The 1,098,816-nt window shown below is 48.6% G+C and overlaps 4 protein-coding genes across 5 annotated transcripts; all 4 read left to right on the top strand.

The window, feature by feature from the left end:
- The first annotated feature begins 124,037 nt into the window (after nucleotides 1-124,037).
- On the top strand, nucleotides 124,038-607,653 carry LOC147667594 (palmitoyltransferase ZDHHC5-like). 2 transcript variants are annotated; one of them, XM_086948798.1, is made up of 11 exons: nucleotides 124,038-124,182; nucleotides 345,966-346,087; nucleotides 346,207-346,364; nucleotides 346,445-346,617; nucleotides 350,432-350,534; nucleotides 419,881-419,972; nucleotides 433,791-433,923; nucleotides 494,330-494,453; nucleotides 495,281-495,390; nucleotides 528,603-529,477; nucleotides 606,295-607,653. In XM_086948798.1, exons 1-11 carry the CDS (start codon nucleotides 124,076-124,078, stop codon nucleotides 606,482-606,484), a joined length of 2,187 nt encoding a protein of 728 aa, XP_086804924.1. In that variant the 5' UTR covers nucleotides 124,038-124,075; the 3' UTR covers nucleotides 606,485-607,653. The 2 variants fall into 2 exon arrangements, with proteins under 2 accessions (XP_086804924.1, XP_086804923.1); XM_086948797.1 differs by lacking the exon at nucleotides 124,038-124,182 and adding an exon at nucleotides 191,623-192,568.
- Nucleotides 607,654-745,918: 138,265 nt separating this feature from the next.
- LOC147667593 (mediator of RNA polymerase II transcription subunit 19-like) lies at nucleotides 745,919-777,672 on the top strand. The gene is made up of 6 exons (XM_086948796.1): nucleotides 745,919-746,190; nucleotides 757,073-757,195; nucleotides 757,954-758,087; nucleotides 760,947-761,043; nucleotides 774,478-774,572; nucleotides 776,342-777,672. Exons 1-6 carry the CDS (start codon nucleotides 745,995-745,997, stop codon nucleotides 776,408-776,410), a joined length of 714 nt encoding a protein of 237 aa, XP_086804922.1. The 5' UTR covers nucleotides 745,919-745,994; the 3' UTR covers nucleotides 776,411-777,672.
- Nucleotides 777,673-869,878: 92,206 nt separating this feature from the next.
- On the top strand, nucleotides 869,879-883,540 carry LOC147667592 (uncharacterized). Its single transcript, XM_086948795.1, has 2 exons — nucleotides 869,879-870,011; nucleotides 878,880-883,540. Exon 2 carries the CDS (start codon nucleotides 879,561-879,563, stop codon nucleotides 881,106-881,108), a length of 1,548 nt encoding a protein of 515 aa, XP_086804921.1. The 5' UTR covers nucleotides 869,879-870,011; nucleotides 878,880-879,560; the 3' UTR covers nucleotides 881,109-883,540.
- Nucleotides 883,541-945,057: 61,517 nt separating this feature from the next.
- Nucleotides 945,058-1,007,219, top strand: LOC147667591 (thioredoxin-related transmembrane protein 2-like). Its single transcript, XM_086948794.1, has 8 exons — nucleotides 945,058-945,290; nucleotides 961,931-961,991; nucleotides 966,292-966,405; nucleotides 970,976-971,052; nucleotides 999,280-999,386; nucleotides 1,001,098-1,001,163; nucleotides 1,003,616-1,003,745; nucleotides 1,005,670-1,007,219. Exons 1-8 carry the CDS (start codon nucleotides 945,102-945,104, stop codon nucleotides 1,005,811-1,005,813), a joined length of 888 nt encoding a protein of 295 aa, XP_086804920.1. The 5' UTR covers nucleotides 945,058-945,101; the 3' UTR covers nucleotides 1,005,814-1,007,219.
- The last annotated feature ends 91,597 nt before the right edge of the window (nucleotides 1,007,220-1,098,816 follow it).

Below are 1,098,816 nucleotides of genomic sequence, written 5' to 3'. Positions count from 1 at the left end.
TCTGCACTCACTACTCTGCACTCACTACTCTGCACTCACTACTCACTACTCTGCACTCACTACTCTGCACTCACTACTCTGCATTACCACTCTGCACTCACTACTCTGCATTACCACTCTGCACTCACTCTGCATTACCACTCTGCACTCACTCTGCACTCACTACTCTGCACTCGCCACTCTGCACTCGCCACTCTGCACTCGCCACTCTGCACTCGCCACTCTGCACTCACTACTCTGCACTCAGCACTTACTACTCTGCACTTACTACTCTGCACTCAGCACTCACTACTCTGCACTCACTACTCTGCACTCACTACTCTGCACTCACTACTCTGCACTCACTACTCTGCACTCACTACTCTGCACTCACTACTCTGCACTCACTACTCTGCACTCACTACTCTGCACTCACTACTCTGCACTCACTACTCTGCACTCACTACTCTGCACTCAGCACTCTGCACTCAGCACTCTGCACTCACTACTCACTACTCTGCACTCACTACTCACTACTCTGCACTCACTACTCTGCACTCACTACTCTGCACTCACTACTCTGCATTACCACTCTGCACTCACTACTCACTACTCTGCATTACCACTCTGTACTCACTACTCTGCACTCACTACTCTGCACTCACTACTCTGCACTCACTACTCTGCACTCACTACTCTGCACTCAGCACTCTGCACTCAGCACTCTGCACTCTGCACTCACTACTCTGCACTCACTACACCTGTCCCTTTAGTGTAACTAAATATAATCTCCGATACCAATATGCCCGTGGTTATTTAGTTGCTTAAAATCTGCAGTTAGAAGTATCCATTAAAAATATCCGTTTTAGGTGTTACTTACTAGACAGATGGCTGCTAAAAGTATTGATCCCAAATATTCCAACTGTATCAATTTCTCCACCCAGAGCAGCACTGCCCGCTCACCTCATGCCACTGGTGGCTTGGTTTGTTACTCAGCTTTTAAACTATTCCAGTAGAATGCACGATGGGATATTTGCAATCTAAAAAATGAACTCAATCATCACGCTGCTTCCCCACTCAATTCTTTAATTTCTTAAATGTATTCTATAGATAAAGCAGTCCTTTTTGGCTCTTTTTCCGCCGCACTGGCAAAGCTAACAATGCATTTGTTAATGTAAAATTGAGTTTGTACATGGGGCGCATGTAAACTGCATTTGTGAATGCCTTTATATGCATTGACCCTTTAAACCCGACCTACTGACTTTGCCAATGCAAACCGAGCCGACACCGGCCCAGCAGACAGACGAGCTGCAGGCAAAACCTATCGTGGGGCGGGACTGAGAAAACGAAACCTATCGTGGGGCGGGACTTCCGTTTTGTGAAGCCCGCGCCCACGGAGTGCCTGGAGGAGCACCGAGGGAGAGCCCCGCGGTCGGAGGCTGCACAAGTCCGGAGGGCCTTTGACCGGTGAGCGGAGCGGAGCGGAAGGGGGGAGCGGAAAGGGGGAGCGGGGGGGGTGAGAATGCCTGTATGTCTGCGTGTCCGGCGGGGCGGGGAGAGAATGCCTGTATGTCTGCGTGTGTGTGTGTGCGACGGCGGAGGGGAGGGGTGGGGGGCGGGATGCGACGTCGGAGGGGTGGGGGGGGATGCTCGGTGCACGTGTGTGTGTGTGTATGCATGCGACGCCGGGGGTGGGTTCGCTGTATGTGTGGGTGAGTGCGTGCATGAGCGCTCGTGTGTGTGTCTGTCGCTGTTTCTGCGCATGCGCGTGTGGTGTTGCTGCTTCCCAGGAGACAGCAGCTGAGCGCGTTCGCGAGCGCGTGGCCAGCGGAAATCGCCTCCTTGAAGAGGCAATGCGCGTGGCCAAGGATGTCTCCTGGGAAGCATAGTCCCTGACAAAAGATCTCCGGCGGAGACACGCTTCCGCGCGTTGACGCTGAGACCTAAAAATATGTGGTCTGACGGATCGGTTGCCAGACTTTGCTGCTGGCAGACAAGGTTCGAGCCTCCACTCAAACCAAAATGATATACGACCAGCGGAATTGTGCGCATATGCGGAATTGTGTTTATAAAATGGAAATTGTCTTTATTAAAGTAAATTTATTTGGAAACATAGAAATGCATCATATTTATTCAGGCATCATATTTAATAAACATCTGATGGGTGGATGGATGATGGATGGGTGCTGGGGGATGGATGGGCGGTGGGTTGGATGGTTCCTGGTGGATTGATGTGCGTGGGTGGCATGGGTGGATGGATGTGGGTGGGTGGGATGGGTGGATGGGTGATGGTGGATTAATGGATGGATGGGATGGGTGGATGGATGTGGGTGGGTGCGTCTATTTCATGCATCATATTTATTCAGCCATCATATTTAATAAACACCTGATGAGTGGATGCATCATATTTAATAAACATCTGATGTGTGTATGGATGTGTGCAGGTGGATTAATGGATGGATGGGTGGGTGGGTGGGATGGGATGGGTGGATGGATGTGGGTGGGTGCGTCTATTTCATGCATCATATTTATTCAGCCATCATATTTAATAAACACCTGATGAGTGGATGCATCATATTTAATAAACATCTGATGTGTGTATGGATGTGTGCAGGTGGATTAATGGATGGATGGGTGGGTGCTGGGGGATGGGATGGGTGGATGGATGTGGGTGGGTGCGTCTATTACATGCATCATATTTATTCAGCCATCATATTTAATAAACACCTGATGAGTGGATGCATCATATTTAATAAACATCTGATGGGTGTGTGGATGTGTGCAGGTGGATTAATGGATGGATGGGTGGGTGCTGGGGGATGGATGGGCGGGTGGGTTGGATGGGTCCTGGTGGATTGATGTGTGTGGGTGCAATGGGTGGATGGATGTGGGTGGGTGGGATGGGTGTATGGGTGATGGTGGATTAATGGATGAGTGGGTGGGTGGGTGGGTGGGATGGGTGGATGGATGGATGTGGGTGGGTGGGATGGATGTGGGTGGATGGGATGGGTGGATGGGTGATGGTGGATTAATGGATGGATCGGTGGGTGGGTGGGATGGGATGGGTGGATGGATGTGGGTGGGTGCAATGGGTGGATGGATGTGGGTGGGTGGGATGGGTGTATGGAAAAACACGGAGTACAAGTTGCGAACAGTCTAGCTTCCGACAAAACGGAAAATTGGAACTCAAGAAAGGAAAAGGGGCGAAAACACATAAAACCACGGACAAAAAAACATAGCATGTATAGAAACGGAAACTGTTACAAACTAACACATAGCCTGACGGATAGCTCTGCCGACCTTGGTGTTTGTCAACCACAGTTCGAGCCCCCTATCAACTCGCAAAACAGCGCTACATTAGTTTTAAACTACTGGATTAGGGCTGGATGGCAAACTTAAAAAGTGCAGCGCTACATTACATTTTTATTATTGGATTACGGGTGGAGGATGGTTGTCAAATGCCTTATGGTGGATGGTTGAATGGATGGGTGATGGTGGGTGGATGGATGGATGTATGCATGCATGAATGGATGGATGGATGGGTGTATGGGTGGATGGATGCATGGATGAAGATACAGATGTTTGGGAACTAAAATATGACGGTATCTCGTCAATACCAACAAGAAGAGAAAGTATGATTTCTGCAGTGAGCATTCTGTGGCCTGGTAGCTTACCTTATGGGGGGGGGGGGTGTCCTGTTGGTTGGTAGTGTATATTATTGGTTACTTACTTTCTGTGTGCATTCGTGACACTCGTTTATTTTTTTGCAGTTTGTGTGTATGAAAGAGTTCAGTATATTACGCCCTTTCGATCTCTCTTTAAACTACTTCATTCATATTTTAAACATATTGCAATCTATAGAAGTCTCTGACTTCCTGGATCGTAATTTTGACGTTTTGTGGAATTAAAAACTTCAAAAGATGTGCTTAATATGTTCAGGTGATTGTCCGTAGTGAGCAGAGGAGACTGGACTTGGTTTTCATCAACAAACTCCGAGCAAGAGAAAGAAAGGAAGAAATGGGAGGAAGTAGAAGGAAAAGAAAGATACGAAACGGTGACGGAGGGAGCTGAAAAAGAACCTGCAGGTGTAGGATAAAGAGACAGGAAGCGGATGAAAGAGACAAGGCTGGGAACTGATGGTATCCGGCAACCCTAAACTGATCGAGGGTGAACATTTTGCATGTGGTTCAGGTTTCAAAGGATGTCCGCAGGGAAAGACACAGGCACAAATGGCGGAAAACACGGTGGGCAAGACGATATATACCCCCCCACCCCCCACAAACCCATTGGATGGCAAAATTTGTAACCGATGTGAAACATCGCGTTGTCATGTCGCCGATGTGACACGCGATCCTGTTTCAAGGCCGCATTTGCGGCGCAATGTCGTGCGATGAGAAAATTGCCGATGTAAGTGCCATTGCGATGTTTTGTCCGCGATGCGAACGTCCGCGAGGACGTTGCACGCGATGGATCGTCATACAACCGCCCAGGGCCGTAGCACACAACCCGGGGCCCAGCCGGGCCCCTGGACCCAGCCGGGGCTCCCGGGCCCGGAGGCGCAGGGGAAGCCTCCCCGGGCCCTCCGGACCCCATCCCGGGCACCCTGCCACGCAGCAGGACCAAGGACAGAGCCCGGGATGGGGAGGCCGCCCTCCCCGGGCCCTCGGGGGCCCCGGCCGAAGCTCCTGAACTCAGCCCGGCAAGGGGAGGCTTCCCGGGCACAACGGAGCCCCGTCCCGGGGCTTTGGCAGTGTGGCATGTCGGTGGACGGCGCCCAGGGCCGTAGCACACAACCCGGGGCCCGGCCGGGCCCCTGGGTTCCCAAGCCCGGAGGCGCAGGGGAAGCCTTCCCGGGCCCTCCGGACCCCGTCCCGGGCACCCTGCCATGCAGCAGGACCAAGGACAGAGCCCGGGATGGGGAGGCCGCCCTCCCCGGGCCCTCAGGGGCCCCGGCCGGAGCTGCTGAACTCAGCCGAGCGAGGGGAGGCTCCCCGGGCTCGAAGGAAACCACGTCCTGGTCCTTTGTCAGTGCGGCAGGCCGGGGGACCGGGCCCAGGGCCGGGGCACCCGACCCGGGGCCCGGCCGGGCCCCCGGACCCCATCCAGGGCTTCCTGCCACGCGGCAGGCCCAGGGACGGATCCGGGGCTGGGGCGGCATCCTGGCATGTCCAGCTGCCGGCTGAGGACCGCTAGGCCGAGGGGGGTCCCAGAATACCTTGTCCCTACCAATCCGGAGGAAAATTACCCCCATTTCTTGTAATCCGTGCACACGAGGTGACAGAGGGGACCCAGGGCGCAAAAGTGCCCGACCTCCTGGAGCCCTCGCTGGGACCTGGGAGGCGAATGGCACCCCATCGGGACTTCCAGGGAAGTCCGGCCATCTGGTCACACCATAGGAAAGCATTGCGGGCGACCAGATGGCCGAGGCGAGAGGGGCGACCAGATGGCCAGGAACGAAATGACGCCAATCTGTCTGCCCCGGGCCTGTAGGGCTCAGGAGCTGCGGGGCCCCTGGGCTCCGGGACTGCAGGGCTCGGGGACTGCAGGGCTCCACGGCTGCAGGGCTCCGGGGCTCCGGGGCTCCAGGGCTCCAGGGCTCGGGGGCTGCAGGGCAGCAGGGCTCCGGGGTTGCAGGGCCCGGGACCCATGGAGCCCGTCCCGGGACCCATGGAGCCCGTCCCGGGCTCTTCCCCACGCCGCGGGTCGGAGGAGGGAGCCCCGGACGCCTGGGAGGTGTTGCCCAGGGCACATCCCATCTGGTCCCCGGAAGGGGACCGCCAGCACAGGCAGGGTGTCTGGGCATACCCTTGCCCCTAGTAATCCGGAGGAAAATTACCCCCCTTTCTTGTAATCCGTGCACTCGAGGTGACAGAGGGGACCCAGGGCGCAAATGTGCCCGACCTCCTGGAGCCCTTGCTGGGGTACGGGAGGCGAATGGCACCTCATCGGGACTTCCAGGGAAGTCCGGCCATCTAGTCGCCCTCATAGGAAAGCATTGCGGGTGACCAGATGGCCGAGGCAAGAGGGGCGACCAGATGGCCGGGACCGAAATGACGCCCAATCTGCCTGCCCCGGGCCTGTAGGGCTCGGGGCTCGGGGCTCGGGGGCTGCAGGGCTCGGGGACTGCAGGGCTCGACGGCTGCAATGCTCCGGGGCTTCGGGGTTGCAGGGCCCGGGACCCAAGGAGCCCATCCCGGGTACTTTGCCACTCTGCGGGCCGGAGGAGAGAGCCCCGGATGCCTGGGAGGTGTTGCCCGGGCATCGCCCATCTGGTCCGCAGCAGGGAACCACCAGCCCCGGGAGGGTGTTTGGGCATACCCTTGCACCTACTAATCCTGAGGAAAATTACCCCCCTTTCTCGTAATCCGTGCACTCGAGGTGACAGAGGGGACCCAGGGCGCAAATGTGCCCGACCTCCTGGAGCCCTGGCTGGGATCCGGGAGGCGAATGGCACCTCATCGGGACTTCCAGGGAAGCCCGGCCATCTGGTCGTCGATTTGTCGAGCCCTGCATTTGAGCTGGTTCGCCTTCAGCCACTGGAAAACCTTAGAAAGGCAGGTCCTGATACCTGCTCCAGTTAAAATCTGCTCCTTTATCACAGGTGAAAATCAACTGCGTATTGTCTGCGTAGGATATGATCTTTGCACCATATGCTTCTGCTATGTGTGCTAGGGGGACAAGTACAGATTAAAAAGTGTAGGGCTGAGAATGGATCCCTGAGGATCTCCAACCTTTATTATTGGCATAGGGGCTGAAAAAGGGGGAGCCATATCTCATGGACTCTGTCCTGAAGGAAGGAGTACAACCAAGTCAATACTGTCCCGCCGATTCCCAGATTCCTCATCTGTCAATAAGTCTCGTGCAGGACAGCGTCGAATGCTGCAGACAGATCGAGTAAAATCAGCGCAGCCCTTCCGCCCTGGTGCAGTGTTCCTCTAATATATTCGATTACCTCCAATAGGGCAGTCTCTCAGAATTTTTCAAAAGTGGAATAATTTTGGCCCGTTTCCTTCTGGCATTTTACCAGCAGCAAAAGGAGTTCAATGCCATATTTACTGTGACATTGATCGTGAGATAAGATATTTAGTTCTAAAAGCAGTTCTCTGCAATGTCGAATTGATCTGCCGGTCCGTTCGTTTCTCCACCCCGTTCACCTCCGCGCCTCTTCTGGCTTCAATATGGCGTGCACCAGGTCCGCCTCGTATTTCACAACAACTTGGCTCGTTTCTGGTTGACCCCTGGCGCGTCTCCTATCGGTGCGAGTTCCTCGGCAGAGCCCCGCCGAATTCAATCGTCCACTCCTCCCTTATCCAGGATATGAACACGCACTCGTCAGGATCTCGCTTTCCAATTTCTTTATTTATCCAAAGCTCTCAATATCAATTCGATTACCAACGCGTTTCGCCGCCAACTGACGGCTTGATCACGGTCAATATTCAGTCTGCCCACTAACTTCCTTTAAGGAGTGGTTACACAAAGCCACATGATTGTTAAATGACTTCCTGTCATTACAGCTCAGAATTATGGGTATCGTAGTTCATTTCATATATAAACACATTGTATTTACAAACACATTCTTTTCTACTCAAACAAACATTATTATACATCATATTTGTAGGAGAGTAGGGTCTGCAATCCTATGATCACCCAGATTTTTTGCTTTTGTTTCACTGGTTTACGACTTTCTCTGGCTGTGGGCCTGCCAATCAGACCCACAGCCTGGCTGTTCTCTCTCTAAATTACCACATGTACCCTAGGTGCATTTACCAATTGGTACTGGGTCACCTTATCAGACCCTGTAACTCAGGGCATAGGTGTACCCAGGGCCTACCAGGGGCTGAAGCATGTATTATGCCACCCCTGGCTGGCCTCCTAAATTTGACACAACTGGCTGCATGACAGCTGGGGCAAAGTCGTGTAATCACCCTTTGCTGTAGATATAGTATAACTATATCTAACCCTAAAAATGGACACACAGATTCCTATCAGTCACTCCTATGGCAGGCCTTGACAATCCTGAAGGCAGAGTGCTTGGAATCGTGTGAGATGGTGCTCTGGCATGAGCTGAGCCTGTCTGCAGCTTGCGGAACCAAGTCCTAATAGCTGTTCCATGATATCGCATACCATATACTCTTAAGTGCATTATAATCCTCGCGGTTAAATGCTATCTTTGGTATTGCTTTATCAAAACATGTCGAGGAAGGTGTCATACGAATTGGAATACTAACCCCTCGCCAATTCTGGCGACGGGGTTAGCATTCCACCCTTCTAGAGGGACACGACATGTATGTAACTGTGAACCCCGGTTAAAGTTAAACGAAGCCTCAGCTCCACAAAATGGACGCTGCCACCACAGACACGAGTCTGACCCCCTGCAGCTGGGAGTCCTTCCAGCGAGGGGAGCCTGGACAAAGGGTTTCCTGTCGAGGGCGGTGCTAGCACCGTCCCAGACAGGGTTTTGTGTATCCTGGGTAGGCAGGGCTTTTCAGGAAGGTGACTGCTGAGTGGCACCCCGGTGCTCACTACGCATAGGCCGGTCAGAACCAGTTCCAGGGGCACACCAGCCCCTGGCCTGGGGAAGTCCGGCATGGGAGAGGGGTGTAACCACCCCCCTCCTAGTCCCACCCATAGGCAGGACCTAGTCACCGGGTCAGCCCCTTTTCTTAGTATAAAGATAGGAGCGGGCCCCCTGTTCAAATTAGATCATCTTTGGAATCAAGACACGACTTTCTGCGAAAGGACATCAAGATTTCTTCTTCAAGATTCTCCCTTGTGGCTAAGGAGTAGTCACCCTGCATCAAGCGGGCACCATCCTAAGAACACTGCGGTCTGCTGCAAGTCCTTCCTCCGGAATCCGACTGCCCAGCTCGACGAGACCCGGCGTCCCTGGCACCTCTGACCTCTACTCACCTCTACAGCCAAGCTGAGAACCGTGAGTGCGACGAGACCTCGAGGGACCGACGATCGCCAAGACTGCACGACTTCTTTGCAACAAGCCCACCGTGTGCACCACTGGTGAGTGCTTTGGGGTCCGAGAAGCCCCAACCCTGAGCAGCTCCAGCACCGAAGATCAGCCCTCCAGCATCTCCACGATCTGCGTGGGGCCATTCTGCTTTTGCCTGCTCACCGCGCTGTGTGGCTACTAGCCGGCTGGCTTGTGGCCTTCTTCACGACGCCCGACGACATCACTGCTGCTGGTCTGGTTGCTCCAGACTGGCCCTTGCTTCCTTCTTCAAGAGAGGCACCCCGGACCCTCCTGGTCCACTCCAGACGCCATTTTGAGTCCACCGCGTGGGCTTGAATTTGCCAAGGCTTTGTTGCCCAATCCTGGGTCCAGCGACGCTGACAGCTTCATCCATCGTGGGACAGCGAGCACAGCGTCACCCACTCACCTAGTCGAGGTGACTACCATCCGGTGCCCTCCTGGTGCCACCTGACTACTGGCTAGTAGTCTCGAACTTGGTCCCCTCTGCTTTCAGGTGTCATCTATCTTCAAGATCCAGGCTTGGATCACTTCGAACTCTCTTCACTGGTCGCCTGCCAGCATCTTTCTTCCAGGCTCCTGGTCCGTCTACGAGGATTCCCGACGTCTTTTGAGACCTATGCAGCTGCAGCCCCTGGGCTAGGTAACTTCGGCATTTCGGTGCCCCAGCATAGCCTCACTATCCAAGGGTCAGAATCCACTTTCGTTTTCCTCCTACCAGGTCGGGTTCGCCCGAGAACACTAACTCTGTGAAATCTAGCTACCATAGACTTTGTCCCTCATCACGCGTGAGGGTGCACACTCAGCACCCGAGTCCCCTGGGTCTCCTAGAAGTAATCTGAAGATTCTATAGTCAAGATCTAGCGATTCCAAAGCCTATTAGTACTGTACTTACCTGCTAGTAATTTCGCATTCCACTTTCAGAGTATATGGTTTTCCGTGCCCCTCGGGCGTTTGTATATACTGTGCTAACTTAAGTATTTTCGTAAGAGTTTTGTTTTGTGCTTAGTACCCTGTCCTCATAAAGAGTACAGGGCTGTTGTGATTTTAATAAATACACTGTTTATTTTCATAACACTTGTGTGGTGTCCTTGCACTTGGTGTTCAAGGGGTATATGTGTGGTATAACAGCTGGCTTAACACGCCCTCTCAAGTCTTTAGCCTTAGACTGCTCGTATCCACGCTACAAGGATAGCTGGTCTATAAGGTTGACTTACAACCAATCATCAATAAGGGTTGCTGGACTGATACATAGTGTTCACTAGAATAGTGAGCACTGCATATCAGGCCACCTTCTCACATTGGTGAGCAGCGGTTGGGATTTGAGCTTGCTGTTGTTTTACCACACATATCCTAAGAATATCTTGTTGAAAGATCACATAAGTACTTCAGGTACATATAACTTAGCTTAGAATACTCTGAGTTCTACTGAACCAGCTGTTGCAGCTCCACAAGGCTTAGCACACCTTGGCTGCAACTCTTAGCAAGGGATCAGTAGGCAAACACATAGTGTAGGTAGGTGCATCACTTACACCACACTAGAAGCATGTCTAACCACGGAGAGTCTACTGAGACCCCTCAGGTGGTTGAGGACCCTCCACAGGCCTCTTCTAGATATGCAGCCCTTAGCTTCCAGGAGATGAGACAAGTGTGTACCTCCAGGAAGCTAAAACAGGGGTCTAACCCCACAATCCCATTTCTGATTGGTCTCTTAGAGACTTATGATGCTAGAAAGGCTGAGAAACTTCTTAGCTCTTCTCATCCAGAAGGGGACATGCCAGCCCTAGAAGGAACCAGGGGTGACCCAGATCTCATCCATCTCTCAGGTGAGGAGGATGATGATCAGGAGACATCTGGGGATGAGGCAGACAAAGGCCCAGAAGTAGTTAGTCAGCTAACTAGGGACAACTTAAGCAGGCATGAGAATGGTACTAGGAGAGCCCTGGGACCCCTCTCAGGCCAGCTTAACATTGGGAGTGGACGAGTTAGGTCTTTATCAAGAGGCTCTGGCAGATCCATTCAAACCAATGGCTCTCAGAACTCTGCTGTGAGGAGGATGACTTCCCCTCAGAGGAGAGTGTATGAAGCTAAAGAAAGGGCAGCCAATCTGAGGATTGAAAGGGAAGAACTTGCCCTGGCCAAAGAGAGGCTTGCCTTTGCTAGAGAGCAACAGTTAAGTGGGGTAGCCCCCACTGGTGGCAGCAATGTACCTAGCAATAGGGAAAGGAGTTTTGATACAAAGCACCTGAATAAGATAGTGCCCCCCTTTAAACAAGGGGATGACATCCACAAATGGATAACTGCTTTGGAGAGGGCCTGCACTGTGCAGGGTGTTCCCCAAAGTCAGTGGACAGCTATCTTGTGGCTCTACTTTGAAGGTAAAGGTAGAGATAAGCTCCTCACTACAAGAGTTGAGGATGCTAACAATTACCAAGTCCTGAAGAATACACTTATTGATGGGTTTGGCCTAACCACTGAGCAGTACAGGTTGCTGTTCAGGGATAGCCAGAAAACTCAGTCTCAGGATTGGTCTGATTTTGTAGATTGTGCCACTAAGGCTTTGGAGGGCTGGTTGCTGGGCAGTAAGGTTACTGATTACACAGGATTGTATAATTTGATCATGAGAGAACAAATTTTAAACAATTGTCAGAACCAGTTGTTGCATCAGCATCTTGTTGACTCAGATCTGACCTCTCCCCAAGAATTGGGAAAGAAGGCAGACAGATGGGTCAGAACAAGAGTTAAACAGAACCAGGGCCAGAATCAAGGTGGTCAGAAGAAAGCAGACCAGAAGGGTAAAGATTCTAAGGGGGAACAAAATGACCAGAAGTGTTCGACAGGTCCCCAACAACCCAAAGAGGGTGGGGGTCAGGCTCCCCAGAAAAAGAAGAATCAAGAAGGCCAATCTAAAAGGTGGTGCCAATACTGCAACAGTAAAACTCACTGGTTTAGTGAGTGCACCAAGAAAGGAGGAGGGCAGACTCCTGCCACTGCAGCCCCTAAGGCACCTGTGCCCCCTAGTACAGTCAGCAGTAGTAGTGCACCTCCCAAGGGTTTAGTTGGGTTAACCTTGGGTTCTGAGGGGTATGACAACTTAGTTGGCACACTCACTCAGGCTGTCCTTGTCTGTACAGGGGATGTGGATATGTCCCCTGATATAAGTCCCAATACTTTGGGCAAATAGAGACAGACACCTTTCATTAATGGAAAAATGGCTCAGGCCTATAGGGACACTTGTGCCAGTGTCACAATGGTGACACATAACTTTGTGGACCCTGGACAGATCATGCCAGGTACAGATTTCCTGGTGACCAATGCAAGCAATGTCACTACCAGTCACAGTATGGCAATTGTAGCTTTCTCCTGGGGAGGGGTAACTGGCCAAAAGAAGGTTGTAGTTAGTTCAGACCTCCCAGTGGATTGTTTGTTGGGCAATGATTTGGAGTCATCACAATGGTCAGAAGTGGAGCAGAGGACTCACATGGAAATGTTAGGCTTGCCAGCACATGTGTTTGCTGTGACCAGGTCACAGGTCAGGAAATGCCCCACTGAACAGGTGCTGGATCCTGGAACAATGGACCAGACACCTTCCAAGAAGAAGAGCAGTAGGGTTAAGGCTGTGCCTTCCCCCTTGCCCCAGGTTGTGGATCAAGTCTCAGAGGAGGCTGACCTACAGGAATTGAGGGAAACTGAGCCTAAAGAGTTTGAACTTGATCAAGTTGAATTCCTGGGCTCAGGGGGACCCTCAAGGGAAGACCTGGGGAAGGAACAGTTAGACTGCCCTTCCCTTGAACCCCTCAGACAGCAGGCTGCTGCTGAGGCTGCTGGGAACGCCACAGGTACCCACAAGGTATACTGGGAAGATGGACTCCTGTACACTGAGGCAAGAGACCCCAAGCCTGGCATGACCAGGAGGCTGGTTGTACCCTTGACTCAGAGAGGTTTCCTCCTTACCTTGGCCCATGAGATTCCCTTAGCAGGACACCCAGCTGATCCTCTCCCTGACCAACGACCCCGCCGCCGCCAGAGCCAACCTGCACGAAGGGATGAAAGAGGTAGCCGAGTGGATGACGACCAGCCGCCTGAAACTGAACTCGGACAAGACGGAGGTCCTCATCCTGGGCTCTTCACCCTCCGCCTGGGACGACTCCTGGGGGCCTCCCGCCCTGGGCACCGCACCCAAACCAACAGACCATGCACGCAACCTGGGCTTCATCCTGGACTCCTCCCTCTCCATGACCAGGCAAGTCAACAACGTCTCCTCGGCGTGCTTCAACATCCTACGCATGCTACGGAAGATCTTCTGGTGGATCCCCACCGAGACCAGGAAGACCGTCACCCAGGCCCTCGTCACTAACCGACTGGACTACGGCAACGCCCTCTACGCCGGTACCACCGCCAAGCTCCAGAAGAGACTCCAGCGGATCCAGAACGCCTCAGCCAGACTCATCCTCGACATCCCACGAACCAGCCACATCTCCGGACATCTGAGAGACCTCCACTGGCTCCCCGTCAACAAAAGAATCACCTTCCGCCTCCACGCACACAAAGCCCTACACGACCAAGGCCCGAGCTACCTCAACAGCCGAATCAACTTCTACGCTCCCAAACGCCACCTCCGATCAGCCAACCACGCCCTCGCCGCCGTCCCCCGCATCCGAAGAGCGACTACAGGAGGAAGGTCCTTCTCCTACCTGGCCGCCAAGACCTGGAACTCCCTCCCGACCGACCTGCGCCTGACCCAAGACCACCTCTCCTTCAGGAAGAAGCTGAAGACCTGGCTGTTCGAGCAGTAGCGGCACCCCCCTCCCCCAGCGCCTTGAGACCCTACGGGTATGTAGTGCGCTCTAAAAATGTCATTGATTGATTGATTGATTGATTGATTGACTTAGGCCAGACAAAGACTTGGGACAGGCTTGTCTCACACTTTCACTGGCCTCACATGAATTAGGATACCAAGGAGTTTTGTCGCTCCTGTGTCACTTGCCAAGCCAGTGGTAAGTCAGGTGGCACAACAAAGGCCCCCCTTATACCAATGCCTGTGGTGGGGGAGCCCTTTGATAGAGTGGGGATTGACATTGTTGGTCCAATGGAACCCCAGACAGCATCAGGGCACAAGTTTATACTGGTGGTAGTGGATCATGCCACCAGGTATCCTGAAGCTATTCCACTTAGGACCACTACAGCACCTGTAGTGGCAAGGGCCCTAGTTGGAGTGTTCTCCAGAGTGGGCTTCCCTAAGGAGGTTGTCTCTGACAGAGGTGCAAAGTTCATGTCAAGCTACTTAACTGCTATGTGGAAGGAATGTGGTGTCAACTACAAGTTCACTACACCCTATCATCCACAATGCAATGGGCTTGTTGAAAGGTTCAACAGGACCCTAAAAGGGATGATTCATGGACTACCTGAAAAGCTCAGGCGTAGATGGGATGTCCTGATACCCTGCCTTCTGTTTGCTTACAGAGAGGTCCCACAAAAGGGGGTTGGCTACAGCTCTTTTGAACTTTTGTATGGGCATCCTGTGAGAGGCCCCCTGTGTTTGGTGAAGGAAGGATGGGAGAGACCTCTCAAAAAGCCTGCAACCAACATAGTGGACTATGTACTTGGTCTCCGCTCCAGGATGGCTGAGTATATGGAGAAGGCATCTGAAAACCTTAAGGCCAGTCAAGAACTTCAAAAAGCTTGGCATGACCAAAAGGCTGTCCTGACTGTTTACCAGCCTGGACAGAAGGTGTGGGTGTTGGAGCCAGTGGCCCCAGCAGCACTCAAAGACAAATGGTCTGGGCCCCACACAATTCTTGAGCAAAAGGGAGAGGTCACCTACCTGGTGGACCTTGGAACTCCCAGGAGTCCCCACAGGGTACTCCATGTCAACAGGCTCAAAGCATATGTCGACAGGAAGGACATGAGCTTGCTCATGGCCATTGATGAGGGACAGGAGGAAGAGAGTGACCCTCTCCCAGACCTGCTCACTCAGAATCCTGATGATGGGTCAGTAGATGGTGTTGTCTTTTGTGGCAGCCTCTCTGAGCATCAGCAGAAAGACTGTAAACAGGTTCTTCAGTCTTTCAGACATATGTTCTCTCTGACACCCAGTCAGACCAATTGGTGTACCCATGAGGTTGACACTGGTGATAGCCTGCCAGTTAAGAGTAAAATCTACAGGCAGCCTGATCATGTTAGAGACTGCATCAAAACTGAAGTGCAGAAAATGTTGGAGTTGGGAGTCATTGGACCCTCAGATAGCCCTTGGGCTAGTCCAGTAGTTCTAGTGCCAAAACCTCACACCCAGGATGGTAAGAGAGAGATGAGGTTCTGCGTAGACTACAGGGGTCTCAATGCAGTCACTAAGACTGATGCCCACCCAATACCAAGGGCCGATGAACTTATAGATAGATTGGCTTCTGCCAACTACTTAAGTACATTTGACCTGACAGCTGGGTATTGGCAAATCAGGTTAGCTGAGGATGCCAAGCCCAAGACAGCATTTTCAACCCCTGGTGGGCATTATCAATTTGTGGTAATGCCCTTTGGTCTGAAAAATGCACCTGCCACCTTCCAAAGGTTGGTGAATCATGTTCTCACTGGGCTGGATGACTTCTGTACAGCATATCTAGATGATATTGCTGTCTTTAGCTCCACCTGGGAGGATCACCTGGTCCACCTGAGGAAAGTGTTAGAGGCTCTGCAAGCAGCAGGCCTCACTATCAAGGCCACCAAGTGCCTGATAGGGCAGACACAGGTTGTATACCTGGGCCACCTTGTAGGTGGAGGCCAGGTTCAGCCACTGGAGAGCAAAATACAGTCAATCAGGGACTGGGCTCCTCCAACCACCCAGACTCAGGTTCGAGCTTTCTTGGGCCTGACTGGTTACTATAGAAAGTTTGTCAGGAACTATGGATCAATTGTGACTCCATTAAATGAACTGACAAGTAAGAAAATGCCAAAAAAGGTTCAGTGGACAGCAGGCTGTCAAAAAGCATTCGATGACCTAAAGCAGGCCATGTGCACAGCACCTATCCTTAAGAGTCCAGACTACTCCAAACCATTCATTGTCCAAACAGATGCTTCTGAGTTGGGTGTGGGAGCTGTTCTATCTCAACTGAATTTTGATGGTCAAGACCAGCCCATTGCTTTTATAAGCAGAAGGCTGACCCCCAGAGAGAAGAATTGGTCAGCTATTGAGAGGGAGGCCTTTGCTGTGGTTTGGGCCCTGAAGAAGCTGAGGCCATACTTGTTTGGCACTCACTTCAAGATTCAGACCGACCATAAGCCCCTCTTGTGGCTAAATCAGATGAAGGGTGAAAACCCCAAACTGCTTAGGTGGTCCATTTCCCTACAGGGGATGGACTTTACAGTGGAACATAGACCTGGTACTGATCATGGCAATGCCGATGGGCTCTCCAGATATTTCCACTTAGAACAAGAAGACTCACCTGGTCAAGGTTAGCTTATTGTCCCAAAGTTTGGGGGGGGGGGTCATGTAGGAGAGTAGGGTCTGCAATCCTATGATCACCCAGATTTTTTGCTTTTGTTTCACTGGTTTACGACTTTCTCTGGCTGTGGGCCTGCCAATCAGACCCACAGCCTGGCTGTTCTCTCTCTAAATTACCACATGTACCCTAGGTGCATTTACCAATTGGTACTGGGCCACCTTATCAGACCCTGTAACTCAGGGCATAGGTGTACCCAGGGCCTACCAGGGGCTGAAGCATGTATTATGCCACCCCTGGCTGGCCTCCTAAATTTGACACAACTGGCTGCATGACAGCTGGGGCAAAGTCGTGTAATCACCCTTTGCTGTAGATATAGTATAACTATATCTAACCCTAAAAATGGACACACAGATTCCTATCAGTCACTCCTATGGCAGGCCTTGACAATCCTGAAGGCAGAGTGCTTGGAATCGTGTGAGATGGTGCTCTGGCATGAGCTGAGCCTGTCTGCAGCTTGCGGAACCAAGTCCTAATAGCTGTTCCATGATATCGCATACCATATACTCTTAAGTGCATTATAATCCTCGCGGTTAAATGCTATCTTTGGTATTGCTTTATCAAAACATGTCGAGTAAGGTGTCATACGAATTGGAATACTAACCCCTCGCCAATTCTGGCGACGGGGTTAGCATTCCACCCTTCTAGAGGGACACGACATGTATGTAACTGTGAACCCCGGTTAAAGTTAAACGAAGCCTCAGCTCCACAAAATGGACGCTGCCACCACAGACACGAGTCTGACCCCCTGCAGCTGGGAGTCCTTCCAGCGAGGGGAGCCTGGACAAAGGGTTTCCTGTCGAGGGCGGTGCTAGCACCGTCCCAGACAGGGTTTTGTGTATCCTGGGTAGGCAGGGCTTTTCAGGAAGGTGACTGCTGAGTGGCACCCCGGTGCTCACTACGCATAGGCCGGTCAGAACCAGTTCCAGGGGCACACCAGCCCCTGGCCTGGGGGAAGTCCGGCATGGGAGAGGGGTGTAACCACCCCCCTCCTAGTCCCACCCATAGGCAGGACCTAGTCACCGGGTCAGCCCCTTTTCTTAGTATAAAGATAGGAGCGGGCCCCCTGTTCAAATTAGATCATCTTTGGAATCAAGACACGACTTTCTGCGAAAGGACATCAAGATTTCTTCTTCAAGATTCTCCCTTGTGGCTAAGGAGTAGTCACCCTGCATCAAGCGGGCACCATCCTAAGAACACTGCGGTCTGCTGCAAGTCCTTCCTCCGGAATCCGACTGCCCAGCTCGACGAGACCCGGCTTCCCTGGCACCTCTGACCTCTACTCACCTCTACAGCCAAGCTGAGAACCGCGAGTGCGACGAGACCTCGAGGGACCGACGATCGCCAAGACTGCACGACTTCTTTGCAACAAGCCCACCGTGTGCACCACTGGTGAGTGCTTTGGGGTCCGAGAAGCCCCAACCCTGAGCAGCTCCAGCACCGAAGATCAGCCCTCCAGCATCTCCACGATCTGCGTGGGGCCCTTCTGCTTTTGCCTGCTCACCGCGCTGTGTGGCTACTAGCCGGCTGGCTTGTGGCCTTCTTCACGACGCCCGACAACATCACTGCTGCTGGTCTGGTTGCTCCAGACTGGCCCTTGCTTCCTTCTTCAAGAGAGGCACCCCGGACCCTCCTGGTCCACTCCAGACGCCATTTTGAGTCCACCACGTGGGCTTGAATTTGCCAAGGCTTTGTTGCCCAATCCTGGGTCCAGTGACGCCGACAGCTTCATCCATCGTGGGACAGCTCGCTCCTCCATCCTGGTCGCCGACAACGCCTCCTGGTCCGTGAGATCTGCGAGCACAGCGTCACCCACTCACCTAGTCGAGGTGACTACCATCCGGTGCCCTCCTGGTGCCACCTGACTACTGGCTAGTAGTCTCGAACTTGGTCCCCTCTGCTTTCAGGTGTCATCTATCTTCAAGATCCAGGCTTGGATCACTTCGAACTCTCTTCACTGGTCGCCTGCAAGCATCTTTCTTCCAGGCTCCTGGTCCGTCTACGAGGATTCCCGACGTCTTTTGAGACCTATGCAGCTGCAGCCCCTGGGCTAGGTAACTTCGGCATTTCGGTGCCCCAGCATAGCCTCACTATCCAAGGGTCAGAATCCACTTTCGTTTTCCTCCTACCAGGTCGGGTTCGCCCGAGAACACTAACTCTGTGAAATCTAGCTACCATAGACTTTGTTCCGCATCACGCGTGAGAGTGCACACTCTGCACCCGAGTCCCCTGGGTCTCCTAGAAGTAATCTGAAGATTCTATAGTCAAGATCTAGCGATTCCAAAGCCTATTAGTACTGTACTTACCTGCTAGTAATTTCGCATTCCACTTTCAGAGTATATGGTTTTCCGTGCCCCTCGGGCGTTTGTATATACTGTGCTAACTTAAGTATTTTCGTAAGAGTTTTGTTTTGTGCTTAGTACCCTGTCCTCATAAAGAGTACAGGGCTGTTGTGATTTTAATAAATACACTGTTTATTTTCATAACACTTGTGTGGTGTCCTTTCACTTGGTGTTCAAGGGGTATATGTGTGGTATAACAGCTGGCTTAACACGCCCTCTCGAGTCTTTAGCCTTAGACTGCTCGTATCCACGCTACTAGGATAGCTGGTCTATAAGGTTGACTTACAACCAATCATCAATAAGGGTTGCTGGACTGATACATAGTGTTCACTAGAATAGTGAGCACTGCATATCAGGCCACCTTCTCACAATATTGTCACAACATTATTGATGTTATTTGGGTATTATGAGGTCCTGGTTCTTTTTACACTGATACATACCCCAATTGGTCATACATTTATTCATTCATTGCCCGAATTTCGGGTTTGCCATTGTAAATATATCGGGTATCGCCCTCTAGTGGGCCAATTTACCAGTGATATTTATTTCTCAAAAATAACGCCCTGTGCTAAAATTAGCCTGGAAGCCGGATTGGGAAGGATGCAACAAATTGTGTCTTTCTGCATGGTTGGATATAACTTTGTTGACAGGTTTTTCCAAAACTTTTGAAAGAGTTTGAAGGAGAGATATCTGCCTATAGTTGGCTGGATCGTTCTGGTGTGCCAAAGTTTTTTTCAAAAGTGGAATCATTTTGGCCCATTTCCTTCTGGCATTTTACCAGCAGCAAAAGGAGTTCAATGCCATATTTACTGTGACATTGATCGTGAGATAAGATATGTAGTTCTAAAAGCAGTTCTCTGCAATGTAGAATTGATCTGATGATATAGGCACACACTAGGAGATTATTCTGTGCAAGATATATAAACATGATTTTGGCCATTTGATATATATGAAGATATTTGAAGTATGTAAATCAAGAGTGATGCATAAATATAGATGCAATATATATTTTTCACAATGACAAAAAATACATATATATATATATACATATATATATATATATATATATATATATATATATACAATGAATTATAACAAAATTACAGTGAAAATAAGAGAAAAGAAAAAAGTATTTTCTTTGTGCTTATCTTATATTTAATGCAAAAACAGCAGTTGACGGACAGAATGCAGAACAATGTCATACATTCACCCCAGTACAGAGATCTGGGCCTAAATCCATCGTTTTTTGCTCACCACACCACCCCAGTTCAGACATGGCCATATGCAAATCAGCCTTTACCCTGTGCCTCATGGGAACAGTCCAGCCCGAACTGCCAAGCCATGCCTTCCCTGGACGGGATTCCAGCTTCCTAGGACCGGTTTCTGGCATTACAGCCGTCTTCAGCCAGGATAGCTTGACTCCAGTGGCAAAGTGAGCAAGGGACTCACGTCTGAGCATACCCTGCCAACTTATGGCGAACAAAGCGGTACAAAAGGGGGTGGTGATGGACGGAGCGTCTGAACCAATCAAACACTCATACCCAGTCAACAGATCTAGGTTTAATCCATCACTGTTCTTTTTTCATAAAAGAAGGCAGAAAAGAGCTCCTTAGAGGGAACCGTTCTATAGAGCATGAAAAAACCCGGCTTTTAAGGAGGCAAAAACTAGTGGAGGAAATGTTCTGCCTGCAGGCGGCCATAATCCAACAGAGCAAGGCCATCCAAGCATGGAGCCATAGACTAAATTAGAGGAGAAGAAAAACAAGACGCGCGGCTGCAAGACACGCTCTGTGGTGCGGAAGGGGCGGAGCGAGGCGCTTGGGAGAGCAAGCCAGAGGAAAGCCAGATGGCGCCTGATCGCGTGCTGTAAGGGTGCAGCGAGGAAAGCCAGACAGCGGCTGTGTGTGTGCCCGCGTGTGTAACCGTAAGCTTTAGGCTACAAGCAAAAGCTTGTGGTTGGATTTCTAAAGCCCACTCACTAAATGTCTTGCCAGACTAGCGCATGCGCTGGCTCAGGCGAGACCTAAAAACAGGTCTCGAATGGCAGGGCAGTCCTCTGGGTGCACAAGTCAGACTTCAGGCAGCAGGTGAGCCCTCTGAAGCACACAGCATGCCAAAGCAATTATCGGAGAGTCTTCCACAGGTCCAGAATGTAACTGAAGAGTAGGTTTGAATGTCCTAATTGTATACCTGCTGCCAGCGTTGAAGTAGAAATGTCTGGAGTTCTCCCCCCACAGATGATGTTCGAATGTCCATCCTCCCTCCCTGCCCTGGTCCCAGACTGTCTGCAGTCACAATAGGCTAGCGTGAAAGTTTTTGCGTGTGAGAGGAAGCAGTGTCTTTGAAGTGTGGCTATGGTCTAATCCTCCAATACTGCCACCAGCCAGTTTCCCTATTGTGTAACTGTCTAAGAGTAATACACAAAGGCCAACTACACCTAGTCATATGACCCAGGAAACCGGCTTCAGGCACCCAATGGTTAGGACAAGAACATGTTAAAAAGTGGCAATTTCTGTCAGATACAGGCTAGGTAACCATTGACCTTAGAAGCTGGATACAGCGGGAGCGATGAAAGATGCCATGTAACCCTATCCCCTTAATTGAATCACCTGCAAGTATGTAGCAACCACTCCAACAGGAAACACCATGTTAGTGGAAAGGAAAAAAAGGCACAAAGTAAACAAAAAAGATGCAGCTGTGTAAACACTCAATGGAACCTGGCCCGGAGTTGGAGACGTCACTCCTGCAGACTAGCCCCTTGTTTCCTGTGTTGAGACACAAGCACAAGCACAACATGCATATAGGAACACCATAAGCATACACCACCAAGAATTGTAAAAGTATATGAAGGTACTTACAGCTGCTCATGCCGGATTCATCCTATGAACTAAATAAGGCAACATCAAAAATAAGGTCATGAGTGTAACAGTACTTAGCTTGGAATAGTCTGTCCTAAGCCACTGCGACGAATTTCCCTACTGCTGCAGCGATTAACTCCCTGGAACTATGTAGGAGTCTTCCTGAGCAAACCCGCTGATACTGCGTGTTCCGTTATGGTTCTTACTGTCTTGATACGCCTGCTAGAAACCCGAGCCTCTCACTGGCTCTGTGATAAATGGAAATACGACCCACTGGCCACACAGATAACAAAATGCGAGCTTCTATTTGCCCCAGGGCAGATCACCAAGGCTCTCCAGCGGGGGGGTAACAGGCGGAGCTGCAGTATACCAGGAACTAGTCGTTTCGCACACCAGCACTGATGCAAAGTGTCCCGGTACAGACTCCGTAGGAGAATGCCCGGAGCTCGCTGAGGCTTGGAACCGCCTGGAAGTTGTCTCACACGAGCGCAGAGGCAATGTGCACCAGCGCGACTGACGGATTCTGCCTAGTGTCCGCAGAAAGGTTGAGGATTGAACACAGCGGTATCGTGGATGTGAGATCTCCTCTCGTTTGACTTGTCGCACGTAGAACGAATCTTGATTGACAAGCACCTGCCTGCCAGAAGGAGGTGCTTAAAAAGGGTCATAAAGGTAGGACTTACTCCTCACCCTCAGCATTATGGTGGTTGTGGTCCCTTAGCATGCACACTCCATCTCCCCCGTTCCACGCCTATAGTGTGTAGTCAGTGTATCTCCCATGCTATCTACGCTGAAACGTGACCATTTCAAAATTGTAAATTGAAATCTTCCTTTACCATTAAATAGCGTTTTATTTTAAATTACAATTCCTTAGACGCCAAACATGATGCTTCTACCTGCTCCCCAAAAAAATTTATCAATTAATAAATGTAATAAGGTAACGCAGGGTTATCCTATGGGAGTGTTAGGCCTCACAGTAGTGAAAAACGCATTTGTAAATTTTTCACTACCAGGACATTTAAAAATTACACGTACATCTCCAACTGTTTAAAAATACAATGCACCCTGCCCTAGGAGATTTTTAGGGCCCATCTTAAGGGTGGTATATATGTATTAAGAAGAGAGATTTACCCCCTTATTCCCCCGCCATGCTCCTTCACGAGACCAGAGACCTCCGGCCCGCAACGCCACCTTCGTCATACTTCCCTAGCCACAGCTAAAATATGTATCCTTCGCCAGTGGAGGTTGCCTGAGTCCCCCTCGCAAGAGGTCTGGATGGTGGGTATGCTACAGACAGCCTCGCATAAGCGTTTCATTTACAGCATGCAAGACCAAACAGAGGTGTTTACACAGATATAGGCAACTTTCCTACCGGATGCCCCTGAAGTGGAAAATGTCACTTCTGTCCTCCCTCCCTCCTCTAGCTTTTCGTCTGGAGGACTGCAGCTGGTCTACTGGAGGGCCAGGTGAGCGGACCCTGGTTATTCTCTCGGTAGCACTCCGGACACACTCCGGACACAACACCCACTGCTGCCCAGGGTGGTCACCCCATACCCGCCGCCAAACTGTCTGCTCAGCCTCTTCGACTTTACATGAGACATGTGTCCCTTTGGCAGTGCTCTCCCCTTCTTTAACCCCTACCCCCTTTTTTCTCTCCCCCACCCATCATCCATTGTCTCATAGTATGACACCAATTGTTCTATTCTCTGATGTGATGTACCTGTGTCGTGTAACTTCCTTCAATAAAAAATGATGATTGAAAAAAAAGAAGGGAGTTTTAGGCTTGACAGAGGGTTTATTCTCTCAAGTTGAATTGGCTGTTAAAAACTGCACAAAGGCTGCAATGGCTGGCCTGTGGCATGTTTTAAAGGGCTATTTAAATGAGTGACACAATAGGTGCTGTTGGCCCACAAGTAGCATTTATTTACCAGACTTGGTTCTATGGTATACCATTTTACTAGGGACTTATAAGTAAATTAAATGTGCCTATCTGGTATAAGCCAACGTTACCATGTTTTAGTGAGTGAGCACAAGCCCTTTATCACTGGTTAACAGAGTCCTAAGGCCAACTAAAACAAATTCAGGAAAACAAGAGGGGAGAAGGCAAAATGTTTTCGGGGAAGACCACCCTAAGGCTGACAGGCCTAACAACATTCTTAAGGGTTCAGATAGGGGTGAAGATAAAAAGCAACATGATGCTATTCAGACCCTCCAGGATATCGCGATTTCGCGATTTGCAAAACAATCGCGAAATCGTCACTTTTGTAAAAATGCCGCGATTTTTACTAAAGTGCCCGCGAAATCGGCACTTTTGTAGAAATCGCTGCATTGTTACAAAAGCAAATGCATGCAGCTATATCCTGGGGGGTGTGTATTGTGAGTCTGAGTCCGGTAGCCATGAACGGCCTGGTATTATGAGTCTAAACGAGGTGTTAATGTCCCAGCCGATAGCCGGGCGGTGCTGCTACACAGGAGGATTAACCCTAAAGAGCGAGTAATTAAGCAGGCCATCCGCCTTCCCATTTGCCTCTGTTTGTGTGGGTGACACGGCGCGGTGCAGCTGCAGTCACAGGACTATGCAAAAGGGAATTTGTATATTTTATCCATTTACTCATTGCATATAAAGTTAATAAAATATTAATTACGCAGGACATTATGAGTCAGCCAACCATTTGATCTGTTTATGCTCTGGGCGACTGTGTGTGTGTTTACTCATAATAAACCATTTCTATCCCAATATGCTAGCTAGGTTTCTGCAAAGTGCAAAATTGTTTAAGATGAAGACTCCTTTGTGTAATCATAATTTATAGCTGTTGGAGTTTGCTGAAAGAGTTTTACCAAAATTCTTCTCAATTTACGGTGGGGAAGAAACAAATGCAGAGAGATATGGTTCCTGGGAGTAAATTAACATTCACACAGAATCTTCAAGGAGGGTGTCAATATTGTCACGTTTGATTAATAGCGCCCAGCACTAAAACTACAGCGTGGAATGGGACACAGTTAGGCCATATTCATTAAATAGAAACTCAATCACCGGGGACCGCAGGTGCATTTGTCTCATCTGAATAGGACTTTGCATATTGCACCTAGGAGCCCCCTTCTGATGGAAAGTCCGACATCATGTCCTGTGGTCTTGAAAACATCCCACACTTAATAAATGCATACACGGGGCTCAGTGTTAGGCGCTATGAACACTACTGAACAGTTACATTGTCATTTTGCCAGTGTTGTTCAGATGACCCTTTCAGAATGGATTTCCCTTCCTTCTGTGTTTCGTTCCTTGGGTTTTATAGTTTGCTATTGCATTAATAAGGCTATGGGCGTGGGGAGTAAATATGCATCACGTTGGGCAGGCTGTGGATACAAATCATTGCAGATTTCAACGTCATATTCGCACAAAGGGGCGGGCGGGCGAGGCAACACACATTTACAACCAAATTAATTGCAAGAGCCGAGCCGACTCTCTGTCTGGGTTTTAAGTGCTCCTGCACTTCAACATTCCAAAGAGTGCATTTCTTTAGCAGATAGAAGTGTTTCAACATAGTACATCAGATGATATCACTGCATTGCGAGGGATTTATTAAACATGAACTTCAAAATGGTCATGCCCCCTGGCCCCAGCCATGACTGCGTTGCCATTAGTGAATTAAAAGGCAAGTCCGTTGCCATGTGTACCATGTAGGTGGCCTTGATTCTTTCATGGAGCAACATTATAGTCTTTCAATCCGACACAAGATAGTACACACCTTGAACTCATGTATTTCAAAGCACTCTTAAATGCAATAAAGAAAATAGGAGGCACAGTGAAATAAAATATTTGTCTAGGATCACATCACAGTTTGGTCAAGCAGGGAAGGCAGGAAAAGTTCTAGGTTTCCTTATTCCACATTGTGCCATTCAGACATTGAGTAATTATTTCCTTTTCCTACTTTACATCAAAGGATAATGTTCTCATCTTGGAGTATTCAGTTAGAGCGTGGGTGGTAGGCAGAAAACATTTTAAAGTTCGGATCGTTTAGGGCTCCAGAACCCAAGAGGACCTCGAGCTCAGCCAGAGTGAGGCATCGGGCTCGAGCCTGACTCCCCCTTACAGCGGCTCGTCTACCTCTGGGTGGAGTGCAGCAAGAAGAAATACTATCAAAGAAATAAGGGTCTGCAGATGTCAGGATAATCCCAATTACAGATGTCTGGATACTACAATTTGGAATTACAATGTACCCAGAGGTAGAAGTGGGCGGAATCTATGAGGAACAGCAAAGCAGTTCCCCTACTTCTTTTTTTTTGTTTGTTAAAACCAACCATTTCTGAACCGTTACTGCCGACCTTGTGGTTCCTCTGGTTGAAGGGGAAGGGGCTGACTGTCACAGCTCCCACTCCATAACACAGCATTCTTGAGGCCCTACCAGGGGCGGTGGGTGACATTGGGAAGTGGTGGGGCGCAATATGATTTGCATACAGCACTGTAGCGAGCGCGCGCAGCGCGTGAGCCCGAACCCCAAAAGGGGGGTTTGGGGGGATAACCCCCCCCCAAGAAAATTTTGAAAAAAAAGAAGAAAAATCGTGCATTTTTATGCAAATTTGAGAAAGCAGGAAGGTTAATAAAGCAATTGTGGAAGTGCAGTTATAACATTAATAGATGGCATAACATAGGTAGCTGCTTATTCAGTATAACCACAGAGCTTCATACATTCTGTCCTATAGGGGGTGCTGAATTCAGACTACAAGACTTTCATGAAAATCTCAGATCAACAATATTCACACCTAAGGTGGGAGCAAACGAGGCACTCCACACTTTTCTGGCAAAGAAACACATTTTAAATTACTGTTGGACTGGTATATACATCTGGCGAAACTCCACAAATAATACCCTAGTGCTAGTGCGCCTCGCTGCGCTTGCGGGATTGTGATAAGTTAACATAGGTGATCTACTTCATTTGTCGTGCCCTTGTCCCAAAAATACGGCCCCCTCGTTGTGCTTGCTTTCCTGCCCCCTGTTCCCTCATTGTGCTTGCTTTCCTGCCCCCTGTTCCCTCGTTGTGCTTGCTTTCCTGCCCCCTGTTCCCTGTGTGTGGCTCTCTGTGTGTGTGGGGCTCTGCGTGTGTGTGTGTGTGGGTGGCTCTGTGGTTGTGTGGGTGGCTCTGTGCCTGTGTAGGTGGCTCTGTGTGTGTGTAGGTGGCTCTGTGTATGGGTGGGTGGCTGTATGTGGGTGGCCGCTATGTGCAGAAAAACACTCTGCAAAATGAGGGTACAGTGTCTGCCCTTAAAGTCCAGTGAGCTCTGCACCGTCTTTCAATGAACACACCCTACCCAACAGCGGTCAATGAACCAATCCAGAGGAGAGTGGGAGCACGGAGGACCACATAAGACATGATGAAAGGCTGACCCAACAGCTGCCGATGGACCACACCAGAGAAGAGTGGGAGCACGGAGGACCACACAAGACACGATCAAAGGCTGACCCAACAGCTGCCGATGGACCACACCAGAGAAAAGAGGGGGGAAAGGGGGCGGTATAAGACTATCAAAAGCCAACCCAACAGTGAACGAGAAGAAACCCCAATGAAGTAATGCGATATGATTAAAAGCCAACTCAGTGACTGCTGATATACAGTGTGGCAGAAAGGAACAAAGATGGCTTTACAGAAGTGTGATAAAGACATTCAACTCAATTTTAAAGGGAGTGCTGATAGAGAGAAGGTAGGGGTGAGAGTGAAATGATGTTAATGAAGACAGCTCAGCATCTATCAACATTGCTGGATAATAGAGAGAAGTCAGGGCGACAAAGAGCTGAACTATGTTTCAAACCAACCTTAACTAAATATGTAAATGTGCGGTCTGACACCAATCTGATAAGACTGGGCTGATTGTTAAAACAATACCACGACGATCATGCCCATGCCAAGCTCCCTTTATGTGCCCGCACACAGCCACACACTATGGCAGTAAGCACAAGCACAGCACACTCTTTAATGTAGGTAGACAAACTCTGCACGTGCACACTGACTTTTATTGCATATAGGCACCCACGCTTAATATATGCACAGACTCACTTTCCTTGTACAAACACACTCGCTGTATGCACTCAGTCACTACCCTTGAATGCACACATGCTTCGTGTGAGGCCACACTAGAACATGCTTCCCGCAGGGACATGTAGGCCACGCCTGTCTGCCCGCACCTACACTCTCCTCTATACAGATATACGATGCCCTAGTGTGTCCTCACCCACACTGTCCATGTTCACACTTTCCCTGCTACCCAGGGTTGGACTGGCCTAAGGGGCAATCAGGCAGTGCCCGAGGGGCTAATCTGACAGGTCAGAGTGTAAGAAAGTTTTTGGCTTGTTTTATTACCTGCTGGGAGGGTTTTTATTGTGTATTTTCCCTGATATTGTCACACACGTTGCCTGCAGCTAGCACAAATGCATGCAATCTCCCTTTACCTTTATTCTCCCATCTCTCACGCACACACACACACAAACCACTTATATTGACATTCGCACTATGCCTTTGTGCTCCCTCCACACACACTACCCCTGTTCTACACATTATGGGATGCACACACGCACACACACTGAACTCTAATCACACACAAACACGCAGACCCACCTGCTTTCCTTGTTTAAGTGTGTGGGTTTAGGTTTAGTTGAAATGATTTATGGTTAGGAGTTTAGATTTGGGCTGAAGGGGTTGGGCGGGAGGTATTTATGTGTTAAGATGTAAGTACATGGGTTTAGGATCAGACTTGAAGAAAGATGTGGATGTAGCTATAAGATTTGGAGGGGGGTTAGAGGTGAAGTCTCTTCCCCTTGGCTCAAGTTAGGCCTTGGTTTGGGAAGGTTTAGCAGAGATGATAGTTCAGATCGGATTACTTCAAATGTACAACTCATATTTCCCAGGGTGTACACACAGACCCCTTTCTCTCAATGGCTGCCCACCATCTCTCTCTCTCTGTCTCCGCACCCTCCTCCCCCCAGCTCTGTAGACAGCCACAGTATGCCACCGGGGACTCAAGTGTACCTGCAGCACACACTGACCCCGAATGCCCCCTTATCTACCCTCAACCAGACCCTACAAAGACATGCCCACTTAACAGCATACATGGAGGGAGTCTTCCAATGTCTATGCCAGCGTGCCAACACAGGCTTCCCATTTGTGCTCCATGCACCAGTGTATGCCCACATGCAGCATGCAAATGTCCTGTCTGGTCCAAAACAAGCATGCATTGGATGCTACGAACCTCTTTCATGAACGTCTACTCCTAAAATGTTGCCAACACTCTAAACAAAAATATATGGCTGCATTTTCAAAAGTATATATATTTTTTTGGCACTAGACTACGTGGCCTTGAATTGTTGCAGGCTGGCCACCTGTTCGCAGAGGCAGTGTCGGTCGCAGAGAGAAAGAAAGGCTCTCTCAGACTCCTAATGATCAAGGCGGCAAAACCTCAAAATAGCAGGGGTGAAAACACTCGCCCTCGGAGTGGTTTCGACTAGGAGCTGGCCTGGGCTCTGATGTCATCTTCCTGGTCCAGCGGCACGTGCAGCGTTCATTCACTAAGGACTACGATTCACTTTAGATAATTAGCGCAGAGAACTAAACCAGGGCTATAATTCGGTCTAGATAATTAGCGTAGAATATTAAATCGAGACCCGATAGAGAATTAAACATAAAATCAAAAGCAGAAAACACGCAACTTACAAAAACGAATACAAATCATAGAAATACGCAAGCTACAGAACTGGGTGGGTTTAATAAAAAAAACTCAGACTTACAGTGATGTCCGAGGTAGTCCTGTGGCTGACAAACTATTACTAACCGATACTCAAGGGACAGACTACTCACCCAGACAGGCAGCGACGGAGAACACACCAGGACTGGAACACACTGACACTCCACGACACCGGGGCCTGCTTGCTTCTCCTCCTGGCTCCTGCCCGGGGTCGCGCCACTCTGCCCCCGCCCACCCACGCGCGGCATCCAATAATGGATGTTGCACGGTCAGGGGCGTAGCTAGAGCGTGTGCCGCCCGGGGCGATCCCTCAGAGTCCCACCCCTGGGAGGAGGAGAGGGATAACGGGGGAAAAAGGACAAAGAGACACGTAGTATTGCCACTAATAGTTACCTTGATCATGCAAGTTATATGCACATACATGACACGGTCCAAGGTTACACAGTTAAATACACTGGTGACCGGCAGTACAAAGGAGAACACACAGACTGCCACCATACTAACACTTACATTTGTGACATTTAATTGCAGCTCTTTTCAGCACCTGCACTGCCACATATGCAGTGCAATTCTTAAATCAAATATTGTAGCGTGAAGAACAAACTGACGACTTAACGTTCACTATAAGACAACACATCTTTACTAACATGGATTTGTATGATTTGGATGCATTTCTCAGAATATGTATGTACAAATTGCAAAATGCTCTGACGTCATCCTGAACATTTCTTTGTAAATATGTATGTTTATTATTTGGAATCATTTCTCACATTTTTTTGTAAAGAAATAACTGTAGAGTACTTTAACATCGTCTACGTGTGGTATAAAATTTCAAATAAAGAAATAAAAACGTAGAAATTACCAGCATTCACAGGGTTCTATACTTTATGGAATGTTCTCCGACACCCCACTGTACAACCGGCGGCCATGTCTACATTTCTGCAGTTGCAGGGAAATGCCTGCAATGTTCAGCTCATGTTTGTGCACGTGGAGGGGCGCAGCTTGCACCGGAAGTACAGGTAACAACAGCAGGCCAGACATAAAGGGAGCACAGCTGCCAAGGTTTCAGATTGCTAAGTGTGACACTTTTTTTCACAAGGAAAATCAAGCAATAAAACAACAGAAACATAAATATCAGAAATTACACCCATTTGAGCAAAGAGAACTGTAAGAAAATTTCAAAATGGCAGCAAAGTACTGGAAATGGAAGGGTACACGCATAGAGTAGAGGTCACAAACCCTCTGCAGACTGTAATTTATCTCATAAAGACACATTGAGCAATTTGATAAAAATTAATTCGCTCATAACAGCAGGGTGTGCGGCGCCACCCGTTATTTATTAACAACCTGAGGCTGAAGCTATGTTGCATTGCAAGTCTAAGCAATTAACATTGAGACACAATTAAGCATGGGGGTGCATGCAAGCCTCAGGAGAAAAGATTGATTAAAGTACACATAGCCTAGGGGGCACAACTCGGCTGTAGGCAGTTTTATTTCAAATATATATACTTTTTGAGAGAGTGGGCCTTAAAAAGCCTGCGCTATCTAAGAGTACTCGCACTAGTGCGTGTTGTTCGTCAGGCTGTAAAAGTAGTCTAAAAAATACATATGGTAGTCTAAAAAATACATATGGCACTGCACATAAATGTTTGCTTTAAAACATACCGTCATTCGTACTGACTCCTGAACATGATCATTAAAATGCCAATACTTTAAAATGACCATCAGGGTCATTTCTTATACAGGGCACTTGCAGGTTTATGCCTGGTGCAGTTAAAATCATCATTTATTTGATGCTAAGAATGATTGATCACAATGGTCCATTTGCTCGAGTGACTCCCGTGAAGTTTCATTGAATGAGCGCTCTTTCATGGTCATTCAATGTTTGTCCTTTCAATACCTACGCGAGGGAACAGGAATGCGATTTTTACATTATATATATATATGTCATGCTAAATGTTAACATCATTTCAAGCATTAGTTTGGAAGTGAATAAAATGAGAAGGATACATTTTACTTGTATATAAATATTTTGCTGACATATATTGCTCCGCATTACCCCAAACATTTCTCTACTGCCTGCTGCACTCGCAGAAATAAAAATGGCTACTGATTCACGAGGTCACTGTGAAGAGTTAATTTGGAACAAAGGGATTTATTTTGGAGGTAAAGTCTTACTGGAGTTTAGTTCCATCTGCTTCAGTCACTACACATTTGGCTGCTTGTGACAAGATGTAGTTAAGAGGAACAATCAAGTCTCAGCTGAGGTAAAATTATCCAAGACCAACACAAACTCACTACAGGGAGTTTGAGCCAGCTGTGCCCGCTCTTCGGAGCCATGTAGGGGACGTTTTCTATTTCAACAGCCAACACAAGGATAATAAGGGAAAATATATCCATGGAAGGAAAACCCGGTACTGTATGTATTACAGCATATAGGTTTATCAGTTTTCTATTGTGTAAGACGACTCAGAGAAAACAGAACACGGTTTGCTAGGTAGAAAGTTGAAAAACGATCACACATATAGTGACAGTAACAGAATGCTTCTGTGGCCTTGGCATTAGAACGGACTGTTGATCACCCCCTCCCCCCACCCCCCACTCCCCACTCCCAGTCTGTCTGCCCTCCACCCTCCCAGAACCAACCCCTCGCCCATATGCTGTGCTCTCCCTCCTCGATATCTGTACAGACATGAGTTTCTTAACCAAAGGCACCCCATCCTGTAGTGTTTCTCTCTCAGCCCCACTGCCAAAATATCTGATAATAAATAACCAGCGACAACCTCGTCTTTCTCATCGACTCAGAAGCAGGCCTGTGCAAAACGATTGTTACGCCAGCGTAATCTTGTAAACTACCCACATTGCCCAGTTCATAGGCACGTTGCACAAAACATGATTTAGTAGATTTTTGCCTGCAGTTGGCTGGCTTGAACTGAAAATGTCTGCTGAGAGACAGCATTTCCGCAAAAAGACATTTTCTTCTCGAACCTGTGTCCTGCCGGTTGCAGGTGTAAGTTGTGTGTGTAAAAAACTATACACTTGCTGTCGCTGAGAAATGTTATTAATGTAAGTTAGTACACAAGAATTAAGCATATTTTGCAATAAGGCTTGAGTTGCAAATTGTATATTTGCGGATGTTTCACGTGAGTCTTACCTGTCTGAATACACCGGACTATTCATTTTCCTCAGCCTGCTGGGAGGTTTGCGCGGCCTGCTTTCCCGGAGTTTAATAAGAGCCATCTCGAGTGAAATGTGGGGCCCTAAAGGCGCATTCCTGCACGTGCCAAGGACCCTCATGGAGTTGTGCATCGCAGGTCATCTGCTCGGCCTTTTACATTCCACTGTACGCTGGCTTGCCGCCTCCAAAACAGTGCCGCCTGGGGCGGTCCGCACCCCCGAGCTACGTCACTGCGCACGGTGGGCCAGCCAATCGGCACATGGACTGCTCGCCCTGGGCAGCCATTCAAACCCGGCCCGGGAGAAGCAGTACCTCCAGCCCCTTCTCTATGCCTACGGGGCATCGGCGCATGCGCGGGCAAGTCTCAGCCCGGGGGTATCATGCGCATAGTGCTGGCCTGCTGCAGCTGCTGTCAATCAAGCAGCTGCAGCAGTCCCGCCCCCACCCCCTCGGAGTCCGACCGCATGACGAGAATATTACTGAATTAGTGTAGTGCACGCACGGTGCGTCCAGGGCTTGGTGGGGCTACGCCCCTACGCCCCAATGGACGCACCGCGCCTGGGCCCTACGTGTTCCAAAACGAGCCAGATTTGCGCCAAAAAACTAATTTCTCTGTCTTTACAACTTCATTTTAAATGCAGCAGCTGAACTTAAGTGTTTGGTTGGAGTATGAATTCCAGTATAGAGTGAGTTGCTGTAGTGCAACGTCGCTGGTCTTGAGGAAGAGCTGAGGGCGCAAATGATTGTTGAGTGATGAACCTCCAAACTCCAGCATCTCCCCCTGAAGAAACTCCATGCCATTCTATCGCTGGGCAAACCTTCCAACGTCATAAGCAGGACAGTTTCTGCCGTCCTCCCGTGAATGATGCTGGTAGCTTCTGGTGGGACGACGGTCCTAGTCCCCCCCCATGCAACGCGGGACGCTTGTAACGCTGTTTTGCTGCCCTGGGCTGCTGACGGGCAGTCTTTTGCTTTTCGAGGGAAACAAAGTGTCTACATTGTAAATAAACCAAATATACATAGCTTCAAGTTGTTAAATAACTAAAAAACTGAGATATCTGTGTTTGTTGTAGGAAAAATGGGCAAATATAATGCCGCAAAATTGCCGCAAAATTTCCATATTTGTGCCGCTAAATTTCCATTTTTGTGCCGCTAAATTTGCTAATCCATGCCGCTATATCCTGGGGGGTCTGGCTATTGTGTACAAGGTGTATGTAAATTAGAGCAAGCTGGTCTCACAGTAGGAATAGAAAAATGCTAATTGGTTGTCAATGATGTTGAGTATTTGGGGCACACTCTGTCATGGGAGGAGGTAAAACCCAAATTAAAACTTACAGAAGCTGTTGAGAAGGCACCTACTTCTAAGGACAAGGAACAATTATGTTTGTTTCTTGGTCGGCTGGAGTATTCTAAATTTTTGGAGCATTTATAGGGAAAGGTGCATACATTACCTGTTCTGATGAAGACAGGTGTACAATTTCAATGGACGATGGAGTGTCAACAGGCATTTGATATTATCAAGAAATCGATAATTAAACCTGCTGTTTTTAAACTGTTCAATCCGAATGATAAGACTTTTTTGGTGACTGATGCTAGTAGGTGTAGTCTTGGTATGGTATGTATGCAAGTGTGTGATGGATATGAAAGAGTTGTGGCTTTTGCTTCACAAACATTGAGGAGTGTTGAAAGCAACCATTTCACCATTGAGAAGGAGGCATTACGGCGTTGGTGGGGTGTTTAGAATGTTTGCGTGAGGAAAAATGCTTCAATAGTGTACTCATCACAGACTACTATTAGACTACTATTAGACATATTCACAGCAAAAGGTGTAGGAAGGGCTATAGCACACACAGCTAAGTGGATGTTTAGATTACAAGAATACACATTTGTGATAAAGTATTACCAGAAATCTAGAATGTAAATGCAGACTGCTTCTCAGGTCGACAGTTAAGCAATTATTCATTCAATGGCCACAATGTTTTCACTGTACAGAGTGGGGTCACATCTCCCGCCATTGTCCCACATACATTTCCCCGCAAGAACCCATGGAGGTAGGATATTCTCGTGGGCGGGTATTGTTTGCGGGAGAAACTCTGGAAAGGTACAAAAAGAAAATGTTTGTAAACGGGAAAACAGTTTTAGCATTGTTAGACACAGGGTGCCATCACACAGTTGTCGCTAGAGAACTGATATACAAGCCTCAGATAGTAGACGGAGAATGTATACAGGTAACATGTGTCCATGGTGAAAAGAAGCTATATCCACTGGCAGAGGTATTGCTTGAAATCGATGGGGAGTCACAGCTGAGAAAACTTGGGTAGTTCCCTCCCTTCCCAAATTTGTGGTGTTAGAAACAGACCTCCTCAGATTCCACGAATACTTATGGTCTCATAACCCAACCACTCTTGTGGTAAATTGTCTAGAATGCGCCCCTTTCTGTAGGGAAGACATAGATGAACCTATGTACATAAAACTGAAAACCCATAGAGAAAAAAGAGAGGAATGGGCTATGTATCATCGGGGTGATTCTGCCTTATCTGCTCATGTCCTTGCTTCCTCAGATATACCACAAACACCAGGTTTTTGAGCAGCCCAAAGGGATGATGCAACACTGCAACACGCCTGGGAACAAGCACAAGAGGACCAGCCAGAGAAGATAGGCCCCTTCTTTTGTGGAAAAAAGGTCTCCTGTATAGGAGAACTCAGGAAGGTGATAGCAAGAAAGAACAGTTGTTTGTTAGTCCCCAAAGATTTCAGAGAGCAGGTCCTATTTGTGGCTCACTGCCAAACCGGGGGTGGGCATTGTGGAAAAGAACATACACTGAAGTACCTGCTAAACAAGTTCCACTGGCCAGGTGTCTACCAAGAGGTAGCTCAATACTGTGCCTCCTGTACCAGGTTCCCTTCCAAGGGCGCCCCTACAACCACTACTGATCATAGACGTTCCCTTCCAAAGAGTAGGAATGGATATAGTTGAGCCACTGATTCCCTCTGCTCAAGGACACCAGTTCATACATGTCCTGGTGGATTATGTTACTCTGTATCTGGAGGCAATATCCTTGATCTCCACAACCATCACAGTGGTGCACAAGTTATGGTCACTTTTTTCTCCCGTGTGGGGTTTCTGCATGAACTGTTAAGGGACTAGGGTACCCCATTTATGTCACAGTTGATAAAACAGATATGCGAACTCTTGAAGGTTAAACAAACATGAGCCTCAGTATATCATCCCCAGACAGATGGGTTAGTCGAAAGATACAACAGCACTTAATATTAAGACCATGCTAAGAAAAAGCATAGACAAAGGCGGAAGAGACTGGGATAGACAACTTCCTCTTGTGGTGTTCGCCATCAGGAAACACAAACAAAAGTCCACGGGGTTCTCACCATTCAAATTACTATTTGAGAGAAAACCCCATACTCTCCTAGACATGGCGGCAGAACAGTGGACAGAGCAAGAAGACGAGGGTAGACCCTTACTACAGTATACCGCTTCCCTGAAGAAAATTGTAGCAACTCTTTGGGAGGAAGTACACACCAACATGGAGAACTCACAAGCCCAACAAAAACGGCTATTCGACCGAAATACCAAACTGAGAGAATTCGCTACAGGGGATCAGATGCTCATTCTCCTACCCACATCTGAGAAAAAACTGCTAGCAACCTGGCAAGGATTCTACAAGTGTTAGACAAACTCACTTCAGTAACATATCCTATAGATATACCCCACAAACTTCATACAGGACAGATATACCATGTTAATTTCCTCAAAGCCTGGGATGGACCGATATAGGTATCCCTAGGTGCTGACATCGCTATACATCACGTAACTGTGGACAAAACATTGGAAAAATCCCTGTCTCCTCAAGCCCCTGAAGAGGCAGCGAGTATCCAATTAGGCAAACAAGTAACAGAAGAACAGAGATAACAGATGCTGTCCCTTTGTGATACCTATTCTGCTGTCTTATCTGGCATACCTGGATGAACAACCATAAGGCCCATTAAACTAAGGCCGTACTGCATCCCAGCAGCAAGAAGAATGGCTGTAGACCAAGAGGTAAACGCCATGTTATTGGCCGACATTATTGAACCTTCCCTTTGAGCTTGGTCCTCCCCATTCATCCTAGTTCCCAAACTGGATGGGAGTATAAAGTTTTGTATTGGCTTCCGTCAATTAAATGCAGTATCAAAATTTGATGCTTATCCAATGCCTCGGGTGGATGAACTCATTCAACGCCTAGGAGATGCCAGGGTCATGTCCACCAAAGACCGAACAAAAGGTTATTGGCAACTTCCACTAGCAGAAGCGGCCAGGGGAAAAATGGCCTTCTCCACACCTTTGTGTCTGTTTCGATTTAAGGTCCTTCCCTTTGGTCTTCATGGTGCTCCCACCACATTCCAAAGGCTGATGGATATCCTGTTGCCTAGCCACCTGTCCTATGCGGTTGCTTACCTGGACGACATAGTTGTGCACAGTCCCAATTGGGAAACACATAGGAGGAGTTCTAAAAACCCTAGAGCAAGCAGGGATCACGATCAACCCAAAGAAAATAACGTTCGGGCTGACCACATGGAGTATTTGGGCTATGATACCTGGGCAGTAAGCATTAGACCACAAATCAACAAATTAGAGGCTTAGTCACAAATTCCCCGTCCCATCAACAGAAAAGATGTCAGTTCCTTCCTTGACCTAGTGCTATGGAAGTTTCATCTCTCAGTTTTCTGACATGGCCAGCCCTGTCACAGACCTCCTCGCAAAAAAACATCCGGGGAAATACCTGAGCTGGTCTGATCTTCCGGAGCGAAGCGTCCAGCAGTTAAAAGAAGCCTTGTGTACCGCCATACCGCCCCTGTCCTTACCTGTCCTGATTTTAAAAAGACCTTTGTTCTCCAGACCGATGCCTCAGGAAGAGGCCTCAGTGCCATCCTGTCCCAACCTGATAAAGTGGGAGATCTACGCCCCTTTCTGTTCCTTAGCAAGAAACTGTTCCCTAGGGAGACTAAGTATGCCACAATTGAAAAGGAATGCCTAGCCATGAAGTGGGCTATGGAAGCCCTCCAGCACTATCTTGTGGGCCGGCCATTCCTATTACTTATCAACCATGCTCCTCTCACCTGGCTTTCCCTACACAATGACTCTAATCCTAAAATACTTTGTTGGTTTCTTGCATTACAGCCTTTTTCCTTCAACACCCTACATTTTCAAGGGAAGTAACAAACAAACGTAGACTATCTATCCCGTTTTCCTGTTTCTGAATGGCCCACTCGTCCATTTTTGGGGGGAAGGCAGTGTGATGAGCCCGATTTCAGTACATATGATAGTGACATATCCAACATGGCCGCCGTCCTCGACCAACCCAGAAGTAAGGGTCTCAGTCTAGTTGATAGTGGGCATCACGGGAGCATGCCCAGTCAAGAGGAAGACAGGAGAAGGACGGGGTGGTCTGAATGGTGGGAAGCAAGACCAGAAGAGGAGGATTGCCAACAGATACCTGATCAGGAGGAGGACCGGAAACCGGGAGGAGACAGGAGAAGCCACCAATGCCGTGGAGAAGGAGGACAGTGGAAGGACTGGAGTCCGGGAGGAGACGAGAGGAGTCGCTGATGCCGTGGTGAAGGAGGTAGACCTTTAAGCCAGGAGAAGCTCAGAGAGCACAGCGCCAGAGACCGGTGATCCCCTATGGGACGAGGAGGCTGGGTCTCCCATCACCACGACCCGGGAGGGTCATGGGGTCAGGCAAGTACTCGCTGCACGTTCCTTTTCGGTGAAGGGTTGGTGGGCAAGGTTGAGGGCCACACCACTGTCAGCACGTTTGTTCCCTAAACTAGCCACTTTACACTAGGTGACAGAGCACTAATTCCCCTTCCCCCATTTTGCTGAAGTAGGAAGACAGTAGCCTGAACCCTCTCTGTTTGTTGTCTTTTGGGTTTGCCCGTCCCTCCTGAGTGCCACGCCGTGGAAAAGCAAAAAGACCTGGGTATACCAAGACCGGAAGAATAGGATATATTGTTTGGGACTAGTTTAGTTCATACATACAAAAAGGACCCAGTATATGGGAAAGACTCCCATGAGTATGTGACGAAAACATGCTAATATAAAAAGAGGGACTACACCAAAAACTTGTCCATCTCTTGAATAAGGGTTGGTGTTGGAAGACCCGACCACAAATTCCTTCCTGAGTTATGAACAGTTTATCTTTGACATTTTTGATATTTACCTTCAGTGGTGAGAGGGTTGTAATTATATCTTTTAACTTTAGCATATCACTATCATAGAGCAGTGGTTATCTGGGCTAACAAAATGGTAGCTGGTGTGTTTGATTTTACAATGAAATTAATATAGGCTTGAGCCATCTTGGATGGAGTACCGTGACCTTGTATAGGCAATCTGGAAAAGTAGTCAACGGGGTTCTGAGCCCTCCCTGGACATTACACAATGTTACAATTGTACTCTTGTAAATCATAATCTCCGTTGTTCAAAGCATGAAGGCATCTTGGCCTTTAGGTTGCCAAAATAGTTAGTAAAGCTTGATGATCCCGTACTAGGGTAAAAGACTTTCCTTACAGGAAAACATTAACATTTTCACAAGCCCATACTACTGTTAAACTTTCTTTTTCAGGTTGTGAGTAAGCACGTTCTGTTTGGGACAAACTCCCACTTGCATTTGCCACAATATGCCTTCAAGCATTCGAGTGTCCACTGTGGTATGCAAGGATAGCTCCTAACCCAACATGGCTAGCATCAACAATCACTTCTGCATGAAGCTTCGGATTGAAGCATAGCATTTCCGTAGCATTCTTGGAGAAGTGTGGCTCACTGGTTAGAGGAGGCAGACCTGGAAGCAGAGGTCAGCCCGGGACCAGGGTTCAATTCCTGGCTCGGCAGGGTCTTGAGTCCTAAAATGTCCATGGACTCGACAATTCTCGCCCCGGTGCCTACTCGATTCACGGGTTCACACTCTGCGACTCTGGGCAATAGCTTGCTTAATCTCCACAACGGCCCCTCGCGGCGGGATGCCTGGCTTTCACCTTGCGGATACCCTGCCGGGGTTATCTCACAGGGGAATACCAGGACAGGTTCCCTAAGCAAGCGCTTAGAACCCGGTTGGTGATTTGCTCTATATAAATTCCTGTACATTTACATTTACATTCTTAATGGCTTGTTTGATTTTCTTCAAACGTTTCTCACATTCATGTAACCAATTAAATGAAACATTCTTTTTCATCAGATCTCTCAATGGAGCAGTGGCAACGTTTCGGATGTATCTGGATCAGTAACTGGCCATACCAAGAAATGAACGCACCATAGAAACATCTTGTGGGTGATCGGCATTAGACAGTTCTCGTACTTTAGCCGGATCTGATATCATACCCCCATCAGAAAACATACGGCCAAAGAATTTTAACTTAATATTCTGAACTCACATTTATCTGCATTCAAAGACAAACCTGCATCAGCAAGTAAACAGCATACTTGTTTGAGAGCTTTATCATGCTCTTTTTCTGTATCTCCGAAAACCAATTTGTCCTCGCTTTAGTTGAACGCATTCATGACAGGCTGTATGCTACATCGAATGATGTCATTAAAAAGGTCTTCAGCTGATTTCACACCAAAATGTAGTATTTTGTATTGAAACAGACCAACATGTGTAGAAAAGGTTGTATTGTACCTGCAATTTTCTTCGAGTTTCAACCGATGTTAACCTTTATTCAAATCAAGGCGAGAGAAGACCTTTGCACCATTTAATTGTGTTATCATGTCCGCAATGTGTGGACCTGGATGACGTTCTTGTTCAGTTGCCTTTTTTTGCCTGATACATGTCAACGCATTTGCATACAGCTCCTTAACTGTCCTTTTTGGGCACTACCATATGGGCGAAACCCATGGTGCGGGACCAGTAGAACGCTCCATTATATCATGCTTAAGTAACAATTCAAGTTCTTTTTCAACAGCATCTTTGAAATGAAAAGAAATGTGTCTATGTTTTTGCACAACAGGTCAGATGTCCTCCATATGCAGTTTTACTTTCAAAGTCTTAAGCTTTCCTAACCCATGAAACAATGAAAGGACTTGATTTACTATTTTGTGATGAGCATTCGTGTTTTAATTTATGGAAATCAGTCCCATATCAGCAGTGGTGCTGAAACGGAGTACAAAAGCAAAAAGAACTCATGACGGGCGGAATGCTAAACAAATCAAACATTCGCCCCAAGTCACAGACCTTGATTGAATCCATTGTCTTTTGCTCACAACACCAGCCGGTTTGGACCCAGCCATGTGCAAATCAATCTTTACCCTGCTCGCCAAGGTAACAGTCCAGCCCAAACTGCCATGCCAGGTCCTTCCTGCACTGGAAACGAGCATCCTGGGACCAGTTTCAGGGTATCACCACTCATCAGCCTGGGTAGCATGACTACAGTGGCACAGAGAGCACGGGACCCACGCCTAGGCATACTCTCCCCCCTTAGGTCAACAAAAGCAAAAAGAACAAATGATGGATAGAACGCTGAACAAATCAAACATTCACCCCCAGTCACAAATCTGGGTTTAAGGCATAATTGTTTTGCTCACCATGCCACCACAGTTTGGACCCAGCCATGTCCCAATCAGTCTTGACCCTGCTCGCCCTGGGAGCAGTCCTGCCCGAACTGCCAGGCCAGGTGCTTCCTGGACTGAAAACAAGCTCCCTGGGACCGGTTTTAGAGTATCACCCTTCATCAGCCAGGCTAGCTTGACTACGGTGGCACTGTGAGCACAGGACCCACATTTGGGCATATCCTTCCAATTTAGGCCAACACAATAAAAAAAATAAAACATGATGGACAAAATGCTGAACGAATCAACATTCACCCCCAGTAACAGATCTGAGTTTAATCCATCGTAGTTTTGTTCACCACACCACCCCGGTTTGGACCCAGCTATATGCAAATTAGTCTCTACCCTGCTCCCCCATGGGAACAGTCCAGCCCAAACTGTCAGGCCAGGTCCTCCCTGAACCGGAAATAAGCATCCTGGGACCAGTTTTGGGGTATCATCCCTCGTCAGCCAGGCTAGCTTGCATCCCGTGGCACAGTGAGCACAGGACTCATGTCTGGGCATACCCTTCCCACTTAGGGCCACTAAAGCAAAAAGAACAGATGATGGATGGAATACTGAACAAATTAAACATTCACTCCCAGTCACAAATCTGGGTTTAATACATTGTTTTTTGCTCACCACGCCACCCCTGTTTGCACCTAGCCATATGCAAATCAGTTTTGACACTGCTACTCATGCGAACAGTCCACCCCAAACTGCTAGGTCTACCCTGGATTGGGAACATACATCCTGGACTGTTCCCATGGGGAGGAGGGTCAAGTCTGATTTGCATATGGCTTGTTCTAAACTGGAACAGCATGATGAGCAAAAAAAGGATGGATTTAGACCCAGATATCTGTACTGGGGTGAATGTTCATTTTGCATTTGTCACCCAGAGTGGTATAGGTATGCCCAGACGTGGGTCCCGTGCTCACCATGCCACTGAAGTCAAGCTATCCTGCCTAATGAGTGGTGGTGATACCCAGAAACCGGTCCCAGGATACTTGTCGACTTTTCTTTGCCATTTTTCTTCACATACAGCCAGTCTCACATGTACACACTTTTCCGAGAGAAATATGGCATAGCAGAACCATCTTTTTCACTTTCACTTGATACTGATACGGAGGAACTGTTTGATGTTGATTTAGATGACAATATGCTTCATTTAGTGTTAATTTATCTTAACTGATGTCGCATTTTGGCTTTGTGGGTGCACCTCAAACTTTGCTTCTGGAACGTTCCTGCTGCCATTTTTAGGTTTCGCCTATTATCATTCGCTTGCGAATGTAATAGGCGAAAATTCAAGTGCTCTATCGACTCGTCAAACCACTGCGGTTTTTCCACAGTGCATGTGAGTCACTTGACCACAAAAGCGGGTCACGTGACCACACAAGCACGGGCATCTCCCCAGGCTCTCCCGCCCCCATCCGGCTTCCCTCCGCGCATCTCCCTAATCCCACACTTCTCCTCCCCTCGCTCGCATTCCCACCCCCCCACCACCAGGCTCTTTTCTAAACATCTTCGCACAATCAATATGTGCCATTGCTTACACGTCAGCCATGCTTGAAACGTTAACACCATCATGTCTCCAGATAAGGAAACAAAATTGAATGTTCACGAATTATTTTTGCAATGTACACACTCCAATGTCAATGAAATTAAAAGTACCACCGAATTCAGTAAAGGTAAGGTCCGGTAGTTTAGGTATTGGGTTTGTCGAACACTGACCATTTAAGCATTCTATTAAAAAATAGAAAAGGAGTTGTCATTGACAAACTGAAAGAAAAAACACCAAGCGTGTTCTCGTTTCAATGTACGAGATCACGCTTTCCTTTCCTAAAATGGCCGCCACACCCGTGGCGTTTCTCTTTCCAAAATATGGTCTAATTTCACCCAAGAGCGGTCACTCTAGAATTTAGTGACAGTCGCCTGTAACTCGATGAACGCGAGCGTAACAAAAATAACATAGAGCTGTAGCGTGAGTTTATACATTTCAGTATGACCTCTAAACGTAAACATTAAGTTCACATCACTACAAACCTACCTACTTCATTGTTGAAGGCGGAGACTACCATCAACGGGCACCCTTTCCCTAAAAATGCGGCTATGGGATTAGAAACTATACGAGCATTAAAGTGGCCGTTCAACCCCCTTTTATCAACTTTGTAGAGCAAAATGGCCTTTCTCACCAAACGCGATCAAACCTTTTAAGATGTTGAGGGTGTTTATCAAAAACAGTAACGAAATTATGGATTTCCAGAGAATTCGTGACGATTCTTGCAAAAATATATTATTATTTAAGCAATATTCTAAATGTTATCACTTGAACAATATGTATGCAAGGTTGATATCTGTTACCAGTGAATGCCTATTTTTTGTTACTTTGAATTTGCTAAACCTGATTTTTGCTCGAGCTTTCTCTTTTAAGATGGCCTCATTACCGGAGCCCTGTAGAGGGCGGATCCGCCAACTAGGCCAATAAGTCCTTCTTCTGTTGTTATCGCTGCTTCCTACGGTGAGAGAGCAGGGCCTCGGCTGCTTGGTGCTGCGCCATAGCCGACCGGGTATACACCAAAGAGCGAGTTGTCTATACATGTGCTTGCGTAAAGCAGGCTTAGTAGGGCGTTTAGTATCCTCCTCTGCTTCCTAAACGGCCCGTGGAGTCCACTGTAAGTCTAGGCCGAGTTCGCAGGGCAGTTCTTGACGCGCTTTGACCTCACGAGATCGCATTTGGAAAGTTGGAGCTATTGGTTTTGTAAATGACATTTTATATTTATATATTGTTATTGACAATGCCAATAACGATATATAAATATAAAATGTCATTTACAAAACCAATAGCTCCAACTTTCCAAATGCGAAACCTATTGGCAACGCCAGTGCTTGTTTCTTCATACTGGGATGCACTTGCTATTTCTTTTGCTTTCCAAACTGTCATAAAATGGTTCTCCTTCCCACAGCCTTTACATATGTGTCCAATGGCAAGACCTTTGTGTGGAAATGAATATCCACATCTAAAACACAACTTCTTTTTATGTGCAGACATCACTTTGTGTCCTTCAGTCTTTTGCTTTGGCTTAATTTTCACACTTATGACTGATTCATTCTGGGCACCTCCTGCTTCCATGTCAGCAGCTTGTCGTTCGGCATGCTCTTCAGCTCTGATAGCCATTAACACTTGCTCCAGACTAAGAGTTTCTCACCATTTGTCGTCTGAATGAATCTGACAAGCATCCCTTTAATTTTATTTAATCTTTACATCGCCCCCCTTATCTTTGCTTTACAGCAGCTGGAGGTCTCTGTGTACAACTATGCAGATGATCTCCAGCTCATCTTCCACCTTTCCTCTGCCCCAGAGTCCATGTCTAAGGTTCAGTCCATCATGACCTTCATCCAGGACTGGATGAATTTCAACCACCTGAAACTCAACCCCGATAAAACGGAGTTGGTGTTGACAGGTGGTTGCTCCAGTCCCTGGTCCCCCTGCTTCTGGCCCCCATCATTAGGTCCCCCACCCACTCCTGTATCCTCTGTCAAAACCCTTGGTTTCAAAATCAATAACCAACTTTCCCTACACTCCCAAGTCTCTGCTGTAGTTTCCTCAGCCTTTCTTTCACTCAGGACTATCCGCAGAGTCTCACGATTTTTCGCCCCAGACGCGCTCAAACTAATTCTTCTGGCCATGGTGACATCTCGCCTAGATTATGGCAATGTCCTCTACCATGGCATGCCTGACTACCTCATGAGGCGCCTCCAGCTGGTTCAAAATCAGGCCGCTCGGCTGGTTTTTAACCTCTCTAAATCACACCATGTAACTCCTCTTCTCCTTTCCCTTCATTGGCTCCCTGTCCGGCAGCGCGTCTTATTCAAGCTCGGCTGCACTATCTTTAAAGCCAGGACAGGTTCTGCCCCTTCCTTCATCAACTCGGCTATTCAATCCTACACTCCCTCACGAGACCTCCGATCCTCCTCCCACCACCTTCTCGTGGTTCCCCGCTTCAAACGGAAGAAATGGGGTGGTTCCAAATTTGCTACCACAGGCCCAGCTTTTTGGAACTCTCTCCCACTGTTCCTCAGAACCTGCACTCAATACCCCCTCTTCCGCAGAGATCTCAAGACCTTCCTTTTTACCCAAGCCTTCCCATCCTGAATTCTTCACCTTTCCCCCTTTTTCCGACCGACTGAGTAGCTGTTACCAGTGAGCGCCAAGAAACCGCCAGGTGTACGAGCGCTATACAAATCCCTTCAAATTCACATTCAAATTCAATTAATAACTCTAAGACATATATCTTCTTCGTCATTAAACTCTTTGAACTAACAATGTTTGATGAGTGTGTCGAGTCTCTCCACAAATTCATCAATGGCTTCACCAACTTCCTATTGTTCTTGACTAAAAATATATCTTTCATAATCAACATTGGGCATTGGATTAAACTTGAGATTTAAAGTCTCTTTAATCTGACGGTATGTGATTTTTTACGTCAGTAAGACTTCTTTTACGCCAGCAAGATTTTTATTACGGAGCTTAGTATTACAAGTCTTTATTCTTCTGCGTGTACCTGCAAACTCAGCATTCTAAACTAGCCTTCATTTCATTCCGCTCTAACACCTACATCACAACTCTACGGAGAGCATCAGGAGCCAAAAGGATTCCACCATTGCTAACTCACATACACTACAATACACCTGCCACAAACGTTCAATACCCATGGTACAGTCGGTAGAGTTAAAAAGGTGGCTGCAAAAAGGGAGGCAGAAACAGAGGGAGTCGGAGAAAAAAGAAAAAATGTCTGACTCACTTTCCGCATCCCAATCAAAAAGGACACTTTAAGTCGAGTCAGATGTCTGTCTTGAATCATCTGATGTTTCTACTTTATTAGAAGGTGATAAAATTTACTTTTTGGTCGGTATGATTCAGAATCATTTGTTTGCAAAGAACCAAGCATATCTACCTTCCTAGATTTCTTGCATGCACAGGCCTACCAAGAAGTCCAAACCACCCGGGACCAGGAGGCACAGCAGCACAATACCAGACCTTGATGAAGGTTCTTGCTGAGATGCAGTGAGAAGAAAACAGCAGCTGTTAAGATCAGGCAATGTTATAGAAGACCAGGAGCCTCTCACAAGCTGTTCTACACCGGTAAACAAGTGCAGGAAGGTCAGTGGCCAGCAGGACAACCAACAAGCCTTGAGCAAATGAAACAAAAAGGAGTTCACAGGTGAAGATGCGAGCATGCAGACCAACAAGCTCTGATGGACTAACCGAGCAAGGGTAAGTTAAGACCAGCCCTTAGCACGATGGAGAACCAGAAGGAATTGGTGAAGCCCCCTCGAGATCCCTCTGGCAGCAGGCACAGGAGGTCACAACGAAGCCTCTGCAGCACACAGAAGAGGCCCCACGAGGCAAGGGCTGCCAGCAGGACAATGTGCTTGGAGCTGAGAAGTGCTGGAGGTAGGGGCTGCTTGGAACTTGAAGGTCTTCCATAAAGAAAGCCAACAAGCCTTGGCAACGACAAACAGACACGGTGCACAGGGAGGTGGTCACTGTTGGCTTGAGAGGGATTGCAGCCTGCCAACTTGCAGGGAAGACTGGTTAGGTCTCTGGAGAATCAACAAACTACCACCTGTGTTGCAGAGCCGGATGATGTCCATGGGACAAGAGGATCAGCAAACCGGTCATCATCATTGAGGTTCCTGTGGATGCAGGGAAGTGACTCCTTTACTTTAGGGGAGATTTCTTCAGGATGAGATGCAGGCTGAGTCCTTGGTGGATGCATGGCCACAGGGTTGCAGATCTTAAAAAAACACAGGGACGAAAATGCAGTAGAACTCTTCCTACCGGGAGAAGTCTTGTTGTGGGTCCTGGCTTGAAGAACAGCAGAGTTCCAGTGTTCACCAGCAGAAGAGTCTTTGAACAAGCTTCAGAAGACAAGCAGTAGGTTCCAGAAGTTGTTGTCAGGACAAATCCAAGGGCCTAACCTCAGGGGAGCCCTTAAGTAACCCCAAAAAAGGGTAGAACCTCTTCTGTGGCAATGCACCTTATCAGAGGGTTAGGAACAATACTCAGCTGTCCTAGCCTGTCAAAAGCTTCAGGATTCAACATTGCAGAACCAAGTGGCTACCTGCAGGAACTCTGGGGCACCTTCCTAGGGAGGAGCTGGATGGGGAGGTTGTCACTCCCCCTGTCGTTTGTGTAGTTTTGCGCGAGAGCTAATGGCTCCTGAACTGGGAAAAACTGGTGTATGCATGGAGGGCACTAGATGTGTCCTTCAATGCAGTCTGGTGGCACTTGGAAGCGCCTCCACCCTACCTAATTCTCAAGGAGAGATGGTAACACCTCACCTTTGCAAGAAATCCTTTGTTCAGCTTCCCCTGCCTGAGTGAAGCTCAGCAGGGGGGACGAGCACTGTCTAGGTTCTGCAGTAGCACGGGTTGGCAGTCAGACCCTGTAAGGCTACACAGGTAGGTATTGGGGGGTCTTCTAAGGAGCCCTCCCAGTACATGGTTTCATGCAACCAACACTGGAACCGGTGCAGTTGCATGATTCCAACATGTTTGATATCAAACATAACCAGGTTCTTTGCTGCCATTGTGGGTCATAATCCTCCTCTGCTAATAACAACAAACCTCCTTGGTGTTTTGTAAACAAAAAGCCCATAGGACAAATGGCCCATTTTGTCCTAAGAAAGGCACCAAGAGGGCTAATACTCCCTCTAATGCCCCTAGCAGTAGCACTGGTATTAGTAAGCCTACACAGGGTGGAACTGGGTTCACCATGGGTACAACAGCGAGCTCTGACCTAGTCAGAGAAGTCACTGAGGCTGTCCCGATATCAAAGGGTGACACTGACCTTACAACTTTGGCTGCCCGGCCTCCTAATATGAGGAAATACAGGTATCATCTCCTCATCAATGGTATGAAAGCAGAAGCTTACAGGAACACAGGGGCCAGTGTCAGTATGGTGGCTAAAAAACTGGTGTCACCTGAGCAATGCTTACTTGGGCACGCTTACCAAGTCACCAACGCAGATAATATTACTAATAGCCACCCCATGTCAGTGATCAATCTCAGCTGGGGAGAGGGTTACTGGCCCTAAAAAGGTTGTGGTATCCTTTAACATTGCTGTAGAGTATCTTACGAGCAATGATTTAAAGATGTCATTAAGGGCTGAAGTGGAGTTGAGAACTCATGCAGCCATACTTGGGATCTCTGATAATGTGTCTGTGATTACTAGAGCACAAGCCAGGAAGCAGGGAGATCACGGTGCAGAGGAGCCTGAAATAATGGCCCAGAGAGAGGTGAGAAGGGTAAAAATGTGAGTCTGGAGCAAAAGTCCTGCCCCTCTCTTGAGAGCCTCAGGCAGCAAGCCGCTGTAGAGGCAGGGGATGTCAGTGAGCCCCACAACGTCTATTTGGAGGATGGACTCCTTTATTATGAGGCTAAGGACCTCAAATCTGGTCCTCAAGAAGTTTAGGGAGTTTCTCTTGACCATTGCACATGATATACCCCTTACTAGGCATCTTGGGCAAAGCAGGCTTTGAAACAGGCTTGTCCCACACTTTCACTGCCCCCACATGTCTGAAGATGCCAAGGAGTTTTGTTGCTCCTGTGTCACTTGCCAAGCTAGTGGTAGGCCAAGTGGCACTACAGAGGCTCCCTTAATCCCACTACCAGTGGTTGAGGTTCCCTTTGAAAGGGTAGAGATCAAGATTGTAGACCCTCCTACAGCACCTGGGAACAGTTGCATCCTGGTAGTGCTGGACCATTCCACCAGATACCCAGTAGCTATTCCCCTTAGGCCCAATACATCCCTTGCAGTGGCCAAGGCCCTCTTGGGAATCTATTCCAGAGTAGGCTTTCCTATGGAGGTGGTGTCAGACCGAGGTGCAAACTTCATGTCTGGCTACCTGACCGCCTAGGTGGAAATAGTGTGATGTCAACTATAAGTTCACTACACCCTACCATCCACAAGGTAACGAGTTGACTAAATGATTCAACAAAAGCCTCAAAGATATGATAATGGGACTATCTGACAAGCTCAAGAGGAAACGAGATGTCCTACTACCTTGCCTCATTTTTGCCTTCAGAGAGGTTCCACAGGAGGTAGTGGGCTTCAGCCCATTAGAACTACTGTTTGGCTATCCAGTTAGGGGACCACTTGCTTTAGTGAAGGAGGAATGGGAGCAGCCTCTCAAACCCCCTAAACATTGTGGACTATGTGCTAGGCCTGCTTTCATGCATGGCTGAGTACACGAAGAATGCCAGCAAAGACCCAGAGACTAGCCAAGAATTTCAGAAGTTGTGACATGACCAACAGGCTGTTCTGGCTGTTCACCAGCCAGGGTAGAAAGTATGGGTCTTGGAGCCTGTGTCCCCAAGAGGACTCCAAGACAAGTGGAGTGGCCCCCATATCATCATGGAGAAGAAAGGTGGTACAGTCACCTTTTTGGTGGACTGGGTACTCATAGAAGCCCCCACCGGGTCCTTCATGTGAACCACCTAACGTCAGGGCTGACATGCGATTGCTCATAGCTGCTGAGGAGGGACAGGAGAAAGAGAGTAACTCACTCCTGTATTTCCTCTTACACCATCCTGTTGATAGTTCAGTTGATGGAGTTGCCTTTGCAGATGGCCTGACTGACCTTCAACAAGCTGACTGCAGACAGGTTCTGAGTCAGTGCCCTGAGATCTTTTCCCTGACATCCAGTCAGACTACCTGGTGTGCCCATGAGGTGGACACAGGTGACAGTCTGCCTGTCAAGAGTAAAATCTACAGACAGCCTGACCATGTCAGGGATTGCATCAGGACAGAGGTCCAGAAGATGCTGGAGATAGGGGTCATTGAGCCTTCAGATAACTCCTGGGCTAGTCAAGTAATTGTTGTGCCAAACCCTCACTCCGAGGGTGGAAAGAGTGAAATTAGGTTTTGTGTAGACTACCGAAGCCTCAATGCAGTCACTAAGACTGATGCCCCTCCTATCCCCAGGGCAGATGAATTGATAGATAATCAGGCTTCTGCCAAGTATCTCAGCACTGTTGACCTGACTGTAGGCTATTGGCAGATTGTGAGAAGTTGGCCTGATATATAATGTTCACTATTCTAGTGAGCACTTTGTATCAGTCCAAACAACCCTTATTCATGATTGGTTGTAAGTCAACCTTATAGACCAGCTATCCTAGTAGCATGGACAAGAGCAGTCTTTAGGCTAAACTCTAGAGGGCGTGTTAAGCCAGCTGTTATACCATCACATATACCCCTTGAACACCAAGTGAAAGAACACCACACAAGTTGTTATGAAAATAAAAAGGATATTTATTTATAACACAACAACCCTGGACTCTTTATGAGGACAGGGTGCTAAGCACAATACAAAACTCTTGAAGAAATACTGAAAGTTGCACAATTTACACAAATGCCCGAGGGGCACGACAAACCATATACTATGGAAGTGGAATGCGAATTACTAGCAGGTAAGTAGCTATTCTCAGAGGCTTTAGAACCGCTGGGCCTACAATGCTGAACCCTTAGATTAGAAGAAGGAGGCTTAGGAACTTCGTGTGCAGAGTGGGAACTCTTACGCGCAATGCGGGACAAAGTCTATGGATACTAGTAAATGCAAAGTTAGTGTTCTCGGGCGAACCCGACTAGGTAGGTCAAAAACGAAAGTGGATCTAGACACTTAGAGAGTGGTCCTACGCTGGAGCACCGTAGTACTCGGTTTACCTAGCCCAGGGGCTGCGGCTGCATAGGGTTCAAGTGTCGTCGGGAATCCTCGTTGAGACTCAGGAGCCTGAAGAAGGTAGTTGCTGGCAGGCGACCAGTGAAGATGTTCCGGGCTGATCCAAGGATGGATCAGTGAAGAAGGATACCTGTAAGCAGAGGGGACCGAGTTCTGAATCACTAGCCAGTGATTAGGTGGGCACCAGGATGGCACCGGACGAGGTCACTCAGCCAGGTGAAGAAGTGACACGGGATTCTGCTGCTGCACGGACCAGGGCGCTGATGTCGACCAGGCTGGAGGTCTGCGAGCTGTCCCACGTCGGATGTCTGCTGCTGGCGATGCTGGATCCGTTGAAGGAGGCAACAAGCCTTGTCTAAGGCAAGCCCACTTGGCGACACAAAATGGCGTCTTGAGTGGACCAGGAGGGTCCGAGGAAGTTCGTAGGACGTCGTCGGGAGGGTCACTAGCCAACGGGCAAGTGACCGGACAATGTGGCAAGCAACACAGAAGCAAAAGGGCCCCACGCAGATCTGGTGGATGCTGGGGGCTGGACTTCGGTGCTCGTGCTGCTTGGGGTTGGGGCTTCTCTTACCCCAGTGCACCCACTCGAGGGTCCCTCGGCGGTCGTGCTGGGTCAGTGTCGTGCTGGTCCTGATGATAGCCGGTTCCTCTGGTCTCGTCGCACCCACGGGTCTCAGCTGGGCTGTAGAGGCAGGTAGAGGTCAGAGAGGGCAGGGAGTCCGGGTCTCGTCGTGCTGGTCGGTCTGGTACCGGAGGAAGGACGCGCAGCAAACCGCAAGATACTTAGTTGGTGCCTGCAGATGCAGGATGACTACTCCTTAGTCACACGGGAGAAATCTTGAGAAGACGAGAGTTCCTTTCGTGGAAAGTTGTTTCAGGATTCAAAGATGATCTAATTTGGAAGGGTCCCCGCTCCTACCTTTATTCTAAAGAAAGGGGCTGGTACGCGACTAGGTCCTGCCCATGAGTGAGACCAGGAGGGGGGTGGTTACTCCCCTCTCCTTTGTCCAGACTTTCCCCAGCTCAGGGGCTGGTGTGCCCCTGGAACTGGTTCAAGCCGGCATATGCACAGTGAGCACCGGGGTGCCACTTGCAGTTACCTTCCTCTCAGCCCTGCCTACCTGGGATACACAAAACCCTGTCTGGGATGGTGCTAGCACCGCCCCTGACAGGAAACCCTTTGTCCAAGCTCTCCTCACTGGAAGGACTCCCAGCAGCAGGAGGTCAGACTTGTGTCTGTGGTGGCAGCATCCATTTTGTGATGCTGAGGCTCGAGTTAACTTTAACCAGGGTTCACAGTTACATACATGTTGTGTCCCTCTAGAAGGTTGGAATGCTAACCCCGTCGCCAAAATTGGCGAGGGATTAGTATTCCAATTCGTATGACACCTTACTCGACATGCTTTGATAAAGCGATACCAAAGTTGGCAAATAACCGCGAGGATTATAAGGCACTTAAGAGTATATGGTACGCGTTATCATGGAACAGCTATTAGGACTTGGTTCCGCAAGCTGCAAATGGGCTAAGCTCATGCCAGAGCACCATCTCACATAATTCCAAGCACTCTGCCTTCAGGATTGTTAAGGCCTGCCATAGGAGTGACTGATGGGAATACATGTGTCCATTTTAGGGTTAGATATAGGAATACTATATCTAAAGCAAAGGATGACTACACCACCTTGCCCCAGCTGTCATGCAGCCAGTTGTGTCAGATTTGGATGGCCAGCTAGGGGTGGCATAATACATGCTGCAGCCCCTGTTAGGCCCTGGGTACACCTATGCCCTGGGTACCTAAGGTACACTGTACAGGGGCTGATAAGGTGACTCAGTTTCCAATTAGATATGTACCTAGGGTACATGGAATTCATTTTACAGAGAGAGCAGTGGGCCTGGGGCCCCGAATAGCAGGGTCCCAGGTCAACTAAGTCGGAAAACCAGCAAAATACCAGGCAAAAAGTTGGGGGCAACCATAGTCAGGTATCCACCCTCCTACACAGATCAGATGCACAGATGTTACAAAACCGAAGACAGCATTTTCCATACATGGAGGGCACTTCCAGTTTACTGTAATAATGGCCTTTGGTTTGAAAAATGCACCTGCCACATTTCAGAGGTTGATGAGTCAAGTTCTGTTGGGTCTGTAAGATTTTAGTGCCGCATATTTGGACAATATCGCTGTCTTAACTCCACCTAGCAGGATCACCTGGTCCACCTCAGGAATGTACTTGAGGGTCTGCAGAAGGCATGACTCACTATCAAAGCCAAGAAGTGCCTGATAGGACAGAGTAAGGTTGTGAACTTGGGCCACCTGGTAGGTGAGGCCAAGTTCAGCCATTAGGGAGCACAATCCAAACCATTGTGGATTGGGTTGCTGCCAATACCCAGACTCAAGTCAGAGCTTTTCTGGGCCTGGCTGGGTACTACAGATTTGTGAAGGGGTATGGGCCCATTGTGACTCCCCTTAATGACCTCACCTCTAAGAAGATGCCTAATAAGGGAAATTGGACAGCTAGCTGTCAAGAGGCCTTTGATGCCCTGGAGGCCATGTGCTCAGCTCCCATTCTGCAGAGTCCTGACAACTCCAAACAATATATTGACCAGACAGATGCCTCTGAGATAGTAATAGGAGCAGTGTAGTTATAACTTAATGTAGAGGTCCAGGATCAACCAGTAGCTTTCATCAGCAGAAGGCTGATCCCAAGAGAGAAACATTGGACAGCTATTAAGGAGGCCTTTGATGTGGGCTAAGCCTTGAAAAAGTTGAGGCCATGCCTGCCCTTCTTATGGATAAAACAGACAAAGGGTAAAAACTAAGATTGGGCGTAGTTGGCGGAGAACCACTACACGGAATTCTGTAGAATTGATAAAAAACTCTGTGAATTCCATTCCGCAACTCCATTACGTCTCAACACAGTTAATAAAACAGAAACCTCACGTACGCTTGGTAAAACGACTCTAAAAAGCATATATAATCATCTCACAAAAGTGAAAATGAAAATACGGCAAGCAGTGAGAGAGGTGATGATTGTGATGTCCTCACTAACCTAGGTCGAGAACAAAGCAGATGCCTTGAACACAAAGAGCACATCTTGCTGAACGATTCAGTGATGGTCCCATCCGCCTAGGACCACCCCATGCACAGTTATGGGCAAAAAAATACAATCCCAACCAAAGGCCATGCAAAGCATTATGGGACGAGATTCTAGGGTGTAGTGAATATTATAGTATCCAGTATCAAAACATTCCTCAAGGGGCATGCTCTCATGCTCAGCTAATACTATAATATTGACTTAACTCTAGAATCTCGCCCCATAATGCTTTGCAGGGCCTTTGGTTGGGATTGTATTTTTGCCTATAACTGTGCTTGGGGTGGTCCTAGGAGGATGGGACCACCACCGAATCGTTCAGCCTGATATGCTTTTTGTGTTCAAGGTATCTGCTTGCCCTCCCCCTAGGTAAGGGGTGACCCCAAAATCATCACCTCTCTCATTGGCTGATGTTTTTCAAAGTTCACTTTTGTGAATTGGTTATATGTTTTTTTAGTATGTAAAGGTAAAGTTGATTTACCAAAGGGTTGTGGGTACAGTAGGTAACTCCATTGCGCAGCAGAGTGGGAATTCTTGCTAGAATTCCGTGTTTTCAATGAAATGCGTAGTTAATAAATATCCACAACTTCACCTAGTGGAGTGGAGATCATTGCCCAGGGTTAGTAAAAAACAGCAACTTTTGAGGTGATTCATTTCCCTACAGAGGGTGGACTTTCAGTGGAACATAGACCTAGGAGTAACCATGCCAACGCAGATGGGCTCTCCAGCTATTTCCACTTAGAAAATGAAGACTCCACTGGGCAAGGTTAGTTTTATCTTCTTTTGTTTTGGAGTGGGTTTTGTAGGAAAGTAGGTAGGATCTTTCTGGCATAGTTAACCCCACTTTTTGTCTGGTGTCAGTGTGTTTTGACTGTAGTCTCCTGGGATCCTACTAATCCAGACCCCCAGTGGCAATGCTCTCGCCTCTGAATTCTCTGGTAAGTACTTTGTACACCCCACAATTGACATGCTGGTGTACCATTATAAGTCTCTAGCATTGGTACACCAGGGGTCTCCCATGGGCTGCAGCATTTATTATGCCACCCATAGGAGCCCATGCACAGTGTGTCTGCAGAGCTGCCATTGCAGTCTGCATGAAATGGTCTTTGCACCTTTCACTTTGGTTATAAGTTTTTTCTTATATCCCGGTCACTGCATTTTTAACCTTTAAGTTCCTCCTAAGATAGGCCCTTCAGTCCAAAGGAGGGTGCATGGTTCTAGGTGTGTGGGTACCTCAGCACAAGCAAAGGGGCCCCTGCAAACCCTCGACTCCATTTTCTGGGCTTTGTAATTGCGGGACAGCCATTTTAAGGTATGCAGTGGGCACTGGCAAGTCAAGATGTCCAGCTACATAATGGCTGCCACGAACCTGGTCATGTTTGGTATCAAACATGTTGAAATCAATCATGCAACTACACCGATTCCAGTGTTAGTTGCATGATACTACGTACGGGGGGTCCTTAGAGGACCCTCCCAATACATAGCTGTGCAGCCTTACAGGGTCTTAAGCAAAGTTATAAGTATTAAACCACACACAAGAAGTCCGTCCAAGTAAAGTTTTGGGAAAAAAGTAATTTGAAAGTAATAAAAATCCAGAGTCCATGATGGTATTTTTTCTTTTTTTGTGTGAGTTGTTTATTCCATTTGTGCTTTACACAATATCTGGTATATACAAGCAGGAGCAGCTTTCGTGTGTTTCATGCGTTTGACTTTTTCAAGGCTGCAGGGAATATGTCTACCTATCAGTGTACAACATCATATCACAAAAATAAAAGGATATAACATAGATAAGTGGCAACCTCATGTAGCAGTGGCAAGGAGAAGAGAAATGCCAACATAAAATTATATTTACAGATCCAAACCACTGTGAAAATTATGTATTAATATCTTGTAACATGACCTCACCCATAAGTCAAAATGGTACCCATATTCAGTGATATTGGCCGAAAGATGTAAGCTAATGAAAAATGACCAAAAGACTTCCAGTAGTAGATTACATTAAAAATAGTGTCTTGCATGCATTGCGCTCGATAAGATGAACCCAGAATATTTATTAGTTGGTGTGCATGTGGAAGCAGCAGAAAGCCGGTTGTAAGTACAGGGAATTGGATAGAAGTAAAAGATACCTGAGTGTCCCGTAGTATGGAAAATGTTCAAAGCAGTCTGAAAAATTACAATGGAAGTCTCATCAGGATCTATAAGAAATATATATATATATATATATATCTCCATAGTGAGGAAATGTCCAGTTCTGAGCAAAAATGTATATAAATTAATATTGACTTCCCCTGGAATAAACAATCTCTTTGCTAGTATGTGTACAGGCTCTGCAAATCAGGTAAATTCATAGACTATGATGCGTTTTGAAAAAATAATTACAACGAAATAAACCATCTCCGTTGGCAAAATAAAACTAATTTAAGTCAATTTGCATTAGGAAACGCCAATACACTCTCAGAAATATTTTATCAGAAGAGGAACGGAATATTGAGAATTCAAAGGTACCATCTTAACCAATGTATTTGATCGTAAAAACGACAAACAAAATCTAATATTGCCATATGAACTGTTGCAGATTTTAATGCACCAGAAATAAGAAACGTGATACACCTAACCGATCCAGTCCTATGCTATCTACCAAACGCTTAAATGTAAGCATATATATAGGGATATAAAACTTAGACGAGAGCATGTCAGGATTGGGATTTCTCAGATTTTATCTTTTCTACATATTTCATTTCATTTCTATACCTATTACATCTTTGCTCTAATTCTAATTACAATGGTCTACCAATGTGAGGGCACATATGTATAATAAGAATGTGTATACAAAAAATTGTAACAGATTATGAGTATGAAAATGTATCTCAGTGTAAATGTTCATTAACTGTAAAGTGATTGTTAAGTAACAATGTGCTTTTTATTATAATATGAAATGCTGGTACTCAGTATACATTTTTATCGTTTTCAGATAAAGTTGTGGCAATTACTGACGCGCGTCGAAGACTTAACTACTGCCACGTTTTGGTTTTTGTTGTATTTTTATGAATTGAAATTATATTTTGAATACCTTCAGCCTTGTTGGTGTTTATATGAATTTGACAATTGAAGATTAATAATTTGAAATATACTTGTGCAGTTTTGATCGGTTACACGGAGCCCAGCAATATTAGTGATATATTAATCTGTTTAGGTGCCTAGGAGTTTATTTTGTACTGTACAGGCTCTGCCTGCCAGCCCGGGTTGCTGCCAACTCTAGACAGTGTTCATCCCCCCTGCCGATGAGCTTCATTCTGGCAGGGGAAGCTGAATAAAGGATTTCCTGCAAAAGAGAGGTGTGACCACCTCTCCTTTAGAATTAGGTAGGGTAGGGGATTTTGAGGCAACCAGACTGCATTGAAGGACACATTTGGTCCCCTCCATGCATAAACCATTTTTGCCCAGGTCAGGAGCCCTTGGCTCCAGCTCTGGCGCAAACCACATGAAGGACAGGGGAGTGCCCACCCCCCTATCCAGCTCCTACCTAGTGAGGTGCCCAGAGCACCTCCAGGGGGCCACTTGATTCTGCCATGTTGAATCTTGGCCCTTGGAAGCATCTGACTGGCTAGGACAGCTGAGTAGCATCCCTGACCCCCTCTGATAGGTGGGTCACCAGCAAAGATGTCTTTCCCCTTTTTATGGTTACTTAAGGGCTCCCCTGAGAGTGGGTCTCTAGATTCGTCACAACAACAACTTCTAGATCCAACTGCCTGTCGTCTGAAGACTTTCCAAAGACTATTCTGTTGGTGGACCCTGGAACTCAGCTGTTCCTCAAGCCAGGACCTATGACAAGACAGCCCCGGTGGGAAGATTCCTGCTGCATCGTCATCCATGTGCTATTCAATGTTCTGTAACTCCATGACCGTGCATCCTTCAAGTCACCAGGGACTCAGTCTGCATCCCAGCCAGAAGGAATATCCCTTGGAGTGAAGGAGTCACTTCCCTACATTTGCAGGCACCTCTACGTCGACAACAGTTTTACTGATTCTGTTATCCCACGGACATCGTCTGGCTCTGCAACACAGGTGGTGGTTTGTTGGTTCTCCAGAGACCTGACCAGTCTTCCCTGCAACTTGAGTGACTGTGATCCGTCTTCAGCCGTCATTAACCACCTCCCTGTACACTGCATCTGTTTGTCGTTATCAAGGCGTGTTGGCTCTGTTCACAAAAGATCTTCAAGCTCCAAGAATCCCCAGCCTCCAGCACAGCACATCTCCAAGAACAACGTCCTGCCTGCATCTTGGACCTTTATCTCCTGTGTGCTGTTGAGGCTTCCTTGAGACTCTCTGTGCCTGCTGTCAGAGGGTCCTCGTGGGGGCTCCTACGGTTCTTACTTGCTCCTGTGCACTGACGGCTGGCCCTGGCTTACCCTTGCTTGGTTAGTCCCACATACCTTGCTGCCCTGCAACACAGCATCTTCTCCCGCAACTGTTGTTTGCATTTGCCAAGGCCGGGTAGTGGCCCTGCAGGCCACTGACCTACCTGCACACGTCAACCTGCATAGAACTACTTGTGGAAGTCTCCTGTGCTCTTGCATTGTCACCTGGCTCCACAGCTGCTGCTTCAACACCACGTGCTACAGCAAGAACCTCCGACAAGGGCTGATATTGTGCTCCGGTGCCTCCTGGTCACCTCAGGGTGGTTTGGAATCTGTCCCCTCTGCTGTCAGATTCTTCTTATCTGGATTCCATGCCCTGGTTCCACCAGCCTGGTCCATGACTCAGTAGATGCTGATCTTCCACAAACCTCCATGGCGTCTACAGGTGGTTCCGACACCACTCCATCCCTATGCACCTGGGCTCCCTGGTGTAGGTATCCTGGTTCCTGGTGGATTCACGGGTAGAGTGGGTCTCCAACCATTCTTGATCCAAATGCTACCTTCGGGTCATTTGGGAAGGGTCCTATAACTATAAAAATCCAACTGCGGGAGGAGCCTAGCACGGGACCAAAATGGCTGCGTGATCGTGTAGCTCCGTAAGACCCGTTCCTCCGTTCGTCTATCCTGCCAGTTATCCTGTGACCTGAGGATCGTATTCGATGGGAGAATAGCATTGCTGCGCCCTGGTGAAATTGCGGGTCGAAAGGTGCAATTCTACCCTCCCGGATCGTCGTCTGAAGTTTTGGGCCTTTCCATCGCCTGAGCCGCGGACTGTGGTGACAATTCTGGCCGGGCACTAATGCGACAACAGCGGTTGTGTCGACCGGAAGTGGTGCCTCCTCCTGGAACCGTCGCCAGGAATCATCCCTAACGGCCGGGCATTCTGAGGGGGCCCTCTCTTCACGAATTGACTGCTTTTGGTTCGGCTCTTGGAGCGCGGAGGAGGTGTGAAGTGTTGTCGGAGGTGTGAATTTGTGCGACATCGGCCGATTGATTGAGGCCCCCTCGATCACCCTCCATGGCGGCGAGACCGGAGATTGAGAAACCTCCCCCTAAAGGTGGGAGAGGACAGAGAGCTGTCCAGTCCAACAAACTGGACAGATATACGCTTCCTAAGGGATCTCCGAGCGACCAGAGGCAACACCCCGCAACCGGAGCCGCCTCCCCGAGTGGCGGCTCCGAGCCTTCCCTGAAAGACATCATGGATGTCGTCACTAGGATTGAGGCGTCTATGGGGACTAGGATGGAAGCGCTTGATACCAAAATGGACTCGGTTAAGATTGATGTTAACCTTCTGCGCACAGATCACGCTAAGACTAGTGAGAAAGTGAAGTCCCTGGACATCAAAACGGCTAGCTTGGTGGATGACGTCGCTGAAATGCAGAGAGAGGTCCGGGCCTTGCAAGCGGCACGGGAGGAGACCCGACGGCTGCTTGATGACTATGAGGGCCGTAATCGGCGCAACAACGTTCGCATCCTAGGTGTACCGGAAATGGCGGCGGATCGTACACCTGATCTCTTTGTGGAAGACCTGATCCTTAAACATCTGAAGCCTAAGGGACTCAGCAAGTTTTTTACAGTGGAGAGGGCGCATAGGGTTCCGGGCGGGCCACCGAAAGTGGGGGCGACACCTAGACCCATGATTGCGAGGGTCCTGAATTTTCGGGACCGTGATGTCATACTCCAGGCCTCACGGACGGATGGCCCGCTACGATACGAAAATACTAATGTGTCCTTTTTTCCGGACTTTATGCAAGCTGTACAGAGTATGCGTCAGAGTTTCCTCCGAGTCAAACGGAGGATGAGAGACAAAGAGATGAAATACTCTATGCTGTATCCTGCTAAGCTACGAGTCGAAGCAAATGGGAAGACTTGGTTTTTTGACAATGCTGAGGTGGCATCGGACTGGTTGGACACTGTGATGGCTGATGATGCTGAAGACAGACAACAAGAGGCTGAGGACGAGCGGTTTGGGCCAATACGTTCTTTCCTTAGGCATGATTCTTGTGGGGAATGGGTTTGGGGCTATGCAGTAGGCGCCTCCTCTTCCTACCTTTAGTTACCATTGTTGGGCGGGGCGACAGGCACACTGCGAGTTGGGGTTGGGGCGTTGTCCTAATGCAGGGGTGCAGGGAGGGGGGATGAGCTTTGCGCTAGGGGGGGAGTTGTTTGTTTCTTTTTTGTTTCGGTTTCGTTTGAATTGCATTGGGTGTTGTCGGATGTGAATGTGCGCATGTGGAGTGGGGTGAATGTCTTGCTCTAATCATGGATCGGGGATCCGGGTGTTGAGTTGGAACGTGAATGGTTTGGGGGACAAAATTAAGAGAGGTATGGTTAGTCAGCTTATCAGGCGTCATTCACCAGATGTGGTACTTCTGCAGGAGACGCATCTTGTGGGTAACCGTTGTGTGGCACTTCATAGAGGGGTATATAAACTGATCGCGCATGCGGGGTTCACGACTGGCTCTAGGGGAGTTGGAATCTTGGTGAAGAGGGCCTTCCCATTTGAGATTCAGGCTACGTGGTCCGATCAGTGGGGCAGATATGTGGGTGTCTCTGGGAGGATCGGGGGTAAAGCTGTCACCTTTCTCTCGATCTATGTTCCCCCGGCCTCCAATCTGACACCTTTAAGGATCTTGCCAAGGTCTTTCTCTCGCTCCCACTTGGTCTTCTAGTTCTTGGTGGAGACTTTAACACCATTGTCGATGGTAGTTTAGACCGTACCCCGCCGAGATCGCTCCCTCCATCGCGTCAGTGGCTCCCCGAATTTTTGGATTCTTTGGGTCTGGTTGATGTATGGCGTCTCTTGAATCCTATACTGCGGAGTTATACACATTTCTCGGTGGCACACGGCTCTATGTCGCGGCTTGACTGTATTCTGTTGCCTGCGGCTATGGCAGACACTATCAGATGGCGCGTCATTTGGGTAGGGGTGTCTCCGATCACTCCCCAGTTTGGGTCCGAGTTGAGATGGGACAACCTACAGTGGGTAGAGTTGCGCCTATTAACGCCTGGCACCTTCGAGACCCTGTCATTAGGAAAGAGATATGCAGGGCTTCGGAAAAGTATTTTCAGCATAATCAGGGTACGTGGATTCTGCGCAGACGCTGTGGGAGGCCTATAAGGTTGTTCTACGGGCGAGGCTTTGTCTCTTATTGCGGGTAAGAAAAAGAGACGTCTGGCGGAGATTAATACTGTTGAGGCGGAGGTTGTCGACTTGGAAGAAAAGGTTGCCAGGGGTGCATCTGTCGATAATCAGCATCAGTTACACCTCAAGCAGAACGAGTACCATAGGCTGTCCAGGGATTCGGCGGTGACGCAACATAATGATGTTAAGAGTAGGATTTATGAGCATGGCGATAGGGCTGGTAAGCTCATAGCATGGCTGGAGCGTGGAGAGCGCGCCTCTCGTTTGGTACCGGAGTTTGAGAGTGACGGTCCTGAGGCTCTCACAGATCCTCAGTTGATTGCGGATTCTGGAGATAGGAAGGATGACTGATCTCGGTGGTTGTGGCGCTTATCAGTATATAGGCTAATTCAATCCCCTGCGTTGGTAATAATGTGTGTTGTTGGGTGCCTAGGTATGGGTTGTCATCATAGCCCACCAGTAATCAACAGATTGCAGTATAAATGTTCAAAAACCTATCACACCAACATAAACTAATCAACTTTGAAGTTTGATACGATATATCATTCCACACAAAACATAGAAGTCCGGTACAGAATATAATTCATTTAATCTTTGAGGCTTTCCCCAAGTCCAGCCAACACGTGTTTCGTCGATTGGGCAGGAACCCACGACTTCATCAGGGCTGGGAAAAGATACAATACAAAATATTGGAATTGCGAGATAACATATCTCTTCTTCATCAAACATACATCCAGTCAATGTGTTTACATGACGGCAAGTGAGAGATGACGTTATGCATATGTATCCCTGAGCCTTAGATTAATGCATTCCAAGCGAAGAAACAAGAAGGCGGGAGATAATTAGTACAATCCCATAGGAAAAAGTGTGAAATTTCTCAAATGAAGAGAAGAAAGAATGCCCCACAGTTAGTGATGTCGATCAATTTATAAAAGACATACCGCAAAATTATGGTGATCTTGTGCTCACCCCATGGACACTATCCCGTAATGTGCCATATCGCGTGATTATCCGTGCCGAATATGTTATAACGGGATAAATATTTGTGACAAAGTGATAAACCATTATTTATTAGAGTGCTGAGTGAGTATACTCAGGCTTACCTGATATTTAGTGCTTTTAAACTTTTATGCCTGTAATGACCAAGTTATGATATATATTTTGTTATGGAGAAAGTAATCTGTTAGCATATCAAGTGATCACACATGTAAGATCACTAGAGATCACACTACCATTATTGGATGCCATATATCATGTGGCCACGTACCTTCTGGCTGGTTGTACTTCCGACCCAGCCTGTTATGGCATGGGTGAAGAAATATTATCTGGTCTCGGTCTCAATGTCTTTCGTGTCTCTAAAAATTACATAGGAGGATATGTTTTGTAATACACTATCGCTATGGTGAGCACATGTAAAGGTACAGTGATTTACAACTGATGTGGTAACGAGCTTACCACCATTACAGTGTTTGCAAATGGATTGGTAACAAGCTTACCTTCGATAGGGTAAATATTTGAATCCCCGTAGCGGTATGAAGTAATTGTCCCAATTCAGAAATCCGGATTAGTAAAAGGATCGTTCCTCCAATGCAAATATTTGAAGGAAAATTTCCTCGCTACCAAGTGTAACAGAAAAGAACTATATTTAGTAAAGTGGATAGTATTATTCTCCACGTGTTTGTGTCAATATCTATTTTGTCAAGGTATCTTACCTCCTATATTTCGGAGTCCCAGGGCAGCGTATGTGTTAGTATTGTCGGGAGACCCGCCGGTGATTCCGCAGGCCTGCCCCCTCCAAGTTGCTACTACGGGATTTGTGTGTCTGGGAATCTATATTGCCCTAGACGCCAGGACAAGATACGTAGAGAACTTGTTGCCGCTGCTGGTTAGACTTCGTGCTGATGTTGAGCGTTGGAAGGCGCTGCCTCTGTGTCTTCTGGGCAGAGCGGTGTTGTTTATAATGTTGGCGCTTCCTCGATTTTTATACGCTCTCCAGACAGCTATGGATCCTGTGCCCGCTAAATACATCAAGAAAATAGAGGCACTTCAGAGGCTACTTTTATGGGATGGTAGGCCCGCATCGCTTATGCTAAACTCACCCTGGCCTGGTATGATGGAGGTATCGGGCTTCCCGACTTGAAGAAATATTATTGGGCCTCCCAGTTGGCGGCTATTAATCAGATAGTGTATGGCTTGCCAGGGGACCCTGGGTATACCATGGATCATAGTGACTCGCCCGGGGGAGACTTCCTTTGGGCCTTGTATAATCGGGCGGGTCGGTTTTCGCTCGCGGGTCCCGTCTTACATGCGGTGAGGGTCTGGCATGCGGCTAACAGGAGTTTGGGATGGGAAGGGAGATTGACTCTCGCGACCCCTCTCTTTAGCTCTGCCAAATTGGGCAGTCTGTGGACCACCAAAGGATTCGACAAGTGGGAGTTGATTGGCATTGGTCAAATTAAGGATGTCTGGGGGAAAGGGGAAGTACTGTCCTTCGAGGCGCTCCGGCAGAGACATCACCTTCATAGTAATGAGCGTTTTCGTTACCTGCAGGTCAGGCATGCCCTCCTCTCCCATGTGTTACCGGGGGACACCCTCCCTGAGGTCTCCCCTCTTGAAGATCGTGTATTGGATGGGCATATACCAGAGAAAACCATCTCATTGATTTACCGAAAGTTGATCAATCGCATGGAAGACCCGTTGGGGTCTATCAGGGAGGCGTGGGTTGCGGATGGTTTGGAGATGGACGATGAGGATTGGGTTGAGGCTGTGTCTTCCCCTAAGGTAGTGGCGATACAGATGAGATTGCGTCTGGTGCAATTGAAGATCCTACATAGATCGTATGTTACGGGTCCGGGCCTGGTGAGGATGGGATGGAGTACGAATGGTGAATGCAAGAGAGGATGTGGAGAGATTGCGACGTTTCTACACATACTGTGGCACTGCGATAGTGTTCAGAGCTATTGGCGCTCCACTTATGATACATTAAAGGAGGTCCTGGGCTGTGAGGTGCGATTGGAAGGGCGCAGATGTCTTTTGAATATCTGGGAACCCTCGGATCTTAATCAATACGTAAAGCAATGGGTTACTCTGGCCTGTATGATTGCGAAGCGCAATATAGCACAGCTCTGGGGTGCTACGCAACCGCCGCAGCAAACCAAATGGGACCAGGACCTGGACTGGTGTATGTTCAGAGAGCGTGCTGTGTATGTTGCGAGGGCCTGCCCTGAAAAATGGATAAAAGTTTGGGGACCGTGGAATGTTTACCGAGGCGACATCTGTGCTCCACCAGCCGGGCGGTCTGATTTGGATACTCAGGACTCCCCTTGATTCTAAGTTCTATACTATTCTGTGTATAATATTCTGTTTGCGAGACTCCCTCTGCTCCGAGCACTGCAGAAATAATGTCTATGTAACCCCAATGTATTTGTTCATTTTGTTTCATTGTTTATTATATATCAATAAAAAAATATATAAAAAAAAAATCCAACTGCGACAAACCCTGTGTTATCCTATGGACGTTTGACCTGATGTACCACTCTGCACCCGGGCGCCTTGAGGCCCTTGGCTATTCACATTGGTTGGTTCCATGTTTCGCCATGTGTCCTCTATCTTTGGGTACTAGGCCCATTTTTGTACTTACCTCACACTGAGATATGACATTGCTAAGTTAGCATGAGCTTTGCTGCCATGATTCTGCTTTTGCGCACGTTACTACATGACTTTGTTTTTGCAAGACTCTGTTTGTGCCTTTCACATGAGAATGGTCTGCATTTCGCATTCTCTGCTGTTCCTGGAGATTAGTTTGAACACGATGTGCAAGGTCGATGAACAATGCCACTTGTTATTCTGTTCTGGTCATTTCCTAGCACCTAGACAAAACAGGCTAAACACAGCTGCAATACTTGAGATTCATGCTTTGATATTACGGGGATGCATGTTGTTTTAACACACTTGGAAAAAGCCTTTCCATTCAGAAGAGTTACACTGTTCCTATAATGTAAACCTCACATCCAGGCTTTACGGTCTTTCTATGGAGAAGAGCTACACTGTACCTATTGTGTAAACCTTACATCCAGACGTTAAAGGTATGGGGTCTGCTATCAAAGCCCAGAGATCTTCCTTTATATGAATACACTTCTCCCAGTCAAGGGGAGGTTGGTTATGCCTTAAAGTCCTTTTTCCACTGTCTTTATATAATGACTTCCCCCTTTGTACTCTATGGAATTGTAACAATGCTAATTGTTTTGAGTTTATGCATGTTGCTGCTGGTAGTGGCTCGTATACTGTGTTATAGAGCACAATAGTTGAAATAAACATTTTGAACTGTTTCAGTGACTCTGCCAAATCTTATTGTGGACAAGTATGAGTGAGTGTGTGAAAGAGTATGTCTTGCTCCCGCGATTCCTGAGAGAGTCGGAGTGTTGTATTCTGGGTTGTCTAATCATTTGTAGCTTGGTGATTTTTGGAGGAGAATGAATGAGACTCTATAGCTAGTCAGTTTAGGGATTTTGGGTACTAAGGTGATAGGTTGGTACACCCCTATACACTGAGGTCCTTTTTTCCTGCACATAGTTCTGTGTATGTGCAGAATCCCTACAACAGCATTCAACCATTTTAGTCTATGGTTTGGCCCCCTGGTTGGGACTATGTGTTCTCCTATGCTACTTACCTCTTTCTAAAGTATTTCTTGTGTATAATTGATATCTCCGGGCAGGAGCTATACCAAGCTAGTGTCTGGTGTGTACTAATAAATACAAAATATTTTATACTCACCTAGTGTGGTTCTTTCTTGTATAAAAAGCTTACTGACTGACTATAGAGGTACATGCATCTGCTTTACACCCCTCCTGAATAAGCCTTAGCCGCTCTCCACCGCTCCCCCTTCAGAGTTCTGGTTTTCAGGGACCTAAACACTTTCACTAAGGGTTGCCTGGACTCAGTGCACAGTGCCTCACCATAGGTGGGCACTACATACTGAGCCAGCCTCCTACAGACCAGATCTTTATAGATGAGGCCCACATCCCTAATACATTGAATTCTACAAACGAACCAATCCTGGATTCAGGTCATGCATGCATTTCCCTCCTCTACAGCATCAACCTACCCTCAAACACACCACAAACATGGAGAATGAAGATTCTACTCACAGAGGATCCCGTATTTAGGGAGAAGATTAACACAGAGATTACACCATTTCTGGAAATAAACAGAAAGTCAGGCCCTAGCCCCTAAATTGTCTGGGATGCCCTAAAAGCCAGCATATGTGGTCTTCTGATCAAACTAACGTCCTGGAAGAACAAATAGGACAGATCCAACTTGAATAAATAAGAACTAGAAATAAAATCACTCAAAAATGACCTTCAACTAATTCCAGATAAATCAAGACTAAATCAATTAACAAATCTGAAATACGAATTCAATATAATTTTAAACAACAAAGTGCACATCATTGTGCAAAAAAGCAAAGGTGTTTCTTTGTGTGGGCATAATAAGGCAGGAAGAAATCTTGCCTTGTACCTTAAACAAACCTATCAACAATCCAAGATATCCTCTATCATTAAAGAAGACGGCTCACCATCCCCCATAGAGGAGGATATTATTGAGGCTTTTGGATCCTTCTACTAACCTTTACTCTAAAAGTAACCACAATCCCTACGAAACTTCATTACATTATCTAAATACTGTCCCCATTACAAAAATATACATTGAAACCAAAGCTCAACTACAGAACACCATGAGATAACAAGAGCGATCAAACGACTCCAACCGAGAAAGCCCCAGGGCACGATGACCTCCCCACACCCTTCTATCAAACCTGGGGAACAGCCCTTATTACTCCCCTGGAAGACCTCTTCTCTCAATTCTCCAAAACAGGAACGGTCTCAGGGATCTCAGCAGAAGCAACAATTATTGTAATACACAAATAATGTAAAGATCCCTCTGGTCCCAAAAACTACCGCCCAATATCCCCCATGAACACTGCAAAATGTATGCAAAAATATGGTCCCTCAGACTGGAACCCATCTTACAAACAATAATAAAGCCCTCACAAACAGGACCAACGAAGGACAGATGTAATGCGGACAACATAGGACTCTTTAGTCATGTCACGGAGAAAGCACACTCTCTCAACGAACCTGCATGGGCGATTGCTCTGGACGCAGAAAGGGCCTTCAACAAGGTCTCGTGGTCTTTTCTCCATGCCACCCTTGCTGGATTTAATATTGGCCACAATCTATCTAAAATGATTCTAGCACTATCCAAGAATCCCACAGTCAGAAGTAACACCAATGGTAACCTGTCAAAGAACGTCAATTTGCAACAAGGCACTAGACAAGGCTGCCCCTCTCCACTCTCCTCCTTCTACTCACTCTGGAACCACTTCTCATTAAAACTAGAGAGAACCCACAAATCCCTGGTGTGTCCTTCCCAGATTGCCCTAAAAAAACCTGGCAGCATACGCAGACGACATTCTCCTCTTGACAACCGAGACTGATTCTGCCATTCCCAACATTATATCAACCTTCAGATGCAGGATACACCCCTAGTAAGGACAAAAAGGAAATCTTACTTCTGAACATCCATTGCAACAGTATAACCATAGGGCACATTGGCCTCAAATAAGGCCCCAGACAATATAAAATACCTTGGCATCTGGTTCCAGAATCATTTGAGCACAATGAAAAAACTACCTTAACCAAAATAAAGGACTTCCTTGATAAATGATCAGCCAGATTCATACCCTGGTGGGGTCGTACAGAAACAATCAAAATGATCATCTACCGCTCATCAACTTCCTAATTAGTATGTCACAAATCCATCTTTCGGACACCTTTTTCCACAAAATTAGACCACATACTCAATGTCTTTCTGTGGCATTCCAAAAGACCGAGTCTAGCTATCAAAAAACTCTGCCTCCCAAAGAAACTCAAAGGCCTACCTCCCTGACTATTGCAGATTCCAAACTGCTTACGTAGCAAGACAAGATTTATACTGGTTCCACCAGCCCAATATTGCCCTCCCCCTCCCCCCCAGCTTGGCTCAATATAAAAAAAGTCCCCAGCCTTACCTCTATCCCGTACAGACTTATTACCACCAAGACAATACAGACAGAACACTCCACAAACATTATCTCTCCGACAGCACAAGCTTTACAGAAAACTGACAGTACACTTCACAACAAAATGCTCTACTCCACACTTGGGTCATTCTGGCACAATGATAACCTCAAATTAGAGAGCAAAACCCTCTTTGTAGAGAAATGGGCAAACAAAGGCATCCTTCTAATAGAGGATCTGGGTTCCCCATCAGATTCCATACCTTTCTGTCAGCTTCAATCCAAAGTCTAACTGGATGAGATTGATTTCTATACTTTTTTAAAAGATAAAAGCAACTATCGTTAAACACAAATCCCAGATAACACCTTCCCACAAAACTGAAGAATATCGCCATGAGAGGACACATTTATTTATTTATAGAGCTTTGTATAACACAATCTAAAATGTACACCTTACTTTGCCCCACAACTTCTTTCCTTATCAATCCATTACAGACCAAGATGAACACTACACAGTATCCACCACTAAACTGGACTTCCATCTGGACCAACCTAACACCTACTAAAATCACACCAGCACTAACTCAGTGTAGACTATGGGCCACTTGGCCTATTGGACTCCCCATAACCTGCAGAGGCTAGGTCTCTCAGGCTCCAACAAATGTTGGATCAGTAAGGAGGCAATGGGCGACCTTACCCATATGTTACTCGATTGTACTTACACCAAAATATTTTGGTCCGAACTTAAGATCCATCATATCAAAGATCCATCAGAAAGACTGTACCCCTGACCTTGCTTCTGTAGCATTTTTAGTCTTCCCTCTGAACCTTCCAAATGGCTATGGGACACACTAATAGCAATTGGCCTTAAAGCCATCCTTTCGGAATGGAAAGACCTCTCCAAACTTTCTTCCCACACTTGGTGGGAGTGGGTCCTATTTACCGGGGGTGCTGACAACTCATTGAACACCTATGTTAACCGAGTTGTAGCTGATTCAGCCCTGAGCCTGGAGACCGCAGACCCCAGAATGTCTTAACGCCTCCTTATGAGTAGAACACCATTTTTTGGGGGGTGGTGGGGTTTGTATTACGCAAACTTGACCCAAAGGTATCAAAGTGCTTAACATGAGTACCAGTTGCATTTCAGATGGACACTTTAATTTTTATGGGCACGAGGAGATTAAGTGATTTGCCCAGAATCACAGGATGTTTGGGGTTCCCGCAAGACTCAAACCTAGTTCCCCTGCTTCAAAGTCAGCTGCCCTAGCCATTAAGCTAATGTATATTTATCCTTGTAGTGTGCAAGAGGATTTCACCCGAACTCTTTTCCTTCCGACCATCTCGGACCTCTCAGTTGCGCGTCCACGCACTGTATGGTTTGTGAGGCGCGCAGAGCCCGAACAGGGCAGCTGCGTTGGGCACTCCCGCTGGTACTTTGCATGCGATTGGGGATTTGGACTTCTGAGCCTGCTGACCAGTCCTCTCCCCAAATAAGCCTCACCACACTGACACCGCAATACGGTGACCTCCTCTTACGGTTGGGGGAATTGCAGCACCACCAGGTTTTCAGTATTGCCATCTCTTGTAATAAACAGCTCTCAGCTGTTGGAGCACCGGCGAGGGGGCTCCCATATTAAAATCTAAAGGGCGTTTTACTCTTTTGTATTTTTTTGCTGTGTGCTCACACCCTTAGGCTAATGTGTCCTCATCTGGGGACCATGTTTACTTCTCATTCCAAGAGGTAGAGGAAGAATGCCTCCCCCGGCACCTCCCACCTGTGGTAGAACAGGTTCTTATCCAAGTTATTTATAGGCCACTGGCCTCTCTTAGGGATCAGATGGATAGGTTGACCAAAAGCATCCCGGCAGTGTCCAACGACCCGAATCAGGTGGAGGAGGGACGCGGGGCACTTGGAAGCATTTGATAGGCTCAGGGAAGCCTTCCAAAAAAGTGGGTGAATGCTGAAACATGTACCCTGCCGGGAGGAAGATGGGCCTGGAGAAAACTGCGAGCCTGTCGTTCCAAATCTAGACCCAGATGGTGGTTTTGCCTTTGTGGGGGAGGGTGTGTCGGAGGGAGATTTCTCCTCCTACGTGGAAAAGAACTTAGGCCGTCCCTGGTGCCTGGGATCCCATGCCTCTGAGTCCCCTGAGAGTGAGAGTGGACCCCTGATGCCAAAGTGTCAGAGTATGTTGCGGGGAAAGTCCGCCAGCCCTTGGAAAAAGAAGTTAGAACTAGACTTCGGGGGGAATTCCCCAGGTCTTCACTTAAGGAAAAGTGGAGAACACGCCAGAGATCAAACAAACATTATGTACCTTTTTCTCAAAATATATGAGAGATGTCAAAAAGGGAATCAATTGGTCCCGGAGAAATTGCCAGGGCAAACTCCTCGATGTAGTAGGCCCCTTGACCCAGATTATTCAAAAGGCGAACAAGCTAAGGCTCAAAAAACATATGGAGGGTCAAAGGGGCAATATTTTAATGACCTGTCAACCCATGCCCCTGACAACAACCTGAAACACCAAAAGAGAAGACCAGGTCAGAAGTGGTGTACTGTCCTGTATAGTGTGCGGAAAACACACGGGCACATATTGTGAAAAAGAAAAGAGTCTTTACTGCGCTATAGGAGTCCCATCAGACCACCCATTATGGCGGCATTTCATCATATGGGGATTCGTGGTCGTTCCAGGCATCACCTGGATCAATTCATGGCAGTGCATGAGTAGAAAACGACCAGTATAGCCACAGTAATGCTCGAAGAAAATCATATAGAAAATCGTGCAGTGCTATTGAAGATGTGCTAACTAAAATTGACTACCCTGATAACTAATTGTGATTGGTCTGGGTGTCAAGATTAAAAACACACCTGGTAGTGAGTTAATGGGACTACCTTGTGGCGATGTGCAAGTGGTCGACTAGTTTCAGCTAACAGGAGAATTACTCCAGCTTTCATCAGGACCTAAAAAAATCATAAATGAGAAGCTACTGCAACCCAAGTGGGGGGGTATATACACATGTGAGAGAAGATATGTTAAAACAATAACATGTAGTATACTCATGGAATTCATGTCTCCCCATTCAATTGGAACCCCAGTATCCACTGCTCACAGGAGAAGATCTTCTTCCTGTCAAGGCAAAGAAAAATACATTGTATTCATTCACACAAATGGAACCATATGACACCACACACGACACCAAGACAGGGGACACCTGCAGAAACAATTTGCGTTCTGCCCAACATATAAGCATATTAGCTTAATCACTAGGAGGCATTTCCTCAAAGTGAAACTCACCCAGCTTTGTGTGGGTGAAGACCTCACCTCGCCCGGCATCTGCTCGGGAAACGGAGGCCCCGCTCTGGTGCGCAAAAGAAAAAGACACATATGAGCACACATACCTAATGTGTCCAGCCGAATCGCTTTGCACACACTAACCCAGTAAAACTGTGACAGTCTCATATCCAACTCGTCAGGAAAAGCTCCCTCCGTCACTTTCCTATCCACAGTATTTGATAGCATAAAAGTCTAAGGACAGGACTTGGCTTCCCAAATTTTAAACAGTATAAGGGACTAGAAATCTGTAGTGCATGGTTACTTTGAAAGGGGAAGCTGAAGGCGGGGTAGTGCCAAAAGCCAACAACTATCCACCATTAGTCAAAACTGTATATTACTCGAGGTAAAAAAACTCTCTCTGACTCACTGCTGTTTCCTGTGCCAGACAGGAGTGCTCCATAAGGACACTGAGAAACCAGTATGTCAATATATGAAGAAATATGAAGCACCACTCGCTAACAATACTGTTCATAAAAGGAAAGAAAACGCACTGCAATATAGTTTATGTTAGTTCTAAGTGCTTACCTATCCGTCGTTACCTCACGTCTAAATCCGAGCGGAAGGGGAGGCACCCACAGGTCCGATCGGTTAGTTTCTAAGCTGAAGCTGAATCACTCGTCAGCCAGTAAAGACATGGAACGTGGCCATGTGATCAGGAAACCTTTTCTTAGAAGATGCGCCTATAAGTGAGAAGGATACTCACTGCTGTGGACAAAAGCGGACTGATTGAAAGTCATCAGCGCGAATGGTAGCACTGATCTGTATGCGCTTGCGCGGATGTGCCAAACGGAACACTATTGTCTCGCGCATGCGCGAGACCTAATGATAACGTCCGTGATTGTATTAAAGGATAAACTTATAGAGTACAATGATTGCATATGGTGCAATAGTTGCATATGGTGCAATCTTGCTCAGAATTAATTTTTATACCTATAATCTAAGGGAGAGTACGATTAGCCCTCTGAGTTTAAATGAAGTTATGTGGTAAACCAGCAGTGAAGTGTCACTGAATCCTTGATGAACAATATCGAGTTGATGTGGTGTAAAGGCCAGTATTACCAACGGTCAAATCAAACTGCCAATGTAATGCAGAAACACCTATTTTAAACAGTGTGTAAAAACCAGGTGTACTAACGTAAGAATTTGAAATTAGTTGGACACATGAAGGTATTGTCAATTAACATGACAACTCAATGATGTGTCATGATGCCAAAAAAGTCGGCTAGAAACCAATTATGAGACGGACGGGGCCAGGGCGACGAGCAAGCAGAGTCCATCACAATTACACTGGGAGAGCTCAATGATGTGAACCGAGATAGGTTTACATCTAGAAATAGGACCCGCAACAGGACGTTGCTCTCAATACTCAAAAAACATATGGAGGGTCAAAGGGGAAATATTTTAATGACCTGTCAACTCATGCCCCTGACAACAACCTGAAACACCAAAAGAGAAGACCAGGTCAGAAGTGATGATTTTTTTAGGTCCTGATGAAAGCTGGAGTAATTCTCCTGTTAGCTGAAACTAGTCGACCACTTGCACATCGCCACAAGGTAGTCCCATTAACTCACTACCAGGCGTGTTTTTAATCTTGACACCCAGACCAATCACAATTAGTTATCAGGGTAGTCAATTTTAGTTAGCACATCTTCAATAGCACTGCACGATTTTCTATATGATTTTCTTCGAGCATTACTGTGGCTATACTGGTCGTTTTCTACTCATGCACTGCCATGAATTGATCCAGGTGATGCCTGGAACGACCACGAATCCCCATATGATGAAATGCCGTCATAATGGGTGGTCTGATGGGACTCCTATAGCGCAGTAAAGACTCTTTTCTTTTTCACAATATGTGCCCGTGTGTTTTCCGCACACTATACAGGACAGTACACCACTTCTGACCTGGTCTTCTCTTTTGGTGTTTCAGGTTGTTGTCAGGGGCATGAGTTGACAGGTCATTAAAATATTTCCCCTTTGACCCTCCATATGTTTTTTGAGTATTGAGAGCAACGTTCCTGTTGCGGGTCCTATTTCCAGATGTAAACCTATCTCGGTTCACATCATTGAGCTCTCCCAGTGTAATTGTGATGGACTCTGCTTGCTCGTCGCCCTGGCCCCGTCCGTCTCATAATTGGTTTCTAGCCGACTTTTTTGGCATCATGACACTTCATTGAGTTGTCATGTTAATTGACAATACCTTCATGTGTCCAACTAATTTCAAATTCTTACGTTAGTACACCTGGTTTTTACACACTGTTTAAAATAGGTGTTTCTGCATTACATTGGCAGTTTGATTTGACCGTTGGTAATACTGGCCTTTACACCACATCAACTCGATATTGTTCATCAAGGATTCAGTGACACTTCACTGCTGGTTTACCACATAACTTCATTTAAACTAAGAGGGCTAATCGTACTCTCCCTTAGATTATAGGTATAAAAATTAATTCTGAGCAAGATTGCACCATATGCAACTATTGCACCATATGCAATCATTGTACTCTATAAGTTTATCCTTTAATACAATCACGGACGTTATCATTAGGTCTCGCGCATGCGCGAGACAATAGTGTTCCGTTTGGCACATCCGCGCATGCGCATACAGATCAGTGCTACCATTCGCGCTGATGACTTTCAATCAGTTCGCTTTTGTCCACAGCAGTGAGTATCCTTCTCACTTATAGGCGCATCTTCTAAGAAAAGGTTTCCTGATCACATGGCCACGTTCCATGTCTTTACTGGCTGACGAGTGATTCAGCTTCAGCTTAAAAACTAACCGATCGGACCTGTGGGTGCCTCCCCTTCCGCTCGGATTTAGACGTGAGGTAACGACGGATAGGTAAGCACTTAGAACTAACATAAACTATATTGCAGTGCGTTTTCTTTCCTTTTATGAACAGTATTGTTAGCGAGTGGTGCTTCATATTTCTTCATATATTGACATACTGGTTTCTCAGTGTCCTTATGGAGCACTCCTGTCTGGCACAGGAAACAGCACTGAGTCAGAGAGAGTTTTTTTACCTCGAGTAATATACAGTTTTGACTAATGGTGGATAGTTGTTGGCTTTTGGCACTACCCCGCCTTCAGCTTCCCCTTTCAAAGTAACCATGCACTACAGATTTCTAGTCCCTTATACTGTTTAAAATTTGGGAAGCCAAGTCCTGTCCTTAGACTTTTATGCTATCAAATACTGTGGATAGGAAAGTGACGGAGGGAGCTTTTCCTGACGAGTTGGATATGAGACTGTCACAGTTTTACTGGGTTAGTGTGTGCAAAGCGATTCGGCTGGACACATTAGGTATGTGTGCTAATATGTGTCTTTTTCTTTTGCGCACCAGAGCGGGGCCTCCGTTTCCCGAGCAGTTGCCGGGCGAGGTGAGGTCTTCACCCACACAAAGCTGGGTGAGTTTCACTTTGAGGAAATGCCTCCTAGTGATTAAGCTAATATGCTTATATGTTGGGCAGAACGCAAATTGTTTCTGCAGGTGTCCCCTGTCTTGGTGTCGTGTGTGGTGTCATATGGTTCCATTTGTGTGAATGAATACAATGTATTTTTCTTTGCCTTGACAGGAAGAAGATCTTCTCCTGTGAGCAGTGGATACTGGGGTTCCAATTGAATGGGGAGACATGAATTCCATGAGTATACTACATGTTATTGTTTTAACATATCTTCTCTCACATGTGTATATACCCCCCCACTTGGGTTGCAGTAGCTTCTCATTTATGATTTTTTTAGGTCCTGATGAAAGCTGGAGTAATTCTCCTGTTAGCTGAAACTAGTCGACCACTTGCACATCGCCACAAGGTAGTCCCATTAACTCACTACCAGGCGTGTTTTTAATCTTGACACCCAGACCAATCACAATTAATTATCAGGGTAGTCAATTTTAGTTAGCACATCTTCAATAGCACTGCACGATTTTCTATATGATTTTCTTCGAGCATTACTGTGGCTATACTGGTCGTTTTCTACTCATGCACTGCCATGAATTGATCCAGGTGATGCCTGGAACGACCACGAATCCCCATATGATGAAATGCCGCCATAATGGGTGGTCTGATGGGACTCCTATAGCGCAGTAAAGACTCTTTTCTTTTTCACAATATGTGCCTGTGTGTTTTCCGCACACTATACAGGACAGTACACCACTTCTGACCTGGTCTTCTCTTTTGGTGTTTCAGAATAAGCTAAGGCTTCTGGAATCCCTATGTCTACGGACATAATCGCTGACTGGGCCCAGAGAGCGATATGCCTTCTTGGCAACTAAACTGTGCCCTGGCGGCAGAGAGAAGAAGGCCTCTTCTCATAAATATTCACCCCAAACTAGAAGACCTAGCTACCTCTGAGGCAGGGACTATAGTGCAGGGTAAACTCTTTGGTGAGCTTAACACGTTCACTACCATCTGAAAGAGACACGTTAGTGATAGATTCCTTACCTTAGAATATCCCCAGGCATCAGACTGGATCCGGAAATTTTTGCGTAGCAATACCCCTGCGCGTCGGTAGGCATCGTCCGCGGCTCCGCGTCCGTAATCGGCGTAGTTAGCGCCGGAATGACGTTGTCGGAGTACTTAGACGCCGCCCATGCACGCTGACGTCAGTTCTTCTTTTTTCCGCGCCAGCTAGCGCAGATCCGGAGAAGCTCTACCCCTAGTCATTTTTTGACTGAACTTTTTGATCTTTTTGATCATTTCTTTCCTTGAGTCTTCAACTCTATCGGTGCCGGTAGGGATGCCCGGGTTCAAACCCTGTTCGAAGTGCGACCGACTAATGTCGGTTACGGACCCCCATCGCCGGTGCCTGACTGCTCTGACTGCCGGGCCCTGACGTCTAAGGCTAGGCGGGAGCGGTCCTGCAAGCGCCTCGAGCACCTGCAGTCGGCCCCGCGCCGTTCCAGGTCCCGGTCCCGGTCCCACGGGAGGTCGAGGGACCGGTCGCGGGGTCGGAGTCATCGCAGCTCCGGGAGTGGACATCGGTCGTCCGGATCCAAGTCCTCAGGTAAGAGGCATGAGAGGTGGGAGAGACGTCATTGTTCCTCCGACCCACCCCGACGCTCGCACGACATCGCCCACGCGGCTCCGAGGGAGTCGCACACATCGCTGCCTGCCCCACACCTTCGGGTCCCTGGGCACAGCGTGACGCCTGAGGAGATCGAGCGGTACCTCATGGCCATGAGGTCCCTCCCTCCTCAGTCGGGTTCTGTGGCGACTCCGGGCCTAACAGTCCCGGCTGGAGGCCCTAGCGGGTCGGGTGCTTCGGTCCCGATGCCGTCGGGGGCTTCGGCCCTGACGCCGCCAGCGACTTCGGTCCCGGCGCCGCAGGACCTCACCGGATCCGCTTCCGGATCCGGGCCGTCGCCGGTCGACCTCACCAGCGCCGGCCCCACTGATGTCGCCCCCGGCGCCCACTGTGGACGCCGTCCCCAATGTTCCCTTTGGTCCCGCTCTGGTGCCGGAACAGCGCCGCTGGGCGCTGCTTCCGAAGGCCTTTGGAGATTTTTAATTCCATGAGGAGGCCCCGTCTGTTGAGCCTGTTTTACAGGAGAAGGGTGACGAGGGAGATTGGGAGGGGTCTGAGGACCCTCTGGCAGAGGAGTGCCAGTCTCAACAGGACTGGACATATGAGCTTGGGGAGGCCAGTGGTATTGACACTTCCCCAGACACTGGATTTGTCTCCCCTCCTACCGTGGCTACGGAGGAGGGGGCTGCTTATAGTGTGGTGTTGACGAGGGCAGCCAAGGCCTTAAACCTTGAGCTCCCCGTCGCGGCCGTGAGGACTAACCTCCTCACTGAGGTCCTCAAACCGCAGTCAAGCTCCAGTGAGCCTCTGCTGCCGTTCAATGAGGCCTTGTGTGACGTTCTTGTGGGCACTTGGTCCAAGCCCGCCACAGGTCCGCCTGTGGATAGGAACGTGGCCAGACGCTACCACTGGGCGACTCTTGCTTTTTGTCCACCTATCCCACCCCGAGAGCCTGGTTATCCAGGCCTCCACGCCCCAGACCGCATTCCCGTCGGCTCCGCCCGATCGGGAATCCAAGAGATATGAACAGTTCGGGAAGAAAGTGTTCTCGTCCCTAAGCTTAGGGCTGCGGTCTGTCAACACCACCTGTCTCTTGGGCCGCTACACCCACACACTGTGGGACGCGGTCGCGGACGTGCTGCCACAATGTCTGGAGGAGGTCCGGGCTAAACTCGCCCAAACCCTTGTGGAGGGCTCAGATGCAGCGCGATATTCCATCCGGTGTGGGCTGGATTCGCTGGGCAGGGCGATGGCAACGACAGTGGCGGTTCGACGCCACGCCTGGTTGAGGTCCGCCAACTTTTCTGCCGATGTCCAGGCCACACTTCTGGACATGCCGTTTGATGGCCGTCGCCTCTTTGGCGACAAGGCAGACTGTTGGACTTGGCCCTTCTGGCAGGTTCACCCCTGAACTTTTTGCCTAGTGATTTCTGGTCTTTGCGCACTTTGACACTGTGGCGCAGTGTAAAGTGCGTGCTCTCCCTGAGTGCGTGGAGTGAGATTGGCCTGCTCTCCCATAGGAATGCATGGGGAATGTCTGTGTCCCTGGTAGTTCCTGATGCGTGAGGCGTGCATGCTCAAGTTTGGTATGTGCACACTCATGTGATTGAATGCTTTGCAACGATGTATGTGACATGACTGTGTCTTGTGCGGACGTGCCACTTCTAGGAGTTGGCATATTAGTGTAAAATATGCCTGCCGTGTGATTGGCTGGAGCTGGCTGGGATACGTTATGTTATGTTACATACATTTGTAATGCGCACTGCTGCCCCAGCTAAGGGGCGTCCAGGCGCATGGCAGGTAAAAATGCAACATCACAGGAAACACAACAGAAAGGAGGAAAGTGAATTTATTAAAACAAAAAGGTTTTTAAGGCTTTACGAAAGACTAAAAGATCATCTAGCAGTCGCATCTCTACAGGAAGGGAGTTCCAGAGCTCGGCTGCTCTGACCCGGAAAGAACGGCCACCAACCCGACACAGCCTGTATCGGGGAATCACAGTAAGTGCATGACCCATGGATCTCAGGGGCCGAGTAGGCACATACCAAGACAAAAGGTCCGCAAGAATAGGGGGACCTACCCCCCTCAAAATCTTGAACGCCATACACAGCACTTTAAACTGAATTCTGGCCCTAATAGGCAACCAGTGCAGTGATCTCAATGTGCTGGAGGCAGAACAAGTACGGGGTAGGCCAACAATAGCTCTCGCCGCAGCGTTCTGGACGCGTTGGAGGCGGGTAACCTCAGCCACATTGGACCCTACAAGAAGAGAGCTGGCATAGTCCAGGCGAGATAACACTGTAGCCTGGACTATCAGCTGCCTGGTGCGATGGTCAAAGAACTTCAAAACAGGGCGAAGCGACCGTAAGATACCAAAGCAACAGGCCGCGATTTTCTTCGTGTGGCCAACGTAGCTGAGGGAGGGATCCATCCATACTCCTAAGTTCTTTAATTCCGTGACCGGAAGGGGGGCCGGCCCCAGCTCCATAGGCCACCACCTGTCCCCCCATAGCTCCGATCTCTTGCCGACGATCATGATCTCTGTTTTCTTAGCGTTGAGCTGGAGACAGTTGTTCTTCATCCAGCTCGCCACCGCCCTAAGTCCACTCTGAAACCTGGGGGCATCCCGGTCCGCATCCCCGCTGATCGTAACCGCTAGCTGAGTGTCGTCAGCATATGAGACCATAGTCATGCCCCATTGCTTGACGACCTCAGCCAGCGGTCTCACGTAGAGATGAAACAACGTGGGGCTCAGCGAGGATCCTTGTGGCACCCCTTGTTTCAAAGGATGGAATTGGGACTGGAACGGTGGGACGGCAACGCTAAAGAAACAATCGTCTAGAAAAGACCGGAACCACTGGAGGGCAGGTCCACCCAGCCCAATCTCCTCCAGGCGATGCAACAGGATAGGATGCGAAACAGTATCAAACGCGGCGCTCAAGTCCAATAATACGAGCGCTGCTGTCTGTCCCGCATCCATCACCGTGCGAAGGTGTTCAGCCATGGAGAGGAGGGCGGTCTCTGTGCTGTGTCCAGCACGGAACCCATTCTGGGTGGGATCCAAGATGTTAGCATGGATAAGGTGAGCCGAAAGAACTTTGTTGACATGGGCCTCCAACACTTTGGTCGGCCACGGAAGTAAGGAGATGGGCCGGTAGTTTTCGGGTTTATCTGGATCCAGGGACGGCTTCTTCAAAATGGGAGAAACCACTGCCCGCTTCCAGCTAGCGGGTACCGTGCTTGATTCCAACGAGATGTTAATCAAGGAGTGAACCACGGCCCGTCCCACAAACGACTGCTCTCTAAAAAGAGTCGCTGTAAGCGGATCAGCGGGGGACCCTGATTTGACCTGCAGAGCCAGGAGGTCAAACCCCTCTGATGTCAGCGGGGGCAGCACGTGCAAGGTGGAAACACCATAGATGTTGATCGGGGGCTCAACCGGAGGCCCTGTTACCAGGCTCCAGGAAGTCTGTGTGGGTCTGCCCCGGTGGTGAATGGAGAGATTAGCATGCTGATGTGAGGGAGGGGCTGCGCCTGTGTCCTGAATGAGGCTGGGTTTCCCCCAGACAATGCTGGCTCCACCCCCTGTGGTGCGACTGATGACCCTAGTCTGCCTGAATAATGAAAGGGGTGGTTGAGCCATCAACAGTGCTCACAGACCAGCTGCGACTGGTTCTGCCCCCACCCTGCACCTACAGACAAAAGGATAGGAACGTGTATAAAAGAGGGGCTGTGACCCCATGAAAATGTTCTTGTTCCCAACTTGAATCTGACCAGGGGCATGCTGCTGCTGGGGCCCAGGGGAAGGCTTGCTCTCCCTGGGCCCTGCCCAGCCCCTGGACTCCTAGAGGACTTTGCTGGACTGTGAAATGCCCTAAAGCGCCTGGGAGCGCTTGTTCTTTGCCCTAGCGCTGTGGAGCGCTGTGTCTTGCCCTTATAGCGCCTGGAAGCACTGGATTTTTACCTATAGCGCTTGGGAGCGCTTGATCAGCTGTTAGAGCGCTTGGGAGCGCTGTATTTGTGAAAGTCGGTGCCCACCCGGCATTTGCCCGTTCATTGCCGATCTTTTGGCACTTCCCCACCCCGCATTTTGCGTGGGGAAAGCAGGTGCCACCCTGCGTGTTGCCGCTTGTTCGCGCCTGCCCACACCACACCTGTTGCCATTATTCTTGCCCCGAGCGAGTGCCCACCTCGCTTTATTGTGTAATCCACGCCGGTGCCCACCAGGCATTGGCCCATGTTTTCACCGCCGCTGCCCGGAGTTTGCCTCGAGGGCCCGCCTCCCGACCGAGAGCCGCGCTGCCATTGGTGGCCCCCAGTCACAGGAAGTCAGGCAGGCTGTAGCGGGACAACCGGAAGTCCCGTCCTGCCCCCGGGCCCCAGGAGGAGAGAGACCCGTGCCTGGAAGCAGCAAAAGCAAGGCGGAGGGGGCCCGAGGCACATTGCCGGTGCCTGCCCCCGCCGCAGACGCCAACGCCGACGCCTTCCCCCGGTCTGGGGAAGCCAGCAGAGTGTCGCCGGTGAGCCCTGCAGTCCCAAAGGAGAGACCGGAGTCTCCGCCGAGAGACGCTGCTGCAGGAGCCCCTGAGAGCGGGAGCTCCAAAACCCAAGAACAGCCGGTGAGTGATTGCCGCCGGAGAGGGGGGCGTCGGGGCACATTGCCGGTGCCCGCCCCTCCCCTCCAGTGCGAAGCTCACGGCACCACAGTTGTGCTCGAGCCCCGAGAAGCTCGCAGAGGCACAGGATTATTCAGAGTCCAAGGGGCACTTGGGCATTTGTAAATTTGGAGCCCCGAGGCTCCCCGGGGCCATTGTCTTCATTCCAGAGTCCCCCAGCAGCAGGACTCCACGAGGCTCCCGAGTGTGTTTGGCCCCATTTGTTTAGTTAGAGCCCACGAGGCTCTTGGGGCATTGCTTGGTATTAGAGCCTGAGAGGCTCCATCCGGGGCCATTGTCAGTTTGAGTCCCCAGGAGGGGGACTCCGCCGATTTTGCCCGCCTTTTGTGTTTAGAGCCCAGCGAGGTTCTGGAGGGCTCTAGGGGGCATCACTTGGTTGAAGAGCCCAGAGGGGCTCAGGGGACACTCATTTCGCCAGAGCCTGAGAGGCTCCAACGTTGCCCCCACCATTGCTTCACAGCTGCCCAGCACTTCGTGGGCAGCTGCCACGTTTAGGCCCCCTGACTTTGGACACAGGGCGTCCTAGCCCTAGAGAGGCCAGTTGGCCTAGGGACAGTCACAGGTGGTGACTAATGTGAGTTCTGGCGCATTTATGATTTATGTGCCAATGTGATTTATGCGAAGTGTTCTTTGCTACACCTCTGAATGTATTGTTGATGCATCATGTGTTTTCCTCCCCTGCACCTCTGAATGTGTTGTTATGCGTCATGTGCCTTGTTCTACACCGCTGAATGTTTTTATGCATCATGTGCCTTGCTCTTACACCGCTGAATATATTTTGTGCATCATGTGTTATCTGCACCTCTGAATGTGTTTAGGCATCATGTGTTTTGTTCCCAGGTCTATACCCCTAAATGTATGGTGATATTTAGTTGGTTGTTTTCTCCTAGTACAGGTGGTGCTAGTGAGGTCCTGGTTCCCTGTGTGACCTGTTCCTAAGGTGGTTAGGATTACGTAGGTGGTACTTACTTGATTACCAGTAGTTACTGATTGTGTGCTATTTTGTGCTACAGTGATTTTCTGTTATGTTCTAAGTGATATTCCAAGGGCGTGGTATTGAGCTCGCCCCCTGACCAGAGTCCCAGGACCAGTGGACTCTATTGTGCCTTCCCTGACAAATTGCTGGGACTTGTCTGATCTCCCTTGGGCCCCTGGGGCCTCGCTGAAGTGTGCCTCGCTCACTCCCCTCGGCAGCTCGTGCACGGCAGCCCGTCCAAACCTCGAGCAGCGCCGCTCTCCCCTGAGCCGCGCCGCTTCGCTGGGTCGCCCGCATCCTGCCGTCCCCTCCTCTTCTGAGCCACACACATTGGTCGCCCCAGAGAAACGCTTGTACCTTGCCGGACGCCCGCTCAAGCCTCAAGCCGCACCACTCTCCCCTGAGTCGTGCCGCTTCGCTGGGCCGCCCGCTCAAGTTTACTAAGGAGGTCACTCGCATTATCCCTGCAACCAGGACGGGAGGTACTGTCCGTTAGGCTCTATGTTCTAAGTTCTAGGCCTACAAGTATTGTATTCTAAGTTCTAAAAGTGCTGATTCCTGACAGTGGTCCAGGTGGCCCTGTCTTGTACATATCCCCTGTAAATTCTGCCCGTGCCTGTTGGCACATTGTAAAGTGTGTGTTTTTATCTAATGTGTTTTGGTGTAATACAAAGGCTATTTTTATATATAACCTTGTGTGGAGTTTCCTTTGTGGTGGGCCTTGGGTGTTGTTGCTGGGGTGCGTGTGCAAATACTTAACTCATATCGCCTCCAAGTTTAGCCTTGCTGCTCGCGCCACGTTACCTAGAGGGTGAGCAGGGGTTATCTTGGCGTGTAACTCCCTTGCCCTGACTTAGGAGTGGTGGTCTCTGACTGACTTTGGCGCAAGCCCTGGCCAGCCAGGGATCCCATTTCTAACACAGACCATGCGCTTAACCGTTTTAAGGACTCCAGGGCTACGGCCAAGTCCTTGGGCCTCTCGGCCACACGCCAGCAATCGGGTGCCTTTCGCTCCTTTCGTGGCCACGGAAGAGGTGCCCCCACATGTGCTGCCAGCCACGCACCGCAGAATGTTCAACAGCGCGGTGGCGGCCGTGGAAACCACCGTGGTGGCGGTCCACATCTCCCTCCGCAGCACCTGCCTCAAAACCTTCCTAGTCCGAGTTTTCAGGCCCATGTGACGCCAGTAGGAGGCAGGGTTCGCCATCACCTCTCCCACTGGCGCACTGTCACATCGGACAGGTGAGTGCTGCAAATCGTCCGAAGGGGCTACTCCCTCCCCTTTGAGGTGACCCCTCCAGCCATGCCACCACAATTCCACCGCGTGTCGGGGGATCACTTGCTACTTCTGCAAGAGGAAGTTACGGCCCTCTTGGCCAAGGGGGCCATCGGGCGCGTTCCTGGGCCAGAAGAAGGGTGTGGTTGTTACTCCCACTACTTTCTAGTACCCAAGAAGGGCAAAGGGGGCCTACGCCCTATCTTGGACCTACGGAACGTCAACGGCTTCCTCCGGAAGAAGAAGTTCAAGATGCTGACTTTGGCTCAGGTCTTAGCTGCCCTGGACCCTGGAGACTGGCTGGTAGCGTTGGACTTGCAGGACGCTTATTTTCACATCCCCGTCCTGCCGGCCCACCGGCGTTACCTGCGGTTCACGGTAGGCCACGAGCACTTTCAGTTTACCGTGCTCCCCTTCGGCCTTACCAGCGCCCCACAGGTGTTCACGAAGGTGATGGCGGTGGTCGCAGCTCATCTGCGCAGGTTAGGGGTGTCAGTCTTCCCCTACCTCGACGACTGGTTGTTGAAGGCGGGCTCGCCCCAGACAGTCGGCAGCCACCTCCAGACTACGGCCGACCTCCTGCACTTGCTGGGGTTCTCCATCAACGTGCCGAAGTCGCACCTGTGTCCCTCTCAGAAGCTCCTCTTCATCGGAGCGGTTCTAGACTCGGCGCAGTTTCGGGTTTATCCACCCGAACAGCGGGTTCGGGATATTCAGGCTCTGATTCCGATGTTTCAGCCTTTATCCCGAGTCTCGGTCAGGTTGACGCTGCGGCTTCTGGGGCTGATGGCCTCCTGCATCCTTCTGGTGCATCACGCCCGGTGGCGGATGCGGGCTCTGCAGTGGGACCTGAAGTTTCAGTGGGCCCAGCATCAGGGCAACTTGTCCGATCATGTCTTGATCTCGGAGGGCACTGCAAGACAGCTGCAGTGGTGGCTCACGGACCGCGATTGGGTCAGTGGCAGATCCCTCTCCCTACCCCACCCGGAGCACGTGGTTGTGACGGACGCGTCCCTCCAGGGCTGGGGAGGCCACATGGGAGAGGCGGAGATCAGAGGCCTCTGGTCTCCGGCGGAGTCCCGGCTCCATATCAACCTTTTGGAGCTGCGGGTGATCCGACTAGCACTGAAGACATTCCTCCCCTCTGTCCGGGGGAGTGTAGTGCAGGTGTTCACGGACAACACCCCCGCCATGTGGTACTGCAACAAACAGGGCGGTGTGGGGTCGTGGACTCTATGCCAGGAGGCTCTGCGCCTCTGGCAGTGGCTGGAACATCAGGGAGTGACCCTGGTGGTTCAACACCTGGCAGGTTCTTTGAATGCCAGGGCGGACGAACTCAACCGTTGGTGCATGGTAGATCACGAATGGCGTCTGAACTCGGACGTGGCGCAAGGCCTCTTTCAGCAATGGGGAGAGCCTTGGTTAGATCTATTCGCCACAGAAGAGAACGCGCATGTCATCAGTTCTGCACGTTGGAATTTCCAAGGCGATTCAGAAAAGGGGGTGGTGATGAACAGAGTGTCTGAATTAAGCAGACCACTCTTACCCAGTCCAAAGATCAGGGCTTGATCCATCACCGTTATTTAGCTCACTGCACCATCCCAGCTCAGAACCTGGCTATATGCAAATCAGTCTGTCAGTCTGTCCCTGGCCCAGTGCATCATGGGAACAGGGCAGACTAAACTACCAATTTCCAAGGCGGCACTCGCTCGGAGACACTTTTCGTCACGAGTGGAGTTGCGGTCTTTTGTACGCCTTTCCGCCTATACCACTTCTACCCAGAGTGCTGAAGAAGATGAGGCGCGACTGGGCCCAGGTTATTCTTGTGGCTCCGGACTGGGCACGAAGATACTGGTATCCCGAGCTACTCAGCATGTCTGCCTCTTCAAGAGGACCTTCTGTCGCAGCAGCAGGGGACGGTTCTGCACCCGAACCTGTCCAGTCTCCACCTACAAGCTTGGAGATTGAGCGGCGGCAGTTGAGGCCATTTGACTTGCCTCCCGAAGTCTGTGATATCATTTCTATTTCTATTTAAAATTATTTATACAGCGCACGTACACCAGCGGTTTCTTGGCGCTAAAAACTGAAAGAGGTCAGAGCAGAAGTCCCGGGGTAGGGGAAAAATGAGAGACTAAGGTATTAATTAAAGGATTTGGCGAAAAGGTATGCCTTGAGTTGTTTCCGAAATAACAGGTATGAGGTTGAAGCTCTGAGCTCTGCAGGCAGAGAGTTCCAAAAAGTAGGGGCGAGGGTCGCAAACTTCGAGCCTCCCCATTTCTTTCTTCGAAACCGTGGGACAGTAAGAAGGGATTGGGAAGATGACCTCAGTTCCCTAGATGGAACGTAGGGAATGATCTCCGAAGAGATGAAAGCTGGCGCCGTGCCCAGTCGTGCTTGGAAGGTGATAGATGCAAGCTTAAACTGGACACGGGCCCAGACAGGAAGCCAATGTAAAGATTTCAAGAGGGGAGTGGTATGGGAGGATTTAGGGAGTTTGAACACCAGGCGCGCCGCCTGGTTCTGGATCTGCTGCAAACGCCGAAGACTCTGGCATTCTGGCAGCCAGGCGTCCCTCCACATACGCCTGCAGGTGGAACAGATTTGTGGCATGGTGCACAGCAAAGGCTGTGGACCCACTCTCTACAGCCCTTTCTGAGGTTCTCCTCTTCCTTCTTTCTCTTGCCCAGCAGGGCTCTGCTCTGGGCACTCTCAAGGGGTACCTTTCTGCCCTTTCTGCCTTCTTACGGCTACCTGATCAGCCTTCCTTATTCAAGTCCCCCATTGTAAATAGATTTTTGAAGGGCATCACACACATGTTCCCTCCTGTTCCCTTCGTGATGCCCCAGTGGGACTTGAATCTTGTACTTACTTACCTAGTGTGTGCTCCCTTTGAGCCGCTCCATAACTGTCCTCTCCGTCTTCTTACCTTGAAGACTGCTTTCCTGGTTGCCATCACCTCTGCCAGGAGAGTGCGTGAGCTCCAGGCTCTTTCTTCTTCACCTCCTTTCCTCTCTGTCCATCCGGACAAGGTTGTTTTGCGGACGAGATCCTCTTTCCTGCCCAAGGTTGTCACAGCCTTCCACATCGGGCAGTCCATTACCTTGCCCACCTTCTTTCCGCCTCCGCATCCCTCGAAAGAGGAAGAGAGGCTCCACCGTCTGGACCCACAACGTGCGCTCTCTTACTATCTGGATCGCACACGCCAGTTCCGGGTGGATCACCAACTCTTTGTTGATTACGTGGGCGCTAAGAAGGGAATGGCGGTGCACAAGAGGACCATCTTGCGGTGGATCATCTTGTGTATCCAGGCATGTTACTCCGTGGCCAAAAAGGAGCCCCCTGCTGGATTGCGGGTTCATTCTACTCGGGCCACGGCGACTACAACTGACCTGGGCCGAGGAGCGCCCTTGCAGGACATTTGCCAGGCAGCTACGTGGGCCTCGCTGCACACGTTTGCAAGACACTACTGCCTGGACAGCCAAGTCCAGAGGGATGGCTTCTTTGGCCGTTCCGTCCTCCGGGACTTTCTGGTGTGATTGTTGGTTCGCAGACCCACCACCACGGTTGGTATTGCTGGGCTATCTATTCTAAGGTAAGGAATCTATCACTAACGTGTCTCTTTCAGATGCACAAGTTACTGCTTGTGTAACGATATATCTGTAAGAGACATTAGTTAGTGATAGATTCCTTACCGACCCACCCATCCTCCCCGTTCTGCGAACCGATATCTAGGGTTAAGGTCATCCCTTTTCAGGGCCCTAGTTTCATGGCACCAGTGTTGGTTCTATCATGGCTCTGCGTATCTGGCGCGGAAAAGCTGTGTATCAGAACTGACGTCAGCGCGCATGGGCGGCGTCTAAGTACTCCGACGACGTAATTCCGGCGCTAACGACGCCGACGACGGACGCGGAGCCGCGGACGACGGCTACCGACGCGCAGGGGTATTGCTACGCAAAAATTTCCGGATCCAGTCTGACGCCTGGGGATATTCTAAGGTAAGGAATCTATCACTAACTAATGTCTCTTACAGATATATCGTTACACAAGTAGTAACTTGTGCACCTTTTCCGCCCTGGAGAAGGCCCAGGCCACCTTCAAAAAGATTTTCCCAGGATGGGTTTTTGCTGGGGCTTGTAGAGGCAGGGGGCACTAGTCCAGCTGCCTTTATAAGCAAGTTCCTTCCAGAGGCCAGCAACGACAAAACAATGGCTGCAATGATGGCCGTCCAGGGACCATCTACCCCTGCGGAGGTTCCGGCAGAGGGCAAGGCAACCGAACCAACAGAGGAAGCCCTGTGGTAAGGCTTACCTTTCTTCCTCACAAAAGCTTGGGGGGAAGCTTCTACACTTTGCTCACATCTGGGGAAGGATCACAACAGACCCTTGAGTGCTTCAGACTGTAAGGGGCTTCCACATAGAGTTCTACGGTGCCCCCATTCAGGAGCTGCGACCCAGACCCTTGGTTTTTTCACCAGAAGAAGAGTGTCTCATAGATTTTGAGGTCTCAGAACTCTTAAAAAAGGAGCTATTTGCAGGTCAGTACTCCACCCAAACTGGTTTCTAAGCAACCTTTTTCTGGTCGAGATGAAGGACAAAGGCTTCCGACCTGTCATCAATCTAAAAGAATTCAACGAGTGGCTGGTCTATCGCCGCTTCAAGATGGAGGGGATACATCTGCTCAGGGACATCTTCCTGTCAGGGGATTGGATGGTCAGGCTAGACTTGAAGGACGCTTAACTGGCAGTCCCCATCTTCCCTCCTCTCTGGAGATTTCTCCAGTTTGCATAGAAAGGCCAGATCTTCGAATTCCGAGCAATTCCCTATGGCCTCTTTTCGGCCCCATGGTGCTTCACCAAGATGCTTCACCTGGTAGTGGAGATGCTCCGCGAGAGGGGAGTGAGAATGATTATCTACCTGGAAGACATCCTGAATATGGATCAGGCTTTGGTGCAGCTTACCCACAACTTGAACATGACTATTGCGTTGCTCCAAGACCTGGGGTTCGTCCAAGCAAAAGTCGGAACTAAAACTGGCGCAGCAGATGATCTTTCTAGGATTTCTCATAGATTCGGTCTTGGCCTCCCTGAGCCTACCACCCCGACGGTGGCCAAGGAACTCAAGCAAGTCCTTCGGAGAGACAGGATCTTGCTGCAACTGCTGACCACGATAATGGACCTTCTCTCCTCATTGATTCAGGCCATTTTTCTGGGCCCATTATGCTACAGGACCCTCAAGAGACTGAAAGCTTAAGGAAGGCATGGCTTGGACGCCGGAGGGAATGGCGGCGTGAGCTCGGAGCTCCGCGCCTGATCCCCCTATTAATCCTGAAAAACGGTGCGGTGGCACCCGTGACTACCCTCATCTGAACGCCGGAGGCAAGAGGAAACATAGTGGCACCCCTGGGAGCATGCACGGAGCCAGCCGAGAGGGCGCTGGTCAAAAAAGGAGGACGAAGAGCTGGCGCACGTAGGAAGCTAAAATGGCGGACACCGCCGATGACGGGGAGAACTGACGGGCGACCTCGGAAGTGGGGTGCACCCCTGGGAGGGGGCACTCTGGAGGGCGCGGTGGGTCACCTTGTGTGCACAGACGTCGGCGCGGCGAGCCCCCAAAGCCCCAGATCGAGGCATCGACCAGCTCCTAAGGCGAACCGAGCTGGAGGAAGCTCCGTAAGATGGCGGCTTAAACTGATGCATGAGATTTGCGGTACCTCTGCCGCGGTCGATGCCCTGAGGAGACCCTAATCGTTGGAGGGGCGGACACCACCTAAAACAGCGAGCAGTGTTCTGGCAGGACTGTCTCAGCAGTTAAGGGGCCGGCAGAGCGCTGGGAAATCGACCCGGCGCAGTAGCGGAGGGGGATGAGCTCCTTGCCCCTGCGGAGGGGGCTGTGGCTGCCGTGCGAGGGCCTGGAGGGAGAAGAGCCTGACTGCGGACAGGGGGCCAACACATGGACGATCGCAGAAGGCCTGAGCGAACGAGACGGCCGGTAGGCTCCCTGGTGGTGAAGGCGGAGCGGCGCAGCGCGGCGAGGACAGCGCAGCGGCAGATCTGAGAGGGACGACGGCAAGGTGAGAGGCAACGGAGTTGGGGCACCTGTGGCTGGACTGAGTGGCTGAGGCTGAGCCGGCAGCGAGTAAAGAGCTGCCGGGCGCTAGTGTGTAACGCGGAGCCCACTCGCGGAAAGAACCCTTGTCCGCCCGCAGGGCGAGGATCGGACTGCGTACTTCGGGGGGGCATCCCGGCGGGCCCCCGCTGCTATCGGAGGAGTGCACGGTGACTCATCGGCCTCCCCCTGCGGTTGGGAGATCCCAGAGGTGGACAGTGGCACGGCGGCGCGAGGTGAGCCTCGGAGCGAGCTTGAGGAGTGCTGCTGGTCGATTGGTGGAGGGGTGCAACATCGGGGCAGTGGCCGGGCCCCCGAAGAGCACCTAGACCCGAGAGCGGCCTTGAATCACACTAGGAGCTGCGGAGGTGCGTGGAGGCAGCGGTGGATGGGGCTGGTGAGCGGGAGCACCGACGAGATTGCCCAGCGGACGGAGCCCGGCAAGAGGAGGAGTCCTGGCTTCGCGCGGGGCCTGAGGAGGGTGGTGGCCCTGCGACCCCTTATTACCACCGGCGAGAGCTGCGGGAGCGCCCCGAGCCTATGAACAGGGGACCTGTGCTGAGAGGGACTGCCCGGGATCTGGGGAGGTACCCCGTGGCTGAAGTGGCGCGAAGGTGTGTGGGAGAAGGAGACAAGCTGATGGTTGATGGCACGGATACCCACCTGTTGAAGGGACCGAACACAAACAAGTTTGAGCCCTGCACGCAGCCCAGGTTTGTGTACCGACAAGAGAGTATAATTAGGATGGGGCGTGCCCAAGGCTGACCGGTCCATCTCACACTGTACGGACCCGACTTCAAGAGACCACAAGAAGCGCGAAATCTGACTGCGCTTGAGATCCGCCAGCAGCGAAGCACCACTGGGACCCGGGTGTACCTGGCAGATGAACCCAGGGAGAGAGTGGAGAAACTATACAAATTAGAAGTGGAAGGCCAAACTTGTCCGGGACGGCTCCGTGCACCTCGGAGTCGACTGACACCGATACTGCCCTTGAATATGCAGTTGGGAAGCTGCGGAACCGACGGGGATAGCCACAACGGGCCCACACACGGGAGGAGACCACGGGGGCATCCCTAGGGCTGCAAAGTACGCAAAGGGCAACTTACAATCATGGTGAAGAACAAGGGGAAGACGGAGGGAGCTACAGCCTCCGAAACGCCAGAGGGGGTTCCCGCGGGGCATCAGACCTGCAACAACTACAAGACTGCATACTGGAGGCTATTGCGGCGACGAGAGACACTTTGCAACAGGACTTTGCGCAAGTGGCGTCAGGTTTGGGCCTCCTTCAGCCTGACCACGACAAACTGAAAGACAGAGTCAAAGACACGGAAGATACCCTGCGTGAGTTGGCCCCTGCCCACAAAACCATGGAGGGGAAGCTAGCGGACGCCCTAGACCGAATACAAACACTGGAGAGGAGGGCTGAGGACGCCGAAAACAGGAGTCAACACAGTAACGTCCGAATAGTGGGCATTCCAGAAAAAACAGAAGGGGGCGATATGGTTGAATACCTGAACAACTGGCTTAAGACAACAGTGGCGCTGGAAGGCCTCTCCCCATCCTTTACCCTGGAACGCGCCCATCGCGTCCCGGCCAGACCACCTAGACCGGGACAACCGCCAAGACCGGTTATAGCCAAACTGCTGCACTTTAAGGACAAGGACTTGCTGCTCCAGACAGCCCGAGATGCGGGGCCATTCCAGATAGCGAATAGCAAGGAGACATTATTCCCTGACTACACCTTCGAGACACAGCGGATGCGAGCCTCCTTCTTGACCATCAAGCGGGAAATAAGAACTGAAGGCATACCGTACTCTCTGCTCTTCCCGGCTAAGCTTCGGGTGGTGCTGGACGACAAGACACTTTTCTTCCTTACGTCAGCTGATGCATGGGCATGGTGGGAAACGTACAAAGCGGGCACGGACGGTGCCAAATTCCGAGAGGAAAAAGAGCGCGGGACAACGCAGGTGTGAAAATCACAGAGACTACGTAGAAGGCGACAAGGCTCTCAGAAACCTTCCGCGTCCCAAACGGATGAGGAGAGAAAGGCGGCGCTGAAGGCGGTAGAGACACTGTCGAGATCTGACGCTTCCCCTTCAAAGCAGGGTACGGAATCGGAGGACCACGCCTCGGGCTCGGAGACAGAGCAGTCGGAAGTACACAGCGCCAAAGGCCCCTTGGTAACACCGCAGACGTCAGAAAAGATTTTGAGCCTTTGACACGGAGGCGACAGGCAGCGGACACTACTGACGTTGGGGGTATTTAAGAACTGAAAGGTAATGCAGATGGGGGTCACACACCAGGATGTCATACCGCTGCTAACCATGGGGGATCAGTGGGGTGGGGGGGGGCTTGCGTAGCTGCCTTCCGGTCTGAGCCACACTCCACTAGCCCTTAAGGCACCCACGGTTACGACCGTGATATAGGTGGGGGTTGAGAAGAACAACTGAGTTTGGATGGGAACTGATAGCTTGATATTGGGGCCTATTCTGGGGAGGGTGGGGGAGGGTACTGTTGGGGTTTTTCTTCATTGGCAACTGTTTGATTCTGAGCGAACGGGGGATGAGACATGTGAAGACTTGGAGACATGTTGGGGGGGCACCACCACTTACGCAGGGACAGGGTTTTGCGTGATGCTACGGCAGCTACTATGGGACAATGGCTAATACAGGTACATTGCGATGTATGACCTGGAATGTGCGGGGACTACACACAATGGCAAGAAGACATAAGGTACACGCCTATCTGGTCCACAGGGGGGTACATATTGCACTGCTGCAAGAAACACATCTCACAAAACAGGAAGGTATCGCTCTGCAGAAGAGGTGGAGGGGACAAGTATTTAACACTACCTACTCAGCATTTGCTAGAGGCGCGCTAATTTGGATAAGGGCGGGCACCCCTTTTCAGGTGACAAAACACATAATAGACCCTGAGGGCAGGTATGTAGCAATAGAGGGCAGACTCAAGGGCAGGGACATAGTATTATGTAACATATATGCGCCGAACACTGAACAGCTGACCTTCTTGACGGGACTTTCTGGGACACTTGCACACTATTTAGCGGGCCCTATTTTGATTGGAGGGGACTTCAACTCAGTGACGGATGCAACTTTAGATAGATCCCACCCACCCCTAAGGGACTCCCCTGTACACTGCCTCACGAGGGTAGATTGGACTGGCAAAAGGGCTGGGACCTGATGGATGCCTGGCGCACAAAACACTCGATTGAACGGGACTACTCATACTTCTCTAGCCTGCATGACCTACACGTTCGGATTGATGCAATACTGTGCTTTCCGCTCGTGATGTCAGCTGTAGCACGAACTGAGTACCTCACCAGGACAATCTCGGATCATAACCCTATACTGGTCACTTTAGATTGGGCGACTGAGGTCTCGCGCGTCCCGACTTGGAAGCTGTGACCTGAGACACTGGATGACCCGTTGTTTCACGCGGCACTGGAGGAGGGGATAACTCAATATTTCGCTGACAATGAGGGATCCACTACCTCTAGAGCGATGGAATGGAACGCCTTCAAGGTGGTAGTTAGAGGCCAGTGCATAGGGAAATATGTGGGCATTCGTAAGGTATTACTGGATGATCTGAACAAGGCAGAGTCCAAACTGAAAGAAGCAGAAATAGCGCGACCGGGCCACCCTGAGCTCCAAGAAGAGGTTAACCTAGCTAGAGAAGCAGTAGCGGTAGAAGTGGAGCGCCTCCATAGCTTTGATTACAGAGCCTACATGCTGAGGGCTCACGGTGAAGGGGATAAAGCTGGGACGCTGCTGGCATGGTTGGCTAACCCCACTAAACGAAGCTCCCCGATTCTGGCCATGGAGGGAGAAGGTGGACGCATAAATTATACCCAGACGGAGATACTGAACAGCTTTCAAGCTTTCAGAGCTATTATGAGGTCCCCTATAAGAGCGCATTGGTGGGACGGGGGAGTGACATTGGCGCTTTTCTCGAGGGTCTACATTACCACAATTGGACCAAGAACAGGCGGATGACTTAAGTAGAGACATAGAACTAGGAGAGATCAGGAGGGCCATAAAGCGGATGGCCCGCAACAAGGCGCCGGGGTTAGACAGGTTGCCCGTAGACTTCTATAGCAAATAATTAGACCTGCTGGCACCGCGTCTCCAAACGATATATAACGAGGCCAGAACTGCTGGCTGCCTGCCCCAATCTATGCGCGAGGCGCTTGTGATCCCCGTGCTGAAACCTGGGATGGAGAGCAGCAGTCCGACGTCCTATAGGCCACTTTCCATGCTGACCACGGACTACAAAATGTTAAGTGCTATACTGGAAGCCAGACATCTGCAACACATGCCTGACTTGGTCCACACAGACCAGTCCGGATTTATTCCTGCACGCAACATGACCATAAATATTAGGAGACTCACGCGACTGTTGGAGGACACATATTCAGGAGCCCAGACGCCCCTAGTCCTATCGATAGACATTGAGAAAGCGTTTGATAGTTTGGAATGGGAGTACTTATACAAAGTCATGGAATGCTTTGGCCTGGGGGAAGGCTATATCAGATGGACGCGAGTTTTATACACAGCGGCGGTGGCAAGAGTGCGGGTAGGATCTCATGTTTCACACCAATACCCGGTGGAACGAGGTACCCGGCAGGGTTGCTCCCTATCCTCTGTATTATTCGCCCTGGCGATTGAACCCCTTGCAGCTGAGGTCCGGACGGAGAGACTGCTCACGCGGTTTGGAGAGCTTTCGGGCTTGAAAGTTAATTGATCTAAGACATGCTTGTTTCCTCTGCGACGGGATATAGCACGGCCCGCCCACCGACCCTTACTCAAATGGGAGCCCACCTGCCTGAAATACCTAGGAGTATACGTGTACCACACAGCGGCAGATATGCTGGAAGGCAACGTGGGCCGATGTCTGCGGGCGTTGAAGGGAAGCATGGCCTTTTGGGCCACACTCCCGCTCTCGGTAACCGGCCGCATCTCTTTACTGAAAATGATTGCCCTGCCGCGACTTCTTTACTATTTTCGCACCCTACCAGTCTGGGTACCTAGCTCCTTTTTTCATCAATTGAAATCGCAACTGACCTCGTTCCTATGGGGCTCGGGAAGATGTAGAGTAGCACTAACAACGCTCACCCGCCCGAAAGACGAGGGAGGCATAGCGGTCCCGGACTTCGAGCTTTACTATCTTGCAGCTCAATTGCAGCTCTTCACACAGGAGGTGGCGAGAGTATTCCGAGGTCCGGAAAACGAGAGGGACGGGGGCACTCCGCAGCATGTCCTAGCTTATATAACCTTGCAACAGAGGATCGCCTTTAGATATTTAACACTCGAAGAGCAAACATTCAGGCTCTGTTGGAACCGATCCCAACGCTGCGCGGGCACACGACACCCATATGCTCCGGAGATACCTTTAGGAATGGTGACTGTGCTACCCCACGGGGGGAATTGGTCGCAGTTTGTGCTGCATTTGCCATTTTACATGTGCTAAATCATATGTTGACCTCGATTCCATGCAATGCTCTGATCTTCCATTTTGTTGCATCGCACTTCCATTTTGTGCTCCTTGACCTGGAGTTACACTTCAGCAGTAGCATCAACATGTTTTTCATGTAAACCAGTATAAGCAGGTGCAAGGCATCTCGTGAGGATGCCTCGTGAGGTTATGCTGTACCTTCAGAGTGTTTTCATGCATTCCATACTTATCGCTAGGACAGAGGGAGGATGGCCGTGCCAGTCTCCAAGGCCGGAGATTGGGAAAGGAATGTCTTTTGCCTCGACACCGCCTAAACAGAATCTTGCCAGGTCTGTCTGGGTGGGTCTGATGCAGAGATGGGGGCCAGCACTTGTGAATAGATGGGCGAGAGTGCCTGCTAGAGGCTTCTCGAACAGGTTGATTTAAGCTATAAAAAGCGGTGTCTGTGGGGTGGAGCTCGGGAACTCAGTCTTGGAGTGAACGCACTCGCGGGACAACTTTGGTGCCCGAAGAGATTACTCCCTGAGCCCCCGGTCTGCAGGGTTCCCGACTTGGTGTTCAGTGTTTGGCCCAGGGATGTTGAAGCCTCCGGTGCTGCAAATGAATCTGGTGAGGTGCTTTGTACATTAACTGTTTATATACCTGTATGCACAGTTTCATATTTATGTATATAGTGTGGTGTATTCATTGTTTATTGCCTTTCACTCGGTGCCTAAGACTTTAATAGTTTCAGTGACTTATTGCCTTTGCCTACAATATTAATAAAGCTCATTTTTACCTCCAGTGGAGTGTTGGACTTTCTCTGTGAGGAAGTGGTGTGCGTAAGTTCAGATTACGCAAGTGGACAAAGCAATACACAGTTGCAGGCCTGGGAAGACGCGTGGATACAGGTAATTGGCGACCTCTACGAGGATTGAGCGCTCATCCCGTATCAAGATCTGCAGGAGTGGTTTGACCTCCCGCGAGGAGGATACCTTCTGCATGCCGCGGTTACTGGGGCCATACAGGCGCATTGGAAGGAGGGACTCGCGGAACCAACGACGACCATGGCCTGTCAATACACTATGATGGCAGCCGGGACTTACAAGGCTGTAACATGCTTATACTCTAGAATGCTACGGGAGAACCTGCCGCCTTTAACGGCGCTAAAAGCCAAATGGGAGTCGTACCTAAACAGGGAGATTCCTGATACGACTTGGGCCCGGATAGTGCGGCGGGCACGGAAGAGCACGAGAAATGCACGTTTCCAACAAATTCACTTTTACGTCCTTCATAGAGCCTACATGACTCCTGGTAAAATCAGGAAATACTTCGGGGTGGCCGAGGCGGCGTGCCCACGATGCACTTCAGAGGGAGCGGAGTTGGACCACATGCTATGGTCCTGCCCTGACCTACGGGAGTACTGGCAAGCGATTGGCGATACGCTAAACGAGGTAACTGACAGAACTCTACAATTCGATATGGCGGTCTGTATATTGCACTGGTTCCCACATACGCCCAAAAACAAGACCACAAGCAAATTCATAGATATGGGCCTGCTTCTGGCCAAAAGAGAAATCACAAGACTTTGGAAGGCGAAAGTGGGTCCCACGCACAGGCGATGGCTCAATGAGTTCCTGAAAAGGGCTGCTTGTGAAAGTAAACTTCGATACCAAACGGCTCGTAGGAAACCAGACATTAGGGCACTGGATACGGCAGCAGCATGGGAAACGTTAGTAAAAGCCTTGAGAGATAGCACACTGCAGGAGGACGAGGAGGCCCCGAACCCGGACGGAGACAACTCCCTGGACACGCCGGGCACATCACACACCTAGATAATCATTAACTCCTGATAACACCCATATATTCAGGCTTAACGAGACCTCCTGCGTGGGTGGTGGGATCTGGGAGGTGGGAGGGGTTGGGCGTTGGGGACAGTTAAAAGAATTCAAGGGAGAGGATGCGGGACGAAAATAAAAAGCAGACATACACACTTCTAAGCGAAAGGGTTGTAATTGCTAATATATTCAAGCTTCTAACACTTTCCCGCTTGACGCCGCTCGACCTCCGGGTTGTGGGCCTAAAGGCTGTGTACGGAGCTGAACAGAGAACAGGGCACTGTGGAGCCAGAGATGTAATGTATATATGGAAATATTCTATGTCCTGTAAGTCTGCAATAAAAAATTCTTTAAAAAAAAGAAAAGAGACTGACAGCTTAACATCTAAGGAGAGGCTTAAACTAATCGGAGATCATCTCCCTGATGGAGGAAGCCAGGACGAAACTCCAGTGGTGGATTGACCACATGACAGCCTGGAATGGGAGAGCGATCTTCAGATCGAATCCAGATATGGTCATAGAGTCGGAGGCCAGCACACTGGGCTGTGGAGCCCCATGCATGGAAATCTCGATGGGACACAGGTGGTCGGAGGAGGAGTTGCAGTTGAACATCAACTGCATGGAACTGTTGGTGGGATCTTTTGTGGCAAAGTCCCTCACCAGAGACAGGGTGTCTTGCTGCATCCAGCTGAGGATCTTGGCGGTCCAGTAAATCAACCGTCTGGGCGGCCCTCGATCGAAGTTTTTATTGAACCTGGCAAAGGACTTCTGCCACTACTGCCACTACTGCCACTATAGGTGTGGCAGGGTATACTCAGACATGAGTCCCTTTCTCACTGCTCCATCAGGATTCAAGCAAGCCGGGCCGAAGACGGCTGAAATGCCAGAAACCGGTCCCCGGTAGCTTGTCTCCTTTCTGGTGAAGAATTGGCTTGGTAGTTTAGTCTGCCCTGTTCCCATGATGCACTGGGCCAGGGACAGACTGATTTGCATATAGCCAGGTTCTGAGCTGGGATGGGGCAGTGAGATAAATAACGGTGATGGATCAAGCCCTGATCTTTGGACTGGGTAAGAGTGGTCTGCTTAATTCAGACACTCTGTTCATCACCACCCCCTTTTCTGAATCGTTTTTGGCCACTATAGGTGTGGCAGGGTATACTCAGACATGAGTCCCTTTCTCACTGCTCCATCAGGATTCAAGCAAGCCGGGCCGAAGACGGCTGAAATGCCAGAAACCGGTCCCCGGTAGCTTGTCTCCTTTCTGGTGAAGAATTGGCTTGGTAGTTTAGTCTGCCCTGTTCGTATGATGCACTGGGCCAGGGACAGACTGATTTGCATATAGCCAGGTTCTGAGCTGGGATGGGGCAGTGAGATAAATAACGGTGATGGATCAAGCCCTGATCTTCGGACTGGGTAAGAGTGGTCTGCTTAATTCAGACACTCTGTTCATCACCACCCCCTTTTCTGAATCGTTTTTGGCCACTATAGGTGTGGCAGGGTATACTCAGACATGAGTCCCTTTCTCACTGCTCCATCAGGATTCAAGCAAGCCGGGCCGAAGACGGCTGAAATGCCAGAAACCGGTCCCCGGTAGCTTGTCTCCTTTCTGGTGAAGAATTGGCTTGGTAGTTTAGTCTGCCCTGTTCCCATGATGCACTGGGCCAGGGACAGACTGATTTGCATATAGCCAGGTTCTGAGCTGGGATGGGGCAGTGAGATAAATAACGGTGATGGATCAAGCCCTGATCTTTGGACTGGGTAAGAGTGGTCTGCTTAATTCAGACACTCTGTTCATCACCACCCCCTTTTCTGAATCGTTTTTGGCCACTATAGGTGTGGCAGGGTATACTCAGACATGAGTCCCTTTCTCACTGCTCCATCAGGATTCAAGCAAGCCGGGCCGAAGACAGCTGAAATGCCAGAAACCGGTCCCCGGTAGCTTGTCTCCTTTCTGGTGAAGAATTGGCTTGGTAGTTTAGTCTGCCCTGTTCCCATGATGCACTGGGCCAGGGACAGACTGATTTGCATATAGCCAGGTTCTGAGCTGGGATGGGGCAGTGAGATAAATAACGGTGATGGATCAAGCCCTGATCTTTGGACTGGGTAAGAGTGGTCTGCTTAATTCAGACACTCTGTTCATCACCACCCCCTTTTCTGAATCACTACTGGCTCCAGAGGCAGATCTCTGTGACAGTGTAGTACTGCCCCGGTCTGCAGAATTTGGTAGTGGATTGTAGCTCCAGGAACTTCTCCGATTACAGTGACTGATAGCTAGATCATGCAGTCTTCGTGGCTTTGATGGACAGATGGGGCTCCTGCAATCTGGACCTTTTTGCCTCACAATTTAATCACCAAATTCCATGATATGTGAGCTGGAGACCAGACTCGACAGCCATGGCAGTAGAGGCCTTGCTCCAAGATTGGTCGACAGAGTGCCTTTCTGCGATTCCCCCATTCATGATTATCCCCAGAGTAGGGGCTCAAGCTCAGCGGCATACAGCTTCCTTAGTGATGATCACGCTGATCTGGAAGGCCCAAGCCTGGTTCCCGATGCTGATGGAACTTTTGTGGGACTGGCTGATACAGCTGCCCTCATTCCCTTCGATTCTCAAGGACCCTCAGGGCTGCTCTCATCCACCGGTCCTCCAGGGTCATTTGTCCCTCATGGCATGGAGGGTTTCAAGGGACGCTGGAAAGATGAACAACTGTCATCAGATGTTGCAAATCTCATCTAACAGGCATGGGCAGCAGGTAGGGTCAAGAGGTATCGCTCAGCTTGGAGACAAAGGCACCGTTGGTATCTGGAGAGACAAGTGGATCCCATGGGGGCAACGGTTACTCAAACTTTAAACTTCCTAGCAGAACTGGCTCAGGCTGAACTGGCTTATCGAACAGTTCATTCTTTTCGCTCTACCATCTCAGCTGGACACAGCGAGATTGATGGCAAACCTGCAGTGAGCATTCCTGGGTTTTTAAGTTAATGAAAGGCATCTACCTGTCTAAACCACCAGAGACTAGATAATCTGGCCTGTGGGACGTTAATGCGGTGCTGAGTCTTCTTGGCTGGCAGGATAACCAATATTTATCTCGCAAAGAGCTGTCTGATAAACTAGCAATTCTGCTGTGTCTAATTTCTTGTGAACAGGTTTCAGATGTGAGAGCACTGGATATCTCTGCAAGAGTTTTTACCCCATAAGGGGTCAACAAAAACCAATACCAAGTCGGTATCTTATCCTTCTTTCCGGAACATCCTAAGTTGTGTGTGGTTAGGTTCATCAAGGCATATGAGGATATGACTTCAGAGCTCCGACCCCCTGGGGAAAGGCAACTCCTTATCGCCATGCAGAAACCTTTCAAAGAGGGTTGTCCTCCTTCCATTGCCTGGGTGGGTACGATGGATTATGTGGACGTGTGTTAATTTCGTGCACACTCCATGAGAGGAGCTATGGCATCAAAAGCTATTCAGGTAGGTGGTAGGCTGGAAGATATTATGAATGTAGCTGATTAGTCTTCTGAGTCTACCTTTAAGAAGTTCTATTTCAAGCCCATTTCGGAGGCGGCATCTCTGTTCGTAAGCTTTGAATATGCATAATCATCGCCTCTGTCCTGACATAGAATGAAAAATGTCCTACTACCGAGAAGGAAAGTTTCAATTCTATTAAGGACAAGGATGCTGGGATTATCCCGCCCTAAGAATAAAAAAATTGCTAGCATTCGCACCAAGAATTTTCAATTCTATTAAGGACAAGAGGCGAGGAATATGCTTTCTCTTCCTTCACTGTTTATTAACAGCAGCCAATGAAAAAACGTTTAAAAACACTTTCAAATACAAAACATTTCCCATGATGCACTGGGCAAGTCCAATAATCATAGATACTATGCTCTCTATATGTCCTCTCACACACGAGCACTTCCTCTTTCGTTGCCGTGAACAATACTGTCCAATTTGAATCCAAACCTTATCCATCAAAACGTAGGAAAAAACAGAGCACAAACATCTATGCCATAACCATCGGTTTCCATGAAGCTGAAGGAGCGCAACAAGCCGCTGTTTAATGGTCACCTTTCTGTTCCACTCCTGCAACAGAAAGTCGCAAATCGTAATAACCATGATAATGAAAAACTGTCAGGGCGGGTAATATACAATCATGAATATTAACATATACATTGGGCGGGATAATCCTCGCCTCTGTGTCCTTACTAGAATTGAAAATTCTTGGTGCGAACGCTAGCAAATTTTTTATTCTATTACAGGACCGGAGGCCTCAGATTATGCTAGTTCAACGCTTTACCAATACAACAGAAGCAATATCGCCCACAGGTTTGTAATAAAATTGTTTAAAAGTCGAATCGGATGACCAATCTGCTGCTTTCATTATATCTTGTAATCTAGTGCTTAGCATGAAAGACTTGGACGACATGGCGCCTTTCACTGAATGGGCCCCAAAAAGGCATGTGTCAATACCAGCTATCTGCATTACATATCTGAGCCATCTGGCAATAGTTGCAGACGTAGCTGGCTTAAATGGTTTCTGTAAAGCAATTAACAGTCTGGAACTACCAACCGGTCTAATCGCTTGGGTACATTGTTCATAAGCTTTCAAGCATTGTACCACACACAACTTCTCATTAACAGGAAAAGCATGATAATCAATGGAACGTGAAAATGTTTTTGTCCGAGTAGAAATAGTAAAGGAAACCCCTTCTGGGGGAAAAACTCTACCTGTTAAGTCCAGGACTCTGATATCAGAAACTCGTCGACAAGCAGACAAGGAAAGGAGTATAGTGAGCTTAGCAGATAATTGCTTTCGTGAACGTTCCTCATTATGAGGCCAACTGTCAATCAAAGACAACACTTTAGAAACATCCCATGAAGCAGAATACTTAGCTTTAGGAAGATTCACCACTCGTATGCCTTTGAGGTGTTAGCATATAACTGGATGCATACCTACCGGTCTACCATCAATTTGTGTATGTCCCGCTGAGATAGCCGATCTGAAGTTGTTAACCGATCTGTAGGAGAGCCCGTCTGAGGCTTTCTTGGATAAGAAATTTACCACTTGTGAGATATCTGCCTCCATGGGATCCACCTGTTTGTCCAGGCACCAACCCAGCCATGCTCGCCATGCTGAGGAGTATCGTTTCCTGGTAGAAGGAGCCCAGGCTTGCTGGATGAAACCGGAAGCCACCTTTGAAATTCCTGGCAACGACCATTGTTGCCTGAAAGCCTCCAGGCCATCAGGGACAGCTGTCTGCTAGCACTAGTGGGTGCAGTTCTCCCTAAGGACCCTGGAGCATCCTCTGAGACCAAGGAAGGGGAAGCGGAAAATCGCAGGTTAACTCCAGAAGGACTGGGAACCACGGCTGCGACTTCCAGACTGGTGTGACTAGGACAAGTTCCGCTTGTTGAAGGACAATCTGGTTCGCTACTCTGGAAATCAGGATGAAAGAGGGAAACGCATAATTAAATGACGTCAACCAATCCTGTATGACTGCATCTGTGGCTTTCGCCAGACGGTCCGGCCTCCAACTGAAAAATGTTTCTAGTTGGCGATTGAGCCTGGAGGCAAACATCCGCTATCGCATTGTCCTGCCCCGGAAGGTATTCCGCTATAACTGCAATCTGATCCACCAGGCAGTAATGCCAAAATTCTTTGGCTATCTCCTCCAGCATCGGAGATCTGGCCCCTCCTAATTTGTTTATGTACCTCACTGCCGAAATGTTGTCCATCCTGTGGAGGAGGCAACAACCTTCCTCAGTGCGAGCGAGCAGATCGCAAACGAACCCGCTAGGAGCTCTAGGCAGTTGATATGCAATGCTAACTCCTGGAGAAACCACCTGCCCCCTGAGGTCATCTCCCCGCATCTTGCCCCCCAGCCGCACTGGCTGGCATTGGATTGTAGGATCACTTCCGGTCGAGATCCGAAGATCGCTCGACCATTCCACGCATCTACATGAGTCAGCCACCAGTTGAGTTCTGCCCTCACCTCGTCCATGAGGGGAACCTGGTCGGAGTAGGAAAGACCTTTCTGAAAGTGTTGAATCTCCAAGCGTTGCAAGGTCTGATAATGCAACGGAACCAGAAAAATTGCTAGAACCGAGGATGCAAGAAGTCCCACCAGACGAGCAATGTCCTGCAGCTACATTACGTGTTTGGTTAGTGTCTGTTTCAGTTCCTTCTTCAGATCCCGCAACTTGGTCTTCGGCAGCTGAAGTTGGGCAGACTGAAAGTTATTATCTAAACAACTCGTAAGAGAGGGTCCGAGGGAAATGTTTAACGACAAAACAGGCTAATACCCCCTGTAAGACTACCTAAATAACAACAGAGCCTGTAAGTCAAATGGTGCTAAGGAGTGACAATTAACACTGGTGTGATTGCACGGAAGTGAACCTAACTAAAGACTATCAACAGTAGCTGATTAAGTCCTATCAGCCCACCCAATGGCGGAGCCTCATCATGTAGGACTCCAATACCAAGGTAAGTATGCAATCGCCCAGTTGTAATTTAGCGATGCATTACTCAACCGTGGTAAGGTCACCACCGTTGTTAGACTTGAGGGGGAGACTGATATGTGCAGTGCAGGAAAGGAAAATAAAGTAATGTGTGTTAAAATGGCTATCGAGGCAAACAAAGACCTTTATTAGCGTTTGCCTGGACGTCAGATTAAAAAATAGTGAAAAAACAGTGTGAAAAAATCACTGTTTGACTTGCTTGGTAGAAAACTAAGTAAGATATAAGAGGGCCAACATGTTTCTGCCTTAAATGTGAAGGATCACTGGCATTCGTCAGGGCCGAATTAATATCTGCTACTGCAAGACACTATAATATGTGTTAAAACTAAGGAAATGTACAAAAAAGTGAACAAAACGGAACCATCCTACCACATCTTGTCAGTGTTGTTGTGGTGATGCGATAGATCTTTCCTGTGGAAGTACAAGAAGGACAAAAAAAGGAAAGAACAATGTAGACATTGCATTTTGACATTGCTCAAAAGTTAAATCTACACCAACCATACTATAGTGGGATGATTTATCGTGCAAAACCAGTGAAGACTCTCAAACCTAAGACTGGACCATCACTCATTGGTAATAGTCACATACAAGGTGCATTATGACACGTCACCCAGTGATTAAAATAATGTACACAGTTTTAACACTTACCCAGCAGTGTGTGGGAAGTGGACCTCACCTCACCCGGCAACTGCTCGGACGAATAAGGCACCGCTCTGAACATATAAAGACAATATCTCAAAAGATGCATGTCTCTGGGGTATATACTCCCTATATTCAATAAAACCCACATGCTTTCTCAACTGTCTGTCACGTGTTCTCACCCGGTGTCCAGGGTGGCCACGTATAACGAATATTGCATCTATACCTCCAGTGTAATTGAGAAGATGCTCATTGGATTTGTATTAAAACAACTACTATTTTATCAACTAAACTAGTAAGTAATGGTATTGATTACTACTGTTTAGAACCAGTGGGGAGATATCCCCATTTCCTAAAGTCCATCTCAACAGCAGAGCAAAGGATTAAAGTTAAGCTGTTCAAAATTTAATGGAGGGGAGTCCTTCTGTTCTTATCTATTGACTAGGTGTAGGAATCAACCACTGAACTCCCTAGGTCCATCCTGGTAACGTAACCCTGTCCCTGCTTACCTGTTCGTCGGTACCTTGAGGCTGAAAACGAGCCGAAGGGGAGGCACCGAGCGAACGATCTGGCGTCTATTTATAGCACTGATCTATCTCTAATGAGGCTCAGCTGAGTTTCAATAGTGCGCGCTGCATTTGCGCGATACACTGATTGCTACATCCTCGCGCATGTACACTTTAAAATAACCAACGAGCGCGCATGCGCGAACACAAGGACGCCTGCTCGAGCGCACCGCGCATGCGCGTTCGTGCAGCACTGACACAATCAGTCCCGGCAACAGCGCGAGACACTGCTAACATGCAGTTATCTAGCGCTTGCGTGTTGTAGCCTCAATCTAGCTCTATTATTAAATGTTAAAAGGCAAGGGGAACGCGATTGTATTGCAAATAACACCCCGATTTATTCATTAACTTATAGGACAGGACCCTTGCAAAGAAATTTGATTAGGCAATGTAATGAGTGAAAAGTATAAAGTCCCATAAGTTAATAGCCTTGCCCAAAGAGCGTGAAGTGCGCGCTATTTTGCCGAAAGTCAGCAATAACAAATTATAAACCTGAGGAATTAAAAAGGTCCTGGGCCAACTGCGCAGGAGGCCTTAACCCCTACAGTGGATGTACATATCTAGTGGATGTAGGTTGATGATGGATATGCAATCATGGTGTCAGTTATGAGAGACAAAGATAGACAAGTGGACTGTATTTAACTTGAGAACCTACAGGCGGTCAATAAGGGGCCTGGTGTCTCCAACACCCCAAATGGGTGGTAGTTAATCACACCAAAACTGACTCGTTGTAACCACCAAAAGTACACATGGCAAGTGGTCCACCAAAATTACTCATAGCAAGGGGTCCAGTCAGATTGATAGCCAAGGAATATTGTCATTCAAGCCATCGACATCAGATTGTAATCTGTGGATCCACCGTTGCTCCTTCACAAAAAGAAAGTGGGAGACATTGGTGATGTGTGGTGGGATATATGGCTTTTCCAACACTAACCATAACATATCCTCAGGTTTGTGTTTCGCTTCCAAAAAGTGATTCGTGAGGCCTGTGGATTGCTTCCTACATCGGATCGTGCTTTTATGTTCGCTGATGCGAGCCTTGATCATCCGCGTTGTGTGGCCCACATACTGTTTTTTGCATGGGCAGGTGATCAAATAAATTAGTTTTTCGGAATTACAATTAGTGTGTTTTGTCAACTTCCAAGGTCTATTGGTGCCGATATCCACAGTTAAGGTTTTGCGTGTCTGTGGACAGGCAGCACAATTCCCGCAAGGGTAATGGCCTTGAACTGGATTACTGTTCCAGATGGTATTGATAGTCTGTCTCATCTCTTTGCGTGGTCTGGTGTGCACATTGCCTAATCAAATTTCTTTGCAAGGGTCCTGTCCTATAAGTTAATGAATAAATCGCGGTGTTATTTGCAATACAATCGCGTTCCCCTTGCCTTTTAACATTTAATAACAGAGCTAGATTGAGGCTACAACACGCAAGCGCTAGATAACTGCATGTTAGCAGTGTCTCGCGCTGTTGCCGGGACTGATTGTGTCAGTGCTGCACGAACGCGCATGCGCGGTGCGCTCGAGCAGGCGTCCTTGTGTTCGCGCATGCGCGCTAGTTGGTTATTTTAAAGTGTACATGCGCGAGGATGTAGCAATCAGTGTATCGCGCAAATGCAGCGCGCACTATTGAAACTCAGCTGAGCCTCATTAGAGATAGATCAGTGCTATAAATAGACGCCAGATCGTTCGCTGGGTGCCTCCCCTTCGGCTCGTTTTCAGCCTCAAGGTACCGACGGACAGGTAAGCAGGGACAGGGTTATATTACCAGGATGGACCTAGGGAGTTCAGTGGTTGATTCCTACACCTAGTCAATAGATAAGAACAGAAGGACTCCCCTCCATTAAATTTTGAACAGCTTAACTTTAATCCTTTGCTCTGCTGTTGAGATGGACTTTAGGAAATGGGGATATCTCCCCACTGGTTCTAAACAGTAGTAATCAATACCATTACTTACTAGTTTAGTTGATAAAATAGTAGTTGTTTTAATACAAATCCAATGAGCATCTTCTCAATTACACTGGAGGTATAGATGCAATATTCGTTATACGTGGCCACCCTGGACACCGGGTGGGAACACGTGACAGACAGTTGAGAAAGCATGTGGGTTTTATTGAATATAGGGAGTATATACCCCAGAGACATGCATCTTTTGAGATATTGTCTTTATATGTTCAGAGCGGTGCCTTATTCGTCCGAGCAGTTGCCGGGTGAGGTGAGGTCCACTTCCCACACACTGCTGGGTAAGTGTTAAAACTGTGTACATTATTTTAATCACTGGGTGACGTGTCATAATGCACCTTGTATGTGACTATTACCAATGAGTGATGGTCCAGTCTTAGGTTTGAGAGTCTTCACTGGTTTTGCACGATAAATCATCCCACTATAGTATGGTTGGTGTAGATTTAACTTTTGAGCAATGTCAAAATGCAATGTCTACATTGTTCTTTCCTTTTTTTGTCCTTCTTGTACTTCCACAGGAAAGATCTATCGCATCACCACAACAACACTGACAAGATGTGGTAGGATGGTTCCGTTTTGTTCACTTTTTTGTACATTTCCTTAGTTTTAACACATATTATAGTGTCTTGCAGTAGCAGATATTAATTCGGCCCTGACGAATGCCAGTGATCCTTCACATTTAAGGCAGAAACATGTTGGCCCTCTTATATCTTACTTAGTTTTCTACCAAGCAAGTCAAACAGTGATTTTTTCACACTGTTTTTTCACTATTTTTTAATCTGACGTCCAGGCAAACGCTAATAAAGGTATTTGTTTGCCTCGATAGCCATTTTAACACACATTACTTTATTTTCCTTTCCTGCACTGCACATATCAGTCTCCCCCTCAAGTCTAACAACGGTGGTGACCTTACCACGGTTGAGTAATGCATCGCTAAATTACAACTGGGCGATTGCATACTTACCTTGGTATTGGAGTCCTACATGATGAGGCTCCGCCATTGGGTGGGCTGATAGGACTTAATCAGCTACTGTTGATAGTCTTTAGTTAGGTTCACTTCCGTGCAATCACACCAGTGTTAATTGTTAATTGTTAATTGTTAATTGTCACTCCTTAGCACCATTTGACTTACAGGCTCTGTTGTTATTTAGGTAGACTGAAAGTTATGACAAAACCCAGAAACTCTATTGAATGAGTCGGGGACATGACCAATTTGGTTGAATTGATTACGAAACCCAGATTCTCCAAAAGCTGCACCGTGATTTGAAGGTGCTGGGCTGCTAGGGCAGCCGACGGTGCCATAATGAATATGTTGTCTAGACAAATACTCTGCTCTTGGAGATGAGCCGTTACTGGTTTGGTCAGCTTGGTGAAGCACCAAGGCGCAGAGGAAAGACCGAAAGGAAGGACCAAATATTCCAACCACCGGTCCCGCCACCAGAACTGTAAGAAGCGCCGGTGTTGAGGGAAGTTTGGCAACGTGAGGTAGGCATACTTGAGGTCCAACTGGACCATCCAATCTCCTTGCCTCAAAATATCCGTAAGTAGATGTATTCCCTCCATCTTGAAATGTTGATAGAGGACACAATGATTGAAGCCCTTCAGGTTTTGAACCAGCCTGTAACCGCTGCGCCTCTTTTGCACGAGGAAGACATTGCTGCAGAAGCCCTCAGATGTGGTGTTGCAGTAGGCTACCGCGCGCTTCTCTAGCAATTCTGCTATTTCGTGCTCTATAAAAATGTCTTCTTGTTGGGAAAAAACCAACGGGCGGTATAAAGTCTTGCGTGGGAGACTGGAAGAACTCTATTTGAAAATCCTGAATGGTTTGTAAGACCCAAGCGTTGTGTGTACAAAGTGACAAATGCGACCCCCCAGAGGGTAAGATAGAGGAGCTAAAGCTCATACATGCAGTGATCTGAGGCTGGAAGTTTCCTCTTTGGCCGCCCCAATGAAATCTGCACCGGGAGAATCTTCTAGTCAGATAGAAGGTACCACCCCTGTTAGGGTCCTTGAAATCCCCTCTACCACGGCCGTATCTGCCTCTGGTCGGGCCATGCTTAATGTTGGACTTAGCCTTGTCAAGAGTGGTGAATGTGCTTGCGTATTTGGACACGTCCTTCACAAGTTTATTGTCGAACAAGAGACCTTCTGCCAGGGGACCAGCTTCAGAGGATGCCAATTCCGTGAGATTGCTATCCAAGTGCATAAGTAATGATTTTCTTCTCTCCGCGGAAATGGCGCAATTGGCATTGTCAAGAAAACAGATGGCACGTTGCGTCCATCCTGCCAAGATGTCGAGGTCGATGGGGGAGCCGGTGTCTTTGGCCACCAACGCCATCTCAGGAATCTTCACTAAAGGACCCGTGATGTCTAAAAGTGGCTTGGTGAGCAAAATAGTGATGGATTAAACCCAAATCTGTGACTGGGGGTGAATGTTTTGCCATTGTGCAACATTCCGTCTGTGAGAAGTTAGCCTGGCTTATGATGTCTACTATTCTAGTGGGCACCTTGCACAAGTCTAAACGACCCTTATTGATGGTGGTTGTAAAGTAAACCTTATTGACACGCTATCCTAGTGGTAGCATGGACCAGCAGTCTTAGGCTAAAACTTCAGAGAGCATGTAAAGCAAGCTGTTTTACCAATTATAATCCATTGAGTACCAAATGAAAGGACACCACTCAAGGTATATATCAAATATATATGTATTTATTTCTAACACAACCCCTCTGAACTCTTTATGAGGTCAGAGATCGAAATACATCACAAGTTACTCATTAAGCATACAATAAGTTGCACAAATACAGTTCTGCCCTAGGGACCTCACAAACCATATACTAAGTAAGTGGTATAAGAACCACCTCAGGAATAGTGAATAGGCCTAGGGCCTGGGGAATCGCTGGGGCAATACTAAGCAACCAAGGGTTAGGAAGTAGGAGACCCACGGGAGACGCGTGCAGTGTCTAAACACAGTCGCGAGTTACCATTGACTTATAATAGAGAACGAAGAAGTTACAAAGTTACTGATTAAGGACACTTCCGGGTGGATTACGGTGAAACCCCTTTTTACTAGGACACTTGAAGAGTCAATACCCACGGGAGCACCGGAGTACTCGAGTTACCTCACCCAGGGAAGCCGGGTGCACAGGGGTCTTTTCGTGTCAGGTTTTGTCGATGCTTCCAATGGAGATCTGCAAAAGAAGTGCTGCAGACGACAAGAGGAAGAGTGTCCGGGTGGATCCAAGAGTGGATCGAAGAAGTGAAGAACCTGAAAGCAGAGGGGACAGAGTCTGGGTCACTAGCCAGTGACCAGGAAGGAACCAGGCGATGTTGAGATGATCTCAGGTGAGGAGGAGAAGCTTGTCTCTGAAGCCATGAGGACCAGGAGGCGTTGACAACAACCAGGATTTGAGCTGTTCCACAAAGGATCTAGTTGACTGCGGTGTCGGTATCCGGATTGGACCCAACAAGCCTTGGCAACCGCAGTCCTTGCATGAAGTGGAGATTCGCTTCAGTTCAGACCAGCAAGGCCTGGGGATCTTCTCTTTTGCAGGGAAGCTGGTGCAAGCCTGGAGCAACCAGGAAAACGGCGTAGTTTCAAAAGAAAGTTTTCGGAGGGCTAACTAGCCAGCGGGCTAGCAACCAGGAAGACGCGTTGAGCTGAAATGCAGGAGCAGGCCCCACGTGGCACTCGTGGAGTGCTAAGCTTTGGTGCAAATGGCGCTCGGGTCTGGGGCTTCTCATACCCCAATGCACAACTGCGAGGGTACCTCTGGAGTCGAGCAGTTAGCAAAATGCAGGAAGTCCAGGGTGTCCGGTCCCACGTCTCTCGTGTCCGCCACGGGTCTCAGCTTTACTGTGGATGTGGATCGAAGTCAGAGAAGTCTGGAAGTCCATTTCCTCAGTCGCTGATTCTTCGGGTTCTGGCAGGAGCGTCGACAAAGCAAATCAGCAAGTTATTGGTGGTGCCTGTTTGCACCGGGTGGTCCCACCTTGACCACAAGGGAGATGTCTTCAGTCTTCTAGTCGATATAGAACGTCTAGGGTCCAAGAGGTCCATTTCAGAGTTTCAGTCCAGGATAATCTAAAGTCTCTAGACACAGCTTCCATCTTTATACTGATTTTGGGGACTGGATTACCTGCTAGGTCCCTCCTATGGGTGGACCTGGGAAGGGGGTGGTTACACCCCTTTCCCTTTGTCCAGTTTGACGCCAGAGGGCCCCAGCAACTGGTTTGAAGCGGGCTATGCATGGAGCACCTTGTGTGCCCCAGGCAGTGTCTGGAAAAGCATCTTTCCATTCAACCCACCCTGTCCCAATACACTACAGGCTGTCTGGGGAGGTGCTAGCAACTCCCCTGACAGGAAACCTATTGTCCAGGCCTCCCTTGCCGGAGTTTCATCCAGCAGCAGGAGGTCAGACTCGTGTCTGTGGCAGCAGCATCCATTTTCTGATGCTGAGGCTCTGTTTAACTTTAACCGGGTAAAGCAGTAACTACATGTCTTTTCCCTCTAGAAGGGTGGAATGCTACCCCTTCAGCCAGAACTGGAGGGGGTAGTATTCTAAAGTGTTTGACACCTTACACAACATGTTTTGATAAAGCCAAACCAAAGTTAGCATTAACCGCGAGGATTATAATGTACTTAAGAGTATATGGTATGGCTTTATCATAGAACAGCTATAAGGAAATGGTTCCGAAAGCTGCAGAGGGGCTCAGCTCATACTAGGGCACCCTCTCACATAAAACCAAGCACTCTGCCTCCAGGATTGTTAAGGCCTGCCATAGGAGTGACTTATAGGTTACTATGTGTCTATATATAAGGTAGATATAGATATACTATATCTAAGTAAGGGGTGATTACACCACCTTACCCAAGCTGAGTGATCAGCCTGTGGTTTCAGTTCGGATGGCCAGCCAGGGGTGGCATAATACATGCTGCAGCCCCTGGTAGGCCTTGGATGCACCTATGCCTTGGGTACCTATGGTACACTATACAGGGGCTCACAAAGGTGACCCAATACCCAATCAATTATGTACCTAAAGTACATGGAGTCCATTTTATAGGGAGAGCAGATAGCCTGGGGCCCTGATTAGCAGGATCCCAGGCCAACTAAGTCAAAAACCAGCAAAACACTAGGCAAAATGTTGGGGTAACCATATAGTCAGATATCCACCTTCCTACACCGTCCATCTGTGTTGGACTTGGCCCTTCTGGCAGGTTCACCCCTAAACTTTTTGCTTCAATTGTGGCCTGGTGCTAGTTATTTTTGGCTTCTGCGCACTTTAACACTGTGTCCCAGTGTAAAGTGCGTGTGTGTGGTGAGATTGGCCTGCCCTCCCCTAAGAATGCATGGGGAATGTAAGTGTTCATGGTAGTTCCTGATGCATGGGGAGTGCAGGGTCGAGTTTGGTATGTGCGGACTCGTGAGATTGAATGCTCCGCGATGATGTGTGTGGCGTTAATGTGTCTAGTGTGGAAGTGCCACTTCTAGAAGTTAACAAAACAACAAAACAAAGGCCAATACTGGACCTGATGTCAAATATTTGGATGAAAACCTCAAAATTAGGTCAAGTCAGGTCGACGCGTTTCAAACCCCTGATTGTGGGGTTCTCATCAGGACCAATACGTTTTCTTGTAATTATGGTCTAGCACCATAGACCAAAAACATCGCAGTTGGTAGCCATCAGTTACGTAGTCACGCACTATGGATGAGGAAAGCTGTTTACCGGGCAATGTGGACGGCTTCAAAATGTAAGCCCGATTGTTTGTTTTATTTATTCAACCGTTCGTCAGAAACAGCGGTCGCGTATAACCCGGGTTGGCAAATATGCGCATCGACCTGACTTGACCTAATTTTGACTGGACTCTTTGTCAAATTTTGAAAAATTCTATTAGAATCCACTTCATAAAACAATGAATTTGTTTTCTGTGTATATAATTCAAAAATTTGATTAAAAATTTAGCCTAACATTTCCATCTAGTTGGCTTAGGGACTTATAGATATTTTTTTGACAAAGGTCCACATTGTTGCTGTTTTTTTGTACATATGTGTGAGTGGAGTATGAATGTTGTAGGGAGGATGTGTAGTATTTGTAGATATGTGTAAATATGTAAAGTCATTGTTTTTTTGATATGTCTAAGTGTTTGTACATGCATAAATATCCTAAAAAAATCTAAAATTGAAATGTATAACTAGTGAAAAATAAATAACTAGTGACGTAAGTAAAAAATGGACCGACATGTTTCATTCATAGAGGTTTTCATCCAAATATTTGACAACAGGTCCAGTATTGGCCTTTGTTTTGTTGTTTTGTTAGATTTGGCTAAGCCTTACTGAGAAGAAGCCAGAACCCAGTTTTGTTGTTTTCTACTTCTAGAAGTTGGCATGTCTGTGCAGTTAATGTGATTTGACTGTCTGGCTTGTGATTGACTGGAGCTGGCTGGTGAGCCTGGCTCCAGGAGTCAGGATGGGTCTGCCCCGGTGGTGAATAGGGAGATTTACATCCAGATGGGTGGGAGGAGTGCACCTGGGACCTGAATAGGGCTGAACCTTCCCTACACAATGCTGGCTCCGCTCCCTGTGGTGCGACTGATGTCCCTAGCCTGACTAGTGAATGGGGAGAGGGGCTGAGCACAACAGAGTTCTCCAAAACTAGCTGCGTCTGGTTTTCCCTTAACCCTGCAGCCTGAGAGAAAGGATTTATTGTGACCCCATGTAAAATGTTCTTTCCTGATCCTAACTTGGAGGGGGCCTGCTGCTGCTGGGCACCAGGAGGACTGCCACTGGGTGCTGCCTCCCTGCCTGGAGGGCCCTGTGAGCTGGCCCCTGGCCCCAGCCTTTGCTCCCCCTGTCTTCATTCCTTTTTAGACTTTGTCCCTGGACTTTTGGGACTTCGGTGGCCCGCCAGCACCTGGGGAGTGCTGGCCTCCTCCTCAAAAATATCGCGTTGCGCCGCTCGTGCGGCAATCCCTATCTCGAGGGATTCCCCGGCGTGGGGATCCCCCTGCCTTTGATTATCTGCGCGGGTGCCACCCCGCTCATTGCCGTTCTTCCTGGAGCTTGGGTGGGTGCCTACCCCACGCATATGTCCTTTTTGACCCCTGATGGGTGCCCACCCCGCCAGGGACATTGTGCCCGTCTTTTGAGAGCCCTAGCGGGTGCCCACCCCGCCAGGGACGTTGTAACAAAACGGGAGCCTACCCCATATTGTGCAGGAAGAATCGCCGCTGCCGCCCAGGGGCTTCAATACAGAGGCCGCGCGGCAATCGGACGAGGCGCCCCTGAGCTTGGGGGCTCGACGCCTCGAGCCGCGCTGCCATTGGCTGCCCAGCCAGCCTGCCGCATCCCAGCACGGCCGGAGGGTTGCCCAGCAACCAGGACTCTCGCCGTCATTTCCCGCTGAGAGAGGAGGCAGGAAGTACCGCCCCCGCAGCCGCAGGACGAGGAGAGGTGGCACAGGACGTTGAGAGGATCGGAGAGGCAGGGCTCCTGCAGCCGTGGTATGAGCCCTATGTGTGGCATCTCCAGAAGCAAAGCGGGGCTCCCAGAAGGGTGAGAGAGCCTCGCAGTGCCAAACAGACCAAGTTCAGAGTGCGGGACCCACCAGAGGAAAGCGCTGTGTCCCCCCGAAGAGCCCGGTATGGAGGGGTCTCGGGGTTGTTCCGGCTGGTTCCTTGAGCGGCCCCACTTGATAGCGGGCCGCTCCGACGTCAAGGGGCACATTTTGTGTTAGGGCTCACGAGTCCCCAGAGCGGGTCTTTGAACGTAGTGGGGCATTCTTTGGTAATTTAGAGCCCACGGGGCTCCAGAGCTGAAGGGGCATTTCGGGTGGTAGAGCGGCTCCGGCTGGCAGCGGGCCGCTCCCCCAGTGTGGCAGCAAGTTTTCACTCAGAGCCCACGAGGCTCCTGGGGGCATTGTTATTTCGAGAACAAGAGGCTCCAACGTGTTGGGACCCCGTTCATTACGAGCCCACGAGGCTCCAGTGAGCATTTTGTATTCAGAGCCTGAGAGGTTTCTGGGGACATTTTGTATCCAGAGCCCACGAGGCTCCCAAGTCGTTTTTGGGCCCTGTTATTGATTAGAGCCCAGAGGAGAGCCAGGAGGCACGCTGGTGCCAGGCTCAGTTCTCCAGCTGCCCAGCACTTAGTGGGCAGCTGCATCGTTTAGGCCCTCGCGCATTATTCCTTCGCTGCCTGCGCATCCCAGCGCTGACATTTTGGACAAAGGGCGTTGATCCCCTGGTTACTGGTTGTGTTCTACACTGATTATTTTGTGCTACAAGTATTCTATGTTCTAAAAGTGCTATTCCTACAAAGTGCTATTTATACAAAGTGCTAGTTCTACCAAGTGCTTATTCCTGACAATGGTCCATGTGGCCCTGTCCTGTGTATATAATCCCCTGTAAATTCCACCTGTGCCAGTGGCACAGTGTAAATTGTGTGTTTATTATCTAATGTGTTTGGTATAATACAAAGGCTATTTTTTATATATAACCTTGTGTGGAGTTTCCTTTGTGGTGGGCCTTGGGTGTTGTTGCTGGGTGCAGGCGCAAACGCTTCATACATCGCTCCGGGATAAGCCTGACTGCTCGTTCCAAGCTACCAAGGGGGTGAGCAGGGGTTATCTTTGGCGTGTAACTTCCTTGCCCTGACTAGAGTGGTGGTTTCTGCCTGGCTTTGGAGCAAGCCTTAGCCAACCAGAAATCCCCATTTCTAACAATCATCTTGTGTGTTTTTCCATTGTGCAACATTCCATCCATCATCTTGTGTGTTTTGCTGTTCACCCTACGTGGGAAGGGTATGCCCAGACGTGGGTCCCGTGCTCACTACGCCCCTGGAGTCAAGCTAACCTGGCTGAAGACGGCTGATAGCCAGAAACCGGTCCTAGGATGCTTGATTCCGGTCCAGGGAAGACATGGCTTGGCAGTTCGGGCTGGACTGTTCCCATGATGCACAGGGTCAAAACTGATTTGCATATGGCCATGTCTGAACTGGGGTGGCTTGGTGAGCAAAATAACGATGGATTAAACCCAGATCTGTGACTGGGGGTGAAGGTTTTGCCATTGTGCAACATTCCATCCATCATCTTGTGTGTTTTGTGTTTTTCACGTGAAGATCTTGGATATCTACACAGACCTGGAAGCCCTTAACTCCAGTTCCCCTCCTTCCATCCCCTTAATCCCTATATCGGAAATCCAACCGCTTACCCCTTCCCATTCCCTTTTTCAGTTTCCCCCTATCACTCTTGAACATCTTAGTACGTTGCTGAACAAGCTTAAGTCTGGGTCGCCGCTTGACCCCTGTCCTTTAAGGGTTCTTAAAGATTGCAGACAGACCATTCTGCCCCCTCTGATGGATATAATGAATCTGGCCATTTCAGAGGGGGAGTATCCCCTGTCTTGGAAACTGGCCATTGTCAAGCCCTTACTAAAAAAAAACGCTTTAGATCCTGGAATATTAAAGAACTTTGGTCCCATTTCCCTTCTCCCTGCTCCTGCTAAACTCCTAGAGACTTATCTTAGCTCCCATCTGAGTGCTTTCCTTGACAGTACCAATGCTCTGGATCCCTCACAACATGTCTTCCGTAGGATTCACAGCGCTGAGTCGGTGCTCACAGTGGTTGTCGATAGCATCCGGTCTAAGGTCGACACCGGCCAGACCACCTTGCTGGTGTTATTAGACCTCACGGCGGCCTTCGACACCCTGTCCCCTACCATTCTGGCCAACCGACTCAGCGAGCTGGGAGTCCTTAAGTTGAATGGGGAGAAGACGGAGGTCCTCATTTTTGGGGGAAAGAGTGAGATCTGGTCTATGGACTGGTGGCCTTCTGTTCCTGGTACCTGCCCCTTGCCGTCCCTTTTTGCCCGCAATCTTGGGGTCATCCTGGACACCACTCTCTCGCTTGACAAGCAGGTCAGCAGGACTGTGTCCACCTGTTGCTACGCTCTGAGGATTCTCAGGAAAATCGTTCATTACCTCTCCATCGATGCACGTAAACAGGTTGTAGTTGCGCTTATTGCATCTAGGCTAGACTATTGCAATGCTCTGTACTTGGGCATTAGCAATGGTCTGGTCCAGCGCCTTATGACTGTACAGAATGCGGCTGCTCGGTTTGTTGTGGGGGCTCCTAAACGCTCCTCTGGCACGGCTATTAGAATGAACCTGCATTGGCTCCCCATGCAGGCGAGGATTGATTTTAAGGCTCTTTGCCTTACACATCGTGCCCTTAATGAGTCTGGGCCTGAAGCTATTCGTGCTCTTGTGGCCTATTACACCCCCGGTAGAGCACTTCGCTCTTCCAGTAAAAACCTGCTGGCTGTTCCTCGAATATCTAAAGCTAGATGGGGGTGAAGGGCCTTTTGTTTCCTTGCACCCCGTCTCTGGAATACGCTCCCCAGTGAGCTTAAGGGGATCTCTTCCCATATCCTGTTCCGCAAAGCTCTTAAGACCTGGTTATTTCAAAAAGCATATCTGTAATTTTTCCCCTGGTGTCTCTTGAGTTCTTGAGCTTTCTTTTTTACCATCCTCCAGCGCCTTGATACCTATGGGTTAAGTTGCGCTTTATAAGTCCCTATAATAATAATAATAATTTTGCCAAAAGTTTATATTGGCATTCACGCCAGGCGTGATCGATGCCCCTTTTAGGGTCTTTTGCAATTGGCGCTGGGCAAAACTCTCTAATTGCGCTGTTATAGGTTTGAGGGCGGCTGCCAGCGCCCTATTCACTGTCTGGGGAACCGCCACCTCAATAGCCCTATTCACGGACTGTTGAACAGGTTCCGCCATGACCCGTGCCTGGCAACGGTAGCCAAGATGGCATCTGTACCTATTGCTGCAGCGTTAACAGCTATTTTCATTAATATGTTTGCGGCTGGACAATTTCCCTCTTACTGGAAACAAGCATCCGTCCTTCCGCTGTTGAAAAAAGCAAATATGGACGTAACCGACCCCATTAATTATCGTCCCATCTCTAGGCTTCCACTACCAGCCAAATTAATTGAAAACATTATGAATCTACAACTTAGTGCGTTTCTAGGGGCCACTCAGGCCCTAGACCCTTCCCAACATGGGTTCAGAGCGGGCCACAGTACTGAGTCCGCTCTTATTAAAGCGACGGACGAAATCAGAGGAGTGCTGGACCTCGGAGGCAGAGCGGCTCTGGTCCTGCTGGACCTATCCGCAGCCTTCGATACGGTACAACATGGGATTTTGATGGACCAGTTGAAGGATTGTGAGGTACAAGGGAAAGCATGGGACATCTTGAAAGCTTTTTTAACCAACAGAGAACAGTGTGTGGCAATGGGTAAGTATGTATCAAAACCTTTCGTATTGCCCTGCGGTGTTCCGCAGGGCTCTTCCCTAAGCCCCACACTGTTCAATATATATGTTACCTCATTGGCCCCGATCATCAGGTCATTTGGCTTCGATTTAAGCTCCTATGCAGAGGACACACAAATTGTGGTGTCTCTGTTACCTGCGAAGGAAGATGGAGTAGCCATGCAATTTCAGGAATGTATGTTGGCAGTGGGTAGGTGGATGGCTGATAATTGACTCAAACTGAATACAGCAAAAACGGAAGTCACTGTGTTTGGCTCCAAGGATGACTTCTGGAGTCCCCGCTGGTGGCCGGAGGAGATGGGTACCCCTCCCTTACCGGTCGCTAAGGTGAAGAACCTGGGTGTCTTAATAGACGATCAACTTACCTCCAGGCCCCAGGTCAACGCTGTAGCATCTTCATATATATATATATCTTCATGTAGCCAGGACGCTCCTTAGCTGGAGCATCTGTGCGCCTAATAAAAACCACATAACATAACATAACATAACATAACATTATGTTTTATACTTAAAATGATTCAGAAGATACTCCCTTTCCTCCTGGAGAGCAGTAAAAAAACAGCTATTACTGCCTTAGTGTTGTCCCGTCTAGACTACTGCAACAGCCTGCTTTTGAATGCCCAACAGGGGCTTCTCAATAAAATGCAGTTGTTGCAAAATGCGGCAGCTAGACTTCCGACAGGCATACCGAAGTATGCCTCCATCTCGTCCGAAATCACAAAATTATACTGGTTGCCAGTGCGGAAGGGGAACTCTTTTAAGGCCTTGTGTTTGGTCTTTAAGACCCTGCAAGGTCTGGGGACTGCTTGCCTGAAGGAGTATTTTCAATGGTACAATCCTCCCAGACAACTAAGGTCATCTGGGCTGCGGTTGGTCAAAGTCCCTCGCATATAGAAATCTCGGTGGGGGGCAGGAGCTTTGTGTTAGGGGCAGCAAAGGCCTGTATTGCCCTACCCTTTGCCTTGAGGAACAGGACAGATTTGATGGCTTTCAGAAAGAGGCATTAAAACCTGACTGTTTACAGGGTAATCTTATTTTGGCCTGAACCTTTAGAAGTTTCATTTAGCGCCAGGACACCCTCGGGTAACAGCACGCTGTATGAATGTTAAAAATAAATAAAATAAAGTGAAAAAAGATATGCATGATCTTCGCCTCCTTGTCCTTAATAGAATTGTAACTTTTCTTCTGGTTACCCAGGAAATCTTTCATTCAGCCTGAAACAGGAATCTGTTAAGTAAAACAGTCTTGACAGAGCTGCGCTGTATGCTTCACAACTGCAGATCTGCAGTAAAACACAAACTTGAAATCGCCGACACCATCACCCTTCACAAGCTTGACATGCTCTTCCTCACAGAGACCTGGTTCAAAGAGACCTCTCACTCTATGTTTGATCTACTAGTACCCACAGGTTATTCCATATTTAGGAATGACAGAACTGAAAACACGGGGGGAGGTGTTGCAGTCATCTTCAGAAACGCCCTCCAACTTAAGGCGTCTCCCAGCAGCTCCTCCCACACCTTTGAATGCCTTTCTCTTGAACTTCAATTGCAACACCGTTCACCGCTCAGATTCCATATCATTTACCGCCCGCCTCGTAGTAGTAGCTCTTCGTTTATAGAAGATCTCAAAGACTTCATCAGCGACCAATACTCTCAAAGTGACAATCAGACCATCGTGGGTGACTTCAATCTCCACTGGGGCGCACCGCAAGACTCCTCTGCGAACTCACTGGCCACCTTCCTCTCGGCAAATGATCTTATACAACACTGCACTGAACCAACCCACTCTAAGGGCGCAATCCTGGACCTTGTTATTTCTAAAGCAGGCATGCTTTCTACTACTACCCCTATTCATGTAGATTGGTCTGACCACCACCTCATCCCATTCTCTCTTCAACTTTCACACTCTATAACTCTTGGCCAACCCAAAAGGGCCATCTCCTGGTTCCGTGATGCCAAAAACATTGATGTCGGTCCCCTCTGTGAATCAGCTTTGCTTTCACTTCCAAGGCTAGACCCGAACATAGCTGTTGACGATCTCATCTCCCAATGCCTCACAGTTCTTGCAGCTGAAATTAATAACGTCGCTCCACTTAAAAGCAAAAGGATAAGGCCCACTCCCTCAGCACCTTGGTTCAACAAATCCCTTTATGAGGAAAGGAAGCAGCTAAGAGTCCTGGAGAAGCAATGGAGGCAATTGCCTTCCACTGACAATTTAGCCTTGCTTCGCACAGCAAGATCCAAATACCACAAGCACATCTTCCTGGAGAAAGCGACGCACTTCAAAACCCTCCTTGATTCCGCCAAAAATAGACCCAAAAAACTATTCGATCTCATCAAGACTCCAAGCTGCTCTCCCCCAACCTCCAAGGTGGAGGATTCTACAAAGAGAGCAGCGGATTTCGCTATTTTCTTCGATGGCAAGGTGAAATCACTTGTGGATCAGGTTGCTCATCCTACACCTCCAGAGGAGCGCAAATCCTTAGTCATTTGGCAGAGCTTTGATCCCATATCTGAAGATGCCCTTCTCAAGTGCATACGTGAAACAAAGCCCTCCAACCATTCTCTTGACCCTATCCCCAGTGCCATTGCCTTTGACTTCTATACCCATTCCCTCTCCTATTGGACCACTCTGATCAACATCTCCCTCTGGCAAGGCTCCCTTCCTGTTTCCTTCAAAACTGGGCAGGTCACCCCTCTGCTGAAAAAGCCCACTGCTGATGCGAATGACCTCAACAATTTCCGCCCCATCACCAACCTTCCCTTTCTTGCGAAGATCACGGAAAGATGTGTAGCCAAACAACTCTCTCGTCATATTAAGGACAATGATCTTCTTGACAATTGTCAGTCCGGCTTCATCCAAAACTGCAGCACTGAAACAGCCCTACTGCAAGTGGTTGATGATGCGCTGAGGATACTCGACTCAGGGGGGTCCTGTCTACTAATTCTCCTTGACCTTTCCGCAGCCTTCGACACTGTTAATCACAACACCCTCCTCAATATTCTTCAACAGAGAATGGGCTTGGAGGGCACTGTGCTTAAATGGTTTGCATCCTTCCTCTCTGACAGATCTCAAATGATCAAAATAGCGAACAGTCTTTCTTCTCCTGTGGCGGTGGGTCAAGGTGTTCCCCAAGGCTCTATACTTGCACCCACATTGTTCAATCTCTACTTAGAACCACTGGGAAACCTCCTAAGCAAATCCGGGATTCACTATCATCTCTATGCAGATGACACTCAACTCTACCTCAAGGTTGCCTCCACTCATGACCTCTCCATCCTTAGCTCCACTCTCGACTCCATTCAAAACTGGATGTCATCTCATCAATTGATTCTGAATCCCTCCAAAACTGAATTCCTCCGCTTCTCCTCCTCACTCTCTCCTCCCCCGGTTCAATCATGGATGGATCAGATGAATCTACTCAACAATAAACCCATCATTGTCGACAGCGCAAAATCCCTTGGTGTCATTCTAGACAAAAAACTCAATCTAATTCCCCACATCAACTCTATTGCAAAATCTGCTCGCTACCAACTGCGCCTTCTTTGGGGAATCCGTCGCTTCTACCCGGAGCAGGATCTCATAACCCTGGTGCAAGCGCTGGTCCTCTCCAGACTAGACTACTGCAATTCTCTTCTTACTGGCCTCCCCAAATCTCACCTGTCCCCACTTAAGTCTGTCTTCCACTCAGCAGCTCGTTTCATTTATGGGGCCAAAAGAAGCGATCACATCACACCGATGTTATCCACCCTCCGCTGGATTCCCTTCGAGGCTAGAGCTATCTACAAGACCGCTTGCATCACCCACAAAGCCTTGCACTCCTCCTCTCCCCGCTACCTGGCGAATAAACTGAAACTCTCTGGAGGCTCTAGACATTCACGCAATGCGGAGAATCTACTGCTTGAACCTCCCACTTTCAAGAAGGAAAGAACAATGGCCCAATCCTTTTCAGGCAACGCAGTGAGAATCTGGAACTCGTTTCCGCCTCAGCTCCGGACCACCGCCTCCTCCCAGGCCTTCAAAAGGGAACTCAAAGTTCTCCTCCTCCAGAGACACCTCCAAAAGTAATTCACGTCCTCTTGCTATTTGGAGGAAGACTTCCCATTACTGATATTTTCTACTTTCCATGACCATGGAAGTGCCCTCCCAGTGTTTGTCCTGTGGTTGGAGTGTCTGCCTTTTTGCAGTATTCTCCATGTACTTGTGCTCGGTGCCCTTTTGCAACATGCACACACCACTTTGCCCTTGTAACACACGGTTGCTACCTCTCACATGTTTTTACCTTTGATTCTTGCACAAGGGCCACCTTGCCTATGTAATGCTTGTTCTTGCGCCTAGCACTTATTGCAGTATTATACCTCAAATTATACTCTGTTTTCTCTTATAACTACACACTTGTCACTTTTCATCTTGTGCACTTTTGACTACCTCATGTATTTTTGGTTGCTCACAATTTTTACTACCTCAAGTATTTTGTTTGCTCACAATTATCACTATTACCTTTACTACCTCATGTATTTTTGATTGCTCACAATTTTTACTACCTCAAGTATTTTGTTTGCTCACAATTGTCACTTTTACCTTTACTACCTCATGTATTTTTGGTTGCTCACAATTTTTACTACCTCAAGTATTTTGTTTGCTCACAATTGTCACTTTTACCTTTACTACCTCATGTATTTTTGGTTGCTCACAATTTTTACTACCTCATGTATTTTGTTTGCTCACAATTGTCACTATTACCTCATGTAAGTAACGTATGCTTTTGTAATCTGCTCTTTTGTAATGTTTCTCATTATGTTTCTTTTCTGTTCTTAATGTGAAGCGCTCTGACGCCTTCGGGTAAAGTCCGCGCTATATAAAAATGCATAAATAAATAAATAAATAAATAAATAAAGTTGGCCTTCTGTGGTTGAAGGCAGACTGGTGGCTGCTGGTATACTTCCAGAGCAGACCTGTCAATCTGCGGCAGCGTGCCCGCCCCCTGACGTCACCACGCAGGTAAATGCGTCACGCGCTCGCCCTTATTTCCAAACACGGAACCGAAATGGCGCCCGGGGTCAGACCGAGGGGCGGGGCAATTAGGGGGCGGGAGGACTCTAGTGGGCGCGGCTTGTATGCCGAATGGTATACACAAGGACAACAGCTTCCAAAGGGCGTGGTTAAATGCTGCGCGCAGCTTTGAACATCCGGGAGGGCGGGTATCTAACCTCTCTAGGGGCGGAGCTTCTACGTGCATGCATTGTGGGCGTGGCTCTGGACGAAAACCGCCCAAGTAGTAGAGTAGCAGCCCCAGGTTATATTAAACAATGTCAGATTAAAACAAAATAATAATAAAAGAGAAAAAGCTTTCTAGAGAATTAAAAGGTCTGTAGCACCTGTGTGTGGGTGGGGCCTAAATACGTACTTTGCCTCTTTCTGAGGGTGTGGCCTAAGCACAGGTTGCAGCGTCTTTAAGGGCGTGGCCTAAACACTACACGCCTTCTAGGCGTGGCCTGAGCAGTAGGGGCGTGACTTCAGCTGAATGCTCCTCCTGAAAGCCCCTAATGCAGAAGAATAGCCGCGTTCTAGGCGTGGCCTGAGCAGAGGGGCGGAGCTTCAGCTGAGGGCTCCTGGAAGGACTATGGGCGGTGCCCAAGTACGAGCCGAGATGTGGGCGTGGTGTTCGCAGGAGGGGCGTGGTTCCAGCGGTGGCTCCTCCTGTACACCGGCCTGGGCTGGCACACCTGAGGGGCGGGACCTCCGGTTCGGTGCGCCGTGCGCGTTCCTCGGCACGACGGTTGGCGGCGCATGCGCGCCGTGACGTCAGGTGCGTGGGTCGACGGAGGGTGCGCGCGCATACACCGGTGGAGGCCCAGGAGGAGGAGGCGGAGGCCCCGGGGAGCCGCAGGCTGGAGGTGAGAGACCCCTCTGGGTGGGGTCAGTCTGGAGGGGGCGGGGGCAGGCCTGGGAGCCCCCGGAGGGCAGCGGGCCGGCAGACGCGTCACCTCCGGGAGCACAGGGAGAGGAGAGGGGCTGGTGTGTCCAGACCTAGGGGACTGTCCCGGCCTCCCCCGGTCACCGTGACCGGCGAGGCCAGGGGCAGAGGAGGGAGGTGATGGGGTCAGACAGCTGCTAGGCACCCAGCTGGCTCCAAGTGTCAAGAGGCCCCCAGAGAGCAGGCGAGGAGCTGCAGCCCCCTGCTCATGGCAGAGGGTCCCAGCACCACTCCAGGCAGGCACACTAATCTCAGGAGAAACCCGCCCTGGAACAAGAGGTGGGTGACATAAGAGTTGGGTGACACAACACCCCCCTCCAGAAACAAGAGATGACACAACACCTCCCCTCCAGAAACAAGAGATGACACAACACCCCCCCTCCAGAAACAAGAGATGACACAACACAACACCCCCCCTCCAGAAACAAGAGATGACACAACACCCCCACTCCAGAAACAAGAGATGACACAACACCTCCACTCCAGAAACAAGAGATGACACAACACCGAGATGACACATCACCCCCTCCAGAAACAAGAGAAGACACAACACAACACCCCCTCTCCAGAAACAAGAGATGACACAACACCTCCCTTCCAGAAACAAGAGATGACACAACACCCCCCTCCAGAAACAAGAGATGACACATCACCAAGAGATGACACAACCAGAAACAAGAGGTGGATGACACAACACCCCCCCTCCAGAAACAAGAGATGACACAACACCTCCCCTCCAGAAACAAGAGATGACACAACACCCCCCCTCCAGAAACAAGAGATGACACAACACAACACCCCCCCTCCAGAAACAAGAGATGACACAACACCCCCACTCCAGAAACAAGAGATGACACAACACCGAGATGACACATCACCCCCCTCCAGAAACAAGAGAAGACACAACACAACACCCCCTCTCCAGAAACAAGAGATGACACAACACCTCCCTTCCAGAAACAAGAGATGACACAACACCCCCCTCCAGAAAAAAGAGATGACACATCACCAAGAGATGACACAACCAGAAACAAGAGGTGGAAGACACAACGCCCCCCCCCCCCCCGAAACAAGAGGTGGATGACACAACACCTCCCCTCCAGAAACAAGTGATGACACATCACCCCCCCCTCCAGAAACAAGAGATGACACATCACCCCCCCCCTCATCACCCCCCTCCAGAAACAAGAGATGACACAACACCCCCCTCCAGAAACAAGAGATGACACATCACCCCCCTCCAGAAACAAGAGATGACACATCACCCCCCCCCCCGAAACAAGAGGTGGATGACACAATCAGAAACAAGAGGTAGATGACACCCCTCCCCTCCAGAAACAAGAGGTAGATGAAACCCCTTCTCTTCAGAAACAAGAGGCAGATGATACACCATAATCTACCTCCTGCTAGCACCCTTTCGCTCCTCCAGCCCCCTCCACCCCCCATATGGTTCCGCACAAGACAATCGTGCACTCTGCAAGGCTCTCATGACTGCCCTTCCTGTATGTTGTACTACACACAGGACTTCCGAACCAATATGTATACCTATGATTATATGAGATTCCTTTATTATAACTGGTGTAAAGCTCCCCGATACCCTCTGGGCTGGCTAGCGCTATATAAAACTCCTTAAATATATATATATATATATATATATATATATACATTTTTTTTAACTGGAGCGGCGGAAAAGCGGCAGACGGTCTTTCGGTCGACCCCCCCCCCCCCAGCCATCCTAATATGGCGTTGTGTTTTTTTGTGTGGATGGCGGGCGGTTCGCGCCCCCGAAGCCGGCGGTGGCTACTGCCGGCGGCGAACCACCAGCAGGGATGTGGAATTCCTATAGCCCGACGCCCAGGACATATTGTTTGGGGTCAAGGGCAACAAGTTTTAATGTGTGTTTTGTCCTTGGGACAAGTAGGCCCAACTCCCTGCAGCACAAACCTTTGTCTGCCAGTTTACAGTGCCACATTCCGGGTCCGGGAAGGGCACTGCCTGCAGTCAAGTTCATATTTGTATGTATTTGTTAATGCTGTTCAAACTTGTATTCATGGTTCATTAATTCAATGCCTTTATTATTAGGGTGAGCGCTCAAAGTAAATGTAAATTCTGACTGCACTACTGACAGTGGTTCCAGTATAAAAATGTGTACACACGGTTTCAAAGTTTAGCAATATGAGGCTATGCATAATGCTGCCAGAATGTGATTAGATGCAAATATTTGCAGCGGCTTGAAAGCAAGATTAATGATTCTTTGCTTTCAGTATAAAATGTTACTAGAAAAATAAAAGTAGGGAAAAAAAACATTTAGCTAAACTACTGTAAATTTTCAGGTACCATTTCTTTGCAGCATCATTTAGTAACATGTGTTGATGCATGCTAGTATTTACCAAAAATATTCATATTGGAAAATCGGTGTAACCAGTTTCAATAAGATTATGGGAAACATAAAAATAAACAAGCGTTGGCAAAGCCAGTAGGTCTGAAATTGGTGGTCAGCTTTTTAGATTTGGCAATGCATGACTTGTTTTGACACGGTTTTTGTAAAACCTTATTGATCTGAGAGCTGCCGGGCCCTCACCATTGTAACAAACATTGGCATAAGCAAAAATTGTTTTTGGTCTAAAAAAACACACACACTGCCACATTAGTTATTGGCACTGAACAAAACTACTTTGTGTGCCGATATGCTCCTTGTGAAAGAGCAGAATGCTGTCACTCAGTGAAGCCAGCCGATACACACAGAGAGAATTTTAATAAACACAAAAGGTCATGGTTAACGGCAGACCAAATTAGTGGCCCAATTATTAAAGAAAGTCTCAAGAGTGCACTCTTGGTATATGTCCTTGAAATGAGTGCCGCTATATGGCTTTTAAGAATTTGCCAGAATTTACAGAAGTAGGGCAAGAAATTGTACTCCTAGAAAATATTTGTGAACTGAATTTTAGCATGAGCAAATATGCATGTGTAGATTTGCTCATGCGAAAACCTGATTGTTTGCAAGTTAATTTTCCCGCCAACCACTTTTTTCCCAACTCTGGAAGGTTTAAGCCTGCCATTATCAGGAGTAAATTTCCAACATTTCTCAGTATAGGAAACTATTAGTGAAGAGTTGCTGAAAACCCTTAAAACATGCAAGTTAGTAGGTTTGCACAGACTCAAAAGGGGATTCCAACCCTGGAACTATTGCTTACCACTACCTTCAGTCCCAGTATGTAGATCTGCCGTAATGTGGCAACATAAAGGGATTGCTAGTATTCAAATACTACTATGGTATGAGCCCTGGCATAATCCGAGAGGCTATATAAGAGCTCTCATTTAATGAGATTGCTGCCATAATTTGTCAGCGAACTACCTGGCACCAAAGGGACAAGTGGATTTTGTTACAGGACAAGTAGATGTATGAAGCAACCTGCCCCATGGACAAGTAGATATATTAATAAATTCCACACACCTGCACCATTCATTCTAATGGGCCCCTTAGAAACAAAAAATATTGGAGGGCCTCCCACATCTCCTGATTTAGTACAGCATCTTTTCTGACATCAGAATAGCACTAACCCTAATTAAATTCGGGAAGGAATAAAAACTCATACCTTCAAGGAACAGAACTGTAGATAAGCGGACTTCTCACCCCGTTCCACTGGCTCTACCTCCTTAAACTGTGCCCCACTGTAGCTTGGTCTTTTGCTACAGCCAGGTATGCGCATTAGATACCTAACCACAGGTCCATACATTTCACATTTTACACATCTTTTGGCAGCATTGCCAGTTTCAGAAATGAAACACAAACATGACTGGATCGTCCTGTTAGATGCTTGTATTTAGAGTATGTATTTGTATTTATTTCATAAAATGTTTTGAATATGCAATGTTTAACTCTTTCTTGGATGTTCCTGCTGAACCAGTTGGCCCAGACAGGCTGTGATAAGTACCATTGTAGAGAGGGGCATTCTGGATGAAGAAGAAAACTGCAGTCGCATTAATATGTTATGTATCATGGCAGAATTCTTCAGAGCACTGCACTGTTATGCCTTTGGCCACCTTTAATAGAAATGTCACCTGTCTCAAGTACACAGGAACGCTGTTAAGTTAACGGAGCTTGAATTATTTTAGAGGTTATTTTTATTGTGACATTTTCTCACACAACCTATCTTGAGTACAGAAGGAAGAGAATCATACTGATTAACCAGTGAGGCATCAAGGACTGATAATCCGGAAATCAACTCTACTGTAGAGGTGCTTTCATTTTTTTTCCTCCAATTCATTTAGCTTATCCTGTAATTTTTCGGACCGCTTATTGGATTGCGTAAGGAGGCAATGCCTGTGAAGGTACAACACCTTCAGCAAGATGAAGGGCCTGTGGATGAAGGGCTAGCCAGATTTGAATTAAGTTTACTTACAGGCTAAAAATAATTTGAAATGTGTGGGGGAGTTGACCAACAAAGCATAGTTAGAAAAATGATGGTGACTGCATTTAACAATTCATTGTCAAAATTAGTCTATATGCGAGTTTGGTTTCAGGCTTATTATCTTTTCCAAATATAATAACGTTGATTGCATACTTTGGCAAATCTGACCTTTGTCCAGTGCTTTTGAAGTCCTCAGTGTATGTTGGAATCAATAAGTTTTTTCATACTGTATCAAGCTTGAAGGGTGTTTCAGTTTATCTTGATGCCATGAGGCCTGCTTTTTTGAGGTGCTGGTGTTTGGCATTTTTCGTAATGCTATCAGTCAAGTTGTTGCAACATGTCGTCCTGCTGTTTGCGAAAGATAGCCAAGTGTATATCCAAAGACTAAATGAAACAACATTCATACTCTTTGTGAATTCCCACAAACTTTGGATTTTGTATTCGTTCACTCCTGCTTGGAGAAACATTCCTCTTTTCTCCTAGTCTTGTGGCCACAGCCCACCATGGTAAGTTTGTCACGGTGACCCAAATATTTTGGGTCTTGATTCTGAAGGCAGATTATGTTTTGCGAGTTTTCAGTTGAGGTTGCATGTCTAAAGCTATCTCTAAACAAGTTTTGTGAATAGACCTTATTTGCAGTGCCACAACGTTGCATGTAAGCCCAGAGATGTAGGTTCCTGGGTTACTGCTGTGCTTGCCTGAGTGAACAGGGTAATAAAGAGGCGACCGTTGCTTCTGCTTTGGGCTCAGCCCGGCCTTGAAATGAGGCATGTCATTTGACATTTTAAATACTTAATTTAAAGCTGTTTGTTGTGTGTTGTGAAAAGAGTTAGAAATGTTGTGTACTAAAGTGAGCAGTGTGTTGCAGTGAGGTGGCCGCGGTTTTCAAGAAAGAGAGAATTTTAATTTTTTTTATTTTTTATTGAGCAGAGCAAGAGGGACATTACAATAATACAATTTACAGGGAGTGTAAAAACCACATTTGATAAAAACATACAAATCCTGAATAAAACCATTACCATGAAAATGCAAAGTAGATGCAGAAAAGCATATAACAACCATCACATGACAGAATGCCCGTTTTTCAATAGGGAGTTTTAAAAAACACATTTAATCAACATATACCGATCATACATTAAGCCAGTGCAGAAAAAGTGCAGAATAAGTAAATTGCAGCAATAAGCTGGCAGAGTACCCATTTTCCAAATACTCTTAAGTTAATATCACAACTTTTTACACACATACAGTTCTGGCTTGTTAAAGTGCTATAGTCATAAGAGCTTCTATACCGTCATAATTTCAAGATTGGCTAAGTAATTCTAAGTCGCAGTGAACTTTTTTTATAGCAACCACCCGCCTTGCATATGCTTCTTTAAATGTCCTGGTTCGTTTCATCTTGTTTAGCCACCTCGCATCTGAGGGTGCTTCCGCCGACCTCCAATTTTGAAGAATTAGGGAGCGAGCATTCAGGGAGGAAATAGCTAGAAAAGTCTCCTCCGCTTTTCTCAAGTTTGTCCCAGATCTCGTAATACTGAAGAGGGAGATCTCTGTATCCATCCGCTTCTGAATCGCCTGGCTTATTGCCGAAAAAAATCCTGCCCCAGAATAACCCTAACTTTGGACAAGTAAAGAATGCATCTAACCAAGCCCATTCCTCCTGGCAACGAAAACATCTATTCTCTACTTCTGGATATTTCTTGTTGAGGGCTTTGGGAGCATAGTATGCCATCCACAGGGACAGGAAGGCCATTCTTTTAAAATTGGCAGCTCTTAACGTCTCACTCCCTAACAGAGATATGGCCTGCCACTCTTGACTAGAAAAGGCACATTGAGTTTCCCGGGTTACTCTTTCTAAAAATTTCTCAACCAAATAAGACTCACTTTAGTTGCCCACCCCTCTAACTTTGGCTCCAAATAGATTTAGTCAAAAGATTGTATTGATTAAAAAATATATGATCTGTAAATATAAAAAGAAAACAGGCTTACTCCGGTTGCTGCATCTAACCTGAACCTCTTGCCAGGTAATTATTCTTTTTGAATTAAAAAGCGCCCCAGCTTTTCTAGACCACATTCCTTCCAATTTTTAAGATGACTAGAATGAATTTGGAGACCCAAGCTTTTACATTCGCCTAATTTCAGATAGTGGAACCCAGAAGAACCAGCTTGCCTAAAAAACAGAACCGCAGTCTGAAGGAATATTCCAGTAGAGTTTTATATCTGGACCTCTTGGGGAGTTTAGAGGTTTTTAGAAATGTTGTGATCTGCGACCCAGATTCCTTCATAATTTTATCCAAGAAAAAATTGTCTAATAGACCATTTGATAATATACGAGCCGTTAAATCTAAAATAGCCATTTCATAATATGTACGGATTTGCGGTAATGCTAACCCACATTGATTGATATCAAGTTGTAGCACCAAGAGTTTGACCCTGGGGGCTTTCTTTCTCCAAACAAACTCTCTAAACGTAGATTCGAGCTCTTTAAAGTAACTACTATTACTTTTTATAGGTTTATTTGTAAACAAAAAAAACAGTAGAGGGAGTGGATATTTTGATAAAGGTTACCCAACCTATCAAGGTTAACGGTAGAAGCAACCACTTATCCATCTTTTTTTTTTAGAAGTTAGAATGTGTAGAAAAGAAATGGACAACATGAGCCCAAAGTAGGCATATAAGAGAGACCATTGGACAATTATGACTTTTTGCGAAAATAAAGTGTAGAATGCCGTTCTTAAAGTACTTTTTGCTACGTTGAGCTGTCATTTTTTATTTTAACAAGTTAATGTAAGTCCTTTTTAGTTGAAGGCGCATACCTTCCACGTTGAACATAACTGCTAAAAGAAAATATAGAAAACTGAGGCTGAACCTTGAATACATTTGAATTGATTAATCACTTAAGTTGTGAACATAAAACCGACCTGATCAGAGTTGTGGTAATATCGGAGAGGGACAGAGGGGTACAATAGCATATCTTGTTAGCACACATTGTTTTGCGGTGGCTGTTCATTTCTTCATTGGTCATGCTCCACATTGGCCCGCCAGGTTGTCGATGGTTGAAGTTCTGCTGCTGCCACCATTCCAAGGCACATCCTTTATGGATTTGTCTTATTTGTATAGCCTGGACCAAACCACAGGGAAGTGGAGTTCTGCTTCTACAGTCAAGTGACCTCTTCACCCAACTATTACGCCATTTAAACCTTAGTTTTTCAGTGAATTTCTATATACTTTTTTAAACTGTAAAGGAATTTTTTTAACCCTGCTTTACTACACCTTCCCCACGCGCAGTCTTTGCCCTGTGGTCGGACCTGCATGTGACAAGGCTCTGAGGGCGCCCAGGGACCCCAGGAGATTCTGTGCAACATGTCAAATATTTTTCGGGCATCCCACTCTCTTTTACATCGTGGGTCCAAGATTTTTATTTCATTCCTGGAATGACCTGTGGGGGAAGTATTCTTTGAAAAAAGTGACGCTAGTTGCGACCCTAGCTGTTGCACTGCAATAGAGGGAAAAAAAGTCTTCCAAATACTCCAATGTTTAATATTTAAACCAGGTAATCCATTGTAAACCAGTCTCTTTTAAACAATTATACTCATCATCATCTTCATGCGTGTTTAAAGTCAATCCGGAGACAGTTGAAATTCACTGGATATTTTATTTATTCATTTTCAAACGTTTTCTGTTGCTAATCCAAGCTATTACATAAACGTGTGCTTTTAACAGCATTCCATATGACCCAATGCATTTCGAACCAGTAGGGTTCTTCGTCAGGGGTTGCTGAAAAAGAATTAAAAGAGAAGTGTGGCTCAGTGGAGAAGTGTGGCTCAAGTGGTTGGAGCGGCAGACCCTGATGCAGAGGTCTGGCCCGGACCAGGGTTCAATTCCCCGCCTCAGCGGGTCTTGGGCTCAAATTTCCCCGGTCCTTACAATTCTCGCCTCGGTGCCTATTCCAATCATGGAGTCCCACTCTGTAACTCTGGGCAATAGCTTGCTTAATCTCCACAACGGCCCCTCGCAGCGGGATGCCTGGCTTTCACCTTGGGGATGCCCAGTAATGGGTTATCTCGCAGGGGAATACCAGGACGGGTTCCCTAAGCAAGCGCTGGGACGCTTTCGGGCAGCCATGCGCTTTACAAATCAAATTTCATTTCATTTCATTTCATTTCAAAAGCATACACTTTTACCATCTACTCAAACATCGCAGGCTTAGTGAATGCCAGAACAGAAATTATAAACCCGTAGAAAATGCCTTAAAAAATACGTATATCCCCACCCTCGCAGTGTCCCAAAACAATACAAAAACAAAAAAGCTGCAAAATCTCCTCTGATGAACACAACTAATAAAATGTAACCAAATCTGTCAAAAGTGCCCTCCACAGTCCCCCCGCTATTCTCTCACATGGCATGCAAAAACTAACTAAAGACAACCTATCGCATTTACATAAAGCAAAAAAAACCCTAAAAAACTTTTACCTAGTGAAAGCTGAGCACGGTATGTTGATCTCGTTATGCCTTCTTTCTTTCTGAACAGTATCTGAAACATTGCTTACTTGCTCCTAGTTTGTTCTTTTAACCGCTAATGCAGGTGTTCGCAATCAAACCACATGACTCTCCTGTTACGCTCGAAACATGCTTATTGCTACTTCAGGTCCCACAATGCATTGTCCCGTGCTCCATGCCCATAATGAAAGCCCGCTCCCACAAATCCACCACAAAATTATTGCACCATAATACGTAAAACAAACAAATCATGATAATAAACAAAATCCAAACTCATAATTAATTTGCCTTGAAGTTACATTAAACGTAAGCCTGACTGAAACCATTCTTAAAGTGTGTTACACGAGTAGAGTCTTTGAATTCAATGTGCTTCCAATCTGTGGAATGTGCTGTTCGTCAATTAATCCTTGTGAACTCTGATCGAATTCACTGTTGGGAAAGTATGGCATGAAGGGGCCCTCGTCGGCTGGCACTGTTTATACCAGAGTAATTAGCTTTATTGTGGTTAGTCAAAACCACTAAAACATCTACAGGAGAAACTCATGAATGCCTTTAAAAGATTGCATTTTGAGTTAAAAATTCAGCTAATGATAACATTTTAAAACATTTTTACAGTATGTTAAAACTATTCAGATAAAGCTGCTAACACACAAAGTGGAAATGAACTAATGTAAAACAGGGTCACAAAGCTTTTTAAAAAGGACTTGTAAAAAGTTCACACAGCGGCAAAGGTCAGATATGTCCGTCGTATTCAGACAGCTACTGGCTGCTTTTTGTAGGTGTTTGATTGTTGAATAACATGATCTGCTTGATATAGATACTCCTCTCTTTACTATAGCTTAGCAGTAGTACAGAAGGTGAATAAAAGACTAGTGTTCCTCGGTGAACAGACTGCGCTTTAACAGCTTCGCTGCTAGGTCTCCCCAAGTGCTAAGCCTCTTTTTGGCTATTTGGTCTAGTTTGCACTTAGGCCCCTGTAACTTTTTGACCACATAAGGTATATGGGGATATTTAGGACTTGTAGGTTCACCAAGAACCCGAGGAACCCTGAGCCAGTTACTGAGCAGCGTCTTGCAATGGTTTTTCATTGTGTACCGGGTATATAGTAATTAGTTTCGGAAAATATAAATAGTGAAAAATCGGTATGAAAGACACCTGTTTATTTCTGAAATGGGAACAAAATATAGAGTTTTTAGAAACAGTAGCTATTTGCACATCTCCGAAATTGTGGGTACCCATACTAGCATGTGAATTATAGGACATTTTTCAAAGTGACTTCTTTTTTACACATTGTCGTTTGGCAGGCAGAAATGCAATCGTAAGTCAACAGGTAATAACAGTTGCTCTACAGTTGCTCTACAAATATGTGTTCCCCTAAGTTTCCCGGTAAAAATGGTGCCTCACTCAGGGGAGGGGAATTCATATCGCCCGACGCCCGAGACCTGTTGATTTCTGTTAGGGGCAAGAAGATTTAATGTCTAGTTTGTCCGACGGACAACTAGACATTAAATCAAAGTAAACGGCGATTTCCCTGCTCGGCCCCGCCCCCACAGCTATCATCTCGGTGAGGGGCTGGTAGTGTTCTGTCAGACGCAGCTTCTCTTCCACTACTGGTTGTAGCTTCTGTACGCATGCATCGCTTGTGTATTAGGAGTGCGCACAAGAACAATGGTCTGCCTATGGCTGCTCAATTACTAATGCCATAGCATGCGTGATGGCATGGGATGCCGAATACAGAACGTAACATTTATTTGCCTTGTTGGTAGGATTCTAAAAATACGTTTTTGTGTTTTCCTAGCTGCTAATGTCTACGTGGCTAGTGCTGAAACGTGGACAATTTTGCTCTGCAAGCACACGAAGTAGGGAAAAGAGGCGGTAGAAAGAGAATGAAACCGGGATGAACAAGGAGAGGGGTCTTTAAGAGCGTAGTGTCTGCATTTTTTTTTGTGTAGTAATTGCCACAATTATACAAGAAGGAACTCCATATAAAGTTATTTTAACTTGTTTTAGGTTAAAATAAGAACGCAATATAAAATGGGCTGAGGCACGGTAAATACTTTCTTCCATCTGTTTGGTTGTCCGTTTTCTCTCTTTCCTTTGGTGCAGTTGTCTAAACAAATCGAAAGTTTGGTGAATATTGCTCATGCCGGAGAGTGAGTTTGTATTTAAAATCCTTAACTACTGGTGCGCCCTGAAGCAGTCCTGCGTGGGACTTCCTACGTTTACCCTGGACACAGATTTTGTTTGATCTTTGATATGAATAAATATTTGGCCATGTCCATGATGAGAATGGGCTGTGGAGTGAGTTGTGAATACTCCCAAATGCATTATTTCGTGGGTGGTCATAAACTTCCCAGGGCATACCGACCCTGAAATACCCTCCTGAAACACCCTCTTCTCTCATCTCAGAAAATATTTATTCACAAGAAAAGGTAGGTGCAAGTGAATCTTTTCACAAGTGCACATTTACACTTTGAGCCTAACAACCTGAAAAGCTGTGCTATTTCCTAACCAAAATTGAAATAAGCATTGGCAAACTATAGATCCTAAACAGCCAGAGACTAGGGGTGTCCAACATGTTCCAAGGAGGGCCACACCCATACAAGGTTTTCAGGATTATTACATAAAATAAACATATACCAATTTAATCTAATTGGAACTAATTTGAGTAGTCAGTGGTACTTTTGAAAGTCTGGCCATGGATTCCGACCTGCCCTTGTGGACCTATGCTGGACATCATTGCCACCTAATCCAAAACTTCCTTGAAACCCTTCCCCTTCTGCAACATTCTCATGCATTTGTAGAATGTCCTTCATTAGAACAGAAAACGAGTGGCTTCTTTCAGCCTTTTCTGGAAATCCATGGATAGATTTGCGGGCAGTATCTCTGCTCCAGTCAGGGCCAAGTTAAGCACGTGTTATGCAAACCTTTCCTGTTAGGCACTGCCTATCAATAGGAAGTGTTTGGGTCTATCTATAGGAGGTGTGGTTAAGTCTGCGCGGGGGGTATGTCTCTAGGGGTGTGGTCCTCCATGGGGTTGTGTGTCTGTCCATTAAGTGATGTATGAGTGTACAGTATGCATCTGCAGTGTAGCTATGTGTCTGTGCAATGGCGTTGTTTGAGTGTGCAGTGGGTGTCTGTCCCAGGTGTGCGTGTCATTGCAGTTGGGTTGTGTGTATGTGCAGTGAGTATGTCAGTATGGCAAGATGAAAGGGGAAGAACTAATTAGGCTGGAAGGAGGCCAGACGTTTTGTGACAGACAGCACCTCCCCAACTGCACAGCATTTCTCATCCATTTATTTTTTACTTCAACACTGAGCTACTCCACCTTAATTATGAATAAGTATATCGTGCTACCAGAATATTATATACAACATTTTGAGTGTCAAAATTTGGAGATGGTAATTGGTAAGCAAAGATTTACTATTCCTAACTCCAGACTCTATATTTTGGTTCTCAATATTTTGGCAGCATGATGTTTCTGCAGTAGATATTTCCACATACAACTAACATGGATGGATGTGCAAATATGCTGCAGCTTGCGATTTGGACCAGTATATCGAAGCTACCATACCTGAAGTCAGTTATTCAAGATCCTTCCAAGATAACATGGAGGAAGCTTTTCACCACTTCAAAGAATGTCTTGGAGCAGTCACAACTTGGATGCATGCAAATTGTTTAAAACACAATTCTGACAAATCAAAAGTTTTGGTTTTTACCAAAATGGCCCCTGCCACCTTCTATCTGATGGTGGCCTGCCAACCGCCTGTCCTAATCATACCACGTCTGCTAGAAATGTGTGCATCATCTTTGACTCTACCCTCTCTTTTATGCCTCAAATTAAACATATTTTGTCTGTCTGCCTTACGAAGATGAAAATTATGAAGAAGTTTCTTGATCTGGTTTCTGAAGAGACAAGGAAAACAGTTCATTCTTTAATTTTGTCCCATCGGGAATAATTTAACAGTCTCAACCTTGGTCTTCCTGTATATTTGATACACCGACTTCAGTTAATTTAAAATGCAGTGGCACGACTAATCAGGAGAGTGCCGAGATGCCATAATATCTCTCCATATTTGAGACATCTGCGCTGGCTTCCAGTGGTATAGCGTATCAACTTCAAAACTCTAACATTGGCTTTCAGCCCTTATCATGGTGAGGCCCCATGTTATCCCCTGAATAGACTGTCTCTGTATACCCAAAAGAGGGCACTTAGATGCAACAATAGTCAACTCCCGCAGACTCTTAAATTTCTGGAGTCTCATTGTGGAGGTAACCCCTTTACTGTACGCACTGCAAAATTATTGACATTCTTCCTTTTCAGTTACGGTTAATTGACTGTCAGCTTTCAAAAAGCAACTTAAAACTTGGCTATTTGACTCAGTTACATTTTTTATTACTTTGGCCTTCTGTTACTGTCTGCTAGATCGCTGGGACACTACCTTCGTACCAGCTGTGGGCTTTAACAGGTGTCATTTGATTGGTTTATTGAAGATCATTTATTGTTTTGTATCAGTGCTTAAGGAGAATATTGCTTTTCTCAGGAATAAAGTCAAGTTTTCCTTCAACATTTTTGCAAATCATTGATATCACTGGTCAGTTTTATTAAAACAAAAATCCATTAATGGCTCTTTGTCATCCCACATTATTGATTTGGGAACAGACGGGACAAGTAGATTGTCTTACAGGACAAGTAGATATATGTTGCATTTTGTTCCATGGACAAGTAGATTATTAAAAAATTTCCACACCCCTGCTCACTTGTGTGGGTAGGCCAAGTGCCCGTGACAGGAAACAGCCCAAAACGTAACTATGACGTACCACATTTTTACGGTAAAAATGTGCCTTTTTTTTGCAAAGTGCCCAGCTGGAGATTTTGAACCCTAGCTCTGCCGGCAACTAGGGCAACCTAGCAAACCTATAAATGTATGAAAACTAAACACCCAGGGGAATCCAGGATGGGATGACTTGTCTGGCTCTGACCAGGTTCTGATACCCAGAAGCCATTGCAAACGTTAAAAAAACAACACATTTTCCTCACATTTCTGTGATGAAAAGTTCTGGAATCTGAGTGGATCTTTAAAATTCCACCCACCCAGCATTCACCAAAGTCTTCCGATAAAAATGGTACCTCATTTGTTCGCAACAGGAAACGGCCCAGAACGCAACATGGACACACCACATTTTTACAGTGAAAACTGACCCTTTTTTTGCAAAGTGCCTAGCTGTTGATTTTGAACCCTAGCTCTGCCGGCACTGAGGGTAAACCTAGCAAACCTATAAATATTTTAACCTAAACACCGAGGGGAATCCAGAATGGGGAGACTTGTCTGGCTCTTAACAGGTTCTGTTACCCAGAATCCCTTGCAAACCTCAAACTTTGATAAGGGAAAAAAAACAAATTTTCCTCACATTTCTGTGATGGAAAGTTCTGGAATCTGCGTGGATCCACAAAATTCCACCCACCCTGCATTCCCCAGAGTCTCCCGATTTCAGAAAATGGAGCCCCTTTGGAAGCGACCCTTGCCCAAGGTGTCGCTTCCATTACACTAAAGTAAATCCCTGGTGCCTAGTGGCGGCATTTCTGCTGCACGATCGCTACGCTGTGCGCGATCGTGAAGCAGGAGTGCCCTGCACAGACATCAGAGGAGAGGAAACACTCTTCTTTGCCCAGTGCCAATGTGCGCGGAGGGACCCCCTGCCTCCATGAGCAATGAAACTGGAAGCACATGGCGTCCGGGGCTTCCTAATGACGGCGCATGCTGTGCGCACTGGTGTCATGGGATTGCCATAGGGGTTCCGGGTGGCAGCGGAAACTTTCCCTGCCATCCCCTTTTGTGGGAAGTTGATGGGCTGCCCATGGTGGGAGCGCCAGCGCTTCCCCCATGGGTGGGTGCCATGACTGAGCAGTTCCATCATGAGCACATGCCCACCGTGGTTCATGATGGAACCGCTCTGTCATGAGCATGGAAGGTGTTATGGTAGAATAGGATACGGAAGGCCATGACACCCATGCACCTCAATTGGGAACAGAAGCAATCTTGTTCGTACCCATTTATTGATATTTGCTTGTAAATAATATTGAGCATGTACAATGTTATAAGATTCCTAAGTTAATACTGAAAATGTTTTGTTAGCAAACTCCGCCATGTCTTCTGCCTGACTCATTAAATATATATATATATATATATGATCTGTGAACAAGGGCGGATGCCCGAAACGCGTAGGATCTGGTGGCTTAAGCGCAAATAAATTGTTTTTTTGGCCCATGACGAGCGTTGGAGTGGCGTGGCTTCTTTTCAACATTGCTGCGGCGGCGGCGTCTGCGATAATACTGGAGAGAGCCTCACTCTGTGTGTATATATATATATATATATATATATATATATATATATTAAAATTATCGAAGGGTACAAGTGAATTACGGGAATGCTTTCCTCCAAGGGGTTCTGAGGGATGTCCAGTCTTAGTTATTTTATTTAGTCTAAAGGTTTTATATAGCGCTGGCTGGACCCGGAGGTATCAGAGCGCTTTACATGAGCATCAGATCATAGTTACAGGTTACAGCGTTACAAAGGTTACACAGTTATTAGAGCATGGCAACATAGTTACTTGTAAGGTCGAGATAAACAATAAGCACAAATACGAAAGGGGAAAAGCAAGCAAGGGGAAAGATTCAGGGGAGGGGGGCAGGAGCAGGGGAAGTAGACAGGTAATGAAGGTGGGAAAGAGGAGGGGAGGGTGAGAACATAGCATGGAAAGAGGAGGGGAAGGGCGACGGGGATACAAACCGGTAGACGAGTCAAAGCCCGCCAGCAACGTGGCCGGCCCCGTGGCCCAGGCGAACTCTCGACCTCTCCAAACACACATGTGGTCGCTCTAACAGGCCGGCCCCAGGGACTACCGCTCTGACCAGGGCTCTGCAGGGCTACTGGGCAGACCGATAAGCACCTCCTATCAGGCCTCCAGCCGGGGATGGGAGCTCTGTAATGCGAGATGGTAGCAGTGCACCCCAGGAGCTGCAAGCGTTTCGGACCCTCCCCACCTCGTGTTCTGCCGCTCAGGGGGAATTTCATCCCCAATGCAAGTTGCCTGTGATGCCACTTTGCTCTCATCTATTTGAGGCCATTCAGAAACCCCCGGTTAAAAACATCCTGTAATTCAGTATTACTTATCTATACATTTGTTTTGTATGGCCCCAAAATCATCGACTCCCCCCATAGAGCAGTAATGGAAAGCCATACATAATGCAGTCACTGACAAACCTGACCACCTTCCCTACCTGAACTTATCCCAAAACCCTAAAAATACCCTTACCAGCCAATACCCCTAACCACTGCTAAACCCTAAAAATACCAGTACGCCTACCTACCCCATAACCCTAAAACACCCTTATCCACCCCTAAACCATAAAAACACCCTTCCCGCCCAATACCCTTACCCACACCTAAACCCTAAAAACACCCCACCCAATACCCTTACCCATCCCTTAAGCCTGGAAATACCCTTACCACCCTATACCCCAAATCATCCCTATACTCCTACCAAACCCTAAATCTACAACCCCAACCATAAACCCATAAATATGTTTATGTATACCTACTGGTGGTCATCAGTAGGTAGTTCTAGTCAGGACTTCGTTTCCATAGACAAAGCATGTTTTTTTGTTAATTTTGGTACCTTTTGATGATTCTTGACAACATTTTCAAAACTAGTTTGCCACTCACTTCAGCTGATGTTAGGAAAGTTTCGGGATGGTTTGTCAAGCGGGGTCAGAGAGAAAGGGGGCCTTCCAAAGCACGTTTTCCCAAGGCAGTTTCCCATAGGAATTTTTGTTGCGGCTACAGCCTGAAGCTCTGAACAAAATTACACCAATTCTGCCAGAAAGGAAGATCCTGGTGCAGAAAGTGACAGTTTAGTAACTGTGTAAATATGTTCTGTAGTTTTGGAGTTATTGAAGGCAAAAGTTTGAAATATATCTAGGTATGCGGACCCCGCAAATCCGACCGTTCTTAAAATGAGACCTGATTGGCTGCTACCACTTAAAGTAGGAAGTGTTGTCAGCCATCTTAGGACTCAGACTCCTCTAAGTCCCAAGAAAAAAGGCGAAAAAAAGGGGGCTGGTTAGGAACACCCTGAACCCCTAGGTCTGGTGGCGGTGTCCAAAAACATTTGTTTTCAGTATTGCTGTGAACTTGCGGAGAGTTGGCTGCAAAATTGAAGAAAAAAAAAGTGCAGGCTCCATCGCATGTTTAGGTTTCGGCTACCGTCGCACTGCGAAGCAGTGGGCGGAGCCAAAATTTCATGAGTTCAACAGTGGTGCTTTGACCCGCCTCTCTCTCCCATTGGCTAGCTCCATAAATGGAGGCTAGCCATTGGAAGAGATTGGCTGTCAATCACCATTTCCCCGTCGGAACGCAATTCGAGGGCGTTTCTCGGTCTTTTTTTAAGTCCCGCCCCTTGTTGCCGTGTGTCCCGGGCCGCGCTGTGATTGGCTGCTGGCCCGGGACACCCCCGTGACGTCATTCCCCAGGCCGCGCTGTGATTGGCATAGAGCAGCGCACCGAAATAAATGAGCCGGCTGCAGGGGAGCCCTGCACCGTACCCGATCCCAGGCTCGCGCTGCTCCGGGGAGTGGCTACTCTGCACTGCCGCCATGCACAGCACCTGATCCTCCAGGACCTACACTTCCTTTTCTACGACCCCGCGGTGTGCGGGATCCGCATGTTGTTGCTTTCCTCTTGCCCCTTTAACTCTATTCTCTCTGCATTCGCTGCCCAAGAACTGCGCCTGTGGCACCATGTTCACGCAAATGGCCTCGGAAATGCGAGACGAGAATCAAGAGAACCTGCAGCCGGGCAAGAACGGGGCTACTCTGGGCGCGGACGCGTTGTGCTGGGCGTGCTGCAGAATAACCGCGTGACCAGGGTGCAGCCTCAGAGGAGCAGCCGGCAGCAGCAGCCCAGTGTCAGTACTTCCTTGATTAAGAGATGTGTCCAGGCCCTACGGCCGCACTTTAGTCTACCATCGAAGGGTTGTCTGGAAGGCCGGGGTTATCTCGGTACTGAGCATTGTTCCCGTGCCAGCCATTCTCATTAATACGTCCAATTCCCCCGCCTCTTAAAGTGTGTGTGTGTATGTATTTATATATTACAACCGGTGCGTGTAGCAAAGAAGCCAGTCCCGGTGTACGCTAGTTAGTGTAAAGCCAGGCGGGTGGTTCGATCTGTCTGACCTGGGTCTATTTCATGGGATGTGGCCCCATTCTGTGCAGTCAGGCCGGGCGCACTGCTCCTGTAGTTCAATTGACAACCAGCTGCTGCGTCGCTTTTGGCTTCCACTGCCTCTGACTTGCATTGTCCCCGGTCCTTCTGCGCCCATGAGCGGGGACTCTATAAACTGCTGGATCACGATTGTATCAGCAATCCTCTCTCATCATTGTAGGAAAGAGGAGTCTCTGCACACTTTCGATTCCGAAACTCTTGCACCCTGGGACGTTTTCCATATTCCCCACCTCAACGCCCAGCAGTCAATTCCTTCCTTTAACTATAGAAACTTGCCACGCATGTGTTCCCATTCCGACTGGAAGCTGGCGACTATCTAGAAGGCACGGTCTAGGAAACTACTACTCATGTGACTATATTCCTACCTGCCAACCACATGCAGCGTTTTAAGAAGATAGTGTAACACCTGCTTGCACCGACTGGCTACAAACGCAATTCTTAAGCAGGTGCGTACGCTGCAGTAAGTACCTAAGAGCCTCAATTAGCCCAAATGTATTTACTCGGTCCCGCCCAAGAAACTGATCACACTACACGGATGGTAGTCATCGGCACCCAGAGTTGTCACTAATGCGCTATAATCGTAACTAGAGCAATGCTCTCGTAACTATGGGAGAGAAAGCTCCTGCTCATCTGTAACAATAACCAGTTACTCAGAGTAATGTGCTACTTGCTGTATAGCGCAACAACGCTTTGTCTGGGGTAGTAAGCGCTATATAAATGCAATTACTTCTCACGCAGCTACATCTGCAACTTTACATACAGCTTAAGCACCGTGTAGCATAACACGTTCAAATACGGTTATACAAGACCAGACGAGAGCACTACTCTGGCCATCGCGCACAATAGGTACACTTTCCATATCATCCATACTACATAATTGTACCCTTACTACCCAACACCCTTACAGCGAAGCACACTACAGGTCTCTCGAAACTGGTGCCTCGGAAGTACGAGCCACTAAGAGGCGCCTACATTTATTGGCATTGTAAATGACAATGCCATTTATTTATCTGTTTTCAAAAACAACACATAAATAAAACGTTTGTCATTTACAATGCCAATAGCTCTAACTTTTGCAAAGGCGAAACCGTTGCATTGTAAATGCATGTTTTTTCTAGGCCCCCTTTTGTGGCAGGTCCTGGGGGTGGATTCGAGATGATAATGGCGGGGGAGGGGGTGGTGTTAAAGGGGACGGCTACCCCTGAGGGCCAGCCAATAACTAACTAATGAGGCGGCCTCGCCTCCCATCCCCTGGTTTCTGCCATACAGAAATAGGGAGATGGGCCCCATTTGGCCCTTCTGGGCCGATTTCGGCCCGGGGCCTGGTCGTTTAATAAACAGGAAGCACGCAGTCCTCCTCTCCAGGCCGATTCTGGCCGTGCATTTGAAAAGGAGGGGGTCCTCCTCCCGGAACCATTAATGGTCCTGGAGACCTCATTGCTTATGGCCTGGCTTGGCTATGCCTGGGGTGCCCACCCCCTGGATCTAGCGGTTAGGGAAGTTTCTGTTTGCTCTCGCTTGGTGGCCAGTTCTAAGGGCAAATTAGAAGAGCTACATCAGTGGCACGTAAGAACATAGGGTCAGCATGTAACAAATAATAAGAGGTTGACCCCCTGCATGTATAAAATATATAGCTCCATAATGGAGCAGACTCGAAACCTGCCTTCTTGAACTGAAGGCGCACTTTACTGGGCAGCAGGATCCTGGAGGGGAGAAGCCAGTCCTCCTCCGCTACAAACTTGTTTCATTGCTACCACGACCAATGTTCTAAAGCTGTATATTTCAGTCAATGTTTTCTGCTAGTGATAAATAATAAAAGCATCTAGTTTCTAACTGTACATAGTATATCAATATTGTGCTCGTGTTTTCAGTCTTGATCATCACAAGTGCATACAAGTCGCCGTTTCAGTCAATACTAAGCTACTGCTTTATAGCCTGTTTTGCTGTAGCAAACTGAGAGAGGTGTGTATGAAAAATATGCAGTGGGAATGGCCCATTAAAAATATGTAATATTAAACACTTGTTCTTTAATATTATAGCCCACACCAAAAAGAAGCATTTGAAATGCAATAGGTCTGCATTTGCGTGAGTTTTTGCTATTGGCATTGTAAATGACAATGCCTTTTATTTATCCGCTTTGATAATTAGCACATAAATAAAAGGTTTTGTCATCTGTTATGTGTTATGTGTTATGTTATTGTTATTTGTTGTGCGCACAGCTACTCCAGCTAAGGAGCGTCCTGGCGCATTGACAAGGTAGGACATAACATAACAGGAACTAAAGAAACTAGAGGGGGCAACTAAAACAGAAAGGTTTTTATGGCTTTCCGGAAAGCCGTGAGGTCCTCCAGCAGGCGAATTTCAACCGGAAGAGAGTTCCAAGTTGTTGCAGCTTTGACGCTGAAGGAACGCCCCCCCCACACAGCAAATGCCAATAGCTGTAACTCTTGTAAATGCAAGACCTATTGCATTTCAAAGAAGCTGCCGCCATTGTCCTGGGCTGCTTTGAAAGTGAAAGCTTGCATGGTGTGCTGAATGTTGCACGAAATCATGTTGTACCTGCATTAGGAGAAACTCATTAAAGCCCTGGAGAAGGGGAGACCTGGAGAGCCAGATACAGAGCAGGGGTAGGATGAATCCGAAGCAACGAGGGAGGCTTAGGGCAAGATCACATTTGGAGGGTGAGTAAGGGAATGCCATGGGTCAGGAGCTTGAATTCATATAAATACCTCCAAATGTAACTGAGTTTGAACATTAAGAGTTGGTGGGTGGCAAGTGCTGCTCATTTTGTGAGATGTTCAGAATTGGTGTGTGAGGCTGAGTACACATCAGTGGTTGACGCCTCTTACAAAGAGGCCCACACCACCCTGTTATGCCACAAGCAACAGTCAATTCTAGGTCTCCACAACAGAACGAACGCTCTGTCAAACTGACATTTTAGGCAGTATGGTAGTTTTTCGTAGTGTATAAGCAGTTAAAGCAGTTTTTCATGTATTGTCGTTTGCTGTATCAAGTCACAATTGCTACTTTCAATGTGGAGCACCTGCTTTTTTGACAGTTTCTTGTGTACGTTTTATCAATAAGATCCGGCAGCTCAGCAGAGTGCAACCTGTGGAGGCAGACCGTAGTGGAGCTGCAAGCGGTGGAGGGTTGAGGGGTAGGAGGTGTAGCCGTATGTGTTGTGCAGAAAGCATGATTTGTGTGTGGGTGAGGTTATATGGTGATGTGTCCTTGAACATGTTTTATGAATATAGTGAATTTATTCAAGGTACCTAGCCACTGGGGCTATGAGAATCCTATTTTCTAGTTCTCCATTTAAAGAGTCCTAGTTTATTCCAGTTTTTTAAACCTGGTTCACCAACTATCATGTCAGTAGCTATGTTTTGCTTCCATGCTCCACACTTATCTGCCGTTCAGAAACTAATGACCCAAAACTTCAAGAAGCAATTTGGTGGCTATTTTTATGTCTCGCCTGGCGACGCAGCGCGAAGCGATGTTGCTGCGAGATCTATTGTTACTGACTTGCTTCGGAAGAGAGACAGGAGATGTGCACGCGCAGATTCGACTGGAATTGTGAACGCGCCCGTGAACACGCACGTACAGACAAGCGATGTGCACATCTCCTGTCCCCTTTCCGTCCTCAGCAGCCACATGCAAAAAATGTTTTTGATGCGCACGCGCACTCCAAGCGCGGCACGCTTTACACATCCAAACTAACAACACAACTGCCAGTACTGGACTAACTTAATTTCTAATGGCCAGAGATCTGTTATGAACAACAGAGGGCACACTGGGGACAACTTTATTTCGGAAACCCACTGACAGAAATAAAGCATTACATTTTACCAGCCATCATCCAAGGAGCCTTAAACAAATCTTACCCTTCGGACAGTTTTTAAGAATTCGGAGAAATTGTTCCAGCAAGGAGGAATATTTCACACATACTAATGGCTTAATGGAACGGTTACTCGAAAGAGGGTACCCCAAAAAACTTTTAAAACACTCCTTAAGAAGGGTATGGTGGGTCCCGAGAGAGACTTTGTTGGGAAAGAAAACAGAACAGGAATTGAAAAGGATTGTTTGTGTTACAACTTTCGGTTCCAACACACATCAACTACGCAGGTTGGTCTTGCAAAATTGGCATTTGGTAAAAAACCTTCATTGTGAGTTATTGGACCCCCCTCTTTTTGCATACAAAAAGAGAAAAGCGTGGCAAATCATATTGTGCGGGCAGCTTTACCACGAGAGCCGAAGTTGACATTAAGAGGAATGATGGGATTACCCCCAGTGGTTGGACACCACAGATGCGGGAACTGTTCCTGTTGTGAATCAGCGGAGGAAGGTACAGTCTTCAGCTTTGACAGAATACACTGGAAACATTTGACTTTCACCAATTGCCTAACAAAAAAACGTAGTTTACGGGATTTAGTGCCCATGTCCAAAATTATATATTGGAAAAACTACGCAGGAGGCAAGGCAGGGAATTATCCAGCATAAGTCAAGAATCAGAAAACGGGTACTGAATGCACCTCTGGTCCAACATTGGAGTTCACATGAACACAAAGAAAATGACCTACGCTGCACGATTATTTCCAAAATTGAACATGACCTACGAGGAGGAGATTTGGAATTAAAATTAGCACAGCGGGAAGCATTTCTAATAATGAAATATAACACTGCCACAACAGGGCTAAATGAAATCTCAGAAATTTACAAAAGGACTCCGGGTTGAAGTGTTGTACAAAATCCCCCCTCTATACTAATTACCTGGTCTCCCTCTGCACTGTCCATCATTTGGTATACCTGGACTTTAATTACATCCAGCCAGGCACAAGAAGAGGGGACTGCCACAACCATAATGCTCTGCGCAAGCAGTAGCTATCTTCATGACTATTTTGGAAGCAATTACTCATTTCAGTTTACCTCCCAGTCTAAAATAAACAATATGTAAACCTTGTCTAATGTCAGATCGTAGTCTATATGGGTTTGTGTGAATGAAACGATCTTGTTTAAAAAAAGAGCTTTGAGATATTCCAAAGGTGCATGTCACTTTAAAAACTCGCGTGATCACATGACCTTTGTAAGACTTGGGAAGTAAGCTCATTCCGACAGACCGGCAACGTGCTTTTCAAGGACTGAATATTTCTGTGCAATTGCAAACCAACGGGGCTGATGCAGCACGAGTAATTTTGCATTCTTTCTGCAGCTCATCCGAGGGCACTTTTGATTTATTTGACAGCTGAAGCAAGGACTCGTCCTTCGCCACACAAGTAAAAAGCCCGGCCAAGCGAATACCACAATAAGACTGGGTAAGCATTTAAGAGCCAAATTGTCTCTACAAGTCGAGCACAGTTTAATTCGAATTCAACAAAACATCTCTCCTTCCCATTTTCTTGTTTAGGCACACCAAGACAACACCCTAGAGTAGGAAGGTGAGCTTTTTACTCATATGGTTTAAACCAAATGATGTTTAGTAGTAAAAACAGTATGTCGTGTGTCATTGTTTGTTTATTTTTATTTTTTATTATTTATTTTTTCACTATGTAGACTAATGAAAAAACTCCACACCTGTCTTTTTGTGGCATTTCACACAGGACAACTAAGGTAGGCGGTTCTAAGCCGGATGGTGGCTGTGTTTAAACGCAAACATGTTTTCAGATAGGGTAGTTATTTAATCTGGCACAATTGTGTTTTTTGTCTTGTAGAAATCGTTTTTGGTCCTGAGGAGAACTCCGCAATAGGGGGTTCGAAACGCGTCGACCCTGTAGGTCCAGTGTCAGCCATAAAAATCAAAAAAACTTAGTTAAGACAAAATACGATCTGTCCTGACTGAATTTGATGTTTTCAAAATTATAAATGACAATGTAGACTGTATTACATATGTTTGGCTTAATGAAATGTTCATATTGACACGGGCCTATATCTCAAAGGTATACGTTGTTTTGTTTTAGTGAATGTGCATGGTTTGTCTGTAGTGAAAAAGATTCAGTGTGGATGTGTTGCTTAGTGGTTTATCATCTGTTTTGTAAAATTTGTATCTATTTGTACATATTTTGTATATATTTTGTATATGCACAAGAAAGGTTCTTGAAAAAATGAAAAAATAATCAGAAGAAATGATTTAAATAAACTAGTAACAAATGTTACATCAGATTGTTATGTTTTGTTCATAACAGATCTCTGGCCATTAGAAATTAAGTTAGTCCAGTACTGGCAGTTGTGTTAGTTTAGTTGTATTTGGCTTAGCCTTGCTGGTTAAGAGTCAGGACCCAGTTTTGTTGTCGCGCTTTACACATCCAGCATGCCCCACTTACCGGTTCTTGTGGGGACTCTGCGCTGCTCCTCGGCTGGTCTCGCGTCTTCAGCCGGTCACTGCAGCAACACGCGGGGCTCCGTCTTGCTCACAGGAGCCCCACCTGAAATACTGCTTCGGCTGCACCATGCGGCATTCACGGAGGCGGGGTGGGCTCCTGGCGGACTTCTTCTACTGCTTTTTTTTTGCCTTGGGCTTTTTGGCGGCCCCCTCCCTAGGCGCCACGAGCCTCGCAGCACTCATTCAAGTACAGCGGCTTTTGATGTTCGCACGCACCGCCACTGGGCACGAGCCACAGAACACTCGAAAGTTCCAGGTACCACGCATGCGCAGGCAGTCCTCGCCCTTCCAGGTCTCCTCCCCGGCCCAGATGTGGAGCTTCTGTCTGTTTTGCTTGTGGATTACCCGTCATTCACCTATTCTTTCATAGGGAACATTCGCATACGTAAACAAACACATGCCTTCCTTCGCTAGACACAGTGGGTGTAATTTTATTTTAATTGATGGTATAGACTTACGTTGTATAGGACCCCGGGTTTTCTGTCCCACTATGTGGTAAGCTGCTCCTGTACCTCTCGCAGCTGTCTGTTAACCACATTTGATACAGCGCAAAACAAATTAGCCCCGTATGGTATATCTCTACGTGTCTACAGTCCACTTGTGCCACAGAACTGCCAAGTGTAACCGACCTGCTGCTTCGAGCACTCTAGCCAGAATTATCTTGGTACAGGTGAAAATGAAACTGGGTACAATACCTGAAATTAAAGACTGCCTGTCCGGATAAGGCAGTGGAGGCAGGGTGGGTGAAAAGCTCAAGTGACATAACTGAATTAGCAAGCAGGCTTTTAAATTAACGCCATCAGAGACTTCTTGGCCGACCAAGCATTACCCAAGCCTACTCCCTCCCTACTCACTCAAAAGGTGCCATTCTAGACTGGATCATCTGCAAGGAATCTGCGGTCAAACTCACTTCCATAGATCCCCGCCACTGGTCTGACCACCACGCTATCACCTTCCGTCTGCCTGGCACTCACAAGACATGGACACCGCAACCGGTGATCCCCAAAAGATGGATCAGAGACACCAAGAACCTTGACCACGAGAAATTGGCTACCTGCTGTGCAACTGACCTCCACCCTCCCCATATCACCACAGTCGACAACCTCATTGAACATTATTCCACAATGATATCCAATATAATCGATGACCTTGCCCCGCTAAAAACTGAAAAGAACACAGATCCAAGACCAGAACCTCTAGTTCAGCGGATCCCTTAACAATGAGAGGATGTCCCTTCGACAAACAAAACGGAACTGGAAAAAGCACCCTTCCGCAGACCATCTTAAACTTCTCCATCAGGCCAGAAACGCCTCTAACAAAATAATCATCAACTCTAAAAAAGAATTCTTCAGAACCGAACTGGATAACGTTAAGAATAGACATCGCAAATTATTCAAGTTGGTGAAACACCAATCCAACAAACTAGCTAAATCATCCACAGAAACCCCTATTTCTCCAATCCATGCGAGCAGTTCTCCTCCTTCTTCTGTGATAAAATCTCTGCCCTAGGAAAGGAACTCATGTCTGCTACATATTCCCAAACCCCTCCGGTTCGACCTCCCCACTCAGCGCTGCTCTCCCAGATCTCCCCCAAAAACCAAGCATTATGGTCCAACTTCAAAGTCTATGATGAACATTCGGTCTCAAAAATGTTTTCCTCTTTAAGCTCAATCACTTCAACGACCCTCTCCCCTCAAACTGCCTTGCCGCTGCCTCTCAGGCCATCATCTCTTCTTGAACGACTATAATCAACTCCTCCCTCCTACAGGGATTGATTCCTGACTCTCTCAAAGCCGGTCAGGTTGTCCCCATTGTAAACAAGCATTTGCAATGCAATAGGTCTTGCATTATTAAAGTTTGAGCTATTGGCATTGCTAAATAACAATGCCTTTTATTTTTGTTTTCTTTTTAAAAACATAAATAAAAGGCATTGTAATTTACAATGCCAATAGCATAAACTTGCTTCACTGCGAGACCTATTGCATTGAAGGGCTGTGGTGAAAAGTGTAGGGAGGTGGGGTCCATATTCAACAGAGCCATTTTATGTTTAAATAAATGTGCAAAAAAATTAGCTGCAGCTTCCTCTTTTGTCTACAAAAATATTTGCGGATGAATATAAATAAAATAGATACCATGAGCAGACTGGATTATGTAATGCACTACCATTGGAATCTCCAAAGTATTTAATTGGGAGATTACAAAGAATCCAGAATGCGGCAGCTAAGCTGGCCTTGATGAGACCTCGCCAGTCTTCTGCCTCCAGCCTCCCAGGCCCTGACAGAGCACCACTGGCTCCCTGTTTTGCAGAGGATTCATTTTAAGTCCCTCTGTGTCGTGTTTAAGGCATTGCATGGATTGGGGCCCTTACCGTAGCAGAAAAAATTCAGCTGGTATGCTCCTACCTGTTGTCTCCGGTCATCTTCGGCCAACTGGGTGAAGCTACCCCCGATTAAAAGAGCTCAACTGGGGGACAAACCTTTAATGTTGCTGCAGCAAGGCTTTGGAACAACATACCTTCGGAGTTGCAGCGAATGAATGATCTGTTGCAGTTTAGAAGGAAAATAAAGACCTGGCTCTATCCCAGAGCATCAGGCTAACTTACTTCCTTGTCACAGACCTCCCGTCTCACAGCGCCAGTATACCTGCTGGGTCTCAGTGCGCTATACAAGAAGTGCTTACATTACATTACGCAATGATAATAAACAAAAAAGATAATATATATCATAATCAAAATGCAGCGTGCATAGTGTAAATATGATAAAACCCTCAACTTGCATGGTGTAACATAGGACCCCCATGATATGTCTATAATGTGCACCTTACACACTTATATCTATATTGTGTCTTTCATAATCTATTAGAACCCCTGCTAAAATAATCCCATATGAAATGGCGCAAACATTTATAACATAACACTTCAAAATCTTGGGTATACTGCGTGAGTGTGATAAATCAAAGATATGTGTCTTCAAGCAGCTACCTCATGGATTGAACATAGAGACCAAGAGAGGCCATGCCGGTAATTATCACTTATGATGGAGAGGGATAGCGTGATTATTAAATGCCGTGTTAATTATCTCTCAGCACTGGGCAACAAAGAGCTCACACCCAGTCAAGCGTATGCCTTACTGTAAAACTATGCCACATAGTGTGTATTTCAAAGAGCTCTAAGGCCGCCCCTCCATGCAGCAACCAACAGGACTACATATCCCATAAGCCCCCTCTCCCTCACATCCAAACTCCTGAACTGGCCCAAACGGCAGTCAATAGGCATTGAAAATGTACATTGTAAGTTCAAATAGACGTCTGAACCATAGCATGCACGATGAAACCAGCAGTCAGAAAGTTCAATGCCTTACGAGAAAATAGTCGAACAAACAAGGTTTCACCATTATACCTTAGGCCCCCGAGATTGATTTTCATTGTATAAATGAATGTGAGCTGAAACACATCCTTATGCTGCAGGCACCACATAGTCTCCATTATGAATGCACCACGCAGTCTATGAAAGTTAATCACTGTGCAGGGTCAGAGAGAACATTGCCTAAAAAATCCACATGCGAAGCAGACCTCCACCGGATCAAAGCGCGATTCATTACGGGTTGGGGGAAAGAAAAGACCATGCGCTGAATGCCACAGAGACTTCCTCGCGTCAAGATCTCCACCTCCCACTCCGCAGTCATCCATTGTTCCTCTTACCTGCGGAATCCCTGGGGGCTAATCAGAAATGCACTACCATGCCACATACTCCAAACTGCAGTCAGCTGAGAAGCCCAAGAACGACTGGTGGTGCGTGAACAGTGCCGACCGCCGGCCTTGATGAAATTTCCAAACACATCCCTGCTCCATACGAAGAGGGCAACCACACAGAGAATGCGGAGTTCAAATGCATTGCGGTGGGAGCGCACGAGACGCCGTCGCCATGAGCGTGCACATCAGCTGTCCCGGCGCAAGCTCCGAGTCTGTGTGCATGCACGAGTAAGAACGAAACAAACGCTGATACAAACAAACTAACGTGAACTGTTCACAAGGCGCGTGTCGTAATCTCATTCTGCCATGCTGTCCACGGTAGAAGCTCACGCACGCCCCCATCTCTTGTCTCTACTTTGGCTCGTTGTAAGCTGAGCCGACGCTGAGCTGACGACTATAGTTCTCGCAGCGAGAACGCGCATCGCGCGCTCGACCTAAAAACCTACACTAGATCCTGCTTCTCCTGACAATTACAGACCTATCTCAAACATCCCTCTCATACCTAAAGTGCTGGAAAAATGTGTACAGCAACAGCTGATCCAACACATCTCCAACTTGTAATCTGGTTTCAGACCTGGGCACAGCAGGGAAACCACACTCCTCCACATTGTGGATGATGCCCTTGACCAAGGCAAAACCTGTCTCTTGATCCTCCTTGACCTATCCTCTGCTTTTGACACGGTTAACCACGAAATTCTCCTGAATCACCTCAAACTTAGGATGGGCCTAGATGGCACAGTTCTGGCTTGGTTCAGGTCCTTCCTCCAGAACCACTCTCAGAGTCCTGATCAACGGCAACCTATCCGCTACCTCTCCGATCATAGTTGGAGTCTCCCAAGGATCAACCTTGTCCCCTACCCTCTTCAAACTTTACCTCGAAACGCTCTCAGAAGTGCTACGCACTGCCAATATCTCCTACCACATGTATGCCGACGACACACAGCTCTAAATCAATATCTCTTCTCCAGAGGATATCCGTTCCCTGAATGAGGCCCTGAAGCTAACTGTTCACTGGCTCACATCTAACTAGCTTAAACTCAATGACAAAAAAAACAGAGTTCTTCTTAATCTCTCCACCGAACGCCAATACAAACATTCAAGTTTGGACCAAGGCTATCACAGCGTTAAACTGCTCTCCTACCATTGTGGACTCTGCTAAATCCCTGGGAATTAACTTAGACGGCAACCTGACCATGCAGGGCCATATCAACGCGATGGGCAAAACCGCCAGATTTCACCTGAACTACCTACGAAGCCTGAAACCTTTCCTCGAACCCCCTAATCTAAAATCGGCAATTCAGGCCTAAGTCCTCTCTAGGCTAGAATATGGTTGCTCCACCCTCGCAGGCCTACCCAAGATCTCTCTGGCACCCTTGAAAGCCTGCCTCAATGCTGCCGCCAGACTTCTAACTGGCTTTAAGAAGTTCGACAACATCTCGCTCCACCTTAAAGCTCTGAACTGGCTTCCTCTTGAGGCCAGAATCCAATTTAAGCTGGCTTGCATCACTCACAAGTCTCTCTATTCCAAGTCCACTGTTTTTCTCACAGAATCTTGTGTTATCCGGAGGAGCCAGAAACTCCCGATCCGCCAGAGCCCCTTTGCTCCAACCTGCATGCTTCAAGAAAAAAAGAACATACAATCGGGCTTTCTCTGGGGCCGCCCCAAGAATATGGAACTCACTCCCACCCGCCATCAGAAGAATACCGTCTCTTTGCTCACTTAAAAAAGACGACCAAAACTTTCCTAATGGGCAAATTCCTTTCCTAAAGTTCACGCTACAATCACCCCCTTAAACCGACTACCTATCGCCACAACACTATTCCTTGGCCGCCTCCCCTTATGTTACCCACCCTGCACTTCCGAACAATCCTCCAGGGTGATGAGACTGCTTTTCTAGCTTATTGTATAGTTTTTGCTCCTATCCCTTAAGGTAGTCGGATATTACCGAAATTGCATTTGCTTGCTGACACAGCGTCAGAGTGTCAGAGCTTACTACATATCAGGACCAGTGTTGGTGTTCCGCTCTCCCTTCGCCGCTGCAGCCCAACAGCAGCCGCTGAGTAGGGGAGAGCGAGAGGGCTCAAAAAACTACCTTTCCCAGCTGCCCTTGCCCCTGGCCCGGAAGTGACATCACAAAGCAGCGCGCCAGGCGGCGCATTAAATCAAGGCTTCACATCGGTGGAGCGGGGGACCCACCGAAATTGCATTTGCTTGCTGACACAGCGTCGGTGTCAGAGCTTACTACATATCAGGACCAGTGTTGGTGTTCCGCTCTCCCTTCGCCGCTGCAGCCCAACAGCAGCCGCTGAGTAGGGGAGAGCGAGAGGGCTCAAAAACGACTTTTCCCAGCTGCCCTTGCCCCTGGACTGGAAGTGACATCACGAAGCAGCGCGCCAGGCGGCGCATTAAATCAAGGCTCCACATGTGCGTCGCGGGAGCGCCGGGCGAAGCCCGGGCAAAGGGCCGGCCCTCTACGGCCCTCAGAGGCTGGGCTGGGCCACCCCCTAACATTTGGCCAACGGACTGCTGCGAGGACAACATACCTATGGCAAGGTATTACTGATAATGTTATAAAACCTTGTGCCCTTAAACGTTTTCGGTGATATTACCTGGCCCTTTAAGCCAGAAAGATACTCTCTCTACCTGGTGAGAATATCCCTTAAATCTGACAAGCACTAATTACCAAATAATGAGAAAGGTGACCAAAATTGCTAAGATGCCCACGCTACGCTCTAACACCAGACAGAAGACCGCCATACCACAGCCCCTGCCTACACTCATAGCAATAGATAAGATATTGTACCCAACCATAGGGGCAGTAGCTAAGCCAATTGTCAACACTGAAAGAAGGCTCTCACTACCACCGACTAGAACTATTCAAGACTTAGGAGAGGACCTTTCAGTGGCTGTAACAGATGTCCCGGACACAAGCTTCTGCTTCACATCCTCTTATGCGGAGCTTCCCTGCGCACAGGCACCTACAGGGACTCCTAGAGTTGCTGAGGACATTCTTATAGATTTAAATCCCCCGCCCGCCCCAGAAAAGCCGAGATTAAGCAATATAGGCCCGAGAAGGATTAAAGAAACCTCAATAATAACAAAAAAGGGGAAAAATCATACTGCAAATCATAACCTGGTGACACCAATATCTAATACCACACCAGGCATACCCTGTTGGGTGGCAAACATGGTAGCCGACTTAAAGGCAGGTTTGGAAGAAACTATTATTACTCGCATCAAACCCCTGATGTCAAAGATTGATAGATTAACCTCTATAATAAACAACAAGGGGGCAGGTACGTCAAAGCCGGTGGCCCCAGCTGGAACTCCAGTTTCGGCTGGGCAGGAAAGGGTTACATCAAATAACACACATAAGGATAAGGTAGCACCAGTTGTTAATCCCTCTACAAAAAATACTAAGATGGGAACACAAATTACTACTTCAAAAAACACCAGAGCTCCCTTATCTTCTTGCCCCACCATTACTACCCCTCAGGCTAAAAGCGGGAAACTCCACAGCTGTAAATGGCAAAATAGGTTCTAACCCGAAGGAGAGTAACAATTCGACCAAAAATACCCTGCCCAAAAACGTATCCAAGAAAACAGGCCCAGCTCGCTTCCATACTATAAATCTTCCCCCGGAAGCCCTACCCTTCGTTGTAGTATTAACGGGGGTTCCTCCTCTAAAGGATGGGAAAAGAGAAAACCATTTTGAGTTAAAAAACAAATGTGTGCAATGGTTAAGTGCGAATAGGCCGTTACCCCCAAATATCTCTGGGGAAATACTTGCTGTCAGAAGAGGGGAGTGGATTGGGAAAGGAGTAAAAACGATAGGAGATATCATAACAATAAATTTCAGGGATACCTCTGCAGTGAACTATATATGTAATGCCCCATCGAGCAGTAAAAACACTCAAATATATCTGCTGCATCTATCCTATTTCTATCCCATTACACCTCAGAGACCAGTGTATACAAATAGGGTCCATGCCAGTAGGGTTTATCATCATGACCCCCAGAATAGAGTGCAACAGTGGCAAGCACCTTGGCATGGTATACCTGTATACGATCCTGCTATCCCACTGCATGCCCATTGGAATAGGTTCTGTGTATTGGATGAGGTGGACTGACTCGCCTGTGATGTAATTTTTACACCACAATCTGCTAGGGGATCACTTGGTAAAGGGTCCACACGGCTGGGAAATACTACATCTACCACCCCAGAAGAAAGCAGCAGCAGGGGAGTCAGTAAGAAGAATGTTCCAGAGCAACAAGGGGGGTCACAGCGCACAGAGCTCAAGGCACGCAGAAAAGAGAAGAGGGCTACATCATCCCCAGATAAACTAGTAAAGCTAAATGCAGAAAATACTGTTGCACTAAATGACAATATAATAACAGCTGGGGAGGATAGGAAAACTCGTTCACTAGGGGATGGAGCAAATATGTTGGTCAGTCAGGACGGTCTCAGAGTTATATCCTGGAACATAGCCGGTTTGGCAGTCAAATATGATTGCCAGGAATGGAGACAGTACATCACCAGCTTCCACATTATATGTCTGCAGGAGACTTGGGTAATTGATCCTAATCAGTACATCATAGAGGGGTTTAAATGCTTTCCAGTTCCTGCTGTAAGGTCCTCATCAGGGAGAGCGATTGGAGGACTACTAACATATGTAGACCTCCGTATACAAGGGGGATGGTCTAACCATAACTGGAACTCAAAAAACATGCAGGCGATAGGCTCCCATTGTAAAGGGACTAACATTTTATTAGTAAATTGGTATAATGCGGTTGGCACAAACAGTAGAGGAAACGTAATAAATGAATTGGATTCCCGCCTAGATGCGCAGTTATCATCAACCAAAGTAGCAGCTGCCCCACGCGTCCTCCTCACAGGGGATTTTAATTGTCACCTCTGTGAGAATTTGAGACCACTAAATAAAGACTGGTCGCGATGCACAGTGGCAAAAGGTCCACACTTTGCACACTCCGTAGAGGGGTTGGAAATAGACAAAGTGACAAAAAGGCACAATTTGGTGCACACAATGGACTTGATCGAGTTAGGCAGTAGTGGGGAACCTAACCCAACTTTTAAGGGCAGAGGCTGCCACTCGTACATAGATTTTATCATGGTTTCTCCCACACTTAGAAACTGGATCAGCAGTATGGTAATAGAATTTAGCATTTTTAGTGATCACAACCCTTTGGTTATGGAACTAAAATGTCTAAACTGCAAGAAACCATTGAGCAGAGCAGATGCAACAGAAAAGGTGGTAGATCAGGGGAGGAGGCTTAAGTGGGCCAAGATAGACGGAGATAAATTCTATAGGAATCTCGTGACAGCAGGGCTAAATGCTATAAATGTATGCCTTGATCAAAACAACGAGGGAGCGATGGTGGTCAGCGCATTCGAAGAAATAGCCCGTCTTGTTGACGGCCTGTTAAAGACCTCTAAAAGAAGCAAAACAGCCACCACATCTCGTTGGTTTGACCAAGATTGTATCAAGGCACATCAAGATCTCAACTATAGTCTTAAACTGTGCCCTAGGGACAACTCCAGAATAGCCCATTGCAGATCGAGATATAAAAAGGCCCTGAAATCCCGTAAAGAAAGCCTTCAAATACAAGCCTGGGAGGACTTAAGGGAGGCGGCAGAAAAAGGAGATATGTCTGGGTTCTGGAAATTCATAAGCGAACCGTGCTTCCAGGACCCTAGCGCACCACAAATACTGAATACCATCTTACCAGAACAATGGCATACCCACTTCCAGAGTCTGTATAACCACACAGGGAAAATAACTCATGATGAAGGGCAGAGGTCAAAATTGACTGCACGGCTAGACTTCTCTATGGCAGAGGGGGAATTGGCTATCTTAGGGCTAACTAAAAATAAAGCTCCAGGACCTGACGGTATACCCCCTGATCTTTATCTGAGTAATATAGAGCTGTGGGCTCCCATTCTCACGAGGGTCTTGAACAAGGCAGTTGTGGCAGGGCTGCCCTGCTCTTGGTCCTCGGCGACCATTGTACCAATCTATAAAAAAGGGAATCTGGATGACCCCCAATGTTACCGCCCTATATCTTTAATTGACATGACGGCGAAGGTGTTGGGCCGTGCCATTTTAAATTGACTACAAGATTGGGCAGAGGATAACCAACTACTTACAGATATCCAATATGGGTTCAGGGAGGGAAGATCAACCACCGATCAGTGTCTGAACTTATATCTCTTGACGGCTAAGTACACTATTGCCAGTAAGGGGGCTATCCATCTGGGGTTTATGGACCTTTCCGTGGCCTTCGACCGCGTAAATAGAGAAGAATTATGGGCATTGATGATAAGCCTGGGGGTGGAACAAGAGCTTGAAGACCGTACATTGGAATACATCAGCAACGGTCTGCTATAACCAAGACGGAAGCAAGACAGAACCATTCCTATGCACGAGCGGAGTGCGGCAGGGCTGCATCTTAGCACCGTTTTTATTTTCCTTATATATATCAATAATCTGGACAAGGAACTATCCAAACTGAGTGTGGATTCCCCTCAAATAGGCCATCGTCCGGTGCCCGTCCTGCTTTACGCGGACGACGCGGTGTTAGCTCGAACACCGCTGGGGCTCCAGAAGCTGATCGATGGATTTGTCAACTTCATGGCCACACTTGACCTGTCAGCTAATCTGGAAAAATCCTATGTTATGTCAGTTGGGGCAAGACCAAAAAGGAAATTTGTATATAGGATAGGCTCCTACAAAATAGGCCATGTCCAGTCTTTTTCCTATTTAGGCGTTTTATTTGATGAGCAATTAGACTTTAAATCCCTATTTGAAAAACATGCGGCAAAATTGGTGGCGTCATCAGGGGCCATAATGGGTTACGGGAGAAGATTAGGCAGATGGTCGCCGGAGCAAGTACTTAATTTGTACAGGTCAATATGCTGCGCTAAAGCAGCCTATGGGTCAGAAGTGTGGGGTTTCACAAATAAGCATTTGCACCAGATTCAGGTGGAGGAAAACAAGTTCTTTAACACCATTGATGCTGATGCTATTCTCCTCCGGTGCTGGAGAATTAGAGAGGTGTACCTCATGACGAGCTGAGCTCGTCATGAGCATCGATGGGGTTAAAAGGATATTGAAAGTGCCACAGAGTACTCCATCTTATATTATACATGAACTGGGAGAGCCCTACATTGAAGACCGAATAAAGATCAGGCCGCTCCTTGCTTGGATCAAAATCTTGACTAATCCAGAGGCTGGCCTCAGCAGGCAAATCATTAAAGACTGTCTGAATCGTGACAGAGGGGGCCATATTACCTGGATAAAGTATGTAAAAGATTCCTTGGAGGCAATTGGTTGCAAAAACTTTTTCCCCGCACCCGAAACCCTAAATTCTCAGAACAAGACAGTGGTCAAAAAACTATTCGGTGAATGGACATCTACAAATAGGGCTGTCACTGAAAAGCGTAAACCTACAGTTTTGTCCTACAGCTTATTGAAAAAGGAACATGGAATGGAACCATATCTAGCTGTGATGTACAATGCACAGGACAGATTTTATATGACCCGCTTTAGACTTAACATGCTACATCATCTACTCTCTGTCCCCTCTGAATTTACTCTACCATTGGAGTTGAAGGGTACCTGCGGCTGCGACAGTACGTCTCCGCAGGATACCCTTCACTTTGTACTGTTATGCTCATTTTACTCAGCTCCTAGACGTAAGTTTTTAGTGGGGATTCTTAAAAAAGCTCAATTTAGACAGGCGAAAGCAGCTCTATTGTTTTTGCAGGAAGCCTCAGATGCTCACACACTGTTTTGCATAATAAGTTTTATCAAGGTGGCTATGAGGTTAAGGATCACAAGAGAAGCAAACGATTGTAATGTCCCGTAATCAGAGACTGATTTCAGACATTTTTTTGACATGAATTTAATGCCCTACCTCTTTTTTAATCATTTTAATGTGGTTTTTTAATGCTTCTTAAATGTAATTATTTATGTTTTTATGGTATCTTTTTAAGTGCCGAATAAAGATATTTGAATAGTTGGATATTATGATTGTCTTGCCATATACTGTATCTATTTGTTTCCCTATCCCTTGGCTCTCCTCCCCCCTTTGTCCTTTATCCCACCTGGTACTACTGTAAAGTGCTCTGATACCCTGACTGGTCTGGTTCGCGCTCTATAAAACACTAAATAAAATAATAAAATAAACATTTTAAATTAAGAGGGCGCTGGATGGATGGATACATTGCGCAAGTGCCTCCCGGGATCCCATTGCTCAGCTAGTGTGAGGCATGCTGCAAACAGAGCAGGTGCTACCCTACCTTGCTCTGTAATACTTGGGGTCTGCTCCAGAGGCAGGAGGAACTCCCTGCAACTTTCTATGTTCAGCACGGGTGCTTTCTTTCAGCAGAGGTCATTGATGATGAGCAGTGTCCTCCTTAGTGGCACTCATCGACCAGAGTGTATCGTTCACCCCCTCCTACCCCCGCAACAGAAACCAGAAGTGGCAGCCTTGGGCACTTTGCGCTCACTGACTATTTCTTCTCTGCAATCCCGGCGCTGCCTTGTGATTTTTCTTGGTTCCCCTGAGATCAGATATCTGTTAAATGCCAAGGCGTGGTTCAGACGGAGAGATCCTCCTACTAAATCAGTGTGATATTCTTATGCTAAATAGTAAAGCTGTAGCGCAGCAGTGGCAAAGCATTAACCCCCGTGCAATTAGCAGTCTCGCAGCTGAAAGGCTCTCCCCTGCTCAAATGCAAATGAGATCCTTTTGTGAGCATCCTCCAGACACACTCTGTGCACACCAGGAGAAATGTCACGGGCATAAAATATGCCAAAGGATGTGACATGAGCTTTTACACACACACACACACATATATATATATATATATATATAGATCATAGCGTGCCAGCAAGGCAGTGTAATGATGGTGTGTCATGGGCACACTGACTTCTTTCCTGCAACTTTCAGCATGCCATGCATACTTTCACTTTCCAAGCAGCCCGGGATAATGGCTGCCGCTTCTTTGAAATTAAACAGGTCTCACATTTACAAGAGTTGGAGCTATTGGCATTGTAAATGACAATGCCTTTTATTTATGTGTTAATTATCGAAACAGATAAATAAAAGGCAGTGTCATTTACAATGCCAATAGCTTAAACTCTCGCAAATGCGAGACCTATTGCATTGCAAATGCTTGTTATTTAACTGTCAAAATGGCACCCAAACATGCGATGTACAAGCATTACTGCGCGATAATGTACACAAGGACAAAGATGCATTTCATTTTTATAAAGCGCTACAGTTAAACAGTGAACGGAACACTGCATTAATATCAATTAAGCGAGTTCTGAAGAGCTCATTGTAGAAAGGCAACTTTACATTCCCAGCTTGTGAATCAGGCGGAGTGCTGATCATGGTGAGTAGCAGAAGCCAAAACATTTCCATGTTTAGAATCGAGAAAGAAATGGCGACTTGTACATTCAAAGAGAGGATGAGAGTGGCTCAGTGCATGATAACATCATATGTGTATACGCTGTCTGGCAAGGTGGTGTTTCCTGATGGCATCAGAACTTGGCAAGCAGTAATGTGTCCTATGATCGAGTACAGCCTGGGTAGTCCAGTTCAGTTCAAAGTACCAGGGGTCTGAAGGACGAAGCAGCACACAAGGGCAGGAGAAAATCAGCAGAGATGAAGAGGGCAGATATTAGGGGGTGTAAGCAGCAGAGGAGGTAGAGATCTGGAAAACACATGCACTCCCATGAAGTGCTTAACGACAAAGAAGAAAGTAGTTCTCAAAATGAGATCAGTGGTAGCGCACAAGCCATCCAACAAGAAGAATGGTAAAGCGGCAGTGCTCCAGGGAGTAATAAAGGCAAGAAGAGGACGGCAATCCATTGAATACATAGCAAGCAAAGGAGAGTGACTATAAAGCCTACCAACGGTAGGCAGCGGGCGGACTCTGAGCCCATCCAACGCTCACAGTAGGTCTTTCTCAACCAGATAGTTTGAAATGTCGGGTAGGCAAGACCTAAAAACAGGAAAATACATAGAGTAAACCTTTAGGGCGACTGTTAGTCATGATTGTCAGGCCAGTAGCTCTGCAATTAACAGCACGGAAGGTTAAATCGGGAATGAGTTTTCCGCCGATAAGAGCAGTTGTGTTGACATTTTGTATTACAATTCTGGTGTTTTCTGTGAGTGTACTGTACCTGGGCGCTTTAATGCGGAAACCTAACTGGCATCCGTTTAAATCAATGTCGAACAGTAGAAGAACCCCAACTGAAACCTGCAGTATCGAAGAATTCAAGCACAAATGGGTAAAATAAGGGCCAGAAAACTGGAAGACCTTTCACCATTGTCTGCTTGCTCTCTGTGAATTGTCGGATGTTAGAGAGCCTTATTTAGTCCTCTGCTTTTTAAACTCAAATGCTTCTCTGAGTTCTAAATCTGTGCAATATGATGCTGCAGCGTGTTAGCTACCTTTTCTAATACGTTATCAAGAATAGGTTACCTAATAACTTCATTGCTAGCAAGGTGCCAGGTTGTCTTTTTAGATTTGCCCACTCAGAGGACCACTATTGCACTTTCTGCCAGGGTAATGATGATGTTAGTTCGAGTGGTACGCCATTAGGATACTCCTTGTGTTCAGGATAAGTCTTGCTCCAAGAAAGAACGCACCCCAAATGTTGCTTTCAGTCCAAGTGCGTTTAAAGCTGTAGCTTGAGGTGATGATTAAAACTATCACTGCTCCTGAGGAATGTGAACCTGTGATTCGCTGCAGCCTTCTATTTTGAGTTGGTGATTAGCTGGCTTCGGACGTTGAGCATGTCATTGGATGGAGCCTTCATGCTTATAGCATTCCAAAGTCCTTTTCTGCTCTGATTGGAATATATACTCTTGTCCTGGACTTTCTTTTTAGGTTGAGCGTCAGCTATTGTTATGGCTTTCGGGGGAATCTGAGACAGCGTTCGGCCACGCGCCTCTACTGTCTCAGATTTGCCCTCCTGGGCGCGCACGGCGCCGTGCACATCCCCTGCCTCCCATTCACAGCCTCTCTCAATCACACACACAGCCACACTCACGCAGGCGCGCACACACACATACACCCACGCAGGCACAATGCGTCGGGACACACATATACACACGCACAGCTAACAGACACACAGCCACACATATACATACACACGCACAGCTACACACGCGCACACACACAGTTACACCCACACACATGCCCCAGCCCCCCACTCACCGGGCTCTTCTTGTTTCCAAGGCTGCCGTGCACATCCCCCCCCGCATGCACACACGCAGGCACACGCATACACACACGCAGGCATACCCACGCACACACACTGCATACACACACGCGCACACAGACACCCCCCCGCCGTCGCACACATACACACGCGCGCACACACACAAGCGCACCAAGACGCGCACCAAGACCCGCCCCCCTACAACTAAGACCCACTTACCGGCACTCCGGATATCTGCAGCCTCTGCTGGGCTCTTCCTCTGGCCAGGCACTCCGTGGACGCGGGCTTCACAAAACGGAAGTCCCGCCCCACGATAGGTTTCGGTTTTGTCAGTGCGCGCGCAGGTCTTGTCTCTAGAAATTGCCGTATTCTTCATCCTCAACGGAAAGAAATTAACAAGCGTGAGACGCGCAAACCCACTAATTACTGGGTAAATATAATTCTTGCTACTTGTTAACACTGCCACCAAATGTGAACGTTTGTAAGGATCACAGATTTTGGCGTTATTTGTAGATGCTCTCATCCAGAAGTTGCTTTTCGGGCGCTGCGAGCAGATACTAATATGTTCTAAGGAGTAATTGCAGGAGTTTCGAAGCAAGATCTATGAATCACCACGCGCACGAACCACGCCGTGTTTTTTTACATTTCCAGATAGGCGGCTCACAGCACACATTCATATCGCGTGGAGCTGAATGTGAACCGACTCCAAGATTACCAACTTGACGCAGGCTGAGCAAGGGTAATAAATAGCCAGCTTCTGACTAGGTGAGCAGCGCGGGAAAGTACGTAATTCATATCACTCTTTCAAACAGGCAAACAAAGCAGCACGATAATGCCAAAGTGGGTGTGGAAAGGCCGTCCTTTCAAACACTTTGCTTGGTGGAGTGTCCAGCACACGTATAAATGCCAGCATCAATAACTGGCGTTCAGGAAGTGCTTAATTTGCTCGCGGGCTTCAGAGCTGTGCCTGTCGCCGGACAGCAGCTGTGCACACACACACGGCCCCTCTTTTGCTCATGGGCTTCAGAGCTGTGCCCGGCGCCGGACAGCAGATGTGCACACACACAGCGTCTCGCACGGGGTCTCTTTTGCTTGCAGGCTTCAGAGCTGTGCCCAGCGCCCTGGCACTTCTCATAAACGCTGCTAAACTAATGTTTACCCAACACCCTCCTACGGCGTCTAACTGCTGATACCATCTCACCTGTGAAGCAACAAGCAGATGTGGACACGCAGGTGTTAAGCCTTTCAACTACTGTGCCCCTAGTTCTAGTTGCAGCGCCACTGCTCCCGCACCCCTACTTCCAGCGCTATGCACATACTCCTATGTACTGTGCCCTGCAGTGTGCCCCCCTCTGGTGCAGTGTGTACTCCCCGAGCTCCGGTGGCCTAGTCAGACTTCCCTAGCGACACCTCACCAGCAGACACCCATGCACACGCTCAATGTTCTCCTTGCCTCTAGGCCGCAACCTCCCTCCTGTATCTTTCATTGAACAACAGAAACCCGAGCGGGGTGAAAACCTCCACCGGGCCGGATGCAGCACACCTTGAGGGGGGCAGCTGTGGCCCCTCCGCTCTCACTCGACATGGCACGGCTGGTGTGGCCGGCGGTCCTGCTGCTGCTCCTGGCCTCCACGGACACAGGTAAGGCGGATCAATGAATGTTGTTAGCAATGCCAGGCCGCGAGCGAGCCCCCAGGCAGCTGTGCACGACTCCGTGATAGCCCGACAGGTTAATGCACCTTTCGTGTTCATGCTTGTGGTCGGTAGCTAGCCTGTGGGCCATTAACGTGGAATGCCCGACATGGGCTTTCAGCAACCCAAAGCTGAAGAACTGCTTTTGTTATCCACCACTCTGTTTGTTATCTACACAACACTAGCGCATGCAGCACAGTGACACATGAGATAACATGCAGGTGTGTATGCATGAGTTTTAATGCGAGTGTAAGCCCCAGGCACCTGCTTAGATTGTAACCATCAGAGATGTTGAAATAAATCGCAGATCACATCGAAAGTCCGGGAAGACAGCTAATTTAGTTTGCTAGTTTGCGTGCTGTCTTCATCATTGTGTAACCTGCAGACATAGTTCGAATCTGAGTAAAACAGCTCTGTTGGTTGACTTGTTTTCTACAGTGGTGTAACTGTCCTGTCATATAGTTAAGTTGCAAGGTTGAATATACTCGGCTCATGAAGTCACTAATTGAATCTTTGCCAACTTCACACTTCCGTTTTTGGTTAGTAGATTTTTGCTAAACAATTTCTCAGTTGCTTAAAAATAAATTCATGGCAAGTTTAAAATATTAATGTTAATAGTTACAACCTCTAAGTCTATAAGCAATGTTGGTCCTACCATCCTCCAGCCCTTGTTTTGCTGGCATCATGCCGCTAGATCGTTGAGATCTAATCCGCGTAATTTGCTGGTGGTACCCAGGGTGAAGCGAGCCCCTATGGGTGGCCGCCAGCTTTCCTTCCATGTTGCCAAGGGCTGGAACAAACTCCCAGATAGCATCAGGCTGGAAATGAATCACCTCGTATTCAGGAAGCGACTGAAGACATTTCTGTTCCACTGATTGTCTTCTTCTGTCTGTGGTCTTGCAGCGCTGGGATGCCTCAGGGTAGCCATGCGCTATACAAGAGCGTACTCATTCATTCATTCATTCTATCTATCTTTAGTCCTCACTCTATCTATCGCCCTCCCCTCTATCTATCTATCTATCGCCCTCACTCTCCCTATCGCCCTCACTCTCCCTATCGCCCTCACTCACCCTATCGCCCTCACTCACCCTATCGCCCTCACTCTCCCTATCGCCCTCACTCTCCCTATCGCCCTCACTCTCCCTATCGCCCTCACTCTCCCTATCGCCCTCACTCTCCCTATCGCCCTCACTCTCCCTATCGCCCTCACTCTCCCTATCGCCCTCACTCTCCCTATCGCCCTCACTCTCCCTATCGCCCTCACTCTCCCTATCGCCCTCACTCTCCCTATCGCCCTCACTCTCCCTATCGCCCTCACTCTCCCTATCGCCCTCACTCTCCCTATCGCCCTCACTCTCCCTATCGCCCTCACTCTCCCTATCGCCCTCACTCTCCCTATCGCCCTCACTCTCCCTATCGCCCTCACTCTCCCTATCGCCCTCACTCTCCCTATCGCCCTCACTCTCCCTATCGCCCTCACTCTCCCTATCGCCCTCACTCTCCCTATCGCCCTCACTCTCCCTCACTCTCCCTATCGCCCTCACTCTCCCTATCGCCCTCACTCTCCCTATCGCCCTCACTCTCCCTATCGCCCTCACTCTCCCTATCGCCCTCACTCTCCCTCGCCATTCCCCTCTCCCTCTCGCCTCCTTATCGCCCTCCCTCTATCTATCTATCGCCCTCCCTCTATCTATCTATCGCCCTCCCTCTATCTATCGCCCTCCCTCTATCTATCTATCGCCCTCCCTCTATCTATCTATCGCCCTCCCTCTATCTATCGCCCTCCCTCTATCTATCGCCCTCCCTCTATCTATCTATCGCCCTCCCTCTCTCTATCTATCGCCCTCCCTCTCTCTATCTATCGCCCTCCCTCTCTCTATCTATCGCCCTCCCTCTCTCTATCTATCGCCCTCCCTCTCTCTATCTATCGCCCTCCCTCTCTCTATCTGTCGCCCTCCCTCTCTCTCCTGTCGCCCTCACTCTCCCTGTCGCCCTCACTCTCCCTGTCGCCCTCACTCTCCCTGTCGCCCTCACTCTCCCTGTCGCCCTCACTCTCCCTGTCGCCCTCACTCTCCCTGTCGCCCTCACTCTCCCTGTCGCCCTCACTCTCCCTGTCGCCCTCACTCTCCCTGTCGCCCTCACTCTCCCTGTCGCCCTCACTCTCCCTGTCGCCCTCACTCTCCCTGTCGCCCTCACTCTCCCTGTCGCCCTCACTCTCCCTGTCGCCCTCACTCTCCCTGTCGCCCTCACTCTCCCTGTCGCCCTCACTCTCCCTGTCGCCCTCACTCTCCCTGTCGCCCTCACTCTCCCTATCGCCCTCACTCTCCCTATCGCCCTCACTCTCCCTATCGCCCTCACTCTCCCTATCGCCCTCACTCTCCCTATCGCCCTCACTCTCCCTATCGCCCTCACTCTCCCTATCGCCCTCACTCTCCCTATCGCCCTCACTCTCCCTATCGCCCTCACTCTCCCTATCGCCCTCACTCTCCCTATCGCCCTCACTCTCCCTATCGCCCTCACTCTCCCTATCGCCCTCCCTCTCCCTATCTATCGCCCTCCCTCTCCCTATCTATCGCCCTCCCTCTCCCTATCTATCGCCCTCCCTCTCCCTATCTATCGCCCTCCCTCTCTCTATCTATCCTCCCTCTCTCTATCTATCGCCCTCCCTCTATCTATCTATCGCCCTCCCTCTATCTATCTATCGCCCTCCCTCTATCTATCTATCGCCCTCCCTCTATCTATCTATCGCCCTCCCTCTATCTATCTATCGCCCTCCCTCTATCTATCTATCGCCCTCCCTCTATCTATCTATCGCCCTCCCTCTATCTATCTATCGCCCTCCCTCTATCTATCTATCGCCCTCCCTCTATCTATCTATCGCCCTCCCTCTATCTATCTATCGCCCTCCCTCTATCTATCTATCGCCCTCCCTCTATCTATCTATCGCCCTCCCTCTATCTATCTATCGCCCTCCCTCTATCTATCTATCGCCCTCCCTCTATCTATCGCCCTCCCTCTATCTATCTATCGCCCTCCCTCTATCTATCTATCGCCCTCCCTCTATCTATCTATCGCCCTCCCTCTATCTATCTATCGCCCTCCCTCTATCTATCTATCGCCCTCCCTCTATCTATCTATCGCCCTCCCTCTATCTATCTATCGCCCTCCCTCTATCTATCTATCGCCCTCCCTCCCCCTGTTGCCCTCACTCTCCCTGTCGCCCTCACTCTCCCTGTCGCCCTCACTCTCCCTGTCGCCCTCACTCTCCCTGTCGCCCTCACTCTCCCTGTCGCCCTCACTCTCCCTGTCGCCCTCACTCTCCCTGTCGCCCTCACTCTCCCTGTCGCCCTCACTCTCCCTGTCGCCCTCTCTCCCCCTGTCGCCCTCTCTCCCCCTGTCGCCCTCACTCTCCCTGTCGCCCTCACTCTCCCTGTCGCCCTCACTCTCCCTGTCGCCCTCACTCTCCCTGTCGCCCTCACTCTCCCTGTCGCCCTCACTCTCCCTGTCGCCCTCACTCTCCCTGTCGCCCTCACTCTCCCTGTCGCCCTCACTCTCCCTGTCGCCCTCACTCTCCCTGTCGCCCTCACTCTCCCTGTCGCCCTCACTCTCCCTGTCGCCCTCACTCTCCCTGTCGCCCTCACTCTCCCTGTCGCCCTCACTCTCCCTGTCGCCCTCACTCTCCCTGTCGCCCTCACTCTCCCTGTCGCCCTCACTCTCCCTGTCGCCCTCACTCTCCCTGTCGCCCTCACTCTCCCTGTCGCCCTCACTCTCCCTGTCGCCCTCACTCTCCCTGTCGCCCTCACTCTCCCTGTCGCCCTCACTCTCCCTGTCGCCCTCACTCTCCCTGTCGCCCTCACTCTCCCTGTCGCCCTCACTCTCCCTGTCGCCCTCACTCTCCCTGTCGCCCTCACTCTCCCTGTCGCCCTCACTCTCCCTGTCGCCCTCACTCTCCCTGTCGCCCTCACTCTCCCTGTCGCCCTCACTCTCCCTGTCGCCCTCACTCTCCCTGTCGCCCTCACTCTCCCTGTCGCCCTCACTCTCCCTGTCGCCCTCACTCTCCCTGTCGCCCTCACTCTCCCTGTCGCCCTCACTCTCCCTGTCGCCCTCACTCTCCCTGTCGCCCTCACTCTCCCTGTCGCCCTCACTCTCCCTGTCGCCCTCACTCTCCCTGTCGCCCTCACTCTCCCTGTCGCCCTCACTCTCCCTGTCGCCCTCACTCTCCCTGTCGCCCTCACTCTCCCTGTCGCCCTCACTCTCCCTGTCGCCCTCACTCTCCCTGTCGCCCTCCCTCTCTCTATCTATCGCCCTCCCTCTCTCTATCTATCGCCCTCCCTCTCTCTATCTATCGCCCTCCCTCTCTCTATCTATCGCCCTCCCTCTCTCTATCTATCGCCCTCCCTCCCCCTGTCGCCCTCACTCCCCCTGTCGCCCTCACTCCCCCTGTCGCCCTCACTCTCCCTGTCGCCCTCACTCTCCCTGTCGCCCTCACTCTCCCTGTCGCCCTCACTCTCCCTGTCGCCCTCACTCTCCCTGTCGCCCTCACTCTCCCTGTCGCCCTCACTCTCCCTGTCGCCCTCACTCTCCCTGTCGCCCTCACTCTCCCTGTCGCCCTCACTCTCCCTGTCGCCCTCACTCTCCCTGTCGCCCTCACTCTCCCTGTCGCCCTCACTCTCCCTGTCGCCCTCACTCTCCCTGTCGCCCTCACTCTCCCTGTCGCCCTCACTCTCCCTGTCGCCCTCACTCTCCCTGTCGCCCTCACTCTCCCTGTCGCCCTCACTCTCCCTGTCGCCCTCACTCTCCCTGTCGCCCTCACTCTCCCTGTCGCCCTCACTCTCCCTGTCGCCCTCACTCTCCCTGTCGCCCTCACTCTCCCTGTCGCCCTCACTCTCCCTGTCGCCCTCACTCTATCTATTGCACCACCACAACATCACTCAGGGGCACCACAACATCACTATGCGCTCCCACAGCATCACTGAACGCCACAGCATCACTGAACGCCACAGCATCACTGAACGCCACAGCATCACTCGTCGCCACTACAACATCACTCACTGAGCGCCTCCACAGCATCAATCTGTGCAACCATTCAACAACAACTGGTTCAAATATGTTATCTCAATGTTTCAAGCTGTATTACAAATGTCACAAAAAATGTTAATATTTCACTTCTGTTCTTGGATTTTCGTCACAATAAAGTACACTGAACATAATCTTCACACAATTTATTTACAAAAGTTTAAGCTATTGCCATTATAAATTACAATAACTTATTTAAGCATTAATTATAAAAAAATTAAAACATTGTTATTTGTAATATCAATACATCTAAGTCAGGTAAATACAACACATATTGCATTACAAATGCTATTGGTGTCACATTTGCGGAAGTTAAAACTATTGGCATTGTAAATGACAAAGCTATTTATTTCACTATTTTCAAAACCAACACATAACTAAAACATTTGTCATTTACAATACCAATAGCTCAAACTTTCGTAATGCGAGACCTATTGCATTGCAAATGCTTGTTTTTATTGTGATACTTTACTTCTATTGCGGAGGTTTGGAGACATTATACTGTGACTCGTAGGTTGTTTCGCCCTCTGTTTGCTCGCCTCTCTTCTTTCCTCTCACCTGTTGACAAGGCAGTCATAAAACTTTATTCAGATTTACAAATAAATCCATAAAAGCAGATCAAAAGGAAGATCACTATTACTCACTTCACAAAACCACAAACGTAAATTAAAATAAAACTATTAGCAGTACATGAGATTATAAAAGATATCAAAATACAACTACAGATAAAAACAATTAAGCAGTAACTGCTCCAGTGTACCTGGCATCTTATGATTAAGGCTCAGCAGATTGAAGTAACTGCACCAGTGTACCTGGCATCTTATGATTAAGGCTCTGCTGCTTGAAGTGACTACACCAGTGTACCTGGCATCTTATGATCAAGGCTCTGCTGCTTGAAGTAAATGCACCAGTGTACATGGCATCTTATGATTAAGGCTCAGCAGATTGAAGTAACTGCACCAGTGTGCCTGGCATCTTATGACCAAGGCTCTGCAGCTTGAAGTGACTGCACCAGTGTACCTGGCATCTTATGATCAAGGCTCTGCTGCTTGAAGTAAATGCACCAGTGTACATGGCATCTTATGATTAAGGCTCAGCAGATTGAAGTAACTGCACCAGTGTGCCTGGCATCTTATGATCAAGGCTCTGCAGCTTGAAGTGACTGCACCAGTGTGCCTGGCATCTTATGATTAAGGCTCTGCTGCTTGAAGTAACGGCACCAGTGTACCTGGCATCTTATGATCACGGCTCTGCTGCTTGAAGTGACTGCACCAGTGTACCTGGCATCTTATGATCAAGGCTCTGCTGCTTGAAGTAACGGCACCAGTGTACCTGGCATCTTATGATCAAGGCTCAGCAGATTGAAGTGACTGCACCAGTGTACCTGGCATCTTATGATTAAGGCTCTGCTGCCTGAAGTAACTGCACCAGTGTACCTGGCATCTTATGATCAAGGCTCTGCTGCTTGAAGTAACGGCACCAGTGTACCTGGCATCTTATGATCAAGGCTCTGCAGCTTGAAGTGACTGCACCAGTGTACCTGGCATCTTATGACCAAGGCTCTGCAGCTTGAAGTGACTGCACCAGTGTGCCTGGCATCTTATGATCAAGGCTCTGCTGCTTGAAGTAAATGCACCAGTGTACATGGCATCTTATGATTAAGGCTCAGCAGATTGAAGTAACTGCACCAGTGTGCCTGGCATCTTATGACCAAGGCTCTGCAGCTTGAAGTGACTGCACCAGTGTACCTGGCATCTTATGATCAAGGCTCTGCTGCTTGAAGTAAATGCACCAGTGTACATGGCATCTTATGATTAAGGCTCAGCAGATTGAAGTAACTGCACCAGTGTGCCTGGCATCTTATGATCAAGGCTCTGCAGCTTGAAGTGACTGCACCAGTGTGCCTGGCATCTTATGATTAAGGCTCTGCTGCTTGAAGTAACGGCACCAGTGTACCTGGCATCTTATGATCAAGGCTCAGCAGATTGAAGTGACTGCACCAGTGTACCTGGCATCTTATGATTAAGGCTCTGCTGCTTGAAGTAACTGCACCAGTGTACCTGGCATCTTATGATTAAGGCTCTGCAGCTTGAAGTGACTGCACCAGTGTACCTGGCATCTTATGATCAAGGCTCTGCAGCTTGAAGTAACTGCACCAGTGTACCTGGCATCTTATGACCAAGGCTCTGCTGCTTGAAGTAACTGCACCAGTGTACCTGGCATCTTATGATCAAGGCCCTGCAGCTTGAAGTGACTGCACTAGTGTGCCTGGCATCTTATGATCCAGGCTCAGCAGCTTGAAGTGACTGCACCAGTGTACCTGGCATCTTATGATTAAGGCTCTGCTGCTTGAAGTAACTGCACCAGTGTACCTGGCATCTTATGATCAAGGTTCTGCTGCTTGAAGTGACTGCACCAGTGTACCTGGCATCTTATGATCAAGGCTCTGCTGCTTGAAGTAACGGCACCAGTGTACCTGGCATCTTATGATCAAGGCTCTGCAGCTTGAAGTAACTGCACCAGTGTACCTGGCATCTTATGACCAAGGCTCTGCTGCTTGAAGTAACTGCACCAGTGTACCTGGCATCTTATGATCAAGGCTCTGCAGCTTGAAGTGACTGCACTAGTGTGCCTGGCATCTTATGATCCAGGCTCAGCAGCTTGAAGTGACTGCACCAGTGTTCCTGGCATCTTATGACCAAGGCTCTGCAGCTTGAAGTGACTGCACCAGTGTACCTGGCATCTTATGATCAAGGCTCTGCTGCTTGAAGTGACTGCACCAGTGTGCCTGGCATCTTATGATCAAGGCTCTGCTGCTTGAAGTAACTGCACCAGTGTACCTGGCTGCTGCTTGAAGTAACTGCACCAGTGTACCTGGCATCTTATGATCAAGGCTCTGCTGCTTGAAGTGACTGCACCAGTGTACCTGGCATCTTATGACCAAGGCTCTGCAGCTTGAAGTGACTGCACCAGTGTACCTGGCATCTTATGATAAAGGCTCTGCTGCTTGAAGTAACTGCACCAGTGTACCTGGCATCTTATGATTAAGGCTCTGCTGCTTGAAGTGACTGCACCAGTGTACCTGGCATCTTATGACCAAGGCTCTGCAGCTTGAAGTGACTGCACCAGTGTGCCTGGCATCTTATGATCAAGGCTCTGCAGCTTGAAGTAACGGCACCAGTGTACCTGGCATCTTATGATCAAGGCTCTGCTGCTTGAAGTGACTGCACCAGTGTGCCTGGCTTCTTATGACCAAGGCTCAGCAGCTTGAAGTGACTGCACCAGTGTACCTGACATCTTATGATCAAGGCTCTTCAGATTGAAGTTATTGCACCAGTGTACCTGGCATCTTATGATCACGGCTCTGCTGCTTGAAGTAACGGCACCAGTGTACCTGGCATCTTATGATCAAGGCTCTTCAGATTGAAGTTATTGCACCAGTGTACCTGGCATCTTATGATCACGGCTCTGCTGCTTGAAGTGACTGCACCAGTGTACCTGGCATCTTATGATCAAAGCTCTGCTGCTTGAAGTGACTGCACCAGTGTACCTGGCATCTTATGATTAAGGCTCAGCAGATTGACGTAACTGCACCAGTGTGCCTGGCATCTTATGATTAACGCTCAGCAGATTGAAGTGACTGCACCAGTGTACCTGGCATCTTATGATTAAGGCTCAGCAGATTGAAGTAACTGCACCAGTGTGCCTGGCATCTTATGATTAAGGCTCAGCAGATTGAAGTGACTGCACCAGTGTGCCTGGCATCTTATGATCAAGGCTCTGCAGCTTGAAGTGACTGCACCAGTGTGCCTGGCATCTTATGATCAAGGCTCTGCTGCTTGAAGTAACTGCACCAGTGTACCTGGCATCTTATGATTAAGGCTCTGCTGCTTGAAGTAACGGCACCAGTGTACATGGCATCTTATGATTAAGGCTCAGCAGATTGAAGTAAATGCACCAGTGTACCTGGCATCTTATGATCAAGGCTCAGCAGATTGAAGTGACTGCACCAGTGTGCCTGGCATCTTATGATTAAGGCTCTGCTGCTTGAAGTAACTGCACCAGTGTACCTGGCATCTTATGATCAAGGCTCTTCAGATTGAAGTTATTGCACCAGTGTACCTGGCATCTTATGATCACGGCTCTGCTGCTTGAAGTAACGGCACCAGTGTACCTGGCATCTTATGATCGCTCTGCTGCTTGAAGTGACTGCACCAGTGTACCTGGCATCTTATGATCACGGCTCTGCAGCTTGAAGTGACTGCACCAGTGTTCCTGGCACCTTATGACCAAGGCTCTGCTGCTTGAAGTAACTGCACCAGTGTACCTGGCATCTTATGACCAAGGCTCTGCTGCTTGAAGTAACGGCACCAGTGTACCTGGCATCTTATGATCAAGGCTCTGCAGATTGAAGTGACTGCACCAGTGTACCTGGCATCTTATGACCAAGGCTCAGCAGATTGAAGTGACTGCACCAGTGTACCTGGCATCTTATGATCATGGCTCTGCCGCTTGAAGTGACTGCACCAGTGTACCTGGCATCTTATGACCAAGGCTCTGCTGCTTGAAGTGACTGCACCAGTGTACCTGGCATCTTATGATTAAGGCTCTGCTGCTTGAAGTAACTGCACCAGTGTACCTGGCATCTTATGTTCAAGGCTCAGCAGATTGAAGTGACTGCACCAGTGTACCTGGCATCTTATGATCAAGGCTCTGCTGCTTGAAGTAACTGCACCAGTGTACCTGGCATCTTATGATCAAGGCTCTGCTGCTTGAAGTAACTGCACCAGTGTGCCTGGCATCTTATGATCAAGGCTCAGCAGATTGAAGTGACTGCACCAGTGTACCTGGCATCTTATGATCAAGGCTCTGCTGCTTGAAGTAACTGCACCAGTGTACCTGGCATCTTATGACCAAGGCTCTGCTGCTTGAAGTAACTGCACCAGTGTACCTGGCATCTTATGATCAAGGCTCTGCTGCTTGAAGTAACTGCACCAGTGTGCCTGGCATCTTATGATCAAGGCTCAGCAGATTGAAGTGACTGCACCAGTGTACCTGGCATCTTATGATCAAGGCTCTGCTGCTTGAAGTAACTGCACCAGTGTACCTGGCATCTTATGACCAAGGCTCTGCTGCTTGAAGTGACTGCACCAGTGTGCCTGGCATCTTATGATCAAGGCTCTGCAGCTTGAAGTAACTGCACCAGTGTACCTGGCATCTTATGATCAAGGCTCTGCTGCTTGAAGTGACTGCACCAGTGTACCTGGCATCTTATGATCAAGGCTCTGCTGCTTGAAGTGACTGCACCAGTGTACCTGGCATCTTATGATCAAGGCTCTGCTGCTTGAAGTAACTGCACCAGTGTACCTGGCATCTTATGATCAAGGCTCTGCTGCTTGAAGTGACTGCACCAGTGTACCTGGCATCTTATGATCATGGCTCTGCCGCTTGAAGTGACTGCACCAGTGTACCTGGCATCTTATGACCAAGGCTCTGCAGCTTGAAGTGACTGCACCAGTGTACCTGGCATCTTATGACCAAGGCTCTGCTGCTTGAAGTGACTGCACCAGTGTACCTGGCATCTTATGATCAAAGCTCTGCTGCTTGAAGTGACTGCACCAGTGTACCTGGCATCTTATGATCAAGGCTCTGCAGCTTGAAGTAACTGCACCAGTGTACCTGGCATCTTATGATTAAGGCTCTGCTGCTTGAAGTAACGGCACCAGTGTACCTGGCATCTTATGATCAAGGCTCAGCAGCTTGAAGTGACTGCACCAGTGTACCTGGCATCTTATGATCAAAGCTCTGCCTAGGACCGGTTTCGGGGTTTCACCCCTCTTCAGCCAGGATAGCTTCACTCCAGTCCCACTCGGGGTGATAAATGCAACAAGCATTTGCAATGCAGTAGGTCTCGCATTTATGAGAGTTTGAGCTATTGGCATTGTAAATGATAATACCTTTTATGTATGTGTTGTTTTTAAAACAAATAGATAAAAGGCATTGTCATTTACAACGCCAATAGCTTATACTCTCGCAAATGCAAGACCTACTGCATTGTAAATGTGGAGAGAGCATGTCCTGGCAGCGCTATTTGAGAAAATAGTGCTTGCAGGCTGTAATTAAAGCCTACAGAGCAACAACACGCATAACGTGTTGTGGCTATGGATGGTTACAAAATGAGACTAGACGGTACTAGGGATGGACTACTAAGCCTTTTGACAGATGAACAGCCACAGTTTACAGTGGCCAATGACAAGCCCATAAAAAATGTGGGTGGAGAGTGGATGGAGCTTCAAGTCCCTACCTCAATACAGCATGCATCACGGAAAAAGCACACTTCACTGTGCCCAAGTAGTGGGTGTTCCTGCTTGGAGATAGCCCCATTGCTACTGGCTGGGAGAAGCATCCCTTTAAACAAAGGCTGTGCCCAGAGAAAAGTCTAAGAAGGGTAACCCAAACCGGTTCTGACGTTTAAGACAATAGATCCACATTGCGTCTTGAAAGTGTGTAGAAGGATGGTATCCAATCCATCCACTTTGCTCCAATCCCTTCTCCATGTTGGTCAAATAAGTGAGCGCTCCACGCAGAACTGGAAGAGCTGCTGTGTAAACAGGTAGGTGTCTGCCTCCCAGCCCGCCTCCTAGAGGTGAGAAGACATTCCTTGAAATCTGCACTTTCTACTTGATGATCTGAGGGTCTCCCTAGTGCCTAGAAGCCTGCCTGCTGGGAGTGGAAAGCGGAGAAGACTGGACACCATGTTCCTGGTATATGGAGCACCAGGAGAAAGAAGACTGTATCAGAAAGCAAAGCCAGGAGCAGCATGTATCGTGATTGGATCTCCCGGTCTCAGTGCAGTCCCTTCATGAGGTCTGGCCCAAACATTGCAGTACACCAAGTGCTGTCATGTCCTCTTTGAGCCACTAAAGCTGGGATCTAGAACATGTTGCCACTGTGTCAACTTAATTGACCTGAGAGGCTGCCACTGTGAACCTGAGAGGCTACAACTGTGCATCACCTTTGTGAGCTTGATTGGCTTGGGTGGCAGGACCAGCAGGCTACCGCCATAAGCCTGATGGGCCAAAGTGGCCACAACTGCTGGAGAAGCTGTGCCTTGACACCTGAAGCTGCCATGCAGAGTTCATCCAGCGACGTCGATACCAGAGAGAGACTAATAAGGTGGAGGAGGATCCCACCATTTGCTCTAGACCAGCATATAGCTGGGTCTGATCTGAGGTGGCGAAGTGAGCTAAAGAATGATGATGGATTCATCCCAGATCTGTGACTGGGGGTAAGTGTCTGAAACGTTTCAGCGCTCCGTCCGTCATCTCCTTGTGTTTGTTTTATTTGTTCATGCCGCTTTTTCTTTATAATCGAAGTTGTGTTTTCTTACTGTGTTAAGAGTTGTTTGCTAGAATGTAAAGGTTTTATAGTAGTATTCTTTTTTTGGGAGGAGTTGTGTGGCATTTTAATACAGTGGTGTTGGTTAGAATTCTGCGGAGCTTTAGTACATACGTTCTCCAGTTCATTCTCCTGGAAAGTTTTGGATTTAATGTCTGGAGATGCTCCATCATTTGGGTGCAAGATAGCTAGTGTTAAGGTGGCTGGAGTTTCTTTGTAGAATAAATACTGGAAATCGTTTTTGAGTGCTCCTGTGTCACCGTTGTCTTCGAATGTAACTTAAATAGCATGGCTTGAAATGTGATCTACAACCAGTCCTGTGCTTTATACAACCTGCTGCCTGACAGCAGTCAGAGCCTCTTTGGTTTTTAGGGCTCGCTGCGAAAAGCGCGCGGAAGTGCGTTCTCGCAGAGAGAACTATAGCTGTTGGCTCAGCCGACAATGAGTGGAATGGGGATACAAGACCTGGCCGCGCGCAGCGTTTTCCCATAGGATAGCGTTGGGCGCGTGCGCTTTTGCATTACACAGCATGGCAGACAAAGCCGGATCGCGACGCGCGCCTCGTGAACAGTTCCTTTGGAATGCAAGGGGAGCGGCGCTGATAAACAGGCTCCCATTGACTTCTATTGAAGGTGTGTTGGTTTCAGGCGGCAGACGGACAAACTCATTTCTAAATTCATGCGATGGCGGCTTGCTTGCAAGATTAATAAGGATTGCTGGCAAAACTGCACTTTGCCGTTTGGGCGCTGTTCGCCCTGGCAACGGTGCCATTTTGTTGTCGCAGGCATCATCTTGTGGTGAGTTAGGGCAACTGTTTGCTTTGTCTTATTTTGACGGCTGCTGTATATAGATAGCCAAGGCGAGAGTCATTGTTGGGTGTGAATTGTATGCTTTCCGCATTGAGGGCATTTATCACCTTTCCTTCATCAATGCCCCATTCGCACTGATGGTGGGCGAGCCAGTTCAGAGGAGCGCAGCTGGAGGCCGCCGAGACCACTCCGTAAGATGTCTGCGACACATGCATCGGGTGATGATTGCACTGTCCTATTACGAGATAATCGTAGACCCAATACGGTAACGTGTATTATTACCATTGATGTGGTTACTGGTAGCTTGACACTGCTTAGAAGGCAGGTGTCTGCACGTCGAATCGGCGCTGTTCCGGAGTGCAACGCACATATGGTTGGAGGGGGGCTTCGTTAGCTTTTTGTGTCTATTGTCTGTAGCACCTGATGGCTACTCATTTTGCTAAGTGTATGTTCATTCGAATGCTGTTTAGACAATGCACAGGTTTTCACCCAACCATACCTCGCTATGTGATGCGTAGCTGGTGGTAATAGTGCACGGTCTGTCAGACTGACATACTCTGGTTTTGGTGTCTGGTCCTGCAGCTTCTGTGTTACAGGCTCCATTCCACAATCAGGTCTAAACCGGTCCATGCCTTGTGCGGTGAAAACGATACTAAAATAACCATGTGCTTTTCACGCTTAACGTTCAGTCGCCATGCAGCGTTTTTTCGTCGCTGCATAAAGTGCGTCTGTAAAGGAAATGTACAAGATGGCAGCTGTCCGTGCACAGGGTTCGAGGATGCAGGGATGGTAATGCAAGCGGTGCCCCTAGTGACAGTCGTGTTTACCCAAGATGGCTGATGCATGTGCTCGCCATTCAGTTTGAATGGGAGACCTTGCCTTTACGTCTTTCCCAACCATGGCAATTGCTGCGTATGATGTTGAATAAGGTCGCGATGTTATTAAATTTGTCTTTTAACTAAACGGCCGGTCAAAGGCGAACCGCTGTTTTTTCAGTACGTGTTCCTGTGCTATCGATAGGAAAGTGCTTTTCGTGTGCTTCATTTCTGGGATAAGGGGATGGGGGCGCTACGCTAGACACAATTATTTAGGTCTTGGAAATCACCCTTAGGTGCTTCCTGAAATGCCAATTGCCAGGGTACAAATACTAGTCGTAATGCGGCCCTGCTTATCACTGTATTAGACCCTTTGTCTTTTTTTTGACAGTTTGGGAACCCTATTTTGTTTTAAATACGTCAAACATTCATGCTTTCTTTACAAAACTAAAGACCCCTTTGAAATAAGGCCGCCCTTCAATTGCACTCCTTAATAATAAATACCACAAGTCCTGTTCCTAGTCAATTCTCAAAGTACAACTTTTTCTTGTGGTGGAGGGGTTCAACAAATGTATTTGGCATCGAGGGGCTGGGTAGTTGATAGCCCTACTAGCTGGGGAAATGTACACATTATGAAATTGGATGTGTCCCAATAGTTGACAATTAGTATCACTAAACGAAGCAAAGGTTTACTCTGACAAACCCTGGTACATCCATATAGTACCAGCCACGGTTAATGTTTACAACTGCATGCGTAGTTTTATGGTGAAATGAAACGGTAGGAGACTAGATGACCCCCTTGCGGGAAGTCCTCCTACCCTCCCTAGAGAGCATTACGATAAAAGTGTTTCTAGACAAAACACTTGGAAGTGACTGCACAAAATCCAAACAAGATGGAATGATTAAATAGTCAGAAGAAACTAAGAGTGCACCGACGTATCTAAGAAATATATATTCCAAGATGACGTCTTGCTATTTGGAGGTTGCTTGGTAAGTCTTAACTCATCTCTAAAATAAAGTTTGGACAGACTTGAAGAATCAGATTTGACTCTAAGAAAAGTGCAGATTTTTTGGTGAAAGAAAAAGAAACCTTGAGTCACATGTTATCTGCTGAAAGAGTAAAATCGAAAAATTATCTGGCGAGTGATATGAGGATAGCACTGTTGCCTTAAGACAAGTTGAGGTCCTTTCTTAGACTCTGTGAATACTCTCCAAATTTTTAAAGCAAAATGGAGTGTTTGAGGGTGTTAATGAGAAAAGAGTACAGTTTTACCAGGGATGACCCACACCAAATCTGTTTCAATAACATCAAAAAGGGGGTGTCTAATGCTGTAATTTTAGTTCCATTTGACAGAAAGCGCAGGGCCTTTGTGACTATTAATGTAAGAGCAGCTGGGTTAGATGTTGTGTGTTCACAAGTACACTAGTTCTGAAATGACTGTTGCATTTGCTTTTCGCTCTCAAACGCAAACGCTGAACAGAGTCATCTTTGTCAGCAACCTGAACAGTATAATGCTCTAGGACCCGCGTGCGAGGTGTGCAGATTCTACTCCGCACAGATCACAGACCTCTGATGAAGATGTTGTCCCTGGCATATGCTGGTAAGAAATCTACAAGCTTGGCTAGATTGGTAGCACGCTTACAAGAATATATATATAGAATACATCCCAGGCTGAAAGAATGTCCAAGCAGACTGCTTGGCTCTCCTGCTCATTAACTGGGAAATTGTGGACATGAAGGCTGTATTATACAGTGTCAAAGACTGGGCAGGTGCGAGCCTGAGTCAGGGAGCAGGGACTGGCGTGGAATGGTGGTTCGAGATGGATACTGATGAAATCTTGAGTGGTGTAGAGCAAATGATTTAAAGCTAGGAGAGAAAGCCCCTTACAAAGTGCATTAATACCTCTCAAGATTGGAATGAGTAATCGTTGCTTGGAGGTAAGCTTATATTGCGAAGAGATACATTCATATCTCCCATTGGGGTGTATAAGAAGCTATTTGACATAGCGTTACCAAAAGAAGCCCAGTATGGATACCAATGTAGTATCTTGGGTGGATCGGTGTGTAGAATGCAATAAGGAAGCAAAGAGTTGGGTATGATGTGTAATCCCGAGTAGGTGTGGCTTAGGGGGGGTGTGGATTTTAAAGGTCCCTTACCTGGAGTCAAAAGAGTGGAGGTGTGCAATAGTGAAGATTGATGTATGTTTGTAATGAATGTCGGTAAAATTCTTGTCAGAAATTACCACCAATGTGGCAATAAACTCAATGCATGGTATCTTTAAGGAAGGAAAGTTTTTCTGACGTGCTTATCACCGATCACAGCACAAAGTTACGTTTACAGGATATGTGTTATTTTTCTGTCGGTGGGATTAAACTCTTCCTCACAGTGCTGTATAATACTCAAGCCAGTGGTGTGGTTGAGACGGCCAATTGCATGATCAGAGGGGCCTTTCAACTAGTACTTACGAACAGATCAGGTGCAGAAAAGGTTGTTACCCAAAGTTTAAAAAAAAATGTTATTATTTTTTTTACTTTCAGTGGAACAACTTACATCTTCACCAGGCATTAGTTATGCCTTACAGTATGCAAAACAGTACATTGTAGTTGAATTGAGATGGCAGACTCCTATCTAATGCCTCGTGGTCGTGTAGTGCAGTATTGCAGGATTGGTAGTGCACAACATTATAAGTACAGTCCTCTTTGAGGTTTTCCCCGGCATCTGCAGTGTCACTTAGGGATTGTGCTCCCCTATCTGTGGACCTATTCTGCATCACCATAACTCCCTACGCCTGTCCCCTTACCGAATAAATGTTTGATAAGGCCCCCCAGCAACTGTTGAGCCTATCTTTTGGGGGGGGATTAACTAGTTGTATATTGGTTTTGTTTTGCAGTAAAGCATGTCTGTGTGCCAGTCTTCTATTTTCGGTATTGGGCCTCTCGCCCATTTCATAGCGACTTTTCGTTTGGCCAACAGGAGGCCAATGGCTGACAACGGAAGTGTATTTTAATCTGTTCTTGGTTTTGGCCCAATAAAGCCATTTTCGGTTCTGGTAATATTTGTACACCTACTATGCGCCCCATTTTTTTTCTCTTTTTCCCCCGAGTTTTATGTAGCGGGAACTTGACCCGAAGGTATCTGAGCGCGTTACAGACGGACACATTAATTTTGTTTTTGTTAGGCATGGGGAGATCCCAGTAGCACAGGATGTTGAGCGCCCCTACCGAGACTCCAACCTGGTTCCCTAGCATCAAGGTCGACCGCTCTAGGCAGAAGACCACATCCTCTACCCATTTCTTGGAAAGTTTTTCACCAGAAATCTTAGATCCCAGGGCAGTGCCAAGCTGTGTGATTATACCCAGCATCTTCCTCGCCTGCATTTCTGACACTGTCAGCTGCGTTGTCTCTCCGGATATAAATGAGGTGTGGTGTGTGGGCCATGGATCCAATAATATGCAAATGTACTCTAAGCTGCCCTGAGGTACATCTCCAGGTTCGGAGTCTTCATCCCACCCAGCTCGTAAGGCAAACTGAAGGTGTCCCACCGCCAGCCTGATCAATAACGTGAGCAATTACGAAACATTGTGCTCAGCAGTAATAGTGGTATGTTCTGAAATAGCAAAATGAATTTAGGTAAGACTACCATCTTCACAAAAGCCACTCTACCCGTCAGTGACAATGTAAATCTAGTCCATCTAACTACATCATCTGCAAGTTTTTTCTGGGCCACCCCATAATTTTCAAGGAGTACTACAGAAGGGTCCATGTGGACCCAAATGGCTAGGTACCTCACAAAGTCTGTAGTCCATTGCAAAGGATACTCCAGACCTAGGAGGGACATGACAAGAGTGAGAGGGAATATTATTGATTTGTCCCAGTTGATTCATAGACCAGAGTGACCCCCAAACCGTACCACCTCTCTGAGTTCGAGCAAAAGATTAGTATCAGGATTACGGACATACAGTAGCGCGTCGTCCGCGTACGTTGATATGATCAGATTGTAGCCAGGGAATCGCAGTCCTCTATGGCTATGGTATTAACGAATTGCACATTCCAATGGTTCAGACACTAGGGCATATAGTAACAGTGATAACGGCCATCCTTGTCTGGTTCCCCGGAGATGCTGAAGGCTTCTGAGACTTCACTTCCTACACGCACACTCGCTGCTAGCGTTGAATATAATATTGAGATTAGCCGTATGTAGAGTTCGGCCACGCCCATTCTACAAAGCACCCCAAACCTAAATCCTGAGTCAACTGAATCAAATGCCCTCTCGTCATCTAGAAACAAGGCTGCTGCCTTGACCTCTGGGTCCGTCCACTGTATGACCCCAAAGAGCGTTCTCAAATTGTGTGACAGGTTCCTCACTGTGACAAACCCTGCCTGTTCTGAGCGTATTATTCCTAGCATTAGTGGTGCCAGTCTATTAGCTAATATTTTTGCGTATATTTGTGTCCGCATTCAATAAAGATAGCGGCCTATATGAGGAACAGCGAGAGGATTGTTTTTCTGTTTTTAGTCAGACGACTATCATTGCCTCTCTTAATATGGGGGCATTTCCCCTTATTCCGTTATTCCTTCATACGACGTTTTGAGGTGAGGTATTAATAGTTCTTGGAATTCCTTATAGAAGGCCACTGTCAATCCGTCTGATCCCTACGCCTTCCCGGCTGCCTTGTCCCGCAGCACAATTCTGATTTCGTCTGTCTGTAGGGGGACCATCAAGTGCTCCCAACGTCCCAAAGCCAGCCAGGGCATCTTAATATGAGCTAGATAGTCAATGTCTAATTGTCCGTTGGGATTTGTGAACTGTATAATGCCGTGTAGTTGTGCGAAACTGCTGGTCTATGTCACCTGGTGCGTGTAATTTCTGTCCTTCGTCATCTACGATGTACGTCGTCATATCTGGGGGTCGCAGCATTCCGGCTAGCGTTGCCCCTGGCGTATACCGCTCGCCATATGCACATGCTGTTGCATAATTCCCCATGTGCTTTATTTCATCATTGGCTGCCACCTGAAACTTTGCTAACTTTTGTTTGATGTCCTCTTTGATGCTGGGACCCCTGTCACTCTGTAGTGTGCCCTCCAGTGTGACTATGCCTTCCTCTGATGGAGCGGAGGACTCCTGCATGCTTTGAGTTTGCGATCCCCCGGATGTAGGACTTGAAGGCCTCCCATACCCTTGGATCGTTCTATTTCAGGATTTAAAATGCAATTAAAATCTCCTCATATCTGCTCCAGTCCTTCCCATTGTTGGTCCTTTGCTCTATTGTTTAGTAGAATTGAGGATCAGTGTAATTCGGTTCATACACGCCTATGATTAAAAAGGTCAAATCGCCCTTTTTTCACTTAGCTGTTATAGATCTACCTCCTGCATCTTTGTAGAGACTTGTCAATGTTATCCCTGAGTGTCTGCCCACCCAGAGGAGCACCCCCCTGGCATGTGATGTGTAGACCGCGGCGTAGCACTGGCCTTGCATCTTGTGCTGTAGGGCGGTATTGTTGTTCAGTTTGAGGTGCATTTCTTGCAGGACCGCCATGTCTGTTGTTTGTCTCTTGAGATATGCCGCCACTTTCCTGACCTTCCAGTTGTCGTTGAGGCCCCTGACATTCCAGGTAAATAGCCTCAACGTCTGGGTTTTTGATTTTTCTATCCCCACTGGGTCTGCATCTTTAATTGTGTCAATATGCTGTTGTACTGATGTAGCACCCGGTATTGAAGTCGGCCACATTTTCCCATAAAAGAAAAATACAATATTAAACCCCACTCTTGTTATCCCACCCACGCTATGTACATCCCTAAATTTCATAGCTGCTGTGTAACCCTCCCACCCTCTAAAAACATCCCCAAACCCAATTACATCATTTTAATCCTATCTGTAGGTGGAACACACTTTGGGGTAAATGTTGTCAACTCTCCCATTCTCCGCCCTTCCCCACCACCCATTTCTCCAATTATGGTTCCAGGTTCTTCTGTGTGCTTATTTAAGCTTATAGCAGAGAGTCCCCTTGTTTTTCCCCCTTAGGTACTGTGAGTCGCAGTTAACAGCCTCCTACATTGCTGGTCTTGTTGTGTGTCGAGAGTCAATCTGAGACCGCTCCGCAAGAGTGTTATGTTTTTTTAGGGTTATCGTAACAGTCCTACCAATAATGTAAATGTAAATGTTTTTGTACTTGTATAGCGCACAGCTACCCGCAGTGTGTTTCCCGACGCTTGTACGAATATCGCAAGGGAACCCTTCCTGGCTTTCCCTGTGAAGTGTCCACTCCTGGGCACCCCCATTGTGCAGACCAGGCATCCCTCGCGTTGTGGGGGCCGTTGTGGAGACTAAGCAAGCTATTGCCCAGAGTTGCAGCGGGGGACCCATGATCAGAATAGGCACTGAGGCGAGAATATCCGGTCAGGGGAATTAATGAGCCCGAGACCCGCCGGGGCAGGAATCGAACCCTGGTCCCTGGCCAGAGCTCTGCATCGAGGTCTGCCTGCTCTAACCATTGAGCCACACTTCTACGAAGTGTCGGCTGTGCTAGAGCTTCTGTACCTTCCCCTCTGGGGTATAATCAGCTAAATCATTTTCATCACAGTTTCGATGGCAGGGTCTCAAGATTCTGTGTCTCCGAAGTGAATTATTTGCCGTGTTTACATGTCCACCTGTGTACACTGCAGCTTCAGGTACCTGCTTCAGTGTTCCACTATGTTGTGTGCTTCTTAAACGTCAGTCCGGGACCCTCCGGGGGATCTCCGGCGCCTGTCCGCCTGATCTTTCTGTTTTATAAACTGCGTTGCCAACTTGGGATCTGTGAAGTAATGCGCCCTTCAGTCCATCTTTATCTTTAACTTTGCACAGTGTTGCATGCTGTGTTCTACGCTTTGTTCATACAGTCATTTTTTCGCCTGGAGTAACCGGCTGCGTGCTTCTTGCACCTGTAATGTAAAATCTGGGAAGAAGGATATTTCCGCCCTTTCAAGGCGCAATGTTCCCAACTCTCAAGCCTTTGTTAGGGCTGTATCGCGGTCCCTGTAGTGCAATAGCCTGGCAATGATTGACCCTGGGGCTGCCCCCGACATCAGGGGCGCCAGTCATCAAAGGGCATGCTTCACCACAAATATCTCGGGGATATGTCTCTGCCACCTCCTTCCTCGCCCGCAGAACCCAGAGCGCCTGCCTCCCCCTTTTCTGTTCCGAAGCCTCCAAGATAATATGCAGCGTACCCAAAGGATCATCTCCTAGCCCTACATTGTTCAACATCTACATGGCCCCGCTCACTCACATCGCCAGACTGCACAACCTCAACATCATCTCCTATGCCGACGACACACAGCTGATCCTCTCCCTCACCAAGGACCCGCTCACCCCCAAGACCAACTTCCATGAAGGAATGAAAGCCGTCGCCGAATGGATGAAGAACACCCGTCTAAAGCTGAACTCAGACAAGACGGAGGTCCTCATCCTCGGCTCCACCCCCTCAGCCTGGGACGACTCCTGGTGGCCAACCGCTATGGGAACAGCACCAATGTCCACCGACCACGCACGCAACCTGGGGTTCGTCCTCGACTCAACACTCTCCATGACCAAGCAAGTCAACGCTGTCTCATCCTCCTGCTTCAACACCCTCCGCATGCTTCGCAAGATCTACAGATGGATCCCCACTGACACAAGAAAAACTGTTACAGAGGCCCTCGTCAGCAGCAGGCTGGACTACGGAAACGCCCTCTACGCGGTAGCCCCGACCAAACTACTGAAACGACTGCAACGCATACAGAACGCCTCGGCACGCCTGATCCTCGACATCCCACGACACAGCCACATCACACCCCACCTGAGACGCACACTGGCTGCCCGTCAAGAAGAGGATCACCTTCAAGCTCCTCACCCATGCACACAAGGCACTCCACGACACCGGACCAACATACCTCAACAGACGACTCACCTTCTACACCCGAACCGCCAGCTCCGCTCTGCCGATCGCACCCATGCCACTGTCCCCCGGCAGCAGATCATTCTTCTACCTCGCTGCCAAGACGTGGAACACCCTCCCCATCCTCCTACTGCAGACCCAAGACCTACTAACCTTCAGGAGGCTTCTCAAGACCTGGCTGAGCAATAGCAGCTTCCCCCGCCCCTCCCCTAGCGCCTTGAGACACTGAGAGGTGAGTAGTGCGCTCTACAAATTCCTTGATTGATTGATTGCCCGCCCACTCGTTCAGTAAGTATTCGCTCAACATATTGCTCCATATTCTTTGTCGATTCCGCTATGCCAATAATTCTGATGTTATTTCTTCTTGATCTGGCCTCCACATCTTCTTTCTTGGACTGGAGCGATTTGAGGAACTTTTGCATTGTCTTATGGCTACGGTTTTGGTCTGCGGCGCGTCTTCACCATCAAAAATCCTCTGTTTAACCATGACCAGACTCTTGTTATGCTTATTTAAGCGTTCCGACATTCTGTCCATACAAAATGTCAGGGAGTCTATTTTGCTGTCTATTTTTGATAGACTTTGTTGCATTGTCCAAGGTATATGCTTCAAATCTGCTTCAGGTAACGCCTCTGCGTCATCAGGCTCCATTTCTATTTCTGTAGTGTTTGTCTCCTGAGACCTAGGGGTTTTGCGAAACTCAAAGTTTAGCTTTGGTTGTGATTTATCTGGCTTCCTCATCCTAAAGGTAGCTGATGGACCCCCATTCTTCTCGCTAGCACACTGTATCTGCCTTTAGTGGTGCGCCTCTTCCTCAGCAGGCTTTCAGAGTGCTGTATCTGCAGTCCTATTCGCTGCACCGCTCCAATCACCTTAGCTAGGGCTCTTAGGGCCTGCCACAAGCAGCCTGTTGTGGCTAAGCTGCCTTCCCTGTGGGGCTTTGTGCATTCGGCTCTGGAAGCCACTCACTTCTAGCACCGATCTGGTTCTCTGTGCTGAGGGGATGTTATTGTATCGCCCTGTCTCTCAGAGGGCAATGCCGTCAGTGAGGATATCCTCCGATGGGGTCGCACAACGCTTATCTTGCAGGCCCCTCTACAGAACCAGGTGTCGTTTCTGCCCATGTGCTTCGTGGGCTCAACACTCTCCGCAGGGTCTCCTTTGCTCACGCCCCGCTCCCAGCTGCGTTGCTGTACTTGCTTGTTCTGTCAGACCTTGCCCTATTCGACGTCTTTCTGCAGGTTGGAGGAGAAGTGTGGCTCAGGGGTTAGAGGCGGCAGACCCGGAAGCTGAGATCGGCCCTGGACCAGGGTTCAATTCCCCGCCCCGACAGGGGTTGGGCTCAATAATTCCACGGACTCGATAATTCTCGCTCCGGTGCCTACTCGACTCACGGGTTCACACTCTGCGACTCTGGGCAATAGCTTGCTTAATCTCCACAACGGCCCCTCGCGGCGGGATGCCTGGCTTTCACCTTGTGGATACCCTGCCGGGGTATCTCACAGGGGAATACCAGGATGGGTTCCCTAAGCAAGCGCATAGATGCCTGCGATGTGGGCGATTTGCGCTATATAAATAAGTGTACATTTACATTTACATTTACTCACACCGCCGTGCAAGGCCCGTGGATCCCAGGGCTCCGAGGGCACCCGCCATGCCGCTCCTCTCGCAGGCCGCTCCTTCACGTTGTTGCTTTGTCAGTACTAGGGGACTTCTGGCTGATTTTTCCGTTCTGCTCCAGGATCACGCCTGTGAGTGATGCCTAGACGGCGCTCCTGTTTCCGTCGTCAGGGCTCAAACGTTCCCTGCCATATCCAAACGTTCTCTCACCCGGTCGCGTTTTCAATGTTCCGCACTTTCTGCACACTATTGAGGTAATTCATTTATGAAAAGCACCAGGCTCTTGTCGGGTGGTGGTGGCGCGAACTTCCGTAACTTGCTGCCATCTTGGAGTCTGGCATGTTCTGCATACAATGTCTCTCTCCCCCACGACTGAGAATGCTACCATGACTTTGTTTCCATTGGCAATGATTATGGAAACGTATCCCAGCATGAATAGCTTGCATGTGAGAGAGTAAAGAGGGACTTTGTCAGGTGATTGGCTCAAGGCGAGTAATGAACATGTGCGGAAACGTTTGAATACGATTGTGGGCTTTTTGAAGTTAGAGAGGTGCATCGCTTATATGGCGTACTAGCGCGTGGTGCAAAGTTGCATCACAGGAGAGTTGCCATGTGTGGAAGGAAGGCTGGATGGGCGAGATGCCTGCAGATAAGGATGTAGGGGTTATGACGATGAGGGATGACAAAGCCGTAAGCAATCTGTGGAGGGAAAGCCTTATGAATACCCAATGTTCCAAGAATCATGGTTCTGGTGACAGTAGTCAGACCGGTCAAGGTCACACAGGGTTACAGTTTAACCTGACAGTTGATCAAGCAAGGGTACAAAGTACGAGTACCACCAATATATCACTGCTCATGTAGGGGTGTCAGGGACCCCTTACTGGCAAAGGGAAGACCATGGTGAAGTCCTGCTTTTGAATAAATTAATTGCTTAATTCATCACAACATTTTACAACAATAATTTTATTGTAAATAATTAGAATTGTTAATTATGTGACCTTCACTGTGTGGGCACTGTTAAAACTGCACAGATGGAATGAGCATGTAAACTGAAGATTGTTATGGACCACGGATTCACACTGCCTTCAGCCTCCTCTCCAGCGCTCTCCCAATTATAAACCCTTCCACAACTAGAACTCACCCAGACACCTACCATACATGTAGTGAAAAACCAAATAACTAGAGCCGTGAGGTCTTGGCTTTTCCAATGCTTAGTAAAGTAAATTCAAGTTATAATACAAAATTGCACAATAAGAGAGTTTACAAATGTTAAAAAATGGTACGTTGTATAAAATAAGTGTATATACACAGTAAGCAAAGCCAGTAGGTCCTAAGTGTGAGACTTGATGCCTTTGATGGTGATTTAAAAAAAAATGTATTCGATGTGGCTGAGCCATTGAAAGCTAGAATCAAATGCCTGCCTAAGCCTCCGCTCGAGGTCTTCTTGGACCCTTGAGCCCAGAATGTACTGATCCTTCATGCGACTTATCCGTGCTAGCCACTCTACTCTGTCATGTCATGTCTTGCCAAATGAAAGGCAAACCACTAACCTTTGCTGTAAATCGATGCCTATCTACTGACTGAATTGTACAGTGTGAAACAAGAAAACCTATGATCAGTCACGCCTGGCCTGCTTGCAAATTGTGCAAAATATTTTATTCAAAGAGCCGACCTTTGTTAATTATCATAATGAGAGCACCTTCAAACTTTGATTCGTGATGTTCTGAACAAAAACTTCTTAAGACTATAATATTGCCCCATGTATAATAATACTACTACTCAAGGGCTTGTTTAGGGTGTAAGTGGCAAATGACTTGACTTTTAGTTCTCTAAAGGCATTGTCAGTAAGAAAGGGAATAGGAATGTCTCAGTTCATGTTTAGAAATGATCACCTTTAACAAATTTCATCAATGCAGCGATATGTGATGTATTCACATATTTTTTGAATGATCTACATGGCAAATATTTTCAAGGCTTGGCTTGTGCATGGACTCGTAAAGCCAAGCCAAACCCTTGGTTCTTTTCTCTTTAGTTTTTGTTGACTCGCCCACTACTACTTTATTATGTAACTCGAGCATGTTGGTCCTTGTGGCTAGTACGTTCTTGTGCAAACTCTTCCTACTTATTGTGCTGGTGCTTCTTTCGAGCGGTGACCCTTAGTATGGTCGCCTCTTCCGGGTGACCGCTTGGCTGGTTAATATGGACGCAATGTGATCCACCTGAATTGGAAAACAGCTGTGTCTTCATTGCTGTTTATTATTTGGTTGGTCCTGAGTACCCGAGCTCGATGGTCTGAAAATGTTTCATCGCATCTGTGAACCTTGCCTGTCTGCATGATTTGCATATGAAGCATTTAATTCAGAGTTTATTAATCATGTTTTCTCCTTTCTTTACTAGAAGTTGGAGAACGAGTGACTTGGCCTTGCGGTCTCAAGAGTAAACCTCTCCGGAGGGTGTCCAGGCAGCATCTTCCAATAGTGAATGGCTGAGGGGAATCCTGCTCAGGAATAGTAACCAGGTGGAACCTATCACTCGGAGCATCACTTCATGTGCGTCGGTCAGAAGCTTCTCATTGATTGCCTTGAACATTGGGGGTTGAAAGGAGTGGAGAAGAGCGATGCTGCAAGCAGTTTAACCAGCTGGAGCTGGGTTACAGAGCACGCACCAGCAGATCGAAAGGAAGAAGCACTCTGCCAGTGGCTCTGCCGTCCCCCCCACCCCCCCTTGCAGAAAAGGATTTTAGGATCAGACTCTTGCCAGCTGTTGCTTGGTTTAACCGTTGGAAAACAAAGGAAACAGCCTGGACTTCACCCATCACCTCCGATGCTGCTCTTCCGTTGAGCCCCATCCCCAGTACTGCTATCTCACCAATTGACAAAATGCGGAGTCTCACACAGCAGATTTGAAATGCCCTGTTTAGTTTCCTTGGGCTCCTATAGAATACTAGCAGATGCCTCCGTCACTGGCCCTGTTCTCCTACTGCTACCCCAGTAAATTGGGCATGTGTGGACCTTGGCCTTCCTACATCTGAGTGTACTTGTTGAAGTTTCTTTGTCAGTTGTCCTCTTACTGTGCATGGTCACCTTGGGGTCATGCGAATGTCAGTCATTTTCCCTATAAAGACACAAACTGCAGCTTCTCTGCAACTACCTGCTCTTGGCTGATGCTGTTTTGTTAGCTGACTGAAAACCCACCATCCCCAGCCCTCTTTTCCTAACCCCTCCCCCCTCACTCCCTTGCCCTCTGTCCCTTATTGGGCTTGGGCTATGAGTCACGGGAGATCATCGCACTCAGCTCCAAGATGCCAGCAGGTTCGACAAAGAGGTTCAAACCCAGCAAGTACATCCCGGTTTCTGCGGCCATCATCTTCCTTGTCGGCTCCACAACCCTCTTCTTTGCCTTCACGTGAGTGTTGTCCTACAACTTCCACTGTCTGGAGTGCTGGAATTGCAGTAGTGTCCTCTCTATCTCTCTCTTGTTACTCTTTTTCTCTCTAGTTTCTCTCTCGTTACTTTTTTTCTCTTGTTACTCTCTCTCTCTCATTTCTAGCTCCCTCTCATTATTTTGTTTATGGGGCGATAAACATCTTCAGGTCTCACAACAACCTGTACTCTACTACTCCAATTTACACCCAGATGTTTAACATGTCGTCCTAGTCCAGAATCTGAAAGTAAAATGAGTTGTTGGTTGTGCTCATGTTCTTGTTCATGTTCAGTTTCCTTCAACACATGCTCAACTCTGCGTTCATTCACAGGGCCCAGTGTGGGGCACGCTTTCTTAATACGGTGCTCTACGTTCAGAATCTGGGCCCAGATTGAAGTGTCAAATAAAGCATTTTCTGCCTTTGGAATTTTCACAAAATGTTGAGTTGTGGGCAAGGTGTGAAGTGCATGAATACTCTGAACCCATAGTCTGATCTTAAAGCCGAACTTTAAGCCAACTAAGCATAAAGTGTTAGCTGAATAGTAAATGAAATGTAAATCCGTATGTTTGGACTACAACATGCACTTGGGTGTGAGCACAGAATCTGAATATATATCTGTGTCAGACCTACTGTGCGACTCCACCTTGCACCCATGTAATTAGTATAAAATTGGGAGTGAGGCCTACATCACATCCTTGGCACAAGTTTAGAATGCAGGGCAGAGAATTGGGAATTAAGCGTATGCTTTGTCGTGCATCCACTGTCTTAGAAATGGGCCTATTGTTATGCTCTGCTTTGGGCTCATGGACAAAATGCGTAGTGGACTGTCTGGCTTCCTGTGTGCGTGGTCTCTCATATACCAAACTTACAGCAAGAACGGATTCGAGTCCAGTCTGTGGTAATGTGACCACGGGCTGGTGTTGTAAGACCTCTTTCCCGCATCATTGTGCTCATGGTTTGCATTGGAGTTGGGTTGGTTAACCAATTAATACATGCTCCTGCATACACTGGTGTTTTAGGTGGCGGACTATCTATACGCAGGCACTAGCCCTTCTCTTCTGTGGCCTCCCTGCCGGCCCGCACTTCAGCCAGTAGCCCGCCCCTACCCTCCTTTTTTTTCCTCCTCCAGTCTGGACTGTCTCGGAGAGGGGAGTGGCGAACTCCTTATCTCCCACTTCCTTTTAGCCCCCATGGTCATTGTGAGGTGGGAAATGGGTTGCTTCTTGCGAGTTCTGTCTCCCACATAAAAGGCATGGGTTTCTTTAACCTCTTCGAGGCTATTGACGGAACCGTTCCGTCACGGCTCGCGGGTGAGCTGTGCTCATGACGGAACGGTTCCGTCACGGCCCGGCCGCCGCGCCTGCGCGGCGCTGATTTCGCGCCTGTACGGCGCTTTTAATTGAGCGGGCGGGGCCGTGACGGAACCGTTCCGTCATTAGCACAGCTCACCCGCGAGCCGTGACGGAACGGTTCTGTCACCCGCGCAGCTCACCCTCGCGCCCCCCCCCGCAACCGTTAGCGCTGCGGCGGAATAGCCGCTGCAGCGAAAGAGTTAATTAGTTAATTACAGCATCCGAGTACTATTTTGTTGAATAGTTTTCGCAGTTGCAGACAGGAAAAGCTCTCGCAACAGCTTTATTATTTTTGTTTACATTGGAAAGAAAGCCACGCTGATAGTGGCAGCTGTGCCTTTCTTTTACTTGCCACGCCAAATACGGCTGAATGTTTTTTTCAAATTGTTTTTTTTAATTGTTTTTTAAATTGCCCCATGCTGCACTTTCACTTCGTCAGTCGTACCCCTTTCCTTAAAAGGGCCGAGTCTAAGGAAAGGGGCAGCATGGGGCTCTTTTGCAAAAAAAAGCATTTGTTTGTCCAAAGTTTTTGCCAAAGCACCCCATACCGCACTTTAACTTTAATGGTGGCCACGCCCCTTTCTGTAGACATGGCTCGTCTAAAGAAAGGATCGCGGCTTTGATATAAAAGTAAAAGCGCAACATGGGCCTTGTTACAAACAAGCAATTGTAATGCAATAGGTGTCGCATTTACAAAACTCGTATAAATGCAAGACCTATTGCATTGCAAATGCTTGTTTTTTTACATTGGGATCTCCACTTGTTACAATTACAGCACATATACGTTGTTTGCTGTGGCAGCTCACAAAGCAGGAGCTAATAAACTGCTTTTTAACTATGTATTTAAATTGCAGGTGATGGCTAGGTTTCACAAACTCAGCAACTTTGCAGACTTGCTGAAAAGTTAAACCGCACTGACCATGCACTGATCTTGCACTGTCCAGTATTGGGTCGTTTAAAAAATTGAACTACTTTACCAAATAGGATATACAATGCCCTGAAGTATATGGCTACCAAGCATTTAACCTGCTTCCAAGCCTCGACTTGATTGTTGCTCATTCATTGCTGCTTCATTGTATTTGCTGCCTCATAATTGGCAAGTGCATGCCAATTTCACTTCCTCTTCTTTCATTTGGAGCATGGTCCAGGTACTGATGTCTTTATTTTAATAAGTGTCCTACCACTGCTTCATCTGTAATTGAGGTACAATTTTTCTTTCTGCCACCCTCCCTTGTCCCTGTTGCTTCTTCCCACCCTCCCTTGTCCGTGCCTCTTCTTCCAGTTGACCGTGTCCCTTCTTTCTTCCCTCCCACTCACCCTTATCTGTGTCTCTTCTTCCCTCCCACCCACTAACCCTTGTCCGTGTCCCTTCTTCTCTAACACCCACCCACCCACTCTTGTCCTTGTCCCTTCTTAACTCTTGTCCTTGTCCCTTCTTCCCTCCCACCCGCCCACCCACTCTTGTCCCTGTCCCTCCTTCCTTCCCTCCCCACCCACTCTTGTCCGTGTCGCTTCTTCACTCCCTTCCATTGTCCGTTGGTCAGGGGGGCTGCTCATCAAGTGCATCGCACTCCTCGAGCTGCATTGAATTATTACTGCAGCCGTTTTCACAGTTGCAGCAACTTTATCTAATAAGGGAACTATCCAGGTGATAACAAGCGATCCGCGCCCCCTCCAGCAACATTCTGACCCAGGAGGTTAAAATACTACTCAGAATCACTCCGAGAGCTGCATCTCTATCACCACAGATAATATCCCACATTCCCTCTAATGGATGCAGACTAGCGCAGTATCCATACACTATCTATACATTAGACCTGTGTTGATGTTATTGTACTCATGTTTCTGCACCCAGGCCTTGAGACTACTCTCAAACAATTCTCTGGTTACTCCCAGTCAGGATGAGATCCTCATATGCTCCACAGGGTAGAAATACTGTTGACACCATCTAAAAGACAGACCTCAGATCTAACTCTACACCGGGGATTGGCCCCAGTGCTGCTAATTGTCTTTTGCCATTGCTGGCTATCTTCATATGTATACCAATGTACTGTTTGAAGTCACACAATTTATCACCTCTCTTATTTGCTTCTGTTAAGGTTTTTTCACTTGGGGCTGTATTTTAGAAAAAAAATCACCATTCACTTTACTGCCTATGCATTTATATACTACTGTTGGAAATAAATACAATTTGACTGAATTGAATATGAAATCAGACTGCTTTGCATATTATCTACTGTATCTTTTGGTAAGTACTACATAACAGAATGTTTCCGTCTTATTTATATACTCTTCATTTAGACTCAATACAGGAATTACCTGTTATACCATATGTCTGTATAAGTGAGTTCCATGTTAACGCCTGTTCCCATTTATACTCGATACCCATGCTCCCATGGACAATCGAGTTGCTCTTGTTTTTCTAAATTATTATTTTTGCATGAGAGGGTTCCTTGTCATGCTCTTTGCAGAAATTAAGTGCAGTCCTTTCCAGTGACTCAGTAGGACGTGTCCGCAGTGTGGTGAACAAAGATGGAATCCTGCTGAGAACAGGGTGTGGGCACAGTGAGGCGGAGCTCTGGTTTCAGCTGGTTCACCCTCCCTAAATTCAGAGACTTGACTGGAGTCATCAAGTCTGTCAGAAAACATCCCCGATTGTAGGGAGTGTTTCAGATCTTGAGAAGGCGGTGCCAATAAATAGGTCTGTGTCACAAAAGTGAGACCGCTTGTCTCTACAAATTATGAAACAAAACTATCTATACAGGTGTCTTAGCACACAAGCATATGTGAAAGATTTTTGGAATGTAGGGGTGATAGGTTTGGTGTCTGTTGTGCCTCAAGGTGTATTGTACATGCACTAACTCCTGGGCAAGTTTGGGCAGAGCAGACCAGGGACTCGCAGGCAGGTCTTGAGGTTTCCTGCACAAACTTGCTGGTAACTACATTTTGTGAGCTTTGTCGAGTCACATGAAAACTTGAGTTATTTGACATCTCTCTGCTGTTAAAGCCTGGTAAAATCTTAGCCCTGCTTAACGAACAGTTCTAATCCCCCGTTCCATGTTACGGTTCCAGGCTGAAAATAATTTCTATTCTGGATTCTCTATGACCCATCTTGGCAATGACGAATCTCTCTCATTGGAGAAGAACAATCAGAGCCTCTTGAAGCTGCAGTTCTAAGGAGGCTTCTGTTTGCCTGCTCTCCTCCTGCTCTGCAGAAGTATCGTTGAACTTGATTCCAGTTTGGATCATGTATTTCAGGGCTCGATACATGTTTAGTGACACTGTACCTTCTAAGTCTTTATTATCTAGTTTTTAATTCTCTTGTCAAAAGTCCCAAACTATATATTGTTTTCCTACTTTCTTCTGTATGTTTTTGAATATTGATTAAAGGATTATTAGTACACTTAGCGTGTACACCGCACAAATGGAACGTTTCCGTCTGTTTCCATTGCTAATATAACTACTAACTAATCTACCGGAGCCGTTTAAGTGGTGGCTTGAACCACTGGGAGGAAAGGACTATGTCCTTCATGTTCTGCTGAGATCTCTGTTGGAGACCCTCTGGGACGTAGGTCTGTGTCCTTTGTGTTCTGCTGTAATCTCTGTAGTGAACCCTCTGGGACGTAGGTCTGTGTCCTTTGAGTTCTGCTGCAATCTCTGTAGTGAACCCTCTGGGACGTAGGTCTGTGTCCTTTGGGTTCTGCTGCAATCTCTGTAGTGAACCCTCTGGGACGTAGGTCTGTGTCCTTTGGGTTCTGCTGTAATCTCTGTAGTGAACCCTCTGGGACGTAGGTTTGTGTCCTTTGGGGTCTGCTGTAATCTCTGTAGTGAACCCTCTGGGACGTAGGTCTGTGTCCTTTGGGTTCTGCTGCAATCTCTGTAGTGAACCCTCTGGGACGTAGGTCTGTGTCCTTTGGGTTCTGCTGCAATCTCTGTAGTGAACCCTCTGGGACGTAGGTCTGTGTCCTTTGGGTTCTGCTGCAATCTCTGTAGTGAACCCTCTGGGACGTAGGTCTGTGTCCTTTGGGTTCTGCTGTAATCTCTGTAGTGAACCCTCTGGTATTTAGGTCTGTGTCCTTTGGGTTCTGCTGTAATCTCTGTGGTGAACCCTCAGGTATTTAGGTCTGTGTCCTTTGTGTTCTGATGTACTCTCTGTAGTGAACCCTCTGGGATGTAGTTTTGTGTCCTTTGGGTTCTGCTGTAATCTCTGTAGTGAACCCTCTGGGATGTAGTTTTGTGTCCTTTGGGTTCTGCTGTAATCTCTGCAGTGAACCCTCTAGGACGTAGGTCTGTGTCCTTTTTAGGTTTCGCCTCGCCGAAGGCCGCGCTCTGCGCAGCTTTTCGGCGCAGGCGAAATCTAATGTTAGAAAGAGTGTGGCTTGGAATCCGCCCCTCTGTTCCATTGGCTAGCTCCATAAATGGAGGCTAGCCATTGGAACAGAGATCTGTCCGTCATGGCCGGACCAGATTAGTGGGCGTTCCCGCTATTTCTTCCCTCTCCACCCTTTTTGCATCGTCATCGCGGCGGTGGGCGGAGTTTTTTTTTTGTCAGGGCGTGTTTTCTCATTCTGCCGAAGATGGCGCCGGGGCCCGTCGACCACTGTTTCCCCTGCTCAATGCACTTCACCGAGCGTCGATTATTTGTGCCCCAGCGCTCAATAGCGCTTTACTTTGCCATAGCGCGCAGAGCGCTTTTATTTCTGCCAAGCGGCTGCCCACGCCGCATATTTGCCTGGGCTTATGCTTATTCCATTCCCGAGGGTACCTACCCCTTGAGATCACCGCCGCAGCCCGGAGGAAACACCGGAAGATGATGTCCGGCCTGCCGCCTGGTTGTTGGCGGGGCCGGGAGGACGTGGTTTCCGCTACCCCCTTCCTTGGGGAAGCCATTGCCTGTTATTGCCTCTGCTGGGAATTGCAGGCTGCTGCGGCTGCAGGAGCGGGCTGAACTTTCCTGGCACCGGGAGGCACTTCACGGCTGGGGCGCCCCCCTCCCGCTGTCCGTGTCTTTGTTTGCTCCCCCCTCCGTCCGTTCCCGCCCCCCTCCCGCTGTCCGTGTCTCCGGGCCCGTGACCCTAGAGAGCGTCATGCTCCAGGGCAGCGAGTGATGAAGCAGCGGAAAAGCCAACCACCTCATCTGTCTTCTAGGGCGGAGGCTTCCGTGCCATACAGATGCCCGGCGGTGCTCCCGGGAGCACCCACCGAGGCCTGTGTGAGCCACGGGGTGTGGGTGAATGAAAGACAGGAGGGGCGCACGTAGGAGGGCCGTGCATTAGCAGCCGCTCAGACACTTGTTGGTATCAATTTCCTGCGCCCAGTAGCACTACTATGGTGGAGCCCAGGACTCCTGTCACAGGCTGACACCAAACACCATACATCAGGCTGCACTGGGGAAAAGGAGCAGAAGGCTATTGAACAGGTTCAAACTTAACAGGGGTCTGTGAGACATGGCCGCCTTCAGTGGTGCACCCGGGGGAGGGGTATGGAGGCGACTGTCAACAGATCACCCCTCACCTAGAGGCTTGTGTTAAGACAGCAGCCAGGGTTGAGGGTGCAAGGGGACGCGAGGGCCCTCCTACAGTACTGGGTTGCACCGTGTTAAGGCTGTAATAACGGGTTACGTGATTCATTCACAAATGGCTAACTTATTTTGACGCAGAAACGTTTTCATTTTCAAGAATGGGAAACAGATGGCCAGTCTTGTGGTCAAGCACGAATGGCATTTTAGGTAGCCGGGAAAGTGCACCGTTCCCGAGAATTTTTGGCTTTTCCCTACGTCATGCGGCTGTGGGCGTTGTGGGCATGTCCTCCGGAAGAAGTCGTCCTTGGTGAGTGCTTGCTGTCCTGCCTTCCCCCGCCCCCCTCAGGATGCGATCAGGTAAGCAGCATTTTGTTTATATTTGTCTTTTCCCTTTCTCATGTCCTTTTTCCGTCCCTTTGTCATGTCCTTTTTCCGTCTCTTCTTTCCGTCTTTTCCCGTTCCCACCCCCCCCTCCCGTTGTCCGTGAGCCGGTCCCCCCCCCTTTCCATCTGTCCGTGAGGCCTACGGGCTCCTCCAGGGTTTGTTTAGGCTGCGGCCTCGCCTCCCATGCCAGCTCCCGCTATCAGCTGCACCATATGTGTGTAGTGCTTTCCAATGCACTTTATACATTTTTGGCTAAAGCATGTGCTCTTCATTTGATGACCGCTCACTCGTAGTTAATCTTCATATGATGAGACCACGTCTGTAGTTCCTTTACATGCAATGGGTGCTGTTCTCTTCATATGATGACCGCATGCTAATATGTAATTTCCATATCATAAGAGCATGCCCATAGTTGATATTCATGTGGTGATAGCCTGTCAGTAACAGATCTGTGTGTAATGACGGCGTTCAGTAGTTCCTGCAGCTCTTCTCCATGCAGTGGCAGGCTGTGCTCTCGGCACGTGCACAGCTCCTCTTCATGCGATGACCCCATGCCGCCCTTGTTCCATGCGATGATACGTTACCGTTGTAGCTCACTGTGAGAGGACTGCATGTTTCATGTTCCTCAACGGGTGATGAAAGCCATGGGTGTCTCACTTTCTGTGTTCCCTCACGTTAGGGGTTTATATTCGAACGGTGCAGTCTTTGAGACTTATTGCCTGGTCTTTAGGGAGCTTCAGTCAGAGGTGGGCAGTGCTTTATTATGGAGAAGAATACGTCCTAGCGCCTACATGTTTCTAAGAATGTTGCTGGCGCTGTTGCAGAATGACGGGGTTGCCAAATGCCAAGGCCGTCTAGTCTGTATGTCACACCATGTCTGTTTATCCACCAGTATAGCTTTCCTGCACCTAGGTTGGACACGCCTGGGTTCCTTTTCATCTGTGTGTTCTCCCTTTGCCACTGCTGTCGGTCTTGCTCTCCCTCTTTCTTTCCGCCGTTGGGTCAAAGACTAATGGCTATGAATGAGTTCCGTCCCCAAAGAAGAGTGCCGGTGGGCACCGCCTGCACCCACCGGATAACATGAAGCCCTGGGGATGGGGTGGTTGTGTGGGCTGGAACAGTCTGTGTTGAGGCCTCTGGCACAATTGTGTGGAGCCCCCACTACCCCGTTGTAGCATTTTGCGTTAGCGGGGCCGTCCCTCGAACAGATCACCTGAGTTTCTTATTTACTTTCATTTTCATGTCAAGGGCCGCCCGCCCAGCAGTCTCAACTCTGGCTGCAAACTAGATACCTTGTGCCCCCTCACCTCGAAGTAACCAGCATTTGGCAGAGACCGCCCCCTGCATAAAAACACACGGTACATTTACAGACATCAAGCCAGTGTCTTTTCCACTTTAGAGAAGTGCGCACAGCATGTACAGTGCTGAGTCTTGTATAAGTTTACTAAAAACAATAGAGTTGCCAACCTTCACTTCATATGATAGGTCTGAGAGCGGAAACTTATATTGTGTGGGGAGGGCTCTGTGTGGGTGTGTTTGGGGAGGGCTCTGTGTGGGGAGGGCTCTGTGTGGGGGGGGCTCTGTGGGTGTGTGGGGGGGGGCTCTGTGTGTGTGTGGGGGGCTCTGTGTGGGGGGGCTCTCTGTGGGTGTGTGTGTGTGGCATTTGTGAGGGATTAAGCTATTGGCATTGTAAATGACAATGCCATTTATTTATCTGTTTTCAAAACCAACTCCTAAATAAAAAGGTTGTCATTTACAATGCCAATAGCTCTAACTTTTGCAAAGGCGAAACCGTTGCATTGTAAATGCTTGTTTGTTCTGCTGTAATCCCTGTAGTGAACCCTCTGGGACATAGGTCTGTGTCCTTTGGGTTCTGCTGTAATATCTGCAGTGAACCCTCTGGGGATGTAGGTCTGTGTCCTTTGTTTTTCTGCTGTAATCCCCGTAGTAAACTCTCTGGGATGTAGGTGTCCTTTGGGTTCTGCCGTGTTCTCTGTAGTAGTGCGCATTCGTTCACTGAGTGACCTTGTAAAATTGATGCAGAGTCTCTCAGTTCAGTTTGTGCTTCATTGTTCTAATGATATGCTTGCACGTGAAGTTTTGTGCATGGGAGGATAACATAGAGTTAACAGCTGTAAAATGTGTAAAATAAAATGTTAGCAAACAGTAGGACTTTATAGAGCTTTTGATTTGTATTTTCGGAGGTGCCAAGTACTTTCTGAAGTGACACCCCATTTTGTAGGAAATAAATCATTCAAAGGAGCAGTGAGAAGGAAGGGTTCAATAAATCCACAGACAGTAAACCGGTCTTCACACTGGCGAGGTATAATTAGAATCTCTCTATTAGTGGACTAGTTAATAAGCTGGTAAGCCAACTTTGCTTTAAGTGCCTAGAGCTGCAGTCACTGATTGAAAACAATTAGAGCGGACTCGTTCATTCTTCCAGCATCGATGTTTGAGCATAATTAAATGGGATATGGTTACACCTGACATAAACAATGTTACAAAATATCTGAACCATGGTGCTCCACTAAAATTAATACACAAAATGATTGTACTCCATTGCTATTGTTGAACCCGATACATGTCCGAGGCGTGTACTCAGACATGATGGCAGTTTTAACAAGAGTAGTCTGTTCAGATATTGCACTTGCACCCGTGATGTTCTTTTTTCCAGCTCTGAAGGGTGTGGTTTGGCCTGAAATGTCGGTGTTGCTGAGGTTAGAGCAGGCCACAGAGCCATCATGGCCTCTTGGTGGTTGTATTCTGTGGGTAGCCCGGTATGAGCAAAATTATCTATTTATTTATTTTTTTTTTGTTTAATTTTTTATTAAAGAGCACATGCTAGCAAATAAAATAAATGCCTTTGCACAAGCTTGCTAGAACTAGGTCTATTGGCTTTGCAGTTGTTTGTTGTATTAGAGGTTAAATCCTTGTTTTTTTCTGGAAGTCCTGCTGTAACATTTTCAGGACTCGCCTACGCAGTGCGTATGCGCTACATAGGAGAGCCTTTAGCCGTCGCACTGCTCATTTTCAAGCACTCACTCGTGCTTGTGGCGGCATCCACCTTGAGGGAGTGAGCAGCGGCGCGCCACAAGCGCGAGTGCAAAGCTTGAAAATGAGCAGACTGCTCTCCCAAGCGCACGCGCGCTCCTCTCTTCTCGCCCACACGTCCTGGCCACTCACTTTTTGCCTGTGCTTCTTGTTTAACTTTCTGTGGCAGGCGTGTGCGCTTGTGTTTATCTTAAGGTGAAAATGTTGTCTTCATCCACAATAAGGTAACCCTCCTTTTCCCTTCCTGATAGTTTCCGGAGTGAGGATTTCTCTATTTCAGTCATGTCTCTTTTGAATCTCAAAGATGCGAAGATTCTCCATCCACGTCAATCCGGGGTGCAGCGAGCTCTGTCCTAGGTACTCCCAGCCGATGACACGCCGGCTCAGTTTCTCATCCGCCAGCATGTCCGCAGCAGGGGCACTCCGTAGAGCAGCTGAGGCTCTTGACCTTGATCTGCCTATTATTACCCTCTAGACGAACCTCCTTACTGAAGTGCTTCAGCCGGCAGCAAGTTCTACGGAACCTCTGCTTCCGTTCAATGAGGCCTTGACGAATGTTTTGATGGTCACCCGGTCTAGACCAGCCACAGGGGTTCCTGTTTATAAAAACGTGGCCAGGCGTCATCGCCCGGCACCGGGTGACCCTGCCTTTTTACCAAATCTGACCCTGGAGAGCCTGGTAATTCAGACCTCCACTTCCCAAAGTGCATTCCCTACAGCTCTGCCGGATAAGGAATCGAAAAAACTGGAGCAGTTTGGGAGAAAGTTGTTTTCCTCTGGCAGCCTAGGGTGCGGTCAGTCAACACTGCATGCCTCTTGGGCCACTACTCTCATGCTGTGTGGGACACAGTGGCGCAAACTCTGCCCCAGTGCCCGGTGGAGGTTCGGGCTGTACTTTCCCAAGCTGTTGCGGAGGGGAAGGGTGCAGCGAAGTTCGCCAGTCGATTTGGGCTGTAGACCACGGACTCTTTGGGGAGAGCCATCGCCACGACAGTGGCCTTGCGTCGCCAAGCTTGGCTCCGGTCCACGGGGTTTTCAGGGGATGTCCAAAGTTCCCTCATAGACATGCCTTTTGATGGTACTCGCCTGTTTGGCGATAAGGCAGGCAGTGCGCTGGAGCGTTTCAAGGACTCTCAGGCTACGGCCAAGTCCTTGGGTCTCTCCACCACACGCCTGGCCATTTCTACCTTTCGTTCTTTTCGTGTCCATGGAAGGGGTGGCCCTACATGTTTGTTCAGCCAGAAGCCTGTGCTGAACCAACCTCACCGCGGGCGTGGTGGCCGCCGTGGCGGCACAGGTGGCCAGCGTGCGGGTCAGTCCAACTCCGCTCCTAGAGCATCCGCCTCAAAACCTTCCTAATCCAAGCTTTGGGGTGCACCCCACGCCGGTGGGCGGCAGGATTCAACATCACCTCCCCCACTGGCGCTCAATCACTACGGACAGGTGGGTATTGCAAATCGTCTGAATCCGGCTACTACCTCCCCAGCCATGCCACCCCAGTTCCACTGCATGTCAGGGGATCACTTTGCGCTTCTCCTACAGGAAGTCACAGCCCTCTTGGCCAAGGAAGCCATTGAGAGCGTTCCTGGGCCTAAAGTAGGACGTGGCTGTTACTCCCTCTAATTTCGGGTCCCGAAGAAGGAGAAAGGGGGCCAACACACCATCATAGACATTAGAAACGTCAGTCGCTTTCTCCGGAAGGAGAAGTTCAAGACCTAAGAAACGTCAGTCGCTTCCTCCGGAAGGAGAAGTTCAAGATGTTGACTCTGGCTCAGGTCTTGGCTGCCCTAGACCCTGGAGACTGGATGGTAGTTTTGGACTTGGCGAACGCATTTTTTCACATCCCCGTCCTGGCGGCCCACCGACGTTACCTGCGGTTCATGATAGGCCAGTAGCATTTTCAGTTTGCTGTGCTCCCCTTCGGCCTTACCAGCGCCCCTCAGGTGTTCACGTAAGTGATGGCAGTGGTCGCAGCTCATCTGCGCAGGTCAGGGGTGTCCGTCTTCCCCTACCTCGACGACTGGTTGTTGAAGGTGGGCTCGCCCTAGGCAGTCGTCACCCACTGTGGGAGGGATGGGCGGAAATAGAAACTAGGAGGCTTTAGTAGATTATCAATTGTGGAGTTTATTTAAAGAAAACACTATCCAGGTTGGTTGTGATGAATATGCCAAATCCACGTTGTCTTCTTTGGAGCTGTTGGTCTTCTGGTGTCCTTCAACCCCCAGGATGCTCGAAATAAAGGAGAACATCCGCCTAAGTGGTTGTTCTCTAGCATAGGATTTGGACATTAGCAAGGAGAAAACCCATCACCACACCCGGTGTAGGAAATCATTAAAGTGGTTTTAGAAATAGTTGCTCAGAATTCTAGTCAGGTGGCAAAACGTATAGTAATCCTAAGCGTGCACTCAAGTATAAATGTGCACACACGTATTTAATGAGTAGGCATAAACAGGGACGTGCGATGCAAGGAAACCATGCGGCTAAATAAACAGGAAAGGCGGGAGAGATTCGTGCTTCAGAGGTGGCGTTAGGGCAGAGCTTTACCCCTCTCCCAACCTCCCCGCTCCCTGGTCAGTCCTCCCGCTTCCCTCCCAACTACTCAGGTCTGCCCCCGTGTACAAGGCCACTCACCGTCCGAGCCGTTTCTCTCCTGAGTCACGGCGGCAGTTGTGCCCTCCTGGGGGTGGATGGTGTCCACCACTCCTCGGACCACTCTTCTGCTTCTCCGCTCTCATCCGTGAAGACCTCCGGCTACGCGTCTTGCTTAGGTCCTTCTTTGGGTTCCCGTTTCTCCGCGTCCTCGCGCTGCTCCCCCTTCTGCTTCTTTTCCGGATTCCTTGACGACGTCGTTGGCGTCCTGTCCCGCCTTTTCTTCTTCCGGGCTATCTCCTGATTGGTCGCATCTCTTGGTTCCGCCTACGTCCTGCTAGAGAGACCCGGACCATGAATTACCCGGGTGTTTGGCTGGCGTCTCTCTCTCTCCCAGGTGATTCCCTCATTGTAAGGTGGGTTATATATCGTTTTTGCCTCCTGCTCGTCGGGTTCCTTCCGACACCAACCTTCAGACTACAGCAAACCTCCAGTATTTGCTGGGGTTCGCCATCAACGTGCCGAAGTCGCACCTGAGTCCCTCTCAGAAGCTCCCCTTCATCGGAGCGGTTCTGGATTCTACGCAGTTTCGGGTTTATCCTCCCGAGCAGCGATTCCGGGATATTCAGGCTATAATTCCTATCTTTCAGCCTCTATACCGTGTTTTAGTCAGGATCCTGGGCCTGATGGCCTACTACATCCTGCTCGTGCAACATGCCAGGTGGCATATGCGGGCTCTGCAGTGGGAACAGCATCAGGGCAACCTGTCCGATCATGTTCAGATCTTGCAGGGCGCTGCACGACAATTGCATTGGTGGCTCACGAATCTCGATTATGTCAATGACAGACCCCTCTCCCTTCCCCAACCGGAGCACACCGTGGTGACGGATGCGTCCCTCCTGGGATGGGGTGGCCACTTGGGAGAGGCAGAGATGAGAGGCCTCTGGTCTCCGGCGGAGTCCCGGCTCCATATCAATCTTTTGGAGCTTCGGGCGATCCGACTTTCCTCTGTCCGGGGAAGTAAATGTATGTGTCTTGTAAAGCGCACTGCTGCCCTGAGGCGTCGTGGCGCTGTAGACTGCTGGGGAACCCGTCCTGGCTATTCCTGTGAGATGGTCCCTACTGGGTATCTCCAAGGTGAAACCAGGCATCCCCGGCGAATGTGGGGGGCCGTTGTGGAGATGAGGCACGCTAATGCCCAGCGTTGCAGAGTGTGATCCCTGGTTAGAGTAGGCACGGAGGCGAGAATTATCGAGTCCGCTGACCCTGGTCCAAGACCCTGCCGCATCGGGAATTGAACCCTGGTCCCGGGCCGTTCTCTGCTTCCGGGTCTGCCGCCTCTAACCAGTGGTATAGACAACAATTGGTCCTCGACATAATTTTATCATTAAGAATGATCATAACATTTGGTCAAGTTGATTAACTCCACACCAAGACTGAATCTATCGTCTTAATAGCATAGAAGATACTAGCCCACAGCCTCCAAAAATTTTCAACAAGTGCCAATAAATCAATAAAACCAAAAGGGGGGTCCAATTGGGACAATTAAAGATATATACCATATATCAACGTATGAAGATCAATGCAACTATATACATATATTTACACAAATCATAAGGCAAAATACATTTTCCTAAAAAAGAGAGAACGTGCACAGAGAAAGATAAAGTATGTGCTCAAGTGAATGATCAAGAAAGATCAGAAAGAACAGTGTAGATCATTTATATACAAAGAAACATTGAGCCTGTCCTAGATAATGCTTGTAAAAAATACTTCTTTTTTACTTGCAAAATGCTATTTACAATTCCTTGGTCCTTAAATTGCACCGTTGGCAATAAGATTGCCAGGAAAAAGGGGAATGGGGGTGGACAAGGGACAGGGGTCAGTAGGTACAGGCTCCCAAAGGGGAGTGTCGTCGACGTTTCGACCCAACCATGTAGTGGGTGGTTCAAGTCCTCAACAACGGGTCTTCATCAGGACGGGGTAATAGGGGAATATCTCTCAAAGTGCACGTCAATTAAAAAACCGTTGGGCACCTGTAATGATAAATGGATAGCGGGGCTAAGTATCACTATGCAATATCAAAAGAGTCCACTAGTGACCTTTTTGAAAAAGCACTCACCCTTCCGTGGTGCCTTGACAAGACAAAGTGCGACGATTGGTCCGCACCCACAGTATGTAAGTATCCAAAGTTATACTGCGAAACAAAAAGAAGAAGAGGTAGCCATTAGTGCTACACAGCTTATCTCCCAAATGAGTGACTATTTATCAAGGAGAGTTTCTAGTATTTGCGAAAATTGGCAAGACCCATTTTAATTAAATGCCACTATTTAATAAAAAATTTCTCAGTCAAAATACCAGAATCCTATTAGAAACTAGTTGAAAATTATTAAAAAAGGGAAAATGCGCAATGACTTTTTTAATAATTTTCAACTAGTTTCTAATAGGATTCTGGTATTTTGACTGAGAATTTTTTATTAAATAGTGGCATTTAATTAAAATGGGACTTGCCAATTTTCGCAAATACTAGAAACTCTCCTTGATAAATAGTCACTCATTTGGGAGATAAGCTGTGTAGCACTAATGGCTACCTCTTCTTCTTTTTGTTTCGCAGTATAACTTTGGATACTTACATACTGTGGGTGCGGACCAATCGTCGCACTTTGTCTTGTCAAGGCACCACGGGAGGGTGAGTGCTTTTTCACAAAGGTCACTAGTGGACTCTTTTGATATTACATAGTGATACTTAGCCCCGCTATCCATTTATCATTACAGGTGCCCAACGGTTTTTTAATTGACGTGCACTTTGAGAGATATTCCCCTATTACCCCGTCCTGATGAAGACCCGTTGTTGAGGACTTGAACCACCCACTACATGGTTGGGTCGAAACGTCGACGACACTCCCCTTTGGGAGCCTGTACCTACTGACCCCTGTCCCTTGTCCACCCCCATTCCCCTTTTTCCTGGCAATCTTATTGCCAACGGTGCAATTTAAGGACCAAGGAATTGTAAATAGCATTTTGCAAGTAAAAAAGAAGTATTTTTTACAAGCATTATCTAGGACAGGCTCAATGTTTCTTTGTATATAAATGATCTACACTGTTCTTTCTGATCTTTCTTGATCATTCACTTGAGCACATACTTTATCTTTCTCTGTGCACGTTCTCTCTTTTTTAGGAAAATGTATTTTGCCTTATGATTTGTGTAAATATATGTATATAGTTGCATTGATCTTCATACGTTGATATATGGTATATTAAATTAATTGTCCCAATTGGACCCCCCTTTTGGTTTTATTGATTTATTGGCACTTGTTGAAAAATTTTTGAGGCTGTGGGCTAGTATCTTCTATGCTATTAAGACGATAGATTCAGTCTTGGTGTGGAGTTAATCAACTTGACCAAATGTTATGATCATTCTTAATGATAAAATTATGTCGAGGACCAATTGTTGTCTATACTGCTGAATACCCAGGTCCTTGGACTATAGTGGGTCAACCCCTGTTTTATAACAGCCTCTAACCAGTGAGCCACACCACTCCACTGTGTAGTGCAGGTGTTCACGGACAACACCACCGCCATGTGGTATTGCAACAAAAAGGGCGGGGTGGGGTCGTGGACCCTATGTCAGGAGGCTCTGCGCCTCTGGACATGGCTGGAACATCAAGGCAGTACCTTGGTGACTCAACACCTGGCAGGTTCTCTGAACGCCAGGGCAGACAAACTCAGCCTTCGGTGCTTGATGGATTACGAATGGTGTCTGAACTTGGACATGGCTCAAGGTCTCTTTCTGCAGTGGGGAGAGCCTTGGTTAGAACTATTCGCCACCGAAGAGAACGCACAATGTCATCAATTCTACGCATTGGAATTTCCAAGGCGGCACTCGCTCGGCGACGCTTTTCGTCGCGGGTGGAGCTGCGGTCTGTTGTACGCCTTTCCACCTATACCACTTCTGCCTAAAGTGCTGAAGAAGATTTGGCGCGACTGGGCTCTAGTTATCCTTGTGGCTCCGGATTGGGCACGAAGATACTGGTATTTCGAGCTACTCAGCATGGCGATTGATCCCTGATCCGACTGCCTCTTCGGGAGGATCTTCTGTCGCAGCAGAAGGTCCTCCACCCGAACCTGTCCAGCCTCCACCTCCCATGCGTGGAGATTGAGCGGCGACAATTGACAGCTTTCGATCTTCCTTCCGAAGTCAGTGATGTTATTCTGTCAGCCAGGCGTCCCTCTACTGAGACGGTATATGCCTGCAGGTGGAACAAATTTGTGGAATGGTGCACAGCAAAGGCTGTGGATCCCCTTTCTGCCCCTCTTTCCGAGGTCCATCTGCTCCTACTATACTTGGTCGTACAGGGCTCTGCCCTGGACACTATCAAAGGTTTTCTTTCGGCCATCTCCGCCTTTCTAAAGCTTCCAGATGAGCCTTCTCTCTTCAAGTCCCCGGTTGTTAACCATTTTCTGAAAGGCATTACACATGTTTCCTCCTGTGCCTTTCATAATGCCTCAATTGGAATTAAATCTTGTCTTGGCCTATCTGATGTGCGCTCCTTTTGAGCCCCTTCATAAATGTCCTTTACTTCTTCTCAATCTAAAGACGGCTTTCCTGGTAGCTATCACCTCTGCCAGGAGAGTGAGTGAGCTCCAGGCTCTTTCTTCTAAACCTCCTTTCCGTTCATCCGTAAAAGGTGGTTTTAAGGACCCGTCCTTCTTTCTTGCAAAGGTTGTCACGCCCTTCCACTTCGGGCAAACCATCACTTTGCCCACTTTCTTTCCGCATACTTCAAAAGAGGAAGAGAGACTCCACCGTCTGGACCCAAAACGTGCTCTCTTGTTCTATCTGAAGCGCACACTACAGTTCCGGGTGGATGACCAGCTCTTTGTTGGCTACGTGGGCGCCAAAAAAGGTTGGGCCGTGCACAAACGAACCATCTCTCGGTGGGTCGTTATGTGCATTAAAGCGTGTACTCGTTGGCTAAGAAGGAGCCTCCTGTGGGGCTGCGTGCCCATTCTACCAGGGCGACTGCGGCCACCACTGCCTTGGGATGCGGCGTTCCCTTGCAGGACATTTGTCAGGCAGCTACGTGGGCTTCGCTACATACGTCAATCATTACTCCCTTGACAGTGTGGTAAATTTAAATTACCTATACTTAATTTATGCGGTAAAGTTCAATAAGAATAACTCAGTCAAAATGAAAAGGCAGAGTCCGTGGCATCTGAGTTTTAAAAGGGATTTTATTCCTTAAAAATGAATTGGTTCGAACCAGGTTCATTCATGTTCCATCACCACGAAGGTTCAGGAAGGGAATTACAGTGCTTTATTAACAGTACATCATATATATAGTCAATGTATTACAGTGGTGATGGGTTCAGAAGGCGTAACAGCTGAGAGAAAAGAGATAAGGACATATGTACGTAACAGAAGGCGTGCATGAGGGCGTATACGGAGGTGTGTGCTAGAAACGTCACATAGAGGTGTCACATGTGGGTGGATCCCTAGAAGAATCCTGCAGAGTCAGCAGAAACATGTGGCAGAGATGCGCGCGCAGCAGCATGACGTGTGATTGACGTGTAACTGGAGGGTGAAGGGGACTTGACATTTAGCCCTACATGAGGAGACAGAAGTCTGGGGTGTCAGAACAACCTAATCCCAAATCATATCTAATATCTTGTGTTTGAGGAACTGTATTATCTAGAAGGAAAGGTCTCTCGGGCAGAGGCTATTCTATACTGACTGCTAGTGCGTGCATATGCGACTACGTGTCTACGTGTAAAGCAAGGGGGCCATGGGCCTACCATGGTAACGGAAGCCATGAATTACTTGCATGAAGACAGAAAGGCCGGGCCCTTTGCTCTGCAGCTGGGAAGGATGTTTACCTAAACTACGAGACAGGAATGTATTTTCGAGGAGCGGAGCAGATAACTTGAAGGCTGAATACAGTCTTTGGCAGGCGAGCAGGCCGAGCCAGGCACCGCTAGCCGCGCAGGGAGTAAGTAAAAGGTCATGGATACAGATGCAGGTCCAGGCTGCAGCTTCCAGAGGCGGAAGGCAGAAAAAAGACTTGAATGGCAGAAAACAAGGCCTAACTCGCCAGAGCTAGAAAAACGTGAAAGTGCACCATGTAAAGACGTTGGCAAGGCACACTTAGGAACTGAATATCGGACCCATTCATGGTGGATCTGAAAGAGGACATGTTAACGTTAGACGCAAATGTATTTGCGTCTTCATAGCTGGTTGTGGAGGGAACTTACATGTACTTGAAGCACGTACATGGAGCCGTTGGGGTCTACGATAGGGGACACAATTGACCATAAAAATTCATATTACCTCATTCCCTCCTTGTCCCCTACGGACCCTTCATGATATATCAATCCTCATTAATCTATCAATCTGTTCATGTAACATCATTTGTTCTTCTTTCTTCTTACGGCGTTTTGAATGTGAACTTGAATGAGGAATACATGATGTGGCGCACAAGCCACAAATCGCTGGCCCACATTGCAGACATAGGCAACAACTGAATACTATAAGAAGGGCAATACCTAGGAAGGATAGGACTTTCCATCCCCAGGCTGACAACGTGGTCCAGAACCAACCGGACCAAGTCCAGGTGCCTGGATTCTGATGTATCAGACTTGCAATCTTGTGAAGACGGGTAATGGCTCTATATACTGATGGCGCGTTTTCTGAAATGAAAACACAGCAGCTCGATCCGATGACTCTATAGGCTCCGCCCCCATCGGCCAGGATGACGTCAAGGACGAGACGATTTTGAAGAACAACAATCCGCATAGCAGACTGCTCCTCTGTTAAGTTACCTAGGGCGGAAGTAGTTTCATTCACTACTGCTTCGAGGGTTCTAGTTAATTTTCGTATCAATTTACTATTAAAAACAGCACCTAAGTAGGGAAAGAAACCTTTATTGAAGTCTGTGTACTGCTCCCATGCCGTTTCAGTGTAGTCGACAATCGGGAGATCTCTCTGTGGTCTATTGTGTACTAGATGGGTGTCCCTATGATAATCAGGAGGGGCTAGGAAAACAGGTGGCAGAAGGAATGCAATGTAACAGGTGCCATCCCAGTCTAGAGGTAAGCGTATATATGCGGTATGACCACAAACGAAGTAGGAATGACGGGAAGCTTTGAATGTTGACTTGCCCTTATCACTAAATTCGATCACAGTAGTACATTTACTATGACCCAGGTGTACTGAACCATTCTTTCTGACACATAATTCACCTTTGACTGGTAATACGGACATAGCGGGCAAGACTGGTTCTGTTTCGGATTCGACATTCAGAATCATGAGGTTAAGTGTAAAGTTACCTAATCCATATACTTCATTTTCTAGATCAGTTCCTGTCCTTTTGGGAAGACCCTCCTTGTCAGGGAAACCTACTTTATGCAAAACAGTGTTCAGGTTTCCCCACACCCAGTTGCCCTGGTAAACTACAGAATCTGAATTCAGGGAATTAATCAAACTAAACCATGCACCACAGGATCCATTGTGTGTGAACGGGTACGGGAAAAGGGGCAGAACTCCCTTGTATTTCTGATAGGGAGGGAGTCGGCCACATATCCAACAATTTGTAGCGTTGCTGGTCTGATGGGAATGGTGTAACATACTAATGAAGGTGTTGTTGCGCAGCGCAAGTCTGTAAGACAATTCATGCGGGGGTAGTTCACTGAAAGAATGCTCGGCAGTGACATTGAAGGGGGAATGTGCACGCTTGAAAAAAGGGTAGTATACGTGTAACAGCACACTTGCAGCAATAATCATAAGGCTCAGAAAAAACATCAATAGTGTCACAATGCAGTGGCTGCGAAGAGATTTACAATATGCACGTTTCTTGAGCTGTTTCTGTCTAGCTCTCTCTCTGTTGGGGTCTAGGGGATACATGTCAGAAAACACGTCTAACCGATTCACCTAGGGGAGGACTTAAACAATTAAACTGTCTGACGTGCTAGACCTCAATTTCAGTTTATATATCTCGGAAGAAGTTTTCTCTACCAGGGGGAGTTTTGAGTCAGTCTGTGGAGGAGGGCCGGGCTGGGAGTCCGAAACTGGCGGCAGTCCATGAAACTTTTTGATATGACTCGAGTGGAGCCAGCCCTTGCGGCCCTCCACTTTTATAGCTGTCCTTGTGGTCAAAAGTACTAGTCTTGGTGCTTGCCAGCGGGGCTCCAACGGACTTCTTCGGTCGAAATTCCTAATGTAGACGAGGTCTCCCGGAACCACTTCATGGGGCTTCACCTCGGTGTTGTCGGGAAAGGCTGCAGCGACCTGTGAACGACATGATTGTAGTGCAGACATCAAGGAGGCAAGGTAATCGGTCAACATATTACAATCTACATCGGTAATTTTGCGAGGCAGAGGCGTCCCCCACATATTCGGTGGCCTACCAAAGACCACCTCGTACGGGGATAGCCCTGTTCTGGAATGTGCGACCATCCTCATATAAAAAAGGGCAACTGGCAAAGCTACTATCCAGTCGACACCTTTCTCTCTACAGATTTTAGCAAGACGAATTTTCAGAGTCTGATTGTGTCTCTCTATGAGACCTGCTGCCTCGGGATGTCGGACACAGTGGAACTTTCACTGATAACCTAGCAGGAGTGATACCTGCTTCATAAGCTCGGACGAGAATGGCTGACCGTTATCGGAGTATACGATGCGGGGCAAACCATATCTGGGGAAGAATTCACGAACCAGCTGCTTGGCAGTGGTCGGAGCAGTATAATCTGGGACTGGATATGCTTCTGTCCAACGGGAGAGTGCACATACAACTACGAGGACATATTTTAATCCTCGACAACGTTCCATCTGGATATAATCCATCTGGAGGACTTCAAAAGGGTGATCGGGAGGATGAAATCCACCTTGCTCTACGGGAATGCTTTTACCTGGATTGAACTGACAACAAATCATGCAAGTACGCACTTTCTGTTTGGCTGCTGCTCGTAAATGCTTGTTGAACCAGAGGTTCTGTAAACTGTCTAACATGGCTTTTTCTCCTAAATGTGCTGGACTGTGTACTGTGTTAATGATAACTTGAACCATAGAGTCGGAGAGAAACCATGTAGATTTTCCCTTCGTCATCCATCCCTGTTCTGTCTGGACCCCTCCTAGTTCAGTCCATTTCTTTATTTCGTCTGGTGTAGCATGTGTCTGTATGTCAATTACATCTAGGGCGGGATCCTTAACTGTCATGCAATGTGTCGGTGTCGCGACTATTGTCTTTGTCAGGTCGGTGGTGTGAGTCTGATTTTGAGCTGTATGCTTTGCGGTTCGGTCTGCCAGGTCATTACCCTGGGAAATGGTATCTGTAACCTTTGTATGTGCCTTGCACTTCATGATGGATATAGCTGTAGCCAGATGTATTGCGTCTAATAGAGCTTGAATGAGAGGACCGTGCAGAATTTTGGCACCGTGAGAAGTCAAAAAACCTCTCTCTCGCCAGAGGACACCGAAGTCGTGTACGACTCCGAATGCATAACGGGAATCTGTGTAGATGTTAACTCTCTTGTTCTTGGCTTGAATACAGGCTTGTGTCAGAGCGATGAGCTCTGCTGCTTGGGCTGACAGGGTGTCAATACAATTCGTTTCAATGACTTCAGTTTCTGTTGTGACTGCGTAGGCGGCCACTAATTCTCCTGTACCTGTTCTCATACATTAACCATCCACATAAAGTGTCAGGTCTGGATCTGGTAATGCGGTGTCTGTCAAGTCTTGTCTGGGTTTCGTCGTGATGGTAATGACTTCAATACAATCATGTGCTAATGGGTCTGTTTCAGTTAATGGCAAAAGTGTAGCAGGGTTCAATGTATTACAACGTCTAATTTCTATGTGTGGCTGAAACAATGTCAATTCATAACCTGTCAGTCGTGCTATAGTCAAGTGTTGAGTCTGTGTTCGGTTTAAAAGAACCTCCACGGAGTGTGGAACCTGTACTGTCAATTGATGTCCTAACACTATTGAATCACTTTGTCTGATTGCTAGAGCTGTTGCTGCTACTGATTTCAAGCATGCAGGCAGAGCCTGGGCTACTGGATCCAATGTACTAGAAAAGTAAGCACACGGTTTGTGTGAACCTGCTTGATCCTGCGTGAGTACCGACAATGCAGTACCTTCACGTTCTGTGACAAAAAGTGTAAAAGGCTTACTGTAACATGGTGTCGCTAAAACTGGTGCTTGACATAAGGCTTTCTTTAAGTCGTCAAAAGCTTGTGTATGTTCCTGAGTCCAAGGGAGGACAGTCGAAGACGCTGCCTCCTGTGTTGTCAACTGTATGAGTGGCTTTGCTAGAAATGCATACGGAGGGATCCATTGTCTGCAGTAAGAAGTGAGGCCTATAAAAGCTCGCACCTCCTTTTGTGTCTTGGGTGGTAACATGTTTGCAATTAACTGGATGCGGTCAGGTGTTAGCTGTCTCCCCCATTTGGACAGCAAGTGCCCAAGGTACACCACTTGCTGAACACAGAATTGCAGCTTCGAAGGGGACACCTTGTGCCCCTTGTCAGCCAGGAAATGTAAAACCGTCAGTGACGCTAGTTCACATTCAGGTTCACTTCGGGCGGTGATCAATAGATCGACATACTGGAGTAAGGCAGTGTTGTCAGGCATGTGAATACTGTCGAGTTGTCTTTTCAGTGCTTGGCTATAGATGCTGGGGCTTTCTGTGAATCCTTGAGGTGCGCGTGCAAATTTGAAGCTTAGTCCATTTAAACAGAATCCGAAAAGGTATTGGCTTTCCGGATCAATAGGGACACTAAAGAAGGCGTTCTTCAGATCAATTACAGTAAAGAACGCTGCCTCTGAATCAATAGCTGTTAATAGAGATGAGATATCTGGGACCACAGGGTACTGCGGTACAATGCATTTATTCAATTCGCGCAAATCGATAACTAATCGATAAACTGGTGGTGCATTTGGATCAGTGCGTTTAAGAATTGGAATGATAGGAGAATTACATAAATTCGAGTTAGTTTCTACAACCACTCCTTGTGCAATGAGCTCGTCAATGATTTTCAGTAAAGCCACTACAGCATCTGGGGGTAACTTGTATTGTCGAATTCGTGGTAAAACAACTCCTGGTTTAAGTGTGACTCGATATGGGGTAATGTGCATACAACCTACATCAGTGGGGCCTTGTGCCCATAAATGTGCAGGTACATTCTGTAATCTGGGATCAATATCTCTCAACACATAGTGACCTTTAAAGTCACGTAAAAACAATCTTACTCCTTCCGGAGAACAGCAAATAACAGCTCCTAGAGCTTTCAGTGTCTTGATACCTAACAAGTTTTCTGGACATGACTTTGTGAGTAATAAATCTGTAGTACGTGTCAATGGACCAACTGCAAGGGGAAGTGGTTGCGATACTTCATTAATAATAGGTTTGCCTGAAAAACCAAGGGAAACATTCTGTGAGCCTGAGAGGGGTGCCCCTGGAACCTCATCGTGACTTATAGTTGTTCTGCTTGCCCCTGTATCAATTAAAAACTTTCTGTCTTTCCCTAATACTTGACTGTGTAAGGACCCTCTTGATCTACAGGAACCTCAATAAGAGGCAAGCCAACTTCCCTCTCTAGGCTGTTTCATGTGTATCGCTGATAATCAGGATAATCAGTTTGGGCATACTGGTACATCTGCTGAGTTGCATGTTGTGTTGCGGCAATGGGTTGTGGCTGTGGTACCGCTACTGTCTGTACTGTCTGTTGTGAAGCTTGCATAGGCTGGATATTCTGTGGTACTTGTTGTTGGGCCTGGTCCTGTCTAGGAGGACGTGGTCTTTCTTTAGTTTTTCCAGTAAGTATATTATGTTTCAAAACTGCACAATCGTTTATATAGTGACCTGGCTGTTTACAATAGTTGCATGTCCCTTTAACAGGAGCTGCTGAATTACTGGACTGTGTCGTGCCCTTTTTCTGACCGTCAGCTGGAACTGACTGAGCAACTAACATTTTCATTTTTGTGTCTTTCATACGTCTTTTTTCGTGATCATGTTCTTCCCTGATTCTGTTCTGGTGGTACTGTAACATCTGTAACATTTGTGAAGGCGTATTTGCTTGCCATGTGCTCTCGACTTTCTGTACCCGATTCTTAACTTGGGGCAGGGAATTCTCGACTAACTTGGTTACAAAAAGATGTGGATATGACTCGCTACTTGCTTTCAGGCCACTATTGATACCAAAACATTTCTCAAATCGGGAATAAAAATCACTAGTGTCTTCATCGGGTTTCTGTTTACAGGCTGAGATTGCATCCCAGTCCTCCTTTTTCGTTGCTAATAAACGTGGCAATACTTGTACTAACAATCCTGGTAATGCTTTAGTTTTGTCCCCAAGCCCTAGGCCTGGGGTTCGAGTATTTTCTTCGTTTTCTAATGCAGCCCACTCAATCTTTTGCTCTCCCACCTCCCATTCTTTTTCTTTCAGTTTCTCGTAAATACCGGCAGGCAATAATACTTTCAGGATTTTCATAATGTCGGGATAGGTATAATCACCCATGAGTAACATATCTTTGATTTCACGGTGGAAACCTGCAGGGTCTTTATCGTGACTGGGCACTAATTTCTTCATTTCTAACAGTTCCATTTTAGTTATGGGCGTGTACACAAACACGCGTCTAAAGGTATTATCATCATTTCTAACTGGATGCACTTCTCGCAAGGGATTCTGTCTATGTAATACATTTTTCTTTCTACGGATGGAGCTGGAACGAACTGTGTATTCAGAAGAGCATTATACCTGTGTCGATGTTCTAGAATTACTTTGATTAAGTCGGTACCTAGACCTCTCCATCTATTCGAGAGTAGCTCTATTAAAATATCAGGTAGGGGACCTGGATCAGAATGTTGGCCTTTGAACAACGTAATAAGATGCTGAATCATATATACTCCAGCTAATTTCTGTTCGTCAGGGGAAAGGTTCAAAAAGGTCTGGGCTAAACCGTCATCACTATATTTATCAGAACTGTCAGCCCATTGTACTGCTGACCTGGCTAATTCTTGTTCATCCATGGAATCGAGTACATGGTACCCCATTCGTTCTTGAAGTATTTTATCGGTAGCCTGAAATAGATGTTCAGGGGTCTTTGGATTTGCCATGGCAGCTTGAAAATGTCTCTTACTTTCTGGACGTACCGGTCGTATTGAATTATTAAAAGGTCTTCCCTTACCTACATATGCTATCATTTCTCTAGCTGGTAATTGTAATTGTCCTGTTGTCGTTTCTGGTTGTTCCTCCTCCGAGGATTCATTCTTATCTGAATCTATTTCTGGTTCAGGCTGTCTTCTTTCGTGTATTTGTTCTACTACCTTTCGGATCCTTCGATACATATTTTCTATACAACTCTGTTTATCATGTTTTCCGTCTGCTATATTCTGACCCCATTTGTTAAGTGCTTTCATCTCTTCCTGGTCTACACCAGGCCTATCTCGGTCTCTTATCAAGCAGTTTATGAAGAAACGTAGTATCATTTTTTGAGTGTCAACCTTCTGATGCGCCATGGCATCGCCAATACTTTCAGGGCCTTGCCCCGTTTGGACAAAAATATATATTCTGTCTAGATGATCAATCATTCCTGGTAGTAACATTAAATAGTTTGCAACTCGTCGTAGACGTACTGATGATAGCATCATTCTGTCGTCTTTACCGGGTACTGGATCATATCTACAGTCTGTAAGAGGCTCCTTAAGTATGTCGTAATTCGCTGTTTGAGGTGTACGTTGTTGTGCTAAATCCCTATAAGTCAATCGGTGTGCTTTTGGCGGTGTTTGAAACCCTCCTGCTGCCCCTCCCGAAGTGCCAGGTCCAAAAGGATTTAGTGGATTAATGATAGGGAGAATAGGTGCCGGAAGGGTTGGGAGAATAGGCGCAGGATGTGGAACGGGAGGAGGAGTTTGGTGTTGCGGAAGTGGGGGTAGATTATCTCGGGGGGGGAGTGCCGTCAGCAGGTGGAGTGCGTGGCGGCGGAGTGTTAACATATTCGGGGGCTACATCGTCTAAATAGGAAGAAAGGAAAATGTCTTTTGTGGTCTTGTGACGTACTTTAGTCGGGAGCAATGGAGGGGGCAGATCTTTTGGCATTTCCGGAGTGGCCTTAGGTAAACCCTCGGCCAGAAGAGGATACATACCATTCATAAGAGTGTTTCGTTGTCGGTCTACTCGTTCTGCTTTTACTCGTATCCCCTCCTCAACTAATACGTTTTCTCTGGCTTTGTCTGAATCCTCTCTACTTTTCTCTGCTTTTCTGAGTGCTTTCTCTGTCCGTCTGTGTGATTCTTTCCGCCATAATTCAATGGCATCTTTCTGTGACTGTCTGGCTTTCTTTTTCCATAATGCTTCTTCTACTCTCATGATGCAATCGGCATCCCATGTCCCAGCAGCGGGCTATCTCTGATTCTCTGCTAAATCTTTGGTATAATCCACCCATAAATCGAGATATAATACAGCATCTAGGCCGTGTTTGTGGTACATAAAGTACCCTGGAGTGTCCCTAGGTGGAATGGGAACAGCTTCCTCTAGTATCCCTTTTCTAGTTCCTATCTGTCTTAGTTTGGAGAACAGCGGCATGTCTCAGCTGTGCTACTTGGTACTTGATACTTACTCGGACTTGGACACAATTAATACAATATACACAATGATGTAGATCGAACAATCACTCATACCACGACATTAAAACACATTTAAACATTTTGAAAAACGAACAATAATAACTAGGATAAAACTAACTACTTGCATACTCTATATACTGCTAAACAGTACAGATACACCGCTAAACAGTGCAGACCGGGTCTGCGTACCCAAACCCGCCTTGACCGGACACAAACTAATGCACCCGTCTAGATGCGTCCCCAGCAACGGTACTCACCGGGAAGCACGGAACAGAAGGCCTCGGAAACTCGATACTGGACTGGACTGGACCGGACTGGACTCGACTCGTGACGTAAGCACTTCGGAACTTCGGAACTGGTGGGCCTCGGAATACCTCGGACTTTGCTCTCTCAGCTAGGCTCTGGTCGGGATCCTCCGCACTCCTCACCGCCTCGTCTGGGTGTCGATCGCAGCCTCAGTCACCTCCGTTGGCCTGAGGGAGATACAGGAAATCCTGCGGGTACGCGTAATTGTCCGTCAGCGCTGTGGCAGGGGACCGGGCCTGCAACGCACCTCCGGCGCGTGGGGTGGGGGAGGGGTCCCTATTCGGGCGCCAAATATGTGGTAAATTTAAATTACCTATACTTATTTTATGCGGTAAAGTTCAATAAGATTAACTCAGTCAAAATGAAAAGGCAGAGTCCGTGGCATCAAAGTTTTAAAAGGGGTTTTATTCCTTAAAAAGGAATTGGTTCGAACCAGGTTCATTCATGTTCCATCACCACGAAGGTTCAGGAAGGGAATTACAGTGCTTTATTAACAGTACATCATATATATAGTCAATGTATTACAGTGGTGATGGGTTCAGAAGGCGTAACAGCTGAGAGAAAAGAGATAAGGACATATGTACGTAACAGAAGGCGTGCATGAGGGCGTATACGGAGGTGTGTGCTAGAAACGTCACATAGAGGTGTCACATGTGGGTGGATCCCTAGAAGAATCCTGCAGAGTCAGCAGAAACATGTGGCAGAGATGCGCGCGCAGCAGCATGACGTGTGATTGACGTGTAACTGGAGGGTGAAGGGGACTTGACATTTAGCCCTATATGAGGAGACAGAAGTCTGGGGTGTCAGAACAACCTAATCCCAAATCATATCTAATATCTTGTGTTTGAGGAACTGTATTATCTAGAAGGAAAGGTCTCTCGGGCAGAGGCTATTCTATACTGACTGCTAGTGCGTGCATATGCGACTACGTGTCTACGTGTAAAGCAAGGGGGCCATGGGCCTACCATGGTAACGGAAGCCATGAATTACTTGCATGAAGACAGAAAGGCCGGGCCCTTTGCTCTGCAGCTGGGAAGGATGTTTACCTAAACTACGAGACAGGAATGTATTTTCGAGGAGCGGAGCAGATAACTTGAAGGCTGAATACAGTCTTTGGCAGGCGAGCAGGCCGAGCCAGGCACCGCTAGCCGCGCAGGGAGTAAGTAAAAGGTCATGGATACAGATGCAGGTCCAGGCTGCAGCTTCCAGAGGCGGAAGGCAGAAAAAAGACTTGAATGGCAGAAAACAAGGCCTAACTCGCCAGAGCTAGAAAAACGTGAAAGTGCACCATGTAAAGACGTTGGCAAGGCACACTTAGGAACTGAATATCGGACCCATTCATGGTGGATCTGAAAGAGGACATGTTAACGTTGGACGCAAATGTATTTGCGTCTTCATAGCTGGTTGTGGAGGGAACTTACATGTACTTGAAGCACGTACATGGAGCCGTTGGGGTCTACGATAGGGGACACAATTGACCATAAAAATTCATATTACCTCAACAGTCCAGTCCGGAGAGACGGCTTCTTTGGCCGTTCTGTTCTCCGTGACTTTCTGGTGTAACCTTATTTGCAGACCCACCACCGGGGTTGGTATTGCTGGGGTATCTATTCTAAGGAAAGGAATCTATCACTAATGTGTCTCTTTGAGATGCACAAGTAACTACTTGTGTTACGATATATCAGTAAGAGATATTAGTTAGTGATAGATTCCTTACTGCCCCATCCAGCCTCCCCGTTCTGCGAACTGATTTCTAGGGTTAAGGTCATCCCTTTCAGGGCCCTAGTTTCATGGCACTAGTGGTCACTTTCTTGCATGGCTCTACGTTCCTGGCGCGGAAAGTAGTGTACAGAACTGACGGGAGCGCGCATGGGTGGCGGCTAAGTAGTCTCCGTGACGTTATTTCGGCACTTACGATGCCAGCGACGGACGCGGAGCCGCACAACGCCACCTACCGACCTGCTGACGAAAAACGTTCCGGATCCAGTCAGACGCCTGGGGATATTCTAATGTAAGGAATCTATCACTAACTAATGTCTCTGACAGATATATCGTTACACAAGTAGTAACTTGTGCGTTTAGCTTGTGCAGTTCTGTGTTGTGACCCCCGAAACTTCTCAGAATTAATTCTTAAAATCGAGACACCTTATAGGTCAGACTTAAAACAACTGTGACTAAAATCCTTTAACTTACCAAAACGTTGACAATGCTAAAAGTTTAAATTCCTGCGTTGTCAAATTTTTTCTTCCTTCATATTGACTAATAATATTGCGGCGTGAGCGTGCTGTGTATATCATTGCTTGGGCATTTTAAAACTATCTAATTCAAACGTTGTTTTTTAAAACTGTCTGCTCTTTATTTTATCATTGACAAACACATAGATTTGATTACTGTCTGCATTTGCACTTTACAAACACGTTGATTTTAATAACGGTTTGCTTTTTGCACTTACTATTAGGCGCGCTGACTTCCCGGTCCACCGCAGCTTTCATTGCTGTTTGATGTGGAGGGAGGTATAGCGCTGGCACTTCCTGGTCGTTCCACGATGGCCGGCCATCTTGTTAGGGTGTCGGTCTAGTCTCCCAGCCCTCACTGACTACTAAAGAGCCTCACATCCACGCGCTCCCCATATTGACTAATAATATTGCGGCGTGAGCGTGCTGTGTATATCATTGCTTGGGCATTTTAAAACTGTCTAATTCAAACGCTGTTTTTTAAAACTGTCTGCTCTTATTTTATCATTGACAAACACGTAGATTTGATTACTGTCTGCATTTGCACTTTACAAACAAGTTGATTTTAATAACGGTTTGCTTTTTGCACTTACTATTGGGCGCGCTGACTCCCCGGTCCACCGCAGCTTTCATTGCTGTTTGATGTGGAGGGAGGTATAGCCTGGCACTTCCTGGTCGTTCCACGACAGCCGGCCATCTTGTTAGGGTGTCGGTCTAGTCTCCCAACCCTCCCAATCTACTAAACCCCTGTCTCCTCGTGCAGCAGTGACGCGCAGCGGGAGCGCCACTGACGCGCCGAAGAGGCGCCAAAGAGAAGCCAGTCTGCGCCAGTCCGCGTCCAGACGCTCCCAGCTTCCTGCACCTCAGCTGGCCTGTCACCATGGTAGGATATTGCCTATTCTATAGTTCTTCTACCCTGCACTCGTTACGCCCTCCCGCCAATCCTTTGTGCCTTCACTCTATTCTTCCGTCCAAAACTGGGTCTTACTGTACTTCTTGTGACTGGAGTTTATCTCCTGCATACACTGTTAAATCCAAACCCTCTTACAAATGGAGAATGTTTCTCCTTAACTGTCGGTCATTACCAAAACACCACACTGAGCTTTCTATGCTGATAGAAGAGCTCAATCCCGCGGCTCTCTTCTTGACAGAAACCTGGCTTCAACTTGAAAGCGATCCTTCCACTGTGTGGGCCACCCCTCAAGGCTACACAATGAAACGCCTTGACCGCCAGAGGTGGTGGACTCGCCATTATTTACAGAGACACCTATAAATGCCGCATTACCCCTTCCACCATACCGACGTGTGAGAGCTTTCTTTTTACCTTGGAGTTCTCGCCTACCACCTCATTTTCCGGCATGTTGGCTTACCGCCCTCCTGCCGCCCTTAGTAATTTTGTTTCTGACCTGACAGATATTGCCGCTAGTGCCCTGTTTTCCTCAGCAAATTTTACCTTGCTGGGTGATCTCAATCTCCATCTGGACGACCCGTGTGATACCTCAGCCACCAACCTCAGGTCCAATCTTTAGGCTATAGACCTGCGCCAAAAGGGCTTCCTTGCGACACACAACAAGGGACACCTTCTGGACCACATTTACAGCAACCTAGACAATTTAAAAGTTGAGACCCTCATCCTACTCCTGTGGACAGACCATTTTTTAATACCTTTTACTTGGTCTATAAGTCCTCCACCTATTGTTCATAATCCTAATAAGCACCTGGGAAGGAAATGGTCCTCTCTTCCGCTCCCTGAATGGGAACTGGCCCTTATTGAACATCTTCCTCAGACGTCCACTAATCCCACTATTGCTTCGACCAACTTTGACAACTGGATTTCCAGCACTCTCGACCAAGTTCTCCCTCTCACCCCACTAAAATCTATAACAAGATCTAAGGTCGCTCCATGGTACACTCCCTCCCTTAGAACCATGAAGCAAACATGTCGCAAACTCGAGAGAGCTTGGAGGCAGGACCATTCTCAACAAAGGAGGGCCGACTACAGAGCCGCCATAAAACTCTACAAAAAGGAAATCCATGCCACACAATCCCGTTTTTATGATGTAAAAATTAACATGGCTGCTAATGCGCCTAAGGAGATTTTTAAAATTGCTAAGTCTTTACTTTCCCCTCCCCCGGAGCGTCCATATTCCGACGGTGCACAAATCCGGTGCAACAATCTTGCCACCTTTTTCTCCCAGAAAATCCAGGCTATCTACTCTTCATTCACTACTGGTGATGGTAACACTGAACCCATCTCCTCCCCGGCCCCTGATTCCCGCTCCCCCTGTATGCTTGAAGAATTCTCACTACTTGACCCCTCCTCATTAGATAGGCTGATCCCTAAGATCACCTCGGGATCTCCTAATGACCATGCACCCCCCCAGACTCTCGTCAGGGTCCTAGACGTTATTTGCCCGGTCATCTTAGATGTCCTCAATGCCTCCATCGCCTCCAAAACCGTTCCTCCCTCTTGGAAGTGTGCAATGGTTAAAGCTTTGCTGAAAAAACCTACCTTGGACCAGAATAATTTGGCCAATTTCCGACCCATCTCCTTGCTTCCATGGATGAGCAAGCTACTCGAGAGGCACGTTATTAACATCTTAGTGGACTATTTCGAGTCCAACTGCCTTCTCCGTGCCTCTCAGACAGGGTTCCGTCCTCAGCACGGAACCGAAACCGCTCTTCTGGCGGTAATGGAAGAAGCCAGAGCTGTGTTGGACCAGGGAGGCAAGGTTGCCATCATACTACTTGATCTCAGTGCCGCGTTCGACACGGTCAACCACTCTACACTATTACATCGGCTGAGTGGTTTGGGCGTGTCGGGCGCGGCCCTCGAATGGCTTACCTCCTTCCTGGACAACAGATTCTTCCAGGTGTTTGAGGGTGAGTTGGTCTCCCCTAAACATCCTCTCAGCTGTGGAGTACCCCAGGGCTCCTCCCTGAGCCCTACTCTTTTTAATACCTATATGGAGCCTCTGGAGAGGATAGTTTGTCCCTTTGGTGTGCGTATTGTCACCTACGCAGATGATACCCAACTGGTGGTCTCTCTTGACCACTCTGCGGGATCATCTTCCACCTTAGGCCCCTGTCTAGAGGCTGTCGCCAGATGGATGCAATCCTCATACCTCAAGCTAAATGGGGAAAAAACAGATATCATGCTGCTGGGCAATCCCTCTCCATCTGCCCTAGCATCCATCTGGCCCCCATCTCTCGGCCCGCCCCTCCTCCCAAACCCCAGATCAAGAGCCTGGGAGTCTGGCTTGATAAGGCGCTTGATTTTTCAGTTCAAGCGACAAAAACTGCCTCCACCTGCATCGGGATGATGAAAATGCTTCGTAAGGTGCTTCCCTTGCTCCCTTTCCAGGCTAGGAGGATCATGGTCCAGGCCCTGACCCTCTCTCGCCTGGATTATGGGAACGGCCTTTACATGGGAGCCCCAGCATCAGTGACCCACAGGCTTCAGGTCACACAAAACTGTGCTGCCCGCCTACTCTATAACATCCCCCGCTGGCAATCAGCTAAGAAAGCTCTGATGGAGCTTCATTGGCTCCCAGTAGCGGCCAGAGTGCAGTTTAAGGCCATGTGCATTGTGCATAAATCTTTTCATCGCACTGGCCCAGCAATCCTGCACCCTTTAGTTATACCTTATGCACCGGCCAGAGCATTACGCTCCAGTTCCTTGCAACTGTCTACCACCACCAAGATCAACAAAGCCCGTTGGGGTGGGCGATCCTTCTCTCATACCGCGGCTAGGGTTTGGAACTCCCTCCCCCCGTCCCTTCGAGAAATTAACAACCTCCTGTCCTTCAGAAAGGCTTTAAAAACGCATCTGTTTGCTAAGACATGCTGATCCCCCTCCAGCCCTTCTCCAGTATTCAGTCTAAAGCGCTGCGAGGCCTCCGGGTAGTTACGCGCTATATAAGTGCAATTTTCATTTCATTTCATTTCTTAATCTTAAAACTCCCACTGTTGACAAGTTGGTGATTCCCCCATTACCTGTTTAGAATTTATTTTTCTAGATCACTTTAGCTCAGTTTTGCAGTTTTTCAACTCTGCGAACAGCCAGCGTTTCTGTTGCTCATTGCAACCGGCCTTCTTAATACAACTATAGAAGCTAAAAGACGTGGGCTGAACTTGCTGTGGTTTCAGCTGGTGACCAATTAACACCAATCACTTGATTCGCTGAGCCATCTTAATGGTTCAATTGTACATCGTTTATTACTTTAAGGAAATTATTTTGACTTTTTTTCCCCTAGTCGTATGAGGTCTTTTGGCTTCTGTTATTGAATTTGAATGGACGTATAATCACATTTACCGTATACTTTTACAAAAATTATGTTTTTAAATTGAGAAAGCTTTTTTCCTAATATTGTTTTCATTTGCTTTATTACATTATAGTGTTTATGTCAAACAGTTTTTGAAAAGTTATTTTCATGATTCTTTTTAATAAATGTTATTTCTGTCAAGGTTTGGGTTAGTTGAAGTTCTTATTTCAGCATTTAAATAGGGGGTTGTAAATGTATGGGTTTAAATAGTGGTCAGTCGTAGTTCAGACGGCTATTTTTGCCAAACTATTCCATTGTAAAGACTGCAAATGGCTGGTGCTGCAGAGACACCTGCTGCTGAGGGCTGTTGTACTACTGGCACCAATAAGCTGGAGAGCCATGGACAGCAGTGAGCTGGTTGGAACAGGTCACCAGATTCCTCATTGACGCTACTTATACCTTGGTTTCACAATCCTTATTGATGGCGCGTGTAGAAGAACAGTACATTCCCATTGATGGTCCTTTTAATGTTTTGTTTCAAAAACTTTCATTTCGGTCGCTAGGACCATAAAAAGTGGACTCCGGCACAAAATAACATACATAATTAAGAAATTCATACCGTGGTTAAAAACACTCCATATAGTAACACAAATTCTAATTTTAAATCACATCCAAAAATTTTACCGGACAGCTGGGGAGGCAGAAGAATGGGGCAGCGGGGAGGGATTATATCAATTAATATGATGTAAACGACAAACAGCTAGAGAAATAGCAGCAATATTTCAATAAATAATTTAAGAAGTTACACTATTTACAATAAAATCAAATTTGTCAAGAATACTTATATATACAAAGTGATATAAAAATAAAATCAGTATTTAGCAGAAACTGGTCACATGGTAATCACATTATACAAGAATGTACTGCCGATATGCATTTTATGATTTTTTACCCTTTTCAATAAAAGCCCATCTCCTTCGCCACATTGTATTTAAGTAACGTGAAACAGCAAACACAATGGGTTTAGATGTATCTTATTTTAAAACCCGAAAAGCCTCCCTGCAATTCCGACAAAGCTGTACAAGCCAGTAGCGACTCGCTTGTTGGTAGCTAGGACAGAAAAATAAACATGTATTTCTGTTTCCTCTTGTGTAATGCATTTTAAAACTGCACCTTTATTAAACGCTGCGTGGATCTGCCTCGTCTTCTTGGCGACCGCCATCTTGGTGGGGAATCTGGGCGAGCGGTCTAGTGCTCGGCCCCTCCCGCATCCGACAGTATAAAAACCTTGCTAAAATCATCCGCATTCCTGATTGAGAGTGTGCGAGTGTCTGTCCTGAGGCGGAAGCCGGGACCAGTGTGCTGTAATAGAATTTACGCCGCATTTTAAACTGCACCTTTATTTCTTCGTTTTTGCACTGAACTGTATTTTTAAAACTGCAATTGCTGGAAATTGACTGGTACTCACTTAGCCCATGCCCTAACCCACTGCAGCCGATTAAACGCTGCGTGGATCTGCCTCGTCTTCTTGGCGACCGCCATCTTGGTGGGGAATCTGGGCGAGCGGTCTAGTGCTCGGCCCCTCCCGCATCCGACAGTATAAAATGGCCCCCCCATACAGGGAGCGCAGCGGACTGGCGCAGTGGGCGCGCCGGCAGCGCGCCGAAGGCGCGCTTAAGGCAAGCCCGTCTGCGCCCGTCCGCGCCAGTACGGGGCAAGGGGCACGGCACTCTGTGCCTCTATTGAAATACACCGCTGCAGATGTATGCAACTTACATGGAGTACACCATCGGTTAGACAAAACCACCAGGAACCGTATTGATAGTCTAGGACTCCTGCAGCAACGTGATAAATTCCCGGAAATACGAGGTATCCAAAGGAACCACATGGTAACCACTGTCCCCAAATACACGACTTTCAGGGTGTTCTATTTAAACACACGCTCCCTAGTTAAACACCAACTGGAAATCTTCACATTACTCTCCTCTGATTTACCTGATATCCTGTTTCTGACCGAAACATGGATAACCCCTGACTCTGCCCCTGATATACTAGCAGCACTCCCGACCGACTACTACATACTACATACTGACCGGCCTTCAGGAAAAGCCGGAGGAGGAGTGGCTGCCATTATTCGTCGTAAACATGATTTTAGATCTATCGACTCCCTCAATCTAGCTAGCGCAGACAACCTAGTGATTAAACTTGACTCGGATTATACATCTCTGATATGTGTAGTTGTTTATAGACCTCCTCAGCCTCTTTCGCTCTTTCCCATTACTCTGAGCGAACAGATAGCCAATCTAGCAACCAAGTACTCCAACATCTTGCTGATTGGCGATTTCAACTACTGGTTTGGGGACCAAACTGGTGGACCTCACTCCCTGGAATTTACTAACCTTTTGACAAATTTTAATCTCACACAACATATCTTCAGGCCAACACACAATAAGGGCCACATATTGGAACAAGTTTGGACAACAAATCCCATCATCTCTGCTATGAAGGTACACCCATGTATATGGTCTGACCATTTTCTGGTCACGTTTGACCTCACCCTGGCCATTCGAACTAAATTCCCCTTGGTCGAGGGTGGAACTGCTAGATGCTGGAAATCTGTGGATTTGTCTGAATTCACAACCTTCTTGGCCGGATCTACTCCTAGACCAGCCCAGAATGTGGATCTCTATGACATACAGATCGCTGACTGGTTAAAAACAGCAAGCGATCACTTTGCCCCCCCCCCAAAAAGATCAAAATAAACCGGAAAGCAGAAGCCCATAAATGGTTCTCTCCCGAATTAAAGGATATGAAACTATTACTTTGTCAGAAAGAGAGGAAATGGAGAGCTCGCTATGACCCTGAAGATAAGCTCCTTTATAAACAAGAACATGCAAAATACAACAAAGCCATTAAGGTAGCCAAGATTGAATATTTCTCCTCTAAGATTTTAACGCCCACTAACAAATCGAGAGAGATCTTCTCAATTGTGGATGAACTTTCCAACCCTGATAGTTTCACCTAAACCAACTCCCACACAGGAACTATGCGATAAACTGAACACATTCTTCCTAGAAAAAATCACAGCAATTAAAGCTAGCATTACGTGTTCACCATCAGCTTTGATTCCTCCTGACTCCTTCAGGAATACCCATACTATGGACAGTTTCCCTACAATCGATGGAGATTCACTTGCCTCCTTGATGTCCAAGGTCAAATCTGGATCCCCACGGGATTGCTGCCCCCCACATATTATGAGAGAAGTTTTTTCCATCATTCCTCAACCTGCTCTGTCCCTTTTAAACTCATCACTCACTCAAGGCTGTGTCCCAAAATCATTTAAGGATGCCACTGTGGTCCCCCTGATAAAAAAGGTCGGCGCCGATTTATCAGAACCATCTAATTATCGCCCCATCTCCTTGCTTCCTTATTTAGCTAAGGTTTTGGAGGCACATGTTGCAAAATCTATGTCTGCCTTTATAGAACAGACCGAACATCTAGATCCTCATCAAGCCGGCTTTCGCCCAGGGCATTCGACTGAGATGGTCATCTTGGCAGTCCTGGACGAGCTTCGCAGGGAGGCTGACATCGGTACCCCCCAGGCTCTGGTTCTCTTGGATCTGTCTGCTGCGTTCGACACGGTGGACCATAAGATCTTGGTGGACCGTGTCGAGCGCGCAGGCATCCAGGGCAGGGCCCTAAGTTGGATCACCTCCTTCCTGGAGGACCGTACACAAGCTGTTCGCCTGGCAAATTTTACAGCGCCAGGGCTGAATATCACATGTGGGGTTCCCCAGGGTTCCTCCCTATCCCCACATTTGTTTAACATCTACTTACTTCCCCTAATTAAAGCCTTAAAACAGAGGTAAGTAACGACCTTCAACTACGCAGACGATCTGCAGCTTTCCTTTACCATAGACCATTCCGCTGAATCCATCTCTAATTTTCAGGACACTATGGTGTTCTTCCGCAACTGGATGGACTACAACCATCTGAAATTGAACCCCGGAAAGACGGAGGTACTGCTGATAGGAGATAGTTGCATCTCCTGGGGCCCTCACTATTGGCCAGCAGAACTAGGGACGTTCCCTAAACCCTCCTCTTCCGTAAAAAGCCTAGGGGTGACTATTGACAAAGATCTGTCCCTAAACACTCAAGTAGGCACAGTTGTCTCTAAATGTTTTTTCCAGCTGCGGAAGATCCAAAAGATACATCACCTACTTTCCCAGGCAGCACTGATACAAGTTGTGATTGGCCTAGTCTTATCCCATCTAGACTATGCGAACTCAATCTATCTAGGCCTCCCCTCCTATCAGATCAAGAGGCTCCAGTTTGTACAGAACCAGGCAGCAAGATTGATCTATCAGCAGCCTAAGTGGCAATCGGCCAGAGCTCTGATAAAAAAACTCCATTGGCTCCCACTGCTTCAGCAGGCCACCTTCAAAACCGCCTGCCTCACATTTAAATCCCCAAATTGTTATAGCCCAATCTTCATTAACAAATTGATCCTGAGGTATGTTCCAACCCGTGATCTCCGTTCCAAACATCAAAATTTGTTGGTGAGCACAAAATTCAAACGCAAACGACATGGAGGGTGTCGCTTTGGATATTTGGCACCACAACTATGGAACTCACTCCCATGGGAGATCCGTTCTTGCCCCGATCTACTTCGGTTCAGAAAGCAGCTTAAGACATGGAAGTTCATACAGGCACATGAGTAAACCGTCCCTTCAGAAGTCATGTCAGAACAGTCAACTCACAACTGCTCAAAACAGCGCCATGAAACCTTGGTCAAAGTGCGCTTTACAAATTGGTTATAACATAACATAACATAACATACAATTTTCTTGCAACCTGGGGGAGGATGTCATCCAGAAAAATTTCAAGTTCGTAGTTATCCTTCACTGCAAGAAACTGTTGTAAGGGAGCCCAGTTTGGGATTTGTGTGCTTGGCTGCGAGCCTTAGGGTGTGGTTTACCAAGTTTTCACACTCATGCTTCACATGGGCGAACATAGGAACCCTTTTCTGCAAACCCGGGTAGGATAAAAGCTCATTTGTTTCTGCCCACTAGTTCGGGGGTTGCCCAAAGTCTTCGCCAAAAGATTAGAGGTTTTAGGGCGATCTTGTCTTCAATTGGCGAAATACCCAAATCTAGTCGTAAATTAGCGGGGTACCTGCTGGGAGACCCGTTATTTGTCTTAGAAATCTATTCTCGACTACAGCTAGGGCAGAGGACAAACAATGCCCCCATAGTGCTGCCCCATACAGAGTTGCTCTACCCCTACATTCTTTATTAATGTTACATGTAATGCCATACTGCATTCCTCATTGTTGGGTCATCTAAGTTGGTACTCCGTTGCCTATTGATGACATTTGCAGCTTGACGCGATGTTCTTCGGTGTTGGTAGGTATAATGTGACACTACATTTCTTACTGATGGTATATGTAACATACTCGGAGGCAGAGGAAAAGCCAAAATCGAGTTTCGTGCGTTAGGTTTCCCACTCAGTCACGTTTTAGAGTATGGTACCTGACATAATTGAGTACTGCTGGGATCCCTCATATGAAGAAAGATACTCTATAAAACACTAAAATAAATAAACATGTAACTTAGTACAACATTCCTCACTGATGGCACATGTAACTTAGTTCTACATTCCTCACTGATGGCACATGTAACTTAGTATTACATTCCTCACTGATGGCATATGTAACTTAGTAATGGCACATGTACCTTGGTACTACATTCCTCACTGATGGCACATGTAACTTTGTACTACATTCCTCACTGATGGCACATGTAAGTTGGTACTACATTCCTCACTGATGACACATGTAACTTAGTATTACATTCCTCACGGATGGCACATGTAACTTAGTACTACAATCCTCACTGAGGATGCATTTAACGTAAGCTTTCATACCAGGTTCTGAAAGTAACTTGGTGCAGTGTTCATCCCAGAATAGGCCCAGATTCCTTAAATGCTAGCTACGACTGGACCTCAGCATTGCAGTCATGGCTACTTGTCTATAGCAGTACATGTTGTAATTGAGTGGATGTGTGTGTTTAACTGGGAACACCTTGTATTCTGTTGGTGTAAATACCCATCTGCAGAGAATGGGTGTGTTCACCTGGGAATACCATGTATGGTTAAATTGTATTTTGTGGGTATAAATATCTAGCCACAGTGAGTGAATTATGTTTAACTTGGCACACCTTTAACGTAGTGCACCGTCTTTTCTGTGTATGTATATATATTACTGCAGTGACCGGCTGTGTTTAGTTGGAATGCTGTGTATTTTGTGAGAGTGGTGGTGTGTTTAACAGGGCACCCTGTGAATTCTGTTGATATAAATATTCAGCCGCAGTGCGTGAGTGTTTAATTGGGTATACAATAGTTTGTGGGCATAACTATCCAGCTGCAGTAAATGCATTCCGTGAGTGTAAATATTAGGAGGAATGCTTGTGTATATTCTGTGGGTGTAAATAGCTTTCCACAGTGAATGTATTAAGTGGCCTCCGTGATCTATTGCGTGTTTAACTGGGCACACCATGTATTCTGTGGCTGCATGTATCCAGGGGCAGTTAACAAATGTGGGGTTTACTGATTTGAGACATGCAGGACTGCAGTTAGATTTCAGGCATGTAGGCTGCAATTAGATCTGAATCCAGCAGAGATGCAGTCAGAGTTGGAGAATGCAGGGCTGCAGCTGGATTTCAGACGTGCAGCTGCAATTCTGGCAAACAGGGCTGTGGTTAGATTGGAGATATGCAGTGCTGCAGTTACATTTTGGACATACTGCAGTTAGCTTTCGGGCATGCTGCACTGCAGTTAGCTTTCAGATATGCTGCACTGCAGTTAGATTTGAGGCATGCTAGATTGCAGTTAAGTTTGAGGCATACTGGGCTGCAGTTACATTTGAGGCATGCAAGGCTGCAGTTGGATTTGAGGCATGCAGTTCTACAGTTAGATTTGAGGCATTCAATTTTACAGTTAGATTTGAGGCATGCAGTTTTACAGTTAGATTTGAGGAATGCAGTTCTACAGTAAGATTTGAGGAATTCAGTTCTACAGTAAGATTTGAGGAATGCAGTTCTACAGTTAGATTTGAGGCATGCAGTTTTACAGTTAGATTTGAGGCATGCAGTTCTACAGTTAAATTTGTGACCTGCAAGGCTAATGTTCAATTTGAGGCATGCAGTTTTACAGTTAGATTTGAGGCATGCAGTTCTACAGTTAGATTTGTGACCTGGGAGGCTAATGTTCAATTTGAGACATGCAGGACATACTGCAGTTAGCTTTCGGACATGCTGCACTGCAGTTAGCTTTCGGACATGCTGCACTGCAGTTAGCTTTCGGACATGCTGCACTGCAGTTAGCTTTCGGACGTGCTGCACTGCAGTTAGCTTTCGGACGTGCTGCACTGCAGTTAGCTTTCGGACGTGCTGCACTGCAGTTAGCTTTCGGACGTGCTGCACTGCAGTTAGCTTTCGGACGTGCTGCACTGCAGTTAGCTTTCGGACGTGCTGCACTGCAGTTAGCTTTCGGACGTGCTGCACTGCAGTTAGCTTTCGGACGTGCTGCACTGCAGTTAGCTTTCGGAACGTGCTGCACCGCAGTTAGCTTTCGGAACGTGCTGCACCGCAGTTAGCTTTCGGACGTGCTGCACTGCAGTTAGCTTTCGGACGTGCTGCACTGCAGTTAGCTTTCGGACGTGCTGCACTGCAGTTAGCTTTCGGACGTGCTGCACTGCAGTTAGCTTTCGGAACGTGCTGCACCGCAGTTAGCTTTCGGAACGTGCTGCACCGCAGTTAGCTTTGAGGCATGCAAGGCCGCAGTTGGATTTAAGGCATTCAGTTCTACAGTTAGATTTGTGACTTGCAAGGCTAATGTTCAAGTTGAGACATGCAGGATTGCACTTCGATTTGAAACATGCTAGGCTGCAGACTCTTGAGACATGCAGGGCTGCGGTCTGGTTTGAGACATGCAGGGCTGCGGTCTGGTTTGAGACATGCAGCGCTGCGGTCTGGTTTGAGACATGCGGCGCTGCGGTCTGGTTTGAGACATGCGGCGCTGCGGTCTGGCTTGAGACATGCGGGGCTGCGGTCTGGCTTGAGACATGCGGGGCTGCGGTCTGGCTTGAGACATGCGGGGCTGCGGTCTGGCTTGAGACATGCGCGGCTGCGGTCTGGATTGAGACATGCAGGGCTGCGGTCTGGTTTGAGACCTGCAGGGTTGCGGTCTGGTTTGAGACCTGCAGGGTTGCGGTCTGGTTTGAGACCTGCAGGGTTGCGGTCTGGTTTGAGACCTGCAGGGTTGCGGTCTGGTTTGAGACCTGCAGGGTTGCGGTCTGGTTTGAGACCTGCAGGGTTGCGGTCTGGTTTGAGACCTGCAGGGTTGCGGTCTGGTTTGAGACCTGCAGGGTTGCGGTCTGGTTTGAGACCTGCAGGGTTGCGGTCTGGTTTGAGACCTGCAGGGCTGCGGTCTGGTTTGAGACCTGCAGGGCTGCGGTCTGGTTTGAGGCCTGCAGGGCTGCGGTCTGGTTTGAGGCCTGCAGGGCTGCGGTCTGGTTTGAGGCCTGCAGGGCTGCGGTCTGGTTTGAGGGCTGCGGTCTGGTTTGAGGCCTGCAGGGCTGCGGTCTGGTTTGAGGCCTGCAGGGCTGCGGTCTGGTTTGAGGCCTGCAGGGCTGCGGTCTGGTTTGAGGCCTGCAGGGCTGCGGTCTGGTTTGAGGCCTGCAGGGCTGCGGTCTGGTTTGAGGCCTGCAGGGCTGCGGTCTGGTTTGAGGCCTGCAGGGCTGCGGTCTGGTTTGAGGCCTGCAGGGCTGCGGTCTGGTTTGAGGCCTGCAGGGCTGCGGTCTGGTTTGAGGCCTGCAGGGCTGCGGTCTGGTTTGAGGCCTGCAGGGCTGCGGTCTGGTTTGAGGCCTGCAGGGCTGCGGTCTGGTTTGAGGCCTGCAGGGCTGCGGTCTGGTTTGAGGCCTGCAGGGCTGCGGTCTGGTTTGAGGCCTGCAGGGCTGCGGTCTGGTTTGAGGCCTGCAGGGCTGCGGTCTGGTTTGAGGCCTGCTGGGCTGCACTTGGATTTGAGACCTGCAAGACTACAGTTGGATATGAGACCTGCCTGGCTGCAGTTGGATTTGAGACCTGCTTGGCTGCAGTTGGATTTGAGACCTGCCTGGCTGCAGTTGGATTTGAGAACTGCCTGGCTGCAGTTGGATTTGAGAACTGCCTGGCTGCAGTTGGATTGGATTTGAAACATGCAGGACTGCAGTTGGAGTTGAGACATGCAGGCTACAGTTTGATTTGAGATGCTGAGCTACATGTGGATTTGAAACCAAGGTTGCATTAAGTTTTGAGACATGATGGACTGCAGTTAGATTTGAGACATGTAGGGCTGCAGTTTGAGACATGCTGGGCTGCAGTGTGAGACATGCTGGGCTGCGGTCTGCTTGGAGACATGCTGGGATGCGGTCTGGTTGGAGACCTGCTGGGCTCTAGTCTGGTTTGAGGCATGCTGGGCTCTAGTCTGGTTTGAGACATTCTGGGATGCGGTCTGGTTTGAGACATTCTGGGCTGCGGTCTGGTTTGAGACATGCTGGGCTGCGGTCTGGTTTGAGACATGCTGGGCTGCGGTCTGGTTTGAGACCTGCTGGGCTGCGGTCTGGTTTGAGACATTCTGGGCTGCGGTCTGGTTTGAGACATGCTGGGCTGCGGTCTGGTTTGAGACCTGCTGGGCTGCGGTCTGGTTTGAGACCTGCTGGGCTGCGGTCTGGTTTGAGACCTGCTGGGCTGCTGTCTGGTTTGAGACCTGCTGGGCTGCTGTCTGGTTTGAGACATGCGTGACTGCAGTCTGGTTTGAGACATGCAAGGCTGCAGTCTGGTTTGAGACATGCAAGGCTGCAGTCTGGTTTGAGACATGCTAGGCTGCAGTCTGGTTTGAGACATGCTAGGCTGCAGTCTGGTTTGAGACATGCTAGGCTGCAGTCTGGTTTGAGACATGCTGGGCTGCAGTCGGGTTTGAGACATGCTGGGATGCGGTTGGATTTGAGACATGCAGGGCTGCGGTTGGCTTTGAGACATGCAGGGCTGCGGTTGGATTTGAGACCTGCAGGGCTGCATTTGGAGTTGAGACCTGCAGGGCTGCATTTGGAGTTGAGACCTGCAGGGCTGCATTTGGAGTTGAGACCTGCAGGGCTGCATTTGGAGTTGAGACCTGCAGGGCTGTATTTGGAGTTGAGACCTGCAGGGCTGCATTTGAAGTTGAGACCTGCAGGGCTGCATTTGGAGTTGAGACCTGCAGGGCTGCGGTCTGGTTTGAGACCTGCTGGGCTGCGGTCTGGTTTGAGACCTGCTGGGCTGCAGTCTGGTTTGAGACCTGCTGGGCTGCAGTCTGGTTTGAGACCTGCTGGGCTGCAGTCTGGTTTGAGACCTGCTGGGCTGCAGTCTGGTTTGAGACCTGCTGGGCTGCGGTCTGGTTTGAGACCTGCTGGGCTGCGGTCTGTTTTGAGACCTGCTGGGCTGCAGTCTGGTTTGAGACCTGCTGGGCTGCAGTCTGGTTTGAGACCTGCTGGCCTGCAGTCTGGTTTGAGACCTGCTGGCCTGCATTTTGATTTGAGATTTGCTGGCCTGCATTTTGATTTGATACATGCAGGGTTGCAGTTGCACAGCTGTCTATGGTCATTGCATGAACATTGTCGCCACTTTGATCCATGTCTGTGGTCTCACGGTGTGATGCCCGGTGACTGGTATACACACTGCCTTTGGGTTACATCCAGTGATGCTCCTCATTGCAAGGGACAGATGGTGAATGAAGGAGGGTGGCTTCCACCTGGCTGTCCTGGGCTGGGAGGAGCCACTTGGCACTGTCTGCCTAAACGTGTTAGCGGCAGAGTGGAATATCTGTTGGTGCCTGGGTGGGGTGTGGCCTTTGGTAGCACAAGGACATGTGTGAGGCTCATCCACGCGGGCACAGATCCTCACCTGAGGTTCAGGTAGAGAGGTGCTTTTGATGCCTGGGTTGGGTGTGGGCCCTTGCAGCACAAGACCAAGCAAGGCTCATCCTCTTGGGCAAAAACTCTCACCTGAGGCCCAGGTATGGAGGTACTGTCGGTCCCATGGCAGGCTGTGGCCCCTGGCATCACAAGACCATTTGAGGCTCATCCAAGCGGGCCATTTATGGGGGTGCTGTCGGTGCTTCAACTGGGTGTGGCCCCTGGCAGCACAAGGACGTGCGAGGCTCATCCACGCGGGCACAGACCCTCACCTGAGGCCCAGGTATGGAGGTGCTGTTGATACCCGCGGGGATGTAGCCAGGGAGGTGGTGGTGGTGCTCGGGCAGGGTGTAGCCCCTGGCAGCACAAGGTTGTTCGAGGCTCATCCTTGCTGGCACAGACGATCATCTGAGGTCCAGTTATGGAGGCGCTGTCGGTCCCTCAGTGTGGTGTGGCCTCTGGCAGCACAAGGCCGTGCGAGGCTCATCCACGCGGGCACAGACCCCCACCTGAGGCATAGATGGAGATGCTGTTGATTATCTCGGTTCTGCCTTCCCGCGGAGCTTGACGCACCAGTGCTTCTATTGATCATTTCCTACAGTAAACCTCGGGTTGTCGACACGCTTCGGGCTTCCTTGGTCTAGGGTGGGTGGGTGGGGTCTTGAATGATGAGGGCTTGTGGTCAGACCTCGGCCTTTGGACCTTGCAGTGCTTGCAGCAGCCTGGGGTCTGTGATCAACAATCATTGTGGTCAGACCTCCACTGTCTAGGCCCTTCCGGCTCCAGTAGGCGCTGCAGCCTAGAGTCAGACCTCGGACTCTATTCCATTGCCCCTAGATACCTCAAAAGGCCTGGCTATTGATTGGACGGTGCTTGTGGTCAGACCCGGGGCGCTCTACCCTGTCTACCTTCTAGGTCTGGCTTCACTCTGCGTTTATGGCTCTAGTCCATAAGATGCGGGGCTCCCCAAACCCTGCCTCCTCGTTGGCTGCTGTATCCTGGGTCTTTGGTCTCCAAGGGCTTGTGGTCAGACCCAGTCTGCCTCCATGGCTGTGCATGTGTTGCCTTTGGGTCGGCGCCAGTACCTGGAGCTGACACACGCTCAGTATTGGAAGGGTGTTCAGGGTGCGGCTGCTGGCGCCATTTCCTGTTGTGCAATGCTCTGCAGAGCGCATAGCACCTGTTCTTAGACGCGTGCTTCCATGGCATGGCCTTCCAACCTCTCTGTGCCCTTGGGGCTCTTCTGGACTTCAGGGGGCCTGGATCACCCGGCTCCAGTGGTTCCTGTCTAGGTCGTGTTTTCACTGACACAGTGAGTGCACTTTGCCCATAAAACTGTACGATAAAATTGGTCTTAGTTAACGTCCATGTAAGGTCATGGCAGATGGGGCAAAAATGCACCAATGCAATGGAAGTTATATGTCATATTTATACCACCCAGTTAATGACAAAAACTTAGAGCTCTAGAGGGCACCATTGAGCTCTGGCTAGGGTTAGTTTAACTACTGCGTTGACAAAGGGCAAGGAAAAGTGCCTTTGCCATGCAGGAAAGACGACTTCTATATATAGTCACAAAGTCATTCCTAAGGTATGCTTTCTAACCCACAGGGTTGGGTGCTTCATTTGTTAAAGCCTGGCTTACAACAAGTTGGAAAAAGTACGCTCCTGCTGTGAACAGTCACAAAAAGCTGTATCCAGACATGGGATTAAGTCAGTTGTTTTCCACTTACACATAGAAACCTAATTCAGTATTGAAACGGTATTTTTGATAACTATAGCGGAAAGGTCGTGTTGGTAAAATGTATTTTGTGCTTTGTGAGAGTAAAATGGTTTAACCTATTTAGTGCGAAGGATGACGTGTTGACATCAACAACACCCATCACCCCACTCACTCACTCACATCAGCCATCCGCCTGGTCAGACTGGCAACCCAAAGCAAACCTGGCAATTTGGGTAGGGGGGGCGCAAGCGTAAAGCACTGCTGCTCAGCAAAGCCAGCCCCCAGCACTGCTGCTCAGCAAAGCCAGCCCCCAGCACTGCTGCTCAACAAAGCCAGCCCCCAGCACTGCTGCTCAACAAAGCCAGCCCCCAGCACTGCTGCTCAACAAAGCCAGACCCCAGCACTGCTGCTCAACAAAGCCAGCCCCCAGCACTGCTGCTCAACAAAGCCAGCCCCCAGCACTGCTGCTCAACAAAGCCAGACCCCAGCACTGCTGCTCAACAAAGCCACCCCCAGCACTGCTGCTCAGCAAAGCCACCCCCAGCACTGCTGCTCAGCAAAGCCAGCCCCCAGCACTGCTGCTAAACAAAGCCAGCCCCCAGCACTGCTGCTCAACAAAGCCAGACCCCAGCACTGCTGCTCAACAAAGCCACCCCCAGCACTGCTGCTCAACAAAGCCAGACCCCAGCACTGCTGCTCAACAAAGCCACCCCCTGCACTGCTGCTCAGCAAAGCCAGCCCCCAGCACTGCTGCTCAACAAAGCCACCCCCTGCACTGCTGCTCAACAAAGCCAGACCCCAGCACTGCTGCTCAACAAAGCCACCCCCAGCACTGCTGCTCAACAAAGCCACCCCCAGCACTGCTGCTCAACAAAGCCACCCCCAGCACTGCTGCTCAACAAAGCCAGCCCCAGCACTGCTGCTCAGCAAAGCCAGCCCCAGCACTGCTGCTCAGCAAAGCCAGACCCCAGCACTGCTGCTCAACAAAGCCACCCCCAGCACTGCTGCTCAACAAAGCCACCCCCAGCACTGCTGCTCAACAAAGCCACCCCCAGCACTGCTGCTCAACAAAGCCAGCCCCCAGCACTGCTGCTCAACAAAGCCAGACCCCAGCACTGCTGCTCAACAAAGCCACCCCCAGCACTGCTGCTCAACAAAGCCAGACCCCAGCACTGCTGCTCAACAAAGCCACCCCCAGCACTGCTGCTCAACAAGGCCAGTCCCCAGCACTGCTGCTCAACAAGGCCAGTCCCCAGCACTGCTGCTCAACAAAGCCACCCCCAGCACTGCTGCTCAACAAAGCCACCCCCAGCACTGCTGCTCAACAAAGCCACCCCCAGCACTGCTGCTCAACAAGGCCAGTCCCCAGCACTGCTGCTCAACAAGGCCAGTCCCCAGCACTGCTTCTCAACAAAGCCACCCCCGGCACTGCTGCTCAACAAAGCCAGCCCCGGCACTGCTGCTCAACAAAGCCAGCCCCGGCACTGCTGCTCAACAAAGCCAGACCCCAGCACTGCTGCTCAACAAAGCCAGACCCCAGCACTGCTGCTCAACAAAGCCACCCCCAGCACTGCTGCTCAACAAGGCCAGTCCCCAGCACTGCTGCTCAACAAGGCCAGTCCCCAGCACTGCTGCTCAACAAAGCCAGCCCCGGCACTGCTGCTCAACAAAGCCAGACCCCAGCACTGCTGCTCAACAAAGCCAGCCTCCAGCACTGCTGCTCAACAAAGCCACCCCAGCACTACTGCTCAACAAGGCCAGTCCCAGCACTGCTGCTCAACAAAGGCACCCCCAGCACTGCTGCTCAACAAAGCCACCCCCAGCACTGCTGCTCAACAAAGCCACCCCCAGCACTGCTGCTCACAAAGCCACCCCCAGCACTGCTGCTAAACAAAGCCACCCCCAGCACTGCTGCTCAACATTGCCAGTCCCCAGCACTGCTGCTCAACAAGGCCAGTCCCCAGCACTGCTGCTCAACAAGGCCAGTCCCCAGCACTGCTTCTCAACAAAGCCACCCCCAGCACTGCTGCTCAACAAGGCCAGTCCCCAGCACTGCTGCTCAACAAGGCCAGTCCCCAGCACTGCTGCTCAACAAAGCCAGCCCCAGCACTGCTGCTCAACAAAGCCAGCCCCCAGCACTGCTGCTCAACAAAGCCAAACCCCAGCACTGCTGCTCAACAAAGCCAAACCCCAGCACTGCTGCTCAACAAAGCCAAACCCCAGCACTGCTGCTCAACAAAGCCACCCCCAGCACTGCTGCTCAACAAAGCCAGCCCCCAGCACTGCTGCTCAACAAAGCCAGCCCCCAGCACTGCTGCTCAACAAAGCCACCCTCAGCACTGCTGCTCAACAAAGCCACCCCCAGCACTGCTGCTCAACAAAGCCAGACCCCAGCACTGCTGCTCAACAAAGCCACCCCCAGCACTGCTGCTCAACAAAGCCAGACCCCAGCACTGCTGCTCAACAAAGCCAGACCCCAGCACTGCTGCTCAACAAAGCCAGCCTCCAGCACTGCTGCTCAACAAAGCCAGACCCCAGCACTGCTGCTCAACAAAGCCACCCCAGCACTGCTGCTCAACAAAGCCAGACCCCAGCACTGCTGCTCAACAAAGCCAGACCCCAGCACTGCTGCTCAACAAGGCCAGTCCCCAGCACTGCTGCTCAACAAGGCCAGTCCCCAGCACTGCTGCTCAACAAAGCCAGCCCCAGCACTGCTGCTCAACAAAGCCACCCCCAGCACTGCTGCTCAACAAGGCCAGTCCCCAGCACTGCTGCTCAACAAAGCCACCCCCAGCACTGCTGCTCAACAAAGCCAGCCTCCAGCACTGCTGCTCATCAAAGCCAGACCCCAGCACTGCTGCTCAACAAAGCCACCCCCAGCACTGCTGCTCAACAAAGCCACCCCAGCACTGATGCTCAACAAAGCCAGACCCCAGCACTGCTGCTCAACAAAGCCAGCCCCAGCACTGCTGCTCAACAAAGCCACCCCCAGCACTGCTGCTCAACAAAGCCAGCCTCCAGCACTGCTGCTCAACAAAGCCAGACCCCAGCACTGCTGCTCAACAAAGCCAGCCTCCAGCACTGATGCTCAACAAAGCCAGCCCCCAGCACTGCTGCTCAACAAAGCCACCCCCCAGCACTGCTGCTCAACAAAGCCAGCCTCCAGCACTGCTGCTCAACAAAGCCAGCCTCCAGCACTGCTGCTCAACAAAGCCAGCCTCCAGCACTGCTGCTCAACAAAGCCACCCCCAGCACTGCTGCTCAACAAAGCCAGCCTCCAGCACTCCTGCTCAACAAAGCCAGACCCCAGCACTGCTGCTCAACAAAGCCACCCCCAGCACTGCTGCTCAACAAAGCCCACCCCCAGCACTGCTGCTAAACAAAGCCACCCCCAGCACTGCTGCTCAACAAAGCCACCCCCAGCACTGCTGCTCAACAAGGCCAGTCCCCAGCACTGCTGCTCAACAAGGCCAGTCCCCAGCACTGCTGCTCAACAAGGCCAGTCCCAGCACTGCTGCTCAACAAGGCCAGTCCCCAGCACTGCTGCTCAACAAGGCCAGTCCCCAGCACTGCTGCTCAACAAGGCCAGTCCCCAGCACTGCTGCTCAACAAAGCCAGCCCCAGCACTGCTGCTCAACAAAGCCACCCCCAGCACTGCTGCTCAACAAGGCCAGTCCCCAGCACTGCTGCTCAACAAAGCCACCCCCAGCACTGCTGCTCAACAAAGCCAGCCTCCAGCACTGCTGCTCATCAAAGCCAGACCCCAGCACTGCTGCTCAACAAAGCCACCCCCAGCACTGCTGCTCAACAAAGCCACCCCAGCACTGATGCTCAACAAAGCCAGACCCCAGCACTGCTGCTCAACAAAGCCAGCCCCAGCACTGCTGCTCAACAAAGCCACCCCCAGCACTGCTGCTCAACAAAGCCAGCCTCCAGCACTGCTGCTCAACAAAGCCAGCCTCCAGCACTGCTGCTCAACAAAGCCAGCCTCCAGCACTGATGCTCAACAAAGCCAGCCCCCAGCACTGCTGCTCAACAAAGCCACCCCCCAGCACTGCTGCTCAACAAAGCCAGCCTCCAGCACTGCTGCTCAACAAAGCCAGCCTCCAGCACTGCTGCTCAACAAAGCCAGCCTCCAGCACTGCTGCTCAACAAAGCCACCCCCAGCACTGCTGCTCAACAAAGCCAGCCCCAGCACTGCTGCTCAACAAAGCCAGACCCCAGCACTGCTGCTCAACAAAGCCAGCCTCCAGCACTGCTGCTCAACAAAGCCAGACCCCAGCACTGCTGCTCAACAAAGCCACACCCAGCACTGCTGCTCAACAAAGCCAGCCCCCAGCACTGCTGCTCAACAAAGCCAGCCTCCAGCACTTCTGCTCAACAAAGCCAGACCCCAGCACTGCTGCTCAACAAAGCCACCCCCAGCACTACTGCTCAACAAAGCCCACCCCCAGCACTGCTGCTAAACAAAGCCACCCCCAGCACTGCTGCTCAACAAGGCCACCCCCAGCACTGCTGCTCAACAAAGCCACCCCCAGCACTGCTGCTCAACAAGGCCAGTCCCCAGCACTGCTGCTCAACAAGGCCAGTCCCCAGCACTGCTGCTCAACAAGGCCAGTCCCAGCACTGCTGCTCAACAAGGCCAGTCCCAGCACTGCTGCTCAACAAGGCCAGTCCCAGCACTGCTGCTCAACAAGGCCAGTCCCAGCACTGCTGCTCAACAAGGCCAGTCCCAGCACTGCTGCTCAACAAGGCCAGTCCCAGCACTGCTGCTCAACAAAGCCACCCCCAGCACTGCTGCTCAACAAAGCCACCCCCAGCACTGCTGCTCAACAAAGCCACCCCCAGCACTGCTGCTCAACAAAGCCACCCCCAGCACTGCTGCTCAACAAGGCCACCCCCAGCACTGCTGCTCAACAAGGCCAGTCCCCAGCACTGCTGCTCAACAAGGCCACCCTCCAGCACTACTGCTCAACAAAGCCAGCCCCCAGCACTGCTGCTCAACAAAGCCAGCCCCCAGCACTGCTGCTCAACAAAGCCAGCCCCCAGCACTGCTGCTCAACAAAGCCAGCCCCCAGCACTGCTGCTCAACAAAGCCAGCCCCCATCACTGCTGCTCAACAAAGCCAGCCCCCCTCACTGCTGCTCAACAAAGCCAGCCCCCATCACTGCTGCTCAACAAAGCCAGCCCCCATCACTGCTGCTCAACAAAGCCAGCCCCCAGCACTGCTGCTCAACAAAGCCAGCCCCCAGCACTGCTGCTCAACAAAGCCAGCCCCAGCACTGCTGCTCAACAAAGCCACCCCCAGCACTGCTGCTCAACAAAGCCAGCCTCCAGCACTGCTGCTCAACAAAGCCAGCCCCCAGCACTGCTGTTCAACAAAGCCAGCCCACTGCACTGCTGTTCAACAAAGCCAGTCTCCAGCACTGCTGCTCAACAGACAAAGCCAGCCCCCAGGGGCACCACCACATCACTCGGGGGCACCGCCACATCACTCGGGGGCACCGCCACATCACTCGGGGGCACCGCCACATCACTCAGGGGCACCGCCACATCACTCAGGGGCACCGCCACATCACTCTGGGGCACCGCCACATCACTTTGGGGCACCGCCACATCACTTTGGGGCACCGCCACATCACTCGGGGGCACCGCCGCATCACTCGGGGGCGCCGCCGCATCACTCGGGGGCGCCGCCGCATCACTCGGGGGCGCCGCCGCATCACTCGGGGGCGCCGCCGCATCACTCGGGGGCGCCGCCGCATCACTCGGGGGCGCCGCCGCGTCACTCGGGGGCGCCGCCGCGTCACTCGGGGGCGCCGCCGCGTCACTCGGGGGCGCCGCCGCGTCACTCGGGGGCGCCGCCGCGTCACTCGGGGGCGCCGCCGCGTCACTCGGGGGCGCCGCCGCGTCACTCGGGGGCGCCGCCGCGTCACTCGGGGGCGCCGCCGCGTCACTCGGGGGCGCCGCCGCGTCACTCGGGGGCGCCGCCGCGTCACTCGGGGGCGCCGCCGCGTCACTCGGGGGCGCCGCCGCGTCACTCGGGGGCGCCGCCGCGTCACTCGGGGGCGCCGCCACGTCACTCGGGCACTACATCACTTCACTCGGGGACACCACCACATCACTTCACTCGGGGACACCACCACATCACTTCACTCGGGGACACCACCACATCACTTCACTCGGGGACACCACCACATCACTTCACTCGGGGACACCACCACATCACTTCACTCGGGGACACCACCACATCACTTCACTCGGGGACACCACCACATCACTTCACTCGGGGACACCACCACATCACTTCAGTCGGGGACACCACCACATCACTTCAGTCGGGGACACCACCACATCACTTCAGTCGGGGACACCACCACATCACTTCAGTCGGGGACACCACCACATCACTTCAGTCGGGGACACCACCACATCACTTCACTTGGGGACACCACCACATCACTTCACTCGGGGACACCACCACATCACTTCACTCGGGGACACCACCACATCACTTCACTCGGGGACACCACCACATCACTTCACTCTGGGACACCACCACATCACTCTGGGACACCACCACATCACTCGGGGACACCACCACATCACTCGGGGACACCACCACATCACTCGGGGACACCACCACATCACTCGGGGGCACCACCACATCACTCGGGGGCACCACCACATCACTCGGGTGCACCACCACATCACTCGGGACACCACCACATCACGCAGGACACGACCTACATCACCCTTCCACCGACTCAATTACAATAACTTTTATTTAAGTATTAACTATTAAAACAAGCATTGAAAATGCAATAGGGCTCGCATTAGGAAAGTCTGAGCTATTGGTCTTATAAATGATTTTTTTTTATTTGTTATTTTTTGAAATGGCTAAATTAATAGCTTTGTCATTTACAATGCCAATAATTATAACTTTCGCAAATGTGACACCTATAGCACTTGTAATGCAACATGTTTTGTATTTATATGACTTAGATGTATTGATATTACAAATAACAATGGCTTTTAATTTTTTTTAAATAATTAATACTTAAATAATTTATTTAATTTGTAATGGCAATAGCTTAAACTTTTGTAAATAACTTTTGTGAAGATTATGTTCAGTGTTTTTATTGTGATGAAAATCCAAGAACAGAAGTGAAATATTAACATCTTTTTGTGATTTGTAATAAAGCGTGAAAGCTTGAAAACCGCTTGAAACATTGAAAGAACATATTTGAACCAGTGATGCTGTGGTTGCGCAGAGTGATGCTGTGGTTGCGCAGAGTGATGCTGTGGTTGCGTTGAGTGATGCTGTGGTTGCGTTGAGTGATGCTGTGGTTGCGTTGAGTGATGCTGTGGTTGCGTTGAGTGATGCTGTGGTTGCGTTGAGTGATGCTGTGGTTGCGTTGAGTGATGCTGTGGTTGCGTTGAGTGATGCTGTGGTTGCGTTGAGTGATGCTGTGGTTGCGTTGAGTGATGCTGTGGTTGCGTTGAGTGATGCTGTGGTTGCGCCGAGTGATGCTGTGGTTGCGCCGAGTGATGCTGTGGTTGCGCCGAGTGATGCTGTGGTTGCGCCGAGTGATGCTGTGGTTGCGCCGAGTGATGCTGCGGTTGCGCCGAGTGATGCAGCGGTTGCGCCGAGTGATGCAGCGGTTGCGCCGAGTGATGCAGCGGTTGCGCCGAGTGATGCAGCGGTTGCGCCGAGTGATGCAGCGGTTGCGCTGAGTGATGCAGCGGTTGCGCTGAGTGATGCAGCGGTTGCGCTGAGTGATGCAGCGGTTGCGCTGAGTGATGCAGCGGTTGCGCTGAGTGATGCAGCGGTTGCGCTGAGTGGTGTGTGCATCGGTGGAGCTGTGTGGTGGGTGCCTCGGTGGAGCTGTGTGGTGGGTGCCTCGGTGGAGCTGTGTGGTGGGTGCCTCGGTGGAGCTGTGTGGTGGGTGCCTCGGTGGAGCTGTGTGGTGGGTGCCTCGGTGGAGCTGTGTGGTGGGTGCATCGGTGGAGCTGTGTGGTGGGTGCCTCGGTGGAGCTGTGTGGTGGGTGCCTCGGTGGAGCTGTGTGGTGGCTGCATCTGTGGAGCTGTGTGGTGGGTGCATCTGTGGAGCTGTGTGGTGGATGCTTCGGTGGAGCTGTGTCGGTGGATGCCTCGGTGGAGCTGTGTTGGTGGGTGCCTCGGTGGAGCTGTGTGGTGGGTGCCTCGGTGGAGCTGTGTGGTGGGTGCATCGGTGGAGCTGTGTGGTGGGTGCATCGGTGGAGCTGTGTGGTGGGTGCATCGGTGGAGCTGTGTAATGGGTGCCTCGGTGGAGCTGTGTGGTGGGTGCCTCGGCGGAGCTGTGTGGTGGGTGCCTCGGCGGAGCTGTGTCGGTGAAGCTGTGTGGTGGCTGCGTCGGTGGAGCTGTGTGGTGGCTGCATCGGTGGAGCTGTGTGGTGGCTGCATCGGTGGAGCTGTGTGGTGGCTGCATCGGTGGAGCTGTGTGGTGGGTGCATCGGTGGAGCTGTGTGGTGGGTGCATCGGTGGAGCTGTGTGGTGGCTGCATCGGTGGAGCTGTGTGGTGGCTGCATCGGTGGAGCTGTGTGGTGGCTGCATCGGTGGAGCTGTGTGGTGGAGCCGTGTGGTGGCTGCATCGGAACCAGTGATGCTGTGGTTGCGCAGAGTGATGCTGTGGTTGCGCAGAGTGATGCTGTGGTGGTGGGAGCTGTGTGGTGGGTGCGTCCGTGGAGCTGGGTGGTGGGTGCATCGGTGGAGCTGGGTGGTGGGTGCTTCGGTGGAGCTGGGTGGTGGGTGCATCGGTGGAGCTGTGTGGTGGCTGCATCGGTGGAGCTGTGTGGTGGCTGCATCGGTGGAGCTGGGTGGTGGCTGCATCGGTGGAGCTGTGTGGTGGCTGCATCGGTGGAGCTGTGTGGTGGCTGCATCGGTGGAGCTGTGTGGTGGCTGCATCGGTGGAGCTGTGTGGTGGCTGCATCGGTGGAGCTGTGTGGTGGGTGCATCGGTGGAGCTGTGTGGTGGGTGCATCGGTGGAGCTGTGTGGTGGCTGCTCGGTGGAGCTGTGTGGTGGCTGCATCGGTGGAGCTGTGTGGTGGCTTCATCGGTGGAGCTGTGTGGTGGGTGCATCGGTGGAGCTGTGTGGTGGGTGCATCTTTGGAGCTGTGTGGTGGGTGCATCTGTGGAGCTGTGTGGTGGGTGCATCTGTGGAGCTGTGTGGTGGGTGCATCTGTGGAGCTGTGTGGTGGGTGCATCTGTGGAGCTGTGTGGTGGGTGCCTTGGTGGAGCTGTGTGGTTGGTGCCTTGGTGGAGCTGTGTGGTGGGTGCATCGGTGGAACTGTGTGGTGGGTGCATCGGTGGAGCTGTGTGGTGGGTGCATCGGTGGAGCTGATGCACCCACCACACAGCTCCACAGATGCAGCCACCACACAGCTCCACCGATGCAGCCACCACACAGCTCCACCGAGCAGCCACCACACAGCTCCACCGATGCACCCACCACACAGCTCCACCGATGCACCCACCACACAGCTCCACCGATGCACCCACCACACAGCTCCACCGATGCAGCCACCACACAGCTCCACCGATGCAGCCACCACACAGCTCCACCGATGCAGCCACCACACAACAAGATTGCAGACATCCACAACAGCTTCGACAACCAACCCGGATTCCAACTCACCCCACCTTTTGCTGATCATCTTCCCCCCGTGAACACCCTTAACGTCTGGAACCCAATCTCCACTGAGGACACCATCCGCCTGATGAATTCCATCCACTCAGGATCCCCCACAGACCCATGTCCCCACCACATCTTCAACAAAGCAGACTCCGTCATAGCACCGCACCTCCGAGACGTCATCAACTGTTCCTTCAACTCCGCCACCTTCCCAGAAGACTGGAAACACGCTGAACTCACCGCCCTTCTGAAAAAACCAACAGCAGACCCCACCGAACTCAAAAATTACCGCCCCATCTCGCTTCTTCCATTCCCGGCCAAAGTCATCGAGAAAGCTGTCAACAACCAGCTCGCCGCCTTCCTCGAAGCCAACAAATCCCTCGACCCCTCACAATCTGGCTTCCGAGCAAAACACAGCACGGAGACCGCCCTCATCGCAGCAACAGACGACATTCGAACTCTACTGGACAATGGAGACACAGTCGCCCTCATCCTCCTTGACCTCTCTGCAGCATTCGACACAGTCTGCCACAGCACCCTTTTACAACGCCTCAAAAACATCGGTATCCAAGGAAAAGCACTTGAATGGATCACCTCGTTCCTCACCGGAAGAACCCAGAGAGTCCGCCTTCCACCATTCAAGTCCGAGGCCTCTGAAGTCATCTGCGGCGTACCACAAGGATCCTCACTCACTCCCACACTCTTCATCGTATACATGAGCCCCCTCGCGGCCATCGCACGCCAACACAACCTCAACATCATCTCCTACGCGGACGACACTCAACTGATCCTTTCTCTCACCAATGACCCCAACACCGCCAAAACCAACCTACACGAAGGAATGAAAGAAGTTGCCGAATGGATGAAACAAAGCCGTCTGAAACTGAACTCAGACAAAACAGAAGTCCTCATCTTAGGTACTTCCCCCTCTGCATGGGACGACTCCTGGTGGCCGGAAGCCCTCGGAAAAGCACCCATCCCGACAGACCACGCACGGAACCTAGGCATCATCCTGGATTCTTCACTCTCAATGAACAGACAAGTCAGCGCCGTATCCTCTTCCTGCTTCAACATTCTTCGCATGCTCAGAAAAACATTCCGCTGGATCCCCGCCGAAACAAGGAAAACAGTCACCCACGCTCTAGTCACGAGCCGACTGGACTACGGAAACACCCTCTACGCAGGTACTACCGCTAAACTCCAGAAGAAACTCCAACGAATCCAAAACGCCTCAGCCAGGATCATATTAGACATCCCACGCAACGAACACATCTCTGCTCACCTTAAAGACCTCCACTGGCTACCCGTCAATAAGAGGATCACTTTCCGACTGCTTACCCACGCACACAAATCACTCTACAACATCGGACCAGATTGCCTCAACTCACGAATATCCTTCTACACCCCCTCCCGCCAACTACGTTCTTCCAGCCAAGCCCTCGCCACTGTACCTCGCATCAACAAGACCACCATGGGAGGCAGATCCTTTTCTTACCTGGCTGCTAAAACATGGAACTCACTCCCTGCTTACCTTCGCCTTACCCAAAACCACCTAGCATTCAGAAAACAACTTAAAACGTGGATATTTGACAAGTAATCCTCCTTCCCCTCCTTAGCGCCTTGAAACCCTCTGGGTATGTAGTGCGCTATACAAATTTTATGACTTGACTTGACTTGACTTGGTGGGTTTATCGGTGGAGCTGTGTGGTGGGTGCATCGGTGGAGCTGTGTCAGTGGAGCTGTGTGGTGGGTGCATCGGTGTCAGGATCCCTCCTTTCAGCAAGCCTAATGCAGATTCAATGTGCTTAAAGACAAGAAAATGGCGCGCCAGCCGAGACTTCACTTGGTCCGAGCTGTGGAATGCGCGGAATGCTAGGTTAGCAGTCTAGCCTTCCCAGCGCGAGATCGAGAGTCCAGGTGCAGCGCGCGTTCCTTTGGAACTGCGCACTTCACCGAGGAATCCAGTCACAGGGGTCGCGTTAGAGTGTGTCTTCGGAAAATAAGCTAAGAAATGATTTCAGCCAGTGAAGAGTTTTTTCAACATTCATTGCCTTGACCTTGGGTTCACGCAGTCCAGAGTTTACAGAGTGTTCAAGCAGAGTTCGTGTTTTCAGAAAAGAAACCGGAGCCTTTTAAACAGCGTGTCAGAGAAGAATCTTTCCAAGCAGAGAATTCCTGTCATTTATTCACGGAAGCTGAAGGAGAGAGACTCATTCGAAGTAGCAGAGAAACATAGAGCTAAGTGGAATGTTTCCTGTATTCTGTGCAAGTTCATGAGACTGTGTAAATATTGTATTTCAACTTCATCAATGCATGGAAAGATTAATGAACATTAACTGAGTGAATCAAACTCACCAGTGCTGAATTTCGTCCTTTTAACCAGTGCAAGACAAAGACTTCACGTTATCTAGAAAAGAATAGGGACAGTGTTAGAGAGGTTGTTTGAGTACTGTGAAAGAATTTACAAGCAGAAGAATAGGAAACTTACCTGGAGAGTTGAATGAAGTTAATTCATCTATTCAGGAGAAGGTCTCTGTACAAGAAGAAAACAATATAAGGACAACATTTTAGACTACACTGGTAGGTGGGGAAAACAAGCAGCATTATATAGAGCAAACACAGAGCAGTGAGCAGAAAGTAATAACCCTAATGTCATTTGCAGAAGTAGGAGGAAGAGCTGTCATCTGAAAATCCAGATTAGGCAGATCATTCACCAAGCTACACTTCAGTATAGAAGAGCGGCAGGTCGTTACTGATTCCTGGGTAGGTGTTCTTAGAAACAGTAATAGGAAGACCAGAGTAGCTCAGGTACAGTGATTTATTATCTTGTATGTGTTTAGTATTCCTAGGGTTCTTTGAGAAGCTGATTTGCAAGCTGATTGAAGATTCCACGGAACTCCAGAGGATCAGGACCAGTCTCTTCTCTGTTTTATTTATTTCGTTATTTTATCCAATTTTCCCCTTCCCTCTATCTAATCAGTTAGAGTCAAGATATATTCTGATTCTGATTGGTTGGAAGGGGGAGTCGGAAAGCTAGCATCTTCTGTTCCTGTGCAAGTCTTCGAGAGGAAAAGTTGGTAAGAAAGTGGACTCTGACAGAGTGAAGTGCCCACGTTGTAAACTTGCACCCGAACAGAATGGTTGAGGGAATTAATTTGCAGACATTGGGGGCGGTTTTAGATACTATACAAAAGGAGTTAGTAGCGGTAAAAGAAGAAAACCAAAGGTTGAGACAAGAGGTGATTAATTCCAGAAAAGAAACCGCAGAGTTAGCGCAGCAAGTTGGGCCATCACTTTTAAGAAATAGGGAGACTCCCATAACATCTACAGGGGAAACTAGCAAATCAACCACACAGGTCATACATTCCTTGTCCCCAGTCATACCCCTAGCGGCACCAGAGAGATTTAATGGGGATCCCCAGAAAGCACAGGTGTTCATCACACAATGTTCCTTGCACTTTATGTGTCGCCCTTCTATCTTCCCTGACGCACAATCTAAAGTGGCATTTATCTTATCATATTTGAGTGGGGATGCGGCCGCATGGTCTATGCCTTTGGTATCAAGAGATGACCCTCTTCTGCAGAATTATGACGAGTTTAAAAAAGAATTTTTGCGAATATTTGACCGAAGAAGAATCTCGCAGGCAGTGGACAATGAGTTGTTGGATTTGAAACAGGGCAATAGAGACTTAGTAGCGTATTTGGCCCAATTTAACAAGTTAATTATGGAGACTGATTGGCCCGAAAGTAAAAGAACTGCAATATTCTATCGTGGCCTACGAGATGAATTAAAAGATGGGCTGGCACAAATACCTAATCGACCCACAGAGATATCTGCCCTAATAGACCTAGTATTGGAATTGGATTTCCGTCAAGGGGAACGGAAGGGAGAAAGACGACGTGAGTTTCGAAGCACAGTACCCCGTTTTGATAGAGCAAGGTTTGAACCAGGAAAAGGTACAGAAGGAGGTAACAGCTCAGAACCCATGCAAATCGGAACAATAAGGGGACCGCTTACTAAGGAAGAAAAGGAGAAAAGACGAGCCAGCAATTTATGCATGTATTGCGGCTCAAGCGGACATTTTGTGAGGAATTGTCCAAAGAAACCCAAAGGATCTTATAAGCCGAAGGAAAACTAGCTGCACCACCTGTAGAAGGAGTTGTACAGGTGGATGCGAGTCAAGAACCAACTCCACAAGAACACCAATTGGCTAACACCCTACAGTCGTCTTCTCCACATCTCATATTATCAACGACCATCAAATTCCGTCAAGAAGTGCGAGAAGGCATAACAGTTATGGTGGATTCAGGGGCAACTGGAAACTTTTGTGATCTGAAATTCGCAAGTAAGATTGGATTGAGAGCCATAGCCAAAGACAAGAGTGAATCAGTCAGAGCCATTGATGGGACGAATTTGTCTTCTGGCCCTATAGTAAGTCACACGGAATTGGTGCAGTTAATTCGAGAGGATGGCCATCAAGAAGACATTCATTTTAATTTGATCGACGCCCCTCAGTTTCAGTTGATTCTTGGGCTTCCTTGGCTCACTGAGCATAATCCAACGATAGATTGGGCTGCCAGAACCATAGAAATGACTTCAGATTACTGTAGGAACAACTGTTTCGGAAACCAAATAGAAAACCATCGGGAGAATCCGGCCCAAGCCTTATGTTCAGCTGATGCAACGGTGTGCGTAATCAATACCCAGACGATACCCCCGGAATATCAAGATTTTAAAGATGTGTTTGATGAGCAGGAAGCGGAACAGTTACCACCGCATCGTGTCTATGATTGTAAAATAGACCTTGAACCAGGGGCAAATATGCCGTGCAGTCGGGTTTATGCTCTGACTGAGAAGGAGCATGCTCATTTAAAAGAGTACCTCAACAAGTATTTAGCAAATGGATTCATTCGTCCTTCTCAATCCCCAGTCTCCTCGCCTCTATTCTTCGTGCCGAAGAAGGAAGAAGGCGAGTTGAGGACTTGCATAGACTATCGCGCAATCAACCGAATAACCAAGAAGAATAGATATCCACTTCCTCTCATTTCCGTCTTGTTAGACCAGGTGAAGGGGGCACGAATATTCACGAAGTTGGATCTAAGAGGGGCATACCATCTCATCCGAGTAAGGGCTGGGGATGAATGGAAAACGGCGTTTAGAACCCGTTTTGGACTGTTCGAGTATCAGGTGATGCCCTATGGGTTGTGCAACGCCCCTGCTGCCTTTCAGCATTTCATCAACGATGTTCTCAGTGAATACATAGATCAATGTGCAATAGTTTATATTGACGATATCTTGATTTACTCTGTCGATGTACAAGAACATCGGAACCAAGTACAAAAGATTCTACAAAAGTTGAGAGAAAACAGGTTATTTGTCAAGCTGGAAAAATGTGCTTTCAATGTCACGGAAGTTGAGTTCCTGGGTTTTGTAATTTCGCAGTCGGGAATTCACATGGACAAGCGGAAAATTCAGGCAGTGTTGGAATGGAAGTCCCCAACCAGTGTAAAAGAAGTACAAGCATTCATTGGTTTTGCAAACTTCTATCGTCGGTTCATTAGTGAGTTCTCCCGCCGAATCCTTCCTCTCACTAGGCTGTTGAGGAAAGGGGTACAATTTGAATGGTCAGAGGAAGCAGAATTAGCGTTCAAGGCCTTAAAGGATGAATTTACTTCAGCTCCGATCCTTCTTCATGCAGACCCATCTGAGCCCTTCTATGTTGAAACGGACGCTTCTGATCTGGCTGTAGGAGGTGTACTTTCTCAAAGGAACAAGGAAACTGGTCAACTACACCCCGTGGCCTATCGTTCACGGAAATTGACTCCAGCAGAAATCAACTATACAATAACCGAGAAGGAACTATTAGCAATAAAAGACGCCTTCAAGGAGTGGAGACACTACTTAATGGGAGCTCATCATGTAGTTACAGTTTACACCGACCATCGTAATTTGAAATTTTTAAAATCAGCCAGGACCTTGACGCCTCGGCAACTTCGCTGGTCATTGCATTTCGCCGACTACGACTTTGTCATTACCTACAGACCTGGAGCTCAGAATGGAAAAGCGGACGCCTTGTCCCGAATGGGTACAGGAGAAGGAAAAGAGGAAATTAAGACACAAGCAATCATTCCCAATTCAAAAATCATCGGCGCAGTAGATTCTTTGAGTGTTAAGGAACAAATTCTCCAGGTCATGTCGCCTGAGAAAATGCTGGAGTGGGTGCAGCAAGGAGATGGGAGAGAAGTCATTGATGGTTTACCTTATCAGACTGAAGCCTTATACTTACCCACTTCTACACTACAGAGACAAGCGATGAATGAATGCCATGATCATCTGTTGGCAGGTCACAAGGGAGAATTGAAGACTGTGGACTTAGTTAAAAGAAAGTATTGGTGGCCACACATGAATAAGGACATTGAGCAATATGTAAAGACATGTGAGATTTGTGCGCAGGGAAAATCAGAACGGCAAGCACCTAAGGGTTTATTACAACCTTTGCCTAACCCTCCTTCCCCCTGGCACACAGTCACTCTAGATTTGATAACTGATCTTCCCACTTGTCAAGGGTTTAACACCATCTTAGTGGTAGTGGATACATACACCAAAATGGCACATTTTGTAGCATTGAAAGGAACTCCAACTGCTAGGCAGTTAGCAGCTCAATTTACTGCTCAGGTGGTGAGATTACATGGAATTCCTGAGGTCATGATATCGGACCGAGGAACGCAATTCGTGTCTCATTTCTGGAAGGCCTTTATGAAGAGACTTGGGGTTGAGACACGTTTTTCCACCAGTTTCCACCCAGAGACTGATGGACAAACAGAACGAGTGAACCAGGAAGTGGAGCAGTATTTAAGGTTATTCACGTTGAAGCAGGGTGGGGAATGGTTGGACTATTTATGGACTGCAGAATTTGCCTATAATAACGCAAAGAATGTGTCCACGGGTTATTCACCATTCTATTTGAATTATGGCAAACACCCGAATTCCACAGTGCAAGATGTTCACATCTCTGTCCCGGCAGTTCAGGATTTGGTAACTCACTTACAGCAGATACATGAAGAGGCATCCAAGAATTTAGAGCAGGCAAAAAGCAGGTACAAGAAGTATGCTGACAAAAAGAGAAGAGATACCCCAGATTTAAAAGTAGGTGATGAGGTTTGGTTAAATACTAAGAATCTTCGATTAAAAGGCAGTAGAAAGTTTCAGCCTAGATTCATAGGACCATATCCTATTGCAGAACAGATCAATCCAGTAACCTTTAAACTAACTTTGCCCACAAAACTAAAAATTCATCCAGTTTTCCATGTCTCCTTATTAAAGAAATCAGTTGAGGGGTTGCGGAAAGAAGGAATTCCACCTCCCATTCAGTTAGAAACTGGATTAGAATTTGAGGTCAAGGAAATTGTGGATTCAAAACGAGTAAGAGGAAGACTGTACTATCTAGTGGACTGGAAAGGCTATGGGCCAGAGGAAAGGTCTTGGGAGTTGGAGTCGGATGTTCATGCTCCTAGGTTGGTGTGCCTCTTTCACCAAAGAAATCCTACCAAACCTAGACCGGGAGGACCCTCCTTGGTGGGGGGTACTGTCAGGATCCCTCCTTTCAGCAAGCCTAATGCAGATTCAATGTGCTTAAAGACAAGAAAATGGCGCGCCAGCCGAGACTTCACTTGGTCCGAGCTGTGGAATGCGCGGAATGCTAGGTTAGCAGTCTAGCCTTCCCAGCGCGAAATCGAGAGTCCAGGTGCAGCGCGCGTTCCTTTGGAACTGCGCACTTCACCGAGGAATCCAGTCACAGTGGTCGCGTTAGAGTGTGTCTTCGGAAAATAAGCTAAGAAATGATTTCAGCCAGTGAAGAGTTTTTTCAACATTCATTGCCTTGACCTTGGGTTCACGCAGTCCAGAGTTTACAGAGTGTTCAAGCAGAGTTCGTGTTTTCAGAAAAGAAACCGGAGCCTTTTAAACAGCGTGTCAGAGAAGAATCTTTCCAAGCAGAGAATTCCTGTCATTTATTCACGGAAGCTGAAGGAGAGAGACTCATTCGAAGTAGCAGAGAAACATAGAGCTAAGTGGAATGTTTCCTGTATTCTGTGCAAGTTCATGAGACTGTGTAAATATTGTATTTCAACTTCATCAATGCATGGAAAGATTAATGAACATTAACTGAGTGAATCAAACTCACCAGTGCTGAATTTCGTCCTTTTAACCAGTGCAAGACAAAGACTTCACGTTATCTAGAAAAGAATAGGGACAGTGTTAGAGAGGTTGTTTGAGTACTGTGAAAGAATTTACAAGCAGAAGAATAGGAAACTTACCTGGAGAGTTGAATGAAGTTAATTCATCTATTCAGGAGAAGGTCTCTGTACAAGAAGAAAACAATATAAGGACAACATTTTAGACTACACTGGTAGGTGGGGAAAACAAGCAGCATTATATAGAGCAAACACAGAGCAGTGAGCAGAAAGTAATAACCCTAATGTCATTTGCAGAAGTAGGAGGAAGAGCTGTCATCTGAAAATCCAGATTAGGCAGATCATTCACCAAGCTACACTTCAGTATAGAAGAGCGGCAGGTCGTTACTGATTCCTGGGTAGGTGTTCTTAGAAACAGTAATAGGAAGACCAGAGTAGCTCAGGTACAGTGATTTATTATCTTGTATGTGTTTAGTATTCCTAGGGTTCTTTGAGAAGCTGATTTGCAAGCTGATTGAAGATTCCACGGAACTCCAGAGGATCAGGACCAGTCTCTTCTCTGTTTTATTTATTTCGTTATTTTATCCAATTTTCCCCTTCCCTCTATCTAATCAGTTAGAGTCAAGATATATTCTGATTCTGATTGGTTGGAAGGGGGAGTCGGAAAGCTAGCATCTTCTGTTCCTGTGCAAGTCTTCGAGAGGAAAAGTTGGTAAGAAAGTGGACTCTGACAATCGGTGGAGCTGGGTGGTGGCTGCATCTGTGGAGCTGTGTGGTGGATGCATCTGTGGAGCTGTGTGGTGGATGCCTCGGTGGAGATGTGTGGTGGGTGCCTCGGTGGAGATGTGTGGTGGGTGCCTCGGTGGAGCTGTGTGGTGGGTGCCTCGGTGGAGCTGTGTGGTGGGTGCCTCGGTGGAGCTGTGTGGTGGGTGCCTCGGTGGAGCTGTGTGGTGGGTGCCTCGGTGGAGCTGTGTGGTGGGTGCCTCGGTGGAGCTGTGTGGTGGGTGCCTCGGTGGAGCTGTGTGGTGGGTGCCTCGGTGGAGCTGTGTGGTGGGTGCCTCGGTGGAGCTGTGTGGTGGGTGCCTCGGTGGAGCTGTGTGGTGGGTGCCTCGGTGGAGCTGTGTGGTGGGTGCATCGGTGGAACTGGGTGGTGGGTGCATCGGTGGAGCTGTGTCAGTGTAGCTGTGTGGTGGCTGCATCGGTGGAGCTGTGTGGTTGGTGCATCGGTGGAGCTGTGTGGTGGGTGCATCGGTGGAGCTTTGTGGTGGGTGCCTCGGTGGAGCTTTGTGGTGGGTGCCTCGGTGGAGCTGTGTGGTGGGTGCCTCGGTGGAGCTGTGTGGTGGGTGCCTCAGTGGAGCTGTGTGGTGGGTGCCTCGGTGGAGCTGTGTGGTGGGTGCATCCGTGGAGCTGTGTCCGTGAAGCTGTGTGGTGGCTGCATCGGTGGAGCTGTGTGGTGGGTGCCTCGGTGGAGCTGTGTGGTGGGTGCATCGGTGGAGCTGTGTGGTGGGTGAATCGGTGGAGCTGTGTGGTGGGTGCATCGGTGGAGCTGTGTGGTGGGTGCATCGGTGGAGCTGTGTGGTGGGTGCCTCGGTGGAGCTGTGTGGTGGGTGCCTCGGTGGAGCTGTGTGGTGGGTGCCTCGGTGGAGCTGTGTGGTGGGTGCATCGGTGGAGCTGTGTGGTGGGTGAATCGGTGGAGCTGTGTGGTGGGTGCATCGGTGGAGCTGTGTGGTGGGTGCATCGGTGGAGCTGTGTGGTGGGTGCTTCGGTGGAGCTTGTGTGGTGGCTGCATCGGTGGAGCTGTGTGGTGGGTGCCTCGGTGGAGCTGTGTGGTGGGTGCCTCGGTGGAGCTGTGTGGTGGGTGCCTCAGTGGAGCTGTGTGGTGGGTGCCTCGGTGGAGCTGTGTGGTGGGTGCATCCGTGGAGCTGTGTCCGTGAAGCTGTGTGGTGGCTGCATCGGTGGAGCTGTGTGGTGGGTGCATCGGTGGAGCTGTGTGGTGGGTGCATCGCTGGAGCTGTGTGGTGGGTGCATCGGTGGAGCTGTGTGGTGGGTGCATCGGTGGAGCTGTGTGGTGGGTGCATCGGTGGAGCTGTGTGGTGGGTGCATCGGTGGAGCTTTGTGGAGGGTGCCTCGGTGGAGCTGTGTGGTGGGTGCCTCGGTGGAGCTGTGTGGTGGATGCCTCGGTGGAGCTGTGTGGTGGGTGCATCGGTGGAGCTGTGTGGTGGGTGCATCGGTGGAGCTGTGTGGTGGGTGCCTCGGTGGAGCTGTGTGGTGGGTGCATCGGTGGAGCTGTGTGGTGGGTGAATCGGTGGAGCTGTGTGGTGGGTGCATCGGTGGAGCTGTGTGGTGGGTGCCTCGGTGGAGCTGTGTGGTGGGTGCCTCGGTGGAGCTGTGTGGTGGGTGCCTCGGTGGAGCTGTGTGGTGGGTGCATCGGTGGAGCTGTGTGGTGGGTGAATCGGTGGAGCTGTGTGGTGGGTGCATCGGTGGAGCTGTGTGGTGGGTGCATCGGTGGAGCTGTGTGGTGGGTGCTTCGGTGGAGCTTGTGTGGTGGCTGCATCGGTGGAGCTGTGTGGTGGGTGCCTCGGTGGAGCTGTGTGGTGGGTGCCTCGGTGGAGCTGTGTCGGTGAAGCTGTGTGGTGGCTGCATCGGTGGGGCTGTGTGGTGGGTGCATCGGTGGGGCTGTGTGGTGGGTGCATCGGTGGAGCTGTGTGGTGGGTGCCTCGGTGGAGCTGTGTGGTGGGTGCCTCGGTGGAGCTGTGTGATGGGTGCCTCGGTGGAGCTGTGTCGGTGAAGCTGTGTGGTGGGTGCTTCGGTGGAGCTGTGTGGTGGGTGCATCGGTGGAGCTGTGTGGTGGGTGCATCGGTGGAGCTGTGTGGTGGGTGCATCGGTGGAGCGGTGTGGTGGCTGCATAGTTGGAGCTGTGTGGTGGGTGCTTCAACAGGTGCCAGATGTTCATACTTCGCATCTGATAATCAAGATTTGCTTAATGTGGTTGGCTTTACGTATCCAAACTCGAGCTACCAAAATGATACGGTAAATCATAATTTTCAGAATTGCTCATATTAATGAAAGTGGCCAAATGGTGCAGTCCTGAAAAGGACATTGGAGAGGATTTGGAAGTAGTGCGTGCCTCAGCGCCTGTGACGCACAAAGATAAAGGTAAAGGTATACAACAAATCAGATTACTTGCTGTTAAAAAGTTTGTAGCCTTTGCACTGCTGGCCAAGAAACAACATACTGCATAAAACAAACAAAATCCTGAACTCTATTGCAGATGTGCTCAGTCGCAAAAGCCCTTTACTAAAAGCTCAGTGCTGTCCGACATGAATGTGGTTTTACTTCTAAATAATAGAACGGAAACCCTAGGGTAATAACGCTAAAAGTAAGGTCATGAGAAACTGAACGATAATGGTCCTGAGCCAAGGAAACAAAGGCCTGACCGACCGCATGAAAGGAGAGAACAAGGTTTATAGTCTGTGCAACACACTGAAAAAGGACAAATATACTTTGAATAGGTGTAGTGTACCCAGACGAGATTTTACAGATGCAACGTTGAAATCGTACAGAACATTAACTTGTAAAAAAGATTGCTTCTTTGATGATAAAGCAACAAAAAAAAGACAGGTATTTCCATATATTTCGATGTGAGCCAAACACTTCCACTTGGTGAGATTATCTTTAATCAGACGGAAAAGTAATCAGACGGAAAAGCAATGGTACTGACACAAAAATCCTTTAGTAGAACTGAGAGCAATGCTAGCGTATAAAAAAAATAGCTGTAAGGTACATAACCAACAAGCATCAGAGAGCATATAAAAGGAGACACGGAACTGAAAGTACGGCCGGCCGGCCGGGAATAATTAGCGCACGCTGAGAAGCTGTGGGAGGGAGGCTGCGCTGCCTTTGATGTGGTAATGCGAGGCAGGCAGTCAGAAGGCTGGTGGCATTGTGCACGCGCTTTTTAGGGCTTGCGCTTGCGCTATGACCTAAAAAGCGCACATGCACGGCATGGAATCGGCAGTTGTTTAAACTCTGTATAAGCCACTTCAGAGCTTCGCTAGCTATGCGCATGCGCATCAGCAGGCGAGCCCTAAAAATGAAAAGCCATTGTTATTTGTAATGTCAAAACATCTAAGTCGCGTAAATACAACTCGTATTGCATTACAAATGCTATAGGGGTCACATTTGCAAAAGTTATAACTATTGGCATTGTCATACACAATGCCAATAACTCAAACTTTAATGCTGCGAGACCTATTGCGTTGTAAATGCTTGTTTATATTTGTTTGTGAAATAAAGCTAAATATACAAAAATGGGGCTTTTTTCAAACTCAATCTAAAATTGTTTTATTTCCAATAAAAACAAACTTATGCGCAGCTGTAATTTAGCTGTTTTTATTTGCATTAAGGGTGCAGTACTTTACTCCTTCACAAGGACACCTAGTAACAGCCTTTTGTTACTGCACCCTTTCCTCAAGACCTGTTATGCGAATAGAATTACGCAGGAATGACAGAAAGCATTTTTTTGGCTTGTGTAGCATTTGCAGCATGCCTCACTTTCACTTAATATGTTTAAAGTTAAAGTGTGCCGCGAATGCTATTAAAGTAAATAAATAGAAATGAATGGTGGGCGGCCACCATGTTCAAAGTGAGTATAATTAGGGAGAGCAGGAACGTGAGTAGCATTTGTTTTAACTCTTTTTTTATAGTCTTTGTGGTATGCCGCGCTTTAACTTTATGGGCTAGATGTACGACCAGTGTAAATTGCGACTCACAATGTACATTATACAACAGTGTCGGATACACAGATTGCAATTCCCAATGGGGTCGCAAAATGCAAGCTTCATGAATATTAAGGAGGCACTCGCAATATGCGACCCCATTGGGAATGGCTGGCCCTCCTAGCGATTTGAATTTAATTTATAAAGAGCCCGACTCGCCCGGATAGGGGTATCTGCGCTATAGATTGCTACAGCCAACCAAGAAAACACACAAATCAGAACAGTGAGGTTTTGAGCAGCCTTCTAAACTTCAGATAGTCTGGGCATAGGCACAAATGGACTGGGAGATGGTTCCAATAGTAAGGGGCTAGGTAGGAGAAAGCTTTGCCACCCAAGTGGGATTTTTTATTACGCGGGATGAGAAGTAGAGATTTAGACCCAGATCTAAGACAACTGGGTGGCACATATTTGGTGAGTTTATCTGATAGGTAGCTGGGACAGAGGCCATTTAAAGCTTTGTAGACCATACAAGGTTTTAAATCTGATCCGCTTCTTTACCGAAAGCTAATGTAGGTATTGCAACAGGGGAAGAGAGGCCATAGAGGGGAGTGTTGGAAACAAGACGAGCCGCAGTAGTCCAGGCGGCTGAGCACTAGTGCATGATCAGAGTTTTCCGAGTAGTTGGAGGTAAGAACAGGAGTATTCTTCTGAGAAAACTTAATACATGGAAGAATGCCCCAACATTAGTTGTATTGAGTTAAGACAGAGTAAATCCAAAACAACTCAAGGACCTGGGTCGCTAAGTACAGTCTAGAAAAAGTGGTCCGAGTATTTAAAGTTTTTTCTAAATAATCAGCTCATTTTACATGGAGAAACGTTCACCACATATATATAACATTGAACATTATTAAACAAAATAAACTATAGAGCTTACAATATTCAAAATATGATTGTATTTATTTTTACAATGATTGCATCACAAAAGTAACTTTTCTTTTTTGGAGTATATAAGCATAATATTCAAAGCATCACAGCGATAGTGCTCTTAGTGAAGGAAGGAAGGGATGTGATCGGGTTTGTGAGGGACTGGGTAAAGGTGGTGTGACATGGATAGCATCACATTAAAATCAGTAGGCATTTTACACTTAAGCAAGTACACATGTTCCATAGTCACATCACACATAGGTTAGACAAATCCAGTGTATTTACTCCTATGGTGTGCTGGGTTGGTGTGGTCTACGTTTCGACCCCTATGGATATGGAAGGGTTATTCTTGCCTCATGTTGGGGTCTTCATCAGGAAATAAATGTGAGCACATTGAGATGACGGTCGGCGTCTGCACCGTCATTGTGTGGGCCAGCGTGGGCTCCTAACGATTTTGGGCAATGCTCATGTGGATGAGCATATTCTTGCACCTATGTCGCGTATATGGTCCAGTAGAGGACTATTTCTTAATTCAGTGCGTATCTTGCACCATTCTGCTCCATGGTCAGCGTTTACTTCAGTCGACGGCCTGCTCTTTGAATGTTAGTTTATGATCCAGACAGACTCCCAGGTTTTTAGCCACTAGTTAGGGAGTTGACAAGGAGCCCAGTTCCTCTGGCTACCATCTTGGGGACACCACCACTTCACTCGGGGACACCACCGCATCACTCAGGGACACCACCGCGTCACTCAGGGACACCACCACATCACTTGGGGACACCACCACATCACTTGGGGACACCACCACATCACTCGGGGACACCACCACATCACTCGGGGACACCACCACATCACTCGGGGACACCACCACATCACTCGGGGACACCACCACATCACTCGGGGACACCACCACATCACTCGGGGACACCACCACATCACTCGGGGTCACCACCACATCACTCGGGGACACCCCCACATCACTCGGGGGCACCACTCGGGGACACCACCACATCACTCGGGAACACCACCATATCACTCGGGGACACCACCATATCACTCCGGGACACCACCACTTCACTCGGGGTCACCACCACATCACTCGGGGACACCCCCACATCACTCGGGGGCACCACTCGGGGACACCACCACTTCACTCGAAGAGCATGATCTTCGATTTTCCCGCATTAAGCTGGAGGAAGTTATTCCTCATCCAGCCGGCTATAGCTGTCATACCCTCCGAAAAGGTGGACTGTGCTTTGGGATTGTTTTATCAAAGGAAAGTAGGAGCTGAGTATCATCAGTATAGGAGATTGGGATGAATCCTAAATTCCTCAGTAATCCCGCTAAGGGAGTAAAGTACATGTTGGATAAAGTAGGGCTTAAACAAGAGCCCTGAGGTACTCCCTTAGTCAGTCTTGAGGTCTCAGAACGAAAAGAGCACAAATTGATGGTCTGAGTTCTGTCTGACAAGAAACGCAACTTCCATTTTAGAGCATGCCCTTGGAGGCCAATTTCCCTAAGTTTCCTAAGCAGAGTCTGGTGAGAGATGGTGTTGAAGGCTGCAGATAAGTACAGCAGCACAAAGGACTGCTTGACCGTTGTCCAATGATATTCTGATGTTATCAGTAACTGCAACCAAAGCCAACTCTGTGCTATGTCTGGGTCGGAAGCCTGATTGAGATGGATCAAGGCATTTCAAAGTTTCGGCAAATTCAGACAGATGTTTGTTGCTATGCTTTTCTAGAAGCTTGCTCAGACGAGGAAGCTGCGAAATAGGATGATATTTGGGTAAGTCCTCCACCGGCGCTTAGGGATTTTTTCGAATAGGAACTATATGCGCCGCCTTCCATTCAAGAGGGAGTCGGCCTTCTTTCAGGGAGCAATTGAGCATTGAGCAAATGGGGGTAGCGAGTTGATTAGCGAGCCGAGAACTGATCTTAGCAGGAATAATATCTAGCTGAGAGCCAGACTTAACTACTTTTAGTAGTAACTCTACATCTTCCGGCGTGAGAGCAGGAAAATTATCCAATGTCTGGACATTCAGTGGGGTCATTGGAGGGTCTGGCAAAGTATCTTTTATGATGCCGCTACCTGAAATATTTTCATTATAAATTAGTTCAATTTTCTGGGTAAAATGTTTAGCTACGTTATCGCATAAGGCTTGGGAAGGAGCTTCTTCAATGTCACATGCTTTAGGGTTGGTAAACGTTTTTACGATCTGATGGAGGGTTCTAGAGTATTCTCTGCCAGTTCAAGTTGCAACGCAATATGCATTTTACGGGCAGTTTTTATATTTCTGTGGTATTGAGCCAGTGCCTGTTAATATCTTCCTTTGTCCTGTATATCATGTGAGTGGCGCCATTGTCATCCCAATTTTTTGCAACAACACTTTTCTGTCCGAAGGTTTGGGGAAAACCACTCTCCCTGTTAGCGTCTAATTAGAAGCGGGCACTGTTTTAAGGGGGCTAGATGTTCAATGGTGGTTTTCATTATAGGATTAAAACAGTCTCGAGGAGCACTTGGCCTAAGTCCAGCTTCTGAGGTGTTAAAGTTAAATCCTGGAAGTGGTTTGGTGTAAGTTAATACCACTGTCTGTGCCATCTGAGCGTGTTAATGGGCGGGACATTGTGAGATCGAAGGTCCTTAATTTGGAATTCAATCAATGAATGGTCTGTCCATGTCAGGGGACAAGTTGCACCGCAATGAATGTTGGGGGAGTTGGTCAAAATTTGATCTAGCATGTGGCCAGCGGAGTGAGTGGGGCTGCTGTTAATCTTAATTAGCTCAAGTCTGGCAAGATCTGCCAGGAGTGATGCAGCATCTTGATTATAAATGTTTTCAATGAACATTAAAATATGATCAGTTGGAGTTAGAAATCTAAGAAGGAGCCTGGGGGCCGATGGACGAGAGCGCCTTTCCAACTATGTTGAGAATGAATGTAAGTCAATTCTGAAGATTAACATTTCCAAAGTATCATTGCTTAATTGATCTAGTATGGGGATTTTAATGGAGTCATTGTAAATAATAGCAATTCCTCCCCCCCACCTTGATTGGTCTATCCAGTTTGTGAATGCAATAGCCTTCTGGCAGTGCCACAGCAATTGCAGGATTAGAACTGGGTTTAATCCAGGTTTCCGTTAGGAATACAATGTGTGGGCGTTTAGAAGAGAAGAAATCCCAAATATTAACTGCGTGTTTGGGCAGTGATCTAACATTGCTCAATAGGCAGTTGCAACTTTGATTGTCTGATGAAATCTGGGGAGAGGGAGTTATCATGTTAGAGCAACAGGTTTGGTTTGGCTTGGCTGTTATCTGAATCGGACAGTGTCATAGATTTGGTCAAAGACTGTTCCGGTTTCATGCTCTGGAATCTGCAGGACCTGCATGCAAAAGGTCCCTCCAAAACTATGGCAGTGTAAGGTGTAGCATTTGCCAGGTGTCTTCAATAGTTAGAGTGGCTAATCTTAAGTAGTTCGTAGCTGGTGTAGGTGTGCGGGTCACAAATTCTATTATCAAGGTCTTGTGCAAATCCGGCAGGGGTCCTGGCTCCCTGGGATGGTAGCCTGCTGGGCTCAGCAGACCTCGATGTCTGGGGCTGCTTTTCAATAAAGCAGGCGATTTTTTTAATTGCAGTCCGTTTACCTTAAAGGAAACTTGATGCATTTTAAAAAATAAAAATGAAGCGCTTTTGTTTCATTTTTAAGAGCAGGTAGTGGTCCCTGGGACAACTGCCTGCCCCATAAAAAATATTTTCTCCTGCATATGCAAAGGGGAAGGGGTCCCCCTGGGACCCCTTCCAATTTGGGACTGCATTACCACCCTTGTGAAGAGGGCAGTAAATTGTGAGTGTTTTGCAATTGCAAAACATTCACACACAGGGCTGCGAGTCGCAATTAGGAATGAACTCCCCTGGAACGCCCCTTACTAATTTTATGCGACTCGCAAAATAGTGTTTGTACATGGCCCACAGTGATTTTGCATGCGCAAACGCGTTGCAATCACGTCGTACATCTGGCCCTATATGTTTAAAGCTTAAGCGCGCCGTGCATGAAAAGTAAATATATAGAAAATAAAGGCGGGTGGCCACCATGTTGAAAGGTAAAGTCAGCAATGATATGAAGGCGTCCGTCTGCCTTTTTTTCCTATTTATTTATTTACTTTTGTAGCATTCGCGGCACGGTGCGCTTTAGCTTTAAACATGCGAATCTAAAGTGCTGTGTGCACGGAATGATACAAAAGTAAAGCTATAGAAAAGAAAGGCAGTGGCCACTCCTCTTTTTTAGGTCTCGCAGAGAGACCTATTGGGGTGAAACCATAAAGTTAAACCAGGCGGATTGCGAGTGCGGATTTCCAACAGTTCACGTGAAATCAAGTGAATACAAGCACGGGCATTTCCCCACATCAAAGCCTCAGCCTCCATCCCACAGGCTTCCCCAGCGCGCTTGCCATAATTGCATCAGACCCGACCTTACCATTTGCTCATGCGCTTCCCTGCCCACTGCTTCACACTTCACGGCCGCCACGCTGTGACTCACATTCTCCGAGAGCTTCAAAGCTCCCCTGGGCTTCTTACTTTCATCCCCCTACTTGGCTCTACCAATATCGCCACCCCACTGGTGCTGCACTTATGTAGGTACAACCTGCCATTGTCATTTCCCAGCTGCCGCGTTGCACATCTGTAGGCACTACCTACCATACACTTTTTTCCCTACGGTCGAGCACACATCATGTCTGGGTCTCATGTCTGTGCCTGCTTCTCATTTTGTATTAACCACCCAAGACTCTATTGTCTCACACGCCACTTTAGGGTCTCACAAACACTGCATCAGTGTCTCATGCAAATCACTTTAGTAATATTCACACATCACTTCAGTATCACAAACACCAATCCAATGACCCGCAAACATCTCTTCACTCAAACACTTTACTTCAGTCGCGTGCACATACCACTTGAGTAACACACAAACAACAATAGCGCCTCATACATCTCACTTCAGTTCACAGAGACATTGTTTGTGTTTCACACTCATCAATTCAGTGTTCCACTGGTGTACATCCACTTCGGGGTCTTACGCGCAAAGCTGCGGTCTCACACACGCTCATGCTAAAAGATATTTGCATGGCATGGCTTAGTACTATAAACACAAATGTTTTCCGGTTCACCGTGTGTTAATATCTAATAATGACAATCCCACGAGGTAATAACATGAAGAACTTGCAAATGGGTAATGTATGTTATGGAATACACCTCTTGTACGCATATACGAAGCTGACATGCACTATGAATTCATTCATTTACTTCGGATACTTGATATATCGCCAACATGCTCCAATAAGTAACCAAACGCCTGCCCCCCCCCCCCTCTGCAAGGTCAATGCTGCTGCCGCAGCCCACTCCACGTAATCCTTTTTTTTCTTTGTTCTTTTTACTTTTTATTAACTTGCCCAACCTCAGATCCCAACTGGTTCCCTGTTGTGTCTTCAACCCGCTCCCCCTATCCGCTCTTCCACTACCATCATGGTCCTCAAAACCCAGCAGCTGCCACTTGCAACTAGGTTGCGCACTTTTTAAAAACATGCTATCGCTCCAAATTGTGCCTGCCATCTTGTTTCATTTACGTTAAGCACTCCGTGAGAGAGCGTGCGTTTTGCACCTCTGTCCCTCTGCTGCTACTTCCCCACTGTACTCCCTGCCCCCATCGCACCAAATGCTTTTTTTTTTCATGCTCTTGCACGGTCACAAGAATTCTTCACCCAGGGGCCATACTGGTCACTATCTCAAGGGAATTTCAATTACTTCTATATTTCACAATCACCATTGACTACTTATGAATGCAAAGATCACCGTCAGAGTACGTGCCCTGCATACAAAGTCATTCAGCAAACCAATATTCCTGGCCTATCAGAGCTTCATGAGATAATGCAGTGCACCAAGGCCGGCAAACAGAAGAAACACAGTCACGCTCATTTCGACACAACGAAGATCCGCAAAATAATGTACACTCAGCTAACCAAAGCCACTGGAAACAAGGGCTCTGCCTTCTGTGTTTGCCCACGGTTCCTTAATAGACAGGACTTGTTTCCGACACAATGAGGGCAAGAAAGCTAAGTCGTTTCCTGTGCATGCGGCAGATGTGTGCCTAACTGGCAGGACAGAGGCTTTAACCCAGGCATGGCCATCTCTCCTTACATGCATTAAAATCGTTCCTGTAACAGGAGCACACACTTCCTGGATGGACAGCTAGCTGTGTGCTATCTAACTTGTTGAATCCCGAGTAAATGCCACCATAGCAAACGAGAGAGTGCATTTTTACTTTTATATCACCCACTTTTAGCTCGCACTTTTTTTTACATTTCCCCGTGATAGGGACGTGTATTACTATCTGGTCATATTTATCCGGAAACAAGGGCTCTGCCTTCTGTTTTTCCCCCTGGTTCCTTAATAGACAGGACTTGTTGCCCACACAATGAGGGCAAGAAAGCTAAGTGGGTTCCTGTGCATGCGGCAGATGTGAGCCTAACTGGCAGGACAGAGGCTTTAACCCAGGCATGGCCATTTCCCCTTACATCCATTAAAATCGTTCCTGTAACAGGAGCACACACTTCCTGGATGGACAGCTAGCTGTGTGCTATCTAACTTGTTGAATCCCGAGTAAATGCCACCATAGCAAACGAGAGAGTGCATTTTTACTTTCATATCACCCACTTTTTAGCGTGCGCTTTTTTTTTTACATTTCCCCATGATAGGGAAGTGTATTATTATCTGGTCATATTTATCCGGACTCCGGAAAGGGCTTTGAAATGCTTTGAAATGATTGTTAGGTAAAAGGGGATCTTAAAAGTGCAACCCAGCGCGGCCATCTGCCTTTCCTTTGTCATGGGTAATTAAGCGCCTCTCTCCAGGCACCCTTTTATGTCCGCGAGCAGGCCAATGCCCCCATGCTGTTGCAATAACACTCACGTTTCACCCGGCCCTCGTACCACTACAGAGACACAACTTAACACACTGGGCACTCACACTGCTTTAGGCCACACACACTGCACACTCACACACTGCGCCCTCTCACTACTTTAGCCCACACACACTGCACCCTCGCACTACTTTAGGCCACACACAATGCGCTCTCACACACTGCGCACACACACTCTGCACCCTCACACACCCTGCACCCTCACACATACTACACCCTCACACTTACACTGCACCCTCACACACCCAGTGCCACATAATTATATGCTACATAATTACACTGCACTTAATACAACATACACTGCAAACAATACCACTCAGTGCCACATAAATAGATGCCACAAAATTACTCTACTGAATACAACATACACTCCACACAATACCACTCAGTGCCACATAATTATATGCTACATAATTACACTGCGCTCAACGCAACATACACTCCGAATACCACTCAGTGCCACATAATTACACACCACATATTTACACTCTACTGAATGCAACACCCACTCCACACAATACCACAGCATCACTCGGCGCAACCGCTGCATCACTCGGCGCAACCGCTGCATCACTCGGCGCAACCGCTGCATCACTCGGCGCAACCGCTGCATCACTCGGCGCAACCGCTGCATCACTCGGCGCAACCGCTGCATCACTCGGCGCAACCGCTGCATCACTCGGCGCAACCGCTGCATCACTCGGCGCAACCGCTGCATCACTCGGCGCAACCGCTGCATCACTCGGCGCAACCGCTGCATCACTCGGCGCAACCGCTGCATCACTCGGCGCAACCGCTGCATCACTCGGCGCAACCGCTGCATCACTCGGCGCAACCGCTGCATCACTCGGCGCAACCGCTGCATCACTCGGCGCAACCGCTGCATCACTCGGCGCAACCGCTGCATCACTCGGCGCAACCGCTGCATCACTCGGCGCAACCGCTGCATCACTCGGCGCAACCGCTGCATCACTCGGCGCAACCGCTGCATCACTCGGCGCAACCGCTGCATCACTCCGCACCACCTCAGCACCACCCGGCGCAACCACAGCACTACTCGGCGCAACCACAGCACCACTCGGCGCAACCGCAGCACCACTCGGCGCAACCGCAGCACCACTCGGCGCAACCGCTGCACCACTCAGTGCAACCACAGCACCACTCAGCCTAACCACAGCATCACTGGTTCAAATATTTTCTCTCAATGTTTTAAGCTTTATTATAAATGTCACAAAAAGACGTTAATATTTCACTTCTGTTCTTGGATTTTCGTCACAATAAAATACACTGAACATAATCTTCACAAAAGTTATTTACAAAAGTTTAAGCTATTGCCATTATAAATTGCAATCACTTTTATTTAAGTATTGATTATTTTAAAAAATAAAAGCAATTGTTATTTGTAATATCAATACATCTAAGTCACGTAAATACAAAACATGTTGCATTACAAATGCTATAGGTGTCACATTTGTGAAAGTTATAACTATTGGCATTGTAAATGACAAAGCTATTAATTAAGCTATTTTCAAAAACAACACCTAAATAAAAAAATTGTCATGTACAAGACCAATAGCTCAAACTTTCCTAATGCAAGACCTATTGCATTGCAAATGCTTGTTTCTATTTACTTTTATAGCAATTGCGGCACATTGCGATTTAGTTTTAAACATGTGAAGCTAAAGCGCGGTGGGACATGGATGCTAATAGAGTAAATAAATAGAACGCTTAAAGTCTATATCTCGAATGAAGTAAGTAAATAGAAAAGAAAGATGGTTGGCCTTATATATAAATAATAGCAAGAGTGTCGTTGTTGCCTTCAGCTAGGCCTAACAGTGCAATGGGGTTTGCCCTTCTCTGCACAAAGTCTTCAGACCGATAGGATAGAAGTTGGCACGGAAACTGGAATACAAAAACAATCTTTTATTAATCTCATGAGATGGAACTACATTCACACAACACCCTTCAGTAGTTGGGTAGTGTATGTAGTAGCACACCGAACAGAAGGAGCATGGTCCTTTTATACCCACACAGGAGCTCAAAAGAAGGTTTTATGTTCATAAAAGGTCATACAGAAAATGCACAGTCAACAAGTGGGAGGAGCTAACAGTTGCTAATTCTAGCAAACACATCCTGACAGTTACAGACTAAAGACAGCTGCATTGGCAGCTGCAAGCTCAACTGAGCATGTGCAAAGTAGATGAAGCTAAATATAGTTGTTGGTAATATCCTTTGTTATTACCACAAACAAAATAAGTATTATGCGAGGATGTGAAGCTGCTATTATTGGCACCTTCAATAGTCAAAACCACAGTACACTCACTTCTCCCCACTGGAATTCTCCCAATACTACTTATACACAAATCTGCTTTAGCTCTAGTAACTGAAATCACAAATGGTCCATTGTTCTTAATAGTTCTCGTATTTGTGAAAACATAAGGTTTAGAAATATTGTCAGGTCGATACTCCTCTCATTCCCATTTAGTCCCTTTAGCTTGAGGGGTAACCATCTTCATTTGGGTAACATACTTTATTGAGATGATAGTTGATCCTACCTACTGCAGCTTTTCCAGAAGCAATTAAAAGCGCAAACCAAGCTTGGCAAGAACCATTGTGAGAAAAGGGAAGAGGAATAAAAGGTGTTCCTCTGTTCTAAGAGGAATAAAAGGTGTTCCTCTGTTCTTCTGGTGAGCAGGTATCATCCCACACACCCACAAGTCTGTAGTATTCGTGGCATTGTGAGTGTGATGCAGCATCTGAATAAATGTGTTATTCAAGTAGGATTGTCGATGCTTTTGCTCGTGATATGAAAGTGTAAAGTAATGATGTTCAACTGGTACTGGGGTAGTGGTGATCAGCAGCTGCCGAACAGGAGCCACTTTCTCAACAAACGAGGTTGTCACTGCTACAGCCACCATAGCAACAACAAATCCTACAGCACAAATGGTCTTTTTACTACAGATCTTAGCAACAGGTGATCTCCCTGCAGACATGATCACTTCGTCGTTGAATCGATCGTTGGAGCTCTAAAGTCCTGGGCAGCGGTTGGTTTCTTCACCGAGGGTCAAGACGGGTGTCACTATGTAGGACTGATACCCCCCTTGCCACATCAGCGCTCCGTTTCACCAACCCAGGACGGTAGCTCAACCAGTCTTTTTCAACAATGCAGACTCTTTCTGTGGTCGCAGTTGGTATTGTGATACTTCAGGGATCGTGTGGTCCTGAAAGACTTCCTCAGATTAGTCAGGTGAGATAGCGTGGCCTTTCTCTGTTTCCAGAATCTCTCGATGGTCGTTCAGCACAGCAGGTTCCACCAAGGTAGGCAGCACTCGTTTGCAGTGAGTGCTATGGATCCAATTCTTTCTGTTTGTCACTCGAACCGCTGTCCTTGTAGCTAAGAGCATTTGCTCCGGTCCTCGCCACCTTGACTCCAAGCTGTTCGACCTCTCAAAAACTTTGACCATCACATGGTCACCGGGTCGGAGTTCATGGGCCTCACCTGTGGATCTGTCAGGAAGAGCTTCTCGAACCTATTGATGAATAGGGATCAAACTGTCAGATAACTGTGCTAAATAGTCATTCATCAGAACACAAGGTACATCATGTATGGGGCGATGTTTAGGAACTCCCCGAATGTTCATCGGTCTCCCAAATACCACCTCATATGGTGTAAGCCCAGATCGTGAATGTGGCACCGATCTAATAGACAATAATGCCAAGGGCAACACATCAGGCCTTTTTAAAGACGTGGAAACCAGTATTTTCGCTAGTTTCAGCTTCAAAGTAGCATAATACCTTTCCATTAGCCCTGCTGATTGCGGGTGGAAGACTGCATGGAACTTCTGTTTGATCTCTAATCCTTTCAGAACATACTCAACAACTTGCCCATAAAATGAGGTACGTTGTCACTCCACAAAGGTTTGCAGACACCAAATCTAGGGAAGAATTCCTTCAAAAGCACCTTTGCTGTGGTGAGAGCAGTATTCTCCTTCGTAAGGTATGCCTCTATCCATTTACTGAAAGCACATACCACCACTAGAACATACAACATACTTCAAGTTGTTGCAGTGTGCAAGTTGGATATAAATCATTTGCAAAACTTCAAAAGGTGCGGTTGGTGTAGCAAACCCTCCTGTAGGAGTTTGTGTCCCTTTACCAGGATTGTACCGCCAACAGATCAACAGGATTGTACTATCTTTTTAGGTGTGTGGCAATTTCAGTATGCTCCCAAACTTGCGTAAGCAATTTCGTTATTGCAGAGGCTCCAACATGTGCCGGCCCATGTGCCAAATGAACCATAGGCTGTACAAAGGCTATAGGCAGATTCCATTTATTCATCTCTTTATTTCGCCAACAGCCCTCATCATCCAATATTCACTCTTTAGCCCATTGCTCAATTTCTTCCACCGAAGCAGATCTCTGTATGTCTAGCACTTCTTGGCTCGCATCATGCCAACGTTCAGCTTGTGACTTCACTATATACATAGTAGTGCTTCGCTGCATCGCAGTTTCACGAGCTACGCGATCTGCAAAGGCATTGCCTTGCCCTGTCTTATCAGTCACTTTCTTGTGTGTGCTACACTTCACAATAGCTATTTTCTTCGGGTATGTTAGCGCAGTCAAGAGATTATGCACCAGTTCTCCATGCATAATCTGCATCCCGTGGGATGTAAGAAAGCCTCTTTCCTTCCAAAGCAGGCCAAAATCATGGGCCACTCCAAAAGCATAGCTATCTGTATAGATGTTCACACACAAGCCAGTACTAAGTTCACATGCTCGTGTCAAAACTATTAGCTCAGCTGCTTGAGCAGACTTCTGTGGTATACGAGCGCTGTCCACAACTGTCTGAAGTGTCGTAATTACATATGCAGCTGAGGTCGTGCCATCTGGTAACTTCAAACAGGACCCATCAACCCACAGTTCCCCATCTACATCTAAAAGGGGCGTACCATGCAAATGAACGCAACCCTTAGTCTGTTCCTCAGTAAGGAATATACATTCATGAGACTCCCGTGACTGAGTTTGAGTCGCTGGATATGGTAACAAAGTACCTGGGTTTAAAGTCGCATACCTCTTCAGAGTAATATTGAGGGGCCAACAGTGTCAATTTGTATCCTGGCACTAGTCAAGTGTTGTGTTTTTTGGTCTGGTTCATAAGGGCATCTACTGCATGGGGTACTAGCACCAACAATTTATGTGACAAAACTATCCCTTCACTCTGACGTATGGACACCGCTGCTGCTGCTGCAACTGAACGGAAACACCCAGGTAATGCACGAGCAACAGGATCAAGAACAGCTGAAAAATACGCACAGGGACGCTGCTTATCACGGTGTGTCTGTACTAAAACTCACAATGCACACCCATCTTTCTCATGAACATAAAGTGTAAAAGCCTTCGTCTAATCTGTAGTGTCTAACACTGGTGCAGAACAAAGAGCTTGACGTAACTGATGAAAAGCATTCTGGCATTCAGTTGTCCATGGAAGGGGCGTTGTAGTGTCTTTGGTCAAAACCGCTAACGAGGGTTTAACAGTGTGTGAAAAACCTAATATCCATTGCCTACAAAAGGAAGTAAGACCAATGAATGCACAGACTTCTTTCTGAGTAGAAGGCACTGGTGTATATAAAATTGCTTGAATGCGATCTGATGTAAGTGCACGCCCCTCCTTAGACAGAAGGTGGCCTAAGTAGGTAACCGTCGGTCTACAATATTGTAATTTCTTCCGTAACACCTTGTGGTGGTGTGAAGCAAGAAAAGAAAGCAAAGACAAAGTACATTTTTCACACTGTTCGGGGTTTTGGCTGCCAACAAGATGTCATCGACATATTGTATGAGAGCCACTCCTTCAGGTAAAGTGAAAGAATAGAGTTGTCTTTTCAATGCTTGGTTGTAAATACTAGGCCTCTCAGTGAACCCTTGAGGAATTCTACAAAATCGGTACGGATGATTATTCAAAGGGAAGCCGAACAAATATCGGCTATCAGGATGAATATTAATCGAAAAGAAAGCGTTCTTTAGGTCAATTACAGTAAATGTAGTCGCTGTTGGAGGAACCAAAGTAAGAAGTGTTATGTCAGAAACCACTGGGTATTGCGGTATTACAATCTTGTTAACTTCTCGTAAAACAATAATGAATCTGTAAATCCTTGTCAGTATCTTTTTTTCCAAATGGGAAGAATAGGCCTGTTGCAAATATTGTAAGGAACTTCCTCCACAACCCCCACTTCAATAAAATCATGAACAATGCGTATAAGTGCCTCTTCGCCTTGTTGAGAAATTTTGTATTGAGGCAAACGTGGCAATGAAGCGCCCTCCTGGACACTAATATGTACTGGTGGAATAACCATTTGCCCTACATCAGTGTCTGAAGTAGCACACTAAGTACTAGGGAGTGAAGCTAATGCAGTGTCCTCTTTAACAAGACAAGATCTCTCAATCACGGGGTAGTTGTCATTCAGAATAACACGTACACCGTCAGCAGAACATCGCATCGTAGTCCTGAAATATTTGAGCATATCAAGACCCACAATATTGTCCGGTGTGTTAGGAGAAAGCAAAAATGGACATGGAGAAGTAAATTTGTTGACATGAAATGCAAGTGATTGTGACTGTGGGCTAAGGGAAGGTGTCCCATCGAAACGTATCTATGTAATGGTTAAGCCAGACAGGGGGGCCCTTGGAACCAATTGTTTAGATAAAGCGCTACAAGTAGCTCCTGTATCAACCAGGAGGGACATACAAAGGTGCGGCTTCCCGAATAGGGCTCACATTTTTATCTGTTTCGGAAGTAGAAGCCTGTGTCATGCCGGTCTGGGATGTTTGTGCAGCTGCGTCAACTGCCTTTTTCTCTTCTCGCAAATGGACTGCTTCAGTACGTAGTTTAACCAAACGCCTGATTGAGTCGGCCACCTAAGAAAAGACAAAAAGACCATCATGCATTTGCTTAGTCAATTGCTACATCATTGGGCTCCAACTCCTCAGAATGTTTCCTAAACCACTCAAGGACCTCTGCGGCAAATACCTCGGTAAAATATATTTGCTCCCTTTCCTGCCAACCTTTTATGTCATCTAGCAGTTCAGAAGCAGTGCTACGAACGGCTTTACGAGCAGCAGATCTAAACTCAGATGCCCGCTCAGCGGACAACATAGAACGGGTTTCTCGTGCTTTCTCCTGCTCTGTAGAATAGTCTTCATCTAACTCATGAGGAGCAGAAGGAAGAGAATACGGAGGTGGAGAACGATCTAACAATAAGAAATCATCTTGCGGTTTATTAAGGATAGAATAGAGTAGCAGCCAAACAGCGTATTGGCCAGTTACCTGCAAATGCCATTCCCTATCTTCTCTCTCTTTTATGTTCCTCATTTCTTTATTTTTCATTTCTAATGCTTTCGCATAAATATTATTTTGTTGTTCCTTTTCGATCAAGGCTTGCTCACACCTCATTCTTTCACGCACTTCTTTCTCCCACATTCATACACAGTCAAACATATCTTGCCTAGTCTTTCGCTTAAACATACATTGTTCCACATACTGAATCTTTTGTAAATAAAATGACCCATGCATAGGCCAACGCAACTCAGGATCCTTACTAGTATATTCATTCCATAACGTGCTGTACATTGTAGAAGAAATACCATAATTAATATACATTTCCCTATTAGGCGTCCCCTCCGGGTGATTGGGGGGGGCGGTTGACCTTCATTGAGTCTTAAACTGGTACCACCACAAAAGCAACACATTCTACTAAGTGTGCTAGAAACAGGCATGCCAAAAATAGTGCAGTATATGCAGTATTATAACCAAAGTAGCACTTGAATTAAGTTGTGCCGTTCAAATCTTATACAAAGTAGAGAAAAGTCTCCTCCTTACCTGCCTATATAAATTGCAATTTATATATACCTATATCACGGAATCCCAAATTGGCCACTACAAATTCCAAAACCAACAGTAAGCCGTATCAAATGATCTTTCCAATCCCTGGTATCAAACCAACAGCAAGTGTTGCATCAAAACGACTCTTACCAATCCCTGGTGTCCAGATTCCAACTGCCAAGTTCTTGAATCGACCAAATGGTCACTGCACGGCGAATCAACAGAAGAGATCTCAGTCGAGGACCGGCACCACCTGGAGGGTCAGGAGCAAGACCACTGACTCATTGTCAGTGAAATTGCTCTCCCACCCTCGCAGCTCCACCATTAAGTGAGATGCCCCTGCCCCTGCACTCTTGATTGTTGGTGATCAAGGCCCTCCTCCACCTGCAGGTTTCCCTGCGCCTCATCCCTGGTGGTCCAGTGGACCTCTGTCTCCTTTCTTTCTTTCTTTCTGCTCCTTCACTCGTTTTTCTCCCCTTTCTATCTTTCACCTTTCTGCACCTCTGCTCTTTTGTGCCTTATTTCTGCCCATTTTCCCTTTCTCTCCCTCTGCTCCTTCACTCGTTTTCACTCGTTTTTTCCCCTTTCTATCTTTCACCTTTCTGCACCTCTGCTCTTTTGTGCCTTATTTCTGCCCGTTTTCCCTTTCTCCCCCTCTGCTCCTTCACTCGTTTTTACTCGTTTTTCTACCCTTCCTATCTTAAACCTTTCTGCTCTTTTCTGCATCTCTGCTCTTTTGTGCCTTATTTCTGCTTATTTTCCCTTTTTTCTTTATCCCTTCTTTCCTCCCTTTACCTTTCCCCGCCGCTGCTGCCCCCGTGCCCCCCCCTCTGACCCCCCCCCCCAGTGCGACCGGCCAAATCCAGCTACCCTCCCCGCTCCCGCCTCCCAGCTGTCCAGCCCTCCCCGACCCCGCGGGCTGCGGGCGCGCCGCTGGTGCACCGAAGGCGGGTCAAAGGCAAGCACATCTGCGCCAGTCTGCGACCCGTCCGCGTCCAGCACCAGGAACCTTGGACCTCCGCCCGCCAACGCTACGACCCAGCAGCACTCCACGCACTCAACCCAGGCTGCAACAACAACTGCAAGCTAGCATCACCAGCCGACACCCATGGACCCTTCAGCTGTCACCGCTGCCGGCACACCTGCAGCACCGCCAAGAACACGGATCCAGCACAACCAGCTCACAAGAACACAATCGAACCGAAGACCCTGCAATGCATCCTCCTCAACGTCCGATCCCTCCACAAACATGCCACAGAAATCTGGGACCTCATCGACAGCACCACCCCAGACGTAGCATTCTTCACCGAAACCTGGACCAACACCACCTCGGGACCGGACATCGCCATCGCCATCCCCCAAGGATACAAGATCTCCAGGAAGGATCGCCCCACCCACCCAGGAGAAGGAATCGCCATCGTCCACAAATCCAGCCGCCGCCTGAGCACACTCCCTGACGAGTCCACAGAACTGATGGAACACCTTCACTTCAAAATACTGGCCAGCCCCACCGCCGCCCTCCGAGGAACCCTCATCTACCGACCCCCTGGACCCCGCGGACCCTTCGCCAACTCCATCACGGACATTATCTCCCCGCAGGCCATCGCATCCACCAACTACACCCTGCTGGGAGACCTCAACTTCCACCTCGACAATTAACTGGACCCCAACACCACATGCCTCCTGGACAACCTCCACAACATTGGACTCCGCCAGATCGTGACCGAGCCCACACACTCAGCAGGACACACCCTCGACCCTCTCTTCACTACAGGAAACTCCATCACCTTCAGCCACACCACCGAACTCCCATGGACCGACCATCGCTGCGTCCACTTCACCTTCAGAACACCCACCATCCACAGACACCAGCACCTGCTTCCACAAAGAAACTGGACCAAAATCACCGATAACCAGCTCACCTCCTCACTCAACAACTCCACCCAACCATCGCGGAAAACGACGACCCCAACACCGCAGCCCGAACCCTGCATAGATGGATCTCGGACAGCACCAACACCATAGCACCCCTCAAGAAAAACAACAATATCTGTGCCAAGAAAGCCAGATGGTTTACCACCGAACTTCGAGAGTCCAGGCGCACATGCCGCCGCCTCGAAAAGGCCTGGAGAAACACCAAATCCACAGAAGCCCACAACAACTTCAGAGCCGCCACCAACGCCCACCATCAACTCATCAGAGAAACGAGGAAAAAAGCGATTGAAGACAGAATCTTCACCCACGCACACAACAGCAAGGAACTCTTCAGCATCAAGCAGTTCGCCCAACCCACCAGCGAGTCTACCGACATCCCTCCCTCACAAGACCTCTGCGACAAACTCAGCATCTTTTTCCACCACAAAATCAAGAGCATCTACGACAACTTCGACGAAGACAACCAACACACTGAACCCTCACCAACCACCCCCGACACCCGGAAATCAGCGATTGATGACTGGACAGCCCTCACCACCGAAGACACACTGAAAACAATGAAGTCAATCCACTCAGGGGCCCCGACAGACCACTGCCCCCACCACATCTTCAACAGAGCCGCCAACACCATCGCACCCATGCTCCGCCAAACCATCAACCGCTCCCTGGCGACCGCCTCGTTCCCCGACGACTGGAGACACGACAAGGTCAACCCCCTCCTAAAAAAACCCTCAGCGGACCCCACCGACCTCAAAAACTACAGACCCATCTCCCTGCTCCCGTTCCCAGCGAAAGTCATCGAGAAAGCCATCAACAGCCAACTCGCCACATTCATTGAAGAACACAACATCCTCCCAATCCGGCTTCAGAAAAAGCCCTCCTCGCCGCAACAGACGACATCAGACGACATCCGCACCTTACTGGACAAAGGAGAAACAGTAGCCCTCATCCTCCTCGACCTATCAGCGGCGTTCGACACAGTCTTCCACCGCACCCTAATATGCAGACTCTACGATGAAGGAATCCAGGACAAGGCCCTGGACTGGATCTGCTCCTTCCTCTCCGGCAGGACGCAGTGGGTCAGACTCCCCCCCTTTCCTCTCGGACGCCACACCTACCACCTGCAGAGTCCCCCAGGGCTCCTCCCTCAGCCCAACGCTCTTCAACGTCTACATGGCTCCACTTGCCCCCATCGTCCGAACCTACGGACTCAACATCGTGTCATACGCAGACGACACCCAGCTCATCCTCTCCCTATCCAACGAGCCCAACACCGCCAGATGCAACTTTTGAGAAGGCATGGAAGCCGTCGCCAAATGGATGAGAAACAGCTGCCTACAACTAAACACCAACAAAACAGAAGTACTCATCATGGGCCCTAACCCCGACGCCTGGAGCGACACCTGGTGTGCCACCGCCCTCCGAAACCCGCCAACCCCCACAGACCACGCACGCAACCTGGGAATCATCCTGGACTCCGAGCTCAAAATGGACCGCCAGATCAACTCGGTCTCCTCTTCCTGCTTCCACACCCTCCGCCTCCTTCGTAAGACCTTCAAATGGATCCCCCTCGAACACCGAAAGACAGTCACTCACGCCCTGGTCACCAGCAGACTCGACTACGGCAACGCACTCTACGCCGGAATAAACAAAAACCTCATCCGCAAGCTACAGAACATCCAGAACGCCGCCGCAAGACTGGTCCTCAACCTGCCAAAACACTGCCACATCTCCCAACACCTGCGCACACTCCACTGGCTCCCCGTCGAGGCGAGAATCACCTTTAAGATGCTCACTCACGCACACAAGGCCCTCCACGGCACCGGACCAGCATACCTGAACAGCCGACTCAAATTCCAAGCACCCCAAAGGACCCTACGATCAGCCCAGCTTTCCTACGCCGTTGTCCCCCGCACCAGAAAGACCAGATCGGGAGGCCGCTCCTTCTCCTTCCTCGCGGCCAAAGCATGGAACGCCCTTCCGCTCCACCTCAGACAGACAACATCGCTCCCCATCTTCGCAAGAAACCTCAGACAGACCCCCTCCTTGATGGAATGGAACCTGCACCCCCCCCCCCCACCCACCCCACCCCTAGTGCCTTGAGACCCTTACGGGTGAGTAGTCGCGCTTTAACAAACTCCTGATTGATTGATTGAGAAAGAGAGGAAAAATGCTGTGGTTGCCAAGACGCTGGTCTCCTCGGGCAGCGATCATCCAAAGCGAGATTCTAATCCTTCGTTTCGACCACTCCTACGGGCATCCGAGTCGCCGATGAGCCCCACTGGTTGGGCCCCAATTTGTCGTGGTGGGCCTCAGCTAGGCCTACCAGTGCTAGGATTTCGCCCTTCTCTGCACAAAGTCCTCAGACCAATAGGATAGAAGTTGGCATGGACACTGGAATATAAAAACAATCTTTTATTAATCTCATGAGATGGAACTACATTCGCACAACACCCTTCAGTAGTGTATGAAGTAGCACACCGAACAGTAGCATGGTCCTTTTATACCCACACAGGGGCTCAAAAGAAGGCGGTACAAGTACAAGAAGAAGGTTTTATGTACATATAAAGTCATACAGAAAATGCAGTCAACAAGTGGGAGGAGCTAACAGTTGCTGATTCTACCAAACACATCCTGACAGTTACAGACTAAAGACAGCTGCAAGCTCAACTGAGCATGTGCAGAGTAGATGAAGCTAAATATAGTTTGTTCCCAGGCAGAATACAAGAGCAAACAACAGTAAGGAAGGACAGAGCACATGGTGAGTACATGGTAGCACATGGCAGTCAAGATGGCTGCCGAATACAAGATGGCTTCAGCTAAATGCTAACCCCGATCGCTGCCAAATTACAACAAGAGGGAGGAGGAGAAGGCAGCTGCAGTCCAAAGACTGGGCATGTTGTGGAAGTGAGGTCGGGAAGGGCTGGTTTGCCTTCAACTCCAGCTATATTGAAGAAGTCATTACGGAAAGAGTGCTGAGAATGTGTAAATAAAAGGTACTCAGTAAAGTCCCATGTCTTGCACTCACATCCTCCTTGCGCCGTTCACGCTGTTTACCCTACCACTTGCGTCGCTATTTCTCACTTGTACACTATTGAGCACCAAGTATAATTTGTGGTTGTCATATGATTTGTCCAATACAGTGCTGCTTCAACTGTATGATCATGACCCTGTTTGACTATTCCTTTTGAATATAAGATAAATAACGACAAAAAGACTAATTGAAGAATCGTCTCCTTTATTTCTGTTTGTGTAATGTTTTCCACATACATATGTAATTGTCTACCAAACATTACCTGTTGGGATACTGGTTTTTTATTCAACCTTCTCACCCTGATCCCAACTAGGTCTATGGGTTTACTCCTGTAATACTGTCCAGTGCACTGCAAAGCGCAGCTTCGACCCCTGCGACTCGGGTTTCATTTGCATGTCACTGCGGCCAATTACGGAAGAGAAGCCCTGCTGCTTAACCCGCTGGTGGGTCTCAGCACCCCAGGGTGCATCACTGCCACCGTTGCCGAGGCCGGAGGCGTGACCATTGCGCTACGAAGCACAGCCTTGACCCCCTGTGGCGTGGGCCGCGCCCGGGTGAAGCCTGGGCCAAGGGCGGGCCCGTTCCATGCCCGTCAGCGACAGGAAGAGGCAGGGCAGGGCCACCCACTTGATTTCTTTGCTTTTTGCCGTAATCTGGGGGCGTGGAGCATTTTGTGCGTATAGATACTTCAGCCAAGGTTTGTTTCTCTGCTTCTACTCTGACTCTGTCTCTACTGTCTGACACTGTGTCGTGCTTTTTGGCATCTTGGCTGTTGACAGTTGACTCTTGGTTTTGAATCCTGGGACCTAATGGCCGCCAGTGTGATTATTGTTTAATGTTCAAGCTTTCTCGCAGCAGTCCACTCACTGCAATACAAAGGGTTTGCTTTCTTACGTTATTTGTTGGTACTTCTCTGACTGTATCCTCACTGTATTGGATATGGTTAAAAGGAAGCATCCGGGAAGGGGGGAGGTGGGGGGGGGGGAGGGAACTAAATCTCCAAAGGATACCCTGCTGTCCTCCTCCACCTTGAACTACATTATGGGAGCAATGGGGCGCTGGAAAAGCAGAACACAAGTGTTGAGGGATCTTTAACTAATTGTGCTAACAACATCTCTAGTAACGATGGTAACCCTGCCATGTTTCCAACTGCCCCTGCTGTAACTCCTATTACTATTCCTGGTAGCCTACTTGCAAACGGCCAATGAGAAGCTAAGGAGTCTATCTGAAAGAAACAGGTTAGTGTTAGATGCCTTACCATAGAATATCCCCAGGCGTCAGACTGGATCCGGAAAGTATTGCGTAGCAGTACTCCTGCTCGTCGGTAGGTTTTGTCTGCGGCCCCGCGTCCGTCGTCAGTGTCGGGATGACGTTCTCGGAGTACTTAGATGCCATCCTCGCGCGCTGACGTCAGTTCTTCTTTTTTCCGCGCCAGCAAGCGCAGATCCGGAAAAAGTAGTACCCCTCAGTCAATTTTTGACTAACTTTTTCGATCTCTTTTGGATCCTTTTTTGAATCGATACCGGCTCTCGGTGCCGATAGGGATGCCCGGGTTCAAACCCTGTGCCGACTGTAACTGCTTGATGTCGGTTACCGACCCCCACCGTCGGTGCCTTTATTGCCTTGGGGCCGACCACGATGACAAGTCGTGCCCCGACTGACGGGCCTTGGCGTCGAAAGCTAGGCGGGAGCAGTCCCGTAAGCTCCTCGAGCTCCAGCAGTCAGCCCCGCGCCGCTCACGGTCCCGGTCCAGGAGGAGGTCGAGGTACCGGTTGCGGGGCCACAGTTTTCACAGCTCGGCGAGTCGACACCACTCGTCTGGCTCCAAGTCCTCAGGTAAGAGGCACAAGAAGTCGAAGAGGTGACACCGCTTTTCCGACTCCCCCGACGCTCGAGCAGTGCGGCCCGGGGTTCAGGTGACACCGCCCACACGGCTACGCGGCCAGCTCTACACCCGCCGGTCCCTGGGCTGAACGCGATGCCGGAGGAGATCAGCGCCTTCCTCGTGGCCATGGTGAATCGCTTCCCTCCGGCGGACCCTACAGAGGTGCCTCCTGACCCCTTGGGTCCATCTGGGTGTCCTAGCGGGCCGGTGGCTCCGGCCCCGGTGCCGTCGGGTGCTACGGCCCCGGCGCCGTCGACAACTCTGGTCCCGACGCTGCAGGGCCCCACTGGGTCCGGGTCTGGATCCGGGTCGCCGCTGGTCGACCTTACGACCCCTCTGCTGGCGCCGACCCCCAGGGTGTCGCCCTCGACGCCGTCTCCGGGCGACGTCGTCACCGGTCCCAACCTTGGTCTGGATCCGGCATTGGACCGGCGCTGCTCGGCGCCGCATTCGATGCCGAGAGAAGAGCAATTCTTCTATGATCCGGCCCTATCCTTTGACCCTGACTATCAGGAAATGGAGGGCGAGGAGGACTGGGAAGGGTGTGAGAACTCTCTGGCAAAGGAGTGCCAGTCGCATCAGGACTGGGCAGTTGAGCTAGAGGAGGCCAGTGGTCTGGACACTTCGCCCGACACTGGATTTGTCTCCCCTCCTACAGTGGCTACAGAGGAGGGGGCTGCTTACTTCATGGTGTTGACAAGGACGGCCAAGGCCTTGGCTCTTGAGCTCCCTGTCGCGGCCGTGAGGACTAACCACCTCACTGAGGTCCTCAAACCGCAGGCAAGCACTTCGGAGCCTCTACTGCCGTTTAATGAGGCCCTCACTGATATTCCGTTGGGCACCTGGTCCAAGCCCGCTACAGGCTTCCCTGTAGATCGGAACGTGGCCCGACGCCACCGCCCGGCCCCGGGAGACCCTAGCTTCCAGTCCACCCACCCCACCCCGAGAGTCTGGTTATCCAGGCCTCTACCTCCCAGACCGCATTCCCGACTGCCCCACCTGATCGAGAATCCAAAAAGTATGTCCATTTCGGTAAGAAGCTGTTCTCCTCACTCAGTTTGGGGTTGCTGTCGGTCAACACCGCTTGCCTTTTGGGCCATTACACACACTCTCTGTGGGACACAGTTGCGGACGTGCTGCCACAATGCCCGGAGGAGGCCCGGGTAAAACTCACCCAAGCCCTTGCGGAAGGGCGAGATGCAGAACGGTACTCTATTCGATGTGGGCTGGATACCACGGACTCGCTAGGCAGAGCGATTTCAACTACGGTGGCGGTTCACCACCACACCTGACTGGGGTCCGCCAACTTCTCGGCTGATGTCCAGGCCACACTCATGGACATGCTGTTTGATGGCCGTCGCCTCCCTGGCGACAAGGCTGACAGTACGCTTGAGCGTTTCAAGGACGCCAGGGCTACAGCCAAGTTCTTGGTCCTGTCTGGCCAGCGCCAGCAACCTTCTGCCTCGCGCTCCTTTCGTGGCCACGGAAGGGGCGCCCCCTCACGTCCTGCCAGCCACGGACTACAGACTAACTTCCAGAGCTGGGCCACAACCACCTATTAAACGTTTTAAAACTCTTTCTACTATTTTAATTACCACCACTCAGATTTCGTCCCTGTCTGGGAATGTGGGCAGGGCAGGCAAACGTTCCAAAAAATTACTGTCTCAAAAGTAAACATCATCTATCGAACCTGATAAAACATTGGTTAACTATCCGCATTCAGAAGACGCCTTTGTGACCAACTTATTTCAGACCCTTTCTGATACACTTAAGACCACACTTAGCTCTCTCACAGAGGAACTAAATGGGTTTGAGAGAAATGTGCTATTATATCTAGACATGCTAGGAATGATTCAGAACAGCCTGCCCTCCTCATACTAGGTATCTCTCAGTCCGGACACAATATCTTCCCAAGTTGGAACCTGCACAAACTCCTCAAAGCACCTATTACCCTCCCCCTACAGCCTTAACTAAGGCCAGTGGCACGAACAGTGTCTCTCTATCTACTTCACAAGGTTGCCAGTATCCTTCTTTTTCATCAGCGAGGACAGGAACTATAAAAATATCCTTTAGGGTCTAGCTCTCATTCTGTACCACCGTCCCTGTCATCCCATCTGACCCCAGCAATCTCCTTCCTACACTGCCCATAATTCTACAGCGCCCCACACCGTCTAACTCTGCCACCCTGGAGACACAACGTGTTTTCCCTACCTCCAAAATGGACCATCTGGAGCTTCCGCCCGCAGCCACACTCTATGTGGTAGTTCTAGCCAATGTTCCCATAGTTTGCCGCTCAACACCTGAATCATGGGAGTCGCTTCGGAACAAATGGTTAAATTGGCTGAACGCAAGGGTAGGTTTTGGCGGGGCACTTTTTGCTGACCTGAAAAGGACCAGGAGAATAAAATGGGTGGGCCCCGGGTTGCAAAACATTGGAGGGAGACTGTGTGGTGCTTTCGTTCAGATCACCTAATTTAGTGAAGTAAATACTTGAGAGCTAGTCTACCATCCCTCACCACTAAGCAGATTGCTGTTCTACCTCTTGGGTTCTTTTTCCAGCCACCTGCCCTGTTCCCAACAGCAACCCTTCCAAATGATCAGGTATATTTACCCGTCCCACAACTTCCTCCAATCTTAACCTCTTATAGGTTTGACTGCCTTTCCACCCTCTGCGGTGAGGACTGACTGAGGGATCCCACCTACCTTATTGATGGCAATCTATGTGGACCTGTAATACATTTAGAGCATGCATGGGCCCCTGTCTTGACATTGTTGATGCCTGTATGTCTCTCAAATCCCGTCCCACCACTGCCCCGAATCCCTGCACTGCTGTTGATCCTTTATTATTCTCCACTGTTGTTATGTCTCCTGCGGAAGCCAATACTGTTATGTACTGGAATATTGCTGGCCTACGCAGTAAAAGTACTACGAGTGAATGGTCCGATTTTACCACCAAGTTTCACATTTTATGTTTACAGGAAACTTGGTCAGTGGACCCAATACATTTATCTGGTTTCAAAACTTATCACTGTCCAGCGATCCAATCCAACAGTTATGTTATGTTGTTTTATTTGCGATTTTTATAGCGCTAAATCACTGCCAGGTCTCTTAGCGCTTGAACAAGGTAAACAGCTCACTGCATGGGTGGTACACATAATCTGGAGGAAATACTCTGAGTTTAAGGCTTCTTTAAAAAGATCAGTCTTAAGTAGTTTCCGGAAATTAAGTAGGTTGGATTCTCTACGCAGGAGAACAGGTAACCTATTCCAGAGTTGCGGGACAAGAACTGAAAAGGCTCTACCACCTTTCAAGGAGAGTTTATATTTAGAGCATGCCAAATATTGTGCTTCTGAAGATCGCAGAGAGCGTCCAGGAGTATAAACCTCCAAGCGTTCTTTTATATAAACTGGGGCTAGACCATATATGGCTTTATGTGCTATGCAGAGGCTCTTAAATGCCACTCTTTGTTTTATTGGGCAGTCTGAAAATCAATCTAGCTGCATCGTTTATGACTACCTGCAATCTATTTATCAGATATTGAGGAAGGCCCAGGTAAAGAGCGTTACCATAATCTAGCCGCGAGATTATGATGGCTGACACGATCGTACGAAGCGTGGAGGTGTAGAGTAAGGGGACCAGTTTACGCAGTTGTCTGATTAAACCTGTACAGGTGCCAACCACTGTTGAGATCTGGTTAGCCATCGTCAGTTTATCGTCGATTTTTATACCCAGACTTTATACAGTAGAACTAGGCCTGGGAGTAGGGCCCAGGTCTTGGGGCCAGATTCTATCGTTCCAAGGTGATTCGATTGTAGGGATAACCAGGACCTCTTTTGTCGGGTTGATTTTTAATGAGTTGGCTGTCATCCAACTCATGGTAAAACTGAGGATGTTTTGTGCTTGAGACTGAGCAGATATGGTGTTATCGATCCTAAGGAGCAGCTGTGTATCATCTGCGTAGTTAAACATTTTACAACCCATTTTCACTAGTGCTGTTACCAATGGTTGCAGGTAGCCATTGAAAAGGAGTGGGGACAGGGCTGAACCCTGAGGGACTTCGCAATCAAGCGAGCCTAGCTCCGACACTGCATCACCCAATTGAATCCTTTGGGATCTGCCCAGCAGGAAGGATTTGAGCCTGATCTTGAATGCCGAAGGCGGTTAATCTGTCCAGCAATAGCACATGGCTGACAGTATCAAAGGCCTCTGATAGGTCTAATAGTATCAGGGCACAGGGTCTTTTACTGTCCGCCATGGCTCTGAGCTCATCGAGCACTGAGAGCATCACCAACTCAGTGCTATGGTGTGCTCGAAACCCAGCTTGGCAACCCTGGAGGAGATGGTAGTCCTCCGGGATGGATGACAGCGTCTTCAGAACGTGTTGTTCTAAGACGTTGGCCAAGAAGGGTAGCTGGGAGATCGGCCTATAGTTTTTCAAGTTGGTTGCGTCAGCTCCTGGTTTCTTTAGTAGAGGTTTAACTCTAGCCTCTTTGAGGCTTGGTGGTAGGTAACCAGTCTCCAGAGAGGTGTTTAATATGGACGGCTGGAAGCGCCATTCGAAAGATACTAGGCGGGCATGGATCTGATGGAGAACCTGTTTTTATCCTATTCATGATCAGCTTAAGGGAGGCTGCATCTAGTTCTGGAAAACATGAGAGTATGTGATCCCGTGAGAAGGTATTAGGGCAAGATGGTGGGATATACGTGGTAGGGGTATTATTGATGTCTTGAAGAAGGCACCTGACTTTTTCAAGGAAAAAGGATTGGAAGGTGTTGCAATCAATTATAGATTCTGCTGATGTCCTATCGGTCTTTTTACTGAGCTCTAGCAGGATTCTAAACGTTTCTTTCTGTTTGTTTTCGGCGGTTTTGATTCTGGTTTCATAATATTCTGCCTTGGTCGCTGTAATACCTTTTTTCAGTGGACGTCCTAAAGGGGGCTTGTGTATTTACGTATCAAACTTGCTGTCTCCTTTGAATACAACTGTAATTGCTACTAGCGCTTTTTAGGTCGAGCAGACCTACTCTCAATGCGTGAGCATTGAGAGTGTCTGCTTCAGACCTTATGTGGCCCGTATTTAGGAATGGGGACAGCTACCAGACGCGCGCTTTGACGAGGTCAGATTTCACCTCGGGAGCGAGCGTCTGGTAGCTGCGCATGCGCAAAGCCCTTGCTCTCACACACACAGGCAGCCCCTACCCCTCTGCATGCACGCACGCACACACACACACAGGCGCGCGCATGCACACGGCACACATACAGGCACACGGCACACTATCCCCGCCTCGCATTCTCTCTCAATCACACACAGTCACGCATGCGCACACACATGCACACACGCACACATGCGCGCACACACTCCCCCCCTTCCCTCCCCTCCCCTCCCCCACAGGCATGCACACAGGCACGCACGGACTTGACATCATCCCTGGGCCCCACTCACCGACTGCGCTCTTCCGGCGGGGCTCCTCTCGCGCTCCGCTCCTCCTCCTCGCGGCGTGTCTCCTCTTCTAAATCGGGGCTCCCTCAGGTCAGAGGAGCCCCGCAACAGGCGCCACACTCCTCCTTCTCCCCGGCCCCCTCCTGGGGACCCGGGCTACCCCGGACCGGCAGGGCGCTCCATGCGCCGGCAGCTCGCGGCTCGCGGACCTTGGGAGGCGGGACTTCCGGTCGGCCGCGAGCGGATTGGCCGGCCGGATAAGAGCTTCCGGGTCGCCGCGGGCAGCGCGGCGGCATGTTTCAGACAAGCCCTGGCCCTGATGGTGCTCTGTGCCACATTCTGACTCTCACATGGGAGGCTAGGGGGTTCTTTACCTGATATTTATTTTTAAATCACGCCAAAAAATTCTTTTCAAATAAAGATTTTCGGTTTAGCATGAAGTTCTGAGACATGGATGCGCCAGTGACATTTTACTTTGTGGCTGCTTTCACGATTGGTGGGGCCGAGGGCCGCCCTCCAGCCCTCAACGCAGCCCCCTGCCCTAAGGACCCCTGGCGAGTGCCCCATGTCCCGTATGCTCACTCCCACACCGAGGAGTGTCAGAAATAATTAGAGGAGCGCTTCGCTAATGCGTGCCTGGAAGCGGCGCAGCGCTGCAAGGCTCCACGTGTGCTCCCCGAGCCTCTTTTCCGATGTCCTTAAACACATCTGCATTATTCTGAATCCTGCACCTATGTGTGTCTAAGTAATGCGTCCAGCGCTCTCCAATGTGTCCCATTTTTTTGGTTTTCCGTGCATTTTATGGCATGGCAGTGGATTCGTCCATGACATCACCTACATAATCATATTCGACAGGCCATCAGCTGAGCTGAATGAGGGGAAAAAGTAGTCAGAAATTGCCCCCAGTACCGAGCCACATGACGGCTTTTTGTGATTTAGCATTTTGCCGTGGATGACCTATTCGCTTGAATGCTACATATGGTATAGCCAGCGCTTTAAGTGAGATGAAAAAACTGGGGGGGGGGGTCTCTCAAATGTGCGTGGTCCATATAATTAAGGGCATGGCTTAAAAACACCTAAGCTAATTTGTTCTTACCAGAGTATGCCCCCATGTATTTTAATGTTTCTGTCTTTGCATCCAGACATATACTACAAGTAACATTACACCTAAACAAGCCATAACTGGTGGCTTTGTCAATGGTTGTTAGTTACATAAGATAAATAAGCAACAACTATGACTTTGTTGTAACTTTCTCTATTTTGCACTTTTATTTCCTCCTATAAAACTTGTTTTATTCAACTGCGCTTTAATTTAAAATGTGTCGCTCCTGCTAACGCACACATTTGTGCGGGTGCCACATAATTACACGTGACATAATTACACTGCACTCAATGCCACATACACTCCAAATACCACTCATTGCCACATAGTTATATGCAACATAATTACACTGCACTCAATGCAACATACACTCCAAATACCACTCAGTGCCACATATTTACACGCCACATAATTACACTGCACTCAATGCAACATACACTCCAAATACCACTCAGTGCCACATAATTACACTGCACTCAATGCAACAACTAGTTCAAATATGTTCTCTCAATGTTTCAAGCTTTATTACAAATGTCACAAAAAGATGTTAATTTTTCACTTCTATTCTTATATTTGTCACAATAAAATACAATTAACATAATCTTCACAAGTTATTTAGAAAAGCTATTGCCATTATACATTTTAATAATTTTGTATCAAATTATTAATTATTAAAAAAATTAAAAGCCATTGTTATTTGTAATATCAATACATCTAAGTCACGTAAATACAACAAATATTGCATTACAAATGCTATAGGTGTCACATTTGCGAAACTTAAAACTATTGGCATTGTAAATGACAAAGCTATTAATTTCGCTATTTTCAAAACAGACACATAAATAAAAAATGTGTCATTTACAATACCAATAGCTCAAACTTTCCTAATGCGAGACCTATTGCATTGCAAATGCTTGTTTAAATCAAGTTGTTATTTTACAATTGTCCGTACATTCCTTGATTGCTATTGTACATTTTTACAATAATGCCCGTAGTCAGGATATTAAGCTCTTAATTGTCTAGATCATGATTTAGTTAGCCTTCCTTGCAAATTGCAAGAACCCAATAATTCTTTGGGGTGGCGATTTTAACATTCGCACCTGCCTGTATCCATCCAATAACTAGGTATGTGGTATGACGTCTTACGACAATAGTGTCATTACTCACTTTTCCCACTCAGCCTACGGGGATTCCCTAAACAACCTGAATTTGAAATATAACCTGTCCTTTTGTAACAAGCTTAGCAGTACCCCGGTACCTGAGAGTTGTACCTACAATGGCAGAGGTGATAACAGTGCCTTCCGAGTTAGTTTTAGGATTTTCTATATATGACATCGCAATCATCGACCTTTTTCCCCAAAGTGTCGCCCTGAACATCAATCTTTTGACTCAGAGGGGAGAGGCACACAGATGGGAACACGGAGTTCATACAGCTTTTGACCGCATAAAAGAGGCCATTAACGAAGAACTCAACACTAACGGGAGCAAAACCAGGTCATCCCCCCCCCCCCCCCCGGGCTGGTTTGACAAGACATGTTCAAAAGCACACAGACATCTTAAGCGTTCTCTAGCTAGAAACCCGAGAGAAGTTCTGGAGGTACGGGCCTGCAGATCTGCATATCAATTGGCCACCAAGCAACGAAAAAAAATCTTTAAAGGAGGACTCTTGGAATTGCTTACTTGAAGCCAGTCTGTCTAATAACAATACTATGTTCTGGCGCATTATCAACTCTCCTTCCTATGACCCTGAGATAGCCATTACTGAGGCCTCTTGGCTAGCCCATTTCATAGATCTATATTACCTTGACACTCTGAACCCCCTGACTACTGCATCCCCCACTAACGAGTCTGTCATCACGCCACCCCCCAGCTGAAGGAATTATCCAGTTTTTACTTTGGATGAAGTAGTTGTTGCACTGAAGACAAGCAAGGGCGGCAAAGCCCCAGGGCCACATGGGATCCCCATTGACTTACTCAGGGGACCATCATTACCTTGCTTTCAGAGCCTGTCGGGAAACCTGCCCCGAGTCCCTAATCGTTCCAATATATAAGAAGGGCTATCGTAACAGCCCAGGTCAATGCAGGCCAATTTTCCTTCTAGATTCCTTGGTGGAGGTGGCAGGGTGCATTCTCTTGGATCGCCTGCAGGACTGGGCAGAAACGAATAATATTCTCTCTGACCTGAAGTACGGCTTTAGAACTGTACTGGGGAGCATAGACCAGGCCATTAACACATCAGGGAAGGGAATCGGTTTCTAGTTTTCGCTTTTGATTTTGTGGCTCATGAAAAATGAAGGCTTGTTATGATTAACCTGGGAGTAGATCGCACAGTCGTAAGCTTCTTCCGTGACCTACACGCTACGGCCTTAAAGGTAATTGCATTCAGCCATTTAACATTAGAAGAGGGGTACTTGCCCCCTTCCTGATTAATCTCTGCATTAACAGTGCGCTGACCTACCCCAATTTGCCATCATCCAATCCCGGCTCTTTTACGCTGACTATGCCCCCATCGGACTCCAGTGTGTAGGAGATGAACCAGGGCCAGAAAATCAACATCGGTAAAACCTTCTCCGTGAAAATTGGGCGCGCGGCCTCCCGAGGTCGTCACATTTTTATTGAGGGTGTAAAAATCCAGCACACAACTCCATTCTCTTATTTAGCCATTCTGGGAAGTGGCGACGGGCCATAAAATCCAGGCGCTTCCAATTCGTTCAAAGCTCAGGGGCCTTGCTGCATTTGCTAATACACCCGGAATCAAACATCCGAGGGACATTCAGACCCACTGCTATGTATGGATCTGAAGCATGGGGTCATGGAGAGATCGATAGTTTACAACTAGAAGAAAATGCTTTTCTAAGAAATCTTCTTGCAGTTCCTAAAAGCAGTGCAACCTATGTCTGCCCCTTACATCGCAGACCCGATTAGGCTACAGCCAGTAGAATTGTGGCATGAAATGTGGTCATCGGAACGTACCACCCTTAACCGAATGATCATAACTGATTGTCTTAGATCCCCCCTGCTCTTAAAATCCCCTGGCTCAAATGTGTGCATAATTTTCTGGCAGACATTGGGCATCCTGAGTACTTTGACCATCCGAGAGTTTGGCTCTCGTCCAACGCAGAGCACTCGAAATGAAATGTCCATCATTATAGCATCTGAAATTCATAAACCTTCTGTCCTGAGGAATCAGATGATACTGACCAGTTTGAATATGCAGTTTTATTTAGCCAATGTGTTTAATGTGCGCCACAGGTGTGTCCTGACTCTGTTCCGTCTGGATATTTCCCACCATTTAATCAGCTTCCCCACTATTAACATCTGCTCATCTGACCCGGGGAAAGGTACCTGCGACGTCACCTCTTTGCTGAGCACTGTGCACTCTCTTCTGAGACAAGGAAGAAACATGTCAGGCCCTTGCTTCTGCAGCTGGGCTTTCCTGAACCTGCAAGGGTTACCCAATATCTACACGTGCTGTAATGTCTCGATGTCTGCGGCCCGACGTGAACTGCAGGAAGTAGCTGGAGTCTGTTCTTGACATTGCACCAGATCATTGGAATTGCATCTATATCTATGTAATGTCGTTTTTTAACCTTTTTGCAATAATGTAGCTTTTAGGATTCACACGTGAATTCGAATAAAGCTTTTGATTGCGCGACTGCGTCAGCGCTGCCGGGGCGAAACCCAACCGCAGGCTAGCCGGATCGGCGGAAAAGCCTCGGACAGCTTCGGCTTCTCTCTATTCCTAATGAAAGCTGCCCGCGCATCTATTGGAAATTAGAACTTTTTTCAAAATCAACTGAGAGCATGCCCTTGCAGGAGACTTTAACATATATATAAATGTACCCAGTCCGCCAAATTAAATATAGCATAGCACATATGACGGAAAACATGCAGCTATATAAGAGGTTTAGTCATTTCTGAGTGTAGTAGCACGATGGAGAGTGAATAACTTCTCCTTTGTTCGTACACGGACTCTTTCTGGCGGTCTGTGCTGGAGGGGCCTTTCCTTCTCATCGCCCGTCTGTGGAGGCCCAGGGTGCTGTGCCTCTGAGGGGGGGGGGGCATGGCATGATGGCAGCATCCATGTATCCAGTCAGTGAGTCGAGCTCCGAAGCAGTGCCTAGTTCCTGGTCCGTAGTGCCTCGGAGTGTCTGCGGGGAGCTTTCTTCGGGCCTCTGTGCAAGGACTGCCGAGCTCCGAAGCAGTGTCTAGCGCCTGGTCCAGGCCATAGTGCCTCGGTGTGTCTGCGAGGAGCTTTTTAAGGGCCTCTGTGCAAACTGCCACCATATGTCGCTGCGCCCTGCCTGTTAACCCGCCACCCCCAGCCCTTCGAGGCCGCATCCGAGCAGAGGAACAGCTGCTGGCCTAGATCCACTGCTGGCGGCAGCATCCCCGGGCCAAGCAGATTATGGGATTAGAACAGCGCCTGCGAGTGGACTCTGGGGGACCCGAAGCTGCCGTGTGCTCTGCACACCTGCTGTCCTGATATAGAGAGTGGACTCTGGGGGACCCCGAAGCTGCCGTGTGCTCTGCGCACCTGCTGTCCTGATATAGAGAGTGGACTCTGGGGGACCCCGAAGCTGCCGTGTCCTGTGCACACCTGCTGATCTGATTTAGAGTGGACTCTGGGGGACCCCGAAGCTGCCGTGTGCTCTGCACACCTGCTGTCCTGATATAGAGAGTGGACTCTGGGGGACCCGAAGCTGCTGTGTGCTGTGCACACCTGCTGTTTGATATAGAGAGTGGACTCTGGGGGACCCCGAAGCTGCCGTGTGCTCTGCGCACCTGCTGTTCTGATATAGAGAGTGGACTCTGGGGGACCCCGAAGCTGCCGTGTGCTGTGCACACCTGCTGTCCTGATATAGAGAGTGGACTCTGGGGGACCCCGAAGCTGCCGTGTGCTGCGCACACCTGCTGTTCTGATATAGAGAGTGGACTCTGGGGGACCCCGAAGCTGCCGTGTGCTCTGCACACCTGCTGTTTGATACAGAGAGTGGACTCTGGGGGACCCCAAAGCTGCCGTGTGCTGTGCACACCAGCTGTTCTGATATAGAGAGTGGACTCTGGGGGACCCCGAAGCTGCCGTGTGCTCTGCACACCAGCTGTTCTGATATAGAGAGTGGACTCTGGGGGACCCCGAAGCTGCCGTGTGCTCTGCACACCTGCTGTCCTGATATAGAGAGTGGACTCTGGGGGACCCCGAAGCTGCCGTGTGCTCTGCACACCTGCTGTCCTGATATAGAGAGTGGACTCTGGGGGACCCCGAAGCTGCCGTGTGCTCTGCACACCAGCTGTTCTGATATAGAGAGTGGACTCTGGGGGACCCCGAAGCTGCCGTGTGCTCTGCACACCTGCTGTCCTGATATAGAGAGTGGACTCTGGGGGACCCCGAAACTGCCATGTGCTGTGCACACCTGCTGTCCTGATATAGAGAGTGGACTCTGGGGGACCCCGAAGCTGCCGTGTGCTCTGCGCACCTGCTGTCCTGATATAGAGAGTGGACTCTGGGGGACCCCGAAGCTGCCGTGTGCTCTGCACACCTGCTGTCCTGATATAGAGAGTGGACTCTGGGGGACCCGAAGCTGCTGTGTTCTGTGCACACCTGCTGTTTGATATAGAGAGTGGACTCTGGGGGACCCCGAAGCTGCCGTGTGCTCTGCGCACCTGCTGTTCTGATATAGAGAGTGGACTCTGGGGGACCCCGAAGCTGCCGTGTGCTCTGCGCACCTGCTGTTCTGATATAGAGAGTGGACCCTGGGGGACCCCAAAGCTGCCGTGTGCTCTGCGCACCTGCTGTTCTGATATAGAGAGTGGACTCTGGGGGACCCCGAAGCTGCCGTGTGCTGTGCACACCTGCTGTTCTGATATAGAGAGTGGACTCTGGGGGACCCCGAAGCTACCATGTGCTGTGCACACCAGCTGGTTGATGAGAGTGGACTCTGGGGGACCCCGAAGCTGCCGTGTGCTCTGCACACCTGCTGTTCTGATGTAGAGTGGACTCTGGGGGACCCGAAGCTGCCGTGTGCTGTGCACACCTGCTGTCCTGATATAAAGAGTGGACTCTGGGGGACCCCGAAGCTGCCGTGTGCTGTGCACACCTGCTGTCCTGATATAGAGAGTGGACTCTGGGGGACCCCGAAGCTGCCGTGTGCTGTGCACACCTGCTGTCCTGATATAAAGAGTGGACTCTGGGGGACCCCGAAGCTGCCGTGTGCTGTGCACACCTGCTGTTCTGATATAGAGAGTGGACTCTGGGGGACCCCTAAGCTGCCGTGTGCTCTGCACACCTGCTGTCCTGATATAGAGAGTGGACTCTGGGGGACCCCGAAGCTGCAGTGTGCTCTGCGCACCTGCTGTCCTGATATAGAGAGTGGATTCTGGGGGACCCCGAAGCTGCCGTGTGCTGTGCACACCTGCTGTTCTGATATAGAGAGTGGACTCTGGGGGACCCCGAAGCTGCCGTGTGCTCTGCGCACCTGCTGTTCTGATATAGAGAGTGGACTCTGGGGGACCCCGGAGCTGCCGTGTGCTGTGCACACCTGCTGTTCTGATATAGAGAGTGGACTCTGGGGGACCCCGAAGCTGCCGTGTGCTGTGCACACCTGCTGTTCTGATGTAGAGTGGACTCTGGGGGACCCCGAAGCTGCCGTGTGCTCTGCGCACCTGCTGTCCTGATATAGAGAGTGGACTCTGGGGGACCCCGAAGCTGCCGTGTGCTGTGCACACCTGCTGTCCTGATATAGAGAGTGGACTCTGGGGGACCCCGAAGCTGCCGTGTGCTGTGCACACCTGCTGTCCTGATATAGAGAGTGGACTCTGGGGGACCCCAAAGCTGCCGTGTGCTGTGCACACCTGCTGTCCTGATATAGAGAGTGGACTCTGGGGGACCCCGAAGCTGCCGTGTGCTGTGCACACCTGCTGTCCTGATATAAAGAGTGGACTCTGGGGGACCCCGAAGCTGCAGTGTGCTGTGCACACCTGCTGTTCTGATATAGAGAGTGGACTCTGGGGGACCCCTAAGCTGCCGTGTGCTCTGCACACCTGCTGTCCTGATATAGAGAGTGGACTCTGGGGGACCCCGAAGCTGCCGTGTGCTGTGCACACCTCTTGTCCTGATATAGAGAGTGGACTCTGGGGGACCCCGAAGCTGCCGTGTGCTGTGCACACCTGCTGTTCTGATATAGAGAGTGGACTCTGGGGGACCCCGAAGCTGCAGTGTGCTGTGCGCACCTGCTGTTCTGATATAGAGAGTGGACTCTGGGGGACCCCGAAGCTGCAGTGTGCTCTGCACACCTGCTGTTCTGATATAGAGAGTGGACTCTGGGGGACCCCGAAGCTGCCGTGTGCTGTGCACACCTGCTGTTCTGATGTAGAGTGGACTCTGGGGGACCCCGAAGCTGCCGTGTGCTCTGCGCACCTGCTGTCCTGATATAGAGAGTGGACTCTGGGGGACCCCGAAGCTGCCGTGTGCTGTGCACACCTGCTGTCCTGATATAGAGAGTGGACTCTGGGGGACCCCGAAGCTGCCGTGTGCTGTGCACACCTGCTGTCCTGATATAGAGAGTGGACTCTGGGGGACCCCGAAGCTGCCGTGTGCTGTGCACACCTGCTGTCCTGATATAGAGAGTGGACTCTGGAGGACCCCGAAGCTGCCGTGTGCTGTGCACACCTGCTGTCCTGATATAAAGAGTGGACTCTGGGGGACCCCGAAGCTGCCGTGTGCTGTGCACACCTGCTGTTCTGATATAGAGAGTGGACTCTGGGGGACCCCTAAGCTGCCGTGTGCTCTGCACACCTGCTGTCCTGATATAGAGAGTGGACTCTGGGGGACCCCGAAGCTGCCGTGTGCTGTGCACACCTGCTGTCCTGATATAGAGAGTGGACTCTGGGGGACCCCGAAGCTGCCGTGCGCTGTGCACACCTGCTGTTCTGATATAGAGAGTGGACTCTGGGGGACCCCTAAGCTGCAGTGTGCTGTGCACACCTGCTGTTCTGATATAGAGAGTGGACTCTGGGGGACCCCGAAGCTGCCGTGTGCTGTGCACACCTGCTGTCTTGATATAAAGAGTGGACTCTGGGGGACCCCGAAGCTGCCATGTGCTGTGCACACCTGCTGTTTGATATAGAGAGTGGACTCTGGGAGACCCCGAAGCTGCCGTGTGCTGCGCACACCTGCTGTTCTGATATAGAGAGTGGACTCTGGGGGACCCCGAAGCTGCCGTGTGCTCTGCACACCTGCTGTTCTGATATAGAGAGTGGACTCTGGGGGACCCCTAAGCTGCAGTGTGCTGTGCACACCTGCTGTTCTGATATAGAGAGTGGACTCTGGGGGACCCCGGAGCTGCCGTGTGCTGTGCACACCTGCTGTTCTGATATAGAGAGTGGACTCTGGGGGACCCCGAAGCTGCCGTGTGCTGTGCACACCTGCTGTTCTGATATAGAGAGTGGACTCTGGGGGACCCCGGAGCTGCCGTGTGCTGTGCACACCTGCTGTTCTGATATAGAGAGTGGACTCTGGGGGACCCCGGAGCTGCCGTGTGCTGTGCACACCTGCTGTTCTGATATAGAGAGTGGACTCTGGGGGACCCCTAAGCTGCCGTGTGCTCTGCACACCTGCTGTCCTGATATAGAGAGTGGACTCTGGGGGACCCCGAAGCTGCCGTGTGCTCTGCACACCTGCTGTTCTGATATAGAGAGTGGACTCTGGGGGACCCCTAAGCTGCCGTGTGCTGTACACACCTGCTGTTCTGATATAGAGAGTGGACTCTGGGGGACCCCGGAGCTGCCGTGTGCTGTGCACACCTGCTGTCCTGATATAGAGAGTGGACTCTGGGGGACCCCGAAGCTGCCGTGTGCTGTGCACACCTGCTGTCCTGATATAGAGAGTGGACTCTGGGGGACCCCGAAGCTGCCGTGTGCTGTGCACACCTGCTGTCCTGATATAAAGAGTGGACTCTGGGGGACCCCGAAGCTGCCGTGTGCTGTGCACACCTGCTGTTCTGATATAGAGAGTGGACTCTGGGGGACCCCTAAGCTGCCGTGTGCTCTGCACACCTGCTGTCCTGATATAGAGAGTGGACTCTGGGGGACCCCGAAGCTGCCGTGTGCTGTGCACACCTGCTGTCCTGATATAGAGAGTGGACTCTGGGGGACCCCGAAGCTGCCGTGTGCTGTGCACACCTGCTGTTCTGATATAGAGAGTGGACTCTGGGGGACCCCGAAGCAGCCGTGTGCTGTGCACACCTGCTGTTCTGATATAGAGAGTGGACTCTGGGGGACCCCGAAGCTGCCGTGTGCTGTGCGCACCTGCTGTCTTGATATAAAGAGTGGACTCTGGGAGACCCCGAAGCTGCCGTGTGCTGTGCGCACCTGCTGTCCTGATATAGAGAGTGGACTCTGGGGGACCCCTAAGCTGCCGTGTGCTCTGCGCACCTGCTGTTCTGATATAGAGAGTGGACTCTGGGAGACCCCGAAGCTGCCGTGTGCTGTGCACACCTGCTGTTTGATATAGAGAGTGGACTCTGGGAGACCCCGAAGCTGCCGTGTGCTGTGCACACCTGCTGGTTGATATAAAGAGTGGACTCTGGGGGACCTCGAAGCTGCCGTGTGCTGTGCGCACCTGCTGTTCTGATATAGAGAGTGGACTCTGGGGGACCCCGAAGCTGCCGTGTGCTGTACACACCTGCTGTTCTGATATAGAGAGTGGACTCTGGGGGACCCCGAAGCTGCCGTGTGCTGTGCACACCTGCTGTCCTGATATAGAGAGTGGACTCTGGGAGACCCCGAAGCTGCCGTGTGCTGTGCACACCTGCTGGTTGATATAGAGAGTGGACTCTGGGAGACCCCGAAGCTGCCGTGTGCTGTGCACACCTGCTGGTTGATATAAAGAGTGGACTCTGGGGGACCTCGAAGCTGCCGTGTGCTGTGCGCACCTGCTGTTCTGATATAGAGAGTGGACTCTGGGGGACCCCGAAGCTGCCGTGTGCTGTACACACCTGCTGTTCTGATATAGAGAGTGGACTCTGGGGGACCCCGAAGCTGCCGTGTGCTGTGCGCACCTGCTGTCCTGATATAGAGAGTGGACTCTGGGAGACCCCGAAGCTGCAGTGTGCTGTGCACACCTGCTGATCTGATATAGAGACCCCGAAGCTGCCGTGTGCTGTGCACACCTGCTGTTTGATATAGAGAGTGGACTCTGGGGGACCCCGAAGCTACCGTGTGCTGTGCACACCTGCTGTTCTGATATAGAGAGTGGACTCTGGGGGACCCCTAAGCTGCCGTGTGCTGTGCACACCTGCTGTCCTGATATAAAGAGTGGACTCTGGGGGACCCCGAAGCTGCCGTGTGCTGTGCACACCTGCTGTTTGATATAGAGAGTGGACTCTGGGAGACCCCGAAGCTGCCGTGTGCTCTGCGCACCTGCTGTCCTGATATAGAGAGTGGACTCTGGGAGACCCCGAAGCTGCAGTGTGCTGTGCACACCTGCTGTTCTGATGTAGAGAGTGGACCCTGGGTGACCCCAAAGCTGCCGTGTGCTCTGCGCACCTGCTGTCCTGATATAGAGAGTGGACTCTGGGGGACCCCGAAGCTGCTGTGTGCTGTGCACACCTGCTGTTTGATATAGAGAGTGGACTCTGGGAGACCCCGAAGCTGCCTTGTGCTGTGCGCACCTGCTGTCCTGATATAGAGAGTGGACCCTGGGTGACCCCAAAGCTGCCGTGTGCTCTGCGCACCTGCTGTTCTGATATAGAGAGTGGACCCTGGGTGACCCCAAAGCTGCCGTGTGCTCTGCGCACCTGCTGTTCTGATATAGAGAGTGGACCCTGGGTGACCCCAAAGCTGCCGTGTGCTCTGCGCACCTGCTGTTCTGATATAGAGAGTGGACCCTGGGTGACCCCAAAGCTGCCGTGTGCTCTGCGCACCTGCTGTTCTGATATAGAGAGTGGACTCTGGGAGACCCCGAAGCTGCCGTGTGCTCTGCGCACCTGCTGTCCTGATATAGAGAGTGGACTCTGGGGGACCCCGAAGCTGCTGTGTGCTGTGCACACCTGCTGTCTTGATATAAAGAGTGGACTCTGGGAGACCCCGAAGCTGCTGTGTGCTGTGCACACCTGCTGTTTGATATAGAGAGTGGACTCTGGGGGACCCCGAAGCTGCCATGTGCTGTGCACACCTGCTGTTTGATATAGAGAGTGGACTCTGGGGGACCCCGAAGCTGCTGTGTGCTGTGCACACCTGCTGTCTTGATATAAAGAGTGGACTCTGGGAGACCCCGAAGCTGCTGTGTGCTGTGCACACCTGCTGTCTTGATATAAAGAGTGGACTCTGGGGGACCCCGAAGCTGCCATGTGCTGTGCACACCTGCTGTTTGATATAGAGAGTGGACTCTGGGAGACCCCGAAGCTGCCGTGTGCTCTGCGCACCTGCTGTCCTGATATAGAGAGTGGACTCTGGGGGACCCCGAAGCTGCTGTGTGCTGTGCACACCTGCTATCCTGATATAAAGAGTGGACTCTGGGGGACCCCGAAGCTGCCATGTGCTGTGCACACCTGCTGTTTGATATAGAGAGTGGACTCTGGGGGACCCCGAAGCTGCCTTGTGCTGTGCGCACCTGCTGTCCTGATATAGAGAGTGGACCCTGGGTGACCCCAAAGCTGCCGTGTGCTCTGCGCACCTGCTGTTCTGATATAGAGAGTGGACCCTGGGTGACCCCAAAGCTGCCGTGTGCTCTGCGCACCTGCTGTTCTGATATAGAGAGTGGACCCTGGGTGACCCCAAAGCTGCCGTGTGCTCTGCGCACCTGCTGGTCTGATATAGAGAGTGGAATCTAGGGGACCCCGAAGCTGCCATGTGCTGTGCACACCTGATGTCCTGATATAGAGTGGACTCTGTGGGACCCCGAAGCTGCCGTGTGCTGTGCACACCTGCTGGTCTGATATAGAGAGTGGACTCTAGGGGACCCCGAAGCTGCCGTGTGCTCTGCACACCTGCTGTCCTGATATAGAGAGTGGACTCTGGGGGACCCCGAAGCTGCTGTGTGCTGTGCACACCTGCTGTCTTGATATAGAGAGTGGACTCTGGGGGACCCCGAAGCTGCCATGTGCTGTGCACACCTGCTGTTTGATATAGAGAGTGGACTCCGGGAGACCCCGAAGCTGCCGTGTGCTGTGCGCACCTGCTGTCCTGATATAGAGAGTGGACCCTGGGGGACCCCAAAGCTGCCGTGTGCTCTGCGCACCTGCTGTTCTGATATAGAGAGTGGACTCTGGGGGACCCCGAAGCTGCCGTGTGCTGTGCACACCTGCTGTTCTGATATAGAGAGTGGACTCTGGGGGACCCCGAAGCTGCCATGTGCTGTGCACACCTGCTGTCCTGATATAGAGCGTGGACTCTGGGGGACCCCGAAGTTGCCGTGTGCTGTGCACACCTGCTGGTCTGATATAGAGAGTGGACTCTAGGGGACCCCGAAGCTGCCCTGTGCTCTGCGCACCTGCTGTCCTGATATAGAGAGTGGACTCTGGGGGACCCCGAAGCTGCCGTGTGCTCTGCGCACCTGCTGTCCTGATATAGAGAGTGGACTCTGGGGGACCCCGAAGCTGCCGTGTGCTCTGCGCACCTGCTGTCCTGATATAGAGAGTGGACTCTGGGGGACCCCGAAGCTGCAGTGTGCTGCGCACACCTGCTGTTCTGATATAGAGAGTGGACTCTGGGGGACCCCGAAGCTACCATGTGCTGTGCACACCAGCTGGTTGATGAGAGTGGACTCTGGGGGACCCCGAAGCTGCCGTGTGCTCTGCGCACCTGCTGTCCTGATATAGAGAGTGGACTCTGGGGGACCCCAAAGCTGCCGTGTGCTCTGCGCACCTGCTGTCCTGATATAGAGAGTGGACTCTGGGGGACCCCGAAGCTGCCGTGTGCTGCGCACACCTGCTGTTCTGATACAGAGAGTGGACTCTGGGGGACCCCGAAGCTGCCGTGTGCTGTGCACACCTGCTGTTCTGATATAGAGAGTGGACTCTGTGGGACCCCGAAGCTGCCGTGTGCTGTGCACACCTGCTGGTCTGATATAGAGAGTGGACTCTAGGGGACCCCGAAGCTGCCGTGTGCTCTGCGCACCTGCTGTCCTGATATAGAGAGTGGACTCTGGGGGACCCCGAAGCTGCTGTGTGCTGTGCACACCTGCTGTCTTGATATAAAGAGTGGACTCTGGGAGACCCCGAAGCTGCTGTGTGCTGTGCACACCTGCTGTCTTGATATAAAGAGTGGACTCTGGGGGACCCCGAAGCTGCCATGTGCTCTGCGCACCTGCTGTTCTGATATAGAGAGTGGACTCTGGGAGACCCCGAAGCTGCCGTGTGCTCTGCGCACCTGCTGTCCTGATATAGAGAGTGGACTCTGGGGGACCCGAAGCTGCTGTGTGCTGTGCACACCTGCTGTTTGATATAGAGAGTGGACTCTGGGAGACCCCGAAGCTGCCGTGTGCTCTGCGCACCTGCTGTCCTGATATAGAGAGTGGACTCTGGGGGACCCCGAAGCTGCTGTGTGCTGTGCACACCTGCTATCCTGATATAAAGAGTGGACTCTGGGGGACCCCGAAGCTGCCATGTGCTGTGCACACCTGCTGTTTGATATAGAGAGTGGACTCTGGGAGACCCCGAAGCTGCTGTGTGCTGTGCACACCTGCTGTCTTGATATAGAGAGTGGACTCTGGGAGACCCCGAAGCTGCCTTGTGCTGTGCGCACCTGCTGTCCTGATATAGAGAGTGGACCCTGGGTGACCCCAAAGCTGCCGTGTGCTCTGCGCACCTGTTGTTCTGATATAGAGAGTGGACCCTGGGTGACCCCAAAGCTGCCGTGTGCTCTGCGCACCTGCTGTTCTGATATAGAGAGTGGACCCTGGGTGACCCCAAAGCTGCCGTGTGCTCTGCGCACCTGCTGTTCTGATATAGAGAGTGGACTCTGGGAGACCCCGAAGCTGCCGTGTGCTCTGCGCACCTGCTGTCCTGATATAGAGAGTGGACTCTGGGGGACCCCGAAGCTGCTGTGTGCTGTGCACACCTGCTGTCTTGATATAAAGAGTGGACTCTGGGAGACCCCGAAGCTGCTGTGTGCTGTGCACACCTGCTGTCTTGATATAAAGAGTGGACTCTGGGGGACCCCGAAGCTGCCATGTGCTGTGCACACCTGCTGTTTGATATAGAGAGTGGACTCTGGGGGACCCGGAAGCTGCTGTGTGCTGTGCACACCTGCTGTCTTGATATAAAGAGTGGACTCTGGGAGACCCCGAAGCTGCTGTGTGCTGTGCACACCTGCTGTCTTGATATAAAGAGTGGACTCTGGGGGATCCCGAAGCTGCCATGTGCTGTGCACACCTGCTGTTTGATATAGAGAGTGGACTCTGGGAGACCCCGAAGCTGCCGTGTGCTCTGCGCACCTGCTGTCCTGATATAGAGAGTGGACTCTGGGGGACCCGAAGCTGCCGTGTGCTGTGCACACCTGCTGTTTGATATAGAGAGTGGACTCTGGGAGACCCCGAAGCTGCCGTGTGCTCTGCGCACCTGCTGTCCTGATATAGAGAGTGGACTCTGGGGGACCCCGAAGCTGCTGTGTGCTGTGCACACCTGCTATCCTGATATAAAGAGTGGACTCTGGGGGACCCCGAAGCTGCCATGTGCTGTGCACACCTGCTGTTTGATATAGAGAGTGGACTCTGGGGGACCCCGAAGCTGCCTTGTGCTGTGCGCACCTGCTGTCCTGATATAGAGAGTGGACCCTGGGTGACCCCAAAGCTGCCGTGTGCTCTGCGCACCTGCTGTTCTGATATAGAGAGTGGACCCTGGGTGACCCCAAAGCTGCCGTGTGCTCTGCGCACCTGCTGTTCTGATATAGAGAGTGGACCCTGGGTGACCCCAAAGCTGCCGTGTGCTCTGCGCACCTGCTGTTCTGATATAGAGAGTGGACCCTGGGTGACCCCAAAGCTGCCGTGTGCTCTGCGCACCTGCTGTTCTGATATAGAGAGTGGACTCTGGGGGACCCTGAAGCTACCGTGTGCTGTGCACACCTGCTGGTTGATATAGAGAGTGGAATCTAGGGGACCCCGAAGCTGCCATGTGCTGTGCACACCTGCTGTCCTGATATAGAGTGGACTCTGTGGGACCCCGAAGCTGCCGTGTGCTGTGCACACCTGCTGGTCTGATATAGAGAGTGGACTCTAGGGGACCCCGAAGCTGCCGTGTGCTCTGCACACCTGCTGTCCTGATATAGAGAGTGGACTCTGGGGGACCCCGAAGCTGCTGTGTGCTGTGCACACCTGCTGTCTTGATATAGAGAGTGGACTCTGGGGGACCCCGAAGCTGCCATGTGCTGTGCACACCTGCTGTTTGATATAGAGAGTGGACTCCGGGAGACCCCGAAGCTGCCGTGTGCTGTGCGCACCTGCTGTCCTGATATAGAGAGTGGACCCTGGGGGACCCCAAAGCTGCCGTGTGCTCTGCGCACCTGCTGTTCTGATATAGAGAGTGGACTCTGGGGGACCCCGAAGCTGCCGTGTGCTGTGCACACCTGCTGTTCTGATATAGAGAGTGGACTCTGGGGGACCCCGAAGCTGCCATGTGCTGTGCACACCTGCTGTCCTGATATAGAGCGTGGACTCTGGGGGACCCCGAAGCTGCCGTGTGCTGTGCACACCTGCTGGTCTGATATAGAGAGTGGACTCTAGGGGACCCGAAGCTGCCGTGTGCTGTGCACACCTGCTGTTTGATATAGAGAGTGGACTCTGGGTGACCCCAAAGCTGCCGTGTGCTCTGCGCACCTGCTGTTCTGATATAGAGAGTGGACCCTGGGTGACCCCAAAGCTGCCGTGTGCTCTGCGCACCTGCTGTTCTGATATAGAGAGTGGACCCTGGGTGACCCCAAAGCTGCCGTGTGCTCTGCGCACCTGCTGTTCTGATATAGAGAGTGGACCCTGGGTGACCCCAAAGCTGCCGTGTGCTCTGCGCACCTGCTGTTCTGATATAGAGAGTGGACTCTGGGGGACCCTGAAGCTACCGTGTGCTGTGCACACCTGCTGGTTGATATAGAGAGTGGAATCTAGGGGACCCCGAAGCTGCCATGTGCTGTGCACACCTGCTGTCCTGATATAGAGTGGACTCTGTGGGACCCCGAAGCTGCCGTGTGCTGTGCACACCTGCTGGTCTGATATAGAGAGTGGACTCTAGGGGACCCCGAAGCTGCCGTGTGCTCTGCACACCTGCTGTCCTGATATAGAGAGTGGACTCTGGGGGACCCCGAAGCTGCTGTGTGCTGTGCACACCTGCTGTCTTGATATAGAGAGTGGACTCTGGGGGACCCCGAAGCTGCCATGTGCTGTGCACACCTGCTGTTTGATATAGAGAGTGGACTCCGGGAGACCCCGAAGCTGCCGTGTGCTGTGCGCACCTGCTGTCCTGATATAGAGAGTGGACCCTGGGGGACCCCAAAGCTGCCGTGTGCTCTGCGCACCTGCTGTTCTGATATAGAGAGTGGACTCTGGGGGACCCCGAAGCTGCCGTGTGCTGTGCACACCTGCTGTTCTGATATAGAGAGTGGACTCTGGGGGACCCCGAAGCTGCCATGTGCTGTGCACACCTGCTGTCCTGATATAGAGCGTGGACTCTGGGGGACCCCGAAGCTGCCGTGTGCTGTGCACACCTGCTGGTCTGATATAGAGAGTGGACTCTAGGGGACCCGAAGCTGCCGTGTGCTGTGCACACCTGCTGTTTGATATAGAGAGTGGACTCTGGGGGACCCCGAAGCTACCGTGTGCTGTGCACACCTGCTGGTTGATATAGAGTGTGGACTCTGGGGGACCCCGAAGCTGCCGTGTGCTCTGCGCACCTGCTGTCCTGATATAGAGAGTGGACTCTGGGGGACCCCGAAGCTGCAGTGTGCTGCGCACACCTGCTGTTCTGATATAGAGAGTGGACTCTGGGGGACCCCGAAGCTACCATGTGCTGTGCACACCAGCTGGTTGATGAGAGTGGACTCTGGGGGACCCCGAAGCTGCCGTGTGCTGTGCGCACCTGCTGTCCTGATATAGAGAGTGGACTCTGGGGGATCCCGAAGCTGCAGTGTGCTGTGCACACCTGCTGTCCTGATATAGAGAGTGGACTCTGGGGGACCCCGAAGCTACCGTGTGCTGTGCACACCTGCTGTCCTGATATAAAGAGTGGACTCTGGGGGACCCCGAAGCTGCCGTGTGCTCTGCGCACCTGCTGTCCTGATATAGAGAGTGGACTCTGTGGGACCCTGAAGCTGCCGTGTGCTGTGCACACCTGCTGGTCTGATATAGAGAGTGGACTCTAGGGGACCCCGAAGCTGCCCTGTGCTCTGCGCACCTGCTGTCCTGATATAGAGAGTGGACTCTGGGGGACCCCGAAGCTGCCGTGTGCTCTGCGCACCTGCTGTCCTGATATAGAGAGTGGACTCTGGGGGACCCCGAAGCTGCCGTGTGCTCTGCGCACCTGCTGTCCTGATATAGAGAGTGGACTCTGGGGGACCCCGAAGCTGCAGTGTGCTGCGCACACCTGCTGTTCTGATATAGAGAGTGGACTCTGGGGGACCCCGAAGCTACCATGTGCTGTGCACACCAGCTGGTTGATGAGAGTGGACTCTGGGGGACCCCGAAGCTGCCGTGTGCTCTGCGCACCTGCTGTCCTGATATAGAGAGTGGACTCTGGGGGACCCCAAAGCTGCCGTGTGCTCTGCGCACCTGCTGTCCTGATATAGAGAGTGGACTCTGGGGGACCCCGAAGCTGCCGTGTGCTGCGCACACCTGCTGTTCTGATACAGAGAGTGGACTCTGGGGGACCCCGAAGCTACCGTGTGCTGTGCACACCTGCTGTTCTGATATAGAGAGTGGACTCTGTGGGACCCCGAAGCTGCCGTGTGCTGTGCACACCTGCTGGTCTGATATAGAGAGTGGACTCTAGGGGACCCCGAAGCTGCCGTGTGCTCTGCGCACCTGCTGTCCTGATATAGAGAGTGGACTCTGGGGGACCCCGAAGCTGCTGTGTGCTGTGCACACCTGCTGTCTTGATATAAAGAGTGGACTCTGGGAGACCCCGAAGCTGCTGTGTGCTGTGCACACCTGCTGTCTTGATATAAAGAGTGGACTCTGGGGGACCCCGAAGCTGCCATGTGCTCTGCGCACCTGCTGTTCTGATATAGAGAGTGGACTCTGGGAGACCCCGAAGCTGCCGTGTGCTCTGCGCACCTGCTGTCCTGATATAGAGAGTGGACTCTGGGGGACCCGAAGCTGCTGTGTGCTGTGCACACCTGCTGTTTGATATAGAGAGTGGACTCTGGGAGACCCCGAAGCTGCCGTGTGCTCTGCGCACCTGCTGTCCTGATATAGAGAGTGGACTCTGGGGGACCCCGAAGCTGCTGTGTGCTGTGCACACCTGCTATCCTGATATAAAGAGTGGACTCTGGGGGACCCCGAAGCTGCCATGTGCTGTGCACACCTGCTGTTTGATATAGAGAGTGGACTCTGGGAGACCCCGAAGCTGCTGTGTGCTGTGCACACCTGCTGTCTTGATATAGAGAGTGGACTCTGGGAGACCCCGAAGCTGCCTTGTGCTGTGCGCACCTGCTGTCCTGATATAGAGAGTGGACTCTGGGGGACCCGGAAGCTGCTGTGTGCTGTGCACACCTGCTGTCTTGATATAAAGAGTGGACTCTGGGAGACCCCGAAGCTGCTGTGTGCTGTGCACACCTGCTGTCTTGATATAAAGAGTGGACTCTGGTGGACCCCGAAGCTGCCATGTGCTGTGCACACCTGCTGTTTGATATAGAGAGTGGACTCTGGGAGACCCCGAAGCTGCCTTGTGCTGTGCGCACCTGCTGTCCTGATATAGAGAGTGGACCCTGGGTGACCCCAAAGCTGCCGTGTGCTCTGCGCACCTGCTGTTCTGATATAGAGAGTGGACCCTGGGTGACCCCAAAGCTGCCGTGTGCTCTGCGCACCTGCTGTTCTGATATAGAGAGTGGACCCTGGGTGACCCCAAAGCTGCCGTGTGCTCTGCGCACCTGCTGTTCTGATATAGAGAGTGGACCCTGGGTGACCCCAAAGCTGCCGTGTGCTCTGCGCACCTGCTGTTCTGATATAGAGAGTGGACTCTGGGGGACCCCGAAGCTGCCGTGTGCTGTGCACACCTGCTGTCCTGATATAGAGAGTGGACTCTGGGGGACCCCGAAGTTGCCGTGTGCTGTGCACACCTGCTGGTCTGGTCTGATATAGAGAGTGGACTCTAGGGGACCCCGAAGCTGCTGTCCTGTGCACACCTGCTGTCCTGATATAGAGAGTGGACTCTGGGGGACCCCGAAGCTATCGTGTGCTGTGCACACCTGCTGGTTGATATAGAGAGTGGACTCTGGGGGACCCGAAGCTACCGTGTGCTGTGCACACCTGCTGGTTGATATAGAGAGTGGAATCTAGGGGACCCCGAAGCTGCCATGTGCTGTGCACACCTGCTGTCCTGATAAAGAGTGGACTCTGAGGGACCCCGAAGCTGCCGTGTGCTGTGCACACCTGCTGGTCTGATATAGAGAGTGGACTCTAGGGGACCCCGAAGCTGCCGTGTGCTCTGCACACCTGCTGTCCTGATATAGAGAGTGGACTCTGGGGGACCCCGAAGCTGCCGTGTTCTGTGCACACCTGCTGTCCTGATATAGAGAGTGGACTCTGGGGGACCCCGAAGCTGCTGTGTGCTGTGCACACCTGCTGTCTTGATATAGAGAGTGGACTCTGGGGGACCCCGAAGCTGCCATGTGCTGTGCACACCTGCTGTTTGATATAGAGAGTGGACTCTGGGAGACCCCGAAGCTGCCGTGTGCTGTGCGCACCTGCTGTCCTGATATAGTGGACCCTGGGGGACCCCAAAGCTGCCGTGTGCTCTGCGCACCTGCTGTTCTGATATAGAGAGTGGACCCTGGGTGACCCCAAAGCTGCCGTGTGCTCTGCGCACCTGCTGTTCTGATATAGAGTGGACTCTGGGGGACCCCGAAGCTGCCGTGTGCTGTGCACACCTGCTGGTTGATATAGAGAGTGGACTCTGGGGGACCCCGAAGCTGCCGTGTGCTCTGCGCACCTGCTGTCCTGATATAGAGAGTGGACTCTGGGGGACCCCGAAGCTGCTGTGTGCTGTGCACACCTGCTGTCTTGATATAAAGAGTGGACTCTGGGGGACCCCGAAGCTGCCATGTGCTGTGCACACCTGCTGTTTGATATAGAGAGTGGACTCTGGGAGACCCCGAAGCTGCCTTGTGCTGTGCGCACCTGCTGTCCTGATATAGAGAGTGGACTCTGGGGGACCCGAAGCTGCTGTGTGCTGTGCACACCTGCTGTTCTGATATAGAGAGTGGACTCTGGGGGACCCCGAAGCTGCCGTGTGCTCTGCACACCTGCTGTTCTGATATAGAGAGTGGACTCTGGGGGACCCCGAAGCTGCCGTGTGCTCTGCACACCAGCTGTTTGATATAGAGAGTGGACTCTGGGAGACCCCGAAGCTGCCTTGTGCTGTGCGCACCTGCTGTCCTGATATAGAGAGTGGACCCTGGGTGACCCCAAAGCTGCCGTGTGCTCTGCGCACCTGCTGTTCTGATATAGAGAGTGGACCCTGGGTGACCCCAAAGCTGCCGTGTGCTCTGCGCACCTGCTGTTCTGATATAGAGAGTGGACCCTGGGTGACCCCAAAGCTGCCGTGTGCTCTGCGCACCTGCTGTTCTGATATAGAGAGTGGACCCTGGGTGACCCCAAAGCTGCTGTGTGCTCTGCGCACCTGCTGTTCTGATATAGAGAGTGGACTCTGGGGGACCCCGAAGCTGCCGTGTGCTGTGCACACCTGCTGTCCTGATATAGAGAGTGGACTCTGGGGGACCCCGAAGTTGCCGTGTGCTGTGCACACCTGCTGGTCTGGTCTGATATAGAGAGTGGACTCTAGGGGACCCCGAAGCTGCTGTCCTGTGCACACCTGCTGTCCTGATATAGAGAGTGGACTCTGGGGGACCCCGAAGCTATCGTGTGCTGTGCACACCTGCTGGTTGATATAGAGAGTGGACTCTGGGGGACCCGAAGCTACCGTGTGCTGTGCACACCTGCTGGTTGATATAGAGAGTGGAATCTAGGGGACCCCGAAGCTGCCATGTGCTGTGCACACCTGCTGTCCTGATAAAGAGTGGACTCTGAGGGACCCCGAAGCTGCCGTGTGCTGTGCACACCTGCTGGTCTGATATAGAGAGTGGACTCTAGGGGACCCCGAAGCTGCCGTGTGCTCTGCACACCTGCTGTCCTGATATAGAGAGTGGACTCTGGGGGACCCCGAAGCTGCCGTGTTCTGTGCACACCTGCTGTCCTGATATAGAGAGTGGACTCTGGGGGACCCCGAAGCTGCTGTGTGCTGTGCACACCTGCTGTCTTGATATAGAGAGTGGACTCTGGGGGACCCCGAAGCTGCCATGTGCTGTGCACACCTGCTGTTTGATATAGAGAGTGGACTCTGGGAGACCCCGAAGCTGCCGTGTGCTGTGCGCACCTGCTGTCCTGATATAGTGGACCCTGGGGGACCCCAAAGCTGCCGTGTGCTCTGCGCACCTGCTGTTCTGATATAGAGAGTGGACCCTGGGTGACCCCAAAGCTGCCGTGTGCTCTGCGCACCTGCTGTTCTGATATAGAGTGGACTCTGGGGGACCCCGAAGCTGCCGTGTGCTGTGCACACCTGCTGGTTGATATAGAGAGTGGACTCTGGGGGACCCCGAAGCTGCCGTGTGCTCTGCGCACCTGCTGTCCTGATATAGAGAGTGGACTCTGGGGGACCCCGAAGCTGCTGTGTGCTGTGCACACCTGCTGTCTTGATATAAAGAGTGGACTCTGGGGGACCCCGAAGCTGCCATGTGCTGTGCACACCTGCTGTTTGATATAGAGAGTGGACTCTGGGAGACCCCGAAGCTGCCTTGTGCTGTGCGCACCTGCTGTCCTGATATAGAGAGTGGACTCTGGGGGACCCGAAGCTGCTGTGTGCTGTGCACACCTGCTGTTCTGATATAGAGAGTGGACTCTGGGGGACCCCGAAGCTGCCGTGTGCTCTGCACACCTGCTGTTCTGATATAGAGAGTGGACTCTGGGGGACCCCGAAGCTGCCGTGTGCTGTGCACACCTGATCTGATATAGAGAGTGGACTCTGGGGGACCCCGAAGCTGCCGTGCGCTGTGCACACCTGCTGTTCTGATATAGAGTGGACTCTGGGGGACCCCGAAGCTGCCGTGTGCTGTGCACACCTGCTGGTCTGATATAGAGAGTGGACTCTAGGGGACCCCGAAGCTGCCGTGTGCTCTGCGCACCTGCTGTCCTGATATAGAGAGTGGACTCTGGGGGACCCCGAAGCTGCCATGTGCTGTGCACACCTGCTGTTTGATATAGAGAGTGGACTCTGGGAGACCCCGAAGCTGCCTTGTGCTGTGCGCACCTGCTGTCCTGATATAGAGAGTGGACTCTGGGGGACCCGAAGCTGCTGTGTGCTGTGCACACCTGCTGTTCTGATATAGAGAGTGGACTCTGGGGGACCCCGAAGCTGCCGTGTGCTCTGCACACCTGCTGTTCTGATATAGAGAGTGGACTCTGGGGGACCCCGAAGCTGCCGTGTGCTGTGCACACCTGCTGATCTGATATAGAGAGTGGACTCTGGGGGACCCCGAAGCTGCCGTGTGCTGTGCACACCTACTGTTCTGATATAGAGAGTGGACCCTGGGGGACCCCAAAGCTGCCGTGTCCTGTGCACACCTACTGTTCTGATATAGAGAGTGGACTCTGGGGGACCCCGAAGCTGCCGTGTACTGTCCCTGGAAACCACTGTAATTCCCTTAGATTTCAGACAGCCCCACGTTTACCTTGGGTGTCCATACACACTGGATCTGCACTTGGCCACCTTTCTTGTATTTAAAACCCCTCCCCCAGATGCCTCAGCACAGCCCCAGCTCTCAAACAGACTTGGCCTGTCCTCAGCATACATCCCACACCGCATCGTCTTAGTAAGTGGCTTTTAGTGTCCTGGGATGGGTAGTGTGAATGGGTAGGAAGCCGTTTTTAGGGCTTATTGAATGGTAACTTTTGTTTTTGGTAAACATATTGTTCGAGGCATATGGGCTGCAGATGGTACATTATGAATAGATCGCCATCTGGTGTTGGGCTCGGATGATTGCACTTTGTTTTTCTCTTGGAGAGTCTTTTGTATCTTGGTGACTCCTCCCTTGGTTGGTAGTGCGCATGGGCATCGGCTCCATCCTTAGATAGTTTTTTTCCGCCATCGGGTTCGGATGAAGATCGAGACGCTCCAGATCAACTTCAGAAGAAAGTGATTTTTCGGCGCATATTCCCGTTCCAATTCGACGGTTTTGTTATCGAACGCGTTCATTTCCATTCCGACGCGTTACAAATTCAAAATAAAAGAGAAAAACTTGGATCTACGTCGAAGAGAAGGAAGCCTTTCTCGACGCAGTCAAGCCCGGAGTCCATGGAAAGGACTCCATTCAAAAAATGTCCAACGTGTAGTGCTAAGTTCCCACACAAGGACCTACACGAGGTGTGCAACCTCTGTCTATCGCCTGAACACGAATCCAGGGACTGCGAAGCCTGCGCAGCATTCTCCTCCAAGCTAACGATTAGAAATCGCCGAGCTCGAAGACACGAGGTTTCCAGAATGCAGGCGGAGGCAATCCCGGAGCTGTTCGGAGACGAACAAATCGAGGAAGAAGAGGACCAGTCGGGGTCGGAAGGGGACCAGTCGGAGGTCGAAGAACTGTTCGAGCAACAAACCGTGAGCGACGACGTCCCCTTACCGAAAAAACGATCCCGTGCGGTAACAACCCCAAAAACTTCAACAACAACCCCATTATACCTGGCAGGGATCTGCGCTCGAGCTCTTGCCTTCGTCTTATAATTGCATGTGTCTCTGTTGCGGGTGTAAAATGATAGTGTGCGGCGACAATATTAACGGATTGTTTCTACATCGGGTAGTGATAGACTATCTCCTGTAGTGTGCATCTCTAAGGGTATATTCCTATATGCGGCCCACTACTTCCAGATTTCAGTGTACTTGTAGGGAAAGCCCCGGGCAATGAAAACTGGCCTTTCAAGCTCTATGGCATAGTCCAAGCTGCCCTTCCATGTCGATATGTGAGGGGGATTTTCAGCTTTCCAGTGTTGTGCAATGTCCCTCTTGACGGGAATATTAAATGTCTTTTATACAGATTGCCCCCTATTTCATATGTGCAGTGCAGGAGTGCGAGTTTGGGGATTGAGGAATATCCCATTTTAAAACTGCGGATTAGCATTGTGAAACACCCTGCCAAAATCTGTCTAGGGTAGGGCACGTCCAGACTGTATGTAGGAAGGTACCCTCCTCTACGTGGCAGCAAAGACACAGTGGAGAGGCAATCAACCCAGCCTACCATAGTCTATGTCGAGCGTGATATACTCTGTGTAAGTATTTAAATTGTATATAGCGGAGTCAAGTGGTGATTGTAGCGCCTCGTGGTGATTGGAGTGCTTCGGACCAGTCGTCTTCATCTATGGGCCCTATGTCTGTGTCCCACGAGGCCTGTAGGGATGCTAGGGTGGTAGAGCTGTAAGTAACCAGGGTTTGGTAGATTTTAGAGATTCTATGATCTCCCACGTCCCCCATCAGGAGCTTGCTCTCTATGGGGCTGAACTCGGGCAGGGTTCACAGGCCTCCAATGTAGGGCTGTAGGGCATAGCACAACTGTAAATATTTATAAAATTGATCCTGAGACGTAGAAAATTCCTCGTGGAGAGCTTGGAAAGACGTCATGATGGGCCCACACATGCTGTCCCCCAGGGTTGAGATACCTATGTTATCCCATCCGACAAACCCCTGTAAGTCTGCTACCTGAGGAATTAGACAGGTTCTCCACAGAGGGGTCTCCCATATGAGGGTCCTAACCCCCCCCCCCCCTACCCCCCCGCCCATGCGCCGTAATAACTCTCCAGGACAGAATTACCACCAGTGTGTCAGGGGGAGACCCCTCGGGATAGCTCTACTATATAGGAAGAGGTATAGGGATGTTCCCCCTTAATCCAGCTTTCAATCCTATATGCCGAGTCGTCCCTTGGCCCATACCACCACTCGTTCAGAACCTGTAATGCCACATAATAGGAGTGTATGTCGGCCGTGGCGATGCCACTGCAGTATGTGGATTGCATACATGTACGCAGGGCGACTCCAGTTGTGGAGCCCCTACACATGAATTGACCAAGGGCAGTATTTATTTGTCGGAACTAGGTCATCGGAATCGGTTATGGGTGGGATTGCAGTAATGCAGTAGTTTCGGTAGGGAGCCCATCTTGAAGATGGCTGATCTTCCATAGAGTAAAAGAGGGAGCAAAGCTGTATGTATGTATGTATGTATGTATATGTATGTATGTATGTATGTATGTATAGGCATTTATATAGCGCACTACTTACCCGGAGGGTCCCAAGGCGCTTCGACCGCTGCGAAACCCTTCCTGGCTTCCCTGAGAGATGGTCCCTTAATGGGTATCTCCAGGGTGAGACCAGGCATCCCCGGCGGTCTGGTGGGGCCGTTAGTGAAGATGAGGCAAGCTAATGCCCAGAGTTGCCGAGTGTGATCGCTGATCAGGGTGGGCACCGAGGCGAGAGAATTATCGAGTCCGCTGACCCTGGTCCAGAAACCTGCCGCGCCGGGAATCGAACCCTGGTCCTGGGCCGTCCTCTGCTCTCGGGTCTGCCGCCTCTAACCAGTGAGCCACACTACTTTTCATCTCTGCCTTAACTTTGGTAGCAATCTTCTCAAGATTCTCAGTCCAGGAGAGTGATTGCTTGTCAGATACAAATACACCTAAATAGGTGAAGCCCTGTGATAAACGCTGCAGGCCATCCCTCCATCCATCTCCCCGCATTCAAAGACCCCCAAAAGTTGTCAGATTTGAGACTTAGTGGGGTTAATGTAAGGACCAGATGTCTTGCTGAGAATACGCATGACCTGAAGTATCTGGGGCCCGTTGCGATGAGGATAGGTAAGGAAGAATAGAATGTTGTCTGCATATAAATCTATGCGGTCAGAAGGTGACCGCTCTCCCCACTGTTATTTGCTCTCGATCGACCCATTGGCAATACGCGCTAGGATGGGACGGGCGTACTGTGACATACACCTTAGAGGCCAAACACAGTACATTTCGCTTTATGCGGATGATCTCTTAATGTTCCTACGAAATGCCAAGGAGGCCCTACAAGGGGCGCGCACTCTCCATGATAGCTTTGGGGAAGTTTCAGGATTGCGGGTTAACTGGGCCAAGACCTGCGTGTTCCCGGTGTCTAGAACATGCGTTCCCCCCACACTACCGCCCAACCTGACATGGGAACCTAGGTGTCTTCCTTACTTGGGAACGCATGTGTATCATGCCCAGGAGGATCTTCTTGAGGGCAATATTGGTAGAGCGTTGAGGGGTCTTCGGGGTAGCATGCGGTTCTGGGGGGTCTTTGCCACTATCCGATGCGGGGCGAGTGGCACTGCTTAAGATGGTGGCCCTTCCTCGGCTCTTTTACTATTTTCGGATACTGCCGATACAAATCCCGGTTGCTTTATTTCGACTACTCCGCTCCATGGTAGGTGGTTTTATTTGAGGTGCAGGTAGACGCAGGGTGGCGCTAGACACATTAATGCGACCTAGAGCTGAAGGGGACCATGCGGCCCCGGACTTTAAATTATACTATCTTGCTGCTCAGTTCCAGTTCCTTACCCAGGCGGTGGCGCTGGAATTCCGAGGGCCGGAGAGGGAGTTCGCACCAGAGATACCGCGGCACGTTTTGTCTTTCGTGGTTCTGCAACAACATCTCCGCACTACCGAGTTGTCGATGGTGGAGAGAACTCTCCGACATTGTTGGAAACGACTCCATAATAGAATTGGGGTGAAGCGCCCATACGCAACCGAGATACCATTGGGCATGTGCACGGCTTACCACATGGCGGGGACTGGTCTGCTCTTGCGGAGTGGGAGGAGCTGGGGGTACAGATGGTAGGTGACCTATATGCGGATGGGGAACTATTCCCATATGGTACGTTGCAAGAACCTTTGGTCTACCACGCGGCCATTACCTGATACACGTGGCCCTGACTGCCGCCATTCAGAGACATTGGGTAACCGGCCTCTCCGAACCGCCAACGAGCGGGCCGTGCCAATACATGGTGATGGCGGCGGGCACCTATAAGGCGGTTACTTGCCTGTACAAATGTATGCTGGGAGAGGGGCTTAACCCATTACAAAAGCTATGGGAACAATGGGCGACGGATTTAAATAGAGAAATACCTGATACTGCCTGGTCACAGATAATTAAACGAGCGTGAAAAAGTACTAGGAATGCCAGATTTCAGCTTATCCAGTTTTTCGTATTACATAGAGCATACCTTACACCAGCTAAAATTAACCAATATTTCCGGCTGGATACTGCACTATGCCCCCGATGCAAACTACAGGGTGCAGACCATATGCTGTGGGACTGCCCGCAGTTTGGTACCTACTGGGAGGAGATAACTGATTTACTTTGTAAAGTAACCGGATGACAGATTAGCGTCGATACGGCAGCCTGCCTACTGCACTGGTTTCCACATACCAGCAAGATAACTAGTAAATGTTTGGACCTGGGGTTTATCCTAGCTAAGAGGGAAATCACATCTCATTGGAAGGCAGCGACAGGCCCCAGCTACGTTAGATGGAAAGCAGCGGTTCTGATGTGAGCGAAGAGCGAGAGTTCAGTACGATTACAACAAGCTCATAGATAGGGCGCTTGAAGTGGCGTGGGCGTGGGAGTCCTTGGTGACGGAGCTCCAGACCTCAGACTTGAGAACTGAGTCGGACTCTGGCACTTCGGAGGAGGAGCACCAATAGATGATTTCCATTGGCCTTGGGGAGAATAATGAGGGAGGGGTCCTCCAACATCCAGGTCACTCACGATAATTGGGACTCTCATTGATGCGATGGCCAACACTTGCCCTGAACATTCGGATAGCCATCTGTCAACACTCTTCCTCTTAGGATTGTGAGCCAGCAGGGGTGGGGGGTTAGGGGTAGTTAGACAATGAAGGCAAACCTGATTCAGGTGTCGTGTATTGACTTAGAGTCCGTACTTCCGGCCGAGATAGACGGCAGAACCAGGTGCATACCACAACCGAGCAGGTCTAATCCAGGAGCAGCGCAACTTTAACGGGGATTTTATTGAATGTCTCCTTGGATTTCTAAACCAATGTTGATGTTCACGCTAATATGGAAGAAACGACTCTTTGAATTGATGATGGTCATGTCTCATGTCTGTTTGTTTGTTTTCTTTTGAAATAATAAAAAGATTAAAAAAAAAAAAGGCTATGCGGTCAGAAATGCTGATGCCTCATTCAAATCCATTATAAAAAGTCTCGTCTTATCCAGGCTGTGAGCGGAACCACAGTCAGGGCGAATAGTACCTCGATTTATTGGGAAATGGTCAGATATTGTGCCAGATATTCGTAAGGCGGCTGTTATAACGGTATATAGCAGTCTGATCAACGTCACAAGGCGGGGACCCATATTTAAATGTCTCAGCAAGATGAACATGTAAGTCCAGCTTACCGAATCAAAGGCCTTGTCCATGTCAACAAGGAGCAGGGCGGGCGGCCGTCCAGTCTGTCGTCGGCTGCAATGGCATTGAGCCAGAAGTATTCAATCAATGTAGTGTGAAGATTTGTTTCCTAAGTGGGATTATGTAGATTCCAGGGCAACCTACACCAGTGAAATGCTGAGCAACCGGTCCCGATTTGCAGCTGGATTTTGACCGGGGAATGATCCGACAAGCCTCTTGTAAAAATTTCCACCACATACACCCTGAAGGCATGATCCCTGGATCCGAAAATGTAGTCCAAGCCTAGAGAAGGACCCGTGCACAAAGGAGAAATGTGAAGCTCGTGTATAATAGGTGAAAAATCCGCCATATGTCGGCCCATCCCAATGTCTTAATCAAGGGTCCCAGTCCGGAGGGGCACCGTCAAGTGGTAATAAAGCAGGTTTTGGTATTCTCCAATGAGTAGGTTCATGTAGTGGTGCGGGGATTTTAGGTCTGGTGTAAATCTTTGCAGCAGTTTTTAAGGAATGAATGTTGGATTTTTTTTTGAGGTTTCCGATTGACTTAACCTGTCCTTCAAGATAGGGCGATGTTGATGGTTAATACACAAATGGTCCGAGAACTGAAAGTTTTAAATCATCTGATTGGATGAGTGAGCTTATTCTCTATTCTCCCATCAGTCATTTTTAGATCACAAAACCAAAGTTGGATCTTTGGGGTCTGAGCTTCGTAATTGGCTAGCCACAAATTAAAGAAAAACATTTTCAGCCGCTGTTACCATACACAGAGACTATCTGCTCAGGAAAAAACATTAAAGGAGCCATAGGGGGGTAAAGTTTTCGGCACAGGGCCTAGTTGATTGCAATTTCCCGCAGGCTGAAGGCCACACCCTGTGGGGGTTTGCGTGCAGGGCTGGTTAAAGGTACTAAAACTAGATAACAGTACATGATCAAAAAACTAGAAATTCATGGAAGAAACTATCGTTCAATTGAAGTTATTAACTTTAATTACATTCACGCTAAAAGTGCATTTAAAACAAAACATTTACATTTGTAAGTTATGATTAGGACCACATTCCAAAAAATGTGCCCCACTCCAATCCAAAACAACCAGCCCCACTCCAATCCAAAACAATCAACCCCACTCCAACCTCCCAATCCAAAGCAATCGGCCGCACTCCAACCTCCCAATCCAAAGCAATCGGCCGCACTCCAACCTCCCAATCCAAAGCAATCCGCCCCACTCCAATCCAGTTCACCTAACCCTAGTCCAACCACTCCATCCCAATCCACCCCACTCCACCAACTCCAATCCAATCTACACCAATGGAGCCCAACCCAATCTACCACTCTCCAATCCACCTCACCCCAATCCAAAACAATCTGCTCCACTTCAATCCAAAACAATCTGCCCAACTCCAATCCTCCTCAATCCACACCAATCCACCCCACCCCACACCAATCCATCCAACTCAATCTAATCTGCCAGAGACCAATCCAATCCTCCCACCCTCAAATCCTCTCAACCCACCCCAGTCCATCTGCCCACACCAATTCACCCCACCCCACTCCAATCGAAAGCAATCTGCTCCAATCCAAAAAGGGCTGCCCCACCCCACTCCAAAACAATCTCCCCCACTCCAGTCCAAAGCCATCTGCCCCACTGCAATCATAAATCTACTCCACTCCAATCCAAAACAATCTGCCCGACTCCAATATTAAACATTCTTCCCTACTCCAATATGCCCCATTCCAAAACCATCTGCCCCACTCCAAACGAAAACCATCTGCCCCACTCCAATCCATAACCATCTGCCCCACTCCAATCCAAAACAATCTGCCCTGCTCCAATGTGCCCTACTCAATCAAAACAATCTGCCCAGTCCAGTCTGCACCACTTCAAACTAAACATCTGCCCATCTTAATCCAAAACAGTCTGCCCCACTCCATTTCCAAACCATCTGCCCTACTCCAATTCAAAACCATCTGCCTTAACCCAATCCAAAACCATCTGCCCCACTTCAATCCAAAACCATCTGCCCCACTTCAATCCAAAACCATCTGCCCCACTTCAATCCAAAACCATCTGCCCCACTTCAATCCAAAACCATCTGCCCCACTTCAATCCAAAACAATCTGCCCCACTTCAATCCAAAACCATCTGCCCCACTTCAATCCAAAACCATCTGCCCCACTTCAATCCAAACCCATCTGCCCCACTGCAATCCAAAACCATCTGCCCCACTGCAATCCAAAACCATCTGCCCCACTGCAATCCAAAACCATCTGCCCCACTCCTATCCAAAACCATCTGCCCCACTTCAATCCAAAACCATCTGCCCCACTTCAATCCAAACCCATCTGCCCCACTGCAATCCAAAACCATCTGCCCCACTGCAATCCAAAACCATCTGCCCCACTTCAATCCAAAACCATCTGCCCCACTTCAATCCAAAACCATCTGCCCCACTTCAATCCAAAACCATCTGCCCCACTTCAATCCAAAACCATCTGCCCCACTTCAATCCAAACCCATCTGCCCCACTGCAATCCAAAACCATCTGCCCCACTGCAATCCAAAACCATCTGCCCCACTGCAATCCAAAACCATCTGCCCCACTCCTATCCAAAACCATCTGCACCACTCCAGTCTCCCCACCTCAATCCAAAACAATCAACCCCACTCCAACCTCCCAATCCAAAGCAATCGGCCGCACTCCAACCTCCCAATCCAAAGGAATCCGCCCTACTCCAATCCAGTTCACCTAACCCTAGTCCAACCACTCCATCCCAATCCACCCCACTCCACCAACTCCAATCCAATCTACACCAATGGAGCCCAACCCAATCTACCACTCTCCAATCCACCTCACCCCAATCCAAAACAATCTGCTCCACTTCAATCCAAAACAATCTGCCTAACTCCAATCCTCCTCAGTCCACACCAATCCACGCCACCCCACACCAATCCATCCAACTCAATCCAATCTGCCAGAGACCAATCCAATCCTCCCACCCTCAAATCCTCTCAACCCACCCCAGTCCATCTGCCCACACCAATTCACCCCACCCCACTCCAATCCAAAACAATCTGCTCCAATCCAAAACGGGCTGCCCCACCCCACCCCACTCCAATCTCCCACACTCCAGTCCAAACCATCTCCCCCACTCCAGTCCAAACCATCTGCCCCACTCCAATCCACAACCATCTTCCCCATTCCAATCCATACCCATCTGCCCCACTCCAATTCAAAACCATCTGCCCCACTCCAATCCATAACCATGTGCCCCACTCCAATCCAAAACCATCTGCCCCACTCCAATCCAAAACCATCTGCCCCACTCCAATCCAAAGCCATCTGCCCCACTCCAGTCCAAAGCCATCTGCCCCACTCCAGTCCATAGCCATCTGTCCCACTCCAATCCCATCTGCTCCACTCCAATCCAAAACCATCTGCTCCACTCCAATCCAAAACCATCTGCCTCACTCCAATCCAAAACCATCTGCCCCATTCCAATCCAAAACCATCTGCAACCAGCTCCACTCCAATCTTTCCAACTCCAATCCTACACAATCCGCCCCTCCACAATCCACTCCCCCTCACCCCAGTGCAATCACTCCATCCCAATTCGCCACACTCCAATCCATCCCACACCAATGCAGCCCAATCCAATATACCCCTCTACAATTCGCCTCACCCCAATCCAATCAACTCCAATCCAAAACAATCTGCCCCAATCCAAAACAATAGCCCCACTCCAATCCACCCCGCCACAGTCTGTCCCACTGAATACAATCCACCTGAGACCAATACTCCTCACCACACTCCAGTCCTCCCAACCTACTCCAGTCCAATCTACTCCATACCAGTTCACCCCACTCCAATCCAAAATAGGCTGCCCCACTCCAATCCAAAACAATCTGCTCCACTCCAATCCTAAGCAATTTGCCCCACTCCGATCCAAAACAATCTGCTCCACTCCAATCCAAAACAATGTGTCCCATTCCAATCCAAAACCGTTTGCCCGCTCCAATCCAAAGCAGTCGAGCCCCACTCTAATCCAAAGCAGTCGGGCCCCACTCTAATCCAAAGCAGTCCGGCCCCACTCTAATCCAATCCACCTCGCCCAAGTCCAGCCACTCCATCCAAATTCAACCCACTCCAATCCACCCACTCCATTCCAGTCCACCTTTTACCAATGCAGCCCAATCCAATCTACCACTCTGCAATCCACTTCACCCCAATCCAAAACAACCTTCCCCACTCCAATCAAAAGCAATCTGCCTCACTTCAGTCCATAACAATCTGCCCCACTCCAATCCTCCCCACTCCAGTCCACACCAATCCACCCCACCCTACCCACACCAATTCATCCCACTCAATCCAATCTACCAGAGACTAATCCTATCCTCCCCACCACACTCCAATTCTCCCAACCCACCCCAGTCCAATCTGCCCACACCAATCTGCCCCACTCCAATCCAAACCAATCTGCCGGACTCCAGTCCAAACCTGTCTGCCGGACTCCAGTCCAAACCTGTCTGCCGGACTCCAGTCCAAACCTGTCTGCCGGACTCCAGTCCAAACCTGTCTGCCGGACTCCAGTCCAAACCTGTCTGCCGGACTCCAGTCCAAACCTGTCTGCCGGACTCCAGTCCAAACCTGTCTGCCGTACTCCAGTCCAAAACAATCTACCCCCCCTTAATCCAAAACAATCTGAACCACTCCAGTCTCCCCATTCCAATCAAAAGCAACCAGCTCCACTCCAATCCCTCCAACCCGAAACAATCTGCCCCTCTACAATCCAGTTCCCCTCACCCCAGTGCAACCACTCCATCCCAATTCACTGCACTCCAATCCATCCACACCACGCCACTCCAATCCATCCCACACCAATGCAGCCCAATCCAATATACCCCTCTACAATTCGCCTCACCCCAATCCAATCCACCCAACTCCAATCCAAAACAATCTGCCCCAATCCAACACAATAAACCACTCTCCAATCCACCACACCACTGTCTGTACCACTGAATGCAATCCACCTGAGACCTATACTTCTTATCACACTCCAATCCTCCCAACCTACCCCATACCAGTACACCCCGCTCCAATCCAAAACTGTCTTCCCCACTCCAATATGCCCCACTCCAAAACAATCTACCCACTCCAATCTAAAAAATAAACCCCACTCCAATCCACTCCACAACAGTCCGTCCCACTGAATGCAATCCACCCGAGACCAATACTCCTCACCACACTCCAATCCTCCCAACCTACCCCAGTCCAATCTACCCCATACCAGTTCACCCCACTCCAATCCAAAATAGTCTCTCTCATTGCAATCTAAAATAGTCTGCCCCACTCCAGTCCAAAACAATCTGCCCCACTCCAGTCTGCTCCACTTCAATCCGCTCCACTTCAATCCAAACAATCTGCCTATGTTAATCCAAAACAATCTGCTCCACTCCAATTCAAAACAATCTGCACCACTCCAGTCTGCCCCACTCCAGTCCAAAATAAAGCAGTCGGCCCAACTCCAGTCCAAAGTAAAGCAGTCGGCCCGATTCCAGTCCAAAGTAAAGCAGGCGGCCCGACTCCAGTCCAAAGTAAAGCAGGCGGCCCGACTCCAGTCCAAAGCAAAGCAGTCGGCCCGACTCCAGTCCAAAGCGAAGCAGTCGGCCCGACTCCAGTCCAAAGCGAAGCAGTCGGCCCGACTCCAGTCCAAAGTGAAGCAGTCGGCCCGACTCCAGTCCAAAGTGAAGCAGTCGGCCCGACTCCAGTCCAAAGTGAAGCAGTCGGCCCGACTCCAGTCCAAAGTGAAGCAGTCGGCCCGACTCCAGTCCAAAGTGAAGCAGTCGGCCCGACTCCAGTCCAAAGTGAAGCAGTCGGCCCGACTCCAGTCCAAAGTGAAGCAGTCGGCCCGACTCCAGTCCAAAGTGAAGCAGTCGGCCCGACTCCAGTCCAAAGTGAAGCAGTCGGCCCGACTCCAGTCCAAAGTGAAGCAGTCGGCCCGACTCCAGTCCAAAGTGAAGCAGTCGTCCCGACTCCAGTCCAAAGTGAAGCAATCGGCCGGACTCCAGTCCAAAGTGAAGCAGTCGGCCGGACTCCAGTCCAAAGTGAAGCAGTCGGTGTGAGAAGTTGGCCTGATATATAATGTTCACTATTCTAGTGAGCACTTTGTATCAGTCCAAACAACCCTTATTGATGATTGGTTGTAAGTCAACCTTATAGACCAGCTATCCTAGTAGCGTGGATACGAGCAGTCTTCGGGCTAAACTCTAGAGGGCGTGTTAAGCCAGCTGTTATACCATCACATATACCCCTTGAACACCAAGTGAAAGGACACCACACAAGTGTTATGAAAATAAACAGTGTATTTATTTAGATCACAACAGCCCTGTACTCTTTATGAGGACAGGGTACTAAGCACACAACAAAACTCTTATGAAAATACTTTAAGTTGCACAACTTACACAAATGCCCGAGGGGCACGAAAAACCATATACTCTAAAAGTGGAATGCGAAATTACTAGCAGGTAAGTACTGTACTAATAGGCTTTGGAATCGCTAGGACTTGACTACTGAACCTTCAGATTACTAATAGGAGGCCTAGGGGACTCAGGTGCAGAGTGTGCACTCTCACGCGGGATGCGGGACAAAGTCTATGGGAGCTAGTAAAGACAAAGTTAGTGTTCTCGGGCGAACCCGACCTGGTAGGAGGAAAACGAAAGTGGATCCTGACCCTTGGATAGTGAGGCTATGCTGGGGCACCGAAATGCCGAAGTTACCTAGCCCAGGGGCTGCAGCTGCATAGGTCTCAAAAGACGTCGGGAATCCTCGTAGACGAACCAGGAGCCTGAAGAAAGAAGTTGCTGGCAGGCGACCAGTGAGGTATGTAACACTTACAACGCAACTTTTACGTCGTAATGCTGTTACAACGCAGCTATTACAACGCAGGATCCATTACATCGGATGCCATTACAACGCATGGCATTACATAGCAGATGGTATTACAACGCATACCATTACATCGTAAGTATTGGTAAGTATATAATTTTTTTAAATTGTATTTAATATTATATAATTGATTTAATTATTATTAATTATAAATAAAAATATTTATTTATGTTTTTAAATATTATAAATTAAATATATTAATTTAAGTAATTTTGGGGTACATGGGTGTTTTTAGGTTTTAGGGCAGGGTTTGGGTTTTGGGGTACAGGGGTGTTTTTAGGTTTTAGGGCAGGGTTTGGGTTTTGGGGTACATGGGTGTTTTTAGGTTTTAGGGCAGGGTTTGGGTTTTGGGGTACAGGGGTGTTTTTAGGTTTTAGGGCAGGGTTTGGGTTTTGGGGTACAGGGGTGTTTTTAGGTTTTAGGGCAGGGTTTGGGTTTTGGGGTACAGGGGTGTTTTTAGGTTTTAGGGCAGGGTTTGGGTTTTGGGGTACAGGGGTGTTTTTAGGTTTTAGGGCAGGGTTTGCGTTTTGGGGTACAGGGGTGTTTTTACGTTTTAGGGCAAGGTTTGGGTTTTGGGGTACAGGGGTGTTTTTAGGTTTTAGGGCAAGGTTTGGGTTTTGGGGTACAGGGGTGTTTTTAGGTTTTAGGGCAGGGTTTGGGTTTTGGGGTACAGGGGTGTTTTTAGGTTTTAGGGCAGGGTTTGGGTTTTGGGGTACTGGGGTGTTTTTAGGTTTTAGGGTAGGGTTTGGGTTTTGGGGTACAGGGGTATTGTAGGGTTCAGGGGTAGGTTTGTGTTTTGGGATAATTAAATTATATTTACCATTTTTAAATTAATTAAAATATATTTAATAAATTAAATTAATTTTATTACATTAATTACATTTTTAAATTAAATTAATTAAATTAAATAAATTATTTCAATTAATTTATTTTAAATTATATAAATATGTACATTAAATTAATTTCATTATTTTAATTAAATTAAATTATTTCCTTTTTTTTATTAAAATTACATTTATTAAATAGATATTATTTTATTAAATTAAATTAATGGCTATTTTAAAATGTATTTTAATTAAATTAATTTAATTAAATTAATTAAATTAACTTAATAACATTTTTTTTAAAAAGGTATACTTACCTATACTTACGATGTAATGGTATGCTTTGTAATAGCATCTGCTATGTAATGCCATGCGCTGTAATGGCATCCGATGTAATGGATCCTGCGTTGTAAAAATTCCGTTGTAACGGAATGCGTTGTAAAAATCCGCGTTGTACTGACACCAATCCACCAGTGAAGATAGTTCGAGTGATCCAAGCCTAGATCGAAGATGGATGACACCTGAAAGCAGAGGGGACCAAGTTCGTGACTACTAGCCAGTAGTCAGGTGGCTCCAGGAGGGCACCGGATGGTAGTCACCTCGACTAGGTGAGTGGGCGACGCTGGGCTCTGCAGTCTCACGGACCAGGAGGCGTTGTCGGCGACCAGGATGGAGGTGCGAGCTGTCCCACGATGGATGATGCTGTCGACGTCGCTGGGCCCAGGATTGGGCAACAAAGCCTTGGCAAATTCAAGCCCACGCGGTGGACTCAAAATGGCGTCTGGAGTGGACCAGGAGGGTCCGGGGTGCTCCTCTTTTGGAAGGGAGCAAGGGCTAGTCTGGAGCAACCAGACCAGCAGCAGTGATGTCGTCGGGCGTCGTTAAGATGGCCACAAGCCAGCGGGCTAGTAGCCAAACAACGCGGTGAGCAGCAAAAAGCAGAAGGGCCCCACGCAGATCGTGGAGATGCTAGGAGGCTGGACTTCGGTGCTGGAGCTGCTCAGGGTCGGGGCTTCTCGGACCCCAAAGCACTCACCAGAGGATCCCTCGGCGGTCGGGCTGGATCGAAGTCGTGCAGTTCTGATGATGGCCGGTCCCTCGAGGTCTCGTCGCACCTACGGTTCTCAGCTTAGCTATAGAGGTAGGTAGAGGTCAGAGGTGCCAGGGAAGCCGGGTCTCGTCGTGCTGGTCGGTCGGATTCCTGAGGAAGGACGTGCAGCAAACCGCAGAGTTCTTAGATGGTGCCTGCGGATGCAGGGTGACTACTCCTTAGCCACAAGGGAGAAATCTTGAGAAGAGTCTTGAGTTTCCTTTCGTAGAAAGTAGTTTTTGATTCAAAGATGATCTAATTTGGAAGGGTCCCCGCTCCTGCCTTTATCCTAAAGAAAGGGGTGGGTACGCGACTAGGTCCTGCCCTAGGGGTGGGACCAGGAAGGGGGGTGGTTACACCCCTCTCCCATGCCGGACTTTCCCCAGGCCAGGGGCTGGTGTGCCCCTGGAACTGGTTCTAGCCGGCAGATGCGTAGTGAGCACCGAGGTGCCACTCTGCAGTCACCTTCCTGTAAAGCCCTGCCTACCCAGGATACACAAAACCCTGTCTGGGATGGTGCTAGCACCGCCCCTGACCGGAAACCCTTTGTCCAAGCTCTCCTCGCTGGAAGGACTCCCAGCAGCAGGAGGTCAGACTCGTGTCTGTGGTGGCAGCATCCATTTTGTGGAGCTGAGGCTTCAGTTAACTTTAACCGGGGTTCACAGTTACATATATGTTGTGTCCCTCTAGAAGGGTGGAATGCTAACCCCGTCGCCAGAATTGGCGAGGGGTTGGTATTCCAATTTGTATGACACCTTACTCGACATGTTTTGGTAAAGCAATACCAGAGATAGCATTTAACCGCGAGGATTATAATGCACTTAAGAGTATATGGTATGCGTTATCATGGAACAGCTATTAGGACTTGGTTCCGCAAGCTGCAAACGGGCTCAGCTCATGCCAGAGCACCATTTCACACGATTCCATGCACTCTGCCTTCAGGATTGTTAAGGCCTGCCATAGGAGTGACTGATAGGAATCTGTGTGTCCATTGTTAGGGTTAGATATAGGTATACTATATCTAAAGCAAAGGGTGATTACACCACCTTGCCCCAGCTGTTGTGCAGCCAGTTGTGTCAGATTTAGATGGCCATCCAGGGGTGGCATAATACATGCTTCAGCCCCTGGTAGGCCCTGGGTACACCTATGCCCTGAGTTACAGGGTCTGATAAGGGGGCCCAGTTCCAATTGGGTAATGCACCTAAGGCACATATGTCAATTTAGTGAGAGAACAGCTAGGCTGTTGTGGGTCTGATTGGCAGGCCCACAGCTAGAGAAAGTCCTAAACCAGTGAAACAAAAGCAAAAAATCTGGGTGATCATAGGATTGCAGACCCTACTCTCCTACAGTCGGCCCGACTCCAGTCCAAAGTGAAGCAGTCGGCTCCACTCCAGTCCAAAGTAAAGCAGTCGGCCCCACTCCAGTCCAAAGTAAAGCAGTCGGCCCCACTCCAGTCCAAAGTAAAGCAGTTGGCCCCACTCCAGTCCAAAGTAAAGCAGTCGGCCCGACTCCAGTCCAAAGTAAAGCAGTCGGCCCCATTCCAGTCCAAAGCAAAGCAGTCGGCCCCACTCCGACCGAAAGCAAAGCAGTCGGCCCCACTCCGACCGAAAGCAAAGCAGTCAGCCCCACTCCGACCCAAAGCAAAGCAGTCGGCCCCACTCCGACCCAAAGCAAAGCAGTCGGCCCCACTCCGACCCAAAGCAAAGCAGTCGGCCCCACTCCGACCCAAAGCAAAGCAGTCGGCCCCACTCCGACCAAAAGCAAAGCAGTCGGCCCCACTCCGACCCAAAGCAAAGCAGTCGGCCCCACTCTGACCCAAAGCAAAGCAGTCGGCCCCACTCCGAAGCAAAGCAGTCGGCCCCACTCCGACCCAAAGCAAAGCAGTCGGCCCCACTCCGACCCAAAGCAAAGCAGTCGGCCCCACTCCGACCCAAAGCAAAGCAGTCGGCCCCACTCCGACCCAAAGCAAAGCAGTCGGCCCCACTCCGACCCAAAGCAAAGCAGTCGGCCCTGTATGAGAGTAGGGTCTGCAATCCTATGGTCACCCCCGATTTTTGCTTTTTGCTTCACTGGTTTACGACTTTCCCTGGCTGTGGGCCTGCTAATCAGACCCACAGCCTAGCTGTTCTCTCTCTAAATTGACAACCATGTACCTTAGGTGCATTTACCAATTGGTACTGGGCCACCTTATCAGTCCCTGTACAGCATACCTTGGGTATCCAGGGCATAGGTGTACCCAGGGCCTACCAGGGGCTGAAGCATGTATTATGCCACCCCTGGCTGGGCATCTAAACAGACACAACAGGCTGCACGACAGCTGGGGCAAGGTGGTGTAATCACCCTTTGCTTTAGATATAGTTCCCTATATCTAAACCTAAAATGGACACATATATTCCTATCAGTCACTCCTATGGCAGGCCTTATCAATCCTAAAGGCAGAGTGCTTGGAATTATGTGAGATGGTGCTCTGGCATGAGCTGAGCCCGTTTGCAGCTTGCGGAACCAAGTCCTAATAGCTGTTCCATGATAACGCTATACCATATACTCTTAAGTGCATTATGAACCTCGCGGTCAAATGCTAACTTTGGCATAGCATTATCAAAACATGTCGACTAAGGTGTCATACGAATTGGAATACTACCCCCTCGCCAATTCTGGCGACGGGGGTAGCATTCCACCCTTCTAGAGGGACACGACATGTATGTAACTGTGAACCCCGGTTAAAGTTAACTCGAGCCTCAGCATCACAAAATGGATGCTGCCACCACAGACACAAGTCTGACCTCCTGCTGCTGGAAGTCCTTCCAGCGAGGGAGGCTCGGACAAAGCGTTTCCTGCCTTGGGAGGTGCTAGCACCACCCCAGACAGGATTTTGTGTATTAGGTAGGACAGGGCTGAAAGGAATGAGACATGCTTGGAGCACACAAGGTGCCTGTGCATACACCGGTCTAAACCAGTTCCTGGGGCACCCCAGCCCCAGTATTGGCGCAAGACCGGACAAAGGAAAGCGGGTGTAACCACCCCCCTTCCTGGTCCCACCCAGAGGAGGGACCTAGTCGTAGTGTAGCCCCCCTTTAGCCGAATAAAGGTAGGAGCTGGTCCCATTCTAAATTAGATTATCCTGATCAACTCTACAAGAAGAAACTCTGGACTTCGACGTTCTGCTCCACAGAAGACTGAAGAAAATCTCCCTTGTGGGCAAGGAGTGTCCACCCTGCACAAGCAGGCACCATCAGCATACAGCAGCTTCACTTTGTCATCTTCCTGCAAGGATCCAGACTTCAGAGCCCGACGAGACCCGGATTCCCAGACCTCTCCAACCTCAACCCACATCTGCAGCAGAGCTGAGACCCGTGGGTGCGACGAGACACGTGGGACCGGCACCTTGAAAGAAGCAGCACTTCGCTCCAGCACGACTTCAGAGGCATCCTCGTCCAAGTGCTTTGGGGACTGAGAAGCCCCGACCCCGAGCAGCTCCTGCACCGAAGATCAGCCCTCCAGCATCCACGAGATCTACGTGGGGCCCTTCTGCCTGTTTTCTGCTCGACGCGTTGTCTGGTCACTTGCCGGCTGGCATGTGACCTCCTAGACGACGAACTCCGACAACTTTGCTGCTGGTCTGGTTGCTCCAGACTGGCCCTTGCTCTCTTCCAAAAGAGGAGCACCCCGGACCCTCCTGGTCCACTCCAGACGCCGTTTCCACTCACCGCGTGGGTTGCCTTTGCCAAGGCCTGTTAAAGCCGAATCCAGAGACGACACCGCCGACAGCGAGAGCCTGCGTGGGACAGCTCGTGCCTCCATCCTGGTCGTCGAAGACACCACCTGGTCCACGTGGCTGCAGAGACAAGCGTCCACCTTCACCTGATCGCGACGACGACATCTAGTTCCACTCCTGGTTCCACTCCAGACACTGGCTAGCGACTTTGAACATTGTCCCCTCTGCTTTCAGGTTCTCCTCTTCACTGATCCACCCTTGGAGCACACCGGACATCTTCCTCCTGCCCGCCTGCAGCATCTTTTCTTCCAGGCTCCATAGACTTCAACGCCGGAACCCGACACGACTTGGCACCTATGCACCCGCAGCCTGTGGGTGAGGTAACACGAGCATTTCGGTGCTCAAGGGTAGCTTGACTCTCCTAGTGTCCAGTTCCACAGTCGTTTTTGTCCTATCTAGGCAGGGACGTCCGTACTCACCTTTTCTTAAAACTGTACTGTCCATAGACGTTTGTACGCATCTCGTGTGTGAGTTCACACTCTGCACACGCGTTCCGTGGGCCTCCTAGTACTTACCTCAAGTTAGTATAGCGTGGTCCCCGTGATCCCACAGCCTCTGGACAGCTCCATTCTTTTGATTGACTTTCACATTCCACTTACTTAGTATATGGTTTGTCGTGCCCCTAGGGCACCATTGTAAATCGTGCAACTTAAACGTATTTTTCCTAAGAGTTTGTCAAGTGCTTAGCCCTCTGACCTCATAAAGAGTTCAGAGGTGTATGTTAGTTAATAAATACTTGTTTATTTTCATAACAACCTGTGTGGTGTCCTTTCACTTGGTATTCAAGGGGTTATATGTGGTAAAACAGCTGGCTTCACATGCCAAAAGAGTTTAGCCTAAAGACTGCTTTGTCCACGCTACCATTTGGATAGCTGGTCTATAAGGTTGACTTACAACCAATCACCATAAGGGTTGTTTGGACTGATACAAGGTGATCACTAGAACTAGTGAGCATCATATATCAGGCCAACTTCTTACAGGCCCCACTCCGACCCAAAGCAAAGCAGTCGGCCCCACTCCGACCCAAAGCAAAGCAGTCGGCCCCACTCCGACCCAAAGCAAAGCAGTCGGCCCCACTCCGACCCAAAGCAAAGCAGTCGGCCCCACTCCGACCCAAAGCAAAGCAGTCGGCCCCACTCCGACCCAAAGCAAAGCAGTCGGCCCCACTCCGACCCAAAGCAAAGCAGTCGGCCCCACTCATGACCCGAAGCAAAACCATCGGCTCCACTGCAGTCCGTACATCCCAATCCAGTCCACCCCATCTCAATCCAGTCCACCCCACTACAATCCAATCCACTACATTCCATCCCATCCCTCTCCAGTCCACCCCATCCCACTCCAGTCAACCCCACTTCAGCCCAATCCACCCCAATCCAGACGACCTAAACTGCACTCTGGAATCTCCTATAGCCTCATTAAGCAGACTCCAGGCCTGGAGTGTTATTTACATATGTTTTTAGTACTGACTAGAGTTTTTATCTTACCTGCTTTTAATATTCACTTTTTAGGTCTTCTTCCACAACAGGGCTACCTCTCTGTCCGTGTGATCACATAAAAGCACTCTGCACTTTATCCTCTTCTTTGCCATTTACTCTAGCCATCGCAAACTGTTTTTATCCTAGTTTTTGCGTCTTCCTAATTTAAGGCAATATATGTTGGCCGTAACCTTTTGCTGCAGCTAGGCAATGACAGCGCCTGAATACCAGTTCTGATTGTCATCCAATATGCTTTAGCCACCAGGAAAAGATACTGAACTTCAGCCTGATGCTTAAATGTCTTTTCATATTTTTATACTGAAGATTTGTATACGATTTTTTTTTTAATAATATGTATTTTAATATTCTGTGCTTTTATGGCTAACGTTAGCCAAATAAAGAATCTTTGACATGACTTGACTTTTATAGCAAAAGTATTGAGGGGGTTGTTCTGGAATACTTGCTGGAGCTGATGACTTGTTGCTTCTCATGATTTTTTCTAATAGTCACAGGTCCGTCATAGGGACGGGCGGTACTTGTGGAAGTTGCTCCACGGTATTTTGTGGAATTACCCTACCCAAAAAAAAACTGTGGATTCCGTAGCGTTCCACCCACGGAAAGGAATAGGCACGTTGCGGTACATGCACTGCGATTTGGAGCCGGGAGGAATTTACACACAAAAGCGTGAACGGCACCATGAGGCGTGGCAGAAGGCGGAGCCATGTGAGGTGATTTGCTGCGCTCGAGTAGATTTTTATCTCGAGCAGCAGCCTTTTACCACAAACGACTGTGACCACCCCTGTTGGAAAAATGCAGCCGAATGTCCTGCTAGCAACCAAAAATCACACTAGGGGACACCAAATCACGCTTGCCAACTTACCGTTCTGGTGTGCGTTTAAGCAAAAATTCCGCCATGAGGCGATTGGTTGCCAAAATTTCGTTGGGAGAACAGAATATTACACCCACCCCTAATTGGTAGTGTGCGAAAGTTGTTTATATTGGCGGGTTGAGGGGATGACAATATGATCACCAAGGTTAATACTAACTTCACAATTCTGTGTCCTCTTAACCCCTTCACTGCTAAGGGGGCGGGGCGGTCGAGCGGCGGCCGCATGCTGGTGACGGAACCACTCCGTCATCAGCCGCGGTTGGGCTGTGCTCATGACGGAGCGGTTCCGTCATGGCCCCGTCCGCTCAATAAAACGCGCCGCGCAGGCGCGGCGGCCGGGCCATGACGGAACCGCTCCGTCATCAGCACAGCGCCAACGCAGCTGATGACTGAGCAGTACCGTCATCAGCATAGAAAGGGTTAACTTCACAGACGTGTGTAATTTTATTTTTAGAAGTGGGTCCCTTATTTTGTTCTGACTCTGAGATATCAGCATTTACCAAAAATTAAAACTTGTAAGTTTTTTTTTTTTACTTTAGTTTTTTATAGGTTTCTTAAGTAAAGTGTTCTATTTCAGAATTATTTGGACATAGTCCGCACAAAAACAAAAATCCTGGGTTGCCATTCTGAACTTCATTTGTAATGTAACTTGAACTTATATAGTGCAGACTGTCACCTCACAGGTATCCTGGCATTGAATCTTACCCTGTTGTTAATGTGCATATAGATAACCTGCCCGCAAGTATTTAGTACCTCGTATTACTCTTCCCTCATGAAGAGCCATGTCTTTAGACTCTTCCTGAATAGGGACAGAGTTTCGCTTTGTCTGATATTTAGGGGGAGAGCATCCCAGAGTCGTGAAGCTGCTACACCAAATGCTCTGCCACCTGTCCTAGTCTTCTTGAATCTCATAGTGGTTACCAGATTTGCGCTTGATGAGCGTAGGTTTCTCCTGGGGGTATACCAAGTGAATTTTTCCTGCAAGGATGTCGGACCCAATCCAAGTACTGCTCTGGACACAATACAGAGGGATTTGATTTATATTCTCTGGCTTATTGCTAGCCAGTGAAGGTCCTTCAAAGCTGAGTAGTTGAGGATCAGCGCTGTCTTTTTAAAGCCAATTTGGCTGCTATAGATTGAATCCTTTGCAGCTTCGGTAACAGAGTTTGGCGCTCCGAAATACAGTGAGATACAATAGTCCAGCCTGCTCAATATTAGGCTCCTCACTACTTGTGATCTGGTAGTGGCAGGCAGCAACGGGAGGATCTGTTGTAGTGCTCTTATCAGGAAGAAACCGATACTGACTGTGTTATTAACTTGTGACTCCAGCTGAAGGTTGTCATCCAGCAAAACCCCCAGATTGCGCACTGTTCTAGCTGGAGTCAGCGGCTTATCCGTAGGGGTGACTCTGAATCCGGATGGGAAGGGCCGAGCAATTTTAGTTGTGGAACAGTATACTATCTCCGTTTTATCTCCATTGAATTGTAGGGAGTTACTTCTGAGCCATTTTGTGGTATCTTGCATGCACTCCTGGAACTTATCCAGCAAAACTGCCTGGTTTCCTTCTAGAGAGACTACCAGTTGCGTATCATCTGCATAGTTGACTAAATCCATGTTAAAAGACTTGATAATAGGGATAAGAGGACGCCGATAGATATTAAATAAAATTGGGCTTATTGCTGATCCCCGTGGAGAACAGGGGTCTTAGGGGATGTAAAAGGTGGAATTGTCACCGCCTGTTGCCTGCCCGTCAAGTATGACTGCAGCCATTTCAGCGCCAGTCCTTTCACTCTCATACTCTTGAGTCTTTTCAAAAGAATACTATGATTCACAGTATCAGATGCGGCTGACATGTCCAATAATACTAATACGGTCGGATTACCATTGTCAGCCTGCATTCTTAGGTTATCTAGTACTGTCACTAGGGCCGTTTCCGTTCCGTGTGCTGGCCGAAAACCCAATTGAGCCTCATCTAACAGATGATTTTCTTCTAAGTAGAGGGACAGGGCTTTACTGACTGCCCGATCCAGAATTTTTACTGGGTACAGCAGCAGGGAGATAGATCTGAAGCTTGATGGACACTGAGGGTCGAATGAGGGTTTCTTGAGCAACAGAGTCACCATTGCCTGCTTCCAGCCTTCTGGAACAATTCCCTTTTCCAGTGATTGGCAGCATATCTGCCACATCCGAGAGAATAATTCTGAGTGAAACTCTTTTAAATCCTCTGCGGGATGGGATCTAGCGGTGAGCCAGAGGACACACTCCGAGCTAGTTCATTAACTAGTTCCTCAGTGGGAATTTGAAAGCACTCTAATACTGGAAGTTGTTTACTGTCAATTACCTCTTCCTGATGCTCTGTTGCTATTATAGTTGATAAATCCTTTGCTGCATCCATAGTTGATAAATCTTTTTCCGCATCCAGGCTGCTTTTAATAGTTGATTTGAAAAGAACAACAATCTTATTGATCTTTTCATCAAAATAGACAGCGATATCATCGCAAAGCTTTTGTGCCGCTCTAACCTTATTGCTTACTCACACTGGATTAGATATTATCTTTTTTATAATGGTAAAGAGAGTTCTTGTACTGTTAGGTGCCTGCAGGATAGTTTTGGCATAATATTCAGCTTTTAACCTAGCAATTGCTTCCTTATATGAGGCCTGTAGTAATTTTAGAGCTTTTTTGTTTGATTCATCGTAGGACCTTCCCCATTTTCTTTCAGCCTGTTTGCATTTTTTTCGCATCAATTTCAGTTCTTCACTATACCAGGGGACTGAGGGTTTCTTTCTATTCTTTAGCCTTTACTGGAATAGTCTGATCTAGGGTATAGTTTATTTGATCACAGAAGATCTGATAATTTTCTGCCACCGACTTACTGGGTACAAATATATTCTGTTCTGAGCGTAGCGATGACTGTCTATTTTTTAATAGCTTAACCCATTCTCTTCCTTTACGGAAGGTTGCTGACTGATTCGTATTGTTATTTAGACTGGGTGCAAAGGTATCACAAAGTGAACTACTAAATGGTAATTCCAGCATTGAAGTAGTACTTCTACCACCTTTGCCTCCTTATTGTTGGCGAACATTTGACTTAAATGGACTTAAAGCAAAAACTACGGGTGCCCCCCCTTCACAAGCCTGTGGAAGCTCCTATAGGCCCTGAAGGGGATCAGAGAGACCTTGCACACCTATGCTCTGACATACTTAGCGACTGCATGTCCGGCGCACAAACGGGAAGTGAAACCAGTCGAAGCACCCGCAATAAGCTCTGTTGGGCCCACGACAGCCAAGCCTCGCAGTAGCAGTGCCCCAGCACCCAAAAAGACGTGGAGGCTTGCCCATACACACTCCAGGTGGACATTTAATTTATTGCTAGACACGCTGTGCAGTGACCTGTGTCGAGTACACACGGTCTCAGGCAATGAGTGGCAGAGGGCCGAGAGTGCAGCAGACTCCAAGGCTGGACAAATATGCCTATACTAAGGACCCCCCAGATGCCTCAAAAGGAGGCAGAGCGCAACAGACGACCTGACCAACAGACACACCCGAGGGAGCGGGGGAGGTGACCCTCCAAGATGTGATGGCGGCCCTGCGGATGCTGCAACCCTCAAAGGGCACAGTCTCCACGGACATTTCATTTCTGCGGGCGGACTTTGCCAAAATGTTTGACCGTTTGGTGGAGGTAGAAAAAACTACGGTGGGGCTGTCTGCAGACACTGCGGCGTTGCAGCAACAAGTGAAGAGGCTAGAAGACGATAACAAACTTCTGAAGACCTAGCTCGACGACCAGGAAGGTCGCTCCTGACGCAACAACGTGCGCCTGGTAGGAGTGCCTGAAAAAATGGCGGCCAGGTGCTAGATTTTTTCGTAGAAGATCTTATCCAGATTCAGCTGCAGTGGCGGAGGCTCTCCAATTTTTTCTCCGTGGAAAGGGCCCATCGGGTGCCTGGGGGAAGGCCGCGCCCAGTGGCGTCGCCGCGGCCCATCTTGGCACTCATTTTCAACTTCTGGGTCCGCAACGCCATTCTGCAGGTCGCGCGCGTCGCCCCACCGCTCAGAATCGACAACTCTGAGATTGCCTTCTACCCCGATTATACAACAGCCGTCACACAACAAAGACGCAGTTTTGCTGAGGTTAAGAAGGAGCTGCGTGCCAAAGAATTGAAATACTCTATGCTTTTTCCAGCAAAGCTGCGAGTAGAATCAGAAGGAAAGACGTGGTTCTTTGAAACACCAGGAGAGGCACAAGACTGGTTGGAGGCCGGCCAAAGGATCCAAGAACCGAGAAACTACTCAGAACAATCGCTGAGGAGTAAGGATGGGACACATATTGAGGACGCCTGCCGTGAACTTGAGTATTTGGACCGCCGCGGAGCATAATTGGCGAGAACAATGACAACGGCCGCTGAACTACTGCATCACCCCTGTGCTTCTGACATTCGCCTATTGATATGAGCAGGAGTACGAGCGGTACTGGCACACATAATACATATGGACTTGGGCAAAGAACTCTAAAGTATGACAGACTGATGCCGGCAGTGGTCCCGTACAGGTAGGATCCACTGAACTAAACAGCAGCACTGTACAGACACTATCAGTTAGGGGGAGCCTTATGCTACTCACAGAAGACTCAAAACTCCTCCCCCACGTGTAATGTGGTTTGTTTGGGACTTTAAGCACTCTGCTCAGTTGGGATGTTCAAGATCCGCCGGGTAGGGAGGGGGGTAAGGGGTTTCGGGGACTGGGTTTTTGACTGGTTTTGTTTTGTTTCATTTTCACAGGTTTCAAGGGCACATATGTTGGAATGCATGGCTGCAGATGCATTGAAGCTGTGTGAATGGATCGTAGCTCTCCAGAGTACCACTTACCTTTCACACTTATGGCTACACACACCCGGCAGAGTACTAATCCACAATTGACTCAATTGGCCCCAGGGACCCCATTGAATGTGCTAACCTGGAATGTGCGAGGATTGGCAGATAAGGTGAAGAGGGGCCTAGTGTTACAATTCTTGAGGCGGTGTGCGCCTGCGGTGACCCTCTTGCAGGAGACACACCTGGTGGGGTCCGCCTGTGGGGCCATGGATAGAAGGGGGTATAAAATGATGGCACACGCAGAGTTCTCCTCTGGATCTAGGGGTGTTGGAGTGCTGATTAGGAAGAACTTCCCACTCTTGGTGCATCAGACACGGGTGGACGACCAGGGTCGCTTTGCGGCGGCCACATGCCAATGGGAAGGGCAGTTGTTTATTTAATCTCTGTATACATCCCGCTGTCCCTACATGCGCAGGCTCACCCTGCTTTTTCTGCATTCTTGCTTGCATTGCCGGAAGCGACAACGTTGATTGGGGGCGACTTTAATGATATAGTGGACGGTATGATGGATAGGCACCCCCCAAAACCGGCAGGACCGCGCAGCCATTGAAAGACTGGCCTTATGGAGGCCCTGGGGCTCACGGACGCCTGGAGATTTAGACACCCCAACGATAAGCAGTGCACCTTTCACTCCGGGGTGCATAATTGTCTCACACGCATTGATTACTTCTTGATCTCGGCGGAAGGCTTGGGGGGAGTAGCGGAAGTGGATATACGCCCTAGGGGCATCTCCAATCACTCACAGATGCTGTTGCAGTACGCACACCATCGGGCTGTCTGGCGCCGTATGTTTCCCATTCACCCTAGCTACTTACACATACCTGAGGTGCTAAAGGGCCTTCTGGACATTACACATAATTTTTTCCACGAGAATATAGGCTCGGTGGATTCAACCAGTACTTTGTGGGAGGCCTATAAAGTTGTACGTGGGCAGGCCATCGCATCGGTTGCGGGGCATAAGCGGGAGAAACTGGCTGACCTGGATAGACTCGAGGCGGAGTTGGACAATGCGACGGCACAGCATGCGGCCCACCGACGCCTCGCACTGCGCAAGCTGTACGACTTAAAGTGAGATTGTAGCATACCAACGAGAGGTGGTCTCACTTAGCCTCCAAGCCACACGTCACAGGGTGTACGAACTAGGGGATAAGGTGGGAAAAATGTTAGCCTGGCTAGATAAAAAGGAGAAAGCGAATAGAGTAATTGCGCAATTGCACACGGCTGCGGGTTCCCTGGTGACAGCCCCCAACGACATAGTGGACACCTTGGCTGTGCATTTTGAAAGGGTGTATGCCCCTCGCACTGCATTCACAATCGAGGAAGCACATGAATACATTAAAGATATTACCATGCCACGACTCTCACCAGAGGTGGCACTCCTTCTAGAGGCCGACATATCGGTTGACGAAATCCAATCAACCATTAGCTCCCTCGTATCTGGTAAGGCCGTGGGACCGAACTGACTCCCAATTGATTTGTATAGGTGGACTGAGCAGACAACGGCTCCTTACCTTTTAAAGATGTTTCAGGACAGCCTCCAGGCTGGTGAGTTGCCACGCGACCAGAGACTAGCCACAATTATAGCAATTCATTAGCCGGGCAAATCGCCGACAGATTGTAGTTCGTACCGCCCAATTTCTCTAATTAACGCGGAACCAAAGATACTGGTCAAGCTCCTGGTGGCACGGTTGACCCCCCAACTTACATTTCTGATAGGCCCGGATCAGTCCAGGTTTATGCCGCAGCGCAGCACAGCTCTCAATTTACGGCGACTGTACGCTGTGCTGGCTCGGAAGCCCTACCTTCAGGAACCGGCAGTTATCCTCTCGTTAGACGCCAGTATGGCGTTCGACACAGTGGAGTGACCGTATCTATTTGCGGTGTTGACACCTAGGCTTTGGCCCTAAGGTTTGTGCCTGGATCCGTTTGCTTTACTATAATCCGCTGGCGCATGTGGCTGCCAATGGGCACATCTCTAGGGATTTCCTGCTTGCTCGGGGAACAAGACAGGGATGCCCATTATCCCCCCTGTTGTTCGCATTGATTTCAGAGCCGCTCGCAGCCTGGATCAGATGGGAGCTTTCTATCCCTGGGCTCTGGTGGACTGATGCCTGGGAAGATCGTATATCACTGTACGCTGACGATGTATTGTTGTACTTTAGCTCTCCTAGAAAATCAATCCTAGAATTGTTAAATATTTGTGAGAAATTTAGTAGAGTGTCCGGATATACGATAAATTGGTCAAAGTCTGTTCTTTATGAATTGACTGGTCCGCCACCGCTGCTGCCTGCGGCCTGTCCGCTGAGGATTATTGACGAAGCCTTTAAATACTTGGGCATTTACGTCACGTCTGACGCTGGTGAATTTTATATGAAAAATCTAAAGCCCCTGTTAGACCGCTTTAGACGTTATGTGAAGATGTTGCGCGGTCTCCCCCTCACACTGCTGGGGAAAGTGGCATTATACAAAATGATGCCACTCCCGCGTTTTTTATATGTACTTGAAAACACGCCGTTTTCGGTCCCACCGGCCTATTTTAAAGCCATAGCTGCGGACGTCTCCGGCCTTCTGTGGGGGGGGCAAACCAGCACCGATCGCCCAAGATAAACTAGTGCGCAGCTGGTATGACGGAGGGATAGCGCTTCCGAATTTGGAGCTTTATTATTGGGCGGCGCATCTTAAGCAGATAAACTTCTGGCTACATACCCCACAGAATGAACCGGCATATCACGCAGACAGACAAAGCCTAGAGGGGAGGGGACTGATGGGTACTCTATACAATGGCCGAGGACCCCGAAATTTGCTTGGCCCTACGGAGCACACAATACGTATCTGGTATCAAGCGCACACCCGCCTAAAATGTGCAGGGACTATCACACAAATGACACCACTATGGGACTCACAGAGACTAGGTCGCCTGCGTGGAAGCAAGGGGTTTCAGAATTGGGACAATATAGGTATATCTGCGTTGGGGGATCTTTGGAGAAAAGGGGCAGTGATCGAGTTCGGACAGCTACAGGCACAGTACGGCATGGCACAGAGGGAGACATTTAGATACTTGCAGATTCGGCATGCGCTCCAGACGGTGATACCACTGGGCACCTCTTTGCAGGAAGCCACCCCATTAGAGGATAGACTTTTGACAGAACACATGCCAAGCAGGGCAACGTCCTTGACGTACCGTAAAATAGTCAACAACTTACCAGACCCCACGTCCAAGTTGAGACAGACCTGGTCCCGGGATGTGGGCGACCTCGATGATTCTGAATGTCAGGAAGCCCTGTCTTCACCCTGTGAGATGGCGATTCCCTCTAGGCTCCGACTGGTCTAGCTCAAGGTGCTGCACCGCACGTATTACACTAGATCAACACTTTTTATAATGGGAGCGGCCCCACACAAGTGCTGTCTACGAAATTGCGGGGAGGGCGGCACATTTTATCACACTATTTGGGATTGTGTACACGTTGCAGCATACTGGGCCAAAGTAATGCGCACGATCTCCCAGGCAATAGGAATCTCAATCCTACCAGAACCCAGGTGCTTTTTGCTGAATATGTGGGAACCAAATGACTTAAACCACCACCACCACCAACTACAGGATTGGGTTATGTTGGGTATGATGCTAGCGAAACGTAATATTGCTGTGTTGTAGGGGGTCGGATGTGCTGCCTACACTCCAAAAGTGGTGTAAAGATATGGATGAGGCAATGGTGTCGGAGAAGGAGTTTTTTATTCATTGTTTGTGCCCGAGAAAGTGGGAAAAAGTGTGAGGGGCGTGGATCAACTTTAGAGGACATATCTGTGAGCCGCCGGACACTACTGCAGAGGATGCTTCCCCGTAGTGGGGATGTATTTATGAAGGAGGTGGGTGGACGGGGTACTGGGTGTGGATAGGCCCTCATGTTACAGTACAGCGACCATGTATGGTATGATTCCGCAGCCTTGATGTGTTTGTGGATAATAACGAATCATGATGTATGCTTCTTGGCCCTGAGTTATATTTCAATAAAAAATAATTTTAAAAAAAGCAAAAACGCAATTGTTAATTTTTGCATATAGATTACTGTCTAAAAAATTGGGTTGCCCGAACCATGCCAATCTTTTAAAAGTGATGGCAGCACAAATTCTTCCCACATTGTCGTATGCCCTAGTAGTCTGGTACGGTAAAGAGGTTGAACTGTTAAACGAACTCCAGACAAAGGTTTATAAAGCCGTTTTCAACTTACCAAAGTCCCCCTCCCCAGCTCAGGTTCGGCTGGAATTCGGCCTTCAGAATCAGAAATTCAGGAGCATGTGCAGCTTCGTGAAACGATGCCACAAATTTCGTGCATCTGAGTCATTGAATAGTCTATGCTGAAAAGAAATTTAAATCCAGATGGAGCAAGGCATTCCAAATTCACGGGAGCCTATCTGAGAAAATCATTGGCGGAACTTGATATATAAATGACATGGGACAGCTTGATAGACCGGGCAGTATTTGGCAAATCAAATAATATAGCACTCCCTAATCCTGATTGGGGAGTGCCTGCCATCTGCAAGATGGCGGGCACTGAAGAGTGGGCTTCACCTCGCCTCCCCCACCTGAGGGGTGGGATTGGCAGAGGTGGGCACACCTGGACTGGCTAATTTTTCCCACCTGTCTTCCCCCTGAAAAGGAGGGGAGACCAGAAGGGGGCCTACTCCTGGTAGCCGGAGAGGCTTGGGGTTGCATTACAAAGGCAGCAAGGCCTTTGAAGCTCCCCTGCCACAGATGGTTCTTCCTGGTGTGGGGGAAGTGTGAACACCTCCACCCAGGAAAGGCTTTGTTTCTGGGCTCAGGGAGCGAAGGCTCCTACCCCAGGAGTCCAGAAACATGTCTCATGGTGACAGGCTGGTGTGTACCAGTCCGAGGTCCCACCAGAGGTTGGTCGTTTCTCAGGGGGCATCTCTAAGATTCCTCTGAATGCATTTTTTATTAAATCCCACACTGGCATTAGTGTGTGTTTAATGTACTGAGAAGTTTGATACCAAACTTCCCAGTTTTCAGTAAAGACGGTATGGTGCTGTGTAGTTCGTGATGACAAACTCCCAGCACCATATACTCTTAATGGCATTATTGCATTTACAATGTCTAAGAATTGGTCTAGACACTGTAGGGGTACAGGGTTCATGCACCTGTGCCCATACCACTGGTATAGTGCACCCAGCTACAGGGGTGTCTGACCTATGACAGGGCAGTGGGTAGTAGGCATGGCACACAGGGATGTGTGCCACGTCGACTCGTCACTTTGTTCTGCACCAAAACACGCAGCCTGCAATGGCAGTGTGTGAGTGTAAAGGTACATGGCCTCTAAGGGTGGCACAAAAAGTGCTGCAGCCCTTAGAGGCCTTCCCTGGCCACAGTTTCCTTGGTACCCATGGTACCTTTTACAAGGGACTGACATGTGGCCACAGAGGTGCCAATTGGGGGTACAAGGTACATTTTTGGTAAAGAACACAGGCCCTGGGAACCTGATTGACAGGGACCCAGGGCGCATAGAGTCAAAGTGCATTAGTAGTCTGGTAAAAAGCGGGGGGGTTACTGCAACAGAAACCCAGCTTCCTACAATAAGCTGTTTCAGCATCTCTAGGTTTATTATTAGGATGTGTTTTGAGTTGAACCCACTACGCCACCTTCAATGTTGCAACTTTATAATTTATCGCTTAAGATATTGATATTTTTTATGAAAGTACTGATGAACAGTATGACAGCACAGCAAATCAATACATTCAGCTTTACTTATGAATTAATAGTGTATGTTGTTGCCGCACCTGAGAAAACTCTGAAACAAAAATAATAGGGCTTCTCCCCTACTGATTCTTTTATGGTGATGTCATTGTGAATTGCTGTGATTGGGAGCTGATTTAGCAAATGCAAGGAACTAAGGCTAGCAGCAAAAGTAGTGTTATTTCTATGGTTAAAGCTGATAGTAGCATAGAGATGGTATTATTATTGGAGTAGGATAGTGGGCAAACTAAGATGTGGTCTTCTTGACTGTTCGTTTTTAAAGCTTTTCTCTTCTTTGCAGGTGTCCATGGCTCAGTTACTCATTGTCGGCCGTGATCCCAATCTACAATGCATTGGTCTTTCTCTTCGTTTTGGCCAACTTCAGCATGGCTACGTTTATGGACCCTGGCATCTTTCCACGAGGTGAGTACCGTCTACCTCTGGTGAACCATTGTGGAGATAGAGCTCGGTATAGATAGTGAACGCAGGCGGGGGTGCGATATTTCTTAATTTCTTGACTCATACCTCCTTTTCTCTCTTAGCTGAGGAAGACGAGGACAAGGAGGATGATTTCCGCGCCCCACTGTACAAGACCGTGGAGATCAAAGGCATTCAAGTTCGAATGAAATGGTGCTCCACCTGCCGCTTCTACCGCCCACCACGGTGCTCACACTGCAGCGTCTGTGACAATTGTGTTGAGGTAAAGCAGTTCAGTGGCAGCTTGACATTGATAGCCGGGATCATCACAACAATCACATAACTTTTTTTTCTCTCTGGTAGGAGTTTGACCATCATTGCCCATGGGTGAACAACTGCATCGGCCGTAGGAACTACCGCTACTTCTTTCTGTTTCTTCTCTCCCTAACCATCCACATCATGGGAGTTTTTGGCTTTGGGCTTGTGTATGTCCTGCACCACGCGAAGGACCTGTCCAGAGTCCACACGGCTGTCACGTATCCTTCTGTTGGGGTGTACTACAGTAGCACAGGTCTATTCTTATTGTTGTTATTGATATTCACAATTGTTCTTTTTTGGTAAGTAACCTTATGCCATCCCTCTTCTTTATAAATGCTGGTACCTTCTAAAAATAATCTCTCCTTCCCCGTCCTTTGGGGAGAGGGCAAATGCTGACCGGGTCTTACTTCTTCTGTCTAGGAGGGAGTCAGGGCCTAAGACAAGACTTGTTTGAGAATGTGTCTGAAGGAGACCGTCCCATCCAGGATTCTGTGAGGGTATTTTTGAGATGAGGTTGTTGTTTTGTGTAGGAGGCACAAGAGAACACCTGCTGTATGCAAATTTATTCGCCTTGAGACCCTAGCTGGTGAGCAGCGCACTCTATAAATGTGTTTGACTTGATTTGATTCCAGTTAAGTGTTTGTAAGAGGTTCTTCTAGAGCAGTGAGTGCAAAGGAGCGTTTGTTTACAAAATGTTTAAAAAAAAAAAAGTGTTATCTTTGAGTGCCCTCAAAAATGAAGGATCTGCTCAATTGTAAGACTGCCTTCGATATGACTTGCATAATCACTATATAAATTAGCATATTGAAACTTTAAAACATCTCCCTTTCTGTATAGATCTCTTTCGGGTAGGTAAGGAGTGATGTGCATGGAGCTCTTATGACTGTTCAAACCTAGTTTCTAGGAGATTGGTGAGGTTACCTAATAAATATTGGTCCTGTACTATACGATCTTCATTGATAGCCTTACATCTCCGAATAATTGCCAGCTACATGAGGGGACACTGGAACTCTAATATCCATTGTGTCAAATTGTGAAAGGGTGAAGAGCTGAGATTGACAACATGCAGCAAATCCCCTATGAAAAGCCTATCCAGGCAAATATGTCTGTATATTTAAGCAATTGATCTATAAGTACATTAAAAAGGACCTTCTCAAATGTGCCTTGAGCTCCTATAAACACCTGCTGCTGACTCGCATGTCTAAATAGAGAGGAAAAGGGAAGCCTGAATAGAAGCTTTTGTTGAAAAGAGTTAGCAAGTACTCTGTCACAGTAGAGTCCATAGATTTCCATATCCCATGATACCTTGTACTAGCTGTTCTTCAGAGTTGGTTCTCATTGACGAGTATAGGGAGACGAATCCAGTACAAACTCTACATTTTTACGCTTTTATGAACAAGGTTCATGACTTCAATGAAGATGCCTGCAGAACAAGGACTGCAAGTAGTAATCATTCTCCTTTGTCGTAGGGTCTTCCCTGATAGTTCTAAACATAAGAATAGAGAAGGAAACTTCAAAAATCTTCTCTCTAGCGACTCTTGATGACATGGCACATGCAGCAGTTTTCATGTCTAGAATGTAGTTTAAATAGAGAATTATTCAAAAAGCTGGCTCAGTTGCTTAACCTATGCCAGAGAAAGCTCTGTGCTATTTCTACAGCACGAACCTCGCCAGAAGGCAGTGGAGTGCTGTCTCTGGTGAAAAGCAGGCTTAAGGTCTGAAATGAATGGAAGCGGAAGCTGAGTTGTGGACGGTTAATACATTGTGATGTAGTGTCCTTAAAGAACCGACTCTCTCCTAAATTATTTTATTTATTTATTTCACTTCTAAAGCACACTATCACCTAGCAGGCATCTTAGCGCTGGCAGGGTCGTATCAGGTGGGGGGGGGGGTTAAGACTGGTGACAATCTAGGACTTCGGGAATAGCCAGGTTTTTACACTCCTCCTAAACGGTAGGAGGTCAGTAGTTTGTCTGAGCTCGACCGGAAGAGCATTCCACATTTTTCTTAGACCTTGGTATCCTCACCAGTGTAGCCGAGGAGGATCGAAGGTTACGGACCGGCACATGCAGCGCGAACTTCCTTTGCAAAAGAACAGGACCCGACCCATGGAGGTCTTTAAACACCAGGCAGAGAGACTTAAACTGGACTCTGTCTCAACGGGAGCCAGTGCAGCTGAGCCAGAGCCCTAGAGGAGGAAGACCTTTTAGGCCATCCTAGGGCTAGCTTGGACGCGGCAGACTGGATTCTTTGAAGTCTGTCCATAAGATAATTCGGGGACTCCAGCAGCAGAGAGTTGCAGTAGTCTAACCTCCTGAGCGCATAGATGGAAAATGCCTGTTTTCTTGTTTTTTTCTTTTACCGTTCTTAGCTTGCAATCTGAGGGTGTCCTGGTTGCGCATATGCCGAGAACTACCAGAGATGCAAGATAAGAGTGGGTACTAGGTGCCATAGCTTTGGAAATAATGCTGCTTTTTTGAAGATAAGAGGGGGTTCTAGATGCCATTGCTTTGAAAATAATGCTGCTTTTTTGAAGATACCAGAGATGCAAGATAAGAGGGGGTTCTAGATGCCATTGCTTTGAAAATAATGCTGCTTTTTTGAAGATACCAGAGATGCAAGATAAGAGTGGGTACTAGGTGCCATAGCTTTGGAAATAATGCTGCTTTTTTTTTTTAAGATACCAGAGATGCAAGATAAGAGGGGATTCTATATTCCATGGCTTTGAAAATAATGCTGCTTTTTTTTTTAAGATACCAGAGATGCAAGATAAGAGGGGATTCTATATTCCCTGGCTTTGAAAATAATGCTGCTTTTTTGAAGATAAGAGGGAGTTCTAGATGCCATTGCTTTGAAAATAATGCTGCTTTTGTGGAAGATGGTGTGGGCTGGCCTTGGATGCCAATGATGTTCCATCAGGGTGGGACTGAGGTGATCATATTTTTTCTGGCCCTGAATGAGATGTGCTGCAGTGTGTATGATGTCCTTAAGGAATATCGGGGGGGAGGGGTGGAGTAGAATGACCACTGTTGTGTGAAAATCAAGAAATCAATGTCTTGAAAGGTGTAGGCTGGCATCCAAGCAGCTGCTTTTCAGATGTTTGGTAAAAGGAAATGTCTCAGCCACGCAGTCATAGCTTTTTTTTTTCTAGCTCAATGAACTCTAGGTTTACCTGACAAAATTTTACTATGGGCGATGGAATGTTTATAAAAGGAAGGGCCTGAGCCCAGATGGGCTACATGGGAAAAGCAGCTGCTTAGTCTAGTCTTATGGAAGTCTGGCCTTGTATGTGCAAAGCCATAGAACTCTGTTCATCTGAAGTGAAAGTAAAAAATGTTCAGCAGCGGTAGTTTGATGGCTAAATTAACCGGTAGCTCTTAAATTCTGAAACTACTTTCAGAAGGAGAGGCAGCTGCGTCCTTATGGCTATCCTAGTATGGGACTCTGCTCCAAAAGGGTTTGAGGCGCACCAGTCTTCTGAGCTGTAAGGATAGTGCTGTAGACCTAATTACGGATCTTATGGAAGTGAGGGTTCAATCCTCCAGTTGAAGAACCGATGTAGAGAGGCAAGCTTCTGCTGACCTATGCCGTTTAAGTTGACCGGTATTACTCCATTGAAGTAGCAGTCACTGTTCACCAATAGTCAGAATAAACATTTGAATAACTCCCTTGTATCTTGAGGACATGTGTGGTGGCATTGAGCACCGGCTCAGTTTATGGGTATGCTATGTGTGCAAAATTTCCTTTATCGAAGGTGCTCATTCTGGAAGCGAAGATCTGCTCTCTTGCGAATCCTAGGCTTGAATTTTTGAATTGCGTTAGGGTCTGCAGCTTGTTTCTGGCTATATTATGCCTTTTCCTCTCCCTTAGTTCTATCATGTCTTTTCTATGCCCACATACTTTTCTTGCCCTTTTCCTATTGTTTTCTGTTCGATTCTGCACACTTCATTTTTGTGCACACCCCTTGCTACTTTTATCACCTGTTATTTCCTTTGCTGAATGTTTTCTTTTTCCTTGACTGTATATCCATAGTATGGCTGTGATGAGTGTGGCCGGCTTGTTTTTTATCCCTGTTGCTGGACTCACTGGATTCCACATGGTGCTCGTCGCTCGTGGCCGCACAACAAATGAGCAGGTAAGGAGTGCGCTGTAGGCTAGTGGCAGGGTGACTTTTGCCTTTTTGAAGGAGCCAGTCTCCATAAGGTTTCTATGGCTCTTTGACAATCTCTGCCTTTGGGTTGCTATTTCTGTTGTAAGTGAGGAAGTAAAAGCATTCTACTTCTTTGGGATCATTGTTACATCTGTCCGTCTAAATGAATGTGATCATAAAAGTTTTCAGTTTTAAATCTATGGCATTAGTGCCTAATTTGTTTTTGGTATCCCACAATGGGTTTATTCTGACTCTCATTGATCTTCTTTAATTAACAAGCATCAAGCACGTTTTACTAAATTGTGTCTACGAGAAATTATATGTTCGAGGCATATGGGCTGCAGATGGTACATTATGAATAGATCGCCATCTGGTGTTGGGCTCGGATGATTGCACTTTGTTTTTCTCTTGGAGAGTCTTTTGTATCTTGGTGACTCCTCCCTTGGTTTGTAGTGCGCATGGGCATCAGCTCCATCCTTAAATTGTTTTTTTCCGCCATCGGGTTCGGATGAGGATCGAGACGCTCCAGATCAACTTCAGAGAAAAGTGATTTATCGGCGCGTATTCCCTTTCCAATTCGACGGTATTGTTATCGAACGCGTTTCATTTCCATTCCGACGCGTTGCAAATTCAAAATCGAAGAGAAAAAACTTAGATCTACGTTGACGAACAGGAGGCCTTTCTCGACGCAGTCAAGCCCGGAGTCCATGGAAAGGACTCCATTCAAAAAATGTCCAACGTGTGGTGCTAAGTTCCCACACAAGGACCTACACGAGGTGTGCAACCTCTGTCTATCGCCTGAACACGAATCCAGGGACTGCGAAGCCTGCGCAGCATTCTCCTCCAAGCTAACGATTAGAAATCGTCGAGCTCGAAGACACGAGGTTTCCAGAATGCAGTCGGAGGCAATCCCGGAGCTGTTCGGAGACGAGCAAATTGAGGAAGAAGAGGACCAGTCGGGGTCGGAAGGGGACCAGTCGGAGGTTGAAGAACTCATAGAGCAACAAACCGTGAGTGACGACGTCCCCTTACCAAAAAACCGACCCCGTGCGGTAACGACCCCGCCTTCGGGCCCGGTCAAACCGCAGAAAAAAGTTTCCGACGCCCCGCCCTCGGGCCGAAACCGAAACTGAAACCGAAACACTCGGACTCCCACCATGTCGGATCCGAGAAAAGGGCGACATCGACTTCGGCACCGAGGCTACATACAAGGGAAAGCTCGGTATCGAAACATTCCATGTCGAAACATAAATATGATTCGTCGTCCAAGATTCACTCGATACCCAGGAAGTCGGAATCGAGTAGACATTCGGTGCCGAAAACACCAAACACTGACGATCGAAAACATAAGCACCTTTCGGAACCAGGAACTTCGGTACCGATTCAGGAGCAACAGACAGATCCCAAACAAAAGATCTTGTTTATCGATCCGCAAACTGGCAAAGTAGTCACGAAGAAGAGGAAGAATGAACAGACAGAAGATAAGTCTCTTCCTTCAAAAAAGAGAACAATGGGGACAAATATAACTCCTCCTGCTTCTCCTCGACCTAAAGTCACACCCTCTTCTCCTGTTCCTCACACTAGGCCAGATATTACTACACCTTCCACACCAAGACCATCTACACCTCAGTCTGATGTAGACAGTGATCTAGGGGAGGGAGAGCCTCAAGGGGATGACGAAACCATCCCAGATGAGGATGACCCATGGGAAAATTATGACGTAGGGTCAGATGAGGACAACGACCCAGAGTTATATCCCTCAAAGCCTTCACCACCTGATGATAACACAGGGTTTGTGCAGCTCATTAATAGGGCAGCAAAATATCATAAAGTAGATATACATACAGAACCTCAAATAGAGGATTTCCTGTTAGAGACGCTACCTAATGCACAAAGAACATCAGGTACTCTTCCTATGTTGAAGGGTCTTCTCAGTCACACAGAAGAAATATTCAAAGACCCAGTGAGGGCTAGGGTGTTAAACCCAAGAATTGATAAAAAATATAAGGCGGCTCCAAAGGATCCAATATTTATTAAAGGGCATGTACCTCTAGACTCGCTGGTGGTCTCAAACGCTCGTAAAAGAGCAAACTCATTATCTACAGGAGAGGCTCCTCCACCTGATAAAGAGTCAAAATTAATAGATGCATCAGGCAAAAGAGTAGCATCACAGGCGGCAAATAGCTGGCGTATAGCCAATACACAGGCACTACTCGCACGTTATGACAGGGCACATTATGATGAATTAGAAAAACTCATCGCACATCTCCCCAAAGAACATCAGAAAAAGGCAGATCAGTTAATACAGGAAGGTAAAATAATAACTAATACTTCCATTAAGTGCGCCCTAGACGCAGCAGACACTGCAGCAAGATCTATCAATACCAGCATCATGTTAAGGAGACATGCATGGCTTAGGATCTCAGGATTCAAACAGGAAGTACAAACGGCCCTACTGAACAAACCATTTGATCAAAAGACACTGTTTGGTTCAAGCACAGATGAGACCTTAGAAAAAATGAAAAAAGATACAGAAACGGCTAATGGGAGCATTGCAACAGCCAACACAAAGAGGTTCCTTTCGTAGATCCACCTATAGAGGGGGCTCAAGGAATACAGGAACAAACCAGCAATCCACCTCTTTCACACCAACATCACCCAGAGGTAATTCAAGAGGCAGTTACAGAGGTAACAACAACAAGGGTAGAGGCCGCGGAAATAATAACAACCGCAACGCCTCAACCCCAAAACAGTGACTTCATAGAACTCCCCCCAGACCACATAACACCGGTCGGGGGACGTCTATCACAGTTCCTACCTGTCTGGGAGAACATCACATCAGACAAGTGGGTGAGACAAATTATCCAACATGGTTATTGCCTGGAACTCATAGCTACCCCACCAAACATCCCCCCCAAACAGCGTCCAATGAGTCAAGATCAAATGACATTGTTAAGAGAAGAAGTAATAGCACTTCTACAAAAGCATGCAATAGAGAAGGTCCCAAAAGATCAACAAGGAACAGGAGTATACTCTCTATACTTCCTGATCCCCAAAAAGGATGGGTCCCTAAGACCAATATTAGACCTCAGACCTCTCAATGCTTACATAAATTCGGAACATTTCCACATGGTCACGCTCCAACAAGTACTCCCTTTACTGAAGAAAGGGGACTTTCTTTCTACACTGGATCTAAAAGACGCTTACTTTCATATCCCAATTCACAAAGCCCACAGAAAATACCTAAGGTTTGTGTTAGAAGGACAACACTATCAGTTCAAAGTCCTTCCATTCGGTGTCACAACAGCACCGAGAGTTTTCACAAAATGCCTAGCTGTGGTGGCAGCACACCTAAGAAGACAACAAATACATGTCTTCCCATACTTGGACGATTGGCTAATAAAGGCCAAGTCAAAGGAAGAATGTCTTCACAACACACAGAAGACAATTCAATTGCTGCACCACCTAGGGTTCACGGTGAACTACAAAAAATCACACCTGCAACCAAACCAGATTCAGCAATACCTGGGGGCTACTATAGACACAGAAAAGGCAATAGCATACCCCAACCCAATCAGGATACAAACAATGGTAGGGTTAATACAAAGATTTCAACCACAACACGCACTACCAGCACGAGTGTTTATGCAACTATTAGGCATGATGTCCTCCTGCATACTGCTAATACCTCATGCCAGACTACAAATGCGTCCACTACAGGAGTGTCTAGCGACACAGTGGAATCAGGCTCAAGGTCAGATTACAGATCTGGTGTTGGTAAACGACCGGACGTATCGCTCTCTGAAGTGGTGGAACACGGAAAACATTTCCAAGGGACGGTCGTTCCTAGAGCCAATTCCACAAGTGATAATAACAGCGGACGCATCGCTCTCAGGATGGGGAGCGCATATGGACAAATACATAGTGCAGGGGAAGTGGAGTGGGCAGCAAAAGAAACTGCACATCAACTACCTGGAACTATTAGCAGTGTTTCTAGCACTAAAAGCTTTCCAAATGCAAATTACAAGCAAGGCAGTCCTGATCAGAACAGACAACATGACTGCAATGTATTATATTCAAAAACAGGGGGGGACACACTCTCTCCAACTGTCCAGACTAGCACAGGACATATGGAGATGGGCCATTCCTCAAAAGATCTACCTGTTAGCGGAACACCTACCAGGAGTTCAAAATCAGATAGCAGACATCCTAAGCAGACAGTCAGAACAAGTACACGAATGGGAGCTGCACGACCAAATACTGCAGCCATTCTTCCAAAAATGGGGGCAACCAGAGATAGATCTGTTTGCCAATCATCAGAACGCAAAATGCAAAAACTTCGCATCCAGGTACCCACACCAACGGTCCCAGGGCAATGCACTATGGATAAATTGGTCCAACAAATTTGCTTACGCGTTCCCTCCTCTACCGCTAATTCCGTTACTGGTTCGGAAGCTGCAGCAACACTCAATGACAATGATACTATTGGCACCCACGTGGGCAAGGCAGCCGTGGTTCACCACACTGCTACAACTCTCACAAGTACCACATCAAAAGCTAAGATTACTACCCATGCATCTTACACAGAACCATGGAGAAATAATGCACCCAGATCCCAAACAACTGAACCTAGCGATCTGGCTCCTGAGTCATAGAGTTTGGATATTTAGATTTACCACCAGAATGTATGGAAATCATTAAGCAAGCAAGACGTCCTACCACCAGAGCATGCTATGCAGCAAAATGGAAAAGGTTTGCTATACACTGTAACAGTAAGCACATCAACCCTCTGGACGCATCCACTAAACAAATCATTTGCTATTTACTACACTTGCAGCAATGTAACTTAGCATATACCTCTATCAGAGTTCATCTCGCAGCCATAGCGGCGTTCCTACAAAACAGGCAACATCTTTCCCTGTTTAAAGTACCAGCAATTAAAGCTTTCATGGAAGGACTCAAAAGAGTCATTCCACCAAGAAGACCACCTTCCCCAGTCTGGAATCTCAACATAGTACTTACCAGACTAATGGGGCCACCCTTTGAACCTATGCATAGGTGTGAAATACAATTCCTCACATGGAAGGTGGCCTTCCTCATAGCTATCACGTCACTTAGAAGAGTAAGTGAGCTGCAGGCCTTTACGATTCAAGAACCATTTATGCAGTTACACCAAAATAAAGTGGTTCTTAGAACAAACCCAAAATTCTTACCAAAGGTAATTTCAGCATTCCACATCAATCAGTCAGTGGAATTACCGGTTTTCTTTCCAAAACCACAAACAGTAGCAGAAAGAGCCCTACATACATTAGATGTTAGAAGGGCCATATTGTACTATATAGAAAGAACACAAACTTTCAGAAAGACAAAACAGCTATTTGTTGCGTTTTCTCCTACACATAAAGGCAATCCCATCTCTAAAACGGGCATCGCCAGATGGATTGTAAAATGCATTCAAATATGCTACTTAAAAGCAAAGAGAACATTAACTGTTCCTCCTAGAGCTCACTCTACACGTAAACTAGGAGCATCTATGGCATTTCTGGGAAACATTCCACTAGATGACATATGCAAAGCAGCTACCTGGGTTACACCGCACACCTTCACAAAACACTATTGTGTAGATGTGCACACAACACAACAAGCTAGAGTGGGACAAGCAGTATTAAAAACTTTATTTCAGACAGTTGCAACAGACACGGGCGACCACCGCTAGGGAGAGAACTGCTGTATAGTCTATTCATAATGTACCATCTGCAGCCCATATGCCTCAAACGGAATATGCTACTTACCAGTATGCATCTGTTCTTGGCATAGAGGGCTGCAGAGTGGTACATGCCCTCCCAGCCTCCCCGGAAACCTGTGTCTGTTCCAACATTATCTTATTTAGATACACTTACATGGGCATTCTTATCTGTATTCTACTACACTACTCCATCTAACCCTACTATGGCAAAACAATCTAAGGATGGAGCCGATGCCCATGCGCACTACAAACCAAGGGAGGAGTCACCAAGATACAAAAGACTCTCCAAGAGAAAAACAAAGTGCAATCATCCGAGCCCAACACCAGATGGCGATCTATTCATAATGTACCACTCTGCAGCCCTCTATGCCAAGAACAGATGCATACTGGTAAGTAGCATATTCCTTAAAGTTGCACAGTAGTTAAACTAAATGTTTTTTTTAGTTCAAATAATCACCAGACTTGCTTTTATGCTTATACATGTAAGCATGCTGAGAGCATTGTAGATGGCGTGAAATTGTTAAGTTTTGCAAATATTTGTACACACTTTTATGCTGGAACGACTATCAGTCAGCTTGACTGACAGTTCAGTGCATTCCTTTGTACTGTTTGAATGAATGAATGAATGAATGAATGAATGAATGAAAATTATTTGTAAAGCGCGCGACGGCCAAACGGCTTCCTGGCGCTGGGAGCTCTAAAGAACCGGACAGACAAGGCCAGGAGGATTAGCAGGGGTAGGCCTGGGCAAACAGGAAAGTTTTTAGCGCTTTACGAAAGTGGGAAAAGATAGGGATCGAACGCATAGAAAGAGGAAGGGAGTTCCAGAACCGGGGGGCAAGAACAGAAAAACGGGTACCACCGGTGCGAGATTTGCGAAAGCGGGGAACAGTGAGGAGGGCAGAAGATGAAGAACGGAGAGTGCGGGCAGGGGTGTGAAGAGAAACCAGAGAATTGATGAAAGCCGGTCCAGAGTGATCAAGGGCCCGATAAACAAGGCACCCTAATTTGAACAGGGATCTCTGCAAGATGGGCAACCAGTGAAGGGATTTAAGGACGGGAGTGATGTGATGGGTTTTGGGCAAGTGAAAGATGAGACGGGCGGCCTGATTCTGGATAGCTTGTAAGCGGCGGGTTTCATAAGCTGGAATGCCGGCGAACAAGCTATTGCCGTAATCAAGGCGGGAGGTGATGAGGGCAGAAATAATAATTTTAAGGGAGTCAAGAGAAAAGAAACGAGAGATTTTCCGGATCATCCGGAGGGAGAGAAAACAGGAGGACACCACGGCACTGACCTGGCCGTGCATGGACAGGTCCTGTCTAACCTTGATGCCCAAGGTTTTAACGGAAGGAACAGGGGTGGGGGAAGGGCCAAGAATGGGAGGCCAGAAAGCAGAGGACCAGGGGTTGGATGAGCCGCCAATCAGAACAAGCTCAGTCTTATCGGGATTGAGCTTGAGGTGGTTGGCGCTCATCCACCCAGAGATGAAAACCATGGTGGAATGAAAAAAAGATAAAGCGTGAGAAGATGAGGAAAGATCAAAGACGAGCTGGAGGTCGTCAGCGTAGTTATACACAGAGACCCCCAGCTCAAGAAGGGAAGAAATAAGAGGGTGAATGTAGAGATTGAAGAGAAGGGGAGAAAGAGAGGAACCCTGGGGGACCCCACAGGGCACCGGGAGGGGGGAAGCAGAAAAGCCAGGAAGGTGAACAGCTTGAGAACGGCCTGTCAGAAAGGAAGTGATCCAGGAGAAGACAGTGCCTCGTATGCCCGCTGCGCTGACACGGTCCAGAAGAATGTTATGGTCGACCGTGTCAAACGCAGCGGACAAGTCGAGGAGGATCAAAGCTTGGGGAGAGTTGACGTCGGCCTTGGCTTTAAGCTCGTCAAGGACGGCTAACACCACGGTTTCGGTCGAATGACCTGAACGGAAACCGGCCTGGTGAGAGGCCAAAAGCTGGTTCCGTTCAACATAAGCAGAAAGACAGGAAGTAACATAAGATTCGAGAATTTTAGCAAGATAGGGAAGAAGAGAGATAGGTCTGAAGTTAGAGGGAAGAGAAGAATCAAGACCAGGTTTTTTAAGAATGGGAGAAACAATAGCAGATTTAAATGAAGAAGGGACCAATCCAGTGGAAAGAGAAGCATTAAGAAGAGAGAGGGGGGTGTCAGGGCAGGAAGAAAAAAGGGTTTTGAGAATACGGGCAGGGGCACAGTCAGTGGGGGAGCCAGACTTGATTTTTGTGAGCAGAGCTAGAAAAGCGTCCAAGGAAAGGGGAGGGAAAGAAGAGAAAGAAGATTTGGGCGCAGAGGGGACAGAGTGAGGAGGAGTAAAAGGAGTGACCAGGATGTTAGATTTAAAATTAACAATCTTCTCAATGAAGAAGTTGTTAAGAGAGGAGCAAAGGACCTGGGAGGGAGTGAAGTGAGGGCAAGCACGATCAGAAGTGGCCAAGTTCTTAACCAAAGAAAAGATTTCTTTGGATTTATTAGCCGAGAGCGCCACTTGTTCGGAGAAGTATTTGGTCTTAGTGGTCAGGATGGCTTTCTTGTACTCCCTAAGAAGTAATTTGTATTTGGCCTTGAGGTCAGGGCAGTAGCCACGACGCCAAAGGCGCTCTGAGCGTCTAAGCTCCAATTTGAGAGTCTTGAGCTCCGGGCTAAACCAACGGTGAGCCTCATGAGGGCGAATGGACTTGACTAACTTAAGGGGGGCTACCAAATCACATGCGGAGGAAAGCCAATTACCAACTGCAATGGCCTGAGAGTCAAGGGAAGTGTCAGTGAGGTCAGGGGGAGAGGAAGCAAGGGAGAGAGAAAGGGAGGCCAAATCAACATGATTCCAACTACGGGCAAAGACATTCTTGGGACGAGGGGGCTTGTGAGGAGGGCCAATAGTGATAGAAAAGGAAATGAGAGAATGGTCGGACCATGTACATGGGAGGATGCTGGGAGAGGAAACTATGTCCTGAGATGACCACACTTGGTCCAGGATGTGTCCAAGATTGTGGGTAGGGACCAGAACATGGGAGTTCAGGTTGAGGCAGAGGAGAGTGGCCGTGAAGTCCTTGGATGCTGAGTCCTCCCTCGGGTCGCCAGGCCAGTAGTTAAAATCCCCAAGCAGGAGAACAGAGGAGTTGTTAACCACCAGCGTGGCGAGGAGTTCCTGTAGGGAGGCCACAAACAGGGGCATGTTCAGGGGAGGGCGATAAACAAGGACAACAGTGAGCGGTGTAGGCAGATTGGAGGAGCGAGCGACCAAGAAGTCCACTCCAGCAATGGGTGTTTGGGGGAGTAGCTGAAATTGAATAGAGGATCGGACAATCATGGCAACGCCCCCCCCCAGTCTTGTCCGCGGGGCGATCGGCCCGGAGGGCATAATAAGAATGGGGAAGGATGGCTAGGATGTCGGGGAGGGAAGCCTCCGAAAACCATGTTTCCGTAAGAAACAGAAAATCTGGGGAGTCTGTGGTAAGAAGGTTAAACAGGTCAAGTTGGTGTTTGCCTGCCGAGCGAGTGTTGAGGAGATAAGCAGAGGCAGTGTGGGGGGGAGATGAAGGACCAGAGGGGAGAGAGTCAATGTCCGGCGTAGGCAAGGGAGTAATTGGATGTGGCAGCACAACACGGTCTGAATGGGGGACATAGATATCTAATGCAACAAGATGCTGCATAAGAGTAAGGGGAAGAGGCACCTCAGTGGAGCAGGCGAGGAGTTGTGCAGGCGTGTATGACAACAGAGGAACAAGGGGTGTGGCCCCTGGTCCCGGCCCGTCGCGGACGGGCGCAGACGGGCTTAACTTAGGCGCAACTTCGGCGCGCCTTCGCCGCGCCCGCTGCGCTCGTCCGCTGCGCGGCCGGGATATTAGTGCCATAAGTAGGGGACCGGAAGTAGTAGGGCGTGGCAGGGGGTGGAGGGACAGAGGAGCTGCCCCGCCAACCAGAGAGCAGCCCAAGATGGTCGCCACGCCCGTCCCCGCCCTCGTGACCTGCCCGTCAGAGGGGGAGGGAACGCTCAGCGTGGGGCGCTCTGGCGGCGGCGGCGAAGAGAATCCAAAGGAAGAGGGGTGCGCGATGACCTCAGCGCAGCCCCTGAGCAATGAGGCAAGTGAAATAAAAGTGTCCAGGCACTGTTTTAAAAGTTACGTTGCGCCGCGCCTCGGCAGCGTTGTTGCTCCCGGCGAAGCCTCGGGAGGTCTGGCAGTTCGAAAGAGCTGAAGCGGGACTGCGCCCGTCAGGAAGAAATTGCCAGGGGGGGAGGGACAGAGGAGCTGCCCCGCCAACCAGAGAGCAGCCCAAGATGGTCGCCACGCCCGTCCCCGCCCTCGTGACCTGCCCGTCAGAGGGGGAGGGAACGCTCAGCGTGGGGCGCTCTGGCGGCGGCGGCGAAGAGAATCCAAAGGAAGAGGGGTGCGCGATGACCTCAGCGCAGCCCCTGAGCAATGAGGCAAGTGAAATAAAAGTGTCCAGGCACTGTTTTAAAAGTTACGTTGCGCCGCGCCTCGGCAGCGTTGTTGCTCCCGGCGAAGCCTCGGGAGGTCTGGCAGTTCGAAAGAGCTGAAGCGGGACTGCGCCCGTCAGGAAGAAATTGCCAGGGGGGGAGGGACAGAGGAGCTGCCCCGCCAACCAGAGAGCAGCCTAAGATGGTCGCCACGCCCGTCCCCGCCCTCGTGACCTGCCCGTCAGAGGGGGAGGGAACGCTCAGCGTGGGGCGCTCTGGCGGCGGCGGCGAAGAGAATCCAAAGGAAGAGGGGTGCGCGATGACCTCAGCGCAGCCCCTGAGCAATGAGGCAAGTGAAATAAAAGTGTCCAGGCACTGTTTTAAAAGTTACGGTGCGCCGCGCCTCGGCAGCGTTGTTGCTCCCGGCGAAGCCTCGGGAGGTCTGGCAGTTCGAAAGAGCTGTTGTTAAAGGCCTTGCATCAATGACTCGTGTATACCAGTTTGAACAACTTAAACCTTTGAATCCAATCCTTGCCTCGGTGCCTTTCGCAGATTTGTACTGTAGTGAAATAAACTGGCAGCCAAGGGGTCTCTGGTTTCCTAGTGTGCAGAATGAACATGACCGATTCTTACCCTTAACCTGAAAAGATATGTCCTGGGTGTTGAGCAATAGGAATTCCACACTATTGGTGAACTTTCACGCCTCGTGGGCACATCCCTCTTCATCTCTTTATGGCTGAGGATGCTGAACCTAGACAAAAATGACTTCCTCTTATCCAACCTTGGTTCTTTCAGCCTTAGTAATCTAAATTTATGGGAACAAGGGTGGGCATTAAAGCCTTGTTTGATAATCTGTAACACCTCTTATAACCTTAGGGAGCTAACGTAAGGGCACTGATCTTGTCCTTTGCTGCCACTTACGCCTCCTGCGGTTTCTAAATACCATGGTTTATAAAGCCTGAAAAGTAATTTATCAAAAGTGAAACTATATTTTGTTGCCATGTATTTGTAGTTATATGGTAAAATATATTTTTTATAATAATAATAATAATAAAAAAAGACATTTATAAAGCGCACAGCTACATCCGCAGAGATATCCTGGCGCTAGGGTAGAAAGCGGAGCGAGCGAGGTGCTAATCCCTATGCTTGAACAGCCACGTTTCCAAAGCATTTCTGAACTCCAGTTCAGAGTTCAGCATGCGCAGATGAAGAGGCAAGTCATTCCAGCGTCGGGAGGCTCCAACCTCAAACGATCTACCCCTAGCCTTGATTTGGCAAAGTGAGAACCAGCGAGATAATGTTTTTGGTTGGATCTTAAGGACCTTCCCTGCTGGAAAGGGCAAAGTCTCTTCCTCCGGTAGCTAGAGCCACTGCCCTTGTAGGCCCGAAATGCGTACGTGAGGGCCTTGAATTAAATGTTCTTGTTGACTGGGAGCCAATGGAGTTGCCTGAAGTGAGGGGAGATAAGCTGGCGTAGTGGAACCTTACGAATCATCCTCGCGGCGGCATTCTGCACAATCTGCAGCCTTCTGATCAAGCAGCTTGACAGGCCCAGATAGAGGTCTTTGGCATAGTCGCAGTGCGAGGTCACCAAGGCATGCACAACAGTTCTTCGTCATTCTTCCAGCAGAAAGTCGATACATTTTCTAATAGTTTTCATCTTTCCAAAGCAGGCTGCAGAAACGTGCTGGACATGTGTCGAAAGGGGCAGGTCTTTGTCCCATCGGACGCCATGGTTCTTAACCGAATCCTTAGGCACAAGAGGAGCATCGAGTTCTCCAGGCCGCCAAAGGTCTGCGGGGGGGGAGCGGCTTGGTTAAAGAACAGGACCTCCGTTTAATCAGCGTTGAGCTTTACAAACGTATTGTTCATCCAGATGGCAATGTTTTTCAGACAACCTCTGAAAGAGTCAAAGACTTACAACGATACATCTTCGAAAGAAAACACCCGCTGGGTGTCATCCGCGTAGGATATCACCTTGACCCCCATTTTCGTGATGTAATCCGCCAATGGTGTAAGATAGATGTTGAAGAGTAGTGGGCTTAAAGCTGAGCCCTCTCTCATAAAACCAAGAGCTAAAAGACCTGTAGAACCTTTTCTTGAAAGCCTTTAGCAAATGGAAATTGGAGATTGCTGATCTTCCTTCAAATGTCAAAGACGAAGGAAACCCCTGTCTCAGTGGATGAGGGTGAAAGCACCTTTGATGGCTATGAAAGCTCATAAAAGAAAGCGGACAGAAGACCATTCATCGAAACTTCACTGTGAACTGACATCTGCCATATAGCTTTGTGATCGTGGGCTGTGTGCGGACCGGAATAACAGGCGTGGAGGCCGTATATAGTGGGCTATTTCTGAGCCGGTTTTTATTCTTAATGTACAGAGGTTTCAGTTCGTGACAAATGAAAAGAACAGGGATGGCTTCGGGGTGATGCTTGGTCGTCAGTCGTCACAGTAGTTCTTCGGAAGGGCTGGTTCTTGGGATAGGCGTTGACTGGGGTCGTCCAGCAGGTCCAGGGGATGGTGGTTCCTCGGAGGTATGGGAAGGAGAGAAAGAGAAAGGGCTGTTAGTTTGACTGTGGTACGTTGTCTTGATACCGAATACCGTCACCAGGGGTGTGGGATAAGAACGGACCGTGAGGAGGGTAGGGAACGGGTCAAGAGGGAAAGGAAACAGAGTATCAGGGAAAAAGAGGGGTTGGTGCCGTCGTGAACAAGTGCGGGAAGTCTGTACAGTGACGTCCGTGACGGAACCGGTACTATACAATATATACAGTGATAAGTGCAAACGTGCGGTCGTGCCTTTAAGCTACGGCTATTTACACTCTTCAATATACAAAGGGTTCGTTACTCACGTGCCCCGCCGCAACTCTCCAGTGAGTTGCGGCCGCTCTCCAGCGTCCTCCACCTGTTGTCCGCTTGTCGTGATTGGGTCCTGCAAAGAAGGAGAGAAGGGTGGAGTCCGAGATGCTTGAGAGACCGGAGGATCGGTCGGAGATGTCCAGGACCTTGAGTGATACGGCGGACTAGGCGAGGTAGGGGGCGTGTCCCCTTCACATCCCCTTCCCCTAGCTGTCTTTCTTGATCTGGTTGGAGAGGGAGGATATCGGGAAAGGTAGTCGCCATTTCCCTGATCAACACCTTTTCTTTGCAAAGTCTTGAACCTATATGGTTGTAGAGACAAAAACCAACGAAGGACGCGATCGTTTTGTCCTTTGTTGCGGGCCATCCATTCCAGCGGGGCGTGGCCGGTGTACAAAACAAATTCTCGTCTCTCCAGGTAGTATCTGAGACTTTCAACCGCCCATTTGATGGCCAGGGCCTCTTTTTCAACTACGGCGTAGTTCTTCTCCCTAGGGAATAGCTTCCTGCTCAAGAAAAGTATGGGCCGTTCTTCACCATTGTGGTCCTTCTGTGACAGCCCTCCCAGATTCAAGGCCTATTGAATACCTGCAGGAATAGGAACAGTATGGAGCAAGTAATGCAGTACTAACAGTAATTGATGCAAGTCCTGTGAGCGGTCAACATCTTATGTTGGCTGATAGATCTAAAATGTTTCTAGAGCCATTAAAAACAAAATTGCCAAAACAAACATCTTCGCCACAATCGCCAATTTTACAGACACAATCACCTTTTCGTACACCATATAATTTATAATTCTCAAGTCCACAGTTACACTAGCCAAACTCCTCCATCAAGACCAGTATTTTGTTGCAGTGAGTGATGACATCTATTCAGATGCCAACCGAGAAGAAAGAGAAGTTAATGACGATGCCTCTCAAGACATGAGTTCTAAATGGGATGATTACTTAGGGCCTATTTCTCCACCAACTACTACGCATTCCGCAGACTCCTCAATGGGTTGACATGGGAGGTTTTCATGCTGTTTTGAAACAAATATCTAAAAGATTTTACATGCCAGTTACAATGAACCATTCATATTATTTCTTGTATGACTTCAGAGAGTGAAAATCAAACCAGATTATGGATTTTGTGTCAAATGCAGGTGAAAAGGTCATGAACGATCTTGCAACCGTAGCAGCAGTAGTGCCTCGTCTGGTGACAAATACAAGGCACCAGATAATTTATCTGCCTGCCTAATAAGCTATCCGCAGACCTTTTCCATAGTTATGCAAGCTGCCCAAAGAAGATGCTTGAACACTGCTACTCTGTTCTACACCACCAGACTGGGAAGGAAGATGATTAGATAATGTAGGTAGAAAGTACTTCACCATGGCAGCCACTCCAGTGAGGGCTGCCTATTCATTAGCGATTCTTGGTCTATTTGACAGGCAGGTGTGGTTGGACATCAGAGTGTACCTCTGCCTTCTACTGGAAGACGAGAACCGGAGCCAAAAGTATTCTTCATGGGAGGATGTGGAAAAGAAACATTTGTGTGTGTAGTTTTGCAGTTTTTATAAAGCGCAAACTCGATCCAAAGTTATTGGAGCCCTAAACATGAGGACCCATTACATTAAACAAGGATATATTCATTTTTGTTTTTTAGGCAAGAGACGAATAAGGGATTTGCCCAGAATCACACGGTGTTGAGCCCAGACCCGAACCTGGTTTACCAGGTCCAAGGTAGGCCATTGCGCCATCCATGATGGACTGTGCAATGGATATTCCATCTACAGGATTCAGACAGCTTGCAAGTGCTGCAATTTAACGAATGTAGTGCAGACTGAAGTAGACCTTTTTCAGGCCAGAAGCCCAGAGTAAAGTCTTGGACATACCCTATAATGGAGAAGCACTTTTTTGGCAAGAATGTGTAAATGCCGTACGGTCTATCAAAACTAGTACAGACTAAGCAAGATCACTTGGTGACTTCCAACAGAGATGGAACCAACCTTTTTGTAAAGGCAGAGGTCGAGGTCAATTTTTGTTTAGAGGATCATGTCCATCTTAAAGCTATCACTATCAACCTCCTCAACAGTTCTTCAGTAGTATAGGGCTTCACCACCAGCCACTTACACAAAGCAAGCACCTCAAAGATAGCAAGGAATTCAGTCTAAGGAGTCCGCCAGAAGAGAGTGATGAACCAGAATTTCCCCCTGAATTCATTTGGAGGACATGGCTAATTATTACCGATGATGGGAGAGTGTCACCACTGATTGTTGGTTTCTGGGCCTGATAACATACAGGACTACTTTAAAATGTATCCCGAAACCATCACATATTCCACCTCAAATGAGATCCCATCTCCACCTCCGCTGTTTACAAATGTAACTTCTAACCATGTTTGCCAAGGGATCTACAGATCAAATGCCCTTCTCCCAGCAGAATACGGATTTCTACTCACACTTCTTCCTGATGAAGAAAAGAATCGGGAGAATGGAGGCCAATATTAGATCTTCAGACACTAAACAAATACCTCAAGTAACGGGCTATTTTGCATGGTCGCACTTCAAGACAACCTTTAACTTATGAATCAAGGAGACTATGTGACAACATTGGATGGCCATGATGCATATTTCCATATCCTCATATATCCAAAACATTGCAAATATTTGAGGTTCAAAATGAGTGGCCGCCATTAATGTTTCACTCCTGTGGCTGCATATTTGAGATGGGATGGGTATAGACAGCTGGGTTTCTATTGCAGTAACCCCCACCCCCCCACACACACTTTTGCCAGATTTGATATGCATTTTGACTTGATAGGCCCTGGGTCCTTGCCAATCAGGTTTCCAGGGCCTATGTTCTTTCCTAAAACTTTACCTGTCTACACCCAATTGGCACCTCTCTGGCCACATGTAAGTCCCTTGTAAAAGGTGCCATGGGTACCAAGGGCACTGTGACCAGGGAGGGCCTCTAAGGGCTGCAGCACATATTGTGCCACCCTTAGAGGTCCTGTACCTTAACACACACACATTGCCATTGCAGGCTGCATGTTTTGGTGCAGAGAAAAGCGAAGTCGACATGGCACACATTCCTGTGTGCCATGCCTGCAACCCACTGCCCTGGCATAGTCCGTCACCCCTCTAGCTGGGTGCACTATACCACTGGTGAGAGTACAGGTGTATGAACCATGTACCTCTACAGTGTCTAGACCAATTCTTAGACATTGTAAGTGCCGTGCTGCCATTAAGAGTATATGGTGCTAGGAGTTTGTCATTACAAACTCCACAGCACCATAATGGCTTCTAGGCATAATAAACCCACACTGATGCCAGTGTGGGATTTATTATACGATGCACTCATAGGGCATCTTAGAGATGCCCCCTGAAAAACGACCAACCTCTGGTGGGTTCCCTGACTGCTACACACCAGCCTGCCACCACGAGACATGCATCTGGACCCCTGGGGTGGGAGCCTTCGCTCCCTGAATCCAGGAACATAGCCTTTCCAGGGGGGAGGTGGTCACACCTCCCCCAGGCCAGGAAGAGCCATCTGTGCCGGGGAGCTTCAAAGGCTTCCTTTGTAACGCGAATCCCAGCCTCTCCTGCTAAAAGGAGCAGGCCCCCTTCCTCTCTCCCCAACTGTTCGTCGGGAAGACAGGCGGGAAAAATTAGCACAGCCCAGAAAGTGTGCAAACCTTTGCCAACTCCACCCCTCAAGGTGGGGTTGGCAAAGCCAACAATTCAGTGGCCGCCATCTTGCACTTGGCAGGCACTCTCCAATCAGTATCCGGGATTGTGCCCACTCCCCAATCAGTATCCGGGATTGTGCCCACTCCCCCACGTGGGGTGAGTGCTCCATGGGTGTAGTCAACCTAAGTTCATTAGTCCATTGGCTACGGACCTCGAGACCCCTAAAACGCTCCCTAAATACAGTATTTAGGGGGCAGCCATGAACCAAGAAGACAGATTCCCGCAACCTACGAAGGACGAAAAAAGTCGCCCAGCATAGGAGACTGCATAGAAGAACTGACTTGGCCCCAGCCCTTCTGCAGTTTCCATAGATCCTGCACCAAAGGTTGCCTTGAATTGCAGCCAGTGACCTCCAGAACCCCTGGGAAGACTGACTCCCTTCCACAAAGAAACAGCCAAGAAAGACTCCGAGCCTGCTGAGGCCAAAGATACCCGATGCCAGGAACCACCACTCCACCTGACGCTTAAGTCAGAGTGGCCCACTGGTCCCAGCGAGGTCCCCCAGCGCTTCATATTCCAAGTCCACCGTGGGTTGACCTCTCCAGGACTCCCCCGGCATCGCCTGCAGCCTTTGCACAGAGACCCTCCTAACTGCAAGTGGCCTGGTAAGGTGAAATCCGACCTTGAAAGAGACAACCCTACATCCTCGAGCTCTCCAATTTACCTGCCCAGCTATTAGTTCCTCCAGTAAGCCTTCCTGGACCGTGCATGCAGCCAAAAACCAAAACCTGCAACCCCCATTGAAAACAACAGGGCACCCAACACCAAAACAACACCCAGCACCCGCTGTGCCTCTGTGGGTGCGGTGCACCTTGTGTACTAACTTGGACCCCCTTTGCGCTGAACTTAAGTCTAGGAGCTTTGCTGCCACAACCTTGTGGCCTGCTAGTCACCCGCCACCAACCGGAGGCCCCCTGCCCCCTTTGGATAACATATGGCCTCGGCACTCTGCACCCGGCCACCCTAGTGCCGCTGAGGGTGTTTTTGAGAGTGCATCCTCAACCCTGGGGAACCCTGGTTCTAACCCCAGAAACCTAACTCCCACAACCAAGTACTTACCTGTAAACCGATAACTTAATTTTCTCCCATAAGATTGCATTGACAGCTTTTTTTTGAGAATTCCCATAAGTGTGGAGTTGGTTTTTATGAAACCTTGAAAAACTGCAAATGTACAAAAACTGAATTACTTTTCTCTCCGAAACGTCCCAGTGAAAAAGTAACTTAAAAAATAATCTGCAAAGTAATGTACTAAGTAATCTAAAAAGTAACTGTAAATACATTTTTACTGTTGACTTGCCTATAAATGAACCAATTGCATCCTACTGCATTTCAATTATATTTCAACTGCAATATACCTGCAAAGTATTATTTCACTTACCTGCATCAGGCCTGGCTTGGTTCTAGAAATAAAATAACTAAATAATATTTTTATACACACAAATTGGTCTGAGTTCAGTCTTTGAGTATGTGACATCATTTGCTGCCTGAGTGTGTAAAACAAATGCTTAACACTGTCCTCTGATACTGCCTTACTGCTCGACCACACTACCACAAATAGAGAGTGAGGGGTTATCTACTTTTACCTCTGCCTACCTTTGGGGTTCCACTGGGCTCTGTGCACACTATACCTCACTTTAGTATAGTATATACAGAGCCACACTTTCGCAATATCTGGAAATCAACATCTCTAAGTGCATAAACCGTGGCGCTAGGCCTACTTTCTTTTCCCCCAGGATCAGCCACTCGTTGGTACTTGTGTACACAGATGTTATGAACATGTCTAATCTCAGCTGAGCTCCCAGCTCAATGCATTTCCATAGAGTGTGTGCCCTAATACTTCTAATATTAATGTGCATTAACAAGTCATGTATACAAGTTTGAACAACGCAAACAGACAGATAAAACTTTGCCTTGGGTGCAAACAGTCCCTGACAGATCAATACTGTGATACTGTAAACTGGCAGACGCAGGGCTTCTGCTGCAGTGGGCTGGGCCTACTTTCTGAGTGGACAAAATGAACATGGTAACTTGCTCCCTTCACCTCAAACAATGTCTTTGGCGTTGGGCAATAGGAGTTCCACACCCGGACTAATGGTGAACTGTAATGCCTCATTGGCCCATCGCTCTTCAGCTATTTCCAGCTGAGGGTGCTTAATCTAGGGCATCACACCTATCCATCTGTGTTCTTTTTTTTTCTTTCTTTTTTTAGGTCAGGTTAGTAGCATACATGCGTTGCTCTGCGAGGCATGATGTATTCACTACATGGGCTTCAAGCCGGCCTATTGCTAGTCATTGGTTGTTCCGGGTGCCTTTCTAAATTCCTTACTTTTGAATGGTAAATCGTGCCCATTTATCCCTCCTTTTGGTCTGTCGTTCCCTCACATAACGGCTGGCCCTGTACACGCCGTGCAGCGCTAGTCTAGCACCTGTCTCCACTGGCACACGACGGTCGCGCTGATTCATTAAGCGCCGACCGACAGCGCGGTCAATCAATTTCGGCCGGCTGCGACGCTGATCCTGCCACCAGTCATTTAGCGGAGCAAGGCCAATCCACAGGGCCATAGAACACTGTTTCTGCGGCAGCGAGCACGGCCTACCAACAAAAGACATGAATTTCCGCATGGCCCAGTAGCGATGACACCAACTTACCGGTGACTCACCAAGCTGACATATACCAAAGCTACCTCTAACCACCCCATTCCATATGATCTTAAGGACTCATAATTTCTGGGATCCTTCAAAGCACTTCCTAATTTAGACGACCAGTCCTGATGATGATCCTAATTTCTCTGGATCGAAACGCCGTCGACCCAACAGCCTGACTAATAGGCACACTTTTCCTTAGTGGCTTTAGACCTGAACCAAAATTAACTGTGCCCACTGTGATATCACAATGTCACATGTGCCGTTCTAGCCACCCACTGTACCATATGCACAGTGCGTCGACTACGCTGTTTTCTTTCACTTGCGTCGCCACCTGCACTATTTATTCACATTTGTTGCACCAAGTACTATGTGGTTGTCAATACATTCTATGCAGTGCTGTTTTCTAACTGTGTATATCCGACCTTGAAATGAATGTTACCACATAAAGCTGAATAAATACCTTTTGACAAAAGTTATGAGTTCTCTCCTTCTTGTCCACCCAAGTAATGCTATGTGCATGCTATGAATAATTGTCTATTGACTTTTACCTTTCAGGACATTGTTTTCTAATTGCAGTTGGCCCTGTTTTAGGGCTCATTATGCTTCTGTCCATTTCTGCTCGTTTTGTGCGCTATTTTTTGCCTGCATGCCTCGTTTTCTGGCAAAAGTTGCAAGCTCGAGCAGCTGACCAGTGTTAGTGCTTTCCCCTCCCACCCACCGTTTCTCCGTGTGTTCTCCCCTTCACAGAATAAAAGAATGTTGATCCTGTATCTACCGGACAAAGCTCATTACACTGTACCAAGTACATCATTTATATGCATTATCAAACCTTCATTTATGTTCAAGACATCATATTATCAAACACAACATTTAAACATACGTATACTGTTCCTAGATTCTTGACTTTCCACCAGTTTGGGAGGATTTCTTATTGGCAGATGGGTGGGATATTGCTCTCCCCAGTGTCCTTAATAGAATTGAAGCTTTCCTTCACAATAGCTAGGCACATCATTGTTCTAGGGCCCGACCGGAGACTCTGATTATGTTCTCTTAAATATTACTTACCGCCAGAGAAGCCAGTTGTGTAACTGACTTGAAGTAAAACTTTCTGAAAGTGGAATCCGATGAATGACCACTTGGCTCCTCTGGCTCAGGGGCACTAAATCCTAAATATCAAAGCCCGCTTCCTGCATCACCCTTCTAACTCATCTATCTGTAGTGGATGAAAAAAGAGCTTTATCTGGTTTAGTGATAATTGTCTATCCCCGCTGCATCTGAGTTTGTATGATACACTGATATTCTTGCGAACACAACACCATGCATTATTTGGGATCCAATAGGACATGAGTCAGAAGATTGTCCTGAATCATCGGGTGAAATTCTGCTCCGGGACCCAGCAGAATGTCCTGGAAAGTGGGAAGGAATCACTGAACATTTGCATATTTCCTGAAAGAGCGGGAACCATTGATGAGCCCTCCAGATGAGAATCACTAGAACCATCTCAGCTTGCTGCTACCTCACTTGTGTTGTGACACTATTAATCATTATGAAAGGAGGCAAGGCTTAGTTTAAGCCTTCACTCCAGTCTTGAAAAATCACATCTGGATATGATCTCCAACTGAAGAATTGGAGAACCTAAACAGTCAGTCTTGACGCAAATAAATCCCTGGATGGCGCACGCCATCTCCAGCACAACTGTTGAAACTCTTAAGGATCCAGTCGCTGGAGTACTTCTGGAATCTTGAATTCCAATCTGCAGTGGTGTTGGAACTCCCAGGTAGGTGGGCTGCTGACATTGAAATTCTATTTTCCAGACAGCAATGTCACAAATCTTTGGCAATCTCCAGCAGTGCTTTTAATCTCGTACCTTCCAATGTGTTAACAGAATGCACTACCGAGGCATTGTCCATCGTTAGCAATTTGCAACATTTGACTCTGTCCTTTACCAAGCTGTGAATAGCGAAGGACCCTGCTAGCAATTTGAGGCTCTAGTTTGTTCTGGGAGCTACTTCCTTTGGCAGACATCTTGCCGCATCTGGCTTCCCAGTCCCATCGCCTGGCATCCGATTGTAGGATGACTTACGTGACTGAGCCATGCTTCTATGTAGCTCATCCACCAAGACCTCTTCATTCTGGTCCCTTGCATCAGGGTTACCTCCTCTGAAGATCTTCCCTTTTTCAGATGTTTGATCTTCAGTTCTTGCAGGGCCTTGGATAGATTGCCTGAATAGATGACGACTCTTGCACGTAGTATGCAGAGAAACGCTATCTGAGACGACCAGTCCCTGGAATTCCTTTTTATCATGAATACTTCGTTGGCAGTTAATGCGAGAATCTCTTCTTTGTAATCTGCAATTGTAAATCCAAGAAATTCCATTCTGTGCTTTAACATAAGCTCAAACTTGGACTAATTAATCATAAACCCCACCTCCTTCAGAAGCGTAAAGGGTAACTGAGCCTGGCTCAGCAATATATTCCTGTCCTGTGCCATGAGAATTGTATCTTCTAGGTATTTTATTCAACTGCATCCCGGTGTCCATAACCAAGCCACCACTGGTTTCAGTAACTGAGAAGCACCTTGGGACCGCATTCCATAGGAACTGCAGGAATCAGCAATGTGTCGGATAAATTGGGATCGTAAGGTAGGCATCCTTTTGTTTAGATCCACCCTGATCACTTAGTCCTCTTGATGGAGAAGATCTATCAAATGATGTATGCCTTCTATCTGGAAATGCCTGTAGATCAACCAGCCATTGAACTCTGTCCGGTTTACCAGACAAACTTCTTTTTCTTTCTTTGTTTCTACAAAGATATTGCTTAAGAACCCTTAAGCCCCCCAAGCGCCTTGAGACCCTCCGGGTAAGTAGTGCGCTCTATAAATGTCTTGATTGATTGATTGATTGATTGATAGGGTGGAAAATGGATTTTTCTATAGCACACTTGTTCTCCAGGCCACTTCTGAGTATGTAATTGGATGTGGCCGGTTGTCTCGGGGTTCCCCAAAATTCGATCTGCATTTCCTACTCTGTCTAGTCTACCCATGCATCTGAGGAAATATCCTCCCATTTGTTCTGGCACTCTGCTATCCTGCCTCCAGCTTTAATAAGGAAAAATACATTATCCTTGCCGGAGGAAGTATTGGTTCCTCTGCCATCCCCCCTGCCGGCGTGTCCTCTATTATACTTGTTCCTGGAGGAGAAAAGTGCTAACCACTTTGGTGTGTTTAGTCTGAGCTGGAACCTTGGTTCCCTCCAGAACCTTGATTGGAAAAAAGGCTAGACAAGCGACTCTGGCCACTTCCAGCCCATCAAAAAACTCTGGGCTGAAAACTTTTTAAAGTGTGGGTTTTGCCTTTTCCAGGGCTGTTAAGGTCAGATTTAGCTAGGTGTTTAATCAAGACAACCCTTAAAGGTTACCTTCTGTGTAGGCCAATGTCCCCTTTTTTGGTTGTCAGGCTCAGTAAAAGTTAGTGACTTTCTCTGTGGCGAGGTTACAGCTAGCATTGTTCAGCATGCAGGACATTCTCTTTGAGCCCACCTTGAAATTGTTTCCAGGTTGAAGTTATTATATGGCAAAAATAATGGTGACTCACTTTCAGCGACGTCCTATGAGGCTGGATTTCTTGATTCCGCTTAAAATTTACTGTGGCTATGTTTTTTTTTATATCCTTTGATTTAACCCCTTGCCTGCTGGTGACGGCTCCCGTCCGTCATGGCACACAGTGCTCATGTGCTGATGACGGCCGGGAGCCGTCACGACCACACCCACGATAAATGTGCCGCACAGGTGCGGAATTCCGGCCGCGAGCAAGGGGTTAAAAGAACTTATAATAATATTAATAAAGACATTTTTAAAGCGCATGGTTACGCCATCTCGGCATGTCCCCGCGCTAAGTGAGAGGGTTGAGCAGTACACCTCATCTGGAGGCCACTACACGCTGCCGGAGAATAAATAAGTTTTAAGCAACTTTCTGAACTTGATCTCAGAGCTTTCCAGCCTGAGTTTTTGTGGGAGCCTATTCCAATTCTGAGCGGCCCGAATCCTAAAAGAACGACCTTTTCTTTACCTTAGGGATCTCCAATAGCCCGGTGCCAGTAGACCTCAGACACCTCCTTGGCGCATATCTGGTGATCAAGTCACTCAGATAAGATGGACCAGCATTGTTAAGAATACGATGACAAGTGCATAGTGTCTGAAACATGACTCTTTCTTTCACTGGTAGCCAGTGCAATGAGTTAAGGGCTTTTTTTTGAAGCCGCCCTCCTAGGCTGACTACGGTCCAGCCGCGCGGCGGCATTCTGCAGAACCTGTAGCTGTCCAAGTCCTCCAAGACCCTTGTCCGTGGCCCCCAGATAAAGTATGTTGGCATAATCAAGGCGCGACGTATGAGCGCGTGTACCATGGTCTTTCTTGCCCCTACCGCGAGAAGATCCAGTGTTTTACGCAGCTTTTTCAAAACACCAAAACACTTTCCAACTACCCTTGTTATGTGTCCATCATAGGAAAGAGCAGGGTCTACCCAAACCTCCAGATTTTTCGCCTCGATGCACGGTACAGGGGTAGGACCCAGGCTTGAAGGCCGCCATTCCATCGAACAGCTCGAGGTACTGCCTCAACACCAGCATCTCGGTTTTGCTGCCATTCAGTTTAAGACAGTTCTTAACCATCCAGGAGGCAAGCTCCTGCATGCAGGCCCTAAAGTTGGGTGCAGCAGTCTCCGGAGCCTGGGATAGGGACATCAGCAGCTGGGTGTCGTCCGCATAGGAGACCACCCCAACTCCATAGCTCTGCACTATCTCTGCCAGCGGCAACATATATAAATTAATCAAAGTGGGACTCAGGGCAGAGCCCTGAGGCACTCCCTGCTGCAATTCAATGTCTTTGGAGTCGTGTGCACCCAGACTGACCTGAAAGCTACGTCCAGTTAGGAAGGATTTCAGCCATTTCAGGGCGGATCCCGAGACACCGCCTTTATTGAAACACTGCAGCAAGGTGTAGTGTGCTACAGTGTTGAAGGCAGCACTAAGATCTAACATTATTAGAGCCATAGTGTGTCCCGCATCCGCCCCCTGCCTGATGGTTTCTGTGGCTCTTAACAGAGCAGTTTCCGTGGAATAACCTGCCCGAAATCCAGATTGCGACGGGTGAAGGAGGCTCGCGTCTTCCAGATGTGTCTTAACTTGGCGGTTGGCCACCTTCTCCGCCACCTTTGCCAGGAAAGGCAGAAGCAAGATCGGCCGAAGGTTGTCTAGTTTGTCTAGACTAAGATTAGGCTTCTTCCTAACAGGAAGAACGATAGCACGTTTCCAGTTTTCTGGCAGCGTATGCAAACTAAACGAGACATCCAGCACGTGTCTGATGAATGGTTCGAGAATATCCAGGCTCTCAGACATCACCTTAGCTGGGGCAGGATCTCTGGGCGAGCCAGATTTAACACTGAGGCAAATACTCTTAAGAGTCTCAGGAGTGGGAACAATGAAGTTGTTTAGTCTAATCGCTGTCTTAGACTCTTCCATCAGTTCTTCATAATCAGCCCCTCTACTTACAATCCCAGGGAAGGATGAGTATATCACCTCTACCTTCTCGGAGAAGTAGTTTGCGATACGATTACACTCCGCTGTATCGCCCCTATTAGGCATAGCCGTCTCTCCCAAGGAGGAGATTTCCTTATATATTTTAAAAAGTTCCTTAGTAGAATTCTCCTCCATTCCGATTTTGGCCTTGTAGTAGGTGGCCTTAGCCGGTCTCCTGCTTCCATCGACTCGATCTGGCCACCCTGTCTGGGCCCACCACCGGCACCAAAGGACACCATTAAGAGCCTTGATATCTGGTTAGATAGGTCTTTGTCATTTGACTATCAGGCAACCAGACTATCTGCCACCTGCTTTGGCCTCCTCAGAATTATTAGAAAGATCCTTCCTCTGCTGCTGCCGTTTCACGCAAAGCAAACCGTGATACAGGGCCTGATCCAATCTCGTTTGGACTTTGGGAATGCCCTGTATCTGGGAGCGCCTGACTTTACCCTGCGGAAACTACAAACAATCCAAAACTGTGCTGCCCGGACACTATTGCAAATCCCCCGCAGGTCATCCGTTAAGTCTGGGCTAAAAATCCTACACTGGCTCCCCGTTAGGGAGAGAATAAGTTTTAAGCCCCTTTGCCTCGCTCATCAGGCTTTCTGGGCTACTGGTCCTGCAATTAATCTATCCCTCGTCACCCCGTACCATCCTGCCAGACAGTTGCGTTCAGCCTATGCCACTCTGGCCATGATACCTAAAATAAAGAGAACTAGAACGGGTGGCCGCTCTTTCTCCTATAACGTGGCCAAGATGTGGAATGCTCTCCCCCAATATCTACGGTCTAATCCAGAACTCACCTCTTTTCAAAAGCAATTAAAAACGTTTCTGTTCAATAAGTAGAACTTTCACTGGGTCATCATTTTCATCTAACCGCACCTCTGTATTAGTCTCAGCGCTTGGACGCCCCAGGGCAGCTACGTGCGCTTTACAAAACTCATTTTCATTTCATTTTCATATCAACTGTCCTTCGTATTTCCTCTGTTGCACCCTATACAACAATCTATCCTGGTTAAGAAAGCCCTTTCTCCATTGCCTCTCCAACCGTTTACATTCTGCTTTTACGCTATGTAACGCTTGGGTGAACCAAGGAGCAGTTTTACGCTCTCTGCCACCAGCTTTGTTTGAGAGCAACGGCCCCACCTTGTCGAGCACATAGATTATGCGCCTCTCCAGATTCAGACAGGCAATGTCACTGTCGGACCCCCCCCGGAGGGCCGCCTCTTATCAGCTCTCTATTGAAGGCGTCCTGATCAAAGGTTTTCCACTTCCTAGATGAGTGGATACCACTTACTACCTTCTTACTTTCACTCTCTGGTATCCTGATCACGAATGGCACCAAAAAATGACCCGACCAAGGAACTGGGAGAGGAGTAGATACTTCAACATCCTCCCAGTTAGCGAACACCGGATCAAGTAGGTGTCCGTGCTGATGGGTGAGGGCAAGTGATTTCAAATCTAGATGAAATGACTGTAGGTCATGGTGCAAGTTTGATGCTTCCTTATTTAAGGGGTCTTCTAAGTGAAAATTCAAGTCCCCCAAAACCAAGAGCTTGTCATGTCTTAAGGCTAAGTGGGCAATGCCCTCCGACAGACTCGGCAGAAAGCGTGTGGAGGGACACGGTGGTCTGTAGATCAGAAGTCCTTTCACCGTCAGGTTAGGGCTTACCTTTAATGAAAAAGACCCGGCCTCACTATCAGTCAATAAAACATTCAAGGGGAGATCTAAAAATCACTGCTATCCCACCTCCTCTACCTACAGCTCTGTCAATTCTCGCTATAGTGTACCCGGGGGCGAGTGCCTCTATAATATCTGGGTCAGAGTTTGCCTCCAACCATGTCTCAGTAAGAAACAGAAAGTCCTACTTCCTGTCCACCAGCAAATCCGAAATTTCTATTTTATGCTTACAGAGAGGTCTACAATTCAAGACACCCGCACAGAAAACCCACTCCTGGCTTTTTAGTGTTGTCTACAATCCAACTAAATGAACAGTGCAAACAAACGCTGCTTTGGGAAGCCATCATACTGTGCTTACACATCCTGTCCATATGGGGGCACAAGGCCAGCAGCTCCGCCCTGTTATGATGTAATATCCCCTCATTTTGACATGGGGTCCTGGCCCCTGTCCCCGTCCGGCCGCGGACGGACGCAGACGGGCTTGCCTTTGGCGCGCAGCCGGCGCGCTCGCTGCGCACGTCTGCTGTGCGGTCGCAGACATTTGCCTTAAATCCCTACCGGCTGGTCAGGGACTGGCGACTAGAACGCTAACCGTCCCCCCAGCCGACTGGAAGTGCCTGACTCTACCCTTCCTCGCCCTCCGCAACGGTGCTATTCACCGCGTCGGACCGGGGCGGGAAGGAGGAGATCGAGAAAAGGCCTTAGAAGAACTGAACGTGCCCTCCTAGAGCAGGTAGGTGCAAGCTAAAAGTAATTTTAAAATCACAGGTATCACATAGAATTAAAAAGCACGCTCCCGGTGCAGCACCCACAGCCTTCAGCAGCAAGTAAAAACAGCAGTAAGAGGCCCTGCCACAGCCCACTCACCACAGCGCAGCCCAGCTGTCTTCGCCTTAAATCCCTACCGGCTGTTCAGGGGCTGGCGACTAGAACGCTAACCGTCCCCCCAGTCCACCGGAAGTGCCTGACTCTACCCTTCATCTCCCTCCGCGAAACGGTGTTATTCACCGCGGCGGACCGCGGCGGGAAGGAGGAGATCGAGAGCAGGCCTTAGAAGAACTATACGTGCCCTCCTAGAGCATGTAGGTGCAAGCTAAAAGTAATTTTAAAATCACAGGTGTCACATAGAATTAAAAAGCACGCTCCCGGTGCAGCACCCACAGCCTTCAGCAGCAAGTAAAAACAGCAGTAAGAGGCCCTGCCACAGCCCACTCTCCATACTGAGGCTATGTTCTTTCAATGGTTTTACTCTGTCTAAAAAGCACTAACTCTAAAACTGTAATTATATTTGCACTCACACTTATTTGCTGTTCCATTTTTGCACATACACTTTTGAGTTGGTGCTTGGGGGTATTGAGAGGTAGGCCCTCACTGGTCCAGTTCAGTGCCAGCTCCTCCTGATATGCACATGAGCGAATGCCATCTTTGTCGGCAGTCCAGCTCTTTTTGGTACCAGAATTCTACTTAATGAGGCACGGCAGTTACAAGACAGATACAGTGAGGCTGTGTTTCTTAAATTGATTGATCTCGATTAAAACTTACTGTGGCTATGTTTCAAAATAGTTTTACTCCATTTTAAAAGAACTAACTAAGACTGTTTTTTTGTGATGGTTTTACTCTGTCTTAAACGCACTGAATAATTATATTTGCACTTAAGCTTATTTGTACTGTTGTTTTTGCACATAGACACTTTTTAGTTGGTGCTCGGGGGTATAAGGATACAGGCTCTCCCTGGCTGTGTTCAGTGCCAGCTCCTCCAGATAAGCATATGAGCAGATGCCATCTTGGTCGGCGGTCCAGCTCTATTTCTTGCCGAAACTCTAATTGCTGAGGACCGTTGCATGGTCGCGCCGCTGCCTTGTCAAAGGCAAACCTGTCTACAGCCGCCTGTTTACAGATACCATTTTTTTGAAGCAAACCTTTTTATGCTATAACTCTGAGACCTCAAAAAAATGTAACCAGCTCCCCAAGAAGGATTACGCTCATTTCCTGAAGACGAACACTATGCCAGGTAAGTGCCTATCTTGCAATTACTCATTCAACTTGGCTGCTGACAGAGCCTACACGTAACCTATGCCTCAGAAAATGGACTAGCTTTGGGAGCTGCTGAACACCCAACTACTGGCTGGAAAATGTTTCTACTTAAATGTAGGTCACTCTCCAAACATACGTTTTGAGCTGTTCCATGTGTGGAAGAAAAGCGCCCTAAAGTCTTCTTTCACATAGAGACTTGGTTGAAGGAGGACAGCTGGCCAGACGTCAGGGCAATGCTTCCCTCCCAGATATGCAATAGTGATAGCTAACTTGGTAGGAAAACTTGGAGGTGGAGTAGCTATCATCTTTAAAGAAAATTTTAAGTGTAAGTCATGTGTACTTGACATTGCCGACTGTGAAAATCTGCTCTTCTCTAACTTTCACACACTTTCACTTCATCAGGCTTACTTTCATATCGAACACCAGGACCCGCCACAAACTTTGCACAGATTGTGCCAGAACGTGTAGCATTACATAGCCTTCAGATAGGCAATTTCACACTACTCGGGGATCTGAACATGCATTTGAATGCTGCCTCAGGCTCACAGGTAGTTCATTTCAAACAGGATTTATCGTCTTTACAACTTGAGCAACCAGTCACCTTCCCAACTCATTCCAAGGGCTATATTTTGACTTGCTTTTTACTAATGCCATTACTATGAATGAAATGGCCCCTCTGCCAGTCCCCTGGTCGGACCATTTGCTGATCCCGTCTGCCACTCCTCTAGCAGAAGGACACAAATCTAACCTCACACAAAGGAAACTTCATAGGCAGTGGTCCAAGCTGGACATTACATGCTGGGAATCCACTCTAGAGAATTCAGCCCCTAAGCTAGACAATAATGTGGACGCCAGATCCACTAATCCTCAAAAAAGTTTGTAGAGCTCCAGGTGAAAGAACCAGTGTCAAATACTTCTTTCCTGAGATAAAGGAGCTGAAGAAAGAATGCAAGAGACTTGAAAGGAAAGGGAGATACAAGTATGATTAAGAGTGTAAGAAGATTCCTAAAAGGGCGTTTAAAAGGTATCGGTGTGCGATCTGTGGAGCCAGGTTAAAAGACTTGGCCGATAGATGTAGTCAATCCTTACAACCTCCCAAAGACATAAATACGATGTAGTCAATTCTTTCATCAAACCTAACATTGTAGGGGTTTGCCATCCTTTTTCTAAAGAACGATGTGAGTAGCTGGCCAATAATTTCTAGGGAAAGGTCAAACTTATTTATGGCTCCCTTTCAGGGATAGCAGATCCTCAAAGATGCCCTAGGGTTAGCAAACACAGTAAAGTCTGGCTCACCTTTAGACCCTGCCCCTATAGACGTCCTACTGAGAGGAGGTGAGACAGTTTTGCAGCGTGAATCTTTCTGAATTCACTATGCTGTGCATTATTCCGCGGTCTTGTGGTTGGGTCCGGAATCGTAGTCTTTTCTTTTGTTGTTTTTTTTGTAGCCCAGGTGGGCGTCGACGTCCTACCCCTTGGTGTATTTCCGGTGACGTCGGCATGCTTCCTGCGGAAGCTCCCACCCAGTCCTGCAGTGTGCCTGGCCGGTGGAGCACCCAGAAAAAGCAGACTGCTTAAGAGATCGAAGTCTGCAGCGACGTGTGATGTAGAGGGTCTCCCGGTCTCTCCACGGTTCCTGGAGAGTACCACAATAGTCCAAGTCATGGGTCTCCAACCCTTTCTGTAACAAGAGATACTTATGTTTAACAAAAAATATCCTGAGATACTAGTATTATTAGTATTGTTATAGTGGTCACACTAGACAAGATAACAAAGAGAGCAGTATTCCCTCAATGGCCACTGTAGGAAGGTACCTCCTGACTATGGTTGCCCCCAACTTTTTGCCCTGTGTTTTAGCTGGTTTTGGACATAGTCGACCTGGGGCCCTGCCAATCAGGACCCCAGGCCTACTGCTCTCTCTTTAAAATGGATTCCATGTACCCTAGGTACATTTCCAATTGGTACTGGGCCCCCTTATCAGACCCTGTAACTCAGGGCATAGGTGTACCCAGGGCTGCCAGGGGCTGCAGCATGTATTATGCCACCCCTGGCTGGCCTCCTAAATTTGACACAACTGGCTGCATGACAGCTGGGGCAAAGTCGTGTACCCACCCTTTGCTTTAGGTATAGTAGCCCTATATCTAACCGTACAATGGACGCACGAGTTCCTATCAGTCACTCCTATGGCAGGCCTTGACAATCCTGAAGGCAGAGTGCGTGGGCTCGTGTGAACTAGGCTCTGGCCCGAGCCGAGCCCGGTTGCAGCTTGCGGAACAAAGACCCAATGGCTGTTCCATGATAACGCGTACCACATCGGTAACTTCGGTGTCGCGTTATCAAGACATGTCGAGTAAGGTGTCATACGAATCGGGATGCGGCCCCCTCACCAATTCTGGCGACGAGGTTAGCATTCTGCCCTTCTAGAGGGACACGACATGTACGTAACTGTGAACCCCGGTTAAAGTTAACTAAAGCCTCAGCTCCACAAAATGGATGCTGCCACCACAGACACGAGTCTGACCTCCTGCTGCTGGGAGTCCTTCCAGCGAGGAGCGCTTGGACAAAGGGTTTCCTGTCGAGGGCGGTGTTCGCACCGTCCCAGACAGGGTTTGTGTATTCTGGGTAGGTAGGGCTTTTGCGAGAAGGTGACTGCGGAGTGGCACCCCGGTGCTCACTACGCATCTGCCGGTCAGAACCAGTTCCAGGGGCGCCAGCCCTGGCCTGGGGAAAGTCCGGCAGGGGAGAGGGGTGTAACTACCCCCCTTCCTGGTCCCACCCTTAGGGCAGGACCTAGTCATGTACCCACCCCTTTCTTTAGAATAAAGGCCGGAGCGGGGACCCTTCCAGATTAGATCATCTTTGAATCAAGAACTACTTTCTACGAAAGGACATTCAAGACTCTTCTCAAGATTTCTCCCTTGTGACTAAGGAGTAGTCACCCTGCATCAGCGGGCACCATCTAAGAACTCTGCGGTTTGCTGTAAGTCCTTCCTCAAGGAATCCGACGGCCCAGCTCGACGAGAACCGGCTTCCCTGGCACCTCTGACCTCTACCCACGTCATCAGCTCAGCTGTGATCTGTGGGTGCGACGAGACCTCGAGGGACCGGCCATCATCAGAACCTGCACGCTCTTAACCAGCACGACCATCAAAGTAATTCCCTGGTGAGTGCTCTGGGGTCCGAGAAGCCCCGACCCTGAGCCGCTCCAGCATCGAAGTGCAGTCTCCCAGCATCTCCACGATCTGCGTGGGGCCCTTCTGCTCGCTGCTCAACCCGTTGTCCGGTCACTAGCCGCTGGCTTGTGCCCTTCTGTGACGACATCCGACAACCAACGCTGCTGGTCTGGTTGCTCCAGGCTGGCCTTTGCCTCTATCTTTGAGAGAAGCACCCCGGACCCTCCTGGTCCCCTCAAGACGCCATTTTAGGCCCACCACGTGGTCCTGAAATTTGCCAAGGCTTGTTGCCCCAATCCTGGGCCCAGCGACGCCGACAGCATCATCCTTCGTGGGACAGCTCGCCCTCCATCCGGGTCGCCGACAACGCCTCCTGGTCCGTGAGACTGCAGAGCCTAGCGTCGCCCACTCACCTAGTCGAGGTGACGGCCAACCGGCGCCCTCCTGGTACCCTCTGACTACTGGCTAGTAGTACGAACTTGGTCCCCTCTGCTTTCAGGTATCAACGATCTCCGATCCAGGCTTGGATCTCTACGAACTATTCATCACTGGTCGCCGGCCAGCAACTCCTTTTCTTCCGGCTCCTGGCTCGTCAGCGAAGACCCCGACGCCTGTAAGACTCGTGCAGCCGCAGCCCTCGTGGCTAGGTAACTCGGCATTTCGGTGCCTGCATAGCCTCTTTACTCTAGGGTCCCGAGTCCCTCGCTTCCGACTTGCCTTATCGGGTCCGCCCGAGACCTCTAAACTTTCCGTGTCCTCGGACACTTGTTTTAATTGTGCACTTGAAGTATTTTCCTAAGAGATTTGGTTTGTGCTTAGTACCCTGTCCTCATAAAGAGTACAGGGCTGTTGTGAATCTTAATAAATATCCTGTTTATTTTCATAACACTTGTGTGGTGTCCTTTCACTGGGTGTTCAAGGGGTACATGTGTGGTAAACAGCTTGCTTAACACGCCCTCTCGAGTCTTTAGCCTTAGACTGCTCGTATCCACGCTACTAGGATAGCTGGTCTATAGGTTGACTTACAACCAATCATCATAAGGGTCGTTTGGAACGATACATAGCGGTCGCTAGAATAGCGAACGCTGCATATCGGGCCAACTTCTCACATTGGTGAGCAGCGGTTGGGATTTGAGCTTGCTGTTGTTTTACCACACGTATCCTAAGAATATCTTGTTGAAAGATCACATAAGTACTGTTAGTACATATAATCAAGCTTAGAATACTCTGAGTTCTACTGAACCAGCTGTTGCAGCTCCTCACGGCCTAGCACACCTTGGCTGCAACTCTTAGCAAGGGATCAGTAGGTAAACACATAGTGTAGGTAGGTGCATCACTTACACCACACTAGAAACAGTATGTCGGACAAAGGAGGAAACTCTGAGTATCCCCTTGTGTCAGTGGACCCTCCACAGGTCCCTTCTAAATATACTGCTCTTAGCTTCCATGAGATGAGACAAGTGTGTACTCTCAGGAAACTAAAACAGGGGTCTAACCCCACCACTTCCTTTCTGATTGGTCTCTTAGAGGCCTATGATGCCAGTAGGGCTGGTAACCCAGACCCTTCTAATCCAGAAGGAAGTTTGCCCTCCTTACAGGGACCCTTTGATAGCCAGGACCATCCCCTCCAGGAAGCAGATGATGCTGAGGATGATGATGAGGACCAGTTGTCAGGGGATGAGGCAGATAAGGGACAGGTAGAAGTCAATAGACTAACCAGGTCCAACTTAAGCAGACATGAGCTTGGTACTAGGGGACTCCTGGGCCCACTCTCAGGTCAGCTTAACATTGGGAATGGACGAGTTAGGTCTCTATCAAGAGGCTCTAACAGATCCTTTCGAACCAATGGCTCTCTCAACTCTTCTCACAGAGGAATGTCTTCCCCTAAGAGGAGAGTGTATGAAGCTGAAGAAAGGGCAGTCAAACTGAGGATTGAAAGGGAAGAACTTGCCCTGGCCAAAGAGAGACTTGCCCTTGCTAGAGAGCAAGAATTATGTGGGCTACAGCCCACTGGTGGCAGCAATAAACCTAGCAATAGGGAAAGGAGTTTTGATACAAAGCACCTGAATAAGATAGTGCCCCCCTTTAAAGAAGGGGATGACATCCACAAATGGATTACTGCTTTGGAGAGAGCCTGCACTGTGCAGGGTGTTCCCCAAAGTCAGTGGGCAGCTATCTTGCGGCTCTCCTTTGATGGTAAAGGTAGAGATAAGCTCCTCACCACAAGGGTGGAGGATGCTAACAATTACAAAATCTTGAAGAATACACTGGTTGATGGGTTTGGTTTAACCACTGAACAATACAGGATGCTGTTCAGAGACACCCAGAAAACTCAGTCTCAAGATTGGACTGACTTTGTTGATTGTGCCACTAAGGCTTTTGAAGGCTGGCTACTGGGTAGTAAGGTTACTGATTTTAAAGGATTGTATAATCTAATCATGAGGGAGAAAATCTTAAATAATTGTCAGAACCAGTTATTACATCAGCACCTGGTAGACTCTGATCTGACCTCTCCACAGGAATTGGGTAAGAGGGCAGACAAATGGGTCAGAACCAGGGTTAGGCCTAAAAACCAGGGTGGTGACCAGAAAAAGGAATCAACCAAGCCTCAAGAGAAGGGTGGGGATAAATCCACAGAGAAGACTTCCCAAGGGCCCCAAAACTCCAACAAGGGTGGTGGGTCCCAGAACACTCCTTCTGAACAAAAGAAACCTTATTGCCATACCTGTAAACAGGTGGGCCATTACAAAAGTGATGCAAAGTGCCCTAAAAATAGCAATAAGGAAAACATACCCCCAAGTAACACTCCCAGACCTCCTGTTACCACTAGTGGTAATCCCCCAGGTGGTGGGAGTGCCCCCAAGAATGTGGTGGGCATTACTTTGGGCAATCAGGAGGACTATGGCCTAGCCAGGTTCCCTGACCACACTCTTGTCTGTGAGACTGGCATGGGGTTTGCCAACTTCACTACTGGACCCCACATTTTGGGAAAGTATAGACAAGAAGTTTTAGTGAATGGTCAGAAAGTTGAGGCATTCAGAGACACAGGGGCCAGCCTCACCATGGTGAGTGACCATCTGGTCCCCTCTGCTCAACTGACCCCTGGTTTTACTTATCAGGTGACCGACATTCATGGAATGAAGAGAAGGCATCCCATGGCAGTAGTCAAGCTCAGCTGGGGTAATGTCACAGGGCCCATGAGAGTGGCAGTGACAGATAACCTACCTGTAGATTGCTTACTGGGGAATGACCTGGAACTCTCAGCATGGGCTGAGGTGGAACAAGAAACTCATTCCAGAATGATAGGCCTATCCAGACAGGTTAGTGGGGCAGTAATAGCTACAGCCCCAGTCCAAGCACCATTCCTCCCTGAAAAGGTTGGAAGGGCAGTGGTAGCCACTGCCCAGGCTCAGACAGACTTTCCAGAGCAGGATAGGAGGGCTGTGACAGTCACAGCCCAAACACAAACTGAGTGCCCTCCTGAAAAGGTTGACAAGGTTGAAATGGTCTCAGCCTCTACTCAGACAGATAGTGAGGTTGTGAAGCCTGAAACAATGGATCACTCCACTCAAACAGAGAGCATTGAGGAGGAAGAAGAGTCTTCCCCCTCCCAGACACTAGGTGAGAGCCAGCCTCCTCAGGGAACTGACTCTACCCCTGTTGAAGGAACTGCCCCAGAGGTAGTCAGGCCTAGCCTGGCAGAGCCCCTGATGGCAGTGGACCCTTCCCAGGTGGGACCCAGTCTGGAGCAGGTAACCTGCACCTCTCTACCCTGCCTCAGTCAGCCCAGGGCTGAAGAGACCAGGGAGGCCAGTGGTGGACCCAAAAGGGCCCCCTGTCCAAAAGAACCCCTTAATCAGCAGATTAGGATCACTGAAGCTGGTAAACCTAGCCAAGTGAAAATAGAACAGACTCCTGAGGGATCCCCCTTAAAAGTAGTTAGGGAACTCCCACAGCTGGACACTGTTGGGCACAGCCAAACATGGGGCCTAAAAACCCCAGACCTGACCTGTCCCTCCAGTAAGCCAAACAGAGGGACTCAGCCTCCAGCTTTAGGTAGCCAGAGGCTGACCCTGAGAGCTCAGTGCATCTCAGCTAAAGAAAGAAAGGCACACATGATGAATGGTGATTGGAGGAAGTTGAGCCCAAAGGTAGAGGAGCCTCACTTCAGTACTCCATCCCAGCATCAGCCTTCTTCTTTCCCAAGACACACCAGAGACAGAGATTCCCTATGGTGGAGACCTTCAGATACCCTTAGGGTGAGGGGTTGCCTAGTGGACCATGACACAGGGGGAAACCAAGCCAGAGCTGGTCCTTCCTTATATGGCCACTTAGGTAATAGAGGCTTACCTGGACAAGGATAGCCTTATCTCCTTTCGTTTGGGGGGGGGGGGGGGGTTGTGTAGGAAGGTACCTCCTGACTATGGTTGCCCCCAACTTTCTGCCCTGTGTTTTAGCTGGTTTTGGACATAGTCGACCTGGGGCCCTGCCAATCAGGACCCCAGGCCTACTGCTCTCTCTTTAAAATGGATTCCATGTACCCTAGGTACATTTCCAATTGGTACTGGGCCCCCTTATCAGACCCTGTAACTCAGGGCATAGGTGTACCCAGGGCTGCCAGGGGCTGCAGCATGTATTATGCCACCCCTGGCTGGCCTCCTAAATTTGACACAACTGGCTGCATGACAGCTGGGGCAAAGTCGTGTACCCACCCTTTGCTTTAGGTATAGTAGCCCTATATCTAACCGTACAATGGACGCACGAGTTCCTATCAGTCACTCCTATGGCAGGCCTTGACAATCCTGAAGGCAGAGTGCGTGGGCTCGTGTGAACTAGGCTCTGGCCCGAGCCGAGCCCGGTTGCAGCTTGCGGAACAAAGACCCAATGGCTGTTCCATGATAACGCGTACCACATCGGTAACTTCGGTGTCGCGTTATCAAGACATGTCGAGTAAGGTGTCATACGAATCGGGATGCGGCCCCCTCACCAATTCTGGCGACAAGGTTAGCATTCTGCCCTTCTAGAGGGACACGACATGTACGTAACTGTGAACCCCGGTTAAAGTTAACTAAAGCCTTAGCTCCACAAAATGGATGCTGCCACCACAGACACAAGTCTGACCTCCTGCTGCTGGGAGTCCTTCCAGCGAGGAGCGCTTGGACAAAGGGTTTCCTGTCGAGGGCGGTGTTCGCACCGTCCCAGACAGGGTTTGTGTATTCTGGGTAGGTAGGGCTTTTGCGAGAAGGTGACTGCGGAGTGGCACCCCGGTGCTCACTACGCATCTGCCGGTCAGAACCAGTTCCAGGGGCGCCAGCCCTGGCCTGGGGAAAGTCCGGCAGGGGAGAGGGGTGTAACTACCCCCCTTCCTGGTCCCACCCTTAGGGCAGGACCTAGTCATGTACCCACCCCTTTCTTTAGAATAAAGGCCGGAGCGGGGACCCTTCCAGATTAGATCATCTTTGAATCAAGAACTACTTTCTACGAAAGGACATTCAAGACTCTTCTCAAGATTTCTCCCTTGTGACTAAGGAGTAGTCACCCTGCATCAGCGGGCACCATCTAAGAACTCTGCGGTTTGCGTTAAGTCCTTCCTCAAGGAATCCGACGGCCCAGCTCGACGAGAACCGGCTTCCCTGGCACCTCTGACCTCTACCCACGTCATCAGCTCAGCTGTGATCTGTGGGTGCGACGAGACCTCGAGGGACCGGCCATCATCAGAACCTGCACGCTCTTAACCAGCACGACCATCGAAGTAATTCCCTGGTGAGTGCTCTGGGGTCCGAGAAGCCCCGACCCTGAGCCGCTCCAGCATCGAAGTGCAGTCTCCCAGCATCTCCACGATCTGCGTGGGGCCCTTCTGCTCGCTGCTCAACCCGTTGTCCGGTCACTAGCCGCTGGCTTGTGCCCTTCTGTGACGACATCCGACAACCAACGCTGCTGGTCTGGTTGCTCCAGGCTGGCCTTTGCCTCTATCTTTGAGAGAAGCACCCCGGACCCTCCTGGTCCCCTCAAGACGCCATTTTAGGCCCACCACGTGGTCCTGAAATTTGCCAAGGCTTGTTGCCCCAATCCTGGGCCCAGCGACGCCGACAGCATCATCCTTCGTGGGACAGCACGCCCTCCATCCGGGTCGCCGACAACGCCTCCTGGTCCGTGAGACTGCAGAGCCTAGCGTCGCCCACTCACCTAGTCGAGGTGACGGCCAACCGGCGCCCTCCTGGTACCCTCTGACTACTGGCTAGTAGTACGAACTTGGTCCCCTCTGCTTTCAGGTATCAACGATCTCCGATCCAGGCTTGGATCTCTACGAACTATTCATCACTGGTCGCCGGCCAGCAACTCCTTTTCTTCCGGCTCCTGGCTCGTCAGCGAAGACCCCGACGCCTGTAAGACTCGTGCAGCCGCAGCCCTCGTGGCTAGGTAACTCGGCTTTTCGGTGCCTGCATAGCCTCTTTACTCTAGGGTCCCGAGTCCCTCGCTTCCGACTTGCCTTATCGGGTCCGCCCGAGACCTCTAAACTTTCCGTGTCCTCGGACACTTGTTTTAATTGTGCACTTGAAGTATTTTCCTAAGAGATTTGGTTTGTGCTTAGTACCCTGTCCTCATAAAGAGTACAGGGCTGTTGTGAATCTTAATAAATATCCTGTTTATTTTCATAACACTTGTGTGGTGTCCTTTCACTGGGTGTTCAAGGGGTACATGTGTGGTAAACAGCTGGCTTAACACGCCCTCTCGAGTCTTTAGCCTTAGACTGCTCGTATCCACGCTACTAGGATAGCTGGTCTATAGGTTGACTTACAACCAATCATCATAAGGGTCGTTTGGAACGATACATAGCGGTCGCTAGAATAGCGAACGCTGCATATCGGGCCAACTTCTCACAGCCACAATACTTCAATACCGGTATACATCCCATTCCTAATATAATGCAGGTGACAGATACACAACAGTCTTATTTTCTTCACAAAATATAGAACTTTTTATTTTCAATTTATCATTGCTTTTTTATTATTATCTTTTTTTGTAATTACTTAATTCATAAAAGACATTTTATCAAATATAAATTTCATAAAGTTTCATGGTTCATACAAAAAAGAAAACGCACAATAAAGTAAATTCTACATCTGAAAGAAACACGTTAGTATTAGATTCCTTATCTTAGAATAATCCCCAGGCGTCAGTCTGGATCCGGAAACTTTTGCGTAGCAGTACCCCTGCGCGTCGGTAGGCGTTGTCTGCAGGCGGCTCCGCGTCCGTCGTCGGCGTCGTGCGCCGTGATGACGTCGCTGGAGTATATAGACGCCGCCTCCGCGCGCGGACGTCAGTTCTTCTTTTTTCCGCGCCAGTCAGCGCAGATCCGAAGAGCAGTACTCCGGTCTTTTGACCAAGTTTGTTAACTTTCTAAAATCTTTTTGGTGCCTGGTAGGATGCCCGGTTTCAAGAATTGTGACGGTTGTGACCGCACGATGTCGGTCACGGACCATCACCGACTCTGCCTCCGTGCCTGGGCCCCGACCACGACGTGGACGCCTGCGTCGATTGCCGGGCTCTGACTAATAAGGCTAGATGGGAGCGGTCCCGCAAGCTACTCGAGCTCCGGGTGTCGGCCCCGCGTTCGAGGGAGCGGTCCCGGTCCGGCCGGAGGTCCAGGGAGCGTTCGAGGGAGCGGTCGCGGAGCCGCGCCGGGCGCTCCGGAAGTCGTCACCATTCGTCAGGCTTTTCAGGTAAGAAACACAAGAAGTCGGGGCGTCGTCATCGTACCCCCGACTCCCCCCGACGCTCGCGCGACGCGGCCGGGGGTTTGGGTGACCCCAACCCCGCGGCTCCGCGAGAGTCGCCGGCGCGGCCTGCTCCATACCCTCCGGTCCCTGGGCAAGGTGCGACGCCTGAGGAGATTGAGGCGTTCCTCATGGCCATGAGGGCGCTCACTTATCCGACGGGGCATCCGGCGCCTTCGGGCCCAGTGCTCCCGTCTGGGGGCCCTAGCGGTTCGGGTGTCCCTGACTCGACGCCATCGGGTGCTCCGGCCCCGGTGCCGCCGACGGCTCCGACCCCGGTGCTGCAAGGGCCTTCGGGGTCGACGCCGGCTGGTCTACCGGCCTCTCCGGCGCCGATTCAATCGGGGTTACCCCCGACGCCGTCCCCACACGGCGCCGGTTCTCCTGTGCCGGCTCCGGGCGGCGTCGTCCCCATACCCTCCCCGAATCCAGACGGGCCTGTGAACCCCGAGGAGCCGGTCTACATTGTTGACTCCGAATATGGAGATGATGTGGAGTACGGAGAGGGTTGGGAGGGGTCTGAGGACCCTCTGTCACGTGAGTGTCAGTACGACGTGGACTGGACAGGTGATTTGGGTGAGGCCAGTGGTCTGGACGACTCTCCTAACCCTGGCTTTGTCTCTCCTCCTTCCGTGGCGTCGGAGGGGGGAGCTGCTTATTCAGTGGTGTTGATGAGGGCTGCCAAGGCCTTACACCTCGAGCTCCCCGTCGCGGCCGTGAGGCCTAACATCCTCACTGAGGTCTTCAAACCGCAGTCATGCCCACAGGAGCCACTGCTGTCGTTTAACGAAGCCTTGTCAGACGTTCTTTTGGGCACGTGGTCCGGGCCCTCTTCAGGTTCGCCTGTTGATAGGAACGTGGCCAGACGCCACCGTCCGTGTCCGGACGACCCCAAGTTCCTGTCCACCCATCCCACCCCTGAGAGTCTGGTGATCCAGGCCTCGACATCCCAGACCGCATTCCCGTCGGCCCCGCCCGACCGGGAATCTAAGAGGTATGACCAGTATGGCAAGAAGGTCTTCTCGTCCCTGAGTTTGGGACTGCGGTCTTGCAACACCGCTTGCCTCTTGGGCCGCTACACCCACTCTGTGTGGGATACGGTCGCGGAACTGCTGCCAGAATGCCCCTTGGAGGTGCGGGCGAAGCTCGGCAAGGCTGTGGCTGAGGGCCGAGACGCAGCAAAATATTACATACGGTGTGGTCTTGATACGACCGACTCGCTGGGCAGAGCTATGTCCACGACGGTGGCGATTCGTCGCCACGCCTGGCTGACATCCGCCAACTTTTCGGCAGATGTCCAGAATGCCCTGATGGACATGCCGTTTGATGGCTGTCGCCTGTTTGGTGACAAGGCGGACCACGCGCTGGAGCGCTTCAAGGACTCCAGGGTCACGGCCAAGTCCTTGGGTCTCTCGACCCAGCGCCAGCAAACGGGTTCGTTTCGCTCCTTTCGTGGCCAAGGAAGGGGCGTCCCCACACGTGCTGCCAGCCACGCGCCGCAACAATCTTTTTAACGCGGTGGCGGCCGTGGAAACCGCCGTGGAGGCGGTCGGGGTCAACGGCGGGGTCAGGCCACACCTCCCCCCGCAGCATCTGCCTCCAAATCCTCCTAGTCCGTGCTTTCAGGCCCATGTGACGCCAGTGGGTGGCAGGGTTCGCCATCACCACGCCCGCTGGCACACAATCACATTGGACAGGTGGGTGCTGCAACTCGTCCGAAGGGGCTACTCCCTCCCCTTCGAGACCAATCCTCCAGCCATGCCACCGCAGAACCACCGTGTGTCGGGGGACCACTTGACACTTCTGCAGGAGGAAGTTACGGCCCTCTTGGCCAAGGGGGCCATCGAGCGCGTTCCTGGGCCAGAAGTAGGGCGTGGTTGCTATTCCCACTACTTTCTGGTGCCCAAGAAGGACAAAAGGGGCATACGTCCTATCTTGGATCTACGGAACGTCAACGGCTTCCTCCGGAAGGAGAAGTTCAAGATGTTGACATTAGCTCAGGTCTTGGCTGCTCTAGACCCGCAAGACTGGATGGTAGCGTTGGACTTGCAGGATGCGTATTTTCACATCCCCGTACTGCTGGCCCACCGGCGTTACCTGCGGTTCACGGTAGGCCAGGATCACTTTCAGTTTATCGTGCTCTCCTTCGGCCTTACCAGCGCCCCACGGGTGTTCACAAAGGTGATGGCGGTGGTCGCAGCCCATCTGCGCAGGTTAGGGGTTTCAGTCTTCCCCTACCTAGACGACTGGTTGTTGAAGGCGGGCTCGCCCCAGACAGTCGTCCACCACCTTCAGATGACGGCAGACCTCTTGCACGAGCTGGGGTTCTCCATCAATGTGCCGAAATCACACCTGTGTCCCTCTCAAAAGCTCCTTTTCATCGGAGCGGTTCTGGACTCGGCGCAGTTTCGGGTTTATCCTCCGGAACGGCGGGTCCGGGATATACAGGCTTTGATTCCCATCTTTCAGCCGCTATCCCGGGTTTCGGTCAGGTTGACGCTGCGGCTGCTGGGGCTGATGGCTTCCTGCATCCTTCTGGTGCATCACGCCCGGTGGCGGATGCGGGCTCTGCAGTGGGACCTGAAGTTTCAGTGGGCCCAGCATAAGGGCAACTTGTCCGACCACGTCTTGATCTCGGAGGGCACTGCGAGACAACTGCAGTGTTGGCTTACGGACCGCGATTGGGTCAGAGGCAGATCCCTCTCCCTTCCCCAACCGGAGCACGTTGTCGTGACGGACGCGTCCCTCCAGGGCTGGGGAGGCCACTTGGGAGAGGCGGAGATCAGAGGCATCTGGTCTCCGGCGGAGTCCCGGCTCCATATCAACCTGTTGGAGCTGCGGGCGATTCGTCTAGCACTGAAGGCATTCCTCCCCTTTGTCAACGGGAGTATAGTGCAGGTGTTCACAGACAACACCACCGCCATGTGGTATTGCAACAAACAGGCGGGGTGGGGTCATGGACCCTTTGCCAGGAGGCTCTGCGCCTCTGGCAGTGGCTGGAACGTCAGGGCGTGACTTTGACGATTCAACACCTGGCAGGTTCTCTGAACGCCAGGGCGGACGAACTCAGCCGTCGGTGCTCGATGGATCACGAATGGCGTCTGAACTCGGACGTGGCGCAAGGCCTCTTTCTGCAATGGGGAGAGCCTTGGTTAGATCTATTCGCCACCTTACGAAACGCGCAATGTCATCGGTTCTGCGCATTGGAATTTTCAAGGCGGCACTCGCTCGGCGACGCTTTGCGTCCCGAGTGGAGTTGCGATCTGTTGTATACCTTTCCGCCTATACCACTTCTGCCCAGAGTGCTGAAGAAGATCAGGCGCGACCGGGCCCAAGTCATCCTTGTGGCTCCGGACTGGGCTCGAAGGTACTGGTATCCCGAGCTACTCAGCATGTCAGTCGGTCCCCCGATCCGCCTGCCCCTTCAGGAGGACCTTCTGTCGCAGCAGCAGGGGACGGTCCTCCACCCGAACCTGTCCAGTCTTCACCTCCATGCTTGGAGATTGAGCGGCGGCAGTTGAGGCCATTTGACTTGCCTCCTGAAGTCTGTGATGTAATTCTGGCAGCCAGGCGTCCCTCCACAAAGTCGGTATACGCCTGTCGGTGGAACAGATTTGTGGCATGGTGCACAGCAAAGGCTGTGGATCCTCTTTCTGCCCCTCTTTCTGAGGTTCTTCTTTTTCTTCTCTCTCTTGCCCAGCAGGGCTCTGCTCTGGGCACTATCAAGGGCTACCTTTCGGCCCTTTCGGCCTTTCTGAGGCTTCCTGATCAGCCTTCTTTGTTCAAGTCCCCAATTGTAACGAGATTCTTAAAGGGCATCACACACATGTATCCACCTGTTCCGTTTGTGATGCCTCAGTGGGACTTGATCCTGGTTCTAACCTTTTTGATGTGTGCTCCCTTTGAGCCCCTTCATTCTTGTCCTCTCCGTCTCCTGACCTTAGAGACGGCTTTCCTGGTTGCCATCACCTCTGCCAGGAGAGTGAGTGAGCTCCAGGCTCTTTCTGTCAAACCTCCTTTCCTGTCCATTCATCCTGACAAGGTGGTTCTAAGGACTAGACCTTCTTTCCTGCCCAAAGTAGTTTCTGCTTTTCACATCGGGCAGTCCATCACCCTCCCCTCCTTCTTCCCGCCTCCGCATCCTTCAAAGGATGAAGAGCGGCTCCATCGTCCGGACCCAAAACGTGCGCTTTCATTTTATATGGATCGCACACGCCAGTTCCGGGTGGATGACCAACTGTTTGTTGGCTACGTGGGTGCGAAGAAGGGACGGGCGGTACATAAACGGACCATCTCTCGGTGGGTCGTTCTATGCATCAAAGCGTGCTACTCTTTGGCTCGGAAGGAGCCTCCTGTTGGGCTGAGGGCCCATTCCACTCGGGCCACGGTGGCTACTACTGCCTTGCCCCGGGGAGTCCCCTTGCAGGACATTTGCCATGCGGCTACGTGGGCCTCGCTGCACACCTTTGCGAGGCACTACTGCCTGGACAGTCAAGTCCGGAGGGATGGCTTCTTTGGCCGTTCTGTCCTCCAGGACTTTCTGGTGTAGGAATGTATTGGTTCGCAGACCCACCACCGGGGTTGGTATTGCTGGGGTATCTATTCTAAGGTAAGGAATCCAATACTAACGTGTTTCTTTCAGATGAACAAGTTACTTACCTTCGGTAACGATATATCTGTAAGAAACATTAGTTAGTATTAGATTCCTTACCGAACCCACCCATCCTCCCCGTTCTGCGAACTGATACCTAGGGTTAAGGACATCCCTTTCAGGGCCCTAGTTTCAAATGGCACCAGTGTTGGTTCTCACTTGGCTCTGCGTGTTCTGGCGCGGAAAAGCTGTGTACAAAGAACTGACGTCAGCGTGCGGAGGCGGCGTCTATATACTCCAGCGACGTCATCACGACGCACGACGCCGACGACGGACGCGGAGCCGCAGGGGACGCCTGCAGACAACGCCTACCGACGCGCAGGGGTACTGCTACGCAAAAGTTTCCGGATCTAGACTGACGCCTGGGGATTATTCTAAGGTAAGGAATCTAATACTAACTAATGTTTCTTACAGATATATCGTTACCGAAGGTAAGTAACTTGTTCAATAGCTATATACACAAAAACAATCCACCCAAATACTCGTGCCCCTGGTAACTAACAGTCTATCACAACATTCACACACAATCTTACCCTCACTACATTCATATCCACAGCATCTGAAAAAAGGAAGCTGAATCTAAATTGGCAGAAACACCCCGCCAATTTGCAGGTCTCAGGACACAGTATGAGACCCCGCACTTGGTCAACGCGCGTTTCGGCGGCACAAGGCCACCTTCCTCAGGACCTCTTCCAGACAACCAAACCCAAATATCCAGGGGACGATTAAAAACAGATTGCTAGTCTTAGCCCATGAAGGAAGATGTCAGAAAATGAACCATGTATAATTGTAGATCGAGGGTTCCACTGTGGCTCCCCCAATATGAAGAGAGAAGAATTTCGTTTGCGCTGGATTGATTTTTACTGGAGGAACGTATCAAGGGTGTTCGTCGATTCAGTACGTAGTATACCCCTTAACTCTTTATTCAGTGAAACAGACGTATCGTGCTCTTCCATTCGATACTTCTTTCTCTTTTTCTTGTTACGGTGAATATTCGAGGTAATACCTTCCCATGTAAGCAAATAACTCCAATGTTCGAGGCATGTGGGCTGCTGAATTCATATCTGTGCATAGTCCGCCACCTAGTGTTGGGTCCGGATGATTGCACATTGTTGTCCTGGAAGAGTCTTCGAAGTATCACGAGATAGGTGGCTCCTCCCCTGGACTACAGTGCGCATGGGCATCGCCTCCATCCCCAGATTGTTTTTTTCCGCCATAGGGTTCGGATGTGTTTTCGGTTCCCTCCATCGGAACCGATATTTGTTCAATTTCTACTTGAGACCAAAAGGTCTTTAGGCTGGGCGTCGGTATAGTTGCGTTCGGGTTTTCTTACTGACTCTCAGCTCCGATCTCCTACTGCCCTTCCACGTGCTTCGACGCGGACGGGCCTACACTACAACCTTGGCTATGGAGCGGACTCCATTCAAAAAGTGTCCGCTGTGTCACTCAAAATATTCGCACCTCGACGTGCACCCCGTGTGCAACACATGCTTGTCACCGGATCACCGTGAAGACACCTGCATGGCGTGTTCCAAATTTAGGAGTAAGAAGACTCTGAAGATTCGCCGGGCTAATCGGCTCCAGGCTCAATTGTCGGCTTCGGCGCCCCCGCCTGATGACATCTTTCAGGAATCTGTCGAGGAAGCGGACGACGTACAAGGATCGGACTCTGGCCCCGCGTCTGAGGAAGAGACCTATGACGCGGATGAGGAGGCCTACGACGAAGTCTCCGGTGAGGTAGGGGACGACGAACTGATTTGTGCCACAATGGGTGATAGCTCGGAGGAAGAGCATCCCCAACCAGACTCCGGGGTTACTCCCCGTCATACGGCCCAGGTCGAGGGATCGCCTTCGGGCCTTACCCAAGATCTAACTTTAAGTCCTACGTCCCCGCCCCCGGGCCCGGTCACGGACATTTCTGCCGAGAAACCGAAAGTGAAGCCAACTGGTCTCGCCCCTTCGGATGCGAAACCGAAACCGAAAGTGGCGCTAGTGAAGAAGGTTCTGGAGGCGTCAACTTCCACGAAACCCAAAATGGCCGACTTGAAGAGCCACGCCAAGATGGCCGACCACAAGAGCCGCGCCAAAATGGCCGACCCGAAGCCTTTGGGGTCGGCGCCGAAGGTGAAGGCACCCGACGCGGCTGCGTCGGCACCGAAAAAGGTCGCGGACCCGAAGACGGCTTCGAAGAAGCGTCACGCCGACGGTGCGCCAGGCCATGGGGCGTCGGCACCGAAGAAGAGGCCTACCGACGACCGGGCTCTCGGAGACGAAGAGTCGCTCGAGACGGTTCAGCCCTCGGCATCCCTTACAAAGAAGGTGGGAGAATCCTTAAGGCGGATCCAACAGTCTACTGTGGTTCCCAGCCAGGACACTGTAGTGCCTAAGCCCACGCCGAAGCCTGCCAAGGAACAAACGCCCATTCGTTTTACCCTTCCTCCCAAATCGGCGCCGAAGGCTTTCGCGCCTAAGCAGAGCGGACACTCTCAAGAAGTGTTGACGCCGAAGGCTGCATTGGTGGTATCGAAGCTTCGGCTCCAACCGCTGGCGGTGGAGGAACGTCGTGAGGTGATCATCGACGCCAACACCGGGAAATTATCGCTCCTCAAGCGAAAGATTACATCGGAGCCGGCCTTGGAACCTTTTAGGATTCCACTCAAGAACAAGAGAGACTCTTCGGCTCTGATGGTACCTCTGTCTCCACAGGCCCCGGAACACTCGCCGGCACACTCCCCCGTGCCCGAGGTGGACGAGGAAGAGGATGAGTACAACTATCCTGCGTACTCGGATCCGGAAGAGGAGCATGTGCCCTGGACAGCAGGAGGCGACGCAGACGACCCGCAGTCGGGCCAGGACACTCAACTTTTCGCCGCGAAGACGTCCCCGACGGAGGACTCGGCGGCATTCAATGCATTAATAGAGAGAGCTGCAGCGAACCATAACGTCGAACTGCACTCCGACCCCGTGGATGCCGATTTCTTGGTCGACACCTTCTCGGTAGCCGAAAAACAAGTCAAGACACTGCCGATGCTTAAAGGGGTGCTGAAGCATGCACAGGAGGTGTTCAAGGAACCCACCCGGGCGCGGGTGGTCAACCCTCGCATCGACAGGAAGTATAAGGCGGCGCCCACGGACCCCACGTACATTAAGGGACACTTACCATTGGACTCCCTGGTGGTGTCCAACGCTCGAAAAAGGGCGAATTCGCAGACTACTGGTGATGCTCCTCCCCCAGATAAGGAATCCAAAATATTTGAGGCATCAGGCAAACGCATTGCTGCGCAGGCAGCAAACATATGGAGGATCTCTAACACCCAAGCCCTGCTTGCACGTTATGATAGGGCCCATTACGACACATTAGAGGCCATCCTGCAACACTTGCCTGACCAATACAAGGAGGCGGGGGAGATGCTCATTCAGGAGGGTAAACTTATAAAAAAAGCATCCATCAAATGTGCCCTTGACGTGGCAGACACTGCCTCCAGGGCTATCAATACTAGCGTTTTACTTAGACGCCATGCCTGGCTTCGAATTTCTGGGTTCAAACCCGACATACAAACCACTATATTGGGTCAAACAGTGAATCCTGACCATCTGTTCGGCCCTGAGGTGGATGCCTCCCTAGAAAAGATGAAGAAAGATACCGAAACTGCCAAGTCTATGGGGGCTTTGCAAAGCCAGCAGTTTCGGGGGAGTTCTTTTCGCCGCTCCAATTCAAGAGGCACCTCATGGGGCCAGGCATCCCAGTCAACGCAATACTACAAGGGTAACACCCAGTCCTCGTATAACAACAACAAGGGCAGGGGTGGCTACAGAGGCAATAATATCAAAGGCAGGGGACGTGGAAACAATGCCTCCAGGTCCACCGCCTCCAACAAGCAGTGACGTCTTGTCACTCCCCCCCGATCACACGACACCTGTCGGGGGGAGACTCCAGCAGTTCCTGCCGGCGTGGAGGTCCATCACCACGGACAGGTGGGTGAGGTCTATTATCCAGTGCGGGTACTGTCTAGAACTTAGGTCCATTCCACCGGACATACCGCCAAGAGGCCGTGCTATGTCCGACGAGCATTTGACCTTGTTGCAGCAAGAAGTACTGGTCATGCTGCAAAAAGGGGCAATAGAGCTCGTTCCATTGCAAGAACGGGGAACAGGAGTTTACTCCCTGTATTTTCTAATCCCCAAAAAGGACGGATCACTCAGGCCGATCCTGGACCTCAGGCCCCTGAACTGGTACATCAACTCGGAGCACTTCCATATGCTCACATTGCAGCAGGTGCTTCCCCTGCTTCAGCAAGGGGACTTCCTAGCAACGCTGGATCTGAAGGATGCCTATTTCCATATTCCCCTGCATCCTTCACACAGAAAGTATCTCAGATTCAAGATCTTAGACCAGCATTACCAGTTCAGAGTCCTGCCGTTCGGGGTCACCACGGCACCGAGAGTATTTACAAAGTGCCTAGCGACTGTGGCGGCGCATCTCCGTCGCCGGCACATCCATGTCTTTCCGTATCTAGACGACTGGCTTATTCAGGCAAAGACGGAGCAGCAGTGCGTGGACCACGTGTCACGCACCATTCATCTCCTGCACGATCTGGGATTCTCTCTGAACTACCCAAAGTCCCATCTCCAGCCCGCCCATGTGCGACAGTATCTGGGCGCGACGATCGATACTCTGGCAGCCACTGCGCAGCCGAATTCAGTGAGAATCGCCAGTATCCAGGCGCTGATCCAACGGTTCAGACCCCAGCACTCGCTTCCGGCGAAGGTGTTCATGCAGTTGATAGGCATGATGGCCTCCTGCATCTCCATTGTCCCGCACGCGAGACTACATATGCGTCCGCTTCAGGAGTGCCTAGCACGTCAGTGGACTCAGGCTCATGGGCAACTAACAGACCTAGTGTTGGTGAGCGGTCGGGCATACAACTCTCTGCATTGGTGGAATCCACAAAACCTTTGCAAGGGCCGACCATTCCAAGAGCCTGTCCCACAGATCATCCTGACAACGGACGCCTCTCTCCAGGGATGGGGAGCGCATGTACTCCACTACACTGTGCAGGGACTATGGACACTTCAGCAAAGGAAGATGCACATCAATGTGTTGGAACTGATGGCAATCTTCATGGCCTTAAAGGCGTTCAAAGTACATCTGTGCAACAAGGTCGTGTTGATCCGGACGGACAACATGACGGCCATGTACTACATCCAGAAGCAGGGAGGCACACACTCTCCACAGCTGTCTCATCTGGCTCAGAGCATGTGGAAGTGGGCCATTCAGAGGAACATCTTTCTCATGGCAGAACATCTCCCAGGCAAGGACAATCAAATGGCGGATCTGCTCAGCAGACACAGCCATCAGATGCACGAGTGGGAGTTACATCCATCAGTACTCCAACCGTACTTCCAAAGGTGGGGTCATCCAGAGATAGACCTGTTCGCCACAAAGGAGAACGCAAAATGCCAAAGCTTCGCCGCCAGATTCCCACACCCCCAATCACAGGGCAATGCGATGTGGATGAACTGGTCAGGCAGATTTGCGTACGCTTTTCCCCCAGCACCTCTGATACCGCTGGTGGCACGCAAGCTCAGGCAACACTCGATGACGCTCATCCTGGTTGCTCCAACGTGGGCTCGCCAACCGTGGTACACCACGTTTCTGGAACTCTCCGTGGTACCGCATCAAAGGCTTCATCTCACTCCCAGCCTTCTGACGCAGAGCCATGGCGACATTCAGCACCCAGATCCGCAACAGCTCAACCTGGCGATCTGGCTCCTGAAGTCCTAGAGTTTGGCTACCTTAATCTTCCTCCCGATTGCATGGACATTATTCGGGAGGCAAGAAAGCCCACTACTAGAGCTTGTTATGCGGCTAAATGGAAGAGGTTTGTCGTCTACTGCGTGGAGCACAGCATTGACCCGCTAGACGCTTCCATTCAAAACATCATATGCTACCTCTTTCACCTGTATCGTTGTAATCTAGCTTACTCTTCCATCCGCATTCACCTGTCGGCTATGGCAGCATACCTCCAGAATAGGCAGCACCTGTCACTCTTCAAGGTCCCTGCTATCAAGGCTTTTCTGGAAGGACTCAAAAGAGTCATTCCACCAAGGACTCCACCAGCTCCGGAATGGAACCTCAATGTGGTTCTTACAAGGCTGATGGGTCCTCCCTTTGAGCCACTACACTCTTGCGAGCTGCAATTTTTAACCTGGAAGGTTGCGTTCCTAGTAGCAATCACATCGCTACGGAGGGTCAGCGAACTGCAGGCGCTCACCATCCAAGAACCTTTCTTCCAGGTACATGCTAACAGGGTGGTGCTCCGCACTAACCCTAAGTTCTTACCAAAAGTGGTCTCACACTTTCACATAAACCAAACCATTGAATTGCCGGTGTTTTTCCAAAACCCAGAGACGCTGGCGGAGCGGATGCTCCACACCCTTGATGTAAAAAGGGCTTTGATGTATTATGTGGACAGGACAAAAGATTTCCGCAAAACCCAACAACTTTTTGTTGCTTTTGCCACACAACACAAGGGAAATGCAATCTCCAAAGCAGGAATAGCTAGATGGATAGTAAAGTGCATTCAGATCTGCTACGCTAAAGCAAAGCGCACTCTCACTATACCACCGAGGGCCCACTCCACTAGGAAGTTGGGGGCCTCTATGGCTTTCTTAGGTAACATTCCCTTAGAAGACATCTGTAGAGCAGCCACATGGTCTACCACTCATACTTTCACTAAGCACTACTGTGTAGACGTGCATTCAAAACAACAGGCAGCTGTTGGTCAGGCTGTTCTAAAAACGCTTTTTCAGACTGCTGCAGCTGGCACGGGCGGCCGCCGCTAATGGAGGGACTGCTATGTATTCTATGCACAGATATGAATTCAGCAGCCCACATGCCTCGAACTGCAAATGCTACTTACCAGTATGCATCTGTTCTTGGCATGTAGGGCTGCTGACATTCATATCGCCCACCCTCCTCCCCGGCGCCTGTAGCAGCTGCAGTATGTATTCATATACACACATATGCTCATAGCATGGTCATCACTCACTTCTTCACTCCATCTCTGCCTATGGCTAAAAACAATCTGGGGATGGAGGCGATGCCCATGCGCACTGTAGTCCAGGGGAGGAGCCACCTATCTCGTGATACTTCGAAGACTCTTCCAGGACAACAATGTGCAATCATCCGGACCCAACACTAGGTGGCGGACTATGCACAGATATGAATGTCAGCAGCCCTACATGCCAAGAACAGATGCATACTGGTAAGTAGCATTTGCAGTTGCAAAGATTGCGGGCCAGCGTGCTCTCCAGCTACGTGGTACGATTTCAAACTACTCACACTAGACAAGTTTACATTAGTGGCCACGCTGTGTTAGATTACCAGCAGTGATCACCTCAGTTCCTCAGGCAGGTTTGCGAGTAGCAATGTGAACAAGCATTTGCAATACAATAGGTCTCGCAATTGCAAGAGTTTGAGCTATTGGCATTGTAAAGATCTGAAAGAGACACGTTAGTGATAGATTCCTTACCTTAGAATATCCCCTGGCGTCAGACTGGATACGGAGAGCTTTTGTCAGCAGTACCACTGCGCGTCGATAGGCGTCATACGGCTCCGCGTGCCTCGTTGGCGTCGTATTCACCGAGATGACTGGAATCACTGGAGCTAGATCACTGGAGCTACTTAGATGCGCCTACGCGCGCTGAGTTCAGTTCTTTCTTTTTCCGCACTAGCAAGCGCAGATCCCGAAAGAGTGGTACCCCGTCTCTTGTTGACTAAAGTATTTGTTTGATATAATTTGTAAGTAAACTTACATCTGGTGCATAGGGATGCCCGGTTTCAAGCATTGCAAGGCCTTCCTCCCCACGATGTCGCTGACGGACCCGCTCCATGAGTGTCTCTTCTGCCTGGGGCGTGGCCACGACACCGTGTCGTGTTCCCACTGAGGGCCATGGCCCCGAAATCTTGGCGGGAGCGGTCCCGAAAGTGGCTGGAGGCCCGGGAGTCGGCCCCATGTCGTTCCAGGCCCATTTGTCCTGGGGGAGGTCAAGGGCCCGATCACACAGCAAGCACCATCATTCGAAGTCTTCGCACTCTGAGTCAGGTAAGGCGAAGCACAAAAAGCCAAAGAAGCGTCGCCGCTTTTCGTACTCCCCTTGCCAGTTGCGCGACACAGCTGAGGGGGCAAGTTGCACCGCCCCTGCGGCTCCAACGGAGCCTGAGCAGCTACCGTTGGCTTACCCACCTTTACCGGGTCCATCGACGACTCCGGCCGAATTTCAAGAGTTTGTGTCTGCAATAATACAACAACTAAAGAGTGACTGCGACTGTTAATGTGATAACTATCAATTTCTTGTGATCTACACAGTGTTCAAAAAGGAGATAAGGAATTAAAGAAAATAAAGGGAACGGGAAGGAAAAACTCTATTTCTTAAAAGAACCCTCACTCACCCTAGTGGTGACATGCTTCATCATGGGGTTCCCACAGGGGAGACCGAGTGTCCCCCCGTGTGCTACAACGCCTGCAATTGCAGCGGAGCTGGTTTTTTCTGAAGTCAGGATGTGTGTGCTCAAGTGTTGTGAGTGCAAGATTTAAAAGATCCCAGCTGTGCCTAAAAAAACTTAATTAATGGGCCAGCTGTTCACATTAAAGACAAGTGTGGACTACGTAGTGGTTTTTATTAGAACCACTATGTCCTAGTAACAAAAGGTCGACATGTTTCTGCTGCTTATTGCGTCATACGGCTCAGCTTTCATCAGGACCATAAGGTGAAATCCCCCGGGGGTTCTGCGCACGCTAAGGCGTGTCCACTTCGTGAGGATATATATATGTGAAAAGGTAAAAAAAAATTTACAAAAACTCAGTTTTACCCATATAAAGCACTCCCAGAGATCACCAGGAGCCAACTAACACACGTAAGTCAAGTGTGCCTCATGGATTCGCAGCGGGGCACAATCTTCACGTCGCGGTCCGTTTAGTGCACAACGACTCGCCGCCGTAAACCTATTCTGTTTTGAGCTGCAGCCCGCAATGGCACATATCTTCGACCCGTGCGGTCTGGTCGTATCGCCTTCCGGCCCCGCGGGCTCCACTGTTCCGCATTCCTCGATGGCTCCGGCCCCGATGTCGTCGACGCCCGGAGGCCTCCATGGCTCCGGCCGGGGCTCCCCGTTCTTGCCGGTGGACCCCATGTGGCGGCCGACGCCGGCATCCACTTCTTTTCCGACGCCGACATGGTGCCAGAGGGATGCCTCCCGACGCCGATGGGGGACTTTTACGCTTTTATTCACCCACGTCCTTGTCCACTTGTGGAGGAAGGGGTGGACTGGGAGGGGTTTGAAGACCCTCTCGCAGAACAGTGCGAGTCTGTCTCCAAATGGGATGAGGCAGAGGCCGGTGGCCCGGATTACACTCAGGCGCCTGTTTCACCATCCCCTTCAGCTACTATGGAGGAGAGTGGTTCCTTTTCAACGGTGCTACGTAGGGCGGCCAAGGCTCTTGGCCTCTAACTCCCTACAGTGGCTGTCAGGACCACCCTACTGACTGTAGTACTTCGGCCAGGTTCTTCTTCTACAGAACCGATGTTGCCGTTTAAATATGCACTTACTTATGTACTTCTGGGCACTTGGTTCCGACCCAACACAGTGGCCCCTGTGGACAAGGGTGTGGACTGACGCCATCGCCCGGCCCCGGGCGACCCTGCCTTTTTCACCCAGCACCCTACACCTGAGAGTTTGGTGGTTCATGCCTCGACGTCCCTGATTGCTTTTCTTTCTGCTCCACCAGACAAGGAATCCAAGAAATTAGAGCAGTTTGGCAAGAAGATTTATTCTTCCGCAAGTTCTGCACTGCGGTCTGTGAACACTGCCTGCCTCTTGGGCTGCTATTCCCATTCTGTATGGGATGCGGTTGAGCAGGTGCTACCTCAGTGTCCAGAGGTGGCCCGGACAGTTCACTCCCGAGCTCTTATGGAGGGGAGAGATGCGGCCAAGTTCACTATACGTTGTGGTCTTGATACCGCTGATTCGCTGGGTAGGGCGATTTCCACAATGGTGGCGCTAAGTCGTCATGCCTGGTTGAAGACAAGTGGCTTTTCTGCAGATGTCCAGAATACTTTAATGGACATGCCCTTCGATGAGCATTTCGATGACTCTCGGGCCACGGCCAAGTTCTTAGGCCTTTCGGCCACACATACTCCTTCCACTTCTAACTTTTGTTCCTTACAAAGCTCCGGCAGGGGCGTACAAACACGTTTATTTCAGAACAAGCCTGCGCAGCAATAGTCCCAGCGCAGGGGGCTTGCAGAGGCAGGTCAAGGGGTCAGTGTGCGGGTCAGTCCACCAACACCCGCGCTGCCAGTGCCTCCACACCTTCCTAGTCCGGTGTTTCAGGCCCACCAGACGCCAGTGGGGGGCAGTATTATTCATCTCCTCCCCCACTGGCGCACCATTACATCAGACAGATGGGTTCTGGAGATAGTTTGAAGGGGCTACCCCCCCAGCCATGCCACCGCAGTTCCATCGCATGTCGGGGGATCATTTGGCACTTCTCTAGCAGGAAGTTACGCCCCTCTTGGCCAAGTGGGCCATCAAGCGCATTCTGACACCAGAAGTAGGTTGTGGTTGTTACTCCCACTACTTCTTGGTTCCAAAGAAGGACAAGGGTCTACGTCCCATCTTAGACCTTCAGGAGAAATTCAAAATGCTCACTCTGGCTCAAGTCTTGTCTGCTCTTGACCCACAAGACTGGATGGTGGCACTGGACCTGCAGGATGCTATTTTTAAATTTCCGTCCTGCCGGCCCATCGGCGTTATCTTGCGATTCACGATGGGCCAGGAGCATTTTCAGTTCACCGTGCTCCCCTTTGGCCTTACCAGCGCCCCTCGGGTGTTCACGAAAATGATGGCGGTGGTTGCAGCTCATCTGCGCGATCAGGGGTTTCAGTCTTACCCTATTTTGACGACTGGTTGTTCAAGGCGGGCTCGCCTCAGGCAGCAGTCTTCCACCTCCAGACTACGGCCAACAAACTGCATTTGCTTGGGTTTTCCATCAACGTGCCGAAGTCGCACCTGATTCCCTCCCAGAAAATCCTCTTCATCTTAGCGGTTTTGGACATGGCGCAGTTTCAGGTTTATCCTCCCAAACAGCGAGCCAGGACATTCGGGCTATGATTCCGATCTTTCGGCCCTTATCCTGGGTTTCAGTCAGGATGACCTTGAGGCTGCTGGGCCTCATGGTCTCCTGCATCCTGCTGACCGACCATGCCAGGTGGCACAGGCGGGCTCTGCAGTGGAGCCTAAAGTTCCAGTGGGCGTAGCATCAGGGGACCCTGTCCTACTATGTCCAGAATTCGGAGGGCACTGCACAACAATTGCAGTGGTGGCTCACGAATCCGCATTAGGTCAGCGGCAGATCCCTCTCCCTTCCCCAACCGGAGCACACAGTGGTGACGGATGCGTCCCTCCTGGGATGGGGCGGCCACATGGCAGAGGCGGAGATCAGAGGCCTCTGGTCATTGGCCGAGTCCTGGCTCCATATCAACCTTCTGGAGCTTCAAGGCGATCCTTCTTGCACTGAGGCATTACCTCCCTCTGTCAGGGGGAAGGTAGTGCAGGTGTTCACAGACATCACCACCGCCTTGTGGTATTGCAACAAACAGGGAGGGGTGGGGTCGTGACCCTATGTCAGGAAGCTCTTCGCCTCTGGACATGGCTGGAACATCACAGCATTTCCTTGACGGTTCAACACCTGGCTGGTTCTTTGAACGCCAGGGCAGACGAACTCAGCCGCCGGTGTCTGATGGATCCTCAATGGTGTCTTCACTCGGAGGTGGCGCAGGTTCTCTTTCAACAGTGGGGAGAGCCTTGGTTAGATCTATTCGCCACCTTACGAAACGCGCAATGTCATCGGTTCTGCGCATTGGAATTTTCAAGGCGGCACTCGCTCGGCGACGCTTTGCGTCCCGAGTGGAGTTGCGATCTGTTGTATACCTTTCCGCCTATACCACTTCTGCCCAGAGTGCTGAAGAAGATCAAGCGCGACCGTGCCCAAGTGATCCTTGTAACTCCGGACTGGGCTTGAATAGTTTGGTATCCCTAGCTACTCAGTTTGAGCCTGGATCCCCCGATCCGACTGACTCTGCGGGAGGATCTTCTATCGCAGCAGCAGGGGACGGTTCTCCACCCGAACCTGCCCAGCCTCCACCTACATGCTAAGATTGAGCTGTGACAGTTGATTCCATTTGCATTGCCTCCCGAAGTCTGTGATGTAATTCTGGCAGCCAGGCGTCCCTCCACTAAATCGGTATGCGGCTGCATGTGGAACAAATTTGTGGCATGGTTCACAGGCAAGACTGTGGATCCCCTTTCTGTCCCACTTTCTGAGGTCCTTTTGTTCCATCTTTCTCTGGCCTGGCAGGGCTGTGCTCTGAGCACTATCAGGGGATTCCTTTTGACCATTTCAGCCTATCTGAAGCTTCCAGAACAGCCTTCTCTTTTCTAGTACCCTGTCCTTTACGTCTTCTGACTTTGAAAACTGCCTTCTTGGTGGCTATCACCTCTGCCAGAAGAGTGAGTGAGCTTCAGGTTCTTTCTTGTAAGCCTCCTTTTCTGTTGGTTCAGCCCGACAAGGTTGTGCTTTGCACTCGTCCTTCCTTCTTGCCAAAGGTTGTCACTGCCTTCCACATCGGGCAGACTATCACCTTGCCCACTTACTTTCTGCCTCTGCATCCTTCCAGAGAGGAAGAGAGGCTCCACCGTCTGGACCCAAAAGGTGCGCTCTCCTTTTACCTGAATCGCAGACAAGCATTCCGGGTGGATAACCAGCTCTTTGTTGGCTTTGCAGGTGCCAATAAAGGCCGGGCTGTTCACAAGAGTACTAACTCCCGTCTTGTGTATCAAGGCCTGTTATTCTATGGCTAAAAAGGAACCTCCGGTGGGGCTGCGTGACCATTATACCAGGGCAACAAGGAAGGTTTGGGTCCTGTCTCTGACCGGCTTGGACCACTCTAATATAGCAAACAAAACGAAAGGCCAGTCAGGTTTACTTTTGTTATCATTTGATCACACCCAGCCTACAAGTACTGAGCGATCAATGTTTTATTTCTATTTTTTATCTTCTTGTACTTTTTTGTTATCTTTTTTTGTATGTCATCAAAAGAACAGTTATCAAACAATAAAGAATACATTCAAAAAAACAATGTGCGCATTATATACAAGTGTTCAATATGCACACCAACAATAGTGGATTTCAAAAACACCAAAGATACATCACAACAAATAAATTAATACAATGCCTAAACATAATTTCAGAAATAGGCACCAGTCCTTCAAATTATAACAGAAGATAGGCGGACAACACAGTTAATAGATACTGCCTGCCTGTCTTACTGAGCCAGTGATTAGGTATTTTTATGGTTGCACTACTAGGGACAGGAAGCGTGGTATTGTTTATATCCCTAGTTGCACCCTTCTTCTTTATCCCTGGCTCGGGGTCAACGCGTTTCGAACCACAAAAGGATTGAGGGTTCCCCTCAGGACACGGACTGGATGAAGCCGTAGCTGGGTGTAGCATTCGTGGTCTATTTGGATGGGGACAGCAGCCTCACAAAGGACAGAATTTCTGTCTGGATAGAACGCTCATGTTTAGTTTAAGTGGGAGCGGGAGCCTCGCACATCATGAGTTTTCTGATCTTCAGGAAGGGTGTTTGTGAAAACTGATGGTGCGGCCATTCGATCCGGTAATTCTACTTCATCGGATTTTAGTCATTAATTGTTCAAACCGCTCCGCATCTGTACCTCCGGCGTCTGGCTCCCGCTCCCACTTTAACTAAACATGAGCGTTCTATCCAGACAGAAATTCTGTCCTTTGTGAGGCTGCTGTCCCCATCCAAATAGACCACGAATGCTACACCCAGCTACGGCTTCATCCAGTCCGTGTCCTGAGGGGAACCCTCAATCCTTTTGTGGTTCGAAACGCGTTGACCCCGAGCCAGGGATAAAGAAGAAGGGTGCAACTAGGGATATAAACAATACCACGCTTCCTGTCCCTAGTAGTGCAACCATAAAAATACCTAATCACTGGCTCAGTAAGACAGGCAGGCAGTATCTATTAACTGTGTTGTAGCCTATCTTCTGTTATAATTTAAAGGACTGGTGCCTATTTCTGAAATTATGTTTAGGCATTGTATTAATTTATTTGTTGTGATGTATCTTTGGTGTTTTTGAAATCCACTATTGTTGGTGTGCATATTGAACACTTGTATATAATGCGCACATTGTTTTTTTGAATGTATTCTTTGTTTGATAACTGTTCTTTTGATGACATACAAAAAAAGATAACAAAAAAGTACAAGAAGATAAAAAATAGAAATAAAACATTGATCGCTCAGTACTTATAGGCTGGGTGTGATCAAATGATAACAGAAGTAAACCTGACTGGCCTTTCGTTTTGTTTGCTACATTATACCAGGGCGACAGCAGCTACTACTGCATTGGGAGGTGATGTCCCCCTGCAAGACCTCTGTCAGGCAGCCACGTGGGCCTCGCTGCACACTGTTGCCAAGCATTATTGCCTGGACAGTAAAGTCCGGAGAGACGGCTTCTTTGGCCGTTCTGTTCTCCGTGACTTTCTAGTGTAATCTTATTCGCGGACCCACCACCGGGGTTGGTATTGCTGGGGTATCTATTCTAAGGTAAGGAATCTATCATTACGTGTTTCTTTCAGATTTACAAGTTACTACTTGTGTAGCAATATATCTGTAAGAGACATTAGTTAGTGATAGATTCCTTACCGCCCCACCCATCCTCCCTGTTCTGCGAACTGATTTCTAGGGTTAAGGTCATCCTTTCGGGCCCTAGTTTCTATGCACCAGTGGGCAGTATCTTACATGGCTCTGCGTTCCTGTTGTGGAAAGTTAAGTACAGAAGCGATGTAAACGCTCATGGGCGTGTCGAAGTAGCTCCAGTGATGTCTTCTCGGCGAATACGACGCCAAAGATGCAAGCGGAGCTGTAAGACTACGCCTATCTCCGCGCAGGGATACTGCTGGCGAAAGCTTTCTGGATCCAGTCTGATGCCTGGAGATATTCTAGGGTAAGGAATCTATCACTAACTAATGTCTCTTACAGATATATCGTTACACAAGTAGTAACTTGTGCGACAATGTCATTTATTTATCTGTTTTGAAAGCCTGCAAGCTGTGCGTAAACACGCACTTTGTACTTATAGTTGTTGCTTACAAGAAGCAAGGCTGGCAGTAACTGCGCCTCTTTGACTGCCAGCCTCGCTGCTCGAAAGCAAGGACTAGAAGTACAAAGTGTCTGTATACGCACAGCTTGCAGGTTTTCAAAACAGATATATAAAAGGCATTGTCATCTACAGTGCCAATAGCTCAAACTCTTGCAAATGCAAGACCTATTGCATTGCAAATGTTTGTTTTGAGATTCGAGAACAAAGTTTCCCTATGGGAAAAAAGTGCAGCGTGAGTAACGGCAGAAAGAAAAGGCACATGATGACCAGTGTGAAAACAAGTGTGATCTTGATAGCTTGCCACTCTTCACACGCCTCTTTTTGCTTAAGCACCTTCCTCCACACCCTCCCACCGCCCACCATCACCAGCAAACTGCAAGACACTATAGAACTATTAACCAGCATTCTGCCCCTTGTGTGTATGCTCAGTGAAGGCACCCCTTCCGAAAACGCCAGTGCCTGTCCTGCAATTTAGTGTTAAGACTAGCCGGAAAGTTAGTCCAGTCATGCACTGTTCACTTGGTGTTATCTCACACCTTCTCAAATTCTCAAACGGAATCAATTAATATAACCATCACTTTTCATTCATTTAATTTTTCTTAATCGCAACAGTTAATTTTTTTAATTCACATGTTATAAATCAATCACAGTTAGTTTTTTAACACAATGTATACATAAAATGTATTATCATGATTCTTCAAATATTCCAATCAACATTAACATATGACACATCTTAATCGCGTGCCGATGCATTTCGGTACCCAAACGGTACCTTCCTCAGAGGCCACTCTAGAAAAATTTTTTTTTATTATTATTATTATTTTACAGATTTATAAAGCGCATGGCTGCCCGTGAGCGTCTCAGCGCTAGTGATAAGTCAGACGAGAGTTGAGGAAGAAGAAATTTAGGGAAACAGCCAGGTCTTACGTGATTTGCGGAATGAAAGAAGGTTGGGCTGAGCCCGGATGTCTGGGGGGAGTGTATTCCACAACTTAGAGGCATAGTAGGAGAATAGTCTGCCTCCAGAGCAGGCTTTCCTAATTCTGGGTACTGATGCCAGGTTTGAGTGTGAAGAACGAAGAGTTCTGTTAGTTCTGTAGGGGAGGATAAGATCATTTAGAATGGGAGGGGCCTTTCTATGCAAGATTTTATGTGTGGTGCAAAGAGCTTTAAAATTAACCCTTTCTTGGATGGGCAGCCAGTGTAGTGATTTAAGGGCTAGTTTAGCTGAACAGCGATTGTGTGTCCCCGTGAGAAGGCGGGCGGCAGTATTTTGCACTGTTTGAAGTTTTGCCAACACCTTGTTAGGGGCCCCTAGATATAAGGCATTGCCATAGTCCAGACGGGACACCACAAGGCCTTGAATCAGAAGTTTTTGGGCGTGTGTATGAAGTAGAGGGAGAATTTTTCTGGAGGTTCGTAAAAGACCGTAGCAGATTCCGGCAGTTTTCCTAGCTTGAGTGAAAAAGTTAAGACCCTCGTCCAGCCAGATCTCCAAACTCTTAATTTCATGTTTGGGGGTGAGGGGTATGCCCATGCAGGGAGGCCACAGGGACTCTGGGCGAAAGTATGACTGGTTGCCTAAGATCATGATCTCCGTCTTTTCGCTGTTGAGCCTAAGGTGGGACTTGTCCATCCATTTGGTTATATATCGCCAAGACGGGTATAGAGATTAGTGGAGGGGTGGTCCTGCTGGCCGAGGGATACCACCAGCTGGGTGTCGTCCGCATAGGTTAATAGCTTAATCCCAAATTGAGCGACGATCTTCTCAAGGGGGGACATGTACATATTAAAAAGGGTCGGACTCAGGGATGAGCCCTGAGGGACCCCACAGTGTATAGAAGTTGACTTGGAGATAAAATTACCATCCGCTACCTGGAAAGAGCGGTCATTCAGGAAGGATTCCAGCCAAAGCAGTGCCGGCCCTGAGATACCCAATTCCTTAAGTCTGTGGACCAGTATCGAGTGGTTGACGGTGTCGAAGGCCGCACTAAGATCCAGGAGGATCACTGCCACTGATCCTCTTGCGTCAATGATCTTTCTTGCCTCTTCGACCACCGCCAGCATCGCGGTCTCCGTACTCGCCTGAAGCCCGTTTTTGAGGGTTTAAGAAGGCCATTAACTTCGAGGTAGTTGGAGAGTTGACGATTGACACATTTTTCCGTGACCTTACTGATGCCTGGCAGCAATGAGATCAGTCGAAAATTGCTTAACTCCAAGGGATCTAGGTGGGGTTTCTTAATCAGGGCTTTGATAATTTCCTTTTTCCAGCTTGGCGGGACAATACCATGGGAAAGGGAGATGTTAATCAAGTCCGCCATGGTGGGCAGGATCGTTGGGGCAACTGATTTTAGGATGCTAAAAGGTGCCGGGTCAAGTGGAGATCCACTTTTGATGGATTGTACTACTGGGGAAAGTGAATCTACTGTCAGGGGAGCGAACTGAGTAAGCTGCGGCTCCGATGCCTGAGGAGCCAGTTTGGCCTGATTATAGGAAAGCGGTATGTCTGGTGTTTGTGGAGGGAGGGAATGAAGAATCTTTTTAATTTTGGAGTCAAAAAATGTGGCTAATTCATTACATCGGCTAACTGAAGGTTCCACAGGAGAGGGAGGATCCGGGGTTTTTAGGAGTTTTTTTAACAATTTGAAAGGTCTCCCGTGATGAATTTGCGGAAAGCCTAATTTTTTCCTCAAAAAAGTTGGACTGACCCATTTTGAGGGCCTTTTTATAATTAAGAATCATGTGTTTATATTCTAACTTCTTGATGGGATCGAAGTTTTTTCTCCACTCTCTTTCAATTTTTTTACAGGACTTTTTTAAGAGACTGGATGTTGGAAAAAATGGGATCGAGGAGGTGGCCTAGCGTGTGGGTGGGATACCGACTTTCCAGTCTAAGCTGGTGGGTTTCAAGGTCTAGTAGAAGGTCAGAGGCTAGTTTATCTTCGCTTTTATCAAAATGGATATTGAGATCACCTAGGATCATAAAACTAGAGTGGGTGGCGGCCAGTATGCCTGAGTGTTCCAAAAGTGAACTACCGAATTGTCCTATTGCGCCCGGCGGGCGGTAGATAAGAAGTCCCTTTTGATCGGTCTATATGTTGGATAAGGAACCCCGGTGGAAGGGACTTAACAATGTCAGGGTCTGAATCAGGTCCTAACCATGTTTCGATCAGGAAGAGGATTTCCAACTGGAGGTTTTCTAGAGTTTGATATATTTCTACCGCGTGTTTTGGAAGCGATCTGCAATTAACTAAGGCCATACGTATTGAGATAACAGTGGCTTGACACTGCTCAGCTGGCTTAAACCTGTAAGAGCAATGAAGGCAATGGTTAGAGGGGCTATCCCCTGGCACAGAGTGTAGGCATGGTGTAACTACCTTTTGTCTCATGTGCATCCGGTCGTCTCTAGAGTGTCTGAGTGGGACCTGATGGTAATCTCCCATAATCCCGAGCTCTGAGCGCTGCCTAGCGCGGACGAGCGCAAACGGGCTTACCTCTGGCGCGCCATTGTCGCGCCCGCTGCGCTCGTCCGCTGCGCGGCCGAGGTGGGAGAGGCATTTTGTAGGGCAGGGCCTAATCGCCCTAAACACTAGTCCGCTGAGCCTATGGTACGCCCAATATGGCGCCTAAGGAAAGTTGGTCGTGCCGAGTCCCGCGTTCGAGAGGCCCTTAATCGGCCACTGAGAGCAGCGTGGAATGTCTAAGCAAAGGAGGAGGTAGGGACAAAGCGCTATTTTAAAATCAAAGCGCGCAAACACAACGTTTAGTAATTATTAAAAATGCCACACAGTTTTAGCTTTATGATCAACTAATGGTGCAAAGTAAATAAAGAGAAACGAATATTTAGATTGTCACTCGTATAGCATTACGATCTACTAAAAATGGTGTGAGTCAAATAAATAGAATTACACAAATAAAAGAAATGCGGTCCCTGACTCCCGGCTTCCGCCTCAAGAGTCTAGTCACTATCATGAGAACATATTGATTGTTGTGTGTGCCCATGGATGCTATTGATTAATCTTAATGTAATGTATAGATTCATGCATCGGGCACGCGGTTAAGATGTGTTATATGTTAATGTTGATTGGAATATTTGAAGAATCATGATAATACATTTTATGTATACATTGTGTTCAAAAAACTAACTGTGATTGATTTATAACATGTGATTTAAAACATGAACTTTGCTGCAATTAAGAAAAATTTAATGAATGAAAAGTGATGGTTATATTAATTGATTCAGTTTGAGAAGGTGTGAGACAACACCAAGTGAACAGTGCATGACTGGACTAACTTTCCGGCTAGTCTTAACAATAGTTCAACTAAGGAGTGACAACCCTTATCAGTCATAGCACCGATTGACTAGAAGGTCAAAATTTCATTATATTTGGAGTGCTCTTCACGCACATTCCCATTATCTGTCCTGCAATTTAAACATGTACATAGTGGATGTCTCCCCTGTGAGAAGCTGGGTTTTGTTGCAGTACTCCCCCCCCCCCCCGAACTGCTGATGCACTTTGACTTGATGTCCCCATGGTCCCTGCCAGTCAGGTTCCCAGGACCTATGTTCTTTCCCCAAAACTGTACCAAACCCAAATGGCATCCTGGCCACAGGTCAGCCCCTGGTAAATGGCACCCCAAGTACCCAGGGCACTGTGACCAGGGAAGGCCACCCTGAGAGGCCCTGTACCTTTACACTCACACACTTTGGTGCAGAACAAAGTGAGGAGTCGACATGGCACACATCCCTGTGTGGCATGCCTACCACCCACTGCCCTGGCATAGATCAGCCACCCCTCTAGCTGGGTACACTATACCAGTGGTGAAGGTACAGATGCATGACGCCTCTACCCCTACAGTGTCCAAGTCCATTCTTAGACATTGTAAGTACAGTGCTGCCATTAAGAGTATATAGTACTGGGAGGTTGTCATTACGACCTCCACAGCACCATAATGGCTACACTGAAAACTGAGAAGTTTGGTATCAAACTTCAGCACATTAAATCCACACTGATACCTGTGTGGAATTTGATGAAAAATGCACTCAGAGGGCATCTTAGAGATGCCCCCTGAAAAACTACGAGCACCTGGTGGGTTCCTTGACTGGTACACACCAGCCTGCTGACACGAGACATGTTTCTGGACCACTGGGCTCGGCCATCGCTCCCCGAGCCCAGAAATAAAGCCTTTCCTGGGTGGAGGGGTTCACACCTCCCCCAGACCAGGAAGAGCCATCTGTGGCAGGGCAGCTTCAAAGGCCTTGCAGCCTTTGTAATGCGACCACCAGCCTCCTGCTATCAGGAGCAGGCCCCCTTCCAGCCTCACTTCCTTTTTGACAGGAAGACCGGCGGGAAAAATTAGCCAGCCCAGAAGAAGTGCCCACCTTTGCCAACTCCACCCCTCAGGTGGGGGAGGCGAGGTGAAGCCCACTGTTCCGTGCCTGCCATCTTGCAGATGGCAGGCACTCCCCAATCAGGATTAGGGACTGTGCTCACTCCCCCACGTGGAGTGAGCACACCAAGGGTGTAGTCACCCTAAGTTCAGTAGCCCATTTTCTACTGACCCTGAGACCCCTAAAACACCACCTAAAAACAGTATTTAGGGGGAAGCCCTGTACCAAGAAGGCAGATTCCAACAATCTAAGAAGATAAGCATTGGCATAGCCAATAAGTCTCGCATTTGGGACCTTATAAGTGTTTAGCCATTCAACAGTTGGTGTTGCACCAAGGACATTCTGCTGCATAACTAAATACTTATAGGGTCAAAAAAGCGAGACCTACTGGCTATGCCAATGCTTGTTTGTTTTTTGTTGCTGTTTTGTTTAAGTTGACAGATCTATAATAGCTGGACATGGTTTTTGTTAACAGTTCTTTGCATCAAATGAACTTTTCATTGCTCTGAATTTTGTTTCCATTCTGGTTGTAGGAAGCAGTCATTCCCTGGGGTGTGGGGCTGCCTAGCTGTGCGCATGCGCTGAACTTTGCAAATGATAAAAAGCCTGGTGCAGGCACAATTTACAAGTGTGGAGTGAATGAGCCCCAGGCAGCATGACTCACTCACACAGGAGTTCATGCACTGCACCTGCATACTCCGCATGGTTTAAGGACACTCAACCTACTCCCTCCAACGCATTGAACTCCTATTTACAAAGAAACTTTTAGAAGAGCCTGCCTGCTGCATTGACGGCTGGTGGTGTGTGTGCCTGGTGAAAGTGCGCACTGACGGCTGGTGGTGTGTGTGCCTGGTGGAAACGTGCAATGACGGCTGGTGGTGTGTGTGTGACTGGTGGAAGCATGCACTGACGGCTGGTGGTGTGTGCTTGGTGAAAGCGTGCACTGACGGCTGGTGGTGTGTGCTTGGTGAAAGCGTGCACTGACGGCTGATGGTGTGTACCCGGTGAAAGCGTGCACTGACAGCTGGTGGTGTGTGTGCCTGGTGGAAGCGTGCACTGACGGCTGGTGGTGTGTGTGTGTGACTGGTGGAAGCGTGCACTGACGGCTGGTGGTGTGTGCTTGGTGAAAGCGTGCACTGGCGGCTGGTGGTGTGTGTGCCTGGTGAAAGCATGCACTGACAGCTGGTGGTGTGTGCCTGGTGGAAGCATGCACAGACGCCTAGTAGTGTGTGACGGCTGGTGGTGTGTGTGCCTGGTAGAAGCGTGCACTGACGGCTGGTGGTGTGTGAGCCCGGTGAGCAAAAAAACAAAGGATTTAAGCCCTTATCTCTGTACTGGGGAGAATGTTTGACATTGTTCAGCATTCTGTTCATCAATTGTTTTTTTTGCATTTCTCCACATAAGATCGCAGCCACTGCACTCTCTCCTTGTACAAGTGACTGTTTTTTCGCACTGCTCACATTTTCAAAGAAGCAACTGCCAACACTCTCACATGATGTGTAAAGTGTGCGCGATTTACAAGCCTCTACTCTGCATATTTGCCAAAATACTGTTGGCCTTTCTCATGTGTCATCCATGAAACTCCCTCCTGCTTTGAGTGGACTCTCTGGTTTCTCTGTAGTCAAGTAGGATCAAGCGGTAACCAAGTAGATGATATCCTATCGATTTACCCTTTGAATCAAGAAATTAAAATCTGCTTTGCCTTGGCCAAGAAGGTCCCTTTGACTAGCATTTGTGCCCACTCCACAACGGTGATGAAAGCTTCCTGTGCCCTCTTCAGGTGCATCCCTCTGGCTGACATTTGCCAAGCTTCCTAGTGGTCATCCTTATTGCTTCACGGCTCAGCACACAGTGATTGTTTCTTTGCCAGGTCTATGCTTCCCAACTTCCTTGGGTTAAAGCCACTACTTAATCCCACATCCTGCAGTGTATTGCTTTGGAAATCATTCACATTGTGAGAAATGTGCAGGAAGAAGTTCCTATGTACTTGCTTTTGGTGGCACTTGCTCATGGAGGATATTCATAAGGTGAGGAGTTTTCATGAAGGAATAGCATCACCAAAAATATGGTAATTGAAGTGAAAACATTTTGTTCTCCTGTATTCATTCAGGGGTGTGGAATTCCTATAGGCCGACGCCCAGGGCAGATTGTTTGGGGTCAAGGGCAACAGGTTTCCATGTGTATTTTGTCCATGGGACAAATGGGCCCAACCCCCTGCTGCACAATCCCTTTGGATGCTAGTTTTCAGTAATACAGTATGGATTAGGGAAGTGTGTTGTCTGCAGTTAAGGTAATATATGTGTCTATACGTCAATGCTGTCAAACTTGTATTTATGGTTCATTAATGCAAAGCCTTTCTTAATAGCTTGAGGGCTCTAAGGAAATGTAAACTCATACTATACTGCTGACAGTGGTCCTAGTATACAAATGTGTACAGGTTTGCAGTTTAGCAATATGAGGATATGTTTTATGCTCCCAGAATGCTCTCTGGTTAGATGCAAATATTTGAAAACGTTTAAAAACAAGATTGATGAGTCTTTGCTTTCAAAATAAAATGTTCACAAAACAATGCAACAAGGAAATAAAGCTTTAAGCGAAACTACTGTGAAATTGTAGGTACCATTTCTTTGAAGCATCATCTAGTAACATATGTTGATACGTGCTACTATTCCCAAAACCTATTCAGAATGGAAAATCAGTGCAACCAATTTCAAGAAGATTGTAGGAAACATGAAAATAAACAATCATTGATATAGCCAATGGGTCTGACAATGGTGGTCAGCCTTTTAGTGTGTCAGTGTGTGTCGTGTTTTGACATGGGTTTTGGAAAACGTTATTTGTTGTGGGATGCCTGACCTTCACCATTATAACAATCATTGGCAAAAAAGCCAAAATATGTTCTCAAAAAGCACACATTGCCACTGCAGTCTCAGGCACTGCACAAAACTACTTTGTGTGCTGATATGCTCCTTCTGAAAGAGCAGAATGCTGTCAGTCACAGTGAAGCCAGCCAATAGATGGAAAAGAATTTAAATAAAAACAAAAGGTCTTGGATAACTCAAGACCTAATTGTGGGCCCAGTTATTTAATTAAGTCACAAAGGTGCACCCATGTATATGTCCTTGCAGTAGTGCAGATTTACGGCTTTTATGAATTCACAATAATTTATGAAGGTAGGCCAGGAAATCATACTTCTGGAAAATATCTGCAAACTGCATTTTATCACGTGCAAATATGCATGTGTAAATTTGTTTAGAAGTTCACTTTCTCTCCAACTACTTTTTTCCTCAACGCTGGAAGAACTTTTTCTTATTCCCTTGTCATGAGCAAATTTCCAATCATTCTCAATATGAGGAAAGGTCCAAGATAGGCTGGTGAAAATGCATACAACATGCAACGTAGCACAGACTCAAGCGCACATTTCAACCCTGAATCTATTGCTTAACGCTACCTCCAGCCCCAGTATGTATATCGCTGGAAAGGTGGCAAACTAAGGGAATTGCTTGAATTCAAACCTTACTATGGTATTAGCCCTGCAATAATCGGAGGCCATTATCAGAGCTTTTATAGAATGAGATTGCTGCCATAATTTGTAGGCGCATTTCGTGGCACCAGAGGAACAAGTGGATTTTTTTTACACGACAAGTAGATTTATGTAGCAACCTATCCTATGGACAAGTAGATATTTTATTCAATTCCATACCCCTTCATGTCACATATACGGAGAGTATTGCCCATTGTTACCAATAAATAAGTTCCTACAACCATCCCTTCAAATTTGCCACCTTTTAACTTGAGCTACTTTCACTACACCATCTGCGCAAGTCGGCCTTGCAGCAGATGACCTTGGTTGAATCAGCACATGGTTAGTGCTGTGCTTCATTCTCTCTGGTATACCCAGTTGCGTAGCACACTGTTAATGTTTCTTGACAAATGCGCAATCATGTGAATCCTCATCTTCACCCCACTCTTAATGTGGTTGCTGAAGAAGCGAAACCCCTCTGATGTGTTCTTATATATGCTCCTGAACATTTCTGTACTGCATGCAATGACTCTTTGGAGTGCAAAAATAAACTATGATAAGTTGCCTCAAAGAGATCAAACAAACCGTGGCCGCATAGATCGTGTAGTATTGGACAGTTTGTCAATGTCACTAGGGTTGGCTATTTCTTTAAAAAGTTAAACCCGGATTAGTTTCAGATGGGAAATGGCATCCACTGCTCTAGGATAGTTATGACATGCACAACTTCCAAGAGAAAAGCATTCCCATAGTTCGTGCACATCTTTCTCGATTTTTATTGTTTAGTCTCACGCCTTTGGGCCTTGCCTTTGATTACTTCTAACTGTTTGGTTTTCTCTCTTCTTGTCCACCTAGGTTACAGGTAAATTCAGAGGTGGTGTGAATCCATTTACCAACGGCTGCTGGAGAAACATTAGCCATGTCATCTGCAGTTCACCGGCACCACGGTTCGTGTTTACTTTAACCCAATTTTTCAATTCAATTTTCCAGATTCTATGCACATGTAATCTTTATTTTTGCGAGCGCACATGAATGGTTACTTTATTCATCACTGTACAGGCTGTGTCTATAGCACAAGTTAGACCATAGCACCTCCTTACTTCAAGGCTATGCTGTGCCCAGAACTTTATTTAAACAATTTCCAAGAACGTGAGCTTTATGTGCAGACAAGCATGGCTTAAGACTTTGCATCTGAAACTGGAAGCCCGGGAAAAAGACACTTTCCTGAGCAAATCAAAAAACTTATGAAACCTTTCCAATGGAAAGTTCCTTCAGCACTGCAAAGCTGGCAAGTTGAGGGGCAATTCTCTGACTGCTAGACTCCAGTCTTTTCTACCTAGCCATGGCCATTTGTTTTTCTGGGCAAGAGACTCATTTGACTTCAATCATCCTGCAGCTTCTTTCTCTTCCTCGAACTCAGTTCCCCACCCCAACAGAAGTTGTTTCAGGCCAAAGACCTAGGCCCTCTTCGAAGAGTACTAATGACTTCCCTTGGTTTCCATCAAACATTCTTAGCTCTATTTCAGTGGGCTGTCTCCTCTTCAGTGGTTAGCGGTGTGGAGGGGGAGGTTTTCCCTCCACTGTTACTCTGAGAAATTACCTCTTCTGACATGGTTAGCCTACCATGTCCCCTGTCCCAGAGCTCCTTCCCCTAAAACTGTACCACGATTGGCACAACTGCCACCCCCTGTAAGTCCCTAGTAAATGGTAGCCCTGGTACCTAGGGCATTGGTACTTGAGGATCCCCTAGGGACCCCTCACCAAGGCCATGAAAATTGCCACTGTAGCCTGCATGCCTTGGTGCAGAGAACAACGACAAAGTCGACATGGCAAACTGCCTGTGTGCCATATCAAGCAGCACTGCCTAAGGAATAGAGAAGTCACCACTCTCGCAGGTCTTAGAAGCCTGAAGGCAGGGTGCATTATATCTCAGCTGTGGGCATATCTGCACGAGGAGATATATCTATACATTTTTTAAGTCTAATCTTATGCCAGGGAAGCCATATAGAGTACATCGCCTGCAAACTTGACAACTTGAGTTCCCCAGCACCATGATAATAATCCCACACTGATGCCAGCATTGGATTTATTAAAAACAAAGGTTCCCCCTGAAAACCTACCAAACCTGGTGTGGTCTCTGACTATCTTTAGCAGCCTGACATCACCAGACATGTTTCTGGACCCATGGGGTGAGAGCCCTTACTCTCTGAGGCCAGAAACAAAGTCCATCCTTTGCGGAGATGTCACACCTCCCCCAGGCAGGTGCAGTGTGCGAGAGAGAAGCTTCAAAGGTCTTGCTGCGTTTGTAATGCAATCCAAGCCTCTGCTGCTAGCAGTGAATGCCACCCCATCGCAAACCCCCACTTTTGGCCAGAGTACTGGTGAGAAAAGTGAGAATAGGAGGTGCGCCCCCTTTGCCAACTCCACCTGTCAGGTGCTGGAGGTGAAGTGAAGCACATTTTTCAGTGCCCACCATCTGAAAGATGGTGGGACTTATCAAATCAGGGCTAGGTCTATGCATCCCTCCCACAGGAGGGCGGCGCAATAGAGGGTGTAGAAACCCCAGGTAAGGGACCCATGGGTCCCTACTTGTCACTCGCCTGCAACACCCCTAAATCTAGTATTTAAGTAGCACCCCCAGACCCTGAATTTCAGATTCCTATCTACGAAGCCCAGACACTGGAGAGCCACAACAGCAAGAAAGGAGGAGGACCAGTGACTGACTCTGTATTACCCTGCCGACCTGTCTACTGCCTTTCGCCCAAGCTACAAAAGTTGACTCGTCCTGCAGGCGCAAGGACCTCCAAAACCCTGCCTTCATTAAAGATCAAGAACTCCAGTGGTCCTGTCCACAAGAAACCAACACCTAGGACGTTTGAGGCCTGCGGAATTGGACCACCGGACCCACATCTGCACCAGTACCTCCGGCCCGAGCCCAAGTGACCCACCGTCCTAAGAAGGTTCCCCAACGGTCCTGAGCCCAAGTCAATTGAAGGTTGACCCCTCCTGGGAACCACACTGACGCCTGCAGCCTTAACCCGGAGACCCCCTCCCCATAACCGCAACCTGCTCTGGTAAGCTTTTTCCGACATCAAAGGCCACTCCTGCATCCGAAGCCTCTGGGCCTTGGGGAGCTCGACCCAACAGTGTCCCTACGTCCCCATGCATCAGTGCTTACCTGGGCAGCTGTTGGATTTCTTCGTCTGGCCTCCTGGCCAGAGCCTGCAGCCCTTTTCCGAAACCGATCTCCTCCGTTGGTTTGCGTTGGGCACCTGATGCTGTGGTGGCACTCTGCACCTGGTCACCCTGTGCCGCTGAGGGTGCATGTTTGGTGCTGTCCTGTGGCCCCTCAAATGCTTGCCTAAACTCCCAGAGATTGAACCCAGACACCGCTTTTACTTAACAGTAAACAGTGCATCTTCGATCACTTCCAGTCGCAATTGGTTAGTATTGGGCACCCAACTCCGAATTTTAACTCTGCACCGGCTGCCCCTATGCCGCTGGTGATGTGCCTTGTGTTGCCTGAAACCCTGAAGACTGGATTTGAAAGTTGTATACTTAACTAGAAAACTGCATTCTTGTTTTCCTCCCATAGGTTAACATTGCTCAACTGAAAATTGCACTAAAAGTCAATTTTTTTAAAGCGAAAAGTATTTAGGAAAAACAAACTCACCTTTGAACGTAGATCTTGGTCTTAAAGTAAACCTAGAAAGAAGCTTATTTTTCTAATATTGATGTGGATCTCCTTTTTGAGATGTCGCATTTGATAATCACTGTGTGTACAACAAATGTCTTGCCCCCCTCTGTGTTAGGCCTAAGGCTGCTAAACCTCAGTATCAATAATTGAGCCCCTTCGGTTTGCATTGAAGCCATGTACTCTTCCAGGGGGAACTTCTGGACAATAATATGCCTAATTATTGGTATATCACATAAAGAGCCAGCTTCCTACATTAGTGGTGCAGCCGTGGGGTACAAGACTGAGCATTTGCTGTACCAATTGATTGATACGTGATTTCACAAGAGAAATCCAAAATTGTCTTTAGCTAAAATATTTTTCCAACCTTTCGATTTGTTTTTCAAAAGTTACTTTAAAATGGTGTTAGGGCCTTGGTTTAGTCCCCCACTGTTTAGAAATTGTCTGTAAAGTAGTTGGGTCTCTTGCAGTCCTTAGCATTTTTTGTAAGTTCCTAATAAGTTCCTAACTACATTAAATACCATGTCTGAGACCCCAGGGAGCTCCCAGGAGCTTAACCTTTCCCCTTATGTGCGTCTGAAAGTTCCACAGCTCTTTGAGCTGTGCAAGGTATGGAAACTTGCCCTGGGGTCCTTAACCCACAAAGGGCCATCTGCAGCAGTTCCCAGCGGGGAAGAGGATGATGAATCACAAGAGATGGAGGAGGAGGACTCTGAGTCCATCACTACTCCCTCCGATAGTAACACTACTGGAAGTGACCCCAGAAGTGTCCTAGGGGAGGTAGACACTGAAGATGCAGATCTTCAGAAACTGGCCAAGAGGATTGCCTTGGAGGCTAAGCTCCTGGCCATAGAAAAAGAAAGAGCTACGATGGGGTTAGGACCCATCTCTGGTGGTAGCAAAATAATACATGGGGAGGGACCCAAAAATCCCCAAAGGGATTGTCCCAAATACTTTGATGGTGATGATATCACCAAACGGTTAATTGCTTTTGAGAGAGCCTGTCTTAGCAGACAGGTCCACAGGAAGCTATGGAGTGCTATAATGTGGGAAATTGGAGGGTTAGACTCCTGACTCTCAGTGAGAATGATACTGAATTCTATGACCTCAAGAAGGGTGCCCTGGTTGAGGGCTTTGTATTCACCACTGAGGAGTATAGGATCAGATTCAGGGAGGCTCCAAAAACCCTGAACCAGACCTGGGTAGATCACTCAGTGAAATGCCCAGGGTCCCCTGTGCCAAAGCTCCTTCCCTAAAACTGTACCATGATTGGCACATTTTCAGATCCCTCTGTAAGTCCCTAGTAAATAGTGTCCCTATCTGGTAACTAGGGCATTGGGACTGAAGAGGGTCCCCCAGGGTTCCCTCACCAAGGCCATACACACTGGCACTGCAGAGCCACTGGAACGGCAAAGTCAACATGGCACACTGCTTGTGTAGAATGTCAAGAAGCACTGCCTAAGGTATAGGTAAGTCGTAAGTCTTCCAATGCAGAGAAAAAGCTACTTCTGAGGAATTCTTGTGACCACAGATTCCCCATCTTACGCATAGCCCAGGTGTCAAATTGGATACGGAAATCTTTGGAGCAGTACTGCTTTGTTCTGCTATTGTTCCACTCAGAGGTAAAGAGCATAGCCTTATATACGCACCAGCCCTGCACGCAGTTTGTTTATTTTTGCTCTTTTTGGCGCTGATCTGTAGCCTCTCTCTGGTTTTTGACCAGGCTTTTTCTAAACAATTTACCAGTGTGTAAGCGGAGTGCTACCTCTTAAGAGGGTTTAAACAATGTGGGGGCTGTTGTCTATTACAGACCTTGTGGTGTCTGAGGTCAGATCAGGGCTCCAGGGCCTGTGGCAACTGTTCCCAGATGATCCTAAATTTGGCAAACACAAGAAGAATCCATGCTGCATCCAGTCAAAGACGAAAGGAAGGTCCTGCTTCCAAAGTCCTTCTTGTGGCAGATCGCTGTCGAAGTCTTCGGATGCGTCAAAGAAATCCAAGTGGGAATCGCCCCCTTCACACCAATCTGCTTGGCCCGGGTTCAGTAAAGACTTGGGTCATGGCATCACCCTCTGTGCCCACTGTGCCAATGCCTCTCGCATCAACACCAGATGAAGCTACCTATTTCTACGTGTTATCAGACTCCAAACTGAATTGACCACGACCTCTAACAAAGTTGCTCCCGGTGCAGACTGACGTGCAGCCACTTGGCAACCTACAGACTACAATACTTAGCCTTGACCACATGGTAAGGCTCAGATTTTACTGTCTTTTTCACACAGATTCAAACAACGATAACTATGATGACTGAGATGTTCTCCAGTATTACAATGAAAACTGGTATGAAGAGCTTCAGGATGCCAGTGGACTGGATACTTTACCTAATACTGGCCTCGCCAATCAGGGCTATGCCCTTCCTTCCCTTTCCTTTCTAGCAGCCACAGATTCCACAGCTCAGAGTGGTTGATCGAGGGTCATCTGTCCATCGTATGGCAGGAAGTGCTGGCCCTTTTGGCCGAAGGGGCCATTGACCGGGTCCATTAAGATTAAGAACGGGGTGTTACTCACACTATTTACTTATGGTGAAGGAGGACGGAAACCTTTGTCCTGTTTTAGATCTTCACCCTCTCAGCGACTGAGAAGGACAAATTCAAGATGCTCCTGAAATTTCAGATGCTATCTGCTCTTGGCCCTTGGGACAGCATGGTGGACTGGATCGCAGAACACTTATGTTCGAGGCATGTGGGCTGCTGAATTCATATCTGTGCATAGATCGCCGCCTAGTGTTGGGTCCGGATGATTGCACATTGTTGTCCTGGAAGAGTCTTCGAAGTATCACAAGATAGGTGGCTCCTCCCCTGAAATACAGTGCGCTTGGGCATCGCCTCCATCCCCAGATTGTTTTTATCCGCCATTGGGTTCGGATGTGTGTCGGTTCCCTCTGTCGGGACCGATAGTTGTTAACTCACTTAACTCGAGACCAAAAGGTCTTTAGGCTTGGCGCCGGTATCGTTTTCGTTCAGGTTTACTGTTTTCTCCAGCTCCGAACTCTCGCTGCCCTTCCGCGTGCTCTCGGCGCGGACGGGCCCACACGACGCTCCGGCCATGGAACGGACTCCGTTTAAACGGTGCCCGGTCTGCAACGCGAAGTACTCGCACCTCGACGTGCACCCAGTGTGCAACACCTGTCTGTCGCCGGACCACAACGAGTCCAGGTGCATGGCCTGCTCGAAGTTCCGGTGCAAGAAGACCCTCAAGATTCGTCGGGCTGCGAGACTCCAGGCCTAACTGTCTGCGCCCCCGCCGGACAACATCTTCGAGGAAGACGTCGGAGGCGACGATGTCCAGCAGGTTTCGGACTCTAGCCCTGCGTCCGAGGGGGAGGCCTACGACGCAGGGGACGAGGAGTTTGACGAAGCCGACGACGAGGTAGGGGACGACGATACGGCCATTGCCACCGTGGGGGATAGCTCTGAGGACGAGCACCCCCGGACTGACTCAGGGGTCGACCCCCTTCCTGCGGCCCAGGTTGAGGGATCGCCTTCGGGCCTTACCCAAGACCCTGTTCTAAGTCCAGCAGCCCCGCCTACGAGCCCGGCCACGGACATTTTGGAGGTGCCACTCACTTTTTCAAAAACGAAAGTGAAGCCTTCGGGTTCAACAGCTCCGGCTTCGAAACCGAAAGTGAAAGCCGTACAGAAGGCTCTGGAGGCGTCCAAACCTAAGAAATCCAAAATGGCCGACATGGACAGTCCAGCCAAGATGGCCGACCCGAAGGCATCTGGGTCGGTGCCGAAAGCAAAGTCGTCCGACGCGGCTGCGTCGGCGCCGAAGATGGTCGCGGTCGACGACCCGAAGAAGGCTTCAAAGAAGCGTCAAGGCGATCCCAAAGCTCAGGCTTCCCCGGCCGCCGGAGCCAAGGAGGGTACCGCGTCGACTCCGAAGACACTGCCTCTCGCCGACACAACTCCCAAATCAGGGAAATCAAGCGATACGGTCGCTCCCTCTCCAGCCCTCTCGAAGAAGGTCCAGGAGTCCCTGCAACGGATTCGAAAAGCCGCGGAGCTTCCAGACCCAGAGGCTGGAGTGTCGAAGCCCGCGCAGAAGCCATCCAAGGCGCACACGCCTATCCGCTTCACCCTACCGCCGAAGTCGACACCGAAGGCCTTCGCTCCGAAGCAGGTGGCTGGGGTGCCCTCGAAGGAGGTGTCGTCGCCCAAAGCGTCTCCGGTGGTGGCTAAACCTCGGCTCCAACCACTCGCGGACGAAGAACGTCGTGAAGTCATCATCGACGCCAATACTGGGAAACTGTCCCTCCTCAAGAGAAAAATCACCACGGAGCCGGTGCTGGAACACTTTCGCATTCCTCTAAAAAACAAAAGGGACTCTGCGGGTACTTCAGCGCCTCCGGCGCCGGCATCCCCAAGTGACCTGCCGCGTTCCCCAACTCGCTCTACCGCGGGGGATGACGACGAGGAAGAGGTCGAGTACAACTATCCGGCGTACTCGGATCCGGAGGAGGAACATGAACCTTGGTCTGCCGGAGGCGACCCCGAGGACCCGCAGTCGGGTCAGGAACCACATCTCTTTGCGCCAAAAACTTCGCCAACGGAGGACTCTGCTGCCTTCAACGCGCTAATTGAGAGAGCTGCAGCTAACCACGATGTCGAGCTGCACTCCGATCCTGTGGATGTAGACTTTTTGTTTGACACTTTCTCTGTGGCCGAAAAGTCAATCAAAACTTTGCCAATGCTCAAGGGAGTGCTCAAGCACGCGCAGGAGGTCTTCAAGGAGCCCACTCGGGCACGTGTTATCAATCCACGCATTGATAAAAAATATAAGGCAGCGCCCTCGGATCCAACATATATCAAGGGACACTTGCCACTAGACTCTTTGGTCGTTTCCAACGCTCGCAAGAGGGCGAACTCACAGACAACTGGTGACGCTCCTCCCCCAGACAAAGAGTCGAAAATATTTGAGGCCTCAGGGAAGCGGATTGCTGCACAGGCAGCTAACATTTGGCGCATCTCGAACACTCAGGCCCTACTCGCACGCTACGATAGGGCTCATTATGACACCCTAGAGGCACTACTGCAGCACTTGCCTGACCAGTACAAGGAGGCAGGGGAGATGTTAATTCAAGAGGGAAAGCTCATCACAAACGCTTCCATAAAATGTGCACTAGATGTGGCTGATACGGCATCCAGGGCGATCAACACTAGTGTGTTGCTCAGAAGGCATGCATGGATTAGGATTTCAGGGTTTAAACCTGATATACAAACGACCATCCTGAACCAGACGGTTAATCCTGACCATTTGTTTGGCCCTGAGGTGGATGCGACGCTTGAGAAAATGAAAAAAGATACAGACACGGCTAAGTCTATGGGGGCCCTTCAATCTCAGCAGTTTCGGGGTGGCTCCTTTCGCCGCTCCAATACCAGAGGCGCCTCAAGGGGTCAGGCATCGCAATCCACTCAGTACTACAAAGGCAATACCCAAACCTCATACACCAACAAGGGTAGAGGTGGCTACAGAGGCAACAACATCAAAGGCAGGGGACGTGGAAACAACAGCTCCAGGTCCACCGCCGCCAACAAGCAGTGACGCCTTGTCACTGCCCCCCGACCACACAACACCGGTCGGGGGGAGACTCCAGCAGTTCCTGCCCGCGTGGAGATCCATCACCACGGACAGGTGGGTCAAGTCTCTTATCTAGTACGGTTACTGTCTGGAACTTACCTCCACTCCACCGAACATACCTCCAAGAAGCCGTCCTATGTCCGGCGAGCACTTGCTCTTGTTGCAGCAGGAAGTTCAGGTCATGCTGCAAAAAGGCGCAATAGAGCTCGTCCCACTGCAGGTAAGGGGTACAGGAGTTTACTCTCTGTACTTTCTAATCCCCAAAAAGGACGGTTCCCTGCGGCCCATCCTGGACCTCAGGCCCCTCAACTGGTACATTCTCTTGGAGCATTTCCATATGCTCACGTTGCAGCAGGTGCTCCCTCTGCTTCAACAGGGGGACTTCCTGGCTACGTTGGATCTGAAAGACGCATACTTTCATATCCCCCTGCATCCTTCCCACAGGAAGTATCTCAGATTCACGACCCAAAACCAGCACTACCAGTTCAGGGTTCTGCCGTTCAGAGTCACCACAGCGCCACGGGTCTTTACGAAGTGCCTGGCGACTGTGGCGGCGCATCTGCGACGCCAGAACGTCCACGTCTACCCTTACCTGGACGACTGGCTCATTCAAGCAAGGACAGAACAACAGTGCGCCGACCACGTGTCCCGCACCATTCATCTCCTGCACGATCTGGGATTCTCTCTGAACTACCCGAAATCCCATCTCCAGCCCGCCCATGTACGACAGTATCTGGGCGTGACAATAAACACTCTGGCAGCCACTGCGCAGCCAAATTCAGTGAGAATCGCCAGTATCCAAACGCTGATCCAACGATTCAGACCTCAACACTCGCTTCCAGCGAAGGTGTTCATGCAGTTGATAGGCATGATGGCCTCCTGCATCTCCATTGTCCCGCACGCGAGGCTACATATGCGTCCGCTTCAGGAGTGCCTGGCACGTCAGTGGACTCAGGCTCATGGGCAACTGACAGACCTGGTGTTGGTGAGCGGTCGGGCATACAACTCTCTGCATTGGTGGAATCCACAAAACCTTTGCAAGGGCCGACCATTCCAAGAGCCTGTGCCGCAGATTATCCTGACAACGGACGCTTCTCTCCAGGGATGGGGAGCGCATGTACTCCACTACACGGTGCAGGGACTATGGACACTACAGCAAAGGAAGATGCACATCAATGTGTTGGAACTGATGGCAATCTTCATGGCCTTAAAGGCGTTCAAAGTACATCTGTGCAACAAGGTCGTGTTGATCCGGACGGACAACATGACAGCCATGTACTACATTCAGAAGCAGGGAGGCACACACTCTCCGCAGCTGTCTCATCTGGCTCAGAGCATGTGGAAGTGGGCCATTCAGAAGAACATCTTCCTCATGGCGGAGCATCTCCCGGGCAAGGACAACCAGATGGCGGACCTGCTCAGCAGGCACAGCCATCCAATGCACGAGTGGGAGATACATCCATCAGTACTCCAACCGTACTTCCAAAGGTGGGGTCATCCAGAGATAGACCTGTTCGCCACAAAGGAGAACGCAAAATGCCAAAGCTTCGCCGCCAGATTCCCACACCCGCAATCACAGGGCAATGCGATGTGGATGAACTGGTCAGGCAGATTTGCGTACGCTTTTCCCCCAGCACCTCTGATACCGCTGGTGGCACGCAAGCTCAGGAAGCACTCGATGACTCTCATCCTGGTTGCTCCGACGTGGGCTCGCCAACCATGGTACACCACGTTTCTAGAACTGTCCGTGGTACCGCATCAAAGGATTCATCTCACTCCCAGCCTTCTGACTCAGAGCCATGGCGACATTCAGCACCCAGATCCGCAACAGCTCAACCTGGCGATCTGGCTCCTGAAGTCCTAGAGTTTGGCTACCTCAATCTTCCTCCCGATTGCATGAACATCATTCGGGAGGCAAGGAAGCCCACTACTAGAGCTTGTTATGCGGCTAAATGGAAGAGGTTTGTCATTTACTGTGTTAACCACAATATTGATCCGCTAGATGCTTCGATTCAAAACATCATTTGTTACCTGTTCCACCTGTATCAATGCAATTTGGCGTACTCTTCCATCCGCATTCACCTGTCTGCTATGGCAGCATACCTTCAAAACAGGCAACACCTGTCACTTTTTAGGGTTCCTGCTATCAAGGCTTTTCTGGAAGGACTCAAAAGAGTCATTCCGCCAAGGACCCCACCAGCTCCAGAGTGGAACCTCAATGTGGTTCTTACGAGACTGATGGGTCCTCCCTTTGAGCCACTGCACTCTTGTGAGCTACAGTTTCTGACTTGGAAGGTTGCTTTCTTAGTAGCAATTACATCGCTACGGAGGGTTAGCGAGCTGCAGGCGCTCACCCTCCAAGAACCTTTCTTCCAGGTACATGCTAACAGGGTTGTGCTCCGCACTAACCCTAAATTCTTACCCAAGGTTGTGTCTCAATTCCATATGAACCAGACAATTGAGTTGCCGGTGTTTTTCCAAAACCCAGAGACGCTGGCGGAGCGGATGCTCCACACCCTTGATGTTAAAAGGGCCTTGATGTACTATGTGGACAGGACAAAAGATTTTCGCAAAACCAAGCAGCTTTTCGTTGCTTTTGCCTCACACCACAAGGGAAACGCTATCTCCAAAGCTGGGATCGCTAGGTGGATTGTGAAATGCATTCAAATCTGTTACGCTAAAGCTAAACGCACTCTCACTATCCCACCAAGAGCCCACTCCACCAGGAAGTTAGGGGCCTCTATGGCTTTCCTAGGTAACATTCCCTTAGAAGATATTTGTAGAGCAGCCACATGGTCTACCACACATACTTTCACTAAACATTACTGTGTAGACGTGCACTCAAAACAGCAGGCAGCTGTTGGTCAGGCTGTTCTCAAGACACTTTTTCAGACTGCTGCAGCTGGCACGGGCGGCCGCCGTTAATGGAGGGACTGCTATGTATTCTATGCACAGATATGAATTCAGCAGCCCACATGCCTCGAACTGCAAATGCTACTTACCAGTATGCATCTGTTCTTGGCATATAGGGCTGCTGACATTCATATCGCCCACCCTCCTCCCCGGCGCCTGTAGCAGCTGCAGTCTTCATATATATATATGCTCAATAGCATGGTCATCACTAACATACTTCACTCCATCTCTGCCAATGGCTAAAAACAATCTGGGGATGGAGGCGATGCCCATGCGCACTGTAGTCCAGGGGAGGAGCCACCTACTTCGAAGACTCTTCCAGGACAACAATGTGCAATCATCCGGACCCAACACTAGGCGGCGATCTATGCACAGATATGAATGTCAGCAGCCCTACATGCCAAGAACAGATGCATACTGGTAAGTAGCATTTGCATTCCACATCTCCGTCATGCTCTTCCTGACCTTTACAGTAAGCCAAGAGCATTTTCAGTTTTCACTGCTTCCTTGATCTCGTCAGTGCTCCTCTGGTTTTCTGAAAGTCATAGCGGTGGTTGCAGCACACCTTTGGGGGTTGGGCTATCCGTTTTCCCCTAAGTCGACTGGCTGCTGAAGGCAGGCTTACCCTAGAGAGTTGTCAACCACCTCCAGATGACAGTGAACCTCAGGAATGTACTGTCAACATGCAGAAGTCAGTCCTGAGTCCTTCTCATATGCTCCTGTCTGAGCCATTCTGAATACTGGACGGTTTCATGCCTTTTCTCCAGAGTGAAGCATCCAGGACATTTACCATAAGATCCATTTAGAAATTAACTGCTTTAAAGTGAAAAGCGGTACAAAAGGGTGTGGTGATGGACGGAGCATCTGAATCAATGAAACACTCACACCTGGTCAACAGATCTGGGTTTAATCCATCACCATTCTTTAGCCCATTCTTCCACCCCAGTTCAGACATGGCCATATGCAGGGTATGCTCAGACCTGAGTCCCTTGCTCACTTTGCCACTGGATTCAAGCAAGCCTGGCTGAAGACGGCTGGAATGCCAGAAACCGGTCCTAGGAATCTTGTCTCCGGTCCAGGGAAGGCATGGCTTGGCAGTTCGGGCTGGACTGTTCCCATGAGGCACAGGGTCAGACTGATTTGCATATGGCCATGTCTGAACTGGGGTGGCAGAGTGGGCTAAAGAACGATGATGGATTAAACCCAGATCTGTTTACTGGGTGTGAGTGTTTGATTGGTTCAGATGCTCCGTCCATCACCACCCCATTTTGTACCGCTTTGAAGTGAAAAGGGCAGTCCTTAGTGGGCCATAGTTTATGAATAGATGGTCAGTTTGTCTGATCTCTCTTGTTTTGTATAAATAGAGTTTCAGTACCCTTCTGTCATCTAGCAGGTGAAGAGCCCTTTCAGCTGGGGTCGAAAGGTTTGGTAAGAAGGTTGGCAACTAAATTGTTTAGTTTACATGAAATTTTGACACTACCTTTGGAAGAAAGAAAGGAAGGGTGGGTTCTCATTACAACTCTGTTCTAATGAAAAAGCTGTGTTATGCTTGTGTGAACATAAGGCCTGGGTTACGGCAGATGCTGTTTATGGCAAGATATTAAAATATTTAGATAATGTATGAACTTTGTGTTGTCTTCATCAGTCAAGGATACATGTACTTCAACACAATATCATTTGCCCTCTGGGATGTTACTAAATTTGCGTTGTAGACACCGGCGCTAATTTTCATTTTTTGTTTTTGATCTTTGCCATGACAAGTCAATAAAGATAGCAATAGCAAACCCATTGGGGTGGAATGTATGCGAGATACTTTATAATCTGAGCAGCAATTAGTTTTCAGTCATGTTTAGAGAATTAGAACATTAGTAGAGTAATTTTTGGGAGATTCATTGTTTTGAAGTATTGTGCGTAATATGGTAATTTCAATATTCCTCTTGAAATGTAAGGGGAGTATTTTGTATATATTCACGTAATATTGCACAGTGTATAGAACACTTTCCAATATGGTTGTGAGCAAGGCTATTATTATTTTTGTTTATGTATACATGTGTATTTGCAGTCCTTTAAAGGCTAAAAGTGGACACATTTTATTTCTAAAAGAAGCCACCAAATTAAAAAAGTCACTATAGAAAAGCTTTTCTGGCCCATCATGCTTTACTTAAAATATATTGGTATGGTTGCCTGAAGAAATACGGGGGAAAGTAAACACACTTTGACAGACATTTGGATAGTTTTCAACTGAGGTGCTAGTAATACTAAACGTGCACTGTGTAAACTCCTTAGGCTGCTTTGAAGCTATTGCTGGACTGCCTAGCTCAATTAAGTGGAATGATTCAAGCATGTGTATCTAGTCAAGATACCACCTCTGGAGAGCTCTAGTTATATACAAGTCACTTCTTCTTAACTGGTTATTTATGCATGCATTCTGAATACTGTCTGCCTAACCTACTCACAGAAACTTGTCTGACTGAGTCTGCAGAAGCATTTGACTGGTTTTCTACTATTCTTTATGCAGCTACCTGGGAAGGCGGAAGAAGGAAATGACAGTTGTTGTTCAGCCCCCTTTCCTACGACCAGACATTTCCGATAGTCAAATCACTGTCAAGTTGATGGACAATGGAATCCAAGCAGAGCTGAAAAGATCAAAGGTGAGAGAGTAGCAGCCCATTTTGTGGTAAGGTTGTTTAATGGAGAAATGAATTTTAGAGAGGTTGAAACTAAACAGGGTAAGAAAAAATAGTTTGTGTATTCATGCCTTGGTAACTCACTCTTTGCAGTCCACCTTTTTACAACTGAAAAAATGTCAGAACGTGGGCAGATACCATCACCGTCACTGAAATAACAAAAAAGCTGCACTGTGCCTATAAGCTCCTTGGCCAAGCATGCTGCATAGGCGATTGGCTGTTCAGTGCTCCGCTTTTGGCAGCTAGGATTCTTTACCATTATATTCTTTCTGAATATCGCACGTGTGCGAGGTACCTGAACACAACGTTTTGCAATCTATCAAGTAGGAAATATCCCCCAAAAAGGCAGCATTTGACATATTTTGACCAGTAGGCCAAAATACAAAGAGAACAGTATGTTCGAGGCATATGAGCTGCAGATCATACACTATGCATTAGATCTCCACCTGGTGTTGGGCTCGGATGATTGCAGGTTGTTGTCTTCTTGGAGAAGTCTTTGTAGTCACGATATAGGTGACTCCTCCCTTGGACAATACTGCGCATGGGCATCGGCTCCATCCTTAGATTGTTTTATTCCGCCACTGGGTTCGGATGAAAGTTTCTCCGCTCCGGCTAGAAAAACTTTTTCACCAACTTCGAAGGGCAAAAACTTCCTATAACTAACATCGACAGCAAATACAACTTTCGACGCCATCGACTCGATTCCGGTTCATCGACGCGGGCCGCTGGGCCTATCGACGCCATGCGGCCTACACCACATGGAAAGAACTCCGTTCAAGAAATGCCCGGTATGCGAGCAAAATTTCCATATAGCGATCATCACAAGGTTTGCATCCTCTGTCTATCGCCGGATCACGGAGAGTCGACCTGCCCAGCTTGTGCATCCTTCCGATCGAAAAAGACCATCCGGGATCGGAGGGCCTGTCGACACTAAATGAGGAGATCAGCCCCAGCACCGAAGGATATCTTCGACGACGAGGTTCCGCTCGTTCCGGAAGAAGATTCGCCTGATCTCCAGATTATATCAGAGGCAGAGGACTCGGATGACTCGATTCCATCACGTCAACCCGTGAATACTTTGCCCCTGCACCACATGCACTGCCCAAGCCAAAGGCGAAGGTCAGCACTCCGCCTAAGGGGCCCAGTCGAGACCAAGTACTTCTTCCTAAAGCCCAGCCTTCGAGCTCGGCTCTGAGGAAAACAACTACGCCTTCAGGTGCTTCGGCACCGAGAAAGCCACATGTGCCGATTCCACCTCTCCATCGGCACCGAAACACAAAGATCCTTCGACACCGAGGCCGAAAGACCCTTCGGCAGCGAAAGACCCTTCGGCAGCGAAAGACTCTTCGGCAGCGAAAGACTCTTAGGCAGCGAAAGACTCTTCGGCAGCGAAAGACTCTTAGGCAGCGAAAGACTCTTAGGCAGCGAAAGACTCTTCGGCAGCGAAAGACTCTTCGGCAGCGAAAGACTCTTCGGCAGCGAAAGACTCTTCGGCACCGAAAGACTCTTCGGCACCGAAAGCCCCTTCGGCTCCGAAAGACCCTTCGGCACCGAAAGCGAAAGACCCTTCGGCACGAAAGCGAAAGACCCTTCGGCACCGAAAGCGAAAGACCCTTCGGCACCGAAAGACCCTTCGGCACCGAAAGCGAAAGACCCTTCGGCACCGAAAGCGAAAGACCCTTCGGCACCGAAAGCAAAAGACCCTTCGGCACCGAAAGCAAAAGATCCTGCGACGCCGAAAGCAAAAGATCCTGCGACGCCGAAGCCTAAAGAGGTACAGGCACCGAAAGAAGCTCCAGCTCCGAAGCCGTCCACTTCCAAAACTAAAGAGGAAAAGCCAGCGCCCGACTCCACAAAGCAGACGAGGCCAGTTTTCACTCCGAAGACTCCCTCTCCGGTGCCAACACCCACAAAGCCTGATTCCGAGGTTCCTAAGCCCTCGAACACGCCTAGCAAGCCGAAAATAACACCTTCAGCACCGAGAACTTTGCCACAGGACGTTGATACATTTGAGCCATCACACAGATGTACTCATATTCTTCCCATGATCAAAGGAGTCATTAAGCATGCTCCAGAAATATTCAAAGATCCTGTACGCACTAGGGTACTAAATCCAAGTATAGAAAAGAAATATAGGCCTGCACCCGCTGATCAAACCTATATTAAAGGACACCCTCCATTAGACTCTTTAGTAGTGTTCAATGCGAGAAAACAAGCGAATTCACAGACTTCTGGTGACACGCCCCCACCTGACAAGGAATCCAAAGTTATTGATGCGTCAGGTAAAAGAATAGCGGCACAAGCTACAAATATATGGCGCACTGCAAATACGCAAGCCCTCCTATCATGTTATGACAGGGCTCATTACGACCAATTAGAGACACTACTACAGCACCTTCCAGATCAATATAAAGATTAGGCAACTGAGCTCAAGAAGGCAAATTAATTTCAAATGCCTCTCAAAAATATGCCCTAGATGTCGCAGACACAGCTGCTAGAGCCATGCCAGAAGACATGCATGGTTGCGCAAACAAGAGGTGCAGCCCACTATCCTGAACCAGCCTTTTAACCAAAACCAATTATTTGACCCAGAAGTAGACAAGTAGACAAGAGGTGCAGCCCACTATCCTGAACCAGCCTTTTAACCAAAACCAATTATTTGACCCAGAAGTAGACACTACACTGGAGAAAAGGAAAAGAGTCCCAGACACTGCAAAGTCAATGGGAGCTCTACAGTCCACACATACTAGAGGTTCTTTTCGTCGCTCCTTTTAAAGAGGATGCTCCAAACAAACTGGAGCAGACACAACAACATCTTTCAAGACGCAAACACAAACATCCTCTAACAAAGGGTATTTTAGAGGAGGATACAGGGGCAATAATAACCAGGGAGGAGTACGCGATAACAACAGCAATCGCTCCTCCTCCACAACTAAACAGTGACTTCCCTCTGCTCCCCCAACAGCATTCCACTCCTGTGGGGGGACAGATTAACACAGTTCCTGCCTGTCTGGAGCTCCATCACTACGGACAGGTGGGTAAGACACCCCCCAAATATACCACCCAGGCAGCGTCCTATGTCTACAGATCACCGCACTCTGCTTGAACAAGAAGTTCTAGCACTTCTACAAAAAGATGCTATTCAACTAGTCCCATTAGAGGAACAAGGGACAGGGGTTTACTCGCTGTATTTTCTAATTCCCAAAAAGGACGGGACACTGAGACCAATTCTCGACCTCAGGCCCCTCAATCATTACATACAATCAGATCATTTTCATATGATCACTCTGCAACAAGTGCTCCCACTCCTGCAACAAGGCGATTTCCTTTCAAAACTAGACCTAAAGGACGCCTATTTTCACATCCCAATACATCCTGCTCACAGGAAGTACCTACGGTTTGTAATACAAGGACAACACTATCAGTTCAAAGTCCTTCCGTTTGGTGTCACAACAGCACCACGGGTGTTCACAAAGTGCTTAGCAGTAGTAGCAGCACATCTCAGAAGACAACAGATACACGTCTTCCCTTATTTGGACGATTGGCTCATAAAAGCCAAGTCATTCCACCAATGTGTCCAACACACTGACGTAAATAATTAATTTACTCTCTTAATTTCTATGCAGGTAAGTACTTAATCAATAATAACTCAATCGGAATGAAAAAAGACAGAGTCCGTGGTGTTAGAGTTTCTTAGGGGTGTTATTCCTTAAAAAGGAATGGTCGTGACCAGGATATCATGTTCTGACCACCACAGGGGTGTCAGAAGGGATAGAGCAAACTTTATTGACATTACATAGCTTATATACTTAATTCACATCATAAGTAATAATGCAAGAGGCGTAACAGCTGAGAGAAGTCAAGATAACAGTATACACGTGGTACTAGTACGTAATCAAGAGGCGTGAACTAGGCGTGAACTAGAGGTGTGTACTAGAAACGTCACTGATAGGTGACGCAAGTGGGTGGCACCAAGGGGTGGTACTAACAGAATTGTTGCAATGTCAGCAGAAATCGGAAGCTTGGATGCGCGCGCAGCTGCATGACGTGTGATTGACGGGGTGCAGGGGACTTGACATTTACACTGACGGAAAGAGACAGAAGTCTGGCATGTCAGATCAACTTGTACCTTTATCATATCTGATATCTGATGTTTAGGAACCATACTATCTGGGCGGAAAGGTCTCTAGGGCAGAAGCTATTTTATGCTAACTTGGGATGCGTGTATAAGCGCCTAAGTGTCTGCATGAGAAGTGTGGGGGCACGGGGCCTTCCATGGAAGCATGGTAACAGAGGCTATGAATTACTTGCACTAAGACAGGTCGGCCCTTTGGCTCTGCAGCTGGAGAGGATGTTTACAGAAGCTAGTAGGCAGGAATGTATTTCTCGAGGAGCGGTACAGATAACTCGAAGGTTATAGTCAGTCTTGGCAGAAAGCAGGCTGAGCTGAGCGCGAGGGGCCGCGCTGAAAGTAAGTCAGAGTTCACGGGTACAGAGGTAGCCTGGGCAGAGGCTGTCAGAGTCAGGAGCCAGGAAAGAGGCTCGATGGCAGAAATTCAGGGCCTACTCGGCCAGAGCAGGAAAAACATGTAAAGTGTACTACAAAAAGACGGTGGCATAGCATACTTAGGAACAGACTATATAATCCATTCAGGGTGGATCTGAAAGAGGACAAGTTAACGTTGGACGCAAATGTATTTGCGTCTTCATAGCTGGCACAGGAGGGAAGTTACATGCACTTTAAGCTGGTACATGGAGTCGGTGGGGTACGCGCTAGGGAACATAACATGACCAAAAATTTATATTTCCTCATTCCCTCCTTGTTCCCTACGGACCCTTCATGATATATCGATCCTCATAAATCGATCAGATTGTTCTTGTAACATCATTTGTTCTTCTTTGTTTCGTTTACGTTTTGAGAGAAAACTGGAATGTTCAATACATGACGTGGCACACAGTCCACAAATCGCTGGCCCACACTGCAGGCACAGGCAGCAACTGAATACTAGGACTAGGCCAATGCCTAGGAAGGATAGGATCTTCCATCCCCAAGCTGTTAACGTTGTCCAGAACCAACCGGACCAAGTCCAGGTGCCTGGATTCTGATGTATCTGATTTGCAATTTTATGGAGACGGGTGATAGCTTGATATACAGATGGTGCGTTTTGTGGTATGAAAACACAACAACTTGACCCGATGACCTTACAGGCTCCACCTCTATCTGCCAAGATGACGTCAATAACAAGACGATTCTGAAGGACAACAACCCGCATGGCGGACTGCTCTTCTGTTAAGTTACCTAAGGCGGAGGCAGTTTCATTCACTACTGCTTCAAGTGTTCTAGTTAATCTGCGTATTAATTTACTATTCTGAACAGGTCCTAAAAAGAAAAAGAATCCTTTATTAAAATCGGTGTACTGTTCCCATGCCGTTTCTGTGTAGTCGACAAGTGGAATATCTCTTCTGAGTCTGTTCTTTACTAGATTGGTATTTCTATGGTAATCAGGGGGAGCTAGGAAAACAGGTGGCAGAAGGAATGCAATGTAACAGGTACCATCCCAATCCGGAGGTAGGCGTATGTATGCGGTATGACCACAAACAAAGTAAGAATGACTAGTAGTTTTAAAGGACGATTTTCCATGATCACTGAATTCGACCACAGTAGTGCATTTACTATGACCTAAGTGTACTGAACCTTTCTTCTTGATACATAATCCACCAGTGACTGGCAATACTGACATAATGGGTAGAACTGGTGCAGCTTCAGATTCAACAGTGAGAATCATAAGGCTAATTGTTTAATTACCTAATCCATACACTTCATTTTCTAGATCAGTTCCTATTCTAGTGGGGAGTCCCTCCTTATCTGGGTAACAGACGTCTAGCAGGACTAAGTTCAGATTTCCCCAAACCCAGCCCCCATCGAAAACAGCAATATCAGGATCTAAGGAATTAATTATCTTAAACCATGCTCCGCAGGAGCCATTGTGAGTGAATGGGTACGGAAAGAGGGGCAGAGCTCCCTTGTAATTCTGGTAGGGAGGGAGTCGGCCACATATCCAGCAATTTGTAGCATTGTTAGTTTGATGAGAATGATGTAGCATACTAATGAATGTATTGTTGCGCAGCGCAAGTCTGTAGGAAAGTTCGTGCGGAGGTAACTCACTGAAAGTGTGTTCAGCAGATACATTATAGGCAGATTGTTCACGCTTGAAAATAGGGTAATAGATAGGCAAAACGATGCTGACAACAATAATTAAAATACTCAGAATAAACATGATTAATAGTGTCACTATACAGTGACTACGAAGTGATTTACAGTATGTACGTTTCTTTGCTTCTCTCTCTCTCTCTATCTATCTCGATCTAGGGGATACATGTCAGAAACTATTTAACCGATTCACCTAGGGGAGGACTTAAACAATTAAACTGTCTGACTTGCTAGATCGTAATTTCATGCGATAACTTTCTTGAGGAGTTTTTTCTCGTTCAGATTCTGTAAAGTCTTTTTGTTCGACACAGTCTTTGGTGGGGGTGGACGAGTCTCGATCAGGTTTCAGTCCAGAGAATTTTTTTATATGACTCGTGTGAACCCACCCCTTTCTTCCTTCGATTTTCACGGCCGTCCTTGTTGTGAGAAGAACGGTCTTCGGGGACTTCCAGCGGGGCTCCAGCGGACTCTTTCTGTCGAAGTTGCGAACGAGCACAATATCGCCAGGACGGACGTCGTGCGGCTTTACATCAGTGTTGTCAGGGAAGGCTGCGGCAACCTGTGAACGACATGATTGGAGTGCAGACATCAAGGAGGCAAGGTAATCTGTCAACATATTACAATCAACATCAGTAATCTTTTTCGGAATGGGCGTCCCCCACATGTTCGGTGGTCTGCCAAAGACCACCTCGTACGGGGATAGCCCTGATCTCGAATGGGCGACCATTCTCATGTAGAATAGTGCCACTGGCAGGGCGACTATCCAGTCGACCCCTTTCTCCTGACATATTTTGGCAAGGCGGATCTTTAGTGTCTGGTTATGCCTTTCTACAAGGCCTGCGGCTTCGGGATGTCGGACACAATGGAACTTCCACTGGTATCCTAGTAATAAGGAAACTTCTTTCATTAAGGTAGATGAGAATGGCTGACCGTTATCTGAGTACACGACACGAGGCAAGCCGTATCGTGGGAAGAATTCACGAACCAGCTGCTTGGCAGTGGTCGGAGCAGTGTAATCTGGGACTGGGTATGCTTCGGTCCAGCGGGACAGAGCACAGACAACTACGAGAACATATTTAAATCCTCGACAACGGTCCATCTGGATATAATCCATCTGGAGGACTTCAAAAGGGTGATCGGGAGGATGAAATCCACCTTGCTCTACAGGGACGCTTTTACCTGGATTGAACTGACAACAGATCATGCAAGTACGCACTTTCTGTTTTGCGGCTGCTCGTAAGTGTTTATTATTCCAAAGATTTTGTAAACTGTCTAACATCGCTTTCTCTCCTAGGTGGGCTGGGCTATGTGCTGTATTTATCATGACTTGAACCATAGAGTCAGGGAGAAACCATGTAGATTTTCCCTTCGTCATCCAACCTTGATCTGTCTGGATCCCTCCTAGTTCAATCCATTTTTTTATTTCTTCTGGAGTAGCGTGTGTCTGAATGTCGATAACATCTAGTGCGGGATCCCTGACGGTCATGCAATTTGTCGGTCCTATTGTCTTTGTCGTATCAGTTGTCTGAGTGTGAGTCAGTGCTGTATGTTTTGCTGTCTGATCTGCCAGGTCGTTACCCTGGGAAACAGAATCTGTGACTTTAGTATGTGCTTTACACTTCATGACGGATATGCCTGAAGGCAGATGTATTGCTTCTAACAGTGCTTGAATGAGGGGACCGTGTTGAATCTTGGCACCATGAGAGGTCAAGAAACCTCGTTCTTGCCACAGCATGCCGAAGTCGTGTACAACTCCGAACGCATAACGGGAATCAGTGTATATGTTGACATTTCTGTTCTTGGCTAGAATACAGGCTCGGGTCAGAGCGATGAGCTCTGCCGCTTGAGCAGACAGTGTATCAATACGATGTGTGTCTTTAACTTCAGTTTCAGTGGTCACGGCATACGCGGCCACTAACTCTCCTGTACTTGTTCTCATACATGAACCATCCACATAAAGTGTCAGGTCTGCATTTGTCAATGGAACATCTGTTAAATCTCGTCGGGGCTTTGTTACTGCATTAATGATCTCTATGCAATCATGCGGAGCTGGATCTGTCATAACTGTAGGTAACAGTGTTGCTGGGTTCAAGATACTGCAGCGTCTGATTTCTATGTGTGGCTGGAATAGTGTCAATTCGTAACCTGTCAGTCGTGCTATAGTCAAGTGTTGAGTTTGGGTTCTGTTTAAAAGAACCTCTACAGAATGTGGGACTTGTACTGTTAACTGATGACCTAGAACAATTGAATCGCTCTGTCTGATTGCTAACGCTGTTGCTGCTACTGACTTTAAGCACGCAGGGAGTGCCTGGGCTACTGAATCCAATGTACTTGAAAAATAAGCGCAAGGCTTATGTGAACCTGCTTGATCTTGAGTGAGGACAGACAATGCTGTACCGTTACGTTCTGTAACAAAAAGTGTAAACGGTTTGCTGTAACATGGTGTCGCTAAAACTGGTGCTTGGCATAATGCTTTCTTTAATTCCTCAAAGGCTTGTGTGTGTTCCTGAGTCCAAGGGAGGACAGTCGAAGTCGCTGCCTCCTGTGTCGTTAACTGGATGAGTGGTTTAGCTAGAAATGCATATTGAGGAATCCATTGTCTGCAGTACGAGGTGAGGCCTATGAAGGCCCGCACTTCCTTTTGTGTCTGGGGTCTTGGCATATTTACAATTAACTGAATGCGATCGGGAGTGAGCTGTCTCCCCACTTTGGACAGCAAGTGACCCAAGTACACAACTTGCTGAACACAGAATTGTAGCTTCGAAGGAGACACCTTGTGTCCCTTGTCGGCCAGGAAATGTAAAACTGTCAATGATGCTTGTTCACATTCGGGCTCACTTCGTGCGGTGATCAGTAGATCATCGACGTATTGCAGTAAAGCGGTGTTAACTGGCATTTGAATACAATCTAATTGTCTTTTCAGTGCTTGACTATAGATGCTGGGGCTTTCTGTGAATCCTTGAGGTGGGCGGGAAAATTTGAAACTTCGTCCATTTAAACTGAATCCGAAGAGATATTGGCTCTCCGGATCAATAGGTACACTGAAGAAAGCGTTCTTGAGGTCAATTACGGTAAAGAACGTTGCTTCTGAATCAATAGCAGTCAATAGGGAAGAGATATCGGGGACCACAGGGTACTGTGGTACAATGCATTTGTTCAGTTCTCGAAGATCAATCACCAGCCGATATACTGGCGGTGCATTGGGGTCTGTACGTTTAAGAATTGGAATGATGGGTGAATTACAGATATTGGAGTCGGTCTCTACGACCACTCCCTGGGCAATGAGCTCTTCAATGATTTTCAGTAAAGCCACTACAGCATCGGGTGGTAACTTGTATTGTCTGATTCTGGGTAGAACAACTCCTGTCTTGAGTGTAACACGGTATGGAGTGATATGCATACAACCTACGTCAGCTGGGCCTTTTGCCCATAAGTGTTCTGGTACATTTTTCAATCTGACATCAAAATCTCGTAAAACATAATGACCCTTGAAATCCCGTAGAAAGAGTCTAACTCCCTCCGGGGAACAGCATATTATGGCTCCTAGAGCCTTCAGTGTTTTAATTCCTAACAGATTTTCTGGACATGATTTCGTAAGTAACAAATCTGTAACTCGTGATAATGGACCCACGGCCAACGGTACTGGTTCTGATACTTCATTTACAATAGGCTGTCCTGAAAAACCAAGGGAAACATTATGTGAGCCTGAGAGGGGTGCCCCTGGGACTTCATTATGACTGATAGTAGTGCGGCTTGCCCCTGTGTCAATTAAAAACTTTCTGTCTTTTCCCAATACGTGACTGTGTACATAAGGACCTTCTTGATCTACAGGAATTTCAATAAGAGGCAAACCACCTTCCCTCTCTAGGCTGTTTCATGTATATCGGGGGTAATCTGGATATGCAGATTGGGCATACTGGTACATCTGTTGTGAAACTTGCTGAGTCGCGGCAATGGGCTGTGGCTGTGGTACTGCTACTGTCTGTGCTGTATGAGATGGAGCATGCATAGGCTGTGTATTCTGCATTGGCTGTACATTTTGTGAGGTCTGTTGCTGAACCTGATCTTGTCTAGGCAGATGCGGTCTTTCTTTAGTTTTACCTGTCGAGATGTTATGTTTCAGGACTGGGCATTCATGTACATAATGACCTGGCTGTTTACAGTAATTACATGTCCCCTTAACGGGAGCTGTAGTATGACTTGTCTGGGTCCCACCTTTTCTCTGACCGTCGGCTGGGACCGTCTGAGCTACTAACATTTTCATCTTTGTGTCTTTCATACGTTTCTGTTCCTGATCTTGTTCTTCCCTAATTCTGTTCTGGTGATATTGTAACATTTGTAACATCTGGGATGGCGTATTTGCCTGCCAAGTACTTTCAACCTTGTACACTCTATTTTTAACTAATGGTAGGGAATTCTCGACTAGTTTTGATACAAAAAGGTGTGGATATGACTCGCTACTTGGTTGTAGGCCACTATTTATAATGAAACATTTCTCGAATCTTGAATAGAAGTCACTAGTATCTTCATCATGTTTCTGTTTACAGGACGAGATGGCATCCCAATCTTCCTTTCTAGTTGTCAATAATCTTGGCAAAACCTGTACTATTAATCCGGGCAATGCTTTAGTCCTATCCCCGAGGCCTACTCCTGGGATTCGTTTGCTTTCTTCGTCTTCTATTTCTGCCCATGCTATCTTTGCCTCCCCCACCTCCCAATCTTTTTCCTTTAATTTCTCGTAAATGCCCGTGGGCAACAGTACTTTTAACATTTTCATAATATCATCATACGTATAATCCCCCATTAACAACATGTCTTTGAGCTCTCTGTGAAAACCTGCAGGGTCTTTATCGTGACACGGGACTAATTTCTTCATTTCTAACAGTTCTAACTTAGTCAGTGGTGTGTGAACATATACACGCTTCAAGACTTGATCCGCACCCATAACTGGGTGTACTTCTCGTAAGGGGTTCTGACTTTCAATGCCACTCAGGCATTGCATGTGATACGTTTTTCTTTCTGGAGGTGGGGCGGGAACATATTCGGAACTTATGAAGGTGTTATATTTATGTCGTTGTTCTAGAATTATTTGTATTAACTTGGTACTGAAACCTCTCCATCTATCCATGAGTAGGGCTTCTAATGTTTCGTGTAAGGGACCTGGGTCGGAATGATGGTTTCTGTACTTGATGAGGAGGTGTTGAATCATGTATACACCTGCTATTTTCTGCTCGTCTGGGGAAAGGTTCAAGAATGTCTGTGCTAACGTATCATCAGGATATATGTCTGGGTTTTCGGCCCATAACACGGCTGACCGGGCTAGTTCCTGTTCATCCATAGTATTGAGTACATGGTACCCCATTCGGTCTCGAAGCCTTTTATCAGTTTCCTGGAACTGATGTTCAGAAGAATTCGGGTTTGTTAAAGCAGAGAGAAAAACTCTCTTGTTTTCCGGACGGATGCCTTTCCTAAGGTAGTTTCCCTTACCTACATATGCTATAGTATCTGTAGTCCTTCTTTGTTCTGCAAGGTCTTCTTCCTCCTCGGAGGAAGCTTTGTCATTCCCTTTCTGGTGTGCCGTTATCACTGCCCTTCTAATTTTCTGGTACATACTGGCTATGCAAGCCCCCCTGTCATGTTTTCCTTCGGCTATATTTTGACCCCACTTGGTTAGTGCATCTAATTCACTTTGATCTGTCTCGGGCCTGTCTCGTTCTCTTATTAGACAATTTATGAAAAATCGTAATATCTGTGCTTGAATGTCAACTTTCTGTTTATCCATGGCATCCTTGATACTGTCAGGGTCTTTCCCTGTCTGAACAAACTCATATATTCTATCGAGGCGCTCCTTCATTCCTACATAGCATAGCAAGATATCAGTGGCAGATCTTAACCGTAGTGATGCCAATATCATTAGATCGTTTTTTCCGGGTACTGGATCATATCTGCAAACTGACATGTTTTCCTTTAATGCGTCAAGGCGGGGGGACTGAAACGTAGGGAGACTCTGCGTGTCCCTGAAATTGAATCTGCGTGTTGATGGCGGGGTCCGAGGACCCGCAGTCGCACCTCCTGAGGCGGACGCTTGGGCATTATCTCTCTGCGGAGTCTGGATCTGAACTTGAGTTTGTCGTTTAGTAGGATCAGGTAGGACTTGTTTCGGTAGGTCAATCTTGGGTGCGGGAAGTGGCGGAGCTGGCGGAACAGGGGAGGTCTGTCGCGGTACTGGCGGAACATGATCTGGGGGCGTAGTGCCACCCCCATCCCTGTCAGTAGGCAGGGCACGAACAGGCAGATTGGTGTAAGCTGGTGCTACATCCTCTAGATAAGCATTTAAGAATATGTCTTTAGTAGTCTTATGCATTACTTTAGTTGGAACTAATGGTGGCGGTAAGTTTTTCGGTATTTCTGATAGGGCCTCAGATGTGCCCTCTGTCGCAAGATACATACCGTTTACAAGATTGTTTCGGGCACGGTCTATTTGTTCTGTTTTTACTCGGATCCCTTCAATAACTAATTCATTCTCTTGGGCCTTTTCTGATTCTTTAAGTCTGTCTTCTCTACGGAGTGCTTTCTCAGCACGCTTATGTGATTCCTTACGCCAGAATTCTATGGCGTCTTTCTGGGATTGTCTAGCTTTCTTTTTCCATAATGCTTCTTCTACCTTCATGATGCACTCGGCATCCCATGTTCCGGTAACGGGCCATCTGTGTCTTTCGTCTAGGTGCTTGGTGTAATCGGCCCATAAATCTAGATATAATATGGCATCTATGCCATGTTTGTTGTACATAAAGTTACCTGGAGTGTCCCTAGGGGGAATAGGAATTTCTTCCTCCAGTATCCCTTTCCTAGTTCCTATCTGCTTTAACTTGCTGAAAAACGGCATTTTGCTTACTTATTACTGAATGCTCAATCCTTATTCCTTAATACTCTTGACAGCTAGTTTATACGAGAAACACAATAATACACTTTTAAACAGTCACATTCATACCACGACATTAATCACATAAGAACATTTAAGACATAGATGACTACCCCCCTATACTGGATGTACTGCTCAACAGTACAGATACACTGGTGTAACAGTGCAAAAATTCGGAATACTAGATATACTGCTAAACAGTACAGATACACTGCCTAAAAACAGTGCAGACCGGACTTGCGTACCCAAACCCGTCTAGATACGACCCAGCAATGGTACTCACCGGGAAGCACGGAAACAGAAGGCCTCGGAAAACTCGACTGGACTCGACTCGATACTTCGGAAAACTTCGGAAAACTTCGGAAAACCTCGGAAAACTTCGGAAACCTGGTGGGCCTCTTGACACCTCGGACCTTGCTTCTTTCGGCTAGGCTCTGGTCGGGATCCTCCGCACTCCTCACCGCCTCGTCTGGGCACTGATCGCAGTCTTCGTCACCTCCTTGGGTCAGAGGGAGATGCAGGAAATCCTGCCGGTACGCGTAGGTTCCGTCTAACTGACGGCAGGGGACAGAGCTTGCAATGCGCCAACCGGCGCGTGAGGTGGGGGAGGGGTCCCTATTCGGGCGCCAAAATGACGTAAATAATTAATTTACTCTCTTAATTTCTATGCAGGTAAGTACTTAATCAATAATAACTCAATCGGAATGAAAAAAGACAGAGTCCGTGGTGTTAGAGTTTCTTAGGGGTTTTATTCCTTAAAAAGGAATGGTCGTGACCAGGATATCATGTTCTGACCACCACAGGGGTGTCAGAAGGGATAGAGCAAACTTTATTGACATTACATAGCTTATATACTTAATTCACATCATAAGTAATAATGCAAGAGGCGTAACAGCTGAGAGAAGTCAAGATAACAGTATACACGTGGTACTAGTACGTAATCAAGAGGCGTGAACTAGAGGTGTGTACTAGAAACGTCACTGATAGGTGACGCAAGTGGGTGGCACCAAGGGGTGGTGCTAACAGAATTGTTGCAATGTCAGCAGAAATCGGAAGCTTGGATGCGCGCGCAGCTGCATGACGTGTGATTGACGGGGTGCAGGGGACTTGACATTTACACTGACGGAAAGAGACAGAAGTCTGGCATGTCAGATCAACTTGTACCTTTATCATATCTGATATCTGATGTTTAGGAACCATACTATCTGGGCGGAAAGGTCTCTAGGGCAGAAGCTATTTTATGCTAACTTGGGATGCGTGTATAAGCGCCTAAGTGTCTGCATGAGAAGTGTGGGGGCACGGGGCCTTCCATGGAAGCATGGTAACAGAGGCTATGAATTACTTGCACTAAGACAGGTCGGCCCTTTGGCTCTGCAGCTGGAGAGGATGTTTACAGAAGCTAGTAGGCAGGAATGTATTTCTCGAGGAGCGGAACAGATAACTCGAAGGTTATAGTCAGTCTTGGCAGAAAGCAGGCTGAGCTGAGCGCGAGGGGCCGCGCTGAAAGTAAGTCAGAGTTCACGGGTACAGAGGTAGCCTGGGCAGAGGCTGTCAGAGTCAGGAGCCAGGAAAGAGGCTCGATGGCAGAAATTCAGGGCCTACTCGGCCAGAGCAGGAAAAACATGTAAAGTGTACTACAAAAAGACGGTGGCATAGCATACTTAGGAACGGACTATATAATCCATTCAGGGTGGATCTGAAAGAGGACAAGTTAACGTTGGACGCAAATGTATTTGCGTCTTCATAGCTGGCACAGGAGGGAAGTTACATGCACTTTAAGCTGGTACATGGAGTCGGTGGGGTACGCGCTAGGGAACATAACATGACCAAAAATTTATATTTCCTCAACACTCAGCAGACATTTCAACTGTTGCACAACTTAGGGTTTACGATCAACTACACAAAGTCGCACCTAGAGCCTTCGCACATGCATCAGTATCTAGGAGCTACCATAAACACGTCTACAGCTCTAGCGTATCCCAGTTCAGCCAGGATACAGAGCATTCAAGCCTTAGTCACCACTTTCCAACACCAACAATTTCTCCAAGCAAGAGTGTTCATGAGGTTAATAGGCATGATGGCATCTTGCATCTTCATAGTACCACATACAAGACTGCAAATGCGTCCATTACAAGAATGCCTGGCACAACAGTGGAATCAGGCTCAGGGTCAGCTCACAGACCTGGTGTTGGTAGACAGCCGTACGCATCACTCTCTGCAATGGTGGAACACCAAAAACTTGACAAGAGGACGGCCGTTCCTCGAGCCTGTTCCACAGATAGTGCTCACAATAGACGCATCCCTCACAGGAGTGAAGTAGTGTGGCTCACTGGTTAGAGGCGGCAGACCCGAGAGCAGAGAACGGCCCGGGACCAGGGTTCGATTCCCGGCGCGGCAGGTTTCTGGACCAGGGTCAGCGGACTCGATAATTCTCTCGCCTCGGTGCCCACTCTGATCAGCGATCACACTCAGCAACTCTGGGCATTAGCTTGCCTCATCTTCACTAACGGCCCCACCAGACCACCGGGGATGCCTGGTCTCACCCTGGAGATACCCATTAAGGGACCATCTCTCAGGGAAGCCAGGAAGGGTTTCGCAGCGGTCGAAGCGCCTTGGGACCCTCCGGGTAAGTAGTGCGCTATATAAATGCCTATACATACATACATACATACATACATACATACATACATACATACATACATACATACATACATACATGATGAGGAGCCCATCTCTTACACCATACTACTCAAGGTCGATGGAACAACCAACAAAAGCTGTTCCTTATCAACCATCTAGAGCTGCTAGCGATATTCTTAGCTCTCAAAACTTTTCAGCTTCAAGTACAAAACAAAGCTGTCTTAATCCGGTCGGACAATATGACCGCAATGTACTATATACAAAAGCAGGGGGGGCACACTCTCTGCCACTGTCCCAGCTCGCACAGAACATTTGGAGATGGGCCATTCCTCAAAACATACATCTGTTAGCGGAACACCTTCCAGGGGTTCACAATCGGATAGCGGATCTGTTAAGTCGGCAGTCACAACAGATTCACGAATGAGAGCTACATCCGCAAGTTCTTCAGCCATTCTTCCAACAGTGGGGGCAGCCACATAGACCTGTTTGCCACCCACGAAAATGCAAAATGCCCAACCTTCGCCGCCAGGTTCCCACACCCACGGTCCAAGAGCAATGCAATATGGATGAACTGGTCAGGCAGATTTGCGTACACTTATCCGCCTCTCCCCCTCATTCCACTAGTGGTGCGCAAGCTCAAACAGTCTCTCAAGCTCATACTGGTAGCTCCCACATGGGCAGGCCAGCCCTGATTCACCACACTGCTAGACCTCTCTCACCACACTGCTAGACCTCTCCCAGGTTCTACATCAAAAGTTACAGCTCACACCCTCGCTGTTAACACAGAACCATGGAGAAATCAGACACCATCACCTCTCTCAGAAGAGTAAGTGAAATACAAGCGTTCACTATACAAGAACCATTTTTTCAAATACATCCCAATAAAGTGGTTCTCAGATCTAATCCAAAATTTCTCCCAAAGGTTATCTCACCTTTTCACCTAAACCAATCTGTAGAGTTACCTGTGTTTTTCCAAAACCCAGACTCTGTATCAGAAAGGGCCTTACACACGTTAGATGTTAAAAGAGCTCTACTATACTACATAGATAGAACTAAATCCTTTGGAAAGACAAAATAATTTTTTGTATCTTTCTCTCCTCCACACAAAGGCACCCCTATCTCTAAAGGGGGGATTGCCAGGTGGATTGTAAAGTGTATACAAATATGCTATAAAAAAGCTAAACGCACACTAACAGTTCCTCCTAGAGCACACTCCACTCGCAAACTAGGAGCCTCTATGGCTTTCTTAGGAAATATACCATTGGAGGACATATGTAAGGCAGCAACATGGTCTACACCACACACCTTCACTAAACACTATTGTGTTGATGGGCAAGCCAAGCAGCAAGCTGCAGTAGGCCAGGCTGTTCTTAGAACACTATTTCAGACTACTGCAATGGATACAGGTGACCACCGCTAAGGGAGACACTGCTGCATAATCAATGCATAGTGTACAATCTGCAGCTCATATGCCTCGTACGGAAAATGCTACTTACTAGTATGCATCTGTTCTTGGCATGTAGAGCTGCAGAGTTGTACACGCCCTCCCGCCTCCCCAGTATCCATTCCAGTTCTCATCTTACTTAGATGCACACGCATGGACATCCTTTTTATTACTGTATCTCTACTAACTCCATCATTTCCCATCATGGCGAAAAACAATCTAAGGATGGGGCCGATGCCCATGCGCAGTATTGTCCAAGGGAGGAGTCACCTATCTCGTGACTACAAAGACTTCTCCAAGAAGACTACCTGCAATCATCCGAGCCCAACACCAGGTGGCGATCTAATGCACAATGTACAAATCTGCAGCTCTACATGCCAAGAACAGATGCATACTGGTAAGTAGCATTTTCCATTCGGCTGAAAACTTTATACTTTTTGTAAAATAAAGGTAGGAAATGGTGCCCCAATGTAAGACATTACACATAGTAAACTTTGACCTTGCTCCTTTAAGCAACTTTTACCAAAACCAGCTTTTGGCTACTAACGTCATTTTTTTGGGTGGGTTTGCTTTTCGTAAGCATCTAAAAACTTTATTTTTCTTTTTATAACTTTTTTGTCAGATAAGTTATTTAACCCCTGAAATGTCCTTGTTGTTTCGCCTATCACTTGCTTTTACCCACTATAACATTGCTGTTGGATAAAAGTCCAGAATATGAAGGGAAGATGACCTCTGTGCCTGTGGTTTGTCTTCCGGACTCCCACTTCAGCAAGAAACATGGAATTTGTCAGAAAATGTCATAAATAAGACCTCACCTGCTGTGTTCACTTCTGCCTTATTCTACCCTCTCTTCCTCTCATGGTGCCACATCTGTGTGTTAGTGGAAAGCAACTCATCATCGAGGCACTCAATGACAAGAAACATATCAAAACATTTAATGCCAAAAGGTTTGGAGATCTCTGGATCAACATGGAGGGTTATTTTGACTGTGAGGCTCCAAATTTTACACTCCCAATCTATACTGGGTGGAAATTGGGATGCCTTATGCCCTTAAGTGGAAGAGGTGTGGCGCAGTGGCCAGGGTGCCTGACTCCAGACTACGGGGTTCACTTTTCGATCCCCGGTGCCGGCGGCAGGTTAGCCCAGCACCAAGTGACTCTGGGCAATATCTTGCTTAATCTTCCCAACAGCCCTTAAGCGCTGGGACACCATTTCGGAGGTAGCTGTGCACTTTAAAAATACTGGTATTTCATTAAGGCATAAGAGTATTGTCCCATTGTCAGTCACCTACCTTATCTTTTTCTTCAGCTGAAGACCCATCCCACCCTGCTGCACTAAGCTCCCCGCAGAGGATTGTATCTGATGGAGACCTCTAACTGCAGTTTCCTCGTCTTTTGAATGTTCCGCCAGGTGCCAGACTGGATCCTGAAGTACTTCAGCAGTATCCTTGTATGCCAGCAGGTGGCTCCAGCGGTGCTGCATCCACATTGTTCCACGCCAGTGGTGCCATACGTGGACCAGTATAGATGTCCCCCATGTGCACTGACATCAGTTACGTTCCTCCTACACCTACAGACTCAAAACACGTGCTACCCTTAATCTCTCTAGAGCACACTTTTGACTAAATTTCTACAGTGTGTAAGAGAAAATGCTGCCTCCCAAATCTGCATTGCAAGACCACCATGCACTGCCACCAACTCCCCCAACGTTCTTTCCTGCAGCTGGAGCAAAGTGACACAGACCCACAAGATGGAGCCTGCCCGGCAAACAACCTGGAACAAGCAGTCCAGAACTTCAACATCTGGATCACCAATGCAGGAACAGAGTTGCCCCCCTCAAACAAGTCAAGACCCACAGAGCCACCAAACAAGCCAGCTGGTAGACCCCCGAACAGGACAATGAAACGCAGCTTCTAACAACTGCAAAGAAAGTGTCCACCAGTGGAAACTGCATGGACCGAGCTGCTTTCAAGTCAGCCCTCAACAAATACCACCAGTAACTCCGACACCCTGGGAAACTGCATTGAAGCAAGCACCAACCACACCAAGGAACTCTTCAGTATCGTCAGAGTTCTCCTGCTCTATGGCCACCGGGAACATGATCCCTCCCCTACAGGAACTCTGCCACGCTCTACCACGACAAGATATCCGCCATCTATATGAATTCCAGCCCCAACCCACTGACCTCGACATCCTCCTCGCTCCAACGGAAGCCTCTCACGATCAGGCGCTCACCACTTAGGAGCAGCTCACCACACTGAACAAAACAGATCCTCTTGGGAGCACACTCAGTGTTGTGGCCCCAGTACCTCTTCAACCTCGGAGGCAAGGATATCAGCCACCAACTATCCTCAATGCATCTATTGCTGCAGTCACCTTTCCAGATGCATGGAAACACGCAGAAGTCAGCCTTCTCAAGAAACCACCGACGACCCCACTAAACTAAAGAACTACCGCTCCATCTTGCTGCTGTCTTTTCCTGCCAAAGTCCTTGATAAGGCCATCAACCAGCAGCTCACCAAATACCTTGAGAGAAACATCCTGCGCGACACCTCCCAAACCAGTTTCTGTGGCAACCACAGCACCGAGACCGCTCTAATCACCGCCACAGATGACATCTGCACCTTCTGAACAGAAGAGAATCGGGGGTCCTGATCCTCCTCGTCCTCTCCGCAGCATTCGACATTGTATCCCACCACACACTCATCAAGAGACTGCACCACATCGGGATCCAGGAAGATGACCTTAGATGAATCTCATCGTCCCTCACGGGAGCACCATCTGCGGCATCCCGCAAGGCTCAGCCCCCAGCCTCATCCTCTTCAACACCTACATGACACCTCTAGCTGACATCGTCCGAGCCCACGACCTGAACACCATATCCCCTGCCGACGACCTCAACTAATCTTTACTCACAGACCCGCCACCAAGAAGACCAGCTTCCACAACTGCTTGAAGAACATCGCCAGTAGGATGAAGACTAAATGTCTGAAGCTCCATACTGACACGTCCGAAGTGTTGATCCTAGGCAATAATGCCACCCCTTTGAACTGCACCTGGTGGCCTGCCCAACTCGGACCCACTCCCACACCAACAGCTCGTGCCTGCAACCTTGGCATCATCCTGGACAGCAAGCTCACCCTGAAGCGGCCGATCAACGCAGCCTCTTCCCCCTGCTTCCACACCCTCTGCATGCTCCTGAAATATCTTCAAATGGCCCCCCATCTGCCCGAGGAAAACCGGCCCTCATGCCCTAGTCACCAGCTGACCTGACTACGGCAGTGCACTGTAAGCAGGAACCACCACCCAACTCATAAAAGACTACATACAATACAGAACTGAGCGGCCAGACATCTCAACTTGCCCAAATGGACCCGCACCACATTTCACCGTAGCAACCTGAAATGGGTCCCTGTTCAGAAAAGATGCCAATTAAAGATATTGACACACGCCTATGAAGCCCTCCACAACCTAGGACCAGCATACTTCATCCACAGCCTGAACTTCCTCCAACCGTCCAGAAACCTTCACTCCGCCACCCACGCCCAGACCCCACACATCCACCCAAGCCACAATGGAGGCCGTTCCTTCTCCTACCTCGCTGCCAAGTCCTGGAACAGCCTTCCCCTCCAACTCCAGACATCACCCTTGCTGGAGGAATTCAGGAAGAACTGACTTTTTGACCCAGCACCTGGATACCCTCCCTGGTGATTAGTCGCGCTATACAAATACTGATTGATTGACAGGGTTCAAACCTAGTGGTCAATGTCGCAAACACATGTCTTTGACTGACCGACACATGGTTTGCCTCATGACTGATCATAACTCCAAACCCTGCAATGATTACACATTGATGCACCTCAAGGCCATCCGGGATGTGTAAGCGAAGCTGTTGGTGGGTAAATATTGCCTCCCCACGCTGTGATCGGTTAAGGTCCAATGACCTGTCCCAGTTCTGCTTCCGAGGTCGTTCCCATGACAGATCATAGTCGCAATCCAAATCCTCGGGTAAGTCCAACAAAAACACAAGAAGACCAAGCATGTCTCCAGGTTGCACTCCCAAAGTCGTTCCACTTCATACCCAATTCAGACTTATCCCGCAGCAACCTGAATTTCCGGTGCCACCATTGCAGTAAATTGAGGTCTTCAGCAAAGCCATGCTGGGGCTTTTTGCCATGTCTGTTTAGCAAGCATGTGGGCCCTAAGGAGCTGAGAGACCTTCCAACTGGGCTTCTGCCAGCTGACCTCCCCATTGGCGCCAGCTGGGCCCTTTGGTTTTGTTCTGGACCGATTTCAGTACAGATTCCCTCTCCTGCACCACCATCCATGACGGAACATGATCCACCAATGATGATGCTGGAGCCATCGACTCCGGAAGACATCGTACGCCCAGTACCGTCTAACAGCACCACCTTGGCCATGGCTGCATACTGCTTTAACTGGGAGTGAGGAAATGGCATGTATAATATGGTGTGGTTGTGCAACCTCACTGTGTAATACTCACCAACCCCTTTGGAACCCTCTGGTTTTGTTTGCCAAACCTTCATCTCAACCCTGAGTAGTAGCAGGTCTGAGCATCAAGGCTTACATACGAAACAAGTCTATAGCATTTAACCAGCACCAAAACAATTGAAGAAGAAATTCACAAGACATCAAAGAAATCAGATCAATTATTTAAAATTGACTGCAATTGTATGTATTTTTAGACACCACCACGAAAAAGATCCACCAGAGGGTTCCGGAAATATAGAATTTACGAGGTAAAGTAAATAAGGGTTCGAGGCATATGGGCTGCAGATGGTACATTATGAATAGATCGCCATCTGGTGTTGGGCTCGGATGATTGCACTTTATTTTTCTCTTGGAGAGTCTTTTGTATGTTGGTGACTCCTCCCTTAGTTGGTAGTGCGCATGGGCATCGGCTCCATCCTTAGATTGTTTTTTTCCGCCATCGGGTTCGTATGAAGATCGAGACGCTCCAGATCAACTTCAGAAGAAAGTGATTTTTCGGCGCGTATTCCTTTTCCAATTCGACGGTATTGTTAGCGAACGCGTTTCTTTTCCATTTCGACGCGTTACAAATTCAAAATAGAAGAGAAAAACTTGGATCTACGTCGAAGAACAGGAGACCTTTCTCGACGCAGTCAAGCCCGGAGTCCATGGAAAGGACTCCATTCAAAAAATGTCCATCGTGTGGTGCTAAGTTCCCACACAAGGACCTACACGAGGTGTGCAACCTCTGTCTATCGCCTGAACACGAATCCAGGGACTGCGAAGCCTGCGCAGCATTCTCCTCCAAGCTAACGATTAGAAATCGTCGAGCTCGAAGACACGAGGCTTCCAGAATGCAGGCGGAGGCAATCCCGGAGCTGTTCGGAGACAAACAAATCGAGGAAGAAGAGGACCAGTCGGGGTCGGAAGGGGACCAGTCGGAGGTTGAAGAACTCTTCGAGCAACAAACCGTGAGTGACGACGTCCCCTTACCGAAAAACCGACCCCGTGCGGTAACGACCCCGCCCTCGGGCCCGGTCAAACCGCTGAAAAAAGTTTCCGACGCCCCGCCTTCGGGCCCGGCAACAAAACCGAAACTGAAACCGAAACACTCGGAATCCCACCACGTCGGATCCGAGAAAAGGGCGTCATCGACTCCGACACCGAGGCCGCATACAAAGGAGAGCTCGGTATCGAAACATTCCATGTCGAAAAAGAAATATGATGTATCGCCCAAAAGACACTCGATACCCAAAAAGTCGGAATCGAGCAGACATTCGGTGTCGAAAACAGAAAGATCTGAAGATCGAAAACAAAAACAGCTCTCGGAACCAGGACCCTCGGTACCGATTCAAGAGCAACAAACAGATCCCAAACAAAAGATCTTGTTTATTGACCCACAAACTGGGAAAGTGGTCACGAAGAAGACAAAGAGTGAACAGTCAGAATATAAACCTCTTCCTTCAAAAAAGAGAACAATGGGGACGAACATAACCCCTCCTGCTTCTCCTCGTCCTAGGGACACACCCTCTTCTCCTATTCCTCACAATAGGCCACATATTCCTACACCCTCCACACCAAGACCAGCTACACCTCAGTCAGATGTAGACAGTGATATAGGGGAGGGAGAACCTCAAGGGGATGACGAATCTATCCCAGATGAGGAAGATCCATGGGAAAATTACGATGTAGGGTCAGATGAGGACAACGACCCAGAGCTATACCCCTCAAAGCCTTCACCACCTGATGATAACACAGGTTTTGTGCAGCTCATTAATAGGGCAGCAAAATATCACAAACTAGATATGCACACAGAACCTCAGATAGAGGATTTCTTGTTAGAGACTCTACCTAGTGCACAGAGAACATCAGGTACTCTTCCTATGCTAAAGGGTCTTCTCACTCACACAGAAGAAATATTCGAAAACCCAGTGAGAGCCAGGGTGTTAAACCCAAGAATCGATAAAAAATACAAAGCGGCTCCAAAGGACCCAATATTTATTAGAGGGCATGTACCTCTAGACTCGCTGGTGGTCTCAAACGCTCGTAAAAGAGCAAACTCATTATCTACAGGAGAGGCTCCTCCACCAGATAAAGAGTCGAAGTTAATAGATGCATCAGGCAAAAGAGTAGCATCACAGGCAGCGAATAGCTGGCGTATAGCTAATACACAAGCACTACTCGCACGTTACGACAGGGCACATTACGATGAGTTAGAAAAACTTCTCACACATCTTCCAAAAGAACATCAGAAGAAGGCAGACCAATTAATACAGGAAGGTAAAATAATTACCAATACTTCCATTAAGTGTGCATTAGACGCAGCAGACACTGCAGCAAGGTCTATTAACACTAGTGTCATGCTAAGAAGGCACGCATGGCTTAGAATCTCAGGATTCAAACAAGAAGTTCAAACAGCCCTACTGAACAGACCATTTGATCAGAAGACATTGTTTGGTTCAAGTACAGACGAGACATTAGAAAAGATGAAGAAAGATACGGAAACGGCTAAGTCAATGGGGGCATTGCAACAGCCAATGCACAGAGGTTCCTTTCGTAGATCCACCTATAGAGGGGGCTCAAAAAACACAGGAACAAATCAGCAATCCACATCTTTCACACCAACATCACCCAGAGGTAATTCAAGAGGTAATTACAGAGGTAACAACAATAAGGGTAGAGGCCGCGGAAATAATAACAACCGCAACGCCTCAACACCAAAACAGTGACTTCATAGAACTCCCCCCAGACCACATAACACCGGTCGGGGGACGTCTATCACAGTTCCTACATGTCTGGGAAAACATCACGTCAGACAAGTGGGTGAGACAAATTATCCAACATGGTTATTGCCTAGAACTCACAGCTACCCCACCAAACATCCCCCCCCAAACAGCGTCCAATGAGTCAGGATCATCTGACATTGTTAAGAGAAGAAGTGCTAGCACTTCTACAAAAGCATGCAATAGAGAAGGTCCCAAAGGATCAACAAGGAACAGGAGTATACTCTCTATACTTCCTGATCCCCAAAAAGGACGGGTCCCTACGACCAATATTAGACCTCAGACCTCTCAATGCTTACATAAATTCGGAACACTTCCACATGGTCACGCTCCAACAAGTACTCACTTTACTGAAGAAAGGGGACTTTCTTTCTACACTGGATCTAAAAGACGATTACTTTCATATCCCAATTCACAAAGCCCACAGAAAATACCTAAGGTTTGTGTTAGAAGGACAACACTACCAGTTCAAGGTCCTTCCGTTCGGTGTCACAACAGCACCGAGAGTTTTCACAAAATGCCTAGCTGTGGTGGCAGCACACCTAAGAAGACAACAAATACATGTCTTCCCATACTTGGACGATTGGCTAATAAAGGCCAAATCAAAGGAGGAATGTCTTCACAACACACAGAAGACAATTCAACTGCTGCACCACCTAGGGTTTACGGTGAACTACAAAAAATCACACCTGCAACCAAACCAGATCCAGCAATACCTGGGGGCTACAGTAGACACAGAAAAGGCAATAGCATACCCCAACCCAATCAGAGTACAGACAATGGTCGGGTTAATACAAAGATTTCAACCACAACACTCACTACCAGCACGAGTGTTTATGCAACTATTAGGCATGATGTCCTCTTGCATACTGCTAATACCACATGCCAGACTACAAATGCGCCCACTACAAGAGTGTCTAGCGACACAGTGGAATCAGGCTCAAGGTCAGATTACAGATCTGGTGTTGGTAAATGACCGGACGTATCGCTCTCTGAAGTGGTGGAACACAGAAAACATTTCCAAGGGACGGTCGTTCCTAGAGCCAATTCCACAAGTAATAATAACAGCGGACGCATCGCTCTCCGGATGGGGAGCGCATATGGACAAATACACAGTACAGGGGAAGTGGAGTGCGCAGCAAAAGAAACTGCACATCAACTACCTAGAACTATTAGCAATATTTCTAGCACTAAAAGCTTTCCAAATGCAAATAACAAACAAGGCAGTCCTGATCAGAACAGACAACATGACTGCAATGTATTATATTCAAAAACAGGGGGGGACACACTCTCTCCAACTGTCCAAACTAGCACAGGACATATGGAGATGGGCCATTCCTCAAAAAATCTACCTGTTAGCGGAACACCTACCAGGAATTCAAAATCAAATAGCAGACATCCTAAGCAGACAGTCAGAACAAGTTCACGAATGGGAACTGCACGACCAAATACTACAGCCATTCTTCCAAAAATGGGGGCAACCAGAGATAGATCTGTTTGCAAATCATCAGAACGCAAAATGCAAACAATTCGCATCCAGGTACCCACACCAAAGGTCCCAGGGCAATGCACTGTGGATAAATTGGTCCAACAAATTTGCTTACGCGTTCCCTCCTCTACCACTAATTCCATTACTGGTGAGGAAACTGCAGCAACACTCAATGACAATGATACTAGTGGCACCCACGTGGGCAAGACAGCCGTGGTTCACCACGCTGCTACAACTCTCACAAGTACCACATCAAAAGCTAAGGTTATTACCCATGCATCTTACACAGAACCATGGAGAAATAATGCACCCAGATCCCAAACAACTGAACCTAGCGATCTGGCTCCTGAGGTCATAGAGTTTGGGTATTTAGATTTACCACCAGAATGCATGGAAATCATTAAACAGGCAAGACGTCCTACCACCAGAGCATGCTATGCAGCAAAATGGAAGAGGTTTGCTATACACTGTAACAGTAAGCACATCAACCCTCTGGACGCATCCACTAAACAAATCATTTGCTATTTATTACACTTACAGCAATGTAATCTAGCATATACCTCTATTAGGGTTCATCTAGCAGCCATAGCGGCGTACCTACAAAACAGGCAACACCTGTCACTGTTTAAAGTACCAGCAATTAAAGCTTTCATGGAAGGACTCAAAAGAGTCAATCCACCAAGAAGACCACCTTCCCCAGTCTGGAATCTCAACATAGTGCTTACCAGACTAATGGGGCCACCCTTTGAACCTATGCATAGGTGTGAAATACAATTCCTCACATGGAAGGTGGCCTTCCTCATAGCTATCACGTCACTTAGAAGAGTAAGTGAACTGCAGGCTTTTACGATTCAAGAACCATTTATGCAGCTACACCAAAATAAAGTGGTTCTTAGAACAAACCCAAAATTCTTACCAAAGGTTATCTCGGCATTCCACATCAATCAGTCAGTGGAATTACCGGTTTTCTTTCCAAAACCACAAACAGTAGCGGAAAGAGCCCTACATACACTGGATGTTAGGAGGGCCATATTGTACTATATAGAGAGAACACAAACTTTCAGAAAGACAAAACAGCTATTTGTTGCGTTTTCTCCCACACATAAAGGCAATCCCATCTCCAAAGCGGGCATTGCCAGATGGATTGTAAAATGCATTCAAATATGCTACTTAAAGGCAAAGAGAACATTAACTGTTCCTCCTAGAGCCCACTCTACACGTAAACTAGGAGCATTGGGTTCGCAGTGGGTTCGCGCCTGCAGTGTGACACTTGAGACTGCTGAAACGCGGACGTCCTGCTGAGCGAGAGCAGCGGCGCCGCCTTTTAAAAATAACTTTTATTATTCTTGGACCTTCCTAAAGGCAACTGGAGCCTTATCTTTTACAACTCACCTCGGGGCTCGGTGGAGTGTGGGCGCCATCTTGAGCTGGGCAGGTCAGGCGACCTAGCTCGACGCCACACCCCCCGCGCTCCGACCCTATTTAGTCGTCCCCTAATGAGGGAGCGCAGCGGACGAGCGCAGCGGGCGCGACGAAGGCGCGCCGAAGTCAAGCCAAAGTCCTGCCCGTCTGCGCCCGTCCGCGGCCGGACAGGGCTAGGGGCGCGGCCATATGTACCTCCCTATTCCTCCTCGGCCCTCATCGCTCTTCGTGGCCCTTGGCCCTTAGCAGCTTCTACCATCAGACACATCACTGATTCTGGCCTGTATCTTAATCCCCACTATCCGGTATCCCCCACCTTCCCACTCTCCTTGTCCCACCCACTTGACCCTTCCCCTGCACCTCCTCCCCTCCCCCTATCTCTTATTTTACTTAATACCAGGTCGGCCGTAAAGCACCATCAAGAGCTATTTGTGCTGTTGGACACCCACCGGCCTGATATGTTATTTCTAACAGAAACATGGTTCTGTGAAACCTCATTGCCCTCTCTGTTGGCTGCTCTCCCTACCTCTTATGTGGCCCTTCGTGCCGATCGATCAGGGGGTAAGTTAGGAGGTGGAGTAGCCCTTATTTCTAGAGCCGAGTATAATTTTCAACTCCTTCCTTCCCTCACTATCAACTCCACCGAGCACCTGGTAGCTCGTTCTCTGGCTTTCTCTCCCCCGCTCACTTGTCTACTGATGTACCGCCCACCCCAACCTACCCAGTCATTCCTGCCGGCTTTTCAGGACCTGTTAGCCACCTTAGCTATTAATCATGCCTCTATTCTGGTACTGGGAGATTTTAATTACTGGCCCTCAGACCCTCAGGAAAGCTTAGCTTCCAAACAATTTTCCGACTCACTCACTTCCCTTAACTTTGCCTCTCACTTACACACTCCCACCCACACTCACGGTCATGTACTTGACCAGGTCTGGTCCCTTAATGTATCGGTCTCTTCCATGACCGTGTCCCCATGTCCTTGGTCAGACCACGCCATGGTATCCTTTTCTGTCCACCCTAGGTTGGCAACTAAGACTCCACCTGCCAAAAATATCTGGGCACGCAATTGGAATAGGGTGGACTTTGCCGCCCTGTCATCTTCGCTGCTAACCTCCGCACCTAACCTTGAGGGCCTATCTTCCACCTCCCAAGCCGCCGCCATTGACACCTGGCTTGCGGGAGGTTGTGATAAGGTAGCCCCACTACGACGGATATCCACTCAAAGACCTAAGGAATCCAATCGCTGGTTTGGTGACGATCTAAAGGCAAAGAAGCTGACTCTTCGGCGTGCAGAAAGGCACTGGAGAATGGACTACTGTCCCTTATTAAAAAAGTCCTATTTATTTTTGCTGAATGACTATAAAAAAGCTATATTGAGCGCCAAAACAGCTCATTTCTCAGCAAAAATATTGGCAGCAGAGAACAAGTCCAGGGAGATCTTCTCCATTGTCCAGGACCTGGCGTATTCAGACAGAGCTTCCCCCAAACCTCCCCCTTCCCAGTCCCTCTGCGATTCATTGAACATCTATTTTTTGGAAAAAATTGTCAATATCAGAGCTAACATCCCACCTCCTTCCCACGCTTTTGTGGAGCCTACCCCTCCGACTGTTCATTGCTTTCTTTCCTCCTTCCCTCCGCTCACTGAGGAGGCATTCCTTGCAACACTCCCCAAAATAAAATCTGGTTCCCCGGCGGATACCTGCCCTGCCTATATCCTCCAACAAATCTACTCGGTCTGCCCCAAACCACCTTTATCTCTTCTTAACAGCTCGCTGGCTCAGGGTGTAGTAATTCCAGCCTTGAAATCTGCCACCGTAGTCCCTATTCTTAAGAAGCCTGGGCTGGACCCTTCTATCCCAGCCAACTACCGCCCCATTTCCCTCCTGCCCTATCTGGGCAAGGTACTAGAGCGACACGTTACATCTGTCCTCAGTGCCCATGTGGAAGCAAATGGTGGCCTTGCGTCCAGCCAGGCGGGCTTTCGACCTAGGCACTCCACCGAGTCCGTCGTGGTGTCGGTCCTGAACCATCTCAGGGAGGGCATGGACCATGACAACAACCAGGCCTTGGTGCTCCTCGACCTCTCCGCCGCCTTCGACACGGTTGACCATACCATCCTACTGTCCCGTGTCGGAGCGGCGGGGGTCGAGGGCCCAGCCCTGGTGTGGTTAGCGTCCTTCCTGAGGGACCGTACCCAGGCGGTTCGGCTGGGGGATTTCTCGGCCACTCAACTCCAACTCACTTGTGGTGTCCCTCAGGGCTCTTCCCTTTCTCCCCTCCTATTCAATCTCTATATCTATCCTTTGATTTTTGCCCTTCAACAGCTGGAGGTCACTGTGTTTAACTACGCAGATGACCTCCAGCTTATCTTCAACCTTTCCTCTTCTCCTCATTCTATCTCTAACTTTCAGTCTATTATGATTTTTATCAGGGACTGGATGAACCACAATCATCTGAAGTTGAATCCTGATAAAACAGAGTTGGTCCTCACAGGTGGTTCATCCAGTCCCTGGAACTCCCTCTTCTGGCCCTCCGCTTTGGGACCCCCTCCCACACCCTCTTCCTCAGTTAAAACCCTGGGTATCAAACTCAATAACCATCTCAACCTCCACTCACAAATCAGTTCTGTTGTATCCTCTTGCTTTCTTGTTCTCCGCACCATTCGCTCTGTCTCCCGTTTCTTTTCTCCTTCTGCCCTCAGGTTAATCATGTCCGCCCTGGTTGTTTCCCGGCTGGACTACGCCAATGCCCTCTACAATGGCATCCCGGCTTACAGTCTCCAGAAGCTCCAGCTGGTTCAAAACCAGGCGGCCAGATTGATCCACGGACTTTCTCGTTTCCATCATTCCACCCCCCTGCTGAAGGCACTGCACTGGCTGCCTATAAAGGAGCGAACCTTATTTAAAACTGGCTGCATGGTCTTCCAGGCACGCCAAGGGACTGCTCCGGCCTTCATTTCTTCTTTACTCAAAGAATACACCCCTGTTCGCGAGTTGCGGTCATCTACCCAATCACTCCTACAAGTCCCCAGATACAGACGTAAGAAATGGGGTGGATCCAATTTTTCTGTTTTGGCACCCTCCTTTTGGAACTCCCTTCCTGACCATTTACGTTCGGCTACTCACTACCCTGCCTTCCGAAAAGAGCTTAAGACTTTTCTTTTTACCCAAGCTTTCCCAGTGTAATTCCTTCCCCTCCCTGTCATCTCTAGTCTTGTTTGTGTCACTGCTAAAGTTTGCCTCCATAGCGCCAAGAAACCGCATGGTGAACGTTGCGCTCAACAAATACTTTTTAAATTAAATTAAATTAAATCTATGGCATTTCTGGGAAACATTCCACTAGATGACATATGCAAAGCGGCTACCTGGGTTACACCGCACACTTTCACAAAACACTATTGTGTAGATGTGCACACAACACAGCAAGCTAGAGTGGGACAAGCAGTATTAAAAACATTGTTTCAGACAGTTGCAACAGACACGGGCGACCACCGCTAGGGAGAGAACTGCTGTATAGTCTATTCATAATGTACCATCTGCAGCCCATATGCCTCGAACGGAATATGCTACTTACCAGTATGCATCTGTTCTTGGCATAGAGGGCTGCAGAGTGGTACATGCCCTCCCAGCCTCCCCGGAAACCTGTGTCTGTTCCAACATTATCTTATTTAGATACACTTACATGGGCACTCTTATCTGTATTCTACTATACTACTCCATCTAACCCTACTATGGCAAAACAATCTAAGGATGGAGCCGATGCCCATGCGCACTACCAACTAAGGGAGGAGTCACCAAGATACAAAAGACTCTCCAAGAGAAAAACAAAGTGCAATCATCCGAGCCCAACACCAGATGGCGATCTATTCATAATGTACCACTCTGCAGCCCTCTATGCCAAGAACAGATGCATACTGGTAAGTAGCATATTCCTTATTTCCCTTCACTGCAAACAAGCACTGGTAGATTCAATCATTTTGGCACTTTTATCCCTAAAACGTTTCGCTAGTTGGAATGTAGTCACGTTAGGCAACCGACTCCAGTCGGAGCCACTCAGGGGGACCAGCAAGGTCCTCAGACAGTGACCTAAGTAGGTGAATCAGTCCTGAGTCAGTTGCAGGCGCTTTTATCCGTTGCAGGGCTTTCCTATGGAAGTGGTCCTCATGCAAGGGGTGAAGGATGCTGAAGATGCTCAATAGATTCCGAATGCGATGCAGTCAATGCTGGGGGGAGTTGCTGTGACTACTCCTCGGTCCATGAAAGAGGTAAGGTGGTCCTGGTTTGAGGGTCGACGTCCCTTAAAGTCCTCCCGGTGCTGGAAAAAACCCAGTTTCACTAATCGCCCAGTGTCGCAGTCACAGGTCTTTTCTAATTGGGTCGATAACTTGTCACCGGGGGTCCTGTATTTTGAAAAGGAGGCCATATCTCTGACCCTTGCAGTCTTTTGGCTAAGTTCTGAAGACTCCTTTTCCTTGGGCAGGATAGAGCAGGCACAGTCCCTCCCCTTTGCTAACCACCTGGTTCTCCAGGTGCAGTCTACGCCGGTGCAAGCCCTCTTTACCCTTTCCATAGTGCAGCAGGGAAATCCTTCAGTCCTTTTCCCAGTCCAGTCGAGATCTGAGTTAGGGGTGCCAAGGGTGCACTATTTATGCTCAGAAAATGCCCTCCGGGCAGGGTGCAGTTGGTAGCAATTGGGCTCTGAAGTTCCTCCCACCTGATGAAAACTTCCTGTGAAGTGTGGCATCTTGGCATTCCAGGATAAACCATTCTACCAGCTCCCAATATGGCAGAACCCGTCTCCCAGCGTGTGGAGCTCCCAAACCAGAGATGTGGCTACCAATGGGGCTACTCTACCCCGGTTTGGCAACTGGTTTTCCCAAGTCCCTGCATGTCTGCCTGAACAATGGGAATCCAATGTATTGGGTTCCGAGACCTATCTCATGTAATAATGACTCCCCTGAGTAATCAGTGGTACCAGTTAAGAAAGAAACATTTCTTTCTAGTGTCCCCTCACTCACCGGGGTCGCCCCGCAGTGACATGCTTCATCATTGGGGCCATCCCAGTTCTCTACGAAAAGGGGCGTGCTGCGACTCACGAACTACGCAGGAGCACTTTAAAGTGAGAGACTATGTGTGGTGCAAAAAAGAATTATTGGAGTGGGTGTAGGTGGATTAAAAATACTGTGCTTAGTGGGCCTCAATAGATTTATTATGCTCCTAGGCAGGTATGTTAAAAGTGGGGTGGGTATCACTACTAACCAACCTATAATGAGGATTGGTTCAGTGAAAGGTCAACATGTTTCATGCTACCCCTAGCATTTCTTCAGGACCAATCCGGGACCAGCCCTGCATTTGTCACTCCAAAGTACCTAGTTAGGCAGTTATAATTAAAATAACAAATACACAATTAAGTAATAAAGCATGCGTTTGTGTTAGAATACATACGATTTTGTCTGAATTCAGATGCTGTAAATAGAAAGCATATCATTAGTAGCATTTGACACCTCCCCAAACGGAAGGCTCACATAGTATACTCTCAAGGCGCACGCAACCTGACTATGGTGGATGGATGCACCATAATGGCGCGTACAGGCTCTCATGTCAGATTTTAGACGATGACAGTGTTAACTGGTGGTGAATTCACACATAAAAACAAGACAGGACTTGATGTGACCAGGACGGTAGACACAAATAACACATAATAGATGAAAAGAGGAAAAACACAAGGAGATGGAATTAGGAAAAAACAGAGAGTAAGACTCTCGGTATTTACTTGTTGCTGTGCTCAATGGCACCCCATGGTCTCTCTAGGGATTCGATTTCACCGTGTGGACTCACTGCTGGTTGTCGGTTACGAGGTAAAAAAGAAGAAGGCGAGAGATCGGTAAAAACATGCCCGCCAAATTGCTGACGGCAAGTGCACTGGCTTTCAGATCCCGTTTGTCTGAAAACGCGGGTTTCTATAAGTATTACTTACTTCCTTGCTGGTGAAACCGATCGGTAATACCTAGTGTCAGCTTCCCCGGGACCGCATCTTACTCGGGAGTTGCGCTGGTTCTGTTTTAGTGAAACCTGAGCTTCCGGGTGCTCCCCCTAGCCACTAGACCGAGAGGAGGCAGCGGCCATCTTGGGAGGATGTGATTCAGTGGTACAATAAACAATTTTGACAGAGCATGGCGCTACTGCACAAAATGAGTTGCGCGAGCGTGACTGGAGTTTTGAAAAAGCGATATTATTATCAAGTCAGAGCTTGTATTTCGCAATGCAGGCTTGGGTGTTATATATTTGAAGTGAACAAAATAAAATAAAAAACTCCAAATACGGGTTCTGCAATGGATGAGGACATATGGCAGAGGTATCGCCAATAGTAGTAGTAGGGTCAATTGGGAGATTTGTACAGCATCACCCCATTCAAAAAGCGACAGCTATTGTGTAAAGTGACAAAGTGATACCGCTTGATGTCACAAGAAGAATAAAAAATAAATAAAGTATGAAACTACACTGCTCCTTAATGATTAAGCCTAATCAATGCATACCTCATGGTAAGGGGTTAGTGAGCGCCAAAGGGGGCGGTATAACAGGATTTCCTAATTCAAATAAGAGGTTAAAGTTTCTACAGTCATACTAACCATCTTATTATTAGTGGCCAATGTCTCAAAGGTAGTTCTGGTGCTCAAGGCAACCGGTACCTTATGTGATTGAACCAAACATTTAGAAGGATACCTGTGAGGGATGAAAAAAGTTAGAAGAGGTTAATTCCTGAAAGCACCCCAAGGAATATCATCATTGAGTCCACAGGTGTCCGTGTGTAATTTGAACACCCATCGTTGTTCACGCTCATGGAGTATTCTTTCTTGGTTTTCCCTTGTTTTAACAATTTCTAGGACAACCCATGTCATATCTTTGGGTGTATGGTTCATCTCTAGAAATGACTCGTCATGCGTGTTGTTGCCCGTTTGCATCGGATATTACTCCTATGTTCAACTATTCAGGTACTGATCTTCCGTGTCGTCATTCCGATGTAGTGCAGGTTACAAACCTTAGGTTAGTCTCATTTCCTTAACTCATTGGAGTGTTTGGACGGCGACATGTTGCGAAGCCGACCTTTTGGTATTTGTTACTGTTTTGCATTGTTTGAACTATGTGCTTTTTATCCCGCCCCCACCCTCGGGGGAATTGTTTGGGTTATTCCTCCATGTGGCAATGCCTATGTCTAGTCTGAGCGGTGGGGAGATGCCGAGAGACCGGTGGGGGTTCACACCTAAGGGATGGAATGTGTGTGAAGGGGGTGATTCTTACGCTAAGGACGATCATGGCTGAAATCAAGATATGTACCTGGAATGTTAGGGGTATGCACACACCATCTAGGCGCTACCAGATCTATTCTTACTTGAAACGTCAAAAATTTCAAGAAGCCCTATTACAAAAAACACACTTAAACAAGGCGGAGGTACATGCGCTGCGCCACAGATGGCGCGGTCAGCTTTACGCTACTGAGTATTCCTCCTTTGCCCGTCGGGCACTCCTATGGATCCTGCCAGGTACCCCGTGGGCGGTCATGGATACACAGATAGACACAGAGGGTAGGTATGTAATGGCCCGGGGCAGACTCGATGGACACCCAGTAGTGCTAGCCTTGTTATACTCCCCAAACACCGATCAGGGCCCCTTCTTTACTTGCCTTTGCACGGCGTTGGCAGCCTGGCACGGGATCCCGTGGATCCTAGGGGGGGATTCCAACTGCGTCCTAGACGTAAATTTGGACAGATCTTCCGCACCCCCAGCCAACACCCCAGTACACGCCACCACGAAAACCCTAATCACCTGGGCCACACAGTGGGACCGGCATGATGCATGGAGGACACGACACCCGACAACGCGGACATACTCCTACTTGTCGGGTGCGCATACTCTACATGTACGTTTAGACCGGTCTTGGTTACCACTGATCTTCTCCCGTTAGTCACAGACACACAATACATGGGCCGTACACATTCAGATCACAACCCCCACACACTGCCAATTGCATGGGAAAATCCACGTCCACCTGTCCCCACTTGGCGCCTTCAGCCTGACCTCCTACTAGACGCGGCCTTCCGCGATTCCTTACTCACACAAACAGCACAATATTTTAAACACAACACCGACACTGCGTCTCCCCCCCTCCCCCCCCACTCCTCCCCCCCCCACCCAGGTCAAGTGGGACGCATTTAAGGTGGTAACTCGAGGACACTGTTTAGGCACACAAGGGTATGTGCGACGACAGCTAGAGGTCGACCTGACACAACTAGAGACTGAACTATTGGGCCCCGAACAGAACGCAGCGAGGGGTACGGACGATCGCCTGACGGAGGCCACAGCGGAGCATGGACACCTCCTACAGCGCTTACGCAACATTAACTTAGCGGCGCACTCTGCTCGTACGCATCGCCAAGGTGACCGGCCTGGCAAACTGTTGACCTGGCTGATCGCGCGAGAGGACCGCACGACCCCTGTATCTGCGATTCAGGCGGGGGGGGGGGTAGATTACTCTACACGCAACGCCAAATTCATGAGGCGTTCATAGATCATTACACAGGGCTATATTGCTCCCGGCTGCGTATCCCACTGCCTGACATGGCCGAATATCTCTCGCCCCTACAGTTGCCTACCTTGACAACTGCGCAGCAGGATGACCTCGGAGCACCACTTGATCCCGAGGAACTCAGCAACACCATTTTTAACCTCTCGAATGGCAAGACTCCGGGCCCGGATGGCTTGCCCGCCGAATTCTACAAGGCTGGTTTGGTTATTTCGCATTCAAGAATACGCCACACGTCAATGGCCACACGCCGGATGTCTGGTGCTGGACCTAGAGAAAGCTTTTGACTTGGTGGAATGGCCATACCTACGAGCCTAGTTTAAGTGGGCACTCGCACAGCGTGGGTAAACTTGAGTTGATACGGTTGTAATGGATTGTAGCGTGCAATCGGATAAACACTGTCTGACCAAACAGTGAAAGCACAAGAGCTAAGAAGTCTGAAGGTTCCCCTACTCGGAGGGGAACAAACCGATGCACAGCATGTAGACCTTGGTCTTATTCACTAAACATTTTTGATGAAAAACAGTCTGATTGTTGAATTATCAAGTGTTTTATTCTTCACGTAGTATGTTTGTATTCATCTGTGTATTATACATCAAAGGCATGTTACTGGGTGATCCATAATTCAATCATTATAATCCAAAACACAAATTCCCGATGCATTTCGGGCAGACGCCCTTTCTCAAGGGAAATGCTCTACAAAAAAGAAACAAATTGAACCAAAATCAATAATATGCAGGCGATTAAATATTCGACCGAATAGCAGCATGTTGAAGCCGGATTTAAGGTGACTAGACAGCAAGTGACGAAGGTTAAAAATGAAATGTGACTAGAAAATACACCGGAGAAGCCAAGTAAAATATGGTAACCAGAAAGGTGCATGCCAACAAGAAACAAAAAGTGATAGCAGAAAGTTACACAAAAATAAACAGAGTTGCTAGACCCTAAAACGGTTAAGAACAAACATCAACCTGCTTGGTAGCGCTCAAGTGAACTTACTTGAAGTTGTTAGTAAAGTGCCTCGCGGCGTAACAGCGGTGTGATGATACCAATGTAAGAGGTTCAAACGTGTGTTTAAATAGTGTGTAAAACATAAAGGTAGGACCCAAGATGTGCAATTAGTGAACAGTGAAGAAGGACATCGAACAGAGGAAATCGGTCGCCATGTTGGAACGGGTGTAAGAACAAAAAATCAGTGCCATGAGGTACATTATATAAACAATAGTGATAGACATGAAGTTCTTAATGAATCATAAGTAGCACAAAAATTCAATTCGGTCGTTCAGCCCATTTGGTACCATCGTGGAAAGGAAACGGATCCAAAAGTTCTCACGTTTTAGTAAAGTGTTCTTGTTGTTGTAAGTGACTGGTACTTGTTCCAAGATCAAAAATTTCAGTTGTGCAACTGTATGTCTGGATTCAGCAAAGTGAGAAGCAACTGTGGATTTCAGATTGTTGGTACGTATATTGCTTTTGTGTTCTAAAATCCTTGTGCGGATTTTTCGTTCTGTATGACCCACATAGCATTTTCCGCATGGACACTTCAATAGGTATATGACATTGTTTGAGTTGCAAGTGGCGTTTACTTTCAATTTGATTTGATGCCCTTTCATGGGGTGACAGATAACATTACCAGAGATGCAATTGTTGCAATTCGAGCAGTTGTAGCAAGGTCTCAGTCCTTTGTAGATCCTGGGTGTGTCATCAAGATTAGGTTTGGATATAATTTCCTTCAAATTTCTACCTCTTGTGAATGCGAAAATGGGTGGTTGGTTGAACAAACCCTTAAAATCAGGTTCAAGGGTGAGAATAGACCAGTGTTTACGAATGATGGCTTGAAAACGGTTGGATGTTTTTGAATATTTGGATACAACCACGATGCGTTCTGATTGTTCTTTGTGCTTGGGTTGCAACAAGGCGAGCCTACTTTTCTTGTCAGTTCTTGCCATGGCAAGATCCAGTATGGGTGTGGGATATCCTCGTGCTTTGAGTCTATCCAATGTGTGTTTCATCTGTGTTTTGCATTCATTCTCCTGCCTTGCCTTGTTGCAACCCAAGCACAAAGAACAATCAGAACGCATCGTGGTTGTATCCAAATATTCAAAAACATCCAACCGTTTTCAAGCCATCATTCGTAAACACTGGTCTATTCTCACCCTTGAACCTGATTTTAAGGGTTTGTTCAACCAACCACCCATTTTCGCATTCACAAGAGGTAGAAATTTGAAGGAAATTATATCCAAACCTAATCTTGATGACACACCCAGGATCTACAAAGGACTGAGACCTTGCTACAACTGCTCGAATTGCAACAATTGCATCTCTGGTAATGTTATCTGTCACCCCATGAAAGGGCATCAAATCAAATTGAAAGTAAACGCCACTTGCAACTCAAACAATGTCATATACCTATTGAAGTGTCCATGCGGAAAATGCTATGTGGGTCATACAGAACGAAAAATCCGCACAAGGATTTTAGAACACAAAAGCAATATACGTACCAACAATCTGAAATCCACAGTTGCTTCTCACTTTGCTGAATCCAGACATACAGTTGCACAACTGAAATGTTTGATCTTGGAACAAGTACCAGTCACTTACAACAACAAGAACACTTTACTAAAACGTGAGAACTTTTGGATCCGTTTCCTTTCCACGATGGTACCAAATGGGCTGAACGACCGAATTGAATTTTTGTGCTACTTATGATTCATTAAGAACTTCATGTCTATCACTATTGTTTATATAATGTACCTCATGGCACTGATTTTTTGTTCTTACACCCGTTCCAACATGGCGACCGATTTCCTCTGTTCGATGTCCTTCTTCACTGTTCACTAATTGCACATCTTGGGTCCTACCTTTATGTTTTACACACTATTTAAACACACGTTTGAACCTCTTACATTGGTATCATCACACCGCTGTTACGCCGCGAGGCACTTTACTAACAACTTCAAGTAAGTTCACTTGAGCGCTACCAAGCAGGTTGATGTTTGTTCTTAACCGTTTTAGGGTCTAGCAACTCTGTTTATTTTTGTGTAACTTTCTGCTATCACTTTTTGTTTCTTGTTGGCATGCACCTTTCTGGTTACCATATTTTACTTGGCTTCTCCGGTGTATTTTCTAGTCACATTTCATTTTTAACCTTCGTCACTTGCTGTCTAGTCACCTTAAATCCGGCTTCAACATGCTGCTATTCGGTCGAATATTTAATCGCCTGCATATTATTGATTTTGGTGCAATTTGTTTCTTTTTTGTAGAGCATTTCCCTTGAGAAAGGGCGTCTGCCCGAAATGCATCGGGAATTTGTGTTTTGGATTATAATGATTGAATTATGGATCACCCAGTAACATGCCTTTGATGTATAATACACAGATGAATACAAACATACTACGTGAAGAATAAAACACTTGATAATTCAACAATCAGACTGTTTTTCATCAAAAATGTTTAGTGAATAAGGGCATACCTACGAGCCGTCATGAACAAATTCGAACTGGGAGACGACTATGAGACCTCTGCTTTATGCCCCGTCCGCGTGCAGCGAGGCACCAGACAGGGCTGTCGCCCTTGCTATTCTCCCTGGCTGTGGAGCCTCTGGCTGCCATACTCGGATCCCGAGGCGCGGAGTGGGGTATTCCGATGGCGGATGGCCTTCATGCGGTGTCCTTATATGCGGATGATCTGCTCCTCTATATCAAAGATCTGACTGATATCCCGCCGTCCCTTGCTGACATCTTCCGCACCTTCGAGGAGATGTCGGGGCTAAAAGTCAATTGGGCCAAATCTGGGGCTTATTCCTTTGACCCGGATGCACCCGAGCGCGAGCTATACATAGGTGGCGAAAGGCTACAATGGTACTCCACGACGTTCAGATACCTAGGTATTCACATCTATCATAATCCCACAGATATATAGGAAGGGAACCTGATGCGGGCGATTTCATCAATCCGGTCGCAAATTGGGTTTTGGAAAACTCTACCACTAAACGTTCCCAGCCGAGTAACCTTGGCGAAAATGATAGTTCTACCTAGGCTATTGTACTACTTCGCCAACATCCCATCCTACGTTCCCAACCGGGTGTTCCGAGATCCTCCTTCGCGACCTGATATGGAATAAAGGCCGACCACGCATAGTACTGGCGAAGCTCTATATGCCTACTGAGACGGGAGGACTTGCAGTTCCCAACATGGAACTATATTACTTGGCGGCACAGATGCAGTGGGTATCGGGATGGCTGGGTGGTAAAAACTTGGGAGACACTGCCACGGATATTACTGCCTGGACTCCGCTACAGATCCACGTGCTGTTTCACCCACTGACTCGGACTCCCCGTCCCTCGCAGCTATATCTTGCAGTAGCGCGCAGATGTTTTCTGCGCTGCCTGCGTCTCACCCGAACGACAATACCGTATGCCCCGATACTCCCCCTACTAGGCACCCCGACAACAACTGGAGTGCTGACGACTACAAACCTAGACAGCTGGGTCACTGCAGGGGTGGAAACACTGGGGGACCTATACTCTGATGGCGCCCTCCTCCCGTTTGCAAGCCTTGCAGAGGACACATCCCTCCCGACTGGGCAATTCTTACTGCAGGCGTCCCTCGTTCACACACTAACCGCCGCCTGGGGTGACATATCCGAAGAGCTGCCCATGCATCATTTTATGCAATACCTTCATGTCCTGAGCAATGGGTCCCATATAATTCACTGGCTGGTGCAGGCTCTCCTCCTTCACACACAACCCACTACCACACAACTGAGAGAGAAATGGGCAGTAGACCGAGGGAGGGATTGGACAGACAAGGAATGGGCAATGGTACTAGTGGGACCGGTTAATATCCCGCACAATCCTCGCTTCAAAATCATGCAACTTTACCTACTGCACCGCGCATACCACACCCAAGACAAAATTAACAGGTACTTTTCAGTTACGGACACCGCCTGCAAGCGCTGCTCCTTGGTGGGGGCGGACCTCCTCCACATGCTCTGGCTGTGCCCTGCCCTTGAGCAATATTGGGACGGGGTGACGCCATTGGAGCTTATCCCTCACAAACTGGGCGCGAGCGGAGAGCACAGTCTTGAAACGAGAAGAGACGGCAGGACTTAGGAAATTCCCGATTGCACAACAATGGGATGACATCCTCCAATCCTTCCAACAGAAGTGCTTGGAACAGGGGATCATGTAAAGAGATCCGCGCACTGCCCCCATGCCCCCCCCCCCCTGCAGTGGACACCGCGAGATGCACCAACACCCACTGGCCCCCCCTACTCGTATAGCTTCCCCACCACCCCCCATGTCACAACACCGTCGCTGAAACACTTATGTCACATTACTTACTGCCTGAGCTGAATCCCCATACTGGAAAAAAGAATATTACACGTCGGATCGCCTCACATTGTTGGCTTCGCTGCCCCTCCCTCAGCCCACCTCACTCGGTGCACCCTCCTGGTGGTGGTTCCCCCCCACCTTATTGGTGCACACACGAAACTCACAATGCAACCTCCACCCGCCCATTAGAACACTGCTGATGCAATGACACCACACATCCTCTTTAGAACGCATGGATGCATCTGCCCACGCTCCCCCCTCCTTTCTTTTTTTCCTTTTAGCACATATTCCCCATGTTCTCGTTTTGGTGCTGTTATAGTTATACTGGTCTCTCTTTCTTTTGACCAGGCTCTTTGCAATTAGTTCCTGAACACATTGCACCATGGGATCTATGAGAGCAACGCACATGGCTGAGGTACTCCTGGCCGTACATTACCGGCAGCATAAATTTCTCCCGCTAGAACCGATACGCTACATACACTCACTCCTCAACGCACTCACGATGTCGCACAGTATCATCTTTTGACACCAGTGCCCGCACCCACTTAGAAGGCAAACCTAGCCGACACTGCTACCCACAGCACAGATCAGTGGGAACAGGCCAATATTTATCTGCCGGCACTGATGGGTACCATCATAGTTTTGTAACTAAGGAACTGTGTAACAAAAAAGAAAACAAGAAAAACCCACAGACCTGTAACACTAAATGGACTACTAAGCGCAAAGTGCTGCAATGGAACATCTGACGCCGTCGATCCTCTGGGCTGTCGGCCTTAAGGCTGTGTTCATCTACTGTTGTATATATGATTATTGACTTGCGCGGCTGGCCCTGTGGGGTTGTAAGCTAAACTCTGTGTACTATGCACTTTGGATAATAACGGTCTTGGAAAAAAAACGAAAAAAAACCCCAGGGAAAACCAAGAAAGAATACTTCATGAGCGTGAACAACCATGGGTGTTCAAATTACACACGGACACCTGTGGACTCAATGATGATATTCCTTGGGGTGCTTTCAGGAATTAACCTCTTCTAACTTTTTTCATCCCTCACAGGTATCCTTCTAAATGTTTGGTTCAATCACATAAGGTACCGGTTGCCTTGAGCACCAGAACTACCTTTGAGACATTGGCCACTAATAATAAGATGGTTAGTATGACTGTAGAAACTTTAACCTCTTATTTGAATTAGGAAATCCAGTTATACCGCCCCCTTTGGCGCTCACTAACCCCTTACCATGAGGTATGCATTGAGCAGTGTAGTTTCATACTTTATTTATTTTTTATTCTTCTTGTGACATCAAGCGGTATCACTTTGTCACTTTACACAATAGCTGTCGCTTTTTGAATGGGGTGATGCTGTACAAATCTCCCAATTGACCCTACTACTACTATTGGCGATACCTCTGCCATATGTCCTCATCCATTGCAGAACCCGTATTTGGAGTTTTTTATTTTATTTTGTTCACTTCAAATATATAACACCCAAGCCTGCATTGCGAAATACAAGCTCTGACTTGATAATAATATTGCTTTTTCAAAACTCCAGTCACGCTCGCGCAACTCATTTTGTGCAGTAGCGCCATGCTCTGTCAAAATTGTTTATTGTACCACTGAATCACATCCTCCCAAGATGGCCGCTGCCTGCTCTCGGTCTAGTGGCTAGGGGGAGCACCCGGAAGCTCAGGTTTCACTAAAACAGAACCAGCGCGACTCCCGAGTAAGATGCGGTCCCGGGGAAGCTGACACTAGGTATTACCGATCGGTTTCACCAGCAAGGAAGTAAGTAATACTTATAGAAACCCGCGTTTTCAGACAAACGGGATCTGAAAGCCAGTGCACTTGCCGTCAGCAATTTGGCGGGCATGTTTTTACCGATCTCTCGCCTTCTTCTTTTTTACCTCGTAACCGACAACCAGCAGTGAGTCCACACGGTGAAATCGAATCCCTAGAGAGACCATGGGGTGCCATTGAGCACAGCAACAAGTAAATACCGAGAGTCTTACTCTCTGTTTTTTCCTAATTCCATCTCCTTGTGTTTTTCCTCTTTTCATCTATTATGTGTTATTTGTGTCTACCGTCCTGGTCACATCAAGTCCTGTCTTGTTTTTATGTGTGAATTCACCACCAGTTAACACTGTCATCGTCTAAAATCTGACATGAGAGCCTGTACGCGCCATTATGGTGCAACCATCCACCATAGTCAGGTTGCGTGCGCCTTGAGAGTATACTATGTGAGCCTTCCGTTTGGGGAGGTGTCAAATGCTACTAATGATATGCTTTCTATTTACAGCATCTGAATTCAGACAAAATCGTATGTATTCTAACACGAACGCATGCTTTATTACTTAATTGTGTATTTGTTATTTTAATTATAACTGCCTAACTAGGTACTTTGGAGTGACAAATGCAGGGCTGGTCCCGGATTGGTCCTGAAGAAATGCTAGGGGTAGCATGAAACATGTTGACCTTTCACTGAACCAATCCTCATTATAGGTTGGTTAGTAGTGATACCCACCCCACTTTTAACATACCTGCCTAGGAGCATAATAAATCTGTTGAGGCCCACTAAGCACAGTATTTTTAATCCACCTACACCCACTCCAATAATTCTTTTTTGCACCACACATAGTCTCTCACTTTAAAGTGCTCCTGCGTAGTTCGTGAGTCGCAGCACGCCCCTTTTCGTAGAGAACTGGGATGGCCCCAATGATGAAGCATGTCACCGCGGGGCGACCCCGGTGAGTGAGGGGACACTAGAAAGAAATGTTTCTTTCTTAACTGGCACCACTGATCACTCAGGGGAGTTACCATTACATGAGCTAGGTCTCGGAACCCAATACATTGGATTCCCTTTTTTTGCACAGTCAATATTTGGAGGGCGACCTAGTCTCTCATTCCTCCTTCTCCCTTAGTGTTTATATCTGCCTGAACAATGGAGCAGCCCCTCTCCCAACACCTGTGTGGCCTTCTGCAGAATACCTCTCTGCCATGCCAACCCCTATTGTGTCCTAGCACATCTCCCAAGTAGGGGGTAAAGCTGTCTTGGCTATAGGGTCACTTGTACAACCAGTATATGCACAGGGGACTGAAGGCTACAAAGGGGCAACTTTGCTAAAGTTGCACATTGCAACTTGTTTAATTTCGATGTGAGAATCAAGTTGGGCTTAATGTAACAAGTTATTTGATACCTTGGATGACCCACTTTGGTCACACCGTTCCAGAGTTAGCACAGCTGAGGGGGGTCAGCGAGTAAGTCTTCACTCTCCTACTGGGCGTCATTTTATCATTTTTACTAGCCGAACATATAAAACATGTTACACCCATGAAATTTATTTCACGCTGCCTTAGGACTCGCTAGGTCTGTCACAGAGATGACTCAAACATATGCCAAATGTAAGAAGCTGGACTTCTATGCAGATGTCCCCACTTTTTGCCCTGATTTGAACTGCTAGATGCTGGTTTTTCGACTGACAGTGCACTGAAGCCTGCTAATCAGCCTCCAAAGCCAGTGTTCTTTCCCCTAAAATGGACAGGCTCAATTATAGCTGTAGGAAAGTGCCCCTTTGTGACATGGCTTCCCTCAGTTGGCAATACCTCTTGCTCTCTCTGTAAGTCCCTAGTAAGTGATATCCCTGGTACCTAGGGACTGAGGTACCAAAGCTGTTCCCTAAGGGCTGCATCATGAATTGTGCCAGCCTTAGGGACTCCTCGCCAACCATATGCAACTCTGCAATTAGGGGCTGCGTGTTTCGGTGCAGACAAAAGTGAAAACACGACATGAGACACACCCGTGTGTGCCATGTCCCCTAACACTGCATGTAGTAGTGTTAAGTCACCCCTACAACAGGCCTTACAGCCCTATGGCAGGGTGCCTTACACTACATGTGAGGACATATCTGCATGAGCAGATATGCCCCTGTACTGGTCAGTCCTTTTACTGCCAATACAAGTGAACGGGGAAGCCATTCTAAAAGCATGTGCTGGACACTGGGGAAAAGGAGTTCCCCAAATACATAATGGCTTCACTGAAAATAGTCATGCTTGGTATCAAACATCTTATTAATAAACCTACACTAATTCCAATGTTGGATTTAATAATACATGCACCCAGAGGGCACCTTAGAGGTGCCCCCTGAAAACCTACTAGCCACTGGTGCGTTGACTGATTTTTATTTATGCAGCCCTGCCACCAGAGACCAGTTTCTGACCTTAAAAGGTTGAGGGCCTTTGCTCTCAGTAGGTCAGAAACAAAGCCTGCTCACGGAATGACCTGCTGATTAGCATTACAACGCAGGGGAGCATCTGAAAGAGACAGTTATAGATTCCTTACTTTAGAATTACCCCCAGGTGTCAGACTGGATCCGGAGAATTTTTTCTTGGCAGTACCCCTGCACGTCGGTAGATGGCGTCAGTCAATGCCACATCCGTCATCAGCGTTGTGCTCACCAGGATGACGTTGCGGTGCTGACATCAGTTCTTTATTTTTCCACGCCAACCTAGTGCAGATCAGGTGAAAATTACCCCTTTAGTCACTTTTTGGCTAAGCTTTTTTCGACTTTTTGTCGACTTCATTCTGAGTCTTAGACTCCTGGTGCAGGAGGGATGTCCCATCGTCGAACCAGCTTCAAACCCCGCAAGGTCTGTGACGGACCCGCACCTCGTGTGCTTTTTGGTGTCTGGGGCGCGACCACAACCTGAAGTTGTGCTCCGACTGCTGGACCATGAACTCTTTGCGGGAGCGGTCCAGAAAACTCTTGGAGGCCTGGCAGTCGGCTCCGTGTCGCTCCCGCTCGAGGGGAAGGTCTCAAGACCTCTCGCTGAGCCCTCACACCTCGTCCAAGTCTTCAAAATTCTGGGGTAAGTCGAAGCACAAGAAGAAGGCAAAGAAGCACCGGTGCTCTTCACCTGCTCCCCATCGGTCAGCTGATGCGACACTGGATCCGAAGCATCGTCGCGCTAAGGCTCTGTCTTTGGTGCCTCCTTCAGGGATGACTCCACGCCTCCCTCCGTTTCCGAGATCTGGGGTAGCTTTGTGCATTTTACGAAGCCCTCCACAGTATCTTTGGGCAGCCTGACTCAACCGGTGTGCCTACGGGTCAGCAGAGCCGGACGGCGGTACTGGGCCTTTGATACCGGTATCTCCGGCCCCGGATCGAGGCCTGGATTTGAATCAACGGCGGTAGTTCCCGGCGACGCTGCCCACGCCATTCCAATCCTCACAAACCCCCCCCCAACCCCCCCATGAACCCGGAGTCGGACCAGCGTCTAATCCGATGCCGGAATGTACTTTTGTTCCCCTGTTCATCCCTGGTGTTCCCTATTGCCCAGAAGGTGGTGATAAGGAATGAAAGGGGTCGCTGGCCCCTTTGGCAGACCAGCTTGAAGGGCCTAAGTGGAGAGAGGACCTGGGTGACGTCGGTGGCTTGTAAGTCATCCTTTAAAATAGATGGTAGCTGTGCACTATTTCCTGATGTTAGCACCTTCAGCAAATGGCAGTGAGTAAAATTGCAAGAACTTCACTAGGCCTTTATGAAGGTACGCACAACAACTTGTATACTGAGCCTGAATAAATGTGTGTGTCTCGCGGTGCGAAATGACGTGTTCATTCCGGTCGAAGCAGCTTAATCCTTTAGGTGAAGGTAATCATGGAGACTTGTTTGGTTTCCGAGGATCTTTGGTTGTCCTAGCTTTTACTATGTGGATATTGGTAGGGAAGGTTTGCACAGGTTGTGCTGTATGGAATAGCAGTATCCCCACTCTCTGCATTTCCCTCTTGTGTTCAGCTTTGTCCGCTTACCCGTCCCACCTGTTCCTTTCATTTATTAAATCTTTTCTGTCCTAGTCCTAATATATCTCAAATGGTATTCTTTTGGGGTGCTATGTAGATGAGAAAGCCTTCATGTTCTAAAATGACGCAATGTTATTTTTTGGTCCTGTGAGACCGATGTGCTTATTTTTTCAGTATCTGGAAAATTCAAGATAAATCAACAAAACATATATTATTTCAGCATTTAAGCTAGCATGTACTATCATAGTGCCAGCATACTTCTGTCGGAAGAGTGCCAATCACTCTGTGTGAGTGGGAAGCACCAATCCATTTATGTGTATATATATTAATCCCTGCATGCTTTCAAATAGGTAAGTAAGAGACTTTGAAACTTGGGTTGATTAGTTTATAATTAAAACATAAAAATGAATTTTGAGTTGCTTTTTCTAGGCCTGCCTGAACCCTCTCCATTTCTCCTTTTGTGAATACAGCTCCTTTGACAACTGCTGAGGTGTCAGTCTCCAGCCTGAGCTCCCTTTGCCTCTTCTCTTCTCATGAATTTTGCTAATCCGAAATGCAGAGATGGTCTCCTATTTTCTTTCTGGTAGAGCCCTCAGTCTCTGACCTATGTGTATTCTGTCCCTCTGCAACTCTCCTCTCCTGTGAATCCAAAGAACGCGAATCTTGGTCTGAGAAAGTTCTCTTAGTCTGTTCTGTATGTCTAAATACTTATCCTATTAGAATACCAACTGAGGCCTCTCCACTGTTTGACAGAACTCCTGACTCCTTAGAATAATGTCCCCCTCACTAAGGGATCTCCAACTCTCAATATTGGATTCTTTGTTAACATGCCATGGTCATCCGTTTCTTCGTCAAGTAACCCCCATTTTCCAATGTAAATCTTTTCTGTATTCACTTGCTGTGCGTTATTCAGCCATCTGATGGTTGTCATCTGATGGTTGTCAGGAATTTTCCTGTATACAAGTAGCCCTTCTACTATTTTTGTTTTTGGGCATCCACAATCCCACCATTTGATGTCTTATCCAGTCTCTCCTGACGTCATGCGCCCTCCCTGAAAGCTCCCACGTGTGGTCACCATTTTAAAATTCATTTTTTCCTCTGATAGCATAGCTGAATGTTCTCCAATCTGCAGAAATATGTTTGGACAAAGTTTCATCAACTAAACACCGAAGAAGTCCACCGAAAAAAGATACTGGAGAAGATTATTTGATCATATATGTCAACGCCATATTGGAGAATGCCCATACAGAAATTTCCTGTTCCGTGTGTTATGGAGAGGACACCTTTCCAATTGTGCCTTAAATGCCAACAAACATTCACCCAGAAAAACCACCATCAGGTGTGTAACCTTTGCCTCCCACTCAACCACAAGAGCGTTGACTGCGAGGCCTGTGCAGATTTCCAGCTGAAGACGCTGAGGGTTAGGAACAAACAGAAGCAGGCACACTACGCTATTCTGGGCCAGAAGCAGACTTCGTCACTTTAAGACCTGAGTTTGTCGAGCAACTGCTAGGGTAACGTCCCAAAGGGACAGAAGTAGAAGGCTTGGACATTGAGATGAGAATGGTCGAGAGGGAACATCGCAAGTTAAAAGATAAAAGAACCCAGGTAACACAGAGAATATTCATGGGAGAGTCTAGAACACCAAACTCAAACCCTAAATGCTGCCTCTACGCCAAACTAATTGCTTACCAAAAACAGGGAAACACAAAAAAAAAACCTTGAGGTCTCACAGCAAGGACATTGCAGGCAGCCAAACACCCGAAATGACGACTTTGAAAGACTATCGAAGTCGAGAGGTTTCAACTTTAAAAGAAGACAGAAGTCAGGAGTTGTTGAAAAAGGCGATGAGCAATACACTGTTGAAGGAAACCATGACGGGTAAAAGAAGGTCTTTGACGATGCTCAACCCTGAAGATCAATCCACTGAAATCAAACAAAATAAAAAACACCTTGAGGCAGAAATAGCTGCAGTTTTGTGGAAGAAAAGGGATTTTGATGCATCCCTTTGAGATTTCCGAATCCTTCAAAAGACTTCCACACCGAAAGAACAAATGGAGAAAGATGTCAAAGAACTGGACTGCCCCGATCATACCAGAGCCATAGGAGAAGGAAGAACAAGTTATTCCTCGACAAAGATGATCCTGATATTTTGGGCATGGTTCAGGGCACTGAAGAGTCAGAGTATATAGAAACTCTGTGGCTAAACATTGAAACACACACAACAGCGGTGGAAGCCAGAAAAAAGGACTTCAGACAGTTGGATATTAAACTTGGATACTGCATAGAATATTATAAAGACACCGCCAGCAAAGGGACCAAAGAAATTGGTCCACTCAAAAGAAAACATCCTGTCCACTCAAAGATGTATAGGGAATGCCGGGAAAGAGAGCAATAGAAGAGGTGCCCAAGAAAGAGATCAATCGGGGAAATTCCTCAACATATTTCCTCATTACTAAAAAGACGGAACTCTGTCTGATACTGGACCTCTGTTTTTATAAATACGTTTTAATTAGGACCCAAAAAATTGAAGAGGACACTGCCAGAAGTCCTCATACATCCCAAAAGGAGATTACATGGCAACTATAGACCTAAAAGATGCTTACTTGGACATCCCAGTGAATCACAGTCACAAGAGATATTTGCGCTTTGTAGTAAACACGATACACTATCAATTCAAGGAACCGGCCTTCGTCCTTTGGCCTAAAGTCTGCACCAAAGATGTTTACAAAGTGCCTAGTAGCAGTGGCAGTGCACATACAGTAATATATGTATATCCTTGCTTAGACAACTGGCTAATAAGAGCAAACTCATTAAGCAAATGCCAGACATAAAGAAGGTGATAGCAACACTTTTCACTCAGGGTTTTATTTATGAACAGAAAAGTCATCACAAAAAACAGAACAGGAAAAAATGTTTCACGGAGCAAGAATCAATTCAATAAAGGCAAAAAAAACTTGTCCTTGCGAGAAAATAATAGCATCAATACTTCAAGAAACTCACCTCTACCAGATGGGGCAGTCTCCGACAGCGAGGACGGTTTGGAAGATAGCCTCCTAAGTACAGGAGTGGTGGAACAGATGGCATTTAATGGCGGTAAGACCATTTATACAACCAACTACAACAGTAACCATAACTACAGACGCCGTGCCTATGGGTTGGGGAGCCCATATGGGCACACTCGAAGTCAGAATAGAAAGTGGTACAGCAGATCAATGTTCTGGAGCTAAAGACAGTGTTTCTAGTCTTAAAAGCCTTTCAGAATGAGCTGCGGGGACAATCTGTTAGTTTATTAATTTTTTTATAAAGCACAACGTAATTCTAGCGGTAGTTTGTTCAAGTGAGTTGCAGCCAGGTGGGAGAAAACGCAGCCCCCTACACTGGCTTTCTTGATACGCTTGTACTTGGCCCGCGTGGCTGGTTGCATGACCTTAGAATCCGTATAGGGGCATAGAATTGGAACTTGTCTTGTAAAATTCTGGGACCGCTGTGATGTAGGGCTTTGTGTGCATGGCTCAGGAGCTTGAATCTGGCTCTTTGACGCACGGGCAGCCAATGGAGCTGACTTGTGCATTCTGATGCCGAGCTGTACTTACTTTTGTTGCACACCAGTTTGGCGGTCACATTCTGGATTACCAGCAGGCGAGAGAAAAGATAATCAGCCATGTCCACGAACAACGCATTCCCGTAATCCAGTTTGCTTATAAGTAGGGCCTGTGTGATGGTTTTCCCACATTCCAAGGGATCCATGGGAAAAGCCTTTTTAGGAGTTTTAACCCCTTCGATGCTCATGACGAGCTCAGCTCGTCATGCAGTACACTGGTCGTGTGCTTATGACGAGCTGAGCTCGTCATGAACAATTGGAAAGAAGTGTTCGAGGCATGTGGGCTGCTGAATTCATATCTGTGCATAGATCGCCACCTAGTGTTGGGTCCGGATGATTGCACATTGTTGTCCTGGAAGAGTCTCCGAAGTATCACGAGATAGGTGGCTCCTCCCCTGGAGGTCAGTGCGCATGGGCATCGCCTCCATCCCCAGATTGTTTTTTTCCGCCATTGGGTTCGGATGTGTTTCGGTTCCCTCTGTCGGAACCGATAGTTGTTCAACTTCTGATCGAGACCAAAAGGTCTCTAGGCTGGGCGTCGGTATAGTTGCGTACGAGTTTCTTTTCTGACTCTCAGCTCCGATCTCTTGCTGCCCTTCCACGTGCTTTCGGCGCGGACGGGCCTACACTACACTTTTTGCTATGGAGCGAACTCCGTTTAAGAAGTGCCCGGTGTGTAACTCCAAATATTCACACCTCGACGTGCACCCTGTGTGCAATACATGCTTGTCACCGGATCACCATGAGGACAGCTGCATGGCGTGTTCGAAATTCCGGTGCAAGAAGACTTTGAAGATTCGTCGGGCCCATAGGCTCCAGGCTAAGTTATCGACTGCGGCGCCCCCACCAGACGACATATTCCAGGAATCTGTTGAGGTAGAAGACGACGGGCAAGGTTCGGGCTCTAGTCCCGCGTCCGAGGGGGAGACCTACGACGCGGGTGAGGAGAACTTTGACGAAGTCACCGACGAGGTAGGGGACGACGATCAGGCATTTGCCACTATGGGAGATAGCTCGGAGGAGGAGCATCCCCAACCAGACTCAGGGGTTATTCCCCTTCATACGGCCCAGGTCGAGGGATCGCCTTCGGGCCTTACCCAAGATCTAACTATGAGTCCTACGTCCCCGCCTCCGGGCCCGGTCACGGACATTTATGAGACGCCACTTACGTTGAAGAAAACGAAAGTGAAGCCAACTGGTCACGCACCCTCGGATGCGAAACCGAAAGTGAAAGTTGCGCTGGTGAAGAAAGTTCTGGAGGCGTCAACTTCAAAGAAAACCAAAATGGCCGACTCGAAGAGCCACGCCAAGATGGCCGACCCGAAGCCCTCGGGGTCGGTGCCGAAGGCGAAATCGTCCGACGCGGCTGCGTCGGCTCCAAAAGGGGTTGTGGACCCGAAGACGGCTCCGAAGAAGCGTCAGGGCGATGACGCGCATCGCCATGGGGCGTCGGCCCCGAAGAAGGCGCCTGCGGGTTATCAGGCTCTCGATGCTGAGAAGTCGCTCGAGCAGGTCAAGCCCTCTCCGGCCTTGACGAAGAAGGTGGCGGAATCCCTGCAGCGGATTCGAAAGGACAGTGTGGTTCCCGCTTCGGGCACTGTGGCGCCAAAGCTCACACCTAAGCCTGCGAAGGAGCAAACGCCTATCCGTTTCACCTTTCCTCCCAAGTCGGCGCCGAAGGCCTTCGCGCCGAAACAGGGTGGACCCTCGAAGGAGGTATTGGCACCGAAAGCTGCCTTGGTGGTGTCGAAGCTTCGACTCCAACCGCTTGCTGAAGAGGAACGTCGTGAGGTAATCATCGACGCCAACACCGGGAAGCTGTCTCTCCTCAAGAGGAAGATCACGACGGAGCCGGCGTTGGAGCATTTTAAGATCCCTCTCAAAAACAAAAGAGACTCTGCGGACTCTTCGGCGCTGGTGGACCCTGTGTCCCCACAAGCCCTAGGACACTCGCCAACGCATTCCGCTGCCGGCGATGCGGACGAGGAAGACGCCGAGTACAACTATCCGGCGTACTCGGATCCGGAGGAGGAGCACGAACCTTGGTCAGCTGGAGGCGACCCAGAGGACCCGCAGTCGGGCCAGGACGCGCAACTTTTTGCGGCGAAAACGTCCCCGACTGAGGACTCAGCGGCCTTTAACGCTCTGATCGAGAGAGCTGCGGCTAACCACGACGTCGAGCTGCACTCGGACCCCGTGGATGTGGACTTCCTTTTCGACACTTTCTCTGTAGCTGAAAAGTCAGTCAAGACGCTGCCGATGCTTAAAGGGGTGCTTAAACATGCAACGGAAGTCTTCAAAGAGCCCACCCGGGCGCGTGTGGTCAACCCTCGCATCGACAGGAAATATAAGGCAGCGCCCACGGATCCTACGTATATAAAGGGACACTTGCCTTTGGACTCCTTGGTTGTTTCCAACGCTCGGAAGAGGGCGAACTCTCAAACTACTGGTGACGCTCCTCCCCCAGACAAAGAGTCCAAGATCTTTGAGGCCTCAGGCAAACGGATTGCTGCACAGGCAGCTAATATCTGGAGAATATCTAACACACAAGCCCTACTGGCACGTTATGATAGGGCCCATTATGACACTTTAGAGGCCATACTACAACACTTGCCTGACCAATACAAGGAGGCGGGAGAGATGCTGATTCAGGAAGGAAAACTCATTACGAATGCATCCATCAAATGCGCACTGGATGTGGCAGAAACAGCCTCCAGGGCTATCAATACCAGTGTGTTGCTTAGACGCCATGCCTGGCTTAGAATTTCAGGGTTCAAACCTGACATCCAAACTACAATACTGAATCAAACAGTGAATCCTGACCATCTGTTTGGCCCTGAGGTGGATGCCACCCTGGAGAAAATGAAAAAAGATACGGAAACTGCCAAGTCTATGGGGGCTTTACAAAGTCAGCAGTTTCGGAGTGGTTCCTTTCGCCGCTCAAATTCCAGAGGCACCTCAAGGGGACAGGCATCCCAGTCCACACAATATTACAAGACTAACACCCAAACCTCGTACAACAACAAGGGTAGAGGTGGTTACAGAGGCAATAACGTCAAGGGCAGGGGACATGGAAACAATAGCTCCAGGTCCACCACCACCAACAAACAGTGACGTCTTGTCACTGCCCCCCGACCATACAACACCGGTCGGGGGGAGACTCCAGCAGTTCCTGCCGGCGTGGAAGTCCATCACCACGGACAGGTGGGTGAGGTCTCTTATCCAGTACGGGTACTGTCTAGAGCTTACTTCCATCCCACCGGACATACCCCCAAGGAGCCGTCCTATGTCAGGCGAGCACTTGACCTTGTTGCAGCAAGAAGTTCTAGTCATGCTGCAAAAAGGGGCGATAGAGCTCGTTCCATTGCAAGAGCGGGGAACAGGGGTTTACTCCCTGTATTTCCTGATTCCCAAGAAGGACGGATCCCTCAGGCCAATCCTGGACCTCAGGCCCCTAAACTGGTACATCCTCTCGGAGCACTTCCATATGCTCACGTTGCAGCAGGTGCTTCCCCTGCTTCAGCAGGGGGACTTTCTGGCTACGCTGGATCTGAAAGATGCCTATTTTCATATCCCCCTGCATCCTTCCCACAGGAAGTATCTCAGATTCACGATTTTAGACCAGCATTACCACTACAGCAAAGGAAGATGCACATCAATGTGTTGGAACTGATGGCAATCTTCATGGCCTTGAAGGCGTTCAAAGTACATCTGTGCAACAAAGTCGTGTTGATCCGGACGGACAACATGACGGCCATGTACTACATTCAGAAGCAGGGAGGCACACACTCTCCACAGCTGTCTCATCTGGCTCAGAGCATGTGGAAGTGGGCCAGTCAGAGGAACATCTTCCTCATGGCAGAGCATCTCCCGGGCAAGGACAATCAAATGGCGGATCTGCTCAGCAGGCACAGCCATCAGATGCACGAGTGGGAGATACATCCATCAGTACTCCAACCGTACTTCCAAAGGTGGGGTCATCCAGAGATAGACCTGTTCGCCACAAAGGAGAACGCAAAATGCCAAAGCTTCGCCGCCAGATTCCCACACCCCCAATCACAGGGCAATGCGATGTGGATGAACTGGTCAGGCAGATTTGCGTACGCTTTTCCCCCAGCACCTCTGATACCGCTGGTGGCACGCAAGCTCAGGCAGCACTCGATGACTCTCATCCTGGTTGCTCCGACGTGGGCTCGCCAACCATGGTACACCACGTTTCTAGAACTGTCCGTGGTGCCGCATCAAAGGCTTCATCTCACTCCCAGCCTTCTGACGCAGAGCCATGGCGACATTCAGCACCCAGATCCGCAACAGCTCAACCTGGCGATCTGGCTCCTGAAGTCCTAGAGTTTGGCTACCTCAATCTTCCTCCCGATTGCATGAATATCATTCGGGAGGCAAGGAAGCCCACTACCAGAGCTTGTTATGCGGCTAAATGGAAGAGGTTTGTCATCTACTGTGCTAACCACAATATTGACCCTCTAGATGCTTCCATTCAAAACATCATTTGCTACCTTTTCCACCTGTATCAATGCAATCTGGCATACTCTTCCATCCGCATTCACCTGTCTGCTATGGCAGCATACCTCCAGATTAGGCAACACCTGTCACTCTTTAAGGTCCCTGCTATCAAGGCCTTTCTGGAAGGACTCAAAAGGGTCATTCCACCAAGGACCCCACCAGCTCCAGAATGGAACCTCAATGTGGTTCTTACGAGGCTGATGGGTCCTCCCTTTGAGCCACTGCACTCTTGTGAGCTTCAGTTTCTGACTTGGAAGGTTGCGTTCTTAGTAGCAATTACATCGCTACGGAGGGTTAGCGAGCTGCAGGCGCTCACCATCCAAGAACCTTTCTTCCAGGTACATGCTAACAGGGTGGTGCTCCGCACTAACCCTAAATTCCTACCCAAAGTGGTATCCCAATTCCACTTAAACCAGACAATTGAATTGCCGGTGTTTTTCCAAAACCCAGAGACGCTGGCGGAGCGCATGCTCCACACCCTTGATGTTAAGAGGGCCTTGATGTATTATGTAGACAGGACAAAAGATTTTCGCAAAACCAAGCAGCTTTTTGTTGCTTTTGCCACACACCACAAGGGAAACGCTATCTCCGAAGCAGGGATTGCTAGGTGGATAGTAAAGTGCATTCAGATCTGTTACGCTAAAGCTAAGCGCACCCTCACTATCCCACCGAGGGCCCACTCCACCAGGAAGTTGGGGGCCTCTATGGCTTTCCTAGGTAACATTCCCTTAGAAGATATCTGTAGAGCAGCCACATGGTCTACCACACATACTTTCACTAAGCACTACTGTGTAGACGTGCATTCCAAACAGCAGGCAGCTGTTGGTCAGGCTGTTCTAAAAACACTTTTTCAGACTGCTGCAGCTGGCACGGGCGGCCGCCGCTAATGGAGGGACTGCTATGTATTCTATGCACAGATATGAATTCAGCAGCCCACATGCCTCGAACTGCAAATGCTACTTACCAGTATGCATCTGTTCTTGGCATGTAGGGCTGCTGACATTCATATCGCCCACCCTCTTCCCCGGCGCCTGTAGCAGCTGCAGTATTCATTCATATATATACATATGCTCATAGCATGGTCATCACTCACATTCTTCACTCCATCTCTGCCAATGGCTAAAAACAATCTGGGGATGGAGGCAATGCCCATGCGCACTGTAGTCCAGGGGAGGAGCCACCTATCTTGTGATACTTCGAAGACTCTTCCAGGACAACAATGTGCAATCATCCGGACCCAACATTAGGTGGCGATCTATGCACAGATATGAATGTCAGCAGCCCTACATGCCAAGAACAGATGCATACTGGTAAGTAGCATTTGCATTCTGCAGCACAGATGGCGAATTGCTGCAGCAGTGATAGTGTTAAAGTGGCACAGCTACTCCCGAGGGACATGGTCCTGCATCGTTAGTTTGTTGTCAACAAGAATGTCCAGGTTTTTTGCAGCCTGCTTGGGCGCGGGAGCGGTTTCCAACAATTGGGGCAACCAAGTTACACCCCAAAGAGTAGGATCTCTGATTTGTCAGCATTCAATTTCAGACAATGATCTGGCATCCAAATCGCCATTTCTGAGAGGCAGTTCAGTTTGATCCTGGCGTCCTCATGTCTTTCTTCGAGGGCTGTCATCAATTGTGTGTCATCCTCATAGGAGCAGATACTGAATCCCCATTTCTCACTGATTTCAACCAAAGATGATACATAGGCGTTAAAGAGCGTGGGGCTCTGGGAGGCTCCCTGCAGGAGACCTTAACGGATAGATTTTCGGCTTGAAGAAAGAGTCCATTTGTACTGTTTGTGTTCTGTTGCTCAAAAAGGAGCTGAACCACTGAAGGGCTTTCGTATGTATACCCATTTCATGTAGGGTGCTCAACAGTAGTCCATGTGAGACTGTGTCGAAAGCCGCCGACGGGTCCAACAGGATCAAGGCGGCGGCTCTCCCCTGATCGATTAGGGATCTGATATTGTCCAGGACAGCCAAGAGGGTAGCCACAGTACTGTTGGTGGCTCTGAAGCCAGTCTCAGATGGATCCAGGAGTTCGTTGTTTTCGACATAGTTAGATAATTTAATTGACCAACTTCTCCATAACTTTAGCTAGAAAAGGGAGCTGGGAGATTGGACAGTAGTTAGCTGGATTGTGGACATCCGTGCCTGCTTTCTTCAGTAAAGGGACCACAATGGCTTTCTTCCAGATATCTGGGAATGCAGCAGTGTCCAGAGATTGGTTGAATAGGCGAGTTACATGAGGACATGGTGCCGGTATGATTCGGGAGAATATGAAGTGAGAGCATGGGTAAAGTGGAGACCCCGATTTAACTTAACCTATTGCTTTTATAACCTGTTACTCTGTAAAAGGGATAAAACTGCTAACATGGGTTTGAGCCTCAGGACGAGAATCCAAGGATTCCCATTCGGTCTTGGCTGAGGAGGGGTTGCTTTCTGAATGAAGAATATATCTCACTGATTTTGGCAGAGAAGATTTTGCATATCTTCTCGCAGCATTCTTCTGAAGGGGGCTAGGTTTGAGACATACTTGCTGGTTTGCATAATTCTTTTACTAATTTATAAAGCTCTTTAGGCGAGTTGCTGTTATCTTTTATTCGCTTCGCGAATAGGTCTTCTTAGCATTCCTAATGACGTTATTGGTTTTTATCTCTACCTTGTATAATAATCTATCCATATCCTGATTGGACAATCTCGATTTGTGCTCCAACGTTTTGCACTTTTTAGTGTCCTTAGTTCAGGCAGATACCATTTCTCTGATGGGGTTCTCCTGTTGGGTTTGTGTTTTAATCTAGGTGCGCATTGGTCCAGTATATTTGAGATCTCAGTTTGAAAGCTTCCTGCTCCCAGGTTGACGGGGAGTGTACCGAGGGCATTTGGATCATTCAGGGAGGAGTAGTATTGAAATGAGTGAGGAGTAACCAGTCTCTGTTTACTACTGGTGGTGACGTAGTAGGGTTTGTTGAGGTTGCCAGCAGGCTTATGGTGAAATAAATTAGCGAATGATAGTTCACACAGAAAACACAACAATATTGTTTTATTTCAACAAGCAGTGAGGAAATCAACCTCTTGTTCTATTAAGACTAGCTCAGGAAATCTCGAAGCGGGCCAATCCAAGACAAATAGATTTAACAGCAATTCATCTTCCAAGGAAAAAGAATGGTGAAGTGGGCAAGCTAAGTAGGCAAGCATTTTCCACCTATGAGTGGGAACTTAATCAAGCAGTACTCAAACAGATATTCAAACAATGGGGGGAATTGATCTATTTGCAACGCCAGCAAACACAATATGCTAATACTTTTTCGTCCAGACCACCAATCCCTAGGGAATGCTCTGTCAATAAATTGATAAGGAATAATTGCTTACATTTTCCCCTGATACCACTGTTAGGGTAATCAACAAAGGCAAAGATTCCAATATGATGCAAATACACATTGCCCCTCAATGGGCCAGAAAAACTTGGTATTCCGACCTAATAAACATGGCGCAGGACAAGATACATAGATTATCAAGACAACAAGACCTGCTGTCAATAAAAGGGAGAGAGTTCTTCATCCGGAACCAGAAAGTTACAGTTCAGCAGCATGGCTCCTGAGGATATAGAATTTGGCTTCCTAGGTCTACCAAAAACTACAATGGCCATTCTCAGAGAAGCAAGAAGGCAGACAACAAGAAAGTGTTGCACAGCCAAATGGGGAAGATACTCAAAGTAGGCCCAAAAGTTGTGGGTATTTCAGGACAACACTAAGGACACACAATGGTCCTTAATTATCTCACACACCTACTAAACTGCAAACTAGAACATACTTCAATAAAAGTACATTTAGCAGTAGTAGTGGCCTTCACAAGAGGTCCTAAAGGAAGGAGCTTCCTCAGAACACCTGTAATAAAGATTCCTGGAGGGAGCAAAAAGGGTTGTACCACCTAGGCACGTGACGTCTTCGACGTCTGAGGCTTCGGCATCAGAGGAGCTGGCACCTTCTTCGGCCTGCTGGTGTTCTGGCATGTTGACTCCCTCTTCAAAGATGTTGTCCGGGATCGAAGCTGACGAGCGAGCAATTGTTCTTCGAGCTAGTCCGTACTGAATAGTCTTCTTGGAGCGAACGAGGCACAAGACAAAACAGTCTTTGGCCTCGTGCTCCGATGAGACGCAAAGGTTGCACACCTCATGTAGATCGGTGTGGCGAAACTTCGATCTACATTGAGGCGTCCTTTCCATGAGCCAGAGAGGGATGCCTAGTTGGGCCTGAAGGCCTTAGTCGATGGCCGGAATCGAAGACTTCGAAGTGGTGAAGAATCGCGTTGATGGAGAACGCGATCGAAACGATACCGTCTGTATAGTGAGGATTGCGCGCCGAAGGAAAACCGATTCCAGACTGGAGAGCAGGAAACGCATCAGAGCCCAATGGCGGAAATAAACAATCGAAGGCTGGAGCCGATGCCCATGCGCAATGTGGTCCAAAGGAGGAGTCACCTATCTCGTGACTTCCAAAGAACTTTTCAGGACAAAAACAAACTGCAAACCTCCGGGCCCAACACTAGGTGGTGATCTATGCACAGTGTGCAACTCTGCAGCTCTACATGCCAAGAACAGATGCATACTAGTAAGTAGAATTTTCCTTACAAATTCAAGCTCATCTTCATCCCAGCCACCACAAGTTTAGCCCACTACAAAATCAATGCACAGCATGTGAATCCAGAAAAGATTCATGCTGCAAAACAAAGTAGTTTCTTGCCTTTTGGAGTAGTTGTGCAGCTTGAAGAATTTTCTGGATTCACAGGCAATCCGCCCACCTCCCCTAGAAGACGGGAGAGCAAAAAAGAAAAGGGGGGGGGGGGGGGGGGGGAATCTGAAAATGACAAACATGCATGGTGGGGTCCGCTACTACAATACTGGAGAATTCTGAGCCCAACCACTAGATGAAATAATGTAAAGCATGTGAATCCAGAAAAATCTTCAAGCTGCAAAACGATTTCTATTTTGTTTCTTTCTTCCTCTTTCTCTTCAGAGTGCGTAAATGGGAGTTTTGACCAGTGACCAGTCTCCACTGAAGTCTGGCAGAGTTGTCACTCTTTTATGTATCTTTCTACCTGCTAAGTCTTGTATTTATTCTTTTGTCTGTCTACCTCCTGTACAGTCAAAGAGCAGCCTTGATATTACGGAGAGCCAGTCTGCAGATGCTGAGGCGCCACCCCCACCCAAGCCAGATCTAAATCGTTATGTAGGCCTACGAAATCAATTACACCTGGCTACCAAAGATGGTAAGGATATCATCACATACAGTGGTCATGGGAAGGTGGCAGTGGTCAATGATTGATGGCTGAGCCGGTTGTGATTTTTCATTGATTTGGGTGGCAGCATTATATTAATACCAGTGAGGTGATGGTAGTCAGTAGTTGATGGTGACGTGGTGGAGCGTGGAGTGATTGATTGATTGCTAGGAAGGGTGAAGTGCAGTGATGATGAGTGATGAGGAAGTGGAGCTTGGTGATTAGTCTGCAAGTTGTAGATGTCCGAGCCTGTCAGTGGAGAGTTAGAGAATAGAATAGTTATTCGGGAGATTGACTGCTGAGTGATCGATAGGTAGATTGTGGAGGTTAGAGAGGTGGTTGACTGGATGCGGTGGAGCACAGCAGGTTGAATGTGGTGATGGTGAAAGTCAGAGCGATTATGGGGGTTGTAGATTCATTCAGTGATTAAATGTGAAGAGTTAAGGCTGCAGAGTAGTTGTGGGAACTGGTGGAGCGAAGTCAGGTTGATTTAAAGGTGGTAAAGTGCAGGGTGGTTGATGCGGATAGAATGCAGCTCAGTATTTTCTTCAAGGCGGTGCAGCTCAGGAAATGATGGGACAATGGTGAAACACGCCTTGATTGACGGGGAGGTGGTGGTGTGCACACTGTGATAATTGATGGGGAAGTAGAGCCCAGAGAATTGATTTGGAGATTGTACTAATAGTGATGGTTGACTGGGAGATGGTGAAGTTCATAGTGATTGATGCTGTGGAAGCGCGCATGATGATTGGAAGCTGATGGGCCTGAAAGGTGGTATGCAGTATACTTTATCGTTCAAGCCATTTCATTGTTTTCAGAGTCTGTTCTTGCAAAGGACAGCCCACCAACTCCTAGCATGTACAAGTACAGACCTGGCTACAGCAACAGCAGCACTTCTGGAGCGATGCCACATTCTGCCAGTGCCAAGGTGAGTTGTTCATAGCTCCTTTTTCTCAATGCGTGTGGGTGTTCACTTCTGTTTGCCTATCCCGAGTCACCATGTCCACATCCAATGGCTACATCCTACGCAGTCTATCACAGAACCCTAGCCTTGTTCACTAGTGCAATAGATATCCTCCAACCTCATGTCTGTCTGCCTCCCAGGACTGGACTGGAATTAATTCGGTTTCTTTATTAATATTCATAAATTCTATATTTGTCTCGCCAAAAGTATGTTTGAATTGATACCTATCTAAAAGCAACATTTTCTGGATGTTCTTTTCAATGTTTCATATCAGATTGAGAACTAACCATAAACAAATAACTGGACTGACAAGCCCAGTTGTAATTCTTCCTTTTAGAGGATGAGAGGGTCAATGCTGGCCGTGTTCTGTAGCAGCCTCACGAGAGAGGTTTACCTTTGTCTCTTGAAAGCAGACCGCTTTCTTCAACTCCGAGAATACAAGTCTGTGCCGATTTGGTTAGGATAATTTTAGTTTTTTGGTCAGGTATAGAAATGGCCTTTAACACTTTTTCTTTCCTTTGTCCTGAAGCTACTTGTGAGGATTGTTTATGATTTTAATTGTTACCATAATAGTAAACCACCTTCCTGGGATCCTCATTAACATTTTTTTAAATACATTTTTAAGCCTCTTTTCAGGCTACACTGACAGAATTGCTTTCTTCATTTGAAAAGAAGCAAATTAAAGAAAGTGGAAGGTTAAGTGATCACCACCACCCTTTTGTATGCCATTCTTTGGTACAAATGTAAGTAATTGGCAGGAACAGATTTAAATCTGACACTGCTCTTATTAGGAAAGCACTAGTTTCCCATCATGCTGTGTTCGAGTTGTTAAACCTGTAAAATGGATCTCTAAGCCGCTAGGCTTTGCATATTTGTTCACGCTTTGATAAGAAATTATTTTTATATCTGGTCTTTTCTGATTTTTTTCGATGTCTTTCAAAGCAAGTGACAAGAAATATTTTTTTCTTCATTATTGGCTGGCTCCGCTTTTTGAAGGAGTGCCTTCCCTGTTTATGAAGTGCTATTCTGGGGATAGACCCTGCAAACTAGTCTGTAATTTAGTGTTTGGGTTTTGATTCAAACACACAAAAAGCCTGATTCTTACCCACTCATATAGAAATTGGTGTTTTAAGTTTCAGTTGAAAAGCACTTATCCAGTATTAGGGGTATCTTTCATAGCCTGAATCATTCCCTGTCGTCTGGGTGGGAGTCCCCAGTACATAGAGTAATGTCATATAGACATATACATAGTAATAGGCCAGAGGCCTCTCATTAGTAACATATCATGTCCTTTTGTAGAAAGGACCAAACTTTGGCCAAGAGCCAATCAGCTATCACCACCCCCTAGAACCTTCCTGGAAGCTCTGCTCAGCTTTCCTGTATTTCTGGATTTTTCCCACAAATTTTCTCTCAGAATTTATTCTCTGTGAGGGGTTTTCAGTTCACCATGACTGATACTCCTAAAAAGGGGCTTTTTAGACCTTGTGCCTTTTGTGGCAAAAAGCGGTTTCATGTAGATGACAGGCATGAGGACTGCCTTTATTGTCTCTACCCAGACCACACTGTTAAGGATTGTAAAGTCTGCCGCACTTTTTCTGCTAAAACTCTCAAGGACAGAGAGGGACGCCTGTTGATCTGGCTTCAGAGACTGAAAGATAAGGACCAAGCAGTCTCTTCAGGTGAGAGTGAGTGTTCCATCAGGAGTGCACATTCCTCTCCTAAAAGGCCTAGAATGACATCCCCAGGACCATCTTTGGAGCCACCTCAAAAGAAGACGGCCAAGTCTTCAGAGGTTCATTCAAAGGCCGTGGCTGTGAAGGTTTATCTTCAGGATTCTACTCCGACCTTCAAGAGACCTTTCATGACGTCTTCAGCTCTGCCTGTGACAACATCAACAGCAACTATCTCCACGTCGGTGGCATCCTCCTTGTCATCCACGTCGAAATCCTCGTCGTCGACGGGTAGGTCTGTTTCTTGTATCATTATGATCAAGAAATCATCTACGACGCCACCGTCGACGAGCTCTTCCATGTCCACGAAATCAAAATCGGCGTAGTCGACGAAAACTCCATAGTAGTCGACTAAATCCATAGTCTACGAAATAATCATCGTCGTGAACGAAAACCTCATCGACGACAAAGGCTCCATCGACGTCGACAACTATATCGTCGACTAAGTCGTCGACGAGACCGTCGACGTCGACGACGCTGTCGACGACGAAATCACCGTCAACGACACAATCGACGACGACACCGTCGACAACTGCATCTGGATTGATTTTCGACGTTCCTCCATCGACGACCACCCAGTCGACGAGCTCGACGACGATAGTCTCCTACCTTGAAGTATACATACACGCACTTTAAGGTTACTAAGCGTACTCTGACGCCGGAATTGACCTCTCCGAGCAGAGTCCAGGCACTATCACCTGCTTATCTACTGGACACTGAAGGAAGATCTTTCTCCTACTTAGCGGCCAAAACCTGGAATTCCCTCCCCACTCACCTCCGCCTTACACAGAACCACCTCTCCTTTAGAAAGCAGCTAAAAACCTGGCTATTCGATAAGTAATCCACCCACCCTCCCCAAGCGCCTTGAGACCCTCTGGGTGAGTAGTGCGCTATACAAATTACTGAACTTGAACTTGAACACTCCGATGAGGGCTCCATGTTCCAAACTGCGACCAGCCCATCTCAACTACACGTAAAATTTCATGAAAGTTCAGATTGTGAAGACCAAGAACAGGATGAAGTGGAATACCAGGAGGAATACCAGCCTCCTCCTCCTCCACAACCTATGGTGTGTCTTCCCGCATCCATAGTGACAGATCTGCAGTTCTTGATTGCGGACTACAATCAAAGGTTTCCCTCCACTCCTCCTCCACCGCCAGTAGTGTCACCTCCACCTAGACCTCGGCCTCCACCTCTAGTGCTTCAGCCAGATCCTGCTCCTTCGCGTCCTCCACCATCCTCAGATGAGGAAGAAGAAGAGCAACAGCAAGAGGAAGGGGAACTCCAGAACTCACATGACGAATGGGAGTACTACGTCATTCCATGTCCAGCATCCCCTGTACCAACGCAAGCGGACTCGCCCCCGGAAGACATTGGAGGATTCCATAATATCTTGGAAAAGGCGCTGTTGCGTTTATTTACGATTTTAAGAAACCATTCAAAAAGGCTGTACGGTCCATTCCTATACATTTGGGACCGAGGGGTTAAATTCATGCAAAACCCTTCATCTTTGCCCCCAGTTCTTCCCAGACTGGACAGAAAATATAGGGCTCCAGACACGGCTCCAGCTTGCCTTACTGGCCATCCCAAGCCGGACTCGGTCATTACTCAGGCAGTGCAGCGCAAGTCCAAAAATCCATCTGCTGCGCTGACTGCGCCACCAGATAAAGAAGGACGAAAACTCGATAACATCGGAAAGCGGTTTTCTTCTATGTCAGCACTAACAGTGCGTGCTTCAAACTCTATGGCACTGTTAGGACGCTACAACAGTCAAATGTGGGCTGATATCGCCCCATATTTGGGATCACTGTCGGAGGAACAGAAGGAAGAAGCAAACAAAATTCTCTTAGAAGGCGAACGGTCAGCCTTTGAGATGATGGATATCGCATCCACAAGGTTCCGCCAGCTTCCGGGAGCTGCAGTCCTAAGGCGCGACAAGGTTGGCTCAAAGCAACGTCTTTCCGACCTGAAGTACAGACTAAAGTCCTAGACATGCCGTATGATGGCCAACTTCTGTTTGGACAACACATTGATGAAATGCTTCAAGGTATCAAAAAAGATACTGATACAGCAAAATCACTGGGTACCCTCCAGTATAAAAATCCTCCCTTTCGGGGCTCCAGAGGGAGAGGTCAATCAACAAGAGGTGACTTTCAAGGGTACAGATCCTCGTACAGCTCAAATCAGCAGTACAAAACCCAGTACCAACAGAGACAACGACAACAACAGTCGTCCTACAATAAGTCTTCCTTTCGTGGTCGAGGAGGAAAGAAGGACACAGCCAGAAGACAATGACTTCTCTCTGCCACAGGTCTCCGCTTCTTCTCCGCCTTGCAAGGTTGGAGGAAGAATTTCATCCTTCCTACAAAATTGGAGACCGATTACAACGGATCGGTGGGTCCTCCAACTTGTTCAATTCGAACACTCTCTGGAGTTCGCGGAAACTCCACCTCAAAATCCTCCACACCCAATGCTACACAAGAATCTGAGCCTGCTACAATTGGAGCTCTCACTAATGCTCCAGAAAGGAGCAATAGAAAGAGTCCCCCGTGGTCAGAAGGGCAAGGGGTTCTACTCCCGATTCTTCTTAATTCGAAAGAAGGAGAAAAAATGGAGACCTATATTGGACTTAAGAGATCTCAACAAATACCTCAAAAAACAGTCATTCCGTATGGTGTCCATCCAGGAGGTACTGCAACTCCTCAATGCGAACGACTTCATGGTGTCTTTAGACCTTCAAGACGCATACTTTCATATACCGATCCACAGGAACCACGAACAATACCTCAGGTTCGCTGTGGCTGGCAAACACTACCAGTTTCGGGTATTGCCCTTCGGCCTGAAGTCGGCACCACGCATTTTTACAAAATACCTGTCTCCAGTAGCAGCGTACCTCCGGGAACAACATCACCAAGTCTTTCCGTACTTAGACGACTGGCTCCTCAAGGCACCTACTTTCGCAGGCGTGACCAAGTCCTCCAAAGCCTGTCTTTAACTTTTCAACGACCTGGGCCTTACTCTCAATCAAGAGAAATCCGTCCTTCAGCCTTCCCGGCGTCTCACTTTCCTAAGCGCTGTCCTGGATACAGCTCCAATGAAGGCATTCCCTTTGCAGGAACGTCAATCCAAGCTGACGTCTTTGGCCGCCCGTATACAAGCCAAAAAGAACATCACGGTGCGCCTGTACAAATCCCTGCTAGGGATGATGTCCTCGAACATCCTGTTAGTTCCACACTGCCGCCTTCATATGCGTCCCCTTCAGGAGGCGCTATCCACTCAATGGATCCAATGTACAGGATCATTCGACGATGTAATCCGAGTGACTCCTCCCATGGTCCAAGCTCTACACTGGTGGATTCACCCACAGAATCTTATGCAGGGTCTACCTTTCCTACTTCCAGTTTCGCCACATGTCATAACCACAGATGCGTCCTTAGAAGGATGTGGTGTGTTCTTCAGGAACTCCAGATCAACGGACAGTGGTCCCCTGCAGAGAGACAACTGCACATAAACCTTCTCGAGTTAAGAGCAGTTTACCTGGGGCTTCGAGCGTTCCTGCCACGGATCAAAGATTCCCCAATGCTTGTGAGAACAGACAACACCACCACAATGCACTATATAAACAAACAAGGGGGGACTCTCTGATGTTGTCTCAAGAATCTCAAAAGATTTGGAACTGGCTACTTCTAAACAACATTTCCCTTCGGGCAGAATACGTCCCAGGGACGGACAATGTTCTGGCAGACTCACTGAGCAGACAACGCTTTGTATGCCACGAGTGGGAGCTAGACCAACAACTTCTCAACTCCATATTCTCCTGATGGGGCAGGCCTCACCTGGATCTGTTCGCGACCAAACACAACGCAAAATGCCAACATTACGCAAGCTGGGCATCCCCAGAAGGGATCTCTAGGGAATGCATTTTCGATTGCATGGTGCAACGTCTTTGCATACGCATTTCCTCCATTTCCCCTGATTCCCAGGGTCCTCCAGAAACTAAAGGCAGAGCATTGCACCCTGATCTTGATAGCCCCAGCGTGGCCGCGCCAACACTGGTTTACAGAGCTTCATCTCCTATCGCTGGAACCGCCGATCCCATTCAAACCGTGCCCAACTCTCCTCATGATGAACCATGGGCAAGTCCAGCATCCGGATCCAGCATCTCTCAAATTATCGGCTTGGCTCCGGAGTTCAGAGAATTCCAAAACTTAGACATTCCTCAGGAATGCAGAGTGGTCTTAGCCTGGGCTCGGGCCGACAGTACCAACAAGACGTATTCCCTGAAATGGAAAAGGTTCTGTATATGGTGTAAAGCAAACAACATACACCCTTTTTCTTAGTCACCTGCAAAATTCTGCCTTACCTTCTTCATTTGGCACACTCAGGGCTGGCCCATGCTTCAATAAAAGTTCACCTGGCGGCCATATCTCGTTTCCGACGTTCCTCGTCTGGTGCTTCCCTCTGGTCCAGCAGACTTGTTAATTTCTGAAAAGCCTGTTCAGGACGTTCCCTCCGGTGAGGACTTTACCACCTACCTGGCAGCTTAACATTGTGCTTGCTCAGTTGATGAAACATCCCTTCAAGCCAATACACAGAGCTGACATCAAATACTTTTCCTGGAAAACCGCTCTCCTACTAGCGCTTACATCGGCAAGGCGAGTAAGTGAACTCCAAGCCTTCTCCATTCAAGACCCTTTCCTACAGTTCAAACAGGACAGAGTGATTCTCAGGACTAACCCTAAGTTCATTCCTAAGGTCCCATCTAACTTCCACCTTAACGAACCTATAGTCTTGCAGACTTTCTTCCCAAATCCACTTTCTGCAGCAGAGAGGTCTCTCCACTCTCGAGACCTCAAACGTTGTCTGAAGTTCTACATCCACAGAACAGAACAATTTAAGAAATCCAACCAACTCTTTGTTGCCTTTAGCAGACCTAGAAAAGGTCTTCCATTGACTAAGCAGAGTATTTCACGTTGAATCTCTGCAGCTATTGCTTTCTGCCATCAACAAGCAGGACATCCTCTGTATTCCAAGAATCGAGCTCATTCGACTAGAGCGGTCTCAACCTCAATGGCGCTCTTTGCGGGAGTACCCGTCATTGACCTATGCAGAGCGGCGACATGGAAGACGCTGCATACGTTCACCAGGCACTACTGCTTGGATAGTGAACTTATGAAAGATGCAGCAGTAGGACAAGCTGTGCTCCGTCATCTATTTCACTAGAGGTGAGCCTTCTCTCTTTTATCCCACCTTCCTACTGTCTACTTGCACATTTCTCTTTTATATGGTATTTTGGTACTTTTTATATTTCACAATTGATATGGAGAAGTGTGGCTCACTGGTTAGAGGAGGCAGACCTGGAAGCAGAGGTCAGCCCGGGACCAGGGTTCAATTCCCCGCCTCGGCGGGTCTTGGGCTCAAAATTCCACGGACTCGACAATTCTCGCTCCGGTGCCTACTCGATTCACGGGTTCACACTCTGCGACTCTGGGCAATAGCTTGCTTAATCTCCACAACGGCTCCTCGTGGTGGGATACTTGGCTTTCACCTTGTGGATACCCTGCCGGGGTTATCTCACAGGGGAATACCAGGACAGGTTCCCTAAGCAAGCGCTTAAATACCGGGTCTGTGATTTGCGCTATATTATCTATGAAAGATACCCTTAATACTGGATAAGAAATGCGTTACTTACCTGTAACTTCAGTTATCCAGTATTGGTATCTTTCATAGATTCAAGGACCAAAATACCTGGAAAGAAAACTCTATGACTACCGTCCGACTAGAACCCTCAGATCTTCAGACAAACACCTCCTAACAGTCCCAAAAGTCCACACGGTCAGAAACGGGGACAGATGTTTTTCTAAAATAGGCCCAGCAACATGGAACTCACTACCACTACCAATTAGAACCGATTCAAATCATAAAACATTCCGCAAGAATCTGAAAACCTGGCTCTTTTAGACCTCGGTCAACCTCCTACCCAATCTTCTCACGAATTTCTGCAAGCGCTATGAGACCTATGGGTGATTACGCGCTATACAAATTCAAAATGCATACATACATACATGCAACCCACCCACCTCCCCTGGAAGGGCTCACCTTGGTTCTCTCAGTAGGTACTACTTAGCACTGTGCTTACGAAAATCTGAGGGACTAGGGCTCCTTCCAGGAAGGTTCTAGAGGGTGGTGATAGCTGATTGGCTCTTGGCCAATTACAAAAGGACATGGATATGTTACTAATGAGAGGCCTCTGGCCTAATACTATGTATGTCTATATGACATTACTCTTTTTTATGTACCGGGGATTCCCATCCCGACGACGGGGAATGATTCAGGCATGTGAATCTTTGAAAGATGCCAATACTGGATAACTGCAGTTACAGGTAAGTAACACATTTCTTTCCTTTTCTCCTGAGCCTCTGACTGTTCCACGATGGCTCCTTACATGCTCACTGTGCAAAAGGATCACCAGAGGCCTGTCCTGGAAGGGACTGCTCAGTGAAGGCAGTGAACATCTGCCTGGGCACCCTTAACCCCAACTTGTTGAAAGATATACGGTCCTCAATCACCTGTGTGGTAAATTGGGAGATTTGGCAGGTGCAGAAGATCCAAGGAGCCTAAATATAGAAGTTCGGACTCTGAAAGCAGCTGGCTTTAGCAAGAAGCCAAACTTGTGCCGTTGTTAAGGCAAGGTGGTAAGTTTCAGAGACTTGTCATAATCGGCACACAAAAATATGGATGGCTTGTAGTGTGGAAGGAGTAGTGCACGTCTAAATCTGCACCTGCATGCCTAAAACATCTCTGCTGCAAGATCTTCGTGTTCTGGAGTAGCATGCAAGCGTTCACTGCAGCTCTGCAGCATCCTCCTGACTTATCCGCAGCATTGCTACCCCCTCACATGCGCAATCAGTGTCTCGATCAAAAACCTAGGGTGTACAGCCAGGGCCACGCAATCATGCACATTGTCCATGTGTAGCCCAGAAGTGACATCAAAAGGGGTGAAGGACATATGGCACATGCTACTTTGCAAGCAAATCTCATTGGTCATGTTTGGCACTGTGGTACAAATTAGGTGCGTGCCATGTTACATGCCCAACTCAGAGGACGGTTTATTGTGCCTGTATGACATCGAGAAACAACCGGACACGCACCTTGGGCGCATTATGGTACACAGCCCACACCATGACCTGAAAACAGACCATACAAACAGAGTTTCACAAAGTGGAGGACATGTCTGGCCATTTAGCACACACTGCTCACTGAAGGAAGCACAGGTGGCAAGAGCAGCAGGGTGACACTGTAGATAACACACAGGCTTGTCCATAGAGACAGAGAAACACCAATGGGGGAATGCCTTTTTTAAGATGCATTTGTATGGAAAATATTAACCTGCTTTACTGAAGTATTGTCAATCCTTGTGTAACAGATTCACCTGCTAGAATATAAATACCACCTGTGAATGCGTTTTGAAGACACTATAAAATAGTTTCTGGAATGTTTTTTGGTGCTGAAACATAAACACAGATATAAACACTGATTTTAAGAACTTATGAAAACACTGGAAGGTACGAACTCGAATTCACTAAAAATGGATAACAGGAAGCTCTCCGTTACTAAATATATGTTCATATAGCAGTAGAAAGATTGAAGAGTCCAACACTTTGATATATTGCAGAAAACACTCCAAAATCTTATAATAGATCAGGTTTTCTGAATTTTAGACTGTAACACTGCAAAACACTTCTGAGTAGTACATTGCTGAACCTATGCCCAAACCGCTGCTCACATGTCTTAGTAAAAGAAACATGCAGCCTGGTAGGCTTACATTATAAGAATTAAGACAAAAGATAATATGAAAGAGACTGTAGTTATAGATTCCTTACCTTACCCCCAGGCATCAGACTGGATCCGGGGAGATTTTTTCTTTAGCAGTACCCCTGCGCTCCGGTAGGTGGGTGGCATCGGTCAACTCCGTGTCTGTCGTTGGCGTCGTGGTCACTAGAATGATGTTGCAGTGTCTACTTAGACGCCGCCCCTGCCCGCTGACGTCAGTTCTTTTTTTTTCCGCTCCATCCTAGCGCAGATCCGGAGAGAGCTACCCCTTAGTCACTTTTTGTCTAACTTTGTCTCGATTTTTGTCGACTTTGTTTTTTAGGCTGTCAACTCCTCGTGTATGAGGGCTGGCCCATCGTTGGACCGTTTTTAAACCGTGCGGTGCCTGTAACCGCCTGATGTCAGTTAAGGACCCCCGCCTCGTGCACCTTTGGTGCCTGGAGCGTGACCACGACCCGAAGTTGTGCTCTGACTGCCGGGCCATGAATCCTAAGTCCTTGCTAGCGCAGTCCAGAAAAGCTCTTGGAGGCCTGACTGTCAGGCTCCACGCCGATCGAGGTCCCGATCGAGAGGATGATCTTGGGACTAGTCACGGAGCGAGCATCACCATTCGTCATCCAAGTCTTTGCACTCCTCTGGTAAGTCGAAGCACACAAAGTAGGCGAAGAAGCCCTGTCGCCCTTCTCGGCTGATGCGACGCGGGACCCGGAGCACTGTCACTCTCCAGCTCAGTCTTCGGAGCCTGCTCCTGGGACAGCTCCGCGCTTCCCTCCTTTTCCCAGACCCGGAGTCTCCCCTGTCCAGCTTCGAGATTTCTGCGAAGCGCTTCACAGCATCTTTGGACAGCCCGACTCTGCTGGTGTGCCTTCGGGCCCACAGACTCGATTGGGGGCCCTGGGCCTTTGATGCTAGCTGCTCTGGCAACAGAGGGCCCCCGAGGATCCATGCCTCGAACCGGATCGACCCCTGTCAACCTCTTGGTACCTTCCTAGGTGCCGATTCCAGTAACAACGCCCCTGGTGCCAGTTGTGCCCCTAAACAGCGCCAACCCCAGCCTCACCCCGACTTGGACACAGCACCGCACAGACGTCGGTGCTGGCACCGGAAGGTACGTTGGTGCCTCTGTTCATTCCTGGTGTTCACTTCAGGCCTGAGTGGCAACCATAGGAGGGCGAGGAGGACTGGGAGGGGTCTTTGGACCCTTTAGCATACCAGCTTGAAGCGCCGGACTGGCGAGAGGACTGGGTTATGCCAGTGGTTTGGATAACACCCCAGACCTTGACATGCTCAGGCCCCACCCCCCCAACAACCACAACAACCATGTCTATGGTGGAAGGAGCTGCATACACAGTGGTGCTGCGTAGGGTGGCTGTGGTCTTGGGACTGGAGTTTCCTACAGTGGCAGTCAAGACTATCCTCCCGACAGGTGCTTCAACTGGCAGCAGCCTCTTCAAAGCCCCTTCTGTCTTTTAATGAAGCCCTCACCAACGTCCTTCTGGGCACTTGGTCCAAGCGCAGCACAAGGCTCCTGTTGACAGGATGATTGCCTGACGCCACCGCCCGGCGACAGTCGACCCACTTTTCCTCTCCCAACACCCGACCCCCGAAAGCTTGGTGGTCCAAGCCTCGTCCTCTAAGGGCGCATTCGCTACTCCTCCTCCAGATAGGGAATCCACCTTAGGAAGAAGACTGCTGTTGCTCACACAGCCAGGTCTTGAGTAGCCTCCTGAAGGTCAGAAGGTCTGCAGTAGGAGGATGGGGAGGGCTTTCCAGGACTTGGCTTTGAGGTAGGAGAACAATCTGCTGCCGGTGGTGAGGGCGAGGTCGGCGGAGCCAGGTGTAGAAGGTGAGTCGTCTGTTGTGTTAAGTTGGTCCAGTGTTGTGAAGTGCCATGTGTGCGTGGGTGGGGAGCTTGAAGGCGATCCTCTTGTTGACAGGATGCCAGTACAGGTCTCTCAGGTGGGGTGTGATGTGGCTGTGGGGAGGGATGTCGAGGATCAGGCGTGCGGAGGCGTTCTGTATGCATTGCAGTTATTTCAGTAGTTTGGCCGGGGCTCCTGCATAGAGGGCGTTTCCGTAGTCCAGCCTGCTGCTGACGAGGGCCTGGGTGACTGTTTTTCTTGTGTAGGTGGGGATCCACCTGTAGATCTTTCGGAGAATGCGGAGGGTGTTGAAGCAGGAGGATGAGATGGCGTTGACTTGCTTGGTCATGGAGTGTGTTGAGTAGAGGATGACTCCCAGGTAGCGTGCGTGGTTGATTAGTGTCGGTGCTGCACCCAGGGCAGTCTGCCACCAGGAGTCGTCCCAGGCTGAGGGGTTGAAACTGAGGATGAAGACCTCTGTCATGTCTGAGTTCAGTTTCAGACGGCTGTTCATCCATTCAGCGATGGCTTTCATTCCTTCGTGGAGGTTGGTTTTGGCGGTGCGAGGGTCTTTGGTGAGGGAGAGGATCAGGTGTGTTGTCGGCATAGGAGAAGATGTTGAGGTCGTGCAGTCTGGCGACGCGTGCGAGCGGGGCCATGTAGATGTTGAACAGGGTCGTACTGTGGGATGATCCTTGGGGTATGCCGCAGATGATTTTGGAGGCTTCGGATCGGAAGGGGAGGAGGTGGACGCTCTGGGTTCTGTCGGAGAGGAATGTCAGTAGCCTTGAGGCTCTACGCCTGGTTGAGGATGTCTGGTTTCTCTGGGGATGTCCAATCCACCTTACAGGTTTGCCCTTTGATGGCATTCACCTTTACGGTGACAAGGCAGACTTGGCGCTCAAGTGCTTCAAGGATTCTAGGGCTATGGCCAGATCCTTGGGCCTCGCTGCAACCTCTCGTCCCACGGAGTCTGCTTTTCGTCCCTTTCCTGGGTACGGAAGGGTTACCCCACAACGTTTGACCCAGTCTAGCCAACGGGTCACGCAAGCTACCCAGCCTGTGCATGGCTGCGGAAGTGGGACCCAGTGACACGTGTCTGTGGGCCAGCGGGCTGGCCCCAGTCCACCCATACCCCCCTGCAGCAGCCTCCAAGCCCTCCTAGTCCGACCTTTCAGGGCCACCAGAGGCCAGTCGCCATCACCTCCCCCACTGGTAAAACATCATGTCGGACAGGTGGGTTTTGCAGATAGTCCAAAGGGGCTACTCCCTCCCCTTCGAGACTACCCCTCCCTACATGCCACCATCCTTCCATTGCATGTTGGAGGATCACTTGGCCCTTCTCCGCCACGAAGTTGCAGTTCTCTTGGCCAAGAAAGCTATCCAAAGGGCCCGTGTGCCAGAAGTAAGTTGTGGTTGCTACTCCCACTACTTTCTGGTACCCAAGAAGAACAAAGGCCTGCGTCCAATCTTAGACCTCAGGGCCCTCAACTGCTTCCTCCGGAAGGAGAAGTACAAGATGCTCATGTTGGCTCAGGTCCTGCCTGCGCTCGACCCCGTGAGACTGGATGGCAGCGTTGGACATGTGGACACAAACTTCCATATCCCCGACCTGCCAGCCCACAGGCATTACCTACTGTTCATGGTAGGACACAAGCATTTTCAGTTTACCGTGCTCCTCTTTGGCCTTACCAGCGCCTTTCGGGTGTTCACGAAAGTGATGCCGGTGGTTTAAGCTCATCTGCGCAGATCAGGGGTTCCAGTCTTTCCCTATCTCTATGACTGGCTGTTGAAAGCGGGATTGCCCCAGGCTGTCGTCTCCCACCTCCAGACTACGGTGGACCTCCTACACTCGCTGGGGTTCACTATCACGGTGCCAAAGTCACACCTGACTCCCTTTCAGAAGCTCCTTTTCATCGGAGCAGTTCTGGGTTTATGCTCCTGAGCAGCGAATCCGGGATATTCGGGCTATGATACCGATTTTCAGCCTCTATCCCACATTTCGGTGAGGGTGACCCTGAGTCTGCTGGGCCTCATGGCCTCCTGCTGGTGGTTCATGCCAGAAGGTATATACGGGCTCTTCACTGGGACCTAAAGTACCAGTGGGTGCAGCATCAGGGCGATCTTTCCGACTACGTCCAGATCTCGAAGGGGACTGCGCGTCAACTGCAATGGTGGCTAATAAGCCAGGCGTTGATCAGAGGCTGATCCCTCTCCCTTCTAAACCATACTTCACAGCGTCACTCTTTGGATGGGGCGCCCATCTGGGAGAGGCGGAGATCAGGGGCGCCCGGCTGAGTCTGTGCTCCTTATCAATCTGCTGGAGCTCCGGGTGATTTGCCTGGCACTGAAGGCATTCCTTCCCTCTCTCAAAGGAAAGTTGATGCAGGTGTTCACAGACAACACCACTGCCATGTGGTAACGCAACAATCAGGGCGTGGTGGTGTCGTGGACCCTATGTTAAGAGAAGCTCTTCGTTTCTGGACATGGCTGGAACATCAGGGCATGCCCCTGGTGGTTCAACACATGACAAACGCCGCCGGTGACTGGTGAATCATGAATGGCGTCTTCACTTGGAGGTGGTGCAAGGTCTCTTTCAGCGCAGGGGAGGCACTTGGTTAGATTTGTTCACAACCGAAGAAATCGTGCAATGTCAGCAATCCTGCACGTTGGAATTTCCAAGGTGGCACTCCCTCGGCAATGCATTTCGTTGCGAGTAGAACTGTGGCCTCCTGTATGCCTTTCCGCCTGTACCACTTCTGCCCAGAGTGCTGAAGAAGATCAAGCGCGACTGGGCTCAAGTCATTCTTGTGGCTCCTGACTGGGCACGAAGAGTCTGATACCCACAGCTCTTAAACATCAGACTGCCTCTTCGAGAGGATCTTCTGTCGCAGCAGCAGGTGAGTGTCCTCCACCCGAACCTGTACAGCCTCCGCCTCCTTGCGTGGAGATTGAGCGACGACAGTTGACAGCTTTTGACCTTCCTCCTGAAGTCTGTAATTTTGGCAGGCAGACGTCCCTCCACTAAGACTGTATACTCCTGCAGATGGAACAAGTTTGTGGCATGGTGCACAGTAAAGGCTGTGGATCCCTTTTTCTGCTCCTCCTTCGGAGTTTCTCTTGCATATTCTTTCTTTGGCCCAGCAGGGCTCTGCTCTGGGCACTCCTAAAGGCTACTTTTCAGCCATATCTGTTTTTCAGATCAGTTTTCTCTTTTCAAGTCCCCTATTGTAAATAGATTTCTAAAGGGCATTAATCACTTCTTTCCGCCTTCTCTATTCATAATGCCCCAGTGGGACTTGAACCTGGTCTTAACCTATCTTATTAGCACGCCCTTTGAGCCTCTTCTCAACTGTCCACTCAGGCTTCTCACTCTGAAGACAGCGTTCCTTGTTGCCATCACCTTTGCTCGCAGAGTGAGTGAACGAGCTTCAGGATGTGGCTTCCAAACCTTCTTTTCTTGCTGTTCATCCGGACAAAGTAGTCCTTCACAAAAGGCCCTCTTTTCTTCCGAAAGTCTGGACCCAAAACGTGCACTGTCTTTCTATCTCGACCGTACAAAACATTTCCGAGTGGACGATCAACTCTTTGTTCGATATGTGGGGGCCAAGAAAGGTCGGGCTGTGCAAAAATGCACCTTCTCTCATTGGGTTGTCCTCTGCATTAAAATCTGCTACTTCTGAGCAAAGAAGGAACCCTCAGTGGGACTGCGTGCCCACTCCACCAGGGCAACCATTATAATAATGGGGTAACCCTAAAGGTACTGGACCTGGGTAATTACTAGTATAAACAAACAATGGTCCAAGACCCAATTTTTTCAAAATGAGAAATCAAAGATTTAGCAGCTCAAGGTGTGCATAAAATTCACAACCCAACCACAATTAAATGAAAAACAAAAGAATAGGCAACAGTAATAAATTCAAGCTTTTTATGCATTTAATCCATGCTTGGAGTTCAGAATATTATCTACAGTTTTTTTACATTTTATATACAATGCCCCGTATCAAGAGCGTGCAGTAAAAGAAAAGAAAGTGTCAAAGGGCGTGATGGTGATGAGGTGAAAAAAAGAGAACAGAAATCACACAGAGTGTATAAAAAGTTATTCTGTATTATTCAAAAGAAATAGTCAACAAAGGACTAGAGCAATAAAACCTGGCCACATTAGTAGGTCAAATATACAGTCCTTAATGATGTTCATGAGACATTAGATGTATGAATGTCTGCACTGAAGGGAAGATAACATTAGTGGTCCAGGTATTCTTAATTAAGTGTCGACGTTTCGACTCGTCTTGCGGCCTTGCGGTTAGTTATTCCTGGGCCATGCGAGTCTTCTTCAGGACGGATATAACTGGGCAAGGGATCAAGTAGATGACCCTACAGAGAATACAAATATCAATGAGGACTGTTGCCTATTTTATATTAAAACCTAGGGGAGGGTTCAGAAATTGGCTTACCCTTCACAAGTTGGGGTGGGCGTGATATCCCCAAGGTAACTCAGTCTTTACAAATTGGAGAAGGTGTTGTAGAGGTCCTCTGAAAAAATCAAAGAGGAACCTATACGTTACAATAATGCAAGCTCAGTGGAAAAAAAAAAAAAAAAAAAAAAATTGCCAGGATGACCAGTATAAGTATATAATTATTACCTTTTGTATGTGCATGAGGTTCCTATGTTAATCATGAGACCATATAAGGAATATGTCTTATTGCTCTAGTCCTTTGTTGACTGTTTCTTTTGAATAATACAGAATAACTTTTTATACACTCTGTGTGATTTCTGTTCTCTTTTTTTCACCTCATCACCATCACGCCCTTTGACACTTTCTTTTCTTTTACTGCACGCTCTTGATACGGGGCATTGTATATAAAATGTAAAAAAACTGTAGATAATATTCTGAACTCCAAGCATGGATTAAATGCATAAAAAGCTTGAATTTATTACTGTTGCCTATTCTTTTGTTTTTCATTTAATTGTGGTTGGGTTGTGAATTTTATGCACACCTTGAGCTGCTAAATCTTTGATTTCTCATTTTGAAAAAATTGGGTCTTGGACCATTGTTTGTTTACACTCCACCAGGGTAACAGCAGCTACTACTGCCTTGGGGCGTGTAATCTCCCTCCTTGACATCTATCAGGCGGCCCCGTGGGCATCTCTGCACATGGTCACCAAACATCATTGCCTGGACAATCAAATCCGGAGAGATGACTACTTTGGCTGCTCTGTTCTTCAGGACTTTCTTGTGTGAACTTGGTTCATAGTCCCACCTCCGGGGCTTGCATTGCTGGCTTATCTATTCTAAAGGTAAGGAATCTATAACTACAGTCTCTTTTAGATGAACAAGTTACTTACCTTCGGTAACGATGTATCTGTAAGAGACATATGTAATTATAGATTCCTTACCGCCCAACCCATCCTCCCCATTATGCGAACTCACTTCCAGGGCCCTTGTTATGTGCACCTGTGATCAGTGTCTTGCATGGCTCTGCCCTTCTGGCGTGGAAAGTCGTGTCAGAACTAACGTCAGCGCACAGGGGCGGCGTCTAAGTAGACACTGCAGCGTCATTCTGGTGAACACAATGCCAACGACGGACGCGCAGTCATCCAACGCCACCTACCGACTCGCAGCTGGCGGTGGTCGCAGCTCATCTGCGCAGATCATGGGTTCCTGTCTTCCCCTATCTCGACGACTGGTTGTTGAAGGCGGGCTCGCCTCAGGCAGTTGTCTCCCACCTCCAGACTACGGCTGACCTCCTGCATTTGCAGGGGTTCGCCATCAACATGCCGAAGTCGCACCTGATTCCCTCTGACGCTCCTCCTCATCGGAGTGGTTCTGGACTCTGCACAGTTTTGGGTTTATCCTCCCGAGCAGCGAGTCCGGGATATTCAGGTTATGATTCCGATCTTTCAACTTCCATTCCGGGTTTGTCAGGATGACCCTCCGGCTCCTGGGCCTGATGGCCTTTTGCTAGTGCACCATGCCAGATGGCATATCCAGGCTCTACAGTGGGACCTGAAGTTCCAGTGGGCACAGCATCAGGACAACCTGTCCGATAACGTCCAGATCTCCTAGGGCACTGCATGACAATTGCAGTGGTGGCACACGAATCGCGATTGGGTCAATGACAGATCCCTTGCCCTTCCCCAACCGGAGCAAACAGTTGTGACGGACGCGTCCCTCCTGGGATGGGGCGGCCACATGGGAGAGGCGGAGATCAGAGGCCTCTGGTCTCCTGCAGTGTTAGGGCTCCACATCAACCTTCTGGAGCTTCGGGTGATCCGGTTTGCAGTGAAGGCATTCCTTCCTTCTGGGGAAGAGTGGTGCAGGTGTTCTCGGACAACACCACCGCCATGTGGTACTGCAACAAACAGGCGGGTGGGGTTGTGGACCCTATGTCAGGAAGCTCTGTGCCTCTGGACTTGGCTGGAACACCAGGTCATTTCCCTGGTGGTTCAACACCTAGCAGGTTCTCTGAACTCCATGGCAGACGAACTCAGCCGCTGGTGCATGATGGATCACAAATGGCGTCTGAACTCTGACGTGGCGCAAGGTCTCTTTTAGAAGTGGGGCGAGCCTTGGTTAGATATATTCGCCACCGAAGAGAACGCGCAATGTCATCAGTTCTACGCGTTGGAATTAGCAAGGTGGCACGCTCTAGGCGATGCTTTTTGTCGCGAGTGGAGTTGCGGTCTACTATAAGCCTTTCTGCCTATACCACTTCTACCCAGAGTGCTGAAGATCAAGCGCAACCGAGCCCAAGTTATTGTTGTAGCTCCGGACTGGGCTCGAAGAGTATGGTATGCCGAGCTACTCAGCATGACCATCGATCCCCTGATCGGACTTCCTCTTCGGGAGGATCTTCTGTCACAGCAACAGTGGACGATCCTCCACCCACACCTGTCCATCCTCCACCTCCTTGCGTGAAGATTGAGAGGCAGCCGTTGACATCTTTTGACCTGCCTCATGAACTTTGTGATGTAATCTCGGTGGCCAGGCGGCCCTCCACTAAGACTGTATACGCCTGTAGGTGGAATAAGTTTGTGGCATGGATCCCCTTTCTGCCCCTCTTTCAGAGGTCCTTCTTTTTCTTCTCTTTGGCCCAGCAGGGCTCTGCTCTGTGCACTATCAGGGGCTATCCCTTGGCCATTACAGCCTTTATACGGCTTCCAGATCAGCCTTCCCTTTTCAAATCCCCTGTTATAACTAGATCGTTAAAAGGCATTACTCATCTTTTCCCTCCTGTTCCTTTCATAATGCCTCAGTGGGACTTTAACCTGGTTCTGACATATCTGATGTGTGCTCTCTTTGAGCCACTTCACAACTGTCCTCTTCGTCTCCTCACTTTAAAGACTGCTTTCCTGGTTGCCATCACCTCTGCCAAAAGAGTGAGTGGTTCAGGCTCTTTCTTCTAAACCTCCTTTTCTCTCTGTCCATCCGAACAAAGTTTTTCTAAGGACTCGTCCATCTTCTCTGCCAAAGGTTGTCACTGACTTTCACATCAGGCAGACCATCACTTTGCCCACTTTCTTTCCACCTCAGCATCCCTCGAAAAAGGAAGAGAAGCTCCACCGTCTGGACTCAAAACGTGCGCTCTCATTCTACCTGAACCGCACTCAATAGTTCCGGGTAGATGACCAGCTCTTTGTTGGCTACGTGGGCACCAAGAAAGGTTGAGCCGACCATCTCTCAGTGGGTCATTCTGTGCTTAAAGGCTTTTTATTCTTTGGCTAACAAGGAGCTTCCTGTGGGGCTATACGCCCATTCTATTAGGGCGATGGCAGCCACTACTGCTTTGGGACGGGGTGTTCCCTTGCATGACATCTGTCAGGCAACTACTTGGGCCTCGCTCCACACGTTTAACAAGCATTACTGCCTGACCAGCCAAGTCCGGAGAGACGCGTTCTTTGGCTGTTCTGTTCTCCAGGACTTTCTGGTGTGATCTTGGTTCGCAGACACACCACCGGGTTTGGTATTGCTGGGGAATCTCTTCTAAAGTAAGGAATCTATCACTAAGTGTTTCTTTCAGATGCACAAGTTACCTATCTTCAGTAACGATATACCTGTAAGAAACATTAGTAGTGATAGATTCCTTACCGCCCCACACATCCTCCGCGTTCTGCTAACTGATTTCTAGGGTTAAGGTCATCCCTTTCAGGGCCCTAGTTTCAAGGCACCAGTGGTCAGTATCTTGCATGGCTCTGCGTTCCTGGCGCGTAAAGTCGTGTACAGACCTGGCGTCGGCGCAAGGGTGTCGTCTAAGTAGCTTCCACTACGTCATCTCGGCGACCACGGGCCCAACGACGGACGCGGAACCTCACGATGCCACCTTCCGACGCGCAGGGGTACTGCTGACAAAAACGTTCCGGATCCAGTCTGAATCCTGGGGGTAATTCTAAGGTAAGGAATCTATCACTACTAATGTTTCTTACAGATATATTGTTACCGAAGGTAAGTAAATTGTGCGTCTTTTACAGATACATCGTTACTGAAGGTAAGTGACTTGTTCTTACTGAAGGTAAGTGACTGGTTCTTCTGTCCCTTTAAGACCCCCAGAGTTTCCACTATCGATGGTGCCTTATACTGGCAGTTTCCTCACAGCTCCTCTTTTCCAGCTCATATGAGTAGGAATCCTGGAACACACTGGCTGTTTGCACACCTTGTTTTCCAAAGTAATTCTCTTAGAAATGTATTTTTTCTGCTTTCACTCAACATCTTTTACATCTGATAAGGACACAAACCCTTTTTCATTCCTTCCTTTTCTTTTTCCCTATCAGAATGCCCCCCCTTTTTGTTAAGTGGTCTTCTTTGGGCAGAAAGAAAGCTTAGTCAGACTCGCTGTGTGTGTATTTTGTCTGTATTCTTTTAAGGATTGTGACTTTTGTAAATTAAAACAAAAGACTATAAGAGATAGAGAAGAAATTAACCTCTGAAGTGAAGAATATATGGGGGAAAATAGAAGGAAAGACCTGAAAATCCCCCAGATGGCATTCTTTCTGCACTCGGACAGTCTCCAGAACGCCAAAGGACCTCCCACAAAGGGAGATCCGAAAGATCTGAAAATAGACAGTCCTTTCACTGTCGAAAACCACAATGTTGTCAAGTCTTCCTCCTGACATGCTGGCAGTCAAAGACCTGCCCAACTTTGACAATATGGTGCAATCATTGTCACCATTTAGTATCTCTTCATGGTTGAAGATCTCAACTGCGTCTGTTTCACCATCAAGCCATACTATTCAGTCAGCATCACTACAATTATGCCACCCATCAACGTCACCTAGATCGATTTTGACATTCTCTTCTGCCTACCTAAAAAGGCTAAAATTGTCCCCCGTTGCGGACTTGTCTCCCCAGATATCGGGCCTCCTCACTGTATTATCCTTACTGAGGATCTATTACAGACCATACTGCAACCTCTGAACCTTCTTCTCCAAAGGTGATGCCAGGACCAACTTAATTGTCACCTATTCAGAGAATGCAATTGTTGTGACAACTATCTCTAGATTGCCATGTTCCGCCTCAAGCTCTGTGCTCTCCCTTGAGAAGACGGATTCTCCTCTCACCCAGGAGGCCCAAGCAATACAGATCGCCAAGGGTATTATCTTCATGCTCTTGTTTACATAATGGGCATTTGAGATCTTCATATGTACAATTTTAATTGCCTGAAGGTTCGTCAACGAGGGTGTGTCTGGTGGATGACATAGCCACCTTTCAGGAAGTTCTGGCAAGAGGATCTGCAAAATTCAATATCCCTATGGGAGCACTCCAAGATAACGGTGTCTGCAATCAAGGAACCCCCTCAGACACGTGAATCATCTAGCCCCTCCTTCCATTGATACCAGGCTTGCTAGAATTGGCAGAGTAGAATTCTTAACACTGGCTATTCTTAAAGCATCAACATCAAGGCTATTTTAGAAATATAAGCCTCCTCAACAGGATCCAGATTTGCTCAAGTCAGACACCAAGCCAGACTATGCAATACTGCCATGAAGTCAACTTGCAGTGTTCTTATTGTGTGCCTGTTTCTACTCCGAAATCTAACACATCACAAAACATTCAGGGCCTTCCATCTTCAGGCTTTTCTTTGTATGGTTAGCATCCCGAAGAAGAGATGGTCAGCATGAAAAATGAGGCGTAAATAATCAATGTGGTAGCTTTGAGGAGAAGAGAACATTCTTCAGGTTCCAATTCAAGCATAGAGACTGCTGGTACTACTCTTGGAGGGTTCAGTCTCTTTGCTGCACCCTTTGTGTAACATCAGCAGAAACAGAACGGCCAGAGATCTCACTAGCTGTAGAAATACTCTCAAAACAAGACTGTTTAGTCACACCGATCCAACACTTAAGGATGGCCGCCCTCCAACCCCACCATTGATGCCTCAAAATCCCCTTCACCGCTTGCCACTACAGTGGAGGCAGGCACATATTGCGTCTATGCATGACCAAACACTAGATTGAAAAGGAAAAGATTTGTATGATAATCCTTCATCGGATTTTCCTTTACCTCAGGCAAGGGGATTGGATGTGATCTACAAGACGTCTGATTCTACATCCCAATATCAAAAAAAGCACTAGAAGTTTCTGATCTTTGTAGGCATATCACAGTACCAATACTAAGTGCATCCTTTTTGTCTAATCTGCCAGTCAAAGGTTTTTAAAATGCATGGCAGTAGTAGCAGCCTACTTTCAATGTCAAGGAACATTTATCTACCCGTAGCTAGACAATTGTCTGATAAAGGCTCACAGAAAGTAGAAAAACAAGGTCACTGGTTCTGAGACAAGGTTGAGAAATATCCAGAAGTCTGTGACATTCAATGTTCAAGTTCTGTCTTGGCCCCAGACAGAGTGCAAGGAAAAATGATTCCTGCAGATGAAAAAGTGGCATTAATCTGCAAGATATTTCGAACAGCCTGACAGATCTCTCCCTACTGGGGTCAATAACTTCCTCCATTTACATTGTCCACAATGTGTCTCTGCATATGAGACCTCTCTAACAGTATCTAGCAAATTAATGATCTCAGAAGGAGAACAGTTATGACTACAAACTTGTCTTATCAGTGACAGCAAAGCAGTCTCTTTCACAAGAGAACAGATTTTCTCCAAGGAGTCATGTTCCATCAGGAACCTCTAGCTCGAACAATGTGACAGATTAATCCCTTTCAGGATAGGATGCACATCTTAGAAATCTGCTTGTCAGAAAAAGAGAGCTCCCTCTACATCAGTTGCATGGAAATGATTCAATCCCTCTAGCTTCCAAGGCCTTTCTGGTGACAGGTAAGATTCATATTCACCCAGACAACTGAACAACCATGGATTCCCTGAACAAGCGGGGATAAGATGAAGATTTTTACCCCTGGAGTCCCATAAGATCTGGCTCTAGGCCTTGACAAAGGGGGCTTTAATTAAAGGCAATGCACTTACCAGCAGCACTGAACAACAAACCGATTTCATCTGTTGATTGTCTGAGGCAAATTACAGGAGCGTCCGGACTTCAAGAACCAGGTTTATTGGGCCGTGCCTTTCCTCCAATTCCATTGATGCCCACAATCATACTGAAACTCTGACTATGACGCCAATAGCCTCTACCATGGATCACCTTTAATGACCTTGAAAAGACTACAATGGATTCAGAACTCGGCTGCCAGACTACTCTTGCATATCAAACCACAAGACCACACCTCCCCTGCCTTGAAAGCCCTGCGTTGGTTACCGGTTGCCAGAAGATCCACGTTCAAGCTGCTTTGTATTACCCACAAAGCAATACGTGGAATAGGACCACTCTTCATCAGGAATAAAATCATCAAACACATTCAACAAAGGAACCTACGCTCTAAAGGAGCATCTCGCCTCAAAATCCCACCATACAAGAAAAAAACAATGGGTGGCACATTCTTCTCTGTTCAAGCAGCCAAACTATGGAACTCTTTACCCCCCAACATAAGATCCCGCTGACAACCACCTTATCGTCAGAAAACTACTCAAGATCTGGCTCTTCCCCACATAAGCACCATACGGAAATAGAAATTCACAGCATATCCCTCTGTATATAAGCATTTGTTTTCACTATAGATATGTACCTATCTTTGTGTATTACTTTATAAAACATGTAAAACAATTATGTTAAGAGAAGAAAAAATAATAATAATAATATTCATCAATAAATAAAAATCATTTTTGGTCTACATGTACATACTTCCATTGTACATCTATGTACCTTCCATGTACTTGGATCTGTGTGTCTGTTAATTTTCTCCTGAAAAAGCATATCCAATGCACTACCCTATTTCTGTAGTAGGGGATCTCTGTGTATAGTCATAATCTAGTGAATAGTCCCGCCCATGTGCGTGGACCCCGGCAGTCAAAAATAATCTCTTAAGTTGTCAAAATAATGCAGAAAACTGCAAAGACACTTAAGAGAGAATTTAAAGACAAATAATGCAGCCTATATCTACAGGCTACACTGTCCAGTACTTCGACTAGAAATTCCACCAAAAAACACCACACACAGCACAGCCTGCCAGTTTCTACCATAGAGAAACTTGCCTCCCCCAGTCAGAGACTCTGGAATGATAGAGAGGAAGGTAGGGACAGACAAGCCACATAGGCTGCCATTATGTGGCTTAAATAGGATACTGTGCCTTTAAGAGAACTTTCCAGAACTTCTCCCAGTATCCCAGAATGCATAGCAGGTCCCTCTACTTTCAGTTCTTTTTTCCGGCTCCTGCTTACAGGACCCTGGCATTGAGCTCTCCCTTTTTCAAGGGTTTATTGGAATTTTTTGACACTTTTGAATTCTAAAAGTGTTGCAGTTTATTTCTTAGTGTTCTCTTCTCCCTTTTTGTGCTGTTTTAGGCGTTTTAGGGCTCTAAAATGCCTGGCCTTTTTGATAAGTGCCCAGCATGTGGGAGGAAGAAGGCCAAGAGTGATCCCCATGATGTCTGCATCGTGTGCCTCCCTGAAGATCATGTCCCTGAGGATTGTACCATCTGCCAGCAGCTTTCTGCTCGGACTCTGAGGGACAGGATGAAGATCAGGCTTTCTGGCCTTGAAGAGAGGCGTCTGCAGACTGCAGGTGGGTCTGGGAAGGCTCCCTCTGCCCCTGCCGAGGCCTCTGGGGGGCTCCCCGGAGGCAGGAAGCCCGGCAAACTGTCCCGGTCTCCGTCGATGGCATCGACGACGACGTTGAGAGGGATGACGGCGGCGTGCTCCCCTTCTCCCCGGGGCTCCGGGTCGAGACGGCGTGGCGGCTCGACGTCGAAGATCGTGGAAAAGTCGCCGTCGAAGCCACCGTCGACGTCATCGTCTTCGTCGACGTGTAGGTCTTCCTACCGACGCCGAAGGCGTAGTGACAAGCATCGACGCTCGCCGTCGAAGAGGCATCGACGCTCGCCGTCGAAGAGGCATTGACGCTCGCCGTCGAGGCGACACCGTCGATCGGCGTCAAGGTACCGGTCGACGTCGAGAGCATCAAGAGGACGGCGACGTTCGTCGTCTAAGACGGGACGCTCGACGTCGAGAAGGCGGCGTACAGCGTCGCGGAAGGAGAGGTCGACGTCGAGGAGTCGACCTATTTCTCAGCCTATACTTCGCTCAATATATCTTCTAGCCCAACCTTTCTGACTCACCTCAAACTTCTTTCTACTACTCCTTCTAATGCACTACCCTATCTCTCATCCTATAGATCTGTCAATATATCCTCTACATCCACTCTCTCATTTATCCCAAACCACTACTATGATCGCCAAAATAACCTTTTCTAGACTCTCTCCTGCGCTACCCCTCCTTGCATCATCGGACACCTCTTTTTACTACACCGATCCCCTAAAACCAACATTTTTAAACTCTGCCCTCTGACTCCTTCCCTCCAAAACTCCTTTTTACTCATCCAAAAACTTCTTCCTACTGCTAAGACTTAAAAAAAAAAAAGTTAAAAAACCACTTTTATCCCTCCACTATCCTTTTTCAATCAGAATTAACAGACTAACATGTTTCACTTCTCAAATTCCATATTCCATATTCAACTATACTAATATACTGCCCAAATAACTGAATAACATATCTACTACTCAAATTACTTCATATTTATACTATACTAATTTTTAACACTAATCCTTTATGGGTTCCGGAGTGGCGTGCTACTCGCCAGAAAAGCGCTTCAACACCCATCAGGGGTAACAAGTGCTATATGAATGCAAATCTTTCTTCCCCTTTTATCCATCCGCTGTCCTTCTCACTCCAAGTAACAGACAAATATCCACCACTGAAATTACCTCATATTTCACCATATCAATTCACCACTAATCCTTTATAGGCTCCCTGAATAGCATGCGTCAACAAGCGAGCAATAAATAAATACAAACCTTTGCCCTCCTCTATCTTTCTGCTATCATTCCAAATCCAAATAACTGACTAACCTATCCACCACTTAAAATATACTTGCATGTTTCACTATACTAATTCAACACTAATCCTCTGGGGGTCCCGGAGTAGCGTGCTACCTGCCGAAAAAGCGCTTTGACGCCTCGTCAGGGGTAGTAAGCGCTATATAAATGCAATTACAATACAATACATAGGCAACAACTCGTTTGTTAGATTGTTTTTATCCGCCATCAGGTTCGGACTTGTATTGCTGCGCTCCGGTTCAACACCATTCTTCAGGTTCCCCTCTGTGCACAATCCATTCTACCCTCAACTGCATTGTTTTCTTACGCGTTCCCCTGTTCTCTGCGTATCGAATCGGTCAACAATTTCTCCATCTTCGATCAAAATCCTTGTGAGCGGCTGTTGGGCCTAGCTGCGTCATGCCTAGCCGCGTCGGGCCAGCCTTCTGCTGATGGAACGTACTCCATTCCAATTCTGTCCTCGGTGCCACGCCAAGTGCCCTCTCTCCGGAGCAGAAGGAGGACGGCTGCGACGCGTGTAAATCTTTCGGTCCAAGAACAGTCTGCACGATCGTCGGGCTCAATGACGAGAAATGCAACATCTAAGCATTCAACACCCTCCGGATATCTACAGGGAAGATTCTGAGCAAGAGGAGATTGAAGCGTCCGCCGCAGAAGAAGAGGCCTTCTCTGTTTCAGAGTCTGATCCTGATCTGGAGATCGATCTGAAGCCTGAAGATGTGTCTCTGGGACAAGGTGCTGTGAGTAGGGAAGACCCCTTGCCCCCTAAATACTTTTCCAAAATGCATAAGGCTTCAGCACCACCTCTGCCTTCTGGCCAAGGTTGGCACTTAGACATTGTTTTCGACGGCCGCCTACCGGCTTGGCACTGTAACAGATCGTCAAAATCATCTTCAGATCCGAAACCATCAGGAGCGAAGGACGATTCTAGTTCGGAGCCAAAACCTGCTCCGAAACAAAAACACGCTTGAGAACCGAAACCTTCCACTCCCATAGATAAGTCGATTGCGATGCAAAAAAACAAAGACAGCCTCCCTGAGTCTCCAGAACCAACTTTAGACATTTTTAAGGCCATACTAAGCAGAAAAAGAATTATAATAATCCTGATACAGGGCATAATTCTGCTAAAACACCATCAAAAAGCAAACGTCCTTCAGAAGACCATGCGTAGGACACTGGCTCTATATATACTACACCAAAATGAGGTATAGTGTCTATAGAGTCCAGGTGACACCAGAGGTAGGCAAAGGTTAAAGTTAGATAGAACCATGCTCTCTTTGTGGTAGAGTGGTTGAGCAGTAAGGCAGTATCAGAGGACAGTGTTAAGCATTTTATGTACACACCCCAGTCAGCAAATGAATTCACACACAAACTGAATTCTAGGCCAATTGTTTGTGTATAAAAAAAATATACTGTTTATTTTTAGACCCAAGCAAGCCTGGCACAGGTAAGCATAAAATACTTTTCAGTAATTAAGTTGCTGAATATAGAACAGTTTGAAAATGCAATAGAACTTGTACTTTGTTTATTTTACAGGGGATGCAGTAGGTTGCAACACTTAGCAAATACAGTACTTTGGAATGAATAGGCTTTTTCAGTAAATTACAGTAAGTTACTTTGTACGTTACTTTTCTTAGTCCGTGCTGGATACCTGGATTCAGCACTGGGACATTTCCTGTAAACAGGTAAGTAAATAGGTTTTGGTTATTTGTGCGATTTTATAAAGAATATTTTTCGATTTCAAAACTCCACACTAAGAAACTTATTGGAAGAAAATTTTCAATGTTATCCTATGGTGGAAAAGCAGGTTATCAGTTCACAGGTAAGTAATTGACTGTGGGAGTTAAGGTTCTGGGGTTAGACTCGGGGGTCCCCCAGTGTCAGTGATGCTCTCTTGTTACACCCTCAGCTGCACTAGGGCAGCTGGGTGCAGAGTGTTGAGGCCCAATGTTATCCAATGGCGGTTAGGGGGCCTCCAGTTGGTGGCTGCTTGCAAGCAGGCCACTGGGTTGTGGGAGCAAAGCTCCTAGGGTTAAGGTCAGGGCAAATGGGGAAACAAAGGTGCACCCTCAGCGGCACTGGGGCATCCGTGTGCAGAGTGCTCTTTCAACGTCGGGTGCCCTGTTTTCTATGGAGAACCTCCGGTTTACAAAAGCACTACAGGCAGGGAGATGAAGGACTTCTGGGTTGCCCACCACTTGGAGAGGTAAGTTGGGAAGTTAAGGGTTGGTTAGGCACCGTCGGTTTGGGCACACAAGGCCGTGGGGCGTCTGGTGCAGGGGTGCCTTTTGGGATCGGATCTTCTTACCAGCTCCTGGTCGCGGTTAGGGGGGGGCCTTCTAGATTTAGGCTGCAGGCGTGGGCTAGAGGCAGGTCAGGGTTTGCCTGATCTCTGGTCAGGATCACCGGGGTGACCTCCTTGTGGTGTTTTTCCGCTCGGGCCGGGTTCGGCGGGTGCAGAGTGGGCTGGATTTGCGGTCTCTGACAGCTGCCAGAGGTTGCAGTTAAACAAATCCGGTGTTCACGGGAGAAGCAGTCTTTGGAAGTGAAGGCAGGCAGGTCCTCCGGGGTTTTCGAGGTTGCTGGCTGCTGGACAAACTGGTATTTCGCCTGAGCAGGTTCGAGGGGAGACAGGCCTGTAGGGCTGGGGCCAAGTCAGTGGGTGTCTTCCTCTTGTTAGCTGGCTGCACGGCTGTTCGTTCCTTCTTCTTCTTTTCTTCTTGTTGTTGCTGGATCTGAGGAAGTAAGGTTGAGGGTGCCCCCTAAATACTAGATTTAGGGGCGTTATTAGATAGGTAAGGGCAGGGACCAATGAGTCCCTTACCTGGGGTGGGTACACCCCCTATCGTATCATCCTCCAGTAGGGGGGGGGGGGGGGGCAGGATCCTGCCCCTGGTTGGTTGGGTCCCCCATCTTCAAGATGGCGGAGACTCACAGTTGTCGTTCACCTCGCCTCCCCCACCTGAGGGGTGGAGTTGACAGGGTGGGCACACCTCTTTTCCTCACTTGTTTTTCCCCCTGGCTCAGGGATGTGTGCCATGTTGAGTCTTCACTTTGTTCTGCACCAAGACACGCAGCCTGTAAAAGCAGTGTGTGAGTGACAGGGTACAGGGCCTCTAACGGTGGCCCAATAAGTGCTGCAGCCCTTAGAGGCCTTCTCTGGTCACAGTGCCCAGGGTACCTGTGGTACCATTTGCCAGGGACAGACATGTGCCCAGAGATGACAATTGGGTTTAGGCTTCAATGCAATTTTAGGGAAGGAACATAAGCCTTGGGTACCTGATTAGCAGGAGCCCAGGGCACACTCAGTCAAAGAACATCAGCAATTCAGCAAAATGTGGAGGCATACCATGCAAAAAAGAGGGCACTTTCTCACAGCAATTAAACAAACCACAAGGAAATGCTATGCCTCAAAATGGAAGCGATACACCACCAGGTACACAGCTAACAATCAAATAAACTCAAATCAACACACAAGAACCAGTAATCGTATGCCTGACTCATCTCCTAGACAGTCACATCACCTACTCAAGCATAAAGGTGCACCTCGCTGCCATAGTAGCATACACCAGGGGAAGTACTTGCAAGAGCTTCTTCACAAGGCCTGTCATAAAACGATTCCTGGAAGAAAGTAAAAGAATTGCACCTCCTAGAGCATCTCCAGGCGCTAGCTTATCCCACCCCAGCAAGTATAGCCAGCATGCAATCTCTCCTAACAGTTTCAGTCGCAACACTCCCTCCCAGCAAGAGTGTTCATGCAACTCATAGGGATGATGGCCTCTTGCATCTTCATAGTACCCCATGCAAGACTTTTAATGCGTCCTCTACGAGAGTGCCTATCACGTCAATGGAACCAGGCTCAAGGTTACTTAACAGACCTAGTGTTGTTAGACGGTCGAACTCATTGCTCTCTGCAGTGGGGGAACACCAAAACCTTTCCAAGGGACGACCGTTCCTACAGCCAGTTCCTCAGATAATCTTGACTGCGGATGCATCGCTCTCCGGCTGGGGAGCCCACCTACTGCAACACACCATGCAAGGCAATTGGACGCTGCAACAAAACTTACTCCACATCAATCATCTGGAGTTACTAGTAATATTCCTGGCACTAAAAGCTTCCCAGAAGCAAGTAGCAAACAAAGCTGTATTAGTCCGCACAGACAACATGACAGCAATGTATTACATACAGAAGCAAGGAGGCACGCACTCCCTGCAACTATCTCAACTAGCACAGGAAATATGGAGGTGGGCCATACCTCAGAACATATTCCTTCTAGCCCAACATGTCCCAGGAGTACAAAATATGCAAGTACTTCAACCATTCTTTCAGATGTGGGGACAACCTCAGATAGACCTATTTGCCACCGACTAAAATGCAAAATGCCCAAGCTTCGCCCTCAGATATCCACACCCACTGTCCAAAGGCAATGCGATATGAATGAATTGGTCAAACAGATTTGCGTACGCTTTTCCACCTCTACCACTCAATCCACTAGTAGTACGCAAAGTACAGCAGCATTCTCTGACCCTCTTCCTAGTAGCTCCAACGTGGGCCAGACAACCGTGGTACACCACACTGCTACAACTGTCTGTAGTACCGCACCAAAAATTACACCTGTCTCCACACCTCTCAACACAGAACCGTAGAGAAATCAGACACCCGGACCCAGCTCAGCTCAACCTTGCGATCTGGCTCCTGAAGTCCTTGAATTTGGATATCTGAACCTTCCTCCAGACTGCATGAATGTCATAAAAGAAGCTAGACATCTAACCACGAGGGCATGTTATGCAGCCAAGTGGAGACGATTTGTAATATATTGTCACAATAACTATATTAATCCCCTAGATGTGTCTGTTCAACACATCATAGGATACTTACTGCACCTCCAAAGATGCAACTTAGCCTATACGTCTATTAGACTACATCTTGCTGTAATAGCCGCATATCTGTAAAACAGACAACATCTATCTCTATTCAGAGTGCCTGCCATTAAAGCCTTTATGGAAGGCCTTAAGAGAATAATTCCTCCCAGAGTACCACCTTCACCTGTATGGAATTTAAACGTCGGTCTCACACAGCTAATGGGGCCTCCCTTCAAACCCCTACACAAATGTGAATTACAATTTTTAACCTGGAAGGTTGCGTTCCTAGTAGCTATTACTCTCCTGCGCAGAGTTAGTGAACTACAAGCACTAACCATTCAAGAACGCTTTTTGCAAATGCATCAAAATAAGGTTGTTCTGCGTACCAATCCAACATTCCTGCTTTAAGTCATTTCTCCATTCCATCTCAATCAATCTCTGGAACTGCCCGTTTTCTTCTCGCAACCACAGTCAGTAGCAGAAAGAGCCCTTCACACTTTAGATGTCAAAAGAGCATTGCTATACTACATAGAAAGGACACAACCCTTTTGGAAGACAAAACAACTTTTTGTAGCTTTCTCACCACCACACAAGGGCAATCCCATTTCAAAATCTGGAATAGCCAGATGGATTGTCAAATGCATACAGATTTGCTACCACAAAGCTAAACGTATCTGTTCCTCCTAAAGCCCATTCTACAAGAAAGATAGGGGTTTCAATGGCATTTTAAGGGAACATTCCCCTAGATGACATCTGCAGAGCAGCCACATGGGCTACACCGCACACATTCACAAAACACTATTGTATAGATGTGCAAACAAAACAACAAGCTAATGCAGGCCAGGCTGTTCTCAAAACACTATTCCAAACTACTGCAACAGATAGGGGAGGTCGCCGCTAAGAGTGGGTACTGCTATATAATCTATGCATAGTGTACAATCTGCAGGTCATATGCCTTGAACGGAAAATGCTACTTACCAGTATGCATCTGTTCTTGGCATGTAGAGTTGCAGAGTTGTACATGCCTCCCCGGCTATCCTTATCTGTTCCAGTATTATCTTAATTAGATACAAATTACACGGGCATCCTTTCTGTACTTGCAAAGCTCCATCATTTCCCTAATGGCGAAAAACAATCTGGGGATGGAGCCGATGCCCATGCGCAATGTGGTCCTAAGGAGGAGTCACCTATCTTGTGACTTCCAAAGAACTTTTCAGGACAACAACAAACTGCAAACATCCGGGCCCAACACTAGGTGGCGATCTATGCATAGTGTACAACTCTGCAGCTCTACATGCCAAGAACAGATGCATACTGGTTGGTAGCATTTTCCTTACCAGTCACGTCTATGGAGTAGAGAACAGAAACGGCATCATATGAGCATCTCCCATACTTATGCCCTTGTGGAATGAGGTATTGAGTTTACTTCTACCAGCAAAAACAGGAGTAGGCTGAAATAGCCTTTGGGCGGACTGCATCGTGATTTGACAGTGTCTGGGGGCAGTGAAGAAGGATGCCCACTTATTTCACTATGGTATGCGAGTTTCGTAGGTTGTAGTTATGGAAAGCCTCATAGGTAATCTAAAGAGAGCCCCTGGCAGATTACATGCTGGTCGCATATGGAGCCTTAGCTGTGACACCCGGCTCCGAGCATTCGATCTGGTTTGCGTTTTTATAGTAGGCATGTGTGTGTTGATTGTGAGTGCCTGAACCTAGTGCCCTTACCTTCACTGTGGGATTTCTGAGGCGAGTGGATGATCTTTGAATTTCTTGTTTTCATTTTCCTGCCCTGCAGCATTTTGAAGGGAGCTGAGGGCAGTGGGTTGGGAAAGTTAAGGGATGATGCAGTATGTCAGTTTATGAATGTTCTTATTTTGTTCCTATTGACGGAATGATTCACTGTGAACACTTATCCATGACCTGCCTCACTCAGCCATCCTGTATTGTATTTGCTGTTGTTAAAACGCAACATATAACCTTTTTGTAAACGAATTGAGAAGCATTCTATGTTTTTGATACAACTACATTACCACTGCATTTTTACTGCATGCTGACATCTTGGTCTGTAAATCTTTGTTCCTCTGGTTTTGGACCAGTGGCCCACTTCTCTGTTAATGTTTTTTCTCTTTACCTACTTCAATGTCTTGCTCAGAAATCATCTAGTCCGATTGTGTTGCTATTACTGACCTCCTACACCTGTTGGTCTGGCTCTACCTGTCTCTATCAAGGTCTTTCCCTCCATCTCTGCCGCTGCCTGTGTCTTTCAGTCCCTGCCTTTACCTTTCACTGCCAATGTTTGGGCTTGAGCTGCCTTTGTTTTGAATTGCTATTCCTCTCTCTGGATTTGTCTGTACTGTCTCTGATAAACATATTCTCCTCCTGTGTGCTGATCACTGTTGCTCGCCCTTTGCCTCCCTCAGTTTTTAGACCTGCCCAAACTGACCCTAATGAAAAAACATTTGCTTACTCTGGTTTCCCCATCTTCCTCTCATAGCTGAGTCGTGGAGACAGCCTGAAGGAGGCCCATTCCATGGCAGATTGCAGCCGCCAAAACAATTACTGCTCGGAGCCAAGCCTGGAACCTGAAAACTTCCGTTCTCCAACTTTTGGGAAGAGTTTTCACTTCGATCCTCTTTCCAGTGGCTCCCGCTCCTCTAGCCTGAAGTCTGCACAAGGAACTAGCTTTGAGATGGGCCAGCTGCCATCCATCCGATCCGAGGGCACTACATCAACGTCCTACAAGAGTTTGGTGAATCAGACAAGAAATGGGAGCCTTTCCTATGATAGCCTCCTCACACCCTCCGACAGCCCAGACTTTGAGTCTGTCCAGACTGGGCCTGAATCAGTGGGCTACACTTCAGCTTTCCTCTCTGCTAAGATTGCACAGCAGCGGGAGGCTGACTTGCACCGTATTCCTGTACTTTCTGGTTCTCCCAAGGCTTGCCGGGAGGACTCACCTGTGCACTATGACAATCTCTCCCGGCAGATCTTGACGTCCCGACAGGAACGGGAACGCCTTCTCCAGCAATCTCCAACAAGAGAGGAGGAGCAGGGGATGGTGGACTCAGGCATTCAGTCCACCCCAGGCTCCAGCAATGCCCCTCGAACCAGTTCCTCCTCGGACGATTCCAAACGATCGCCACTGGTGAAGAACCCTTTAACACGTCCAGTACCTCCTAGGTATGGAAAACCAATGGACTCATCCTTCCAGAGTTTGCGGGGGCGATCTCTAGGGTCTCCAGACCATCAGCCATCACCGTACCATCCCAGCTTGGGCAAGTCCCTCTCATACAGTACGCAGAGGCCAGCTCATCTGTCTGGTGCCCCAGAAACCGAGGAGCTCAGCCTGCAGCCACTGCTTACCCCCAAGTAAGTATTACTTTGTTCCTCACAAATGCAAAGCCTGAATTTTATATTCTCTTAAATGACATATTCATTAATATTCATAAGCATATAGTCACACTCATTAGTTAGGTCCAGCAACTCCTCTAAAAAACTAGAAAAAAAATACACAGAATAAAGTGAATAGGAATATGTATGGGATTTCTAAACTCAACATCGATTATTTGTTTTAAAATATGCAGTATCAAAAAATGCATTCTAACATTAAATACCGGTCTTAAAGTTTTAGTCCCAATGGAGAAAATGAAAGTAACGTGTTCTTATAGCCATGCTGCCACACAGAGGAAAAAGCTGCACTGGCTCCTGAAGATAATTCATGTGACCACCACAATTCCAGTATGCAGCACAGTGATGGTTACTGATCTGTTTTGCTCCTTGTGAGACGTATCCCAGAACACAAGGTCCATGGCAACCAGTATCTGATAGACATCTAGCCATGGATTCTTTACCTTTGAATTTCCCAGGTGTCAGACTGGATCCGGAAGATTTTTTTGCGTGAGAAGTACCCCTGTGCGCCAGTATGTGGTGTCTTTCTACTCTGTGTGGCGTCGTCGACACCAGAAGTGACATCCGTGTCACATCCGCGTCACATTTATAGGCGCCACCTCTGATCGCTGCCGTTAGTTTATTTCTTTCCCGCACCAGTTAGCACTGATCTGGAGAAAGAGCTAATCCCTCCATCAGTGTTTGACAAAATTCTTTCAACATTTTTCTATTTTGAGGAATTCTTCCTCCTAGTGTTGTCGAGGATATGGGGTGCCTGTCATCGTGCCATGTAAGTAACAGACCCACACTTCATGTGTCTGTGGTGTCTTAAGCATGACCACGACTTAAAGTCGTGCTCGGACTGCCGGGCCATGGCACCAAAGGCTTTGAGGAAGCAATCCCTGAAGTGGCTAGCAGCCCAACAAGCGATGCAACGGAGTTCTCGCTCCTGATCAAGAGGAAGGTCGTGGAACCGCTCCAGGAACCGCAAGTCTTTTTCCTCCCATTCCAGGTCACGGTGCATTTGGGAAAGAAGCATAAGAAGTTGTAGCTTGCTTTGACTTCTCCTCTTTCTTCGGCTGATGGGACAAAGGAGTATCGACGTTCGAGGCACGGTTCTGCAAAATCGTTGCCAGGGTCGACTCCAAGCCTCCCAGCTTTTCCAGGAACCAGAGCGGCCCCCGCTCAGGGAAAGGAATTTTACGAGGCCATGCTCCGTGCATTAGAGAGGTCCGACCTCTCCAGCGTGCCTTTCGGCCCTGCGAGATCAGATGGGACTCCATCTGGTTCTGATTTGGCCTCACCTCCAGTTGGCCCCATTGACTCTTTCACATATCCGAACCTGCATCGGTCGTGCCACAGCGACCTCCCCAGACCCCAACTTCGATGCTCCCTGCGGCACCAGCCCATTTCTATCCACTAATCCAAAACTGAGTCGAGCAATGAAGATTCCAGCGCGAACATTACCCACATGTCCTAGGTCAGTGCCTGAGCCCTATTATGTAAGAATGGGAGTGGTTGCTAGACCTTTTCGAATACCAGTCAGAAGGTCTGGAAGGTATGGACTGGTGTGAGGAACTTGGTGATGCCATTGATCTGGACACATCCCCACATACTGCTATGCTTTCTCCCCTCTACCGTGAGTATGGAGGAGTTGGCGGCATATTCCGTGGTGGTGAAGAGGGCAGCTGAGATCCGGGATCTCGAGTTGCTCTCAGTGGCAGTCAAGATTAACATCTTCGTCATAGAATCATGGCTCCGCTCGCGACCCTGCTGATGTCCCTGGAGCCATAAAGGAGCCTCGTCAACGTGATGACGTCAGTTCCCTTTTTTCCGCACCTTCGGCGCTAACGGTTTTTCTAGGACTCTCCGTAGTTTCTCTTGCTACTTTGTGTTTCTGGCTGTATTCCTGTGCTGCTGCTTGTTTCCTTTCAAGGATGTTGTCGAGGAAGTCCGGGTTCAAGCCCTGCAGGGAGTGCGGAGGACATATGTCCATTACAGATCCGCATGAAGACTGCGTTTGGTGTTCGAGGGATGTGCCTGTTGTAGGAAAATGAAACTGAAGGCTTTGAATGAAAGAGAAGCGAAGCTCTTCATGGCAAAGATGAGGAAAGAGAAAAGAGGAAGAAGGTCGAGGTCACGCTCCAGGTCGAGCTCGAAATCGACGTCTGGCATGCTTCAAGATCCAAGAAGAAGAAGAGGCACTCTTCTAAACGCCATTTTGATAAAGAGGTGGCGCCGAAGTCGACTTCTCCAGTCCATCGACGTTGTAAGGACTTTGTGTCTCCTTCTCCCTCGAATCCAGCTTCTCGGGTGAGATCGGCTTCACCTGCAGCTTCTCCAGTTCCATCTCAGACGCCGGCTCCGTCACCAACTTCGGAGCATTCTCCGGCTCCAGTAGAAGAGGGTCATGTGCCGGATGAGCAGGCTACTCCATCGGATCTGCTGTCGGCGCCGGCTGCCCGAACACCGTAACACCTACATCGGAGTCTGTCCCGGGGGCCTACCCTCCATTTCCTGGCCCGGGTCAAGATCCTTTGCATAATCTAAATGCGATGTATGGAGTATTCTATAGACTTATGTACCCCTCTGGAGCGCCTTCGGGTCCCATGGGTCCATTAGCGTTTAATCTGGGGCTTCCTCAGGGTTATGCCCAGGCCCCGTTTATGCCATTTCTTCTGTAGGCGCCGTATTGGAATTTCCCGGCACCAAGGACGTATACGCCGTTTCCACCGTTTTGGAATTTCACCGGCACCGTCAGGTCGACCTCGATCGGCGCAGGCTGTGCCAACGGATCTGTGTACGACGTCAGCTCCAGGTCCTTCGGAGTCTGTCTTGGCTCCACCGGCGTCGGTGCCTAGAATAAGGTCTAGGAGAGAAGCCCAGAGGGTTTTGGAGGAGCAGACATTTCGCTTGTAAGAAATTGAGGAAGGTGAGGTTGAGGACTCTGATGACTGTGTTATGGAGTTAAGAGGCAAGTGGCCTTGATAGGTCTCCTGAGTGAGGGCTTTCGCCTGTATCTGAAGCTCCATCAAAGGATGTGGTCCCTACCACACCGTGATTACAAAGGCAGCAGAACTTTAGGACCTTCAGCTTCCTTCTGTTGAATTTAAATCTAATATTCTGACAAGTTCTTCACTCTCCTACTTCTGTTGTAGAACCTCTGCTACTGTTTAATGAGGCAATTATTGGAGGTCTGGCGCAAACCATTTTCGGCTCCAGCAGTGTCTAAGGCTATTACCAGGAGATACAGGGTGGCTCCAGGGGATCCTGACTTTCTATCATCCCATCCTTCCTCTAAGAGTCTAGTGATCAAGGCTGCCTGTTCAAAGAGGTCTTCTGGTGCCTTTCCATAGGTTCCAGCTGACAGAGTCAAAGACATTTGACCAGTCTGCTAAAAAGGTGTTTTCTTCAGCTAGCATGGCCCTTAAGTCAACTAATGCCAGCTGTCTTTTGGGACACTGTATCCATGCCCTAATGGATTCGGCGAAACAACTTGCCCCTAAATTGTCCGAGGAAGACAGAATTTTTTTTAATGAGGTGTTACAGGACACTCAAGCGGCTGCTCGTTTGGTGATTCAGAGTGGTTTGGACACGGCGGACTCTGTTAGCAGGGTCATGGGGTCTTCTGTGGCTGCAAGAAGTGGTGCCTGGCTTAAATCCCCAGATGTACAGGCAACTCTTTTGGATCTACCTTTTGATGGCTCTGGTCTCTTTGGCAAGAAAGCGGATGCAGCCCTAGACAGATTTAAGGATAGTAAAGCAACGGCCAAGTCTCTAGGTCTTCAGACTCCGCCTAGGGATTAATTGTTTAGGAGGTACAGAGGTTTTGGGAGATCGTCCTTTCGGTCCTACAAACAACCTCAGCAGCAGCAGCAGCAGCAAAACACCTTGTATAGATCCTACAGGGGCAAGAATAGAGGTCGCCCACGAAGTAGTCAGCCCCCCTCCTCCTCCTCCTCCTCCTCCTCTACCTCCCCTCCTCTACCTCGCCTCCTATTGCCACAGCAAAGCAGCCCTAGATCCACCATTCTGGGTCATGTTGGTCCTGTGGGGGGGGTCGGCTTACTCATTTTCTGCAAGATTGGGAATCGGACACTACAGACCTTTTGGGTTCTCAATCTTGTGGAGAATGGGTATGCTCTTCCCTTTCGGGAATTCCCTCCAAATTACCCTTCTTGCCAAGGGGCTTGCTCAGAGCACCACCTTCTTCTCCTGCAGGAGGAAGTTCTAACTTTGTTGAAAAAAGGTGCGATAGAGGTGGTTCCAGAGCAGGAAAGGGGTCAGGGGTGCTACTCCCGATATTTCCTGATACCCAAAAAGGATGGCAGGTTACGTCCAATCCTGGATCTCAGGATCTTGAACCTTTTTCTGAAGCAGGAAAAGTTCAAGATGCTCAGCCTTGTGCTGGTTCTTCAAGCGCTGCAACAGGAGGATTGGATGGTGTCGATCGACTTGCAGGACGCGTACTTTCATATCCCGATCCTGAAGTCGCACAGGAAGTATCTCCGTTTTACAATAGGGGCACAACATTATCAGTTTGCGGTCCTTCTGTTTGGACCTACTACTGCACCTCAAGTCTTCACCAAGGTGATGGCAGTGGTGGCAGCCCATCTCAGGAGATCGGGGATTCCAGTTTTCCCCTATCTGGACGACTGGCTGATCAAAGCAGAGTCGCCGGAGAAGGTGTCATCATCTGCAACTTACAACTCAGCTGTTGTACAAATTGGGTTTTTCGATAAATGTGCCCAAGTCTCACCTGGTGCCCTCTCAGCCCAACCTGTTTTTAGGGGCGGTACTGGATGCTACTGTCTGTCGAGCATTCCCTCCTCCATAAAGGATTCTCGACATTCAGGAAATGATTCCCTTGTTTTACAATGAAGCAGTGGTTCCAATCCTGAAGGTCCTACGCCTGCTCGGTCTATTTGCTTCCTGCATTCTGTTGGTCAACCATGCACGCTGGCACATGAGGGCGCTCCAGTGGTGCCTCTGCAGGCAATGATATCAGCACAATGGAGATCTCGGGGAGTCTGTGAGGATCTCCAGAGAAGCTGCAGTGGATCTGTCTTGGTGGAGCGTGGAAGGCAATCTGTCTCAGGGAAAGCCTTTTCATCTGCCTCCATCAGTGGCCACAGTGATAACGGATGCATCCACTCTAGGGTGGGGTGCTCATCTGAGGGACCTAGAGATGAAGGTTCTTTGGGCTCCAGAGGAAAGGTTGCTTCACCTCAACCTTCTAGAGTTACGGGCGATACGTTTGGCACTCAAGGCCTTCCTCCCTTCCCTTTGCGGTCAGTCGGTTCAAGTCCTGACTGACAACACTACCGCGATGTGGTATGTCAACAAGCAGAGAGGTGTTGGGTCGCATTGTCTCTGTAGAGAGGCTCTGTTCCTCTGGTCCTGGGATCAGGACCATCAGATTTGTCTGATGGCAAATCATCTAACCGGAGTTATGAACGTGCGTGCAGTCAGTCTGACGGCAGTTCTCTGCCGACCACGAGTGGAGGCTCCATCCAGAGGTGGTTCATCACGTCTTTCGGACGTGGTGGAACTCCTCGGGTGGACCTGTTTGCCACTCACGAGAATGCTCACTGCCCTTCATTCTGCAGTCTCCAGTATCCGATGCAGGGAGATTTGGGGGACGCGTTTCAGTTGAGTTGGGGCTCACAACTCCTTTACGTGTTTCCTCCCATACCCTTGATTCCTCGGGTTCTGAGGAAGATGCGCCAAGACCGGGCCCAAGTCATATTGATCGTCCCGGATTGGCCAAGAAGGGTGTGGTACACAGATCTTCTCCACCCATCCTCGTGCTCTCCGCTCGGTCTCCCTCTCAGGGCAGACCTTCTCTCGCAGTCGCAGGGGCAGGATCTGCACCCCCACCTCTAGAGCTTACACCTTCATGGCTGGAGATTGAACAGGGCAATCTGAATTCTTTCTTTCTTCTGACGTGGTGGATGTTATTTTGTCCGCCAGACGTCTCTCCACCAACTCTATCTATTCCTATAGGTGGTCAAAAGCGGTCGCTCCTCACGCTGCTGCCTGCTCAATAATTGGTATCGTAGCGCTTACTGCCAGACTGCTCATTGCCATTGAATTCAATTGCACACTGCTTACTGCAATTAATTTTGCCTGATTATATCGATCTCGTAGCGCTTTACTGCTAGACTGCTCTTCAATTATTATTCAACTGTGCATTGCTCGCTTTGCCTGCTTTAATTATTTGTGCCTGATTGTGCCGGTGCCACTGCCCATTTAATAGCGATTATTAAGGTTGTGCCCCAATCTCGTCCTGTTTTGCTTTTGGTTTTGCTGCCATTTTGGTGTTTGTTGTTGTGCCTCCCAGCCCGGCTCTCCACCCCGCTCCCGCCTCCCAGCTGCTCCTCCCTCCCACGGAAAGTTAAGGCTCTACCCACTGAAGGTGCGCCAAAATTAAGCCCGTCTACGCCAGTCTGCGCCTGGACCGCGCCCAGCACCAAACCCCCTGGCCCCCGCAAAATCCACTCCACCCGCATAACGTACGACGCCACCGCCCTCTCAGCACTAAACCCCGGCCGTCTCCCAGTCTGCTACCAAGCCGCCCCAGGACACACCCATGGACCCTTCACCTGCCACTCCTGCAAGTTCGACAGCATCAGGACCCACACCAAATCCACAAACTCCAAACAGAGCTCCGTAACTAACCACCTGAAGTGTATCCTGCTCAATACCCGCTCGGTTCACAAACACGCAACTGAACTTTGGAACCTACTAGACACCACATCGCCGGACGTCGCCTTTCTTACAGAAACCTGGATGAACGCCTCATCAGCGCCCGACATCGCCATAGCCATCCCGGACGGCTACAAGATTATCCGAAAGGACCGCATCAACCAAACAGGGGGAGGCATCGCCATCGTCCATAAGAACACCATCCGCATCACGACCAGTTCTGATGACACCCTCGCAGCTGCCGAACACCTTCACTTCCAGATTCACATCGACCCCAAGACCACACTCGGAGGCACCCTCATCTACAGACCACCTGGCCCCCGCACACAATTCAGCGAAGACATCACGGACTCCATCAGCCCACACGCCCTCCCCTCCGAGGACTACATTCTACTGGGAGACCTCAACTTCCACCCGGAAAAGAACGACAGCAACACCACCACCCTTCTGGACAACCTCGCCAATCTGACTCAAACAACTTGTAGACACCCCCACCCACTATGCCGGGCACACGCTCGACCCAATCTTCTCCTCTAGCAAGCACATCTCCTTCAACCACGCCACAGGACTCCATTGGACGGACCACAGCTGCGTTCACATCAACTACAAAAAGACCACGACCCACAACCACCCACAACCAATCCCCCGCAGAAACTGGAATAAAATTACCACCGACCAGCTCTTCACATCGCTTCATCAAAACCCTCCTACCAAATCATAACCAAGCAGCCATCAACCTCACACATTGGATCACCCACAGCGCTGACGAATTAGCACCCTTGAAAAAACATCAAATCATACAAGGTAGCAAAAAAGCCCCCTGGTTCAATGCAAACACCACCAACTGATCAGAACCACCAAGACATCAGCATTAAAGGATCGACTCGACAACAACGCCCACAACAGCAAGGAACTATTCAACATCGTCAAAAAGTTTACCAACCCCACTGCCGGCACCAACGACATCACTCCCTCTCAAGACCTCTGCGACTCTCTAGCCTCGTTCTTCCACAACAAGATTGCTGACATACATAACAGCTTTGGCGACCAATCCACCCCACCTACCTCCGAACAAAAACCCCCCACTAACAACCTTTGAGCCTGGAACCCAATCACCACTGAAGACACCATCCGCTTGATAAACTCCATCCACTCAGGTTCGCCAACCGACCCATGTCCCCACCACATTTTCAACAAGGCAGACTCCATTATCGCACCCCATCTCCGAGATGTCATCAACTGCTCCCTCAATTCCGCTACCTTCCCGGAAAGCTGGAAACATGCCGAACTCAGCGCCCTCCTGAAGAAACCCACAGCAAACCCCACTGAACTTAAGAACTACCGCCCCATTTCGCTCCTCCCTTTCCCTGCCAAAGTCATTGAGAAAACCGTCAACAGTCAGCTCGCCGCCTTCCTCGAATCCAACGGCTCCCTCGACCCATCACAGTCCGGCTTCCGAGCCAAACACAGCACTGAGACCGCCCTCATCGCAGCAACAGACGACATTCAAACTCTACTGGACAGCGGAGAAACAGCTGCCCTCATCCTACTTGACCTCTCCGCAGCCTTCGGCACAGTCTGTCATAGCACCCTTATACAACGCCTCAGCAACGTCGGAATACAAGGAAAAGCATTGGACTGGATTGTCTCGTTCCTCGCTGGAAGAACCCAGAGAGTCCGCCTCCCCCCTTTCAAATCGGAAGCCACTGAAGTCATCTGCGGCGTTCCACAAGGATCATCACTCAGTCCCACCCTCTTCAACGTATACATGAGTCCCCTCGCATCCATCGCGCGCCAACACAACCTCAACATCATCTCCTACGCAGACGACACCCAGCTGATCCTCTCCCTCACCAAAGACCCAAACTCCGCCAAAACCAACCTACACGACGGGATGAAAGAAGTGGCCGAGTGGATGAAGAACAGCCGTTTAAAACTGAACTCAGACAAAACGGAAGTCCTCATCTTAGGATCATCCCCCTCCGCTTGGGATAACTCATGGTGACCACCGGCCCTGGGAAACGCACCCAAACCAACGGATCACGCATGTAACCTGGGCTTCATCCTGGACTCCTCCCTCTCGACCAGACAAGTCAACGCCGTCTCATCATCATGCTACGTATGCTCAAAAAAATCTTCTGTTGGATCCCCACCGAAACAAAAAAGACAGTCACCCATGCACTAGTCACAAGCCGACTGGACTACGGAAACACCCTTTACGCCGGAACCACAGCCAAACTACAGAAAAAACTCCAACGCATCTAGAACGCCTCAGCCAGACTCATCCTAGACATCCCCGCCAAGCTCACATTTCCGGTCGCCTGAAAGACCTCCACTGGCTCCCCGTCAACAAGAGAATAACGTTCCGTCTCCTCACCCACGCACACAAAGCCCTTTACGACCTAGGACCCGAATATACCTCAACACGCGCCTGACCTTTTACACCCCCACCCGCCAACTACGATCGTCCAATCAAGCCCTCGCCGCGATTCCACACATCCAAAGATCCACCATGGGGGGAAGATCCTTCTCCTACTTAGCGGCCAAAACCTGGAATTCTCTCCCGACCCACCTCCGCCTTACACAGAACCACCTCTCCTTCAGAAAACAACTAAAAACCTGGATATTTGATAAGTAACGTACCCCCCCCCCCCCCCATCCCCCTCCCTCAAGCGCCTTGAGAACCTCTGGGTGAGTAGTGCGCTATACAAATCTTTAACTTGAACTTGAACTTGGGAGAAGTCTATTGACCCTTTGTCCAACATCCATCAATTTGCTCTCTCTCTCTAGCTCAGCAGGGCTTTGCTTTGGGTACTGTGAAGGGTTATTTATCGGCTTTGTCTGCGTTCCTTTGATTGCCGGATCAGCCGTCTTTGTTTAAATCACCCATTGTGTTAAGCTTCATTAAGGGCCTAACTAATACAATTCCGCCCACGCCTTTTATTGTGCCTCAATGGGACTTAAATCTTGTCTTTACCTACTTGATGGGATCTCCCTTTGAGCCCTTGCACAAGTGTCCCTTGAGATTGTCTTTTAAGACTGTATTTCTTGTTGCCATTACCTTGCAAGGAGGGTAAGTGAGCTTCAAGCTTGGAGTTCAAAACCCCCATTCCTGATTATTCATGCTGATAGAATGGTACTCAGGACCAGGGCTGCTTTTCTGCCTAAGGTGGTAACGCCCTTCCATCTGGGGCAGTCCATTACCCATCCTTCCTTCTATCCTCCTCCTCACCCTTCTAAGGAGGAGGAGCGGATTCACCATCTGGACCCTAAGAGGGCGGTGAGTTTTTACCTCAATAGGACTAAAGACTATCGTGTGGATGACCAGCTCTTTGTGGGCTTTGCTGGCTGCTGGAAAGGCAGAGCGGTGCACAAGCGCACCCTTTCCAGATGGATTATCTTGTGCATCAAGATCTGTTACTCTTTGGCTGATAAGGAACCTCCAGAAGGTATAAGAGCTCATTCTACTAGAGCAAAATCTTCTACATCTGCCTTATCTAGGGGTGTTCCTGTAGAGGACATTTGTAGAGCGGCAACTTGGGCCTCCCTCCACACTTTCGCGAAGCATTACTGCTTAGATTTCGAGGTGAGGAGTGACGGATACTTTGCACGTTCTTTTCTCCAAGATTTTCTGGTATAGAAGGGTGGACACCTTCCTCCGGGAGTGGGGACTTCTGTGGGATTCTATTCACAAGGTGAGGAATCCACTGGCAGATGTATCCATCAGAAGAACAAGTTACTTACCTTGGGTAACGCTTTTTCTGGTGGATACAGCGTCTGCCTGTGGATTCCTCATTGACCCACCCGCCTCCCCGTTGTCCACCCTTGTATACCTACTTGTTGATATTGTGTTCGAGGCATATGGGCTGCAGATGGTACATTATGAATAGATCGCCATCTGGTGTTGGGCTCGGATGATTGCACTTTGTTTTTCTCTTGGAGAGTCTTTTGTATCTTGGTGACTCCTCCCTTGGTTGGTAGTGCGCATGGGCATCGGCTCCATCCTTAGATTGTTTTTTTCCGCCATCGGGTTCGGATGAGGATCGAGACGCTCCAGATCAACTTCAGAGAAAAGTGATTTATCGGCGCGTATTCCCTTTCTAATTCGACGGTATTGTTATCGAACGCGTTTCATTTCCATTCTGACGCGTTGCAAATTCAAAATCGAAGAAAAAACTTGGATCTACGTCGACGAACAGGAGGCCTTTCTCGACGCAGTCAAGCCCGGAGTCCATGGAAAGGACTCCATTCAAAAAATGTCCAACGTGTGGTGCTAAGTTCCCACACAAGGACCTACACGAGGTGTGCAACCTCTGTCTATCGCCTGAACACGAATCCAGGGACTGCGAAGCCTGCGCAGCATTCTCCTCCAAGCTAACGATTAGAAATCGTCGAGCTCGAAGACACGAGGTTTCCAGAATGCAGTCGGAGGCGATCCCGGAGCTGTTCGGAGACGAGCAAATTGAGGAAGAAGAGGATCAGTCGGGGTCGGAAGGGGACCAGTCGGAGGTTGAAGAACTCAACGAGCAACAAACCGTGAGTGACGACGTCCCCTTACCGAAAAACCGACCCCGTGCGGTAACGACCCCGCCTTCGAGCCCGGTCAAACCGCAGAAAAAAGTTTCCGACGCCCCGCCCTCGGGCCCGGCAACGAAACCGAAACTGAAACCGAAACACTCGGCCTCCCACCATGTCGGATCCGAGAAAAGGGCGACATCGACTTCGACACCGAAGCTACATACAAGGGAAAGCTCGGTATCGAAACATTCCATGTCGAAACATAAACATGATTCGTCGTCCAAGATTCACTCGATACCCAGGAAGTCGGAATCGAGTAGACACTCGGTGCCGAAAACACCGAACACTGACGATCGAAAACATAAGCACCTTTCGGAACCAGGGCCTTCAGTACCGATTCATGAGCAACAGACAGATCCCAAACAAAAGATCTTGTTTATCGATCCGCAAACTGGCAAAGTAGTGACGAAGAAGAGAAAGAATGAACAGACAGAAGATAAATCTCTTCCTTCAAAAAAGAGAACACTGGGGACAAATACAACTCCCCCTACATCTCCTCGACCTAAAGTCACACCCTCTTCTCCTATTCCTCACACTATGCCAAATATTCCTACACCTTCCACACCAAGACCATCTACACCTCAGTCTGATGTAAACAGTGATCTAGGGGAGGGAGAACCTCAAGGGGATGACGAAACCATCCCAGATGAGGATGACCCATGGGAAAATTATGACGTAGGGTCAGATGAGGACAACGACCCAGAGTTATATCCCTCAAAGCCTTCACCACCTGATGATAACACAGGGTTTGTGCAGCTCATTAATAGGGCAGCAAAATATCATAAAGTAGATATACATACAGAACCTCAAATAGAGGATTTCCTGTTAGAGACGCTACCTAATGCACAAAGAACATCAGGTACTCTTCCTATGTTGAAGGGTCTTCTCAGTCACACAGAAGAAATATTCAAAGACCCAGTGAGGGCTAGGGTGTTAAACCCAAGAATTGATAAAAAATATAAGGCGGCTCCAAAGGATCCAATATTTATTAAAGGGCATGTACCTCTGGACTCGCTGGTGGTCTCAAACGCTCGTAAAAGAGCAAACTCATTATCTACAGGAGAGGCTCCTCCACCTGATAAAGAGTCAAAATTAATAGATGCATCAGGCAAGAGAGTAGCATCACAGGCGGCAAATAGCTGGCGTATAGCCAATACACAGGCACTACTCGCACGTTATGACAGGGCACATTATGATGAATTAGAAAAACTCATCACACATCTCCCCAAAGAACATCAGAAAAAGGCAGATCAGTTAATACAGGAAGGTAAAATAATTACTAATACTTCCATTAAGTGCGCCCTAGACGCAGCAGACACTGCAGCAAGATCCATCAACACCAGTGTCATGTTAAGGAGACATGCATGGCTTAGAATCTCAGGATTCAAACAGGAAGTACAAACGTCCCTACTGAACAAACCATTTGATCAAAAGACACTGTTTGGTTCAAGCACAGATGAGACCTTAGAAAAGATGAAAAAAGATACAGAAACGGCTAAGTCAATGGGGGCATTGCAACAGCCAATACAAAGAGGTTCCTTTCGTAGATCCACCTATAGAGGGGGCTCAAAGAATACAGGAACAAATCAGCAATCCACCTCTTTCACACCAACATCACCCAGAGGTAATTCAAGAGGCAGTTACAGAGGTAACAACAACAAGGGTAGAGGCCGCGGAAATAATAACAACCGCAACGCCTCAACCCCAAATCAGTGACTTCATAGAACTCCCTCCAGACCACATAACACCGGTCGGGGGACGTCTATCACAGTTCCTACCTGTCTGGAAAAACATCACATCAGACAAGTGGGTGAGACAAATTATCCAACATGGTTATTGCCTGGAACTCACAGCTACCCCACCAAACATCCCCCCAAAACAGCGTCCAATGAGTCAAGATCATCTGACATTGTTAAGAGAAGAAGTACTAGCACTTCTACAAAAGCATGCAATAGAGAAGGTCCCAAAAGATCAACAAGGAACAGGAGTATACTCTCTATACTTCCTAATCCCCAAAAAAGACGGGTCCCTAAGACCAATATTAGACCTCAGACCTCTCAATGCTTACATAAATTCGGAGCATTTCCACATGGTCACGCTCCAACAAGTACTCCCTTTACTGAAGAAAGGGGACTTTCTTTCTACACTGGATCTAAAAGACGCTTACTTTCATATCCCAATTCACAAAGCCCACAGAAAATACCTAAGGTTTGTATTAGAAGGACAGCACTATCAGTTCAAAGTCCTGCCGTTCGGTGTCACAACAGCACCGAGAGTTTTCACAAAATGCCTAGCTGTGGTGGCAGCACACCTAAGAAGACAACAAATACATGTCTTCCCATACTTGGACGATTGGCTAATAAAGGCCAAGTCAAAAGAAGAATGTCTTCACAACACACAGAAGACAATTCAATTGCTGCACCACCTAGGGTTTACGGTGAACTACAAAAAATCACACCTGCAACCAAACCAGATTCAGCAATACCTGGGGGCTACTATAGACACAGAAAAGGCAATAGCATACCCCAACCCAATCAGGATACAGACAATGGTCGGGTTAATACAAAGATTTCAACCACAACACTCACTACCAGCACAAGTGTTTATGCAACTATTAGGCATGATGTCCTCCTGCATACTGCTAATACCACATGCCAGGCTACAAATGCGTCCACTACAGGAGTGTCTAGCGGCACAGTGGAATCAGGCTCAAGGTCAGATTACAGATCTGGTGTTGGTAAACGACCGGACGTATCGCTCTCTGAAGTGGTGGAACACAGAAAACATTTCCAAGGGATGGTCGTTCCTAGAGCCAATTCCACAAGTGATAATAACAGCGAACGCATCGCTCTCCGGATGGGGAGCGCATATGGACAAATACACAGTGCAGAGGAAGTGGAGTGTGCAGCAAAAGAAACTGCACATCAACTACCTAGAACTATTAGCAGTATTTCTAGCACTAAAAGCTTTCCAAATGCAAATAACAGGCAAGGCAGTCCTGATCAGAACAGACAACATGACTGCAATGTATTATATTCAAAAACGGGGGGGACACACTCTCTCCAACTATCCAAACTAGCACAGGACATTTGGAGATGGGCCATTCCTCAAAAGATCTATCTGTTAGCAGTACACCTACCAGGAGTTCAAAATCAGATAGCAGACATCCTAAGCAGACAGTCATAACAAGTACACGAATGGGAGCTGCACGACCAAATACTGCAGCCATTCTTCCAAAAATGGGGGCAACCAGAGATAGATCTGTTTGCCAATCATCAGAACGCAAAATGCAAAAACTTCGCATCCAGGTACCCACACCAACGGTCCCAGGGCAATGCACTATGGATAAATTGGTCCAACAAATTTGCTTACGCGTTCCCTCCTCTACCACTAATTCCGTTACTGGTTCGGAAACTGCAGCAACACTCAATGACAATGATACTAGTGGCACCCACGTGGGCAAGACAGCCGTGGTTCACCACGCTGCTACAACTCTCACAAGTACCACATCAAAAGCTAAGATTATTACCCATGCATCTTACACAGAACCATGGAGAAATAATGCACCCAGATCCCAAACAACTGAACCTAGCGATCTGGCTCCTGAGGTCATAGAGTTTGGATATTTAGATTTACCACCAGAATGTATGGAAATCATTAAACAAGCAAGACGTCCTACCACCAGAGCATGCTATGCAGCAAAATGGAAAAGGTTTGCTATACACTGTAACAGTAAGCACATCAACCCTCTGGACGCATCCACTAAACAAATCATTTGCTATTTACTACACTTGCAGCAATGTAACTTAGCATATACCTCTATCAGAGTTCATCTCGCAGCCATAGCGGCGTACCTACAAAACAGGCAACATCTTTCCCTGTTTAAAGTACCAGCAATTAAAGCTTTCATGGAAGGACTCAAAAGAGTCATTCCACCAAGAAGACCACCTTCCCCAGTCTGGAATCTCAACATAGTACTTACCAGACTAATGGGGCCACCCTTTGAACCTATGCATAGGTGTGAAATACAGTTCCTCACATGGAAGGTGGCCTTCCTCATAGCTATCACGTCACTTAGAAGAGTAAGTGAGCTGCAGGCCTTTACGAGTCAAGAACCATTTATGCAGTTACACCAAAATAAAGTGGTTCTTAGAACAAACCCAAAATTCTTACCAAAAGTAATTTCAGCATTCCACATCAATCAGTCAGTGGAATTACCGGTTTTCTTTCCAAAACCACAAACCGTAGCAGAAAGAGCCCTACATACACTGGATGTTAGAAGGGCCATACTGTACTATATAGAAAGAACACAAACTTTCAGAAAGACAAAACAGCTATTTGTTGCGTTTTCTCCTACACATAAAGGCAATCCCATCTCTAAAACGGGCATCGCCAGATGGATTGTAAAATGCATTCAAATATGCTACTTAAAAGCAAAGAGAACATTAACTGTTCCTCCTAGAGCTCACTCTACACGTAAACTAGGAGCATCTATGGCATTTTTGTATACCTACTTGTTGATATTGTTTACTTTGCTTTCAATGGAAGTGTTTTACTGCAATGTTTTCACACTGTGTGTGTGTTGGTTGAATTCTGTGTGTTCGAGGCATGTGGGCTGCTAAATTCACATCTAGTGCATAGATCGCCGCCTAGTGTTGGGTCCGGATGATTGCACATTGTTGTCCTGGAAGAGTCTTCGAAGTATCACGAGATAGGTGGCTCCTCCCCTGGACTACAGTGCGCATGGGCATCGACTCCATCCCCAGATTGTTTTTTTCCGCCATTGGGTTCGGATGTGATTTCGACGCCTCCTGTTCGGAATCGATATAAAACAGTTTTAAGGCCAAAAGGCTTTTAGTCACTCGTCGGTATTGTTCGCGTTCGGTCTCGTGTTCATTCCTACTCTTCGAGTGGGTTTTCGTGGAGTCGGTGACTCTTCGATCATCGAGGCCCTGTCGACGCAGCAAGACCCCGACGATAATGCGATGGAACGGAGTCCGTTCAAGTTCTGCCCCGTGTGTGGTTCCAAGTACCCACACATCGACGTGCACCCCGTGTGCAACAAGTGTCTTTCACCGGACCACGACGAGGCCAACTGTATGGCCTGTTCCCGATTCCGATCGAAGAAGACCATCAGGTCTCGGCGCGTGGCACGTCTTGAGGCCCACCGATCGGCTCCGGCGCCAGAGGACATCTTTGGAGACCCTGATGCAGAGGAGCAGGAGCTTAATCTGCAGATTTCGCCGGCATCGGCGGAGGTCGAGGCCGACTACGGAAAGGAAGTCGGGTACCACGTCCTCGGAGAAAACATCGAGGAGGTAGGGGACGACGAAGAACCGTTTGGGGCCGTGGAAGATAGCTCGGAGGATGAGCTATGCCCCGAAAAGACTTTTATTCCGGCTCCGGTCACGGGATCGCCTCAAGGCCTTACCCACGACCATATGCCTCGTCCCTCCGCCCCGCCTGTCGGCCCGGCTACGGACGCCCCTACGGGACCGTTGTTACCGAAACTGAAACCGAAAGTGGTGGACACCTCTACGGAGCCTCCATCGAAGAAACCGAAACCGAAAGTGAAACCTTCCGGACCGGTCACGCCCAAGGGGGACGATGCTTCGTCGACACAAAAGACGGCGGCTGCGTCATCGGCGCCGTCGTCTTCGAAGACGTCAGCTACGTCATCGACACCGTCGTCTTCGCACGCCTCCAAGCCGCGAAAGACTGTGGATGCGGCTAAGGGCCCTAAGGTGTCTGTGCCCTCGAGCTCGGGAAGGGCCTCAGTGCCGACTACTGTCAAGCGGGCCGCGTCGGCGACGTTGGAGGCCCCGGTGCCGAAGAAGTCGGTGGCCGACCCGAAGACCTCGGGTGGCACTGGGGACGTTTTGACAACTCCCAAGCCCAAGAAGGTGTCGACCGCGCTCCAGTCTTCGCCGGGGGGCGGATCGAGGGCGTCAGTCGGATCGACGAAGCCGTCCGCTTCCTTTACGAAGCAGGTGCAGGACTCCCTCAAGCGGATTCGTAGTAGGGAGTCGGTGTCGACCCCGGGAGCCCCCTCTGAATCTACTCCGGTGGTGTCGAAGAAGCAGGCCTCGATGCCGATTCACTTCACCCTGCCTCCGAAGGTGGTGCCTAAGGCTTTTGCGCCCAGGTCGGTGCCCGCGGAATCGATGGAAGGCGGGCACACTCAACTGAGTGGCGATTCGGGTCGACGGGCTCCCTCGGATGACGAGTCGGAGCATTACATCGATGCCGACACGGGGAGGTTGACGCTCAAGAAGAGGAAGATCACTTCTCAGCCTCTGGAGCCGTTTGTGATCCCATTAAAGAAGAAGAAGCCGCTCTCAGGGTCTCCTCAACTGGTGGAGCCTCTTTACCAACCAGTCGCGAGCCCGGAGCCTTCACCCACTGGTTCAGATGTTGCAGAGGGTGAGCAGGAGGAACAGTATACCTTTCCTGAAGGCAATGACCCTGATGAACTGCGAGACTCCTGGGGGCCATCTGGGGATCAGGGGGACGACCAGAATATCCCTGACCCGCAAGCCTATGGGCCTAAGACTTCTCCCACAGAGGATTCAACGGCGTTCAATGCCCTGATTGAAAGGGCTGCTGCTAATCACAGTGTACCTATGCATGCAGACCCAGTAGAGGTGGACTTCCTGTTCGACACTTTCTCTACTGCCGAAAAGTCTGTCAAGATTCTCCCTATGCTTAAGGGTATGCTGAAACATGCCACTGACATTTTCAAGGACACTACTAGGGCACGAGTGGTGAACCCTAGGATTGAGAAGAAGTACAGGCCGGCACCTGGGGACCCTGCTTTCATTCGGGGCCAGTTGCCTCTGGACTCTTTGGTGGTCTCCAATGCTCGCAAGAGGGCGAACTCTCAGACGACGGGTGAAGCTCCTCCCCCAGACAAAGAGTCTAAAGTGCTAGAGGCATCGGGGAAAAGGGTGGCAGCGCAGGCAGCCAACATATGGCTCATCTCCAACACACAGGCCCTGTTGGCCAGATACGACAGGGCACACTACGACACATTAGAGCAGCTTCTGCAACACCTCCCTGATGAGTTCAAAGAGGGCGCGGAGATGCTCATCCAGGAGGGCAAGCTCATCTCCAACGCTGCTATTAAGTGTGCACTGGACGTTGCTGATACCGCGGCAAGGTCCATCAACACTAGTGTGATGCTGAGACGCCAGGCCTGGCTCCGCATCTCTGGTTTCAAGCCTGACATACAAACACTTATCCTTAATCAGCCTGTCAATCCGGACAGTCTGTTTGGACCAGAGGTGGACTCCACTCTTGAGAAGATTAAGAAGGATACTGAGACGGCGAAATCCATGGGTGCGCTTCAGTCTCAGCCATTTCGGAGCAGCACTTTTCGTCGCTCAGGCAATCGGGGTGTTGCCAGAGGACACTTGGCACAGCAGGCGCAGTTTACCAGGGGTGGTGCACAATCCTCGTACTCACCGCAAAAGAGAGGTGGTTACAGAGGAAACAACTCCAAGGGCAGAGGCAGAGGCAACAACAGCGGCCGTTCCTCTGCCGCTAACAAACAGTGACTCCCTGTCACTGCCCCCCGACCATCTGACACCTGTCGGGGGGAGACTCCAGCAGTTCCTGCCCGTCTGGAAGTCCATCACCACAGACAGGTGGGTGCGGCAACTTATCCAATACGGTTATTGTCTGGAGCTCACATCACCTCCTCCCAATATTCCCCCAAGACACCGTCCTATGTCGGCAGAGCACTTGCACTTATTGCAGCAGGAGGTTCTTGTTATGCTGCAAAAAGGCGCTATAGAGCTCGTGCCGGAAGAAGAACAAGGCACAGGGGTCTATTCCCTGTACTTCTTGGTACCAAAGAAGGACGGTTCGCTCAGGCCCATCCTCGACCTACGCCCGCTCAACATGTACATTCTTTCAGAACACTTCCACATGTTGACACTGCAGCAGGTCCTTCCACTGTTAGAACAGGGAGACTTCCTCGCGACCTTGGATCTCAAGGACGCTTACTTTCACATACCACTCCATCCATCCCACAAAAAATACCTCAGGTTCACCATTCAAAACAGGCATTACCAGTTCAAAGTACTGCCCTTCGGAGTGACCACTGCCCCCAGGGTATTCACGAAGTGTCTGGCGACCGTGGCGGCGCATCTCAGGAGACAGAACATACATGTCTACCCATATCTGGACGACTGGCTGGTTCAGGCCAAGTCGGCTCAGCAGTGCGCCGCAGATATGTCCAGCACTATTCACCTTCTTCACAGTCTGGGGTTCTCGCTCAATTATCCAAAGTCGCACCTTCAGCCAGCCCTTGTGCGGCAGTACTTGGGCGCGACGATCAATACTCAGACTGCTACAGCTCAGCCGAATCCAGTGAGGATCAACAGCATCCAGTCACTGATTCAGAGGTTCAGACCACGACACTCGCTTCCGGCGAGAGTGTTTCTGCAGTTGATAGGCATGATGGCCTCCTGCATCTTCATTGTCCCGCACGCGAGGTTGCACATGCGTCCTCTCCAGGAGTGCTTGGTGCACCAGTGGACTCAGGCTCAAGGACAGTTGAAAGACCTAGTGTTGGTCACCGGTCGGGCATACAACTCTCTGCATTGGTGGACTCCACACAAACTTTGCAAGGGCCGACCGTTCCAAGAGCCTGTACCACAGATTATCCTGACGACGGACGCGTCTCTGCAGGGGTGGGGAGCGCATGTGCTCCATTACACGTGCAGGGACTGTGGTCGGCACAACAGAGGAGGATGCACATCAACTACTTGGAACTGATGGCAATCTTCATGGCACTGAAGTCCTTCAAGGTGCATCTGTGCAACAAAGTCGTGTTGATCCGGACGGACAACATGACTGCAATGTACTATATCCAGAAACAGGGAGGAACACACTCTCCGCAGCTGTCTCATCTGGCTCAGAGCATGTGGAAGTGGGCCATTCAGAGGAACATCTTCCTCATGGCGGAGCACCTCCCGGGCAAGGACAATCAGATGGCGGATCTGCTCAGCAGGCACAGCCACCAACTGCACGAGTGGGAGTTACATCCATCAGTACTCCACCCGTACTTCGAAGAGTGGGGTCATCCAGAGATAGACCTGTTCGCGACAAAGGAGAACGCAAAATGCCAAAGCTTCGCCGCCAGGTTCCCACACCCGCAGTCGCAGGGCAATGCGATATGGATGAACTGGTCAGGCAGATTTGCGTACGCTTTTCCCCCAGCCCCTCTCATACCGCTGGTGGCGAGAAAGCTGAAGCAGCACTCGATGACGCTCGTCCTGGTTGCTCCAACGTGGGCGCGCCAGCCGTGGTACACCACGTTTCTGGAGCACTCCGTGGTACCGCATCGAAGACTGCGCCTCACGCCCAGGCTCTTGGCGCAGAACCATGGCGACATTCAGCATCCAGATCCGCAACAGCTCAACCTGGCGATCTGGCTCCTGAAGTCCTAGAGTTTGGCTATCTTGGTTTGCCCCCGGAATGCATGGACATTATCCGAGAGGCAAGAAAGCCCACTACCAGAGCTTGCTATGCAGCTAAATGGAAGCGGTTTGTCGCCCGTAGCGGCTGCAGAGCATTATTGCATTCAATCATTAGCATGGACATCATTTACACTATTTCACTCCATCTCTGACACAATGGCTAAAAACAATCTGGGGATGGAGTCGATGCCCATGCGCACTGTAGTCCAGGGGAGGAGCCACCTATCTCGTGATACTTCGAAGACTCTTCCAGGACAACAATGTGCAATCATCCGGACCCAACACTAGGCGGCGATCTATGCACTAGATGTGATGTTAGCAGCCCTACATGCCAAGAACAGATGCATACTGGTAAGTAGCATATTCAACTATGTATACTGTAAATATGTATGTTGTTCCGTCCGTGTTCCTCGAAGGCACGAAAAAAAAGGGCGGAACTGACGTCATCACGCCGACGAGGGTCCTTTATGTGACGTCAGCGGGGTCGCAAGGGGAGCCATCGTTCTACGTTGTCGTCCTCGTCGGCGTGGAGAGCTACAAAAAAAATTCCGAATGCTGCTGGCATAGGGGGATAGTCACATGGTGAGGAATCCACAGGCAGATACTGTATCCACAGGCAGATACTGTATCCACCAGAAAAAGCGTTACCGAAGGTAAGTAACTTGTTCATCTCAATGATTGGTTGTTAAAGGTGGGCTTACCACAGGCTGTCATCTCCCACCTCCAGACTACTGCGAACCTCCTGCATTCGTTTGGGTTAACTACCAACGTGCCAGTCACACCTGACTCCCTCTCAGATGCTCTCTTTCATCGGAGCTGTTCTGGACACAGCGCAATTTTAGACTTATCCTCCTGAGCAGGGATTCTGGGATATTCAGTCTGATACAGATTTCGAGCCTCTATCTTGGATTTCGGTGAGAAATGCAGTGAGGCTGCTGGTTCTCCTGGCCTCCTGCATCCATTTAGTGACACCTGCCAGATGGCATTTGCGGGCTCTGCAGTGGGACCTGAAGTTCCAGTGGGAGCAGCATCCGGGGAATCTCTCCGACATGGTCCAGATCTCGGAGGGAACTGCAAAAAATCTGCAACGGTGGCTACGGAACCTCGATTGGGTCTGAGGCAGAGCTCTCTCCCTTTGCCAACCAGATCTCAAATTAGTGAAAGATGCGTCATTACTGGGTAGGGTTGGCCATCTGGAGAGGTGGAGATCAGAGGATTCTGGTTTCGGGGGGGAATCCTGACTCCATATGCTGGTGCTCCGAGAAATCAAATTGGCATTGAAAGCCTCCATCAAGGAAAGGCTGGTGTAGGTGTTCAAGGACAAGATGACCACCATGCTCGAGCTCCAGCTCCGGATGGAACCCTCTGAAAATAGGTTCCGGGGAAAACTTAAAACTTTTCTCTTTCCCCGTGTATAACCCCTACTCCCTCCCCCCCCGTGTATTTCCTCCGCTCCTTTCTGGCTCACCCTTGCTTTTTCCTTTGAGCTATTTTGCAGTATTTAGCGCGGGATACACTGTTTTTGCGTAACCAGGCGCTTTATAAATGGTTTTATTATTATTATTATTATTGGTCCTCCAACAAAGAGGGCTGGTGTGGTCATTGACCTTTTGTCAAGAGGCTCTGTCACTGGACATGTCTGGAACAGCAGGGCATATCCCTGTTTCAACACCTGGCAGGTTCCCTGAAACCTAGAGGGGACAAACTCAGCCGTCAATGCCTAGTAGATCACAAATGGTGTCTCCGCCCAAAGGTGGCACAAGATCTCTTTTAACAGCGGAGAAAGCCTTAGTTAGATCTGTTTGCCTCCGCCAAGAATGTGCAATGTCAGCAGTTTTGTGCGCTAGTTTCCAAGGCGGCTCCTCCTGTACTCCTTTCCGCCAATACCACTTCCGCCCAGAGTTCCAGGCCCAAGCCATCCTTGTAGCTCTTGACTGGTCACGGAGAGTCTGGTATCCTGAGCTTCTCAGCATGAGCATCGATCCTCCGATCAGACTGCCTTTTCGTGAGAATCTTCTGTTGCAGTAGCCGGGGAGTGTCCTCCACCCAAACCTGTCAACTTTACTCGTGGAGATTGAGCGGCGACAGATGACAGTTTTCGACCTTCCTCCTGAAGTTTGCAATGTTAATCTGGCAGCCAGGTGTTCCTCTACTAAATCAGTATACGCCTGTTGGTAGAAGAAATTTGTATTATATTGTACAGAAAAGTCTATTGACCCTCTGTTAGACCTGTCTGACTTTTTGGCGAAGTCCCTCCTAATTTTTATTTATTTTTTGTCCCCTTTTTGCCCCTCATACCCTTGTTAATTTTTGTGTCTACTGACTTTTGGTAGGTGTTGGTCAGGGGGATAGGTGTTTTCTTCCCCCCTCATAATCTTTTACCTTAGGCCCAGAGGCCTGTTCTGACAGGAAAGTTGGCACCACCTAAAATGGTGGCCACCAACTGCCCCAACTGTCACCAACAGAACCTGGCTATAGCCTAACATAGGGCATTCCAGAACCTTCTGGTCCATTCTGGACCACTGAAGGGCAGCCTATATAAGGCGGAATGTGGGGCAGCCATTTTGTCTGTCAGTGAAGAGCAGCTAGAGTGAAGGTTGAGGTCTAGTAGGGGTAGGATTCTGAAGGGTGGTTCCCTCTACAAGAGTAGCCCCCTGTCAAGACTTTCCCACCTCCTAGTCCTGTTGTCCTAGCCAGGTTAGCCCATCCTGCTGACCCTGGATAGAAAGGTTAAGGGGTTAACTTTAGTAACCTTGGGAGCTGTGAAGTACCCTGCCTTGGGAATTGACCTAAGAGTTCCCCTGTGTCCTGAATCTGTCCAGTAAGGAGGGTTAGGGGTCTAGTGCTGAGGAAGTGCTCTGTGGACTTGTTCTGAAGGAGCCTCTCCATTTGTAACCCCCCCTCCTCGTCATAGTGAAGAAAAGAGGGTCTTTCATTGGACTAACTCAAGATTTGCGTTTTCCTAAACTGAACCTTTGGTGTGTAGCAAGTTCCCTCACCTGTGGGTCGGCAGAGAGAGCTGAGGAACCTGCATCCTGCGTGCCATCGATAGCGGGACCCCTGGGGCACTTGTCGCGCTATGTGGCAGCGCCCCCGCAGGTTCCACTGAGCCTGGGAAGCCTTGCGAGGCTTCCCTGTGTGAACGGGACCCCAGGGGCGCCTGCCGCGCTGAGCGAGAAGCGGATCGATTCCCTGCGCTGAAAGCGCCGTGTCCTGCCAGCGCTGTTCCGGTGATCAGAGCAGGTTTGCCGGTCATTTGAGGGCGGGGCTGGAGGAAGCCGAGTGGAGCAGACTCCGGAGTCAGCCACTGCTCACTCGCGCATGCCCGCCCGCGCCACGCCTCTCCAGGAAGACGGAGGCGGGATCAGTCTGAGAGGCGCCGGGAGCTGAGGAGCGACTGAGGAGTCAGGCATCGTCTTTCCCTTTCCCCGCTCGAGCCCCTCAGAAAGGAGCCGGCGCGAGCGAGAGGGGAGAAGTAGGCAAAGTCCTTCCTCCGCTCGGGCACCGCCAGAGGAGCTGGCCGAGCCCAGAGGGAGAAGCGGAAAGGCCCGTTAGAGGCTTGGGGGCAAGTGAGAATTTGGCAACCCTTCCCCTCGAGCGCCACGCAGAGGAGCTGGCCCGAGGGGGGAGGAAAGAGCAGGGAAGTTAGCCTGTTCGGAGCGTCGTGAGGCGTGAGAGCCTCGCCTGCCTTGGTTCCCCGCCCCCTTTGCCTGCTGTCCCCTACCAAGCCTGGTGCGAGGCGATCCCAGCCATAAACAAACAAGTAAGGAGTGGAAATACAGGGGGAGTGGCGCTAGTGCCTACAAAGCAGTAAAGTAGTTACTGGTCAGTCAATCCCTGCTATCCTCAGGTTGGAGAGTAACATAAGGAAACCAGATCTAGCCATTGTGGTGAATTGATTAACTGAATTGTGTTCCAAGTAAATGAGAGTGAGGCTCTGGCCTAATTTAAGTAAGCTGAGTACAGTCATTACCTAAGCGAACCTTCTCAGTTCAACTGTAAGAAACTGCACTGTGATTCTCTTTGAAACTGGTTTAATGACAAAAGAACTGTAATGTTGAACCTGACTGACTAAATTGCTTAGCAGTTTAAATGTTATTACTGTAATGATATTTGCTCTTGCTTATAGTGAGGTGTAGTTTTCTCCCAAGATTCTAGCGGAGTATATCTCGCCTAATTGATTCTAAGGTACAGTTATCCTAAGGCTGAAGTGCGATAAGAATTTGGAAATTTAGCGACTGCTAGTAATTTAAAAAGTGATAATTGCTGATTCTGAAAGTGATCTAAACTGCTTGAGCTATTTATATGTGAGCTACTGAGATTTGTCAACACAGAGCATATTATTTTTATATAAAGCAGAACGTATTTTCATATAATTTTGGTGTGGTGTTTTCTTTTTGAGTGCTATTGCGTGGAATTACTTTTGGGTGGTCTGCAACCTTTACACTGTGCCTCTGAGATGCTAGTCTTGCCCTAGGCCAGGCTACCTAATTCCAACATATTGGTGGCAGCGGTGGGATTGCGGACTTGGTTGCAGCTACTTACTAGTAATTTGGCGTAATACACCCAACCTACACCAGGAGTTTTCTCCTTGCGGCCCTCCCAATTAGTCTTTTTGTTTTTTCTAAATTTATTCCTGGTGGTGGGTGGAGTTGGTTTTAGGTTACCCTCACCCTTCTGAAATTTCTGGTGTGTATCCAGGTTTGCCAGATTCACCATGGAGTTTGCGGTGGAAAACCTGGAAGCCTATTCCGTGCCCCAATTGAGAATGTTCTGCCAGCAAATGGGGGTCTTCTTCAAACATGGTGCTAGGAAGGGGGAGCTCCAGACTAGCCTTAGGGCCTGGGTGGAGGCACACCAAGAGACAAAGGAGGAGGATGAAGAGGTTGACCAGGGCACAGAAGGGGGGGTGGAGGAGTTATTCCACCATGAGGGGGAAAACTTGCTCACCGGACCAGTGTCCTATTCCAGAAAGGGCAGTAGCATTTCTGGGAGAAGCCTAACAGAAGCTGAGCTCACCGACAGGAGGGAGAAAAGACAACTAAAGTGGGAGCTGGCTAAGTTGGAACAGGAGAAAGAGGAGAAGAGGATGGTCCACGAGTTTAGGCTAAAGGAACTGGAGCTCCAAAGTCTACAACGGGGGTCCTCTCCTGTTAGGAATGGTGGCAGCGAACCGAAAGAGTCAGCCAGGGAGACCAAACCCTATATCCCAAAGGACCTGATAGCGAGCTTCAGTCAGGGGGATGATGTTGCTAAGTGGCTGGCCGCTTATGAGGTTTCTTTGAGGGTTCATGGAGTGCCATTGAGAGGGAAGCTTTTGCGGTGGTGTGGGCTCTGAAGAAGCTGCGGCCATACCTCTTTGGCTCGCACTTCCTGGTTCAGACCGACCACCGACCCCTTCGTTGGCTGATGCAAATGAAGGGGGAAAATCCCAAGTTGTTGAGGTGGTCCATCTCCCTACAGGGAATGGACTTCCGGGTGGAACATCGGCCTGGAGTGGACCACGCCAATGCAGACGGTCTCTCCAGGTATTTCCGCCTTAGTGATGAGGACTCCCAAGGGGTTGGGTAGTTCTCCCCACTTTCAGCTGGGGGGGACGCGTGTTAGACCTGTCTGACTTTTTGGCGAAGTCCCTCCTAATTTTTATTTATTTTTTGTCCCCTTTTTGCCCCTCATACCCTTGTTAATTTTTGTGTCTACTGACTTTTGGTAGGTGTTGGTCAGGGGGATAGGTGTTTTCTTCCCCCCTCATAATCTTTTACCTTGGGCCCAGAGGCCTGTTCTGACAGGAAAGTTGGCACCACCTAAAATGGTGGCCATCAACTGCCCCAACTGTCACCAACAGAACCTGGCTATAGCCTAACATAGGGCATTCCAGAACCTTCTGGTCCATTCTGGACCACTGAAGGGCAGCCTATATAAGGCGGAATGTGGGGCAGCCATTTTGTCTGTCAGTGAAGAGCAGCTAGAGTGAAGGTTGAGGTCTAGTAGGGGTAGGATTCTGAAGGGTGGTTCCCTCTACAAGAGTAGCCCCCTGTCAAGACTTTCCCACCTCCTAGTCCTGTTGTCCTAGCCAGGTTAGCCCATCCTGCTGACCCTGGATAGAAAGGTTAAGGGGTTAACTTTAGTAACCTTGGGAGCTGTGAAGTACCCTGCCTTGGGAATTGACCTAAGAGTTCCCCTGTGTCCTGAATCTGTCCAGTAAGGAGGGTTAGGGGTCTAGTGCTGAGGAAGTGCTCTGTGGACTTGTTCTGAAGGAGCCTCTCCATTTGTAACCCCCCCTCCTCGTCATAGTGAAGAAAAGAGGGTCTTTCATTGGACTAACTCAAGATTTGCGTTTTCCTAAACTGAACCTTTGGTGTGTAGCAAGTTCCCTCACCTGTGGGTCGGCAGAGAGAGCTGAGGAACCTGCATCCTGCGTGCCATCGATAGCGGGACCCCTGGGGCACTTGTCGCGCTATGTGGCAGCGCCCCCGCAGGTTCCACTGAGCCTGGGAAGCCTTGCGAGGCTTCCCTGTGTGAACGGGACCCCAGGGGCGCCTGCCGCGCTGAGCGAGAAGCGGATCGATTCCCTGCGCTGAAAGCGCCGTGTCCTGCCAGCGCTGTTCCGGTGATCAGAGCAGGTTTGCCGGTCATTTGAGGGCGGGGCTGGAGGAAGCCGAGTGGAGCAGACTCCGGAGTCAGCCACTGCTCACTCGCGCATGCCCGCCCGCGCCACGCCTCTCCAGGAAGACGGAGGCGGGATCAGTCTGAGAGGCGCCGGGAGCTGAGGAGCGACTGAGGAGTCAGGCATCGTCTTTCCCTTTCCCCGCTCGAGCGCCTCAGAAAGGAGCCGGCGCGAGCGAGAGGGGAGAAGTAGGCAAAGTCCTTCCTCCGCTCGGGCACCGCCAGAGGAGCTGGCCGAGCCCAGAGGGAGAAGCGGAAAGGCCCGTTAGAGGCTTGGGGGCAAGTGAGAATTTGGCAACCCTTCCCCTCGAGCGCCACGCAGAGGAGCTGGCCCGAGGGGGGAGGAAAGAGCAGGGAAGTTAGCCTGTTCGGAGCGTCGTGAGGCGTGAGAGCCTCGCCTGCCTTGGTTCCCCGCCCCCTTTGCCTGCTGTCCCCTACCAAGCCTGGTGCGAGGCGATCCCAGCCATAAACAAACAAGTAAGGAGTGGAAATACAGGGGGAGTGGCGCTAGTGCCTACAAAGCAGTAAAGTAGTTACTGGTCAGTCAATCCCTGCTATCCTCAGGTTGGAGAGTAACATAAGGAAACCAGATCTAGCCATTGTGGTGAATTGATTAACTGAATTGTGTTCCAAGTAAATGAGAGTGAGGCTCTGGCCTAATTTAAGTAAGCTGAGTACAGTCATTACCTAAGCGAACCTTCTCAGTTCAACTGTAAGAAACTGCACTGTGATTCTCTTTGAAACTGGTTTAATGACAAAAGAACTGTAATGTTGAACCTGACTGACTAAATTGCTTAGCAGTTTAAATGTTATTACTGTAATGATATTTGCTCTTGCTTATAGTGAGGTGTAGTTTTCTCCCAAGATTCTAGCGGAGTATATCTCGCCTAATTGATTCTAAGGTACAGTTATCCTAAGGCTGAAGTGCGATAAGAATTTGGAAATTTAGCGACTGCTAGTAATTTAAAAAGTGATAATTGCTGATTCTGAAAGTGATCTAAACTGCTTGAGCTATTTATATGTGAGCTACTGAGATTTGTCAACACAGAGCATATTATTTTTATATAAAGCAGAACGTATTTTCATATAATTTTGGTGTGGTGTTTTCTTTTTGAGTGCTATTGCGTGGAATTACTTTTGGGTGGTCTGCAACCTTTACACTGTGCCTCTGAGATGCTAGTCTTGCCTTTTTATTCTTACCCTTGTTCTCGGCACTCAAGAGGGTTGGTTACCTGTCTGCCCTTTTGCAGCTGCCTGACCAAGCATCTATATTTAAGTTACCTATTGTAAATAGATTTTTGAAGGGCCTTATAAATATGTTCCCCCCTTCTCCTTTCATTATGCCTCAGGGGGACCTTAATTTACGTCTCACTTTCTTAAAGTGTGTTCCTTTCGAGCCTCTTCATAATTGTCCCGTCACTATCAAAACAGCCTTTCTCATGACAATAACATCTGCCCAGAGGGTGAGGGTGAGTGAGCTGCAGGCTTTATCATCCAAGCCTCCATTCCTGTCTGTGTTTCCAGACAAACTGGTTCTTCGCACTAGGGCCTCTTCCTAGCTGAAAGGGGAAACATCATTCCACGTGGGCCAATCAGTCACCTTGCCCACTTTCTACGCTCCTCCACATCCCTCAAAAGAAGAGGAGTGACTCCACCATCGGCCCTAAAAGAGTGATGGTGTTCTGTCTTGACAGCACGAAAGAATCTGGGTGAACAACCAACTCTTTATGGGGTAAGTTGGAGCAAAGAAGGGTCGTTCTCTCTGTTAAAATCTGCTACACACTGGCCAAAAAGCAGCCTCCTGAGTGCTTAAGGGCTCATTGCACCAGAGCTAAAGCTGCAACCACTGTTAGCACTTGGGAGTCCCAATCCTGGACATTTGCCAGGCAGCAACGTGGGCATTTCTGCACGGTTGTATGACTAAACAACTACCTACTAAATCACGAGTGCCTGAACCACGAAGGCTAAACAACGACCTGTGCCAAACCACTATTTATCCACGACTTGCTGAACCAAGAACTCCACGTTTAACCACTACACCAAAAGCACTGAAAATAATCGATCAATCATAATGTCAGCATCCTCGATAGAGTTCCCAGAGGCACGTGCTGCCAAGCTGCTGCAGCCTTGCCAGGTCAAAGCAAGAAGTTTCTTTAATCACCAAAACAATGCGTGTAGGCAAACTCCGCAGCCTCTCGTGCAGATAAACTTAAAGAAGAGCAAGCTGCAAGCGCCAAGTAGGTAACCACTTGTTCTTCCAGTTTCAGTAATATTGAAGCACATTAAAGCAGTTTATTTATTTAAAAAAATAAAAATGCAGTCAAGTCCCTACCCTAAACTTTTATGTTTTTTAAAGTAAATGTTTGCATAGAGCTACTACATTGGCTACGGAGTGAAACTGGTCAACAAGCGCTTTTACGAACCACACCAAACACTTCAAAAATAAAAAATAACCTATGTCCTGTGATCGGTAATACTCCCTGTGAAAGTTTGCCTTAGGAGTTTATTTAATGTGTTAAAGATCAAGAAGCAGATAAGGATATGGGATGCGAAGCTTTTCTGAAATGGGTTTCTTCTTAAAAATCCGTAGAAACGAAATTAAAAGTATGGTGGGTAAATCTGCTTAGAGTAATGGGAGAAAAAGCAGCACCATCCGAAAATTTTATTTCTGCTTACGCAGCTTAACCTTGTGTGACAGTGAGACATCTACTGCGACGAAACTTCTTGCAGAAATATTTAACAAGCATTTACAATGCAACGGTCTCGCCTTTGCCAAAGTTAGAGCTATTGGCATTGTAAATGACAACATTTTTATTTATGTGTTGGTTTTGAAAACAGATAAATAAATGGCATTGTCATTTACAATGTCAATAGCTTAATCTCTTGCAAATGCGAGACCTATTGCATTTGCACCCACACACAGAGCCACACACACAGAGCCCCCACACACACACACAGAGCCCCCACACACGCACACAGAGCCCCCCCCATGCACACAGAGCCCCCCACACAGAGCCCCCCCACACACAGAGCCCCCCCACACACAGAGCCCCCCACACACAGAGCCCCCCCACACAGAGCCCCACACACACAGAGCCCCCCCACACACAGAGCCCCCCCCACACACAGAGCCCCCCCACACACAGAGCCCCCCCACACACAGAGCCCCCCCACACACAGAGCCCCCCCACACACAGAGCCCCCCCACACACAGAGCCCCCCACACACAGAGCCCCCCACACACAGAGCCCCCCCACACACAACCCCCCCACACACAACCCCCCCACACACAACCCCCCCCCCCACACAACCCCCCCACACAACCCCCCCACACACAGAGCCCCCCAACACACACAGCGCCCCCCACACACAACCCCTCCCCACACACAACCCCTCCCCACACACAACCCCTCCCCACACAGAGCCCCCCACACAGAGCCCCCAACACACAGAGCCCCCCCCACACAGAGCCCCCCCCACACAGAGCCCCCCCCACACAGAGCCCCCCACACACAGCCCCCCACACACAGGCCCCCACACACTCACAGCCCCCCACACACAGCCCCCCACACACTCAGAGCCCCCCCACACACAGAGCCCCCCACACACAGAGCCCCCCCACACACAGAGCCCCCCCACACACATATATGTTCCACATTTGTAAAGCGCACAATCACCCGTAAGGGTCTCTAGGCGCTGGGGGCCGTCGGGAAGATTAAGCAAGCTATTGCCCAGAGTCACATGGTGCTGGGCTAACCTGCCGCCGGTGCCAGGGATCGAACCGTGATCCTCAGATTCCGGACACAGTGCCCCCCACACACAGAGCCCCCCCCCACACACAGAGCCCCCCCCCACACACAGAGCCCCCCCCCCACACACAGAGCCCCCCCCACACAGAGCCCCCCCACACACAGAGCCCCCCCCCACACACAGAGCCCCCCCCATACAGAGCCCCCCCACACACAGAGCCCCCCCCACACACAGAGCCCCCCCGCACACAGAGCCCCCCGCACACAGAGCCCCCCCCGCACACAGAGCCCCCCCCGCACACAGAGCCCCCCCGCACACAGAGCCCCCCCCGCACACAGAGCCCCCCCCGCACACAGAGCCCCCCCCGCACACAGAGCCCCCCCGCACACAGAGCCCCCCCCACACACAGAGCCCCCCCACACACAGAGCCCCCCCACACACAGAGCCCCCCCCAACACACAGAGCCCCCCCACACACACAGAGCCCCCCCACACACAGAGCCCCCCCACACCGATGCCCCCCCACACACACACCGAGGCCCCCCACACACACACACACACCGAGGCCCCCCCCACACACACACACCGAGGCCCCCCCTCACACACACCGAGGCCTCCCCCACCACACACACACAGAGCCCCCCACACACACACACACACAGAGCCCCCCCCCCACACACACACACAGAGCCCCCCCCCCCACACACACACAGAGTCCCCCCCCCACACACACAGAGTTCCCCCCTACCCCTCCCACACACACATAGCTGCCAAGGTTTCAGATTGTTATGTGTGACGTTTTCATAATTTCGATGTAATTATGAATAACATTTCAACGACTATGAGTGACACGATCTCCGTCACCACTGACCAGAGTCACCAGACCTTCACCGGCGCAGCCCAAACATAGCTGCCAAGTTTTCAGTATGCACGAGTAACATTTCTATGTTTTCAAGTCACCTTCGAGTGATATTCACATCTCATTAGTGACACCTTCAGGGACACTTGATAAGGAGCAGTGGATTAAGAAAATGTATGGTGCAAAACGAAAATCTCATTTTAGTAAGTGCAGTACCTGGATTAAATACACAATTCACACATGACTTGGGGCACTGTGATTTTTGAAGTTGCCCTGCACCCTTTCCTACCGTATCATACCTTCTTGTAATATTTTTTTGTAGTATTAGTAAAATGCAGCTGGTAATCTATACCAAATTACAGCTGTTTTATCTCAGTGTCGGCCTGCATATACCCTTTGATTTGCAAGTTAGAAATTAATTTTGTTGTAAAGAAATGTTACACTAGTTTGTTATTTTAGAGTTGCAATTGATGCGAATTACCCAAATTAATCACCACAGTTTTCCGATGATCTCTGAAGTACTTACTTAGCTGTCATCAGCCATTGCCCTGTACATTTATCACCGCTCCCTACCAAATTGTTGCCGGTGTCTGGCCGCAATCTCACGCTGGCCTGGGCTGTCTCCCAGGTACAGTGCAGCCAACCTTCTTCTTTCTGGGATAGGGGATGGCAGGAGCTTCGACTGGAGTTGTTGACACCATGGGCTTATCACGGTCTCACTTAATGACTTGAGTGGTCTGCCGACCGAAAAAGGACCTGGATCATGACAATGGACAAACACTGTGCCCTCGTTCCCAAAACCACGGTAATTGGGGGCAGGGGCTGCAAAGGTGACGTCTTTGGCAATCTGTGGCCAGCCTGGAGTGGGGGTTTAGGAGGGTATTGGCCCAGTTGGATGCAAACCAGCACCCTGCACCATGACCCTCCCCACACTAATGTAAGCACCAAGTCTGCTGATGGCGAGCGCTGCAAAGATAATAAACAAAGCTGCCACCTACCATTCTGTTTATCTGGGGGCAATCTGCGAAGTGCGTGACGTTGCTGGCCATCAAAGGGGCACCCCATAATAGCAAGCACCATCACACGTCGCAGGAAAATTGCAGGCAAGGCGCCGCTTGATGGATCAACCCATGCTCAGAGTAGACTGACGGAGATAGGCTGGTTGGGGCAGGGCTGAGCTGTAAAATTAACTCCGGCCTCTCCGTTTATATTTCAATGGTTTAAACACTCAGTTTCAGCTCCTACATTAATTTAGTTATCTAAAAAGTGTAATAATTGTACTTACTCAGCATTACAGGTTTCTCACAGGTGAGCAGGAGGCTCACAACGGCGAGTGAATCATCCGCCACCAGCGCCCGGCGTCAGGTGAGCCTCAGAGGGTGCTTGCAGGCCGCCCAGTGTATCTCGTATGCCGCCGCAACGTGGTGTAAGCACTTAGCAGCATGCTCAGCTGCACTACCAAAATCCCACGGACACAGCTGCTGAGCAGCCCAGCTATTTTACTTTCGAAATGCTGCCCTATTGCGCCAGCCGCCCCTCCCTATTAAATTGAGCCTTACAATAGCAGGCACTGGCAGTGACTCTTCTCCTGGCGTCATACCTCGTGATACCACAGACTGGGCAGACGCACCAGCTCCCAAGCCTGCCGGAGCAGCGCACATCGCACTACCACTGCAGATTCCGGTATTGGTGGATTATAAGTGCTCCGGCATCACAGCTGAGAGGCGCCATAATGCGTGACAGTGCATTTCAGAGCGGTGATGCAAACCACCACACTGAAATGCGTTAGCGTCACGTCTGAAGCGTGATACTTGGCAGAGCTGCACACACACAGAGCCCCCCCACACACACACAGAGCCCCCCGCACACACACAGAGCCCCCCGCACACACACAAAGCCCCCCGCACACACACAGAGCCCCCCGCACACACAGAGCCCCCCCCACACACACAGAGCCCCCCCCCACACACACAGAGCCCCCCCCCCACACACACAGAGCCCCCCCCCCACACACACACACACACACTGTTTATCTGTGATTCAGTTCGTACCATCCTAAAATCCGCAAATAGTGACACCATTGTCAAGCGAGGAGGTCTGAAGAGGCAGGTAGGTACACCACTAGTGGTGACTGATGAGAAAGAAACACAAGATGGTTCTCAAAAGGCAAAATACATGAAGGTTGGCTGACGAGAAACATATTTAAAGAGGGTTCGCATTTAAAATAAAGTGTTAATGGAGGTTAACAAATGAGGATGTAAGCAGTGAAGTAAAACCAAACAGAATGGTGGGTGGTGTGAGAAGTTGGCCTGATATATGATGCTCACTAGTTCTAGTAATCACCTTGTATCAGTCCAAACAACCCTTATGGTGATTGGTTGTAACTCAACCTTATAGACCAGCTATCCTAATGGTAGCATGGACAGAGCAGTTTTAGGCTAAACTCTTTTGGCATGTGAAGCCAGCTTTTTACCACACATAACCCCTTGAATACCAGATGATGGGACACCACACAGGTTGTTCTGAAAATAAACAATATATTTATTACTAACAAACACCTCTGAACTCTTTGAGATCAGAGGGCTAAGCACATAACCATACTCTTCAGAAAAATACAGTAAGTCGGACAATTACAATGGTGCCCTAGGGGCACGACAAACCATAAACTAAGTAAATGGGTTAAGTAGAACGATAGAAGAAATGAGTATGCCCAGAGGCTGTAGAATCGCTGGGGCTACACTACCCTAATCTTAGGTAAGGAGCAGGAGGCCCACGGGACGCGTGTCCAGTGCTAGAACACACATGCGGGTTTCAATGCAAAGTCAATGGGCACAAACAATTTACAAAATAGGTAAGTAAGGACAGTTCCGACTGGTTGAGACCAAAACTACACGATACCTGGACACTAGGAGAGTCAATCTACCTATGAGCACCGAAATGCTCTCGTTGCCTCACCCACGGGCTGCGGGTGCATAGGTGTGAAAGTGTGTCGGGTTTCCGCGTTGAAGTCAATGGAGCCTTAGAGAAAAGATGCTGCAGGCGACCAGGAGGAAGATGTCTGGAGAGATACAAGTATCAATTTACATTTACATCCAAGGGTGGATCGAAGAAGATGGAGACCTGAAAGCAGAGGGAACAGTGTTCAAAGTCACTAGCCAGTGAATGGAGTGGAACCAGGAAGGAACCAGATGTCGTCGCGATCAGGTGAAGAGGTGACGCTTGACTCTGCAGCCACGTGAACCAGGAGGCGTCTTCGACGACCAGGATGGAGGCACGAGCTGTCCCACGCAGGCTCTCGCTGTCGGCGGTGTCGGTTCTAGGATCGGAGCAACAGGCCTTGGCAAATGCAACCCACGCGGCAAGTGAAGATGGCGTCTGGTGCGGACCAGGAGGGATCCGGGGTACTTCTCCTTTGCAGGGAAGCAAGGGCCAGTCTGGAGCAACCAGACCAGCCGTGTTGTTTCAGGATTTAGTCGTCTAGGAGGTCACTAGCCAGCCTGCAAGTGACCAGACAACGCGTCGAGTAGCAATCAAGCAGAAGGGCCCAAAGCAGATCTCGTGGATGCTGGAAGGCTGGTCTTCGGTGCAGGAGCTGCTCGGGGCTGGGGCTTCTCCATCCCCAAAGCACTCACTCGAGGGTGCCTCAGAGGTTGTGCTGGAAGCGAAGTGCAGTTTCTTCGAGATGGCCGGTCCCACGTGTCTCGTCGCACCCACGAATCTCAGCTGTGCTGCAGATGTGAGTTGAGGTCGGAGAGGTCTGGAAGTCCAGGTCTCGTCGAGCTCTGAAGTCTGGTTTGGCCAGGAAGGGCGACAAAGTGAACCGCTAGGACGCTTGATGGTGCCTGCGGATGCAGGGTTGTCACTCCTTGGCCAGAAGGGAGATTTCTTCAGTCTTCTGAGGAGCAGAACGTCGAAGTCCAGAGTTTCTTCTTAGTAGAGTTGTTCAGGATAATCTAATTTGGAATGGGACTGGCTCCTTCCTTTATTCTGCTAAAGGGGGCTGTACTAGTGACTAGGTCCCTCCCATGGGAGGGACCAGGAAGGGGGGTGGTTATACCTCCTATCCTTTGTCAGGTTTCGCGCCAGAGCTGGGGCTGGAGTGCCCCCCCATAACTGGTTTGAACCGGGGTATGCACAGGGTCACCTTGTGTGCCCCAGGCATGTCTCATTCCTTTCAGCACTGCCTTTCAGCACTTCCAGCACTATCTGGATACACAAAGTCCTGTCTGGGGTGTTGCTGGCACTTCCCAAGGCAGGAAACCCTTTGTCCAGGCCTCCCTTGCTGGAAGGACTCCCAGCAGCAGGAGGTCAGACTTGTGTCTGTGGCAGCAGCATCCACTTTGTGATGCTGAGGCTCGGGTTAACTTTAACCGGGGTTCTAGTTCTGTACATGTCGTGTCCCTCTAGAAGGGTGGAATGCTACCCCCGTCGCCAGAACTGGCGAGGGGGTAGTATTCCAAATCGTATGACATTTTACTCGGCATGTTTTGTTGATGCCAAACCAAAGTTAGCAATAACCGCGAGGATTATAATGCACTTAAGAGTATATGGTATGGCACTATCATGGAAACAGCTAAAGGACATGTTCCGAAAGCTGCAGTCAGGCTCGGCTCATGCTAGAGCACCATCTCACATATTTCCAAGCACTCTGCCGTCAGGATTGATAAGGCCTGCCATAGGAGTGACTTATAGGAATATATGTGTCCATTTTGGGTTAGATATAGGTATACTATATCTACAGCAAAGGGTGATTACACCACCTTCCCCCAGCTGAGTGATCAGCCAGTTGTGTCAAATAGTAATGCCAAGCCAGGGATGGCACAATACGTGCTGCAGCCCCTGGTTGGCCTTGGATGCACCTATGCCCTGGGTACCTAGGGTACACTGTACAGGGGCTCACAAGGTAATCCATGTTCCAATTGGTATGTACTTAGAGTACATGGAGTCCATTTTAACAGAGAGAGCAGAGGGCCCGGAGTCCTGAATAGCAGGGTCCCAGGTCAACTAAGTCGAAAACCAGCTAAACACTAGGCAAAAAGTTGGGGGTAACCATAGTCAGATGTCCACCTTCCTACAGGTGGAATGGACAATAACATCCATAACCTACGTCAACATAATAGATTTACATTATGATAAAGGACTAGTCGAAGCCCGGGATTTGAAGGGGGACTAACAACCATAAGGTTCCTCTGGACTGAGGTACAGAAAGAGGCAGAGAGCACAAAAGGGAGGGGGCAGGTCGGAAGGTGCACCCTTTCCTGCCCGAAAGTCAATCTCGCTCCCAGCTCACCTGCTCCGGGGGTATCCTTCTCGCTCACGGTGGCCAGCTGAGTCCTAGCAGACGTCATGTTTGCGGTGGACCCTGAGGGTGTCTCCCGTGCAGGGGTTGCAATACGGGCCCTGATTCAGTCCCTCATGGTGGTGCCGCCTCCCTCTCACTGCGGCCGTCTCTGCCGGCCTCTGCGCGCCGCTCCCACAGGTGTCCGCGCTTCTGCCCTCCACCGCCGGCGCGCGACCAGGCTCGTGCACTGCCCTGCAGCTCGAGCACACTCTCCAGTTGGTACCACGGCCACCTCTCAGCCTCCCCAACATGGACGCCCGCCTTCCCCCAATTCCCTCCCCCCCTGTCCCCACACACACACACACTTCTGCAACTTTCGGGACCTCGGCCCACTTCGGCTATTTCCGGCACATGTCGGTTACTGAGCCTTTTCGATTCTTTCCGGTCAAGTTCGGGTCGCTCTTAAAAAGGGAAAAAGATTTCGGCAATTTACGGCACAACTTGAGGAAAGAAAAAAACAAGAAAAACGAGGGAACAGAGGGCAAGAAAAACAAGGACTGTGTGAAGAGTTTGACTGCAGGGAGTAAATCGTAGCTTCCTTTTCACAGCGCACAAAGGGTCCTGTGTCACGTTCAACACCTTTAGACCTTGCATGCCGGGATTTGTGAGCAGAGCACCTACCACAACATTGTAAAACCCACACTACAAGTCCCAGAGTGCAACATTTCGTTATGTGAAAAAGCAGATGGGATTTATGGTGCCACGCGTGACATAGAGGTTGATGGAAGTTACGCATGTTGCATGTGGTGGCATTTTTCGAAAGAGCGTTTGCTTAAGCTTTTCAAAAATAATGTGTTGAATTGGCATGTTCGGGCCTCTATCTGGCAAGCAGTAGGCTGTGAATCAGCTGCGTCCTTTCGAGGCAGGTTCGGTTCCTGCTCCAGCCCTGCTGCCCGGTTTCTTTGCGTAGGACGCTGTGTCTCCATCTTTTGGGTTCCAGGGGTGGGGGCAGGGTGGAGCCTGTTGCCAGTCTTCGTGTTTAAACTCCCCGGCGGCCTTTCACCCGCTGCTCTTTATGCAGAGGGTGGGGCCGCTAGAGCTAGGCAACCTGTGCCAAAAGTGTCACTCATATCGGCCTACCACATTCCCTTCATTTCAGCCCTGCTGGCGTCACCGGCCTCATTATCCCTGACCCCGCACAACGACCAAAGCGCCTCGACCTGCGTCCTGCGAGGTAAGCGCTACTCCTCACCACTGAGCGCGGGGTTTTTATAGCTCCTCTCTGGGGCTGTGGGGTGCAGTTACCACGAGTGTTAAATAAAGGGGCACCGTTTCGGCCATTCCTTAAAATCTGCCGAGTTACACCTTTTTTTCTACTCGCAAGATGCTTGGTCATGACGTTCTGGTACAGGTGCTGTGTGTGGAGTGCGAAAAGCACCAAAACACCACCATCTTTCTCTGAGGCATTAGCAGGAATGCCTCGGAGAAAGCCCCGTCATTTTCGGATTCAGGGGCGTGGTTTTCGTTCTCTCCTCTTGTAAATGTAAATTGATACTTGTATAGCGCACTACTCGCCCGCAAGGGTCTCAAGGCGCTTGTACGAATACCGCTGTGAAACCCATCGTGGCTTTCCCTGTGAGGTGTCCACTCCTGGGCACCCCCAAGGTGGAGGCCAGGCATCCTTAGCGTTGTGGGGGCCGTTGTGGAGATTAAGCAAGCTATTGCCCAGAGTTGCAGAGTGGGACTCCATGATTGGAATAGGCACCGAGGTGAGAATTATCAGGTCCGTGGAATTTTTTGAGCCCAAGACCCGCCGAGGCGGGGAATTGAACCCTGGTCCCGGGCCAGACCTCTGTATCAGGGTCTGCCGCTCCAACCATTGAGCCACACTTCTCCATTGTCTGGAAGGTAAAATTCCAGCCAATGGGAAGAGGAGAGAAAGAAGGTTAAAAACACACCCCGAATCCCAAAAAGACGGTGCTTGAACTGAGTGGTGCCCCTCTCCTCCAATGGCTTGCCTCCGTTTAGGAACCCAGCCAATGGAGAAGAGGGGGGTGTTCAAGCCCCCAGACTGTAAACATAAGATCTCTCCCTGCGACTGCGCAAGCGCAGCCTATGCAGGTCTCGACCTAAAAAGGAATGCAATACTGATTTTGTTTAACGCGATCACTAAAATTATGTTTTAATGCAGCAGTTAGATTTTTATTTACCTTCACTTTGTATTCAATATCGGCGCCCCTCATCTGTCCATAGGCCCTCACTCACATTTATTTTATTTCTTTATACAAATACAAACCCTAAAAACTAACTAACATGTCTCCCCAAACCCCTAGAAACGAAACCCTGTTTCTGTTTTGAAGCTCCTCAGAACAACGACTTGCACGTGGTTCAGGATAAGTCTTTGTTCGTGCAAGTCGTTGTTCAGCTTTCGTGACTCCGGAACTCGTTGTTCAAGAGTCATTGTTGAGGATGCTTCCCTCTCTGCACACGTTCATCAAGCATTACTACCTTGACTGTGAGGTCTGTAGGGATAGGCATTTCGCCCGTTCAGTCTTTCAGTACTTTCTAGTTTAGAATTTGTCTACAGCCCACCACTAGGGTCGGTATTGCTTGTGTATCAAAAGTAAGGAATCTGTGGCTAGATGTCTCTATGAGATGAACAAGTTACTTACTTTAGGTAACACATTAACTGGTAGATATATCTAGCCGCAGATACCTTACCGACCTACCCATCCTCCCCGCCCTGCGGACAGATTTTTTGTGTTAGGATTAATCCTTTTCAGGGCCCTAGTTTGGACACACCATTGTCTTTGTACTACATGGCTCTGTGCTCGTGGCGTGGAAAATCGTGAAAAGTAACTGTCAGCGCGCTGAGGTGTCGCCTAAATAGGTGACGATGGGGTACTGCTCAAGTAAAAAATCTTCTGGCTCCAGTCTGATGCCTAGATGATTTAAAGATAAGGAATCTGCGGCTTAATATTGTCTCCGCCAAATAATGCGTTACCTAAGGTAAGTGACTTCTTCTTTTTGACCTTTTATGACTTAATTTGTTATTTTAATTAACCTACTGATGAACGCTTTTTTTTTCCTTCCAATTCTCTGTGCCCACAGAGGTTCTCTTTTTTTTTTATTTTTATTTTTTTGTTCAAATCATTTTTATTTATGAAAGAGAAAAAAAAATCAAAGGAAAGGAACAATACAGAAAGTCTTCCAATACATAGATGAGATCAGTTGTGATGCTTGAGAACAATACACAAACCTAAAAGAAAATCACATAATGCTTGCAAGTGACGCCTGCGGGCAGAACTACATAGCGAGAATTACACAGTACGGAAATAAATAAATGGAATCTGAGAAATGTACAGTTACACGACATTCCAATCTACCATCCTTAAGGTCTGGCACCGAACTCCGCATTAGCCGGAGTGTACAGCATCAATCATTACATCACGGCGGATCAAAGTGGAAGGAGGACATATCAAGCGACTTCCAGAGTTTCTTGTTGGAAGGACGCCATGTAGCCGATTGCAGTGACGAATTGTCAGCACCTCTCAGAAATGAAAGCCATCGCTGCCAGATTTTAAAATTAACCTCTGACGCATTCTTCCATTTGCACAAGATCACCTTACAGGCAAGTGTTAACATCAAGTCTAAGAGCTGGCGGTCTTGTGCGTTCGAAAAATTTGGATCAAAAACTCCCAATATAACATATACAAATTCCTTTACAGGCTTCAGATTGAAAACGTGGTGAATGCAGTCGAAGATCTTCCCCCAATAGGTCTGTAGGGAGGGGCAGTGAAAGAGCATATGGGCGAGATCACCAGTCCCTGACTGACAATTCCAACATGCGGGTGTATCCCTCAAGTGACATTTAAAAAGTGTATGTATGTATGTATGTATAGGCATTTATATAGCGCACTACTTACCTGGAGGGTCCCAGGGCGCTTCGACCGCTGCGAAACCCTTCCTGGCTTCCCTGAGAGATGGTCCCTTAATGGTTATCTCCAGGGTGAGACCAGGCATCCCCGGCAGTCTGGTGGGGCCGTTAGTGAAGATGAGGCAAGCTAATGCCCAGAGTTGCCGAGTGTGATCGCTGATCAGAGTGGGCACCGAGGCGAGAGAATTATCGAGTCCGCTGACCCTGGTCCAGAAACCTGCCGCGCCGGGATTCGAACCCTGGTCCCGGGCCGTCCTCTGCTCTCAGGTCTGCCGCCTCTAACCAGTGAGCCACACTACTTAAGTCTATCCGGAGTCCAGAACGCCCTATTCAAGAGCATGTATTTTGTTTGAAAAAGGATGGGCGATACCTTATTAGATAGAGCAGTTCTATGTATCATATCCCAGTCAAACTCCATCCCGGTGGAGTTAGGTTCAGCCTCCCATTTGAACTCAACCTGTCTATGGGATTTCCTGGGCAAAGGGAGTAGCAACTTATATACTTTAGAAACGAAGTGGCCTGCAGACAAGAAACGTGGTAGATGGGTCACAAGCCAAGGCACGTAAGGAGCATAGCCACGAACTGATATAATGGCCTTCAACTTCAAAAATTCGAAAAAGTCCATAGGTGCGAGGTCATGTGCTGCCTGTACGCTCGAGAACGGGAGCGGTTGTGCACCATCATAAAGGTCCATCACCAAGTTAATGCCTTTCTTGGACCACGAGTCCCAGTAAAGGGTTTTACCATCACATTTAAAGTAGGGGTTTCTCCATAAGGCCAGGTTAGTTTTGTGTGTCTGATCGAGTCTTAACAAAACCCGCCTGGTATTTAACATAATATATTTAGAGTGAGGCAGATGAGACAGATCCATGGTAAGCAGGGACGGTAGAGGCGCGTGACCAATGATAGATTTTTCAATATTTACCCACATTGGGACATAAGATGGAGAGTCTGTCAACCATTGTGCTCCCTGTTTGCATAGGAATGCTGTTTGGTAGTTCCTGAACGAGGGAAGACCCAGGCCGCCTTTGTCTTTTGCTAGTTGCAACTTTTTCAGTGATATCCTGGCTTTCTTGCCTCACCACAGGAACCCGCCAAACAGCTTATCTACTTTATTGATGCAGTCGTCCGAAAACTTCATGGGGAGCATGCTAGCCAGATAGTTCACTAGCGGAGTGGACATCATTTTAAGGGTCTCTGTCCTGCCCCACCAGGAGAGGAACTTGGGTGACCACCCATCCAGCAACGTGGAGATCTTTTTCAAGGTTATATTCTCATTTATTTTCATAGTGGTGATTAGATCTTTATCAAAGTCGAGTCCCAGATATTTAAAACCGTGTGGTTGCCAAGTTAGACCAGAGTCCCCAAGTATATCTTTACTGCCTATATTATTTATGAGTTTGACCTCCGTTTTGTCCTGTTCAGTTTGTAACCTGAGACACGGGAAAACTCGTCAATATTTGGCATAAGTGCGGGTATGGCCTCTCCAGCTCTTTCCAACATAATTAGTACGTCATCCGCATACGCGGTGAGTTTTACAGTACAATCTTCAAATGAAATACCAGCAATCGCGTCATTATGTCTTATGTGGTACAGGAATGGCTCTATTGCCAACAGAAATAAAGAAGGTGATAGGGGGCACCCTTGTCTTGTTCCCTGTTGTAAGCCAAAAGAGGAGGAGAAGGAGCCACCTGCCCTTACCTTTGCAGAAATAGAGGGACATAACTAGCTTCGTGAATGTTTCACCCAAGTTGAACTTGTGCAAGACTGCTTTCAGGAAGGACCAGTCGACTTTGTCGAAAGCCTTCTCGGCATCTAATGTTATTGCCGCAGTGGGTGTGTCTAGGAGTTTTGCCTTTTCTGACATGAATTTGGCAGAGTAAGTTTGGGAATTCCACAGAGATTGGCAGATTTTGTTTTTTATTTAGCTTTTTTTTTCATTCCGCAAGATTTAGGTTAGTTTAGCAAACAGGCCTGGCGTGGCTCTATATCAAGCAATTTCCCTAAAGTATCCAGTAAAAGCTGGCTACTTCAAAAGAAGAGGAGGAGAAGGGAGAGAGGGAGAAAGAGAGAGGTGAAACTGAAGATACATGAAGGAGAAGATCAGCAAGAAAATCCTCATGATCGGAGTCAATCTTTGAAAGGGACGTACATGTAGCCTCTGTTTGCAGCCAATGGGACCCTCCAGAAAGAGATTCCCTCTCAGAATATATAACAAGGTTACATATTATGCTGTAGATCGTCGTAAAAGTGCTGGATCCAAGATACGAACTCAGGTTCTAAATTTGTCAGCTTAGCTACTAACTCTAAATCCCTTTTCTTGTGCACAACTCCCAGGGATTATGACCAAACAAATGTCTTGTGTTAAAAAGTAAGGAAAGTCACAGGTACTTCAGCAGAGTTGCTCAGTGCCATGCCTGTCCTTTCCAAGTGTGACTGAGAAACAGCATAGCATTACTTTCCAGAGGAACTCAGAGCCCAATCAATCTGTTTTTAGAGGACGAGCGCTTAGCAAAATTCAGGGTAACTTGTCAATATCAGCTTCATGCAGTTAGCCAGCATAATGGTGCCGAGAAGGTATGGTGCCTATATAGCACATCCTTTATGTTGGAAGTACAGTATTCTATGCTAGAAATGCATTTGACTGGCAGAGGCTGTTCGGAAAATTTCCTGCTTGAGGAAGATGGCACAGCTAATGTAGACAAAACCAAATATAACATGGAGTACCTCCGTTGGGTTCGCCTGATTGTTGCTCTCTCTGTAGGAAACACTATGCATTTGAACAGTTACAAAGCAGGACAACAGCTTTACTAAGCTGCGCAAGGGACGGTCCTCCCAACAGCTTTGCTTCATCCAGATTGTAAAACAGTGCATGTAGGGAGTGCCCACTCCCGCACCCCCGTAGATTGTAACTTCTGGATTTGCTGGTGTTTTTTGACTCTGAAACAAGATCCTGTTTATTATACTCTGCTCCTCGTTCATGGTAACAGTGGGTCATCATTCAGAAAGGCACATGACTTTTTAACCCCTTCCATGCTCATGACGAGCTCAGCTCGTCATGAGGCACAGTTGAGCTGTGCTGATGACGAGCTGAGCTCGTCATGAACAATGGGGATTCTGGGAATGCAGCGCAGAAGGAAAATATCGCTAGCAGCCAAGGTGTTAATAGTCCCACAGTACTAAGGTGCAGGAAAATGCACCAGTGGCATAAAGGTGCATGTCACGCGGGCTGCAGTCTGCATTGACACCATCCCCTTGAATGACTTTAAAAACATAGCTTCAGAGCTGCCATTGCAGCTCTGAGCTACTAGTACAGGTTAAGGTTTTTAAGAGGGTGAAAAGCCTATTTGTTGCATTCGCCAATTCAGTAGTAAAGAGCGCCTTGCCGTTAACTAGGCCAGGTGTAATGTTACTTTAACAGTATATTTCCATTGTGACTGCAGAGTGAAAGTAGTAGCTCCTACTTGCATCATCTTAATTGACTCTTAACCATGAGACCTGTAAAAGAGGCACCAAGCTCTTTTGCTTCCAATCCAGTTTTGTTCTATACAAATACCTAGGCATACTAAAAGGGCACAACTATGGAAGCTTCAAGTTCCCCTGTACTCTTAGGAAGATTTGATGGATGCCAGGGTGAGCGCTGACATATATTCGTCCCAGAGATTTTTTTTAAATGGTAGTGGAGAGAATCCATACTCTGTATCTCTAAGTAAATCCTTGCAAAGGGGCAATCCATCACCATTGGCACAGTCAGGAGCCCTCCTGGGAGCACTGTGTACAGCATCAGATACCACAGAGGGAGGGCAGTGAGAGGCCAGAAACCGTTGTTCTAGGTAGAGGAGCCACCATCTTTGACCGAAAAATAACATCTCCACTACTAGACACTCTTGTAGAAACGTATTTCTTACCATCTGGAAAAGTAACAAGCAATAACCAAAGACAACTGGTATTGAGAAATGTGAGGAGTCACTAGCTGTGAACATCCCATCCACAAGGTCTAAATAGTTCTACATAGAAAAAGGGCAGGGCTAGTGTAGCACCTACTCAAGATACATCACTGTGTGCAAGAATGTTCCAGAAAACTGTTAGTCTAATTTGAACCTGAAAACTGCCAAAATGTTAGCGAAAGAAGGAGAAATCTGCATTCTGATAGAAATTTCTAACCAGAGATTTCTGTACTTGTAAATCTTACCAGGTACCAAACTGGGTCTGGAAACTCTTGAATAAGTGCCAGCACGTGACAACGCCATTGACCTCGTTTGTGACTCCTAGAGACAAGCTGATACAGATTCGCCTAAAGGCATCATGCCTGCGTGCTGACATCAGGTCCTCAAGGATGCCATGCTGCAGTTATTTATTTTGGCTCCCTCTGATCCAAGCACTGCTCTCTTGCTTTGCGCAATTCCCACTTTTTGGAGTCCCTTTTGGATAATACTTTAAAAATCCTGGGGCGAGTTATTTATAATAGGGTGCTAGAATGGACTGAAGACATAGACCTATTGGACTCGTGTCAGATGGGATTTAGGAGCAGGGTGGGGACAGTGGAGCAATGTCTGAACCTAAAATTGATAATCGACAAGTACAGCGTTGCTCGATCGTCTCCCATTTACCTTGCATTTATGGATCTTTCATCCGCCTTTGATCTAGTGAATAGATCCAAACTCTGGGCTATCCTTTTAAACTATGGACTAGCGAGCGGCTTGTTAATTTCCTGGCCTACCTTCACACGGATCTCAAAGCACATGTCAGGACCGGGATGGGTGGAGAAGTCTCTGGAGCTATTAATATCGGCAGGGGGGTGAGACAGGGGTGCGTTTTAGCACCCCTTTTGTTCATCATTTATATTAATGGCCTTGCAAGAAGCCTGAAAGAAGTGACTAGTGATGTACCAACAATTCTGGGGCAACCACTACCAGTGTTATTATACGCAGACGATGCAGTGCTTATGGGCCGCACATCAAATGCCCTCCGCCTACTTGTCTAAAGCTTTGTTCAATACATGGAGGGATTAGATCTGTGCGTAAATTTAAAAAAATCTTTTATCATGCCATGTGGCCCTGGGAAACGGAAGCTCAATACAATACACATAGGGACAGATAAACTTGAATCTGTGCCTACATTTCCATACTTAGGTTTGGTTTTCGCTGCGAACGACTCATGGAGTGGGCATTCGGCCCACGCCTTGGGCAAGTTCTCGAAAGCCACCAATTCAGTTTTGGGCTTGCCGCGCCCAAAGAAAATAGGTGCCACTAAAACTATTTAAAAAAATTCTAGACTACAGTGCTTACCGGTAGCCACATATAGAGCTGAGGTTTGGGGGTTGGGAAGAAGCCCAGGTATCCAGCGGGAAGCAAGTCGATTTTGCAGGAAAATATTGGGCGCCCCAATCTCATCTTCTGAATTTATCTGCCATAATGAATTAAACCTCCCCTATGTATGTGATTTCATCAGATCTAGACCAGCTCTATTCTGGGTCAGGATCTGGAGGAATAATTCAGCCACTCTCACACAAAATATTATAAAGGACTGTTTAAAATGTGACCATGGCATGGCGATTCCCTGGCTTTCTGGAGTGTTAAAAACATTGAGCGCCGTGGACAGAGGTAGCCTCTTCTCCGACCCGACTAGGATCGAGCCAAAGGATAAAATTGAGGTTAAACACGCACTGTACGCACTTTACAATTCCGAACGAATGGGAAGAGAATCATCTAAATCAACCGTTGTAAAATAGATGGGGAATGAACTATGTAGGCAACCACTCCCGCACTATCTTACCCGACCCATGACCAACTGGGAGAGATCACTCTTGTTTCGCCTAAGAGCGGGGTCTGTGAAATATCTGTTGGCCTTCCCTCCGGGCTATCAACATAGCACAAAATACAACCCATGTCCGTGTGAGGGTGTTAGCACACAAGATGATTTGCACTTCCTATTCTTCTGTAAATTTTATTTAAAATATATCAACTGGCTTTTAACCCCATATTTTAGGAAACATAGACCTTTCTCATTGGGGGAGTCTTATCTATGGATGGTTTCCCTGGATTCAGATGAATTAACCTTCCGCACTAGCACTTTCTTGAGACTGATAGCACAAGTGCGCAAAATGATGGAAAACCCCTGAAATTAGCTTCATTAAAACTGTATTTTTAACCATGTATTCTTAAAATGTTATGTAAATGTATTGTTTTTATGTGGTACTTTTATGAATTTTATGAAATTCGAATAAAGGTCTTTTGAACTTGAACTTGAGTCGCATGAGGTTCCAGCAAACTCTAGACAAAGTTGTTTCCCCCTGATGCAATCACTTTCCACATCTATTCTGTTCCGGCTTCCAGCAGATAAGGTAGCAATGGCAGATCAACTCCAACAGCTATGGAAGGTCATGAACTCTCTCTTTGGTGATGGACCGGATCCCCAAGGATCCGGCAGCTCAGACATTGATACCGTGTCTCTTAATATGGCTCCCAAGCCAACAACATCGGACCTGTCGAGTGTGGGACTCGACAACTTTTTTTTCAGCTGCACTTGAGGCCACAGACTATGCCGGATTCAAATAGAATTGCTCTTTCAGATACTGAAGCTAATATGCCATCTAATTTAGTGTATGGTCAAACTGAACCAGATTTAACTAGGGAAGTTTATTATCCTCAAGGTGGTATTTTGTAACAGTTACAAGATTCTTGTGGTCTAGACACTTCACCATATGTAGGTTTATCATCCCCTACAGTGATAATAGCCACTGAGGAGGCAGCATCATTTGCCAGTTGTCTATCAGCTGTGACTTTTCACTTTGTTACCAATGCTAGAGGTTAAAACTAACTTATTTGATATTTGATATTTATGGGTATTTATAAAGCGCGGACGTTCGCTCCCAAGGGAGCATCTTGACTGAAATATGTGACACAGTTCATGCTTCTCAAGAGCCTTTATTGCCTTTTAATGAGTCTTTGAGTGACGTTTAAATGGGCACCTTGGCCAAGCCAGGTACTTGTCCTCTATAAATCTCAAGATAGCTAAAAGACACTGTTGAGCCCCAAGAGATCTGAATTTTCTTCAACATCAAACCCCGTAAAATCTGATAGGTCATGCTTCTACTAGTAGTACTAGTCCTAATGCATTTCATACCACTCCTCCTGATAGGCAGTCTAAAAAGATAGAGGCATATCCCCCCAAAAAATTCTTCTGCCAGTTGGCTTTAAGGTCAGTCTTTTAGGGAGATATTTCCATGCTTTATGGGATAATGGCTGATGTTTTACCGGTGGTCCCTGAAGATACTTTTAAAATCTTGTTATGTTATTTCCACTTGATATAGCGCACGAAGCATACCTGAAGGTATATCTCGCCTTTTCTCATAGTTTGTTTGCAGATGGACAGAATGCTGCAAAATGATCAATAAAATCTGGTCCGGATACTACAAATTGTTTAGGGTAGAGTATTGCGGACCAGTATGGTGATATGACGACATGCTTGGGTCTACTCAACTGTTTTTTCTACAGGTGTTCAAAATTCTTTAATGGACATGCCATTAGATGGTTCTCGATTATTGGGGGGGAATCGCAAAAGCAACCTTTGAAGATTTAAGTAGAGATGGGCTACTGCCAACTCTTTAGGCCTGTCACCTGCAGCTAGTCAGTTCTCACAACCGCAGTGCACCTTTCAAAGTTTTGGAAGAGGCAAACTTCAAAGGTAGAAGCAGTTCATGCCTTTAGTACACCAGACCACCCAAGACATGTTCGTGGAGCAGGTAGACAAAAGGTAGCCACCCAAGTGCTAAGTTCTGCAGAAACTCCATCTGCCCCCTGTAAAGAGCTACTCCACACAGGGTATGAAGAAAGTAGTCTTTATTGTAGTGGATAAGAGCAGGTACCTCCAGCTTCCTCCTCCAGCTTCACAGCTGTCAGGTACATCCAGCTTCCTCCTCCAGCTTCACAGCTTTAACTCAGCTACTTCAAACAGTAACATTTTACCCTAGCAACAAGCCTTACATTCTATATGTATGAAAACTCCACACCCCCTTTCTGCAGGGACCTCGAAGCCTCTTTAACTTGATCTTGGTACTTCATGGTCAGCCGGTTGGAAGACGCATATCCTATGTATGACCTCTTGCCTTGGAGCAGCGTAACTCCAGATCAATGGGAGCTCCAGATCGTGACACAAGCATTTTCCCCATCTTTTCAGTGGTTCCCTTCTCACATTCGTCCACCACCACAATATCTGTTGGTGGACCATTTGTCCAATCTTCAATAAGAAATTCAGCCTCCCTTGGCAAAGGAGGCAATGGAGATTTCCAGTATCAGAAATACGGACTGGTTGATCCTTTCTTATTTTATAATGCCGAAAAGGGACGGGGACTTCGCACAGGTTTAGATTGTCTTCCCCTGAATTTCTTTTTGAGGAAAGAAAAATTCACAGTGCTTTATTTGTCCCAAGTTCTTTCTACCCTTGATCTAGTAGATTAGGTAGTAGCACTACATCTGCAGGATCCATATTTCCATATTCCCATCCCACAATCTCAGACGTTCCCTGCATTTTGAAGTGTTACAGGTACATATTCAGTTTTCAGTCTTTCCCTTTGAACTGACCAGTACACTTTGGTGTTCACAAAGGTGATGGAGGTGGTTGCAGCATATCTTCAGAGGTTGGGCATTCCAGTCTTCCCATACATCAAGGACTCACTGTTAAAGGCGGATTCGCCTCAGGTAGTGGCCACCATCTCCAGACGACCAGCTGACCTGTTGATGATGTCTGGTTTTAGCATCAATGTGCTGAAGTTGCACTGGACTCCTTCACAGATGCTCCCTTTCATTAGAGCTATCCTAGACATGTTGTTTTGAGCTATTCCTCTGACTCACAAAGTCCAGGGCATTCGGGCTATAACATGGATGTTTCAGCCTGGGCCTCAGTGAGAGCAGCTGTGAGACTTCTAGGTCTCTTGGTCTCATGCATCCTGGACCATGCCAGGTGGCACATGTGGGCTCTGCAGTGGAATTTGAAGCCTTTGTGGGCTCAGTTCCTAGGAAACCTGTCCGATTTCATTCAGCTGTCAGAGGAGACTACAAAAGATCTGCTGTGGTGGCTACTCGAAAGCAATTGGATCAGCAGCAGGCCTGTCTTCCTACTCCATCCAGAAGTGACCGTTGTAATGGATTTGTTGTAACTGGTCTGGTGAGGACATCTGGGAGAGGTGAAGTTCAAAGACCTCTGGTTTTCAGTGGAAGGTCGACTTAATATAAATTTGTTGGAGATTCTAGGGGGTCCATGTGGATTTTGAAGGCTTTCCTTTCAAGGATCAAGGGGGAGCGAGTCCAGGTGCTCACAGACAATACGACCGCTATGTGGTATTACAACAAACCAGGTGGAGTAGGGTAGTGGGTTCGGTACTTAGAAGCTCTTCATCTTTGGAAGTGGCTTAGCGATCAGGGAATATCTCTGATCGTCTAACATTTGGCAGGATCTTTAAAAATCAGAGAAGGTGAACTTTGCTGGCAATACATAGCGGATTGGATTAACAGTTAACGTCAGAGGTGGTACAGGGTATCTTCCACAATTTGAGAGAACTCTGGCTCGATCTGTTCGTCACCATAGAGAACACAAGGAATATTAGTTTAGGTAGAGCTTATCCAAGAAAGAGCGATCCTGAAAGCTCTCACCGACATCAGGGTTGTAGCCAGGCACAGGGACTCACTCTCCCAGGCTCCCCTGCACCGTGAACTGCTTCTGCCACACCTGTCACTCATCCACGACGACCTGCGGTGCATAAAGCACGCTGAGGACACCGCTGCGCGGGACGCGCTGCAGGACGCGCCCAGACCAAGGGCGGGCCGGTCTGCACCAGGAAACGGCAGGGCAAGGCACCTACTCCTGGCTTTACATTTTGAACATAGTAAGCCTGGTAAGACTCGTTAACCTATAAGTACTGTGGCCTGTAGATTATCAATCCATTTTTTATCTGAATTGTGAGGACACCCTGTTATTTATCATCATAACAGATGGTTAAGCCCAGCCGCAGAACCTGACATTTTCGTCTAGTCGTTTTTCCGACGAAATTCCTTCCTTGGTCATTGCTTTATTTTCGGGGCAATCGAAACTTTTGTTATTTCCCCTTGTCCAAACCTGTGATGGTTATGATCACAGCTGTTAACCAGGATAGGAAATAGATGCAAAGGTCTCTTTACTGGAGCTTGGGTGTTGTACCAGAGGATCATTTACACCTAATTACCTGATTGCCTGAAGATGATGTGATCTCTTCATAACCTGATAGTAGGGGTAACTTGAACTCATTAACCACCTGTTCCCACTTTTTCTTTGCACTAAAGGTGGAGCGATTACGTTGTATAGACAGTAGTTAAAATAAGCTTTGTACCTAAAAGTACATTGTTTAAAAAATGGGCAAAAGGAAGTCTGTTGAGATCATAGAGGGGGAAAAAAAGGTTTGCGAAAATCTGTCAGCAGCGGACAAATGCACATTAGCAGAGATAGACGATTTACTTGAGGTTGAAACCATCTTAGCTAGTGAAGGATATCTGACATTAATGGTACTAAAAAAATATCCACATACTACAGTAAGCAGACCAAATCGAATACCAGTTTACCCCCGGATTCCGCATCTATAGTCCATCATACCAGGGGGGAGATTATCGCACAAATTCAACCTCCAGCGCACATACAGAGTAAGCCCAACTGCTTGACTTCAGTCCCTTCAGAAACATTGGTGCCCTGTCAAGGAAGACAGACAACCCAGGAGGCTCCAACAGTATCCTGTTCATATTGATACTTTCTATTGGAAACCCTCCAAGAGGAAGGCCAGGCAATATGTACAAATGCTACCCATAACAGTCAGTGGAAAGCTAGTAGTAGGGATATGAGGTTACAGACTGAGAGCACGTATATTCATGCACTTATGGGAGCCTTATATCAAAGACTTGACGCTATACAGGATGAGATAAAGGCCCTTAGGAGAACAGTGGTGAACATTGCACCACAAACTAGTATTACTTCAAATGATACGAGTAAAACACCAGGGGCAAATAATCTTATAGTGAGAAATGTAATTTGTAATCAGACTCCAGGAGCGACAGATGGGGATTTGCATAGTTCTTCCTCCGCACCCACCTTAAAGGAGGCAATTTATAACAAGAACTCCCTAGCTTGTAAGAATTTACCAACCACAAACAACTAACTACTCGCCTAATCTGGGGACACATCATAGAACGCCTCCCCTTGTATGTCATAGGGTATTTAATACCAACCCTTCTGACACACACACACAACAAATAGGCAAAATTGCAGAGCCAAAGAAGGGTGGTTCCAGAATTTGACATCAGGTTTGGGGGATGTGAGAAAGTGTCATCTTTCTTGCATTGGTATGCCCCCACTTTTAGCTGAACTGCTAATGTGCAGTTTGACTGAGTGTGCCCTCAGCTCCTACCAACCAGGTGCCTAGGGCCTGTGTTTCTTCCCTAAAGCTGTGTTGAAACAAAACCCAATTGGCATCTCTGGCCACCTGTTAGCCCCTAGTAAATGTTACCCTAGGTACCCAGGGCATGGTGACCAGAGAAGACTCCTAAGGGCTGCAGCACTTATTGTGACCCCCCCTTAGGGGCCCTGTACCCCGACACCCACTCACTGCCCTTGCAGGCTGAGTGTCTAAGTACAGAACTAAAGAGAGAGTCTACATGGCACACATCCCTGTGTGCCATGCCCACAAACCCACTGCCCTGGCATACATCAGTCACCCCTCTAGCTGGGTGCCCTATGCCAGTGCTGTGGGCACAGATGCAGGAGCCCTGTGTCCCTAAAGTAGCCAGGGCCATTCTTGGGCTCTGTAAGTGCAGTCATGCCATTAAGAGTATATGGTGTGGGGAGGTTGTCATTACGAACTCCACAGCACCATAATGGCTACACTGAAGACTGACAAGTTTGATATCAAACTTCTCAGCACATTAAACTCACACTGTTGCCAGGGTGGGGCATAACACCTTGACTGCTGCCCAGATTTATCACCAGTGCTGACCCCTAATGTTAATGGGTGTGGTCATGACGGAATGGTTCCGTCATGAGCACAGCTCAACCGATGCTCATGACGGAACCATTCCGTCATGAGCATCGAAGGGGTTAATGTAAAATGCACCACACCTCTTAGAGATACCCCCTGAAACCTAACCTACAATCCACGTCTGGTCGAGCAGACATGTTGCTGGACCCCTGGGTGGAGAGCCCCCGCTCTCCTGGGCCTGTAACAAAGCACATCCTGGGCGAGGTGCTAGGTCTCATCCCCCAGGATGGGCAGAGGGAAGCTTCAGAGGCCTGCCGCTTTGTGAGTTTCTCCAGGCCACTTGCTGTACTCCGCAACTGGCCCCCACCAGTTCCAAACCCCGACTCTGGCGGGAAACCCTACGTCAGGAAGGGGGCGTGCCAGCCTGTGCCAACCCCACCCCTAAGGGGTTGAGGCGAGGTGAAGCACGACCCCGGGCTCCGGCCATCTTGATGATGGGGAGCCCTGCCCAATCTCAGCTAGGCTCCTGACCCCCTCCCCCAGGAGAGGAGCAGGCTAGGGGGTGTACCCTCCCCAGGATAGGGACCTATTGGTCCCTGCCCTTGCCCTACCTGTAATGCCCCTACAATTGGTGTTTAGGGGCACCCTGAACCTTCCTTCCTCAGATCCCGACAAGAAAAGAAAAAAGATCAAGAAGAAGAAGACCCGCCGTGCAGCTGCTAACAGGACGACACCAACTGACTTGGCCCCAGCCCTACTGGCCTGTTGATCCTGGAACCTGCTCCTGCTTAACCCCGGCGACTCCTGCTGACAGCAACCTTATTAAACCCGGAGGACCTGCCTGCCTTGACCCTCTGAAAGACTGGGAGTCCCCTAAGCAGAGGCTCTGCTTCAACAACAATACCTCTGGTGCCAGCCAGGAACCAGGAATCCAGCCCACTCTGCACCCGCCGAGCCCGGCCCGTGCCAGAGTGATCCAATACCATGAGGACGTCCCCCCGGCGACTCGACCCGAAGTCCAGTGCCCAAAGACCCTCCTCGACGAACCAGACGACGTCTGCAGCCTCAGAACCAGGGACCCCCTCAACCACGACCAGCTGAGGGTAAGATTTCCCTGCACTCGACGCCCTGCGGCTCCCTGTGCCGTCCTTTGGGGTACCTACCTCTTCTCCAAGATCCCAACTTACCTCTTGAAGTGGTGGTCGCAGCTGAAGAATCACCATCCCTGAGTCTGCAGCCTTTGTTCCCTTTTTACCTTTTCCATTGGAAAACATTGAGCACTCGACGGCTCAAAAGCACTCTGCACCAAGCCACCCAAGTACCGCTGGAAGTGCAACTACTACCCCACTTGCCCTGAGTAAGTGACCAGGAGCTCAGCTCCCACAGCTGCATGGCCTGCTTGCAGCGCCAACCGAAGGCCCACTACCCTCCATTGGTTTGCATTGGGCCTACTCTCTCTGCACCCGGCTGCCCCTCAGCCGCTGAGGGTGTAACTACTGTACCTTTCCGACCCTGGGAGACCCCTGAGTCTATGCCCAGAACCTTAACTTCACCAGTCGAGTACTCACCTGGAAACTGATAACTCACTTTCCTGCCATAGGATAACATTGACTGGTTTGACTCGAAAAATCTTCTAAGTGTGAAGTTTGAAAATCTGAAATTTTCCTATAAAATCAGCCCAGTAACGAATTTCGAATTACTCACCTGGAATAAGGAGAGGAGCCAGTACTGTACCTTTCAGCCCAGTACTGAACCGCAAAAGTAATTAAAACGGTACTTACACATAACCTGAATTTTCTCCCATAAGAAACCATTGACAAATATTCCTTGAAAATCGTACCAACTGCTAAAACGTAAATACTTGTCTTAGGTTGAAACCCCAGTACTGAACCTAGGAGTCCAGTCCAGGATTACAAAAGTAACAAGAACCTACTTTACCGGGGACTTGAATTTCCTTCCATAGGATAACATTCTAGTTTTTCACTGAAAAGTTGTTAAGTGTCAACTGCTAGAGGTATCGGAGACTGTGCGAGAATGTGTGGATAAGGGCGAGGAGGCCATGTTGGTCCTCCTCGACCTATCCGCCGCATTCGATACGGTGTCCCACAAAATTCTTCTAGACCGACTGGAGCAGATTGGACTGAGCGGCACCGCCCTGGCGTGGATCAGCTCCTTTCTCCAAGGACGATTACAGAGGGTTCTGCTCAGACCGTTTAAATCAGGATGTAAACCTCTTGTACGTGGAGTCCCACAAGGCTCAGCGTTGAGTCCTCTGTTTTTCAATGTCTACCTAGCCCCGTTGGCCAAGGTAGTGGAGGCATGCGGAGTCAGAGTGATCTCTTATGCTGATGATACACAGCTGATATTTTCTTTTAGAGATCACTCTGACTCCAGCCTCTCTAGTTTCCGCCATTGTCTTGGCGAAATCTGTTCTTGGATGTCCTCGAACCACCTGCGACTTAACACCGACAAGACGGAGGTTTTGTTCTTTAATCAAAAAATGACCATTCCACCCTCATTATGGTGGCCAACGGTACTCAACCCCCCTCCAACCCCGGTTCACTCTGCCCGCAATTTGGGGTTCATATTTGATGATACGCTCTCCTGCAGCCCTCAAATCAACAAGGTTACTGCGGCCTGCTTTGGTAAATTAAAAATGATGAGAAAGATCTTTCCATTTTTGCCAATGGAGGCTCGCAGAACAGTAACTCAGACCTTAATTACCTCCCACCTGGATTATGCCAACAGTTTATATGCTGGGGCCCATCTATATCAAATTGAACGCCTGCAAGTAGTTCAAAATGCTGCAGCAAGACTGATTGGCAATATCCCATACAGACACCCTATATCAGCGTTTCGCAAAGAACTCCATTGGCTCCCTATAGCCGACCGTATTAAGTTTAAAACGCTTACACTTGCTTTCCGAGCTCTGAACGGTACCGGCCCAGATTATTTAAAAAAGAGATTGAGATTGTCCCACTCAGTCAGAGACCTTCGCTCTAACAACCTTCGTCTCATGCTTGTGCCAAGATTCCGCCACACAAGAACTGGTGGCAGAGCCTTTGCTGTTCTTGCTGCCAAACATTGGAACTGCTTACCGATCGACCTCAGATTTGCCCCATCCGAAGCTCTGTTTCGCAGACGCCTGAAAACGTGGTTATTTTCATCTATCTAGATTGCTGCTTCGCCTCCTGCTGACAGTTCTAGCGCCGGGACACCCCCATTGGGGGTAGCCGCGCGCTTTACAAAATTCGTAAATAATAATAAAAATAAAATAATAATAATCCATAATTTAGAAGCATTGGTATGCAAAAGATCGGCCTCCTGCTCTAGCTCTCTGAATCCTGGGGACTTTAGCCAGGAAGGCATGTGATGAACGGAGTTGTTTGTTGGGTTGGTAGGAAGAGATCAGGGGGTGACTGATTTCTGGGCCAGATTTCCAATATGCTTGATGGGCAATACACATAGATTTAAACTTGACTCTCTCCTTAATGGGAAGCCAGTGCAGAGCTCTTAGACCGGGCTTTATCGAGATTCTTCGTGCAATTCCAAGCAATGTGCGAGCTGCACAGTTTTGAGTCCGCTGGAGTTTTTGCAGACTGTACTCGGGCGCCCCGAGGTACAGGGCATTACTGAAATCAAGGCGGGATTGAATTAAGCCTTGTATCACTATCTGCTTGGCCTCAAAGGGATTTCCCCCTTTGAACTTCTGTTTGGCCATCCTGTAAGGGGACCACTTTGTCTTGTGAAAGAGGGTTGGGAGAGGCCTCTCCAGGAACCCAAGCAAGACATTGTGGACTATGTGCTTGGCCTAAGGTCCAGAATGGCTGAGTGTATAGGAAAGGCATCCAAGAATCTTGAGGCCAGACAGGAGCTTCAGAAGCACTGGTATGACCAAAAAGCTGCACTGGTTGAATTTAAACCTGGGCAACAGGTGTGGGTTTTGGAACCAGTAGCACCAAGGGCTCTCCAGGACAAATGGAGTGGCCCTTACCCTATCCTGGAGAAAAAGAGTGAGGTCACTTACCTAGTGGACCTGGGCACAAGCAGGACACCCAAAAGGGTTATCCATGTGAACGCCTTAAGCTCTACCATTACAGGGCTGATATCACCATGCTGATGGTGACTGATGAGAAACAGCCCCGAAGATGGGTCAGTGGATGGAGTAGTCTTTTCAGACACCCTCTCTGCCCAACAGCAGACTGACTGCAAGCACGTTTTGCAACAGTATGCTAGTTTCTTTTCCCTGACCCGACCAACTGGTGTACCCATGATGTGGACACTGGTAACAGTAACCCTGTCAAAAACTAAATATATCGACAATCAGACCAAGTCAAGGAAAGCATCAGAGCTGAAGTCCGCAAGATGCTGCAGTTAGGGGTTATTGAACCCTCTGAGAGCACCTGGGCTAGCCCAGTGGTTCTGGTCCCCAAACCTCATCCACAGGGTGGAAAGAGAGAGATGAGGTTCTGTGTGGACTATAGAGGGCTCAACTCTGTCACCAAGACAGATGCCCACCCTATTCCAAGAGCAGATGAGTTGATAGACATGTTGGGGGCAGCCACATTTCTCAGTACCTTTCACTTAACTGCAGGGTACTGGCAGATTGGCATGGCCCCAGGAGCAAAAGAGAAAACAGCAGTCTCCACACCTGATAGGCACTATCAGGTTACTTTAATTCTTTTTGGGGTTAAAGAATGCCCCTGCCATCTTACAGAGGTTGGTGAATCAAGTCCTGACTGGGTTGGAGTCCTTTAGTGCAGCTTACCTTGATGATATTGCTGTCTTTAGCTCCACCTGTCAGGATCACCTGATACACCTTGGGGAAGGTTTTACAAGCCCTACAATCTGCAGGGCTACCTATCAAGGCATCCAAATGCCAGATAGGGCAAAGCACGGTGGTGTACTTGGGCCACCTTGTGGGTGGAGGCCAGGTACAACCCTTACAGCCCAAGATCCAGAGCATCATGGACTGGGCAGCTCCAACAACCCAGACCCAAGTCAGGGCATTCCTTGGCTTGACTGGGTACTACAGGAGAATTGTGAAGGGATATGGGTCCATTACGATTCCCCTCACAGAACTCACCACCAAGAAAATGCCCAAGAAAGTAAACTGGACTGTTGGCTGCCAAAAGGCTTTTGACACCCTGAAAGAAGCAATGTGCTCAGCACCAATTCTAAAAGCACCAGACTACTCCAAGCAGTTCATAGTGCAGACTGATGCCTCTGAGCTAGCGATAGGAGCGGTCCTATCCCAGATCAATGAGAAAGGCCAAGACCAACCTGTTGCTTTAATAAGCAGGAGGCTACTCCCTAGAGATCAGCGTTGGAGTGCCATTGAGAGGGAGGCCTTTGCTGTGGTTTGCTCCCTGAAGAAGTTGAGACCCTACTTGTTTGGAACTCACTTCCTGGTTGAAACTGACCACAGACCTCTTAGATGGCTGATGCAAATGAAAAGGGGAAAATCCAAAACTACTAAGATGGTCCATCTGCCTACAGGGAATGGACTTTGAAGTGGAACACTGACCAGGGACTGCCCATGCCAATGCAGATGGACTTTCCAGGTTCTTCCACTTAGACAATGAAGACTCCCTAGGGCAAGGTTAGTCTCCTCACCTTTCGTTTGAGGAGGTGGGGGGGGGGGGGGGCGGGGGAGTGCCATCTTTCTTGCATTGGTATGCCCCCACATTTTGCTGAACTGCTGATGTGCTAAGACTGAGCGTGCCCTGGGCTCCTGTCAACCAGGTGACCAGGGCCTGTGTCCCTTCCCTACAGCTGTGTTGAAACAAAACCCAATTGGCATCTCTGGCCACCTGTCAGCCCCTAGTAAATGGTACCCTAGGCACCCATGACATGGTGACCAGAGAAGACCCCTAAGGGCTGCAGCACTTATTGTGCCCCCCTTAGGGGCCCTTTACCCTTACACCCACACACAGCCCTTGCAGGCTGAGGGTCTAAGTACAGAACTAAACAGAGTCGACATGGCACACATTCCTGTGTGCCATGCTCACAAACCCACTGCATTAGCATACATCAGTCACTCCTCTAGCTGGGTGCCCTATGTCAGTGGTGTGGGCACAGATGCATGGGCCTGTGCCCCTACAGTACCCAGGGCCATTCCTGGGCACTGTAAGTGCAGTGATGCCATTAAGAGTATATGGTGCTGGGAGGATGTCATTACGAACTCCACAGCACCATAATGGCTACACTGAAGACTGACAAGTTTAATATCAAACTTCTCAGCACACTAAACCCACACTGATGCCAGGGTGGGTTTAATGTAAAATGCACCACAGAGGGCATCTTAGAGATGCCCCCGGAAACCTACCCTACAATCCACGTCTGATCTGAGTGGCTGCCGAGGCTGCCACACAGCAGACCTGTTGCTGGACCCCTGGGTGGAGATCACCCGCTCTCCTGGGCCTGCAACATTGCACATCCTGGGCAAGGTGTTAGTTCTCCCCCAGGATGGGCAGGGGGAAGCTGCAAAGGCCTGCCGCCTTTGTGAGCTTCTCCAGGCCACTTGCTGTACTCAGCAACTGGCCCCCACCAGTTCTACACCCCCACTCTGGCGGGAAACCCTACATCAGGAAGGGGGGAGAGGCGAGGTGAAGCACGACCCCGGGATGCACCTTGAAGATGGGTAGCCCTGCCCAATCACAGCTAGGCTCCTGCCCCCCTGCCCCAGTAGAGGAGCAGGCTAGGGAATGTACCCACCCCAGGACAGGGATCTATTGGTCCCTGCCCTTGCCCTACCTGTAACGCCCCTAAAATTGGTATTTTGGGGCACCCTGAAACTTCCTTCCTCAGATCCCGACAAGAAAAGAAGAAAGAAGATCAAGAAGAAGACCCGCCGTGCAGCTGCTAACAGGACGACACCAACTGACTTGGCCCCAGCCCTACCGGCCTGTCGATCCTGGAACCTGCTCCTGCTTAACCCCGGCGACTCCTGTGGACAGCAACCTTGGGAAACCCAGAGGACCTGCCTGCCTTGACCCTCTGAAAGTCTGGGACTCCCCTAAGCAGAGGCTCTGCTTCAACAATAACCCTGGTGCCAACCAGGAATCCTGCCCACTCTGCACCCACCGAGCCCGGCCCGTGCCCGAGTGATCCAAGACCACAAGGACGTCCCCCCGGCGACTGGGACCCGAAGTCCAGAGCCCAAAGACCCTCCTCGACGAACCAGACGACGCCTGCAGCCTCAGAACTAGGGACCCCAACCGCGGCCAGCTTGAGGGTAAGATTTCCCGACACCAAAAGACACCCTGGCACCCTGCGGCTCCCTGTGCCTTCCTTTGTTGTACCTACCTCTTCTCCAAGATCCCAACTAACCTCTCGAAGTGGTGGACGCACCTGACGAATCACCGTGCCTGAGTCTGCAGCCTTGTTCCCTTTTTACCTTTCCTATTGGATAACATTGAGCCCCGACGGCTCAAAAGCATCCTGCTCCAAGCCACCCGAGTGCCGCTGGAAATGCAACTACTACCCTACTCTACTTGCCCTGAGTAAGTGACCAGGATCTCAGCTCCCACAGCCGCGAGTCCTGCTTGCTTGCAGCCACTAACCGAATGCCCCCTACCCTCCTTTGGATTGCATTGGGCCTACTCTCTCTGCAGCCAGTTGCCCCTCAGCCGCTGAGGGTGTAACTACTGTACCTTTCCGACCCTGGGAGACCCCTGAGTCTATGCCCAAAAAACTTAACTTCACCAGTCGAGTACTCACCTGGAAACTGATAACTCGCTTTCCTGCCATAGGATAACATTGACTGTTTTGACCCGAAAAATCTTATAAGTGTGAAGTTTTGAAACTCTGAAATATTCCTATAAAATCAGCCGAGTAACTAATTTTGAATTACTCACCTGGAATCAGGAGAGGAGCCTGTACTGTAGCTTTCAGCCGAGTACTGAACCGCAAAAGTAATTAAAACTGTACTTACCCATTACCTGAATTTTCTCCCATAAGAAACCATAGACTATTTTTCTCTAAAATCTCTTCTGTCTACTTTTGAAAGTGACAAATATTCCTTGAAAATCGTACCATCTACTAAAACGTAAATACTTACTTGTCTTAGGTAGAGACCTTAGTACTGAACCTAGGAGTCCAGTCCTGGATTACAAAAGTAACGAGAATCTATTTTACCTGACACTTGAATTTCCTTCCATAGGATAACATTGCTAGTTTTTCACTGAAAAGTTTCTAAGTGTCAACTTTTGAAATACCTTTATATTCTTTAACAATCATTGCAATAACCAAAACGTTTTTACTAAACTATTTTCAGCTTAGACCCCAAGACTGAATCTAAGATTCAGTCCTGGAGTTACACAAGTAATCTATAAAGTAATCAACTGCATTTATGTAGATAAATCCATTGAGCTCAATGTTAAATTGTGTTTAGAACTGTGTTGCCTACAGCAACCACTGTACCTATTGTGTTTACCAAGTTTATTGCCTTTCTGCAAAGTAATTACCTGAGAGTACTCATATTGAGAAAAGTATATTTTGATACCTTGGTTCTAAAAATAAAATAACTATATCTTTTGATATAAAAACAATTGGCCTAGAGTTTATTTCTTTAGTGTGTTAAATTTTTTGCTGACTGAGTGTGTGCAACAAATGCTTTACACTGTCCTCTGGTACTGCCTTACTGCTCGACCAAGCTACCACTTTATCCAGTATTATGGGTTTCTTTCATAGATTCACATGCCTGAATCATTCCCCGTCGTCGGGATGGGAGTCTCCGGTACATAAATAAAGTAATGTCCTATAGACATATAGAGAAATAGGCCTACAGGCCTTACATTAGTAACATATCCATGTCCTTATGCAAAAAGGACCAAACTCTAGAAGAGAACCAATCAGCTGTCACCTCCCTCTAGAACCTTTCTGGAAGGAACCTCAGTCCCTCAGATTTTCTACCGCACGTTGTGCTAAGGGAGTCTCCTCTGAGCTCTGCTCAGTTTTGTTTCTTCACAGCTGTTTTTACAGTATTTTGGGACATTTCTTCATATCTCTCCAGTGACTAAGGTGTATTATGGCTGACACACCTAGAAAAGGGTCTCTTTAGATCCTGTGGTTCTTGTGGAAAGAAAAGGCTGCACATTGATGATCAACATAAGGACTGCCTGTATTGCGTGTATCCAGATAATTCGGCAAAAGACTGCAAGGTATGTCGTACCTTTTCGACTAAAACCCTTAAAGACCGTGAGGGACGCCTCTTAATTTGGCTCCAGTGGCTAATGGACAGAGATAACCTGGATTCCTCTGAGGAGAGTGAAGGTTCTTCAGTCTTCTCAAAATTATCTCTGAAGAGACCATGGGTGGCCTCTCCTAGCCCTACGGTTCCTCCTTAAAAGAAGACCGCTAAGAAGTATTCAGAGGTTCTGGCTAAACCAACTTCTGGGAAGGAAGTTCACACCTTCAAGAAGCCAGTTTTGACGACGACGACGACAACATCGTCGACGACGACTCCTTCATCGTTGAGGAAGACAGTGTCTACAGCTTCACATGTCTCTACATCAACGACGACAGTACCTACGTCGACGGCGTCATTGTCCTCGTCGACGACGACCACATCGTCGACAGCGGGTAAGGCATTGTCGTAGACAATAACCATCAAGAGAGCCCCGTTGACATTGAAGACCCCGTCGACGCTGGCTTCGCCGACGACAGCATCGACGACGACCTCGACGACGAAACCAATACCGTCGACGTCGCAACCGTCGACCGAGGGCTCGTCGACGAGAACACCATCGGCGAAGGAACCGTCGACGAAGACTTTGTCGACGTCAGGAATTACTTTACCGCCGACGACATCCCCGTCGACGATATCATCACCGGCTATTATGACTGTCGATGCTCCACCGTCGACGATCACACAGTCGACGGGCTCGTCGACGATGATTGATTCTAATCTGCAAGCTACATGCGTGCGTCTCAATATCACCAAGAAAGACGCTGACGCCGGAATTAACTTCACCAAGCCGGGTACAACCAATTCCGCCGGCATGTCTGCTCCAAGAGGAGGATTCTGACGAGGGGGGCATGTTCCAGGCGACAAGCCCTTCAGAACTGCATGTAAAATGCCAGAGTTCAGATGAGCAGGATGTTCAGGAGCAGGTATATCATCCACCTCCTACTCCTATGGTTTGTCTACCAGCATCTCTGGTGACGGATTTACGATACCTTATCCAGGATTATAAGCAGACATTTCCAGAATCTCTAGCTCCTCCAACTACCACAGTCACTCCGTCGCCAAGACCACGGCCTCCACCCTTGAATATTCAGACGGAAAGGTTGGTTTTACCCCATCCTCCATCATCGGATGAAGAAGAAGAGGGAGAAAGAGAAGAAGACCAACAGGAAGAAGGTGAACTGCAAGACACTCAGTCCTTGCATGATGATTGGGATGACTATGTAATCCCCTCTCCGGCATCCCCAGTGCCCCCAACCGCAGATTCAGCACCGGGCGACATTGCTGGGTTCCATAATGTGGTGGACAGGGCTGCTCAACGTTTTAAGATTTCAATGGTCTCCCAAGAACAGGACTGTACGATTTCAAAGAACCCCTCAAGAAGGCAGTAAGGTCAATACCAATTATCGACTATGTCTGGTCAGAAGGCGTGAAAGTCATGCAGAATCCCTCCTCTGTGTCACCAGTGATCCCTCGGCTGGATAAAAGGTATAGGGCACCAGATACGGCACTGGCGTGTTTGACGGGGCATCCTAAGCCGGACTCCGTAGTGACGCAGGCGGCCCAGAAGAACTCCAGGACCCCTTCAGCCCCTATGTCGGCTCCTCCTGATAAGGAGGGAAGAAGGTTGGATAACATTGGCAAAAGGTTTTCATCAGTGTCAGCAATGACAGTAAAGGCCGCAAACGCTTTAGCGTTCCTGGGGCTCTACAATAGACAGTTGTGGGCAGACATGGCCCCATACCTGTCGGAATTGCCAGATTCCTCCAAAGAGGAAGTGAAGAAGATTCTGCTTGGTGGTGAAGCATCAGCGTCAGAAATTATAGACTGCGCAATGGATATCAGTATGACAGGGTTCCGTCAGTTGGCTGGAGCAGGAGTCTTGCGCCGCCAAGGATGGCTAAAGGCAACCTCTTTCCGTCCTGAGGTGCAAACAAAGATCTTGGACATGACATATGATGGCCAGTTACTATTTGGCACGAAAATTGACGAAGCATTACAAGCTATTAAAAAGGACACAGACACTGCAAGAGCTTTGGGCACTCTTCAGTATAAGAACCAGTCCTTTCGTGGAAATAGAGGAAGAGGACAGTCTTCCTACAGAGCAAATTACCAATACAAGTCTTCACACTCTTCAAACCAGAGTAGACCGCAATACCAACAGCGCCAACAACAACAAGGCCAGCAATCATCTCTTGGAAAGTCATCTTTTCGAGGTAGAGGACAGAGAAAAAACAACAGGCGCAGACAATGACATGTTTATTCAGCCAGTCCAGACTTCATTTCAATCATTAAGAATTGGAGGAAAGATTTCCCAGTTTTTACAAAATTGGAGAAAGATTACTACGGACCTTTGGGTCCTTCAATTAGTACAATTCGGCCACTCTATGGAACTCATGCAAATCCCTCCTCAAACTCCGCCCCGCCCAATGCATCACAAAAATCTACGGCTGCTTCTACGGGAGATCTCGATTATGCTGCAGAAAGGAGCAATAGAGAGAGTACCTCCATCTCAGAAGAGAAAAGGGTTTTATTCCCGCTTCTTTTTGATCCAGAAAAAAGAAAAGAAGTGGAGACCAATCTTGGACCTCAGAGCCCTCAAAAAATTCCAAAACAAGCAGTCGTTTCGCATGGTCACAATCCAGAAGGTCCTGCAACTACTGGATGAGCGAGATTTTATGGCGTCCCTAGACCTGCAGGACGCTTACTTCCATATCCCAATTCACAGGAATCACAAAAAGTACTTGCGGTTTGCAGTACCGGGCAGGCACTTTCAGTTTCGCGTCCTGCTCTTCGGGCTCAAGTCTGCAACGCGCATATTCACGAAATGTCTTTCCCCGGTGGCGGCATATCTCAGACAGTGTCATCACCAAGTCTTTCTGTATCTGGACGACTGGCGGGTTGGTCAAGGCTCCATCCTTAGAAGACGCGTCCAGGTCTTCCAATAGACTAAACGACTACTCTGGTGGGACTTCAACCACCGACAACCCTTATCATACAAATTCGAAATTCTCACAACTAGTAGTGGGTCCACATGCATCACATGGTGCCCATCCACACATAGGTCGCTTACAAGTTCCACAAGCAATACCGATGTATAGAGATAAGCATAAAAGTAGCGTATTAAGAAGGACCGTTGACACACCCTCCTCTAACCAAGTCCCGGACAGCGTAAAAATGCTATCCTGGAATATAGCTGGGCTTTCTCAAAAACTTTCTGAGCCTGACTGGCAGAACTATATCAGTAATTATGACTTATGCCTTTTTCAGGAAACATGGGTGATAGTCCTTACATAAACTAGGCTACAGAACTTTTAATACAGGGGCAATACCATCGAAAGGAGGAAGACCCTCAGGTGGACTAACTATCTGGGTCAAAATTAACCTAAACACCACTGTAGAGACAATACACACAGGCTCCAAAGATAGTCTTGGGATAAAGATGACACTCGAAAATAAGATATATGTATATCTCTTTAATATCTATTTAAGGCCAAGGGAGCACACAAAAGAATCATTGGGCATCCAGCAGTTAGAGGAAGTATTAGATAACATTGTGCCAAACGGGATGGTCATTGTGGGGGGTGATTTTAATAGTTGCTATAAACCAATGGTAGGAATGGACATAGTCTTCCAAGAGGAAGATTTAGCCAGAGGAATTACTCTGTTAGATACAAACAAAAAGGTTGCGTGCACAACAGCAGCAACTCAAATATCCATTTCACAATAGAGAAATCTCAATATCTCACTCAATGTCTGCGGTTTCCCGCAGATATTGAGTGCTCAAACACTTTCTCAAGAGGAAACGCCTCCTCCCGCATTGACGTGATGGTAAGCACAGCATATTGGGCCAACATTCAGAACTGTAAGGTTGACAAAAGAGGGGAGAGCGATCACTTCCCACTGTGTTTAGATCTTGTGAGGGGTTGGGGTGCGAATCATCTATTTTTTCCAATGAACAAGAGAGAGGAAACTAGGCATCCATCAATTAGTAATAACCGGAGAACTGTCAAAGGGCCAACAATACTAGAACAGGCACACTTATATGTCGCCTTCATCGACTTTAAGGCAGCTTTCGATTCCATCCCGAGAGACTGTCTGTGAAAATCTCTGCAGAAGCAGGGAGTCCCAGGGAAGATCCTAACCCAGATCAGAAGGCTTCATGAGGGGAACTTCGCAAAGGTCCGCTGGGGTGTAGGAGGGAAGCTCACAGAGTAAATCCTGATTAGGAGAGGGGTGCGCCAGGGTTGTGTCCTGGCGCCCACACTGTTTTTATATGTGAATGACATGGTAGAGCATTTGCAACTGGCCTTACACGACGCACGCAAGCTTGGAGGCAAGCGTATTTGTGCTCTCACATTTTTGATGACACAATATTGCTGTCATAAACCCAGAGGGGCCTCCAAAATCTACTTGATAGCCTCCACAAGTATTGTAAAATAAAAAGGACTAGAGATAAACCCTTATAAAACTAAGTACATGGCTATCAAACCACATAAAAACTTCCAAAAAAGATTAGCTTTGAATGGGGAGCTTTTGGACTGTGTTCCAAACTTTGTATATTTAGGTGTCACAATAGACTGAAAACTCACATGGAAGACACAAATAAATAAATCCAACACCATGTTAATGCAGAATTCTATCCTTATCGTGAAGAAGCTGCATTCGCCTGTATCCAAGGCTAATTCTCCTGCGCTACAGGTTTATAAAGACAAAGCGCAATCTGCCTCACTCGATGGATCGGAAGTATGGGGAGGCGACAATTTGCAGTCATTAATTATTGGGGAAAATAAAATCCTGAGAATGTTTACGTGCTATTTGGATAAAAAGGCTAGATCATCTTGCTACTTGGAGACTTCTGGCCTACTGGATTAGTATCTGGTTAACAGTAGAGTTAGAGACTTATAGACAGACTCTAAGGGAGCTCCTGCAACTGGATGTATATGTTACCCTGCCCTGGCTGACCCATGTCCATAAGTGGCTCTTAGATTTAGGCCTGAGACGGTATTGGGCAAACTCGAATTTGTTGATTCCGGACTCAGAGAGAGATCAGGAATGTATATTGGGAATTTATTTTACATAAAATCACTTTAAATCCTGAGTCAGGGGGGCTGACATCACAATTTCTGTCTTTTAAAATGAACCAGAGTTTTTAGCCTTTCTTAGATGAGATCTTAGTAATTGCAATTGTTTCATTATTGACTATTTTCACCACATTACATGTAATGGGGTGACCCTGTAACCCTCAGAACCTGGGTGGGTAATAAACAAAATAATAATGGTTCTGTCAGAGAGAAATACACACTGCTTTAGTATTTCAATGGTATTTTTCTACTTCGTTCCTAACCAGGATACAAAGATGAACGTACTAATATCAATACAAACAAACACACTGACCACAGAGTAAAAATGAAAGTAAATTTTTACTCATAAACTTTCATCACTCGAATTTGAAAAACAAAATATTCCAATTGCTGTCCCTAAAACACATTTAAAACATACATGACACATACATTTTGTGCGTAGAAATGATACACAATTAAAATGTAAATGTAAATGTAAGGTGTTTTGTAGCGCGCTCAATTACTACCGGAGTATCCTGGCGCGAATGACCGCTGGGGAACCCGTCCTGGCTTTCCCTGTGAGATGGTCCCATGCTGGGTATCTCCAAGGTGAAGCCAGGCATCCCCGGCGTCTGTGGGGGGCCGTTGTAGCGATGAGGCAAGCTTAATGCCCAGAGTTACCGAGTGTGATCACTGCCCAAAGTGGGCACCGAGGCGAGAATTATCAGTCCGCTGACCCTGGTCCTCGACCCTGCCGCAACAAGTAAAACAAGTAAAATTGTTGCTTCATATACTTATTGGAAATGACAACTATGTATACAATAATCATGTAGGTACATCAATTTAATCTTGGATCCTACACGGTTTTGAATTGTTGGTTCGTGTCAAAAAAGGGATTGCGTCGACGTTTCGACCCTGGGGAGCGATGCAGTGATTTAACGCATCAAGGGCGGGTCTTCATCAGGACTGTGTATATGAAGGACAGCCTGTTAATCATAATGGACATGTATCAGGGATTGGTCAGTGGTATAACAAGGATGCAGTTGAGAGCATAATAATTTGCTCACCTCTTGCAGACCTAGCTCCGCTTGGAGTCCTGGTCTCTTTCCGAAGCGAACTCACGGTCAGTCTACTCAGGCCGTATGGATGTTCATTGAACCTATAATTAAGGACGAGGGGTTACTCAAATCCCTAATTTCCTAATTGGGAAATTAGGGACTTGAGTAACCCCTCGTCCTTAATTATAGGTCCAATGAACATCCATACGGCCTGAGTAGACTGACCGTATATATAGTTGTCATTTCCAATAAGTATATGAAGTAACAATTTTACTTGTTGTTTTAATTGTGTATCATTTCTACGCACAAAATGTATGTGTCATGTATGTTTTAAATATGTTTTAGGGACAGCAATTGGAATATTTTGTTTTTTTCTAATTCGAGTGATGAAAGTTTGAGTAAAAATTTACTTTCATCTTTACTCTGTGGTCAGTGTGTTTGTTTGTATTGATATTAGTACGTTCATCTTTGTATCCTGGTTAGGAACGAAGTAGAAAAATACCATTGAAATACTAAAGCAGTGTGTATTTCTGTCCGACAGAACCATTATTATTTTGTTTATTTTCACCACATGACATTTGGATAGGTCTATGACATGCTACTAGTCATTGGTATTGCTCGCCATTCTGATTAGGCATGTGAATCTATGAAAGATCCAATGCTGGAGAAAAGTTGCTTCCCTGTAACTAAAATTCTTGGTATCTTTCTTAGATTCACATGCGACCCTACCTCCTCCCTAGTCAGAGGTATTTGTTTCCTCTGTTCACCCTTGTGCTATCGATAAGTTCCTGTATAGTTGCCTCTATGGGAGTGAATGTGAGGAAATTGGGTTTATTATGTGGTGTGGTTGTGCAACTTGACTGTGTAATACTTAACCAACCCCTTTAAGTCCAGTAGGTTTCGTCTATCAAACCCTCAGCTCAACCTGTGTAGATGTGGCTAACAAAGCGGAACAAGGGTAAAACATTTAATCTGAAAGAAACAGGTTGGTGTTAGATTCCTTACCTCAGAATATCCCCAGGCGTCAGACTGGATCCGGAAAGTTTTGCGTAGCAGTACCCCTGCGCGTCGGTAGGCGTCGTCTGCGGCTCTGCGTCCGTCGTCTGCGTCGTTGGCGCCGGATGACGTGGTCGGAGTACTTGGACGCCGCCCTCGCGCGCTGACGTCAGTACTTCATTTTTTCCGCGCCAGCAAGCCCAGATCCGGAAAAAGCAGTACTCCTTAGTCAATTTTTTGACTAACTTTTTCGATCTTTTTGGATCCTGTTTCGAGAAGGAAGACTATCGGTGCCGGTAGGGATGCCCGGGTTCAAACCCTGTGCCGATTGCAACCGACTGAAGTCGGTTACCGACCCCCACCGCCGGTGCCTGTATTGCCTTGGGGTCGACCACGATGACAAGTCATGCCCCGACTGCCAGGCCTTGACGTCGAAGGCTAGGCGGGAGCGGTCCAGTAACCGCCTCGAGCTCCGGCAGTCGGCCCCGTGCCGCTCATGCTCCCGGTCCAGGAGGAGGTCGAGGGACCGGTCGCGGGGCCACAGTCATCACAGCTCGGCGAGTGGACACCTCATCGGGCTCCAATTCCTCAGGTAAGAGGCACACTAAGTCGAAGAGGCGACACTGCTCTTCTGACTCCTCACCCCCACCCTCCCCTTGACGCTCGCGCGATGCGGCCGGGGGTTCAGGCGACACCGCACACGCGCTCTGCCTGGGGGGGCTACCCAGGGTGTAGCCCCCGACGTCGTCCCCGATTCCGCCCCAATCCCCCCCCCCACCCCCGCCCCGCCACCATCCGGTGATGGAGGGCGAGGAAGATTGGGAGGGGTCTAAGGACCCTCTGGCACAGGAGTGCCAGTCGTATCAGGACTGGGCAGGTGAGCTAGGGGAGGCCAGTGTTTTGGACACTTTGCCCGACACTGGAGGGGGCTGCCTACAGTGTGGTGTTGACGAGGGCGACCAAGGCCTTGGCTCTTGAGTTCCCCATCGCGGCCGTGAGGACTAACCTCCTCACTGAGGTCCTCAAACCGCAGGCAAGCTCTTCGGAGCCTCTACCGCCGTTCATTTAGGCCCTTACTGATGTTCTGTTGGGCACTTGGTCCAGACCCGCTACAGGTCCCCCTGTAGATAGGAACGTGGCAGACGCCACCGCCCGGCCCCGGGCGACCCTTGCTTCCTGTCCACCCACCCTACCCCAAGAGTCTTGTTATCCAGGCCTCTAACTCCCAGACCCAATTCCCGACAGCTCCCCCTGATCGGGAATCCAAAAGGTATGAACAGTTTAGTAAGATGTTCTCCTCACTCAGTTTGGGGGTTGCGGTAGGTCAACACCGCTTGCCTTTTGGGCCGTTACACCCACTCTCTGTGGGACACGGTCACGGACGTGCTGCCGACTTGCCCGGCGGAGGCCCGGGTAAAACTCCCCAATGCCCTTGCGGAAGGGCGAGATGCACCACAGTATTCTATTCGTTGTGGGCTGGATACTATGGACTCGCTAGGCAGGGCGATTGCAACGACGGTGGCGGTTCGCTGCCACGCCTGGCTGCGGTCCGCCAACTTTTCGGCTGATGTCCAGAACACCTTTATGGACATGCCGTTTGATTGCCATCGCCTCATTGGCGACAAGGCAGACAGTGTGCTTGTGCGCTTTAAGGACTCCAGGGCTACGGCCACTGCATTTCGCCCCTTAACGCCAGTGTGGGGCAGGGTTCCCCATCACCTCCTCCACTGGCGCACCATCACATCGGACAGGTGAGTGCTGCAAATCGTCTGAAGGGGCTACTCCCTCCCCTTTGAGGCGACCCCCTCCAGCCATGCCATCGCAGTACCACCGCGTGTTGGGGGATCACTTGCAACTTCTGCAAGAGGAAGTTATGGCCCTCTTGGCCAAGGGGGCCAAAGAGCGCGTTCCTGGGCCGGAAGTAGGACGTGGTTGTTACTCCCACTACTTTCTGGTTCCCAAGAAGGGCAAAGGGGCCCTATCTTCGACCTGCGAAATGTCAACGGCTTCCTCCGTAAGGAGAAGTTCAAGATGCTGATTTTGGCTCAGGTCTCAGCTGCCCTAGACCTTGGAGACTGGATGGTGGCGTTGGACTTGCAGGACGCATATTTTCACATCCCCGTCCTGCCGGCCCACCGGCGCTACCTGCGGTTCACAGTAGGCTACAAGCACTTTAAGTTTACCGTGTTCCCCTTCGGCCTTACCAGCGCCCCTCGGGTGTTTTCGAAAGTGATGGCGGTGGTCGCAGCTCATCTGCGCAGATTAGGGTTGTCAGTCTTCCCCTATCTCGACGACTGGTTGTTAAAGGCGGGCTCGCCCCAGACAGTCGTCAGCCACCTCCTGACTTTGTCCGACCTCCTGCACCTGCTGGGGTTCTCCATCAATGTGCCGAAGTCACACCTGAGTCCCTCTCAGAAGCTCCTCTTCATGGGAGCGGTTCTGGACTCTGGTTTATCCTCCCGAACAGCGGTTTCGGGTTTATCCTCCCTACCAGCGGGTTCGGGATATTCAGGCTCTGATTCCGATCTTTCAGCCTTTATCCCGAGTCTCGGTCAGGTTGACGCTGCGGCTTCTGGGGCTGATGGCCTCCTGCATCCTTCTGGTGCATCACGCCCGGTGGCGGATGCGGGCTCTGCAATGGGACCTGAAGTTTCAGTGGGCCCAGCATCAGGGCAACCTGTCCGACCACGTCCTGATCTTGGAGGGCACTGCGAGACAGTTGCAGTGGTGGCTCACGGATCGCGATTGGATCAGCGGCAGATCCCTCTCCCTACCCCAACCGGAGCACGTAGTTGTGACGGATGCGTCCCTCCTGGGCTTGGGGGCCACATGGGAGAGGCGGAGATCAGAGCCCTCTTATCTCCGGCGGTGTCCCGGCTCCACATCAACCTTCTGGAGCTGCGGGCTATCCAACTTGCACTGAAAGCATTCCTCCCCTCTGTCCGGGGGAGTGCAGTGCAGATGTTCACGGACAACACCACCGCCATGGGGTACTCCAACAAACAGGGCGGGGTGGGGTTGTGTACCCTGTGTCAGGAGGCTCTATGCCTCTGGCAATGGCTGGAACATCAGGGCGTGACCCTGGTGGTTCAACACCTGGCAGGTTCCCGAACACCAGGGCGAACGAACTCAGCCGTCAGTGCATGATGGATCACGAATGGCGTCTGAACTCGGACGTGGCGAAAGGTCTCTTTCAGCAGTGGGGAGAGCCTTGGTTAGATCTATTTGCCACAGAAGAGAACGCGCAATGTCATCAGTTCTGGGCGTTGGAATTTCCAAGGCGGCACTCGCTCGGCGACGCTTTTCGTCGCGAGTGGAGCTGCGGTCTGTTGTACGCCTTTCCGCCTATACCACTTCTGCCCAGAGTGCTGATGATCAGGCGCGACCGGGCCCAAGTCATCCTTGTGGCTCCGGACTGGGCACGAAGATACTGGTATCCCGAGCTACTCAGCATGTCAGTCGATCCCCGATTCGTCTGCCTCTTCAGGAGGACCTTCTGTCGCAGGACGGTCCGCCACCCGAACCTGTCCAGCCTCCACCTCCATGCGTGGAGATTGAGCGGCGGCAGCTGAGGCCATTTGACTTGCCTCCTGAAGTCTGTGATGTGATTCTGGCAGCCAGGCGTCCCTCCACAAAATCGGTATACGCCTGCAGGTGGAATACATTTGTGGCATGGTGCACAGCAAAGGCTGTGGATCCCCTTTCTGCCCCCCTTTCAGAGGTTCTCCTCTTTCTTCTTTCTCTTGCCCAGCAGGGCTCTGCTCTGGGCACCCTCAAAGGCTACCTCTCTGTTATCTCTGCCTTCTTAAGGCTTCCTGATCAGCCTTCTCTTTTCAAGTCCCCTGTTGTAAATAGGTTCTTAAAGGGCATCACTCACATGTTTCCTCCTGTTCCTTTCGTGATGCCTCAGTGGAACTTGAACCTGTTTCTAACATACTTGATGTGCGCTCCCTTCGAGCCACTGCACAGTTGCCCTCTGCGCCTTCTCACCCTTGAGACTGCATTCATGGTTGCCATCACCTCTGCCAGGAGAGTGAGTGAGCTCCAGGCTCTATCTTCCAAACCTCCTTTCCTTTCTGTCCATCCGGACAAAGTTTTCATGAGAATGCGTCCCTCTTTCCTGCCCAAGGTAGTCACGGCCTTCTACATCGGGCAGTCCATCACCTTGCCCACCTTCTTTCCACCTCCGCATCCCTGGAAAGAGAAAGAGAGGCTCCACCGTTTGGACCCAAAACGTGTTCTCTCATTCTATCTGGACTGCACACGCCAGTTCCGGTTGGTCGACCAGCTCTTTGTTGGTTACGTGGGCGCTAAGAAGGGACGGGCGGTGCACAAACGGACCATTTCTCGATCTGTCGTTTTGTGCATAAAGGCTTGTTCACTGGCTAAAAAGGAGCCTCCTGTGGGGCTGCATTCCCATTCAACTCTGGCCGCGGCGGCTACTACTGCCCTGGGTCTGGGAGTCCCCTTGCAGGACATCTGTCAGGCAGCTACGTGGGCCTCGCTGCACACGTTCGCAAAAAACTACTGCCTGGACAGCCAAGTCCGTAGAGATAGCTTTTTCAGCCGTTCTGTTCTCTTCGGTGCAGGCCATCATTGCAAATCCTTCTTTGCAGCAGAGCAGTCCTCATGGGTGCAGACCATCTTTGCTGATCCTTCGTTGCAGCAGGGTTGTCCTCTTTGGTGCAGGCCATCATTCCTGATCCTTCGGTGCAGCAGGTGTAGTCCTCGTCGGTGCAGGCCATCTTTGCTGATCCTTCAGTGCAGCATGGCAGTCCTCTTCGCGCAGGCCATCTTTGCTGATCCTCCAGTGCAGCAGGTGTAGTCCTATTCGGTGCAGGACATCTTTGCTGATCCTTCGGTGCAGCATGTTAGTCCTCTTCGGTACAGGCCATCTTTGCTGATCCTCCGGTGCAGCAGGTGTAGTCCTATTCAGTGCAGGCCATCTTTGCTGATCCTTCGGTGCAGCATGTTAGTCCTCTTGGGTACAGGCCATCTTTGCTGATCCTCCGGTGCAGCAGGTGTAGTCCTATTCGGTGCAAGCCATCTTTGTTGATCCTACGGTGCAGCATGGCAGCCCTCTTCGGTGCAGGCCATCTTTGCTGATCCTTCGGTGCAGCAGTTGTAGGCCTCTTCGATGCAGGCCATATTTGCTGATCCTTCGGTGCAGCATGGCAGTCCTCTTCGGTGCAGGCCATCTTTGCTGATCCTTCGGTGCAGCAGGTGTAAGCCTCTTCGTGGCAGGCCATCTTTGCTGATCCTTCGGTGCAGCATGGCAGTCCTCTTCAGTGCAGGCCATCTTTGCTGATCCTTCAGTGCAGCAGGGCAGTCCTCTTTACTTCAGCTTCTCTTTGCTGGCCCCTTGGTTCAGGAAGGCACTCTTCTTTTCGGCCTCCTTCCAGTCTGTAGAAATCGGAGGTCTGGAAGCCAGGGTGGCCCTCTTATGCTCGGAAAATATCCTCAGGGCAGGATGTGGCTGGTAGCCAATGGGCTACCAGGTTCCCTCTCACCTGTTGACCACTTGCTGCGAAGTGTGGCATCTGGCTATCCCAGGATGTACCATGCTGCCAACTCCCAAGATGGCGAGACCCCTCTTTTGGTGTTCAGATTTCACTAGCCCACCCCTGGGGTGTGGCTACTTCATTGCTACATGCCCCTAGGGAAACTAGTTTGGCAACTGGGTGCCCCTCTCTGCTCCCCGTACCAGCCTGTCTGCCTAAATAATGGGACATCCCTCCTTCCTAGTGTGACCCATCTGCCTTTAAAAGCAGCTTCTCCTTTGAAGCCTGCAGGTGGGAGGTAATACATCCCAGCCCTGCAATCCCTAGTTTTTTCTGTTCCTTAAAGTTGTGGACATATCTCTCCAGGAGGGAATAAATCTGTCTAGCGCCATGTGTGTCCTGAAAGGCACAGGAGTTTTAAATGCAGCAAGGTGGCAGCTTTGATTTAGCTGCACACTGCAATAAGTTACATTACGTTTGACTTGAGATACACGTTGGGCTTAGTGTAACAAGGGGTTTGATACCTTGGAGTATCCACTTTAATAGCAGCTTTCAGGGGTTAGCTCGGCTGAAGGGTCAGCATGTAATCCTGTACTCACCAATTGGGCGACCAAGTCTTTCCGCAGTAAAAAAGGGTGGTTTTGCGTGTTTGCTGTCACAACATGTAAAATACTGGTTCTGCTATATCATATGTTGCACCCTGCCTTAGGACTCGGTAGGCCTGCCAGAGGAGTGACTTACACAGATCTACTGGGGAAGTAGTGGATTTGCCATTGCTTTCAATGACAAAGTGAGTCTAGCAGTGCATGACTTCTCTGCCAGTCTGCAGTGGTGGTCTTGTTTTAAGTGGGGGCCTCCAGGCTGGCACGACCAGTGCTGCTGCCCTGGGCTACCCCTTTAACTTACATTCCCTGGGTAAATCAGTCAGTGGGCGCAACGCATGCAGGTGACAGCACAGATTCTTCATGTTTGTTGTGTTCCACAGTAAGATATGTTTGACACCTGTGCGAACACGATGTGCTTCAGTTAAATGTCAGGAGGCATCTTCTGGATTTGGAAGAAAAGTTTTGTTACTGGACAGTATGATCATAAAATCAGGCAAAATTGTTTGCATCTAGAATAATTTCACTGCATCGTTGAATATTGACATAGACCTATTTAGCTCTTGTTGATTTTGGGTCTTATTCATTGTCAACATTTTATGGGTCAGCTCTTCTCAAGCGAAGACCTGTCCGATTTATGTGTTTTGTGTTTTTTTGGATTGGGAGGGCGGTGTGAATGGAGAAGATGGTTTCAGTGACAGCTACTAGTAAAGCCCGTCAAGGCCTAGGGTTGGTTGACCACTGCTTTGATTTAACAAAATTGTGCGAGAATGAAATCATGTTTGGGGAAGAGGGAGACTCCACTCTGCTCACATGGGTTTTGGCACCATCACCATGCTTTTAATGTGTCCGATCAGTTGTTTGTGTCACTCCAGTTAGTTGTGCGCCAGGGTGTTCACCAGGCTGTTTCTAACTAAATTAAAAGTTTATTCCGATGTGGCCACATTGTCATAATTGAATGAAATATTAATTACACCATCTTTACAGCAGTCCATTTCTACATACATATAGCATCCATCATGAGATAAATGATTTCTTCAGTTATATCCCATATAGTGCTTACTATTCTTTCTCAGATGACTTAGCTGCTTGTGCCACTACTGCCCTGACATGTACCTTCTCTCTCTTCAGGGATGAGATTCAGATGAAGGCCTCGTACAGCAAATCCAACGGGCAGCCCAAGAACCTTGGCCGTCCTGCCTCCCCGTCGCCTCCTCCTGGACAGGCTCCCCTGAGCCCCACTCGTGGCAGCAGTGGAAACAGCGGCGGAGTGAAGAAGGTCTCCGGCGTGGGTGGAACAACATATGAGATTTCTGTATGAGATCCACCTTTCTTCAAGTGACAGCAATGCAGAGACTCGGGCTGCCATCTGGAACAGAAGCACGCTCCACCAGTCAGAAGCCAAGAGATTGGTCACATGCATGTACATTTGGAACCAGTCGCTAAGCAAAGCAGACAATCCTTCGGTGGGGCGCAGTTTTCCTGATGCAGGATTGAAATAGTCTGCAAGTGAGGGAGTGGGAAGCTGCTCTCTGGTCACAGTGAGTCTAGTCAGACTTTAAGCAGCTAGGTTCTACCGGCCTCAAAAACTTTCCTACGGGAACTAAAAAACAGCAAACCACTTTGTGCAGCATTGCTCACCACCAATTTTTTTAATTATTTTTATTAATATTTTGTGAGTTCAGACTTCCCCCTTCTCTTCCCATCATTTTCCTTAATTTCAGGTGTGTACATATCTATTTTATCTATAAAATTACCAATATGTGGTGGGGGGGGGGTACATCCTGCCATAATCACCGCTTCTACCTGTTCGGTTATTAATGGTGGGATAGCTCTGCTGTCAGTGGACATCACACACTCCCTTGCCCAGTGTTCCCAGAGAGAGACTTACCTTTGGTCGGGTCTTGTCACCTCTTTCTGGTCATTTGAGGGTATTGGTTTCCACCAGCTTAATCCCCGTTCTGGGTCCAGAAAGTAGGGTCTGGTAGTAAGCTGTTCATGAAGATCACAATCCTCCTACCAGTTTGTCTTTTTGTGGCAAAAATGTTCTTTGAAGAACGTCGCCACAGAAATAACTTCCCTTACACATCTGCTCATAGGTACTGTGAGCATTGTATCTGGGGGAAAGATACTCTGAAAGAGGGGGCATGAGGTGCGTACAGCAGCCTGAGCTATCCCCATGCACAGACACGTTTAACTTTAAAAGGCCATAAGAAACGTCCCCTGACCAGTCTATATTTCACTCCCTTGATGTAAGCTTAAAGTGATGAAAACAGACTGTAAATGTATGTATTAAACTGGAAAAAACAGCAATACGCTTCTTGCCAGATGCCAAAAAAACAGAACGCCAGGAAGAGATAACGGTTCAGAGGTGGTGGTAAAGGGGAACGATCTCAAGCAAATGGGACGGGAGTTATTTTTTATTATAAGTATCCATTTTAAACCAACAAAAGAAATTAAAATGAAAAAATATATATGTATAAAAAGAGACTATCCTGTTCATGTATTGATTTTCTAGTGAGCAAATGTGTGAGATGATCAGCGACAAGTGTGTGTTGATGTTTATTGAAAGCCGAACGAGAGACTAAAACAAATCCCACATTAATGTCTCTTATCCCAGGAAAGTGTCCAGCATCTTCAGACAGGGTCATCAGCTTGTGCCCAAGTAGTGATCAGCATTCTCTTTAGACATAGTGTGTATTCATCACACATTACAGAGGATCATAAGGTGTGTGATGCCATGCATAATGGCTGGTAAAGACAGCCCTGGAGAGAAGGCACACTGCATAGAGAGTACATATGTAGGCGGGCTCCAGTTAAGTTGGGTAGGCCACATGGTGGGGTAGTTGCACTGAGGTGGGTGGGCCGGGCCAGGGAGGATGTAATGCAGAAGCAAAAGGTTTGAGGGTGGTGTTTGCGGCCCCTCAGTAGCTGATGAAATGTTTAATAGAAGGTCATTCTGTCAGGAGTGATCAGGCCAGAGCTTCACAAACCCAAGGCAGACGCTTAACTAGACATCTGCTCACATATCCATTCTATGGGAGACTTTGCGGAGTCATTTTTTTGACTCTGGTCTCCCTTTGGATGCGGTTTCTCCACGGTACACTGCTGCGGAATTTCAAGATGGCCGCCGTTGACCGATTCGGAGGTTATCTGTCTAGTTTTTTTGCTCGCGAGCGACCACAGCTGTTCTAGCACTCGCTCGCAATTTCTGTGCAGCATTTCAACTGAATATCTGACAGGCAGCATTCAAGGAGAGCTCTCCCCACAAATCAAGAAGACTCAAAGTTTTGGGCACAGGAGTTCCAGAAGGACAGCTAAGTGAAACCTGCAGTTATTTAGCATTTAGTGTGAATATATTCTTTGGTTGCATAATTAATTTACAGGAACTGGTAGAACTATATTAGGCTGAATTGGGTGACAGTTGCTGTGGAGATTCTCAGTCAGCATATCTGGCATTCCAGGCCAGTTAACCCTCGCAATAGATATAATGGATAAAGAGAGACTATTGTAGAACCAGTTGGCTAAGAGAAGCTAGTTTAGTTTCTTACATTAGAAGGACTTGATAAGGAAGTGCATAGGAAAAGTAATTTCCTTTGAACTTGGTACCACTACAGAACCCACAAGAGAGGATACGTAGATATAATATTATATATGCAACAAACTTCTCCTCTAAAGAAAAGAACAGGACCACAACAGGAGAACAGTCGGAGGCCACTTTATTCACAAATGGGCGGATGCATTTCGGCTTCAGATAAGCCTCGTCAGCGCCAGGTGAATACAGGAGCGATAAAGCAAGTCTGCGGTACACTCAAGGTTTAAAAGTGTCCTGCCTTTACCGCATTGGGTGAATGTTGCCGGTTCCGCCCCTAAAGTCCATCTGCTGCACGTGGTGGAAGCACAGACGGACTACCTTGCCCAGAAGCAGTGTAGATCCCAGGTAAGTTCAGGTGCCGCAGGGGTGGATTTCCGACATACTAGGCTCCGCAGGATTGAATATTTGCCGCTCTCTGCTTGTGAATGGCACCTCCTCAAGCCCCCAAACCGCAACAACCACCACCGGAGCACAGGAGTCCAATTTACGGGGGCATAGTGAAATTCACATCGCCCGATGAGGAGCCTAATGGCGCCTGCACCGCTGATTTCTTCCTGGCAGGGAAGTGGTGAGACACAGCCATTCCAGCAACCTGGACAGACAAAACGTTCACCGGAGCAAACAAGCCAGCAGGGCTGAATCCACTTTGTGTTGCGGGGGTCCAAACAGCGCGTAACTGGCATCCGCGCACAATGTCTGCAACAAACTTCTCCTCCAAAGAAAAGAACAGGACCACAACAGGGGAACAGTCGGAGGCCACTTTATTCACAAATGGGCGGATGCATTTCGGCTTTAGATAAGCCTAGTCAGCGCCCGGTGAATACAGGAGCGATAAAGCAAGTCTGCGGTACACTCAAGGTTTAAAAGTGTCCTGCCTTTACCGCATTGGGTGAATGTTGCCGGTTCCGCCCCTAAAGTCCATCTGCTTCACGTGGTGGAAGCACAGACGGACTACCTTGCCCAGAATGCAGTGTAGATCCCAGGTAAGTTCAGGTTCCGCAGGGGTGGATTTCCGACATACTAGGCTCCGCAGGATTGAATATTTGCCGCTCTCTGCTTGTGAATGACACCTCCTCAAGCCCCCAAACCGCAACAATATTATATTTATATAATTGTACTTACCAACTCAGCAGCTTCATCATCTGCAAGACATCACAGAACAGTTCTTACTCATAAGTTAGACAAGCCGTTGCAAGTTACTAAAAGGAAAAAGCAAATACAAGGTTCAGGTTTAAGAAAGGTAACTAAAGAACTATAGGGAGGCAGGGAATTATTCAGTAACAGAAATTACATATTGTTTGTATTACAGAATTCAACAAGAATACACATACACCTAACCAGAATAGAGCTATATCGAGAATTATTGATCTGCACTATCATAAGAGAGCTGCTACACTGTGGAAAAGACAGGTAGCCCAGAAGCAGTTTTAGTGAATTCAGTAGGTAGGAAGTGATTTACTGTGGTTACATGCAATTATATGTTACAGGATTCAACACGAAGAATCGTTAAAGCCAGTCTGAAGAAGACGAAGCAGTGCAGTCTCTTTCTCGTCCCAATCCCCTTTCCCCCTCACTTCTACTAGTGAGCATTGAGGCTCGCTGTAGGGAAGTCGGGGATTGAGGAAATTCGCATCTGCTCCTGTGGAAGCTACAGTTTATGTGTTGGTACTTGACACATTTAGCACTTTTCTGAAGTGGGTTGTTCCTGCAGGGCTCAACTGGATGGGGTGCCTCACCTTTGGAAAGTAGCAGAAACGCAGCCTCACATCTTTTTTTCCCTCCTCCACTTACTGGATTTCAGACCGGCTCTAGGGCTAGTACATGCATAGTACATGCAGTATGAACAGCCCCAGATGTCTTGGTTTTGGTGGTTAAACAGTGGTTGCACCGGTGTTCTGCCTCGTAGATCATTTTCGACTGTTGCAGATGGCTTGAGGAAGCCAGTAGAATTTCATGAGTTTAATTATCCTGTGTAATTTCTGCAGACCTTTTTATTAGAGGAGGGCTGCAGATCCTTTTCAGGTAGTTCTAGGGGATCCCAACCAGTACGCTGATGCACCTATCGAGATGATTTGGTTCCAGTGTCTGTGTGGCTGTTTTGAAGTCATCCTCTGGCAGATCGATTTGATCTGTGAAACAGGTACAGTAAATGCCAGGCAACCTTTTTCTTGTGTATAATGTGGGTCCTAAAGCTAAGGTTGGTATCAAATTTAGAAGCGCATGGATTTGGTGCTTTTAACAAGTGGCAGTGTGAAGCTGTTCAGTTTCCGCTCATCAAACAACATCCAATCCTTTGTAAGATCCGCCTTTGACAAGGACCTACGTCATATCTGAGTTTTGTACCTGATAGAGACTACTAGCCGCAGATTCCTTAACGTAGAATTATTCCAAACGTGAGACTGGATCCAGAAAATTTTCGCCACAGCATCCCTGCGCGCCGGGGGGATGGCACCACGTGACGCCACCCTGACGTCCGCGTATATGACATCAGCAAGGTCACATTAGTCCCACCCCAGCGCTCCTACGTCCGTTTCCTTCTTTTCCGTGTGCAACGCGGATCCGGATTGTGTTCCTGCCTGTTTTCAGGCCTTCTTTTACGCTTTACGTTGGTGGAACAGTAAGGCAATGCCTTTGGGCGTCAAGTCGTGTACTTCTTTTGCTCGCCAGATGTCGGCGACGGACCCTCATCTGAATTGCGAGCACGGACTCTACGGACTGCGAGGCTTGTCAGCACCTTAAACCAAGTCCCGGCAGGAGCGCCGGATGAAATTGCTGTCACCCCGCGTGTCCAGGTTGGTCTTGTCGCAGCGTCCTCTACCTTGTACGCCAGGAGTCGCCAGTTCAGACTGCGGCATAGTCCATCGCCGCGCCATCAAGAACGTTCCTCGCCCTCTGGTAGGTTCTCCAGTTTGTCTCCGAGACATTGTCCTCATTCGGCAGAGGGCGTGGGTTCCCCTAGGTACGCGTGCCCTCGCCCGTCTCCACCCTATCCGCCGTTTCCCAGCGCCGGGGTGACTTAGGGACCACATGGCAGCCTACGCTTCAGCTCTGCAGGCTTCCCCCTCCCCCCACTCCCTCTCCTCTCCCTGAGACGTCCGTGAATCCCTTGCCTTGCGTGGGGCCTTCCGCAGAGTTGCTGGCAACTTCGGCCCCAGCGCAGACGAGCTCGGCTTCAGGTTGAGAGGTTGTGGTGTCGAGGTGCGGTTCTGCGGGGTTCCCCTCTTTGACTCAGGGAGTCCCTGCCTCGCCGCAAATCCCCGCGGGATCCCTGTGGTGTTGCAGGAAATTAACGGGACTCGGGGCTCGTCCCCAAGTCCCCCTCGGTCCTCTGGGCAGGCGGCTGCCTTACCAGAGGCCAGGCCGGCGTTCCTCCTCAGGCCGGCGCCGACGGCGTTCCTCCCCGGGCCTGGCGGGTGGAAGCGGGAGCCTGGGGCGCCTTCCCGAGTCCCTCTTGATCCTCTACGCATACGGCTGCCTCGTCTGAGGTCGAGCTGGCGCCGTTGCGGCCCGCCCCATTCTCCTGGCGAGCACGTGGTGGTGGATGTCAACTCTGCGCCCCTAGGGACCACTTCGGCACCCATCGGGGAAACATCGGCACCTGTGGTGGACTCCACTGCACATCGGGTTATCGACTCGTCTCTGAATGTCCCTTATTCTCCGGAGGTCGATTGTCTCCTTGTCTCCTCTTCACTGGATACTGGACACCGAGTCATGACTTTTTCACAGGCGCCTTCTAGGGAGGGCTTTTCGCAGTCTCCGCGGCCTCCACCCTTGGACCCTCTTTTTCATACCTCAAAGTTTGTTGCCCCGCAGGCTTCTCCGCCTTCCCCGGAGATCTCTCAGGTCCCCCACTTGTCCGTGGATCGCCCTTGCTCAGGGGCTGGCCATTCCTTCCTCCTGCGGGACTCTGGGATGGACGGCTGAGTTTGCAGCCTTCGCCCACAGAGGAATTGCTCTCTCCTTTGCGTAGTCCTACGTAGGCGGGTGTTGCCTTTGTCCGAGCCATTACCACGGCTACTGGCATTTTGCAGATGGGCGAACCGGTCACTCCGTTTCCTATGGACCATTTGGTAGAAGTCCTCCACCAGGGCTCTGGTGGACGGGAGCTGCTTCTTCCCTTTGAGGCTTCGTTCCACAACTCTCTTCTGGTGGCCTGGGGGCGTCCTGCCACGGTAGATCCGGTGCATCAGCCACTCCTGCACCACCACCCTCCTGCTCCGCATGATCCAGTCTGCCTCGGCACAGGGCCCTCTTCTGCAGACTGCCTTTCCTTCTCTGACTTTGGTGTTACTCCCTCCTTCACGGGAAGCTCAATGGTTAGACTCCTGGGGGTGTAACATCTTTACCTCTACTAAGTGATTTGGGCCCAGATCTTTGGACTGGGTTGAGTGTGTGACATTGATCCACATTCGGTCCATCACCTGTTGTGTTTGCATATTCCGCCCTAAGTGCGCTGGGGATGCCCAGACGTGGGTCCCAGGCACTCCACACCACTGGAGTCAAGCTAGCCGGGCTGATGAGAGGTGTTACCTCGAGTCCGGTCCTCGGATGCTTGATTCCGTTCTGGGAAGGACATGGCTTTTGTAGTTCGGACTGGACTGTTCCCATGGGGCACAGGGTCAGAGCTGATTTGCATATCGCCATTGTCTAACCCAGGGTGGTGTGGAGTGCAAAATAACGATGGATTTGGGCCCAGATCTTTGGACTGGGTTGAGTGTGTGACATTGATCCACATTCGGTCCATCTCCTGTTGTGTTTGCATATTCCGCCTTGTGAGCCATCAACACACTTTTTATGCTGGCCAGGGCTACCTCAAGCCTATGGAATTCAGTGGAGTCCCTCTCCTTGCTCCTCCCAGGAAGCTGTCTCCACGGACCTGTGGAACCATGTGCTGGATGGTCAGGAGTTGGTGGCGTTTATTCTTCGTTCAGTCTTAGATGTTTCTGATTCCCTCGGTCGCACTATGGCAAGTTCTGTAGCTCCCCGCCGCCATGCGTGGTTGCAGGATGGTGTTTTTTCAGAGAATGTTAGGGAGCGTCTGGTTGACCTGCCATTTGATGGGGTGCTTTTATTTAACACCCATGCAGATTCCGCTATTCAAAGACTTCTTGCTGGGCTCCGTCCCCCTCCTCCATAGCCGTAGGCTTTGACTTGTTGGCACTCAGGTGCTTTTGAGGAGACTTTTATCCCACTTGCTGTTTCGGCCTAGTGTTTCGGTTGGCCGCCTGTGTGTGTTGTTTGTGGATGCCTTCAGGGTCCTTCAGTTGACCCCTCTGCTGTTGGCTGCTGGTACAGCCCTTTTGATCTAGTGGTGTGCATTTTTCTCCTTGGCTGTTGGTACAAGCCATATTGGTCCTCAGATTGTGCCATCTTTGAAATGTTGGCTGATTGGTAAGCCATCTGTGGTGCTTCTGCAGGTTCTTTTATTTTATTGACTCTTCTGCTGGATTTGTTCTCTAAGAGATGTTCCCAGAGTTTAAGACTTGTCATACCCTAGGTGGGGTAATCGTAGGCTCTGTCCTAAGCTGGGCAGGCGTGGATCCCTTCTCGGGTTTCTCGTGTTTCCTGGCGTAACTTTATACCGCTTGGTGCTGTCTTTTTTTTCTTCTGTTTCAACGCAGCTTGCGCTGCTCTAGGTTCTGTCCTGCTCAGTATTCAATGGTGTTTCTATCCTTCGTATGCCTGTTGTGCAGTTGCCCTTTGTTCCTGCGGGATGTCTGCTTCTGTGCGTTTTGCCTCCCCTTTTCACCCTCTGGATCGCCAGGCCGACTTGTCATGCGGTCCGCGGCATCGTGTCTTGGTGTTTCCACCTTATTTTCCAACGTTTTCGGCTTGGTCCTTTACCTAGTGTTCCAGGGGGACTAGGATGTTCCTGGTGATCTCCTGTATCCAGGTTGGCGTCTTTTGCTCTATACTCTTTTGTCTTTGGCCGGTCCCACTTCTCTTTGTGGGCCGGGTTGTGCCACTGGGGCGATCCTTCTCTGGGGCTTGTTCGGGGTTTTCCCCTACCTCTGTCTTAGTCTTGTGCTCGGCTTGTTTCTGGCACACTACTTCATGGTATGTCCTGGCTGCCTGCTGCGCACGTCTGGTCGTTATGGCCCACCATCGTCGGCCTCGGTGTGTACCGGTGTGCTCCTGTCCCTGCTGGATTATATTAACAACAACAAGGGACCCCAATTCAGTCAGCAGGGGACCTCGGGGAACATACTTTTTAGAACAGCGGTCTCATGCATTCAAGAGTATATGAGACAATAAATATAGACAGAATCAAATCTATATTTGGAGCGACATGTCCAGCCTGACAGAGGTTTTTAAGTTTAATCAATGAACAAATGATCCATACAAAGAGAATACCTTCAACTATTCACCAGTGTGGTACACAAGCCTGTGCTGGACATGTCGCTCCGAATATAGATTTGATTCTGTCTATATTTATTGTCTCATATACTCTTGAATGCATGGGACCGCTGTTGTTCTAAAAAGCCTGTCCCTGCTGGAGCTTGCACGCCTTTGTCTTCTTTCTCACGTATGCGCTTCTTGGTGGTGGGGCCGTTCCTGCCTTGTCCCCTGCCTCTGGGTTGATGCCCGTTCAGCTGTCCCCTTCACTATGGGTGCTCTTTTGACGCAGGTTCTGCCTCAGTTTCCATTTCTTCCCCTTTCTTGCTTACTTTTGCTAGGTGGGGACTGGGGCTGTCTCTCTGTCCCCGTGACACATCCCTTGTTGGGGCCCTGTGTTCTTCCAGGCTGGTAAAAGTTCTCTTCTGCTTGGTGGGGACGGGCCCCCATGACACATCCCCTGTGGAGGCTCTGTATTCTACCAAGCTGGTGAGGTTCTCTCACAGCCCCTCCTCCCTATGGGTATGGCTGGGGTATCTATTCTATGTTAAGGAATCTGCGGCTGGTAGTATCTATCAGATGTACAAGTTACTTGTGAGAAGTTGGCCTGATATATGATGCTCACTAGTTCTAGTGATCACCTTGTATCAGTCCAAACAACCCTTATGGTGATTGGTTGTAAGTCAACCTTATAGACCAGCTATCCTAATGGTAGCATGAACAAAGCAGTCTTAGGCTAAACTCTTTTGGCATGTGAAGCTAGCTGTTTTACCACATATAACCCCTTGAATACCAAATGAAGGACACCACACAGGTAGTTTGGAAAATAAACAAGATATTTATTAACTAACAAACACCTCTGAACTCTTTGAGATCAGAGGGCTAAGCACATGACAAGACTCTTAAGAAAAATACGTTAAGTTGCACAAGTTACAATGTTGCCTTAGGGGCGCAACAAACCATATACTAAGTAAATGGTATAAGGAAGTCGATTAAAGGAATGGAGCTGTCCAGAGGCTGTAGGATTGCTGGGACTACACTATCCTAACTTTAGGTAAGTAATAGGAGGCCCACGGAACCCGTGTGCAGAGTGTGAACTCACACGTGAGATGCGTGACAACGTCTATGGACAGTACAGTTCAAGAAAAAGGTGACTACGGACAATCCTGACTAGTTAGGACTAAAACTACTGTGGAACTGGACACTCGGAGAGTCAATCTACCCTTGAGCACTGAAATGCTCTTGTTACCTCACCCACGGGCTGCGGGTGCCTAAGTGCGAAGTCGTGTCGGGTTTCTGCGTTGAAGTCTATGGAGCCTGAAAGAAAAGATGCTGCAGGCGACCAGGAGGAAGATGTCCGGTGCGACCCAAGGGTGGATCGAGGAAGAAGAGGACCTGAAAGCAGAGGGGACAGTGTTCAAAGTCACTAGCCAGTGACTGGAGTGGAACCAGGAAGGAACCATAGGCTGTCGTCGCCATCAGGTGAAGAGTGGACGCTTGTCTCTGCAGCCACGTGGACCAGGTGGTGTCTTCGACGACCAGGATGGAGGCACGAGCTGTCCCTCGCAGGCTCTCGCTGTCGGCGGTGTCGGATCCGGATTTGGAGTCAACAGGCCTTGGCAAAGGCAACCCACGCGGTGAGTGGAAAAGACTCTCTTTTGGAAGGAAGCAAGGGCCACTCTGGAGCAACCAGACCAGCGGTGTTGATGTCGTGGATCGTCGTCTAGGAGGCCACTAGCCAGCCGGCAAGTGACCAGACAACGCGTCGAGCAGCAAACAGGCAGAAGGGCCCCACGCAGATCTCGTGGATGCTAGAGGGCTGGTCCTCAGTGCAGGAGCTGCTCGGGGTTGGGGCTTCAGTCCCCAAAGCACTTGATCGAGGATACCTCAGAAGTCGTGCTGGAAGCGAAGTGCAGTTTCTCCAAGATGGCCGGTCCCACGTGTCTCGACGCACCCACGGATCTCAGCTGAGCTGCAGATGTAGGTAGAGGTCGGAGAGGTCTGGGAATCCGGGTCTTGTCGGGCTCTGAGGTCTGGGTCCTCGAGGGAAGACGACAAAGTGAAGCCGCTGGACGCTGATGGTGCCTGCTTGTGCAGGGTGGACACTCCTTGCCCACAAGGGAGATTTCTTCAGTCTTCTTAGCAGAATGTCGAAGTCCAGAGTTTCTTATATAGTGTAAACAACAAGGACCCCCTGATCGGAATTATCAGTTCCTAAGACAGGGAAATAAACTGTGTGAATATCGTAGCACAATTCTAGCAAGCAAGAGGGAAGGGTAATGGCATAAAGTAAACTAACAAATGTATTCAGATATAAAAACTCTATTCCATTTAATAAGTATTCATATAAAAAAAACATACATTACATACATCAATGTTGCATAAAGATTAACAAGAACAAAAAAACAAATTATACAATTTTCCTAAAATATAATCACATAATATTTAAAAGAAACGAGAAGTGGCAATCAATACTTTCGACGCACGTTTCGGCGTTTCAGGAAACGCCTTCTTCAGGAGCCACAGATTATATTATTCAAAATTTTAGCACAATGGCTAAAATGAGCTTATGTTTCCTTAACAATTCATACTCTAGTGATGAAGAGAATATGCCATTTAATGACTAGTGATAACGTAAGGAAATCCGTAGCAATGTAGTTTTAAACTTAAGGACATGACATTCTCTGTCTCGCGTCTGGTTTCAGCAATTAGGTGTAAATAATATTTTCTCAACAGACCACCGAGCCAGGATTACTCGTATCTGGGAGAACCACTTTCCCTTAGTCCCGGATAAGAATCGCCTGTGTCTAATTCACCTTTGTGTCTGTAACACACTCGGCGAGTTTCGTTTGAAAAAGTTAGAGGCTGCATACGGAGAGTCCGCGGCGCTGCAAAAGATAGCTGCTGGCGTCCCACGGCCGTTAGGGATAATATCACCAGAGTTTCTTCTTGCAGAATTTCAGTTCAGGAATAATCTGATTTGGAATGGGATCAGCTCCTACCTTTATAGGGGGCTGTACTATCACTAGGTCCCTCCTATGGGTGGGACCAGGAAGGGGGGTGGTTACACCCCCTATCCTTTGTCCGGTGGCGCGCCAGAGCTGGGTCTGGAGTGCCCCAGCAACTGGTTTGAACCGGTGTATGCACAGGGCACCTTGTGTGCCCCAGGCATGTCTCATTCCTTTCAGCCCGGTCCTACCCAATACACAAAATCCTGTCTGGGGTGGTGCTAGCACCTCCCAAGGCAGGAAACCCTTTGCCCAAGCCTCCCTCGCTGGAAGGACTCCCAGCAGCAGGAGGTCAGACTTGTGTCTGTGATGGCAGCATCCATTTTGTGATGCTGAGGCTCGAGTTAACTTTAACCGGGGTTCACAATTAGGTACATGTCGTGTCCCTCTAGAAGGGTGGAATACTACCCCCGTCGCCAGAATTGGCGAGGGGGTAGTATTCCACTTCGTATGACACCTTTCTCGACATGTTTTGATAATGCTATGCCAAAGTTAGCAATAACCGCGAGGTTATAATGCACTTAAGATATATGGTATAGGGTTATCATGGAAACAGCTAAAGGACTTCGTTCCGAAAGTTGTAGACAGGCTCAGCTCATGCCAGAGCACTATCTCACATAATTCCTAGCACTCTGCTTCCAGGATTGTTTAGGCCTGCTGTAGGAGTGACTTATAGGAGAATATGTATCCATTCTAGGTTTAGATATAGGTATACAATATCCAAAGCATAGGGTGATTACACCACCTTGCCCCAGCTGATTGATCAACAAGTTGTGTCAGATTTGGAGGGCCAGCCAGGGGTGGCATAATACATGCTGCAGCCCCTGGTAGGCCTTGGGTTCACTTATGCCCTGGGTACCTATGGTACACTGTACAAGGACTTACAAGAGTGACCCAATACCAATTGGTAAATGCACCTAAGGTACATGGATGTCAATTTAGAGAGCTAACAGCTAGGCTGTGGGTCTGATTAGCAGGCCCACAGCCAGGGAAAGTCGTAAACCAGTGAAGCAAAAAGCAAAAATCTGGGGTGACCATAGGATTGCAGACCCCACTCTCCTACATTACTTACCTTCGGTAACGATGTATCTGGTAGAGACGATTCTAGCCGCAGATTCCTTCACGACCCGCCCTTCCTCTCCGTTCTGCGAGGACCTTCAGCTTGGTCTTCTGCACTCACCTCCCTTGGGTGGCTTGTCTTCTGTGAGTGCCTTCTTTCACCTCCTTCCTGGTAGGGTGCTTTGTCCTGTTTCTTGCTCCATTCCTTCCTTTCTGGTCATTGGAGGATGGATTCATGTGTACTTCTGCGTCCCTGCGCTGTGGTTTTTCCAGGGAGGGTTCTACTTGTGAATCCCCCCCTTGCTTGCTAGGGGTTCTGACTCCTCTGCAGCCCTCTGGGTTGGGGTCTTTTGGCTGTGCCTCTACCTTTAGTTCTTACAGGGGATGTCACATTCTCTGATGGTTTTTTTGGGGGGTTATTTTGTCGTTACCTATCTGTTCCTGACTTTTTCCCCTTCACTATCATTGATTGTGGTTGCAGACTTGTTCAATGTTTACCATTATATTTTTCCATATGTTTTTCTGTCTCCAGGGGGGATATCTCCGTACTTCTCAGGGTTGCTGCTCAGAGTGGTGCTCTGCTCTTTCCCTTTCCTGCCCTTCAGTGCCTTTTTTTTCTTTTTGTTCTGCACCTTCGCACACTGTTCCCATACCCTCACAGTTTTTTGTTTCTGATGGCTCCGCATTGTGACGAAGATAAGTTCTCCGAAGAAAACGGACGTAGGCGCTTCGGGGTGGGACTTGTGTGACCTCGCTGAATTCAAGTACGCGGACAACGGAGGAGCTTCGCGCGCATCCGAGATGGCCGTGTGAGCACAGGGCTCCAGAGACCCTTGGCGCCTTCCGCATATATCCTGAACGATATCCTGATTACGAAAACGGGTTATTGGAGATGAAACTCAGCTGAGAGACTAGCTGCTTTCAAAACTTGATTCGGTCTTCGGGAACCGCTACTACGACAACCTGAACTTTTTAGGCCCACCCCATGGCGACGCCTGGGGCTCGAGTCGTTGAGACGCCCAGGCAGTAGTTGAACAACAACGGCCCGACGGGCTCTGCTCATTGCCTTGGTGTTAACTTTCGGTTTCGCTTTCGGGTCTTTGGCCTTATCCTATTCCAAGATAGACCTGGTTGCTCGAGGTCTAGCCGAACTCTGTGAATCCACCGTGTGCCAGCGGTCGCGAGCGTCTGTGTGCTGAGCTACAGCTGCTGGCGCCTGCTTTTGAAGACTCCGGTGGGTTGACCGTGAAGGGCCATTTTCACCAGGTCTCACTGCCCCCTCGGGGGCACATTGCCCAACATGGCGGGCATGCCCGACAACGTGAAGCGGATAACCAAGACGCCTCTCCGTTGGGGGGAACTATTCAATCGAATGTCATGGATCGATCTACCCAGCCCAAGGGGTCCCCCGGTGGTACGAATAAGACTGGAGGAAGCAAGGGAGGACCCGGCTGCGTCGATCGAGTTGACTCAACAGGATGTCATGGGCGCCATTGCTGGTATTAAGTCTTCCATTGGCCAGCAATATGAGTATCTCGCCCTTAAGCTCGACACTGTGGCCATTGACGTCAATCTGATCAGAGCGGACTTATCGAAGACTAATGAGAAGGTCAAATCCTTAGATCTAAAGACCTCCAGCCTTACGACCGATGTGCCTGCCTTACAGACGGAGGTCGGCAATTTGCGATCCTCCAATGATCTCATGGCTCGTCGACTTGAGGATTTTGAAAATAGGGCCAGACGCAATAATGTACGTATTATTGGGGTCGCTGAAAAATCAGAAAATCCCCACTTCCCCCACCCACATCGCAGGTCACACACTCGACCCCATCTTCACCTCCAGCAATCATGTCTCCTTCAGCCACACTACGGATCTCCTCTGGACTGACCACAGCTGCGTTCACTTCACCTACAACAAGCCGAAACCCACCAACCACCTCCAACCAACTCTGCAAAGAAACTGGAACAAAATCACCATCGACCAGATCTCCTCATCGCTCCTTCTAACCACCCCAGCCCACTCTTCTAACCCAGACCAAGCCGCCGCCAACTTCACTCTATGGTTATCCAACACCGCCGACATCCTAGCACCACTGAAAAAACGTCAAAGCAAACCTGGCAGCAAGAAGGCCTCATGGTTCAACGATGATCTTAAGAAGTCCAAGAAACTCTGCCGCTCCCTTGAAAAGGCCTGGAAAAAAGACCCAACCACTAGCACCAAGGACGCCTTCAAAAACGCCACCCGCACACACCACCAACTAATCCGAAAGGCCAAGAAAACAGCATTCAAGGATCGACTAGACAACAACGCCCACAACAGCAAGGAACTTTTCAACATCGTCAAGGAATTTACCAACCCCTCGGCCAACTCCAACGACATCACCCCCTCTCAAGCCCTCTGCGACTCCCTGGCTTTATTCTTCCACAACAAAATTGCAGACATCCACAACAGCTTCGACAACCAACCCGAAGACCAACCCACCCAACCATATGCTGAACATTCTCCCCCCTTGAACACACTTAACGACTGGAACCCAATCTCCACTGATGACACCATCCGCCTGATGAACTCCATCCACTCAGGATCCCCCACAGACCCATGTCCTCACCACATCTTCAACAAAGCAGACTCCGTCATAGCACCACACCTCCGAGACGTCATCAACTGCTCCTTCAACTCCGCCACCTTCCCGGAAAGCTGGAAACACGCTGAACTCACCGCCCTTCTGAAAAAACCCACAGCAGACCCCACCGAACTCAAAAATTACCGCCCCATATCGCTCCTTCCTTTCCCGGCCAAAGTCATCGAGAAAGCTGTCAACAATCAGCACGCCGCTTTCCTCGAAGCCAACAAATCCCTCGACTCCTCACAATCCGGCTTCCGAGCAAAACACAGCACTGAGACCGCCCTCATTGCAGCAACAGACGACATTCGAACTCTACTGGACAATGGAGACACAGTCGCCCTCATCCTCCTCGACCTCTCTGCAGCCTTCGACACAGTCTGCCACAGCACCCTTTTACAACGCCTCAGAAACATCGGAATACAAGGAAAAGCACTTGAATGGATCACCTCGTTCCTCACCGGAAGAACCCAGAGAGTCCGCCTTCCACCATTCAAGTCCGAGGCCACTGAAGTCATCTGTGGCGTACCACAAGGATCCTCACTCAGTCCCACCCTCTTCAACGTATACATGAGCCCCCTTGCGGCCATCGCTCGCCAACACAATCTCAACATCATCTCCTACGCGGATGACACTCAACTGATCCTCTCTCTCACCAATGACCCCAGCACCGCCAAAACTAACCTACACGAAGGAATGAAAAGTTGCCGAATGGATGAAACACAGCCGTCTGAAACTGAACTCAGATAAAACAAGTCCTCATCTTAGGTACATCCCCCTCCGCATGGGACGACTCTTGGTGGCCGGAAGCCCTTGGAAAAGCACCCATCCCGACAGACCACGCACGGAACCTAGGCGTTATCCTGGACTCTTCACTTTCAATGAACAGACAAGTCAGCGCCGTATCCTCATCCTGCTTCAACATTCTTCGCATGCTCAAAAAAACATTTCGCTGGATCCCCACCGAAACCAGAAAAACAGTCACCCATGCTCTGGTCACGAGCCGACTGGACTACGGAAACACCCTCTACTCAGGTACTACCGCTAAACTCCAGAAGAAACTCCAACGAATCCAAAACGCCTCAGCCAGGATCATATTAGACATCCCGCGTAACGAACACATCTCTGATCACCTGAAAGACCTCCACTGGCTACCCGTCAATAAGAGGATCACTTTCCGACTGCTAACCCATGCATACAAATCACTCTACGACATCGGACCAGAATGCCTCAACTCACGACTGTCCTTCTACACCCCATCCCGCCAACTACGTTCTTCCAGCCAAGCCCTCGCCACTGTACCTCGCATCAACAAGACCACCATGGGAGGCAGATCCTTCTCATACCTGGCAGCTAAAACATGGAACTCGCTCCCCACTTACCTTCGCCTTACCCAGAACCACCTAGCATTCAGAAAGCAACTTAAAACGTGGATATTTGACAAGTAATCCTCCTCCCCCCCCTAAGCGCCTTGAGACCCTCTGGGTATGTAGTGCGCTATGTAAATTCTTTGACTTGACTTGACTTGCCGTGGAGCGTGCGCATCGAGTACCGGGTGGGAAGCCGAAGCCTGGTGCCTCTCCGAGCCGATTATCGCCAGAATTTTCAACTTCAGAGACGCTATCCTGCAGGCATCGCGGGTGGGAGGCCCCGTGAAGGTTGAAAACACAACGGTTATCTTCTACCCGGACTTTACCCAGTTCGTTCAGAGACAGAGGATGGGGTTTCAGGGGGTGAAGCAACGGTTGAGAGACATGGACTTGAAATACGCGATGCTATTTCCAACCAGGCTCTGTGTCGAATATGAAGACCGGACGTTTTTCTTTGATCGTCCCGAGAGCGTAAGTGACTGGCTGGATACATTACAAAAGCGGAGTGATCGAACAGAGCACTCGGGTGGAGCAGAGGGTGGCGTACCGGAGCAAGAATGACAATGTGGTTCCTGATTTCCGAACAATTAACATACCATACAGCTCGGTTTGATGTCTTCCATATTTATGTGATCTACGGTGGTATACCCGAGGGTGGCGGGGGGAGTGGGACTCTTTCCTCATCTGGGTTTCTTTTTGTAGACAAGTTTAATGTTAGGGCGACAGGCACACTGCAGGTTGGGGATGTTCTTGAGTCTAACGCATGGGTGCAGGGTGGGGGGTATTGTAACAGGATCATGTTGGGGTGGAAGGGGGAGTTTGGGCATGTTTCACTTTTTCTCAAGGCAACGTATTGTTTTATTCTTGTATCTGGGTACTGTGTTCGCTATGGGGTGGATTCTGCATTCATTTCCGAGATGGGGGGTAGTGGGTTGAAAATACTGTGTTGGAATGTCAACGGGTTGGGGGATAGGATAAAGCGGGGAGTAGTGTTGCAACTGTTGAGACGCCTCTCCCCTGATGTGTTGTTGCAGGAGACGCACTTGATTGGAAACACTTGTCACGCCATGAATCGGCGGGGATATCGTCTTGCTGTACACTCTGGGTTCACTACTGGTTCTAGGGGCGTGGGCATCCTAGTCAAGAACTCTCTCCCTTTGGAAATAGACAACATGATTCTTGATGACAGGGGGCGCTACGCTGCTCTCACAGGGAGGTTGGAGGGGAGGACTGTCTCACTGGTTTCTGTATATGTCCCGCCTGGTCTACAGACATCGACTTTTGCTGATCTTGGGCGTATGGTACTGGGGCTCCCAGATGTGATCCTGGTGATGGGTGGAGATTTCAATTCAGTTGTCTCCGGTAGTGTAGATCGCTATCCCCCCCTCCCCCCCCGAGACCTCACCAGGTCACAGTCTTGGTTAAGTGGGTTTTTGGAGACACTGGGTTTGGTAGACTGTTGGAGGTTGATGGACCTGGGACAGGTACAATACACCTTCCACTCTGGGGCCCACGGCAGTCTCCAGACTTGACTATGTTTTGATGCCGGCGGTGCAGGCCTCCTCTGTCGGGGAGATTAGACATCTGGCCCGGGGTATATCAGATCACTCCCCACTGTGGCTCCAGATTGGCACTAGTATGAGTGTCGAGGGACGGGTTGCCCTGATCAATCTCGGGTATCTCCGCAACCCTAAAACTCGTGCTGAGTTGATTAAGTCCCTGGATCAGTACTTTGCCGAGAACGAGGGGTCTGTGTCCTCCTCTGTGTCACTGTGGGAGGCATTTAAGACTGTCATCCAAGGACAGGCATTAGTGTTAATCGCTGGTGCCAAGAAAAGTAAGAATGAGGAGGTGGTCCGTTTAGAGACTGAAATAACTGAGCTAGAAAGGGATTTGGAACTGGGTGTGACTCGTAACAAGCTTCATGCTCTCATCCTCAAACAACTGGATTATAGGGCCCTGGTGACGGATGCCGCTAAAGTCATGAGTAGAGAGCAGCAGGGCAAGACTGTATGATGTGGGTGATAAGGCTGGGAAACTGATTGCTTGGCTGGATAAAAAGGAGAGGACGAGTCGTGTGGTTCCTGTGATTGAGAAACTTGATGGACTGTGTGTGACTGATCCGACTGAGATTGTCAACTGTTTCGCGGAACATTTCCGAAATGTGTATTCCCCAGTCTCCAATAGACCGGAGGAAGACTCCCACCTGTTGCTACGTGACATTGCATTGCCTCGCCTGTCGGATTCAGATAGGGACTTAATGGACGCTGTATTTTCAGCTGACGAGGTGGCCCTTGCTATTCGCTCTGTGCGCTCGGGCAAAGCTATGGGCCCTAATGGTCTGCCCATCGAACTCTACAAGTTGCGTCCTGACAAAATGGCGCCGTATCTCCGTGATATGTTTTTAGAGTTGCGAGACATCGGCTCTCTTCCTCGTGATCAGCGTCTCGCTACCATTGTGGTGATTCATAAGGAGGGGAACCGCGAGATCGCTGTGCGTCCTATAGGCCCATTTTGCTCTTAAACGCCGAACCAAAGATTCTCGCTAAGTTGCTGGCAAACAGCTTGATAAAAGTAATTAGTGACTTGGTTCATCCGGATCAGTCCGGTTTCATCCCACACCACAATACAGCACTCAATCTGAGGCGCTTGCACGGTGTTCTCGCGAGGACGTCGTCGCTTCGTTAGCCTGCCAATTTGGTTTTCTTGGACGCTCCGATGGCTTTTGATACGGTGGAGTGGCCGTACCTCTGGGCCACTCTTGCGAAATTTGGTTTTGGTCCTGGTTTCATTGGCTGGGTAAAACTTTTGTATGAGGATGGTCAAGTATCTAAGCCCTTTGTTCTTGGGAGGGGTACGCGGCAGGGCTGTCCGTTGTCCCCGCTTCTTTTCGCCCTTGCCGTGGAGCCCCTGGCTGCGATGGGAGCCTTCGATGAAGGGTATTCAGTGGACCCCGGAATTTGAGGATCGCATATCTCTCTCTGCTGACGACATTTTGTTGTACCTCACGTCCCCTGGTAAGTCGTTGAATGTATTGTTTGATGTGCTCGCCTTGTTTGGAAGGAACTCCGGCCTTGTGATCAATTGGACCAAGTCCTGTGTGTATGTGCTTTCGGGTGATACCCCCCTTTACCGCGCCGTTGTCCCATCCAGGTGTCGCAGTCGGGATTTAAGTACTTGGGGATTTTTATAACTTTAGATCCCGTGGCTCGGTATGATCGTAATCTGCTCCCTCCTCTTCAGAGGTTACAATCGGACGTTGTGGGCTGGCTCAGGCTACCACTTTCACCACTTGGGCGTGTAGCTCTTTTTAAAATGATGTCCTTACCGCGATTTCTATATGCGCTCCAGAATACGTTTGATGCTATTCCGGCGAGTTATTTTCGAGAGGTGGAGAGTTTGCAGAGACGATTGATCTGGGATGGACGCTCGCGTATTGCCCTCGCCAAGCTCACGCTTCCTTGGTACGAAGGAGGTATAGCACTCCCGGATATCAGGCGATATTATTGGGCCTCTCAGTTGGGAGCGATTAATCATGGAATGTATGGACCAGCCTCTAACCCTGCATTCAAGACGGATAAGTACTTGTTACCGGGTGGAGACTAACAGAGCCATTTATTCCAAAGCAGTGGGAAGGGCACTATCGGGACCTACCAAGATAGCGGTAGGTGTGGCATGATGCGAATGCGGCAACAGGATGGAGGGATCGACTGACCTGTGCGACTCCGCTTTACGCGTCTGAAAGACTGGGTTACCTGTGGAAAACAAAAGGATTTGAAAAGTGGGATATGATTGGTATTAGTAGGGTGAGTGATCTATGGGTCAAGGGTAAAATCAAGACCTTCGAGGCACTGAAGGTAGAGTATGAGCTGAGTGATAAAGAATTTTTCTCTTATGCACAGATTACCCACGCGTTGAGTTCGGTTTTTCCTAAGGGTATTGACATCCCCGAATCCTCCCCACTAGAAGATCGGGTGCTTGACGGCCACGTGCCCGACAGCACTATTTCTTTGATATATAAGAAATTGATTAATAATCGAACGGATCTGTTGGTGCGGCTCAGGGAGGTTTGGATCAGCGGTTTAGAGTTGGATGACGAGGACTGGCAGTCGGCGCTATCCTCGCCGAAGGAGGTCGCGATTCCGGCCCGCCTCTGACTTGTTCAACTTAAAATCCTACATCGGATATATGTCACTGGCCCGCGCTTGATTCATATGGGTTATTCAGGGGATGGGTTATGTAAGCGTGGTTGTGGACTGGTTGGAACCTTCCTCCATATAATTTGGGAGTGCCTGGGGGTGGTGGTGTTCTGGAATCATGTACATGCTGTGATGGAAAGAGTCACGGGGGTGGCATTATTACCCGAAGCGAGGCGTTGCCTGTTGAATGTCTGAGAACCGATTGACTATGATGTGGCACAGATGCAGTGAGCGACCCTTGGTAATATGATTGCTAAGAGAGACATCACGCAGTTGTGGGGTTCCCAGCGGCCGCCCACGGTCTTGGCATGGAAGGAGAACATGGACTGGTGTATGTTCAGGGAGAAGACGGTGTATGTGGCACGGGGTAGACCCAGGAAATGGAATAAAATTTGGAGCCAATGGAACTCCTACCGTGGAAATATATGCACGCCTCCATTCGTGGAGACCCCAGAGGTCCCCCTTTCCCCCTGACCCGACATTCCAAGTCTTGTGTAGCTTTTATGAACACTGATCTTGTTTCCTCAGTGCCACCCCCCCCCTTGCATCAATGATGTTGGTATTATATTGTACTGCAGTTTCCTTCCTCCTTGAACACGTCCGACTGTATTGTCTTATTGCCTTGTGTATAAGTTCTTTTTCTTTAATAAAATAAAAATTATAACAAAAAAAAAGTACGCAGACAACGTCAGGGCAGAGTCAGGGCGGAGTCACGTGGTGAAATCTAAGTTCTAGAAGAAAATTGATTGATTCGCCGAGGACCACGAGAGGGACGATGACTAGAGAATGAGACCCTACTCTTTTTCTCCAGACGTGGAGAAGGGGGTCCCTCTGGTACCAGCCATGTGGTCTGAGAATGAAGACAGGTAGTGGTCATGGAAAACACCCCCTTTCAATTCTGCCCCAATTGCCACTACAAGTTTGCCCACAGAGATCCCAATTACGTCTGCAATCTGTCTCATGAAAGATTACCGAGACGAGGTCTGCGCTCGATTTGTACCCAAGACCCTAAAGGTACGTCAAAAACAGCGGTTGGAGCACTACACCACCGTTGCCAGCACTCGGAGAACGCAGATATCGTTGAAGGACCTCAGCCTATCCAACGACTACAAAGACAACATTGAGGAAGCTGGGTGATTTAGGAGATGAAATGGAGGCATTCGCAGAGGAGAGGAGGCAAATCAACTCCTTGAGCTGGACAGTCCGCACATCCTGTAAGACAGCCGGGTAAGGAGGGAACATGGCGGCCATGAGGTAGTCTTGGTCGCGAGCTTTTGTTCTCCGGTGGAGCGATGTAGCGGGCCATGTACTAAGAGTGCCTGTTTAAGGTAAAAAATGTGTAGAATTCGCAAGAGGAATTTTTACGGCCTTTTCTTTTCACTTTTTCGAAATCCGGCGACTCTGGGGAAATCTTTGCCAGAACTACAGCCGGAGAGGCACTAGGAAAAGTCTGGGTGGAGGCTGCGGCTCAGCTGGAGCCGCCACGTCGCGGCTAGGATTGGCTTCCCGCTGGGAGGCGGCAGTGAATTACAGCACATTCGGCTTACGAGTGCCGGTGGATGTGTCAAAACAACCCTGCACACCAGGAATTTATCCATGATCCCAGTAAGATGGGGGGCACAGGAATTGCTGGCGGAGTGTGGCGACCCTGATGAGAGTTCTGACCAAGGGCAGAAAGAAGCATGCTGTGTGATTAAGGAAAAAAAGGGGAGACAGGGCCACTCCATAAGAACAGTGAGGAAAATAAACAGGTATACCTTACAGAGCAGAGGGATTTGGGGTAAAGAAGACCCTGGTGTCTTCTCGGTTAAAAGTTTCCTTATTAAAGGTCAGATAGCCCCTCTATCCAATCAGTTAGATCAATCCAAACAGGCAGACCTGCGTGCAAACCACCAGACTGTGGTGAAACTAAATAAAACTGTATCTGAAAGAAACAGGTTAGTGTTGGATTCCTTACCTTAGCATATCTCCAGGCGTCCAATTGGATCCGGAAAGTTTTCGTCAGCAGTACCCCTGCACGTCGGTAGGCGTCATCTGCGGCTCTGCGTCCGTCGTCGGCGTTGTGATCGCCGGGATGACGTAGTCTATCTTTTTTCCACTCCAGCCAGAGTAGATCCGGGAAGAGCAGTACTCTAGTCAATTTTTATGAACTTTTTTGATTTGTTTTGGATCTCTTTTCGAGTTGACTTCGACTCCTGGTGCCGGTAGGGATGCCTGGGTTCAAGCCGTGCGACGCCTGACACCGCCTGATGTCGGTGACCGAACCCCACCACCGGTGTTTCTACTGCCTCGGGCCTACGACGACGACAAGTCGTGCCCCGACTGCCGGGCCTTGACCTCGAAGGCTAGGCGGGAGCGATCCCTCTCGAGCTCCGGCAGTCGGCTGTGCGCCGCTCGAGGTCCCGGTCGAGGAGGAAGTCGAGGGACCGGTCGCGGAGCCGCAGCCATCGCCGCTCGTCGAGTCATCACCACTCGTCGGGCTCCAAGTCCTCTGGTAAGTTGAGGCATTCTAAAAAGAAGTCGAAGAGACGACATCGCTCTTCCGTCTCCCCTCGCCGGTCGCGCGACGCGACTGAGGGTTCGGGTGGCACCACCCGCGCGGCTCCGCCGGAGCCACAGGTGCCGTATCCAGCCCCCCCCATCCTGTCCCTGGGCTGCATGCGACACCCGAGGAGATACGTGATTTCCTCGTGACCATGAGGACTGACTTCCCTCCGTTGAGGCATGTTGCCGCGCCTTCGGGCCCGCAGCTCCGACTGAGGGCCCTTGGGGGCCGGTGGCCCCAGCGCAGTCGGGTGCTTCATCCCCAGTGCCGTCGTTGACTTCGGTCCCGACGCCGCAGGGCCCTGGGGACTCCTCCGCTGGCACCGACCCCACTGGTGTCGCTCCCGGCGCCACCTTCGGACGACGCAGTCCCCAGTTTCAGTCCGGGTCCGGCGTCGGATCGGCGCCGTCTCCAGTGTTGGTGGGTGAGCAATTCATCTACGACCCGGCTCCGTCATTCCTGCCTGTTTATCAGGACACAAATGAAGGGGAGGACTGGGAGGGGTCTGAGGACCCTCTGGCACAACCGTGGCAGTTAAGTCAGGACTGGGCAGATGAGCTAGGGGAGGCCAGTGGTCTGAATACATCACCTGACACTGGATTCATCTCTCCTCCCTCCGTGGCTATGTAGGAGGGTGCTACCTATGGTGTGGTGTTGCGCAGGGCAGCCAAGGCCTTGGATCTTGAGCTCCCTGCCGCACTACCTCACCAAGGTGCTTCAGCCGCCAGTAAGCTCTTCGGAGCCTCTACTGCCGTTCAATGAAGCCCTCACGGACGTTCTGATGGGCACTTGGTCCAAGCCCTCCATGTGAGAAGTTGGCCTGATATATAATGTTCACTATTCTAGTGAGCACTTTGTATCAGTCCAAACAACCCTTATGGTGATTGGTTGTAAGTCAACCTTATAGACCAGCTATCCTAGTAGCGTGGATACGAGCAGTCTTCGGGCTAAACTCTAGAGGGCGTGTTAAGCCAGCTGTTATACCATCACATATACCCCTTGAACACCAAGTGAAAGGACACCACACAAGTGTTATGAAAATAAACAGTGTATTTATTAAGATCACAACAGCCCTGTACTCTTTATGAGGACAGGGTACTAAGCACACAACAAAACTCTTACGAAAATACTTTAAGTTGCACAATTTACACAAATGCCCGAGGGGCACGAAAAACCATATACTCTGAAAGTGGAATGCGAAATTACTAGCAGGTAAGTACTGTACTAATAGGCTTTGGAATCGCTAGGACTACGTTACTGAACCTTCAGATTACTAGTAGGAGGCCTAGGGGACTCGGGTGCAGAGTGTGCACTCTCACGCGGGATGCGGGACAAAGTCTATAGGAGCTAGTAAAGACAAAGTTAGTGTTCTCGGGCGAACGCGATAAGGTAGATCGAAAACGACAGTGGATCCTGACCCTTGGATAGTGAGGCTATGCTGGGGCACCGAAATGCCGAGTTTACCTAGCCCAGGGGCTGCAGCTGCATATGTCTCAAAAGACGTTGGGAATCCTCGTAGACGAACCAGGAGCCCGAAGAAAGGAGTTGCTGGCAGGCGACCAGTGAAGATAGTTCGAGTTGATCCAAGCCTGGATCGAAGATGGATGACACCTGAAAGCAGAGGGGACCAAGTTCGTGACTACTAGCCAGTAGTCAGGTGGCACCAGGAGGGCACCGGATGGTAGTCACCTCGACTAGGTGAGTGGGCGACGCTGTGCTCGGCAGTTCTCACGGACCAGGAGGCGTTGTCGGCGACCAGGATGGAGGTGCGAGCTGTCCCACGATGGATGATGCTGTCGACGTCGCTGGACCCAGGATTGGGGCAACAAGTCTTGGCAAATTCAAGCCCATGCGGTGGACTCAAAATGGCGTCTGGAGTGGACCAGGAGAGTCCGGGGTGCTCCTCTTTTGGAAGGGAGCAAGGGCCAGTCTGGAGCAACCAGACCAGCAGCAGTGATGTCGTCGGGCGTCGTTCAGAAGGCCACAAGCCAGCGGGCTAGTAGCCAAACAACGCGGTGAGCAGCAAAAAGCAGAAGGGCCCCACGCAGATCGTGGAGATGCTGGGAGGCTGGACTTCGGTGCTGGAGCTGCTCAGGGTCGGGGCTTCTCGGACCCCAAAGCACTCACCAGAGGATCCCTCGGCGGTCGTGCTGGATAGAAGTCGTGCAGTTCTGATGATGGCCGGTCCCTCGAGGTCTCGTCGCACCTACGGTTCTCAGCTTAGCTGTAGAGGTAGGTAGAGGTCAGAGGTGCCAGGGAAGCCGGGTCTCGTCGAGCTGGTCAGTCGGATTCCGGAGGAAGGACGTGCAGCAAACCGCAGAGTTCTTAGATGGTGCCTGCGGATGCAGGGTGACTACTCCTTAGCCACAAGGGAGAAATCTTGAGAAGAAGTCTTGAGTTCCTTTCGCAGAAAGTAGTTTCAGGATTCAAAGATGATCTAATTTGGAAGGGTCCCCGCTCCTGCCTTTATCCTAAAGAAAGGGGTGGGTACGCGACTAGGTCCTGCCCTAGGGGTGGGACCAGGAAGGGGGGTGGTTACACCCCTCTCCCATGCCGGACTTTCCCCAGGCCAGGGGCTGTTGTGCCCCTGGAACTGGTTCTAGCCGGCAGATGCGTAGTGAGCACCGGGGTGCCACTCTGCAGTCACCTTCCTGTAAAGCCCTGCCTACCCAGGAGACACAAAACCCTGTCTGGGATGGTGCTAGCACCACCCCTGACAGGAAACCCTTTGTTCAAGCCCCCCTTGCTGGAAGGACTCCCAGCAGCAGGAGGTCAGACTCGTGTCTGTGGTGGCAGCATCCATTTTGTGGAGCTGAGGCTTCAGTTAACTTTAACCGGGGTTCACAGTTACATACATGTCGTGTCCCTCTAGAAGGGTGGAATGCTAACCCCGTCGCCAGAATTGGCGAGGGGTTAGTATTCCAATTCGTATGACACCTTACTCGACATGTTTTGATAAAGCGATACCAGAGATAGCATTTAACCGCGAGTATTATAATGCACTTAAGAGTATATGGTATGCGTTATCATGGAACAGCTATTAGGACTTGGTTCCGCAAGCTGCAAACGGGCTCAGCTCATGCCAGAGCACCATTTCACACGATTCCAAGCACTCTGCCTTCAGGATTGTCAAGGCCTGCCATAGGAGTGACTGATAGGAATCTGTGTGTCCATTTTTTAGGGTTAGATATAGGTATACTATATCTAAAGCAAAGGGTGATTACACCACCTTGCCCCAGCTGTCGTGCAGCCAGTTGTGTCAGATTTAGATGGCCATCCAGGGGTGGCATAATACATGCTTCAGCCCCTGGTAGGCCTTGGGTACACCTATGCCCTGAGTTACAGGGTCTGATAAGGTGGCCCAGTACCAATTGGAAATGTACCTAAGGTACATGGAATCCATTTTAGAGAGAGAGCAGTAGGCCTGGGGTCCTGATTGGCAGGGTCCCAGGCCAACTAAGTCGGAAAACCAGCAAAACACCAGGCAAAAAGTTGGGGGTAACCATAGTCAGGTACCTACCTTCCTACACTCCACAGTGCCCCCTGTGGATCGGAACGTGGCCGGAAGCCGGCTCCGGGCAACCCTAGATTTCTCTCCGTGCACCCCACCCACGAGAGCCTGGTGATCCAGGCCTCTACGTCACAGACCGCATTCCCGATCACGCCCCCGGATCGGGAATCCAAAAGGTTTGACCAGTTTGGAAAGAAACTGTTCTCATTGAGTTTGGGCTTGCGGTCTATCAACATCACTTGCCTTTTGGGCCGTTACACCCACTCCCTGTGGGAAACGGTTGCGGACGTGCTGCCCCAGTGTCCGGAGGAGGCCCGGACAAAGCTCACCCAAGCACTTGCTTAGGGGTGCGATGCAGCACGTTGCTCTATACGATGTGGACTTGATACCACGGACTTGCTGGGCAGGGCGATTTCCACGATGGTGGCGATTTGTCGCCACGCCTGGCTGAGGTCCGCCAATTTTTCGGCGGATGTCCAGAGCACGCTCATGGACATGCCCTTGGATGGTCGTCGCCTTTTTGGCGACAAAGCAGACAGTGCGCTTGAGCGTTTCAAGGACTCCAGGGCTACTGCCAAGTCCTTGGGCCTGTCGGGCCAGCGCCAGCATACTTCTGCTTTTCGCCCCTTTCGTGGCCAAGGAAGGGGCGCCCCCACACGTCCAGCCAGCCACAAGCCGCAGAACCAGCCTCAGCACTGTCGCGGACGTGGTAACCGCTGTGGCGGTGCAGGGGGACAACGGCAAGGTCAGTCCACATCCGCTCCCGCAGCATCTGCCTCAAAGCCTTCCTAGCCCGAGCTTTCAGGCCCATTCGACGCCAGTGGGGGGCAGGGTACACCATCACCTCCTCCACTGGCGTACCATCACGTTGGACAGGTGGGTGCTGTAAATTTTCCAAAGGGGCTACTCCCTCCCCTTCGAGGCGACCCCTCTAGCCATGCCACCTCGGTACCACCGCATGTCAGGGGATCACTTGCAACTTCTGCAGGAGGAAGTTATGCCCTCTTAGCCAAGGGGGGTCATCGAGCGGGTTCCTGGGCGTGAAGTAGGAATTGGTTGCTACTCCCACTACTTTCTGGTACCCAAGAAGGGCAAAGGAGGCCTACGCCCTATCTTGGACCTCCGGAGCGTCAACTGCTTCCTTCGGAAGGAGAAGTTCAAGATGCTGACTTTAGCTCAGGTCCTGGCTGCCCTAGATCCTGGAGACTGGATGGTAGCGTTAGACTTCAAGGACGCATATTTCCACATCCCCACCCTGCCGGCCCACCGGCGCTACCTGCGGTTCACGGTAGGCCACAAGCACTTTCAGTTTACCGTGCTCCCCTTCGGCCTCACCAGTGCCCCTCAGGTGTTCACGAAAGTGATGGCGGTGGTCGAAGCTCATCTGTGCAGATCAGGGGTTCCAGTCTTCCCCTATCTCGACGACTGGTTGTTGAAGGCGCGCTCGCCCCAGACAGTAGTCTCCCACCTCTGGACTACGGCTGACCTCCTGTACCTGCTGGGGTTCTCCATCAATGTGCCAAAGTCACACCTGTGCCCCTCTCAGAAGCTTCTTTTCATCGGAGCGGTTCTGGACTCAGTTTCGGGTTTATCCTACCGAGCAGCGGGTTCGGGATATTAAGGCTCTGATTCCGATCTTTCAGCCTTTATCCCGAGTCTCGGTCAGGTTGACGCTGCGGCTCCTGGGGCTGATGGCCTCCTGCATCCTGCTGGTGCATCCCGCCAGGTGGCGGATGCGGGCTCTGCGGTGGGACCTGAAGTTTCAGTGGGCACAGCATCAGGGCAACCTGTCCGACCACGTCCTGATCTCAGTGGGCACTGCGAGACAGTTGCAGTTGTGGCTCACGGACCGCGATTGGGTCAGTGGCAGATCCCTCTCCCTTCCCCAACAGGAGCACGTAGAAGTGACGGATGCGTCCCTCCAGGGATGGGGGGGCCACATGGGAGAGGCGGAGATCAGAGGCCTCTGGTCTCCGGCGGAGTCCCGGCTCCATATCAACCTTCTGGAGCTGCAAGCGATCCGGCTTGCACTGAAAGCATTACTTTCCACTGTCCAGGGAAGTGTAGTGCAGGTGTTCACAGACAACACCACCGCCATGTGGTACTGCAACAAACAGGGCGGGGTGGGGTCGTGGACCCTTTGTCAGGAGGTTTTGCGCCTCTGGACATGGCTGGAACACCAGGGCGTCACCCTGGTGGTTTAACACCTGGCAGGTTCCCTAAATGCTAGGGCGGACGAACTCAGCCGCCGGTGCATAATGGATCACGAATGGCATCTGAACTCGGACGTGGCGGAAGGTCTCTTTCAGGGAGAGCCTTGGTTAGATCTATTCGCCACCGAAGAGAACGCGCAATGTCATCAGTTCTGCACGTTGAAATTTCCTAGGCGACACTCACTCAGAGAGGCTTTTCGTCGCGAGTGGAGCTGCGGTCTGTTGTATGTCTTTTCTGCCCAGAGTGCTGAAGAAGATCAGGTGAGACCAGGCCTAAGACATCCTTGTGGCTCCGGACTGGGCACGAAGATACTGGTATCCTGAGCTACTCAGCTTGTCAGTTGATCCCCGATTTGTCTGCCTCTTCAGGAGGACCTTCTGTCACAGAAGCAGGGGACGGTCCTCCACCCGAACCTGTCCAGTCTCCTCCTACATGCGTGGAGATTGAGCGGCGACAGTTGAGGCCATTTGACTTGCCTCCTGAAGTCTGTGATGTGAATCTGGCAGCCAGGCGTCCCTCCACAAAATCGGTATACGCCTGCAGGTGGAAAAAGTTTGTGGCATGGTGCACAGCAAAGGCTGTGGATCCACTTTCTGCCCCCCTTTCAGAGGTTCTCCTCTACCTTCTTTCTCTTTCCCAGCAACGCTCTGCTCTGGGCACTATCAAAGGCTATCTCTCGGCCATTTCGGCCTTCTTAAGGCTTCCTGGTCAGCCTTCTCTTTTCAAGTCCCCTGTTGTAAATAGATTCTTGAAAGGCAACACACACATGTTCCCTCCTGTTCCCTTTGTGATGCCTCAGTGGGACTTGAACCTTGTACTGACTTATCTGATGTGCGCTCCCTTCGAGCCACTGCATAACTGTCCTCTTCGTCTTCTGACTCTTAAAACTGCATTCCTGGTTGCCATCACCTCTGCCGGGAGAGTGAGTGAGCTCCAGGCTCTGTCTTCTAAACCTCCTTTCCTTTCTCTCCTACCGGACAAAGTTGTCTTGAGAACGCGTCCTTGCCTGCCCAAGGTGGTTACAGCCTTTCATATCGGGCAGTCCATCACCTTTCCCACCTTCTTTCCGCCTCCACCTCCCTCGGAAGAGAGGCTCCACCGTCTGGACCCAAAACATGCGCTCTCCTTTTATGTAGACCGCACACGCCAGTTCCGGGTGGATGACCAGTTCTTTGTTGGGTACGTGGGTTCTAAGAAAGGGCAGGCGGTGCACAAGCGCACCATCTCTCGGTGGGTTGTTTTGTGCATCAAGGCCTGTGATTCCTTGGCTAAAAAGGATCCTCCTGTGGGGCTGCGCGCCCATTCCACTCGGGCTACGGAGGCTACTACTGCCCTGGGTCGGGGAGTCCCCTTGCAGGCCATCTGTCAGGCGGCTATGTGGGCCTCGCTGCACACGTTTGCTAAGCACTACTGCCTGGACAGCCAAGTCCGGAGAGATTGCTTTTTTGGCCGTTCCGTTCTCCAGGACTTTCTGGTGTGGTCTTGGTTCGCAGACCCACCACTGGGGTTGGTATTGCTGGGGTATCTATTCTAAGGTAAGGAATCGAACACTAACCTGTTTCTTTCAGATGCACAAGTTACTTACCTTTGTTAACTATATATCTGTAAGAAGCAGCAGTAGTTAGTGTTAGATTCCTTACCGACCCACCCATCCTCCCCGTTCTGCGAACCGATATCTAGGGTTAAGGTATCTCTCTTTGAGGGCCCTAGTTTCATGGCACCAGTGTCTGTTTCTTGAATGGCTCTGCGTTCCTGGCGCGGAAAGCTGTGTACAGAACTGACGTCCGCGTGCGAGAGCGGCGTCTAAGTACTCAGACGGCATCCCGGAGATCACGGCGATGACGAACGCAGAGCCGCAGACGACGCCTACTGACGCGCAGAGCTACTGCTGATGAAAACTTTCCGGATCCAGTCTGACGCCTGGGGATATTCTAAGGTAAGGACTCTAACACTAACTACTGTTTCTTACAGATATATTGTTACCGAAGGTAAGTAACTTGTGCATTAGAACCCACTAGTCTCCGGTCAAATACAAAGAGACTGACGAAGATACCGGAAAAAATAAAAGTTACTCCTTCGCTTCGCTCATATTTTAAAGTGAAAGCCCAGGGTCCAACGGCCACGGTAGACACGTGTATAGCACTCTCTGAACCTCAGCAGGAGAATTTAAATATTGAATGGTACTAAAGAAGTGCCCCCAAAACAGATCTTGTTAGAAAAACCGGTATGATCCCCTGCTCAGCATCAATGAAAATACTATTTCCCCTCCAGAAGACAATACCGATAACCAAAACCCTCAAACTGTTTCCGAGCAACAGATAGCTCCAACTGCCCTCTTACGGGTCGATAATGAGATTAACTCGGCCGAGCTTGAAAATTCAATGGCGATAATATTAACAGAGCTGAGATAGAGATTCGAGACATCTGAATTCAACCAGCAGAGAATTCAAGGGTATTGTAAGACTATGGAGAGAAAAATCAATAGCCTGGTAGACAGAGTAGGGGCGATGGAGTCGGTACAAAACAAGATCTCTAAAAAAAGTGGACATTAATCAGGAAAAGCTTCTGAAACTTAAGAAAAACTAAAGCGACCTTAGAAATAATCTAGAGTCTCTTGAAAACAATGCGAGAAGAAATAATATCAGAATTTAAAATGTTCCTGAGGGAAGCGAAGGAGGAGATATTAAGGCTTTCATAACCACTCTTCTAAAAGAGTATAACTCAAACTTGGATTTAGATACTTTAGAACAAGATGTGCTAAGAGTACACCGAGATCCTTGTGTGGCTCGTCCTGGAAGGAAAACAGCAAGAAGGATTTTAGGGAACTTCAAAAGGAGGTCCCAAAATACCTCGTGGTAGTAGGGAGGGTTCCCCGGGGCAGGGTGGGGTGGGTCTCTTGTAAAAACTTAGTGTATAGAGAATCACATAAGACACAAAGGGTGGGGGAGCAAGTGGGAGAAAATAAAAAAAAATCCTACAATGTTTGGTCTAGTCGATATGGTTTTCTTTTTGCCTTTTTGTTTTTACGGGACACCACCAGTTTAGGAGAGGTTATGTTCTCAAGCTATTTTCAAGATATAGCATTCTGGTTTCTTTACATAATTTATGGCAGGTCTAGATAATATTACATCTCTAAAAGTGTTTTCATGGAATATTAATGGCTTGAGAGTGATTCCAAGGAGGAAGAAGATAGTGGAATATCTGAAGTTGAGGGAGGTAGACGTTATTTTTATCCAAGAATCACATCTGCTAAAAGAAGAATGGCTCGATATTGTTAAATCCCAAACATGGATAGACCACTGTATATGTACACCGCAAACAGTTACCGTCAACTTGGTGGCTATAATATTTAAAGAATCAGCCCAATGTATTCTTGCTGATGCTAAGGTCGACCCTCTAGGTAGGTGAGTGATTGTTAGGGCAAGGATACAGGGCACATGGCTAGTATTTGTGTCAGACTATGGCCCTAATCTCGATGACACTTCGCCCTTCCGTACATTAATGCTGCATCTTGAATTTAATGATCCAGTTATTATGGGGGGTGACTTTAAATGTAATTCTTGACCCAGTTCAAGACACCACTTCTAAGAAGACCGCCGTGGTAACTTTAAAAATGAGAACCGCCCTGAAATCTATAATGCAGGATTTCGGTCTGGTTGATATCTGGAAGCTTAAAGACTTAAGAAGGGGGGAGAATCGGGGAATTTTACTTTTTTTCATAAAAAAAACATTAGCATCGATCCAGCATAGATTTCTTCTTGATATCCTGTCCCATTAGTGACTTCGAGGCGAATCCCTAGTCCAACGTTGGACACTAAATCGTTCCCTTCTTCTTGAAACCCCGATAATTGATAATTTGTAAAAGCAAACAAGAGTTTTTTCCTTTTCAACCTAGATACGGCCCCCCTAAACAAGGTCTGGGATACGTATAAAACATATCTTAGAGGTATCCTAATTAGTCAAAATGCCATGCAAATAAGAAAGTAAAAAAGGAATTTACCCCTTTAGAAGACCTGATAAAAGTAATTCATTTCAAGGTAATCTGGCCCAAAGCTTAGATACTAATATCAAACTTTTACTAGAAATGGATCTTGCCAAGACAAATTTAGCAGACAACTTGGAAAGAGTAAAACAAAGATGGGAATTGCTAACTATGTCTATGGGGAGGGTAACGCTAAGCTCTTGGTGTGGACGGCCAAAGCTGATCGGATCAGAAATAACATCAAGGACCTGAGAAGTCAAACTACGGGTGATAATATTACAGAGGATGGGGCTATTGAACAGGAATTTGTTCAGGTTTTTCGTGATCTGTATACAGATGATATAGTCATAAATAATGACCAGATAGCTGCTTTCTTTCGAGATATAGATCTCCTGCTAAGTGATGAAAACAGAGAGGAACTATCGGCCCCTTTCACATTGGCAGAAGTCGACAGCACAATTAAGAATTTGAAAAAGGGTAAAGCTGCAGGGCCAGGTGCTATTCCAAACGAACTATATGCCCTGCTGAGGGAAGAATTAGCCCGGATACTGCTTTTTAATTCAGCCTATATCTTAAAGCAGGAGACCCCCGTCTTGGGACTTAGACACTATAATCATTCTCCACAAACCCAACAAAAATCCTAGATTATGCAAATCATAAGGGCCGATATCATTGCTTTGTAGCGATTGCAAAATATACACAGATTCTGACCAAAAAGTTGGAGCGGATGGTTGGCACAATTATTTATAATGATCAGAAGGGTTTTATGAAGTGGAGGCATTTACAGGACCTGACCCATTAGTTAATAGTTACAATAGATCTAGCCATAGAATATGAAAGACCCTTTACTATAATAACTTGTGATGCTGCGAAAGCCTTTGACAGGGTCAGCTAGCCCTTTCTCTATGAAGTGATCCAACGTTTCAACATGGGGGAAGTCTTTGAGTCAGCAATTTAGACCCTGTACAAAAACTCTACAGCCTGGATATTAGTAAATTTAACTTTATCTGAACAAGTTCAAATTAGAAGAGGTTCCAGACAGAACTGTCCACTCTCCCCTCTTGTATTCAACCTTTACATTGAGCCACTGGCCATTAAGTTAAGAGCATGTAAAAACATCATCCCATTTTCTTGCAATGAGTGGGAAAAGAAAATAGGGCTCTACGCTGACGACTTAATGATATTCACAACCCACCTGGACCCAGTAATTTCTGCTATTTGGGAAAATCTAGAGAGCTTTGGCAAAATATCAGGCTACGCTGTTAACCCATCCAAAACAGAGATTATGCAGTGGAATACAAGTTCCCAGAGTGAGCTTATCAAAAAGATTAGATATTTAGGGATTGAAGTGGTTCAAAACTTAGATCTAGCAAAAGTGAATTTTGATTTGGTCGCTTCAAGAAGCAATTACAGCAGTGGGACTCCTTTTTGGGTAAGTCAAACCTGTTAAAAATATCCATCTTACCCAAATATACATTCATAATCAACACAATTCCACTGGAATTCAAGAAGGAATGGATTAAAAAAGTACTACGTTTTTTCTCCAGTTTTATCTGGCGGAAGAAAAGGCCCAGAATTGCATGGAAGAAATGTAGGGAAAAGAAGAAAAATGGGGGTATAGCGAGTCCAGACCTTCTGCAATACCAGAGAGCCTTCCATCTGAAAGTTTTTAGGCAGCTGTTAAAAGACACTCCTAACCTCTCGCCACTGTTTCGTGCCTTGACGAAGATTTATCCAGCTTCTTTTTCTATAAGTTCGGAGACCCCAAATAAAAAAAATATATAAGACTAAAGACCCTTCAGTGGGCCTGCAAAACGTGGTATCAAATCAGGGTGACGCTACAGATTCCATACTATTGTCATTATGCCCCAATATGGAGATCTCCTGGAACACCAGCCTGCTTGCAAGACTCCCTAGCAACTCCGATAAGGGAAAAAGGAATCTGCAGATGGGACTAGCTGCTGGAAGGAACGGAGCTAAAATCTTGGCAAGCTTTCCAGGAGATCACAGAAGTTTCTGTCTCCCGATTCAAGTACTGTCAGTTATTAAGCAGGGCAAAGACTTTAAGACAGGTGGAAAGCAAAACGAACTCTGAGGCGAAAATAGCCCTGCGTCCTGCGATATAAAGAGGTTTCGGTATGGTACTGGCTGCTGGTTAAATCCTCAGAAGACCCACTTTCATGGTATACGGAGACCTGGAGGAGGGAACTGCCGGAGTACGAGTTAGAAGCACTATGGCAAGTATCTACATCTCTTTTGTGGAATTGTGTGAAATCCGCGCCTTTAAAGAAAAACCATCTTTTTACCATTCATAAGACCAACTGGACGCCTCGAAGATTGGCAAAGATGGGCCTGCAAACGGTGAGGAAATGCCAAAAGTGTAGAGAAATCAATGCAGGTGAAACGCACATGTTCCGGTGGTGTCCCTCCATCCAATCCTACTGGCAGGAAGTGGGCAAAACTTTGTCAGATATGGTGGGTCAAGAAGTGGAGGTGAGTCTTGCTCTGGTAATATTCGAGATGATACTGGAAGAGGACTCCATCGGTTATATATCTAATTCTCTAAAGGCTCTCATCTTCATCTTAATTCTACTAGCACGTAGAGAGTTGTGCATTAAGTGGATCTTACCTATTGCACCTCTAGAACATGAATGGGTAAACTCGAATCGCAGAATAGCTAAAATGGACAGTGCAACGCGCTCCATTAAGAGAGCAACGTTTTTGAGTATCTGGGACAACTGGGTTGAGAGAGCATGCTCTCCGAAGTAGATATATTCCTTTTTCACTCTTTTATTGCATGGGTCTCACTGATAGTCTATTTCTTTCTTCACTAACCTTTTACCCTTTCCCTACTGGTTTGTGTGTTCCTTTTTTAAATACTTAAACATACAATCTTTATTTGAACTACTGGTTATCACTAATCCAATGATTAAGCTTCAGTAAAAACAGGCTGTTCTCGAGAGTTCAGGGTCCTTACCAAGAAGGATTGGTAGCCCTTAAAAGAGAACCTATGTAAGTACCTGTGACCCAGGAGAAAAGAGTAAGTCGACCTCGCAGAGAGGGATCCTGTGTTGGTTTCCATCCCCTCCCCAGTGGAGTGCTTGGGTATCACCTTGTACGGACGGCAAGAGACTAAGTCAGAAATCTTTTTATCTCCAGTCATATACTGATGAGACATATGAGGACAAAAAAAAAACATTGAGGAAGCTGAGACAACTCATGGAGAAGGGTGGCACATCAAGACCTATGCGGACGACACTGAGCAAAAACAAGCGGCGTAGCACACCAAAAAGAAAAAGCTTAGGTAACAAAACCCCCAAAACACTCTGATCCTAGGCCCTAGGACAATAAGTCCCACAAGGCAGCCACGGCTTCAAAAGTCTCTTCGACCAAACGTTTGTCAAAACATAAGAAGCCACACTGAGCTCAACAAGGGATTCGAATGGAGTCCAAGGCACAATCAAAACCTTAGACGATACCAGAGGACAGTAGACCCGTTGAGACGGACGCTCTACGGTGAACAGAAAGCGCTTGAGGTTGAACACAAGAAGAGAAGGCTTGAGGCCAAAATGGCTGCTCTCCTGCGAAGGAATAAAGAGTTTGATAACTCCTTGAAGGCATTTGGTACTCCTGTCAAGCCTTCAAGAGAGACCGAAGATGACCAGTCTGCTTTGGAGGCCCCTGCATCTCCGGAACCTCACGAAGTGGAGCAGGAAGAGTTTGATGAACTCGAGGAAGCCGAAGATGCAACAGAGCTCAAGGAAGAATCGCGGAACGATCTCAACACTGAATTCCCAGAATAAGGTGTGGACAACTACTGTTTGAGGCCATCTCCACCAGACGGCCTAGCCTTCTACAAAAGTCTCATAAAGAGGGCTACAGAGACTTATGGGGTCCATTTTGAGACTTGTGTGTTCTCCTGGAGACTTTAATGCTGCGTTTTTACTGAAGACCCTAAAGGTACGTCTAAGGCAGAGGCTGGAACCAGGGCCGGCCTTAGGCATGTGCAAGCTGTGCACCTGCACAGGGCCGCCAAACCCCAGGGGCCGCCACGAATCGGATACATACATATTCGTGGCGGCCCCTGGCAGGATTCGGGGGCCTCCGACCCCGGCTGCCGTCAGACTGCCACCCAGAGGAAGCACGGGAAATTAGCCATCACGGGCTGACCTTTCACAAGACAGCTAAGGTTATGCACATAGCATTTGCTGCTGAAGTTCGGAAATAAGCAACGAAGATGAACTAAAATGCAAAAAAAAAGATCCCATGTTTGTAGTTTTTCGACATCGTTTAAAGGAAATACTTGTTATTGTCTGTTTTGTGCGTGGCTGTTTTCTGTCGTGCTCCCTTTATATCATGCTGCAACTTTAATAATGTTAGCCAAGACGGATCAGGAAATCACAGCCGTAGCTCGAGGCAAAAAAGAAAAAAAAGTCAAAAGAGGTGCTTCTCCCATGCCTCACCTAGAGAGCAGCAGTATTGGCTATGCGTGAGAATAAGCAAACGAATCGATCGCCACGGTGGGTTGATGGCTACTGGTCGTTTTGATGGATAGGACTGTAAACAAAAGTCCAGATTGGTTCGCAGTGGACCTCAAACCATGTCATCTAAAACCAAAGAGACAAAAAAAGTGCCAGCTGCGGAGAGTACACCGCAGGCAGTCAATGGTTCCTGTGATTTCTTGTTCCATCTGCCTTGCTGCTGTGAGGACAAGGTCCTCCTGATTTGGTTAGAATGAAAAGGGCCTTAGAGAGCAGAACCTGCGTTTTGAAAACGCGCAGAAACTATTGTTTCTTTTCCTTGACTTATGCCTTTCCCTCCACAACGCTTGCACCAAACTGTTAGCCAGTAATGATTGCAGAGAAATTGGAACTTAATTCCGCACACAGACAAATAGATGAAGAAAGAAAAGACACACACACACAAGAAGGACATGGCCACGTTATTTGCTCTGTTAGTGGCAGTGCCAACCAGGGCTTCTGTGTTTGTGGAAGTGAATTCTTAATGATAGCCAGAACAGCTAAGGCCAATTACAAGGCAGTCTTAGAAAAATATAGGGGAGGGGCGACCTACACTGTGTTCTCTTGGTAGTTCTTTCTTTATTTAATTATGAAGGCGTTTTATGAATCGCCAAATTGTCACCTTGCACTTACTTGAAATAGCTGCAAAAAAAATGAGAAACACAACAAATTGTGTTAGTGAAAAATGGGTGCAAAAAATAGGGCGATAATAAGCGGGGTTAGAAACACATAGTTCTGACTCCTAGTTTAGTACGAAGACAAAATTCATCGTTTGTGAGCATTCCTTTTTCTAACTTCCAGTTCCAGGAACTCCACTTAGCCCAGCAATGCACCGCAATCCCCCCTTTCTACTAATACTGGGGTCCACAACAAGCTCTACCAGTGTCCCTCAATCCTAACCTGCAGCTCCACCTGGTGTTGCAATACTGGCATCTCCAACGCACTTCAATACTGGCCCTAAAGCTGACCACACAACACAGCTCTACCAATGCACCTCAGTACTGGCCCTAAGGATGCACAGACAACACAGTTCTACCAATGCACCTCAGTACTGGCCCTACGGATGCACACACAACACAGCTCTACCAATGCACCTCAGTACTGGCCCTACGGATGCATACACAACACAGCTCTACCAATGCTCCTCAATACTGGCCCTGAACATGCACAGTTCCACCAATTAACCTCAGTTCAGGCCCTGAAGATGCACACAGCTCTACCCATGCACCTCAGTACTGGCCCTAAGGATGCACACACAACACAGCTCTACCAATGCTCCTCAATAGTGATCCCTGAACATGCACAGCTCCACCAATTAACCTCAGTTCAGGCCCTGACGATGCACACACCCCACAGCTCTACCAATGCTCCTCAATACTGACTCTGAAGACGCACACATCTCTATCAATGCTCCTCAATACTGGCCCTGAGCATGCAAAACTCCTCCAATGCACCTCAATACTGGTCCTGAAGACGCCCACACCACACAGCTCTACCAATGCTCCTCAGTACTGGCCCTGAAGACCCACACATCTCTCAATGCTCCTCAATACTGGCCCTGAACATGCACAGCTCCACCAATGCACCTCAATACTGGCCCTAAAGATGCACACACCACACAGCTCTACCAATCACCTCAATCCTGGTCCTGAAGATGCACACACCACACAGCTCTACCAATGCACCTCTATACTGGCCCTGAAGACACACACACCACACAGCTCTACCACTGCACCTCAAGACTGGCCCTGAAGACGCACACACCACACAGCTCAACTAATGCACCTCAATACTGGCCCTAAAGATGCACACACCACACAGCTCTACCACTGCACCTCAAGACTGGCCCTGAAGACGCACACACCACACAGGTCAACTAATGCACATCAATACTGGCCCTAAAGATGCACACACTACAAAGCTCTACCAATGCACCTCAGTACTGGCCCGAGGTCGCACAGCACTGCCAATGCACCTCAAGACTGTCCCTGAAGATGCACACAGCTCTACCAATGCACCTCAATACTTGCCCTGAAGACGCACACAGCTCTGCCAATGCACCTCAGTACTGGCCCAGAAAACGCACACCTCTACCAATGCACCTCAGTACTTGCCCTGAAAGACCCACACACCACACAGCTCTGCCAATGCACCTCAGTCCTAGCCTACATACACTGGTTCTCATGGTGGTTTTCTCTGAATGGACGTACGGATGCTAGTAACCTCTTGACGCCCTTCAGATGCAATTGAAGCCATTTTAGCCTCAGTGGAAGCCCCCCTCTTTCCTCCCCAGGAGTGCCAGGGGGCTGGTCTTTGCTCCCCTCTCACACTGCTCACCTTCCTGCGCAGTTGCAGGTGGCCCGTGAGGATGCCTGGGGCCCCCACCTACACTCATTGCAAAGGGCCACCATGAGCCTAGAGCCGTCCCTGCTGGAACACTACACCACGTGACCAGCAGTATCATTGAAGTGCCTCGGCATATCCGGCGTCGAGGAAGAGAATGTTGTGGAAGCCGAGACAGCTCATGGAGAAAAGTTGCATGTCAAAACCTATGTGGACGACACTGAGCAAAAACAAGTGGCAAAGGACACTGAAACGAAGAAGCTTATGGTTGCAAAATGGCCAAAACTCTCTGATCCTAAGCCCCAGGACAATAAGTCCCACAAGGCAGCTTCAGCTTCAAAAGTCTCGTCGATCGAAAATTAGCCAAAACACAAGAAGCCAGATTAGCCAAAACACAAGAAGCCACACAAATCTCTACGAGGGATTCTGATGGAGTCCAAGGCACCGTCGAAACCTTAGACGATATCAGCGAGAGACAAGACCAAGGCTTCAGAGATGGTGGATTTGTTGAGGCGGACGCTCTACGGTTAACAGAAAGCGCTTGAGGTCAAATGCAAGAAGAGCAGGCTTGAGGCCAAAATGGCTGCTTTCCTGCAAAAGAGTAAGGAGTTTGACAGCTCCTCAAAGGAATTTTGTACTCTTGTCAAGCCTTCGACAGAGCCCGAAGATGCAACAGGACTTGAGGAAGAATCGTGGAATGATCTCAACACAGAATTCCCAGAAGGTGGTGTGGACAACTAACGTTCGAGGCCATCTCCACCAGACGGCCTACCCTTCTACAACAGTCTCATAAAGAGGTCTGCGGAATCTTAAGGGGTCCATTTTGAGACTCAGGCTTTCTCCTGGAAACCGTAATGCCCTCATACAAGTGGAACTTATATTCACTTATGCTCCCCAGCATATTGGACCAAGAGACGAAGGCATTCTGTGAACCAGCCACTGCAAAGGCTGTAACACCCAGAATAGAAGATAAATATAAGCCATCTACTCAAGACCCTAAGTACATCCAGGTAAACGCTCCTGTGTATAAAGTAATTTTTGGATCTGCCAGAAAGAAAAATAGTACACATACTTCTACAGGTCTACCACCTGAAAAGGAAAGTACGAGACTGAACCTGGTGGGAAGGAAAATGGAGAGGGAGGCTGCAAACCTGTAGCAGATTGCCAACGCCTTTTTGAACAGTTGCGAGCACCAGCAGTGGGACAAGATGGAGTCCCTCATGCAACACCTCCCAGAGGAGTACAAGAAGAGGGCGAAGGTAGTAATGCAAGAGTAGAAACATTGCAAACAGCTGCCTAAAGTTAGCCTTAGATGCAGCAGACACTGCCACCAGGCAGATGTGCCATGGCATGACACTGAGAAGACATGTTTGGCTCAGATTGTCCGGTTTCAAGTAAAACTATAATTAGTCTGCCGTACATAGGAGACGCCCTGTTCAGACAGGCAGTAGGTGAGTCCCTGCAACAACTCAAAAAAGACAATGTGACAGCATAGGCAATGGATGCACGAAGGCCCACTGGCAGAGCACCTTTCAGATCGAGCCAACAGCAACGGCAGCCACAGAGCAGCTCTCATCAAACAGCACAAGACACCATTTACCAATAGTGGCAATACCTTATGGGCATGATGGCCTCATGTATAACACTCATAACGCATAAGACTGCACATGTGACCTTTCCAGGAATAGATCTGTAACAAATGGCCACAGGGAAGATCTAGTGGTTGTCACAGCAAAAGTACAAAAGGAGATACAATGGTGGAAATGCAAAAACGTGACCTTGGGGAGACCATTCAAGACACCAGTTCCAATGGTGACCATACAATGGATGCATCCCAGAAGGGTTGGGGAGCGCACACAGGCAACCTCAAAGTAAGGGGACTGTGCAACAGCACAGATGCACTGAAGCACATCAGTTACCTAGAAATGAAGGCAGTTTTCCTAGCCATGCTCACCCAACAGGCCAACCCATACTAATTACAGACAGACGGACAGTACAGCAACCATGTATTACCTCAACAAAGAGGGAGGCACAAAATCGTAGACCCTATGCAAATTAGCCCAAGAAATAGGGAATTTGGCAATACCACGGAAGATCACAATGCAAACAGTCCACCAAATATTTAAAGGCGAGGAGACCGACAATAGACTTGTTTTCAACAGCAAAAAGCACAATATGCCAACACTTTGCTTCCAGGTTTCAACACCACCAGTCAGTAGAGAATGCCTTGTTAAACTGGTCAGGGAGATTTACATGCGCTTTTCGTCCAATTCCACTAATACCGAAGGTCTTGGAGAAAGCCAGATAACAAGGGACACAGTGGATCAGACAGAACTGGTACTCAGGCCTACTAGAGATGTCCGCGGGACAAATGATCAAAGCAGAACATGATCTGCTAACAATGCAGGAGGGGAGAATGTACCTCCCAGATCCAGCAACAGTCAGGCTACGTCTTGTCCCCTAAATACCTTGAATTCGGGCATCCACTACGGCTGCCCTGGTCAATGGCAATCCTACAGGCAAGGAAAGCTATCGCAAGATAATGTTATGCTGCAAAATGGAGCAGATACATTCCATGGTGCACATATAATAGAAATATGGAGACCTGGACAAATCAGGAAACTATTGACATACCTCTCTCACCTGTTAAGACACTGGGTTAACCTACTTATCCTTAATGGTACACCTGGCTGCAATGGTAGCCTTCAGCAGGGGGACTTCATGTAAACGCATTTTCACATCACCAGTGGTGAAGCGGTTCTTGGAGGATCGAAAAAGAATAGCACCACCAAGATTAGTTCCACCACTATTGTGGAACTTAAAACACTGTGCTAATGCAGCTAACGACAAAGCCGTTTGAACCTATGCACAAAGATTGATCTCAAATCACTCACACTCAAGACAGCGTTTGATTGCAGTCACATCACTACGCAGGCCAAGCGAACTGAAAGCACTAACAATACAGGAGCCATACTGGCAGGTACACAAGGACAATGGGATTCTCAGAACTAGTATTAAAAAAAAGGTCCAGACAAGGAAAGCCTGCCGGATCTTGAGGTTTGAGAGGGCCCTTCGGCTATGAAGGGAGTGGGGGCAGGGGGTGTATGTCCTCCCAGGATAACAAATGATCACACCAAGGTTCAAGGTTTTTTTTTTTTGCCTATATTATACCAGACACAGTGTAGGGGGGTGATTGGTCACCCCTTGTGGGAATGCTAGCTCCGCATGACTTGTGCCGGAAAGGAAAAATCCTTTATTATATATAACCCTCACACACCCTAGCGGTGTCATGCTTCATCATCGGGCTCACCCTGACTCCTACAGGTCAGTGTGGGCTCAACAGTATTTCAGGGAGCCCTTAATAGATGGATGACCAGGAGGCTTAACTAGAGAATAAAATCCCTCACTTTCTCCTAGGTATCCCTTTATTAGTGGAGCTGGTGGGGATACTAAAATAATAACTTGCATGTAATGTGGACTATTATGGTCCTATAACCCTTGTTTTTCGAGCGACATGTTTCAGCCCGACTGTAGGGCCTACCAAGGACCAGCGCTTTCATCAGGGTATCAGAGCAATGCCTCCCTGGCAAATAGATCAAATTAACATCCGGCAAATAAATGTCACGTGAATGTAAAGGGGAGTAATAGTACCTGCCTGTCAGTAGTCGTCGTTGCACATCACCCACATTTTTGAGTGTTAAGGCGCCTCAGGAGCACGGGTGGAGCTCCTTCTAGTCAAGTATTCGTCAAGGGAACCGCCCCGGCAAATAACCTAAGTTGCCCTCCGTGTCTCCCGCCTTTCGATGCCATTGAGAATGTGTTCATTAAATATACACAAAAGTGAGTCATGTAGTTATCAACATTCTAGAAACTTGTAGAAATTAATAAGAAACTTACATAAAAAATTAAGTAGCCAGCATATAAATAAAACAATGCAGTACACAGATATAAACCAAACGTACATCATATGAATCAGGCATGTTCAGCATTTCGATTAATTGTTTAGCACATGTAATTCAAGTAGGAGAATGCCCAGGAATAAAAGATATAATATTCATGACAGTCCTGTAGATGGTGCCGAAGCCAGTTCAGTTAGGCCTCATATACTAATTTTGTACAATATGCTACACTTTTTTCCCTTTGTGCCATTCAGCCAGTCCACATGGTTTTCCCATCTATGCCACTCGACGTTAAGGAGTCCTGCTGTATTTCACTTTATTTTGTATATTCAACCCGGACAACCCTATATGCCTACGGGGCATGGATCTATAGATGCATATCTGAACAAAAAAGTCACTTGGGGCTCATTCAAAGAGAGTCCTTGTCTCAGAGTTAGAGGACTCAACCATCTACTTGGCATCATAATTCTGATCCGACTTAGTTGAACAAAACGCCAATGCAGAAAGCGCAGTACTGGGCAAAGCATACATTTCTGTCATACATGTATTCAATCCATACATACACTATGACGGTGTGAGAAACTTGAATATATTGCAGACGACTCAGTGTTCATATGGTCATCATATTTACAACAAATAATACAAAAATACACTGTACAGTCCTCAGCGGTTACATAATTGTATTTGACCAAACAAACACACGGAAGTTCCAGCAAATCCACAATCCCTTCCTTCAAATGTCACCAATTGGCGGAAAGGGTTTAAGTTTATTTTAAGTTTATTTAGACAATTGCGAGGTTACTTCAAACCATTGCAATAAAAATATACAGGATAATACATATTTACATAGTAAGATAATTAATTCCAATAACAAAGTCTTACGATTCAGTTTTTAAAATGCGGCAGATAAAAAAGACAGATATTGACAGCTTTAAAATTGGGGATGCTATTGCACAAGAACATTTCAATTCATTTATCTGCCATCAATCGCAAATCTGCCCCTAATTAAACCTTTTTAAAAAAAACACTATTAAATAATATTATACCATTGAATAATGACTTCTACCTTTACATAATAAGACTTCATTTCATGATAAAACCCAGTTCAATTCCAATGGTAAAATCTTTAGTTTCAATATAAAATATTTCCAATAGTAAGAAGCAAGTAAAGGTCACGATTTTAAGGCTGGAAGCGCGCTCAAGGGAAATATTTCAGTACGTTAATGGTCCTTAGCAGGATTTAAGTTCAAAGAGAGTCAACAGGTTTTCTCCTAATAGTGCTTTGGGGAATGCTATGTTGTTCCTGGAGGATGATATGACCCTTGAATTGTTACTTGTATCGGCTGCACTGAACAATTTGCGTGTTCTGTCATCTTTGCTACACTTTTAAGGAAACTTTTGTGAAAACAGCAATTTAACTGAGGATCCCCTGGGTCAAAACTGGCTAAAATGTCCTGCCTTATTGTTCGAGTTCCTCTTTGATTAAAAGCCTTAGTTAACAGTTGTTTCCTTTCTGGGGCGTGGCTAAGCGAGCAATGCAGCAGGACGTGTTCGGGTAGAGCTCCGGCGTGAGCTCCCCTTCCCGGGGCATTTATCCGAAAATTTCCCCGCATCTGTGGGCCACGGACTCTGGGGCCAGCACAGGACCCTACGGCCTCCCTTCCAGCCAAAAGCCGAGACGCTGGGAGCCGCCGAACCGCAGCAGGAGATCAGGTGCGCTGAGCCGGCAAGGAGAATCCACGAGAGGTCGGGACTTGCGGAGGTAGAGCAGGCCCTGTGAAGAACGGCAGCGGGGAGCAGAACCGGCGGACCCTAGGTTTGGGGCCGCCCAGAACAGAAGCCCCGCTGCTGGGGGTGCTCACCGGACCTGGGGACTCGCGCCTGCCGGAGTGGGGGCACCCCGGGAACTGGTCCCTTGCACAGCGACTTGACCTGGGCGGCGCCCGGCCGCGAGAACTCCAGCCGCCTGTGTATCCGCCGTGTGGTGCCTGGGGAGAACTGGAGCGGGTCGACAAGTGGCCCCTGGCCTGCGGGGGTCGCTTCCCGGCCGGGATCCGCGGCCCACAGAGGCCTAGCGCAGACATTGCGGCTTGCGGCCCTGACATCAGGGCGTCGTGAGGCCGAAGAATATCTGGGCCGCCATTTTGGATCAGGCTATAGGTGGGAGATTGCGGGCCTTGCCGGCTGATGGGGGTCACTACTGAGACCCTCGGGCCTTGGACCCTGGAAGAGGCCGATTGACAGTGCGGCCATTGGCGCTCCCACTGCTACCGAAAGAGGGGCCCACCCGGGGCGCGCCCACTACTGGGGGAAACGAACGGCCCGAGCGCGCGGAGCCGCGGCCCTGGGCCCTTCATGATTGGTGCTGCGAGGCCTACTATCGGCACCCCACCGACGCTGCAACCGGTGAGTGGCCTTCGGAGGGCAGGCGATTGAGAGTGACGAGGCGAGCAGCCCAACCAAGACGCACTGCTGGGCATTGGCCCAATATAACTGCACAAGGGAGGCTCACTCGGCTGCTCATGTCTGGAGGAGTCAAAAAACGCACGGGCACGGGCGGGACCGGAGGGTCGCAACCTCGAGACAGAATGAGCAAGCTCTCAAAACATGGAGAAGCTGACCTAGTGTCGGCCAAGCTGGACACCGTACTGGCGGCGATGGAAAGGATGGAGGAAACATTACTGTCCACACGCACTGAAGGCGAAAATAGACGGAGTTGCCATTGCCCTCACGCATCTCTGAGCCGATCACAGAAAACTCGCGGACCGCACCTCTGCCTTGGAGACCACGGTGTCAGACCTGGAGCCCCGAGCCACCCAAACCAATAAACACGTAGGTGACCTTTTAAATAGGGTCGAATTCCTGGAGGACCGGGCGGAGGATGCGGAGGACGGGCGAGACGGAACAACATACAGTTAGTAGGAGTGCCGGAAAGATGGGAGGGGAGTGACCCTGCGACAGATGTGGAAGACTGGTTGAGAACTCTAGTACCGGAGGGGGACACTGTCACCCCACTTCGTGGTGGAACGGGCACATCGCGTCCCAACACAACCTCTCCCGACGGGCTCCAACCCCCGCCCGTTGCTGTTCCGAGTCCTGAACTATAGGGATCGTGACTCCACACTGAGGGAAACACGCAAGCTCCAATCCATCCAAATTGAAAATGCCCAAGTCATGTTCTTCCCGGACTACACGATTCAAGTACAGCGCCAGAGACACTAGCGGTGAAGCGGCGCCTACGCCAACTGGGGCTTAAATACTCCCTCTTGTTCCCGGCGAGGCTCCGAGTCGTGGCACAGGACAAAACACATTTCTTTTCCAATCCCGAAGAGGTGGAATCCTGGCTCGACGGCGGCACAGATAAAGCGCCGCCAGGACATGCAGCCGCCTTTCACCTGAAGCGAAACAGGGGCTCCAGACGGAGACGCGGAAACAAATCACCACCGACCTCTGAGAGCCGCCAACAGCCGGGCGCTGGCCCACCAGAGGAGGAGATGTATCGGGAGCAGAGCAACGCGCTACGAGTGGTTGCGGAGATCAGTGGCTCGCCGGCTGCTCGGTCTCCCCCGGCGACGGGGTCCGGAGCCCCACTGAGCGACGACGAGTCAATTTATAGGATACCGGACTCGCAACAATCATCTTCGGATCTTCCTGATATCACCCCACAGACGGACCTGTTCGGCTGAAAGACTGATGCATTTCCACATTCCTTCCTCCTGCTCACTCCTGTTTGCCCCCCCCTGCTGCCAGGCCAAACTCCGACATTGAGAATGCGGAGCCTGGCCCGCCCAGGCCGACAACCTGTGGACACAGAGACTTCGCACTGCGGCCCGCGTGCTGGGGGGACGGCTGCCAGCTGAGTGACACAGTGAGTACCACGTAATTGCGGCTGGGCTGGCTGCCGGTTGAAGTGACAGTGGTGAAAGACGGCTTGGCCTTAGAATGTAATGTGACGCATGGCCATAAGTCCTTCGTATGGTGGGCTGGCATACGCCGGCGGTGAGACGCTGTGGAGCAGTCACTTCGTGCCGGTGCCTCACTGGCCCACTATGTGGCCTGCTGTGACTGGCAACTACATCCCCGGGAGGGAGGCTGTTTTCTCACGCCTGCTGACTGATGCTGACCTTCTTGATTTGCTAAGCGAAAAGCAACCCCCCCCCTAGACTTGAATGTTGGTTATCTCACTAGAGTGTTTGGACGGCCGCACGTTTGGCAGCCGACCTTTTGGTATTTTACCCCTACTTGTTTCCCAAGTTTCACTGATATGGATACGCTCTCCATTGACATGCTATGCATTTATATCCTTAAAGCATGTGATTGTGTTTGTGTTTCAGAGGTGGAAGGAGAGGTACCCCGGAGGTGGGGCTGGCGCTCCCGCTTGGCGGGAATTGCAGGGGACACTTAAGCTACCTAGATGACAGAGTTCAAGATGTGCTGAGAAGACACAAAATCCAAATAGCGCTTCTGCAGGAGACCCACTTAAATGACACTGAAACACGCATGTTGAGGCGCAGATGGCGAGGGCAACTTAACGCAACAGGTTACTCCTCATATGCCCGAGGTGCACTCATATGGGTCCGACCGGGGACCCCCCTGGAAGTGGACCATTCCCATATTGACCAGGAGGGGCGACTGGTGATGATACAGGGTAGATTGGATGGGTGCCCCCTAGTGTTAGCATCAATATATGCCCCTAACGTGGATCAACAGAAGTTTCTCTCAGCGCTCTCCGAAGTCCTCTCCCCATGGCATGGCCTCCCCTGGGTCCTGGGTGGAGATTATAACTGTATCTTAGATACCGCGCTGGACCGCTCCTTCCCACCTCTCCCGGGGGCACCTGTCATGGGAGCCATGAAAGCGTTCAAAGCCTGGGCAACCCAATGGGGGCTACATGATGCTTGGCGCAGCCGGAACCCTGACACCTGTGTATACTCCTTTTATTCGAGCGCACACGACCTACATGTACGACTGGATAGGTTCATGCTCACGGCCGACCTGCTTCCTCAGGTGACAGATACACACTACATGGGTCGCACTCACTCAGACCACAACCCGCACATCCTGAGCTTTGCGTGGACACGTCCCCACCTGGAGACTACAACGTGACTTACTGTTAGACGCCCCGTTCCGAGATTCCCTGTCCGCTCAAATTGGTCATTACTTTGAGGACAACACGGGCACGGCATCCACCCCCCAGGTGGAGTGGGATGCGTTCAAGGTTGTTATCCGGGGGCACTGTCTGGGTACGCAGGTAAACCTACGGAGGCAATTGGAGAAGGACCTCACGCAGATCGAGACAGAGCTACTGGGAAAGGAACAGGCCGCGGCTGGGGATAGGGAGGGCGAAGCACTAGAGTCCTGGGTAGAGCATGAGCGACTGCTAGAGAGGTTACGATGCCTCAATTATGCAGCAGATTCGGCACGCACGCTTCACAAGGGGAACAAAACGGGCAAGCTGTTAACCTGGTTGATCAGCAGGGAGGATCGGGCACGCCCGGTAACAGCAATACAGACAGGCGAAGGAGACCTGCTTTACACACAGCAGGAAATCCACGACGCCTTCACTGCCCACTATAGTGCGTTATACCGCTCCTACCTAAGGGCCTCCACCCAAGACATTGTCGATTACTTGGCGGCCATACAACTGCCGACACTGAGTGATGCGCAACGCACAGAACTGGCGGCAACTGTCACGGCGGAAGAACTCCGAGAGATTATAGCTGCACTCTCCAACGGCAAATCCCCTGGCCCAGACGGTCTACCAGCGGAGTTTTACAAAGCGTACTCAGCTCTGCTAATTCCGGATTGATCCGGATGTACGAAACGGCAATAGATAACTCATCGCTCCCACCCACTCTCAATGAAGCTACCCTTATTTCCCTCCTAAAACCTGGCAGACGGAACGCAGCTGGGATTGTATCGACCCTTAGCTCTCCTCAACACGGACTACAAAATCTTAGCGTCTACTTTAGCGCAGAGGCTGGCCCCTTTCACACCGACCCTGGTGCACACAGACCAGACGGTTTTGTACCCACACGCAGCACCTCCCCTAACATCCGCCGGTTGTTCAGAGTGCAGGAATACGCCACGACTCGCTGGCCGAGGTCGGGGTGTCTGGTATTGGACCTGGAGAAGGCCTTTGACTCTGTGGAGTGGCCCTATCTCAGGGAGGTAATGCTGAAGTTCGGACTGGGGGAAGACTACACGAACATGGTCAGTCTACTATACCAAGAGCCGACGGTGCGTGTCCGAACCGGCGGTTTGTTGTCCACAGCCATCAGAGTGTGGAGGGGCACGCAACAGGGCTGCCCGTTGTCGCCGCTGCTTTTCTCCCTAGCGATCGAGCAACTAGCGGAACTGCTGAGGAGTCAAGGCGACACGTGGGGTATCCCCCTGGCGGATGGAACCCATACGACTTCGCTATATGCGGATGATCTGCTACTCTATATAAAGGACCGCACACAGATGCCACAGGGGATCGCTGACACGCTACAGGGTTTTGCAGCCCTCTCGGGACTCAAAGTCAACTGGGGCAAATCCGGCGTGTATCCCTTTAGCCCTGACGCGGAGGAATGTGAGATCTGACTCGGCGGGGAGCGGTTGGCTTGGCACGCCACTACCTTCCGTTACCTAGGGATACACATTTACCGCACCCCGGAGGACATACTGGAGGGCAACCTGGTCAGGGCCATTTCTTCCCTGCGGGCTCAGATGGCCTTCTGGAAGACACTCCCCCTGAATGTGCCGAGCCGGTGACCCTGACGAAGATGATTGTGCTACCCCGACTCCTATACTATTATTCCAACATACCGGTCTATGTACGCAACCGCATTTTCCGAGAGCTGGAACCTATGGTAAGAGGACTCATCTGGAACACGGGACGACCCAGAGTGGCATTGCGTAAGCTCTATGCCCCTACCAAGGCTGGGGGTTTGGCGTTCCCTGACCAGGAGCTCTACTACCTGGCTGCGCAACTACATTGGGTGGTCGGCTGGCTGGCCGGGAGAAACCTGGAAGACACGTCATCCACTGCTCCGGCCCTGACGCATACCCAGGCTCTCGCATTGTTCCATCCCCTGAAAAGGGCCCCCGCCCGACACAACTACATCTAGCGGTGGCACATCGATGTTATAAACGATGCTTGTGGCTCACGCGAGCGGTGCCACCCTTCGCTCCTGCCCTTCCACTGCTGGGTACCCCCAGCAATGGAGGGACCATCACAACATCCATGATAGAGCACTGGGAACAGGCAGGAATAGAAACAATGGCTGATTTATACGCAGATGGTGTCCTACTAACGTTTGAGGGGCTACGGGCGGACACAGGCTTGCCAGCCGGACAGTTCCTGCTACACGCATCTATAGTACACGCGTATGCGGCAGTTTGGGGGGACATATCTGAGGAACCACAGACACTCCTCCTGATACAATACTTACACATCATGGGAGGAGGAAAACATGTGATACACTGGCTAGCACAGGCACTGCTGACACACCTCCAGCCATTGAGAGAGAAATGGGCAGCAGATAGAGGCAGGGACTGGACAGACAAGGAATGGGAAAAGGTCCTAGAAGGGCCCGGCAACATCCCACGTAACTCTCGATTTAAGGTCATACAACTTTACATCACGCATAGTGCATACCTGTCGCCGGACAGAATAAACAAATATTTTGGCACTGACACATCGGAATGTCCACGCTGCTCATTGGTGGGAGCGGATATACTTCATATGATCTGGGCATGCCTGAGGTTACACACTTATTGGACGGCGGTGACGACATTGCTAGCGAAGGGGGCAGGGGCGGAACTACCGCACACGTAGGAGGCCTGCCTACTCGGGTTGTTTAGGAGAACAAAACATACCAAGGTCCACTCAAGGTTCTGGGACTTGGGCCTCATTACCGCCAAACGGCTAGTCACCAAGCGCTGGAAAAATAAAGATCCACCACAACTCAAACACTGGTACACCTCTTTTGACAATTGGGCGATCGCGGAGGAGGTGACCCTGTACAGGGAGGAAACAGCAGGCCTGAGGGCCATACCAATAGCACAAATGTGGGGAGACATACTGCAGACTTTCCGACTGGCATACACTGACCAGGACAATGCTCAGCCACCGTCCTCCCCTAGTGGCCCTACCATGATAGCAACGCAGTAGAGGCTGAGGCCTAAAGTGAGCGCTGGAACAGGGGGAGGCACAGACGCGCTACGCCCGCGCTGCGACCACTGACTGCCTTACACTGCTGTGTTGGGCTGAGACACCCAAACCCCCCCCCCTCCCACAGTGTGCTGCTGAGTGGTGCTACCACACAACGCCCCTACCCCGGGGGAGACTGCCCACCCTGAACACTGGACCCCAACCGGTAAAAACACAAGATCACACCCGCATTGCGATGCATGGACACAGCGCCTGCTCACTCACCCTACTGAATATGTCTTGATAGCGTATCCCCTCACTTTATTTTTCTCTTCTTTTTTTCTTTTCTCCTCCTCCTTCTACATTATAATTTCTTCTTTCTCTTTCCACTTTTACCTCGCATATTTTACAACATGGGAAGGAGCCTCATCCCGAGTTCCCACCTAAGTATCCCCCCCCCCCCCCCCCCCCGGACTTGTTTAGACCATACTCCTGGTCCCCCTTCCCAGTTACCCCAGTTGAATGTTTATCAGAGAGTTGACACTGGGACACCTCAATTATTCTGGTGGCCAACAATTAAGGCATAGACGCGCGACAACACTGACAGTGACTACTGGCACGCACGCGGAAAGTCACGGGAGCAACCCATGCGCGGGCTTTGCGGGACACATCCACAGCGACGATACACAGTGTGGAGTGGGTGGCCCGGGACGGGTGCCTATGGGCGTGCCTACATCATACCGCATACCTGGAAGTGGCTTCACTGCTAACCTATACCACCTGATACGCTCGCGAACCACACAATAAGGCATAACTAAGCAACAATAATTATTACACAGACAGGTTGAAGGTATCAACCTAACTAAAACTGGCACAACACTCAGTGAAGATAATGAGCATGAACTCACACTGTAAAAACGAGAAGTTAAGTGATCTTTATGACTCATTACTACCGGTACCACTACCTGAGGCATGAGGCTAATGCAATGAGTAATACTGCTGATATATATGTTTAATGCCAAGCCTACCATGATACTAACTCCGGTTGTCTTACTCAAATGGCTGTACTGTGTGATTTTTCATTGCTATACTCTCAATAAAATATATTAAAACAAAAAAAACAGTTGTTTCCTTTCTGCCATTACAGTGTTAAAGGAGTAAACCATGTGGGGGAGAGTGGGGTTATCGACGTTTCAACTCCGAATTGTTTAGGGAGTCTCCTTAGGATGTAGTCACCTGACTACCACACCTGCACATCTAAGAGACAAAGAGAAGATAGCACCAGAATACCAGCACTGTGACGTTGCTAGCACCACCTCTTGCGTTACTCAGCACGTTTGTGTGGGCGTAAATGGCATAACCTTTCTCCATTCATTCCGCGACAAACACAAATCATTAATTCTAACACCTGTTGTCGAAACGTTCATGCACTCCACCTTGGTGCAAAGCACCTGTGGTGAGCAGTGCTCTGTGCCTTTTGAACACTTTCCTGTACACCACTGGTGTTGAGAAAAGCAGAGAGAAACTCCATGGTTGTTTTCATCTTTTCCTTGATGTGAGTATTCGTATTCATTTTGACCATTCATGCAGTCTACCCGCTCTGTGCCGTTCAATATTGAAAGACCGCATTATATTACATTTCTATGTGTTGCCATTCGTTATTGACATGCTACAAAGTCTGACCATATCACCTTGTGACCTCAATTCCATACAATATTCTCTTTTGTCACAGGGTATTCCCAACTTACAAACTTGTAAATTGAATATAGAAGATATTGCCATGCCATCCGTGAAGTAACATACAGTACTGCCATACATGTACATGTTACCACAGTGCCAGGCAGTGCTTGGGGGGCTTGGTTCAATGCTATATTGCAGGGTATTTCTGTACCTTCCAATCTTGCCATCAACACCATAGCATATAGATCTGCCTCATATGAGTAACACAACTGCACTGGTTTATTTGATCTGCAGGTTATTAGAATCTATGACATGCCTCACAGAAGTACCATAAATGTATTTGTTTATTCTTTGATTGGTTGTAACACATGCTGGCAAGATGGGTCAAGTGAGTTAGTGCTCGCCCCTGACATCTTATATGGAATGCAGGTCACACGGTCCAGCTGTTATGTTCGGCGATTGCCAATTCCGGGAGGGTTCCGCCGCTCGATACAAGAGACCGAGACCCGCACTTCCGGGCGGAAGCAGAGTCCCGGTCTAGTTGCTCGCTCGCCTCTCTGGTGCCCAGTAGCGCTTCCGGGGGAATCGCTGAAGACCAGCGATTCCCGCCAGGTCGGCGCTTTGGATTCTTTCCGTTCCAGGTTCGCGTCTTGCGAACACTCCAAGCTGGTGGCTCCTCGAGCAGGGGATGCTTTGACGGCTTTCAGCTGGAGCCTGCAGTCACACGTCACGCCCACCTGACCTACAAGCGCTGACGAGCGCCGACATGCATCTGCCTTCCTGATCTCCATTTCGCTCCCGCCGGAGCCGGCACTTCTCCTAGCGCCACAGCACAACCGGGTACCTTCATGGCAGCGCAGGAGCGCTTTCTTTTGTTATAGCTTTTCTCAGCGCAGGAGCGCTAATAGGTCCTTAGGACAAACAAGGGGTACTGTCCTCCCCTTAAGCTTCGCCACTAACGCGCAGGAGCGCGGTTGCTTCCTTTTGTTCACATCGCTGGGGCGCTTTTTCTCATAACAGGTACAGCTAGGGTGACCAACTGTTATGGGTGCAAATTCAGGACGGTGACTGTAAAAATTCAGGACAAAGGGTCAAAATTCAGGACACAAATTCAGGACAGTAGGTCAAAATTCAGGACAAAACTTCAGGACAATTGGATAAGTTCTAAAGACACATCAGAGGTCGCGCAATAGTACATAAGTAAGCCCAGCCATATCCAAACATATTCAACCATTTGCAAACCTATTCATCATGTATCCGTCCATCTATTATTTCACTCATCCATCCCTTCATTCATCCTTTCACTCATCCATCATCCATCCATCCACCCTTTCACCCTATCCATCTGTACACTCATCCATCCTCTCTTCGACCCATCCATCCATTCATTCACTCATCCATCCAGCCATTTACCCTTTCACCCATCCAGCAATCCTTTCACTTACTATCCATCCACCCAGTCACTCATCCTTCCAACCATCCATCCTTTCAGTCATCCATCCATCCTCCCTTTCTCTCTCCATCGACCCTTTCACTTAGCAATCCTTCCTTCCATCCATCCATCCACCCACCCATCTACTCATCCACTCACGAATCCATCCATTAACCCTATCACGCATCCATCCTTTCTCTCATCCATTTATCCTTTCACTCCTTCACTCATCTATTCATCCTTTTGTCCATCTACCCTCCCTTTCACTCACTCATCCGTCCTTGCATCCACCCTTTCGCTCATCTGTCCATCCATTCACCCTTGCACTTATCAGTTTATCAATCATCTATCATTTCACTCATCCATCAACTCACTTATCATCCACGCTTTCACTCATCCATCCACCCTTTTACCCATACAGCTACCCTTCCACCCATACATCCAGCTATTTACCTTTTCTCTCTTCCATCCTTCCACCCCATCAATCCATCCATCCTCTCTCATTATCTTTCAATTCAATCTTTCATTCATCCACTCACCCTTTCACTAATTCATCCAGCTATCCACCCATCCCTTCACTTAGTCACTCGCCCACCTTTTCATATTAATTTTGAGCTGAGCCTTTCTGAGAAGAGGCCCATCAAGAACTCCTCCCTCGCTGCAGGAGCCTTTCTAGGAGTGAGACAGAAGTCACCCAGGGCAGAGACAGGATCCACCACAGGAGGGGGACAGAAGCCACCACAGGGGGGACGGGAGCCATCACAGGCGGGGGTGGGGGGGGGGAGGGGATAGGAGCCATCACATGGGGGGCACAGGAGCCATCACTGGGGGGGGCAGGAGCGATCACAGGAGGGGGAACAGGATCAACCAGGGTGGGCACAGGGGTGGGCATGCAGTATTCTAGTATCATCTTGGTCTCTTCCTGGGTGGGGTAGGGCTCCTCACACCCTCCTGGACAAGACAACGAGAAGACAGGCTCCCTGTCCAAAATGTTAGTTTTGCCAGCCCCCACTGTGATGTACAGTACGTAAAGGAGATACTCCAAGAGAACTGATTTAACTGATTGCTCTATACTTTGTTAATCAGTGTGGGTGCGATTATGCCATTTCTTTACTTTATTACATTATAGGCTGCATGTTTGAAGACCCGCTCTGTGAAGAGAATCAGTTCTGCAATCAGGGCCGGTTCTAGGATGTTTGGGGCCCTGGCAGAAAGGGAATGTGTGAGGCGGCGGCCTCTCTAAATTGCATTCAGGGCTGTTTGCATCTGAATAGATGCTCCTGAAGCCACAGCCCCTCCCTCTGTCACCTTCGAGCATCTCTTAACAGCTCATCAAGGGCTGGAGGTGTGAGGCCATCCCGCTGTGCCTCTCCAATGCTGCTGGGTATCTGAGCTTTGGAAAAAGCCTCGGAGTTAAGATGGGAGGTGGGTGGAAGCTGTGCCCGGTTAAAATTACGGACAAATGGCGTCCGTTAAAGGATCCTTCACGGACAACGGACAGACGGCCGAAATTACGGACTGTCCGTGAAATTTACGGACGGTTGGTCACCCTAGGTACAGCATTAGCACTGGTGCGCTATCTAGGGGTGCCTACCGGTTGTTCCAAGACTTATGGACACAACGACTTGGGAGTGGTTGTGCAAGCCTAACAACCACCTGTTGCATTAACTCTGTTCTGCGCAGGAGCGCTCATGTTATATTGCTTTCTTGATTGGGAGCCCTTCTGTTTTCTTTTGCCTTGGTGAGTGGTCTAGGGGTGTGGTCTTCTGTATATGAGTGGATTGTGGGTGTAAGACGTGGGAGGTGCGGGAACCCTCTAACCTGGTCTCTCTTGTCTCGCCAGCTGTTGACCACTGCCTCTTCAAGTGTCTACAGCCACAAGCTTCTTGTCATCCTTTCCCTTATTGTTTGGCTCCCTTCCCTGGGTCCATCTACTCCCTGCTGGGTTTTCACTTCTTCACAGGGTTAGGTGGGAACAGGGGCGGTGGTTCTTGTCATCTCTGCGGAACCGCTTCTCAAGCAAGGTAAGCCTTGTGGGGTACCTGATACCAACCCCCCAAGTATGTCTCAGCCTTCAAAAGTCAGTAAATCCCAACCATTAAATTGGTTTCTACTATCATTTTATTCTTTACAGTGCTTCGAAATGGCTGCAGTGCACTATCATGCACATTAATAAAAACAAGTTATTAATAATGAAGAAACAGACTACTTTAGAGTGCATCTACAACAATCCTTAGCTAACTGTTTATGTACTTTAGGTGTGAAGTATAAAGGATAGAGGGAACCAAGTAGGAAAGTAAGGGGAACATGTATTTGACTGAAACACAGGAGAATGAGTTTCAGAAGATGGATATAGTGGTGTTTTGAGGCAGCACAGGAGACCCTTCATCCTGCAGCCATTGATCGAGAGCGTTCTAGAGAACGTTGGCCTGTGTAGTCAGTCACCAGGCAGTTGCTTCAGAAAGTGTAGAACACGGAGGAGGATCAATTTGCAGAATCTAATGATCCAAGATGAAAGTAGATGTGGCATGTATTGTGGACCAGAGCCTCTTCTCTACCATTAGGTGTTCAAATCTAGTTTATGGAAAATTGTGTTCCGCGCCATAGGAACTTAATTTATCATCATAAATGCATAAATTATTTCCCACAGTCTGCATGCATCTGGTGCACTTTACTATAAATGTATTGTACATATAATTTAGCACAGGGCGCTAAAGTCCATTTGTCTGTAGAATGAATAGTACTCTGTACCAGTGTAGGAAGCTGGCTCTGTATATACTATACCAAAGTGAGTTATGTACACAGAGTCCAGGGAGTCCCCAGAGGTATAGCAGAGGCTAAATTAAGTAAGTACTAACAGCGCTCTTTGTGGTAGTGTGGGCGAGCAGTTAGGGTTATCAAGAGGGCGTGTTAAGCATTTATTGTATTCACTCAATCAAGACTGATGGCACACACTCAGAGACAGAATCCAGACCAATTAGGTAAGTATAAAAAAGGTATACTTATGTTTTATTTCTAGAATCAAGCAAGACTTGGCACAGGCAAGTGAAATATATTCTCAAATGCAAGCCTTTACAAGGACATGCTGTTGTGGTTGAATTTACAAACGTTACAGGCTTGTATTGGGTTTCAATACAGGGTAAATTACACAGTAATTACTATTGGAATACTTTTAGATTACTTTTGTATTACTTTGAGTACTGTGGGAGGTATGCCTAGATACCGCACCGGGGATTTCACAATGCAAGGTAAGTAAGACTATTTAAGGTTTGCAGAGTGCAGGGGCCCAATGTTAGCCAATGGGGCTAAGGGGCCTTCGGTCAGGGACTGCTTACGATCAGGCAAATCAGTGTGGGAACAAACCTCCTGGGGTTAAGGCCTGCACTGCAGGGACCAACAATCCGCACAAGAGCTGTACAACCAGCAGCACAGGGGTGGCAGGATGCCAAGGAGACGTTAGGGACCCTGTTGATTCCAATGGAGACCTTCAGTTTGGAAAAGATGCTACAGGCTCGGGCAGGGAGTGATACTGAAGGCGACCATCAGCAGGAGATGTACGTTTGGTTCTTGGGGATGCCTGGAGTCCGTTGGTTGGGCCACCAAAGGCCATGGGGCGCCGGGTGCACGGGTGTCTTTTGGTGTGGGGTTCTTCCTACCCGGTTGAGGAGATCCTTCAGTTTGAGGCTGCAGGTGTCTGCTTGAAGCTTGAGGGAGGTCTGGGTTCATCTGTGAATTCCACAGTCTTCTTCACAAAGTCAGCTCCGGGTCTCCCAAGGACTGCTGCCCCCCACACGTTCTCAAAGAAATCTTTATGACCTGCCCTGATCCTGCTTTGGCTCTCCTCAACTCCTCCTTAGCCTCAGGAGTTGTCCCAGAATCCTTCAAACAGGCCGTGGTGTTACCCATCCTGAAAAAGCCAAACGCAGACCCACTTGTGCTGAGCAACTACAGACCCATTTCCCTTCTCCCTTTCTTGGGAAAGATCTTAGAAACCTACGTAACCAGGTGTCTGAGCACTTTCATGGAGACTTCTTCTTTCTTGGACCCCCAACAGGCTGGTTTCCGCCCCCTCAATTCCACAGAGATGGTGATTGCGGCTGTCATGGACACTCTTAGAACAGGAGCTGATAATAACATTCCTCAAGCGCTTGTACTGTTGGACCTGTCGGCGGCTTTTGACACGGTCAATCATACCATACTGATCGACCGTGTCATCAACGCCGGCATTCAGGGCGTTGCCCTCGACTGGGTTCGATCTTTTCTGCAAGGCCGCTCCCAGGCAGTCCACCTTTCCTCTTTCTCTGCTCCTTTTTCCCCCCTCTCTTGCGGTGTCCCCCAGGGTTCGGCTCTCTCCCCTCTTCTCTTCAATTTATACATGCAACCACTCATGGTCTCTCTTCGTCACTCCCCTGCCACTATATATAATTATGCAGACGATCTGCAATTGATTTTTCCTTTGGACACCTCACCTTCCTCCCGCACTAATTTCCAAACTACAATGTTATACATCTCCGACTGGATGGCTCACAGCCAGCTCAAGCTGAATCCGTCTAAGACGGAACTTGTTCTGGTGGGTGGTCCTACCAATCCATGGGATGATAATTACTGGCCCCCTTCTCTTGGCGTCCCCCCTCGCCCGGTCAGCTCCGTGAAAAGCCTGGGAGTGCTCATCTCTGAGGATCTATCCATGAAATCTCAGATCTCGGCTGTAACATCATCCTGCTTCTTCCAGCTGCGCAGGATCCGTAAAATCTGCCGATTTCTAACCAGGGAGGCACTCATACTAGTCATACTGGCTTTGGTCATCTCCAGGGTTGACTTCGCAAATATCCTATATGTGGGGATTCCTGCCTATCAGCTTCAAAAACTCCAGTTAATTCAGAACCAGGCCGCTCGCTTGGTGTTCCATCAACCCAAACACCAGCATGTTTCTCCCCTTCTGAGGAGTCTCCACTGGCTCCCAGTGGCTAAACGGTGTTCCTTCAAACTTGGATGCACCATATTCAAATCCCTTCACAACCGCGCACCTGTGTTCATCTCCTCCAAGTTAAAGCAATATCTCCCAACCCGCAACCTTCGGTCCTCTGCCGACAATCTTCTATGCATCCCATCTAACCGCCGCAAAAAACACGGCGGACTGCGCTTTTCTTTTCTTGGCCCTTCTTTCTGGAACTCCCTCCCTTCCTCCTTCCGTCATTGCCCCTCTTATGAGCTGTTCCGAAAAACATTAAAAACTTATCTTTTCAAAGCGGCCTTTGAGTAAAACCTCCTGCCCTGGCTCGATATGTCTGTTATGAGCGCCAAGAAACCGTTTCGGTGTACGTGCGCGGTACAAGCTTTTTAACATAACATAACATAACATCAGATCCCAAGTCAGGATCGCTGGGGAAACCTCATGGTGTTGGGCCACACGAACTCTGCCCGTGGGTGTCTGGTGCAAAATCGCAAGCTGTCTGTAGGGGAGTCTTTGTTGAGCAAATCCGGCGCTCACGGGAGTGAGTCTGTACATGCTGGGGTTTCGCTGTAGGCAGGTCAGAGTTGGAACAGGCCGGTATGGTTGGGGCCAAAGCAGTTGGCATCCTCTGCTTCCTAGGTAAGCACTGCTCTTCGGGCCTTCTTCTTTCTTCCTCGAATCCGAGGAGGCAAAGTTCAGGGTCACCAATAAAAACTAAATTTAGGGGCGTTAAGGGCCTGTGTAGGTCGGGGCCAATAGATCCCTTCATTGCAGTGGGTACACCCCCTAGTATGCCACCCTCCAGTGGGAGGGGAGCATGGGCCTCTTCCTAATTGGCTGGGTCCCTTTGTCTTCAAGATGGAAGGGACTGAGATGTGTGCTTCACCTCACCTCAGTCCCCCCCCCCCACCCCAACGGGTGGGGTTGGCAAAGGTGAGCACACACCTCCTCCTAGCTTGGTTTTCCCACTGATTTTTCCACCTAAAGTGGGTGCAGAACCAGTGGGAGCAAGTTGCTGGTGACCGCAAAAGGCAGGAACATCTTACAATGGCGACAGGCCATTGAAGCCTCCTCTTTTTTGCACCCAGCCAATCCTTGGGGAGGAGGCATGACGCTCTGCCCAGGATAGGCTTTGTTTTTGGACCTAGAAAGCGGAGGCCCCAATCCAGAACCACACAAGGGCTAATCGTTTTTCAGGGGGCATCTCTAAGATGCTCTCTGAGAGCATTTTATATTAAATCCCACAATGGCATCAGTGTGGGTTTAATGTGCTTAGACGTTTGCTCCCGAACTTCGCTTTTTTTAGTAAAGCCAATCTGATAGAGACTACTAGCCGCAGATTCCTTAACGTAGAATTATCCCCAGGCGTGAGACTGGTCCGGAAAACTTTTTGCCACAGCATCCCTGCGTGCCGGCGGCATTGCGCGACTTCGCCCAGGCATCGTCCGCGCACATGACGTCAGCAAGGTCATATAAGTCCCACCCCGGCGTGCCTACGTAAGTTTTTTTCTTTTACGCGTGCAACGTGGATCTAGTCTCTGTTCCGAGCCTGTTTAGGACCCTTTTCTCTTCACTATTGTGGTTATCTGTTTGGAACAGTGTGCAAATACCTTCAGGCTTTAATACTTGCACGTCGTGTGGGCACCTTATGTCGGCGACGGACCCTCACCTCATTTGCATGTGGTGTTTGGGGCAAAGACCACGGCTCCACTGATTGCGAGGCGTGGCAACAGTTGAGGCCGAAGTCGCGGCGGGAGCGCCAGATGAAACTGCTCTCGGCGCGTCTTTCAAGGTCAACTTCATCTCCTCGATCAGCTTCTGCGGAAGGTTTTCAGAGCGGCAGTCGTCATTGTCGTCCTCATCCCTCTCCTGTGCCGCACAAGCGTCGCTCCCCGGCGGGTAAGTGTCGTAGCTTGTCCCCAGGGGCTGGTTTCCAGCCTGATGGGGGCATGGGCTCTTCACGAGTGATGCGGCCCAGTGTTTCATCCCCTATCCGCCGTTCCCCGGTGAGGGGGCGTCAAGAGCCCAGATGGAGTCATGTGCAGCGGCCTTGCAGGCCTCGCTGGCTTCTCCTCCTTCTGCCCATCCTGGGACATTGGCAGATCCCTTGCATTGCGCAGGCCCTCTGCGGCGTCGCCGGTGGCCCCGGTGCTGACTGGCTCAGCTCCAGGCTTGGAGGATGCGGTGCCATTGGGGTGCGGCCCTTCGGGGGTTCCTCCTTCAGACCACTGTGCCTCTGGCTCGCCGCAAACTCCTGCGAGAGTCCCTGTGGTCGCGGGAGGTCGCCAGGGCTCGGGTCACATCCCCGAGCACCTCTCGGCCCTGTGGACAGGCAGCGACCTCGCCTACAGCTGAGGTGATGCCGCTACGGCGCCAGCAGCTGCTGGCCCGGGTGGCGCCACAGGAGTGCGTGGACCCCCCTCATACCGCTATGGGTCGAGGCTGGAAGGGGAATTCTTGTCACTCCCCCGGTCCCTCTCGTCTCTCCACGCAGGCGGCTGCCTCGTCGGAGGTAGAGTCGGTGCCGTTCTGGTACCGTCCCTTGGCCACTTCGGCTCTGGCTCAGCTCCGGTCCCCGGCGCTGTGTGACGTGGGAGAGGCCTGTACGGCATCTCCTTTGGCGCCAGATGGTGATGACGTTCTGCCTCAGGCTGCGGACTCTACGGTGCTGGACAGGCATCGAATTGCAGACTCGTCTTTGGACGCTCCCTCTTCTCCAGAGGTTTAGCGTCTGCTGGTGTCGTCGTCAACGAAGACGGGCCGCCGCATGGTGGATTATTCCCCAGCATCATCAAAAGGCGGCTCCCCGCCATCCCCGAGACCACAGTTTTTGCCGATGGAGTAACAGGTTCCCCACTCCTTGGTCCCTTCTACTTTTCAGGTCTGGCCTTTTCCTGCCCCGCTTGGCTTCGGGGACGACCGTCTTAGTTTACAGCCGGGGCCATACGGAGGCGGGTGCGGCCTTCGCTCGCCCTGTGTCCACAGCTGTGGGTATTTTGCGCATGGGTGACCCGGTTGCTCATTTTCCTGCAGATCATCTTCTGAAAATTCTCCACCTGGGCTCTGTCGCAGGGATTCTGCTCCTACACAGAACTGTGCACAGAGACCCAGGACCTCAGTGAATTGTGGTGTACCCAAAAACTCACCTTAGTGCCTAGAAACCCTAACCAGCTAGCATCAGTGTAACATTAGCTCTTCATCCTATAGCAAAGGAACCAATGATTAGACAACCCAGAACATGCGACTAAGGTTATACTCAGGAATGGTGGGAAGCAAGAACACTCTTTCGTTATACTCCCATACCAGTCCACAACAGGAGTAAAAGAGACACAGGCAAAGTTAAAATATTTATTTTAACGGCGTGCTCTAAGATGCAGTATTTTGGCTAACAACATTTGGCTAACATTTGGCTAACGGGTTCAGGGCTGGTTTCTCCACGGAGACCACTCTCCTTGGCGTGTCAGAGACCATCAGACGCCAGGTGGATAATGGTGAGACGGTGGCACTCATCTTGCTTGATTTGAGTGCCGCATTTGACACCGTCTCCCATTCCATCTTATTGTCCACCTTGGAGGCTGTTGGTGTCGGTGGCTCCGCCCTGGCCTGGATCGCTAATTTTCTTTCTGATCGCACGTTCCAAGTTTTCTCTTCCACATCTGTTTCATCTATTCTCCCCTCCACTCACGGTGTTCCCCAGGGGTCTATCCTCAGTCCCCTTTTCTTTAACCTGTACGTGAGGCCTCTTGCTTTTCTGGCAGAACAAGCTGGCCTCACAATCTATTCCTACGCTGATGACACTCAAGTCATCTACTCACTTTCCACCAATAAAAACCTTCCCTCTTCCTCTCTTCAAATCGGGCTCAAACAGATATCGGATTGGATGCTGAAGCACAAACTAAAACTAAACGGGGATAAAACAGAACTGCTCCTGTTTGGCCCAGATACCTCTCTCTGGGGCCCTCACCATTGGCCACCGGAGATGGGTCCTCTACCCATTCCATCAGTGTCTGCACGTAATCTCGGGGTTCTCTTCGACAACCAACTTACTTTCAAACAACACGCTGTGAAAGTCTCCGCCACCTGTACAACCATCATCAGGTGGCTGAGAAAGATCACCTGGATGCTGCCTACAGACACCCTGAGGACCGTAGTCCAGGCTCTTGTCATCTCACGCCTGGACTATGGGAACATCCTTCTCCTAGGTGCCGCCAAAGAAGTAACTAGGAAGTACCAGGTGGTACAGAATATGGCAGTCCGCCTTATCTGTCACCTTCCTGCCAGATCCTCTGTCACTCACCATATGCGGAACCTTCACTGGTTGCGAATTGAGAACAGAGTCAATTTCAAAGCACTTTGCTATATGCATAAAATCATGACTGGTAGAGCCCCTCGCTATCTCTCTGCTCTGGTGCAGCAATATATCCCCCCCCGTACACTCAGGTCCTCGACGCAGAATAAGTTTAAGATTCCACGCATCAACAGAGCCAAAATGGGAGGACGTTCGTTTTCCCTGCTGGCCCCTTCCTTATGGAACTCTCTTCCTCAATCTCTGCGCTCTGAATTGTGTCTTCTGAAATTCCGTAAGGGAATAAAAACTTGGCTTTTCAACACCTAATTTTATGGTTTGACGTCCCTCCGTCCCTCACTCCGTCCAGTTCGCCTTAGCGCCGGGAAACCTCCGGGTAGCTGCGCGCTTAATAAATGTAATTATAAATAAATAAATAAATAACATAAGCAGACATATGATTAGATATAATATGGTCAGCATTGTTACAATTCCATAAAACACAAAAGGAGAAATCATATTACAATGATGGTGAAAATAGGTCTTATAGCGCCTAGTATTACACCCTCCCTAGATAGGAACTATGCAAAAGCTCTCTGTCTCACTGGAAAACCAGGATTCTTCCATGTGCCTGAAATCATGCTTACAGTTCATTATTAAAGGCACCAGAATCAGCTGCATGTATGTTATGGCTAAAACGTGAGCCGATCAGTCCGAACAACAGTTACCTTGTTATGATAACCTTGGGGGCTTTAGAGCACTGTGTGCAGACTAGACTCTCGAAGTAAGTCTAGGGATGCTAAAAACAAGCCATTCTCATGTGAAGCATTTCATGCAGCCTAACTTATAACAACATTTATATGTAGTGTTGTGTGCAAAAGCAGCAAAAAGGTAAAATGGCATTTAAACTTTTAATAAGCCTATGCTCACGTAGCAATGCGTGCAACAAGGCCCAGCCCTCACTGCACCCTCCCTTGATCGGAGAACGCACAATAGTGGGGGCAATTTTTAGAACGCAGAGTTCAAGTTCGAATTAGAGAGAACCCAGTTCAAAATTTCGCCAAACTGGATCATTGGGAGTACAATCCGAATTAGTAACCAGAAAATTTTCAAAACCCATCAGGGGTGCATGGTATCAATACACCTAAAAAGTCTAAAGGAGGAAAGAAAAAAATGAATGAAAAAAAATCACGAGTCCAGTACGTGTCTATGAAGCAGGGGGAACAATTTTTTTTACCACTTCAATCCAACAGCGTATAGGGACAGTATGTTGCAACCACCTCCGACAGGAAGTCGTTGTTTTTCGTCAGTGAACATTTCAGCCATCCAACTCAGCAATGGAAAAGGTACGCGTGTTCTTCAACATCCGGAGCCTCTAGCACCATCAGAGGATAACTTGGATGTTGTTCGAGATAACTGCGTGCCAGAAAGTCATGGGCTGCAGTCCGTAAATTCCAATTGCCTAGGACTCCATGAGCAGCTTCACAGGCCATAATCCCGATACCAGAACAGTGTAGTTCATGAGCAGCTAAGTGACTCATTAGTAGATCATAATCCCGGTTAGGAGACACTGTGTTGCAGACACACAAATCCAGAGCCCATTCAAAATTGCAATCCAGGCAGTGGAAAACTGGCTGCACACATGTAAAGTACGGAAACCGGAAAGATAAACCTTACGCCACACTCAGAGTAGCCAGTGGTAACGATCCGTAGAATTCAAGCGTCCGGTTACGAAGCTGGAGCAGCTGGGGCAGATTGTCGCAGGGCACAGAATGCACAACCATTTTTCAGCAAAAAAATCAACGCAGTATACCGGCAGCCAAGGCGAGAATTAACGGGAAACCGCCAAAGAGGCTGGAAAAAATAGAATGAAAAAATGCTGCTATCACACCAAATATAGTTTGTAATGAGGTCACAAGGCCAGAACTTAGTACTTTAAAAAAGTGTGCCAAGCCCATGGTCGAGGAGGCATTGAATATAGTGTGAATCAACGTTTCAAAATGCAGGGGGAGATCAGTATGTAATAAGGCATGTACCTCGGTACGAGTGTTAGCCACGTGAAGGACGAATGTTTCACGCGCAGATGTAAGGGCGACTTCTTTCTGAGACAAAAGAGCCCTTATTCGACTCATCTTGTTGAACTCTGCTTTCAAGGTCGGAGTGGAAGGCCAGATGGATACATCGAGCTGCCCATGTGGAGGAGGAAATGGCACATTCTTACAATAGACAACACGTTGGGGGACAGTCACTATGTACGGGATCTCTGCCAGCATACCACAGCAATCTTCATTACTTAAAAGTAAATAACTACCGTTTGCTAATAACGTGAAAGTAGGTGTAATAGCCGGGGCGGGTGAACCTTTTAAAATACAGGCCAAATTCGGGGCGTCTGATTTACAGGAACCGTGCAATTGTAAATTCCTACAGACCAATGAGTGATCAGAGGTGGAAGTGCAATCCTCACCTTTCAAGTAAACTTATTTTCCCTCCCTCAGACACCTATATGTGAACGGAAGAGACCAAACCTCGTGGAGATACACGTGACCCAATGGTTCATACCTGCCTATGGCATAGTGTTTCATGCAAGCTTCAAATTTAAACAGCGGGAAAGGTAGTGTTATTAACCCATGAATAAGCCAAACTGCAGAATTTGTCTCTGCCACAGAAAATGGTACGGGTTCTAACTTTTCAATATGCAAAAGCGAAAACGTAGCATCTTTCATTGACATAAATTGTTGTTTAACAGTCAGATGAAATGGTAAAAACAGTGAAGAAGTGTTCATATAGTCCAAAGGCACTTTCCCAGCCTTCAACATTTGTAAAGTCCATGCAAACTGCATAATAGAACGCAATTTATTTTGACCATGGTACAGGACTGAGACTTCATCTTGCACAATATCAACCACAGAAGAAACAATATTATCTAATGTTTAAATTCGGGAAGAAAGTGTGTTAATGCTATTATCTACAACTGCAAGCACCTTTTCTAAATTAGCTTGATCAATCGCTCTTAACCTAGAAGCAGCTTCAATTTGGGACAGTTTCCAAATTTCGTTGTATACTGCAAAAATCCATCTTTTGGACCTGCCCGATGCAGGACCTTTTACAAAGTCATTTATGTCAACGGTGTCAGTCAATTTAGACTAATAGAGTTTAACTGAAGCTAAGTGTTTGAGCCAGGACTGACATAACGTGCCTACAGAATAGGCAGTGACAGAATGGTCGCCCTCAAAACGGGGATACACCCTAAACTGTGTATAGCCAGGAGTTAAACCCAGAAAGCAATGTTGGCACGAATCTGCACTTTTCTGCAAATAATAACCAGCCTTGGGGATTCAAACTGGAAATGTTAAAGGTCGAATTTTGTCACAGAGTCTGTAACTCACTAACGGACCTACTGGTGTGAATATTCCAATTGGAGTATTCTCCCAAATCAGGAGCAGAAGGAGCATTTAATTTTTTTAACTTTGCCAATCCAAAGAAGTTGGTTTGTGAAATAGTTGAATTCAGAAACATCATATGGTTCGGGATGAGACCAGCAATGCAAAGCCTCAGGGCCTTGCACTTGCCAAATTTTAGAACCTCAAACAGATTTAAGATCAATAGTATCTTTCCACAGCTCATAGCCTCCTACAGCCAATTGGCCGATAAAGGTCTTTGAATATAACAATTTAGTGTGGGTAAGTCTAACTTTGGAAGAGGACTTCTCAGTCATCGTAAAATAAAATGCATCAGGGTTGGATTGATTAAAATCAGTAAAGTAAGAAAACTTCTTCAAAAGAGTTTTAGAGCTGCCTTTAACAGGAGAGGGACAATGTTCCCATTGCGTGTAATTAACCACATTCCTAAATGTGTTTGCTTTGTGCAGAAAATGATTACCATAGCGTTGGTAACAAAACAAATCAGCATAATTAGCAGAATCTAAATACAAATCTTCATCATCAAAGGCAGCTTAGTATTTCAAATCAGAAAATAGAGCCTCTACGGCCTGGACGTCCCAATCATCAGAGCGTATATTTTGTTTAACTACATCCCCAATTGAAACAGGAAGTACATTAGGAACATTAATTACCTCTGTGGGTCAGTAAATCTGGAATTTTACAGCATCCCATACAATCCCACCTAAGACAGGCCAAGCAGTAATATTCACGAAAGTCGGGTTCCTCTTCATTCTGTGTGATGAGGATAGGGGTTCCAAAGTTCCATCAATTAGTCTAATTGCAGTTATTTCCCTACCATAGTGTCCATTCACAACATGGAAAAAATACACCACAAATCCAATGGACATGAATAAAAAAATAGAAAAAAGCACCAGCCAAATGTAAGTCCAAGGAGGAATCAAAAAATGTTTCTTCAACCAAACAGCAAAAATTGAACCTTTTGAGGGGGCTTTTGAAATGAAACACGTGATTGATTAGCCACACAGGTTTCTAAATCAGGCATGGATAAATCTGTGGGATAAGTGTACTCAGAATGATCAAGAGGATCAGCAGTCTGTGGGGTCAATAAAGGATTTGTAATTGTAGTCATCTCAATGGCAACATCCGGTTCGGCAGCAGGTGTCGGAGCCAAAACAGAGTTTTGCAGCATCTCTGGACAAGAGACCGCGGGTGTCGTACTAAAAAGAATCAGCCACTCTGTGTAGTTTGACATTGTCAATGGAGATGTAACTGTTTTCTTTACAACCAGGAAGCGGAGGTAAAATGACTGTTCTTGTGCCCTGCGCGCCAAGTACAGGAACTTGTGCTCGATATGAGGGGCCAAACTCCTTCTTGTTTGCGACCTTTTCTCAGACCAGTTCACCAACTTGGGGTAGCCAGCTAACTACCGGAATCTGCAACGCAGCATCAGATGTGGACGGCAAATGTTCCTTTGCAAGACTGTCACGGGTCTTTTGTAGATTCTGGAAAACAGTACAATGTTAATCTACGTCATAGGGAGCGGCAGACGCCGCTTGGTCTAGACCCTCAAGGTACGGAACAAACATTTTGATACCAAAGAGCATCTCATATGGGGTCGGCCCACCCAGAGACCTTCTAGGGAGATTATTAAGTGCACGCCGAACGCTATTGAGGTGAGCTAGCCAGTTCTGGCCTGTACCTAATACCCTAGCTGTCAAGGATTGCTTTAAGTCACGGTTCATCCGCTCCACAACACTATTGTCTTCGGGCCGATATGTAGACAAAAATTTGACTTGGACCCCCAATGAATGCATGGCATCCTTGTATGCCTTAGTGGCAAACGCTGGACCCTAGTCCGAATGGAAGGTCCCACACGCAAATATTCCCACAAAGACACGCAAATCCCTTACGACAGTTCAAGAATCAGTACTGATTTGGACCCACACAAAGCGCATGCAAGAATCAACTGCTATGAAGTTGTACTTATACGCGGTATCAGAGGAGAAAGGACCGCTGTGATCTAAATAAGCACACACAAGTGGTTTATTAGATATGTGCAACTGTGTCTGGGGCGGGCGTGCAGCAGTCAAAGGTTTAATCTGCTGGCAAATGTCACAATGAAGGACATAATCACGCGTCTGTTTGTACAATCCGCGCCACCAGTAACGCTGCTGTAGGAGAGATACTGTAGCTGACAAGCCGGCATGCGCTGAGGCCATGCCCTCGGGAGCTGCTGTAATCAAAGTCTGCCTGTGGTCCGCGCTGGGAACCAACCTGTCATTAATTCTCACATAAGGGACTTCATCACGACTTAAATGATAAGAGTATTTAGAAAGGAAACCTTCGGGTAATTACCTTCATTCTCTGTTGCGGCAATAGCTGCCAAGATGTCATCATCAATCTTACTTTTGGAACGTGTAACTGCTGCTACTGAGTATGTTGCAACTGCTGTCTTTGCTGCTTCATCGGCATGACTATTGCCAACAGCGTGAACTCCAAAACGCTGGTGACCAAGAGTATGAATTACAAACACGAGTGGGAGCCGTTCTTTAAGTTCAGCCACTCGAACCCAGATCATTTTATGTTTCATTGTGCGGCCTTTGGAATCACGATAGTCCATTTTGAGTCCAAAAGAACAAATTTTCATTGTATGATTGAACACAGTAGTAAGAGTCACTTACGACAAGAGTAGTTGCACTAAGATCTGCGTACTCCAATGCAAGCATCAGAGCACAAAACTCTTCCAATTGGGCAGATCAGTCCCCTAATGTCTGTGTATGCACGACATCGGACTTGAATTCACCATTCACAATAGTACCAACCACTATTGCGCAGGCCGAAGAAATGGCGTGTCTTGAACCCGTCGCTGGTTGCACTGAACAGTCAGTGTAAATGATACAATGGAAATCCTCCAGCGGGCTCATGGTCTCAGGAACGGGATGAACTAATTCAAACTGCAAAAACTCCTACGTCTGCAAAGAGGAATCAAAAATGAACGTGACATCCGGGGATGTCAAGGACGTAGCCCATTGTATCCACCGTGGTTGCAAAGCCTTTGAATTAGGTACACTGGCTTTTGTCACTGCCTCCAAGGCAGGATACGGAGAAACAACCAAAATGTTCTTTCCCTGTGACAGTGCACGTTCCTTGAGAATCGCCATTTGCACTGCTGTCAAAACATTTTCCACAGTGGAAAACCGTAGCTCAGCCGAAGTGTACAAGTGTGACTTGTAAGCAATAGGGACTGTGACACCATCCTTAATAGTCAGGTATGTGAAACTCACCGCCCCAGGTACGATTCTTATCACCAGGTTGGTGTGGTTATCAAGAGTCAACAAGAATTTAGATTCTAGAAAATCAGACTTCAAAGATTGCAAAATGGCTAAATGCTCAGGCAGCAGCAAGATTTGGAAAACATAGGTTGTACCAAAGCGTAAAGAGGCTTGTTACGCTGGGCATATTCGGGAATGTATGTATGCCAGAAATTTAAAAAGCCCAGTAAAGATTGTAATTTCTTCAGCTTTGTAGGAGCGCGCAGCTGAGCGCATTTCTCCAGGAAGTGAGGTGCCAAACCTCGACCTTCATTGTTGAGCTTGTAGCCCAGGAACAACACTGTGTACTCTGCAATTTGTGATTTTGCAAAGTTGAATTTATAGCCAAAGACCGCAAATCGGCAAATTATGCGGTCAACACGACACAGATGCGGCCATAATTAGTCGTCTGTGAGATAAATGTCATCCACATGCGAACAAGCATCTGGGTTGAGCCCCTCCAAAAGAGAGACTTTGCGGGCGGCAAAGACGCCTGGGCTGTTTTATAGCCCATAGCCAAACGTCGGAATTGACGTTGTTTGCCACCACTAGTAAAAGCTGTCCATTGACTACTAATAGAGGACAGATTGTGGGCAAAGTAGCCATTGGATATGTCGAGTGTAGTTTTAAACCTTTTGCGCACCAGACTATCCACTAGAGTAGATCTGTGAGTATTCTGTACTGCACACGTACAACAATGTAAATGTAAATGTGAAGCTGTGTTCTCACTATCTGTGGCATATCTTGCTGTTAAAGCAGCAATCTTCTTTTTCTGAAACTGGGGTCTCTGACGTGGAGAGTCGTCATGCTTGCCTTTACCGTCTGTCTTGCGGGATTGCTCCTGTTTTGCACACCGTCCTCTGCCGCCGTCTCCTGCATCGGTGGGTGAGACCGATGAATCCTGCAAAGAGCGAGGAGAACGTTGATCAGGAACCTGAAAACGATCAGGTGACTTAATCGTAGCATGGTTGCGCAATTCATAAGTGCGCTCAGTACTCGCAGGTATTGGCGAGGCGGGACGGGACCCCTGTTTCTGTTGCTTCTTCTCCTATTTCTTATTTTTAGTCCAAGTCTGTTTTGGAACAGAGGGGCGAACATCTTTGTCAGACTTCGCAGCCTGAGTTTGCTTTTGCGTTGCCTTGGCAAAAGGCTTAACTCCCAAACTATTACGGCCAATGGTCTTATATGCCGCCGTAATAATTTTCGGTAACTGACGGGGTTTATCGGCTTCGGGGACATAGCCCAAAGCATTAGACACCTAGAAGCTTACCGCATCTCCCTTAACATTTGCAAGGACGAGATCGGAAACTACGTCAAACACTCCGAGTCTCATTCCCAATTCAACAGCCACCTCCGGCCCGTGTTAGTCTTGAACACGTTTAATGACGGAGGGTAGGACAGCCATCGACGGTGTGCCGAAGCACCTAGTATAGACTGCTGCAAATATCATACCCCATGTGGTACTTCAATCACTTCAAGCACTAAGTCTTTCTGCAAACTAATTGTAAGAATCCTGTGTTTCTCCACAGGAGTTGTATTAGGAAACACTGCCTCCAGTTGGTCAGATTTCTCGGCAAGCCAAAAAGGCATTTCATCCTTATCTTGGGGACGCTTGCCCATAACCGCATTAACCATAACAGGACTAAGCTTTAACCCGTTCGGCCCAACTGGATGTGCTGCAACACCAGGGGCCCCACCCTGCATGTTGCTTGATATGTAATGAACCAAGGCCCTTATAACCTCTACAGCAGAGGTATAAAGGGTCCTGACTTCACCGACGGGAGCCGTTCCGGCTCGGGGGTGATGAGTAAATCTAGCCAAAACAGGCCAAGAAGCGCCTGGGATGGCCAAAGTACCAAATCTCACCACCTTTAAGGAGTGGGGGAGGATGCCATTAAACCAAACTCTGTCCTGCCAAGCAGAAATCGGAATCTCCTGTGTCATATAAGGAGTCTACTCCATAGGCACGACAGTGAGTGTAAACATGAAACATATTGGTATCCGCATTGACTGCAGGAAACGTAAAACATGAGTAGAAAAGCTCAAACGGGTAAGCCGTGTCCGCACTCACCACAAAAACAACTGCCATGCCTTCTAAGGAGACGTTATAAGTCTGCAAATGATTGCGAACCGCCAACCGACTATGCTGCGGGATTTCAACGTCCCCCATTATGACACAGAGGAGAATAACACAATACAGAGTATTGTAGCACAACTGGGTAGTAATCCAATAGAAACCGTTATAAATGTCAAGCTTGAAAAGACCTATTCAACTATAGGTAGGTTTATCCGTCACCACTGTCAACCAGAAACAATGGTGAGGGGTTCGTGGACTGATATAATCTCCACTCGAGAGTCTCAAATTAAGACCACACGCTAGGTGCGCCATGTCGCAGGGATTCTGCTCCTACACAGAACTGTGCACAGAGATCCAGGACCTCAGTGAATTGCGGTGTACCAAAAAACTCACCTTAGTGCCTAGAAACCCTAACCAGCTAGCGTCAGTGTCACATTAGCTCTTCGTCCTATAGCAAAGGAACCAATGATTAGACAGCCCAGAACATGCGACTTAGGTTATACTTACGAATGGTGGGAAGCACGAACACTTTAGTTATAATCTCATACCAGTCCACAACAGGAGTAAAAGAGACACAGTCAAAGTTAAAATATTTATTTTATCGACGTGCTCTAAGATGCCGTATTTTTGCTAACATAAGCAGGCATATAATTAGAAATAATATGGTCAGCATTGTTACAATTCCATAAAACACAAAAGGAGAAATCAAATTACAATGATGGTGAAAATGGTCTTATAGCGCCTAGTATTACACCCTCCCTAGATAGGAACTATGTTTTATAAAATATAGAAGGTCTCTTAGGCTTATATGGGGGACCCCATACCTCTAAGATCAGCAGTAGTGTATCACAACAGGATCTGCAAACGCTCTGTCTTACTGGAAAAACTGGATTCTTCCAAGTGCCTGAAATCATGCTTACAGTGCATTATTAAAGTCACCAGAATCACGTTGGCTGCTGCTGCACGTATGTTATGGCCAAAACGTGAGCCGATCAGCCCGAACAACAGCTACCTTGTTATGATAACCTTGGAGGCTTTAGCACTCAGTGTGCAGACTATAGTCTTGAAGTAAGTCTAGGGATGCTAGAAACAAGCCATTCTCATGTGAAGCATTTCACGCAGCCTAACTTACAACAACATTTATATGCAGTGTAGTGTGCAAAAGCAGCAAAAAGGTAAAATGGCATTTAATCTTCTAATAAGCTTATGCTAACATAGCAATGCGTGCAACAAGGCCCAGCCCTCACTACAGCTCTGGTTGCTTCCCTTTGAGGGTTCACTCCTTTCTTCCCTGATGGGGACTTGGAGGCGTCCCGCCACTGGAGACCCGGTGCCCCATCACCTCCTGCACCGGCACCTTCCAGCACCGCCTGACCCAGCATGTCCTTCCCTCCACCCCTCTGCTTCCAGCCCACTTTTGCAGACTGCTTTCCCTTCCTGCCGCCACTGTTTGCTCCACCGTCCCGTGAGGCCCTCTGGCTGGACTCTTGGGGGCGCAACATGTTCGCCTCGACAGCGCCGCTCTGTGGGCCCTTAACACCTTATGTGTGTTGGCCAGGGCCACTTCTTCTTTGTGGGACTCGGATGAGTCCTTGGAATCCGCCGCTTCACAGGAGACTGGTCAGATTGACTTGTGGCATCATGCGCTCGATGGATGGGAGATGGCGCCGTTCATTCTTCGCTCCGCTCTGGACATATCTGAGGTGCTTGGTCGTGCCATGGCTTCTTCGGTTGCCCTTCGCCGCCACGCTTGGTTTGGGACAGTGTGTTCCCTGAGAATGTTAGGGAACAACTGGTTGATCTTCCCTTCGACGGCACCCTGTTATTTCATGCCCCGGCAGACTTGGCCATCCATAGGTACTTGGCAGGGCTTCCTCCTCCTCCTCCTTCTCCTTCTCCTTCTCCTCCTCCTCCTCCTCCTTCTCCTCCTCCTCCTCCTCCTCCTCCTCCTCCTCCTCCTTCTCCTCCTCCTTCTCCCCCTTAGTGACTGGTGAGTTGATCTGGTTCTTGGACCTCCTTTTGGGCGATTCGCCCTTGTTGTGCTATGTGATTTATGACAACTTGAGTCTTCCTTGCTGGGATTGTGGCTTGTTGGCTGCTGGACAGCCCTTGTTGCCTGTGTGTGTGTTTTTTGCTTCAGTTATCTGCGCAGATTGGCCCTGAGATTAGGCCTTCTGTTTTCTCTTGGGCTGCTTGACAAGCCTTCTGCAGGGTTTTCTTCCGCCGTGGCTCTTTCGTTTTTCCTCTGCTGCAGAAGTTTCTTCCAAAGAGGGTTCCCATGTCTTGGAACTTAATTTACCCTATGTGGGGTAGTGATAGCTTTTATATAGCTTGCGCTGTGCTAGGGCATTGTGGTCGCCTTCGGGCCTCAGCTCTCCATGGCGTTTATGTATGTTGCAGGTGCTTCCTTAGGTCGTGTGCATGGACCTCTCATGGTGGTGTGTCTGGGCATTTCCTCGCCTTCATGCTCCTGTCCTGGAGGCTGAGATGGTTTCATGTTTTTTTCCCTTTTTCAGGCATAGCCTGCCCGATCTTCCTGGAGGCCCTGGGCTATTCTTCCTGTTTCCTGCTGCTTATTGCTGCCGGTGCTGCTCTGTCTGGTCTGTTGATTTCCGACCAAGGTGGGCTCTCCTTCTTTTCCCTCGTTTCCTTGGGCCCTCTAGGTTTCTTTTTCCTCTTCTTCCTCTTCCTTACCTGGAATTGGCTGGAGGTTCGGTTGTCTTGCAGGGGCGTGGGGTGCTTCGACCTCCCCTGGCCTTGTCCTTGTTCCTCTGTTGAGTGTCCACGGACTCACATTCTCCTTTCTTTTTCCCCACCCCTCTAGGGTTCGGGGGTGTTCTGCTCGTGGGGTTCCCCTTGCCTGGGGAGAGGGGCTCCTTGCCCTGTCCGTTGGACTGGTCCGCTGTGGGACTTTCTGTTATATCCAGGCTGGTGGGGTCCTTTCACAGACCCTCCTTCCCCGTGGGCATGGCTAGGATATCTATTCTACCTTAAGGAATCTGCGGCAAGTAGTCTCTATCAGATGTACGAGTTACTTACCTTCGGTAAAGATGTATCTGGTAGAGACGATTCTAGCCGCAGATTCCTTCACGACCCACCCTTCCTCCCCGTTCTGCGAGGACCTTTTTGGCTTGGCCTTCTGCACTCACCTTCTGGTGGTTGGCTATGTTTCTGTGAGTGCATTCTCTGCTCTTTGACAGGATGTTTTTGTCTTGTTTCTTGTTCCTTCCTACTCTTTGGCAATTTAGAGGATGGGTCTATAGGTTCTCCTGTGCCCCTCTGTCCTAGTTGCTTCGGGATTGGGGCTTGCCTTTGCTCTCGTCCCTCCCCTTCCTCCCTCTTTGTTTCTAGGGTCCTGGTCCCTCTGCTACCCTTTGGGTTGGGGCCACCTGGCAGTGCTTTGCCCTTTCTTTCCTTGGGGGATTGTCGCACTCAGTGCTAGGGTGGCCTTGGAGGGTTGTCGTTCCCTGGTTGTTTTGGAACTGGTTCCCCTTCGTTGTTCTTGGTTGGGGTTATACTCCTGCTCAGGTTGTCATGACATTTTGCATGTGTGCCTTGTCTCAGGGGGGTACTGTCTTCATTCTGGCAGGGTGGTGGTTCAGGGCTGGCCTCTGTTCTTATACTTTATTCTTTTCCCTGCCTTTGGGTGCTGCAGAGTCTGGCACTGCTCCTTATGGTGTTGTTCCTCACCATTCCTTTTTTCCAAATGTTCTGCTGTTTCGCACACTGGTCCCATGTTCCCACAGTTTGTCTGGTGGCTCTGAAAATTTATCAGAAGAAAACTGACGTAGGTGCGCCGGGGTGGGATTTAGGTGAACTCGCTGACGTCACTTGCGCGTACGACGCCTGGGCGGAGTCGCGCGATGGGGTCCCCCCGGCACGCAGGGATGCTGTGGCAAAAAGTTTTCCAGTTACAGTCTCACGCATGGGGATAATTCTACGTTAAGGAATCTGCAGCTAGAATCGTCCCTACCATATACATCGTTACCGAAGATAAGTAACTCATACTTCTGGAGCTGTGGAGTTCATAATGACCAACTCCCAAACCATATACTCTTTACTACACTTACAATGACTTAGACACTGTAGGGATACAAGGTCCATGCCACAGTAGCCTCACCTGGGGGTTAGTGGCCCCTCCTAGAGGGGTGACTTACCTAGGCTCCAGGGCAGTAGGTTTTAGGCATGGCACACAGGTATGTGTGCCATGTCAACTCTTCACTTTAATCTGCACCAAAACACGCAGCCTGCTATGGCAGTGAGTAGGTGTTATGGTGCAGGGCCTCTAATAGTGGCAAAATAGGTGCTGCAGTCATAAGAGGCCTTTCCTGGTCACGGTGGCCTTGGTACCCATGTTACCTTTTACAAGGGGCTTATCTGTGGCCAGAGATGTGCCAATTGTGAATACAGAGGTACAGTTTTGAGAAAGAATATAGGCCCTGGAAAGTAGATTGGCAGGGACCCAGGGCTTATCAAGTCAAATTGCATCAGATATCCGGCAAAAAGTGGGGGGTAACCCTGCAAAAAGGGGCACTTTCCTACAAACAGTCTTATCAGAAGTTGGTTTTTTTGTGGCATAACAGGTTCTCCCTGTCAAGATTGTAAAACTGCATTGTAACATTTTAGGTGGAAAGGCAAGCAGAGTGCACAATCCTGTCCCTTTAAAAATACCAAGAGATTCCTCTACCCATATTGTATTGCGTTTGTATCACCCAGTTCATGTTTCCAGCTCCAATGAGAAGCATCTGAGAGGTTTGTTTTTTTAAAGGTGTTTTTTAGGTCGAGCCTAGCGGCAGCACGCATACGCTGCTCGCTCTGCGAGACGGTTGTAGTAGAGTATGGGAGAGAAGCCGCGCCCACACTCTTCATTTGTACCCTCTCATGGCAGCTGGCCCTTTTACTTCAGTTGTTACACAGGACCTGATATTTAGTCTGTAAGCACTATTTACTTTATGGAGTTTCTCTTACTGCAGGCCAGACACGCGCTGCTTTAGCTGAAACCGCTTGTGTTTTTTTAAGCAGCACGGCCGCCCCTGTAACCCAGGCTCCTGTTTTCAATCACTTTAACCCGGCATATCTCGTTTCTGTTTCATGCCCCCAAGTAACATGGATTTAAAAATAATTAGCAAATTAAGTCATGTGAGTTCCAAGTAGCACATAATCCTGTGCTAATGGGCTAAAGCTGAAACAGCACATCTGTGTTGCATGTCATCTGTACTAAAACCACCTGATGCATTGTTTTCAAAAGCCTGTTTTATTAACAAAAATACCACCAACATTACCACCCCCAATACCACCACTACCACCCCCAATACCACTACCACCACCAATAATACCAAAAACCCCTCCCCCCAATAATACCATCACCAATACCACCACCACCACTACTAATAACACCAACACCACCACCACCAATACCACCACTACCACCAATACCACTACCACCAATACCACTACTACCAATACCACTACTACCACCACCACCAATAACGCCACCCCAATACCACCGCCAATACCCCTACCGCCAATTCCAATACATCCACCACCAATAATACCACCGCTAATACCACCACCAATCCTACCAGTACCATGACCAGCCCCCCAATACCACCACTGCCTTTACCAGTACCACCACCAATACCACCATTAGCAAATTAAGTCATGTGAATTCCAAGTAGCACATAATCCTGTGCTAATGGGCTAAAGCTGAAACAGCACATCTGTGTTGCATGTCATCTGTACTAAAACCACCTGATGCGTTGTTTGCAAAAGCCTGTTTTATTAACAACAATACCACCAACACTACCACCCCCAATACCACCACTACCACCCCCAATACCACTACCACCACCAATAATACCAAAACCCCCTCCCCCCAATACTACCATCACCAATACCACCACCACCACCACTAATAACACCAACACCAATACCACCAATACCACTACTACCACCACCACCAATAACGCCACCCCAATACCACCGCCAATACCCCTACCGCCAATTCCAATACCTCCACCACCAATAATACCACTGCTAATACCACCACCAATCCTACCAGTGCCATGACCAGCCCCCCAATACCACCACTGCCTTTACCAGTACCACCACCAATACCACCATTAGCAAATTAAGTCATGTAAATTCCAAGTAGCACATAATCCTGTGCTAATGGGCTAAAGCTGAAAAAGCACATCTTAGTTGCATGTCATCTGTACTAAAACCACCTGATGGGTTGTTTGCAAAAGCCTGTTTTATTAACAACAATACCACTACCAACACCACCCCCCAATACCACTACCACCACCAATAATAACACCCCCCAATACCAACACCCCCCCCCAATACCACCACCCCCAATACCACCACCAATACCACTACCACCAATAATGCCACCGCCAATACCCCTACCGCCAATTCCAATACTTCCACCTTTTGATGTATTTGATCTTGGTTGCAGGGAGGAGCAATTGATCTTTCACTGAGTCTATTTGAAAACCTAAGAAGTCAACTTGTTGGGATGGTGTCATGGATTTTTTTAGATTGATTACAAAATCATGTTCTTGCAGTAGAGAAATCGTCCATTGTAACTGAGTGCACAATTGTTTCTGATCTTGTGCCAAAAGAAGCATGTCATCGAGATAAACGATCATGCGAACTTCCATATCACATAGACTAGTGAATACTGGCTTCAACAGTTTGGTGAATACCCAAGGGGCTGATGAAAGACCGAAGGGGAGGGATTGGTATCGGAACCACTGACCTTTCCATTGAAATTGGAGATATTTCTGGTGCGGGGGGCAAATTGGCACTGTTAGATAAGCATCTTTTAGGTCCAAACGAACCATCAAACCCTTTTCTAACAACAGGTCTCTTAGAAGATGGATCCCTTCCATCTTGAAATGCCAGTAGACAGTGAAGGGTTTGAACTCTCTGAGATGTAACACTAATCTCTGTCCTCCTTTTTTTGTACCAAGCCTTCAGGAGTGAAGGTTCCCGCAGCAATAGCCTGCTTTGTCAAAAGTTCTAGTAGTTCGTAGTCTATAAAAGACTGTTCTTGTAGGGAAAAATGGAGAGGAACAGGAGGAGTTTGTTGAATGGGAGCACAGATTAACTCTATTTGATACCCCTGAACAGTGTTCATGATCCACACATCTGAGGTGATCTTTGCCCAATTGTACACAAAATGCATCAGTCTGCCCCCAAGGGAATCGAAGGTAAAAAGGGAGCTGTTACCCAAGTTCCAGCATGGGATCAAAATCCATTGATTTGGGGCAAATCACTTAATCTCCTGTGCTTATAATAAAAATTAACCTGACCTTGTATATTGTCATTTGGTGTTAATTTAAAGTGCTCCAATGCCCTTGGCCATATCCATGCTTTATAAAACTAATACATGTATATAAATATAAATATATATATATATATATATATATATATATATATATATATATATATATATATATATATATATAGTCCAAAATTCACCACAGGGCCTTGTTATACCACAAAAATGGATATGAGGCATTACTCCATACTCTGCTGCAGAACTGGTTTCTCAAATTTGCTAAAATCCCTGGTATCAACACCAAGCTGTTTCAGAAGCCTTGTGATTTCAGTCAGAGAAAACTCCGCCCTCAGTGTAAGCCAATCTTATTAATGGGTACAATGATGCAGCCGCCTTGAATTCGATACCGCCAAATAGCAGAATATTAGCAACAGATGGACTGCTTGGATAGAGTCATTTGATGATTCCATTGATGCAATAGAAGAAGCAGATAATATGAAGATTATCAAATACCGTAAGAATTTTGCTCGTGAAGGTGTAAAAGAAGTCATAAAGAAAATGCTGCGAGCAGATGAAATTACATACTGTCAAAGCAAAGCATCCTTGAATCTCGAGTTTCATCCAATGCTAAATGTAGATCAAAAAGATACATTTTTAGTCAAGAATGACAAAGTGTGTGAAACCATTGACAAATTTGTTGAGAGACTGAATACCCTCATCAAACACTGTAAGTTAAATGAATTTAATGATGAGGAAGCTATACGTCTCAGAAGTATTGATGGATGCCTGTCAGATTCATTCAGACGATGAATACTGAGAGAAACTCTGTCTGGAGTGAGTTCTCCTGGCAGCCTGAGCGGAGGAGCGTGCCGATCGACCAGCTGCTGACACAGAGGCTGGAGGTGCCCAGAGTGAGTTAGTCGTGAACATGAAAAGTAAGTTTAGGAAGTCCGGCGCTTTATGTTGTATAACAAAATCAGATTTACTATACAAAATCTGGGTATTCCGTTACGAGTGGACAGGGGCTTGCTCTAGCAAACCCAAGGTGCTTTTCTAGGGGTAGTACGTTGAGTAGCCTTAGGCATCCAGCACACACACACAGCCAATGAATGATACACACGACTCAGTAAAGAGATCCACACCGATTAATAAAATAACTTCCCTTTATATAACTTTAGGCACCAAGATCATCAAAATTATGTAAGTACTTTTTATAGTAGCAGGTTTGAAGAAAACAGGTTTTTGATACTTTAATTCGTAATTGAATCACTTTGTGGCAATTTTAACGTAGGAAGAAAACATATGCTGCATACGTTTACTTAACAATGACTTACCGGACCCATCCCAGGGACTTAAGGTAAGTATGGGGCAAGGTCCAAGTCGGCACCAACAGGTCAACTTGAGAGGCACTAGGGTGTCCGGGTGCAGAGGTGTGTTTTTCAGCATCGGGTGACATTAATACTTTAAAATCGTAATTGATGCACTTTGTGGTAATTTTTTTTTCATAGAAATCTTTTTATTAAAGTAACCAGAAACAATAATACAAAAAGACATCAACATAAAGAAAAAGAGCAATTGTCAAGATGAGCATATCACATGAATTAGACACATCATACATATGAGTAAGTAAAAATGTATTCAATCGGCGTGGCTACGGCGGCAAACATGGCGGACGCAGCCTAAGCGAGCTCCGTCCTGCTGATCAAATATCCGGCGAGAATCCTGCGTCTCCCCGACCCTAAGACGCCCTAATTAGAGTTTTGGCAGTCTGAATCGGCAGCGGTGCCCCGGCTGCAATTTTGAGGCTGGAGTCGACTGCTGGGCGGAGGTCCGGGTCCCGAGGTGGTGCGGCCTACTGACACGTGGAAAGCCGGGGGCCTTGATTTCCTAGCAGCCGCGCGGAAGTGCGACGTGGCCGGCGTAGCTGAGGAGCAGTGGGCGGTCCGGCACTTCCGGTGCCTGAGCATCCGCAGTGTGCTTCACGACGCGGCGGGGGAGAAGAGCGGTGCCTGGCGACACGGCTGCAAGACTACACAAGTCCCATTCGGCAGTCGTATCGGACCAGGGGGACACTGCGGGCCTGTGGGTGCGGCGGAGCACCTTTCCCCCCTATCCCATTTTGGAACTCTGCTGATAACTTTGGTGCTCACTGCGGGGGAGGCGAGGAGCCTTGGCTGGGGTTGACAGCCGCGCCCAGACGGAGTTTCATGCACGGCGTGCTCTCCTCTATGGTTTGGAGCTCAAAGCGCCGGGACACTCCCTTGGAGTAGCCGTTGCGCTATAAAAGTCCCATTTTAACATAACATAACATAACGGCGTGCTGGGGCCTCCGCCCGGTTCCGCGACACCGCAGGGCCACTAATGAGACCCTCCTGAGGCCGAGAACTTGCTGTCTGGCTGTGCGGGGGGGGACTGCCGGGGGCGCCGCGGTGGTACTTGGCAGTGGAGGCGAGCCGCCCCCCCGTAATTGACTGCACTTTGGGGCCTGGCCCCGAGATGGGGGTCCGCGGCGGACTGGTGGTGGGGCCCCTGGAGTGAAGCCTACAGGACGGTGAGGTCGACGCGGACCCGGCGCCCACCATAGTGCACCTGCTGGCCTGGGATTTGAGGGGGTGCAAACTCAACGCGGTACCACTGGTGCGAGGAGGCGAAACGACGCAGGCGGCCGCGCAAACTGGCCTGGGGGTAAACGTCCACACCCCGATCAATACTCCCGCAGCGCCCTGGACTTGGTACCTGCATCCCCGGACCATCATGACGAGGGGTAGCAACAGTGGGCACGCTTCGAAGCAAGGCACGATAGACAAATTCACCGGGCCGACTGGGAATGTGGGAGCAGCGGGGAGCCCCCAGCGTCCGGCCCCGACAACGCCGCCCTCACGGCTGCGATAACTCAATCCAGAGACATGCTAGATGCTAAATTTGGGGCAGTTGGAGCCGACGTTACATTACTGCGCCAGGACTTGCGTAATGCCGTGGCTCGCATTACAGAAGCGGAGACGAGGATCACAGGGGTGGAAGACGATGTGGCAACCCTGAAAAAGAAGGTGGCCAACATGGAGGGTATCTAGAAGGGCCTTGCCCTAGGGGCGGAAGATGCTGAAGGGCGCGCTCGAAGAAACAATCTATGCTTTGTGGGATTCCCGGAGGGCTGCGAGAAGGGCGACATGGAGGCCTTCCTGACCCACTGGCTGGAAGGCTGGCTCCCCTCGGACTCTCTATCGCGCTGTTTTATAATAGAACGCGCGCACCGAGCGCTGATCCAAAAGCCGCCGCCGGGAGCTCGTCCCAGACCAGTGATAGCCAGACTGCTTAACTATCACGACCGTGACACGATCCTGCGGCAAGCGCGCATGAAGGAGCCTCTGATGTTTGAAAATCACAAAATTCTGATATTTCCGGACTACACCAGGCTGGTACAGCAACAGCGCCAATCCTTCACCGAGGCCAAGGCGCAACTGCGGAGCCTAAATATCCAGTATGCTTTGCTTAACCCTGCCCGCCTACGGGTGGTTTTCCAGTCCAAGACCCAATTCTTCAACACTCCGGAAGAAGTTTTTGCCTGGACAGATGAGACAGTCCAGATCAGGGTGCATACTCCCCCAGGTCGGGATTCAGACACATCCTCTACTACAGGGCCCCCTCGGACCCCCCGGCGGTCACGTAGCAGGAGCAATTGGAGATCCCGTACTAAGAAGAATCCTCCCCCAGAGAATGATGCTGCAGAGGCCGCTGAGGCTATGGACTCCCAAAATCCGACATTATAGCCACCGAGGGATATGGCGGACTCCAGATCGTGATCCGACAAGGAAACTACACTCCTCCTGAACATGGACAACTTTTGCAGATTGCCACTTGAGACTTCTGCTGAACAAGTAACTTTGTAGTTTGAGGGCGCGGGTTGGGGGACGACTTGAAGAGGGCAGACTTAGCCTCTCGGTTTGAAAGGGTTTGTTAGTGGGGGGTAAGTTGAAACTGCGTGGGTAGTTCTTGGGGATCCATTGGGATAGTAGGTCCCGGACCTCCCGTTGGGGGCCGGTGATGATCTATACTGTGACCGGTACTTCAATGTTGCTGAGGTATGGGGTGGGGGGAGGAGGGGGTGTTTTGGGGGTTGTTAGAAATGGGGGAGCAGAGGGGGGGAGTTGTGGGTACGGTTGGGTGGGATGGGGGAGGGAGAGGGGTAGGGGTGCTGTTGGGGGGGTAGTTCGATTAGGCACAGTGTCTGCGCGAGTTCGGCTGCAAAAATGTGTGTGTGTATGGCTCCAAAAGCCCGGGATCTTGCTCTTCCTTCCCATTGATAATGGCTGATGTCCAGGGAACAGGCCCAACACAGGCGTTGTTACGGGTGGTGAGTTGGAATGTCCGGGGAATGCTGGATAAAATAAAACGAGGGGCGGTGTTGCAACTAGGGAAAAGGGAACGGGCGGATGTCCTCCTTTTGCAGGAGACGCACCTCCAAGGCACTAAAACCCTTAGCTTATAGGGGTATGGTTATCAACAAGTGTTTCATGCAGGTTTTGTGAGAGGGTCTCGAGGAGTGGAAGTCCTAGTGCATCGCAGACTCCCCTATGTACATGAGACGCAATGGATTGATACCCATGGTAGATTTGTTTTTTTGTTAAAGGTATGGTTGGGGATGAGCCAATGGTCTTTGGTAGCGTGTATGCCCCACCCCCACTGCAAGAGGCGCTCATTGAAAAGCTGTTTGAGGTGTGGGCTGATATCCCGAATGTACTGGCGATCATGGGTGGTGACTAGAATGATGTGATGGATGGATGGACGGATGGACCGGCATAGGCCCGGCGGGGGGCTTTCAGCAGACGCCCCCACGAAACTGAGTGGCATGGTGCAGGGAATGGGATGGATTGATTCATGGCAATACCAGTATCCTCATGTCCGCGAATACTCATATGTCTCTGCTGTGCACCGGTCCTTCTCCAGACTGGACTATCTGTTCATTCCTTCTCCCTGGATAGGGAGAGTAGCCTCTACGTCTGTGCTCCCACGTGGCATATCTGATCACTCCCCTGTGACGCTAAATCTTTACTTAGATAGGAAGCGGCAGCCCTTTAGATGGCGCCTGTCCACATGGCACCTACAACAAGACAGCTACCAATCACATATTCGGGAGGCCTTATCTCGTTACTGGGATGACAACGATGGGCCCGAAACAGATGCCGTCACCCTGTGGGAAGCTCTAAAACCCGTGATCCGGGGAGTCGACATTGCCTGGTGTGCGGGAGCCCGCAGGACCCGTAGGATGGACATAGAGGAGGCAGCGGGGCGGGTCCGGGAACTGGAGGGGGGGAGCAGTACTGGGGACACGGCTGAGGCAGTCGGGCAGCTGCTGCTAGCGCAGCTATCTTATACATCCCTGCTACTAAACGAGGCGCGCCAACTGTGGTTGGCCACGCAGAGTAGAATCTATCAGTGGGGAGACAAATCCAGTACCATGCTCTACTGACTCTGCCAGAATACCTTCCAGGCGCAGTCCCTGCCGGGACTTCGCGATAAGCTGGGGGACCCTGTGACGGCCCCGGAGGACCTTGCAGCCAGCTTCGCGCAGTATTATGCGGCCCTGTATGCTCCCCAAAACCCTCTCCCAGCAGAGGACGTAGACAAATTCTTAGCAGACCTTCCGCCGCGCGCGCTTTCGGATGAGGGTCGGGACAGGCTGGAGCTCCCTTTATCACTGGAGGAGTTGGGTACGGCGCTGGGGGAGCTGAATACTGGGAAGGCCCCTGGACCTAAGGGTTCCCATGTGAATTCATGAAGACCTTCCGCCTCCAACTGGGGATACGATATAGAAAGGCACTAGAGGCGGCCAGGGAACGGGGACGCCTTCTGGCTGACTGGCGACATGCCGAAATCGTGGTGTTCTGTAAGCCCGGGAGGCCCCCTGAACACCATTCTTCATATAGGCCGATATCGCTCCTAAATTTTGAAGCACAAATCTTGGCGAAAGCCCTGGCCAATCATCTCCCCCCCTATATTACAGACTTAGTTCACCCTGATCAGACTGGCTTTATGCCCCATAGGGCGACGAGACACAATATTCGTCGCGCACAGGTGGTAGTGGAGGCGGCCCGGGCTGCCGGGATCCCAACGGCGCTCCTTCTGGCTGACATAGATAGAGCATTTGACTCCCTGAGCTGGGTCTATCTCCGAGCGCTTCTGTCCCGCCTGAATCTTGGGCCGCGCTTCCTCTCATACCTACAATTGCTGTACACAGACCTGACGGCATCTGTGAGAGTGGCGGGAGTGGTGTCGAACCCCTTTTCTATCGGCCGGGGTACCAGGCAGGGCTGCCCTCTCTGATACTATTTATTTGCATTGGCCATGGAGCCGCTGGTGGCGTGGGTGCGGGTGGACGCACAGCTGCGGAGTCTCGAATGGGAGATGGGTCTGTCTGATCGTATTGCACTCTACGCCGACGACATCCTCTTCTTTCTTACGGACATAAATAGGTCGGGCCTAGAGTCCTTGAGATAATGCGTATATTCGGGGAGATATCAGGCCTACACTTAAACGTGCAGAAATCCACGCTGTGGGTACTGGGGGGGTCGTGAGAGGAGGGGACCCTGGGCATCGGCGCTACAGGAGGCGGCTGGCGGTATTAAATACCTAGGCGTCTTTTTGACCGATGTACCGGGAATAGCTTGGGCACGCAACGTGGTGCCTGTCTGGGATCGCGTGCGATCTGATATGAAGACATGGTCCAGAATGCCCCTAAACATATATGGTCGCTCGGCAATATTTAAGATGGTGGCCCTCCCGCGCCTCCTGTATCAGCTGCAAAACCACCCATATCCCATAGCGCCACAGTGGTTTCGACAAGTGAACTCGGCACTAAGCCAGTTTCTCTGGGCCGGAGGAGTGGCGAGAGTGGCTCTTCGTACTTGTTTTCTCTCTACGTACTGTGGGGGCCTAGCCACCTCGGACATTTTGTCCTACTACCAAGCGTCTCACTTGCTGGTGTTAAATGAATGGTGGTATGGGGACCGGGGTGACCCGGCCTATGCCCTTGAGCGGTACATGATGGATCCGGACACGCTACATACCATCCTGTATTCGGCGACAGTCAGAAAGAGGCTTCCTGTGGTCACCCAGGTGATCTTCCGAGTGTGGCGTGGAGCTCTAGGCCGCATGGGGTGGTGGAATAAATTAACGAGAGAGACACCGCTGTGGCAGAACGGACAACTGCCGGCCTTGGCGTCCTTGTAGGGGTTCCGGGGCTGGGATGCTATCGGCATATCCACTTTGGGACACTTCATGAAAGGCACAACCTTCAAGTCGTTCCAAGCATTGGGAGAGGAATATACTATGTCTCGAACCCAATTCTTTAAGTATCTGCAGCTGCGTCACGCCCTGTCCCCTTCATGGTAGGCTTAGACTCGTTGCCCGAATTTAGTCCCCTTTATTATTTATTTATTATTTATTATAGGAGCTTATAAAGCGCCTGGTGACGTCTCTCGACGTGTCCCCGCGCTGTGGAGAAGAGTGTTGCCTGTATGGAGCAGAGCATCAGACAGTTTAAGTGGTGAAAAGATATGTTTTTAGATGTTTCCTAAAGAATGTTTCACTTTTTTCCTGTCTGATATTCGTAGGAAGGGTATTCCATTCCTTGGCTGCGAGAATGCGAAAGGATCTACCTCCAAGTCTGGCTTTTTTTGGGCGCATGATCTTAAGCAAACCTGTTCCCTTCGAGCGAAGGGATCTGGAAGGTTCATAGGGTGAGGCTAAGTCAAGCAGATAGGAGGGGGCTCTGTGGTGAACAATTCTGTGGCACCAGAGAAGGGCCTTGAATATTATTCTCTTTTTTATGGGCAACCAATGTAGAGCATCCAAGGAAGGTTTGGACGGAGCTCTTCGCGGAAGTCGTAGCACAAGGCGTGCTGCTGAATTTTGGAGGACCTGTAACTTCCTGACGTTTTTTTCTGAGGTTCCCAAAAGAAGCACATTCCCATAGTCAATTCGGGATGTGATGAGGGCCTGCGTCATGGTACGCCTGGAACTCAGGGGAAGAAGATCCAGGGTGCGACGGAGTGTCTTCATCACTCCGAAGCATTTTCCAACTATTTTTTTGACATGACTGTCAAATGAAAGTTTGGTGTCAATCCAGACGCCCAAGTTCTTGGCCTCCTGACTGGGGGAGGGTAATGATCCCAGACATGAGGGCCACCAATCCTTGGTCCAGTTGGTGTTGTTCCCCCTATGACGAGTACCTCTGTTTTTGTTCCATTTAATTTGAGGCAATGCTCGTTCATCCATGTAGCCACCTTGCACATACATGAGTTGAAGTTATCTGCCTCAGAGGAGGGGGATTGAGACAGGGAGATCAAGAGTTGAGTGTCGTCGGCGTAAGAGACAAGCTCTACGCCGAACGATTGGATCACCTCTGCCAAAGGGGACATATATAAATTGAACAGGGTGGGACTCAGGGTCGAGCCCTGAGGTACCCCCTGTTCTAAGATCAAACTTTCAGAGAGATAGGTCCCTCTTTGGACCTGAAAGCTTCTGTTTGTTAAAAAAGCCTTCAGCCAGCATAGAGCCTTTTTAGTGACTCCCGCTCTGTTTAGACACTGTAGCAGTATGGAGTGAGCTACAGTGTCAAACGCGGCACTGAGGTCCAGCATGATCAAAGCCATAGTTTTGCCTTTATCAGCTCCCTCCCGCAGAGTTTCAATAGCTCTTAAGAGAGCCGTCTCTGTGGAGTAACCTGTTCTGAAACCCGATTGAGATGGGTGGAAGATATTTTGGGTTTCGAGATGGGTCATTAGTTGGACGTTGACCACTTTCTCGGCCAACTTGGCAAGGTAGGGGAGTAGGGAAATTGGGCGAAGATTCTCCAGTATGTCCTGACTTAAATTTGGTTTTTTCTTAATGGGAAACACTATGGCTTGTTTCCAGTCAGCAGGGAGGGTGGCTGTGGAGAAAGATGTTTCCAACATACGTCTAAAGTGTGGCTCCAGGACCGGGAGGCTAGCATTTAATATTTTCGGAGGTGCGGGGTCACGGGGTGATCCAGATTTAATCCCCTTACACATTTTTTCCAAGATTCCAGTTGGAGGTACAGAGAAGGCACATAGGTGGAGAGACGTGTTGATGTGATCTACATCCTCTGAAAAATCAATACCAGATTTTATATTGCCAGAAAAATTAGCGTAAATGTTGGTGATTTTGTCAGAAAAGTATTTTGCAATTTTATTACAGGTATCCACTGAGTCTTTCTGAGAGGTAGGGTTGGATTCGACTGTGGAGATTTCTTTATAGATTTTAAATAACTCTTTAGAGGAATTCTCCGCTTCCACAATGCGTGTGTTATAATAGGAGGCTTTGGACGCTCGCACCAGTTTATAGTAGTTTTTTTGAGCTGTTTTATATCTAATTTTTGTTTCTGGACAGAAATTTACACGCCAATCTCTTTCGAGTTTCTTGCATGCTGTTTTAGCAGTCTGGAGCTCTTGATTATACCACGGGGCAGTTTTTTTCGTTCTAGTAGCATTGGTAATAGTGCGGTTGGGGGCGGTCGTATCCAGTGCTTTAGCGATATTGTTTTGTAGCTGAGCATATACAGTCTCACTGTCATTTCCTATTGGGAGGCCGGTGGCCTGGATTATGTGAGAAAAGGCATCTATGGAAAAAATTTTCCAGCTTCTACGCTTGAAGCGCTGAGAGCTTTGGTTATATAACTCCGCCTTTTCTAGTTGAATAACTATCGGCACTATGTGATGATCAGACCAGGGGATTGGCTGAGGATCTAAGGTCTCAATTCCCTTCCAATTTCCAAAAACAGGATCTAATAAATGTCCGTGTTGGTGTGTGGGGGCAGTGTTTTTTAACTCTAGTTCTAAGGTGCGTAATTCAGATCTGATTTCTGCCGCCTCTTTATTAAGTGGATCGTCAAAATGGACGTTTAGGTCACCAAGTACTAGGAGACGTGTTTTTTTTATTGCCAGATGAGTAATGGCTTCAACCAAAGTAGGGGTGAAGTCATACAGTTGTCCAGGGGGCCGATACACCAGGATGCCTGAAAAGGAATGATTCGGACCAGTGGTGATTGTGAAAGTGGCCGCCTCACTGTGATCAATCAAGATATGGGAGAGGGTGCATTCTAATGGAGTCTTAGTGGCTATCGCTATGCCTCCCCCTCTACCATCTTTCCTATCCAACCTGGTAAGGGTAAAACCAGTCGGAAGAGCCTGTACGATATCGGGCTCTGAATGTTCATCCAGCCATGTTTCAGTCAGAAACAGGATTTGAATATAGTCTTCCTCGAGCAGGTGAAATATTTCTAAGCTGTGTTTGCGAAGAGATCTGCAATTAAGCAGCGCAGCCTTAAGTATATTGATGTTACTGGGCAATATCTGATTGATGACAGGGGCAAAAGTGCAGGTGGGGCATTTTACTAGTGACAGAGCATGCATCGAGTGTTTGTTGCATGTCAGAGAGGTTGGACAAATATTCAGCAAGTCTTGTCTGCCATACCTTATAATTGTCGATAAGGATAGGCCAGGGGTTGTGGCCCCGCGCCCCGTCCGGCCGCGGACGGGCGCAGACGGGCTGGACTTTGGCTCGACTTCGGCGCGCTTCCGGCGCGGACGCTGTCCTAAGCACATTTATCCTAAAAGGGGGAGGGGTCGCTAGAGCGCTGAGTTCAGCTCCCAGAGCCCGGATGTTAAAGGCTCCTCCTCGCCCTCCGCATCAATCGTCCATGATTGGACGCGGCGGACCGGGGCGGGAGAGGGAGAGTTAGTGTGCAGGAAATACAAACAAAGAATTCACCACACTGAGCGTTTTTAAAAGTAAAGCCTGGTTGCTATAAAAACATTCGCCGTAATAACAGCGCGCACAGTGTCCCTCAAATGCTGCAATTAATAGCGCCGAGTGAAGGGGGCTGCCTCTGCCACCGGCAACACACTGCTCCACAGCGAGCGCGGAATCCCTGCAATTTAAATACCCTCGTCAGTATCAGCGTCGCTAGAGCGCTGAGTTCAGCTCCCAGAGCCCGGATGTTAAAGGCTCCTCCTCGCCCTCCGCATCAATCGTCCATGATTGGACGCGGCGGACCGGGGCGGGAGAGGGAGAGTTAGTGTGCAGGAAATACAAACAAAGAATTCACCACACTGAGCGTTTTTAAAAGTAAAGCCTGGTTGCTATAAAAACATTCGCCGTAATAACAGCGCGCACAGTGTCCCTCAAATGCTGCAATTAATAGCGCCGAGTGAAGGGGGCTGCCTCTGCCACCGGCAACACACTGCTCCACAGCGAGCGCGGAATCCCTGCAATTTAAATACCCTCGTCAGTATCAGCGTCGCTAGAGCGCTGAGTTCAGCTCCCAGAGCCCGGATGTTAAAGGCTCCTCCTCGCCCTCCGCATCAATCGTCCATGATTGGACGCGGCGGACCGGGGCGGGAGAGGGAGAGTTAGTGTGCAGGAAATACAAACAAAGAATTCACCACACTGAGCGTTTTTAAAAGTAAAGCCTGGTTGCTATAAAAACATTCGCCGTAATAACAGCGCGCACAGTGTCCCTCAAATGCTGCAATTAATAGCGCCGAGTGAAGGGGGCTGCCTCTGCCACCGGCAACACACTGCTCCTCCCTTGAGGCTAAGGTGTTTATGGGGGAACTGGAGGAGAAGAAAATCTCTAACATCTATCAGACCCTGGTCACACATTGCTCCTCTTCACTGGATGGATTGCGCTCTGTGTGGGAGGGAGACATTGGGGCTTTCGAGGAGGAAGACTGGAGGGAGGCCCTGGAAGCCCCGTGAGGAGCGGCAATAGCAGTGCGCTTACGGGTTATTCAATTCAAATACCTGCATAGGGCCTATTATACCAGAGAACGACTGTGGCAGGCTGGTTTGATTGCCTCCCCCGAGTGCTTGCGTTGTGAGAGGGCGGTGGGCACATTTGTACACACGGTGTAGTCATGCGAGAAGCTGTTGAGATTCTGGATGGGTGTATGGAATTGCTTGTCTGAGGTGCTGGGCTGGGACCTTCCCCGCTCGCCGCAGCTGGCCTTCTGCATATTATGGAACAGGTTGGAGGAAACATATATAAACGCCATCTGCTGGTCCTGGGTCTTATAGTGGCCAAATGAGATATAGCCCGGGCCTGGAAGGACCCCAGGGCCCCCTTGCTGGAAGTGTGGAAGAGGGGGTTGGACTTTTGCATGGGGCTGGAGCGTCCAGTGTTTGAGGCCAGGGGTTGCCCCCGGAAACATTTTAAGATATGGAAGGGATGGGCGGACTATAGAGGACTGTGGCTGGAACCACCTGCGCCACAGGACGTTGATGCAGTGCAATTACTAATTGACCCTGGGTGAAACAGAGTACACACTGTTATTGATTCGATAATTATTGCTTTTGGACTATGTAGACACCGTGCGGGGATGGGGGTGGGATCCAGGAAGGAGGGTAGGGGCGGAAAGTTGGGAGGGCTATTTTATTTCCAAATGTTGATTAAACTGACTGTATGCGATGACTCATTATTTGCTCACTGGTCCTTCGATGTATTGAGCGACAGTGTCCCATATGCAATTCGTCAACAACATAATAAAAATTTGTTCTGAAAAAAAAAATGTTGTATGACCAGAACAAGGTAAAAAGACTAAAAATAAACATCACAGTTCATAATTAGGATAAATTACATCATAAAAAGAATTAGAAAGGGCAAATAGCAGCTTATACATTTAAAACCTCTTAAAACACAGTCCCTATAATGTATTTACAAGCAAAAGTGCATTGATTACTATAGTAATGATCACAATTAGTTTGCCTATTTGCAAATGCCTAGGTTATCACAGTTTGTTATTACAGTTTACCTACTAGGCAGTTTTTCATAGCCTTCGCTCTCCTCCACCACGTATACATCAAGAATCTTGAAAGTGCAAAAACAAGCCATTTAGTCGACTCTGATTTAAAAATTCTCATTGCATCTGCGGGGCTTCGACATGATAGCAGGCGACAAATTGGTGCGATCCAGATCCTATGCAAATCTGCATAGGCTGTGCAATAAAGAATAAGGTGTCTACTAGTCTCTGTAGCAGAGTGACACATGGGACATATCGAGAGGAGTGGGTCATGAACCCATTTACTCTTTAATGAATTTAGAGGGAGAGTGCCGTATCTGTAAAAACAGCATTCTTGCTTGGGGTGGTTCAACCTCATCAAAGAACAATTCAAAACTGTGGCCAAGTTTTATTTCAAGAAAGGCAGAGGTCAGTGTACCATGGACATTCAAATTTAAAGTGCACTGATCTTGATAGTCCCAGAACCTCTCTTTCAATGTAGACACCATCTCTTTCTTGATGCCTTCTGGGAAATCCCAGATAAAGCCCAAGCCAAGTTTGTGGAACCAATCTCTAATCCCTGCGAGCCATTTAACGCGCCCATTCATTTTGTGGAGGGCAATTAGCTCCGTTTTTTTTTTAACTCTTTATTCACAGCTGCATCAACGAAACAGTGACAAGAATAAAATCTCTTCTGTAGTACATCAGCTGCTGTTTTCTATTTTTCCTCCTCCCCTCAACTACAACGACCCACTTCTTCATACTGGTTCCTAAACGAGGATTCATCTCCAATACAGGTGTTCCAACTACAGTGCGCAACACATCTCAACTACACTTCTGTATTTGTATTCAGTATCATCGTCAGGGCCGTTTCCAGGTGTTGTGCCGCCCTAGGCGAGAATTGAAAAATACCGCCCCCTCCCTTTTTCTATCATGGGGAACTACATTCACCACACGATCTCCTTGGTCTGTGGACAGTCCAGGCAGTTCTTAGGGTTCACATTGCACTTTCGCATCAAGAACTTCCCAAAGTGTATGAACTGTGAGAAACTTTCGAAATTTATTTATCCTGTTGACCTGCAGATCGAATTTGGGTATTATATCCAGCCTAAAACCGCTCTTCATCTAAATAAAAAAAGGCAGATTTTGCGTGTTTTGAAATTTGCTAAATATTTTCAAATATGTCCACAAAGCAAACTATGTTGTCTCTATCCTCATTCTTACAGAGTTGATACAGCTGCAAGTTATCGGTTGCTGGTTGGATGAGACTGCAAACATTTTTCAAGAGGACCAAATGAGCTGGCATCTCCTAAGATCACCTACTTACATGTAGGACCAATAATGCCCACTAGCAGTCAACTTTAGATCATAGGATTTTCTAGAATATTTGTCTTTTCGTCCATTATGAACGTTGTCTCGTTTTTAGGCACATATAGAGCCCAGGACATGGAAAGTGCTCAACTGCTGACCAGTTCAACCCTGGACATGCTGACAACGGTTGCTACATTTGTAGTTCAACTGGCTCTTAACAGGTGAAAAGCAAAAAGAGAAGCGCTCTGACACCTTCAGGTAAAGTCTGAGCTAAAAAACGCATAAATAAGGTAAGGGATCCTCTGCTCTTAAGTTCTGCACACTCTCTTCGTGCTTCCTTGACCCCCTCTCCCGTGTTCTACTACTCCTCCAGGCTCCAGCCTCGCTCACATGCAGGGAGATAGATTTATCACCTCACCTCAGTCACAGGCCGCAGGCCTGGACACATGGGGCCGCCACCACCGCCATCTTATGATTTCACTCTCAGGTCTTTTTAGCCTGCCTGGCCTGCTGCAACAAATAGACCCGCCCCGCCCGCGCCACCACAAACCTCACTCAGACAGAGGGCGTCACCTCACCCCTCACTGGGATTGCTGCTAGCCAGCTCTGCTCACCAGTGTTTTGCGCCACTCACTCTCAGTCCGGCCGTGACCGTGAGGACGGGCTCGGGCTCGGAGTCGGAGATAACAGATAATGATTCACCCGCCCGCCGGAGCCTCCGCCTCATCATTTACAACATTATTAGCAATAGCAGGCTGCCTGAGTGATGAATGATGAACAACATTATTACACATGATTCATTTGCAATTGAATTTGCATCCGATCCGAAATATATATATTTATTTTCGCCAGCGGCCTTCTGACTGATTCACCGGTGCGTGCACTGCTCAAGTCATGACCTGCGTACGTCCCCATGACCACCACGGCCAGGCCTGACCACGGCTGTGCTGTTTTGCCGGCGTGGTGCTGGAGTCAGGAGAAAAAAAAGAGGGCCGGCGGGAGATGGAGTCGGGACCGGACAACAAGACTGTGTGGCACTGTGGCAGGTGGCAGCTGCAGTATACTAATTAAATTATGGTTAATTCACGGCCATCAAAGAGGTAGCAGCGCGCCAGCCGACACACACAGTCCAACCATCCCCCGCACACGCCGAGAGAGATGGTGGCACTGGTGCGCCGTGCGCGTCATCGTCACTGGCCTGCCCTCGCTGGCTGAAGCACTGCTCATGGATTGGCCAAAAATGTTCCCCAGGGCCGTCATTGGTAGCGCTATACCAGCGCTACAAGATTGACGGCCCTGGAGACCCACACTTACACTAGTGTGTCCCGCACCCCGCTCTACACACACACGCCATTAATCTAAAGTGTACCGCTCGGCTCTAAACTGTCTGCACAACATCATGATGTCACAAGCAATTGCAAACAGCAGGTGCGTTTGCACAGTGCACTCTCCACTGCATGATTTCCTGTTTCCAGACTAACAAAATGCCGCCCTCACCACTTTGCCACCCTAGGCGGCTGCCTAGTCCTGCCTAATGGCGGAAACGGCCCTGATCATCGTGGGATCTGAACAATAGTCAAACCCACCATCCCATCCCCCCATCCACCCGCCACCCCCATACATTCCAGGGTAATAAGCTCCGTTACGCAGCTTCTAAGAACTGGAGTTATTGACCCAGATCCTAATCCAAAGAATGAGTGCCTCCCTGGGGTAAGTGGGCATAACCCTGTCCCAGAGATCCTAAACTCGCCATCACCAAGAAGGTCATTTCTGAAAAGTTGCATCCACTTCAAGTAGCCCATTTCAGGGGTGGTGCTCCCCTTAGGGTGGACACGACTGTGCTCCCTAGCTAATTTTCTCACCTGTCTAGGTGCCAAAAGGCTCTGGACAAAAGGGGGTTGGTTACATTTCCTGTGAGAGAAACCAGATTCGCATACCAAAGGTGGTGGAACTCTTTGAAGGTCTCTGGCCTTTGAATGCTACTCCGCAGGTCATCCTGTGGGTGGGGGTGACAAGCATCCTGTGCCTGAGCAGACTTGGGTTATGACCAATGGAGTGCAAAGGCCCTCACCCTTGGGGGTCAGCAACCTGTCACTGGTGGCAGGCTGGCAAAAACCAGTGTCAGCACAGCAGTAGCTGGTAGGGTTTCAGGGGGCACCTCTACGTTGCCCTCTGGTTGCTTGTACTGCTAAATCAGACACTGACATCTCATGTCTGATACCAAACATCCCTATTTTCAGTAAAGCGCGCAGGTAGCTGGGAAACACATTTTCACCAGTGTCCAGCACATGCTTTTAAAATGGCTTCCTTGATCACTTGTACTGGCCGTACTGGAACTGCTCATGCAGTTATGCCCTTACATGTAGTATAGTGCACCCTGCCGTAAGGCAGTATGGCCTGCTCTAGGGGTAACTTACACAGCATGCAGTGTCGGCAGGCAAAGCACAGACTTTTATCTGCACCAAGACATGCAGCCTGCAGTAGCGGTTTGCATGAGCTTGGTGAGCAGTCTCTTGGGGTGGCACAATTTGTGCTCCAGCCCTTGGGAACCCTCTCTAGTACCTCAGGCCCTAGGTTCCGGGGCTACTATTTACCTGGGCTTACACAGGGCACAAAAGCTATCGCCAATTTGGGAAAACAATTGCACAGATTTGGGAAAGAGATCTGGCACTGGGGACCTGGTTAGCAGGAACCCAGTGCACTTCCAGGCAAAACGTGGGGCTGAGCATGTCAAAAAAAGCACTTTCCAACAGTAAGCCAAAGCAAAAGGCATAGAGTAATGGTTGCAAGGTGAAGGAAAAGTAAGTATGTCACGGCACGAAGACAAAATGGCAGCATGAACGTTACAGAAGTGACGTTGATGCATGCCCACAAGACCAAGCGACCACACCAGTTGAGGCAAATCGACACCAAACTAATTCGATCATCATCTAAATCTTCATCAACCAGTTCCTCAGTATCAATGTCAAGTGAAAGTGAAGAAGATGGTTGTGAAAATCAATGTTTACCTCAGAAAAACGTGCAGATGTTGGACTGGTTGGAGAAATGCAGCTCAAAGAAAAGTCAACATGAAAAAACACCAAAGTCATTCAAACAGTATCCTGAGATTGTATTATTGACAGTGGTCACTTAATGCCTGAGGAAAAAAATAGTCCACTATCTCCATTACCACAACTCACGCCATTGAAAACCAAAGTGTGCACATGGACTGAATCAACTCAATTAAAACAAGCACTGGCGTTGCCAATAGGTCTCGCAGTAGGAAAGTTTGAGCTATTGGTTTTGTAAATGACAAAGCCCTTTATGTTTTTAAAATGTAAACAAAAATAAAAGGCATTGTTATTTGCAATTGTAATAGCTCCAACTTTCCTACTGCGAGACCTATTGGCAACGCCAGTGCTTGTTTAATTAACTATCATCCTCTGGTAATAGCCATTTCAGCACTTTGCCAGAATTAGTGAATTAAATTCCATCTGGTGCCATGTCTGGATCATCTTGTCTGAGGATGTTTAAAGTGGACTTTGTTTCTTCCACCCAGATGTAGTGATGATTGATACATTTTGCTGAACCCTAGATAATTAAGCAGTGCATATTGAACAAGTTTATACAGAGGAGTTGTTCATTGATCATGTTTATCCTAATCCAAATACTGGCCCAAAAAGTGTGACTTGCACCCGTCATTTTGTAAGTCTCAGTCCTCCTGCTAAAAGGCTTTCTTGGTGGCTGACTGCTAACAACTGTTTTTTAGGTGTTTGTGTAATTTAAAATCTGCCTGTATCTTGTAGCTGCTTCAGAGTGTCGGGTGCACAAATGGCAAAACATTTATGCAGTCACTCGAGGTTAACAGAGTGAGCATAGTGCATCAAGGCATTGGTGCTTTCCCGTGGTGCTCTCTCTCTAAGATGCTGAAACATTTCAGGTAGCCACCAAATGCCTGGCTGTGCTCTGGTCTTCATGGGGTAGTGACACGGCAAAAGGTCAAACCAACCGCAAGGGTAGTACATAAGGGTTGTGAGGACTAATGGGTCTTCGGCTGTTGGGGTGAAGGTGTGGGGGGGGCGTGGGGGGAGTAGTTGCAACATTACTGATGGGGACGGGACTGCTCATAAAGTGGCACAACTTTTTGGAGAGTTCCAGAATAAGGCAGGACTTTTGATTTCTTTTTTTGCTCTTGTGTTTTGACCAGTGATTTCCACTATTTAGTCAGTTCGTGTACCTATGCAAGTAATTTCCTTGGGTATATTCACGTTTTCATATGGAACAGCAGTTGTCAGTCTGGGATTCCGACTTTCCATACTGCCTCTGTTTGCGTGTCAGTTCTAGTGCGGTGCCTCTGGTAGAAATGCGCTTGGCTGGGGTGTTCAACGCCTGCTGTATGGTTAGGTTACGTTGGTTGTTGCACATAGGTGGGCTTTTGAATATTTTAGATAGAAAACGCTATTAACTTAATTACCGAAAAGTTATTACTTATCCCCCCGCAGTAATTGGTAGTTACCGCTATCGGTGTTTACCGCAGCGGTAGTATCATAGCGCTAGCAGTAATTGCCCCGCTTGTGGGAGTGAGACTGGCCGAGCCTGCTTTCTTAGACGGGGCACTGGGTGCGTATGTGGGGGGGGGGGGAACTGCCAGGCGACCTCGCAGTGCTGCACAACTGGACGAATAAGTAATGTCAAATAATTATTCTCCATGACTTTTAATTGATCGCCCGGGGTAGCGAATGCCCATTGATTGGAAAAAAGAAGCGGTGTTGCTTTGCACGGGCTTCCCTGCCTGTTTCTATGGCGATCGAGGTAATTTCCCGTCTGAGGATCTCCGCTGCCCTCTGATTGCACTTCTGTGGTTTCATCCAGCAGTGGCAGGGAAGCGTTAAGACACGATAGCTTCCTCCTCTCTTAAATCGCTTTGATCGAGTGTGAATCAACAATGCACGCTGATTTTGCATTGTTGACATATTCACAAATGTCTCCGTAAGTGCTTTCTCGTTTTCTTCCTCATTAAACAGAGCGCTCTTTAATTACGTGGCTTCTGACACATGCTTTTGCAGGCGGGGAGTATGTGTTTTTTTTGCTAGGAGTCTTGCTGTGGTATTTTGTACAATGTAGTCTAGTGCAGTCTAGTAATAAACCTTAATGTACGTGTCTGCACCTCATACGTCATGAGTGCGATGCCCAGGGGAGGATCCTGGCAAACAGGTTTATCGAGAGACAGAGATAAAAAAGAGAAACGGGCGGGAGAGCCTGGTGGGGGGCGGGAGTGCGAGCGAGGGGAGGAGAATGGAGGGGGAGGCAAGACAGAGGCAAGGAGTGTGGCAAATGGTTGGAGGGAAGCCGGATGGGGCGGGAGAGCCTACGAGAGAAGCACACAGTCCTCGGAAAGTAAAACATGAAAAAAAAATGTACATGAAATGAAGGAAATGGCAGAAGACAAAATAGAAACAAGACAGTGGCAGCAAGTCAGTAATTGGAAAAATGTAAAGCGGAAGTAATTAAGTAGTCATCCGGTATGACTCACGAAAGGGCCCGGATTGAAAACAGCTGAAACGTGAACTTCGTAGTGGGTTCGCTTCAGTGCATGTATGACAGGAAATAACATCGTATTTCTACACTGCTAAAAAAAAAAAAGTAGTAAATGAATATCGTGAAAGGTGGGCACAGAGATGTTCAAGCAGGCACAGTGTGGCGAAGAGCAAGTGATGCGTGGTTAATGGCAGCGGGCAAGTGATGCGTGCCTCAGGGCAGGGGGCACTAAAATGTGATGTGAACAAATGCGTGAGTCTGGAAGCAAATACAAAGAAGAGGAATGACTGAGGCGCATTGGTGTGAAGCACATCAAAGGGCTTCTCCTCCCCTAATTAGCCGTTCTGGGGAAACTGAAAGTACGGCCGGCCTGCGGCCGGCCATGAATAATTAGGGGAGGAGAAGCCCTTTGATGTGCTGGGCTGGCTGGCCCTGAATGCGCGTGCATGTTATCACGTGGTTCACGGGCACTGCAAGAAAACCGCGGCTGAAAGCCCTTTGGTTTGACGAGAAAATAGCCGACTTGAATTCTCCCCATTTCCCATTCCTGCGGAATGGTAAAGGCTCGACCTAACAAGTTTCATTTGTAGCAACAATGAAACACAAGAAAACAAAAGTACAAGAACCCATTCATGTGCTTTAAGGTACGGTGTCAAGTGCCCGTTCACTGAGCTTCATCACAGCTGCTCATATGGGACTGATATCAGTGACGTATATCACAAAATAGTAAGTCAGTTCCACTCATTGTTTCATGAGTTGGAAAAACTCAAGACTATAAAAGTACAATTAAACATTAATGAAGGTGAAGTAAAGGAGCTATACGCATCTGTGTGAATATGTGTCAAGCGAACAAGGAAATTGAAAGAGAACAACATTCAGGTCCGCACATTGCCAACATAACACAATTGAATGGTGTGAAGGTCTTCTCTCAGTTGGAACTCGAGGAGATTTGCAGGTACATTACAACCTTTTCTGCACATATTGGTCTGTCCTGCTCTACAAGACTACGTTTCGGTGTGTCATCAGCTGCAGAGTTTTTTCAGGATGTCATTCGACGTATCATACAACCTGTCATGAATGCGTTCAATTATATAGGAAGGAAATATTGATTTTCGGAGCTATACAGAAGGAAGAAGTTATCATGCATGTGTGTTGTTTGCTGATTCAGGTGTAACTTTGAATGCTGAGAAATGTGAGTTCCATAAAACAAGATAATACTTTGGCCATATCTTTTCTGATGGGGGTAGGACATCCAACTCAGCTAAAGTGCAAGCGTTTTCAAGTGCTAGTCCTGCACAAGATGTTTGCATGTTATGTTCATATCTTGGCATGGCCAGTTACTGCATTCAAAAATAGAAAAAACCGAGCCTGGGGAAAGGTGCGTAAATAAGCATTAAATCTCCACTGTGATTATTTAGGAAAAATGTGTTTTTCTAGAGAACCCTCACCCACCAGGGTTGCCCCTTGGTGGCATGCTTCATCATTGGGGTTCATCCCAATCCACTACGGATCAAGGCATGCTACCACCAAGCGGTTACGCTGGAGCACTTGAAGTTGGAATCTGTGATAAAGACAATGTATATGAGGGGAGTGGAAACTAAGTGGTGGTAAGTTAAAAAATACCTGACTAGTAGGACTTTCGTTTTATTCCCGTCTCTAGTCGGTATATTTAGATATCAGGTATTGTGTTTGAAGGAGTAGACTAATGAGTCTGTTCTCTTATAAGCTAATCGGTCAACATGCCTTAAATGTTGGGTGTTAAAGGAGATTTGTAGCGCTCATGTAGAAATACACTTGAATATCTCGTTTTTTTGACACAATGCAAATGGGTGCTTGCAATACCAATGGGAGAAGAGAACACCCCACTTCTCTCAGCGTAATCCGAAGATTTGTCGCCTGCACTCGGGTGGAACACAACGCGGAAGGGAGAGACGTTAATAAGCAGGCGGTGGATAAATGCAGAGTTCGGATTCAGATCGGCGAGATTGAGATGGGACGAGTGTAGCCCTAAATTAGGTTTGGAATTGTGTGATATCGAGATACAGCTTTTTACTACATGCCCTGCATTGAAAACGCAGATCGAATGCGGATGCATTTTATTTATATTTTGTGACCCCTTAATGAAGCAAGGACACTGGATAAGAATGCGTTTCCAGATAGGAGGTATTAAAGTGACACAAAGTCGAGCCCTGAGAAAGCCGATGGGTTATGTTTAACCACGGCGAAACGCGTTGGCATGGGATTGGAATGGAAAATAATTAAAAAAGAAGATATCTTCAAGAGTCCTTTGGATTGTTTAATGCTTCTCTAGATAACATATTATTATCGTTGTGATAAGCGGTGTACTGCGATTATTGTGACTGTCTAATCGGTCAACATGTTTTGTAGCGGGAATTCCGTTCTCCTACAGAACTGTGCATAGAGACCTGGAACCTCAGTGAATTAGGATGGCCCAAAACTCACCTCAATACCCAAAATCCCCTTACCGAGCTAGCTACAGTGTCTCATTGGTCATAACAAACTCTCAATGTTTAGACAAACCAGAACATGAACTTAGATGACCTCAGGTATCGTGGAACACATGAACACTCTTTCGCTATATAATCATTTCAAACCAGAACGTGGAGTAAATGAGGACACGTGCATATTTGAAATATTTATTTACTAATGCAGGGTTCTCAAATGCAGTATCTTCTATAATACAAGCAAACATATTATAAGCAACAAAGTTATCAGCATAGTTACTAGTCCATAAAAGGCGAATGGTGACAGCATACTAAGATGCTGTAATGAATAGGAATTAACAACACCTAATTCTCACCCTCCCTATTTAGCATAATATTTTATATCTATGAAGGTCTCATTTGGGCTTTAGCAGGGCGGGCCCATACCTCAAAATCTCAGTGGCAGAGGATCACATCATATTCCACCAGCTCTCTGCATGTGAAGCACCATCAAGTGTGTTACGTGTGTTTTCAGCAAAGCAATATAAAACCCGCTTAGAGCCAGATTTTGGCAGCAGCATGTGTGTTATGTCTATGGAGGTGCGAAGATCAGACCTCACAACAACACTGTGTTGAGTTATCCTTGGAGCCTTCAGCACTCACTGTGCAGACAGTGTACCAAGCAAAGCTGATATCAGAGCAATAACATATTATTTCTCAAGTAAATCATGAAGCTCTTCTGGGTTGAAAGCTAAAACAACAATTATGTGTTGTGTGCAAAATGAAGCAAAAGGAAAAATGGTGTTTAAACATTTAATAAGCTCATGCTAACTTAACACAGTATATAGAAACAAAATAGCTATATGACACCCCCCCCAATGATCCGAGCACGGTCAAAAATTAAGGTAAGGTAAGACCAGAACAGGGGCATAACATGAAAGCAGAGTTCAATAATAACGAGCTAAGCTAATTTTCAAAAGCAGATATGATGGCCTTACAGCGGCCAAGTAAAATGGTCTAAACTTTCCAACACAAGGCCCACTGTCGTACAAGTCAATAGGCCTGGGGAGTAGAAAAAGAATTGTTTGTAAGCAATAAGCACCCCCAATAAAAAATGCAATCAGGTACGTGCTAATAACAAAAGTCTCGAAGGCTTCTCAGGATAGGACTGAATATGCAAAATATGCAGCTACAGCCTCCAACATGAAATCACTGTCATCATCCAAAAACAGTTCAGCCATCCAATTAAGAAGTGGGAAAGAACATACGTGCTCCTCCAGCACTGGATCTTCTAGCAACATCAGAGGACAACTCGTGGGTTCTCAAGAAAGCTCTGTGCCAAGAACTCATGCGCTGCTGCGAGTATGTCCCAATGACCCATTAGTCCATGCATCGCTGCCAAGGCCATAATCCTTTTGCCAGAACAAACCAACTCGTGAGCAACTACGGGGCTCATCAGATGATTAAAATCGACATCAGGAGACACCGTCATGCAGAGACACAAATCAAGGGCCCAGTCGAAATCGCAGCTCAGGCAATGAAACACAGGCTGGACACATGTGAAATAGGAAAAACGAAACGATAATCCAAATACCGTGCATAAAGTCGCAAGCGGCAGGGTGCCATAGTAATCAAGCATCCGGTTGCGAAACAGTGGCAGGAGGGGCTCTGCGGCTTCTAACGCAGGACGGGCATCCATGTTTAATAAAACAAAATATCACCAAAATGCCTGCAGCCAATGCTAGCAAAACAGGGAAGCCACCAAACAGACTTGAAAATATAGAATGAAAGAAGGCAGGGATGACTCCAAATATTTTCTCGAATGAAGTCACAAGACCACTGTTAACTATTTTAAAAAAGTGAGCAAGGCCAGAAGTGGAGGAGGCATTAAAGATTTAATGAACCCGCTCGCTGAAATGTAACGGCAAATCAGTATCTAAAAGCGCCTGCACCTCTGTGCGCGTGTTAGCTATGTGAAGGACAAATGTTTCTCGGGCTGAACTCAGGGCCACCTCTTTTTGAGACAAAAGGGCTCTTATTCTACTCATACCATTGAACTCTGCCTTCAAGGTTGGGATGCGCGGCCAGATGGAAACATCTGAATTCCCATGCGTAGGAGGATACAGAACTTTTTTGCAACAGACAACACGTTCTGATACAGTTACCACATAAGCGATACCTTTAATTAACCCACAACATTGCTCGTTATTCAACAGTAAATAACTACCGTTCGCCAGTAAAGTGAAAGTTGGAACGATTGCGGGAACCGGAGTGCCTTTCAAAACAGAGGCTAAATTAGGCCAGTCCTGATTACAAGAACCATGTAACTGGATGTGCCTGCATATCAATGAATGGTCAGGGGACTCCGTGCATTCTTCCCCATTAACATATACTTCTTTCTCGTCTTTCAGGCACCTATAAGTGAATGGAAGCGACCATGCCTCATGGAGGAATGAGCTACCTAAAGGTTCTTATCTCCCTATTGCAATATATCGCATACAATTAGTAAACTTGTACAAGACAAATGGTAATGTGATTAATCTGTGGATAAGCCACGTTGCAGCAGTGGCTCAGCTACAGAGAACGGTAAAGATTCTAACCTCTCAATGTGTAACATGGAAAAGGATGCGTCACGCATTGAAAGCATGCGCTGTTTGTCAGTCAAATTAAATGGGGCAAAGAGGGAGGACACGTTCATGTAATTCCAAGGCACTCTACCAGCCTTAAGCGTCTCCAGGGTCCACGCAAACTGCATTATAGAACGCAATTGATTTTGACCATGGTATAACACAGACACTTCATCGTGTACAATATCAACAACAGAGGATACAATATTATTCAACGTGTAAATGCCGGAAGAAAGCATGCTAATACTGTTATCGACAACCGCAAGCACCTTTTCCAAATTAGCAGCCTCAATTTGTGAAAGTTTCCAGATTTCATTGTAAACTGCATAAATCCACCGTTTAGATCTACCACTAGCCGGGCCCTTTATGAAATCATTTAAATCCACATTATGAGTCAACTTGAATAGATGTAATTTAACTGTAGCTAATGTAGAATGTTGTAGCCAATTCTGACATAATTTGCCAATTGAGTAAGTGGTGACAGAATGATCAGTATCAAAACGGGGATCAGGCCTGACTTGTGTAAAACCTTCAGTTAAACCCAGAAAGCGATGTTGGCACGAATCAGAGCTTCTGTGCCACATCAGCCAACCCTTCGGATCCAAACTGGATACATTAAAGGATGAATTGTGCATTAATGTTTGCAATTCTCGAATGGAAAACTGTGAGAAATTATTCCAACCGGAATATTCTTCCAAATCAGGAATAGTAGGGGTATTTAATTTTTTTGAAGGAGCCAATCCAAAGCATGTTGTCTGGAAAATGGTAGAATTTAAAAACAACATATGATTCGGGATGAGACATGCACGATGCAAAGCCTCAGTGCCTTGTACCTGCCAACTTTTAGAACCCCAAACCGATTTAAGGTCAATGGTTTCCTTCCATAGCTCGTAGCCCTCTACAGCTAATTTGTCTAGAAAGGACTTCGAATACAACAATTTAGTATCGGTAAGTCTAACTTTGGACATGGACTTTTGTGTCATCTTAAAATAAAAGGACTCAGGACTTGATTGATTAAAGTCGGTAAAGTAAGTGTACTTTTTCAAAAATGTACTGGAGCTGCCTTGTAATGGTGCTGGGCAATGTTCCCACTGTGTGTAATTTACAGTACCCCTTCTGGAACTCGTTTTATGCAGAAAATGGTTACCAAAATGTTGAAAGCAAAATAATTCACCATAATTAGCAGAAACTAAATATAAATCTTCAGCATCAAAGGCAGCATAATATTTTAAATCAGAGAATAATGATTCTACGGCCTGAACACCCCAATCATCAGAACGTATGTTTTGTTTCACCACATCCCCCATGTTCACTCTGAGTACATTAGGGACATTAACCACTTCAGTTGGGCCATGGATTTGAAATTTGACTGCATCCCACACAATCCCATCAAGAACAGGCCAAGCAGTGATGTTAACAAAATTCAAGTCTCTCTTCAGTCTGTGTGCAGAATGTGACGAGGAAAGGGGGGCCAAAGTTCCATTTAGATGTCGGATGCATGTTCTCTCCCCGACATAGTGTCCATCGATTAGACGGAAAAAATAAAACACAAAACCAATTGACATAAAAAGGCATATTGAAAAAAGCACCAGCCAAATATATGTCCATGGGGGGATCACAAAATTTATTTTAAATAATGTAGCATAAACTGCAAAACGTGATGGTTTTTTCGAATTAACTGAAACAGAGTCAAATGAGAATCTGGATTTCGTGGCCAAATGAGTTTGTAAATCGGGCATCGACAAATCAGCAGGATAGGCGTAGTCTAGGTCATCAATGTTATTAACTGGCAAAGTACTTAATAAAGGATTGGGAACAGCAGGCATCTCGAGGGCCACTTCTGGCTCAGCATTAGAAGTAGTGGCCAATACAGAATTTCTCACAATCGAAGGACAGGAGACTGCCGGTGTCATACTATGAAGAATCGGCCACCCTGTGTATCTTGACATTGTCAATAGAGATAAACCTGTTTTCCTTATGACCTGGAAGTGGTGGTAAAATGACTGTTCTTGTGCCCTTCACTCCAAGAACGGGAACCGGTGCTCGAGAGGAAGGACCAAATTCTTTCTTGTTATCGATCTTCTCTCGAACCAGGTCTCCAACTTTGGGTAGCCAGCCAACTACCGGGATCTGCAACACATCATCCGACATGGAGGGCAAATGTTCCTTTGCAAGACTGTCTCTGGTCTTTTGTAGATCCTGTAAAACATTGCAATGTTCATCTACGTCAAAGGCCGTGGCTTGGGCCACGCAGTCTAGACTGTCGAGGTCAGGGACATACATCTTGATACCAAAGAGCATTTCGTAGGGGTCCGCCCACCCAGAGACCTTCTAGGGAGATTATTTAGAGCACGCTGCACGCCATTGAGATGAGCCAACCAGTTTCTGCCAGTGCCTATAACTCGTGATGTCAAAGATTGCTTTAAGTCACGGTTCATTCGATCCACTACACTCAGGTCTGTACGGAGACGAAAACTTGACTTGGACCCCCAACGAAATCATAGCATCCTTATACGCCTTAGAGGCGAAAGCCGGACCCTGATCCGAATGGAAGGTACCACAGGCAAAAATCCCTACAAAGACACGCAAATCTCTTATGACAGTCCGTGAATCAGCGCTGCAATGGGGCCAGACCCACACAAAGCGTGTGAATGAATCAACTGCTACTAACATATACTTATTCGCAGTCTCAGAAGAAAAAGGACCGCAGTGATCTAAATAAACGCAACCCAGTGGTTTATTAGATATGTACAACTGTGTCTGTGGCGGACGCGCAGCAGTCGAAGGCTTAATCTGCTGGCAAATATCACATTGAAGGACATAATCACGCGTCTGTTTGTACAGTCCCCGCCACCAGAACCGTTGTTGTAGCTGAGTTAGAGTGGCCGAGACGCCCGCATGTGCAGACGCCACACCTTCATGCGCCGCTGTAATCAATGTAGCCCTGCGATCCAAGTTGGGAATCAACCGTTCCCCAACATCAGGAATTTTCACATAAGGAACCTTATCGGGACTTAAGTGGTATGTGTACTTCGAAGGGAACCCCGCAGGATATTTACCTCCCTTCTCAGTGGCAGCCACAGCCGCCAAGATGTCATCATCTATTTTACTTTTGGACCGTGTAACTGCTGCAACTAAATATTTTGATACTGCAGATTTCGCCGATTCATCAGCAAGCGAGTTACCGACAGCGTGAACTCCGACACGCTGATGGCCGAGAGTATGAATCACAAACACAAGTGGCAACTGCTCTTTAAGCTCAGCCACTCGGACCCAGATCATCTTATGTTTTATTGTGCTACCCTTGGAATCACGAAAGTCATTCTGAATCCAAAAGAACTAGTTCCCATTGTAAGACTGGACACAGTAGAAAGAATCACTTATGATCAGTGTTGTCACACTAGGATCAGCGTACTCCAATGCAAGCATCAGCGCACGAAGTTCTGCTAATTGTGCGGTGCAGTCCCCTCGCATCTGCGTGTGCACGACACTGGACTTGAACTCATTGTTCACCATGGCACCGACCACAATGGCGCATGCGGAAACGTAGGCATGTTTAGAGCCATGCACAACCTGCGCCGAACCATCAGTGTAAATGATGCAATGGAAATCCTCCAAGGGTCGCATGCTAAAGGAGCCGGATGAACGAATTCATACTGTAAGTACTCCTGCGACCGTAATGAGGCGTCAAAAATAAACGTGACAACCTGGGATGTCAAGGATGCAGCCAATTGAATCCACCGAGGGTGCAAAGCTTTGGAATTTGGTACACTGGCTTTCGTGACTGCCTCCAAGGCAGGACACGGGGTAACAACCAACATGCGCTTTCCATGTGACAGGGCATGTTCCTTAAGAATTGCCATCTGCACAGCTGTCAAAACTTTTTCCACAGTGGAAAAGCGCAATTCAGCCGAAGTGTACAAGTGTGACTTGTAAGCAATAGGTACTGTGTCTCCTTCATTAAAAGTCAGGTACGTGAAACCCACCGTCCCAGGGACAATTCTTATCACCAGGTTGGTCTGGTTATCCCGAGTCAGTAAGAATTTAGAAGCGAGCAGATCAGCTTGCAAAGACTGCAGAATAGCTGAATGCTCAGGCAGCCAGCGTGATTTGGAAAAAGATGGTTGTATCAAAGCATACAAAGGCTTGATACGTTGGGCATATTCCGGAATGTATGTCCTTCCGAAATTCAAGAAGCCCAGTAAAGATTGAAGTTTTTTCAGTGTCCTCGGAGCGCGCAACTGTGCGCATTTCTCCAGGAAGTGAGGAGCCAAACCTTTTCCTTCATTGTTGAGCTCGTTGCCCAGAAACAACACTGTGTACTCTGCAATGTGCGATTCTGCAAAGTTAAATTTGTAACCCATATTTGCAAAGGTACAAATTATTCTGTTGACTCGACACAGATGCTCCCAAAGTTCGTCGTCTGTGAGATATATGTCATCCACATACGAACAAGCATCTGGGTCGATTCTCTCCAAAAGAGAGACTATGCGGGCAGTAAAAATCCCACGACTATTCTTGTAGCCCATAGGCAAACGCCGAAACTGTTTTCTGACACCGCCGCAAGTAAAGGAGGTCCATTGGGAACTTAGACCATTCAAAAAAACCATTGGAAATGTCAAGCGTGGTCTTAAACCGCTTATGCACAAGACTATTCACTAGTGCAGAGCCGTGAGTATTCTGTACTGCACAGTTACGGCAATGCGAGTTTAAATGCGGGTAATCCAATACCAAACTATATGAACCGTCAGGCTTGTTCACAGTAAAAAGAGGGTTATTCATCGGTGACACACATGTTTCAATTACACCTTGATATTCCAATTGTTCAAGGATTGCCGCGACGGAAGCTTTTGCTTCCTGCCGTATGGGATATTGAGGTTGAGGTTGCGGCTGAGACCGTAAAGGAATCTCGTGGCACGGGGACAATTTATCCCAACCACATTGATTGCGGTACACAGCCGGCCCTAGAGCCAGAGCCCATTCTTCTGCAAAATGCAGCGCATCCTCTTTCGAGACTGTGTTCGCGAAACTGGGGAGGATTACCTCCTCCCCTCGCAGAGCTGCGAGAACAAAAGGCGGGCGCCAGTCAGCCTCCGAAAGCAAAATGTCATTTGTAGACGATAGATTTTCCCAAAATACCCCTTTTATTGTTCGCTGTATGTCACCCTCGATTAACAGGACAATTTCAAAAAGTCTATCAGGGGGAGCAACTCTTGTATCAGCTGTTTCGATCACAACATAAGTATCAGTCGCTGTCACCTTCAGTAGTGGCCGCAGGGCCTCTCTCACTATGGTAATCTCTGCCGCGCTGTCCAGCAAGGTCAGAACCCACGTCAGATTCCGAAGCCGCATACTCACTATCTGTGGCATATCGATGCGCTGTTGAGGCCACAACTTTCTTCTTGGCAAACTGCGGTCTCTTCGGTGTCGAGCCTTCCTGCCTTTCTGCACCGTTTTTCGGGCGGGGCTGGTCACGTCCTTGCTGGCCACCCCGACCCCTGCCGCCCCCTCCACCACCGGTTGTCAGGCCGATGAGTCCTGAAAGGAACGAGGAGAGCGTTGTTCAGAAGCCTGAAATCGATCAGGAGATTTAATCATCGCGCGATCGCGCAAGTCATAAACACGTTCCGACTGCGCAGGCAACGGAGACGCAGGACGAGAAACCTGTGTTTGTTGTTGTTGCTGTTGCTTTCCCTGTTTCTGTTTTTTAGGCCAATTCTGTTTCTTGGACTTAGGCTGAACTTCCATTTCCGAAGCTTGACCCTAGGGTTGCTTTTTCTTCTTAACAGAAAAAGGCTTAAGACCCTTACTATTGCGACCCACGGTTTTATAAGGCGCCACAATAATTTTCGCTAACTGTCGGGGTTTCTCAGCATCGGGAAGCGCCGCCAAAGCGTTCGCAACCTGAAAGTTCACTGCATCCCGCTTGACATTAGCAAGGATGAGATCGCAAACCACATCAAAGGTGCCACACAGGCGCATATCCAACTCAACCGCAGACTCCGGTCCGTGATCATCTTGAACACGTTTAAGGACCGTAGGCAGCACTGCCATAGACGGAGTGCCGTAGCACCTCGCATAGACCGCTGCAAAAGTCTTACCCCAGGTCTCACAGTCAACAAGTTCAGGGGCCAAATCCTTCGGTAAACTAAGCGTTAGAATCCGGTGTTTTTCACCAGGAGTCGTATTAGGAAATACAGCTTCCAGCTGGTCAAATTTCTCGGCAAGCCAGAAAGGAAACTCATCCTTATCCTGGGGCTTCTTGCCCATTACGGCATTGACCATGATGGGACTGAGTTTCAAACCACCCTGTCCGGCCGGAAGCGCCGCACCTCCCGGGGCTCCACCCGGAAGATTACGGCCCATGTAATGCACTAAGGCTCTAATCACGGCAATTGCGACTACATGTAGTCGTCGAAGTTCAGCCACGTTACAATTGCCGTGTAGAGGATGAGGAGTAAATCCAGCCAAAACAGGCCAACTTGCGCCTGGAATGGACAAAGGACCTAACCTCAGAGCGGTCAAAGTATGGGGTAGGGCGCCACCAAACCAAACTCGATGCTGCCAAACATCAATAGCAACTTTCTGTGCCCTGTACAGAGTATATTCATTCGGTACAGCCGTGGGAGTGTACGTGTGGAACACACCAGAATTAGCGTCCACCTCTGGAAATGTCACCCACGAATAAAACAGTTCGTAAGGGTAAGTAGCATCCGCACTCACCACCATTATCACAGCCAAACCTTCCACGGGCACATTGTACATCCGCAAATGATCTCGCACCGCAATGCGACTATGCTGCGGATTGTCCACGGCAGCCATGACAGCACAGGGAAGTAGAAAAACAAAGATACTTTGTAGCACAACTGGGTAGTAATTCAAGGAAACCGTTTTAGAAAGATTCAAGCTTGAAAAGACCTATTTCAAAAATAGGTATGTTTTTTCCGACACCACCGTTTTCCGGAAACGACAGTGAATGGGTTGTAGTGTAGTTCCTATATTCCCAATAGGCTCTGAGCATTGGAATAATATATTCAGCAGTGTAGACGTAGGACTGAGGTCGACTAGGTCTCTACTGACTATATTAGACTTAAGGTTTGCCAGCTAGCTCAGAGGTCCCTAGAAACTTTCTCGAATAAACGAGGAGGAGTTTAACCTCCCTGGATAGACAAGAAGGGATTAGCTTCTGACAACCATATAACATGACAACTTTGCTCCCTCAGAATAAGGGTGTATCTCTAGAGTCGTGTGAAAACAATAGACAGCTATTTCACTCAGTCAAATGTGCGTACTTAGTTTCACCAGAGTGCAGAGAAAAGAGAGACGGGCGTTTTCAATAAAAGGTGTAATTTATTGAGCAGTCTTCTTTCTCATGCAAGAGAAATGAATTGCCATAATTGCAATACTTAATGTAAAGTAAAGTGCGTACAGTTAAAAGAGTATTATGAAATAATACTGTAAAAGCATTGATATGGTTTCTAAGCCATAAGATACTTTAACCCTTTCGCTGCGGCGGCTATTCCGCCGCAGCGCTAAAGGGGCGGGGCGGGGCGGCCGCGCGGCCGCCGCATGCTGGTGACAGAACCGCTCCGTCACCAGCTACAGTTGAGCTGTGCTGGTGACGGAGCGGTTCCGTCATGACCCGCCCCGCTCATTAAGACTGCCGCGCAGGCGCGAAATCAGCGCAGCGCAGGCGCGGCGGCCGGGCCATGACGGAACCGCTCCGTCATCAGCACAGCTCAACTGTAGCTGATGACGGAGCGGTTCTGTCATCAGCAGGGGAGGGGTTAAAATGGATAAAATATATACATACATATATACATTGACTAACGTACTCAACTGGTGCTTCTAAAATACGCCTACCCCGGTGTACCTGACCTAAGCCTAATACGTGGGAAGGAGTAAGTAAGTAGCAGTTTAAGTTAAGTTGGTTTTGCCAAGAATCTGACTCAAGAATTCTCTTTAAGGATTTAGTCAGCTCCGTACCTTGGTAATAGAATGCAGGAGGTCTGGTATCTCTCTTTCAGGACTCGATATCCCAGCAGCCCGCGAAGGCGGCTGAGAACACCGGAGCTGGATTTCTCGGCAGGAGAAAAGACAGCGTCTCTCTCAATGCGTCAAAGAGGAGGGGCAGCGTCCGTGGGCTCTCGCATCAGCTGGGCTCTCGGGCAAGTAGATAGCTGCTCGGCTCCAAAACCACCACCGTGTGTTTGCTTTAGGCAACGTTGGTATATTTAATACCTGAAAGGTGCCGAGTTTGACCGAAGGTTTGGACATAAGACGTCAATAAAGATGTCACTAAGAACTGACTGTTCCTTTAGTGTTCACAGGAGTTTAATGACAAATCAAAACAAAAGCAAATGGGGATTTCCCAGGTTGCTGGAGGTTTGGTGTGTCGAAAGAACGTGTTGTGTTTTCTAGGAATCCAAGGAAGTAGCTTCTGCCGTGCTTTGGACTGCAAGGGCTATTTACTTAAATATGGATCTGATTCTTATGCCATTATAGGGATATTATTGATTATTGCCGTACAAGGGCATAACATAGCAATATTGATTCAGGTTCCTAGATAAAAACACAATACCCACTCCACGATCTAATGTCCATCATTACTAAAACTAAGCAATAGTAAACATTTAAAGGTGCATGTGTATTCCAACCCACCCCAGAATACATTTTATGCATTCGAAATGGTGTATGCAAAATACACGAAAATGATTATTGTACTGTACGCTTTTCAAGCAGTGTAATCATTCAGTTAAACATTCTTATATATATTAGCTGAACGTTTTGCGAAAATTACACATGAAATGGCACTTAATACATAAAAGAAGGTTGAGACCATTCCATCACATATAAATACAGTTGCTGTAAATGTGCTAGCGGCTGAGGTAATATATTGTCTCTAGAGTTCCTAAAAATAGAAGCTCTGTTCTTTAAGAATAGTTCTACTTTAAGCAGAGTACATGTGCCAGAAAAAGGTAAATATTTTAGAAGTTTTTGAAAAAAATAATTTCGCTTTCAGGGGAAAAATAGTTCCAAATGTTTTTAGTAGCTTTTGTTTATCAAAGCTGAAGGCCGAATTCAGAGTTCAGGGGAACGCTGTGTGCTCGTTGCTTAAAAGTTATTCTTTCTGTTCAGGGGAGAACATCATTTCAGACAGACTCGCAAAAAATTGGTCTACGACATCAGGTGAAAGTTCGACCAAGTTTGAAAGTGCCGCAACAGTGCAGTCGTGAGAATGATTGCTATCATCGATGTCAGGATCAGCAATGCTCACAGAAGGTCGTACCTGGTTGATGCTGCTCTCATCTCGCACTTTGTCCACCTAATCGTAGTGGTGAAGTCTCAACGAATGCCGTCATCAGAATGGGTAGCCGCTGGGGACAACACGATGCATGAGCCGTTACAGGACTTAGCAAAGTATCTGTATCCAATGGTACTGCTGATGGTAGTGTAAGACAGACGTCCAACACGCATTCTTCTCCGCATAGCATACATCGAAGCACAGGTAGGATGCAACTTTGCCAGATAGGTCTGAATGAAAGAAACCAGGTCATATTCAGATCTCTTAGCCGGGCTAATCCAAGGACTTTAGTTATGCAGTCCCGATAGCGTATAGCTAGGATCGTTTCTTCCATTGTTGCTTGAGTCTTGTCTGCGACTTGGCTTGCCATATCGGAGCAGAAGGGTCAAAAATAAAATTCCTGCTACGAGTCCCAAAAGTAGTGGTAGGCCGCCAAAAACAGAATTGACAAAATTGGGAAAAATGCCCAGAACTGCTTCGAAGGGTGTTAGCAGTCCCGAAAAAATTGTCTTAAATGTATGTGGGATACCACTGGCATCAGACATATTTAGGATTTGGCTTAGCATTTCTACGAAATGCACGGGGCAATTTGTTGATAAAAGGGTATGTATCGCTGCCGTTGTCCTTGCAACTAGAAGATCATACGTTTCTTTTGATGACGTTAAAGGCACGGTTGTCTGTAAAAGAACAGACTTCATTCTGCTTAAAGTATCAATTCGTATAGAAGAGATATTCAAAGAAGGCCAAATCGTTGCCTCCGTATCTGGAGAGCTGTTTGGATACAATACTTGCATTCAGCAAGTGACCATGGAACGCTTACGAGATAGGCTTTCCCTGGCACCATGCCACAACAGCTGTGGTCCATTATTAGAAAATAGCTCCCGTTAGAACGCCGTCTAAAGAATGGCTCTATTTGTGTTGCAGGTGTGCCGTGCTGGTGACATGAAAGGTTATTTGAAGTCCCCTCTCAGGCCCCATGCAAATTAATACCTTGGCACAGAAGTATACCGCTTAGTGATTGTTTACAATTGTTACCACTAAGAAATACATTCTGTTTCTTTTCACTATAACATGTGTGTGTGTAAGGCAATTTCCATGATGACTTAATGTACCCTTTACCCAACCTTTCATACTGGCCCGCTGGTATATACTCTTGGCAGTATTTAAATTGCAAAGTTGTTATTGGAATGTAATTATTCCGTGTATTATCCATTCAATGACAGGTCTTTCTGACATTGTCAATGGTAATCTCTCAAGTGTTTCAATGCTCAGAATCGTATAGTCTGCTCCTTTTTGTGCCAAACTGATTTGTTTATCAGTAAGGTTAAAGATAGAGAATATTGACGTTGTGCTTATCAAACGCCATGGCACGTAGCCTGAACGCAGATTATGCAATGTCCAGCCGAGCTGTACAATAGAACGTAATTGGGACTGACCGTGTTGTAACATTAGTAAGTCCTGATCTATTATATCGATAGCAGATGATACAATACTGTCCAGTGAATATATTCTGGAGGACAGAGTCATTAACCCATTGTCCACAACAGAAAGTGATTTTTCCAAATTAATACGATCAATTTCTCGTATTTTCTCTGTTGTCTCAATTTGAGTTACTTTCCAAGCTTCGTTGTACGCAGCGTATATACCGGCCGCTATGAAACGTTTTTGACGCTGTTTGCGCGGTCCCATTATGAAATCACTTAAGTCAGCACCGTCTTTAAGTAAAGTCAAGTGTTGCTTAATTTCAGCCAGTGTGGATGTCTGTAGCCATTCAAGGCATAGTTTCCCTACACTGTATGTTGTTACTATCCCTGGATGTTGTCTCTGGGAGTATCTAGGCTCTGGTCTGGTCATTTTGAACCCCTGTTTTTTGTTCAGGAATCTATCTTGACAGTTATTTGTGTCTGTTGGCCAGATCAACCACTTTTTCCAATCAGGATTTGTTCTGTTTTGGTGTAAAATATTGGATACGTCTATCTCCACATCTGTAGTGGTATTACTATCAGGTATTGGCTTTGGAATAGACGGTTTGTTTAAGTCTTTAATCTTAGCTAGGCCAAGATAAGATGTCTGTTGAATGGTGTCATTCAAAAATATTATTTGTTCTGGGATCATGCAGGCTCTAAATAATGCTTCTAAACCTTGGACCTGCCAATTTTTTGTACCCCAGATGGTTTTCGTTTCAATGTTTTCTTTCCAGAAATCAAAACTAAATGTTATCATTTTTTTATAAAATGTTTCAGAATAAATCAATTTAGTATTTGTCAACATTGTTTTTATCCCTGTCTTATTTAACAGTTTAAAATAAAACGTTTCTGCATCACTTGTGTTAAACCCTGAGAAGTATAGGAATTTCTCATAAAATGTTTTCGAACTGCTTTTTGGTGGAGTTGCACAATGTTCCCATTGATTATACTTAAAAACATTTCTAGGTTGAGCAGATTTATGTAAATAGTGATGTGCAAAGTGATTGTAGCTGTACATTTGTTCGTAATTCGACGAACCCTGTAAGTAATCATGTTCTGTAAATTTTGCTGACATTACTAAATCTGACATCATATCATTTATGCTTTCAAAGTCCCAATCATCAGAAAATGTGCTTGGTTTTACAAAGTCACTTAATGAAACCTTGAACTGATGTGGATATTTCAAGAGTTCAACCGGGCCATAGATTTCGTAATCCGTTTTGTCCCAAGCTACCCCACCGGGTATTGGAATGGCTGTGACATTCACTGATGATAGTTCTCTTTTCTCGATGTGAGATGACTTGCGTGGCTTAAGGACCAAGTTGATGTTCTGACTTGCTGTGTCCATTGTACTGTATTTTCCTTCAATGAATTTTCCCAAAGAAAGTACCATGATGAGCCTAAGCAGGAGGAAAAGTACACCTAACACAATCCAAAATTCAATCCATGGAGAAATCAGATAGGTTTCTTTGAGTTGATGAAAGAGTTCAGTTAATTTGTCTTTTAAAGTTTTTGTTGTTGGCGTTTCTTCAGGTTCGCTTGGATCTTCAGAAAAGTTATCGAAATTGATGTAGTAGCCAGATGCAGTTCTGTCAATTGTTGGAATTGCTTCCGAATTTTCCTTTGTTTTTTCATTTTTTCTTTCATTAGCATAGTCTGAGGCTACATCGTTGTAGACAGGTGTTTCTTGACGAACTGTTTCAATTTGGGTTTCAAGAGGTACAAGTTCCATGGCATTGTTGCATAGTCCTTTTTTATTCACTGTAGGTTTATCAAATGTAATTAGTCGCTCAGTTTGAACCTCTTGGATTGTAGCAAATTTTGGTATTCTGCTATTTCTTGGGAGTCCACTGGGCCTACTACTTATTATTGGCCACATGATTGTGGTTTTACCAGGTCGATGGATACAACTTGGTTCTCCTTTTTACCAGCAAGGGGCGGTAGTACAACTGATCTTGTTCCACTGACAGCTAAGACAGGTACTGCTTTTCTGTAAGAAGACCCAAATTCCTTCGTCACCGCGATCTTCTCTCTGACCAGATCCCCAATCTTTGGAATCCAGACAGGTCTTGCTGGGACAGGTGGTTTATCTTCAGTGGCCGTTGGCTGCTGTTTTAACTTTATGTTGCTCAGGTCTTTTCTTGTTTCATTTAAGTCCTGTAAAACAGCCAAACAATCTTTGATATCAAAGCATTTTCTTTCTACCACTGAAGTCTGACTATCTAAGTCCTGAATATGCATTCTAGTTCCGAACAATAGTTCGTACGGACTGAAACCTTTTAGAGAATTTCTTGGCAGATTGTTAAGACTACGTTGGACACTTGTTAAATGTTGGACCCACCCATCACCCGAACCTAATACCCTCGCCGTTATAGATTGCTTTTTGTCCCGTTTTTTTCTTTCCACAATTCCATTTCCCTCAGGATGGAAGGGACAAGAGTACCGCAATGCAATGCCCATGCTGGCCATGGCCTCCTTATAAGCTCGAGAGCTAAAAGCAGGACAATGGTCAGAATGTAGCATGCCAATTGCGTATGTGCCGATAAAGACTCGCAAATCTTTTATAACAGTACTGGCGTCAGCCGAGCGCTGGTGTCTGTATTTTTAAGTGAATCTAGTCTTAAAAGGAAATTAATGGGACGCTGGATTTTACGTATAGATAGCCTTTTCGCTAACTACAAGAATGGCCATGGCAATACTCCGGTCGGTTCGCTATTGCGATCTCTGTTGCAGTTTGGACAGCTCTTTGCAAATTTGTAATGTTGCAGGCTCATCCCCGGCCACCAGTATTCTGATTGTAATTCTTTCTGAGATTCCTTGATCTGTTTGTGCCTCGGACCTTCACCCATGTATGCGTCTGCTATTAATAAGACTCTCCTGTTCGTTCCCCCACTCCAGGGATTCGAGCAAAAGGAACGGAGTTTGCATCAATTATGTAGGTATAATTGAGTGGATAGTTCACGGGTAGTGCTGCACAGTCGCCTTTTGAAGACGTTTTTACCGCCAGCATGGTTTCCCCGTCTATGTATTTTTCTGAATGCTTTTTTGTGGCTACGGAAGCCGGTTGAGCTGCTTCCGCTGTGGCTGTATTAGCCAATGAATTCCCTGCCACGTGAACGCCATCACGTTGATGACTCAGTGTATGTATCACGTGAGTCTTTCGTAGTTCTTTCTGCAAAAGAACTACCTGTTCCCAAAGCTTCTTATGCTTTATTGTGGCACCTGTGTCATCTTTGTAATCATTTTGAACCCAGTTCTGCAAGTCATTATTGTAAGATTTGACGCAGAAATGTGAATCGCACACTATTAGTGTCGGGAATTCACGATCGGCATTTTCAAGCGCCATCTTTAAAGATCTGATTTCAGCTCGCTGAGCCGAACAGTTCTCAGTGATTCAGTTTTTGTTATTTTTGGTCTGAATTTACCACAGCGCCAGCGACCTTTAACAATCGCGCATGCTGCAATGTAGGATTTATTATCCACATCGTAATGTTGTGCAAATCTGTCCATATAGATTACACCAGAGTACTGTTGGAGAGGCAGAATTTCGATTGGCAGAGGATATTCTTCTTCATATTTTAGATCTTTCAGGTTTTTCATATTCGGGTCAAAATAGTATTTCACGTCTTCTGCAGCAAGAGAATTTTCCCACTGTATCCATTTTGGATCTAATGCCACCGTTTTTAGATTAACTGGGCTTAATAACGCCTCAAGGGCTGATTCTGCTGTAAAAACAGTTATTCTTTTGCCTTGGGCTCTTTCTTTTGCTACAATAGTTTGAACCGCATTTACAATATTCTCAGTAAGACTGAATGTTTTTTCAGCTTCTGTGAACAAATGTGATTTGTAAGCTATTGGTACCGTTTCTCCCTCATTAGAGGTCAGGTACGTGAATCCGCATCTTCCTGGGATGACTCGGATTACAAGGTTGCGTGTGTTGTCGCGAGGTTGTAATTTTGTTTTAGCTAACATGTCTGTTTGCAATTATCTCAAAATTTCTGTGTGTTTCTGACTCCAATTGATTGGTTTAAAATCAGGTTTTATTAATTCATAGAGAGGTTTAACCCTCTCTGCATAATTTAGAATGTGAGTTCTTCCGAAATTCAGGAAACCTAGTATTGATCGTAAGTTCTTCAGCGTTTTTGGTGCTTGGAGTACAGCGCACATCTCTAAGAAGTTGTCTGCTAGGCTTTTGCCTTCACTTGATATTTCATATCCTAAAAACAGGACAGTTTGATGGGCAATTCGTGACTTTTTAAAGTTGAATTTGTAACACTCTGGTGCGAACCCAAGTATTATGGTGTTCACTCTTTTCAAGTGAGTATCCAGGTCATCATCTGTGAGATAGATATCATCGACATAAGATAATGCCTCATTATCATATATTTGTAGTAACTCTGTTACCCTTGCTGAGAATAATCCTGGGCTATTCTTGAATCCCTGTGGGAGTCGACAGAATTTTCTGTGACCCCATTATTGGGAAAACGGTTAAATACCTGCTTTCAGGTGCAATGTTTTGACAAAAGAATCCATTAGAGATGTCTAATGTCGTTTTGTATTTTTTGCGAACGATGTTATTCATTAGTGCTGCACTGTGTGAGTTTTGTACAGCAAATGTCTTGCAACATGAGTTAAGGTGTCTGTAGTCCAAGACTAGATGATATGAATCGTCTGGTTTGGAGACAGGAAACAAAGGATTGTTCATTTGAGAGGTGCATGTTTCGATCCCCCCTTGGTATTCCAGTTGATCTAAGATCTCCCTGACTTGTTTTTTAGCTTCTTGCTTAATTGGGTACTGCCTTTGTGCAGTTGGTTGAGGCGGAGGCAAGGGTGAGTGGCTCGGCGGGGCTGCGAGCGTGCGGGGACTCCAGTGACCAGGAGTCCCTGCGAGACCACGGATACAGCATCCGGTCCGCTCTCCCCGCTGGCCCGCCCCCGCCTCCCTTCTGAGTCATAAGGCGACTCTTACAAGCACCTGTGGGGCGATTTCTTCACTTACCAGAGGCGTTGTGAACACTTTCCAGTCCGAAGAGGCAAACTCCATCTGTCCACCTAGCCGCACCCGCTTCGCGGGTGCCGCGTCGCACGGGAGTGCGGGGAGCATCTTTCACCGGCATTAGGAGGAGAAAGGCGGAGGCAAGGGTGAGTGGCTCGGCGGGGCTGCGAGCGTGCGGGGACTCCAGTGACCAGGAGTCCCTGCGAGACCACGGATACAGCATCCGGTCCGCTCTCCCCGCTGGCCCGCCCCCCGCCTCCCTTCTGAGTCATAAGGCGACTCTTACAAGCACCTGTGGGGCGATTTCTTCACTTACCAGAGGCGTTGTGAACACTTTCCAGTCCGAAGAGGCAAACTCCATCTGTCCACCTAGCCGCACCCGCTTCGCGGGTGCCGCGTCGCACGGGAGTGCGAGGAGCATCTTTCACCGGCATTAGGAGGAGAAAGGCGGAGGCAAGGGTGAGTGGCTCGGCGGGGCTGCGAGCGTGCGGGGACTCCAGTGACCAGGAGTCCCTGCGAGACCACGGATACAGCATCCGGTCCGCTCTCCCCGCTGGCCCGCCCCCCGCCTCCCTTCTGAGTCATAAGGCGACTCTTACAAGCACCTGTGGGGCGATTTCTTCACTTACCAGAGGCGTTGTGAACACTTTCCAGTCCGAAGAGGCAAACTCCATCTGTCCACCTAGCCGCACCCGCTTCGCGGGTGCCGCGTCGCACGGGAGTGCGAGGAGCATCTTTCACCGGCATTAGGAGGAGAAAGGCGGCGGCAAGGGTGAGTGGCTCGGCGGGGCTGCGAGCGTGCGGGGACTCCAGTGACCAGGAGTCCCTGCAAGACCACGGATACAGCATCCGGTCCGCTCTCCCCGCTGCCCCGCCCCCCGCCTATCACGTCCCCTATATAACATCTCTTAACTCCCGCAGCGCGGGACGCAGCACGGGGCTAAGACCGGGCTAAGAGCGGGCCGTTTGAGGCCGTTCGAGGACTGAGCGGACTGGACTGGCCCACCCCCCTTTCGCCCACAACCTGCCTATTCCTTATCAAGCTGATATAGGTAACTAATTAACTTAATATCTCATTTTGGTTGTTTGCTCGGTGCTTGCACTCCCATCTCAAACACCATGAGCACTAGGGTGACACGTAGTAAGGCCTCCAAAGGCGGTCCTCAGATTAGTGGCCCTATGGATGATTTCATTACCCGCACTAATATAGCTATAGACGAAGAGATATCAAAACTTCAAACCCGGGTTTCTCTAGAGTTAGTAGCTGCCAGAAGGTTGTCTCAAGTAATTGCACTTTCAAAAAAATCATCCCTAGGCCACATAGCTGCTTCAGTTACCCCGGATCGTCCTGTTCGCCCTCATTGTATAGTTACGCAGGTCGATGTCCACCAGTCCCCGATCCCTCCCACCCCTCCCTTGCCCTTAGAGCAACCACCTATTGTAGATGAGACAAATCAGCCCGCACCCTCTTGTGTCCGGAGTTTTATCCCTAACCCACCCCCTCAGGCATCTTCGATCACTACCTGCGCTAGTGGCATACAACCCAAAAGGAAACGCCACTCACGCTCTGCCTATTCTCGGAAGAAGGCAAAAGTTGCAGTTTCCCAACATCTGGCACTGACTAATGTCCTAGCATCCAATGTTACATCAGAGTGTTCTCCGAGTATACAGCCATCAAGGGAGGATAAGGGAGAGGGTTTAGTTATACCCCCCACCACCATTCCAGAGGATGAGGGCTCACAGGTAGAGGGGTTGGGCAGGAACGACAAGGAATTTATAGACCTGGTTTGGGAAACACTCAAAAAACTTCTCTCACCCCTTGACCTTAGATTGTCAAGGATAGAAAATAACCTGCTCGAGATGGAAAAGAGCATTATTGCTCTGGCCACTCTCGGCCTGAGAAGCCTTGAAAATCAGGGTCTGCCCCCGATAGACCCAATATCATCAGCTCCTGTCTCCCAAGCTCAGCAGCTCCCATTCCCAGTACCAGTTACTGTAAGGCCTGTTCCCAAACCGAGGACCGTGGCTGTGGACCAAGTTTCCACTACCGCCAAACCTCAAGTTCCCAAACCCCAGGTTCCCAAACGGAGTCCCAAGTCCCAATTAGCAAATCCTAAACCGACTCCCAGACCTAATTCTGCTGAAACTCAGGGCCCTCCCGTAAAAGACAACTTTAGAGGGGGCTACATTGATCTTCCCCCAGAAGCCAATGATTATGTGGTTGTGTTGACGGGTGTCCCTGTGATCGGCAATGGCCAATACGAGAACCATTGGTCACTGAAAAACAAGATAATGTATTGGCTCAACGTCAACAGACCGATACCCAATGGCCGAAGAAGTCGAGTTCTGATGGTCCGCAGAACACCTTGGGTGGGTCCTACAAAGAAAACTAATCCTGGGGACTGCATAGTGGTGACTTTTGAGGACCCACATACGGCGCACCATATTTGTTCCTGGCCGAGCAGTGAAGAGTCCTCTGTCATACCCAGGCCGCTATCCTTCTTCTACCCTCCTCGACAATTCCACACCCAAGTGGATAACTGGACACTGGTACAACATCGCCCATGGAATAGTCATCCTAAGAGACAAAAGGATATTTTCCCACATTGGAATGGCCTCTCAACTTGCAACAGATTTGGTGGCCTAGAGGAGGTTGATTGACTTTCTATGCACCCCGTTTATCCACAACTGGAAAAAGCAACGCCACTACAGGCTTTAGGTCACGTTGAATGCTTAATTCTTGACTCCCCAACAGGCCTAGGTGGGTCATCGAATAGCTTGTCTATTGATAGGGGGCCGATCGCACCGAATATTTTACACCACCACAGTGCGGAAGCAAGGACAGATCCACCCTGTTTGATTCCCCTTTCACCTGCCCATTTTGAATTAGCAGGGACTAACTTGTTTGATACAGCTGTGTCTCCTATTTACCAGCAGACTGAGCCACCTCTAAGGCCTTCTAGACCGGCTGTGACCTACCCGCCTCTGCCTACCTATTCCCCCAATCATTCTATACTTGGTAAACCTTTTTTGAAGATTTTAAGCTGGAATGTGGCAGGCCTCGTACGCAATTTTGATATCCCTGAATGGAATGCTTTCCTGGCACCTTATGACATCTGTCTCCTACAGGAAACCTGGTGCCAGGAACCCAGACACAGAGTGGGCTTTTCAACCTACTTTGTCCCGGCTGTCCATCACCAAGGATCCAAAGGTCGCCCGTCCGGCGGCCTCCTCATATGGGTCAGCATTGCACTAGGTCTCAGTGTAATCCAAAGGACCACCCAATCGTCTGATCTTCAGTGGATAACATTACAATGTAAAGGGGGAAGAAACTTAGAAGTATTTAATCTTTACCTGAGGGGCGCCAGGAGTGGGACATCATCTTTAACCTCAACAGGCCTAAGCAGCAACCTAGCTGCCTGTAACACTGACTCTCATGTCCTTCTAGCAGGCGATTTTAATTGCTGTTTCGAGCCTCTGGCCAGGGAAGACATTCTGGATACCTTCGACGAGGATACTAGGAGAGGTATTCCTATCCTGACCCTTGATCCGATCCCTAAATGGACACAAAGCGCGATAGACATAAACGCTCTTTGTATGGAACACAACCTGAGACCAACAAATGGCCGTTCCAAATCGGACTCTATGGGCGCCCATACATATAATAGGACGGGCTGCTCATCCAGAATTGACTTTATCATGCTCAACTATAACCTCTGGCCATACCACCAGGATATGGAGGTTATAGAGTCTTGTGATAGTGATCATAACCCCCTCTCTTTAACTATCACTACTCCCTGGCAGGTTGGAAATCAAGGCACCTCTGATCACAAATGGAAAGCTTCGCATGAGATTCTTCCTACAAACTGTGGCAGGTGCTTGAAATGGGCCAGAGTCTTAGCAGAAGAAGCAAGGATGATGCAAGCTGGAACCATCTTGACAGAGGTGGAACCTCGGCTTGACGCCTTAAATCCCACCAGCAAAGAGGTCTTACCGCTATTTATAGAGACTATAGCGGCATTAAGTAATCTGTTCATCATTCCCAAACCCAGCACCAGGGCTGTTTCGAAAGGTGCTCCCAAGGCAAGAGAAAAGTGGTATTCCTCCGAATGTCGAGCCGCTAAGGGGGGACTTATCTCTGCAATAAAGAACAAAGACCGAGCCAACATCAGGACCGCAAGGAAACTTTATAGAAAAACTGTGTTAGAGGCTAAGCAGACTCATGATTTTAATTTTTGGCGTGAGCTAGTAGAGGCAAGCACAAGGAAAGATGCCAAGGGGTTTTGGGATTTGTTAAGATCTAGGGAAAAGCCTATTGACCATCAGCTAACTTGCAATATCCCTGGCGATGTCTGGTTTGCCCACTTCTTGAATCTGTATTCGGCTCCTTTGGGGTCACCTCAACTACCCTTGGCCCCACTCCCCAGCCTCTCAGCTGATCTCCCATCCAACGATGGTTTATTTACTAACTTGGAAGTAGAGAAGGCAATTAGGTGCATTGTTCCCAACAAGGCAGCAGGCCCGATGGGATTCCGGGTGACTTGATAAAGAATAACCCCTCATTTTGGAGTAGACTAATTGCTTCCCTCCTTAATGAGGCTATGTTGGGAGGTTCCTTCCCTGACTCATGGAGGGGCGCTGAGGTCGTCCCCATTTTTAAGAAAGGCTGCAGGGACGACCCAGCAAACTATCGCCCCATCAGCTTGCTGGATTCAACCCAAAAGGTAGCGGGGAAAGTGGTACTGGGCAGGATCTTGCAGTGGGCAGACGAAAATCAGATCCTGTCAGATTTTCAAGCAGGCTTTAGAACAGGGACAGGTACCGTCGAGCAGACATTTCGCCTTTTAATGCTTTATTGGAAAGTGGTGGTGCTAGGAGGGGGCAGTTTATATCTAGTCTTCATAGACTTGAGAACTGCCTTCGACCTGGTCCCACGTGCATTATTGTGGAATGTCCTCGATGGGTTAGGTCTACCGCCATACCTGCTGGCCTTGCTCATAAAATTTCATGATAGCAACTTTGCCCAAATTAGATGGGGTGCCCAGGGAGAAAAAACACCTTGTATCCCTGTAGATAGGGGCGTCCGCCAGGGGTGTGTGCTTGCCCCCACTCTGTTCTCTCTTTATGTCAACGGAGTGGTGGAGCATCTCCTACAACATCCATCAGATGCACCATCCCTGGCCGGAAGGAAAATCCCAACGCTCCTATTTGCGGACGACACCCTTCTAATTTCGAAAACACCTGCGGGCATTCAGTCATTGCTCTCCAGCTTCAAGGCCTTCTGCGACACCAAGGGATTGGCTATAAATATAGGCAAGACCAAATTCCTTGTCCTCAACCCCCCTAAGAAATCTGTTACTCTCCCCGTTCTAGACTCTGTTCTACTTGAACGAGTCAAAGAATTTGACTATCTGGGCATACGACTTTGCGACACAAGAGTTGGAAGGCACACCAACAAAAGGTGTTTCTGATTCATAAGAGGGTTGTTGGTGCCCTTCTTAAAGAACAGCGTGCCTCTTCCTTAAAACCAATTGGGGCACTTCTTGACATCTATAGGGCAAGGGTTGTGAGCGCAGCACTGTACGGTGCAGAACTGTGGGGCACCCAGAGAGTAGACACCTTGGCCCACCTTGAAAACAACTTTCACAAAGATTTGATGAGGCTACCCCACAGTACCCCCACAATCCCCCTTTTGCTTGATGCAGGCACCCGCCCAATATGTGAGCAAGCCAAATTACGCCCCCTTTTACTATGGTCCAGAATCTGGAACGTCCCCGAACTCCACAGCTATGCAGATGCCCTAAATGATCTTCTGTCTCTACCAGGTTGGCATAAGGTTACCTGGCTTAGGGAGGTCAAGAGGCTTCTGTATAAGCTGGGCCTTGGAGATGCGTGGGAAAATAAATCATCACCCTCAAAACAACTACTGAAGAAGGCCTATTGGTCATGGGTGGACAATGAGAGAGTATGTAATACAACCCATTCTAAATCTGTCGCCCAATTTTTGTTAGTTAAAGAAATCCCTTACAAGGAACCTTATCTAGATTTAATCCATAGTCCATTCGACAGAGCATTGTATTTCAAATTCAGGGTTGGGGTACTACCTTTGTGCCAGTTCACCTCCACATGGAAACTTCCCCTACAAACTGTACCTTATTGCCCGTTCTGCGACTTAAAGGTTGAATCTGTTGCTCATTTGTTGTTCGAGTGTAGTGTTTATGCGGCGCCTAGACGGCGGTGGTTGAAGCCCCTTTGTAGGAGCTTGGGAACTCGCTCACATGTGGAAGCATTAAGAACATTGCGTACAGATGCTAGACCTTTTTTTGCCACTTGTATGGCAAAATACTTAGGCTGGGCCTGGCGTATAAGAAGTGCGAAAAAACTGTTGATCCAATAATGTCTCTCCTCCCAACTTGCCTGTTATTTTTTTTTATTCATGAAAAACTATGAAATGTTCCTTAACTTTTTATAAATGATCATGTAGGGTACTTTGTTTTGATTATTGTTAAATTGTTTTTAATGATGTATTGTCTTGCTTTTATGATATGTTTTTATATCGAAATAAAGCTTACTACTACTAAAAATAATGCAGGAGCTTGAGCTACTGCCCATTTTCTTGCATATGTGTATTTTCTATGAATTGGAATATGATTTGAGAAGGCAGGCATAATCATTTCTTCGCCACAAGGGCACTCCCTGACAAACTCTGGTGGCCAGTCTTTCTCAGCTAAAAGGATGTAATAGCCTTTGGAAAGGTTATCCCAAAACAGACCCCTTACTTTCCTAGACTTATCTCCCTCTATACGTAATGTTATTTCGTATATTTTATGAGGTTTGCTAACTCTGGTATCTGCAGTTTCCACCTGAATGTATTCATTCGTGTCCACTGTCTCCAAAAGATTCATCAGGATCTTGCGAGCTATGCTGATTTCTGCTGCGCTGTCTAGCATTGTCTAGGCCCACTCTCCGTTTTTCAGCTGTGTCCTCAGTATCCTCGGCATGTTTGATTATTTTAATACTGGCTACCTTCTTTCTTGGAAATTGTAATTTTTTACTTTGAGCTGGTTCCTTGTCTTTGGACTTGACGTGCTCTGCCCTGTGTTCTGACCGTCCTCTTCTTTCCGATTTCTGCGAGGAAGTCTGAAAAGATCGAGAGGGACGTGTATCAATATCTTGATATCTACCAGGCTTTTTCAAATTATCCCTATTTCTAAGGTTGTATCTTTTCTCAGAGGGCTCCCTCTGGGGAGACTTGTGTCCTTGGTCCGGAGATCTTTCTCTCCGCCGAGGAGACTTTCCTCTGGACTGAAATCTTTTTTCTTTGGGCTACTAACTATATTAGACTTAAGGTTTGCCAGCTAGCTCAGAGGTCACTAGAAACCTTCTCGAATAAACGAGGAGGAGTTTAACCTCCCTGGATAGACAAGAAGGGATTAGCTTCTGACAACCATATAACATGACAACTTTGCTCCCTCAGAATAAGAGTGTATCTCTAGAGTCGTGTGAAAACAATAGACAGCTATTTCACTCAGTCAAATGTGCGTACTTAGTTTCACCAGAGTGCAGAGAAAAGAGAGACGGGCGTTTTCAATAAAAGGTGTAATTTATTGAGCAGTCTTCTTTCTCATACAAGAGAAATGAATTGCCATAATTGCAATACTTAATGTAAAGTAAAGTGTGTACAGTAAAAAGAGTATTATGAAATAATACTGTAACAGCATTGATATGGTTTCTTAGCCATAAGATACTTTAAAATGGATAATATATATACATACATATATACATTGACTAACGTACTCAACTGGTGCTTCTAAACTACGCCTACCCCGGTGTACCTGACCTAAGCCTAATACGTGGGAAGGAGTAAGTAAGTAGCAGTTTAAGTTAAGTTGGTTTTGCCAAGAATCTGACTCAAGAATTCTCTTTAAGGATTTAGTCAGCTCCGTACCTTGGTAATAGAATGCAGGAGGTCTGGTATCTCTCTTTCAGAACTCGATATCCCAGCAGCCCGCGAAGGCGGCTGAGAACACCGGAGCTGGATTTCTCGGCAGGAGAAAAGACAGCGTCTCTCTCAGTGCGTCAAAGAGGAGGGGCAGCGTTTGTGGGCTCTCACATCAGCTGGTCGGCTCCAAAACCACCACCGTGTGTTCGCTTAAGGCAACGTTGGTATATTTATACCTGAAAGTGAGCAAGGGACTCACGTCTGAGCATACCCTGCCACACTTATGGCGGCCAAAAGTGGTCTGGACTGTTCCCATGAGGCATAGGGGCAGACTGATTTGCATATAGCCATGTCTGAACTGGGGTGGCAGAGTGGGCTAAAGAACGGTGATGGATTACACCCAGATCTGTTGACTGGGTGTGAGTGTTTGATTGATTCAGATGCTCCGTCCATCACCACCCCCTTTTGTACCGCTTTTGGCTGCCATAAGTGTGGCAGGGTATGCTCAGACGTGAGTCCCTTGCTCACTTTGCCACTGGATTCAAGCAAGCCGGGCTGAATACGGCGGGAACGCCAGAAACCGGTCCTCGGAAGCTTGCTTCCGGTCCAGGGAAGACATGGCTTGGCAGTTCGGGCTGGACTGTTCCCATGAGGCACAGGGGCAGACTGATTTGCATATAGCCATGTCTGAACTGGGGTGGCAGAGTGGGCTAAAGAACGGTGATGGATTAAACCCAGATCTGTTGACTGGGTGTGAGTGTTTGATTGATTCAGATGCTCCGTCCATCACCACCCCCTTTTGTACCGCTTTTGGCCGCCATAAGTGTGGCAGGGTATGCTCCGACGTGAGTCCCTTGCTCACTTTGCCACTGGATTCAAGCAAGCCGGGCTGAAGACGGCTGGAATGCCAGAAACCGGTCCTCGGAAGCTTGTTTCCGGTCCAGGGAAGACATGGCTTGACAGTTCGGGCTGGACTGTTCCCGTGAGGCACAGGGGCAGACTGATTTGCATATAGCCATGTCTGAACTGGGGTGGCAGAGTGGGCTAAAGAACGGTGATGGATTACACCCAGATCTGTTGACTGGGTGTGAGTGTTTGATTGATTCAGATGCTCCGTCCATCACCACCCCCTTTTGTACCGCTTTTGGCCGCCATAAGTGTGGCAGGGTATGCTCAGATGTGAGTCCCTTGCTCACTTTGCCACTGGATTCAAGCAAGCTGGGCTGAAGACGGCTGGAATGCCAGAAACCGGTCCTCGGAAGCTTGTTTCCGGTCCAGGGAAGGCATGGCTTGGAAGTTCGGGCTGGACTGTTCCCATGAGGCACAGGGTCAGACTGCTTTACATATCGCCATGTCTGAACTCGCCCCACTGAGGACCCCGCCTTGCAGACCCGGCAGCAAGAAGGCCCCATGGTTCACCGACGAACTCAAGAGCTCCAAGAAGAACTGCCGAGCCCTCGAGAAAGTCTGGAGAAGGGACCCGACACCGGACAACAGGACCTCCTTCAAACTTGCCACCCGGAAACACCACCAGCTGATCCGCGCCGCCAAGAAAACAGCATTCAAGGACCGGTTGGACAACAACGCACACAACTGCAAGGAACTCTTCAACATCGTGAAAGAGCTTTCCAACCCCAGCGCAGGAAACAACGACGTCACCCCATCGCAAGACCTCTGCAACTCCCTCGCATCATACTTCCACAACAAGATCGCGGACATACACAACAGCTTCAACAACCAACCAACGCACACCATGACCGAGCAACCACCCCCCACCACCACCCTCCACGCCTGGACCCCGATCAGCACCGAAGACACCATCCGGACGATGAACTCCATCCACTCCGGATCACCGACCGACCCCTGCCCTCACCACGTCTTCAACAAGGCCGACGCTGTCATCGCACCCCACCTGCGAGACATCATCAACACATCCTTCGACACCACCATCTTCCCCGAGAGCTGGAAACACGCCGAACTCAGCGCTCTACTCAAGAAACCAACAGCGGACCCCACCGACCTCAAGAATTACCGCCCCATCTCGCTCCTCCAGTTTCCAGCCAAAGTCATCGAGAAGACCGTCAACAAGCAGATGGCCGCCTTCCTCGAGACGAACGGATCCCTTGACCCCTCACAGTCCGGCTTCCGAGCCAACCACAGCACCGAGACCGCCCTCATCGCCGCCACCGATGACATCCGAGCCCTGATGGACAATGGAGAAACAGCGGCCCTCATCCTCCTAGACCTCTCCGCGGCATTCGACACGGTCTGCCACCGCACCCTAGTACAGCGCCTCAGCAACACCGGAATCCAGGACAAGGCGCTGGAATGGATCATCTCCTTCCTCGACGGAAGAACACAGAGAGTCCGCCTACCACCGTACAAGTCAGAGGCCTCCGAAGTCATCTGCGGAGTCCCCCAAGGATCATCTCTGAGCCCCACCCTCTTCAACGTCTAAATGAGCCCCCTCGCGGCCATCGTACGCAAACACAACCTCAGCATAATCTCCTACGCCGACGACACCCAGCTGATCCTCTCCCTGACCAACGACCCCGCCGCCGCCAGAGCCAACCTGCACGAAGGGATGAAAGAGGTAGCCGAGTGGATGACGACCAGCCGCCTGAAACTGAACTCGGACAAGACGGAGGTCCTCATCCTGGGCTCCTCACCCTCCGCCTGGGACGACTCCTGGTGGCCTCCTGCCCTGGGCACCGCACCCAAACCGACAGACCATGCACGCAACCTGGGCTTCATCCTGGACTCCTCCCTCTCCATGACCAGGCAAGTCAACAACGTCTCCTCGGCGTGCTTCAACATCCTACGCATGCTACGGAAGATCTTCTGGTGGATCCCCACCGAGACCAGGAAGACCGTCACCCAGGCCCTCGTCACCAGCCGACTGGACTACGGCAACGCCCTCTACGCCGGTACCACCGCCAAGCTCCAGAAGAGACTCCAGCGGATCCAGAACGCCTCAGCCAGACTCATCCTCGACATCCCACGAACCAGCCACATCTCCGGACATCTGAGAGACCTTCACTGGCTCCCCGTCAACAAAAGAATCACCTTCCGCCTCCTCACCCACGCACACAAAGCCCTACACGACCAAGGCCCGAGCTACCTCAACAGCCGAGTCAACTTCTACGCTCCCAAACGCCACCTCCGTTCAGCCAACCACGCCCTCGCCACCATCCCCCGCATCCGAAGAGCGACTACAGGAGGAAGGTCCTTCTCCCACCTGGCCGCCAAGACCTGGAACTCCCTCCCGACCGACCTGCGCCTGACCCAAGACCACCTCTCCTTCAGGAAGAAGCTGAAGACCTGGCTGTTCGAGCAGTAGCGGCAACCCCCCCCCCCTACCCCCCCCCCCCCCAGCGCCTTGAGACCCTACGGGTATGTAGCGCGCTCTATAAGTGTCACTGATTGATTGATTGATTGAACTGGGGTGGCAGAGTGGGCTAAAGAACGGTGATGGATTAAACCCAGATCTGTTGACTGGGTGTGAGTGTTTGATTGGTTCAGATGCTCCGTCCATCACCACCCCCTTTTGTACCTTCTTTAGTATCCATGGCATGCTTTGTGGAAAGTGAAGATGTTTAATGCTTTGCAGAATGTGTTTCCTCTTAATGAATTTCGCGGTTCAAAACTGCTGTGTTATCTTCGAGGAAGTGGAAAATTAGCAGCTTGCTTTTTTCCTGAGAAAAATGCTCCTGGAAGACCCTGCCTTCTGCTGTATTTTGATTTCCAGTACACTATATCCAGATGGTTTCTACAGCATTGTGTGTGCGTTAGTTACCCTGTTGACCGCTGTCTCATAACATCTAATAATGTCATTTGGTTTACCCAGCATAACGTGTCCTACGGTAGGACACGTTACGCTGGGTAAGCTGGGACTCCAACCGACACACACAGTGCAGTGACACGAACCCCTATAGCACACCTGAATGCTGTAATACCCATTTGTAACTGGCCAACTACATTTTCAACCAGTGTTAACTCTGCTGAAGAAGGCAGCATATTGCTTGTCTGCCACTGTCTGATGCCGACCCTCTCTCTTCCCGTCTGCAGGTCACAGTAGAATTAGAAGGGCCTGAGTGGAACATCTGCGTGCTCCTTAATGCTCTTTTTTATCCCCCTCTCCCGCTTTGCACTTTCACGGCTGCGTGGCTCTCTCACTGTCTGTGTGCTGTGAGCGCTTGACAGGACATGTTTTTGTTATTGATCATTGTACATCTTAGTGCATCTAGAGCGCTCCTGACCTGGAAGATCACCACAACCTTGATGCTCGCACCATTACCGCTGTCTAGATTGTTCAAACTACGCTAATATAATTTCTTGTGCTCTCGTTATATTCACAGCTGAATGTGCTTTCACAGCACTGGTTTCCTGAAGAGGTCAAGGGTGCCATCTATTGGGTAAAATTAGAACTGTTTCCCGTTGTTAGAATTTCACAGAAGTCCATCTGTTTTATACAGCGTCTTTCCAATCACCCCGCACTCCGTGATAGGGGTTAACCTTCACCTTGTTTTTCCACACCAGCTATCTGCCCGTCCGTACCCTGACGGTCACATGTTTGAGCCCTAGCAAGCCCTGTTCAACCTTTTATTTTTAATCGGAATATTAAAGAAGTGGCATTTAAATTGTCTATTTTTTCATTTATTTTCATTTTTTTATTTTTTAAGAGGTTGGTGCAGCTCGTACAACACAGCAAAGATTTTAAAAAAGAATCTTGAATAGAAAAATACAAAAGCATAACAGTACATACAAGCTCCATAAATTATTGTTGCAAAAAAGATACGTGTTGAAGAATTCATACACGCTTAAAAAGTTTCATTGTGTAGCCAAATTTGATCGCAGATATTGCTTCACCCTCTTCAGTTCAATATTATATTACCCCATTTTAACAGCTTTGCTGTGGCAGCAATTCCGCTGCAGCGCTAGGGGGGGGGGGGCGCATGGCGCTCCCATGCTCGTGACGGAACCGCTTCGTCACGAGCCTCGGGCGCGCTGTGCTTGCGACGGAGCAGTTCCATCACGGCCCTGCCCGCTCAATAGAACGCGCCGAGCAGGCCATGACGGAACTGCTCCGTCACCAGCATAGCGCGACCGAGGCTGGTGACGGAGCAATCCCGTCACCAGCATGAAAGGGGTTAAAGTAGTGATAGTCTCGTCTACATGACTTAATCTCAGTTGCCGAATGGACTGTTGGTTTTCAGCTGGGGGGGGGGGTGGTCAATAATCAAATCAGAAGGTACAGCGAAACCCATTTGGTTCCACAAAAACGACGGAGTGATGATTTCAAACCATAAAGGTTTGTTGTTAAATTATAGAATTTTCAGTCAGTTGATCATTTATCAAATAGCCAGCAAAGTTCAGTAAACCTAATCAATCCAACAAAATATAAATGTGTATTTGTTGCATAAATCATTTGAATTCATTACTTGGAGATATTGCTGTGATGCGACACATCAAGTCTGTCTCAATAGTAGACACCGCCTCCCAATGCTGATTTACATAGTCCCGGTGTTGTTCCACCTGGCCCCAGTCCACACGTAGTTTTTTGTACTGGTCCCTCTTGTGATCATACTTCTGGTCTTGATCCTTCTGGGCCTGGTCTCATACTCCTTGTTTTTTTGGTCCTGGTACTTTTTGGTTGCCCTGGTTTTGACCTTCCTGCTTCTGGTCTTGCTTGTCCTACTTTTACCCAGGTTTTAATTCTTGTTTTTGCTGATTAGAGATTTTTTAATGTTGAGGCAGCATGAAAGAAAAGAACAGACCAATAGGGTCTCAGCCCTGTACTACGTTAAGCCACCTGCTGCATAGATCTTTGAGTATCCAGTAGCTTTCAAGACATGCAAGTGGTAGGTTATCTCTGCTGATTACTGCATTTGCTGAAGAGCTGTGCATGTCACCTCTGATCACTATTCCTGCTTTAAAGCATAGGGGTAACGTGTAGGTCATGGGATTATATTTACATACCATGGGTTAGTAGGTTAATGATCATGTCGAAACCTCCTTGTGTTACCTGTAGATCACATTTTACAGTCCTGATAAAATAGAGGAAATAGAAATGTGAGCACTTTAACCACCTTCATGTTACTTGTTAGACATTTGTTTAAAACTTTATAGCTTTTTAGTCTATCGTTTGTTATTTTAAGGTTAATGAACAAATGATTTCTGCAGTGTAGTACTAAAAACACTGTCTAAATTACAAAAAAATCTGCTCGTATTGCAAATTGTGTTGATGTTTATTATGAGTGTACACAGATAGACACATATATAGTTTGTGAAAGTCTTAACCATTCTTAATTCAGTTGATCTGTTGGCAATTTCTGAAGTGACGTGAGTGTATCTTACCTCCTCTGGCATAACCAATAGGGCTCGCTTTTGGGACCTTATAAGAGTTTAGCCATGCAACAGTTGATGTTGTTGCACCAAAGATATTGTGCTGCATAACTAAAACTTATGAGGTCCCGAAAGCAAGATCTATTGGCTATGCCAATGCTTGTTGTGATTCTGGTGAGGTGGCAAACGCTGCAATTCCCGCAAGGATAGTGGCCCATTGGTGTTCCAGTAATAGATTGACTCACTAGTCTCATGTTCGTAAGCCGGGGGCGGTTGTGTGTACTAGCATATCCCTCAAACATTATCTTTTTCTGTGAGAGAACATTGGCTTGGGTATATGCAAACTGCCACTGTTCAAAATCCGCCAGAGTTTTTGGATGACTTGGAGACTCGGTCTGAAGCTATTCTGTATGTGGTTATACAGCTAGGTCTTGTTTCTTCTCGTTCACTTTGTGTAGGACGGGGTTCAATAGGGTATTCCTATGGTTGTTTAAGGCGTGTTTCTTTGCTTTGGACGCTATTCCTCTGGGATAGTTCCTTGCCATCAATTTCTTTGTTAGTTGGTCTGCCTGTCTCCTGAAGTTGTTGAGTTTCGTGCAGTTTCTCCTGAGTCTTAGAAATTGTCCAAACAGTAGATTTTGTTTCAGATGTCTAGGATTGAAACTGTCAAAGTTCCGTCCTATTCATGGTATGGGTGAATCTCAGTTAGGTGTTCTGTGTATTGAGCCATGTTAGGAATTCTTCAGCTGTTGACTCATTGCCTTCCAGATCACAAGGATATCATCAATGTATCTTTTCCACGTTTTTATGTGATTGAGGAAGGGGTTGGTTTGATTGAGAATTTTGTGTGTCTCCAGGTGACGTACGTACAAACTCGCAATACTCGGGGCAAATGTGCTCCCCATGCTCGTCCTGTGTTGTTGGAGGAAAAGCATGCCTTCTAAACGAAAAACAATTTCGGTAAGAGCCCATCTACAGCATTCTTAGACCAGGTGTCTAGGTGTATTATAGGTCCAATTTGCTTCGATGAGGTCAAGGGTTTCTTGAAGGGGCAGACTGGTATAGAGGCTTTCGACATCAAGTACGATCAGTATATTGGTGTTGAGATTGAATGGAAAATCCTGTAGGAGACACAGGACTGCTTTCGTATCTTGCAGGTATATATTAGTACTCTGGATCAGAGGTCTGAGGAAGGCATCCTCAAATTTCGAGAGGGGCTATAAAATAGAGCCAATCCCCAACACAATCAGTCGCCCTGGAGGGTTTGTTAGTGACTTGTGGATCTTGGGAATGGTGTAGAATTAGGGTGTGGTAGGGTTCGTGTTGATTAAGAATTCCCCTTCTTTTCTCGTGATCCATCATCTATCTATTGCATTCCTATTTGAGGACTTTGAGGAGTGGTACCAATAGGAATAGGTTTTCCTATAGGTCTTGAAGAAGAGCCAATAAAGGAAATGCTTGAAACATGTTGACTGATTCGTTTTGAAGAGAACAGACTCATTATAATCTACTCGTTCAAACACAACCCATGATTTTTAAACACACCGTCTAGAGGCGGGAATAAAACAAGAGTCCTACTAGTCAGGTATTTTTAACCTACCACTACTTAGTTTCCACTTCCCTCATCTACATTGTGTTTATCACGGATTCCATCTTCAAGTGCTCCTGCATAAACATTTGGTCATCTCGATCCGCAGCGGATCAGGTTGAACCCCAATGATGAAGCATGCCACCAAGGGACAATCCTGGTGGGTGAGGGTTCTGTAGGAAAAACTATTTTTTCCTAAACAATCGCGGTGGAGATTTAGTGCTTATTTACGCAACCTTCTCCAGGCTGGGTTTTTCTTTTTTTGAATACATAGCTACAAGGAGGGTAAACCCAGTTTCTACCTCTTTCACCCCATTTTTAGCTGAATGGCCATTTACTGTTCAAGGGGCTGGGGCCAAGAATAAGTCATCTGTCCTGGATCAATCGCAGAGGCCAAGGGGAGTAGCACACAAGACCAGGCTCAAAGGCAACTCGCATTGAATGTTGGGGTCTAAGATTACAACTACAGAATCATGCACCATCCAGGGAAAGATCCAAACCCTGCTGACTACTTCTCATGAGTGTCTCTACAGTGCCATGGTACCGCTTCCAAGACGGCTAAAGCCTACATAAATTTTATTGTGAAATGAAGGACACAAGATGCCATTTCGCTGGAACAAATTGTCACTGCCATGAGTCAAGATAGTGACATGTTAAAACTAAAAGATATTACACATCAGTCTTGGAATCAGCACACTTGACCTCTTACCTGTGACATTGAGTTTAAAAATTCAAAGACGAAATGTCCATTACTCAAGAAAGCATTTTCCTAAGAGGTATAAGAAATGTTATTCTGGAGAGTCTGCAGCACCATAAAATTGAAGTGGACCATGAAGAACATCGTAGAATTGTTGCCACAAAACGAGGTCTCCGAGACAGAGTCTGGTTTCAACATCTCAATGAGAGATTTGAAAGAGCATTGAAGAGTTGTGTTCTCTGCAACATTCCTTATATCGAAAACCACTCCACACACCTTAAACATGTCAGGATTGCCAAAGCATGTATGGCAATGAATTACAGTTGACTTCTTCGGTCCTCTTGACAATGGACATCACCTGATGGTGATTACTCCCGTTTTCCATTGCTAGAAGATCTGTCATCTGTCGATGAAGAAAGAATCATCAAGAGATTACACAGCATCTTCGCGACATAGGAGGTTCCTGCAATCTTAAAATCGGACAAGGGCCCACCTTTCAACATTCGAGAATTCATAGAGTTTCTCAGTCATCAATGTGAAGCATCAGAAGAGCACACCTCTTTGGTACTCTTAAGAAAGCTGTTCAGTGTGCTGCATTGGAAAAGCTAGACCTTAAAACTATCTTGAATTCTACTCTTCGAGCTTACTGTTCGACCCCTCACTCAACCACAGATGAGAGCCCAGCAACCTTGATGTTCAGGAGAGCCAACACGACCAAGTTACCTCAATGGACCACCAAAAGATCAAGTACAGAGGGAGAAATCTGTGTAAAAGACTTGGATCGTAAAAGGAAAATGAAGGCCTATGTAGACAAGTGCAGACATTATTTTCACTAAACGAGATTGAGTGCTTGTCTGTCAACCTAGAAAATGAACATCTGATTCTCCCTTTGATGCTGAGCCCTTTCATGTTGTGACATGCAAAGGACACATAGTAACTGTCCAACGTCCTGGGAAGTCCATTACACGAGATTAGTGGTATTTCCAACGAGTGGCTTGTCGCTTTCCGGGCTCTGATGTCAATGTAGAGAGAGACTGGGTCTGAAAGGATAAGTGACAACCCCCTGACTGCTGCTGTTACTACATCGCCAACACAGACCTAGGGCAATTCTAGTCTGTTTCCAGTTTCCAAAGACACGGTCAGGATGAGTGATTAAAGCACCACAAAGACTTATTGAAGAGCTATGATTGTGTATGTATTTATTAAAAAATGTTTTTTTAACAGAAGGGGAGCTATACTGTCCTGTTAGTTCGCAATAAACTGAGACATAGGCGTTAGAGAATAGTGAAGTGAATGCTGGTTTAGAATGTTGAGTTTGCATTTAGACGCAGATGAATAAATAAGTGTTATACTAATCTCAGTGTGTGGTGTAGTCATTAGCGCATACACAGGCTGGAGAAGACGCTACATTACTTGGCAGGGCTGCATGGTAAATCGCTGCTAATGTACTAAAATCCAGATTAAATGGAGCCAAATACACAACCGTAGAACTGCTGCCCTTTTTGTTCATGTTAAATCTAGACTAGAAAGCACTAGGGAATCCTTGCCAGTGATAGAGTCCTTTATAAATACACATAACCCAACTTTTCTTTGGTAACCGGTGTTCTCATTATAACCTTCATATATCTGTGGCATTTAATAAATTTAGCTCCTGCATTTATGCCCGTGAAGTATGGTTCATGAGTAACTGCCCCCTAAGCACACAAGATATACTGTACAAAAGCTTGCCACTATATCCCTTACTAATACCCCCCTCCCTAAAACTTAGTCCTGCTGATTTAATTGCCTGACCCGAAGATGGCCGCCGTACAGAGCTGACCACGCACATGCGCAGTTTCGGGTTCGAGTGATTAATGCAAATTGCTCCCGCCTCTAGTAAAAATTCTTGCCGATGATTGGCAGTGGAATGTTTCCGAATCGTCTCATTGGCTGCGCACTTAGCCAATTGTTTGCACGTCCTGTGGTGATTGGTGACAGTCTCTCTCTGTTACGCTGCCTCGGTTCAGAGCGCTGGGAGGCGCCGCGCGATGGAGCACTTCTCCGCGCTCTTCGGGTCCCCCCAGTCCGACCCCTCGCCAGGCGGCGGTGGCGGCTCCTCGGGCTTCGGGAAGCCCCCTTCGCAAGCAGGACCGGGACCCCCACCTCCTCCCGTACCCGAGGACGTAGCCCGAAAAGGGGGCGGCGGAGGAGGCGGGGCTTTCTATCTGCTGCGTGAGCTGCCAGGTAACAGCCAATCAGAGCAGAAGGTGGGCGGGGTGAGCGAGTCATGGGAAGTAGCGGAAGCGGGGCCTTTGAGTGATGATTGGACTGACCAGACACAAAGGAGCAGCGTTCTAGAGTGACGTTTAAATCGACCAATTGGGCTCACGCAATTTTTTTTTGGGGGGGGGGGGCGCTGAGTAGCCCCCGTCGTTGCTCGTTAAAACTTTTAAAATTGCCAGAATTGTAAACACCCCCCCCCACTGTATTTGTGACGCGTCTGTTTACTGTGGGCCCCTCGTGACAGCTGTGCGGGGGCTCCTTCGTTCTAACCCGGCCTCCGACCCGCCTGGGTGCCTCGTAGGTGCCCCTCTTGGCTCTGTATTAACATGCGGACCCCCCCCCCCGAAGCCGGGGGGGGTATCACTCACCCCTCAGTGCTAGCTCTTTGGGGGATGGGGGACCCCCAACGAGCCGACCTCCCCGGAGACCTCACCACCTCAGTGCTAGGCCTCTGGAGTGATGTGGGGGCTCCTGGGGGACCCCCAACGAGCCGACCTCCCCGGAGACCTCACCACCTCAGTGCTAGGCCTCTGGAGTGATGTGGGGGCTCCTGGGGGACCCCCAACGAGCTGACCTCCCCGGAGACCTCACCACCTCAGTGCTAGGCCTCTGGAGTGATGTGGGGGCTCCTGGGGGACCCCCAACGAGCCGACCTCCCCGGAGACCTCACCACCTCAGTGCTAGGCCTCTGGAGTGATGGGGGGGCTCCTGGGGGACCCCACAACGAGCTGACCTCCCCGGAGACCTCACCACCTCAGTGCTAGGCCTCTGGAGTGATGTGGGGGCTCCTGGGGGACCCCACAACGAGCTGACCTCCCCGGAGACCTCACCACCTCAGTGCTAGGCCTCTGGAGTGATGTGGGGGACCCCACAACGAGCTGACCTCCCCGGAGACCTCACCACCTCAGTGCTAGGCCTCTGGAGTGATGTGGGGGCTCCTGGGGGACCCCACAACGAGCTGACCTCCCCGGAGACCTCACCACCTCAGTGCTAGGCCTCTAGAGTGATGTGGGGGCTACTGGGGGACCCCCAACGAGCCGACCTCCCCGGAGACCTCACCACCTCAGTGCTAGGCCTCTGGAGTGATGTGGGGGCTCCTGGGGGACCCCACAACGAGCCGACCTCCCCGGAGACCTCACCACCTCATTGCTAGGCCTCTGGAGTGATGTGGGGGCTCCTGGGGGACCCCACAACGAGCCGACCTCCCCGGAGACCTCACCACCTCATTGCTAGGCCTCTGGAGTGATGTGGGGGCTCCTGGGGGACCCCACAACGAGCCGACCTCCCCGGAGACCTCACCACCTCAGTGCTAGGCCTCTGGAGTGATGTGGGGGCTCCTGGGGGACCCCACAACGAGCTGACCTCCCCGGAGTCCTCACCACCTCAGTGCTAGGCCTCTGGAGTGATGTGGGGCTACTGGGGGACCCCACAACGAGCTGACCTCCCCGGAGACCTCACCACCTCAGTGCTAGGCCTCTGGAGTGATGTGGGGGCTCCTGGGGGACCCCCAACGAGCCGACCTCCCCGGAGACCTCACCACCTCAGTGCTAGGCCTCTGGAGTGATGTGGGGGCTCCTGGGGGACCCCCAACGAGCTGACCTCCCCGGAGACCTCACCACCTCAGTGCTAGGCCTCTGGAGTGATGTGGGGGCTCCTGGGGGACCCCCAACGAGCCGACCTCCCCGGAGACCTCACCACCTCAGTGCTAGGCCTCTGGAGTGATGGGGGGGCTCCTGGGGGACCCCACAACGAGCTGACCTCCCCGGAGACCTCACCACCTCAGTGCTAGGCCTCTGGAGTGATGTGGGGGACCCCACAACGAGCTGACCTCCCCGGAGACCTCACCACCTCAGTGCTAGGCCTCTGGAGTGATGTGGGGGCTCCTGGGGGACCCCACAACGAGCTGACCTCCCCGGAGACCTCACCACCTCAGTGCTAGGCCTCTAGAGTGATGTGGGGGCTACTGGGGGACCCCCAACGAGCCGACCTCCCCGGAGACCTCACCACCTCAGTGCTAGGCCTCTGGAGTGATGTGGGGGCTCCTGGGGGACCCCACAACGAGCCGACCTCCCCGGAGACCTCACCACCTCATTGCTAGGCCTCTGGAGTGATGTGGGGGCTCCTGGGGGACCCCACAACGAGCCGACCTCCCCGGAGACCTCACCACCTCATTGCTAGGCCTCTGGAGTGATGTGGGGGCTCCTGGGGGACCCCACAACGAGCCGACCTCCCCGGAGACCTCACCACCTCAGTGCTAGGCCTCCGGAGTGATGTGGGGGCTCCTGGGGGACCCCACAACGAGCTGACCTCCCCGGAGACCTCACCACCTCAGTGCTAGGCCTCTGGAGTGATGTGGGGGCTCCTTGGGGACCCCACAACGAGCTGACCTCCCCGGAGACCTCACCACCTCAGTGCTAGGCCTCTGGAGTGGTGTGGGGGCTCCTGGGGGACCCCACAACGAGCCGACCTCCCCGGAGACCTCACCACCTCAGTGCTAGGCCTCTGGAGTGATGTGGGGGCTCCTGGGGGACCCCACAACGAGCTGACCTCCCCGGAGACCTCACCACCTCAGTGCTAGGCCTCTGGAGTGATGTGGGGGCTCCTGGGAGAACCTGCTATCCCACTAGTCATCTCAGAACTAGCCCTCTGGGGTGATATGTTGGGGGGTGGGGGAGACTCCTCGGTGGACACTACAAATAGCTGACCTCCCCGGGGTCATCACAAGGATCGGAACCCGCTAGTAACCTGGGGTGATAGAGGGGCTCCCATTAGTGCTAGCTCTCTGGGGCACTCCGTTATATTAATGTACAATACTAGCAGTGCTTAATTTGTAAAATATTAAGTGCAGGTGCTCAAATTTTTTAGGAGACCACACCCCTTCCCCCGGCTCCACCCACATCTGTCACTGCTGAAAGCCAGATGTAATACCACATCTGAATTTTCAGCAACTGAGCCTTCCTTAAGTAAGGGTTTGATAGTAGGTTCCCTAAACCTAAAAAGTAGCCACTTCATTTTGTAGGCGCCTTACATGAGGGGGGCATTGACCATGCTTCACTCAACTTCAGGCATAAACACAGCAACAACAGCTTGTTTCACCACTGGTGCACAAGAGGAAACACTCCATGTGTGGGCCGCATTCATAACCCACACACATCCAAGAAATAATTTAATATAAACGTCATGTGTTCTATCTCAAACTCCTCTTTGCTCGGATACCCACTTCATTGAAGAAATCGAGATGCTGATAAGAGCTGCATAGAGGCCTGCACACATCACATGGGTACACTTCCAACCAGGCACTGCAGGTGTGGAATTCTCACTATCTAGTAATGCACTTTGGTTGTCGCATCACTGTAAAAGAAAATTGAACCAAACAAAAATCCTCCTGCTAACGTAAAATAACGTTTTCCTTTCAGACGTGGCTTGCAAGGAAAACCATTGTCACATGTGGTGAACTTCTATTGCATTCTCAACCCTAGCACTTAGGAGAAGTAAAGGATTGTTAAGGTATATTGTGCAACCCCTCTAGGAGACTGAAAACTGTAGCCACCCAAGGTGGCACCATGGATGCGCCCCTGTTTTAAAGGAACAGATGGACAGGTTTTGAGATCTCAGTTCAAGGCTCTGCTTGAGTTCGCGGTCTCTCTATGCTGCTTTTCTGTTTAAGATTTATTTTGAGATCCTGTTTTATCGGTTCCAGTCCAGGAAAATTGAGGGAATAAGAACCTTATTCTTGGCATTGTCCTCTGGTGAAGGAAAAGTATTGTTCGTACTACTGTCAACTTTTCTGATGGAAAAGTCAAAACTACCGATTGCAAGTCCTAGCCACTGTAGAGTGTGATAAAGTTTGCGGCTGACACTGCCTTCTGAACATGCAGAAACTGCCTCTTTGTAGCTTACACTGCGCTAATACTCCAAAAGAGGTGGAAATAAAATGTTTGTTCGTGGCTGTCTCATCAACAAGGTTGTATTGAGTTTGATAGTTTTCTATAGCGCGAACAATACAAGATGAAGTAATCTCTAAAGGAAGGGTATGGTTTACAATGTTCAGAGAGTTAAGAAGAAGACCTAAAGTGTTCGGTATGCCGTAGTCACGAGGACAATTGAAAAAGTTCATTTTATGGGAGAACGCCACATTTATTAACTTTACAAAATGTGAGCTACTCCTCTTTACAAATCAGCAGGTGGATAACTTTAGTCACCAGGCGGCCAGTGAACAGATCATCTGACTTATATAATCCAATAGTCACTTTTTTTTATGTCTCGCTGAGATCACGTACATGCGTTCTCAGCAAGACTTAAGTAAGGGCTCTAAAAAAAGCACCCAAGGCGGATTGCCTACAGTGCATGTGTGCGGGCGCGTGTACATTATTTGGCAGCCTGTGAACCTCTGCATCAGACTTCAAAGGAATCCGCTGCCCCGCCCCCGCCACGCAATGCCAAGAGCTTGTTAAAGGAGCCGCTCCTCCTGCAAGATCTTAAACACAAGGAATTCCCTCCCCCGCCACGCAATGCCCTGTCATATAGATCTACATTGCCTATATGCTGTATTAAGTTAGCATGAGCTTATTAGGAGTTTAAACGCCATTTTACCTTTCTGCTGCTTCTGCACACGACACATAGCTGTTGCTTTAGCTTTGAGCCTAGTAGAATGTTTTGATTCATGCGAGAATAATATGTTCCTCTGATATCAGCCTTGCTTGGCGAGCTGTGTCTGTACAGTGAGTGCAGAAACCTTCAAGGATATCTCAATACAGTGGTTGTTGTGAGGTCTGATCTTCGCACGTTTCAAGACATAACATACATGCAGCTGCGGCCAAGTTCTGGCTTTAGGCGCGTTTTATATTGCTTTGCTTAAGAGCATAGACATACACTTGATGGTGCTTCGCATGCAGAGAGCTGGTGGAAGATGATGTGATCCCTTACCACTAGGATCTTGAGGTATGGGGCCGCCCTGCTAAGAGACCTTCTTAGATATAATATAATATACTAGCTAGGGAGGGTGAGAATTAGGTGTTACTGAACCCTATTCGTTTTAGCATAATACCATGCTTTCACCTTTTGTGTTCTACAGACTAGTGACTATGCTGATTACTTTGTTTCTTATAATATGTTTGCTTGTACTAGCTAAGATACTGCGTTTGAGAACACTGCATTAGTGAATAAATATTTCAAATATGCACGTGCCCTCTTTTACTCCTTGTTCTGGATTGTGCCCTCTTTTACTCCTTGTTCTGGATTGGAATGATTGTATAACAAAAGAGTGTTCATGTGTTCCACGTTACCTGAGGTGTACTAAGTTCAAGTTCTGGTTTGTCTAAGCATTGGGAGTTTGTGATAACCAATGAGACACTGTAGCTAGTCTGGTAGGGGAATTTGGGTACTAAGGTGAGTTTTGGCACACCCTAATTCACTCAGGTTCCAAGTCTCTATGCACAGTTCTGTATGAGAACGGAATCCCTGCGACAGCCCAGAGCTTGTTATCTTCCACTGGTGTCTGGCTCACTCTCTCGCGCACTTTATTCCTCTCCTTTTTCTGTCCTCTCTCCCCTTTTCACACAGTCTCCCTCCCGCCTTTTCTTCTCCCTCCCCTTTCTTCCCCTCCTCCTCTCTCTCTCCTCTTTCATGCTCTGTCCCTATTTTTTTATTTTTACGTCTTTTCATTCCCTTTTACAATTTCTCTCCAGCCCCCTGGTGCTCCATTTTTATTCCTCTTTCCTTCTTTCTGCCTTGCTGTCCCCTCCTCCTTCTCCCACTAACACCTCATATTTATCTATTTTCTCTCTTCCTCTCAACATTCTGCCTTCCACTCACTTCTGTTGTTCTCCGTCTCTTACTAACGTCCCTTTAGACCCATTTACATGCTCCCCTCTCTCCTTCGTTCGCCGTATCATTGCATTTTCTTCTTTATTCCTTCGTCTCATTCTGTCACTTCACTTCTCTTCTGTTCCTCCTCCTCTTCTCGCCCTAGATCTTTCTGTGCCGCTGCTTCTCACGTCCCTTCTCTCCCACACTTTCGGTTCAGTTTAATAATGCTTTATTGTCGCTGATGGGGTTTCAAGTGTAACCAAAACTTTACTGCTCACGGTCTAATTTACACTGTGCAAGGCCCAATTTTGCTGTGCTTTCTATGCTACCCCACACACACCACCCACCCCCGCCACACACACCACCCACCCCCGCCCCACACACACCACCCACCCCCGCCCCACACACACCACCCACCCCCGCCCCACACACACCACCCACCCCCGCCCCACACACACCACCCACCCCCGCCCCACACACACCACCCACCCCCGCCCCACACACACCACCCACCCCCGCCCCACACACACCACCCCCGCCCCACACACACCATCCCCGCCCCACACACACCACCCCCGCCCCACACACACCACCCCCGCCCCGGCACACACCACCCCCGCCCCGGCACACACCACCCCCGCCCGGCACACACCACCCCCGCCCGGCACACACCACCCCCGCCCCACGCACACCACCCCCGCCCCACGCACACCACCCCCGCCCCACGCACACCACCCCCGCCCCACGCACACCACCCCCGCCCCACACACACCACCCCCGCCCCACACACACACCACCCCCGCCCCACACACACACCACCCCCGCCCCACACACACACCACCCCCGCCCCACACACACACCACCCCCGCCCCACACACACACCACCCCCGCCCCACACACACCACCCCCGCCCCACACACACCACCCCCGCCCCACACACACCACCACCCCAAACACACACACACATAACTACACCCTCACAACCTCACACCCACAACCACGCCATCAGTGCACACTTACACCAGACACAGACACCATCAGTCGTCAGTGCACGCTTTCACCGGGCACACACACCACCAGTCATCAGTGCACACATCAATTGTTAACTCATACACAATTAACTATTGTAGCAATCGCAGTATGGCGCACTTTACTTGTAGAAGGAGGTTTTTTATCTAAAGGGTTCAAGTATATTGTCTAATAATGCGACTGAGTACATTTGTAACAACGTTAAACTTATTATTGAAATCGGTAACATGGGTTAGTACAATTCTTCTGTTTGACTACAATTGTGATTGATGTTATTTAATAATCTACGCAAATACTTACACATTTTCCTTGTAAACTGTTTCTTTGCAGTAACCCCTGACGAAGGGCTGGAATAAATAGCCCGAAATGCATTGGGTTTTTAAATAAAGAAATGCTGCTCTGAATCACTACTTGTATTTGGATCATATTTGCGCAAAAGTCTGGATGGGCATACGCAGATAAGAGAAGCTTCCCAAAATGCATTATGTTCTACATGTGGACAAAGAATGTGTGATGAAGTTTGTTCAACACTTTGGATACAATTGGTTTAATTTGATAATGGCTGAATGTTTAAACAACGCTTGGATATGGTATCCATTTCGCAAAAGTGCATCTGGGTGTGGAGCGTCTGCTTGGCGCTCCCCATGTTCGCATTTATTGAAAGTGCTTCCAGGGCAGAGCACAGCCCAGTTTCGCACGCAACAGAAGAGAATGTCGTAGAAATATGGAATAAATAAAATGAAGACAAAAATTTGGTGTGCACTCCACCATATACATATTTGCACTTTACTTTTAAACATATTCATCTAAAGCGCAGCATGCCACCATTGCTACAAATACACATTTTTTTAGCCTACAATTTATAGACTTTTGTTGCAATTGGTGTTGCAATATTTAGCAATGCCAATAGCTCAAACTTAATTAATGCGAGACCTATTGCATTGCAAATGCTTGTTTAAGGAATGTCCTCTCTCTGTATGATCATGTGCTGTTATCCCAGTATTTAAATACCTGTAACCTGTGGGTTTTCATGCTGTATGGTATCTTCAGCATCCAAGCATTCTTGAAGGCCGGAACTGTCCTTAATGCCATGGTCTCATACTGGAATTACTCCCACCCATTCATTGTTCTTGGGTTCCTCTCTTTGGTGAGCTGGTTTAACTCCTTGGAAGACTGGGGCTGTGGTTGTCATGACTCACTATTTTTTATGGACTTGTGGGTGGTTGCCCATCCCATCCCATCCTCTCCAGCAGCCATGGAGTCAAAATTGCAGCAAGTCGGCACTAATTCTTACATTGCATTATGGTAGATGTAGTTATGTAGTTCCTAGTATGTTGGTACTTACTAGTTGTATAGTGTTTGTCATCACTGTCGCTGCAGTCAGTGTTTGTACTTCTGAATACCTGTTTCTAGGGTTCTGGACACTTTTCAGAAGTAAGTAGGTTTGGGGTGCTTGACATGTTGGGGGCTAGTGGGGGAAACGTCCTTTGGGATAAAGCCGGAATCACGCTGTGTCAACACCGTGCCGACAATAGAACGAGCGTGGCATTAGCATGCATTCGTTCAGCACACAAGTTGTAACAACGACTTCCTTTTAGGGGGACTCAATGGTGGAATGGTGTTTGATTTAAAGTCGAGAGTGTTCGTTTCTGTATCCTTCATTCTGCTGCTACATGTTCCTGTGCATGTTGGGTTTCGCCAACATTCACCACACTGTATAAAAGTCCAAAATAAAGAAAGGAAATAAAGATACATGAATTGTTGCTGAAAAATACCCTGAAAATGGCCTTAGACGAGAACTGCACCCATGCAGCTTGCTTGGTGCTAGACTTGCTCCTTGGCTGCCACAAAGAAACAGCGTTTCTTTTCTAAGTGACTTTGTCTACCACTTTTGGATTATTGTCTTCGGACTACTGAGGGAAATCTGGTACGGCCTGAGTGACAACATTGGCCACAGGACAGACGTGTTCCTAACATGTACAGCGCCTGAAAGCGTTTAGTGTTTGTCATCCCCAGGAGGTCTGCTGAGAGTCCATAGTGCCAAGGGAGCCACTCACAGTTGCGGTCTGGTATGGCACCCCCTTGCCAAAGCACTCCCTCTCCCCTTTTTGGGGAAGGATCCAGTATGTAGGCCTTGGAGTCTGAGACCGCTTTAAGAGTGTCCACTGTGTATAGGGAGCCTCTCGCATCAGAGATGGGGTAATGATGCCACTTCCCCTGGGTTCACAGCTTTGACTCGTCTACCGGTTTGTGTCCCCGCCACCCTCCCCCTCTTCTCTCCATGCTCTGTCACTCACCCTCCCCTCCTCTTTCCCTCATTGATTCTGTCTACTTCCCCTGCATCTACCCCCTTGCCTGAATCTCTCCCCTTGCCTGCTGTTTCCCTTACATATGTCCTTTTTGTTTGTCTCGCCCTTACATGTAACTATGTTGCTAGGCTCTAATAACTGTGTAACCTGCAAGTATGGTATGATACTCACGTAAAGCGTTCTCATACCTCCAAGTCTAGCCAGCGCTATATAAAATCTTCAAAATAAATAAATTGTGCCTTGTAGTTTATTTGCCTGTGATTAAGAGCCCCCTACTTCTTTGAAGACATCGCATTTGCTGGAAGTTGAGTTGGATGTTTGTTTTCTGTGCTGTTCAATAGCTGAATAGCTAACCCCTACCACATCCTACAGTGAGCCTAGACTGCTTGACTTAGCTACCCCTCAAGAGTCCAGAAGTAATAGTGAGTAACTTGGTAGTACGATTGGAGTTAAATGGTATTGGTGGTCCTTGGGCAGGAGTGATAAAAAGTTTCCCACCCAGGATGCTGCACAGTAACCATTCGCTACCTTAAGATCCCTCAAAAACATCTTGCAGGTTAGCACAGAAAGTGAGTGGACAGAAGTGTGTGCGGGCCATCTACAGCACTTATTTCAGTAAAAGTGCCAGGACTGTGCGCACATGCGCTCTGACAGGCTATCCCTGGTCAGTGACTGGACTGTGCGCACATGCGCTCTCTGGCAGGCTATCCCTGGTCAGTGACTGGACAGCGCACATGCGCTCTCTGACAGGCTATCCCTGGTCAGTGACTGGACTGTGCGCACATGCGCTCTCTGACAGGCTATCCCTGGTCAGTGACTGGACTGTGCGCACATGCGCTCTCTGACAGGCTATCCCTGGTCAGTGACTGGACTGTGCGCGCATGCGCTCTGACAGGCTATCCCTGGTCAGTGCCTGGACTGTGCGCACATGCGCTCTGACAGGCTATCCCTGGTCAGTGCCTGGACTGTGCGCACATGCGCTCTCTGACAGGCTATCCTTGGTCAGTGCCTGGACTGTGCGCACATGCGCTCTCTGACAGGCTATCCCTGGTCAGTGCGCACATGCGCTCTGACAGGCTATCCCTGGTCAGTGCGCACATGCGCTCTCTGACAGGCTATCCCTGGTCAGTGACTGGACTGTGCGCACATGCGCTCTCTGACAGGCTATCCCTGTTCAGTGCCTGGACTATGCGCTCTCTGACCGACTACTCCTAATATAGCAGGGCGCTCTCACTGCACAGAAAAGAGAGCACCCTGAGCCCCACACCAGGGTTCCCAAGTTGAGGCATCTCACCCGACAACTGCAGTTTGACCGTCAGTGGATCATTAGGGTTTGGATCTCTAGACACTTTCCTTACGCAGTAGCACTTCACTCACAGGTCTCGAAGAATGCCATACCCCTCTGTTGAGGGTAAAACGGTAGAAACATGTTGACCTTCTGTTGTGACACAATGAAGCAGCACTAATTATATTCCTGCTGTGTCTTGTTCTTGTTGATCAGCTGTGTATTTGCTTATAGTCTGAGGTGCTAATTCTAAAGCACATGTGCTGACATTTCTTGGCTTGTTACACCCAGTGTAGTGTCCAAGTGTTGGCATCCAGTCCATGGCTCCCCACATTCCCCTGGTTGTCCCTCTGTCATCTCTCTGTGCTCCAGACCTGTTCTAAGATTGGATGTTCTTCTCACCCCATCATAGGTGCCACCGAGCTGACTGGGAGCACAAACCTCATCACCCACTTTAGCCTGGAGCACGCCTTCATGAAGTTCTGTGGGAAGAAGGTGAAGGAAAAGCTGAGCAACTTCCTGCCTGACCTCCCAGGTGAGCCCATGGCTTGAGGACTTCCCGTGTAGGAGCTACTGTTAGAGGGAGGGATGCTGGGCGAGGCTGGCAGGAGCAATGGTTGGAGGGAGGCACGCTGAGCCTGGCCAGCAGGAGCTACTGTTGGAGGGAGGGAGGGAGGCTGGGCCTGGCTGGCAGGAGCTACCATTTAAGGGAGGGATGCTGGGCCTGGCTGGCAGCAGCTACCCTTCGAGGGAGGGAGGCTGGGCCTGGCTGGCAGGAGCTACCGTTGGAGGGAGGGAAGCTGGGCCTGGCTGGCAGGAGCTACCGTTGGAGGGAGGGAAGCTGGGCCTGGCTGGCAGGAGCTACCGTTGGAGGGAGGGAAGCTGGGCCTAGCCGGCAGGAGCTACCGTTGGAGGGAGAGCCGCGGGCCTGGCCAGCGGGAACCCTGTGTTTATCAGCACACAGTGGGCATTAAAGAGGCTCTTGTATAACAAACTGCGTTCTTATCCGGGACTTAGGCCCTGTGACTCCATTAAATGTTCTTTCAGGGGAAATAGAAATGCAATGAATTGTTGATGTAGAACAAAAGCATCTGGGACTGTTCTACACCCTGATTACTTCATTATGCAGGGAATTGCTGAATCAGACATGTATTCATATTAGCAAGTGGTATTTGAGGGAGCACCGGGAGAGCGGCTTTGGGAAGGTTCATGAACCGGTGATATCTCGACAGGAAGAGGGTTGCTGCCGAGGTATTGACGTCTGTATTACCTGTCTTTTTCAATCCTGTACAGGTACGATTGACATGCCAGGATCGCATGATAACAGCAGCCTCCGTTCCCTGATTGAGAAACCTCCCATCTGTGGGAACTCCTTCAATCCATTGACGGGGACCATGCTGACCGGCTTCCGGCTTCACCCAGGCCCGGTAAGGATGAACAGGTTCATCCTGAAGTAGCCACTGGGTCTTTTCACATGCTTAAGCCACCTTTACTGTGGGTATTTTCCAGGGGGAAGATTACTCGGCTCCTGGGGTAGAGTAAGTGCCATGAAGCAGGTGAGCGCAGCAGTGAATTCACATGCCAATGGATGCAGTATTAATCACAGCACCTGCTACCTTATGGCTTATAGCAAAAACTGGACATACGCTGGCCACTGATGAGTTGCATTTCACCAGACTTGTAACTAATTTGGGGCCCACCAATGCCCTCTGTGCAGCTGGATCATGGTTGTGGGCGCAGCACGTGTCAAACCTGTTACTGCAGATGACTGCCATCTTGGCAGTAAAGTAACATTAAGATGTCCCCTGTGGTATTCTATCAAATCAAGCTGTCCTCTTACATACACTCATACGTGCCCCCACATACAGACTAAATGTCTTGTTGATAGTACAAAAATATCTCCTCCTTTATTAAAAAAAATGTTTTCACAATTTATTTTTGTTTTATACACATAAAAAATTCAGAAAAGCAATTTCAATTTCATTATAAGCACATGCAATTCCATAAGTGCAAGAAGCGAACTTTGATACTCTGTCTCATTCACATGTATATGGTTTCAGCTTGTATGACACCAAATGCAACACATTTCCTTATGTACCAAGTCATTCCTGTTGCTCCATCGCAATTTAAATCTTATTAACATTTTGCACATTTTAAGCATACAACCATAACAATGCCTATACACGGTGGGTAGTTATTTGCAAGTGTTACATTATCTAGTACTCTGTCCGTAAAGAAGGGGGGACAGATGGGTTGTGTAACTGCGGTTAAAAAGAGTCTCCTGACCGCGCCTGCACAAAAGGCGTATCGGCGCCTAAGAATCTTACCTCTGGACCGCTTGCGGAAATTTCAGACGCGGTGCATCTTAGGCCAAACTGTGGATATAGGGTACACTAAAAGGAGGACAACTTAAGCAAGGAGGGGTTAGGGAGCCGCAAGAGACCTGCTGCCGTGCCTGGTATAACTGGGGAAGCCAGCTCTAATAGGGCCCAATGACAGCAGGATTCTGAAAAAGGGGGCCATGTCACTCTGGAGGTCGGGGCTACACACTACCTCTACCAGGGAGGGGAGTGGGTTGTGTGTCAGTCCTGAATATCATCCCAGGGTGTCCCAGTGTTTGCGACCATTTCCTGCAACTTCGATCCATCGCAATTTATGAGCATATATCATTAAAATATATGATTATAGGTAACACCAAAATGCACAATATAAAAACAATATTCAAAGAGAAAAAAGTTGTACCTCCCTTCAGTTTATATAGGTTATTCATATAATATACCACACCTAATCTTGCAGTATTATAAAATATACTTCTCTACAAATATTTCTCTCTGCGTCCTTTGAAGGAAATTTTGAAGGACGTCCCGATTGATTTATACACGTATGATAATCCCGCTAACAGCTACCAAGTATCAGTAAATATTGGCGCTTTCTAAGGAGAATGCTGAGAGAAATATACGTACCAGACGTATACTTTATACCGCTGCCAGATTGTGTGGTCCCCAACGATATTCTATGTAAAACCTATATAAACTGAAGGGAGGTATACACTTAACTTGGATTACGGTGTACAGAAATTGATGAATCCCACTGTTGTAACTTTGAAGCATCTAGACATCCTCCAACTATAGGATTGGCTTATTCCTTCATTAATCCTAGGACAACAGGAGGTGTTAACAGAACCCCAGGGATAAATCGAATCAATACAATGTACATATAACTATACATGAACCACAATTCTATTTTAAATTCAACAATACTGTTTTTTAACTTGTGAGTTTGTCCGGAAGAAAGTGGTGTCAACCAATCTCATCCCACCGAAAACGCTGCATCAACAACTTTTTTCTCTTTGAATATTGTTTTTATATTGTGAATTTGGTGTTATCTATAATCATATATTTTAATGATATATGCTCATAAATTGCGATGGAGCAACAGTAATGACTTGGTACATAAAGAAATATATTGTATTTGGTGTCATACAAGTTAAGCCATATCTATGTGAATGAGACCGTGATATAAAAGTTTGCTTCTTCCACTTATGGAATTGCATGTGTTTTTAATGACATTGAAATTGCTTTTCTGAACTTTTTATGGTGTATAAAACGAAAAAAGTGTTTTTTTTTCGTTTTTTTTAAATAAAGGAGATATTTTTGTACTGTCAACAAGGCATTTAGTCTGTATGTGGGGCAAGTATGAGTGGATGTGTATGTAAGAGGACAGCTTGATTTGATAGAATACCACCGGGACATCTTTTTGTTACTTGTCTCAACCCCTTTTCTTTTGTGTGCAAAGGGTCTCTCTCTTGTTTTTTGGAATCTTGGCATTAAAGACATTGCCTGCTTTTGATCCACTCAGGGGCTGGGATTCTAAGACACCAGGATCTTCCCTCTTAGCTGCCATTCTAGAAGAGGCCACCCCCTGGTTCACAGTCTTATGGTGGTTTGCATAGATTGCCATGTAGTTGTGGGTCTTTTGATATGAGTGCTGCTCTATTTGTCGCTCTGCTTCATTTGCGTGCTGGAACGGATTTACTGTCACTCTAGTAGGTGAGGGTAGCTTAAGAGAGATTGGCTGCTGCTGGACTTTTACTGTCCCTCTAGTAGGAGAGGACAGTTTGATGGAGCCTGGCTCCTGTTGGACTTTGCATGGAGTCGAGGGAAAGGGTTTTTCAGATGCCCTAAACATATGCTGTTTCCTCCATTTAGTAGTGGAGGTAGCACTGGCCCCCTGCGTTGTTCCTTTGTTTCACTCATTTGCTATGTCTGCTTTATGTTTTTTTCTAGTTGCCAGAGCAGTGTCGCTTGATGCACATCCAGCCCCCAAAGAAAAAGAGTAAACACAAGCACAAGCAGAGCCGAACGCAGGACCCTGTGCCACCAGGTAATATGAGGAGCAGACCCTATGGATCTTTATTGATTTCCGCCTTCTCTGTTCATGATTACCTCGGGAGAAGGCGGATAAAGCACCAGCGCACAGAGATGGACACATGTTTGCCTGTTAAACACTGGCCCTTCATCCTGATCGCCATGGAGGACCAGTCATTCAAAGGTGTTCCATTTCTAAGGGCCTTGTAATGTGAATGAAGGTTGAGCAGCGTGTGTGATGCAATGGATGAGCGACGGTCCAGCCAGGGCTGGAGACTCCTCAGTGAGCTGGATTAAGTCTTAATTTGCTCAGTGTGCTGGTAAATGGAGTCCAGTCTGAGAGTGAAGGTGATGGACGGGTGGCCACGGGGCTCAGCTTTCAGTCGGCTCTCCTCTGCGCTTTCATATTTGAGTTGGGTAATGCTGGTCTCTGAATGAAGCAGAAATGAGAGAGGGTTGAACACCCCAGAGAAGAGGAAGAATTGAGCAATGTAATGAGGGTGGAAAGTGGTCTGAGAAGCAGCGGCCTGGACACAACGCAGCGCAGAGCTGTTAACTTATGCAGATCACCTCTAGGATATTGCAGTATGGATTAGAAAATGTTGTGGCATTTTTGCAGTACTTTATCTAGGTATTTTCATGTATATTTAACATTTTTAAAAAAATGCCATTTGGGCCCACCACTGCCCCATGGGCAGAAAGCCCTAAACATAAAAAAAGCACTCTGTGCCCGCCACATGCCCAAAACTCAATATATCTTCTACCTCAACGGACTCATCTTAAACCTCATTCTACTATTTCCAATGCACTACCCTATTTTTCACCCTACACCTCTATCAATCTATCCTCTACCTCATCCCAAACCCCACAACACTACTATAATCCTCAAAATAACCCTTTCTAACCCTCCTTGCATCATCTCATACCTCTTTACTATTCAGATCCCCAAAATTAAGCCTTTCTAAACCCTTCCCTCTGACTCTTCCCCCTTCACCTACCTGTTACTCATCTCATGTCTCCTCCTACTACTATGAGCTCCCCAAAGCAAATTCTAAATCCTTCCCTCTTCTATCCTGCCACTGTTCTCTTCAATACAAATACCTGACTAATTTGAGTGGTGTGTATCTTACTTTCATATTTCACTATACTAATTCACCACTAATCCTTAATGGGTTCCGGAGTAATGTGCTATTCACTAAAAAAGCTCTTCAACGCCTCGTCGGAAGTAGTAAGCGCTACATAAATGCAATTACAATACAATAAAAAGTAATGCCCTCCCTGGGCCAGCTACCCACGTGGCAGCTGGGGGACATTAACGTTTATCAAGTTTTGAGCCTGTTGCCCAAACGGCACGTGGTGGGCCCAATGGGCATGCATTCTTTAAAATGATTAGGGCCTGGGTCCAAGTTGTCCTATTGGCAACAGGCCAAAAAGGTGATTAGTTACTGCCTCATGTGCCTTGTGGGCAGCGGGCCCAGGGGAGCATTTATTTCCATCAAGTTTTAGACCCTCCACCCGCAGGGCATGCAGCGGGCCGAGGGGGGCATTTATTAGGTTTCGAAACCTGGCGAGGGGCGAAGCCCCTCCCAGATCGAAATCTTTTGTTTTCAGTAGTGAGGTTAGGACAGCCTCTGTTTCCAATTGGCTAGCTCCATAAATGGAGACTAGCCATTGGGAGACAGAGGCTGTCAATCACGCTTTCTCCAGAAAACGCGATTCGGGGGCGTTTCTGGTGCTTTTTATAAGCCCCGCCCCTTTGTCCCGGGCCGCGCTGCGATTGGCTGCCGGCCCGGGACACCCCCGTGACGTCATTCCCGGGCCGCGCTGTGATTGGCTGCCGGCCCGGGACACCCCCGTGACGTCAGCCAATCACAGCGCGGCCCGGGACCTGACTTTTTTTTTTTTGCTGTTTGTTTTCCTCATTTCATGCCGACCACGGCCGCCGGAAGAAGTCCAGGTGAGTGCGTTCCTTCCCCCCCCCCCCCCCCCCCTCCCGCTGTCCCGTGCCAGGGTGCTTAACTAACTCTGTCTTATACGTTTTATTTTAATGTATGCCATTGCTAATTTTGATTTATAATCCTCTAAAACCCTGAACTGCAAGTACCAGAATGCAGTGTAGCACTGAGGGCTCTGACAGTGAAGCTGCAAGAGCCAAAGCCCCGTGCACGTGCTCCTTGTTTACAGTGTGTGCTCTCCCGAAGCCGGACTCAGTCACCGCTTCCCGTGTGCCGTGGCGTGTGATCTTTGCAAGCGCAGCTGTGTGCTGCCCTCAGACGGCTCTGTAGCCCTCCGAGGAAGGGCTCGTTGTGGTCCCCGAATCCAGTGCCTTGTGCGATGCTTGCTTTTATTTGTAGTTACTGCGACACATGGTTTCAAAGCCTACTGGGTCTCATTGCAGGGTGTAAAGTGTGCACTACGTCATGGGTTGCTTTACGCAGTGTTTGGTTTTGGCACCCCGCCCGTGCATGCGTCGAGTGCCTCCGGGGTGAGCAGCCGGACCCTGCCGTGGGATCTCCGCCTTGGATGAGTTTTGTTTAACTCACTGAGTGTCCCACGTGTAGCTTTAATGACAGTCCGCACCCAGAGAGTGAGCTGTTTACTCCCTCACCTTGCTTTCATTTTACTTTGACAGCCAACCGGTTCTCCCATGGCCGAGGGTGCAGCTTGCGATGCTGGCGTATCACTGGGTCACTGGGGGGAGCTATGACAGTTTTAGGTAACTATGATGACAGGAATTGGGGGGGGGGGTAGTTATCCGTCGTGCAGCAGGTGCAGTGGCACCAAGTCCCGCTGCACCCCATATAGGACTATTTTATTACTCTACTGATCACGGGAGGGGACATTAGCCGTGCTTGCATTAGGGCAGTGGTTCTTGTGATAGTGAAAGGCGAGGGCTGACAGAACGAGAAGGCTGAATAAATGTACCCGGGTGGACCTGCTGTGCCCTATCTCTGCCGCCGGCATGTGCCCTTACCACCCACCCCTTCTGGAATCGAGGTTCATGCCCTTGTGCACCTGCCTGAAGCGCCCTAGGGCTCTCCTTAAACATCCACCCGTGTGCATGTACTCCCTGGCACATCCTCCCTGGCATTGCCCGGGTTCACGTTAAGAGCCTCGTGTGCTCGGACGTACCGCTCGTCACACTTCTCTGTGATCAGGAGGTGTACTAGTTCCTCTTTGCTCAATCTATGTCTGGACTTTTTCCTTTCTTTTACTCTCTCGTTTTGAAACATCCCGCGGTCCAATGCAGTCACCGGCCAAGCGCAGCTTGCAGCTGTCTCTTCCTGCTGCACTGTCTCCCTCTTGGCTGTTCCTTCCCAAAGCCGGCTTGTGTCCCTTGGCAGACACGTGGGGGCGAAGGGCACTTCACCAAATTAACTTTTTTTTCCCCTTGGACTCTTGTCAGGTCTGACACTTGTGTTGTTTGTTTATTTTGGGATGGAGTCTGGTGCACGCGTCGCTGCGAGAAATGAGCGCCAAATCCGCCTCTAGAACAGCTTCATATGCATTACATGTAATGTGTGCAGGAGACGCGCAAAATAACTTCGCTCTGGACTTACTTTTCAGTGCATGCAGTATTCAGCTGGCACAGGCGAGTCGTTTTTGAGACAGCCACACAATAAATTCACTTTAGTAATAAGTTGCTATATTTAAAAACATGTACAGCATTGATTTTTTTTTGTGGCAGTTTCACCCTGTTCCCGGTAATTCCAACCTTTCAGCATGATTAGAGTGTGGGAGAAAGCTTAATTGCGCACTGTGCCTGACACCGAGAATTTTGTTGTAAAATGTGCCATTCAGGGCATGTAATTGTCCACTATCGACCTGTCAGGAGGGGAAATTATCTTGTCAAAGCAGCACATTAAGAACATTCACCCAGAGAATAATACATTAGTGCACGCCAGTGCCCAGGCTGATGGGCTGACAGCGCATCTTCTGTTTCCTCTTCTCCCCCTCACTCTGTCAACTTCATCTGGTGATTTATTTTTATTGAAGTTTGTTCTTGAGTGTCCCATTCAATTACCTCACACTGAGATAATTCCCCTAAAATTGTATGTAGGTCAGGCCTTTTTTATTAGCACTGAAAGGAAGTCAACTCGCAGCAGAAACCGAGATTAAGAAAGGCGTGGCTATGGAATTATAGCAGTTTGGGCATAATCTTTTCAAATCAGCTTGACTTTTAGTGTCAGGCAATGAATGGATTCCTTTGAAGTCATGAAAAGGCAAATCTTAAGAGTTTTGACTAAGGCCTTACAAAGACAATACTGCAGAAATGTGTGATGAGAAGACAAAGGCATTGCAACACTGAAAGAAAAGCACCACCAGTACCACTCTGGGTAGACAAAGAAGGCTAATAAAGGTTTGAACATGAAGAGCCGCAGCCATGTGGGGGTGATCATTTCCAAGATGGCAGCATGGATAAAGAGCGGTAATAAAGAAAGTGTTGCAATGCGGGGATTGAAAAAGCCATGATTGTAGTGTATTTACTCAAAATAGAACCATAATAAGTAGCAGCAGCCTTACATTTTTGTGCATGTTACAGTAAGCACAGTGCTGCCCTGTCAGAAGGCTGCGTAGAGGGTCGTTATTCCCTAGGCACCCTGCTTTCTCATGGTGCGACATTTATTTATACATTTTAAAGCAACGGGGCCCTATTTGTTAAAGATGAAGTAACTAACATGACTAGTACCTCTAGATCACACTGATGATGGATCTGCCTTGGTTCTCTTTCACTGGATATTTCTTTGAACTTTGAAACAGTTCCTCATACTACGAAGGACTCCGCTTCAATTTTTTGACTCTGGACTCCACAAATACATGAGTGATGCAGCCTGAGTTATATTTTGCTGGATTTTCTCCCATGGCTATAACATCTGAGAACACCAGTGCTGTGTTCCAAGCACTCTTTGCTAAATCAAAGTCTCAGAAAGTGTAGACTTGCATCTGCTCTGTGGTCTCTGGACAGTAACGGCACCCAGAATCTTATTTCTTTACAGTGACGGGGTCTCTCTTGAGTAGCAACACCTTTGCCTCAATCTAGTGTTCTAAAGCCCTGCAGGTTCGATATAGTTGAGGCACCTTCCCCAAATACCTGAATTCTGGATTTCAGAGTTGAACCTGGGGGCTGCCAGAAATCAGAAAAGCCAGACTGCTGCTAGAGTAAAGTTGGTTCCGTGAATAGTTTCCTTGAGCACTCGCCTTCTTCCTCTGCCTTTCCTGTAAACTCCTTTTTTCAGCTACCTTACCCTCTTTCTAGAACCCCCCTCTTGCTTTCCTAATTTCGCTCCCATTTTGTGAAATGTCACTCATACATCCTTAAATCCACGCTTTCACTCATCCATCTATCTATTCATTCATCCTTTCACTTATCAATACATCAATGCATCCATAATTTCTCTCATCCATCCACTGACTGATGCATCAGCCTCCCTTTTATTGATCCATCCACCATTTCAATAATACATCCACCTTTTTTTACACATCCATCTACACTTCCACCAATAAAATAATTAATTTACTCTCATCCAACATTCCACTCATGCATCCATCCATCTTTTCTCTCATTATCCATTCACCCTTCACTCATTATCCATCCACCCTTTCACTCATCTATCCATCCTTTCACTCATCCATCCACCCTTACGCATACATCCACCGTTTCACACATACATCTATTTATTTACGCTTTCTCTCATCCATCCTTCCACTCATTCACTCATCTATCCATCCTTTCCCTCATCATTCCATTCACCCCTTCACTCATCCATTCATACTTTCACTAATCCATCCAGCTATGGCTTCCTTGTATAACACATTTTGTCTGCAAAATGTCTGTAATATACATTAAAAAATAGATTAATTTTTAAAGACAATCTTGGAAATAGTTTAAGTGATGAGCGCAAAAATCTGTAGAACAGAGCTGGCTCTTTCACACCACACCTCCCCTTCACTCCCACCCCCTTTGAAAGGCTGGGGCCCTGGGCCAGAGTCTACTTTGCAGATGCCTTAAAAGTTCTCTGAAAAAGTAGAGCTAACTCTCCCAGGAGGGGGTTAATTCACAGCGCTGAAATGCTTCAGCTGCAGTGGGAGGCAAGGGGTCTCCTCTACTAAAACTGAAAGCGTGTCTAACTTTTTGTAAGGCGAAACCGTTGCATTGTAAATGCTTGTTTTTTATAATGTTTATGGTTCATGGGGCACTCAGCAGGCCAGGGGGCATAGTCATCGTGGCCCTAAGGAATGCAGGAAGCCTTCCTTGAATTGGCCCAGTGGCTCCCAATTACCCCTGGTTCTTGCAGCTGGAGAACATGACTTTTGTCAGGATCGCAGAGTCTGCAGTGTTTGAGTCTTCACTCCTTTTCACCTCCCGAGCTTTCTGTTTCATCCGGGATGGTGAACCCTGCAGTGCTGTGGTCTGCACTCCTGTGACTCCCGAGCTTGTATATTTCATCAGGGAGGACCGAGCCTGCACAGCTCTGGTCTGCACTCATGTGACCTCCTGAGCTTGCTTATTTCATCCAGGAGGGTGAACCCTGCAGTGCTGTGGTCTGCACTCCTGTGACCTCCTGAGATTGCTTATTTCATCCGGGATGGTGAACCCCGCAGTGCTGTGGTCTGCACTCCTGTGACCTCCTGAGATTGCTTATTTCATCCAGGATGGTGAACCCCGCAGTGCTGTGGTCTGCACTCCTGTGACCTCCTGAGATTGCTTATTTCATCAGGGATGGTGAACCCTGCAGTGCTTGAGTCTGCACTCCTTTTCACCTCCCGAGCATTCTGTTTCATCAGGGATGGTGAACCCTACAGTGCTGTGGTCTGCACTCCTGTGACCTCCTGAGATTGCTTATTTCATCCGGGATGGTGAACCCCGCAGTGCTGTGGTCTGCACTCCTGTGACCTCCTGAGATTGCTTATTTCATCCAGGATGGTGAACCCCGCAGTGCTGTGGTCTGCACTCCTGTGACCTCCTGAGATTGCTTATTTCATCAGGGATGGTGAACTCTGCAGTGCTGTGGTCTGCACTCCTGTGACCTCCTGAGATAGCTTATTTCATCCGGGATGGTGAACCCTGCAGTGCTTGAGTCTGCACTCCTTTTCACCTCCCGAGCATTCTGTTTCATCAGGGATGGTGAACCCTGCAGTGCTGTGGTCTGCACTCCTGTGACCTGGGCTTGCTTATTTCATCAGGTATGGTGAGCCCTGCCGTGCTGTGGTCTGCACTCCTGTGACCTGGGCTTGCTTATTTCATCAGGGATGGTGAACCCTGCCGTGCTGTGGTCTGCACTCCTGTGACCTGGGCTTGCTTATTTCATCAGGGATGGTGAACCCTGCCGTGCTGTGGTCTGCACTCCTGTGACCTGGGCTTGCTTATTTCATCAGGGATGGTGAACCCTGCCGTGCTGTGGTCTGCACTCCTGTGACCTGGGCTTGCTTATTTCATCAGGGATGGTGAACCCTGCTGTGGTCTGCACTCCTGTGACCTCCTGAGATTGCTTATTTCATCCGGGATGGTGAACCCTGCCGTGCTGTGGTCTGCACTCCTGTGACCTCCTGAGATTGCTTATTTCATCCGGGATGGTGAACCCTGCAGTGCTTGAGTCTGCACTCCTTTTCACCTCCCGAGCATTCTGTTTCATCAGGGATGGTGAACCCTGCAGTGCTGTGGTCTGCACTCCTGTGACCTGGGCTTGCTTATTTCATCAGGGATGGTGAACCCTGCCGTGCTGTGGTCTGCACTCCTGTGACCTGGGCTTGCTTATTTCATCAGGGATGGTGAACCCTGCCGTGCTGTGGTCTGCACTCCTGTGACCTGGGCTTGCTTATTTCATCAGGGATGGTGAACCCTGCCGTGCTGTGGTCTGCACTCCTGTGACCTGGGCTTGCTTATTTCATCAGGGATGGTGAACCCTGCTGTGCTGTGGTCTGCACTCCTGTGACCTCCTGAGATTGCTTATTTCATCCGGGATGGTGAACCCTGCCGTGCTGTGGTCTGCAATCCTGTGACCTCCTGAGATTGCTTATTTCATCCGGGATGGTGAACCCTGCCGTGCTGTGGTCTGCACTCCTTTTCACCTCCTGAGCATTCTGTTTCATCAGGGATGGTGAACCCTGCAGTGCTGTGGTCTGCACTCCTGTGACCTCCTGAGATTGCTTATTTCATCCGGGATGGTGAGCCCTGCCGTGCTGTGGTCTGCACTCCTTTTCACCTCCTGAGCATTCTGTTTCATCAGGGATGGTGAACCCTGCAGTGCTGTGGTCTGCAATCCTGTGACCTGGGCTTGCTTATTTCAGCAGGGATGGCAGAGCCTGCACAGCTCTGCACTCATGTGACCTCCCGAGCTTGTATATTTCATCAGGGATGACCGAGCCTGCACAGCTCTGGTCTGCACTCATGTGACCTCCTGAGCTTGCTTATTTCAGCAGGGATGGCAGAACCTGCACAGCTCTGGTCTGCACTCATGTGACCTCCTGAGCTTGCTTATTTCATCAGGGATGATAGAACCTGCACAGCTGTTGTCTGCACTCCCTGGGAGCACCTGAACTTGCTTGTACAGCTAGAGATATACTGCTCGCGTCCACTAGGACCGACAACTGCAGTTTGTTGAAGAAATGTGAGATGGAATACACATTTGTTAATGACTCGAAGAAGAAAATAAACAGCAGTTCATGGCTGCTGCAACAGGAGGAACAAGTGAAATATCTGAATCTAATAGAGGCCCGAGGTCTGAACCTTCAATACTGTGGTTAGGCTGGTTCCCTGGGAGTCCCAAAAGATTTTGGCATTCAGTGAGAAATACCGTTCTCACTCGCACTGACTTAAACCAGTTCAACTTCAACATGTTTTTAGTTCATCCAGGCTCGAATCTAGTTCAAGTTCAAAATTGTATAGCGCACTACTCACCCAGAGGGTCTCAAGGCGCGTGGGGGAGGGGGGTACTTTACTTATCGATTTATCCAAGTTTTTAGTTGCTTTCTGAAGGAGAGGTGGTTCTGTGTAAGGCGGAGGTGGGTGGGGAGAGAATTCCAACTTTTGGCCGCTAAGGAGAAGGATCTACCCCCCATGGTTGATCTATGGATGCGCGGAATTGCGGCGAGGGCTTGATTGGACGATCGTAGTTGTCTGGTGGGGGTGTAAAAGGACAGGCGCGTGTTGAGGCATTCGGGTCCTAGGTCGTAGAGGGCTTTGTGTGCGTGGGTGAGGAGACGGAACGTTATTCTCTTGTTGACGGGGAGCCAGTGGAGGTCTTTCAGGTGACCGGAAATGTGATCTTGGCTGGGGATGTCTAGTATGAGTCTGGCTGAGGCGTTTTGGATGCGTTGGAGTTTTTTCTGTAGCTTAGCTGTGGTTCCGGCGTAAAGGGTGTTTCCGTAATCCAGTCGGCTTGTGACCAGTGCGTGGGTGACCGTTTTTCTTGTTTCGGTGGGGGATCCAACGGAAGATTTTTTTTGAGCATGCGTAGGATGTTGAAGCATGATAATGAGACGGTGTTGACTTGGCTGGTCATCGAGAGGGAGGAGTCCAAGATGAAGCCCAGGTTACGTGCGTGGTCCGTTGGTATGGGTGCGGTTCCCAGGGCCGATGGCCACCATGAGTCGTCCCAAGCAGAGGGGGATGAGCCTAAGATGAGGACTTCCGTTTTGTCCGAGTTCAGTTTTAAACGGCTGTTTTTCATCCACTCGGCTACATCTTTCATTCCTTCGTGTAAGTTGGTTTTGGCGGTGTTTGGGTCTTTGGTGAGGGAGAGGATCAGCTTGGTGTCGTCTGCGTAGGAGATGATGTTGATGTTGATGTTGTGTTGGCGCGCGATGGATGAGAGGGGACGCATGTATACGTTGAAGAGGGTGGGACTGAGTGATGATCCTTGTGGTATGCCGCAGATGACTTTGGTGGCCTCTGATCTAAAAGTGGGGAGGCGGACTCTCTGGGTTCTTCCGGCGAGGACCGAGATGATCCAGTCCAATGCTTTTCCTTGTATTCCGACGTTGCTGAGGCGTTGTATGAGGGTGCTATGACAGACTGTGTCGAAGGCTGCGGATAGGTCAAGTAGGATGAGGGCAACTGTATCTCCGTTGTCCAGTAGTTTTCGAATGTCGTCTGTTGCTGCGATTAGGGCGTTTTCGGTGCTGTTTGGCTCGGAAGCCGGACTGTGAGGGGTTGAGGGATTTGTTGGATTCGTGGAAGGCGGCGAGCGGACTGTTGACGGCTTTCTCAATGACTTTGGCAGGGAATGGGAGGAGCAAGATGGGGCGGTAGTTCTTAAGTTCAGTGGGGTCTGCTGTGGGTTTCTTCAGAAGGGCGCTGAGTTCGGCATGTTTCCAGCTTTCCGGGAAGGTAGCGGAGTTGAGGGAGCAGTTGATGACGTCTCGGAGATGGGGTGCGATGATGGAGTCTGCTTTGTTGAAGATGTGGTGGGGACATGGGTCGGTTGGCGATCCTGAGTGGATGGAGTTCATCAGGCGGATGGTGTCTTCAGTGGTGATTGGGTTCCAGGTGCAAAGGTTGTTAGAGGGGGGTTTTGGTTTGGAGGTGGGTGGAGCGGACTGGTCTCCGGACTGGTTTTCCAAGATGTATGTCGGCGATTTTGTTGTGGAAGAATGAGGCTAGGGAGTCGCAGAGGTCTTGGGAGGGAGTGATGTCGTTGGTGCCGGCGCTGGGGTTGGTAAATTCTTTGACGATGTTGAATAGTTCCTTGCTGTTGTGGGCGTTGTTGTCAAGTCGATCCTTGAATGCTGATTTCTTGGTGGATCGGATAAGTTGGTGGTATTTGCGGGTGGCGTTCTTGAAGGTGGTCAGGTTGTCAGTGGTTGGGTTTTTTCTCCAGGCTTTCTCGAGGGTGCGACAGAACTTCTTGGATTTCTTAAGGTCATCGTTGAACCAGGGGGCTTTTTTGCTACCTTGCTTGATTTGATGGTTTTTCAAGGGTGCTAGTTCGTCGGCGCTGTGGGTGATCCATTGTGTGAGGTTGGTGGCTGCTTGGTTTGGGTCCAATGATTTGGTAGGAGGGTTTTGGTGGAGCGATGTGAAGAGCTGGTCGGTGGTAATTTTGTTCCAGTTTCTTCAGGGAACTGGTTGTGGGAGGCTGTGGGTTGTGGTCTTTTTGTAGTTTAAGTGAACGCAGCTGTGGTCCGTCCAATGGAGAGCTGTGGTGTGGTTGAAGGAGATGTGCTTGCTGTATGTATGTATATATAGGCATTTATATAGCGCACTACTTACCCGGAGGGTCCCAAGGCGCTTCGACCGCTGCGAAACCCTTCCTGGCTTCCCTGAGAGATGGTCCCTTAATGGGTATCTCCAGGGTGAGACCAGGCATCCCCGGCGGTCTGGTGGGGCCGTTAGTGAAGATGAGGCAAGCTAATGCCCAGAGTTGCCGAGTGTGAACGCTGATCAGAGTGGGCACCGAGGCGAGAGAATTATCGAGTCCGCTGACCCTGGTCCAGAAACCTGCCGCGCCGGGAATCGAACCCTGGTCCCGGGCCGTCCTCTGCTCTCGGGTCTGCCGCCTCTAACCAGTGAGCCACACTACTTCACTGCTGGAGGTGAAGATTGGTTCGTGTGTGTGTCCGGCATAGTGGGTGGGGGTATCAACAAGTTGTTCGAGTCCGAGGTTGGCCAGGTTGTCCAGAAGGGTGGTGGTGTTGCTGTCGTTTTTCTTTTCCAGGTGGAAGTTGAGGTCTCCCAGTAGAATGTAGTCCTCGGAGGGGAGGGCGTGTGGGCTGATGAAGTCAGTGATGTCTTCGCTGAATTGTGTGCGGGGTCCTGGTGGCCTGTAGATGAGGGTGCCTCTGAGTGTGTTCTTGGGGTCGGTGTGGATCTGGAAGTGAAGGTGTTCGGCGGTAGCGAGGTTGTCGTCGGAACTGGTCGTGATGCGGATGGTGTTCTTATGGACGATGGCGATGCTTCCTCCTGTTTGGTTGGTGCGGTCCTTTCGGGTGATCTTGTAGCCGTCCGGGATGGCTTTGGCGATGTCGGGAGCTGATGAGGCATTCATCCAGGTTTCTGTAAGGAAGGCGACGTCCGGCGATGTAGTGTCGAGTAGGTTCTAAAGGTCAATGGCGTGTCTGTGGACCGAACGGGTGTTGTGTAGTATGCATTTCAGGTGGTTAGTGTTGGAGCTCTGTTTGGAGTTAGTGGATTTGGTGTGGGTCCTGATGCTGTCGAACTTGCAGGAGCGGCAGGTGAAGGGTCCATGGATGTGTCCTGGGGCGGCTTGGTAGCAGTTTGGGATTCGGCCGGGGTTAAGTGCTGAGAGGGTAGCGGCGTCGTACGTTATGCGGGTGGAGTGGATTTTGCGGGGAACAGGGGTCTGGCGCGGACGGGCTTACCTTTGGCGCACCTTCAGCGCGTCCGCTGCGCGCAAAAGCATCTGTCATAAGTGGATAGTGGAGGGGGGTGGGGCGAGGGAGGAGCAGCTGGGAGGCGGGAGCGGGGTGGAGGGACGGGCTGGGAGTCAAGCAAACAACAAAATGGCAGCAGAAACAATATAGCGCTACGATGTGGCACAATTTAAATGCAGGCAACGTTACAGTCCAGCGCAGCACTACGATACCAATCTGGCACGATATGAAATCAGGCAATGTAGCAGTCCAGCGCTACGAGATCAGGGAGCGTGGGGAGCGACCACCTCTGCAGGAGTCAGGATGGTCACAGTGCTAGGGAAGGCAGGACGATTCCTATGCTATCTGTGGGAGGGAGGAGCAGCTGGGAGGCGGGAGCGGGGTGGAGGGGCGGGCTGGGAGTCAAACAAACAACAAAATGGCAGCAGAAACAAAAGCGAAACCAGGCTAATCAAACACTAAGGCAATGCGATATAGCGCTACGATATAGCGCTACGATGTGGCACAATTTAAATGCAGGCAATGTTACAGTCCAGCGCAGCACTACGATACCAATCTGGCACAATATGAAATCAGGCAATGTAGCAGTCCAGCGCTACGAGATCAGGGAGCGTGGGGAGCGACCACCTCTGCAGGAGTCAGGATGGTCAGTGAGAGGATTGTAAGTGACAGGCGATGATGTTGGGTCTCCATGAAGTGAATACCTGTAGAACTCAACACTGCCTAGTCGAAGAGGGGAGAACTGTCATACGTTACACACCAGGTTGCAGGTACATGTCCTCTGTCGTCCTACCAAGTAAAGGCTTCTAAAGCCCTTTTGAGAATGGACATGTGACTCATTAAAACTTTTTATGATGGGGAACGGGAAATCATGTACAAGATCTGCCATCACTATGAATGTCTCTAGCAGGGGCTTTATCTGGAGTATTGTTTCCTGGTCTGAGAGCTCCCATCTCTATAAAATGAAGTGACAGTCCCTGCTTAGCTTCACTCCTTTAATAGCGAGCACTAAAAGTGGGGCCCAAAAAACTGCAAAAGCAGAGGAATAATGGCGGTATGTTAAGGACTGTCAAACGTGATTATCTTAATATGTCTTTCCTATGAACCTTTTCCCCAGAGACACCCTCAGACTCTGATCACAAGAAGAAAAAAAAGAAGAAAGAGGAAGATCCAGAGCGGAAGAAGAAGAAAAAGGAAAAAAAGAAAAAAAAGGTGAGAGGAGAAAATGTTGACACCTCAAGACTACCTTAAAATAAAATACAGCATTGGTTACTTTCTAGTCCATGACGTGGGGTAGGACACGTCATCTGGGGCAGGGGCGAGGACACATTTTTGATCTTATGCCCTGCAGACGTCCACTGGGAGCATTGTTGCCTCAAATCTGGCTTATCTCCCTGTGGAATATTGTGTTTTGATTTCACTTGCTTCTACGTGATGAACGTGTTGGTTCTTCTCAGTATTTGCCCAATGAGTCTTCTTGTGTGACAAGTGTCTTCAGACATGGTTGTTGGCTGTCTGAGAATGGTCCTCAGTCTGTCTACATGCGCTCCTGGTAATGATGGCTGTCGAATCACACATTCGGCTTCCAGCACACTCTCCTATTGTAGCTCGCATTGTCTTTCGCGTGTATTGGGTGGAATTCTCACTTCCGGTATCAGTTGCTTCTCCTTTTGTCTACCACAATATCTTGGGGGACAGATCCTTCCTGTCACTTAAATCGTCCCTGTCTCCGTGACAGTTGTGCTCTATTGGTGAGCTCTTATTTCCACCCTGGATCGCCGACCAAGATCCTCTTGTGGTCATTATTTCCACCCTGGATCACCGACCAAGAACCTCTTGTGGTCATTATTTCCACCCTGGATCACCGACCAAGATCCTCTCTAGGTCATTTGTTATTTCCACCCTGGATCACCGACCAAGATCCTCTCTAGGTCATTTGTTATTTCCACCCTGGATCACCGACCAAGATCCTCTCTAGGTCATTTGTTATTTCCACCCTGGATCACCGACCAAGATCCTCTCAAGGTCATTTGTTATTTCCACCCTGGATCACCGACCAAGATCCTCTCGAGGTCATTTGTTATTTCCACCCTGGATCACCGACCAAGATCCTCTCGAGGTCATTTGTTATTTCCACCCTGGATCACCGACCAAGATCCTCTCTAGGTCATTTGTTATTTCCACCCTGGATCACCGACCAAGATCCTCTCTAGGTCATTTGTTATTTCCACCCTGGATCACCGACACAGATCCTCTTGTGGTCATTATTTCCACCCTGGATCACCGACCAAGATCCTCTCGTGGTCATTTGTTATTTCCACCCTGGATCACAGACCAGGGTCCTATAGTGATGACTGCGCACCAGGTCCCCATTTCCACGTGCCTTCCTAAAGGGGTTCTGCATGATCACACTCCCAGCCCCATATCTGCACTTGTCCTGTTAATGAGAGCCCTCTAGCGTTGATCATACTCCCACCTGAATGTTTCATGAGGGTCTTTCGGAGAGTTACACTCCCACGTTTCAACTTGTTTTCCTGATGCGGATTCTGCTGTAAGATAGCTCTGGTAGTCCCATATTTCCTCTTATGTTTTCCTGATGTGGGTAGTCTGGGTTAATCACTTTCGTAGTTATCGTCTCCCTGTGCTACCCATGTGCTGAGAAGACCCTGTTCAGTCTTGTTATCCTGTGTATAACCCTATTGAGCGCATGTTTATGGCAATGTCTCTGTTTTCACTGAACGAAGCTCAGTATTTAACAAGTACCCAGATTCCCTCTTCAGCTGCCTCTTACTAATGTGTGTTCTGTGGGTCACCTAATAACTACCTCCACTTGCCACATTGATCCTAAGTTGACTCCTCCAGGCTCCAGATGGCTTTTTCCTCCAGCTTGTGTTTCATCAAAGACAAAGGCCTGCCGTGTGCTCTTGGTCAGACACAATAGCAACACTAAACTTAATTACATATCTTTTTATTTCCTGCAGAACCGTCACAGCCCGGATCACCCTGGTGTTGGAAGCTCTCAGGCCAGCAGCAACAGCAGCCTTCGATAGAAGTCCTGTGAAAGGGCGCATTCTGGCAAAAAGATGGTTGAAACGGGCACCATTCTATCATTCTTAGCTTGTGCCCTACCTGGAGGGAGCGTGTAAAGTGGAGACTCCCATTGGCCAACCTTGGTGCTATTGAAGACTTGAGCCTTGTTCAGGAACTGTGAGTTTCAGACCTGTAGTTGGACAACCTGTGTATGCAGAACGAGTTTTGCTTTAACCTGCCAAGATTATCTACGTTCTTCCTCATGAGTTGGTGAATTCTAGGTGGCTTTGGACTTGTGTACAGAGTGTGAACGAAGTTTACAAACTCTGACTGTCTGGAAGCTAGCCATCCATCCTGGAGTATTTTAGGCTATCCTAAATTTAGCACAATATATTGAAATGACAAAAGCAACATTCTAGCCACTTGACTAGGAATTTCCAGGGGCTCCTAATCCACAGCATGGAGCTAGGGCTTGAAAGTACAAACCTCTAAACTGTCTGTAGCCAAATCACCTAAATTCCAGGGTGTTTAGAACTAGTCCTGTGCATATAGCGTATGAACCAGGCTTACAAACATTGTCACATTCTACAACTAGTCGTTTTCATTAGAGAAATCTAGACCAATCACTGGTTGACCGGCCTCGGCAGAGAGTTCAAACCATGGATGCAAAGGTATAGACCGACCTAGTAACCCCACTGTTCAAAGAATTCCATGGGTTGTTGGAACTGTACGTAAATGTGTGCGTCGAGACTATAAATGGCAAGGCTGTGTACATACCCATCCTGTTTGTGAGTCCTAGGGGATCATAGACATCTGCATGGTTGTGTAAGGAGCGCTCCATCGCAAGTATCCAGCTTGTCTGCAGACTAGATTGGTAACCGCAGGGGGTATTTCAAGGCCAGACCCACCGATAACCTCCACAAAGGCGCAAACTTGTTTTTACAGACAGAAAGACTGCCTGCATGTATGGATGTGGAACTCCCATGGATTCAGACATGTACATTGGCCTGTGCACAAAGAAAAAGTGCAAGCCTTTCTTGCGAACATTGAGGCTGACTGGATTTGGCATTGGAGATTTCAGGGGTCTCGGAAATGACTGGAATTCCATTCTAAAAATCTGAGCCAATAGCTCTGCCTCTGTTTCTTTTGAAATGTATAATTTGTTTGTAATGGAACAAAGGTTTGATTATCACATCAGCCTTATGTTTTGGTTATTTATGTTTATAAAACATTATCCTATTTTTATTTTTGTGTATTTTAAATAAATACAATGGAAAGCCTATACTGTTTACCTCATATATATATTTTTTTTTTTAATATAAAAAAAAATTATCCTCATATTGCGAAAATTCTATGTGTATGGAATTTCAGGTCTCTACCTCTGTACTTTTGTGTCAGATTCATGTTGGAGTGCTTTGCTGGGCAAGATTTTGCAAAGGATACAGAAAAAAACAGATACATGGGGCAGTGATCTATTACTATTGGGCATATGGTTTGTTTTCTAGGGATCAGTGAAACAACCAGTGGGTGAATTTATTACGAAGTTCAGGTAAGTGCAGGTGTTTGATTAATAACCAATTTCTGTTGCAAGCCATGTGCTAAAAGGTTTTCCTTGATTCTTGCTAAAAGTCAGTTTATCTGCGACACGAGTAGCTCTTCACCAGAGACAAATCTTTATTTGCTTCAAAGCTTTCCGCTGCTTCCTTTCCCATGTCTGTACAAAGACTGAAGCCAGAGGTTCAGTAATGTTCGCCTGTCGATGGATTGTATTCTTTGAATCAGTGGATCTAGAACACAGACGTCACTCTGGTCTTGCAATGGGTGCGTTCACCTCCCTTCATGGCAAAGTGGTGAACTCCAGTATAGGAAACCTGGAGCTCATTGTATCAGTACTAGAAAGACTCGAAGATAATCTGATTTTACAATCAGAGACTGTCTGCTTTTGTTCACGCAAGAGAGCAAACTGAGTAACTTGGGTCATAAGCCACCTTCGTTTCACATCCAGGATCTGAGAACTAGAACGGATTAGTTCCTTCCTTAGCTCTTTTCTATAGAGTGGTCTCTCTTCGTCAAGTCAAGTCAATAGTGAGACTTTGACAGTACAGACAGACCTTGCTTCTCCTTCATGACAAATACACACTGAATACTCCTGCTCGTTTGTGTGTTCCTGGACCACTTTTACAAGAGCTGATGCCAGTCTATCAATCATAGATGTTCCCTGACTGCAGATTCCATTGACACCATCTAAAATAAAAATACAGGTGAGGCTTGACAATGCCACTGTCTGCTGGCTTTATTGTGTAATACAAATTCTGAGAGTGGGCTTTGGATTGGCTTTTTCATCCATTGTCTTTATGACTACTCCTACCAGCTACTGCTTAGGGACATTGTCCATCACATTGGCTCCTCCCAGAAGAGTATGTTCGAGGCATAGGATCTGCAGATGACACACTATGCATAGATCGCCATCTGGTGTTAGGCCTGGATGTTTGAATGTTTGCACTTCGTTGTTGTCTTGGAAGAAGTCTTTGGCAGTCACGAGATGGGTGACCCCTCCTGTGGACAATAGTGCGCATGGGCATCAACTCCATCTTCAGATTTCTTTTCTCCATCGGGCTCGGATGTGTTTGTTGCACTTTTTTTTCCTCCATCGGGCTCTGATGTGTTTGTCGCGCTCCAGTTCGGTGTCGTTACCGATCTAACTTTCAAAGCGCAATCCTTCACCCATTCTTCGGTATTGTTTCCGATCGCGTTTCCCATTCGACGCGTATCTCTACAAATTTAAATTCTTCGATTCCAGTCGATGTAGGTCTTCGGGCCTATCTGCGCCATCAGGCCCTTTGGCTCATGGAAAGGACTCCTCAATGTAGATCCAAGTTTCCACACGCTGATCTTCACGAGGTGTGTAACCTCTACCTTTAGCCTGAGCACGAGGCCAAAGTCTGTCTAGCTTGTGCCTCTTTCCGTTCCAAGAAAACAATACGGGATAGTCTAGCTCGAAGAACTGTGGTTCGATCATCGATACCGGACGATATATCTTCCAAGAAGGCATCCATGTACCGGAGCAGATCGAAGAGGGCAACTTTAGTGCCGACGACTCCGATGTCGAATTCATCACACCAGGGTAGGGGGTCGTAAGTACTAACGCCGACCCCTCTCCTCCCCCTTCCCCCAACCATTCCAAAAATGGATTCGGTAACACCAGCACCCTTGAACCTAGGTGCACACCGGGACAAAACTTCCCACGCCTCCCCTTTGGGCCCATCAAAGAAGTCAACACCTAAGCCTTTGGGCGGCTCGGGATCGAGCCAGCATACCGTCGGTACCGAAACCCCATCCCCGGCACCGAAAACAAAAGACAAACCCAAAGAGAAACCACTGTCTTCGTCCGCACCGAAGTCTGGTTCCAAATCGGCGCATTCGGCACCGAAATTCACTGGCACTGAACCTTTTGGATACAAGAAAATCATCAGAACCAAACAAACAGCCGGTTCCGAAGACCCCAACTAAACCTTCGGAACCCAGGAAAACTCCTGATTCGAAATCTAAGGAGCATAAAACAACTCCAAAACTTGTGCCACACAAACAGTCGGACCAGAAAAAATCGGCACTGAAGCAAGAGACTCCAGAGGAGGAGCTTTTTCGACCTGATCCAACCCAAAAATACTCTCAAAATAGACCCAAAGACAGGTCATCTTATAGTTAGTCCTTCCAACAACAGGAAAATGGACAAACCTGCACCAGTTCCACTCCCTTTAAAGAAAAGAGACATTGCCACTTCCCCTGTAAGAAATCCTTCTCCACCTCCACACCCCATCTCCAGTACCCTCACAATCTCTTCCACCTCAGAATGTTGAGGGCCACTTTGGGGAGCGAGGGGATGGTGAACCTTTAGGGGAACTGTCATATGATTACTACGTTTCTATATATTTGGTTAAGTTAGCATGAGCTTATTAAATGTTTAAACGCAATATTTTCTTTCAGCTTGAGTTTGCACACGACACCTAATTGTTATTGTAGCTTTCAACCTAGACGAAAGATGTGATTTAATGGAGCATAATATGTTATTTCCCTGGTATCAGTCGTGCTTGGTACACTTGGTACAACTGTCTGTACACCGAGACCTGCACACTCTAAGAATAACCTAACACAAGGTTGCTGAAGGCCTGATCCTCGCACCACGTTAGACATAACACAAATAATGTTGCTGCCAACATTGGGCTCTACGCGGGTTTAAGATACAGTTACAGGGAATGAATAAACACACTTGATGCTTGGCATGCAGAGAGCTGGTAGCTGTTGATGTGATCTCCTCCTATTGAGAATTAGAGGTATGGGTCCGCCCTGCTAAAACCCAGATGAGACCTTCTTAGAAATAATATAATATGCTAATTAGGGTGCGCGAAATATAGGTGATACAGAATTTTATAGATTTTTGCATCATAACATGCTATCACCTTTTGCTTATTATGGATTAGTGACTATACTGCTAACTCTGATTTTTATAATATGTATGTTGATATTATACAAGATACTGCGTTTGAGAATGTTGCATTGAAAAATAAACATTTCAAACTTGCACGTGTGTTCTTTGCCTCCCAGTTTCGGTTTGTAATGATTATATAACGAAAGAGTGTTCATGTGTTCCACGATACCTGAGGTATTCTAAGTTCATGTTCTGGATTGTCTAATTCATTGGTAAGTTATTACTACCGATGAGACACTGTAGCTAGCTTGGTAAGGGGATTTCTGAAACAAAGGTGAGTTTTGGGTCACCCTAACTCACCCAGGTTCTAGATCTCTGTGCACAGTTCTGTGGGAGAACGGAAACCCTGCTACATGGCGCCCATACGTTGATTGGCCTTATATCATGACACTCGAGTAGTATATCATTCAAACCTTAACGCCTTCATTCCCGTTTCCGGTAAACGGCAGTGTCGGAAAAACCTACCTATTTTTGAAATAGGTCTTTTTCAAGCTTGAATCTATCTGTAAACGGTTTCTTTGAATTACTACCCAGTTGTGCTACAACGTATTCTTTGTGTTTTAACTTTCCTGTGCTGACATGGCACAAGCCGTGGACATCCCGCAGCATAGTCGCTTTGCGGTGCGTGACCATTTGCGGATGTATGATGTTCCTGTGGAAGGCTTGGCTGTCGTTCTAGTAGTGAGTGCGGAACATGCTTACCCGTACGAACTATTTTATTCGTGGGTGACGTTTCCGCCAGTGGACGCGAATTCTGGAGTGTTCCATACATACACTGCTTCAGCTGTACCGGTTGCGTATGCGCCGTACAGAGCACTGGAGGTTCCTATTGATGCTTGGCAGCATGGAGTTTGGTTTGGTGGCGCCCTACCACACATTATCGGCTTCGAGGTTAGGTCCTTTGTCCATTCCGGGCACACCTTGGCCCGCTTTGGCTGGATTCACTCCTCACCCTCAACGCGCCACTTGTAACGTGGCTGATCTGTGGCGGCATCATGAAGTCGCGGTGGCAGTGATTAGAGCGCTTGTTCATTACACTAGCCGTAATGTTCAGGACACGGCCCCACGGGGCGCACAGCTTCGTGCAGAACATGCTGGTCTGAAAATCAATCCGGTCATGGTAAATTCCGTGATGGGTAAAAAGCCCCAGGAAAAGGATGATTTTCCGTTCTGGCTCGCTGAGAAATTTGGCCAGCTGGAAGCTGTTACCCAACACGAGTCCGGGTGATAAACACCGGATTCTTACACTAAGTTTGCCGAAAGATTAGGCTCCTGAACTTGTTGACTGTGAGACCTGGGGCAAGACTTTTGCAGCGGTCTATTCGAGGTGCTATGGCTCCCCGTCTGTGACCAATCTAGGTGGGGTCCTTAAACGTGTTCAAGACGAACACGGACCGGAGTCGGCTGTTGAATTGGGTATGCGCCTGTGTGGCTCCTTTGATGTGGTTTGCGATCTGATCCTTGCGAATGTCAAGGGGGATGCAGTGAACTTTCAGGTGGCTAACGCATTGGCGTTGGTTCCAGAGGCCGAACGACCCCGACGGTTGGCAAGGATAATTGTAGCTGCTTATAAAATGGTTGGCCGCAATGCAATGGGGGTTAAAGCTTTTCCTGATAAGGAGAAGAAGCAGCCCCAGGGTCAGACATCGGAAACTAGTGGTCAACAAAAGTCCAAGAAACAAAATTGGCCTAAAAAGCAGAATCAGGGTAAGCATCAACAACAACAAACACAGGTTTCTGCTCCTGCGTCTCCGTTGCCTGCGCAGTCGGATCGTGTTTATGATTTGCGCGACCGCGCGATGATTAAATCGCCGGAGAGGTTTCAGGCTTCTGACCAACGCTCTCCTCGTTCCTTTCAGGACTCGTCGGCTCCGTCAACCGGTGGTGGTGGAGGGGGCGGCAGGGGCCGGGGTGGCCAGCAAGGACGTGGTCAGCCCCGCCCGCGAAACAGCGGAGAGCAGCAGGAAGGCTCTACGCCCAAGAGACCTCAGTTTGCCACGAAGAAAGTCTCCGCCCTGACAGCGCATCGTTATGCCCCAGATAGTGAGAACGCGGCTTCGGAATCTGACGTGGGCTCTGACCTTGCTGGACAGCGCAGCAGAGATTACCATAGTGAGAGAGGCCCTCCGTCCACTGTTGAAGGTGACAGCGACTGATACTTATGTTGTGATTGAAACTGCTGATACGCATGTTGCTCCCCCTGAACGTCTTTTTGAAATTGTCCTGTTGACATGCAGCGAACTGTAAAAGGGGTATTTTGGGAAAATCTCTCGTCTACGTATGACATTTTGCTTTCGGAGGCTGACTGGCCCCCACCTTTTGTTCTCGCAGCTCCGCGAGGGGAGGAAGTAATCCTACCCAGTTTCGCGCACACTGTGCCGAGAGTGGAAGCGCTGCATTTTGCAGAAGAGTGGGCTCTGGCGCTTGCGCCGGCTGTGTACCGCAATCAGTGTGGCTGGGATAAATTGTCACCGAGCCACGAGATTCCTTTACGGTCTCAACCACAGCCTCAACCTCAATATCCCATACGGCGTGAAGCCAAAGCTTCAGTCGCGGCTATCCTTGAACAATTGGAATATCAAGGTGTAATTGAAACGTGTGTGTCACCGATGAATAACCCCCTTTTTACTGTAAACAAGCTGGACGGCTCGTATCGTTTGGTTTTGGATTATAGGCATTTGAACTTGCATTGCCGTAACTGCGCAGTACAGAATACTCATGGCTCTGCGTTAGTGAATAGTCTTGAGCATAAACGGTTCAAAACCACGCTTGACATTTCCAATGGTTTTTATGCCCATAGACTAGACGGTCTAAGTTCCCAGTGGACCAGTTTTACATGCGGCGGTGTGCAAAAAATGTTTAGGCGACTCCCAATGGGCTACAAGAACAGTCCTGGAGTATTCTCCGGATGCATTGTCTCTCTTCTGGAGAGCTTCGACCCAGTTGCTTGTTCGTATGTGGATGACATTTATCTCACAGATGACTATCTTTGGGAGCATCTGTGTCGGGTAAATAGCATAATTTGTAACTTTGCTGACATAGGTTACAAGTTTAACTTTGCAAAGTCGCACATTGCAGAGTACACAGTGTTGTTTCTAGGTTACGAGCTTAACAACGAAGGGAAGGGTTTAGCACCCCACTTCCTGGAGAAATGTGCACAGTTGCGTTCTCCGACAACACTGAAAAAATTACAATCTCTGCTGGGCTTTTTGAATTTCGGGAGGACTTACATTCCGGAATATGCCCAGCGTATCAAGCCTTTATATGCTTTGATACAACCATCTTTTTCCAAATCATGCTGGCTGCCTGAGCATTCAGCCATTCTACAATCTTTGCAGGCTGATTTGCTCGCTTCTGAATACTTACAGACTCGTGATAACCAAACCAACCTAGTGATAAGAATTATCCCTGGGGCGGTGGGTTTCACGTACCTGACTTTTAATGAAGGAGATACAGTACCTATTGCTTACAAGTCACATTTGTACACTTCGGCTGAATTGCGTTTTTCCACTGTGGAGAAAGTTTTAACGGCTGTGCAGATGGCGATTCTTAAGGAACGTGCCCTGTCACAAGGAAAGCGCATGTTGGTTGTTACCCCGTGTCCTGCCTTAGAGGCAGTTACGAAGGCCAGTGTACCTAATTCCAAAGCTTTGCACCCTCGGTGGATTCAATGGGCTGCATCCTTGACGTCACAAGACGTCACGTTTATTTTTTACACCACTTTACGGTCGCAGGAGTATTTACAGTATGAATTTGTTCATCCTGCTCCTTTAGCAATGCGGCCGTTGGAGGATTTCCATTGCATCATTTACACTGATGGTTCGGCGCAGGTTGCGCATGGCTCTAAACATGCCTACGTTTCCGCTTGCGCCATTGTGGTCGGTGCCATGGTGAACGATGAGTTCAAGTCCAGTGTCGTGCACACGCAGACACTTGGGGACTGCACTGCACAATTAGCAGAGCTCCGTGCTCTGATGCTTGCATTGGAATACGCAGATGCTAGTGTGACGACTTTGATCGTAAGTGACTCTTACTACTGTGTCCAGTCTTACAATGAAAACTTGTTCTTTTGGATTCAGAATGAATTTCGTGATTCCAAAGGTAGCACAATAAAACATAAAATGATCTGGGTCCGAGTGGCGGAACTTAAAGAGAAGTTGCCACTCGTGTTTGTGATTCATACTCTCGGTCATCAGCGCGTGGGGGTCCACGCTGTTGGCAATTCGCTTGCTGATGAAGCAGCGAAGTCAGCGGTATCAAAATACTTAGTTGCAGCAGTCACGAGGTCCAAAAGCAAAATAGATGATGACATCTTAGCAGCAGTTGCTGCGACAGAGAAGGGAATTAAATATCCTGCGGGGTTCCCTTCTAAATACACATACCACTTAAGTCCCGATAAGGTTCCTTATGTGAAGATCCCTGATGTTGGCGAACGTCTAGTTCCCAACTCGGATCGCAGGGCTGTTTTGATTGCAGCGGCTCATGAAGGTGTGGCGTCTGCGCATGCGGGCGTCTCAGCCACTGTAACTCAGCTACAACAAAGATTCTGGTGGCGGGGACTGTACAAACAGACGCGCGAATATGTTCTTCAATGTGACATTTGCCAGCAGATTAAGCCTTCAACTGCTGCGCGTCCGCCTCAGACACAGTTGTATATCTCGAATAAACCGCTTGGATGCGTTTATTTGGATCACTGCGGTCCATTTTCTTCTGATACTGCATACAAGTACATCTAAGTAGCGGTAGATTCATGCACACGCTTTGTGTGGGTATGGCCATATCGAAGCGCTGATTCTGCGTTTTTCATCCCTTGAGGCGGAAGCCGGGGGAGCTCTGCACTTTCTTGTGCACACTATTGTTTAAACGTGAGTTATTGATTGACAAAAAGTCCGTTTTTAAAAATTGTAGAAATTTTAATTGGCCGCTTTTAATATCACTAAACTGTTAAAAATACCTTCCTGGAGCGAGACTGCTTCGCCCAAGACCTCTTTGGATCCCCCCTCTCGGCGCTGCTGTGTTTAGGCGCCGAGATCGAAAACAGTCACTTTGGCCGCCATCTTGGGTAGGGCAAGGCTGCCTGCCCAGGTGATCGCTCCTCCCGCCCTCCCTGGACATTTAAGGACCCCTCCCTCTACCCTCTGGTTACTGCGTTTTTCATCCCTTGAGGCGGAAGCCGGGGGAGCTCTGCACTTTCTTGTGCACACTATTGTTTAAACGTGAGTTATTGATTGACAAAAAGTCCGTTTTTAAAAATTGTAGAAATTTTAATTGGCCGCTTTTAATATCACTAAACTGTTAAAAATACCTTCCTGGAGCGAGACTGCTTCGCCCAAGACCTCTTTGGATCCCCCCTCTCGGCGCTGCTGTGTTTAGGCGCCGAGATCGAAAACAGTCACTTTGGCCGCCATCTTGGGTAGGGCAAGGCTGCCTGCCCAGGTGATCGCTCCTCCCACCCTCCTTCCACCCTGCTCTGGGATGGATAAAAACAACAGACTCACCCGTCCGCGCAGCGGGCGGGCGCAGCGGGCGCGCCGGCGGCGCGCCGAAGGCGCGCCAAAGGCGAGCCCGTCTGCGCCCGTCCGCGCCGGGACCGGGCCCAGGGCCATAACCCCTGTTCAGCCCATCCTGTACAAACGGAGTACTCTGCTGAGCCTTCGCCCAAACCATACCTCTCATTGTACCAAACTTGACCTGACACATTCTCCTATGGGCACCAACTTAAAATGCCCTCATTGTGACATCGTCGTCCCTTTTAATAACGACATCCTCCACACTCAGGTCCCTAAGCAGGCCAAGGAGAAGTATATCACCATGGCCCTTATTAATGCGCGCTCCCTGGGTAAACACTGCCAAGAGATAGCTGATCTTATTATCGACTACAAATTAGATGCCTTGTATATCACGGAAACATGGATGGACGAGGCATCTGCTCCCGACTTGGTCACGGCAGTCCCACCAGGTTATAAGGTTTATAGGCAGGATAGAGAGAAAAATAGAGGGGGTGGCCTGGCTATCATAGTGAAAGACCAATTTGAGGTCCGCACATCCCCTATTCCTGCCATTTCTTGCGAAGCTCTACATTTCAATATAAAATTCACACCGTCTTTTAGTTTTAACGGAGTGCTCCTCTATCGACCTCCTGGGGCCAGAGCAGCTTTCCTAACAAACTTAACCATCTTAATGGAATTATTAGCCACAGATGAGTCCACTACGGTAATGGGTGATTTTAATTTTTATCTTGAGCAAAATAATGATAGAGACACCTTGACTCTCACATCTGATTTAGAAATTATAGGACTCAAACAATTGGTTACGGCCCCAACCCATCAGGCAGGACATACGCTAGATGGCATGTTCACGAACGTGGAAGACCTTCAGGTGACTAAAATCCTTCCCATGACATGGACCGACCACTCGGCCATTTTCAGCAGGCTGACTATTAAAGATCCGTGTAGGAAGAATACTCCCCGTCCCAAGCCAGGCACCTTCAAGGCATGGAAGGACATAAACAACAACAACCTAAATATACTTTTAAATAATACTAAGCCTGAACTATCCAATGATCCCTGTACGGCTACTTCCCAATTTCATAAATGGCTGAGTGATGCCACTTCTCAATTGGCACCCACTAAGTCCCACTCAAGGAACAGAAGTATGCCGACTGCTCAATGGTACACAGAAGAACTAAAATTACAGAAACAATTAACGAGAATTAGGGAAAGGTACTGGCGACGAACTTACGACAGCGAAAGCAAGATTAGATATAAAGAAGCGCTAGCCACTTATAAAACCATGATCACGACAGCAAAGAAGCACTTCTTTACTCTACATATCGAGCAAGCTAAAAATTCTACCAAACAGCTGTATAATTTAGCTAAAACCCTATCGGGTAACACACCAGACCTAAACCCGCCCCATCACAATTACTATGTGATGCCTTGTCTGAGTTCTTCTTCACAAAGGTGAACAATATATATCAAGCGTTCACCTCGGAACCCAATACTACTGTTGTTCCATCTTCGCGGATAGTTCCGAGTAACACCATGACGAGTTTTAAACCTCTAACGACCGATCAAACTAAATCCATACTGAAGTCCATTAAATCAGGCTCTGCCCTGGACCCATGCCCCACTTCGGTGTTAGCCATGGTTTCAGACACAGTTAATCCCATTATTACCCACGTTTGCAATATAATATTGAGTTCTGGGACCTATCCGGACTCTTTAAAAAACACATTGATTAAGCCTTTGCTTAAAAAAACAAATCTTGACAGGAATGATTTGAAAAATTACCGGCCCATAGCAAATCTTCCATTTCTGGCCAAACTGACAGAGAAAGCCATGAACCAGCAGCTGTCAGAATATATTGAGAGAAATAATCTGCTTGATGATACCCAGTTTGGGTTCCGTAAATATCATGGAACCGAAACTGCCCTCATCAAGGCAGCGGATGATATTAGACTCATCCGGGACCAAGGAGGGACAGCCTTGCTGGTGCTCTTGGACCTCTCGGCAGCATTCGACACGGTTGACCATAAGACCTTGGTCGACCGTGTCGAAAAAATGGGGATCAACTCCGCAGCGAGAGACCTGCTTGCCTCCTTCCTGGCCAATAGAACTCAGGCGGTAACCCTTGGACCATTTCGATCTGCCAAATTGTCGCTGCCGTGTGGGGTTCCGCAAGGCTCATCCCTTAGTCCGACACTTTTTAACATCTATGTGTCGGACCTTGCCAGTGTCATCAAGGCACATGGGATGAGCCTAACCTCGTACGCAGACGACACACAGTTGGTGTTGGCCATTAAGGGTGACGGACAGGAGGTGGCAGAAAGGTTCCAAAGTGGCATGAAAGCTATCGGTGAGTGGATGGCAGGAAACTGCCTGAAGCTCAACTCCGAGAAAACGGAGGTCGTAATCTTTGGCAGTCTCTTGCCGCTGTGGCCCGATATCTGGTGGCCATCAACATCTGGCACCCCACCTTGCCCGACCCCCAAGGTGAGGAATCTAGGAGTCACCTTTGACAATCAGCTGAACTTCATGGCTCATGCCAATAAGGTAGCGTCCACGGCCCACTTTAAACTTAGAATAATCAGGAAAATCTTGCCTTTTTTGCCTGACACAGCCGCCAAGACCCTGGTCACGTCATTGGTTCTAAGTTCACTAGACTACTGCAACGGACTCTTTCTGAATGTACAATCTAGAGTCACAAAGAAGTTGCAGATGGTACAAAATGCGGCAGCACGCTTGCTGTCCAAAAAACCAAAATTCGCACCCATCTCAGATACTCTAAGGTCCTACCACTGGTTGTCCATTCAAAACAGGATAAAGTTTAAAGCGATGTGCATAATTTACAAAGTAATGCAGGATCAGGGGCCTCGCTTCCTTAAAGATCACCTAATACCCTACAGTCCGGCTAGAAAGCTACGATCCTCAGCACTTAACCAATTAGTGGTCCCACGTACCAGAACTGTGACTTGGGGTGACCGCCGTTTCCTGGTTGCGGCCCCCAAGATCTGGAACACCTTACCATATCACATTAAAACCAGTCCATCGCTCCTACAGTTTAGGAAAAAGCTGAAGACGTGGTTATTTAACCAATAAAAGTAGCACTCCAGCCGCATCCTTACCTCTAGGGAATGACATTACTGCAGTCCAGCGCCGAGACACCCAAGGGTAATTGTTCGCGCTCTATAAATGTCAGAAAATAAATAAATAAATAAATTCACGTACTGTCATTAAGGATTTGCGAGTCTGTGGGAATTTTTGCCTGTGGTACCTTCCATTCGGATCAGGGTCCGGCTTTTGCTTCTAAGGCGTATAAGGATGCTATGGTTTCGATGGGGGTCCAAGTCAAGTTTTCGAGTCCCTACAGACCTGAGGGTAACAGTGTAGTTGAACGAATGAACCGCGACTTAAAGCAATCTTTGACAGCTCGAGTTACAGGCACTGGCAGAAACTGGTTAGCCCACCTCATAGGCGTGCAGCGTGCGCTTAATAATCTCCCTAGAAGGTCTCTGGGTGGGCGGACCCCATACGAAATGCTCTTTGGTATCAAGATGTATGTCCCTGACCTCGATGGGCTGGACTGCAAGTCCCAGGCCACGGCCTTTGACGTGGATGAACATTGCAATGTTTTACAGAATCTACAAAAGACCAGAGACAGTCTTGCAAAGGAACATTTGCCCTCCACATCGGATGATGCGCTGCAGATCCCGGTAGTTGGCTGGCTACCCCAAGTTGGAGAACTGGTTCGAGAGAAGATCGATAACAAGAAAGAGTTTGGTCCCTCATATCGAGCACCGGTTCGAGTTCTTGGAGTGAAGGGCACAAGAACAGTCATTTTACCACCACTTCCAGGTCGTAAGGAAAACAGATTTATTTCTATTGACAATGTCAAGACACACAGGGTGGCCGATTCTTCATAGCATGACACCGGCTGTATCCTGTCCTTCCATGGTGAGGCACTCTGTGCTAGCGATAAGATCTGGTGCAGAACAGGAGGTGTCCCTCGAGATGCCTGCCATATCCAGTCCTTTATTAAATACTATTCCTGTTACTAACATTGATGAGCTGAACTACACTTATCCTGCTGATTTATCGATGCCTGATTTACAGACCCGTTTGGCAGACCAATCCAGATTCTCTTTTGACTCTGTTTCGGAACTTTCAAAGAAACCCTCAAACATTTCAAAATATACCAAGTTATTTAAAAAACATTTTTTGATTCCTCCATGGACATACATTTGGTTGATCCTATTTTCATTTTACCTTTTTATGTCAATTGGTTTTGTGTTTTATTTTTTCCGCCTGATCGATGGTCACTACGTTAAAGAAAGAACAGGAATTCGGTACCTGACTGGAACATTGGCCCCTCTTTCCTCTTCACATTCAGCGCACAGACTGAAACTAAACTTAAACACAGTCAACATTACTGCTTGGCCTGTCCTTGATGGGATTGTGTGGGATGCGTTAGGTTTCAGATACATGGGCCCACTGAAGTGATTAATGTTCCGAATGTGCTTAGAGTAAACAAGGGAGATGTAATTAAACCAAATATACGTTCTGATGATTGGGATATTTAGGCCGTAGAGGCATTATTTTCTGATTTAAAGTATTATGCTGCCTTCGATGCTGAGGATCTGTATACAGATTCTACTAATTATGGTGATTTGTTTTGTTTTCAACACCATGGTAATCATTTTTTGCATAAGACAAATTCAAGGAGGGTTGCTGTAAATTATACACAATGGGAACATTGCCCTGCTCCATTAGGTGGCAGCTCCAATACGTTTCTGAAAAAATACACTTATTTCACAGACTTTAATCAATCTAATACCGAGTCATTTTATTTTAAAATGACACAAAAATCCATGTCCAAAGTTAGACTTACCGATACAAAAATGCTGTATTCGAAGTCCTTTCTAGACAGGTTGGCTGTAGAAGGCTACGAGTTTTGGAAAGGAACAATTGACCTTAAATCGGTTTGGGGTACCAAAGATTGGCAGGTACAAGGCAGTGAGGCTTTGCACCGTGCATGTCTCATCCCGAATCATATGTTGTTTCTAAATTCGTCCATTTTCCAAACAACGTGCTTTGGATTGGCTACTTCTAAAAAATTAAATACACCGACCATCCCAGATTTAGAGGAATATTCGGGTTGGGGTAATTTTACTGATTTGTCCATTCATGAGTTGCAAGCTCTTTTGCACAATTCATCCTTTAACATTTCCAGTTTGGATTCCAAGGGTTGGCTGATATGGCATAGAAGTGCTGATTCTTGCCAACGCCGTTTTTTGGGTTTGGCTGAGGGGTTCACGGAAATCAGACCCGATCCCCGTTTTTCTGAAGACTATACTGTCACAACTTATTCTGTGGGGAAGCTGTGTCAAAATTGGTTACAACATTCCACATTAGCTGCAGTTAAACTACATCTGTCTCAATTAAATGATAATGTGGATTTGAATGATTTTTTAAAAGGCCCGGCTAAAGGTAGATCTAAACGATGGCTGTATGCGATTTACAATGAAATTTGGAAAGTTTCCCAAATTGAGGCTGCTAAACGCCTGAGAGCTATTGATCAAGCAAATTTAGAAAAAGTGCTTGCAGTTGTCGATAACAGTATTAACACGCTTTCTCCCCGAATTTACACGTTGAACAATATTGTGTCTTCTGTTGTTGACATTGTACATGATGAAGTGTCCGTGTTATATCATGGTCAAAATCAATTGCGTTCTGTGATGCAGTTTGCTTGGACACTACAGACTCTGAAGTCTGGTCGAGTGCCTTGGAATTTTATGAACGTCTCATCACTATTTGCCCCATTTAATTTGACTGAAAAACAGCGCATGCTTTCAATGAGAGATGCATCATTTTCTATGTTACACATTGAAAAATTAGAATCCTTGCCCTTTTCTGTGGCTGAGGTAACTGCTGCTACATGGCTTATCCATGGTGTTATTACCTTACCTTTTGCTCTGTATAAATTTACCAATTGTATGAAATATATGGCTATAGGGCGATATGAACCATTAGGCAGTGCTTTCCTCCATGAGACATGGTCTTTACCATACACTTACAGATGCCTAAAAGAGGGAAATGAAGTGAATCTGAATGGTGAAGAATGTACACAGTCGCCTGACCGTTCACTAATATGCAGACACATCCAGTTGCATGGTTCTTGTAATCAGGACAAACCTAATTTGGCCTGTGTTTTGAAAGGGACACCAGTTCCTGCAATAGTTCCCACGTTCACTTTGTTGTCCAACGGTAGTTATTTACTTTTGAATAACGAACTGTGTTGTTGGTTACAGGCCGGTATCGCCTATGTGGTAACCGTGTCGGAGAGGGTGGTTTGTTGCAAGAATGTGTTATATCCACCCACGCATGGGAATTCAGAAGTTTCAATTTGGCCACGAATAACAACCTTGAAAGCTGAGTTCAATGGTTTAAGCCGTATAAGAGCCCTTTTGTCTCAAAAGCAGGTGGCCCTGAGCTCTGCCTGCGAAACTTATGTCCTTCACATAGCAAACACACGCACAGAGGTGCAGGCGCTTTTAAGTACTGATTTGCCGTTTCATTTCTCCGAGCTGGTTCATCAAATCTTCAATGCCTCCTCCACGACCAGCCTGGCTCATTTTTTTAAAGTGGTTAGCAGTGGTCTCGTGACTACATTTGAAAAAGTATTTGGTATTATCCCTGCCTTCTTTCATTCTATATTCGCTAGCCTGTTTGGCGGATTTCCTGTTTTGCTGGCTTTGGCTGCAGGCGTTCTGGTGATATTTTACTTTATAAAACATGGATGCCCATCCTGCGCAAGGAAACGCTCAGCCCCTACTGATGCAGTTTCGCAACCGGATGCTTGATTACTATGGCTCCTTGCCGCTTGCGACTTTAAGCACAGCTTTTGGATTATCGTTCAGATTTTCCTATTTCACATGTGTCCAGCCCGTGTTTCATTGCCTGAGCTGTGATTTCGACTGGGCCATTGATTTGTGTCTCTGTTTACCGACTTCTCCTGACGTCGATTTTGATCAGCTGATGAACCCCGTAGTGGCTCACGAGTTGGTCTGTTCTGGCGAAAGGGTTATGGCTGTGGCAGCGATGCATGGACTAATGGGTCAGTGGGACATATTCGCAGCGGCGCATGACTTTCTGGCACATGGTGTTCTCGAGAACCCACTAAGTTGTCCTCTGATGTTGCTAGAGGAATCGGTGTTGGAGGAGCACGTATGTTCTTTCCCATTGCTTAATTGGATGGCTGAACTGTTTTCGGATGATGACAGTGATTTCATGTTGGAAGCTGTAGCTACCTATTTTGCATATTCATTCAACCCATGAGTGACTTTGAAGACTTTCATTATTATGGCACGTGACTTTTTAGTAATTCTGAATGGTGCCTTTTTTAATACGAACATTCGATTTTCATATGTTCTGGGCCTATGAACTGAGAGTAGGCCTTAAAGTTCGACTTTTATATTTTGTGTGGCCACTATGGGCATTCATACATATTTTTGTTTTTAAATTTTACGTACATTTGCATACATTTAGCTTGGCTCAATATCATTGAACTCTGCTTTCATGTTTTACCTTTCATACGGTATTAGCTTGTGTTTTCTCTTTTTTAAACTGTCCTCGGATCATTGGGGGGGTGTCACATGGTTACTACGTTTCTATATATTGGGTTAAGTTAGCATTAGCTTATTAAATGTTTAAACGCAATATTTTCTTTCAGCTTGAGTTTGCACACGACACCTAATTGTTATTGTAGCTTTCAACCTAGACGAAAGATGTGATTTAATGGAGAATAATATGTTATTTCCCTGGTATCAGTCGTGCTTGGTACACTTGGTACAACGGTCTGTACACCGAGACCTGCACACTCTAAGAATAACCTAACACAAGGTTGCTGAAGGCCTGATCCTCGCACCACGTTAGACATAACACAAATAATGTTGCTGCCAACATTGGGCTCTACGCGGGTTTAAGATACAGTTACAGGGAATGAATAAACACACTTGATGCTTGGCATGCAGAGAGCTGGTAGCTGTTGATGTGATCTCCTCCTACTGAGAATTAGAGGTATGGGTCCGCCCTGCTAAAACCCAGATGAGACCTTCTTAGAAATAATATAATATGCTAATTAGGGTGCGCGAAATATAGGTGATACAGAATTTTATAGATTTTTGCATCATAACATGCTATCACCTTTTGCTTATTATGGATTAGTGACTATGCTGCTAACTCTGATTTTTATAATATGTATGTTGATATTATACAAGATACTGCGTTTGAGAATGTTGCATTGAAAAATAAACATTTCAAACTTGCACGTGTGTTCTTTGCCTCCCAGTTTCGGTTTGTAATGATTATATAACGAAAGAGTGTTCATGTGTTCCACGATACCTGAGGTATTCTAAGTTCATGTTCTGGATTGTCTAATTCATTGGTAAGTTATTACTACCGATGAGACACTGTAGCTAGCTTGGTAAGGGGATTTCTGAAACAAAGGTGAGTTTTGGGTCACCCTAACTCACCCAGGTTCTAGATCTCTGTGCACAGTTCTGTGGGAGAACGGAAAACCTGCTACAGAACCTAATCAACCTAATATCCCAAATGAACCATAGGACAATTATGCCACACCAGATGTTCATGACACACCACAAGATTATATCTACCCATCTAGACCACCCCCTCCAGTGGACACTATAGGATTCACTCCTCTCATACACAGAGCTGCAGAACTCAAGGACGCCTACTTTCCCAATCACCCTGCTCACAGGAAATATCTTCGGTTTGTAGTGGACTGTCAGTATGACCAGTTCAAGGCTCTCCTATTAGGAGTCACCTCAGCGTCTTCGCAAAATGTCTGGCAGTGGTATCGGCCCGCTTAAGTAGACAACAAATTAATGTCTTCTCATACTTGGACGACTGACTCATGAAAGCCAAGTCTCATACCCAGTGTATAAATCACACATGCACCACAATCCAACTACTCCACGACTTAGGGTGTACAATAAACCTCCAACCGTCTCCCATCCAAAAATATCTAGGTGCCACAATAAACCCCTGTCTTGGCAGGGTTTTTGGCTCTATTTAGCAGTGATATAGACTTTAATCTTGCTCACATCTAGGATACGTATTCCTAGCTTGTGTTGGCCCTTTTAAGCCCTTTCTTCCAGACCTAGAAGAGGCCATCTATTGCCTATTGGCTTTGGCCTATCATTATTTCTTATAGTAGAGGTTGGATCCTGTGGTCCTGACTTTATATTACACATTGGTATGGTTTATGTAGGTACTCTGACAGAGCTAAGGGTTATTTCATCCTTCTCAGGCGTATAGGCCCAGAACTAGAGGGACTCCATCTTGATGGAGCTGAGAGGCTTGCAGAGTAAAGGTAATGTTTATAGTTAAAGCTGTTGTTCGCTTGGAGAGAACCGGCTCAGGCTGGCCCTTATCGAAAGACTGTATTTTTCTCCATTCCGAAGACACAACATCAGGCTGGCCAGCTGGGAACGTGTCCTTGGTACGGGGAGGTACAAGAATTTGGTGGGCGGCAGGTTACTGGCCGTAACTTTCCATGAAAGGACAAGCTTCCATATTAGCGAACTGCAGGAGAGGAGGAGAGGTCCGTTCAGCTTGGAGTCAGAGCAGTGTGGTTCTTGCAGAGGAGAGAACAGGATGTCTGCTGGAGCTGCAGAATAGAGTGCAGTTCTGGAATGGAGAAAGAAGGCAGATGATTGCTGAAGATGAAGAGAGAGAGCAGTGCAGAGAGCATCAAAGAAGGCTGTCAGCTGGAGCAATTGAACCAGAGGCGTGGTGATGTGGTGACGGAGGGAGAGACAGAGAGAGCCCTGATCCCACCAGAGTCAGAGAGAAATCTTCCTTCTAATAGGTGAGGTAGTCTGAAATAGTCCCCTTTACAATTACACCTTAATCTTGTTCTTATTCCCTAGGCTATTGTATGTCTAATCTTTTCCCCTTTCAGCGGTGTGTTAAAAGTTCCTGTTACCCCGCAGATAAATTGTATGTCTAATCCTTTTCTTTCAGCGGTGTGTTAACGTTACTGCTAGTTATAGAGACCCCATAGATTTATGTATGTGTATTGTATCATTGTTACAATAAAACACCCCATTTCTTAGTGAACTAGTGTGGTGTAAATCTTTGTCCCCATACAGTGAAGGTAACCTTATTTCCTAGTCAGGTATTACTGTTTGAACAGATGTTACCCCTGATCAGGTAAGTAATAGTGAGTAATTAGGGAGATAGGAGACCTGCAACTAAGGGATTAAGTTTATACTCCATCCCATAATCCTGTAAACAGCGTCTTCTGTTCCAGAGCATAGGTAACCTTTTCCTTCTAGTCAGATGTTACAGCCAGAACAGATGCTGCCCCTGATCCGGTAAGTCTGAATAAATAGGGAGAACAAGGAGCCCTTGAGCTAGGGAATTGTTGACACTAAGTAATTCGGCCATCCCATAATATTATTGTAGTAGCAAACCCTTAGTGAATAGAGAGAGAGACTTCCCAACATAGAGAGACAGAGAGCTGAAGGTATTCATAGGAAAGTGGTCGTCATTGGTAAGTGGCGTTAATGAGAGCGCTGGGGAGGAGACCAGCGTGGAGGTTCGCCAGATTGTGAACCGTGTGTAAATGAGAGCACCTAAAACAGAGGGGTGTGTAGGTTCGCCAGATTGTGAACCGTGTGTAAATGAGAGCACTGGTGCTGCAGACCCATGTGTGTAGACACGCCGGATTGTGTGTCGAGTGAGCACTGATAGTAATCAGTGTGTAATGGTAGATAATCAGAACTGCCCCAGGGTAGATTAGTCTGGACCCATGTGGTCGCGAGACTATAAGGTATGAGTGTGGTGTAGGGCATGGATATCCTTAGTAATCAGTGAGTATTCTTAGTATCCCTATAGATTTAGTGGTGTTTCTGATAATATGAGCTTGTATATTGCGAATTCCCCATCCTCAGGTAGGTACCCAGGTGCCTGGATAGATGGTCCTGAGGAGGGAGATGGTTACGTTCCGGCTGGATTAGAGTGGCCCCTAGGGGCTGATCCCATCTGGTCCAAAAATCCGGTCGGTACATCTGGCGTAGTCGGCTGTTTACGAATCCTGTGTGACCTGGCCATGTGCTTGGAGAGGTTCCTATATGTTGTGAGGGTGTGCCCTGATCGCCAGTTCCATCTGGCGTAATCTTGCAGTTTATGTAGCCTGTGTGACCTATGGGCTTGAACAGTTGCAGTGTGAGGAGATTGTACTACATCATGGCATTTGGCTTATTCAGGGTGGACAAAATGGTTTTTATTTTGGTGTTTGAACTGTCAGGGTTGCCCACTCCAGTCAGTATTAAATTACGATAATTGCTGGACAGTAAACTTTATCTATTTACTTTACCCAATCCAAAAAAGATATTACATTACATAAATGTCATAACTAAAAATAAAAAATCTAACTATAAACACCCCAAAAATTTTTTAAATATCAAAGCTTAAATATTAATATACAAATATAATAACACTACAAAAACTATTATATGAATTGTTAAATTGCAAATTTCTAAACAACTTTAATACCAAAATTAAATTTCATAAATTAATTGAATATCCAATTTATATATAATCTACAGAACTCAAAAATAACATTACATGTTTAAAATCATAAATGCCATAAACAAATATAAGTATAACATTCCACTACAAGAATTAAATAAATACATTTCGAAAAATATTTTTTCAATAAAAATTTTAAAAATCTCCCAATTTATATAAAGCATTTTTTACTTAATAATAAAATGCAGAGCACCCTTAAAATCATAAACACATCCCAATAATTATATTTCTATTCAAATTAAAAAAATTAACATCTCAAATTAATTTAAATAAAATGTAAATTAAAACATATTTTTACTATTTATTTTGTAATAATACCAACAGTATCCCCAATAAAACAAATCCCTCTTAATAATTTATATTTCTACAAACAAATATATCATTTCAAAATAAAAATTTGATATTTTTTAATTTTTAATATTCTCAACAAAATTCTTTCAAAACTCCCCACCCTTATCCCCTAAAAACACAACATAATACTTACATATACTCAAAAACTAAAAAAGTTTATTGAAATTTCAATTATTTTTAATTGGCTTCATTTAAAAACAAATGTGCCATCCTAATGCCCTATGAACACAACATCCCAGTTCTCAAATTATACATTGAAAAGATTACATTTTTATCCAAATTAGACTTTAAATTATTAAAATATTCGAATCAATTTTTTTTAAATACTCCTCACCCTTATACCCTATAAACCCAACATCCCGCTCATAAAACACTTTTTTCTAAATTCAGTTATACCATTTGAAAAGTAAAAATTTACATTTAAAAAAAAATAAAAAGATTATTTCAATTGTTTTTTAAAACACTCCCCACCCTTATCCCCTATAAACCCAACATCCCGCTCATAAAAATAAAAATAAAATTTTAAATTCAGAAATTAAATATTAATTTTTTTTAACAAATTATAATTTTTTCAATTTTTTTAAAACAATCCCCACCCATATCCCCTATAAACCCAACATCTCACCTCAAAAAATATCAATCTAAATTCAAAAATCTAATTCCTAAATGAAAATTTAATTTTAAAATTTTGATAAAAATAATCAAAATTCTTTTTAAAGCACTCCTTACCCTTATCCCCTATAAATCCAACATCCGGCTCCTAAAATTAAATTTCTAAATTCAAATTTAAACTTCTGAAATTGGAGATTTCAAAATTTTAATAAATTATAATTTTCAATTTTTTTTTAAAACACTCCCCACCCTTATTCCCTATAAACCCAACATCCCACTCCTAAAATTATATTTCAAAATACTGAGGGGGTCATTAGGATAGCGGGCGAATCGCCATTCCCTGTATGGCGGTGGTGATCCGGCCGCCAAAATCCTCTGCCCGCATGACTTTTCCCCACTGCCACATTGCGATGGCGGGGGGACCCCAGTGGACAGGAACACCGTCCGCCGGTTTTCCGCCTGTAGGTAATCCGCCCGATTGCCTACCGGGCAGAAAAGGCCAGGAATATGCACTGCAGTTCCATGCACAACATGGAAGGCACCGCGCGGTGCATGCCCCGTTGTGCATGGAAATGCACAACATGCCTTCTAGGCATTGCGGTGGGCGGTGCTGAGAGTACCGCCTGCCGCAATGTCAAGAATGCAGGCTGCGCCCAACAGTGTGGCGAGCGCATCCTAATGTCACCCATGGGACCCCCGCACCAATGGCGTGCGGTCCCTTTATACGAAAGCCATTCTAATGATGCCCTTAGGAGGGGTCATTAGGATAGCGGGTGGATCGTCACCGCCCGTATGGCGGTGGCGATCCGCCCGCCAGAATCCTCCAGCTGCATGACTTTCCCCCCCCCCCGCCACATTACGATGGCGGGCGGGAACACCGTCCGCCGGTAGGCAATCCGCCCGATTGCCTACCAGGCGGAAAAGGCCAGGAATATGGTGGTGGTGCCTTGCAGGCACGCCATCCATATTAGCATCATGGCAGTGGAATGCCTTTCCATGGCGTAGACTCCGCCGTGTCAATCATGCGGTTTTGTCTCTCGGGTCCCATTGTGGGCCCCCAGGGTGTTAGTGTAGGTGGGGGGTTCACCCCCCCCCCCCTGTAGTTACATATGCACAACATGGCAGGCACCGCACGGTGCCTGCCACGTTATGCATGGAACTGCACGGCATGCCTTTTAGGCACTGCACCGCCTGCCGCAATATCAAGAATGCAGGATGCGCCCGCCAGTGTGGCGGGTACATCCTAATGTCATACAAAAGGGGATGATAGATGGAGCGTTCGGGCTGGATTGTTCCCATGAGGCACAGGGTCAGACTGATTTGCATATGGCTATGTCTGAACTGGGGTGGCTGAGTGAGCTAAAGAATGGTGATGGATTAAACCCAGATCAGTTGACTGGGGGTGAGTGATTGATTGGCTCAAATGCTCCGTCCATCATCCCCTTTTGTATCGCTGCATCCTAATGTCACCCAGAGGACCCCCGCACCAATGGCGGGCGGTCCCTTTCTACAAAAGGATGGCGGGCGGACAGATCTTTTCTTAGCATTTGGATGTTGTTAATGAGTATGTTCCTAGGATGGGGGGGGGGAGTGTTATGTTATGTTAAGGTAGGCTTATAAAGCGCACTGTCACCGTGGGTTTCCTGGCGCTGATCTGATGCTGAGGGGGCAAAGGGATTTAGCTGGATTGTGGGAAAAGCCATGTTTTTAGAGATTTACAAAATTGAATGAGGGAATTGGAGGATTTGAGCAGGAGGGGGAGAGAATTCCAGAGTTTAGGGGCCAAATGTGCGAATCTCCGACCTCCGGATGAACAGAGTTTGATAGAGGGGACAACCAGGAGGTGGAGGTGAGAAGATCTGAGGTTACGTGAAGGGCAGTAGGGACTGATAAGGGATTTCAGGAAGGCAGGGCAGGGACCGGTTAAAGATTTGAAGGTGAGGCAGCCGATCTTGAAGGCTGCCCTCGAAATGACAGGAAGCCAATGCAATTTGGTGAGGAGAGGTTTGGCGGATTGCCATTTCGGGATCCCGAAGGCCAGTCTCGCTGCTTGGTTCTGAACAATTTGTAGTCTGAGGAGGAAGGATTTAGGCAGACCGTGATAGAGTTCGAGAAATCCAAGCGGGAGAGGACAAGAGCCATGATGACTTGGATCAGGGCTTCGGGAGTCAGGAGATAGGCCACCTTCCTAATCCTGCGCAGCTGATACATGCAGGAAGAGACCACCATCCCTATCTGGGGCTTGAGGGATAGCTCGGAGTCAATAGTGACCCCGAGGCTTTTCACCGAGGCCACAGGGGTGGGGGGGGCCGAGCTCTGCCGGCCAGAAGTGCGGACCCCAGTAGGTAGAGCTCTTGCCCGGGAGAAGGAGCTCCGTCTTCCCGGGGTTCAATTTAAGTTGATTCTGGCTCATCCACTGGAGGATGTGGGACATGACCGCCTGGAAGTTAGAGATAGCAGAAGAGGAGTTGAGAGGAAAGATGAGTTGCAGGTCGTCAGCGTAGTTGAAGACGGTGACGTCCCACTGCCTCAGAGAAAAGAGAAGAGGTCGGAGGTACAGATTGAAGAGAAGAGGGGATAAGGAGGAGCCCTGGGGGACCCCGCAGAGTGAGCACTCCCTAGGTGCCCTAAAGGTGCCCAAGCTGAGTATCTGAGACCTCCCGGTCAGAAAGGATTCGACCCATGCCAGCGCCAGGCCCTGGATGCCGGCCTGCTCGACACGGTGGAGAACGATGTTGTGGTCCACCGTGTCGAAGGCGGCCGACCGATCTAAGAGTACCAGGGCGTGGGGGGTACCCTTGTCAGCGCCGTCTCTCAGAGCGTCCAACACGGCCAAGATCACTGCCTCCGTGGAGTGGCCGGGTCTAAAACCGGCCTGGTTGGCCTCGAGAAAGTTGGAGCTCTCGATGAACTGTGAGAGACAGGCGGTGACGTGAGCTTCCAGGATTTTAGAGAGATAGGGCAGGAGGGAGATAGGTCGATAGTTCGCCAGGACTGCGGGGTCGGCTCCAGGCTTTTTCAGTAGAGGCACCAGGACAGCCTCCTTAAAAGAGCTGGGCACCGTGCCAGAAGAGAGAGAAGAGTTCAGCAGAGGGAGGATGCAGTCAGGTAAAGTAAGGCAGATGTCCCGTAGTATGGATGGTGGACAGCAGTCGTCCGGTGAACCAGTGTGGCCAGGGATGCAGGATCTAGAGCGGGGAAGTGTGTGAGGGAGAGAGCATTATGAGGGGGGCAGACAGAATCAGCGCCAGGGGAGGGTTGACCGGGATAGTGTCCTTAATCATAACAATTTTCTGTAAAAAAAAACGTGCTGAGCGCATTGCATGAATCCTGCGTAGGAGCCTGGGTCGGGAGCGTCCTGGAGTCAGAAGTGAATTCGTCGAGGACTTTAAAAATCTCCTTCGATTTACAGGGGGCTGATAGGATTCTTTCGGAGGCATATGCTTTTTTTGCCGCAGTGATGGCTTTTTTGTATTTGTTGCGAGCGGCCACATAAATGTCTCTGCTTGACGGACAGTAATCTCTCCTCCACTTGCGCTCCAGTTGGCGAAGTTCCAGATGTTGGGTTTTAAGTTGGTAGTCAAACCATTTATGGGAGTTGCTGTGTCGAGAGCGGGGGAACTTGGTTAAAAGGCAAAGATATCGCTAGCTGACGTGAGCCAGTGAGAGATGGTATCGTCTAGCTCGTTAGTGCAGATATCGTTAGGGAGGAAGGGACGGGTCTGTGACAGGTGAGAGAGCAATTTAGAAGAGTCAGCGGCCCTCCACTTGCGGGCGGCACCGCCCTCCCGCGGGGGGATCCTGATATGACCAACGACAGAGATTGTAGTCTCAATCAGGGAATGGTCGGACCACACACAAGGTGTGATCAGCGGGCAAGAGGATTTAACCCCATGGACCCAGATGTGGTCGAGAATATCACCACCACTGTGGGTGGGAGATTTGACAAGTTGAGTGAAATTTAAGCTCGAGAGGGCTTCGAATAGTTCAGTGGCGTGAGGTCCGGCATCCTTATTTTGGAACCAGTAGTTAAAATCGCCAAAAATGGCGACGCGGGGGGAGGAGGTGGTGAGATTGACAAGCTGTTCGGTGAAGGATGAGGGGAAGGAGGGCATAGGGTGAGGGGGGCGGTAAATTATTATAAAAGTGACTGCGCCCACCTCAGTCCCGAGGCTAAGAACCAAGTTATCCACTTCAGGGAGAGTCATGGAAGCGGTGGCTATGATTTTTAAATTCTTGCGTATTACCGCTGCCAGAATCCCCCCCCCCCCCCCCCCCCCCCCCCCCCCGGAGCGGCCCTCAGGGCGATTGGTGTTCAGCAGATAGTAATCTGGGGGTAAAGCCGCCAGGATGTCAGGGAGGGAATCGTCGGTGAGCCAGGTCTCAGACAGTAAAAGAACGTCTGGCCTCTCAGCCGTAAGTAAGAGGAGGATGCAAATTAGCTACCTCCAGTATGCTCATGATACGATTCTTATGAGCCCTACCCCTATCAGAAATTTCATCCCTGGAATGCCAGAGCAGGTACAATTGATATTGTTAAGACATATAGATAGTTAAGGGTATATTTGACAATCACAGGTCTTTTAAATTTCATCTTAAAGATCTACGGGCCAGGCTGTGACATTGACAGTTCAGTGATTTTTTTAAACATTTAAAAGCATGGATCAATCATATGAGTTTATTCTTTAAGTAATCGAAGCCAAGTTACAACCTACCCTCATTTATGGTTCCCCGATTACTAGAGGAAAAGATGTGAAGGTGCTGGACTTACTGATTGTTAAGGTTTTAAAGCATCCTTTGGAATTGCCAGGTCAGTGTGTCAAGCAGCAATTAGATTTGAATTCGGTCTCCAAAGACAGTGCCTGGTATCAAAAGGATCTTTCTTAAAATGTTTGGTTGCATTGTCAACATCAGACCCTGCATCTTTAGGGAATATTTGTTGGCAAGAAATTGATGAATCTGCTTACACGGCTACATGGAGAGCTTATATTTTAACTTGCCTACGAGATATCGGCCTGCAAATTGAACTGCCAGCTCTGAAAATGCCCAACTATTAATTAATGTTAAAAAAAGCATATTAAAGCTGAATCGTTTAAATTGGATAAAATTGCATTAGCTGAGAAACTATGCATGGTACGTGATCAATTCATACCAATCCCCGCGTGTTCAGCTGTATTTAATTATTTTCGTTTCTGTAAAGTTTAAAAAAATGTTTATAAACCCAACAAAGGAGGGCACTCGATCTTGGATCAAACAGTGGCCGGATTCTAAGTGTAGATTTTGCGGATGGCCACAGGAAACTCTTGTACATATAATATGTGTATGCCCAAAGCTGATTAATCTTAGATGTATAGAGGCTCATTAGTATAAGTCTGCCCACCATACCAGCTGGAAATTGTAACGCCCACTAAGGGTGCGGCGATCCCGCACATCCCATTAGGATGCGCCCGCCACACTGGCGGGTGGATCCCGCATTTGTAACATTGCGCCGGGAGGTGCTGAAAGCACCGCCCGCCGCCATGCCAAAAATGCACGTTGTGCATTGAAAACCACAACGTGACATGCACTGTGCGTTGCCTGCCATAGGTACCCCCCATGTGCACCCCCCATCCCCCAGATTCCCTGGGGGCCCGCAACAGGCCCCCACATGAGATTCCTGCCACGGAAAGGCATGTTTCCGCCCACATTATAATATGACTTGCGGAGTCTAGCAGACACCGCCGCCATATTGAACTCTTTTCCGTCTGCTGGGGTCCCCCCACCATAGTAATATGGCGGGGGGAAATGAGTGGCGTGCGGGGAAGGATGTCTGGCAAGTCACCACCGCCATGCGGGCGTTGGCGATCCACCCGACATCCTAATGGGCCCCTCAGTTTTGAAACCTTATTTTCTGATGAGTGGCGTGAGATCTGCCCAACAGGCACTAATCATGTCATTGTCTGGTGAATCGGTTCCATTGCAATGTCAACTGGTACATTTTTTAATGGCAGTTGAAAAATTTCGAATATAGGGCAGATCCTCTCTATTTTTATGGCCTTGGTGCTATTAGTTTTAACAGCTTATAAATTCAGTTACTTAATAATTTTTTTTGCAATGGTATTAATTGAAATGTAACAATAGCTGGGTTATCATCGCAACAAATGGATGCATTTGTTGCACATTAGCACTTTGAAAGGAAGGGGAAATGAATAATTATTTGTCAGAATATTTCTCTGTTTTATCCATGGAAATAGTATGTAATTCACACCGTCACTCTAAAATGTATAATGTGCAATAATAAATTGTGATTAACAATGTAAAGTGGCTAGAGTTGGGCTTATCGATACGTTTTTAAATTGTATTTATGGGACAGTTTTTTATATTATGTGATGAGAAGATGTTTTGTTTGTTATGTAAATGTGTTTTTCTTGATATTTGATATTTGATATTTATTAATTTTTATATAGCGCAACTATCGCTCCGGAAGGAGCATCTTGGCGCTGAGCAATCAGAAGAAACCAACTTGATGGAAATAGGAATCATATGGCTGCGAGGACCAAAGAGTCGGGTCGAAGGAAGATCCAAGTCTTCAGAAGTTTTCTGAAAAGGGTTTCTGAAGGGGCGTGCCTGAGGTTAGAGGGAAGGCCGTTCCAAGCCTTAGCCGCCAGGAGTGAAAAGGTTTTTCCACCTTTCGTTTTGAGCTTAAACCTGGGTATGGTAACCAGATTAGCTCCTGATGACCTCAGGCAGCGCGATGGAGTGTACTGAGGGAAGCGCTTGACAAGGTAGGAGGGGCCTGTGTTCTTAGTGGCCTTAAAGACAGTAACAAGGAGTTTAAAAAGGATCCTTTTGTGGAGGGGCAGCCAATGGAGGGTGTTGAGGGCCGCCGAGGCCGAGGACCTTCTCGGAAGTCCGAGAACGAGCCTGGCCGCCGCATGCTGGACGCTCTGTAGCTTCTTAAGGGTGGACTTTTTTATACCTGCCAGGAGACCATTGCAATAATCGAGTCTGGACAGGATCAGAGCCACGGCCACTGATTTCCTGGCGGAAATAGGGAGAAAGTCGAAGAATTTCTTTAGCTGTCTAATGAGGTTAAAGCAGCACCCTGCAGTAATGCGCGCATGGTCGTCAAAACTGAGGGACGAGTCGAATTGGACACCCAGATTGCGGGCCGATGAGACTGCACTGGGAGGTGCCTCAGAGTGTTGGGGCCACCAATCTTTTGGAGAAAAAAGGGTGTCTTTGCCTAAGGGTATAATCTCAGTTTTGGCGCTGTTGCACTTGAGGTGATTATTATTGAGCCATGCAAAGACTTGGGAAAGGCAATTCTGGAATCTAAGAGCGGCATCGGGGAGTTTTTTGTCTAGGGTGACGACAAGTTGGGTGTCGTCAGCGTAAGATGTTACGAGGATGCCATGAGATTCAATCAGGGTAAGCAGGGGGGCCATGTAAATATTGAAGAAAAGTGGGCTCAGAATGGACCCCTGGGGCACACCTGATAGAATGGTTCTTTCGCTGGAGAGAAAGGGGCCAAGTGAGACTGTTTGTGATCTGTTAGACAGAAATGAAGATATCCATTTCAGAGCGGTATCCGACACACCAGTTTCGCGCATTCTGTGGATGAGGATTGCATGAGAGATGGTATAAAATGCTGCGGTTAAGTCGAGCAGGATGAGAACTGCGTGTTTCCCCTCATCCTGCAGGAACTTGATGGTGTCGGATAACTCGATCAGAGCAGTTTCAGTAGAATGGCCGGAGCGGAAACCAGATTGCTGTGGATGGAGAATATGGTTGTTTTCCACAAAGGCTTTTAACTCAGCATGTACTATTTGCTCGGTAATTTTGCCTAATGCTGGGAGTAGGGAAATTGGGCGCATGTTGGAAAGGTCTGTCGGGGGTTTATTATGCTTTTTCATTAGAGGCTTTACGATGGCTTTCTTCCATTCAGCCGGAACAGTGCCTGAGCTGAGGGATTGATTGATGATGGAATTGATAAGAGGGTTGACGGCCTCAATGAGAAAATGGAGGATAGCCGGGGGACAGGAGTCAGTAGGGGCTCCCGAGCGGCAGGTCATGATGGCCTTCTGGGATTGAAGCAAGGATACTGGTGAAAAACTACAAAATGAAGGTGAATCAGTGTTGTGAAGTAAGGGAGGGGTGGCAGGGGGAGGGAAATCCTTGTGGATGTTATTAATTTTGTCAACAAAGAAATCAGCGATTTGGTTACAAAGAGTTTGGGATGGGGGGATTTCCAGTGCCAGGGCTTTGGGGTGGGTGAAGGACTTAACAATATTGAAGATGGTATGTTGTTTTTGATTAGCTGTTTCTATAGCTGTGGTGAAAAACTCTTTTTTGGCTTTCTTTATGTGTGACAGATATAGTTTCCTCTGCCGAATGTATAGGGTTTTGGAGGTGGAGTCGTATGTTTTCCTCCACTCTCTTTCAAGGATCCTACACGTACGATGGCTATCGGTGAGGGCCTGAGTATACCACGGGGCATTGGGCTTCCTTTTATGGGAGATTGGTTTTTGGTTGGTTGAGTTGGACTTATCCAGGACCAATTTGTTGATCCAGATGTGGAAGTTTTTGGAATCTTGCGATACATCTCCTACGATAGTGGGAGGATGGGTAGGGAGCTGAGGATGAGACTTAATGGACTCAGCTACTTTCTTCCAGTTTATCGCAAAGGTTGAAGGGGAATTCTTACTGTGTGGGTGGGGAGAGGGTTTTGCCTTGATGGAAAAAGGTATAAAATGATGGTCAGTCCAAATTTGTGGGATTGGGGGGGATACAGTTATAGTGGCTGAATTGGTGCAGATGCCATCTAATGTGTGTCCGGCCGAGTGCGTGGGAGGCACGACCAGTTGAGAAAGGCCAAAGATATCAAGGGATTGTTGAAAGGTTAAGGTGTGGGGGTCTGCGCGGGATTCCAAATGAAGATTGAAATCGCCGAGAAGAGTAAAGCTGGGGTAATGAGTCAGGAGAGATCCAAGAGTGTCATCCAGGGAGTCCAGAAAGGGCGTGGCGTTTCCGGGGGGGCGATACACAAGTCCACCCGTAAGAGAGGTGGAGGAGTTAATGTGAATCACAAAGCCTAAGCTCTCACAGTCCTTGATTGAGGTCAGTTCAAATGTGTGGAATCTAACATCTTTTCTGATGATGATAGCTTGGAGATATAAGATGTGATTGCAATGATTGTAATTAATCAAGCAATAAAGATTATATATATAAAATATAAATAATGCAATTTGCAAATATTTCATAACACATTTTCAAACACTACCCACCCTTATATCCTATAAAAACAACTAAACACTTCTAAAAATATAACCTACAAATCATTTCTTCATAACACAAACATTTAAAAAATACAATGCTGTAACGATATTTTTACATGACATTATTTTGTCATTCGATATTATGAACTTCAATATTGTTGTACGTACTTATACATCAATATTTTTGCCATTGATATACAATACATCGAGATTTATTACCAACTAGAATATATTAAACTCGATATTTTTGTATATTGATATATAAAAATCGATATTTAGACTACTTACCGCTGAAGAGGGCACCGCCTCTGCCATGAGCCCATGCCGCAGCGGAGCTCTTGATTCAGGCTGCCATTTTTCTTCGTGGCCTGACCACGCCTCCAGGACTGCTACTCTTAATAGTTTAAATTCCCGCCATAGCCCTAGGAACTGGGACCGCCCGCAATGCATGTGATGGTCCCACACATTCCATTAGGATGCGCCCACCAAACTGGCGGGCGCATCCCACATTTTTAATATTGCGGCAGGCGGTGCTGAAAGAACCGCCCGCCGCAATGCCAAAAATGCAAGATATGCATTTCAATGCACAACATGACAGGCACCGCGCGGTGCCTGCCACGTTGTACATTGAAATGCAGGGTGGTACCATAGGCACCCCCCAGAATCCCTGGGGGCCCGCTACGGGCCCCAATGTTGAAGGCTGCATGCCTTTCTGTGCCGGCGTTGCCGCCACAGAAAGGCATGTCCCCGCACGCATGCTAATATGGATGGCGGTGTCTACCACACACCGCCACCATATTAACAGCTTTTCCGCCTGGTCGACTCAACGAGCGGGCGGAAAACTGGCGGACGGTCTTTACATCCGCCGGGGTCCCCCCGCCATAGTAATGTGGCAGGGGAATTTGCATGCGGGCGGGGGATTGTGTCGGGCGGATCGCCACCGCCATGCAGATGGTGGCGATCCGCCCGACATACTAATGGGGCCCTTTGCGTCCAATTCAGCCTCACAATTCCCTTTAACGTGAACAGCAGCACGCTGGTGGCCCAAAGTTTTCTTGACATGGACCAGTGGAAGCTTGTCTTGCAAGACAACTATCTTTCCCCAAAGCGGTTTATTCCTTTCTGTTTTCCCTTTGAATCACTGAATACTTTCAAATGCCAATGCTTCAAGCCAGCATTGTAACCTTGCACACAGGGTAAGTGTGGCACAATAAGTGGGGGAACCGACGATTCATCCTTCTGTAACCCCAGTAGCTGGGCATATAGTTCTGCATGCTGTGCCGTGCGTTCACCTAGGATTTTAGTGTGGAGGCGCTGCAGGTGGAAGTCACCATCTTTCACTACACCAGGCTGTGGACTACTTGTTCCTACCACTGGCTCGGCAAAGCCATCTGTGTAGAATACTCTCCTGTAAGACTCCATAGGTAAAGTGGTTGGAGTTGGGGGCAATGTGCTCATATTGGAGAAAAGTGTGGGTACAGACAGTAGGATCATACTGAAACTTTACATCTCTTGCACTTAAGGAAGAGGCTAACTGTAACCCCCTCAAGTGTAGGGTGCAAGCATTGGGAATTCTGCCTTGGTGACAGCCTCTAGCGCCGGAACAGGATAAACAAAAATATGTTTTCCATGTGCCAAAAGGCACTCCTCTAGGATGACTTGTACTTTTGAATTGGAAGCGAAACATGCTTCGGGTAAAGATTACAAGTGAGAATTGTAAGCAATAGTAGTAGTCTGTCACCCGTTGTAGGTCACATATATAAATATAGTGACTGAGTATGATCGATAACTGGCTCTGAACTGGCTTCCTCTTGAGGCCAGAATCCAACTTAATCTGGCTTATATCAGTCACAAAGCTCTATTCTCAAATTCTCCAGCATTTCTCGCCCAGAAACTCGTGGTATCCGGAGGAGCCAGAAACTCCTGGTCCATCAGAAACCTCTTGCCCCGGCCAGGATGTTTACGGAAAAAAAAAAACAACTGGGCCTTCTCTGGGGCGGCACCAAGAATATGAAACTCACTCCCGCCAGCCATTAGAAGAATTCCACATCTGGCATGCTTTAAAAAGGAGGCCAAAACCTTCCTATGGGCAAATTCCTTTCCTAAACCCTGTTTGCAACCACCTCGGCGACTTTGCTCCACGTTGGATTACTGCCACACCTTGGATTATCCGGATGCTATACACCAATCGCTATATAAATGTAAACCCTTCCCTCTTCTATCCCTCCAGCTGTGCCGGAAGTCTAGGCGAGTTGAGAGTTGAAGGGATTCGGTTGGTGCCCACTATTACTTCGATGTTGGAGATGAGGAGATTATCAGTCTCCTGGGACTTTGGGAGATAGGATTTCCTAAGGGTGTTACGGTCAACAGTGGAAAGAGAGCAAACAGCACAGTAATGCCTGTGAGTCAGTCTGCAAAGGGGGATGGTCGGCCACCGGGCGCATTGAGAGAAGTTGGAAGAGATTGTGAAAGTAGTATCAGAGATGTAGGGGATGCCCGGGAGTTAAGGTTAGAAAGATCCCCTCTGAGAAGGGTTAATTCTGTAGCCAGAGAATTGGCTGAGTTCAATTCTATTCAGAATCTGTGCAATAAAGTTGGGGGGTGGGGGGGGGGAGTCCTGCAGTGAAGGTTGCGGGATGAAGTTCTGTCTATGTTGACTGGTGAGGGCGATCCCACGAGGGGAGGGTGATCAGAGATGGGGGCTGTGAGACAAAACATTAGGCAGGCGGTCAATGACTTTTGGACAAGTATTTAATGGGCTCTGCGTGAAGTGCTTCGAGTCGGCCGTACGATATGGGGAGGAATTGGAAGAGTGAAAGTAATCGGTGTAATTGAGGGAATAAACCTCATCGTATCGCTTGGAATGGATTTTGTTAGAAGTCGCGTCATTAGACATAGAGGAGAGAGCAGTAGGAGACGCAAGAGAAGGCAATTGAATAGGAAGTGTGTTTGAGGGTGAAACTGGGAAGATGGTTGGGACAGGAGGAGATCGATCGAAGGGGAGAGATCGATCGATCTTGGGAGAGGGGGGCAGGTGGTCCAAAGCTGAGAAGTGAAACCAGCTCTGAGGTTCTGGGGGAGGCCTTCGACAACAAGGTTGAAGGAGAACCGCTAGAGGGGAGGAATCAACTCTAGGATTCGATGATGCGGGCTAGGAGTAGGGTCCAAGCATCTAGGTGGGGCAATAGAATAACCGAAGATAGTATTAGATAGAGTGCCCATTAGAGAGGGCCGAGACGTAGGTAATGAAGGCCAGGCACAGCAGTGAGAGTCGGAAGGGGTGATTGGGTTCAAGGAACAATTCAGGAGGGGCCTTAATGAGGATGACCGTATAGGAGAGGGAAGGTGAGCCTGAACGGGAGAGGGAGTGAAGCCACGAGGGAGCGAGGCAATTGGGGTGCTCGGGGTAGCGTGAAAGGGGCGAGCAATGGGAGTTGTGGTTGGCGTTCTGCCCCAACACCCATTGATCTTGACACTGCCCCTATTTGCAAAGGCAGCGTAAATAAGGGATAGCACCAAAATTAAGACCTGGGAAAACCTGGTCTTAACAGGGCGAAACGAGGAGAAATGCGTCATTGGTCTTCGTTTTTGCTGCCTCTGTGCGCTGCACAGCACACATAGAAACAGCAACACGCCATGAATAATCGTTTATGTGCAGGAAGACGTCCCTCCTGGACTTAAACAATCATTTAAAAACATGACGATTTGCAACTTTTATGTGAACTGCACAATGCAGCACACACGCTTCAAACCGCCATTCATGATGGTTTATGTGCAGGAAGGGAGACCTTCCTGCACTTAAACAACCATTTCCTAACGCAGCCCCCCCCCTTGCACTATGGCGTAAGAGTGCCTGCGTTGGCGCTAGACAGCTTAATTTACTGCCGGCGCTAGAGGAAACGCAGGGCTGCGCCCAGGGCCGGACTTGGAACCAAAACCGGCCCTGGCAAAGTGCTCGGCCGGCCCCCCGGGAGGTTTGGGGGTGCGTATCTTTGTAAATATGGTGCATCCCTGTGTTTTCAGAATGGCGGAGCATGGCGTTATAATGTTGCTCTTAACGCCACGCTCCGCCACTCCCTTGTAAATATGCCCCTAAGGTTTATCAACAGAGCGCCCTCCGCGCTAGAAGCCATGGCCAGCAATTATGGAGGGTGGTATTTCGACTGCCTGTTTCTCACCGCTGGAAGTGGTAAATGTCTTTAATAAAATGTAAAACCAACTTTATTCTCAAGCTTTGAGCTCCTCGTGAAAATAGATGCGGCCTCCTTTATTGGATGGGTTGGAGCAGGTGAGATATTACGTTTATGTCCCGTGTTCATTTGAGGGTTCATGTTTTTCACGCGTCGTCTCTCGGGCGTCCTTTGTGTGAGGGGCGCTGCCTCGTGCCCCTCCTGCCACTGGTCACACTCATTCGAGAGAGGCAGAGTGACCGCAGTGACAGCATCCCTTCTCCTCAGTCCTGATTGGCCAGAGCTCAGCATCAGGACCCATCGCCAGACCCTGAGGGGATTAACCGAATCTGTGCTGGCAGTGAGCTCGAGGACAGCCTTCATTTATGCGGCATGTTTATCTTTCATTATCCTCTTAAAACGGAAAGTAATGAAAAAGGACGGGTGATTGAAGCAGGTCTCTGCCCCCCCCCTCCCCTCCCCCCCCGCTCCTCACTTCTACCATTTCGGATATCTCTGCCTCCTCCTCCTGACCTCTCAGACATGCTCAGCCCTGCTCAGCTCTCCCTTGCTGCCTTTTTTTCGTGCCTCTTCCTCTTCTGCCACTCTCTTGCTCTCCCTCCTGTGGCACTTTCTCTCTCTCCCCCTGGTACTCTCTCTCTCCCGCTTCTGCCACTCTCTCTTTCTCTCTCTCCCCCTGGTACTCTCTCTCTCCCGCTTCTGCCACTCTCTCGCTCTCTCTCTCCCCCTGGTACTCTCTCTCTCCCTCCTCTGCCACTGTCTCCCTCCTCTTCCTCTCTCTCTCTCTCTCTCTCTCTCTCTCTCTCTCTCTCTCTCTCTCTCTCTCTCTCTCTCTCTCTCTCTCTCTCTCTCTCTACCTCCTCTGGCACTCTCTCCCCCTCCTGACGCTCTCTCGGCTTCACTCACACTGTCTCTGTCTTTTTGCCTTAAACCCCATTCTTCCCCTCAGCTTCCCTAACTCTTGTCTTTGTTCTTCAGATTCCTTTAGTCTTGACTTTGCTTTTCATATTTCCTAACTCTTGTCATTGATTTTCAGATTCCCAATTTAGTGTTGTCGTCTCTCCACAGATTCCCGCTTTTTCTCTGCCACCCGTGCACCAATGCAGCCCGATCTCCCGCCCAGTGTTCGCCCCTCTCCCACCTCACTCACACCACACCCAGTGCCCCCACCCACCAAGGTAAGCTATTCAATTGAGGCCGCAGTTCGGCGCGCCAGTGGCGTCAAAGGCAAGCCCATCTGCCCCCATCCATGCCTGGACCACGCCTGACCTCTGGCCTCCACCCACCCACCTCAGGAACTCGGGAAACAACCTCAGAGCCCTCAACCCGGGGACCCGCAACTTCAACTGCTACCAGGCCACACTGCCACCTGCCGGCACTGCCCTTTCCACTGCTACACCAACTCTACCACACCGAAACCCCCGCTTACCTCTGACGTGGAGCAACTCCATGGTCTACTCAACACCAGCTCCCTCCACAAACATTTCTCACTCCAGACCTTGTCTTTCTCACTGAGACATGGATTGACCCGGCATCAGCTCCTGTCATCACTGTCGCTATTCTCAGCGGGTACAAAATAATCCACTGCGACGCACCAACAAACAAGGTGGCGGAACAGCCATCATCCACAGAGCGGACATCAACTCTTCTTCCACCACGGATGCCCCTCTCCAGTCCTGGAACACATGAACTTTCAGGTCATCAGCAATTATACTCTAAGAGGCACCATCGCCTACCGACTCCCTGGACCCGCCCCCCTTTGTGCAAGGTGATACCAAAGGGGATGATGGACGGAGCGTTTGAGGAAACACTCACCCCCAGTCAACTGATCTGGGTTGAATCCATCACCATTCTTTAGCTCACTCCGCCACCCCAGTTCAGACATGGCCATATGCAAATCAGTCTGACCCTGTGCCTCATGGGAACAGTCCAGCCCGAACCGCCAAGCCATGTCTTCCCTGGACCGAAAACAAGCATCCTTGGACCAGTTTCTGCAAGGACATCACAGACTTCATCTAGCCATCCACTCAGAAGACTTCCTCTTCCTAGGGGACCTCAGCTTTCACATAGAGGACACCTCGGACTTCAACACCACCATCCACCTCGAGAGCCTAGAGAATCTTCGACTCTCCCAACTTGTAGCCAACCCCACACTCACAACAGGACCCACTCTGGAGCCAATTTTGTCTGCCAGTAACATGGTCACCTACAGCCATGCAGCGAAATAACCAGGTCCAACCACCCCGTAGTACCCTTCCACATCGCCACCAGTACCAAGCCCCTGAACAACCTCACCAGCACCCCCCCACAGGAGCTGGAGCAAGGTATCAGAGGACCTCTGGTCACACACCCTAGATGCATCACCACCGCCCCCTCCCACAACCCCGGCGAAGCAGTCGGAAACTTAAATACCTGGATCTCTCAATACACCAAAATAGTCAGCCCCTCAATCCCTCCTCACAGGGCAACTTGGTTTACTAATTAACTCATCAACACCAAACACAACTGCAATAAACTGGAAAGGACCTGGCACACCAACAAGACCCCCTCCAACATGAAAAATCAAAAACAGATACAGCTCCCAACTAAAAATGCCAAGAAAAAGCCCCTCAACAACCGCATAAATGCCAGCTACAATTACCGCAAAGAACTCTTTAGCATCAGCAAAGAGTTTACCAACCCAACAGCAACCCAACAGCACCTGAGAACGCCACCCCCCCCTCCCAGGACCTCTATGACATTTTTTTTTATTTAAAAAAAAAAAAACATTTTATGACATCCTCACAGAATTTGTTCACAACAAAATAGCAGCCAGATACAAACATTTTAGCCCCCAACCTCCACACTCAGTGCATTATACACCAGCTACAGCAACACCCCAGGCACCATCTCCACCTGGAATACCCGCACCACTCTGACTACCACCACTATCATGAGCTCCATCCACTCCAATGCCCCAAGAGTCCCCTGCCCTCACCACATGTTCAGCAAGGGAACCAGCGCCTTTAGCAAGGAACTCAACCTCATTCTCAATGCACCATGTCGGAGGCCTGCATCCCCACTTCATGGATCATGCAGAAGTCAAACCTCTGCTACAAAACAAAACCCCCTACAGATCCATAGAACAAAAAAGATTACAGCCTCATCTTAATTCTACAGTTCGAAGCGGAATTCATGGAAAAAGCAATCAACATCCAACTGACCAACCATCCTGAAACCAACAACCCCCTGGATCCCTCACAGTCTGGTTTCCGCACCAACCATAGCACAGATACTGCCCTCGTAGCAGCCATGGACGACAACAGAGCCCTCCTGGACAAGGGTGAAACAGCTGCCCTCATCCTCCTCGACCTCTCCACAGCCCTTGACACCATATCTCAGCACTCACTCCTCTTCGGCCTCCACCAGATCGGCATCCAAGGAGAGAAGTGGATTGCTTCCTTTCTCACAGGCGGAACCAAAAGCATCCACCTTCCACCCTACGCCTCAGCTCCAAAAGACATCATCTGCGGAGTCCCTCAAGGCTCCACCCTCAGCCCCACCCTCTTCAACCCGCTACATGGCCCCCCTAGCCACCATGATCCAACCCCACAACATGAACATCATATCCTATGCAGATGGCCCCCAAGTCCTCCTATCCCTCTTCTCCAACCCCAGCAACACAAAAAAACACCTTTCACAGGTGCATGGACAATGTCGCAAGCTGAATGCAAAGCAAGTGCCTCAAGCTTAACACCAATAAAACCGAGGTACTATTATTCGGGAACTCCAGCTCCCCCTGGAATCACACCTGCTAGCCCACCGAGCTAGCCCACCGAACTAGCCCCGTCAGCACACAGAACGTGCAAAAAACATAGGCATTATCCGTTATCCGCAATCTATCCATGAAAATACAGGTGAACGTTGTCACCGCAGCATGGTTCCGCATGCTGAAAATCTTCGAATGGCTCCCCGCAGACACCAGAAACATCATCACCAGCCGCCTGGAATATGACAACGCACTATATGTAGGGATCAACACCCAACTCCTAAACAGACTCCAAATAATACAGAATGCAGCTGCCAGGCTCATCCTTGACCTCAAGAGACAAACCCACATGCCCTCCCACCTCAGAACATTATACTGGCTCGGAAAACAACTGTCAAGAGGAGGGTCTAGGGGCCTATGTTTACCGACCAATCAAGTTAATACCCCTTACAAACTATGCTATAACAACGAGAAATTGAAGGTCTAGAAGGCTGAGTAAGAGAAACACCAAAGGAGAGATACACCATAAACAGTAAAACTTGTGGTGAAGAACCATCAGGTACTTAAATAAGTCCTATCAGCCCACCCATATGGCGGAACATCGTCATTTAGGACCTTTTGAACAGGTTCTATGTGACCAAGCCCAAAAGTAGTGGCTTAATGTCATTAGACCATCGTCCAAAGGATAGATGATTCCTCACCGCAAGTGGTGCTGATAGAGTGCAGTGCTCAAAAAAAGATATATATAGTGGTGATTTAAGATGACGGTCACGGTAAAAAAATATGTTTATTGGTATCTACCTTGACGTCAGGTTTAAAAACAGTGTAATGACAGTGTGAGATATCACTGTACAGTATGCTTGTGGGATTTTAGGCCAACATGTTTCTGCCGTCTTGGTGGAAGTTCACCGGCATTCTTCAGGGCCAGGCTGGAAATATATCTACTGCAAAATACACCATAGTAAGTGCTCTTACTCAGCCTTCTAGACCTTCAAGTTCTCGTTGTTATAGCATTATACTGGCTCCCCATCGGCCAACAATGCCACTTCAAACTCCACACTCACTCCTACAAGGGCCCAGCCCCCTTCAACCAGAGAATGAACTTCCACCAGCCCAAATAAATAAATGTTAAATGTTGTATAATTGTAAAGCGCACAGCTGCCCCAGCGAAGGGGCGTCCCGGCGCTGTATACCGCAGGGGAACCTGGCTTTCCCTGTGAATGGTCCCTCCTGGGCATCTCCAAGGTGAAGACCAGCATCCCCCCGCTGATGGGGCCGTTAGTAGAGATTAAGCAAGCTATTGCCCAGAGTTGCTGAGTGGGACCCATGGTTGGAGTAGGCACCGAGGCGAAAATTATCGAGTCCGCTGACCATGGCCTGACCCTCCCACCCAGGAAATTTAGAATAGACAGGGCATGGTCAAGGCTCCCGGTAGAGGCCTGGAATGCCCGGTTGGAGGGCTCCCAGCCTGAGAAAGGTCAGGATCCAGTGACTGCAGACGCTATGATGAGGAACTGGCTGACCAACGCAGTGGACCATGTGCTTCCACTCAAGAAGATGCTTATTAGGGATAAGAGAGTGGGGTCCGCCCCATGGTATTCCCCAGAGCTTAGAACCCTGAGAAAGAACTGTAAATGGGCGGAGAGACTATGGAGGAAGAACCCGGAGACAGAGAGCAGGGAAAAATACCGTAGGGAATTAAGGACGTATAAACTTGCTATACGGGCTGCAAAGGCCTCCTTTTCTGGGGAGAGAGTGAGTCATGCTGCGTCCTCATCCAGGGAAGCCTTTCTAGTGATGAAGGAGCTTCTTAAACCACCGGATCTCATTCTTGTCCACGACAGACCACAGGAAAAATGTCTGGAATTGGCCACTTACTTCAAAGATAAAATTGACACCATTATTAGTTCTCTCCCCCCGGTGATGGGAATCCCGACCCCGTCTGAGGACTTAAGCATGTCGGAAAATCTATTGACGTCTTTTGGCCCCGTAACCTCAGGCGAAGTACTGAAGGTCCTCGGGAGCTTGAAGAGTGGCTCGCCTCGAGACCCAGTCCCAATGCGGTATTTAAAGCAGGCTGCCCCATCGATAGGAGAGCCTTTAACCGATTTGGTCAATCTCTCCTTCGCTCATGGCACGGTACCGCCAGACTGGAAGAGCGCAGTCATTAAAGCGCTTCTGAAGAAGCCTGGCTTAGATCCACAGAACTTAGCCAATTTCAGGCCCATCTCCTTGCTACCAGGGATTAGTAAGGTTGCCGAGAAACTGGTTAACCGCCAACTGTCCAATTTTCTCGAGGAGAATGGTCGGCTGAGGGACTCCCAGACGGGATTCCGACCGGGTCATGGAACCGACACGGCTCTGCTAGCAGTTGTAGAGGAGGCCAGAAGCACTTTGGATACAGGGGGATCAGTGGCAGTGATCCTCCTGGACCTAAGTGCGGCCTTCGATACTGTCAACCATGGAGTGTTGACACAACGCCTAGCAGAGTCTGGTGTCACAGTAGTGGCCCTGGAATGGCTGGCCTCTTTTCTGGAAGGGCGTACCTTCGAGGTTTGGGACGGCAACGCGAAATCTCCTCCCCTTCCACTTCACTGTGGGGTGCCTCAGGGCTCATCCCTGAGCCCCACGTTATTTAACGTGTATATGGCACCCCTGGAGGGTGTGGTGTCTCCGTTTGGCTTTAAGACCATAAGCTATGCGGATGACACTCAGCTAGGGATGGGTCTGACACAGAAACAGCCTGAAACGCTCCATTTATGCCTAAGAGAGGTGTTTGACTGGATGACCAGGTCATCGCTCAAATTGAACGGCTCAAAAACTGAGCTGATGATCTTGGGCCACTCAAGTTTTGCCCTCTCGCCGAGCAGCTGGCCCAACTGTATGGGCACTCCGCCTGACCCAAGGAAGGAGATTAAGAGCCTGGGGGTCTGGCTGGAGCCTGATCTGTCCTTTAGGACACACGCCAAGAAGATCGCTGGCGTGTGTTATGGACTGCTCCGATTGGCCCGTAAGGTTCTCCCCCTCTTACCTGAACTCTCCTGGAAGCTGTTAGTCCAAGGTTTGGTCATCTCACGCCTGGACTACAGTAATGCACTCTTTCTCGGAGCACTGGAAGCAACGTTCAAAATCCTGCAACAAGTGCAGAACCCGGCAGCCAGGCTGCTGCGGAACGTTCCGGCCAGGCAATCAGCCAGGCCCGCTCTAAGGGCACTCCATTGGCTCCCGGTCAAAGAGAGAGTGACCTTCAAGGCCCTCTGTATTGCTCACAAGAGCATTCAGGGGAAAGGACCTGCTATTCTGAAGGACATGATTCGGCCCTATAAGCCCACTAGAGCCTTACGCTCCGATAATAAACACCTCCTTTAGATAAAGAGAATTAGGAGAGCCCGTTCAGGTGGCAGGAGCTTTTCTATCCATACTGCACACACCTGGAACTCCCTCCCACTCTCACTACGCTCTGAACCAAACCTGCTCAGGTTCCGGAAACATCTGAAAACTTATCTATTTCCAGAATAATTCCAGATCTGTTCTGCTCCACACAGGCAGCTTGCTCTGATTCTCTATAAGCGCTGGGATGCCTCTTGGTAACCGTGCGCGGTACAAAATTCGTTAATAATAATAATAATAATGGCCCAAGACCCTGCCGCGTCGGGAATCGAACCCTGGTCCCGGGCCGACCTCTGCTTCCGGGTCTGCCGCCTCTAACCAGTGAGCCACACCACTCCACAAGACAACTCTGCTCCTCCTCGCCCACGCCCTGTATCCCCAGAAGAAGCTGTTGTTCCTTCTCACACCTGGCACCTCTGGAACGACCTCCCCGTGCCCCTGCGATCTGCACCAACGCTACTGGAGCTCAGTAACAGAATGAAAACCTGGGTCTTCACACCCCCTCACCCCCCCAGGGCCTGGAGACCCGCATAGGTGATAAGTCACGCTTAACAAAACTCTCCTGATTGATTGATTTAAGAGTACATGAGCGCTAGCCCTCTTCTCTAAACAGCTACTTGATTACTTTTAGAACTGCAACAAACGGACATTAATCACATGACAGGCTGGGTGGAGGTGACATTGCAACAGCGAGGGGGAGCTCTGTAGATACGCCTTGGAACATAATGGCCCCTCAGCTCAGCATGTCATCAATGCACAGAGTGTAACTGATTGTATGGAATGCTTCAATGATCATTTGCAAAGGAAAAAAATAATGAAGCCCGGGTGGGAGGAGATGGAGCCTGTAAAAACACAAGTGTTTGTGTGGAGTGCTCAAGCATAAAGAAAAAAGAAACTCCTAAAACGGGAGCAGTGGATGGACACAAGTACTTGGTCCATGCTCTGGGGGAGGGATAAACACAACAGGAGGCATGACACATGCATGCAATGGACAAATGTGGACAAAGGATATAAGACCGATGATTGAGCGAGCAAATGTTAAGTCGATGGGCGGGCTGAAGCCCACAGATTAAACATATGTGTCTTCGAGACAGAGTATGCGCTGTCTAGCCGAGACCTAAATAACAAAGTTGAGAGGATTAATGAAAGCACAATGGTTTTCACATCAAATGTCCTATTTTGCCTTCATGTTTCAGTCGAAAAATGTTTACCCTTGTGGGCTACTCAGCCTTCTTCAGGGCTTCTAAACCTCCCTGCCTATCTACTCTTATTCATAGAACAGTGTGGATCTTCTGCTGGGTGTACATTTTCAAAGCCACATGGTAAATCAAGTAACATTTCTCTTTGTAGCACCTGTTAGTAGACAGATCTCCCATACATACCTTTAGCAGAACTGATCAAGTTGAAAACAACGAGGTGACGGATGGAATGCTTGAATTAACCTCGGCCACTGGCCATCGCTTGGCCTGCCTCCCAATCTATCGTTTTTGCCCACCATGCCACCTTAGTTTGGAATCAGCCATCTTCAAATCAGAGTTGACCCTGTTCCTCATGCGAACTTCCAGCCCGAAATGCAAGGCCAGGTCCTCCCTGAACCAGAACACAAGCAATCCAGGACCAGTTTCACCCTTGTTACGGGCTCTTCAGCTGGGTATAGATTGGTTACAGTGGCACAGTGAGCCCATATACTGGCATTATTATGCAACGTAGAATAGTGGCATAAAACCATGTATTCCGCTTAACAAGTGTAACACGAAACTCCCAAAACTATGGCAGTGTTTTTTCTTTTTTTTGTTTTTTTTGACTGGCTGTTGGTCTCTTTGCTTATTTCGGCTTATACGAAAACATGTCCTGAGCACATTGTTTGTGTTCGCCGGGTTTTTTAGTTACATCGCCCGCTTGGATGGACATAACTGTGGCTGCTTTGCGTTGGGCTTGACAATCTTGGTTGTGAGCTGGTTCTAAACATATAACATGGAAACATATAACATATAGTTGTTGTCTGCTGGTTGGAGATCGGCTTTAGGTACCGTGCTTTGTTTTTAGGCGCAGGTGCCTGAGTGGGTGGTCTCTGTGGTGGTTTGAAAGGATCTAGGGCGATGTCTAGTGAGGACAACATCTCTCTGTTTGGTTTTCTCCACGGAGTGTATTTTAGAACTGCACTGTCAGCTCCTCTTAGGAATGTTATCCAGTTTAGCCACCCTTTGAATGTGGCCTTGGAGGTATCTTTCCAGTTGGCTAATACTATTTTCGTGGCGCTCGTTAGGAGGATGTCTAAGAGGTTTCTGTCCTGTTGTGTGTCTGTCAGTATTCATATGTGCTGTTGTTAGAGTGCAGAATTATTTCTTTATGGAGCAGTTTAGTGTCTGGTTTGTAAAGACAAAAACACTTTGTCCCAGAACTTTTTTACTTTGTTTGCACTGGAAAATTAGATGCTGCAGGTCACCTGTGGTGGCGTTGCAGTTCCAGCACAAACTATTGTCTCTTAGGCCTAATTTCGCTAGTTTAGAAGGAGTCCAGCGTGCCTGGTGTAGTAGCCAGAATTTGGTTTGTGCCAGTGCTGGAGATATAAAGTTCTTCGTAGGGGATGACCACATATTGGCCTCTTCCATCTATGTTAGGTTCTTGCCTATCTGAGCTTGCCAATACTGTTTGATTTTTTCATTGAGTTTCGAGGAGGTGGGGCATAGGAGTCTATACAGGTGTGATACGTGGTGACCTGTCTTGTCCAGATTTTCCTTAAGTTGGAAGATTGAGGGCATTTGGCTCTTGAGGTTCGCCTTTGTGTTCGCTGTTTTTATGGCCAAAAAGCTGTAAAACCACACTTCTGGCATTTTGTACCTTCTCTTTATTATGTTGAAGGTGAGCGGTGTGTTTTCCTCCTCTAAGTGAGCAGGGTGTGAGAAGCCAAGCTTCTTCCATGTATCTATGTCTAGTTGTTTGCTTTTGTATTTTATCTTGGGGTTTGCCCATAGCGCTGACCATTTGGAGTTTCTGATGCTGACTTTTAGTTTCTGATCTACCTTAAGAAGTGCCATCTTTGTTATTTTGAGTATCTGGTTATTGTTTAGTGTTTGTTTATTGGCTGTTAGTAAAGTAAGGGGGTCAGCATTGTTGAGGGTGGCTTTCTCTATGTCTAGCCATGTAGGTTTTTATGCCAGGTTTTGTGTTACCCAGTGCAGACCCTGCCTGGCCATACAGGCCGTTTGGAAAGTCCTTAGGTCTGCAACATTGAGGCCTCCTAGTTCTTTCTTCAGTCTTAGTTTTTGAAGAGCTACTCTGGGTTTTTTGTCCCTCCATATGAATTTGTTGAGAGCCTGATCTATTTTCTTGTGGAAGTCATCTGTTAATGCTAGCGGGAGCATGCTGGCTAGGTAGTTGACTATTGGGGTTCCCATCATTTTGACTGTCTCTACTCTTCCCCACCAGGTGATGAACTTAGGTGACCATTTTTCAAGCAGATCTGTTATCTTTTTCAATGTACAGGCCTCATTTTGTTCGAGCGTGCTTCGTAGGTTTCTCCCAAAAATGATTCCTAGGTATTTTATCGATTGCATTTGCCAGGTCAGCCCAGAGAGTCCTAGAACCTCTCTAGTTGTGTGTATGTTCATAGGCATGCACTCCGATTTGTCTCTGTTTAATTTGTATCCTGAGTGGGAGGCGTATGAGTCTATGGTTTGCATAAACGCAGGTATTGATTGTGTTGGATTTTCTGTGATGATCAGCAGGTCATCCCCATATGCTGCTAGTTTGGCTGTCGTATTGTTGATGGAGATGGCTGCAATATTCTTGTTGGTAAGGATATCTTTGATCAGTGGTTCTAGGGCTAGTAGGAACAGCAGTGGGGATAGTGGGCAGCCCTGTCTTGTTCCTCTCTGGAGATCAAACGATGCTCAGGTGGTGCCGTTGATGGCTATCTGCGCTCTTGGGGTTTTGTACAGGGCCATAACCTTTCTGTCGTATGTCTCCCCTAGATTGTATACCTTTAGGCATTCTTCCAAGAAGTTCCAGGAAACCCTGTCGAAGGCTTTTTCAGCGTCTAGTGTGATAGTGTGGAGAAGTGTGGCTCAATGGTTAGAGCGGCAGACCCTGATGCAGAGGTCTAGCCCGGACCAGGGTTCAATTCCCGCCTCGGCGGGTCTTGGGCTAAAAAATTCCACTGACCTGATAATTCTCGCCTCGGTGCCTATTCCAATCATGGAGTCCCACTCTGCAACTCTGGGCAATAGCTTGCTTAATCTCCACAACGGCCCCCACAACGCTAAGGATGCCTGGCCTCCACCTTGGGGGAGCCCAGGAGTGGACGCCTCACAGGGAAAGCCAGGATGGGTTCCACAGCGGTATTCGTACAAGCGCCTTGAGACCCTTGCGGGTGAGTAGTGCGTTATACAAGTATCAATTTACCTTTTACATAGTGTCTGCCGGGAGTGTATGTTGGAGCAGTGTTCTAAGGCTTGGCAGAGGAGTCTGGTGTTGTCAATCGACATCCTGCCTTTCATGTATCCTACCTGTGTGTTACCTATTAGTTTGGGGAGCACTTTGCTTAGCGTGGTTGCTAATATTTTGGCATATATTTTGCAGTCTAAGTTGATAAGTGATATAGGGCAGTAGTTTTGGGGCATTTGTGGGTCCTTACCCTCCTTTGGGATGACTATGATGCTGGCTTGGGCCATTGTGGCCGTTACCTCCCCTAGGACCCTGCAGTGGTTAAAAGCTTTTGTTAGCGTTGGTACGATTTGATCTAGGAAGGATTTGTAGAACTGTGCTGTGTAACCGTCTGGTCCGGCGGCCTTGTTGTCTTTTAGAGATTTTATGGCTGTTTTGATCTCTTGGGTCTAGGCCTAAAGCTTTCGCTTCGTCCACCGTTATTTTTGGTAGTCTTAGTCTCTCTAGGTATGCTTTTGTTCCATTAGTGACCAGCCCTACGACTTTGTTGTATAGTTCTTCATAGAATTCTTTGAAGGTGTGTACTATCTTACTGTGCCTGGTGTGTGTTTTGTTTGAGGTGTCCGTGATTGCCGTGATGCTGTGCTGTCTTTGTTTGAATTTTAGGTTTGATGCTAGTGATTTTCCTGCTTTGTTGGCTTCACAGAGGTTGATTTCTTTGTATTTCTTTATCCAAAGACCCGCTCGCTCGCTGAGTATTCTCTTAAATTCATATTTCTTTTTAGTGAGTTGCGTTAGTGTATCTTGATTCTCGGTGTTCTACTGTGTTTGGTCTCTAGGCTTTTAATATCTTTTTCAAGCTGCGCAAGTTGTGCTCTCGCCTCTCTGTCTCTTCTCGCCTTTATTTCTATTAGTGCCCCTCTTACTGTTGCCTTGAGTGCCTCTCACACAGTACCAGGGTCTGTGTCTTGTGTTTCGTTGTATGTGAGATAGTCTGTGATGGCTTTCTGGATTTTGACTCTGTCTTCTTGTTTGGCTAAGGTTGTAGGATTGAGACGCCACCTGCGGGTTGGATGTTCATTATGCCTCCCTGACAGGTGTAGGCTGATACACGCGTGGTCTGATATTGTTCTGGCCGCTATGCCTGTGTGTTCTGTTAAGTGAGTGTGGGTACCGGAGATGAGAATGTATTCTATTCTGCTGTATGAGTTGTGTGGGTGTGAGTAGAAGATATAGTCTCTGGTGTCGGGTGTTGTAGACGCCATGGGTCCACTAGATCCAGTTTGTTGCAAAGGATCATTAGCATCTTGTGTGAGGTCGGGGTACGTGTTTTAGATTTGGCCTGTCTGTCTAGTGTCTGGTCTAGTGCCAAGTTGAAATCGCCCGCCACTACCATCATGTTGTTGGGGGGGCTTGATTCTAACTCTTTCGTTACCTTCTCCCAGAATGGAGTGTCATCTGTGTTGGGTGCATATATGTTGGCTACCAGTATTAGCTCCTCTCCTCTCTTGAGCTGTGTGATCAGTAGTCTGCCCTCTTTGTCATGCTGTACCTTTTCGATGGTTATGTTAGATCTGCTATTGATCAGGGTTACTACTTTTCTTTTTTTTTCCAACTGCTGGTAAACAAGCAACCTGGCCTATCCATCTCGCTCTAATCTTGTCTGCCTCTTCTAGGGACAGTTTTGTTTCCTGTAGTAGGATTATGTCGCCCTTTGTTTTGGCTAGGTAGTCTAAGGCTTTCTTTCTCTTAACTGGGTGATTGAGACCTTTGACGTTGAGTGAGATGATCTTGAGGTCTGCTTGTAGGTCTGCTTGTAGTGTGCTACTATCTGTTTCTATCATTGTTGGCTGCATCTGGGGCTAGGTACCTTTTTGCCTCTGACGCCCTTACTCTCGGTGTCCTTCTATTTTCCTTTAGAAAGTGTTTTCTCGGTGCCGTGGTCGATCTGTGTGTTTTGCTGGTGAACTCGCTAATGGAGACCTGGACGTGACGAACGTAACAAACTTGACTTACTTGACTGACATGACAAACATGACATACAGGATGTAAAACCCTACTCCCCCCTACTGCTACTCCTTCCCCTCTCCCTCCCTCCCACCCACCACTTGTCCATTCTTTCCTCGTGCTGTGGGCGTGCGACAGCAAGATCCCCTTCGTCCCACCCTGACCCCGGGGAGCTGAGATCTGCACATTGTCCTGAGCAAAATAGGGGCAACTTTAAAGGATATATATGGAGTATGTGGGTCGTTCGTTCTGGCCACTGAGGTAGAATTTCTTCATTGTGCCGTGCATGAGTCTGTTCGTATAGCCACTATGAGACCCTCATGCTCTACATTCTCTCCGGCTGCTTTTCTTCTGCTGTGTTGCCGTTGTGTTTTGCTTGCAGCCCTGTTCTTTGGTTTCTTCTTTTCAGTTTCTTGGAGGTAGGTTTGTTGTAGTGTCTAAGCTTGTAGATATGTAGATTTTTCGTAGTGTTTTGTGAGGTAGATTTGTTGGTCTGTGCTTATCCACTGTCCGTTATTGTTCCTGGTGATGCGCTTCTTTTCGCCGTCAGCATAGAGTCCTCCATTTCGTGTGTTGGAGGCCCCTGTAGGTATCTTGCGACTTCTGCCGGGTCTTCGAAGATCATGGTTCTTCCTTTGTTGTTTATTCTGAATTTTGCTAGGCCTGTGAATGAGAAGGTGATGTTTTCTTTTCTTAGTTTGTCTCTTTGGGCTAGGAACCCTTTTCTGATATCCACTGTCGGCTTTGAGTAATCCTGTGTTAGGATGATTCTGTGGCCATTCCATAATAGGTTGGGATTCCTCCTTGCTACGCTGAAGATGGAGTCCGTTTGGTGAGAGTGTAGCAGATTGCATATTATCGGTCTGGGTGTAGTGTAGTTCCTATTTTCCCTATAGGCCCTGCACATTGGAATTACATAAACAGTAGTTTAGACGTGGAAGTGCGGTCTTCCGGGTCTCTACTGACTATGCTAAACTTAATTGGGTTTGTTACCAACTAGCTCAGAGGTCACTGGAAACTTTCTTGACTGAATAGGAAGTGATCAGCTCCCCTGGCTCAGACAAGAAGGGATTCAGTTTTCCAACAACAGCATAAACATGACAACTTTGCTCCTTAGAATAAGAGTCAATCTCTAGTCGTGTGAAACAATAGACAGTTATTTTACTCAGTCAGTTGTGCAGATTACTTTCACCAAGATGCAGAGAATAGAGAGACGGGCGTTTTCAATAAAAGGTATTATTTATTGAACAGTCTTTCTTCTTATGCAAGAGAAATGAATTGCCACAATTGCAAGACTTGTTATTATAAAAAATGCGTACAGTAAAAGGAGGATTGCGAAATAATACTGTAAAAGCATTGATATGGTTTCTTAGCCATACAATGGTTAAAATGAATAAAATATATACATTCATATATACATTTGACTAACGTACTCAACTGGTGCTTCTAACTACGCCTACCCCAGTGTACCTGACCTAAGCCCAATACTTGGGAGGGAGTAAGTAAGTAGCAGTTTTAGTTAAGTTGGTTTTGCCAAGGTTTGCTTCAAGAATTCTCTCTAAGGGTTTAGTCAACACCATACCTCTGAAATAGAATGTTGGAGGTCTTGTATCTCCTTCCAGGACTCGATATCCCAGTCACTCGCAGGAGTAGGCTGGAAACGCCGGAGCTGGATTTTCTCGGCAGGAAAAAAGACAGCGTCTCTCTCAGCGCGTCAAGGAGGAGGAGGGGCAGCGTCCGTGGGCTGCTTGCATCTGCTGGGCTCTGCAAGGGACAGCTGTCCTGCTCCTGTGTTCACCACACCATCGCTATCATCGATGTTGCTGCGTTTGCTTAAGGCAACGTTGGTAATATTTATACCTGAAAGGTGCCTTGTTTGACGTAAGTTTTTGGACATAAGACGTCAATAAAGATGTCACTAGGAAGTGATCGTCCTTTCAGTGCTCATTAGAGTTCTATTACTAATCAAAACATAGCAAGCGGGGCTTTCCCAGGTTGCTGAGTTTTATCTTGATGAAGAACTCAGAGTGTAATCTATGAATCTAAGATAGTGGCTTCTGCTGTGTCATCTACTGTAATGAGCTGCAGAGGCGAGTTTCAGAAATATGGCTCTGATCGTTTATGCCATTATAGGGGTATGAATGGATTATAGCCGTATAGGGGCATAAGGTCACAGTATTGATCGGGGTCCTAGATTAGAACGCGACATGGGGTTGGTTCTTCCCGGCTGTTTGCTTGCGGGTACTCTGTATGGCTTATCTAGCTCAAATGGGCCTTCGAACTTCAAGTTTGTTAGTTTGGGGATGAGGTTTTGCAAGAGTGAAACGCACAATCCCGCTTTGTCCTCCTCCCCTTCTGGTATCCCTAGAATTCTTATGTTGCCCTTTCTGCTCCGGTCTTCGAACTCTGCCGCTTGTCTTCTGAGCTCTGTGGTAGCTTTGGCGTTGTTGCCTATGGCTTTGCTTGTTAGTTGTGAACGAACCTCGATGTCGCTGACTCTTTGCTCTATTACTTCCTCTTTGTTTGTTGCGTGGATATCCGCTCTGATTGCTGCTTAAACTCTTGCAAATGCAAGACCTATTGCATTGCAAATGTGTGCAATAAAAAAAAACATTAATTAAAGCCTACTGAGCAACAAAACATGAAACAGGGGGTGTCGCCATGAGAGGTTACAAAATGAGACGAGGCGGTACTAAGGAGGGACTACTAAGCCTATTGACCAATGAACAGCCACAGTTTATAGTGGACACTGACACAAGCCAATGAAAAACGTGGGTCTAGATGGGCGGCGCTTCAAGTCCCTACCTCAATACAGCAGGCCTCACAGAGCAGCACATGTGCTGCCCAGGCTCGACCTAAAAAGGGCCCTACATATTCCTTCAAGTGCTCTTTGTTCGGATTGCAGGCACAGTTAGGAATCTGAAGCACAACCTTGGTGCAGAGAGAATCAATTGTCTCGAGCTGTGTATCTCCTTTCTTTCAATGTTTGGACCATCATGGAGCCATATAATATTTCATGGTGGGCTGAAGGAGGAAAAAACCATTGGTGCTAGATGTTGAGAAGAGTTGAGGCAACAATGTTTTTGAAGATCAATGACTTTTTGGACATGGAGCAAAAATGGATTGTAGAGTTTTGCCCTTGTAACTGTATCAGTAAGGTCATCAAAGGGAAAGCAGGCAACTTTGAAGAAGAAAACTGAGAATCTTGAGAAAAGGTGTCCTTGCATATCCACGCTTGTGTTGCCCTCTTGGTATGTGTGATCTCTTTGTGTCCTTGATAAGCACATGATGGATTCGAAGCAGCGTCTAGATTTGACTCCCAAAAATTCTTGTCCCGAGACCTCCTTGGATCTGAAGATGGCTCCGGTATCAAGGAGCATCCTGGGGCTAGAGACCTCCTTGGATCTGAAGATGGCTCCGGTATCAAGGAGCATCCTGGGGCAAGAGGAAGATGGCTCCGGTATCAAGGAGCGTCCAGGGGCAAGAGACCTCCTTGGATCTGAAGATGGCTCCGGTATCAAGGAGCATCCCGGGGCAAGAGTCCTCCTTGGATCTGAAGATGGCTCCGGTATCAAGGAGCGTCCCGGGGCAAGAGACCTCCTTGGATCTGAAGATGGCTCCGGTATCAAGGAGCGTCCCGGGGCAAGAGACCTCCTTGGATCTGAAGATGGCTCCGGTATCAAGGAGCGTCCCGGGGCTAGAGACCTCCTTGGATCTGAAGATGGCTCCGGTATCAAGGAGCGTCCCGGGGCAAGAGACCTCCTTGGATCTGAAGATGGCTCCAGTATCAAGGAGCATCCCGGGGCTTGAGACCTCCTTGGATCTGAAGATGGCTCCGGTATCAAGGAGCATCCCGGGGCAACAACCCACAGTCATTTGAAACTGCCCTCAGGAAAAGAAAGATAATCTATGGCCAATCAGTCCTGAATTGCTTCTGTATGCTTTGAGGGCAGCTGACAGGAGGCAGAGCCTCAGTCACAATAGAATGGGGATATGACAAAAAGAATGATGCCCCCTGTGGGCATCTGTTGATAGGGGATAGTGATGTGGAGTCACAGGCTCTGCATAATCCTGCCATCTAGTGTTGGGCTCGGACATTAGAATTTGTTTTATTTTCCGAAGAAGTTTCAAGTCTCAGGATATGTTGGGACTTCTCCCTTAGTCATTAATGCACCTGGGCACTGACTCCACCCAACCCAGTGAAAGTTAGCAAGACTGCTGATGTGCATAGTAAGCTGTTAAAGTGTGAGGAAGGTAAACATTGCCATTAGTGCCTGCTTCTGGGTAGAAGGATGGGTGCTTGTGACCCTAAAGCACTACACACTATGAACAGATGGTTACAGGGTAAGTAACATTTTCCATTCCTAGCAGGTACAGCTGTGTATTCACACACTCTGCTTCAAGTGGGAAGCAGTTTCCTCCTAAGGCATGGCTAGAGTCCAGATGATGCTGATGTTTTGAAGAATATATCTTAACCCAATTTGACAGACCATATCCTGTAGACTGGCTAGTTTGACCACAGAGTAGGGATTTGTAAAGTTGTGTGGCGCTGAACAGCTAGCTGCCTTGCAGAATTCTGCTAATGGCATGTCAACTGAGAAAGCCATTGTCGCCCCTTTCTTACAATGCCTGACTTGGAACTGGGGTGCCCCTTATGGGGGTTAGCAAACAATACAAAGAGTTAGTTAGTTTTGCAGGACCTAGTTTTGTCCATATAGTACGGGAGTACTGCATGACTTGGATGGCAGGGCCCTTTCTGCTACCTAAACAGACAGCTAGATAGTCTAGTTGATGTGGGAAGGTGAGACTACCTTGAGCAAGAACTGTGGATTCATTCCAAGGACCACCCCGTCCTTGTGCGCTCGAATGAATGGTTCTGAATAGTGAGGGCTTGAAACTCGCTGATACGTCTGAGCGAGGTTATGGCTACTAAAATGAAACACTTTCCAGGATAGAAAACGTGGGTCGTGAGTGCGGAGAGGGTCAATTGGTAGACTCATTCGCCTTCTGAGAACTATGTTAAGGTTTCATACAGGGGCATGAGGAGTTCTTGGGGCATTAACCTTTTTAAGTCCTTCCATGAACTACTTAATTAAAGGGATTTTGAAGAGCAAGGACTTGAACCCCAAGCTTCACAGGGTGTAGTTGTTCTGGGATGCAATGATAGATACATCTCTACCACTTGGCTACATAGCATGCACAAGTAGTAGGTCTCTCAGCCTTGCACACAATACGGCGGCCCAACTAGTCACGAACGCCCCGCCAAGAACGGACTCAATTTCACTACTCAACAAACTCCACTGGCTTCCTGTAAGAAAGCGGGTGAAATTCAAGACGGCTGCATTGTTTTCAAAGCCCTCAATGGTTTGGGGCCCTCCTACCTGTCCAACAAACTGACAGAGTACAATCCCCCTCGGCCCCTCCCATCTGGATCCAAGCTTCTCCTTTGCACTTCAAGAATAAAAAATAGCTCGTAAGGGTGGCAAAGCATTCACCCATCTTGCCCCAACCTTTTGGAACGATCTTCCCCTCCAGCTTCGAGGCTGCCAAAGCCTCCCTCAATTCAGGAAGCTGTTAAAAACTCATCCTTTCTGAGGTCCTCTGGTTTGGCTGTAGCATACCATCCTAAGCGAGGAGATACCCCTTCGACATCGCGCCAGGCGGCGCATAAAGACCGCGTCTTACCCGCGTCGCGGGAGCGCGCGGGAGCGCCCGGGGCTAAGCCCGGGCAAAGGGCGGGCCCTCTGTGGCCCTCGGTGACTGAGGTAGGCTGGGCTGGGCCATGTTATTAACATTAGCATTTTAATATCTGTGTTGATATTTGATGTGAAGCGGCGCCCCGTAAGGTTTAAAATCGGCGACCTGCTCCCTTGACACTGACTGGAACGTAGCACCAGATTACCCTTCATTGCTTCATTTATTTTATGGACTAATCACGTTTTTAATCATACTCTTTGTGGAGCTTAATTCCTTTAACTGCTTAATTTGTATAATTGCCGGGGATGATGACGAAGAAACTTCGCTCTGGGAGAATATTGGGGGGAAGGTCATGCGCCAAAACAAAATCCAATCCCCTAAGAAATAAATCAGTCAATAACCCCCTACTGAAGGGTCAATGTCAGCTTTTTAAACTGTGGGAAAAACCCGTGGATAAGAATTTACCAGTTGAGGAAATTGAAGGCTCTGTTACAGTTTTGCATGCGGGACCGACAAAAGTGGTAGACAATACGGACCCCCATTTGTTTGCGACAGATTCAACCCAAGTAGGAATCGCTGCGAGGACCTGTCTTGTGCATTCCGATTTTGATGGCGATATCAAGCTCCATGTTCAAACTGCTGAGGGAGAGCAAGCCAACAACTTACCAGCTCTACAAGTCTCTCCACCTTATGCTCGGTCAGGAGGTGATTCCTCATTGTCAACCATTGACCTAGAACTTTGTGGTCGTTACTTGGATGGCGGTAGTTTGAAATCTCCAGAAGCCATCAAGTCTTCGGTGGGTGCTACTGCTTCTGGGCTATTGTTGTATAGCAGCACATGTCCGCATTGCTAAATGTCTCCAAGAGCCCTGTGCTTAATCTATCTGGCATTTGTCCTTCTGCTGCTGCAGGCGAAAAACCTATATCTGAATCTTTGATTGCCCTGGAACATTTACTGGCCTCTATATTATTACTTTTGGGCAAATTTGTGGGTAGCTCTGACTGCATCCTGGATTCTGTCACACAAATATTGAATACGCTGTTGCTAAAAGTACCTGAAAAGAGTCCTGACCCTCCATCTGAGGCGGGTATTAGGAAGGCAATGGGGTGTGTAAATGTTCCTGCAGGAAATTCTGGTATAAAGTCTCCAGTGGTAGTTCAAGAAAAAGATGCCACGGTCATTCCGATCACTGCGGCAGCTAACTGTGTAAAGATCTCAGAATTTGAAATAGAGGAAGAAAACCGGACTGCTTCAGACTCAAAAGCGGTACAAGAGTTATTTCCAATATTTGTCCCTGACAAAAACAGGCAACATGATGATGAGAAAGAGGAAAAGGAAAAAATCGGTAATCATAGAAATAATAAAGGGAAAAAAAGGAAACCTGTGCGCAAATACAGGAAGAAAAGACAGAGGCGAATAATCTTCCAAGATCCAATTGCTTTAACTGGTAATGAAGATAATGTTAGTGAGTCTAATTCTGTGGCCACGAGCCCGGTTGTTGATACCCGCTCCTCCGACTGTGGTCCAAAGGTCATACTCAACACCCTTCCTATGGCTGTGGAGGACCTACCCCAGAATGGTGGACATGGGTTGATCGCCCCCCCAGTGGCAGAGGTGATGAGACCTATTCCGGCCGAATTTGGGGCCCTCAACCCTCTGGCTTCTTCTTTCTCACTTTTAGAAGAGGATGGTGTACGTCCCCATCTCTCCTCCCAGGCAAAAGTATCAATGTCTTATGTGGACACTTTGGTTTTGGACTTTTTGCCTTTATTTGATGTTGACCTGCCCTTAAACAGATCATGGTTACTCAAATGCTTTAAAGACTTGGAAAGTCTTCACCTTATACAATCAAGTGACATTGAGTTAGTTACTCTGTTAGGTGGAGATAGTATGACACGCATAAGGGTCAAATTTCATTCTAAAATTATTGTAAATCTTATATTACAACAAGCGGAGAATTTCCAATGTAGAGGAATTGACGTTTTGCCTATTTTCTCTCTAGGAAAAGCCAATCCATCTCATGGGTTGTTCCCAAAGGGGTGATAAACAAGATGGGGCCCCTCCTCCCTTTAATGATTTAAAGATTTGGGTTTCAAAGGGCAAGCGCTCGGTTTCCCAGGTATTGCCTCCCCCACTAATTCAGAATTCTTTTCCCTCAGGGGATAATCAACGGTGGAATTGGCTGCCTAGTGCCTTATCTAATAAGATCACAGATAATCCCAAATTATTTCAACATCTTTAACAATAATTTGAAAATTGTTTCTTGGAATGAGGCCGGGATAAATAGTAGTCCTGAGAAACTAGAGTTCTTACTCTCGCTGGAAGCAAACGTGATCTGCATCCAAGAAACATGGTGTGCTAATAACATTTGTGCCGGGAAGGATTACTATGTGCTGGAGGCGCCGGCCTCTCCCTCTAAGAAAGGCCACGCTAAAGGGGGAATTGCTTGTTTTTTGTCTAACAAATTGCAGTGGAGATTCTCTCATTATATTGACTCAAGTAATCTTTTCCAAGCTATAACAATAGCTAATCTCCCTAGCTCTGCAAATAAGTTCTCTGTTGTAATTATTAATGGTTACATTCCTCCCGAAGAGTGTTTTAACATTTTATTGAAGCAAGTGTTTCATTATATTAGACAGATTAAAGAGGTTTTTCCCCCACCCGAAGTTATACTTGTCGGAGATTTGAACTGTAAAATCTCTAATTCTAGTTTAAATTTATTTAGAAATAAAGCTAAAGCAGAGGCTTATCTTATCCCACAAGCTCTCTTCCCAGATAAAATAGAAACAAATAAAAGAGGGAAGATTCTCTTGGAAGAACTGTCGGCAGTCGAGGGGCTTATTCTAAATGGGAGATTCCCCTCTGATGTGCCCGCGAAATTTACTCATAGGTCCCCCTTTAGCGTTTCTATACTTGATTATATGATCTCCGATTATGGTATTTTTCCGCTTGTCCAGGATCTAACGGTATCCCCAACACCTTTGAGTGACCACAGTATGATCAGTATAAGTATTTCTTTAAAACCTCCCCCCACTGAGTCTTGGTCCCTTAATAATAAAGGTGTTAATTTCCATAGATTTTCGGGTAGAGGCTTCTGGAATCCAACTGCCATCATAGGCGTGCAGGATATTCTCTGCAAAACCATATTAGAATTAAGCGATTGGCAGGGTTCCGAAATTGTGCACTTTGAAAAATTTATGAGGAAGATTATCTTGGATGCGAAAAAGGCTAGTTGCTCTAGGAAAAAGGTAGTATACCCTAGTGTATTGCGTTCCCTGAATTAGGAAATAAATAAACTAGTGCGGGAGCAATTTTTACGTAGATCTGGTGAAAAAGGCAAATGAAATATCGATGTTAAAAAGAAGGAGAACTAGATTGAAATTGAAACTTAAAAAAGAGAAGGAAGACTCTGTATGGATAAATCTAAGGGAAGCCGTTGTGTATGGTAAGGCTAGAGAATTTTGGTCTATAGTTGGTAAGGGATGTGGTGCCAGAACTAGTCCTCTCCCCATCCCCATAGCTGAAGAGGTATGGTCCTCCTTCATTTTGAAGCTATATGCTGGGAATGGCACATTGGTTGAAGATAGTGGCCTTGTTCAAACTCCTGATGGTCCTATTAACTCCCCAACAGAGAAAACTATAGAAATGGCCATAAAGAACATGCGCTCCTCCGGAGCAATGGGACCTGATGAGCTACCTATGACGGTTTTGAAGCAGGAGCCCTCTTTATGGAGTAAGATACTCTATCCATTGTTTAGATCGTGCTTTGTCACTAAAATGGTTCCTGCCTCTTGGAGGGGAAGTATACTGGTCCCAATTTTCAAGAAGGGAGCTAGGGACAACCCCATGAATTACCGTCTGATAGCTCTCCTTGACTCAATCGGAAAGGTTTTTGCAAAATGTATTTTAACATTACTTAACGAATGGGTCGAAGAGAATAATATCTTACCATTGGAACAAACTGGCTTCCGTAGGGGGCACGGTACATTAGATAATCTCATCGAACTACAGGTGATCTCGGACAAATACACACATGTGCGAGGGGGGGTGGTGTTTGCTGCGTTTATTGATTTCTCCACAGCGTTCGACAAAGTATATCGTCGTACGCTGTGGAGAAAATTAGCAGCACTAGGTTTACCATCTTACTTATTGGATCTTGTACGTGCTCTTCATACGGATACCTGGTGTCGTGTGCTCCAAGGTGGAGAAAGGGGTCTCTCGCAATTAATTCCATCTTTGAACGGCCTTAAACAAGGTTGCCTTTTGGCTCCATTATTGTTTTCCCTGTATACTGTAGATCTCCCTGCTTCTTTGTCTGCTTGTGTGGGCATTGCTCTGGTGGTGGGGGGGGGCTTCCTATCTCTTGTCTGATGTACGCAGACGATATCCTCGTCCTAGATTTAACACCTAAGGGCCTGGCTAATCGTCTGCAGGCTTTACATTCATTTGCTGAGTCCCATTTTATGAAGATCAATACATCTAAAAGTAAAATTATGTGCATTGCAGGGCAAAAAAAGTGCCGATCTGAAAACTTTGGATGGTCTATAGGTGGCCAGAAATTAGAGGTAGTCAAATCCTATACTTTTTTGGGTAAAATAATTGCGGCTAATTTGAGTGAGAAGCCCCATATCGAGTATAGTTCGCGTAAAGCCCTCGCTCATGGTAAAGGTTTGAATTCCCTTTATCTCGCCACTGGTAAAAGACATTTCTCCTGTCTACTTGAGGTGTATAGGGCAAAGATTCCTGCTACGATATTATATGGAATAGAACTTGTAGAGCTGAAGCACTGGGGTTTCTGCCATACAATTGAAGGTCAACTATTAAGATCTTTATCTACCCTCAACACTGCGTACTCCCTGGTCGCATGTAGGCTCGATTTTGGCCTCAGGAGCAGCTGGGTTCAGGGACTATGTGCTTTGGTAAGATGAGTGGCATGTTTGGCCAGAGCAGAACCGGGATCGCTGAGAGCTCTTCTTAAAGGAGAATTGTTGGGCAACTTTAAAGTGTTCTCTCGAATAGTAAGGAACTTTAGAAGAGCTGTGTCACTTCTAGAGTTAGATGAAAGTGTTTTATTTATACATCCTCCGGCTCAGCTAAAAACCTTGCTGAAACAGGCATCGTGGGAACTCTGCTTTAAATCCGATAAGAAGGTATTACAAGAAAAGGGGGGTTGTGACCTCCTTCTTAATTCTTACTCTATGAAGTTTGCCCAACCCTATGCCACATGGAATATTCCACATGGTGTCCGAAGATTATGGCTTCTTTTAAGATATGACCTATTGCCTCTAAATTTACTCCTATCTAAATGGTATGGATCTTCTCCGATGTGTAATCTTTGTAATATGAGTGTTCAGGATCGAACTCATGTTCTGTTGATATGCCCTGCACTCCGCTCATTGCGGTTGAAATGGTTAAAGCCAATATGTCTCCAACTAGGTATTTCTAATGTAAATATCTTCCTGCAGGCTTTGTATTGCCCCCCAAATGAAATGTTTTGCTTCTATATTTTTTAATTTCTTTAAAGGTTTTTTAGCTATTTATTAATGAGATATGGAGGTGTTTGGTGTTGATTATTCTTCTCTATTGTCAATCGATGCAAACTGTCTTGTGATTTCTGTATTGAATTTCTTCTTTTGTTTGTACTGTGTATTTTATGTGGCCCTCGTTGAGAGCCAAAACATAATAAAATTAATTAATTGTTGCCCAGTGCCAAATCTGTGGTAGAGCAGGCAGCAGGGGTCCAGTTCTCACAGTGAGTGGATGAACAGACTGAAAAAGAGGCAACAGATACTGAAATGCCATCAACTTTGGCTGGTTGGGATACACTTTCTGTGTAACGGTTTACCACTGAGCCCAAGAACAACTTGTTGTTTTGGGATGCTAGGTAGGATTTCTTTGCATTTAGGGTGAACCTCAGGCTGTGAATTAGGGTCGCTTTGTCGTAGTGTGTGCATTGGTGCCTGCTGCAGAGATCCATAACCACCACAGCCGAGCCCATCATGAACACCCAGGGAGCTGTAGTGATCCCGAAGTGTTGCACTTTGAATTGGTGATGTTGGCCAATTACCAGGTGACGAAGGTACCAGTGGTGGGCAGGGTGGACGGGTATATGAAAGTAGGCCTCCTTGAGATCGAGTGCTGTCATGAAGTCTCCCAGGAGGAGTGTGATGATGTTGCCTAGGATTGCCATATGAAAGTGCAGAGACAGGCTGAACCAGTTTTGCAATCTCAGGTCTAGAATAGGCTGGAGGGAATCTTTCTTCTTGAGAATGAGGATGTAAAACTAGTGGTAGCCTTTGCCTTGTTGGTGTCGTGGCACGGCCTGTATTGCACTTTTTTGGAGGGGTTATTCAACCTCCTCTTCCAGAAGTACAAGGTTGTCTTGTCTGAGGTTGCGGTCGCAAGGTGGTATGTTTGGGAGGTAAAAATCCAGGTACCAGTTCTTCTAAACTGCAGCTGAAATGTATTGGTTTGAGGTGATTTCCTCCCAGTGAGGATGGAAATCTTTGAGGCTTTCCTCAACAGGTGTGTGTGTTCAGGGGGAAGTGCTGGTAATTCAGTGTTTGAAGGTGGAGGTGTCTTTACCAGAGCCACCTCTCCCCTTGCTCTTCTTGTTGTGGTCCTCCGTAACCACCCCTTGTATATCATCATCCTCTCTGCGCCTCATCAAAGGCCTGCTGCCGGTAGGTTTCTGCTTGGCTGGGAGGTCGGGTCTAAGTTTTTGTCTACGAAAGGCTCCCTTGGAATAGCAGTTTGTAGGGCACCCATGGACTGTGCTATCTCAGAATCCTTTATTTACTCCAACATCTCGTCTTTCGGGACTCTTAAGAGGAGTGCTGCATCGAATAGAAAGCTGCGGAGGTGCTGTTGTAACTCCAGTTTGAACCCTGAGATACGTAGCCATGCATGCAAGCTGGTGCAGCAGGATCCTCATAATGCCCTGGGAAGCAGTATCTGCGGCATCTAGTGCGCAATGGAGAGTTCAGTTTGAAATAATCTTCCCCTCGGCTACGAGCTCCTCCCACCTCTTCCTATAGGTATCCAGGAGTTGCTGCACCAGCACCTCTATTTATTCGCAGTGAACATTGTCATGCCTTGACAGCAAACCAACAGAGTGGGAGGTATGCCAAGGGTTGGCTGCTTCCACTGCCACATGCTTGCCAGCACCATCATGGCACTGACTTTCTTTGCCTGGCAGGGGAGTGTCACAGATGGCTTTTGCTGCATACAGCACTGGGAAATCTGACCAGGGATGTAGAGGGTTTGGTCATAAGGGTCTACAGCCCCATAAGGTGTGCCTGGGTCTGAGAACGAGTGCCTTCACCTCACAGGTGACTCTGGCATTGGTGGTGGAGGTGGTGTGTATGAGTGTGGCAGTGGTGGAGGTGGAAGTGGTGTGTATGGGTGTGGCAGTGGTGTAGGTGGAGGTGGTGTGTATGGGTGTGGCAGTGTTGGAGGTGGAGTGTATGGGTGTGGCAGTGGCAGTGGTGGAGGTGGTGTGTATGGGTGTGGCAGTCGTGGAGGTGGAGGTGGTGTGTATAGGCGTGGCAGTGGTGGAGGTGGTGTGTATGGGAGTGGCAGTGGTGTAGGTGGAGGTGGTGTATATGGGTGTGGAGGTGGTGTGTATCGGTGTGGCAGTGGTGGAGGTGGAGGTGGTGTGTATGGGTGTGGCAGTGGTGGAGGTGGTGTGTATGGGTGTGGCAGTCGTGGAGGTGGTGTGTATGGGTGTGGCAGTGGTGGAGGTAGTGTGTATGGGAGTGGCAGTGGTGTAGGTGGAGGTGGTGTTATATGGGTGTGGAGGTGGTGTATATGGGTGTGGTGGTGGTGTGTATGGGTGTGGCGGTGGTGGAGGTGGTGTTTTTGGGTGTGGTGGAGGTGGTGTCTATGGGTGTGGCGGTGATAGAGGTAGTGTGTATGGGTGTGGTGGTGGAGGAGGTTGTGTGTATGGGAGTGGTGGAATTGGTGTGTATGGTTGTGGCAGTGGCAGTGGTGGAGGTGGTGTGTATGGGTGTGGCAGTGGTGGAGGTGGTGTGTATGGGTGTGGTATTGGTGGAGGTGGTGTGTATAGGTGTGGCAGTCGTGGAGGTGGAGGTGGTGTGTATGGGCGTGGCAGTGGTGGAGGTGGTGTGTATGGGAGTGGCAGTGGTGTAGGTGGAGGTGGTGTATATGGGTGTGGAGGTGGTGTGTATGGGTGTGGCAGTGGTGGAGGTGGTGTGTATGGGTGTGGCAGTGGTGGAGGTGGTGTGTATGGGTGTGGCAGTGGTGGAGGTGGTGTGTATGGGTGTGGCAGTTGTGGAGGTGGAGGTGGTGTGTATGGGTGTGGCAGTGGTGGAGGTGGTGTGTATGGGTGTGGTATTGGTGGAGGTGGTGTGTATAGGTGTGGCAGTCGTGGAGGTGGAGGTGGTGTGTATGGGCGTGGCAGTGGTGGAGGTGGTGTGTATGGGAGTGGCAGTGGTGTAGGTGGAGGTGGTGTATATGGGTGTGGAGGTGGTGTATATGGGTGTGGAGGTGGTGTGTATGGGTGTGGAGGTGGTGTGTATGGGTGTGGCGGTGGTGGAGGTGGTGTTTTTGGGTGTGGTAGAGGTGGTGTCTATGGGTGTGGCGGTGATGGAGGTGGTGTGTATGGGTGTGGTGGTGGTGGTGGTGGTGGAGGAGGTTGTGTGTATGGGAGTGGTGGAATTGGTGTGTATGGTTGTGGCAGTGGTGGAGGTGGTGTGTATGGTGTGGCAGTGGTGGAGTGGACGTGGTGTGTATGGGTGTGGCACTGGTGGAGGTGGGATGTGGCAGTGGTGAAGGTGGAGGTGGTGTATATGGTTGTGGCAGTGGTGGAGGGGGTGTGTATGGGTGAGGCAGTGGTGGAGGTGGTGTGTATGGGTGTGGAGGTGGTGTGTTTGTTTGTGGTGTGTATGGGTGTGGTGGAGGTGGTGTGTATGGGTGTGGTGGTGGTGGAGGTGGTGTTTGGGTGTAGGTAGGTGGTGTGTATGGGTGTGGCGGTGGTGGAGATGGTGTGTTTGGGAGTGGTGGAAGTGGTGGGTGTGGCAGTGGTGGAGGTGGTGTGTATGGGTGTGGCAGTGGTGGAGGTGGTGTGTATGGGTGTGGCAGTGGTGGAGGTGGTGTGTATGGGTGTGGAGGTGGTGTGTTTGTTTGTGGTGTGTATGGGTGTGGTGGAGGTGGTGTGTATGGGTGTGGTGGTGGTGGAGGTGGTGTTTGGGTGTGGGTAGGTGGTGTGTATGGGTGTGGCGGTGGTGGAGATGGTGTGTTTGGGTGTGGTGGAGGTGGTGTGTATGGGTGTGGCGGTGGAGGTGGTGTGTATGGGTGTGGAGGTGGTGGTGTGTTTGGTTGTGGTGGAGGTGGTGTGTATGGGTGTGGTGGAGGTGGTGTGTATGGGTGTGGGGGTGGTGAAGGTGGTGTGTATGGGTGTGGCGGAGGTTGTGTGTATGGGAGTGGTGGAGCTGGTGTGTCTGGGTGTGGTGTTGGTGGTGTGTATGGGTGTGGCAGGGGTGGAGGTGGTGTGTATGGGTGTGGCAGTGGTGGAGGTGGTATGTATGGGTGTGGCGTTGGTGGAGGTGGTGTATATCAGTGTGGTGGTGGTGGCGGTGGAGGAGGTTGTGTGTATGGGAGTGGTGGAGATGGTGTGTATGGGTCTGGTGGTGGTGGAGGTGGTGTCTATGGGTGTGGAAGTGGTGGAGGTGGTGTGTATGGCTGTGGCGGTGGTGGAGGTGGTGTGTATGGGTGTGGAGGTGGTGTGTTTGGGTGTGGTGGAGGTGGTGTGTATGGATGTGGTGGTGTGTTTGGGTTTGGCGGTGGTGGAGGTGGTGTGTATGGGTGTGGAGGAGGTGTGTATGGGTGTGGTGGTGGTGGAGGTGATGTGTTTGGGTGTGGGGATGTGGTGTGTATGGATGTGGCAGTGGTGGAGGGAGTGTGTTTGGGTTTGGTGAAGGTAGTGTGAATGGGTGTGGGGGTGGTGGTGTGTATGGGTGTGGAGGTGGTGATGTGTTTGGGTCTGGTGGAGGTGGTGTGTATGGGCGTGGTGGTTGTGGTGTGTTTGGGTGTGGTGAAGGTGAAGGTGGTGCGTATAGTTGAGGCGGTGGTTGGGGCAGAAGAGGGAGTGATAGTTGTGGTGATTGCCTGGGTATTGACTGTTGGGGTCGTAGGCTTGTACCCTTGTCCTTAAGCTCCTTGGACACCAGAAGTCTATGTGGGTTGAAAGTGAGCTCTTCTTCAAAAGTCAGCCTGCGTTTATTTGGAATCCGAGGGGAGCGTGGTTTTCAGCCACCTTGGAGTGGCTTGGCAGGGATTGTTTTAAATTGCCAGTTTCTGGGTGAATGCAACGCTGCTACTGCCTGAGATTGATTCCCTCCACTATCATCAATGGGATAGGTGCCTTGCATTAATTTGCTCTTGGAGTTGGCTTGGTGCTAGGTTTTGGAGGTGCTCTTGGTGTTGGTTTCAGCTTCAAGCGAGGGCTTATTGTTCCCTTTTGTTGTGGAGGATAAGTCAACAGGTGTCGATGCTCGACGCCCTTGGTTGAAGGTCTGCTTGGCTACGAAGCCTTCTCCTAGTGCTGACCAGAGCCTAATGACAGCGGCTGACCAGTGGGCGGGTGCTTCTTTCTCTCTGTCTCGATTGGTTGGTTGAAGGGGCGGGGACATCAACGAGGGATGCCTGTGGTTGGTGGAGAAGGTTGAGCGGTATGTCAGCTGGGAAAACAACATGATAGGGACCAGCTGCACGGTGATGGCTAACATAGTTTTCAGTTTAGAAAAGTTGAGCAAGCAGGCCCATAGAAGCCATAAGGATGCGCGTCGGTCTTGGACACGTCTGAACCCAGTGGCAGCTGGTACCCTGAATATTTGGTGAGGCAACCAACCAACCAATCAATGACCAATGGCTGTTGCCAGACTTAGATTAACAGATTGTGTTTTAATGACAGCACAGCGCTGTCAACGAGATGCTAGGGTATGTCACTGGTAGTGCCATATTTTGAATTTAATGCTGTCATTCTTACCGCAGCAGAACAGTGCAGAGCTGGCTGTAGAATAGGGAAAGCTTTCAGGCCTCAGAATTACACTTTAAAAGACCCTCCTCCTTCAGCGAAAACAGGAGGGTAGTTGTGGTTTTAGCCAGTTGTAGGAACTGTAAAATGCCTTTTGTGCATTTATTGGAATGGTCATGTGCTTTTCCACATGAGGTTATGTTTTGTAAATACACGTTCACTCAACAAAGCTGGCCTGCAGTCACTGTTTACTTAGAGGCGGGCGGCACTGACCGGCATGAGGTCAACGCCAAAACTGCAAGTCATGGCTCGTTCTAAACAGTGGGCCACATTTACAAGGCCATTGCGCCACTGGTGTGTTACTTTATTTGACACTCCGGCGGCGCAGTGTGCTGCCTATATTTAAAATGCGACATAAAGTCACCCTGCGTGACCTTTAATGGCCTTGTAAATATGGGCCCCTTCCTCTGATTAATCTATGTGAAAGGGGCGTTCCATGGAACCTGACACATGCCCAGATTTACAAAGTGCGTCAGAATCAAGTGGCGCAGCACGGAGAAATGCTTTTATTTCTTTTCGCTTTTTCCTCTTTCTTTATGTGCTGCCAAATGCCATCAGTGATTGTTTTTGTGCAGGAAGCTGTTCCTTCCTGCACAAAAACAGTCATACTTGCAATGCTTTCACCCTTGCAACATGACGCAAGGGTGCCTGTGCTGGTGCATGGCTGCCAATAGTGCGCCAGCGCAGCTGAAAGCACAGGGATACGCCGTATTGTTGTTAACACAGCGCATACCTGTTCTTTTAAAATGATGCTGCTCGGCACAGCAACATTGCTGGCGATGCCGTTCTGCATCAGTTTTTTGTAGGCCCAGTGTGTATAACGAACTATGACCAGGAGCTAAAGCACTGTGGGCGAGGCTGAAGGCAGTGCTAGTAAGTGGGAACTAAAATACCTCCCCGCCACCAGAGCCAGCTTACACAGATGCATGATGAACGGCTGGATGAAGGACAACTGTCTGAACCTAAACACGGACAAGATGGAAGTCCTCATTTTTGGGAACCACACCTCTCCATGAAGCGATGCACGGTGGCCGCAGAACTCAGTCCTGCCCCGGCAGACGACTCCCACAATCTCGGATTCCGCCTGGACAGCCAATTATCCATGAAGAAACAGGTAAACACAGTCTCATCCGCCTGCTTCCACACCCTTTGCATGCTCCACAAAATCTTCAGGTGGCTCTTAGTCAACACCAGAAGGACCGTCATGCAGGCCCTCACCACCAGCAGGCTGGACTATGGGAGCACACTCTAAATAGAAATCACTGCACGCCTCCTGAAGAGACAACAGACAATACAAACCTCAGCAGCAAGAATCATCCTCGACCTCCCCAGAAGGATTAACATCTTAACCCACCTCAAGAAGCTACACTGGCTCCCAATCCAGAGGAGATTCCAGTTCAAGATGCTGATCCTTGCCCACAAGGCTCTGCAAGACAAAGGAGCACATGACCTTCCACCAACCAACCAGACACCCAAGATCGGACTACCTCTTCCATGCAGACACAACTCTGGATCCGCCGAGCCAACAGCGGAGGATGGTCCTTCTCACACTTGGCGGCCAAAGCCTTGAAAAACCGTCCCCTGAACCACAGGACCTCCCTGTAGCCCCAGCAATTCAGAGAAGTATTCAAGACCTGGCTATTCGAATGAACATATCACCATGCAGCAGCTATCAACGCCAGAGCCTTGAGACCCTCAGGGGTGATTTGCCACGCTTTATAAATACTTGATTGATTCGAATATGCTGCCTTGCCTCCTCCTCTGGTCCTCCTTTCGATCCATCAACGCTGGTTGTCTCTGAGGCAAATGAAGTCCCCACATCAAACAAAGCATGCTGCTCTCATGCTGCTGAGAAGGTTGAGCAGCACCAAGATTGGCTGGAACAAGCTCAGGCCCGGACTGGCCATAGCGGGCACCGGGCAATCCCCCGGTGGGCCGCAAGTTTGGGGGACGGTTTTGTTGGAGAGCCGTTTTTGCAGCATAACTGCAAAATCGGCCCTGCAACAAAATCGGCCGAAAACCGGCCCTAGCAAAGCGCTCGGCGGCACCTCCAAACCCCTCGAGTGGGGAGGGGGGGCCGGCCGAGCACTTTGCCAGGGCCGGTTTTGGTTCCCAGTCCGGCCCTGAGCAAGCTGACTCGATGCTCCTGTAGGCCTGTGCCTGCTCCCCACCCATCTGCCTACGACAGCTTGGTGGAGGGGTCTAAAGTGCGCATGTCAGGCTGGCTGTCGCGAGACAATAGGTGAAAGTGACATGTGCACTCTAAACTGGTGGACTGAGCACCACTCCCCTGCCGCCAGTCAGCAGCAGTGGCCCCGCCTCCACAAGCGGCTGGCTGGGGAAAGGGCAACAAGACAAGCTCCAGGTCCCTTCTATTTGACAAATAGAGAAGTCCCCTCCAGCAGCGGGACTTACCCGTGGTCAGGGGGTAATTAACGTGTATGTAAAGAAGCATCATGTAAAACTGGAAATTTCAAAACATTCAGTAAATGTGAAGGAAATTGTAATTAAAGGTAAAAAATGAGTTAGAATCATCAGATTAATTCATGGGAACAGAGCAAGGGCTTCAAACAGAGTATAATATGAACTTAAAAAAGCATCAACCGTCCCATTGAAATGAATGTTTAGTTGTTGGTATTTATTTGTGAATAAAACAAAATATTTCATCATTTGTGTACTTGTTTGATGAATGCTTTTTTTGTGCACATTGTTTCGAGGTTCAAATCATCAACATTGCTTAAGCCGGAGCCCCGGCTTCCAGTGATGGCTCAGCAAAGTCCCCGGATTACACTAATGATGTGTTAGTCGTCCCTGGACTGAGAAATGGCCGTCTACAGAGGTCCAGTGTTCAGACATGAAGGCTCCACGGTGCAGTGTGGACCTGAGCAGACAGCCCTGCGTGGCTCAATGATTAGAGCGGCAGACCCTGATGCAGAGGTCGAGCCCGGGACCAGGGTTCAATTCCCCGCCTCGGCGGGTCTTGGGCTCAAAATTCCACGGACCTGATAATTCTCGCCTCGGTGCCTACTCGATTCACGGGTTCACACTCTGCGACTCTGGGCAATAGCTTGCTTAATCTCCACAACGGCCCCCACAACGCTAAGGATGCCTGGCCTCCAACTTGGAGGTGCCCAGGAGTGGACGCCTCACAGGGAAAGCCAGGAGGGGTTCCACAGCGGTATTCGTACAAGCGCCTTGAGACCCTTGCGGGTGAGTAGTGCACTATACAAGTATCAATTTACATTTACATTTACATTGCCTTCTCAGGTCTAAGTGCAAAGTAGCTCTAACTGGCAGGTTCCTTTGTACGGTTTAAGATTGGATACACTTCTGTTTCCTATGTTCTTAATCTTTCTTTTCGAAATAGGTTTCAGACTGCATTTTGTTACTTTTAATTAATTTTCTGTTTATAATTGATAGATTAAAAAAATTAATGCTGCATGACAGGCTCAGTTAATTAAAATGTATCTATCAAAAAGTGCTCCAAGGTGTCTTTCATAAATGGAGATTTCAATATCCGTGGAGTTGCATTCTATAGCAAAGCTTCCCAATGAATCCGCAGTGGCGCAGCGATCTCCTGCTTTGCCGCGGTCAGCAGTCCCCTCCTTTCTTCCTCTTCTTGCCTCTCTCTGTCTCTGTCTCGCTCTTCCTCACTTGCTGAATGAAAGCGTGACTTCATGACATGGCTCTTACCCTCTCTTTTCCTTCATTTGTTCCCCTGTGAAAAGGATCCAAAAGAGAAAGAACCACTTTTGCTGGAATTGTCGTCTAGTTCTCAAATTTTTTTATTCCGAAGTGCAGCCTCGGTATGAAGAGAAAAAAAGGTTAAAAATAAGAAAAATACAAAGTGAAGCCAAACAGAGGGGTCACAAAGTGGCCAGATTGGTTTTATTCACACCTAAACACATTAGCGCCACTTCACGGAGTTTGCCAGTGAAACAGTACTTTCGTTTTCTCGTCTTTCTGTTGGTGCGTGGAGTGGAAACATTCAATGCAATCCTTATCGGCTGTTTTCCTTATTTTTGTTTATGAAATGTGTACCGCAGCTCTGTGTTCAGGGATGTGGTCTTTTTAAATCATACTGCTTAGGTTTTATAAGGATATAAGCAATGGACATTGAACGGGTCCCTTCCGGGCCCTGTAGTCATGTCCTTTGCTTTTCAGGCAACGCACTCTTTGATTTCTAAATAGCGAGTGTAAAAGTGTTGAGATAACCATGTTGTTTCTGTTTATATTTCACATGTGTTACTTAATCTTGCATTCCCTATAAGTGTTCGCTTTTCTAGGATGTTATTACTTGTTTTTCTTTCAGGCAGCATATTACTCTTGTCTGTTGCATAATTTGAAATGTGTCACATCCAGGTGTTTATAGCGGGACACAATTGGGTTGTAGCCGAAGGCACTGCAAGTTTTTCTCAGTGGGGCAGTGTGGTGTTCCGTGGGGGTGAGAGTTTGGCTCTATGGCCAGAGATGCCGAATTTTGAACTGGGGAACCAGGTTCAGCTTTCATTACCAGACCACCAGACCATTCTCCTGAGGGAGCATATTCCCATGCTAGACCTTAGGAGGCCCGGCTGGCCCTTCGAAGCCCTGGTGTCTTGGCACCAGCAGGTGGACCCTATCAGTGGCAGGTGTGGGTTAACCATAAAGGTTACCACAATCCATACTGAAGTTCACCTCCAGTCTTGCAGGCAGGCCTACGAAGTAGCACACCCTATAGCGACAGTAACTTTGGCACTGAGGTCAAAGGACCCTTGACACCAGTACACCTCACCCATTGGTGCCTCCATGGGCCTTATTTCAGCAGTAGTAGTGCAACACGTCAAATATGGACATTGCAGGATTTGCTCTAACACCAAACAAAGTTTGCAAACTTCACGGTCCATCTGCTGGGTACATCAAACGCTCTCTTTTCTACTTGGGCATATCTGTCTACTTGGGTAACATAGCTTAAAAACATTGCCAAAGTCAATAGCTCTGGCTAATCACTTATAAGGTCCCAAAGGTTTATTTTCAAGGTTTTATATAGCACTAGCTCCACCCGAGGGTATCAGAGCGCTTTACATTTGCAAGGTTATAAACAAGAAAGCAACAATTGTTATGAGTGAAACAAATTATACAAGGTGGTCTGACAGAGCAAAAAGAAAAATTTAGAGTACGTAGTGAGATGACTGAGTAGAAGGTAAACAAAAACCAATTAAAAGAACAAGAATGTCTTTATTGATAACAATTTTACAGTATACCAAGGAGGGCTTGGCAGACTTGGTAGGGTGTGAGAGAATATAGGAAAGCGGAGTGTTAAAAAGGGGTTTCAAAGACAACCAGTAACCAAAGACCCTTTTATGTTGCCCGGCGGTATCGCCTCTATGACCCACCAATGTTAATCAATGAAGAAGCAGGCGCTGGAGACTGGAAGGCAGGAAACGAGGATTTTATTCTCTCCGGAGGAGAACACATCAATTCAGACAGCAAGTATCGTCACGAGGTGCTCTAACCACATCTCTGAGGCCTGGCCTCTTATACTAGGGTTTATGACCTTTATTGCACGTTACACATTCTTGCAACACTTTGATATTTGAAAGAACATCCTCGGAATCTCCCCTTCAGGCCCGTTCCCACATACATTTTCAGTTGGATTCCCCACCCCGGTCACAACAGGTGATGGTTGTCGCACAGCAGGGCATTCCGCCGATTCACGGAATGCATGGGGTTGATCGGATCTCATAGGGTGGGGGCTTTGATCGGCTCGAGGGTCTTTTGATGGGGAGGGGAAGCTTCCTACTGTACGGGGTAATAAACAGTATCCGCAGGGCCAGGTGGCGGCCTGGGAACAAGGAAGACAAACGGGGACACAGGAAAAGGGGGTTTGCATCAAAAGGATCTGAGGCCATGAAAGGAATGAGGGGAGGTGTCGCGCTGGGAACAGGATGGGATTCTGTGGTGAAGCTGCGCTGAAGAGGGGTTTATGACCCAAGGCATGAGAGAGCGGGGGGGTTGTCAGCGTGCGGGGGGATGCTTGCGAGGTTAAGAGAGAGAGAGACGCGCTGGCTATCAGCGAGGGGCAGGGAGGCCATGGTGCTCAAAATGGCTGCCGCTTACGCGCACGAATGGGCTCGAAAAGGGGCAAGGTGGCGCCGATAATGTTGACGTTTGCAGTCTAATCTTTAACAGTCCTCCCTTTTCAACATATCTTAGCCAACTTGCTTACTCAATGTCAATCTTCATCAAATTCCTAACCTCGGCATCATATATTGCTCTCATATGTTCGTTTCCAAAGTCCACAGTTTTAGGGCAAATACAATTTACGCATAATGTACACAGAGGTGGTAGACATTGAATTCCTAAGCATAAACCGCATATTACAACCACAGAAATCAGGATAATGGTGAATAGTCTCCAGCCCCAGTTCTTAACGGTGCTCCAGAACCACCCACCAAGCGACCATTCTTCTTGTTCTTGGTGGACTTCTGAAGAGAGTCTATGAAGATGTTCGATGGCTTCGTACACTGAGGGTGAGTTGTCCGGTATGTACGTACAGCAGCTGGACCCAATAATGCGGCATGCCCCACCACGATCCGCAAGAACCACATCTAGGACAAGGCGGTTCTGGAGGGCCACCAAGCGGACCGCTTGAAGTTCAGCGGTGTTGTTAGCAAGGATACCAGCCGTGATGTTCATTGTTGTCTCAACTGCTTGAGTCAGATGTCGGATGGCACGGCTGTTTGCCATCGGGCCCCAGAGGGGGACAAGTCCTTTCATAGCATCGATGAACTGCGCTCCTGTTGAGTCGGCTTGTTCAATGTCCTTGGCTCGTTTTTGTCTGTGATGATTTGCTGGTGCCACATAAGTCGGAGGAAGGATGAAGGAAATGAAACAAGTGCCCCCCCAGCCTTTGGGGAGCCAGGTGTAAGCCTTCGTGCCGCAGACGAAATACGTGTTTGGAGATGCCACAAAGGAAGGAGGGTCGGTGGAGTCCAGAGTTCTGGAAAACCGGCAAGCACTGTGGCCTACCAGCTGAGTCCCAAGCCCTTCCATGCACATGTGGCCGGTGACGTTGATGACTGACAGGGCCACAGTCAGAGTGGCAGCCGTTCGTTTTCGCAGGTAGGAGAAGGTGGTTCTGGTTGGATTATTGAACACTTGCATTTCAACTTGTTCTTTAGCAGGGATGTCCAAGTGGATTGTGTTGTTGGTGGTCTGCGGGCAGAAATGTGTCTTTGTTCTGTTCCGCCAGACCCCGTGGTAGAAATGCGTTACGGTTTTGCTGGAGGTGGCATTGTCCTTAAAGCTTTCTTGCAGAAGCATCAGCCAAGCAAGACAGGAGCCGTGAACTGAGAAAGGTGAAGGGATGAATGGTATCGAGTGTCCAGTGGCGTGGGGTAGCAACCCACAGATCCAACAGTTGGTGGCATTGGTGGCAAGGTTGTGCTGGTGAAGTAGTTGTACGAAGGAGTTATTCCAAAATTCCTTTCGCCTCTCTCTGAGTTGGGGAGAGAGCGAAATCAGATAATGTTCCTTCATGGTGGTAGGCTGGGCAGTGGTCAGGAATGTTTCGTGAGCAGGTGCATTTTCTTCCACAATCCAGAGTGTGGTCATGAGGAGAAAGCAGAAAAGGATTGTGATGAAGAGTGCAATTGTCTTTGAGCTGTGGAGTCTGTCTGCTTTTGGGTTTCTGTGGTGGGTATTTCCTGTTGCCTCCATCATCTTCTTATTTGGCGCTTCCATCATCTTCTTATCTGGCGCTTCCATCATCTTCAAGGTGCTCGGTAGCGGGCAGAACCACAGACTTTGTTTTGCTTCTCTCCGGGTAACCCTTGGTAGTGTTTAGGTCACCGTTCTGAGATTTAACTCAGTCCGTGGTCTACTTAGCCGAGGCTCCCTCCTTTCGACGCAGGAAATACCCTTCTTTCGATGGCACTGTGGGATCAGAGAATTTTGAAAGTTCAAGTGTTTCGGTATCAGGATAGCAGGTTAGTGACGGTCGGTCCTTGTTCAGGAGCTCTTCTTGGTTGTCGATGTTTTCGGTCGAGGTCAGGGTCGAGGAGATCTTCTTACAGTGGTGTGCATGCAGCCAGTTGCGTTTCCCCTCCACCCGAAGTGCTGTTCGGGTGGTGATGAGGACTTGCCAGGGGCCCGTCCACCGGGGTTCCAGACTCTTGGCACGCTGGAAGTTCCGGATCAGGACGAAATCCCCAGGCTGGATGGTGTGTCCGGGACCCCTGGAAGTGTCAGGGATGGCATGCAGCACCTGTTGATGGATAACAGACAGTGTTTTAGTCAACTGGCATAAGTAATCAGACATTAGGACGTCCGGGACGTCATGAATGGAAGTTGGTTTCGGTGCAGACCAGACATTCATAGGCCGGCCGAATACAACCTCGTATGGCGTCAAGTGGTGTTTGGTAGGGGTGGAACGCATTGAGAGCAATGCCAGGGGGAGTGCGTCTGGCCATTTCAGTCCTGTGGTAGCTACTATTTTGGCCAATTTTAGTTTCAGTGTGGCGTTATGTCGTTCAACTAGTCCAGCAGATTGGGGGTGGAAGACTGCGTGGAACTTTTGTTTTACACCCAACCCCTTCAAAATAAGTTGGATAACTTCGGCTACGAAGTGGGGGCCATTGTCGCTCCACAAAATTCGACAAAGGCCGTAACGGGGGAAAAACTCCTTTAACAGTACCTTTGCCGTGGCCATAGCAGTGTTGTCACGGGTTGGGTATGCTTCCACCCATTTGCTAAATGCGCACACCACAACAAGTACATATTTCAGGCCTTGACATCTGTCTAGTTGGATGTAGTCCATCTGCAGGACTTCAAACGGGTGATTTGGGACCCCAAACCCTCCCCGGGGTACTACAGTTCCTTTCCCGGGGTTGTGTTGCAGGCATATCAAGCATTGTTGGACCAGACGCTTGGCGGACTCTGTGATCTTATCATTGTGCCAAACTCTGGAGACAAGTTCAATCATGGGGGCTGATCCTATGTGGGCAGGGGAGTGTGCCATAGTCAGTATGGGAATCAGATACGAGTCAGGTAGCAACCATTTGTTTGTGTCTTTTGTCCGCCAGCAGCCTTCGTCATCTTTTAATCCCACCCGTGTCCATTCAGTCAGTTCGTGTTGGGTGCTAGCCATTTGAATGTCTCTAATAGTGTCCCTAGCGCCAGACCATTTTTCTGCTTGTGACCTGGTCACGTACATGCGTGTTGTCGTCCTATTTTCAGCTGTCGTTCGGGCAGTGGTGTCGGCTAGTGCATTTCCCTGTCCAACAATGTCTGTCACCTTTTTGTGTGCCTGGCATTTGATGACTGCAAGCTTTTTGGAGAGAAGGACGGCTTCGATCAAGGCGGAGACTAGATCCCCGTGCAGAATGGGGGTGCCGTGTGAGGTCAAGAATCCCCTCTCCCTCCAAAGGAGCCCAAAATGGTGGACCACCCCGAAGGCATACTGGCTGTCGGTGTAAATGTTTGCTGTGGTTCCTGCTGCTAGAATACAGGCTCGTGTCAGGGCAATCAGTTCCGCTGCCTGGGCAGATCGTTGCGTTATGCGGGCTGTCTCGACTACAGTTCGAGCCGTGGTGACTGCATAGGCAGCTGAAGTGGTGCCATCGGGGAGTTTGATGCAAGAACCGTCCACCCACAGCTCTCCGTCGGGGTCGGGAAAGGCCGTGTCTCTGAGGTCAACCCTACTTCTGGTCTGTTCGTCTGTGAGGGTCACACAGTCGTGTACAGGGTGCGCATTGGGATCGTTTTCTGGTAAGGGCAGCAGGGTTGCTGGGTTCAGTGTGGTGCATCTCTTCAGAGTGATGTGGGGTGCAAGCAGAGTCAGTTCGTATCCAGTCAGTCGTGCACTCGTCAGGTGTTGCGTTTTGGTTTGGTTCAGGAGGGTGTCAACTGCATGGGGTACCAGTACTGTGAGGGAATTCGAGAGCACGATCCCCTCACTCTGTCGGATAGAGATCGCAGCAGCAGCTACAGCTCGAAGGCAAGCAGGCAGGGCTCTGGCTACAGGATCAAGGGTGGCTGAGAAGTAAGCGCATGGTCGTTGCTTTGAGCTGATGGACTGGGTCAGGACAGATAAAGCGCACCCCTCCCTTTCGTGAGTGTAAAGGGAGAAGGGCTTTGTGTAATCGGGGGTACCCAACACAGGGGCCGAGCAAAGGGCATCTCGTAGTTGCATGAAGGAAGCCTGACACTCAGGGGTCCAAGGGAGTGGGAAAGGGATATCCTTAGCTAGCAGTGAAAGCAGTGGTTTTACTACGAGACTAAAGTTGGGTAACCACTGTCGGCAGAAGGAGGTGAGGCCTAGTAGGGAGCGGACCTGTTTCTGGGTCCTAGGGATGGGGGTGTCGAGAATGGTTTGGATCCGGTCAGGAGTCAATTTCCTTCCGTCTTTGGACAAAAGGTGGCCTAGGTAAGTGACCTGGGGTTGGCAGAATTGCAACTTCTTCTTAGAGACCTTGTGGCCATTTTCTGCAAGGAAATGCAGGAGTTGAATGGTGGCTGTGACAGCTAGTGGAGTGGTGTCGGCTGCCAAGAGGATGTCATCGACATATTGTACTAACACCACTCCATCGGGTAACTGGACTTGATCCAGTTGTCTCTTGAGGGCCTGGCTGTAGATGCTAGGGCTTTCTGTGTAGCCCTGGGGTGCTCGGCAGAACCTATATGAGCGGGCTTTTAGGGTGAAACCGAAGAGATATCGGCTGTCTGGGTGGATGGGGATGGAAAAGAATGCGTTTTTGAGGTCAATGACAGTGAAGGTGGTGGCAGTGGAGGGGATCAAAGTCAGGATGGTAGTAATGTCCGAGACCACAGGGTACTGGGGTACCACCACTTTGTTGATCTCTCGAAGGTCAATGATGAAGCGGTATGCTTTCTCATCTCCCTCCCCCTGTTTCTTAATGATGGGCAAGATTGGGCTGTTGCAAACGTTGCTAACCACTTCCTCTACCACTCCTGCGTCTATCAGTGATTGGATGATTTCTACCAATGCCTTCTCGCCCTCGGGCGATATCCGATATTGTGGAAGTTTTGGGAGTGTTGCATCTGGTCGAACAGTAATGTGCACTGGGTCGATCATCATGCGTCCTACATCCGAATCCGTTTTGGCCCACAGATACGGAGGCAGAGTGTCGAGCAGGGAAGTGTCAGCGTCGGTGATGGAAAACATGCGTCTGGGGGGGCAATGTCTAAGCAGAACGGGATTGTCGTAAAGGAAAACTCGGACTCCATCTTGGGAACATCTAATCGTTGCTCGGAAGTGTTTCAATAAGTCGAGTCCCATAATTGCGTCAGGGCTATTGGAGGAAAGCAAAAACGTGGTGTCAGTGGTGTTGTTTTCTAAGTCAAAGAGGATCGGGGCGGACAAAGGGTTAGTGGAGGGCGTTCCATCGAAACCTGTCGATGTTATTAGTGAGCCAGACAAGGGTGCCCTTGGAATCAGTCGTTTAGATAATGCGCTACGTGTTGCGCCAGTGTCTACCAGGAATGGTGACTTTGTACCCAAGACCTTAGCAGTGACATAAGGGCCTTGCTGGTCAACATGGAGCTCGACTGGATCCCTCCCTTGCCCTAGGCAGTCCTATGCAAAGTCATGAACATCATCGTAGTCAGATTGCTGGCATTGGTTCTGTCGGGGTCGGTCAAATGTGTTTGGTCTACCTGATCTATCATTAGTTGCGTCGTTTGGGGGCCCTCGCTGTGGTCCCCTATTTCTTGGTCCACTTGCTGTATCCCTAGGATCTCTATTTCTGATGAGTTCCAAAAGAACTGGGCACTGAGATTTCCAGTGGCCCGTTCCTTTACAGAAAGCACACTGGTCCTCCCTAATGTCTGTACGTCCAATGTGGGGAGTCGAAGTACGGTCCTTGGGAGGTGCGGTTTTAGGGACGTTCAGCTGATGGTTTCCCCGGTATTGGTCTCGTCCCATCGTCACCCCTTGCAGTTGAGCCATCATCACCCTCTCCTTTAAGTCTTTCTTCTTTCTCTCTGTTGTTCTATCGTTTTCGTTTTTCTGATGTTCATAATATTGGGCCATCTGGAGGATAGCCGTAGGTTTGGAGGCTGCCCAACTACTTTCGCTGGCCTGCAGTTCCTGCGAGACCTCCGGTGATAAACCCTTAACGTAATTCTGGACAAACAGATGGTGTCCGGTTGCAGTGGTCAGGTCCTGGCCGCTGTAATCGGAGAACACCGTTTCAAATCGGGAGAAGTATTCCGATACATCCTCCTGAGGTTTCTGGCGACAGGCCGTTACTATCGACCAGTCCACTTTCTTTTCTGGAATCAGGGTTTTTAATTTCTGTACGATTTTATCCGGGAGGTCTAAAATGGCTTTCAAAGGCTTTTGTCCGGATTCTCGTTGTCTGTCTATGCCATCGAGTTGTGACCAGTTATGTCCAAACAGCTCAGAGTGGTCGACTTTCCGGATTTGCTTCCACACATCAGCTGGTAGACATAACCCGAAAAACAAGTCGATGTCAGCCAGAGTCATAATCGTCGATCCTAGGGCTGTACCCAACTCAGTATAGAAGGCAGTGGGGTTTTTACGTAGGTCAGGCAGAGATTTCCGGAAGGTCAGAATCTCTTGCCGGTCCCATGGTTGGTAGACCCAATTGTACACTACCCTTCCCTTTGCATCTTTGTTGTTTGCGTCATCGTGAGTCCCTTCACCTCGTGGAGGAACCCAGTAAGGGGCAGCCTCTCGTATCGGCATCATGGTGTTAGATCGTTCAGTTTGTGGTTCGGTTGCTACGGATGTTGTGGATTCGATTTTCGGCTTTTGTTCAGTGAGGTGGCGGAAAACCTCAAGCGTACGCGTAAGGAGGTCCGTCACATCACTCTCACTCTCATCCCCGATATCGACCTTCCGGTACAGAGTCGTTAGGCTCTGGGGACCTTTTTCTTGATATCGGTCCTCGTATGCATTTAAGACGTGGTAACACAGTTGTACAGTAAAGTGTCGTCTGTGACTCCCTGTATAAGAATTAAACACATCCGTGATGGACTCTTCATCTTCCCTCTTCTCTACCAGTATCTTTGCTATCTTATCGACCCCTGCTCGCTCATTTTTGCTTAGTCTGTATGTTCTGGCAGGACCAACCCTTCGGGCCTCTGGGTCGCCCAACGTTGTCGTTTGCGTAGCATCTAATACAAGGAGTTCAGCCGGCACAGAGGTCATGGGGGCTGAAGCCGTGGTGCTACTCTCGCTTGTACCTGGGGGTAGTGGGTGCTGTGCTAAGGGTTGGGAAGGGGCATATGGAGGGGGCATGTGGATGATCGGAGGACCTAGCAGCAGATCATCGTTGGTTCGCTGTTTCGAGTGTAATTCAGGGTAGAGCGTGGAGGGTGTTCTAACCAGACACTGGCTTGACGTTCCTATTTCTAGCTTCTGTTTGGTATCCTCTCTTTCTTTTATCTCTTTCTCTTGTTTCTGGGCCGCTAGGTGGGCTGTTTTCCGCAGCTCTTTTCCCAACCTACTCTCAGTTCTCTTTTTGCGTTGTTCGGCTTCTTTTCGCCACATGCCGAAGCTGTCAAGCATAGTGGGCGTCGTCTTGTTTTTACCAAGGGCTGTTTCTAGTGCGTTTATTCTATCGTCTTCAAAGGATCCTATCAGTGGCCACTGACTTTCTCGATCCTTTTTCGTATATTTATGCCACAGCTGGCTATAGGCTATAGCGATTAATCCATGCTTCATGAACATGTCCTTATTAGGGGTGCCTTCCAGCGGAGCCGGGTGGTTCATCTCTAATAAGCGGTCCGGGCTAAACAGGCTACTAACCAGTGGGGAGAAGACAGGCATGACGGATCACAATGGGATAATAGTCAGCACTACCTATCTTATCGCTGCGTGCAAAGACTAGACAGAATATTTCTATTCTACGTTGTTTGTACGTAGTGAATACCTCATGAACCAATCTTGAGCAATCAATGTTAGGTCAAAAATAAAAAATCAATATGGTCAATGGGGAGAATAAGTAGGCTCGCAAAGGTTCGCGTCACCTACCCTTTCACTATCTGCAAAGAGGGGACCTATTCTTCCCTGTTTGCAGACAGAGAATCTCCAGAAAACAATCTATAACAGTTAATCAATGGGGGGGGGGGGCAATTGTTCAATGGGGGAGAAAGATAGGTCCGACGGGTGCGTACCTATCCTTCGCTGTTTATAAAGGGAGAGCCTGTTGTTTCTCCGTTTGCAGACAGTGAATCTCCAAATAAATTAACAAAAAGTAATACTAGTATTTTCTCATCAATTATCAATCACTTTCAATTATCAATCACTTTCGCAATTCGTCGTGTTTACACGACCTTACCCGGACCGCATGGACAGTTTCTTGTCTTCCGAATCCAGCGCCCGATCGTCCTCTTCTCTTCGTACTTCTCGTGGCACTCCTGATGGTTCCCAGTCAGGACCGCAGATCACTCGAGAGAGGTCTGTTCGGAACCAGTGAAGTTCGGATGATCGGCTGTCAGACGAGGGTCTATCGGACAGGGTACCTTCCGATCGTTGCAGTCGTTCACTCTATCGTCAGGACCTCTCCCACTGGATCCACGAGTCGCTGATGGGCCCCACGTTTGGGACGCCAATTGTTAAAAAGGGGTTTCAAAGACAACCAGTAACCAAAGACCCTTTTATGTTGCCCGGCGGTATCGCCTCTATGACCCACCAATGTTAATCAATGAAGAAGCAGGCGCTGGAGACTGGAAGGCAGGAAACGAGGATTTTATTCTCTCCGGAGGAGAACACATCAATTCAGACAGCAAGTATCGTCACGAGGTGCTCTAACCACATCTCTGAGGCCTGGCCTCTTATACTAGGGTTTATGACCTTTATTGCACGTTACACATTCTTGCAACACTTTGATATTTGAAAGAACATCCTCGGAATCTCCCCTTCAGGCCCGTTCCCACATACATTTTCAGTTGGATTCCCCACCCCGGTCACAACAGGTGATGGTTGTCGCACAGCAGGGCATTCCGCCGATTCACGGAATGCATGGGGTTGATCGGATCTCATAGGGTGGGGGCTTTGATCGGCTCGAGGGTCTTTTGATGGGGAGGGGAAGCTTCCTACTGTACGGGGTAATAAACAGTATCCGCAGGGCCAGGTGGCGGCCTGGGAACAAGGAAGACAAACGGGGACACAGGAAAAGGGGGTTTGCATCAAAAGGATCTGAGGCCATGAAAGGAATGAGGGGAGGTGTCGCGCTGGGAACAGGATGGGATTCTGTGGTGAAGCTGCGCTGAAGAGGGGTTTATGACCCAAGGCATGAGAGAGCGGGGGGGGTTGTCAGCGTGCGGGGGGATGCTTGCGAGGTTAAGAGAGAGAGAGACGCGCTGGCTATCAGCGAGGGGCAGGGAGGCCATGGTGCTCAAAATGGCTGCCGCTTACGCGCACGAATGGGCTCGAAAAGGGGCAAGGTGGCGCCGATAATGTTGACGTTTGCAGTCTAATCTTTAACAGGAGGGATTGAGAAAAGAATGGGTTGGTAAGGGAGGAGAGAGGGGTGTGGAGGGTGTCAGGAGGGGGGGTGTGTGAGTGCGAGAGGTAGGCGGAGTTGCCTGAGGAAGGAGGAGGGAAAGTAGTCAAAGGGGAGCAGGGAATTAATTTCCCCGATATTTAGTGAGAAAGTGTATTTTAAGGTCTCTTTTGAAGCTGGTGAGACCTATTGGCTATGCCAGTACTTGTTAATACATGTAAGTTACCCCTAGGGTAGGCCCTGGATAACCCCAAGAGCAGGGTGCAGTATTAAAAAAGTTGGGCATGTACTTTTATGTTTTACGTGTCCTTGCAGTGAAAAGTTCTTACATTTGTCTTTTACTACAGCGCAGCCTGTCATCCCACAGGATAACATTGGAGTTGCCGTGTTTGATTTTAGAAGTGTAATTTCCTAATGGTAAGAGATGTTTGGTTCAAGTTTGGTGTCTCTGGAATCCTGAATTAAAATCCTAACTCATGTTGATGTCGAATTTTAAATTACAATTCTGAAAATGCCACTTATAGAAAGTTACCTTACAAAATAATGGGGTTGCCCCATGTCGATCTGAATCTGGTTATTTAATTATATTGGCTGCAATGTGTTCAGTTGGGTGTTGCAATTGCTTTGCGTGAAAAGTTAGTTCTAGAATATGTCACCAATGTATGCAGATCAATATGTGGCCTGGAAAATTAAGGAAACAAAATGCACAACGCAGATAGAGTGTGACCTTATCTGGGATGAGGGAATATTTTACAAATCTAGTTGTCCAAGGCACAGTAAGCTACAGAAATCTACTAGCACTGCACATAAATCAATTTGCCTGGCCTACTTCATAAATCAATTACAAGGGCTTCCAAAAAAAAGTACCTCTTATGTGTAGTGCAGACTATGACAATATTGACTTTACACAGTACAGCTTTTGCTTGAGGAAAAAAAGTTCTATAAAATGACATGGTGTCCACTGTACTGGAAAATCAGTATCATATATTTACACAGTATACATTTTGCATAAGGTATTGCAAAGCAATAAAATACAGTAACAAGCATTTCAAACCCAAGCTGGTATTTACAAAACATCTGTGATCCAGCCGTAAGTCAGACATGGACATACATGTTTGCGTGTATCTCAAGTACAGCTCTGTTTTCTCCGGCAATGTGAAGGTTAGCTTTTCTAATAGATCAGGCAAGAGCAGGGGTGTGAGGAATCCTTTCTTAGGAGAAAGTTCTGAAGGTTTCATTTCAACTTACAGCAAAGTATCATCTCACAAGGTTTGCAGGGTTCTCATTTGAATGACTGTGACATTACAACACATAATGGCCATATAGAAAACTCATTGGTGTACACAAGACTGACCTCACTGTGAGGCAAGCGGCGGGGTAGACAGGTTTATGACTGAGGTATTGCAGTCTTACCAGCAGTCCCAAACAGAACTTACAGTGATACTTGGTGATGAGTTTATAGGATCGTCAATGAACAAGACCTCATTTTTTTACAGAGGCACAAAAAGGGCGATAAAACTACCCAAAGGAGAGTGCTACGTAAGAGTCGTGGAGGGCTCGATTAGATCCCAGAGCCATTTCGATCGCCTGTGCTAGCGAGGCACAACTGATATGAGAACAAGCTGTGTAGCAATGCTCAAATATGAAATGGCAATACTCGTGATTAGCTGGTATCAGGGCTAAGGAGGGAAACTCTTATCAATCTTGTCTGTTCCAGCAGGCTTTTGATGTTCCTTGGTACAAACTGTAAGGAATTCTGTGTATGGAAATGAGTTTATATGCTTATGATATTCCGCTGGATGAATCCTGAGTTATCAATATGAACAAGGTATCAGAAAAGAAGGCAGTGCCATCAAAACGGTTGTGGTTGGAGCCGCGAGGTTTCACAGCTAATACTCACCACAGAGCTGTGATAGAATTAGACTTCGGCAGCAACTTTAACACAATGGGCCATATGGATGAACACATTTTCCCATAGACACAGAATAAGCAAAACCCTTTGATGCATCTGGCCCAATGATTCCATCTTCAGTGGCCAGTATTTGTCATAATAGTCGTCCTTCAGTGAGGGCCGTCTGCTTTGTAAGAAAATACAGATCACTGCCCAGAGTGTGTCCTGAACCATACATGTCAGACAAAAACCAAAGATTCCTCGCCATCAGAACATCAAATGTTTACCTATTACGGTTTAGAGTATGGTTTGGCCCAATTACTGCTCACTTATGGTGCAGAAGAGGAGAGGCCTGTCCAGGGGTGCAGAGGAGGAGAGGCCTGTCCAGAGGAGGGGCAGAGGAGGACAGGCCTGTCCAGGGGTGCAGAGGAGGAGAGGCCTGTCCAGAGGAGGGGCAAAGAGGAGAGGCCTGTCCAGAGGAGGGGCAGAGGAGGACAGGCCTGTCCAGGGGTGCGCCCACTCCTTGTCAGTCCAGTCCCTGCACCTATCTACCGTCCATTTGTCTCGTAGGCGCTGTGACGAATACTGCGTGTGTGTGTAATGCTTGGGCAAGCCAGTGCACAATGTGAGAGCCATTGCCCATCACATGCAAATACTAGATCAGCAGGTGTGTTGGCAATTCCTCCACCAGGCCGCCCCAGGAACGCGTCAAGACACGTACAAGGGTCTCGTGTGTCAGGAATTGCCCCGCAGGTAGTCCCGTCTGTGCCACTAGAGTTGTAAAGTCAAGTAGTGCACCCTTTCAAAAGGAGAGGGAGACTGTGGAACCTTCCTGACACATAGCCCCTAACCCAAATCACTCCCAATTATAAGTTGCCCCCAATAGTTTGTATGGGCAAAGTGTGTGCACACTGGCTGACACCCACTGTCACAGTGCTAGTTCATCAAAGAACTAAAGTAATCCATACATAATAGCAAAGGTGCACAACACAATTGTTAAACTACAGTTCTAATAATCACAGACGTAGATTTTCTTGGTTGTGATTTTCTTTATTCCAAAATGGTGTACAATCAAAAACACGGGTTTTTGCAGCCGACGCGTTTCGTCCACAAGGGACTTCTTCAGGGCGAATTCTTTTGATTATAAGCAGTCGTCGTACTGGATAAATGTTTTCTTTATAATAAAGATGCCTCAAGAGGTTTCTTAATTCATAGTGCTGAAGTGCCACACAATTGTCGTGTTGTGAGCAAGGTTAGTAAGAGAGAGAAAATTGTCTTCAAATATTTGACACAACGTCTAAGGTCAGTCCTCTGAGACTGCTATATAATGTTAAGCTCAGAGAGAGGTGATTGGATAATTGATAGTTCAGCAAGAAGTGGCTCTTAATAAAGTCCTATGCTTCTTACACCACCAATCTTCATACCACGCCGCGTGACAACGGCTTCCTTCCCGGATTACGGCACGTAGTGCACCCTCCGCAAACAAGTCCCCCAAGCTGTCCAGATCAGTTGCCAACCAACTGCGCAGCACCGACTCTGTGAGCGCCCCGCCCTCCCAGGGTGTCCCCAATAGGGGGAGATTTGGGCGTAGGGCTTGATAGTACACGTGAGTTTTAGGCTTCGCGCATAGCATTTACTTGCCACCGCAAGGTGCAGTTGAGCAGGGCAGCGGGACTTAGCCAAGGGATGAAACAGTGCATGCATCTGGGTGACTGTCATGACCGAGTCTGCCGAGGTGGTATCGGTCAAGTTCTTCCCGCTCAGCCAGTAAGCAACCCATTGCAGCTGCGCCGCCAGGTAATAGAGCTCCTGATTAGGAACAGCCAAACCTCCAGAGTCCGTTGCAGCATATAGCGTCTTCAACGCAACCCTGGGCCTCCCAGTATTCCAGATCAGGGGTCTGGTCAGAGTTTCCAATTCCCGAAAAGTTCGTGCCGGGACATACACCGGGAGATTTGCGTAAAAATATAGCAATCTGGGGAGTACAATCATCTTCGTGAGCGTGATGCGGCTCGGGACGTTCAACGGAAGAGAGTTGCAGAAGGTCACCTGGGCCGTACGGGACGAAATCGCTCTCGTGAGGTCGCCCTCCAGTAGGTCAGCTGGTTCGCGATAGACTTGTATACCTAGGTATCGAAAAGCTGATGGGTACCAAAGGAGCCGCTCTCCCATCACCACTATGTCGCACTCCGGGGTGTCCGCAGCGAAAGAATACACACAAGATTTGGCCCAATTAACCCGGAGTCCCGACACGGCTCCGAAGGCGCGGAATATGTCAGTGAGCACGCAGGGGAAAGAGGTCAGGTCACGGACATAGATCAATAGATCATCGGCATATAGCGACACCGAGTGTGTCCCGTCCGCCAACGGAATACCCCAGTCCGCGCCAGAGATACGCAGTTGCGCCGCCAAGGGCTCCATCACGAGCGCAAAGATTAGAGGGGAGAGGGGGCATCCCTGTCTGGTGCCTCTGCAGACACCTATCTGCTCCGAAAAGAGCCCACCCATACGTGTGTGCTCTATTGAGACGTGATAGAGAAGCTCCACCATCTGATGGTAAGCGTCGCCCAGGTCAAATCTCTCCAGCACTCGCTTCAGGTAAAGCCATTCCATAGAATCAACACCTTCTCGAGGTCGAGAATCACGCACCCTGAGCGGGGCCACTGGGTCGTAGCCAAGCTTTGTACACGGAAGAGGCGTCTGATGTTGTAGGACGTACTGCGGGTCGGCACAAAACCGTTCTGGTCAGCATGCACCAGGGTAGGGACCAGGGGCGCCAGTCTCTGAGCCAGAGCGGACGCTATAATCTTATAGTCCGTATTGAGAAGTGCAAGCGGTCTGTATGACCCCAGATTGAGCGCATCCCTGCCCGGCTTCAAAAGGGATATCACTGTTGCTTCATTCAGAGTGGGGGGGAGTGCAGCAGCTTCAAATGCCGCTCTGTACATTTGCAAGAGCTCAGGTATGAGGATGGTGGAGTAAGCTTTATAAAATTCCGCCGGCAACCCATCTGGACCTGGTGTTTTACCATTGGAGAGGGAGAATATGACTGTACGGAGCTCGTCTTCCGCCAAAGGTGCACCCAATTCTGCCCGCTGTGCATTAGTAGCTGCTGGCAAGGGCAACTCCGATAAGTAAGTTGAGATGTCGTCCTCAGTGACCTGGAGGCGGGAGCGGTAGAGGTCCTCATAATGGGTCGTGAAGGCTGTGTGAATAGCACTCTGTGTGTAAACAGTGGTGCCGTGAGTGTCGCGAACGGACATCACTGGTGTCGTTTGGGTGTCACGTCGTATCAGCCAGGATAGGAGCTTCCCTGGCTTGTCACCATGGTGGTGTGTGTGGGCTGAGTGCGCAGCATAGTTCAGGTTTTTCAACCTATCCATAAGTTGAGCGTGTCGTTCCCGGGATGCCACTAACCGCGTGTCATCCCCCTCAGCCGCCTCCCACTCACTAGCTAGTAAAGTGGATTCCACTTGCCTCATTCCCTTTCCACCTGGTGTCGCAGACCTGCTTGTGTGCCCAGGCAGTGACCACGTGTGACCACCTTAAAGGCATCCCACTCAACCTGCGGGGTGGAGGCAGTGTCAGTATTATTCTCAAAATATTGCAAAATGCAGACCGAGAGCGCCTCCCTATAGGTAGCGTCCAGCAAGATGTCCGGCTGGAGTCTCTACGTGGGCACCGGTGGGTGTGGGCGCTCCCACGCGAAATCTAGGGTATGAGGGTTGTGATCAGAGTGGGTACGACCCAGGTAACAGGTGTCCGTGACATGGGGCAACAAGTCGCTTGTCAGCATGAACCTGTCTAGCCTGACATGTAATGCATGGGAAACAGAATAGAAGGAATAGACCCTCGAGGTAGGGTTGCGGATGCGCCAGGCGTCATGTAGGTCCCATTGCGTCGCCCAGTCTCTGTGCGCCCTCTAAGCTCCGCTCGCCGGGGCACTGTCCAGGGGGGAAGTGAACGATCTAATCCTACCTCCAGGACACAGTTGTAATCACCTCCCAGCAGGAGCGGCATACCCGGCCATGGCGCCAACTCCAACGATACACGCGTAAGAAACCTCCCTTGCTCAGTGTTAGGGGCATACACGGAAGCAATTAGCACCTGTTGTCCATCCAACTTACCCTGGAGAATTGCATATCTACCTTCGGTGTCTATACTACTGTGTGCGAGGGCAAAGGGGACCCGGGGCGTATCCAAATTAAAGCCCCGGCGTGCAAATGCTGAAAAACCTGTGGCATACAGTTGCCCCCTCCACCTGCGACGGAGTGTGAGTGCCTCAGGAGCAGTCAAATGGGTCTCTTGTAACAATGAATAAGGCGAACAGCGAGGGGGTGCACTGCTATTATTCTACAGGTTTATACCGGACATCAAATTTCAATAAGTTAGGGTGCTCCTATTCCCATTGCTGGCCAGAAGTGATGATCACAAGTCTTCTGATATATCACAGTGATCTATTTATTGGTATCAAGGAGCTGCATGCGAACTGTCTCCTTGATAAAGGGCCAAGATGCCCGAAATGCATTGGAGTATTTAATAATGCATAACTACAAATAATGACGTGGAATGATGTATCATGATGAAATATACATTAAGCTTGATATGAATTGAAATATCAGTTTTGGAAAACTAAAGAATTCTTTGAAACTTTTGAAACTTTAAAGAAGCTTTGATGGAGTCTTTTTACAAAGAACCTATGGTGTGCCCACGGCAGGGATGCTTTCGCACATCGGTGGGAGCACAGTCTGGTCTCTTGTAACAATGCCACTTGCACCTGGTGTCGTTTAAGATATGAATACACCTGATAACGGCGTGAGGGCGTATGCATCCCACGCACGTTCTAGGTACAGAATTTAACCATGATCATTGCACTTTTGCTTCACAGCATCCCCCTCCAGCCATCCGCCCCCGACACCCAGCACTTCCCTCCGACAGCATCGACACCCACTGTAAATGTTGCCAACCACACGCATTTGCACATTGCATCTCGCACACTCTGCAGGGAAACAGGAAAAGGAAACAAAGGTCATCAGTCTGAAATACAAAGAAAAATTAACCAGAATGCCAAAAGGGCGACAGTGGAACATGATGTTGTCCAAACTTTCTAATGAGTTCTAAGAAAGCGTAAGTTCAAGGGGGGTCACTGAGTCTGTAATGCAATCGTATCAACTGAATTATGCATTCGAGGTGAGGGCGCCATCCCCCACCACAGGCAGGTACCATCGTGTAGCCAAAGGACAGCGAGTGTTCCCAGTTCATGATACGCCTATCCTCTCAAGGCCAGTGGGCAAATTGACCAGGAACAACCCAGAGTAAGTCTCAGACAGTCACTCACCTCCAGGGGGCTCGTCCACCCCTCCAGCAACACAGCCCTGCAGCTCACCAGTAGAAGGTGTGCCCACGCCATGGCGCAGACCGAGAATTTGGGACATGTGCCTACAGTCTGCGGATCCAGAGGTCGTCTCAGGGCCAATGGCGCAGCGACAGGTACGCGCCATGGGACAGGGGCGCAGGAGATCAGCAGGCTCCAGCATCCCCGGCGGGGAACAGGGAAGTAGATGGGTCCATGTCGTGTTCACTGGATGCCGTCAGCTGTCTGCGGCATGACATCCGGGAGGTCCACTGAGATCTGAGAGTCCGGCAGTCCGTACAGGTATTTGTCGTCGATCGCAAGGGCGTTAGGGCTGGCCCCCTGGGGCAGGATACTCCGTCAACGACCCGCTGACGCTGACCCACCATGCGGAGTGCCTCCCATTGCTCACTCTGTATAAGTTCAGGCGAGGGTCCCACCTCCAACTCCCCACACGTCAAATTTGTCGGTGATGGTCCCCTGCGACGACGTCGTCACGCTCCCCTGGCACCACGTCTCCTCGGCGGCAGCTCCCCAGGATCCTTATCTATACCCGAGTCTAGCCAGGTCTCCACCGCCTCAGGGGTGTCAAAGAAGTGTGTTTTATCCTGGGCCACCACCCGTAGCCGGGCCGGAAAAAGTAGGGAGCATTTAAGGGCCAGGAGGTGGAGCCGTTGCTTCACTGGCAGATAAGAGTGGCGTTGCCGTTGTACCTGCACAGTATAGTCCAAGAAAAACATGACCTTTGCATTATCCACTTTGATTTCAGGTAGTTTCCTAGCCTCGCGGAGTATGGCATCTTGGTCACGATAGTTCAAGACCCGAAGAAGCATGGGTCTAGGATCGGAGCCATCAGGTGGGGGCCGGGACGGCACACAGTGGGCACGTTCCACCACAAAATGTTGTGAGAGGGTACCTTCCGGCAGCAGACCTGTTAGCCAGCGTTCCATATGCTCCGCCACTTCTCTGGGCTCCCATCTCTCCGGCAGACCCACTACGCGAATGTTGTTTCGCTTTGCCTGTCCCTCCGCGTCCTCTGCACGATCCTCTAGGAATTAAACCCTGTTGAGGACATCCTGTACATGCTTGTCCATCTGCGTGACCTTGGGCGTCAAATCCGTGATCGAGGTTTCTATTGTGGATGTCCGCTCGGAAAGTTTTCTGTGGTCAGCACGCAGGTGTGTCAGATCTATGGCCACACTGTCGATCTTTGTCTCCAATGACGTATGGGTCAGCTGGATCGACTCCTCCAGCCTTTCCATTGCCGCCAGCATTGTGTCCAGCTTAGAGGCGGTGAGGTCCAATTCAGCCTGTTTCGCCATCTTCCGCTTCATTTGCGCACCATTGGCACCTGCCCTCGTCTTGGCACTACCTGACATGGAGGGTGTAGAAGTGTCCAGGTGACTGGACGGTCCGGTTGGTCGCTCTAGTAGGCCAGCCAGGAGTGGGCCAGGCCCAAGACCATGGGTCGCAATCTGGAAGGGCTATGGGTCGGTCACTCTCTCAGGGTTCTCAGTGGGGGGCCTTCCCGGCAGGCCCAGGTACGCAACGAAGGGGCAGAGAAGCTGGGCAGGGCGCACCCACACGAGTCACGGCCAGTGGCAAGTGGCATACACCGTCGGGGAATAGGCGTCTATCACGGCGTGTCACCTCAGGTGGGGCGGGGAGGGAATCAGCAACCCTCACCTTTAGGCGCGCGTGGTGGCGTGTACCCAAGCAGTTCCGACTCCATGTTGACCACAGCGGGCGGCAAGTAGCAGGGCCCGCACCCTGAACCGATATCCACGTGTCGACTCTCCCGAGTGGGTCGTGGAGACCGCCCCGGCAAGGCACCCGCAGCGGCAGGCGGCTGCACAGCGACAACGCAGTAGGCGGGGGGTCCTACTCACCAGCAACATCCCCCAGCAGCAGGTCATCCACAAGTCAGATGTCGGGCTCTCGCCACTAGTGCCACCAGCGCGAGTCAGGGGTCCTCCCAAGGGGTAGAGAGAGGAGCAGTATCCGCAGGCAGTCTGTGCCCCCGCTGCGGCGTATCTGTTGGAGCAGGCCTCCGGTGATCAAAAGGCTGGGCAGTGTTCGACAGTTCAACCCGGGCACAGGTCAGCACCAGATAAGGGCACGCAACGAGGGAGCGCCCACCCTACGTGGATGGAGCGGGGTGCTGGCATCCAACAAGCAGCCGCAGGGTATGATGGCGCCAGGTGGGGGCAAGAGCCCGGGCGTGGTAGGATGAGCTCCTGGAGCAAAGTTGCCGGCTATCCCACTGTAGCTCCCCTGGCGCGATGCAGGCGCCTCCCCACATACAGTATTCCCGGCAGGCAGGAGATGGGCAGACACAGCAGGCAGTCCACGGCATAGACCACCGTCCCCACCACAGCTCAACCACGGCGGGGGCCCACCATCCGCTCCGCCACCTGTGCAGCAGCCAGGGCCGCACCGCTGCGAGCATCAACAGCACAACAGCTCCCCACCGCAGTCCGCTGCCCGTGGCAATGGCCACCGCCGGCTGGAAGTGCCGCGGGCCGGGTAGTCCAGGGCAAGCAGCCGGCCTCACCAAGAGAGAGGAGTGAAGCGCGGCGAGTCTCCTCACCGGTAATCGTAGGCAGCGCCGATTGGTATCAGCGGGAGGGGATCCAGAGCAGGGGGGCCTCGGCACCATGTGCACCCGGCAGCCGGCGGGCAGATCAGTACCGGCGCAATCTCAGCGTCTCCCATAGTGCACAGAACAGGACTTCCCCCAGGTCAGCCAGAGTAGGGAGTGCTGTAACTGCTCCGATGCGGGCACAGTAGGTGGCAGGCTCGGCGGGAGGTCTGAGCGCTGAGGTCTCTCCTCCGCAATCCTCCGTCCCCGGGCCCACCAACTAGGCCGCAGCCCCGGCCTCAGGCAGGAGGCGAGGGAGGCCGGAAGTCCGCTGTCATCCTCGGAGGGGGCAGCTCGGTGCCAGCAATTCGGTTCAAACTTCGCCGGCCAGTGGCTGGTTGTTGCGGGAGCACCAGCTGACGCTTTCAGGCCAAAGCAAGCATTTTCAGCGGATAAATGGCCTGTGGTAGGGGAGCTTCTCACAGAGCTCTACCCAGGCACGCCTGGCACCATTGCGTGTTCAGCTACGCCCCGTGCATACGCGTCCCATGGAAACAAATCGGGACATAGACCATAATGTTTTGAGAGCATGGGGTTTACCTCCAGTTATTGGTCATTTCCCTTGTGGAGGATGCAGCGTGTGCCACCTTACAACAAGTACCAAGACACTGGACCTGGAGCCTGGCAAACTCTGGGAACAAAGACACCATACCAACTGTAACTCTAGCAACGTCGTTTATTTGATTGTGTGCCCATGCGGTCTGAAGTATGAGGGCATGACGACTAGGAAGGTGAAACAGCGCATCTGCGAGCATCGCAGTAACATGAGATGTCGGAAAAATACAACAAAACTTACTGGTCACTTCCCAGAAGTTAATCATACCCCGAATGATATCAAATGGACGATTATAGAACAGTTGAGACATGGCACAGAGGCAAATTTATTTGAGAAAGAACAGCGGTGGATTTATCGCCTTTCTACCCACGTGTCTGGTCTTAATGATACCATACCCGTGGGATCAATACTGAGGCGCTAACATTCCAGATCCATATGTGTAGGTGCCTTTTCACTGATTGTATGCGCCCTCTCACTATCCCATTTGATTCATTAACACCAAAATATGCGGGTATAGCCAAGGTGTCCTTTTTACCTTGAGGGTTAGGGATTCTTTCCGTTTGTATTGCCGCTTACATCTGGATAAAACTGTCGCACTTCGACAGGGTGAGAGTAATGGTGTTTGAACAATGACATGCCTTAGTGCTGATTTTAATTTGTGATTCCCTTCATTCCTCTACTGAAGAAACTTTGTCAATGGTGCTGGTTCACTTTGCTAGTAATGCTGGTTCACTCTATGAGAGTTTGTTGTTTTAATCAACAATAAAAGCAAATGACACTAAGTTACCCCCAGAAGTATGTATTGCGTGTAATTGAAAGTTATTTTGACGGGGGCCTTGCCTGCCATATGTGGATTTACATGCTTCATAGTAGATCTGCTAATCAAAACATGCTGATGGATATAAATAGTTGTTTTGGCAGTTTTATTTATTGTTTGTTATTTTATTCATATGTGCACGTTTTATATACGCAATGATTTCACCTTTTCTATCATCCTAGGCGTGGTTGATTAAAAGTGGTCGGTGGGCCCTTTAACAGATGGGGCCTCGCCGGAGTCACGTGGTACACGTTATAACGCTGACGTAACCTGACGTCACTCCGCCCCGTGTCATTCGCGCGGCGGACGTCACTCCGCCCCGTGTCATTCGGGCGGCGGAAGTGAACGTTGAGGTCATACGCGGGGAGCCGCTTCAGCGGAAGTGAGTTCAAGGCTCAGCTTCTTCTTCTTTTATAGCGTTTCCCGGTGTGTTCGGTCTCTTCCGTGTCCCGCTGCTTTAGTTACTGATTAATCGTGTTTGCGCACACTTATTCACTTGTTACCACATGAGTTAAATTGGCAACTCGCTCCATTTTTTCCAGGAACGCTGGGCGTGAAGAGGACCCCTGCCACCAGCCCTTGAATGAACGTGAGTGTCTGTTTACACTTTCAGGGGCAATTGAACTCCCTTGTTTTTACCACCGTGCGTGCAATCGAAGGCTGGATGTACAATTAAGAGAACAAATGTCATTTTGATCTCCCCTGATTTTAGGACGGGTTGAGATTTGAAATGCCTGCATCTTTTGGTCATTTCTCTAGGTTAATGTATCCTAACAGTTTATATCTCAATTACGTGGAATATGCAGGCTGAGCTGTTCGTACTTGCACAACCCGATAATGCAGGGTTTTTTAGCAACTCTCTTAAATGGTGGTTTGAAGTTGTATAATTTTTTTAGTGGGAAATACAGTGTGGAGAACTTGAGTTTAATTGCACAATGGTATGATACACTTATTTTAACCTTATTTAGGTGTTCACTATCGATAATATTTCAATAAGTATGTGCATTTAATGTATACATGGTTTGTACATATGGTGTCTGTACTTTAATAACATTTTGTGTTGCAGATACAAGATCCTTAGCTGATCTAAGGAGAGTCTACACGGGAGATCCGTGAGTTTAAGAGACAGAGAATATCTCTCCTAGTTTTGTCCACCACCCCCGTATGGGTATGCCTTAGGGTGCATTCTCTGGTGTGGGGTGAGGTTAGGTCCTGATGAATGCTGAGTGAATGGTACTCATGATAGCTGAAACATGTTGACCATTTTTTGAACGTTTAAGGACACTTGGTTTATCCAGAAGGTGTCCGCCTTTTTTCATAAAAAAGAAAAATAATTTTTTAATGAAGGATGGCTATCCCTCTATTAAAATGTGTCTTCTTTTAATCACTTCACGATTATTGGGCACTACACTTTAGGACTTTTAGGAAAAGGAACCCAATGATATTAAACACCTACTTGTCAGGTGTATGAGGGTTCATTTTCCAACCCACAGTTCCTCACACTGTTGTTTTATTATTTCCCCTCCTATTCCTTGTTTTCCCAACCTTGGTTGTGGGTTATAAGGTTTTTTTTGGGGGGGATTTTTTGTCGCTCTTTTGTTGTTTAATATAATTTGTCAAGTATACACGCTACAACAGTACCCTGGCGGACTGTACATCGGGTTCAGACATCCAAAATATGGTTAAAGTCTCCTGTGCGTCCAACTGCTCGACCTACCCATGCCGCCGGGTCTGGTGCCTCTTTTCCGCTCGTTTCCCCCGTTTTTTGTGGCCTTTTCTCCACTTTCCTGGGACCTTTCTGCCTCTGTTCCACTCGTTTCCCCACATCTTTTGTGACCTTTTCTGCCCTTTCTTGGGACCCTTCTGCCTCTGCCACTCGTTTCCCCCTCAATTGTTGTGCCCTTTTGCCTTCTGTTTCCTTCGTCGCCCCTCGCCACTGCGTCCCCTGCGGCCCGCCCCCCCCTGACTGCCCATTTGCTGCCCCCACCTAACGCCTCTCAGCTGCTCCTCCCTCCCACCTCCCCATATAGGCTGGCCGCTGCGTGGTGAGGAGAGTGACCCTTGACCATTCCAGGTAAGTCGCTCCCCCTCCGCACAGCACCGCCTGTGCCTGTTCTCTCCCTCGCTGCCCCTGTGTCTTTCTGCCCGTTTTCCCTTCTGTTCCCCTTGCTGCCCCCGTGTCTCTCTGCCTGGTTTTTCCTTCTGCTCCCCTCGTGGCCCCCGTGTCTCTCTGCCCGTTTTAAGGCGAGTAATATATTACTCAAAACTATTGTGTTGAAACCAACTCTTAAAACCAAAGGCTTTGGGAGACAGATTACGCACAGTGCATGTGCCCATGCACACGCTTTTCTCCCGAGCCTCGGCATCACACTTCGAAGGAATTCCTTCCGCTCCTTATCTCCTCAGGCACTTAGCGTCTACGTGTGTCTCCCAGGCTCCTCACAGTGCCATATGTCCTCAGGGCATCACACTTCTAACGTGAACGACCGTCTGCTCCTTGGAATGCTGGCATGGTTGCCCAGTGATGCCTGATCTTCTTCAAAGGCAGCTTGTAACCCGAGCTGCCCTCTGCCTTTGCATTCTGAACTCTTTCTTAGATTTCACACACAGTCCATAGCGCTTCCTTCTACCTTTCACCAGGCACACACACACACACCACCAGCCATCAGTGCACTCTTTCACCAGGCACACACACACACACACCACCAGCCATCAGTGCACTCTTTCACCAGGCACACACACACCACCAGCCATGAGTGCGCGCTTTCACCGGGCACAAACACCACCAGCTGTCAGTGCACGCTTCCACCAGGCACACACCAGCAAACGGCAGTGCACGCTTTCACCAGGCATACAAACACCACCAGCCATCAGTGCACGCTTTCACCAGGCATACACACCACCGACCGTCAGTGCACGCTTTCACCAGGCACACACACACCACCGGCCGTCAGTGCACGCTTTCACCAGGCACACACACACCACCGGCCGTCAGTGCACGCTTTCACCAGGCACACACACACCACCAGCCACCAGTGCACGCTTTCACCAGGCATACACACCACTGCCCATCAGTGCACGCTTTCACCTGGCTCACACACACACCACCAGCCATCAGTGCACGATTTCACCAGGCATACACACCACCGGGCGTCGGTGCACACTCTCACCAGGCACAGACACCATCAGTCATCAGTGCACGCATTCACCAGGCATACACACCACCGGCCGTCAGTGCACGCTTTCACCAGGCACACACACACACCACCAGCCATCAGTGCACGCTTTCACCAGGCATACACACCACCACCCGTCGGTGCACGCTTTCACCTGGCACACACGCACACCACCAGCCATCAGTGCACGATTTCACCAGGCATACACACCACCGGCCGTCAGTGCACACTCTCACCAGGCACAGACACCATCAGCCATCAGTGCACACATTCACCAGGCATACACACCACCAGTGCATGCTTTCACCAGGCATACACACAACCAGTGCATGCTTTCACCAGGCATACACACCACCGGCCGTCAGTGCACGCTTTCACCAGGCACACACACACACCACCAGCCATCAATGCACGCTTTCACCAGGCATACACACCACCGGCCGGCAGTGCACACTCACCAGGCACAGACACCATCAGTGCACGCTTTCACTGGGCACAAACACCACCATCCGTCAGTACACGCCTCCACCAGGCACACACCACCAAAAGGCAGTGCACGGTTTCACCAGGCACACGCACCACCAGCCGTCGGTGCACGCTTTCACCAGGCACACACCACCAGCTGTCAGTGCACGCTTTCACCAGAGACACACACTACCAGCCATCAGTGCACGCTTCCACCTGGCACACGCACCACCAGCCGGCCACACACACACCACAAGCCATCATTGCATGCTTTCAACAGGCACACACACACCACCAGCCATCAGTGCACGCTTTCACCAGGCGTACACACCACTGGCCGTCAGTGCACACTTTCACCGGGCACAGACACCATCAGTCGTCAGTGCACGCTTCCACCAGGCACACACCACCAGCCGTCAGTGTACACTTTCACCAGGCACACACACACACACACCACCAGCCATCAGTGCACGCTTTCACCTTGCATACACACCACCGGCCGTCAGTGCACACTTTCACCAGGCACACACACACCACCAGCCAGCAGTGCACGCTAATACCAGGCATACACACCACCGGCCGTCAGTGCACGCTTTCACCAGGCACACACACACACCACCCGCCATCAGTGCACGCTTATACCAGGCATACACACCACTGGCCGTCAGTGCACACTCTCACCAGGCACAGACACCATCAGCCATCAGTGCACGCATTCACCAGGCATACACACCCCCGGCCGTCAGTGCACGCTTCCACCAGGCACACACCACCAAAAGGCAGTGCACGCTTTCACCAGGCACACACACCACCAGCCGCCAGTGCACGCTTTCACCAGGCACACACCACCAGCTGTCAGTGCACACTTTCACCAGAAACACACACTACCAGCCATCAGTGCACGCTTCCACCAGAGGCACACACACCACCAGCCGGCCAGGCACACACACACCACCAGCCATCATTGCATGCTTTCAACAGGCACACACACACACCACCAGTGCACGCTTTCACCAGGCATACACACCACCCGCCATCAATGCACACTTTCACCGGGCACAGACACCATCAGTCGTCAGTGCACGCTTTCACTAGGGGCACACACACACCGCCAGCCATCGGTGCACGCTTTCACCAGGCATACAAACCACCGGCCGTCAGTGCACACTTTCACCAGGCACACACACACCACCAGCCATCAGTGCACGCTTTCACCAGGCATACACACCACCGGCCGTCAGTGCACGCTTTCACCAGGCACACACACACCACCAGCCATCAGTGCACGCTTTCACCAGGCACACACCACCAGCCGTCATTGCACGCTTTCACCTGGCACACACACACCACCAGCCATCAGTGCACGCTTTCACCAGGCATACACACCACCGGCTGTCAGTGCACGCTTTCACCAGGCACACGCACACACACACACACAAACACCACCAGCCGTCAGTGCACGCTTTCACCGGGCACAAACACCACCAGCCGTCAGTGCACGCTTTCACCGGGCACAAACACCACCAGCCGTCAGTGCACGCTTTCACCGGGCACAAACACCACCAGCCTTCAGTGCACGATTCCTCCAGGCACCCACCACCAGATGTCAGTGCACGCTTTAAGCAGGCACACACACCACCAGCCGTCAGTGCGCGCTTTCACTAGGCACACACCACCAGCCACCAGTGCATGCTTCCACCAGGCACACAGCACCAGCCGGCCAGGCACACACACCGCACCAGCCATCAGTGCATGCTTTCTAATGGCGCACACACACCACCAGCCATCAGTGCACGTTTTCACCAGGCATACACACCACCGGCCGTCAGTGCACACTTTCACCAGGCACAGACACCATCAGTCAGGGCACGCTTACACCAGGCACACACCACCAGCCGTCAGTGCACGCTTTCACCAGGCACACACACACACACCGCCAGCCATCAGTGCACGCTTTCACCAGGCACACACCTGCACAAGGCGCAGCTGACAGAAGTCCACCCTGGAAGGAAGATCTGCACAAGGCTCAGCTGACAGAAGTCCTGCCTGGAAGGAAGATCTGCACAAGGCGCAGCTGGCAGAGGTCCTGCCTAGTAAGGAAGATCTGCACAGGGCGCAGCTGACAGAAGACCCTGCCTGGGAGGAAGATCTGCACAACGCACAGCTGACTGAAGTCCAGCCTGGAAGGAAGAGCTGCACAAGGCGCAGCTGACAGAAGTCCTTACTGGAAGGAAGATCTGCACAAGGCGCAGCTGGCAGAAGTCCCTGCCTGGAAGGAAGATCTGTACAAGGCTCAGCTGACAGAAGTCCTGCCTGGAAGGAAGATCTGCACAAGGCGCAGCTGGCAGAGGTCCTGCCTAGTAAGGAAGATCTGCACAGGGCGCAGCTGACCGAAGACCCTGCCTGGGAGGAAGATCTGCACAACGCACAGCTGGCAGAGGTCCAGCCTAGAAAGGAAGATATGCACAAGGCGCAGCTGGCAGAGATCCTGCCTAGTAAGGAAGATATGCACAAGGCGTGGCTGACAGAAGTCCTGCCTAGTAAGGAAGATCTGCACAGGGCGCAGCTGACCGAAGACCCTGCCTGGGAGGAAGATCTGCACAACGCACAGCTGGCAGAGGTCCAGCCTAGAAAGGAAGATATGCACAAGGCGCAGCTGGCAGAGATCCTGCCTAGTAAGGAAGATATGCACAAGGGGTGGCTGACAGAAGTCCTTACTGGAAGGAAGATCTGCACAAGGCGCAGCTGGCAGAAGTCCAGCCTAGAAAGGAATATCTGCACGAAGGGCAGCTGACAGAAGTTCACCCTGGAAGGAAGATCTGCACGAGGCACAGCTGACTGAAGTCCAGCCTGGAAGGAAGAGCTGCACAAGGCGCAGCTGACAGAAGTCCTGGCTAGAAAGGAAGATATGCACAAGGCGCAGCTGACAGAAGTCCACCCTGGAAGGAAGAGCTGCACAAGGCGCAGCAGACAGAAGTCCACCCTGGAAGGAAGATATGCACAAGGCACAGCTGACAGAATTCCAGCCTAAAAAGGAAGATATGTACAAGGCGCAGCTGACAGAAGTCCTGCCTGTAAGGAAGATATGCACAAGGCACAGCTGACAGAATTCCAGCCTAAAAAGGAAGATATGTACAAGGCACAGCTGACAGAAGTCCTGCCTAGAAAGGAAGATATGCACAAGGCGCAGCTGGCAGAAGTCCTGACTCGAAGGAAGATCTGCACAAGGCACAGCTGCCAGAAGTCCACCCTGGAAGGAAGATATGAACGAGGCGCAGCTGACAGAAGGTCTACCTGGCGATGACCTCAAAGCAGTGAGAGAGACCCACAGACCACAAGATCCTTCAAGCCAGCTAGCCACACTGGACACAATGTAAACCAAAGGCCTGATTTAGATTTCAGCAGATGGTTTATTCCATCACAAATGTGACAGGTATCCTGCCTGCCCCATTAAGAATGCATTACATCCTGTGGCAATTAAAATAAGGCAGGCAGGATATCTGTCACGTTGCACTGCTCTCACTGATTTTTAGTGCTAGGAGTTTGTCCCACACTGTAAAAGCAGCACGAACGGCACTACGCGTTGCGCCAGAGGGCGCTGCTGCTTTCTGCCGCTCAAATTGACATTCTAATCGAGTGGCAGCTTCATCAACGCGAATGGCAGATTTCTACACTCGAGTGGTCGCGACCTGCCGTGACCTCCTGCAATGAGAAATCTCGCCAGGAGGAGGTCTAGAACATTATATTTTCTCACAAGCACTCACCACCTTACCGTTGGAGAACTGCGAGAGAAAAAAAACTCAGTTCTGCTTTACTTCATGGAGTTTTTTTGAACTCTGCACTCTGGGCAAAAATTTGCGAGCTCCGCAGGCAGAGCTGAATTCTTCGTCCACCCCTAGTTTTGAGGCAATAATCTGTTGGACAAACTCTAAACTAGGCCACAATAAGTGTTGTAGAAGAAGTGAGAGCCACAGCCTTGTGAGTGTCAGGCCGTTATTTGACTTCTGATATACCCCAAAGAGTGAGTGAGCAGCCAGAGGGCAGTAGAGGGACCGAAGGCATGAAATTAGATAAACTAGAAGATGAGAAATATGGAAAGGTAGAAATGCCGCATCACCTGTGGATAACTGACACCTCCTCCCGTCTCTGCCAAATGCCCATCCAGTCACAAAGTGGCATCCTGGGCCCCAAACGGACAACGTCATGCCAGATGCCATGTAATGGTGGAAAAGGGTAAAAAAAGAGTAATGTGTACACATTTGCTGCGGGGCTATGTCAGGTAAATTATTGGTTGTGATGGATTCTCCATAAGTACTAAATGACTGATATTGTTGAATATTAAATTATGTGAATCAATGTCTGTTTGCCTTATCTGCGCTTATAATGTAAAGGACGGGCCTTACAGTGAACCCCTCGTTCTGTTTTACACAAAAGCCCTGGAAGGAGCTGCATCTTACAGAACTTTATCTACTTTAGGAAGAACTAAAGACTTGCTTTTTAAAGTTGTCTTCCAGGGCCAGAACCAGGCTCTGTAAGCTGCACTAGTTTCAGGGAGATGGCCAGATGTTATGGCGATAGGAAACCCCCCTCATCTCACAATAATGTTCCAATCTTCCAGGTTAGAAGAAACCAGAAATGCTTAAACCAAGGGAGCTGTTGAAAGTGTCAAAGGTGACTTATGAACAGCGAGTAAAGACAGGAGTTGGCATTTGAGATGATCTTAAGTGAATCTGAAAGAATGAGGAGAAGTGTGTAAATGGAGTTGCTTTTGCTGTATACTTCATGAAGAGTTACTGGAAATTCTGCAGCCCAGCCTGATCCAACTCTTTTTCTAAAATCTGTTGTTGTTTAAATGAAATCTTGACCATATGCGTCTATCTTAAACAAAACCTCAAGCACTTGGGTGCCCTGTGAGCGCCTTTACTTTGCTCAGTTACTCTGTGACCACTGGTAAATCACCTCCTTTTCAGACATTAATAAGATATCACCTGATCAACAGAACCTTTAGTTAAATATCTGTGTGATGAAATATTTCTTGCTAATTTTGAAAGGTGGTAAAGAAGAAGAGGGAGATTTACTAATATTTTGCGCCGTATTTGCATCACAAAAGTGGCACAAAACAGCGCAAAATCTTTTTTTTCCTAATTTACTTTCCAGCGCTAAACTTTTTTAGCGCTGGAAATAATGTAAAAGTAATGTGAAGCAGCGCATAGCACTGCTTCGCATTACTTCACACATTGGGACCTGCCAAGGGGGGTGCTTGTGCGTTCCCGTGCAACCACCCAAGATTTCTCATGCTAAACCCATTTTACTAAAATCAGTAGATTGGGTTTAGCGTGAGAAAACTGCACCCTTTTAAACTAGACACAAGGAAGGAGAAATGATTTAATTTCTCCTTCCTTTTTTGACTTTGCATGCGGGCTGCACTGCGCAACATGCATACAAAGTGGGAAAAGCCTTCCCTTGTGTCTGACATAGTATTTTGTACAGGAAGGGTGTCCTTCCTGTGCAAAATCGATGCTGGACTCACACGCACACCCTAGCGCTCTGGTGCTAAGGTGTGTGCTTGATGCAGTGCCGCTGTAATCTGTGCCGACGAAAGGGAAGGAGAGAGCCATATCTTTGAAAATATGTTGCTCTCCTGTTCCCTTCCTGTCGCGCCACGCAGCGCAGCCTCGCAGGGGAGGGCTGTGCTGCATTGTGTGGAGATTTAGTAAATCTTCCCCCAAAACGTCTTTTACACCTAGTTAAACATTGTGAATTCTCATTCCATTATGTTTCAATGTAGTAATTTTAAATATCTTTACATCCAACAGAAAACAAGCCTTGAATGTATGAAATGACCATCAATAAAGAAGCGAATGCTGTAAATCTTCAATAATAGCAGAAATATTGAGCTACAGTATTCAGGAAAACATCAGCGCAGTTGGCGACAGGGAACCTGCACTCAAACTGACAGATCTCGGATGAAGGATCAAGGGCAGTTCAGTGATTGTAAGAGTCTGAGCTGTGCACCTCCACGCCACAAGACGAAGAAATGACCTTAGGAGAATTAAGGCAACAACAATAACAAACCGCCTCCTGTATAAACAAGTGTCCAACACCAGCTTTGATCGGATCGGTATGATGTGATTACCACAGTGCTCTGTTTTATAAAATGATGACAAGCCATCATTCCGTGCTCTAGGAGAATTGTAAACTCTTTCTGGACAAACCACAGTAACCACAGAAGAGCACAAGAGAACGGAGCCATACAACTGACGGATAAAGGAAAGAGGAGTTCTTCTATCTACAATACAATAGACTGTCCTAATTGTCACCGGCCAGAAGGAAGATACATCTTTACCCGCAAGCGTGCATAGCCATAATCCAATCTAAAGGCACAATCACCTACAAAGACACCTTCTACGTATTAGGAGTGTGGTAAATATTTTGTGGCTATTGTATTTTATTGTTAAAACAGAAATCAAACGTGTAAAATACCGCACACATATTAAATGTGTGAGAAAAACACAAGTGCTTTATCGGCCATGTTGGCCCATCAGGAAATGCAGTCATGGGATGTAGACAGATATATACCCGACCCACAGACACTAACCAAGAAAGATGAATCATACACATGCAGCAAGAGCTTTAGTTTGTCATCACTTCTCAAGCTTCATCAGCACACGTACACAGGACAAAAACCATTCAAGTGCAGTGAATGTGTCAAGAGCTTTAGTCAGTTATCGAGCCTTCAAACACATCAGCGAACACACACAGGGGAAAAACCATTCAAGTGCAGTGAATGTGGGAAGTGCTTTAGTCAGTTATCAAACCTTCAAAGACATCAGCGAAAACACCCAGGGGGAAAGCCATTCAAGTGCAGTGAATGTGTCAAGAGCTTTAGTAGGTTATCAGAACTACAAAGACACCAGCGAACACACACACGGGAAAAGCCATTCAAGTGCAGTGAATGTGTCAAGAGCTTTAGTAGGTTATCAGAACTACAAAGACACCAGCGAACACACACACGGGAAAAACCATTCAAGTGCAGTGAATGTGTGCAGAGCTTTAGTAGGTTATCAAGCCTTCAAATACATAATCAAACACACACAGGGGAAAAGCCATTCAAGTGCAGTGAATGTGTGAAGAGCTTTAGTAGGTTATCAAACCTTCAAATACATAATCAAACACACACAGGGGAAAAGCCATTCAAGTGCAGTGAATGTGTGAAGAGCTTTAGTACGTTATCATACCTAAAATGTCATCAGCGAACACACACAGGGGAAAAACCCTATCATTGTAGTGAATGTAACAGTAGTTTTCGAGACTCTTCGGCATTAAGGAATCATCAGCTAACAACTCACACAGGAGAAAATCCATTCAAGTGCAGTGAATGTGCAAAGTGCTTTAGTCATTTATCAAGCCTTCAAACACATCAACGAACACACACAGGGGAAAAACCATTCAACTGCAATGAATGTGGGAAGAGCTTTAGTCAATTATCAACCCGACAAATTCATCAGCGAACACACACAGGGGAAAAACTCTATCATTGTGGTGAATGTGACAGTAGTTTTAGTTACTCTTCAGCATTAAGGTATCATCAGCGAACACACACAGGGGAAAAACCATTCAAGTGCAGTGAATGTGCAAAGTGCTTTAGTCTGTTATCACACCTTCAAAGCCATCAGCGAACACACACAGGGGAAAAACCATTCAAGTGCAGTGAATGTGCAAAGAGCTTTAGTCAGTTATCACACCTCCAAAGCCATCAGCGAATTCACACAGGGGAGAAACCATTCAAGTGCAGTGAATGTGCAAAGAGCTTTAGTCGGTTATCGAGCCTTCAAAGCCATCAGCGAACACACACGGGGGAAAAACCATTCAAGTGCAATGACTGTGGGAAGAGCTTTAGTCAGTTATCACACCTCCAAAGACATCAGCGAACTCACACAGGGGAGAATTCAAGTGCAGTGAATGTGCAAAGAGCTTTAGTCGGTTATCACACATTCAAAGTCATCAGCGAACACACACGGGGGAAAACCATTCAAGTGCAATGACTGTGGGAAGAGCTTTAGTCGACGATCTGAGCTACAAAGTCATCAGCGAACATACAGGGGGAAAACATAGAAGGGCACTGAAAGTGAGAAGGGCTTTTGTCAATTTTCGATCCCACACAGCCCTCAGTGACTACACTCCTTCATTTAACTCACATGGAAATAATCCTAGAGATGCAGAGATTCCGGAAATAATTTAAGAACATCAAAAATAATATTGACCCGTCTAAGGACATAGACAAGAGCAGAACAGTGCAGTTATTGTGAGAGAAATGAATTACGGAAAAAGATAAAATTCAAATTATGTATGACTTTAAAATACCAATGATAGAAGACCTGAATAGCAGTAAAGAAGAAAAACAGATAACAGTATTTGCAGAATTATAAAAGTGTTTGTTTCCAGTGATTGTTCACTTCCGTACACATAGCAAAGTGACATGATGTACCAGGATACACAGTGGGAGACAAGCACAATGTGGATTAAAAGAAAAGAAACATTGTTGATTTTTTTTTTGGTGAAGAAGAGATACAAAGAAAAACATTCGATTGTACCTGACCACACTACCTGTAAAAGCAACACTGAACAATTCTGGGACTAACTGCGGTATTTCAGTTAACTTGTCGAATTAGTGATAAAACCTATAAACCCAACACACCCAGAGTGGACATGTTGTTAGGGCTCTGGAGATGGAAGCTTCATGGGTAAAATGCATGTATTACTATTAACAAATGCCACTGCAGTATATGTAATGTACTAAAGCGAAGCACAGGTGTTCAAGAAATAACCTATTTTCAGATATAAAAGAGCATATACCTTGTTTTTAAGTAACGTTTGGTGCATCTTTTACACACTGTTATCGGTTGATGGTTCAGCTCTTGCCTCGCGCATTATTACTAAGTGAGACCCGTGGCTCCTCTCCGACTTGGCTCTCCCTATTCATTTTGTGACTTGCCAAAATCTATATTTTACCAGAATTTAGCCATTGTAAGCAGTAGACTCTGTTTGAAGAATGTGGTGAAATAGCGAAATCTCACATCAAAAGCATGTATGTGCCGTGACAATCAGTTGCAATCCCAGCAACTCATCTTCCACACTTGATTGTCCTTTGTCCTGAAGTGTTCTGAAGGATTTGTCGTATGAATGCCAGAAGTGGCAGTGACATTCATGAAGCTAAAGCTAGCAAGAGTGTGTGGGAGATAGAGAGGGGGAGAGATAAAGAGAGCGAGAGTGACAAAGAAAGGGGGAGAAAAAGAGAGAAATGGAAGGATGGGGAACGGCACGTTATTTGTACTCACCTAAAAATAGAAGAAACAGCGGAATACATGACAATGTGTGACATCACCAGAGAAACGGTCGAGCACCTGTGAATTTATATGGTTATTTTTATAGACCCATGTCCTGCCAATAAACAGGGCACAAGTAAGGAAAATAGTGAAGGAGCCCATTATCATATGCAAATCACAGTGACTTCACATGTAGTGGTATCACAAGAAGTGATGTCAGGCCCTTATAATAATTTTCACGTGAAAGGTTGACGGCCTGTTTTAAAAACAAGAAACATAAAATAATGTAAAAATAGGTTTTTGATTTCAGTTTTTATACATCATGTGTTTTGCCCACTATTAGTTTGTAACTAAACTCGGAAATGACTGAAAGTGTAAATATTTTTAAACAGATATGTGGAACTTGAAAATTACATTTTTAAACAGTTTTCAGCGAATAAATAAAATGTGCTTTTAATTTGCGTTTGTTTCCTGACGTTATTCTTTATCCAGCCTCTAAACCCCAAAGTGTTTCACATTTACAATGTATTAACCACTTGGCTGCTAATGACAAGGGTAACTCGTCATGCCCCTCCCATTCATTTCAATGGAAATCTCATTAAATGAGCTGAATTCCCTTAGCAGCTAAGTGGTTAAGCAATAAAAGGACTAATTTTGTCAAGTTCTCTGTTCCTCTCGCGCCACTCACACAAACAAACACTCAGAGGCCTGTAAAGCAATAGTGAATTTGAGTAATTTATGATGAATTGAAATGAGAGAAAGAGAAGAACAGAGCAAGGTGCAGGATATATTAAAGAAAATGAAAAAAGAGACACAAGACTTTAACCTGTTCTGTGTACTAGCACTTTACGTAAACAAGTTGTGCTGTGCGTTGTGAACAGGCTGTCACCCCCTTTTTTTCATTTACTTTAATTTGCAGCAATCCTCCAGGTTACTTTTTCTCAATATTACACTTCAGGTCGCTCATTTGTCGGCATGGGTTTTGTCCTCACACTGGTCTAGGATGGGCCTTCTCAAGGTAGAAGGCGCTGTAATAGGAATAATAAATCAGACATATATGAAATTGTATGTAAACAAATGAGTGCCTTTCAGTTATCGGGCCCCACCAGACTCACATCTACACATGTAATTGAGCACCAGACTAAAGTGACTCCTCCCTGTATAAATATGTGCCATCAGTAATCGGGCTGATGGTTCCGCTGATGCGCACAGCAAATACAGTTTTTGGGATTGTGTGCATTGGCCTAAATTTTAATTGCTGAAGTTTCACGCAGTTTTGCTGATGCGCACAGTGTATAAGGCTTGTGGATATTGCGCACTGTAAGCAGATCACTGAAGTTTACCCTTAAGTAGTAACTAAGTCAAAACATAGTATGTACATCATACATAATGTCACTGCCCCTCCCTTCTTGTTGACATCTCCAGGAGTTCCTTCTCTCTCGTGGCTGAAGTGAAAGAAGGTTTTCACACATTATGCTCTTATCTGTGGCATTTCCTTAAGCGCAGAGAGGAAAGCCTCATTGTTAATGCATTGTTTGGGCTCTGAGGGACAAGAATTCTTTGAACACCTTCCTGAACTCTTACTCTGCCATTCAGGTCCATATATCTGATTGGTCCATATATCTGATTAGGTCCATATATCTGATTTAATTAAAATTAGCCCAATCATGTTGTGGCACGAGATATGGACCACAGAAGATACAGTTTTTAATAGGCTTATTGTTAGTGACTGCATGAAACTAGAGGGGGCCAAAATTATCACATGGTTGTCCTATATTAGAAATTTTTTATCCACTTTAGGTCATCCAGAACTGTATGATTCCCCTATCACATGTGAATCAATTTCGAAAAAGTCTCTTAAGGAAAGCTGCCTGGCCTTACTGGAAGACAGACGCGATCTTTCTGAGAGAGGCCAACCTAGTATTATACAACACCATCTCGTGTTACAGGGACGGGGTCTACATCAATATTTATCCCCAGATCACTCAAACTACACTAGATTGTTGCTATCTAGGATGAGAACAGACAGCTTTTTCAGACTGTTGACTTTTCCGAATACAAACGATTGGTCTCGCAATTTAATTAATTGCCCATGTGATGAAGTCTCAGTGCAATCTAATATACATTTCATTTTCTTTTGTAAATATTTTGCCTGGGGGAGAAAAAGATATCTACTACCCCTTTTAAAATCATGGGGCCTGAGGCAGTGTAGACCTGCTTTGATTAAGCTGTATATGTTACAAGATGACCTGACTATTTTAACAGCAGCAAAGTTTTTAAAATATGTAATTAGATGCAGATCGTCGATGCAATAAGTTGAGGCAGCTGTAATCTGTAACCAACTGTACCTGATGTATTTTCTATCTTATTTACTGCGCTAGTTTGCACTTTAGGCTTGGGATGGCCTTTAAAAATACTTGTTTAATTCGTATAGTTTACAGCCTCTAGTATTTATTACAGTACGGCCTTTTATGCTATTTTAGATTGGTTTTATCTGCCTATATGAAATGAATTAATTTTATATTTGTGTGTAACTGAAATGTTTAAATGTGCTTATATGACTTGCTTTGTAAAGTCGAATAAAGCTACCTTTGATTTGATTTGATTTGACTCTGCCATTCTTAATGAATACGAGATCTGCTTCAAAAAGTTGGACTTGCACCACCTCTCCAAAGTGAGTACTGTCCTTGAACGATATCACTTTGGGAGAAGAATGCAAAGGCAGGATGAGTCGGTCAAACAGTACATGACTACCTTGCGCAAATTGGCTTCCACATGCAATTTTGGTGCAGCTTAGAGGAGCGGTTAAGATATCAGCTCATGTTGGGATGCGCCCTCGACAAAACGAGAGACGCCCAGTGGCAAAAAGAAAAGCCATCGTTTCAAGACGTGCTGACCATAGCTAAAAGTCACTAGCATTCAAGAGCGTGTGTTGATATTATACGCAAAGACAGTTCAGGTGAAAAAAGGAGTACATTGATGTCAATGTGCTGGTGGATAGATTCGTTGAACCCAAATTGACCACCACTTCAAAGCCCTTTAACACAAAGAATTTTCAGGTGAAGTGCTTCAGGTGTGGCAACTCTGGCCATATGGCCAACTTTAAAGACCGCCCAGGCTGGAAGGCCATGTGAAAAACTTGTGATAGAAAAGGTCACGTCTCAAAAAGCTGCAGAACTGGCAACAAGCATAAAAAAGTCATGGAAGTTGAACTTTATGAAGAATTGGAAGGAATCAATATTCTCCCAGTCACAGGGAATGCTGGTGATGGCCCTCAGGAGCGAGTTTTGATTAATGATGCTCCAATGAGCATGCTCTTCTACTCTTGGGCCAAGATAACTCTAGTCCCAAAAACATTTTGTGAGCGTAATTTGCTGGGCAAAGTCACCCTGTTGAAGCCAGACATTAGACCAATAGGTTAAGGTGGGGTGACTATTGAGTTGCTGGGGTATTTTCGGGGCACAATTGACTTCAAAGGGAGAGCCATGCCTGTTAAAATCTAAATCTTGATGAAAGGGTATTCACTCATAAGTTGGTTCCATCAGCATGATCTACATATCTGCCTTGATCACAATGAGATCTGTCTGCGTAAAATAATTACCACCAGTTAGGGTTGTTAGTAATGCTAATCGAGACTGGATCAAAGAATTCCCTGAGGTCTTTGCTGGTGAACTGGGTTTGCCTCAAAAGCTATGTACATCGGATAAAGGTCAAATCTAATGCTGTTCCAAAAACAGCTAAGGTTAGGAATGCACCTCTGTTAGTAAGGAAGTGCATGAAAATTGAATTAGACAATCTCTTAGCCAAGTGCATCATTCAAGAAGATGAAGCAACGGAGTGGGTCCCTCCTGTTATTATGGCCCGCAAGCCAATGGGGAAGCCAGGCTCTGTGTCGGCTCGAGGGAGCTCAACAAAGCAGTTATTGTTGATCATTACCCTTTACCCAACATAACTAAAATGCTGGATTCTCTTGAGGGGCCAAGGCATTTTTCTTCCTTGGACTTGACCTCCGCCTATCACCAGGCCGGGCTTCAATCAATCAATCAATCAATCATAGCATTTGTAAAGCGCAGTACATACCCGTGAGGGTCTCAAGGCGCTAGGGGGAGGGGGGGTGCTGCTACTGTTCAAAGAGCCAGGTCTTGAGGAGTCTCCTGAAGTTTAGAACGTCTTCGGTCTGCCGTAGGCGGACGGGAAGGGTGTTCCACATCTTGGAGGCGAGTTGGGAGAATGATCTGCCACCGGCGGTCATTCTTCGAATGCAGGGGACGGTGGTGAGGGCGTAATCCGCGGAGCTGGCGGGCGGGATTTTAAAGGCTGAGTCGTCTGTTGAGGTACGCTGGTCCGGTGTCGTGGAGTGCCTTGTGTGCGTGGGTGAGGAGCTTGAAGGTTATCCTCTTGTTGATGAGGAGCCAGGGCAAGTCTTTCAGGTGGGGTGTGATGTGGCGACGGGAGATGTCGAGGATCAGGCGTGCTGAGGCGTTCTGGATGCATTGAAGTCATTTCAGGAGTTTGGCTGGGGCTACTGGGTAGCGTGCGTTGCCGTAGTCCAGTCTGCTGCTGTCAAGGGCCTGGGTGACCGTCCTTCTAGTTTCGGTGGGGATCCACTTGAAGATCCTGCGAAGCATGCGGAGAGCGTTGAAGCAGGAGGAGGAGACGGCGTTGACCTGCTTTGTCATGGAGAGTGTGGAGTCGAGGATGACCCCTAGGTTTCGTGCGTGGTGAGTGGGTGTAGGGGGTGCTCCTAGTGCCGTCGACCACCAGGAGTCGTTCCAGGCCGAGGGAGTGGAACCGAGGATGAGGACCTCCGTCTTGTCCGAGTAAAAGCACAGTTTTACTTACAACTTTAGGATGGTAGTAAATACCCCGATCTTGGACAAAAATGGGGGGAGAGGCATAAATTTACTTAGTGATTCCTGAAGCTCACTATTTTACAAATTGGTAGGTCAGGGTTAAACACAGAGTCTCCTAGTTGCACAGTTTCCTAGTGCAGTAAACAACACGTGGGGTGGTGGAGATCGTGAGGGAGAGGCCGAGGGACTACAATCCCAGGATAAGGACCTGTATAGTGGCCCTGTCGAGAAGTAACATTTGGCGTTTATTTCCAGCATCTTTAGGTAAAGTGGTAAAGCCGGGATTAGATGTTATGTCTCCCCTCGGCCTCTCCTAGGATGATTGGTCTGTGTGTAAAGGCGCTTTTATGTACTGCGTACGTGTGAGGTGCAGAGCCCATTTCAGGTGTCTCCCTTGTATCTAAGTAGCCTCCAAAGTTGTGTGCTGTTCCATAACGTTAGTGATACTGTTATGTTATGTTATGTTAAAGAAATGTGTTACCGCGCACGGACACCAATTGGTTTCATGGCGCTCAGAGACAAAGTGGAAAGACAGAGCGGTCGGGTGTGAGTAGAGAGATTAATCATAAGCTAGCTGAAAAAGATAAGTTTTAAGAGTTTTGCGGAAGATGGTGTAGTCGGAAGAAAGCCGAATTGAAAGAGGGAGAGAATTCCAGGTAAAAGGAGCAAGAAAAGAGAAACAAGAACCACCATGTTTCTTACGTTTGAACCTGGGGGTGGTTAAGAGGTTACTGCATTCTATCCTCTCACTGCATGCCCCGTTGCTGCTTTTTAGAGTCACTCCTTTTATTGAAATTCTTTGTAAAGCAGATGACCCTTGTAGGAAAAATTATAATATCTCTGACACCCCTTGGTACGTAATATCCCATACCTGGCCCAAAAAAAAAAAAAAACTGACTCTGCATGATTTACTATATGGTAATACTTACTTAAAGTATTGCTCATTTTGCCCATGCTTCAGTCCATATGAAACTAGTCTTTGCTTTCCCACTCTCTTGTTCACACAGTACCCTGGATCCTACCAGCTATTACATGCTCACCTGCATCAGATTCTTCTAGTGCCTGGCCGGTGTTATTGCATTGTTTGCTTTAGATTCTCCTCGTGCCTGGCCTGTGTTATTGCGTTGTTTGCTTCAGATTTTCCTCATGCCTAGCCTGTGTTATTGCATTCTTTACATCAGATTTTCCTCGTGCATGGCCTGTGTTATTGCATTGTTTACATCAGATTTTCCTTGTGCCTGACCTGTGTTATTACATTGTTTGCATCAAATTCTCCTGGTGCCTGGCCTGTGTTATTGCGTTGTTTGCTTCAGATTCTCCTCGTGCCTGGCCTGTGTTATTACATTGTTTGCATCAGATTCTTCCAGTGCTTGGCCCGTGTAATTGCATTGTTTGTATCAGATACTCTTGGTGCCTGGCCTGTGTTATTGCATTGTTTACATCAGATTTTCCTCGTGCATGACCTGTGTTATTGCATTGTTTACATCAGATTTTCCTTGTGCGTGGCCTGTTATTGCATTGTTTACATCAGATTTTACTTGTGCCTGGCCTGTGTTATTGCAGTGTTTGCGTCAGATTCACCTAGTGCCTGGCCAGTGTTATTGCATTGTTTCGGTTATAACGGGATCATCTTCAGGACAAGAGAATAATTTTGCCTGAACAAAGTTTTTAGCAAACACCTGTTTTGGAAGTAAGCAAGAGGGAGGAAAACAAAGATATATATACAATCATTATTTGTATAGTCAGCACTCACATTGTAACTACGGTATTCAGAATCGCAGTGTCAGGTGTTGCCATGAGGCGTGGGTATTCTGTGCAAGGCCTCTCATATTCATGCATGCTTTTTGTGAAATCCTATTATAAACGGTCGATTTTGAATAGAATGGCCAGATTGGGGGCAAAAATAGCCCCCATGGAAGTGCTCTTTACTTGTTGGTAATAGATGTTATCAAATACAAAATAATTCCTGGTGAGACATAGTTCAAGGAGCTGTAGAATGAAGATGGTAGGGACCCTATGGGGACGGGGTCGTGAGTCTAGAATTTGCTGGATGACCAGTAGAGCCGCTGTCTGAGGGATGTTTGTGTAAAGCGACTCTACGTCCATTGTGCATAGAGTGTGGATTGTTGGGTCAAAAGGGTAATGTTCCACTAAATTTACCATCTCCATACTATCCCTCACATAACAGATTGTGGATGGTACAAATTCTTTAATGAAGAAGTCAACATAAGATCCCAAGGGCTCTAGAATGGAGCCACATGCAGAAACTATGGGTTTGCCTGGGGGAGTGTTGATGTTCTTGTGAACTTTTGGAAGGGTATAGATAATTGGCTGGCGTGGACGAAATAGGTGTTCTTTCTTGCTCAAGAAGCCCTGAGAGACTGCATCTGTTGTGATCTTTAGTATAGTCTCTTGTATATTTTTGGTGGGATTCCCTGGTAGTCTCTGGTAATGATTTGTGTTCCCTAGTTGGCGTAAGATCTCTAGTTTATAAGAGTCAACATCCTGGAGGACAATTCCTCCACCCTTGGCTCACAACACGGAAGCGATCCATTGAGAGACAGCTCGTGTGACCGGCACCTGCAGAGCATCGACTATCCCCGCCCGGTAAGCTCGCCGTACCACTGCCCCTAGATATAACATTATGTTAACTCTAGTACGAAACCTTCGTAATCCTTGCCATTTTGCCCGCAGCGGACCAGTAATCTATCTGGCCGCCCCGCCAAGTCGGCGCCATTTAATTCGCCGGACGACGGTCTCCCTGCCTGAGATGCAACCGGTAAAGTAGTGCTCTATTGCAGCGTTTCCTTCACTACCTGATCAGAGACTAACTTCTTCCCCCCCCCCCCCCCCTCCCCACAGAGTCTGCCCAATTATCTGTTCATCATTCAGGCAGTTCAAAATTCTCCGGTGCACACAGAAACTACAACCTCCTGGTAAAGCGCTGTTTAACTACCGTAAATTACCTTTTATAAATACTTTCAGCATGTAACCCTGGTGTCTAATTTACCCCAATAGCGGCCCCAGTAGACTTCCTGGACCCTTGGAGCCTTTTTACAACACCACCCATCCCTCCCCTCGAGGACGCATACCTACCAGGCATGGTAATATCGTCCCACGAGCTCATAAAATTATCTTTCACCATCCAAGATCCATTTCCTTAAAACTGTTTCTTTTTCCTTGGCAGCTACGTAATACACACGTTTAGAAACCCTGGCTGAGTGCAAGCAATGCCTTGATTCCGATGTATTAGATACAAACTCCACGCTACTCAGATGGTAATGTGTAATTCCCCCTAAAATCCTTACAGCAAAAGCCTTCTGACACGTGTGATTGCCCGAAGTCATGTCAATATTTATTTTAGACCAACAGTGACGCCACGATTGAATATCAAACCCGGCGCCTGCACAGAATTGTCAAGCATCCTCCCCCCAAAAAAACGTTTTCTCAATGAAGCTAAATAGGACAATACCCCAGCACTTACTTTTACCCTCCTTCTGGACAGCATGATTTCTTAAAATACATCTTATTGCCAACAGGGCGATACGCGGTGGTGACAATAATCGGACCACTCTACCTGATCGGACCACTCTACTTGAAGGAACCCCTACTTCATGATACCAACTTGGTAGGTCCCATTGACTATCAATCACCATGCGGAAGACGCACCAATAGAACGGCATAGATCCCATCATGCCCCCACAACCTTCATATCCTTATCACGGCAACAAGCCTCACCATCTCCACGGCTGACTTAAGATCTCAAATCACTTTCACGTACCCTAGTTATCCGAGAGTTCACTATCACCAATTGCTAAAATCGACCGTTTATAATAGGATTTCACAAAAAGCATGCATGAATATGAGAGGCCTTGCACAGAATACCCACGCCTCATGGCAACACCTGACACTGCGATTCCGAATACCGTAGTTACAATGTGAGTGCTGACTATACAAATAATGATTGTATATATATCTCTGTTTTCCTCCCTCTTGCTTACTTCCAAAACAGGTGTTTGCTAAAAACTTTGTTCAGGCAAAATTATTCTCTTGTCCTGAAGATGATCCCGTTATAACCGAGCTTGGGATCGAAACGTCGACTCCTTTTAGAGTAATTCATACATGTAACTCCACTACATTATTGTTTGTATGAGTAACTCCAGGATACACTGTCAATGTAAATTAATATCAGTGACCTGCAAGCTCACTCTGTTTGCCTGATATTTCCTTTCACTTACTTTTACTTTCTCACTTCCCCCCTCTGTACGGCACAGGACTGTGCCCTACTATAACCCCAATGTTTCGGGTTATATGATGTATTTTGAGATTAAATAATCTATCAGATCATTAAATATTCCTTGCCCGGCTGGTCAAGGAACTCTGAATTATATAGAAGTCCATTGTGGTCTATATACAACATTTGTGTTTTCCCTTACTCTTGTATGCTCAGGACCGCTTGTTGTTTTGATAATTGCATTGTTTGCGTCAGATTCTCCTCATGCCTGACCTGTGTTATTAGCACTGTTTGTGTCAGATTCCCTCAACGCCTGGCCTGTGTTATTGCATTGTTTGCATCAGATTCTCCTCGAGCCTGGCTTGTGTTATTGCATTGTTTGCATCACATTTACCTAGTGCCTGACCCGTGTTAATGCATTGTTTGCATCAGATTCTTCTCGTGTCTGGCCTGTGTTATTGCATTGTTTGTGTGAGAGTCTCCTAGTGCCTGGCCTGTGTTATTGCATTGTTTGCGTCAGATTCTCCTCGTGCCTGACCTGTGTTATTGGCATTGTTTGTGTCAGATTCTCCCAACGCCTGGCCTGTGTTATTGCATTGTTTGCATCACATTCACCTAGTGCCTGACCCGTGTTAATGCATTGTTTGCATCAGATTCTTCTCGTGCCTGGCCTGTGTTATTGCATTGTTTGTGTGAGATTCTCCTAGTGCCTGGCCTGTATTATTGCATTGTTTGCGTCAGAGTCTCCTCGTGCCTGACCTGTGTTATTAGCATTGTTTGCGTCAGATTCTCCCAACGCCTGGCCTGTGTTATTGCATTGTTTAAATCAAATTCTCCTCGTGCCCAGCCTGTGTTATTGCATTGTTTGCGTCAGATTCTCCTCGTGCCTGGCCTGTATTACTTCATTGTTTACATCAGATTTTCCTTGTGCCTGGACTGTGTTATTGCATTGTTTGCATCAGATTCTCCCAGTGCCTGGCCAGTGTTATTGCATTGTTTGCATCAGATTCACCTAGTGCCTGACCTGTGTTATTACATTGTTTGCTTCAGATTCTCCCAACGCCTGGCCTGCGTTATTGCATTGTTTACATTAGATTTTCCTTGTTCCTGGCCTGTTATTGCATTGTTCACATCAGATTCTCCTTGCGCCTGGCCTGTGTTATTGCATTGTTTGCATCAGATTCACCTAGTGCCTGACCTGTGTTATTACATTGTTTACATCAGATTTTCCCAATTTCCTGGCCTATGTTATTGCATTGTTTACATCAGATTTTCCTATTTCCTGGCCTGTGTTATTGCATTTTTTGCGTCACATTTTTCTAGTACCTGGTCTGTTATTGCATTATGTGCGCTGCTTTTGGTATGTTATTATTCTAATAGTTGGAGCTTTTCTAACAAACAAGGTACCTTTTATCCCAATTAAGTGCATCTGACTGCAAGGACACTGCACTCTCCCTGCAGTAGCAATCTACTTCCTATTTATGTAGCAACAGTCAGCCCAGCATGTCTGCCAGAGATGTCGTAGGGTCAGAAACAGTACATAGGTAAATGGGTATGATGCAAAAGTGTTGAGTACGATTTTAATCGAAGAAGCTGCTGTGATAGATGGCAAAACATCCATGTCGAAACATCAGAAGTAGGACAATGGTACATGGAACGATAATAGTAGATTTATTTACACTTCTGTGCGGTGCGTGTCACTTAGGACCCGATGTAGGTAAAATAATTTTACCAGTTCGTAAGTACCGAATGATACCGAATCGGTATTTAAGAACCGGAAAACCTAATGTAGGTAAAAAATCAATAAAAAAATACTGATTCGGTACCATTCGGTAACCACACTCGGTAAATACCGAATCGGTAAACTCCGAATCGGTAACACCCATTCACCCCTTTGGGCCTCCAGTCCCATAGGAATGAATAGGAGACACCGATTCGGTCATTACCGAATCGGTCTTTACCGAATCGGTATTAACCGATTCGGTAAAATCCGCTCTCGAACATTCGAAAACATGACATGTGAGCCAGTGAACCAATCAGGGAGACCCACCACACCCCACAAGAAAGTCTCAGAGAATCCAACCAATCAGAAGCAAGTACCACACACCAATACCTGGAGGTGGTCACACCCATGCAGGTGCAGAGCTACAGAACTGCAGAGAGAGCTGGAGGGGAGACAGAGCAGGCTGCACTGAGCCCAGCATAGGTAACCCATGGAGTCCCAGGAGGCACAAAAGGATGGAGGTGACAGAAAGAGGAAGGCCAAATCCAGCCCAACAGAGCTCCAGGTGCTGGTGGAGGAGGTCGTGCAGCACTACAGTCAGCTGTTTGGGAGACAGTCCCTGCAAGTAGCAGAGTCTGTAAAGAGGAACACCTGGCTGGCAATACAGAGCACAGTCAATGCCCTGGGAGTGACTCATCGCGAAATCGATGACATGAAGAAGAGGTGGTATGATCTGAGGATCACCACCAAAAAGAAGCTTGCCACCCAGAGGAAGGAATCAGGAGTCACAGGTGGGGGTACGAACCGTGCACCAATCCTCACAGAACTGGAGCAACTTGTGCAATCCACCATGGAGCCAGAGAGCATACATGGCATTGGGGATGCTGACAGCTCAGACAGAGCTGCAAGGAAGAAAGGGTTGATGCATGTACATGTACCCCACCCATTCCCTGGCCCCTTCCCCAATGTGTGTGACACACTCACCATCCTGCACACATGAGAGCAGTCACCAGCAATGCATCATGGTAGTTGTAGTCATAGGTACATACATCAAAGCTGCCAACACTCAACACAGCATGGCATGCCACACACCCCATTCACAACCCGTTGAGGCATAAGAAGATGTGTAGTAGGAATATGTGTATTGAGAACACACATCTGATCATTGTTCATGTCTCTTCACAGGAGAGTTCTCGCGCAGAGCAGCGCAGGGAGGAGAGTCAAGTGCACCAACAACGGCACAGATCGAAAAACCAACTGACACAGCAGGACCCAGCACTGTCCCAGAGGACATGACCACTACGCACGCACCCACACCAACGGAGCAAGACACCACTGCCCAGCCACTATCGCCCCTGCTATTCGAGACACAGACTCCGGCACCACCTGCAGGTGCCACAACACCGAGCCCGGGGTCCCCTGTGCATGTGAGGCCAAGGAGGCAGGACCTACTTCCGTTACGCTTAATGGAAAGCACTGATGAGGAAGTACAGGAGGCACCCAGACCTACCACACCAACACTGGCTAGCAACGCAGGCCAACAGGGGTCAACGGAAAGTGGCCGTGCAAGGGACCGTGGCCGTAGGGCACGTGAGCAGGATGAGGGGCTGAATGTGCATGGTGTATTCGCTGGGCTGGAAGCCACAATGGTGAGGGTGCAGCGCATGCAGGCCAAGGGGTGCCTGGCAGTGCACCAACAGGTGCGCATCCTGAACAGCAGGATGTCCGACATCGATCGGGGTATAGGTGCCATGGCGAAGGAAATGGAGGTCATGGGCAAAGGAATGGAGTCCATGGCACAGGTGGCGAGGGACATGGGTGTGCGCATGGGCTCCCTCTGTGACAGGCTGGAGAGTGACCACCAAGAAAGGCGCAGGTACAGGTACAGGTGCGAGGTGCAGCAGCTGAACCAGTCTATAAACCGTCTGGCAACTTCTACCACACTGCTATGCCGCCGGTCTGTGTCCATGCAGGCTGAAATTGTTCACTGCTGCGGTGACTTGTCCAGGGGGATGGGGAGGGTGACTTCTGCCATGGAGGTGTTGCAGACACAGCAGACAGCCACTGCTGGTGAAACGTGTGTAGTGGACACAGAGGAGTCCACAAGTAGGAGTGGAGCCAGCACGCCTGTTCTGGATATTCGTCGGAGCAGCTGACTCCATGCAGATGACACCGCTCCCACTGCGCCGGTTGACCCCCAGCCCCGTGGCTCACTCACCATCACGCGCAAGCGCAAGCATTGAGGGAACATTATGGACACAGGACATGTCTTAGTGAATTTGCATGGAGAATTGTTTTTTTTTCTGGTGATCTTTAATAGTGCAGTTCTGCATATTAAAGTTAGTGTTATAAGACATGTACATGCCTGTGTGTCATCACTATGTTAAAAGTATCTGTTGGTGATTTCTGCGCGTAGCAGTCTACCATCTGTTGCAGGTGCTGCTCCTGCTGCAGTGTGATCGGCTTGTACAGTCCCATCATCTATGTCCTCATGATATGTTACTTCAATCTCTGTGCCCTCCTTGGTAGCAAGATTGTGCAGCATGGCGCAGGTGGCTATTATCTTGCAACAGATTATTGGTGTGTATTGCCGTGCCCCTCCACTCTTATGGAGGCACATAAATCTACTTTTCAGCAGTCCGAATGTGCGTTCCACCACACAACGTGTTGTCCTGTGTGCCGTGTTATAACGCCTTTCGCTCATGGTGGATGGGTTCAGGTAGGGTGTGAGAACGAATGACCGCAGGGCATATGCACTGTCACCTGGGTGGAAAATGAAAATATCATTAGTCACATACTCTCAATGCTTCCTTCAGCATGGACTATCAGGGTGTTCTGCACAAACTTACCCAGCAGGTATCCATCACCAAAATCACCAGCCACAAGGCGTCTGTAGATCCCACTGTTGGTGAATATGTAGGAGTCGTGGGTACTCCCTGGATATTTGGCTACAATGTCCGTTATGTTGCCAGCGTTGCAGACCACCTGCACATTGATAGAATGTGTGGACTTCCGATTTCTGTATATGTGTTCAGTAGCTGCAGGTGGGCATAGTGGGATGTGCGTCCCATCGATGCAGCCTATGATGTGCGGAAACTGGGCGATTTGATAGAATTCAATTTTTGCCCTTGCAAGTTCTGCAGGTGTATCTGGGAACTCAATGTAGTGTTCCATCCTCTGCATCATGGCGTCTAGGAATTTCCTGAAAAACCGTGACAGGCAGCTCTGAGACACCCCACCTACTGCGGCTATCACGTGCTGGTAGCTACCAGAGGCAAGGAGGTGTAGGCAGCGCAGCACCTGCACATGGGGGGGGTTGCATGTGCTCTTGGGGTTGGGTGTTCCAGATATGGGTGGAGGTTGCCAATCAAGTCCAGGATGGTTCTGGGGTGGAGTCTGTACCTTTGCAGGATCTCCGCTTCAGTCAGTTGGAAGAGGGTGATCCTCTGCCTATACACCTGCTCCTCCCTTAGCCAGACCCTCTCTCCTGCTGCCTGTATCCGTAGCCGTCTTGCAATGACGTAAAATGCCGCCATTGTGGTTGCACTGTTGCATTTTGGGGCATTCTTATATATCCTGTTCCTGGTTTCCACCTGCTCCCAATCCATGGTAAATACCGATTTTTGTGCAATTCGGTATTTTTAGAATTTGCTACATCTCAACAGGCCTTTTTTACCACTTCTTATTTACCGAGTCGGTAAATAAGAATTCGGTGAATTCGGTATTTTCCGATTCGGATATTTACCGAATCTTATTTTCCGATTCGGTAAACATGAATTCGGTAAAATCCGATTCGTTAAATACCGATTCGGTGTTTTACCGAATGGTATTTTCCGATTCGGTACGTTTTTCATCACTTACATCTCGATTCTCATTTACCGGTCGGTAATGGCCGGAATTATTGAATTCTGGCCGTTACCGACCGGTAAATGCCTACCTACATCAAGCCCTTAATGTTCTTTTCTTCCACTTTCATGAGATGGTTTTACAAGGCAACTCTGAGCTCACTGAGTGTGGAGCTTCCATGAATCCCAGAGACAGGCCGTTCCAAAGACGGTAACAGAGAAGGGTGAAAGATCTGATTCTTGATCCTGGCAGATGGACGGGTGATCCCTGAGGGGGTGTAGTTGGTCTGTGTGTTGCCACAGCTGTCCAGGGGGTGTAAGAAAATGTCAGCAATTTGTGGAGTGCCTTCTTTTGGGTGAGAACTTCCCAGCTTCATGCAATACGGACTAGAGGGTTTGTGTCTGAGCAGGATGAGTTACATTCTGATAGCAAAATGGAGGACCTTGTCCAAAGGTGATTGATGTTACTAAGGATTAACATCTTCAGTTACGACATATAGTGAAAGTCCATTTACCTCAAGGTTCTTGAAAAGCTTTCTGCCCTCTGCTGGTGCAGGCTGGATGTTTAGTCTCTAGTTGGCATTTGCCAGGTGATGTTCAGATACAGTGGTTGAATCAAACCTTGGAGCAGCACTTGTAGCGTTGACTCTTGGAGTTTTGTAGTGTGTGCTGGCTGCGGTAGAACTGCCTTAATGTTCCATGGAGCTCAGAAAACCCAGACTCTCCGTCCTCTCAGAGCACGAGCTCTGTGGCTTGACCAGTTGAACTGCAGTAAAGAAGATAACCTAGACCAGTTCTACCTCTCCCGACCTTTGAACTGATCATTGAGGAAATAAGCCCTTGTCTGCAAAGCAGATCCACCCAAGGTGCAGCTGACAGAAGACCCTGCCTGGGATGAAGATTCGCACAAGGTGCAGCTGGCAGAAGGTCTGCTGGAAGGAAGATCTGCACAGGCCACAGCTGACAGAAGTCCTGCCTGGAAGGAAGATCCGCACAGGGCGCAGCTGACAGAAGGTCTGCCTGGAAGGAAGATCTGCACAGGGCGCAGCTGACAGAAGGTTTGCCTCATAGTGACCTCAAAGCAATGAGAGACCCACAAACCACAAGATCCTTCAAGCCCAGCTAGCCACACTGGACACAATGTACACCAAAGGCCTGATTTAGATTTCAGCAGATGGTTTATTCCAACACAAATGTAACAGGTATCCCGCCCCCCCCCCATTAAGAATGCATTACATCCTGTGGCAATTACAATAGGGCAGGCAGGATATCTGCCACGTTTTGATAATGCCTTGGTGTCGTTTGCAGAGTTTTACTCCGCGGATTTCCACGAAGTGCCAGGGAAACTCCGCCGAACTCTGCAAACTTCCGCTAGTGGCAGTTTTTTAAGTTACACTGCTCTCACTGATTTTTAGTGCCAGGAGTTTGTCCCACACTGTAAAAGCAGCACGAACGGCACTACGCATTGCACCAGAGGGCGCTGCTGCTTTCTGCCGCTCAAATTGACAATCTAATCGAGTGGCAGCTTCATCAACGAGAATGGCAGATTTCTACACTCGAGTGGTCGCGACCTGCAGCGATCTACCTCAATGAGAAATCTCGCCAGGAGGAGGTCTAGTGCATTATATTTTCTCACAAGCACTCACCACCTTACCGTTGGAGAACTGCTAGAGATTTTTTTGGAACTCCGCACTCTGGGCAAAAATTCGCGAGCTCCGCCGGCAGAGCTGAATTCTTCGCCCACCCCTAGTTTTGAGGCAATAATCTGTTGGACAAACTCCTAACTAGGCCCTTTGTCTGCAATAAGTGTTGTAGAAGTGAGAACCACGGCCTTGTGAGTGTCAGGTCATTATCTGACTTCTGATGAACCCCACAGAGTGAGTGAGCAGCTAGAGGGCAGTAGAGGGACCGAAGGACAGGAAATGAGATAAACTAGAAGATGAGAAATATGGAAAGGTAGAAATGCTGCATCACCTGTGGATAACTGACACCTGCTCCCGCTCTGCCAAATGCCCATCCAGTCACAAAGTGGCATCCTGGGCCCCAAACTGACAACGTCATACCAGATGCCATGTAATGGAGGAAAAGGGGGGAAAAAAGAGTAATATGCACACATCTGATGCGGGGATATGTCAGGTAAATTATTGGATGTGATGGATTCTCCATAAGTACTAAATTACTGATATCGTTGAATATTAAATTATATTAATCAATGTTTGTTTGCCTTATCTGCGCTTATAATTTAAAGGATGGGGCTTACATTGAACCCCTAGTTCTTTTTGGCACAAAAGCCCAAGAAGGAGCTGCATCTTACAGAACTTTATCTACTTTAGGAAGAACTAAAGACTTGCTTTTTAAAGTTGTCTTCCAGGGCTAGAACCTGGCTCTGTAAGCTGCACTAGTTTCAGGGAGATGGACAGATGTTATGGCGATAGGAAACCCCCTCAAACCACAATAATGTTCCAATCTTCCAGGTTAGAAGAAACCAGAAATGCTTGAACCAAGGGAGCTGTTGAATGTGTCAATGGTGACTTATGAACAGCGAGTAAAGGCAGGAGTTGGTATTTGAGATGATCTTAAGTGAATCGGAAAGAATGAGAAAAAGTGTGTAAATGGAGTTGCTTTTGTTGTATACTTCGTAAAGAGTTACTGGAAATTTTGAAGCCCAGCCTGATCCATCTCTTTTTTTAAACTCTATTGTTGTTTCAGAACAAATTTTATTGTTTTGTTAGGGAAGATTGCAAGAAATCCACGGTACTCCGAACACCGGAGGAGCCGTGAGCATAAGATCAAAATACAGAGACAAGCAATCAATTTAGAAATCAGTATCAATCAATATTTCCGAACAACCCTTAGTCCCCCCACCCCGTAAGAACTACCCCCCACCCGGGTCCCCCCCTAGCCTCGTTCACGATGTCCATCCACATCTGGTAAAGTAGTCTGTATGAAAAAGGCAATACACTCTTACCCACGCCCTGGTTCACCAAGCAGTTGTTCACTAGTGACATCTTGTCGCGTCGGCGGCTCCAGCCACAGCCCCCTGTAGTCCACCCACCTCTTCGAAATTTTGTAGTGCTTTAACTCTATTGTTGTTTAAAGGAAATCTTGACCATATGCGTCTGGGTCGGTGTGTATCTGGAAGTGGAGGTGTTCGACGGCGGTGAGGGTGTCGTCGGAGTTGGTCGTGATGCGGATGGTGTTCCTGTGGACGATGGCGATGCCTCCTCCAGTCTGGTTGACGCGGTCCTTCCGGGTGATCTTGTATCCGCCTGGGATGGCTTTGGCGATGTCAGGCGCTGAGGAGGCGTTCATCCAGGTTTCTGTGAGGAAGGCGACGTCTGGTGATGTTGTGTCGAGGAGGTTCCAGAGTTCGACGGCGTGTCTGTGGACTGAGCGGGTGTTGAGCAGGATGCACTTGAGGTGGTTGCTGCTGGTGCTCGGCTTGTCGGGTGCGGTGCAGGTCTGGAGGCAGGTGTATTTGCAGGCTTGGCAGGCGAAGGGTCCGTGGGTGCGTTTCGGGTGGCTCGGTAGCAGGTGGGGGATCGCCGGTGTTGAGTGCATAGAGGGTGGCGGCGTCGTAGGTTCGTCGTGTGGTGTGGCGTTGTCGGGGGCCAGAGGTTCTGGCGCTGGGCGCGGTCGGGCATAGACGGGCTTGTCTTTGGCGCGCCTTCGGCGTGCAATCGGCGCGCCCGCTGCACGTGCTCGCTGCGCGTACGCGTGCACTCTGCCATAAATGGTGAAGTGGGAGGGAGGAGCAGCTGGGAGGCGGGAGCGGGGCGGCAAATGGGAAGGGAAACAGAAGCAAAAGGGGCGGGCCGCAGGGGGGCAGCGGCGGGGAGCGGGGAGAAGGGCGGAAACGCGGCAGGGGCAGGACACAGTAACGGCGCAAACAAGGAGAGAAACAGCACAGAAACAAACTATAGAGGCAGGAAACAAAATACAGAGGCAGAATATAGAAATACAGGAAACAGAATACAGAAATACTGAGGCAGAATACAAAAATACAAAGGACCAGGAACTCAGCTGCAGGACAGCGGCGAAACTCGGCAGAAGCGGGGGCAGCCTGGGCTCACTCACGGGGAGTGTGCGCGGTGCGTGGAGTGACCGGGCCAGAACAGGGTCAAGGGTGTTCCTGTGGATGATGGCGATGCCTCCTCCAGTCTGGTTGACGCACTCACCGATGCACCTCTACACAAAAGTGCAGTGGCATAGAGTAGAGTGGCGTAGAGTTCGGGCCATCAGCGCAGTAGCTGTAGCACGCAGCTGCAGCATGGGTTCACCAGTTGCCTCATACTAGTCCTGTGGCCAGGGGGGCCTGCCTCATAAATGAAATGGTGCACTTCTGAGCCTCTCAATAGTGAAGATGGGTTGACCCTCTCGCCTGTTTACCAGCCCAGCATCATCGTCTTTGTTGTAGCACATTCTGATTACCAAGTTATAAATAGAGCTACACAACTATAGGGGCAGCAGTTAGACTCTGTTTCCTCCTCCAGCAAGCACATCTTCTTCAGCCACTCCACCGGTCTCCATTGGACTGACCACAGCTGCATCCACTTCAGCTTCCGAAGAACCACGACCCACCACCACCCGCAACAGATTCCTCGCAGGAGCTGGAGCAAGATCACCGCCGAACAGCTCACCACCTCCCTCCGCCAGAACCCTCCCGCCAGCACAACGGACCCCAACGAAGCAGCCAGCAACCTCACACAGTGGCTCACCAACTGCGCAGATGACCTTGCACCACTGAAGAACCCTCCCAGCAGACCCGGCATCAAGAAAGTCCCCTGGTTCACCGACAAACTCAAGATCTCCAAGAAGAACTGCTGCACCCTCGAGAAAGCCTGGCGCCATGACCAGACCACGGACAACATGACGGCCCTCAAGCATGCCACCCGCAAACACCACCAGCTGATCCGCACCACCAAGAAGACAGCATTCAAAGAATGACTGGACAACAACGCCCACAACAGCAAAGAACTCTTCAGCATCGTCAAAGAGTTCTCCAACCCCAGTGCCGGAAACAACGACATCACTCCCTCGCAAGACCTCTGCGACTCACTCGCCTCGTTCTCCCACCGCAAGATCGCCGATATACACAACAGCTTCGGCGCACCAATCACGCATCCAACCACCAACCAACGCCCCCCACCACCACCCTATGCACCTGGACCCCGGTCAGCACTGAAGACACCACCCGCACGATGAACACCATCCACTCCGGATCGCCAACCGACCCCTGCCCCCACCACGTCTTCAACAAGGCCGATTCCATCATCGCACCCCATCTCCGGGACATCATCAACGCCTCCTTCAACACCGCCACCTTCCCGGAGATCTGGAAGCACGCCAAACTCAGCGCCCTCCTGAAGAAACCAACAGCGGACCCCACCGACCTCAAGAACTACCGCCCCATCTCGCTCCTCCCTTTTCCTGCCAAAGTCATTGAGAAGACCGTCAACAGACAGCTCGCCGCCTTCCTCGAGACGAACGGATCCCTCGACCCCTCGCAGTCCGGTTTCCGAGCCAACCACAGCACCGAGACCGCCCTCATTGCAGCCACTGACGACATCTGATCCCTGCTCGACAATGGGGAAACAGCGTCCCTCATCCTCCTGGACCTCTCCGCAGCATTCGACACTGTCTACCACCGCACCCTAGTACAGCGCCTCAGCAACATCGGAATCCAAGAGAAGGCACTGGAGTGGATCATTTCGTTCCTCGCCGGAAGAACCCAGAGAGTCGGCCTCCCCCCTTTCAGATCCGAGGCCACCGAAGTCATCTGCGGCGTACCACAAGGATCATCACTCAGCCCAACCCTTTTCAACGTCTACATGAGCCCTCTCGCAGCCATCGTATGCAAACACAACCTCAACATCATCTCCTACGCCGACGACACCAGCTAATCCTCTCCCTCACCAACGACACCGCCACCACCAGAACCAGCCTACACGAAGGGATGAAAGACGTCGCCGAATGGATGAAGAAAAGCCGCCTGAAACTGAACTCAGACAAGACGGAAATCCTCATCCTGGGATCATCACCCTCCGCCTGGGACGACTCCTGGTGGCCCCTTGCCCTGGGCACCACTCCTAAACCAACGGACCACCCACGCAACCTGGGTTTCATCCTGGACTCCTCCCTGTCGATGACCAGACAAGTCAACGCCGTCTCTTTATCATGCTTCAACACCCTGCGCATGCTCCGTAAGATCTTCAGATGGATCCCCACGGAAAACAGGAAGACGATCACCCAGGCACTCGTCACCAGCCGACTGGACTACGGAAACACCCTCTACGCCGGACCCACAGCCAAACTTCAGAAAAGACTCCAGCACATTCAGAACGCCTCCGCACGACTCGTCCTGGACATCCCCCGACACAGCCACTTCCCCGGCCACCTGAGAGACCTGCACTGGCTCCCCGTCAGCAAGAGGATCACGTTCAGGCTCCTCACCCACTCACACAAGGCTCTCCACGACCGGGGCCCCAAGTACCTCAACAACCGCCTGACCTTCTACGTGCCCACCCGCCAGCTACGATCAACCTGCCTTGCCCTCGCCGCCGTACCACGCATCCGCAGAGCCACCGGTGGGGGAAGATCCTTCTCCTACCTGGCAGCCAAGACATGGAACTCCCTCCCGATCCACCTCCGGCTGACCCAGGATCATCTGTCCTTCAGGAAGCTCCTCAAGACCTGGCTCTTCGAGCAGAAGCGGACCCCTCCCCCCCAGCACCTTGAGACCCTTCCGGGTGAGTAGCGCGCTATACAAATGTCCATGATTGATTGATTGAGGTGCCCCAGTACTAAGCTAGAAGTGGCAGCTGCAGATCAGAAATGCTTGGGCACATCTGCAACTCTGAGTGGATCTCTGTACTGGAATTGCAGAAGGGGGCTGTCCTACAGGCCAGACACATGCTGGGAGAGTGGCCAACTAGACAATGAGCACAGGGGTCATCCCCAGAGTGCAAGTGTCACGGTCCGCTCTAAACATATCCCAGAGTGCTCTGCAAAGCTGAGACGCCCCTACCATACCCTGGGTGCTTGCCCTCTGCTGGCCCCGTGCTTGCATCAGGGGGAAGGCACACCAGGGCTCCTCCACAACACAAGACCCAAGGGAATGCTGGAAATGAGCCCAAACTAACAAAGACATCCATGCAAGTCTTCCTGCTCAGTCGGAGGCTGTGCACATATTTCACAGCATCCATTTACAGGCCTCAAAGCAAGCTGCATAAACACCTGGGAGGGTCTATTTACAGTCTTGGAGGAGGCTGTGCACACATCTGGCAGAATCCATTTACAAGCCTCAAATGAGGCTGCTTAAACACCTGGCAGGATACATTTCTCCCTTAGAGGAGGCCGTGTACACATCTGGCAGCATTCATGTAAAGGCCTGAAAGGAAGCTGCGTACGTAGCTGCCCGGGCCCATTACAGCCATCAGCATCCATTTACTGGTCTCAGAAGAGGCTGACTACTGCTAGCAGGATCCATTTACATGCTTCAGACGAGACTGCACAACTGGCTGGCAGTGCCCACTATGACCTCTGAACAGCCGGTGTACCCAGCTGGCAAGATCCATTTGCAGCCCTCAGAGGGCACTATGTACAGCTGGCAAGGCCCGTTAAGACCTTAGAGGAGGCTGTGAACACATCTGGCAGGGACCACTACAGCCTCAGAGGAGGCTGTGGGCAGAGCTGGCAGAATTGATGTCCATGCCTCAGTGGAGGCTGTGCACGGCTGGTTGGACCTCTTTTCAGGCTACGGAGGAGACGCCGTTTTGGCACCTGTATAAGTGACCGTAAAACAACACACTGTCTGTTGTAGGTATTTAGAATGGGGTGTGGTTAAGATTTTGAAACAGATCAAAAAGGGGTCTATTCACAAACTCCATTGTGTAGTACATAAAGTAGTACTAGGTAGTACTTCTCATGGACTATAAAATGCTATTCACAAACCTACAAGCAGAGCCCTCCATACACCCTATCTTTTCTATGTCGAGATTTCTGTAAAAGTGTCTGAGGTCTCCGCACACATAAACCTACCATTTAGCTGTAAATGTCGGAGGAACAATGGAAAGCTGCTGGGAAATGAGCAATAGTAACTACTAAATGGGAGAGGTTCAAGGAGCAGTAAAGAGACGCTTATGGGTGTGAGGATGGGCTGAGTGTGGGGTCTGCTAACACAAACACACCCACTGCTATTCACAAACTGCTCTTCTAAAGTTACTATAATGCAAAAGGTCACAAATCACTAGAAAATGCACTCCAGCCCAGTCCCCCAGTCTTGGAGTGAGTACAGCACCAGATAACAATGTAATCATCTCAAATCAATTACTTTGTTCAAGTCTGTGCTTGCTGATGCAGACCTTTAATTCTGCAGCTTCTCCTCTGATGTTTAAGACACGCCTGCTTTGCGTGGTCACTCCTTTCATCACTACTCCTTTGAGTACACAAGTTCATGTGATGTTAACAAGGGTCTGACTTGGTCATTACATGGGCTGGCTTCTGTGGAATGAAAGGTTGGAAGAGTTTCTACTGTCACGGGTGAGCAGTCGCTATTATAATCATTGAAACCTAAACATAAGCCAACGATGGAAACTTGCTCAAACGAAGTGTATTCCATAGCCACGGATGCACTTTATAGACAACTGAATCCATCTGAAATACATTTCATTTCTGTTAAGGTTTCTCCAGTTTAAGTGTCTTGTCTTGTGCTATTTTGTGCTTGTGTGTGCGCATTGTATGTCCACGTGTATTGCATGGTTTCTGTGTTGTGTTCTAGGATTTATTGGGGTAAATACTGTCATTACAAGTCTGATGGCAAAGGCAGCTCAGCAGTTCCCCTACTTGAGTGTTCATACCATAGTGAGCGGAAATAGAAGTCCCTGTACATCACAGCTACCAAATAATCATTTCACTTGTTGGGAGTACTGGAGGCAGAAAAAGCGCCACCGGGAACGCGGTCCTCGGGGAGAGGTGCTTTGTGTCCGGGGAAGGAGGTTCTTGGTGGGGATGGACACCCTGGGGTTTCACGAACAGTACCAGGCTAGAAGAAGTGAGGCGTGACATGAGTCATTCTCTGCAGCTCTGTGCTCCAGACTGCAGTGGCATGAGTACTGTGCCGAGGGGGTCCCCTGCAGCTCAGGGGGCCCCCGCACCACAGGGGATGCAGGGGCCTGTGTTACGCACCCCGGTTTCCACTCACCTGAATGTGTGTTCAGGCGCATCCTTGAAGGGGTCTGGAGTTTGTTTATATCCATAGTTGATCAAAACTATGCACTTGTCCTGTGGTGGCTTGAGTTGTACTTGAAGGACAGAACACCCCACCCTGCATGGCTTTTCCTGTCCTTGTAACTACGGCCCCTTTACTCGCAGCACTTTGTGTTGAAGTGGCGTTCCATGGGTGTTGCTGTGGATGTTCCATACAACACCCATGGAACCAGACACATTTCCAGATGTACTAGGAATCGTAATTCTGGAAATGCATCAGTATGCTACGCCACCCTAGCGACGGCATAGCGAGATGCAATGGGGAGAAATGTTTTCATTGCTCCTTGTGTTTTCCTCTTTCAATGCGTGCTGCATTCTACAGCTGGCGCATGGCAGCTGTTGGTGCGCCAGCACAGGTGAGAGCACAGGAATGCGACATAACATTCTAATTATGTCACATTCCTGTGCTCTGAAAATGCTGCAGCTGTGGCGCAGCCAAAGGGCTTGCGGTGCCACGCTGCAGCACCTTCTTGTAAATCTGCCCCCTGATTAGTAACCCACAATAATGTCAAAACTTGATTATTGCAGTGATTTCTCTCTCAATCTGCTCAAGAAACAGATTAATAGGCGTAGTTACTCATAACTGGGAGATTTGAAAAACTTTGTTGTGGATAAACAGGCTTTCATCTCTTCCCTCAGATGCCAAATACATTGGCGTTCTATAGAACAAAGGGCCTGGTTTAGATCTCGGCGGATGGGTTGCTCCGTCACAGCGGTCATGGATATCCCGTCCGCTGAAATATAAATCCGACTATATCATATGGGATTTACGTCGCCATTGTGATGGAGTAACCCGTCCACCGAGACTTTTATTATATGCTGTGGGATTTATAGTTTGGCAGACGGGATATCCGTCATCGTTGTGACGCAATAACACGTCCACCGAGATTGAAATCAGGCCCTAAGACTTTGGTTTAAATCCCTTTCCTTGTTTCCTCGAGCGCTTCATAATTCCAGCCCAAGGTACATTTGATCCAAATCCTCCATCCATGAACCGATCAGTACTCTGCGCTCAACCATTGATGCAAGGTTAAGTATTGTATTCCAGAGGCGTGGGTCTGTGGGGGGCCGCTCTTTCAGGGTTCTGGCTGTGAAACACTGGAATGCTCCCCCTCTTTAATTTAGACAAAACCATGACCTTCTCAGCTCCAGGAAGCTGCTCAAAACATCGCTTCTAACCACCTGATATCTCAGTAGTTCTGTTACTGGTTAGTCTCAGATCAGTGTCAAGACCCCCTTCTGGGCAGCAGGGGGTACTATCAATGTATCATAACTTGAGTGGAATCGCTGGGGGGCCTCATTTAGAGTCTGGCGGATGGGTGACTCCATCACAAACTTGACAGATATCGTGTCCACCGTATTACAGGTGCCGTAGGATACGGCGGACTTGTAATACAGCGGACGGGATATCCATCACGTTTGTGGCACAGTAACGCGTCCATCAAACTCTAAATCGAGCCATTGTGTGGCACAATATTATTGAATGGCGCGTACAGAAATACTGCGTGGTATGGTAATATCGAATGCCATGGATTGACATAATATGTTGACTGCACACCTGCTAGACAGATGTCAATGCACCCATGGGTGTAGTTTGCCATTGCATAGCAGTGTGTGCCATTGTACTGCAGTGTGTGCCATTGCACTGCAGTGTGTGCCATTGTACTGTGTGCCATTGCACTGCAGTGTGTGCCATTGTATTGCAGTGTGTGCCATTGCACTGCAGTGTGTGCCATCGTACTGTAGTGTGTGCCATTGCACTGCTGTGTGTGCCATTGCATTGCAGTGTGTGCCATTGTACTGCAGTGTGTGCCATTGTACTGCAGTGTGTGCCATTGTATTGCAGTGTGTGCCATTGCACTGCAGTGTTTGCCATTGCACTGCAGTGTGTGCCATTTGACTGCAGTGTGTACCATTGTACTGTAGTGTGTGCCATTGCATTGCAGTGTGTGCCATTGTACTGCAGTGTGTGCCATTGTATTGCAGTGTGTGCCATTGCACTGCAGTGTGTGCCATTGCACTGCAGTGTGTGCCATTGCATTGCAGTGTGTGCCATTGTACTGCAGTGTGTGCCATTGTACTGCAGTGTGTGCCATTGTATTGCAGTGTGTGCCATTGCACTGCAGTGTTGTGTGCCATTGTATTGCAGTGTGTGCCATTGCACTGCAGTGTGTGCCATTGCACTGCAGTGTGTGCCATTGCATTGCAGTGTGTGCCATTGTACTGCAGTGTGTGCCATTGTACTGCAGTGCGTGCCATTGTATTGCAGTGTGTGCCATTGCACTGCAGTGTTTGCCATTGCACTGCAGTGTGTGCCATTGCACTGCAGTGTGTGCCATTTGACTGCAGTGTGTACCATTGTACTGCAGTGTGTGCCATTGCATTGCAGTGTGTGCCATTGTACTGCAGTGTGTGCCATTGTACTGTAGTGTGTGCCATTGCACTGCAGTGTGTGCCATTGTACTGTAGTGTGTGCCATTGCACTGCAGTGTGTGCCATTGTATTGCAGTGTGTGCCATTGCACTGCAGTGTGTGCCATTGTACTGAAGTGTGTGCCATTGCATTGCAGTGTGTGCCATTGTACTGCAGTGTGTGCCATTGTACTGCAGTGTGTGCCATTGTATTGCAGTGTGTGCCATTGCACTGCAATGTTTGCCATTACACTGCAGTGTGTGCCATTTGACTGCAGTGTGTACCATTGTACTGTAGTGTGTGCCATTGCATTGCAGTGTGTGCCATTGTACTGCAGTGTGTGCCATTGTATTGCAGTGTGTGCCATTGCACTGCAGTGTGTGCCATTGCACTGCAGTGTGTGCCATTGCATTGCAGTGTGTGCCATTGTACTGCAGTGTGTGCCATTGTACTGCAGTGTGTGCCATTGTATTGCAGTGTGTGCCATTGCACTGCAGTGTGTGCCATTTGACTGCAGTGTGTACCATTGTACTGCAGTGTGTGCCATTGCATTGCAGTGTGTGCCATTGTACTGCAGTGTGTGCCGTTGTACTGCAGTGTGTGCCATTGTATTGCAGTGTGTGCCATTGTACTGCAGTGTGTGCCATTGCACTGCAGTGTGTGCCATTTGACTGCATTGTGTACCATTGTACTGTAGTGTGTGCCATTGTACTGCAGTGTGTGCCACTGTATTGCAGTGTGTGCCATTGCACTGCAGTGTGTGCCATTGCACTGCAGTGTGTGCTAGTTGACTGCAGTGTGTACCATTGTTCTGTAGTGTGTGCCGTTGCATTGCAGTGTGTGCCATTGCACTGCAGTGTGTGCCATTGTATTGCAGTGTGTGCCATTGCACTGCAGAGTGTGCCATTGCACTGCAGTGTGTGCCATTGCACTGCAGTGTGTGCTATTTGACTGCAGTGTGTACCATTGTTCTGTAGTGTGTGCCATTGCATTGCAGTGTGTGCCATTGCACTGCAGTGTGTGCCATTGTACTGCAGTGTGTGCCATTGCATTGCAGTGTGTGCCATTGTACTGCAGTGTGTGCCATTGTACTGTAGTGTGTGCCATTGCACTGCAGTGTGTACCTTTGTACTGTAGTGTGTGCCATTGCACTGCAGTGTGTGTCATTGTATTGCAGTGTGTGCCATTGCACTGCAGTGTGTGCCATTGTACTGTAGTGTGTGCCATTGCACTGCAGTGTGTGCCATTGCATTGCAGTGTGTGCCATTATACTGCAGTGTGTGCCATTGTACTGCAGTGTGTGCCATTGTATTGCAGTGTGTGCCATTGCACTGCAGTGTTTGCCATTGCACTGCAGTGTGTGCCATTTGACTGCAGTGTGTACCATTGTACTGTAGTGTGTGCCATTGCAGTGTGTGCCATTGTACTGCAGTGTGTGCCATTGTATTGCAGTGTGTGCCATTGCACTGCAGTGTGTGTCATTGCACTGCAGTGTGTGCCATTGCATTGCAGTGTGTGCCATTGTACTGCAGTGTGTGCCATTATACTGCAGTGTGTGCCATTGTATTGCAGTGTGTGCCATTGCACTGCAGTGTTTGCCATTGCACTGCAGTGTGTGCCATTGCACTGCAGTGTGTGCCATTTGAATGCAGTGTGTGCCATTTGACTGCAGTGTGTACCATTGTACTGCAGTGTGTGCCATTGCATTGCCGTGTGTGCCATTGTACTGCAGTGTGTGCCATTGTACGGCAGTGTGTGCCATTGTATTGCAGTGTGTGCCATTGTACTGCAGTGTGTGCCATTGCACTGCAGTGTGTGCCATTTGGCTGCATTGTGTACCATTGTACTGTAGTGTGTGCCATTGCACTGCAGTGTGTGCCATTGTATTGCAGTGTGTGCCATTGCACTGCAGTGTGTGCCATTGCACTGCAGTGTGTGCTATTTGACTGCAGTGTGTACCATTGTTCTGTAGTGTGTGCCATTGCATTGCAGTGTGTGCCATTGCACTGCAGTGTGTGCCATTGTATTGCAGTGTGTGCCATTGCACTGCAGAGTGTGCCATTGCACTGCAGTGTGTGCCATTGCACTGCAGTGTGTGCTATTTGACTGCAGTGTGTACCATAGTTCTGTAGTGTGTGCCATTGCATTGCAGTGTGTGCCATTGCACTGCAGAGTGTGCCATTTGACTGCAGTGTGTACCATTGTTCTGTAGTGTGTGTCATTGCATTGCAGTGTGTGCCTTTGCACTGCAGTGTGTACCAGTGGACTGCAGTGTGTGCCACTGTAGTGTGTGCCATTGCACTGCAGTGTGTGCCATTGTATTGCAGTGTGTGCCTTTGCACTGCAGTGTGTACCAGTGGACTGCAGTGTGTGCCACTGCAGTGTTTGCCATTGCACTGCAGTGTGTGCCATTGCACTGCAGTGTGTGCCATTTGACTGCAGTGTGTACCATTGTACTGCAGTGTGTGCCATTGCATTGCAGTGTGTGCCATTGTACTGCAGTGTGTGCCATTGTACTGCAATGTGTCCCATTGTATTGCAGTGTGTGCCATTGTACTGCAGTGTGTGCCATTGCACTGCAGCGTGTGCCATTTGACTGCATTGTGTACCATTGTACTGTAGTGTGTGCCATTGTACTGCAGTGTGTGCCATTGTATTGCAGTGTGTGCCATTGCACTGCAGTGTGTGCCATTGCACTGCAGTGTGTGCTATTTGACTGCAGTGTGTACCATTGTTCTGTAGTGTGTGCCATTGCATTGCATTGTGTACCATTGTACTGTAGTGTGTGCCATTGTACTGCAGTGTGTGCCATTGTATTGCAGTGTGTGCCATTGCACTGCAGTGTGTGCCATTGTATTGCACTGCAGTGTGTGCTATTTGACTGCAGTGTGTACCATTGTTCTGTAGTGTGTGCCATTGCATTGCAGTGTGTGCCATTGCACTGCAGTGTGTGCCATTGTATTGCAGTGTGTGCCATTGCACTGCAGAGTGTGCCATTTGACTGCAGTGTGTACCATTGTTCTGTAGTGTGTGTCATTGCATTGCAGTGTGTGCCTTTGCACTGCAGTGTGCACCAGTGGACTGCAGTGTGTGCCACTGTAGTGTGTGCCATTGCACTGCAGTGTGTGCCATTGTATTGCAGTGTGTGCCATTGCACAGTAGTGGGTGCCATTAAACTGCAGTGTGTGCCATTGCACTGCAGTGTGTACCAGTGGACTGCAATATGTGCCATTGCACTGCACTGCAGTGTGTGCCATTTGACCGCAATGTGTGCCATTGTACTACTGCAGTTTGTGCCATTGCACTGTAGTGTGTGCCATTGCACTGTAGTGTGTGCCATTGCACTGTGCATAAGAGGGCGGTTTCGGATTTACAAGCACTTTCATGTTTTGTTTACGGTTGTTATACTGATGTTCCACAGGCATCAATCCAAAGGCAGTTTGCTGTTTTGCTGTAAAAAGCTTGGCATTCAGTTGATGGGTGCGGCCCAGGAATCCGTGCGCCGTTCCACAACCAACCCCTGCTAGGGTGACGCGCAACCGATGTCTCATTGCACTGGTAGGCGCCGCAGGCAACATATGAAGTAAAGTGTTGCTTATGCACAGCATCCTCCCTTTTAAAAAGCCTGGTCAGGGAGGGGCGGCTCATGCTCTGTGGAGCACATTAACAACGTGCCATCTGGATGGAACTACTCGTAACAGTAACACCCGGGGACGTTTCGCGCCTGTGTTGACTTTAGTGTGGCCTTCAACAGGGTTGATCATACTTACCTATGGAGCAAAGTGGAGTGGATCTGTGGGATAGGGGGATCCTGTGTGATCAAACACATGGGTGCATACGAGAACTGATGAAAAAAGCTAGCACGACTCCCTTGTCTCTACATTAAAGGGTAGGAAGCATTCAACATCCGTTTGTTTAAGTTGTTCTTAATGGCAACTGTGACAAAGCATTAATGTCCAGGCCCGTGTGCCTGCCAAGAGTGGCACGTAACTGCCAAGTCTTATATAAATGGTCCGATTCTTCTCAATGGGACACTATCGGTGTTCAAGGTCAACTCTTCTTTTGGTCCAGTACCGCTACATCAATTCAATCAGGATAATAGATATAAATCTAAGGGGCCAATTGTTCCCTCCCTGACACACAGTTGTCCGCCAACCCATTTTAAATATGGACGGACCATAGGTTTGGCTATGGAGGCATGCATTCAGTCACTGCCCTAGCCAAACTTCTCCGATAGCCTGACCGAGTAATGGCTATTGGGGAATTGCTATATGTCCATCCACCCAATTAGGACAGGCGGACATACTGTCCATTACCGCCAGGCAAACCCTGATGGTAAGAGGCAGTAAAAAACCCAAAATGTCCTCCTTGCAATGCTATTCTATGCCGTCCCGCTGGAGATTGCGCTGGGCTTGGCTGGCAGCAAAAGATTCAGTCCCCCAGTCACTGTGTCCTGAATTTCTTACAAAATACAATAGGAAAGGGCAGAATACGGTGCCTTGCCCTCTGGCACTTGTGGGGGGCCTACAGGGACCCCCCACCCGAGGAGAAAGTTAAATAAAACGTTTTATTCCCATTTGCTGTTCCCACAAGAGTCTAGCAAGAGCTTCTGGGCTATGGTGGCTCCCATGAGAGTCGTGCGGGATGGCAAAAAAAACAATTCCCACTATGAAGTCATGCTCCTACTACGCACAGCCTCCGCCTGCACAGAGGTCTTTGCAGACAGACCAATCCCTCACCAAACCTTATTATGCGTAGCCTTTATCCTGTACAAAGGTCTTTACGGACAACCCGGTTCATCACTAAACCCTGCTACCCAAACCTTTGCCTTGTACAGAGGTGTCTGTGGACAGGCTAGTCCCTCAACAAGGTGTACTATGTACAGTCTTCCCTCTGTACAGAGGTCTGGCATACAGGCCAGTTCCTTACCAAACTCTACTATGCACAGCATTCGCCCTGCACAGAGGTCTTTGCAAACAGGCCAGTCCCGCACCAACCCCTACTAAGCCCAGCCTTTATCTTGTACAAAGGTCTTTGTGGACAGCCTAGTTCATCACTAAACCCAGCTACGCAAACCTTTGCCTTGTACAGAGGTGTCTGTGGACAGGCTAGTCCCTCAGCAAAGTGTACCACCTACAGTCTTTGCTCTGTATATGCACAACCTTTGCCCTGTACAGAGGTCTTTGCAGAGAGGACAGTCCATCACCAAACTCTTTGACGTACAGGCTTCACCCTATACAAAAGGTCATTATAGATAGGCCAGTCCCTTACCAAACCCTACTAGGCAGAGCCCTCGCCCTGTACAGAGGTCTCTGTGGAGAGATTGGTGCCTCAGCAAACCCCTTACTATGCACAAACATCACCCTGTAGAGAGGTCTTTGTGGCAAGGCCTGTTCCTCACCACACATAAGCATCATTATGTAGACCACATCTTTCTATACACAGATTTCGCGCTGTATGGAGGTCTTCATGGAAGGGCGAGTCCCTTATTAAATCCTAATATGGTCAGTTTTTGCTCTGTACGAAGGTCTTTGCAGAGAGGCGAGTCCCTCATCAAACCCTACCAGGCACAGCTTTTCCTCCCTGATCAGCCCTTTTTTCTGAAAATTGTGAATTGCTCTCACAGGACTATCATGGAGCTAGGGTAAATACCCATAAAAGGCAGATATTTTCCCGGTGACCTCCTGCCGAAATAATAAAATAATATATAAAAGGAGTGTAAATAAAAACTGGGTATCATTGGAAAGTAGGATGGTACAGAAAAGAGCTGTTGTGTTAGTGATGTGTTTGCACATTTAGAGATAGAACTGGATACTTTCCTTGATGTTGTTTTGGACGATCCTCTTCCCTTCTACTGTGAACTGGACTCCATCCCTACGGTAAACACCAGGCATGTCAAAGCAGGAGATATTGTGGTATATTCAGCCAATCCCATGGTCACAGAGAAATGTCAAAATGACTTTAACATTCTTCAAAGATTTCTCAATTTTTGAACACAATTGTCTTGACCACTGCCATTTCTGTCTTTGACATATGTTTGAATAGACAATGGCGGTGAGAGGGTAGAGAGTAGACAATGGCGGTGGGAGGGTATAGAGTAGACAATGGCGGTGAGAGGGTAGAAAGTAGACAATGGCGGTGAGAGGGTAGAGAGTAGACAATGGCGGTGAGAGGGTAGAGAGTAGACAATTGCGGTGAGTGGCTAGTCCCTCACCAAATCCTACAAATCAGAGCCTTTACCCTGCACAGAGGTCTTTGCGAAGAGGCCAGTCCCTCACCAAATCCTACAATGCAGAGCCTTTACCCTGCACAGAGGTCTTTGCGGAGAGGATAGTCCCTCACCAAATCCTACAAATCAGAGCCTTTACCCTGCACAGAGGTCTTTGCGAAGAGGCCAGTCCCTCACCAAATCCTACAATGCAGAGCCTTTACCCTGCACAGAGGTCTTTGCGGAGAGGCCAGTCCCTCACCAAATCCTACAAATCAGAGCCTTTACCCTGCACAGAGGTCTTTGCGAAGAGGCCAGTCCCTCACCAAATCCTACAATGCAGAGCCTTTACCCTGCACAGAGGTCTTTGCGGAGAGGCCAGTCCCTCACCAAATCCTACAATGCAGAGCCTTTACCCTGCACAGAGGTCTTTGCGGAGAGGCCAGTCCCTCACCAAATCCTACAAATCAGAGCCTTTACCCTGCACAGAGGTCTTTGCGAAGAGGCCAGTCCCTCACCAAATCCTACAATGCAGAGCCTTTACCCTGCACAGAGGTCTTTGCGGAGAGGATAGTCCCTCACCAAATCCTACAAATCAGAGCCTTTACCCTGCACAGAGGTCTTTGCGAAGAGGCCAGTCCCTCACCAAATCCTACAATGCAGAGCCTTTACCCTGCACAGAGGTCTTTGCGAAGAGGCCAGTCCCTCACCAAATCCTACAAATCAGAGCCTTTACCCTGCACAGAGGTCTTTGCGAAGAGGCCAGTCCCTCACCAAATCCTACAATGCAGAGCCTTTACCCTGCACAGAGGTCTTTGCGGAGAGGCCAGTCCCTCACCAAATCCTACAATGCAGAGCCTTTACCCTGCACAGAGGTCTTTGCGGAGAGGCCAGTCCCTCACCAAATCCTACAATGCAGAGCCTTTACCCTGCACAGAGGTCTTTGCGGAGAGGCCAGTCCCTCACCAAATCCTACAATGAAGAGCCTTTACCCTGCACAGAGGTCTTTGCGGAGAGGCCAGTCCCTCGCCAAATCCTACAATGCAGAGCCTTTACCCTGCACAGAGGTTTTGCGGAGAGGCCAGTCCCTCGCCAAATCCTGCAATGCAGAGCCTTTACCCTGCACAGAGGTATTTGCGGAGAGGCCAGTCCCTCACCAAATCCTACAATGCAGAGCCTTTACCCTGCACAGAGGTCTTTGCGGAGAGGCCAGTCCCTCGCCAAATCCTACAATGCAGAGCCTTTACCCTGCTCAGAGGTCTTTGCGGAGAGGCCAGTCCCTCACCAAATCCTACAATGCAGAGCCTTTACCCTGCACAGAGGTCTTTGCGTAGAGGCCAGTCCCTCACCAAATCCTACAAATCAGAGCCTTTACCCTGCACAGAGGTCTTTGCGGAGAGGCCAGTCCCTCACCAAATCCTACAATGCAGAGCCTTTACCCTGCACAGAGGTCTTTGTGGAGAGGCCAGTCCCGCACCAAATCCTACAATGCAGAGCCTTTACCCTGCACAGAGGTCTTTGCGGAGAGGCCAGTCCCTCACCAAATCCTACAATGCAGAGCCTTTACCCTGCACAGAGGTCTTTGCGGAGAGGCTAGTCCCTCACCAAATCCTACAATGCAGAGCCTTTACCCTGCACAGATGTCTTTGCGTAGAGGCCAGTCCCTCACCAAATCCTACAATGCAGAGCCTTTACCCTGCACAGAGGTCTTTGCGGAGAGGCTAGTCCCTCACCAAATCCTGCAATGCAGGGCCTTTACCCTGCACAGAGGTCTTTGCGTAGAGGCCAGTCCCTCACCAAATCCTACAATGCAGAGCCTTTACCCTGCACAGAGGTCTTTGCAGAGAGGCCAGTCCCTCACCAAATCCTACAATGCAGAGCCTTTACCCTGCACAGAGGCCTTTGCGGAGAGGCTAGTCCCTCACCAAATCCTACAATGCAGAGCCTTTACCCTGCACAGATGTCTTTGCGTAGAGGCCAGTCCCTCACCAAATCCTACAATGCAGAGCCTTTACCCTGCACAGAGGTCTTTGCGGAGAGGCTAGTCCCTCACCAAATCCTACAATGCAGAGCCTTTACCCTGCACAGAGGTCTTTGCGTAGAGGCCAGTCCCTCACCAAATCCTACAATGCAGAGCCTTTACCCTGCACAGAGGTCTTTGCGGAGAGGCTAGTCCCTCACCAAATCCTACAATGCAGAGCCTTTACCCTGCAAAGAGGTCTTTGCGTAGAGGCCAGTCCCTCACCAAATCGTACTACGCAGAGCCTTTACCCTGCACAGAGGTCTTTGCGGAGAGGCTAGTCCCTCACCAAATCCTACAATGCAGAGCCTTTACCCTGCACAGAGGTCTTTGCGGAGAGGCCAGTCCCTCACCAAATCCTACAAATCAGAGCCTTTACCCTGCACAGAGGTCTTTGCGGAGAGGCCAGTCCCTCACCAAATCCTACAATGCAGAGCCTTTACCCTGCACAGAGGTCTTTGCATACAGGCCAGTCCCTCACCAAATCCTACAATGCAGAGCCTTTACCCTGCACAGAGGTCTTTGCGGAGAGGCTAGTCCCTCACCAAATCCTACAAATCAGAGCCTTTACCCTGCACAGAGGTCTTTGCGGAGAGGCCAGTCCCTCACCAAATCCTACAATGCAGAGCTTTTACCCTGCACAGAGGTCTTTGCGTAGAGGCCAGTCCCTCACCAAATCCTACAATGCAGAGCCTTTACCCTGCACAGAGGTCTTTGCGGAGAGGCCAGTCCCTCACCAAATCCTACAATGCAGAGCCTTTACCCTGCACAGAGGTCTTTGCGGAGAGGCCAGTCCCTCACCAAATCCTACAATGCAGAGCCTTTACCCTGCACAGAGGTCTTTGCGGAGAGGCCAGTCCCTCACCAAATCCTACAATGCAGAGCCTTTACCCTGCACAGAGGTCTTTGCGGAGGGGCTAGTCCCTCACCAAATCATACTACGCAGAGCCTTTACCCTGCACAGAGGTCTTTGCGGAGAGGCTAGTCCCTCACCAAATCCTACAATGCAGAGCCTTTACCCTGCACAGAGGTCTTTGCGTAGAGGCCAGTCCCTCGCCAAATCCTACAATGCAGAGCCTTTACCCTGCACAGAGGTCTTTGCGTAGAGGCCAGTCCCTCACCAAATCCTACTACGCAGAGCCTTTACCCTGCACAGAGGTCTTTGCGGAGAGGCTAGTCCCTCACCAAATCCTACAATGCAGAGCCTTTACCCTGCACAGAGGTCTTTGCGGAGAGGCCAGTCCCTCACCAAATCGTACTACGCAGGGCCCAGGCCCATATTTCTATAGTGTAATGTGTGGTGAACTTCAAAATGTTATTTGCTTACTTATGTGATGTCATTCTTGACTTTTTCTTTCCTGTGTTTACTTCGGAGTTTTTCATGGTGAGGCCACTGCTTCCAGACAACCAACCCCCAATAGTTGGTGTTGTTCTTACTATGCACAGTGTTCATCCTGTCTACAGATCTTTATGTAGCCCCTCCACCGCAGTAAGCCCTATGACATAGGCAAGCAAATACTATGACTGACTTTACCCTGTGCACACGTGTTCATGGGTAGGCCAGTCCCTTCAGACACGCAAGGCCCGTTAAGTGGGCAGGCCCTTAGCACGTTCAATGTTCACCCTCTGTCTATGAGAGTCAAAGGTTGTATTCGTTTGTAGAGTAAATTGAAAAGCATGAGGATGGGTGAGGTCATCAATGATGTAATTTGAGATGTCATCAATGATGTCATTGCGCATGTCATGAGCGATGCGGGCGTAAGATATAGTCAGCTCATTAAACTATAACTGGTGAGTTCCTGGTTTAGTTTAAAACATCACAAAATGAGTGGCATTTTCACCTAACTATAACATGCCTTTAAAATGTGGATTTTTTCATTTTTTCTGTGAGAAATAAATATATAGATATATATATAGGGGTTCGCATTGCCAGAAGCTTTAGGATGCACCCTCCATTTGTTCAAATAAGGCTGCAGCGTTCTCCGCCAACCACAGGTAAAGTATGATGCCTGACGCGTTTCGAACAAAGTAGTTCTTCCTCATAGGCAGATTAGACTTTTTTAAATCAGGAGGCAGAGACCGCTGCTTGAGATATAACCCATCACTTTATTGGCCCCCAGGTGGAGCCTTGTAGAAATGTTGCTTTGCATGTTGGGATCAGCAGTCCTTGCATATAAACCTTGAAGATCATCAGCTTCTAAAAAGTCAATCAAAATGTACATAATTACAATAATGCCATTAGTGGGCCATCCGTGCAAGGCAGATGTGCGGGGAATGCACCACCACGGGGACTGCGGGCCGGCGGCTCTGGATGCTGGAGCCTGTTTGGTCATCGTGCTGGCACAATAACATTGGCAATACTTCCTGCACTCTCTGGTGAAGCCCACTAATGGCGGTATTGGTAAAAGACATTATTTGAGAGTGACTTGGTTGTTTATAAGAACTACAAGGCTCATTACGAACTGCTGCTCCCAGAATGCTATGTTTTCTATCTGCATGAGCCTTCACCTGTGGGCAATTAAATTTGGTTTGAAATACAGAGCAGCAGTCTATGCCTTTCACTTGGGGTTGCTCTGCCTGTGAAGAAGGACGCACTTTGTCTGAAACGCGTTGGCACCATGATATTTCCAGGGAGTTGTGAGGGTGTTGCTGCCTGAATTTGGTACGATGAGGAGTGCTTCCTAAAGCTGTTGGCAAATGTGGAACTTAATAGATATATATATACTGAGGAAATAAGGGTTGAAGTGAAGTTATGGTTGTCTTTTTTATAACACCTTAATATATGTTTTAAAAAAACAACTCAGAAAAACATCTAAATAAACCATGGTTAAAGTGCAGGCATGGTTACAAATTAAAACCGAAAACCCACTGAAGTTCACACATTATGGTTGGACTCATGGGGCCCGATTCACAGAATGAACTTAAGACTCAATCCTAAACTTACTACTATTTTCGTATTCACAGAATGCACTTACTACTTTTGGTATTCACAGAAGTTAGGATTTTGTCTTAAGTCTGTCTTAAGTCTGTCTTAAGTTTGTCTTAAGACAAACTTAAGACAAAATCCTAACTTCTGTGAATACCAAAAGTAGTAAACTCATTCTGTGAATGTCATAAGTAGTAAGTGCATTCTGTGAATACCAAAATAATAGTAAGTTTAGGATTGAGTCTTAAGTTCATTCTGTGAATCGGGCTCAGAATCCACACCAAATGCAACACTAATGACACCTCCCTCAATGAAACAGATGCAATTACAAATGTTCTAAGTCATCTTACAGTTAAGATTATATATCACTTTACCCATACCACTTTAGCAGAGAAGTCTATTAATGATGCATCATTAATCACTTTATAAGTTTACAAAAATTATATTCTGCTTTTAGGTGCTGGTATTTATTGGTATACATAATGTGAGGTCATAAGCATTGCGATTGGTGTAGGGGTTATGGTTTGCTTGGCTGTTGAGTGAATTAGTGAAACCCCAGCACCGGCAACAACGACATCACCCCTTCCCAAGATCTCTGCGACTCCCTCGCCTCGTTCTTCCACCGCAAGATTGCCGACATCCACAACAGCTTCGGCACACCATCCCCGCACCCTACTGTCGAACCAACGCACCTTGCCACGACCCTCCGCACCTGGACCGCGGTGACCACCGAAGACACAGCCCACACGATGAACACCATCCACTGCGGATCTCCGACTGACCCCTGCCCCCACCACGTCTTCAACAAGGCCGACTCCACCATCGCACCCCAACTCCGAGACGTCATCAACACCTCCTTCGACACCGCCACCTTCCCGGAGAGCTGGAAGCACGCCGAGCTCAGCGCCCTACTGAAGAAACCAACAGCGGACCCCACCGACCTCAAAAACTTCCGCCCCATCTCGCTCCTCCCTTTTCCGGCCAAAGTCATCGAGAAGGTCGCCAACAGACAGCTTGCCACCTTCCTTGAGACGAACGGATCCCTCGACCCCTCACAGTCCGGTTTCAGAGCCAACCACAGCACCGAGACCGCCCTCATCGCAGCCACCGACGACATCCGAGCCTTTCTCGACAATGGGGAAACAGCAGCACTCATTCTCCTGGACCTCTCCGCCGCGTTCGACACTGTCTGCCACCGCACCCTAGTCCAACGCCTCAGCAACACCGGCATCCAAGAGAAGGCATTGAAGTGGATCATCTCGTTCCTCGCTGGAAGAACACAGAGAGTCCGCCTCCCCCCGTTTCGTTCCGAGGCCACCGAAGTCATCTGCGGCGTCCCGCAAGGATCTTCACTCAGCCCCACCCTCTTCAACATCTACATGAGACCTCTCGCAGCCATCGCACGCCAACACAACCTCAACATCATCTCCTACGCCGACGACACCCAGCTGATCGTCTCCCTCACCAGAGACCCCGACACCGCCAGAACCAGCCTCCACGAAGGGATGAAAGACGTCGCCGAGTGGATGAAGAACAGCCACTTGAAACTGAACTCAGACAAGAGGGAAGTCCTCATCCTTGGAGCATCACCCTCCACCTGGGACGACTCCTGGTGGCCCCCAGCCCTGGGCACCGCCCCCAAGCCAACAGACCACGCAGGCAACCTGGGCTTAATCCTGGACTCCTCCCTCTCGATGACTAGACAAGTCAACGCCGTCTCCTCCTCTTGCTTTCACACCCTCCGCATGCTCCGCAAGATCTTCCGCTGGATCCCGATCGAAACCAGGAAGACGGTCACCCAGGCCCTCGTCACCAGCCGACTGGACTACGGAAACACCCTCTACGCCGGAACCACAGCCAAGCTACAGAAAAGACTACAACGCATCCAGAACGCCTCAGCCTGACTTATCCTGGACATCCCTCGACGCAGCCACATCTCCAGCCACCTGGGGAACCTGCACTGGCTCCCCGTCAACAAGAGGATCACGTTCATGCTTATCACCCACGCACACAAGTCCCCCCACGACCTGGGCCCCAAGTACCTCAACGACCGCCTGACCTTCCACACACCCACCCGCCAGCTACGGTCCACCAGCCTCGCCCTCGCCACCGTACCACACATCCGAAGAACCACCGCCGGAGGCAGATTCTTCTCCTACCTGGCGGCCAAGACATGGAACTCCCTTCCCATCCACCTTCGGCTGACCCAGGACCACCTCACCTTCAGGAGACAGCTGAAGACCTGGCTGTTCGAGCAGTAGCGGCCCCTTCCCCCAAGCGCCTTGAGACCCTTCCGGGTGAGTAGCGCGCTACACAAGTGTTTTGATTGATTGATTGATTGATTGATGGATTCTGATTTTAACCATAAAATTCTGAATTTCAGTTGTTTTCCAGCTTTAACTCGTTAACCAAGACTGCACTTTGATTGTGCTTTTTGGTGAGTTTCTGATATTTTGAAACTTATGTGAAGGAGTTATAACGATAACCATATCTCTGCTTTAACCTTTGCTATTTTCCGTGACTTTCTAGGGTTTTTGATCCTATTCCACATCCAAGATTTCCAGGCCCTGCCCTCAGCGCTCTGCAGGCATCCAACCTCACTCCACACAAAGCCATGCACACCGCCTTTGGCTGTGCACAGCAAGGGTTAACTGCATGACCTGGCCAAAGCACCTAACCCTCTGCAGGCAGCCAACCCTACTGTGCAGGCATCCGCAGGGCTGACCCGCGTCTATGCCAACCATGGGTACGGGTCAAGGAGAAAGTGATAGTAGCACATATTGCAAGACAGTAAAGCTTGTTGCTTTGGTTGGAAGAGGTGTAGGAAGGGCTGATCCAGATACAATAGCTGTGTGTGCTTGCAAGATAGCTCATGAGAGGAACAACAGATCGCAGTGGTACATGCAAAGGATGCGGCTGAGGACAAATGTAGGACAGTTAAGCTTTGCGTGCCTAAGAAGGTATTCCGACAGAATATTGTGTAAAAATATTGTGGATGACAAATATCATCACAAACACAATATAAAAGCTAAAAGTACTGTTTGTTTAGGTATTTAGGGCCAGATGTTGGTCGGTCGGTAACGGCCGAAAATCGGTATTTTCGGCCGTTACCGACCGGTATTCAAGAATTGGCATGTAAGGGTACAATTTTACAGAATCGGTAAATTTACCGAATCGGTAAATTTACCGATTCTGTAAAATACCGAATCGGTATTTTTACCGATTCGGTAAATCTCAGATGTAGGTGGGACTCTTCTGAGTCCCAAAGGCCCTACAAAATCGGTATTTTACCACACAATCCTATTGTGTGGTAAAATACCGAATTCAGGTGTGCATGCACATGTGTGCATGCACACCTAGCCATGTGACAGACAGACATGCCCTTTGGGCATGTCTATGTGCCACATGGCGCACATGCCTTTTGTGGGGTGCCAGAGGGTGTCAAAGTGACACCCCCTGCACCCTTGCAAAATTCGGTATTTACCGATTCGGTAAATACAGAATCGGTATTTCCCATTGATTCCTATGGGCTTCAAAGCCCATAGGAATCAATGGGAAATACCGATTCTGTATTTACAGAGGGCCATATGTAGGTAAATGGCATTTACCGAATCGTAAATACCGAATTTTACCGATTCGGTATTTACAATTCGGTAAATGCCATGTAGGTAATTATTCTGTAAATATTACCGAATCGGTAATATGCGGTAATTACCGGATCGGTATTTACCGATTCGGTAATTGCCATTGATTCCTATGGGCCTTGAGGCCCATGGGAATTAATGGCAATTACCGAATCGGTAAATACCGATTCGGTAATTTTACCGATTTGTCAAGGGGGACAGGGTGTCACTTTGACACCCTGTAGCACCCCTGATTTTGGCTTGTGTGCAATGTGACACACATACATGCCCTTAGGGCATGTACACAGAAATTCGTTATTTACCATGCCATTGTATTTCATGGTAAATAACGAATTTCTAAGGGCCTGTGGCACTGTTTCCAGTGCCACCTACATCCCAAAATTCCGATTCTGTACATTTACCGAATCGGTACTTTACCGATTCGGTAAAATTACCGATTCGGTAAATATACAGAATCAGTAATTTTCAGGCCCCCTACATCTGGAATTACGAATACCAGTCGGTAACGGCCGAAATCGGCCGTTACCGACCGGTATTTTCCCACCTACATATGGCCCAGAATCGGTAAATACCGAAAGTTACAGATTCGGTATTTCCACATCTGGAAATACCTACATATCCACCCCTTAGATTTACCGATTTTTAATTACCGAATCGGTAAAATTCGGTAATTAAAAATCGGTAAATCTATTTTACCTACATCTGGCCCCAGATATTGTTTTTTAAATAGAGTTTGACATATTTTTATTTTATTTGTAATACAGTTGTATGAAATACATTAAATGTTAACTATTTCAAGTATCAAGTTATTAATAGTATATTAATATTTGTGTTCCATGAGTTTTAATATAGTTTATCAGTGTTTATTAAAACAATATATAAATGATTAATTGAGTAAGAATGTACATTTTTCCATTTATTTTTCATCTTTATTCATTTTAACTGCTAATTATGTACATTACTTATTGATTGATTGGTACTTTGATTATTAGTTGATTTTCAATTGTTATTTGTTGATCAGTTTATGTAAGTACTAAAATATTAATTAATATTATATATAATTATTTAATTGTAATTGTTTTATGTAATAAATAATGTATTTTTATGTGTTCATTTTAATAATACTTGTATCATTAATTGTAATTGTTTATTGGTGGGGTATTTTAGGGTACTAGGGAGGGTAGTGTTTTAATTTAAAATATTTTTTATTTTCTTATTTTTTTATTTGTAATATAATTGTTTACCATTTAATTTATTTCTTTTATATTTAATGAATGACTTTATTATTGTAAATATGTTTTATTTTCATTTTTGGCCTACATTTGAATGTTTGTTAAAAACATTTATGAGTGGGAATAGCAAATCTAACTCATCCAAACTTCAACACTTTCCCTACTTTTGCTTACGTTGAAGTGGGAATATTAAATCTGACCCTTTCAAAGTCCAACACCTTGGGACTCTTGGATATGGTATGATAGAAAAAATAAAAATACGCAAAGGCAACTTCTGCTTCACATGGATAAAGGCAGTGCGCTGCAGGTTGTTGGCGCCCCACAGCATGTTGGACCCTACCATAAGTCTGTGCGCTGTGACAGTCAGCCATGAACAGAAGGTGAGGTCCCAAAAAGAGTTCAATGAGGAGTAGGATCAAAAAAGGAAAGTCAGTGCACATACGATTTGTTCATGCTGAAAATATGCTGTGTTCATATTACATATTATATGAATATCTAATCTTTAGAAAAATCAAAACTAATGTCAGCAGCAGTATCATGACATTTTTTTATCAATGCGGTCATTAATAATGGGCCCGATTCACAGAACTAACTTAAGACAAAATCCCAAACTTACTACTCTTGGTATTCACAGAAGTTAGGATTTTGTCTTAAGACAGACTTAAGTTAGGATTCTGTCTTAAGTCTGTCTTAAGACAAAATCCTAACTTCTGTGAATACCAAAAGTAGTACGTTTAGGATTTTGTCTTAAGTTAGTTCTGTGAATCAGCCCCGAGGTCATTTACATATCGTGGGTGAAGTGATATGTGGAAGGAGCAAGTGATGTTTAGTTAACTGATCCATAACTGGTGAATTTCAATAGAGTTTAGGTTTGTGACCATAACTGCACTTTAATTGTGTTTTTTTTCAGCACATTTCTGAGGTTTTTTAAACGTATGATATGGTCTTGTACGCAAAGTTAATCATAACTTTACTTTAACACCTGAATATACATATCACACACACACCACTGTGTAGATCTGGCTCATCTGCATTTCTCACTGCAAGTACATTTTGATTTGCCTATAACTTTTAGCCATTGGACCGCTCTGTGCCCAAATTGGCACATACTTGGTGTAGGTACCTAAGGTCTGGCATGACAATTTTCATGAAGATCTTGCACTGCAGAGGTTAACAATAAAGAAAATTATGAATAAAATCCTAGAAATCCACTAGAAAAAAAGACACTTAAAAAACTGAGCTATGGTTCCGGGTCAAATGTTCCAAACCAGTGAAATGCCATAATTATGGTTGGCGAAGCACAAAACGCACACAATAACTCTTAATGCATGCCATGCTGAATAAATCCCTCTGCCAGCGGCACAGCCATACAACAAACTATCTAGGGAATAACATGGTGGTTGGTGTGAGTTATGTGCTTTCTATGCGTTGCTACCTAGCGAATCTCAGTGGCTTAATGCGCTTGAGTCCGAACCATAACTCTTTTTTTAGCTGTTATTTTAGTGACTATATATTACATAGTCTCTGTTGTGGTTGAATTCCACTTAAAGGGTATTTTTTTTAATTTTTCTAGATCTTTGGCTCCCATTTTATGTTTATTTTATAAATCGTGACAATTACCTACAGGCATCAAGGCGCTATAGTCACAGCAATCTGCGACAAACCAGCGGTAATTTCGACGTTTACATGTTAGATGGGGATGCCTAATTAGGACACAACCAGGTCTTTAATGCCTTTCTATTAGCAAGTGCCCATTGATCGCAGTCAAAAACTGGGGGAGGGAATTCCAGAGTCTGGCTGCAGCAGCCGAAGAGGCTCTGCCCCCCCCCCCCCCATCTCTTTTTCCAGACTTTAGGCAGAATGACCAGATTATGATAGGCTGAACGGACATTTCGGCCAGTACCGGTGGAACATCTCCCTGGTCCCAACTGGCCTCACTTGATGGAGCGCCTTATGAACAATAGAGATGGCCTTGTCCCTTGTCCGCATCACCCTGTATCTCAACAGCCATGCCAACTATGGTAGTGACCACAGGTTCTGCAGCTGCCCCCTGCCAGTTTCTCCAGCAGACCTTAGCTTTGGATGAAAACCATCTCCCACCTGGAGAAAAAGGTACAAATGAAAAACCAACTGCTCCATGATCTGACCACCTGAGAGGAAAACCTGACTGGAATGACACCCGTGAGTCGTTTGAGAAGATACTACCATGTCCGGCATCAAGAGTGGGCGTCAAGACTGATTGGGCAGACCCCTACCAGAAAGGGTCTCAATTAGTGCCATAGAGTCTTTGTTAACACTCTCTTCAAGGTGAAAATTCAAGTCTCCAAGCACGGACAGCCCACTCCTTATCATAAATGGTTCTATGAGATTCGTGAACCCAGTTGGAAAGAAAATTCTAGGCCCAAGAGGTCTACAGAGCAGAATTCTGGTGAAAGAGCTGGTAGCAGACAAATGAAAATTTAAATACAACTCTTCACAGGAGCTGGTGTCTAAATCTGATCCCAAGTGGCGCTGAGAATGAGCTTTAAAATCCACTGCCAGACCCCTCCTGCCGCACCCACTCTACACAATCTTTTTTTTATATATAAACCATTTTTATTGAGTTTTGGAACAGTAAAATACATCATGCAATACATTATGCAGAAATGCACCTCAAAGCAACAAAATATGATAAATGTGAGATATTGCAGGAGTAAATTGTTCAGTATGTAACGTAAGTAGTAGTTAATACACACTGTCTAGCTCCAGATCACAACAGAATCATAAAGTCTGTATCCCCACATGTGTTTTAGTCACCCATCTATATGGTTTTCCCCCTTCCTTATGTATGATGTATGTGCAGCATTCAATGCATGTGATCCCTCATCTCTCACCCACCGTCCCCATCAGGTGTTAGGGGCCAGCAGTCGAACAGTAAACTGGGCGTAGGGCTTGAGCTGTCTATACTCCAGGGACCTTCTTCAGGGCCATTGTGGATGGTTCTGTAAACAATGCTGTCTACTGCGCGTGGAGTTAGATCAGCTCATCCGTTATCCTTCTATTGGGGCATCATGGTGTGTCTGCAACTCCTGCAGTATGTCCTCCCACAGCCTTGCTATGGGGACCCTCTGGAGCCTCCTCCCTCCTCAGTGCCACCGCCTCTGCTCTACCCCATTTTAATGTCGCTGCACACCAGTGTTGCACACTCGGAGGGTATGCACCTTCCAATGCATTGCTATGGCCCGACGTGCAATACGTATCACCAGATCTGTGAATCGGTTGGTCACTTTTTGGGCATTCCTATGTTTGTATAACCCCAATATTGCCCCTTCCATAGTGTGCAGGTCGGCGCGGCCGTCAGTGTTGTGAGTGTGCTGGGAACCATGTCCACAATACTGCGGCTTTGGGCAGGTCCAGAACATATGTGCCATATCCGCACTTTGCGTACAGCATCTAGGGCAGAGGGGGGAAGTATTCAACATTTTGTGTAAAGTGGCATGGGTAAGATACGCCCATGCAGTATATTGTATTGACTGTATTGAAATTGGGTGTTTCTGGAGAGTTTCTGCGGATATTGTATCGCCCTTTCCCACTGTTTGATCAACAAGTCCCGGGCTGTGTCCCTCTCCCATTGTCTACGTGTAGCCAGCAATCAGTCAGTTGTCCTGTGCGCTAAAGCGTTAGCAAACCATGGGCCATATTATCAAGAACGGCAATAACATTATCGCCGCTTTGGCGGCAGGAAACTGCCCCTAAAGCGGCGATAAGGGGCTTGAGGATATGCTCTAGAGAATTCCCATAGAAGCCCGGTTTGATGTCCTTCACACCAGAACATGGGCTTCTATGGGAATTCTCAAGGGCATATTATGAAGCCCCTTATCGCCATTTATGGGGCAGTTTCCTGCCGCTAAAACGGCGATGATGTTATTGCCATTCTTGATAATATGGCCCCAAGTAATTAGTCATCGCCCACTCCCCATGATATGTAGGGCATGTGTCGGTGGGTGTCGCTCTGGTTCAGTGTCCATGACATTCCATAAACGACCCATCTCTTCTAGAAATCTACCATGAGTCAAGATGTGCCCTGCTAGCAACTCGTACTCCTGTAGTTGACCAAAGGGCATTAACGCCCCATCCCTGAACAGGTCTCCAATGGAAGTTATTCCTGTCTCCCTCCATGCCGTGAGGCTGTCCCTCCCTATGAGTTCACGGAATAGCGCCACGATGTTTATACCTATTGCCCGGGAGTATGGCACCATCCTTGGCATCGGACGTCAGTCTCTCTGGTAACTTTGACAGGCTATCCGCACTACATTATTTGCCGCATGAGGAATCCTTGCCTTGGGCAGCAGTGCCGACCCCACAATCTCCTGCACCCTGGTCACTGGCGTTATGCCCACCTCGTTGGTCTGTCTCCCTTTCAGCCATCTCGTGGTCTACTACAGCTGTGTCAATCAGTAGTGTTCGCAGTTTGGCGCTCCTAGGCCTCCTTTGTTAAATGGCAGCTGCAATTTACAGAGCGCCCCCGCCTTCTGCCCCTATTCCAGACAAAGCCTCCCAGCATTGCGTGCCAGGGCGTAAAGGTGAGCCACTGGATGGGTACTGGCAGATTGTGAAAATAGTACAGAAGCCAGTGGAGCATCCCCATTTTAGAAAGGGATACTCACCCTTCCACTGTGAGTGGTAGGGTGCCCCCAAAATGCCATCTGTGGGCGGCAGGAGCATATAGCCCTGATGAGGTTCTCGTCAATGATGTCCTGTGTATTGTTATAAATGCGGACCCCTAAATATTGGAACATGCGTGGTTCTCATCTCACTAATTGATCACCTACAGGTATCTCTTGTGGGGGGCCATCAGCAGGCAGAGGGAAAACACTGCACTCTACCCAATTGACCCCTAGTACCAATGCTCGCCAATATTCTTATAGAATTCCTGAAATCTCGAGAATTCTCATTCGGGTGTCACGTATATATAGAGGAGAATGTCATCTGCATACATCAAAACTATGTGGACTTCCTCATTCAGTGGAATACCTCATTCCATCTGCCCTGGCAGAGCTGTTGGCCTAAGGGCTTCATCACCAGGGCAAAGAGAAGCAGAGAGAGAGGACAAACCTGTCGGGTACCCAAACTCCCTGAAAAGGAAGGCGACACATGTTGGCGTATCCCCCGCCCCCGACAACGGGTTCCTTATAACTCTTTCCAATCTTGAGATGGAATACACTGGTAGGATTGCATCAACTAAATCCGGGCCAGAGACTTCATTGGCTTATGATTCTGTTACAAAAAACCAATCTGGGTCATACAATGAAAGAAAATCAGCAAATTCCACTCTGTTTTACTAAATATCTAGCATCGATAAGGAACCTTTTAAACTTAATTTCTGATTCAGCAATTCTGGCCCCCTATTTAAGTAGAGATAGGAACAGTTGGCATGAACTGATCTCCACCAAACTTGGGACTGCTCAGCCTATGCCACTAATGTCTAGCATGCCAGTATTCGGGCAGTTCCATGCACAGGAACAAAGTTCACATAAGGGGTGGGTGAAAAAGAGAATTCCCCATTTTAGCTCCGACAGGGTATTTTGCTGCAGGTACAGCAAACAATTGCTAAACGGATTTACCCCAAGCTTAGCAATGAAATGAAAATTAGGCTTATAAAGCGCTGCAGTTGCCCTGAGGCGTCCAGGCGCTGGAGCTAAACCTAAACAAACCTGACCACTGAAGCTATTAGTTGTTGAACAGGAGGGTTTTGAGCTGTTTCCTGAAGCTGGTGAGATTTGTATTGTTTCGCATCTGCAGAGGGAGAGTGTTCCACAGTTTGGCAATGTTGTATGAGAATGAGCGTCCTCCTGCTCTGGTTCTAAATATTCGAGGGATTTTGGCAAGAGTAGCAGTTGAGGAGCGTAGAGTTTTATTGGGTTGGTATGGGGAAATCAGGGAAGAGTTGATTTCTGGGCCCATTCTCCAGAAAGTCTGGTGGGCGATGCAAAGAGCCTTAAATTTTACTCTATCCCTGACAGGCAGCCAGTGTAGAGTTTTTAGGCCGGATTTTATTGAGGTCCTCCGAGGGATTCCCAGGAGCGCCCGAGCAGCACAGTTTTGAGTGCGCTGGAGTTTTTGTAGAGTATAATCCGGGGCTCCCAGATAAAGGGCATTGTTGAAATCCAGCCGTGATTGGATCAGGCCCTGTATGACAATTTGTCTGGCCTCGAATGGAAGGAGGGGAAGAATTTTTTTGATTACCCTAAGAAGGCCAATACAAGTGGCTGACACCTTAGTGGCCTGAGTGTTTAGGCTCAGCGATTTGTCGAGCCATACTCCCAGACTTTTGATATTGTCTTTGGGGAGAGGGGGGGAGCCCATACTTGAGGGCCAGATTAGCTCCAGAGTGGAAGGAGTTGCTGGGCCAAGGAGCATAAGCTCCGTTTTATCATCGTTGAGCTTCAAGCATGAGCTCGACATCCACCTTTTTACGTCCTCCAGCAGGCCCGGACTGGCCGTTGAGGGCACCGGGCAATCCCCCGGTGGGCCGCATGGTTGGGGGCCGGTTTCGGGCCCCTGGGGCCGTTTTTGTTACAGGGCCGTTATGCTGCAAAAGCGGCCCTGTAACAAAAACGGCCGAAAACCGGCCCTGTCACAGAGCGCGGTCGCACCTCTCCCCCTCCCCTCTCCTCACGGAGGGGGGGAGGGGGGCCGGCCGAGCACTTTGCCAGGGCCGGTTCTGGTTCCCAGTCCGGCCCTGTCCTCCAGGCAGGCCGCCAGGTCAGGTGGAGTCTGGAGACCGCTCTTCTGTGCAAGGGAGACCACCAGCTGGGTGTCGTCCGCATAGGAGATGATATTAACACCATGCGGACGAACAATCCCAGCCAGCGGCCTCATGTACACATTGAAGAGCGTAGGGCTTAGGGAAGAGCCCTGCGGCACTCCGCACCCCAGTGGCCTACTGGAGGATACAGATGTGCCGTCGAAAACCTGGAAGGTTCTGTCTGACAGGAAGGATTCCAGCCACGACAGGGCATCTCCGGATACTCCCAGGTCGGCAAGACGGTTCAACAAGATCTTATGGTGTACCGTGTCGAACGCGGCGCTTAGATCGAGGAGGATCACTGCCACTGATCCCCCTCGATCCAAGATCTGTCTTGCGTCCTCGGTTACAGCTAGTAGGGCAGTGGAACTTTACTCAGAAATTATACTTTTCATTAGTTTCTTGTAAATCCATTCAGAAGTTTAGTTTCTCATATTTGAAAAATGTGCCTTTGGGCTTGAAACAATTAACACTTTTTGTTTATCTTGTCCTTTGTTCATTTGCTTACCTCTTGCACCATTTGATAAATATGCATGAAAGTTGGTATACGCTCCGGGCCCGATTCACAGAACTAACTTAAGACAAAATCCTAAACTTCCTACTTTTGGTATTCACAGAAGTTAGGATTTTTTTTTATGTTTGTTTTAAGACAGACTTAAGTTAGGATTTTGTCTTAAGTCTGTCTTAAAACAAAATTAAGAAAAAATCCTAACTTCTGTGAATACCAAAAGTAGTAAGTTTAGGATTTTGTCTTAAGTTAGTTCTGTGAATCGGGCCCTTAGTATGCTGAGATCACCTCTTGGTATTTTCATATTTGATTAGATCTACAGAGTGGGGCCCAGTTAAAAATGGAGATGCCATAAAAAGTGTTCATTTGCTAATTCATTTGCCACCACTATGTTACGAATCAGCTTACAATTTGGCAAAGGCTAGGAAGGATGACTTTTCTGTTGGTATGTCAAGTTTTCTGCTATTCATCAAAAGGGGATTTTAAAAAGGGCAATAAAATGTTAATTTGCCTATAAATTTACTGCTGTTTGGTGAATCTGTATCAAACGTGGCAAGTCATTATCAAGTGACACCCACTGCAGGTTCTTTTGTCTTTATGTAGATGCATTTGGTGACTGGACTAAGGTTGAAGTGGGGAGGTGAAAACATTTTTAATTCTCTAATAAGCTTCACACCGTTTGATGAATCTGCTTGAAATGTGGCAGAGACTTGGCATGTTTATCCTATGGTCGGGCAGATTTAAAGGGTAGATCAAAGAAGTGGCAAAGAGTTAGAAGGTTTGGAATTCTGAATTGGTTATATAAAGATCTGAGCAGATCTGACAGATTGCACCATGAGCCTTGCGTGCCTTAAATGAACAATTGGTGCTGGTGTGACATCTGATTGAATGGACACTTGCCCTGGGAGACGTTCAGAGATATCAGCTTGTAATTGTATGTCTTACACAGAATGGATAGCCTCTCGTAGACTCCTGTAAGACCTGCTGCCAACGTGTGCCCCATTCTCGCCAAAGTTTCAGAAGTGAAATTGCCATCTCTACACTTCACACCTCTATCTATCTATGCAGCACATTTGTGCCTAGAATGTGACAGAATTATAGGGGAGGGGTTGCCCAGAACTTTCAATCTTCCATGTCCCTATTAATCAATAATGGTTGGTAAATCACAGCTACTCACCCGCTCACTCCGTTGAGGGCTGGGGTCATCCGAAGAGCCAGATCTTGAGGTCCTTCCTGAACTGGAGCACTGTAGGGACTTGCCAGAGATGGAGGGGAAGGTCGTCTAGGCCTTGGCTGCGAGGTAGGAGATGGACTTTCCTCCCATTCTGGTGTTGTAGATGCGTGGGATGGTGGCCAGAGAGAGGTCAGCTGATCAGAGGTGTCTCTTGGGTGCGTGGAAGGAGAGGCGGTTATTTAGGTATGCAGGTCCAATGTTGTGGAGGGCCTTGTATGCGTGAGGGGATTGAAAGTTATTCTTCTTTCGATGGGGAGCCAGCGGAGGTCGCAGAGTTGTTGGGTGATGTGGTTGTGATGGGGGACATCTAGGATCAGTCTGGTTGTGGCGTTCTGGATGGTCTGGAGTTTGCAAAGTAATTTCTTGTTGATTCCAGCATAGAGGGCATTGCCGTAGTCCAGTCTGCCACTGATGAAGCTGTGCTTGACCGCCTTTCTGGATTTGGATGGGATCCATCTGAACGTTTTTCAGAGTTTGCGTAAGGTGTTGAAGCATGCTGAGGATACAGATTTGATCTGGTGGTTCATCGTGAGTTATGAGTCAAGTATGATGCCGCTGTTTCGTACATGGTCCTTCAGAGTGGGGGGGTTACTGAGGGCTGGGCCACCAGGTGTCGTCCCAAGGGGAGGCAGTGAGACCAAGAATGAGGACTCCTATTCTCTCTGAGTTGAGTTTCAGGCAGTCTTCATCCAAGGGGTGCCGATTTTTATCTCTTTTTGGAAGTTGTGCCTGGCGATGTTGGGTTCTTTGGTGAGGGAGAGGATCAGCTAGGTGTCGTCAGCATAGGAGACGATGTTGAGCCTGTGGTTTTAGACGATGGTTGTGAAGGGGGCCATGTAGATGTTGTAGAGGGTGGGACTGAGGGAGGAGCCCTGGGGCACTTCATATCTGGTCTCTGTTGGTTTCGAGAGGTAGGGCGGGTGTCTGACTCTCTGGGTTCTGCCTGTGAGAAATGAGCATATCCAATCATGAGCCTTTCCACAGATACCAGGGTTGTGGAGTCTGGTGGCTAGTGTGCAGTGGGAGACGGTTTTGAAGGCAGCAGAGAGGTCCAGGAGGATGAGGGCTGCTGTTTGGACCTGGTTGAGGAGGGAGCAGATTTTGTCAGTGGCAGCAAGAAGGGTGGTCTCAGTGCTGTGGTTTCTGCGGAATCCATATTAGGAAATGTCCAGGACGTTTTTCGCTTCAGTGAAGTTTTCTAGCTGAGTGTTGATGGCCTTTTCGATGACCTTGGCTGCAAATGGAAGCAGGGAGAACGGCCTGAAATTCTTGAGGTCTTTCTGGTCTGCAGAGGGTTTGTTCAGGAGGGGTTAGCTTCGGCGTGTTTCCAGTCATCAGGGAATTTGGAGATTTCGAGGGAGCAGCTAATTGTCCGGCGTAGTTCGGTGCGATGGCCACGGCTCTGTCGAAGATGTGGGGTGGGCAGGGGTCTGAGGGTGCTCCGGAGTTGATGGTCTTCATGGTCTTTAGGTTGTCTTCTGTCATGAGCAGGGACCAAGGGAGCAGGGTCTGTTGGGTGTCGTTGCTGGGGGTGGGAGCAGGGGTGGTGAAAAGGTCTTGTTATGTTATAGAGAATTTGTTGAGCGCACGTATACCCAAGGTCTCTTGGCGCTAAGTTGAGGGCCACCCCAGAAGTTGAGGTCTTGGTTGTCGAAGTGTGTTGTATGCATAACTATTCTGTGGAACAATGTTAAGGCAGGATAAGTTTGTTTTAATTGTAACCACTTAAGCATTGCTACAGTGCTTATTCTAGATATTTAGGACACAGAATATATACAATGGGTAGTATTCTCTCTCTCTCTATCTTACCCTGGGATGTGCGTTTGAAATTTTACATTTTTACTATACTGTGCATTGCACCAGGCCTGGCTGGCAGAAATTCCTAACAAACCAATGAAAACGAGCTCACTACCAATGTTCAAAACATTTTGAGATGCCCCTTACTCACGTGAGTTGGGAAACCCTTTTTTACACCCCAGAATAGACCCCACCTTAATGACATAGCTCAAAAAATATTCTAAAGACCCGCAGAAAGGAATTGATCAAGATAAGTTACTGGATGTATCAGGGCCCCTTACTAAAATTCTGGAATTAGGTTTTCACGCTAAAGAATCAGCAGTTCCCCCTGACCCTGGTGTCCTCGTTGGCTGGACCCAAAGGGCCATTTGCCAGCTGGGAAATGCAAACTGCACCAGTCCATCCTGCTCAAACTTAAACCGAAGCTCTACAAGCTAGCATCATCGAAATCAGGCCCCATACCGCAAGGACTGTTATTTTGAAACCCCTTTTTGAAGGAGTTGTCAAAGTTTGGGATGACTTACCACAACTTGGAAAAGGCGCAGGGGTCTCTTAAGCTTTCATTCCCTTTTTGGCAGGGCCAGAAGCTTTAGGGCACAAGCATTCACTCTTGGTTATCACAAAGGCCCACAATGAGGATTCTATCAGCAGGATAGAGTGGAAACCAAGATTCCACTTACAATCTCACCTTCTACCCTTCCCATCACATAGCCAACAGAAACCATTTCCAGAAGCAACGCTACAGAAGGTCGCAGTACGCTGTTTCCAGGAGTCTGGTTCCACAGGTGAGAATAATGCCAATTTCAGTTGGGTTGTAGGGGGGTAGGACCAGGGTATTTCTACAACACTGGTAGAGGGTGACACAAGACCCTTGGGTTGTTTAGACCGTGCAGGGTTACAAGCTGGAGTTTTACCACTCACCAGTGCAGACCTTTCCCTCTTCCACGATGTTTTTTCCCAACAAGAGCAAGATTTCATCTCCTCAAAGGTTCAAGACCTACTGCGGAAAGGAGCTATAGAGGAGTCCTATCCTCATCCAGACGGGTTTCTCAGTTGCATATTCTTCGTAGAAAAGAAGGGAGGTGGGTCTCGCTTGGCACTGAATCTGAAGGGCTTCAATGGGTGGTTCATTTACTGCCATTTCAAGATTGAAGATACCCAGCTCACAATGGATTTTCTTCAGGAAGGAGATTGGATGGATTTAACAGACGCTTATTTAACCGTCCCTATTTTTCCACTTTATCTGCGCTTTCTTCAGTTCCTCTGGCAAGGATGTTGTTATGAGTACAAAGTCCTCCCTTTCGGCCTATCATCCGCCCCATGGTGCTTCACTAAAATCATGTGGCCAGTGGTGGAATCCTTGAGAGCACAAGAGGTTTGTCTGATTGTATAACTAGACAACATCATTACTATGGCCCAGTGTCCTCAATTGGCCCTAACCCATTTGGAGTGGGCGATTCTCTTTCTTCGGGATCTAGGTTTTGTCATACACGCTCAGAAGCAGATCCTTACTCCTTCCCAACAGGTGGAGTTCTTGGGTTTCTTAGTAGACTCCCTTTTGTCCCAACTAGTTCTGCCTCTCCAGTAAGTCCAAAACATTAAAAAAAAATTGATGGCAATGTTGAGCAAGCAATCTGTATCCTTGAGGTTGATAACCCCCATTGTGGGCCTACTGGCCTTATTGATCCAGGCCATACTCCCTGCTCCCCTCCACTGTTGCGCTCTTCGAGAACTCAAAATTCATAATCGCTGAAAGGATCCCAGTTCCTTGGAGCAGATTTTTCTTTCAGAGGAGGCGAGGACGGAAATGTCTTGGTGGTTGGACCACATGGAGGCCTGGAATGGCCGGGCAATTTTTGGGTCGACCCGGTGATAATAATTGAATCTGATATCAGCCGGTGGGGTTGGGAAGCACGTTGTGACCCAATATCCACAGAGGGTCGTTGGTCCAAAGCAGAGCTGGATCTCCATAGCAACTGCTTGGAGTTCCTTGCGGGTTCATTTGCGATTCAGAGTCTTTCCCCGGAGAAGTCCAATTGTTGCATACTTCTTTGTATGGACAACATCTTGGTGGTGTGTTTTATGTAAACAACTTGGGAAGGATGAAATCATGCTTTCTTGCACAGATAGACAACTATTTTGCTACTTTTGTCTCCAACATCAATATCTGTTGTGGCAGAGTACCTCCCGAGCCAGAGCAATACTGTGGCGGACTGGCAGTCCTGCCATCTGAGGGACTTCAGAGATTGAGACTTTGTTCGAAGGTATTCCATGCACTTCAACATTTTTGGGGCCCTTAATGGTGGACCTTTTTGCATCTCACCTCAACCGGCAGCTCCTGACATTCTTCAGTTGGCGTCCAGATGCTAAAGCTGCTGATGCATTTCTCTAGGACTGGTCTCCCTACCTGGATTATGCCTTTTCCAATTCATGATGATTCCCAGGGTTTTGGTGCAGTTGATGAGAAAGGATGCAGTGCTGATCTTAGTGACTCCACTCTGGAGAGCCCAAGCGTGGTTTCTAGTACTTCTGGGAAAGGTATGTAGCCGTCTATTTCTGGTCCTCTCTTGTTGGAACCTCCTTCTAGATCCAGTGGACCTTCCACATTCACTGATCCTGTCAGATCACCCTTCTCTGGTGGCTTGGAGAGGACGGCAACTCCTGCGACTTTGACTGGGTAAGCGTCCGTGACGTCACGGTTCTAGGGCACACACAATTGCTGTACATCGGCATGGAGATGCTGGTGTAATTGGTGCTGTGAATGAGGTGCAGAGCCTGTTAGAGCAGATTGTAGTTTAGTCATAACTGTTTTTTGTCCTCCATGACTTCCGCGGGAATGGCCTACCACTCTGTGAACAATTTTATGTCCGTTATTTTGGTAGTTCGTTTACCGGTGGATTGGAAACCCATTGGCGAGCATCCCATAGCATGCAAATTGTTGAGAGGTATTCCCATGGCTAACCCAACTCAGCCAAAATGTTCTGTGTTATGGGACATTAATGTAGTCCTGCGGATTTTGGACTCTTAGCCTGAGAATAAGTATCTCATTCGGAAACAGCTGTCAGCCAAATTGACCATGCTTCTGTATCTGATCTCATGTAAGAGTGTGTCTGACGTAAATGCTCTGGATCTGGCTGGGAGAGTCTTCTATCCTGAGAGGTTACTTTTTCTATTTTGCAACGGACCAAATGTAATACCACTCTGGCCAGGTGGATGTGCTGGCTTCTCAGTGAAGCCAGGTTTGATACCTCTGTATTTTGCACTCACTCCACTAGAGGGTCAATGGCTTTCAAATCTTTTTCTTTAGGTTCTCGCTTAGAACATATTCTAAGGGCAGCAGAATCTCTGTTTAAATAATTTTATTATAAGCCTATTGTGAATGTTGCTTCTGTGGTGGTAGCTCAACTATAAACAAGCAAAAACGTATCCTTGGGGCGTAGATAACCGCCGACGGGAATGGCCGCAGTGTAGCTGAGCTCCCCTGCGCCACCCCTGCAAACATCCGTCCAGCGTTATCCGCCCTGGCCAAAACGTGCTCCTGAAGGGACGAAAACCCCCCATAGAGTGTGATCTACCAGCAGGCGAACTTTGAGCGATTTTGGAGGGGGCCATCTGAAGATACGCCCGGCGCTGTCTCTCACTGCAGAGACGAGCCGGAGAACAGTGAAGCCTCCCAGTGCAGGAAAGACACGCGAGGCCATGGCTGAGGTCTGGAACACAATCACCCTGCTGACGAGCGTGGGCGGCACCGTGACCCACCAGCGAGTGTTGAGCAGGCGGAACACAAGATACTGACCGCGGAGGACCCGACGTCGGGTGAGTGTGGGCCAAGTACGAGCCTAGGCGACTTCCTGCTGCAATTTGACTGGAGCTCCGACATTGGCACTGATTGCACCGTGGTCCATCCTGACTGCGGCTGACCCTCCCTGAGGGGCCCGTCGAGGGGGGCATACATACAAGAGGACCAGTGTGTCCCATGTAGCGCCTGTGAGCCAGAGGGAGCGGTTCTTGTGTGGTCAACAGGACAAACAAGGGAATAGATCCGGCCGAGGGGCACGGAGGCCTCCGGGGAACAGCGTGGCCTGACTGGGGGCTCAGACTGAGGTGAGCCCCCCCTGCGAAAGTAACACCAGGGATCTTGAGAAACTCTGGTCCCCTCTCGCACATGGGAGTGTAAACCGATGGACGGCCATATATGACCCACGAGGAAATGTGGATTCAGACGTGGGCCATGGGAGAACTGGCTTAGTGTGGTGGCGCTAACTCCCAAGCACACGTAATTATATCAGCTTATTGCAACTTTTTCAAACCAAACATCATAATTATTTAGGCAAATAATTATGATGTTTGGTTTGAAAAAGTTGCAATAAGCTGATATAATTATGTGTGCTTGGGAGTTAGAGAATTCTTGTGGTGAGGGACTCGTCTCTCCGTTTGTGGAATTTATGTGGTTTTCCATACCTTTGAGCACCGTACAAATACATAACTATTGATACAGAGTGCGAATCTGAAACCTGAGCGCCATTTACCCTATAACTAACCACGATAATTTTTGTTGTACCTATTAGTGTGGTGGCGCCTCTAGGCTACATCCCGGACTCCCGCTCCTATCTGTCCCGGCTCCAATTCCCCTAAAATCATTGCCGCGTCTGCCAAGAGGGGCCGCATCCGAACTTGGTCACATGACACGGCCCTTGGCCCCCAGCTGTGGCCTGGTGAACATTTTGTGCTCATTGCGCCTCCCTTGGGCAACGTTGATACTAATACTGGATAAACGAGTGGGGTTGCACCCACCAAACCCAACAGGCCGGGTGGAGGAATTCTCCGCAGGCGGCGGTGAGTAGTGGGTGCAGCTTGATCCCCCCTGTTGCCCTTTGTAGGAGACAACATGGCGACGGGCCGCAGTGGTAGATCGACGACAGGGAGATGACCACGAAGCAGCCGTGACCCCTAATGACAAGGCAGAACCCATGAATACAGACCTCCTTGCAGCAATCACTGTGCTGCATACCTCCCTAGAGACCCGGATTGACACAGTCGCCACTGAAGTGACCCTGATCAGGGAGGATATGAGGCGGATGGCAGAGCGAGTGGGCAAGGTGAAGCCAGGCCTCCCAGTGTTGTAGGGGCCGTTGTGAAGATTAGGCAAGCTATTGCCCAGAGTTGCAGCGTGGGACCCATGATTAGAGTTGGCGCTGAGGCGAAAATTATCGAGTCAGTGGACATTGAGCCCAAGACCCTGCTGCGTCGGGACTTGAACCCTGGTCCCGGGCCCGGGAAATTACGAGAAAACTGGGGTGGCATAACCAACTAACGAAAGCAAGTCCGCTATGGGAGCTTAGTATCCTGGGCCGTCTTAGTCAATGCCCCGGGTTTGATAAGTGGGACACCATTGGAATCTATAATCAAGAACAAAAGGACCCCCCCTAAGACTAGATCTATTAAATGGCAAACACTCTAATCCATAAAAAACATCATTGTAGTCCCACACAGAGAGTATTTATTTGAAAAACATATATCTATTTATTTATATTTTCTGAAATTTTCATTTGTAGATCCAACAGTAGTAAAGGTACACATGTATATACAAAATCTATTTACATATCAGAATATATGCAACACATACCCTCTCACACCTTCATAGTAACCACCAATCACACCCATACAAGCCATCCTCAGTCATACCAATCAACAATATATACAGAAAGTACAAACAATTTACAAAAATGTACACCATAAAAAATACTGTAAAGAAGAAAAAACCTGTGCTCTGAAGTAAGTTGAAATAGAGTCAGTTATATTGACTGAGCTAGACTGTACTAGAGGAAACCAATTTCTAAAGGTGAATAGTCACGGTGTTCTATAGTAGTGACTAGGAAATCAAGCACTGTCCGTTTGTATAACTCCACACAACATGAGAATTAGTAAACATGGTATAACAGGTAAACACACAAGATAAAATATGAAAGGTATAAACACAATTTATTAAAATGCCTCCCTATATGGGTTACAATCTAAAAGAATTCAATAAAACATACATTGAAATGAAGTGAGTTATTTAAAAAAAGCCAAAAGGGGGTCAAGGTACACAAGGTCAAAGTAACAAAGGTCGACGCTGCGTTTCGGTGTGCATCTAAAATTTTTACACCTTCTTCAGGACACTTTGACGATTCACAATTTATCTAGAAATTTAAAAAAACATTTTTAGATATATACTTCTATGACACATAAACGTTCATGGTTATACAGTGTTTACCTTTCTAGCTAAAATACACTGACAAACATTGTCTCACATTGTACCTGTTATCTAATGGAAAAGGAGAAAAAACGTGCTGATGTAGGAGCCTGTTATTACTTTCCTACAGGGTCTAAACTAATGAGTTCTAGTTCTTGATGACACTTGATAATCTAATGCAAGTCTTTTAGATGAAAAAAATAGTATCACCAGTATTGGGAGATAGTATCTGATTTTAATCGACGTTTCTCTTTTACTCATTGAGAAGGCCTCTTAGTCTACCGGATATACATGTATCCTCCGGTTTTTCATACATTGATATTATCTACAGATGTAGGAGCCTACTTACTACTTTCCTACTGGGTCTATACTAATCAGTTCTAGTTCTTGATATCACTTGATAATCTAGTACCAGTCTTTTAGATGGAAGAATAGTATCAACGGTATTAAGAGAGAGTACCTGATTTTAATAGACGTTTCTCTTCTACTCATTGAGAAGGCCTCTTAGTCTACCGGATATGCATGTGTCATCCGGTTTTCATACATTGTTATTATCTGCAGATTTATACTGCGACCTTAAATGAGGAAAATTGACAGATTATTAAACCCACCATTGGGATCAGTCTACCGTTTGTGCATTTATTAGTTCGATATTCTCTAATAGGTACCTGTTTTTCAATTCCAGGTGTGCAGTAAAGAAATCACGGAGGAGCCACCGGACTTGTATTTCAATTGTATTCCGTGTGGTATGGACTTGAGTCCCTTTCTGAATTTTTGGATACCTGTATATTGGGGCACATATTGTATATAGTATCAATCTATGTTTGGGAACATTATAGTCTCTTCCTAAGATTTTTTGGAAAAAAGGATCTCATTAACTTACCACGCTTGTCTGGTCTTTAATTCCAAATGGTGTGTATATATTTAGAAGGCAAAGGTTCATCACCTGTTTAGAAAAAGCGAGTATGTTTGAGGGACTTTATTAATAAATACATTTAGCATTAATGTGTTATGCTACAAAATTTTCTTATATAGTTAAAGCGTGGTCCAGAGAGATCTAATATCTATATAAACTTTGTTAGGACCATTTTATTTAAGGCGGGCAGAATATAATCCATTACTTTCTGCGCAATGTTTCAAGATATTATTCATTCTTTTTTGAAAAAAAGGGGGGGGGAAGTTTTATTTTGCCACTAATGCCAATACTTGCAATATAATATGCTTGCAACTACACCTTTGAGCATCAAGTGCTGGGTGCATAGATGTCATTTCTTAAAACCAATTGTGGGGGGCATCCTACCCTTTATTCAAAATTATCACCCTCCCCAGTTGACATACCTGAAAGTTTCGGGTCGGCCTCCCTGCTCCTCCGTGTTCTGCGTCTTCCAAAGAAATGATGACCTGGACACGGGGGCTGCTTTAGTACTATCCCTTCCTGAATTAACCCGGAAGTGCTTCCGGCGATTAACAGAGATTTTCTAAAGTAATCGTTTTTACATTATTTATGTTTAAATAATAAAGCTTATTGGTTTTCTAATGGTTATAAGCTTTGGCCACTGGTAGTCTTGTAATTCCGAATTAATTTGCTATATGTCGGCGAATTCCTTATGTCGGAAGGTGGCTTCCGGCGATCGAAAATTTCTGCAATTCCGATTTTTATTATTCATTGAGTCCGTACTCTAGAAGCAGTTTATTTCAACCCGCATAGATTTCTTTTAACGATATTCTTTCCAAAATGTGTATGTGTAACTCGGCATGACCTCTTCACGTTTTTTAGAAAAACCGCGGCCATTTTGGATTGGGGATTGGTTGCCGAGTTTTACGATTTCTCAGATGATCGGTGACTAGTATAAGTGGTGTTGTTAATTAGGGTCTATACTCTTAATAGATTAGACATATTTCATCCCCTGAGTGTTTTCTTATTCGTTACTAATACGGACCTGTTTTGGACACTATTTATAACTAACCACTGAACATGAATAACTTTGGCGGCCATCTTACATTGGGCCAAGACAATATATATTTATTTCCTCAGACCAACAATATTCTTTTTCCTTTGTCCTCTGTAGGAAAAAATGCATTTTGATTTATTTACTATTTCGCATTTATCATTACCAGGGGACCCTTCCATATATTTTGGTGCACCATAAAAAATAAACATACACAGGTGAAACAGAACAAAACGAAAAAAGGAAAAGCGCTGATGCACGTTTCGGAACAGGACCGATATTCACCAATCCTTCGTCAGGGTGCAAACAATTACATATAGTCTCTTCTGTGACTTTTCAAAACATATCCATAGGTTCGAAGTATACATCAAGGAATACAAAAAATTGTATCTAGAAAGCTAGACTCAGGGCTGCCACTTCATATCACAATATTCAGTAATATAGACAATATCCCTATCCACACACCGGGAGTTGCGTGGATGATGAACAAGGGGGCAGATTACTTCACAGCGAGATATAAATGACTCGAGTCAGAAGTGGAAGTTGTAGAAACGTGGGTCTGGCTTTAAATTGATGGAAGAATCACCTCACGATATGTAGGATCCACTTTCCCCCTCTCAAAAGGTATCCCAGGTAGCGACACCTCACGGTCTGCTGGGCGGGGCACAATTCCCGAGCAGACTTCTTCCTACAGATGCACTTATAAATCAAACCGCCTGAATTCTTACACGATCAAGTGGGCGGCAATGCATAGCGCGTCCCTCATATGCAGAGTCGTGGCACAACGTCCAATGATGAAGCCGGGACATTCCCCCCGCAGACCGTGAGGTGTCGCTACCTGGGATACCTTTTGAGGTATAAGGCTGGGTCTCAATGGTAGGTCATGTGGCAATAGTGCGGTCATCTGAAATGTAGTGTTTTTAGTTGATTGGCTGCTGAAAAAGAAAGAGAAGAGAAGAGAAAGAGAAGCATAATCCTCGCCTCCACGTCATTAAACAAATTGAAAATTCTTGTTGCGAATGCTGGAAAACTGTTTACTATTTTTTCTTCTCTGACTGCAGAGTTCCAGGAATTTGTAAAGTGAACTGTCTGACCTGCTGTACGACGTGTGAAATGACAGGCTGCAGGGTATCAGGTTTTTCCGAACACATATTTAAATAGCTGATAAGTCCACTGTACAAACATTCCAAAATATATTTCAGTTGTTTTGTACTTCTGTGTGATGAAAAAAATATTTTAAAAGGTTACAAAAAATTCATAACACTTTACTTGGTGATGTGCAATGAGGAGGGATAAACACACGAAGAGGTATGACGTGTGCAAGCTATGGACAAATGGGTAGGAAGATATGAGAGTGAGGATAAAGTCAGCAAATGATAAGCCTGGGGGCGGGCTGAAGCCCACAAAGTACATACAACATGCCACTCCGAGACAGCTCATATGCTGTCCAGCTGAGACATTAAAAAGGTGCTAGGCAGGGCAATTGAACTTCTGCTGCTTTGAAAGTATGTGAGGAGGGGCGGTTGCTGCACACAAATGTCAAGGGTAAACAAAGTTATCAGAGTCCTCGCACAATGCGGCATAGAGCCCTGTCCAAGATGACCGTCCTTACAGCACTAAGGTGACCCTAGCCTGTTTTAAGATGGCCGTCGCGCCCCTGCCACTAATGACATACGTATGTCCAAGGAGGCGGTCTAGTCGTTGCTCGTAAGGATCCAGTTCCATGATGGCGTCTGACGTTGCGTCTCAGGGTTGCCTAGATCTGCCACCGCAGCGTCTGATTGGCTGCTCCCTGCGTGATGACGTCAGCACCTGCTCCAGTCCAGTAACCCTGAACCATGGCGGTCCTGGCACCCCTGCTCGCCCTGCTGTACTCGGCCCCGCGGCTCACGCGATGGCTGGCGCGGCCCTACTACCTCTTCTCGGCTCTGCTATCGCTCGCCTTCCCGCTGGTGCGGAAGGCGCCGCCGCTGTGCCTGGGACTGCCCACCCAGCGCGAGGACGGCAACTCCTGCGACTTTGACTGGGTAAGCGTCCGTGACGTCACGGCTCTTAAAGGGCCAAGGCCGCCTGCGGCTGACCTTGAGCGCCCCTTGTCGGCGGCACCGGAGCGCTGCAGGGCTGGGGGGGGGTGTGTCATGACCTCATGCGATCCCCTGATGACATCATGCACCCCTTTGATGACCTCAATACGAACTCATGATGACCCCATGCACCCCATTGATGACCCCATGCACCCCATTGGTGCCCTCGTGCACCCCTTGATGACCTCGTGCACCCCTTGATGACCTCATGCACCCCTGATGACCTTATGTACGTCATGTACCCTGCTTGTGACCCCTCATAACTAGCATTTCCAGATGACCTTATAACTAGGGTTACCAGAGGACACCTGTTTGTGATCCCTTCTAACTAGAGTTAGCAGATGACCTTTTACCCAGGGTTACCAGATGACAGCTGTTTGCATAGCTGCCAAGGTTTTAGATTGCTATGTGTGAACTTTTCATAATTTCAGTGAAAGTATGAGTGACATTTCAATGACTACGAGTGACACTTTCTTACTTGCAAAATCAAGCAACGAAATCAAGCAATGAAAACGAAGTAAACATGAATACCATAAATTACACCCTTTTAAGCAACAAGAAACTCTAAGATCTTTCAAATTCTGTAAAGCACCGTAAATAGAAGGGCACTAACCACTCTGTCCATGCCGTCCACCCCACTGTGATGGCATTATAGCAGGTATATCCATGCCACCCTTTTGCTCCCCCTTCTTCCCATGCCGTGTGATTGGCAGGTACAGACTGAAGTAAGCTCCCAGGCGCCACTTTCTGCAGTGCAACACAAGGATGTTTAATTACAAAGGGCCTGCTCGCCACTGACTCAATCACTGGGCAATTAAGAGAACACCGTAAAACTACACAGCCGAGGATTTGTCTAATGCACAAAAGATGAAAACCTGTCCTTATCAGCCTTCCACCTGCGCATGACGAGTAGGCCCGGGAAGCATGCTCTGGCCGATGAGGGCTGCAAGCACAACCCCAAAAAAGCCCAAACAATGACGGATTCCTAGAAACTTGCCTGGAATCAAAGCACCTGACCTTTCAACAGTTTAATTTCTTCTCCAGCCTATCGATGTTTTCAGCTCGTAACATTTGAACTCGTTTGTAGTGAAAGACTGGGGCCGGTCTCCAGAGGTCATTACCTGCAAATGAGGCCAGGCAGCAAAAAAACACACAATCACAAAACATTAAGTGAGGCCTCAGGAAATGAGAACTTCACTTCAGATAAACTCACCAGAAAACTCAACCTGTAATGCCGCCGTCAATAAGGGCTGCCCGCCAGGGCCGGTGCGAGCAGAGGCCATGATTGCGATGGCAACCAGTAGCCAGCCGCTCACAAACTCCCGGCTCTAGCTTTAAATCCGGATCATTTCACTATCCATGTGTAACTGCCATTTGCACCAATTTCATGCATGATGCATTCATTTCGAATTCCTACTTCATTCTGTGTCATAGGGACACCATGAGTCCAGTACACAATGGGCACTTGATAACATCATGCTTGGTATAGTATATATAAGGATAGTTCATTGCTGCATAAAAGCATAGGGCTCAAAACGCAGTGTGCTGACAACATGGGCAGCATTGCCCCCCCTCCTCGTCCCAGTTATCACTGGAGAAAGGAACAAAAATTAAACTAAGTCCCACCCAGGATGCTTCCCCTGGGTCACTTCTAAGTTTTCCCTTTTGTCTCCTGGCTGAGACAGGTATTTAGGAAGGTGGCCATTTGCACACCTTAGTTATGCTGTTTGCTTCTCTGGATATTTCGTGCTGGGTGCATATATGCTTTAGAGTTTTTCGTGATGATGGCATGCACAAATTTGTCTAGGAGATTCAGCACCGGATAAAGGCTGTCTGCATGGGATAAAAATTCAGGTAATTAAATTCCTGACTGATGTGGGAGACCTGGGCCTCTTGTATCAGTTGGGGTGGCTTTTCCATATTTAACTCATGCTGAAGAGCTGGGCCTTCTTTATCTGTCTGAGCAGTGCTTTGCATTTTCTCGGTAAAGCGTGTTTCACATGAACAATGTAGACGGAACCTCTCTGGTTTATTTCTGCAGTATCTGAGTAGTATGCATGCACTGTCAATAGTGAGGACTGCGCAATCGGCAAGCTTTCTGTTTTAGATAGCACATATCTCTTTCTTTTCGAAGGCAGAGTGCTATGGGGAAGGTTGCTCCAGCTGGCTACAGACCTGGGCATACTGCTATTTTTTTTTTTTTTTAAATTTATTTTTTATTTTGCAGAATAACAGTTGAAACTGAAAGGGGGGTGGGGACAGTAAGAGGGGAATCAGAAAAAGTGAGAAAGACCGGCGACATGTCGCCACTCAGCCCCACACAGGGGGCGCAGAAAATAGGGAGGGCGCATGCAAAAAAGGAACAGTTCACTGGTAGCTGACAACAGTCCGATAAGCAACGGGGGCGTATCCACCCAGTGTAGCATCCAGTCCAGCCCAAGTTCGTCCAGTGTCCAGCAGCCCCCCCTAGTCATAGCCAATCATAGCGAGAGAGTGGAAAAAGAAAGGAAGAACACAAGATGATTACCCCAACTATCCCTCCACCCGCAACCCTCCCCAACATCACCCTCCCCCCGGTGGCGGCGACCAACAAACACACAGTGCCATGCCTACATTCACGTATTCAGAGTTGGAAAAGATGAAGAGATCGCAGTGTCGGCGGACACACAGCCGAAGGCAAGCCTCGGGACAGAAATCTCACAAGCGAGCCCCAGTTGTACATGAAATTTTTAAATCTCCCCAGGAAGATGTCAGAGAGGCGTTCCATGCTCAACAGACGCCACAAACGGGCATGCCACAAGGAAAGAGCTGGGGCAGACGGAGACTTCCACGCTGCTGCCAGAGTCAACTTGGCCGCACCCAAACATAGCCACATAACTCGCTTATCCGCTCTAGTCTGATGTTCAAGCAGCGGATCCCTAAGCCCTAGTAGAACAAAAGCCATGGTAGCCGGGATCGGGTAACCCAGGAGATCCTTCATGTGGGAGAGAATCTCAGCCCAGAATGGCTTGATGGCGGGACAATCCCACCATATATGGCTAAAGTCCCCTAACATCCCACAGCCCCGCCAACACCTATCCGAAGCAGTAGGAAATATACGGTGTAATTTAGAGGGATACAGATACCAGTCAAAGACGAGTTTCATATGTGCTTCTCTGAGGTCATTAGAGTGATTATGTGTTGTCACATCTCTCCATAAGGCCCGCCACTCAGCAGTAGAGATGTCCCTCCCCAGCGTGGCCTCCCAGTGGTCCTGATAACGCGGGCGCGGTGTTACGGTAGAGTCTAACAGTAGGTTGTACAGGAAAGAAATCGTTCCCTTCATGGTGGAGGTGTGAAGAATGAAGGATTCAAATTTCGACAAGGGTCTGGTAGCCGCGTCTACTACGGCAGGCGACGTTGCCCAATGCAGGAGTTGGAGATGTCTGTAGCGTTCTGTCGGGAGGACGCCGTAGTCCCTCATGCAGTTGTGGAAAGTGAGGGGCTCGACGCCATGGAATAAATGGGTGAGGGATCGACAGCCACCCTCCCTCCAAGCATCAAAGGGGCCCTCCTCCAGGGCCGGGGTAAAAGCCGGGTTGAAATGAATCGGGGTGAACGGGGACGGGAACGTGGTCCAGCGATCATCACCGCTCACCGTGTCCCAGACCTTCAATACCGTGCTCGTGGGAGTGCTAATGTAGGCATTTTTTGGCCGGTCTGCTTTAGGCTTCCAGGCCAGGTCCCATATGGAGCGACCCGCAACACTCCGATCCATGTGGAGCCAATGCTTCTCCGATAGCTGCTGGGACCACTCTACCATGACCCTCAGTTGGGCGGCCTTGTAGTATAAATGCATGTCCGGAAAGCCAACCCCACCCTCCAAGCGTGGTCGCCGCAGGACCGAAAACGGGAGCCTTGCACGGCCACCCTGCCAGACATATTGCAGCATCATAGTCTTCAATCTGCGGAAGTAATCCAACCCTATTGGAATAGGCAACGCCTGAAAGAGGTACAACAATTTGGGAAGAAGCACCATTTTAAGAGCGTGTATCCTGCCCAGCCACGAGATGTATTTAGGCTTCCACCTTTCCAGCTCCGCCCTAATAGTAGAGAACATCGGAGGGAAGTTGGCCTGGAATAGGGCAGGCACGGAGGGGGTCAATCGCACGCCCAGGTAAAGCAAGGACTCCGACGCCCAGGCGAGTGTGGTGAGCGGCCGGGTCAGCCGTACCTCCCCTGCTGACAGGGTCAGATTCAGGATGTAGGATTTATCGAAATTGACCTTGAAGCCCGCCACCTCCTCGTAGACGGAGAGCACCGAGTGGACATGCGGGAGCGACAGCGCAGGCTCCCTGATAGACAACAGAACGTCATCCGCAAACAGCGAGATCTTGTGCTGCTCTCCCGTGAAGGGAAGGCCCAAAATCCTCTCATTGTCCCGCACCGCCACAGCCAAAGGCTCAATACTAAGAGCAAAGAGAAGGGGCGAGAGAGGACATCCCTGGCGCGTCCCCCGTGAATGACGGAAACTCGGGGACCTATGACCGTTGATCAACACTCGGGACATAGGACCGCTGTAGTTGGCCTCAATCATCCGCACGAAGGAGGGCGAAAAACCAAAGGCCACCAGCGTCTTGTGCAAAAAACCCCAGTCGACGCGGTCGAAGGCCTTCTCCGCGTCGAGCCCCACTAGCACTGCAGGCACGCGAAATCGATCCGCCTTTTCGATGAGGTGTATGACGCGGCGCAGGTTATCATGGGTCTGCCTGCCTTTAATGAACCCCGATTGATCCGGATGAATTAGAACAGGCATCAGATCTTGCAGTCTACCCGCCAGAATAGAGGAATATAGCTTAGCGTCTAAGTTGAGAAGCGCGATCGGCCGGTAGGATGTACAGAGAGTAGGATCCTTCCCCGGCTTGGGAATGACAGTGATCAGAGCTTCGGCCATAGAGTCCGTGGTTCTGCCATCAACCGCCATTGCGTTGAAGAGGGAGACCAGGTAGTCACACACTTCAGAGGCAAACGTTTTGTAAAAGATGGCCGTGTAGCCGTCAGGCCCCGGGGCCTTGTGCAGCTTCAGGCCTTTAATGGCGTCTAAGACCTCTGCTCGGGTGATAGGGGAAGACAGTGAATCATTCCATTCTGCTGAGACTTTCGGGAGGGGCAGATCCTCCAGGAATTTGGACTGCGCGTCTGAATCAAGGGTGTCACTCAAGTAGAGCGCCTCATAAAAGCGCCCGAATACAGTCGCTTTGTCGGCATCTCTGTGCTGGACAGAGCCCATGTGGTCGCGAATACCCCCTATGTAATCTTTCTCACGCTTGTCCCGGAGTTGTCGGGCAAGATGGCGCCCAATCTTGTTGCCCTGGGAGTAGGAGGTGCGCCGAAGACGCAGGAGAGTATACTCCGCCCTGTTATTGTAATGGGCCCTCAATTTCCCTCGCACCGCCGTCAGGGGGCGTAGAGTCACCCTCGAGGGATTCGCCTTGTGGGCCTGCTCTAAGGAAGCCAGCTCCAGTTCCAGAGCCTCCCGTTCCCTGCGCCTCAGCTTGTTCAAATTTGCATTGAGGGCGAGGCATGTGCCCCGCAGAGAGGCCTTGCATGCGTCCCACGTGGTATACACCGATGTGTCCGCAGGTGGATTGAGGAGGAAGAAGTCACCAATAGCCTTGCGCAGAGCCTTACACGAATCCTCATCACGCACTAGAGCCGCCGGGAAATACCACTTGCGCCAGCCATCTCCCCCAGTGGCCCAGTGCAGTCCCAGAACAACGAGGCTATGGTCCGATAGCGAAAGCGGAAGAATATCAGCCAATTGGATGTCCCCCCGGAGGGCCTGACTAACCAAGACATAATCAATGCGGGAGTATGAGTGATGTACATTGGAGAAAAAAGTGTAATCCCTGGTCTGCGAGTGGAGAGAGCGCCAACTATCAATCAGTCCCATGTCCCCTATCTGGCGCTTAGTTTCATCCGAAAAGACCCCAGAGTCTGCCCTGCGGCCCCCAGAGCTATCCAGACCCCTGTCCCACACCATATTGAAATCTCCTAATAAGAGTAAGTGACCCTCCACAAAGTCCCCCATCCTGTCCAGCAGCTCCTGCAGAAAGCCATTCTGTCCCGCATTAGGGGCATACAACACAGCAAAAGTACATAGGCGTCCACGCAACAAACCTTTCACCAGCAGCCAACGGCCTTCCTTATCTCCACTAACCCCCATAGGTTGAAAATGCAGGGAAGCCCTGAAGAGTAGGGCCACCCCTCTATGCTTCGTGGTCGCAGATGCCCTGTAAATAAGGGGGAACTGCCTATGTCGAAGCCTCAATTCATCTCTCCTAGCCAGATGTGTTTCCTGGAGGGCTACCACGTCTAAATGATGATCCATGATGTACTTCCAGAGTTTCTGCCGCTTCTGCGGAGAGTTAAGGCCCTTCACATTCCACGTTCCTATGCAGACAGGCATAAGAGGCAACACAGAGTCCACGCCATGCTCACAATCAGACAGCCTCGGAGCCCGCACCGGTCCCGCAAAGGCATCAGGGCCCAAGCCCACAGAAGGATTCGGGGGAAGAGTCCCAGCCACATCCACTCCAAGAGACCCACATGGTCGTACCGCAGCCCGCGCCCGGCATGCACAGTCCGAAGGCACACAGGGGCCAGTAAAAGGCACATCCCAAAACAACACACAAACGTCACACATTCACCACACAGTGTCGCCGCCACCCCTCGAACTCCCAACCCCAACCCAAAACCCCCCGCTATGACACCCATAATCAGAGCGCAAACAAACCCCCCCAGCACCCCTCCAAGAACCAAGAACAACAAAATGCCACCAAGGGCACTGAACCTGAACCTCGCAGTCTTCAGTTCCAGCAGGTCACGGTTCAAGAGTCCCCCACTGGACTGTAGTAGGGGCAGGGGAGTCCTCCTTGGGACCCCCAGGTCCGAAATCCGGGGTGTCTTCTCCAAAAGTACTTCAGAACCCCGAGGACCTCAGGCCAAGAGCCCTCCCCGACGCCACCTCGCTGAAGTGGGGTCAAGCTGCACCAGAGCCCAGCTGGGAGTCCGCCACAGTGGCGGAGGCCACCGATGCCACCGCTGCATCCCTCTCTTGTGCGCTAGCCGCCGAATCTGGTCGTCGCCGCTCCGGAGATGGGCCCACCCTGTGCCACGAGGAAGAGCGCCGTCGCCCACGGAAGGGCGAGCCACGCGCCTCCTGCGATGGTGTCGACTCTTCGATGCCCAGCAGCTCCTTCGCCACCTGCAGGGAGTTGATCTGTCTCAGTCTATTCTCCCACCGAAAGACGATCCGGAAGGGGTGACCCCAGGAGTAGGACACCCCGCGCTCCCGGAGGAAGGCGGTCACTGGCCGGAAGTCCCTCCGCTTCTGCAAGGTCGTCGCCGCCAGATCCTGATAAAGCTGGGGGTGATGGCCCCTGAATTGTAATGAAGAAATGGTTCTAGCCTTTCTCAATATCCTCTCCTTCAACTGAAAGTCATGCACACAGACAAGGATGTCCGGCGGTGGGCCCCCCCCTCTCCTGGGCAGCCCCACCCTGTGCACTCTGTCCATCAGGACCTCTCGCACATCTTCATCCTCTAGGATCTGAAGGAACAAGGCTTGGACGTACCCACGCAGGTCCCCCGCTTCGCCATCCCACGGGACCGCCTTAATACGGATGTTGTTCCTTCTGGAGCGGTTTTCCAGGTCCTCTGTGTGGGTCTGCAAACTCAGATTCTGCTCTGTGAGACGTAGGATGTCCTGCTGGAGTAGGTGCACATCATTAGCCATGCTAAGGTCATGGTCCTCCAGCGTTGCCACCCTCTCGCCGATCCCATCGACATCCCTCCGTACCTCCCTGAGGTCCGAGGCCAGCTGTGTGCGAAGTTCGGTAATGTCCTCCTTGATGGTAGCGAAGAGTTCCTTCATAAAGGCCTTGGTTGCCGGTGCCTCATCATCCGACTGTTTAGAGGAACCGCTGGCTCCCGGCGACGCAGGTTGCTGCGATGGTTTGGAGGCCCCCTCCTTCCCCTTATTCCCTCCTCTGCGCTGTGAATTGGACATGGCCGCGTTCTTCGTCTCGTGCCCACCACCAAATTCTAGGTAGACGTAGTTGGGAGGACCAGTCACCAGCAGGGGACCCACAGCGTCGGGCCTCCCGTCGGCGGCGCAATACCCTTTATCCCGTGTTCAACCAGGCGTGCCCAGTCGGTAAGGCGGCTTCCTCCTCTCGGGGCGCTGACTGCACGCCGATGCCCGGGTTAGACACCCACCTTCAGCACCTGCAGGACCACGCGGGCCGTCGCGGGAAGAGAGACCCCCTCCGGTGGTCAGTGAATGCAGCTCGCCTCCAACAGGCCTCCGTGTCCTCCAGCCGCGTCCCCCTCTCCACTTCAGGGTGCACGAGTCAGCTTCGCAGCGCTAGCGGTCAGCTGGTTGCAGGTGTGGGGAAAACGCGGTGGGCGCCTCCAGCCAGCAGCACAGTGAGGACGAGCACCAAACAGGGGCACACCAAGATGGCGGCGCCGGTCCGCACTGTGAGTCGCCCACCTCAGGCAGTTAATCTTCCCAATCGCTGATGAGGGTAAAGTGCTCCTTTGGGCAGGACCAAGCCACGCAGAGGAAGTACCTTCGCCTCGCAGAGGCTGTGATATGCGAGGGGCTCTCAGGGCAGCTAATGGAATGTCCCTCCAAGCTCACACGTGGCAGCACCTATGGGACGAGGAGCGTCTTCGAAGGCAGCCCCCAAGGTTTACACAGACCTTCCCCAGGTCGAGGGCTCCACAATAACGCGGCGCTCTAGCAGGCAGTTGCAATGACGGAGAGGAGCTCAGAGCGCCGGAAAGCCGAAAGGACTCCCCCGGTGCTGTCGGTCAAGTCCTCGCTCCCCGAGGGCCGAGGCACCGCTCTCGATCCGCCCCCGGCTCAGGCCCCCTTCAGCCGCAATGCTCTGCGCGTCTGCGCCAGTACCTTGCGCCAGTACCTTGCCGCCGCTTCGATGTGTCCCCCGCCGTGCCCTGGCGCGAGGGAAGTAAAGGCGCCCTGGCCGGTCCACCTCCGTCGGGGGTAGGGCTGCCGTCAGTGAGCCCGCCTCGCTGGGACCGCCGATGCGCTCCTCCTCGTTGCCCCCGATCCACGCCGGGGGGTCACCAGCAGCAGCCGGGCCCGTCAGGGGCGAGACGCCGCTCGAGTCGAGGCCGGGCCCTCTAGCACGCGAGGACGCGGCTTCACAGGCCGCAACTTGGATCGGCCCCCAGAGGCGTCGCCGGCCTCAGAACTCCTCTCCGGTGGCACCGGAGCACTCCGCCAGTCGCTACACTTCGTAGGGAGCCGGGCAGCACTCTTGGGACCCCGCTATACGTTGCCATGTAGGAGCGGCGCCGGAGAGGGTAGAAAGTGCGTCCTACTCCGGCGCCATCTTGGCCACGCCCCCCATACTGCTATTTTAAAATGGGAAAGCGCACTGCTAAGAGGAATTATGTGGAATGTTCATCACCATCCTCTTTGCATCACTCTCCCCCTCGCTCTAAAAGATGCCGCAGTGAGATGTTGGATCTCTCGTTAGAAAAGTTTATAAAGAAGGTTGTGCTTGAGACAGTTATGGAGCTTCAAGCTCCTTCTTCTTATTCAAAGTGAGCACAGAATTTCCTAATTCTTCTTGGTCACATTCAGCAGAAAAGGTAATTGGTACCTGTTGCCTCAGCCCAGACAGGAAAATATACAAAGTCATTTTTGCTAGAAATGTTGGCAGGAATAAGAAGTAACATGGGTTTTCCTGTGAAGGAAACTCCTACTGCTTCAGGGAATCCTGTTTTAGGGCAGTTCCTGAAGATCCTTTTCTAGATCTTCCCATACATGCTCCTGTGTCTGTTATGTTCAGAAAATAGAACATTTCCATTCTTAGGTTTATGAGGTTGAACAAATTGACAAGACTGTGCCAGACTCCGCAGCAGTGGACTCTCTGGTAGCCAGGTTGGTGGGATGCTCTTCTATCGCATAGCATGGCATTCTAAAAGACCAAATGGATAAAAAGACTAATTCTGCAGTAGAAAAATCCCATTCTGGATTTCACCTTGGGGCATGGGCTGGAATTTATGGTGCCTAAGTTCCAGTCTCAGATTTGGAACTTTAATGATCTTCTTAAGGCCAATCACAGGTGAGTAGTGTGCTCTTCTCTTTTGGAGGAAATTGATAACCAGATTGACTTCCTTTCTGACATTTCATTTGATTTCGTGAGTCACCGCTCTAGTTGAACTAGCCATTGTGGCTGCAAAGAGGAATTTATTCTTATGTGAATGGCAAGCAGATTCAGTGATAAAATCTATATCTTTATGGATGCCCTTTGAAGGTACAACACTTTTTTGAGCAAAACTCAAGAAGAAACTGCATTAATAATTTAAAGAATACATTTTTTGCCAGTAGTCTTCTTATGCCAAATCCTCTTTCCAGCCATAGCAAGGAGATCAACACAGATGCCATAATTCTACCCCAAGAAGAACAGGGGCGGGGGATATATGACTCAAACTGAACAGAAAAATAGGAGCTCACCTCCATCCAAGACCGAGGGCTCCTGACTATTAAGAAGGTTGCCAGTAGGAAGGGGGTAATGCTCTTCAGGAAGGCATGGGAAAAGTCTATCTCAGATTTCTTGGTGAGTTAGGTAGTAGAATAGATTTTATTTCCTTGCCTCTGGACTTTGGGACCATAATTGGTAGGACTTTGGATCCCTAGCCCAGTACTTTTGATCAAGAAGCAAGCCTTGAGATCTGAGATCAGGACACTAATTCTGAAAAATGCAATTTCACCAGAACTGGAATCTAAAAGAGTAAAGGGTGTCTACTCCAAGGCCTTTCTAGTGCCAAACCCGTTGTGGGATTATAGAATGATCATTGGCCTACGCAGGTTGAATTTATAGCTCCAGTACAATTATTATTAAAATGGAAACTCTACAGAAGATCACCCCTCCCCCCTGGTGTTGGACAGTGCATTCCTAATAACAGTTGACCTGAAGGATATCTACATCCATATATCTGTTTGCAGGAAGCATTGAAAGTTCCTAAGGCTTGCAGTAGGGAAGAGACATTATCAGTTTGAAATCTCCCCTTGGATTAAGATAAGCACCAAGATTGTTTACTACCATTGCACCATTGATTCCAAGTCTTCACAATCGGGGCCGGAATATTTACCCATACTGTACTACTGGCTTCTCCAAGCTCCCTCCATTGAGAAGATCCTAGAAGGGTGGAGATCATTAAGGAATTGCCTTGAAAGACATGGATTGCTGGCCTGGATAGAAGAGATGGACATCCTGTCCCCCTACCAGGCAGGTTTCAGGCAGGGTGTCTCGACCATAGACCAAATCTTCAGGTTAAACCTACTCTATTGGAGAACAGCTGTAATCGAGGGCGGCACTCTATATACCATCTTTGTAGACTTACGTGCCGCCTTCGATTTGGTACCCAGAGCAAGGCTGTGGAGGGTCATGGAAGAGCTAAATGTCCCCGGAGATATTTTGGCAATCCTGATGAGACTCCATTGCAACAACTATGCCCGCGTAAGGTGTGGCAAAGGTGGCAAGCTAACCGAAAGGTTCCCCGTTCGCAGAGGGGTGAGACAGGGCTGCGTGCTCGCACCGACCCTGTTTTGCCTCTTTGTGAACGGGGTTGTTGCCCACCTAAACAGGATTGCCAACACCGATGCCCCAAAGTTGACAGGCAGCAGGGTGCCTGCAATTATGTTTGCAGATGACACCCTGCTGCTGTCTAAATCCCCTATGGGAATACAACGCATCTTGGATGGCTTTCTGGAGTTTTGCTCCGAACGTGGTTTGGAGATCAACCCACAAAAAACTAAATTTATGATCTTAAATCCAAACCCCCATAATCGAGACCCTCCCAGGCTGGGCACTGTCCAATTAGAACGTGTGCATAATATTGAATACTTGGGGATTACTCTAAACGAATATCTAACTTGGACGACGCACCAGACCAAAGTGACCAAACTGGCTCAGTTGGCGGGTGGCACGATGCGTCTGGCGAACAAATCTTCCTATCGCCCACTAACCCCAATTATGCATATTTACAAAACCCAGGCCCGGGCGGGTGTCACATATGGGGGTGAATTGTGGGGGCATTCCAAACTCCCAAAACTACAGCTAATTGAAAATAAATTCCTGAGACAGGTTGTCGCTCTACCTCAGAGCACCCCCCTACTCCCCCTCGGACTAGACCTGGGAATTCGATCTATAACAGAAGAGCTGGGACTCAAACCGCTAACTTTTTGGAGGCGCCTGTGGTGTAGCCCAGACCTTACAAGCTACAGAGAGGAATTACAGGAATTTCTAGAGCTAAGGAACGCCAAACGAATTCCGTGGATGATTTATGTCAGGGCAATGCTTGAGGAGATGGGTTTCCCGGAACTATGGAGGGATCCCCTAAACTTTTGTGTAAAGACTCCAAAGAAAGTACTCGTGAGAGCATATTATGAATTGATGTTGACAAAAGCTATCGATGCCACGAGAGAAGGATCCTTGACACATTCGTTCCTCAAAGCGAAAGTCTCTTATCATCTTGAAAGTGCTCTTGACTCAATCTCCCCCACACTTACGAGAAAATTATTTCTACAGTGGAGGTATGGATGCCTCCCTCTAGCTTCATTCACAGCGTCATGGCAATCACGATCCACCACAGAACTCTGCCCAGTGTGTGCTCATCAGAAAGAAGATGATGTTCATGCCGTATTCTTCTGCAAGGGCTACGAGAGGAGTAGGAGATACTGGCTAGTCCCGCTACTTAAAAACTTGGGCTTCAGATCTTTTCAACCTGCCTATAGAATTTTAAAGTCAGACCTTTCTCCCATTGTGGTTTTCGCCCTTTCAAATTTTTTGACCTCCATGTGGTTCATCCGGAATCGAGCACTGAAAAAACTTATATAATAGTACCCCTGAAATTTTTCTCCTTTTATTGTACCCCATGTTCCCTTTTCTTAAAATGTTCTTAATCATTGGATCACACTATGTTTAATCTTTTTTTACTGTGTACAAATACTATGCATCTTTTATGATCTGTGATCGAAATAAAGATTTTTTTAAATGAAATGATAGATTACAGGTAGTGCAACCTGGCACCTCAGCAGGAAATGACTTTCATTGGTTCCCTATTCAAGACCAAGGTAGGGAAGGTTTTCCTTCCATAGGTTAGAGCACAGAGGCTAAAACTGCTCTAATATCTCCACTATCGGTGAAGGAAGCCCCTGCAAGTCTTTAGCTAAAGGTATAGGGGCATGTGGCCTTGTATGTGTCCCTGGGCCAGACTACATCTGGCTTTTAATTATGCCCCCTCTAAGACTTTGGAAACATTCTCCGATAGACTGGGATCGAGAAATTCCTGCAACTCTTCAAATCAAACAACAGCTACAATGGTGGGTAATACTGGAGTTTCTCAGGAGGGCTCTTCCTTTATAACTACCACGTCCTTTGATAATATCAACATATGCCAGAAAGGAGGGGTGTGTCTCTAGGATGTTTCATAAAAGATGGCCGGTTCAGGAAAAATGTAAGTCTTCCAACTGGAGAGATAGATCAGCTATTTACAGGGCATTGTTGCACTTTCAGGAAATCATTTGCATCCATCCTATGCTAATCAAGCCAGGCAACACAGTAGCCATGTCTTATGTAAACAGACGAGGGATTGAGTTCTGGTCTTGTCAACCTGGTGCCTCAACATAGTATTTTGGGCAGATGGTCATCTACCTTCTTTAAGGGCCATTCACATCGGAGGGAAGGAGAATACAACATATTGTTCCTCTCATCTCAACACATATCCCTCTCTACACGGGTGTTCTCCCTAACCTGCCTTAAGTTCGGAATACCTTTTATAGATCTGTTTGCCTCCCAAAGAGACACTCGCCGGCTGTGGTTTTTTTCACACTTTCCTACAACAGAATATCTGAAAGCGGACGCACAATCACAACCATGTCCTCATCAACTCCTCTGTGCTTTTCCACCATTGCCTCTTATCGCTCAGATGCTTTTCAGAATTCAAGAAGAAGCAGCAGAAATGATAACGGGGCTCCCTTACTGGTCTCACCGATCCTGGTTTCCTCTGGTGAAAGCAGTAGTGGTAGCTCTTCACTGGGAATTTCTCTCTCCCCTTGTTCTCTACGCACTCTATGGTGTCTTCCTGTAGCAAAGCTTTCTGTGTCTGTCTGGCAGTCGAGATGTCACGGTATAAAACTGGGATCCCTGAGCATCAAGCGCAGTTGGTGCAGGAATCCAGATGTCCAGCCACCTCAAAATGTTACTCTAAACATTGTGAGTCTTTCACCATTGGTGCGACTTTGTCTTTTCTTCTCTACTCTAGTTCCTGTGAGTTGGATTTAATCTGAAATTGTCAGTTTCCACTTTAAGATCGAAACGGGCCGCCCATGGGTCCATCTCCGCAAACTGCAGCAGAAAGGGAAAAAGGCCACCTACGCCCTCTGCAAATTACACGCTACCCTAGATAGTCCAACAATAACGGCCATTCAAAGAGTACTGAGGGCGAAACTGCTACCATCCCTCAACTATGCGCAACAGGCATTTCCAGGGAAATTTGCGACCGACCGAGGAAAAAATACACTGCACAGTGGCATTTGATAACACACCGCATGCCTGGTCGTGATAACAAATCCAGGGAGGATGAATTGCCGCGTAAAAGCCCCAGTGCTGGAAACACTGTGTCCTGACGGCATGGACCAAGCTGGCAATCGTACGTTCATCCAAAGTAGGCTCAGGTTTTATGCAGAGAAGTTTAACATTATACCAGTAATTTAAAGCAAAACGGGGTCCGCAGAATGTGATGTGGTGCTAATAAAAGCAAAGACGTGCTCCTTTGACCTCTAGCAGTGGACCCTGTTTGCGTTTCTTGCCTATGACTGTGACTCTTGTCGATTCCACTTGTTGATGGCTTTGAATTCTCCTCGCAGTGACTCGTTAAGACCTCATGTAATCAATGATCGAGTACACTATTGAAATCATGTATCTGTTGCTCACACTTGGTGACCTATATGCCAATAAAGTCATGGTGACCACACATATTTCAAAAGCATCTCAACAAGAAGTAATGTATTATAGCGACATAACGCAGTAGATGGGATTATGAAATTTCACCTCAAGCAGTGTAATGGGCACTGGTTTCTGCAGATTCCTTCTTAAACAACCTTCATAAGAGAGCCGTTCACACGTTGCAGATTGCACCACGTTCTGTTCAATTATTTGCAAATATCAGACATGTTGCCATTCACATCAAGTCAATATTTTGTGTTTGTGCTGTCTCTTTGGTAGTGCCTCAGTTACACACTCTTAGAAACAGAAGAATCTAACGTGAAATGTAGGAGTCACACATCCGCTGTTCCGCGATCGATGAAACCTGAAGGACACCTCGGGAGAGCTGTTTCTTTATAAAGCGTTTGGGTTGTACACTTAAAATCACTAAGGGTCAACAAGCAGTGGGAACATCTCACTTGAACCATGAAACAGACTCTTTGAGGGCTTCTGTGGTCCGAGATGCTTGTGGTGTTTCAGCATTTAATAACTCTTGCTCACTTCAATGTTTCGGGGCAACACATTGCTCGATAGACTACAGTTTGGTATTTAACCTTTTCTCCATTCTTTGCACAGCCCACTAACACATCTGCCTTTCAGTCTCCAGTCCCTTAGCTTTTGTGCAAGTCCTGGACCCAAAGCATCAGCAAGGAAAGGCCTTTGATCTGCCTGCTCTGCTGGGGCTAGTCTCCCACCCCTACTCATGGAGGGGGTAGATGGATGCTCTCGACAACTCTACGCTCTCAAGGGAGCTCTGATATTTACTATTCGGCCCTGTTTCACAGAACTTTATTTTTAAAAGGGTTCCCAAACCTGTGCCACTGTACCCCTTTATCTAAGAAGTGCTCTTGGGGCAGTCTTTCACCTGCCGCGCACCTCCCATGGTACCTGTTGCAGTACTCCTGCCTCAGTGCCCCCTCAGTGTACACTGGTGATCTGTGCACCATTTTACTGCAGTCAATGTCATTGTTGTGAGTTAAGAGCTATAGTGATCAATACAAAAGCAAAGTACCCCTGAAACAATAAAAAAAGTTCACAGAAATAAATAACACACCTATACATTGAAAGTAAAAACATCCATGAAGACTACAAATGTTTCTCCTAAAAAATATAACATGAATATAAGACATGGTGCCCTCAGCCACTACTGCGCGCTGGGAATGAGGGGAAATTATCCAGGCTGACCCATTGTAAGATGCAATTATGAGGTAAGTTGCCAGCAAATCTGACAATACAGTGTAAAATATATGTGATCAATAGTGAAACTGTAAGACTTGAACACTGGTTCTCTCCTTCATGTGCAACAGGTTTGATGGATAAGCGTAAAGTGCATGATTGATTCTCTACTGCTTATCTTGTCGTCACATAAACCACCATTATTCACTGTGCAACGTGCTCTCTCCGGCCTTTTGTCTTCTCCTTCACTGTAAAAGGGGGTCCTGCGCTCGCCTACCCCCTCTCCTGCTTCAGCTTCTAATGGCTGCCTTCCTGTGACTGCTTCTTCATCTCTTTCAGAGGGAGGTCGAGATCCTGATGTTCCTCAGCGCCATCGTCATGATGAAGAACCGGCGCTCCAGTAAGCCCAATGCTTGCTCTCCAAGACATCTGTTTATTTAGTGGGAGCGCTTGCTCCTTTTCTGCTGTCTGTGGTGTGCTTTAACATCCCAGTACTAGCATGTGTAGTCTTTTTCTGGAAGTTTTCTCCCCGTATGCCACATGCTGATAGAGCATTTATCTCTATCTGCTTCCTTGTCCCCATCACACATCACATTTTCTCTCCTCCCCCTCCAGCCTTCTCCCTCGTGCTCTATTTTCTATGTCCCTTCCATTTTTGGCTCTTCTTTGTGGTTTGCCTCTCATCTGTGAGCTGTCCACTTCTCAGTCCATGAGGTTGGATGCAAGTATGGGCACGGATTATCAATGTCCTTTTCCTTCCTACTGCCATGTCTTCTTTTTCGACCACAGATGCAGACAGAGCTTGGACCTCTGCACCCTCTCATTTAAAACCAGTGCATGTTTGGTGCAAGGCTCATGGCAGTCAGTGGTTACTGAGCACTGTGTGATCTGTGCACTGTCGTTTACCGCTGGGCCACAGTAGTCAGCAAAAGCTGCTAACAAACAACTTGTAACCGGGCTTGGAACCCACCACTTACTTACCATTTGTTGGCTTCCATGTCACTCTCGTTTCCTTGCTTTTTACTGGTCACGCCTCCTGCTTCCTGCCGGCTGCCACCTCCTCCTGCATTCTTCCCGGGGTTTCTGTCCCTTCTGTGGAGCATGGACTTATCACAGTTTCCTGTTTGTGGCCAGTGTCCATCCTGATGGCCACACTCTGCTCTTGTTATTTTTTCAACATCATTTTTTGCTTTTTGTCATGTACTCTGTCACTGTCTATATGAGTGCACCCCACTGTACAGCCCTCCCCACACCCTTCCCCCGCTGTCCTTTGGCGTTTCTTCCTCTTGCCTTATCCATAGGACACTTCTGTTGCTCCCCCTCTCTCCTCCCACTGTCTGTTTCCCACCCACCCCATCACCCTCCTACTGTCCGTTGTTTGTTTCCCCACCAACTGCCCTCCTTCCTCGTATTATTTGCCCCTTCACGAACCCTCTACGCTGTTTTTACACATTTTGCACTGCATCAACATAGCTTTAAGGGAAAAGAAGACAGCATGACGTGGTCATCGCTGGCCATTGACAAAACCAATAGATCTTGCATAGGCAAAACCTATTGGCTTTGCCAATGCTTGCTCTTTAGGTTTCTGTAGCCCAACAACTACAGTCTAGATTTTCCAGAGGTGGTAACAGCCAAGGGAGTCATTAGTCTGCCCAGGACCGATGTTCACGGGTCGGCCCTGACTCACTATAAATATTGATTATCTACAGAACCGTAATGTCCATGACAATAATTCCAACAGAATCGGGGTCACCGAAAGCCGACATTACTGGCTTCTTGCTGGTGGTGTGAATACCAGACGCCTCCTAGGAGGGGATACAGCCACCTTATGGGCGTGGGACAGTCAGACCTTTGATGCACTCCTCAAATCAACAGCCATTGATGCTGCAGCACCTCACACGGATGGGGCTTTTCTGTAGGTTTTTATTTCTTGCTGGGCCATGGCAGTCTCCTGGCTCTTGGGCAATGTCTGTCTGTCTGTCCAGGTGTTCTCAAGTGCGTTTTGCAACCAGCGGGACCTTGTGCAGGTCTCCCCGGGATCAGTCCAGCTCCTGCTAGAAGGTGAGGTGCGCTCCCTGCGCAGGCAGGCATGCTGTCCTCTTCTCGGGTCACAGCAAGGCTGGTTCGATGAGTTAACCCCAGATTGCTGGAAGAGTGGCAGTTTTGGAGAGCGTCCAGTACTAGACCTGCTCTCTTTCCCTCCACTCTTTTGCAGGCCTTCTCAGTATCCGTATGTCATGCCTGTCTGGCGCGCCATGGGGGAATGCCTCAGATGTCTGCAGCTTTTGAACGTTCTTTGGCTCGTGCAGTCCTGTAGAAGCATCATGCCTGTCTTCAAGGCCTGAGATCACAGACTAATGACCCCAGGTTCCACAGGAAGCCTACTTCATGTTGTAGATTTTATGTGCATTGGCTTCAGACTGAACTCTGCTGCTTTTCCTGTTGCTTTGGGACGCAGACTCGACAATGGGCATGCCGGATAGGTGAAGCCTATTCTGAACAGATGGAGTGAGCTGGATATCTGCCCACCCCCAGGCCCTCCTGTTTCAAGAATGGGGGCAAGAAGCACATATATGCAGACGGGTGTGTCCAAGATGGACTCTGTCCGCTCACAGAAAGGATAACATCGTTTTGTGCACCATGCATATTGGGTCCCAGTGGACCAGACAATTCATCAGGCCACCTGTGAATCGCACCTCTCACATGCATAAAGAATACAATCAACTCTTTAAAGTAACTGAAGAGACCTTACTGGGGAGAGCCAGGTGATACTCGTACCACCGGGGTACAGGTCGAAAGCCGGTGCCCCTGTGCTATAACACGTAGCCACCATCACACCAAAGCGTAGGTTGAGCAGGTTGCAGATGTTCTCACTCGGGGGTTAAACGTTTAGCTGTCTCCATGGCAGCAGAGCATAGATCAGATGGTGGGCAAAACCAAAAACCTCATAAAGCACCTTCAATAAACTTAAATGATTGTGAAGATTATAAGTAAAACATTAAAAGTAACCAAACTTGAAAGCAATTCAATAACGTGCAAGATTACACCTAGGTCTGCCAGCACAAAGTAGCAGGAGCTAAAGATATTCAGATATTTAACAAATCATAACAAATTTGCAAAGCCTCCAAAGTTTATAACCCACGGAAATCAAGAGGTGCATAAGACGCTTGTTTCGGTATCACCGAACCGGTGCCTAGCTGCCATGACCTCGTTGCCTCAGCAGCTACAAGGTACTGTCAGTTGATGTGACTGCAGTAGACAGGCATCTGGTGTGGACAGGCCTAACTCAGGTCTGTACTGGGTGAATGCATAGCTGGGAGCCACCAGGCAGAGCAGCGTGCATGACCATCACATGGAGCCGACTGCAGGAGGAGCGCTCCCCTTATTCAGAATGTGGCTGTGTCGCTCCCTATGGCCAGGACAAATAAACTCCATGTGCAGACTGCAATCCTGGCCTCGCCCACCTTATGGGATCCTTCTGATAAGATAAAAGTTGAACTAGTGTGAGGAAACATCGAGGTTCTGCATGCGCATAAGATTTCTGTGTTGTGCTAATATCAGCTTGGCGCAAGTACTACTGACCGATAGTGCAAATCTAGAATGTGTAGAAACCGAGTATGGCATAGTTGTGGCAGAGTGACGGGGAAAATATCTACATGCACCAAGCATTCCTGAGCTGCTGGCAAATCCGAAGAACCACTAGGGGGTAATGAGTGATGGTACAATCCTGGCATCCATCAACAGACGCGGGCTGGCACATCGAACATCTGATTGTCTGTCGAGGACGGTGAGCGATCTGAACAAGCACTGCTTTCCTGAGTGATGGCGCAAGCTTGAACATGCTGCATGAATTATTACGCAATAGTGGGAATGTAGTCAATCAATCAGTCAGGGATTTGTGAAGCGCTCTTCTCACCCTTGGGGTCTCAAGGCGCTGGGGGAGGAGGGGGTGGTTTATCGTGCATGTCCTTCTCATCCAAAGAGCAAGATCACTGAATTTGCATTCAAAATTGAGAGGGGTGCACTGAGGATTCCTGAGTGATCCGGCAAACCTGTACACACAGTTCGAAGTAATGAGGGACGGTACAAATATGAACATGTATAACGGTGGCAATTCATTGAATTCACTCTCCCATTGTCTTAGCCATTCATCCATGCACTTACATATACAGCCATTCTTTGGTGCATTCTGATTCATCCATCAATGCCCTCACTCACTCCTTAATCATCCATTAATTCAGTCACTCATAGTCTCACCATGAGATGAAAGTTCCTGCCTCCTTTTCCATGTTGTCTTTGTGGCATGGTCTCACTATGACAATTGTGGTTTTCACTCTTCTTTTTCTTGTGGTAGAGGTTTCATATTTTCACTTTATGATCTGTTTTCCTTCCTCCTTTCGCCCCTTCCAGTTTTGTCCTTTGACACTTGCCATGTGATTTGTGGTAGTCCCTCTTTCTCCGTTGTCTCACTGTGTCGAGTGTTGTTTCCTCATTCTTCCAGTTCTGCTGCTGTTATCCTTCCTCACTCTCCCTTTTCTGTTGTATTTTTATGATCGCACGCTCTAGTGTTCGTGGCCTCATCTTTCTTTTTCTCATTTCTCTTGTTTTCATTTTCTCACCCTGTTTGTGCCTCATCCTTCCTCTTGTCTCCCTTTTTGTCTGCTCTTGTTCTCATTCCTTGATATTTTTTGTCTTTACAGTCACCATTGAGCAGCACATGGGGAACATCTTCATGTTCAGTAAAGTGGCCAATGCGATTCTTTTCTTCCGCCTGGACATCCGGATGGGACTGCTCTATCTCACCCTGTGCCTAGGTAAGGCCTCCTCCACTCTAGATTCCTCTTTCCCAGCTTGAGCCCACTCTGTCTTGTTGAATGGTTCACTTGTATCTCACCGTGCCTGACAAGGGTTCGCCCTTTCTGTTTGACTCCGTGCCAGGTAAAGAACCCCCATTTTGCACCTTCAAGTGTAGGCAGGGCTTGCTCCTTCTAGATCACTTTCTACCTGGGTAATCGTCTTTAATTTCACCTCTGTTTCACTGTCTTCTGGAAGGATCGCTCTGTCTCATGGGTAGCCAGGGTAAGAAACATCCTCTCTCCCCCCGTATCTAGGTAAGACTATCCCTCATGCTTAGCTTTGGTGAAAAAATAGTTTCCACTACTATAGATGGAGCTAGTGTTCTATAAGATTTCGAGCTCCTGATTCGAGCATGTGGACAGCATATGTGGATTTAACAGTTAAGAGCGTGCATTCATATCAGTGCTTGGAAAACCAAAACAACCAGGGCGCCTTACTTTGTGGACACCATGCGGATGGATGAGATATATCTATTTTTCGAATACCTATGTCCACATTCGGCAGCTGATTAGCAGTTAATTGCTATGGATTATATGAAACACTATCTCCTTTTATAGTAGTGGCAAAGATTGTTTCCTTGCCACATTTCAGAAGTGATCTTAGGATCGTGGCCATTTTTGTGTTAGTGTCACCTTGGCTACCACCCCCCTTTTCTCGCCCTGTAATTGGGATATGCATTTATGAACGCTCTGAAGAAGGTGCATGGCCACACTTTTGTCTGGTCCTGAAACGTGTGTTAAAAAAATATGGGGAAATCTGAAGATATTACGAAATTTTGAAAAAATACAACAAAAAGGAACATCCTATATATTTGGGCTTTGAAGCCAAGTAATGTTTCCATAATGTTATGAACGGAGTAAAAAATATGAAAGCATTTATTACATACTAAATATATAACATAGTAGTGTGTATCTAAATAGAAGACATATTTACATTGGAGTTATTTCATGAAAATATTATGTACATGTTCATACTTATCATGCCTAGATCTCTCGCTGTGTCCCCCGTTGTTTTTAATGTGAAGGGATGTTAGTTATAATTGGTGTCTGTTTGTAGAATGTGTGGTTGTAAGAGTGGCTGTAGTAGGACTTCGCAGTGTTAGTGGAACATCTTTGGGTAGTTTTGGAGAAGGGTACGAGTAATAGTAGTGGTGATGAAGTGACAATCTTTCAAAAGGTTTTCTGTACTATCCTGTGTGTGTGTGTGTGTGTGTGTGTATATATATATATATATATATATGTGTGTGTTATATATCCTTATTAGTTGCTCTCAATTTTCAAATGAATTGTTTCATGATGAAGGAGCCCCGTGGTAGGAGGAGGGGCCTAGATGAGGTAGATCACTCATCATCAAATCAATATATCACATTTGAGACAGTATGTGAATCTAATGAGTTTACTAGATAGTTAACTACGTGCGCCAGTATAACTAATCTCCAGGAGCGAATTTGGTTAATGATGGATTCCAAATGTATTGGTTTAATCAACCAATGATTCGGTTTCTGGAAAAAATTAAATGGGATTAAGCACTCGCATTCCCCACTCGTGTAATCGGATTATGAGGACGAGAATATGGAAATATACAGTCGATAGTGTTGCACTTGCGCTTTATTGCTTGGACAGTAGAGAGTTGCATTTGTATATATGACTCACTAAATGAGGCGCAAACAGCTGCACTTGCAGGGTATTTTGTGGATCTGTAGATTTATTGAAGATTTAATCCAACAAGATACTTGTCATCCAGTGAACAGAACTGAAAACCGCTGTCACGGAGACTTTTTAGAAATGTCAAACATTTCAAACAAAAAGTGATTTGAAAAAACAGTACCGAACTAGCACTTTATTGTTGATGATTTATTCAATTTTCCTACATATGATTGTTAACATGTGGTCTAAAGGGACAAAAGCATATAGAAAAATGCATGAGACCTGAGAAATCCGGGTGAGAAGAGCAACAAGATGTTTTCAATCTGATTGTGCACTTGCAACCAATGATGGGGAATGATTTTTGACAAACTCAGAAGTGAAAGTATGTTTTTGAAATGTCGAATTCGTTAATTTCAAAACGTGATTGGAATTAGATGGTTTCAATTTAATTTAATCATAACACTTTCTCCGTTTTGAAACATGAGGCTGAAATGTGGTAATCCGTTGTTGAAAAACTAAAACATGAGTCTGTTTTCAGTGGCACTAGACACTGATATATATGACCGGAGGTTCCTGGGGTTTTAAATAGAGTGTATAAAAAACACTCTGTGTGTGACCAAGGCAGTAATTCCAAAACGCATATATTCACATGCACACATATATATATATATATGGGGAAAAATTCTTGATTGAGAAGATAATGTTTTTAAAAAAAATTTATAAAAAGAAAATAACTGAATTATGTGCTTTTATCCCGAATGTTTGGCTCAACATATATATATTGCAATGTATAGAGTTTTTGACTTTCGCAACCCTTCTAATTAATAGGGTAGGTGGCTATTTTTCTCATTTTCACAGATTGGTCCTTTTCTGACCCTGTTGAAGGTCTCCGCTTCCTTCCCCTGTTGTATTATGTGATGGTTGTTAATGAAGACCTTAGCTCACCTCCTCTTATTCACTGATGGTTCAGTCCATGGTGAGAGTCCTGTTAATTACCGAGCCCCTCCCCTCCATATTTCTTAATGGTTTTGTTTGTAGTGTAACCGTAGAAAGCTTTATCCTCTCCAATGTTCAGCGATGGTGTACTCAAAGTGGGGGGGGGGGGATGGGGGGGGGATGGGGAGAGAGTCTTAAGAACCAAACCCTCCTCTGTCTTGTGATTATTCAGCCACTGACCGCCTTGTTAAAGAATTCACTCAAAGTTCAACGTGTGATGTACTCATTTAAGTCCTCTCCACCTCTTCTCTTGTATTCTGAAGTGGTTCGGTTTCAGGGGTCCTCGTTGAACTTCTCCGCCTCTCTTGTACCCAGTGACGTGTGAGTCTCAGGGGATGTTGGAGTCCTCACTTCCATAGTTACATTTGTAGTGCTTCCTTATTCATGGCCTCGACTCCCCTCTAGTCGGTTATGTTTTAGTCTATAATGTTATTTTTGCAAACTAACCCTGTTGCATTCAGTGATGGTTCAGTCTGTTCTACCCTTTTCATAGGCCTCACCCCTCCTGTTTTGCATTCATTGATGGTTGAGCCTCCATGTGCACTTTCAAGTCTCAGCCTGGCTTGTATTCAGCCCGCCATAAACATTTTAAAAAGCCTTGGTTCCATTTTGTATTGGGGTTGATGCTTTGGCTGGTTTGTAAATTTCCACCTTGCCTTTATGCATGCGTGGCTTAGTGTGTGAGGTCCTTGTGTAGTTAGATAAGGGTTCATTCTCCCGTAGACACTTTTACAGTCCTGGTGTCCACTCGCCCCCTTCTATTCTATTCAATGAATGATTTTGTTGAAGGCCTGTGGTCCCTATCAGTGTGTGAGGCTTTTGTTCCCCTCTACAGTGATATGAAAGGTGGTCCTTCTAGACTTCACCCTCTTCCTTCAGCAATGGACCAGTCTGTCATACGCTTTTCAAAGGCACTAACCACCTCCTGCATTCAGTGATGATTTAGTTATGGTTCAGCCTTCGATGTACACATTCATAGTATTGACCTCGCATTCAGTGGAGTGGTGTGGCTCACTGGTGTGGCTCACTGGTTAGAGGCGGCAGACCCGGAAGCAGAGGACGGCCCGGGACAGGGTTCAATTCCCGACGCGGCAGGGTCGTGGACCAGGGTCAGCGGACTCGATAATTCTCATCTTGTTGCCTACTCTAACCAAGGATCGCACTCGGCAACTCTGGGCATTAGCTTGCCTCATCTCCACAACAGCCCCCCACATACGCCGGGGATGCCTGGTTTCACCTTGGAGATACCCAGTAGGGACCATCTCACAGGGAAAGCCAGGACGGGTTTCCCAGCGGTCTACAGCGCGGAGATACCCCATGTGGGGTGATTCAGGCGCTTTACAAGACATCATTGCATTGCATTGCATTGCATTCAGTGTGTTACACCCTTTTTGAAGCTTTTGACTGTTGGGTGTGTTTTGAAGACCCCTGCTGCTTTGTATTCCTTCATGGGTCAATGTGTGAGGTCCATGTTGAGTGTGTCGGACTCTCCCATACTTCCTTCCTGTCCTTGCCTTCTATTATAGTGCAGTCAGTTAGGGCATTTTTCTAAAGGGTCCGGTCTCCCCCTTGCATTCAGCATTAGTCAAGTCCTGAAGTGCAGATGCCGACCACAGCCCCTCTTGTTTTCAGTAAGAGCGCAGTCTGTGAGAACTCCTCTCCTCTCTTTATTCTGTGAATGTTCACTCTCAGGTCCTGTTTGACGGCTTCACCCCCTCCTACTCTGTGTTGATCTACTGTTTGAAGGGATTTGTTTATTGCATATGCAAACTGAAGTGTGAGCCTTATGCTCCTAATCCTTCTCACCCCACTAGCCTTGAGTACTGAATAGTCTTTATACCAGTGCTATCTTTCTAAACATTGTGTTTTTTCTTCCTGCCTATAGTGTTCTTGATGACCTGTACACCCCCTCTCTACATGGGACCAGAATATATCAAATATTTCAACGACAAGACCATTGATGTAAGTGCTTAACTGTGCTTCTAGGTGAGGAAGTCTTGCCTGTGCTGGGCTGCATCTTTCTTGGTGTCTTATGCAGTGAAGATCTGGATCTGTGCATTTATCCACTAACTGTGAAACTTCAGAATGTTTTAGAATGACCTGGTTTTCACCGGTGCCTTTTGCTCCCTCCATCATGAGATACGCTCTAGGTCCAGAAACGATTCATGTAAGCTTTGATGGTGACTCCAGTCTAGGATAAGCTCAAACCATCACTGTACCTGGCTGTGAACACGCGTGGTAGAGCTGTCCAGTAAAACATGGCCAGGCTCCCAAGGCCATTAGAAAACAGAGTAACTTTCTATAAACTCTGTAAACGCCACTAGTTAAAACAGGCAAAAAAGTCATCACTAGTCTGAGGTGATGTTGTTTGTTTTTCTCCCTCCTTGATATTCTTCCCCTGTACAGTGCTCTTCTTAGGGGGCTAATTAGTGGAATAGTTGCTGTGGCGGGTGATTGTTAATTTCTCTGTGTGGGTCTGATGATTCTTTCTCAGTCCTTATAATGTGGCTGAATGGAACGAAAAAAAAAGTCTTGTGAGTGCATTTAGCAAGGTTCCAGCTCTCCCATCCTGTGTGACATGAGAGGTTCCCCGTTCTAAATGAACATGCTGTGCTTTATTTCACCATCGTTGTTGGATGTTGACCGCAGAGGTTGTCTGTGTCTCATGATGATGTCAACTGTAAACCCACAGAGCCCCCCTTTATAATTACCATCTTCAGGTTCTACTGTGTAATCCTGGGTTCATTGTGACTTTCGCCTCTGGTTTGAAATGTTATGAACATTACCGAGAATAGATTGATCTTCAACATTTCCAGACGAATTAAAATAAGCAGCTTCATAGACCTTCTAAAGGTATCAGAGGTCAAAAAGATGCTGAAGATTAGGACCGACACTACAGTATTTCTTTTTCATAGCCTCTGCACATATGTATATGAAGGTTTTCTATAGTGACTTTCTCTATGGTTTTTGACTGTCTTTTAATTTAAGTTCTGGACAGACCACCCTTTGGGTTCTGCCCATAGTATGGCCGTTGATACCTGCTGGTGGATTTGCATGGGATGTGTAATTTGGGTCTCCCATGGGATCACAAAAAACACTTAGTGCAAGCATTGTATGGTTTTCAACCTTCAACCTCAAAACATGTAAAATTCTGAAGAAAGGTGTGCCACATGGACCTAAAAGAACCTACTACCATCTCCAAAAGTCCTCGGATGCCAAGTTCAGCTCTCTGCCTCTAAATTAAATTAAACCTTTGGTACCAACATTTTTTGAAGCATGTCTGCATTTAAACTCTGTCATGGGCAAACACAAAGAAATTTCTTAATATAGCCCTTGGGTCACATGTTGTTACTCCGTGTCTATGCCATAAGAGGCCAAGGGGAAAACCAGAAACCACAGACTGTCTTCTGCCAGTTCCTATTCAGTCATCACAACGTACAGGAGTCCAAAAATGAAGTGAACGAAGAAAAGAGTATTTGGAAGCACTTTCAACTACACTCTCCAGCTCCTTCTCTCCACTACCCCAGACAAGATATAGGATGTTCAAGAGCAGAATCTAACCCCGGCTCCCAAGTGTAACAAAAATATAGTGGGGAATGTTTTCACGACTCCGTCAACTGCTAAATATGTGACGCCGAGAGTGAAAAGAAAATGTAGAACATTGCCATGGAACACCTTGTACTTCATGAACATGAACGATCAGTTGCCCACTCCATTTGACAAGGAAAGCAAAAAATACCTTGATGCATGAAGGAAGAAAGTAGTAAATACAGCGACACGCTGAGGAATTGTCGTTTTCGCAGCACTGTTTAGCAGGTACGGTCACCAGCGATGCAGAAGATATTGAGTAATTATTTCAATAGCATGACAAAAGCTACTCTGTTAAACAAGATGTGCTTGTATCAGATACTTGGCGGAAAAGTTCTTTATCGCACACCAGTGCACTAGAAACACAGCAAATACCTACTCTCTGTGGTAGGCGGCAATGATCACCATCCTTGTATTTCCATTATAAAGAAATATTTGTCTGTAGTGCTGCTCATCCAATACTTGTGTGCTCCTGCGTTCGCAGTCGAAGACAAGTGTGCAGCATGTGTTATGGTTAATCATATACTGGGCACTGTCCAGTCATCAAGTGTTGAATTTGGAATATTGTGCTTTGTTCTTCTTAGAAGTCCTTGTTTCAGCTTTTGTCGTGCATCGACTGACCTATGAATGCATCCCCTAAAACCTACAGTATCTTGTGCATTTTGGGCACTGGGGAACATGATAGCGGTTCATGCTGCAACTTCAGTTATTTTTTTGTAATCTCTGGTTTGGAGCTGTTTACAAGTGCTTCACGTTAGAAGTGTGCACTGGCAGAGAACTACTCGACCCCAAAGACTGGGAAACCGCACTGAAGCAGCTGCGGAATACCTTAAGGAGGGGAGTCATTCATGGAAGTCTCTCCTTTTAATTCAGATATCAAGCAGCGAGGTCGCATGAGAATAGCTTGAGCAGGAAGGTTGTGGTTTTCACAGACCTTATGGATTCTGCCCACATTGTAGCACACCATTGCATTAGTTAGATCGTCAAAGAGTCTTTAATAAATTTAGGTGCGAGACGACTATTCAGCACCAGGTGCATAGGCCCTAGGCATGTTACACACTAATGAAACAATGACTCTACTGATTCCCTGCGGTGTCTTTGAATAGCAGAACGATGAGGCCCTCAGAACCTGAGGGCTCAGATACAAAACTGTCTAAAATGTTGTCTCTCTTTCTCGTCCTTATCGCCTGCACCTTGTTGCCTTCCTTTTTAGGTCTCGCCTGTCGATGCGCATGCGCATCGAGCAAGGCGAGAGTATTGCGAGTTATCCACTCTTTATCCACACTGCAAGGAATCGTGGCGATTCCTTGCAGTGCCCGTGACTTTTAAGGTCAATGCGCATGCGCATTAAGCTTATGCGCATGCGCATTGACCTTAAAAGTCACGGGCGCGTGCATGTCCGTCTTTGTTTACCCGCTCCGCCCCCTCCCGCCGTGTCGCCTTGCCTACTCTCTTCCACAGCCTCCCCCAGCTCCGCCCCCTCACTACTTGATTGCACGGCCGCTAGGCCGTGCCTCCCCTACTCTCCTCCCCCCTCCTCCTCTCCTCCCTTGTTGACTTTCCTGTATGAGAAACCGAGCCGCAGTCTCCACGCCTCCGTCTTGTTTGTTATTTTACCCGCTCCGCCCCCTCCCCTTCCCGCCGTGTCGCATTTCTCCTCCCCCTCCCCTCTCTTCCCTCCGTCTTGTTTTATTAAACACTCCCTTTCATCAGACTCGAGTCTTGCTCTAGTGCTGGCGCTGCCCCGTCGTGTCTGAAGTACTGATCTTGGCGTTTTAGGAGGCTCTCTACTGGTCTCACCACTCCTCCGGTTCTGTCCTTCCTCTGCTGCATTTTAAGAGTTCTTTCCAGGATCGCCACTGTTTCCCCTGCTCCGCTTTTACTCCCAGCCCCCCGTCTTCGTGTCCAGAGCACACAGGAGAGTTTAGCAGAGGCCGGTCTCACCCCACCCCTTCTTCCTCCTCTTGACCTGCTGGCACGCGGCGCCTCTGGTGAGCTCATGGGGGAGGAGCAGCCAGGTTGGAGGTAAAGCCCCACCTCCTGCCGGGAGTACTTCTCTGAAACTCGACAGGACGCTTCCAGTAACCAGGAGACATCTTACGTGCAGGCAGTGAGGGAACTGCTCTCCTGCTTTCTTACAGTTGTTGCCCCCCAGGCAGGGCTGCTTTTCAGGACACAGCCAGTGTTTTTGCTGCCCCATGGCCGCCTTCAGCATGGCCGCAGTGTCTGCTGGGACGTGTCTCCTGAAGGTTACAGCAGGGCTGGAGGACCCCATGAATGCATGGACTGTACAGAGAGCCCCACCCTGGCTTCCGATAGACACCTCTCTCTGTGAGTACCCTCTTATTAAGTTGTGCCCCTCCTGTCACTTCACGTCGAGCCTTCATTTTACACCTCTGTTAGTGCCTCTCTGCCAGTACCCTCTTTTTGCCCCTACTCCTTGTGAATATCCTCTTGTATTTACATCATTTTACACCTTTGTCATTACTCGCTTGTTCATCCTCTCTGTGTATCAATGTCCCCGATCTGCCACTTCTTCTCTTCCACACGCTGCTAGTATTCTCATTTTACTTCTTCTCTTAACCCCTTCCTTTTCCACCCTGTGGTGATTACCCTTATTTTACACCAGTGTACGTGAGTACCCTAAACTTACACCCTCACTTTGCCTGTCCCCCATTACTCACTTTCTGTGAGTAACCTCTTCTCTCCCCTGTGTCATTTCCAGTTTATTTCTCCCTCCGAGAGTGTACTCGCATTTCACTCTTCTAGTCACCCCTATCTGCTTGTACCCATCTTTTAAACACGTCTGAGCACCCTTAGACCATACTTCTCCCTGAGACTCCCGCTTGCACTCTCCAAGTACACACTTTTCGCCGCTCCCGAAGAGTGCACCGGTGTTGCGCGTTTCTTGTCCTGGTTCTCACAGTCCTTTTGAGTCCTAGTGTGTTAACTTCTTTGTTTTGCACCCTATCTGCTGAAATCTTTCCCCATTTCCACCCTCTGTAAGTAGCATTTTTTTGATCTTCTAAGCGTTTTGTGGCAGTTTGTAACAAATGCATTTACTGAGAGCCATGACGTTTCTGAACCTAACCACTGAATAACCGTACTGGAGGGGAACCTGCTATAGTGTTTTAAAATTGTATTTGTTATCTAGTGGGTGTTTCTGGGTGTATCATGTACGTCTGCTTTTCGTGGGAGATGTTTATCTATGTGCTTTAAACTATCCCTGGCCTAACAGAAATTGGGGGGGGAGGGGGCAATGCATGCAGACAGAATTTAGAGGGTTTTGATAAGGGCATGTAGTAAGTCCTTCCACGCATTCCTCGCAGATATGTGGTACTTGGTATCATGTTCTGTTTTGTATGAGGGAGACTTATTACCATGTTCCACTCCTTAAAGTACTATAAAGCTGCCTCTCAGAAGAGGAGGCCCCATTTCCTACGTGTGAGCGCAAACAGCTGCTGACCCTCTTGGGCTGAGGACGTTGAACAACCTGTCCCGTGGGATGCCTTCATCGTCCTCCAACGGCACATAAGAGGCTGCAATTGACCGGGGTCCCCACTTTTGGGACGCCCATGTCACCCTCAACCCCTCACCCTCAACCCCTCACCCTCACTCACCCTCACTCACCCTCAACCCCTCACCCTCACTCACCCTCACCCACACTCACCCTCACCCACACTCACCCTCACCCACACTCACCCTCACCCACACTCACCCTCACCCTCACTCACCCTCAACCCCTCACTCACCCTCAACCCCTCACTCACCCTCACCCTCACTCACCCTCAACCCCTCACCTACCCTCACCCACCCTCACTCACCCTCAACACCTCACCCTCACTCACCCTCAACACCTCACCCTCACTCACCCTCAACCCCACTCACCCTCACTCACCCTCACTCACCCTCACTCACCCTCACTCACCCTCACTCACCCTCACTCACCCTCACTCACCCTCACTCACCCTCATTCACCCTCACTCACCCTCACTCACCCTCAACCCCTCACTCACCCTCACTCTCACTCATCCTCACTCACCCTCAACCCCTCACCCTCACTCACCCTCAACCCCTCACCCTAACTCACCCTCACCCTCACTCACCCTCAACCCCTCACTCACCCTCTCACCCTCAACCCCTCAACATCAACCCCTCACCCTCACCCTCACTCACCCTCACTCTCACTCACCCTCACTCACCCTCACCCTCCCTCACTCACCCTCACTCACCCTCACTCACCCTCACTCACCCTCACTCACCCTCACTCACCCTCACTCACCCTCACCCTCACTCACCCTCACTCACCCTCACTCACCCTCACCCTCACTCACTCTCACCCTCACTCACCCTCGCTCTCACTCACCCTCACTCACCCTCACTCTCACTCACCCTCAACCCCTCACCCTCACTCACCCTCAACCCCTCACTCACCCTCACTCACCCTCACTCACCCTCACCCACCCTCACCCTCACTCACCCTCACTCACCCTCAACCCCTCACCCTCACACAGTGCAATAGGTCTTGGAGCATTTGAGTTAGAGCTTTTAGAAATGTTTATGGCTTTTTTTTTTAATTCTTTAGCATTGGCTACAGGAAACAAAAATGCTAAAGATTTACAAAAAAACCCATAAACAATTCTAAAAGCACTAACTCTAATGCTGCGAGACCTATTGCATTTCCAATGCTTGTTTGCCTTTTTGCATCTTTTTCCTCCTTATCACCCGAGACTCATTTCCCCCTACTTTTATCTGCACTTGTTTTGCTGCTGCCTGTTTCCCGCCTATCGCCTCCCAGCGCCCCTTCTTCCTACCAGGAGCTACTTTGCTGTTGGTGCGCCGAGGCGCTCCCGTCTGCCCGTAGACCGCACCCAACACAAGGAAACCTGGTTCTCCTACACCTTGCAGCTACAACTCTGCTGAACTCCTAGCCCCTGACCTCGGACTCCACAACAACAGATGCTGCTGCACCTCTCCACAAAAGCTCCATTCTCCTGCATCAGCTGCTCCTTCTCCTTTAACATCATGCCGCCCACCACACACCATCCACCACCACGCAAACCAACCATTACAACATGCCTACCTCACAACAACTTGGCTGCCTCCTCCTCAGCACGTACTCCCTTTGCAAACACACCACCGAGATCTGGGACCTCATCACTTCCCTCACCCCAGATGTCTTCCTTACTGAAACCTGGATTTCGCCCACGTCTGCCTCCGACATCATACAGCAACACCCAGCAAATTCAAGATTGCACACCCAGACTGCTCCAACATACCCGGAGGAGGGATCGATATCGCCCACAAAGAAAACATCCACTGCACCACTGAGACAGAAGACCCCATGGAACACCTGAATTTCAAACTCCAAACAGATGGAAAAACCACCGTCCGAGGCACCGTCGCCTACAGACCACCTGGACCCAGCTTCTGTACCGTCATCCCGGACTTCATCGCCTCTCCCGCCTTTGACTCCAAACTCTCCATCTTCAGCAGAAATCTGAATTTCCACATTGATGACCTCACTGACACCACCACCAGCCTCCTCAGCAGCATGAATAACATCTGACTCACCCAACTTGTCACCAACACCACCCACATTGCAGGACATACACTGCACCCCACCCTCGCCTACAGCAACAGGGTCAAGTACAACCACGTGCTGGAACTCACCTGCATGGACCACTCAATCATATACTTCAACATCTCAAGGCCCTGTACCTCCATCACAGACCCACCCAGCGCCCCCACCGCAGATGGAGAAAGTATCAGAGAGCCAATGGGCCGACACCCTCAACACATCATGCCCCAACACTGCATCAAATCTGGACCAAGATGTCAAAAACTTCAACTCCTGGATCACCAACTGTGCCGACATCATTGCTCCCATCAAGAACAGCAGACACAGTTGGTGCACCAAGCAACTGACAGCAAAACTCAGCTGCAAGCAACTGGAAAGAAGATGGCTCGGAAGCAAGAACACCTCACAGACCCACCTTCAAGACCTCCTTCAACCCATACCACCTGCTACTGTCAATGTCAATGTCATAGGAAACCTGGGCATAATCTTGGACAGCAAACGCACTGTGAAGTCCCAGATCAACACTGCCTCATCTGCCTGTTTTGTCACATTGTGTATGTTACGAAAAGTCTTCAATTGGCTTCCCCTGAACTCCAGACATAACGTCACTCAGGCCCTGTTCACCAGCCGATTAGACCGGTGGATCACCCCACTTCTTGTGCAGAGACTCCATACCATATAGAACCGCGCCTGACTCACCCTTGACCTCCCCAGACGGACCCACATATCTCCCACCTCAGAAAACTCCACTGGCTTCATATACGGAAGAGATGCCAATCCAAGCTGCTGACCCATACCACCAGAGCACTGCACAACCAGGGGCCAGCCTACGCCAGCCGCCGCCTGAACTTCCACCATCCTACCAGACAGCTCCACTCTGCCTTCCTCTCACTCGCCCACATCCCTCGCTTCTACCGACGCAACAGCGGATGGGCTCCTTCTCCTACCTCGCAGCGACATTCTGGAACAACCTTCCTCTGCAGGTAAGGGCCTCCACCTCTCTACTGGAATGCCGGAGAGCACTCGAGACCTCGCTGTTCAGTTGAGTCACCTGAACCATCATGACCTTCAAGTGCCTGGTTACTCTCTCGGGTGATTAGTCTTGCTTTATTAATCCACTGATTGATTGATTGATTGAAACACGCTTTAATTCAAGAACAGTCGATGATCCAGACAAGAGGTGTAAGGAGTTACTCTATTGGAAAAAGAATAGCGGTCGAAGGCATGAACAGGTGCAATGCAAGCTTGCTTGCTTTGCTAATATGGTGGTAGCAGTGGGAGGAGATTGAGGAAACACTACAACACTAGAGCCACATTGGAAGAAAGTACCGGAGGCTGAGAATATTTCCACTGCAGGAATGCATGCACACTGGATGCAGCAGATACTCCTTCTACGCATGATATTGTAGGATTCCGTCTCCGGGTAGGGTGACCAACCGTCCGTAAATTTCACGGACAGTCCGTAATTTCGGCCGTCTGTCCGTTGTCCGTGAAGGAATCTTTAACGGACGCCATTTGTCCGTAATTTTAACAGGGCACCGGTTGCTCCACCCTAAAGCCGGCACAGCTTGCACCCACCTCTTTTCTTCACTCCCATGCTGCACCAGATGCCCCGCAGCATTGGAGAGGCACAGCGGGATGGCTACCCTCACACCTCCAGCCCTTGATGACCTGTTAAGAGGTGCTTCGGAGGTGACTGAGAGGGAGGGGCTGCCGGTTCAGGAGCAGCGACATCTATTCACATGCAAACAGCCCTGAATGTGTCATGTCTCTGCTATTTAGAGGGGGGCTCACACATTCCATTTCTACCCAGGGCCCCAAACATCCGAGCTGCCAGATTACACCCCTGACCCCTGATTACACCGAGGCAGCACGTGGTTCTCTTCACAGAGGGTAATTACTGTCACTAAATTGTAAGCAAACCTCGGTTCTTCAAACATGCAGTCTATAATGTAAGAAAATAAAGAAATGGCACAATCGCACCCACACTGATTAACAAAGTATGGAGGACAATCAGTTCAATCAGTTCTCTTAGAGTATCTACTGTAAGTACTGTACATCACAGTGGGGGATGGCATTTTGGACAGAGAGACTGTCTTCTCGTTGTCTTGTGCAGGAGAGGAGCCCAAGATGATACTAGAATACTGCACGCCCACCCCTGTGTTCCCTCTCCTGTGATGGCTCCTGTCCTCCCTCCCCTCAGTGATGGCATCTGTCCCCCCATGTGGTGGCTCCAGTCCACCCCACGCCTGGGATGGCTCCTGTCCCCCCATGTTGTGGCTCCAGTCCACCCCCACCTGTGGTGGCTCTTGTCCCCCCCCTGTGGTGGATCCTGTCTCCTCCCTGGGTGGCTTATGTCCCAGTCCTGGAACGGCCCCTGCAGCGAGGGTGAAGTTCTTGATGGGCCTCTTCTCAAAAGGGCTCAGCTCAAAATTAATATGGAACGGTCGGCGAGTTAGTAAGTGAAGGGATGGGTGAATAGCTGGATGAATTAGTGAAAGGGTGAATGGATGAATGAAAGATTGAATAAATGGCTAATGAGAGAGGATGGATGGATTGATGAGTGATGGGAAGGATGGAGAGAAAATGTAAACAGCTGGATGTATGGGTGGAAGGGTAGCTGGATGATGGATGAGGGGAAAGATGGATGAGGGGAAGGATAATGGATGAGGAGAAGGATGGATGGATGGAGGGGAAGGATGGATGAATGGAGGGGAAGGATGGATGGATGAGGGGAAGGATGGATGGATGGATGGAGTGGATGGATGGAGGGGAAGGATGGATGGATGGATCAGGAGATGGATGGATGGATGTATGAGGGGAAGGATGGATGATGGATGAAAGGAAGGATGGATGAGGGGAAGGATGGATGGATGAGGGGATGGATGGATGAGGGGATGGATGGATGAGGGGAAGGATGGATGGATGAGGGGATGGATGGATGGATGAGGGGATGGATAGAGGGGAAGGATGGATGGATGGGTGGGTGAAAGGATGGATGGATGGATCGATGATGAGGGGAAGGATGGATGAAGAGGGGAAGGATGGATGATGAGGGGATGGATGGATGGATGGATGATGAGGGGCTGGGTGAAAGGATGGATGATGAGGGGAAGGGTGGATGGATGATGAGGGGAAGGGTGGATGGATGGATGATGAGGGGGTGCGTGAAAGGATGGATGGATGATTAGGGAATGGATGGATGATGAGGGGGTGGGTAAAAGGATGGATGGATGATGAGGGGAAGGATGGATGGATGATGAGGGGAAGGATGGATGGATGATGAGTGGGTGGGTAGAAGGATGGATGGATGATGAGGGAAAAGGATGGATGGATGATGAGAGAAAAGGATGGATGGATGATGAGGGGAAGGATGGATGATGAGGGGAAGGACGGATGGATGGATGGATGGATGGATGATGGGTGGGTGAAAGGATGGATGGATGGAGAGTCGGTGGGTGAAAGGATGGATGGATGATGGGTGGGTGAAAGGATGGATGGATGGATGAGTGGGTGGGTGAAAGGATGGATGGATGAGTTGGTGGGTGGATAGTGGGTGGGTGAAAGGATGGATCAGTGGATTGGACAGTGGGTGGGTGAAAGGATGGATGAGTGGGTGGGTGGGTGGATGGTGGGTGGGTGGATGGTTGGGTGGATGATGGGTGGGTAGGTGGATGAGTGAAATGATGGATTGATTGATTGATTGATAAGTGCAAGGGTGAATGAATGGACGTATGAGTGAAAGGGTGGTTGTAAGGATGGATGAGTGAGTGAAAGGGAGGGTAGATGGACAAAAGGATGAATAGATATGTGAAGGACTGAAATGATAGATGGATGAGTGATAGGATCAATGGATGGATTCATGAGTGGATGAGTAGATGGATGGATGGATGGGTGGGTGGATGGATGGATGGAAGGATGGCTAAGTGAAAGGGTCGATGGAGAGAGAAAGGGAGGATGGATGGATGACTAAAATAGTGGCTGGGTGGAAGGATTAGTAAGTGAAAGGATGGCTGGATTGGTGAAAGGGTAAATGGCTGAATGGATGAGTGAATGGATGTATGGGATAAAGAGTGGATGGATAAGTGTACAGATGGATAGGGTGAAATGGTGGATGGATGGATAATGGAGATGAGTGAAAGGATGGATGAGGGGATGGATGAAGGGATGGATGAGTGAAATGATAGATGGAAGGATACATGATGGATAGGTTTGTAAACGGTTGAATAGGTTTGGAAATGGCTGGGCTTACTTATATACTATTGCGCGACCTCTGATGTGTCTGTAAAACCAATCAATCAATCAATCAGTGACACTTATAAAGCGCGCTACATACCCGTAGGGTCTCAAGGCGCTGGGGAGGGGGGGTGCCGCTACTGCTCGAACAGCCAGGTCTTCAGCTTCTTCCTGAAGGAGAGGTGGTCTTGGGTCAGGCGCAGGTCGGTCGGGAGGGAGTTCCAGGTCTTGGCGGCCAGGTAGGAGAAGGACCTTCCTCCTGTAGTCGCTCTTCGGATGCGGGGGACGGCGGCGAGGGCGTGGTTGGCTGATCGGAGGTGGCGTTTGGGAGCGTAGAAGTTGACTCGGCTGTTGAGGTAGCTCGGGCCTTGGTCGTGTAGGGCTTTGTGTGCGTGGGTGAGGAGGCGGAAGGTGATTCTCTTGTTGATGGGGAGCCAGTGAAGGTCTCTCAGATGTCCGGAGATGTGGCTGGATCGTGGGATGTCGAGGATGAGTCTGGCTGAGGCGTTTTGGATCCGCTGGAGTCTCTTCTGGAGCTTGGCGGTGGTCCCGGCGTAGAGGGCGTTACCGTAGTCCAGTCGGCTGGTGACGAGGGCCTGGGTGACGGTCTTCCTGGTCTCTGAGGGGATCCACCAGAAGATCTTCCGTAGCATGCGTAGGATGTTGAAGCACGCCGAGGAGACGCTGTTGACTTGCCTGGTCATGGAGAGGGAGGAGTCCAGGATGAAGCCCAGGTTTCGTGCATGGTCTGTCGGTTTGGGTGCGGTGCCCAGGGCGGGAGGCCACCAGGAGTCGTCCCAGGCGGAGGGTGAAGAGCCCAGGATGAGGACCTCCGTCTTGTCCGAGTTCAGTTTCAGGCGGCTGGTCGTCATCCACTCGGCTACCTCTTTCATCCCTTCGTGCAGGTTGGCTCTGGCGGCGGCGGGGTTGTTGGTCAGTGAGAGGATCAGCTGGGTGTCGTCGGCGTAGGAGATGATGCTGAGGTGGTGTTTGCGTACGATGGCCGCGAGGGGGCTCATGTAGACGTTGAAGAGGGTGGGGCTCAGTGATGATCCTTGGGGGACGCCGCAGATGACTTCGGAGGCCTCTGACTTGTACGGAGGTAGGCGGACTCGCTGTGTTCTTCCGTCGAGGAAGGAGATGATCCATTCCAGCGCCTTGTCCTGGATACCGATGTTGCTGAGGCGCCGTGTTAGGGTGCGGTGGCAGACCGTGTCGAATGCCGCGGAGAGGTCTAGGAGGATGAGGGCCGCTGTTTCTCCATTGTCCATCAGGGCTCGGATGTCATCGGTGGCGGCGATGAGGGCGGTCTCGGTGCTGTGTTTGGCTCGGAAGCCGGACTGTGAGGGGTCGAGGGATCCGTTCGTCTCGAGGAAGGCGGCCATCTGCTTGTTGACGGTCTTCTCGATGACTTTGGCTGGAAACGGTAGAAGCGAGATGGGGCGGTAATTCTTGAGGTCGGTGGGGTCCGCTGTTGGTTTTTTGAGTAGAGCGCTGAGTTCGGCGTGTTTCCAGCTTTCGGGGAAGATGGCGGTGTCGAAGGATGTGTTGATGATGTCTCGCAGGTGGGGTGCGATGACAGCGTCGGCCTTGTTGAAGACGTGGTGAGGGCAGGGGTCGGTTGGTGATCCGGAGTGGATGGAGTTCATCGTGCGGATGGTATCTTCTGTGCTGATCGGAGTCCAGGCGTGGAGGGTGGTGGTGGGGGGGGGTGGCAGGTCGGTCGTGGTGTGCGTTGGTTGGTTGTTGAAACTGCTGTGTATGTCCGTGATCTTGTTGTGGAAGTATGAGGCGAGGGAGTTGCAGAGGTCTTGCGATGGGGTGATGTCGTTGTTTCCTGCGCTGGGGTTGGAAAGCTCTTTCACGATGTTGAAGAGTTCCTTGCTGTTGTGTGCGTTGTTGTCCAACCGGTCCTTGAATGCTGTTCTCTTGGCGGCGCGGATCAGCTGGTGGTGTTTCCGGGTGGCCAGTTTGTAGGAGGTCCTGTTGTCCGGTGTCGGGTCCCTTTTCCAGACTTTCTCGAGGGCTCGGCAGTTCTTCTTGGAGCTCTTGAGTTCGTCGGTGAACCATGGGGCCTTCTTGCTGCCGGGTCTGCTGGGCGGGGTCCTCAGCGGGGCGAGCTCGTCCGCGCAGATGGTGATCCACTTCGTGAGGTTGTCGGCGGCCTGGCTGGGGTTCGCTGAGCTGGCAGGAGGGTGTTGGCTCAGGGAGGTGGCGAGCTGGTCTGCTGTGATCTTGTTCCAGCTTCTGCGGGCGGTGTGTTGCTGGTGTTGGTGGGTCGTCGTTCTCTTGAAGGTGAAGTGGACGCAGCTGTGGTCCGTCCATTGAAGCTCTGTGGCGTGGCTGAAGTCGATGTCAGTGCTGGATGAGAAGACGGCGTCGAGTGTGTGTCCGGCGAGGTGGGTGGGGGTGGACACCAGTTGCTTGAGTCCCAGGTTGGCGAGGTTGTCGAGCAGGGTGCTGGTGTTGTGGTCGTTGTTGTTCTCCAGGTGGAAGTTCAGGTCCCCCAGGAGGATGTAGTCAGCGGAGGGGAGGGCATGCGGGCTGACGAAGTCGGCGATGTCCTCGCTGAATTGCGTGCGTGGTCCGGGGGGTCGGTAGATCAGGGTGCCTCTGAGGGTGGTGTTCGGGTCGGTGTGGATCTGGAAATGCAGGTGTTCGGCGGTGGTCAGGGTGTTGTCGGTGCTGGTCGTGAGACGGATGGTGTTCCTGTGGATGATGGCGATGCCTCCTCCCATCTGGTTGGCGTTGCGGTCCCTCCGGATGATCTTGTAGCCCTCTGGGATGGCGATGGCGATGTCGGGAGCTGAAGAGGCGTTCATCCAGGTCTCCGTGAGGAAGGCAACGTCAGGGGCTGTGGCGTCTAGGAGGTTCCAGAGTTCGATGGCGTGTCTGTGGACGGAGCGGGTGTTGAGCAGGATGCACTTGAGGTGGGTGCTGCTGGAGTTCGACTTGTCGGGTGCTGGTGCGGGGCTGGTCCGGCTGCAGGAGAACTTGCAGGTGTGGCAGCTGAACGGTCCGTGGGTGCGTCTTGGAGTGGCTTGATGGCAGTCTGGGAGTCGGCCGGTGTTGAGAGCGATGAGGGTGGCGGCGGAGTACGTCAGGCGGGTCGGTCGGGATCTTCGTGGGCCAGGGGTCCTGGCGCTGGTCGCGATCCGGTCGCGGACGGGCGCAGACGGGCTTACCTTTGGCGCGCCTTCGGCGCACAATCGGCGCGCCCGCTGCGCGTGACCGCTGCGCGTTCGCACGGTCGCCATTTAAGGCGAAGTGCGCGTACCTATTGTCCTGAAGTTTTGTCCTGAATTTTGACCTCCTGTCCTGAATTTGTGTCCTGAATTTTGACCCTTTGTCCTGAATTTTTACACTCACCGTCCTGAATTTGCTCCAATGCCAGTTGGTCACCCTATCTCCGGGTAAAGCAACACCTATGAGGGACACCTTTTGGATGGGGAATGATCATAAATATCTCAAGTGCTTCGGGGCCAGAGCGACTTACTGCTTGAAATGTTCTGCCAGGATTGCGTAGCACATAAATAGACAAGTATTGGCAAAGCTAATAGGTCTCGCTTTTGCAAGAGCTATACAACAATGTATTTTACCCATATGTTATGGAATGGATGTATATGCAGACCCTCCAGCATTTCGCGATTCGCAAAATAATTGCGAAATCAGCAGAGGATTACCGCAATATTTACCTTTTTGGCAGCGAAAAAGGTCTCCGACAGGCAGGAAAAGAAAATAGTACCTCTTATTGGCTGTATGTGCACACGTCACTACGTGGCACCGTACAGCTGTAATACCTGGCTGCTTCTTACTCTGCGGCCGACATTAGAGATTACGGAAGCGAAAAGTATGTCTTGTCAGTGGGCCCTGCCCTGTCCACTGACACGTTTGTAAACGTTAAGAGGCTGCATTCTCAGCTGCGCTTACCTCTCTCTTTTACCCCTCGCCCTGGCAGCATCTCTCCCTTGAATGACTCCTTCCCACATCTCTTCTACCGCTGTCCCTTCGCTCTCTCTCCCCCTCCTTCCCTTTCAAGTTCCTATTTGCCCGTGGCATGAGAGGCGGGGGAGGGGATGGAGGAACGGAGGGTGTATACAGTTCTGTATGGGGCCACTTTTACTTTGCTGTCTCTGTTTCTTCAAAACAACTCTGTTGAAGCAAATGGCCGGTGTTTATGCTTGAAATAATTACGTGTAACTAGTTGTAGCTGAAGGTTACATGAGTATCTCGAGGGGTAGCTGTGCAATCCGATACCTGTTGTTGAGCGCCATTAATTGAATGGAAAGCGTGCTTTCTGACACCACGCTGAGACCAGTTTTAAACAAGATATATTAATTGGTAATTTACTAACCACAGCGACTGCCTTCTATGGAGTTACCAAGAGCTGTGTACCATGAACATGCATGCCAGCAGACCTGGTTCGGGCAGGAGACGCCCATTTTTTAAGCCCAAAAATATATATTTTTAACTGTCTGCTCCCTGTCATTTGCCTGAATGAATGTACATCAAGGAGGAAAATAAAGCCGCCCCCACCTTATTTCTCTCTCAAAATCTCCCTCTTTCTATTTCAAAATGTTGGCATGTATGCAAGGCCCTGCCATGAGGGCTTACTGAGGTTGTCCCTGCTCACTCAGCCTTAACTAGAAGATGGATAATCGGAGGGGCAGCTCTACTCTACGTGTCCTTTTTAGGTTTCGCATAGCGTTGCTCATGTATACAGTATACTGGGGAAAGCTCCACCCACTTTACGTCCATGATTTTCATTGGCTTTAATCAGAAATGCTGCATTCTGATTTGTTTCTGGCTTGTTTATCCCTCCTCCTCATGGCCATGTCGTCATTTTAATCCTTCCATGGCTATCTGCCCTATTACTTTACAAACTCTTTTCTTCCTATGCCCTCCATTCCCTCCCGCAGTCTGTAACTTTTCTGTCCACCCCCAAACCCTACTTCCGATCATGCCTTCTTGGAGGCAGGCACTTTTTTTTATAATGCAATAAGGCTCGCGTAATAAGAGTCCTATTGCATTTAGAAATGCTTGTTTTCTCTTCCGATTGGCTGGCCTGGTCGCGCACTTTTTTTTGCCTGACCTGTCCAGCCGCTGTATTACGCATGCGTTGTCCAGCAGCCGCTAAACAGATGCTCCTGCGCATGCAGCACTAATATTTTCCGCTCCCCGCCTGCCGTCAACAACTTAAAACCAGATGCGGATAGAAAACTGACCGAGTGGAGGGAGTGCACAAGAGCTCGGGTTTCTTGTTTTTATTTCGGCTTTGCCATTGCTTGTTTTGTTGTTGCAGTTCTATATTGAGAGAACTCGACACAAAGGTATCAGAGCCCTTTACATGAGCACTAGTTGCATTACAGACGGACACATTCATTTTTAGGCACAGGGAGAAATACCTCTCCCTCGCCCCCTCGGCTTTGAGGGTATTAGTCTGACTTCTGCGGCTGCCAGAAGGTGGACTGCTCTGTTCAGTGACTATGGGAGTTTGACAAAGTTCAGCATCTCTGAAAGGCCCAAAGGACGGGGCAAGGCCATTACATGGGAGGGGGCAACTCTTCAGGGGCCCCAAACCCTTCATATAGGCCCCATTCCCCCAAAGGCCATTGAATGGAGTATAATCTTGCACTATATGTTTGGTCACATAGAGGCACAATGTAACATTGACACAGGGCCGGGAGACGTAAACCCTTGCTTATGGGAAGATGTGGCACTGTAAGGTGAACAGGTGAGGGGTTCTCCCTTTCCCATCATAGCGGGGATGAGCGAATTGAATACTTTTCAGCCGCATGAGTAGTGTTGGGTGTCACAGTTGAATGCCTTGTTGTGTTATGTATCTGTATGAATGGACAGAAGCAGCAAAATACCATTCGGGGCAGCACACTTTACTAAGTGCAGATTTTTAGCTTAAGTGTTTTAAACTGTGCCCTTAATTACATCGGCTACTTCCCTATGAGACCTCCCCCAGTTTTTTCATCCTACTTAAAGCCCTCTGCTGTTACTTAATTGGGGACTTCATTCCAAGCCTAAGTCAACTGCATATGGAGACGAGCAAAGTGGAATAGAAGAACGCTCGCTCTGGCCCCGAGGCAAACACTCCTCTTGGGCCCACAGGTGTAGCACATTCTGGATGGGTCCAGGAGGCAGCGGTGCCTTGGTGGGGTGCATACAAGGGTGCTACAACACCTGGCGGAGAAATAGGGCCCCCTCTAACGAGGTGCAGACTGGAGCTGTGCTTCTGTAGAGCAACAAAGACTTTAAACATGCCTATTTCACAGTGGAAAACTCTGCTAAACCAGTTTACATTGATCTAAGGCTGAAAAGGAACGATTTCAAGTAAAATGAAGTGCCGCAATAATGACGCTAAATTTCCATTTTTCTGCCGCTAAATTTCCATTTTTGTGCTGCTAAATGTGCAAATATATGCCGCAATATCCTGGGGGGTATTAGGGTACTATGTGGTGTGGGGTGGAATTATGTGGTTTGGATTGGAATTGTTAGTTGTGGAATTGTGTGGCGTGGATTTGTGTGGTGCAGCGTGCAGTGGATTTTTGTAGTGGAATTATGTGACATGGTGTGCAGTGGGATTTTGTGGCATTATGCGTACTGGAATTATGTGGAGTGGGATTGTCTGTTATGGTGTGTCATAATGTGGAATGGTATTTTGTGGAGTGGAATGTAGTGGAGTTTAATTATGTGGCGTGCTGCTGAATTTTGTGGCATGATGTGGAATTCTCTGTTGTGGATTGGATGTATGTGGTGTTCAGGAAGGACCTCAAGACCTTGCTGTTCGACTGAACCTCCACACCGATCAGCAGCCCCACCCTCAGGGGTGAGTGGCCGCGCTATACCAAACCTAATTGATTGATTGTGTAATTGTGTTGAATTATGTGGTTTGGAATTGCAAACACATACCTGTAGGTGATCTACAGAAGTGTGGAAGGAGAAGGGCTATCTCCACAGGTTTCTTTGACTGAGGCTATAGCTGAGTTGGATGCTAGGAAACCCCACAAGAAACAGTTCGGACTAGTTGGACAAACGCATACCTTCACATGCAAGCTACATGAGAGATAGGAGAGCAAAGTACCCCCGACAGAGTTGTGGGATAGACGGACAATTGGATGGCTATATGGAGGGGTTGGTACTAGAAGAATATCCGTAAGCACCCTAGAGATTAGCTGGAAGGAAGACTTTGCCACATGGGTACACACTAGAGTGGTAGGAGGACTAAGTAGGAGTAGGCCGACTCTCTTGGGTAGAGGAGTTGGCCTAACGGCTAGGGCGGTCGACCTCGAATCTGGGGAACTGGTTTCAAGTCCCGGCAATGACGCTGAACATCTTGTGATTCTGGGCAAATCACGTAATCTCCCCGTGCCTAACAGAAATGAATGTGTCCTCATGTAATGCAACTGGTGCTATGTGAAGCGCTCCGATACCCAATTTGGGTCAGGTTTGCGCTATATAAAACCCCGTAAAAAAATAGGAGTCATTACTCGAAGACTCAATGATGCATGGCCTGTTGATCAAGAGGGCTACCGCACAAGTTATTTTTCACAGACTCCTCGCTGCATACCTGCTGACTGCAGGGGGCTGCCGCACGAGTCATTTCTCGCAGACTCCCCGCTGCATGCCTGCTGACTGCAGGGGTCTGCCGCAAGACTCATTACTCACTGGCTCTGCCAGAAGCCGACGGCTCTGGCTCACATTGTTCAGCAGGAAGGCATCGGTGATTGCTACAATTTTTTACTTGACTGCTACATGGTGTGTGTGTGGTGGAGGTGGAATGCTGCTCTGCTACTGCAGCTACCAGCATGTATCTGTTCATTTTGTTAAGGAAGCTTGTACTGTTGCTGGCCATGTTGTAACAGTGTGATGTTTAATAATATTTAAAAATTCATTAAAATGTTAGTGTGAGGTTCTCGAGAAAATATTATTTCAGATGGATTTCTTGAATTGCATTTTTTAGAACCAAAACATCCATACTGATCAGTAAACCGATAAATTCCATTGACGGAATTTTTTCATCATTTTTTTGTTAAAACTACAATATAGTGTGTACATCTGTAAAGGGGATGCATATAAGCTTTAACCAACATGTGTTTCTATCTAATTATGTGAATTTGACATTCAGAACCAAGTGAATCCTGGATTTCGATGGAGTTGAAACTCCAGTTTGGATATGATGTTCGAATATGTCCCCTGTACCCCTACAATGTCTAAGTCTATTCTTAAACATTGTAAGTGCAGTAAAGCTATAAATAGTACATGGTCTAGGAGGTTGTCATTACGAACTCCACAGTATCATAATGCCTTCACTGAAATCTGGGAAGCTTGATATCAAACTTCTCAGCACATTAAACCCAGTGTGGGATTTAATGCAAAATGCACTCTGATTCCAGAGTGTTATAAAATGTATTTAAAAAATGCCCCTTTGGAAGATGGCCGCCTTGTTGCTGTTAGATGTGCGGCTTTAGTCCCACATAGAAAATGCCACCAGAATGGCATTACACGAGAAACACTGATACTTCTTGGTGAGTGCACGAACAGGCTTTCGAGCTTCTTGAATCGGCATCATGCTTTTGTTTTGCCATGACATCGATCTTGGTTTCAGCTCCATGAGAGTTTATTTAACTCCCCACACATGTACTTTTCACGGTCTACCTACCCCTGTTTTCACAGTAAACAGACACAGCAACCAGGTTCGCTTCACCTGGAACTTCACATGTTTTAATTGCTTTTGTCTTTTGCTCTTTTTGCACCCACACTGTTTATGGCCCAAGAAGGACCCAAAAATATATTTTGCCCACCATTTCTACAGACACACTAACTGGAATCTTTGCATCTCGTTTTTATTATTTTCTCACCTCGCAGCTTGTTGCACACCACGCTCAGTTTACGGCTCCAGGATTCAGCCACTTCCAAATTAACCAGAGTGATCTAGTACATCGATGAATGAATGAAAATTGAATTTGTAGAGCGTGGACTTAGCCCAAGGGCGTCAAGGCGCGAACTGTGGAGGATCTAGGTGCGGCAAGAGAGGAGACATACTCATACTGACGTATCTAAGAAAAGCCAGGTCTTTAAGGTATTATGGAAGAGCGAGAGGGACACCTGACTAGACAGTTCTTCTAGGAGGGAATTCCACAATTTGGGCGCCACCGTAGAGAAAGCTCCACCACCCCTTTTAACCCTCTTAAACTAGGAAATGTAAGTACGTTTTTGTCTGAGGACTGGAGCAGCCTACTAGGGACATAAGGATGGCCGATCGCCTTGATACCCTCTGAGCCTGAGCCTGAGCCATGATAGATTCACATGTTCCATGAATGTTCACATGCACTTTCTTCCAGTTACTTGTGTGAGGAAACACCAGCTCCTTACCGATCGGTGCTCTCATTGCGCGTTCTGGAGAATGCTGCGCGTGCGCTGGCTGTCAATGGCGTCCTCTTGGTTGACACGTTTGTGCAGTCTTGGCGGTACGATTGAAACCGGGAGTTGAAGTACTTGCGCATTGAACTGAAATCAGTACAGAAAGTTCCTTGTGTACAAATCATGGTTATGAATTCTTAAGGGGGCTTGATGAATATTATGAATACTTGTGGGCTACCACCCATGCTTTGTTCGCCCCAGCCATTAGTTCCTGGGCTTGTCACGTGCCATGCTTCCGGCTTTCTATTTGCATACTAATCAGCTGCTTCTCATAGAGGTTCCTTGTAACAATACTGCACCTCCACCCATGGAACACAGAGCCTGTTGGATGTAAGGGCGGAACACTGAGCAAGATGCAGAGGCACTGGGACTCTCTTTAAATTTTCCAGGCAGTGCCTGTGCCTGCAGTGCCTCTCCCACTTCCCTGCTTTCTGTCATTATTTTTTAACCCCCCCCCCCACCATCTGTCGTTTCTAAAACCCTTGTCCTCCTCCCACTTTCCTTTGTAACCCACCCTCTGTTTCACCCACCACACCCTTTTCCACTGTCCTTTGTTTCCCGCCGGCCTCCCTCTTGTAGTTTGGTTTTTACCCCATCCATTCCTAGATGCGCATTTGTGCGTCTTTGAGAACACCATAGAAGGCACTTTGCTACAAACTGGTTCAGAATGAGAACATACAGGGTAATGATTCAGATGGAACACGACTCGCACTCGATTGCTTGACATCAGAGCACACGTTATTTCTGGCTTTGACCGGAGTTTTAACCAAGTCGTAAAAGGTTTTGGAAGGTGCACGCTGTTTACAAGTTTTTTTTTTATCAACAACATAAGAACTGATTTCGCGGAGGTGATAAATACTCTGGGATTGACTGACATTTGGCGGCATCTACACCCAGACACTCAAAGTTACTCATATTACTCTGGCGTACACAAGACTCACTCCCGGCTAGATTACGTCTTTCTCTGACGGCGGGCACTGGGCAATGGCTGTGATGCGGAATACTTGGCACGCGGCATCTCTGATCATTCCCCACTGATGGTTAGGACGGGAGGGGGCACCTAGGCAGACAGTGGTAACTGGAGATTGGCAGCTTGGGAATTTGCAGAACACCGAGATATTAAAGGGTCTGAGGGCTGACACCAAAGTTTACTTAGCCGAAAATGTGGGTTCAGTGCAATCGGGCGTGACCGTGCGAATGGCATATAACAGTACTTCGAGATAGGGCACAAAATCGAATAACCTGGGAGAGGCGGAAAGCGCAAGAGGAACTAGCTTCTATGGAAGCTCAAATCCTGACGTTGTAACAACAGTATCTGACAGGGCGCGGCTCACAGGTACTTTGGCTTCTGACTGATGCCCAATGACGTTATAGAGCCCACGTAACAGAGGCCAAAACGCAGGCGCACAGGCGACCCTCAATAGGGTGTATGATGTCGGGGATAAATCTGGCAAATTTTTTGCTTGGCTTAGCCGCAAGGAACTTGACGCCCGCTGGATTGAACGTATAGTGGACTCCCAGGGACTGATGCGTATGGGAGATGAACAGATAGTACAAGCCTTTGCCTCCTACTTTAGGGATTTTTATGCGGCCAGAGACCTAGCTACCCCGGAGGAGATACAAGCCTATCTGGACACGGTTCAGACTCCGAACCTGGAGGCAGAGGATATAGCAGATCTAGAAGCCGACATATCGGTGACCGAACTTAAGGGGGCGATTTCTAAATTGCGCCCTGGGAAGTCCCCGGGCCCGAACGGACTCACAGCGGAATTCTATAAGAAATGGGCAGACCTCCTGGCGGCCCACCTGTTAGCTCTGTTCAGAGACGCAGCCCAGGAGGGTGCCTTTCCACTGGATCTCAAACTGGCCACAATCATTCCTATCTATAAAACGGGGAAACCCCCCCGAGGAGTGTGCTTCCTATCGCCCAATCTCACCTCCAACATAGAGGTTAAAATTCTGGCGACAATACTGGCCCTCCGATTACGCCGAGTAATTTCGGGACTGGTGCACCAAGATCAAAATGGTTTCTTGCCGGATCGGGCGACCTGACAGAACCTACGGCGGACCCATAATTGGCTTATGGAGGTACAGGACCGGGAGCACCCACATATGTTTCTTTCTCTAGACGCAGAAAAAGCATTTGATGCTGTCCACTGGCCCTTTTTGCATTGAATTCAGTTCACTTTAAATATATGGTCACGGACAACCTTATCATTCCCGTTCTGTACCCAGGTCCGGACTGACTTTCTGGGTTACCCCATTATAATATAATGGCCTTTTTGGAGGCGGTCCTGGTCAAATTCGGCATCGGCCCCAAATTTAGGCACTGGGTGAGACTCCTGATGCAGACCCACGTGCTCGGGTGAAACTAATGGGCTTATGTCAGAGGACTTCCCCATCAGAAGGGGAACCAGACAGGGATGTCCTCTATCACCCTTACTATTCGCCCTCACCATTGAAATTGCGGCCTGTGAGATCAGACAGACTAAGGAGATCCGGGGGTTCCAACTTACGCAGCTGTAACCAGTGGAAGAAAAGATCTCGCTCTACGCGGAGATATCCTGTTATATGTTACTCACCTGGATAGCACGATCCCCACATTATTCAGGCTCCTGGGCAAATATGGCACCTTCTCGGGGTCAACTGGCATAAATCAATTCTGTATATCCCCTGAGGTAATACGGCCCCCTCTCCCAAGGGCTCACCTGGTTACGCAGCCGAGGTTCACGTACCTGGGGTCTATATAACCACTGACCGGAATCTCTCCTACCAAAATAAATTCAGAGTAATAGCGAATTTTACACTGGACTCTCAACTTTGGAAAACGCTCCCCCCTACGATCCTTGGCCGAGCCGCCATGTTTAAAATGATAACGCTACCTCGCTTCCTGTACGCCCTCCAAAATGAATACTTCCCTCTCCCCCGACAGACGTTCCAGAAGATAGCAGCAGAACTGCGTTCACTGCTATGGCTAGGGAAGCAACCGAGGATTGCGTGAAGTACACTGCAGCGCAACCAGTACAATGGGGGGATATCATTACCAGACGTTGAGGCCTATTATTGGGCATAACATCTAGCGCCATTGAATGACTGGCTCCATGCCCCGGCGGATCATTCCCCCTACAGATTTGAAAGGAACACCATGGCAGGTCGATCCTGACTGTTTTATTTATATGGGGGTGCGGGTAAGAGACGCCTCCTGCCGGCCACGCAAATAACCATTGAGGTGTGGGACAGGGCGACTAAGACCATAGGATGGCGCGCGTAAACCGACAAAACAAACACTCATATGGAATTGCGCCTGGTGGAGGGAATTACACAAACTTAAGGGCTCTAGGGACTGGGACGACATTGGAATCTCCACCCTGGGGGATGTGGTGGCCAAGGGGAAACTTAGTCTTCAGGGCTTTGGCGTGGGAGTTCGGGCTACACCCCACCCAAATTTTCAAGTACGCCCAATTCAGGCATGCATGGAGGGCAGAGACCGTACTCTCTGGCCCCCTGCCGAAATACGCTCCACTGGAGGGCCGCTTACTGCAAGAAAGGATTGACAATAAGACAGTATCTCTGACGTACGGAACCCTGAACAATAATATGCCTGACAAGCTAGGAAAATTAAGAGAAACATGGGAGCATAACGTGGGTGCGATGGACACAGTGAAATGGGTGGCTGCTCTGATGCATCATAGAGAGGTAGCGATCAAATAACGCCTCCGTCTCATCCAATACAAAATATTGCACAGGGTATACTTCGACAGGGCCCGACTCCACTGGATAGGCCGGAAAAGTGACCCCAGTTGTCTGAGGTGTGGCCTCCCGCAGGGGGATTTCTTCCATACCATCTGGGACTGCCCCGTCATCCGCACATACTGGTGACAAATATTAGTAGAGTTAAATGAGGTGCTTGAGACTACACTCTCCCTAGACCCTAAACTCGTATTGTTGGGAATATCTCATGACGTTGACCTGTGTCGTCCACAACTTATCTTTGCCTTGCTGCATTAGTGGTGGCAAAAAGGGATGTGGCTCACGCATGGGGGGCAGCGCTTCCCCCACAGCTGGATGAATGGCGACGGGGATTAGACCTTTACATGGCAGCAGAGAGAGTCACATATACAGCAAGAGGGTGCCCCCGGAAGTTCCGTAGGGTATGGGGGAAATGGAGGAAGTATCATGGCCTGGACGGGGGTCTGGACACTTAAAAGTGAAATGTGGGCCTTCTCGAGCCGTACTGTGTGCAGGGACGGTGTGCTAGGGAACGTGTGTATTAGACCTGGGCGGAAGACAGATGAAGAGGGGAGTAGACTCCCAAATATGTCACTGTCTGTAGAGCTGATTATTCGGTGGGCATATGTCATGGAGGAGGTGTTATGGAAGGCGGGTGGGAATGGGGGAGGTGTTTGGGCGCGGGAGTAACCATCTGTACCACGTTGGTTGTTTGGTTGAAAATGCAAATAAAAATATTTATTAAAAAAAAAAAGAACTGATTTCAAGAAATGTATAAATATCTGCATTTTGTTCCACCTCCAGATACATAATTATGGGATGCCGCTCGTGCTTTGTTTTTCCAGCCATGTGTTCCTACACCACGCTTCTGCCTTCTTGTCTGGCTCTCATAGAGATTCCTTGTGAGAATACGGCACCTCCGTCTGTGCCACACACCACCTGTTGGATGTAAAGGTGTAGCACTGAGCAAAGTACAGCAGCACTGGGATGGTAGATGAAGGTTATGCAGGCAGACTCCACCTCGTATCTGAGTGGCTTTTTAAAATTTGGTTCTCCCGGTAATCGCACTCCGCTGAGCACTGAACATTATGGACACTACAATGAGGGACCCAGGCCACTTCACTGGAATTGAATATAAACATCTGTCCAGCATTTATTAACGAGTCCTTCCTGGATTTCCAAACACATCTTCTTTCAGGTACTCAGTACTCTTGACTCTAAATACTGTAGGTGAGCGAGCCAACAAATGAACAGGACACAAACCAGAGACGAGCCAAGGGGCTGGCTCGTATCTTAGTGCCTGAGCTTGAGGCCAGCATTGAAAATGCTTGCTGTGTATATCACTGAACAAAATCTCATAAAGCATGATAAAGTCTCTCAAAGTCATAAATATTAAATAATGTTAAAACACCACTGACAAAGCTAAGAGATCATGCTTGGGCAAATCCTTTTGGCTTTGCCAATGATTCCTTAATGAGTTCCTAAGCTGCAGAAAAATGATATGAAGACATTTGGATCTCAGTTTCAAATGAGTGTATGCTACATTGTCCTGCTTATGTCTGTGTTCTTAATCACAAATGTTTCCTTCTAAAACACTAGTGAAGCTTCAGCTTAAGTCATCTTACTTCCGGTGTGCTCACATATGGGTAGAGACACATCACTAAAAGACACCGGTGGGATGCAATGTTGCACAGGTTCTGGGCAGTTTTGCACAGGTATCAGCCTTTTTGTAGTCACAGTTGCACTGACCTGAAGAGGAGTGCAAACATCTTTCATTTGGCATGTGGTGCTCTCAGCCCACTTAAAATTAACCAAACATCCTTCCTTGCAGCTTGAAAGGTTTTGTTTGTTTGTTCAGCTGCAGTTAGCCTCCAAAGTAAACCGTGTGGCAAACATAAACCTGTCCATTCCATTACATTTAAATCACATTTAAAATGGTGTGTTTCAGAGCACTTTTACAATTTCAATACTTACTTTAAACAACAACTACATTTTGGGTAAAACAACACACAGTTCCTCCAAATCATGTAAACCGACACCTCTAAGTTAAGGCAAGGATATCTCTTTAGTAATGCAAGACCTTTGACTATGGCAATGCTTGTCTTAAGAGGTGATGGTATGTTTTAGTTCCCACAGAGATCAGATTAGCTTTTTGTTCTTTCGCTGTTGGTTCTAGAGCGAAAATGTGAATTCCTGACTCAATTTGAGCTGGTTATAAAGATGATATGGTTTCTATTCTGAACTAGGTCTGAAGAGGACACTTTCTAAACTAACTTTTCATAACCGATTCTGCAAAGGGTCTTATCTTTAGGGTCCACAAATGTAGGTCTAGTTTGGTCACCAAGTAACATGGATGTCTACCATATCGCTTAAAGTGAACTCAACAGAGAATGAGTCTGGCTATCTCGGTTGTAGCACTCCAAACTCGGGTACAGAAATGGCACAATAACATGAAATTGTGAGGCTCCATCCCATGCGGTAGATCTCTAGGCTTCAAACTGATTCTGTATTGATCGCGCAGCTCTGCATAAAGATAAATCTACAGGCAACAACAGTGAATTCAAGCTTTTCTGTATTCCTAATCAACTTCCGGTCAAAGGGCTTGTCCTAGCTAACACTGATGGGGCAGCACTGGTTCAACTAGACTCCAGGAGCTTCCCCTCACCCCTTTAAAGGTGGTACTTCATGTCGCTGTGTAGTAGGATTTCTACCGGAATATTGAGCTCTTAATATGAGCTTCCAAAGTATTGTGGTCATGATATCGACACTGTAATATCATGAAGGTAAGTATAGACTTAATATTCTTACCTTCACGTAGATACTCCTTGGCGATACTTACACTTACGATATGTCAGGTTTTTATGTTTTTATTTAGTTTTATACAGCTCCAACTTGACCCAAGGTATCGGGTATCAGAGCGCTTTACATGGTCACCAGTCATTTACACAAAGACACATTCATTTTTGTTAGGCACGGGGAGAATAAGTGATTTGCCCAGAATAACAGGATGTTGAGAGCCATTGCAGAGACTCGAACCTGGTTCCCCAGATTTGAGATCGACCGCCCTAGCCATTGAGCTACTTCCTCTCTTGGAATTAAGAATAGTAAATCTGTACTTAACTACATAGTTTGGCAGGAAACAATGGAAGTTCAAAACAACTTTAAACACACTGAACCCTAAAGCATCTGCAATGGCTCCCTCATCCAATACTAATCCCCGCTTAAAGCCTGCCATATGATCTTAGGAATAGTCCACTCATACAAACCCGACTACCTCCCTCCTAAAATCACCGTCTATGTTGTCCGTCTTACAGCTTGTAACTCCGGCAGGGCCAGCCTTACCTTCATTTGGCCCACACCTGTGGGATGACCTTTAATTACACTGTAGACTTACACTATTCCTCTTGTATTCAAGAGCGGCATCAAGAACAACCTCTTCATTCTCCCTCCCATCCAAGGACTGAACTTGTTCCACCTCCTTCCAGTTACTTCACTTTAATTGTTTCCGGCTCTTTATCCATTGTGAAATGTTTCTGCATACCTCGGTGCCTTGCACAGTGTAATCTTGTGAACTATGATCAGTGGTGATCTGTATGTCATTCGTTTGTTTCTCCCTGCGGCAGGAGGAGATTGATAAAGATCGGCGGGTGACCTGGCTCGTGGAGTTCTTTGCCAACTGGTCCTCGGAATGTCAGTCCTTCGCGCCTGTGTATGCGGACCTCTCCCTAAAGTAAGTCTGCTGCTTGTGCGGGACAAGTGTGTGCTGCCTCTAAATCCCTTACCCTGTGGCTTGTGCTGTCCTGTAAAGTCACTTTCCCTCCTTAGCATTAAAGATTAATGTCACATTGTCATCTGAAACCAGGCTTGCATCACCCTTCTTTGGAGAAGGAATTTCTGCCTGGATTCCTCCTGATTGAGTAGTGAGAATCTATTCTGAGGTTTGGCTTTGTCCCTCAGACAGAACGATGCGATGTCACTTTCTCTCTAACCTAAGGCAATGGTGTCCTGGCTTTCCATATCCCCCATATCATTGTGTATTTTGCTGACTCAGCCTGTAGAGTGCAGCCTTCTGATGTCCCCCTCTTCCTTTAGTGGCAGTGCTGCCCTATGATGCCACTTTTTCCCTCTGTTGGCACAGCTGCCTTCAGACACCCCTTTCCTCTCTGGGGGCATTGTTGCCCTAGAGTGTCACTTCTTCCTTCAGACGGGGGAGCAGGTGTCCTGTGATCTCAGTCTTTCCTCGGATGGGAAAGACGTGTTGTCCTCCAGTGTCACTTCTATCTTTATCCCGTAGGGGTGTGCTCTACCGTGATCTTCCTTGATCTCTGTTTATTTACGTTGTTGTTCTGCAGTGTCTATACTTCCCTCAGGCCGGAGGAATGTCTCATGCTGTTGTCTCTTCCTCCCTGGGGTTCGAGGCGATGCTGTCATCTGATGTCACTTCCACTTTGTGTGAAGTGCTCTCTTTCTCTCAAGTTTGATTGGGAGTGTTAAGTCTCTTCTTCGTTCAGATTGAAGAATATCTTTGTCACTCAAGACTTCCTTCATCTAAGAGGGTATAATGACAAAACTGCAGTTACGGGGAAAGAAGAATGGATTGTGAAGGCTTTTAAACATGCCCCTTATTAAATACAGTGGAGTAGACCTATTCCAGCAGATGTCTAGCTTCAGAGCAATGCGCTCTGAGGTCTGGATTACACTCCAGAGAAAACCCAGACGTTCTACATAGAACACGTGATCTACTGTATGCAGACTGCTGTGACGCCCCCCTTCACCTCCGGTTGACAGACAGTCTCAGGGCAGCCGGTCCGGTTGAGATCTCTTGGTGCAGCTAACCACTGTCCTAACCTAGTGCGGTCTCCTCAGCCCAGTGTGTCAGACTATCATAGTATACATCACACCTGCTCCAGACACCTCATACCTGCCCCTCTAGCCTCTTCACATCCCAGGCTATCACAGGACCCTGCTGGGTCAGGCCTCCTCTACACATCTGTATGGAGCTGACAGCTCCTCACTCTGAGCCTTGATAGACCAGGGTCTATCCATGTATGGAAGAGGCTCATTTGCAAACTCGTTGCCATCCTTCTTGGCTGGAGTGGAGAATGTGTCTTCCACAGTCTCTTTACCCTGCGGAGATATAATAATTATAACCATGTCAGGTATTTGTTGTAGAATGATAGCAAGATGGTGTCCTGGATTCCATACTCGTTGACTCTTAAACGTCTTCTCTATTGTAAGCATGTTGTATCGTGTATAGCACATTACTGGTGGTTCTCTGATTTCTTGGGACAAAAGTGTTCCAAGTTTGTTTCTGGAATCCGTTCCTTGACTACACATGGAATATTGCATTTAGCATGTTTTCCGTGAAGCCCCATTGCGGTGTTTTTGGAACGGGGAGGAGGAAAGCAGGCCCAACTTCAGCAATGTCTTCTTCTCCTCAGGTACAACTGTGCTGGTCTGAAATTCGGGAAAGTGGACATTGGACGCTACTCTGATGTCAGCACCAGGTAATGGATTCTGCTGCTCTGTGTATTTTCCATATTTTTTTCTCCTCTCTTCCTCTCTCTACTCAGACCTCCTTCTCTCTCCCTTATTTTTGCCCAGGTCTCTACCTGTAGCCTCACATTCTCCTCTTTCATATTCCCCCACTTAAGTCTTCTCGCTATCTCTTCCCATCTCCTCTGCTGTGTGTGTGTATGTGTGTCCTGTTTGTTCTCCCCTTCGTTACCTATATCTTCTGTACTTCTTCCCTCTCATCTTGTGTCTCCTTGCTAGTGTGGTTTCTCTCATCTTCTCCTTATCTTCTTTTCTTATCAGCATCTTCTGCAAAACTTTGCTAACTCAAATGTCGTCTTATCTTCTTTGTTTCTCCACCAGTTTGTCCTTTACTGTCCTATCCTAAACTCTCATTTTTTCATGTTTTCTCTTTCCTCTCTTCTTTATATCCTCTTAGTTGTACCTACTACCTGTCATGCCTTCATTGTGTCTCCTGCTTTGTGTTAATCCTATAGTATTTTATGCCACCCTGGGGTAGCCTCAAAGCACTGAAGTGGATATGAGAGGTAGGACAGTCTTTATCCAAGATAAAATATTCAGGACCCAACCGACCCCATCTCTACCTCAAGCAGCAACAGACACTTCATGCCGACACACCGCCTCGAACCACCAGCTTGTAGAAGCCCCCACACACACATTCACCCAGCCAGTGTGTGCACATTCACCCAGCCAGTGTGCGCACATTCACTCCGCCAGTGTGCGCACATTCACTCAGCCAGTGTGCGCACATTCACTCAGCCAGTGTGCGCACATTCACCCAGCCAGTGTGTGCACATTCACCCAGCCAGTGTGCGCACATTCACCCAGCCAGTGTGCGCACATTCACTCCGCCAGTGTGCCCACATTCACCCAGCCAGTGTGTGCACATTCACCCAGCCAGTGTGCGCACATTCACTCCGCCAGTGTGCGCACATTCACTCCGCCAGTGTGCGCACATTCACTCCGCCAGTGTGCGCACATTCACTCAGCCAGTGTGCGCACATTCACTCAGCCAGTGTGCGCACATTCACCCAGCCAGTGTGTGCACATTCACCCAGCCAGTGTGCGCACATTCACCCAGCCAGTGTGCGCACATTCACCCAGCCAGTGTGTGCACATTCACCCAGCCAGTGTGCGCACATTCACTCCGCCAGTGTGCGCACATTCACTCAGCCAGTGTGCGCACATTCACTCAGCCAGTGTGCGCACATTCACCCAGCCAGTGTGTGCACATTCACCCAGCCAGTGTGCGCACATTCACCCAGCCAGTGTGCGCACATTCACTCCGCCAGTGTGCCCACATTCACCCAGCCAGTGTGTGCACATTCACCCAGCCAGTGTGCGCACATTCACTCCGCCAGTGTGCGCACATTCACTCCGCCAGTGTGCGCACATTCACTCAGCCAGTGTGCGCACATTCACTCAGCCAGTGTGTGCACATTCACCCAGCCAGTGTGCGCACATTCACCCAGCCAGTGTGCGCACATTCACCCAGCCAGTGTGTGCACATTCACCCAGCCAGTGTGCGCACATTCACTCCGCCAGTGTGCGCACATTCACTCCGCCAGTGTGCGTACATTCACTCAGCCAGTGTGCGCACATTCACCCAGCCAGTGTGTGCACATTCACCCAGCCAGTGTGCGCACATTCACTCCGCCAGTGTGCGCACATTCACCCAGCCAGTGTGCGCACATTCACTCCGCCAGTGTGCGCACATTCACTCCGCCAGTGTGCGCACATTCACCCAGCCAGTGTGCGCACATTCACTCAGCCAGTGTGCGCACATTCACCCAGCCAGTGTGCGCACATTCACCCAGCCAGTGTGCGCACATTCACTCAGCCAGTGTGCGCACATTCACCCAGCCAGTGTGCGCACATTCACTCCGCCAGTGTGCGCACATTCACTCAGCCAGTGTGCGCACATTCACCCAGCCAGTGTGCGCACATTCACTCCGCCAGTGTGCGCACATTCACTCAGCCAGTGTGCGCACATTCACCCAGCCAGTGTGCGCACATTCACTCAGCCAGTGTGCGCACATTCACCCAGCCAGTGTGCGCACATTCACTCCGCCAGTGTGCGCACATTCACTCAGCCAGTGTGCGCACATTCACCCAGCCAGTGTGCGCACATTCACTCAGCCAGTGTGCGCACATTCACCCAGCCAGTGTGCGCACATTCACTCAGCCAGTGTGCGCACATTCACCCAGCCAGTGTGCGCACATTCACCCAGCCAGTGTGCGCGCATTCACTCAGGCTCCATTGTCTCAACCCCTTTCTTTGGTTCACATTCCACAGTATTACTCGTTCCCATCTCCTCTGTGTCTTCTCGTTTCCTCTGCCTTTTCTTTCTCATAAGTCTTTTCACCTTCTGTCCCTAGGCGCTTTCTCTCGTCTGAGTCTCCCTCTGTCTTTTGTTTTTTCAGGTATAATGTCAGCACGTCTCCTCTCACAAAGCAGCTTCCCTCGCTGATTTTATTCCAGGGTGGGAAGGAGGTGCTGCGGAGGCCACAAGTCGACAAGAAGGGAAGGGCTGTATCTTGGAGCTTCTCTGAGGTATGAGGGTAATATCTGCAGGTGGTGGAAGCGTTAGGCAAAGACTGGAACACACTCTGTAGATGTATTTTAGTTTCTCTTGGATCTTTTTGATGTTTCTGAAGAGTGTGTTGTCATCACTGTGGCATCCTAGCATGAACATTACACACAGGTGACTAGAGAGCAGCCTTCATGAAAGGATTTTGGTACCCTCTGAAAGAAAAGACTCTGCCAAAGCCTTCATTGATTGGGCAGATGATTCAGATGGGCGACAAGACAGCAGGTACAGCACCCTCAGCATGTCATGTAACTCATTCAGAATCTGTGACCGTGTGGGTCATGAACAGTCGAGCCCTCTTGGAAATAAGTGCCTGCCCACTGTTATGGTGCCTTGTTTTATATCAGAAACCGCAGGCCCAACTTCTAGAAAGATTGATAAGTAATACACAGTGGGATTACATTTGCTTATGATTTGCTACCACGAGCTAGAGCACCATTCTCAGTGCTGCCAGGTTATACAGGCATCAAAGCCTCCTCTCGAAATAAGAGAGACAGCAGTGGTGTAGACTGGACAGGAGACCATTAGGTGTTTCAGAGGTGAGGAGACCAAGGTGTGTACTACCAAGAACTTGTGTGGGAACCCAGAAGAAGGGCCCTTTCTCCATCATAGGAATCTTCTTTGAAGTCTTGCACATCTTGCCCACCTCACCTGTAGAATAGGTGGTGCAGTAATTGGCTAAAGTTATCTGACTTTCATGAACATAGCACTTTTGACTAATGTTCTCTGGGCACCGTTACAGGTTTACTCTGCAGAAGGTGCATCCACTAGCTCCTTTCCTCTTTGTATTGAATCTGTTACTGGAACACTGGGTAGGTTTGGATGTGGACATGTTGTGTCTGGAAAGTCTCCAAGAGACCTTGCCCTGTCCACCTCCTGGTGGAATCCATAACTTTGTATTTGCTGGATCTGGCTAACTTTGGCCTGTAGTGTTTTGCCATCAGTCAACACATGCTGGGTCTTCCAGTAGTGTACAGAAAATGCCCCTACGACCTCTCTTCTCAGCCCCTGTGCTCTGGCAGCAGCAGAACAATCCGCAGTGCCAAGCTCAAGCACAACAAAGAGGAGTTGTCCAAGATGGTTCAAAGCAGCAGCAGCAGCTGAGCTTCCTGGTCCCCAGCAGTTGGTACAGGCTGCACTCTGGGGTTCGGAAAGACAATGAAAAATGTGTACAGGGAGCTTTCTTTTCCTCTAAAGGGCCTGTCCCGCATTCTCCCTTTTGGGATAGGAAACATGACTCCACTTAGAGAAACACATGATTGATCCTTCAAAGAAATATCCCTTCCCTCCCAGTGGGAAAAACACCCCAGACTTCTGTATGTGTGTATAGGGGAATCAAGCCAGACATCTGTATGTGTGTATAGGGGAATACCCCATTCATCTATATGTGAATATGGGGGAAACTCCCCAAACATCTGTATGTGCGCATAGGGGGAAACAGCCCAGACATCTATGGTTGCTGTATGATGTGCGTATGGTAGAAACTGTTGAATGACTTGTGGGGCTGAGAGACGAAGATGCTTTATAGGAAAGAGAGGTCCGCTGCATTTGAAAAGCTACTTAGAGTTGTTTACTGGGATTGGCTAGCGCTGACATGGAAAGGGAGAGGTGCTGACTGGCAATTGTAAGACGCTGAGCAGGTCCGATAGTGGGGTTTAATGGGTGGGTAGTGGAAATGCTGACTCAGCCAGGGACAGTTTGGGAGCAGTGAGAGGAGGTTGTTAGAGATGACGCTAACTCATTGGTGGCAACGGGTGAGCATGATTGGGGTGCAGGGTATGTCCAGAGTAGGCAGGAGCTACATTATATTACACTACATTACATAATGTTATGAAGATTAATTATTGCTGTATATGGTTGACTGCTTGCGCTCTACTCTGTCACTAGGAGAACGTGATCCGGGAGTTCAACCTGAACGAGTTGTACCAGAAATACAAGAAACTGCCAAAGCAAAGGGAGATTATGGAAGAGGAGGAGCCCGAATCCCAACCTGGCGAGAGCCCCTCTGATGAAAGCAAGAAAGACAAGTGATGCTTCCAACGGGACCATCCCCTTCCTCTCCATAGCTCGTCACCTCTTTCAGTATCATGGTGGGCCTTCCCTCCCTCCCTGGCGGGTGAGGCGAGGTGCTCTGCTGATTATTGCACTGCCTGGTGGTGGGATAGATAACTTGTTTTGAACTATTTATGTTCTGTTTCTTCACCTGTTGGTTTGAACGGATGTCTGTCCAGCCTCTGCCCCATCCCTACAAGACTAACGTGCACATAGCAAGGAGCACATGGTTTGCCTCATGAGCCTTTACACCTGTCCATGAGCCCTCTGTTTTATGCCCCCTTCTGAGTGACGCAGCATTCTCCTCTTCCGTATCCTCCTTACTGGACGGTTCATTTCTCCACCTGAAATAGGATTGGATCTACATTGTAAATGTTTTTTTCTCCCAGAGCCTGGCGTATCTGTTGTAGGGAAAGGAGTATGTATTTGGTGGGGCAGCGGGGTTAGGGTACAGTATGTTTGAGTCGGGGGCAGCTCGGTCAGAAGTTAGTCTGTGTGTTTTGTATTCTCTTTTAGCCCTTCCAATCTGTGGGCCCCCGGTTTCTGTAAATATAGTTTTTGTTATTAAAATTCTTTTGCTCGACTGGGTGGGTGGCCTGTCCCATGAGCTGCCCCGTGCTACTCTGAGAAAGATGCTAATTCCATATTTGTCCCATTGTAAATGGAGAAAGCAGAGAGATTTGGAGCAAATGGAAGACAGGAAACAAATTACAAACGTGAAATCCTACAGAGCAACTTACAAATGCAAGAAAAAGTGTACCAGGCTGATGAAAATTCCTGATCTTTCCTGTGTTTTTTTCCAGTTATCTGCCCTCTACTGGCTGCCTCTTCTAAAGCGTTGTATTGCGCTGCCACCTTTGTATGTTTTATTTATTAGACCTTGCTATAGCCTTCCGTGCTTCCACTCTACCTAGGAGCACGCCCTAGGGTACTTTGCAGTATGGGGTTTCCCTCCCCTAGTCCTCATTCCTTGCTGCCAGGAGGAATGCTAAACAGAATTGTGAGTCTTGCACCTTTGGACAGGTTGTTTGGGCTGCCTGAACTGCGGAGGGCTGTCTGCCAGGCTGGCTACCATTGGTGAGGAGTTTAATGAAGTGCTTGAGACTATGACTTGTTCACCTCTTATGGCCTTGCACTCTCGTCTCTATCCTTCATAGCTGCCATGGACGTGATTGTGCTGTTACTTCTGATGGGCCGCAGTATCCCCCTGGCTCTGATGGGATCGGTGCTGCTGTACCGCAGGTTGTGATCACAGCACTGTTGAGAATGGAAGGGAGAGCTGAATGCGTGTGATACCGAGATGGTTTCATGTAGAAGCAATAATATGTCTGTCTCCTGTCACACTGCTCCCTTCAGAGGAGTTCATTAAATCATGGATGAATGTCTTCAGTCTCTGGAATCCTTTCTTTCTCTCAGTGTGTCCTGATTTCCTCCTTGTAGTATGAAGAGGGTAGCTTCAGGTCTTCACCCCTGACCGAAACTAGCTGTGCGGCTCCACTTCAGCTCTCGTGCCAGTGGAGCCTCAAACAGCTGACTGGTGAGATGAAGTGTTTTCTGAGATATAAAAGGGGTACAGTTAGATGTCTGAGGTAAGTCTGACTCTTGGGATCTTCATTGATTGTCATAAACATCAAATATCTCGGCTTGTCTGGGATCCAAGAGTCCAGCCATTCTTTAAGTGCTTATCTGAGGGTGATATCAATAAAGTGCCTTTTTTTTCTTTTTAGGGCTTATGCCCTGCGTTGCACTGTGTAGCAGTGCTGGCGCAGGCGTGAGCTCTTTAGTAGGTGAAAAACGGGGTTTGGAAGCTGCCCTAGGAATCGCACACGATGGGCAGCTATTGGCCTTTGTGTGCGTCTTTTTATAAAAGACTGCACGCAATTGGCCAAAGGCGGGCGCGTTGCTCCGCCCACGGCCTATTGGTGTCCATTACGCGCTTGGTGCGTGTAATAGACACTAATAGGCCATGGCTCGCAGTGGCGCGCGCGCGCACCACTCGTGGGCTTTTGTTTGGATCCATTTCATGGGGAAGCAAGTAAATCAAAGAAGCTGCTAAACCCTACCTGCCCCCTCTGAGCCCCGCAGCGAGCAGGTGGTGGCCCCCATTGATGCTCTCTGGAGCGCTACGGGCTGCACGAGAGTAACTCCACATAGCTGGCACACAATGACCCATATGTTTCTGTATTTATGTGAAGCTAGAGCCCGTGTCTGTTTGAGTGCTGCTTGTGTGGTCCCTTTACCAACGGTGAGAAAATGCGAGGCGTCAGCAGGGACAGTCCGTATCACAGCAGGGGCAGCACGGGACGTGGAGATGCAGCTGCCAGTAGGCAGCGATGGCATGAACCGAGGCTGGCACGCACTCCACACTGCTTCTTGAAGCACACTCACTCTCACCCCACGTGCTCGTTGGGCCAGGGCATGGCCAAGGCCTGCACCCACGCAGAGCCCTGCCCCTGGATAAGGCCACAATCAAGAGAGCAGCTATTGTGAGGCGAGTTTGTAAAAGTCACATGACCCTACAGAACATTACAGTGTAAAGGGCGTGTAGCGTTCCCACGTCACAGGGAGGGACGCACTGCTTAAAACAACCCCAAGCTCCCTGCCCACAGCCAGGTGGGCACAGGGCATGCACAGAGAGTTATCACAGGCACAGCAAGGCGCTACGAGGGTTAAACCAAGGACTAGCGTTGCCGTAAGCTGCAGGTAGACACAAGCTGAGCTGAGAGCAAAGCTCGGAAGAAGCCTTCCTATGTCCAAGTGTACGCACAAGGCCTGCTATGTCCATGTGCGACCACGAGGCCTGTTTTTTTCCGAATATACAGAGAAGACCTGATTATATTCAACTGCACCTGATCAAAGCACTTAATTACCTTTAGATGCATTCACACACAGGATACTGTGCAGAGCAAAGCTCTGACAAATGCACAAGCCAGCAAACTATGCGCAGAATTAACTATTTTCACATAATGGGAATACCGCCTACCAATGCCAGTTCTAAGTGGGCACATCCGCTATATTCAACTTCAAGTACACTGGCCAAGGACTACTATTTTTTCACACTTTCTGCCGAAAGGTTAATGCTATGGAGAAGGCGTATTTTGAGCCTTCATGTCTAAAGAAGGTCTTTTATTCTCAGTGTTATAATTTAAACCATCGTCATTACCATCAAGGTCACAGGTGAACGTGCTTCACCTTCCGGCCGCTACCACTTGCTTTAATGGTTTCCTATTGCTTCTTGTGATAAGAATTAATATTATCTGCTTTCCAACATGGCTGGGTTTTTTTGCTCTTTGGAATGAATTGCCAGATGTGCACTGAGGTCATTTTATTTTATGTCAGGGCTGCGGCTAGCTCTAGAGAGTTTGAGTTACTTCCATGTGATATAATCTTACATTGCTGAATGCATCGTGTGAGATTGCCAAGATTTATATCGCTTGCTTGACACGGTCATTTTTATCGAGTCTAATCTTTATATTTTTCTTGTTTAAATAAACCTTGCCCAGGGCAATATATTCATCCATTCCACCCACTCCTTTCCATTTTACATGGAATCTGAAACAATGCGCCTGTTTTGTGTAGCGCCGATAAAGGTCAACCTTGAAGCATGGAAAGACAAGCATTTGCAATGCAATAGGTCTCGCATTATTAAAGTTTGAGCTATTGGCATTGCTAAATAATGCAACACCAATAGCTCAAACTTTAATAATGCAAGACCTATTGCATTGCAAATGCTTGTTAAATTAAGCCATCCAGAATTGGTAACCTCATTGAAGTTAACAATGGAACTAACGTAACCCTCTCTACTATTTCTTAAAAAGAAAAAAATCACATAAATGCCAGAGGGCCAGATGGGCAGCAACAAGGGGATTTTCAAAAGTAATTGTTTGAGGCATATGGGCTGCAGACCACACACTAGTGCATAGCTCGCCATCTGGTGGTGGGCCCGGATGATTACACTTTGTGGTTGTCTTGGAATAATAAAGAACAAGAAGAGTTGGAGGGTCTGTGGAACAAAATGCCGAGTCTACAAAGTCCTCATTAAAAGCTACACTTTTGGATTGCACTGAACCAGACCAAAGTGGTCACAAGGCACTAGGTGTACGATAGATATCCTATCAACCCACCCTCTTGGCGGAGCCTCGTCATGTAGGACGTCTAGAACCAGGATGGTGTGTCCAAGCCTAGAAGAATTGGCTAGACAGCACACAATTATGGTTCATACAGTAGAAGTGTCCATGCCACTGGGCGGTGCTGGTAGAGTGCAGTGCAAAAAGAAAAAGTGAGTAAGTGATGTTAAAATGACGGTCAAGGCAAAAGAAAAACTTTTTATTGATATTCACCTGGACGTCAGATAAAAAAGAGATGCAGGACAGTGTGACAAAATCACTGTCTACTTTGCTGTGTTGTTAAATAGGCCAACATGTTTCTGCCAATAGGTGAAACTACACCGGCATTCTTCAGGGCCACTTATATGAAATGTTGCTACTGCAAAGGTACACTCTAATAGTAGTATAAAAAAGTGAAGATGACAGACCAAAAGTATAAGACTGTCAGACTAATGGAGTGGTCACTAGGACCATCCTACCGTATCCTCTTGAACCATTTGTTGATAGAGGATGCAATCCTGTAAACAAAAAACAGAAAGACAAAAACTACTTTGTGTTCTTCAAACATAACAAGCTTACAGGAGCAGTTAACCCCGAAGAAGGGTTATGCTATTATATCATGAGGACCAGTATAAGACTCAGCAAGGCCAGTCCAAAGTAGAACGGCCACTTAATTTATTGTAGGTTGCATTTAGAATAAACCACAGAAATTTCTGAATACAAAAATTGAAAGCAATAAAAAAGACTTACCCAGCAATGTGTGGGAGTCAAGCCTCACCTCACCCGGCAACGGCTCGGAGATTGAGGCCCCGCTCTATGCACAAACAAATAAATGTAAACATGTAAACCGGAGCGACTATAAAGGTCTGGAAAGTATCCTAAGTCAGTACTATGTTTCAAGAGTTTGCGCATATAAACAACTGGTTTTTAATTGCCCACAGTGATCATGGTCCCATGGAGAACAATAAAAGGGGGAAGGCATAGGTGCTAGTTGAAACTAGTAGAGATGCTGACTACCAGGGCAAATCATGTGCAATTGCCACTATTTACCCTTAATGCTGAATAACCTTGTAAATACCCAAAGCATGCGTACAGCTACCAGTTGGAAATATACTGTAGCGCTTAATAATAGAATTGAAGGGGTGGTATAGTTGATTTTTAAGAGAAAGTACAGCCTCTAGCTTGACTAATGAAGAAAAACAACATCAAACGCCTGAAGCTTCACTGGAGCAGCAAAGCAAAGATCCGATGTTGACCCTTGAAGCCGATTTTAAAGTTACTGCTATGTCAAGTAAAAATGGCTTCACTATCCCTCAATGTGCATCAAAGAGACAATAATAAGGCTAGTTTACGCAGAACGCGTCGTGACCACTCACCTCTCCGTCGGTACCTCTCGGCTAAAACCAAAGCCGAAGGGGAGGCACCGACGAGAGGTGAAACGCGCGTTCTATACCTACCCTGATTGGTGGAGGTGGCGTTAAATGACGAGCAGCTGCTCGACTACCGCCGGTCATGTGACGCGCGAGTTCTCATCAAAGCGCATGCGCGCCGGTGAGTCACATCTAATGGCGATGTGGTCGAGAACCGGGGCATGCGCAAAGTAAATATGGGCGTGCCTCCGGTTTACGATATGTGTTGCGTCTTAGCGCATGCTCAGTTTACTGCAATCCTGCATGTGAGAAGACACTAATTTGGCAGAAACAGGGCACCCCCTCGTTCCTATGACAGGGAATACAGAGCGTGGAAGAGCAAAAAGGGACGCTGTAGCGTTCGTTATGCGCCTGAGTTTGTAATATTGTCAAGAGGTTGAGATGTCAACATTGAAGTATAGAGACGGGCAGATCCGAGCCTCTAGTGATGTACAAAAGAACATACCAGAAAGGGGTATTGTACAAGTTACAGATATTGAACGTGAGCAACAGATAATGTGTACTGGCCACCATGAAGTGTGGGATCATGATCCATGTAAACATAGAGGACGATACATGGGGCTAGAGGAGGATAGAACCATCTCAGATGTGTGTTCTACCTAACTTGGTCCATTCTAGATAATGGGGTGATATTAATTGATTCCTAACATGTGCTGTACATTGTGTAGTTACTAGAGAGAACCTGAATGGTATTATGTACAGCAAAACCTTTTTGCAGAGGCTTAGAGTATGAAGAGTTGACAATTCATGAAGGTCATTGCTCTATGGTGAATCCAAGCTGGTCAAATGGATACCCATGGGATGTTATCGTTCAACACTGACACATCAGTTTTCAATTTAAAAATCCAACGTTGTTCTTTGATGAACAGAAACCGTGAGACATCTGTGATGTGTGCTGGGATGAAGGGTTGTTCTAAGACCACCCACCTCAAGTCATCTGCTTTGTGCTTCTTAGTTAGAAAGTGGTTCGTCAGGCAGGTGGACTGTTTGTTACACCGTATCGTGCTCTTGTGTTCACTGATACGCAACTTGACTTTCCTGGTAGTGTGTCCAATATATGCCAGACCACAGGGGCATGTGATCATATAGATCAATTTCTCCGAGTTGCAGTTCGTATGGTTGATCAACTTCCATGGTCTGGATGTACCGATGTCTATGGAGAGGGTCTTCTGAGTCTGTGGGCACACAGTACAGCCACCACATGGGTGGTGCCCCTGGACCGGGGTAGTATTCCAGAATATTTTATTGGACACACTACCAGGAAAGTCAAGTTGCGTATCAGTGAACACAAGAGCACGATACGGTGTAACAAACAGTCCACCTGCCTGACTAACCACTTTCTAACTAAGAAGCACAAAGCAGATGACTTGAGGTGGGTGGTCTTAGAACAACCCTTCATCCCAGCACACATCACAGATGTCTCACGGTTTCTGTTCATCAAGGAACAACGTTGGAATTTTAAATTGAAAACTGATGTGTCAGGGTTGAACGATAACATCCCATGGGTATCCATTTGACCAGCTTGGATTCACCATAGAGCAATGACCTTCATGAATTGTCAACTCTTCATACTCTAAGCCTCTGCAAAAAGGTTTTGCTGTACATAATACCATTCAGGTTCTCTCTAGTAACTACACAATGTACAGCACATGTTAGGAATCAATTAATATCACCCCATTATCTAGAATGGACCAAGTTAGGTAGAACACACATCTGAGATGGTTCTATCCTCCTCTAGCCCCATGTATCGTCCTCTATGTTTACATGGATCATGATCCTACACTTCATGGTGGCCAGTACACATTATCTGTTGCTCACGTTCAATATCTGTAACTTGTACAATACCCCTTTCTGGTATGTTCTTTTGTACATCACTAGAGGATCGGATCTGCCCGCCTCTATACTTCAATGTTGACATCTCAACCTCTTGACAATATTACAAACTCAGGCGCATAACGAACGCTACAGCGTCCCTTTTTGCTCTTCCACGCTCTGTATTCCCTGTCATAGGAACGAGGGGGTGCCCTGTTTCTGCCAAATTAGTGTCTTCTCACATGCAGGATTGCAGTAAACTGAGCATGCGCTAAGACGCAACACATATCGTAAACCGGAGGCACGCCCATATTTACTTTGCGCATGCCCCGGTTCTCGACCACATCGCCATTAGATGTGACTCACCGGCGCGCATGCGCTTTGATGAGAACTCGCGCGTCACATGACCGGCGGTAGTCGAGCAGCTGCTCGTCATTTAACGCCACCTCCACCAATCAGGGTAGGTATATAACGCGCGTTTCACCTCTCGTCGGTGCCTCCCCTTCGGCTTTGGTTTTAGCCGAGAGGTACCGACGGAGAGGTGAGTGGTCACGACGCGTTCTGCGTAAACTAGCCTTATTATTGTCTCTTTGATGCACATTGAGGGATAGTGAAGCCATTTTTACTTGACATAGCAGTAACTTTAAAATCGGCTTCAAGGGTCAACATCGGATCTTTGCTTTGCTGCTCCAGTGAAGCTTTAGGCGTTTGATGTTGTTTTTCTTCATTAGTCAAGCTAGAGGCTGTACTTTCTCTTAAAAATCAACTATACCACCCCTTCAATTCTATTATTAAGCGCTACAGTATATTTCCAACTGGTAGCTGTACGCATGCTTTGGGTATTTACAAGGTTATTCAGCATTAAGGGTAAATAGTGGCAATTGCACATGATTTGCCCTGGTAGTCAGCATCTCTACTAGTTTCAACTAGCACCTATGCCTTCCCCCTTTTATTGTTCTCCATGGGACCATGATCACTGTGGGCAATTAAAAACCAGTTGTTTATATGCGCAAACTCTTGAAACATAGTACTGACTTAGGATACTTTCCAGACCTTTATAGTCGCTCCGGTTTACATGTTTACATTTATTTGTTTGTGCATAGAGCGGGGCCTCAATCTCCGAGCCGTTGCCGGGTGAGGTGAGGCTTGACTCCCACACATTGCTGGGTAAGTCTTTTTTATTGCTTTCAATTTTTGTATTCAGAAATTTCTGTGGTTTATTCTAAATGCAACCTACAATAAATTAAGTGGCCGTTCTACTTTGGACTGGCCTTGCTGAGTCTTATACTGGTCCTCATGATATAATAGCATAACCCTTCTTCGGGGTTAACTGCTCCTGTAAGCTTGTTATGTTTGAAGAACACAAAGTAGTTTTTGTCTTTCTGTTTTTTGTTTACAGGATTGCATCCTCTATCAACAAATGGTTCAAGAGGATACGGTAGGATGGTCCTAGTGACCACTCCATTAGTCTGACAGTCTTATACTTTTGGTCTGTCATCTTCACTTTTTTATACTACTATTAGACTGTACCTTTGCAGTAGCAACATTTCATATAAGTGGCCCTGAAGAATGCCGGTGTAGTTTCACCTATTGGCAGAAACATGTTGGCCTATTTAACAACACAGCAAAGTAGACAGTGATTTTGTCACACTGTCCTGCATCTCTTTTTTTATCTGACGTCCAGGTGAATATCAATAAAAAGTTTTTCTTTTGCCTTGACCGTCATTTTAACATCACTTACTCACTTTTTCTTTTTGCACTGCACTCTACCAGCACCGCCCAGTGGCATGGACACTTCTACTGTATGAACCATAATTGTGTGCTGTCTAGCCAATTCTTCTAGGCTTGGACACACCATCCTGGTTCTAGACGTCCTACATGACGAGGCTCCGCCAAGAGGGTGGGCTGATAGGATATCTATCGTACACCTAGTGCCTTGTGACCACTTTGGTCTGGTTCAGTGCAATCCAAAAGTGTAGCTTTTAATGAGGACTTTGTAGACTCGGCATTTTGTTCCACAGACCCTCCAACTCTTCTTGTTCTTTATAGTTCCAATAGGGGTATCCGAGTTTGGACGGTCTATAAATATATTCCCCTTGACCCTCCTTAAATAGTTGTTTTTTTGTTGTCTTGGAATAGTCTTTGTCTGTTAGATGACTCCTCCTGTAGATCGTAGTGCGCATGGGCACCGACTCCATCTTCAGATTGTTTTTTTCTGCCATCGGGCTCGGATGTGTTTATCGTTCGGTCCCGTTACCGATCTCCTTTCGACTTACAGTCCTACATCATACCATCGGTATCGTCTGCGATAGTAATTCCAGTTACCCGTGTCGAAGAAAGGCTTGCGCTTCTCGATTCCCGCGTTCGTCGGGCCCAACTGCGCCATTGGGCCTTTGGCTCAAGGAAAGAACACACTTCACGAAGTGCCCTCAGTGTGGACACAAATTTCCCCACACTGATCTTCATGAGGTTTGCAATCTGTGCTTGTCCCCGGAGCACGAGGGTAGAGATTGCCTGGCCTGCACTTCATTCCGGTCCAAGAAAACCATCAGAGACCGTCGAGCTCGAAGAGTCATAGCGCAGTCCTCTTCATCGACACCAGACCTTATCATAGACGATGCTCCGATCGAGCTAGAGTCCGAAGAAAAACAGCAGGACGACATCGTTTCCGAAGCAGAGGATTCAGCTTTCGGAGCTGAGGGACAATAGGAAGACGACGATCTTCTTCCAGCTGGTCAACAGGTCGTGAGTACAAGCGTCGACCCTGTTCACCCCCCCCATACCGGGACAGGCTTCGGTTCCACCTCCACCTCTGGGTTCAGGTGCAAACCGCCAAAAACCTCCGACGCCTCTCCTTCTGGCTCGGCCACGAAGAATCCAAAAAAGCCTCCAGTCGACTCGGGCTCGAGTAAGTCTGTCTGTCCCGACAAGCAGAAGGTCCTTAAACCAAAGCTAACTCCGGCACCGAAGCAGCCCTCTGTGCCGAAACCAGTCGAGCTGAAAACAAGCTCAGCACCGAAAGTGGTTCTCAAGTGGATCAAACCGAAGACCACTCCGGTTCTGAAAAAAGTCGATCCAAAGCCCACCTCTGCACCGAAACACACTTCGGCTCCGAAGGTCGATGATCCCAAACGCGCTTCGGGACCAGTAATTCCGGATCTAAAAAGCTCTGATCCGAAAAAGAAACATGACACCAAGTCTTCTGAACCGAAACCAAGATCTGCTCAAAAGACCGCAATAGACACTGTAAAACCTCCTAAGCAATTCGGTCCCAAGCAAGACAAATCATCACCGAAAAAGGATACTTCTGCAGAACAGCTTTTCCACCCAGATCCAAAACAAAAGACTCTTCATATTCATCCAAAGACTGGACATGTAATTACAGAGCCTGAAAAGAGGAAAATGGACTCTCCCAATCCATCTTAAAAAACATGCTCAAACTTCCCCCATAAGAATTCCTTCACCATTGCTAGAGATACCAATAGACATTTCTCCTGCACACTCAACATCCATCACATATAGCCCTACATCACAGGATGATGACGATGAAGACAATTATTCACATGGGGTAGAAAGTGAGCAACACACGCAGATGACCCAAACAATATTCCTGGGCCATCAGATGATCCCTGGGAAGATTATAATGCGCCAGATGGACCAGGTCTGCCACAAGATGACGCATACCCTTCTAGGTCATCTCCTCCAGATGACACTATTGGGTTTACACGGCTCATTCATAGAGCAGCTACTTTTCATGGAGTCGACTTAACATATAGATCCAGTGGAAGAAGACTTCCTCATGGATACATTACTGTCGTCACATAAAACCACAACCACATTACCAATACTTAATGGTGTGGTAAAACCTGCACCAGAGGTATTTAAGGACCCCGTCAGACCAGAGTAATTAACCCCAGAGTAGAAAAATAGTATAAAGCGGCTCCAACTGACCCAGCATATATCAAGGGTCAGCTGCCATTAGACTCATTAGTAGGCTCAAATGCGAGGAAAAGAGCTAACTCGTAGACAACAGGGGATGCTCCACCCCCGGATAAGGAGTCCAAGCTTTTAGATGCTTCAGGAAAACGCACCATCTCACAAGCAGCCAATGTATTGAGAATTACCAACACTCAAGCGTTGTTAGCAAGATATGATGGAGCTCATTATGATGAGCTAGAAACACTTATGCAACATTTACCAGAACAATATAAAACCAGGGCTTCTGAGCTAATACAAGAAGGCAAGGTTATTACCAATACCTCAATCCGATGTGTGTTAGAGAGCAAGAAATACAGGAGTACTGTTGCATAGGCATGCCTGGTAACGCATCTCTGGGTTCAAGCCAGAAGTACAGGCCAGTATCCTAAATCAACCCTTTGACCAGCAACATCTTTTTGGTCCAACAGTTGATAGTGCACTAGAGAAGATGAAAAAAGATACTGATACAGCAAAATCCATGGGAGCCTTACAAACTCAGACCCACTGAGCGTCCTTTCGTCGCTCCTCTTACAGGGGCGCCTCTAACGGTTTTCAAACTGACAACACCTCCTCTTCTTATAAAGCATCCACCCAAACCTCGCCCAGTAGAGCTTATTACAGAGGAGGATATGGAGGTAACAACAATAAAGGTAGAAACAGAGGCAACAACAACCGCAATGCCTCTACTCCCAAACAGTGACTTCCCTGCCATCCCCCCAGACCATTCCACTCCTTTCGGAGGGAGATTACAACAGTTCATACCTGTCTGGAACTCCATCACCCCAGACAGGTGGGTAAGACAAATAGTTCAGTCAGGTTACTTCCTGGAGCTCACTTCCACTCCTCCAACAATACCACTCAGACAACGTCCCATGTCACAGGAGCATCTCACACTCCTAAAACAAGAGGTTGCATGAACCAGTCCCAAAACACAGGAGTTTACTCCCTTTACTTTCTCATACCTAAAAAGGACGGTTCCTTTAGACCTATACTAGATCTAAGGCCTCTAAACATTTACATACAGTCCGACCACTTCCATATGGTCACATTGCAGAAGAGTCTGCCTCTGTTAAAACAACGGTACAAAAAGGGGTGGTGATGGACGGAGCATCTGAATCAATCAAACACTCACACCGAGTCAAAAAATCTGGGTTTAATCCATCACCGTTCTTTAGCCCACTCTGCCACCCCAGTTCAGACATGGCTATATGCAAATCAGTCCGACCCTGTGCCTCATGGGAACAGTCCAGCCCGAACTGCCAAGCCATGTCTTCCCTGGACCGGAAACACGCTTCTGAGGACCGGTTTCTGGCATTCCAGCCTTTTTCAGCTCGGCTTGCTTGAATCCAGTGGCAAAGTGAGCAAGGGACTCACGTCTGAGCATACCCTGCCACACTTATGGCTTCCAAAAGCAGTACAAAAGGGGGTGGTGATGGACGGAGCATCTGAATGTTATGTTATGTTATGGGCACTTTTATAGCGCACAGCTGCCCCAGCAAAGGGGCGTCCCGGCGCTTTGGACAGGCAAAAGACATAACACAGGAGACATCAAAGAGTCAGGTAGCAGAAGAGCGGAATGCTAAAATGCAGAAGGAAACAGATGGGTTTTGATTGCCCTCCTGAAATCAAACAAGTCATGCAATGCATGAATTTGGGATGGAAGTGAGTTCCATAACTTAGCAGCTAAAACACGGAAGGATCGTCCTCTGGCTCGGCAGAGCTTGAACCGCGGGACCACAGCCAGGTTTTGACCCAAAGACCTCAGAGAACGAGAAGGAACACAGGGAATAAGAAGGTTCTCAAGGATATTGGGGAGGACAATTTAAGTTTCTTAAAAGACAAACATAAGGTCTTAAAATCAATCTGTTGCTCCATGGGCAGCCAGTTTAGTGTCCGGATAGTTTCTTTCGCGGAACAAAACCTTGGTAGACCCACCAGGGCTCTAGCAGCAGCATTTTGAACACGCTGCAACCGGGCGACTTCCGCCTGGTTGGCCCCTAACAGGAGTGAGCTGGCGTAATCAAGCCGTGATAAGATAGTAGCCTGCATAATCAGCTGCCTGGTAGGGGCGTCGAACAATTTCAGGATGGGCCTAAGCCCTCGCAAAATCCCAAAACAAGTAGCTGCCACTTTTTTTGTGTGGCTGCAGAAACTGAGGGCAGAGTCTAGCCAGACACCCAAGTTTTTAACCTCCGAAACCGGAGTTGGAGTGACACCTAAGTCTGGAGGCCACCACTCTTCACCCCAAAGGCTGCTCTGTTTGCCCACGATCAGGACCTCCTTCTTCTTAGCATTGAGCTGAAGACAATTAGCTGTCATCCAGCCTGCTACTGCTAAGAGACCGTCCCTGAACCTGGGGGCTTCAAGGTCGGACCTCCCACTTAGTGTCACCGCCAGCTGCGTATCGTCAGCATAGGAGACCATGTTCATGTCCCAATGCTTGGCGACCGCAGCCAGCGGCTGCACATACAGGTTAAACAATGTGGGACTCAGTGCCGACCCCTGAGGCACTCCTTGTTCGAGCGGATAGGATTTAGACTCAAAGGGCGGGGTTGCAACCCTGAATGAGCGATCGGCTAAAAATGACCGAAACCAGTCCAGTGCTGTACCAGAGACAGCGGCCTATTCCAGAGGTTGCAGCAGAATCGAGTGTGAAACTGTATCAAACGCGGCACTGAGGTCAAGTAACACCAGTGCCGCAGTCTGACCGGAATCAAGCACAGACCGCAGATGTTCCGTCATCGAGAGTAAAGATGTCTCGGTGCTGTGGCCAGCACGGAAGCTATTCTGGGAGGTGTTAGACCTGGCACCTTGGCGTGAGTTTCCCTTCCACTTTTTGCTGATGTGCCTCCGATGTTTTGCTGGTTTTCCGAGACTCAGGCACTGCGCCACGGCCGACCCGTGCCGCAGTGCAAGTGCTCCCTACTGTAAATTGTACATGTGATTGGTATCCAAGATTGGTTCATTGGATTTACTGTTAGTCCCTAGTAAAGTGCACTAGGAGTGCCAGGGCTTGTAGATGCCAATACTGCTAGTGGGCCTGCAGCGCTGGTTGCGCCACCCACAGAAGCAGCCGTAAGATGTGTCTGGGAACTGCCACCGCAGAACCCGCGGGCAGTCTCGTACTGTCATGCCGGCTGGGCGAGTGCACCCACTCGCCAGCCCCTGAAACCTTCCCTTGACTACATATTAGCCACCCCTATGGTAGACCTGCGGGCAGGGTGCATTGTAGGTGTAAGGTAGGACAAGCCCTGATGTGTGTGGCATGTCCTGGTAGTGACTTACAACTAAATTCGTATTTCACTATTGAAGGCTACCTGCTCCCGTTAGGCCAGAATGAGCTGCTGGAATTATTACACCCTATAATCCCAGCAGGCTCAGGGAGCATGGTAGAGAGTCGTGTTTAGTATGCCTGAACTCAGGATGATAGAATATTTCTTTTAGTAAAGTTTATTTTAATATCCTGTGTTTGCAAATGCTACTTTTAGAAAGTTAGCATTTGCTTGCCTAACCATTTCAGCCCGCCTCTGCTGGTATGTGTATCTGACTGTCTGGGATGTGTGAGTGACAGGGCTGGGGGATGACAGGTGGTGAATGCGCAGATTACACCTTAGTGGGAGGTAGGAGTGGCTCTTGACTCTGAATCTTGCTGTGCTCTGCCACCACAATGCTGGCTCCACCCTCCTGGGGAGCGACTGATGACTCAGCCGACACCTGGCCCAGGAAGGGCGAAGCCCCATCAACAAGGTACTCTGGCTGCCCCTGTCCGCACAATGCTGGCTCCACCTCCTGTGGGGCGTCTGATGCGCCTGCCCCTCACACTGAAAGCAGAAGCCGGATTGCACCCAACAAAGTACTCAAGGACTGAAAGTGGCTATGCAAAGGCCCCCCTGGCCTGCGAGAACAAAAGAAATGCAGTATAAAAGTAGGAGCCCTGCTCCTTGTAAATTAGATCCTGTTTGTGCTACAGAGGGAACTCTGCCCGACGAGAAGGACCTGGAAGGACAAGGAAGGGTGCTGACTCTTGCCTGTGTCTGGTGCCTTGCTGCAGAAGGAGAGGAAAAGGAAAGACTACAAGAAGACTTTTGCTTTGAGAAACTTTGTGCCAAACTCTGCTGAAAGATCTCCAAGGGCTTGCTGTTGAACTTGCCCCCTGACCAGCGCCCCAGGACCAGTGGGCGCTACATCCTGAAGAAAGCGACTGTGTGTGCTGCTTATCGCTGCAGTACTGACAGAGGGGTCTGGGAGCGCTGGGCAAGCCTGCCACGCTCCCCGTAACCAAGGCACCGACATCCCCCCCGAACACCGTGACCAGGGCCCAAAGCAACAGCGAGAGCAAAGTGAGGTCCAGCCGCTGCTGGCCCGAACACCGTGACCGCAACTGCACCGGGAGCCCGAGAGCAAAGTGAAGGAGGACCCGTCCGGTCCAAGCTCCCGAATTGACTGCGCTTCGAGCCGTCAATCCACCTGCGAAGACGGACAGCTTCCCTGTGATAACCCCCTCTGGTCGGTAGCCTGCCCGACAGCTCAGCTGTGAGCGCACAGCTGCAACCGGTACTTTGGCTGGGTACGTCCTGCACTTGGGGACCGTACTGCCACTTGCCGTCACCGCACAGCCGCCGCCTCCAGGGTCGGAGCAAACGACGAGGAAAGGACCCTGCCGCCACAGAGCACCGCCGCCCCGGATGACCCGTGACCTGCCCGGCTGAGAGCCGCAGCGAACAGCGACCCCGGAAAAGCAACGCGACGTGGGACAGCTCCCCTGAAAGCCGCCCGCTCCACAAGAATTTGAAAGGTACTGTGTTGTATCCTCACGGTGCGAGCGTCCTGCAACCCGAGCTCGCACCGCGCTATCTGCTCCCAACGCGAGCCGCCCCTGAAACCGAGGCCCGCACAGCTCCTGGCCCCCGAGGCCCACGCAGAGAGCGCATTGAGGCGCTACGAGACACTGAACCTTGTCGAACCTGGGCAGAAGGCCCAAAAGATTGCTTATTGCTAAACGAGAACTGTGGCAACCTGAACTTAAGTAACCTGGAACCGCTATTGAAAGTTTGACAACTGTATTTACAAGCCTGCTTGAAAATTTAAATAAAGATATATATTTTTACAAATACAGTTTGGTGTCATTGTGTGGTGGGTTGGTTGTGATGGTGTGATATTGCAAATGTTTAACCCTATGTGCCCCAAAGATTAGCCTAAGACTGCTTAAGCCACACTACCTAGAAGGTAAGCAGAGGTTGTCTGGAAGGTAACCCTCAGCCCTGACGAGGAAGAGAGAGTCCCTGCTTGTCGCTGGTGCTACACTGCGCCAACTAGAGCCTCCCCCTTCCTACATTGGACGCAGCGGTGGGATGTTCGAATTTACATTTGCAGTGTCTATACCTTAACTTCTGACCATTGCACAGTGATTTCAGTCCAGTTACTTGGCCACAGGTTTTGTTGTAATTTTGCCGAGAGAAGATCCCTAGCGAAGAAACCATGCCGGGCACGAAGAGCCTGGATGGAGCGGAGTCCACGACCTCTGAGATGTTGGAGGTGGAATGGGATGCAGCAAAGCTGGATAAATACACCAGAACGGAACTGAAGTTTTTTTGCAAGAAACTCAAGGTTCCGCACGCCGGTTGCAAGAACAAGCCAGAGCTCTACAAGGCCCTGAAAGCCTGGATAGAGTCCAGAAAGGCCCCGGAGGATCAAGATGCCCTCGCGGAGCAAGATGCGACTGAAGAGCAGAATGCACCTATGGATCTGGTGGATCTCGAAAGGCAAGACAGCGTGCACAGCTTTGGTAAAGGCCTGTCGCCAGAGGAGCTGGCGGACAGGAAGGAAACAAGGGATCATGAAAGAAAGCTGGCAGAATTAAAAATCCAACTGGAGCTTGAAACCAAAAGAATGGCGCTGGAAGAGCGAAAGCACCAAATGGATTACGAATTGAAAATGAGGGAGATGAGTCTAAAGGAGAGAAACTTGGATCATCCTCCCTCTGGTGGCAGCACATCGCCAGTGCAGGTAGAGTCAAGAGTGCACATCCCAAAAGATGTAGTTAAAGAGTTCTTTAAGGGGGATGACATAGGACAATGGTTTAGGGCATACGAAGTAGCCATGTCCTCCCACCGGGTCCCTGACAAGGATTGGGGAGCGGGGTTGTGGGGAAGGTTCCTTAGCGAAGGGCGAGATACCTTGCTAGATTTGCCCGTTGAAAATCAGAGATCCTATTCCCACATGAAAGAAGCTTTAATGAACAGGTACGGGCTTACCCCTGAAATGTATAGACAGAAGTTTAGGGGATATACTAAGCGGCCTGGGAATACGTATGTGGAGTATGTGACTTATTTTTGCAGAGCACTGGATGGTTGGGTGAAGGGTAGGAAAGTGAATGATTTTCAAGGTCTCTTTGATTTAATTGCATGGGAGCACTTGTCTGATCACTGTTTTCCTGAGTTACGCCAACACCTGATCGATAGCAAGCTGTCCAACCCGAGGAAGCTTGCTGAGGAGGCGGACCGCTGGCTCAGCACCAGGGTCCACAAGGGTCCAGTGGGAGACTCCGCCAAGAGTGGGCAGGGTCCCCAGCAGAAGAGTGGGGGGGGACAAGGGAAAACAGAAAGGGTTCCAAAAAGGCCCCCAAAGTAATCCCCAAGGGGACCAGCAGAAAGGTTCTCAGCCTCCCCCACCCCCAAAGCAGAATGGGGCCCCGACAGGCAAACCTGTTCCAAAGGGGCCCTTCAATTGTTTCAAATGTGGCGAGCCTGGGCACATATCCAGTGACCCCAAGTGTCGCCTGTTTGGAAAACCCGCACCCACTGGTGCTCCGCCCCGTCAAGTGACTAGTGTTCACTTAGGAGAAGAAGTGATGGTCCCGGGGGGTGGAGATCCCGTTCACATGACCCTAGTCTCGCTAGGAGACAGTGAGATGATCCCTACAAACTACCTGCCCTCTAACACTAAGAAATATGGGCAGGTGGTGATCATCAATGGTAAGGAAGCTGAGGCTCTTAGAGATACAGGAGCCAGTGTGACTGCAGTGAGGCAGCACCTGGTGTCTCAAGAGCAGGTTGTACCCCATGCCTACTGTAGGGTTATCAATGCTGATAATTCAGAGAGTCGGTGTCCGATGGCTCAAGTTCCCTTCGAGTGGGGGGGGGGGGTCTCTGGTACTCTGCAGGTCTGTGTAAGGAAAACCATGCCTGTTGACTGTTTGCTAGGGAATGACTTGGAGCACTCCCCTTGGGAAAAGGTGGAGAAGACGACTCACCTGCGGATGGTGGGTCTGCCTGACTGGGCGTGCGTGACCACCCGGTCAATGGCAGCCAGTAGGGGTGATCAAGAGGTCCTGGGGCCTGAAGGGGAGGCCCAGGAACCAGCCTTAGGGAGAAGGCGCAGGGGGCGCGGGAAACCGGCCCCTGAAGTTCCCACGGTCCAGGAGGAAGCAGATCTTGAGGGGGATGCCCTGGAACCTACAGGGGAACAGATTGCTGAACTGGGGGACCTGCCTGAGCTGACCCATTGGCAGCAAGAAGGAGGACCCTCCAGGGAGGAATTCTGCAAGGAGCAGAAAGAATGCCCTTCTCTCGTGGGTATGCGGCAGCAGGCTGCAGACCAGGCCAATGGTGTTCAGGCCAAAACACATTATGTGTACTGGGAGAACGACCTCCTGTATTCAGAGCCTAAGGCTGCTGAACCTGGGTCAGCCCGTGTGCTGGTGGTACCCCAGAAGTTCAGAGCCTTCCTACTGGGTCTGGCTCATGATGTGCCTTTAGCAGGACATTTGGGGATGGACAAGACCTATGACAGGCTTGTCACCCACTTTTACTGGCCCCAAATGCACAAGAGCTCAGACGCTCATTGTAGAACCTGTCCGACTTGCCAGGCAAGTGGGAAGAGCGGAGGAAGGAACAAGGCTCCCCTCCAACCCTTCCCTGTGGTCGGTACGCCATTCCAGCGAGTGGGTATTGATATTGTTGGGCCTCTGGACCCCAAGACAGCCATGGGCAACAGGTTCATCCTGGTCTTGGTGGACCATGCCACCCGGTACCCTGAAGCCATCCCTCTGAGGACAGTGACGGCCCCCGTGGTGGGACGTGCACTGATGGGAATTTTCTCACGAGTAGGATTCCCTCTAGAGGTGGTGAGCGACAGGGGGACCAACTTCATATCCAAGTATATGAAGTCCCTTTGGCAAGAGTGTGGTGTAACGTACAAGTTCACCACGCCTTACCATCCCCAAGGAAACGGGTTGGTTGAAAGGTTCAACCGAACCCTGAAAGGCATGATCATGGGCCTAGACGGTCCGATGAGGCGTAAGTGGGACGTCCTCTTACCATGCCTGCTCTTTGCATATCGCGAGGTACCACAGAAGTCCCTAGGGTTCAGCCCCTTTGAACTGCTGTACGGTCACCCCGTGAGAGGACCACTGAGTTTGGTAAAGGAAGGCTGGGAGCAATCTCCCAGGAAACCTCCCCAGAATGTATATAGCTACATGCTGGCCTTCAGAAACCAAACCAGGCGCTTCAGACAACTTGCCGAGGCAAATCTGGAAGCAAGCCAGGAGGAGATGAAGCGGTGGTACGACCAGAATGCCACTCTGGTCGAGCTTCAGCCTGGACAAGAGGTGTATGTCCTGGCCCCAGTGGAACCCTGTGCCCTTCAGGATAAGTGGACAGGTCCATTTGAGGTTGTGGAGCGCAAAAGCCCAGTGACATACTTGGTGGACATGAAGACGCCCAGGAACCCTTTGAGGGTCCTACATGTCAACCGCCTCAAGCCCCACTTAAGAAGGTCCGAAGTGGGCATGTTGTTGGCAACTGATGATGGAATGGAGGAGGAGTCGGAGCCTCTTCCTGACCTCTTAGTGGCCTGTGAGAAAGATGGGTCAGTGGACGGAGTTAACCTCTCACCCACCCTGACCCCCGAACAACAGGAAGACTGTCGCCAGTTGCTGGGGCAGTTTCCAGATCTGTTCTCCCTGGTTCCGAGTGTCACGGATTGGTGCGTCCATGATGTGGACACTGGAGACAGCTTACCTGTGAAGCATAAGGCTTACAGAGTGACTGACAGGGTCCGGGCCTGCATCAAGGAGGAGGTCTCCAAGATGCTTGCCCTTGTCTTCCAGCAGTCCTTGGTCCAGCCCCGTGGTCTTGGTCCCGAAGGCTGCTGCGCCGGGAGCCACACCCGAACTCCGGTTCTGTGTGGACTACAGAGGACTCAATTCAGTCACGAAGACTGACGCGCACCCCATCCCCAGAGCTGATGAGCTCATTGATCGGCTAGGGGCTGCCCGGTTCCTCAGCACGTTTGATTTAACGTCTGGGTACTGGCAGATCGCCTTGACCGATGGGGCAAAGGAGAGGTCAGCATTCTCTACACCAGATGGGCATTTCCAGTTCCGGGTTATGCCATTTGGAATGAAGAATGCCCCTGCCACCTTTCAGAGATTGGTCAACCAGGTGCTGGCTGGGCTGGATGAGTTCAGTGCTGCCTACCTGGATGACATCGCGGTGTTCAGTGGCACCTGGCCAGAACACCTGCGACACCTCTGGGAAGTGTTGATGGCCCTGCGCAGAGCAGGCCTCACAATCAAGGCGAGCAAGTGCCAGATTGGGCAGGGTTCAGTGGTGTACTTGGGACACCAGGTGGGGAGTGGCAAGGTAGCACCCTTGCAACCCAAAATCGAGACCATCCTGGCTTGGGAACCCCCCAAGACCCAGACTGCAGTGAGAGCCTTCCTGGGGCTCACTGGGTATTACAGGAGGTTTGTCAAGGGCTATGGCACAATTGTGACCCCCTTGACAGAGCTGACTTCGAAGAAGCAGCCCAGGAATGTGATTTGGACTGACACCTGTCAGAAGGCTTTTGACACCCTGAAGACTGCCATGTGCACGGCGCCCGTGCTCCTGGCTCCTGATTTCTCCAAGGAATTCATAGTGCAAACAGACGCTTCAGAGCATGGTGTAGGGGCTGTTCTTTCACAGATGACTGAGGAGGGCTTTGACCAACCCGTAGCCTTCATAAGTAGGAGGTTACTTCCACGGGAAAGTAGGTGGAGTGCAATAGAGCGTGAAGCATTTGCTGTGGTCTGGGCACTGAAGAAGCTAAGACCCTACTTGTTTGGGTCTCACTTCCGAGTTCAGACGGACCACAGGCCCCTCAGATGGTTGATGCAAATGAGGGGTGAGAACCCGAAACTGTTGAGGTGGTCCATTTCTCTACAGAGTATGGACTTTACGGTGGAACACCGCCCTGGCACCGATCACGCCAACGCTGACGGTCTGTCCAGATTTTTCCGCCTTAGTGATGTGGAACTCCCTGGGGAAGGGTAGTTCCCCCCACATTTCAGCTGGAGGGGACACATGTTAGACCTGGCACCTTGGCGTGAGTTTCCCTTCCACTTTTTGCTGATGTGCCTCCGATGTTTTGCTGGTTTTCCGAGACTCAGGGCACTGCGCCACGGCCGACCCGTGCCGCAGTGCAAGTGCTCCCTACTGTAAATTGTACATGTGATTGGTATCCATGATTGGTTTATTGGATTTACTGTTAGTCCCTAGTAAAGTGCACTAGGAGTGCCAGGGCTTGTAGATGCCAATACTGCTAGTGGGCCTGCAGCGCTGGTTGCGCCACCCACAGAAGCAGCCGTAAGATGTGTCTGGGAACTGCCACCGCAGAACCCGCGGGCAGTCTCGTACTGTCATGCCGGCTGGGCGAGTGCACCCACTCGCCAGCCCCTGAAACCTTCCCTTGACTACATATTAGCCACCCCTATGGTAGACCTGCGGGCAGGGTGCATTGTAGGTGTAAGGTAGGACAAGCCCTGATGTGTGTGGCATGTCCTGGTAGTGACTTACAACTAAATTCGTATTTCACTATTGAAGGCTACCTGCTCCCGTTAGGCCAGAATGAGCTGCTGGAATTATTACACCCTATAATCCCAGCAGGCTCAGGGAGCATGGTAGAGAGTCGTGTTTAGTATGCCTGAACTCAGGATGATAGAATATTTCTTTTAGTAAAGTTTATTTTAATATCCTGTGTTTGCAAATGCTACTTTTAGAAAGTTAGCATTTGCTTGCCTAACCATTTCAGCCCGCCTCTGCTGGTATGTGTATCTGACTGTCTGGGATGTGTGAGTGACAGGGCTGGGGGATGACAGGTGGTGAATGCGCAGATTACACCTTAGTGGGAGGTAGGAGTGGCTCTTGACTCTGAATCTTGCTGTGCTCTGCCACCACAATGCTGGCTCCACCCTCCTGGGGAGCGACTGATGACTCAGCCGACACCTGGCCCAGGAAGGGCGAAGCCCCATCAACAAGGTACTCTGGCTGCCCCTGTCCGCACAATGCTGGCTCCACCTCCTGTGGGGCGTCTGATGCGCCTGCCCCTCACACTGAAAGCAGAAGCCGGATTGCACCCAACAAAGTACTCAAGGACTGAAAGTGGCTATGCAAAGGCCCCCCTGGCCTGCGAGAACAAAAGAAATGCAGTATAAAAGTAGGAGCCCTGCTCCTTGTAAATTAGATCCTGTTTGTGCTACAGAGGGAACTCTGCCCGACGAGAAGGACCTGGAAGGACAAGGAAGGGTGCTGACTCTTGCCTGTGTCTGGTGCCTTGCTGCAGAAGGAGAGGAAAAGGAAAGACTACAAGAAGACTTTTGCTTTGAGAAACTTTGTGCCAAACTCTGCTGAAAGATCTCCAAGGGCTTGCTGTTGAACTTGCCCCCTGACCAGCGCCCCAGGACCAGTGGGCGCTACATCCTGAAGAAAGCGACTGTGTGTGCTGCTTATCGCTGCAGTACTGACAGAGGGGTCTGGGAGCGCTGGGCAAGCCTGCCACGCTCCCCGTAACCAAGGCACCGACATCCCCCCCCGAACACCGTGACCGGGGCCCAAAGCAACAGCGAGAGCAAAGTGAGGTCCAGCCGCCGCTGGCCCGAACACCGTGACCGCAACTGCACCGGGAGCCCGAGAGCAAAGTGAAGGAGGACCCGTCCGGTCCAAGCTCCCGAATTGACTGCGCTTCGAGCCGTCAATCCACCTGCGAAGACGGACAGCTGCCCTGTGATAACCCCCTCTGGTCGGTAGCCTGCCCGACAGCTCAGCTGTGAGCGCACAGCTGCAACCGGTACTTTGGCTGGGTACGTCCTGCACTTGGGGACCGTACTGCCACTTGCCGTCACCGCACAGCCGCCGCCTCCAGGGTCGGAGCAAACGACGAGGAAAGGACCCTGCCGCCACAGAGCACCGCCGCCCCGGATGACCCGTGACCTGCCCGGCTGAGAGCCGCAGCGAACAGCGACCCCGGAAAAGCAACGAGACGTGGGACAGCTCCCCTGAAAGCCGCCCGCTCCACAAGAATTTGAAAGGTACTGTGTTGTATCCTCACGGTGCGAGCGTCCTGCAACCCGAGCTCGCACCGCGCTATCTGCTCCCAACGCGAGCCGCCCCTGAAACCGAGGCCCGCACAGCTCCTGTCCCCCGAGGCCCACGCAGAGAGCGCATTGAGGCGCTACGAGACACTGAACCTTGTCGAACCTGGGCAGAAGGCCCAAAAGATTGCTTATTGCTAAACGAGAACTGTGGCAACCTGAACTTAAGTAACCTGGAACCGCTATTGAAAGTTTGACAACTGTATTTACAAGCCTGCTTGAAAATTTATATAAAGATATATATTTTTACAAATACAGTTTGGTGTCATTGTGTGGTGGGTTGGTTGTGATGGTGTGATATTGCAAATGTTTAAGCCTATGTGCCCCAAAGATTAGCCTAAGACTGCTTAAGCCACACTACCTAGAGGGTAAGCAGAGGTTGTCTGGAAGGTAACCCTCAGCCCTGACGAGGAAGAGAGAGTCCCTGCTTGTCGCTAGTGCTACACTGCGCCAACTGGAGCCTCCCCCTTCCTACAGGAGGGATCCAGAATTTTAGCCCTCTGTAGATGTTCCGACAGCATACCATTGACATGGGCCTCTGCCACCTTCGCAACCCATGGAAGCAAAGAGATTGGTCGATAATTCTCCAATTTGAGGGGGTCCAACGTGGGTTTCTTTAAGATCGGGGTGACAAAAGCCTGTTTCCATTTAGTTGGAACAGTGCCTGAGGAAAAGGACAGATTAATGAGCTGGCGCACAGGAGGGAGGCAGAGAATAGATGGTTCCCTAAACTGCGCCGATCTAAGAGGGTCAGCAGGAGACCCAGATTTTACTTTAGTGGCCAATCTAATAAACGCCTCCTCCGACAGGCAAGGGGGAGTCGAAAAAACCACATTCGTGGAAGGGTTGGTTCTCAGAGCCTCGCTCGAAGGGATAGAGCAAGGAAAAGAACGATAAATAGCCTGAACCTTTTCAAGGAAAAAGGCCGCTAGATCTTCACAATGAGACTCTGAACAAATTTCCGCTGTAGGAGCTCTTTTCACGGTCAGGTCTTTGAGGACTTTGAAGATCAGTTTCGACGCATTAGAGCTGTTTTTACACTCTTTAGAATAGTAGGCCGCACGGGCCCTACATATGGCTCTATGATAGCTTTTGACTTTAGTGAGGTATGCGGTCTTTTTCCCAGCTTCGTAAGTTTTCCGCCAGTCTCGTTCCGCTTGTTTACATGCTTTTTTGAGCGGTAGCAAGGCACTATGGTACCATGGACTTGGTTCTTAGGAGCGACATTTGCTCCACGTGGCGGGGATCAAAGCATCTAGAGCCCGGCTAATCCAGGCACAAAAAAGATCATAGCTGGATTCCACCTCAATGAGGGGACCAAGCGGATTTTCAACAAGAAGGCGGTGGAAATCTTGAAGCTTTAGTTTTTTCCAAGGACGTTTAAAGACAACTCTATCTAATGGTTTAAAAGGAAGGTCACCAATCGTAAGATACAATTTCACTAGAAAGTGGTCAGACCAGGAAACTGGGCTTGGCTGCGTTACCTTGGCACCGAAACAAATTCGAAAATATGGGGTCAATATATGCCCACCCACATGTGTAGGGTGAGTGACCAGCTGGCTTAACTGCAGTGCCTCTAGATCTGCAATAGTGCTGCTAATCGATGGAGTAAGGTGGCGATCAAAATGGAGATTAAGATCTCCAAGGATACTAAAATTGGCAGAACCCATTGCAAGGGAGCTAACCATTTCAGGAAGAGCTTTCCTGAAGGTAGTATCATTGCCAGGCGGACGATAAACTAAAAGTTCGGAGAAAGTGAAATGGTGGCTGACCGTGACAGTAAAGTGTGCACTCTCGCAGCCATCCAGGTTCAATACCTTCCAGACACCAGGATAACCAGACTTGACTACCATGGCAATGCTCCCACCCCTAGAATTACGATTATGGGTATAGATGGAATACCCCTGCGGAAGTGCCAGATTCACTACTGCTGTAGCCTCCTCCTGTAGCCACGTTTCAATCATAAGGAGAACGTCTGGGACCTCCTCCATAATGAGATCATGGATCGCAGAGTGATTTTTGACCATCGACCTCACATTAAGATGCAAGATAATAAGTTCTCGGGAGGTCACAGGCCCTATATGTGGTGAATCAGCGGTGGTGAGCTCAATAAGAGCTGAAATAGGGGTTGGGGTCTTAAGAGAGAAGTTGCCGCATGAGCAACTGAAAGGACCACACAGCGGCTCACAAGGCCCGAAGGCACAACATGGGGACAGCTGTCTAAAAGTCAGCAACTCCTCCCTGGAATACAGACCTCCTATGATCTGAGGGGCAGAGTCCCTGGCGCCTGGCGCTTCCTTAGTGCTGGGCGCAGACGGGCATGACTCTGGCTCGACTCCGTCGCGAATACGGCGCGCCCGCTGCGCGTTTTCATGGCAGGTTTAAGTAGAAGTCCGTGAGTATGCCTGGAACACTAGAGCGCTAACCAAAATGGCGCCCGTCAAATGTCCCAGCCTATCTCCAAAATGGCTGCAGAATCGCCGAGTGGAGCACCTAGAGACCCGCTCAAACAGCGGTGAAGATACCGATTACAGTGCAGGTAAGCGCTAATGGGCCAGATTAAAATCAGGGGATAAGAACGAAAATCAATCAAACACTCACACCCAGTCAAAAGATCTGGGTTTAATCCATCACCGTTCTTTAGCCCACTCTGCCACCCCAGTTCAGACATGGCTATATGCAAATCAGTCTGACCCTGTGCCTCATGGGAACAGTCCAGCCCGAACTGCCAAGCCTTGTCTTCCCTGGACCGGAAACAAGCTTCCGAGGACCGGTTTTTGGCATTACAGCCGTCTTCAGCCAGGCTTGCTGGAATCCAGTGGCAAAGTGAGCAAGGGACTCACGTCTGAGCATACCCTGCCACACTTATGGCGGTCAAAAGCGGTACAAAAGGGGGTGGTGATGGACGACAACACCTCCTCTTCTTATAAAGCACCCACCCAAACCTCGCCCAGTAGATCTTATTACAGAGGAGGATATGGAGGTAACAACAATAAAGGTAGAGACAGAGGCAATAACAACCGCAATGCCTCTACTCCCAAACAGTGACTTCCCTGCCATCCCCCCAGACCATTCCACTCCTGTCGGGGGGGAGATTACAACAGTTCCTACCTGTCTGGAACTCCATCACCACAGACAGATGGTTTTTAGCGCCAAGACGCCTACGGGTATATGCAGCGCTTTACAAATATTAAAAATAAATAAATAAATAAATTAAGACAAATAGTTCAGTCAGGTTATTTCCTGGAGCTCACTTCCACTCCTCCAACAATACCACTCAGACAACGTCCCATGTCACAGGAGCATCTCACATTCCTAAAAAAAGAGGTTGCATGAACCAGTCCCAAAACACAGGAGTTTACTCCCTTTACTTTCTCATACCTAAAAAGGACGGTTCCATCAAACCTATACTAGATCTAAGGCCTCTAAACATTTACATACAGTCCGACCACTTTCATATGGTCACATTGCAGAAGATTCTGCCTCTGTTAAAACAAGGCGACTTCCTTGCCACATTAGATCTCAAGGACGCCTACTTCCACATTCCTATTCATCAAGCTCACAAAAAAGTACCTTCGGTTCGTACTAGACGGTCAACATTACCAGTTCAAAGCACTCCCTTTCGGAGTAACTACAGCACCTCGAGTTTTCACAAAGTGTCTAGCATTAGTAGCAATACACTTAAGAAGGGACAACATTCATGTCTTCCCATACCTAGACGACTGGTTAATAAAATCCAAGTCATACCACCAATGTGTACAGCACGCGCATCAGACCATCTGCCTGTTACACAAGCTCGGCTTCACAGTAAATCAGAAGAAGTCACATCTCCAACCATCCCTATCTCAACATATCTGGGAGCCACAATAGATACCTCCAAAGCAATTGCATACCCCAATCTCACCAGGATACATGGTATGCAAGCTCTTATACAAAAATTCCAGCCGCAACACTCACTACCAGCTCGAGTGTTCTTGCCATTAATTGGAATTATGGCATCTTGCATCTTCATAGAGTCAAACGCAAGACTCCAAATGCACCCCATACATACAAGAGTGCTTAGCAAATCAGTCAGTGGAATCCGGCTCAACAACAAATAACAGATCTGGTGGTGGTGGACGACGGGACACATCGCTCTCTACAGTGGTGGAACACCAAAAACCTTTCCAAGGGCCGGCCGTTCATTGAGCCTGTCCCGCAAATGGTGCTAACCACAGACACATCTCTCACAGTACGGGGAGCGCATTTGGAAGAACACACAGTACAGGGCACATGGACACCGTAACAAAAGCTACTCCACATAAGTCATCTGGAGTTACTAGCAATTTTTCTAGCTTTAAAATCGTTTCAACATTAGCTATCACGCAAGGCTGTACTAGTTCGTACCGACAATATGACAGCCATGTATTACATCCAAAAACAGGGAGGAACACATTCCTTACAGCTCTCCCGGCTGGCACAGAGCATATGGAGGTGGGCCATTCCTCAAAAAATCTTTCTGTTAGCAGAACATCTAACAGGAGTTCACAATCAAGTTGCAGATCTGTTAAGTCGTCAAAGACAACCGATACATGAGTGGGAACTTCATCCTCAAGTTTTTCAACCTTTCTTTCACAAGTGGGGCCAACTAGAGTTAGATCTGTTCGCCACACACCGCAACTCCAAATGCCCAAGCTTCGCCGCCAGATATCCACACCTATTGTCCAAAGGCAATGTGATATTGATGATTTGGTCAAACAAATTTGCGTACGCCTTTCTGCCTCTCCCACTAGTTCAGTTAGTGGTATGCAGGCTACAGCAACATTCCCTCACATTGATTCTCATAGCACCAACGTGGGCAAGACAACCGTGGTACACCACACTACTAGAACTCTGTAACAAGGAACCCAGTACCCAAGGGGTGGACCATGAAGTGGACTGGTGGACTCACAATGACTCTGATTCCCTTCCTCCTTCCCCACAGGACGAACAGGTTCCATGGCAATCGGCGTCAGGGAGAAATATGCACTGCGCCTTTAACTGGTCGTATGAATCCAAGGAAGACCCCTCCCACCGTGACGTCTGCTTCGGGGCATTGGTCAAGAACCCGGATATCCCAGGGATGGCGTGTGACATCACCGAAGACGAGGAGCGGAGACCGGGAGAGTACGAGGAGAAGAGCTGGAGTGTACAAGGAAATGTGGACAAAGGGCGAGGAAGAGAAGTAGACAGGCCGCAAGGCGAAGTAGACGAGCCAGGAGGCCAACGGAACCGCGCTGCGCCATGCCACACTCCCGAGGGAGGAGTGTGGCTCAGACAGCTACGGGACAAGTTTGCAAGTTGGGTGGGACGTCGGAGTGTAGTCCCGCGTTAGCAAGTACACCCACTTCCCTGTTTCCCGTTCCCTATTTCCCTCACCTACCTGTTCCCTATCTTCCCTCACCACTAAACACAGCATTGGTAAAGCGTCACTACTGAGGTGTCCCTTCACTACCCTGGTTCCCTCGGGATAACAGCAGAAGCGAGGACAGCATTTTAATTGGTCCTTTACTTGTTTTTCCCTTTCCGGTCACCATGAGAGCTTGGCACCTTCCAACAACCCAAAGAGCCCAAATAGAGGGTGAAACCGTTTAATAAGGGACATATATCCAAAGAGGCACCACGGATCCAGCCGAGTTTGCAAAAGAAAGACTGACATTCCGTCGAAAGAAATTGTAAATGAAAATAAAACCCGCTTTACCAAAAACACGTTCCCAGCCTGTTCCTGACTCCCCGTTACAAACTCTCAGTAGTACCACATCAAAAATGAACTCTCTCCAATCTACTGACACAGAACCATGGCGATATCATGCATCCAGACCCAGTGCAGCGCAATCTGGTGATTTGGCTCCTGAGGTCTTAGAATCTTCCGCCTGATGCCTGAATGTCATAAAAGAAGCGAGACGCCCTCCCACTAGAGCATGCTACGCAGCCAAGTGGAAAAGGTTTGTTGTGTGTTGCACAAATAACAACATTAACCCATTCGATGTTTCTATACAAAACATCATATGCTACCTGCTCCATCTACAAAGATGTAGCTTAGCGTACTCCTCAATCAGGTTACATCTTGCTGCTATAGCAGCCTACCTTCAAAACAGACAACATTTGTCATTATTTAGAGTACATGCCATCAAAGCGTTTATGGAAGGACTCAAAAGAATAATTCCTCCCAGGATACCACCCTCCCCGGTATGGAATTTAAATATTGTTCTCACTAGACTTATGGGTCCTCCATTTGAACCCTTGCATAAGTTTGAATTACAGTTTCTTACATGGAAAGTTGCTTTTTTAGTTGCCATTACCTCACTCAGAAGAGTAAGTGAGATCCAGGCATTAACAATTCAAGAACCATTCATACAACTCCATCACAACAAAGTGGTTCTTAAAACAAACCCGAAATTCCTTCCAAAAGTCATTTCACCGTTCCACCTCAACCAATCTATTGAGCTGCCAGTATTCTTTTCTCAACCACAAACAGTTGCGGAAAGAGCTCTACATACATTAGATGTAAAAAAAAGTGCTCCTCTACTACACTGTGGAGGACAAAACCATTTCATAAAACAAAACAATTGTTTGTGTCCTTTTCTCCTCCACATAAAGGTAATCCCATTTCAAAATCTGGGATTGCAAGGTGGATTGTTAAATGCATTAAATTGTGTTACCAAAAAGTGAAACGCACTCTTATCCATTACCCCATAGGGCTCATTCCACCCGTAAATTAGGGGCATCTATGGCATTCTTAGGAAATATACCCCTAGATCAAAGGTCTTCAAACTTTTGTAGGTTGAGCCCCCCCCAGCTGAATTTTTTTTGATGTCTGCCCCCTTTCCCCCCCCCCCCCCCCCCCCACCACCACCTGACAGAAATTTCCGGAATCTGGTACACTTCATATTCGACTGCCACATGCATATCATGGGCCATATTCAGCAAATAATGTTTTACATAATTAGAGTGTTTAGCGCGGGGACACACTGGTTAGTGTAACCAGGCACTGTATAAGCTCAGAATTATTATTAGTAAACTGCAGGTTTGTGAGTGGGTGTGGTGAAATGACAGAGGCTTATTACACAGCTCAAAACCCAATTTTCCAAGATAAAATGTGCGCAAATTCTTTTTACTAGAATGCTTTGTTTAACACACGACTTAGATTAATAACAACACCACCAACATAAATGTGTGGACCCGTTTTGATCTAAAATTGCATGAAACAAAAACATTTCTCTGCAAATAGTAATAGACTCTCTCATATCCATCACATTAAAAAGAAATGAAACAAAACAGTATTTACAAGAATCTGTTTAGGATTTATTCCCCGCCATCAGGGCAAAAACAGAGCTGCCTCTATCAAGGGAACCCCTGAAAGGCCGGATTGCAGTGCATGTAAATATGTCCTTTTGTAATTTAGGACGAAAACCTTGATGGGGCACCATATGCCCATACTTGTGTACAGGGGCGCAACTAGACCCGAACTTCGAGGGGGGGGCTAACACTCTCATCCAGGGCTGGCCCTAGCACTGGTTGCACATAGTGCAACAGTCTGTTTTGCCCCCCCATATCCTCCTTCTCCATGAATTTCCTCACTACCACTCATCAACAATGCCCATTTTTTTTATTGCGCTACTCATAGTTTACCCACACTCTGATCTGCATGGTACACGTTCTTTGTAGCAGGCACGTTAAACCTCTGCGCTGTGTGGGTGTCAGGAGTACCCATGTGAGTGCACGTTGAGCGATGCGAGAGTGTGGGAGTCGGGTAAGAGGAGTGACTGCAGGGTGAGTGAGGTGACCATATGAATTTGTGTGCGGATGTAAGTGCAGAGTGGGACAAATGAATGTATGGTTAGTGATGGTCTTATTTGAGTGAGTATGCACATTGAGCAGTAAGGGGGACATGTGAGTGACGTGTTTCATGAGTGCAGAGTGAGTAGTGTGCTTGCATGACTGCAGAGTGAGGTACAGGGTGAACAGCACAAGTGCATTGTGAGTGCAGAGTAATTTCTATGACTGCAGGGTGAACGGGTGATCGGAATGAGTGCATGGTGATCAGAGTCAGTGCATGGTGATCACTGTGAGTGCAGGGTGAGCGCGTGAAAGTGCATGGTGATCAGTGTGAGTGTATTGTGATTGCTTTGAGTGCAGGGTGAGAGGGTGATCGGTGTGAGTGCATGGTGATCGGAGTCAGTGCATGGAGATCAGTCAGTGCATGGTGATCACTGTGAGTGTAGGGTGAGCGGGTGAATGGTGAGAGTGCATGGTGATCAGTGCGAGTGTATTGTGATCGCTTTGAGTGCAGGGTGAGAGGATGATCGGTGTGAGTGCATGGTGATCAGTGTGAGTGCATGGTGATCAGTGTGAGTGCATTGTGATCATTGTGAGTGCATGGTGATCAGTTTGAGTGCATAAGTGATCAGTGTGAGTGCATCAGTGATCAGTGTGAGTGCATCAGTGATCAGTGTGAGTGCATGGTGATCAGTGTGAGTGCAGGGTGATCAGTGTGAGTGCAGGTTGAGTGTGAAAGTGAAGGGCAAGATTGAGGAGTGAGTTGTCTGAATGCATGGTGCATTCCCAGACACTTGAACTAACACAGCAGGTTATTGACGGCAGCGTAGGGTTTCAGATATGTTAAACTATTGCTGTTATGGCATTAACGAGAGATCAAGGTGGAGGAAATAAATGTACTGATCTTGCAACAAACATCCAGTTTTATGGTTAGGGTTGCCAGCTCATTATTTTGATGGCCCAGTTGGTACAAACATAAACAGTCACCCCAAAGCTGTATTGTTAGCATTTGTCTGCACATACTTTGAACAGCAAATAAAAATAGTAGCACTTTTAATTGTGTTCTAGGGCTGCCTGAATAGTCCATCACTGATAATAAAATATAAAATGGAACAAAGACAGAAAAGTCACATTACAAATGTATTTATATTTATTTATAAGCATATTTGGTGTCAAGACAAGCCCTTTGCAGGCTGTTTAAAAAAACACATGGCTGTCTGGCATTTTTCTTTTGGTAACTCAAAGTGTTGTGGCGCCTGCCTGTGTAAATCTAACAGAAACTTTATCTCCTTTCTAAGAGCTTCCTCCCAGGACGGGGTTAAACTAGTACAGCTGAAATGCTTCAGCTGCTTTAGGAGGCAGGATGTCTCCTTTGCTAAAACTGAAAGCAAGGAGCAGACCGTCATTTCATGGAAAGGAATCAAAAATTAGCTAGCATTCGCGCCAAGAATTTTCAATTCTATTAAGGACACGGAGGCGAGGATTATGCTTCTCTTTCTTTACTGTATAAACACAGCAGCCAATAAACATACAGTTTAGTGCAATAAAAACTTCAAAGTCCATGGTGCTTGGCGTAGCCACGCCCCCTTCAGCACCCATAAGAGCCTAGGACACACCTTCAGCTTCCTCTTTCTTTGCGCGAACTGCACAAGTCCATGAACCAAAACAGTCTATAACTTCTCCAACATGGAAAAAACCGGAACCCTGGTCCAACATCATTCTTCAACGGAAGACTTCTTACTCCTTGTTCTTGTCATTGCCTGGAAAAGACGAAATAGACAACCCGTAACTGCTGTAAACAACAGAGTATTCATAAACAACGGGTGGGCAAGCATGATCATACAATGAACATAGATTATCCGGGTGGGATAATCCTCGCCTCCGTGTCCTTAATAGAATTGAAAATTCTTGGCGCGAATGCTAGCTAATTTTTGATTCTATTACAGGACCGGAGGCTTCAGATTATGCTAGTTCAAAGCTGTATTGAATACCATAGAGGTAATGTCTCCCACCGGCTTATAATAGAACTGTCTGAATGTAGATTCAGACGACCAATCTGCACTATGCATTATATCTTGAACATTAGCCCCCAACAAAAATGATTTTGAAGCCATGGCACCTCGCACCGAGTGCGCCCGAACAATTGAACATCAATACCAGACTCCTTCATAATAAATTTCAACCATCTTGCGATAGTAGCCGAGGACACAGGCTTAAAGGGTTTCTGCACAGCTATCAAAAGCTGCGTGACCCCCGCGGGTCTTATGGAACGAGTACACTCCTCGTATGATTTCAAGCATTCGACCACACATAATTTTGGATTACTAGGAAAAGCATTGTATTCAATGTGTCTAGACAGTGTTTTTGTGCGACCTGTGATAGTAAAAGAAACTCCTTCCGGAGTAAATACTCTACCTGCAATATCCAAGGCGCGAACGTCCGATGATCTTCTGCACGCCGACAAACATAACAACATCGCTAACTTTGCTGACAACTGCTTCCTAGACAGCAAGTCGTTAGACGGCCAGTTGTCCAGAAATTTAATAACCACAGAGACATCCCAAAGCCCAGAATATTTGGGCTTGGGAGGATTCGCCACCCGAACGCCTTTAAGCAGTGTACAAACCAAGGGATGCATACCCACTGGTTTCCCATCAATGTGAACGTGTCCCGCCGAGATGGCCGACCGGAAATTGTTCACGGATCTGTAGGCCAAACCGCTAGTGGCTTTGTCGGACAAGAAATTTACAATGTGAGAAATTCCTGCCCCCACGGGATCCAGATCCCGTTCCACGCACCAACATAACCAACTCTTCCAGGCTGAAGAGTACCTTTTCCTCGTGGAGGGAGCCCAGGCTTGCTTAATGTAATCGCTAGCCGCTCCCGAAATTCCAGGCACGTGCCACCGTTGCCTGAAAGCCTCCATGCCATCAGCGTGAGGCCCCGGGACGTGATTAGCGGGTGTCGCTCCCGTGCTGGTCCCAGCAATAGCGTCTCCGACCATGGAAGCCTCCTGGGGAGGTCGCAACACATCTCTAACAGCATCGGGAACCATGGTTGCGACTGCCACAGAGGCGTCACTAGAATCACCTCGGCCTTCTGTTTGAGAATATGAGAGGCCACTCGTGGGATCAATAGAAAGGGGGGAAATGCATAGTTCACCGCCCCGACCAGTCCTGCAAGAAGGCATCCGTCGCCTCCGCTGCCGGATCCGGCCTCCAGCTGAAAAACCTGGGAAGTTGACGGTTCAGTCTGGACGCAAATAGGTCTATCTGGCAGGGACCCCACAGATCCTGCAACCAATGGAATATCCTGGGTAACAGCTGCCAATCGCTGTAGTCGCGAAGGTGTCTCGAGTTCCAGTCTGCTACTACATTGGATTGCCCTGGAATATATTCCGCAATCACCGAGATCTGATGACTGAGACAATAATGCCAAAAATCCTTGGCTATCTCCACCAGCATGGACGATCTCGTTCCCCCCAGCTTGTTTATATATCGAACCGCAGACACGTTGTCCATCCGAAGGAGGATGCAACACGAGTGTTTCTGGGGTGAGAGCGTTCTGATCGCGAAGGAGCCCGCTAGGAGCTCCAGACAATTTATGTGCAACTTTAGTTCCTCTTGCGACCATCTTCCTCCTGTGGAAACCTCGCCACAACGCGCGCCCCAGCCCCAACGGCTGGTGTCCGATTCTATGACAACTTCCGGAACGGAGCCGAAGATGGCCCTGCCGTTCCACGCTTCCACGTGGTTCAACCACCACTGCATCTCGACTCGCACTTCCTGAGTCAGCGGAATCAGGTCCGAGTAGGCCAGCCCTCTTTGAAGGTGCTGGATCTTGAGTCTTTGCAGAGCCCTGTAATGCAGCGGGCCCAGAAAAATCGCTTGTATCGATGAGGCCAACAACCCTACTACTCTGGCCACCGACCTGAGAGAGGTCACCTGCTTGCTCAGAAGAGATGAGATCTCCTTCTTCAAATCCCTCAACTTCGACTTCGGGCTACTCAACTGTGCTATCCGCGAGTTGATCACAAAGCCCAGAAAGTCCATCTCCTGCGACGGAATCAGGGCAGACTTGTCCCTGTTGATCACAAACCCCAGATCCTGAAGAAGGGTAATGGTCATCTGAAGATGCCTCAACACCAGTTCCGGACTGTGAGCCAAAATCAGAATGTCGTCTAAGTAAATGATGAGACGCACCCCTTGCTCTCTCAGGTGCGCTACCACTGGCTTCATCACCTTGGTGAAACACCAAGGAGCCGAGGAAAGCCCGAAAGGAAGGGCCGAATATTCGAACCAACGTCCCTTCCACTGAAACTGAAGGAAACGACGGTGAGGACGATAGATGGTGATGGAAAGGTACGCATCCTTCAGGTCTAAACGTACCATCCAGTCCCCTGCCTGTAAAAGATCTGTTAACAGATGGATCCCCTCCATCTTGAAGTGGTTGTAGACTAGGAAGTAATTGAAATCTTTCAAGTTTAACACCAGCCTGTGACCTCCGCCCCTCTTCTGCACAAGGAAGATATTGCTGCAAAACCCGTGCGGGTTGTACTCGCACCTCGCTATGGCGTGTTTGCGCAGTAATTCTTCTATTTCGCTGTCTATAGAACTGGACTCTAGTCGGGAAAAATGGAGAACCTTCGGGGCCGCTCTCTGTGTGGGGTTCTGATAGAAATCTAGGTGAAACCCTTGAATGGTCTGAAGGACCCATGCATCTTGAGTCAGGAGACTCCAATTGTGTAAGAAAAACATTGTGCGACCCCCCAGAGGCATGCAAAAGCAATCCATAGCGCTCACCTGAATTGTTCTGGGCGTGGAATCCTGCCCTGTTGCCGCCTGCGTGAAACTTGTTTCTGGCGTATCTGCGACGCTGTGGGTAGAAGGTGCCTCCTCTTGTCAAGTCCCAATCACCTCGACCCCTTCCGAAGTCACCTCGGGGGGGACCTTGATTGCCGAAACGGCCTGGCGAGCGTCCCCTTCCTCGTCCGGCCCTATTAAAAAGGTTATTCTGCAGGGCTCGCTTGATGCCTGCTTGGGCCTTGTCCAGGGAGGTGAACGTACCCACGTACTTTGAAACGTCTTTCACAAAATGATCTCCAAAGAGATTGCCCTCTGCTAGGGGACCCGGTTCAGCTGAGGCTAACTCAGTCAAATTCGAATCCATTCTCATCAACAGCGATTTGCGCCTTTCCGATGACACTGCGCAATTAGCATTACCGAGGAGACATATGGCGCGCTGGGTCCACCCCACAAGAATATCTGGATCGATAATGACGTTGGTCTCTTTGGCATGCAAGGCCATTTCCAGGATTTTGGCCAGAGGCCCCACCACGTCTAACATTTTATCCTGGCAACCCCTCCAGGCGCGATCCAAACCTTTCTTGGGATCTTTGGCGAACTTCTTTAGAAACGTCAGCATACTGGCGTCGATCTCCGGGGTCTCAGCAACCCTGTGGGGAAGATCAGGACGGGGACATTCAGACCGCAGTCTGTTACGGACGTCCTTATCAAACCCTTTCCTCAGATTCTCCTCTAGGTACTGCGCCACAGCCGGGGCCGGGACCCACTCTGTGGAACGGGGATGCATGATCTCCGAAGGGTTGAAGGTAAACGGAGTGTCGGGAGGAGCTGGTTCTGAAGCCGAAGAGGCAGATTTCTTTGCCCTCTTCTTCGGGGGCTGCTCCTCATCGGTGTCGGTAGTGTTAGTGGTGTCAGTGGTGGCGGTGGTATCAGTGTCCACGTAATGCTGCTTACTCTTCGCCTTACCACTGTTGGCATAAGCATGATCAGAGTAGGACGGGGTCGGAAGAGAGCCCAAAGCGCCGGAGTGTGGCCATTGGTCTGATGAACCTGCCTGCGGAGTTGGTGTCTGCTTCTTACCGGGCTTGTGCTTGGCATAGCCATGGCGCTTGGCGAAGCTTTCGAGCTGCTTGGTGATCGGCTTTAATGCTGCCGCCAATGCTTGTTGTACGGTAGCAGGTACCGCACTTTCCACCGCCTTACTAACTGAGGCCTGGACTGATGCATCCAGGGCCTCCACAATTTTGTCCTCCACTGCAGCAGATTGCTGTTCTGCATAGGTTCCCTCCTCCGCCTCCTCATCATAATAATAACCATCATCCTCCATGGTGGACTGTGACAAAACCTGAGAATATATATCTTAATCCAATAGAGGTAGGCACAAGAGGAGTCAGGGGGGGGGGTCAACCCCAAGCACACAGTGATATATTAGAACAGAGTCAGGTAGTAACCCCCTCAGCAGATGCTGTATTCAATTATTATTACAGCCCAGAAGGGCGTCAGAGCCAAAATATATCTATATGGAGCGTGTGCCACTCCAAATGAAGGCAAGGACTGTTATTGCAGCCAGTCAGGCGTTCTTACAACCAACTCCGACACTATCGTGTTTAAAGACGGTGGAAAAACGGACTCTGGCGTGTGTAGCCCAACGCACGCCCAAATCCTACTAGGAATTAGCCCAATGGGCGCGCGTTGTGCTGCACGCTCCTGCCGTGTGGCTCTCGGCTCGTGTGGCGGTCGGGCGATCAGGGGAGCCCTCGCGCAGCCTGACCGGGGACAGGGGAAGACTAGAAGCCCCAGGTTGGCGTGACCGGCACTCGGTCTCTGTCCTGACTCCAGCGCCGCTAGGCGCACCTTCGTGGGAAGCGGGAGCAGGGCTCCGATCCGGCGCGAACGCGCCCCTCAGACTGCCCGCCTACGGCAGTGAACACACACCGCGGGAACACCCGCGTCTATCGAACAAAAGCCCCTAGCAACTGAAAGCAGGCACTAAAACAGCAAAACACATAAGCGCTACGCACAAGGGCGCATTTGCCCACATTTAAAGTGAGAAATCACACGCAAATCGTCCTGCATCAGTCACAAAGCATCGCAAAATATTACACATGCATTAGAGAAGGGGCTGGGCACTTAACTCTTGCTGTGTGAGCAGCAAAGAAAGAGGAAGCTGAAGGTGTGTCCTAGGCTCTTATGGGTGCTGAAGGAGGCGTGGCTACGCCAAGCACCATGGACTTTGAAGTTTTTATTGCACTAAACTGTATGTTTATTGGCTGCTGTGTTTATACAGTAAAGAAAGAGAAGCATAATCTGAAGCCTCCGGTCCTGTAATAGAATCTCCTCTGCTATGAAATCGAACACAAAGGAACAGGACTGTCTGTTCATTTGCTTTAGTTTTTTTTAGCAGAGGAGACCCTGCCTCCCACTGCAGCTGAAGCTTCAGCTCTACCAATTAATCCCCTCCTGGGAAGGTTAACACTTAGCTCTTTGCAAGACAAAAGCGCAAGTGGTGCCTTATCAATTCCCCCCTCCCCCACACTCCACCAGCCCTCAGTTACCGGAGCTCAATAAACAGATTCCCATTTGAAAGGGGTGAAGACCTGGACGCCTCAGGACAATAAAAGACTTAAAGGGAAGATCTTAGTGTGGGGTGCGCGCCCCTCCCCCCCCCCCTGAGATGGTGTTGTGCCCCCCTGGGGGGGCGCGCCCCACAGATTGAAGAACTCTGCCCTAGATGATATCTGTAAAGCAGCTACATGATCTACACCGCACACATTTACAAAACACAACTGTGTAGATGTGCAAACAAAACAACAAGCTAGTGTGGGCCAAGCTGTACTCAAGACATTTCAAACTACTACAACAGATACTGATGGTCACCGCTTAGCGAGAAAACTGCTATGCAATCACAGCACTAGTGTGTGGTCTGCAGCCCTTATGCCTCGAACCGAAAATGCTACTTACCAGTATGCATCTGTTCTTGGCATGTAGGGCTGCAGAGCCACACACGCCCACCCGCCTTCCTGGCTACCTATATCTGTTCCAGTAATATCTTAATTAGATACACAACACATGGACGTCTTTTTCTGTACTCCTACAACTCCATCATTTTCCCAATGGCGAAAAGCAATCTGAAGATGGAGTTGATGCCCATGTGCACTCTTCCAAGACAACAACAAAGTGTAATCATCCGGGCCCACCACCAGATGGCGATCTATGCACTAGTGTGTGGCTCTGCAATCCTACATGCCAAGAACAGCGGCATACTGGTAAGTAGCATTTTCCTTCACTTGGAACCACTTGCCGAGTGGCAATAAACAAGCCCATTTCTCACAAGAAAAGCTCAGAAATATGTCCCAAACAATATATGGAAAAAACTGAGCCAAATGATCATTCCTCCTGCACAGATGTTGGTGAATGTGACTAAGCGGTTTCCAGGCAGTTCTAAGAGCATCCTCATAAAACAGTGACAACATCATGACTCCCCCTGAAGAGCTCACAGATGTCCTTGATCTCACAAATCACTACACTCGATCCATGGAGTCTGTTCTTGACTCAATCGCTCCATTCCAACTAAAAAGAACCTCAACTAAAATCTCTAAACCTTGGTACCATGTTAGTATCAGCACAGAAAGACAGATCGTTAGACTAGTAGAACCTCAATGGAGATCTGACCCATCCATTGATCACCTCAAACACCTGAGATCATTGAGGAGCAGATAATACAAAAACATCTACACTCTCTAAAGCTAATTTCTTCAGAAATCAACTAGATCTAGCCAGTTACTGACCCCCAAAACTGTTAGAGCTCTTAAAAGCACGATCAAACTGCACACCCAATCAATCACTGGTTGGACCCAATTTGCTACCAAATTGTGACAAATTTGCCTCTTTCTTTCTGCAGAAGGCAGACACTAAGAGAATCGACCTGCAGATGGCCTTGGAACAACATCTTATTCCCCCTCAACCCTGCCCCTCTCCTTCCAAGCTTCCTGTTCCAGTGTGATTGCCGAGCCTTTTTCCCAAAAACAATGCCTCATGGAACTCTTTTAGTATTAAATCTTTTTATTGAAAGAAAAGGCATTACAAAAGGTGCAGCGGCTCGTGCTTGAAGTGGCACGGACCCACTCATGGTAATACAAGCACGTAAGTAGGTCTGCGATGAGCGTCGTACATTTTGCGTGCCACACAGCAAGTCGCCTACAACCCAATTGGGCCGGCCGCATTGTAAGGGCTCAGGAGCCACTTTTGATTGCAGTATGCTATTAAGCAGAAGAATAACAACCCCAACAATTCCCCCCTCCAACCCCGCCCACCCCACCCCCCTCCTTGTCCAACGAGTAAGAGAGCTACAGGAGACTGACATCGCTTTAAAGGGTTTCCTGGGGGGTGTCGCGCCTCCGAGCTTTCGGCCTACGTGTTTGTGTTTTAGGATCTGCGAGTGGGGTATCCGCTAAGCGCAGCAGCCGCAGGTAGCAGGGGCAGCTCAACTCCCTAAATTCCCCCTTGAGTAGTGTAAGGAACGGCCGCCAGAATTCTGCAAAGTCCGCACCCCTCCCGGCCTTTGCCAACGACAGCTTCTCCATCCCCAGGACCATCCAGAGCCTATGTAACCACCCAAGTTGCTGAGGAGGTTGAACATCTCTCCAGTGTGCCACAATGTTCTGTATCGCTGCTCCCAGTGCAATCGCTATGAGACTCCCCCTCAAGGACTTCAGGGGGTACATCAAGGCGTTAGGGAGGCCAAGCAGCACATAGGCGGGTAACCTGGGAAGCTGAGTGTTTAGGTGCATATCTATTAAGTCGAGGATTGCAGTCCAGTAAGGTTGTAGACGATCGCAGCTCCAAAGTAAGTGTTCTAGGGTGCCGAGCTCCCCGCATTCCCTCCAGCAGCGATCAGTGACTCGGGAGTCCCAGCGGTGTATGCGTTCAGGTGTATGATACCAATATGTGACCACTTTTGTCAGCGTTTCAGTAAGGCCCTTGTGGTAGGCCGAGTGGCGGGCCCTGTGATATATGCCTTCCCACTCCTTGTGTGTAAGTTCTCTCCCAAGGTCTCTCTCCCACCTGACCCTCCCTGCATTGTAGGAGTGAATGTTGGTGAGCAGTAAGTGTTGATACATGTCGGAGAGCAGCTTTTTATCGGAGGTACGTGTCAGCAGCCATTTTTCGTACGGTGTGAGGTGTCGCTGTGTTCCGGGTTTGATTGACGGGTGAAGAACCCAGTGACGGACCTGTAGGTAGGGCAGGCGGTCCGATTCCGGTATGCCGTAATCCTCCTTCACTTTCTGAAAGGAAAGGATACCGCTAAGGTCAAACATGTGACCCATATCTCTGCAGGGTGTCGTCCTCCAAATCACAAACGCCTGGGGGTCAAGGCCAGGGAAAAAGTCCGGGTTGCCAAAGATCGGTGTCATCGGGGAGGGAAATGAGGTGAAGCCCTGTCGTACCGCCACAGTGTCCCAAGTGCTTAGGACGGTGCTCGTAATCTGTGACGCGTAGAGATTGGGCGGCCTATGGCGACGCAGTAAAAACGGGACCCCTTGCAGCGGCCGGCCTGCTACTGCCTGGTCCTGGAAGAGCCAGTGTTTACTGGATTCCAGTTGGTGCCATTCTACCAGTGTGCGCAGCTGGGCGGCCTGAAAGTATAGAGTGAGGTCGGGTACGCCTACTCCACCATGTGCGGGGGGGAGTGTAGCAATCGAATGCTTAAAGCGCGGGCGACGGCCGTTCCAGATATACCGCGCTAGGTCTGACTGCGTTTTGTGGAGCCACCCCGCTGGCGGGCATAGGGGAAGAGTTTGAAAGACATAAAGAATCTGTGGCAGCAAAGTCATTTTGGTAGCCGCAATGCGGCCCAGCCAGGAGAGTGTGAGGTGTTTCCATCGCCTGAGTTCTCCATTGAGGCGCGTGCTGAGCCTCGCGTAATTGGCTTCCGCCGTAGCTCGCACAGTCAGTGCCAACAGAACCCCCAGATAGGAAATGGGGAAGGTAGACCACTGTAGGTTGAATTCGGCCTTGGCCTCTGCCAGCACGTCAGGCGACAAGGAGATGTTCAGGGCCTCCGACTTTTCCACGTTGACCTTAAAGCCGGAGGCCAGAGCAAAGGTGTGAAGCTCCACAAAGAGCACCCGGAGGGATTGCATCGGTGTAATCAGGGAGAGCAGAATGTCCATGGAACGATTCTTGAAATCCAAGACGAATTCCTCTTGGATTTCAAGAATACCACTGTCTACAACTCCATGAATCATTCTCTTGGGAGGGTTAACTGGCTGAGACCTTGAGCTTGCAGTTGGTGCTTAAGACATCTAAGGCTGAAAAAGAGGAGACAGCCAGGGAGTCAAAGAGGGAGAAGTTGAGATTAGCTTGCCACAAACAAGAGGAAAGGAGACTCCAGGAATGGACCTGAGAAGAATGAAGAAGGGTAAGAGAAAAAGAAAACAAAAGGCAAGCAAAAGAATTGGAGAGACAGAGGGTAGCCTTACAGAAAGAAAACATCAAGAGGGCATTTAAAGCAGTGACGTGACTCTACAGATGCATGACGGTAGAATCCCTTCTCCCCCTGACTGCCCTCAAACTCAAATGGGAGGCTGATATAGGGGAGGTCATCCCGGATAAGACGTGGGGAGAGCTAGTGGAAACGGCCTGGAAGAGTCCCAGGAATGGCCGGTTCCGATTAGTGCACTTTCATATTTTACACCAAGCATTCCTCACCCCGGCAAAACTACACACATATTTCCCAGCCCAATCAGCAGCCTACCTGAGATGTAATGCAGAAAGAGCAGATTTTAAGCACATGCTCTGGGAATGCCCGCTCCTTAACAGTTATTGGGAAGAGTTCACAACAATACTATTAGACCTCACTGACCGAGAGCTTGAACCGACCCTAGCACACTGCATCTTACACTGGTTCCCCCACACATTACAGAATAAAATCACTAGTAAATTCTTAGATTTGGGTCTGATACTGGCCAAAAGAAACATTACGACACATTGGAAGGCTAAACAGGGCCCCAGCTTACCAAAGTAGAAAGCAGAATTCATAAAATGGGCCGAGTGTGAAGGAGTGATTAGGTTACAACTGGCGACTCGAACGGGGACTGAAAAGGCCCTGGAAAGGGCGAGAGCTTGGGAAGCGCTCGTTGTAGCATTCAAATCCCCCGAAGAGGATTCCGATGATACCTCTGTAAATGACCCTGTAGTGGCCACGGGCTAATACTTGGGTAGCTCTATGACAATCAGGTGCTCTAGCCTCGCGTCCAGAGATGGCTCTAGACAAGCAAACCGGACAACACCCAGCTGAAGCGACCCCCACTAAGGTTCGTTGAACCACTGAGATAGCAGTTCTACTGACCTTTTGCAGCCCACATCTAAGTGACACGCCTGTGGGGTGGGGAGGGCAGAAGCGACGGGGGGTAGTTCGGGTAGGAAATTCACAATGGATGAGAAGGATTATTGGAGTGTTTGTATAATGTGTCCGAAAGATTGGCATGGACATTCTACGGTGCCTGTCTGGTGCCTCAGATAACCTGATCAATCACTGTGACATTGCAATCTGTCTGGGGTATGTAACTGGACCCCCCACCCCGTTTTTTTGTTGTTGTTTTTTTTGGATGGATGGAAAACAATAAAAATGTGTTTAAAAAAAAAGAAACGCGGGCATGAGAGACTACTCTGTCTGAGAAACCCGTTTACCTCTGATTCTGCAGACGCACCTGCCAAGGTTCTAATAGAGCCGAGGCACATGTATGTGGAAAAGACCAGGATATTTTTGAATAGTTTGTGAGTTTTGAAATCGCTTGTAGAGCAAAGGCTTTAATTGATGTCTCTAACTCAGCCACTTTAATGAGTTGATGCTTACAGAAGGAACAGCAGTCATTGACCATGTCAGTACCTTCAGAATTTCAAGAATTCAAACTTAGATTCATGGATCATGGCTCATAAGACCCAAGTAGGGGCCTTTTTTTGGCCTGACTGTGTATTACAGGAGATTAGTGAAGAGAAATGTAGTACCATAGTGCCGCCACTAGCTGAACTTGCCTTCAAGAAACAATCCAGAAAGTTTATCTGCACTGAGCAGTGTTGAAAGGCTTTTGACATCCTCAAGGAACCTCTGTGCTCAGCACCTGTCCTAAAGGCACCTGACGTCATTAAGGAATTCATTGTTCAGACCAGTGCCTCTGAACGTGGGATTGGGGCTAAGTTGTCATGGGTGAATGATTTGGGCCAGGATCAGCCAGTTGCCTTCATAAGCAGGCGGCTCCCCCCAGAGAGCATCATTGCAATGCCAGTAGAGGGAAGCCTTTGCTGTGTTTTGGTCCCTGAAGAAGCTGAGAACCTACTTGTTTGGGACTCACTTCAGAGTTCAAACTGACCCCAGACATCTAGATGGCTGATAGAGGTGAGAGGAAAGCACCCCAAGTTCTTGAGGTGCTCCATTTCCCTACAGGGTACAGACTTTACAGTGGATCACCGACCTGGGACTGACCTTGCCAATACAGATGGCCTTTACAAGTTGTTCCAGTTAGATGATAACTACCAGGATAGAGGTTAGTTGCCTATCACCTTTCATCTGGATGGGGGGGGCTATGTAAGGAAATACCTCTTTTTGTATGGTTACCCATTCGTTTTTGGATTGATGCTACAGGTGTTTTGACTCTGAGAATGAACTGAATTCTGCTAACCAGACCCCCCATGTCAGTGCCTTGACGCTAAAACATGTCTTTCGAAGTCGCTGATACCCAATTGGCATGAAGTAACTTACCTATGAATCCCTAGTATATGGTGCCCCGGGTTCCCAGGGCATATAAGGTAGAGGATCACCCTAGGGACTGCAGCACTGATTGCACCGCCTCAGTTGTGACACGTAAAACGAGTCTCCAGATCTGCCACTGCAGACTTGAAGAGCAGTTTTAAACTGCGGGCCCAAAATTTCCATTTAAAGCTATGGCAAAGCCAGCCTTCCCCCTGGTGTATGTGTACGTCACCCCTAAGGTGGGCCTAAGCCAGGGTGCTGCATATTTCACGGGCATACCCTGTAATTTACGTTATGACAGTAAAAATTAGATTTTTTTTTTTTTTTTTACTGAGGAAAGACTTGGTTACCCAACTGGCAAGTGCAGACTTACACGCTGAACACTCTTTTGTGCTAACTGTGGAACAGTGTGACCAAAGTGGGCATTCCAAGGTATTAAACAACTTGATACATTAAGCCCGACTTGGTACTCAAAGCTAAATGAATGTATTGTAAGGGAATGAGGTGTATTATATGGTGTGGTTGTGCAACCTCACCGTGTAATACACTTATCAACCCATTTCGATCCAGTAAGTTTTATCTTCTAAACCCCCCAGCTCATTCCTCTGTAGCTACGGCACTAAACAACACGGCGTACATAAAGGAACAAGTGTAAAGCATTTAAACTGCACCAAACAATTAAAGAAGAAATCTACTCTCATGAAATCCAACACCAATTTATAAAAATAGACTGTATGTTTATAAAAATTTAGACACTCAAACAAAAAAGATCCACTGTAGGGTTCCGGAGATAATGATTTTTCAAGCAAAAATAAATCAGAGCAATTTCACTCAACAGGGAACAAGCCTCAGAAAACTCAACGAATTGGACATTTAAAAACACCTTCCAAGAAAACGTAGGTGAGTGGCAATGGGGTCATTTAGAAGTTCTTGGGGCGACCAACTCCGGCAGGGAGCTAGTCAGGAAGACCAGCAAGGTCCTCAAGAACAGGTACCTTCACAGAAGAAGCATTCGTCCAGCAGTTCCAGGCACTTTATTCGTGTTGCAATGGATTCCTATGGAGTGGTCCTGATGCAAGGGATGAAGATGCTGTGGATGCGATGCGGCCGATGGGTCTTCTTGCAATGGATTCCTATAGAGTGGTCCTGATGCAAGGGAGGAAGGATGCTGAAGATGCTGTGCATGTGATGCGGTCGATGGGTCTTCTTGCAATGGATTCCTATGGAGTGGTCCTGATGCAAGGGATGAAGATGCTGTGGATGCGATGCAGTCCGCAGGAGTCTTCCTGCAGGGATACATCGGTCCTCTAAGATGGTACGGGGGTTCTGGTTGCAGGGTTGATATCCTACGAAGTCCTCTCCAGTCTGGCTGAAGTCTATTCGTCACTGGACGACCAGTTGCCCACTGTCCCGGTCACAGGCCAATCCTTCCTAAGTCAATAAATTCCCTTCTGAGGGTCCCAGTAACTCTCCAACGGCACTCCGGGGTCAAGGGCAACTCTGTGCGTCAGGTCTTGGTCTTTGGTGCTGCGCGGAGGCAGTGGTAGTAGGTTGAAGACATGGATACCAACTTGCCCTAGCAGGCTTCTTCAGCTTTTGTGTCCCAGTGCTGCGAACAGGAGGCCCATCAGCTGATCCTTGGAGTTTCTTGGCTTGACTGGGCTCTGATGACAGTATAAATTAGAGTGGTCCCAGTGTATTAAAGGTTTTCACATAGAGGGGAAAACAAGGAATACATCAAAGAACAACATTCAAAATATTAAATGAGGGGGAAAAAACATATATATTCATCTCGTGTTATTTAATCACATTGGAGCGATGCACATATAAATGAAACAAATCGTATGGTAATCTAATGAGGTAACACACTTCACACGAGTAGTGCCCAAAGGTAGGGTGGTGGGTGGGGGGAGAGGCAGTGCAAGATGGTTGGTGAAGGTATAGAAAATGTTTGGTGGTGACAGAATATCACAAACAATTATGGTATATGTTGTTCATATGCCTGATGGTCAAAGTACAAATACAAATATAAATTTTTGCCAAGTAACACAGAAAATCAGTCTATTCATTACTGTTGATTGGGAATTGGCAAATGTTCAAAAGTCGACGTTTTGACCCCTTTAGTTTGTAGGTTTCTTGAACCTTACTGTCGGGGTCTTCCTCAGGATAAGTGAAAGGTAGTGAGGGGTGGGGCACCATGAGTGCTAGGGTGGGGGCTCTCACAAATCAATTGTGGAGTAGGGGGGCTCCGTGGCTCTCCAAAGCGAGCTGAAGGATAGGAGTGAGACGTCACTTAGTGTACGTATGCAGCGTACAAAAACTCCAAACTAAGGACAAGGTTACGTCTCAAGAGGGTAGGATAGTCCCAAAGATCAAATTAATATAATTGAAGCAGCGCCTAAATTAATCAATGTTGGCACGTAGATTAAATCAGGTCGGGCACTTTCAAAAGGAATCAATCTAGGCCTAGATTGGAGTTTTTGTACGCTGCATACGTACACTAAGTGACGTCTCACTCCTATCCTTCAGCTGAATTGGAGAGCCACGGCAGGTGCAGTCTTCGTCGGTGCAGCCTCTCTTTGCCTGTCCCTCTGTGCAGCAGGTGCAGTCCTCAATCGTGCAGCCTCTCTTTGCTTGTCCCTCGGTGCAGCAGGTGCAGTCCTCCATGGTCCAGCCTCTCTTTGCTGGTCCCTCTGGGCAGCAGGTGCAGTCCTCGTCGGTGCAGCCTCTCTTTGCTGGTCCCTCTGGGCAGCAGGTGCAGTCCTCGTCGGTGCAGCCTCTCTTTGCTGGTCCCTCGGTGCAGCAGGTGCAGTCCACGCCGGTGCAGCCTCTCTTTGCTGGTCCCTCGGTGCAGCAGGTGCAGTCCACACTGGTGCAGCCTCTCTTTGCTGGTCCCTCGGTGCAGCAGGTGCAGTCTTCGTCGGTGCAGCCTCTCTTTGCTTGTCCCTCGGTGCAGCAGGTGCAGTCCTCCATGGTGCAGCCTCTCTTTGCTGGTCCCTCTGGGCAGCAGGTGCAGTCCTCAATCGTGCAGCCTCTCTTTGCTGGTCCCTCGGTGCAGCAGGTGCAGTCTTCATCGGTGCAGCCTCTCTTTGCTTGTCCCTCGGTGCAGCAGATGCAGTCCACCATGGTGCAGCCTCTCTTTGCTGGTCCCTCGATGCAGCAGGTGCAGTCTTCGTCGGTGCAGCCTCTCTTTGCTGGTCCCTTGGTGCAAGAGGTGCAGTCCTCAATCGTGCAGCCTCTCTTTGCTGGTCCCTCGGTGCAGCAAGTGCAGTCCTCATCGGTGCAGCCTCTCTTTGCTGGTCCCTCTGTGCAGCAGGTGCAGTCCTCATCGGTGCAGCCTCTCTTTGCCTGTCCCTCTGTGCAGCAGGTGCAGTCCTCAATCGTGCAGCCTCTTTTTGCTTGTCCTTCGGTGCAGCAGGTGCAGTCCTCCATGGTGCAGCCTCTCTTTGCTGGTCCCTCTGGGCAGCAGGTGCAGTCCTCGTCGGTGCAGCCTCTCTTTGCTGGTCCCTCTGGGCAGCAGGTGCAGTCCTCGTCGGTGCAGCCTCTCTTTGCTGGTCCCTCGGTGCAGCAGGTGCAGTCCACGCCGGTGCAGCCTCTCTTTGCTGGTCCCTCGGTGCAGCAGGTGCAGTCCTCCATGGTGCAGCCTCTCTTTGCTTGTCCCTCGGTGCAGCAGGTGCAGTCCTCCATGGTGCAGCCTCTCTTTGCTGGTCCCTCTGGGCAGCAGGTGCAGTCCTCGTCGGTGCAGCCTCTCTTTGCTGGTCCCTCTGGGCAGCAGGTGCAGTCCTCGTCGGTGCAGCCTCTCTTTGCTGGTCCCTCGGTGCAGCAGGTGCAGTCCACGCCGGTGCAGCCTCTCTTTGCTGGTCCCTCGGTGCAGCAGGTGCAGTCCTCCATGGTGCAGCCTCTCTTTGCTTGTCCCTCGGTGCAGCAGGTGCAGTCCTCCATGGTGCAGCCTCTCTTTGCTGGTCCCTCTGGGCAGCAGGTGCAGTCCTCGTCGGTGCAGCCTCTCTTTGCTGGTCCCTCTGGGCAGCAGGTGCAGTCCTCGTCGGTGCAGCCTCTCTTTGCTGGTCCCTCGGTGCAGCAGGTGCAGTCCACGCCGGTGCAGCCTCTCTTTGCTGGTCCCTCGGTGCAGCAGGTGCAGTCCACACTGGTGCAGCCTCTCTTTGCTGGTCCCTCGGTGCAGCAGGTGCAGTCTTCGTCGGTGCAGCCTCTCTTTGCTTGTCCCTCGGTGCAGCAGGTGCAGTCCTCCATGGTGCAGCCTCTCTTTGCTGGTCCCTCTGGGCAGCAGGTGCAGCCCTCAATCGTGCAGCCTCTCTTTGCTGGTCCCTCGGTGCAGCAGGTGCAGTCTTCATCGGTGCAGCCTCTCTTTGCTTGTCCCTCGGTGCAGCAGATGCAGTCCACCATGGTGCAGCCTCTCTTTGCTGGTCCCTCGATGCAGCAGGTGCAGTCTTCGTCGGTGCAGCCTCTCTTTGCTGGTCCCTTGGTGCAAGAGGTGCAGTCCTCAATCGTGCAGCCTCTCTTTGCTGGTCCCTCGGTGCAGCAAGTGCAGTCCTCATCGGTGCAGCCTCTCTTTGCTGGTCCCTCTGTGCAGCAGGTGCAGTCCTCATCGGTGCAGCCTCTCTTTGCCTGTCCCTCTGTGCAGCAGGTGCAGTCCTCAATCGTGCAGCCTCTTTTTGCTTGTCCTTCGGTGCAGCAGGTGCAGTCCTCCATGGTGCAGCCTCTCTTTGCTGGTCCCTCTGGGCAGCAGGTGCAGTCCTCGTCGGTGCAGCCTCTCTTTGCTGGTCCCTCTGGGCAGCAGGTGCAGTCCTCGTCGGTGCAGCCTCTCTTTGCTGGTCCCTCGGTGCAGCAGGTGCAGTCCACGCCGGTGCAGCCTCTCTTTGCTGGTCCCTCGGTGCAGCAAGTGCAGTCCTCCATGGTGCAGCCTCTCTTTGCTTGTCCCTCGGTGCAGCAGGTGCAGTCCTCCATGGTGCAGCCTCTCTTTGCTGGTCCCTCTGGGCAGCAGGTGCAGTCCTCGTCGGTGCAGCCTCTCTTTGCTGGTCCCTCTGGGCAGCAGGTGCAGTCCTCGTCGGTGCAGCCTCTCTTTGCTGGTCCCTCGGTGCAGCAGGTGCAGTCCACGCCGGTGCAGCCTCTCTTTGCTGGTCCCTCGGTGCAGCAGGTGCAGTCCTCCATGGTGCAGCCTCTCTTTGCTTGTCCCTCGGTGCAGCAGGTGCAGTCCTCCATGGTGCAGCCTCTCTTTGCTGGTCCCTCTGGGCAGCAGGTGCAGTCCTCGTCGGTGCAGCCTCTCTTTGCTGGTCCCTCTGGGCAGCAGGTGCAGTCCTCGTCGGTGCAGCCTCTCTTTGCTGGTCCCTCGGTGCAGCAGGTGCAGTCCACGCCGGTGCAGCCTCTCTTTGCTGGTCCCTCGGTGCAGCAGGTGCAGTCCTCCATGGTGCAGCCTCTCTTTGCTTGTCCCTTGGTGCAGCAGGTGCAGTCCTGGTCGGTGCAGCATCTCTTTGCTGGTCCCTCGGTGCAGCAGGTGCAGTCCACGCCGGTGCAGCCTCTCTTTGCTGGTCCCTCGGTGCAGCAGGTGCAGTCCACACCGGTGCAGCCTCTCTTTGCTGGTCCCTCGGTGCAGCAGGTGCAGTCTTCGTCGGTGCAGCCTCTCTTTGCTTGTCCCTCGGTGCAGCAGGTGCAGTCCTCCATGGTGCAGCCTCTCTTTGCTGGTCCCTCTGGGCAGCAGGTGCAGTCCTCAATCGTGCAGCCTCTCTTTGCTGGTCCCTCGGTGCAGCAGGTGCAGTCTTCATCGGTGCAGCCTCTCTTTGCTTGTCCCTCGGTGCAGCAGATGCAGTCCACCATGGTGCAGCCTCTCTTTGCTGGTCCCTCGATGCAGCAGGTGCAGTCTTCGTCGGTGCAGCCTCTCTTTGCTGGTCGCTCTGTGCAGCAGGTGCAGTCCTCAATCGTGCAGGCTCTCTTTGCTTGTCCCTCTGTGCAGCAGGTGCAGTCCTCAATCGTGCAGCCTCTCTTTGCTGGTCCCTCTGTGCAGCAGGTGTAGTCCTCATCGGTGCAGCCTCTCTTTGCTTGTCCCTCTGTGCAGTCCTCAATTGTCCAGCCTCTCTTTGCTGGTCCCTCGGTGCAGCAGGTGCAGTCCTCCATGGTGCAGCCTCTCTTTGCTTGTCCCTCGGTGCAGCAGGTGCAGTCCTCCATGGTGCAGCCTCTCTTTGCTGGTCCCTCTGTGCAGCAGGTGTAGTCCTCATCGGTTCAGCCTCTCTTTGCTTGTCCCTCGGTGCAGCAGGTGCAGTCCTCCGTGGTGCAGCCTGTCTTTGCTGGTTCTTCGGTGCAGCAGGTGCAGTCTTCGTTGGTGCAGCCTCTCTTTGCTGGTCCCTCTGTGCAGCAGGTGCAGTCCTCAATTGTCCAGCCTCTCTTTGCTTGTCCCTTGGTGCAGCAGGTGCAGTCCTCCGTGGTGCAGCCTCTCTTTGCTTGTCCCTCGGTGCAGGAGGTGCAGTCCTCCATGGTGCAGCCTCTCTTTGCTGAGCCCTTGGCACAGCACGGTGTCCTTCTTCACCTGCGGCCGGAGGTGTTCCGGCATCCATAGACTGCTAAGCCTTTCGAAGGAATTTATGCTGCCCCACCCACTAGAGAGAGGCAAGCCCCCTTAAAGAGGACGCACACCAACTTGGCACCTGTCTGCGTGTACGAGTCTCTCCATTGGGGCAACAGTATCACATGGTTACGCTTATGAGCCTTACTCTGAAAATTTAAAGGCGCCTACATGAATCAGATCCTCCCCTGCTGTCTTCATTGAGCTAGTACCACCTTCACATTTAGTTGCTTTATAATGGCGAAACAGAAAACAAGCACCAGACACTAGTGCCTACAGGAATTAGACCTTATGCAAAGTTTGCGAAGCTTGCCACATGTGGGCGTTTATATTGGAAACCATTGATGAAAAGGATAGAAAATAAAAAGGGGATGCAGGGACAGTCTGCACCGGCGACCCGACCCTGCACACTCTACTGTTGATTGGGAATTGGCAAATGTTCAAAAGTGACGTTTTGACCCCTTTAGTTTGTAGGTTTGTTGAAACTTACTCTCGGGGTCTTCGTCAGGACAAGTGAAAAGTGGTGAGGGGTGGGGGTACCATGAGTGCTAGGGTGGGGGGCTCTCACAAATCAATCATGGAGCAGGGGGGCTCCCAGCTCTCCAAAGCGAGCTGAAGGATAGGAGTGAGACGTCACTTAGTGTACGTATGCAGCGTACAAAAACTGGTGACTGGTAACTACAGAGCTTAGTGAATTCTTTTTATAACTACTGCATGGAGAAGGGACTAGAAACCAACTAGACCAAGACCAAATACATGCCTATAAATCCGCAAAAATCGTTTAGGAAGAATCTAGTTTTAAATAATCAAAAACTGGAAAAGTTTTAATTACTTGGGGATCACGCTGGACGGTAAATTATCTTGGAAGGGGCATCTAGAGAATAATAGGATAACATTCTGACAAAATTTGCTACCAATACTCAAAAGACATGGAGATAGTCAGTCTAAGGCTATTTCACTTGCCCTGGAAGTTTTTAAAGCAAAGGCCCAATCAGCGGTACTTTATGGGGCCGAGATTTTGGGGCCATTCTGTAAAAAGAACTTCAAACGAGAGGAAAACAATTTTATACGGAGATAACTCAAAATCCCGACTATAACACCCCTAATACCAGTACTTTTGGATATCAATATCAAACGTACTGACCATCAAGCAATCCTAAGACTCTTATTATATTGGGTAAGGATATGGACCACCACAGAGCTGATTAACTACAGAGACGGCCTGGTAGAGATAAGGCAGATTGATGGTCACAAGAATATCCCTTGGCTCAAACATATTTTATCTTGGGCAAATAAACTAGGTTTGTCGTACTATTGGGAAGAGCCCTCAAGATTGACACCTCTCTGCAAGAAGCTCCTAAAGTCCACTTTTTGGTCTTATATGAACAATGACATATTACATAGTTCACCTACGGTGCCACTTACCCTGAAGTTCCTAGCCTTTAAAGATGCTGCCTCTTTTGAACCCTTTATGGACGAGATAGGCCCCCCATTAGTGAAATCCCTATTCCTACAATTTAGATACGGAGTTTTGCAAACAAATGCAAATACGTCTAGATGGGGGTGATCCAAGGAAAATTATTTATGTACTCTTTGCACGCAGTAGGTCAAGGAAAATGATGCTCATTTATTTTTCTTTTGACCAGCATATAAAGCAGCTCGGGATCGATGGATTAGATCCTTGTGCAGGAATTTGGGAGTAAGGATCTGCAGCGAAGCTGAACGCATATTGAAGTCCAACAGCTCACAATTGGTGGTATTCTGTACAAGCAGATTTTTATATAATGTCTACTTGATTAGGAAGAAGGCTGGATTAAAACTTTAGTGCCACAGTCCTATACTATTATTGAATCCTAGGTTTAGGAACCATCGCATTTGCACTTCTCAAAAATTGATTAGTCATAGTGATTACATTTTTAATCATATGTTAAAATGTCTGGCTTTTAAATGTATGTCATTTAAAGTATTTATGATATTAGATGGTAGGTTTTATGGCGTAAATTGATCATGTGTATAAAATTACATAACTATTTCCGTCCCCAAACCTTTGTACCTGTGTCTTGACCGGTTTTTTGGCTCTATTTCGGAGTGATAAAGACTTTAAGCTTGCTCACATCCATCATCTGTATTCTTACCTTGTGTTGGCCCTTTTAAGCCCTTTTTCCAGACCTAGAAGAGGATAGCTGCTTGTTATCCCTTATTCTTGACTCTAATCCATCTATTGCCTATTGGCTTTGACATAGTTATGTGTCCTTTCATTATCCTGCCTATAGTAGAGGGTGGATCCTGTGGTCCTGACTTTATATTACACATTGGTATGGTTTGTGTAGGTCCTCTGACAGAGCTAAGGGTTATTTCATCCTTCTCAGGCCTACAAGGCCCAGAACTAGAGAGACTCCATTTTGCTTTCTATCCCTGCAGAGCTGTGATGCTTGAAGGGGAAAGGTAATATTTTGGTTTTGAGCTGTTGTTCGCCCTAAGCGAACCGGAGAGAACCGGCCAGAGCTGAATCTAATCAAGAAGTGTCCCTGGGCTCAGGTCTCTAGACGAAACAAGCTGCAGATCACTGTGGGAGCGTCTAGAGCAAGGAGCCCGGTGCATGGACCTGGTGGGAGGAGGCTGCTGGCTGGAGCTTTCCACTAGAGGAGAGGAATCCATATTAGCGAATTGCAGGAGAGGAGGAGTGGTCAGTTTGGTTCTTGAAGAGTGGAGAGTAGGATGTTTGCTGGAGCTGCAGAGTACAGTGCAGTTCTATTGGTTTTCTGGAATGGAGAAAGAAGGCAGATGATTGCTGAAGCTGAAGAGAGCAGTCATATGAACAAAGTTGGAACTATCAGCTAGGACTGCCAGTTTGTCAGAATGCATTAAAGCAGATGGAGGAGTTGAGGCTGTCAGCTGAAGCAGTTGAGCCAGAGGCGTGAAGCTGTGGTGACGGAGGGAGAGACAGAGAGCCCTGATCCCACCAGATAGAGAGAGAGAAACATTTCTTCTAATAGGTGAGGTAGTCTGAATCAGCTTACTTTACACTTACACCTTAATCTTGTCTTTATTCCCTAGGCTATTGTATGTCTAATCCTTTTCTTTCAGCGGTGTGTTAAAGTTCCTGTTCCTGTTATAGTGCAGTATTATATTGTTGATATTGTTATAATAAAGATACCCCAGTTCTTAGTGAACCAGTGTGCATGTGTTATTCTTATGATAAAGCTAGCCTTTCTTCTAACCAGATGCTTTAGCAACTGATGGATCAAAAGGAAATAGGAGCGTTTAAATCAGGGAATAACTCTTGCATACAGTGTGTGTCTATTATTCTTAAAGCACAGGTAACCTTTCCTTCTAGTCAGGTGTTACAGCCAGAACAGATGCTGCCCCTGATCCGGTAAGTAGCCACTGAATAATTAGGGAGAGAGAGGAGCCCTTGAGCTAGGGAATTATTGACACTAAGTGATTCGGCCATCCCATAATATTATTGTAGTAGCGAACCTTTAGTAAATAGTGAGAGAAACTTGCCAACATAAAGAGAGAGAGAGCTGAAGGTATTCATAGGAAAGTGATCGTCGTTGGTAAGCGGCGTTAGTGAGAGCACTGATTGTGGTCAGTGTGTATACGCACAAGATTGTGGCTTGAGAGAGCACCGGGGGGATACGGTGTGTAATGAGATCGCCTCTAGGGAAAGTGGCGTTAGTGAGAGCATCAGGTGGGAGACTGGTGTGTAGGTCCGCCGGATTGTGGACCGGATAAAAAGAGAGCACTGGGGCTGCAGCTCAGTGTGTATGGCATGCCGGATTGCGTGTCGAGCGAGCACTGACTGTGGTCAGTGTGTAATGGTAAATAATCAGAACTGCCCCAGGGTAGATTAGTCTGGACCCATGTGGTCGCAAGACTATGAGGTATGAGTGTGGTGTAGGGCATGGACGTCCTTAGTAATCAGTGAGTATTCCTAGTAATCCCTATAGATTTAGTGGTGTTTCTGATGATATGAGCTTGTATATTGCGAGTTCCCCATCCTCAGGTAGGAACCCAGGTGCCTGGATAGATGGGTCCTGAGGAGGGAGGTGGTTACGTTTTGGCCAGGTTGGTGTTGCTCTGATGAGCTGGTTCTATCTGGTCTGAGAATCTCGTCATTACAACCTGACATATTGGATTACTTGTTATGTAAAACGTTTTTTTTTTAATTGTCTCCTTTATGGCTATAAATAGCCGAAATAAAGATTAATGATGATGATGATATAAAAACCCAGTTTTTTTCTAAACCTACACTGTTGTCGACCGCCGCTTTGTCAGAACTGAGAAAACATTTGTACTAACTTTGTAATACCCTCACCACATGTGCCCAGGACAGTGCTTATAGGGGAGAAAGCTTCCTCATCCTGTTAAGCATCTCCTCTACATCATCTCGCTGTTCGATGTGGCCTGGGTCCTCCATGACCGGTTGTGCTGCGAAGTGTCTCTGCGCAGCAGTCGCGTCGCTATGCAGGGCTGTCTCCAGACCCTGCAGTAGAGTGTGCAGGGTCGGGTCGCCGCTGCAGACTGTCCCTGGATCCCCTTTTTATTTTCTATCCTTTTCATCAATGGTTTCCAGAATAAACGCCCACATGTGGCAAGCTTCGCAAACTTTGCATAAGGTCTAATTCCTGTAGGCACTAGTTTATGGTGCTTGTAGTCTGTTTCGCCATTATAAAGCAGTTAAACGGGAAGGTTGTACTAGCTCAATGAAGACGGCAGGGGAGGATCTGATTCATGTAGGCGCCTTTAAATTTTCAGAGTAAGGCTCATAAGCGTGACCATGTGATATTGTTGCCCCAATGGAGAGACTCGTACACGCAGACAGGTGCCAAGTTGGCGTGCGTCCTCTTTAAGGGGGCTTGCCTCTCTCTAGTGGGTCGGGCAGCATAAATTCCTTCGAAAGGCTTAGCAGTCTATGGATGCCGGAACACCTCCGGCCGCAGGTGAACAAGGACACCGTGCTGTGCCAAGGGCTCAGCAAAGAGAGGCTGCACCATGGAGGACTGCACCTCCTGCACCGAGGGACAAGCAAAGAGAGGCTGCACCACGGAGGACTGCACCTGCTGCACCGAGGGACAAGCAAAGAGAGGCTGCACTGATGAGGACTGCGCCTGCTGCACCGAGGGACCAGCAAAGAGAGGCTGGACAATTGAGGACTGCACCTGCTGCACAGAGGGACCAGCAAAGAGAGTCTGCACCGACGAAGACTGCACCTGCTGCACCGAGGGACAAGTAAAGAGAGGACGCACCAATGAGGACTGCACCTCCTGCACCGAGGGACCAGCAAAGAGAGGCTGCACCACGGAGGACTGCACCTGCTGCACCAAGGGACAAGCAAAGAGAGGCTGCACCACCAAGGACTGCACCTGCTGCACAGAGGGACCAGCAAAGAGAGGCTGCACCGACGAAGACTACACCTGCTGCACCGAGGGACAAGCAAAGAGAGGCTGCACCGACTAAGACTGCACCTGCTGCACCGAGGGACCAGCAAAGAGAGGCTGCACTGATGAGGACTGCACCTGCTGCACCGAGGGACCAGCAAAGAGAGGCTGCACGATTGAGGACTGCACCTGCTGCACAGAGGGACCAGCAAAGTGAGGCTGCACCGACGAAGACTGCACCTGCTGCACCGAGGGACAAGCAAAGAGAGGCCGCACCAATGAGGACTGCACCTCTTGCACCAAGGGACCAGCAAAGAGAGGCTGCACCACGGAGGACTGCACCTGCTGCACCAAGGGACAAGCAAAGAGAGGCTGCACCACCAAGGACTGCACCTGCTGCACAGAGGGACCAGCAAAGAGAGGCTGCACGATTGAGGACTGCAACTGCTGCACAGAGGGACCAGCAAAGAGAGGCTGCACCGATGAGGACTACACCTGCTGCACCGAGGGACCAGAAAAGAGAGGCTGCACCATGGAGGACTGCACCGAGGACAAGCAAAGAGAGGCTGCACCAAGGAGGACTGCACCTGCTGCACCGAGGGACAAGCAAAGAGAGGCTGCACCATGGAGGACTGCACCTGCTGCACCGAGGGACCAGCAAAGAGAGCCTGCACGATTGAGGACTGCACCTGCTGCACAGAGGGACAAGCAAAGAAACGCTGCACCGATGAGGACTACACCTGCTGCACCGAGGGACAAGCAAAGAAACGCTGCACCATGGAGGACTGCACCTGCTGCACCAAGGGACAAGCAAAGAGAGGCTGCACCGATCAGGACTACACCTGCTGCACAGAGGGACAAACAAAGAGAGGCTGCACGATTGAGGACTGCAACTGCTGCACAGAGGGACCAGCAAAGAGAGGCTGCACCAACGAAGACTGCACCTGCTGCACCGAGGGACAAGCAAAGAGAGTCTGCACGATTGAGGACTGCAACTGCTGCACCGAGGGACCAGCAAAGAGAGGCTGCACCGATGAAGACTGCACCTGCTGCACCGAGGGACAAGCAAAGAGAGGCTGCACCGACGAAGACTGCACCTGCTGCACCGAGGGACAAGCAAAGAGAGGCTGCACGATTGAGGACTGCAACTGCTGCACCGAGGGACAAGCAAAGAGAGGCTGCACCATGGAGGACTGCACCGAGGACAAGCAAAGAGAGGCTGCACCAAGGAGGACTGCACCTGCTGCACCGAGGGACAAGCAAAGAGAGGCTGCACCGATGAGGACTACACCTGCTGCACCGATGGACAAGCAAAGAGAGGCTGCACCATGGAGGACTGCACCGAGGACAAGCAAAGAGAGGCTGCACCAAGGAGGACTGCACCTGCTGCACCGAGGGACAAGCAAAGAGAGGCTGCACCAATGAGGACTACACCTGCTGAACCGAGGGACAAGCAAAGAGAGGCTGCACCATGGAGGACTGCACCTGCTGCACCGAGGGACAAGCAAAGAGAGGCTGCACCATGGAGGACTGCACCGGGGGACAAGCAAAGAGAGGCTGCACCAAGGAGGACTGCATCTGCTGCACCGAGGGACAAGCAAAGAGAGGCTGTACCATCGAGGACTGCACCTGCTGCCCAGAGGGACCAGCAAAGAGAGGCTGCACCAAGGAGGACTGCACCTGCTGCACCGAGGGATAAGCAAAGAGAAGATGCACCAACGAGGACTATACCTGCTGTACTTGGTGGCTAGCGAACAGAGGGACTGTGTCTGCCATGTCTGGCTGTGGGAGATGCTGTCATCAGAGCCCAATTACAAACAAGCATTTACAATGCAATGGTCTCGTCTTTATTAAAGTTAGAGCTATTGGTATTGCTCATGACATTATTTTTGTTTTTAAAAGGTATAAGTAAATTGCATTGTCCTTTACAATGCCAATAGCTTAATCTCTCGCAAATGCAAGAGCTATTGTATTTGCATCCACACACACACACACACACAGCCACACACACCCACACCCACACACACACACACACACAGAGCCACAATCACCCACCCACACACACACGGAGCCACACACACACACACACACACACACACACACACACACACACACAGACAGAGCCACACACACACAGACAGAGCCACAGACACAGAGCCACACACACACACACAGCCACACACACACAGACAGAGCCATACACACACACAGAGCCATACACACAGACAGAGCCACACACACACACAGAGCCACACACACACAGCCACACACACACACACGCACAGCCACACACACAGCCAAACACACAGAGACAGTACCACACACACAGACAGAGCCACACACACTCACACACAGACAGAGCCACACACACACACAGCAACACACACAGACAGACACACACACACACACAGCCACAAACACACACACACAGACAGAGCCACACACACACACACACAGACAGAGCTACACACAGACAGAGCCACACACAGACAGAGCCACACACACACAGAGCCACACACACACACCCTCACCCCGGGGAGTCTCCTTATTTACAAATGGGTTAATCATGGCCCCCACCAACTCCCAGAGCTCACCCGTTGCTTCCCTCAGTCTAGGTCAGCCACACGCCCATCTCTGCCCAGTAACGCCCCAGGGAACAGAGGCAAGAAAAAACTATCACAAGCAGGGAACAGAGGCAAGAAAAATCGAGCACAAGCAGGGAACAGAGGTAAGAAAAAACAATCACAAGCAGGGAACAGAGTCAAGAAAAAACGATCACAAGCAGGGAACAGGGGCAAGAAAATCGCGCACAAGCAGGGAACAGAGGCAAGAAAAGCGAAAAATACCAGCCGGCTTCCCGCTGCTGCTGCTCCTCCTCTGCTGGTGCCTGGGCCCTGGACAATGGTATCGTCAGCAAATAATAATGCTGTGATAACTTCACCCCCAAGCTTTGGGGAGTCATGGTTACAGTTCCCTAAATAATTGGGGATATCATTTACATACAGCAAGAAGAGTGTGGGTGCCAACACGCATCCTTGTCGTACACCCCGTCTCACTGGTATGGCCTTAGATAATTCCCCTCTTTGACCCCCATCTCACTTTGGCGTAATTCCCTGCGTGGAGTCTAATCAACTGTACAAGTAATTCACCTGGAACCCCTATGTCTTTTAATGACTCCCATAGTAGGGTTCGAGGGACTAGATCGAAGGCAGCCCTAAAATCTATAAAAGCAACATACAGGCTACCCTTCCTTAGAGTGATGTATTTCCAACAAATACATGTAAATCTAAACACTTGGTCCGTAGTACTTGTTTTTATTCTGAACCCCGCTTGATACTTTGATAATACGTGGGTCTCTTCCATCCAATCTAAAAGTCTATTTAAAATATGTCTGGCAATTTTTTTTTCTAAAAGGTCGATTAAACTGATCGGGCGAGGTCCCCGGGGGGTGGCCTTTTTGGTGCACCGCAGGATATCCTATGTCCACTCGACACAGTGGATTGACCCTCAAGGCCGGTACGTGTTCATTAAGGGGATGATTGGTGAGGAATCACTGGTGTTTGGGAGTGTGTATGCCCCACCCCCACTACAGTGGTCGCTGGTGGAGAAGTTGTTTACGGTGTGGGCCGAAATTCCTGGGGTGCTGGCGGTGGTTGGGGGCGACTGGAATGATGTCATGAATTGCCGAATGGATCGTTGTAGACCCGGGAGAGGACATGTTGCGGACACACCCCCTAAACTAGGAGATATGGTGCGGGAGATGGGCTGGGTAGACACGTGGCGTTATCTGCACACACATAGTCAGGAATATACATATGTTTCGGCGGTCCACAAATCGTTTTCTAGACTTGACTACATCTTCGTTCCCCTCGCAGCGTTGGGAAGAGTAGACTCAGCGTCCATATTGCCTCGGGGGCTTTCTGATCACTCTCCAGTTATAGTAGACCTTTTGCTAGACCAGGGGCAGCAGCCTTTCCGATGGCGTCTTTCCACGTGGCATTTGCAGCAGGACGACTACCAGAAGCATATGGGGGAAGCCATTGCTCACTACTGGGAGGATAATGTTGGTTCAGTGACAGATGTTGTGACACTCTGGGAGGCCCTGAAGCCCACACTTCGTGGAGTGGACATCGCCTGGTGTACAGCCGCCCGTAGGAAGCGTGGGGAGGAATTGGTGAAGGCTGCAGCGCATGTAGAGCTGCTGGAGGACCGCTGCAGTGTGGCTAGGGAGGGTAGAGAAGTGGGGCAGCTGCTATTAGCACAGCAGTCTTATGCGTCCTTGTTAATAGATGAGGCCAGGCAAGTGTGGCTGGCGACACGGAGCAGAATTTATCAATGGGGTGACAAATCGAGTACAATGCTTCATAGGCTCTGCCAAAACAAATTTCAGGCGCAGACACTGCCGGGACTCAGAGATGAGGCTGGTGCCTCGATCTCGGCCCCGAAGGCGCTAGCGGACAGCTTTGCTCAGTATTATGCCGCTCAGTATGCCCGACGAGAGTGCCTCCCTGCGCCAGGCATTGATAAATTTATAGCGGACCTCCCGCCACGAGCAATATCAGAGGAAATACGTGAGCGCCTTGATCTTCCCTTGTCGGCTGAAGAGCTGGGCACGGCCCTTGGGGAGCTTAACACCGGCAAGGGCCCCGGGCCTAATGGGTTCCCGAGCGAATTCTTTAAGAAATACCACCTCCAATTAGGTATGCATTATAAGAGGGCATTAGAGGCAGCCAAGGAGCAAGGTCGCCTGCTTCTTGGCTGAAATAGTGGTGTTCTGCAAACCCGGAAGGCCCCCAGACAAGCATGAGTCCTATCAACCAATTTCTCTTCTAAACGGGGAAGCTAAGATACTCCCATATATAACGGAGCTGATCCACCCGGACCAGGCTGGGTTTATGCCCCGTAGGGCGACGAGACACAATATTCGGGGCGCGCATGTAGCGGTGGAGGCGATTAGAGGCGTTGAGGTTCAGGCGGCGCTTCTGCTGGCGGACATGAACAGGGCCTTTGACTCCTTGAGTTGGGTCTACCTGTTTGCACTCCTCTCGCGTCTTAACTTTGGGCCCTGCTTTATGTCATGCCTGAGAATGTTATATACAGACCTGACGGCCTCGGTGAGAGTGGCAGGGGTCACGCCAGTAGCATTTCCCATAGGGCGGGGAACTCGACAGGGGTGCCCCCTCACGTCGTATTTGTTTGCTCTTGCTATGGAGCCGGTGGCAGCGTGGATACGTGTAGACGCACAATTGAGAGGTTTTGAATTGGAGACAGGGCTGTCTGATAGAATTGCGCTCTATGCGGACGATGTCCTGTCTTTTTTTACTAATTTGAATAGATCGGGGCCCAGGGTCTTGGAGGTCATGCGAATATTTGGCGAAGTGTCGGGGCTATACCTGAACCCACGTAAATCTACCCTATGGGTGCTGGGTGATCGCACAGGTCTCGGATCATGGGCGTCTGCGCTGCAGGTGGCGACAGGGGGCCTTAAGTATTTGGGAGTATTTTTGACGGACTCATCTGCGGTCTCCTGGGAGCGCAACGTAGTGCCGGTCTGGGACCGGGTTCGGACTGAGATGAAAACATGGTCCTGTATGCCCCTTCATATATAGGGCAGATCGGCTATTTTCAAAATGGCTGCCCTTCCACGCCTGCTGTACCAGTTACAGAACCACCCATACCCTATTTCGCCGCAGTGGTTTCGGCAGGTTAATTCGGCGCTGGGACAATTCCTTTGGGAGGGGGGAGACGTGCGAGTTGCGCTGCGCACCTGTTTTTTGTCAACATACTACGGAGGGTTGGCAACGTCCGATATTCTGTCTTACTAGCAGGCGTCCCACCTCCTGATTCTGAACGAATGGTGGTATGGGGATCGGGGGGACCTGGCGTATGCCCTTGAGAGATATCTAATGGAGCCCCACACTCTACACACAATTTTATATTCGGCAAGGTTGAGGAAGAGGTTGCCCAAGGCCACCCAGGTGGTCTTCCAGATCTGGAGGCAGGCGCTGCGTCGCATGGGATGGTGGGGTAAGCTCACTGAGGAGACCCCGCTCTGGCAAAACGGTTGGCTGCCAGCTTTGGCGTCCTTGCAGGACTTCCGGGGCTGGGACTCTATAGGAATTTCAACGCTGGGACATGTTCTGAATGGCACGGCCCTTAAATCCTTTCAAGAGCTTAGCGAGGAATTTAGCATGCCTCGGAACCAGTTTTTTAAGTATCAACAGTTCCGCCATGCCATTACGCCTAGTTTGGAGGGACTGGATTCCTTGCCCGAATTTAGTACGCTAGAGGCAAAGGTCTTTATGGGAGACTTGGAAGAAAAGAAAATATCCAGGGCCTTATTTATGAAGGCCTTGCGTCAGTTTTGCGCCGCCGGTGCGTCACTTTTTGTGACGCACCAGCGGTGTCAAAAATGCGCCTTGTTGCGCCATATTTAAAAAGTGACGCATCTAGGTAGATGCGTCACTTTTTAAACCCCTGCGCCACATTATACCTGCGTCAGGTATAATGTATGCAGAGGGGGCGTTCCCCCGCAAAAAGCCTTGTAATAGTGACGCAGTGAAATCTATGAGATTTCACTGCGTCACTTTTAGGACGCTGTTGCGTCAAAATCTTGCGCCTGCCTCACAGCAGGCGTAAGACTGACGCAAGCCCTTTCACATGGGGCTTTCCCCATGTGAAAGGACGCATTGCTGGAGTTGCGTCACTTTTGTGACACACTCCAGCAATGCGTCACTTTTGCGCTTACAAATACGTCAGAAATACTGACGTATCTGTAACTCCTTGCGACATGATGCGTCATACATTAAATATGACGCATCAGGAATGTCGTAAGGAGTGCGCAGTGAAAAGTGACGCATCGCTGTTTTCACGCAGCGATGCGTCACTTTTCATAAATGAGGCCCCCAGCATTTACCAGACCTTGGTTACACATTGCTCCTCCTCTCTTCATACCTTGCAGGAATCCTGGGAAAGGGATGTGGGAGAGTTGAAGGAAGAGGATTGGCGAGAAGCACTTGAAGCCCCAAGAGGAGTGGCAATTGCTATGCGCTTGCGATTCATCCAATTGAAATACCTGCACAGGGCATACTACGCTAGAGAGAGACTGTGGCGGGCTGGTCTGATAGAGTCCCCCGAATGTTTGAGATGTGGTCAGGGGGTGGGCACCTTCCTACACACGGTATGGAGTTGCGGAGGTTTGGCGAGATTCTGGAAAGGAGTATGGGACTGCTTGTCTGAGGTGTTGGGTTGGGACCTCCCTCGTACTCCGCAATTAGGCCTCCTACATGTCCTTGAAGGGGTGGGTGGCAATTTGTATAAAAGACATCTACTACTTCTGGGCTTTACCGTTGCCAAGAGGGACGTGGCTCAGGCCTGGAAGGACCACCGGGCTCCTCCGGTTGTGGTGTGGAAGAAAGGCCTCGACTTTTGTATGGGGTTGGAGCATCCTGTCTTTGAAGCCAGGGGCTGCCTTAGAAAACACTATAAAATATGGAAGAGATGGGCAGATTACAGGGGTCTATGGTTGGAGCCACCAGTGCAACAGGAGGATTTCACGGGGCTGGTGTGATAGGGCCACGGGTGCGGCATTGTGTACTTTGTACTATTTATGTGACCTTCTTTCAGGAACGAGACGACATTGTGCAGGGGGCTAGGGAGGGATCCGGGTGGGGGGAGTTGGTAGTGGGGGGGGGGTGGAGTGGGTGGGATGGGGGTATGTGTTCTGTTTCAAAATAATGTATGGATTGCTTTACCAATGGATGCCTACTTGTTCGCAGTTTCTCCGGAGTGCGGCGGAGTGCTGCGCTTTGTGTTCGATCTGTCAATAAAAATCGTTTAAAAAAACCAAAAAACTGATCGGGCGATAATTTGCTGGATCATATCGATTTCCTTTTTTAAAAATTGTCACAATCTCTGCCCCTTTCCATGTATCAGGAATCGGCGTACCTGCTACTATTGAGTACATAAAATGTTTATGTATGGTCCCCAGACTTCCATATCATGTTTTAATAGATCACCCGGAATCTTATCAGGTCCTGGGGCTTTTCCTGCTTTAGTGGCCTGTATTGCCTGAATAGTCTCCTCTAAACTAAAATGTAAATGAGGTGCCCTTGGTGCTATTTCTAGTTCATTTTCCACTATAGGTAATCCCTCTGTGTTGTATGAATACAACTTGGAGAAATGGTCAACCCAAGTTTTTTCATCTAGGAAAAGATCTTATTGGGTCCTACCTGTCTTATTCCCCTTAGATATTAGACTCCAAAAGGTAGCCTGATCCCTCAATTTTGCAGTTGCAATTAGATCAGACCAGATTTCCTCATCCCAGGCTTTTTTTTGTTTCTGCAAGAGTTTAATTTATAAATGCCTTCTGTCTTTTATTTCTTGTGTATTCTTGTTCTTTACTGCCTGGATTAGGGAGATCTTAGCTGATCGGCACTCTTTATTGTACCAGGGGTTTCCTAGTTCAAGTTGATAGTTCTTGGGTCCCTTTTCCTTCTCATAGATTTTGCTCAGGAGGGGTGTCAGTGCATCCACCAATCTGTATTGCATATCTAGTGTGGAAATTGAAGAAATTGATGTACATAAACAGCATTCATTTCCCTTCTCCTCCCACCACTCCTCTCCCCGTGAGCACCATGAATACCGTAAATTATTGACCGTATCACTCTTCCAGTAAGAGCCCGTACCCATATGCATATGTACAGCCATTCTAGGCACCATGGCCTTTTACCCATTGGAATCCCCGGCTTCTCTCCTGCGCGTATCTTAAACCCTCTCCCTCTGCGCGACCCTGCTGTGAAAGGCAACCCTTCTGCTAGACCCGCACAAACCCCCCCTTCCCTCTTGAAGAGGCATCCTTCGCCTTAGCTGACATAGCCCTCCCCAGCTGCACCTGACTGCCCCCGCTCTCTCATGTACGGGTCATAAGATCTCTCTCTCTTTCTCTCTATGTGACTCTGTCCCCGTGTCCACCCTGCCCCCCCCCCTCCCTTCTCCTCACATGGGCAAGTCATAAACCTTCTTCTGCAAGACCCTGTCCTTGAGAGTCACGGCCGCGCCTGACCAACACCTCCTTTCCTTCCATGAATGCCCCTCTGTTGACAAATTTTCCCTCTGCGCTCGATTATCCACGCGGCATGAATACCACTCCTTTGATGGCCCCTTCCCCCGAGTCCGGCCGACCACACATGTCCGAGGCCATCTCCTGAGCCAGGAGATACCATTTACTGCCCTTATTGTATGAAGTCACTCCTCTTCAAAGGACCCACTATTGATCCTGGCCACCCCACCCCCTGGGTTATGATCAGGCGCACACATCCTAAACAGTTGGCGGAACACTCAGCTGCGTGATTGCCCTCCCCTCTTATCAGCAGGTCAAGGGTCCCTATTGTGAACATATGTGGGGTAGGATTGACACGAGGATTATAGGGATGTCTTTTCTTTTGCGTCACACTGTCCTGATTGTACTATCAAGTGTTTTGTAAGGTATAAAAGAAAGAGTCTCAGCTCACTTGTTAGAGCACCTCCTGAAAGACACCGTGTTTCGTGTCCGAAATGACTGGCTCTCCTCATGAGAAATAAACTCTGTTCTTGATTCCTGCTTCCAGCGCCCGTCTCTTTATTTGGTAACTATACAACATGGGAACTAAGAGGCGGTTTGCGCCAGCGGCCTGGGCATCGGTAGTAATCTGGGCTCCTGTTTCACAATTGGCGTCCCAACGCGGGGTCCATCAGTGACATAAGGTTCGGTAAGAGAGATCCAGACGAAGAAGTGAACATCTAAATGATCGGAGTATACCTGCCTTGAGAGGGCCCTCGCCCGGCTGCCGATCGAAAGAACTTCACCAATTCTGAACGGACCTCTCTTGAGTGACCTATTGTCCTGACTGGAATCCCACAGGAATGCTACATGGAGTAAGAGAACGATCGGGCGCTGGAGGAGGGAGATGAAGAACTGTCCGTATGGTCCGGTCCGGGTAAGATTAAGTAGGGTGTTTTTACGCCTGATTGGTAGGGTGGTTCTATCCACCTGATTGATTGATTGATTGTATTGGAATCGGTATTTGTATACTGATATTGTTGGTATTGGTTCATTTAGCTTTGAATGCTACTTGACATATTGGTTCTCTTCTGGAGAACGAGACATTCTCTGTTTGCAAACAGCGGCGAATAGGAACGTCGTCCCTCTTTGCAGATAGAGAAGGGTAGGTAATGCAGACTTTTGTCCCCGTTGTAATCCGTCATGCCTACTTTTCTCCCCACTGATTGTTTGAAATCGATTAATAATCGATTGTTGCTCTTTGAGATCTTCCCTGTCTACAAACTGAGACGAGTAGAAATATTCTGTCTTCCTTTCTGGATAGCGAAGGGCAGGTAATGCAGACGTTTGTCCCCGTTGTAATCCGTCATGCCTGTTTTTCTCCCCACTGATTGGTTGGTTGCCTGGACATTGTTGTTCCAGGAATTGTTTCGTTTGAGGTATTTTCTGCCTGCAAACAACGTGGAATAGAAATATTCTATCTAGTCTTTGCAAGTAGTAAAGGGTAGGTTATGCCCCTTTGTGAATTTGTCAGTCCTACCCACTCCCCACTGTTTGGTTATTTGGGGGGTAGCTCGCATGGTCCGCCCAGGAGACTACCCTTATGGAGGACATATGCTCCCCGCTCATGGGCCATTTAGTGGAAGTAGACCATCTGGTCCGTCCAGGAGGCTACCCTAGTAAGTGGAAGTACATCGCTTGGTCTGCCCAGGATGATACCCTAATGAAGGAATATATGTTCCCCTTTTGATCGATAATCTCGTTCCACCCCGGACCATTTATTGGAGGGAACTCGTCTGGTCCGTCCAGAAGTACCCCCTAGTGAAAAGGACACATAAAAATATGAAGTGATCACCGTCCCCTACTAACAGAAAACTTTAGCTCGAAACACGCTAAGGAAAAGAAGGTAAAATAAAAGGAAATCAGGCTAAGTCAGTAACCCCCTGATGAGCTTTAGACTTCACTAAAAATAAGAAACATTAGAAATAGTTCGTAATAAGAAATATAAAATGGCGAAAAATTGACAGCAAAGACAGCCACGAGGTAGTTAGACTCCACTGCCTACTCCTGCTCCAAACATGTCTGCCTCATTTGCCCACCACGCCCAAATAACGGTCACATGAAATAGAAACAATTCAATAGGTACCTACCCCCATTCCGGAAGCTCCCGAAGTACAACAGGTCCGCGGTTACGCCCATCCGGAAGGCGAGGCCTCGAGGCATGAGGGGCTCGCCTGACCGCGGTCAGTAGGAGATGCTGGTGGGCAGGCGGCCCAAAGAATGATAAGGACCTCTCCATCTCACCTCTTCTGCCGCCCTGCAGGCCACGGGGAGAGAGGGGGCTGTCTTGCCTCGGCCACCGACCACCCCTCTCTCTCACCCGATCCGGCTTTCGTTGAAGGACGAAGCCAAAGCGAGGATGGCGGCATTTCTTTGTGCAATAATGGCCGCAACTACACCAAACGCCTGACAGTTGCAGGTAGTCCCGCCACATGCCAACGCCTGGATAGTTACAGGTAGTCCCGCCACATGTCAAAAAGGGGGGGGGGATGTCTTGCCACAGCCACCAACCCCCCCCCCCCATCTTCAATGGCTGGCACGGCCAATACCGAAGCGCTGGAGCCGAAGAACGGCGCGGGGTCGCTGGAAGGGGGAGGCGGCGCGAACGAGCCTCCCCCACCTCCCTCCAGGTGGAGGCTTCCAGCGACACCCCAATGCTCTTACTTAAAGAGGGTCAACATCAAAAAGCGGTCTTTTGCCCAGGACGGGCACACGCCCCATGCCTTCTCTCCTCAACCTTGAAGATTCTATAAGAGCCGGGGGGCACCCCGATCCCTCCGCATGGGCGCCCCCGCCCCCCTCACTGGGAACCACGACATCGGTGCAACTCCTGCCGGCGCCAGCCTCGGATTGGAAATGGCTAAAATGCAGCCACGGCACAGACTTGTTCAGTTCCGGTGGAACACCAGAATGACCCGGTAGGAAAATTGTTGCCGCCCTCCCCACTCTTTGACTAATGGTCCATATTGTTAGACTGTTAACCACATAGCACAAAACTTTTTGAACTGCCAACGGAAGGTTCTGGTCCAACCATGCGTGACTGGAGACATTCTGACTATGCTGGAACCAGCCTGACCTCGCCCAAAATGGCGCCGACACGAAATGAGACTTTTTGAGTAAACTTTGCTGCACCCTGACCGCACAGATTTTTGTCCCGAGATACGTATGCGGTTTCTTGGATAATGAAAGTAGATATGAAGGATATTGAGTATGTGCTTGGACAATGAACTGACTTAGGGTGGGTACTGATTATGATTTGGAAAATGAATTGGTGTAATTTAGATAATGGATGAGCATTGGATAATGAATTTATGAATTAATTAAAACTGAATTACTGACATGCATCATGCTTGCTCTGTAGGGAAGTTTAATACGATTTTATTGCACTGCTGCACTTTATGCAATGAACTGCCACCAACTTCGTTCTTCTTATGTACAGTCTTAACCTGCTCCGTGGCCGGTCCACTGGGTTGTAGGCCTGTATTTATACATCAACACTTTTTATTAAAAGTATTATGAAAAAGAAAGCATAGTTGTAGCGGTTGCATTAATGAGTTTTGGATGTTTTACTACTGTGAACGAAGAATAAGTATGATGAAAGCTGAAGGTTAAAAAGGACCAGATATTTAGCAGCTACATTATGTGTCACAGGCAGCCGGAAAAGTGTTTTAGACGCCCTTAAAACGACACCACAGAAATGCCACCTGACCGTCACCCTTGCACCCAACAAAAAGGGTTGCGACCAAGTAACTCATGTAGATGCGCAGATCGTCAATGATTATCCATCTGACATTACTGGTCCCTCTGGGCTTAAACGCCGAGATGGTAAAGAAATGCAGTACGTGGAGATAGGTCGAGTATGTGGTAGGTAAAGACATTTTCGGACTACTGCATGCTGATGTGCTTTGAATGCTGCCCCCCCACCCCTTCTTTCTCCTCCCTTCTGCAGGTCACGTCAGAATGTCGGCTGAAGTGTGGGAGAGCGATGGTCGAACCACCGACGAAAAGGGAAGGAGGGAATATGTGCATAGTCCTTATAACGATAAGTTTCAGAAAGACGTAGACTTAAACATGACTGTTCCTCCTTAGAACATAGCGACTGGGAGGATGGACTGACATAGAAACTGGACGGGTACTGAATGACGAAAAATTGACTAGAAATAACACGTTAGATAATGTAACTAGACGTTTGACTAGGTAGGGAAAGGACAAAGAAAAGTGTGTGGGTAAGGGTTACCACTGCACCACCCGTCTGGGAAGTTAGAAATGTTGCTGATGTTCAAAATGCACTGCCCCCTTTCTCACACTCTTATAGATATAGCCAAGCTGTCCGACTGTTCTCCCGATCAATACTTGCTGGTGCCTCAGCCTGGAGAACTTCCCACCAAAGGAAGGAACTGAAAAATGGTTTAAGATCCAACCATGGGTAAATAGCGCGACCAGGTTAAATTTCTGATCAACCAACCGAGGTGTAAGTATTGGCAATTGAGAGCACTCACAGAGATAACGGGCGAGGAAGGAGAAGGAGGGAAGGGTAGAAAGAGCTAAGCACGTAGATAAATAGGATAGTAAAGATACGTAGGATATAATATGGATTTTGTTGGCCACCTGTTGTTTTCTGTTTTGTCATGAATGTCTTATATATATGTAAATGCATGTGCTGTCTTCCTTGTCTGAGTTTGTATGTATGTACGGATTTATGTCTTCCCTCTGTCTGTATTTGCGTGTTACCTGACCTTTGCTGTTCTGTGTTGTGAGCGCACTAAATGACCTATTTTCGTACACGTCTCTCTCTCACCACCCCCTTATCTCTCTCTCTCTCTCTCTCTCTCCCTCTCTCTCTCTCTCTCTACATGTCATACGTGTACCGAATGGCTCGTTTAGATTGCGGACGACTCTCGCTCTCTATGAGAGTCTCCCTATTTTCTCTCCCTCTTTTTGCTAAAAATTGTGCCCCACCGGCACCAGTCTGATTTGATGCATATTGAACGCAAAGGTGTTCAGCGAAATTGACCGAAACTAAAATGATTGTATCTCGCCATATTACTGCCTCTCCTTTCTGCAAAATGAATGAACTTGAATTGGCTGAGAAGGAAAGGACAGGTAAGACGACTAAAGTCCCCCAAATCTGGCCATTTATAGGGGAACTGTATGTCAATGGCACCTTATGTCTGTTCTTCAGAGACGAACGCCAACGTCTAGATTGACCCCCAAATGCCCAGATTGCCCCAACCCCCTTTGCACCCAAGCGCGAGCGCCCGATGCATCCCCGCCCCATTTTGATTGACCCCCAGCTGCTGTCCCGGATATAAACATAATGACCATGCGCAACTGTCGTCCCTCGAGAAAAACCTGTTTTACCCTGACTCTCGATGATAGCACCCCCGCCTTGTTTGAAAAGGTTAGCCAGCCTTGAAGGGAAATGTTAGACTGTTAAAGCTCAGGTTAGAAAGACGAGTCTCCCTGGAGGCTCCGAAATGTCGAGTTTGATGAAATACACAGTTGACAAGAGTCTGACTTTCCTCCATATGTGACCTGTGTAGACAATGAATAAAACCTGGCATGAACTCAGTAGGAATGCTGACATATGCACTGTTTGGTAGATGAACATCTGACTGTGACCAATGAGCGTATCTCCCAAGTACGTTGGATTGAGGGAGGAATTCACATACGTAGATATCTTCTTCTGCCATTTCTCTAAAACCTTGTTTTGTACCTATTCAAAGATTCACGATCACCGAAGGAGAAGGGTCAGATGTGACGTACAGCCTGGCTGCAGATCTTGGGACACGTGTGACCTCGACCAAAGGTGGAGCTGCAGAGCAACAAGATACGGGACGAGACCGCAATTTCAACGTGGAAAATGAAAAATGATGGGCCGCCTTGAAGCCCTTCGTCTGCTAACCCACGTGTGCCTGGAGTCTCTGTCCCCCTTCTTTGGGCCCGATTGATGGGCCTGTCTGCTTGTTATCCTTTGCTCCCTTGGTCCCTTTTGTGTGTCCCAGGAACTCTGACCCAACTCCGCTCTCTCTCCTATCGACTATTTGAACCACACTCACCCTCTTTTCCACGTGACTTTTTGCCAAAAGGAAGAACTGCATTCATATGGGAATAGGGTATTGCCACGGAAAATATAGGTGCCAAGCATAAGGCGCCACCAAACGGATTGTTTAGGGAACAGGACTGTGGTCTAACAGCAGAGGACTGACCGCACCCTGCAACGCGTAAGGATAGAACCGAGCTGGACCTATAGCTCCACCGCCGGTGCTCAACAGCGCCAACGAAAGGACACGGACTAGAGCCTACCAGTGATGGCTCACTGATAAAAAGACACTGTGACGAAGAGATCTTGTGTATTGAACTGAATTCCGCTCTCAACTGCTTGGTCAAAACTGTTCATTGGTCACATTTTTTAAGTCAGAAACGTTTATGCTATGTAGTACGCTTAATTGTTAGGAACTCAACGAAATGCAATTTCCTATGTGCTGCATTCCGCCCATCACCTCAACTGTCTATGATTGTATGCCAAATGTTAGTATCAACGAATGCTAATTCTTCAACGATGCCTGTCTATCTGTAACCCAACCAATTGCAAAAATGAACGCTGTAATGTAAAAAGGGGCGACTGTGGAAATTGAAGAAATTGATGTACATAAACAGCATTCATTTCCCTTCTCCTCCCACCACTCCTCTCCCCGTGAGCACCATGAATACCGTAAATTATTGACCGTATCACTCTTCCAGTAAGAGCCCGTACCCATATGCATATGTACAGCCATTCTAGGCACCATGGCCTTTTACCCATTGGAATCCCCGGCTTCTCTCCTGCGCGTATCTTAAACCCTCTCCCTCTGCGCGACCCTGCTGTGAAAGGCAACCCTTCTGCTAGACCCGCACAAACCCCCCCTTCCCTCTTGAAGAGGCATCCTTCGCCTTAGCTGACATAGCCCTCCCCAGCTGCACCTGACTGCCCCCGCTCTCTCATGTACGGGTCATAAGATCTCTCTCTCTTTCTCTCTATGTGACTCTGTCCCCGTGTCCACCCTGGCCCCCCCCCCTCCCTTCTCCTCACATGGGCAAGTCATAAACCTTCTTCTGCAAGACCCTGTCCTTGAGAGTCACGGCCGCGCCTGACCAACACCTCCTTTCCTTCCATGAATGCCCCTCTGTTGACAAATTTTCCCTCTGCGCTCGATTATCCACGCGGCATGAATACCACTCCTTTGATGGCCCCTTCCCCCGAGTCCGGCCGACCACACATGTCCGAGGCCATCTCCTGAGCCAGGAGATACCATTTACTGCCCTTATTGTATGAAGTCACTCCTCTTCAAAGGACCCACTATTGATCCTGGCCACCCCACCCCCTGGGTTATGATCAGGCGCACACATCCTAAACAGTTGGCGGAACACTCAGCTGCGTGATTGCCCTCCCCTCTTATCAGCAGGTCAAGGGTCCCTATTGTGAACATATGTGGGGTAGGATTGACACGAGGATTATAGGGATGTCTTTTCTTTTGCGTCACACTGTCCTGATTGTACTATCAAGTGTTTTGTAAGGTATAAAAGAAAGAGTCTCAGCTCACTTGTTAGAGCACCTCCTGAAAGACACCGTGTTTCGTGTCCGAAATGACTGGCTCTCCTCATGAGAAATAAACTCTGTTCTTGATTCCTGCTCCAGCGCCCGTCTCTTTATTTGGTAACTATTCAACATGGGAACTAAGAGGCGGTTTGCGCCAGCGGCCTGGGCATCGGTAGTAATCTGGGCTCCTGTTTCACAATAGTACACCACATTCCCCTAAGAGGAGATCCTGAAAGGGTGCGACAATGTCAGAAAAGGTGTTATAGGTGCTTGTCATCGTCGAATCTTTAGCTAAAATATATGGCCATTTTAAAGCTTGTCTGTTATTATTTATTTGGAGGTCACCAACATTCAAATTATTCCCTGCATCCCCAGCAACAGTAGTTCTGAAAGGCTGGGGTTCTAGGATTAGTTGTAGCTGGAAGTGGTCACTCTCCGTCCTGGGATCAACTTTAAAATCAACAATTAAATGCCACAAGCTAATGGAGACCATTATAAAATCGATGTGCCGATTCACAGAATGGATTTAGGACTCAATCCTAAACTTACTACTATTTTGGTATTCACAGAAGGCATTTACTACTTTTGGCATTCACAGAATGAACGTACTACTTTTGGTATTCACAGAAGTTAGGATTTTGTCTTAAGTTAGTCTTAAGACAGACTTAAGACAAAATCCTAACTTCTTTGAATACCAAAAGTAGTAAGTTTATTCTGTGAATACCAAAAGTAGGAAGTGCATTCTGTGAATGCCAAAAGTAGTAAGTGCATTCTGTGAATACCAAAATAGTAGTAAGTTTAGGATTGAGTCTTAAGTTCATTCTGTGAATCGGACCCTATGTGGCTATTAGAAGTACCTCTGCAAAATGTGGGTACCGTAGGTCGGTCTGACTGTAAGCGGCCATTACATGCCCTTAGGTCATGACATACAGTTAGTTGTAGGATTTGGACTGCCGCTGCCGTGCATTTTACCTCCCGACTGCCATCTAAAGCAAGGATATTATTTGCCTTATCTTGTTCATCAAATATACTATCAAAACCCATTATTGGTTCGTACTTACAATTGAAGTAACCACCAACAATTACTTGGGAGCTGGGACCTAGTGTATCAAGATAAGAGTCGAGCTGTTCAATTATCTGGGATTCCTTATTAAGTGGATTTGGCCTGTTATACACATTAATTAGATAGAGGTTTTTTTTGTCTCTTGTGACTGTTTTTACGCCCAGTAGGTCCTGGGACTGGATAAAGAGGGGGTAATTTCAATTTCCAGGGTTATCCTTATCCAGATCACCAAGCCCCCGGACGGTACACAGTCAAAATATCGAGTAGGAAATATCGACCTACCATAATATCGAGTCTGAAATATCGAAGGTGCATAATATCGAAGGCAAGAATATCGTAGGACAGAATATCGACACAAGGTAAGTAATATCGAAATACTTAATATCGATGTAAGTAATATCGAAGTTAGTAATATCGATAGCATATATATCGATGTTACTAATTTCGATGACACTAATATCGATATTTGTATTATTGTATAGTTTTTTATTATGTATGTGTTATATGTTTAATTTAAATATTTAAAATAATTACTATTATATGTGTATAAATTTAATATAATAATAAATAAATTTATAAGTAAATTTTATGTTTTTGTACCGGAGCGGGTTGTGGGTCTATAGGGGAATAGGGTGGGAAGTAATTTAATTATGGTAAATTGATTAGTAATTAGTAGGATTTATTAATAAATTATAATTAATTGGTAATTATGTGAAAATAATAGGAAAATAATTTTAATTAATTTATTATTTGATATATATGTTCTGTAGCGGGTTGTGGGTTTATAGGGGAATAGGGTGGGAAGTAATTTAATTATGGTAAGTTGATTAATAATTAGTAGGATTAATTAATTAATTATAATTAATTGCTAATTAATATTGATTAATTGGGGAACAAATTAATTGATTAATTGATATATATTTTCTGTAGCGGGATGTGGGTTTATAGGGGAATGGGGTGGGGAGTAATTTAATAATAATTAATTAATTAATATATGTTTTTTAAAATTTATATTTAATTTATTGGGAAATAATTAATATTAATTAGTTAATTAATTATTATAATTTTGTACATATTTAAAATTATTAATTAATTGGTAATTAAATAATATTAATTAGTTACATTAATTAGAGTAATTTATTTATATATTATTTTTAGTTACTGTTAATTAATTAATTGGGGGAAAATAATATTAATTATTAAATTATATTAATTACAGCTAATGTGCTAATATATTTACTTTATTTGTTATTGTTCATTAATAATTAATTGCTAATTAAATAATATTAATTAAGTTTGGGTAAAGGAGTATTTTTAGGGTTCAGGGTCAGTTTTGGGTTTTTGGGTAAAGGGGTATTTTTAGTGTTCAGGGTCAGTTTTCAGTTTTTGGGTAAAGGGGTATTTTGAGGGTTTAGGGTCAGTTTTCAGTTTTTGGGTAAAGGGTTATTTTTAGGGTTCAGGGTCAGTTTTCAGTTTTTGGGTAAAGGGGTATTTTTAGGGTTCAGGGTCAGTTTTCAGTTCTTGGGTAAAGGGGTATTTTTTGGGTTCAGGGTCAGTTTTTGGGTAAAGGGGTATTTTTTGGGTTCAGGGTCAGTTTTCAGTTTTTGGGTAAAGGGGTATTTTTAGGGTTCTGGGTCAGTTTTCAGTTCTTGGGTAAAGGGGTATTTTTAGGGTTCAGGGTCAGTTTTCAGGTAAAGGGGTATTTTGAGGGTTTAGGGTCAGTTTTCAGTTTTTGGGTAAAGGGGTATTTTTAGGGTTCAGGGTCAGTTTTCAGTTTTTGGGTAAAGGGGTATTTTTAGGGTTCAGGGTCAGTTTTCAGTTTTTGGGTAAAGGGGTATTTTTGGGGTTCAGGGTCAGTTTTCAGTTTTTGGGTAAAGGGTTTTTTTTTGGGTTCAGGGTCAGTTTTCAGTTTTTGAGTAAAGGGGTATTTTTAGGGGTCAGGGTCAGTTTCAGTTCTTGGGTAAAGGGGTGTTTTTTGAGTTCAGGGTCAGTTTTCCCTACTGTTGCACTCTCTGGAGTAGGAATAGAAATTTTTACCCTTACGCTATCCAACGTTTTATTTAATTAATTGTTAAAATATCAAATGTTTATTTTATTTTTTATATTACTTACATTTTATTTATGTTACTCTTTTATGTTTGTAAATGTGTTAGTAAATTAGAATATATTTCATTAATTTATAAATTCGTAAAATAATTATTAATACTTATTGTTCAGTGCATATATATTACATATTTACTGTATATATTTAATTAATGTATTCTTAATATATATGTATTAATTATTACTTTTAAACATTATTAGATACTTTTAAATATGTTTATTTTATTTATTAGTCTTATAGACTTAATTTTACATTTATATATTAAAAAAAAATAACGATATTTTTAACATCGATATTTTTGACATCGATATATTTTTTTCGATATTTTTGTACTTACCATGTTGTAGATAGGATGTCGATATTTTTGCCCTCGATATTGTTGACTCGATATTCTTGTAGGTCGATATTTCTGTAGTCGAAATTCTGTCAGTGATTCCCCCCGGACGGTCTCCCTCTTACAGATGGAGTGGCTTTCATGCAAAAGGTTTTATAGCCAAATCTATGCGGAATTTCCAGTGACCAAGTCTCCTGTAGGAGTATTATGTCACATTGGTCTACATAGTTGCACCAGATCGTATCCTGCAGATTCTTATTTAGCCCTGCTATATTCCAAGACATGAATTTTACTTCCAAATTTTCATTTGTTAGTAATGGTAAATGGTTAGTGTGCCGGAATGGGCTCCCTATGCTGTTGGTAGCGTCCCTTGCTCCCGCTTTTGGATCTTGGCTATTAATTTGTGTAAGTACTACAGGCCCTAATACACCCCCTCTGCTTGATTCTTTTAATACTTGTTTGGTGGAAATGGTCTGTGCCTTTTCGCTAGGGTAAGTCTCCTTGCAGTGATTAACAATTTATTTATTTATTTTATTTATTTGCAAGCTTATATCGCGCTAGGAATCGACTCCCATAGGAGTATCTCCGCGCCTGTGGCAGCATCTGAGAGCAAAGAGGACCCAGTCATATTTCCTTCCTTCCTAGAAGGGAAGCCTAGTAGTGGAAGAGAAAAGTTTTTATTTTTTTTTCTAAAAGGAAGATGTTCTCTGCATAGTCTGATTTCCATAGGGAGATCATTCCACAACTGCGGGCCGGCTACTGACAAGGCCCTTCCCCCTTGTCTTGTCTTCTTAAACCTGGGGACACATAACAATTCTTGATCTCCTGATCTAAGAGATCTGGAGGGAACATATAAATTGAATTTTTTTGTCAAGTAATCGGGGCCTTTCCCTGTGAGGCACTTGTGGATGATGCAGCATGTTTTAAACATCACCCTCTGTTTCACTGAAAGCCAGTGAAGTTTAGTTAACAGGGGTTTCGATGGAGTACGAGCAGGGACGTTAATAACAAGGCGTGCAGCGGTGTTTTGCACAACCTGTAGTCTTGCAATAATCCCCTCGTTGGCGGCTAGCAGCAATCCATTGCAATAATCCAGTCTACTCAGCACGAGCGACTGTACCAAGGTTCTTCTGGTGGTATCAGGGAGCAAGGGGAACACCTTCCGAAGAAGCCCAATAACATGGAAAGAGGAGCCGACCACTTGATTTGCATGTTGTTTCAGGGCAAGCTCCTGATCCAGTTTTACTCCAAGATCTTTCACAACCAATTTGGGCTCAGGGACTGGGCCCAGATCTTGAGGCCACCAGTCAGGAGTCCACAGGCGTTTACCTTCCCCAAAGAGCATCACCTCCGTCTTGGAGACGTTGCACTGCAGGAAGTTTGATGCCATCCAGTGGGCCACTTCTTTCATCCCCCGGGCAAAGGAGTTACGTACTTCAGGTGTCAGCTTTTTAAACGGAAAGAGGAGTTGAGTATCGTCTGCATACGATACCGGGATGAAACCGTGGGATCTCATGATGTTAGCCAGGGGGGCCACATAGATGTTAAACAACGTGGGGCTCAGACAGGAGCCCTGTGGCACCCCCTTTGAGATCTCCACCTCCTCCGACCGATATGGACCCAGGATGACCCTTTGGGTACGCTTTGTGAGGAAACTCCTTAGCCAGGCCAGCGCCTTGCCTCCAAGCCCGATGTCAATTAATCTGGAGGTCATGATGTCATGTGACACCGTGTCAAATGCCGCTGACAGATCTAAAAGCACCCGGATAACGGAAAAACCTCTATCCTGTAGCATATGAAGATCGTCAGCGACGGACAGCCAGGCGGTCTCAGTGCTGTGCCTAGGCCTAAACCCAGACTGGTGAGGAAATATAAATTTTATGGTCAAGATTGTGTTCCCTAGCGTGTACCCCACCGACTCCATGTACCAGCTTAATGTGCATGTAACTTCCCTCCTGTGCCAGCTACGAAGACGCAAATACATTTGCGTCCAACGTTAACATGTCCTCTTTCAGACCCACCCTGAATGGGTTGAATAGTCCGTTCCTAAGTATGCTATGCCAACGTCTTTTTGTAGTGTACTTTACACGTTTTTCAGCTCTGGCAAAGTAGGCCCTGAATTTCTGCCATCGAGCCATTTTTCTGGCTTCTGACTCTGAAACCTCAGCCCAGGCTGCCTCTGTACCCGTGAACTCTGACTTACTCCCAGCGCGGCCCACCGTGCTCAGCTCAGCCTGCTGCCTGCCAAGACTGACTATAACCTTCGAGTTATCTGTTCCGCTCCTCGAAAATACATTCCTGCCTACTAGCTTCAGTAAACATCCCCCTCATCTGCAGAGCAAAGGGCCAATCTGTTTCCGTGCAAGTAATTCATAGCCTCTGTTACCATGCTCCCATGGAAGGCCCATGCCCCCACGCTTCTCATGCAGACACTCAGGCGCTTATACACGCACTCACAGTCAGTATAGAATAGCTTCTGCCCCAGAGACCTTTCCCTCCAGATAGTATGGTTCCCAAACATCAGATATCAGATATGATAGAAGTACAAGTTGATCTGACATGCCAGACTTCTGTCTCTTTCCGTCAGTGTAAATGTCAAGTTCCCTGCACCCTCTAGTTTCACGTCAATCACACGTCATGCAGCTGCGCGCGCATCCAAGCTTCCGATTTCTGCTGACATTGCAACATTTCTGTTAGTGCCACCCCTTCGGTGACACCTACCTGGTGACGTTTCTAGCACACACCTCTAATTCACGCCTAGTTCACGCCTTCTGATTACGTATTGCTAACACGTGGATGCTGTTATCTTGTCTTCTCTCAGCTGTTACGCCTACCATACGTTTTTCTATGATAATGAATTAAGTATATAAGCTATGTACTGTCAATAAAATGTGTGTGCGCACTCTTCTATCCCTTCCTGAACCCTGTGTGGTTGCGGGAACATGATAGCCAAGTCATGACCATTCCTTTTTAAGGAATAAAACCCCTAAGAACTCTAACACCACGGACTCTGCCTCTTTCTTTCCGATTGAGTTATTATTGATTAAGTACTTACCTGCATAGAAATTATGATAGTAAATTAAATATTTACAACATTTTGGCGCCCGAACAGGGACCCCTCCCCCACCTCACGCGCCGGTTGGTGCATTGCAAGCTCTGTACCCTGCCATCAGCTAGACGGAAACTACGCGTACCGGCAGGATTTCCTGCATCTCCCTCTGGTCCACGGAGGTGACGAAGACTGCGATCAGTACCCAGACGAGGCGGTGAGGAGTGCGGAGGATCCCGACCAGAGCCTAGCCGAAAGAAGCAAGGTCCGAGGTGTCAAGAGGCCCACCAGTTTTCCGAAGTTTTCCGAAGTTTTCCGAAGTTTTCCGAAGTTTTCCGAAGTTTTCCGAAGTTGAGCCGAGTCCAGTCCAGTCGAGTTTTCCGAGGCCTTCCGATTTCCGTGCTTCCCGGTGAGTACCATTGCTGGGTCGTATCAAGACGGGTTTGGGTACACAAGTCCGGTCTGCACTGTTTTAGACAGTGTATCTGTACTGTTTAGCAGTACATCCGTTATTTCAAGTTTCTGCACTGTTTTTAGACAGTGTATCTGTGCTGTTTAGCAGTACATCAGTATAAAGGGGTAGTGATATATGTTTTAAATGTTTTTCATGTGATTAATGTCGTGGTATGAGTGTGACTGTTTTTAATGTGCGTTATTGTGCATTCCTGTATAAATAGCTGTATTCAGTATTAAGTAGGAAAAATCGAGCTTTCAGTACTAAGTAGAAACAAGATGCCATTTTTCAACAAGTTAAAGCAGATAGGAACTAGGAAAGGGATACTGGAGGAAGAAATTCCTATTCCCCCTAGGGACACTCCCGGAAACTTCATGTACCACAAGCATGGCTTAGATGCCATATTGTATCTAGATTTATGGGCCGATTATACAAAACATCTAGACGAGAGACACAGATGGCCAGTTACTGGAACATGGGATGCTGAGTGCATCATGAAGGTAGAGGAAGCACTATGGAAAAAGAAAGCCAGACAATCTCAGAAGGACGCCATAGAGTTTTGGCGTAAGGAATCACATAAGCGTGCTGAAAAAGCACTACGTAGAGAAGACAGACTTAGAGAATCAGATAAAGCCCAAGAAAACGAATTAGTTACTGAAGGGATCCGAGTAAAAACAGAGCAAGTAGACCGTGCACGAAATAACCTCGTAAACGGTATGTATCTCGCGGCCGAGGGTTCGCCTGAGGCCATCTCAGAAATACCGAAAAATCTGCCGCCACCTTTAGTGCCAACTAAAGTAAATCATAGGACCACTAAAGACATATTCCTGAATTCCTATCTAGAAGATGTAGCACCCGCTTACACCAATCTGCCTGTCCGCGCCCTGCCTAACGACAGGGATGGGGGTGGTAACTCGCCCCAAGATCATATTCCGCCAGTACCACAACAGATTCCTCCACCTCCACCACTTCCCGCAGTTAAAATAGATCTACCGAAACCACGTCTACCTGACGCTACCAAAGGACAAATTCAAGTTCAGATACAGACTCCTCAGAGAGATAATGCCCAAGCTTCCGCTTCAGGAGGTGCGACTGGGGGTCTTCACACCCCACCATTGACACACAGAGTAAACCTTAGGGATATGCAGAGTCCTCTCACGTTCAAGTCACCCCGTCTTGACATACTCAAAGAAAAACTTTCAGTTTGCAGATATGATCCAGTACCCGGCAAAAACGACAGAATGATGATGGCCTCACTACGGTTAAGATCTGCTACTGATTTCCTGCTGTTATTTGCAGGGATGAAGGAGCGCCTAGATAGAATATATCAGTTCATTCAGACTGGTAAAGACCCTGACAGTGTTAAGGATGCTATGGAGCATCAGAAAGTTGACATTCAAGCACAGATACTACGTTTTTTCATAAATTGCCTAATAAGAGAAAGAGATAGGCCTGGGACAGATCAGAGCGAGTTAGATGCACTAAACAAGTGGGGTCAAAATATATCTGAAGGAAAACATGATAAGGGGGCTTGCATAGCCAGTATGTACAAGAAAATAAGAAAAGCAGTGATAGAAATGCACGAAAAAGAGAAAGAAAGGGCCTCCTCCGAGGAGGAGGAAGAACTTGAAGAGTCAGAGAAGAACAAGATCAGGAACAGAAACGTATGAAAGACACAAAAATGAAAATGTTAGTAGCCCAGTCGGTACATGCCGACGGAAATAGGAAAGGTACGAATCAGACCAATCATTCCGCAGGTCCTGTTAAAGGGACGTGCAATTATTGCAAGCAGCCAGGTCACTACGTACATGAATGCCCAGTTCTGAAACATAATATAGCAACAGGTAAAACTAAAGAGAGACCGCATCCACCAAGACAAGATCAGGTCCAGCAACAGACTCCACAGAATGTACAGACCTCACAGAACACACAGCCTATGCATGCTTCATCCCATACAGCACAGACAGTAGCGGTATCTCAGCCACAGCCTCTTGCCGCGACTCAGCAAGTTTCCCAACAAATGTACCAGTATGCCCAATCTGCTTATCCAGAGTACCAGCGATACACATGAAACAGCCTAGAGAGGGAATTTGGCTTGCCTCTTATTGAAATTCCTGTAGATCAAGAAGGTCCTTATGTACACAGTCAAGTATTGGGAAAAGATAGAAAGTTTTTAATTGACACAGGGGCAAGCCGCACCACAATCAGTCATGACGAAGTCCCAGGGGCACCCCTCTCAGGCTCACAGAATGTTTCCCTTGGTTTTTCAGGACAGCCCATTATAAATGAAGTATCAGAACCAGTTCCCCTGGCTGTGGGTCCATTATCACGTATTACAGACTTGTTACTTACGAAATCATGTCCAGAAAATCTGTTAGGAATTAAAACATTGAAAGCTCTAGGAGCTATAATATGCTGTTCCCCGGAGGGAGTTAGACTTTTTCTGCGGGATTTCAAGGGTCATTATGTTTTGCGAGAATTCGATGTCAGATTGAAAAATGTACCAGATCACTTGTGGGCAACAGGCCCAACTGATGTAGGTTGTATGCATATCACACCATACCGTGTTACACTCAAGACAGGAGTTGTTCTACCACGAATCAGACAATACAAGTTACCACCCGATGCTGTAGTGGCTTTACTGAAAATCATTGAAGAGCTCATTGCCCAAGGAGTGGTCGTGGAGACTGACTCCAATATCTGTAATTCACCCATTATTCCAATTCTTAAACGTACTGATCCCAATGCACCGCCAGTATATCGGCTGGTGATTGATCTTCGAGAGCTGAATAAATGCATTGTACCACAGTATCCTGTGGTCCCCGATATCTCTTCTCTATTGACTGCTATTGATTCAGAAGCGACGTTCTTTACTGTAATTGATCTCAAGAACGCCTTCTTTAGTGTACCGATTGATCCAGAGAGCCAATATCTCTTCGGATTCAGTTTAAATGGACGAAGTTTCAAATTTTCCCGCGCACCTCAAGGATTCACAGAAAGCCCCAGCATCTATAGTCAAGCACTGAAAAGACAACTAGATTGTATTCAAATGCCAGTTAACACTGCTTTACTGCAATACGTCGATGATCTGCTGATCACCGCACGAAGTGAGCCCGAATGTGAACAAGCATCACTGACAGTTTTACATTTTCTGGCAGATAAGGGACACAAGGTGTCTCCTTCGAAGCTACAATTCTGTGGTCAGCAAGTTGTATACTTGGGTCACTTGCTGTCCAAAGTGGGGAGACAGCTCACTCCCGATCGCATTCAGTTAATTGTGAATATACCACGACCCCAGACACAAAAGGAAGTGCGGGCCTTCATAGGCCTCACCTCGTACTGCAGACAATGGATTCCTCAATATGCATTTCTAGCTAAACCACTCATCCAGTTAACGACACAGGAGGCAGCGACTTCGACTGTCCTTCCTTGGACTCAGGAACATACACAAGCCTTTGAGGAACTAAAGAAAGCATTATGTCAAGCACCAGTTTTAGCAACACCATGTTACAGTAAGCCGTTTACACTTTTTGTTACAGAACGTGATGGTACAGCATTGTCTGTCCTCACCCAAGATCAAGCAGGTTCATATAAGCCTTGCGCTTATTTTTCAAGTACATTGGATTCAGTAGCCCAGGCACTCCCTGCGTGCTTAAAGTCTGTAGCAGCAACAGCATTAGCAATCAGACAGAGTGATTCAATTGTCCTAGGGCATCAGTTGACAGTACAAGTTCCACATTCTGTAGAGGTTCTTTTAAACAGAACCCAGACTCAACACTTGACTATAGCACGACTGACAGGTTATGAATTAACGCTATTCCAGCCACACATAGAAATCAGACGTTGCAGCATTCTGAACCCCGCAACACTGTTACCTACAATTATGACAGATCCAGCCCCGCATGATTGTATAGAAATCATTAATGCAGTTACAAAGCCTCGACGAGACTTAACAGATGTTCCACTGACAAATCCAGACCTGACACTTTATGTGGATGGTTCATGTAGGAGAACAAGTACAGGAGAATTAGTGGCCGCGTATGCAGTGACCACTGAAACCGAAGTAAAAGAAACACATCGTATTGACACGCTGTCCGCTCAAGCGGCAGAGCTTATTGCTCTGACCCGAGCCTGTATTCTAGCCAAAAACAGAAATGTCAACATATATACTGATTCCCGTTATGCGTTCGGAGTTGTACACGACTTCGGCATGTTATGGCAAGAACGAGGTTTTCTGACCTCTCATGGTGCCAAGATCCAACATGGTCCCCTCATTCAAGCACTGTTAGAAGCAATACATCTGCCTTCAGGCATATCCGTCATGAAGTGTAAAGCACATACTAAAGTTACAGATTCTGTTTCCCAGGGTAACGACCTGGCAGACCAGACAGCAAAACATACAGCATTGACTCACACTCAGACAACTGACATGACAAAGACAATAGGACCGACAAATTGTATGACAGTCAGGGATCCCGCACTAGATGTAATCGATATTCAGGCACATGCTACTCCAGATGAAATAAAGAAATGGACTGAACTAGGAGGGATTCACACAGAACAAGGTTGGATGACGAAGGGAAAATCTACATGGTTTCTCCCTGATTCTATGGTTCAAGTCATGGTTAATACAGCACATAGTCCAGCACACCTAGGAGAAAAAGCAATGCTAGACAGTTTACAAAATCTTTGGAGCAATAAACACTTACGAGCAGCAGCAAAACAGAAAGTGCGTACTTGCATGATCTGTTGTCAGTTCAATCCAGGTAAAAGCGTCCCTGTAGAGCAAGGTGGATTTCATCCTCCCGATCACCCTTTTGAAGTCCTCCAGATGGATTATATCCAGATGGACCGTTGTCGAGGATTCAAATATGTCCTCGTAATTGTTTGTGCTCTGTCCCGTTGGACCGAAGCATACCCAGTCCCAGATTATACTGCTCCGACCACTGCCAGGCAGCTGGTTCGTGAATTCTTCCCACGGTACGGCTTGCCTCGTGTCGTGTACTCAGATAACGGTCAGCCATTCTCATCTGAATTAATGAAGCAGGTTTCCCTACTGCTAGGATACCAGTGGAGATTCCATTGTGTCCGACATCCCGAAGCCGCAGGCCTTGTAGAAAGGCATAACCAGACATTAAAGACACGCCTTGCAAAAATATGTAAAGAGAAAGGGGTCGACTGGATAGTCGCCCTGCCCGTGGCACTATTCTACATGAGGATGGTTGCCCACTCGAGATCAGGACTATCCCCGTACGAAGTGGTCTTTGGTAGACCACCGAATATGTGGGGGACGCCCATTCCGAAAAAGATTACTGATGTTGATTGCAATATGTTGACAGATTACCTTGCCTCCTTGATGTCTGCACTCCAATCATGTCGTTCACAGGTTGCCGCAGCTTTCCCCGACAACACTGATGTAAAGCCACATGATGTCCGTCCTGGGGACACAGTTTTAGTACGGAACTTCGACAGGAAGAGTCCGCTGGAGCCCCGCTGGAAGGAGCCAAAGACCGTCCTTCTTACAACGAGGACCGCAGTGAAACTGGAAGGCAGAAAGGGGTGGGTCCACACGAGCCATATCAAAAAATATAATGAACTGAAACCAGATCCAGGCTCGTCCACCCCCACCAAAGACTGTATCAAACCTAGTGACTTTAAAACTTCCGAACGAGAGAAAACTCCCCAAGAGGAGTACCGTATGAAGCTTCGATCTAGCAAGTCAGACAGTTTAATTGTTTAAGTCCTCCCCTAGGTGAATCGGTTAAATAGTTTCTGACATGTATCCCCTAGATCGAGATAGAGAGAGAGAATTAAAGAAGCGTACATATTGTAAATCACTACGTAGTCACTGTATGGTGACATTATTAATTATGTTTTTTCTAAGTGTTCTGATAATTATTGCGAGTATACTGCTCCCCATCTATTATCCTATTTTCAAGCGTGAACAATCTGCTTATAATGTTTCTGCTGAACATTCTTTTAGTAAATTACCTCCACATGAACTTTCTTACAGACTTGCGCTGCGCAACAACACATTCATTAGTATGTTACATCATTCCCATCAGACTAACAATGCTACAAACTGCTGGATATGTGGCCGACTCCCTCCCTACCAGAAATACAAGGGAGCTCTGCCCCTCTTTCCGTATCCGTTCACTCACAACGGTTCCTGTGGTGCCTGGTTTAGAATAATAAATTCCGTAGATCCTGATATTGCTGTTTTCAAAGGGAGCTGGGTTTGGGGAAACTTGAACTTAGTTCTGCTTAATGCCTGTTATCCTGACAAGAAGGGACTCCCCATTAGAATAGGAACTGATCTAGAAAACGAAGTTTATGGATTAGGTAATTACACAATTAACCTCATGATCCTTACAGTTGAATCCGAAACTGCTCCAGTTCTGCCCGCTATGTCAGTACTACCAGTCACTGGTGAATTATGTGTCAGCAAGAAAGGTTCAGTACACTTAGGTCATAGTAAATGTACTATTGTGGTCGAATTCAGTGATCAAGGCAAGTCTTCTTTTAGAGCTACCCGTCATTCCTATTTTGTTTGTGGTCATACCGCATACATACGCTTACCTCCAGATTGGGATGGTACCTGTTACATTGCATTCCTTCTGCCACCTGTTTTTCTAGCTCCTCCTGACTATCACAGAAATACAAATCTAGTAAAGAATAGGCTCCGAAGAGATCTCTCACTTGTCGACTATACAGAAACAGCATGGGAACAATACACCGATTTTAATAAAGGATTCTTTTTCTTTTTAGGTCCCGTCCAAAATAGTAAACTAATCCGCAGATTAACTAGAACACTTGAAGCAGTAGTGAATGAAACTGCCTCCGCCTTAGGTAACTTAACAGAAGAGCAGTCCGCCATGCGGGTTGTTGTTCTTCAGAATCGTCTTGTTATTGACGTCATCTTGGCAGATAGAGGTGGAGCCTGTAAGGTCATCGGGTCAAGTTGCTGTATTTTCATTCCACAAAACGCACCATCTGTATATCAAGCTATTACACGTCTTCATAAAATTGCAAATCTGATACATCAGAATCCAGGCACCTGGACTTGGTCCGGTTGGTTCTGGACAACGTTAACCGCTTGGGGATGGAAGATCCTATCCTTCCTAGGCATTGGCCTAGTCCTAGTATTCAGTTGCTGCCTGTGCCTACAGTGTGGGCCAGCGATTTGTGGACTGTGTGCCACATCGTGCATTGAACATTCCAGTTTCCTCTCAAAACGTGAAAGAAAGAAAGAAGAACAAATGATGTTACAAGAACAAACTGATCGATTCATGAGGATCGATATATCATGAAGGGTCCGTAGGGAACAAGGAGGGAATGAGGAAATATAAATTTTATGGTCAAGATTGTGTTCCCTAGCGTGTACCCCACCGACTCCATGTACCAGCTTAATGTGCATGTAACTTCCCTCCTGTGCCAGCTACGAAGACGCAAATACATTTGCGTCCAACGTTAACATGTCCTCTTTCAGACCCACCCTGAATGGGTTGAATAGTCCGTTCCTAAGTATGCTATGCCAACGTCTTTTTGTAGTGTACTTTACACGTTTTTCAGCTCTGGCAAAGTAGGCCCTGAATTTCTGCCATCGAGCCATTTTTCTGGCTTCTGACTCTGAAACCTCAGCCCAGGCTGCCTCTGTACCCGTGAACTCTGACTTACTCCCAGCGCGGCCCACCGTGCTCAGCTCAGCCTGCTGCCTGCCAAGACTGACTATAACCTTCGAGTTATCTGTTCCGCTCCTCGAAAATACATTCCTGCCTACTAGCTTCAGTAAACATCCCCCTCATCTGCAGAGCAAAGGGCCAATCTGTTTCCGTGCAAGTAATTCATAGCCTCTGTTACCATGCTCCCATGGAAGGCCCATGCCCCCACGCTTCTCATGCAGACACTCAGGCGCTTATACACGCACTCACAGTCAGTATAGAATAGCTTCTGCCCCAGAGACCTTTCCCTCCAGATAGTATGGTTCCCAAACATCAGATATCAGATATGATAGAAGTACAAGTTGATCTGACATGCCAGACTTCTGTCTCTTTCCGTCAGTGTAAATGTCAAGTTCCCTGCACCCTCTAGTTTCACGTCAATCACATGTCATGCAGCTGCGCGCGCATCCAAGCTTCCGATTTCTGCTGACATTGCAACATTTCTGTTAGTGCCACCCCTTCGGTGACACCTACCTGGTGACGTTTCTAGCACACACCTCTAATTCACGCCTAGTTCACGCCTTCTGATTACGTATTGCTAACACGTGGATGCTGTTATCTTGTCTTCTCTCAGCTGTTACGCCTACCATACGTTTTTCTATGATAATGAATTAAGTATATAAGCTATGTACTGTCAATAAAATGTGTGTGCGCACTCTTCTATCCCTTCCTGAACCCTGTGTGGTTGCGGGAACATGATAGCCAAGTCATGACCATTCCTTTTTAAGGAATAAAACCCCTAAGAACTCTAACACCACGGACTCTGCCTCTTTCTTTCCGATTGAGTTATTATTGATTAAGTACTTACCTGCATAGAAATTATGATAGTAAATTAAATATTTACAACACTGGGAGGGGTCTAGCCCCCCAGCACTTTCAATATAGTTTGACAGGTGTCGATTGACAAACTTCTCAGTAAGCTTCCCTAATAAAGGGAGAAGTGAGATAGGTCTCAAGTTTGTCAATTCGGTCCAAGGGATGGTGTTGTTTTTTCTCAGTGGTCTCACCAGAGCACGCTTCCAATCCGGGGGAACTTCCCCTGTACTCAGGTACAGATTAACTACGTGCCGGATTCCAGCACCCAGATCATTAGTCAATAATGGCATGATGCGTGCCGGGATGATATCTGAGGGGCACCCGCTCTTTATTTGAGTGGTTAAGGCAATTGTCTCCTCCATTGATATGGGAGGAAATTCTACAAGCTTACTGACACAGTTCTTTACTACTCCAATGGGTGCCTGAGCCATACGGTCAACTGTGACCATGTTGTTGTTACTATTGTCCTTGAAGGCTAGTATCTTATCATATATGCCCTCGATCTTTCTAATGAAGAACTGGGAGATATTATCACAAAGTTCCAGGGACTCTATCTCCACAGTCTCACAGGCAGCGGGCTTAATGAAGGTTTGTAAGACTTGATATAGAACTTTCGCATTTTTACCGGCTGCAGATAATTGGGCTGCTATATGATGTTTCCGAGCAGTCCGAATAGCTTTATGATAGCTTTTTAGAGAAATCCTATGATTCTCCTTATCCTCAGCCTTGCGTGTGACCCTCCATAGTTTTTCTAACTTTCTCGCAGTTAGCTTCAGCTGTCTGAGGTCATCAGTAAACCAAACTTCTTGTTTGGGAGCAGGACGGGGTTTGAATGTTCTGAGAGGTACAACATGGTTTATAGCCACTGTCACTGCTTCATTAAGTTTACACAGTGCAGTGGTAACGTTGTCCCCACATTCATCCCAATTGGGTTCAGTGTATTTCCCCCTAAAACCCTCAGGTGTTAATTTATTCCAGGGCCTCCTGATGTCTGCCATGACCCTCTGAGTGGTCTTTGGTTTATAGTTGGTGCGGGTGTAAAATCCAATGATGGAGTGGTCAGTCCATTCCACTTGGGTGGGAGGCAAACATTTTATGGCAGTTGAATTGAACAACACTAGGCCCAATGTGTGACCTGCTGAGTGTGTGGGCTATAAACATACTTGGGTTCTTTAGTCAGTCTAACTCATCCAGTGTTGAGAAGCCATCAAATCTATTCTCCACTGGAACAAGACAAGTCTGCTGCCTGGGATTGCCACCATACTGTGGTTTGTAAAAGTAGCCCAAAGGGAGGGCACTAATGGATGTGTTTTGGGCGTGGGGTTCTTCCCTACATTCTAGTATCCTCCTGACTTGTTGTGGTCGTCTAACATTAATGAACACACAGTCTCCTCTGATATTCTTAGATGATTCGCCCAGCCACCCAACTCTGCGAACCATCAATATATCATCACTATTTGCTGGGTGAAACCGTTTGAATTTTGTCAACCAATCCACTGCTTTATTGCGTAGGTTTTGCCAGGATTCTTTTTGTTCTCTTTTTAGGGATGCACCCCTGTTAATACTATTACATACGGTGAGGATGCCGGCGGTAACTAGTATTAGGGATTAGATCTGTTCCTTTTGGACTTTACACTGTTGTCCTGGCTAAAATTTTATCCGGGCTTTCCTGAACTGATAATCTATGTATGCTCCCAGCACTATGCCCCTCAGTATCATGCGTGTTATGTTTATTTCCCTCTCTTGGTCTATCAATCTTCTGCACAGGATTCCTAGGTTTTGTCAGTCTTTCTGCATCCTGTCCCTTTGGCAGAGTTTGTAATGAGGCATTACTCTCACTCTGGCTAGTGTTTTGTGGTATAGGGGTTTTATTCATTTCCGCATTCCCCAACTTTTTACACGGGTGCTCTACCCTTGAGACAAACTGAGAAAGGCTTGCTATCAAGCCGTTTTCTAGTTTATCTACTTTTCCATTTATCACGGTTTCTAGTGAATGCTTTAGTTTTGTTTCAAGATTTTCAAGGATTCCCTCCAACCATGGGGTATGGGGTATGCTTTCATTCTCTGTTTGTGTGCTTATGGTTTTGGTTAGGGCCGTTTTCCCCCCATCTCGTGGTTAGATATATTCTTTTGCTGTATCCCCCCAGTTTTCTTGGTGTTATTATTATTCCTCACTATAGGATTTGTTGTTTTTTTCTTTGGGCAGTAACCTTGGCCCTTAGGCCCTGAAACTGATCTATGGTTACGAAGCCTTGTTACCAAGGCTGGACTAGTTTTAGATATATCCTCCTCTGGGGTGGAAGCCAAGGGAGTTCTTGGAGTATTAGATAATCGTGAGACATTTAGTGTAACTACTATTGGGCTTAGGGGAGCTATTTGGGCCACATCCAAGGGGGTACTGTCGAGATAAGGGATTGGCCACTAGGCGCATCTAAGTTAGTGTTGTTAACAGTCACAACTATATCGTCAACGCTACCTGTCCCTTGCTCCTGTCCCTGTTTGCTAGTATAAACTAGGGGATATAGATTTACTGCTGGAGATTTGGCTTTACTAATTGCTCCTAGCGATGACCTCTTATACCCCTCAGACATGCCTAGTGATAATCTCTTCTCCGTCATGATTATCTCATGCTGTAGGACGGATTCCGCTCTAATCAAGAAAGCGTCCAAGTATCCAACCACTCCAGCCCCCACTCTCTGGACGGTTTTCCGGTTCATTGCTGTGAGGGCCACAAAAAAATACAACGGGAATTAATAGAGTAAGTCACTAACCAATGTCTTTCTCCTCAAAATGACCTAGATGACAGAGGGGTGGCACAGCCCGGCCCCGGACGGCCACAGACGGCCCGCCCTTTGCCCGGGCGCGATCCCGCGACGCGGGAGCTGACCTCCAATTAAATGCGCCTCCGGGAGCGGAAATGGCATTGGCCGCTTCCGCCGCAAAGGAGCGTGGGATTGGTAGTCCCCCTCCTCCGCTCGGCAGCCGCGGGAGTGGAACTGCGGCGGCAGGAGGGGGGACCAGGAAGACCAGCGTCCAAGCAGAAGAGTAGGTAGATTGGGATGTAGCAAGCAAGCCCCCTTAGGTATTCACAAAGCGCCCACTCTGCCGGGGCTGAGCTCCGATTAGATGCGCCTCCAGGCGCGGAAATGGCTTTGGCGACTTCTGCCACAAAGGAGCCTGGGATTGGTAGTCCCCCTCCTCCGCTCGGCGGCCGCGGGAGTGAAACTGTGGCGGCGGGAGGAGGGAAAAGGAACACCAGCGTCCAAGCAGAAGAGCAGGTAGGTTGGGATGTAGCAAGTAAGCCTCCTTAGGTATTCACAAAGCGCCCGCTCTGCCGGGGCTGACCTCCGATTAAATGCGCCTCCGGGCGCGGATATGGCGTTGGCGGCTTCCGCCGCAAAGGAGCCTGGGATTGGTAGTCCCCCTCCTCCGCTCGGCGGCCGCGGGGGTGAAACTGCGGCGGCGGGAAAAGGAAGACCAGCGTCCAAGCAGAAGAGCAGGTAGGTTGGATGTAGCAAGCAAGCCTCCTTAGGTATTCACAAAGCGCCCGCTCTGCCGGGGCTGACCTCCGATTAAATGCGCCTCCGGGCGCGGATATGGCGTTGGCAGCTTCCGCCGCAAAGGAGCCTGGGATTGGTAGTCCCCCTCCTCCGCTCGGCGGCCACGGGAGTGGAACTGCGGTGGCGGGAGGGGGGACCAGGAAGACCAGCATCCA

The sequence above is a fragment of the Lissotriton vulgaris genome, unplaced genomic scaffold (assembly GCF_964263255.1).
Source record: "Lissotriton vulgaris unplaced genomic scaffold, aLisVul1.2 SCAFFOLD_409, whole genome shotgun sequence".
NCBI lineage: Eukaryota > Metazoa > Chordata > Amphibia > Caudata > Salamandridae > Lissotriton > Lissotriton vulgaris.
The sequence above is the reverse complement of the archived record's forward strand: the minus strand, read 5'-3'. Positions and strand labels throughout refer to the sequence as shown.

What these genes read in the sequence shown, in the direction of transcription:
- LOC147667591 (XM_086948794.1), top strand. Translation starts at nt 945,102, where the DNA reads ATGGCGGTCCTGGCACCCCTGCTCGCCCTGCTGTACTCGGCCCCGCGG. An exon ending in TATGCGGACCTCTCCCTAAA is followed by an intron (nt 999,387 to 1,001,097) that starts GTAAGTCTGCTG and finishes TCTTCTCCTCAG; the next exon opens with GTACAACTGTGCTGGTCTGA. An exon ending in TATCTTGGAGCTTCTCTGAG is followed by an intron (nt 1,003,746 to 1,005,669) that starts GTATGAGGGTAA and finishes CTCTGTCACTAG; the next exon opens with GAGAACGTGATCCGGGAGTT.
- LOC147667593 (XM_086948796.1), top strand. Translation starts at nt 745,995, where the DNA reads ATGGAGCACTTCTCCGCGCTCTTCGGGTCCCCCCAGTCCGACCCCTCG. An exon ending in TCTGCTGCGTGAGCTGCCAG is followed by an intron (nt 746,191 to 757,072) that starts GTAACAGCCAAT and finishes ACCCCATCATAG; the next exon opens with GTGCCACCGAGCTGACTGGG. An exon ending in CTTCCTGCCTGACCTCCCAG is followed by an intron (nt 757,196 to 757,953) that starts GTGAGCCCATGG and finishes AATCCTGTACAG; the next exon opens with GTACGATTGACATGCCAGGA.
- LOC147667592 (XM_086948795.1), top strand. Translation starts at nt 879,561, where the DNA reads ATGTGTGAGAAAAACACAAGTGCTTTATCGGCCATGTTGGCCCATCAG.
- LOC147667594 (XM_086948798.1), top strand. Translation starts at nt 124,076, where the DNA reads ATGCGCGCCGTGACGTCAGGTGCGTGGGTCGACGGAGGGTGCGCGCGC. An exon ending in GCCGCACAACAAATGAGCAG is followed by an intron (nt 350,535 to 419,880) that starts GTAAGGAGTGCG and finishes TTGTCCACCTAG; the next exon opens with GTTACAGGTAAATTCAGAGG. An exon ending in CAGAGCTGAAAAGATCAAAG is followed by an intron (nt 433,924 to 494,329) that starts GTGAGAGAGTAG and finishes CCTCCTGTACAG; the next exon opens with TCAAAGAGCAGCCTTGATAT.